Source organism: Pleurodeles waltl, chromosome 9, assembly GCF_031143425.1.
Source record: "Pleurodeles waltl isolate 20211129_DDA chromosome 9, aPleWal1.hap1.20221129, whole genome shotgun sequence".
Classification (NCBI taxonomy): Eukaryota; Metazoa; Chordata; class Amphibia; order Caudata; family Salamandridae; genus Pleurodeles; species Pleurodeles waltl.
The window spans coordinates 424,215,518-425,368,950 of record NC_090448.1 but is presented as its reverse complement, the minus strand read 5'-3'; the positions used below and the strand labels follow the sequence as shown (position 1 = coordinate 425,368,950).

The following is a 1,153,433-nucleotide window of genomic DNA, read 5'->3' as shown; positions in this document are numbered from 1 at the left end:
GGGGCTCGGACCAGGTTCTGTTACCCAGAATCCTTTGCAAACCTAAAAATTTGGCTAAAAAAACACATGTTTCTCACATTTCTGTGGCAGAAAGTTCTGGAATCTGAAAGGAGCTACAAATTTCCTTCCACCCAGCGTTCCCCAAGTCTCTCGATAAAAATGATACCTCACTTGCGTGGGTAGGCCTACCACCGGCGACAGGAAACACCCCAAAGCGCAACGTGGACACATCCTAAATTTTGGAAAAAAAACAGAGGTGTTTTTTGCGAAGTGCCTACCTGTAGACTTTGGCCTCTAGCTCAGCAGGCACCTAGGGAAACCTACCAAACCTGCGCATTTCTGAAAACTAGAGACCTAGGGGAATCCAAGGAGGGGTGACTTGCGGGGCTCGGACCAGGTTCTGTTACCCAGAATCCTTTGCAAACCTCAAAATTTGGCTAAAAAAACACATGTTCCTCACATTTCTGTGGCAGAAAGTTCTGGAATCTGAGAGGAGCTACAAATTTCCTTCCACCCAGCGTTCCCCCAAGTCTCCCGATAAAAATGATACCTCACTTGCGTGGGTAGGCCTAGCGACGGCGACAGGAAACACCCCAAAGCGCAACGTGGACACATCCTAAATTTTGGGAGAAAACAGAGGTGTTTTTTGCGAAGTGCCTACCTGTAGATTTTGGCCTCTAGCTCAGCCGGCACCTAGGAAAATCTACCAAACCTGTGCATTTCTAAAAACTAGAGACCTAGGGGAATCCAAGGAGGGGTGACTTGCGGGGTTCGGACCAGGTTCTGTTACCCAGAATCCTTTGCAAACCTCAAAATTTGGCTAAAAAAACACATGTTCCTCACATTTTTGTGGCAGAAAGTTCTGGAATCTGAGAGCAGCTACAAATTTCCTTCCACCCAGCGTTCCCCCAAGTCTCCCGATAAAAATGATACCTCACTTGCGTGGGTAGGCCTAGCGCCCGCAACAGGAAACGCCCCAAAACGCAACGTGGACACATCCCATTTTTTGAAAGAAAACAGTGCGTACCTGTGGATTTTGGCCTGTAGCTCACCCGGCACCTAGGGAAACCTACCAAACCTGTGCATTTCTGAAAACTAGAGACCTAGGGGAATCCAAGATGGGGTGACTTGCGGGGCTCGGACAAGGTTCTGTTACCCAGAATCCTTTGCAAACCTCAAAATGTGGCTAAAAAAACACATGTTCCTCACATTTCTGTGGCAGAAAGTTATGGAATCTGAGAGGAGCCACAAATTTCCTTCCACCCAGCGTTCCCCTAAGTCTCTCAATAAAAATGGTACCTCACTTCTGTGGGTAGGCCTAGCGGCCACGAAAGGAAATGGCCCAAAACACAACGTGGACAGAACATATTTTTTCACAGAAAACAGAGGTGTTTTTTGCAAAGTGCCTACCTGTGGAGTTTGGCCTCTAGCTCAGCCGGCCCCGGGAGGGGGGGGGGGGGCAGAAATGCCCTAAAATAAATTTGCCCCCCCCGGGAGTGACCCTTGCCTAAGGGGTCGCTCCCCATGCGTGACATTGGCGCCCAAAAAACAAATCCCAGGTGCCTAGTGGTTTCTGCCCCCTTGGGGGCAGATTGACCTAAAATCTGCCAATCTGCCCCCAAGGGGGGCAGAAATGGCCTAAATACAATTTGCCCCCCAGGGGAGTGACCCTTGCCTGATGGGTCGCTCCCCATCTCGAAAAAAACAAACAAACAAAAAAAAAAACACAACAAAAAAATTTGCCCTGGTGCCCTGAGGGTTCTGCCCCCCCCCCGGGGGCAGTTCGGCCTAATAATAGGCCGATCTGCCCCCAGGGGGGGCAGAAATGGCCTAAAATAAATTTGCCACCCCCCAGCCCCCACCCCCCACCGGAGCGACCCTTGCCTACGGGGTCGCTCCCCCTGCGTGACATTGGCGCCAAAAAACAAATCCCCGGTGCCTAGTGGTTTCTGCCCCCTTGGGGGCAGATTGACCTAAAATCGGCCAATCTGCCCCCAAGGGGGGCAGAAATGGCCTAAATACAATTTGCCCCCCAGGGGAGCGACCCTTGCCTGATGGGTCGCTCCCCATCTCGAAAAAAACAAACAAACAAAAAAAAAAACACAACAAAAAAATTTGCCCTGGTGCCTAGAGGGTTCTGCCCCCCCTGGAGGCAGTTCGGCCTAATAATAGGCCGATCTGCCCCCAGGGGGGGCAGAAATGGCCTAAAATAAATTTGCCCCCCCCCCCCAGCCCCCACCCCCCCCGGAGCGACCCTTGCCTACGGGGTCGCTCCCCCTGCGTGACATTGGCGCCAAAAAACAAATCCCCGGTGCCTAGTGGTTTCTGCCCCCTTGGGGGCAGATTGACCTAAAATCGGCCAATCTGCCCCCAAGGGGGGCAGAAATGGCCTGAATACAATTTGCTCCCCAGGGGAGCGACCCTTGCCTGATGGGTCGCTCTCCATCTCGAAAAAAACAAACAAACAAAAAAAAAACAACACAACAAAAAAAAATGTCCCTGGTGCCTAGAGGGTTCTGCCCCCCCTGGAGGCAGTTCGGCCTAATAATAGGCCGATCTGCCCCCAGGGGGGGCAGAAATGGCCTAAAATAAATTTGCCCCCACCAGCCCCCAGCCCCCCCCCCCCCCGGGAGCGACCCTTGCCTACGGGGTCGCTCCCCCTGCGTGACATTGGTGCCAAAAATCAAATCCCAGGTGCCTAGTGGTTTCTGCCCCCTTGGGGGCAGATTGACCTAAAATCTGCCAATCTGCCCCCAGGGGGGGCAGAAATGGCCTAAAATAAATTTGCCCCCACCCCCCCCCGGGAGCGACCCTTGCCTACGGGGTCGCTCCCCCTGCGTGACATTGGCGCCAAAAAACAAATCCCCGGTGCCTAGTGGTTTCTGCCCCCTTGGGGGCAGATTGACCTAAAATCGGCCAATCTGCCCCCAAGGGGGGCAGAAATGGCCTAAATACAATTTGCCCCCCAGGGGAGCGACCCTTGCCTGATGGGTCGCTCCCCATCTCGAAAAAAACAAACAAACAAAAAAAAAAAACACAACAAAAAAATTTGCCCTGGTGCCCTGAGGGTTCTGCCCCCCCCCTGGGGGCAGTTCGGCCTAATAATAGGCCGATCTGCCCCCAGGGGGGGCAGAAATGGCCTAAAATAAATTCCCCCCCCCCCAGCCCCCACCCCCCCCGGGAGCGACCCTTGCCTACGGGGTCACTCCCCCTGCGTGACATTGGCGCCAAAAAAACAAATCCCCGGTGCCTAGTGGTTTCTGCCCCCTTGGGGGCAGATTGACCTAAAATCTGCCAATCTGCACCCAAGGGGGGCAGAAATGGCCTCAATACAATTTGCCCCCCAGGGGAGCGACCCTTGCCTGATGGGTCGCTCCCCATCTCGAAAAAAAAAAAAAAAAAACACAACAAAAAAATTTGCCCTGGTGCCCTGAGGGTTCTGCCCCCCCCCTGGGGGCAGTTTGGCCTAGTAATAGGCCGATCTGCCCCCAGGGGGGGCAGAAATGGCCTAAAATAAATTTGTCCCCCCCCCCCGGCCCCCACCCCCCCCCCCCCCCGGGAGCGACCCTTGCCTACGGGGTCGCTCCCCCTGCGTGACATTGGCGCCAAAAAACAAATCCCCGGTGCCTAGTGGTTTCTGCCCCCTTGGGGGCAGATTGACCTAAAATCGGCCAATCTGCCCCCAAGGGGGGCAGAAATGGCCTAAATACAATTTGCCCCCCAGGGGAGCGACCCTTGCCTGATGGGTCGCTCCCCATCTCGAAAAAAACAAACAAACAAAAAAAAAACAACACAACAAAAAAAAATTCCCTGGTGCCTAGAGGGTTCTGCCCCCCCCTGGGGGCAGTTCGGCCTAATAATAGGCCAATCTGCCCCCAGGGGGGGCAGAAATGGCCTAAAATAAATTTCCCCCCCCCGGGAGCGACCCTTGCCTACGGGGTCGCTCCCCCTGCGTGACATTGGCGCCAAAAATCAAATCCCAGGTGCCTAGTGGTTTCTGCCCCCTTGGGGGCAGATTGACCTAAAATCTGCCAATCTGCCCCCAAGGGGGCAGGAATGGCCTAAATACAATTTGCCCCCCAGGGGAGCGACCCTTGCCTGATGGGTCGCTCCCCATCTCGAAAAAAACAAACAAACAAAAAAAAAAAACACAACAAAAAAATTTGCCCTGGTGCCCTGAGGGTTCTGCCCCCCCCCCCCGGGGGCAGTTCGGCCTAATAATAGGCCGATCTGCCCCCAGGGGGGGCAGAAATGGCCTAAAATAAATTTGCCCCCCCCAGCCCCCACCCCCCCCGGGAGCGACCCTTGCCTACGGGGTCGCTCCCCCTGCGTGACATTGGCGCCAAAAAACAAATCCCCGGTGCCTAGTGGTTTCTGCCCCCTTGGGGGCAGATTGACCTAAAATCGGCCAATCTGCCCCCAAGGGGGGCAGAAATGGCCTAAATACAATTTGCCCCCCAGGGGAGCGACCCTTGCCTGATGGGTCGCTCCCCATCTCGAAAAAAACAAACAAACAAAAAAAAAAACACAACAAAAAAATTTGCCCTGATGCCTAGAGGGTTCTGCCCCCCCTGGTGGCAGTTCGGCCTAATAATAGGCCGATCTGCCCCCAGGGGGGGCAGAAATGGCCTAAAATAAATTTTCCCCCCCCCCTCCCCGGAGCGACCCTTGCCTACGGGGTCGCTCCCCCTGCGTGACATTGGCGCCAAAAAACAAATCCCCGGTGCCTAGTGGTTTCTGCCCCCTTGGGGGCAGATTGACCTAAAATCGGCCAATCTGCCCCCAGGGGGGCAGAAATGGTCTAAATACAATTTGCCCCCCAGGGGAGCGACCCTTGCCTGATGGGTCGCTCCCCATCTCTAAAAAAAGAAACAACAAAAAAAAAAAACACAAAAAAAAAATTTGCCCTGGCGCCTAGAGGTTTCTGCCCCCCTGGGGGCAGATCGGCCTAATAATAGGCCGATCTGCCCCCAGGGGGGGCAGAAATGGCCTAAAATAAATTGCCCTCCGCACCAGGGAGCGACCCTTGCCTAAGGGGTCGCTCCCTTTGCGTGAAATTCACGCAAAGAAAAAATTCCCTGGTGTCTAGTGGTTTCTACCCCCCTTGGGGGCAGATTGGCCTCATCAAAATAGGCCAATCTGCCCCCAAGGGGGGCAGAAATGGCCAAAATATAATTTTCCCCCAAGGGGAGCGACCCTTGCCTAAGGGGTCGCTCCCCACCAAAACATAAAAAAAAAAAAAGAAAATGGTCCCTGGTGCCTAGAGGTTTCTGCCCCCAGGGGGCGCAGAAAAGGCCTTCGCAAAAAAATGCCCCCCCTGGGAGCAACCCTTGCCCAAGGGGTCGCTCCCTTTTGTGTGTTTCAATAAAATAAAAAAAATCCCTGGTGTCTAGTGGGGTTTCAAAAGCCGGATTGCAAGCAATCCGGCTTTTGAAATCCTCGGAGGGACTTCAAAGGGAAGGAAATACTTTTCCTTCCCTTTGAAGCCCCTCCGGGCCTCCCAAGTGATTGAAAAAGAAATGCTTTTGCATTTCTTTTTCAATCGCGCTGGAAGCAGAGCTTCCAGCGCGACTATGGAGGCCCCTGTGACAAATAAGCGCGCGCTCGCGTGCTGACGTCACAGGGGGGGTGGGGGGGGTCGGGGGTGGAAGGAGAAGGTCTTCCCCTTCCATCCCGACTTGGGGGGGGAAGGGGGGTGCCCCCAAGTTCCCCTGTGCCTAGGACGAGATGATCTCGTCCAAGGCACAGGGGAACTGTAGCCTTGGACGAGATCATCTCGTCCAAGGCACAGAAGGGGTTAAAGTGCATAAACTTATATTTGTCCCACCGCCAGCAGGACTGTCTTGTTTCCATTTCACTGTAAAGAAGTTAATGAAAAGACTACCAAAGCGGAACTTCGTATGCAATGTTTTGGCACGTTGGGGCCGCACCTTATCCATGTATATTTCAAATTTCACTCTAGTCTTGACAGACAAAAACTGCTCAGACAGCCTGCCCAGTCCTGGTCTGAAGCCTATTCAATATGCAATCCCAATACATTTGCTTCAGATGGATTTTGGAATGGGCACTCAACAATTGGATCGCTCCAAAAGGTACCTGAACCCAGCTTAACAAACCAAGTTTGGACATAGCGAATCCATGAGAGCTATGAGTAGTTACTTATTTTCATAAATTCCAATCATTCCTCCCTGTAATGGACAAGTTCTTGCATAGCCCACAACCTAACCCAATAAAGTATGAGCCTCAGAGCAGCTAACTTCTCATTTCTCTTAATTTCTAAATCATGGTACACTGGGATCAAGAGGGTACTTCTAGGAAGACGTAATAGTGTGGTTATAAATTTGTTTTCACACACCGACAGCTTACCTAGATTATTCATTTCCCACAATTCTGACCCATAAAATACTGCTGTCTGGCCCTTATGCATATATACCTCCAGGGCCGTGGAAACTGCTTTAGATATAGAGGCTTAATGTTTCTTTATAACAGCCAAGTAGCTTAGGTCAAAAGCTATTTTAGATGTTTATATGTGTGGGTTCCATGACAATTTGAGGCTCAGCGTGACACCAAGATAACTGAAGTTATGTACACGCTCTTAGTTCTTGCTCCTTCAATACCACATTGTACCTATGTATAGTACACGCGTAAAATGGCATCCCCACACTCACGAAGTCTGGGAAAATGGTCCTGGACAACGTGCGGACACCTCTGCTAGTGCAAGGGTGCCATGACACACAGGTAATCTGCACCCAGCCTTCAGGGTTGGAAGGCCTGACATATGGGTGACTTATAGGTGACCTCGTGCAGTGTAAATGGCAGTGAAAGGGTGCATGCACCGTTTAACACAGGCTGCAATGGCAGTCCTGTAGAAGCTTTTGCATGGGCTCCCTATGGGTGACAAAAGAAATGCTGCAGCCCTTTGGGATCCCCTGGAGCCCCAATGTCCTCAGTACCTTGGTACCATATACTAGGGACTTATAAGGGGGCACCAGTATGCCAATTATGAGTGGAATACTGTGTTAACAGTATCCAACAACCAAATTTTGAGGGAGAGAGCATAACTACTGGGGTCCTGGTTAGTGGGATCCCAGTAGACACAGTCAAACACACTGACAAACAAGCCAAAAATGGGGGTAACCATGCTAGAAATAGGCTACTTTCCTCCATTCCAATAGTCAAGTCTCCTGAAACAGGCAAAAATCGAATTCATGCCAGTCCGGGTCCATCACATTTTTTCTCATCCTGGTTACATTCCAAGAAATTAAGGACACAGATAGATTCTGGTTATGCCAGTTTTTGGTTTCCATTGAATTGAGGCTTCTCCTCATAACCTCCATAGAGTGAGTGAGTGAGAGAGAGAGAGAGGGAGTGTGGTGACTACATCAAAGGCTTCTCTGATATCAATTGTCGGATTAAACACCCCAAAACATTGCTCTTCATAGCTAATCTCAGTAGGGGCATAAACATCTCTTTCTTTAGATTTATTCTAGATGGGCCCGATTCACAAAGGTAAACTTAGAAGTTTGAGACTTTGAGCATTCACAAAGGGCATTTACGAGTAAGGGTGCTTCTCTTGCCCACTACGTATTGTGTCCCTTTTCACATCCAAAGTTTTCTTGACCAATACTACAGCCTGCACTACTGGGCAGAAGATGGTAAGGATTGCATCTCAAGAGGACAATTAGATAATAAGGGCTAGTCTGTCAATCCACTTACTCAAGATTTGCCAGGGAATGGTTGGTAATAAATTGATTGGGAGGATTAGATGAGGCCCTTATTCCATGGTATGGGTCATCAGTTAGCCTATTTATTTTAAGCCTTATTAATGAGCCTGAGGGCAGACTGGATCTCAGATCCATGGCTATCAGCCCTTCAACTATCACTTTAGTTTTAAAGGCCAGGACTACATTATCATGGGTTTCTATACTACTGGGTATATGCTCGGCTGTAACTATGTCCGACAAGCATTGGCGTTCGTGCTTGATCCAATCAACCACCCTATTTTTCAGTTATTCTCCATCCTCTGTAGTGTTTAACTTGGGAACATTAATCATGTACAGTCTATGGTCCCTAGTCATAAGTGGGCTCATACTTGGGACCTCTGGGTAGCTAAAATGAGGGCTCTTCCCATACGAACACGGGTAACTTAGTGTTCTCTCACTGTATACTGGTTTTGTAATTCTCCGTAAGAGAACAGGATGGTATGGGTTAGTTAGGGAAGAACTACACTTGGGCTCTCTGTAATCAACATAGCCTGCTGGTTTCACTGGTCTCATTTGTGATTTGGAAACTCCATTAGGCCTAGTGCCTGTAATGCAATTGCCCCATCTCTCCATGAGACATTATATCACATCTTTCTCCGTGTACAAAGGGGAATCTAGGTGCTGACATAGACGAGCCTACCATTTGTGAATTAGGTGTGGCTGTTTAAGTAGGGATGGATTCATTTAGCTTAGGACAATGCCCTTGGTCTTCCACCTGTAGGTTCCCTCCCCCTCTCTTTTCTTTGGTCACTAACTGGCTTCTTTCTAATTATTTTAAGTCTGCAACCTCCTTTGATAGCATGTCAATTTTTGCATTAAGTTCTGACACTACTCTGTCAATAAAGTGACATTGTCTTGCATTTGACAATGTAGGAAAGGGTGGCTCTGTAGAATGTGAGAAATGGCTATTGCCTGGTGGGAAACAGTCTGTCCTGGTTTTAGATACTTCCACTGGAGCCAAAGCGCATATCTATTGGAACAAATTGTGGGCAAAGGACTATCCCCTACATACTTGTCATTACTGTTTGGTCAAGCTGCTTTGTCATAGGTGGAAGACTAGCAGTATTGATAATATCAATGGGTAGTGGTGGGTTTGGAGAGCCCGTTGCACTAGTGGTTGCAGTAGGGGGGCGGTTATCGCGCTTTTGGTGCTTTGTGCACCTTCCTGTTTTTTATTTTAAAAAATAGTTATTTTGGAAGTTCGGGCACCTGTCACTTTCCTTTGCATCACACTGTTTATCAATCAAGTGTCTCGACTTCTTCAATAGGGTCATCTACCTCTGTTAGGGTGCAATGTTCACCTTCATTTTTCATTACCCTTGGGTTTTTCACCTTGCACTGCAGCACCTCGGACACCTTACAATTCACAACTGATATAGTTTACACACCTACACGTATGCCAGATACATATATAAAGAACTGCTGTCCCTCCGACATCTAGCTATAAAGCCTAACAGTTGCCAATATGTTTTCACATTCTATCGCTGGCCTCACTTTTAGTCACATGGGGAAGAAAGTCGAGGAGGTGTGGTCCAGCCCAACTCAATCTCCCTTAGGCTAGTACAGCACTGCTTTTTCTCAAAAAACTACAAAGTCTCAAGGGGAGCTCTGACGTCTCCTAGGGCCGCAAAAGCTGTCTCAGTTTGATCTAGGAGTTTCACCAGCTAAGCTTTACAATAGGACCAAGCATTCATTGTTATGTTTTTACATTCCTCTTCCAGTGCCCCAAGAGCGAAACCTACACCCAAAGATCTTCTAAGAGTTAGCATCCACTCCTTTTTTGTACAAGCAGGAGAAATGCAGATGTACATAGGATAGGGTGAGCAGACGTCCCGGATTTCCCCGGACAGTCCAGGTTTTTAGAGGACTGTCCCGGTGTCCCAACGATTCTCTTTATTTTAAACAAATGTCCCGTTCTTTGGGACAAAGGTCAGGCCGTTACATAAATGTCCAGTTTTTTCGGACAAAGGTCAGATTATCTAGGGAAGCATAAATTAAAGGTATTGGGGAAGAAGGATGCCACAGCGCCTTACTGTGTGTAAAAGGCCGCTTTATTGGAAACAGGTGCACTTACAACCATAAGATACCCTTGGCCTAAACGCCTCACAAAACTAACACCTCACTATACATCGAGTTATCCTATCATACCTCCCCCTCCCCACCCTACCCTCCCCCCTCCCTTTCTCTTACTACATGGCCTCTTATTACTCCTTACATTGTACTGATTCCTTGCTGAAATCTATTGTCATGTTAATAGTCTCCTGCTGCTTCCTACCCCTTGAACATGCAAATCCCCAAAAACCCCTTAATGTCCACCTATTCTTGTCTGAGTTGTCCTGCTGCCGTCCAGTCCTTTCCCACCTGCCAATGCCTTGTCGGTTCTGCCACCCCCCGTTCTCATAGTCCTGTGCACTGTCTCAGTTCCCGCTTGCACCTGTTCCATGTGACAACATTACAAGAAGCATCCCCCTGTGCACCCATTTCCAAAAAGACCTGAAAAAGAGGGTACCGGGTACCAACCCCATCACCAATGGAAAATACCTAAAACACGTAAGAAAAAACTGGGGAGGGAGGGAGGGAAAAGCTATGCTCCGAATCTATCCGGGGCTTAACTAAAATGGCGACAGGGGCATAAAATGGCTCCTTTAAATAACTCCCGCCATAGCCCAAAAGTGCCCAAACGGTGCCCTGGGGCTAAACCACTTCCACAAACACCCAGGGGGGGAGACCTTGTGGCTCGGCAATCCCCCATCCCCCCGGAACCTCCTTGGGGAAGAAGGACGCCACACTGCCTTATTGTGTGTAAAAGGCCACTTTATTGGAAACAGGTGCACTTACAACCATGAGATACCCTTGGCCTAAACACCTCACAAAACTAACACCTCACTATACATCGAGTTATCCTATCCTACCTCTCCCCTACCCTACCCTCCCTTTCTCTTACCACAGGGCCTCGTATTACCTCTTACATTGTACTGATTCCTTGCTGAAATCTATTGTCATGTTAATAGTCTCCTGCTGCTTCCTACCCCTTGAACGTGCAAATCCCCAAAAAACCCTTTATGTCCACCTATTCTTGTCTGAGTTATCCTGCTGCCATCCAGTCCTTTCCCAGCTGCCAATGCCTTGTCGGTTCTGCCATCCCTCCTCCTGTTCTCATAGTCCTGTGCACTGTCTCAGTTCCCGCCACCAGAAAAAGGATCTCTCTCTTTTTTCTGCCTCTCCCCCCCCACTAGTAGGCGGGCGCATCCGCTGACCAAACTCATTCTTACCTTTCGCCTAACAAGGCTTTCAGGACCTCCTTTACCTGGAGCAGGTACAACTCCATGCCAATGCAGGACAGGTGTACTCCATCACCCCTAAAAAATTCCCGAGACTCAACGAAGATCCTCATGTTCCAAAACTGAAATACCATAAGTTCTGCAAAACACCTTCATTTCTTTATTGATCTTCCGCCTGGCCCTCTCAATAGCCCCCAGTTTAAGCGCCCCTCTCCAAATTCTACGCGGCACAGAAGCCGTCCATATGAAGTGACATCCATACCATTGCCTCCGAATCTGCAACAAGTCCGCCTTCATGGCCTTGATCACATCCAACCCCGTTTTCTTTACTAGGTCATTCTCACCAAAGTATAGTTATAAAACATCAGGACAGGAGCTGCACCCCTTTTCCGCCTGCAATGTCTCCAACAACTTCTCCCACTGCATTCCCCCTTTTCCCACCCATTGAACTCTGTATCTCTCCTTATCAAACCCCAAGTTAACACCAATGGCTGTTTGCCCTGCTTGTCTGTGGGCCCTCTTGACAAAAGAATGTCCGACGAGCCATATGGAGAGGAATTGCGTCTCTGGACCCGACACCGAACCTGCAGCAGGGGAAAAAGATGTTAATGCTCATTCCGCCGCTCCGGAACCCCCGCGTCTGACATAACGCTTATAAGCATCCGACCTACACCTCCCCATCTGCATTATCTGTCCGGAACCCATCCCCGCAATCCGGCCTCTGTCGCCATGCCTATGCGAAACGAGTGCGTGCCAAAGCGAGATGCGTTCTGCCCCACATACTCCAGACTCGCTCGAAGCACTGCTAACAGCTGCCGAGCAGTTACCTTTGCCCCGTTGTTATGTTGAAATACCTCTTCTCCTACGTGCCCTGCTGTTTCAGCGCCTTACCCAACCTTACTGGGCATATTGTAGACAGAGGATAAGTCGCCAGCACCACATGCGCCACCAACCCTTGCTGATCCGTCTTAGAACTCTTAAGTCTCAGAATTACCGACGACCCCTGAAAACCCACATCATCCCATCACAACCCCGGCTTGGTCCCGGACCCCAGAAGCTCCGACACCCTGAATGCCCCGAAAAACATCCAAGACATTAGCGTCTTGAAAAGTAGACTTTCCATCGAATCATAGCACACATCCCCCAGACTATTCATGACATCCTTCAACAATCCCAATGACTTGGGCTGTCTCCCTGTGCCTCTCTTCCCCTCCTCCTTTGCCCAACCATCTAGAATCCGCTGACCCAATTCGCCAGCAAATGGGGCATACCCCCAGAAGAATTTTCCCCAAAAGGCAGTTGTTTTTCTTCAACATGTCCGTAATTGTGATAATCATGGTCCTCTTTTTATCCAAAGGCAACCTAGCCACCATCAAATTTGTATCTAACTCAATCCCTAAAAAAGGTCAATGCTGTGGATTGTCCTACCATCTTTTCAGGGGTCAGGGGCACACCCAGGTCCCCCATAATGTCCTGGAACTGCCGGAGGATGACCGCACAATGGTCTGATTCCGCCAGAGCCACAAAAAATAAGTCATCCAGATAATGTGTCACCGCTGTATGTCCCATGGCGCAGAAAAAATATACACTGAAAGCAAGTACTGAAATGCTCAATTAAGCAGGAAATAGAACAAACCATGGGCAACGCTTTGTCGACATACCGGCGACCCTGAAACTGAATGCCTAGCAACTCAGAATCATCAGGATGAACTGGTAGGAGGCGGACAGCAGACTTTATGTCCGTCTAAGCCATCAAGGCCTTCTCCCCAAACACCTCCACCATGTCAATTGCGACGTCCACTGACGCATAAGATACCTTGGTCAGCGCCTCCGGAATGAAGTCATTGACCGATACCCACTCCGGCCAAGACAGGTGGGGAATGAGCCGAAACTGGCCTGCTTCCTTTTTGGGGACAACTCCAATAGGAGAAATAATGAGATTATCTAATGGCCAATCTACAAAAGGGTCCTCCATCCTACCTTCTGCTATTTCCTTGTCGAGCTTTTGTTGTACAATTGCCTCCCATCCCGTTACCGATTTGAGGTTGTCCGCCCACCGACGCACTTGCGGACCCATGTACTCTAGCCAAAAACCCTCTGAAAAACCAAGAAACAACAATCGCGCTGCTTCCCTGTCGTCATACCGATCCAGCCAAAATCGCAACCTGTCCAGCCTAAACAGCGTAAGAGCTTTTTCCCAGAGCACCCTGTCCGCCTCTGTATCTACTGGCACCCTGGTTCCCTGTACTACTACTACCGGAAGCTGGGCCTTGGCCTGATCCTGACGTCCCAGAATTCCCGGAAGCATAACAGTGAATGACTGCATGTTTTCCTGTGCAGCGTGAGCATTCATGCCGGAATTTGCAGTATATTTGGGTGCACAAACCCTTGTTGTAGTCCCAGCACGCCCCAGACTTGACAGTCCCTGACCCACTTGCTCCAGTCGTGCCTTTTGCTTTTACACCTGCCCCACCCTGGGTGAGGCGGTCCCAAAAGGGCCGATATGTAATGGGCAATCCGCAAGCCGTAAAGACTGTTTTTTAAATTTTGCAGGGCCCATGGTATGCTGCCATAAGTGTGCGTCAATTTTCCCCCATAGAACTGAGTCGTCCGCCGCTAACCGTGCCCGGAATTCCTCATCATACTGAACCCAGGAGTACACAAACATAATTAAGCTGAGCTTTCCTTATCACATCCATGTATTTCAAGAGCGCTACCGCCCTCTCTGGGACACGCTCGCAATAAACACTGGCGTAAATTAGAAAGGCCGCCGTCCAGTTTTCAATAGTAACCGGTACCTTTGGCCGCTTAGCCAACTCGTACTCCTCCTCTTTGGAACCTTCCTTGGACCTCACTTCCCTATGTAGTAATTTCAACATCTCCACATACTCTCCGCGCCAAATCTTTTCTTTCGTGGTTAACATCAAATGGGAACCCAGTGGCTTTGCTGTACCCATGGAGGGCAGCTTTTTCTCTTTTTCCCCGTCACAGTACCTGTTTCCACCTTTGTCTCTTCCCGTCCTCGCGGAGGTGCCCCTTGCTCCCCCGCCTCTTCCGGCCCAACACCTACATCAGCCACATAAACCCCTTTGTGCAAGCGCTCCTTGACCTCATCTACTTTCACCGAATCCGCCACCGAAACCGCCATGGCGGGCCTCTTACCTGTCATCAAGGACCGGGACCGCTCCTGAGCCACTCACCTTGGTCGTTGAAGTCTGTCACCTGTCACTGTTGCTGCCTGCAATGACTGAACAACAGCATTAGACACCCCCGAACGCACCACTAGTCATCCTCCACCCCCTTCCTCAGCTCCCCCTCCTTCATGCTATCCTCATTATAGTCAAGGTCCTCCATCTGTGCCAAACTCTCTGCAGGCAGGGCGCCCCCCAAATCCCTTGCCTGTGCGTCGCCTGTCTTACCTCCGGGGTGCACCACCACCTTACCTCATGAGGGTCCCGCACGCTCCAGTGGCGCCCGGTTAGGTCGCCGCTCCAAAGAGGCCGCTGCAGCAGGAGGCGCAATACCCACTCTGCTACGCCCTCCCCTTGGAACAACCATAACCTCCCCGACCTCTTCCTCCGACCTTGTCCTCGCGACCATTCAGCTAGCCGCTCGGGCCCCCGCCTTCTCTTCCTCCTTGGGTCTACAGGCCACCCATGCCTGTCCCAGGTCCCGCTGTCCTATCTTGCTGCCCTGCCATGAGATGCCTGTAGATCCATTTAAACCTGCGTCGTCCATCATGTGCCCCCCCCATACCTGCCTGCACCGTACACTCCCCTCACCCTAGCACCCCCTCTGGAATCACCTCCCTACTTACCTGTGACTCTAGGAACCTTGTCCGCCCAAAAGTACGGCGAGGGGGGCGTACTTTCAAGGTAATACCGTCCTCTTCTACTTCCCCTTCATTCCTTTCGCCTTCATCACTCCAATCCCAAAGGAACTGAGTTTTGGGATCAGTCCCACCCAGGCCTGTGCTGCCTCCCCTGTATCTATAGAGCTGGTCCAAGAGCCTCACTCCTGCCATTCATTCTCAGACTCCAGCAATTGTGCCCCCTCCCCACCCCAGCCCACTGCGTCCTCACTGGGACTGCTGCCATGAAGGAACTGCCACTCCCCCGCCCCTTTCATCCGTCGGGCCCCTACCCGGCCCTCCCCCCTGTACCACTCATCCCTTCGTGGGGGCTCTCCGCACCCTGGGAGGCCTGCTCCTCACCCTTTTCTGCCATCGCAAACATCCCAATGTATTGAGAATTCCCGTCTGCCTTCTGCCACACCTCCTCCCTTTTCGGCACCGCGGGCCGAACGTGCAAAGGGCATGCGGCTATGCCCCTTCCACTCCCCTTCCCCTTGTCCCGCCTGCCGAGCGCCCGAGCCCTCCCCTTTTGCCGCACACTCACCGCCTTCATTTTTCCTGACACGCGGCGCGGAGGCGAACATGCCAAAACGGCTGCCGCCACTCCGCTCGCCGCTCTCCTCGCTGGCCGGAGGGCCCCCACCACCTCCGCACTCACTAAATCCAGGCGACCGGCCTCCTGTAATAAGCGGAGCGATTCCTGCACTTTCGCCTCCGCTGCCATAAGTCCGCTGGACCACGCCCGGTAAGTCCAATATACTTCAGGCACCACTCCTTCCCACCTAACCTTCTCCTACCAGATCCTGCTTCTCTACCTACGATGGAAGCCCACCCAGGAAAAGCACCTAGGAAGAAATTTTAAGAAATTATTTAAGAAATTTTTTAAGAAATTATTTAATAAATTTAACACACCCGACTGACCAGCCAAACTAACTGCCTACCACCTCTACCAAAAGCTACGCTCTGAACCTACCCGGGCCTTAACTAAAATGGCGACAGGGGCATAAAATGGCCCCTTTAAATAACTCCCACCATAGCCCAAAGGGCCCTGGGGCTAAACCACTTCCCCAAACACCCCGGGGGGGAGACCTCGTGGCTCGGCAATCCCCCCTGGGACCTCCTTCTCTCCTCTAACAGACCCCTACAAAGTATGAAATACTTGAATTTATCTGTTACTGTCAGGCAACACAGTCCCCTGTCTGCTCCCAGCAGAGAGATCAGTGGGGAGCAGAGAAAGGTGTGTGAGGGCGGGTTGGGGGTGCAGGGTGGGAAGTCAAGCCATAGCTAATTTTACACACACATGTATGGGCACACATTCTGAAACTACGCAAAAAAGGGGCATGCCAGATATAAAAGTGAGAGTAAAGTCTTTAGTCCTTCTTTTATGTCTGACCTGTCCCAGGTTTTGCTCCTCAAAATCTGGTCACCCTAACATAGGAGATCCCAGCAAATTCCAATGTGCCACGACAATACTCGAGCACAGGACCAGAGCTTATGGGTGGTCTGGCCCTGCCTCGTCTTGGCGCTGATGGGTTACAGGACCGGCTTCGCCTAGCACGGCCCACGCGTTTCCCGCGCTGCGGTAGTAATGCGACAGATTTAAAGTCGAGGACTCCTCCCACCTGATCCCCGGTGGCACCTCCAGCCGCTTGGTGAATTCTGGGGCGTGGAGTCCTAAGAAGTGCAGGTTAAATAGCACCTACTTACAAAAGGACCCTGGAAATTTGAAAACTATGCTATTTGATGAATTCTAGAGCGTGTAACTCGATTGAACATTTTTACTGGGCCTGATTTTGGGTTCCCCTTGTATCGTTTTGTCCATGTGCTCCATGACAAGTGTGAGAATGCACTGACAGAGTTGTTAAATGAGCCCAGGTCATAAAGATGATGTTAATGTAGTCTGTTGTTTGAGCCACTGACTGTAAGAATTGTGGGGCATATATGTTTGCTTTTAGAAGTATTTGAGAACGCATTGAGTGCGTTTGGTTAGAAAGCTCCGACTCACTGTCAGTGTCCTCGTGTACGGCTGCTGCCACTTATTTGATAGAAAAATACTGGTTATGTCAGCAGCACACCGGCCAAGTGGCAATGCTACCCTCATGACACTTAAGACAAAGCTGTCAAATTTCGAAGGTCACTGCTTGAGTTGTTCTTCCAGTCCCGGTTTAATCTCCGTTCTGGGATTTCCAGCCCTTTTTAATCATTTTAAATCCAGGACTCCAAAACAGCAAAAGGCAGTTTAACAAATGAGCTAATGTTGAATTCCATTAACTTGTAAATTCCATGGATTTGCAATAAAATGTAATAGAAACGATTTTAAAAATAAACAGCGGTCAACATATGTTAAATGAATTGAGTAAGCAATGAAACAAAGTAATTACTTCACACCATGTAGCCATACTTCATTTGGGTGGCATTGGCAATATATGCAAATTATGGAATGATGGTATGGGAGGATAGGTACTAGAATGCATAAACGTGCAAGATTATAAAAAGCCTGGGATTACATACCGGTAGAAACGAACAGATAACTTGAAAGGTAGAGACAGCTGCCTAAATAAGTCATATGGCCTCCTAAGGGGGCCCAGGAACGAGGCCTTTAATTTACAAGCCCCGCCCAGAAAAAAACCGCACCTCAAGGGAGTGCCATGAAGGTCGAAAACTCCTAAGAATACGAAAACCACAAACATTTAGGGGCCTCTCAGGGGTTTGGAACAGAGGAAGTCGTGAGGTCATTCCTCTTTCTATGCAAGAGTTCGACGTAGTAATTTTTCTGCGCGATTGGAACTGATGGCAGTGGAAAATACCACAAGGTGTCACGACTTTAAAACTATGACAGACCTGCAGAAAATGGTAATATGAATTTGATTTTTCTTTGGGTGTGGGTGATGCTTCTTTGTGCGAACTGCATCTTTTCGAAGGATAACACTCTAATTTAACCTCAGATTGAACAGTTCCGTGGAAGAGGAATACGCAGTGTATGGCAAGATAACCCCAAAAGGTCCACTTGTTAAACATAGTTGTGTTTTCTCTTTGCATCCAGACACTTGTGTGTGTTTTTTTTTTGCTACAAATCGAGCCTAGAGGAAAGAGGCACTGCAAGACTGTTACTAAGATTTGAAATGGGACAAGCTTGTCTTTGCTTTGGAATGAAACCTAATGCGTATTTTATTTGAGCAGCAGTCTGAGCAGGGCCGGCTTTAGCTTTGGTGGCGTCCGATACGACGATCTTTTTTGTACGCCCCCCACCTCCATCCCATGATCACCGCATCAGATTCCCGCACTACCACCCGGGAAGAGTGCCACTCATCTCTCCATAGCTCCTCTCACATACATTTAATCGGTTTTAAAGCGCTTGAAAAGCCTGACTTTGCTAATCTTCTCAGCTATCCACATAAAATATAGTTGTCTTTTTTTACAACAGGGGTATTAACCCTCTGCGCTACATTATGGCGAGGCAAAACTGCCACTGGACAAAACGCCGATCTCTCGCTCTAGCAAGAACATTCATTACATGAGTTATCTTGACATTTTAATTGCTTCCTGGAGGCTGGGCGCACAAGGAACTTTTCAGCAGGAAATTTTAAATCGCAAGTTTAGTTAGTTATTGCTAAACACATCGCCCTCCCTATCCAGGTAACCTCCAGGTGTAGCCGCAATGGTCGGACCACCTTAAAGCCGGCAGAGTCTGAGGTTTTAGTTCACAGCGATTGACCCATTTCTTTAAGCACAACTAGGAACCACCTATTCAGGAAACGGCTTTGTGGTTAACAAGACAGTGCATTGTGGGAGTTGTAGCCCATATTCCATTCAATGTACCCTTATGGATGAACACACCTGAAAACAATGATTGATTCAAAAAAGGTATCTGCAATATCGAGCGATATGCAGTAAGTGGTAGATACCCCCATCGCACCTTTAAAGTTTGTATTACTGGAGGTGGGGCGAGAGGGAATTCTTATCCTAATAAGAGAAACCCTTCAGTCTCTCCTCTTCGAGCCCACAACTTTGTAGATGAATGAGGAGGGCGAATAACAGTGTTGTGACAATATATCTGTATATTTTGCGTTAAGATTCTCGTGTTTCCCTGGTACTCTTCTCGTTTGAGTTACTGCGTGCCAGCCGTGCTGGCATTGTTTTGAAAATTAAGTGGCTCCTGCAAAATATTTTGTATTTTATTAAGAATGCTTCCTTATCAGACGTGCGTGTCGATGTTTTATGGCACTGGGCCCTTGTCTGGATTATTTTGTGCAAGAGAAATCTACACAACATACAGGCCGACAATGTGATTCGTCCTCAATAGGAACTGTTTATTTTCTGGGGGCTTCGTTGATCTGCCTCTTATTAGAACATATAATCGCCACGGCTGCCAAGCTTCCCAGGTCCGTGTGTCCCATTTATTTTCTTGTTATTCTGGGACTTGTGGTCTGGATTTTCCAATGTGTAAATACGACTACAAACTCTCAGAATTCTTTTTAAAAAAAACGGGACTGACCTAACTAATCACACATGAACCTGAAAAAACTTAGCAGTTATAAATCGTAGTGTGGAATTGGACTAGCCACATAGTTCCGTGTCCTCAGGACAAAATCACTGTAGTGATATTTTTCTGGAGGTGGGCGAGGACTTGAAAGCTCGACATTGAAGCCTGGCTGTGGCTTAGCTCGAGGTCCTGTTGAAACCTCGAGCCCATAACAGACCGAGCTTCCAAGTGTCTTCTGCTTAACAGAGCTGCCTACTTAAGAACTGGGGAACCAGGTTCGAATCTCGGTGTCGCTCAACACCTGTGATTCTGGGCAAATGAATTTGTGTGTTGTAAATGGTGCTCAGGTAAAGTTTGCGCTTTATGGAAACTGCAGAAAAATGCATAAAGAGATAAAAGTAAACGTTAACACAAGGAAAGGCAAATAGCCAATTAGAGGCTGATTAGCACAACGTGAAACCAGAAATGCTGAATAAATTGCAGCTCACCTTCTTAAATTGTGTGATCTTAAGCAAATATTCCACCAAAAGTCATTTTTGTTGGTAGAAGCCCTGCTAGCGACGTTTTGTGGGCATTCTGAAAGCTTCCCTGGGATTGTATTCTACCAATTGCTTACCATTGGCTTTGTGGTTACTTAGATTTGCTTGCTTTCTATTTCCTGGCTTTATTTTTTAGACTGTCCAGCTTAAGTTTGTCCATCCAGTGGAGGAATGCTTGTTTACTGTATCCTTCCAAGTGCTTGTTTTCTGTAAACAGGCCTTTAAAACTTGAAAGTACAAAGGAGATGAGGCCACCGGAGCAGACATATATTCTACTATTGCTCTGATCACAGTTATTTAGACTGCCGTCTCATTATCTTGCTCCATTGGCGACGCAGTGGAGCAGGGAGATGTCTGGAGAGGAACCAACACTGATCTGCCAGACCCGGCAGTTGCACGGGTTGGGGCTGTGTGACTCATGTGGATTTTGTGGGATGGGGCACACGAGGAGCAGTTGTGGTCAACCCCTTTTGGGCCCGGCCAGGAACTACCTAGTGTAGGAGGCTGGCCTGGTTTGTAGTGGGTACCCTGGGTAGTTACACCTTATACCAGGTCCAGTTATCCATTATTAGTGAAATGTAGTGGTAGAATTCTAGCAGCTTAGACTGATAGAGGTCGCTGTAGCAGAGCAGCTTAGGCTGAACTAGGAGACATGCAAAGCTCCTGCAATACCACGTATAGTTTCACAGTACCTATACACAAGTAAAGACAATACTCAGTGTTACCAAAAATAAAGGTAGTTTATTTGGGTGACACAAGGCCAAAAAATATCTTAGAGGCAAATACTCCTACTGGAGGTATGTATTATACACACTATAAACAAAAATAAGGTAAGTAATTAGACACAGGATAGTGCAAACAATAGGAAATGCTATAGAATGCAACAGGAGAAAATAGGTCTAGGGGCAACACAAACCATATACTAAGAAAGTGGAATGGGAATCACAAATTCCCCCCTAGACAAGTGTAGTGTGTAGGGAATCACTGGGAGTGTAAGAAAACACCAAAGGTAAGTAAAATACCCCACCCCAGAGCCCAGGAAAGTAGTAGTAAAGTACTGCTAATTTCCTTAGGACTCACTACAAGTCATGACTAGAGTTAGTGCAATACTGCAAACAAGAAATGGTGGATTCCTGGACCTGAAGACCTGCAAAGGAAGGAGACCAAGCCCAGAAGTCGGAAGAAGTTCAAGGAAGGACAGGAGCCCCTGCCAACCCAGAAGAGGGTGAAAAAAAAGAGTCCCTGGTTGGACGAAGACTGCAGAAATGCACCCAAGAAAGATGTCAGCGTGTTCCTGCATGATGCAATGGATGTCCCATGAAGAGATGTTTGATGCAGGCGAGTTTTGTTGCTGGATTCGTCCAACATACCTTGGTTCTGGCAAAGTCCTGTTTTGTGTTAGAGTGGCACTGTCTGGACCCAGGATGGACCTGGGGCCCTCAACTCTGTGTGAGGAGGAAGAGGGGCTCTCAGCACTTCAGAGAGCCCTCAGTCGACCAGACAGCACCCACGGGAGTCGTCCCAGGACACAGGGACAAAGGAGGTGCAAAATGTAGTTGGGGCAGCACTACAAAGGAATGTCCCACGCTGCCGGAGGTCAACTCAGCGAGTTGAGCATTGCAGGATAGAGGGCTGGGGACTTGGGCCAGGCTGTGCACAAAGGAGTTTTGCAAATAGTGCACAGAGGACTCAGGAGGTGAAGAAGACGCAGTGCATAGGGGTACTGTCGTACTCGGGGAAGGCAAGTTCTTACCTCCTCCAAATTGGGACAGCAGGATCTTAGGACAGTCTGTGTCAAAGGGGTCCACCACCTGTGTTCCAAGGAGCACGCTCGTCACCAGAAGAGGAGTCTAAGAGAACCGGTCGTCGACTTAGAAGGTGCCTGCGTGAGCAGGGAAGTGACTGTCACTCCACAGGAGATTTCTTTGGTCCTTCTGGTGCAGGGTGAAGACAGGGAGTCCCCAGAGCATGCACACCATGGAAACTGTTGCAGTTGCTTGCTGGAGCTGAAGTTGCAGAAGAAAAGTAGCCCTTCTGAATACTTTGTTGCTGTTTAAAGCGGTTCCTGGAGCAGTCTGCGGTCAATCCTAGTTCAGAGGATGAAGTAGTAGTTGCAGAGGATTACTGCTGGAAACTTGCATGGAATCTGAAGAGAAACCCACAGGGGCGACCCTAAATAAACTTGTGAGGGGAATTGGTTACCTTATCAGGTATGGACCTATCAGGAGGTATCTCTGACTTCACCTGCTGGCACTGGCCACTTGGAGGCCTCCGGAGTGTTCCCACACCTTGGAAAACAAGATGGCTGAAGCTTGGGACACACTGGAGGAGCTCTGGGCACCACCCCTGGGGTGGTGATGGACAGGGGAATGGCCACTTCCCTTTCCTTTGTCCAGTTTCATACCAGAGCAGGGACTGGGGGTCCCTGAACCAGTGTTGCCTGGCTTACGCAAGAAGGGTACCATCTGTGCTCTTCAAAGCATTTCCAGAGGCTGGGGGAGGCTTTCCCTCTCCAGCCTGTTACACCTATTTCCAAAGGGAGAGGGTGTAACACCCTCCTCCCAAAGGAAATGCTTTGTTCTGTCTTCCTGGGACTGAGAAGCTCAGACCTCAGGAGGGCAGAACCCTGTCTGTGAGGTGGCAGCAGCTGTAGCTGCATTGCAAGCCTCAGAGAGCGGGTTTGGCAGTGCTGGGGGTCCATGGTGGAGCCTTCACGATGCATGGAGTTGGCCTCCCAATACCACATTTGGAATGGGGGGGGACAATTCCATGATCTTAGACACCTTACATGGCCATATTTGGAGTTACCATTGTGAAGCTACATATAGGTAGTGACCTATATGTATTGCACACGTGTAATGGCGTCCCTGCACTCACAAAGTCCCGGGAATTGGCCCTGAACTATGTGGGGGCACCTTTGCTAGTGCAAATGTGCCCTCACACTTAGTAACTTTGCACCTAACCTTCAATAAATGAAGGTTAGACATATAGGTGACTTTTAAGTTACTTAAGTAGGCAATGGCAGGCCTGTGGAAGGGTTTGTCTGCGCTCCTTATGGGTGGCAAAAGAAATGCTGCAGCCCATAAGGACCTTCTGGAACCCCAATGCCCTGGGTACTATATACTAGGGACTTATAAGGGGGGTCCAGGGTGCCAATTGAAATTGGTAAATGAAGTCACTAGCCTATAGTGACAAACTTAAAAGCAGAGAGAGCATAAGCACTGAGGTTCTGGTTAGCAGGGCCTCAGTGACGCAGTCAAGCACTACTGATTACACACACATTAGGCCATAAGTTATGAGCACTGGGGTCCTGACCAGCAGTATCACAGTGAGACAGGCAAAAAACATACTGACATACAGGTAAAAATGGGGGAAACATGCCAAGAAAGATGGTACTTTCCTACACCTAGCCCCGAAAGAAAGCTGGGGAGCCGGATTACTGCTGGAACAAAAAGATCTGACCAGGGGAACCCAGGCCAGCAGAGGACATAAGGTACGGGAGATGCTGGTGCTTGGTGAAGGGATGGAGGCCGGTTTGCACTGTGGCTGCAGGAGAAGTGGACCACTCTGGTCCGTGGTGGTGAAGGAATGGGTCACAATAGCATCCAGAGGACTGTAGCAGTGGCCAGCACAGCCACAAGTAGCCTAGCGGACGGCCTATTGATGGAGCCTAGCTGACGGTGGAAGCGGAGGACTGAGGCAACACAGAGCGCGTCACTGCTTTCCTGCTGCTGAAGAATGGGGGCCCTTTTCACTACCTGCACAGGGTTGCACTACTATATAAAAGACACATTGAAGTAATCTACAGCCAATAAATTCCTAACTATTTGAACTTGCGTAGGAGGCTGGCCTGGCTTATAGTGGGTACCTTGTGGTACTTGCACCTTGTGCCAGGTCCAGTTGTCCCTCATTAGTAGAATAGAGGTGTTCTAGCAGCTTAGGCTGATAGAGGTAGCTATAGCAGAGCGGCTTAGGTTGAACTAGGAGACATGCAAAGCTCCTACCATACCACTTATATCACATAGCACTATGTCATAAGAAAACACAATACTCAGAGTTACTTAAAATAAAGGTACTTTATTTTAGTGACAATATGCCAAAAGTATCTCAGAGGATATACTCCCTTAGGAGGTAAGTAATATACACAAATTATATGCACACAAACCAAAATCAGGTAAGTAACAGTTAGAAAAGTAGTGCAAACAATGTAGAATCACAATAGAATGCAATAGGGAGAAATAGGCCTAGGGGCAACACAAACCATATACTCCAAAAGTGGAATGCGTACCACAAATGGACCCCAGGCCTAGTATAATGTGTAGAGGGTCGCTGGGAGTGTAAGAGAACACTAAGGGTGTCCAAGATACCCCACCACAAGACCCTGAAAAGTAGGAGTAAAGTTACCCTACTACCCCAGAAAGACAATAAAGTCGAGATAGGGGATTCTGCAAGGACAACAACTGACTGCAAAACACTTTAGATGGATTCCTGGACCTGAGGGCCTGTAAAGGAAGGGGACCAAGTCCAAGAGTCACACAAGTATCCGGGGGGCAGGAGCCCACTAAACCCCGGATGAAGGTGCAAAAGGGCTGCCTCTGGGTGGAAGAAGCCAAAGATTCTGCAACAACGGAAGGTGCCAGGAACTTTTCATTGGGTCAGAAGATGTCCCACAGCGTGCTGGAGGATGCAGTTGTTTCCATGCAGAAAGACCGCAAACAAGCCTTGCTAGCTGCAAGGGTCGCAGTTGAGGATTTTGGGTGCTGCTGGGGCCCAGGAAGGACCAGGAGGTCGCCCCTTAGAGGAGGAGGAGGAGGAGGAGGAGACAGAGGGAGCACTCAGCAACTTAGAGAGCCCCTGCAGAAGCAGGCAGCACCTGCAGAAGTACAGGAACAAGCACTTAGAAGATCTGAGGACAGCGGTCGACTTAGAGTCACAAAGGAGGGTCCCCCGACGTCAGAGTCCAACTCAGCGAGTTGGGCAATGCAGGACAGAGTGCTGGCGACCTGGGCTAGGCTGTGCACGAAGGAAGTCTTGCAAAAGTGCACAGAAGCCCGAGCAGCTGCAGTTCACGCAGTACACAGGATTACTGTCTGGCGTGGGGAGGCAAGGACTTACCTCCACCAATTTTGGACAGAAGGGCCACTGGACTCTGGGAGACACTTGGACCAAAGTTCTGTGTTCCAGGGACCATGCTAGTCAGGATGAGAGGGGACCCAGAGGACCGGTGATGCCGAAGTTTGGTGCCTGCGTTGGCAGGGGGAAGATTCCGTCAACCCACAGGAGATTTCTTCTTGGCTTCCAGTGCAGGGTGAAGGCAGACAGCCCTCAGAGCATGCACCACCAGGAAACAGTCGAGAAAGCAGTCAGGATGAGGCGCTACAATGTTGCTGGTAGTCTTCTTGCTACTTTGTTGCGGTTATGCAGGCGTCCTGGAGCAGTCAGTGGTCGATCATTGGCAGAAGTCGAAGAGGGAAGTGCAGAGGAACTCCGGTGAGCTCTTGCATTCGTTATCGGTTGGGATGCCCACAGGAGAGACCCTAAATAGCCCACAGAGGAGGATTGGCTACTGAGAAAGGTAAGCACCTATTAGGAGGGGTCTCTGACGTCACCTGCTGGCACTGGCCACTCGGAGCTGTCCAATGTGCCCTCACACCTCTACATCTAAGATGGCAGAGGTCTGGGACACACTGGAGGAGCTCTGGGCACCTCCCATTGGGAGGTGCAGGTCAGGGGAGTGGTCACTCCCCTTTCCTTTGTCCAGTTTCGCGCCAGAGCAGGGCTGGGGGGGAATCCCTGAACCGGTGTAGACTGGCTTATGCAGAGAGGGCACCATCTGTTCCCTTCAAAGCATTTCCAGAGGCCAGAAGAGGCTACTCCTCCCAGGCCCTTCACACCTATTTCCAAAGGGAGAGGGTGTAAAACCCTCTCTCAGAGGAAATCCTTTGTCTGCCTTCCTGGGACCAGCCTGCCCAGGACCCAGGGGGGCAGAAACCTGTCTGAGGGGTTGGCAGCAGCAGTAGCTGCAGTGGAGACCCCAAAAAGTTAGTTTGGCAGTACCTGGGCTCTGTGCTGGAGACCCGGGGATGCATGGAATTGTTTTCCCCTCCCCCCCCAATATCAGAATGGTTTTGGGGTGACATGTTACATGGCCATGTTCGGAGTTACCATTGTGACGCTACATATAGGTATTGTACCATATAAAAGGGAATTATAAGGGTGTTCCAGTGTGCCAATGAGAATTGGTAAAATTAGTCACTAGCCTGCAGTGACAATTTTAAAAAGCCGAGAGAGCGTAAACACTGAGCTTCTGGTTAGCAGATCCTCAGTGATACAGTTAGGCACCACACAGGGAACACATATGGGCCACAAACCTATGAGCACTGGGGTCCTGGCTAGCAGGATCCCAGTGACACATATCAAACACACTGACAATATAGGGTTTCCACTATGAGCACTGGGCCCTGGCTAGCAGGATCCCAGTGAAGCAGTAAAAACACCCTGACATATACTCACAAATAGGCCAAAAGTGGGGGCAACAAGGCTAGAAAGAGGCTACCTTCCTACAACTTGGGCTATTAGTTGTGTGGCCAGCACAAATAATAGTTCCTCAGTTGTCCTCAGTGGGACACAAACACCACATTGCAGTGCTTTACTCTCACTTGGGATCGAGGCGGAGCAGTTTAAGGCCTACATAAGGGAGGTGATGTGGACTAGGAATCCCCAATCACTGGCACGCAATAATAACACTCAAAAAATGATTGTCCAGTCAGTACTTTTTCTTTGGAAAAGAAATACGTTTATTATGCACATACTACTTAATACAGTGAAATAATTTACAGATACACATTGGCAGAGGGAACATACCATTACTGACATTGTACAACCACATTAGACTGTAATGGTTGGAATATCATTGTAATGTACCCATATAATCAGCCCTTCGAGGGTATAACCTTGTGAAAGCAATATGGGGAAATCACTGCAGTGTAATTATACATTCAGTCCCTAGATAACATAGCACATTATGCACTTTCATGCCTTCCAAGCCTCTTAAAATATTATACACAAGACCTCCAAAAACTGAATCTCTCCCAGCTGTAGAGTCAAAGCTCCAACTTTGGGAGAACTTGAGAATATAATTAAAACCAGGGCTGGTTATGATTTTGGATCCCCACCTTCCAATGTAGTAGAGGGACCCAGAAGACGATCCAGAAAGAGAGAGCTCAAAGTGATGAGTAATTTGGTGGTGTTTGTATCGTCCTAGGACCAACAGATGCAGAGATATGGGTCAACATGCATTTAAAATCAAGGCCCCGCAAAGGATTAAGGGGTGAGTTTTCTGAGTGCAGTGAAATTTATAGTAATAGCTCTCCCGCTGTGCTGGGAGATTCGCACTGTGGTTTTCCTTGGTTTTCTTCCTTGCTGGCAGCCTCGCCCTGTGTTGCCTTTCTTCTTTTGCTGAGGTGTGGGGGGTGCCCGGTTGTACTCGGGCACCCCTGCTATGTCAGACGTTGGAGGGCAGCCTATGGGACCCAACCATGGCTGCCCTCGCTGGCTCCACACGTGGCTTGCACTCCTGTGTGCGACCGCGGGAGCCGCCAATCTTTTGCTTTTTGTTGTCTGCCCACTCCAGCAGGCAGACGCGTTTGGTGGTGGCCTCCTCCAACTCCTTCCCCCCCCCGGGCACAGGGAGTGGGGAATGCGGGCCATGGGTGGAGTGTTGTGGCACTCCACCCCTCAACCCCCACCCCATCTTCAGAGAATCCAAGGGGGCCCAGGATTAGGGGTCCCTGGCCCGTCATCCTCCTGTGGGGGGAGTGCAACAGCACTCCCTCCATCCTTGGAATCTTCGGGGAAGTGCAACAGCGCTTCCCCATAGTTGGAGCACTCTGGGGTCAGGGACAGGGTCCCAGCCCCTACAACATAAGTTCACCTGAGGGATGGGGTCCCCGGATGAGATACAAAGACTGGACTGGTCCCACGTATGCCCTCTCCCCAACCTGAGGAAATGTCCTTCTTGCGCCATCCCCCCAGGCCCTGGTGTGCTCTGGGGGAAATTGATGAAACCGCAGCGGAGCCCCACACCCTCCAAGGGAGGAATTAGACCAAATTTTAAAATGGGATTACTCTGGTCCAGTTGAGCTCATTTTGACAAGCTTGGATTTAACTTACTCCTGGTGGTGAGGTCTATCCACTAGGGGCAATTACCACAACCTTCTTCATCCCCAAAGTGTGTAATCCTTGAAAAGCTGCCCCTTCTGGCTCCCTGCACCAGTTTTCCTCTGGGCTTTGTTGGTGGGTGCAGAAAAGTCCAGGGCTTCCCCCAACTGGTCCTTGGGGGTGGGGAAAATAGGGGGGCTCACTCTCCCTTGGGGAGACCCACTGGTCCTGGGGCCAACTGGACAGAGTCCTGGGTCTTGAGTAGGGGCCGGGGGGGGAGGGGGGGTTCCTCCTTCAGTTCTCCATGGCAATCCCAGGATCCATCAGTGCGGGGTGGGGTAACTGCAGTCAAGAGAGACCCTTGTGCAAAAGTTTTTATAAACGGGAGAGGAGGGTTCCGGAAGACAGGCACTTTAACCACACTTCACCTACATCACCTCTTCACCCCTATCCCAACAATCCTGCACAGCATGTTGGGGAAAACCAAAATAGCATCATCAAGGAGCCACTGGTCACATCAGCTCCTGGGTTATCAGCTCCACTCTTCGCTGACATCACTGCCAGGGACATGCACACTAGAATTTCAAAAGCATCTCTTTTGTTCAGGGGTTTGGGCAGGCCCATCCCAGGTGCAGTGTGACAGCTGGGTGATTGATACAGTGCACCCCTTCCCCCCCCCCCCCACACTCCCTTTCTTCCTCAGGAGCAAAGAGAAGTAGTGCAAATTGCTCCTTTTGTGTGTGTGGGGAGGGGGGGGCAGCCTTTGTTCCTGCTGCTCGAGAAAATCTAATTTCTGGATACAAAAGGGTGACAACAGGCCTGGGCTCTTATCCTGAACTGAGCCAGGAAACTATGAAAACTCTAAATGACCCACAAGATTTACAGTTAACATTTTGAACGTGGCAAATTTGATTTTCCTGCACAGGTTATATATCAATTCAAGACATCAATGGTGTCTCTAGGCCAAGGGGAAGGGAAACCATACTCTAAGGCAGTTCCCTCCCTGTGTGTATAATGGAGTGTCACTATAGTTAAAACAATGAAGCACACTGACCTTTCCCTAATAGTGTACACTACCCTCATAGCCGCCTCCCGATAACTTCTGGCAACTGCCTTCAGTAACAACAATTTTTTTTTCTTCTGTGGCTTTTCTTATTACTGGAAGACGAACGCAGCACAGGGAAGTGATTTTCAAGGCTTTCTATAGGAGAGTGAGGGGTTTCTTTTGTAGAAGCTTCTCCTCTGAGCTCGTCTGTGAAGTGTAGTTGGAATTTCCTGTCAGGAGGGCTGAGACACCTTGAGGAAAAGGTGAGGTTGAGGCCTAACCACTCACATAGCTGGTTTTAGCTGCTGCACAGCTTACTTTAAATGTGATATTTTCACTAGTTTTATTCTCTTTATTGATTTGGAGTGAAGTTGATACATTTCATATGAATTATTACTACATCAAGATGGAAGGAAAAAATGTGCCTGCTATGAATGACAAACGGAAACAAACTTCTCCGCCAGTAAAGTAAAAAATTGTAGATTCCACTGAACCTTCTTTAATTAATATATTAGAAGAATTACAAGAGGTATGTGCAAATATAGATAACATTGCATCTGAAATTAAAAATATGCACAAGGATATGGCTAGCCTTTCAGTGAAAGTTTGACAACTCAATTAGAATTCATGATAACAAGACAAAACCTGACAGTACAGCACCTCTTGCTGCAAAATTTGAACCTTTGAATAGACTGTTACTAGATTTAGAAAATCGCAATAGACCATATAATCTGCGCATTTTTAATTTGCCAGAAGATGTCGAAGAGAAAGAATGTAGGCAATACTTGGAAGGCTTGTTACCTGGTCTCTTAAATTTTAAATTCCCAGAAAAAATGGAAATTGGCAAAGCACATAGAATTCCTTCTCATCGTAATCCAAGTAATATGAAACTGCGTCAAGTGATCTTTAAAGTTTTACACTACCATCATCTTGTGGTGATCCGGAAAGCAGCAAGAGAGATTCCAACATTAATGCTCAATGGAAATAAAATCTTTATACATCAAGATTTTGGCATGGAAACTGTTAAAATAGGTAGAGAATTTGCCAATCTATGACCGCGACTACCAAGCTGTGGTTTCAAATATGGCCTTTTTGATTCATCTCTTATGAGACTTTTGAAAGATAGTATTTCAAAAGCTTTTCAATACCCTTTTTAGATCATCACTGCCCACTTTACATTGAAACCATTGATGCCTCTTCTTGGTTCTAATCTCTTTTTTTCCCAATATAGTAAGCCTTTTTTTGTCTACCTTTTCTATATGAGGGTATTTATTTTACAGGTCAATCTTGCATGTGCATAATTCCAAAACACTTTTAATGTTTGCATGTTGTCCTATTTTCTATGTTTGTATGTCTTGCCCTTTTTTCTCTTTTCTTCTGTCTTTAGAGCTACTCCTCAATCCTATACAGTATAATTTATCTTTCTTTTCACTCTATTTTTTTATTTACTTTCCTATGTATGGTTAGTGTTGGCAAAATAAAAAATGTTTCTTTTAATGTTAAAGGTTTACGACACCCTGTTAAAAGAACTAAAGTATTGATTTATTTAGCAAGCAGAATGCTGACATTTGTGTAATTCAAGAAACTCCTATTGATGATACAGTTTTGTCGTATATGAATAAAAATGGGTTAGCGATATTATTTCTTCCCCTGCAGTTAACAAGAAAAATGGTGTTGCAAACCTGGTTGCAAAAAAGTTAAATATTCAAATTCTTAACAAATGTATTGATGCAGATGGTCGAGACATTATAGTGAAACTTAAAATTGATACTTTTATTTTTCATTTAATTATTTAATTAATGTGTTTGATACTATGAAAGATGATCCTAAGTTTTGGTCGCTATTTACATCAGAAAGTATTAAATTAGGTAATGTACCACTAATTATTGGTGGTGATTTTACTTGATAACGGACCCCTTATTAGATAGATGCTCTCATACTAAATCTTGTCCTCCGGATGCTTTTGTTCATGCTTCGATCCATATTTTTATTTGTTTTATTCAACTAAAATAGTTGATATCTGGCGTTTACATCACCCAAAAGAGAACCATTTTTCTCTCTAATCCTCATAATTCACATTCTCAAATTGAATATTTATTAATTTCCTGTCACCTAATCCAGTCATTTTTTAACATAAAATTCACAATATAGACATTTCTGACTATGGATTTATTTCTGGAGTGTTATAACTTAAAACTAGTCCACTATTTCATTCTCGATGGCGTATGAATACAAGTGTTACTCTTAATGATAAAAATAAATCAAAACTTTTTTGTCAGCAATACAAGACTATTTTTCTTTAAATCCAAAAGGTCCCAATGGAATTCTGAATCATTGGGATGCATTTAAAGCATATATTAGAGGGGCTTCAATGTTGAGTATGGCACATGAGAATAAAACGTTTAAGGCAAAACTTAAAGAATTAGATAAACAAATAGCAAAACATGGGCATCTCTTTATCACATCCCATGATAATAAATACAATTACAAAAACTTCAATATAAATTAAATTCCCTGTTTAAGCAGAAGAGCTGGTATACAAATTTCAGATAATCAGGCTACATTTTATTCCAGAGCTAATAGTTCCAGCAGACTATTGGCAAGCTATTTTAGTATTAAAAAAGATAAAATTCAGATTATTGCAAGACAGGGCTCAAAGGGTAAAATGGCATTATCTCAGGTAGAAATAATAAATAAATGTTTGACCTATTATTCAAATTTATATAACAAACCTCCTTCTACTGGTTCAATTATTATTGATGAGATTTTGCAATCTTTCAATTTACCTACAATTAGTCCGCTAGAGAAAAAGTTGATGTACCCATTTCATTGGAAGAACTTAATTGGCTATTAAAACTCTAAAATTGGGTAAATCACCTGGTCCAAATGGTATACCTGCTGAACTTTATAAAGTGTTTTTTTACTCATTCATTACCTCACTTATTCCAACTATTTACACACTTTAGTATTTCAGGAATGACATCAGGTTTTTTCACTGAAGCCTTAATTATAGTTCTTCCAAAACCTAATAAAGATCACATTATTGTTTCAAATTATCGTCCTTTGTCATTTAATAAACCAAGATTGTAATTTTATGCAAAAATCCTTGTAACCAGACTAGCTTCTCTACTATATTCCATTGTGTCTATTGATTGAACTGGTTTTATGAAACAGACATTCTCTAAATAATACTAGACTGTTATTCCATGTAATTGAAAATGTTTCATCTCTTTTTGCCATCTGGAGCTCTCGCATTAGATGCTGAAAAAACATTTGACAAAGTACATTGGCAATATCTATTTCATACCCTATCTGTGTTTAAGTTTGGTATTTCCTTTATTCACACGATTTCAGCACTCTATTTTCGTCCGTCTGCAGAACTTTTTATCAAGAGTCATCTAATAAAATGTTCACTATTTAGAGGCACTCTCCAAGGTTGCCCCTTATCACCTCTACTTTTCATCCTTGCCTTTACTTGTTGCTATTAGAAATTGCAAAGAAATAGAAGGTATCACAATTAATGATATTACTATTTAAACTTCAGCATATGCTGATGTTTTATTATATATTGCTATCCCTGAATCATTCATTCCCCCCTTTATTACGTTGAATTCATACATATTCCCAAATTTCAGGTTATTCTTTACACACAAATAAGACGGAATGTTTTCCTTTAAATGTATATTGTACCTATGATATGTTGCCTAATAATGAAATCATAGGACAAGGGGAAAGCCTTAAGTATCTAGGTATTCTCTTCTCTAGTACTATTAAACAATCAATTACATTGAACTATGATTATATTCTTAATAATTTAAAAAACAAATTTCAGATGTGGTCTGCTTTACACTTATCCTGGTGGGGCAAAGTGGAAGCTATTGAAATGATTATTGCTCCAAAAATATGTTACCGCCTCTCCATGATCCCAAGACATCTCCCTCAAGTTTATTTTTACAATAAAATAGATAAATGCATATCTAAATTTATCTGGAATAATAAGCCACCATGTATAAGTTATAAAACATTTAAATCCTCAAAATGTAATGGTGGTTTGGGATTGCCAGATTTATTTAATTATCATAAAGCTTCACATCCTGTTACTGTGGGTGGAGGCTGGCATCCTCCTTAAAGTAGAGATAATGTTCAGAGACATTGTTGGAGGATATGTAGGGGTCATTGGGGAGCTATGTGGGAATCTCACTGTGTTACTGAACACTTACAGGCCTAACGTTGATATTTAAAATTTCTTTGAGGAGATAGTATAGTTGCTAACACCGTATGTCTGTTTTATCATACTGTGAATGGGTGACTTTAATTGCATTATGGACAGAAACCCTGACAGTTCAAGGGCCCCATTCAGACCTTTAGGTAGATCTTCATGGGTGCTACTTGATGGTATGGAAATATTGAATGAATTTGTGTTCTGGAGAACATGAGTGGGGATACTCATTTTATTCTCCCCAGCACACTACATTCTCAAGGACTGGCTTTGCCCTTACACACCCAGAGCAGATAGTGGACTTTAGGAAAAACCCATTATCTTGAACACACAAGTCGGATCACGCATCACTGGTAGTGGAGCTATTAGGCCACAAGTATGTTGCTCTGCTCCTGCAGTAGCATTTACAACTTCAGGCACTGCATGACCAAGTGTTCAGGAAAGACATACAAGAGGGAATCTGGGGAATACTTTACTTTTAACACCTGGTCGGTGGACTCGGCAGGAACGGTATGGGGAGGCATTTAAGTTAACCACAATGGGAAAATGCATGGCCTATGGTGCCAGGAAATCCTGGGGGAAAACCATAGCTAAACTGAAAAGACAGCAGATATGGATCGACAGGTACCACACACAGTAGAAGTCTGGGGAAAAAAACAACAGCTAGTGGTAAAATTGGAACAAACAAGCAATAGCCTGGGAAACCATGGTTACTGGACATATACAGAACTAATGCATTAGCAGGGGGTTAAGGCAGGATGCCTACTAGCATGGCTGATAAACCTGCTGTTTAAAAACATCGAGGGACACATACTCACAGTGCAGAAAGATATCCACCAAAGCTTTGAGGGATTTTACCCAGCTTTATACACGCAACAGGGGGCAGCTGATTAAGCAAATATCTCAGCCCTATTAGATGAGGCAGGTCTATCTAGGGTGACTACAGAGGTGCACAAGACATTAAATAATCTGATTGAGGAAGCAGATATTAAATGGTCCATTAAAAATATGAGCTCAGGTAGGTGATGGAAAAATGATGGATTACGAGTTGAGTTTTATCAAACTTATGGAGATATTGTCAGTGTTCCCCTGCTGGCCATGTACTGGGAGGCACTGGAAGAGGGGATTCTCCCAGCCTCACTCAACGAAGCAAGTGGAGCTACCCGAATCAGGGAAGGTTCCTCTGGACTGTGAGTCAGACTGTCCGCTGTCCGTAATCCTTGAGAAATCCAAGCTACTGGGGAACATCCTAGGTACCATAGGTGGCAGAGGCTCCTTTACACATGGATCAGGTCGGATTTGAAGGGGGTGGATGTACCACATCTACGAACATTCAGAAAACATTCTTTATCCTAGAGCAGGCCTCTAAATTAAATTAACAATGCACACTCGCAAACCTGGATGCCCATAAGGTGCTCAACACTGTGGACTGAGTATTCATGTGGCATACTTTAAGATATGGTCTGGGTCCAGATGTCCTAAAATGGATGGACCTCCTACACACTGGTAGCTTGGTGAGGGTGAAGGTAGGCAACAGATTGTCAGACAGATGGGCACTACAAAGAGGTATGAGACAGGGATGGCCCCTATCCATTAGATACTTTCTTGCATATGTTTGGTTGGTGACCGCAATCTGGAAATCTTGGCCTGAATTTCTACAAGAATCTGGCCTACATCTCCTAAATCAGACGTGGCCTGACCTGCATGGGGCAGCAAACTAATCACACAATTGTATGCGCTAATGGTCCCGCGAACTGGCAGAAGAATGTTTTTACTGAGATCCCACTGGGAAAGACATATGGGGGGGAAGAATTACGGGACCAATAGTGTGGTGGTATCCTTAGTAATTGCAGGAGAGTCACTCAAAAAGCCAGAATTAAACTTGTTAATTATAAATGTTTACACAGGGTATCCATGACGCCACATTCCTTGCACAGAATTGATCCTAGCAAATCAGATAATTGCCCCAAATGAAGGATTGCAGTGGGCACATATTTACACATGTGATGGGATTGCCAGGGGATATGGAATTTGAGGAGAGGTGATAACAGCACTGAGTGCATTAACCAGGATCCCGCTGCAGCTGACGTTAAAGTTATGCTTGCTAGGTTGCGTACCTCACACTAATCACACAAGTGTGATGAGTAAAGTAGTGGAACTGGGATTAGCAGTGGCAATTTTTTTTTATTGTACTGAAGTCGCTTATCGGCCAGCTAGTGACTAAAGGGCGTGGACTAAAGAGTTTACCCAATGGGTGCAGGCAGAATGTAGAGTGAGGCAGAAGTTAATATACACCAGGAACAGACTGGGAGAGCTATGGAATAGAATATGGCAGGAATAGAACTGCAACAAGTAGGTGTAGATACAACCCAAGAGGAAGCTGTGCAAAATGAAATGATGTGGATTAAGAGAGCGATGGAAAGGAATATAGATGTGAATTATATGTTTTGATGGTACTCGTGATAATGCAAAGATGTGCCACGTAAAATCAGTGATCCCATGTCATGTATATGTAGATTAATGTGAGTTCTTCCATGGGGGGGGCTAAAGAGCGAGGGAAATTAAAAAATCGTTGCTGTTATTGACAATATTGGCAATCAATAAAAAAAAACTTGAAAGTACAAATTAAGTTTAATTTTTTTGTAATTCTGAAGTGTGGTGGAAACTTATCTTTTAATATGATCAGTACACTAGATTATTACAATTCCACACATCGTTCGTGCACAGTACAATTCTGTTTGCAAATACAGCGGTCATTTCTATTGAAAATGTGTTGTCTCCAATGGCAGAGCGCTACCATACCATGCATACTCCACACTATGCCACTCCACTCTATACCACTCCTCTCTACAACCTTGTACTGCTCTCCATGTCCCTCTACTCTAAGCCAAGCCACTCCATTCAACAACACTCCATTCTACGACATGCCACTCTATTCTACCACACTCCTCGTCACTCCATGATGTTAGAGCGTTGGACCTTAAAAAGTAAACTTACAAGGGGACGCAAATAAGTCGATTAACCTTTTGACTCACATTTAAGATGTTCCCTCCATAGATCCAGTATATGCAGATCAATAATCAGTAACCAATCAATAACATTACTAATGCTATTGTCATTGATTATTAATCAATAGGAGTCAGTAATTATCACACACCATGACCTTTCAGTCATGAATAACCACACCTTTAGTAAAAGTTAGAATATTTATTTCCCTATATTAACAATGCTAATGTCGCGTAAGATAATCTCAAAATCAAAAGATAAACATACAAAAACATCACTGGCTGCCCAAAGCGGTGAAAGCAACGTAATCTAATCAAAGCATGAACAATTACACATTCTAAGGTTATGGTGCAAATTAAAAACAAGAACAATCGCGCAAACTATATTACATATGTTTATTCAGCAAAGGAAAGACATTGACTATTACCCCCATGGCAGACTTTCATTAGTGAGGATCCTTATCTAATACTAGATTAGCATTAGCATGTTGGGCTTCATGCAAAACCATCTTAGTCAACACAAATTTAGAAAAAATCTAACTATGGCTCTATCAAAATAGTGCGGTTGATACCTAGACAGAAAAAGCAAATACGCATAACAAAACACATGCGTAACAGTATACCTCTCCTCAATTGGATTGGCAGGCTAAGATAGTCTTCGTCACCAGGACATCAGTTTGATCAGCAAGGCATCGGGATTCGGCATCAAAGTTCTGAAAACGCTAAGTTTTTAAGCATTTCGAAAGAATAGAGGTAAACCCTCAAAGAATGGGGAGAATGGCATATTTCCTCTTGGTGCAGCTCAGCTAAATTAGATTTCCTAAAACTATTTCCCAAGTCCTTATTTGTCAAGGGATCGCATGTTCACACTTGGTCCAATAAAACTAAGACTTCAAATCTATAATTTCTTCTAGTACTCGGTTCACATGTCACTGATTGGCTTCTCTTGTAATGCCCTCATGTCCGGCTCGTCAGGTAACAATATTGTTGAAGCTTATACTCCAGTCCGTGTCTCCATTGTTCTTCTCCTGAGAAAGTCAGTCTTACTCACATTACAATTATATTTTTACATTTAGCAAGAACAACGTCTTCTAGCAAGCGGTTCTCATGAGAAAGACTTCTAGCTATGAGCACATTTGGACAATACAGTAGAAAATTATAATTTTAATTCTCTAAGCAGACCTATTACTAACGCCTAAGAAATAGAGCTTGACATGAGGCCATGTAACTAGGCCAAGACCTCCGCTAAGTTAAGGCCTACAATTAATAAAGCTAAGACCTAATGCATAACTTTTAATATGATGTACTACATTAATCGAACATAAGCTCCATATTTCATATTAATAAGTATACTTCGTGAACATTGACGGCCACTCACGTGGACACATTTTCAAATGGTGCATTATTTTTCTCTATATTATTACATTTTCTACACAAATCCATTACTTAGAATACATGAATATTCATTAACATTTTTATTAAAACACCTGCTCTAGCAATCCTTCCTCTGATGACTGAATGTGTCTTCACATCAAACTACAACTCAAAAGTTTTGCATCCGCTAAAAGTCTGTCATTTCAATCCCTTCAAATCTTTGTTCCCTTTTCCAATTTTCCCTGAACAATTTTCCTTTTTCTTTTCTTCCCTCCTCTGATTATTCTTTGACCTTTTTTAATTGTATTCTTTCACACAATTTACATATTCCCCATATTCCAATTAGGCAAACCATGATAATGAACACCACCTGAATTTTCAATAAGATCCCTTTCCCAATGTTGCTGAGCCAATTTCTCACTGAAGCAAAACCTTTACCAACTTTCTCCCAAACACCTGGTTCTTTCAATTCTTTCAAATCAGCACTTTCATTAGTCAGATTAGTAAGTAAGCTTCTAATTTATTTACTATTATCAGGAATGAACGAACAACAATGCCTAGAATTAAGCATTTTACAAACTCTGCCATCCTTCGCTAAAAGAATGTCTAAAGCAAGGTGATTTTGAAAAGTCGTAGCTCTTTCGGCAGCTAACTCAGCATCTATCAGGAGTATGGCTCCTGAAAAGTTTGTCAGCATGTTATCCACAATAGAAGACAACTTTTGAATCTTTATCGAATTCGGAAAAACTCCCACTGAAGGAATTATTGCTCCAAATTTATCTCCCACTACACCAGAAGGAGATGCTCTCCTCTGTCTCATATGGTGTAATTCAGTCAACTTTAGAAATTTCTTCAAGTCCTCCATTTGAAAAATCTCTGGGAAAACTATCCCCAAATAACATGTCCCATAACCATCCTCTTGGAAGACGGTAATAAGCATTAGGGCCACAGATGTAATATATCCCAGAAATCGCTGGATCCTGTCCATTCAACATAAATGTCCATTTACTCTGAAACAAAAACACCTGTCTACATTTACTCATTCCCAGAAATAAAGTGCCAGTGTGTGATTTAGGCCTATATATACAACGTTTCCCTACGTGTTGCACATCTAGAGCTAATTTCCCTTGTGTTTTAATTGCACTATGAGCATAATCATTCTTGCAAGTCCTCCTTTTCTCTAAGCCTTTTTCTAACTTCTCCTTCAATGCCTTTCTCCTGTCATCTGTGTGACCAAGAAGCTCCTCTCTAAAGGTGTAAGCAAGCATATCCAGTTGTTGTGGTGTGCATAAGCCATGCCAAATGTCAATGCAGGTTTAAAGAAACCGCTAATAATTTGTCATTTCCCTTAGCTATTCTACTCAAATACTTAATTATAGAGACAAACAAAAACACCTCATCGTGGTTAGAGTAAAAGTACTGGATGTACTCTTGGTTATAGAATCGTGTTAGTAACAGACTACAACCTATCCCATAAGTGAGAGGCAAACTGTGATAAGTAACTCCTTCTTTGACTGATGAAGGAATCTGCATATACGCATAACAATTCCTCGCATCCACTGTCTCAACATACTCACTCAGCAAGCGATAGAAGACTTTAGAAGAAAGTTCCTTTTGGGCATCAGTACCCTCATTCAAATACTTCTCATCGAACCTTAACATCTCTATTGATGTAAGTGCAGTAGTTATTTTGAAAGCAGAAGTATGGTTGGCTTTGCTCTTGTCAAGAACAGTCATTCCCACAATCAATACCACAAACAATATCCCACATACAATCACCAAACCAATACTCATATATTTACAGCACTTATTTTTCCTACCTTGCTGGCTAATGTTTCTCATGATCTGTAAAGAATCAGAAAACAGAAGAGAAATTTAGAAAAGCTGCAGCAAAAATCAAAACAAAAATCTTCTTTCAGCACTTATTTACAGCTCTCTGACTTTCTTCCAGGGTCCCTTGTCAAAATCGGTAAGCAGCTTGTCAAAATCAGGTTTTCAAAAAGTCAAATCAAGTTCTCAAAGTCTTCTCTGGTTACTTTCAACATTCTCTTTCTAAAAATTTTTTCTCATTGTTTCAACAGTTGAGTTCATCAGTTTCCTTCAAGTGCCAAAATACTGACCTAGAATCTCTTTATCAAAACAAAAGGACAAATATTCTTTCTGCCATTCACTTGTAGTTGCACACGCCCATTCAGGACTTAAGTATTTTTGAAAGTTGAAAAGAAAGAGAAAAGCAAGTATATCACCATTCAACTCTCCTTTACTTAGATCTTCTCTCCTTGTTGTATCTACTTCTTCTTCGATTGTTTTCAACACCTACTTCCTTTCTCTTTTGATTGTGACTCTGGCCACTTATCTCCTTTCAGTGGACCCTTGGTCAATGTTCTTTTCAGTGTTGAACTTGAAACTTCTCCTTGTTCTGTGGTGTCTCCTCTTGTTGGATCTGAGACTGGTTCAGGAGGAGTCTGATCACAGTGACTTTGATCCGCCTCAAATCCTTCTGCCTCGGGGTCTGACAATTGCTCTGTTTGTCTCTAAAAATCATCTGCTTCTGGGAAAGCCCTCCTTTGACTAGGCTCTCCTGCTGCCTCAATTGAGATAGGCTCACCGTCACCCTCCTGGAGGTCTTCTCCTTCGTCTCTCACAGGAGTGACTTAACTGTCCTCAACCGGCTCAGATCCAGTCTCCATTCCCCTTTGTTCTCCTTCCGGCCCTGAGACCTGTTTTGCTACTGTTGGTACTTTCAACAACTCTGCTTCTTCATCAGTTGGGCATATCACTTTCTTCGTGTGACTGGCATGGATCCTGTTTGGCGCTCCAGTTCACTTCACAGCTATGGTAGTTGTCAGAACTACCTGCAAAGGACCCTTCTGACGAGGCTCCAAACACGTTTTCCTCACATGTTTCCGGACCATGACCCAGTCATCAGCTCTCAGGTTGTGCCCTGGGTCATGGATTGGTGGCAGTGTGGTGGCTTCCACCTGCTGAGAGAGAGCGAACCACATCAGCCAGACCTTTGCAGTAATCCAACACCATATCATCTGTAATGTTGACAAGTGCATTCACAGGCACCACTGGCAACCTCGTGGCTCGGCCCATAAGGATCTCATGCGGTGACAATCCTATCTTCCTGTTGGGTGTGTTTCTCATGGTCATCAGAACAAAAGGCAGTGCATCGGGCCAGTTTAGATTCGTGGACGCACACATCTTTGCAACCCTTGTCTTCAAGGTAGCATTCATTTGTTCCACTAGTCCTGATGCTTCAGGGCAGTAACTACATTGCAACTTCTGCTCAATGTTCAATACTGCACACAGTAATTTAATTACTTTATTCTTGAAGTGACTTCCCCTATCCGATTCTTCTAAAGAGATCGGAAACCCAAAACGTGGTATCTGTTCCCTAAGCAGTAGTTTCGCTACCGTGTGACTGACATTTCTTCGTGTAGGGTAAGCTGTGACTAAAGATGCAAACTATCACCAACACATATCTCAAACCTCCACACACAGGCATCTCAATAAAATCCATCTGCATTCTGCTGATTGGACCTCCTGCTCTTCCAATGTGGCTCAAATTAACGACTGTTCCTTTCCCCGCATCAATTTGTTGGCAATTGACACAACAATGACAAACTGCTTCAGCAACCTGTCTAAACCTTTGGTTGAACCAATCGTGCTTGTACAACTGAATTGTGGCATCTCTCCCAACATCTGCTTGACCATGATAATACCTAGCCATTTGAGACAACAGACTATTAGGCAAAACTAATTGACCCACTTCTGAAACCCACAATTCATCTGGTCACTGTACACATTTCATTTTGCTCCATGAACATTTTTCCTCCCTGTCAGCATTATTCTGCAACATTTTCAATTCCTCCAATGTATCAATTACTTTCAATACAAATCTTGGACATGTTTCATCTTCTTCAGGTAACATTTCCAACTTATCTTGTAACGATATACAGTTCAATGCGCAAAACCTTACGACTTGATCCGCAAATCCATTTCCCATTCACACAAAGTCCTGAGACTTCAGATGTGCACTGCATTTCACCACGGCAATCTTTTCAGGCATTTGAATAGCATGCCACAGATCTTTAATTCTCTCACCATTCCTCACTGGTGAACCAGAAGAGGTCATGAAACCTGAGCAGAGACATGGCACGCTCTAGTAAGGGCTACCAGTTCCGCTACTTGGGCAGAATACGCTCCTCAAAGCCAAGAAGCTTCCAGGAGACCAGTAATTGTGCACATGGCATATCCTGCTCTCAGTGTCCCTGTATTGTCTCTCACACAAGAACCATCAACAAAGATAATTTTGTAATGCTCTTCCAATCGAGTATCTCTAACGTCAGGTCTTGGTTTTGTGCACAAGTCAGTTACTTCAAGGCAATCATTCTCAATAGCTTCCAATTTTTCAATTTCAACATTTTCATTTGGAAGTAAGGTTGCCGGGTTCAGCACTGTACATCTCTTCAGTGACACATTTGGTGACCCTAGAATACTCGTTTCGTATCTGGTCAGTCTTGCACCAGTCAAATATTGGGTTTTCGTCTTTGTAAGTAGGATCTCAATAGAGTAAGGGACCATTATAGTCAATGGATATCCCATCACAATGCCCTCATACTGTGTAAGGCTCTGTCCAACTACTGCAACTGCACACAAAAAACCTGGTAAGGCTGCTACAACTGGGTCAAGAGTAGCTGAAAATATTCTACTGGGTGGTTTACACCTCCATAGACCTGCGTAAAGACAAAGAACATGCATCACGCTCATGCCAAAACAATGTTAAAGGTTTCGTGTAGTCAGGCCTACCCAAAGCTGGAGCTTTGCACAGACTCTCTCTCAATTCAGTGAACACTTTCATTCTAGCCTGGTCTAACAGTATGGGATCAGTGACTTCCTTATGAGTCACTTTCTGCAATGGTCTTGAAATGACTGAAAAATTGGGAACCCATTGGGGGCAATAGCCTACCATCCCGAGAAACATCCTGACATCTCTGTGTGGTCGAGGGATTCATTTGCAATATGGTTGTAACCCTTTCTGTGGAGATCTTTCTCGATCCATTCTCAATCTGATGCCCCATGTATTTCACTTCTTTTTGACAGTATTGCAATTTAAGCGGAGACACTTTATGGCCATTCTTTCCCAAATGGTTCAGCAAGGCAATCATGTCATACTTACACTCATCCCTTGTTTTGGACGTAATCAGCAAGTCATCAATGTACTGTACCAAAGTCGATTGGAAAGGCAATTCCAACAACTCCAAATTCTTTTTCAAGATCTGATTGAATATGGAAGGTGACTCTGAAAACCCTTGAAGAATTCAACACCAGCAGTAAACTTGGTCCAAAAATGTGAAACAAAAGAGAAATTGGCTGTCCTCATGAAGAGGCACAGAAAAGAAGGCTTGCGACAAGTCAATGACAGTGAACCATTCAGCATCACATGGAATCTGAAACAATATCACAGCTGGATTTGGATCCGCAGGACAACATTTGACCACAATGTCATTTATTTTTCTCAAATCCTGGATGATTCAAACATTCCCACAGGGCTTTTTCAGAACCATTATCAGTGAATTACATGGGTTGCTCAATACTTCCTTCAAAACCCCTTGTTTTACAAATTCTGCAATTATTTGAGCGACCTTCATAAGGACATCGTATGGCATGTGGTACTGGGGAATTTGAGGAAAAATAGCATTCAGTTTTACAGTAACCTTAACTGGCTCAACTCCCTTTATCAGACCTATATCTTTTCCTGTCAGATCTCACACTTTCTCCTTAACCGTTCCCTGTAAATCAGGATGAAGCTCCTTGTGGGAGGCTGGCCTGGCTTATAGTGGGTACCTTGTGGTACTTACACCTTGGGCCAGGTACAGTTATCCCTTATTAGTAGAATAGAGGTGTTCTAGCAGCTTAGGCTGATAGAGGTAGCTATAGCAGAGCAGCTTAGGCTGGACTAGGAGACATGCAAAGCTCCTACTATACCACTTATCTCACTTAGTACTATATCATAAGAAAACACAATACTCAGAGTTACTAAAAATAAAGGTACTTTTAGTGACAATATGCCAGAAGTATCTCAGAGGATATACTCCCTTAGGAGGTAAGTAATATACACAAAATATACACACACAAACCAAATCGGGTAAGTAAACAGTTAGAAAAGTAGTGTAAACACTGTAGAACACAATAGAATGCAATAGGGGAAAATAGGCCTAGGGGCAACACAAACCATACAGTGCAAAAGTGGAATGCGAACCACGAATGGACCCCAGGCCTAGTGTAGTGTGTAGAGGGTCGCTGGGAGTGTAATAAAACACTAAGGGTGTCCAAGATACCCTACCCCAAGACCCTGAAAAGTTGGAGTAAAGTTACCCTACTACCCCAGAAAGACAGTAAAGTCGAGATAGGGGATTCTGCAAGGACAACAACTGACTGCAAAGCACTGAAGATGGATTCCTGGACCTGAGGACCTGTAAAGGAAGGGCACCAAGTCCAAGAGTCACGCAGGTGTCCGGGGAGGCAGGAACCCACTAAACCTCGGATGAAGGTGCAAAAGGGCTGCCTCTGGGTGGAAGAAGCCAAGGATTCTGCAACAACGGAAGGTACCAGGAACTTCTCCTTTGGTCAGAAGATGTCCCACAGCGTGCCGGAGGATGCAGAGTTGTTTCCATGCAGAAAGACCACAAATAGGCCTTGCTAGCTACAAGAGTCGTGGTTGAAGGTTTTGGATGCTGCCAGGGCCCAGGAAGGACCAGGAGGTCGCCCCTTGGAGGAGGAGACCGAGGGGGTGCTCAGCAACACAGAGAGCCCACGCAGAAGAAGGCAGCACCCGCAGAAGCACCTGAATAGGTGTTCGGAAGATTGAAGCACAACGGTCAACTCAGCACAACAAAAGGGAGTCCCACGAAGTCACAGTCCAACTCAGCGAGTTGGGCAATGCAGGACGGAGTGCTGGGGACCTGGGCTAGGCTGTGCACGAAGGAAGTCTTGCAAAAGTGCACAGAAGCCCTACCAGCTGCAGTTCACGCAGTACACAGGATTACTGTCTGGCGTGGGGAGGCAAGGACTTACCTCCACCAAATTTGGGCAGAAGGACCACTGGACTGTCGGGGACACTTGGACCCAGCTCCTGTGTTCCAGGGACCATGCTTGTCAAGATGACAGGGGACCCAGAGGACCGGTGATGCAGAAGTTTGGTGCCTGCGTTAGCAGGGGGAAGATTCTATCGACCCACGGGAGATTTCTTCTTGGCTTCCAGTGCAGGGTAAAGGCAGACAGCCCTCAGAGCATGCACCACCAGGAAACAGTCGAGAAAGCCGGCAGGATGAGGCACTACAATGTTGCTATTAGTCTTCTTGCTACATTGTTGCGGTTATGCAGGCGTCCTGGAGCAATCAGCGGTCGATCCTTGGCAGAAGTCGAAAAGGGAAGTGCAGTGGAACTCTGGTAAGCTCTTGCATTCGTTATCTGATGAGATACCGACAGGAGAGACCCTAAATAGCCCTCAGGGGAGGATTGGCTACAGAGAAAGATAAGCATCTATCAGGAGGGGTCTCTGACATAACCTGCTGGCACTGGCCACTCAGAGCTGTCCATTGTGCCCTCACACCTCTGCATCCAAGATGGCCGAGGCCTGGGACACACTGGAGGAGCTCTGGGCACCTCCCCTGGGAGGTGCTCCTCAGGGGAGTGGTCAATCCCCTTTCCTTTGTCCAGTTTCGCACCAGAGCTGGGCTGGGGGGGGATCACTGAACCGGTGTAGACTGGCTTATGCAAGGAGGGCACCAGCTGTGCCCTTCAAAGCATTTCCAGAGGCCAGGAGAGGCTACTCCTCTCAGGCCCTTCACACCTATTTTCAAAGGGAGAGGGTGTAACACCCTCTCTCAGAGGAAATCCTTTGTTCTGCCTTCCTGGGACCAGGCTACCCAGGCCCCAGGGGGGCAGAAACCTGTCTGAGGGTTGGCAGCAGCGGTAGCTGCAGAGAGAACCCTGGAAAGTTAGTTTGGCAGTACCCAGGCTCTATGCTGGAGACCTGGGGATGCATGGAATTGTACACCCAATACAATTCCATGATCCTAGACATGCTACATGACCATGTTTGGAGTTACCATTGTGACGCTACATATAGGTATTGACCTATATGTAGTGCACGCGTGTAATGGTGTCCCCGCACTCACAAAGTCCGGGGAATTCGCCCTGAACAATGTGGGGGCACCTTGGCTAGTGCCAGCGTGCACACACACTTAGTAACTTTGCACCTAACCTTCACTAAGTGAGGGTTAGACATATAGGTGACTTATAAGTAACTTAGGTGCAGTGTAAAATGGCTGAGAAATAACCTGGATGTTATTTCACTCAGGCTGCAGTGGCAGCCCTGTGTAAGAATTGTCAGAGCTCCCTATGGGTGGCAAAAGAAATGCTGCAGCCCATAGGAATCTCCTGAAACCCCAATACCCTGGGTACCTTGGTACCATATACTAGGGAATTTATAAAGGTGTTCCAGAGTGCCAATCAGAATTCGTAAGTCACTAGCCTGCAGTGACAATTTTAAAAGCAGAGAGAGCATAAACACTGAGGTTCTGGCAGAGCCTCAGTGATACAGTTAGGCACCACACAGGGAACACATACAGGGCATACTTTGTGAGCGCTGGGTTCCTGGCTAGCAGGATCCCAGTGGCACAGGCAAAAACAAACATACATACAGTAAAAATGGGGGTAACATGCCAGGCGAGATGGTACTTTCCTACACTCCTTTACTGTAAATACAGGCAAAAATTCAGTCTGTGGGTATTCCTCATTTATTATCTTACACTCTGTCTTTGGGTCATCTTCATCATCGCTATTCATTTGAATCTCAATGCCATCATTTGAACAAGTAATCGAGTTATCTTGTTTTACACAGCAAGTCTCTTCCCAGTTGGGATACCAAGCTTGAATTGCAGACAACAAATTTGTGCAGTCCCTGGAAGTTGCCAATTTTAACCTGAACTGGTCTAGTAATCGGGTTGGTCAAATACTGATTTGCTACCCCTACAATTTGAACTGTTTTACCTGAAAGGGGCAGGTTTAGAACCTCAACTGATCTTACTGTAGAACGTGTAGCTCCTGTGTCAACCAAGAATGCAACTCTGTGACCCATGACTTTTCCTCTTACATAGGGACTTTTCTGATCTACTTCTAAGGAGGTTGCAAGCACACATGACTCCTCATCTGAACTTTCGCACACCCAATCATCGTTTATTCCATTCTCACTGTGTAACGGGAATTGGTGTACTGGGTTATTATTTTGGTTAAGCTTGTGACCTGTTGAGAAAGCATAGTTTGCGGTTCCACTGGGGCTTGAGGTATTTGAATTTGCTGTCTAGGTACCATGGGAACCTGCTGTTGCATTGGCTGCAACTGTGTCACTTGTACACATGGCATTTGCACCTGCTACATGGGTTGAAAGTTCTGCACCTGATTCATATTATTTTGAAAATTCGGATTAGGACCTCTCATCCTCGGTCCTCTCATGTTCTAGAATGATTTGATGTCAATAGTTTGCTGAACAACACCCTCCTGCAACAATATTGGACACTATCGTTTCCAATGTCTGACGGCTCCAAAAACGTGACAAGGCAACAATTTCTTAATTCCTTGTACATCATTCTGAGCTACTACAGTACCCAAGTCTGGGCCACAATTCACATTACCTCCACAACCTCTACCTCTCATGTGAGGCTGAAACACCATGTTTCCCTGCTGCTGCTGTGGTAGCTGTTGTGGAAAATTCCCTTGCATGCCTGTCTGTGCAGCTTTAATCTGCATCACCATCGCCTTCTCTTTCAGCTTTTTCTGCTTCAACTCAATTTCATCACTACAGTACTTTGCATACTGCAACACCTCATCAATCAGCTTTGCTTGCCAGCAAATCAAATGACTCTTAATCATCTGGCTAATTTCAGGTTTCAATCCTCCCACAAATGTGAACACAAAATGAATCATGTCCTTCGCTTCAATTGTCTCTGTACCACTGTAATGCTTGAATGCCTGTAACAATCTCATGTAATATGCATGTATCATCTCCTTTGCTTCCTGAGCTGTCCTGTCAATTCTCTGCCAATCAATGTTCTTGGGCACAATTCTCGCTTTCAAAAATTCAATCACCTTATATTTCACTACCTCGGGAGACGGTGCACCTATAGTTTTATCTCTCTCTGGTTCTCTTGTTGGCCAATCTATGCTCCTTTTACACTCTAGCCACAGAACAGCTGGGGCCACTATCTCTAATAAGGTGTTCAAATCCTCCCACAGGCACTTTCTGTCTGCTGATACCACTCTACTGGCTTCGCTGTCAATTTTGGATAATCATTTGTATGATAGAATGTCACTTCTGCTCCAAGGGACGTGAACAAAACTGTCCCCTGGAATCTCTCTCATTGGTAAAAATTTTACTGGGTCTTCGTCTTGCTGCACATTTGCAGTCAGCTCCACAGAATCCCTTTTCCTTTTGTATCTTTTCTTTACCCATTTGCCTTCCCATATGTCTAATGCTCCCCAAGTCTGGGCACTTTGAAATAATTCCCTAAGGTGTGCCTTCATTCCGGCAGATCTCATGTGTTCAAAATCTTGAGGCTCAAAATATAATCCGTAACTCCTTTTCAAATGCTTTGTTTTTATCTATTTCTATGCCGTACTTCTCTGCCAGGACTGCTAGCTTCTGATGAACATTGCTCACCTTCCTCGTAATCTTCAGCTATAGATATCTCAATTCTGCTTCTGTGTAGGATTCTATCCTGTTCACATCCATAGTTTCCTCAATGAGCTCACCCGCTTCCATGCTTAGCCTAGTGTAATTCAAATACTCCTCTCCCTTCGGAGCACTCTGTGGGGTATTCAGCTTGTCTAACCATTCAGCCAACTGCTGAGCAATCAAACATTGCAACGAGATGTTGCTGTCTCAGACAGGTGATACCTGCTACACAACTGCCTTTGGGGTCTGCAGTGTCACTAATTTTAAGCTCTGACTAATGTTTGACCCTGCCGTAGTATCTGGAAGTATTCCAAATGGACTAAGGTCTAACACTGATCTCGATCTGCCAAAATTCTGTCTCACAGGAGAAACTACTTGAGTGTTTTCGTTATGTCCTCCCCCGTCGCATTCTGTGTCCTGACACTCTGTTCACATATACTGGGTTTCTTTTGTGCTAATAATGGTATGGCTGGACCAACAGTAATAGGTAGAGATATAGCATCTGGGGTTGGTCTGGTATTTAAGTTCTGTGGGAGAGTAACTCCCACGTTCTGATTCATCATTGAAGACTTACCTGACTTTGTCCCTGTTACTGGAGTTGGCTCTGTCTGAACCAACACTGGTCTCGGAAAAACGTGTTCTGTAGGCACAGTTAAGTTTCTAGCTGTTTCCAAGATGAGTGTATCAGGGTAAATTCTCTGGACCTGTGGCGGTTGCACCTGATTTTGTACCACTGGAGTAGTAGGCGTGTTAAGACTACTCTGCGTCGGGCCAGTAATAACCTGCACCTGATTTACTGTCCCATTAACCTGTATAGGAGCTGTAGGGTCAGTACTGGTGCTCAGACCACTCATGTGCCGTATATGGTGGTGGACAATTTCTCAATAACTGTAAAATATATTCATCATCATCTGGTTCTTCCTCCACTGTTGAAGACTTTCTAGCCTCTCAATTCTCTGAAGGGCTTCTGTTAGTCTTTCTTTCCTTCTTTCTCAGTCTCTTGTGTAATTGCTGGAAATAGCTTAATTCCATGCAAAGTCTAATTTCTCCAAATTCTCTGAGCACTGTCCCACCTAGCCTCTGTTAAAGTCTTTTTTGCCATTCTCATTCTCCTCTTGAATTTCAGTTGCTGTTGCTGTCTGGCTACTAGCTCCCAGATTGCTAATGCCTCAGTGTGCTGGTCTCGCAAGGGGCTTTGATTCATATAGCACTATCCTTAAATGCCGTAAAACCCTCAAACTGAATGATCCATTTGTAGGAAATGCTAAGCTTCCATCTTTCTCTGTCACTTTGCACCATTGCTTTAGCCAAAGACATGGCGCAACACCCTTCTCTTCCATTACAATGTAAGCTAATGTACCTTCTGGCGGTGTAGCCTCGCCTATACTCGTTATAATGTACGTATCTCCCCTTTAAAGCTTTGAGAAATGTCATCTTTTTGACCATTTTGTTGTTCAAAATCAAATCAGGAAGTGACTTTTAATCCCAGAATTCTCTTCACCCACCTTCTCAACCAATTGCACCTCACGGACAGCTTCCAATCTGTGCGCAACCTTTCTTACTAACCAACCTATCCCTGCACGGCTCTAATGACCTCACACTCGCCTGTACTGTGGCTGACAAAGTCTCACGGCTTGTCCTCCCAAACTTCGATTCACACATAACTAATGCAAAAATTGTGAGCACTAACCGAAAATCAAAAACCAAATCTGCTGGTTACTACAGGAAAGGTAACACAATCACTAAAGAAACTTTATGGATTTTTCACTGACGGCTCTTCCCGCTCTTACAGCTACTCCTTTCTCAGCTTCCCTGATTCACAAGCAAAATTCGATCTGCAATTTTTACTCACAACTGATCAGTGAGTCTGCCCTGGTGCATATAGGACTCACAGATCTCAGTCAAAATGTTCTTTCACTCACTTTGACTCATACTCTGACTTTTCAACCACGCCCGCTCGACCTATTAAACCAGACAAGTTACAACATAAAACCAAGTGTCTCATACACTTTTCAAAATACTCCGGAGTTTTAGACCATGCAGGATCTGTACATCAACAACCACGTGGACAATTTTTGAGCACAAAGCGCCGCACACGTGTGAAGTTCAACTTCCCTACTCTCACACTGCGGACTAAGCACACTGTAGGAAAGTACCATCTTGCCTGGCATGTTACCCCCATTTTTACTTGTGTGTTAGCTTGTTTTTGCCTGTGTCACTGGGATCCTGCTAGCTAGGATCCCAGTGCTCATAGTTTGTGGCCTATTTGTGTTCCCTGTGTGGTGCCTAACTGTATCACTGAGGCTCTGCTAACCAGAACCTCAGTGTTTATGCTCTCTCTGCCTTTAAAATTGTCACTGCAGGCTAGTGACCATTTTCACCAATTCTGATTGGCACACTGGAACGCCCTTATAATTCCCTAGTATAAAGGTACCCAGGGTATTGGGGTTCCAGGAGATCCCTATGGGCTGCAGCATTTCTTTTGCCACCCATAGGGAGCTCAGACAATTCTTACACAGGACTGCCACTGCAGCCTGAGTAAAATAATGTCCACGTTATTTCACAGCCATTTTACACTGCACTTAAGTGACTTATAAGTAACCTATATGTCTAACCCTTAGTGAAGGTTAGGTGCAAAGTTACTGAGTGTGAGGGCACCCTGGCACTAGCCACGGTGCCCCCACATTGTTCAGGCCAATTTCCCCGGACTTTGTGAGTGCAGGGACACCATTACACGTGTGAACTACATATAGGTCAATACCTATATGTAGCTTCACATTAGTAACATCGACTATGGCCATGTAACATGTCTAAGATCATGGAATTGTCCCCCCATGCCAAATCTGGTATTTTGGTGCCAATTCCATGCATCCCCGGGGCTCCAGCATGGACCCCGGGTACTGCAAAACTAGCTCTCTGGGGTTTTCTCTGCAGCTACCATTGCTGCCAACCCTCAGACAGGTTTCTGCCCTCCAGGGTCTGGGCAGCTCAGTCCCAGGAAGGCAGAACAAAGGATTTCCTCTGAGAGAGGGTGTTGGACCCTCTCACTTTGGAAATAGGTGTGAAGGGCCTGAGAGGAGTAGCCTCCACCAGCCTCTGGAAATGCTTTGAAGGGCACAGCTGGTGCCCTCCTTGCATAAGCCAGTCTACACCGGTTAGGGGATTACCCCAGCCCCTGCTCTGGCGCGAAACTGGACAAAGGAAAGGGGAGTGACCACCCCATGGGTGGGGCCCAGAGCTCCCCCAGTGTGTCCCAGACCTCTGCCATCTTGAATGCAGAGGTGTGAGGGCACATTGGAGGCCTCTGAGTGGCCAGTGCCAGCAGGTGACGTCAGAGACCCCTCCTGATAGGTGCCTACGTGGTTAGGGGGCCAATCCTCCTATGAGGGCTATTTAGGGTCTCTCCTGTGGGTTTCTCTTCAGATAACGAATGCAAAAGCTCACCAGAGTTCCTCTGCATCTCTCTTTGACTTCTGACAAGGATCGACCGCTGACTGCTCCAGGACGCCTGCAAAACCGCAGCAAAGTAGCAAGACGACTACCAGCAACATTGTAGCGCATAATCCGGATGGCTTTCTCGGCTGTTTCCCCTTGGTGCATGCTCTGAGGGCTGTCTGCCTGCCTTCACAATGCACTGGAAGCCAAGAAGACCCTGTGGGTCGACGGAATCTTCCCCCTGCTAACGCAGGCACCAAACTTCTGCTTCACCAGTCTTCTGGGTCCCCTCTCATCTCGACAAGCGTGGTCCCTGGTCACAGAGGCTGGATCCAAGTGACCCTGACAGTGGTCCCTCTGTCCAAATTTGGTGGAGGTAAGTCTTTGCCTCCCCACACCAGACAGTAATCCTGTATACTGCGTGAACTGCAGCTGCTAGAGTTTCTGTGCACTCTTGCAAGGATTCCTTCATGCACAGCACAGCCCAGGTCCCCAGTACTCCGTCCTGCATTGCTCAACTCACCGAGTTGATCTCTGGCTTCGTGGGACCCTCCTTTGTAGTGCTGAGTCCACTGATGTGCTCAGATTTCTTGAACCCATGTTCAAGTGCTTCTGTGGGTGCTGCCTGCTTCTGCATGGGCTCTCTGTGTTGCCGGGCACCCCCTCTGTCTCCCTATCCAAGTGGCGACCTCCTGGTCCTTCCTGGGCCCGGGCAGCACCCTTTTTCTTCAACTGTGACTCTTGCAGCTAGCAAGGCTTGTTTGTGGTCTTTCTGTGTGGAAACAACTCTGTATTCTCCAGTACGCCGTGGGACATCTTCTGACCAAAGGAGAAGTTCCTGGCACCTTCCGCTGTTGCAGAATCTTCGGCTTCTTCCACCCAGAGACCGCCCTTTTGCACCTTCATCCTGGGTTTAGTGGGCTCCTGCCCCCCTGGACACTTGCATGACTCTTGGACTTGGTCCCATTCCTTTGCAGGTCCTCAGGTCCAGGAATCCATCTTCAGTGCTTTGCAGTCAGTTGTTGTACTTTATTCACACTGTCACTAGAATGCTGAGAACATTCTCAAACAACCATTGGCAACATCTGAGATTCTGGGAAAGTCATTTCAGGATTTAAGGGGAAAAAAAATCTCCAATTTGTATCATTGAAAAATAAATCCTAAACCTTACACTTCTTAATGAGAAGAACCATCAGTCTGCTACCACGTATGTTTGTGCATCGGACCTTAATAAGTAAACTTACAAGGGGATGCAAATAGGTCGATGAACCTTTTGACTTGCATTTAAGATGTTCCCACCATAGATCCAGTATATGCAGATCAGTAACCAATCATTAACATTAATAATACATGATAATCAATAACATTAGTAATCAATAGGAGTCAGTAAAAGTTAGAAAATGTATTTCCCTATATTAACAATGCTAATGTCACATAGGATAATCTCAAAATCAAAAGATAAACATACAGAAACATCACTGGATGCCCAAAGCGGTGAAAGCAACGTAATCTAATCAAAACTTGAACAATTACACATTCTAAGGTTATGGTGTAACTTAATAACAAGAACAATTGCGCAAACTATATTACATACATTTATTCAGCAAAGGAAAGACATTGACTATTGCCCCCTATTGCAGAGTTTTATTAGTGAGGATCCTTATCTAACACCAGATTAGCATTAGCATGTTGGGCTTCATGCAAAACCATTTTAGTCCATACAAATTTAGAAAACATCTAACTATGGTTCTATCAAAATAGTGTGGTTGGTACCTAGAAAGAAAAAGCACATAGGCATAACAAAACACATGCGTAACAGTATTCCTCTCCTCAATAGGATCGGCAAGCTAAGATAGTCTTCGTCATCAGGACATCAGTTTGGTCAGCAAGGCATCAGGATTCTGCATCAAAGTTCAGAAAACGCAAAGTTTTTAAGCAATTTGAAAGAATAGAGGTAAACCCTCAAGAAGAATGGGGAGAATGACATATCTCCTCTTGGTGCAGTCTGGCTAAGTTAGATTTCCTAAAACTACTTCCCAAGTCCCTATTGGTCAAGGGATTGCATGTACACACTTGGCTCAATAAAACTAAAACTTCAAATCTATCATTTCTACTAGTACTCGGTTCACATGTCGCTGATTGGCTTCTCTTGCAATGTCCTCATCATCCAGCTTGTCTGGTAACAATATTGTTGCTGCTTATACTCCAGTCAGTGTCTCCATTGTTCTCCTCCTGAGAAAGTCAGTTTTACACATATTACACTTATATTGTTACATTTGGTAAGAACAGTGTCTTCTAGCAAGCAGTTCCTATGAGAAAGACTTCTAGCTATGAGCACATTTGTACAGTACAGTAGAAAATTATAATTTTAATTCTCGAAGCAGATATTTTATTAACGCCTAAGAAATACTACTTGACAGGCCGTGCAACTAGGCCAAGACCTCCGCTAAGTTAAGGCCTACAATTAATAAAGCGAAGACCAAATGCATGACTCTTAATATGATGTACTACTACATTAATCAAACATAAGCTCCATATTTCATATTATTAAGCCATTAATAAGTATCCTTTGGGAACACTGGCGGCCACTCATGTGGACACATTTTCAAATGTGTGCATATTTTCCTCTATTATTACATTTTCTACACAAATCCATTACTTGGAATACATGAATATTCATTCTTTTTTTTTTATTAAAACACCTGCTCTGTCACACACCTCTACATTCTACGACATGCCACTCCACTCAACACCTCTCCGCTCTATTCTTCGCCACTCTACACTACCCTACTCTGTTCCCCTCCACACCAATCTACCCCACTCCACTCCATTCTATCCCACCTCACTCCTCTGCAATCTACTCCACTTCACTAAAATCTTCCCTAATCTCTACCCTATCCCACTTCTCTCCAATCTACCCCACTACTCTACCCCCAACCTACCCTACTCAACTCCATTCTAATCTACCCCACTGCCATCCAATCCACCCCACTCCAATCAACCTCAATCCACCCGTCCCGATCTACCACACTCCACTCTAATCTACCCCTCTGCACTTCAATCTACACAAATGCACTCCAATCCATTTCACCACAATCTTCCCCACTACAGTCTACTCAACTCTAATATATACCTCACTCGTGTATACCCCCACTCTAATCTACCCCAGGTTAAACCACTCCAATCCACCCAAATCTACCTCACTCTAATCTACCCCATTCCAATGTACCGAACCCTATACTACCCTACTTCACCCAACTCTACCCCACTCTGCCCTGCTCCACTCAACCCCACTGTACTCCACTCCAGTCTACCACAATCTACCCCACTCCAATCTACGCCACTCCGATCCACTCTAATTCAATTTCCAATTTACTACACTCCAACCTACCCCACTCTTTCCCAATCTACCCCATTCCACTCCACCCAATCTACCTCCTCTCACTCTAATCTACACCATCCCTATCTGTCCCACTCCCATCTAACCCACCCCACTCTACACCCATCCAATGTGCTCCAGATTACTTCGATCTACCCGACTCCAATCGACCCAACTCCACTCAGATTTACCCCACTCCACCCAACCCCACACCACTAAGTTTCAGCCATGCTGAATAGTAGCCACACTGGTGTACAACATAGCTAAGCCACATTGCCAAAACCAGCAGGTCTGGCTACTATTGGCCATTGATTTGACAATGCTTATTTTCATTACCACGTATGAAAGCACTTTAAAATATGAATTCAGAACAGTTGTTCAAAAACCTTTTGCGTTTCATTTAATATACTATTATGTTCCTCTATAACACTCTGGGCCACATACAGGGTTTACATGACACCTGTCTTGACTCTTAGTTCATTAATTGTTAATGTTTAAGAACTGTTTTAATAAGTACCTCTCAGAGCAGTGCTATAATGTGACGTAATTAAGTCAAAGCTTCCCCAAGTTTTGATTTTTCTATTAAAGTTATGTGTTGAAGTGGCCCAGCATACAATGTATTGTTGATGTAAAATACAGGACTGTTTGAGAGTGGGATGTTTGCGTGTGCGACTTAGCTACGATGTCACGCCAGACATGTTCTCATCCAAAACCACGGCATGATGAGGGACACAGTAGATCCATGTCATTGTTTTCTACAGTGCTTACGTGATCTGCTCATTTGCAAGCACTGGAAATTAAGGCTACCTGGCTGTTCCATGTCATCAAGACACCATATTTCCTTTCAGGATGTTTTCGGTTACAAATGTTTTCGTTGCCGTAGATGTGTGACTCTTATTGGTTCAATAGGAAGCAACCCACGACTCCCAGAACACAAAAACATGTTAAATGAAAACCTGCACTATAAAGACGAGGTTCCAGTGGCATGGAAGTGGGTGGCAACTCTACTATAAACAGATTAACAACTAGAAAGAAGACTGTAGGACGAACAAAGGATGTGAAAGGCAATTTGCCTCACATATAACACATTACCGGTAAATTTTGAGAAGAAACTTGACACCCTGCGTGAGAAATGGGACCAGGATATACGAGACATGACACATCAGAAGATACCATTAGATTCCCCAGAGAGATACACATAAAAGCTAGGTTAAGACTACTGCAAATAACGAAATTACATAGGACATACTAAACAGGAGCGCACACCTATAAATTTGGGAAGATGACAGATGTTTAAGCAGAAGTGGGCAGAAGGGTACCTATAGACACACTTTATGGGAATGTCTCAAGATTAAAGGAAATACAAGAAAGATTAGAGGATCCCAATACTAATGAATCCACCAAAAGTTAAAAATGGGAGAAAAATGACTTACCAAGGCATTCAAGGCTACCAATGATCTAAGGAATGTCTGTTGCAAAAAGAGATATTGAAAAGAAATGAGCTTCCGAAGAGCCACCAAAAATGAATGGGAACAAAACAGGGACTGGTGCAAGCTGGCGATAAGCTGGTCTACTAGGGCAGGATTTGTCCACATAAGTTAACAATTTTGGGGGAACTTGGCAGAATACACTATAGGAAAGTTCAGGCTGTAACCTCTGCCACGATAAAAGGAGAACAAGTCCATCACTAAACAATACTGCTAAAGAGGTAACCTGAACTTTAGGGAACTCCATTGACCGAAAGTCAATGAGGACATGCCGCATCACCAAGAAAGATGGTAGGACGAAGGGCACGGTTACGATCTCATAAGTTCAATTCGCAACCATTTTATTGTAAAGGTTCTGTGGTCAATAACGTTTGGTTCAAAACACTGCTCTCGCACTATGGTTATTCAATGTTGATATATTTGAAGAAAACTTATTTTGAAAAACTGAAACCTGTTTGCTTTGTCAGTGCTTGTTTCATTTATATTTCTTAGCTTCGCACTTAGTCCTCCAAGTATTATGTAAAATAGATGTTTGAAGATCTAGTTAAGGTTGAGATTTTCATAACCGACTAGGGCCCAAATTAAGATCTCTGGATAAGCCCTAGAAATATTTGCAGCCTTTCCCGGGTGAACGAACCTGCTGTCCAGGTCCACTTCTGCTCGCAGGCCCCTGCTATCCATCCGATCACTTGTTCACTGTATCTTTGCCTTTGATTCAGTATAACGCTCTACTGCCTTTAGGCTATTGTCATACTATAAAAATAGCACATGTCTACATATATACTCAACTGTAAATGATGATGATGAGGGTGGTTAACGTCTACTTCATGTTAAGTACATGGGACTTGACAGTAAATGTTTCCATTAGTTTGACCTTTCTAGTCTAGAATTTTCAGTGTACTGTTTTTTTCTTTTTTTCTTACCAATCCCTTTCTATTTCTAGCCGGATCGAAAAAGAGAGCCCTTAACATGCAAAGACAACAATATAATCCTCGAAGCAGAAAAAGATGAGAAAAAGGTAAAATTCACCTATTGCAACAAAAAACCCCTATGAGATACAAGGGCGACTTCTTATATTATCTGCATCTTCACATAACGTCGTAGTCCTGTAATGGTGAGGCGCAATGCTAAATCTGTGTCTGTGGGTGCAGGTGGTGAGCATCGACACTCGTTTTTGGGAACTAGGACTTATTTTTCCATCATCAGACTCCGACCTAGAGCTCGGAAGAGAAAGGCAGAAAAGGAAGAGAAGGTAGGAAGCAGTTAAAGGGAGGAAGTGTGGATGAGAAGAACGAAGAGTGAGATAGAGAAACAAGAAATGTTGGGTGGTGGAAGGAAGTAGCATGAGAAGAAATAAAGACTAGGCGATGTTGGTAATAAGCAATACAGCAGCAGCGATGGGTTCAAAAGAAAAGCTGGGCTTGGAGCCCGACCATTGCTTACCACTGTTTGACTTTTCTTATCACTGTCATTTGCCTGATTCTTAATCATGTCCTAGCTTGTCAGTCTTGTGTGTGTCCCTCCATGGAGCATTTTCTCTTTTCTATACATGTGTTTGCCTGGTTTCTGTGCGCTTTTTGAGTAAGTGGCTGCAGAGTGCATGTGTTTTCGAGCCATTGCCCTTTTGTACTTCTCTCGTACTACTGGCTGTCCCCCTGCGATTATCCCCGCTTCCCTCCATGTTGTGCTTCCAAGCATATTTCTTCATTATCTGCCCCTTTCTTCCCCCCCTATTGCTTATCTGCCCTCATCTGTCTTGCTTCTGCATCTTTTACCTTCTCTATGTTGCTTTTGAGTTCCCAGCACTCCTTGTGTAGCTTATGTTGCCCTAGCCCTCCCACTTGTTGATTCCGTATCCCCTACCCTCTTGATACTCCTGACCTCCCACTTGTTGATATGCCCATCTGTTGCTTTTATTCCCCCGTGCTCATTTAAATTATTTATTTTTTTAAACAAACTTTTGAACGTTTTGTTTTTAGTTACCTATCCGCTTTATTTTCTAGGGCATGAATGTGTGGTGCCTACTAAATGACACCAGCAGCTGTGTACAACATTTTTTTTCATTTGTTTTACTTTACCTAGCCTGCAATGCATCGAGGATGCTATGCACCATATCCATAGAACTTTGGCAAAGCTAATGGGTCACAAAGGCAAGACTTATTGGCTTTGCCAAACTTGTTGTAACCAGAAATGGTCGAGATACAAATTGAACTCTCCACCTCCACTTCATAGCCATAATTTTCCCTCTTCATCGGTTTTTAGTGACATTAGGTCAGCCTATCCTTCTTGAACCTCTTCAAAGCATGTAACATGCTTGTGGTTATGCTGGGTGTCAGGATGGAAAAGTCTCTTTCATGGTGACGGATGTGTACCTCTGCCCTGAGTGCCCCAGATGCAATAGTATCTGGATTCCTGGTGCTGATTTTTGTTGTCATTGGCAAACACTGATCTTACGTGTGCGCCATGGCACAGGTATGTCTCTCACATTGCCATCATGTTGGACTGGGTGGGATGCAAAAAGAGCTATCCTCATATTGGCGATAGGCTACTGCCTTTGCCAGGAGTTAAATCACAAGCATGGTTGTGGCAGCATACTATATAGTAATCAGTAGAAGTGAACAGGCCTTTTTACCTATATCTCTGGAGAGAGGCATACAGGCTCACTCATGTAAAGTTCTGCTGCTGTGTGGTTTACTCACCCTTGGCCTGCATCAGGTTAGTAAGTGGTGCTGTGCAGCGCAAGTGTGTTGTATACATGTGCGTATGAATGGAACCATACATGGAAGATTACGGGTTCCATTTTGGTTGTTCCACAGCTGACTGGGGGAGATAGAGGAATCCCTCAGACAAAATTGTTAATTGTGCATTCTTTAAAACTGGCTGGGACACACTGAGGAAAAAGAGCCAGCCTATTCTGTACACTTAGAAGGGTGCTCTTCGATTCATAGAGAGATCACTGGAAAGGGGCCTGAGAAAAGATCAGGAAGGAGATTGGGTTGATAAGCGAATCATAAAGAGTAGTGCAGGGAGCCCTGGGTAACATTTTGATGCACAAATCACAGTGACTGACATCCAGATTTGTAACCTCTGGTGACTCCCGTAGCCTGTGTTGTGGGGCTATTAGTTTTGTAGTCATACATACTGTTAGTCTGTTTTCAGGGGGAAGGGCAGGGCAGGGCAGGGCAGAAGAGGGCATTTCAACATGATACAGACCCCTAATGCAAACATCAGGGACAATGGCCCCAAATCACATTATGTGTCTGAAAATTGAAAAAAGGGGAGCTTCAGGCCCCCAAAACTGTCAGCTGTCCAATAGCCTGTTGGGCTGTGCAAGGAGGAGCAGCTTTGCTTGACCTCTGCCTGCAGCCAAGGTTGGATATTAAATCCTGCCAGTCTTCCACCTGGGTGAGGGGACATCACCCAGGGACTTCAAAGACCGCTAGCCCCAGGATCCTGGAGAATCACCCACAGTAGTAGCCTTTCAAACCTATCTCAGGCCTGCTTCTGCAGGGCCTGGCTGGGCAGTCTACCTCCTACCTTTACTTGCCATTTCAAAATACTTACCAAGGCCTAAACCCCCCCTTTTATTATGTGCAAGTTACCCCTAAGGTAGACCCTAGGTAGCTTTATGGGTAGGGTGTTGTGTAAGTAAAAGGTAAGACGTGTATCTTCATGTTTTGCATGTCCTAGTATTGACAAATAGCTTATTTTGTTTTTCACTACTGTGAGGGTTTCTCCTCTCATAGGTCAGCATTGGAAAATTCCAGTATATATTTTTAAGTGGTAATTTCTGATCTGAAAGGGGCTATGTGGGCATGTTTGGAATAGTAGTGAAACATCCTGCTTTCTGGTGTAGTTGGATTTTACATTACTATTTTGGAAATGACACTTTTAGAAAGTGAGCATTTTTCTGCACTTATAACTCTAGTGTTTTGCAGCCTTCCTAGGGCAGAGTGTGAGGTATACTTTGTGCGTACTTTCCAGACAGCCACAACATAGGAGGGGCTGGGAGTAACAGGATTGGCATCTGCATACTGATAGTCTTCTTGGGCTGGGAGAGGGAAATAGTCTTTCATACCACACATGGAAATAGGCTGTGTCCTGCCCTCACACAAAGGGCTAATTTACCCCCATTGATGTCTGGAGCCAGGGCTGGGTTAAAAATGGCTGTGTTACCTTTGAAAGGGTGCCCTAAAAGTCACCCCTTGAACAAAGATAATTTTCAGTATAAGTACAGGGGTTCTGGCCCCATGTTTTTTGGGGCACTTTTGGAAGTGAGACTGGACCTCTGTCAGAAGGACTGCTGCACTGTTCCAGGACTTATCTAGACTGCTCTCTTCTGTTGTCCTGCTGCCTGCTACTGGTTGAGTGGCCTAATGGACTAACTAAATAGCTTTTCTGTTTTGTTGTCCTGCTGCCAGCTGCTCCCTTACCTTGGGCTACCCAGGCACTGAGGTGTTGTGATGAGAAACCACCATCTACGTGCCTGGATGAGCTGACCTATTGCCCTGCATTGTGCCTCCTGGGCTGGATTGCCCAGAATTGGCCATGGGACTATTAGTCCAGCCACCACAGTCCTCACATCATGCGCATGGTGAGCGATTTATACTTGCATGTCCTTCTTCACCACTAGGAGCATGGGGAGCGCTTCACCTTTGTTTGTTGAAACCAGCACTTGGTGAGCGCTTCATTACTTTTTATTTCAAGGTTAAAATCAAGTGCTTTTCTAAGGAGTCCCTAGTGCGAAGACTGTCCGGGGATGAGAGTACCGGTCCAAAGATCCTGCAGTTGTGCTGATCAGTGCAGGGCTGATCTCAGGAGTTGTGCGTTGTCTATCTCCAGGGATTCAGAGTGATTCATGTTTTTTGCCCCCGATACAGTGCTGTTCTTCCACCATAGGCTGCTGCGTAGGCCAGTGAAGTCTCCCCACCCATAGTAAGAGCCACCACAGTGCCTCTCAGGGTGGCCCTGTGACGTATTGCCTAGTAATTGTGGTGGGCCTGGAATGCAAGGCTCGTTGCCCAGCTCGTCTGGAGGAAAGTGTGTGCACCCAATTTGGTGAGATTGGAACAGGAGGAGCAGGCTGTTGCCATTACTGCAGGTGCATCGGCTCTCCCTCAGCTGGAAGAGTCATTCTGGTGCCACGGGGCTGGCCTGTGACACGCGGGCACCAGGTACTGTGCACCTCATGGACAGCAGCATTGGGTTAACGCAGACCACCAAGAGACCAAAGGAGGTCTCGAAGCCTGCATTTTGCCCGTAAAGCCTGTAACAATGGCAGCTGCCCTGCACGCTCACGGGTAACTGCGAATGGGAGGAACTTTACAGAGTGTGCCCCCCCCCCCCTCTTTAGGGCCTACTGTGGGGTCACTGGTTACGATAGTCGTACAGGTAGAAACCTCGACTGAGGTCCCTGAGCGCAGCATACTTTTTTATAAGACCTTGCTCCGAGTTACCATACCTCATGTAGTAGACACACAGGGGCTCCTGCGGCCTACATGGGTATATGTGCATTCATCCCAAAATAAGGCTGCTGAGCCACCTCCTTCCTGTATAGAGTAGCACAGGAGCAACTGTGCGCTACTGCCTTTGTATTTATGGCACTATGGGTATGATTTATGTACCTTGTTTTTCTTTTACATAACCTGATACATTTTCATGATCAAACTATTTACTGCTCCTATACCCTGCATTTTCAAAATACTGAGTCCTACTACAGGAATTGCTTGAGCTGCGCTACCACTTAGTCAAGTCACTTTGCCCAAGACCCATAGTAGGTCAGGTCCCGAGGCACCAGGAGTAAAAGGTCTCAAACCCAACGGTTGAGCCTAGTAGCTTCTTCTTCCCCTTGGACCTCTGAGAGGCTTTCCCACACTGGGTTTCCTTGAGCAGTTAAATAGTAATGTTTTAAAGAAAAACATTACATACCAACCTATGTCATCTAAACTGCATGAGTAAAACTTATCTGTTAAGTTTTTATAAGCATTAAAAAAGCTGGAGTTGGTGCACTCCTTTTTAATCCCTCATATAATTCCTCCTTTAATGTCTGGCTGGAGAGTTTCACCCACGTCCGTCTTTTCTTTGCATTTGCAGAATTTTTACTCCTGTATTTAGAGTAGGGGAACATAAAAACTACAGCCCCAACTCATGTGAAGAGGGGAGAGATGGAGTGGTGCCTTAATGTTTCCATAGCTTAATTTAGGTGTTGGAAAGGCTGCCTGGTCTTGATTCCACCTCTTGCTACCACCACCCTGCACTAACAGTCTCTTTATCTCACCCTTGTTTCCATCCAGCCTTTCCCCTTTGTCAGTTTTCCTGCATTCCTGTTACTCCATGTTAAGCCCTTTTCTGTTTTTCTTTCCCTTGCTCAGAGTTACATTGTGATGAGATAAAATAAGACTCAGTCCCCAAAAATGAGTGTGCCACTCACCACTGCAACCTGTAGCTCTAATTAAGTTGGTTTCCTGCTTAAACACATCCGAAAACCAGGCCCTGGTTCATTGTTTCTCCAGTGTGGGTCCGAGGCCCACAGAATATTCACTTAATCTTCCTCTATTCCCTTTCTTTTAAGTGGCTGAAAAATCACACCAAGGAGGTGCTCTTCACAACTCTTCGGTTGTAAACCGTAGTCGAAGTGTTTTGGTGCAGTCTAGACGTGGGGATAAATGAAACCTCAATGTCAGAAAACGAGTTTTAAAACTCAAATTTCTTGTAAATTGCCTGTATCGTGCAAGTATTGGAAGTCAAGGTTATGCCATAATTATCACAACCCCGCTGTTGTCACATGACAGATTTCAGCAGCTCAAACCCAAATTAAATCAAATCAAATCAAACCAAAAAAACATTTATAGAGTGCGCTACTCACCGAGAGGGTCTCAAGGCACAGGGGGAGAGTTACTGCTGCTCGAAAAGCCAAGTCTTGAGGAGTTTCCTGAAGGCGAGATGGTCCTGGGTGCGGGGAGGGAGTTCCATGCTTTAGCTGCCAGGTAGGAGAATGATCTGCCCCCGGCGGTGGTTCTGCGGATCCGTGAGACGGTGGTGAGGGCGAGGCTGGCTGAGCGAAGCTGACGGGTGGACGTGTAGAACTAGAGGCGGCTGTTGAGGTATTTGGGTCCATGTTGTGTAGTGCTTTGTGTGCGTGGGTGAGGAGTCTGAAGGTGATCCTCTTGTTGACGGGGAGCCAGTGCAGGTGTTTCAGGTGGGCGGATATGTGGCTGTGGCGAGGGATATCGAGGATGAGGCGTTCTGTATGCCTTGTAGACGTTTCTGAAGCTTTGCTGTGGTCCCTGCGTATAGGGTGTTTCCGTAGTCCAGACGGCTTGTGACGTCGGCATGGGTGACTGACTTTCTGGTTTCAGCGGGGATCCATCGGAAGATTTTTCGGAGCATGTGTAGGGTGTTGAAGCATGCTGACGAAACGGCGTTGACTTGCTTGGTCATTGAGAGGAGGGGGTCCAGGATGAATCCGAGGTTGCGTGCGTGATCCGAGGGGGTAGGTGCGGTGCCTAGCGCGGTGTGCCACCAGGAGTCGCCCCAGGCGGATGGGGATTGTCGGAGGATGAGGACCTCTGTCTTGTCTGAGTTCAATTTTAGGTGGCTGAGCTTCATCCAATCCGCGACGTCTTTCATTCCTTCCTGTAGATTGGTTTTGGCGGTGGTAGGGTCTTTGGTGAGGGAGAGTATCAGCTGGGTGTCGTCGGCGTAGGAGATGATGTTGATGTTGTGTTTGCGTGCAATGGCGGCGAGTGGGCTCATGTAGATATTGAAGAGGGTGGGGCTCAGTGAGGATCCTTTGGGTACGCCGCAGATGATCTCGGTGGGTTCTGAGCGGAAGGGAGGGAGGTGCACTCTCTGGGTTCTGTCGGAGAGGAACGAGATGATCCATTCTAGGGCCTGTCCTAGGATTCAAGTGGTGCGGAGGCGGGTTACTAGACGGAGGATGAGGGCGGTTGTTTCTCCGTTGTCCATCAGAGTCCTGATGTGGTTGGTGACTGCGATGAGGGCGGTTTCTGTGCTGTGATTGGCTTTGAATCCAGATTGGGAGGGGTCGAGCGAGTTGTTAGCCTTGAGGAAAGCGGTCAGCTGCTTTTTGACGGTCTTCACGATGACCTTGGCCGGGAAGGGGAGGAGAGAGATGGGGCGGAAGTTCTTCAGGTCGTTGGGGTCAGCCATGTTTTTTTTTAAGGAGGGCGTTGACTTCTGCATGTTTCCAGCTCTCGGGGAAGGTGGCTGATGCGAACGAGCTATTGATGATGTTCCGGAGATGGGGGGCGATGACGGAGTCGGCTTTGTTGAAGATGTGATGGGGGCAAGGGTCCGAGGGGGAGCCGGAGTGGATGGTGTTCATGATGCTTCTGGTCTCTTCGGAGCTGACGGGGGTCCAGTAACTGAGTGTAGTTGTGGGGGGCTGCCTGTTCGGAGGTAGGGGGCGGGGTCAGGGGTCCGAAGCGGTCATGTAGATCTGCGATCTTTCGGTGGAAGAACGTAGCAAGGGAGTTGCAGAGTTCTTGTGCGGTGTGATGTAGTTGAAGCTGGTGCTGGGGTTGGAGAGCTCTTTGACGATGTTGAAGAGTTCCTTGCTGTTGTGGGTGTTGTTGTCTAGTCGCTTTTTGAATGAAGTCCTTTTGGTGGAGCAGATCAGCTAGTGGTGTTCACGGGTGGCGGTCTTGAGGGCTGTCATGTTTTCTGTGGTTCGTTCTCTGCGCCAGGTTTTTTCGAGAGTTCGGCAGGATTTCTTAGATTCTTTGAGGGCGTCCGTGAACCATAGGGGGTTTCCTGGTGCTGGTGCTGGTCCCAGTTGTTTTTGTTTTTTAAATGGTGTGAGGTTTTCAGTACAGTTGGTGATCCACTGTGTGAGGCTGTGGGCTGCACTGTTGGCGTCTGTGATGTTGGCTGATGGGTTTTGGCTCAGTGTTGAGAGGAGCTGCTATGAGGAGATTTTGCTCAGCGTCTGCGGGGGATTTGTTGCGTGCGATGGTGGTGAGTCTCCTGTTTGAAGGTGAAGTGGATGCATCTGTGGTCGGTCCAGTGTAGTTCGGAGGAGTGGCTGAAGGAGATGCGGTTGCTGGCGGAGAAGATGGGGTCGAGTGTGTGGCCAGCGGAGTGGGTGGGGGTGTTCACCAGTTGCTTGAGTCTGAGGTTGTCGAGCAGGGTGGCGGTGTTGTCTTTGTTTTTCTCCAGGTGGAAGTTCAGGATCCTGAGGAGGATGTATTCTGGTGAGGCTAGGGCATGCGGGCTGATGAAGTCTGTGATGGTCTCGCTGAATTGGGCACGAGGGCCTAGGGGTCTGTAGACAAGTGTACCTCTGAGGGTGGTTCTGGGGTTGGTGTGGATCTGGAAGTGTACGTGTTCGGCGGTGAGGGGGTGTCTTCGGTGGAGGTAGTGATGTTGATGGTGTTCCTGTAGATGATGGCGATTCCTCCTCCGATTTGGTTGACGGGGTCCTTCCGGGCGATCTTGTAGCCGTCGGGGATGGCTATGGCGATGTCTGGAGCCAATGAGGTGTTCATCCAGGTTTCTGTGATGAAGGCGACGTCTGGTGCTGTTGTGTCCAGGAGGTCCCATAGTTCGATGGCGTGCTTGTGGATGGAGCGTGTGTTGAGGAGGATGCACTTGAGGTGGCTGTTGTTGCGAGGGCTGGTGGGTGGTCTGCAGGTTCGGCGGGATGTGTATTTGCAGGCTTGGCAGGTGAAGGGTCCATGTGTTCGTTTAGGGCTGGCTTGGTAGCAGGTGGCTGTTCGTCCGGTGTTGAGGGCGTAGAGGGAGGCGGCGTTGTATTTTAGTCGGGTGCCTTTAGTGCAGTTGTGGGCCAGGGGTTCTGGCGCTGGGCGCGGTCCAGGCGCAGACGGGCTTGCCTTTGGCGCGCCAGTGGCGCAGCTGCCATAAGAAGGGAGGGTGGGAGGAGGGGACAGCTGGGAGGCGGGAGGGAAGGACAGCAAATGGGAGCAGGGGGGCGGGGCAGCACGGGTGGCAGCAGCAGGAAAAATGCGCAAAATAAATCAAAAAGGAAACGCCAAAAAGGTAGGAATATGCTTAGAAAAACGTGGCAGGGGCCAGGGCAGGTGGAGCTGCAGCGGCGGGGAAGCGACCTACCCGAGGGTCAAGGGTCGCTTCCCCGCCACGATCATTTATGGAGGGTGGAGTTATGGGGAGGGGATGAAGGAGGCAAACTATGCAGAATGTGGGTAAAGGCCTCTTCTGCATGTTATGCCTCATTTCTATGTCAAATAGGAAGTGTTTACCAAAACCGGTGACTAATTCACTGGGGGTAGAGCTATTTACTGTGGATTTAAATTCCTCGCTCGAGGGAAATGCTATTTACTGAGTGAGGTAAATGTCTGACCTGGGGGTAAAGTTATTTACTGGGTGCGCTGAGAGGACCGGTCCACCTCTAGTTGGGGCCTTGGATGGTAAACGGAGTTTGTTGATGCGGTCATTTGGTCACCCTTTATAGGTCTGATCTTGCCTATACCAACCGCAGCAGGCCATCCACAGACATTATAAAATGTTACATACATTGCTAGTGAAATGAATAATCGTGACCAGTCTATCGGGTTTGCTGCTAATTCTCATTGCCTGTTTTTCTCTCTTTCAGAAAAGATACCAGACTACAGGTTTTAAGCAAGAGAAAGGTGTCATTTTCAACGTTATCGTATGCAGCGATGATAAAGGTTAGCTCATTATTATTTATATATTTCTGGCGGTTCTCCGGACATCAACGTGCTACTGCCCGTTTCTCAATTCAGAACCTGTTTAGTAGGTCCATAATATTCTGTACTCTCAAGTACAAATGTTTTAGGAGAAAGAGACCAAAAACATCCTTGTTTTGTGAAGCTTGTCCTCACCAAAGAATTGACGATCCACTCCCCGACAAACTGTCAGTCATTGCATGAAACCTTTTACCTGACAACTATCCCTCTTCCAAATAATTTACATTTTCCTTGGCCATGTTTTTCTGCTGAACCAGATCACACTGGACTTTCGTCAGATGGCACATGCAATACTCTTCCCAGCTGAGCTCCAGATAACCTGTGGATAGACCATATGTTTTATTTCGGCTCTTCCTCATTCACTTATGCTATTGAACCTATGTAAGTGCAGACCTCTTAATGCCTCATTCCCTGGCACTATGCCACATATTATTTGCGCCCCTCTGAACTGAACAGAGATACCTCCACAATGCTGGGTCATTCCTACAAAGGCCGTTAAGTCATAACTTTGTTAATGGTAGGTACATTATCCACTACTAAGGAACGCAAAACCCAAACAATGATTGGTTTAGACATTCCTATCCCAAACGTAAGATTTTATTGAATTTACGATGAGCATATACATCAACATAAAGTCACATTGCATCCACCCCGTCCCTCATTTACCCTCTGATACACCCTCAACATTTGAGCTTGTAGCTCCAGTCCATAGAATCCCTCCATCTTGTGATATTACTTGGGGCGGCCCATGGAGATGTGTGTGTAAATAGTACCTACTGGCGATCGCCAGTAGGGTAGTTATGGTTAGGACTAGTTTCCATAAGAAGAGCATTTTTGTTTTGCCAATAACTTTAGTGCCGCTTGATGAATCTTGATGAATCTTAACACAATTTTCATAACTTATACTTAGCAGCTGAACTGAGCAATATTGAAAGTTTTGGGGTGATCCGTCAAAGGGGGGGGGGGGTCTGAGAAATTCGGGAGGGCGGTCCCAAGAAGCATTTTCCCCATTCATTTTCCCATAGGGTCTTTAGACGTGCCTACAGCCCAAATTGCGAAATTACACCAAATTTGGCAGAAAGCTAGATCGTGGTACACAGATTATGCTTTTGTGATTTGGTGTAAATTAGTTCAGTAGTTTCTGAGATATTATAGTTTAAAAAATATAGATATATAGCGACGCGGTTCCTCCTGGTCCGGATATGCGGATCCAGGGGAAAAGCAAGGATCTGATTGGCTGGCCACAACTGACAGAAAAGTTGCAGCTGCCATTTTGTTTGTCATAAGGGCAGGGGGTGGGAAAGTGAGTGCAATAACACATAAGGGGTCAGGATATACATATCCTGACCCCATAGGATACACAGAAGGGTCCCTCAGGGTCCCCTTATGGGCAGAAAATTGCCCAGTTTTTTTTATATATATATATATATATATATATATATATATATATATATATATATATATATATATATATATATAATTTTTTTTGTCTGATCTGTGAACCCACTGGTGGATCCATAGATCTGTGGATCCAGGGAAAAACTGAAATAAAAAAAACACCTACTGCATCAAACTTCATGCTGTGCGTTACTTAAGGCCATGTGTAGCTTGGGTGCATGCTGGAGGGTTGGCCGCTGAGTCTGGCCTTGGGCCTACCCCCACCGTGCACGGCCTTCAGCCATGTGTGGCTTAGATTTATATTTATGTATGTGCGTGCTAAAAACAAATCATATCAGGCAGGCTGGGTCTCTTCCTGTTCTCATGGATCATGTCGCCATATACAGGCCCATTGTGTAACAATACAACTCAATGGACAGCATTCCTCAACAATCCCCATCTGTTGAGGAACTCCCTTACTGTTCGCTCTGGCAGTAGAAACCTTGGCGAACCTAACAAACAGCACTCCTAGAGTGACCAGAACACCTTTTGGAGGACGAGAACACAAAGTCAAAGTATTCGCTGATGACCTTCTACGCACCCTGACCAACCAAGGAGACTCGCTTCCAGTCCCTGACTAACATCTTGCAATCTTATGCAGAAGTCTCAGGCTTCAAAATCAACATGGCGAAGTCTACCGCGCTTAACCTCACCATTCCTTCCCAGGAAATTTGCCCAACTTAAAACCCTGGCACCATTCCAATATGCAACAGAAAAAAATGAGATACCTATGCCTTAACCTTATACCCACCCCTAGACTCCTGGTCTCAGGAGAAGTTGACCCAGCTCCGCCACGCCATACTAGAAGACCTCCACAGGTGGCGACCAAACCACGCTTCCTGGTTAGGCCAAATCAACATGATCAAGATGAACGTCTCCTCGCAGGGCCTACACCTCTTTCAAACCTTCCCTACTCCCATTCCGCACAGCGAGATATTACAACTGCATAGAGACATCCATTCTGTCATATGGGAGGGTGGCCACCCCCTGCATAGCAAATAGGGTTATAATGCTCCTGCGAGACAGAGGGGGACTGGCATGTCCAGATTTACTCCACTATTACTGGGGGGTGCACCTATGGTATATCTCGGAGTGTGTGGTGAGGGCCAGTGAGAAATACTGGTTCCATATGGACTGCACTGTAGCCCTCTCTGGGAATTAGCATGACTGCCCAGATCAGTGCAGCCACGCAGTGCATATATCTCTATGCCAATTAAAATGTTTTTAGACATATGGGACAAGCGAGCTACTAAGAAGGGCCTCACCACCTTCCCGTCTCCCAACACCCCATGGAGCCCTGCCTTATCCCTGGCCCTTTGGGCACAGACATTTGTGGAATGGAGCGATGACGAGTGCTGGACACTCCGGGACCTATTCGCCTGCCCCAAGATGAGGACCTTTAAACAATGCAAACAAGAATTCCACATTCCTGATAGGGTACTACTACAATACTGCCAATTGTGCCATTGGGCCCTACCTCCACAGGTATACCCAGAGATCATTAGACCATATACTCCCTTTGAGAATCTAGTCCGCTCTTACGCAAACACCAAGGGCCTCATCTCCTCCACATATTGGGTCCTTCAACAGGCTGCTCTGCGACTCCATCATGCCTACCAAAACGCCTGGGAAGCTACCGCCACCTTAGATATTACACCTAAACACGGGGAGGCACTCTTGCGGGACATCCCCAAGACATATCGTTGCCTCTCCCTTAGACAGAAAGCTTATAAGGTGTTGTTACATTGGTACTATGTCCCCACACACCTGGCTAAAATCTACCTGGGAAGTTCATCCCCCCCTCCCCCCCTCCACCTGGGCCTTTTGGATGCCCCAGGGACCACGACCTCCTGGGGCGAAATTGAGGATAAAGGAGGAGATCCACATGGACCCAAGGGACCACTACCAACTCCCCGGGCCAAATTTAAAGTTTAAAAAATGGAGGGGGGCCATCAAAATGCTCCCACTCGCTGGAAGTGGAGATTTCATATCTTTCCCTGCTGGCTGGCAGTGGAAGACATGAAAGTATTGCTCCTGCTTTCGGGGAAATGCAATTCCAGCAGCTCCTTGTGTGCTGGAGCAATGCCGGCTCCTGCAGGAGGTGGGGTCCGGCTGGGACCGCAGGGGCCTTGATGCTCCCCCGCGGTCCCAAACTTTTTGAGAAGCAACACTTCTGAAAAGTAATAATCATCTTAACTTCCTGTGCATGACAATGTCAAGGAAGTGTTATTCTCTGCATTTCCACCATGAAAAGTTATCCGTTATCCTTGATTGAGGTGTTTGCATTACTGCGTTTTTTCAAGCACAATATCTTAGGTAGTGACTGTGACCAGTGGGTTCTTTCTTGTAATCTGCTGCTCAGACCAGAGATCCTGTTCTTCCTTTTAAAATGTAAAATAACCTAGAAGCTCGCCAGTTTCCCCCCCCCTCTCCATATACATTAGTGTATGTAGAGTCTTCCTGCCCTTTTCCCAGGATGATGAGCAGCTTACTTAAAGGCTGCCCAAGTGCGTTTACCACCAATTTTGGAGACGTGCTCTTGATGTACAGGAATATGATCACACTCCCACCAAACAAAGAAGCACTTCTTGAGTGTTGTGGATTGGGTGGCTATAAGTGGTAGGTGCTGGGCCTGGCTGCAGGTCAGACCCTGCGGCAAACCCCCACCGCACACAGCCAAAGGCCATTTGGGTAGGGGTTGAGTGGTTATAGGGGTCTGTCTGCAGGGCCTAGCTGTAGACCAGGCCCTGTGGTCAGTGCCTGCCACACATGCCACAATTGTATGGTCCCCTTGGATACCTCCCACATCCTCCGGGAGACCCAGTAAAGCCATCTTAGGTGATAGTTCGATTGAACTCTCCAGTATCTAAGTAAGGGTTCTGGCAAGTCTCGACTAGTTTTCTTCCACATGGTATGGCAGTGTCCGAGTGTTGCAATCTGTCCCTGGGAGCCTACATCAAGTGCATTTCAGTTCATTGAGAATACCAGCATGCCAGAGACGTTGTGGTGTGAAGTAAGCCATATGTAGATAGTTCAGCTGGATCAGTAATTTGACTTGGGCCATGTACACTTCTCAACATAAAGGGCCTGATTTCAGATTGCGGAGGACGAGTTACTCTGTCACAATGGTGATGGATATTCCATCTGCTGAAATATAAATCCTGTTATTTGCTATAGTATTTATATTTCGTGGATGGGATATCCATCACCGTTGTGACGGAGTAACCTGTCGGCCGAAATCTAAATCCGGCCCAACGGGTCTTCTAGAGTACCCACCACCCATTCCCACTTATGTCTAAGAATTATGAGCGTATTGGGGGTGTTACAGACCAAGAAGCAGTAAATCCAGGAGATTCCACCTCAGCTCAAATGGCCAATCAGCAACTTTGCCTCTGTCAGGCTGAATTCTGGTAGATGTGTGATGGAATAACGCATGCATGTATCGCGCATGCTTTTACAACGTGGTCTCTACAATGACCACGTCTTTACCATGCATACCTTTACCACGCATGCCCTAACAACAAATTTTGTTGTAAAAGCTTGTTTGGTAAAGTAACGTGTGGTAAATTCTCCCCAGCCCTGCTACCTACACCATACTCCACTCTCCCAAGCCTTTAAAACTGCCCCTTCCACCCCGTGCCCCTACCCCGGTCCTTAAACCTACCCCGCCGCGTCCTAAAAACTACCTGACCCACCCCGCCCTAAACAGTAAAACATACCCTGTCCTAAAAACTACCCCTTCATGTCCTAAAAAACTACCCTAACCACCTGCCCTGATACCTAAAACCTACCCCGCACTGCCCTAAAAACTACCAGACCTCCCCACACTAAAAGCTATCCTGCCCCCGTCCTAAAAACAACCCCAATCCTCGCCCTCAACCCTGAAAGCTACCATGCCGGTCCTAAAAACTACCTGACCCGCCCCACTCTAAACCCTAAAACCTAACCTACCGTGTCCTAAAACTACCCTGACCCCTTCCCTAAACCCTAAAAACGACCCCACCCTGAAACCCAAAACCATCCCTGTCCTAAAAACTACCCCAATCCCTCTGCCCCCACCCTAAACCCTAAAAGCTACCCTGTCCTAAAACCTGCCCGTCATAAAAACCACCCGACCCCCACCCTAAAACCTACCCTGTCATAAAACTACCCTACACCGACCCTGAATCCTAAAACCTATCCTGCCCTGTCCTAAGCCCTACGCGGCACTCTCTCAAATATTACCCGACCCTCTACCCCATCCTAAAACCTATCCTGTCCTGAAACCTACCAAGCCCTATCCTAAAAACTTTCCTGACTCCCCCACCCTAAAGCCTGCACAGCCCTGTCCTAAAAAACGACCCCTCCCTAAACCCTAAAAACTACCCTGCCCTGAAACCTACCCTGCCCAGTCCTAAAAACCACCCCACCCTAAATCCTAAAATCTACCCTGACCCCTAAAACCTTACCCACCCTGTCCTAAAAACTACAATCCCCTCCAAACCCGGCACCACTTATCTCTCTCTCTCTCTCTCCCTCTCCCTCTCCCTCTCTCTCTCCCTCTCCCTCTCCCTCTCCCTCTCCCTCTCCCTCTCCCTCTCCCTCTCCCTCTCCCTCTCCCTCTCCCTCTCCCTCTCCCTCTCCCTCTCCCTCTCCCTCTCCCTCTCCCTTTCTCTCTCCCTTTCTCTTTCTCTTTCTCTTTTTCTCTTTTTCTCTTTTTCCTCTTTTTCTCTTTTTCTCTTTTTCTCTTTTTCTCTTTTTCTCTTTTTCTCTTTTTCTCTTTTTCTCTTTTTCTCTTTTTCTCTTTTTCTCTTTTTCTTTTTCTCTTTTTCTCTTTCTCTTTTTCTCTTTCTCTTTTTCTCTTTTTCTCTTTTTCTCTTTTTCTCTTTTTCTCTTTTTCTCTTTTTTCTCTTTTTCTCTTTTTCTCTTTTTCTCTTTTTCTCTTTTTCTCTTTTTCTCTTTTTCTCTTTCTCCTTCCCCCCCCCCCCCCCTTCTGGTCGATGCGCCTTACTGTTCCACCCTAACTGCTCTCCTCCGTTACCATGCATATGTGTGGATTAGGCATGCATGCTTAACACAAGCATATTAAATGCATATACATGGTAACGGCAGTGTGGTCAATGAATATTGTTGCATTGAACACGTTGTTAGTGATGTTTCCCAATTCTGGTAGGTTAGTAAGCTCTACCTGAAATCCATTAATGCATGTCAAAGTTGTATGTATTTGTGAAACTGGATGTGTGATAATTTCAAGTGGAGCTGCAAGTCCTCAAATGATTTCATGTGTGACCCACCCCTAGTGTCCTCCAATATGGTGATCTTGATTTTGTCCCATTTCCCAAAGCCTTCCAGCTGTGCAGTATGATGCAGCAAGTGACCATTCTACAGAGGGGCTTGTTGTGTCTATGGTGTGAGATGGGACGGGTATATAAATACTTATTACTTTGTCAACCCCAAGAAGAGACAATTCTAGATGATATGCCAGGTTTCTCTAGCCCTCCCCCGCCTTTCAGCCAGTTGTTAATACTATGGAGCCCACCAATACATCCACCATCCCAGACTTCCGTTGTGAACTGACCAGTGGCACTTGTTGTGGGTGATAGATGGGGAACAGCCATTCCACACGAAAGAGCGGATCAGGGCCCCTTCACTGGTGAACCAAGAGCTAAGGATAAAGTGTGTGAAGATCTGCAGCACATATACAAAATGTAGGAGTACCATCATTTTGAAGAGAGCTACTCTTCTCAGTACTTTCAGTAGGAGCTTGCTCCAGTAGGGCAGGTCAGTCTTAGCCCTGTTTAGAAGAAGGGTAAGGTTAAGACTGCAAGTGAGTTTCGGTACTGCTGATATGTTTACACCCAAGTATTTAAAAATTAGGTAGCAAATCGGAATGTTCATCTGTCTGGTGATTTTGATATTTGCTCGTTTCGGCAGGACCAGAAAAAGATTTGCCCAGTTTACACAAAGGCCTGAGGCCTTCTCATAGACCTTCAGGATTTCAAAGACCTGAGGCACCTAACCCTGGGGATTGGAGAGGAAGAGGAGTACATCATCTGCATAAAGTGTGATCTTGTCTTCCAGAGACCCTCCCCAATTCCATCCCTGCATTCGGGCAATATCATACCAGTTTATCAAGACTACAGATTGTGCATGTCTATGAGGGAAACAAAAGAACACCTAGCAAATGTAGTTTTTAACATGCCAGATAAGTCTTGTTCACATAAGTTTTTTTTTTTTTTTTTTTTTTTTTTTTCTTCAAAGCAGGAAAGATGATGATGATCTGACATTTTTATATAGCCCACACATACTTCGTAGAGTGTCCTGGCAATAGTTTCAAATCAGATTGTCATGTTAAGCTTGTTGAGAGAGCTGTGTTTTTATTTTTTCCTAACAATAGATTGCTCAGTTGTGGTACGTAGCTGCAGAGGAAACATTCCAGGTGACCAGTCTTAGATAGGACTGGTCCTAAATAGGAAAAGGACCTACTCCTCTCCAGGGAGAGGATGTAGTGCAGGGGTCAGGGCAACAGCCTCGGGAGCTGGAGATACGGGTTCGAGCCTCTGCATCTGTGCAACAGCCAGTGATTCTGGGCAAATCACTTAATCTCCCTGTGCCCATGGACAGCGCCTCGAGGCCCTCGCTGGTGGTAAGCTAAACTGTATAAATCTACATTTACCACCAGTTCTAACCCAGCAGTTTTTTTAAATTGTAGCCAATCAACTATAAGAAGACCGCAGGTTTCTGGATGGGACATAGTCGCAAATCCTATCCCTCAGATAGCCAGCTCTAGTGTCATGCTTTGCTATAAGAACAAGGACCAGCGATTTTTAAAAGGATCCTTTTTTTTTAATCTGAAGCCGGTGAAGTGCCTCTAAGTGCGAGGACATATGAATTCTCGGGGCAGGGTTGAGGAGAATTCAGGCCTCTGAATTCTGCACCACTTGAGGTCTGTTAACAAGATATACTGGAAGACCCCAAGTATGGTGTATTTCCATAATCCAAGCTGGAAGTTGTCAAGGCTTACATCACCATTTTCTTAGCTTCATCAGACAGTAAAGAAGGATGTTTTTTTCAGTGTATAGCTGCCCAAAACAGGAATCAACCAGTGCCTGGATGTGTGGTTAGAAGCAAAGGGCACTCTCAAATGTAATTCCTAAATTCTTTGCAGTGTCCTGTTGTCGGCTAGGGAGAGAGAGGGGCGTCCTTTGGCCAGAAGGTCCTCCAAGAGTCTGGTGATGTAGGACCAAAAATCTGTCTTGTCAGGAATACATTTTATTTGGTTGGTGGGCAACCGATGAAGCACTTTTGAAAGGCAGTTTTTGATGACCTCGCCAGCAGATACCTCTCCCTTTCCACAGGTGAATAGAAGCTGGCTAACACAGCTAGGGGTGTAAAATAAATATTGATTAGGGTGGGGCTGGTTGCTGAGCCTTGAGGTATTCCAACTGCCAGCTCGCGAACTGTGGAAGAAAAAGGGGGCATCCAAACTTCTTGACTTCTTTCATCCAAGAAGGAAGTAAGCCATTTCAAGGCTGAGCCGCCAGTCCCAGTAGTTTGGAGTGGGGCAAGAAGTCTCAAGTAGGCGACCGTGTCGAAGGCTGCCGATAGATCCAGCATAATCAAGTCAGGCTTCCCTCCCACCCCTTTGTCAAGAATGCCCTTAAAGAACTCGGTGACCTCTAACAGGGCCATATCAGTCCTGAAGTTAAGTCTGAATCCAGACTGACTCTAGTGCAAAAGAATATTAATATCCAAATATTGAGAGAGTTGGGAATTAACAAATGTTTCTATAACTCAAAAGAGCAAGAAGTGAAATAGTCCTATAATTTGATTGAACTTTGGGATCAGCAGTAGGTTTTAAGACTGGGCAACATTTTGGCAGGTTTTCATTGCACCAAAACCGTACCTGGTGACAATGAGGATTCAAAACCTTGTTTACTATAGGTTTAATAACTTGCACCGCTTTGGCAAGTATACTTGAAGGGCTTGGGTCAGATGGAGACTCTGATTTAAAGCTCTTGACGGCCGCCAATGATTCCCCCAGAGACAATAGGTAGGAAGTTGGGAAAACGTTGGCTTCCCAGAAGTAGTCCTACTACAACTTGCTATTGCGGAGGGGGGGTGTCATCTAACTGTGAGTCGACAAGCAGACTTGCTTTAGTAGTTGTAATATTAACATGCAAGTATGAGACCAACAGGTCACACCATTCAGCTGAGGGTTGCTGGCTTAATATGGCGAATTCAGGGCTCATAAAAGTTTTTACAATTTAAAAAAATATATATATATATCTCCTTGGATTTATTGCCTGACTCTTCTATCCTGATCTCGAAAAATGCTTTTTTGGCTGAGGGTACCTCTACATGATAGTTTTTTTAGTGATATTCTATAGGTATTTTTATCATCAAAATTATAACTTTTCCACCATTTCCCCTCAAGGCATTTGCATTGTTTCTCATCAGCCCTAAGGTCCTCATTAAACCACGTGGCAAACTGGTTCTGTGGGATCTAAGTGAGGAGGCCAGTGCCAAGTCATTGATGGTGTTAAGAAGTTGGTCATCCGTGGACTTAACATCTGATTCTAGTACTCCAGAAAGAGGAGGAGTATTTGCTTCCAAAGAGTAGGACAGGTCTGCTGGAAGAGGAGGAGTATTTGCTTCCAAAGAGTAGGACATGTCTGCTGGATGAACTTTTGCCATTTAAAATTATTTAGATGGTGATCAGACCATGCTAATGGTGGAGGATCTACAGGTTTCGTCTTCACATATTAGACCACATATTTTCTAATTTGGCCACCTTGATGAGTTGGTTTGAAAACCTGTTGAAGAAGAGCAAAAGAAGACATGATATTCAAGAGTGAGGCTGCTTCATAGTCTGATGATTTTGTAGTGTAGCCATTTTTAATATAGCCTTTGCGCGTTTGCTTAAAGCATTAGGCCTTTGTGCACTTTGTTCTAGATGCATTTTATTTAGCCTCGCACTGTTATTTTTCAATAACCAGTTTCACGGTCTTGTTTCATTTCTTCTATCACACTGTTTAGCTTACTTCAGCACCAGAGTTCTCAAACAATACATTCAGTCAAGGATACAGTCTTGTGCATTGCCGATAGATGTGGTAGGAGTTTAGTCTTTAAGGTTCGTAGAAAGTACACATTCTTACGTAGGGATGTTTCTTAGAACACCGGCGTGTTAATTATAAAAACACTTCCTAGTCCTGGTACACGTAAGAGGGAGATTCCGACCAGGGAACCACAAGTAGACGCTGACTGCTCTGTTGCAGATGCTAATCCAGATCACAGACCTTTGCTCAGGTATGAGGGTTGATGTCCTCCCGGGGAACCTGAAAGGCAGGCTTAGAGCTTTTCATGCTGTGATCAACATAGAACTTAGAAGAGAGAACATAATCTAGTAGCACTATGATAGCGTTATTTCTATGTTTTACTCTCCTCGTTACTATTTCAATCCTACTGTGTTGTATGGTTCTGGTTATTGCGGTTCATGCTTTATCTAAAATGCAGTTGTTTTATTAAATCAATCTGTAAAACTTACTCTGCCTCTGTCATTTGTATATGAGACCACATTGGGTATGAGAGAACTGGTTGGGATCTGAGTGACCACGACTTCCCTGGGAAGCACTAAGATGTCATGCGCTCGGCTGCCCAATTATCTCTTCCCTCTGGGAGAGATGAGGCACTGCTAGTTAGCCGGAACAAAACCGGATTGGGGGTGACAAGGGTCTTTCACCGTGGGTTAGACTTAGTCTCCCACACTGTGAACGATCTTGCCACCCAAAAATCCAGTAGTCTCATTAGAATAATGAGAGCCCACGCGACCGTTTATTCATAAGATAGTCATCTAAAACTAAAAAGAAAATGGGCATGTCTGAGGGACCAGGAAGCCAAAGTGCTGCCCAGAGATCTCCGAAAAAGTCGGGCATGACCCTGGGGTCTATAGATAAGAGCCCTGGCTATGGACTGACTGGCAGACAGGGTGATGTGGAAGTCCAAACATTCAGTGCCTTCCAATTCCTCTAGAGGAATGGGCATGCATTCAAACTCACTTTTATATATTATTGCCACCCCCGCTTCCTCTGCCTTTCCAGCGATCTTTCCTAATGATTTTATATCCAATAGGAATGGCTGTTGATATTGTCAGATTAGACAATTCTGTAAGCCATGTTTCTGTAAAAAACAGAATATCCAGATTTTCTTAATCTAAAAGTCAAACATGCATTTCATGCTTCTGCAGTAAACGGACATTCAATAGGGCATCCGAGAACTGCTCTGTCAATGAGCTTTTTATCTGGGTAATGGCTGCAGTCATACTCTTTACTGAAGAACTGGGGCCCAAATGACAGTGTGTGCAAGAACAATTATCCTGCAGTGTATTAGGTAGGAAATGGGGGGGGTACAGGACGACTTGGGGGCCAGACTGTTTGAAACGGAGCGATCAAAAGTAACGTGTATCCTACCTTCTGGTAGATATTGTGGATAGTGGCTAGTGCTGGCCGCTTCCGTGATGCTGACGGGCATAGACGGGCTTGCCTTTGGAGCACCCACTGCACATCCATGCAGCACCTCTCCATAAGTACATGTGGCCATGAAAAAGATTAGTGCGTGCATCACCCAAAATGGCGCCTCCAGATATCCCAAAGAGGGACAAATGGCCGAAAATTAAGTGTCCACAGTGGTTTACTTAGCTGCTCCCACCTTCCTTTTAAGCCCAACAACGTTTTCAAATTCCCCTCGAGTTCCTTTTCAATGTGCAAATCAGCAATATGTGCAAAGAAATTTAAAACACTTAAAATGATCAGTAGGTATACATAAAAGGTGCAGGAAGCCTTAGTGCACTTGCGCAGTGCCTCTGTTTAAGTACATGTGGCCAGGACAAAGACTAGAGTGCGCACCGCCCAAAATGGCTCCTGTAGATATCCCAAATATGGAGAATCTTCTTTTCGCCCATGCCATTGACAAATAAGTAATTTAATTTACAATTGAAAAAAATCAGCTTGAGCTTTTTGTTGGAGTTCAGAGTGTCAGTGCTTGGCTGTCTTTATCTTGTAGGGGTTTCAGTTGGTCAGAGTGGCACCTGTCCTGTTGCTGTTGGCTCCAGAAGCAGGCTGCTCTTCATACATTCTTCACTGCTGGAGCGAGATTTGAAGAAGGCGATGGCCAACGTGGATATGCACGTGGAGAAGTACGCCTGTGAGATCTTCTCAAACATGATGGTAAGAATGAGGAATAAGTACCTGTGTGTTGGGAGGTTATAGTAATCTTGGAGCAAGCTTTGGGGAGAGGGTCATGAGAGCACCTCTAGATGGTCTTTGCCATGGTGAGCCTCTTTGTTGAGGAAAAGAACATCCAAGGTTCAAACTGTGAGGGTTAGGGGGCGAAGGGGAGACCATTCGGTGTCTGTGCATGTCAATTTTGTTAAGATGAAGGGGAAGATCCCTGTAGGCTCCTCTTTGGGAATGGATTTTTTTTTTGGATGGGGGAGTGTTTAATAATGTGGAAGATACAGTGTCCCGTATGAAGAGAGGAAGTGATACTGAGGGATGTTAAAAATGTTTATGGAGACCAGGCTTGTAGTAGGGGAAAATGACATTGCAATAATGCTGCAGTGGAGTACCAAATTATGAAGCCAGCTAAATTATGCTGCAAGAAAAGGCATGTTGTGTACCATAATGCAATATATTCTGTGGCAGAATTATTTGACTGTTTTGTCGTACATACATTAGTACTATTTGAACACAAGTTTTGCATCATTAGTACCAGCTTAACACCCGAGTACAGCAGTCAGCAATTGATAGGTGACCCGTTAATCTTTGTAAAGGGTCTACCACTGTGTAACATCAAACGTCTTTAGTATCATACAATACCTAGTTTCTGGTTGTTTTTTGTGCTCTGTTACCTAATCATCTGAGGGAAAGCCTATTATCGGTCATTGGCTACGACCTACCAATATCATAAACGTTGCTTGCTAGAGGAACTTTGCTATTTATTGGTCCTCAATGTGAGATGTGCTCATTTTTTTTATTTTGTTTTTCAATAAGCACCACAAGATTTATTTTCATTCAACAAATCTCAATGGAAATCATGTACATCATTACTACCTTAGGAATCTGACATAACCCTTACCCTTATGGACCAATAGTGGACACCCTTGGTTAGCTTCCTTTTCCGCAATGACTATTTTTGCCCATTTGTCTGCCATTCAAAGATTTAATTTTCTGATTGTTTCCAATGCTTCTGCTGGAAGATCTTCAAACAAATCACTTTCTGCCTCTTCAAATAAATCTTGTTAGAGTTGCTTCTAAGCTTCCCTGGTAGCTCCTCATCAACCGCTCCAGTCTCATCCTGTTATCCTTTTAATTAGATTAATGCTAGAAGACAAAAAACATTTCTATCATGTATCCTTTACATTGGTAAACAAGATAGTCCTTGTGCTCCTCGAACTGTCTTCACCATACAACACTGTCGACTACACAATACTGGTAAAATGACTGGTACACTTGGAAGGAATACATAGTGCTCCTCTATCTTGGACTACATTCTTTCTTTCCAAAAAATGCCAACATTTAAGATTCTCCCAGATGAATCTTCTACGTGTTGAGTGCCCTCAGCGTCTTCCAAGGATCTGCTTTCTTGTTTCTGTTCAGTATTTGCAATCATCCCTTGGCCCAGTGATAACGCTTCGGAACCTTGGTAAGTAAACTTACAAGGAGACACGTCTAGGCCAATGAACCTTTTGACCATGTTTGGAGACTTCCCAGAACGAGATATCATTTTAGCATCGCAATCAATATGTCAATTACTCCTTCAATATTCACAATAATAAATAATTTAAGCTAATCAATAACATTTAATATAGATCAATACAGCAGACGTACCATGACCTTTCAGCCATGAATAACCACACAAATCTAGTAAGTGTTAGGCTATTTATTCCCTATTAGTTACAATCTAGAATCATATTTATTAGTTTCAACATCAACAAGCACGTCAAAACCACTATAACTTGGCAATCAGAGCAAAACTTTATCAAAGCATAGATCATAAACATTTAGAATGAAGCACGACTTTAACATGAATCAACTTTAGCAGATTAGCATTAGTACATTATTCAACAAAGCAAGATCTTAGTCATTTGTCTATTTGTATCCGATATTAGTGAATTCCTTAACCAACTTCAAATTAGCCTCAGCATGTTGGGCTTCATGCAAAACAATTTGGCAAACACAAATTTGGAAAAACATTTAACTATGGCCTCTATCAAAAGAGCAGTTGGTACCTATAAAGAGAAGGCAAACAGACAATTACAGTTTTCATCAGATAGTTACCCCTCCAACGTATCAGCAATCAGTGTCAGTCTTCGTACTCAGGACATCAGTCGATTCGCCATCAACAAAGATAGGACTGGACAAGTCTCAGTATGGCATAGTTAAGAATGGACTCTTCCCTCATAAGGGGGAGAGGTCATTATCAGGTAAAGGATTCAATAGAGGACGGTTAAGATATCAGAACAGCAGTCTCAAAGAATAATAGCAAAGTATAATAATTTCTTGGTAGAATGGCAGGGGGTGGTGAAGAATGGTGGGGAATGTCCCAATAATAGTTGATTTCTTCTCGGGTAATCCTGTTATATCAAAACTGTTGGACTAGTCCTTAATTTCTTATTGGATCAATTTTGGTGCATCATTATCTCTGTCCAATAATTTTCCACGCACCTTACAAGAATTTTCCACAAGACACAGCTCTCATGCAGTCTATTGGCTTCCGTGCTTAATGTCTTCAATAGGTGGAATGTCAGGTAAGAAAAGTTACACTTTATGCTCCAGTCAGTAGTTCCATTGTCGTCTCCTAGTCCAGGCGGCCTTGAACCTGTTGCAAATTACACTGTTGCATTCGTCAATAATGTCCACTTGAGCAAGTCGGTTCCCATGAGAAAGAATTTACTATGGCTACACGTACATCTCTAGCTTCTGGAAAAGAACAGTTTAGTGTCCTTCAGTAAAACGGCACATTGAACGTTAGAGAAAACACAGTTAATGTGAGAACAGGCCGCTAGGCCTGGACCCTCGCTAACTAAAGCCTAATGAGTATTTTAGCAAAACCCTAATACAACCCTTAATGCTAATACAAAGTCATACATTAGTACATTGTTAATTCATCATTAGCCAGTTTCATTAATCATTGTATACATTGGTGGCCACTCCCCGTGGGCACATTTCAAACGCGTACATTATTTTTCTATGCTAACACATTTTCTATGCAGCTTCATTACGCATTATATTGCAAGCTTTTCATGTTAAGATTTATTTTAAAGGTCACACTCCAACAATCCCTCCTCTGATGACTTGTCATCACACAAACCTTTTCCCTTACAAATTTCACCTTAGAATTCCCTCATTTTAATTTCCTCTCTCAATCGTTCCCCCTTCTAATTTTGCCCTGAACAACTTTTCCCTTTTCTTTTCTTCCCTCCTCTTATTATTTTTCTCCATTTTCAATGTAATTCTCTTACAAATTTTGCATGCCAGCCATAATCCAAATATGCAAGCTACAACAATCAATATTCCCTGTATTATTTTTGCCAATATTCCATGCCAAATATTACTAAACCAATTTCCCACTTTAGCAAGTCCCTTTCCAACCTTTTCCCAAATTCCTGGCTCTTTCAGTTCCTTCAAATCTGCACTATCTCTAGTTAAGTTAGTAAGCATACTTCTAATCTCATTACTATTGTCAGGTGTATATGCACAACAATGAAGCTCATTAAGCATCGTACAGACTCTGCCATTTTTCGCTAAAAGAATGTCTAAAGCAAGCCTGTCTTGAAGAGTCCAAGCCCTCTCCGCAGCAAGTTCAGTATCCACCAGGAGTATAGCCCCTGTAAAATTTGTCAGCATGTTATCCACAATAGTAGACAACTTTTGAATCTTTATAGAGTTTAAGATAACTGCCACTGAAGGAATTATCGCCCCAAATATGTCTACTACTACACCAGCAGCAGTCTCTCTCTTGTCTAGTACGATGTAATTCAGACAATTTCGGAAACCTTTTCAAGTCCTCTAATTGATTATATCTTTGGGAAAACTATTCCCAAATAACATGTCCCATACCATCCCTTTGGAAGACAGTAACATATATAATAGATCCCAGGGATCGCTGGATCCTGTCCATTTAACATGAACATCCATTTACTCTTAAACAAAAACACATGTTTACATTCACTCGTTCCCACAAACACATTGTCATAATATGATTTTTGGTCGCGTTCTGCAAAGCTTACCTACGTGTAGTACATCTGAAGTGAATTTCCCTTGTTCCCTAATTGCACTATAGCTCTCACTACTAGTAAAAGCTTGCTGTTGCAATCCTTTCTCCAAATTTCCTTTCAAAGCCCTTCTATCTTCAGTGTGATCTAAAAAGCTTTTCTCTATAGGAACCCAAGGGTAGGTCGCTCCCCCTGCCGCTGCAGCTCCTCCAGGTTCCTGAGTTCCTGAGACCCACCTCACAGTAAGTACCCCCCACCTCCCAGCCCATCGCCCTGCCCGCGCTACTCACCCTCTCTCCTGCTCCTGCTTCTTTTCTTCTTTTCTTCTTCTCTGTTCTTCCTCCTCGCTCCTCGCCTGTAATCTTCTTGTACTCTTCTTCTCCCCGTCTTCTCTCTTCTTCTGTGTGCTTCTCTGCCTCTCCTGTCGCCTCTCTTCTTCTTCATCTTCTTCTGAGGTCTTCTGCCTTCTGTTCTTCGTATCTTCATCTGTGATCTTCTGCTCTTCTGAGTTCTCCTGGTCTCCTGTTCTCCTGGTCTTCTGTCTTCGGCTCCTCTGCCCCCTCAGTCTTCTTCTCCCCGCGCCTGCCCTCCTGCTCCTGTCTCATCCCCCTCCCTCACTCGCCTCCCCCTCTCTATCACCCCTATCTAACCCATTCGCTATCTACCTCCCTCTCTCCTCCTATCCACCTATCTCTATCTCTCTATCCCACTATCCAAGTCCCTCACTCTCCACCTCCTCCTATCTACCTATCTCTCTATCTCTCTATCTACCTATCTCTCTATCTACCTATCTCTCTATCTACCGATTTCTCTATCTATCCATTTTCTCTATCTATCCATTTTCTCTATCTATCCATTTTCTCTATCTATTTCTCTATCTCTCCCCGCTTCCCGCCACCCCCTCTATTACCTATTCTTCCTATCCTCTCACTCTACCTCTCACCCTCACCCACCTCTACAACCCCCCCTCCCCTATCTTCACAACCCTACTCCTATCTCTCTTCCTAATCTCCCAAACCTCCTAACACTCATCCCCTCCACCCTTAAACCCCCTCCCAGCTCTTCTCACTCTACCTGTCCCCCCCGCGCTTTCCCGCCGTGACCTCCTGCAGCCCCCGCCCCCCAGCTCCCATTCGCCCCCAGCTGACCCCTCCTACCTCATATGGCGCCCGCTGCGCGACAGTGGTAGCGATCCTTGACCCAAGGGTAGGTCGCTCCCCCTGCCGCTGCAGCTCCTCCAGGTTCCTGAGTTCCTGAGACCCACCTCACAGTAAGTACCCCCCACCTCCCAGCCTCTCACCCTGCCCCGCGCTACTCACCCTCTCCTGCTCCTGCTTCTTTTCTTCTTTTCTTCTTCTCTGTTCTTCCTCCTCACTCCTCGCCTGTAATCTTCTTGTACTCTTCTTCTCCCCGTCTTCTCTTTTCTTCTGTGTGATTCTCTGCCTCTCCTGTCGCCTCTCTTCTTCTTCATCTTCTTCTGAGATCTTCTGCCTGCCTTCTGCCTTCTGTTCTTCGTATCTTCATCTGTGATCTTCTGCTCTTCTGTTCTTCTTCTGTTCTTCTTCTGTTCTTCTTCTGTTCTTCTTCTGTTCTTCTTCTGTTCTTCTTCTGTTCATCTTCTGTTCATCTTCTGTTCATCTTCTGTTCATCTTCTGTTCATCTTCTGTTCATCTTCTGTTCATCTTCTGTTCTTCTTCTGTTCTTCTTCTGTTCTTCTTTCTTCTGTCTTCGGCTCCTCTGCCCCCTCCGTCTTCTTCTCCCTGCGCCTGCCCTCCTGCTCCTGCCTCATCCCCCCTCCCTCACTCGCCTCCCCCTCTCTATCACCCCTATCTAACCCATTCGCTATCTACCTCCCTCTCTCCTCCTATCCACCTATCTATCTCTCTATCTCACTATTTAACTCCCTCAATCTCCACCTCCTCCTATCTACCTATCTCTCTATCTATTTCTCTATCTATCCATTTTCTCTATCTATTTCTCTCTCTCCCCCCTTCCCGCCACCCCCTCTATTACCTATTCTTCCTATCCTCTCACTCTACCTCTCACCCTCACCCACCTCTACAACCCCCCTCCCCTATCTTCACAACCCTACTCCTATCTCTCTTCCTAATCTCCCAAACCTCCTAACACTCACCCCCCTCCACCCTTAAACCCCCCTCCCCCAGCTCTTCTCACTCTACCTGTCCGCCCCCCCCTCGCGCTTTCCCGCCACGACCTCCTGCACGCCCCCACCCCCCAGCTCCCATTCGCCCCCAGCTGACCCCTCCCCCCCTCCTACCTCATATGGCGGCCGCTGGCGCGCCAGAGGCAAGCCCGTCTCCGCCCGTCCGCGCCTGGCCCACGCCAAGCGCCACGACCCCTGGTCCCCAGCTCTCCCAAGCCCTGCTGATCCGCTACAATCCCACCACCCTCCTCGCCCTCAACCCAGGACGCTCCAACACCTGCTTCCAAGCTCACCCCAAACCCACCCATGAACCCTTCGCCTGCAACTCCTGCAAACGCATCTTCCACCACAAGCCCACGCGCCATCAACCACCTCAAGTGCATCCTGGTCAACGCTCGATCCGTCCACAAGCACGCAGTTGAACTCTGGGACCTCCTGGACTCAACAGCACCGGACGTCGCCTTCATCACGGAGACCTGGATGAACGCCTCCTCTGCTCCAGACATCGCCACCGACATCCCCGAAGGCTACAAGATCTCCAGAAAAGACCGCACCAACCAAGTAGGAGGAGGTATCGCCATCGACTCCATCAGCGTCACCACCTCCACCGAAGACACCCCTCTCGCCGCTGAACACCTGCATTTTCAGATTCGCACCGACCCGAGGACCACCCTCAGAGGATCCCTTGTCTACTGTCCTCCCGGACCACGCGCCCCCTTCAGCAACGCCATCGCCGACTTCATCTCCCCACACGCCCTCGCCTCACCGGACTACATCCTCCTAGGCGACCTCAACTTCCATCTGGAACAAAACAACAACCCTAACACCACCACCCTGCTCGACAACCTCGGCCTCAAACAACTGGTGAACACCGCCACCCACATCGCCGGACACACGCTTGACCCTATCTTCTCCGCCAGCAAACACGTCTTCTTCAGCCACACCTCCGCTCTACACTGGACCGACCACAGCTGTGTCCACTTCACATTCCGACGCGAGACCCGCCACCTCCGCACTCAACCCATCCCTCGTCGACAATGGAACAAGATCCCCGAAGAGCAACTCTTCTCAGCACTCGCCGCCAACCAACCCACCCTCACCACCGACCCCAACGACGCAGCCCTCAGCCTCACAAACTGGATCTCCAACTGCGCAGACAGCCTTGCTCCCCTCAAAAGCACGCATCGACAGACCAACACCAAAAAACCTCTCTGGGTCTCTGACACCCTCAAAGAATCAAAGAAAACTTGTCGCGCCCTCGCGAAGGCCTGGCGCAAAGACCACACCGCGGACATGACCGCCCTCAAGAACGCTACCCGCGAACACCACCGCCTGATCCGCGCTACAAAAAAGAACTTTTTCACCGACAGACTGGACAAAAACAGCCACAACAGCAAAGAACTCTTCAGCATCGTCAAGGAGTTCGCCAACGCCGTCACGCCCTCACAGGATTTGTGCGAATCCCTCGCCACTTTCTTCCATCGCAAGATCAGCGACCTCCACGACAGCTTCGGACAACAGACCCAACATAACACCACCGATCCCGCACCCCCGGCCATTACCCTCAACAACTGGACCCACATCAACACTGAAGAAACCAAATCCATCATGAACTCTATCCACTCCGGCGCCCCTTCGGACCACTGCCCTCACTTCATCTTTAACAAAGCCGACAACATCATCGCCCCGCACCTCCAGACCGTCATCAACTCTTCTTTTTCTTCTGCTACCTTCCCCGAATGCTGGAAACACGCCAAAGTCAACGCCCTACTAAAGAAACCTACGGCTGACCCGAGCGACCTGAAAAACTTCCGCCCCATCTCTCTTCTGCCTTTCCCAGCCAAGGTAATAGAGAAGACTGTCAACAAACAGCTGACCACCTTCCTGGAAAACAACAACCTGCTCGACCCTTTACAAACCGGATTCCGAACCAACCACAGCACGGAAACCGCCATCATCTCAGTCACTGACGACAGCAGAACCCTGATGGACAACGGTGAAACAGTCGCCCTCATTCTCCTCGACCTCTCGGCTGCCTTCGACACCGTCTGTCACCGCACCCTAATCACCCGCCTCCGCTCCACCGGGATCCAAGGCCAGGCCCTGGACTGGATCGCCTCCTTCCTCTCAAACCGTTCCCAAAGAGTTTACCTCCCTCCGTTTCGCTCAGAACCCACTGAGATCATCTGCGGCGTACCTCAAGGCTCATCGCTCAGCCCGACACTCTTCAATGTCTACATGAGCCCCCTCGCCAACATCGTCCGCAAGAACGACATCATCATCACCTCCTACGCCGACGACACCCAACTTATACTCTCCCTCACCAAGGACCCCGCCAGCGCCAAGACCAACCTACAAGAGGGTATGAAGGACGTCGCAGATTGGATGAGGCTCAGCCGCCTAAAGCTGAACTCTGAAAAAACGGAAGTCCTCATCCTCGGCAACACCCCGTCCGCCTGGGACGACTCCTGGTGGCCCTCGGCACCGCACCGACCCCCACAGACCACGCCCGCAACCTTGGCTTCATCTTGGACCCTCTTCTCACCATGACCAAGCAAGTCAACGCTGTGTCCTCCGCCTGCTTCCTCACCCTCCGCATGCTCCGCAAGATCTTCCGCTGGATCCCCGCTGACACGAGTAAAACCGTGACCCACGCCCTCGTCACGAGCCGCCTGGACTACGGCAACACCCTGTACACCGGGACCACAGCCAAACTCCAAAATCGCCTGCAACGCATTCAAAACGCATCGGTACGCCTCATCCTCGACATACCCTGCAACAGCCACATCTCCGCACACCTGAGACACCTGCATTGGCTCCCAGTCAGCAAAAGGATCACCTTTCGACTTCTCACCCACGCACACAAAGCCCTCCACAACAAGGGACCGGAATACCTCAACCGACGCCTCAGATTCTACGTCCCCACCCGCCTCCTCCGTTCCTCTGGTCTCACACTCGCTGCCGTCCCTCGCATCTGCCGCTCCACGGCGGGTGGGAGATCTTTCTCCTTCCTGGCGGCCAAGACCTGGAACTCCCTCCCCACCAGCCTCAGGACCACTCCGCTTTCCAGAGACTCCTAAAAACCTGGCTATTCGAGCAGCAGTAACCCCCCCCCCTTTTCCCCTAGCGCCTTGAGACCCGCACGGGTGAGTAGCGCGCTTTATAAATGTTAATGATTTGATTTGATTTAGGTGTAAGCAAACATGTCAAATTATTGCGGTGTGCATAAGATATACTAATTGTTAATGTCGCCTCACAGAACCCCTTCACTAATTGTATGCTATAGTATTTAGCTACACTACTCAAATCCTCTATGATAGGCACAGAAGAAAACAAGGTCATGATTTGAATAAAAATATTGAATCTCTTCCTGGCTATAGAATCTTGTTAGTAACAGACTACAGCTTATCCCATATGTTAGAGGTAAACTATGATGGGTAACTCCCTCTTGCATCGAAACAGGAATTTTTGTACGCACATAACAATCTTTTGCATCCATAGTGTCAACATACTCACTCAGCAAGCAATAGAAAACATTAGTCGATAGTTCCCCTTCAGCATTCGCTCCCTCATCAAATAATTTGTGCTTTGCTCAAACCTCGCCCAAGATGTTTGTGCGGTGGCAGCCTCAGGAATTGTAGCATTGTTAGTTCCACTCTTATCCACTAATGACATACCCACAATCACAACTATGATGAGTATCACACACACACAACACCCAAACCAACACCCAAGCACTTACAACACCCAAACCAACACCCAAGCACTTACAATGCCTACTTCCCCTATTATCCTCTCTAGTGTTAGCCATGATCTATAAAGAATCAGAAAGTGAAGTATTATTAGTTCAAACGACAACCAACAGAGGATGGTTAAAGCCTTTTTATTTTTCAGCAACGTTAAAGCAAGCTAAAGTCTTTCTTCAGCAATGATTTACAGCTTTCACATTCACTCCCACGATCCTTGTCAATTCAGGTTAGGAGCTTGTCAGAATCTATTTTCAAAAGTCAATGCAGGTTAACAGTGTCACATCCGGCAAGTTATCAGTCTTTCTCAATTTTTCTTTAACTCAATTTTCATGCCCACTCAGTCTCTCTCTGGCCAGACTCAGGTACCAAAGTACTGACCTGGGTCTTCTCGATCAAAACAGAACGCCAAGAATTATTGTTGCCATTCAGCTGATGTTGCATACGCCCACTCAGGACCTGTGTATCTTCTCTTTGCCACTCTCTTTCTTTTCAACTTGCGATCACCTTGCAACTCTCCTTCACTCAGATCTTCTCTCCTTGTTGTATCGACCTCCTCCTCTATTGCATCTTCGGCAACCACTTTTCCCTTTGTCACTTGCAGTTCTGGCCACTTATCTCCTTTCAGTATCTCTTTGGCCTTTGACCTTTCCTGATGCAGCCCTTCGCCCTCCTCTGACTCTATGGTGTTTTCTCTTGATGGACCTGCAATTTGCTCCGGAGGAGTCTGGACACTCCGAGTCTCTTCCACCTCAACTCCTTCGCTTTCTGGGTCTATCAGGGGCTCTAATTCTTGTCCATATTCGTCTTCTTCTGAGAGAACCTCCTTCTGACTCTGTCCTCCTGGTGCCTCAGTTGAGATAGGCTCACCTTCACCCCTATGGGTCTCTTCGTCTCTTTTTGGAGTGACCAAGCCGTCCTCTACGGGCTCACTTTCAGTCTCAGTGCCCCTTCGATTACTCTCCAGCCCTGAGGCTTCCTTCTCTGTTGTTAGTACTTTCAACAACTCAACTTCCTCATCAGTTTGACACTTCACCTTTTTTGTATGACTGGCATAAATCCAGTTTGGAATTCCCGCACATTTCACAGCAGTAGTAGTTGTCAGTATTACTTGATATGGCCCCTTCCAACGTGGCTCCAAACACGACTTCCTCACGTGTTTCTTGATGACAATCCACTCACCAGCTTTCTGGTTGTGACCTGGATCATTTATCGATGCAGTGTGGTAGCTTCCACCTGGTGAGAGAAAGAGCGGGCCATGTCAGCCAGACCCTTGCAGTAGTCCAACCCCATATCATCCGTGATATTCACAAGAGCATTCTCAGGCACTGCGGGCAGTCTCATAGCTCGGTCCATGAGAATTTCATGAGGAGACAGTCCTGTTTTCTTGTTAGGTGTATTTGTCATTGACATTAGCACCAAAGGCAATGCATCAGGCCATTTCAAATCTGTGGCTGAACACATCTTTGCCATTCTCGACTTCAGGGTACCATTCATCTGCTCCACTAATCCTGATGCTTCAGGGCGGTAGCTGCAAGGCAACTTCTGTTCAATGCTGCACACAATAGTTTAACCACCTCGTTGGTGTCTTCCCCTATCTGATTCTAAAGAGATCGGAAACCCGAAACGTGGTATCCATGCCCTAAGCAGCAGCTTCGCTACTGTGAGACTGTCATTCCTACGTGTAGGGTACGCTTCAATCCAGTGACTAAAGATACACACAATCATCGACACGTATCTCAAACCTCCACACACAGGCATCCTAATAAAATCCAATTGCATTCTGCTAAATGGACCTCCTGCTCTCCCAATGTGGTTCAAATTCACCATGTTCCCTTTCCCTGCATTCATCTGTTGACAGATGATACACCTGTGACAGATCACTTCTGCAGCTTGGCTGATTGGGTTAAACCAGTCAATTTTGAACAACCTGATCATGGCATCTCTCCCAATATGTGCTTGACCATGGTAAAACCTTGCAAACTGTGATAGGAGACTGTTCGGCAAAAACATTTTCCCTTCATCTGAAACCCACAAGTCATCCGGTCTTTGTACACATTGCATCCTAACCCAAGAACGCTTCTCATCTTTGCTGGCACGTCCTTGCAACAATCTTAATTCCTCCAACGTGTCAACCATCATTAAAGCGTAACCTGTGCATGTCTCATTTTCTGTTTCAGGTAATAATTCCCACTGATCCTTAAACGATATACAGTTCAATGTGCAAAACCTTGCGACTTGATCCCCATACCCATTTCCCATTGAAACAAAGTCTTGTGATTTCAAGTGAGTGCTGCATTTCACCACGGCAATTTCATGAGGTAACTGAATCGCGTGCAACAACTCCTTAATTCTTTCACCATTTTTCACTGGAGAACCAGAAAAGGTCAGGAAACCCCTCTGTGACCATAGTTGGCCAAAATCATGGACAATTCCAAACCCATATCTGCTATCAGTATAGATAGTCATTCTCAATTGGGCAGCAGCATGGCAAGCTCTAGTATGGGCAACCAATTCAGCCAATTGAGCAGAATATACTCTCTCATGCCAAGACGCTTCCAGGATACCAGAGATCGTACATACAGAGTATCCAGCTCTCAGTACTCCTACTGAGTCTCTTAAGCATGATCCATCCACAAAGATAATTTTGTCATTTTCTTCCAATTGGGTATCTTTAATATCAGGCCTCGGTTTGGTGCACATTTCTGTTACCTCAAGACAATCATGTTCTACATCTTCAGCATCCTCAACTTCCGTGTTTTTATTTGGAAGCAAAGTTGCCGGGTTCAGCACTGTACATCTTTTCAATGTTACATTTGGCGACCCCCAATATAATCGTTTCAAATTTCGTCAGTCTTGCATTTGTCATGTGTTGCGTTTTTGTACCGGTTAGCAAGATCTCAACTGAATGTGGGACTATGACTGTTAAAGGATGTCCCATCACTATGCCTTCACATTGTGTAAGGCTTTGACCAACTGCTGCTACTGCACTCAGACAACCTGGTAAGACTGCTGCAACTGGGTCCAAAGTAGCTGAAAAATATGCTACTGGTCGATTTACACCTTCATGGACCAGTGTCAGGACAGACAAAGAACATGCATCACGTTCATGACAAAATAGAACAAAAGGCTTCGTGTAGTCAGGCATACCTAAAGCTGGAGCCATGCAGATACACTCTCTTAGCTCAGTAAACACCTTCATTTCTTTTTCTGACAAAGTTATGACATCTGGCCCATCTTTAACCGTCTGTCCCACCAATGGCTTGGAGATGACTGAGAAATTTGGGATCCACTGACGACAGTAACCCACCATTCCCAGGAACATCCTAACATCTCTCCGTGTCGTTGGGGGATTAATCTGTAACAGGGCAGTCACTCTTTCCCTGGACAACTTCCTCGACCCTTTCCCAATTTGGTGACCTAGGTATTTCACCTCTTCCTGACATATTGCAGCTTCTTTGGGGACAACTTATGGAAGGTGATTCCGAAAACCCTTGAGGAATTCGACACCAATTGTTAACCTTATCCTGGAATTTGAAACTGAAAAGAAATTGGCTGTCCTCATGAAGAGGCACAGAAAAGAATACTTTAGACAAATCTACTACTCTGAACCACTCTGCATCACATGGAACCTGGAACATAACCACAGCTGGATTTGGCACTACTGGGCAACACTTCACCACTATATCATTAATTTTTCTCAAGTCTTGGACAATTCGAACTTTCCCACAAGGCTTGCTCAGTCCCATTATTGGTGAATTACGTGGACTGCTCATCACTTCTTTCAAAACTCCCTGCTTTACAAAGTCTGCACTTAGTTGCGCCACCTTTATAAGAACATCTTGCGCCATGTGGTACTGCGTACCTGGGGGAACACAGCATTTGGCTTCACACTGACTTTGACTGGTTCCACTCCTTTTATCAGTCCTACTTCCTTCCCTGTCAAGTCCCACACTTTCTCTTTGACTGTCCCCTGCAAATCTGATGGCAAATCAGTCACTGAACATTGGGAAGAAGTTAATCAGAGGATACTCCTCATCTGTCATCTCAGTCTCAGGCTCTGAAACCTGCCCTTCATCTCCTTCATCGTCACTGTTTGTCTGAACCTTAATCCCCTCATTGGAACAGGTGATCGAACATCTTGTCTTGCACATTAAGTCTCTTCCCAGTAGGGACACGGGACTTGAATCACAAACTACAAACCTGTGCAACCCCTGGAAAGTGCCAAGCTCAACCTGAACCGGATCTGTGATCAGGTTTGTCAGAAGTTGATTTGCCACCCCTACCACCTTGACTGTTCATCCCGAAAGGGGCAACTTCAGAACCTCTGCACTTCTAACTGTAGAGCGTGTAGCTCCAGTGTCAACCAAGAATGAAACCTTGTGACCCATTACCTTTCCCTGAACATACGGCCCTCTCTGATCTACTTCTAGGGATGCTGCAAGCCTTCAGTCTTCACTATCTGAACTCTCATCCGACCAGTCATCGTTTATTCCATTCTCACCACGTAATGGGAACTTTTGTACTGTGTTGTTTTGACTCATTCTTTGACCTGTGATCTGTTGAGGAAGCATCACCTGTTGCTGTTCCATTGGTGCTAAGGGCAATTGCATTTACTGTCAAGGTACCACAGGAACCTGCTGTTGCATTTGCTGCACCTGCACTGGTTGTACACGTGGCATCTGCACTTGTTGCATGGGTTGAAGACCCTGCATCTAAACCCTGCTATTCTGAAAGTTCGGATTAGGACCTCTCATCCTGGACCCTTTAACGTTTTGGAATGCATTGACATCATTGCTTTGTTGAACAACACCCTCCTGCACCATCATCGGGCACTCCCGCTTCCAGTGTCCGATGCCCCCGCAAGCATGAAAAGGTATCACCTTCATCCCCTGCACATCATCATTTTTATCTACTACGGTATTCAAATCTGGACCACGGTTCGCAAAACCTCCTCGACCTCTGCCTCTCACTTGCACCTGAAACATCCCATTTCCTTGCGGCTGTTGCACCATCTGTTGTAGACCACCTCCCTGCTACCCTGACTGTGCTGCTTTAATTTGCATCACCATCACTTTCTCCTTCAACTTTCTCTGTTTCAACTCAATTTCGTCACTACAGTATTTCGCATACTGCAACACCTCGTCGATCGGCTTCGCTTGCCAACAGATCAAATTATTCTTAATCATCTGACTAATCTCGGGTCTCAAACCTTCAACAAATCTGAACACAAGGTGATTCATGTCCTTCGCCTCTATGACCTCTGTACTGCTGTAGTGCTTGAACGCCTTCAACAACCTCTCATAGTAGGCATGTATTGACTCCTTGGCCTCCTGCGCTGTTCGATCAATCTTTTGCCAATCAATATTTTGCGGCTATACCCTCTGTTTCAACAACTCAATCACCTTATAGTAGTACTTCATCACCTCAGGAGACGGTGCTCCTGTGACTCTATCCCTTGCCGTTGCTGCAGCCGGGCAATCCACACTCCTATTGCACTCAAGCGACAAATCAGCTGGAACTATGATCTCAAAAAGGGTATTCAAGTCTTCCCAAAGACACTTTGCAAGCTTCACAAACCGTAGCTGTCGGTCTGTTGATACCACTCTATTGGCTTCTCCTTCAGCCTGGGGAAATCATTTGTGAATGACAGAATATCACCTCTGGTCCACGGTACATGGACAAGAACCCCTCCGGCCGTTTCTCTCATTGGTAACATCTTTATTGTACCGGTATCCGGCACGGCTTTCGCCTGCTGCTCTATGCCATCACTCTTCTATTGTCTCTTTTCTTCGCCCATCTGCCTTCCCACTTCTCTAATGCTCACCAAACGTGTGCACTCTGCAGTATCTCTTTGAGGTGTGCCTTCATCCCAGTAGACCTCATGTGTTCAAAATCTTTGGCCTCAAAATCTAACCTATAACTTCTCTTCAGATGTTTGGTATTTTCTAAATCTATTCCATATTTATCTGCCAGGTTCGCCAACCTCTGGTGCACCCTGCCCACTTCTTTGGTTATTTTTGGGCACAAATACCTCAATTCTGCTTCAGTGTATGACTCTCGCCTGTTCACTCCCGTGCCCCCCTCAACTAGTTCATTTGTCTCTCTGCCCAACCTCACAAAATTCAGGTACTCTTCTCTTTCCGACTGCTCTGCTGTCGCAGAAGTGGTCTGTGGCAAGTTTAACTTGTCTAACCATTCATTCAGTTATTGCGCAGTTAAACCTTGCCAGGAGATATTTCCAGCCTGCATCATCGGGGTTTGCGGTACATGCGCACTTGAGATCTGCGGAGTCAGCAGTCCCGAACCTGATTGTCTCATGGTATCTGAAGGAACCCCAATCGGACTGAAGTCTAACAAAGATCTAGATCTTTCGAATGTCGATTCTACTGGAGTCAACCCTTTAGAGCTCCCTACGAACCCTCCTCTTGTCATCTCTTGGGTCATTACTCCCTGATCGCATACACTAGGCTTTGCCTGTGCATACAATGGTACTGGTGGACCAACCGTAATGGGCAAAAATATGGCGGCTGGTGTCTGCCTATTTCCCAAAATCTGTGGAGCATTAGCTCCCATATTCTGATTCATTATCTGTGCCGTGGCTGACTGCGGTCCTGTGACCGAAGTATAATTTGGAACCATCTGTTGCTGTATCTGGGGCAGTCAAAGTGGAGTTGGCTCAGTCTGTACCAGCTTTGGTCCGTGTATGCCGGATCAGACGGCACCATCAAATTTGTGGTGGTCTCTAGTACTGGGACCTCGGGGTAGAGTCCCTGAACCTGTGGTGGCCGGAGCTGTGTTTGCATCTCTGGAGCAGTGGACACACTGACACTATTCTGCACCGGAACTGGTGTTGCAACAGTATTAGCCTGTACCGTTTTTGTTGTCCTCTTGTTCTGCATCAAATTTATTGGACCTGCACTAGTAATTGGTCTATTGTCATCTAGGGCATATAGCGGTGGTCGATCATTTAGCAACTGATTGAGAAACTCATCATTATCTGAGTCATCAGCCTCTGCCCAGGACTTCTTAGTCTCCTTTTCTTTGCTAGAGCCCTTGTCCGTCTTACAAGTGGCTTTCCCCCCTTGGTTTTCTCCTTCTTGAGTTATTGCTGGAAACATCCTAACTCCGTCTATTGTTTCTCTCCTCCAAACCCTCTGTGCGCTATCCCACCTAGCCTCTGCTAGTGTCTTTTCTGCTTTCCTCATTCTCCCAAATTTCTGTTGCTGTTGTCGAATTGCCATCAGTTCCCAAACTGCTAGTGCCTCAAACTGTGCTGGCCTCGGAGGTGGCTTTAGCTCATTTAACACCCGCCGCAAATTTTCCAAAATCCTTATATTGAGCATTCCGTGCTCCGGAAACGCCAAACACCCTTCTTTCTCTGTCACTTTGCACCACTGCTTTAGCCAAAGACATGCCGCGACTCCCCTCTTCTCCATTACGGCATAAGCTGGTGTATCCTCTGGTGGTGTAGGTTCCCCTACACTTGCAGTAATGTACACATCTCCCCTCAAAGCGCTCTTTAAAGCCTTGAAAAACTTCATTTTTGCGTCTTTTATTTTGTTAACAATCGAATCAGGAAGTGACTTTAATTCCCAGAACTCTCTCCACTCACCTTCTCAACCAATTGCCTCTCACGGACGGCTGCCAATGCGTGCGCGACCCTTCTCACTAACCGACCTATCCCAGCGCAGCTCCAGTGACGTCACACTCACACACACTGCGGCTGACAAAGTCTTGCGGCTTGTCTTCCTAACTCTCCGCTCACACAAGAACTAATAAAACTCAAATTTGCCGGTTTACTACAGGAAAGGGTAACACAATCACTTCAGAACTTTACAGAGATTTTGCCTAACCGCGGCCGCTACTTTCTCCATCTCAGATTCCGCACTCGCAAGCAAAATTTGACCCGCAAATTTTACTCTCGACTTGTCAATGGGTTGTTCTAGTGCACCAAATCTCCATCAAAGTTTTTCATTCACTCACTTTGACTCAAACTCGACTCGTCAACCACGCCCGTTTGACCTATTAAACCGCACAAATTACAACATAAACCAAGTGTCTCATACACTTATCAGTATACTCCGGAGTCTTAGACTATGCAGGGTCCGTACATCACCAACTACCACATGGGCAATGTTTGAGCACAAAGCGCCACACTCACATGAAGTTCGCTGACTTCCCTACTCTCATACTGCGAAGTATGCACACTCCTACTAAAACATTACCTGGCCTAAAATTCTCACAAACCTCACAATTCACCTGCGATATGCATAAGCTGAGCAAGCGCAAAACCCTATTTTACTCACTCTATCACTAGGACGCCGAGAACATACCCAACTCACTTCAGCAAGCTCCGAGATTCTGGAAAAAGTCATTCGGGACTTAGGGGCACATCATCTCTCCAATTTGCATCACTTTAAAATAATTTTTAAACAGTGGTCCTTCGTCCTGGGGCCCCAAAGGGCCAAACCATTACCTCTGCTACCAAAACTGATAACACATCAGAACCTTGATAAGTAAACTTACAAGGAGACACGTCTAGCCCAATGAACCTTTTAACCACGTTTGGAGACTTCCCAGAATGAGATATCCTTTTAGCATCACAATCAATATGTCAATAACTCCTTCAATATTCACAATAACAAATCATTTAAGCTAATCAATAACATTTAATATAGATCAATACAGCGAACGCACCATGACCTTTCAGTCATGAATAACCACACAAATCTAGTTAGTGTTAGGATATTAATTCCCTATTAGTTACAATCTAGAATCATATTTATTAGTTTCAACATCAACAAGCACGTCAAAACCACTATAACTTGGCAATCGGAGCAAACTTTTATCAAAGCATAGATCATAAAAATTTAGAATGAAGCACGACGTTAACATGAATCAACTTTAGCAGATTAGCATTAGTACATTATTCAACAAAGCAAGATCTTAGTCATTTGTCTATTTGCATCCGATAATAGTGAATTCCTTAACTAACTTCGAATTAGCATCAGCACGTTGGGCTTCATGCAAAACAATTTGGCAAACACAAATTTGGAAAAACATCTAACTATGGCCTCTAGCAAAAGAGCAGTTGGTACCTAGAAAGAAAAGGCAAACAGACAGTTACAATTTTCATCAGATAGTTACCACTCCAACGTATCAGTAATCAGCGTCAGTCTTCGTCCTCAGGACATCAGTCGATTCGCCATCAGCAAAGATAGGATTGGACAAGCCTCAGTATGGCATAGCTAAGAATAGACTCTTCCCTCATAAGGAGGAGAAGTCAGTTTCAGGTAAGGATTCAATAGAGGATGGTTAAGATATCAGAACAGCAAAGTATAATAATTTCTCGGTAGAATGGCAAGGGATGGTGAAGAATGGCGGGGAATGTCCCAATAATAGTTGACTTCTTCTCCGGTCATCCTGTTATATCAAAACTGTCGAACTAGTCCTTAATTTCTTATTGGATCAATTTTGGTGCATCATTATCTCTGTCCAATAATTTTCCACGCACCTTACTAGAATTTTCCACAAAACACAGTTCTCATGCAGTCTATTGGCTCCCGTGCTTGACGTGTTCAACGGGTGGAATGTCCGGTAAGAAAAGTTACACTTTACGCTCCAGTCAGTAGTTCCTTTGTCTTCTCCTAGTCCAGGCGGCCTTGCACCTGTTGCAAATTACACTGTTGCATTCGGCAAGAATGTCTCCTTGAGCAAGTCGGGTCCCATGAGAAAGAATTTACTACGGCCACACATACATCTCTAGCTTCTGGAAAAGTACAGTTTAGTGTCCTTCAGTAAAACCACACATTGCACGTTAGAGATAACAGTTAATGTGAGACCAGGCCGCTAGGCCCAAACCCTCGCTAACTAAGGCCTAATGAGTAATTTAACATTCACTGCGAATGAGTGTATTCGATGTGCTTTTAATGTACTTTTTAAACTTTTATCGTAACTATTTAAGGCGATTTCATTTGCATGGTTTTGAGATTTCTTGAGACCTAGTCCTGAATGACAGAATCGCCGTTTAGATGTCACTTGATACCTGTAGTTGATTTTTTTGGGGAGGGGGGTGGGGGGTCTTTAGCATCTGGTCTGCTTTATCTGCTTTTTTTCTCAGAAATGCATTTTCTCGTGGTTTTCATCTCTCACCTTACAAATATTTGAGGTCTCTCTCTATCCCAGAAGGAACAAGCCACTTGCTGTTTCAAGGTCTCAGATGTTCCAAGAAGAGTTACAGCTGCTATGAGGGCCATCTTGGTCGACTGGCTGGTTCAGGTCCATGTAGGTATTATAGTCTCATCATGATGCTGTGCTGGTTACTGTACTTGGCATTTAGGACTATGCCCTTGCCCGGTTTGTGAAATTTATCTAAGTTTTGCATAAGGCCATTTTGCATAATTTGTGGCCATAGATATGTGTGTATATGAAATATATTCTGATTCTACACTCCCCAAAGAAATAATAGGATGATTTTGCTGAAACTTTGATAGATGGAACAATAAGCTAAAAAGTAGAAGCATAGACCTCTATTATAAGTGATCAAAAATTACGCCCCGGCCTGTGGTCTGAAAATGTATGGTTTCTGAATCTTCACACCCAGGCGATCCATGATTCAACACCAGAATCCTAGATGCCTGATGGTTAGGGGTCTCTGAAATGGGCCGTTGGTTGTAGTTGAACCTGGAGGGTGATTAATATGGAATAATTCCCAGAAGAGAAGATAAATTCACAACTCCCTACTGCTGATTGAGGAAAAGTGGGGGACTTGTGGGGGTAATAGAGCCCCCTCTGTCACTCAAGCAAAGCAATTGACAACAAGCATTTGAAATGCAATAGGTCTCGCATTTGTGAGAGTTAGAGCTATTGGCGTTGTAATTGACAATGTCGTTTACCTATGTGTTTTGGTTTGGAGTGTAGTGGATGTATGCCAGGTGCCACAGCAACCCTCCCAGGCCTGTGCCTGCAGGAGAGAGGACACAACAAGGCCGCCATCTTGGGAGTGTTTTTCCTTCATTCCTATAGACTGGCTGTGATACCCTAGAGATGAAACCCTTTCTATGTGTTTATCTAAACTTTTATAGCACCAAACAAGCCACAAAGAGGCACCTTCGTGGCATTTGACCCAGAGAATGAGGGGGTCAAAAGAGTTAGGAGCAAAGAAAAAGGGGCAGACGTATTTTTCTGTGTGTTAAACGTTTAGATTAATTATTCCTTTACATTGGCAATAGCAGCCTAACTTTTAAAAACATGGACTGTATACAAAAAGAATAACAGAAGAGGTAGCTTAACTGCAAATTAATTATATGTTGTTAAGAATGGCACCTGCTTTGCAGCGCTATTAAATGGCAGAACCTGCATTACCAGGCGCTATATAAAAAATAAAGTTATTCCCAGACTGCCCCAACACGCACAGACAAAGAAACTTAGGGGAGAGGATGTGGCATAAACGCCAGAGCTGCTGACCTTGGAGAAGGGAGAACATGGTTCAAGTCTCGGCACAGACTCAATATCCTGTGATTCTGGGCAAGTCACTTAAGCTCCACTTGATACCAAAAATTAATGTGTTCTTGTGTAATGTGACAGGTGCTCATGTAAAGCACTGTAATACCTTTGTATCTGGTTTGCGCTAACTGAACTGTATTTGAAGAGGCACAATTTACATCCAAAGGGTAGATGTTTTTCGCTATCAAGCTTGGGGCCACGAAGTGCTTGGGTCTGGAGTCACTTCTTTTTCACCATTTGGGAGGCAAAACCTTTTACAATCTTCTTGCCTAGAACTAACCTATATGCTTGGTTGGTGACCCTCTAGAGGTTATCAAGAGCATGTACTATTGCCTAGTGTTAAGTTCTACCCAGGTCCATTGTTTAATGCATGCACTGCAGAGGTCTTGACAGAACGAGAATGTCGCAAATTACAATCCTGAATTAGCCTTTTCACCTCTTCATCTCTGCTAGGTTGATGCAAATGAATTATAGTGATTTTGTTAAGAATAGCACCTGCTTTGCAGCGCTATGAAATGGCAGAACCTGTATTGCCCTGCGCTATAGAAAAAAAAAAAAAACGATTTATTGCCAGACTGCTCCAACACTCACCAGATGATGAACCCTAGGGAAGAAGATGTGGTGTAAAGGCCAGAGCTGCTGACTTTGGAGCTGGGGAACACAGTTTGAGTCTCAGTGCCAGCCCAGAATCCTGCGATTTGGGGCAAATCACTTAATCTCCCCTTGCTACCAAAAATTAATGTTTTCTTGTTTAATGTAACCAGTGCTCATGTAAAGTGCTATAACACCTTTTGTATCAAGCTTGCGCTATATAAAACTGCAAAAAAAATATAAAAATAAAGCGCTCCAATACCTTTGTGTCGAGTTTGCGCTACATAAAACTGGGAAAAAAAAAAACTGCAGACAACACAAAGAAACAGCAAGAAGCCGGAAACCAAGGAAGACAAAGAAACAACATAGCGCCACGAGCGAAGAGGTGAAAAAAAAGTAAAAGAAAAAAAAAAGTGTGCCTTAGTAAGGTATCTTGACGATTGTGCAATAATCCATGTAACAGGGAAATGAGTGATGGGTGTAAGATAAGCATGGTTATAGCTCAGAGTGGATTACAACATGTCGAAGAGCAGCGTTTGCATACAGCTATGCTCGACCTACAAAGGAATTCTTTAGATGTTTAATTTCTATTTATTATTGGCTTAAGCAAAGATCCTAAAGAAGCCATTACCCAAACAGGAATTCCAAACCTATCTCTGTCCGCCAAAAACAAAATAAAAGCAGGTGCATTAACCATCTGTCAAACAGAACGAAAAAAACAATCAAATGCCAATAAAATGGATATAAATTATTACAGAGCCTCAATATACTGCTATAATGTTGCAGTCTTGCACTCAAGTATATTAGTTTATTAATGTTTGAAGGATAAGAAGCAAAAGGGAAAAATCCAGAACAACGAGTCTGAAACAACGCTGTCGTTTACAGCGCAAGCGACACCATGCTTGCCGGAGTGACGACTCCCTTTTTCTCTGCCTTAACCACGCATGTGCTGAAAAACACACATGCGTGGTTAAGGCAGAGAAAAAGGGAGAGTGCATCGGGAAAGGATGCGTCATGTAAGTGATGCTGGGGCTGGGGCAGGGTTGGGGGTAGTTTTTAGGGGTGTGTGTAGTTATTATTATTTTTTTTTTTTAAGAGGTGGGGGTTCAGGGTAGTTATGTTTTTAGGGCGGTTGGTGTGTGTGGATGGGTTAGTTATGTTTTTAAGGCGGGAGGAGTTGGGGATGTAGTGTTTAGGGCAGGTGGGGTGGGAGGGGTATTGTTTGTATTGTTTTTAGGCCAGGTGGGGGGGCAGGGTATTGTTTTCAGGGCAGGTGGGTGGGCGGGGTATTGTTTTTAGGGCAGGTGGAGGGGTCAGGGACTTGTGTTTTTAGGGCAGGTGGGGGGTCGGGTAGTTATGTTTTCAGGGCGGGTGGAGGGGGGTCAGGGTAGTTGTTTTTAGGGCAGGTGGGGAGGGGTCAGGGTAATAATGTTTTTAGGGTGGGTGGTGGGGGTCGGAGTACTTGTGTTTTTAGGGCGGGTGGAGGGGTGGGGTAGTGTTGGTAGGGAGGGTGGTGGGGTAGATATATTTTTAGGGCAGGCGGTGGGGTGGGTAGATATGTTTAGGGCAGCTGGGGCGGTCGGGTAGTTATGTTTTTAGGGCAGTTAGGGAGGTGGCATACTAGAACCATGCATGCCATTCCCACACACACCTTTACCAGGCATGCATTTTACAATGAAAAATCGTTGCAAAGGCATGCGTGGGAAAGGTGTGTGTGGAAACAACGCGGTCGTTGTTCCGACCGCATTGTTCAGGCATGTGTGGTTTGCGCATGCGTTGTTCCATCATACACCCGTAGCAAAGCAGTTTGTTAGCACTTAAAACAGTGGCAGCAAATTGCAGAGAGATCTGAGTAGTAAGTGCTTATCTTCCTGTACCATATTACTCAGCAGGCAGCACAAAAATCCAAAAGGACCAGGACATGCACACAGGCCTTCCAACTCTCATGCTGATACTGTGTGTCCAGGGGCTTTGCTTAGTCAGTAAGACTGAGGTGAACTTCAGATTTTCTGACAATCAGGATAGCATATAATGTTTAAATACATTACAAGAAAAGCCGGGTGCATGGGAGGGTCCTAAGGGGCAGCAGAAAAGAGAAGAATGCAGATTCTTAGGGGTACTAAGTGAGAGAAAACTCAATATTTTGTAAAATTACCAGCACTACTATTTTTGATGACTAAAAACTGAGAGGGAGAGAGCGTAGGTGTGTTTTTGTCTGAATGTATGTAAAGATTCCTGCTGGAATCCGGCAAACATCGCCCCATTCCAAACTGAAAGCATCTGTACCCAACTATTTATTGGAAAATTAGTTTAATAGGGGGGTGCTGCACCCACCTCCCAAATCTACGCCCCTGTGTGTTATGGAATATCATCTCTTTTCACTTGCTACCATACTAAGAGCTTATATCACCCAGTGTCAAGAAGGTGATCCAGAAACCCTTACATAGAGAATACTTCCAGCTCGTTTGCAGGGGCTCTGCACCTTTAGGAAATTTTTTATTGGTTTTGCATCCTCTCTAGCAGTGCTTTAAATGGGCAGGTACTGTCGGATACTGAGTACCTGCACTACTTTAATTTGACTGAGAGAGTACCAGCCCTTCTCAGCACTTCAGCAATACATTAATGGGAAAGTACCAGCACTTTTGAGGATCACTACATAGTGAGTACCTACTCTTCTAATTTTCCATTTAAAGCACTGTTCTCTATGAAATGGAATGCCACTTCAAAAGTCTTTATCTGAGTAAACTGAGGAGGCTTAGAGGCTATTTATGCCCCGCTCCTCACTTAACCCTACATGGCTTTTCAAGCTTATCCCACTCCCCCTAACTAAGGCCCTGCCCTCTCAAACTCAGGCGGTGGCTATGGGCCTGCCTCCTGGAGGCCTCAACTTCTCTCTCTCTCTCCCACAGGTTGAAGAATTCTTCTAGTTTGGTGGATTTGTTCATACTTGCTTATCTAAGGCCACATAGAATTGTTCCCGGTTTCCCATCATGCAAGTTCCTGTTCCTTTTTCAGGTTGAATCTTGATTGCTCGTGAATGGAAGTGAATTTCTAACCCTCGGTGAGCCCCATTCCAGTACTTTGTTGATGAATTGTTAACGTTTATTTTAAGCAATTTCTTCACCCTTGAGCTCTTGGCAGTCCTAATTAACACTGAGAAGGATTTCCCCAATGGGGTATGTTAATTTACATTGAAGCAGTCATTCCTATGTGTCATCCTAGCTAGGACCTTGCCCCACAAAGAAGCCATCCCCACACTTGATGGCTCTGCAGAGCACCAATGATTCCTCATAAAATCACTGGCTCTTTCTGTGATCACCTTGGTAGGGCAAATGAGGAGCCCTCGAGCTCCAAATCCTTGATTCCTTCCATATTGGGAAAGGGGTCCCAAGTTATGGCTCCTTGGTGCCTACATACATGGAAAATACCATGGTCAGGGCATACTTTTCCAGAAAGTAGAATTCAGATACCAATATTTATATAGTGATAACCACACATGCAGATTCAGCCAAATGTTATCAAACAACAATCCATTTGAAAGTTCATTACATTTGACTTTATTGTTCTTTCCTTATGAACTCTGGGTTATACACTCCATCATGAGCCCGTTCTAAACAGCAACAGCTTGTCATGTTCCATATTAAACAGCCGCAGCCCCATGTGTTTCGCTCCCTGCAGTTCACAGACCGGGAGCTTTTTCAAGGCTAAGTTATGGAGTGTATAGTTATGTAACTGTTGGTTACAAGCGGAGGTGGCCATTATACATGGAAAAAAGAAACATTTCTTACTTGGCTTATATTAGTACAATGTCTAGAGTGAAAAACTATCCTGGTGTGGCACATTAAGAAATGAGGATTGGTGCATGTTGTTTACTGTACTTCACACTTTCAGAGACAGGTTTAATATGTGTTGAGATATTCATGCATTAACAAAATACTAGAAAAATGGTAATAACTTTGGTATAGTAGAAAGAGTAATGAAATAATCTGTCCTAAATTACTGTATAGATTCTAAGGAAAAATATCCGAGTTGATCTTATGTTCATCAGAGGGGGAAAATGGCTGAAAAGGCTGACACAGCTCTCGTCCCCTACTGCCCACCCCCAGACCTCATGAGACATAGAATAATGCAGATTACTGCCCACCTGCAAGTTAGGAAATCTTCTTTGCAGGCTTGTGGGTCATCATTCTATAAGGAAGCATATGTGCGGACGCTGATGATAGCAATACCCGTCAAGTAGCAGCTGTGCTTGTGGTCTACATACCTTGTTGATTCTGCTGTTCAGGGTTCCAGGCATGGCGGTGGAGGTGATGACAGTGTCTAGGATGAGACAGTCCCTGTGTTGCACCTGGCAGACCTTGTGCTAGAGGTATCGGCCCCTGGAAGAGGGTGGTGGGGGAGGAGGTAATGTGTCGGCCCAGCCTCGACTCCGGGCAGAAGCCCAAACAAGGAAGAGGGAGATCACGTGGGTGAGGCTGGGGATGCGAAGCCTCACCATATAAGCACCCACTGTGACCTATTCAGGCTAGTTGGGCTCCTAGAACAACCAGCATTTGTACCTTTAACAAGGGCATCCTTGGCACTTCAGTTAAGCACCCCCTCTGTCTCTTAAAGTGCTATACTCTATAATGCTCCACCATAAATTCCTGTGAGGAAAACAATGGTGGACTTCTTTGTTCCTAAGGACTCAATACTGCATGTATTCATTAACTTCGTGTTTGGGCCACGTAAGATAAGTGAGGTAATTTGTGGGCCATTGACCACTGTGACTAACATGAGTAATGCTAACTGGTTGCCCCTGGGCCACACGGGCTTCTGCAGTAGAACAGGATTCTATTTGGGACAAAGCATCTCAGATCAGTATCTTGGCCTAGGGTTGGAAAGGCCCAGGCCTCTGTGCTATTAGAGAGAATGTATCTCACAAGAACCGAGAAGCTCTTGAAGCAAGTGTGATCTGCATGAAGGGGCAGAACTATCCAGGGCCAAAGCAGCTGGTGAGGCTACCCCGGAGGCTCTTCTAAAACCAATGGATCACCCTGAAAGCCGCTATAATGTTGGAGCCATCACTGAGACTAGTGATGATGATCTGTCATGGGACTCAGAGGGACTGGAATTAACACCCACAAATGAGACTATGTTAGAGACACAGCCTGGAGCAACCACAATGGACCAAGTGGAAACCAAGGATACTTTATTTGGGACATGGTCACTAGATTTCCCCTCTATTGTTATATCTGGGCAGTCAGTGTTGCTGCCTGGGGCCATGGAGGATCCCTCCCTTGCCTCAATTTATAACCTGATCCAACTTCACAGGAAGGAATCTAAAAAGGACTCTATGGCCCTAAAGCCTTTCAACTTAAAAGCCTAGGTGGTCGTGCAAAAAAAATAAAAAGAATTGGATGTACTGTACGGCTGTCTAAGTGACATTGAGTCCCAATCTGCCTGTTGGGTGGAACAAAAGCAAGTTATCAAAAACCAAATGAGCCAACATGAAGGTAGACTGCAGGTTCTAGCCCAAAAAGCTGGAAGATGTTGAAAATTAGATGCGAATAAATAACTTGAACATTTTGAGGATTGTTGAAGGGAATGAGGGGGAAGACCCCAGAAGGTACATTGTACATGTATTTCAGCAATCATTCCCATAACTTAGCAACTGGAATATTAGATACAGAGGGTACATAGATGTCCCTTCTGCAAGCCAAACAAGGGCCAGGAAGCTCAGTACCCTCGTGCTATTCTAATCTTCATGGGGTACTTCATGTATAGGCAGCGGTTATTTCAGCTGGCTCACCCTAGCAGACCACTTAAGGTCTGCAGCTTTTGATTCTTTGTCGGGTCCGACTTCCACTGGGAGACAGTAGAACATGGGGACATCTGCAGAATAGAATCTCTTGTTTTCTGAAGCGTGGTGCAACTGTCTCCTTACTGGAAGAGTTAGATTTGAAAATGTGCGTCAAAGGCGGAGCAGCCTCTTGTCGGGACCCTGTGAAGCTCAGGATCAGTGAAGACAATGGGGTGAAGTGAATAGTGAGTGAATTGTCCTTTTGCATTGTTCACACTCTATGCCTGGATTATTTATGTTGGAGCCAGGGGTAGTCCGGGATGGTTTCTATTTACTTGTATTTGTCTCTGCCTTGGTTGGGACCGAGGCTATATGTGCTCTAGTCTGGGTATATTTCTGTTTTTCTATGGGTTCTTGTATGTAGCTCTCTTTCTCCTGGTTCTCTCCTCCCTTCCCTCTCTGCCTTATAGCTGCATCCTAGGCATCAGGCTGGGCATAGTTGTACTATTATTTTCCATTGAGCTTATTCTTAGGGGATTGTGCACTGTTGTCAGTTGTGCTGCCAGCCAATATAATGGGGGTGTTGGGTGTGGGCAATCTCACATTGTAGGGTTCAAAGTCCTGCTTGGGAAAGTGGGACAGAGATGAGAATGGGTGTTCCGGGATGGAGGAGGGAGTGTGGAGGTTTCCCGGGAGGAGGGGCTAGTACGGGGAAGAGGCTTTAATGGGGAAAAAAGAGAGAGGATTTTAAGGTCACCTTTTGAGATCCCTGTCAATTAGCTAGTAACCTTAAAGGTAACTTTGTACTCTATCTGATACTGCATAATGTATAGATCAACTTTCTAAGGGTTTTGATTGAGTCAGTGGCATAAAGTTTGACCTTTATGCATTATTTGTAAATCACATTTGTTGCTACATTCATGGGTGAAGATTAAATTTATTGTCTGTTTTCAAAAATCAGTATTCTATATTGATTGTTTCAGAACCATCAGACAGAATGGAGTGCATTATTTGCTAAGAGGGACATGGGCAAAAATAAGAGCAATGTAGAATACCAGGAAGTTTATATGAGGGTGTCCTGGTGGTCTTGCTAGTTTAGATGCCTTCTATTTGAAATCTATGGCAGGGCAAAGTAAGGTAATAAGTAACTATGGTTCTATCACTGGGAAGGAAGAAACAGTAAGAGGGGAAAAGAGGGGTTCCTCACATACCTGTCACAAATAAAGCTTGAGCTCGACATAAGGTCTCTGAGAGGTTCAGTTTTAGACCTTTATAAAGTCTATAAACAGGGTAACCTATTAGTAATATCTAAACCTGGCTTACAGGGGTTTTGAAAGAAGTAACTTTCAGGCTGTAGAAAATAACAATTTCACGTACGGTCTAAAGCTCATCGCGCTGCGGTCTGTCAAAGTGACTGGAAAGTTCCATTTAAGTGAGAAGATCGTTCAGCTGCATTCTCTAGCCCTTTTCAAAATAGCCCACCTCTTCCCCCTGTTTCTGAAAACCTTGAGTATTCTTTGGCCAGTAGCCTGCATTGTTTCGTTGACAGCCCTTAGACAGTCTGATGCAAAAACGATTCCTTCCCTTGGGCCCCTCCTTTACCAAGGGGTTATTTTCGGATGAGTGCGCTTGTGTAAAAACAGCCAAAGTAGTGCAATGGGAGCTCTTCTGCACTTTTTTCTGGCTGCCCCGTTTATCTTGTTTCTCATGAGCGCATCCTGGGGGACGAGCTTTGCCAGGGTCCCGGATTACCTTTTGTATCTTTCTGGTTGAGTGACTGTCCCCCAGGAATCAATATCCAGTTGGGCGTGGGTTGCAGATACCTACTAATTTGAGATAGAATCACAGCATGTTTAGTGTTTGTTCAAGTTGGCCATGTGTTTGCATGACATGCTTGCCATCTGTGTTTTGGAACTATTTCACTATTAATGTGGCCGACCTGCAGTGTCCCAACAGTACCAAGTGGGGAAAAGAAACTTGACCAAGTTTGAATACATTCTAACTGAAATACGTTACCATACACTTGCACATTGCAGCGTGCTGATAAAATAGTTTATAGTATCCTATGATTCATTTTTCTTTGAATCAGTCAATGTTCAGGATGATTGAAGAACAGGCATCCTCCTTTTGTTTCTGTTTTTCGTGCTATAACTGTAATAGGGCCTTGAGGTAGAACATGGAGCCATGAGCAAGAGGAATCCAGCAAAAAGAGGTTCTGGTGGGTATGTGGCATCTGCTCGGTTACGCTTTTTCAGTAGCGGATGAGGTTGGTGTGGAGATGTGGTAGTCGGTGGTGAAATTTTAGGGGCTTCTGAAATGTTAGTGGCAGCTATGATTTCAGAAGCTGGTTGAGGAAGGACCCTATGAAATTGGGAAGCGCCTAAAGTTTCATGGTTTTTGATGGAATGAAATAAATCAACATTTTAGGCATTTTATAGAGTGGCAAATACATGTTGTCCTGGGCAGGGTTGTTTTTGCAGAAGAAATTTAAACCAGATTGTGAAGTAAGAGCAGTGTGTTTAAAGTTTTAATGGTGCCAGCATGCTTCAATGACTGGAGTAATGACATAACCCTGTTCATGTTACAATGTTTTTAGGAGTACTGTGCCATGCAAGAAGAGACACTCTACTTGGCGATTTATTTGATGAACTTGTATTTGAAAACCTCCAACATCCGGATCCCAAAGCTGCAGCTCGTGGGAGCCACTTGTCTTTTCTTGGCCTGCAAGATGGAGGAAAATGCATATCCAGAGGTATGTCCGACTCGTCATTTTTTATGTGCTCCTTTATATAGTGCACATTTCATCAGTGAAGCATTGCAGCACATTTGGTTATATAGTGGTAAATTTCTTAATAGTTTCCATGACAGATCGGATTCTTAGGTTTGTGGAGATATGGTGTCGATAGGTACATATGGTGACAAAGATAACTCTGTGATGTTTTGCTGTAGAGAAAGTTTGCCCTCTTGCCAGAGCATGACCTCTCTGCAAGCCTTTGTACCCCCATTAGAGTATTTTAATAACTTACATCTTTAAACCCTAAATAAAATGTCACTTGTAGAGAACCAGACCGGCTGGCTACGGGAGTGAGATGTTAGTCTTGATTTGATGATCGCCACTCCTTAAGGAATTCTATAGCTGAAACAATGAGCCCAGGGGAAAGTCACTACAATTGGGTCTCTTTAGTCCTCCTTGGGAAGCATGTGACCATAGCAGTAAGGCACACCTTCAGAGAAAAATGCATCTACTCTTTGTACAATTGCAGGTAAAGAACTAAAGAATCCATTAAATGAGCAGCTTAGTAGCCAAGCTAAGTTTGGTGAGAAAGGGCACAATGTAAAAGTCAAAATGGGGGAAAAAGAAGACCCCCTCAAGGCTTAATGAGGGCCTAATTAACTCGTAAGACTGACCTGTGAGTGGTGGTTTAATACATTTTGGGATTTGGGCTGGTAATGGATTTTACCTTCCGACTTAATTTTTAGGAGGATGAATATGTCCGTTGAGGCTAAAGAGATGGAGGCAGCTCAGTGTAATGGATAGGATTTCAAAACTTCCAGCTGGGAGGTGATACTTTTCGAGTGCTGAGGCTCAATGAAAGGCTGTCGGATGCAATTCAAGGCTTCACTTGGTGGTCGTCTGTTTTTGTAAAATTGTTTGGGTTGGTTGGAGGTTCAGCAGGCACTGTCGAGGAGAGTGGTACCTGCCATGAGGTCAGACTCAAAGTTCTAATTTGACAGGTTTTCTCTTGTAGTACAAGGCACTTCTTATAATTGGGGATGTTACACCTTTTCCTGATGGGACCTAGCTGCCCTACACTCAAAGCCTGCAGAAAGTTGAGATTTTGCCACTCTGTGGTAAAATAACACCCAGTCTTAAAATGAAAGGATAGTTACAAGCAACAGCATATAGTAATGCAACATTGTTCGTAGGGAAACACCAAAGTTGTAAGAAACCAGATCAGTATAATCAAATATATATGTGATGTCTGATAGAAAATCAGAACAAACAAAATCAAGACACAGAAATATTGTCAAAAATATTGAGTACAAAAATATTGTCTCGCTGTGCTTATAAAAAGTTTAAAAATATCAGAAGAAAATTTAGTTTCACACTAATATTGTTAAACATGCAAAAATGTTGATTTCTTTATATATACATATAGTTTCAAATATTAAATCTTAAATATTGTAAACATAACGTAAATTAAATGTTAAAAATTTAATACTGTATATAAATACTCAAACATACACTTATGTGTATGTTCATATATAATGTAACACTAATTAAATTATCTTTTAATTTGTATTACATATTTTGCATTATTTTTAAAATGTACTACAATAAAAAGCATAAGTGTGTGTGTGTATGTATATATATATATGACATAAATGTTAGAAAATCATCAGCAAAACATTAAGCAAATTATCAAATTAAGTAAACATAAAACAACTATAAAATAAAAAAAAGTACTTGAAATTTTACAAAAATGTAAACTATATATATATATATATATAACCAAATAATATAAAATTAAATAATAAGACATATATTTGAACACTATTGATAACAATATTGAAGTCTGGGAATAATAGAGTGTGGTTAAGTGGCTGGTTGACTGAAGTATGAGCTCTGGTCAAGCAACAGCCACAATCCCTTGCAGGGTGAACCAAAAAGTACTTATGCACTGCAAAAACAGCAGCACAGTGAAAACACAACACAATAAAAATTCCAAACCAATTTAGAAAGTAAAGTACATTTTAATAGATTAATTGACACCACAACCGTCAAAATCCAATTAGTAGAACCGGAGTTATGATTTTTTTAAAATTCAAATTAGCAAGTCCTCAGTTAAAAAAAAAAATGCCCATCTAGGCACAGTTAGCACCACAACCAAGGGCCCAGGAGTGGATGGAGACCACTTGGTGGGGGTGGGGGGGAGAGGACAGGACTGACCACACTGGGGCCAGGTGTGGGTTCAAGATGGTGGGGGCCTGGTATGTCCCTGTGGCTCTGAACGGAAGGCCGGCAAAACTAGGCCATGGGGTCACTTTTGAAGTCCTGGGTACAGGTAAAGACGCAGGTCTCTACAGCAGGGCTGGCCTCTAAAGGTTCAAGGCAGGTCCAGGTAGCAAAGCAGTCCTTCCAGGTGCAGCAGCAGTCTGGCAGAATGCACAGCAGGTCACAGCAGCAGGAAGTCCTCTGAGAGTCCTTCTGTAGGTCCAGGCGTGAACTGAAGAGTGGGTCTGAGAGCCCAATTCTTATATTCTGGTGCCCTGCTACTAGAAGCCCAGAAGGGCTTGTTGAAGTTCCAGGAGTCTCCTGTCTCCCCTGCCCTGGCTCACAGTTGGCTGCACTGACAATACAGGGCTGTTAAGCCTATTGTGTGGTGTCAGAGCCCAGCCTTTTCAGGTGCAAGTGTGGTTGTGCAAAGCTCTACCACCCCATCAAGTCAGTTAATGGCCCATTCAGGCTCTGCTAATCCCACTATTGTGTGACTGTCTGGGGTCAATTCACAAAGTCTCAGCTGCCAGTTACACCCAATCATGTGATCTAAGGCAAGCTGCAGGCGCATAGGGCTAAAAGTAGGAACATGCCAGCTTTCTAGAAGTGGCATTTTCAAACGTATAATAATAAATCCGACTTTACCATTAAAAAGGGTTTGTCAATACACGTTCATAAATGCCAAACATGAGAGATCTACGCCTCTGGTCCAGGAATTACAGCTTATTAAATATAATAAGGAACCCCCAATATTATCCTATGAGGGAATGAATTTGAGAGTTTTTCACTACTAAGACATGTAAAACTTAAAAGTACATGTCATACCTTTTCAATTACACAGCACCCTGCTCTACTGGCTACCTAGGGCTTACCTTAGGGATGACGTATGTTATAAAAGGAGAGTGTCAGGCTTGGCAAGGGGTTTTAAATGTCATGTCACTGTGGAAGTAGGACACTACCTTCAGGATACAATGGTAGGCCTGGAACATGTTTTAAAGTGCTACTTAAGTGGGTGGCACAATAAGTGCTGTGGACCCACCAGTAGCATTTACTTTACAGTCCCATAGTATATGGTATACCACTCTACAAGGGACTTGCATCTAAATTAGATATGCCAATCTGGTATATGCCAATCAATTCAAGTTTTAGGGAGAGAAAACAAGCACTTTAGCACTTGTTAGCAGAGGTAAAGCGCACAGAGTCCTAAGGTCAACAATCAAAAATTAGGAATAGGAAAGCAAAAAGTTTGGGAATTACCCTGTAGAGGGGGCCATTTCCAACATAGATATACTATTCCTAGTCCACTCTGTGCTACAGTACCAAAAGTGTTGTACTTTTGCTGGGTAAAATTTATTATTCTCACCCCAGTCTGAGCAACAGTAGGGAAAGCGTTAGACGTCAAAGGGGTTAGCTTTGCTATTCTCACTCCAGTCTACTCTACAGTCGGAAAAACGTTAGACTTCGGAGGGGTTAAAGTTACTATTCCCACTACAGTCTGTGCAACAGTAGGGAAGGTCCGGTCCTTCACTACAAACACACAACCTATTTTAATGACCCTATCAGTTTACAAGAAAGATAACTCTTATCAGGAAAATTATTTGTGTGTGTGTGTGTGTATGTGTGTGTGTATGTATGTATGTGTGTGTATGTGTATGTGTGTGTGTGTGTGTGTGTGTGTGTGTGTGTGTGTGTATATATATATATATATATATATACATACAATTTACATAAATATTTAAAAATGTAATTATCAATAAAAAATATTAATTTATTATTTAACTCCCCACACTATACCTCCCAAATCTAGCAGGACACACTTAACTTAAAATATAACTAAAATAAGTATAACAAAACTAGCATACTTAGTAATCAAATCATTAATAATGAATTGTTAATTAAATAACTTCCCACCTTATGCCTCTACTAATGCAACAGCCCACACCTCGTATATAGATTCAAAAATATAGTTATTGCACACTTTACATAATAATCAAACCATAATAATTGTTAATTACTAATTAACTTCTCACCCTATACCCCTAGAAATCCAGCAACCTGCATCTAATTTATAACTAAAAATAATTACACAATTTACCTAATTAAAAATGAACAATTAACTAATAACTAATTGTTCATTAATAACACTTAGGCCCTCATTACGAGTTTGAGGGTCAGACCGCCAGGTTGGCTGTCCCAAAAAGACTGCCCTGTTATGAGTTATACAGGCAGGACCGCTGACCGCTAACAAAAAAAGGCAGACCGGCAGTGGCGTGGAGGCAGGGAAATAGGCAGTTCGAAATCCAGCCCTGCGACCAACCACTGACCGTGTTACAAGTCCAAAGTTGCAGTGGCAGACACCCTTGGTGGTCAGCCAATGGCGGTCCAAACCACGGCGGCCAGCGGTCACCAAAGTAATACACCACTGCACATTGGATGGATTTGAAAACAACACAGCTGACACACATTGCCACATTGGAAACACCTGCAAAGGGCACTATAAAATGCACCTCTTCTGACCCCACAATCCTCTGCAGTTTCACAGCAAGAGCCAGCAAGACCGAGTGCTTAAAATAAAATTAAACTCCATAGAATAGGCACCCTTTAACCGTTTTTTTTTTTTTTTTTTTATGTTTTATTTTTTTGTAACACCCCATAACATACCTTGCACACATTTTTGTCCAGGCACACCCTTTTACACTTCAGTAAGTCACTGTCACCTGTAATATATATTTTTTCATTTTTAAACCCCATGGCACATATTAGAAGTCCACATTTCATTGATGAAGAGTTAAGAGTCATGGTGGATGAAATCATAAGAAAAGAGCCACCATTGCTCCGAGCCCAAGTCCAGCACACTACTCTAAGTATGAAAATGGAAATATGGGATAGGATAGTCGACCGAGTCAATGCTGTAGACCCCACCTTGCGCTCAAAGGAAGACATCAGGAAGAGGTAGAACAACCTCAGTGGAAAGGTCCGTTCCCTATTCTCCAGGCACCAGCTGCAGGCCAAGAAGACTGGCCAGTAGAAGTCCCACTCCTCCCTTACAGCTCCATCCCTGTGAAGAGAAGATACTGGCCATCCTGCATCCTGAGGGCTTGACAGGAATACCTGGGGGAGTGGAGTCTGGTAAGTCACAAAACTAGGTCACATAAATGTTGTTCTGAATGCTCACTGATCACCTTGTGCAACCTTCACGGTCACTCCACTCACCAGTCCAGTACCTACCTTTCCAAAGACCCCTTTCTGGCATTTCACAACTGAAGTAGACTCAACGGGGGGAACAACATCTGTGTATAGTAGGTGTAGTACAGGGACTGACATGACTACAAATCCCAGCAAATACTGTTTCTTTAACTCCAAAAAACAGACCAATGGTCACTTGCTCAAAAACATCTGTTAGAGAACTCTCAATTGAGGTGTACTCACCTGAGAGGATAACGTTTGTATAGTGGGTGTAGTACAGGGACTGATATGACTACAAATCCCAGGTGGCACTGTTTCTGTAACTCCAAAAAACCCAGACCAGTGGTCAAGTGCTCAAAAACATCTGTTAGTATACTCTCAATTGAAGTGTGCTCACTAAAAGGAGAACATTAGTCAAGTGTGTGTACTAGAGTGAGTGACATGGATGCAACTCACAGCAGGCCCTGTATCTGTAACTCAAAACACCAGAACAGTGTTCTCTTCTCCAAAGACCATGGTTTGTCAATTACAAAATTAAGTCAACTCACCTGGGGGATAACATTTGTCAAGTAATGGGGCTTAGTGAGAGTGACAGGACTGCAACTCCTAGCAGGCACTGTTCTTCCAACTCCACACATGAGATCAGTGTTCTCTCCTCAAAAGACACTGTATCTTAAATATCTATTGAAATGTACTCATCTGGGAAGAACCCGTTTGTAAAGTGTGTGTCTAGTACAGGGAATGATCCGACTGCTAATGCCAGGAGGTTCTGTTTCTGGATAACAAAACACCAATACAGTGTTCTCTTGTCCAAGGACTGCTGTGTCTTAACCCTCAATTGAAATGTACTAACCTGTGAGGATACCATTTGTACAGTGAGTAGTACAGGGAGTGTGACTGTAACTCAGTTTAGTCTCTTGCTGTCACTCCAACTACCAGTCCAGTGTCCTCTTCTCCAAAGACTTATATTTGGGAAATCTCATAAGAAGTGTACTCACCAGGGGGATGACATTGCTCAGGTGTATGGAGTAGAGGGAGTGACATGACTGTTAAGGCCAGGAGGCTCGGTCTCTCCAATTCCAAACACAAGCCGAGTGCACACTTGTGCAACTACCCTTGTTCGTTAACGCCCAATGGGGGTTTACTCATCTGGGAGGATGGCTGGTGTTGGGAACTAGAGGAGTGACCTCAATGTAAAGCCCAATGGGCCCCGTTTTGCTAACTCCAATCACCAGCCCAGTGTCCACTTGCCCCAGTGCATCTGTTACTAAACTCAAAAGGAAGTTTACTCACCTGGGATGATATTTGTCTGGTGTCAGGAACTAGGGGATTGACCTGAATGTAAAGCCCAAAGGGCCCTGTTTTGCTTACTTCAATCACCAGCCCAGTGTCCACGTGCTCTAATCCATCTGTTAGTGAACTCACAAAGGAAGATTACTCACCTGGGACGGACCAAGATGCAGATCATGCTCCACTCGGAGATTTAGGTGGCCACCTAGCTCAATCTTGAACTGCTAAGTCAAGATGAACTATTGAGGACCAGAAGGACAGCCCACCCAATGTGCAACATAAGTGAGGGGTGCAGCAGTACTCTGATTACTTGCCTATTCGGATGCAGGAAGGCACCCCCATGTTGCCCTATGTTTCGGAAACCCTCACAATGCGGAGAAGTCATGAGGAGCCATGCTGTCAGCGCAGACAAGCGGGCTTGGAGGGGTGCCCCCCTGGGCACAGACAGGCACCTACAGTTGAGGCTTCACCGCTGCGGCCCGAGTTGACAAAGAAAGGGAGTTAGAACCACTATGGAGATGTAGTGGAGGAGTTGGGCCAAATAATTTTGTGCCACCTGCCCTCCCTGGCCTCAAGGAGAGCCAAGGAGGAGACTGGGTCAGGGGAGAGGCTCTGCAGACTGCCACTGGCGGGAGGGGTTTGTCAGCCCAAGGGAGATGCTGCGGGAGCACTACTGTGCCTGGCAGGGGCTGCGCTCCATCAGGGATGGCTTTTCTCAACAAAGGTACAGCTGAGGAAATCTTACAGCATACTTGCTAATAGTAAATGCTCCGGGCCCAACTTAGTGGCGATTGCTTGATGCCATACGTCCCCATTGTGGTGTTTACTGTAAATCCTCTAAATGAAGCTCAGCTACACTGCGACCTTCGTGTGGAAGGTGCTGATGGTGATTCCTGTTGATGTGGCATTTGACCCCAGTATTTCTGTTCTCACTGGTTCTGCATTTCTCATGCCCTGACTTCTATTGCCACTGTTATCTGATTATGGTGACCAGCATATTTCAGGGGCTACATTGCATGTAGAGGGGGGGTGTGGTTGTTATGGTCTGTGCCCTGTAGGAATGTTTCAGCAATGTTTTCCCTGTAATGTGTGTGTATGACCTATGCCCTAAGGAAATGTTTTCATGATATGTGCATTTATCTTGGTGACAATGCTGATCTGCCTTTAGGGAATGTTTCCTGCAACATGCCTTTATTTTTGGTGATGATGACCTGACTACTGCTTGCATTGAAGAATACTAGTAACCTGTGTGTTGTCTGACAACTGCTTGTGTAGCAGGGTAGTAATTATACATGTCGTTTTTGATCTAATGATGTTTTGTGCAATACAATTTATTTTTATATAAGTTTTTGTGGAGTTTTTCTTTGTGGTGTATTTATTGTGTCACTAGTATTGGTGTGTGTTGTGCAAATGCTTTACAGATTGCCTCTGGGATAATCTCGGACTGCTCATGCAAAGCTAACAAGGGGGTGAGCAGCGGTTATCTTGGGTGTGTAGCTCTCTTGTCCTGACTAGAGTGGCGGTTCCTGCCTGGCTGTAGTACCAACTTTAGCCAACCAGGAACCCCATTTCTAAGGAACCCAATTTCTAACAAACCATGTGGCTAGGAAGTGCAACACTGACATGACTTATACAATGAGTGGTATACTGGTTGGATAACTAATAGCTGGCATAAAATCTGGCTCCAACTGACAACATATGTCCACCATTCAGATAATAGAGGAACATGGCCTGGCATTCTTCCATGGTCTGAAGGCCTGACAGTGGATTGTAGACAGAGTGGGGTTGCATCTTCCTGCACCTTGGCTACCTGTATGATAAGAAATGAGTTCTGACATTAGTAATTGTGTCCACAGCAACATACATGATGCATGTCAAGGTAACATGTGACAACACAATTTAGAATGGATGGGCATGGCAATCAATATAAATCACAGCTGCTAATGACACAAGGGTCACATGTTACCCCCTTGGTTTGCCACACATGTATACACCATGTATCTGGACCTAAATCAAAATTGTGCATCACAAATACCACTCGGAATGTGACTGGCTGTCCTGAGAGCAAAAATTGCTGAGGGTAGACTGTGCCCCATTGTAAATTGCCATCTGTGCCTTGCAACATATTACAATGGGGTTTGAGTAGTAGAACCAACATGAGAAGACAGGATAAGCAGGTTTATGTGCCCAAACAACATTTTCTGAGTTGTGACACAGTTTTTAAAGCCCAGTTCCACATTTCAGGCCTCTAAAATGGCAGCTACCTGACCAAAGCCACTGGACATTAGGAACCGCCCCCCAATCACCAGCGGAAGTCTTCATGGCGGTAGGTTGTTGCAACCACTGTGGACACAGCCATAGGCTAACGTTGTTGCCAGTGGCAGTCGCAGGCCAATGGCTGTGTCCGCCGGCAGTGATATGGCGGATGTGACCACCATGTTCTACAAAGTTTCTCACTTGACTCCTGACACTGCTGCCAGAAACACCTCCATTACCGAGCCTCTGTGTACCACCTCTGGGAGCAATCATGCCATGTCCAATAGGTGATACAGCCCCTGTCTTCGCACGAGGAGTTGGAGAGGCTGGTGACTAAGGTCCTACCCCTGTATGAACAGCTCTTCTCATGCACACTTCTACTATCTTGGCGCCATCACAATATCTGATCTCAACCTTCGCACTACATATCAAGCATCGTTTGCTGGCTCTTCGTTTAGGAGGTCAACCATCTAGAGCAGACCAACCGTCGTGGAAGAACGGAGGAGAATCTTCCTGTAGGTTATGTAAAGGCCCCAAGGAAGAAGCACGTCGACAACTGTTAAAACCAGTTTTTGAGAGGAATGGGACTCGTTCTTGTCAGCCAGCAGTGATGTCAATCTGTAGATTTATCAAATTTTTGACCGTCCACACCACTAACATAAATCTGCTATCAAGGACACCCCTGTAATTGACAAGATCAAATAATTTGTGCGTTTCTTTCATCTCAAGTTGTATAAATATGATTATAAATATGTTTTTGAAAGGATGTTATAGAATTTTTATATATTGTATACAATGAGCTGATTGTTAAGGTTTTTATTAACTAAACAATAAAGATTACTACTACTACTATTGTGCGCCAGAGGAGCAGGTAAGTGCCTCATGTTGAGTTTTCTCTGTAATTCACCATCCTTTTCCTCATCACAGGCTGGACTGTGCCCATGTGTGCAAAATTTAATACTCATGTGCCTGTAGGTGCAGTCTGTGTGGCACCAATGGGAGAGTCAATGTGAAGGTATTGATGGCCAGAGCCATATGTTGAGTTCATTCACATTGTGGTGTTTGTGTTTTCTGTGTTCCCTGATCCACCTTGTGTTTGATGCACAGAAATAGATGAGGTGACATTACACCCATCCACTGACATCTTTCTCATGAATGTTGTATATGTGAGACAGCACGTATGTTCTTTAAAGCATGAGCTGAGTATGCATGTTGTAGTTGTCAGTTGTGAGTAACATGAGCTATGTGTATGTTGCCACAGAGATTTCTTCACACATCTGACCTTGCTAGACTGTTTTTTTAAAGTTATGTCATGACTCTCTTTGCCCTTCAGGTTGGCACACACACACCACATTCCAATTTGCTGTTGGCTACATGATGTACTGTAATGCATAGAACTGATGGGAATGTGGAGTCATGTAGGGTATGTCTGCTCAGCCTGCAGAGACCAGGGCCTGTGACATGTATCTCCCAGTATGGGTCCTAGTCTAGGCTGGGGTGGAGTCAATGAGGCTATGCAACTGTGGCACTGTGCCCACTCCCTGTACCTCCGCAGGTTCTGTCATGTGGCTAATATGAGGCTCTGTTGTAACATGCTGTCCAGAATGCCTCAATCCATTGATCAGATTGGGTATGGGTACAGAGGTGGGTTACTGCTCTGTGACAGATGTGCACATAGGATCATTGTCAACATGTATTTCTGAATCCTGACAGATCCTGTAATCCCACAGCCCCGTTGTCACATTCATGCAGGTCATATTTGTCCTGTGCAGGTGTGTTTCCACAATGCAGGCAATGTGTTGATTCCTGGGAGACCATGATGTGTGACTCAGTAGCTTGGTCACATAGCAGAAACTGGACAATGCATGCCTTTGCCTGTTGGATGCCATCTCTGTAGGATGGACACATATATCCAAGAGCGGGTACAGATACATAACACTGAACCACACACCCTGAAGTGGTGTGAGGCTGCATTTGTAATTGCAAACGTCTACACATGGACAAGCTAGACACTTCATGTACCCACAATGCCAGTCCCTTCATTGTCACCCATGTGTGATGATCGAGTTTGTACTCTGGCTATAGCCTGTGAGGACTGTATGCAGGCAGTCATTCTCACAGAGCGTGGATGTGTTGGACCATTCATGCATAAGGAGTCTACCTTTCAGAAGCTACAGAGGTGTGACATGTCTCATAGTGGCCCACATCTCAGTCAGGTTGCTAGATAGAGCATGTCCCACAAGATTTCAGTAAGCCTGCTTAGTGATTGTAGGGCCTGAGCAGGGTGATGGGTTGGTCTGCAGATTGGGATGTGTTACGTAGTCATAGCCCTGTACTTATAGGCTTGTATGTGTCACACTTGGGGGAGTATTGACAAATTTGGAAAACTCAAGTTTGAGGTTACTGACCTGTTTGTGACTCAATCATTTGTGATGAAACTTGTGACCATGATCTCTTGATTTGTCTTTTGCACCCTTGCAGGTCAACGTCCATCAAAAGAAAGGGATATGAAGAGCTCTCGCCAAGAAGGTGCAGACCCTGGGGTCCATAGCCGGCGGAGAGGCAGTTGCAGAAAAAGGTGGGAGGACCTGAAACGCTGGGCCTGGAAGATCGCCAAGGCCCAGCTGGGGCTGCCCTCCCAACGTGGGTGGGGTACCTGTCGGACCATGACCCCTCTATTCCGGTTGGCCTATCCAGAGGATGATGCACAGCAGCCACAAGGGGGTGAGTACAGGGCATATTCCTGCCTGTCACATTGCCAAGTGATTGAGTGAGGTTCTGACTGCTCTCCGTGACAGTTGGGGATGAGCCATGTGTCACACAGTAGATGACAGTGTTTGTGTTCACATGTCATGTGTTTTATACTGATGTGCCTTGCCTGCTGTACCAGGGAGCTAGAGCAAAACGGAGTGGAATCCTCACACTACTTGCTCTGAAAGACCCACATATGGCTGTGTACAGTTATCAGTCATGTACTGATTGTGGTATGTGTAACTTCCATGCAACACACCACTACTCCTCAGTCTTCCAGGCCAAAGGTAAGTAGGTGATGGATCACTGTCCTCAGCCATGTGTCTGTGTAGATTGGCATCTGCCACCCAGAAGTGTGTTTTCTTCAATATGTGATGTGTACTGGTGCCTCACTGCAGTCTGTAATGTGAATGTGTCCAGCATACATGTGACCGGGTTTACTTTGTTCTTTGGTTGCAGGTATAGATCACTACTTTCCCATGGTAAGTGGGGAATGTTCATTGGCATGCGTTGTCATCACTGTTGCCAACATTCCTTGTGCCTACATGTCAGGATGTTTCCCTTTCTCTTTAGAAAACATTTCTAAGCTGCAGTTTCATGCATGATCTGCCTATATAGATTGGAGGATACCTGTATTCCCTCATGTGCATGGCACACTGTTTGTGGAATGGTATATTTACAATAGGGTTACATTTCAGGTTGTGCCACGTACAGGAGTGTCACTATTGTGTATTGGCTGACACATTCCCTCATGTGTCGTATGTCATTTGACATGTACAACTGCAGTAGCAATGAGGGACATGACAGGTAGGCCTAGAGTTTTGAGCCACAATGTGAATAGCTATGACCTATATGTGGAAAAATACACTGCACATGTGTAATGGTTAAGGTATGTGCCCTGACTGTTAGCATGCATTATGGAACGACTTGAGATTATTTTTTGAGCACGTGTGGGGGGGAACAGGCATTCATCCACAGACAGCTATCTGGGCTTGCATGACCAAGATGAGAACAGTGATGTTGCTTCCCATTGGGCAACCTGTTGAGGGCCGCCTTCAAGTCCTTGCAACTTTTGTGTCTCTCCAACATGCAAAGAACTAATGGCTTCTACTGAAGCACTGGAAGAAAGTCATTGTGAGATGTGCCAGACATTAGTGGTGATTACCCTGGGGCTTGCTGATTCATTCTGTTGTATATTTAAGGGGCATCTCTCACTGACATATTGGGTATGATGTCAACAGTGTTAATTTATATGCCACATGTGTGACCTATCTAGGTAACATTAATACTCCCTCCTTCACTCTAATGGGACAAATATAAATTACTGAAGTGTACATTGTTGACATGTTTCCAAGGTCTCCAGGCTATTGTACTTTTCTCATCTACATGGCTGAATTTTGAAGCATCATTTCTTATTGAGTCATTATGTATGTGACAAATAGATGTGTGCATGACTTTGTGTGAGAACTGTGAAAATGGACTTTACATTGGCCTACTATCCTATGCCAACAGGTGACTGAGCTCTGCTCCATGGGGCAAGGCTTTGAGGTTCATGAGGTCTCCTAGTTGTTGATTGTGATTGCACAGATTCAGCCATGCGATTGTAGTTGTCCGAGATCCTGATTTTCCTGTGGGCACCTGTTGATCATTTAAATGGCATATATGGTATGGTACATGTGAGGGCCATTTTGGTAGAGTTTATTGCTAGTGCCTACTTGACATCATGGCAAGGTTTGCTAATCAGAGTTGATGTTCAGGTTTGATCATGGACATGTGGTGACTCTATTCCTCTTTGTATTGGCAGCATCAGCATCAGCATCAGCACCAGCAAGCTGAAGAGATGGGGAGAGCTGAGTGGGAAAACATCTGGCCACAGGACTTCAGGTCAAGACACCACCGACACAGAGGGACCTGGAGTGTAAGGGGAGTGCCGTGGGGGAGACCGGATCTACATCCTGATCATCATTGGATTCCTCCTTCAGTGGCCACTCCCTAGTGGTGGTGGACTCATCCGGGCATCCCCCTCTACCATCCTTGTCTGACACCCCTGTTCTGTCACTGCTTTCCTTGTTGGTCCCCACCATGTTGGCCATGCCCACCCACACTAGAGGGTGAGCGTCTCCTTTGTCACAGGCATTTCCAACCCCAGTTGCCCTCATTGAGGAGGCTACTGACCTCCTGAGAAGTATCTCCGTAGGTCAGTCAGCCATTGTGGATGCCATCCAGGGATTGGCTACCCAACTACAACAGACCAATGAATTCCTGGAAGGCATTCATAGTGCTATGTCTGGCCTACAGAGATCTTTTCAGGCTCTGGCTCCAGGCTCTTGCTTCCTCACTGATGGCAGCCAGTCACCCCCAACCTTCCGTTTCCCCCTCCCCCCCCCCCCCAACTCCCTCTTCCCAATCCAAATTTCCCCCTACCTACCCAAAGCACAGAGACTGAGCCGCAGGCATCCACAACATCAGCCAAGAGGAGCAAACATAAGCACCACAAAACAAACTGAGATGCAGGCAAACAGCCACTGACAGACACAACAACAATCACAACGTCCCTGGACTCCCCCACTGTAACACACACACACACACAACATACCCTGTGGTGCATACCTGCAGGTACCACACCAACAGTCCGTGACATACACACCACACCCAACATACCCACAGACACCACCCAAGCAGACCCCCAGACATTCACCACAAGCATGATACATGCAGACACCACAACAACAGACACACAAACATCCAGCATACCCGCAGTCACCACCCCAACAGACACACAAACACATATCCACCACTCATCCCCTGGCACCTCCAACTCCCGTTCGCCAAGACACACAGACGCACTCACTCACCCACCCAACAGACACCCACCATACACAAGCATACCTCACAGAAGCACACACCCATGACATTCACACCAACACAGCCTATGACCACCCCCTCAACCTCCCGCCCCCCCTTCCGATGACCGTCCCTGTGTCCCTAAAAGTTTATTTTTTTTTATTTTTTTTTACACCTAGATCTTTGCCCTGTTGCCTCCACCCCCATCCCAAACCCAAGAGACGCGCACCCAGCTCCCAAACCATCCCTTCCACCTCCAAGGCCTCCTCTGCTGCCCCTAATAGAAACCCATACCACTCCCCTCTCCCCCCTGAAGAAGCCCATCCCTCCCAAAAAGACCGCTCCTCCCAAGCCCAAACCCCCGCCCAAATATGCCCACCCCTCCCCAGATAAATCCTGGGGTGCCTGCCCTGCCCTCTTGATGCCCCTTACTGTGGAAGTTCCCTGGCAGTACTGGTAGTCAAGTGTGAGCCCATGAATGTGCCTGGACAGTTTGTTATGGACTGGCCAATGGCTTTAGATGTTTCCCATCTGGTTTTGAAGTAAACTCAAATAGTTGTTTTGTCTTGGGTACACATTTGTCCTGCAATTCCATTTCTACATTAATGTGGTTCCTGATTGACTTGTGTTGTGTGCCTATAGTTGTGTGTGTTTCAGCCTGCTTGCTGATCCATTTGCTGTTGTTTGCAGTATGTGACTTTGTGGGCACCGCTGTTGGACCCCAAGAGAAGGGTATATGTTGAGTGTATGGCTATGTGGTTGTAAATGCAATGGTGGTGTCATGGCATTGCATACTGTTTGTTATGGTAAGTATTTCATATTGTGTTGTCCAATGTGAGCATGTGCAGTGGTAGAGTTGTTCCCCCTGATATGGCTTATGTATTCATCTGCTGTGTGTCCGCTTGAGTTTTCTTTGTGCAGACATCTAGTTTTTTCAGTTGTGCTAACCCTGTTTGTGACGGACTATGTATGTGTCCATTTAGGTGTATGCACCTTACAGCTATTTTATGTAGAAGTATGTCCCATGCAGTTGGAGTTGTATGTGCTTTGTTGACATGCACTTCCACATTGTGCAGATGGGCATGACATTTGTGTCTTGTACTGTTTACCCCTGTGACACATGTAGTTCCATTTCCTGTGCACATGTTGTTTGAGGAGCCTGTGCAAAGTGATATGTATCACCGTGCAGCCTCCTTCCCTGTGGGTTCCTGATGGCTCATCCCTTTTATTCAGGTATTGTTAGCATTGTGCTTTTTGTCTATTTGTCTCTCTATGTATTGTGTATGCAATGGTTCTTCCATTGTACTGTGATGTGTGCATCCATTGCAGGGCTGTTTACTGGTAGTGTTGTTTGTATTCCATGTCACATCAATATATGTGTGTGTTGTATGTGATGACAGCCCCCTAGAAAAATGAAATGTGCGTGAGTTGTATTTGTATACATGATGTTTGTGTGTTGTTGGCAATGTGTGAGAAAATGGTGTGTAGGCTTCACTATCCCTGTGCCTGATGTGTGGCCATGTGTTTTCATGTAGTGTGGCAGTGCAGTGTGGGTGGGCTGCCCAATGTTAGCGTATTGTGGCTGTGGATGTGTCAGTCTCAATGTATGTTTGAGTGTGTAGAGGATGTGATGTGTACTTGATGCCCCTGGTGTGCCTCCCCATATGATGTGGACGAAGGTGCTACGATCTGTTTTTAAGTTTAATGATACAGGTACATGTGTGTACTTAGTCGGTAGCACCCACTGTGGTGTTGATTTTGTGGACCTTCGACTATCATCAGCAGTGTCAGTGGCAGGATGTGCTTGATGGGCTCCATGGTGGTTTCAAACATGCAAGGCTGCCTCTAAGTGATTGTTTCCTTTTATACTGTCCGTTTCTGCCTTCTGAGACATGGTGGTTGGCCTGCCACGATCATAATGTTGGTGTGCAGCCTTACAATGTGTCTGGCAGAAAGACCGTATCTGCTGGCCTGTTTGTGCTGCCTTCCGACTGTGGCAGTCTGCGCTGTTGGTGCTAGTGGGACCACAGCAGTCTTTGCTTCATAGGCCCACATGACTCTCAATACAGCAGTCCAACTGCCATCCCGACAGCAGTAATACCACTGGACTGCCAAACTCATAATGAGGCCCTTAGTTATTTTCCCACCCTGTACCCCTACAATCCTCACAAAAAGCGACAACACTATAAATTAATCATAGCAATGAAATGAAAAATTTGAAATCACCTAAAATTACACACTATATTTAAAAATATTGTGACAATTATACAAACAATATTAAAGATATAAAATTAATATATGAACTAAAACATATAAACATAAATATTTTTTTCAGCTATATTATTGAAAATTATATTAACAAAGATAATCTTAAACCATGTTGCTCACCTAAAAAATCAACTCTTGTCAGTGATACTTCTGCATCACCATATTTCTGCATCACAATATTTTTGTATCATGATTTTTTCCGATATTTCTGTATGTTCACATTTAAAACTCAATATTTTTTCCAAATACTGCACATGTAGTGTGCAACGTCTACATTAAACAACTAAGGTAATGGCACAGTGCTCATTAACTGTGCAGGTGAAAGATTAAATCTCTTAGGAACAAAACAGTTTTTATAAAATCTGGGAGGCCTAGTATGTAATATTTGAGCAAACATGTAGCATAACTCGGCTTTAACAAGATTCTTGTCTGAATGAATTCTGTTCGAAAAGAAGACAGTCCAAAAACATGAGTAGGGGTCAACATATAATTCGACCCCTTAATAATTACTTATGTGGGCCTCTTCTTCAAAACAAGAAACGATACTAATGGGTCACTGCACCCACAATTTGAAAATTGAGAAGGGACCGGTGTGTATCGGGTGTTTATGAACCAATCGTGGTAAGGATTGAGAGTATACAAGAAAGGCACTGAAAATAACTCACTAGTAAAGCAATGTGTTCTTGTTATGAATTCTGACCAAGACAGTCGCCCTGCATTGGACATAATGTTTCTTTAGAAGATGTTTTTCACTACTGCAGTAGTATCTCTCCTGCACGTTGATTCTACCTCCTGAACCTCTTGAAGCGTGTAATGTAGTTCATGGAGAAAGTGACTAGAGTTTGTCAAACGCCCAAGACTAGATTCCCTTGTTCCACCAAGCATTGGACTACTTTGTTATGCACTGCTTATCTACATTTTATGCACTAGTAGGACTGTCAACACCGTTTTAGAATCTGTTATCTAAACTATCAACATAGTCTAGCTCACCCAGTTACAATCCATAATGTCAGGCCCACCAACTGTGTTGTCGATTGCACTAGCAGTGAGGTAAACACCATTTTGGCACATGTTTATGGGTGATGACTGGCCAGCATGTCTCTGCCCACACCAAAAGTTTAAATCTTTAGTGTTGAAACAAGAATGTCAGGGGCAGGGGGGGGGCTTTTTGTTTTCTTATATCACTTAATCCCTAGCAACATAATAGAGTAATAATACACTCTTTGGGTGAGACCTTTTGAAAAAAAGAAACCTTTTATTTTTGTGCTCTAAATTTGGCCTGCTTGGGAGAGGACAGGTGGCTCACTTTGGGGAGAGATGTGGGAAAACTGGCACTAGTTTTCCACGTTCTTCTTCCCCCAATGTGTACCTTAAACATCACAACCATAAAATCGAGGACAGAATATCGAAACTGAAACTTCAACAGGTCAGGATACATTTTCTATAACTATCTCCACATATATGTACCTTAGAGATGTATTTGTGTGTGTGTATATATGTGTGTGTGTGTGTGTGTGTGTATGTATATATATATATATATATATGTGTATGTATATCTATATGCTCAATAAAAAAAAAAACGGTTACAGGGACATTACAGTTAGGTTCAGATTTTACATGCACAAAATCGAAGAAATTCAGCAGTTAGTTCTTTCAAGTAACTAACTTGTGCCCTAAGGCAGCTATAACTCGCTCCCTCGCCATGCACAGTTTACTCATCAATATATTTATGCAAATGTTACAGTGATATTGTCTATGATGTCATGAGTGATGTAATAACTGGGGTAATTAGCAGTGCATGGCGAGGGTGCAAGCTATATTTACCTTAGGGCACGAGTTATAGTTATTTGAAATAACTTTAGCTGGAACAGCTGAATTTCTATGGTTTTGTGTGTATAAAAAGTGAACCCAACTATAATGTACCTGTAACTTTTGCTTTTTTTGAGAATTTCTAAGGTTTTTTAATTATATTTCCCAACTATAATGTCCCTGTAATTTTTTTAATTTTTTTTTTAAATTGTTTTTAACATTAAGATCCCCATTGCAATGCATGTTGGGAGTTTTGACCACAGAGCGTGGCTTGGCATTGTGCTGCCCCCACCCAAGTTTGCTGCTCCTGCCCTGCCCTACTTACTATCCGTTGTCAAAGTCCATGCCCCTGCTGCCTCATTACAGCCCTGTGTGCCCGTTGTTCTGCCACTACCCTTCCTGCTATCCCTGAGCAGTTAGCTTGCTCCCCCACACACCTCCTCTCTACCCTATGTTGTCCGACTCCATACACCAGCCTCCTCCCTCCTGCCCCACATGGTCCATTATGCTGCAACCGTCCCTCCTGTCTGTCCAGTATGGTCAGATTGCTGCCCATGCCTCTTTTCCCTCTGCTCTCTGTTGTTCATGCACATGGCCCTGTCCCCTCCTTATTGCTTTCCATGGTATGTTGTTCTGCACTGCCGTCCAGGTTGTCCTGTGTGGTGTATTGTGCTGCTGCAAACCCTGACGCTTGCCCTGTAAGGTCATTCTGGACCCTTTGCCCATCTCCCTCTTGCTCTCTGTAATTTGAGTCCATGCCACTACTCCTTTTCTCCTGCCCTCAGTAATCCAATGTACCATACTTGCCAACATTTTGAACTTGGTAAGAGGGAGATTTTGAAAAAAATAACCTGAGTCATTGATTTTTCCCAGTCGACTTACATTGAAAAAGAGGACATTTCAGGCAAGAGGTAGCTAAAATAAAGCCTTTTGGGCTTAAAAACATCAGGAGTCTCCTGCCTGAATCGGGTCTGTTTGCAGTGTGATTGTACTGCCACTGCCTCTTTCTGCTGCCTTCAATGGTATGTTATATTGCAACAGCCTCTCTTGCCTGTTCAGCATGGTTGGTTTGTTGCCACTGCCGCCCCTTTCCCCTGCCCTCCATGGTTCATTGTAATGCCACCGCCCCTCCAGTCTGCCCAGCGTGGTCAACTTGTTGCCGCTGCACCCTCCTACCTGCTCTCAATTATCCAAGTCCATGCCCCAGCCTCTGCTTTCCCACAGTGTTCTAGTGAACAACTAGATTGCTAACATTGTATATTTAATATTAAATGTGACACACCGGACGTCCTCTTAATGTAATCAAAACTGTAATACCTAAAGCATTTTCTTTAGAAACTATAAAAATTGGAGTGTTTTATTCCCATAGGAATTGTGGTTAGTACTTTAAAAAACTGAAATGAGGACATATTGTCTGAGTTTTCAAATAGCGACAAAGGACTTTTAAAGTATTTACTATCATTATGTACCAAAATAAATGTGTCCTTGGGTAAAGTAACAGATGCTCAGGTAAAGCACTCCAATACCTTCAGGTCATGGCTGCGTAATGTAAAACTGCCAAAAAAAACTACAAAAGTAGGTGTTTTGCACACTTCTGTCATTGGACAATACTTGGGCTACATTTAGGTGGTATGTGCCTACATTTAGGCTCTTTTTTTGTCTGGTGTCCATCTTGATAGACTTGTTGGTATGAAGCTTCCTAATTTCCTTATTTACCGCAGTCTCCTCAGTAGAAAATGCTTTCAGTTTTCTGCTTCAATGCCATTAAGATAGTTCATAAGTGCCACGTTTTTTGCACAAATTCTGAATGTTGGCACTCTTGTTGCTGATTAGAACACTGTAAGTTGCTGATCACCAGGGAATTAACTGGCAGTCTGCTGCTGGTGTTGAAAGTGCATGTTTAAATGTGCATGTCAGAATGTTTTAATGCAATCGACGAGAAAGATGTTTGAGAACTCACTTAAAACATGTCTTATTTTTTCTTTCCACAGCAATAATAATCATTTCTCTGACAAAATGAGCCCCTCATTTTGTTTCTTTCTAAGTTAAATGTTTTACGTTTTTTACCAGTTTGATTAAATCAAGATGACTTCAGGTGTGCTGCACCTTTGTCATAAGTAAGACTGTTAGCTCTCTAGTTGTTCTTTAGAACACTTTGAGAGGCTGCAGTAGAACACAGGGGAATCAACAGACAGGCTTGCTCCTGTTGGAAGTACATTTTTTACTGAGAATGTCAGACTTCATTCTCATATTGCTGAGAAAGATAGTGTGGATTTACAGACAATATGCTCCCATTTTAGCTTCTGGACACCTTCCATCACCTCTATGGGAAAATCATGAGAAGTTTTCTCTCAAACATGATTCATCAAATCCCAGCAAAGGAAAGTTTCCTTAGAACACACCACAGTTCCTAAAATTAGTATGGTACTACCAACAAGTGATTTATATTGTAATTAAAATGCATCACCCTTTATTAGTTCTCTTTTTTGAGACCCTCAAAACCTGCCATTTACTGTAATGCATTTCCGTGGGGTGCTATCATGATCATTCATTTAATAAGCTTTATTTGATTGTAATATAAAAATCATACAAGCATACAACACAAGATAAAATCATACAGATATCATACAGATCAGATAATACAGATGAGACATATAAAAGCAATAAATATTTAAAAGAAAGAAAATATCGACAATACACAGAATAAATGAGCTTGTGATCAAAAACACATAAGAAATCATTATATCATCCTCCAGGGCTAAAAAAAAATTCAGAGAGAAGACAAAAACTTGAAGCCACCCTATTTCCCAACTATTCTCCTGTGATGAACCACTTCTGAAATAGATTTGTTAACTATAAGGCCGATCAACTCAAATTGCAGTAACTATAGGGAAAAGAAGTGGAGGTCTGCTTTTATGAATATTGAAAGACCTAAGCAAAGGCACTAAAAAACGTTTCCAAGGAACAGCATAAAGTTTACAAAAAAGCAAAAAATGTAACAGACTGGGCAGAGGTTGAATCACAGGGGCACAGATCTAAAACGGAGTCATGAAAAGCGTGACAAGGATAAGCTACCAACAGATCCACAATTCCCAGTCTAAACCTAATTAGATAAAATTGTTGGGTATTGGTTAAAGGAAACAAAAAGTTCAATCTGATGCGTCCTAATCAGGAAAAGTTAATTCACCACAGCACGGTTCACACTCATCCCTGAGCTGCTTCTTTGAGGTGGCACACATTGACGTAGGATTATAAAAACAGTCCTCTTGCCCCAAAAGGGAAAACTGTTCCTTCACGTAGCTCAGCCATTTCATTTTAGAGGGCAAGTCAGAGGGCATAACATCATAAAGTAAAGATCTATTGAGTTGTGTTTCCTCTTAAAACCCTCTTTAACCCAGGTTGCGCTCCAAAACAGCAAAGGCTCGACTTTAACTTGGTCCATGAGCAGGACCATCCCCAATTTGGAGTGGCAAATTGTTTGGGAGTAAGAAAAGCTTCCTTAAAAAAAATTATTTTCAGCAATGTGCAAGTTTTTAACATCACAAAATCCCCACACTTCAGCACCAAAGATAGCTAGTGACCAGGATTAGCTCAATTGATGTTCAACATTACGCCCAATGGTTTCCCAAACAGTCTTTGGGCAAACCTAAAAAGGGCAGCAGTGGCTTGGTCCACTTTGAACCTTCTACTCTTAATCAAATGCGACCAAGAGTTACTGCTGTCACACCTAAATATGTAAAGGTATTTACATTAGATGGTTTCACCCCATCCAAAGACCTATGTTTGGGCATTTCAGACAAAGGACCTATAACCATCACAAGTGACTTGTAGATGTTAGTTTTGAGCCCCAAACCATTCACAAACAAAAAGAAGCCATCCAACAGTTTTTGTAAACCCAGACCTGTTCTGGAAATTAACAGACATCTGCATGTAACAATGCAGGAAGTTTCCTAGAATCAACTGTGAAAAGCCGTTTTTCAAGGTCATTGATATAGAGACAGATTAAAAATGGGGCAAGGACACAACCTTGCCTAACCCCGTGATTGTGAGCTTACTGAAGCTTTTGCCACCAATTTATCCCACATCTCATCCTTAGTTAACCCCCTCATGCATCTGGGCCAGAAAATAATCAAGGGGCGGATCAAAGCCCATATCAAGCATAATCCGCCACAGCTTACCTCTGTCCACCCAGTCAGAGGGTGCCAAGAGGTCCATGAAACCCAAATGGATACTCCCTCTATCATGTATATTGGGCCCAAGATGGCTGCAAGCACTTCCTGGTTAAAATGCTGACCGCTAATCAGATCTCACAATGAGATCTGTGCTTAGGCTTCTCTCAGATATACACATTTGGTTTTCTTTAAATATCTCAAAAACTTTACATCAAATAAAAAAAAGAGGTGATCTCTGGACCAAAAGCTACCTATCTGCCAAATTTGGTATAAATCCTTCCAGCGGTGTGGGCTGCAGGCGGGTCTAACGAGTCTATGGGAACTAACCTGGAAAACACACTTTTATTTTATTTTTTTTACCCCCCCCCCTTTTTTTCTCTGCTCCCGCTCAACAGATCACCCTGAAACATTCCATGCACGACAAGACCCCTGGGCACCCTCTCTCTACCTATCTCTCTATATATGCAGCACTCCAGGAAATTAGTTTCAAAATTCTTTCTTTAATGTAACCGTAGCAAAACAAAATGACGTGTTTCGACCATATTCTTGATCACACCAAAGTACTCTCCACTATAAATAGTATTTCTTTCATTGTAATTATTGCAAGTCTTTTTGGTCATTGTAGTTCAGCCTAAAAGCGCTATAAATAATTCACTCGGGTTGATGTTCTAATCAAATTCATGTTCTTCGTACCTTAACATTTTCTACTAATATCATTTCATGTTGTTCAAACACACTGACATTCCATTGTGAATTTTTAACACTTTTCCAAGAAAATCTTCTTCAACATACATGTGTAAAACCCAGCCTGGATCAATATTTGCAACTGTAAAATATACCCTTTATAATTTCTTTAAAGCTCAGGGTTAATCTAAACTGTTTCTCCAGATATAATCATTGTATACACTCACGCTAGTCTCACCAGTTCATTGGCCTAGTGGGCTAGATATGTGTAATATACAGCCATAACACGTGTGAGCCTGTTAATTGGTGAGGTTAACGTATGGTTAATACTGCAATGCCCACTAGAGGGCAAGATATGTATATGTGGTTTATATTCTTGACCTGTGTGTCTCTGGCAATGAACTGGTGAGATTGGGCTCTCCTTCCTGGAGCAATGAATAATAAAGGAGCAGTTCTGGTCGCTCATTTATTATTGTTTCTCCTTTTTAATTTTTTTTAATTATATTTTTGCAGCTGGCCTGGTCCCTTCTTTGACACCCAAAGCTTTTTTGGGGAGAGGGGGCACGCAGGGGAAGCCACTGGGCCCCCGGTGGCCCCTGCCAGCTCCCCAGAAGGCACTCGTGGGTGCTGTTGGGAATCAGTCTCTCTTTTTGGTGCATTCTTCGGTGCCCACCTAGGGAACACACATCTCTTAAATACATTGGGACCTGGAAGGTAGCCCTAAGATCCTTGAGGCTCCTGAGGGCTCCCTAACCAGCACCCATCCGAAGTGCTGGTGGGAGCTGGCATCCAGTATTCCCCATGTGGGGAAGCAAATTTTAACTCTGCTCCTGCAGGGAAGAAAAGCTAATATTACCTCCCACACAGCAGGTGCATTACTGCTCCCGCCTAAAGTGGGAGGCATACACCCCGGGGGCTGGAGTCCCCATGTCCAACGCACCACAAAAAAAAAAAGGAAATCTACCTCTGGGGATAGTATTTCTGAGGCCTTTGAAAGGCTTGAGGATAATGGCCCCTCACACACCTTCCACAATTAAATATCTGCCACGGTGGATGGGGCCACCAGGGCCTCCACAAGGCTCAGGAAGGGGGGGACTCCCATTTAAAAATGTTTGCACTGGTCCAGCCCACCCTCCAGGGCTTAAAATTAAAAAGGGGGAAAGCCACCCTACTTACTTTTTTTGTTTTTTGTTTTTTAAACCACTACAGATCCCTAGTATTGCAACAAAATACATTTTGACCCCCATAGGGAGTCCCTCCAGGCCTATGGGGCAGGGCTTCCCTAACCTGCTACCTATGTGTTTTTTTAAAATTATTTTTGTAAGACAGGGGGCTGAGTCCTCGAGTCCTAAAATGAATGCCACTGCATGTTTGTTGATGTAGTGACAGCAAATTAGATCTTCTGTTTCGATCTATGGTATTCGAGGATCCTTTGTGGTGTCAAATGTATGTATATTCGAAACCCTAATTTCCGAAAAAGTACTGAATGGATTTACACCAGATTACAAAAGCATACTTTCTGGCCTTATCTGGAGCTTTTGTGCCAGATTTGGTGTAATTCCGTTCGCCATTTTGGCTGTAGCTGTGTCTAAATTTCCTTTGAAAAATTGCATTGAGAATGTGTTTTGCCTCACCTCCTTCTTCTAGGCCCCGCTTGATGGATCACCCTGTACCTTTCACTGAAGGAGATAAGGTAGATGACAATTTTTTTTTTCATGGAAAGTTTCATGAAGACTCCACAACCCCAAATTTATATATATCCCCACCACCCCTGTGGCAATCACCTACTCTGTAGTTATAGTTAGATCAACTGTGTTTCTTTCGTGCATGGAAAGTTTAGGGTTGATCCGTGAAGCAGGGGCTGAGAAAAAAGGGGGCCTCCCAAAATGCAAAATCTCCATGCATATTCAATGGATGACTTTAAGAAGGGCTAAAGCAAAAACTGCTGAGCGAAATTACATCAAATTTGTCAGGAAACAAGATCTTTGTCTGCAAATTGTGCTTTTTCTTATTTGGTGTAAATTTGTTCAGTATTGTTTATTTTTTTTTTTCTTTAGAAATTAAGGGTCAAAAATATTTTCATATCTGGACTGTTGCATCCGCAAGAGGCTCGAGAGACTTATGGGAGCCTAATGTCAAAGAACATGTGATGAGTGATGTAATATGTGAGGTCATAAGCACTGAATGGCAGGGGCGCAAGTGAGCATTGCTCTCTTCTATTTATTTATATGTATATAGATATTTAGGCCCTTGATAAGGTTGATATTCTGGGTGCTGTTATTCAGTAGTACAACCTCCTTCACTGTTTTACTTCCTCAGTAGATAGCTCAAGCTTTCTAACTTCGATCAGCACAATAAATTGTGTGAGTTTGTCATTCTGTCACCAAACTTACAATGGGAGTGTAGCATGTATAGATTCGCATTACCAATATTAAAGTTTTGAAAAGACACAGGTGAGCAGAAAAAGGTGAAGATGTGTAGGTTCTGTCAAGAGAAAATGTATGGAAATGAAAAGTAGGTTCTGCTGGGTGATCCCTTCCACTCATTGGTGTTGCATACACTCTAAAGTTTAATAATGGACACGATTGTTCTAGGATTTTGATAACCCTTATTTTGCCTGGTATAAATCTTTGCCTGTTATAGAGTTGCATTTTGGGTGTTTAGTAACCAGGAATTAGTATTCAGGGATGTAGATGTCCCCTTTGAATACTTACTTTCAATTGATAATGATTGATAACCTGAAGAGAAAAGGGCTCAGTAGGAATAAAAAGTGTTCCTGTGACTCCAGAGGAGTGTTTGGGCACGTTGGGTGGGGAAGTGTAAGATGCAAATGCAAGATTGCACATCTGTGTTAATCCTTTGAAATGCTCAACTTCAGACTACATCCAATGATTCTGGTGCTTTCAGCCTGCTGTGCTGTGCTTCATGATGGAGAACACCTATGATAAAGCAGCTCTGCTGAAGATGGAGAGGCAGGTTTTGTCTCACCTCCGGTTTGAGCTGCGATACACGCAGCCCTTGGACTTCCTGCGGCTTCTCATCATGACTGGAAAGTTTTCCACAGAGGTATGTATGAATGAAACTTTGCACTAGGTTTGTAATGGTGGCATGAGAAAAATGTGATTAGTCTATGAACCCTAAATGGTTGTTGGAGAGGGAGAGAACATGGGGCACGAGGGCTGCATGTAGCACTAGGTCAATGAGCTTTACTAGGATAGAGGGCATAGTGAGATGGCAAGACTAGTAATGACTGAAGAATATTGAATTTTGATCCTTCTTTGTCTGATTGGTCTCAAGGTCCCCTCCAATCACAATGTTACCAACTGTGGCACTACTGTGACATTTCATACCCTCATAGTCTCACATCTCACAAAAAACATTACGGGCTGCCCTCTAATAATACTGCAATTTATTTCCATAGTTAAAAGTGCATCAAGGGAGACTCCCTGCTCCAGAAGTTGCCACCTCTGATTGCTCCTGTGGGTGACCGTGACCCAAGGAGGAGGATGTTGAGAGGCTCACATTCTTCTTGGGTTTGTTCCATGAGTTTCTCTTCCTTCAATCCAAGCAGTTCCTGGGATCATGACAATACTTCATCCTATACATCTCACCTCCTACTGTTGATGTTACTGAAATAATCCAGGTCTGACAGTGTAATCCTATTAAATACTATTGTGACAATTATTTTGACCTTTCATTGGGTGATGATCTCTGAATAGGACAAGGTCACTTTCTGAGATATTCTTGATTTTGGGGCCGCTCCCTTTTTTAGTCTTTCTTCTGGTGCCTTCAATTTGCTTCAAATCTTGAGGTCCAGGAGAGTCCATGAGTAGTGGACAGGAACATTCCATTCTGTTTTACTGGGCAAAGCATGGGTTTCTTTGAGGAATGGTTGGTGGATTGATACTCTTGCAATAATCAATACCTTTTCCTTTGCAGTTTGGTCTCATTTTCATCAAACTTTAAGTTCTACCTGGCTTGTGGCCAGCCAGGGGTGATTAATTGGTGTCTGACATCAAGTGATTTTACACGGGGCTCGTGGTCATGTGCAGAACGGGGCAATTATTCTTTTTGACTTCCTTTCTGGATTAAATTAGAGAACGTATTTTCTGGAGTTTGAGAGTTTGTGTTTTAGTATAGATGGTAACTATTGTTTTTATTTTAAGGCACTGTTTGTTCATAACTACTGCGTGGCACCACTTGTGTGTGTTAACATATCAAAGCTGTTCCTCCGGGGTTATTACTGAAGCCTTGAAAGATTGGAGGGGCTGTTTTGTCCAGCTGTCCGCATTCCTGGCAGACAGAGATATTTCTTACACTACCTGCTCTTAAATTAGTAGAAGCCATGCCCTTTTTCAGTACCGTTCTTTGTGCTTGACAATGCCTTGGTGGAATTGTACTTGTTGGAAATCTCTGGGGTGAGCACTTGTGCATCACAGTGCAAAGGACCCCCAGGATCAGATCTTCCGTTGAACCAGCCAGGGAGGTGTTTAAGATGTTATTTTGTCATATGAGGAGTGAGAGGCAAGAAGTAATGGCTTGGCAATAGAAATAGAATGAGTTATTGTTGGAGAGAAAAGAGATTTAGTAGGTTTTGAAAGCCGAACTGCATCTCTAAATGTAGATGGTATAATTGGTGAGTGCTCCAATTGACTCCATAGAGAGGTCCCGTTATGAAAAGTGGGAGAAAGGGCCGGCCATATTTGTTTTAGAACAAATGCAGAGTGATATCTTCTAAGGCACGGAAAATTTACACCTGCATTAGCTCTAGGTTCCTGTAGTTTGATTAAAGATATGAGATTTACGTTTGTTCCATAACAATTTCATAAATAATGTATTTATAGTTTTGAAAAAACTAGAAGGAAGTTTAACTGGGAGCATAGATAAATACAATTTTTAAATGGGCAACAACATAATTTTAATTGTGGCGAATCTTCCCCACCTAGTTAAATAAAGAGGATACCATTTGTCAAGTAATTTCAAAATCTTTGACTCTACCCCTTTGAGATTAGTTGGAATAGTGTCTTTAAGAGAGTTGGAATAGGATTTGCCCAGGCATTTGATATGCTTAGAGTTCCACGTAAAACCAGTATCTTTAAACATGTTGGGTAGACAATAAGCATTTAATCGCAAAACCTCTGATTTGTCTACATTAAGCTTATAACCTGAGACACTTGAGTATGCTTGTAGTAAGTTAAAAAAATTCCGGAATAGTCTTTTGAGGATTAGAGATAAAAAGCAAAATGTTGTCAGCATATGCTGTGAATTTAATCTGTGTCTTTATGCTTAAAACCATAAATATCAGATGACCTATGTATTTTCTCTAGAAGGGGCTCAAGGGCTAATATAAATAACAGAGGTGATAGAGGACAACCTTGTCTAGTACCTCTGTGCAGGGGACGTAATGGGATTGTTTACCATTGACTAAAATAGATATAGAGGGTGAGGAGTATAAAATACTAATAAGTTTAATAATATGAAGACTAAAACCATGCCATTTTAATGCTCCAAACATAAAATCCCAACAAACTTGATCAAAGGCTTTTTCAGCATCCGGAGTTATAGCAGCTATAGGGTCCCTGGACTTAGAAGCAAGATGGATAATATTGAGAAAAGTTCTAGAATTATCCGATATGTATCACCCCTGACTGATGAATGTCTATTAAGTCTGGGATAAAATGGTTAATCTGTAAGGCTTGGACTTTTGCAAAGATTTTACAATCAACATTAATAAGGGATATAGGTCTATGATTACCACATTTGGATAAATCCTTATCCTTTTAGGAATCAAACACAACATAGCTTCAGAAAAAGTGCCCTTTGCTTGATCTTGTGATATGAAATATTGTATAAGTGTTAATAACTTTGGCACTAAAATAGATGCAAAAGTTAAATTTAAAATTCAATTGAAAAGCCATCGGGGCCAGGGGCCTTATCTTTAGGAAGTTTGGTAATGGCATTTTTAATTTCTGTTTCAGATAAGTCAGAGTCTAATAGGGACCAATCTACTTTTTGTTTCAAAGGAATAGAGTGGAAGAAGGTATCTACTTCAGTCATATTAGGAGTTTTTTCGGGAGTATATAATGTAGTATAATTGTCAGTAAAGCATTCCAGAATTTTTGAATCATTAGTGTCTGTTTCCAAATGTGTCTGTGATAACCGTAATTTTAGACGTTTGTTTTATTTGATCTTTAAATAATTTGCCAATAGTTTACCCGCTTTATTTTTCCCCCCATAAAATGTGGAATTTATTTTGACTAGAGTTCCACATGCACTTCCCAAGGAATGCTTATTTTATTGTAATTTAGCATCAATCAACCTGGGTAAGGTATCTGGTTTGTTAGATGAGAAATATTCATGCTTAAGACATTTTATTTGTGTGAGCAATTGAGAGGAAATTTTAGATTTTTCTTTCTTTTTAGTGGCAACATAATCTATGATAAAGCCTCTAGCAGTAGCTTTAAATGCATCCCATATAAAATTCATCTGAATATCCGAAGATAAATTGTGGCTCAAAAAAATCTTTCGAAAACATTGTCAATTGTTCAATAAAGAAATGATCTTGCAATACAGTGTTATTAAACCTCCAATGATTAGAAAAGGAGGAATTTCCTGGAAGGGTCATATCAATAATTACTGAAGTGTGATCTGATAAAAGAATAGACCCAATGTCAACATGTGAAATTGTTTGTAAAACATTTTGTGTAGCAAATATATAATCTATTCTAGAATGAGTGTTGTACTGGAGAATAAAACGTGATTTCTAATACATCTGGATGAGCAATTCTCCATATATCACTTAAGCCTCTGGAGGAGACTGCTTGATGAAATGTTTTTTGCATTTTATTAGCGATCTAATGAGTTCGAGAGCAACGATCTACAAAAGGATCCATAAGTTGGTTGCAATCCCCTCCTACCACAAGATTTTCGGAGTTGCAAGATAGTAATAAAGAAGAAAAATTAACCCAAAATTGAGGCTCTACTCCAGTTGGACCATAAACATTGCAAATGGAAAACAGCATACCATTAATCTTAACTGTCAGTAAAATCAATCTACTTATAACATCTTTAATCTCCTCCACAACTTGTATCTGTAAAGATCTATGAAACAAAATTATTACCCCTTTCTTATTATGAGCTGCAGAGAAACCGAAAACATGACCAACCCACTTTCTACTTACACTTTTAAAGTCCTGCTCTTTAAGATGTGTTTCTTGTACAAGAGCAACTTGACAATTCAATTTAGAGAGATGTTGGAGCACTCCTTGTTTCTTAACTGGATTACGTAAGCCCTTAACATTCCATTAGATAATACGAAGACTGGTCATTTAAATAATAGAAGACATTTAGACAACAGAACCTTACCGAAACCTAGGAGACAAACAACATATGAATCATAAAAGAAGGTGGAAGGGAAAATTATGAACATATATCTAAGTGAGTTTATGTGTTGATACCAATCTTGCATTGTAAGGCATAAAAAATAATAAAAGAAGAAAGAAAGGTAGAAGGAGAAAAATACAAGAGAGAAAGAAAAAGAAAGAGGTAGCAAAAACACCCCATTGATAAAAGAAAAACAAATGACAAAAAGCCAAGAAGCTTCAGTCATAATTGTCCTAAAAAGAAGAAAAATATTTTGCATAGGGAGAGAGGAAAGAGCAAGAAAAAAGAGGCCAATCAGCAACAGTATCCCCGAGGAACTACAATAATTGGATAACAAGAGGGAGGAGAGACGATGAAACAGAATAATTACATTACAATATGAACAACTGACGACGTGACTTACCAACAAGGGAAAGAACACTATGATGTTGAGATATACAGGAATATAGACACAATTGGAAAGGGGATTTTCTCAACTTCAGCGGTTTCAATATCTGTAAAGAAGAAATAAATAATTTAAGAATTTCACATTAACCAATCAAGTCTTGCTAAGTTCCATTGCCTCCACTTTGTGAGTATATATAAACTGTTTCAGATCAGAAGGATTTTCAAAAGTAGTTGTTCTGTCCTTTAAGGTAACCTTAAAGAAACAAGAGTGAATAAGACCAAATCTAGCATTCATAGATCTTAAAGCTGGTCGAAGATCCAGAAATTCCTTCCTTTGTTTGGCTGGCGCGGTGGCCACATCCTGGCTAAAGAAAATCTTTTGGCCCGACCACAACATTTGTTTGTTGTTTGGCGGCAGTTAAAACAGTTATTAAATCGGAGTATTTTAGAAAGAAGGCGATAATTCCTCTTGGTTTTGATGTAGAGTGGGGACCAACACGATGAGCTCTCTGAATGTTGGAATGTTGAGAACGGTAGTATTCTGTAGACCAACAATCTTTGGAATATGAGTTTGCAAGAATGTTATCAAATCTTGGCTTCTGAGCCTTCCGGAATGCCATAAATGCGAAGATTGTTTCGTCGATTATGATTTTCCAAATCCTCTGTCTGTTTTTTGAGTAGTATGACTTCCTTAGTCAGATTGTCAACCTTAGTAGTAGTATCCTGTATGTCACTGATCCTCTGTTCCACCTCAGAAAGTCTAGAATCCAGACGTGGCCATTTCTCTTCAATTCGCTGTAACGCAATATTTGTCTCCATAACAAAAGGCTTTATTAACTTAAGCTCATCCATAATGTCATCCAGTGTGAGAGGCAATGGAGACTTAGTTGGAGATGAAGGGTCTTTTTTAACTCTTTTGTGGCCCCGAAGTCTTTACGACCGTTAGAATTAGAAACTGAGGATACAGATATTTTTGAAGTGTGGGGAGCTTCCATTTCAGCAGCACAGTGTATATTTAATGCAGTAGTTTATTTGATGTTACTGCAGCGTCGATTAAGTCACCTCAGAGGACAAAAATTGAAAATTATATTAAAGTCCTGAATAAAATGTCAATAATACCTTCAAAAATGACATCGAAGAGTGTCAAAGTATTAAGTTCTCCACATTAGTTAAAATAACCAAAAGATAAAAAAGAAAAACGTTTCAAGCAAAGGAAAAAATAATCCTCTCAAAATGGCGGCCGCATTCGTGTCAGAAAGGGAGCAGCAGGTTGAAAAGTTTAAACTCTGTAAAACACCAGAGTTTTAAAAAAAAAAAAAACTCACCATACTGCTCCCTGCACGTTCCAACATCAAAGGCTGGGGAAAAAAAAGACATCAGCCGTCAAAAATGCCTCCTTTCTAAATGAAACGTCCTCGGGAGCTTCGTTACTGAGCGCCCATCTTTGCTGCTCCGGCGCGCGATCTCCAGCAACCCAATTTCTGACAATCAACAAATCAACCCCAGACCTCACAAGAATGCGACTTTCTGGAGCCTTCAGTGCTGTGCTTGGTATGCTGGGGCTTGCAGACAGTATCAAGAAATTGAGGCGGTCTCCACCAGTGAGTAAAGTACAGACTCCGCTATTTGTTATTTGGGAGAAGTAGTTGTGGCACGTCCAAGTCACTGTAGATGGAAGAAGGGAAGAGGGAGCTGAACAAGACTTATTTTAAACTCTGTGTGCTAGGTCTGGACAAACTACATATGCATGGTAAACTGATTCTGCCCTCAGTAGTGGTGTTTTGCCACATGGTTGTTAAGATAGTGCAACACTCGTCCTTCATGCTGATGCCTCTGGAAGCATTATTATAGTTACCTAGGTTTGTTTTTGGGGATATCACATTAATCCACCTAATAGGAGGCAATACTGTGGAATAAAAGCTTTTACACCTGGGCATTTAAATGTTTTATTACCTTTATTTCGTAATATAAAATAAGAATCAACAGCTGCCTCTAATGCCCTCTCACAAATGGCATTACTCTAGCCTCCTATTCTCTTTTACCTACTAAGATCTTGGCCCACCTTAAAGTCTCTAATCCAGCTTTAAACTTGTAAAGACTTTCTGATGTTTAATCTAACCTGTGCCTACCTTCTACGACCCAGCTTGCTTTCTTCAAGGACCTATCTGTAGCGCAGAAACCTTTTTTCAATTCACATCCAACTTGATTGAACCCAAAATAGAAATGTAACCTATCTGTTAAAATTATCTTAAGGTCATACTGGTAAACACTTAAAATTTGCCATCATGAATTCCACGCCCACCTCCGTTCGTCACATTACATATGCTCTGCACGATGTGGCAAGTTAACTCCATTTTAAATCCTGGAATTGAGAAAATTATACAATTATGTTAAAACCAACAAATGATGGTTTCCTTGCAAGAGGCATGCACAACTGTAGTTTTAACTACAGAGGACTTTCCTGCACAACAGCTCCCTTTGGAAGTAGTTGATTCCAGCCTGAAAATCCACACTTAGATGCCTCCTGGTATTTAGTACATTATGAATATGATGATCATAGTAATACGATGATAAAACCACTAATTAGCACCTCCAAGTAGTGAAATGCACTTGAGCACTTTGTTCTCAAAGTTGTATGCCTGGTGATTAGTCTTTGGGGTACCCTCTTAAAAGCCAAAATGCTGATTTGATGTCACATTTTGTAGCTTTGGATGCCCTCCCATATTCATCCTGTATCTGACTAAAGAACTCGGCCTTTTGGCAAGTCAATAGCTTCCACCCACTCTTCCTACTGGGCCACTGCGGGTGGTGAATTGGCCTGTATTTCCTCTTTCCTTTTCAGGTACTATGCCCAGTATCCATATTACCAAAGCCTTCAGTAGGATAATTTAAAATATCTCTGCCATCGTTCCTTTGTCTGGTTCTTTTATGAGCTTCCTTCACACAATGTGCTTGTGATGTCCACTGATCACAGATTTTCAGCCTATCTTCCTGGCTTGGGCCTTTTGAGATCCTGCATCCTGCTGTGAAATTTACTTCTCACACAGCACTACGTTTGTCCTGGTAATAGAATGGGTATTCTTTTCAATTATTGACCCCAAGGCAGTGTTCTTGCAACCAAAATCCCAATAATTCTACCTCTTCCAGACTTCACCTTCTGCTGTGGGTTTTCCCCAGCCATAATACTTAACTAACAGGTGCATTCAACCACACTTAGACTTACATTTATGATTCTGCATCTGCAGACTCCTTGTTATATGCTCACCATGGCCCATCTAATGCTCCTATCCTTGAGCTGTACTCTGAGTATAGTGCCCCAGGAAAAAGGGAGCAGCATTGGTAACCACTTACTTACAACCTACTGCCTCATGGATACAGGTCTTTATTACCAGCATAGCATATATACTTCACATCAAGCTTTTAACTGGTCATTACACGTCTGAAATCAAGAATTACTTCTCGATTCTCAGCCAATCCATTCCAACAAAGGTAACTGAAGCTTTTCCAGTAACATCTAAAAACTTAAATAAGACCATGCTTCGGTCACGAAATCTTTGTCAGGAGACACTGACATTTAGTAAATGCTGATGCCCAATTTTCTGCATTGGTGGGAACTCTCAGCCTGCTTGCCAACTCTCCTTCTTTGATCTCACTGAACTCCTAATCTCTCTGTGCATAGAAGGGTTACCACAAGCTACATGAGGCCTAAGTATGAAAATCTGTTCTGCTTTATTCTCTTGGTTCTCTTGTCTATTTGTCCCATTTTTGGTGCCCTCACCTACCCTTCGATAACCTTATCCTAGCTCTTGTCCCTTGTCTGTGCATCTCAGTGGAGCCTGCTGTTTTTGATGATCAGGTTATAGGCCTACCAGTCCATGGTCCCTAGCTACTCCTTATAACTACTACTCATCTTCCTTTGACACTGAGCCTAGCAGCCTTTCTCTGGGGTAATATTACTATACTTTCATTTCCATTGCTTTTGAGGTATGTTTTCATGATCTCCAGTACACTTTCTAGCTATAGATACAACTCTCCTTGCCCTGTCCCTCAGATGTATTATTTTTCTCTTTCCCTTTTACAGCACTTACCATTGACCTGTCACGTGCATCTCAGTGTGAGGCCACAAACATTTTGCTTTAAAGTCACGGTAATGGCTAACTCATTGGCGATGTATTAACTGCCATCTAGTTTTCTTATTTTGCATATGTAATATGCATCCTGCTCAGCCTTCTCGCTTCTGACGCATTCTGCCTCATTCTCGACTTTGGCATTCTAAGCGAGGATGCATAAAATTACTAGCTACGCATCTGATAGTTAGTTCCTTATATCCTTCTAAAGGTACTTTTTTGCCCTTCTCAGGAGAAAGTTGCGGAACTGATTGTAGGAAAGTACCATCTTGCCTGGCATGTTACCCCCATATTTCACTGTATATATGTTGTTTTAGTGTATGTGTCACTGGGACCCTGCCAGCCAGGGCCCCAGTGCTCATAAGTGTGCCCTGTATGTGTTCCCTGTGTGATGACTAACTGTCTCACTGAGGCTCTGCTAACCAGAACCTCAGTGGTTATGCTCTCTCTTTGCTTTCCAAATTGTCACTAACAGGCTAGTGACCAATTTCACCAATTCACATTGGCATACTGGAACACCCTTATAATTCCCTAATATATGGTACTGAGGTACCCAGGGTATTGGGGTTCCAGGAGATCCCTATGGGCTGCAGCATTTCTTTTGCCACCCATAGGGAGCTCTGACAATTCTTACACAGGCCTGCCACTGCAGCCTGAGTGAAATAACGTCCACGTTATTTCACAGCCATTTACCACTGCACTTAAGTAACTTATAAGTCACCTATATGTCTAACCTTTACCTGGTAAAGGTTGGGTGCTAAGTTACTTAGTGTGTGGGCACCCTGGCACTAGCCAAGGTGACCCCACATTGTTCAGGGCAAATTCCCCGGACTTTGTGAGTGCGGGAACACCATTACACGCGTGCACTGTACATAGGTCACTACCTATGTACAGCGTCACAATGGTAACTCCGAACATGGCCATGTAACATGTCTAAGATCATGGAATTGTCACCCCAATGCCATTCTGGCATTGGGGAGACAATTCCATGATCCCCCGAGTCTCTAGCACAGACCCGGGTACTGCCAAACTACCTTTCCCAGGGTTTCACTGCAGCTGCTGCTGCTGCCAACCCCTCAGACAGGTTTCTGCCCTCCTGGGGTCCAGACAGGCTTGGCCCAGGAAGGCAGAACAAAGGACCCTCTCCCTTTGGAAAAAAAGGTGTCAGGGCTGGGGAGGAGTAGCCTCCCCCAGACTCTGGAAATACTTTGATGGGCACAGATGGTGCCCATCTCTGTATAAGCCAGTCTACACCGGTTCAGGGATCCCCCAGTCCTGCTCTGGCGTGAAACTGGACAAAGGAAAGGGGAGTGACCACTCCCCTGACCTGCACCTCCCAGGGGAGGTGCCCAGAGCTCCTCCAGTGTGCTCCAGACCTCTGCCATCTTGGAAACAGAGGTGCTGCTGGCACACTGGACTGCTCTGAGTGGCCAGTGCCAGCAGGTGACGTCAGAGACTCCTTCTGATAGGCTCTTACCTGTGTTGCTAGCCTATCCTCCTTCCTAGGCAGCCAAACCTCCTTTTCTGGCTATTTAGGGTCTCTGCTTTGGGGAATTCTTTAGATAACGAATGCAAGAGCTCATCAGAGTTCCTCTGCATCTCTCTCTTCACCTTCTGCCAAGGAATCGACCGCTGACTGCTCAGGACGCTTGCAAAACTGCAACAAAGTAGCAAAGACGACTACTGCAACCTTGTATCGCTGATCCTGCTGCCTTCTCGACTGTTTTCCTGGTGGTGCATGCTCTGGGGGTAGTCTGCCTCCTCTCTGCACTAGAAGCTCCGAAGAAATCTCCAGTGGGTCGACGGAATCTTCCCCCTGCAACCGCAGGCAACAAAAGACTGCATCACCGGTCCTCTGGGTCCCCTCTCAGCATGACGAGCGTGGTCCCTGGAACTCAGCAACTCTGTCCAAGTGACTCCCACAGTCCAGTGACTCTTCAGTCCAAGTTTGGTGGAGGTAAGTCCTTGCCTCCCCACGCTAGACTGCATTGCTGGGTACCGCGTGATTTGCAGCTGCTCCAGCTCCAGTGCACTCTTCCAGGATTTTATTTGTGCACAGCCAAGCCTGGGTCCCCGACGCTCTAACCTGCAGTGCACAACCTCCTGAGTTGTCCTCCGGCGTCGTGGGATCTTCTTTTATGACTTCGGGTGAGCTCTGGTTCACTCCTCTTTGTAGTGCCTGTTCTGGCACTTCTGTGGGTGCTGCCTGCTTCTGTGAGGGCTCCCTATCTTGCTGGGCACCCCCTCTGTCTCTGTACGCAATTGGCGACATCCTGGTCCCTCCTGGGCTACAGCAGCATCCAAAAACCCTAACCGTGACCCTTGCAGCTAGCAAGGCTTGTTTGTGGTCTTTCTGCGTGAGAACACCTCTGCAAGCTTCTTCACGACGTGGGACATCTATCCTCTAAAGGGGAAGTTCCTAGCCCTCTTCGTTCTTGCAGAATCCACAGCTTCTACCATCCGGTGGCAGCTTCTTTGCACCCTCAGCTGGCATTTCCTGGGCATCTGCCCAATCTCGACTTTGTCGCGACTCTTGGACTTGGTCCCCTTGTTCCACAGGTACTGTCGTCCGGAAATCCACTTTGGTTGCATTGCTGGTGTTGGTCTTCCTTGCAGAATTCCCCTATCACGTCTTCTGTGCTCTCTGGGGAATATAGGTGCACTTTACACCTACTTTTCAGGGTCTTGGGGTGGGCTATTTTTCTAACCCCCACTGTTTTCTTACAGTCCCAGCGACCCTCTACAAGCTCACATAGGTTTGGGGTCCATACGTTATTTGCATTCCACTTTTGGAGTATATGGTTTGTGTTGCCCCTATACCTATGTGCTCCTATTGCAATCTATTGTAACTATACACTGCTTGCATTACTTCCTTTTGCTATTACTTCATATTTTGGGTATTGTGTACATATATCTTGTGTATATTTGCTATCCTCTTACTGAGGGTACTCACTGAGATACTTTTGGCATATTGTCATAAAAATAAAGTACCTTTTATTTTTTAGTATATCTGTGTATTGTGTTTTCTTATGATATTGTGCATATGACACCAGTGGTATAGTAGGAGCTTTGCATGTCTCCTAGTTCAGCCTAAGCTGCTCTGCTATAGCTACCTTCTATCAGCCTAAGCTGCTAGAAACACCTCTTCTACACTAATAAGGAATAACTGGACCTGGTACAGAGTGTAAGTACCCCTTGGTACCCACTACAAACCAGGCCAGCCTCCTACATTGGTCGAGCAGCGGTGGGATAAGTACTTGCAACTACTTACCACTTTGTCATTTTGTACTTTTCATAAGAGAAAAATATACAAAACAAGTTCAGTGTATGTACACCTAACCAAAAAGTTTTGCTTTTCTTCTCTTACTCTATTTGCTAAGTGCTGAAAAGTACCTCTAAACTTTTAAAAAGTTGAAAGTTGTTTTTTTCTGTTTCCTTAAAAAGTTCTGAAACTTTTTCTTTCTTTTTCTGTCCCTTAAACCTTTTTCTATCATGTCTGGTACAGGTCCTACTCTTGGTCTGGTCAGCTCTGCTTATGACTACCTTAGCTGGATAGGTGTAAGGAGTCTCTGCATTGATAGAGGTTTAGGGGTAGGGAAGAATCCCTCTAGAGAATTGTTGATTAACATGCTCATTGAAAATGATAAGGCCTTAGCTGGCACATCAGTTGAGAAGTTAGCACATGGTTCACACTTTGATTCTGGGGTAGCCCCAGTAAGAATGTTAGATGGTATTCTTTCCAACTTGCCCCTTAGCAGACCACCTAGCATAACTGGTACTAATGTGAGCTCTCATCACAGCAGGGATGTCATTCCTGCAGGTCGAGTTGTTAGAGTGCCAACTGTTAGGGACAATTCTCCCTCTGTTCATTCACACCATTCTTATGTGTCAAAGCATGCCCAACCCACACACCCTGATGACAGAATGATAGAAAGGGAGCTCAATAGATTGAGAGTGGAAGAGTCCAGGCTGAAGCTTAAACAGCAACAGCTGGCTCTAGACAGGGAATCTTTAGACTTAGAAAAAGAAAGACAGAGGTTGGGGTTAGGACCCCATGGTGGCAGCAGCAGTATTACAGATAGTAATCCTTTGAAAGAGCATGATTCTAGGAATCTGCATAAGATAGTTCCCCCTTACAAGGAGGGGGATGACATTAACAAGTGGTTTGCTGCACTTGAGAGGGCCTGTGTTGTACAGGGGGTCCCTCAAAGGCAGTGGGCTGCTATCCTATGGCTATCTTTCAATGGAAAGGGTAGGGATAGGCTCCTTACTGTTAAGGAAAGTGATGGCAATAATTTTACAGTTTTGAAGAATGCACTCTTGGATGGATTTGGCTTAACCACTGAACAATACAGGATTAAGTTCAGAGAAACCAGAAAAGAGTCCTCACAAGACTGGGTAGACTTTGTTGACTATTCAGTGAAGGCCTTGGAGGGGTGGATACATGGCAGTAAAGTTTCTGACTATGAAAGCCTGTATAATCTGATCCTGAGAGAGCATATTCTGAATAACTGTGTGTCTGATTTGTTACACCAATATCTAGTGGACTCAGATCTCACCTCTCCCCAAGAATTGGGAAAGAAGGCAGACAAATGGGTCAGAAAAAGAGTGAACAGAAAAGTTCATACAGGGGGTGATAAGGATGGCAAGAAGAAGGATGGTAAGTCTTCAGACAAGGGTGGGGACAAATCTAAAAATGAGTCTTCATCAGGCCCACAAAAACACTCTGGTGGGGGTGGTGGGTCCAAATCCTCTTCTAATCAAGTAAAGAAACCATGGTGTTATTTATGTAAAGTAAAAGGCCATTGGACAACTGATGCCAGTTGTCCAAAGAAAAGCACCAAGCCTCCCACTACCACAACCCCTATTGCTACACCTAGTGCCCCTAGTAATAGCAGTGGTGGTGGGAGCAAACCTACTAATAGCCAAACCAAGAGAGTAGCTGGGCTCACTTTTGGTAATTTAGTTGGGGGTTGGTCTTGTTAGGGAGATCACAGAGGCTGTGTTAGTCTCTGAAGGTGCCATTGATTTGGCCACCTTGGTTGCTTGTCCCCTTAATATGGATAAGTGCAAGCAACTTCCCCTAATAAATGGTGTTGAGGTTCAGGCCTACAGGGACACAGGTGCCAGTGTTACCATGGTAATAGAGAAACTGGTACACCCTGAACAACACCTACTTGGTCACCAGTACCAAGTGACTGATGGTCATAACAACACTCTTAGCCACCCAATGGCTGTTGTAAATCTCAACTTTGGGTGGGGGGGGGATTACTGGTCCAAAGAAAGTTGTGGTTGCCTCAGATTTACCTGTAGACTGTCTACTAGGGAACGATTTAGAGACATCAGCTTGGGCAGAAGTGGAGTTGGAGGCTCATGCAGCAATGCTGGGCATTCCTGGGCATATTTTTGCTTTAACCAGGGCTCAGGCCAAAAAGCAAAAAGGACAGGGTGACTTGGATCCTGGAACAATGGACCAAGTGCTCCCTAAAGCTAGGGTTAGTAAAGGTAAATACCTACCTACTATCCCTCCCTCTACAGATGATTCAACTTCTGAGGAAGAAGAATTCCCCCCCTGTTCAGAACCTTCACCAGAGGAGCTGGAAGCAGACACTGCTGAGCTTTTGGGTGGAGGGGGCCTGCCAGGGAGGAGCTGAGTGTGGCACAGCAAACCTGTCCCACATTGGAGGGTCTAAGACAGCAAGCTGTCAAACAGCAAAATGGGGATGTCAGTGACTCACATAGAGTTTACTGGGAGGACAACCTCTTGTATACAGAGGCAAGGGACCCTAAACCTGGAGCAGCCAAGAGATTGGTCATTCCCCTGCAATACAGAGAGTTCCTCCTAACTCTAGCCCACGACATTCCCTTGGCTGGACATCTAGGGCAAATTAAAACATGGGAAAGGCTTGTCCCCCTGTTTCATTGGCCTAGGATGTCAGAGGACACACAAGATTTTTGTAAGTCCTGTGTCACCTGTCAAGCTAGTGGCAAGACTGGTGGCACCCCAAAGGCACCCCTTTTTCCACTGCCTGTGGTTGGGGTTCCCTTTGAAAGGGTAGGGGTTGACATAGTTGGCCCCTTGACCCTCCTACTGCTTCAGGCAATAGGTTTATCTTGGTGGTAGTGGACCATGCCACAAGATATCTTGAAGCAATTCCTCCAAGGACCACTACAGCTCCTGCAGTGGCAAAAGCCCTCCTGGGAATCTTTTCCAGGGTGGGTTTCCCAAAAGAGGTGGTATCAGACCGGGGTAGCAACTTTATGTCTGCATACTTAAAGGCCATGTGGAAGGAGTGTGGTGTAACATACAAATTCACCACACCTTATCATCCACAAACAAATGGACTGGTTGAGAGATTTAACAAAACTCTCAAAGGAATGATAATGGGACTCCCTGAAAAACTCAGGAGGAGATGGGATGTCATGTTACCTTGCCTCCTTTTTGCTTACCGGAGGTACCCCAGAAAGGAGTGGGCTTCAGCCCCTTTGAACTCCTATTTGGACACCCTGTAAGAGGTCCTCTAACAGTTGTAAAGGAGGGTTGGGAACAACCTTTAAAAGCTCCTAAGCAAGACATAGTGGACTATGTACTTGGCCTAAGATCCAGAATGGCTGAGTATATGAAAAAGGCCAGTAAAAACCTTCAGGCCAGCCAAGAGCTCCAAAAGCAATGGCATGACCAGAAGGCGGTTCTGATTCAGTATCAATCAGGGCAGAAAGTGTGGGTCTTGGAGCCTGTGGCCTCAAGAGCACTCCAAGACAAATGGAGTGGACCCCACATTATTGTTGAAAAGAAGGGAGAAGTCACCTACTTGGTTGACTTGGGCACTGCCAGGAGTCCCCTTAGGGTGCTCCATGTCAATCGCCTAAAACCCTACTATGACAGGGCTGATCTCACCCTGCTCATGGCAACAGATGAAGGACAGGAAGAAGAGAGTGACCCTCTCCCTGATCTCTTCTCCTCCACAGAACAAGATGCTCTAGTGGAAGGTGTAGTTTTGGCAGATTGTCTTACTGCTGAGCAGAAAAACCACTGCATAAATCTCCTGGGTCAATTTTCTGAACTCTTTTCTACTGTGCCAGGCACCACTTCTTGGTGTGAGCACACTATAGATACTGGAGACAGCATGCCTGTCAAAAGTAAGATCTATAGGCAGCCTGACCATGTCAGGGACTGCATAAAACAAGAGGTTCAGAAAATGCTTGAACTGGGAGTGGTTGAACATTCTGAAAGCCCATGGGCCTCTCATGTGGTGCTTGTACCAAAGCCTCATTCCAAGGATGGAAAGAAAGAAATGAGGTTTTGTGTAGATTACAGAGGTCTCAACTAGGTAACTAAAACTGATGCTCACCCTATGCCCAGGTCAGATGAGCTTATAGATACACTGGCATCTGCCAAGTATCTAAGCACCTTTGATTTGACTGCAGGGTATTGGCAGATCAAGTTATCAGAGGATGCTAAAGCAAAAACTGCATTTTCGACTATTGGAGGGCACTACCAATTCACAGTAATGCCCTTTGGTTTGAAAAATGCACCTGCCACTTTTCAGAGGTTGGTGAATACAGTCGTGCAAGGGTTGGAGGCTTTTAGTGCAGCATATCTAGATGATATAGCTGTCTTTCGCTCCACCTGGGATGATCACCTGGTCCACCTATGGAAAGTTTTGGAGGCCCTGCAAAAGGCAGGCCTCACTATCAAGGCTTCAAAGTGCCAGATAGGGCTGGGGAAAGTGGTTTATCTGGGACACCTGGTAGGTGGAGGACAGATTGCACCACTTCAGGGGAAAATCCAAACTATCATAGATTGGGTTCCCCCTACAACTCAGACCCAGGTGAGAGCCTTCTTAGGCCTCACTGGGTATTACAGGAGGTTCATAAAGAACTATGGCTCCATAGCAGCCCCTCTTAATGACCTCACTTCAAAGAAAATGCCTAAAAAGGTATTGTGGACAGCTAGCTGTCAGAAAGCTTTTGATGAGCTGAAACAGACCATGTGCACTGCACCTGTCCTAAAAAGCCCATGCTACTCCAAGAAATTAATTGTTCAAACTGATGCATCTGAATTAGGGGTAGGGGCAGTGTTATCACAACTCAATTCTGAGGGCCGGGATCAACCTGTTGCTTTTATCAGCAGGAGGTTGACCCCTAGAGAAAAGCGTTGGTCTGCCATAGAGAGGGAGGCATTTGCTGTGGTCTGGACACTGAAGAAGTTGAGGCTATACCTGTTTGGCACTCACTTCATTGTTCAGACAGACCACAAACTTCTACTTTGGCTAAAACAAATGAAAGGTGAAAACCCTAAATTGTTGAGGTGGTCCATATCTCTACAGGGAATGGACTATACAGTGGAACATAGACCTGGGAGTACCCACTCCAATGCAGATGGACTCTCTAGATATTTCCACTTAGACAATGAAGACTCATCAGGTCATGGCTAGTCTTATTGTCCTTCGTTTGGGGGGGGTGTTGTTTAGGAAAGGACCATCTTGTCTGGCATGTTACCCCCATATTTCACTGTATATTTGTTGTTTTTAGTGTATGTGTCACTGGGACCCTGCCAGCCAGGGCCCCAGTGCTCATAAGTGTGCCCTGTATGTGTTCCCTGTGCGATGACTGTCTCACTGAGGCTCTGCTAACCAGAACCTCAGTGGTTATGCTCTCTCTTTGCTTTCCAAATTGTCACAAACAGGCTAGTGACCAATTTCACCAATTCACATTGGCATACTGGAACACCCTTATAATTCCCTAGTATATGGTACTGAGGTACCCAGGGTATTGGGGTTCCAGGAGATCCCTATGGGCTGCAGCATTTCTTTTGCCACCCATAGGGAGCTCTGACAATTCTTACACAGGCCTGCCACTGCAGCCTGAGTGAAATAACGTCCACGTTATTTCACAGCCATTTACCACTGCACTTAAGTAACTTATAAGTCACCTATATGTCTAACCTTTACCTGGTAAAGGTTGGGTGCTAAGTTACTTAGTGTGTGGGCACCCTGGCACTAGCCAAGGTGCCCCCACATTGTTCAGGGCAAATTCCCCAGACTTTGTGAGTGCGGGGACACCATTACACGCGTGCACTGTACATAGGTCACTACCTATGTACAGCGTCACAATGGTAACTCCGAACATGGCCATGTAACATGTCTAAGATCAGGTTTCTGTCCTCCTGGGGTCCAGCCAGGCTTGGCCCAGGAAGGCAGAACAAAGGACTTCCTCAGAGAGATGGTGTTACACCCTCTCCCTTTGGAAAAAGGTGTCAGGGCTGGGGAGGAGTAGCCTCCCCCAGACTCTGGAAATGCTTTGATGGGCACAGATGGTGCCCATCTCTGCATAAGCCAGTCTACACCGGTTCAGGGATCCCCCAGCCCTGCTCTGGTGCGAAACTGGACAAAGGAAAGGGGAGTGACCACTCCCTTGACCTGCACCTCCCAGGGGAGGTGCCCAGAGCTCCTCCAGTGTGCTCCAGACCTCTGCCATCTTGGAAACAGAGGTGCTGCTGGCACACTGGACTGCTCTGAGTGGCCAGTGCCAGCAGGTGACGTCAGAGACTCCTTCTGATAGGCTCTTACCTGTGTTGCTAGCCTATCCTTCTTCCTAGGTAGCCAAACCTCCTTTTCTGGCTATTTAGGGTCTCTGCTTTGGGGAATTCCTTAGATAACGAATGCAAGAGCTCATCAGAGTTCCTCTGCATCTTTCTCTTCACCTTCTGCCAAAGGATCGACCACTGACTGCTCAGGACGCCTGCAAAACCGCAACACAGTAGCAAAGACTACTGCAACCTTGTATCGCTGATCCTGCCGCCTTCTCGACTGTTTTCCCGGTGGTGCATGCTGTGGGGGTAGTCTGCCTCCTCTCTGCACTAGAAGCTCCGAAGAAATCTCCCGTGGGTCGACTGAATCTTCCCCCTGCAACCGCAGTCAACAAAAGACTGCATCACCGGTCCTCTGGGTCCCCGCTCAGCATGACGAGCCTGGTCCCTGGAACTCAGCAACTCTGTCCAAGTGACTCCCACAGTCCAGTGACTCTTCAGTCCAAGTTTGGTGGAGGTAAGTCCTTGCCTCCCCACGCTAGACTGCATTGCTGGATACCGCGTGATTTGCAGCTGCTCCGGCTCCTCTGCACTCTTCCAGGATTTCCTTTGTGCACAGCCAAGCCTGGGTCCCCGACACTCTATCCTGCAGTGCACAACCTCCTGAGTTGTCCTCTGGCGTCGTGGGATCTTCTTTTGTGACTTCGGGTGAGCTCTGGTTCACTCCTCTTCGTAGTGCCTGTTCCGGCACCTCTGCGGGTGCTGCCTGCTTCTGTGAGGGCTCCCTATCTTGCTGGGTGCCCCCTCTGTCTCCTCACGCAATTGGCGACATCCTGGTCCCTCCTGGGCCACAGCAGCATCCAAAAACCCTAACCACGACCCTTGCAGCTAGCAAGGCTTGTTTGTGGTCTTTCTGCGTGGGAACACCTCTGCAACCTTTTTCACGACGTGGGACATCCATCCTCCAGAGGGGAAGTTTCTAGCCCTCTTCGTTCTTGCAGAATCCACAGCTTCTACCATCCGGTGGCAGCTTCTTTGCACCCTCAGCTGGCATTTCCTGGGCATCTGCCCAATCTCAACTTTGTCGTGACTCTTGGACTTGGTCCACTTGTTCCACAGGTACTCTTGTCTGGAAATCCACTTTGGTTGCATTGCTGGTGTTGGTCTTCCTTGCAGAATTCCCCTATCACGACTTCTGTGCTCTCTGGGGAATATAGGTGCAGTTTACACCTACTTTTCAGGGTCTTGGGGTGGGCTATTTTTCTAACCCTCACTGTTTTCTTACAGTCTCAGCGACCCTCTACAAGCTCACATAGGTTTGGTGTCCATACGTTATTCACATTCCACTTTTGGAGTATATGGTTTGTGTTGCCCCTATACCTATGTGCTCCTATTGCAATCTATTGTAACTATACACTGCTTGCATTACTTCCTTTTGCAATTACTGCATATTTTTGGTATTGTGTACATATACCTTGTGTATATTTGCTATCCTCATACTGAGGGTACTCACTGAGATACTTTTGACATATTGTCATAAAAATAAAGTACCTTTATTTTTTTAGTATATCTGTGTATTGTGTTTTCTTATGACATTGTGCATATGACACCAGTGGTATAGTAGGAGCTTTGCATGTCTCCTAGTTCAGCCTGAGCTGCTCTGTTATAGCTACCTTCTATCAGCCTAAGCTGCTAGAAACACCTCTTCTACACTAATAAGGGATAACTGGACCTGGTACAGAGTGTAAGTACCCCCTGGTACCCACTACAAACCAGGCCAGCCTCCTACACTGATGATCTGTTTTTTTGTTTCTGGCACGTGTACTCTCAATCGGCGCAATGGATGTAGAAGACTATAAAAGTCATTCAGTTAGGGATGGAGTTAGCATTAAATGCTCACTGCTACAGAGGTGAAATGCTTTTACTTTGCACAACTGTACTGAAGTTGCTTAGTTTGCTAAATAACTGTGACCGACATCATGTAGGCATATGCGTGTTTCCTTTCATCTCTTCACCACATCCTCTGATACTGGTGCTTCCTGTTGGCTTGCCCCATGCTTCCCGCCACATCCCCTGATACTGGTGCTTCCCGTTGGGTTGTCCCACGCAGTTTCTTTGTACGCATCAGATGTCTGCTTAGGCTTGTTCCCAGGCCTTCCATACCATTTCTTCAAGATTCCAGAAGTCTGTCCAACTCTTTGGCGCTGTTCTGTGCACACCCCAGTAGCTTTTCCTTCCCTTGCACTGAATGTGAGAGGAGTGATTATCTTCTGCATAGAGTGAAGCTATATTAACCTTTTTTCCATTGCTTTTTTTACTTAGAACAGCATGCAGGAATTTACTTCCTTTGAACCCATTTCTGCTGATATGACAGTAGTCTAGTTATCCCTTTCTTCCAGCATTGGGCATGACCCTCCATTCATTTTACCTCTTCCAGACCAGTGAATTAATTCGCTGTGACCTTCATGGCCACTTCAGTTCTTGCTTGGTTACGTGGAGTAGGTGTCAGTCTCCTCTCATCCTTCCTTCTTTGACAGGCTGCCTCAAAGCGGTTGCCACCTCCTTCGTCCTGCCTGTAAATGTCTGTTCTTTTATCATCTGCTTTTCTCTAGTGCCCCCTCTCAAAATGTTGCTCTCAAGCCCTCACTGTAGACATCATTACTTGTGAAATCCTCTTGATTAAAGTGAGAAGAGCACTTCTTGGGCCTTGGTGTGGTCTTTTCATTTTACTTTCCCATGTAGCTGTGTCTTTTATTCATCCAATACTTATTTGCACTGCTGGGTATATGAAAGGGCCCATAAGGCTCTGACCACATCTAGGTGTTGATCAGATTGTTAACCTGGCAACAGATCCACCAGCTGATGGCTGACCACCTCTCAGGTCATCACTTGATTCTGCCCGTTGGCTCCTGCGTGTGTTCCTCCAAGTCTCTCACTCCTTCCAATCTGTTCACCAAGCATGGGTTGAAGGGCCACTTCGATTTTGGCCACAACTGAGCATTTACTTTTCGTGCCATTTGGCAGGCAGAGTAAACAGAACATCAACAGTATGGCGGCCAGACAACTTCCAAGGCAGGCAACTGGCACCACTGGCTGCCTAACACAACCCGCAAAGTGGTAAGTGAGCTACCTCCTATAGGATCCCCATTGGAGGCGTGCTGACATGCAACATCACAAAATTCACTCAGTTATGCCCAATACTAATTCCTGGAGTTTCTACCTTATCTTGCCTCTGTTATGTCTGGGTCCCACCTCAGTCCATTTTCAGCCTCCTGCTTTTTTGGTGTGTCTGGCGCTTGATTTCTTACTGCAGTTAAGTCCTTTTCCTGCGTTTTGACTGTTATATTTTTTTGTTTGTGTGTGTTTTTTTTTTAAATTTTTTTTTTTGGGGTTTTTTTTTGTGTTTTTTGTTTTTTATTTTTTTTAAAGAGGAAACACTTACCGTGATTCATGTGTTTTCCCCTCCTCAGGTGGCAGTAAAGAGCATCTTGCTACCTAAGAACAACCCCAGTAGCGCCAACCCCAGGCAGTCTGTGCCCAGCCATAGTGCAGATGCTGTGGCCTCTGAAAATGACAGCACGTTTGCTCCAGTCGAACAAGAGAAGCAAAAGGTGGCCGAGGTAAGGTAGCCTCCATTTCACATTACTTGCTTTTAATTGATATTTACGATTTATGTTTTAATTGCGTTACGCTTTCCATTCTCTCGCTCTTCATAAAAAAACACCTTGCTGACTTGCAGCATAACTCGGCAAACAAATGAAGTATGTAAAGCAATGCACAAGCATGCAGGTTGGTATTTCCATTTTGAAACATAAAATAATACAGAAACATAAAATTAGTTCCTTGGAGCTTCCAGTTTTGCAAGCTTTTGAGCTGTCATTTGATAACATACCACTTATCTCCTGCATCTTCTCTCCAGCGATATTAACTCCATATGAATCACTGTTTTTAAACTTTTTGTCACGTTTGGTGCTTAGTGTCTGGTTAATAGATGTGTGTATAATGTTTTGTGATAAGAGTTTATTTTAGCTTAAGATTGTATCCTACGTATTTGAGTGATGGTGATGCCTGCCCCAAGTTTAACGCAGAGACAAACAAAATAAAGGCAGTATGATTCGTCCTATTTGTAAATCGGATCGGGCGACATTTCTTCTCTTTCCATTTGCATTCATGAAAGTTGCTCTTGTAAGGTTGTGTGAAAATTGTATGTGAGGTATGCCCCCACAGTCAAGTCATGAAAAGTGTCTTCGTGTACAAGGTAATCTGTGTGAAAATTACACTTGAGGTTGCACTTCGGTAGATTAATCGTAGGCGATAACTGCCTAATTTACTGAGGGGTTTTCTGAAAAGCATTTCTGCTTGAATCAGTGTCCCTCTAATCTGAAAAGCCTACGTATAAGAAAAAAAAGTTACAAAAACACACAGAACTGAATGATTGGGGTTTGCGCAGTGTTGCCCCAGTGCTTAACTTGAGCCGGAAAAGCGTCTCAAAAGGAGAAATCAGAAAGCTGCAAGTGTGAGCTGAAGTTCCAGGGAGTGGCTGTAAATGGATGATTGAGGCCCGAGATGGCGTTAGGTTTATGCTTCCTCAGTATTATGTGCTCGCATATTTAAATAAAGCAGCCTCGTGCTTCAGAGAGTTTTAGCCACCAGTACGTTTTTATTTACAGATTAAAGAGAAAATCCCACCGACCCCAGTCGCAAATCGTTCATGATCACAAAGGGGGCCTAGTTTATGAACCTTCAAACACCCCTATTCTCTTTGTGATGGTTGCTCTCTTTGAAATCCCTGTAAGTGAGCTAGAATGTGTAGTCTACCCTTCCTGAGAGAAGTTTTACATGGTTAACAAATAGTCTACAAATTAATACAGCTGTGGGTTGGGGTGTACATGGAGGCCAATGTCTTTAGGGTCTTGGTCTTTGCTTAAAGATGTCCTATACATTTATTGGTTTGCTCCAAATGACTAAGGTTGAGCTATGCAGGGCACTGTAGAAGAGCAGAGTTTTGTCTGAAACTTTGAACCCGTTGGTAAAGGATGTCCACCTCGCTCCACGTCAACAGACACTGATTCCCGTCCTGCCATAATTTAGCAATCATAACTTTCAGATGTATGATTAGCTCAATGGAAGCAAACTAAGATTACAACCACAACAATGCATTAGGCTGTCAGTTTCCATTCCTGAGTTTACGCCTGTGCGTATGATGACATGGTGTGAGCTGACCATCTGCTGGAATAAGCCATATCTCCGAGTGTGTACCTTGTCCTCACACTTTCCTCTCCGTGTCAACAGCGCCAAGAAGCCTTCTCTCTGGTGATGAACCAAAGTGCACTTGATGAGAGAAAAATATTTACTAAGCACTCTGATACAAAGTTGTGTGACCTGATTCGAATACTGGGCAGGGTGTGAGGGGATTTATTAGGGAATCAAGCGTCTGATTAAAAAATATACCGTTGAATATTTCGAAGGTTGTAGGTCAGTAATGATAGAGCGTTCCGTCCTAATAAATTACCTGTATTCGGACGCTCTTGGGTCGATGAATCTTTTGACCAAGTGGGGCTCTCTTCACCCGAGATTAGTCAATTTAATCAAATCAATAATCAATAACGAACATAAGCAATGCCCTGATCAACATAACACTTCACAATTAATCCAGAAAACATTTCGGCGAACCATGACCTTTCGGCCATGAATAACCACACCAGTTCATTCAAAGTTAATGAATTTATTTCCCTATATTAACAAAGCTAGCACGATATAAATGTGTCTCAGCACCAAATGATATATGTAAATGAACATTAATAGCTGTCCATAACGGCGAAAAAGATGCAATCTATGCAGCATTTGAATAACAATGCATTCGATAATAGCAACGCAAACCACTAAAACTATAATCTGTAATGGGCTAATTGCATACATTAGTCAGCATAACAAGGTCTCAAATTGCATCGTGCAACAAATGAATCCTCATCTAACCTCAAATTAGCATCTGCATGTGGGACTTCATGCAAAAACAATTTAGCAACATTGATTTGGAAAACTCCTAACTAGGGCTCTTATCAAAAATCAGCAGTTGGTTACCTAAAAAGAAACACAATGCAATTGTACATTTTCCTTTCATATTTACCAAATTCAATCAGCATTCAAGGAAGTCTTCGTCTCACAGGTACCAGTTTCGATCAGCATGGGACGGGGCAAAGGGGGCAGGGTGGACGGGGCAATTGCCTCACAGCGGCAAGATAAAAGGACAAAACTACTACTTCATGCAAAGGGGCAAATCGAAGTTAAAGTCTCTAGGGCGAGAATTACTTAAAGTCTCTTTCTCTCGATTAGAGAAAGCATCAAAGTCTCATTCAAAATGGCGTCGAACATCAATTGGCATCGTAGAAGATGGCAAAATGACGAAGTCGGCAAGATGGGCCATAATGTCTGCAATGTCTAATGTCCTCCATGGGTGCAATGGGTAATGGCGCGCTTTCTTCTTGTGCACCAGGTTTAAATAAACAACAGTTCAAATCCAGTAGGGTCTTCCATTGGAGGGTTCATAGGTTGGCTTCAAATTGTCCAATCAAAAACAACAATTCACAAGCTTCTACCTAGGCATACATTATCCTTGGAGTCGGGAACGTAAGTTGCAACATATTTTACCAATTAACTCACTTTCAGAGCTTCCATTGTCTGCACCTGCAGATTGACCTTGGAGCAAAGAAGAAGATGCCAGGCTGGCACGAAACCTTAAAGATAAGCATGTGAACCGATCTCACTGGAAAAGTACAGCTTCAAGCAAGAATACACGTTTTATTAGCACATTAGAAAAACACGAGCATCTAAACCGTGAGACAAGGCAACTAGGCCGAAGCCTCCACTAAAGTTATGCTAAGTTAAAACATTTCAAACAAGCAAATCATGGCACACGTTTACGGTTATGTCAGATTAGTACAATTCTAATACATCACGTTATATAAAGCACGCTTATAAATGTTGGCGAACTACTCTGAGGGCACATTTGTCCCCGTACAATCTTTATTAGTTCGGTTAAAGTCACACTTGATTATTGCGGCACTACGTTTATGCGCTAATAAATGTAAAACCTTCGTTTCTGCGTCATCAATCCCTCCTCTGATGACTATTTGTCATCACACAAAACCATTCCCACAAATTTTATTCCATTAAAATTCTGTCAGTTCTCTTTGCCTTTTAGTTCCCCTTGTTCTTGCCTTGTATTCTTCTGCCATTCTTTTCATCATTTTCTCTTCCTTCCTTCTCTTAATTCTTGCCATGATCATTAGTATTCCCCTCTTTATTCCCCAAATCCCAAAGATGCAAATTAGTACTATTAGTATTCCCTGTATTATTTTTAGTAATATTCCATTCCAAATGCCACCAAGCCAATTTCCCACTGAAGCAACTCCCTTTCCAACCTTCTCCCACACTCCTGGTTCTTTCAATTCCTTCAAGTCTGCACTCTCTTTTGTTAGATTTGCAAGCATTGTTTTAATCTTCACACTGTTGTCTGGTATATACGTGCAACAGTGACGCGCACCAAGCATTTTGCAAACGCCGCCATCCTTTGCTAAAAGAATGTCTAGGGCAAGCCTGTTTTGAAGAGTCATAGCTCTTTCTGCTGCAAGTTCAGCATCCATCAGGATTATAGCACCTGAAAACTTTGTCAACATGTTATCCACTATAGTAGACAACTTTCTTATTTTGATGGAATTCAACACAACTCCCAATGAAGGAATCATGGCTCCAAATATATCTCCTACCACAGCAGCTGCGGTCTCTCTTTTCTGGATACGATGAGATCCAGACGTCTTTGGAATCACCAATAGGTCATCCAGTTGATAAACCTTTGGGAACACTATACCCAAATAACATCTCCCCCACCATCCCTTTGGAAGACGATAATAGGCATTATGCCCACAAATGTAATATACACCAGGTATGACAGGGTCAAGTCCGTTCAGCATGAATGTCCATTTGGCCTTAAAGATAAACGTATGTTTACATTCACTCGCTCCCACGAAAATGTTATCATAATAAGATTCACCACGATATATACAAAATTTCCCTACATGCCAAGCGTCTAAAGCTATTTTCCCTTGTGTTTTTATTGCGGCAAAAGCATAATTATCTACTGAAGTCCTCTTACTTAGCTCTTTTTCTAATTTCGCATTCATTTGTGCCCTTCTATCATCTGTGCGATCTAAAAAGCTTATTTCTACTGCAGAGAGCGAGCAGGTAAGGTTTTCCCTATGAGCGTGAGCTGTTTCAAAAGGTTGCATTGGCTCGAAAAATTCCCTCATTATTTTAGCATCCCAATCTTTAGCAATCTGGCTTAGTTGCGTTATTATAGGAACATATGCAAAGGTAACATCATAATTTGAATAAAAATACTGTATGTTAGTTTGACCATAAAATCTAGAAGTTACTAAACTACATGTAATCCCATATGTAAGAGGCATGTGGTGATAAGTCACCCCTTCCGTTACCGATGTCGGTATCTGTGTACACACATAACAATCTTTCGCATCCATAGTCTCAACATATTCTGTTAGTAGGCGATAGAAAACATTATACGAAAGTTCCTTCTTTTCATGCAAGTGTCTCATCTAATTCTAGTCTTTTCAATGCGGTTAGTTCAGTGACAGTAACAGGAGCAGAAGTAGAAGCATCAATTTTCTCATTCTCACCCTTACCACGCGTTGCAAGCACTATTGCCATTATTATTAGTACACATGCAGTTATCAAGCCTATACACGCATATTTACAATATTTCACTCTGCTGTTTTGTGTAGCGTACTTAGTCATGATCTGTATAGAATCAGAGAGCTAGAAGCACTTATAAAGAAACGATTTAGCAATTAGTTACAAAGCTGAACGAGCGCAATGTTCACACAGTTTTCTTCAGGAGCCCAGTCACTTATCGGTTAGCAGCATTTGTCTCAATTCGGCAATAACTCAGTCTTTTATCAGTTAGCAACGTTGTCTCAAATCGGGTTTAAGAGTCAATCAGGTTATCAAAGTCTTATCAAGGTAGCAAATGTCTCATCCGGTTTAGCAATGTCTCAGCTGGTTGTATCACGTTAGATTATAGCAAGCAATGTCATTTATCACCCTTTCAATCAATAGTGTCCATAAAACTTTTCTTTTCTATTGGTATCTCTTCTTCTTCGTTCTCGAGGCTAAGAGATACAAATTCGTCAGTCCAATCGTCATTGACTACATATGCCCATTCTGGACCGGAATATCTCCTGTTTGGTATCCTTTTCCTTTTCAATTTTGCATCTCTCTTTAATTCTGCCTCACTGGTACTTTCCTCTTTGGCCAAGTCTTTTTCTTCACTTGATGTTGGTACCACGACAGACACTTCCTTTCTTTTCTCTTTCACTCTTGGCCCTTCACTGTCGTTCAACGTTTCTCTAGTTCTTAGTTTTACTGGTGATATACTTGGTCTTCTCTTTGCACTGTGTCCACTTGATGGACCTGCGATCTCTTCTGAAGAAGTTTGAACAGTTTCGTTCTGTTCTGCCTTGTCCCCTCCTTCTGGGGAGTCAATCAGGTTTTCCTTTTCTTTTTCTGTACCGTCTGCTTCTGGGAAATCCCTCCTCTGATCAGGCTCTCCTGCTTCTTCACCTCTTTCGAGCCCTTTGTCACCGTTACTTTCTTCAGGCTCTTTGTCACTTTCAGCTGCTTCAGGCTCTTTGTTACCTTCAGCTGCTTCGTCGCTGTCTGAGGTTTCTCCTTGGTCTTCCCCAAGTGAATCGGTTGTTTCGTCCTCAGAGAATATTTCTCTCTCTTCTATTTCTGCCTGTTCGCTTCTAGTTCTGTTTTGCTCTGTCTCAGCGCTCGGCACTTTGTTATCAGGTACTGGCAGTTTCAGCGCTTCAACTTCCTCATCTGTGGGACACAACACCTTCTTTGTATGACTGGCGTGAATCCAGTTGGGAACTCCCGCACACTTCACAGCGGTAGTGGTCGTCAGGATCACTTGGAAAGGGCCTTTCCAACGGGGTTCCAGACACGACTTCCTCACGTGCTTCTTTATCACGACCCAGTCACCTGCTTTCAGTGTGTGTCCTGGACCTTGGATCGGTGACAAGGTGGTTGCTTCCACCTGGTGAGAGAAAGAGCGAACCACGTCAGCCAGACCTTTGCAGTAGTCTAACACCATATCATCTGTAATATTCAAAAGCGCGTTTGCGGGAACTGCAGGAAGTCTCATGGCCCTGCCCATGAGAATTTCGTGCGGGGACAATCCAGTCTTTCTGTCAGGGGTGTTTCTCATTGACATTAACACCAAAGGCAATGCGTCAGGCCATTTCAAATTTGTCGATGCACATATTTTCGCCATTCTTGATTTCAGTGTACCATTCATTTGTTCCACCAGTCCTGAGGCTTCAGGGCGATAGCTACAATGCAGTTTTTGCTCAATGTTCAGCGCTGCGCAAAGTAACTTTATCACCTAGTTATTGAAGTGACTTCCTCTATCCGATTCTAAAGAGATCGGGAATCCGAAACGTGGTATCAACTCTCTCAACAATAGTTTTGCAACTGTAAGGCTGTCATTTCTACGTGTGGGGTATGCTTCAATCCAGTGACTAAAAATGCACACAATCACCAACACATACTTCAGACCTCCATGCACAGGCATCTCAATAAAGTCCATCTGCATTCTGCTGAACGGGCCACCCGCCCTGCCAATGTGGCTCACGTTCACAACCGTTCCCTTTCCTGGGTTCATCTGCTGACAAATGACACAACGATGGCAAACTGCTTCTGCAACTTGACGGAATCTGGGGTTAAACCAATCAGTTTTGAACAATCTTATCATGGCATCTCTCCCTAGGTGAGCCTGCCCATGATAGAACCGCGCTAGCTGCGATAAGAGACTATTTGGTAAAACAAATTTTCCTTCATTTGAAACCCATAACTAATCTGGTCTCTTTGTACATTGTGACTTAATCCAGGAAACTCTTTCATCCTCCCTGACGCTATTCTGTAATGCTTTTAGTTCATCCATTGTATCCACGACCTTCAAGGCAAATGCTTCAGCTGGTTCGAGTTCTGGTTCACTTATCAAATTCCATTCATCCCTGAGCAATATACAGTTCAAGGCACAAAATCTTGCGACTTGATCCGCATATGCATTTCCCAGGGAAACATAGTCCTGTCCTTTTGTATGAGCACTACACTTTACCACTGCAATTTCGGCTGGCATCTGAATGGCGTGTAACAATTCCCTTATTCTCTCCCCGTTTTTCACTGGGGACCCTGAAGAGGTCAGGAAACCTCTCTGTGACCATAGTTGCCCAAAGTCGTGCACAATTCCAAACCCGTACTGACTGTCAGTGTAAATGGTAACCTTCATCAATGTAGACAGTTGGCATGTTCTTGTAAGGGCTACAAGCTCTGCTACTTGTGCGGAATAGACTCCTTGAAGCCAGGACGCTTCCAAGACACCTGTTACAGTACATACAGCATATCCTGCTTTCAATATTCCTAATGCATCTCTTAAACATGACCCATCAACAAAAACAATTTGGTCATTTTCATCAAGCTTAGTATCCTTAATGTCAGGTCGGGGTTTTGTGCAAAATTCAGTCACCTGAAGGCAGTCGTGCTCGACGTCTTCAGCGTTCTCAATTTCAGCATTTTCACCGGGAAGCAAGGTTGCTGGATTCAACGTAGTGCACCTTTTCAGCTGCACATTCGGTGAGCCCAGAATTATTGTTTCATACCTTGTGAGTCTTGCTCCAGTCATGTGTTGCGTTCGGGAGCGGGTCAAAAGTATCTCAACTGAGTGAGGGACCATGACTGTTAATGGGTGTCCCATCACTATTCCTTCACTCTGAGTGAGGCTGATACCAACTGCTGCTACGGCACGCAAACACCCTGGCAGTGCTGCTGCGACCGGATCCAAAGTAGCTGAAAAATACGCTACTGGTCTGTTTATGCCACCATGGGCTTGGGTCAAGACAGACAAAGAACATGCATCACGTTCATGACAAAACAATGTGAAAGGCTTTGTGTAATCAGGCATACCTAAAGCTGGAGCCCTGCACATGCATTCTATCAATTCAATAAAAGCATCCATCTCATCTCCCTTCAGCTCAATTTCATCCAAGGCATCCTTCTGGGTCAGTTTCAGTAAAGGCTTTGCTAGAGTTGAAAAGTTTGGAATCCACTGGCGACAGTAGCTCACCATCCCCAAAAACTTCCTCACCTCCCTCCTCGTCTTTGGTGGACTCATTTGAAGTACACTTGTTATTCTTTCCTTCATTATTCTCCGTGACCCTTTCTCTATTTGATGACCCAAGTATTTTACTTTCTTCTGACAGAACTGCAACTTTGAAGGAGACACCTTGTGTCCACTCCTTCCCAAATGGTTCAGCAGAGCAATGGTGTCGGCTGTGCAGCCACTTTCTGTCTTAGATGCAATCAGTAAGTCATCAATGTACTGTACTAGGGTTGACTCGAATGGCAATTCTAACGCTTCCAAGTCTTTCTTTAGAATCTGATTGAAAATTGACGGTGACTCAGAAAACCCTTGAGGAATTCGACACCAACTGTAAACTCTGTCTAAGAATTTGAAACAAAAGAGAAATTGGCTGTCCTCATGAAGAGGCACCAAAAAGAATGCTTGTGACAAGTCAATGACTGAGAACCACTCGGCATTGCAAGGGACTTGAAACATTATCACAGCTGGATTCGGTACTACAGGGCAGCATTTAATTATGATGTCATTTATTTTCCTCAAGTCCTGCACAATTCGGACCTTTCCACTCGGCTTTATTAGTCCCATGATTGGTGAATTACATGGACTGCTTAACACTTCCTTCAATACTCCCTGTTTTACAAACTCGTCAATGAGTTGGGCGACTTTCATGAGGGTGTCTTGTGCCATGTGGTATTGTGGGGTCTGGGGAAAGGTTACATTGGGTTTTACGGTCACTTTCACTGGTTCCACTCCTTTCACCAATCCCACCTATCTTCCTGTCATATCCCACACTTCCTTTCCGACTGTTTCCCGTAATTCAGCTGGAATATCTGCTTCAGTTATCATCGGAAAAAGGTTAATCAGAGGATATTCTTCATCGACAGTTTCCATCTCATCCCCTTCTACACTGTCCTATTCTTCCCCATCACTGCTCGTCTGAATTCTAATTCCATCGTGCGAACACATAATCGAACATCCCAATTTGCACAATAGGTCTCTCCCTAACAGTGCTATCGGGCTTGAGTCACATACCACAAAATTATGTAACCCTTGATAGTTACCAATTCTGACTTGTACTGGATCTGTGATTGGGTTCGTCAGGTGCCTGTTTGCTACTCCCACTACTTGAACTGTTCTCCCTGAGAGTGGCAAATTTGGTACTTCAATGCTCCTAACAGTTGAACGTGTGGCTCCTGTGTCAACCAAGAATGAAACATGATGACCCATAACTCTTCCCTCCACATATGGACCCTTTTGATCAACTTCCAAGGATGCTGCAAGCACACAATTTCCCTCCTCATCTGAACTTTCACTCTCCCATACATTGTTTATTCCATTCTCACTGTGTAGTGGGAACTGTTGTACTGTGCCATTTGTACTCATCACCTGATCCGAGACCTGTGGAGGAACCATCACTTGCTGCTGACTCACTGGTGCCAAAGGTATTTGCATTTGCTGATTAGGTACCATGGGAAACTGCTGTTGCATTGGCTGCATTTGCGTCATCTGCATACGGGGCATCTGCATCTGCTGCGGCTGCATGGGCTGTAATCCCTGCAGCTGATTTATGGTCTGAAAATTTGGGTTTGGACCTCTCATTTTCGGTCCCCTCATTGTCTGGAATGCATTGACATCATTGTTTTGCTGACCAACACCTGCACCTTCCTGCATCACCATCGGGCACTCGCGTTTCCAATGTCCGACGATTCCGCACACGTGACACGGCATCACCCTTTTCATTGCCTGCACACCATTTGGAATCGCAACAGTGTTCAAATCCGGACCATTACTCCCAAAGCCTCCTCTGCCTCTCGCCTGTGGCTGAAACACCATATTTCCCTGCGGCTGCGGCTGCGGTATCTGCTGTTGGAACCCTTGCAGACCTGTCTGAGCTGCTTTAAGTTGCATCACCATCACTTTCTCTTTCAACCTTTTCTGTTTCACTTCAATTTCGTCGCTACAGTATTTCGCATAATTTAACACCTCATCAATAGGTTTCGACTGCCAACAAATCAAATGCGTCTTTCTCATCTGACTTATCTCTGGTCTCAGCCCTTCCACAAATCTATACACAAAATGAAGCATGTCCTTCGCCTCTATTGTTTCCGTCCACTGTAGTTCTTGAACGCCTTCAACAACCTCTCATAGTAACCATGAATCGACTCTTTAGCCTCTTGGGCAGTTCGATCAATCTTCTGCCAATCCACATTTTTCGCGGCAACCTTCGTCTTCAAATGCTCAATCACCTTATAGTACAAGCTCATTACCATAGGTGATGGTGCACCCGTATCCCTGTCTCTCTCTGGTTCACTTGTCGGCCAACCTACAGCCCTTTTGCAGTCTTCCCACAAATCTGCCGGAACCACAATCTCAAAGAGGGTGTTCAGGTCTTCCCAAAGACATTTTGCAAGCTTCACAAACCTATCAGTCTGTTGATACCATTCAATCGGTTTCTCTCTCAGTTTGGGAAAATCATCCGTAAAAGACTGAATGTCGCTTCTGTGCCACGGTACATGTATTAATTTTCCCCCTGCTGTCTCCCTCATTGGTAACATGGTTATTGCATCACTACTCTGTGGTCTTTTCTCCTTGTGCTCTGGGACACTGTCTTTCCTCTTTTCCTTTTTCTTTGCCCATCTGCTTTCCCATTTGTCTAAGCACCTCCACACTTGTGCACTCTGCAACAATTCTCTAAGGTGCGTTTTCATGCCTGCTGACCTCATGTGTTCAAAGTCTGTGGTCCTGAAATCCAATCTATAGCTCCTGCTCAAGTGTTTTGTCTTGTCTATCTCAACCCCGTTTTTGTCAGCTATTTCTTGCAACCTTCTATGTACCTTGTTCACTTCTCTCGTAATCCTAGGACATAGATACCTCAGCTCTTCTTCCGAGTAGGACTCTAACCTATTCAAACCCATAGTCCCTTCCACCAATTCTTCTGCTTCCATGTTCAACCTGACCCTATTCAGATAGTCTTCTCCCTTCCCACTGGCTGAGCTTTGTGTGGAATTCAGACTGTTGAACCACTGTGTTAGCTGTTGCGCATTCAACCCCATCAGTGTAGCATTCACATCGACTGCCATTGATGGTTGCGGCAACTTTTCAGTATTCGATGATAGCGGTATCATCAGTGGGGGACTCGACCTCACCACTGTTGACTGAGCACATATGGGACTAAACTCCATCAAGGACCCAGATCCAGTTGGCTGAGCCGCTATCGGAGTTGTCTCTGGAGTGTTTTCTATGTACCTCCTTTCCGTCCCATTCTGCACCACTGATCCTTGACCGCTCATACCTGAGTTAGGCTGAATGTACAAAGGTACCGGTGGACCTACAGTAATGGGTAGGGATATCGCATCTGGGTTCTGTCCATTCCCCAGGTTCTGAGGCATGTTCATTCCCACACTATGGGTCATCATTGCCGGCATGCCCGTCTGACTCCCCGTCATCTGAGCATGTGCGGTACCCCTCTGCATCTGCTTTTGAGGCATCAAAAACTGGGTTGATTCCGCTTGTGCCAATGTTGGGTTGCGACCATTCTGTACTCCCATTACGGTTGGATCTAGAATCATTCCTGTACTGTTGTCACTGCTGTAGTACCTTGGGACCTGCGGCTGATAATTTTCTGCTGTTTTCAATATAGGCACATCTGGATATATTCTCCTAACCTGCGGTATCTGCGGGGTGAACAGTAAACTCGGGTCCTTAGATCCCGATGGCGTTTCTGAACTCAGAGTTTCATTATTCTGTACCGGTGCCGGAGGGGCAGAACTGGTACTTGGACCTTGTTCACTCTCTGCATAAGGTGGTGGACGGTCGTTCAGCAATTGCATGATGAACTCCTCGTCTTCTCTCCTTAACTTTTCCTCGTCCTCTCTATATTTGGAACACCTCCTGTTTGTCTTACAGGTAGCTTTCTTGCCTGTCGCCTCTTCTTCCTTAGCAATTGCGGGAAACAATTTTACCCCCTGCAATATATCTGACCTCCACACCTTCTGTGCATTATCCCACCTAGCGTCCGCTAGTGTCTTTTCTACCTTTCTTATCCTGGCCTCGAACTTCTTTTGCTGTTGCTGTCTAGCCATTAGTTCCCAAATCTCTAGAGCCTCAAACTGTGCTGGCCTTGGAGGTACCTTCATGTCATACATCGCGAATCTCAAATTCTCTAGGATCCTTATATTGAATGTCCCATGGATCGGGAACGCTACGCTCCCATGTCTCTCTGTCAGCTTGTGCCATTGCTTTAGCCAAAGGCACGGAGCTACCCCCTTTTCCTCCATTACAATGTAAGCTGGTGTACCTTCGGGTGGCGTCTCCTCTCCTACGCTCGCTTTAATGTAAGACTCCCCCTTCATCGCACTCTTTAATGCTTTAAAAAATTTCATTTTCTCGTCTTTTTATTTCACAAAGTTTGTAATCAATAAGTGACTTTAATTCCCGGAATACTCTTCGCTTGCCTTTCCCCTTCCAATCGAGCCCCACGGACTGCGTCCAATCCGTGCGCGACCCTTCTCTGCAACCAACCTATCCCAGCGCGGCTCCTAGTGACGTCACACTCACACACACTGCGGCTGACAAAGCCTAGCGGCTTGTCCTCCTTCACTCAGCTCCTCTCGTAACAACTTCTGGCATGTATCGCGAGCAACCAAATAATAATAAAACAGATCTGTCAGTTTACTACAGGAAGGGTAACACAATCGCTTCAGGACCTTAGGGATTTTTCACTAGCCTCGGCAGTTATTCCATCTTTCTCGGTCCCCACTTTCACAAGCAAATCTGACCCGCAGACTCTGCTCTCAACTTGTCAATGATCTATTCTAGTGCACTTAGAATTTGTCAAAGCCCGAAGTCGAAGTTTTCTTTCACTCCCTTAACACACGTACAGACTCGTTGACCACGCCCGGTCAACCTATTAAACCGACCAGACCACAACATAAAACAAGTGTCTCATACACTTTTCAACATACTCCGGAGTCTCTTGACCTCGCAGGGCCCGTCTCAACAACAACAACCACGTGGACCTTTTTCTGCACAAAGCGCCACATGCACATGAAGTTCGACTTCCCTACTCTCACACTCTGAGTCGCACCTCCGCTATTCTCTAAAATCCTCGCAACCTTTTCAAACAATCTGCGGCAATAAGCTGTGCAAGCGCAAAATCCTGACTTCACTCATACCGTCACTAGTACCGCCAACGCCGATCTCACACCTCCATTCTCTCCATTCGCAAGCTCCGAGATCCCGGGAAAGTCGCGGGGGACTTAGGGCATCATCATTCTCTCAATTCTGTTTTACCCAAGAAAAATCTAATTCAACACCATATACCTCTCAAGTGGGGTCTCAAAGAGCGCAACCGTTACCTCTCGAGCGGGGTCCCAAAGGGCGAAACCGTTACCTCTCGAGTGGGGTCCCAAAGGGCGAAACCGTTCTCTCGAGTGGGGTCCCAAAGGGCGTAACCGTTACCTCGAGTGGGGTCCCAAAGGGCGAAACCGTCCTCTGCTACCATCTACTGATAGAGCGTTCCGTCCTAATAAATTACCTGTATTCGGACGCTCTTGGGTCGATGAATCTTTTGACCAAGTGGGGCTCTCTTCACCCGAGATTAGTCAATTTAATCAAATCAATAATCAATAACGAACATAAGCAATGCCCTGATCAACATAACACTTCACAATTAATCCAGAAAACATTTCGGCGAACCATGACCTTTCGGCCATGAATAACCACACCAGTTCATTCAAAGTTAATGAATTTATTTCCCTATATTAACAAAGCTAGCACGATATAAATGTGTCTCAGCAGCAAATGATATATGTAAATGAACATTAATAGCTGTCCATAACGGCGAAAAAGATGCAATCTATGCAGCATTTGAATAACAATGCATTCGATAATAGCAACGCAAACCACTAAAACTATAATCTGTAATGGGCTAATTGCATACATTAGTCAGCATAACAAGGTCTCAAATTGCATCGTGCAACAAATGAATCCTCATCTAACCTAAAATTAGCATCTGCATGTGGGACTTCATGCAAAAACAATTTAGCAACATTGATTTGGAAAACTCCTAACTAGGGCTCTTATAAAAAATCAGCAGTTGGTTACCTAAAAAGAAACACAATGCAATTGTACATTTTCCTTTCATATTTACCAAATTCAATCAGCATTCAAGGAAGTTTTCGTCTCACAGGTACCAGTTTCGATCAGCATGGGACGGGGCAAAGGGGGCAGGGTGGACGGGGCAATTGCCTCACAGCGGCAAGATAAAAGGACAAAACTACTACTTCATGCAAAGGGGCAAATCGAAGTTAAAGTCTCTAGGGCGAGAATTACTTAAAGTCTCTTTCTCTCGATTAGAGAAAGCATCAAAGTCTCATTCAAAATGGCATCGAACATCAATTGGCATCGTAGAAGATGGCAAAATGACGAAGTCGGCAAGATGGGCCATAATGTCTGCAATGTCTAATGTCCTCAATGGGTAATGACGCGCTTTCTTCTTGTGCACCAGGTTTAAATAAACAACAGTTCAAATCCAGTAGGGTCTTCCATTGGAGGGTTCATAGGTTGGCTTCAAATTGTCCAATCAAAAACAATTCACAAGCTTCTACCTAGGCATACATTATCCTTGGAGTCAGGAACGTAAGTTGCAACATATTTTACCAATTAACTCACTTTCAGAGCTTCCATTGTCTGCACCTGCAGATTGACCTTGGAGCAAAGAAGAAGATGCCAGGCTGGCACGAAACCTTAAAGATAAGCATGTGAACCGATCTCACTGGAAAAGTACAGCTTCAAGCAAGAATACACGTTTTATTAGCACATTAGAAAAACACGAGCATCTAAACCGTGAGACAAGGCAACTAGGCCGAAGCCTCCACTAAAGTTATGCTAAGTTAAAACATTTCAAACAAGCAAATCATGGCACACGTTTACGGTTATGTCAGATTAGTACAATTCTAATACATCACGTTATATAAAGCACGCTTATAAATGTTGGCGAACTACTCTGAGGGCACATTTGTCCCCGTACAATCTTTATTAGTTCAGTTAAAGTCACACTTGATTATTGCGGCACTACGTTTATGCGCTAATAAATGTAAAACCTTCGTTTCTGCGTCATCAGTAACACTCTTCTTACAGTTTCTGTTACTTCTGTTGGATGCAGATCTACAACCTCGCTATGTACTTCATGGAGCTTATGCTCATGGAATCGGAAGCGATGACCTTTGAACCGGCACAGCTAGCCGAAGCTGGTCTCAACCTTGCCCAGAAGGTCTTGCAAGAGACAAAGGAGTGTTTTGACACCTGCAGTGAAGTCCATAAGCTTTACACATATAGGTAAGTGATACGGTCACATGATCTTTTTCTTCAGGTGGTGGGCTCGCATGGATGGCAAAGACGTTTTAAGGCATGGGCAAAGTGTACTCTGGCTCAGGGCCCAGCCTTTCAGGTGGCCCTCAGATAGAACCAGCTCTGTTCTGCAGAAAGTCTTTGCCTGGTGACCTTGAAAAATTCTTAAACAGACTGTTTTTAATACCGGTTTTCTTTAATTTATTCTTAATGTAGGTGATACGTGAGAGTCTGTAACAGACATTTTGAAGGGAAATGAGTTTGTTTCGTGCAGCGTCAATAAAACTTTTATAAAAAAAAAAGGTCCTCACATGTGACAAACAGGAGAGCGTCACAATGATTATTTGCGGTAGTATTAGAGAGCTGCTGTAAATTTACAATATTGAAAACACATCACTATCCCTGAATATTAGATTTAAACACATTTAGAATTTGTGCCTGTGCACTGTCAATGACCTGACCAAAGAAGGCATAAAAGAGCTGAAATTGGATCATAAATCCAAAGATGTTGTGAATACGGGGTCTCCAAAACCCGCTTGGCCTGGGACACCAAAATCCTTAAGATATTTCTGATGGGTGGTGGGAGAGGGGGCAGGGCCAGAGACATCAACACTTCTTACAACAGTTTGACATCAACAACACAACACACTTGTAGTGGTGGAGCACATTTGCTACTCTTTTAAACCAATGTATCTGACCCAAATATGTGGCAGTTCGATATTAAGGGGAAAAAACATCAGTAAGAAAAAAAAATGTCAAAAACTAGCAAGATCAGATTATTCTACAAGAAAAATTTAATCATTATTTTTTTGCCCTGTTTGTTTTTTTTAAATGTTATTATTTTTTTTTAGTATTTGAGGTGAGCATGCATTGGCGTCCCAGCATGTTTTTTTATATTTTTTTTATTTATTTTTTTGGGGGGTGGGGGGGAGCGCAGTGTGTGGCATCCCAGACTGTTTTTGGCAGGGGTCGCAGCCGTAGCAGGCAGCGCAACACTACATTGGCCATAGTGTTACCCTGCACTGTGAGCCTGCACATCAGCTGTACCTAAATCGGGGTGGGGCAAGCACCCCCACTTACCTCCCTCCCGTGGAAGCTCGTGAGGTGAGTACTGTCTTCGTGTTAGGGTAAAATAAGATTAGAGAATACAATACAAAAATTAAATAGGTTAAAGAAAGGGTTTTAGCTATCAATGGCAGAAGCCATAGCATTGGGGAACAGCGATCAGAGGAACCCACTGAACAGTGATTATTGCTGTATTTTAATCTCTAAACAGCAGTTTGTTTTCTAGCTTGCAAAAGGGTAGACACTGGGTGACAGCATTGGTTTGAGGGCTATGGTTCGGGTCAATGTGGCTGAAATGCTGCTTCTTAACACGACTTGGCACAGCGCATTTGTTTGAGGGGAATATGCAATGCTAATTCAAAGTTTTGTTCTGAGGTTTCTGTAAAGGCTGCATTTTTTAATGCCTTTAAAGTGTTTCTTGCAAAAACGTGAAGAAGTGTTACTGTTTTCTGTCTAAACTTTGATGGCGTTGCATGTGATCTGAAAACGAGCCTTTGTTAGGTGGTGTGAGTCCATTGAGAAGTGGACAGGAGGGCAAAAAAACAGTGTGCACTCTTAACTTGTTGAAGGCGAGGGATACTGTGTGTGGCATGCCTGAATAGTAGGTGTAATATGTAAAATTTGGATGCCAGTTTGGAGTGTTTAGTGTAAGTGCACAGGAGCAGCCATTTTTAATTTATGTGATCCAGAATTGGCATCTCCAGAGACGTGCATGCTTCACAAGTCTCATGATTGTTTCCAGTGGGCTGATTCTCTTTCCTTGCTGTATTCTTTCTGCAATAAGGTACTTTAAGCTGTTAGTCACACTACTTCGGGTGCTAAAGGTGTCACAATTTTCGGTGGGAATATCATTTTGTGGTAACATTTAGTAAGTTTCTGTCTTCTAATTTCGTCAATAACCATATTAGTTGGAGCAGGAAACTTTTACCAATCTAGTTTTAAAGATAATTATTGTCATGCATTTCATGGTACTCTTGTGTGACCACGCCAAAAAATTTAGGCGGTAGACAACGATAGCTGCTTAAATTATTTTGATTTATTTTAAGAAGCAATCACTATTTATTTTTTATTATTTTAATCTGTTTTTTTTTACTATTCTATTAAAGATTTCATGGCTCGTGTTCACCTTCCACTCTTTACACAAGTTGGAGGAGAACCTCCATTGGAATAGATGATCTCTTTGATATGTTTTTAGCCTGTGACAAGTTGTTTCCAGGGTGTCGATTGCGCAGCAAACAAGAAATGTTCTCTCTCAAATAATATTTAGGTGTAGAAGGACTAGGCAAATGCAAGCATTTGTCAGATCTAGATTACATAAATTATCTGAATGTGTTCAAGGTTGCTGTTTAAATAGCAAGGGAAGAATATGGAGTTCTTGAAAGGTATACATTTTACCTAAGCGGTCTGGAGTAAAAGACCACAGATGATTGTGGTAGTTTTGAAATCCGAGGCCCTTGAATATACGACATACGAACACATTCTGAAAATTCATATTTTTATGAAAACTAAAGGCTAAAATAATTACAAAACAATTAGAGATGGGGGCAGGAACATTATAAGGTTCAACTGACAAAGCCAGAGGTAATAAACGAGCTGAACGTTGTGCCCAAGTTATTGGGTATAGATGAATACCAACATTAGTGTAATACAAAAAGTGGAGTCACAAAAAATAAATATTGATTTAGGAAATGATGGAATTTATGGTGAAGAGAATGGAAAACTACTATATGTGCAGGGCTCTGAATCCTCTGGCTAATTCGAAGTTCTGCTTTTGCCATTGACAACAGTTTGTAGCAAAAGCAAACAAGCATTTTCAATGCAATGCGTCTGGCGTTTGCTCGAGCTAGATCAATTAGCATTGTAAACTCCTAACCAGACTTTTCTTGCCACATAAACTGAAAAGTAAAACAGTTTCACATAACTAACTGGACTTTTCTCGATATATAAACTGAAATGTAAAAGTTTCACATAAGCGAGCTGACAGCTGCCATCAATGCAAAGCAGACTCACAAAGGGAAATAGGTTTCACTACGAGTGAAAAGTGCAATTATCCATGTAACTGGCAAAAGTGGAATTAACTAAGTAACAGGGTCGATGTCATGCAAAGCGCTCAACTTCTTCACAGCGAGATCGTACTGCGAAAAAAGAGAAAAAGTGGTCCAGAAACCGAACGGAAAACAGCAAGCCTCGTATGTTTCAAGTACTCGGTCACTGCGCTCGAGGGGGCTAAACACCGGAAAAGGCATGACGTATGCATGCCTTTCATTAATGATAGCAATCAGATTTTAAAAGGCAAGCCCACGAACCAATAAATGAGACTGACGTGACATTGGTGTGGTTTGAAGCGCAAAGAGAGATTACAACACGGGAAGGAGCGCTCGCCCGTAAAAAGAGCAGCATGCGTGTGTATGTGCAACGGACGTAGCATTTCTTGAATTGTGTGGTGTACAAATTTTATTAAGATGGAGGCAGAAATTATGATTGTTACCGGACTTTCAGCACCATAGTAAGTCAACATATGAGGTTGCAACATTGTTTTTTTCACATCAGTGGAGTACAGAGCGAAGTGATGGTGTACTTGTGGTTGGGTTCATTCACAGTAACAAATTGTTTCAGAGGTTGTGAAGGTGTAGAAAATTGAGCCATGGATATGAAGCCTAGAAGTTATACCCCGTCATGGGATACATTGTTGTATAGTTTGGGCTGAAGTGGATTTTAAAGAGGTGAACTGAGGGGTAAAGGTATGTAGTAGCAAAAAAAGCAGGTAATTTTGGGATGGCACCACGAAGCAATAGGAATCTGGCTGCATTCCAGGGTGAACCTCCTGTATTTACCATTAGTCATGATTGAAGGGCTTGTATTGAAAGTGGAAGGAAGGCACAGAAATTAAAGTGATGTTGGATAAAATAGAAAAATGTTTTTAATAAAAAGTTAAAAAAGGTTTGTTGAGAGGACCAATTGAATCCTCTGATTTGCTGTTGGGACTTCATTTGTCACTAAAAAAAAAAATCAGAAGACTCAAGACTATGCATTGATTTGTGCAGGCTTAACAGGTCTATTTGAATTGCTTGTCCTCCTACTTCCAACACATGAAATGCTTTCCTCGTTAGCTTGTACCTTATTTTACTACTGTTTTCACTACACAGGATCTTGCTAACACGCAAATCCAACAAAGCTGAGAAAAGATCCAGACACTGTACTACTGCATGTATGACTTAAGGAGTATACAAAGATTCAGTTTAATCTTGCAAGTGCAGTGTATCATGGGTATTCCTGCATGTCCTAGAATTTGTCCATCTGCATAAACGGGTCCTTTGAAAAATATTTCTGCTGTGATGGCTTTCCAAGAAGAGATTTTGGTCTTTGTTAGGGGATCCTATTGAACATGATCATAAATTTGAGAGACAGTTCTGAATGTTTCATGAAAAAGTGGGTGCATGATAAAATCTAGTGAATTTAAAATCGGCCATCCAGAAGTAGTGTCTGCGTCACTTATATTTTTAGAGAGGGTACCAAGCTAAAAAAAAAATCACATCACTTTTGAAGGGCTTTGAAAGTGTGGAGAGAATGAATTGCAGCAAATAATGTAAGTTGGTATGGTTTGGTTGCCTGTTTGTTGCAAAAACGGGTTAAAGAACTATGGGTGATTTGTATGGTTCAAGGACATTGAGGGAGTCAGAGGCACCCTGTTTGTACATGTACACATTCATATCCCCTGAATAACCAATCAAGCACTTAATGTTTCTGTGGGGGACAAGGTTTGTGATCAGAATATTTCACAAGCCTCTGAACATGTCAGCTCCAGGTGGTGTAAGGATTCTCACTGCTACGTTGGCTTAGCTGGGACATGCTTTAACATTGAGCATTTGTTGTGTAAGGACAATTGTTTGACACATTGTTGTTCAAGGCTACCATTAGTTGAACCTGATGAACCTAAACAAGATGCTGAATGTGAGGTGGCTGATGCTTGTCAAGAGGTGGTTTGTGGTGTATTTTGAGATTCTGATGAGGATTCTTCAGAGAATAAGCAGAGTAATGAAATGGAGAATGACAATCATTTGAAAGAGGTGGTTCATTTTCCTACACCATTTGCTGCCCTACTGATGTATATACACATCATGAAAGGGTGTCAACCATATGGCCCTATGACATATATGTACATTAATATTTAAAAGGCATCTCGCCCTTAGGGCGCACCCGTAGGGTTCATTCTTGCAGGGGGTTTTGCTCCCCATCACCGGTGCAGGGCAAACCCCTTGTTGGCTTGGTGGAGGTTGGAAGCAGTGTGCCAGAGTTCAAACTTCTCTGGGCCCAGCAAAATTCACAATGAGGCAGACCAGTTCCCTTTTTTTTTTTCTTTTTGTCCAAAGAGACAGCTGACTGGTAGGGCTACAAGAGTGGCAAAGGGCAGCTACTGCCAACGTCTGCTCCTACCTAGCCATGTGCACCAGCTCAGACCAATGTTTTTCCTTTTGATCGGAGGTGTGTGACAGGAGGAGTAGTAGCACAGTTCCTCCCACATACCAATTTACCAACAGAATGAATAAACCAGGCGATTGAGATTAGAAAGGGGTGGACTAGGACTATTTCTAGTCCCTCGCCTTTCAATCACAACTTTCTGATTAAGTTTCATAGAGCTAATTTGTCCCCCAATGCTTCTGTTTGTAAGAGAAGCATTGGGAGAGCTGGAAGCCGAGAGTCTGCTCCTGCAATGAGCCAGAGCGAATTTGTTTTTCTTTAACCAAAGAAAAACACACAGTGCATGTCTCCTTTCTGGTTCACAGATATAGTTTTGTGCCCAGCAAGAAACCAGACTCCATTTGGATTTTATTCTCATGTTAAAAAAAATATATATATTGTAAAAAGATATCCTGGCTCATTGCTCGAATGCAGACACACTTTGGTCTGCGCCCCACTAAGGAGACCGGCCTCTGTTTGGATTTTTTTATGCGGCTGCAGAGACACTCATTGACTGGCTGCTCACTGAGGCACTGAAAGGTACATCAGGGCCTGGACTCCCTGGAAACCTAGGGGAGCATAACGCACTTCTGGGGTTCCACCCATCATGATGGGTCCTGGTGTGGCTTGTAGGGATGCCACCATTTTCTTATCCAGAACTCCCTATACAGGTCAAACAATTGTTTAAAAAAGAATTCCCTCACATTTCAATGGTAGAGAGTTTGAGAATGTGTCAAAGAGCAAAATTCTCATCAATTCATTTATTTCTACCAATTCAAAAATCTACCTCACGCATGAGTGAGCCTATCCTGTTTGACATAAATAGGCCACCTATGTGACCATGTGATGTCAAAATAGTATCAATGTGGTGTTCACAATTTTGACCTATTTCTGTCCTATGTTTTGGTCCACCCACACGCGTGGTATAGATTTTATCAGAAGTGTGGAAACATTGGATCATTGTGCATGTGTCTGAAGTTCTGGAGTTTTTTTTACCCTTAATTTGACATCTGCAGGGGTTTCTGGGTGATTAAAATGTTTTGGGACTCGCACGCTATACAAGACTCCATGGATTCTACTATTTGTCAAATTTTTAGAAATGTCTGAGGTTGGTAGGTGCCTGCTGACCCTGCATTTAAACACTTCAGACATACTGCATGGAATTTTATGTATGAAAACATTCACTGGTCTTTAATGTGGGGATCCTAGCTCAACCACTTGGCAAATTCATCCACGTCTGATAAACCCATGCTAGATGCAACACCGATTTGGGTCAAGCCATGGGAGATATATGTTCCTGTATGAGGAAGACTGAAGGAAACTGCCATGTTTTGAGGAACAAAATGTTGAAAATCTGACAAATATCTTACTCAGTGCATTGTCTTGTCCAGCAAATCAGGGCAAGGCAAGTCTGACTCCCGGGATAGAACCCTTATGATGTGTATGAAAAAAAACTAAATGCTTGCAGTATGTCTCTATACAGTAAGGGCGTGAACTTTGTAGCCAAAATACAGGTACTCTAAGCCAGCATATTGCTGGCATCTGCTTTCCAAATTTTGAAAATGCAATACACCCAGTGTATGGACTGTGGACACACTAAACTCATAGAATTCATAACTGTCTGGTACCTCTCAGGAGGCCCAGAAGAACTAGGTTGGTGTCAAGTCTGTATGTAGGGATAGCTTTCTGTGTGTAGGAGAATAGAGGAAATGACTACGTTTTGGGAAAAAAATGCTGAACATCTGGCAAATGTGAGTAGGTGTGGTATAGCTGTGAGCAAATGCAACCAGATGGAGCAGAGGTCTTCCACTTATATCCCATTATCTGGCATCATCTGAAGCAAATACTGCATTTAGGAAAGATTCAGGAAAGGTGTGCCATATACGGCAAAAGGAGAATACAACTGGAACTTCTCTCTCCTGACACCCAAACCCAGGAAGGTGAAGACCCACGGAGCCCTTTACTGGCCCATCATGGCAAACAGCTGAAAGACAGGGGAGCCGCAACACTAGTGATTTAAGCACGGCAGGAGCGGCTCTGCCCTCAATAGCATGGAGGGGGCAGAGGGGAGCACAGCTAAGATTCAGCACCCACCTGACACTTAGGCACAGGGAGGTAAGGGTCCACAGCAGCATACCCCAGTCTACTGCAAGGGACAGCTAAAAGGCAGAGGAGCCATGATATTTCTGGTGCATAAGAGTAAGGTTACAAATGTCAGGAGAACGGCAAGCTGTTCCTTCTCTGGGGGTGTAGAGGCCACCAAGGAGGTAGGTAGTGGCCGAGCATGTACAGCTTGGGGGTTCCCCCATCTCCTTGTGAGACTGCATCCAGTGAGAGGAGACCCAAGCACGACCAAGGGTGACCTTCAGGTAAGCGCATTCCATGCACAGGAAGGGGGAAACTGAAGAGGTGCAGCAGCGACTGCCCCTGGGATTGGTTTTATTCCAGTGGACTGTCCGAAGTCTGGTTGGCTCATCTCCCTCCAGCATGAAGCGCTAACCCATACGGCAGCAGCAGCATGGCAGCAGAGGGGTGCCGAGCACCCCATAATACTCAACTCCTAAGGCTACCAACAGAGGCCCCCCTCTTTCCTTCCCCCCCCACAAACCCAATGAGTCATACAGTAGAGAACATCATTACCCCAGCTCTGCTGACTCCCTCTGTTCTCGGCTTGGTTCCCTGGATTCCCCATAGGCTGGCATGTCCCTCAAGAAAGGAAAGAACCAACATGTGCCTCTTTTAGCCATGCAGAGCAAGATTTATAAATACAGCAGAGTGGCTATGGCCCCTGCAGGGGGCTGCTTAGTGACTGCAGCTGCTCCTGGTTGATGCCGCAGTGGACCACATCTCATCAATCCTGCAGGCCATTCAAAACTTGAGAACATCCCTAGACAACAAAATGTATGTACTCGGCATTGACTTGTCCTTGCTCTGCCAGGACCTGTGCAACATGGCAGAGGGGAGGCACAGATATTGAAGGATAAATCTCTGAAACAGAGGACTCGCGCACCTGCCAATCCAAAATAGCCATGCTACAATGTACCGTCCACTTCTGGAGACTCATGGAGGGGCATTCAAGGTGGAACAACATCCAGATCGTAGGAATCCCGGAGGTATCAGAGGGTGCCACTGTCACACTATTCTTAACAAACTGGCCGCAATCCTGGGTATTTCAACAGAGGAGGTCTCAATGTGCTTTTTTGTAGCTCACTCCCAAAGATTTCTGGCTCTGAAGACCCCACCAACAGCTCCACCTTGCCCACTTATCACCCGCTTATTGACCGCATCCTCAACTACGCAGACAGGGACGTAGTACTGAGGGCCACCTGCCAGCTGGATGCCCTGTCTTATGGTTCCTCAAAGGTCATGGTGTTCCCAGATTACACCCTCAAAGTCCAGCAGGTGCATCGCTCCTTTCTAATTGTCAAACAAAAAATGAAGACAATTAATATAAAATACATGCTACAGTTCTTGGCTCACCTTAAAGTACTACTTGGGGACAAGACCACCTTCTCTGACAATCCTGAGAGTGGCTGGGATTGGATTCAAGAGCTGAACTCAGGATGCCTGAGAGGGTATTCACAGTGTCCTAAATCCTGGTCACTTTCTGGTGTCACAAATGGTTACTGCATTGCAGGGAGGCGGAGTGAGCAGGTGGGTGACTGACCAATGGCATACCAAGGCAGTCTGTTTTTGTAAAGGATTGTATGTCGGAGGGAATGGGATTTGATTCAAGGGACTGCTTTCCTGACGCATCTGCCCGCTTGGCAAGGTTCCCCAGTTTACACCACAACAAGTACTTCCTGTTTTCAATGTATGTGAGAGAGAAGGGATGCAGGAATACAAATAGCCCAGGCAGACACACATAGCACTCTGACAAAAGAAGCCAGCACCAATACCAGACCCTGATGCCCGAAGATCTCAATTACAGGGTCAACACCAGCACCGTCTTTCTGCATGTTAAAGCCACTAGCCACTGACTTGACAGGTACCGTATGCTTCTTTACTTGGAATCTAAGCAACATCTTAGGGTGAAGAGCGGGGCAGACCTGACCTACTCTCATAGACAAGGGCCACATATTCTTGTACATCAAGAAACCCACATCTCGGGTAACAATTCCCCCTTCTTGGCTCGCAAAGGATTCGTCTGAGTCTTCCATGCTGAGTTCACAAGCGGCTGAAGGTGGTGGCCATCATTCTCCTGAAAACTCTCCCACTTCAGGTTTCCAAACTTGGTGCAAAAAAACTCAGCTGTTACACAGCAGTGAGTGGTACCTTGAAGGACCACCACATCTCCCTCATGAATGTATATGTGAGACCTCTGCAATTGCCAATTTTCCATAGAATCAGGGGGCAGGCACTGCTGCAAAGGCCAACCAGCTCCTGGGTTATTTGGGTGGGGGGGGCTCAAAAGGGTAAGCAATGCGCTACTAGACTGGTCTACCGCCCCACCCTCGCATGAAGGGGGAGGAAGTCCGTTCCTACTGGTGAACTTCATGAGAACCATGGGCTTGATATAGACATGTGGTATCTTGCTACCCTATTGAGTAGTGATACACCTTATCAGGGACCAGTCCTGCTACGTAAAGATGACCATTCAAGCGTGGGAAATGTGCATATTTTGGCACTTGGCTTCTCGGACTACTCCCTGATCGACTTGGACCTGAAGTGGGGGTGGAGAGGTCGTTGGGGGTGGCGAGATGGTGCCTGGGATTGGAAACTGGGTGCATGGAGGCTGGCCTCCCCAGAGTTCCGAGACTTCTTCCATGAGACTGTTGACAAATATTGGTCCAGCGACAACAGCTCTGTAGCCTCCGCAGTCAAGCCCTAAAAACTTCTCAACCGGTAGACTTGGAGGTGAGGAGAGGCTCCTATGAGTGGCAGAGGTCACGGTCATAGAGCTGGAAGAGACACTACAACAGCTGCAATCGGGTAAGATCCCAGACCCTAATGGCTTTCCCTTTGCATTCGTCAAATCATCATGGTCACAGCTGGGTCCCCAGCCCCTGGCAGGATTCCAGGAGACAATTAAAGCAGGGCATGCTCCAGCCAGACCTCTTCTCTGCACACATCGTGGTCATCCCGAAGCCGGTTCCACCAGAACTTGACTGCAACTCCTTCTGACCGATATCTCTCCTCTTCACATAGGTGAAGATCTGGGCCAAGGCCCTAGCCACTCACCTGCTGAAGGTGGTGGGGTCATTGATACATCCTGATCAGTCCAGCTTTATGCCTACCCCGTGGCACCAGGCACAACATACGCAGAGTTCACAATGCCCTGGCCCAGACTCCCCATTTAGGGGGTTGACCATGTCTTCTCATTGGTCAATTTCTGTAAAGCCTTTGATTCTATAAACTGCGACTACCTATTTGCACTTTTTTTTAAATATTAAAGTTCATCAGCTACTTAAAGCTGTAATATGCTGCTTCAGCTGCCGGTGTCCATATTGCAGCACCTTGTCAGAACCCTTACCATTTAAAAGAGGCACAAGCCAAGTATGCCAGCACTCACCCTTGCTGTTTCCATTGGAAATAGAACCACTCTTGGGCTGGCTTGAGGGTAGTATAATATGTAGGTGATCTCTTCCTCCATGTGAGCGACACCATCATGGTCTAGCACCTGAGCTGTACATATTCTGTAGGTCTTAGGAGATTTCCTAGTCACCAAGTAAAACAAACCAACTCGTCCATTTTTCTGTTGAGTACTGACACACTAGACCATTCATGGACACCCAGCTGGGGCACAGTCCCCAAAGTGTTATGCAACTTGGGGGTCTACATGACCACAGACCCACAAAGGGCATGGTATCATAATTTACAACCTCAACTCAATAGATTGATAGACCACAACATCTGGGGCTCTCTGCCCTATCCTCCTTGCAGTGATCAGCCATCTTCAAGTTGGTGACGCTTCCAACTCTATTTTACTAACTCCAGAGTTATCCTTTCCCTATATCACAAGCCTCCTTTACTCACATAAATGTCCTCCTGAGCTGACCAGATGTTTTAAGTCAAACTATTACAGGGGCATAGCGATACCAGATGTGACTTCAGACTATCAGGTCGCACACTTAGCAGTACTAATGAATGGTGGGTTCAGGGACCCAGCCCATGCGTCTGAAGATTGGGCACTGAAGGGGGTACCACTTCCCCACCTCCTGTATGGTGGGGCTGTTAGAAATGGGGTATCTGATTGGCAGCCAGTTTGCACTATGTCCAAGCAGGAACCCTCACTCTAGTCAGGGCAATTAAGGTGCACACTCGAGATAACCCCTGCTCACCCCCTTGGTAGCTTGGCACAAGCAGTCAGGCTTATCTCAAGGGCAATGTGTAAAGTATTTGTACCAGCAAACACAGTAATACCGTGAAAACACCACAAAATGGACACCACACCAGTTTAGAAAAATAGGTAGTATTTATCTAAATCAAACGACCAAAACAACAACAATCCAGCATACCCAAGTCAAGATATGAATTTTCAAAAGAAGAGTCTTACTCCATAGAAAACAATGGAAATGTTGAGTTTACACAAAGCACCTGGTTTGCATAAAAAAAGAAAGCCGCACAGGTGAGTGTTCGTTGGAGAAGTCAGTGATGCGTCGATTCCTTATTCACAAGTGATGCAGTGCATCGTTTCTTCTCCAGTCGGGTAGGTTGGGTGTCATTTTTCTCTCCCACAAGAGAGTAATACGTCAATTTCCGGATAGGGCACCTCGGATCCGCGCAGGTTCACAATGACTTTGATGCCCAGTGACGATGCATGTGAAATCCAGTCACACGGTGTTAGAAAACCGTGCTGCGTGGGGTTTGCATTGTTATCAGCAGCCGCAAGCAGGTGTGGTGGTGTTTCTTCAGCCACAATGCGTCGATCTAGCAGCCACTACACTGGTGGAGCATTGATTTTAGCTGCGAAACAGTTGGTGTGTCGTTTTTCAGCCGCATTGCAGGTGGTGCGGCGAACATTTCCCCCCACAGAGTTCTGTGCGTGGATTTCAGTCCTTCTTCTGCCAACTTCACCTTTCAAGGGCCTAGGAACTGGATGAGGCACCACTTGGCAGGGCAGCAGTCTCAGCAGAGAGTCTGTGTGCTGGCAGAGGAAGTCTTTGATGGCCTGAGACTTCAAAACAGGAGGCAAGCTCAGTTCAAATGCACAACAAAGTCCAGTCTTTGTCCCCTTTCAGGCAGAAGCATCAACTGCAGCCCAACCCAGCAAAGCACAGTCACGGGCAAAGGGGCAGTACTGCTCTTCAGCTCTTCTCCATTGCAGAGGTTCTGCTTGATTCCAGAAGTAATTTAAAAATCTGGGGGTTTAGGTCCACTACTTATACCCCTTTCTGCCTTTGAAGTAGGCAAACTTCAAAGGAACGTCTCTGTTGTTCACAGGATCCTGCCTTGGCCTGGCCCCAGACACAAACCAGGGGGTTGGATACTGCATTGTGTGAGGGCATGCACAGCCCTTTCAGGTGCAAGTGACCACTCCTCCCTTCACTCTAGCTCAGGTGGCCGATCAGAATATGCAGGCTACACCCAGCTCCCTTTGTCTCACTGTCTAGAGGGGATTCGCAAGCACAGCCAAACTGTCAGTCTGACCCAGACAGGGAATCAACAAACAGGCAGAGTCAGAATAGTTTAAACAAGAAAATGCCCACTTTCTAAAAGTGGCATTTTCAAACTGTCAATTTAAAAACCAACTTTACCGAAAGATGTATTTTTAAATTATGATTTTAGAGACACTAAACTCCAAATTTCTATCTGTTCCCAAAGTGAAACTGCACTTAACGGTTACTTAAAGGCAGCCCTTATGTTAACCTATGAGAGAGAAAGGCCTTCCAACAGTGAAAAACGAATTTGGCAGTATTTCACGGTTATGACATGTAAAACGCATCAGTACATATCCCACCTTTAACATACACTGCACCCTTCCCATGGGGTTACCTAGGGCCTACTGTAGGGGTGCCTCACATGTATAAAAAGGGAAGGTTTGGGCCTGGCAAGTGGGTGCACTTGTCAAGTTGAATTGGCATTTTAAAACTGCACAAACAGACACTGCAGTGGCAGGTCTGAGCCATGTTTTACAAGGCTACTTATGTGGGTGGCACAAGCAGTGCTGCAGGCCGGCTAGAAGCATGTGATTTACAGGCCATGGGCACCTCTAGTGCACTTTACTAGGGACTTACTAGTAAATCCAATGTGCCAATCATGGAAAAGCCAATTACACATTCATTTCACACAGGGAGCACTTGCACTTTAGCACTGGTCAGCAATGGTAAAGTGCCCAGAGTACCAAAAACAGCACACAGTCAAACCATGGGAAGCAGAGGCAAAAAAGATAGGGAAGACCATGCCAAGGATGCCAGGTCTAACAGGGGACATCCTGAAGTCTCTGCTGCAAGCAATACAACTTGTAGTCAAAGTCTGGGAGAGCACATTCTGGGTTCGGGGTTGAGCCTTTCGTCTGGCCGGAGAGACTTCCCTGTGATCGAGGAGCCGACTATGCCAGCTGTCTGCATTGGAGGGATTCAGAAGGTGGGACCTCATCATATGTCCAAGTTTAGTAACCTACTCCATCAGTGTGTGGTAAAATCCTTTGTCAAACTGCAAGAGGAGTACAACTTTCACTGTGCACTGTTCCACCACTACCTCAAACTTAAAACAAATTCTTGCCCCCCCCATATCCAGACCCCAGATTCCATCCCCGAATACAACCCATTGGAAGCCCAGAGACTACTGACATACCTTAGTCGCCACAATATCTCCCTCATCTATAGGACCCGTGTAACATGCCTGCGGTGTTCCATGTTCCTGGGAGACATCATGCAATACTGTATGTCTTGTGCTGGTGCCTTTCTGGGGAGGAGGGTGTCTGTGACACTGGAGGGAATCTTAGGGTGGACCCTATAAAGAAACTCCAAACTCTCCTTTCTTCACATTTTAGATTCCATTTAGGAGAACAGATATAAATAGGCCTGTTAGAAATGTGGTCTCTAGTTGGCAGAGATATGCACCCTGTCCAAGTAGGGACCAAAGTCCTAGTTAGGGTAAATCAGATACACACCTTATATTAACCTGTGCTCTGCATGGCACAGAGCAGGAAGACTTAACTTAGGAGGCAATGTGTAAAGTATTTGTGCAACACTTAAACAGTGAAAACACCATACAAAAATGATCCCCTCCAAGTTAGAATAATAGATCTAATTTAATGAACAAAACAAGACCATAACAACAAATCCAGTAAGTAGAAGTCGAGATATAATTTTTAAAAAGAATATCTACAATTGTAGTGCTTAAAAGCTCAAAGCACCAATCATGACTATCTGGTCACACTAGACAGGGGTAAGTCCACACTTCAGGCCGACTGCTATGGAGCGCGAGCTGGCTACAAGGTCCAGCCTTGTCCCTCTAAAACAATACCTTGGATGGAAAATTGCGTTGCCGTCAAAGATACGTTGTGAGGATCAGAGAAAGCCATGCATCGGTTCAGATCTGTGCAGTCTGGGGATGCATAATTGTTGAGCCATGCAGTCATTGATATGATGTTCATGAGGTGTGGCGTTGAACCTTTTGCAATGAAGGCGATGCATCGGACTCAGCGGCAGTGGCAATGCGGCGAGGAGGGATGCACTGGTTCTGATCGGTGCAATGGCGGCAGTGCATCTACTTTAAGGGTTTCCATAGAAAAATATACTTCCAAACCCTAGGATTGGATTGGCACCGCCTGGCAGGGCAGGACCTGCAGGTTGCAGAGTTCAGATGCTGTACGAGAGATGCAGACAGTCTTTTATGTCTCTGAGACTGTAGAGCAGGAGACAAACCCTTGGAGTCACTTGGATCGGGGGGCGAAGAGATGCAGGTCCAGTTTTTCTCACTCTCAGGAAAGCAGGGCAGCAGAGCAGGCAGCAAAGCAGGAGTCCAATAAGGTCCAGCAGCGTGGCAAACCTTTCAACAGCACAGCCGTCCTTCTTGCACAGTATCCTCTGGTTCAGAAATTTACTGATTTGGTAGGAGTAGAAGTCCAGTTCTTGTACTCAGTAGTGACGTTGAAGTGGGGATGACTTCAGGGAGGGGCTTTAAAGTGCACATAGCTCCTCTCTTTCCTGCTCTGGCTCCAGGCACACTACAAGGGGGGTAGGCAGCTCTTTGTGTGTGGGCAGGCACAGCCCTATTCAGCTGCAAGTGTAGGCTCCTTCCATCCTACTAGCTCAAGAAGGCATATCAGCTTGGCAGTGGGTCATCAGGATGTAAATGGTACCCCTCCACGTCCTATGTGTGTGACTGTCTGGAGGGAATGCACAAAGCCCAGGTGTCACCCAACCCAAATGTGTAATGGAAGCAGGCAGGAGGCACACAGGACTGAAGATCACAAAAATGCCATCTTTCCAAAAGTGGAATTTTTAAAGTTGTAATTATAAATCCAACTTCACCCTTAAAGATGATTTATCATTACAAGTCCATAGGTATATAGCCATCCGCAATGTTATCCTATGAGAGGTTTAGACCTGACAGTTGTGAAAAACACATTTGGGAGTTTTTCATTACCAGGACATGAAAAACTAGAACGTATATGTCCTGCCTTATTATAACACTGCACCCTGCCCTATGGGCATCCTAGGGCCTACCTTAGGGGTGTCTTATGTGTAATAAAAGGGGAGTTTAAGGCTTGGCAAGGGGTTTTAAATGGCAAGTCCACATGGCAGTGAAACTGCACACACAGGCTCTGCAGTGGCAGGCCTGAGACATGTTGAAAGGGCTACTTAAGTGGGTGGCACAATCAATGCTGCAGGCCCCCTAATAACATTTAATTTAGAGGCCATGGGCACATATAGGGCACATTACTAGGGACTTATAAGTAATTGCTTATGCCAGTTGTGGATACACCAGTGTTATCATATTTTAGGGTAGTGAGCATATGCACTTTACAACTAGTTAGCAGTGGTAAAGTGCTCACAGTTCTAAGGCCAACAAAGGCAGAGCAGCAAAAAGTGAAGCGAGGCAGGCAAAAAAATTGGGGGAAGACCCCTAAGGCTGTCAGGTTATCATGGCCCTGCTGTGGTTGGGCCTGGTGGTAAAGAAGAGGATATTACTTAACATTTATCTGACCCGGCAGCACCCCCATTGGAGGGGTGGAAGAAAGGTTTGGACCACTGTATTCAATGGAAAAGCCCATCTTTCAGGCCAGGGGCTCCCTTCAGAAACATAGGAAAATATTGGGGGACTGGCCAAACTATAGAGTGATTCTCCTGGAGCCTTGCGAGCGTCAACCACAGTCTACGAAGTGGGATGTGATTGTCCGAGCCTCTGAGGAAATGGAAAGGGGAATACCTGACACTATACACAAGGGAGGAGAGGGCATGTAAGACTGGTTAGAGGAACCCGTGCTTAATTTGAGGCTGTGGTTTCCGGTGCCGGCACCGACACTTATTTTTGAGGGCTGGCACTTATTTTTCTGCATCAAGCATTTACTGCGAGAAAAAGTCACATACGGGAAAGACAGAAGAAGAGAAAATCGAAAAAGAATAACAAAGGGATAAAGCATACATCTGCAAGACTGAGCTGAAGGGGTAGGGAGTGGCTGTAAATCGATTAAAGAAGCCTGACATGGCTTTAGGATTATGCTGCCTCAGTATTCTGTCCTCACACATGTAAATGCAGCAGCAGCAAGTTTCAGACAAGAGCTTTGGGTACAGGCACATTTTTATTTACAAATAAGCACTGATGGGAACACTCAATCTTGGACGGGGAAATATGCTCTGCAAGTTATGGTTGTATTATGTAAAACTAATAAGCGTTGCTAAAAATATATATATCTGACAAACGCCATGTTCTGCTCAAACTCCTAGCTGTCTGTCCTTGAAAACCTGAAGGAGAAGTTCTCACCAGAAAATGAGGAGGCGAAGATGATGAAATAAGTAATGAGGGATTGAGAGTGAATACACAGTATCCGTGGTATTTGGTCCTACAACACAAACAACATACGTGGTTTAACAACGCAAGGAGAACATGATCAAGACTAGTTTAAAGGTGTTGATAAATAGGTGTGTAAAGATCACAGAACAGCAAGAAGAAATGTGCGATCCACACCACACATGGTTGGACGCCAAGGCAGACTAAAGGGGAACAGAAAAATCAGAAGGGTGCAATAGGTGTAAAGGCTGAACCGGAACACAAATCAACAAACAGAAAAAGCTGAAGAATATAGCAGAGGCAACATACATGGGAGCAAAAAATACACCTAAGGAGAAAAGCAGAGCAGTTTCATGTAACAGAGTGCCATGAAAATAAGCCTGCACAAAAGAAGAAAAGTTAGCAGCAGAGTTGGTAGCAGGGGGTCGGGGGACACAAATGTAAAGACCGGAATAACAAACATTTGCAATGCAACCGGACTCGCTTATTTTAAAGTTAAAACTCTTGGCAATGATAATGGCATTTTTTTTTTGCTCGTTTTTTTTTTTTTTTTTTTTTTTTTTTTTTTTTGTATGCAGCCGCTGTCCGGACTCTGTGGTTTGGGCACATTGTAATGGTGGCAATGGCGCAGCCACCATATGTAAACATAAAGTGTGGCGTGCTGCTCCGCAACAATTAAAGGAGCTGGAATGCCTCATGTGCTCCACGGAAACCTCGTGAACAGGGAGAAGGTGTGGCGCAAGGACTAGAGCTGACAACTTCAGAACTGAGGACCCAGGTTCTCATCACGCCGTCAGCTCAACACCACCTAATCTCCCTGTGCCTACAAAAAATTAATATGTCCTTGTGTAATGTAGCTGGTACTCATGTAAAGCCCCCGGAGTTAAAACAAGTAATTAATATAAACAAGTACTTCTCCGCCCTCCGTCCCACCACCAGTGACCGCGCTCAGGCACACTCAGCGCTGTGAGCCAAGGAAGAGCCAATGTGAACAAGATAACAGCCTGATTTATAGCCTTGTTTACAGTGAAGCTAAGTTGAGAGCACCAATGCTCTGCAAATGAAAACTGAAGCTTCACCGAACAGGAGCAGGAAACAAGGAAAAAAATAAGTCCCTTAAAGAAGAGATAAACAGGACAAAGCATAATTATACAGGAGTTGGTCCCTGCAAACAGGGTAGTAAAAAAAAAAAAAAAAAAAAGGGGGGGTGGCATTTGCAAAGAGTTAATCTACACACATCAGGATTGGCCGCAAGGGACAGCCAGCACTGGGACCTCATTTTCTCGCTTTAGCTGAAAAACAGTGAGATGTGTTGGAGAGGCCAGGTTCATCAGTGTGCACTTTCTACATTGACAGTGGAAACCACGCTTCTGCCCGGCAAAGTAACAGACCTAGGACTACTGTGGAGCAAACCTTCTCAGCCTAATATTCTAGGTGCCCATATTGGAATGCAACTACTTCAATGTTAACTGAAAGGTTGTAACATTAATATTACTAAAACATGCGACTAAAGCTGTATATACTGAGGTGACAAAGAAAACACGGCATCAGCATAACACCTGAAACTCTATTGCCCTTTCTTTATGATATAGACTTTCTCAAGTTTAATAAATGTAAGTTCTTCCTTTTTAAAATGCCCAAGTCTTTACCTACCGGTTTCTGAGTTTATCTGTTCCGGTCTTACCTTACATGAAGATGCACATACGTCACTCATAGTATGGCGAGATGATTGTAATAAAACCTGTCTATCCACAACCCGAAACTCCTGGCCCACTTGTAAAAGCACTTAAAGAGAAATTAGGAGCGGCACAAATGGGAGTCAATGGTTCGGTTGATGCATAATTCTGTGAGCACTGCTGAGTTTAAGACCATCACCGGGTATTTGAAAACAGTACTTGATGTCTTCCTTTCCCACCTAGCTTGAGAATGTGAAGTGAGCAAAAGTGGTGGGTATCATTGAGTAGTGCTTGTTGTAATTACTTGATTATTGAGTCGGTGTCCATGCTTGTGCTGCCCCTCTTTAGGAAGCTATCCTTTATTGTGTGAATAAAACCTTTTTTTACAACCAGCATGGCTGATGTGCAGCCACTCATGCAACCTATTTATTTGGCGTACGGTCTAGTGTTTAATGTATGTGTATGGACGCAGTTGCCCCGAAGTGCTTGTTCTATTCTTGGAACGGTCACTAGGGCTCCATGGCGGAACAGCAAACACTGATGATTCAGAGCCTGTTGGCAAATTGCGGTGAGTCCGACTATGAGCCAAAGATTTGCTGAGCTTTAGTCCTTTGCCGTAATTGTTCCCTGTAACTGCTCAGCATCACTTTTGAGATGGATGTTTTATTTCTATTACCACTCTTACTATATTTGCTGTGATCTGCCCCTTCTTTTCATCACGTGTTTTCAGATGACGAGCTGTATTCAGACCACTACTGTTAGAAATGGGGGTTCTGGTTGGCTAGGGTATGCACCCCAGCCAAGCAGAACCTACCCACTCTAGTCAGGGCAAGGGAGTTACACGTCTAAGATAACCCCTGCTCACCCCCTTGGTAGCTTGTCACGAGCAGTCAGGCCTATCCTAGAGGCAATGTGTAAAGCGTTTGCACAACACACACAACACAGGTGACGCAAAATGTACACCACAAAGTAAACACAACGCTGAGCTATGTAAAAATAATCTGTTTGCACAAAACATAGTTAGACCAACATTACACGTAAGTAATACCCTGCTACCTGAGCAGTTGTCAGAATGTTACACAAGTTACTAATTCTCTGCAAGAATCAAGAATACGCAGCTGTCACATTAGAACACGTAAGTACTCAGGATCCTGCAACATAAGCAGTAGTCAGGAATTACAGTAAAAACTCTATGCACTTGTCATAAATAAGTCCTAAATACCCACAAGAGGAACATTAGAGAACATATCACAAGTCATAAAAATACATATCAGCTAGTTATGCCCATAAAAGGAACATCAGCATACATATGTAGGGGCAGGAAAGCAGGTTGAACATATAAGTTCTCCTAGGTCTGTACTTGGCTCATTGAGCCATTATATTACGAAAAGTACCTGAGTTCCTAGAGCAGAGGCACTCCTCGTGCCTAGATGTTGAGCATGGGGGCCCCCGGCGCTCCTATGCGCAAAACGGGGGTCACACGGTGCTCCTTGGGGAGAGGGGCAATCAGCACCCTCCCTGTAGTGTTTAAAACGGGCCCCTCTGGGGACCGGTGATCCTTGTGGGGCCCCCCTGGGCCTCTAATGGCCCTCTCCAAATTGGGGGGCCCAAAAGCCACAAGAAAACCAAGTAGTTGGGGCGATCGCGCCCCTAGGGCAGTGACTGGGGGAAAGGGAACTCCCTTTCCTCCCCGTGTCCTGCTTAGCGGGAGGCAGCCCCCCTTGTCCACGGTGCAGCTGCCAAAAGGAAGAAAAGGAAGCAGGGGCCTCCGATGAGGCTTCCCACCTGCTTCGCAATGCGGCCGCACCCGGTCCGGTGCGCGAGCTGCGTTACGGCCCGACCTGGGCTGTTGCGTGGGGCAGGCAACGAGGATGGTGCCTACCTGTGCCCCGGGGGGCACGTCCAAAAGCGTGCTTCGCCCCAGGGGCACTGTTGGAGCATCCTTGCTCCGGTCCTTCTGTTCTTGGGTGCCCCGGGGGCACTAGAAACAGCACAATCCTCGCACTGAATGCAAATGCGACACCCGGGTCGTGGTGGTGATTTACTCAGCAGAGAAGCACTTATCAAAGCAAGAGGGCACTTCTATAAGCCCGGGCTGCGGCGGTGATTTTAATCAGCAGAGGAGCGCTTATCAAAGCGCGAGGGCACTTTTGTAAACCTGGGCTGCGCCAGTGATTCCAGCAGGAAATGGTGCCTCGAAGTGCACAGGGGCACAGAAGAGCGCTCGCTCCGCACTAAGTATAAATCTGCAGGGGTCAGGGGCCACAGCACCCTGCCCCTGAAAACAAGCAAAAACAAGGAGAAGCACAGGGCTTGTGGGTCCAGCTACAGGCCAGCACAAGGGGTGCAGATGGTGGCAGTTCTTTCTAGTGACCAGGCAGGTCACAGGTCCGCACAGCAGCAGCAGTCCAAGGTGGTTTCCTGGTGAGTCCATTCTTCAGCGTCCTGTGTCCAGTTTCAAGTCCCTGGAATGTTCAAATTGTGGGGAAAATTCCCCAGTACTTATACTGGGTTTACAGTGTGTTTTACAATGGCCAGGAGAGGGGGTTCCAACCAGTTACAACTGGTTCTGGGAGTGCCTTTTCTCTCCTCTAGTGAGGCTCCAAACATCAGTGGGTGGTAAACGACCCTATCGTGTGAGGCCAGGGCACAGCCTTTACAAATGCAGGTGTGCCCCGCCTCTCCCTTCTCTCAGCCCAGGAAGGCTTTACAATATGTAGGTGCACTTCTGTGACACCTCCACCCTCCCTATGTTCAGGCTGTCTGAGAAGTATGCACAAAGCCCCAACTGTCAGTCTCCCCAGATGTGGATTGGAGGCAAGCTGCAAAACACCAAAGTCAAAAGCACAGATAAATGCACACTTTCTAGAAGTGGCATTTCTGTGATAGTAAAAAAAAAAATACACCTACACCAGTAAGCAGCATTTCTCACCACTATCACAACCATACCAAACATGCCTACGCTACCCTCATAAATCAGTCAATACCCCTTACACATAAGGCAGGGCATTTCCAATGCAATCCTATGAGGAGGCAGCACTCACAGCAGTGAGACACCAAGTTAGGCTGTTTGTCACTACCAGGACAGGCCACGCAACATGGCACATGTCCTGCCTTCTACATACATGGCACCTTGCCCAAAGGGCTAACTAGGGCGTACCTTAGGGGTGACTTACATGTAGTAAAAGGGGAGTTCTGGGCCTGGCAAGTAAATTTAGATGCCAGGTCCCTGCGGCAGGAAACTGCGCACACAGGCTCTGCGCTAGCAGGCCGTAGATAGGCTACTTCAGTGGGTGGCGCAAGCAGCGCTGCAGGCCCACTAGTAGCATTTAATTTACAGGAGGCCCTGGGTATAGGGATACCACTTTACAAGGGACTTATAGGTAAATTAAACATGCCAATTAGGTCTAATCCAATCATACCAATTTTGTAAGGAAGAGCACATGCACTTTAGCACTGGTTAGCAGTGAAAAGTGCTCAGAGTCAAAACGTCAGCCAACAAAGGTCAGAAAAATAAGGAGACAAAAAGCAAAAACTCTGGGGCATGACCCTGTGAAAGGGCCAGGTCCAACAATTACATTGGTCCAACATGAGTACTGATAAGTTGGTTAGTAAAAACACATTATATCAAGCACGATAAAAAGGCAAACCCAAACAAGAGAGGATTTACTCTGAGAAGTCACAAGTATGTCTTTTATATGGTGGAGACCTTTTCTCAAGCTTTATTAATCTGGAAACTTGCCCAGTGCCTGCAAAAAAATATGTCCTTGTGTAATGTAGCTGGTACTCATGTAAAGTCTTCAAAGTAATTAAATAAACAAGTGGGCCTCTGCCTGACTGCCACCTGTGGGTACCGCACGCAGGCACACTTGGCGCAGAGAGCAGATGAAGAGCCAATTGACCAAGATAACAGCCTGATTCACAGCCTTGTTTACGGCTAAGCTGAGAGCAAGAATGCTCTACAAATAAAAACTGAAGCTTCGCCAAACACGAGCAGGAAACGAAGGAAAAAAAGGCCCTAAAGAAAAGATAAACAGGACAAAACATAATTATACAGTAGTTGGCCCCTTCTCCCAAAGAGAAAAAGGAGGGTCACAGAAGCTTGACTGATCACCAGCGAGGAAGGATTTTTAAATGACACTTAAATGATCAAAATGAAATGGCTTTAAATGAAATGAAATTTGGATTTATATAACGCGGCTTATCACCTACGAGGATCTCAAGGCTCTGTCCATGTGCACGGGGAGATTAAGTGATTTGCCCAGAATCCCAGGACATTGCGCTGATGCTGAGAGTCGAACCTGGATCTCCAGCTCCAGAGGTGGTCACTCTGACCGCTGCGCCGTCTCCTCTCTCTTTAAGCCCAAGAAGTATAGGTAAAAATATATAAGAGGCCACACTCTTAAGCTCTACCTACAAAAGTATACAAGAGGCGTATGCTTACACTCGATCTAAAAAGGAAAAAGTGGGGAGGGTAGAGCGGGAATACAAAGAGCAGTGCAAATGCAAGCAAAAGTGCAAAATGTGTGCTAATCATCAACAGTATTAATAGTGAGTTTAGACACTTCACAAACCCTTAGCGTTTGGTCAGTATCTTGACAGCAATATACCCGAAATGTATTCAATGTAAAATAATCGTCAAAAGAGATAAATGATCTAAACGAGATAGAAACAAACTGGCTAATAAGGATTCAGTGTTTAAGCATTTAAAATGCCTATATTCTAGGTGGCAACAAATGTAGATGACAAATAGCGCCTTATAAGACATCTGTGGCAAAGTTCCAACATAATGCAAAGCGCAACAGTGTCAGAATCAGAAGTTCAGCCAAGTAACAATCTTCAGAAAGGTCCATTGAGCAAGTCTCCAAAACTGGGCAAGGAAGCGTGATGTGAGCCTGTAGGGCTTGGGTTCAAATAGTATTGCAAGTTACTTTAGCATTTGGTTGTTTTCTCAAAGACCTCTTTGACTTTTGACTTAGACATTTTGTCGAAGGACACAGATGCAAATAAGAGCTGTTGTGGGTGATGTCCCGTATGTGAGGAGAAATAGTCTGACTGGATTTACAGCTTCCTGAACTGGACTCTTCACGTTCAAATTTGGTCTGGTCTTTTTCTTGAGTGCTGCATGCAAATTTTCAAGATGCCTGGTACAGAATCACATCAACATCTTTGAAGCTGATTCACTAACAGATCCACAACTTCCTTAGAGTGGGGCTGTATTATTCATCCCCATGGTTGTACTGAAAGGGCTTTCCACCAGAATTGGACTTTGGCCACTGGACTCACCTAAATTTGTTCCCTGGACTAGTGGTCGAAAGGATGTGAAAGTCAACTTTCATTATGTACTTGAAAATAAACACTGCAAGTGTAAAACTGTCTATTCGAGCCACCCGGAAAACTTAGGTACAGGAAAGTCAAGCCTCATGGGCATTGATTCCTTTGTACACAATAGATTCTGGTGTTTTGTGGGAAGGATTCTTCAAGACTCTGGTATTTTCATACCAAGTAATCCGGAAGTACTGGGTTGCTCGCATTGGCCATACTGGTGTTTCCTATCCCCCAGAGATAATATCTCTGCAAGCCACTTGCAATGAGTGCCTAAGTATTATCAACTCCGCCATTCACTGGGCCTGTTAACCAGGCTTCAACTGCTCTATGCTCTGATAAATTGATTTCGCTTGAAGCCCTGACATTGTTTGCTCAGTATGGATTGCAGTTAAATTTCTGTACTTTCAGTACAGGAAAATGTCAGTTGCCACCTTTCTCCCTGCCTCCTATGAGGGGCACAAAGGAAACCTTACTTTTTGAGGGGGTAAGACGGCAGCTAGAGCTGCTGGGTTTACTGCATTTAAAGATCAGGAAATCCTAGAATATGTACTGCAAAGTGAAAAAAGCAGAGAACTGGAATGCAGGCAATTTGCTGCTGTCCAGTGGGAGACCATTTATTTTGATGGAGGTCTCTCTTAGAGATCTTTGTTTTGAATCTAGGCTATTCTATTTTTCTACTCCTGCTAAACTGTGGATATTATTACTTGTTATTTTCCTATTAAAAGTCTTTGCATAGATAATTAAAATACAAAACATCACTATGAAATCTGACAGGCCCAGATTTCCTGTATCTAAAGATTATCATGTGATTGTCTTATAGGGTCCTTCACTGGTCATATGGACCATTGGTTAGCGACTGAAAGTGTATGAAGTGAGTAAGCATACATTTCAATTACAGTGAGACCAATTTGGCTCTACTATGACAATATAAAGGATGGTGTTTAAACCATGAATATTACTTGCAAATGTTAGTCCAGTTTCAAATGACCATCATTTAATGAAATCAGTAAATGCAAAAGCAGTACATATCCATTTAATTATGCAATCTTGTATATTGTAAAGAAAACTTTGCAAAATAGGACAAGATACAAAGCACAGAATATAAAGCAGATAGGTTCTGTAAAGACACTTCCCTAATCTAAATAAAACCTCAAATGTGTCATGGGGAAGCTAGAAGAGATAGGTGTCCGCATCAGAGGAACCAAAATAACGTTTTTGGGGTGAAGCGGACATCCAAACATGAAGTCCATTACCCTTAGCAAGGGCAATCTGCACAGTTGAAAGAGGACTTCTCTCAGCAAAGTAAGGAAAGGATCTGCTAACTATTAGAAGGAAAAACACAAATACAGAGTAGAAAGTTCTGGAAGCTAGATTCCTACCGACTCTCTCAGGGAGCTGATAAACTCCATGGGCTTCCAGCATAAAAAAAGAATGTACAGCTGTGTTACCTTGAAATTAATAACAGTCACTCACACCTGGTACAGGAGGCTCTTTCCCACCCCAATTTGCTACATCGCCACAGCCAAACATTAATCAGACAAGCTAAATCTCAGTCTTCTACAGTAAACAACGACTATATTCTTACCAATGAGCACTCCTTGCTAAGGCATCTGCAGATGAGAGAACATGAAACTTGCAATGCCTTTATTAAAGAAACAACTATAGAGACAGAGGCCGAGGACCAAATCATGCCATCCATGAGAGAATAGATGGCAACCCGTGAATACAGTTAGCAGTGAAGAATATAATGAGTGTAATTATAGTAATGTGTGGCTTGTACTACATGTAAATGCAGCCATATAACATTAATGGATTAACATGATGCACACAGTTTAACTTTGCTACTGAAAACGTGTAAATAGTATACACAAGTGCATGAAAAGTTAAATCGCACTGCACCAATCCCCCCCCCCCTTCTGATGGCTAGAATAACCTTCACACAAAATAATCAAGATTTCTGAGAGTAACTTCAAAAATGACTTTTCGTCTGCTGTTTACATCTAAAAGCCTCCAGCTCCTTCATCTCATCATGGAACTTACACTGCTTGTTCTCCAAATCAACTTCTTCTCTCTTCCTCTTAATACCCCTTCATTCTTCTATAGAGCTCTCCTTGGTCCTAATGTATTTAAACTCTTTCACCTTAACAAATAATCAAACAACATAAATGGCAGTAATTAAAATAGGCCTTAATATAGCACCTAAAATTCCACTACCAATATTGCTAAGCCAACTACCAAAAGCAGAGAATCACCTATCGCTTCCAACTCCTTCAATTTTTTTGACATTTCGGTAAGATTCTTAACAATCTTCCTAATCTCTTTGCTTTTGTCTGCGATATAAATGCAGCATTGTTGAACCTTTGACAGACTCCACCCTCCTTTGCGAGTAAGATGATTCTGCAATACTATGGATCTAACTACCACTAGCTAAGTATCAATATCTAGCAGTGCTCCACCCATGCTATATGCAGGTTTATCCACCAATGTTGAAAGCTTTCTAATCTTCATATCATTTAAACAAACACCTACAGAGGTAATCATAGCACCAGAAATGTCTCCTACTATTTGTAGATCACTGCTACTATGCCTAGGTCTAAAAATAAATCCAGGAGCTCAACTATTCAACTTGTCTATATAATAGATCTTGGGGAACACTAAAGCCAGGTGATAACTTCCCAACCAGTTGACAGTTAATTTAAAATAAGTATTTGGTCCATACACATAATAAACTCCTGGAATAATGGGATCATTTCCTGCAAATGTCAAACCTGTATAGCCAAGAACCTCAAAACAGTGATGTCAATCCCCCCATCCAAACCTTTGGAAATTCTGATGTTCTCCTCTCTCTTCATGAAATATAGCTATACTGTATGGTTCCAGCCTAAATTCTGCTTAGGTTGTGTCACCAAATCTATTTTTTCCTCTTCCTTTAGCCATTTATCTTTCCCAATATCCTTTTCCATCTCAGTCCTTTCCTCAGTAGCTTGTCTCCTGTCCTCCATCTAATCAGTACATTTCTTTTCAATTGATCTTATCAACCAATTCATATTTTGTCTATGGACACAGGCAGTGTCAAGTTTCTCTCGGGACCTAAAGAAATGTCAACAGTGTATCTATTTTGCATTAGCACAGGCATTCAAATTGTTTGTACATGGGTTCTTCTGACAGGTCTATCATAATTTGGAAGGTAATACTCATAGTGCTCTTGGTGATACAGTAAGCTAAGAATTGTACTAAACGATATAGGTAGGGGAATATGATGGTACGTCATGTTGTCTTCTACCGATGTGAGTAAATGATTGCAGACATAAAAGTACTAAGTCTGCATTTAAATACACATTGCAAGAAAAATCTTCCTTTGAAGAGTCTTTTTGTAAAATCCCTGAAGTCAAATTCATACTGTACAATAAGATGTGAAGGCAATAGCAGTGGGGGTTGCTGTGATGGGACTGTCATCTGCTGGGGAACTCAAAGCTATCAGGCTACCATGGAAAAGATAATGATAATCAGCAGTACAGCTACAGTTACTCTACACTTGTCCTGTAAAAGGATAACCACTTATCTTCTAGAATCCGACTTTAAAATGAGAATCAAAAGCAAAATAATGATTACAACTTGTTAAACTATTTGTGAAAACTGCAAAACTATGTAGTTTTCGAATGAGTAATTTATATACTGTTATCTTTGCATGTCAATCCTAGCCCTACTCCATCTTCTTCTAAAATTACAACCATACGGTTCTACAGGAACCTTGGACCTAGGAGAATCTTCAGAATTAAACAAAGTTCAGCGTTCTTCAAAGTTCACTTCATAAGTACAGTCTGGTATCACTCAATTATTGCAGTTGAGATCAGTCACCTGAAGAAAGGCCAATCCTTCACTGTAGTAGCTCTTATTCATGGTGGTTCTGTAAGTACTGTTCTCTGTTCACTCATTCATAAAAGATTGGATCAAGTTCACTGCTTTTGTAATATATAGCCACTAAGATACTGAATATTTGGGCTCTGGCTCTTGGATCTCCGGGTGTACTGGCTGTCCGACTTCAGGGACAGTCTATTTGGCTCACTCTCCTCAGTGACAGTATGTGGAAAGCATTCCACAAATAAGCTTGGTCTCCGTCTCTCACAACCTCTTGGCTACCCTTCTCTTCCTTGGCTAACCCTGGTCACATTGCTCATTCTTTCTTCTGAGTGAGAGTCACTGTTTACCTGTGCAGTAGTCTGGTTCACTGTGGATACTCTTGTCTTATTCACCACTGGCTCAGGATTTGTCTCGATTCAACTCTGTCTCATCTTTCGATTTTGAAACACTGACTCTAGGGGGGCTGGGTGCCCTGTATTTCCCCTGCCCTGCTCCTTCCAAGCACTCAGGTGTTCAACTCAATGACTCAGTGGTTGATGTTACTATGGGCATCTCGTTCGCTGGTCAGGGGATGCATGTACGCAGTTAGGCAGTCTACTACATTTGACAGCAGTTATTGACCAGGATCACCTAAAAAGGTCCATGCCAACGGGGCTCAAAGTGTGACTTCCTGATGTGCTTATTCACCAGGACCCAGTCACCAGAACAGAGGTTGTGGCACTGCTCCTGATTCTGGAGGGCAGTTACATCTTCAACTTGGTGAAAGACAGAACATACCACATCAGCCAGTCCTTTGCAGTAGTTCAGAACCATATCCTCTGAAATATTCCCAAGCGGGCACAGCAGGCAACGCCATGGCCCTCAGCATGAGGATCTCATGTGGTGACAGTCTTGTTATCTGATTAGGGGTACTTCGGAGACTCATCAGTACCAAAGGCAAGGCATCCGGCTACTTCAGGAACATCAATGCACACACCTTCGCCAGCTGAGACTTCAACGTCCCATTCATCTGCTTAATGATGCCAGAAGCTTCAGGTCAGTAACAACAGTGCAGATGCTGCTTGATCTGCAGGCCTGCACACACCATTTTCAAGACCTCATTATTGAGATGCATAAGAGAAACTGGAAATCCAAAATGAGGGATAAAATCTTGCACCAGTAACATGGCTACAGTGAGACTGTCCTCTCTTCTAGTGGGATAACCCGTTCCACATGGGAATTTTGGTAAGATTCAACGGCATTCGGCTGAGGGACCCTCCCGATCTCTCTACATGAATCCACATTACTGGCACCCCTGCCCCCAACCCGCATTCATTTGTTGACAGACTACACAGCAGTTTTGCCAGTTTCCAGCCATTATTCTGAATCAGGGGTTAAATCAGTTCAGTCTGAACAGCCTAAGCATAGCATCTCTCCCCTTATGTGTACAGAACCATGAAAATGTCTGCCCATTGGGGACCACAAACTGTCTGGCAACACAAGTCTTCTATCGGCTGAAACCCAAACCTCATCCTTATTCTTCACACAACCTGCTCTGACCCAACCTTCCTGTTTTTAGCCCTGGCATCTTCTCCTGCAAACTAATGGCTTCCTCCCAAGTATCAGCAAAGGGCAACATCAAAATGAAATGGGTCTCATTCTCAGTTTCATTTGAATATTCTCCATTGAATGCATAGGACCATGAGCACAATACTGAGCAACTTGTTGGCATACCGATTACCAGTTGTAATATAATCATTGCCACTTAGGTGTGCACTTTTAACCACCGCAATGTCTTGAGGCATCTGCAGCACCTCCAACAGTCATATAATGGAATTTTCATTACGGGTAGAGGGGTCCCAGAAGACCTCATAAATCCCTTTTGTGACCACAGCTTCTCAAAATCATGAGTGGCACTCAAACCATTGTCTATCAGTGAAAATGGTAAGCAGCAATTGGTCTAAGATACAGCAAGCTCTGCTAAGAGCAACCAGTTCAGCTACTTGGGAAGATGTTACGTCATGGGGCCAGGAAGCTTCCACTACACCTTCGAAGATGCAAACAGCGTATGCAGCTCTCAGAATTCCCCCTTCATCTCTCAAGAAAGAGATGTCCATGAACAAAATATAATCAGTCTCTGCAAGAGGTTCATCTTTCATACCAGGTCTTAGCTTGGCGCATAATACATTTGCATTGAGACAGTCATGCACTGGAAGCACCAAGGTGGGATTATAGCACAGCAACGTCTTAAAGTGATATTACCTGTCAAAATACACTGCTCATACTTTCAGTCTAGTGCTGATCAAATTTTGGGTTTTAGTGTGAGGGAGAAGTATCTTGACAGAGTGAGAAACCATCACTATGAGGATGGCCCATGACTATATTCTGACTCTGCTCGATGCTGACACCAACCGACACAACAGCCTTAATATAGCCGGGCAGTCCTGCAGCTACAGGGTCGTGTGGCTGAAAAATATGCTATAAGTTTGCAACTATGTGTTTGAGTAAATACTGAGAGAGCCCAGCTCACTCTGTAGTACATTTATTTGCTGTAATTAGACATTCCTAGGGCTGGGTCTAGGCAGAGACTTTCTCTCAACTCTAGGTAGGCAATCATGCTTTCATTGTCCCATGGTATCTAACCGGACACATCCTTGTGTGTCCTCCTCTGTAGAGGTTTTGACAACAGGGAAAAGTTGGATACCCATCATCCACAGAGTAGCCCACCATTTCCAGAAAAACACCTGACTTCTCCGTGCGTGGTGAGGGAGGTCAATTTTCAAGATGGCAGACATTCTCCCTTATGACACATTCTTCCTTCTTTCTCAATGTGATGTCCAAAGTACAGGGCTTTTTTTTGACAATACTGCAGTTTACTCTGGGACACTGTATATGAATTTTCAGCTAAATGATTCAACAGAGCAACCACTCACTGCATGTCTCTAGTGAAGCTTCTAACTGTATTCAAATTCATTCTCAAGATATGATTGAAAATTGAGGGACTCTTGATATACCCTCGTGGTACTCTGCAACATGCCAGAATTCGATGCTGGAATTAGAAATTGAACAGAAACTGTCTCTGTCCGTACAGTGGAATAGAAGAAAATGCTTGACCTAGATCAGCGAAAGTGAACCATTTGCTTTTACAGGTAATCTGAAACAGTATCACAGCATGGTTTAGTACCACAGAACAACAAGGGACAACAATGTTAATCATTCCAAGGTCCTGCACTATGCGGTACTTGAAACTAGGCTTCTGCAAGCCCAAATGGGTAAATTGTGTGGACTCCCCATAATTTCTTTAAAGATCCCTTGCTGTATCATGGACTCAATCTTTGTTTCAATCCAGCTACAGTTTCTGGTGTGAGATTATACTGTGGTATTCTGAAATATTCAGCATTGGGTTTGACAGTGATTCAAACAGGTTCTACACCTTTCATGAGTCCAATATCCTTGCCTGAGAAATCCCAAACTCATATTTTAGTGCCTTTCAAATCAGGTTGTAACTCATCTATAGTCATTAAGGGAAACAGCCCAATGGCCGTCCCATTTTAAGTTATTTTAATAATCCACATCTTCATCATGAGTTTGTAAGTCAACGTCCACCAGTGTACAGTAAATTATGCAATTTATCTAGCACAGCAAGTCACATCCTATCAAGTTGATTGGACTAGAATCCCATACAACAAATTGGGGATCTTCTTAAAAAGAACCTATCATAACTAGGACCTTTTCCTACACAGGGTTTGTAATCTGTTTGAGATTCCTACTACTTGGATCTGTTTTTCCAAGAGGTGTATGTTGGGAACTTGTACTGTTCTAACAGTGGAACAGGCAGCACCAGTTTTGATCTAAAAGGGCACTTGGTGGCCGTTCACCTCTTCTTCCATGATAGAACCACTTTGGTCTATCTTCAAGACTGCGCTAAGTACATTATCTTCCTCCCCCCGAGGCACTATCATTGTGATTCATCTGATCCATCATCCCTAGAAGCATCAAAGACCAGGAACTGTTAGAAACTGGCTTGATTTGTGAAAGGATTTGGATTAGCTCTGGGAACCTGGTTCACATTGAACCATCTGAGCTTCGGGAACTTGCATCATTGGGACTTGTGACATTGGGATTCTGTGGTCTCTGCGTCTGTATATTTTGCACCTGAATTGGCTTCACAACTTTCATTTAAACATCACTAGACATTTGTTTTTCATTGAGCCGGCACTTTCTCTTCCATTGGCCCAACTTGTTACAATAATGACATGGATTAGACCATTTCAAAGTCACCACATCTATCCCTTTATTTGAATCAATAGGAACACCATGACCTCTACCTCGCGGAACATCATTTCCACCCTGCATCATCTGACCTCTGCCTTGAAATCCAGCTCCTTGCATTCCACCACCAATGCCTTTTCCTATGCAAGGGCCATTCCAAAACCCTTCTTGAGCAAGCTTAGTCTGCATCAGCATAAACTTCTCCCTAAGCCTCTTCTTTTTCAGTCAGTCAATCAATCGAACACAGGCTTTATTTGGTCCTTAAAGAATCATCAAAGCATACAAAATCTTTACAATATTTATAATGTAAAAATACATCACAATTGATATAGAGAAATACTAAACTCATAGTTGAAAAAATTTAAGACAGTCACATATCATTAATAATATCTGGTATCCTAAAACTATTTGATAAAGCTGTACAAATACCACAGTTTAAAAACCACAATAAGCTATTTCATAAAATCCCCCCCACCCCCAAACAAATCCATAAATGTGACCTAAACATGTTTGCCCATAAGTAATACCTAATAAATGTTGTCCTCTAGGCAAGGTTACATCGACCGTTCTTTAGTAAAGTTGTGTGTGCGCCATACAGCCATCACATCAAGGACAATTACATTAGAAGTAGCACACTTTAAAAGCCATTAGGGCTATGACATACTATCTAATACACAGGTTTAGACAGATAGGGCGGCTCACTTTCTCTGAGAAGCAACATATTCTCGGCAAAAGAACAATATATGGTCAACTAAAATGGGATACTAAGTCACAGACTGGGCACATGTTGGATACTGAACCTTTCTTCCAACTGCTTGTAAAAGACTTCAGTGGTAGACATCCGTATTGAAAACAAACATAGAGACTCTTAGCAAGAGGTTCAGAAATAATATCCAAAAAAAGGCTCAAAGTAGGAATTCTATTTTAATAAAAAAAAACTGATTGGAAAGACGCCCATTGGTAGTATCAAGGAAGTAACTCTTTAGAACATAAGCCCAATAGCAAGACTTTAAAAAATGTACCTGTACTTTATTGATACTACTTGGATTCCACTAATAACTCTGAAGTCCTAACTTACATAACCAGGAAGAAACAAGTTTGACCCATGGAATAGTAGACAAATTCTGTCTTCCCAAAAGATCTCTAAGGGCATCACTGTATGCATGGAGTTCTGGTGTAGTCCACAGTCAGACCCAGAATACCAAAAGTTTTAATGCCATCAAATCAGAAATCCTATTTAGGCCTAAATCAAAAAGTGATTGGAGTCAAAGGGGTACTGACTGGACACACAAGTAATGCTCTAACAAATGTATTCTCTGCAACAGTCAGTCTAAGGGCTTTCCAATAACCCCACAGCTCTGCTCCAAAAATAGCTGCATTTTGTACTTTGGCTTGATATACTTTTAGAGCAGGATATACCACTCTCAAGCTGGTACTCTTGTAAAAGCGCAAAATAGTGCTTGATCTATGCTGACTGAGAAGCAAGCTCTTAAGAAGCTGATCTTCCCAGCCAAAGTTATACACCAAGATAATCTATAGAGCCCACTTTCTGTAGGGGGGCGTTATCTACTAATGTTGCGCATCTCTTAACTGACCCAGGACTGAATACCATGAGCTTAGTTTTATTTACATTCAAGAATGCTAAAAATCTGTCTAAGTATCTGAAGACCAGATAGTGTCTTGGAAATTAATAGGGAGTCATCAGCAAAAAGTAATATGGGGCCTTTTTGAGCATTTAAAGTTGGGGCATCATTCTAGCAAGAAGATAGCCCTTGAACCACCTCATTTCTATGCAATGTGAACAGTGTAGGTGCCAGAACGTATCCTTGACTGATATCATACTTATAGGAATACGGTCAGTGGGTTCACTCTGACTATCCCATCTGACCAGAGTGTCGGTGTCCTCGTGCAGCTGTGCTATGACAAGGGCCAAATTCCTAGGTATACCCATATTGCCTAAAGACTCCCACAATTACCCTCTAGAAACCTGATCAAATCCAGCTTGCAGATCTACAAAGGCCACATACAGTTTTTGCTTAGCAAGAAACACATACTTGCCAGTATTAAAAAGCCAAATGGAAAACTTGATCAGAGGTACTAGTTTTAGGCCTAAATCCAGCTTGAAGGGGAGACAGCACACAATTTGTATCAACCCGGGCCAGCAGCCTATCAAGAACCTGCCTAGCAAAGACTTTTTGTATGTTGTCGATGAGGCTAATTGGCCTGTAGTTCGAGGGGCTAGTCATGTCGCCCTTCTTGAAAACTGGTATTATTTCGGGCCTCTTTCTAGGTATCTGGGATAGGGCCACCCACAGCTATGGCTCTTCTGTTTCATTTCCTACTCATCACTACAATACTTACATCAAAGTATTTCATTCAGCAGCTTAATTTGCCAACTAATCACATCCTACTGAAAGCGCAAACTGATATCCAGATGCATCCCAAGAACAAACTGAGACCTAAATTGCTCATGTCCCAACACTGCAATGTTCTCTAGTCACCTGCAGCAACACTCAGAGTAAGTATGCACGGATTCTTTAGTTTCCTGGGTCATCAGTTTCACCTTCAGCCAGTCACTCTTTTTCTCTGGGACCTTTCCCTTCAAAAAGGCAATCACCTGTTCATACTTTCGCATCACCTCAGAAGAGGGGGCGCTCATCTGTGTCATAATTGGGGTGGGGGGGGAGGCATTTGACCACTGTACTGACACCTCACATTCAGCCCAGTGTCAAAAAAGTTATTTAATCTTTGCACAAAACCTCAGAGCGTTTCACAAATCAATCAACCTGAGTGTACCACAAGTTGAGATTTTCCCTCAACTTCAGGAATTGATTTGTAAATAGGGCAAGGTCACCTTCACTCCATGGCACATACACACATCCTCCCCCATGTACTTATCTTAGTTAAAGGGAATGTACTGGTCATAGTATTCCTTGGAGCAGTGACTCTTAGTCCCCTATTATTCTCCTTTTATTTTCACTTCTGCTCCTTTCTGATCCACCTGTCTCTTATCTTGTCCACATTGCTCCACTTTTGTATACTCACAACCAATTTCCTAATGTGCCTCTTTAGCCCAGAAGTCCTCATTGTATTCATGAATCTGAAACTTAAAACACCTTTTCATTGCAGGGCTCTTGGATATGGCAATATTGTGCTCATTTGGCAATCTTGCCAACTTCACATGTGCCTTCACAGTATGTTGTCTGATATCTTTACTCAAGAACTCGACTTCATCTTACTGAGAGGTCTCTAGGTGAGAGACATCTAAAGTTCCTTTAATAAGCATGTCCAGTTCCGCAATCAATCTGGGGACATCTAGAGGTCTTAAAGTCATTCTAGCTAATGGACTGTCATCCACATAATCTTTTTCTCCACTTCCTGAAGATACTCCCCTATCCTGGGGCTGTGCCTCTAAATAAAAAAACCCAGGTGCTCCCTTAATAATCGGGGCCATGAATACTAGAGTTGGTTCAGAACATCCTGCTCACGTAAACGGACTGGGATTCCATAGTACCACATGTGAGTTTTGTGTACTAGGAGCAGCAGTAATAGGTCCTCCTATTGTAGCTCCTAAAACCACAGGGATTAGGGTTGTAGCAATTGGAGTGGTTGCAACAGGGAAAATCACTATCTGAGTTGTTACAGCAGGGGTAGTCAAGCCTTTTCTGGGACCAGTAGCACTACAGCATTTGAGTGCAGAAGATGCCGAGGACTTGCGGGGGCCCCATAACCATGCAGAAGGTTTGTTCAGCCATCCAAGCCATGGAAAGGGGCAAAGTACCAGGGACTGATGGCCTCCCAATAGAATTTTCTGAAACATACATTGAAGATCTAACTAAAAAAAAAATGGTGGAATCATATGCGGCAGCTATGGAGGCGCTCCGCCTGCCAACCACCACTGGAGAGGCCCTAGTGATTCCCTTACTGAATCCAGGTGGCCCCCCCCTCAGAGGGTACAGGCATATCAACCATTATCTATGCTGAATATGGACTATAAGCTGCGGAGTTGTGTTCTGACCTTCTGTCTCCTCCACATGACTAAACCCATACAGTCTGACCAAAGCTTATTAATTTCAGGAAGGAATACAGCTCTGAATATCCAAAGACTCCTTTCCCTTATGGAGGCTGTGAGCCCGGATGACGACTGTGCTGTGGAAGTCTCCATAGATACCGAAAAGGCCTTTGACAGGCTCCGAAGGGACTACTTAAATGAGGAGATGGATAAATTGGGACTGGGAATTGGCTTCCTCCACTGGACCAGGCTTCTTTACATGGACACGGGCAGAGTAATATCCAACTTTTACATTGTGGGGAGGTGTACCAGTTAGGATTTTCCCCTCTCCCCCCTGCCTGTAAGGCACTAGCAGGGACGTCATACCGGGGACTGACATGCAGTGCACTATCTCATGAAATAGAGTTGTATGCTGATGACATGTTATTGTTCCTCGCCAGTGCTGAAAAGGGTTGCCCAGAGCGATATCACTCCTGGACCAGTTCGGCATGGTTTCAGGCCTACATATAATTTGTCAGAAATCACTCCTATTTCCCCTAAGCATCCAGATCCAATGCCCGAGGGAATTACGTGAGCTGACCTGAGAGCGATCTTGTATGAAATACCCTGCAGTCAAAATATACCACACACACAGGAACACACTGGAAAGTAATATTAGAGTGGCAGTCGGAGCATTCCGTTCAAGCATGATCTTGTGTTGTTTCCAGTTCTCAGTAGTGGGCCGAAATGCAATCGCCAAAATGGTTGTGCATCCCTGCCTGCTGTATTTTTTTTGCTACACTACCCATACTAACGCCCTGTGGAATTTTAAGAGAACTAGGTTCTGACTTCGAAATGTACCATCTAGCAGCCCAGATCCAATGGCTGAATCAGTGGCTGAGCATAAGGCTCAATCCTGGGGGGGAAACTCCTGGTGGAATCCCGAGTTGCAGGTATTACTTCTGCTGCTTCTCATCCTCCAATGCCCCATTACAGGGGGATACATGGAATTACGTACAGTTCAGTGTTGCTTGCAGCACACAAATCCCGCCTGACCTTATACAACAGACCTGCCATCACAGAGCCTGGAGGTGCTTGACATGGCTGGGGCCCCGAGGGGGAATATCGGACTGGTTGGCTCATGGCATAACCCGGGTGGGAGATGCCCCCTGGTCAATTTCGGGGTCACTGGAAGAAAGGGCCAACAAAGCCCCCAGTTGTAGGAGGCTGGCCTGGCTTATAGTGGGCACCTGATGGTACTTACACCTTGTGCAAGGTCCAGTTATCCTTTATTAGTAGATTAGTAGTGTTCTAGCAGCTTAGGCTGAACTAGGAGACATGCAAAGCTCCTACTATACCACTTATATCATATAGCACTATATCATAAGAATCACAATACTCAAAGTTACTAAAAATAAAGGTACTTTATTTTAGTGACAATATGCCAAAAATATCTGAGGATATACTCTCTTAGGAGGTAAGTAAAATACACAAAATATACACACAACCCAAAATCAGGTAAGTAAACAGTTAGAAAAGTAGTGCAAACACTGTAGAATACAATAGGATGCAATAGGCCTGGGGGCAACACAAACCATATACTAATAAAGTGGAATGTGAACTACTTACGGACCCCAGGCCTAGTGTAGTGTTTAGAGGGTCTCTGGGAGTGTAAGAAAACACTAAGGGTGTCCAAGATACCCCACCCCAAGACCCTGGAAAGTAGGATTAAAGTTACCCTACTTCTGCAGAAACACACTAAAGTCGTGATAGGAGAGTCTGCCAAGACCACAACTGACTGCATTCCTGGACCTGTAAAGGAAGGGGACCAAGTTCAAGAGTCACGAAAGTATCCAGGGGGGGGCAGGAGCCCACTAAACCCCGGATGAAGGTGCAAAATGGCTGCCTCCGGTTGGAAGAAGCTGAAGATTCTGCAACAACCGAAGATGCCAGGAACTTCTTTGCACAGAAGATGTCCCACCGCGTGTTGGAGGATGCAGAGTTGTTTCCATGCAGAAAGACCGCAAACAAGTCTTGCTAGCTGCAAAGGTCACAGTTGAAGAAAATGGGTGCTGCCCGGGCCCAGGAAGGACCAGGAGGTCGCCCCTTGGAGGAGGAGACAGAGAAGGCGCTCAGCAACACAGAAAGCCCACGCAGAAGCAGGCAGCACCTGCAGAAGTACTTGAACACGGGTTCAAGAAAACTGAGCACAGCGGTAGTCTCAACACTACAAAGGAGGGTCCCACAAAGCTGGTGGTCAACTCAGTGAGTTGAGCAATGCAGGACGGAGTGCTGGGGACCTGGGCTGTGCTGTGAATGAAGGATTCCTTGCAAAAATGCACAGAAGCCCTAGCAGCTGCAGTTCACGCAGTACACAGGATTACTGTCTGGCTTGGGGAGGCAAGGACTTATCTCCACCAAATTTGGACAGATGGACCACTGGACTGTCAGGGTCACTTGGATCCAGCTTCTGTGTTCCGGGGACCACGCTCGTCACGATGAGAGGGGACCCAGAGGACAGGTGAAGCAGAGGTTTGGTGCCTGCATTAGCAGGGGGAAGATTCCGTCGACCCACAGGAGATTTCTTCTTGGCTTCCAGTGCAGGGTGAAGGCAGACAGCCCCCAGAGCATGTACCACCAGGAAACAGACGAGAAAGCCGGCAAGATTAGGTGCTACAATGTCGCTGGTAATCTTCTTGCTACTTTGTTGCAGTTTTGCAGGCGTCCTGGAGCAGTCAGCGGTCGATCCTTGGCAGAAGTGGAAGAGGGAGATGCAGAGGAACTCTGGTGAGCGCGTGCATTTGTTATCTGAAGAGAAGCCCACAGGAGAGACCCTTAATGGCCCTCAGAGGAGGATTGGACACCTATTCAGGTAAGGACCTATCAGGAGGGGTCTCTGACATCACCTGCTGGTACTGGCCACTTCGAGGCCTCCAGAGGGCCCCCACACCTTGCAAAGCAAGATGGCTAAAGTCTGGAACACACTGGAGGAGCTCTGGGCACCACCCCTGGGGTGGTGATGGTCAGGGGAGTGGTCACTCCCCTTTCCTTTGTCCAGTTTCGCGCCAGAGAAGGGCTGTGGGTATCCCTGAACCAGTGTAGACTGGCTTATTATACAAGGAGGGCACCATCTGTGCCCTTCAAAGCATTCCCAGAGGCCAGGAGAGGCTACTCCTCTCAGGCCCTTAACACCTATTTCCAAAGGGAGAGGGTGTAACACCCTCTCTCAGAGGGAATTCTTTGTTCTGCCTTCCTGGGACTGGGCTGCCCAGACCCCATGAGGGCAGAAGCCTGTCTGTGGGTTGGCAGCAGTGGTAGCTGCAGTGTAAACCCCAGAGAGCTAGTTTGGCACTACCCGGGGTCCATGCTAGAGCCCCGGGGATGCATGGGATTGGCACCCCATTACCAGATTTGGCATGGGGGGCAATTCCATGATCTTAGATAGGTTACATGGACATATTTGGAGTTACCATTGTGAAGCTACATATAAGTATTGACTTATATGTAGTGCACGCGTGTAATGGAGTCCCCGAACTCACAAAGTCCGGGGAAATTGCCCTGAACTATGTGGGGGCACCTTGGCTAGTGCCAGGGTGCCCTCACACGTAGTAACTTTGCACCTAACATTCACTAGGTGAGGGTTAGACATATAGGTGACTTATAAGTTACAATTTTAAAGGCAGAGAGAGCATAAGCACTGAGGTTCTGGTTAGCAGACCCTCAGTGACACAGTTAGGCACCACACAGGGAACACATTCAGGCCACAAACTATGAGCACTGGGGTCCTGGCTAGCAGGATCCCAGTGAGACAGGCAAAAACAAACTGACACACAAGTAAAAATGGGGGTAACATGCCAGGCAAGATGGTACTTTCCTACACCGGTGCATCCCACTAGCCGGACTCTTTGGGAGATTACATTGAAGTGGAAAGCCACTACTGGTCCCCAGATACACAGATGAAAGGGCAACCTTATTTTATGGGCAGGGTATGAGAGCGCAGTATTGTTCCAGGAGGTGAAGAGAAGGCGTGGCATGATTGAGAAAGCCAGGGCTCGAGCCAGGGATGCTTTACTAGAATGCCTGAAAGACCCTGGAGTTGATTCCCCTGAGAGTTCCTTATTATCAGATCAAGATGCCAGGGAGGTGTAAACATTGCTACTAATAAACATGAGATGACCCAAGATGTTAGCTGAACTGAATCATAATAAATGTTAGTCCTCCATCGTTGAGTCGAGATGAGATATGTGACATTAGTACTGATGTGATGTGAGGCAGCGAAGGGAGAGGAGGGAGGGATGAGAGTTAAGCCAGTTACATTTCAGTACCCGAGTGCTTGACTGGGTTGATGTCAGCACGATATAATGTACTCATCAAAATCCTGAATCAAAAATGTTTACATCTGTATTGCTACAATAGAATTGTAATCAGTAACCTCTGTCGTGTGTTGGCAGTTGACCCTCCTGGCACAATATGTTTGTGTTTAAAAGCAATAAAAAATGTGTTTGTGTTTACTAAAAAAAAATAATAAACAGGGGTAGTCAAGCCAGGAAACTACATACCTGGGGCAGTAGCAATAGGAATGGTCACTATAGGAGTTGTCTGGGTTGAGATAGTCACATCTGGGCCTGTTAGGTATGTCCTTCTGTCTGCGTTAAGACTGGATCTATGAGTGCAGTTGCACCATTGCCATTAACTGAGGTGGTTCCATCATTGGGCTGAACTGCTTTGTAGGGAGGTGGTCGAGAGGTACAGTAAATCCTCCAACAAACTTTCAGTAGAATCACTATGAATGTTGAATTTATTCTGAGTGTCAGTATCCTTCTCTCCCTGTCTTTTTTTCTTAGACCTCTTGGTTGTCAATATGGGGTTTAATTAAGCTCCCTCGATGATGTCTCTTCTCCACAGTTGCGGTTGAGCATCCCACTTGGCATCTGTCCAGGTGCAAACTGGTCTCTTTGCCTTAATCAGGTATTTTTCTCTTTTCTTAACATGATCAGCCTCCTACTGTGCTGGTCTAGGTTGAAGTTTCTTGTCGGACAACATCCATCTCAAGTTTTCAGTTATATTCAAATTAAAGGTGCCATATTGAGGAAATTGTAAAGGTCCTTCTTTCTCAGAAATCTTGTTGCATTGTTTAAGCCAAATACGTGTATGGAGCCCAACATTGATTGCCTTGTAATGCCCTTGGCAATTTGGTGAATTGATGTTAATGCCTGTAACCTAAATAAAGCTTCAAAAATTTCAAGAGGGAAGTTAGAAAAGGAAAGTTTCAACATCAGATGAGCAAAATTAAGGTTTTCTGGGGTGAAACAGGCATTCAAGCATGAAGATGAACACCCTTGGCAAGGGGAATCTGTAGAATTGAGAGAGGACTTCTATCAGTGAACTCAGGTCAGGAATTGCCAACTATGCTAATGAAACACACAATTAATAGACAGTAGAAAGTTGTGGAAGCTCCATCCTACCGACACCTTCTGGACGGTCTAATTAGAAGGCAAAGTTCTCTGGGAGCAGGTAAACTCCCCAGGTTCCCAACATAGACAGGTAATGTGCAGCTGTGCTGCCTTAAATTTCTTAACGATCACTCTTGCTTGGTACAGGAGGCTCATTCCCATCACTATTTGCTACATATTCACTGCCAAAATTAATTAGACAATACAAATCTCAGTCTTGTACAATAAACAAACACATTATTCATTTTTAATCTGTATGTCATATCACTGGTAGAAATCATAAACAGCCATGGTTTCTCCTCAATATCCTATGCCGTTGACACCCAGATTATAATTTCCCTTTCACACCAAACAGACAAAACCTCAACCTCCCTCAACAGGTGTCTTAAACAAGTTGTTGAGTGGATGGAAGCAAGCAGCCTAAAATTTAATGGGGAGCAAACAGATTGTGGAAAATAACCACACAAAATGGATAGAACTGAACTGGCCCGAGTCCAATGGCAGTCAACCTGTGTCAAAATTGGAAATAAAAAGCCCTAGCTATTTGGCTTGATGATAAGAAGACAACAGCAACACAAGCCATAAAACTGGCAGCAACTTGCTTCAGCACATTAAGGACCATTGTAATTGGCTGACTGCAACCTGACTAGAAAGTTGCAGGCATCATTTTATTTCACAGGACACGGTCCCTGGTGGTGAAAATCCAAATTGAGTGGCCCAGGTGAGTGTGATATAGCTGTGTTTTAGAGGACAAATTACAGGTTTAAAACCATGTTTGGCATTCGTGAAAATTCACAAATGTTTGCAAATTATTCTTAAAATATTAGCAAATACAAAACATTTTGGAAGAAAAACCGCACTCATTCATACACTAATTCATTCACACACACATACACTCAGACTCAAGTGCCCACTCACACACCCACTCAGATACTCATGCACCTGCTCAGACCCACTCATAGACTCACAAACCCACTTTCAGACCCATGCAGACAATCATGCGGCCACTCACTGATCCACTGACTGACCGGTCCTGTGGCCAACCTGCACTGCTCAATGCCAAAGGCCGTGCATGGCGCGGGTTGGATGGTTGTAAGTGCTTGGCTACAGGCCAAGTCTTGTGACCAACCCCCGCCACACACGGCCGAAGGCCATGAGTGGCGTGGGCTGGAATAATGTATAGTAATTAAAATTACTTTGTTAAAAAACCATAGAAATTCACTGAAAAAAACACAGGTTACAGGGATGATATAGTTAGGTTCTAAATTTACTCGTACAAAACCATAGAAATTCAGCAGTTATAGTTGGAGTTATTTCAAGTAACTATAACTCATGCCCTAAGGTAACTATAACTCGCGCCTTCGCCATGTACAGCTAATTACTCCAAATATTATATCATTGAGATCTTGTATGGCATCTTGGATATTATCACAGCAGCATTTGAAATACATTTTTGATAAGAAAACTGTGCATGGCAAGGGCGGGAGTTATAGTTACCTTAGGGCACGAGTTATAGTTACTTGAACAAATTCGAACTGATTAATTTATATGGTTTTGAAGGAGTAATTTCGGAACCTAACCATAATGTTGCTGTTCTTGTAATGTTTTGTTTTTTTCAGTGGAATAATAATAATAATGATTATATTTATATATATATATATATATATATATATATATATATATATATATATATATATGTGTGTGTGTGTTTGGGACCTTCAACAAAGTTTGGAAGGGATAGAGGTCCCTGGAGGGAGGAGAAAATATTATATATAATTTTTTTTTTTCCTCCAGTTTAGGACTGGGTGGAGAGACCATATTATGTATTGGTGTCCCATTACTTCTCTGCCTCTGAAAGCAGGTGAGGTTGTTTTTGGGACAACAGAAAACATAAAATTTACATGGTTAAAAAGTGAATTACAGGGATGTTTGTCACCTTGGGGTTCTGAGTGATATTATTGATCACTTGAAGTTCACTCTTGTTTTCTATTTGATGTCACTTAGAATCCCTCGGTAAATCACTGATGCCCATCTGTAATTTTGTTACAAAAGGACGGGCTATGTCCTGTATGGTTCCCATTACTCCTTTGCCCCTGTGTAGCTGTTGAAAGCAGGGGCAGAAGAATTTGAGGGCCATACATAACATAAAATATTTAATGGGTAGAAAATGAATTACAAGCATGTTTTTCACTTCGGGGTTCTGAGTGACATCATAGACAACACGAGCTTCGCTCTTTTCCATTTGATGTCACTCAGAAACCTTTGGTGACTAACATCCCTGTAATGTATTGTTACCCATCTACATAACTCTTTTATGCTTGGCTCTCACTGAGAGTCTTTAGTGTGAACATCAGATTCTAAATCTGGCTATATACTCCTGTGACAGAGCAACGGCGAGTAACAAAAGTTTTACCCACTGTTGCCTTGTCATAAAGGACGTCCCATTTACTCTGACATGCCTCTCTAAGTGCCTGAGAGTAAAGCTGGCTCTCAGTTTTGATAAAAGGCAGAAGGCTCAGCTTCATGGGGGGGAGAGGTTGGGATGACAGATGGTGGTAGGTTGGGTGGCTGATAGGCAGTTATTTACTTTTTCTTTTTTATTTACACATTTAGAGCAGGGAAGGGAAGACGTTACATATGCCTCCCCATTACTGCTCTGACCCTGTGTAGCAGTTGAAAGCTGTTGCAGGTGGTTCTAGGACCATACATAACATAACATTATATGTGGGCAAAAATAAAATTGTAGTGAATCCTAATTTTTTTAATGGGATAACCGGAGTTGGCTTAGCCGTAGGCTTGTAAACTCGTGCCTCCGTCACCCAGTGACTTTTAACCTACTTAGCTTGCTCTGTCTTAGTCCATTTAATTATTTATTTGCGTTAAGATGGCGGCCTTGTTTATAGTTAGACCACTTGTTATGGGTTCTATTATCAGTGTCACTGCGCCAAGGCGTCAAGATCAAGCACAAAAGACAAACATACAGTAGGCATTCACACTTAGGGATTTTCCCTCTCTATACTTTCGAGGGATTGTTGATATTAATTGCCGTCCGAAGCATGCCTGTTATCTATTGTTATGAATAACACTTATGTCAGGGGACCTTGTAGATCTGTATAAATACAACACACTTTTAGACAGATAATCAGATGGATTCTGACCAGAGGGCATCGCCACCATCGCTGATACCGATGCTGCAGTGATCTTGACGCTGACCCAGTCTTCGTGTCCCTGCGGAGTCTGAGATAGAGACCTCATTCCAAGGTAACGAGGGTTGGGGGCTCCTTTCATGGACACGGCTTCGGCAGATTAGGTTTAACAAACCCAGCTCTCCTTTTAGGTAGGAGGTTAGACCTATTCTCCTTAGGGTATTAGGGCTTATTCCATCTTATACATATATTTCTCTCATATATTACACAATGGTGGGGGTCTTTATAACAATGACTCTCTTCTTCACAATACTATTGCTTGGTATATTCATTATCCTAATCATTGCAGTTCATGCAACTTATCGCAAATTGCAGTTATGTTGAATAAAAACTATTATAACTTCACTGCATCTGTTATTGCCTTTGTTTGTATGAGACATAATAAATCTGTGAGAAAAGGGTAATTTCCGTTTAACCACGACAACCCTGAGAGATCTTACTTTGAGTCCATGCGTAAGCGACTGCTACAAATCACCTTTTACTATTGTGTTTCTGGTGAGGTACTGCTAGTAAGCCGGTATGGTTTGGACAACAGTTACAACTAGTTGTAGGAAGAAACGTAGTCACCTACAAACAAAAGTACTGTCATCCTGAGACCAGCAGTCTTGCTCAGAGCAAGAGTCCAAACTATGACATGGCGCCACCAACGATGGTGTTTAGGCACTAATTTACGGATACCCTGACTATCACTGTCTCACAGACAACAGGTACCCTTAGTACCATTATACGGAGACGTCCGTGGTCTTTGGGAGAATCCTCCTCAGCCAAACAGGTAACACCTAATTAGGCTGTAGGTTGTTCGAGCACATTTTGGTGTTCCGTTTCTCCAAACAACTATGGCTAATACCATAGACATTCCTGCAAATGCTAGACATGCACTTACACAACATTTATTAGCGCATGGCCTTACGGAAGATGGCGGGATGTTACTCTGATCATGGAAGCGACTGAAGCCTACCAAACAGAAACATTTTACTGTTGGGTTGCCTTTCCTGAGGCTGACCAAAGAACGCACACATTTCACACTTATGACATTGCGGACGTACCCGTAAGATACGAAGCATACCAGTATCATGAAATATCGCTCACATATCAAGAGCATCAGAACTGGTTTGAAGGCGCCCTACCACATGTATTACGATGGGTGAGGCTCGGTCCTTTAAGTAATGAAGGGCCTACATGGCCCATGTTTGCCACATATACACCTCACCCAGGCATACAGACTATACCGATCGTAGATTTAAGAATATTATATAATGAGTTAGTGGCATTATATAGACGATTGGTTCAGTTCGTAATGCGAACATTGAACACTACACCAGCGCGTCCAGCACCACCAGTAGCTGGTGGATATCAATTGGCTACTGGGATTAATCCACAAACAGTACATACTATAATGGGTAAAGTGCCCACGGACCGAGAAAAAAATACCGTTCTGGATTGCTCAGAAAACAAATCAGCTGGAAGCTGTGTTCCCCCATACGGGGCCACAGGAGAAACATAGATTGCTTACTATGTGCTTGCCATTCGGGATGGTTCCCTCGATGGATGACTGTGCCACTTGGGGTACAGTCTTCGCTGCCGTTTATACTACCACACATGGTACCCCTACACTTGCCAATTTACCGGAAGTGTTAAAACAAATACAAAATGAGCATGGGGCTGCACCGGCCCTAGATCTGGGGATGAAATTGATGCATAACTTTGACGCCGTCTCCTCGATAATACTAAGTAATATTAAAGGGGAAGCGGTGGCACTGGCAATACGCCAGCGTCTCCGGGAAACTCCACATGTGGAACAAGAGAGACAGCTACCGAAAATAATATCGGATACCTATACTAGTATAGGACGGGATGGGTTGGGAGCCAAACCTAAAGAATTGGACATACCAAGTACTGCCCATAAGGAAGGTACTAAGCAGGCACAAGAGGGCTCTAAGAAGCGGTGGGACAAACAAAAAGATTTCAAAGATAGGAGAAATGAAAGAGCTGATTCTCCACATCCGGAGTACTCCGAAAGGAGGTATAATCTAAGGAATAGGGATAACATTAGAACTCCAGACAGATATACTGATTCACGTCCCTCTCGTTCGTTTCAGGACGCACCGGATAGACGTAGCGAGAGAGGGGGCCGTCAAGATCGACATCCGGAATACATGAAAGAAAAGAAAGACTCGACACAGTCTACCATTAAAAAAGAAGAAAAGACTCCTCAGCAAAAGCCACAATTTAAAAAGAAGAAAGTGGCAGCACTGACCGTTAAAAATGCCAGTAGTATTGAGAACACTGTTGAGGAACAAGAGGTGGGCGGTGACTCTGTTGGACAGCGCAGCAGAGGTCACGATATGTCGTCAGAGTCTGAAAGATCATCTGGATGCGACAGCAACTAGCGATTACATCGCGGTTGAGACGGCAGATGGCCGCGTTCTCCCACCAGATCGGGTTTATGATTTAACAATTCAGATAGAGGGAGACGTGGAACGCATTATTAGTGTAATATTCTGGGATTAACTTACTAGTCATATCCTGTTGGCCGAGAGAGACTGGCCACCTGAACATGTCCGCAAGCTCCCACATGGGGAAGATGTCATTTTGCCTTCTTTCTCCGATCTTGTTCCGGAGGCAGACAAAAATGCCTATGCTGCTGAATGGGCTTTAGCGCAGGCACCTGCATTATACCGCAATCATGTAGGTTGGGACAAGGACTCTCCTTGCCATGTTATTCCCGTTCGGTCTACACCACACCCCCAGCTACACTACCCTGTTAAACATGAAGCAAAAGCTCCAGTGACGGAGATACTGTCACAACTTGAGTACCAGGCAGTAATTGAGCCCTGTACATCGGCAATGAATAATCCGCTATTTCCCGTTGCAAAACCTGATCATTCATATAGAATAGTGGTTGATTATAGACACTTGAATAGTCATACACGCACATATGCTATACAAAATTCACACAGCACAGCGCTGATTAATAATATAGTGCGTAAAAAATACAAAACTACTTTGGACATATCTAATGGGTTTTTCTGCCAGAATTTAGCACATGAAAGTAGGGACCTAAGTGCATTTTCCTTTGGCTCTCAGAAACGCTTTTGTCGTTTACCCCAAGGCTTGAAAAACAGCACAGGACTGTTTTCGGCCCGTGTGACATCAATCTTGCACGAGCTTGATTCCGATGCATTATCTTATGTGGATGATATCTATCTCACTGACGAAACCCTTGACATTCATCTTGCAAGGGTCGATCGGATAATTTTAGGATTTGCAGCCTTTGGCTATAAATTTATTTTTAAGAAAAGCAAGATAGCCTTTCTTAGTGTATTGTTCCTAGGATATGAGCTATCAAACTAGGCAAAGAGCCTGGCCCACACACCCTAGAAAAGTGTGCTCAGCTACAGCCTCCAAATACGCTTAAGAAATTACAGTCATTACTGGGTTTCTTTAATTTTGGCAGAACATACATTCCAGATTATGCAGAACGCATCAAACCGCTTTATGACTCAATTCAGCCCAATTTTTCTAGCAGGCGATGGACCATTGAACACACACACATCCTTAGGGACATACAACGGGACATGCTGGAAGCTAGACACTTGTACACACGTGACAATAAAACAAATTTGGTCATCAGAATAATAGCTGGTGCCCTTGGATTTACCTATGTCACCTTTAATGAGGGTGACACTGTGGCGATAGCATACAAATCACATTTGTACTCCAATGCGGAGAAACGTTTTGCTCCTACTGAAAAAATTCTGACAGCAGTTCAGATGGCCGTCATAAAAGAGAGCCCACTTGCCCAGGGGAAGGGCATTATTGTTGTCTCCCCGGTGCCGGCCTTAGAGGCTGTCACTAAAGCGAGCGTTCCAAACGCCAAGGCGTTACATCCACGCTGGATTCAATGGGCAACATCTCTGACCGCCACTGATGTTGATTATGTGTTTGACCCAAGACTTCAGATGCAAGAATTTCTCCAGTATGAACAGGAGTACCCCGCTCCTCTACACATATTGCCAATAGACAGTTATGATACCGTCATTTATACGGACGGATCGGCACAACCTGCTGTGGGTACTAACCATCAATAATAGGCAGCTTGCGCAGCCGTGTGCGGGGTAATGGAAGACGGAGTTTTCCATCCTCATAATACCTACACTCAGACCTTGGGGGACTGCACAGCCCAGTTGGCAGAGCTTAAGGCTCTTCTAGCGCTCGAACATTCAGAGCCAGGAACACAGACTTTGATCGTCTGTGATTCATATTACTGCATCCAGTCATACAATGAATACCTCAATCATTGGAAACTGAACGGGTTTAGAGATTCTAGTTGGAACACCATTAAACACAAAATGTTGTGGGGAAGGGTGGCAGATCTTAAGGATAAGCTGCCATGTGTCCATGTAGTTCATACATTAGGGCACCAACGTGTAGGTATACATGTTGCCGGTAATACATTGGCTGAAGAAGCGGCCAAAGCATCAGTAGCTACGGCTTCTGTGGCTGCAGTGACTCATTCTCGGACGAGGTTGGATAATGAAATACTGATTGCCGTTAAAGCTTCGGCTGCAGGCAAGACCCTTCCGAAAGGATACCCTACGAACTATACCTATCATATCCGTGCACAGAATGTTGCTTTTGCAACAATTCCTAATGTTGGTGATCGAGTGATCCCAAATGAAGACCAAAGATTGGAGCTAATTACAGCTGCACATGAGGGTGTCTCTTCTGCACATGATGGTATACAGGATACTATCACCATTCTACAACAGCGGTACTGGTGGCCTGGTCTATGCAGACGGACTAAACAGTATGTCCTTTGCTGTGACATTTGTCAGCAGATTAAGGGCTCAAATATCAAACGCCCTCCGCAGACATCTCTCTTAGTGTCAGACAAGCCACTCCATTGTGTGTACCTGGACCATTGTGGTCCCTTGCAACCTGATGGTGCATACAAATACATTTTAGTGGCTGTAGATTCCTGTTCTAGATTCCTGTGGGTATGGCCACAGCGGTCGGCTGACGCCCGGACTGTTATAAAAGATTTGCTGATCTTTATCGGTACATATGCGGTTGCAGCATTCCATTCGGACCAGGGCCCTGCATTTGCCTCTAAGGCTTTCAGGGACACCATGAGGACAATGGGTGTTGAACTCCATTACTCCTCACCATACCATCCTGAGGGAAATTCGGTTGTGTAGAGGCGGAATCGTGATCTAAAGCAGTCCTTAACAGCTCGGGTATTAGGTTCAGGCCGCAGTTGGTTACATCACCTATATGGGGTCCAGAGAGCACTGAATAATCTGCCAAGACGGTCCTTGGGGGGGGGGGGGGAGCAATTCCATGCAGACACAGGAGCCCAACTTTTGTTGGTTCCAGTAACAACTTCGGAGAGCACCCCGCTACAGGATTTGGCTGTATTTTACACGAACACTTCCACGACTAATGACGTTGTCTATCAAGAACTTCCACGAGCAGTGGATGAGAATTCGATGGGTCCTGTGTTTGCGGAGACTTCCTCTGGCTATTTTGTAGATATTGATGATTTTTCTTCAGATTCATCCTCAACTGAGGCTGACAAACTTTCGAGAGGTTGCAAATTCTATCGATGGCTTAAGAAGAACTATTTGATATATCCATGGAACTATCTCTGGTTCGGTTTGACATTTATTGCATTATTTTTATGGATTGGTTTTGTGACTATTTTCTTTTTACTAATTAATGGTCATTATATCGCTGATCGCTCCTCTGTGGAGCCTGTTGATGTAATTTTAACACCACATCATTCATCACATGAGGTCCAACGTGATTTGTCCTCTGTCAGTATTACAGCTATTCCAATTCCTGATGGGATTGTGTGGGACAAAGTTCCGTTCGATATATACGGGCCTACAGAGATAATTCAAATACCATACGTGTTGAGAATTTCTATGTCTGATGTTGTTACACCTAATGTTGTCTCTGATGATTGGGATGTCCAAACAGTTGATTCGATGCTAACTGAAATGAAGGACTACTCCGCTTTTGGAAGTGATGATGTATATGATTATACAATGAATTATGGGGAAATGTTCTGCTATAACAATTGGGGACATCACTACCTGCACCGTGCAACTAGATATAGGCCTCTCTTTAACTACACACAATGGGAACACTGTTCAACACCACAGGTGGGGAGTCCAAAGTATTACAGTGACAAATTCACGTACTTTTCTGGGCATGATACGAAGAAAGCTGAATCGTATTATTTTAAATTACCTCCAGCGCAATTTAGAAAACTTTTGTTAACAGATACGAAATTGATTTATTCAGATCCCTTTGTTTCCCGACTCTCGATTGAGGATTACGAATATTGGAAGAACACTATCGATTTGAAGAGTGTATGGGGAACACAAGATTGGCAAATACAGGGTAGGGAGGCTTTGTTTCGAGCTTGCTTAATTCCTGTGCAAATGATTTTTTTGAATGACACTGTGGAGCAGACATCATGTCTGGGTTTAGCAAAAATTAAAGATCTAAACACGCCCAATATCCCTACACCAACAAAATTTAGAGATTAGCAAAACTTTTTAAACATTTCAGAGGACAGGCTCGATGCAATGGTTAAGGCTGGTGCTTATAATTCTTCACTTTCCCATCCCGGGGGATGGTTGGTATGGCCCACCGACACTGATGAGTGTCAGAGGCGTTTTTTGAACTCTTCAGGAGGTTTTTCCATTCATAGGCCTGACCCTCGCTTTCTATCAGGTCAACATACTGGTATAATTACAACATACAGTGTGGGTAAGCTGTGCCAGCAATGGGTACAGACAAACACTTTAACGGCGGTAAAACAACACCTAAACACTCTTTCTGACAGTATAGACTTACAAGATTTCCTATTAGGTCCTAGGAAACAACGCTCGAAACGTTTTTTATATGCTATGTATAATGAAATTTGGAAACTTTCTCAAATTGAGGCTGCTGCACGTTTAAGGCAACTTGATAAGGAGAATTTGGAAAAAACATTGGCTGTTGTCGACAATGGCATGAACACGCTATCCAACAGGATTTATTCACTGTCGAATATAGTGTAATCTGCTATTGATATCACTCAGACTGATTTGTCCCGGTTATATCATGGGCAAACACAGCTACGTTCCATCATGCAGCTGGGTTGGGCATTGCAGACACTGAGAACTGGCCACATTCCATGGAAATACATTAATGGGAGTGAACTATTCGCTGCTTTTAATTTTTCCAGGGAACAAGAGACAATGGCTAAAAGGGAGGCTCGTTTCACCTTGCTTCAAGTGGAGAAATTAGATAAGTTGCCCTTCACGGTAGCAGAGAGTCCTTCAACTATCTGGCTCTTACACGGCATATTAATTTACAGTTTTCGACCTTTCGTTTCTCGAGCTGCCTGAAACAACTTGCAGTGGGACGATATGAACGGCTAGGAGATAGCTTTATTAAAGAAGAGTGGGAGTTGCCCTTTGAGTATCGATGTCTGAACGGTGCACAGGAGGTCTTTCTTAGTGGAAGTGAATGTGAGACTGCTGTTCGTCATTCCATGATATGCAAACAGGTGTCTCTTCACGGTCTTTGCAATGCGGGGGTCGCAAATTTGGCCTGTTTTCTGAAGGGTACTCCCGTCCCCCTAATTCGTTCAGTGTTTCATGTACTTTCTAATGGGAGTTATGTTCTACTGAGCGATGACAGCTGTTGCGGCTTGCGACCTGGAATTGCCTACGCAGTCTCAGTCACGAAGGTCGTTACGTGTTGTGGCCATGTTTTGTTTCCCCCCCACACGAGAGATACAAGTATCTGAAATGTGGCCCCACATTGATGCTATTAATGTGAACTATGGCAAGTTGAGTAGACTAAAGGCGCTATTGTTTCAAAAACAGGTCGCCTTGACATCCGCAAAAGAGACGTATGCTCTCCAGATTGCGAGATCATCAGCCGAGATACAATCCCTTTTAAATACCGATTTCCCTAAACACTTTGGAGAGTTGGTATCCAGAATATTCAATGCTTTGAGCACAACTGGGATTGTTCATTTCTTTAAGGCTGTCAGGTCTGGTTTCATGTCCATCTTCCAGACTGTCTTCGGAGTCATCCCAACAGCCATCCATTCTCCTTTTTCCAGTGTATTTGGTGGCTTTCCAATTATTTTGGCTTTAATTGGCGGACTACTACTGCTATTTTTTCTGATTCGTGGTGGTTGTTTTTTTCCAGCGACACAAAGCAATGGAGACGCTCCCGTCAACCCCGCTGTGCCGTGAACGCATGGTTTGGATCTTCGGTACACCTTTGCTTGTGGAACTGGAGTTTGACTGGTCATTGTCATTCCGGCCTCTACTCTGGTGTGTACAACCGGTGTTCCACTGCATGTGGTGTCTCTTTGAACATCTGCCTATGGTCTGTCTTGCTGTTGCACCAACATCTCCTGTGGACCACGGACTGCTGATGTCCCCGATGAGGGTTCATACACGGTCATGCCCCTTGAGACTGAGGTTGCTCCGCGAGGCCACCTATGAGCCTTCTGTTATAAGATCTAACATGGATGAGGCCGCTGCAGCGAGTGTCGATACACCGATGACTGTGGCTCACTTCTGCTCTGTGGATCCGTTTGTCCGTCCAGCTCTCGATTTCACTTCTGGTGATGTTGACTCATTTTTGAGATCCTTGAATGGTGACTTCGATGACATTCTTCAAGATCCTGCATATAGCACATCATTTGATGAATTTGCTTGCCAGTTCCCGGTTCTAAAAACTAACGATTAGATTAAAAGTTTGCTATACTTGTCATGGTTGATATTAAACATCTCTGTATGACAGATGTGTTTCACTTCAAAGCTCTAAACGACACCATAGACAACTTAGGTTTAGCTCTTGTCTAGCTGGTGTCACCCCTTCGTGAAAAACATCCCCATTATTCAGTTGCCTATCTATAATTCTATATGTTATGTATAGCTGTCACTGAAAGCCACAAGCAGGAACACCAATTTTCAAATCTGGTCATTCACTGCTTTGAAGTAGCAACAGTGGGTAACGGGGATGTGTTTCACCTTGTGGTTCTGAGTGACAACTCAAGCTTTCTTCTTGTCTATTTGATATCACTGAAACTCTTGGTGAAAAACATCCCCTTTATTCACTGCTACCCATCCATACTTCTACATTTCTGCATTCCATTCGTAGCAAAGTGAACTAAAGAAATTAAAGAAACTGTCTATGTTGCTCATAGGTACAAAGTGCACTGAAGTATCCCACTCTTGTGGCGCCTTACGAAACCACAACTTAATTTAGTTGCATTTAAGAATGAAATCCTTTATTAACAGTGCCAGAATGCACAGTTTGCTTTCTTTATCTGTGTTATACCCAAATGAGCCGATTGGCAAACCAGAGGGTAAGAACTGTGTAAGAAGACAGAGCTATAATTAGGGCGGTAGGTGCAGTGATTCGGGGTTATGAAACGGTCCTTGTGCTCCAGTTACAGATGTTTGCTCTATAGGAGGCAAGCGGGTCCGTTTCCCATACATAATTTACGGATCGTGGCGCCCCTTCTGAGCCGCAATGAAATGCCCCAAGCAGTTTTGGAAAGGGGTAGGTGATAAATAAGCCCCTGAAAACATATTTATTTTGTTAACACATCAGCGACATGTTGTCCTATTTCCGATTAAGTGTTACGCAACGTTTGTTCTTCTCATATTAAGAATTTTTTCCTGTTATTTTCACCAGTTCGAGCAGAAAATGTCTCACGAGAAGTGTGAACCTTAGATGTGCGGCGATCGCAAGGCATATGCTGGTCAAACCAGTTTCCTACTAGTATCTTGCATAATGTTTGTGTGTGAGCTATGGCCTCACAATTTTTGCGCAAACTCACAAAATTTATTTTGCAGACTATGTATAAATTTCACAGAAATTGTACACCGGCGAAACCAATTGATTTTGATCAGACACTATGCACAAAGATACTCATCCTATCAACCTTGCTTTTTCTTCAGCAACACCGAACTCTTGCACGTCGAACACCTGATGGCCAATGCATCTATTCGCGCCAGCACTTCTGAAACAAAGGCCACGTACCTGAAATATTCAAAGTCTTCAAGGTCAAGCGTCAGCACTGGCCCAGCTACTGTGGGTGCACAGTACCTCAGCAGTCTGGTGCATCATGCCTCATTTTCTTAAAAACCAAATGCAAAATGTACCTTCCTGCCCAAACCTCAAAATGGGAAGACTCTTCCATATGGACAAACAGAAAGCTTGGTTTGCAGAACGAGAAGAGATCTCCATGAGAGCAAAAAGTGTTCATTCTCTGATTCCTGGTGCAATTTGCACACTGGTTCCTAGAAACAAGCGCAGTCTGATTTTTAAAAAAAAATCTAAAATAGTTTAAACAAAAAAAAAATTAAACAATGTAAAGAAGAGAAATTGAGAAGAACAAGACTATACAATTTCTGCATCTCGATGTAATTTAAACATGCTTGGGAACATCACTCCTGGTAGATTTTTTTTTTTTTAAGTGAAACTCTTATCTTTGTTTTCCTGTGTTTTTTTCAATGTTATGCTTTTATTTATTTTTTCATTATATGCTTATCCCCACTGTTTTCTTGAAAATCGACTTTATGAATCTAACATTCAAGAATGTTAACTGGTTTCGAAAATGTGCTGTAAAATTTAGTAAATATTTTAAGTGTATTATATGTAAATATGTATAGTGTAAAGAATATTAAAATGCATATTGTTTTGCACTCAGGGGGTATTTCTCTCACTAAATAGGGCCAAAATTACATTATGTGGTGCATTTGGAAAGAAAATAAAGACGTATTTCGTTTACTTTTTGTCTTGTGTCTAAAAAGGTCATATTGTTTCTTTTGGAAGATAACAGAATTTCCTATATTGATCCGATATGTGAAATTCTTGGCTTCAATAACTAATATGAGCGTTTAGGTCCGTTTGGGTAAAGGGATCATGTCAGATTTCCAGTGATAGAATCTGTTGTTCCTTAATATTGATATGTTAACAAGTCACATTTCCAGTCCGCAACTTTAACGTGTATAACCCCTTTCAAAGTATTTTTTATTCAGTTAGTTAATTGTTCTGAACTTTTATATTAATCATTTTCTGACTGAAAAGAGCAGCTGTCATTCTACACTACCACTTAATCATGAAGCCACTAGATTCACTTTTAAATAAATATTCAGACATCGATGAACCATACAATTATATGTAAGTCCTAACTTTCTGCTTATGAATAACCAAACATTTGGTGTCTAATTGCCTTCTTAGGGTACAAACCTTTTGTTCATACCTTTTCCAAAACACCTGAAATTTTAACATTTAAGACGATTTCTAGAATTAATCCAAGTAAGGGCTTTCAAATTTATTTATTTTTAATGCACTTTTGGTACTTGGGACGAGGTACACACCTCCATGTCCTCATGACTTGTTAAATTGAACTACAGCTTGATATAGGGCAAAGCTACATCAATAATAAAATGTGAGGCTGGCATGAGAAATACAATTGTGTCAACTGATTGGGTTGTTCCACTCTCCTATTGTTTCAGGCTTTCATCTGAATCTAATTATGATTATTAGAGTTTCATGGAATTTGATTTGCTAAGTCTTAATGACAAATGGGCTGTTTTAAATTTGCTTGCAAAAATGCTCAGTTGACCAATCTTTTTCAGATTGAAATGTTTCTTAACATTTTAGATAGTCTCTTTCCAAAGTTGTCCAAAGATGAGGATACTTTCTACTCTCAGGGGCATCGATATTTTTATGCACTATTGTAGGGTTGTTGCAAGAAAGATAGAATAAGAGTAAAACAGGAATGTTTACTATAATCCTTCCAAAATACTCTCCAGATCCAGTTTTAGATTTTTCTCAGTTAATCTTTCAATGAATCTGATGATCTAGCCTCCTTGGTTGATCAAAGGGAAACAAAACGTATCCAGTTTCTCCTAAAATATAGCTAATTGTGATATTTTAACATTTGCTCGTAATTCAGCCATAAACCAGGTGTTTAAAGGCTTTTTGTTTCTTCCAAGTCGTTCATTGTTTCTTTAATGCACGGATAACTGTTGATATAGCTCCTTGAGGCTTGAATTAAAACACTTATGGCATGCATATCCAGATTATCTCAGATACGTAGGTTAAGGAAAGGCTAGACAGCATTTTACAACATTATTGTCGATGTGATTGTCAGTGGAGAAATCCACAGTGGTTTAATGAGTAATTGTTACAAAAGATCTGTTGGACAATTTTAATTTGAAAGCAGCAAATTTAATTTGAATACCTGATGTTATTTGGTTTGTCGTGTCCACAATCTTCTTAAATGTTAGCTCAGTGTTATAGCCTCCTTATTCTTCAAATGTCTTCATTTAGGTTGTAGCTTGATATTATTTTTTTAGTTTCACACTCCTGAGTAGAGAAGACAATTATCCAAATAGTTTGTATGGTGTTTCATTTAACATGGAAGTGAGAAATAGGGTCTAAAACATATTGTTTTGGGAAACATCTCTATATAAAGCTACTTAGTTCCTGATAACTAACAACTTAAGGTAGGACCTCTATTATGCGGACTGTCGAACCAACAGATAACCTATAATCAAAATCGATTTTAATTGAAGGGAAAATAAAGCATGTACAATTCAGAAATGTTAATCTCGAACCTTTATCTATGCCACAGTCGACCATGAGCATTACCTTCAGACTTACAACTTTTTTTCAGTGACTGTAGAAGCCAAAGGCTTTTTTGGTAGGCATTGCTAAATCCATTGTAAAAATGTATGTCTATGCTTACTAGTATCTATAGCAATATAACATTGCCAGTCCCTATTTAATCAAAATCACTCTTTTTTTTCTTCTCTTTGTAATGTTATTGCATAAATCTTGGACTCATTAATTGATTGCATGGATTGCTCTGAACAAAGATCTCAAGGTTAGATATATATATGCACAGCTCTAATTGGCTTCCAACACTTCAAACCAGGAAGTGTTGGCAGCCATCCTGGGACTCTGCTTCAGGTGAGTCTCACTAAAATATGCACAAAAGAAAAGGGGCCAGGGTAGATACACCCTCACCCTTTTTCTCTGGTGCTGGGATCCCTGAGGGACACACACCCCCAATCCCTGGACTAAAGAGCATTTTTTAAAATTTTTGCTGCGATTCCTGGCAGATCCAGCAAAATAATAATAATTAAGCGCAGGGTCCTGCTCTTCCTAATATTTAAGCCCCCGGGTGGGCCAAATTCTGGGGGCATTTTTCATTGTGATGAGGGGCCACCTGGCACCCCCGTGCCCGGGAGACTGCCACCTCCCTGGGGCTGTAGTGAAAATTAATGCCCTCCCACCTCAGCCCTGAGGACCACTACCTCCCGATGCATTCAGGAAATTTGTATGTGGGGGGCCGTGCGCCCTCCTGCAACCCTGGGGACCACCACCTGCCTGGGGTATTTAGAAAATTGTGTGCAGGGGACCATGTGACCCTTCCCTGCAGCCCCGGGGACCACCACCTCCCCAGGGCTATTTCCACATTGGAGAAGGGCCACACAGCTTCCCTCATGGAGCCACTGATGGCCCTGGGGACTGCCATCCCCAAGGGCCGGCTCCTGCTATGTCCCGGGGAGCCCACCCACGGGACGTAGCTGTTTGCTTTTGTTTGGTGGGAGTCGACAGCTCCAACCAAGCAAAACCAAACATACCTCTGTTTTCTGACAGCGGGATCTGTCAAACAGGTCTCGCTGTCAGAAAGCAGAGTTTTAATTGGTCTTCCATGCATGCAAATATGTGGGCAGGGAAGACAGATGAAAACATTGCCCCAGCAAGCAGAGTTCTGTTATTAAAAGCAGCTCCTTGCTTGTGGGAGCCGGCTGGGACCACAAGGGAGGCCTTGAGGCTCCCTCCCGCGGTCCAAGAAAGCCCATAAAGGGCAAAAAATTGAGGGAAAAAGTTGGCCTAATGCTTAAGGTCTCAGACCCTCACACTGAAAGTGGAGGAATCTACTCCAGGCATGCCTGTGATCATTTCCCTCCTTTAATTTCTTTTACACTTCAAAAGTTTAAGGCTCATACTGAAAGGTGATGTCACTCTCTTTATTTGAGAAATATATTTTTCTTTACAATTTGTCATGAAATATCTAATTCTAAGATTATCATCCTTTGATTATCATCCTTCAAAGCCTAAAAAACTCTCTCACTTTCAATCTTTCTCCCACTTACACACCCAATCACTCATGCACCCACTCACTCACCCACTCAGACCCTCATGCACCCACTCACAGCCCAACTCAGACTCACTCACCCACTCACATACCCACTGACACCCTCATGCACCCACTCACAGACCTGCCAGACCCTGATGCACCACTAAAAGGATGATGCAGGCACTCTCACACCCACAGACTCTTGTAGTCATTCTCACCCCCAGAATCACCATGTTACACCTATTCTCACACCCAGAGAGACAGGCTGCGGCCAACTCCTGCAGCGCCTGGCCAAAGGGCAGTGTGCAGAGTAGGGTTGGGTTGTTAGGGGGAATTGGCCGCAGGGACTGGCTGAAGGTCAGAACTAGTGGGCAACCCCTGCCATGCACTGGCGAAGGTCATGCGCAGCAGTGGTTGGATTAACGTATAGTAATGAAAATTACGACGTTTAAAAAAAAAAAAAAAAAAAAAAAAATTTGAAATTCACTGGAAAAAAACAAAGGTTACATTGATGTCATAGTTAGGAAATAGAATTTAAAAAATCATAGACATTCACTGAAAAAAAAGATAAGACACATTATAGTTAGGGTCACATTAGAAATGTACAAAATCATAGAAATTCACCTGTTCTAATTAGGTATCTTAAGGAACTATAACTCGTGCCCTAAGGTAACTATAACTCACGACATGCACTGCTAATTACCCCACAAATTACGGCACTCATGACATCATTGATAACATCAATGTAATATTTGAAGTAAAATTTATGATGAAGAAACTGTGCATGACGAGGGCGCTCCTATAACAACCCAACCTTGCATATGGCCTCCCTCCTCAGGGACATATCGGCCCCGGGGACCCCATCCTCCAAGGCCCAGCGTAAATATTGTTTTTTGGAGGGGGCATGTGGCCTCCCTAACCAGGCTGATCTCTCTGGGGACCCAAACCCCCAGAGCCCAGCCTAAAAATGTAATATCTTTTAGGGAGGGGGTCCCCATGACCACCCCTCCCTAGGCCAATCTTGGCCTCAGAGACCCCATCCTCTAGGGCATGCACTAATTATTCATTTTTTGGGTGGGAGGGGGCCGTTGGCCCCCCCCTCTCCAGGGCAGATCTTGGCCCCAGGGACCCTATCCCCCAGGGCTCGGCCATATGACCTAGGTGCCCTCCAGGGCAAATCAAATCAAATCAAATCATTAACATTTATAAAGCGCGCTACTCACCCGTGCGGGTCTCAAGGCGCTAGGGGGGAAAGGGGGGGTTATCGCTGCTCGAACAGCCAAGTCTTTAGGAGTCTCCGGAAAGCGGAGTGGTCCTGGGTGGTCCTGAGGCTGGTGGGGAGGGAGTTCCAGGTCTTGGCCGCCAGGAAGGAGAAAGATCTCCCACCCGCCGTGGAGCGGCGGGTGCGAGGGACGGCAGCAAGTGCGAGGCCAGTGGAGCGGAGGGGGCGGGTGGGGACGTAGAAGCTGAGGCGTCTGTTGAGGTATTCCGGTCCCTTGTTGTGGAGGGCTTTGTGTGCGTGGGTGAGAAGACGGAAGGTGATCCTTTTGCTGACTGGGAGCCAATGCAGGTGTCTCAGGTGTGCGGAGATGTGGCTGTTGCGGGGTACGTCGAGGATGAGGCGGGCCGAGGCGTTTTGGATGCGTTGCAGGCGGTTTTGGAGTTTGGCGGTGGTCCCGGCGTAGAGGGTGTTGCCGTAGTCCAGGCGACTCATGACAAGGGCGTGGGTCACGGTTTTTCTGGTGTCAGCGGGGATCCAGCGGAAGATCTTGCGGAGCATGCGGAGAGTGAGGAAGCAGGCGGAGGACACGGCGTTGACTTGCTTGGTCATGGTGAGAAGAGGGTCCAAGATGAAGCCGAGGTTGCGGGCGTGGTCTGCGGGGGTCGGTGCGGTGCCGAGGGCCGTGGGCCACCAGGAGTCGTCCCAGGCGGACGGGGTGTTGCCGAGGATGAGGACTTCCGTTTTTTCAGAGTTCAGCTTTAGGCGGCTGAGCCTCATCCAATCTGCGACGTCCTTCATACCCTCTTGTAGGTTGGTCTTGGCGCTGGCGGGGTCCTTGGTGAGGGAGAGTACAAGTTGGGTGTCGTCGGCGTAGGAGGTGATGATGATGTCGTGCTTGCGTACGATGTCGGCGAGGGGGCTCATGTAGACATTGAAGAGTGTCGGGCTGAGCGATGAGCCTTGAGGTACGCCGCAGATGATCTTGGTGGGTTCTGAGCGAAACGGAGGGAGGTAAACTCTTTGGGAGCGGTTAGCGCCCAGTCTGGGCACCCAGTCTTAATTTTGGGGTCTGTGGGGGGAGCCTGAAGGTCCCCATGGTCTCAGCTGGTTCCCCGCCTCCTTTGGGAGCCAGTATTGCTGTCACAGAGAGGGAGCTGCTTTCCTCTGTGTTCCTGCTTGCCTCTCTGCAGGCAGGCTGACAGAGGAAACCTCTGCTCCGATAAAGGGATAGCTGTTTTACAGCTCTCCGTTCATCGAAGCAGAGTGTTTGCTGTGGCTTGGTGGCATCTGTCAAAGCTGCTGCCAAGCCACAGCAAACAGCTATATCTCAGGTGTGGGCACCACAGGACACAGCAGGAGTAGGCCGGTGGGGGGGGAATGGTGATTGCCTGTGCCGTCAGTGGCTCCTCGGGGGTGCCACGTGGCCCCTCTCCAACATAGAATAGCCCCGGGGAGTTGGTGGGCCGTATTGCAGGGGGTCCAAAGCAGACCCCTTTTCTATTTTTATACAGTAAAGTCCTGGGGAGGTGGTGGTGGTCCCTGGGTCGGTGGGGGAGGAGGCACTCCCACACCAAATTTACTGAATGCCCTGAGGAGGTGCATGGCCCCCACACACTATGCTAAATGCCTCCAGGAGGTGACGGTCCCTGGGGCTACTGAGGGGGGCGTGTGGCACCCGCACCTGCATGAAATTAGATTAAAGCCCCTGGGAAGTGCTGGTACCCGGGATGGAAGGGGGGGGGGGGAGGGTTCGCAGCTCCCTGCATTATAAAAATTTAAAGCCCCGGGGAGGTGATGGCAGGCAGCCCCCCTGTGCTACAATAAACAATGCCACGGGAGGTGACGGTCCCTGGGACTGCGGGGGGCTAGACGGCCTACCTGCATTACAAGTATCAATGCCCCCAGGACTTGGCCCATCCAGGGACTTGGCTATTAAGAAGCGCGGGAGTCTGCACTTTTTTTATTTTTATTGCTGTGGATGCACTCTTTCTAGACTGAGCGCTACATTTCTGCTAAATTTGGTGTAATTATGTCCAGTGGTTTCGGCACCATCGATGTGTAAAAATGAATGGGGGAAAATGCGTTTTGGGATTCCCTCCTTTTTCTCTGCCCCTGTTTCACAGATCACCCCAAAACTTTCCAGACAGCAGCTGAAGTGTTCGTAAAAGTTTTTTTTATTTTTTTTAACATTTCATGAAGATTCGTCAACCCGTGCCAAAAATAAAGGCAAATCAAAAAATGCTTTTTCTATAGAATCTAGGTCTTAACTAGAACGACCTAGTGGTGACGGCCACTGGATTTTATATATATATATACACACACACACACACACACACACACACACACACACACATATGTATGTATTAAATATGCGTTGTGACAGAGGAAATAAAAGTGGCCAAATAACACATTGTTTGGAACAAGCGTATTAATAAACACGCTTGGACTCATTTATTGCTGCAGTGCAGAGGTCAAGTTCCTCTTTATTACCACAGTGCAGTATAACTGGCTTGAGAAACATATGCATATTTTCTCCAGTTCGATTCTGGAATCTGTTGACAGAAGAAAACATTAAAGCCTGACACAGAAAGCTTAGTTATTATGATTCTGTCTCACTGGATGAATTGAACCCCTTGTGCTCCTAACAATGTTATATACCTTTGTTTACAACTACTGCATAAGAGTTATACACCTTTTTTAACAACTACTGCATATGGGAAAGATAGCATGGCATGGCACAATGCAGATGTGCTGAGAGTAATATGCTATTTATCACCATTGTGAGGGAGAAATGTGGCCTTGTGGATACTTCGTTATCCACCCCTTGTGAAGCGTGGCCCCTCCACACACTCCAATGCTAATAGCATATACAGTCAGTTCATCTGCATATGTTTGTACATATATATATATATATATATATATATATGTGTGTATATATATATATACACACACATATATTCAGTGAAAAAAAACAAAGATTTAAAGTAACTTTATCAGTGAGCTTTGGAAATGGTTTAAAAAACAATGCTTTAAAACCATTAAAAAAAAAAACACTGGAATTCACCTGTTATAGTTAAGTGAGCTAAGTATAACTTCCGCCCCCGCCATGCACTGGTATGACCTCGCAAATATCCCTAATTGCATTTTAAATTACATTGATAACCTCACTAATGACACCTTTTAACGAATGTGACAGTTTGCTATACGCTTTTCATAGTGAGGTATTTAGCAAGCCACTAGACTCAATCTTTCTTATAACCTCTGTAATTCTAATCGGCGTAACCGTTTGCAACATGCAGAACATAAAGCATATCCGTGTAATCACCAACATTAAGTAAAGATTTTTTTTTTTTTTTTACTGTTATTCAGGTACATAAGAAACATGGGGCCCGATTTAAATCTTGGCGGCATGGAGCACTCCATCACAAACGTGACAATATCCTGTCCGCTGTATTGCAATTCCATAATATGCTATGGAGATCGTAATACAGTGGATGGGATATCCATCATGTTTGTGACGGAGTAATCCTGCCACCAGAATTCTAATTTGGGCCCATGATGTCTGAAGACACTAATGCAATCAGCAATTTATTGAACTTTAAATGGCATTCAAGTGTTTGATCATTATTTAACTTAATGAGGTGTGCCTTTTAAATACCTAATCTGACACAGAATTATAATCCAACGGATTGGAAAAAACTTTTACATATATTCCTGAAATGAGTAGAATGGAGTACACCATTACAACAATGCTTACAATCATTCTGTGATGTGACCTGTTTGTGAAATAGTCTTCAACCATGTATAATGTCTCAGATTTTTCATTACAATTGTGAAAATGTATATCTTTACCTTTTATAAATCTCCAGTTTATATAAAAATTGTCATATTACTGCATGCCAACTCTTTAATGTCAACATGTGCACAGAAATCTACAGGTGGAATAATGTATTGTAAATATAAGTTTTCATTTATCCCACACATTTTGGCAAAAGGACCATTTAAGCCACAACCTATTTGTAACTCACATCTGCAATTCACACTATTTATGCTCAGTCTATACCTTGTTTAAATGAAGTACAGTTTGCACTTAAAATGTTGCTAGAAATTAATGTGGGCACCATATACATTTTACCGTACTGAATAGGAGTTGTCTCCGGGACTACACTATTAGTATTTCATACATGCACATATGTACATGCAGTCAATGTATGCTATTTACGTTTGTGGACCCTTTACTACTTACTTTAACTTGGGGTGCAGTGGATTGGATTATGTCATCAGTGACGTAATTTGAGGTGTTATATGAGATATCGTCAGTGACGTAATATGCAGTGCATGGCGTGGGCACATCATATAAATAGCACATTGATGAATTTCAGTGGCTTTTGTTTTGAGCGTTAGTTTTAAACTCATTTCAAAACCTCACCATAATGTTACTTTAACCTTTTGATTATGTTTATTTTTACCAGTGAATTTCTAGTGTGTTTTAGCACAAACTAAGAACCTATTACCATACTTAACTATAATGTCACTCTTACCTTATTTTTGTCAGTGAATTTCTCTGGATTTTTTAATGTTAGGGAAGATCATATTACTATACATCTATTTAACTTTGGGTTTTTTCAGTGAGTTTTTTTTTTTTTTTTTTTTTTTTTAACATGCTCACCTACGCACAGCCTTCGTCCATTTGCAGCAACGGGGTGGCACAGATCCATCCTCTGCTGGTGGCCAACCCACTACAGCCTGTCCTTTGTGGTCAGCCTTCTGCCCCTGTTCCTCTTCTGTTTGCCCTCCATTCTCCATCTACATGCCTTTGACATCACCTGCTACATCTGTGGTCAGCTTGCTTTCCCTCTCCCCCGCCTGCCCTCTGTTTTCCATCTGCATGCCCTTGCCCCCGCCTGCCTGCTCTCTGGGGTCAGCTTCTCACCCCTCTCCCTTCCATTCATTCTGCATGTGCATGCCCTTGCTCCTCCTTCCATCCCTCCTTAGTGCATTGTGTTGACTTTGCCCATGCTGACTGCTCCACTCAGTCAGATTGCTGCCCCTGCCCCTTCTGCCTACCCTTCGTTCACCATCTGCATGCCCCTGTCCAGCCCTCTGTGGATAGCTTCCTGTCCCTTCTGGCCTGCCCTTGGTGGTCAGCTTGCTGCTTTTCTGCTTCTGACTAGCTCTCTGATCCCCTGCCTTTCGTTTTACTGTGTATGTGCTGTTGTGCTGTCCCCTACAATGCAGGCCTTTCCTCAGTGGTCAGCTAGCTTCCCCTGCCCTCCATTGTTCATGCCCCCTCACTCCAGCCCTGTGTTGCTGGTGTGCTGCCACTGCAATTCCAACCTGCACTGCATGGTTAGCTTGCTGTCCCTTCCTCCTGCCCTATGTTGTCTGTCTATGCCCTTGCCTTCCTGCTTGGCTTCTGTGCTTAGCTTGTTGCCCCTACTCTGCTTCCACCAGCCTATCGTTGTCTATTTGTGTGTCACTGCCCCCTCCCTCTTTTCCTCCATGTTCAATTGAGCTACTGCTCCTGCATGCCCTGTGTGCTCTGTTATGCTTCCACTGCTTCTCTCGGCAGGCAGCATGGTCAGCTCTTTCCTCCAGTTTACCCTCCATTGTCCGATTTCATGATGATATCTTCTCCCTCCTGCCCTCCGTGGTCCATTGTGCTGCCCCTCCCTTCTACTCCCCATAATCCTTGGTGCATGCCCCTGGCCTCTCTTCTTGCCCACCATGGCCCATTGTGCTGCCCCTTAACCTCCTGCCTCCCATCCATGGTCTGTTGTGCTTACCCTGACCACCTTGAACCTGCCTTGCTTTGTCCATGTATGTGCCCCTCTTCCCTCCTACCTGCCCTCTATCATGTTTTGTGCTTCCAATGCACCACACTCCTGTCTTCCATAGTCTGTCGTGCTGCCCCTCCCTCCCGCCCTCCAAGGTCTATTGTGCTACCCCTCCCTTCTACTCTTCATTGTCCCTGGTGCATGCCCCTGGCCTCTCCTTCTTGCCCACCATGGCCCATTGTGCTGCCCCTTACTACCCTGCCTCCTATCAGTGGTCTGTTGTGCTCACCCTGACCACCTCGCATCTGCCCTGCTTTGTCCATGCATGTGCCCCTATTCCCGCCTAGCTGCCCTCTGGTTTGCTGTGCTTTCCCTGCCCCTCCCACTTGCCCTGCATGGTGGCTTGTAGCTCCTCCCCTGTTCCCTCCTTCTTGAACTCTGGCCCTCCATTGTATGTTGTGCTACCTATTTCCCTGCACCCTGTGCTGATTCTGACCCTTCTGCCTGTCCTATGTGGTTAGCTTGCTGTCCTTCCCCCCCCCCCCCCCCCCATTGTCCAAGTCCATGCCTCTACCCCCTCGCCCCTTCCTTCCATGGCCCTTTGTGGTTCACTGTTCTACCACTCTCCCTCCCACCTGCCCTCTTTGGTCATTTGGCTGTCACTGCCCATCCTGCCTGCCCTGCAGGCTTAGCCTGTTGACCCCTCCCACCTCCTGCCCTCCATTGTCTGAGTCCATGTCCCTGTCCCCTTCTCCTGCCTTACATGGTCCGTTAGTGTGCCCTTGCCTCCTCCATCCTGCCCTCCATGCGTACATGTCAACACATCCAATTCAGGTCAGAATCTTTCAATTTTTAAAACCAAGTTGGCCTTATTTTAGCTGTCTCCCACTTGAAATTGCTTCTGCTTCAATATACATCAGTGGGGAAAATACATTCTCCTGTTTTTTTTTCCCCCCAAACTCTCCCACTTTCCAGTTGAAAATTTGTTTGCATATATGTTCCATGATCTGTTGTGCTGCCACTGCCCTTCCTACATCCTCAGCTTCCAGTGACGGCTGGTGGAATTTGAAAGGGGTGAGGGACACCTTGTTTGCTTTTAACATGAGAGCGTCTCACTTTAGTACGTTACTATATGTCACTATATTGAGAGGTATTTATTAAATCTGTTAATAAATACCTCTCAATATAGTGATATATACTTATGTACGAAAATGAAACACTTCTGCGTGTTAAAAGCATGCAAGAGACTAGAGCACTTTTAAATATGTCAGTTCAGGATGCATACATCCTGTTCCCACATATTTAAAAGTGCCCTCTTGTATGCTTTTATCGTGATGAAGCGTTTCACTTAAGTACATCAGTTTATATTACTATATTGAGAGGCATTTATTAACAGTTTTAATAAATGCCTCTCAAAATAGTGATATAAACTGATGTACTAAATTAAAATGCCCCAGCATGATAAAAGCGCACACACAGAGCACTTTTAAATATGTGAGCCTCAGGTGAGTGCTCTGCTGTTCCAGCCTTCTGTTTGTTTTTATTGTTTCAAAAACAGTTAAACTGAACCACCGGCTGGCAGGCATGACAGGCCTCCACTCATCCCCACTTAATTGCAAATCCTGCTCTGGAACACACATGGTGTCCTGCAACAGGGTGTGCCTCTGCTGTTCCATTCCAGGATGTCAGGCTTGAAAGTGCCAAGTGTGTCCTCTCGACCTCTGAAAGTTCGAGATCAGAGTCTCATGACTCTGTGACCAGGAGTCACATGCCTGCAATCCTTCACAAGTTCCAAGCAACACCCTTTCCCGACACTTCACAGGTGACAAGTTCGGATAGGGTGTGGCTTGCAGCCTGTGAAAGGCAGTCCTGGGAACACAGGGCTTATGCCCTAGACGCCTGTGACTGATTTTAAATATGACACTGATGGCGTCATTAATGGGAGGTCTCTTCAGATCCCCGAACATTGCAGGCGATGGCTAGAGCAAAGACAGCCCTTAGCCAACCTAGGGATTTTTTTTTTTAAAGGGAAATCCGGAGGGACACATGCTCACTAGAGCTTGTGTCCCACTTGAAAGTGCTTTGCTGCCTGACTCATCAGAGCAAAAGCAAGAGGAAGCCAGGCACTTAATTAAGCAGCACCTGACACGGGCTTAAAGCCCTTATGTAATTTAAAAAACAACTTATTTGCATGGTAACTGCTCATTGCAATTACCATCCACATAACTTACAAACACCCAGGTGCCCTCTAGTGGCAGTCCCTGCTGTCGGCTACCTGCCCTTACCTCCCTCCCCACCCCGTCCCCTCCCTATTGCTCCCCATGGTCCATTGCGCTGTCTCTGCCCCTCCTATCTGCCCTTCTTAGTTAGCCTGCTGTCCGTGACTCCTGCCCTCTGTTTTCCATGTACAAGCTCCTTACCCCTCCCTTTTGCCTTCCATGGTCCATTGTGCTGCCACTGCCCTCCCACCTGTCCTGTGTGGTCTATTGTCTGCCACTACCCCTACTGCCTGCCCTGCATTGTCTGCTTGCTAATCCTGCCACCTCCCTCCTAACCTCCATTGTCCGAGTCCCTATCCCATTCCTCTTGTCCTCCATGGTCTGTTGTGCTGCCACTGTCCCCCTCTCCTGCCCTCCATGGTCTGTTGTGCTGGCACAGTGTCAGCGAGACCGGATCCTCAGGGTTTGTGCCTGTTCCCAATACGTCCACCTCTTGGCAGCTCCAAACTCTACTAGCTATCATAGCACAGAGTTAAAGAATGGCCAAGAGGGGGGATGGGGTTTTAGGTTGGGAACAGCGGTGAAGGAGATCTGTGGATGCAAGAGTTAAGAACACAATAGCAAGGTTATTCACATTCATCTTCATGAACTTTGTTTTAATTATCTATACTCTAATAACATGAGGGATCAAGAACTTTTCAATAACGTGACCTTTTTAACTCTGGATACTTGGAAATAAAAGAAGGATTAGGCAGACTTTCATATGAGCGTTTTCAAAATAACATCTTATAATCATATACTCTGAACATTGAACTCTCTCAAGTTAGTCCTTAGAATAGCAATTACGTCATAACAAGAATCAACGAGTATATTAGTTCCCAAAGAATTAACTGCTGTAGTATTCATGAATGATACTGTAGAAGAAGTAAACTGACTGAACGTGTTTTGTCTAGAAGGATCACACTCTGGTCTGAGTTTCAAGATTCAATTGTCCAGAAATTATTGCGCCCCTTATTGCCAGACTGCGCATCAAAACTCAAATACCTGAAATGATTGCGCACTCTGCCGTTCTGAACTGCAAGGGTTAATTGCCAAGAATGAATCGCTCACACTGTAAATCACAAGGTCAAAACTCAAAAGCTTCTAGAAACCGAGTCAGGCATCTAGAAAGGCTCAGAATAAGGACCACACACCCTGTATTCCTGCAGCAAAGAACTGAAAATGAACAATACATTACAACCAGCATTAATGACATTTCAAGATAAATACCTGCAATGCAAAAGGTTAATATACAATATCAACATATAATGCATGAATTATTACATTGCATAAGGTTTGTCATTTTTCATTATGCTGCCCGTAGAGTGCGCACTGTCCTGGTGTTGACACAGCCTCTCACCTGCCTGCATGGCTGCGTTGGTGCCCCTGCCCCTCCTCCCTGCACCTGCCCTGCATTTTCCATTTGTGCCCCTATTTCCTTGCTGCTGCTCTCTATGGCATGTTCCGCTTCCACTGACCTTCACACCTGCCCAGCATGGCCAGTTTGCTGCTCCTTCCCTAGCCCCTCTCCCCTGTTGTCCATGTGTGGACCTCTGCACCCTCCCCACAGCCCTCCATGGTCTGCTGTGCTGCAACTGCTTCTTCCATCTGCCCTGTGTGGTCCGTTGTGCTGTCACTGCCACCTGCCCTACATGGTATGTTATGCTGTCACTGCCCCTCCTGTCTTCTCAGCATGGACAACTTGCTGCCTCTGCCCCAGCTCCCTCTACCTTCTATTGCCCCTGTCTATGCTCTTGCCCTCTCCTCCCTACAGTGTTCTAAAGAATAACTAGTATGATAACATTCTGTATTTATTACAAAAGTGTAGCACACCTGAAGCCATCTTGATGGAATCCAAACTGTAAAACCTAAAGCATTTCCTCTAGAGATAAATACAAAATATGGGCTTTTCTCATAGAAATTATGGTTAGTGCTCCAAAAACATAAATGAGGACACATTTTTTGAATTCTCAAATAGTGACAAAAGGCTTTTAAACTAGTTGCTATTTTTATGTTTTAGGCAACTGATTACTTGATTGGTGCACAAGTTACAGAAGTGTTTTGCATGATTCGGTTACTGAGCTATATTTGGGCTACATTATGGCTCCTTTCTCTTTGGTGGCCATCTTGGGAGACTTTTTTTATTTTTATGAAACTCCCTCATTTACTGCAGTATCCTCTGTGGGAATGCTTTCAGTTTCACAACTTTGAGTCCATAAAGATGGCATTTAGGTATATTACACTTTTGTCATAAATTAGAATGTCAGCTCTCTAGTTGCTCATTAGAACACTGTGGTGAAACAACAATCGATCACTAGAGAGGTTAACTGGTAGGATGCTGCTGGTGTTGAAAGTACATGTTTCAGTCTGCACGTCACTATGTTTTACAGAAACAAATCTGTTAATTTCAAAAGGAGATGTTTTAAACTTTACAGTTTTGATTTAATCAAGATGATTTCAGGTGTGCCACACTTGTGTGTTAAATAAGAATGTTAGCCCTTCAGTTGTTTATTAGAACACTGAAGGAGGCTGCAGACTAACGGGCTGATGCTGCTGTTTGAAGTACATGTTTTACTCACCATGTCACACTATATTCTCACATAGCTGACGAACATGGTGTGAATTTACAGAATAATGCTCTCATTTTAGATTCTGTTGCACCCTCCATAACCTCTTAGAGAAAATCAAGGAACTAAATAGTTTTAACTCAAACATAGTTCAACAAATCCTAGCAGATGATCTGCATTTTACTCAGAGTAAAATAACATTTGAATACACCACAGTTCTTAAAATTGGAATGGTACCACCAACAAATGATTTATGGTGTGATAAAAATCTAGTATTACCCTTTATATGTGTTCTTTTTTGCGACCCTCAAAACTGCCTTTCACTACAATGCATTTCAGTGGGACCATGCTCCAGAGTCCTGTAATGGCCCCCTGCCCTGTGGGATCAGGTTGTGCTCTCCCTGCCCAATTGCATATTTTTGTAATTCAGTTTTAGGACACAGGGACAGTGTCACTGGGCACTGTAATGGCTTTCACAACATACTGTTCAGGTTGTGACCAACTAGTAAGAACTGACTAGTCCCATTTAAATTGACCAGCGAGAGTATATCTGAACACCAGCAGTCCAGGGACCTGATTACATATAAGGCACACTTACCCTATTTGAGCCATGGCACAACTTTAACCTTTTTACTGCCAGGCCTTTAGCCCCCTTCTGTGGCAAACTTTAGTTTTTGCTATTTGGAGTATTTTGTGTTAGGCCCCAGAACGTTTTGTCCACATAAGCTATCCACAGCAAATTTACGTCCCTTTTTTTCCAACATCCTAGGAATTATAAAGGTACCAGAGTTTGTGGGTTCTCCTGGAGGAGACCAAGAAATTAGCCAAAATACAGCTAAAGTTTTTGTTTTTTTGGCGACAAATGGGAAAACAGTGCTGCAGAAGAAAGCACATGTTTTTTTCCCCCCTGCAAATGGCAACAACAAAGGGTTTGCGGTGCTACACTTCCCAGCTTTCAGGAACAGACAGACATGAATCAGAAAACCCAAATTTTCCACACACAGTTTTGGCATTTTACTGGGACATACCCCATTTTTACTACTTTTGTGCTTTTATCCTCCTTCAGTTAGTGACAGACATGGGTGTGAAATCAATGGTGGATTCTGGACAGCTAAACATTTCTGAAAAGTAGACAAAATTCTGAATTCAGCAAGGGGTCATTTGTGTAGATTCCTCAAGGTATATAAATATTGAAATTGAGTTGAGTTCTGTCTACGTTTTCGTCTATAACTTTTTCCAACTATGGCAGATTTTTTAAAGCAATGTACTGTTACATCTGCTGGACCCTTCTGGTTGCAGGGATATATAGGGCTTGTAGGTTCATCAAGAACCCAAGGTACCCAGAGCCAATAAATACCAGGTGTATACAGTCATTTATCTAGAGTAACCCATGATGGGGTGACTTGTTGGGTTCTCACCAAGTTCTGTTACCCTAGAATCCTTTGCAAACCTTAACATTTGGCAGAAAACACTTTCTTTCCTCACATTTCGGGAGGGGAAAGTTCGGGAATCTGAGGGGAGCCACAAACTTCCTTCCACCCAGCATTTCCTCGAGTCTCCCGATAAAAATGGTACCTCACTTGTGTCAGTAGGCCTAGTGCCCACATCAGGAAAGAGTCCAAAACACAATATGGACACATCAAAATTATCTATTACAAAAAAAAAAAACTGTTTTTGCAAGAGGGGCACCTGTGTTTTGGTCCTGGTCTCGGCAGCTATCTAGAGAAACCTACCAAACCCAGACATTTGTGAAAACTATACACCGGAGGGAGTCCAAGGAAGTGTGACTTGCGTGGCTCCCCCAGTGTTTTCTTACCCAGAATCCCCTGCAAATCTCAAATTTAGCTACAAAAATCAGTGTTCTCACATTTCTGTGTGGGATCACCACACCAGCACAAATTTCCTACCACCTAGCATTCTCCTCAGTCTCCTGATAAAATGGTACTTCACTTGTGTAGGTGGGCCAAGTGCCTGTGACAGGGAAGGGCCAAAAACATCAAAATTGAGGGAGAACCAAGGTGGGTCCAAAAGGATAGTTTGGGGGGAAAAAAAAAAAAAAAAACGTTTTTAGGCTGACAAGTGGTCATACTTTTAATCGGTATAGATGTGACAATGCTGTGAGGTAGGAATGTTGTGGATTCCACACAAAAATGTAGGGAAAATGTGTGATTTCAAGCAGGTTGGAGGTTTGCAGGGCAATGTGGGTAAGAAAATGGTGTGGGGTGTATTTGGAAGCACACCACCTTGGACTCACCCAGAGGTTTAGCTTTCAGATATGTCTAGGTCTGGTAGAATTTTCTAGGTGTCAGCGTACTAAAGTCCAAAACGTTCAGCTGGTCGCCATTCCAAGTGGGATGATATTGGGAGGTAACCAAGTTCTCTTGGCCTAAATGTAACATCTTCTCTTGCTTGCCATTGGGATGCAATGCTTTAGTTTGCAGAGGGTGCTGAAAGACTGTTACCCCCATCAGTTGGGGTAGGGGGCCAATAGTGATTGGCAGCTCCCTCCCCTCTATTTTCTTTTTTCTAAAAAATTCCCTGGCATCTCGTGGGCTTTCTGTCCCTCCCCCTTCCCCACCCCCCCAACAGAGTGAATTGTGGGTAATTTTTTTTATTTTTTTTTTATTCCCTGGTGTCTAGTGGGCTTTATCCCCCTGTCCCCCTTTTGGGGGCAGATGGGCCTTACAAAAAGGCAGAAATGGCCATCAGTAATGTGCCCCCATGGGAAGTAGCCCTTGCCCAAGGGGCCGTCGGCCCCCAAACAAAACACACACAACAACCCCTGGTGCTAAAGTGGTTTCTCTCCCCCTGGGGGCAGATGAGCCTAATATAAATAGGCTGATCTGGTCCAAGGGGACTGAAATGGCCTAAAATAATATGGCACCATGGGGAATGGTCCTTTCCTAAGGCGCCGCTCCCTTTATGTCAAATAACAAAATCTAAAAAAAATCCCTAGTGGTTTCTGCCCCCCTTGGGGCAGATTGGCCTATTAAAAATACGCCAATCTGCACCCAAGGAGGGCAGAAATGGCCTAATATGCCCTCCCAGGTGGCAACCCTTGCCTAAGGGGCTGCTCCCCTTCTGTAACATTAAAAGGAAATAATCCCTGGTTCCGCTGCCATCCCTGCCTGGGGTGGTTTGGTGGGCCCCAGGGTAACTCCCCCGTGGGTCACAGTCAGGATGTAACGGTTACGTCCGTGGCACAGCAGCACTGTGCCACTGGATGTAACTATTAGGTCCTTGGCACCTAAGGGGTTAAAAAGGTGAGCCATGCATAAACAGGCAAAGTGCACCCTTTTACAGTGTATGCGCTGCCCTTTGCGCCTACATCCCCCATATAGTGCGGGTGCAGAGGCAAAGAGATTCCTCATCTGCATGGGACCACGCCCCCAAGCAAATGAGGGACTGCCCTCTTGAGATAGCCTGGCACTGCATGTGCGCCAGTACTGTTATTAGTATTGCAGGAGGAGCCACACAGGGGTCAGCAGCACATCTGTAATATCAAAGTGGCCCAGGCGGTATGAAGTGAGAATACAGGCCCGTTGCACCCCTGAGGCACATTATGTAATATGGCCCCAGATATCTATACATGTTGACCTTAAATTACTGAACAGATTTTCACAAACAGTGTGCTTTCTGAGTAAAGATCTACCTTCCCAAAAAATGTGGTGTAATTCTTTGCAGCCACTTTGGGTGGAGCACTGACTGCAATTCTTTATGGAAACTGCATGGGGAAATTGCATTTTGGGACTCCCCTGTTTCTTGGTTCCCATTTGATGGATCACCCTGTGACTTTACAGGGAGGAGCAGAGGCGGATGGACTTTTTTGGGGAAACTTTTGCGAAGATTTATTAAAGTTATTAACAAACAAAAAAAATCGATTCCCTGTGGTAACTAAGACCTAACTATAACTGCACAGCAGCAAATTCTATGGAGTACATCAGTTAGTGATCACCAATTCACTAAAACCTTTTTCTTCATTTAATTTTTTTCCAACTTCAACTAAAATGGATTAAGTTTAAAGTTTGGCAGCCTTTTCTTTAAATTAAAAAACGGTGATTCCAATGTAATTCAATTTGGTGTAACACGATGTGCCCACTAAATTCCCTGTAGAATATCGGCTAAATACATCCGACTAAGTAGAGCCCTTTACACACAACACTTGACAACCCAATTCATCCTTTCCACTAAGCCATTAGCCTGTGGCGCATAAAGTGTACATTTAAAATGTACAAGTGCTAAACTGTCCATGAAATTGTTATTTCCTGGGAAACAAATTGCACATTGTTTTCTGTGACTATATCCCAGAGGATGCCCTCATGAGCAAACTCATCTCCTAAAGGTTCTATTACTACAAGGGGATTTTCTCCACTAATACATTTGATGACAACCCATTTAGACGTTATATCCACCAAAACTAGAACATGCAATTCAAAATAGTCCATAATCCCCAACCCAAATTTTGTCCAGGGATCAGAAAGAATCTCCACAGGTGCTAATGTTGTTTTATTCTTGTCATTTTAGTGCACAACCAACAGTCTTTCACCACCTCATTGGTGAATAAACCCCCAAAACCATTGGTGAATTCTTGACTTAGTCATATTGCTTCCACGATGACCTTCCGGGCCACATTAATTTGCATAGATCTTAAACCACCAGGTGGTATTAAGGTTCAGCCTCTACAGACTTTGTTTTCCAAAAGTCTCAATTCATCTTGTAAATTCCAAAACCCCAACAATGGGGACAAACCTTTCACTTTAGGCTAACCTTTTGCTATATATACAAACCAATCCCCTTAAGGACTTCATCCTGATTACCAACCATCCATCCTTCACTCCTTTTAATCTCCATCAGTCTCTTTAATCTAACCTACAACCGTAGCATCCTCCACCATGTTTTTGCTACTGATTGGAAGCCTGAACAATCTGCCAAACAATTGCTGTCAGACCAACCTTCAGTCCATCTTTTTGACCTGGGTGTTAAATTATCCTTGGCCTTGAAACTAAAAACCTGTCCCAATGGTCAGACCTAATAACAAATGAAATACCCCACAAAAATAACTTGAAATACTGGATTGACTGAGACAGCTAATACTTCACGCTCAACAGAGTACCTCTGCACACTCTTGCATAATGGCCCCTTTTACCACATTTCTTACATGTTGCATTCCTAGCAGGGCACCCTGAGCTCTTGGAATAATGATGATCACTGCCACCCCTAAAGCATTTACAACACATCTCTTTCAACTCCTTCTCTTTCACCTCTTCACTACTAGATTTACTGTTATTCTCCACCCCTTGTACAACATCCTTTTCATTCAACGTTCTTACTTCACACAGAATCTTTAGACTCTTAGATATCTTTGCCTCTACCATCTTTCATGTGATGCACCCACCCAGTGGTATTATCCATACTCTTAATAATGGCAATTGCTTCCTTCAGGGATGAATTAATTGGAAGAAGTTTTTCTTGGACATTCTGGCTGTTTGTGCATCTCACCAATTGGTCTCTGATCAAGGAATCGGGTAAAGCCTTAAACTCACATGTGCATGTTAGTGTGCTCATCATGCACTCCAGTAAGACTAGGGCAAACACCATATCAAATGAACAGGGAACCCAGCAATAAAACGTCAACAGAGCCATCACCTCACTTTGCTCTGACAATAGTAATACAATAGATGGATAGAAAATAACAATAGCTATTACTGCAGAATCATGTCCCAAACAAAGTTTGCTCATGGCTGTATTGCCTTTCGAGAACCTCATGTGTCTCCTTTTCTTCAAGATGCTGTCTGCAGGTTCTTCTGGGACACTATCTAGTGGTCTCCTCCTTTCCTCAATGCAAAGTAATCCTTGTAGCCACTGTAAAGATGTGAGAAATTACCACCACCAAACTCCAGTTGAAGATAATTGGAAATGTATTCCAATAGGTTCACAACATGGAGACCGGCAGCCAGCCAGGTAACTGTCAACTTCAAAATGAATTAGGTTACAGGAAGAAGCTGGGGAAAGTCCATCAAAAGCTCCCCCTAACTTGTATAATCTTCTGAACAATACCTTTGAGCCAGAAGACATAATGCACTGACACTCCTCAGATAGGCTGCAGCTTTTGCGGAAGGTAGCCAATTTGCAACCAAGGCTCAGAGAGCCTCTCCTGAACAAGGTGTGCATTTATCTTAAAGCAGAATGCCCTTGTCTCTTCGCTAAAAGACAAAGTTGCTCATACTGCAGACATAGACCCCAAGTTATCTTCTTTCTTTCGAAAATACACCAACGATCCAAAAAAGGGCATCAACAGATACTGGCAGCCGCGTCAGGATGAGCTTCTTGGCCCCAATAAGAGAAGCAACTACACATCAATTGTCTAGCGCTCCTGGTGGGGACCTTTAAATCTGTGCTCTCACACAGAGAACGTGCAATGTTCCAGCCTACTCTGAATGGACAACGTTTTAGCAGGCCACTACATTAACTGCTTTGTGAGGAACAAAATCTCTTATCCCAACAAACATTGTCAAGGAGTTTTGGTAATTCTGGCCGAACAAGAGCATCTTAGTCCTAACGGTTCATGTTTCCAGCAAGGAAAATCAGAATGCTTATGGGAATTACACATTCCTTTGCTATTCCAGTCAGTTGAAACTCCACCCGTCATTTTTGCCGACCTTCATGGACAAATGACACTATTGATCTTTTGGTTCCAGGTAACTTTTCAAATTGCGTTATTTTATTGCTGGAGACTGGATATTCTAGCAACAGATATCTCTCTCCAAGAATGGTTGGGATGCAACTATGCTTTCGCGTCCTTCTTGATTATTCTCAGTGACTTGGCAAATCAGGGGACACGCATAATGTAATAACTACTTTATGGAGGCCACAACTGTGGTTGTCAATCTTCCTAGAACTGTTGTGTGAACATCCCATGCCTCTTCCTTTCTTTCTGAATCCACATCTGGACTGGTAAGGGCATCCTCATGGTTTCGTCTCCCCCAACCAACTCCATCTGGTAGCATGGAACCTTTCAGGCTCTCTTTCTTATTCACAAAACTTGGTCGGATTTCAAACTCTATCAGTCAGCCTGGGCTAGGAGAACACATTGATCTATTGAATGGAGGGGAAGATGAGGCTTTCATGGTCAACTTTTTCGCAGTTCTGTCATCCAAAGATTTTACATACTGAACAATCAACTCCTGTAACTCAGCTGTCTCTGCTGGGCACATGACAGTGGCAGACCACCCAAAAGGAGAACATGCTTTGCTTACCAAGCTACTCAGAAGGATTAGATTGGTTTCTCCTTCTAATTCCAAGAATTCTGTCCTTTGGAATGTTTCCATTGTTCTTTGTTTTCTCCCAAAACTGGGCGATAATGCCTTGTTAGCTAGAAAAAAGTGATCAGCCAAACTAGCCACGCTGTTTTATCTCTCAATTTGTTGGACAGTTTCTGACAGAACCTGAGACCTAGCAGGTAGGCATTTCACTCTTGAAAGAGTAACATTTATCATTTGCAGAACTAAAACTGTTTAAAAGCAGATCTCTTACCCATCTTTTCCAGAGATCCCAAGCTGTGTGGTGTTAGTTGCTTATGTTCTTGTGAGAGGGGTCATAAATGAGCTCAGGTGACCATCTTTGGGTCAACTCTTCATTTAGCTCCTGCTTCCTTACAAACCAGTTCCCATTCTAATGTGAGCCCCATTGGTTTGTTGTATTTTGGAACAAACCGGCACGGATGTTTCCATTTTTGGAATAAACTCAGTTAGGGGTGCTATGGCTTCTAAGTTCTTTTCATACAAAGCAGAACGACACCTCACATGTATCCAGTGACATTTTACTTCATGACAGTTGGGAAGTATTGCATGAGTATCTTTGGATTAAGACATTTATATTGTATTGTGGCCATAATTTGAAGTCATTCCTAGGCCCGTCCAGCTAATGAGTTTCACTGCTGAGCTAACGTAAAGAAACCTGACAAGGCAACGCAGCCTATTTTTCTAATGCTTAGAAGTAAATACTGGTGGGGATAAATGCGGAAGTAGGATTACAGTTATTCACATGGCTACCAAAATAAAACTTGCCCGCTTCTTTTCTTAGGTTCTGAAAATATAGTAATGTGGTTGCTGGCAGTTTCTGCACATCCTTCCAATAATGAGATTAAATAAGGATGAACCCTGGACGTCCTTTACAAATATGGCATCCTTATGCTCTCAATCCTATTATACATATGATAAATGTAGACTGTGTTTTTCTTCCACATGCCTTCTAACTAGAAAACACAAGTTCTAGAATAGACTAGTGGGAAATTATTATATACCAATCTCAGTAGTCATACTGGTTTACATTCATTTAATTTAGTTATACCAGGGGCTGCTCCTCCACAAGGGCGGAGGAGCCCCCCCCGCCAGCAGCAGCAGCAAAACCTTTCAAAGAAAAGGATAATAACCCATGTTTATTATCCTTTTCTTTGAAAGGGGCAGGGCCACAGAGGTGATGTGCCCTGAGGGGGAGTGCACAGCACTCCTGCTCACTGCACATGTATGTTTGGCCGGCTGTCTCGGGCCGGCCAAACTTACATGCGCAGTAGGCTCTCTCAAGCCCGACAACACAGTTGCCGGGCTGGAGAGAGCCTGCACAGGCTCCCAGTCTGCCTGCGACCGCCCTGGCTTGGTGCTCCCAGCAAATCCTAACCCTGCTTTGAGCAGCGCCAGGATTTGCCGCAGGGCAGGCTGGAAGCCTGTGCCTGCATCATCCAGACGAAGGAGAGGTCCCCGAAACTGGTCCCAGGATGCTTGTTTCCAGTCCAAAGAGGGCGTTGCCTGGTAGTTTGGGCTGGACTGTTCTCATGGGGAACAGGGTCAAGACTGATTTGCATATGGGTGGGTCCAAACTGGGGTGGCATGGTGAGCAAAAAAAATTGATGGATTAAACATATATCTGTGACTGGGGTTGAATGTTTGATTTGTTCCGCATTCCGTCACTCATTTTTTTGGTTTGCTTTTGTCGCCCTAAGTGCGCCAGGTATCCCTAGACGTGGGTCCCGGATTCACTATGCGACTGGATTCAAGCTAGCCTGGCTGATGAGGGGTGATACCCCGAAACAGGTCCCAGGATGCTTGTTTCCGGTCTAAGGTGGACCTAACCTGGCTGTTTGGGCTGGACTGTTCCCACGGGGGACAGGGTCAAGTCTGATACGCAACTGGGGTGACGTGGTGTGCAAAATAATTGACGGATTAAACCCAGATCTGTGACTGGAGGTGAATGTTTGATTTGTTCTGCATTCTGTCCATCATTTGCTTTTGACTATCAGAAATGGCGCCTCACCATTTTGGGGCTACATATACACAAGGAGTAGAGAGGGGTCTTGTCTTGTAATCATCTGTCCAATCATATACACCTCTGTCAGGCTCAACACAATCAGCTCAAGTTGGAAGCCCATCCACTTTAGTTGATCTTCCACATCCAGCAGAGATGAGAGCAAGAAATTCTTATTCAATGTGGACTCCTGACATGAGTCTTCTTAGTCCGTAATCGTTCATAGTCAGCCAGAAATTAGGAAATTTGAAGCATGGTTGCACAGGATTGTTGGTTCTGGGACCCTTGGCCCTTCAAGAACTTAAGCATATCTTTAATATCACATTTAGATTTCTAGGACCTTATTCAGTTGATTGATTGTTATTTCCTAATCTATATATCTGATCTGTTGCGAGTTGATTTTAAGTAAGAATAACCAGACTCTTTCAATAATAATGAATACAAATAAAAACACATCAAATATACATACATACATAGAGAATATTTGTGCCAGCTGACATCATCCATTTGTCTGTGCAATTGTTATTCTCATTTTGTTTCTACCCACCGTGGCATTCAGCATTAGGGAAATGGGTTAGCCACTATTACCATTGGTTCTCTTGTACTGTGGATGATACCATTTTGCCTAATAGAATGTACACATCAGCCTACAAAGAAGTGCACTTGAGGGCCATGGCTGATGGGCCCATATAGTACTCTGCTAAAATCTTATGTTATAGTAATGTTTTTACGTACACTTTATTAGCATGCATTGCATTTAATTTTTTCAAATACATTTTATGCTTTTTCTTTCCTCTTTCGTTTTATTTTTGGGGCATGTGCTTGCAGAAAAAAATCAAAATTATTAACTATTACTCCAACTGGCAAAGTCCACACCTATTGGCTTTGCAAAAGCCTTACGCGGTGCAAAAAAAGTATAAATCAGGGCCTTGGTTTGATTTTTTTTTTTTTTTTTTTTTTTTTTTTTTTTAAATTCCTTCAGTCTTGGTAAATGCCAATGCCTGTTGGTTCTTTCATCCTGTTCTTCAGCTGATTTGTTGTTGCTGCCAGGTTAAATTAGTACTGCTTGCTTCCTGCATTGAAAAGATTTTGGGTTCTATTCACGAACATTTGGAGCAAAATACTGTACCCCAAAATTAAGACACCTCAAAATTGACCTTAGTGAAAGTAAACTGGATCGACGAAGGTGTTAAACCTAAATTTCATGAGGCAATGTGTCCCCTCATAAGGCACCTTCCAAAGCATCAGAAGCAATAACATTCACTTTCATTTAGTAACCCTAATGTAAGAATAATTTGGACCCACTCAATAACTAAGCTCTAGTTCAATGGAAAGTTAAAGTGTTTTAATACAAATATTTGAAATAAGCTGTACAAAGTCAATACCATGAAGGATTTCAAATCCAAAGTGTAGGAAGTTGGGTTACTGGTTTGAGGGGTTGGGGTTAAACCCAGTAAAGCAGCAGCCACAATTCTTGTCAGGGGGATACACAAGCAAACCCGAAATTCACCTGTGCTTAACCCTCTGGTAGCTTGGCACAAAAGCAGTCAGGCTTAAGTTACAGGCAATGTGTGAACTATTTACGCAGCACTTCAATCAGTAAAAGAATGAAAACAAAAAACAAGTAAAATCCCACAATTTAGAAAAAAGAGCACAATTTAATATATTGACACTGAAACAACAAAAATCCAATCAGAAGGACCGGAGATATGTAATTTTAAAGATTTCTGTAAAAATTGCTCCTGAAAGCACATTATGCCACTTGTGGCTAGCTGGTCATGTGAGACCGGGTGAGTCACAAGTTCATGCAAACTGCGATGGAGTGCAGGCAGACAGAGGGACCAGGTTAGCCCCGCTGAAAGAGTTACATTCAAAGTAGCATAAAGATCCTGTCAGGCGTCACGCACAGTTGTTGCTGTAGGTTTGCTTTGGCAGCCACCATGGGCTCTCAAGTTTGTACCACAAGGAGCAGCGTGTTGGGTTAACCAGAGTTCATGTTGGTGGTTGGTGCAGCTGCAATATCTCAGCATAAACAGGCCCGTTCGCAGGCCTGTTCACAGTCACATAGAGTCCAAACTTCAGGATTTCTACTTTCCTTTGGAGAGGAGCTCAGCAGATGCCACACCAAGAGTCCAGAACCTGAGTGACTCTGATTGGGGGTCAGGAACTCACTTCAGCAGGGCACAGGCAGGTACAGGTAGCAGGTCAGCTGGGAAGATGCTAGTTATGTCCCTGTAGCTCATAACAGGAGGGCAGTCAGCTGATGCTTGGAATCACTTCAGTCTGGGATGAAGGCTGCAGGTCCGATTTTCCTTCTTAACAAGCAGGACAGGCCTCAAGCAGCAGTGCAGAAGGGTGTCCTGTAGTATCTGCAGGTCAAGGAGAGTACTGAAGATTTGGATCTGAGAGCCCTATCTTTATACCTGGTGCCAGCTTTGGAGTAGAAGTTTCTAGAGGCTTACACCCCCAGAGGTGCCTGGAGAGTTCTGCCTTTATGCCCTACCCCACAATGTCTAGGTAATTGATAGACTAGTGTTAGACCCCTTTTGAGTGTGCTGAGGGAGAGGCTTTGTGATGTGCAAGTGTGGTAGGTCAGCTCCCCAGACCCCCTCCCCTGATCAAGTTGGTGATGGCCCAACCTACCAAAACCTATTCTCCCTTAGTCTTTCTGCCTGGGAACAATACACAAACACCACAGCCAGCTATACCTAGTCATGTGACCCAGGATACAGGCTGCAGGCACCAAATTGTTGAGACAAGAACATGCCAACTTTCTAAAAGTGGCATTGTCAGAATTGTGACTTAAAATCAAACTTCAACATTAAACAGGGGTTTAAATATTTCTTTAGAGACCAAACTCGATGCTCAAATTTCTTTAGTAACAAAAGATTCTCCCCTGCCAATGTCAGAATCTTCTGAAGCAACTAATTCAAGGTCTGTGAACTTCAGTCACAGCTGGTGTTGGGGCAAGTTGGCAGGGTGAGGGGGACAGGAGGGATGGCGGAAACAACACAAAAAAAAAAAAAAAAGAAACTTACCTGCCGCAACACTGGTCTTCAGGCTCCATTGAAGGCACAGGCTCCCAGCCTGTCCCGCAGCCAGTCCTAATGCTGCTCTCATGCTGCTGGCAACATGAGAACAGTGTTAGGATTAGCTTGAGTGCCCTCGCTGTGCGCTCCCAGGCAGACTGGGAGCCTGTTCCTGCTGTCTCCAACCTGGCAATACAGCTCAAGTTGGAGAGAGCTTAGTGTGCTTGTGGGTTTGGCCATCCTGAGACAGCCGGCCAAACACACATGGGCAGAGAGGGGCGTGCACACCACTCCCCCCTCCTTGCCTGTCATCCTCAATGGCCCGACCCCTTGAAAGATAAAACAGTGATAAACCTGGTTTATTATCATTCTGTTTTTCAAGTTTCGCAGCTGCTGCTGCTGCTGGGGGTGAGTGGGAGAGGGAACACTCCGGAGTAGCCACCACTGGTGAACTTGTTCCAGACTGCTAATTTAAGTAAGATATTATGACAGAGTTGTCACTGCTGTTCCCTGAAATTCTTTTACAAACCCTTTTAGGGCCTTATACACTACCAGCATCTTCCTCCACTTTAAGAAATGGCCTCTTTAAAGCTAGCCAACAGCCCTTGGCTGTCTGATTACATAACTGTTCCCAAGCCTGTCTTACGGACATCTGTGGTAATTACTAATGGAGGCTCAGAACTTCAGGATATTCCCCTCTTTAGATTTTGACAATCCATCCACCATTGGTATTTTTCTTTCAAAGTCCTTATATTGTGATCACTGTCTTGAAATCTCGAAACTCTGAATTCCAGTGTTGCAGAAAATGGTGAACCAGGGGCCTTATGAGCAAATAACCATAAAGGGAACCATAAAGAGACATTCTGCCTATGAGGAATCAAAAGAGAAATATAATCTAGTTCTTTGGCAGCTTATCTAATCATTTTTGTCCATGGCAAAAATAATGGATACACAAACCATATCACCTTAGACTTGGAGCCACTCAATGGCTGATGTTTGTTTCTTTCATAACTGAATATCCAGTCTCTCAGTGACCGTCAACGTCCTCTATGAAGGTAAACACACTACTCCTTTATCAGTCTGAACAAGGACCCTACATGAATCAGCAGCTGAAATGAGAGAGAACTTTCGAATGGTCAACTGAAACCCAAACCTCTCCATGGTAGTAACGGACCTCTCTACATCCTTTGCTATTTGCGCCTGGGAGAGTGAAACAGTCAGTAAATCACCCAGATAAGGATGTAGCTGAATCTTCTGCTTGTGCAACTTTTCTATCACCAGAGCAAATACTTTGGTGATGACTGTTGGCTCGGCCTTGAGGCCAAATGACTGTACTTGAAACTGCCAATAATGTTTTCCTGCTACAAATCTCAGATATTTCTGATGTTCCTCCAAGATTGGTTCATGCAAGTAAGCATCTAGTACGTCTATCAACATCAAATAATCCCCTTTAATACTAACTGACTGGAATCACTTGCTGTAGGGTGTGGATCTTGAAATTAATCATTTTAAATTCTCAAGTCTGTTATCAATTTATGGTTGCATGATGATTTATGTTGGAAATGTCCCTTTCTGCAGAGTTAATCTAAATTTTTGCCATTTTCCTCCCATTTTTCTGACCCTCTTTTTGTTGGCCTTAGAACTCTGTGCACTGCTAATTAGTGCTTGTGCTCTCTCCCCCAAAACTTGGTATGATTGGGTTACACTGGTTTGGCTTATTTTATTTACCTGTAAGTCCCTTGTAAAATGGTATACCATATACCTGGGGCCTGTAAATCAAATGCTAATAGTAGGCCTGCACGGCAGATTGCACCACCCACAGAAGTAGCCTTTCAAACTTGTCTCAGGTCTGCCACTGCAGCGCCCGCATGCGCAGTTTACTGCTACATTGACTTGGCAAGTCAAACTGCTTGCCTCGCCCTGAACTCCCGTTTTACTACACCTAAGTCACCACTAAGATAGACCCCAGATAGCCCTATGGGCAGGGTGTTATGTATGAAAAAGGTAGGACATATATGTTTGTGTTACATGTCCTATTAGTGACGAGCAGCCTATTTCGTTTTTCACTGTTGTGAGTGCTGCTTATCTCATAAGTTTACTTAAGTCCCTTATATATGTCTAAGTGGTAATTCCTGATCTATGAGTAGTAGCGTGGGCTTGTTTGATATGTTTGGAATAATAAAATCATGCTTACTGGTGTTGGTGGATTTTTCGTTACTATTTTAGAAATGCCACTTAAAGCGGTCATTTCTCTGTGCTTATAACTCTGGTCCTTAGCAGCCTGACTCCAATCCACATCGGGTGCAGAGTGACAGCTCCACTTGGTGCACACTTTTCAGACAGCCATCACACAGGCGGGCCAGGTAGACAGAAGAGGCATCTGCATATTGACAGTCATCCTGGGCTGGGAGAGGGAGGGTCATTTACAACTTCAATGTGAATAAGCTGTGTCCGGGCTGGGGTGAAAGGGTGTTGTGCTTCATTTGAAAAGGTTCTTTTGAAGTAACCCCCCAGACAAAGGCATTTTGGGGAATATATACAGGGGCTCTCACATAATGATTGGGAGAGCACTTTTGGGAACTGGGACTCTGCCAGAAGGACTGCTGGATGGCACTGAGAGACTCATCTGGACTGCCCTTTTGTTGTTACTCTGCTGCCTGAAGTACTGGGTGACCTACCGGACTCACTGGAGGACTTTTCTGTTTGTGGCACTGCTGCCAGCCTGCTCCCTGATTCTGGACTAGTTGGACACTGCTATGGGCCTGCCAGGAGGAAACATCATCTTTCCCCTGTTGTGCTGGCCTCCCTGCTCCTGTTGCCTGCCTTGGATTCTTTTCAGGGTTCTCCCAAGGGCCAGTGAGGGATTGCTGGAGTTAATATGCTGCCCCTGGTCCTGCAGCTATAGAGCTTGGAGAGATCTGTACTTTATGTTGCTTTACTGGAGCAGCCTGACCCGTTGGCCTCCACGACTACCACACTTCAAGAACCCATGTGTCTACAGCACAGCCTGTTCAATAAAGGAGTGTCATGTGTGGGCCAATCATCCTTTTCACTGAGGAGTGCTTCATGGGCCTTGTGCAAATCTACAGTCCACTGCGAGCGGGACACAGAGTCGGGACAGAACATTAAACGCTTGCCGCTTTCCTGTGGTGATCAATTAGCCATAGCAACGGTCAGACCATCCCCCAGCATCGCCTGTGGGAAGCTATCGAAAGCGATCCTGAAGTCAGAAACCCTACCTTTGAGGATCTCTCCTGCAGTCGTGTCTGTAACGCAGCCACCTTGCCAGGACTGAAGATAGCGTGGGGGCCACAAAAGAAATACAGCTGCATTCCCTTGCAGCCGGACCTGCGGTTGGGAAAGGAGGGGACCTCTGGAAAAGCAGCTACGCCACATACAGCTGTGGCTGCACCTGTTCTCCCTGCACACGAGGGAAGCCATTGGGGTCCTCCTGCAGACTTCTGCAGACGCTGGGTGTCACACCCTTTTTCTCCTGTGAAGCGCACCTTGGGGGCAACAGGAGCGTTGTAGGCTAGCGAGGCAAGACCTCACAGGAGGCCCCTGCCTTTCCGCACTCAGGAGAACAAAATTACTGAAATTGCTGTACCTCATGTAGTACGCATGCAAGTGCTCCTACAGCCTACAATTGTTATATTTGCATTCATCCCCTAAGGAAGCCCCCTTGGGGCCCCTCGTATTATGATATCAATTTAGTGATTGATGTACGTAATTTCTACAACTCAATGCAGGCCAGGCACCATGGTGTTTACTGACCTTGTTGTACTGTTTTACTACTGGGCCCATGTCTGTACTTACCTTCTGGGGGTCATGTACTTGGTTACTGCATTTTGATTCTTGCATAGCCAAGGTAATGAGTGCTGACTCAGGATTTGCATAGTGTGCACAGAATAAATAATGTTGTTTGGGTCTTTGTGATATATAATGTACTATATTTTTCTATAACCTGGTGTGAAGTCTCTTTTTGGTGTATTTATTGTGTCACTGGAGCGTGTGTGTTGTACATACGCTTTACACATTGCCTCTGAGATAAGCCTGACTGCTCTGGGTAAGCTACCAAGTAGGTGAGCAGGGGCTATCTAGGGTGTGTAGCTCCCTTACCCTGACTAGTGTGTTGGGTTCTGCCTGGGTTAGGTGCATACCCTAGCAAACTAGAAACCCAATTTCTAACAATTTTCTTTCCAGTAAAACTAGTGAACACCAGTCAAGATTAATTGGCTTTACTGGAACTGACATAACTGCTTTTTTGACCAGCAAAATCAATAAATTTTCATCATGGCTCTTTCCTTTTCATAGTTACTTACACACATATTTTTATAGAGAATTTGTTAGAAAGTAGTCTTGTGAAGAAATGAGGGGTAGCTCCGGATCCATGTCGCATCCAATGGTGCAGAAAGAAAGGGAATGGTGTCTGCGCACGTGGGTAGAGCTTATATGCGGTTCCATTTTTCACTTCCAGAGCAGAATGCACTTGGCTCTGAGATCCAGTCTGATGCCCGGGGAATATTCAAAAGGTGAGAAATCTGCGGTCAGAAGTATCTATCAGAAAAAATAATTACTTTGAGGAGTTCAGTTTTAGATGATTTCTGATCTGGCCTTCTGAATGCTGCAATAGATTATAAATATGATCCTTGATTATACTGGATGCCGATTAAGAGGTTTTAGGGATGGGTTTGCATGGTCATATTTCTGGACATTGAGGCAAAATGTGGCTGTGTGATTTTGTGGTCTTTGCAGTCTGTTGAAGTGTTTTTCAGAGCCCTTTATAAATCATAAATCACATTACACCACTACCACAATCCTATTACTACAGCTATCCTCTCAAAGACAATAATATTCATGTACTATTCTCAAGCTGTTTGTCGCACATAATTGTTTCTTGGTTTTGATGTCCCACACCACCCCCTGGTCTTAACCATGCAACACTATATCATCTGAATATTTAGCATTACCATGATATCTTGAGATCTTCCAGCATTATCAGGAAGTTCTTTCAGGGGCACCATTTTCTTTTTCAAATTTGTGCATTTTATGCACCATTTTCTCTGCCTGCATGTGCTAATGCCTCCAACTGTTGTAGGGAGTGAACATACTCACTCCCTCATAGTTTTAAGATCTCTCTTCTGGCCATCATCTATGCCGCATTATACAACATCTGAGTATACTTTGATAGAATTAGGTCTAGCGCTATCCCCAACATCGATAAATAGGATTGCAACACCAGTTCCTTCTCAAAGTGTTGCAATCTCGTGTCTGCCTCAGGTGGCTAGATTAGTGGACATTCCCATAGGATATGAATAAGTGTGCCTGCCCGACTGCAACCCTTAAGACACTTGTCATTTACGCTCTCCCCATTTTCAGCAGGAGAACCCTTGTGTAATATGATTGATGCAATATCTTCAGTTGTACTAATATAAACCCAGCCATTATTAATACCTTTCATTGGTGTCTACAAGCCCCCCTTAAGGCTGCTTCTTCTAAAACCCCATTGTCTTGTTTCCATTTAGTGTTAATTGCATTGTGGGAGTCTTAGCTGCCATTGATTAGTCCGCTATATATTTGTGAAATGACATCTGTGAAGGAAAGCAGTCAGAAATCCATATTCGAGCTGTGATTCATTCTGAACATCCTGTAGTATGTCAGTGCATTTTACCAGTCCATGCTTAACCTGAAGGTATTTATTCCTTTGAGCCTCATCCAATTGAAACTCCTAATATAGGTCCTGGAATGTTTTAAGGGCCTCAGATACCCCTACGTTCCCTAGTTTGGAGATTCCCTACAGGCATAAATAATTCAGTCTGTTGGAGTAACAAAAATTATGTGTCCAGGATGAACCAACCTGCCCAACTTTTCTTTCGTTTGGCAACTTGCCATGACTTTGATAGTCAATGTATTATTTGGTCAATTTTATGGAGTGCTCCTCCATATAGTACCACTGGGTTCCATTACTCTCCCATCTGCTCAACTGACGGTTCTTGTGCGGTGAATACCTAGTCATTAAATCAGCCTGAAAGCCTACTAGGGTTATTGTTGACTTCACCTGATGATTAGTTTGCACTAGAGGCTGGAGCTTCCTGAGTACAGACTATTGTGCATTAAGTCCAAGTACCTCAATGTTTACTCTGGAAGGGATTGACAGATTGGTATCTAACCTTATCTCAAGATTCTTACTGTGTTATGTGCAAGGATGGAAACATGGACTATTGAACTATCTAAAAGGAAGCCGTGGTAAGATCCACCTATTGGAGCATGTCTGTTTTAAATTAGTTGAGGTGAAGTGCAGTGTGAGGTACAGGCTGTCCGTGATGTTGTGCAGGCTCTGAATGGTTAATTCAGGTGTGGAGCATACATCTATAAAGGTTACCTGATGATGCTCGAGGATGGGGACCAATGGGAGCATGTACATGTTGAAAAGTACGGGTACTAGGGAGAACCACAGTAGGGATAGCATGGCACCTTTCACTGAGGATTTCTCAGGCCCACTGAGCACTCACTGATTTCTGTTGTGTGGCAATAAGCAGATCCATTTTAAGGCTGCACTTCATATCATGCCTCATTATTTTGGCCTATTGGAGTCTTTACTCATGTGTTTCATGGTACTTGGTGTTAGAAATGGGGACTCTAGTTGGCAGTCAGTTTACACCCTGTCCAAGTAGGGACCCTCACTCTAGCCAGGGGAAGGGAGAGACACAGCTTAGATAATCCCTGCTTACCCCCTTAGTAGCTTGGCACAAGCAGTCAGGCTTATCTCAGAGGCAATGTGTAAAGTATTTGTACCAGCACACACAGTAACACAGTGAAAACACCACAAATGACTCCACACCAGTTAGAATAGTCATTATTTATCTAAATCAAACAATACCAAAACAACACAAATCCAATATAAGCAAGGAAAGATATGTTTTTTTTTTTTTTAAAGTAAAACGAGCCTTAAACCATAGAAATCAATGGATGCATTGTTTTAGCACAAAGTACTTGGTATGCGCAAAAAATAAATCCACACTGGCGAGCATGCTTCGGAAGAGCAAGCGATACGTTGATTCCTTACTTACAAGTGAGGCCCTGCATCAGTTCTTTCTCTGCCGGGTAAGCGATGCATCGGTTTCCTGACCAGCAGCCTCAGGGACGTGCAGTGATGTTGAAGATTTTGACACCCAGGGAGGATGTGTAGAAAATCCGGACGCATGGCAGAGATGAATCTGCACTGACCTGGTAATGCGTGGATTTCACTGTGTCTGCATTGATTTTTCAGCCGCGGTGCAGGCACTGCATCCATTTTTCTGCTCTTTGGCTTCACTGCGTGGATTTTCTTTCTGGTTCTGCCAGCTTCTCCTTCCAGGGGCTCAGGCACTGGATGTGGCACCACATGGCAAGTCAGGGGGCTCAGCAAGAGAGCCCAGGTACTGGCAGATGAAGTCTTTGATGTCCCTGAGACTTCTTAACAGGAGACAAGCTCAGTCCAATACTTGGAGAATCATCACAAGCAGGATACATAGCAAAGTCCAGTCTTTGTCCTCTCTAAGGCAGAAGCAGCAATTGCAGTCCAACCCAGCACTGCACACACAGCAAAGGGGCAGTACTCCTCCTCACAGCTCTTCTCATTGGCAGAGGTTCCTCTTGATCGAGAAGTGTTCTCAAAATCCACTACTTATACTCAATTCTTTCTTTGAAGTAGGCAAACTTCATAGGAAAGTCTCTGCTGTTCACAAGATCCTGCCTTGCCAAGGCCTTGCCCCAGACACACTTCAGGGGTCTGGGGACAGCATTGTGTGAGGACAGGCACAGCCCTTTCCGGTACAGGTGTCGGCTCCTCCCTCCTACTCTAGCCCAGGAAAAACCATCCGGAAATGCAGGACACACCTCAGCTCCCTTTGTGTCACTGTCTAGGGTGAATTCACAAACAGCCCCAAATGTCCGTCTGACCCAGACGTGAATTCCACAGGGAGGCAGAGGCACAGAATGGTTAAGCGAGAAAATGCCCACTTTCTAAAAGTGGCATTTTCAAACAGATAATCTAAAAAACAACTCTACTAAAAGATGTATTTTTAAATTGTGAGTTCAGAGACCCCAAACTCCAAATCTCTATCTGCTCCTAATGTGAAACTGCACTTAAAAGATATTTAAAGGCAATCCTCATGTTAACTGATGGGAGAGATAGGCCTTGCAATAGTGAAACTCGAATTTGGCAGTATTTCACTATCAGGACATGTAAAATACACCAGTACATGTCCTACCTTTTAAATACACTGCACCCTGCCCATGGGGCTACCTAAGGCCTACCTTAGGGGTGACTCACATGAGGTAAAAGGTAAGGTTTGGGCCTGGCAAGTGGGTACACTTGCCAGGTCAAATTGGCAGTGCCAAACTGCACACACAGATACTGCAGTGGCAGGCCTGAGACATGGTTACAGGGTTACTCATGTGGGTGGCACAATCAGTGCTGCAGGCAGCACTTGCATTTTAGCACTGGTCAGCAGTGGCAAAGTTCCCAGAGTACCAAAAAACAGCAAAAACAGAAGTCCAGGCACAGTCAAAAATAAAGGAAGCAGAGACAAAAAGACAGAGGAAACCACTCCAAGGATGTTAGGGTTTGTGCACAGCAAAGAGCATGTCCCCTCTCACTGCACTAGTGGGTTCTGTAATAGCTCCCTTTTAAACTTACTATTGAAAGCCTTTCTTGTTATCTCACCCCCCCCCCCCCTAGGCTTCTGTGTATGTTGTTTAATGTGCTGTTTTGTTTACACATTGGGCCTTGCTTTTACCAAGGCTTCTTTAAAACACTCCTCTCTAGGCCATGTGTTAATTTAACTCATTTGCATAATAACTGAAACTCTGCACACCTTTCAAGAACATGTGCAGCATGTGAGGACCACACCCAGCTCTTCAAACCACACCCAGCTCTGCACACCTTTCAAGAACATGTGCAGCATGTGAGGACCACACCCAGCCCTGTCTATAAAAGGCAGCCCCCGAGCCTCACCCAGTGCTTGTGCTCGTCTACCTCCCGCTTACCTGAGGACAGATCCCTCGGCGCTGGCACTCCTGCTCTCTACAGACTTTCATTGGCTTCAATGGGCGCAGCTGCTGGCTCTTCCTTCTTCTGGTTTCCGGTTCCTCCTTGCCTCAGCCTCTCTCCTACAAGCAACCTGCAAAAGAGAAAGAAGACAAGGTTAGACTGATCAGTATCTCTTGCCAGCAACAAGTAAGTGCAAAACTTTTATTACCTGAAAGAACTTTGACAACAATTTCTGGATTCGTGTATAGACAATTTGAAACAAGATACCTTCCACGAACATTGTGATTCAAACTCTTTGTTACAAGAATACTTTGCGGAACTTTGTGAAGCAAACATTTTTTATGGAACTTTTAAGAATCGAACCGTGGAAACCATTAACAGCAAGGCAAACAGTAAATCAAGGACTTGCACAAATTACATGCTGTATTTTGACGTAAAAGTACAGTATTTGTTTTATAAAAGATTCTGGAAATATGGGAAAAGTGAGTCTGCTATTGGGAATTTAGGCTTTAGTTATATTAAGATGAATGTTTGATATTGGTAATTCTGATAACGGTATTTGTTTAATGTTTTAGAAGCTTTAGAGTAATAGAAAGCACATCCCAGAGCAGTAACACATTCCAAACCTGGAAACTAGAGACCAGGATCCAAGAGGTACTTTTAGAAGAAAATTTCTAATAAATAAAGGGATAGTCAGGAACCCAGTTAGGAATAGTTTGTACTTATCTGTTCTTTGTTTATGTTTCATTAGGCACCAGTTTCTACAGAAGTCAGAGAGGGCCGCAGATTTGTGCAGCACTTCAACAGTGGAAACGAACGCAAGAACGGTGTTGTCTCTTTATTTTATTTTATCCACGTCCCCCCTTCCCTTGAGCTTCTGTTCTTAGTGCACTGTTTTAAAAGCTAGTGTGCTGGAACAAGCAGTTTCAGGGTGGGGTCGGATTGTCTTCAACCTCCATCAGAACTGAACAAGGACTCAGGTGAGCTGGGCTTTGACAGAAGCACAAGCCTTAAAAAAAAAAAAAAAAGAAATTTCAGTTCTGGTGGACGATGAATATCGGGGAAGAAATAGAGGGCATTGACGTCACGGATATGGCGCAGGCCCTAAATGAGGACTTGGCTCATAATGAATCAGTGTCTGGCATCTTGCAACATATGCAAGAGGAAATAGAGAGATTAAAGATGGAGAATACCTCTTTAAAACAGGATTTCAGCAGGTATAAATTTAGGGTATCTCAGTGGAACACAGCTTTTACGCCTTTGTTTAAAACCTCCTCAGAGACAGGGGCGCCATCAAAACATACAACTTTGCCTCCCCCAGTTGAGGTCACTGTTAATGTTCCTAATGCTGTGCCCTTAGCAGCACCTGAACGTTTTCATGGAGATAGTAACAAATTCCATGTTTTTATCAATCAATGTCAATTACACTTCGTTTGTAAGCCACAACAGTTCCCTACTGATGCTACGAAAGTGGCATTCGTCTTGTCTTATTTAGGTGGCACAGCAGCCAATTGGTCAATTCCTTTCGTGGAGAGAGATGATCCCATCCTCCATAATTGGAATCAATTTAAACGTACCATGACCAGCCTTTTTGCAAAACACACTTTCATGCAGGCAAGTGATAATGAGCTTTTAAATCTTAAACAAGGTAACAAGGATTTATTGACCTATCTCACTAGTTTTAATCGTTTACTCACCGAGACACAGTGGCCAGAAGAAAAGCGTGTCTCCCTTTTCTATAAAGGTTTGAGAGACGAGTTAAAAGACGCGCTGGCTCATATCGTTGATTTGCCAGAAGACTATTCGGACTTTGTAGATTTAGTTGTGAAATTAGAACATAGACTAGGAGAAAGAAAGGGAGATAAATACAAACTGGAATCACGGTTAACTTTTATTAGACACGAGAAGAAAGACCCAGATAATAAACTCCCTGAACCTGAGCCTATGCAAATAGGGACACTCAGAGGTCCACTCACATCAGAGGAAAAAGAAAGAAGGAGAAAACTTCAATTATGTTTATATTGTGGAAGGGCTGGTCACTTTGCCAGAGAATGTCCAGTAAAGCCTAAAAATCCACGAAAGGGTGCTGTTTCCTCCACCTCCTCAACTGAATCGGGAAACGATTAAGCTCAACAAGGGGAGAGGTTACTTGTTCGAGAAAACATCTTAATCAAACCTCTAATGCTGCAGCCTTCATGGTACCGCACATACCTAGACATTTCATAATTCAGGTCGTTTTAATTGTTACTACCCAAGTGAGGCATTCTCTCCCTGTCCTACTGGACTCCGGCGCAACAGGAAATTTTGTGGATAATAAGTTAGCTGAAAACTTAGGACTTCCTATGTGCCTAAAGCCTTGTCCAGAAGCAGTATGTGCAGTGAATGGGTCTGAATTGACCTCTGGATTAATCACAAAACAAACAAGTCCACTTGTTATGGTCTGTCAGAACGGGCACACAGAGGTGATTAGCTTTGATCTGATAGATACTCGTAATTTTGGTTTGATTCTCGGGGTACCCTGGTTAACAACTCATAACCCAAAAATTGATTGGGTGAATAGAAATGTTACTTTGGATTCCTCTTTCTGTAGAACCAATTGCTATCAAGAAGCAGGTACAGAACAGAGCACAGTATTACACTGTGCTAGTGTTATACAAGATGAACCAAGTCTCCCTCCTGAATATTCTGACTTTAAAGACGTCTTTGATCCAGTAAAGGCTAGTGTGCTGCCCCCACATAGGTCTTATGACTGTCGTATAGATCTTATCCCAGGGGCCCCTTTACCTAATAACAGAGTATATGCTTTGACTGACGAAGAAACCAAATACTTAAGAACCTACCTAGATGACCTACTACAGTCTGGGTTCATCCGTCATTCCACATCTCCGGTGTCATCTCCACCCTTTTTTATCCCGAAGCCGGATAAATCCCTGCGCGCGTGTATCGATTATAGAGGACTAAATAAGGCTACAATAAAGAATAAATATCCTCTTCCTCTAATACCTGTGTTGTTGGATCAATTAAGACATTCTACTGTATACACTAAACTAGATCTGCGGGGAGCTTACCACCTGGTCCGAGTAAAAGAGGGGGATGAGTGGAAGACCGCTTTCAAGACAAAGTTTGGTTTATTTGAGTACACAGTAATGCCCTTTGGGTTATGTAATGCCCCTGCGGCCTTTCAGTTCTTTATAAATGAGGTCCTACACGAATTACTGGACGTTTGTGTCATAGTATACATAGACGACATCCTCATTTACTCTAAGAACTCAGAAGAACATACCCAACATGTTCGTGCAGTATTATCAAAGTTAAAAGAAAATCATCTTTTTGCTAAGTTAGAAAAGTGTACTTTTAATGTCAGCAAGGTGGACTTTTTGGGATACTGCCTGTCACCTCAAAGAATAACTATGGATGTAAAGAAAATCAGTGCTATTGCTGATTGGCCAGAACCATCCTCTGTAAAAGATATTCAGAAATTTCTGGGTTTCGTCAATTTTTATAGGAGGTTTATTGCACATTTTGCAGACATTGCGGCCCCAATAAGTACCTTGTTGCGGAAAGGGCAACGATTTCTTTGGACTGATGAGGCGGCACACGCCTTTCAACTCCTAAAACAAAAGTTCACTTCAGCCCCAATTCTGAAACATCCTGATCCTGACTTGCCTTTTTTTTGTTGAAGCGGATGCTTCACAAGTAGCTTTAGGAGGAGTTCTCTCTCAACGAGATGCAGTAGATTGCCAGTTACATCCTATAGCCTTCTATTCCAAAAAGTTATTACCAGCTGAACAAAATTACACTGTGGCTGAAAGGGAACTACTAGCTATCAAAGTAGCCTTTTCAGAATGGAGGCACCATTTAATGGGAGCCAAGTACCCAGTTACAATCTTTTCTGACCATAGGAACCTACAGTTTTTTGGATCACTTAAAGCACTAACACCACGTCAGATGCGCTGGTTAAATTTTTTTAGCACATTTGACTTTGTAATAACCTATAGACCAGGTGCACAACAAATTCAATCTGATGTGTTATCTAGATACGGACATACTTCAGACATGAAACAAGATAAAATAGGAGAACCCATTATTCCTCCCCAAAAGTTTTTGGCACCAGTACAACAGAAGGATTTAATCACAGATCTATATAATGCACACATGCAAATAGCACCTCAGGATTGTTTAAAGGATTCCCATAACACAATACAACGAGGTTTATTGTATCACGACAACATGCTGTTAGTGCCCACCTCTGAATTACAAACACAGGTGATAATTTGGCATCACGCCTCACCGTTGGCAGGTCATCCTGGTTGGGTAAAAACCCTGGAAAATGTGCAAAAACACTTTTGGTGGGACACTATAAGAAAGGACATTAAGCAATTTGTCACTACCTATCCAATTTGTGCAAGACATAAATCTTCTCATAAGGCCCCTGACGGCTTGTTAATACCAATGCCAACACCCAAGCAACCTTGGCACACTGTGAGCGTAGACTTTATTATAGGTTTACCACCTGTAAAATCTTTCACAACAGTGTTGGTTATAGTGGATTTTTTATCTAAAATGGCACATTTTGTACCATTACGGAAATTACCCACAGTGGCAGAATTTGCCGATATTTTTATAAGGGAAATTGTGCGTTTACATGGTTTGCCAAGCAAAGTGGTGTCAGACCGAGGGAGCCAGTTCAACTCTAAATTTTGGAAAAAATTATGTAAAAAACTGAAAATAGATGTGGCATTATCCACTGCTTTCCACCCAGAGACAGATGGACAGACTGAACCAAACCTTACTTCAAACGCTACGTTGTTTATTGGCTGATTATTCTAGTGAATGGTTGGAAGCTCTCCCTGTAGCGGAGTTTGTTTATAATAATACTGAGCATTCAGCTCTACTTTGCTCACCATTCTATTTCTTGCAGGGGTATCATCCAAGAGCTATACCCATTTTGTTAGAAGATTCTCTGTTACCTACAGTAACGGATAGAATAACGAGGTTAGGTGACATACAAGACAAAGCCAGGAAACATTTATTAAAGTACAAGGAAAGCATGAAAAGACAAGCAGACAAACACAGATCTGAGGCCCCAATGTATAAAATCGGTGACAAGGTATGGCTCTCCACAAAGAACCTAAACATAGAGGGATCCCGAAAGCTGCAACCACGTTTCATTGGACCCTTTAGTATAACTGCCATAGTAAACCCGGTAACAGTAAAATTAGATTTACCAAAAGAATATCCAGTACATACTACATTCCATGTGTCCTTGCTTAAGCCGTACAATCCAAAAACCCGACCTGAACCACCACCTCCACCCATACCAATTAAGGGAAATCTAGAATATGAAGTGAAAAGCATAAAAGACTCAAAAAGATTTAGTGGACGTCTGTTTTATTTAGTAGAATGGAAAGTATATGATGAATCTGAGAATTCATGGGAACCAGCATCATATGTACATGCCCCACAGCTGATTAGACGGTTTTATTTCAAAAATCCAGGAAAACCCCGTCCTGTAGGAGGGCCTTTGAGGGGGGCAACTGTTAGGGTGTGTGCACAGCAAAGAGCATGTCCCCTCTCACTGCACTAGTGGGTTCTGTAATAGCTCCCTTTTAAACTTACTATTGAAAGCCTTTCTTGTTATCTCACCTTCCCCCCCCTCCCCTAGGCTTCTGTGTATGTTGTTTAATGTGCTGTTTTGTTTACACATTGGGCCTTGCTTTTACCAAGGCTTCTTTAAAACACTCCTCTCTAGGCCATGTGTTAATTTAACTCATTCGCATAATAACTGAAACTCTGCACACCTTTCAAGAACATGTGCAGCATATGAGGACCACACCCAGCTCTTCAAACCACACCCAGCTCTGCACACCTTTCAAGAACATGTGCAGCATGTGAGGACCACACCCAGCCCTGTCTATAAAAGGCAGCCCCCGAGCCTCACCCAGTGCTTGTGCTCGTCTACCTCCCGCTTACTTGAGGACAGATCCCTCGGCGCTGGCACTCCTGCTCTTTACAGACTTTCATTGGCTTCAATGGGTGCAGCTGCTGGCTCTTCCTTCTTCCGGTTTCCGGTTCCTCCTTGCCTCAGCCTCTCTCCTACAAGCAACCTGCAAAAGAGAAAGAAGACAAGGTTAGACTGATCAGTATCTCTTGCCAGCAACAAGTAAGTGCAAAACGTTTATTACCTGAAAGAACTTTGACAACAATTTCTGGATTTGTGTATAGACAATTTGAAACAAGATACCTTCCACGAACATTGTGATTCAAACTCTTTGTTACAAGAATACTTTGCGGAACTTTGTGAAGCAAACATTTTTTATGGAACTTTTAAGAATCGAACCGTGGAAACCATTAACAGCAAGGCAAACAGTAAATCAAGGACTTGCACAAATTACATGCTGTATTTTGACGTAAAAGTACAGTATTTGTTTTATAAAAGATTCTGGAAATATGGGAAAAGTGAGTCTGCTATTGGGAATTTAGGCTTTAGTTATATTAAGATGAATGTTTGATATTGGTAATTCTGATAACGGTATTTGTTTAATGTTTTAGAAGCTTTAGAGTAATAGAAAGCACATCCCAGAGCAGTAACACATTCCAAACCTGGAAACTAGAGACCAGGATCCAAGAGGTACTTTTAGAAGAACATTTCTAATAAATAAAGGGATAGTCAGGAACCCAGTTAGGAATAGGTTGTACTTATCTGTTCTTTGTTTATGTTTCATTAGGCACCAGTTTCTACAGAAGTCAGAGAGGGCCGCAGATTTGTGCAGCACTTCAACAGTGGAAACGCAAGAACGGTGTTGTCTCTTTATTTTATTTTATCCACTTCCCCCCTTCCCTTGAGCTTCTGTTCTTAGTGCACTGTTTTAAAAGCTAGTGTGCTGGAACAAGCAGTTTCAGGGTGGGGTCGGATTGTCTTCAACCTCCATCAGAACTGAACAAGGACTCAGGTGAGCTGGGCTTTGACAAAGGATGCCAGGTCTAACACATGGTAAGACGTGACTGGGTGTTAGATGCAACTTTAGTGCCTTCATCCAGGGTGGACAGTAGAATCTCACTGTCATAATCATTGCAGCACATTCATGTGGTCATATACTGCAGTATTTGCAATAAATATATTGAAAACTGTCCTGCATCTTCTTCATTGCCTGTGTGTGTAAAAGATTTATTTCGAACAAGAGAAAATTTGTTACACCACGACTTCCATGAGCGGTCTCCAGAGTCCATGCGCTAGGCTGCCAGAAACCACCTTTACTACTTAGGGTTTGGGTGAGGTACTGCTATAGAGCTGGGAGTCATTCATGACAGTAAGACGATTACTGACTTCACTCGTGGAAGACAGTGAGCAAGCTGTGCACTAGGAGAGGGTGTAGAATAGTGATTCAGAGCAAAGCTTGTGGAACCACATAGGATGAGGATAGAGAAATTTTTAGCAAGATGGGTAGAGAGAGGAATTTGAGAAGGTAAGGGTGGTATACAATTACGTAATACTCATAAGAAGTTCAACTGATAATTTGGGACTTCTACAGCAGATTTTGGAGTTACATATGCATTCGCAGGGGTAGGAAACGTGATTGAAGAGGTGCTTTTGGGATTTTGTTTTATGGCAGTTGAGCATAGGAGAGATACAGAAGATAATTGAGAAAAGTGGATTTGGCATCCAGGGGAATTGGCAGTAGATGGGTGATGATTTTCAGTTCCAGCCCTAAATAATTCAAAAGCCAAGGACTACTACGGTCCATTTTGCTCTCCCATGTAGGTGGAACTCCCACCAGCCCTGGTCCATCTTCCCCCAAACCTGATGCAATGCCTACCAAGCCTAAACCGCTTCCAGAGCCAAGGGTCAGTTCCATGCTCCAGCCCTTGTTTCTACAAACCTCACTCATCTCAACACAACTGTCAGTCCTAAATCCATCTTCTTGAGCAAGGCTCACAGGGATTGGTGATGTTCCAGTGAATCTGTTCTCCAAGCCTACTCTTTGCAAGAGGCCATGGCTAAGAGGGGATGGGCACAGAACTAAATACTGACCCAGACACCAGCATCAGGACCACAAATACTTGCACCTAACCATGCACTACCATATGACTAGGGCCAAGGTTTTGGAGACGCTGCCAAATGAATCACAGCATCTGTACAGCAGTAGCGCGCCCTACTCTTGGGATGACTGCTCTGCCTGAACCATATACATTTTCCAATCATAACTGATGCTTAAGAACATGGATAAAGGGCTAACTGCAGGGAACTCTATCTTAGTTCCCTATTGGACAGAATAGATTCATTCTCCAATGTAAACAGGTTGAAGCTGAATGTATTCTTTTAACAAAAGCCTTCCTTTCAATGGGTAGATGGAGGGTAGTGAAGGTACAGAGAAATCTCCACAAGCATCTAAGTGAAAACATAAAGGAACACCTATTCCCTGTACAACTTATGGCTGGTAGTAGAGCTGTTGGACAGCTCTTCAAACATGCATATTTTTGCAGGTCTACCATGTTGTGGCTATGGACGACATCATACCACACAGTGGTAATCCCATGGTACATCCTAAAGCAGTGAAAGTAATATACATAGCTTACAGTTGCAAAAGACATTCACTTGAGCCCCACTGTAACCTCTGGCACTTGCTGAACAGATGGTGCCTTTATGAGCCAGTCATCTAGGTATAGAAATACCTGCCGGCCTTTCTGTCTCATGATCAGCCACTGGGGCAAGACAGTTTGTGAAAATCCGGGGAGCTGACCTGAGACCAAAGGGAAGCACTTTGAATTGATATTGAGTGCTAGCTACCATGAATCTGAGAAGCTTGCAATGTTTGGGGTGGGTAGGGATATGGAAATATGCATCCTGCAAATGCGGGTTGGCCATGAAATCCCTGTGATTGAGGAGTTGCAGAATCTCTTGAAGAGTAACCATACAAAAGGATTTCTTTTTCAGGTACTTGTTGAGCTTCCTGAGATCCAGAATGGGACGCATTTTCCTGATTTTGTTCTTGCCCAGGAAAAATCACAAGCATAGAAAACCACTCCCTTCTGAGAGAAGGTATTGCAAAACCTGTTCAGGAGGTGATGAAATCCGATGGATGTTGGACTGTTGACACCATAGACAAAAGCCCTTCCATTTCAGGTGATATGATTTGTTGGTGGTGTCAGCTCTGACTCTTGCTAATATCTCCCTACAGTCCACTGGGATATCCAGGTGCTGTAGCGCATGGTATTCAGGAGCCAGGCCAATAAATGCAGCAAAGTCAGGCTTGGATAAAGGGCCTCTTTGTGCTTCATCGAGAGCAAATCCTTCCGAGGCTCCAGTTGACTCTGGTTGTCCTCCGATACCAGCAAAAGCACCGTAAACCAGTGTTGTCTGGGCTACAATGAGTATTAGCCAGTATGGTTCCCTTTTTATCTTCCCAAGGAGCCTAGGAATGAGAGCAAATGGGGGGAAAAGCATATCCATAAATCCCTGATCATCTGATCGAAAATGCATTCCCCCATGACCCTTTTTGAGGTTTCCAGTTTGCTTAGAACTGGCATTTTCAGTTCTCTTGAGAAGCACAGAGATCCAGGTTTGGTTTGCCCCATCGAATATTGTGTTGAAAATGGATTGATTTAGTTCACATATGTGAAAAGCTTTGATTTGTCCTGCTTAAGTTGTCCGCCAAATTGTTGCTCACCCCCAGCAGAAGTTATGTTCTTATGGATACTTGGTGTGTTAAAGCCCATTTCCATATTTATTGCATTTTCAGAGACAGAATCTGAGATCTTGTACCTTCCTACCTGTTGAGGTAATGCATGCTGGTGGTGTTTGTCCATATCAATACAATTGATCCTTTTATTCTCAGAAGGAATACCTGAAGGGCAAGAAAAATCGCCCTTATTTCCAGGAAGTTTATGTGCATTTTGGATTGTAAGGGATTCCATTTGCCACTTATTTGGAGATCTTGTAGGTGGGCTCCTCAGCCCTCTAGAGAAGCGTCACTTGTGGTTATGCATTTGGTAACCGTAGAAAGGAACGTTGCGCCTGATGAGAGATTGTTGGAATTTTTCCGCTAAGGGAGCATAGCTGGCGTGATCTGGATGACATCATCGAATGAACCTGTCACCTGGACCATTTGTTTGTCCAATTCTACTTGGAGAGGTCTCATCCTTAGACAAGCACAAGGTACTAGGAGAATGGCTGATAACATCATGCTGAGAAGTGATTTGAGAAGATGGACAGAAACAAACTTTCTTTTTGAAAAGGTTTGAGCTAATGTTATGAGTTTTGTTTGTCTTTCTATGGATGTTTTGTCCTGTAATGTATCCAGGGTTGCTCCTAGAAAGGTTATCCTGATTGAGAGAGAAAGCAGAGACTTTTGATAATTTACTGTGAGTCCCACTGTAACCTCTGGCACTTGCTGAACAGATGGTGCCTTTATGAACCAGTCATCCAGGTATCGAAATACCTGCCGGCCTTTCTGTCTCATATGAGCTGCCACTGGGGCAAGACAGTTCATGAAAATCCGGGGGGCTGACCTGAGACCAAAGGGAAGCACTTTGAATTGATATTGAGTGCTAGCTACTGTGAATCTGAGAAACTTGCTATGTTTGGGATGGGTAGGGATATGGAAATATGCATCCTGCACATCCAGGCTGGCCATGAAATCCCTGTGATTGAAGAGTTGCAGAACCTCTTGAAGAGTAACCATACAAAAGGATTTCTTTTTCAGGTACTTGTTGAGCTTCGTGAGATCCAGAATGGGACACATTCTCCTGATTTTGTTGCCCAGGAAAAGAACAAGAATAGAAACCCATTCCCTTCTGAAAGTGTAAAGCTTTTTGTACTGCACCCTTGATCAACACGGCTAGCGCCTCTTTCTTGAGGAGATGGGTTGGAGGTGCTCGTTTTAGCAGAGCGATAGGTGGAATTTCTGTGAACTCCAGGGTATAGCCATATGTGATGAAATTGAGGATCCATTTGTTCGTTGTAATCTTTTGCCATTGATGGTAATACTGAGAAATTTGTGCTTCCAGAGAGTGGGGTGCTGAAGTGGGTGTAGCGGTCACTAAGCTGTTATCACAGTTTTTTTGCCAGTTTCTCTTGCTGGTGTTGGTTGCTCTCTCTGTGGCTGTTGCTTTGAGTAGGCAGCTGCTAGTGGTGCACTGGATGACTGGTGCTGCTGATAGGCAGGCCGAAAGGGCTGATATGGTTGGTACGACTGATGTCGCTGATTTCCCCATGATAGGAATAATTTCCTCTTCCACAAGCCCCTCTGAAAGGTGTTTTCCAGACCTGAAGGGTTCCCAATGATCTTGCAGTCTCTGTGTCCACTTTGATTGCCTTCAAGGCATCATCAGTGTGTGTTGCCATCATACGGCATGTATAGGATTTTCGTTTGCACTTTAGGATGAGATGCTGTCACCTTATGCAAACCTTGGTGCCTGAGAACTGCTGTCCCTGCAGGCTGTCGGAAACCTGGAATTTATGAATAATGCTATTATTGTTATTGTATCCAAATAATTCATGCATAATATCTTTGTAAATACCTTTCCAATATGCTTGGTCACTACCTGTTCATGTGCTTTTTTTGTGCAATTTTAATTTATGTTTCACAAGCACAGTGTGTTCACCCTGCGATTAGGACACACTTAATAGGTATGGTTGTTTAAACCTTGGAAGCATATTGGGAGCCATCTGTTTGTTGGCAATATATATGTGCATTTAACTACACAATTGGGACTATGGCAGAGAACTTAAGAAGGCCTAGCACCTCCTTGTGCCACAATAGCGTCATTTTTTTATGCTAATGTGGCTCAACGAGGCCAAACTCGCCATACCAGATTTATAAAGTGGCGTAATGCATGCAGCATTGCGCCACTTTGTAACCCCTTGCGCATATTATGCCTGTGCCAGGCACAATGTATGCAAGGGGGGTGTTCCCCCGTTAGGGGGACTGTTAAAACGGCACAGTGGAATCTGTGAGATTCCACTTCTCCATTTTTGCTGGCTATTTTTTAACGCATGCACAGAGCAGGTGTCAAAAGGGGGCACACCATTGTTTTCTATGGGTCTTTATGTACTTTACAGGATTGGCGCCAACATTTTTGGTACTAATCCTGAAAAGTACAACAATAGCGTAAAATGTTTTGACGCTATTGTCTCTAACCTGCGCCATGGTGTGCCATATGTTTAATACAGCACACAATCTGAGTAAAAAGCTGAAGAACTGAGCAGAGCTCAGGGAGACTCCGTCCCACACAACGTGCAGTAGAGAATCTGAGAGAAGGTGCCTCTGCTGGGAATGTTGTAAAGGATGCTGTCACCTGATTAGCTGGAGTTCGGGTCTTTTTAAATGATGTAGATAAGCTAATAAAGTCAATGTATTTTGCCATTGTAAGCTATGTATATCTTTAGAATGTATCATGGGACTCCCACCTTGACGACGGGGATGATTCAAGGATGTGTGTCTGTGAAAGATCCAATACTGGAGAATTACAAAAAATAACATGTGTGTCTTTGTCATATAACCTAATGTGTGCCTAAATTAAAAACAATTCCCACATTTGAAACAAATTTCATCAGTCCAATAGAGGCAATTATGTTGATAAGATGCTTGTGCCATGCATCTTGTTAAGGCAAAGTGTTGATATATTCCTATATGTATCAGTGAAAGTACATTTTACGCTCATTATAAAATGTTAGCTCATTTTTCGAAATCTTGCCTTTGAGTATTTAGGACGATGTTAACTGCCCTCCTCTCCCAACCATAAAAATATAGAAAAAATCTTTGTTTAATAGTAAACTGTTCCTGTCTTTGGCAGGTCCACAGAAACGTGTAGACCTATAACAGTTTCCTTTAATAATCACTAATTCTGTTTTGTTTGGCAGATCAACTAACATTTAAGGAAGTATTTAATGATAGGTAACTATAGTATCATGTATCCAAATTTGAAGCACTAGATTTTTTATTTATTTCTATCCTTTGAAAGAGGCAAATTAAATTTGTAATATTCTAGGACTATTTGATCGTTGTGGGTACTGCTCCACCAGATTCCAAGTGGCCATTTGTCCCTGCACCCTGGATTACTGGGTGCAGGAATAGTGGGTCAAATTTTACCATGTGCAAGAATGCAGCCAGTAAACCCACAGGGGCTCTGATGCAAAGGCAGCGAGCAGAGGCTCAGGTTAGCCTCCCCTATAAGCCGTCCCACAGTGCTTGGAGAGGAAACAGTGCTTACTCAACAGCTATGGAACGCGCCCTGTCATCGATGTTCCCCATACTACAGCGCCCACACAGCAACCCTCGGTGCAGCCTTCTTACATTTACCACCTGCTCAGGGTGGGTAATAAACATGACTGGGATACTGTCCAGAATCCACGAACACCTGTGTTTGCTAACCTAGTAATTCTGTGTCCACATGATTTTTCTCCATTCCGGGGATTAAAATTTGTAATGGCTGTAAACCCACGGGAAGATACCTGCCATAATTCCACCCTGATAGCTTCCTCCAAAGTTTATGGCATACTCCTAATCCAGTCCTTTGTCATGTTTCTAGCTCTACTTATATTCAAAAGGGCATCAACCACCCAAATCATAACTGTATTTTTAATCATTAGTATTCCGTTTATTCAATTCTTACAAAAACGGGCGACGGATGCGAAATTCAGCAATGACCAGAAGTTCTGCTCTCTAGCAGGACATTAAAAGTATTTTTAATCTGATGATAAAGGGACATAAATGAGCTCACTGACACACCATTGAGGAACTTGTAGTAGGTATCTTCGTTGGGGTAGGGCATCCTTAAACACTGTTTGGTTGAGTCATTTCAATATCACACCAAGACAAGTGGAAAGGGTAAAATAGACACTTATTAATAGACTCCTTCACCCTATCAAGATCCAGAACATCCCTACCTGAGTGAATGCCATTATTATTTGGCTGAACATGTTGTGATTTCGTGTGATTGCTGCTGGGCCACTCCTTCTTGCTCTTCGAAATATATTAAAAATAGAGCACATGCTGAAACAAGATGTACAGTGATTCTCTTCTTCTGCAGTTCCTGAAGTCGAGTCTGGAGACAAAGATTCCTGAAATGTAAGTAAAGAAAGATATCATTGGGGCTATGCTATTTTCATAGGAAAGTCCTCACCAAAGGTGTTTCTACATTATTCTCATCCCCATTTGTCCTTTATGGAGAAACCAATTGTCAATTGCCAGGTGCAATTTAGTCACAATTAACAAAAGTGCAATACAATCGTTTCATTAAAACATTTCACCAAAAAAACATTCTGACAAGCAAATACTTTTCCTTTGTCAGTCTGTGCCCTGAAAATACCCCATATCCTCCCCTTTCACCCCTTCAGGCCTAAGTTAAGACCTATCATGAAGAAGATGTTCTCCCTAGCCCGATCTTCACTGCAATCTGTGAGATTGGGCTCTGATCCACTAAAATCCCCTTAGAATTTTTGATCTTGGATCATCAGTTTTTTTTTTTTTTTTTACCTCGGCTGTGAACCTCAGTAATTAAATCATACTCACTGCAAACTCTACAAAAGTGGATTTTAGTGCTAACTGCATGTTGCCTACCCTTTAAAATAAGGTATGCTACGGAGCTGGGGTAAAATACATGATGGCTACACATGAACATATACTCATGGTGAATCTGCAGTGTTCAACTGGATGTCTGTAGAGTTTTATTAGGGTCATACGCTAAGGGAAATCTGCAACAGAATATTAACCTTGCATTGCATCAACATATAGAAAAGATGAAAGCCTTTTTCCCTATTTTTAGAAGGGTGCCAAGAGCACTTATATCAATGTGGCCATATTTGCACTCCTTCATATAGTTTAGATTTTGCAGTATTTTCCTGAGTCATCCCTTAAGAAGATTTTGAACTACCATGCTGGGCCAAGTTATTCCTCTGGCCGGCAGGTTTTTCAAAGCCTGACCAGACAATAGAGCCATTTGAGGTGAACTACAGAGGAAAGAGGGCAGTCTAGCTTGCTGACAACCCCCCAACTGTAGAGGGCACCAGGGTTGAACTTTTAAGAAGCCTGGGGAAACTTGTCTCCAGGCTCAGTGGCACTGGCCTCTCACCTCCCTCTGGGAGAAAGGTAGAGGGTAGTTTCCTGAGAACCCTTCATTGGAGGGTTATCCTGGAACTTCGGTGAGCCAGTTCTGGCTTCAGGTGCCCTAGTTAAGAATATTCCAGAGTGCTACAAGATACACAGGTGCTCTTGAAGTGTCCGTGAGGCTATGGAACTTGGGTAGTGCAGGAAGGCAGAGTGGTATGCCTTGGAAGCCACAGGATGCGGCTGAAAGGACACTCTAATTAAGGTCACTGCTGAGGGGCTGACGGGGTAAATGAAAAGGGCCCTGTATTCTCCTCATCAGAGGATGGGCAACCTAAATCAAAGGAAAGCTCCATCAAGAAAGGTGAATAATTTTAGAGGCAGGCCTGAAATTAACACTCATGATGGCTCAATGATGCTACTTGGAACAAAACAAAATCGCTAATAACAAGCTACTAACCTTCAGTAATGCCTTATCTGATAGAGACAATATCTAGCCGCAGATTCCTTATGGACTGATGTCAGTTACTTTTTCACGACTTTCCATGCCAGGAGCGCAGGGCCATGAAGTGCACTGACACTGGTGTGTCCAATCTAGCTCCTGAAAGGGAGCACCCTTAACCCTAGAAAAGTGTCCGCAGAGCAGGGGAGATGGGTGGGTCAGTAAGGAAGCTGCGGCTAGAAGTTGTCGCTTCCAGATAAGGTATTTATCGAAGGTAAGTACCTTGCTCATCTGATAGAGACTTCTAGCTGCGGATTCCTTACCTTTGAATAGATACCCAGGCAATACCAACCCCAGCTGTGGGCTGTAGGCTGTGGGCTGCCGACTGCAAGACAAGTTTTTTAAAATAGAATGTCTTGCAAGATCGAATGGGCAAAATACCCAACACTGTGGACTTGCCTGCTGCCTGGCAGATGCCCAGGGCTGGACTCCACATGCTAATGCAGTGGTCGCAGCTTTCACTCTGGTAGAATTGGCCCTTAAGCCCTCAGGAGGCTGCTTTTTGGCAAAGTGTAGCAGATTTTTTTGATGCAGAGAATGACCTAGAGTGAAATGGTTTGTTTCTGCACCACCCAACCCTTCTTTGCTCGAAAATACCCCAGGAAGAGTTGGTCATTCACCCAAAACTCTTGTGTGTGGTCAAGGTAGAATGACAACGATCCTTTTGGGTCCAGATGGTGGCTTCACTTTTTTTTAGGGATGCAGAGGTGCGTATAAAATGGGCAAGGTGACATATTGGCCCACATGAAATGGTGTCACCCCTTTCAGTAGGAAAGAGGCCCTAGCACGAAGCACCAGTTTGTCTGTAAACACAGTCAAATAGGGAGGGTTGGATGACAAAGCCTGCAGATTACTTACCCTCTGGGCAGATGTTATTGCCACGAGAAATGCTGTTTTGAGTGTGAGCAGCTGGAACGAACAAATGTGTGGAGGCTCGAAAGGAGCACACATTAAAATGATAAGAACCATATTAAGGTACAACTGAGGCATAATGAAAGGTGGCAGAGGGAACATATGTACAAGACCTATTTACAATAGGGGACTTAAATAAGGAGGGTTGGTCAGGAAGCCGCAGAAAGGCAGACAGGGCAGAAATGTAATCCTTTAGAGTACCCAAAGAAAAGCCCTGCTGGGAAAAGGTAAGAATAAAAAGGACAACAGAGAGGAGCAGAAAGCAGGTCAATAGTACAATATGTTAGAGAACTGGTCTCTGTACAATATATTACATATTTCTTCTATGAGCAGGCATATACAGTTTTGGCGGAGGGATGCCTGGCTGCCAGAACTACTTTATTGAGTTTGTGAGGAACGTCAAAAGCTGTCAACTGTCGCCGCTCAATCTGCAGGGTAGAGTTGACAGAGTTGGATGGAGGACCCTCCCTTTCTGCTGCAACAGAAGATCCTCTCAAAGAGGCAGCCTGATTGAAGGATCAATGCTCAAGTTCAGAAGCTCAGGATACCAGACTCTCTGTGCCCAGTCCACAGCCACAAGGATGACTTGGGCCCGGTCATTCCTGATATTCTTGAGAACTTTGGGTAGGAGTGTTATGGGCAGAAAGACAGAAAGGAGGCCTGAGCTGCGCTTGAGATGAAAAGCATCTCAGAACAATAGCTGCCTTGGAAACTCCAGCACACAAAACTGCTGGCATTGCATGTTCTCCTGTGAGGTGCACAGATCTAACCAAAGCTCTCACTATTGGTGAAAGAGAGCTTGCGCCAGCCCCAAATGGAGATGCCACTCATGATCCACTAGGCATCGGCAGCTGAGTTAATCTACTCAGGGGGTTCAGAAAACCTGGCAGGTGTTGAACCACCAGGGAAATGTCCTGTTGTTCCATCCATGTCCAGAGACATAGGGCCTCTTGACAAAATGTCCATGACCCTGCTCTGATTGTTGCAATACTACATGACGGTGGAGTTGTCTGTGAACAACTGCACCAGCCTTCCCTTGATGGAGGGTAGAAAGGTTTTGAATGCCAGACAGATTGCACAGAGCTCCAGCATGTCGATATGGAGTCCGTATTCTATTGAAGACCAGAGTCCTCTGATCTTCATCCCTCCTAGGTGGCTGCCCCATCCCAGGAATGATGCATCTATCACTGCTGTGAGATGTGGTTGGGGAAAGGAGAGGGGTCAGCCTCTTACCCAATCGTGATTCGTTAGCCACCACTGCAAGTCCTTTGCAGTTCCCTCTGAGATCTGGACCATGTCGGGGAGATTCCCCTGATGCTGCGCCCACTGAAACTTCAAGTCTCACTGCAGAGCCCACATATGCCATCTGGCATGAGTTACTAGCAGGATACAGAAGGTTATGAGGCCCAGCAGCGTCAGTGTCATTCTCACGAAATCCAGGACAGAGGCTGAAATATCATTATCATAGCCTGAATATCCTGGACTCACTGCTAATCCTGAAATTGCACACTGTCCAGAACAGCTCCAATGAAAGGAAGAATCTGAGAGGGAGTCAGGTGTGACTTCACATTTATAATGAACCTCAGTTAATGCAGGAGGTCCGCCGTAGCCTGGAGTTGAGAGGCAACAGCCTGCCTTAAACAGCCAGTTGTCAAGATATGGGAAATATTGGTACCCCTGATCTCCACAGATGAGCCGCGACCACGGCTATCACCTTGGTGAATACCCCAGGGGTGCTGGTAAGGCCGAAAGTAGCACGGTAAACTGAAAGTGTTGTTTGAGACATACTGTAAACTGCAGATAACGTCTTTGGGAAGGAAAAATGGGAATTTGGAAATATGCGTCCTGCACTACCATCCAGTCTCCTTGGTCTAGGACAGACAAGTGCTGAGCCAATGTGGGCATCATGAGTGTCTCCTTTCTGAGACAGAGATTAAGGGTCCGCAGATCTAGGATATGTCGAATACCTTTGTTCTTTTTGGTTATCAGAAAGTAGCTGGAATGGCAACCACTGTCTATTTCTGATATCAGAACCCTTTCTTCCTTGCCCAAGAGAGCAGTGACTTCCTCGCGGAGCAAGGAAAGATGATCCTTAGTCAGCTGATCGTGCATTGGAGGTATAGGGGGAGGTGAGAATTTGAAGGAGAGGGAATAGCTCCTCCGAATGATCTGTGAGACCCACCTGTCCGATGTTATGACTGCCAGTGGTGGATATGATGGCTGTTTCTGTCACCAACTGGATGCCCATGATCTTGTATGGCAATATTAGGAGGGCTTAGGGCTTCAGCTGCTGGGGTGGTGGTAGCTGTAGCAGACCAATGGCAACCAACAGGGTCTGTATGAACCGCATCTTCACCCATGCATAACTTGGGAAGCTTGCGCAGGACGGTGTCTGGGAAATGGCTGGTGTGGTTGAACGCCCCTTCTATATCCATGAAGCGGTGAAATGCAGACTGGGGATGACGTGGTGTAACTGAGAGGCCCAAGTTCTTGGCCGTAGCCCGGGAGTCCTTAAAGCACTCCAGTGCCAAGTCTGCCTGGTCTCCGAAGTGCCAGGTTCTATTGAAGGGCATGTTGATAAGAGTAGCCTGGACATCCCCTAAAAAGCCAGATGCTGTCTGCCAGGTATTGTAATTGTACTGTAATAGTATTTATATAGCGCTTACTACCCCTGACGAGGCATCGAAGCACTTTGCGGCAAATAGCACGCTACTCCAGAACCCAACAAGAATTATTGATGGATTAGTATCGGGAAATATGAGTACAGTTTTAGTATTATTATGAGTTAATTTGAGCCGTGGATATGAGAGTTTGTTAGTTAAGATTGACAGGAGTAATGGAGGGGTGGAGGAGGAAAGAAATCCAGAAGTGTTAATTGGGAGTATATCCCTCATTTACTCATCCCAGGGGCTTGGGATGAGTGAAGGGGGATGGAGGAGGGAAGATTCTGTGGAAGGGTTAGGGAGATCATAGTAGCAGGGTGAGATAAATGAGGGCGAATTTAGTAGGGTTGTTTGGGAGGTCATTGTAGTAGTACGTGCCCGTCATCACTGAAGCACAACTAGTACCCTTATGAACTAGGTAATGGAAGAGAGGATGATTAGTCCTGGGGTGGCAGGTAACTGATCAACATTGGGTTCACTCTGAACATCTTAAGAAGTGACTAGATGCTGTATAAATAAAGTTGAACTTTTATTCCACTCAGTTACAACAACCCCTGGCAGGTCAGCCATCATATTGTTCTCTTCTCTTCTCCTCACCTCCATCATCATTGCAGAATCTTCCCCCAACATTCTTAAAAGTCATCCTTAACCGACCTCCACCACCTTACCAGCATTCCTTAACTCTTGTAGAGGTGTACTTTCACATGCTCTGCATACTCCTGCCATCTCGTGTTGGGTCCGGAGTTGTGGAAGTTGTTTTCTCCTTCCAAGAAGTCTTTCGAGTCATAAGGTAGAGTGACTCATCTCTGCAATATTGCGCATGTGCATTGTTTTCCCACAGGCAAGTGAGAACGAAGTGAAAGGTATGTGTAAGAAAAGGGGTTCTTAGCACTGCCTGGCCTACACTGGCTTGTTGGTGTGCTAAGACATCCATACAATAGTGAAGGTGTGTGGTGTAGACCATGAAGCTGCCTTACAAATATCAGCTAAGGGAATGTTAAAGAAAGGTCATAGTGGCTCACTTTTTACAATTAGGGTGTGCTCTGGGCGAAACAGGTAAAGGTTTTTCGGCCTTAGTGTAGCAAGTCTGTATACACTTGTGACTTAATCTGGATGTGCTGGATTTGCATTTATTTAAAGTATGAATAGCTCTTTCCACAGCAGAGTTTGTTTGCAGGAAAAAGACTGGGAGCTCAATGGACAGATTGAGGTGAAAATGGGAAACTACCTTGGGTAGGAGTTTAGGATTAGTGCAAAGAACCACTTTGACTATGTATTTGGAAAAAAGTTTCTTCTAAGGTTAAAGCCTGGAGCGCACTAACATGCCTAAGTGAGGTGATGGTGACTAAGAATGCCACCTTCCATGACAAACTGAAGTCGGCATGAGGGAAGAGACTGTGAGATTGTGAGAACAATGTTAAGGGGAGAAGGAGCCAAAATGGCGGCCGGGACGGAAGCTTAAATTAGAGCTCCGAGCCTACATAAAAATATCCTGAAGGCGCTCCCGGGCTGTCGTGCGGAGTGCAAACGTGTGGGAAGCTGGTGCGAACACCCGGCGGCCCTCAGGGGCTGAACGTGCTCGCCTGCGACGATGCAAACTGAGGTGCGGGCTGTGGAGAGGCTGGCGGCCGAGTCGTCGTGGCTCGCTCTGAGCGGCGTGGCAGAGACGGGGACGCCGCGGGCCACGCCACGATAGGATCCCGGAAGGACCCGAATCGAGGTAGGGGGCCAGGCTGTGGAGGCGCCCCCCCTGATCGTGGAGTTTATAGCGGAGGGGGGGCTCGCGCGCTGATCGCCCCTCCCCCCGGTGCCCCGGCTGCGGGCTCCGGCGGATGCCGCTTCCCTGCTGGAGGAGTGGCAGAGCGCCCTGGAGTTTCGTTTTGGCCCGGGCGGGCGCAAAGACCCGTTTGGACCTGAGATCACCGAGGTGGAGGAGCGGAAGCGTCTGGGAACGGCCGTCGCAGGATGCCTCCCTCCGCCCCTCGGCGAGGGTGAAGGTAGTTGCTGCGGCGGCTCGCGGGATGGGGAGCGGGCCCCGGTGGAGGTGGGCTCTCCCTCGCCATTCCCCCCCCCCCCCCGGTCTCTGCTGCATTGTGGGTCGTTCTGGCTCCTCCCCATACCTACTGAGGGGGGGGCGAGGCGCGGCAGCGGGGAGAGGAGGGGACAGGCCCAGCGCCCCTGAGTGGGCCAGAGCGACCGTGCCCGTCAATAACCAGAGGCTGAAGAGAAGAGTGTCTAACAGACTGCGGAACTCCCTCCCAGAAAGCTGGAACTACTAGGAGCTGAGGAACAGGGCACCTTACACATGGATTGTGTAACATACTACACAGCAGCACCCCCTATGGGGAACCAAGGTGGACTATTGCCCCTGTGTGAATATTAATGACTGCTGGCCTAGAGGTATTGCAGGCAAAGGGAGCCTGCGGACCGCATTGAACCACTGCCCCCCTACTCTTTTCTACACGGTGAGAACCACGGGCCGGGCTGGCTGTGGCACTGGAGAGGCCCAACTGGCGGCACACAAGGGCTTCAACTGAGGACCACACCATCCAACCGGTGCACAGTCACACTGCCCGCTCATTGAGAGCAGCCTATTCATTGCACACTATGGCTGGAAGAAATAAATCTGCGAAAAACCAAGACCGACTTACAAAGGGACAGCCAACAAGCGACCTGCAGCTAGCACCGACTCTACAAGCACTGGAAACCACACTGCAGGCCCACTCTGCCCAATTTGAAAAAGTACTACAAGCAATAATGGACACTAAAACCTCCTTGGAGAACAGGATAGACTCAGTATCACAAGACCTAAACTTGCTCAGAGTGGATCATCGTAACATGGCTGTGAGAGTGAAGTCAACGGAAGCGGAGCTAAAAGAATTGAACCCTTCGGTCTTGGCTAATCAAAAACAAATACAACGGCTGGATGCAGAGGTAAAAACACTATGGCGTTGCGCCGAAGAAGCGGAAGGTAGATCCCGGCGAAATAATGTACGCTTTTTAGGATTCCCCGAAAAGCTAACACTAACAGAGCAGTATACAGAAATATTCTTGGAGCAATGGCTGATCAAGGAGGTGCTAAGTGGGACCCCGTTTAAGTTATTCTCTGTGGAAAGGGTACACAGGGTACCGGGGAGACCCCCGGCCCCGGGTCAGCCACCCAGACCTCTGATAGCGAGATTCTTAAATTACAGGGACTGCGACCTAATTTTACAGCAATTCCGCAGCAAAGGCCCATTCCGACACGAGGACTCAGAAATTAACGCTTACCCAGGCTTCACTCAGGAAGTGCAGAGACAGCGCAACTCATTTGTGAAAGTCAAACAACGCCAGCGGCGGACAAACTGCAGTTGAAGGACACCGCCCGCCTCTCCCCCTCCCCCCCCATCGAGGGGAATGACAATTCTGCAAGAAGGTACAGGCTAACTTTACGCGCACCTGCACGATGAAGAATGCTGCTACTGACTACGAGTATCTTTTGACTATATAACTGCTTTTATCGGGGTGGGGGAAGACAGCCCGGGAGTGCACAGTTGCACATGCAGTCCATGGCTGCGGAAAGATGTGTGCCCCACACGTGAGCCGCATCTGGTTGCTAACATGGCTGCCCCACAGGTATTCACATGGACACAAAGTTTGTTAAGTATTAGTGTGTTTGGTAGTTTGATATTAGTTAATAGCTCGGTGTTGGGTGTTGGTAGAGGGAGTGTAGGGGGATCAAAAGTTAAGTCGAATTCAAAAGGTCAATACAAAGCACAGGTAATACTGCTAGTGCTGACACACTTGAGGGCACACCTAATCGGGTTGGAGGGGACTTGCGTGGACACAGTACGGAGATGCGGGCGGGTGCTACACACAATGTGAAATGGCGTTAAATGCAAACCTCTCAGTGGATCAATATGATATAATCACGTGGAATGTGAGAGGCCTGGGTGCTCCAAGCAAAACGATCCGGGTATATGACCGCCTTAGACGTCAGGGCGCACACATAGCTATTCTACAGGAGACACACTGCCTGGAGCCTGACTTGCGGAAACTACGAGAAAGATGGGCCGGACAGGTGGTGGGCACAACGTACTCGGCATTCGCCAGGGGAGTGCTGACTTGGATAGCAGGCGGGGATCCCTTTGTCCAAACCTCACAGACAATAGATCAAGGGGGTAGATATGTGGTAATAGAGGGGCACCTAGACGGGAAGCAACTGTCAATAATTGGCACCTATGCCCCCAACAGAGCGATAGTTGAATTTCTGGTCACACTTACCCCAGCATTATTAGTAAACCCCGAAGCCCCAGCTATTTGGGGTGGCGATTTTAATAGCAACCCGAACGCAGAACTAGACAGGTCAAACATTACCCCGAAAGCAACACTAAATAGAACAGCTAGAAGCCGCTTGTTTGGGCGGCAGATATGAGCATATTTGACTTATGGCGCACAAAACACCCTCAGCAGAGGGAATACTAATTTTACTCAATACCCCACAAGGTATACACAAGAATAGATATAATGTGGGGGACCCGGGATATCTGCGACCTGACAAATAAGTCAGAATACTTGACCAAAACACTATCCGATCATTCTCCACTTAGAATAACTCTGAACTGGGGCAGGAGACGTTCTCAGATCCCCACTTGGCGAATGCAGGGGGAGGCCCTCCAGAATCAAGCGTTCAGTGAAGGATTAAATGTAGTAGTGAAGCAGTATTGGGAAATTAATAAGGAATCTACCAGCTCCAGAGCATTAGAATGGGAGGCACACAAGGTCGTAGTTAGAGGGCATTGTATTTCAACCAGCTGGGGAGTCAGGCGCATGTTACACGCGTAAATAAATAAGCTAGAAAAGGAACTGGGAGAAATGGAAAAAGCTGTGGCAAATAATGCGATTCCATACACAGCACTAAAAGAGGTGCAAACAAAATATAACAAAGCAGACTTTCGCCTCCGGTGGCACGATCATAAATACCGTTTAATGAGCTTACACACAGAGGGCGATAGGTCTGGCAGGCTGCTGCCGTGGCTCCTCCGCGAAAATCGGCAGCACTCCCCCATTGGGACTATAAAGGGAGACGCAGGCAAATTGTTCACCACGCAGGAAGAGATTAATGGGGCGTTTAGGGAATATTACACAAACCTATACACCAAACGCACAACATGCACGCCTCTGCAATTGGGGTCTTTCTTAGAGGGCTCCCCAATGGCGCAATTATCGCTGACAGACAGGCAGATACTAGAGGCTCCATAAACACTGGAAGAAATAGATAGAGCATTGTTGCAGATGCCCAGGAATAAAGCCCCAGAAACAGACGGACTCCCAATAGAATACTACTCCACATACTCGACACACTTGAAGCTGCACTTGCTGAAAGTGTTTCAGGAGGCATGGTCTAACAAAACTCTGCCTCCAACATTAAGAGAGGCAATGGTGGTGGTCCTCCCTAAACAAGGGCGCGACCCCACTAATGTCAAATCTTACAGGCCATTATCCCTCCTGAACCTAGACTGCAAAATACTAGGCAAAATCTTGGCCAACAGGTTGGCCCCCCTAATACACACTGTGATACATGAAGACCAAAATGGGTTCATCCCCAAACGTAACACCTTCTTAAATATCCATAGGCTCCTGGGTGTACTGGGGGTGTATGAAGTTGAAGCACCACTGTCAAGGAAACCACCCTGCCCAGTCAGTTGGTCTTGTCTAAACAGAAACTAATGGTGAACTTAGCTGCATCTCTCACATCCTTGACTGCTTCGGAGAGATTGGCCTGGGCCTCCTATGGGACCTGTGGGAGCACCTGCGCAACTGTGTCCCACAGTGTGTGGGAAGAGCAGCCCAATAAGCATGCAGTGTTCACCGACCACAATGCAAGGCTGGTGGAAGAAAACATTTTCTTTCCTAATATATCTAGCCTCTTGGATTCCTTGTTCAGGGGAGCGGCAGGGAATGTACCATGGGTTGTAGAGATTCAGACCACCAAGCTCTCGGGTGTGGTGTTGGGTGAGGAAGATTGGGTCCCCAGGAGTGGGGCGATGGAGGAAGGCAATTGTCCTGTTCACAGGAACCCCTGGGCTGGGCTCGGACCAGGTTCCCAGTGGGGCATCAGTCAGTGCTTTAATAAAAGGAAGCAAGGTTTTGTATGAGGAAGCTACTGATTGAATCACTTCGATCAAGATGTTTGTCTTGATTGCCACCAAGGGTAGTTCGAGGTCCAGGACCTCAGGGACCCTGTTCACCACCATGGCATATGTTGTTCCCTCCTCCATAGCTGTGGTAAGGGGAGAAAGCACACCAGTATATGGAGAGGTATCTTGTCCACTGGCATCACCTAGTTCCTCACACCAGTCCATGCTTTCCTGGCCTTCCAACTGATATTCTAAAGGACCTATTACCCTCTCCCATTTTTCCCCGAGGCATAGCCTTGCAGAATAGGGTTCAGGAGCCGAGCTAGGACCTGGGGGTCCTGTCGGTGCTGGAATCGTCGTCAGTCAACTCTGTTCCAACTCTCTGTCAGATTCGGGGATGCACATGTGGCTGGCACCACCAGTGGGCATCGGCGGCGCTGGGAGCATCGGACCGGCATTGGGGAAGGTTACAGCGGCATGGCCAGCGCCAGTCTGAATCTAAGGTCGAGGCCGCTGAAGCGGAGCCTGGTGGGGCCCCCTCTGACCCTGTTGGGCCCGAAGGCACTCACAAATATGCGGCACATTGCCTTATAAAATTCTTTCACCTGAGTGGGGGGTCTCTCTGGCTCCCGGAAAAGCAGGGTTGCGAAGTTGAACCTGGCAACACCTCCTAGGAACCATGCCTCGATCGCCAATGTTCCTTCTTTGTGACGGCCAACAGATGTGGAGAAGTCGAATCACCCTTCTACAACTTGTGCTTCTTATGATGCTTACCCAAATGCCCCAAGAACTTGAAATGGGAAGAAAAGGACTTGGGGCTCCTGGAGAAGTCCTGCGACCTTCCTCTCGATTGGGACTGAGACCACCTAAGAGTCATACGGCATGGTCTGCTTGGCCACTAGCAGCTTCAGGGACTGCCCCCTCAAAGCCTTGGTACCATGGCCCGGCAATCTGAGCACCACTTGGAGTCATGGTTGTGCTAGAGATACCACAGACACACCAAATGGGGATCCTTAACCTACATGGCGCAGTGACAGGCACCACACAGTTTGAAACCTCTCTTTCTCAAGAACATCCTCAACACACCATGAAGAAAGTCTCTTAAAAAAAAAGAAGTTAATAAAATGTTGAAAAAGGCCTGTCAAAAAACAACAGTGGGGTAGCTCTTCTCCAGATCAGCGATAGCTGGCGCGGAAAGAACAAATTGACATCAGCTCACAGAGGTGGCACCTATATCAGTGATTGCAGCATGATATCTGGTGCAGAAGATGCTGACAACGCCACGTAAAGCTGATCAACTCCACCTACTGGTGCGCATGTGAAAACAAAAGAGATAAAATGAACTTCCCTGCTGACAAGAGAAGTGCCATGCAGGTGGGGACTGGGCCTATCACTGTGGGTTTGCACTCAATCTAAAACCCAATGAAAAGTATGCAGGTTCCCTAAATGTGGGGTAGGGCTACCCGATCGAAAAATAACAGAATATACTGGCAGTTGCTTGGAAAGTCTTTTCTTTCTTTTTTTACTTTATTTTTAATTTGTCAATGAGAAAAAAATAACACAAGTAAGCACAGACTTCTTCCAGTACCTCAAGGGTTAGGTATGTCACATTAAAGCAAGCATTACAGCATCAATAGTATTTACAAGCATTACATCATTCAGACCATTCTGAAATAGTGTGGGTGTCGGCGTCATCGGTGTTACATCTGGAATTGGATACAACGTGTACCCTATTGTTATCTGATCGCTACAGCTGCTGTGGGATAGTTGTCCTGCATATATACTACGCTGGACCAGAGTCAGCGGACAACAGATAGTCACGAAGGGGCTGCCAAATGTTCTTGGGGCGAGATGTGGGTGGTTGAAGCTCTGCATATAATTCGCTAGTGGTGTCGCAATATATAAGACTACGTAGCCAGGCTCCAGCCATGGGCAATCTTTTTTTTTTTTACTGCTCCAGTGTATAGCAAGTTTGCGTTTCGTTAGTAGCAAGGCTAATGCTGTATATCTTCTTACAGGTTTGGGAATGTCAGCTACATAACCCATAAACACGAGCATGGGCCTGTGGTCCAATGTGATTTCTATCATCAAAGATAGTCTGCTGAAAATATCCCGCCAGCACTGCTCTAGCAAGGGGTACGACCGGGTCATATGTGAGAAGTTGGCCTGAGGCGCTAGACATTCAGGACAGTTAGACGAGCATGTTGGGTCAAGTTTGGCCATGGCTGCCGGTGTTATGTACACTTGCCTTAAGAATTTGTAGTGGAGGAGCCTGTGGCAGTGGTTCATTGAGACTAATCATGTCTGTGAGCAGCATGCCACCCAGATTTTATCTGTGATTGGGTGTCCTATATCTTCCTCCCAGATGGCGTGCAATTTGGCATCATGGGCTGGTAATAGGGATAGGCACAATTGGAAAATGAGAGACACCAGTCTATCCTTCTCAGTGTCCATGATAATAAAAGTAAGGGGCTGGAAGTCGTATGGTGCCAGGAGGTAAGTGGGGATCAGAGCCTTCAGGGTGTTTTGGAGACGCCGAAGTACAAACCGGTCCATATTGGTAGCAGAGGCAAACCTAGCATCCTCCATCCGTGAGAACACATGCATCCTCGAGAAAAGGTCACCAAGGGTGTGGCAGGATAAATTGGACAAGGTACGTTGGACAAGTTTTTCCCTTTGTAATTGGGATCCATGAATTATTAGATAGTGGTAGTGCTGGGGAAAAGAGGTTGTCCATGTGGAGTAGTCGGGTCAGTTTAAACCACGCCCAACATGTGGTTGAGATTGTTTGTATGTGTTTGGGTTTAGTGGGCACCCTTCTGGCAGGAGGGTAAGCAGGAGGGCTGGGGAAATAAGATCCCTCTCAGGTATGCCTCATTGCAACCTTGTATTCGAGTGGTACCAGTGGAATAGAAAGTGACAGTGCAACCACGTAGTATAATTGAAAATGTGGGACACCCATCCCACTGCGTTCATAGGGAGCATTAATACGTCCCAGCGGATTCTTGGACGTTTGTTTGCCCGAATCTTGTGTTAGCAAGCTTCTTAGTTCCAAGAAGAACCAGTTGTAGAGCAGTGCAGGGATTTTGTGAACAGATATAGAAATCTGGGGAGAACAACCATTTTAATGATGACTATACGTGCCACCATTGATAGGGGAAGCCAAACCCAGCGCTCCAGCTGTGGGGACAATTTATCAAAGGCAGTCCTGTAGTTTAGATGAGTCACTTGATCCTTGTCCCAGTGTATATACACTCCCAGGTATTTAATGTGGTCTGCGCACCGAAAGATCGACTGACCGGGGGTTGTCTCGTTCGGGAGACGGAAAGACCTTGGAATTGGACCTGTTGACCAGTAGCCCAAAGTACATACCAAAGCGGGCCACCTCCTGCAAAACAGAATCCAGATTTTTCCTGGGAGTTTGTAAGAACAGCAGTATATCATCCACGTGTAGCGATAAAAGCAATGGGCCTGGTTTTAACTGTAACCCCCAATACATATGTTTTTCTTGGAGGTGATTAAGGGTTCATGCCCATACTGAAAAGTAAGAGGGATAATGGACATCTTTGCCACGTGCCCCGGGAGATTGGAAAGGTGGGGATATAATGTTGTTGACTTTAATTCTGGCCGACGGGGAAGGCCCAACTTACAAAGAGTTGCAAGGAGAAATGGACACTTCAAAGAATCAAACACTTTTTCTGCGTCCAGGAAGGCCACCGCTGCAGGAAAGGTGGGGGAGACTCTATTAAGCAAGGCAAATAACCGACGAAGATTGATGGCTGTCGAACAGTGTGGAATGAAACCGGATTGGGCAGATTAAATTACACTGTCCATCCATAAGGTTGTTGTGTCACTAGTAAGTTAGCCAGAATCTTGTTATCGAAGTTTAACAACGATATAAAGCGGTAGGAGCTGCACATCGTGGGATACTTGTCTAGCTTGGGTAAAAGACTGATTACTGCCTCTCTCATTGTTGGAGGTAGAGTACTGGATTCCAGTGCTTCAGTGTAGACTGCTAATAAATGTGGTGACAGTATTTGCTTATATGCCTTATAGAAGGCACTAGTAAAACCAGCTAGGCCAGGGGCCCTGGAGCTATCCAAGGCCTCTGTAACAAGGACAATTTCCTGGCATGTGAATGGTTTGCTCAAAAACTGTTTTTGTGTGTTGGTAAGCCACACCATGGCCACTTCATCAAGATATTGTGCTAGGCCAGTTACCTCGTACCTCTGTTTGGAGGTGTACAACTGCGTGTAGTAGGTAACTGTTAGAAATGGGATCTTTGGTTAGCAGTCAGGTTACCCCCTGTCCAAGCAAGGACCCTCACTCTAGTAAGGGTAAGTCACACACAATCCAAATTATCCTGTGCCCACCCTCTGGTAGCTTGGCACTGAGCAGTCAGGCTTAACTTAGAAGGCAATGTGTAAAGTATTTGTGCAATAAATCAAACAATATCACAATATAACACCACAAAAATACACCACACAGTGTTTAGAAAATATATAATATTTATCTGGATAAATGCAGGTCAAAACGATTAAAGATGAAATAAGCAAATGTAGGGATATCACTGAAAGTGATATCAAGTGTCTTTAGAGTCAAAATATTACTGTAAAAGCAATAACAATTGTCTTAAGTTCTTCTAGAAACAATAAGTGTCTCTTGCAGGACAAAGTTTGCATTGAAAAATCCTCGCAAGAGACCGCAGAGAAGGAGATGCGTGGAAAACGGTGAGTGTGTGTCGGTTTCGCCCCTTCGCACATGGACTTGCATTGTTATTTTCCACTTGGGGAAGACGTTGCATCGATTTCCGGTGCGCGGACTTGGATCCTCTTCGAGTTGCAGGGTTTTCAGACGCCCCGGGGACAATGCGTGGAATCCTGGGCTTGCGGAGCGAAGTCACCGGGTCTGCGTCAATTCCGGTAGGCGATGCGTGGAATTTTCTGCAGCACGGCAGGTGCTGCGTCGATTCCTCTCAGGAAGTCTGGCAGCGTCGTTCTGAGTTGGCTTGCGTCGATCCAGTAGGTTTGTGCGTCGAAGTTCCGGTCGCGTTGCTGCCGCTGCGTCGATCTTCTGTTCTGTCATGAAGTTGGGCTGCGTCGTTCCGGACTCGCCGTGCAGTGAATTTTTCACTGCTAGCAGGCTATGTGTCGTTCTTGGCAAGTGGTGCGTTGAATTTTCGCCACACGGGGATTTCAGCTGCAGGAGAGCAGTCTTTGTGGTCCTGACACATCAGGGAACAGGAGGCAAGCTCTATCCAGGCCTTTGGAGAGCACTTCTGCAGCAAAGCAAGAGAGCAGCACGACAGCAGGGCAACAGCAAGGCAGCAGTCCTCTTCAGAAAGCAGTCAGGTGACTCCTTTAGGCAGCTATGCAGTTCTTCTCGTCAGGGTGCAGGTTCTGGTTCAGGTTTCTTCTCCAGGAAGTGTCTGAGGTGGTAGGGCAGAGGTCCTGTTTGTATACACAAATGTGCCATTGAAGTGGGGGAGACTTCAAAGAGTGGCTTAGAAATACACCAGGTCCCTTTTCAGTTCAATCCTGTCTGCCAGGGTCCCAGTAGCAGGGGTGGCAGTCCTTTATGTGAGAGCAGGCCCTCCACCCTCCCAGCCCAGGAAGACCCATTCAAAATGCAGATGTATGTAAGTGAGGCTGAGTATTCTGTGTTTGGGGTGTGTCTGAGTGAATGCACAAGGAGCTGTCAACTAAACCCAGCCAGACGTCGATTGTAAGGCACAGAAAGATTTAAGTGCAGAGAAATGCTCACTTTCTAAAAGTGGCATTTCTAAAATAGTAATATTAAATCCAACTTCACCAGTCAGCAGGATTTTGTATTACCATTCTGGCCATACTAAATATGACCTTCCTACTCCTTTCAGATCAGCAGCTACCACTCAAACAATGTATGAGGGCAACCCCAATGTTAGCCTATGAAGGAAGCAGGCCTCACAGTAATGTAAAAACGAATTTAGGAGTTTTACACTACCAGGACATGTAAACTACAGAGGTACATGTCCTGCCTTTTACCCACACAGCACCCTGTTCTAGGAGTTACCTAGGGCACACATTAGAGGTGACTTATATGTAGAGAAAGGGGAGGTTTAGGCTTGGCAAGTACTTTTAAATGCCAAGTTGAGGTGACAGTGAAACTGCACACACAGGCCTTGCAATGGCAGGCCTGAGACAAGGTTAAGGGGCTACTGAAGTGGGTGGCACAATCAGTGCTGCAGACCCACTAGTAGCTTTTAATTTACATGCCCTGGGCACATATAGTGCACTCTACTAGCGACCTATAAGTAAATTAAATAGCCCAATTGGGTGTGATCCAATGTTACCATGTTTAAAGGGAGAGAGTATATGCACTTTAGCATTGATTAGCAGTGGTAAAGTGTGCAGAGTCTAAACACCAGCAAAAACAGTATCTCAAAAGTGGAGGGAGGCAGGCAAAAAGTTAGGGGTGACCACCCTAAGGCTGTCAGGTCTAACATTAAGGAACTCTGATTGGATCCCTAAGGTGTCTGTTATGCGTGAGATGTCAGTGGTGCGCAGTTCTGGTAAATATGAGGAAGTCCTAGAGGGCCTTAGCAGGTTCGCCAGCATGCGGCTCGATTGATCCTCCTTCCCATATTGCCAAGCACAGACCTACTTGCCTAAATAATGTGTTTCCCGTTCAGCAAGCTCCCTAAACTTCTCCATCAGTGAAGCCCTTTAACTCCAATCAGGTTGTGTGTGTTGCCCATCAGTGTGATCAGTTTCTGACAGTGTACCCTCCACCCTAGACAAACTATTGCGTATGTCCCAGAAGACCCCTGCATGTTTTACTATGCAGAACCCTCTTGTATAAACTTTGGAGGCCTCCCATAGGGTAGCATGGGAAGCTACTGAGCCCTTCTTGAGGTCAAAGTATTCTGTAATCCCTGTATGGGGTTCAATGTGAAAGCATGTCTTGGAGTGCTAGTGTGGGGAATCACTATCTGTGTTCACAATGCACCGGCTGTGGGATTCTTGACTGGGTAGTGGCCTGACAGCGTGCGGGGGAGAGGGGTTGCATAATGCGGCCTAGCCACAATGAGGTGGCAGCTGAGGTTAACCAATAATGTATACGTGTCCACATATTATGTGGGGCTGGATAGAATGTGTAAGCAGAGGTATGCGGATTTTGGGCCTGATTACAATTTTGGAGGAGGTGTTAATCCGTCCCAAAAGTGACGGTAAAGTGACGGATATACCACCAGCCGTATTACGAGTCCATTATATCCTATGGAACTCGTAATACTGCTGGTGGTATATCCGTCACATTTGGGACAGATTAACACCTCCTCCAAAGTAGTAATCAGTCCCTTTGTCTTCACCAGCGATCTCGCAATCCATGAACTTCACAGATATCCCACGGGACCCGCAGCAAACGGAGTTTTGTGGTGGGGTTTACTGCTGTAGTGTCAGGTGGTGGGTCTATAACCATGTTAAAGTTACCACCAACAATAAAATGATCTGCTGTCATTGGGGCTATACGGGACAATAAGGCCTGGAAAAATTCAGGGTTGTCCATGTTTGAGGCATAAATGTTCACTAACAGAACCTTGTGGCCAGACAGTGAACCTGCCACTAGTATATATGTGACCTAAAGACAAATTTAAACAAGATGGCCACAGCACACAGAGTATATAGTCCAATAGTGTGACAGGGATAGGTATCCCAGATAGTATGTTGTTGAAGTGAAAAGTAGACTGGAGTCCCAGGTCTCGTTTTGCAGATGTTGTCTTTATTTGTAGATGCTAGAGACCATTGTGTCATCAACAAGATACAGCCAACACGTGTTTCGTCACACAAGTGACTTTATCAAGGCTGCAAAACAGTAATGAAATAAAGAAAAAATGAAAAAAAGTTCTAGTGTTTATGTAAAATCGAAGCGTAAGGAATTGAGCGTGAGCTCGCAGGTGAACGAACGGAGGAGATTCCTAGTAGTCGGGTAACAGACCCCGGTGATCTGTGTGTGGTCTCAGTGTACCTTGAAAAGTGAGTACGTGAATGTTTGAAAAAAACACAGCAGATAAAGGTACGTGATTGGGACCCTTAGTGCAGAGCATGAAAAAGAGAGTGAATCACTGTGGTTGAGTAATAAGTGACCTAGAACCAATAGTTCCAGGGGGTAAACATAAGGAGTTTTAGGGAGAACAAGTGCAGAGGTATCCTAGAGTGGTAACCACGTGTCTACGAAGTGAAAAGTAACAGGTAGATAAGAGGAGAAGGGCTGAGAGAGAGATCTGACAAACGGATGGGTAAGGGCATAAGAGTAAGTCAAGTGAGTGGACCGAAGAGAGGGGTAGCAGGAACTAAGTAAGAGAAAAAAAAATTAAAAAAAAAAAATTTCCTACCTGGGCCAAACCGGCCAGAATGGTACGTGACAAAGGTAAGTAGCGAGGGAGCCCCCTGATCAGTTAGCTGGGCTCCAGAAGGTAAATTGGAACTAGTAGGAGAAACAGCAAAGACTTAGAATACACAAGGAAACAGTATACAGTTAAAGTGAAGAATGAAAGTAAAAAAGGGGGGGAGGAAGGAAGAAGTTTAGATGAACATTGCGTAGATAGGGAAGGAGGAAGACCTATAAAGGGCGTAGGTCACACAATACATACCTTTTAGGAGTGGACCTATCGGTAGTGTGCCTTGGTAAGGAGATGGACACGTAAGAGAGAGCAGTAGTGGTAGGCCTTGATAAGCCTGTGGTCAAAAACCTATGGTAATGTCGGAAAAAAGGGGGAAAAGGAACAGGAAATTAGCGAATAGGTCCTACGCGAAAACAGGAACATAAGTTGCTGGAATGATTCCAGGTCAAGCTATGGGGGTATAGAGTTTGGGGTATGGGGGTCAGATTTCAAATAAGGCAAATCGGCTGCGCGGTGTGGAACTCGGTCAGAGAGCGCTAATTAAAGAAGGAGCAGAAATTGAGTGCGCATACCAGAACGATGTGAATAAGAGACTGGGCTGAGTGCACATGAAACCGACAAGGATACGGTGAAACCGTGAATCGCTGAGTTGCATATAAAATTGAGCGATATCGGCGTAAGGCAGGGAGGCATCAAGACAGATAAGGAAGGCATACCTGAAAGCTGGAGGATTGTGGCACCAAGAAGTCGGAACGTAGTAATGGTCCGAGAGGACTTTGGATCCCGTTTAAAGAACGCGGAAGGGAGTGATGTAAAGATAAAGGAAGGACTAAAATTTGGACGGCTGGGCAGCGTGGCGGCCATATTGGGTGTGCAAAAGTACAAGTTAAGGCACCTAAATTCGAGGACGACCACATCGATCAATGTGCTGTCGACGAGGCGACCATAGTGTAGAGTAAAGAGGCAAAGGAAAGAAGACTAGGGTTAAAAGGCAATATATGTGATAAATGTCGAAGAGTAAGGACAGGGCGATGAGTTAAAAGAAAAGAAGAATGTAGGTGAAACGCGGTTAGTTGATTAGCACTAGTAACTGTAAGGTAAAGCGAGTGACAGTTCGATTTGGTACATACCAAGAGGTGTAAGTTGTGAGTTGGTGTAGTAGGTGTGAGTAAGAAGCGAGGTATACAGCGTAGGTGTAGTGATGGAGGAAAGTGATAGTACAAGTTAATTCAGAGACATATTAGTACATGGTTATGGTAAGTAAAAAACGGGTAAAGCAGTACAAATATTAGGTCATAGTAGTACAGAAACTGCAATACAAATAGCAAATCAGAAGCCACACAGTGCAATATAGATATTAGGTGTAACATAGCAAGGGAAATGGAGTATATAGAGACCTTAGAACATATTAATTAAGTACAGTAACTGGTGATATATGGACAGGAATAGGTAGTGAAACATATATACAAAATGGCATGTTTGATACAGGAATCTCATACCTCATGGGAAGTAATGTATAAATACGTAAACACGCAAGGGTATTGGCCACGCAAGGGCCCAAATAATTAATGCAAGACATTAATGGAGTGAAACTCAAAACTCATGTGAGGAAATAATGTAGCTCATGGTCTGTGTTTAGGCCTGATTCAACTGCGCGGAGTTTTAAGATCCACTTGGCCTCACATCTCCGCAAGTCCCTTATTCTGTCCCCCCATCTTGGGGAGTTAGAAACATGCATTATGCCATGAAATCTGATGTTTAGAAGATCTTTTTCCCCGTGCAGGGTGTTGAAGTGGACAGCAAGAGGATAGTTGGTGTTGACATTTCTGATGGCTCTGACATGTTCCTGTATTCGTTCCTTGAGTGGGCGTATGGAGCTTCCAATGTAGATCAAACCACATACACATATCAAGCAGTAAACAGTGAACTTTGTGTTACAATTCATAAAGGTCTTGATTTGATACGTAGTCCCAGTGTTGTAGGAGAATGAAACAGTTTTGTTAAGGGCCAATTGACATGATATGCAGCAGCCACATTTATGAAAACCGATAGGTTTCTCTGGAAACCAACCCTGTGGGCGAGTTAGGGGGGAGGGGCAGAGAAAACTGGGGCAAAGAATGTTCCTGAGCGTGCGACCTCTAGTGTGCACAATAGTGGGTGATAACCCTACTGAATTTTTGAGGCAGTTGTCCAACATTAGCAAGTGCCAATGTTTCTTAAGAATGCGCAGTACCGCCTTGCTCACAGGGCTATATTGGGTAATAAAAGCGACTGGTCTCCTATTGGGAGAACCACTGGTGGTGGATTCTTTGGTTTTTTTTTAGCAATAAGGCGTGTTGGTCCTTGTTAGAGATGCGTTTACTGGCAACCGAGATGATTTTATCAGAGTAACCCCTAGCTCGGAAGCGGTGGGTTAGGCTTTTTAGTTCTTGTTTGAAGACATTCGTGTCAGTGCAGTTACGTCTAATCCTGACCATTTCTCCATATGGAATGGCCCTGATCTGTGTGAGGGGATGAGCGCTCTGAGCATGCAGAATGGAATTGCAGGCTGTGGGTTTCCTTTAAAGTCTTGACATGATCTTATTGTTGGTGATGTACAGCAGTAGGTACAAAAACTCAATGAAGATGTATCTTCTTGATGATATTCTTGTTATCTGGACTGGTGACTCAATGGACTTATACAACACCTTAACATTAATGAGTTCAACCTAGTGTTCACTCACAAAGTGGATACTACCCAAATTGAGTTTTTGGACCTACTGCTGTACATCACCAACAATAAGATCATGTCAAGACTTTACAGGAAACCCACAGCCTGCAATTCCATTCTGCATGCTCAGAGCGCTCATCCCCTCACACAGATCAGGGCCATTCCATATGGAGAAATGGTCAGGATTAGACGTAACTGCACTGACACGAATGTCTTCAAACAAGAACTAAAAAGCCTAACCCACCGCTTCCGAGCTAGGGGTTACTCTGATAAAATCATCTCGGTTGCCAGTAAACGCATCTCTAACAAGAACCAACACGCCTTATTGCTAAAAAACCCCAAAGAATCCACCACCAGTGGTTCTCCCAATAGGAGACCGGTCGCTTTTATTACCCAATATAGCCCTGTGAGCAAGGCGGTACTGCGCATTCTTAAGAAACATTGGCACTTGCTAATGTTGGACAACTGCCTCAAAAATTCAGTAGGGTTATCACCCACTATTGTGCACACTAGAGGTCGCACGCTCAGGAACATTCTTTGCCCCAGTTTTCTCTGCCCCTCCCCCCTAACTCGCCCACAGGGTTGGTTTCCAGAGAAACCTATCGGTTTTCATAAATGTGGCTGCTGCATATCATGTCAATTGGCCCTTAACAAAACTGTTTCATTCTCCTACAACACTGGGACTACGTATCAAATCAAGACCTTCATGAATTGTAACACAAAGTTCACTGTTTACTGCTTGATATGTGTATGTGGTTTGATCTACATTGGAAGCTCCATACGCCCACTCAAGGAACGAATACAGGAACATGTCAGAGCCATCAGAAATGTCAACACCAACTATCCTCTTGCTGTCCACTTCAACACCCTGCACGGGGAAAAAGATCTTCTAAACATCAGATTTCATGGCATAATGCATGTTTCTAACTCCCCAAGATGGGGGGACAGAATAAGGGACTTGCGGAGATGTGAGGCCAAGTGGATCATAAAACTCCGCGCAGTTGAATCAGGCCTAAACACAGACCATGAGCTACATTATTTCCTCACATGAGTTTTGAGTTTCACTCCATTAATGTCTTGCATTAATTATTTGGGCCCCTGCGTGGCCAATACCCTTGCGTGTTTACGTATTTATACATTACTTCCCATGAGGTATGAGATTCCTGTATCAAACATGCCATTTTGTATATATGTTTCACTACCTATTCCTGTCCATATATCACCAGTTACTGTACTTAATTAATATGTTCTAAGGTCTCTATATACTCCATTGCCCTTGCTATGTTACACCTAATATCTATATTGCACTGTGTGGCTTCTGATTTGCTATTTGTATTGCAGTTTCTGTACTACTATGACCTAATATTTGTACTGCTTTACCCGTTTTTTACTTACCATAACCATGTACTAATATGTCTCTAAATTAACTTGTACTATCACTTTCCTCCATCACTACACCTACGCTGTATACCTCGCTTCTTACTCACACCTACTACACCAACTCACAACTTACACCTCTTGGTATGTACCAAATCGAACTGTCACTCGCTTTACCTTACAGTTACTAGTGCTAATCAACTAACCGCGTTTCACCTACATTCTTCTTTTCTTTTAACTCATCGCCCTGTCCTTACTCTTCGACATTTATCACATATATTGCCTTTTATGCCTAGTCTTCTTTCCTTTGCCTCTTTACTCTACACTATGGCCGCCTCGTCGACAGCACATTGATCGATGTGGTCGTCCTCGAATTTAGGTGCCTTAACTTGTACTTTTGCACACCCAATATGGCCGCCACGCTGCCCAGCCGTCCAAATTTTAGTCCTTCCTTTATCTTTACATCACTCCCTTCTGCGTTCTTTAAACGGGATCCAAAGTCCTCTCGGACCATTACTACGTTCCGACTTCTTGGTGCCACAATCCTCCAGCTTTCAGGTATGCCTTCCTTATCTGTCTTGATGCCTCCCTGCCTTACGCCGATATCGCTCAGTTTTATATGCAACTCAGCGATTCACGGTTTCACCGTATCCTTGTCGGTTTCATGTGCACTCAGCCCAGTCTCTTATTCACATCGTTCTGGTATGCGCACTCAATTTCTGCTCCTTCTTTAATTAGCGCTCTCTGACCGAGTTCCACACCGCGCAGCCGATTTGCCTTATTTGAAATCTGACCCCACCACAGTTATTATTTCACATTCGGCAATCACAAATTCCCACGGTTACAGCGCAGCCCTACATACAGGGGCTTCTTTAACTCTCACCTCGCTACTATTATTTTGTCCTGTTCAGGACCTACTAGCTTCCACGCCGACAGCGTAGCCCTGCACACATGGGCCTGTTTTCTACATGTTTTACAATTTTCTACCCGCATTGCTGTTACTGGTCGCCTTGCTTTGGTACTATTATAACTTATCCTAGCTGTTCGTACCGCGCTGGTTTTTACCTTAGCTCTTTTCAATTAAGCTATTACCTGTTATCCATGGTCACAATTCATGACGCCAGGACCACCTCACCTTCTGAATATGATCTCCCTTTCTAACTGACTTTCTGTCGCACTCTATACCCCCATAGCTTGACCTGGAATCATTCCAGCAACTTATGTTCCTGTTTTCGCGTAGGACCTATTCGCTAATTTCCTGTTCCTTTTCCCCCTTTTTTCCGACATTACCATAGGTTTTTGACCACAGGCTTATCAAGGCCTACCACTACTGCTCTCTCTTACGTGTCCATCTCCTTACCAAGGCACACTACCGATAGGTCCACTCCTAAAAGGTATGTATTGTGTGACCTACTCCCTTTATAGGTCTTCCTCCTTCCCTATCTACGCAATGTTCATCTAAACTTCTTCCTTCCTCCCCCCCTTTTTTACTTTCATTCTTCACTTTAACTGTATACTGTTTCCTTGTGTATTCTAAGTCTTTGCTGTTTCTCCTACTAGTTCCAATTTACCTTCTGGAGCCCAGCTAACTGATCAGGGGGCTCCCTCGCTACTTACCTTTGTCACGTACCATTCTGGCCGGTTTGGCCCAGGTAGGAAAAAACATTTTTTTTTTTTTTTCTCTTACTTAGTTCCTGCTACCCCTCTCTTCGGTCCACTCACTTGACTTACTCTTATGCCCTTACCCATCCGTTTGTCAGATCTCTCTCTCAGCCCTTCTCCTCTTATCTACCTGTTACTTTTCACTTCGTAGACACGTGGTTACCACTCTAGGATACCTCTGCACTTGTTCTCCCTAAAACTCCTTATGTTTACCCCCTGGAACTATTGGTTCTAGGTCACTTATTACTCAACCACAGTGATTCACTCTCTTTTTCATGCTCTGCACTAAGGGTCCCAAACACGTACCTTTATCTGCTGTGTTTTTTTCAAACATTCACGTACTCACTTTTCAAGGTACACTGAGACCACACACAGATCACCGGGGTCTGTTACCCGACTACTAGGAGTCTCCTCCGTTCGCTCACCTGCGAGCTCACGCTCAATTCCTTACGCTTCGATTTTACATAAACACTAGAACTTTTTTTCATTTTTTCTTTATTTCATTACTGTTTTGCAGCCTTGATAAAGTCACTTGTGTGACGAAACACGTGTTGGCTGTATCTCGTTGATGACACAATGGTCTCTAGCATCTACAAATAAAGACAACATCTGCAAAACGAGACCTGGGACTCCAGTCTACTTTTCACTTCAACAACATACTATCTGGGATACCTATCCCTGTCACACTATTGGACTATATACTCTGTGTGCTGTGGCCATCTTGTTTAAATTTGTCTTTGGGTACTTTGATACCCTTCTTTGTGCCTACCGGGTAGTAAGGCACTGGGCCAATTTGCACCAGACCCTGCTTTCACGTTGATACCCTTCTTAATACCATTGTCTTACTGTTCAGATGTGCTGCGCCTTTCACCCTTACTACCCCTTTGTGTTTTCTCTATATATGTGACCTGTTCATCTGCCGAAGTGGACGAGGGGTGAAATGGACATTTTTATGTATTAGTGGACACACCCCTCAAAAGTGCAAACTATAGCTGGAAAAGTACCTGTGAGGGCTCCATGCAGCTGCAAATTTTTATGTGTGTTGTTGTGGGGGACAGGACTCTTGTAAGAAGGCTAATTGATCCCCATGCCTTTAAAGGTACTGCAATACCTGCTTGCATTTTTGAGGATTGTTAATCCCTCAGATATTCCAGGAAATAAAGTCAGTTTCTAGGCCAGCCTGCCCAGCAGACTTAGCCCCATATTTAGGGAAACCTAGCACCGCCTTTGTGTCATAGATTTTGACGCAAAAGCAGCACTAACCTAGCGCCATATATATATTTTCTTGCTAGACCCGTCTAGCAACAAAATATCTGAGTTTGCATCATATTTTGGGAGTGCCACCCCACCTTGCGTCGTTTAGCGACAATAATATGCAAGGTAGGCATTCACTCCCAAAAAATGACACTAGCCCTCCAGTGCCATATCTATTGCCCGACGCAAAAACAGCGCACATTAAGGAACCAGTCCCAAAAATTGATGCAAAGTCTGATTAGCGTCAAATTGTAACTCCTGGTTAAACCAGTTAAATTGAGGCCCACACACTACTATATAAGGAAAACACACAGAAGGAGTATTGCCAACCCCCTGGACAACATGGAACTGTTAATGCTATAGCTTGGCACACTCCACAGCTACAGCGATGACAATAGGTTCTATCAGCACCACGGTAGCAACCCCAAACACCACCACAGCAGCCACAAAGGCAGTGCAGAAGGCGGGAGAGCATATTTTGACATCGCACAACCATCCTTGTGCTCAGGGAACAAGATATCATCAGGACCTACTGTCTAAAGTGGGAGACCAATGTACGCCTGCTGCACCACATTGCACCAGACATCCCTGCAAGGGTGGAAACTCCAACAACTATTCCACCCATTAGCAAACTCCTGGCTGTTTTCCATATGCTGGCATCAGGATCGTTCCAGACAAATGGCACACAAGCGAGTGGCATCTCACAGCCATCCTTCTTGGCCTTCCTTCCAAAGGTTCTGGACACAATCATCCACCTCACACCCCACCACATCTGCTTCCACAACACCCAGCAACTGCTGCAGGAGATCAAGCAAGGTTTCTGCCAAATTGCTGGGTTCCTGCATGTGCTGGGCTGCACCCATGTTCAACTTGTGCCACCTGCTGCAACCGAACACCTCTACAGGAACTGCAAGCACACCCATTTCATAAACGTGCAGGCGATTGTGGACCATTGTGGGCTCTTCACAAACATCCTAGCCAAATATCCCAGCAGCGTCCATTATGCATAGATATTCTGACACTCCACCATCAACGAGTGGTTCCAGGGTGGACAATACGGCAATGACCTACTAGTAGGACAAACAATACATACACCACACTAAACACACATGGACAGGGGAACACAGATGTATAGCCAACAATACATATGCCACATGGTACATTACACTGCATTCAATGCACATCACACACTTTTGTACATAATACAGCCACAATATGACTGGTGCACCAGGTGAAGAACAGGTAGAGCTATGTCCCCTTTGCATACAGAAGCAGGGCCCAAACCACTACAAGTTTCCACTGGTTGACAACAAACTACAGATCCCATATAGATGACACCGAACAAGAAATAGCTCAGTGATGTAAATGCCATTGCCATGTCAATGTAAAGAAGGTCACATATAGGCACATCCCCACATTTGTCATGGTGTAGAATTCTCCGGCAGCACCATTATCAAATGCCATTCAAGTGTTGCCATCACCAACTACATATCACCCAAACATACCAGAGGTACCCATTGTGTCCACCTTCAACTGTCTGGTGCATTGTGCTGCACAAATAGGAACAAAAGATCACCAGCCATAAATGACCATGTGTAGGGATGAACACCTCACAGCACTACTACAATCAGACCTGGTAATTCCACAACTCCCTAGCATGACACAAGGATACCAACAGGGCACTGTGGGAGATGGACTCCTGACAATGTACTGGGGGAGACCAAAGATGCATGTGAATGAGGAGACATGACTGGTTATGCGATTCAGGGAATTGCACCAAAACACATCATTCTCTCTCCTGTCACACAGGTGTCTGAAAATGCTTTCATGCATCACTAAACGAACCATACAACGGTGCCACATTGTGCCCATGATTCACTTGCAGATACGTATGTCAGCCAGCAATTGCCAACAACTAAACTGTGTGCAAGGGAGCTATTCCAAGGGAAAAGGGGTGGGAATGACATGCTACACACAGGGCACAACTGTGTCATGGCACACAACACACAAAATACGATCAAAGTCCCAGAGCATCACTCATTTGCAAATATAAAGTGAAGGGACTGAGGGCCACATATCAGGAAAGTGGTGCAGCATCAACAGCAGAGCTACTGTAATTGTGCCCCCTTGCCTCACCCTACTGCCGCCATGTGGGCCCCGTATACAATAAATGGTGCACCATTGTGCAGAGGAGGTGCAATAGTGTCAAGATAATGGATGCCATAATTGGACTTTGTAGGAGTATTGAGGACATACCTGATAATGTCATGCAGAAAGCATGTCTTGGAGTGCGAGTGTGGGGAATCACTATCTGTGTTCACAATGCACAGGCATTGGGATTCTTGACTGGGTAGTGGCCTGACAGCGTGCGGTGGGAGGAGGGTTGCGTAATGCAGCCCAGCCACAATGAGGTGGCAGCAGAGGTTAACCAACAATGTATACGTGTCCACATATTATGTGGGGCTGGATAGAATGTGTAAGTAGAGGTATGCGGATTTTGTCTTCACCAATGATCTTGCAATCCATGAACTTCACAGATATCCCCCGGGACCCGCAGCGAACAGGGTTTTGTGGTGGGGTTTACTGCTGTAGTGTCATGTGGTGGGTCTATAATCATGTTAAAGTTACCACCTACAATAAAATAATCTGCTGCCATTGGGTCTATACGAGACAATAAGGCCTGGAAAAATCCTGGGTTGTACATAGGGATCCATTTTAAACTATAGTGTGCCCCCTCCTAACGCCTGCTCTGTGCAGGTGTTGAAGGTGTCTGTGATAAATCATGTCTAGGAACCTTGGAGAATCTCCTGCACCAATTTTGATATTCCACCTATTGTGTGAATCTCCCAATTGAACACATGCTGGCTGGTACAGTCATAATCTGCGACAAAGGGTCACTACATGTCTGTAGGAGGCTGGCCTGGCTTGTAGTGGGTACCAGAGGTACTTACACCTTGTGCTAAGTCCAGTTATCCCTTATTAGTGTATAAGAGGTGTTTCTAGCAGCTTAGGCTGATAGAAGGTAGTTATGGCAAAGCAGCTTAGGCTGAACTAGGAGACATGTAAAGCTCCTACTATACCACTGGTGTCATATGCACAATATCATAAGAAACACACCAACCTCTGAAAAGTGGCAGGTGCATTCTTCAAACCAAAGGGCATCACTGTAAATTGGTAGTGCCCTCCTATAGTTGAAAATGCAGTTTTAGGTTTAGCATCCTCAGCCAATTTGTTCTGCCAATACCCTGCAGTCAAATCAAAGGTGCTAAGATACTTGGCAGATGCCAGTGTATCTATGAGCTCATCTGCCCTGGGTATAGGGTGAGCATCAGTTTTTGTTACCTGATTGAGAACTCTGTAGTCTACACAACACCTCATCTCCCTTTTTCCATCTTTTGAGTGAGGCTTTGGTACAAGCACCACAGGACTCGCCCATGGGCTTTCAGAAGGTTCAACCACTCCTAGATCAAGCATTTTCTGAACCTCTTGTTTTATGCAGTCCCTGACATGGTCAGGCTGCCTATAGATTTTACTTTTGACAGCCAAGCTGTCTCCAGTATCGATTGTGTGTTCACACCAAGATGTGGTGCCTGGCACAGTTGAAAAGAGTTTAGAAAATTGTCCAAGGAGATTTATGCAGTTGTCTTTCTGTTCTGCAGTAAGACAGTCTGCCAAAACTACTCCCTCCACTAAAGCATCCTCTTCAGTGGAGGAGAAGAGATCAGGGAGAGGGTAACTCTCTTCTTCCTGTCCTTCATCTTTTGCCATGAGCAGGGTGAGATCAGCCCTGTCATAGTAGGGTTTTAGGCGGTTGACATGAATCACCCTAAGGGGACTCCTGGAGGTGCCCAGGTCTACCAGATAGGTAACCTCACCCTTTTTCTCAACAATTAGATGAGGTCCACTCCATTTGTCCTGGAGTGCTCTTGGGGCCACAGGCTCCAATACCCACACCTTCTGTCCTGGTTGGTACTGGATCAGAACAGCCTTCTGGTCATGCCATTGCTTCTGGAGCTCTTGGCTGGCCTGAAGGTTTTTACTGGCCTTTTTCGTGTACTCAGCCATTCTGGATCTTAGGCCAAGTACATAGTCCACTATGTCCTGTTTGGGAGCTTTTAAAGGTTGTTCCCAACCCTCCTTCACAAGTGTTAGTGGGCCTCTTACAGGGTGTCCAAAGAGGAGTTCGAAGGGGCTGAAGCCCACTCCTTTCTGGGGTACCTCCCTGGAAGCAAAAAGGAGGCAAGGTAACAGGACATCCCATCTCCTCTTTTTTCAGGGAGTCCCATTATCATTCCTTTGAGAGCTTTATTAAACCGGTCTACCAGTCCATTAGTCTGTGGATGATAAGGAGTGGTGAATTTGTAGGTTACACCACATTCCTTCCACATAGCTTTCAAGTATGCAGACATAAAGTTGCTACCCCTGTCTGATACAACCTCTTTTGGGAAACCCACCCTGGAAAAGATTCCCAGGAGGGTTTTTGCCACTGCAGGTTCTGTAGTGGTCCTTAGAGGAATTGCTTCAGGATATCTTGTTGCATGGTCCACAACCACCAAGATAAACCTATTGCCTGAAGCAGTAGGAGGGTCAAGGGGGCCAACTATGTCAACCACTACCCTTTCAAAGGGGACCCCAACCACAGGTAGTGGAATAAGGGGAGCCTTTGGTGTGCCACCAGTCTTGCCACTGGCTTGGCAGGTCAACAAAGACATACAAAAATCTTTTGTGTCCTCTGACATCCTAGGCCAGTGAAACAGGGGGACAAGCCTTTCCCATGTTTTGATCTGGCCCAAATGCCCAGCCAAAGGAATGTCATGTGCCAGAGTTAGGAGGAACTCTCTGTACTGCAGGGGAATGACCAATCTCCTGGCTGCTCTAGTTTTTGGGTCCCTTGCGTCTGTGTACAAGAGGTTGTCCTCCCAGTAAACTCTATGTGAGTCACTGACATCCCCATTTTGCTGCTTGACAGCTTGCTTTCTGAGACCCTCTAATGTGGGACAGGTTTGCTGTGCCACACTCAGCTCTTCCCTGGCAGGCCCCCCTCCACCCAAAGGCTCAGCAGTGTCTGCTGCCAGCTCATCTGGTGAAGGTTCTGCACAGGGAGGAAATTCTTCTTCCTCAGAAGGAGAATCATCTGTAGAGGGAGGGATAGTGGGTAGGGATGTACCCTTACTACCCCTAGCTTTAGGGAGCACTTGGTCCATTCTTCCAGGATCCAAGTTACCCTGTCCTTTTTGCTTTTTGACCTGAACCCTTGTTAAAGCAAAAATATGCCCAGGAATGCCCAGCATTGCTGCGTGAGCCTCCAACTCCACTTGTGCCCAAGCTGATGTCTCTAAATCGTTCCCTAGTAGACAGTCTACAGGTAAGTCTGAGGCAACCATAACTTTCTTTGGACCAGTAAATCCCCCCCCCCCAGTTGAGATTCACAACAGCCATGAGGTGGCTAAGAGTGTTGTTATGAGCGTCTGTCACTTGGTACTGCTGACCAAGTAGGTGTTGTTCAGGGTGTACCAGTTTCTCTATCACCATGGTAACACTGGCACCTGTGTCCCTGTAGGCCTGAACCTCAACACCATTTATTAGGGGAAGTTGCTTGTACTTATCCATATTAAGGGGACAAGCAACCAAGGTGGCCAAATCAATGGCACCTTCAGAGACTAACACAGCCTCTGTGGTCTCCCTAACAAGACCAACCCCAACTAAATTACCAAAAGTGAGCCCAGCTACTCCCTTGGATTGGCTATTAGTAGGTTTGCTCCCACCACCACTGCTATTACTTGGGGCACTAGAATTTGCAGTAGAGGTTGTGGTAGTGGGAGGCTTGGTGTTTTTCTTTGGACAACTGGAATCAGTTGTCCAATGGCCTTTGACTTTACACAAATAACACCAAGGCTTTTTAACTTGATTTGAAGAGGATTTGGACCCACCACCCCCACCAGAGGATTTTTGTGGGCCTGATGAAGACTCGGTTTTACTTCTGTCCCCACCCTTGTCAGAAGACTTACCATCCTTCTTCTTGCCATCCTTGTCACTCCCTGTATGAACTTTTCTGTTCACTCTTGTTCTGACCCATTTGTCTGCCTTCTTTCACAATTCTTGGGGAGAGGTCAGATCTGAGTCCACTAGATATTGGTGTAACAAGTCAGACACACAGTTATTCAGAATATGCTCTCTCAGAATAAGATTATACAGGCTTTCATAGTCAGAAACTTTACTGCCATGTAACCACCCTTCCACTGAACAGTCAACAAAGTCTATCCAGTCTTGTGAGGACTCTTTTTTGGTGTTTCTGAACTTAATCCTGTATTGTTCAGTGGTTAAGCCAAATCCATTCAAGAGTGCATCCTTCAAAACTGCAAAATTGTTAGCATCACTTTCTCTAACAGTAAGGAGCCTATCCCTACCCTTTCCATTGAAAGATGGCCACAATATAGCAGCCCACTGCCTTTGAGGGACCCCCTGTACCATACAGGCCCTCTCAAGTGCAGCAAACCACTTGTTGATGTCATCCCCCTCCTTGTAAGGGGGGGCTATCTTGTGCAGATTCCTGGAATCATGCTCTCTAACAGGATTACTATCAGGAATACTGCTACTGCTGCCACCATGGGGTCCTAACCCCAATCTCTGTCTCTCCTTCTCCAGGTCTAGAGATTCCCTATCTAGACCCAGCTGTTGCTGTTTAAGCTTCAGTCTGGTCTCTTCCACTCTCAACTTTTTGAGTTCCCTTTCTAACATGTTGTCTTCAGGGTGGGTGGGTTGGGAATGCTTGGACACAGAAGATAAATTGGAAACAACAGAGGGAGATCTGTCCCTAACTGACTGGACTCTAATAACCTGGCCTCCAGGAATAAAACCACCCCTACTATGATGGGTGTCTCTATTACTACCAGCATTACTAGGTGATCTGCTAGGGGGCAGATTTGGAACATAACCCTCCCCACCTCCCTCAAGGTGATCCCCTGAGTCAGAATGGGATTAACTTCTCATTTGAAGTGCCTCCTAGAGACTCATCATTCACAATAATCATGTTATATAGAAACTATTTTGTGGGGTTCTTTCCTATCACTAAACCTCTATCTAAGCAGAGACTCCTTAGGCTCTTGTAATTCAAATTGTCATAGGTAGTATTGGCCATTTTAAGAGCAGACTCTACATCAGACATGATAAAGGAAGGTTTAGAGACAGTGAGAAGAAATAAAAAGTTTCAGAACTTTTTAAAGAACAGAGGAAAAAAACTTTTTCTAACTTTTTGTAAACTTTTAGAAATTTTAGAGTACTTTTCAGCACTTAGTAGAAAGTGTAAGAGGAGAAAAGCAAAACTTTTTGTTAGGTTATATACACACTGAACTTGTTTTGTATATTATTCTCTTATGAAAAGTACACAATGACAAAGTGTTAAGTAGTTACAAGTACTTATCCCATCGCTGCACAACCAATGTAGGAGGCTGGCCTGGCTTGTAGTGGGTACCAGAGCTACTTAGACCTTGTGCTAGGTCCAGTTATCCCTTATTAGTGTAGAAGAGGTGTTTCTAGCAGCTTAGGCTGATAGAAGGTAGCTATGGCAAAGCAGCTTAGGCTGAACTAGGAGACATGTAAAGCTCCTACTATACCACTGGTGTCATATGCACAAGATCATAAGAAAACACAATACACAGAAGTACTAAAAATAAAGGTACTTTATTTTTATGACAATATGCCAAAAGTATCTCAGTGTGTACCCTCAGTATGAGGATAAGATATATACACAAGATATATGTACACAAACCAAAATTATGCAGATAATAGCAAAAGGAAGTAATGCAAGCAATGTAAAATTACAGTAGATTGCAATAGGAGCACATAGGTATAGGGGCAACACAAACCATATACTCCAAAAGTGGAATGCGAACCACAAATGGACCCCAAACCTATGTGAGCTTGTAAAGGATCGCTGGGACTGTAAGAAAACAATGAGGGTTAGAAAAATAGCCCACCCCAAGACCCTGAAAGGTAGGTGTAAAGTGCACCTACTACCCCCAGAGAGCACAGAAGTTGTGATAGGGGGATTCTGCAGGAAGAACAAACACCAGCAATGCAACAACAGTGGATTTCCGGACCTGAGTACCTGTAAGACAAGGGGACCAAGTCCAATAGTCGCGACAGTGTCGAGAGTGGGCAGGAGCCCAGGAAATGCCAGCTGAGGGTGCAAGGAAGTTGCCACCTGTTGGAAGAAGCTTGGAGTTCTGCAAGAACGAAGAGGACTAGGAACTTCCCCTTTGGAGGATGGATGTCACACGTCGTGAAGAAGCTTGCAGAGGTATTCCCACGCAGAAAGACTGCAAACAAGCCTTGCTAGCTGCAAGGGTCACGGTTAGGGTTTTTGGATGCTGCTGTGGTCCAGGAGGGACCAGGATGTCGCCACTTGGATGAGGAGACAGAGGAGGCGCCCAGCAAGTCAGGGAGCCCTTAAAGAAGCAGGCAGCACCCGCAGAAGGACCTGAATAGGCACTTGGAAGAAGAGTGAACCGGAGTCCATGCGATGTCACAAAAGGGAGTCCCACCACGCCGGAGGACAACTCAGAAGGTTGTGCACTGCAGGTTAGAGTGTCAGGGACCCAGGCTTGGCTGTGCATGAAGTAAATCCTGGAAGAGTGCACAGGAGCCGGAGCAGCTGCAAATCACGCGCTACCCAGCAATGCAGTCTAGCGTGGAGAGGCAAGGACTTACCTCCACCAAACTTGAACTGAAGAGTCACTGGACTGTGGGAGTCACTTGGACAGAGTTGCTGAGTTCCAGGGACCACGCTCATCGTGCTTAGAGGGGACCCAGAGGACCGGTGATGCAGTCTTTTGTTGCCTGCGGTTGCAGGGGGAAGATTCCGTCGACCCACGGGAGATTTCTTCAGAGCTCCTGGTGCAGAGAGGAGGCAGGCTACCCCCAGAGCATGCACCACCTAGAAACAGTCGAGAAAGTCGGCAGGATGAAGCGATACAAGGTTGCTAGTAGTCGTCTTGCTACTTAGTTGCAGTTTTGCAGGCGTCCTGAGCAGTCAGCGGTCGATCCTTTGGCAGAAGGTGAAGAGGGAGATGCAGAGGAACTCTGGTGAGCTCTTGCATTTGTTATCTGGTGAGATCCCCAAAGCAGAGACCCTAAATAGCCAGAAAAGGAGGTTTGGCTACCTAGGAAGGAGGATTGGCTACCAAGAGAGGTAACAGCCTATCAGAAGGAGCCTCTGACGTCACCTGCTGGTACTGGCCACTCAGAGCAGTCCGGTGTGCCACAAACACCTTTGTTTCTAAGATGGCAGAGGTCTGGGACACACTGGAGGAGCTCCGGGCACCTCCCCTGGGAGGTGCAGGTCAGGGGAGTGGTCACTCCCCTTTCCTTTGTCCAGTTTCGTGCCAGAGCAGGGCTGGGGGATCCCTGAATCAGTGTAGACTGGCTTATGCAGAGATGGGCACCATCTGTGCCCATCAAAGCATTTCCAGAGGCTGGGGGAGGCTACTCCTCCCCAGCCCTCACACCTATTTCCAAAGGGAGAGGGTGTTACGCCCTTTCTCAGAGGAAGTCCTTTGTTCTGCCCTCCTGGGCCAGGGCTGCCTGGACCCCAGGAGGGCAGACACCTGTCTGAGGGGTTGGCAGCAGCTGCAGTGGAGACCCCGGAAAGGCAGTTTGGCAGTACACGGGTTCTGTGCTAGAGACCCGGGGGATCATGGAATTGTCCCCCCAATGTTCTGGCATTGGGGTGACAATTCCATGATCTTAGACATGTTACATGGCCATGATCGGAGTTACCATTGTGACTCTGTACATAGGTAGTGACCTATGTACAGTGCACGCGTATAATGGTGTCCCCGAACTCACAAATTCCGGGGAATTTGTCCTGAACGATGTGCGGGCACCTTGGCTGGTGCCAGGGTGCCCACACACTAAATAACTTTGCACCCAACCTTCACTAGGTGAAGGTTAGACATATAGGTGACTTATAAGTTAGTTAAGTGCAGTGGTAAATGGCTGTGAAATAACGTGGATGTTATTTCACTCAGGCTACACTGGCAGGCCTGTGTAAGAATCGTCAGAGCTCCCTATGGGTGGCAAAAGAAATGCTGCAGCCCATAGGGATCTCCTGGAACCCTAATACTCTGGGTACCTCAGTACCATATACTAGGGAATTATATGGGTGTACCAGTATGCCAATGTGAATTGGTAAATTTAGTCACTAGCCTGTTAGTGACACATTTGGAAAGCAGAGAGAGCATAACCACTGAGGTTCTGGTTAGCAGAGCCTCAGTGAGACAGTTAGGCATCACACAGGGAACACATACAGGGCACATACTTATGAGTACTGGGGCCCTGCCTGCCAGGGTCCCAGTGACACATAGACTAAAACAACATATATATAGTGAAATATGGGGGTAACATGCCAGGCAAGATGGTACTTTCCTACAATGTCGCACTGCATGCATAGTGCCACATGATAACATGGTGGCCTGAGTTTGGCCTTGTAGGGCTACCATAGTATCAATACAAATGATGTTACTGTTGTGTAAGGAGGTGGTATGTTCCACCAACATTAGGATGCAGCCTCAAATATGGGCAACTCAACACATATTTTGCATGGTCCAACTGTCCATCCATATGTAATATGACAATCACCAAGTTCCTCATCCATAACCCATGATAGTAATGTCCACCACCACACACCAATACAACCATTCTACAAAACAGGAACAAACACAATACCAGATGCAAGTCTGAGACACCACTCTACCTAAAACTAGCATCTGCCATGGCACAACAAATATGCATAGCTGACACATGTTCTCACATTCCTTTGCAGCTAACCAGGGTCATGGCATCCAGCCATGGGTGATGATTCCTTTCAGTAACCTGACAACAGAGGAAGAGCGGGCATATGATGAAGGGCACAGATGGACACAAAATGTGGTGGAGAGGACATTTGGGCGCCTGAAATCAAGGTTCAGTGCCTGACAGGAGGAAGCCTGTTGGATGCCCCACCCCTAGTATGCAGAATGATCTTTGTATGTGCAATCTTGCATAACATATATATTTAGACTAATGTCCCCTGGGATGTCCCAATGTCCCCATTGAGGAGGAGGATGACAATGGTGCAGCACAGATGGAGGTGGAAGAACAAGACACTGCTGCAGGAGTTTGCTGGAGACAACAAATTGTCCTGAACTTCTACAACTAGAAACTGTACAACAGAACTCACTCTGTAAATATCACCATTAAATCACTTTGCACCAGATTGTCCATGGTGTACTCAATCTCTGCTACATATGCCATTGGAAAGTTGCTCAGACCTCAGAGAGCTGGTAAAAACCACAACTGTTACAAAGAATATTGGAACATATTTTTGTAATGTAATGCGGCCTGGCACCTCCATGCTGCATATCAGCGTCACATAACTCACGCTCATGTGGCTGTCGAAGACCTAGATCCACGCACCAGTGAAACTAAGTGGTGTAATGGAGGCATAGCGCCAGTTCAGACCTCTTGCACCACCTCATGGATATGCCATTCAGGATGTATGCAACGGGGACGTAAATACGGTAGGGGCTGTATCAAAATGGTGTACTTCAAAATAAGGAACTAAAACTGTCACATCTCAGGCGGGTAGCTGTAACGCCTGCACTGAGCAAGAGTGACAAGGGGTAACACCATTGGTATCAATGGACCATAACTGACTGGTCAGGGTAAGGGACAATAGTTTTAGCCCAACCCTGCACTGTGTATCAATGGTGGTACATATTGTGAAGGTTATTGGCCTGAACCCTGCCACATGATGTGCTGTCTCACACATATCGCACAAACATGTTGGCTGTGCAGTGCACTATGGGTCGCAAAACAAGTGGAACAGCAATGGGTGCTGATCTACTCTCCACACATATGCCCCATAGCCTGGAATGATCAACAAAAGGGAGAATGCACAACCACATGAATATGTGGGTGAAATGTAGGCAGAGTCTGTAGCACTTCCAATGTACATTCTTACACACTTGTCACACAATTGTGTTGTCTCAACATATGCCTGCATCTAATCTGGAGATACATGTGAAGGCTGATGTACCGGTGTATGGCCTAGGTAGAAAAGGGTTATCAATTACCTGCAATGGTAAATATGTGTCTGCAAGGTAACCCAGTATAGTCTGCATGATACCATCACACACTGTATATGAAAACACACCTTTCATTGACATTCACATGCCGGACTAAGAGAAAGTGACCTACTGGGACAAATACCATAAAATGTCTAGGGCTCCCACTTGTCAATCTGGTTTGAGGTGTGCATGTAAGTCTAGAAATGTCCAAACATGTCACAGACCCATCCTAAAATGTATGGGTGAAGACGGAGTCAGAAATGTTGCATGTGCCAAATCAAATATCATAACTGAGATGACTTCATACAACAACAATATATACTCATGGTGAAAGTGACATAGGTTGTGGAATGCAGATGTGAGTGCATGCTCATGCACACCAAAGGATGTGAAAGAACAGCTGAGAGACTCCCTCAGACACTTGGAGATACAACATGGGAAGGTCACTTGGACACTACAGAACTGCTATGGCTGGTGTACCGTCCTGATGTAAATCATGTAATCTAGCAAAGCCTGGAAATAGGAGGGAAACTATCACTTAGCCAGTAGAAGAAGATGTGTACATCTTCAAATTACGCAAGTCACACGTACCATCCTGTCCATGTATGACCAGACAATGTTGCTGTAGAAGATGTGAACACTGGGTACGCAGCCTTTAGAATGCCAGCAAGGTGGGACCAAATCTGTTCCAAACAAGATATGCCGGTAATGTTGGAGGGTGTACACACATGGACATATACTGACTGTGCAACACTACAATGTCACCATGTGACCACACAACATTTATTCTCAGAGGATGTCTAGGTCAGTCCATAATCCAGTCATGTTTGCAACAACAATGATGTAGTTGTCCATCCCATACTATTCTGTCTGAAGGCAGTGACAGGTGACATCATATGTCCCCTGGGTCGGAAAACATAAGCAAGTTACACCAGAAATACATCCCCTAACCAAGCTGCATATGGAAAATGCAAATAATGTATAACCATTTGTGTCAAACCATGCCAAATGATGACACATATCCTACACAAACAAGCAGCCAGTCCCCTGTATATGATAGGGCAAGCCTGACATCAAGTATCACAAAGGAAAGAAATAATGCCAGGCCATGGGATCACATTTGTGCAGGTGTCTGTCTGCATGGGACTGTGTATTGTGCTGCTATAGAGCTATCATGGTGAGGGGAGAACCCTGCCCAACACCCCCTAACTCCCACGCTGAGGCGACATTGACTCATGACACAATCAGGGGCCTGATTGCATGTGCACAGTGTATGGAGCTGAGTGGAGCACCTTCAACCTGCATCAAAACAGGGCTTCATTTGTACTTGTTGTTTCCGCCGCTGAGCACTGGTACTTGTTTTTGAGGGAAAGTGCTTATTCTTCTGCCTCAAGCATTTGCTGAGAGCAAAAGACACATTTGGGATAGACGGAGGAAGATAAAAACAAAAAAGTGTCACATTGGGAGAATGTGGAAAGCTGCAAGAATGAGCTGAGGTGGCAGGGCGTGGCTGTAAATGGATTAAAGAGGCCCGAGATGGCTTCAGGATTACCCTTCCTCAGTATTCTGTGCTCGCACATTTAATGGCAGCAGCTGCATGTTTCAAGGAGGGCTCTGGCACATTTTTATTTACAAATTAAGCACTAGTCAAAACATGCAACCATGAATCTGTGTGGGCACACAATATCCCACAGGAGCAATTATGACTAGGGTGCCATCATTCCTCGCCTGCAAACCTGCTACACAGTTGTATGCAATTGTATGTAACAGTCATAACAAACATGTTGTGGTCGATTGTACTTTCCAAATTTGTGGCTTGCACACATATGTCTGAATTCTCAGCACACGTGTACCACTTCAATGGTACAGGCCTGGTATTGTGAACTGGAGCATGCAGACATGTCTACTTTCCACTAATGAACATGTATTTGTATCAAATGATCATACATAGACTTGAATTCCCTACAGATATGTTCCCATATAGGGAAAAATAGGTGGCACTGATATGACTACACAGCCATGAAACATTGGCCAATGTATATCCATGCTTGAAGATAGATTTATGTGGTTTCAAATCACATTAACACACCACTTTGGCATTCATTACACATCTTACACTACATGTGTCATTCCACACAGACGTCACATAACAACCTTCTTTGACACATGTGAGTACACCATCTCCTGCCTTAGAGATGTATGGGGAACCATTTGTTACACGTGTAGCACATCATCATGAACCCTGACCCATACAACACACCACAGTGTGGACACACATGTACTCACATTGCATTGGTTGCGTAAAGTCAACCCAGCCATAGTCCACTGCATCCCCTGAGTACGATTTGTCAAGGGTATCACATGCAAGAACCTCTATTGGACATAGCCCATCGTATCTAAAGTGGTGTTGTCAAATGTACATTTGGAAATCAGACATCACATTGTGGTAGACCCACAAATATGTGTTAAATCACATATGTACACTCCCAGTACACACGTGGTAACATGTATGTGGAAAAAGACTATCAACACATGCACATATGCAAACGGTATCAGTCATCGCCTGCATCACTCACACATACATATGGTAACACATTCCGGTGTTACCATTACAACACATGTAGCCATACCATACTGAGTACATACATGCATAGGCTCTGTAACATGATATGTGAATCTGGGTGCACTGACAGTATTTCCAACAAAATCCACACATTCCTGTCATGTGTCAATTTTTTTGACGCAAACTGCAGTATTCCACACTACGCTATTCAAAAAATTTACGCCTGGGTCCTACGCATCAATCGCAAGTCGACAGACCTTGTCAGCCTTCATGGGGAGGAATACCACGCATGACCGTTATGCGTCAAAAATGTTAATGCAAACACCAATACACCATACATAGCTATTCAACAAATTGATGCTAGGTCCCTGCACATCAATCGCAAGGCGACAGGCCTTGTCAGCCTTAATAGGGGAAAAATCACACATGACCGTCATGCGTAAAAAAAAGCATATCAGAAAACATGACGTACACGCCAAGGAAGCGATGAAATAGGACTTTCTTGCTGCATACATGGTACAGCGATTTTACTTTCACTTTTACTTTGCAGTCTTTTTGTCTGTGATAGTGAGAGGGTGTGTGGAGCTGGTGCTGGTCGAGGAGTGGTGGTTTTTGACAGCTTTGTGCTGCGTCCTGTTGCTGTCCTGTGCATATTGTTATTTTGCTGTGTCTTGTGTAGTCTTTCTGTGCTGTCATTGTTATTGTATTGTCAGGTGTTTGTCTTGGAGTAGTGTTGTCTGTTGGGGTATTTGGGGTTAGGTGGGGTAGTGTGTTAACATTTTTGGGGCTATTATAATTGCAGTAATGGGAACTGCAATATGTTAGGGAAGGGGAGAGAGCACCAAGGATGAGTGGAGATGCACTGGCAGGGTTCATCTGGCTGGTAAACCACTACCTCCCTATGATGGTGAGATTGGGTGTCTGTATCATCCAGGCCTACCCTACAGAGGCACGGAAGCTGCGGTGGGGCAAGTTGCTCCACCACCTATGCCCGGAAATGTGGAGCTGTGCGCACGACCACCAAATGAAGCAATGTTGGGCAGACCTCATAGCACAAGAGCGAGATCTCCTTGATCACTTGGTGATTCCTATTGGTGGAACAATTGGTAAGTACCCCTTTTGTATTGCGACATACTCATTTGCATGTACATGACATAAGGTTGACTGCAGCATGTTTTGTCAAGAGTCAGGACAGGAAGTTTGGTGTCTTAAGCAAAAAGCATTTAAGAGAGCTTACATATGCACCGGGTGCAGACTACTTGCACATTCCTCTTTGTGTACATTGTGTATCACATATACCCCATAAAGAGTCAAATATCAGACGCACATATGCAATGGTGCAAGGGTACATGTTTCATAAGCACAAAAGTACATGTCTATCATGGCCATTACAATTGTGTAAATGGGGTAAGTAAAGTTGAAGTAATGGGAAACATGACGCAGGAGTATTGCCAGTCATGGGTGTGTGTGTGTGCCGAGAGTCATGTATGTGCAGAGTGGCATGACATTTGCACATATGTAAGCAGAAGTGAATTTCTCAGGATGCTACATCTGTGTCTAAGTGTTGTTATAGGTAATGTTGCCAATGGAGGCAACAACTACCTAACCATATTTAAAATATTTCACAAGTACAAGCATTGTGGCTAGGTGAAAGGCTGGTGCCATATGACTGCAGAACCAGGCCTGAGAATGGAGGCTGTGTATTCCTGCTGTAGGTGGCACCCAAACAATTTAGACTCAATATCAACTTGGTTACACTGTTCCTTCATTGGAGTCAACTTATGTATCTGCCTAAGGCTGGTTGAGTACAGGACTGTTCCATGTCAAGTAGCCAATTTCTGCTTTGCACGTGTAGCATATTCATGTGTGGTGCCAAACATTCCAAGTGCAACCATATTAGCAGGGTCCCCAACACCAGTGTTCTGACATGCACTGTGGGGTGCCATATGTAACATATGGCACGGACCTGATGAAGGTATGTGTTGGAGCTATGTGTATATAACTAGGCAAGCAACTGAGTGGTTGGCTGCTTTTTCACATAGATCAACTATAAGAGTCAATATTTTTGCCAATGGCCAGTATCCTTTCCCCCTATATTGTCATACATATGTATCTGAAACATGTACATATGTCTGACAGCAACATTTGTGCATGTTCTTGTGTGATTACTATGTGTCACATATGTGTTGAACTGGTGCAGTACAGTGCTGTGCTAACATCAGCAGCACTGCGCTGCACTGAATTTGTAACGCAGCCCTGCCCAGTATTACCCAGAGTATGGGGCAGGCCTGCATCTGTGCCTGTACCGGCACATAACTCAGCAGCGTGTGCCAATGCAGGCATAATTAAACCACAGTGCAAGTGTGTCTGTTGAGGGGAGAGTCTATGTGCAGGTAGGTATCCCTTCCAGGACATTCTACAATAGCAATATGCCACTTCTATAATGCATAATGCAGCCCACATAGTAGTGCCAAGACATCCATTATGTTATTTTGTTAATGTCCAGGAAGGGACACCTACATGCACATAAGCAAGCGTCCATGGCATTTTACCTCTACTGTGTGTGCCTTAAAATGTGGCACACATATAAGAGGCAAGGAACAAGGACGTATCAATGCATTCCTGAACACTTTGCTATGCTTACACCACCCGTGGGCTGTTGTTAGTCTTTTGAGGCTGCCAACAAGTAAGATGTCTTCAACATCTGAAGCAGCATCAAAAGCAATGGGTGTTACAATGAGACAGCCACTCCAACAACCATTGCATGCCCCTTAATGTAGAATACTGTGTCATGCTGCCCGATGTGTCAATGGAGGTGTTACGCAACAAACATCAACATAACAGATCCTTGTACATATGGTTGAGTGAAAAGCACCAGAGAGGCGCCAGGGGAAGTGACGCTCTGGTGGCGCCAGTGCCTCAAAGGTCTGGCCCTTTGTCTTACAGACAGAGTTGTAATGCTTGGCAGTTGTTCAGTCCTAACACAGAGTTGACTTGCTCACTCATCTTAACAAGATGAATGTGTAACAGTTGTCCATGCACATAAGTGTTCAAAAATCACTAAGCATGTGATCCTGTCATGTCTTGCAGGTAGACCTTCATGCTACATAATTGGAGAGGTATTCCAATTTGAAGACCCTGTGCAGCCAGTGTCACCTTGTGCATCACATGTGTCATTCCAGGGTTTTGTGTGAGAGGGTATGATGTGTACGATGCAATGTTGAAATGGCACGTGTGACCAAAGAGATGACATCATCTGTGTTAGGGTATAGACATCATGTCTGATGGATTGATGAGGATGTAGAATACGTAGATTGTTGTACTAGTGCCAACCTATGCTGCAATGGAACTGTGGGTGTTAGGAAAAGGGAATAATACCCACATACACAGTGATGGCAGTCAAGGTTTGGGTCAGATGTGCTGTTTATCTGAATAGCATGCCGGTTGCCAACAAATTTGTCACAGCATTTTTTTACAGCATTGTGTGCCACACATTGCTTTAAGTTACTCAGTAAAAAGGTACAGATGACGTACATGTGTTGAGGTCTCTAGGGGGCTAATGTAGACACTTGCATGGGGGTGCGGAGCTAGCCTGCCAGGAAGATGGCCGGCACTTCGTGAGGCTCTGCTGGGGCTTAGGGCCTCTCCTATACATTTATCCTGTCAGGACGGGCTTTTTCATGGTTTTCTGGCTGGGCGGCACTATGGCAGTGGGGGTGCTTTGACCGCTGTTGCAGAAACCTGGCTGCGGCTCCGGGCGGGCGGACACAGGCGGCAACGACAGAGGGCCTGGGCCACGTCGGCTGAGTGGCCGCGGGGGTGACGTTGCAGTCCTTCAGGCCGGGTTGGACCGCTGAGTGCGGAGAACGTCACAGATGTTGCGGCACCGCCACTTGCTGGGTGGGGGAGCTCTGCGGGGGGGGCCCAATCGGCGGTCGGGTCATGCTGCGGTCCCCCACGACCTCTGTGGACTGTTGCCTCGGGCTCCCGGGGCGGAGCTGGGCGGTGTGCGGCTCGACTGGCTGTGCGGCCCCGCAGGGACAGGCTTTTTGAAGATTGTTGGACCCCTGATTTTGTAGGGTCCGGCAGGCTGGGGGCCGCGAGGAGAGCGGCTGCCTTTCTGGCCCACTTTCTGGAGGAGAGATTCTGCGGGGGGCCTGATCGGCAGTCAGGTCGGACCACAGCCCCCGCGACTCCCGCAGCTTCTGTCCTGAGCCCATGGTGGAGCTGGGCTCTGTGTGACTCGGTGGGCTGTACGGCCCCGCAGGGCTAGACTCTTTGGAGGCCGTTGGGTCCGGTGGCCTTGTGGTGGTGCCAGCTTGCTGGGGAGTCGTGGGGAGCACTGTGGCTTCCAGGAGTGCCTGATTGGGGTTGCGGTCCCCAGGCCTGCGGGGCTGGCTGGCCTATGTTGTGGGCTGGTGGCTGGATTGGAGACTGTGGCCCGAGCTCTAGTGAGGAGGGAAGGCAGCAGACCTGTCGTGGAGGACTGCACCGGATAGATCGGGCCGGGGTCGTACGGACAGTTGGGAGCAGGACGAGGTGGTCTGCCCACGCTGAGTGCGGAGCTGCGGGCAGTGTGCGCCTTGCCGGCCCCGGCTTCCTTGCGGTTGGAGTGGGGGGCTCGACCTGGAGCTGGACTGAGGCTGGTGACTGGAGCAGAGAGGTACTGGCGCTGGGGGAGCCTGGCTGGTGAGGAGTGACCTGCGTGCTTGAAGGCCATGGACTGAAAGACCAGTCTACGTTGGCTGCTCTCTGGCTGTTCTGGAGGCGGGCATTCTGGCCGAGGGTTGACAGCTGCACGATGGGGAAAGCGGAACAGCGACAAGCAAAGATCTCCTTTGATGGGGGTCGGAAGAAAGGGGGAGCAACTACCTCTCAGCTTGAGGAGAAGGTGGTGGAGGAGGGGTCACCGGACGTGTCGGGATCTGAAGAGCAGCCTGACAGGAATTGATGGGAGGCTTGACCATTTAACTGTGCAGTTGGACCGTATCAGGGCCCGAGTGGATGATCATGACTCCCGTATTGATCAACTGGAGGCGCGTACTTCCGGACTGGTGGATTTGCGGCATGGTGAGTGAGAACAATTGCTACGTATGGAGAGAGTGTTGGAGGTAATACGTGCTAAAAATTAAGATTTAGAGGCTCACTCGCACCGCAATAATTCAACTGATTCGGCTCCCAGAATCTACAGATCTGGGCAGGATGGAGGATTTTGTGGAAGGTATGCTCTCCAAACTTTTTCCTGGTCAGCTGTCTCGCTTGTTAGTGGTGGAGAGGGCGCATAGGTCGATGGGGCCTAGGCCTCATCCTGGAACCCCTCCACGCCCCATTATTGTCCGGCTACTGAACTATCGCAACAGGGATGTGGTTCTACGAATGGCTAGAGAGCTCCGCCAGGTGATATATAAGAACACTGAACTGAGCTTTTTTCCAGTCTAGACCCCTGGTGTGCAAGCTGCGCCCAGGGCCTTCTTACCAAATAAACGCTCTCTTAGTCAAACGGATGCCAGGTTTTCTCTTATCTATCCTGCGAAACTGAAAGTGCAGTATGCCGGTAAATCCCATTTCTTTACAGACTGAAGTTGGCGGCTAAATTTGCCCAGACTCTTCACTGGTAGTCTGCAGCAGTGGCCTTCAGTGACAGTGATGCAGAGCACTAGTCCCTTAGCGATAACGACTGAATAGCTCTGACTGTTGATCGCTTACCTGGCCATCTGGATATGCTGTCCGCTGCCTTGTTTGCTGCCTTATTTGCTGTCCTGACGTTGTTCCTTTATTGGGGCCCTGTACCCGCCCATCCCAGTCCTGGTCGGGATATTGGGTTGGGTGGCTAGTTGCACGCCCTTTGGATGAGTCTTGTTATCATGATCAGTTGGGTACATGTGGTTATTGGGGGGTGGATACTTGCTTCGACCCGATTGGGGTTTCTGTGTGGGTGGAAGGTGGGATTTTATATGTGTTTGTTGTTATCTGTTTTTCTGATTCCACTTTACTGTTCTCTTTGTCTGAGCGAGGCTGGTCAGTTTGGGGGCAGCGCAGTGCTGAACTATGATCTGGACCAAGTGTTGCAATGACACAGGAGAGGGTGACATTGATCCGTTGTCTCACTTGGAAAGTGCAAGGTTTTAATGACAGACGTAAGGTGCGGCTTAAGTCTGCATATGTTAAGCGCCAGAATATAGACATCTGCATGCTACAGGAGACTCACTTGGTGGCAGCTACAATGAATCGTTTGAAAGCTGGGTGGATTGGGGAATGTCATGGCTCTGTCTATTCGCGTATACCAGGATGGTGGCGATTCTGCTATGGAAGGGCTGCAATGGCGCACTCAGAGGACAATTGTTGATCCTCATGGTCGATATGTATTACTAAGCAGAAAGCTGTTGGACAGGCCTTACAGACTTGTGTTGGTGTATGGTCCTAAAACGGATGACCCAGAGTTTTTCTGCGAAGTCTGGCGGTTGGTTGAGTCGATGGGGGAAGGTGCTGTGATCTGGGGAGGGGACTTCAACGTGATTCTTGATCCGGAGCGTGACCGGGAGAGCCTGCCACGGGTGCAGCATGTGGCAGCTGCCCGGGCTCTCTCTGCAATTATGGCGGATGCGGCTTTGGCAGACTTGTGGCAGATGAAGCACGGCGAGACGAGAGAGGGCACATGTGTCAATTATGTACACAATAGCTGGTCGTGCATTGACCACTGGCTGGGCTTGCGTGATGTGGCACTGTGGACTCGGTCGGTGGATCATCTGGCTCGTACGCTGTCTTACCACTCTCCGGTCAGATTGAAGCTTGCAGTGCCTGATGGCCCTGCGCGTGCCTTTGCGTAGAGTCTGCCCCAAGGAGCGCTTAGGAATGAGATGTTTCGTGAAGACATACGTCGGGATATTGTCCTTTATTTTGAGGAAAATGGTGGATCTGTGAAGTCGGCAGGCACACTGTGGGAGGCCTTTAAAGTAGTCATCCGTGGGATTTATATTTCGAAACGGCACGGCGTGCTGCGGGCGCTGCAACAGGAGTTGGCTGATCTAGAAGCTCAGATAGCGGATTTGGCGCCTGGTTTGGTGGCAGATTGGTTTGGCGACACGCTGGAGGCTCTTAGAGATGCAGTATCTTCGTATGAAGACGCCTCCATGAGGGAGATATGTTTTCTGGGGAGGTTTGCGAGGCGCTACAGTGAGGGAGAGAGAGACATACGTATGTTGGTGAATATGCTCCGTAGGCCCTGGGCTAGCAACTATGTTACTGAGGTGGATGACTAGGAGGGAGAGCGTGTGGTGGGCACGGATGGCGTGATGAAGGAATTCTCCAAATTTTTCATGGATCTGTACTCTGCACCTGCTGAATTGCCTGCAGAGGTGGCCCAGGACTACTTCTCTGAGATTAGCTTGCTCTGGTTTGACGATATTCATAGCGTGTATTTTGATGCTCCTTTCTCTGAGAAAGAGGTAAAGGCTGCAATTCGCGGTCTGCCTGGAGACAAGGCCCCTGGCCTGGATGGTTTGACCCCTGCATTTTACAAGGAATATTCTGATATCCTCACGCCTCATTTGCTGGAGGTCTATGGTGAGGCCCTGCGGAATGGAATACTTCCGGCTTCCCTCCGGGAGGCACTCATTGTCACAATTGTCAAGTCTGGTAAGGATCCACATAGCTGTGATTCATATCGCCCACTCTCTATGATTAACATAGATAATAAGATCTTGGCCAAGATGATAGCGGCGCGGCTGCAGCCAAGTATGACGAAACTGGTGCTGCCGGATCAGTCGGTGTTTATTCCAGGGTGGTCTACGGCGCACAACTTGTGGGCGTTTTTTGCGGCTGCTGGATTGGTTGCCGCTGACGACGAGGCCGTGGCAGTGTTTTTGGACACCACAAAGGTGTTTGACTCGCTGGTGTGGCAATATATGTTTGAGCTTCTTGGTAGAGTGGGGATGAGTGTGTGCTTTGTGAGTTGGATCCATCTGTTATACATGCAACCTGTCACCCGACTGTGGCTGAATGGTAGCGTGTCGGCCCCCTTCTCAGTGGCTCGCAGGACCAGACAGGGGTGCCCTTTGTCTCCGTTCCTCTTTGTGATTGCGATGGAGCCACTTGCGGCTTTTTTGCGACAGCACCATAATGATAGAGTGCTGCCGTTCCGTCAGCAGTCTATTTTGATCTCTATGTATGCGGATGACATTGCGCTGTATGTACGTGAGCCTGGTCAAAATTTAGATGTTCTGCTGGATGAGATTGTTCGTTTTGGTGGCCTTTCCAGAATTGCGATAAATTGGTCTAATTCTGTTGTGCTGCCTCTTTCGCCGGGGACGGCGACTTGCAGGTCCTGATACCCTATTGGGTGGGCGTGCGGCCCGGTTCGGTATTTGGGAGTATGGATGAGCTGTGATGTTGAGACCCTCTGGTTGGCCAATTATGGTAAAGCTATATCTTGGCTGGAAGATAGAATTGAGATGTGGCGCTTCCTACCATTGTCGTTGACTGGGCGGATCGATATAGCTAAAATGGTGGTGTTGCCTAAATTCCTATACTTGTTTGTTAATCTTCCTCTCATCCTCACAGCCTGCTTTTTACAACGCCTCTGCTCCGCTATGATTCGATTGGTCTGGGCCGGTGGTCAACCTCGAATTGCATGGGGAAAACTGACATTACCTTTTGAGTTGGGTGGGCTTGCGGCACCTGACCTGGAGCTTTATTACTATTGTGCGCAGGCCCATTTCGCATATTACTGGATCCACCCGGTTCGTTACATGACGCATCTCGTCCCAGAGAGCTATGCGGTGTCGCCGGATGGTCTTCAGCGAGTACTGGGGGGCATGGCTCAGCCCCACCCCTTGGTGTGGACACGGTGGCGTGTGCTGTCAGGGCTTGGACGGCTATATTGAATTGGTCTGGGGTGCGCAAGCCCTTTGCGCCGTCGATGTCTGTGGCCGCTGTCGCTGATGAGGCGATGTTTCGCGACTCGCAGCTGCGAAACTATCTCCACGATTCGGACCTGTCGCTCCTGGGGGACTGGTTTGTGGACGGGAGGTTGATCTCCCCGGTGGCGGCGCTTGACGATGAGCCTGGTAGCGTGCTACATCGGTTATATGTGTTGCGGGTGTGTGTAATGCTTCGTGCACGCTACCCTGGTCTCCCTGAGATTCCGTTGACATGTTGTGCGCTGGAGGTTCTGTGGAGTGCAAGGTCACCAAAGAAGCTTATTACTAAATTGTATGGCTGCCTGCAGGAACAATGGGGTGGACTGGCGATGGCTGCTAAAGCGAAGTGGGAGGCTGATGTAGGAGAGGACATTTCGGATGAAATCTGGAGGATGTGTTGTGCGCATATGAGGGCGTTATCACCAAACTACAGGCTGCGCCTCATTCACTTCAAATTTCTACATCGTCTATATTATACTCCTCGAGGCTTGTGTGCTATGGGGCTGCGCACGGATGCTAACTGTGAAAGATGTCATGCTCTGGATGCTGACTTTCTTCATCTAGCATGGCACTGTGAGGAAGTACACAACTTCTGCTGGGAAGTTTTGCATGCGATTGAGGAGATGATTGGACTAGAGTTGGCTCTCTCCTGTGCTTGCGCTGCTGGGCAAGGTGGATGGGTTGCCGCTGGCTGTGAGGAGATTGGTGGGCATGCTGTTGCTTTTAGCTAAACGCCGGGTTGCGATTTGCTGGGGCCGTGGCCGGCCTCCTCGGGTCTCTGACTGGCTGCGCGATGCTGCGTTCTGTCAGGAACAACTGACGATTTATTGGGAGCTGCCTCCGGAGGGTTCTAGGCCACAAGATATTTGGGTGCGCCTGCGCTCTTATCTGGAGTCTGTTCATAACTAAGGGGCGCTCTTGCTGATTGGGTACGCCTGTGGGAATTACTTGTGTCGCCACCCCTGTGTGCTGTTGCTGGCTGTGAAGTTTTGTTGATTGTTATTCAGTTCTTCGCCCTTTGAGCCAAGGTGTTTATTGTGGCTAGTCCGGCTCTACGCTATTTGAAGACAGACATTTAAATATTACATTTGGACTCTGTCTATTGGAACTGAGTGGGACCTTCCCGAGATTCTCCTGATTGTGAGCAAACGGAGAAAGTTTCATAGATGTAACAGGACGTGGCTATGTCTGCATTAATGTTGTAAGGGTGGAAGGGTATCTTTTGTCTGTTACTAAAAGCATAAATAAATAAATAAAATTTAAAAAAAAATGTAGACACTTGCATGACTGCTGCCTCACTACTCTTCAGATATTAGGTGAGGCAGCGGCTATGCAGGTAGCCTTATTGTGCCGGCCAACAGTCAGTTGAGTACACAATGAGAATACAACTCTACTCCAGATGGATGTGGGACATGTCTACTGATTGTAGCAGACTAGATGTGTGCATATTTACCAACATCATCTACCCATCATGATAATTGTGAGTGAGCTTGGTCACATCACGTGCATATAGAATGTGGATGCCTGGTACTTAGGAGATGTTAGACATGGATGTGCACAGGTAGTTCAATAAGAAGGATTACTGTAGCTGCAACCAGTGCAGTGCCACTCTTGTTGTGCCCCTTAGGGCTCCCATACAGCCACCATGTGTGCTTTGCATGAGACATTTTGCACCCCATACCACAGGGTAGAGTGCAATAGGTACAAAAGCTGTAGACAATATAAATGTACTGTTCAGGCTTAGGGCAAACAATATGGGCACTAACCCTGAACTGTACATAGGGGCCCATTGTAAGCAATGGTGTGCCCCCTTGTAATGGCTGCTCTTGGCAGGTGTTAGCCCAATGACACTTGAATGATGCATTGGCATTCCTTAGAATTTGCAGTACCAATTTTTCCTGTCTCCCTAACGGGTGAACTTCACCTTCCATCCATGATGCCTGCCCAAGGCTTGATGTAGCGCAAGGGATTTCAATTTGGATGGAATGCATGCATTGGGCCACTTAGTGACTATGGTACAGGGTTTTGGGCCTTGTTGGGCCACTTGATCCTCACTAGTATGATGACACTAATGTTGCACAAGGAGGCAGTAGTCCACTTACATCCAGACCTTAATTGTCAACAATGTATAGCTGTTAGCCCAGTGACATGTACATGATACAGTAGATGGCTGGTGAGGAGTTTAGTCTGGAACTGCAGATTAATATTGTTGTGGAATGTCTGGTGGAGAGCATGTGTCATCTGAGGATGCTGTGTACATTGCATGTTTGGTCTTCCTCTACCCAGTATAGTATTTAATGCCATGTTCTCCTCATGTTTTAGCTGCCAATATGACCCCAGCACAGAAGCATGCTTTTGAAAAGAGGGCAGAGCATTCCCACCACATAAAGGAGGTGCAGGCAGGGTACTGAAAGATGGCCAGGAAGCATTGGCGTGAGAAATCTTCAGGGGCTTGGCTTGCCTTTCCAAATGGGGGATCACCAATACAGGCTGCAACTGTGCAGGCCACATTGGGCACAACATCCTGGGTTGGGGGGGCTCAGCTGGTCCAACACCCTCAAGATCATCAGCACCTATGCCCACTCAGCCACCGCAACAGCCGTCTTCCTCAAACTTTGAGGTAGACATGAGGAGGGCATTGGCAGCCATATTGTCAAGGTTGAACCTGCTCAAGAAGGACAATGCAAGAAATTACAGGTTGCTGAGATTTGGTAAGAAGAAGCTGAAGAAGCTCTTAACATGTTGGTACACAGCCTCCCTTCTCCTGTTGAATATTGTTATCAGTTTTAGTGGGTTTTAGGTGGGTAGTGATATGTTAGTTAAATAGATTAGGTTAATTGTAGGATATAGTAAGTATAGTTGGGGGTGGGTTTTAGTATTGTTTTTTGTTTTGGGGGTGGGGGATTATGTGTGGGGTTCCATGTTCATAAAACAAACAAAAACAAAAACAATACAAACATCTTTAAAAACCAAATCACAAAAAATATATATTTGTGCAGGATATAGGTTAGTATATGTGTAGCCTAGTTTATGTTGTCCTATTCGTATTCCTATCTCTCAAGGGGGATGAAGGGACAATGTTTAGTGTGTGGCGTTAAATGTTTAAGATAAGTTTAGGTTAGGATAGATAGCTTTAGGGGTAAGTTTAGATAAGTTAGTGTAGGTTAGTTTAATGTAGAATAGTGTCTAGGTTAGGTTTTAATAAGTTACTGTTTTAATGTTTTGATAAATACTGTTAGTTTTAGACAATTAAGTCTCCATGTTGATTGAGTGTCTGGGTGTTATCATGTGTGCACTGGCCAAGTTAGAGGAATGCCTTATGGTATGCTTTCGGTATTGATTAAGATGTACAACTATGTGTATCCCCTATGACCAATGAGCTGTCAGATTGGCAGCAATATGACATCAGCTACTTAAAATATTTGTCATCCCCAGTTCATGACATCCACATTGTGTATGTATACTCAATCTTTGACAGGTAAGTATGGAACTTCAACTGTCATCGGTGAGGTCTGTCAGAAGAAATCTTCTAAAGTGTGGCACATATTTCTGAAATCTATTTAGGGCATGTATCCTGGTACACTAACAGATGTCGGTCACTGATCAAATTTGCCTCTTATGTTCCACATATCTTTGTTGTACTGGTGCTCTCCTCAGGGAAAATTCCAGACACTTGGTTCTGACCCAATAATGCCATATGTCAACTTACATGGATTTGTGTGCATTGCATGCTTTTAAGGCTCTGTAACGTAGTTGTAGCCCACACACCACCAGCCACCTTTTTCATGTCCTAGTGTGTAGCATTGTGTCTGACAGTAAGCCACACAAGTAATTAGATTCTGTTCTCATTGACATAGCATTACACAATGCATACATTTAGATGAGTTGATGAATCACAGTAAAAGTTGACATGATACCTGTGTATATGGAGATTTATTTACACGTGCAAGTGTATTTTCCAAAGCAATACAATGTCCAGTTCACAGACCCTGTGAGAGTTCCTGAGCCATTTGTTGCACATTCAGAGTCCAGGGGTAAGTGACATTTCATGAGACATGGGTAGAAGTGTGCATTAGTGAGAAAGTGTCCAATTTGACCATAGGTAGAAACTGAGATAATGACACTATATAGCATATAAGTCAACATTGGTTGAGTGAAGAGGGCACATTGCCAGCTATCACCACTTTGGCATGATCTTAAGCACAGAACTAAGGAGACACTGTCCATGTGGCACAGACTGGTGCTACAGGTTTGTTTTCTCTATGAATGTTGCTCCTTCCACATCTTTATCCTCTGATGTGTTTGGTGCCTCCTGTGCCATGGGTGGTAATGTTGTAGATGTTGAGAGGGCCACACGCACATCAGGGGATAGAGATGTGGAATCAAAGGTCCCGGCAGCTGCCATTTGTGGGAACACATAAGGCATCACTGCAGCAAGGAGAAACTGCTGATTTCCGCATCACCGCAGCAACATCACAGTGGTAGGCAGCCATGTTTTCCCTGAGGGAGGCCACTTCCTGCTGTATGGACTCCAGGGTATTTTGTATACCCCCAGTCTGTTGCCTATCATGCTGCTGCCATTTTGGGAGGGCAATTGTTGAAGCCTCTGCCACATGATAGCAGCAATGTCGGCCAGGGACTGCTGAAGTCCACATAGCAGGGAGTGAGCGCCTCTGATGGCAGCTGAGTTGTCCTTATTTGGACCGAGGTACCTCTGCACTCCCTCCAGGCTGCCTGCCATGGTCTCCATCCCTACCTGCACCTGTTTGGTCAGCTCCTGCTGGACTCTTACCACTGTCCTCTGAAAAGTGATGTCTGAGTACCCGGTATCCAGGCCTGTGGCAGGACTGGTTAGTGCTGTGCGTTGGTAGTTGGGTGGATCATGTGGAGACCCCACAACAGTGTGTGTCCTCAATGAGACAGGAGATGGTGTCTGGAGGAACCTAGGACATCCTGGAGAGTCTCTTCACTGATGGTCAGCAGCTGGTAAACCATGTTGTCTGTATGTTGAGGCATCATCCTCTGCAATGAGATAGTGAAATGTCAATCTTTGACTGCAGTGGCTGTTGACATCACTCATCATTTATTTGCTACTGGAGGCTCAGTGACATGTTACAGACCTCATGTTGTAGTTGCTACTTATGTGTTGAAAGCAACCTTTCAAGGTGTTTTGTGCTTTGATCCTACACCACCATCTTCCTTGCAGGCCCCTTGCCCCTGACACCATGGTATTACATCATTCACCTTCCTATTCACCATGGTGGACATTCCCACAGAAGTTTAATGTTTGTGGCTACTCTTTTGTTGCTTTACTACATTGACACCATGTATGATGGCACTAGTGCAGCAAAGCACTGGTAGGTCAATAGCTTACAATGCTTGTATCACTTTGTCATCTGCCTTTAGCAGGCCCCACACATGTGCTAATTGGATGGCACAGTGCAAGCATTATGTATTGTCTGTCCCATTCGTTTGTCCCTCCCTACATTTGGGACATTTTCCTTGCATACAGCATTGCTGCCACAGGCACATGTTGGTGTAAGGATGTACAATGTGGATCAATGCATGCATTTTGAGACTTTGTTGATGTGCGCAGGGGGAATGGGCAGCTTGGATCCACATGGGCAACTATTTGTATGATGGTACAGTTGCATTACGGGCTATTGACATTGTGCCCGTAGTGCAATATTGATGCCACTTGTGCCAGTTCTTATGCATGAAGGTGTCCCTTTATGCACAACACCAACCATTCAGACAACACAGACAACCTTGTTACATGGTGAAATTGAAGCCACTTTTACAGCAGCACAAATGATGAACACATAAATGCCCCATGTGTTGTATGAGTTCACCTTTGTGCCCATTCCCAAATGGCGCATGGAGGTGTGTGAGAGTTGTTGTTATGCCACCCTGTGTGGGTTGCGTTCCACACGTTGCACATTGAGGCCCTGATGTTTTCTTAAGTGTCGCAGCTTGGTGATGCAGCAATATTAGTTGCACCGCACTGCGCCACTTTTGTGATGCAGGGATGTGACGTGTTTTCTGTAATATGACACACCCCTGCGTTTCCCCCAGCGCCTACGTAGATTTGTTCTCCCTGCACATAAATAATCTATTAAGGCACAGTGGCATTTATACGTGTGCTGCAGGACGCAGCACACATGAGAAGGGCAATGACATGAGGAGGATGGAATGCATTTTGCCTTGTGCCATCCTGACACCACCCCTGGGATGGTGTTGACACAGTCTCTGGTGGGCATGTTGTCTTGAATCTAGCGCAACAACAATATGCAGTGGCTGTTGTTGTGGCGTAGCCATAGCAACACTGATTGCAAGCCCCTTCCAGGCAAGGTGCTGAGTGTGTAGGGGCCATATTTACAAGGGGGTGTTAAGCCACAGTAAGTGGCTTAAGACCACGTTGTGTAAAAGTCGGAGTGCATAGCACCAGCAGAGCATCACAAAAACTGTGGCTCAGGTGATGATGGGCCCTTTTGATTCTGGCCCTATGTGTCCTGTTGCGACCCTTTAGCATGCATTAAGTGTGTCCTATGTACCTCCCCTTTCTGCCATTTGTGAGATTCCAGATAGTCCCCCCAGCAACTTAACCTGCATTTGTGGTAGTTCTTTGTATTCTGTGCTGTTCGGTCCTGCGATTCCAGTGACCAGCTCCTCTGGGATGACCGCTGCCACCATCTCCTCCTGCTCATCCAGGTCCTCTGTGGTGCAGAACTTCCACCTCCAGTCTGCAGTGCTGCCTTTTGGTTCCTGCACAGTTTCTCCTTAGTTCTGCACTTGCAATCTTGCCAGCGCTTCTTGCAGTCAGTGACAGTGCTCTTCACCTCTGCCACGCTGTTGACTTTATCTACTATCGCCTGCTTTATTGCCTCTGTCCTCACTATTGGCAATTTGAAGGTGACAAAGAGCTGGTGTTGATGCTCCGTCCCCTCTCTGACCAAGATGTCATGCTGCCTTCAGTTTCCTCTACTCCTTCTCCTGGGACTTTGCTGGGCCCTCCTGGCTGTTACGTGGCTGATGGGAATCTCCTTGGGGTCTCTCCTGGCCTGCATTCTCCATCTTGTCTTCTCAACTTTCTTTTCTTGCTCGTGCGTTTTTTTATTTTTTTTATGCTAATGGTTTTTAATTATGGCGCTAACCTGTTTTGCATCAAAAAAGTGTCGCAAAACGTTTGAACTCCACTTTTGCTGCGTTAGCGTCATTTTTACTCACGGTATGTCGCAGTGGCTAGCGTCACTTTTCTTTTACACTAACCATTCCTTAGCGCCATTGTGCGTCACTTTATAAATATGGCTGACAGGTGGCACTAAGGAATGGCATTAGCTTGCTGTATTTTTTTTTACGCACAACTGTGTTAGCGCAGTTGTGCGGCATTTTTCTTAAATATGGACCTTAGTGCTTGCCATCTATGCGGGTGTATGTGTGCACAACATGTAGGACCAGTCTGTGCATGAAAATAATAGTATGCAACTGACAAAAGAACAACTATACAAATTAATAGCCTTCCCCCCACACCTGTCACCCCCACTGATCATGGAAAGCTGCTTGTACGATCAGACCACACCCAGCAAAAAACTGCCTAGTGAAACCCCAACCATAGAACAAGTATAATGAAAAAAAAAAACACTAGGAGGCTTGCGGTGTCAACCATGGGGGAAGCAACACTACTGCGGGTGTCTCCTCATAGAATAAGGATGTATCTATATCAGAGTTCTAGGTGAGCCCATTGTGCCAAACGTGAGTGTTATTTCACAGTGTCAACGGTGACATTAGCCACACAGACTGGGACCAGTGGAGTCAGGAGCAATAGGCATCTGCAGCTCTGGCTGGCATGTCCAAGCAAGTTCAGTTACACTACTGGGAACAGGTCCGTACTAGTTGAGGCTTGTGAGTCTGGCGGGGATTGTCAGAAAGCAGCCCCCGGGACCGAGTCAGAGTTCTTAGCAATGTTTTTACAGAACTCTAAGGTGTCATAGGGGTTTCAAAAATATGTGCTTTACCATTAATGTCTCTCCGTGTGCGTGCCAGGTATAACATTCCATAACGGACCCCTAGTTTATGCAGCGTTGTTTTCGCGTCAGTGAATGTGCGCCATGCCTCCTGGACAGTGATCATGAAAGCCAGAAATATGAAACCGACATACATTGATATTGCAAAGGGCTGTTTTCCCTTGCTAGGCATTGAGCTGTGTCGCGGTCCCTGAAATTTAGCAGGTGGGCCAAAATGGGCCTCGGCAGCACCCCAAGGATAGGACATGACTCCAAGGACCTGTTAGCACATTCCACCACGAATGTGCAAGTGAAGTTGTCACGGCCAAGCATCTCAATTAACAGGGTCTCCACAAAATTGTCTGTTCGACCAGTGATTGTGGATTCCGCGACTCCCAGGATGCAAATGTTGTTTTGACGTCCACGGGCCTCCTGGTCTCTATTTCTAATCGCAAATGTGCAAAGCCTGCCCTCCCGTTGTTCAAGACACTTTTTTGCTTTGTTTGCACTGTCTTCAAGCTGGAAAATCCATTCTCCCGCTCTCTGAATTCTGATATCTTGCCTGTCCATTCTGTCCCCCATTTTGTCCAGCAGGGATACAATTGTGTCAATGGGGCCTCGGGGGGGAGGAGGAGGAACGAGGAGTTCCCCCCCTGGGGTTTTTGGGGACAGGTGGCACGACCCGGGACGTGGTTGGACTTCCGAGGTGCCATGTAAGGTGGGTGGGATGGGATATTTAGGCGGCCATTTCGTGGGCTAAGGCACCATTTTGAAAGGTGTCCTGGTGGCCAGGGTGTAGTCGGTGGGGCTCTAGTTTCTTTCACGTGGCTGGTGGATTAGAGAGTTGTTAGAGATACAATCATTTAAATAAGCCTTGGTAGGTTTATTTAGCGTCTTACCTAGATTGGTGTAGTTTATATCTGTCCTAAGGCGAGATGGAGGTCGATCCAAAAGTGCTGGAGGCCGTCGCGCTGTTACGGCAGGACGGCCAAATGGATCTACTGAAGGACGGGCCCTGGAGCTGGGTCGCCCGGCGCACAGGGCCTCTGCGGGTGTAGCGGCGGCGGTTGCAGCATGCTCCCCGCCGCGTGCTGCAGGAGTCGTGAAGGTGAGAGGTGGGTCCCGGGGGCGGGGGCAAAGGGCGTGTTCAGGGAGTGCAAGGGGAGGGCTGCACGGCCGGAGCGTGGTCCGGCAGCCCCGAGGGCTTCTCCGGAGGCGGGGCCTAGTATCACCCGACAGAGCTGGAAACCAGCTCGGAGGGGCCGCACAGTGTAGTACGGCCCCAAGGGAGCCGAATTAAGAAAGCCGGAGCGCTCGAGGCGAGCGCTGCAGGCAAAAGCGGAGGTCTGAGGAAGGCCGGTGCGCTTCAGGCGCGCGCGGCCGGTGCGCTTCAGGCGCGCGTGGCCGGTGCAGGCCAGAGGCGGCAGGCCAGAGGTCCAAAAGGGGGCCCTGGGGCAATTCCAAAACGGAAAGGGTTGAAGGTTGCGGGTCGGGGACTGAGGAACGAGGGTGGGGCGCCTCTGGCAGAGGTGTCAAGGGCTCAGGCGTCTGGGGGAGGGTGTGGGGAAGGGGACCAAAGAAAGACTGATGAAAGGGAATCAGAGCGGGACCCCAGGGTCCCAATATTTAAAAAATGGCCAACTATGCTCCAGTGGAGCAGTGAGGAGGAAGGGGAGGGCACGGTGGGGGGCGGGTGGTATGATGGAGAGGGCCCCGTAGTGGACAGGTCCCTGGGGGTCCCCAAGAGAGCATATGGCACTGACATTTCAGGGTGTGAGGTTTTGGTTGAGGATGATGGGTTGGAGGAGGAGGTATTAGAGGGAGAGGAGGGCCCAGGAGGTTTAAGTCAGTGGGATGTTGAGTCTTCCCCCGGCACACCAGATCTTGTTTGGCAGTGGCCTTTGGACTATGAAGACGACGACCCAGGCAAGCAGGACGTGGCTCGGTTGTACTGGGAAGAAGAGAAGGCTGGCCCTGGGGCGGCTAGCCGGATGGCATCAGCAGGACGGAGCAGACGACGTTATGGGGCTGCGGACGCTTCGTCTGGGCTGTGTGGAGGAGTGGGTTTTGCGCCCCCCTGACGCCGTGGCCTGGGAGGAGCAACGTCCGGGCCCATCCAAGAGGAGGTCAAACGACAGAGGGGAGTATTTCGGTTGTGTGAGGTGCAGTGGCACGGGTGTGCATGCAGAGCAGCGGGATGAAGGGGTGTCAGAGGGAAGTTTGGAAGAGGGCGAGTTGCACAATAGCGGTAGTGAGAATGACTGGTGGGGGAAGAAGGGGCAGGGGACGTCTAACCCTGTCCGTCAGTCTTTTCAGGTGCAGCGGGCGGTTACGCGGCCCTGGGAATGCCGCAGGGAGCACAAGGGAGGAGAGGCGCGGACGGTTCAGGAGCGGCCCCCGTTGCTATCTCCAGGTAAGGTTTCATCATGCTCAATGGTATCAGTGGCGTCGGAAGCGAGAGAAGAATCAGTGCGTTTAGTAAAGGGAGTGTATATGCAGGACACGGGGGTCTCAACGGAGAGCGACTGGAAAGTGCCAAAGGAGGTACAGACTGCGAGTTCGGGGGGGGGGGAGTTACAGCGATTAAGGAGGTAGAGAAAGATGCGAAGGTGGAAAAGGAAAGGGGGGGCCGTCGTCCAAAAGGTGAAGTTGCTCCTATATGGGCACGGCAAAACCTCTTTGGGGCGCACTTAATGTCGGCGACGAAGGAAAAGATTTGGAAAGGGGAGTATGTGGACATATTAAAATTGCTACATCGGGAAGTAAGGGCAAAAGAGGGCTCCAAAGAAGAAGAATGGGAGCTTTCTAAGCGGCCAAAAATGGCAGTCACGATAGAGAATTGGACGGCGGTCTTCTTGATATTCGCTAGCGTTTACTGCGAGCGATTCCCGCAGAGGTCTGTATCATTGTTCAAATATATGGATATCATAAGGAAGGCGCAGCTCAATTACGGTGGGTATGCGTGGCGCCAATATGACGAGGAATTTAGAGCGCGCATGGCCGCGGATTCGGAGGTGCAGTGGGGAGAAATTGATACGGATCTGTGGCAGCATACCATGGGGCCAGCGAAGTTTGGGAAAACAGTGTTTACGGCCAGTGGGTTGCCCATAATATATCGGCCCTTTCAGGAGCGCCCCACCCAAGGGGTGGGGTCCGAGGGCTCCAGCCCCAGTAGATCTAGTGGTGCAGGGACCAGACGGTCGGGGCGTGCTGGGATTATAATAAAGGAATGTGTACCAGAGAGTACTGTAAGTTCCGACACGAATGTTCTAAGTGCGCGGGGCGACATCCGGTCACGGCGTGTAGTGGACAGCAGAACACGGTCAGCGCGGGGGAGCTACAAGTGGGAGTCAAGGGGCTATCTATGGAGGAAAGGCGGGGCAGCGACAGCGGCAAGGCGTTACAGGAAAGGGCTATTACGCCAGTTAAGGTCGACCAGCTACAAGTGTGGCTGGAGGGGTACGACAGGCAGGACGAGGCGGAAATGATTAGTCGGGGTTTTTCGGGATGGGTTTAGATTGGGGTACCAGGGTCCGCGGGAGCGTCGGTGGGTGGAGAATCTTCGATTAGTGCGTGGAAAAGAGGAGTTGGTCCAAGGGAAACTGATAAAGGAGGTAAGGGAGGGTCGCATGGCGGGTCCTTTTTCCTTTTGGCCCTTGCCGAATCTTATTGTATCGCCAATTGGCGTAGTTCCAAAAAAAGAGGAAGGGCAGTTCCGGTTAATCCATCACATGTCCTGGCCAGAAGGGGCCTCAGTTAATGATTTCATCCCAGAGGAATTCACAAAGGTGTCGTATGCGTCAGTGGATGTAGCGGTCCAGATGGTGGATCAGCTGGGGAAGGGGACCTTGATGGCAAAGACTGACATTAAGTCAGCTTTTCGGCTGCTTCCGGTACACCCGGATGACTTTGAGTTGTTGGGTATCCAGTATCGGGGGAACTGGTACGTGGACAAAGCACTGCCTATGGGGTGCTCCAGCTCGTGTGCGCTGTTTGAGCGATTCAGTACGGCCCTGCAGTGGATTTTTGTAAGACTTACGGGTCACCAATGGGTAACACACTACTTGGATGACTTCTTTTTTGCGGCGTCAGCGGACAGCCCGCGTTGTGCGGCGGTGCTGAGCTGGTTTATGGACATCATGGGAGACCTGGGTGTGCCCCTGGCTCCTGAAAAGACAGTGGGGCCAGCTAGGGCATTGTCGTTTTTGGGGATCGAACTGGATACGGTGGCAGGTATAGCCAGGTTGCCTGCCGATAAAAAGAGGGATATGGTCAGCCAGATTTATGAAATGCTGCGGAGGCGCAAGGTCACGGTGTGGGATGTTCAGGTGTTGCTGGGGCATTTGAACTTTGCGTGTAGAGTGGTGCGAGCGGGTAGGACTTTTTGCAGAAGGCTTTCGCTAGCGCTGGCGGGGCACGCGCTTCCACATCATCATGTGCTGTTGAAAGTGGCAGTGCGGGAGGATTTACGCATGTGGGCAAAGTTCTTGGAATCATTCAACGGCATTCCCCTAAAGGTCTGGCAGGAGTGGGGATGGGATGCTCAGCTGTTCTCGGACGCGGCAGGTTCAGCGGGTTTTGGGCTATACTGGGAAGGGCGTTGGTGCGCGGAAGAGTGGCCAGGTGACTGGAAGCAAGGGGGTCGCAGCATTGCGTTTTTGGAATTCTTTCCGCTGATAGCAGTGTGCTTGTGGGGTGGGGAACTGAGACATTCGCGGGTGCTCTTTCGAGTCGATAATTTGGCGGTTGTGCAGATGGTTAACCGTCAGTCGGCGCGTGAGGCCGGATTATGGCAGCTACTACGCGTTTTTATCCTTCAATGCTTGCGGAATGATATACATTTTAGTGCAAAGCACATTCCGGGGGTGAACAATGACATCGCGGATGCTTTGTCTTGTTTGCAGTGGGAGCGTTTCCATGGATTAACTACGGGCGTGGCTCTGAGAAGAATTCGCATGCCGGAGGCTTTGTGGAGAGTAGGCGAACCCGGATGCTTCGACTGGTTATGAACTCTTTGGCGCCGTCTACGCGGCGGGTGTATGCGAAAGCTTGGGAGGAGTTCCTGGGATCTGGGGCTCGGCGGCGGGCGCGACAGGAGGAAGTCGTGGAAGATGTGATACAATTCATTATGGATTTGATTGGTAAGGGTCAGTCGAGAGTCACGATTTCGGGTAAGTTGGCGGCCCTCGGGTTTATGGGTAAGCTTTTTTGAGGTTACCCTCCATCGGCAGGGGAATTGGGAATGAGAATCTTGCAGGGTTGGGAGAAATCTTTGGGGCAAAAAGGTCGGGCGCGCCATCCGATATCGTTGGCAATACTAAAGCGTTTGATACCGGTACTGGGAGAGTTTTGCTATGATGGTCATGAGGCCATTCTTTTTCTGGACATTGATGTCATGGATGTTTTTCGGTGCCTTTCGAGTATCGGAGTTGCTGGGCCTGTCGGGGAGGCTGGGTATTTTATGGAGAGAGGTTCAGGCGGGGAGAGAAGGGTTGGCGTTGTGGGTTCGGCAATCTAAAACAGATCAGAAAGGGGTTGGGGTCATGGTCGTGCTTCGTCGTTATCCTTGTAAGGACATTTGCCCAGTAAAGTTGGGTGTCCAACTGCGTTCGAAGTCGGCGGGTTTGGAAGGACCGTTTTTTTGTCATGCGGACGGTAAAAAGGTAACTGCGGCGCAGCTTCTGGCGGTACTGCGAAAAGGGTTGGCGGGTATGGGTTTCGATGCAGCGAGTTTTGGGACGCATTCCTTTCGGATCGGGTGGCTACAGAGGCAGGATGCAAGGGTTGGGATAGAGAGGAGAAGATGGCTTTGGGGAGATGGAGGTCTGATTGCTTCAGGCGGTATGTGCGGGGTGGGCTTTGTTGAGGGGAAGGAAGGAAGGAAGGGAATGGGGTATTTTCACGTCTTTTTCTCTTTTTCAGGTGTGGTCCTAGGGCCAGAATCGGCCTACCTGGAGATATGGGTGATTGGGCACTCGTTTGTTAATTGGGCGCAACGACAGGCATGAAGGACTGCTGCAGGGGATAACCTGGGTCTTGATGCAGAACGTTATCGGGTGACGTGGATAGGAAGAGGGGGAATGAAATGGAAAGAGCTGGTGCCCCGTCTTTAGAACGTGCGAGGGAGGGGGCATAGTCCGGATTTACTTTGTATTCATTTGGGGGAGAACGACTTGGTAAGATCCACGGGTTTGAATTTGCTGAAGGTCATGAAAAGGGATCTACAGTTGGTGATCGAGCAGTGGAAGGGTTGCCACATTGTTTTTATGGCGTTTATCCCGCGTCGGGTGTGGAGAGGAGCTAAGAAACCAGGGGCAATTGAGAGGGCCAGGCGTAAGATTAATAAGGAAATTAAGGGATTTTGCGTGGGGCGCGGGATATCATTTTTGGAGCATGCAGACATAAGGTTTGAGGACGCAGAGTTCTTTAGGGACGACGGGGTGCACTTATCGTTTGTAGGGATGGAGTTATACCTCTTACAGTTGAGGGAGCAGCTTAGAGGACTACTACCCGAGCCCTAGTGTGGGGGGCAGAAAAAGTCAGGGCCTTTTTCTGGTGGTGGGGACAGCTGCAGGGCAGCTATTAAAAGCTCGGGGAGGACGGAGCTGGCAGGGAAAGTCAGGTATTAGGACGGGGGTAACATTAATTAGACAAGGACAGGCAGGAGACTGCTCAGTAGCGGACAGGTTCAAGAAGCGGGTAGGTCGGGAGAAAGTAAAGGAGACAAGAGGAAGGAAAAGACAGGTCGAGAGAAGGAGGGGGAGGGATCGGGGTAGGGGAGGGGGAGGAGTGGGGGTAGGTGATTCGATGTCTAGTGAGGTCTTAGTTTTGTAAGGCAAAGGCCAAGGGGGGTAGGTTTAGGGGCACCTGTTCCAATAAAGCGGCCTTTTACACACACAAACGAGTCTCGGTTTGGTCACTCTGTCCCAAATAGGGCATCTAGCGCTCGGAAGCCAAAGCGAAACTCTGCCATGGCTCTACCTAGGTCTGTGGATTGTCAGCCGGGGGCCCCCCACCACACCACCCTTTTTGGTCATGATTTCTTCTGTCAAGGGGCACAGTGTGATTTTTCAAATGGGAGCTTTCTTTGTTTGAGGTCCCCCCTGAACATGACCACTGCGTGGGAGTGCCGCTAACAGCCCTATGTGGCGCCCTGCCAGGCAGGAGCAACAAGGCACCCAATGCCTCCGTCATGAGCGGGGCAGGCAGCATTTTGCTGGCAGTGGGTCCACGCACCACAACCAATGCCCTCTGAGTGCTGTTTTCCAATGCGCAGTTTACGTTGCAGAGGGAGTGGGAGTCCAGGGATGGCCTGACCAGCTTCAGTTGTAGTGTCCACTTACTTCAACCCCTCCCCCCCCCCCAAGGTTGTCAACTGGGGGTTACTTCTACTAGCAAACAATTCTGTGCAATGTGAGGTGCCTTAGCAATGGTGGCTGCTCTTTTTCCAACTGCATGCCAGGAGGGACCAGAGCGAAACAAAATTCCGTGCTTACCAATACTCTGCACAGATCTGTCTCAGTTCTGCCCGGGCCCACTCCCGGCCTACATCTGTTTCACGAAGTCCAGATGCCATGTGATGCCACCGCTCCCCTCCGCTCGTTTATATTCTCCATCAGGTAGGGTGGTAGGAGGAGTCCTGTCACCCCTGCTGATCATGGAAAGCTGCTTGTACTATCAGGCCGCCCCACATGGCCTGCTGACCCCACACCCCAGGCTCACCCACAGCCCCTGTCATCGCGGGGCCTCCAGAGCGTGGGGAGGGTCGGGAGGGCCTCGGCCAGCGCTCCTCATTATATGCAACTAATTGGGCCCGCCCAGCACTCACAGCTTTCTCATCACGTTCGGTGTACTGGGCGGGTCCTGTGCCACTGCATCTGCAAGCTATGGAGCTCAAATGGAGCTGTCAGAGTAGACTGCCCGCTGGAGCTTCAGTGCCTCGTGGCCATTTTGGTCACTGGCATGGCTCCGCTCCCAGCAGTTGCTTGGATAGTTAAGAAATTGAAATGTTTGTTGGCTCACATTGGCGTGGTGAAGAACTTGCCTTATAAGCCCTGCATAGTTTTGGAAAATGTGTACAAATTCTAAAAGTGGTGCACCAGGAGGAGCAGTGCCACGAACAATCAGTGCAGTTGCCCCTGAAGATTGTGATGTGCTAATTTGAAGAGATTCTCTATCTCTGTCCAATTATCCTATTCAGAACTCTACTGACAATGGACACTGAGTCCAGATGTCATTGTCATGAAGTGAATGGAGAACCAGTCAGTCACTGATCCTTTATTAGGGTGGCCAGGCGTCCCGGATTTATCCAGATAGTCCCTGTTTTTGGTTATCTGTCCTGGCGTATTTCTGAAAATTAAGCTCTTGTCCCAGGTTTTTGAGAGTCTCCATTGTCTTTTTAGAACCCAGTTTAATTAGCACTTATGATAGTCTGTGTAATAGCTGCATTTAATTCATGGCCCTTAGTGCCTCTGTGTTTGTGTTTTCGCTACGTTGCTGAGGCCTGTCTTTTAAGTCCTTCTGCGCCCCTCTGCGATGTAAAATTATAGTCCCATTTCTATTTTTGTGAAATATCCCGGTTTTTGGTTTAAAAAATGTGCCCACCCTACCTAAAATACATCAAGTGTAACTAGCTGGTAAACAGCAACAAATCCCAAGTTTTTTCCTCTGTTTAATTGCATACTGGTTACAGCTAACTACTTCCAGGGAAATGTTAATAAAAGGCAGTGATTGTACTTAGACTGTGGCTTGCCTGCAACGTCTAAAATTAGTCTTACTCAAAAACGGTAATGCAAATCCTCATATCTGTATAATAATTCCAGATAAAACAAAGTGTATGGTGGACTGCGAGGTTAAACCATCACATGCGCATGCCATCAAAATAGTAGAGTGTAACACTGGTTCTGGAATGCGACCTTGAAGTGCAATGTGCTAAGTCTCTATATGGTGAGTAAGGCACTATGGTAAGTGTTAGAAATCCAGTTAAGATACGGCTGTATGCCCGGACTACATTTTAGAAAGCTATGTTGTGATACACTATACCTAGGACTTTCAGTGAATTCCTGTTATACATATACCATACCCAGAAGCAAAACTTTGTATGTTTGTTTCCACAAAGGTAAAAGTGCTCTTGGGTTTAGTTCAGGCATACCCAGGGCATAGCTGACACGTTTTATTTAAGCCAGTCAAGAAATTGTCAATTGTCTTATCAAGTTTCATGAAGTCCAGAATTACCATATGATTTAAACTAGTTTCAGTCTTAGTGGACAGTCGGAAAGACATAATCAAGACCTAGTTCTACATGAAAGATATGGGTAGCAGTGCTTTGAGGGACTGCCAAGTGTCTTCTGAGACACCCATTCTCAAATCTCTGAATGATCGGGTAGTCCTTGATGCCCCGAAGCCATAATCTAGCTGTTGATGAGCATTTTAATTTGTAAACTTCTCCAGGAGTTTAGATCCTAAATTCCTTGTGAACTCAAACAATGCCTCCATACTTCTAGCAAAGTTTGCTGCCATAGTACATCGTAACAGCATCCAGGTACAATTAACATCAAATAGTACCCCAAGATAAAGAAAGGATGGGACAGGCATAATTTTAGTTCTGTTTACCGCAAAATATCTGTTTCTATTCCTTTTTGGTCCATAGACCATTATATTGCTCATTGATTGACTCTAGGTCTGTCATAAAAGTTGTAAATTGATCAAGTAGTTTCTGAGGCCCAAGTGGCATCTTGGTAATAAGCACTGTTTCATCTGCATAGAGTAATACAGGAACAACATGAGTCCCAACATGTGGAACATCCAAGTTCAAGCTGACTAACTGTATCTCCAATCCATTTTAATATAGAGTAAATAAAAATGGTGCAAGCACACAACCTTGTCACCCTTCCTTAGCTAAATTAAATGGTACAATTGTCTTACCTTTGGGACTATTCCTCACAGTTGCAGTTCCCTCATTATGTAACTGTCTTAAAAAAAACTAATAATGTTTGTCTACCCCTTCAAGTCGATCATAATATCCCAAAGCTTCGAGCAATTAACCTAATTGAATGCCAAGCAAGGTATATTTATTTGTTGATTAATAGGTATAAATTGAGGTACTGCTCAACTGTGCCTGCTCTGTGCAAACCCAAACCTCAGATCTGATGTGATGTTATTTTCATTGGCCCAGACTTCTAGTCGTTCTAATACGGTTCTACCCATGATTTCTGTAGTAGAGATGACTATTGAAATTGGGCAATAGTATTTAGGGCCAAATTTACTTCCCTTTTTGAATATAGGAACAATAGTAGAATGCAACCTCAATTTTGAACGGCCTAATTTGCAGAAAACAATTAATATTTTGTAGAAGGGGTGCCCGTAGATCATTATTCTCTTCAAATACGTCTGCAGGAACCCCATTCTGGCCTGCAGCTTTATCTGACAATCATCTAATTACAGCAGCAATAATACTGTGCAACTCTGCCTTCAATCCTACCAGTTGTCCCACTGACTTATCCTCTCCCAAAACGAACTTTTTTGCTAAGGTAACGACTTGACCATATACCATTGTGACCAACCCATAAGCCGGAGCAATCAAAATGTCAATGCCTGTCTCTATGGAGTTGTTAAAATATGGGTGGTTAATTACGTGCCAAAAAGCCCAAGGGGCAGAGTTATGCAAAGTATCACTGCACCGAGTGCAGAACCACTTTCCCTGCGCCCCTCAGTGCCCCGCTACCGCCACCATGTGTGCGCCATATTTAAAATACGGTGCACCATGGCGCAGGGTAGGGGGTAATAGTGTCATTTTTCATGACGCTATTGATGTACTCTGCAGGAGTAGCGCCAAAATATATATAATGTAAGCCCCTTTTTAACTCCCGCTCTGAGCAAGCCTTAAAAGTGTCGTACAAAATGATGCAAGGAAATCTCTTAGATTTCCTTGCACCATTTTTTCAATCCCCCCCCCAAACGGGGAAACACCCCTTTGCATACATATGCCTGGTGCAGGCATAATGTAGCACAAAGGGTTACAAAGTGGCGCAATGCATGCATTGCACCACTTTATGAATATGGTGGTAGGATTTTGGCCTCATTAGGCCACATTAACATTAAAAAAAAATACGCTAGTGCCAAGGTGGCACTAGGGGTTTATAAATATGCCCCCAAGGCCCATATTTTAAAGAAAATGACGGAGCCCAACACTTTGTCAAAATTGGCAGCGCAGCGCTCCATAATTTTCACAACTTAGGGATGCACCGTATTTAATTGAATATGGCATACCCGTGTTGTCCCCTGCGCTGGTGCTAAATTAAGCTGCCTACGCCAATGCAGGCGCAAGGATGTCTGCGTTGAGGGATTTGATTGTTTATGTGTGAGAATGTGTCCCTTCCTGCACATAAACAATCACTAATGGTGATTTGGCACTTTTGTGTGTGCTGCAGAATGCAGCACAAACAGAAGTACCAAAGCGTCATTTAGAAATGATCGTTTATGTGCAGGAAGGCACACCTTCCTGCACATAAACAATTATGTCTGGTATTTTGCTCTTTCTATGCGTGCTGCGAAAATGCAGCACGCATACAAAAAACGAGGCGGAATAAAACTATTCCTCCTCGTTGCGCCTTGCTAACGCCACCCCTGGGTAGCATTAGATTTTGGCGCTGCCTCAGATTTACGAAATCTCGTGCCTGGGTTTACAAGGTGGCATTAAGCCACAAAAAGTAGCTTAACGCCACCTTGTAAATACGGTGCAGGGCATAGCGCCACCGGAGTGCCACTAAAAGTGATGCTCCGGTGGCAATAGGCGCTCCTAAATATGCACCGAAATGTCTTTTAAGGTCCTGGCAGCTAATAGGGACTCACAAGCAACACATCTAGACCCATATTTATACTTTTTTAGCGCCACATTTGCGTCATTTTTTATGCAAAAACGGCGCAGACTTCCAAATACAATTGTATTTTGTAAGTTTGTGCCGTTTTTGCGTCAAAAAGCGGCGCAAATGCGGTGTTAAAAAAGTATGAATATGGGCCCTAATTTCATCCTTCCTGTGAGCAACGCTTATAGGCCAACCAACACTTGCGAACATAATTGCTTTCTAGTGGTATCATTTTAACAGCTTTTAACAATTCAGCATGTGTTTTTTAGCAAAGTGAGTCAAACCCTCTTATGAGGTCTCGACTTACATGATGAAACAAAGACAGTCAGCAACTCCCGTATTAAATGACAAAGTGAATTCACATAACTCGAGATTTCAGCTAACCCCCCCATCCCCAATTCCACATCAATGCTCGTGATACTACTGTGAAGTAGCTATGATTTATGTTCCCGCTCCCAGCTCTGCAACACACCTTGTTATCTGTAACCACTTGGAGTGTGGGACTATATGGGTCTCCACGGCGATGTACTACTACAATAAGATATTGAAAGTAGATTGTAATCACTGATCACATTATCTGGTACAACATATTCACAGAAGAAAGTAAGTAAATCATTGGAAAAGAAAAGCAAATGTATAATGCTGAAGGGCTCCCTTCTTGTGTAAGTCAGCTTTAAAATCGGAAAAGTTGTGAACACATCAAGAGCGATCTCGAGGCAATACATACCAATGAGCAGATTAAGGGCTTCACTATAAGGGAGATGAATGAAGTGTGTTGTGGGCTCTCCTTGGAGGCCTGTGACCACACACACACAATTATTTCCAACCAGTCACAGTATCGAGTATTAAAATCCCCCATCTAAAACTGTGAGTTGGGTTCTTTACATTCGGAGCAGAACCACTCAATTTCCCTACCCAAGGCATTACCAATATTAATATTATTGAAATCAAAACATTTGTTATTGAAGTTAACTAACAAAACCTTTTTAGAATCAAACTACATCCAAAGGAGTCGGAAACTAGACAATTTCCATAAAGGACATCAGTCGGTCCACCAGTTTCTCCAGCAAAGAGCAAATGAGGGAGGAATCTTTGTGAACCTTCTCTGCTCTAGCAAGGGTCTTGGAGCTATGAGAAGTCTGAGCACGTGGGAGCACTGAGCTTGTATGCCTTTACAGTTTGGCTCCCTTTATCTGCTTGGGATATTTGGACAAAATATCAAATTGTAAATATCGGGAGACACAAGTATCTGAAGAAAATATTGTGACACAACCATATCATGATGCAAACATCGTTATGAAGAATATATATTGTTTTAGAAAAGTAGTATTGGTTTTAAGAATATCATTGATTTTAATATTGTTTTCAGTAATATAGTTTAAAAAATATATAAGGGCATATTTACATTCCCCTAGTGCTACCAGCGCATCGGTTTTTGTGACGCTCCAATGGCACTCTGCACTGTGCCATATTTACAAGGAGGTGCTGAGCCACTTTTTGTGGCTTAATACCACCTTGTAAATAAAGGCCCCTCTGACGCACTTTTCTGTGGCAGAGGGGCATGCAATGTGTTTATATGGACGTTCCACCGCAGCACCCATTGCTTTTGAAGCTGCCCCAGATTTACAAGAATTCTTAAATCTGTGACAGCGCCAAAAGCGAGCACCACCCCAGGGGTGGCGTTAGTATGGTGCATTCTGCATCACACATAGAAAAGGCAAATGGCCATGAATGATAGTCGCAATCCAGGAAGGGGTATCTCCATGCTCATAAACAATCATTCCCTTCAAGGCAGCCACCCTTGCACTACATGGTGCAAGGATGCCTGCGTAGGCGCTGAAAGGTAAATTTAGCACCAGTGCTAGGGGAAACACAGAGGTGCGCTGTATTTGTGTAAATATAGTGCATCCCTGCGTTTTAGAAGTGACGCAGCATAGCACTGCCAATTTTGGCACAGCGCCATTCTGCGACACTTCTGTGCAAATATGCCCCATAGTTTTTTTTATTTGTTTTAAAGTGCTTTAGTTCATATATTTATTTTATGTGTTAGTATTGTTTGTGTAATTAATATTTTTAATTATAGTTTGTTATTTTATGTGATTTAGAATTTTTTATTTAATTATTAATAGTAATTTATTGTGTAGCAGATTGCTGGGTTTGTAGGAGGATAGGGTGGGAAGGTAATGAAGTAAAAAGTAATTATTAATTCATCATTTTTAATTAATGATGTGGCTGGTATTAATTAAGTAAATTGTGTAATACTGATACATTTTAGGTGTAGGACGTTAAGTGATAATTAGCAATTAATTATCAATTATTAATTAATTTGTTTATTGATTATCAGTTATGTAAATTGTGCTACACTTATTTATTCGAGTTACATTTTAGTTGTGGGAAAGCTGGGTTTGTAGAGGTTTAGAGTAGGAAGTTAATTAGGTAATAATTAATTAACAATTAAATATTAATTGTTAATTATTTAGTGTGTTTTAAATATGTCAGTCATGGAATAGTTATTTTTTTTGTTATATTTTCATTCAGTGCAGACTGCTGGGTTTGTAGGGTTTCCCGGTGGGAAGTTCATGAAGGTATTAATTGATCATTTTTTTATGGTAATTTTGTAATTTTTTTTTTTTTTTTTTAGTTTTTGAAATATATATCTTTACTTTTTTTAATTGAGTTTATTATTTTTTTCTACTTCCATGGGGTTACTCGTATATGTAATGTGTTTGAAGTATTTTCCCTACTCTTACTTCCCTAAATTGCGGTAGGATTAGTAAAATTAACGTTTTCGCAGGTCAACACTTTCTCTACTGTTGTGCTGTTTGGAGTGGGAATAATTCATTTCACCCCTCTAAAATCCAACACTTTCCCTACATTTGCTCCGACTGCAGTGGGAGTACTAAATTTCACTCCTCCGAAATTCAATGCATTCCCTTTTGTTACAGGGCCTGGAGTGGGAATAGTAAATCCTACCCCTCTGAAATCCAATGCTTTCCCTACTGTTGCATTATTTAGAATGGGAAGAGTACATTTAACCCCTCCAAAATCCAGTACTTTCCCTATTGTTGTGTAGACTGGAGTGGGAATAATACATTTCACTGCTCCAATATCAAATGCATTCCCTACTGTTGCGTAGACTGGAGTGGGGATAGTGCATTTTACTCCTTCGAAGTTCAACACTTTCCCTATTATTGTGGCGAATGGAGTAGGAATAATAAATCTAACACCTATGAAGTTCAACTCTTTCCCTACTATTGCATCAACTAGAGTGGATATAGTATATTTAATATTCTTACACTCTAATCGTTTTCATAACATTGGTTGAATAGAGTTTATAGCACTAATTGTTTTTTTTTAATATCTACATTATTTGCTTTTATTTTGTAATTTATTTTAAAGTTTATAGTTTTTTGTAAATTTGTTTTTTGTATTGTTCAATTTTTACTATTTTATTTACTGTCTACATTATTCTAATTGCGCTTAAATAGTTTATATATTTTATGGTTTTATTGCGTATGTATGTTACATTATATGTGTGTATGCATATATATAGTTAGATTGATATGTAGTGTAACATAAAATATGTATTTTCAATTATATAATATTAATATTCTAAATGTATTACTACAAATATATGCAATAATAATGTATAATATAGATGTTATTAATTATATATATATTTGAAGTATAAAAAATGTACATGAGGTAAAATAAATATATATATTGTGTTACACTATACATATATATCTATATCTATGTATATTTATATCATACAAACACATACATCACATATATGTGTTCATGTGTTTATATATGTATATATAGTATTAAATATGGTAGAATACATTTAATTTGCATCATATTATATTTTTATAGTCAAATATTTAGGGGGTCATTACAACCCTGGCGGACGGTGTTAAAGGTGCTGTAATACTGCAAACAGGCCGGCGGACAAAAAAAGGGAATCATGACCCTGGCGGAAACCGCCAACAAAGACAGCCACTTTAACACACCGCCCGCCACGGCGGTACAGACAAGCAGCGCGGCGGTTACCGCCAACAGACAGGCGGGAGACAATGTACCGCCCACACTATTACAACCCGCCAATCCGCCACCTTTTCCGGGGCGGATGCACCGCGGATAAAAACACGGCGGAAACAGCTTTTGCTATGGGAAAACGCTCACCTGAACACATCCCACGAGGAAGGAGGACACCATGGAGCCGGAATTACAAATCCTACCTGCCCTTGTTTTCTGCTCCTTTACGACCAACAGCTACGTAGGCGCAGACGATACCGTTGAGTACTGCACCTACGACACGGGGAGAGGGGAGGCAAAAGTTAGGGGGACACCCACCAAACACCCCCACCCTCGCATATCACAACATACACACCAATGCAGTCACAAAAATCACAGTAACAACCCACAATCCCCCCGGAAGAATGCAAAGACAATGCGAAATTCGGGCAAACATTGTAATGTGCCAATATACATGTCATACAAAATTATACAGATATATATATCTCAAAATCACTCTTATTTACACATACAATCCGAGAAGTAGTGCAGATATGTACACAACAATGTCCGTGCACCAACAGTCTAAAAATGCATGGGCGAGGCCCACAATATATACCTGACCAAAATCGGAGAGAACACTGCCGGGGCATCAGATAGAAACACTACAGGTACCTCAGGGGGAAAGGAAGGGGGGGCACCTCAGCCAGATGAATGCGAAGCCAGAACCACGACGGGGCTCCATGCCCATTGATGTATCCTGGGGAGTGCAAAGCCACAGTCTCTCAAGTCACTACAGTGGGTGGTTTGCCCACTGTGCCATCCTGGGGAGTGCAAAGCCACAGTCTCTCAAGTCTCTACAGTGGGTGGTTTGCCCACTGTGCCATCCTGGGGAGTGCAAAGCCACAGTCTCTCAAGTCACTACAGTGGGTGGTTTGCCCACTGTGCCATCCTGGGGAGTGCAAAGCCACAGTCTCTCAAGTCTCTACAGTGGGTGGTTTGCCCACTGTGCCATCCTGGGGAGTGCAAAGCCACAGTCTCTCAAGTCTCTACAGTGAGTGGTTTGCCCACTGTGCCATCCTGGGGAGTGCAAAGCCACAGTCTCTCAAGTCACTGCAGTGGGTGGTTTGCCCACTGTGCCATCCTGGGGAGTGCAAAGCCACAGTCTCTCAAGTCTCTGCAGTGGGTGGTTTGCCCACTGTGCCATCCTGGGGAGTGCAAAGCCACAGTCTCTCAAGTAGATGCAGGCCTCCACTGGTTCTGGAGGGGGACTGGTGCCCAGACTGGATGAGTCTCCACGTGAAAGTACCTGTCCTGTCACTGTCCCAGCTGCACATGGGATAAGGATGCCTGATGTGGCGGTCCATTCATTCCTACACAGTGCATGCCCTGGTAAGCGGTGCTTTGACATGGCGGTCTCTGCCCTGTTCAGCGGTGCTTTTCCATGGCGGTCTTTGCCCTGTTCAGCGGTGCTTTGCCATGGCGGTCTTTGCCCTGTTCAGCGGTGCTTTGCCATGGCGTTTCAGGACTGTTCAGCGGTGCTTTGCCATGGCGGTTCAGGACTGTTCAGCGGTGCTTTGACATGGCGTTTCAGGACTGTTCAGCGGTGCTTTGACATGGCGGTCTTTGCTCTGTTCAGCAGTGCTTTGACATGGCGGTTCAGGACTGTTCAGCGGTGCTTTGACATGGCGTTTCAGGACTGTTCAGCGGTGCTTTGACATGGCGGTCTTTGCCCTGTTCAGCTGTGCTTTGACATGGCGGTTCAGGACTGTTCAGCGGTGTTTTGCCATGGCGGTCTTTGCCCTGTTCAGCGGTGCTTTGCCATGGCGGTCTTTGCTCTGTTCAGCAGTGCTTTGACATGGCGTTTCAGGACTGTTCAGCGGTGCTTTGCCATGGCGGTCTTTGCCCTGTTCAGCTGTGCTTTGACATGGCGTTTCAGGACTGTTCAGCAGTGCTTTGCCCTGGCGGTTCAGGACTGTTCAGCGGTGCTTTGACATGGCGTTTCAAGACTGTTTAGCGGTGCTTTGCCATGGCGGTCTTTGCCCTGTTCAGCGGTGCTTTGACATGGCGGTTCTGATACGGACATTGGTGTGTGGCATGACGATCTCTACACTGGGCATTGGTGTGTGGCATGACGATCTCTACACTGGGCATTGGTGTGTGGCATGACGATCTCTACAATGGGCATTGTTGTGTGGCATGATGTTCCTTCATTGCCCAGCGGGGCTGTGGCATCCTCGCCCCTCATGGGCTGTGACTCCGGCGGTGGTCTCTGGACCAGTGACGATACTTGTGCCCTCCTGGGCTGTGACTCCGGCGGTGGTCTCTGGACCAGTGACAATACTTGTGCCCCCCTGGGCTGTGACTCCGGCGGTGGTCTCTGGACCAGTGACGATACTTGTGCCTTCCTGGGCTGTGACTCCGGCGGTGGCCTCTGGACCAGTTACAATACTTGTGCCCTCCTGGGCTGTGACTCCGGCGGTGGCCTCTGGACCAGTTACGATACTTGTGCCCTCCTGGGCTGTGACTCCGGCGGTGGTCTCTGGACCAGTGACGATACTTGGGCCCTCCTGGGCTGTGACTCCGACGGTGGTCTCTGGACCAGTGACGATACTTGGGCACTCCTGGGCTGTGACTCTGGCGGTGGTCTCTGGACCAGTGACGACGGTGCTGGCGGTTGTGTCTGGACCGCCGGAAATGATGGCGCACTTCTCCGCCGTGACACTCACAACAGGCTGGGCAGACTTCCTCTGGACCTTCCCCACCTTTGTTGGAGTTACAGCTGACTCACCAATCGCCTTCGATCCCATGTCACTTGTTGTCCCACGAGGAGTCTTAAGATGGTCCCGTCATCCACTCTCCATTTTCAGAGCCTTTACAGGGGGTGGGCTGCCAGTGCCTTGGCTCCGGGTCCTACTGCCTGCCCTGGTGTCCGGTGCACTCCAAAAACCTGGAACACGCACCACTGGTACTGGAGGCTTTTTGGCTGAGGCGCTACGACGGGACTGATGAATTGGAGGTGGCGGGGGCAAAAAGGTCAATTGACAGAGGGACAGTTTCTGACGAACACTGGGATGGGTAGCTGGAGGGGGTCTGGGAGTGGAGGAAGAGGAGGTGGTTGTAGGAGGTGTCACTTTAGGTGTTTTGGGTGCAGGTGCAGGTCGTGAGGTGGATGGATGTTGGGTGAGTGATTGCCGGCGTTTGTGTACTTTGGGAGGGGGCGTCACAGACACATTGGGAGAGGACACAGGGGACGTGTAAATGGCAGTGGAGGTGGTGAGTTCAGGTGAGCGGCTTGTGGTGCTGGGTGTCCTGGTGCGAGTCCTAGTGCCTGTAGATGTGGTGCATGCAGGTGTGTGTGTAGACGAGACTGGGAGGGAGGAGGGAGAAGAGGAGGAGGGGGACACAGTGGAGACAGTGGATGTTGCTGTGTCTGTATGTGGGTGAGGCTTGCGTGAGTGCCTGTGGTGTGTGTGGGGCCTATGTTTGCTTGAGCTACTTGTGTGTGTTGACTTGTGTGCATGCTGGTCTGTAGGTGTGCTTGGGATGGGCTGGGTACAGGAGATTGGGTCTGGGTGGAGGAAGTTTGAGGGGGAAGGCTAGACACAGGGACAATGGCTGCCATCAGTGCTGAGGCCAGAGATTGCAGGGTTCGCTGAAGGACAGCCTGACCAGAATGAATGCCCTCCAGGAATGCATTACTGTGTTGCAACTCCCTTTCTACACCCTGGATGGCATTCACAATGGTAGACTGCCCAACAGTGAGTGACCTGAGGAGGTCAATGGCCTCCTCACTGAGGCCAGCAGGGGTAACTGGGGCAGGGCCTGAGGTGCCTGGGGCGAAGGTGATGCCCACCCTCCTGGGTGAGCGGGCACGGGGCGAACGCTGAGGGGCTGCTGGGAGGGCGGTGCTGGTAGGGGGGTGGCGGCTGTACCTGTAGAAGTGGGGCTCACAGGTGGTGCCGCCACCACAGGGGAGCTCCCATCGGCAGACGAGTCCGTGTCGCTGGTTGGTAATCCGGTGGCCGACGTGAAGCTCCCCTCGCCCTCCGTCCCACTGGTGCATTTAGAGTCTGTGGTGTGGCCCTCCATGGCCATGTGGGATGCAGCTCCCTCGTGCTCCGGTGCCACTGTACCTCCGCCTGATGATGCTGATGTACAAAAGGACAGGGAGAGCAGGAAAAGGGGTGGAGACAGAACAAAGAGAGTTTTAGTGCATGGCATGCCGCTACCTTTGGCGGACAAGACAGACGCAGCAGCCCCCTGCATTACGCCGTGCTCCTGACCTCTACACATGCAATTTCTGGGACATGGCCTACATGGCAATGGTGGAAATCTGCGCACATGGATGCCACAGGGGCAACTATACCTCAACTTGGCACTCTGCTGAGGTGGGGTTGTGTGCCACATGGCCTACATTACGGAGGGGCCTTGCCTACCTAACTCGCCCTGGCCTAGGGACACCCACAGCCCACCTCCCCCACCCAGACCCCTCCACTGCACGCAAAGTCCACTGAATGAGGTTGTACTCACCCCCTTGTGTCTGCTGTGATGTCCTCAAGCGCCCATCCAACTCCGGGTAGGCCACCGCCAGGATCCGGAACATCAGGGGGGTCATGGTGCGACGGGCACCCCTCCCACGTTGGGAGGCCATCCCCAGCTGAGCCTCCGCCGTCTTCTTGCTGCAGCGGCGAATGTCCTCCCATCTCTTACGGCAGTGGGTGCCCCGTCTCTGGTGGGCCCCCAGGGTCCGGACCTCCTTGGCGATGGCACGCCAAATGTCCCTCTTCTGGTGGGCGCTGACCTACATGACATGCACAAGGAAAGAGGAACAGTCATTACCAACTGCACCGTCAATGTGAGTGGCCCCCTCCCTACTCTGGCCATGTGGCCCATTCATTCCCATGCATAACTGTTCTATGTACTCTGCCCCCTTCCCTCTTCCACCCAGCCCTCTCCACCCAGGCCTAGCCCATACAACGTGCTCCCTGTGTACTAACCTGTTGGTCTGGAGGACCGTAGAGTAGCGTGTACTGGGGGAGGACCCCATCCACAAGTTTCTCCAACTCCTGTGCAGTGAAGGCAGGGGCCCTTTCCCCAGACGCAGCACCCATCGTCACTTCCAGACCGAGGTCACAGCAGCACTAGCAGTGTAGGTCCTCTCCTGTCGAAGGTCAGGTATCTAGTGAGTGAACAGATAGAAAATGGCAGTGACGTCCGTGGCGGTGCGCATCATCACCGCCGGCGCACCTGTTCATTGGCTCCTGGGACCCATAGGGTCCAATGTTAACCAATGCAGCATTGCGCCACGGTCTACGACCGCCTACCGCGACGGTGTGCAACGCCAGCGCAGTTACCCCACAATCCCATTGTCCCAGTTTAGAGGCAGCCGCCATTTCAAGGGCCCACATGGCTTCATTTACTACTGCGTCACACATAGCTAGGCCTATACTCAACACACATACAGGAAGGGTTTCTTGTCTGGTGTAGTCTTGTGTGTAACTGTGGGTACATACCTGGAGGAATAGTGACTGGTTCTTCGCTGTTGTCCTTCTTAGGCACCGTCAGCTGGGACATATGAGAAGATGGCGGAATCCTCCGGTGTACCGACCGCTGGTGGACCTGTTGACAATGGAGGAAAGACATATCATCGTCACCTACCGGTTTGACCGTGCCACAATCCAGGAACTATGTACCCAGTTGGAGCCAGACCTGATGTCACCAATCCGCCATCCGACTGGAATCCCTCCTTACGTGCAGGTGCTGTCAGTGCTCCATTTCCTTGCAAGTGGGTCATTTCAGACAACAGTGGCCATGGCATCAGGGGTGTCCCAGCCTATGTTTTCCAACGTGCTGTTCAGAGTGTTGTCTGCCCTGCTGAAACACGTAAGGAGATACATCATTTTCCCTGAGGTGGAGGATTTGCCTACAGTGAAAGGTGACTTCTATGCCCTTGGACATATCCCGAACGTCATAGGTGCCATTGATGGGACCCATGTAGCTCTGGTCCCCCCGCAGGAGTGAACAGGTGTACAGGAACAGGAAGAATTATCATTCGATGAATGTCCAGATGGTCTGTTTGGCAGACCAGTACATCTCGCAGGTAAATGCAATGTTCCCTGGCTCTGTGCTTGACGCCTACATCCTGCGGAATAGCAGCATCCCTGATATGATGGGTCAACTCCAGATGCACCGTGTATGGCTATTGGGGGACTCTGGTTACCCCAACCTTTCCTGGCTATTGACCCCAGTGAGGAATCCCAGGACCAGGGCAGAGGAACGGTACAATGATGCCCATGGGCGGACTAGGAGGGTAATCGAACGCACCTTCGGCCTTCTTAAGGCCAGGTTCAGGTGCCTCCATATGACAGGTGGATCCCTATTCTACTCACCGAAGAAGGTGTGCGACATCATCATCGCCTGCTCCATGCTCCATAATTTGGCATTGCGACGCCAGGTGCCTTTTCTGCAGGAGGATGATCCAGATGACGGTGTTGTGGCAGCTGTGGAGCCTGTGGAGCCAGTGGACAGTGATGAGGATGAAGCTGAGGATGAAGAAAACGACAACAGGAAGTCAGTCATACAGCAATATTTCCAGTGACACACAGGTGAGAACATTTTCTGGTTTAACAGTACATTGACTTTCAAACGACAGAGTCCAGTCTATTAGTCTCCCAGGTGCACTGCCCATCTGGGCATTGGAAGTGGAGCTGGGGCAGTTCCAATCGGGACAGGGTGACAAAGTGGGACAGTGGGGGGACAATCAGGGTGGTCTTATTTCCTGGCAGGGGTCTTGCCATCTTGCTCTGTCCTGTTCCTGGATCTCACGGCCCGCTTGCGTGATGGTTGTCCGTCTGCAGGGGATGGGGTGCTGGTGTGGTGGTCCTGTGGCGGGGCGTCCTGTCCACTAGCGCCAGCGGAGGTGGTGGGCAGTTCGTCATCCTGGCTAGTGTCAGGGGCCCCTTGGAGTGCAACTGTGTCCCTCAAGGTCTTTTGAATGTCCGTCAGCACCCCTACGATGGTGCCCAGGGCGGAGCTGATGGTCCTGAGCTCCTCCCTGAACCCCAAATACAGTTCATCCTGCAGATGCAGGGTCTCCTGCAACTTGTCCAGGACTGTTGCAATCGTCTCCTGGGAGTGGTGGTAGGCTCCCATGATGGAGGAGAGGGCCTCGTGGAGAGTGGGTTCCCTTGGCCTGTCCTCCCTCTGTCACACAGCAGCCCTCCCAGTTCCCCGGTGTTCCTGTGCCTCCGTCCCCTGGACCGTGTGCCCACTACCACTGCCCCCAGGTCCCTGTTGTTGTTGGGGTGGTGGGTTAGCCTGGGTGCCCTGTAGTGGTGGACACACCGCTGATTGACCTGTCCTGGGTAGGGAGGTTTGGGCTCGCTGGGTGGGTGCTGTGCTGGTGTTACCAGAGGGTGGCAGCTCGGTGTTGGGCTCTGGCTGGGCAAGGGGAACCAACTGTCCTGAGGCCCACGATGGTCCGGGCTAGTCATCAGGATCCAGTGGGGCAGAGCTGCTCTCGTCACTGTGGGCCTCTTCTGGGGGTGGAGTGGTGTTGTCTGGACCCTCTGGTGTGGTGACGTTCCTTCGGGTTCCTGCAGGGGTATAAGAACATGATTATTGCATCTGTGTGTGTAATGGTGTGCAATGGTTGGGTGTGCGTGATCCCCAGTGCAGGCATTTCTATGTGGGGGCTTGTGTGGTGATGGTTGGGGGGGTGTTCTGGGTATGTGCAGTGGGCATGCTTTAGTGAGGGGTGACCATGCTTAGTTGTGTCATGCAGGGCTTGGTGTTGGGATGGGTGCTTGGTGTCATGGGTAGATTAGTGAGGATTTGGGGTGATAGGGGAGGGTGTGAGGGTGGGGGTGTGTGATAGCATGCAGGTAGGGTGGGGGATGTGATAGTTAAGATTTGACTTACCAGTGTCCCATCCTCCACCGACTCCTCCGAGGCCCTCAGGATGCAAGGTGGTCAGGACTTGCTCCTCCCATGTTGTTAGTTGTGGTCGTTCCACCTCTTCCTGATGTCCTCCCTATTTCTTGGGTGCTGTCCCACGGCGTTGACCCTATCCACTATTCTGCGCCATAGCACCATCTTCCTGGCTATTGATGTGTGCTGTACCTGTGAGCCAAATAGCTGTGGCTCTACCCGTACGATTTCCTCCACCATGACCCTGAGCTCCTCCTCTGAGAAGCAGGGGTGTCTTTGGCGTGACATGGGGTGTTGTGTGTGATGTGTGGGGTGGTGTATGTGTTGATGAGTGTGGTGAGTGTAGTGGTATGTGGTGTTTTGTGCGTGGATGTTGTGTGGGTGATGGTGTTGTGTGCCTCTGTGTGATGGGGTTGTCAATAGCTGTGCTGTCTTTCTGGCCTTCTCTCAGAAATTCTGGTTGTAGGGGTTTGTGTGTGATGTGGGTGTGTATTTTATATTGTGTTGGGTGTGTGGGAGTGGTGTGTGTATGTGTATCAGGTGTGTGTATTTGGAATTGTCCAATGTGGCGGTGTTTTGTAGAAGTGTGTGTATTTTGAGCGCGGCGGTGTGTACCGCCAATGGAATACCGCGGTTGAAAGACCGCCGCGTGGATTCGTGGGTCGTAAGAGCATGGGCGTGTTTCTGTTGGCGTGAAGGTGGAGGATTTGTTTCCGCCAGTTTATCGCTGACCTTTGGTGTGGCGGTGTTGTGTGGGTGTCTGAATTTCGGTGGATTACGTGATGTGTGTCATAATAGCTGTGGTGGTCTACCGCGGCCACAGCGGTGTATTGGCGGTCTTCTGCACGGCGGTAAGCGCCTTATACCGCCAATGTTGTAATGACCCCCTTAATATTTACAATTTTAAACTCTATTTACATTTTAAAAAATCAATATTTGTGTCTATTTTTGGACAATTTTATCGTTGAGGATCTTTCTTTCGAATATTTTTGTACTTGTCATCATACGTTTAGGGACATGATATTTTGGTAAACAATATTTTTGACACAATATTTGTATCAAACTGTATTGTTTACTTCGATATTGTGCCCTTCTTGGCCAGGGAGAGTGTGCCTGAAAAGTCAATACTTGACTTGGAGCCCATGTTGTCTACTTGCACTAGCAATAATGGGGCATCAGTCACACAGGGATTCCTCTTTTTACACCGCCCTTGGGTCCACCCCCATGTATTTCAGGAAAAAGCGAGATATTGGCAAAATCGCAATTGCCATGAGTACTACTGGTTATACTAATAGTGCCGGAGTGCAGGTTGTAGGTCCTAGTATTGCTTCATTTGCCCCTTTACATTGCTTAACTGCTCTACAACAATGTCCAGTTCGTGCTCAATAGCCCATGGCATTGGTGAATAAGCAATAGAGTTAGGCAGAAGACACTCCTTGCCATGAGGTGGCAGAGCTTTCCTTTTCCCAAGTACGCCGGCAACTTTATGTACCACTGTGAAAAGGCAAAAATGAATTCACATGGCCCACTACAGAGCCCAAGCCCAGAACCAGAAACCAAGATTGGCCTTGGGTTCTCTGGCCTTTGGACTCTGATGGGTCCACACCTGGCTCCACAGAAATGGAAAATGTGGTGTATGTGCTACATGTGCTGAGGCTCCACCTCCACCAGACATCCTTGATGCAAAAAGGTTCCCTGGACTCTGCAGTCCATGGTCCGGCCCAGTCCAGACTCACCTGCCAAGATTAAGCGTCCTGCTGCATTTGCAGCATAAACACACTGCCCTCCCCTAATACTGAGGTGAGCAGGCAACCACAAGTACACAGTATACCATGCACTGGTGTCTTTGCTCCACCACTCCCGTCCTAATTTACACCACACTAAGTTCCACTCAGTCCTCTTATCATGGCTAGTCACTCCCCTATGACCTCAGCATTCTTGATTAGACGCTACAGCCCCTTGAAGCAGCAGAACAACAGTGGCTCAAAAATCCGATCAAAAGCGGAGGGAATGAAAAGTCAAACATCTTCCAGTGGGGCGACAAATGATACTCATGATGTTATCAGGACACTGCTGGAGACTGACGTGTATCAGCTTTGCCTTTTTGCCTGTTGGCTGTCTGCAGATGTCAGCTGATTGTAGCCAAAGCGTGGGACATGGAAGCTACATGTACTATAGACGCTGCAGGGAGCGCAAGAAGGTGCAAACTAGCAGGCCGCTTAGGCGACTGCTTCCGCTCCAAAACTGTGCGACGCATGTTGATGTGCTGACATGAAAAGAGCCACGATTGTCACAGAAAAGCTGAATGGAGCCATCTACCATCCAATCTGGATGGTAGGAAATACCAGTTATTGCACAGGCACCATCCTCCAGATCTAGAACTGTCTTGAGGACTGTGCAAGGACTCACTATAGTTATGCAAACATTTTAGCACTCTAGAAATCATGATGTCTTTGTCTTGCATTGTTGTACACTGCACATTTTTTCTTTTGTGCCATTGTTTTTAAACACACTGTAATTTCACTTACTGTGCATGCACTTTCCTGGGATTCTATCTGTTCATTGTTCGACTGCTCAGTGGGCACAACAAGTGCCAGGTGTTGTTTTATGTTCATTCATCATTAGTTCCCAGGCTTTTATAGCAATAACACAGTTGCTCTTCACTGTTTCAAGCTAAAGGTATAAATTAAGTCCTGTAGAGAGGAGGATTCCAGCCGAGCTGACATGACCGGGGAACAGATGACCTCTGGGGCATGCAACTGGGTTTACGCTTCCTTATGAGAACCACTTGACTACGCAAACAGAGATATGGGGTTCTCCACTTCCAGAGATTAGAAATAATAATAATAAGCCTTCCTGAGCATACAATTACAGGGTAGGTTCAGGCCACTAGATTCGCATTATGGTGGCGCTATTTGTGTTACACTGCTATTCTGATTTTTATAGTTATAGCCAGCATGTAATAGCATTTAATTTGCTTCATATTAAACTATGTTAGTTGCAATAAATATATTGTGCTCTTTCATTGTGTCTTTTTTAATGTTGCTATGGATGTGTATGACAGAGATAATGTATGAAAAGGACTGACCTGTTTTCCACTGTTCTCTGAGAAAGGGGGCAAGAGGGTCGTGCCTTTTGGGTTGCCTCAATTATTTCTCACTCTGTAAGGTTAGGAGGGCAAGCAAGGCACTATGAGCTAGTCAGGTATTTTGGTGTGACAGTAGTGACATGTACTGAGTGGTGCAACCCCTGCATTCTGACGTTCTGTTGTCCCAAGGCACAGTTCTGCAAAAGCAGAATCCCTGCTACATGGCACTACTGACAATGTGTCTGGTACTTATAATGGGTCACTTGAGTAGTACACTTCAGTATCCATAGTACCCTTAAACCTACACCGGAGACGTCTGTGGTGTGTGGGATTTATCCTCCACAGATTTGTTTAATACAAGTGGTTGTTTGAGCTCATACTTTTTAAAAGGATTTACCCATTTTTGGTGTTACCGCTTTGTTACCACTTCTGTTTTTAAAACGGCGAATCTGCAATAACCAGTTCAACTTGCAGTAAACTGCAGACCAGCTGTCTATCAACACGTCGTATTTCATGGTTTCACTAATGCCGGTGGTGGTTGAATTTTTATGGTGGAGGCACATAATGCTTAAAGAATGGAAGTTTTTTATTCTTGGGTCAATTTTCCGGCTGTGGATGCTAATACAAATCATTTTGATGAACACACCAATATTGCACCACCTAATGCATTCAGAGAATATGCACTCTTAGAAATACCACTTACACATTGGGAACATACTTATTCGTTCTGAGGTGCCCTAGAACATGTACTTGCTCCAGTACGCATGAGCCCCCTTAATAACGAAGAGGCCACTTGCCCAGTCTTAGCTGGTTATACACCTTATCCTGATTTACGGCACTTGACTGTTGCTGAATTTCAACAGTTATATACTATCCTTGTTCAACTCTATGGATGCCTAGTTCAATCTGTTATGCGAACTTTGATGGCTGCTCCTGTGCGAGTGACAGCGGCAGTTGTACCACAGTTGCCTGCTGCTCCAATAATTAGGGCTTAACTACGAGTGTGTCAGTCCGAGGACCACCACACTCATGGTTACGGTCCGGCCGCATAAATCCAGGCGGTCTGACCGTCACACTACAACCCCGGCAGGCGAACCCACCAAGGGACCACCGTCACTGCCAGGAGCATTATTCCAGACGGGTTGACAGTGGCCTGAGTTTAACTCAGCCACAATGGTGCTGAAATCCGTGCTGCCATGCTGATTACAACTCAGCTTTCAGCCAGCCTTTCCATGGCCGTCACCCCTACATGGAAAGGCTGTTGGAAAACCAGAGCCAGAGGCCACAGGGAGGCCACAGCACTGCCCATGCCCATGGCATGGGCAGTTCAGGGACCCCCTGCCCAGCACCCTCGAAATGCAAACTGTCTTTTGCTGGTGTGTATTAAGGGAGCCGAGACCAATACCGTAGCACTGTTCCCGCAGGTCAGCCCAGCAGGAATGCCGTAATACAATGCTCCCGTCGGTCAGCCTGGCAAGAACATTGTAATATGCTTGGGGAGGACGCCACCACCATGGTGATGGCGTCCTCCCAGCAAGTTTGGGGGTCAGTTTGTGTAACCGCCAAACTTGTAATGAAGCCCTTAGTCCTGTGATTATCAATGTGATTATGGGTAAAGTATCCACAGTATGTGAGGAAATTCTCTTTCGGATTTCCCAAAAATAGACCAAAGTGAAGCTGTGTTTCCCCTTACGGGACCACAGGACACACATTGAATTTTAATCATGTCTTTACCACATGGGATTGTACCCCAGATAGCGGACTGTAACACATGGGGTACAGTCTTTGCAGCTGTCTGTACTCTGACTCACAGCACGCCGGGAGCAGGGTCTGCCAATGGTCCAATTATTGCCAAGCAGCCACCACTGCAGATCATTTCCAGTCTGCTTCGACACCTGGATGGTGTCTGACAGGTCGCCTTGGTGCTGAGCCCACTGAGACATTAGATACCACTATAGAGGACACATGTGCCACCTGAGGTGTTCCACAAACAGGATGCAGGCAGCCAAGAGGCCCAGTAAAAGAGCCTCAAAGAGAGAACCAGGAGAAGGGTTGCAACATCAGGATCATTGCCCCGATCTCCAGGACACATCAAGGCTGGGGTATATCTAAAAAAAAAGCACAGTATCCCGAATGGCTCTGGTGAATGGGAGCCACTGTGAAGGAGTCAGATGTGACTTTGGCACATTGATGTAGAAACCCAACAATGTTAATGTTGGAAGTTGGGTCTCTAGTTGGCAGAGGTATACACCCTTGCTCCACGTGTGTCAATAAAAACACGGCCCCACCTGTGTGGCTGGGCCTTGTGCCGCAACAGGAATGGATCAAACCAAGGACAATGAAAGCGCTTGACTGGAGACACTTATTGACCTCAGTTGGATCCATTCCTGTCGCTAGCACTAGGCACAGCCACACAAGTGGGCCAGAGTTTTTATTGGCACAGGTGGGGCAATGCTGCATGCTAAGAATTTTGTGGATTACTGCAGATTCTGGAAGATTCCATCAAAGAAACGTAGGGAAAATTCATGACTTCAGGCAAAGTTGGAAGTTTGCAGGGCATTGTGGATAAGAAAATGGTGTGGGGTGCATTTGAAGCACACCACACTGAACTTCCCCAGTTGTCTACGTTTAAGAAGTGACTGAGTCTGGTACGTTTTTCCAGGTAGCAGCCTACCCAACCCCAAAAAATGCAGCCGTTCATCATTGCAAATGAGAAGATATTGGCTCATATGTGAAAACAACACCCAAAATAGTCAAATCTTATCTTGCCATTGGGATGAGATGCTTCAGTCAGCAGGGTGAGCATTTGGTGGTTGTGGGGCATTGCCATGCCCTTTCTGGGCAGCCCCCACACCTAATAGTCCCTGGTGCCTAGTAGGCTTTCTGTCCCCCCCCCCCCCCAGGGAGGAGATCAGGGTATTTTGTCCCCACCTGCCCCCCAGGGGGAGGGGCAAAAAGACTTTGCCCATTTTATTTTTAGGGTGGGACCATTACTATGCCCTTTCTGGGCAGCCTACACATCTACTCTAATAAAAAAAAGAATCCCTGGTGCCTAGTGGGCCTTCTACCACCACCCCCTCCCAGGGGCAGATCAGAGGCTATTGCAGGTAGACCATGCCGATTTTCTTTTGGGGTGGGGGCATTGACAGTGCCATCATGCCTACATTAATTAAATAAAACAAATCTTGGTCTCTTAGTGGGCTTTCTGCCTCCCCCCTGGCAGATCGGTGACTATTTCCCCCATCTGCCCCTGAAAGGGGGGGGGGGGCAGAATGACTGTGCTAGTGGGCTTTCTGTCCCACGGGGCGATCCCCTAGCAGGAATCCACTTGGGAAAAGTACCATTAGAGAGGGGAGATATTCAACCTTTCCAACTATATCCCTCCTGCCTGCCTCAATGCGTTGGGGGCTGAGATAGAACCCTGAGCACCGTAGCAGGGAAAGTTAAATGTGCTGATCAGCTCATTTCACATTTGTTTTCAGGGAAATTACATTAGCATGCTGTGCAGGCTGATTTCATTTCCCTGAAAACAAAGAAACAGCATTGGAAGGAGGTGGAAGCTTTCTCCCACCTCAGAGGCTGTTTCTTTTTGCAGGAAATCCCTCTGGTACCTGCACCAGAGAGATTTCCAGTTCCATGAACGTCGGACGGCCGGGAGCTGTGCTACGCACATGAGCACTGATGATTTGGACTGACACATTGAAGGGGTTAATGGATTGCAATTTGCCAGCTTTCCAGCTATCCTTCCTCCGGAGCACCCCACTTGCTCCAGTCTCTGGTGGAGCCAAGGCACGTCTTGGGAAGTGTGACTCTTGGCACCCCATACTGATCAGCAGCCATGCCCGACAATCTTAATATGCTCCTACGTAGTAGGCCATCCAGGGGTTGCACAGGCCATTACGAGCTAGCCGACTCTCAGGCCACAGCGTGGGCTCAGCTTCCTCCAGCTGGCCATCTCATGACAGGGTGCTTTGTTCATTCCAGCTATTTGCCAGTATCTTGCTTCTGTCTGTTGCAGTAGGTTTGTGCTTTAGATGACTATTGGGATGCAGAACGGATGTTTTTTAAGGATGAGTACTTTGGCCATCAGAGCTCTTTCAAAATGCCACCATCTTGCCTTGCTGCTTGGCCTCTCCCACGCCCATATCCCTCCCCCTCCGCATTTTGATTTTGCTCCATCTTGGCCATTGAGGATCAGGTGTTTCAGGTTATGTCTCACATCATCAGGGACATCTGCCAATACATCCACCCCTGATCCACAAGGTGTATGAATACCTTCCCAAGAGGCATGAGGAGCTGACAAATAGCAGGGCAAGACAGGCAGTGGAAAAATACGGTTTGCTAAATTTTCTATCTGTTTGAATTCGCTGTCAGGTGGAGTGGTGGGAAAAGAGTTAGAACTCTGGCAGCTGGATGATTAGTGTGCTACTAAGCTCTCTGGGATGGTATGTTTTATTAGAAAGTAGTCCCCAGGAACAGGCCTGTACTGCATTGCCACCTGTCTGTTGACTGGTGGGCAGGATCCTGGTTTTTCCCAGTTACATCCACTAGGGCGTCGTTGAGAGAAAGAAGAGGTTCCCGATTGGTAGCTGCTGGGTTAAAAATCGCATTGGTCTTCATCTGCTGATTTGATAGGTTGAAGTGAAAATTTCGGCCAACCTCCTGATGACAGACGCAAAGGAGGTGAACTCTTCAGTGGCCATTGGCTTAGATAAGTTTAAGTCAATGTCAGGGAAGGTATCCAATCAACTGGCACCTTAAATGCCCTCAAAAACGGTTGTATGATAGAACAACGCATTCTGTTGCAATACATGCCATTACCACGTGTGCGTTACAACAAGATCACCATTACCATGCATAAACTTTACCACGCATGCCTTTACAACAAATTGCGTTGTAAATACCTGTATGTTAAAGGCACATGTGTGGTAAAAGCTTTCCCTGAATTCTAAACGCGGTCCCTGGCGCAACCCATCCCCGTCCCTCAGCCCTTCTAAAAACTACCCAACCCCTGCCCTAAGCCCTAAAACCAGACCCCAGCACCACACCCCCTCAGCCCCCAGTCCTTCTAAAAAACTACCCAAGCCCTGCTCCAAGCTCTAAAACTGGACCCCAGGGCGACCCCCGAGCCCCTCTAAAAAATACCCGTCCCCTGCCCTGAACCCTAAAACACTACCCCCTACCCCCTTAGCTCTAAAACTGTCCTCCACACCCCAAGCCCCAAAACCGTCCCACGGGCACCGCCCTAAAACCATCCTCCTGCTCCAACCCCAAAACCGTCCCGCCCCTGGCTCCTGCCCCTGCGTCTACCCACCCCAAACCAATAAAACCATCCCAGCCCACTCCCTAAAACCATCCCCACTCCCCCTTCCTAAAACCTAACCCCCCCAACCGCCCAAGACCTAAAACAGTACCACCCCCGCACAATCCCCCTGGCCTCCCTATCCAAGTGAAGAGCTTGCGCCTCTGGGGCTCAGTGGAGGTCATTCAGAGGGAATGGAAACATCTCTTCATTTCCTCTAATGACGCTGATAGCCTTTGCCGCCTTTACCACAAATCGCCCTTACCGTGCATACCTTTACATGATAATTAGATGCAATGATATGTGTGGTAACTGCTATTCGTGGTAATGACTCATGCGTTGTAACACATGACGTAAAGGCTATTCGGGTTAACAGCCACGTTGTAATGGCTGTTTCCCTCAAAAACACTGCCTTCATCATAAAATGAATCTCTTTTAACATCCTGATCATAATACTGCTGATCAGCATCAGAAAAGTAAAACAAGCTGCGTGGGTCGAACTTCCTAATCTTATAAAACTATTGGATCTGGGTCTGGCATTGGTCTTGGCATCAGATGATGCGACGGCCTGGAACTGACCGGGGATTCGGTCCTGGGAGTGGGAGCATGAACAAGTCCATGACTAGATCCGGGGCTGCTTCCACGACTTCCTCTGGAGTCTGGTGACAGGGAGCTTGGTAGCTTAGGGCCATATGTACTAAAGCATTTTCCCATAGACACAGAATGGGTAAAATCCTTTGGTACATCTGGCCCTTAGTCTTGAATGGCCTTATGTTTCGTTTTAGCACAACACGAGCATATCTTTGTGTCATTCGTGGCATTGAGGCACCACAGGCAAACTTTCTATGTGTTTATCACCGACACCTTGTCATTTTGGGTCCATATGTGCACATTGTAAGTTTTGTATGAAAAAACAAGTTTTCCTGAAGGAAAGTTCAGTCAAGAAAGAGACAGCACTGCAAGCTCCAGATCCATGTCGGCAGGTGCAAGAAACAGAAACTGTTGTCAGAGTACAGAGGTGATGATCTCCTAGTGGCCTCAACATTGCATCCTGAACCAACGGAGCTTTATGACACCTCTTACCAACATGGGTTCTGTCAGAAACGTGGTATTGTTGGATGTTTGTGATTTTGAAAATATACTTGTGTTTGGAGACGGAGGCATTTTTAGCATGTTTGATTGCATTATAGTGACTACTAAAAGTTAGCTTGCAGTGTGCCTTCTTCATCAACGTGCACTAGATTTGTTTCAAATTACAGCTTTATCATTTCGGATTGGCCAGATTTTTTATCATCCATTTATTGAAGTCCTTCTGTCCAGTTTTACATTTATGTGATTTGATAGGTTCACTTTATTAAGAAAGTTGACAAACTGTGGGTGCAGCCTTGTAAAGAGGATTTCATGATCTTCCATTTCGTAGGAACACAGATGACAGAGTTGTACAAGCCATCAAAATCGTCCTTGAAAATATCATTTTAGTGTCTGCTCGGATTGGGGTCGGGATCTCTTTTGCTGTGTTGTAAAGACCCATATAGCATGTTTGAAAGAGAGACATTAAACAGTGATGTGGTTGGTAGTTGTACCAAAGTCCATGAGGTTTCAATATTTATGGAGAAAGGCAAATTGAGTGCACTGCCTGCAAAATGTTGAGAATCACAGATTATTTGATTGAATATTACGTCGTCTAGATTTGCAATCATGTTTCAAGCTGGCCTGGAGCCAGCTTGCTGCATCCAAATTTTGCAATTGCCTAATAATAGGATTTTCTGATAGTGGTAGAGGATGCTAAGGAGAGATCAAGTATTTCTTCCAGTACGGTGGGAAAGGTTCACCACATCTGCGGTAAAGGAACTGTTGGATACATGAAGTTTTGAGCCACAAGGTCCTGAAATAAACCATTCTTGTCAGGTAATACCTTGCAGGTGAGATCGATCTGTGGGACAGTTCCCTTTGTAGTGGTAGAATCTATGCTTTTATGTGTATGTTTAAAAGGAAGAGGTATCAGGTCGAACAGGATGGTGGATGAATATTATCAGAACCATGTTTAAATTAGGTAAAAGACTTGTCATCCTTTCTTAACCATTAGGAAAGTTTGTGGGCTGACTGCGTGTTAATTAGATTATTTTCATTGGCAGGTGATTGCCTTCAGAAGGGCAGGAAGAGCGCAGACCTAGATGGAAGCAGTGTAGGGTCCAGAAGAGCATCATAGATGTCTTTGGGCAAGACTGTATTGAGGCAGAGTGGTCTGATCGTAAGAGCATACTCTTGGAGGAATAGGGAGTACGATTTTTCTTTGAGACTCACTGGTTGCCTCTGCCCTGGTTGAAGGTTGATGTAATGTGGTGGAAGCTGGGTGAGGATGCTCTATTGCGACTTGATGAAGAGGCTCAATTGTCTTACATCGATGTGTGGTCTGTTCCGATTCTCAGATTTACTATTCAGTGGTGAGGATACTGGATCCTGAGATATTGCCAGCTTGTTTTTGGTATGTAGGACGTTGGGAAAGATTATCAAAACATCTCTCCAGTTTCCGGTATTGGCCTAGATAATTTCTGAACTATTGCCACAAACATAAAATGTGTGTTCTTTAGCAGTTGATTTACCGATTACATCACCTTTTAGACCTCCAAGAAAGTTGGGACATGTTATCACTTGCAATATTTCAAAGTAGGTGTTTTGTCATTAGTTGGTATTATTTATAAAAGCAGGACGTCAATTTCAGTCATTCCAGTTTATATGCAAACATCAGCAACAACCCACTGTTTTCATAGTGCCATTTTATACTTTTTCATTTCACTTTTTGAGGAATTTGATAGTTGGAATGTAATATAGAAGCTATGAGAACCAGCTATTAGACGTTGATGGGCTGGAGTAGTCCCTGAAAACAAAGGAACTAGTTAATGTAGGGAAAGATTAAAGTGATGCACAGGATGTATGAATGTTATAAGCCATAAACAGGCAGCCTGGTACCGTCTGATGAGCATGGGGGTTGAAGCTGGAGGTCACAACTATGGAAATTGTTATCAAGAGAGAGGCTGCTCAAGAAAGAGGCTGCAGTTCAGAGGGAGCAAAGGAAGGGTGACTAGCTAAGAGACAGGTGGAGATAGTGATGGTGTTAAAGAGTGGATCTTGGTTAAAAGCTAGAGATCCAGGCTATTGTGTGCTGGTGTGGCTGCCAGAAGTTGGCACGCATGACTAGTTACGTATCTGTTTTGGTGGCAGAAGCCATGCATTTCAAAGTTGCAGAGACTGCATGCCTGGCTCCAGCTGTTTAGGTGTACGTAATGGCTTCATAAGGTCTGCTGTCCATAGCCACGCAGATTGTGTGTATGCTAGTGCATTTGGGTAAGGCGTGATATTGACAGACAAAGGGTTGAGAGGAATGCTTTACGATGAAAGCAGACGTGGGCATCACTCACATAAAGATTTGGGTGGAAGGCTGTTGGTGATAATTCTGGCCTTGTTTGTGAGGATAGCGACAGTGCTGATCAAGTCAAGGGACAGTCGATTGGTGGAATAGTAAACTACTGACACCAGGTGGCAATTCCCCAGGGGTCAAATGGTCAATAATCGTATTAATTTGCCAGTCAACGGAAACCATTTTAAAGAATACAGCATCTAGCTGAGGATAGAGCCTTGCAGTTAGTTCTCTGTGTTGCAGACCAGCAGAAGTGGGGATGCAATCTATTCTATTGGGTAATTGAAGTAATCTAAATGGAGACACCAGCATTGCAGCTAAAGTGGGCATCACTGAGATGCAGCAGAAGGCTATAAAGAGCTGGGAGTGGTCTAGTTTGAATGATGTGACCTTCAGGGGAATACAATAGGCTAGGATAGGCCCAGTGGCGGCCCACTAGAGGCAGAAGCACACTGACAGCATCAGAGGGCCCACCAAGCCCAGGTGATGTCTCTGCAGGAAATCCTCTCCTCCGGCAGGTGGAGCAGGACTGCACAGTGCAGTGGTTACTGTTAAAGGCATATTTAATACCTGCCGAACACCCCTTGTCTCTGTTTCACTTCCAGCAAAGAGTGGAAATCATTTGCTTACCATGTCTATCAGATAGCCTTCAGCATTAGTTCAATGGATGACCATAGAAAAGCAAAATGTGAGGGAGGGTTGGCGCTGGCAGTAAAGTGGAACTTTCTCTCCCTACAACTTCTCGGATTAAGTTATAATCTCCATTTGGTCTTTGGGCTCTTGAAGTAGATAGAATTAATTTGGTGTTGGTTGTTCAATGTAAAGCATCTGTGACTTTGTGGTAGGCTGGAACCGCAAATTAGTGTTAGTGGTGAAATCATCCATTAGTGAGTTCTGTACAATCATATACACAACGTTTGTGATACTGATGAAACTGTGATAGAGACAAAAGAAAATAATTGCATTAAAAATAGACACGTATCCTCTTCTAGTATGCGATTAATGTTTGGTATCCTCTGGTGTAGGTTGAAATGGGGTTTTAGGTAAACATCATGGTGGTTGCAGTGTATAATGCACTTTTCACCCTATATTTATACTTTTTTAGCGCCGCATTTGCATCATTTTGTGACGCAGAAACGGCGCAAACTTGCAAAATACAATTGTATTTTGCACATTTGCGCCGTTTTTGCGTCAAAAAGCGGCGCAAATGCGGCGCTAAAAAAGTATAAATAAGGGCCTAAGGGGGTTATTACAACTTTGGAGGAAGTGTTAATCTGTCCCAAAAGTGACGGTAAAGTGACGGATATACCACCAGCCGTATTACGAGTCCATTATATCCTATGGAACTCGTAATACGGCTGGTGGTATATCCGTCACATTTGGGACGGATTAACACCTCCTCCAAAGTTGTAATAACCCCCTAAATCTTTCTTTTCTGTGTATGCTGTTAATCAGTTGCTGAACACACATAGAATGATGTATTGTTTCAGACTTTTTCAACCATACACAGCTAAAAGGGTCCAAATACTTCCCCTGCCTAACAAACATGATGTTAGAAGTCACTTCCACTCGAGCTTGGAAGCACTTTTTAAAGTCCATTGAAAGTAAGACACGTGTTGTCATGCTTGGTAGCCAAATGATCAGTCAGTTGGAGTTTTGGGTAAAATTTCTAATGCTCTTTAGGCTCTTGTTTCCTCATCTTTAATCATCACTTGGTGTTTCCAATGCACACCTGAAAAAAGTACATTGAAGTGTGTAGACCGATTTGTTAAAGTTATAATTTATCAAAGTCTTGATTGGAAAAGTTAGTCTTGCCTGATATTTGACTGTCTTTATATTGATGCCCCATTCAACCTATCTTCAATTCAAAAGGAGAGAAATCCAGCTATTTGTTAAGTGTCAAAGAGTTGGATTCAATAGACTCTGAATTCTTGACTTCCAAGAGACATGGGGGCATACTTAAGAAAAGTGACGTGCACACAGTGCAGCACCACTTTTCTTGCGCCCCTTAGCAACCCCTTAACACCAGCATGCGTGCGCCATATTTAAAATACGGTGCAGCAAGGCGGTAGTTGGGGGACTAGCGTCAGAATTTGTTATGCTAGTCAGGCGCTTTACAGGATTAGCATAAAAAATGTTGACACTAATCCTGTAAAGCACCCAGGTGGCCATTGTAACCAATGGAGGCCTCCTTGAAATGCCTGCTCTGAGCAGGCATTAAAAGTGCCAAAAAAATGATGCAAAGAAATCTGTTAGATTTCTTTGCGCCATTTCTTTGGCCTCCCTAACAGGTAAATGCCCTCTTTGCATACGTTATGCCTGGTGCGGGCATAATGTAGTGCAAAGGGTTAGAAAGTGGCACAATGCCTGCATTGGACCACTTTGTAAATATGGTACAGCATCTTTGGTCTTCTAACATCACATTAACGTAAAAAGAATTACGCTAATGTGGCGTTAGAAGGGCGCTATTGGGCAAATTTATACTTTTTGATTCAAAACTACGTTAACGCAGTTTTGTGTCTGAAAGGTTAGCGCTGACTAGCGCCATTTTTTAATTCCACCTGGGTGTCATATTTATACTATGACGCTGGGTGGAGCTAAAAATCGGTTAGAGCCATTTTTTCCGACGTTAACCATTGCACCTTGTCGTAAGGCAAAATGATGTTAACAGAGGAAAAATGACTCTAATCCGGTTTACGATATGTAAACACGTTGCGAAATGGAAATAAACCACTTTTGCCCGCAATAGCGTTAAAAACAGACGCTAATGGAGGGAACAGTGCAAAGGAGACCCAAAAGGAAGCCAGGAAGCCAGGAGAGAGCCCACGGAGATCCCATTCAACCAGGAACCAGCCAGAAGGACACTGACAAGACCCAGTGGAGGGAGAAGAAAAAGAGGAAGTGTTGTTTCAGCAAAGAGGAGCATGAAATACTAGTGAGAGAGGTGACGGAGCAACAACATCAACTCTTCGTCACCTCTAAATTGCCAATTGGAAGGAGAGAGGCAATCTGGCAGCAGATTGTGAATAAGATCAACAGTGTGGCAGAGGTCAGGAGAACTTTAACTGAGTGCAAGAAATGCTGGCATGACTGCAAGCGAAGGACAAAGGCAAAAATGGCACGGAACAGCAAGACAGCACTGCAAACTGGAGGTGGGAGTCCAGCACCACAACAGGACTTGAACGAGATGGAGGAGATGGTTGCAGCAGTCATCCCGGAGAAAATTGTCACCGGAATACAATGACAGGACAGCGAATAATACCAGGAAACACCACAAGTGCAGGGTATGTTGCATGGGTGAAATATATGCTAAAATGTCAAGTGCAAGAAGGGGGAGGCACATAAGACTCACACAATGCATGTCAAAGGAGCACAGAGGAACACAATGCACACTAAGCAAGTTGCAAGTATGCCAATGTAAGCTATACATGTACCTACGCCTTGGTAGTGCCATGCACCATGACACATACTCAACCTGGACATATTTAGAACACCACGCCTAAATACCTACATGTACATATACAGCACATGGGCTGGATGGCATGTATAATTACTGTGCTACTGATTGTGACATCACAATATCCTTTGCATGTAGTAACATCAACAACATCAATACGACCAAGACGTCAGAGACCAGGTAGTCAGCCAACACCATTCTTGGGGTTACTTCATAGCCGTGTCCATTGCAGTAACACCTTGCAACTGCCTTGCCTCATTGCCTAAATGCATGTGTGCTGCATTACACAGCACACAAGTCATTGCAACTGTCCCAACAGTACCCAGGCATGTGCTGGTAGTACCACCCCACCACACATAGACAAAACATTCACATGAGGCAACCATCTCTACATCATGCAGTCAGGATCTCTTCTGGGTTCATGGAACAATGAACTGAGCAGGCGCTGGGGGAATAGCAGGCTGGACCTGTATCATTGGAACATGCCACTACCCAGACCAACTAAACTGAAGTAGTGTTGAACCACACATCTTAATGCTGAACTGAAATGTGCCACTACAGAAAATATGTACCACAGATAGCAAACATTAGGTCACAACAATCACAGGCTGAGCCCACAACTACTCTGACACAACCATGTCAGACACATGGGAATGGGGAAATAAACACACACATACAACACATGTGGTATGACTGAACATAATGGAGCATAGCTCCACATCGACGGGTGGGGATGGTGCCTTGGCAATCCTGGTGTTGGTAAGACTGCCAGTGCAGTGTACCCTTTGCACTTGGCAGTATGAGTCACACGTTGGGATGGCGGCTGGGAATCTGTCTGCTCATGGTAGCTCTGTGGGGCACTTAGTAAACATTGTTGATGGATCAAATAGAGTCAGTGCCAGTTTTGGGCTGCATTGGGTGTAACAGGACACACTGCACTAAGCCCTGAAAATCAGGCAGTGGAAAGGGTAAAAGTCCAGTGTATGGGACCCCCTGCACTGCCCATGCCAAGTACACGGGCTGTGCAGGGGCACCCAGGGCCACACCAAATCACCAACAACCATTTCATGGGGGTTACACTGCCATGCAAAGGGTAGTGGAAATGCGGAAACAGACCTGGAGGGTACTGTTGAACGTAACACTGGTCTGGTGTCACAGGACAGATCGCATATCTAGTCTGTAAGCTGCTGGAAACCTGCCATGCCCAGGCCATTGGCCCATGGGCATTCCATATTGACAACAGTTGCCACTACCACCTGTGCTCTTGGGGACAGTCAAATACACAATGGCAGTTAGGTGCCCCTTGGACTGATGCACATGAAATGAAAACTTGCTTCAGGCCCTGACCTTACGACAACTCCTGTTAAATGGTTATGTTCATAGACACATTTACCATTGGGCACTGTCACATACAGAATGATGTAAACAGCAGAAATGTCATACCCATACTGCCCCTCCCTGGGTTCAACCCTGTGCTTGTGTCAAATGAGGTGTACTGTCACCATGCTGCACTCATGTATCATAGTGCAAGGAGGACTGACTGAAGGGGAGGACATAGGTGTTTAGTAAGGCAAACACCTACACAGACAGGAGATGAAACTGAACTCTGCCAGGTCCATGAGTGCCATGCAATGTAGCACACAAACACAAACAACAACATGAGGAGCCATTAATGGCAACAAGAGCATAGTGTCCTGGCAATGCCATCCCTGGGGTGGTGCAAGGTCTCAGCACAGCATGGGTGTATATGAAACATGTAAGACTGTGACAGGTGAAAATTGCCATGTGTGATGCTGTGGCATGTGCACATTAACACCCATTGCAAAGGCCTCACCATGCAAATGGGTGCAAAGGGAGGGTAGAAGATGAAAAGATGGCATAAAGCCACAAAAAGAATAGACAACACCCTTGGAAGATATGACGCAGCCAATTGTGCCAACTGGGCTTCCATTCATGTGACATGCAGGTGGGGCATGAGGCTGTAGACTGCAGCTATGATGTACAGGACCAATTCTTTGGAACCAAGGGGCGCGTTATAGGTCCCTAGCACCACAGAAGCGTCACATTCAGTGATGCTCCTGTGGCACTAAGAACTGCGCCGTATTGACAAGATGGTGTTAAGCCACTTTTTGTGGCTTAATGTCACCTTGTAAATACGGCCCCTTCCTGACCATCACTCTGCGTGGAAGGTGGTGCAATGGGTGTTGTTGTGGGCGTGCCACAGCAACACTCATTGCATTTTGATGCTGCCTCATATAAATGGAATTTTGTCAACTTGAGGCAGGACCAAAACTCCTAAGCCAGCCCCACAGATGGCGTTAGCAGGGTGCAATGAGGAGGAATACATTTATACCTCCTTGTTTTTTGCTTTACCAATGTGTGCTGCATTCTGCAGCATGCATAGGAAGAGCAAAATGCCAGAAATTATTGTTTATGTGCGTGAAGGTGTTCCCCAACATAGTAAAATGTAAAAAGTAGAAAACCCACCCCCCAAACCTACTTATCCTAACTAACCCACTAACATATTTTAACCTACAACTAACCCCTTAATACCCACTAAAAACATATAAAAAATGAGGAGGGAGAGGACTGACCTTGGGAAGAGAGACATCATGCCATTCAGAGGTTGGACCTCTTGAGTTTCCTCTTAATGTATTTGAGTGTCTTAGGGCCTGATTTATAGTTTTTTGTGCTGCATTAGCTTCATTTTCTGATGCAAAAGCGGTGCAAGCTTACAAAATACAATTTAATTTTGTAAGTTTGCACTGCTTTTGCGTCAAAATATGGTGCTAATGCGGTGCAAAAAAGGTATAAATCAGGGCCTTAGTGTTCTTGGCCACCTCCCTTTCAATTGAGACCAACTTTTTGAGGACCTGTGTCACATCCGTCTGTAAGTCTCTGATGGCACTCATGTCAATGTCAGCAGGTGTGGTTGGCTGTGGGACCGATGTTGAAGGTGCAGCAGCTGGAGCGATTGTGATGTTGGCAGCTGTGGCCCCAAACACAGCTGTGGTGCTTGATCCACCCTGTGTGGGCAGTGTGGGTCCCCTTGGCTGAATGCCCGCCACACACCGGTGGATCGCTCCGAGCGATAGCAGCGTGCCAACCCAGATTCCACTGCCAATATGTGCCAATAGCACACTGCCCTCTTCTGAAAGGCATGGAGTTCCTGGGATGCAGTTGGCAACCATAAGGGGTCAGTGTTGATAGGTACACATGCAAGCCTGATCAAAATGACTGTCACCTACACTGTGTGCATCAAATCTACCTACATCTACCTACAAATGTGTTGTTCCCACCCCCTGTGCCTCAGGGGAGATAGCCATGCAGATCATCATCTCAACTGTCCATATCATCCACCAAGGCATGCCCACTCATACATGGAGTCAGGGTGTGGACCATATGTCAGGTGATGGGAACTAGGAAGCTGGTATCAATGGGTCTAGCATATCTACATTCATGTGTCCAGGTGTGACACCCATCAATACCTGAACAGCCAATACCATTCCTCACACACCCATATCCATGCTAGCACGCAATTGGACTTGACTTGCATGCACGCCTATTACATTCCATATAAGTGTCACATAAGTGGAGTACAAAGTATGTGGCACCACTCTGGGGGACAATTGCCCACCCAGTCCTACATGTCCATTACAATACAGGGATGCAACAATTTGTCTACAAAATGATGTATCACTGTGTTGTGAGAATGACGGTGTGTCCCAGTGCCATTATTTTCATAACGGTGCACATCTAAGTCACATATGGGCCTACATGTGGCTTTTCATCTCCTTGTTTACACAATGTTGCCCAATGAGCACCACAAGCCTCACAAGATATGACTCTCTGCCCGTGCATGGGTAACCACTTAAATGCGACACAGTGTCACCATCCAGCCTACTTTGATTTCTGATAATTTGACAGCTCATCACTTCTAGCATTGGGTGCAATACACATGACTCACTCACACAAAACACTTGATCACTACATAGGACAAAATAACACTTACTGGATACGTCTGGGTCCTCAAATCTTTCCACTTCGCCTATGGTGTAGGGGGCAGGTCCACCTGAAAGATATGGATGGAAACCATGGTTAGTATCATATCACTGTCACTACTAGTGGACAACATATTACAGTGAGTACTATTTCAGAGGTGAGCTAATTATCCAGGTTGTGGACAGTGCAACAGACACACCACTGCAAACTCACAATGAGACTGACACTCAAGTGAGTGAGAGCCACACATCTGCACTCTTACACTGGGCCTGAGACTCATATAGTGCTACAACCTGGAACAACCATATGTGGGCAATCTTTAGAAGATGGAACTCCATGGAATGAGGGGGAGTTGGATGACAGATACATGACACTACCCTGGTGCTCTGCATGGCAACGGACTCAGATATTCTGGCTTGTCCTGCAAGGCACACAGAGGCACTGTGTGAAGGACAAGCGGCTAAATTTTTAGGCTGCAATTTTCATGGATTGAGTAATCCATGATTGATGTGTCACAGTTGGCTGATGGTATCAAATGCCCCATTGCCAGTGCCACCTAAGGCGGGTATACCCCCATTGTAAACATAATGGCAGGAATGATGTATGTGAAATTCTGACAATGTTGCACCATACATGGATCGGCCTACTTCATATTCACAATCCAGTTATCTATGGTATGCTGGCAGTGTCTTGGCCTATCATACATGACACAATGCTAGGGCACAGATGTTGCCATGGCCCCTGAAATGTGTGACATAGTGATGTTTGTGCATGACTCACCTAACATCAGACTTGCATTGGTAAAATGGTAGGATATGTGAACCGCATGTCTATTCTGGCACAGGGACACTGCATTCTGGTTGCATGCAACCTGTCCACAAGCATTTCATGCAGCATGAGAACACATCTGCTACTGTCATTCAAGTGCGGTGAACAGTAAATAGTTTGCCAATGGGAGACTCACCAACCGGGCCACTGATCACCACACCAGGATGGTCCAGAAGATCCTGCTCTCTGGCCACCAGATCATCCCAGCAAGGATTCAGCTGGTGGTCGTTGCGGCTGCTGCGGTACACCCTCTTCAGGTGGTGGAGCACCTTGCCCCACCGCAGCCACCTTGCCTCCGTCCGATAGTGCTGTATCACACTGCCACCCATCTCCAACATTAATGGGAGGTAGTGGGCTACCAGCCACACAAAGTCTCCCAGCTCCTCCTCCCCCATTTTAGTCTGCCTCCCCCTACCAGACATTGCAGTGAAGCACAGGTGGAAAATAAAAAATAATAGTTGTATTAAAAAGAAGTAAGTAAAGGAAACTTAACACCCAAAAACGAACAATCCCAACTAACCGACCTATACAACTAACCCGGACAGACACCTCACAGCAGAGGTACAAGGAAAAATACAAAAAGCACACAAATTCACAGACACTGGAACAAATAACAATCAAGTACAACAGAAAACACAACAGGAGGGACATCGCAAGATACAAAACAAAGCAATAAGACCCCACCAACTCCAAGACACAACCACACAGTCAAAAGAAGTATAGGCTGTGAAGAGAAAGTGAAAGTACACCTACTGTACCATGCCTGTAAACAGGAAATCCTATTACATCACTTCCTGGCTCCTGCGTCCCGTTTTCTGTAAAGCGTGTATTTTTTTTTTTAAGCATCTGATATTTGCGTGAGTATTTCTAACGCATGATTTACACGTGTCTTTTTTTATTGACGCATTAACTTTAAGCGTCAATTTTACAGTAAATCAGCATTGCGATGAGTGCGAAGGTGGAAATCATGCTAAGGGCCCATGGGTCATATGATTTGCATTTGCGGATGTTTTCAACGCATTTGTGTCATTTTTTTTTTTTTTTTACTCTATTCCTGATTGCGTGATTTTATCTATTGTCAATGGATTCACCCTGTATCAACATACAAATTGAATGGGCTGGGCTGAAGTATGGCATTTTGTGTATGGCTACATGTGGTAGTCCATGGAACAATGTGATTTTGGTGTGATTGGTCTGTTACACCAATATTTGTGTTACAGAATCAACAGCATGCAAATGTATTCACGTCATGCATACGTATGTATGTGTGACAACAGTTTATCTACATATGTATGGCAGTCAGTACTATGCAAGAGTCATGGTATGTGATTGTGAATTGTGTTCACTTATGTTCTGTGTGTAGTTGTCTCACAGAGCATCACATTTCAGATGACATACACAGCCCGGGCATTGTTGATGATGGCTGATGAATGCTATCTGGCAAATGTTACCTGACAACTCTTTCCTTATGTTGATCTTGAGTATATGGATGACTTGTGTGTGGACTAAACATATGTCTGACATATGTACATATTTGGTACATACTGTGATTGACTCTCTCTGCCTACATTCCAACCATATAATGTATTGAACACAATAGACAGTTGAAAGTCATTACATTTTGCATTGTAATCATAATTTTTGTGTGGTGGACCTGCAGCCCTCACTGCATATGTTCTCTTCCATTCTGATGTGCATTCCACAGACGTGTCCGTCCAAAGTGTGAGGTCATGTGTACCCTGTGACAGGACTGAGCCCCATGGCAGTGGCAGGAGTGATTTCCATGGATGTACTGCGCAGACTCCATTTCTCCCATTGCTTGTAATACCTGGGCTAATCAAGTTGACCATTGTCATCAATTATGTCCCCCACTTGTCACACATGCTCCATGCAGCCATTGCAACTCTCACACTGAGTTGTGTTTGTGGTCTGTTCAAACATTACAGTCTCACCATATTTTGACATCCACTGCCTCATGTGTGGGCCCCTTGTTTACCTCCTATTTGGACATGTTGTAGTTGTGTGTGATGAGCTTTTGTTGTACAAGATGGCAACGTGGATGTAATTAATATGTTGTGGTCCATAGATTGTGTCCTTCAGTTGTCACACTCAAGTGATGAGGCTAATTGTGATGTGTGTGATGATAGCAGTTCACTCTTTCGCTTCACATGTGATGTTGCTTCAGTAGTCTTCAGATTAGTGTTTGTGACATGCTCCCTGAGGTTAGACTCACAAACAGGTGTATGTTTTAGAAATTGAAGACATCAGAGCCGGATTGTGTGAATAAGAGAGGTGTTTATTGACAAAATCTACAAGGTGAGTTACGTGATTATTGAGTGAAGAAGTTTTCAATGATGTGCAGTCTGCAGCGTATCCCAGCAGCTGTGTTGTGCTGTTCCCCCTCATTTTCTTCTCCACCATCTCCCTCCTCTTCCTCAGGCAGGTAATCAACCTGCTCATATAAGGGGATGTTCACCAGCACACTTATGTTGTGTAGGATGGCACATGTCAAGATTATCTTGCAGACAATGTGTGGGGCATATAGGAGGCTGCCTCCTGTGATGTCCAGGCACCTGAATCTGGACTTCAGGTTGCCAAATGTCCTCTCCACAATAGTCCGTGTCCTACGATGTCACTAATTATATGCATGCTCTGCTGCTGTGCTTGGGTTGGGAAATGGGGTAATTAACCATGGCTGTATGCCAGAACCCTGATCCGCTGCAAAAGATTAAAGGAGTAAGTTGTTGTTAGGGCTTGGAACAGGTATGTCATGTAGCATGACAGTTGATATTTAGAGCTCGTTGTGGTTCATATGTATTTGTGGTATGATGTGAGTTCCTATCCTTGTGTAATGTTTCCTCAGCACTAGGTTGTTTGACATGACAATCTTGTGTTTGGCTCAAGGACCAGGGACATATGATTTGGATTCTGTTGGACTTTTTTTGCTTATGCAGGGTCATACCCAATCTTGTTGCCTCCTGCCTCCTACTTTTTCCGACCTGTTGCTGTTGGCTTTTGAACTCTGAGATCTTTACCACTGCTAACCAGTGCTAAAGTGCATATGCTCTCTGTGTAAATTGTATGGTTGATTGGTTTATCCATGATTGGCATATTTGATTTACTAGTAAGTCCTTAGTAGAGTGCACTAGAGGTGCCAGGGCCTGTAAATCAAATGCTACTAGTGGACCTGCAGCACTGATTGTGCCACCCACATAAGTAGCTCTGTAATCATGTCTCAGACCTGCCACTGCAGTGTCTGTGTGTGCAGTTTTAACTGTAAATTCGACTTGGCAAGTGTACTCACTTGCCAGGCCTAAACCTTCCCTTTTCATACATGTCAGATACCCCTAAGGTAGGCCATAGGTAGCCCCAAGGGCAGGGTGCAGTGTATGGTTAAGGTAGGGTATATAGTAATGTATTTTATATGTCCTGACAGTGATATATTGCTAAATGTGTTTTTCACTGTTGCAAGGCCTGTCCCTCTCATAGGTTAACATGGGGGCTACCTTTAAATCTGATTAAAGTGTAGATTCCCTTTGGGAGCAGATGGACATGTGGGGTTTGGGGTCTCTGAGCTTACAATTTAAAAATACATCTTTTAGCGAAGTTGATTTTAAGATTGTGTGTTTGAAAATGACACTTTTAGAAAGTGAGCATTTTCTTGCTTATACCATTTCTGCGACTCTGCCTGTTTGTGGATTCCCTGTCTGGGTCAGTTTGACAGTTGGGCTGGTTACACCTCACACTAGACAGTGACACAAAGGGAGCTGGGGTGTAGTCTGCATTTCCTGATGAGCCATCTGTGCTAGGAGGAAGGGGAGGAGTGGTCACTTACACCTGAAAGGGCTATGCCTGTCCTCACACAATGCAGTCTCTCACCTCCTGGTGAGTGTCTGGGGCCTGGCCTGGCCTGGGCAAGGCAGGATTTCACATTCAAAAGAGACTTTACTTTGAAGTAGGCCTACTTCAAAGGAGAAATTGGGTATAAGAAGGGCACCTAAAACCACAGACTTTAGGAACACTTCTGGAAACAAGAGGAACCTCTGCCTGAAGAAGAGCTGAAGAGCTGAAGAGCTGAGGAAGAAGAGCTGCCCTGCCTGTGACTGTGCTTTGTGGAGCTATCCTGCAGTTGCTGCTTCTGCCAGAGTAAGAGGGAAAAGACTGGGCTTTGTGTCCCTTCCATCTTGAGAAGAAATCTCCAAGGGCTTGATTTAGAGCTTGCCTCCTGTTGTTTGAAGTCTCAGGGACAGCAAAGACTTCTCTCTGCCAGCACCTGGAGTCTCTGGAGAGACTCCTACTCTGCCCTGTGGTGCCCATCCAGTTCCTGGGACCCTGAAAGGAGAAGCTGGCAGCCTAAGAGGAAGAAATCCACGCGCAGAGTGCCGTGCGGGGAAAAGATCCATGCTACTACGATCTGCGGCTAAAGAAATGGCGCGCCGCCTGCTCCGCAGCAGAGAAACGATGCTCGCAGGAAACGTGACCAAAGAATCGACGTACGGAGCAGGAGAAATGACGTGCAGCATCGCTGACGGAGTCTGGGAGATCACAACCCGCGCTGCGAGGTTTTCGGATCCTCATGCGGCTGGATTTCCGACTTAAGTCCTGCTGAGCGTGGAAAAACAACGCAAGGCCTACCCGGACCTGAGAGTGCTGACCAGATCGACGCATCACTCTCCTGCGGAGAGAAGAAACAACGCGCCCCAACCTGGCGATAGGAGAAACGACGCACGGTCCCACTCGTGAGTGGAATCAAAGCATCGCAAGCCCTTTTTTATGCGCACTCGCCTGTGCGGGGTTATTTTGGACACGCCCAATGTACTTTTTCACGCTGACAGCATTAGAGTGTGTTTAAAACTACTTAAAGACTCTTTTTTATTTTTAATTGATAACTTGACTTGTGTATTGTGGATTTTTGTTGTTTTGGTCTTGTTTTGTTTAGATAAATATTTCCTATTTTTCTAAACCTGTGTTGTGTTATTTTGTAGTGTTTTCATTAAGTTACTGTGTGTGTTTTGGTACAAATACTTTACACTTAGCACTCTGAAGTTAAGCCTACTGCTCTGCCAAGCTACCAAGGGAATAAGCAGGGGTTAGCTGATGGTGATTGTCTATTACCCTGACTAGAGTGAGGGTCCTTGCTTGACTGTCAACCAAAGACCCCATTTCTAACAGATTCCACACTGATGGTCATTATGTATGTACGATGCGTTGTGTAGTGCACCTTTGTATCAGTGTGCTATCACTAGAGGGGACATGATACATCCTCCCAACACAATGGGGTCAGATGTGGTGGCAGCATGGTAGCACTACAGAGCCTGGACGTCCCATCCCTTTTGACATGTGTCATTGCAGATGATGTGTGACACTTAGGGCCTTTGAAACTGGTAAGTGAGAATGCACAACATGTCTCCAAAATTGGCTGCACTGTCCCGCAACATTTCGACCATGCACGAATGCCCCATGTGTGACATGTTACTTGGCAACCCTTTGTTGTCCCCTGCGCCAGTTGCTCATATGCAGCCATACACCGACACAACCTACGCTGCACCAGGATACTTGGCTAGCTGCCTTGTGGCAGTGGATGCATCTATGCTGGACGGAACACCGCCCTGTACATATGCTGTTTTGATAGCCAATTGGCTCTTTCACTGTGTGCAGCAGTAAACAGCATGCATTGGTGCCACAATCATCTGAGCTCATAGCACACTCTACTTCCTTTTTGCAACCTGCATACAGCACGCCTGGGGTGGTGTTTGTTGTTGGCACTTCCTCAAGTTTTAGGTGACAGCTACATGTGAGTCAGCATCATTATTCTATGTATCGTGTGGTGGCAGACCTACAGCGAGAAACTTTGCACACCCCTTCCACACTACATATAGCATGGGAGGGTGATCAATTTACAATGTGGATTCAATTCATTATGAAATGGACATCTGCCAAGTTGTACATACAGTGCAGGCCATGACAATGGAACTGTGGACTATTACATAGGTCCCTTGGTGTTCCAGAGTGGCAGCTAATGTTTGTGGCAGCCATGAGGTGTCCAGGGGTGTGTATCCCATTGGCACAGGATGATCAACATAACTACCAGTGTCACTCCTATCTTCCAAAACATTAATGTGCATGTATACTGTCGACACATGCACAGTGCAGGCTATGGGATGGAGCTCAGCTACTTAGCAAATGTGTCCCTTGGCAAGGTGCATGTGAGGTCAGTGATGTCCTGTTTTCTCCTGCTGGGTCCCACTATGGCATCCATGATCTGCACTGTCTGACAGTGACTCTGCCCCCTGTTGGGCCATTTATTGTATCTGGTACAGACACAATAATGTTGTGAGTCAGTGAGTGTTGCATGTGAGGTTGCACTACAGTAGGTGTGGTACCACTTCTCACACATCTGGCACATGGTATGTGATGGGCATTGATCTTGTATTCCTATGTGTGTGTGAGCCAATACGTCAGGCAGATGTCTCTGTACACTACAGGTCAGTTAGGTGTGTGTTGATGATATGCAGTTGATATAGGCACAAGTTGTGTGGTGTTTCATATTTGTTCTGGCAGTGATTTGCACGGCATGACTTGAGGCATCTGTGCCTATATGGAAATTACATGACATGGGCATGGTGTATGCCATTGACATGTCTGTGATAGTCTTTGTTTGGTGTAGTGTGTGTGAAGTGTACATAGTAGGCAACTTGTGGGCACTTGTAGTGGTCTGTGTAGTTCTGCTGTTAGCAAAGGGTACATGTCTGCACCTGTCCTTCCTGTGGTGTGCCTGTCAAGTTGTGGGTCTGTTAAGTACATGTGGGTGTATGGATTAGTGTTGTGCACTGATTGTGCTGTACTGCAGCATGGTGCATATGTGTTATCACCTGCACATGTGTGTTACCCTGGGCATTTGGTACTGGAGTGGTGAATGTCTTGTGTGTCCAACAGGGTTGCTGTGTTGTGTGTACATTGCTAGATTTGTTGACTTACACACAAGTAGGCTATTTCCAAATTGTCCATCCTGGAATTGTTCATTGACCCTGCTGTGCCAGAATATGTAGATGTCATGGACACTCCCAGTATACCAAGGCCAAAATGTTTATGAATAGTCCCCGGTGGTCCACTATGCCCTGCACATTGTGGAATGTGTGTGCTTGCGATTCCGGTATAAGTGCTCTGTTGCTGCAGGGGGTACAAGCTGGAAATGGGTGCAGTCAATTGCACCGAAAACATGCGGGAAGCCATGGATTTGATAGAACCCCTGTTTGTTCTCCTGCTGCTTTTGCTGGGTGTTGGGAAAGCTGATGTGGCAGAGTGTCAGAGAGATGATAGCGTCTAGCACCTTTGGCAGGAATGCAGAGAACGACGGCTGTGAGACACCAGCAACCAGTGCACCACTTGCCAGCATTTGTAAGACAGCGAGCAACTTTGTCCTAGGTGGTATGTTGTGTGAGGTCTGTAGGCTGGCTGTAATTTGTCGCTCAATGTGGTGCACCTGGTGTAGTATGGCTTGCTGTAGTTCCTAATAATGTCTGGATCCCTGAGGCCAAGGAGGGTTCTCCTGGTTCTGAAGACCCTCTCCTGCCTTCTGCGTTGCCTTTGTGGGCCACGTTTTTGTGGTGGTAAGTGTGGGAGTTGTTGTTGTCCTCTGCGCCGTCTAGCAGGCCGAATCATTATCACCTCTATCTTCTCCTGTGGGTTGTAGTGTTGCTTCTGTGTGTAGAGGGGTGTTTGCCTCATTTTAACGCCTGCCCTGACCCAGGAGTTACATTTTGATGCAAATTGGTGTTAACGTTATTTTTTGGGTCCGCCTCCCACTTCTGTGTTATTGTTGCCCAGGTGGATAAATACGGCGCTAGGGTATTCGAGTCATTTTTTGGACAGGAACGTTTACCCTGCATCTCATTGACGCAAAGAGGTTTCAAGCATCTGAAAAATGACATTAACACCAATATTTTGGCGCTAGACGTGTCTAACGTCAAAATATAAATATGGCGTTGAGTTTGTGCTGAATTAACATTAAAAAATGAAGCTAATTCAGTACAAACAGAGTATAAATATGCCCCTAGGTGTCTTAAATAGGCCCCAACCACTTTTCACTTAGATGCATCCACGAGATGGTTTTGGAAGTATGTGCCAGTTGAGACACAATTCATATCTTTATGGACTTCTGAAAAAAGTACTGACAGTCATATTTTAAGGTTGATGAGTTTGGAGTCTGGGTTGCTTAAAATATTGTTTTTCATATGTTCCAAACTATGCTAATTGCTTTCTGAAAATGTCCTTATCTCTAAATACATACTTGGAATCTAAGCATGGTCTCTTTGGCATTTGTTGTGAAAACAGTCTTCTGAACAGTTCAGTCTGATAAGTAGAAATTCACACGTTGGGATATTACAGATTTGGTCTCCTGTATGTACATTGATGATAAGAAGAATAGCTTTGTCTGCTTTATATTTTCTGTACAATTGTGCATGAAGAAATTTGTACTGGACAAAGAATTCTATTCCAGAAACGTAGCTATTACATCACTGACTTGACTTGTAAGCTTGATACTGTAGTAGTTGCTGGTGAGTATAATCAGATAGCCTTTTGAGGGTGACCAGATAACGATCTTTTTGTCTATGTACCTTCCACAAAAAATAAAATGTGGCAAGTACATTGAGTCGTTTGCCAGGTGCAGAGCTGTTCATAAGGCACCAAAATAGGTTGGCTTATACTCGAGCAAATATGGAACCCATTGCCATTTGCTGTACATCTTTCCTTTGAAGGTGAAATCGTGGATCTATAAACAAAGACCGATCGTCTACAAAATCATGATACTGGAAGTGTGCAAAGTGTTTTTGAGGAAAGAGGAATCTGATGTCAGTCAATCTTGTAACATACTGATGTATAAAATATTAACAGCTATTACATGACAAGCTACAAATCTGGATCCCTTGGACCCTACTGCAGTTTAGTTAGAACATATCCAGTGTATCTACTGATGGATGGAAAGGTTAACAAACCACTAAGGCCCATATTTACACTTTTTACCGCAAACAAGCACCGGCGTGGTTTGCGTAAAAAAAATTACCGCCGGCTAACGCCATTCCTATGCGCCATGCGGGCGCCTTATTTAAGGATTGACATTAGCCGGCGCTGCGAGCTGGTCAGAGTAAAATAAAATGACTCTAACCAGGCAGCACAGGCGTAGGAAAAAATGGGGGTTGTTCGTCAAAAAATGGTGCAAGTCAGGTTAGAGTAAAAAATCATGACTCTAAACGGACTTGCACCATTTTTTGACACACAACCCCCATTGAAATGACTCCTGCCTTAGCAAAGACAGGAGTCATGCCCCTTTCCCAGTGGCCATGCCCCGGGGACTGCTGTCCCCTGGGCATGGCATTGGGCACAGTGGCATGTAGGGGGGCCCAGGTTAGGCCCCCCTATGCCACTTTAAAAAAATAAAAATGTTATACTTACCTCTACTTACTTGGGATGGGTCCCCCATCCATGGGTGTCCTCCAGGGGTGGGTGAGGGTGGCAGGGGGTGTCCCTAGGGGCAGGGAAGGGCACCTCTGGACTGCTTCCATGGTCATAGACCATGGAAGTGAGCCCACAGGCCCCTTAACGCCTGCCCTTACCCAGGCGTTAAAATACGGGGCACATCAGGCTGTGCTCCATTTTTTAAGGCCCGTCCCCTCATGTGCGTCAAAATGACGCAGGAGTATAAATAAGGCGCACAGGTCTTAAAGTCAATTTTTGGACGGGAACGCCTACCTTGCATGTCATTAACGCAAGGTGGTTTCCCGCATCCAGAAAATGATGCACACGGAGGAATTTTGACGTTCGCGGGGTCGGGTGTCATAGTATAAATAAGATGTTAGGTTTGCACCGAATTTGCGTCAAAACTTTTGACCCAAATTTGGCGCAAACAGAGTATAAATATGCCCCTAAGGGTCATATTTATAGTGCCCTAGCGCCACCTTGCACCACATTAACGTCATTGTCTTTTACGTTAATGTGGCCCAACAAGGCCAAAATCCCCCGCCTTATTTACAGGGTGGCGCAGTGCATGCATTGCACCACCCTGTAACCCTTTGGGCTATATTATGCCTGCGCCATGCATAATGTGTGCAAAGGGGGTGTTCCCCCGTTAGGGGAGCCGGAAAAATGGCATAAGGAAATCTATGAGATTTCCTTATGCCATTTTTTACGGCACTTTTAACGCCTGCTCAAGAGCACGCGTTAAAAGGGGCCTTCCATTCTTTAGAATAGAGCCCTATGTACTCTGCAGGAGGAGCACCTACATTTTGTCTCTACTCCTGCAGGGTACATCAATAGCGTCATGTAAAATGACGCTATTGCCCCCCTACCTTGCGCCATGGTGTGCCGTATTTCAAATATGGTGCACACATGGTGGCGGTAGGGGGTGCTAAGGGGCGCAGGGAAAGTGATGCTGCACTCGGTTCAGCGCCACTTTCCATAAATCTGCCCCTGAGGATGGAAAGGTTAACAAAACACTACAGTTGTATATCCATATTTTCAGATGTTTACGATTTTATTGTGTCTATATGGAAGATGATAGGTCGGTCTGTAAGTGTGGATGTGTGGTGCATAGGTTTGTGATAAGTAGAAGGTAGCTATTTTAGGTGCAGGAATTGAAGATATGAGCATTATTCATCACTGAGCAGGCCAACACTCTTCTAGTTCTACGCTGTATTTGTGATTTGTCATACAAAAATTTGAATTCCATGTCAGTGAACTGGTAGAGTGCCTCCTTGATTTAAACGTGTGTGTTCAGTGGGACTGTGTTGCCACTTCTCCCTTTACTTATCTTCTTTTAGTTTGATTTGGTATTAGTTCTCACTCAAACTGGGGAGATCTGCACTCTCATTTTTAAGATTGTTTGGAGGAAAACAACCTTCTTTTGATACTGTCAGTCCAATTTGTGCACTTCCTGCTTTATATTGGTGATGAATGAAAATATTCACCACAATTACCAGCAGGCAGTACTGTATTAAACTAAGACATTCTGGAGATTTGTTGCCTATGTGTAGAATAGATCTACATATGGGAGATCATGTATTATATCCATATTGTTGGAATGTACCTCTGAAGATACGAGTGTGGTCGCAGTTTGGACATCTTCAAGGTTTGGTCCTGACTTTTTGGTGCTATGTTAGCCCTGCTGGACCTAGTTTAGGTTTGGAAAAGAAAAGCTAATTGAGTTTTAGCTTCTGAATGAATTGATAGAGGTGAATTTGTGTTTGATTTCGGTCTGAATTGTTGGTGGAACAGAATGAAAGACCCATATTGTGTGTGCTTTCTCCATTTGTGTGATGGTATAGTGAAATAGGCTGATCATTAGCAGTTCTGTAGGTACTTGCATTTTCATCCTGTTCCCTTCTTCATGCAATTGTTGTTACTCTAATGCATTGCTTTGGAAAAGGGCTTCTTCTTCTTTTTGCCTTATTTTGGCTTATTGTGATATTCTCATTGTTGGCGTCACTTGGCACATTATCAGGAAATAGCTCCGGACCTCCTCTACAAAAAAAACCTGGTCTTGAATTATTGTTGTCTGAATCTATGCCCAACAATAGAGGGGCCTATTCAGTACTCTGGTACTACTAAATGGTATTCAGAAACCTATTACCTTAGCCCTTCACCTCCCCTATCTCTCTGGGGGGGAGGTCTCCACCGTGGTGTCAGAGCTCTGCACATGTAGGAATATATTTTATTAGGAAATGTGGGAAGGACAACAGGGTGTGGTCAGGAAATGGGGAATAGCAACTACTAAAGGGAAGGGTTTAGGGAACTTTAAGGAGGGGTTTAGGGATGAATATGCTAATAGACACATACACAACAAAAGATTAAGACCACTCTTATTCACAGACTACATTTCTAAAGTTACTACAACCATGATGGTGCGATAACAGATGTAAATGTACTCCAGCAACACACTCCAAAAAAGGAAGCAGGGAAGCAAAATAACACTCCACAGGAAAGAATGTTAAAGATATTCAATTATTTTGACAATTAAAACAATCATAGAAATATATGTATTTAGAAATAAAATATAATTTTTTTAAATTGAATAAACAACTAAAAAGTTAATTAAAAACGAAATTAATTACTTCAACACAATGTTTAAGAAAATGTACTACATTTTAAATACAAATATGAGTGAGGGTAGGATATTTTTAATAATTGTATAAACACTATTTATAAACCAGCATGTTTAGTTAATTATTTATTATATATTTGTATTTTATAAATAAATGTGCTTTAACATTTTATTTTGTTTCTACATTAATAAATATTTTAAAGTAATTTACATTTACATTATTATAGATTATGTTTTGTAAGGAAAAATAAACATTAATAATTTGACTTGAGATTTCCCTTGGATTGGCAGTATTAATTGTACACATAAATACTGAGGTAGGAGGCTCCATCTCCTGATTTGAGGGGATGGAGCGATGTGCACATACATCTTGGTGTCACTCTACACTCAGAAATGGTAATTAGCAAAGTTGTATCTAGGTGCAGTAGTAAATTTACATGTGAGTTAACATACGCATGCATATTTACCTTTGTGAATACACACACAAATTGTGCTTAGAATTGATGGGGAAGTCGCTGTTGTGTCTGGAAGGTTTGTGGTCTGTATGTCATGAAACCTCTTGGAAATGTCCAGGCAACGATTCCTGATCAATAAATCGAAAATGCTGGACACCACCACATACTGTCAGAGTGTTGCCATCTAGAATACTCTGGTGTTGCAAAGTGGTCTATAGGAGGAGTGTCCAATCTTTGAAAAGCAAGACAGCGGTCCTGTGTTGATTTCTCACTTGTGGCAGTTGATGTCCCATCGGATTACAATACTCACCTTGACATAATACAGGCCTTGCTCCACTATCAATGTGAGGCCTAGGGGCAGAGCTCTGAATTAGTAATGTTAATCATTTAACATAAAGTGACTAGGATGTATTGGTATATGGTATAAGGAAGAATGTATCTTCAGGCAGATCAAAGCCACACAATCTCATCCAACTGTTTACTGAATGATGTTCAGCAATATGACCAATCTGAAGCCTTGTTTCTTGATGTAGTGGTTGAACGCCCGTAGATCCAGGGTGGGCGCCTGTAGATAAACTCTACTTAATGTCCATAGCAGATAAAATCAAAAACTCAGTCAGAGGTGATATTACGTTACACTGGAAGTAATGCCCAAATCCAACAAGGCACTTGAGGAAAATGTCCAGCCTGGGAAGTCATACTTGCCAAGCTTGGTCTTCACCTTAGTGGTGGAGTCAGGTGTCCGACTGCCACTGTATGCAATGCTAGCAATAAGCCTGGCACTCTTGGTAACTTTACCATCTGCATTAATACTGTTGACACTGGAAGTTGACCAAGCTCTATCAGTATTATCCTTTACCAATTGAACATCATTATCCATATGTATGCCAGAAAAAATACTTACCACTTAGGACGTTTCCAGAATGCTGGACTTTACATCAGGAGGAAAAGAGAAAGACAATGCGTAACAAGCCCCGCCTGCAACAGACTGCACCAGTAGCCACCTGGCAGGACGCAAGTGTTTGAGACAATCAAGCACGCATTGATGAGAACTGAAAGTAAATGTGTCATACGTTTCCATGATTTTTGTTGTGCCCAGATCACTACCTTGGTCTGGGCACAACTATCCTACGGCAACTTCTTAATGAAGAGCTACATCTCATGGCACAGATGTCTGTTGTATCATGACAAAGAGCAGTTGCATTGGCCACTTTGACTAAAGTTGCTGCTAAGGTACAAGACAGTTTTCCCATAGTGTCTGGGCATTTATCTTTGCATTCCAGAGGTAATGTTCAAGAAGAGGATTTGCAAGAACGTGGGTGGATGTTTGCCAAAATGACAGGCTCTCTTTTAACCTGATTCAGCATCCATTTATAGAAGTGTCAGGGTTTAAAAAAAATATATATATACTATTTCTTTAGAAAGATTGTAGGAATTGAAGGCAGTAGCTGTATTCTTCATGCATACTAAGCCTGCCTCCAATAGATAATCAAATCACAACACGGATCTGACTAGGTGCTTGCACCTGTCCTTAAAATAAAAAAGGAAACATATCTTTGCAACCCTAGAAACTAGTATCGAACTTCTACAACTGGCGGTCAATAAGGCCACAACCTTTCTCAAATATTATCTGGTGGGTTATCCTACAGGGCTTGTTCGACATCTGGAGCTTCATGATGCACATTCAGATGCCAATCTGGCACTGACTGTTAGACATGGGTGGCCTTGATAATCATTATGATAATCAACTTTGTTGTCACCCCTCATCTAGGAGTCTAAGCTATAGTTACTGGGGTGCAGCCACGGCCCGTTCTTTAGGGCAGAGGGGCCACACCCCCCACCTTTTACCCCTCATGAAGAGTGCCTGTCAGGCTGAGCAAAGGTCAGCCTGACAGACACTCTTCATGTTCAGATCAGGCAGCCAGGAGAGAGACATGCGTGATTTGCTTATGTCTGAGCTGAACTTTGCTGGGCTGAAGAGGTCACAGCTCCTATGGGCTTGACCTCCCCAGTTCAGCAAAGTTGCCTCAAGGCCCTTTCCCTCAGTGACCAGGCGAAGCGTCACGCAGTGACTCCGACCTGGGCGCTTCAGGTTTAAGCCCTGAAGCACCCAGGGCGAGTGTCAATCAGTGACACCTCGTCACAGAGTGGGGTGGGGTCAGCAGTCTCACTGACCCCATCCCACTGTGTGACGAAGTTGGGACTGCTGCCTTCCAGCCAGTGAGAGAAGGCAACAGTCCTAACCCTCCTGGGACCTCCGAGGCAGAGCTGAAGCGTGTGTTTTTTAAATGAATGTTTGGTGCTTGCGTGTATGTTTGAATATTTGATGAGTGTTGTGAATGGATGTGTGTGTGCGCGCATGTGTGAATGAATGAGTGTGCTTCCCGCCCACCCCCCTAAAATTACTGGCCGCCACTGATGGGGTGTAACACTGAAAAGAAAGCGTAGAAGGTGCTTGCGGTAACCACTGCAAAGGTTAAAGCAGCTATGCATATTGACAAATCAGGGACGCCTAAAATGGAAGCAAGTAGAATGACTGTGATGCATATCGGCCCAGTGGTAGGAAACAGTTATGAAACTACTGCCTCATGTGCTTGACCTAATCAAGAAATTCTGCTGAGATTTGAACCACGGGGAGGAGGAAACACTCGCTGTTCTTGAAAAGGACTCTGTTATACTCAAACTCTCCTCTGGCACGTTAGGAAATCACTTCATCCTTCGAATGGCCCAATTCAAGGGGAATGTCTAAATACTCTAGTCCTTTGGGCCAGAGGTCCTCACGTTGATCACCATCAGAACAAAACACCAAAAGATCTTAATCTATGCCCGTACTGTGCTGTAAGAAGAATAGTTACCGGAATAGGGCTTTGGATCACCAACACTGTTGTGGTTGACAGGTAGAGCATTGTAGTCAAGATTGTTGAAGACAGGGATGTAATAGTGATGAAGCTGGCAGGAGGATTGTCGCCAAAAAGACACTGGCAGCGTGGCTCCAGACAAGTCTGCTGACAAGAATACCATAGAAAGAAGGGTGCCTACAATGGCTTGTTTTTGTTTGCTGCCAAGTGGGCTGTCAAAGTATATTCTTTGTCTATATTATCTGACTGTATATGTAACCTGATAAACTCGGATTACAGAGGGCTCTCAGACTGATATATCAGGCATATTAAACACATTATCTATCTGTGCATTGATTTTTAGTAGTGCTGAACCCAGAGTAGCGGGAAAGACATATGAGCAGTGGTAAACAAATATTGTGTAAGGGATTCGTTTTATCCATGTAATGAATGAAAGCTTCTCCAACATCTGAAGTATGAAATGTCCTTTCTAATACAGATGTTGTATTTTGACAAAAAGTAGGTACTTAAGTATAGTGGTATGTGTGGAAAAAATGAAGCATCCTTGGGTATAAACAGAAATACTACATTATCATAATCTACTCACTGGTAAGGCTGCTTGACAGTAGGATGACGAATATCACCTTGTGAAGACAGATTAACCTCTAGAGTGTGCAGAAGACAACCCTGTCACGTCTGCTCCACTACCTTCATAGCGCATAGGATGTCAATGGGTTGTCCTCTGTACCTGAAAAAAAAATTCTGGCAAAAATACCAGAAGCATTTTCTTTTCAGAAATCAAACTCTGGACGTAAGGGAACAGCTTCCTTTGCATCGAGTTTGATTTTCTTCTGCTTTGCTGTAACACCAACATGCACAGTGCACTGACACCACAGTAAAAGCAGACAGTTCTATCAGCTCCAAGAGCACCAATAAGTTTAGATCGGAAAGATGTGTCCATTTTGTGATTTGGGGCAAGGCCCGTAACAGGTGCTGGGACCACCCACACAATTAGGGTGCCATTTTTATGGGATCATTTATGGGAATGCTGGGTGGTAAGACATCTGTGGATTCATGCAGCTCCAAACCCTTGGTGTCTAGTTTCGGAAAGGTCTGGGTTTGTTAGGTTTCTCTACGTGGCGACTGAGGTAGGGCTCAAATTCTACACCTACACACATTCAAGAAGAAAAAAAACCCATAAATTGTGCTGAAATGGTGTGTTCAGGTTGGCTTTTGGGGTGTTGTTGTTGCATTCGATAGTTCCAGCCACACAAATGGGATACTGCTTTTATCAGGCGACATGTGGGACCTAAAAATAGTAGAACATTTGTTATTACCAATTGAATTTCTCTGTAATTTTGGCTTACAAATGTAAGCCGTTGTGAAAGATATAACACATTTTGCAAAATGCTCCCTGAATCAAATGATAGTATGCCTAACCCCCAAATTCGTACTTGTACAAATAACCACTTTTTTATAAACTCAGTGTCTTGTGCACATTACAGAAATACCTAGGTGACTTCATACTCATTTTTTATTCATTAGCTTTTACCATATGAATTGCTGCAACGCTGGTACGTGACGACAAATCATTATAAGCTGCAGCTCAGTTATTGGTTTTGGGAAAACCTACCAATCCTATATATTCTTGCTATCAGAAGGGTCTAACAGACATAACGGTATATTGCTTCTGTAAAGTGGCAATTGTGACAGAAACATTCCTATAAAATTTCACCAACTGCTATTTTTTCTGCGTATATTCATTATTTTTTTAATTTCTTTTTAGTTTCTTTGGAAAAGCATTCCGGGATGTACACAAATAACCCGTAGCTACATTCAGAAATCTGTCTTCTTTCCAGAAATGTGCAGCTTCCCAGGATCACCCATGAGTTTCACATCTGTTTCCACTACAAACTGCAAGTAGGTTGAAGACACAAAGATTAGGAAAAATGGTACCTCTTAAGAAAATGCTCAAATTGTTTCTGGATACAACTCTGCTTGTTCCTGAAAGCTGGGAAGACGGCAGTCATAGCACAGCAAAACTTTCATTGATGCAATTTTTAAATACTAAATATGCTCTCTTGTACAGCAAATTTTCTCATTTTTCTTAAACCTTCCACCCATCCCCACCAAAAAAAAGTGTAACTATATCATATATATAATTTCTTGTTGCCTACCAGGAGAATCCACTATGTACCTTTAGAATCCCCAGGATGTTGGGGGAAAAGAGCACACATTTGGGGCGGGCATCTTATGTAGAAAAAAGGTTATGAAGCTGTAAGAGCAAAGTACCCCTAATGTCCACAAACACAAAAGGAATCAGCACTGGGTGGTGAAAAAGTCCCAGCAGCTAAGGGGCTAAAGCCGCTAAAACGCCCCTTTACATTTTTACAAAGCTTCTAATAAAGCTTGATTAACAGTAATGCTAAAGATTGAGAATTGTAGTATACTCTTCATGTACACACAGAGAAGGCAAATATACTCTAATGGAGGCTTAGCTCAAGAATTGTTGTCAATAATATAAAATTCCTTGAACAGCTGAGGAAGAAAAGATTATTTGACAATAATTTCGGTAGATACTATGGCCCATATTTATACTTTATGACGCAAAACTGCGGCGGGGCAGTTTTGCGTCAAAAATATTACCGCCGGCTAACGCCATTTTGGTGCGCCGTGCAGGCGTCATATTTATACTTAGACGCATGGCGGCGCAAGCAACAGGTGGGAGTCATTATTTTTGACGCACACCGTGGCATCAAGTCGTAAAGGAAAACGACGTTAACACGGCGGAAATGACTATGGGTAGATTTACGACACCGCAAACGGGATATGCGCGTTTTTTTTTTTTACGCAATAGCTTTAAAAAAAACAGCGAACACAGCCATTTCACCAGAGGAGAGCCAAAATGAATCCCAGATGCCACTACAGACCCCAGGAAGATGACAACTGACCAGGAACCAGCCAGGATGTCCCACACAAGAACCAGGACACTTTTAAGAAGAAAAGAAAGTGTTGCTTTAGTGCAGAGGAGCAGGAAATTCTGGTTAAAGAGGTGACGGAACACCAGCACCAACTGTTTGTCACATCAAAGTTGCCAATCAGTAGGAGAGAGGCTATATGGCAACAAATTGTCGGCAAGATTAAAAGTATGGCTGAAGTACGCAGAACAGTCATCGAGTGCAAGAAACGCTGGCATGACTGCAAACGCAGGACCAAGGAAAAGATGGCCAGGAACAGGAAGGCAGCACTGCAGACTGGAGGGGGGAGTCCAGCACACCAGGAGGCCCTGGACCACATGGAGGAGATGGTTGCAGCCGTCATCCCTGAGGAGATCGTCACAGGGATTCAAGGACAGGATAGCGCAGACTACCAGGAGACAACACACATGCAGGGTAAGTCGCATGGGGAATTAAAATGCACTAATGTCAACTGTGAGCGGGGGGGATACCGACCACTAAATGCATGGAAGTCATCTAATACATGGAGTGGCATGGGTAAAGGGGCACGGCAGGGGGGCATGGCCCGTTCTGAGAAGACCTGGGGCACACCATTTTACAACACCAACAACAGTCCCATGGGGGCATGCTGTCATGCCAACGATGGAGCAAAGGGAAAGCCATGCAAGGAGGGAAGGCCACTACGTCAAACTGACATCCCGGCACACGTCAGCCAACATACCCCCTACATTAAATAGGGCCCTATCAACAACCTCTAGCCATACCGACAACTGGAATGTAACTGCGACAGCAGGTGCCACTACCACCTCTGCTCTGTGTGCAGCTCAAGTAGCCAATGGCAGTAACCGCCCCATGGATCATACACACCTAAATTAGGGGGTGAGGATGACAACTGCAACAATCCCCAGAAACAAGACAAAGACCCCAGTACTCTCAAATGTCAATGCCCATAGTTGTCGCAAACATCAGCCAATGTAAACATCAATAGGATCTACACAGCACTAAGGACACACCCATGCTGCATATGTCAGGGTCCATCCTGTGCCTGGGTAACAATGCAACATCCCAAATGTCATACTGCTCAGACAACAGCATTGAGGGGGGGACACATGGAACTGGTCACTGAAATACACCTGTACAGTCAGAGGAGGAAATAGGACACTGATACGATTATCAGGGCAATCCAATGTAACACACATTCCCCAACATCAGCAGGACACATTACCAATGTCAACATCCATATTGGATCATAACATTGCCATGCATAGGATATGCCACATGTAAATTACATTTAAGTGGATGTGAAAGATCAGAGATTGGGGCAGGTCCAGATTCTTAAGTGTGCTGCCAGGGCCATCAGAACACCCACAGCCAGTGAAAGGTCTCACCATGAGAATGGATGTACATGGAGGGTCGAGTAGGAAAAGAAGGTGGCTATTCACTACTTGGCATAAACCAACACCTAGAGGCAATGAGGCTGACAAGTCTGATAACTCAATAACATACATGTGACACACAGGTGGGCCATAGGCCTGAAAGAATGCCCATCTGAAGGACTGGAAAAATTAACACAAAACAAGATCACAAAGTGAATTCATCAAAAGGCAGGCACGTCACATCAAAATTGCCACAACACAGACACATTAATTGTACCATGTTTAATTGCAGAGGAAGATGGATCTCCTGCCGATATGCCTGTCCCAGATTTCCCTGATGACATGGATGACGAGCCGATAAACATTCCCCAGGAGACTATCCAAAAGGTCCTTGACACCCTCCAGACCCCACCTTCAGTCACAAGGAGGAGCACAGAACAAGCAGCCATCGCAGAGGATCCACCCACCACCCCAATTGTAAGACCTGCCAGCTCCAATACAGCTGAGGACTCAGACGACACTGGCACCAGCTTTGAGAGAACTGTTGTTGGAGTACGGCGGGAGCTGGCTAAGGAGGTGCGGGTGGAGATGCAAACTATGGCAGCCAGCCTTGAGGGGATGCGTTTGTGCATGATGTCATCTGCAGATCAGGCAGCAGCTATGCAAGCCCTAACATCCATACTGCAAGGACTACAAGAAACTGTCAATGAATTCACCACTGCAGTAAGGGAGTTGCCACAACACCTCGCACCCCAAACCTTACACTGTATGTACGAATGCAATCATGACTCCCTCAGGGCCGACCTGGCTGCCTACCATCGTGATGTGGCTGCTATTCTCAAGAACCAGCAGACCCTCCTTGCTACAGTACTGCCCTTAAGACCTTCACAGGGAGCAGCGACCGGGATGTCTGACTCCACGTCTTCTAACACCGAGGTGTGTGTTGCCCCTTCACAACCAACAACAACAAGGACAAAGCAGGCAACACACACATCAGAAGAAGAAGACATGGAACAGATCACATTCACAAGGAAAATGACCCGGAAGCACTAGTCCATGTCACATGGCCCACATTTACCAAGGTCCTGCACATTGTAACTTGCCAGTCTTGCAACAACTTTACTCGAGCACTGTTCTGTAACCCACTGTATATCTTGTGACCCAGCCCAGTGATTGTCTCTCTCTTACTCATTGCCAAATCCTGTCCCTCTGCACTGTCTGAAACATCAACCCCAGCATGTCAAAAGCATTTCCGTAACCCCTTGTGTTGGATCACAATGTAAGATGTCACTATAATGGACTCACAATCATGGACAATGTACAGATAGCACTACAGCATGTTTCAATAAATAGCACTTACACAACAAATCTGTCTCTGGGTAATGTGACATATTAACTGTGAAGTAGATAACTGAAATGTGCCTACTGTCAAATTACGTAGCTTGTCAATACAACCGTCCTGATAATATGTAGTCAGAGAATTCTGCACAGTGCCCATGATTGCATCATACTCTGCCCATCCTGATCGACAAATCTGATGAAGTGAGAAACCATACACCACCATGCTGTGTTGGACAGAAGAATGGTTCCTCAGGGGATAACAAAGTCATCAAATAGTGGCCTCAAAATGTTGTAAACATGCAAAAATTACATAATAAACATGCCACACTAATCTAAGTAAACACTAAAAAAAACTGCATAAATTAAGGTGTCTGAGTTAACATACAAATAGGTAATCATGCCGAACTGTGTCACAAATGATGTATGAGGGTCATGAAGACAGGAATACAAGATTGCCAATGAGAACTCATCTTATAAGGGTGTGCATGATCATCACACTGCAGTCAGACCTAAAACTGTTTCCCCAATATCAAGTCTGGAAGCACTGTTAGTGACTTTGAAAACACACTTATCAACAGAAACACATTGGGATCCATAATAACTGTGATTGGTGGTTGCAACAAAGGGTCGACACTTTGCAAGGTAGCTCTGAGCTAGCTGACAATCGTACAGCTCAGTTGGGATTTGTTTGTAGCATAGGACACAGATGTTATAGTACCAAATTGATGTAAACTGAATCCAAACCCACGATCAAGTACCATTCAACACATACAATTAAGGGTTAACCAAATATTTATTAAATGCTAATTACAGATGAGGAAACTGAGGGAAAAATCTTACCTACCCTAATCTACCCTGACTACTCATTACCCACAACTGTCCCTAACTGATCTAAGCTACACTTACTTATCACATGTAACGAAACGTTCTAAACATCTACTCCCCACCCCACTTTTGAGACGGGACACATGGAGGACAACACATACTAACCTAAACACATACTATACTATCCTATACAAATATATATAAAAAAAATTTTTTAACACACAAGAACCCAACATATCCTCCCACCCACCCACCCACACACTTAATTAGTAAAAATATAAAGAATGAGGACCCCCACCCACTAACACTAACTAAACTAACAGCCTATACTAACCTAACACTAAGCCCCCTAAGCCCACTAACTATAAGAACAAGGAAAGAGGAGGGAGGGGAGGGAATCATGTCCATCAAAAAAGTGTCTAGAGGTTGTCCCTCCGGAGGGTCCTCTTCATGGACTTAACCCGCCGGTTAATGTGCCGCACGTCCCGGCTCAGGCGGCTCAACTTGCGCAGCACTTTGTCCATCTTATGTTCCATTCGGTTGAAGGCTGCAGGGTCAACAGAAGGAGCAGTGGCAGTCTGGGTACCGGTGGAGGATGTCTGTGTGGGTGTGGTGCCAGGCCTAGTGGGCTGTCCTGCACCGGTGGCAATGCTGGGGCCAGGAAGTCCAGCAGATGTTGGACCAACAGTGGCAGCTGTGGGTGGGGCCACCTGGCTCTGATTGGTGGTTGTGCTGGTGGTGGCTGTGGTGGGAAAAGTAGGCCCACCCTGTGTGAAGGCTCTCCATGCCCCGGAGGCCCATTCATGGCGATATCGCCAGGCCATCCTCCGGAACCCCGACTCCACCAGCAGGATGTGCTGATATCGCATGGCCCAGCAGGGAAATTCAAGGACCTGGTCTGGAGTCATGTTAGCAGCTGTGAAGACAAATGCAGATATTCTACATTAGTAACTGCATTGTGTGAAATGGCACAGCAAGTTAATCAGACATTACATCTACTGTACTTGTAACAGCTCATATCACAATACAGAGCATTGAATGTCCCTGAGGAAGTATATGGCAGGCCAGACTACAAAGGCCACATCACACAAAGCACATCCATAACCTACAAGCTGGGTAATAACTGGCTTTGACTTGCAATCTGAGTTCTGCCAGTTATCATCTAAGAATCATGCTGCATATCCTCCGCCAAAACTGGGCTACAAATGTCAGTGTACAGAAAGCAAAACTAAAGCCACGTTGTCTGCAAGTTGTAACTGGACTTGCCAGTATAGTACCAAGTGCCAAACCTGAGTGTGTATACTAGTATGCAACCAAATCGTCACTTATTCACATGTAAGTGTAACATACTGGTAGCATCAGTACTAGGTACCCCATTCACAAACCCATGGCCGTGTTTGAGGGGGGGCGGTGGATACACAACTATAATTTGCCAACAACATGTACACTGAGGAGTGTATAGGAAACTCCATAGATGTTTGTCTCTACAAACACAGCAGAGGTAAGGTCTATCTACAATTAGGAGTCAGCAAACCCTAGAGCACTCATAGGGCCACACATGTCAGGAAATGCAGAACTTGGTACACAACATATACTTCCAGTGAGGCCTGACTTACATCAGACACAGAGTTGCTAGAACACCCATGATAATGAATTGCATGCACACCTAGGCTATTGCACTCAGGTTCCACAGACTTGTTGCACTACATGTGGAAGTACGTGCTGCTAGGAGGTTCTACCTACTGTTTCTAAATAACGTAGGTAAATAGGGAAGCAGATGTCTATTGGAAAGCTATTTGCTGTACAAATCTTAGAGAATGTGTGTCTGACAGGCCGACTAAATTGGGGCTGACTTCCATTGCGACTCTTGGCGATACAAGTGTCATACACATGACTAACCCCTGTACTCACAGTGGGGCCTACAGGGATGTCCTACAATCCCTACATGATACCATTGGATACGCATTGGCAAACTCAAAACATGTGAGAACTGCATTCCCACTCATGGAACAAGAGAAAAGCTTGCCCAACGCATCACACCTTGCTATGTGTCCAACTCACACGAGTCCATAACCAGCAAACACAACACATAACAGACATATCAACATTTACTGGAGTGGTCGGGGTCCTCAAATGTCGCCACCTCTCCCACAGTATAGGGTGCTGGTCCACCTGTAAGGTATGGAAGGAAGAAATGTGCTCAAAATCTGTGCACAGTGCAACAATTTCATAAACATTTACAATGTGTAGGCTGAATAAGGAAATGGCAGCCATTCAGACATGATGGTACTGCATCTGATATATAAAGGCCAACTTGTACATAGCATGGGTCTCCTGTGACAGTTACACACATATCTGCACACATACATTGGTCCTAACTAATATGTGGTTGCAAACATGCCCCATAATTGGTGAGCACTCAAAAATATGGAGTGTAATCATCTCATCATGCGCATCCAAGAGAGACATCCAAAGCCTGGTTACTTGAGGACTGCATTACCAGTCAAACATGCCTTGTGGCCATGACACATTTATTGCACATAGGCCCAATGTACAGAGGGAGGGGTAGGGACTTTTGTAAGCCATCCTGTTGTTACAGTATAGTCAATTGATGTGGCCCAGCTATGGTGATTTGCACCAACCATGGAGATGTGAGGCCATGTGCATACACTTGGACTGCCATCCATATTTGGATTGGGGCTCAACTAATTCCAACAAATATCTTAAGATGTTAGCTGAGGGCACCTTACACCTTTTCACGATGTTTTCAAATCAAGAACTGACATGTATCCAAAAAGATCAAGGAACACAATAATCCCACACATTCATAGTACTTCTGTGAATGCTTTCCTTCCACACTCACCAGACTCACATGAGACATATGTCTGAGCCACTGAGCTATTATCAATTGACGTGAAGGCAGCACTCATTTTCAGCATCATGTAGTGATTCTAAAGTCAGTCTAGCAATTGCGTCAACATAGTTGGCCTAAATGTTAGTACATCTGTACTTCTCTGTCAATAGTACCCTATGTAGACATGATTTGCTCATATTTTGTTAGCTGATCTGACAAAAAGGCCGCACCAATTTCCTTCATGGAAAAGTAACCTGTAAGTTTGCTGAGCACGTGCTACCTGACAGCTAGCAATTGTGATCCTTGCCATAGTGCATCAATGATCCCCTTATATTTCCCCAGCATTACACACAGTCAGCAAGTTAGCTGGCAGACATTGTACTAATCCCCTGATGTCACTACAGAGCATTTAATCGTGCACATTAACATAATTCGTACTCACCAACAGTGCCACCAATCATGATTCCCAGGTGGTCCAAGAGATCCTGCTCCCTGGTGATGAGGTCAGCCCACCGGTGCTTCAGCTGGTGGTCACTCCTCTGGCTGGCATACACACGCTGCAGGTGATGCAGCACCTTTCCCCACCGGATTCTGCGCGCCTCTGTCGGATACCCCTGGATCACCCTGCCTGGATCATGAGCGGCAAGAAATGCGTCACCAGCCAGATTAACCCCCCCAACTCCTCTTCCCCCATCCTGCCAAGACGTGGCCTACCAGACATACTTATAAGTGAAATGGAATAGGGGTAAAAGAAATAGAAAGGGGAAAAGGGGGAAAGTAGGGGTACAAAGACAGAAAAAAAGTAAACCTAAACACTAAAAGAGCCCAACTATCCCCAAACTAACACTTCCCACAACAGACTCCCACAAACAAGAAAAACACAAGATAAATGGACAAATGTAGACAAAACACAGTAGTACAGTATACACTAACAATATTTATTTCACAAATTGACAATATAGATAGCACACAGGACAATAACAGCACAAAATCTCAGGACAACACTCTCTACACAGCCACACAACCTAGACTGCAAAGTGAAAGTGAAAGTACACCCACTGTACATGATCTGTAAACAGGATATCCTATTACATCACTTCCTGTATGAAAAGTCCCGCCTTTTTCACGTTATGCGTAATTTTTTGTTTATCAAAACTGTATTTGCGTCATGTTTTTTGACGCACAGATGTGAATATTAACCCGCATCCACATAATGATACATGGACTGTACAAATATCTGGATGCTGGCTAAATTTCACTCCTGTGCGTCAAACAAAATGACGCAAATACAGTTTTGGTTGTCAAAAAATGACGCACAAAGCTAGGGACGTCAAAATTACAGTGCATTAACTGGTTTGGGACATTTGTACTTGTTTTTTGGTTATTTTACATTTGGGACACATCAGAGATTGGCTAATTGAAGACACTATGGTGTTGATGGTGTATGTTCACATGTGTGACATCATACTGCAGCAGAACATGATCCACTACTCCCTTCACAGTATTTTTACAGTTGGCTGATGCAATAGATGGTCATAAGTGTGGCCTACATATATGTGTTGCACAAATTGGGCATGTTTGGCATAAGGAGAGGATAGCAATGTGACGCACATATGTACAATACCTAAATCCTTTTGGCTCAAATTGTGTGCTTTGACAACTAATATGTTGGTTGACCAAGTGTGTGTGTATCACATGAAGCATAATTGTACATATGGTTGTATGAATGTGACGTCCATGTGTCAAATCCTTAGATGCAAGTCATATTGGAAATGAGCGAGGGCATGTGTTATTCATACATGTAACAACACCCGTAAAGTGTACTTCCAAGTTTTAGGGTCACGTAGACACCACATGTGACATAGCATGCACCAGATGGATGGCAGACGCTTGTTCATGTCAATGGTCCACATTTTCTACATCCTATGTCCTAGAGTATTGGTAAGAGCTTCCTAGGCACTACTTGGAGAATCCCACAGGGAGTCATACACATGCATTGAGGAAGTGGGTACCATGTTGTTTGCACAGACAGACAAGGGTGAATCTCATATGTATGATGACACCACAGTTGAGGCCATAGAAGTGAGCCCCCAACTATCAAGTGGCTGTGGTGGACCAGCATCAAGACAGCACGTGTCCACTTATTTCAAGTGATCAATTGCACATAGGTGTCTTGTTCATGTGTGTGGTCCAATGATGATCCTGTATATTGTTTGGGGTGTAATTTGTCACAGTTCGGTCCAGGACTCAGCATGAGTCAATGGCAGCTATTCCTGGATCTACTGAGTATCCTTGGTTGATCAATGTGAGTAAAGTAGATGTGGACATGTAAACCAACATGTGGATGGTCCCACCCTGTCACTAAAGACGTGTAATGAGACAGTCAACAGGGCAACCTTGGTGTGCTGAGTGAGATAATGTCTCAGGTGTCATTACAACATTTGTACACAGGTTGGCCTCTGCACTTCCCACTGCATCTGGGAACATAATAGCCTCTGTGCTGATTATTCTTGCAGCTATTCACCACACACGGCCCATCACTATGTTGTGCGCACTGTGATGCTGGGTCTGAACTGTCAAGGTCCTGACATTTGTGTATTATTCTTGGACATTATCAGAGGTTGCTGGTTGTGCTGAAAGCCCCGTACCCAATCCCTACCTACGGCCCTGGGACACTGTCACACTTTGTCATTCATGCATAAATGCAACCCAGACAAGGGATGGGCCATGAATTTTGCTTTTCCAAGAGGATGTAACTCAAATGGTACAGTTAAAAGGCAGATGATGCTATACAATGTATTTGGGTATGCATGGAAGAAGCCCATGCCCAATGCCCCCTGATGAATGAGAGGTTTGCTAACGCAAGTGTGGTACATATGTAGACACAGGGATACTTTAGTGTGACGCACAGACAGTTGCCAGTCAGGCTGACAGAATGCAAGGTGATTCAGGATCCAGTTACTTGACAAGTTACGTAATCAGTGGTCTGACTGAGACTGTTTTGAGGACAAACTAACAGGGCTTTGAAACTAGAAGACAGTGTATAAATTGACCTGACGTCCTTGCAGTCAGATGTTCTAGGACAATGGCATACCATAGAAAAGGGTGTAGCACACTGGTTTGCTAATGTTGGTCTGTGTGTGTAGAGGAGGTAATATCAGGGTACACATCTTAGTATTCCATGGACCTCTTCCGACAGGTGGGTTGTGACCAGGTGCATGGGTGTGTCAGGAGTTAGGAAATGGGCTGACATGTACATGGAATGTCATGTGCGCAATGCTTGTCATATGTGTGGCACTTGTGCTGTCTATGTTCTGCTTCTATGGAACTCTAGTCACAGATATTCCTTGCAAAGATTGGATGCAGTTGGACTTACTGCTGTCAAGGGTCTGGTCAGGCATTCCTGCTACTCATGCCAAAGCACATTGACTGCCTCATGTATGAGGCTTGTTTTCCCCTTATTGAGTGATGGTGTCTTAGTTGTGCGCCATATGCTGCGTTGGACCTTGATTTCAACATGTATGTGTGAAATAGTTGTGGTCCTCTGCTATTGGCCTTCAAAGGAGATATGTACATGATATATGTAATTAAGAGTGTGGGTGTATGTGACCATTGTATGTTAGGCATCACATTAGCTCTGGGATGTTCCGTGTCCTACTCAGTATCTCAGCAATGCTCCATGAGGCAACACTCTTATTCTGATAAGTAGAGATGAAGGTGTGCAAAAAGGAATAGCCAGACCATGATATGGTGATTAGAATAGGTGTTTATTTAAATTCGTTAACTAAAGTGGTGAAGGTGATCATATTCAAAAGAAATTATTTACAATCTGTTGCCGCCTGCGTATACCAGCGGCCGTGTTCTGTAGTTCCCCCTCGTGTTGCAGACCAGCATCCTCCTCTTCTTCCTCTTCAGGCATGTGTGGCTCTGGTTTCAGGAGGGGAATGTTTCTTTTGATACAAATATTGTGCAATATTGCACATGTGAGGATGATCCTACAGACTACCTCCTGGGAATATAGGAGGCTACCACCAGTGATGTTGAGGCAGCGGAACCTTGACTTGAGGATGCCAAAGGTCCGCTCGACAATGCTGCGTGTCCTCCTATGGGCGTCGTTGTAGGCACGCTCTGCATCAGTACTTGGGTTGCCAAATGGTGTCATGATCCATAGCTGGATGCCATACCCCTGATCAGCTGCAAGAGAAAATGATTGGGATCATGTTGATGTAGCTGGCACTATTGAAAAGACCTTTCATGGCAGTAGTTGTCTTATGTTGTCTGTGACTCTTTTGTGTACTAATGTGGCATCCTATGCTTGTAGGATGTACCATCTGCATTGTGTTGTTTCCTTGGCTGAATGAGTGTTTGTCTGCTAACCGTTTGTCAGCAGTATGTTTTGGGATTTGCAGTACAGTGTGCCCTCCCTAGCATTGTGACTTGTGATACAGGTGTCCCTGTGTCTTCACTGGGGGTGAGATGATAGTTCCATGCACAGTTAAAATTGACAGTGTTGTTAACACGTTCATATCTATGTACCCTGGATATCCCATACCTTTAAACTTATGCAATGGATTAATGTAAAGGTCATTGGGACACTTACAATTTGCAAGGTGACATTTAGGCAACCACACTCATTGACGTCTTAACATTAGGCTGTACAGTAATTTCTGATGTGTGACAGGTTCAATGGTGACCTAAGAAACATGGCTAGCGATGTCACGACCTCAGTGTGTTCCTGTTCACATGTTGCTGTTGTGGTGTATGTGTTGTGTGTCCTAGAGGGTTGCTATGCAGTGTGTATATAAGTAGGTTTTTGTACTTACCAACAAGTAGTCCATTGCCATACCGTCCATCCTGGAAGTGTTCATTGATGGTGCAGTGACGGAAGATGTATGAGTCATGTACACTTCCAGGATATTTAGCCACGATGTTGGTGATCAATCCCTGGTGATCGACTATGGCCTGCACGTTGATGGAATGTGTGTGCTTCCTGATGCGGTAGAGGTGTTCAGTTGCAGCAGGTGGCACAAGGCGTACATGTGTGCAGTCGATTGCACCAAGGACGTGTGGGAAGCCACTGATGAGGTAGAACCCCTGTTTTGTTTCCTGTGCTTCTGCAGTGTGTTAGGGAAGCAGATGTGGCGGGGTGTCAGTCGAATGATGGCGTCCAGTACTTTGGGCAAAAAGGCGGAGAATGATGGTTGTGATATTCCGCCAACCAGGGCACCAGTTGTTTGGAAAGAGCCACTTGCCAGCATATGAAGTATGGCAAGCAGCTTTGTTTCTGTTGGGATTGTGCGGGGTGTAACCAAAGTGGGGGCCAACTGCTGTTCAATGTTGCGCAGCAGCTGCTGAATGGTCTGCCAGTTCAACCGGTACCTCTGGGTGGTGATGTAGGCCCTGAAGGGTGGTTCTTGGGCGGGATATCCTCTCCTGCCTTCTTGCGCTGCCTTCGGGGTCCCTGCTGGTGTTGTTGTAGCTGCTGTTGTTGCTGCTGGGCTCAGCGTCTGCGTGCACGCTGGATTAGTATCACCTCCATGGCTCCCTATTGCTGCTCTGCTGCTTGTTCTGTGCGTTCTGATTAAATACAGGTGTGTTTGCCCCATTTTAACGCCTGCCCTGACCCAGGCGTTAATTTTTGACGCAAATCGGGCTGTGCGTCATTTTCTGTCTCCGCCTCCTGGCTGTGCGTCATTTTTGCCCGAAAGCATAAATACGACGCACGGCCCTTTAAGCCATTTTTTGGATGGGAACGCCTACCTTGCATATAATTAACGCAAGGCTGGTTGCCGCATCCAAAAAATGATGCACATGGCGGAATTTTGTCGTCCGCGGGCTCGGGCGTCAAAGTTTAAATACGGGGCAACGTTTGTGCAATCGGCGCAGACGGAGTATAAATATGCCCCTATGTCTTACTGCAGATTTCTCACCATACAAGCATCCTACAGGTGCCAAGCTGGATCCACAAACATTTTCTGCTAGATATAACTCTTTAGCACCACAGAGTGGCACTACATAACTTCAATCGTGACTCCATCTATACTGGATGTGATGGTATCTCACTACACAGGGTGCCCTCTGGTACCCTAGCATCACTTCCTTCAGTGTTGTTCATGCCCCAACAAAGCATGCAGCAAGGAAGTGAAAAAAGCTTTTACAAATGCCATAAATCCGTAGGAGCATATTTGCATGTCTTGGAGTCTTATCAACCTTGGCTGTAGCTCAACAGTAAAAGGGGGGGGGGGGTTTGCAGCGAGGAATCTCCTGTTTCGTTAGTTATGGCAAGTAACTTGTACATTTCAATATAGCTTTTTTCACATTCTTCACTTTATGAATAAATCCCAAAGTAATAGCCTCTGGTAGGTGAGACTGAATAGTGCCAATTAACAAAGGTATCCAGCACTGAACCACAAGAAAGTAATGTTTTGCAAAAGTATGCAACAAAGATCAAGTGACCACCTGGCAAACAGTCACTGGGATACCACTAGCCAAAGCAGTAGAAGTTGCCCTTGTGGAGGGAGCCCAGTTGTCATCCAAAGGATTTTTCTAGGACAAGGCATAATTGATCTTTATAAACAAGGTAATTTTATGTGAATTTGTATGTTCGGTGACTCCCTTGCCTTCCTTGGATCCAGCAAAGCCCACAAAGAGCTGATCACCCACTCCGTCTTGCCTTGTGAGGTCGATGTATTAAAATGCAGCTTGCCAAGGGCCCACTCAGTGTAATCTCTCCTTTTCCTTATTGGATGGAGAAAGAGGAAACAAGCAAGGAAGAGCGGTGGACTAGCCATTGTGGAAGTGAGACTTGGCCTTAAGTAAGAAGGAAGGGCAGGTGCAAAATCCCAGCTTTTATAGATGGAAAACAACAAAAGGTGGCCAAATTGAAAGTGACTGTAATTTGACAACCCTATGAGACAAAGGTACTGCCAACAAGACTATAGTTTTCAAAGAAAAACACACTTAGCAACTGTGCATCTGTTAAAACTGCAAAGCCAAAAGAAAAGTTATCACCAAAACCAGTCCTCACCAAGGAGTTATAAAAAGCATGGGAATAAACTGGTGCTCACAGACCACCTAAAAAGAGGGTTGACCAGCGAGACAGTTTAAGGCACACAAGGCAGCCAGATACTCCTTTAAGGTGGTGACTTCCAAGCCCTACTGGGCAAGGGAAAGCACCAAATGCAAAGTGCAGAATGTATTTTTTTCTTTAATTTATAAGATGTAGCAGCAAAGCTTATTTAAGTCAAAGTTAGTTATCGAAATACAAATCAAGCAATTCATATCATTTTCGTCAGTGCACATGTGGAAACAAAAAAGAAAAAAAACCAATACATTCAGTCATCGGCCTTGACCTGATTATACTCAATCATACTACATTAAAAACGTCCTTATATACATCATAAGTTAAACTTGCCAGTTCTTCAAATTTGTCCATATTCTGTTCACTCTAATTGTTGACCCAATTCTTTCTGCATACATTGTTTCTCTAGTATGGACTCTTTGCATTTAAGAATCCACTGAGTTACTGATGGAACTGTGCCTGATTTCCAATTCGCCAGAATCAGTGATCTTGCTACCGATGTGGAAATACAAAATAGTTGGTGCTGCCCAATCATCTCTTCTAAGGGAAAAAACATAATACCAAATCATACCCCATTAACATTAAAAAATACATTGCATTTCAAACTATCCTGCCAGAATTTTGTTAGTCAACTGCAGGTAAATATCATGTGGAGCCAATCCCTGTTTATGTGAATACATCAGAAGCATCTAGATTCTGCCACTGGGTACATTTTGTGAATTTTAGCTGGAGTATAATAAAGCATCAGTTTGCTGAAAAAAGCCATTCTCCTTAAACTGGCAGCTCGTACAGCCTTGAAAAAGAATCACTTATAAAACAGACACTGGGAAGTATCTGGTCCATACCCTGTTGAGAATTCTATTGACTGTAGTAACTCTGATATCAATGCCTCACTTCTTTTGGGGTGCAGCAATCTCTACCAATGCTCTATTCCCTGTATCTTACAAATAAAGTTGGCTTTGCCAACGTTATCCCCTACTGTGCTATCCTTACTAAGCATCTTTGGCAAAAATAGTTAGTTTGAATAAAACTTAAAAAGAGAAAAGAGCTGAGACTGATGTTCAAGTAAAATGCCCTTGCCATTGCGAAAATTTGTTATTATGGTAGAACTCTTGCACGCTCTGAAACCCCAAACGGGATCCCCGACTGTAGATATGATTGGACAGACATAAACCTGGTGGAATACATTCTACAAATTTTAAATGAGGGTAAAACCAGGGGATTTCAAATTCTCTCTAGATCCTGTCAAAATGATCCACAATGGTGCAAGGAGTCTTATATATATACCTCTTAAGTAACCTTGGGATTTTTAAAAAGGAGAAGAGTCCGATTTCAGGTGTATTTACCATATGTTCTAAATACAAATTCCCATCACTCGAGATATTAATGGAGGACCTTACCAACCAATCAAGAAATGTCTCCAGATAGTATATTTTTATTTTGAGGAGCTCCAGGCATCGCTCCTCAGGATCCAACTGAATGGCTTGAATTTTGAGTCTGGATTTCTTTCCCTGCCATATTAAGTTCCGAATTTAGGTATTAAGTCACTCAAAAAAAGACTGGGATTTTGATCATAATATTTGCAAATAAAAATAATAATAACAGAAGAATGCTCATTTTAACCAAGGCAACCCGACCCATAATTGTTAAAGAGAGATTTTGCCATAGATTTAATAAATTACAAATCTTGCTGAATGTGTTTTTAAAATTAAGCGCAAACAAATCCTCTAGTTTAGAAGTCATGTATATTTCTAAATATCTTATGGGCAAGGTTGGGGAATTATGGGCCTACATTGTAGGAGGTAGTATTTCTGATGAACAATTAAAGAGAAGAGACTCTGACTTCGCATGGTTAATCTTATAGCCCTCATTTGCTGTGAATTCGCATATTTTAGAAAATACGCACAATACATTGACTTTATCTTCTGCAAAGTAGGGAACCATGTAGTTGGCAAAAAGTTTAAATTTGGCTGCCCCTACCACAGGAGCCTTGATATTATGGTCTTGTCGGATAGCACAGGCTAATGGCTCAATAAACAAAGAAAACAAAATAAGAAAAGAGGGCAGCCTTGTCGCATCCTGCGGCTTATGGTAATACTCCCTGCAGATCTACCATTTATAATTAGAGACGCCTTAGCATTAAGATACAGATTTTTGAGTACTTGAGTGAACCTAGACAGGAAGGCAAATCTTGATAAAACTATGAAGAATACATTCCACTGAACCTGATCGAATGCCTTCTTTGCGTTTAACATTATGATGGCTGCCTTAGTTTTCTGTACTGTAAAGTAGTCTATTGCCTGGGTTAAATAGTGCCTGTTAGTAGCCAACTTTCTCCCTAATAAAAGGCCATTTTGATTGTTATGAATAATCGATGGGACTACTAATGCAAGACGATTCACTAAGATTTTAGTAATCTGCTTATAATACAACTGAGTAGGCTGATCAGGCGACAGGAATTCACATCCTTTCTGGCTTACCCTTATTCAGAAAGCTAAGAACTACTGATTCCATGGATGTATTAGGAATTTCACTCATTCACTCCCTGTCAAGATTCTATTAAACAGTCTGACTAAGAATTTGATCAATTGTGAAGCAAAAAGCTTCTAAACTTCAGCATATTCATACATACAGACGAGGTAAATCTTTTTGAATGTCAAGTATATTGCCTGTCCTTTCGATGATCACTGTGCCAGGGATCCACCAAGGCTAGATCTTGCATCAATAATCTCAGACGCTTAATCGATTTTCATTTGTTCTGAACTGAACTGACTATAGTTCTACTTGGAAGATGTGTAGAGCTCCTGTCATGCTCCGCGTCTAAGGTACTGCCTCAGGAAGCAGATGTGTTTGATGGTGGAGGGCAGTACTACATGGAGTCCAATGCACTCCAGCGCTTTTATAGGTCTCCGTCCTGGTGAAGCTGTTGGCTGCGTGATTCCTGCACGGTATTTAACACAGCCGCAGGATGTGAGGAGCCGGTGGTGCAGCTAGGTGAGACCCAGGACTCGTGCAGCGCGGCAAAGATTTTCCCCATAACCTCATCACAACAAGGTGGCCTGAGTAACCGCGGAAGTGGCCCACCTAGGTACAGATGAGGTTTGCAACTGCTGTGGCTCTTCCTTTTCCAGCCACATCAGAGATGCTGCTTCGAGTTACAAGCAGCAACTCACCCTGCAGCAGAGCATAAAGGGATTAAGTGGAATTTCAAGTCATTGCGGGGGGAGTGACCACGGAAGCGCCACATAGTTGTGATACTACTTGCCTCCAAATACTTCTTCTCACTGCAAGTCAAAATCAGCTCCATACTATAGTCTTTCCACACTTCGCAGGGAACATAATGACACCAACGAAAACTGTCAGTTGCATTTAAGTGAAGGAGTATTCGTGCCCCTCTAGCAGAGCTATAGACTACGCTCCCTCTCATTACATTGGTTCACTGATGCGTCATAATACAGGAGGCAGCGGGGAGACTATGAACCCCTACAAAATCAACCAAATCGGTTGAAATGTCAAAGAGACAGTCACAGCCAGTCGACCACAGGAGGCTCCAAAATCATGGCGTCGGAGGGCACACAGAATGTTTTTACTCAGCAATCAGGTGGAAAAGAAAACAGTAACTTGATTCCCAATACAAGCACTTCAGAAAGGTTGTCTCTTGAAGCAGTGTCCCCAAGGTACTAGGAAAGATCTCAGTAAGATTTAACCGGGGGTCTCCAGTCACTTGACTATTCTTGAAGAGCCTTCACCTTCTCCCAATGCAGTGCCACCTCAGGAAACGACTTCCCCTATAGGAGGGTACCCTTTGACACAACAAGATGCTATACATATTGTAAATCCAACTCCAGCACAGGAGGTCGTAAATACCTGTGAACAACCCCCATAACAACTATTTGGTCCCAAAACTTTGAAAACATCATTGAAGTTCACCCATTGTCAATGGTTCAGAGAAAAAACCAAAGGAGTTGATACAGTCTGATCCTATTTCTACACAAGTATTTCCGGGACCTCAGGAGGGGGTCAGAAATGCTCTGGAGTTTCAAGAATCTCCAATTTCTCAGTTGACAAAAATCATAGAGAACTCTCTACCATTTGCAATATTAGGCTCTGTTCCCGTTAGAGAGCTCCCAGGGGTGCCAGTAAACTCCACTCAACTAGGGTAAATGGTTCAACAGATTTTAGGAGAATTAAAGGAGATGAAGAATGCTCCAGATAAGGTACATAGAGATGCAGACACAGTTAATCTAAGATTAACACAAGCAGAACAACGCATCTCTGACGGAGGATTTTCAAAAAGACTCATGGAGCCAAATATAAATGAGATTTCGGGGTTTCAGAAGAAGTTAGAAAAGATGGAAAATACATCTTGACATTCAAAACTATGTTTTACAGGGATTCCAGGTGGGCGAGAAACTGATCAAGATCCAATAAAATGTATTTCATATTTGATACCGCAAAAGCTTCTCCCAGATAGCCAAGCCAAGATGGAGGACTTCTCCATTATGCAAGCTCATCGAGTTCCCTCCTCTCAGCTTTCAAATGCCAGATAGCCTCGTACAATCCTGGTTAATTTGGGGGATTTTCGTGTGAAAGAAAGAATTCTATAGGAGGCTTTTAGGTCTAAGGGATTCCAGACAGTCAGCAAGTTTTGATTTAATATTTTTTCAGATATGTCCATGGCAGCAACCTGTCACCGGCGAGAAGTTAAAACTATGCTTTATCTTTTTTTTAAAACATGGGCCCATATTTATATTTTTTGCCGCAAATCAGCGCTAGCATAGAATTACGTCAAAAAGTTTACCACCGGCTAACGCCATTCCAACGCACCAGCCGGGCGCCTTATTAATGGAATGACGTTAGCCGGCGCTGCGGCCTGGTTAACGTCAAAATAAATTACGGTAACCGGGCAGCGGAGACAAAGGGAAGACTGGGGGTTGTGCGCTAAAGAATGGTGCAAGTCAGGTTAGAGTAAAAAATATTGGCTCTAACCTGACTAGCGCCATTTTTTGGCCCACAACCCCCATAGAAATGACTCCTGTCTTAGCAAAGACAGGAGTCATGCCCCCGTGCCCAATGGCCATGCCCAGAGGACCTCTGTCCCCTGGGCATGACCTTTGGGCACAGTGGCATAAGTCCCCTGGGCATGGCCGTTGGGCACAGTGGCATGTAGGGGGGCCCAAGTTAGGTCCCCCTATGCCACTTAATAAAACAAAACAAATATACTTACTTGCACTTACCTGCACTCACCATGGATGGGTCCCCCCATCTATGGGTGTCCTCCAGGGGTGGGCGAGGGTGGCAGGGGATGTCCCTGGGGCAGGGAAGGGGACTTGTGGACTGCTTCCATGGTCTCCCACCTTGGAAATGAGCCTGCAGGTCCCTTAAAGCCTGCCCTGACCCAGGCATTAAAAAACTGCGCAAATCCAGCTGGGCGCCTTGTTTTAAGGCCCGTCTCCTCCTGTGCGTCATTTTGACACCGGAGGATAAATAAGGCGCACATGCCTTAGAGTCATTTTTTGCACGGGAATGCCTACCTTGGATGTCATTAGCGCAAGGTAGGTTTTCACGTACAAAAAATGACTCCATAACTTTGGCGCTGGACGGGTCTAGCGCCAAAGTATAAATACGGAGTTAAGTTTGCACTGAATTTACACCAAAATAAGTGTCGCAAATCCGGCGAAAACAGAGTATAAAAATGGGCCATGGAATCCAAGCAGGCTTGGTGCAACAGTCTAAAGTGAAAGTTCTCTTCGAAGAAAAATTCCATGTACTGTGGTCAGTGGAGTAATCCAATGAACTCCTGCAGCAGCTGCACAGAAAAGAACAGTCAAAATGAACTTTCAGGGAAAGGAATGGCTAAGGACTCATGCTTGTATTTCATGTTTGGTATCGTTTCATAAGATAGTTGAGCAGAAATGAGAGTTTTTTTCTTAAAGAACCCTCTGCCGGCGATTAGTTTATTATAGGGTGGTAGTAACTACTGGAGGGTGGTTTCTGGGTGCCATGCCAAGGCACTCTGCAGAGGGGAGGGAGGGCGAGGGTAGTCGCTGATTGAGAGCTCGTGGAGAGTGAGGCTTTCCGGGATATCCTGCTCTAAGGGGGGAGGAGGGGAAGGGAGTGCGATTTAGGGGGGGGGGGAGTTTGGAGGTGTATGAGAAACACAAAAGGATATGGCAGAGCTATCAGCGGATTTTGTCAGGGATCAAAAAGGAAGAATAGTTAATTACGTTCTTTAGGCCCTATGGCCTATGGATGGTTATGAATTATTTCATTTAAGGTTAATGGACTCAATAACAGACTCAAATTTTGGGCAATGCTAGGCTGGTTTAGATCGTTGCACCTACAAATGAAGCCCTCCCCACTCAAAATCCCTGGTTTTATTCAGTATGTACTCTACGCCTTCTCCGATGTAGCTATTAGGGGTGTGTGGATATTTTAGTCACTAAAGAACTGCCATTCAAACTACTCAAGGTTGAAAGAGATCCAGGAGCTAGGTGGATTTGGGTGCAAATGAAGATTTCGAATCAGTTGATCAACTTGGTGCGCTATTATGGTCCTATAGGGGACTCGCCTCAGACTCTTGGAACTTTATATAACATTGCAAAAGAGAAATTGGGCCCTCTGGTGATTGGGGGAAATTTGAACATACTCCCCAACACCACTTTGGACTCATCTCGTACCAATAAAATTCAGAGCAAAGTGCAGAATGTCAGACAGAGGAAATGTAAGTGTGTTCAAACATTAAGACGTGCGCCAAGCAAAAACGTTTTGACCAGCAGTCTGCACACATTGATTTTGTTGCAGGTTTTCGGGCAGCCAAGGTGACGTCTGCTGGTGGTAAAAAGATCTTTAGTTGGCACCACTTAATCTTAACACACACAGCTGAAGCAAGAAATCTGTCCCAAGTGAAAGGTAGAGGGAGAACACATGCAAAGTTCCAACAGCTTGGTGTACTAAACCTTCTAAAATAACTTTGGCAAGGATTAATTGTGCTTGATCCTCCTGCACCTTTTCATCACTACTGAAAGAAGTGGGTTGGCGAGAAAGCTAGAGCAGATCCTATGTGTAGATTAGCCAGATGGCTTCCCCCATGAAACAATTCAGAGGGCAGTGAAAGGCAAAATAAAATACACATTGCTTTGGAGAAGAGAGCCACACATGGATGTTACTATCTTGAGTTCATATCTGTCACTACAGGATGATGATCTTACTCATGGTCCTCTACTGAGAGGCAACTCGCTGCATATACCTCACATTGAGAGTACTCACCTGGTAGGCGGCCATTAGGAACACACCCCGCTCTAGTGCTCATCATCACAGCCTCAAAGCGTCCCTAACATGGGCCCAACATCAACCTTTATGTTAAAGTAATGAACAGTGGCTGCTTTATTGGACACAAATTGAATGGTTCTTCCTGAGGTGGAAGGAAGATGTGATGACCATACCTAGGTACTTTGAGAAATTATTCGGGAAAGTAACACCGGCTGTGATGATTGGTGCCAAAATAGGAAGGGACAGACAACAACAGTAGATGCTGTTTTTGGCTACAGAAACCTTTAAAACGTACTGCGGCTTTGAAAGTAACAATGCTAAGTTCATGTTTCTCATGATATATATCCATATATTATCCAGTTTGTGACTACAGGAGTCACCACTCTTCTCCAGACAATAGGGCATATGGATTACTCAAATAAAGTAAGGGAGCAGAGCAAAAATAAAACAATGCATGTATTTTCCACATGTCTTGGTCACTTTTGATTCCATGGTGCGAGTCAGTGTTTGCAGTGTTACTCTCATCACACTGCTTCTGTCACTGCTATCAATAAGAGCAGTATGACATGTTTGACATTTAATAATGTTAATTCTATATCCTAGGTGAATATGCATAAGGAGAAAGAAAGGACTTTACTTTTTTGACTACAGTAAATATATTCACAAACAATATAGAGTAAGGGATCCATCTAGAGCCCTGAAGAATGCCCAAGACCAGTTTATGGCTAGAGTAGGACAGAAATATGTTGACAAACTATAAGGATGCTGTGGACATTGTACCCAAAAGCATCCACAGACTATACATTATAATATTTTTAATCATACTTAAGGTACTATCTAATAAAGGACACCCTCGTGGTATGTCTTAAGGTATTTTAGAAAACCTGGAAAAACAACTTTATCCAGAGGATTAATATATCTTAAGAACTTCCATAACAATTGTGAGGTTGAGTCTGCCCTGGTAGCACTAACTTACCAGGCTGGGAGGAGGTAGCCAATGGCGAAGCATGCCACATTATGTGGGTGAGACAACCTCATCCAATATCTTTATATTGGGTGATCACTTGGGATTAAAAGGTCAGGTTTGGGAGAATAGGAACTCTTTCTGCACTGTACCTATGTGTGGTCACCACTAGATTGAGCTCCCCAGGCCAATGAGACTCCGTCCATATTTACAGTTGCCTGTGAGTGAGGAGGACTGAGGCCCATATTTATACTTTTTGATGCAAAACTGCTCCAATGCAGTTTTGCGTAAAAAATATTACCGCCGGCTAACGCCATTTTTGTGCGCCGTGCAGGCGTCAAATTTATACCTAGGCGCACAGGGGCACAAAGCACAGGTGTGAGTCTTTTTCTTTGACGCGTGCCACAGCGTCACATCGTAAAAAGAAAAACGACATTAACGCAGTGGAAATGACTGTGAGCCAATTTACGACACCGCAAACCGGATATGCAGCGTTTTTTGACGCAATAGCATCAAAATTCGCCACAAACACAGCAAGTACTGCAGAGGAGAGCCAAAATGGATCCCAGATGCATGCACAGACCCCAGGAACCAGCCAAGAGGACCCACACAAGACCCAGGACAGGGAGAAGAAGAAAAAAAAAGTGTCGCTTCGGTGCAGAGGACCAGGAAATTCTGGTGAAAGAGGTGACGGAACACCAGCACCAACTGTTTGTCACCTCAAAGTTGCCAATCAGTAGGAGAGAGGCAATATAGCAACAAATTGTTGACAAGATTAACAGTGTGGCAGAAGTACGCAGAACAGTCATCGAGTGCAAGAAACGCTGGCATGACTGCAAGCGCAGGACCAAGGAAATGATGGCCAGGAACAGGAAGGCAGCACTGCAGACTGGAGGTGGGAGTCCAGCACTACAGGAGCCCCTGGACCACATGGAGGAGATGGTCGCAGCTGTCATCCCTGAGGAGATTTTCACAGGGAGTCAAGGACAGGACAGCGCAGACTACTAGGAGACAACGTACATGCAGGTTAAGTCTCATGGGGAATTAAAATGCACTAATGTGAATTGCAAGCGGGGGGAATACCTACTACACAATGCATGTAAGTCATCATAGTCAGGGAGTGGCATGGGTAAAGGGGCACAGCACCGGGCCATTGCCCGTTCAGAGGAAACCTTGGGCATACCATTACACAACACCAACAACCTTCCCATGGGTGTATGCTGCCATGCCAACTATGTTGCAAAGGTAAAGCCAGGCCAGGAGCGAAGGGCACAACGTCAAACGGGCACGTCAAACTGGCATCCTGTAACACATCAGCCACTATACTCCCTACATTAACTAGGGCCCAATTACCAACCTCTAGCCATACAGACAACTGGAATGTAACATTGACAACAGTTGCCACTACCACCTCCGCTGTGTGTGCTGGTCAAGTAGCTAATGGCAGGAACGTCCCCATGGATCAAACACACCCAAATTAGAGGGTTCAGGATGACAACTTCAACAATCCCCTGAAACAAGACAAATGTTCCAGTCCTGTCAAATGTGAATGTCCATAGTTGCCGCAAACATCAGCCAATGTTATCCACACTAGGAGGTACACAGCACTAGTGTCATACCCATGCTGCATATGTCAGGGTCCATTCTGTGCCTGGGTCACAATGCAACATCCCAAATGTCATACTGCTCAGACAACAGCATTGAGGGGGGGGACACATGTAACTGGTCACAGAAATACACCTGCACAGTCAGAGGAGGAAATAGGACACTGCTATGACTATCAGGGCAATCCAATGTACCACCCATTCCCCAACATCAGCAGCACACATTACCAATGCTGACATCCATATTGTGCCGTTACAATGCTATACATAGTATACGCTACATTGCTACTATATATAGGTGGATGTGAAAGATCAGAGACTGGGGCAGGTCCAGATTGTTAAGTGTGCTGCTAGTGCCATCAGAACACCCGCAGCCAGTGAAAGGCCTCACCATGAGAATGGAAGTAGACAGAGGGTTGAGTAGGACAAGAAGGTGGCAATTCACAATTTGGCCAGAACCAACACCTAGAGGAGATGATGCTGACAAGTCCATAAACTGACCACAATACATGTGACATGCAGGTGAGGCATAGGCCTGGGAGAATGGCCATCTGAAAGACAGGAGCAATGAACAGGAACCAAGATCACAATGCGTAAATCATCACAAGGCAGGCATGTCACATTAGAAAGCCCACAACACTGACTCACTAATTGTACCGTATTTAATTGCGGAGGACGATGGATCTCCTGCGGATATGCCTGTCCAGGACTACCCTGATGACATGGATGATGAGCTGACAAAAATCAGCCAGCAGACCCTCCAAGAGGTCCTTGAAACCCTCCAGACCCCACCTTCAGTCACAAGGAGGAGCACAGATGCAGCAGCCATCACAGAGGACCCACCCACCACCCCAATTGTACGACCTGCCAGCTCCAATACAGCTGGGGCTCTGACAACACTGGCACCAGCTTTGAGAGAACTGTAGTTGGAGTACAGCAAGAGCTGGCCAAGGAGGTGCAGGTGGGAATGCAAACTATGGCAGCCAGCCTAGAGGGGGTGCGTTTGTGCATGATGTCAACTGAAGAACAGGCAGCAGCTATGCAAGGGCGTACAACTATCTTGCAGGAAGTAGAAAAAAGGCTGAAGGAAATCATCACAGCTGTAATACAGTTGACCCAACACCTACAACAGCAATCCTGTCAATGCGTGCACGAATGCAACATTGAACCCCTCAGGGCCGACCTGGCTGCCTACCATCGTGGTGTGGCTGCTATTCTTAAGAACCAGCAGATCCTCCTTGCAGCAGTACTGCCCTTAAGACCCCCACAGGTAGCAGCTACTGGGATGTCTGACTCCACGTCTACACACACTGAGGTGTGTGTTGCCTCTTCACAACCACCACCACCAAGGGCAGAGGAGGCAACACACACATCAGAAGATGAAGACCAGGAACAGATCACCTTCACACGTAAGAGTACCCGGTAGCACTAGTCCCTGCCACATGGTCACCTATTACCAAGGTCCTGTGCTTTGTAACATGCAAATCTTGCAACAACTGTACTCAAACACTGTTCTGCAAACCACGGTTTATCTTGTCAGCCTGCCCTGTGATTGTCTCTCACTAACTCTATGGCAAGTCCTGTCCCTCTGCACTGTCTGACACTTCACCCCAGCATGTCCAATGACATGTCCTTTTGCACTTGTGTTGGATCACAATGGAAGATGTCACTATAATGGACTCACAATCATGGACAATGTACATATAGCACTACAGCACTTTTCAATAAATAGCACTTACCCAACAACTTTGTCTCTGTGTAATGTGACACATCAACCGTGCAGTAGATTACTGAATTTTGCCTCCTGTCAGTTATCATAGATTGTCAATACAACTGTCCTGAAATAATGTGGGCTGATAACTATGCACACTGGCCTGGATTCTACCATACTCTGCTCTTCCTTAGGGTTATTTCTGAGGAAAAGAGAAACTATACACCATAATGCTGTGTTGGACAGAATAACGGTTCCTCAAGGGATGTCAAAACCAGAAAATAGTGCCTTCAAATTGTTGCTTAAATGCAAAACTAACGTATGTGACATTTCCCACCAATTTAAGCTAACACACACCAAACTGCATGAATGGAGGTGTATGAGTTTACATCCAAATAAGTAATCATGCGGAACAGTGTAACAAATGATCTATGTGAGTTATGTACACTATACTACAAGGGAGGTTACTACCACTCACCTTTTAAGGATTTCCTTGGACATCAGACTGCAGTCAGACTTAACACAGTGTCCCCAATACTAAATCTGGAAGCACAGTATGTGACATTGAAAAAATACATCATGAAAAAAACACACTTTGGGATCCATAGTAACCGTGATTGGTGGTTGCAATGAATGGCCAAATCTTAGCCAAGTAGCTTTGTGGTAGCTGCCAATTTTACAGCTCAGTTGGGATTTGTCTGCAGCATAGGACACAAAATCTAATACAAAAGAGACACTGCACACTCCTGCCAAGGCCCTGATCTACAAGCATTTGACACATACTGTAAAGGGTTACCTAGATATTTATTAAAGAGTAAAAACAGAAGTGAAAACTCGGGGAAAGACCATACCTACCCTAATCTACTCTAACTACTCATTACCCACAACCGTCCCTTACTAACCTAAGCTAAATTACTTATCACATTCAACAAAACGTTCTAAACATCAACCCCCCACCACCCTTATGAGATGGGACACATGGAGGACAACAGATACTAACCTAAACACATACTATCCTATACTAAACAAATATATATATATATATATATATATATATATATATATATATATATATATATATTATATATATTTTTTTTTAAACACAAGAACCCCAACATTGCCCCCCACCCATCCACCCACACACATAAAAATAAACTGTAGAAATATTCACGAACCCCCACCCTCACCCACTAACACTAACTAAACAAACAGCCTATACTAACCTAACACTGAGTCCCCTAAATCCACAAAGTATAGGAACCAGGAAAGAGGAGGGAGGGGAGGGAATCATGTCCGTCAACATGTCAATAGGTTGGCCCTCCGGAGGTTCTTTCTGATGGAATGCACCCGCCGGTTGACCTGTCGCACCTCCTGCCGCAGTCTGTTCATCTTTCTAAGGACACGGTCCAATTTCCATTGAATTTGTGCAAAAGCAGCAGGGTCAATGGCTGCAGCAGGGGTGGTCTGGGTGCCAGCTGAGGAAGTATGGACCCGTGTTGTGTCAATGGCTGTAGGCTGCCCTGCAGGTGGTGCTGTACTTGGTCCAGGAGCATTTGCTGTGGATGGTCCTGTAAAGGTCCCAGCTGCTGGTGGTGCCATATGGGTGGTAGTGTTGGTGGTGCTAGTGGTGGTTGTGGTAGGCAAAGAAGGTCCGCTGTGTGCAAATGCCCTCCAGGCTCCGGAGGCTCGTTCATGGCGATATCTGCAGGCCATGTTGCGGTACCCAGACTCGACATTTAGTATTTGGTGGTATCTCATTGCCCGCCTTTGAAACTCCCTGACCTGGATGGGAGTCATATTTGCAGCTGTTAAGACAAATAGAAAACCTAACATTAGGTACTGCATTGTGTGAAATGGCACAAGAAGTAAATCAGACTATACATCTATTGTACTTGTAACAGCCCATACCATCATACAGATCATTTATTGTCCCTGAGGAAGTACATGGCAAGCCAGCCTACAAAGGTCCTATCACACATAGCACATCCAAACCCTACAAGATGGGTACCAACTGGCATAATTTTGGCATCCTAGTTCTGCCAGTTGTCAGCTAAAAATCATGCTGCACATCCTCCACCACTGCCAGGGCTACAAATGTCATTGTATGGGATGGAAATCTAGGGCCACATGATCTGGGAGTTGTAAATGGACTTGCCAGTATAGTAAGCATGTGCTAATCATGAGTGTGTACTCTAGGTTCAGACAAGTAATTCACTGATTTATATGTCTGTGTACCAAACTTGTATCATCAAACCTAGGTACACTATCCACAACCCTATGCCTGTGTCGGGGGGGTGGGGGAGGTGGACCATCAACTAATTATTTCAACAACAAGGACACCCAGGAAGCTTAGGAAAGCTGGACATGGGTTTGGCCCAGCACACACACCACAGGTAAGGAGGATCTCCAAATAGGAGACAGCTGACCCTTGACCAATCCCATTGACACTCATGTTTGGAAATGCAGACCTTCATCCACATCATTTACTACCAGTAAGCCATGACTTACAACAAACAGAGAGATGCAAGAACACCTCTGGCCATGAGTTGCATGCACACCTAGGCCATTGCACTCAAGTGCCACATACTCGTTGCACTACATGTGGAGCTACATGCTGCTAGGAAGTTTAACATACAGTTCAATAAGTACATTAGTGAATAGGGAAGCAGAAGTCTGTGGGTAAGCATTTGGCATCCCTATTCTTGGAGATTTCGGGTCTGACTGGCTGACTAATTCACTAATATGGTCCAGTGCATCTTTTTCTGAATCATGTTTTATCCACATGGCTCATCCCTATTCACATTGGCGTGCCTACAGGACTGACCAAGAATACCAAAATATTACAATACAATAAGGATTGGCCAACTCAAAGATGGTGATAAAATGATATTCCACTCATGGAACAAAACAAATGATTGGCCAGCGCATCACACCTTGATATGTGTCCAACACACAGGAGTCCATCACACATCACCAGCAAACACAACATATAACAGACATATCAACACTTACTGGAGTTGTCTGGGTCCTCGAATCGAGCCACCTCGCTAACAGTGTAGGGTGCTGGTCTACCTGTAAGGCATGGAAGGGAAAATTGTGCTAAATGTCTGTGCACTGTACAACTATTCCAAAGACAAATACTATGTGTAAGATTACATCAGAAGGTAAAGCCTCTCAGACATGATGATACTGCATTCTACATACCACGCCAAACATGTACAGATCCAGGGACTCCAGTGCGTGATACACACATATCTGCACACATGCAGTGGCCCTACCTATCATGTGGTGGCAAACATGCTCCTTCATTGGTGAGCAGACAATATCATGGAGTATATTCGTCTCATCATGTGTATCCATGAGAGACAGCCAAAGCCACTTTCCGTGAGGACTGCCTTACCAGTCAACCAGCTATTGTGACTATGACAAATGTATGACACACAGGTACAATGTTCAGAGGGCCAGGGGCAGTTGTTAGCCCTTATTTTGTGACAGTTTCTTCATTTGATGTGGTACAGCTATGATGAGTTGCACCAACCATAGAGATATGAACCCATGTGCATACCTTTGGCCAGCCATCCCTAATTGAAATGTGGCACTACAAACTCCAAATACCAGTCTAAGATGTTAGCTGAGTGCAGCTAGACCTTGTTACCTATGTGTCCAAATCCAGATCAGACATGTATCTGAAATGAAGGAGGGGCACAATAATCCCTAAGATTTTCGGAATTTCCATGATCGGTTTCCTTACACACTCACCAAACACACGAGACATATGTTTGCGCCACATTACTATCATCAATTGACGTGAAGCCTGCACTAATTTTCAGCCTCCTGTTGTGTTTAGAAAGTCAGTCTAGCTGTTGCGTCAACTATACCTCACAGGCAACTGTGGCCTATATCTATACATAATTGGCTCCTGATTTGTGTTGCTGTTTGACACAAAGGCGGCACTAACTTACATAACACAAATGTATTCAGTAAGTTTGCGGAGCTCTTGCTTCCAAACAGCTCGCAATTGTGGTCCTTAACAAAGTAGAAATATGACCCTGTCTGTTTCAGTAGCATTCCAGACACTCAACAACATAGCCGGCAGATATTGTAAAAAAACAGCTGATGTCACTACAGAGCATTTAAATGTGCACATTCACATTATTTGTACTCACCAACAGGGCCACCAATCACAATCCCCAGGTGGTCCAGCAGATCTTGCTCCCTGGAGACAAGGTCAGCCCAGCGGTGCTTCAGCTGGTGGTCGTTTCTGGGTGTGTTGTAAATCCTTTGCAGATGATGCAACACCTTTGCCCACCCGGAGCCTCCGTGCCTCAGTGTGATACCCCTGTATCACACGCCCACCTGCCTCAATCATCAGGGGTAGGAAATGGCACTCTTGCCAAATGAACCCATACAGCTCCTCCTCTCCCATCCTGCCAAGACAAGGCCTACCCAACATATTTGTACAAAAAGAGAAATAGGGGATTAAGGGGAACAAAGGAGAATAGGGGGAAAGTAGGACAGGAAAATTTCAAATAAACAACTAACACAGCACAACTATACCCAAACTAACACTACCCACAACAGACTCCCAACCAAAGAAAGACAATAGTTTACAACACGAATGACCACAAACAACACTCAAACAGGATATTACAACAAATTTCATCACAAAAAGACAATAAAAAGACTACACAGGAGTCAGATTCACTAAATGCACAGAGACAAATTGAGACACAGCCACTCAGTCAGGAAATATCATAGACTGCAAAGTGAAATTACACCCACTGTACCTATTCTGTAAACAGGATATCCTGTTACATCACTTCCTGCCTAAAATGGCGGGCGTTTTTATTGTCATCCGTCAAAATATTTGGACGCATAAAGTCTATGCGTCATTTTTATCGATGCACAGGAGTAGATTTCAGCCCGCATCATATGTTTCTAAAGTGTTTCAAACTTAACCAATTTTCAGAGGTACGGTGTGGAAGATACCGTTCAGGACCAATGGGTCTTTCAGGGAATTATGCGTCGTTTTTTTGTCCATAAGCATAATTTTTAGATGCATGTCGCTGTCGTGGTGTATGTGTTGTTTGTCCTAGAGGGTTGCTGTGCAGTGTGTATATAAACAGGTTTCTGTACTTACCAACAAGTAGTACATTTCCATATCATCCATCCTGGAAGTGTTGACTGATGGTACAGTGACGGAAGATGAATGAATCATGAACACTCCCAGGATACTTTGCCACGATGTTGGTGATCAATCCCTGGTGATCCACAATGGCCTGCACATTGATGGAGTATGTGTGCTTCCTGTTGTGGTATAGATGTTCAGTTGAAGCAGGTGGGACAAGGCGTACATGTGTGCAGTCAATGGCACCAAGGATGTGTGGAAATCCATTAATGAGGTAAAACCCCTATTTGGTCTCTTGCTACTTCTGCTGTGTGTTGGGGAAGCAGATGTGGCGGGGTGTGAGTGTGATGATGGCATCCAGTACCTTGGGCAGGAAGGCGGAGAATGATGTCTGCGAGATCCCAGCAACCCGGGCGCCAGTGGTTTGAAAGGAGCCACTTGCCAACATATGTAGTACAGCTAGCAGCTTGGTTTCTGGTGGGATGGTGAGGGGTGTCTGCAAGCTGGGTGCCAACTGTGGCTCAATGTTGCCCAGCAGCTGCTGAATGGCTTGCCAGTTCAACCTGTACCTCTGGATGATGTCATGTTCCCTGAGGCCATGAAGGGTTGTCCTGGTGCAGAATATCCTCTCCTGACTTCTGCATTGCCTTTGGGGTCCCTGCTGGTGTTGTGGATGCTGCTGTTGCTGGTCCTGTGCTCTGTGTCTGCGTGCACACTGGATGAAAATCACCTCCATGTCTTCCTTTTGGAGCTCTGCTGTTGCTTCTGTGTGTTTTGATTAAATACAGGTGTGTTTGCCCCATTTTAACAACTGCCCTGACCCAGGTGTTAATTTTTGACGCAAGTTGGACTTTGTGTCATTTTCCACCTCCGCCTCCCCGCCTTGCGTCATTTTTGCACGGTAGCATAAATAAGGCGCACGGGTGTTTGTGTCATTTTTGGACGGGAACGCCTACCTTGCATATCATTAATGCAAGGCGGTTTCCCGCATCCAGAAAATGACACACACGGTGGGATTTTGACATTCGTGGGCTCGGACGCCAAAGTTTAAATATTGTGCACGGTTTGTGCCGAATGTGTGTCAAAATTTTTGACTCACATTCGGCACAGACGGAGTATAAATATGCTCCTGAATGTTTTACCCTCTGTGAGGTTTGAGGTGAAAATCAGGCAATGCAGGTCTGGGAGGGCAGTCAATAACCTGTACCTGAGCAGTAATCGTCCCATAATGCTGGCACTGCAATCTTCTGCATCACTGAAGAACCCGCATATGGCATCTGAAGTGCAGCACTAACAGGATGCAGGAAGCTGTCAACGGTTGATGACTTGCAAAAACAGGATCAGAATCCAATTCAGAAACGTCATACTAATATTTAAAGTCCTCTAAAGAAGGAACACCCTTCATTCAGGAGGTGCTACGAAGGTGAGCCTCTGCATGGGGACACATCAGATGAACTTGGCGTTGAAACGAAAGAACCAGTCAGTGCTTAATTTGTAAATAAAAACGTGCCGGTGCCCAAAGCTCTCCTCTGAAACACGCGGCTGCTGCAATTAGATGTGTGACCACGGAATACTGGGGCAGAGTAATCCTGAAGCCATCTTGCGCCTCTTCAATCCATTTAAAGCCACTCACTGTCCCTTCAGCTCACTCTTGCGTATTTCTGCTTTCTCCCTTTATGACGCTTTTTAGTTTTTCTCTTCCTCCTTCTTTCTCACATGTGTTTTGCTCTCAGCAAATGCTTGAGATAGAAGAATAAGTGCCGGCCCTCAAAAATAAGTGCCGGTGCTCAGCACCGGAGACAACAAGCTCAAATTAAGCACTGGAACCAGTACCAATTGAGGCAAAATTGCCCAAATTGTTATTTCAGTGTATTCTTCAACAGGAACAAGTTCCTCTGTCTCTCCACATTTCAGTGATGAAGAACGGAGTGAAATTAGCTCCACCGTGTTCTTGGTGAAGAATAAATTGAAATGCAATTTGGGAAGTTTTTCCTCAATATTGGTACTGCTTTGAACTGTATGGGACCAGCTTTGTTGCGTTTGGTATAAAGAGGATCGGTAATGTTTTTTAAGAAATAAGTCCAGGCACAAAAGCATTTGACTGGGACAGGCCCAGTAGTCAGATGACTACATCCTGAAGAGACCCTAACAGTCACACTGGCTCAAAATGCTGATGAACCTTCCCCTCTTGGTTGTTATGTGTAATTTAACTTCAAGAGATTCCACACTAACATATGCAAACCCTGTAATTAACTTTATCAATCATTGCATACAACCATTGGAAATTGTACAGTGTCTAATATATATTGTTTGTCTATAAAACCACTATCGAAGCACTGCGTTGTCTGCACTACGATCACTTATTTTGTTGATTGGTACAATTCATTGGAGTCAAAACATTACAAGATGCAAACTAAATTGGTTCTGTGTTCTGTCTCTTTGTAATTCATTTTGGTCTGTTGAATTAGTATGAGTAACTCAAGGTTGCTCATAAGACACATGACATGGTACTACTTTTGAATGTGTCGCACAGGACAATTGTTATATTAATACATACCTACCCCGGTCTACGTGGCAGATAGACTTGTCCTTGTTATTTAAACACTGATAAACGTACCAGCATCTTTGTGTAAGTTATGTTAGTTTTAGGTTTCTTTTCAAAGGAAGTCACGCTCGCTTTCTTTTTCCACGCACAATTCATTAAAAGATGAGAGCAAGTTTCTTAGATATGGAAGTGTGTGTCCCTAAAACTAAAACCATGTCACTCTAGGTGGGTGCACCTCAGTTTTAACACCTCTGCTTAACGGTGAGGAGTCAAGGCCACTTGCATTTTGCAGGTTTAATTAAAGGCCAGAATCTGTATTATAAGACGGAAGGAGACTGTCCGCCTTTGAGGTGTCTTCCTCTGTGTGCCTATTATCCTTACTGAGGCTATCTAGGCATCGGGATCTTAGCTGAAATGTTCCTTCATCTGAATAAATCACTGGGCGCTAGGAGGGTGCAGTGGCAGAAGTTTGTCATAAAAGCAAGCCTTTTTTCGTGCCATTAGGAAGTTGCCAACTTTAAAGGTGGAATTAGCATCAGTGATGACGTCAAAGGCACAAGAGCTGGCACTTTAGTAGATAGGAGCTTCTCCGGAAGCAGGTCCAAGACTTGAGCCTCTGGAGGCGCAGAACTAAATGACAAGCAGGATTACAAAATTTTAGCTTCATCTTTTTCAGGACCCGCAATTGACTCACGTGACAAGGAAGAGTCCAACTTCAAACTCTGAACATTCACATGAGCTGGACTATTTCCTCGAGTAAAAAGAGCAAGTCTTCTTACTGTGAAATATTTTGTGCTTCTTGCAGGGTGAGGAACCTCTCCCAGTCTGAGCATTGTCTGAAAAAGAGGGTTATGAGCGGTTTTGCAAATTATTCCATGTCCTTGCAAAAATAGTTGCTCTGCTGCTCCCCAATGGCCTCCGAGTGCACTGAAGAGCAAGAGGTGCTGGCTGGGGGATCAAGGTCGGATCCTAGACACCTCATCAAGATGTTTATCAGTTCTATAAGGCAGCTTCTTGCAGCATCGTAGGGGTTTTATCTGAGAAGTGAGAAGAGAAGACCTCCGAACCTGTGTTATCAAGGTGCATTAAAACAGGAACTGGCAGCAGTGCACCATTTATTTGTTGAAACATCTAAGATCGATGGAGCTGCAATTGGAGTTGCCTACCAGGGGCTGAAGGAATTACTGCTGGGGGGCAAAAGGTCCCCCTTTGTGCATTTTTGTCTCCATGTTGGCGATGTCTTAGTTTCTAGTATGGTGCCTGAGATGTTTAGATTCCTGGTCACGTAAAGCCAGAGGATCATTTGTGATGTTCATGTAGGTGAAGTAGCTGATAAAATGTGGGCCTTACGTGGGAGCCAAAGTTGGTTTAGTTTTGGGGCTGTGCATCTCGGCATATAGTTTGCCTTTGAGTACAGGCAGTGGTGTTTAGAAGGCCATTGAGCAGACCATGATCTATCCTGGTTTGAAACGACTCTGGCTTGCACTACTGTTCTAAAGTCAGTTTAACTTTTTTTTTTCCCCAGAGGGGACACCTCATATCATGCTGGGTCGGGAGAGTACCTGCCAAAGCGTTGTTCTTTTTGTTCCACTAGCACACAGCAGTTACGCTTTGTGTATTACAACCACTACTCCATCTCCCACCCCCACAGACTACAGAACCGCTCCAATATTGGTCTCACTTGGTACCTGGCACATTGTTTCATCTGAATACAGTATGCCATCATTTCTACCTGTGTCAAAATAGCCTTTACTGCCACGGAGACGTCTTTTAATGGTAAAAGTTGTCCTGGAGCGCCAGAATCCTCTCTGTTGGAGTTTTCAGTGCGGACTTACTGCAGATCTCTGCTCTGAGAAATGTGTTCAGCTGAGTGTGAATTGCAAATGACTTCTGAGGACTGTCTGTGCATCCATCTTTGCACATCATGAGAAACGCGAAACAATGTCCAAGAGAAATCGGAACAAAAGGAAATGGGAAAGGAGAGAATAATGCTCCAGGCACGTTTTCCAGTTTCTCCAGGTCTGGAATTATGGGGTCTGCAAAATCAGAATCCGCTAATGCTCGCGCAGGAGAAACTGGATCCAGAGTGCACTGCGAAGCTGCGATGCCTAGTAGTAGCTGCTCTGCCAGACCGAGGCAATTCACATACAGCCGCACAGAGGAAAAAAGAGCTCCCGCAGCTGAAGTTAAAAGCTCTCTGAACTCTAACGCCACCTGCCACCAATCCACCCCCAGAGCAAAGAAAAAAACACACTCTGCTTACCACTAGCTCTAAGAAGGTAGAAATCCTTTTTTATTTGGGCCTTCTATTTGCCCCGGAAGGAGGAAAACAAAGGAATCCGTTATTTTCTGGCCAGTTATTTCTCATTCTTGGGGAAAATAACTCGAAATCCTCGGAGATACTACCCGGAATTGTAAATTCATGCTCCCGTACCTTCACTGTCAGTAGGGATCTTCTAATGAGGGCCATTATGTTTTTCTGTCTTTGGTAAAAAGAATTCCATCTACCAAGCAATCACCCGGAAATGTTATTTTGTTAGCTGGCGTTTGCAGACGCATAACCTCCACTCGTCTGACATAATAGCACTAACGTTCTAGAGCCTTATAATAGGCAGACCTGTAAGTTTGCAAGGAGAACCTTGTTATTGTATTTTCTACACGAGAAGAGTTGGTGTGGTGGGTGAGATCAAAGTGGCTGGCCATGTCACTTCACAAATAATGCTTCTGATATGAAAGCCTAGGTTTACAGAGAACGTGAAAGCTGACAGAACACTTCATGCGGCTCTATTCTCACTTACTAAATTCATGAGTCATTACATGGACAGTTTGCTATCCTGACCATATATTAAGGGTTTCTAGGAATTGCATGCAGATATTGGAGCATGACAGGGAGGGGACACATAGACCACAAGAGCAGCGACCCACATCCAACAATAGGCTTTAAAAGAGAGCCCTTCTTTATACAAACAGGTAAATCTGAGTAGTCAATAAATTTTTTATTTATCGAATCCTTTTCCTTGTATTCCTTTTCCTGATTCATCCTGATACAGTCCATTCATGCAAAAATAATGTCAAACAATGTTATTAGCAAATCACAGCTGAAAAAAAGCTCCCCCCACCTTAACATTCTAAAACATACCTTACTCACCAATAACAGGCATACCATTCATACCTTTACCGCACTCTCAACACTTTAAAATGTGTGCTACCATATCCCCCCCGAACTGTCATAGAATAAAGCACAAAGGGAAACAACATTCAATGAAAAACAAAATCAGATACCTAATATATCAACACACATTGTCTGGCCTAATGCAATGGAAATATTCTCTATTTCCACATTTATCCATATCCTTTTAACACGTATAGGCCCATATTTATACTTTTTGCCGCAAAACTGCGCCGGCGCAGTTTTGCGGCAAAAATATTACCGCCGGCATAACGCCATTTTGGTGTGCAGTGCGGGCGTCATATTTATACTTTGACGAACGGCGGCACAAACCACAGGTGGGAGTCATTATTTTTGACGCACACCGCAGCGTCAAGTCGTAAAGCAAAACGACGTTAACGCGGCGGAGATGACTGTGGGTCGATTTACGACACCGCAAACCGGATATGCGCTGTTTTTTTGACACAATAGCGTCAAAAAAACCTGCGAACACTGCAATTTCACCAGAGGCGAGCCAAAATAGATCCCAGATGCCACTACAGACCCCAGGAAGATGACAGCAGACCAGGAACCAGCCAGGATGACCCACACAAGAACCAGGACACTTTTAAAAAGAAAGTGTCGCTTTAGTGCAGAGGAGCAGGAAATTCTGGTCAAGGAGGTGACAGAACACCAGCACCAACTGTTTGTCACCTCAAAGTTGCCAATCAGTAGGAGAGAGGCTATATGGCAACAAATTGTCGACAAGATTAACAGTGTGGCTGAAGTACGCAGAACAGTCATTGAGTGCAAGAAACGCTGGCATGACTGCAAGCGCAGGACCAAGAAAAAGATGGCTAGGAACAGGAAGGCAGCACTGCAGACTGGAGGTGGGAGTCCAGCACACCAGGAGGCCCTGGACCACATGAAGGAGATGGTCGCAGCTGTCATCCCTGAGGAGATCGTCACAGGGATTCAAGGACAGGACAGCGCAGACTACCAGGAGACAACGCACATGCAGAGTAAGTTGCATGGGGAATTATAATGCACTAATGTCAACTGTGAGCAGGGGGGGGTACCGACCACTAAATGCATGGAAGTCATCTAATACATGGAGTGCCATGGGTAAAGGGGCACGGCATGGGGGCATGGCCCGTTCTGAGAAGACCTGGGGCACACCATTACACAACACCAACAACAGTCCCATGGGGGCATGCTGTCATGCCAACGATGGAGCAAAGGGAAAGCCACGCCAGGAGGGAAGGCCACAATGTCAAACTGACATCCCGGCACACGTCAGCCACCATACCCCCTACATTAACTAGGGCCCTATTAACAACCTCTAGCCATACCGACAACTGGAATGTAACTGCAACAACATTTGCCACTATCACCTCTGCCCTGTGTGCAGCTCAAGTAGCCAGTGGCAGTAACCTCCCCATGGATCATACACACCTAAATTAGGGGGAGAGGATGACAACTGCAACAATCCCCAGAAACAAGACAAAGGCCCCAGTACTCTCAAATGTCAATGCCCATAGTTGTTGCAAACATCAGCCAATGTAAACAACAATAGGAGCTACACAGCACTAAGGACACACCCATGCTGCATATGTCAGGGTCCATCCTGTGCCTGGGTAACAATGCAACATCCCAAATGTCATACTGCTCATACAACAGTATTGAGGGGGGGACACATGTAAGTGGTCACTGAAATACACCTACACAGTCAGAGGAGGAAATAGGACACTGATACGATTATCAGGGCAATCCAATGTAACACACATTCCCCAACATCAGCAGGACACATTACCAATGTAAACATCCATATCGGATCATAACATTGCCATGCATAGGATATGCCACATGTCAATTACATTTAAGTGGATGTGAAAGATCAGAGATTGTTAAGTGTGCTGCCAGGGCCATCAGTACACCCACAGCCAGTGAAAGGTCTCACCATGAGAATGGATGTAGACGGAGGGTTGAGTAGGACAAGAAGGTGACAATTCTCTATTTGGCATAAACCAACACCTAGAGGCAAAGAGGCTGACAAGTCTGATAACTCAATAACATACATTTGACACACAGGTGGGCCGTAGGCCTGGAAGAATGCCCATCTGAAGGACTGGAGAAATTAACACAAAACAAGATCATAAAGTGAATTCATCAAAAGGCAGGCACGTCACATCAAAATTGCCACAACACAGACACACTAATTGTACCCTGTTTCATTGCAGAGGAAGATGGATCTCCTGCCAATATGCCTGTCCCAGATTTCCCTGATGACATGGATGACGAGCCGATAAACATTCCCCAGGAGACTATACAAAAGGGCCTTGACACCCTCCAGACCCCACCTTCAGTCACAAGGAGGAGCACAGAACAAGCAGCCATTGCAGAGGATCCACCCACCACCACAATTGTATGACCTGCCAGCTCCAATACAGCTGAGGACTCAGACGACACTAGCACCAGCTTTGAGAGAACTGTAGTTGGAGTACAGCGGGAGCTGGCAAGGAGGTGCGGGTGGGAATGCAAACTATGGCAGCCAGCCTTGAGGGGATGCGTTCGTGCATGATGTCATCTGCAGATCAGGCAGCAGCTATGCAAGCCCTAACATCCATACTGCAAAGACTACAAGAAACTGTCAAGGAATTCACCACTGCAGTAAGGGAGTTGCCACAACACCTCGCACCCCAAACCTTCCACTGCATGCACGAATGCAATCATGACACCCTCAGGGTCGACCTGGCTGCCTACCATCGTGATGTGGCTGCTATTCTCAAGAACCAGCAGACCCTCCTTGCTGCAGTACTGCCCTTAAGACCTTCACAGGGAGCAGGGACCGGGATGTCTGACTCCACGTCTTCTAACACCGAGGTGTGTGTTGCCCCTTCACAACCAACAACAACAAGGACAAAGCAGGCAACACACACATCAGAAGAAGAAGACATGGAACAGATCACATTCACAAGGAAAATGACCCGGAAGCACTAGTCCATGCCACATGGCCCACATTTAACAAGGCCCTGCGCATTGTAACTTGCCAGTCTTGCAACAACTTTACTCGAGCACTGTTCTGTAAACCACTGTATATCTTGTCACCCAGCCCAGTGATTGTCTCTCTCATACTCATTGCCAAATCCTGTCCCTCTGCACTGTCTGAAACATCAACCCCAGCATGTCAAAAGCATTTCCGTAACCCCTTGTGTTGGATCACAATGTAAGATGTCACTATAATGGACTCACAATCATGGACAATGTACAGATAGCACTACAGCACGTTTCAATAAATAGCACTTACACAACAAATCTGTCTCTGGGTAATGTGACATATCAACTGTGAAGTAGATAACTGAAATGTGCCTACTGTCAAATTACGTAGCTTGTCAATACAACCGTCCTGATAATATGTAGTCAGAGAATTCTGTACAGTGCCCATGATTGCATCATACTCTGCCCATCCTGAGGGACAAATCTGATGAAGTGAGAAACCATACACCACCATGCTGTGTTGGACAGAAGAATGGTTCCTCAGGGGATAAGAAAGTCATCAAATAGTGGCCTCAAAATGTTGTAAACATGCAAAAATTACATAATAAACATGCCACACTAATCTAAGTAAACACAAAAAAAAACTGCATAAATGAAGGTGTCTGAGTTAACATACAAATAGGTAATCATGCCGAACTGTGTCACAAATGATGTATGAGGGTCATGAAGACAAGAATACAAGATTGCCAATGAGAACTCATCTTATAAGGGTGTGCATGATCATCACACTGCAGTCAGACCTAAAACTGTTTCCCCAATACCAAGTCTGGAAACACTGTTTGTAACTTTGCAAACACACTTATCAACAGAAACACATTGGGATCCATATAAACTGTGATTAGTGGTTGCAACGAAGGGTCAACACTTTGCAAGGTAGCTCTGGACTAGCTGCCAATAGTACAGCTCAGTTGTGATTTGTTTGTAGCATAGGACACAGATGTTATAGTACAAAATTGATGCACACTGAATCCAAACCCACGATCAAGTACCATTCAACACATACAATTAAGGGTTAACCAAATATTTATTAAATGCTAATCACAGATGAGGAAACTGAGGGAAAAATCTTACCTACCCTAATCTACCCTGACTACTCATTACCCATAACTGTCCCTAACTAACCTAAGCTACACTTACTTATCACATGTAACGAAACGTTCTAAACATCTACACCCCACCCTCCTAATGAGACGGGACACATGGAGGACAACACATACTGACCTAAACACATACTATACTATCCTATACAAATATATATATATATTTTTATTTTTGGGGATTTTTTTTTTTTTTTTTTTTAAACGCACAAGAACCCCAACATAGCCCCCCACCCACCCACCCACACATGTAATAAGTAAAAATAGAAACAAGCAGGACCCGTCACCCCGCACTCACTAACACTAACTAAACTAACAGCCTATACTAACCTAACACTAAGCCCCCTAAACCCACTAACTATAAGAACAAGGAGAGGAGGGAGGGGAGGGAATCATGTCCATAGCAAAAAGTCTAGAGGTTGGCCCTCCAGAGTGTCCTCTTAGTGGGCTTAACACGCCGGTTAATGTGCCGCACATCCCGGCTCAGGTGGCTCAACTTGCGCAGCACTTTGTCCATCTTACGATCCATTCGGTTGAAGGCTGCAGGGTCAACAGATGGAGCAGTGGCAGTCTGGGTACCGGTGGAGGAGGTCTGTGTGGGTGTGATGCCAGGCCTAGTGGGCTGTCCTACACGGGTGGCAATGCTGTGGCCTGGAAGTCCAGCAGATGTCGGACCAACAGTGGCAGCTGTGGGTGGGGCCACCTGGCTCGGATTGGTGGTTGTGCTGGTGGTGGCTGTGGTGGGCAAAGTAGGCCCACCCTGTGGGAAGGCTCTCCATGCCCCGGAGGCCCGTTCATGGCAATATCGCCGGGCCATCCTCCGGAAACCCGACTCCACCAGCAGGATGTGCTGATATCGCATGGCCCGGCGCTGAAATTCACGGACCTGGTCTGGAGTCATGTTAGCAGCTGTGAAGACAAATGCAGATATTCTACATTAGTAACTGCATTGTGTGAAATGGCACAGCAAGTTTATCATACATTACATCTACTGTACTTGTAACAGCTCATATCACAATACAGATCATTGAATGTCCCTGAGGAAGTACATGGCAGGCCAGACTACAAAGGTCACATTGCACATAGCACATCCATAACCTACAAGATGGGTAACAACTGGCTTTGACTTGCAATCTGAGTTCTGCCAGTTATCATCTAAGAATCATGCTGCATATCCTCCGACAAGACCTGGGCTACAAATGTCAGTGTACGGAAAGCAAAACTAAAGCCACATGGTCTGCAAGTTGTAACAGGACTTGCCAGTATAGTACCAAGTGCCATACCTGAGTATGTATACTAGGTTGCAACCAAACCGGCACTTATTCACATGTATGTGTAACATACTGATAGCATCAGTACTAGGTACCCCATTCACAAACCCATGCCCGTGTTTGGGGGGGGTATAACCAACTATAATTTGGCAACAACATGTACACCGAGGAGTGTATAGAAAACTCCACACATGTTTGTCTCTACAGACACACCACAGGTAAGGTCTATCTACAATTAGGAGTCAGCAAACCCTAGAGCACTCATAGGGTCAGACATGTCAGGAAATGCAGAACTTGGTACACAACATATACTTCCAGTGATGCCTGACTTACATCAGACACAGAGTTGCTAGAACACCCATGATCATGAATTGTATGCACACCTAGGCCATTGCACTCAAGTTCCACATACTTGTATCAGTACATGTGGAAGTACATGCTGCTAGGAAGTTCTACCTACTGTCTATTGGAAAGCAATTTGCTGTACCAATCTTAGAAAATGTGGGTCTGACAGGCTGACTAAATCGGGGCTGACTTCCAGTGCGACTCTTGGTGATACATGTGTCATCCACATGACTAACCCCTGTACTCACAGTTGGGCCTACAGGATTGGCCTACAATCCCCACATGATACCATTGGATACGCATTGGCCAACTCAAAACATGTGAGAAACTGCATTCCCACTCATGGAACAAGAGAAAAGCTTGCCCAACGCATCACACCTTGCAATGCGTCCTACTCACACGAGTCCATAACCAGCAAACACAACACATAACAGACATATCAACACTTACTGGAGTGGTCGGGGTTCTCAACTGTTGCCACCTCTCCCACAGTGTAGGGTGCCGGTCCACCTGTAAGGTATGGAAGGAAGAAATGTGCTCAAAATCTGTGCACAGCGCAACAATTTCATAAACATATACAATGTGTAGGCTGAATAAGGAACTGGCAGCCATTCAGACATGATGGTACTGCATCTGACATATCACGGCCAACTTGTACATAGCATGGGTCTCCTGTGACAGTTACACACATATCTGCACACATACATTGGCCCTAACTATCATGTGGTTGCAAACATGCCCCGTAATTGGTGAGCAGAAAAAAATATGGAGTGTAATCGTCTCATTATGTGCATCCAAGAGAGACATCCAAAGCCTGGTTACTTGAGGACTGCATTACCCGTCAAACATGCCTTGTGACCATGACACATTTATTACACATAGGTCCAATGTACAGAGGGAGGGGCAGGGACTTTTGTAAGCCATCCTGTTGTTACAGTTTATTCAATTGATGTGGCCCAGCAATGGTGATTTGCACCAACCATGGAGATGTGAAGCCATGTGCATACACTTGGACTGCCATCCATATTTGGAATGTTGCACAACTAACTCCAACAAACATTCTAAGATGTTAGCTGAGGGCACCTTACACCTTTTCACAATGTTTTCAAATCCATAACTGACATGTATCCAAAAAGATCAAGGAACACAATAATCCCACACATTCATAGTACTTCCGTTAACGCTTTCTTTCCACACTCACCAGACTCACATGAGACATATGTCTGAGCCACTTTGCTACTATAAATTGACATGAAGGCAGCACTCATTTTCTGCATCATGAAGTGATTCTAAAGTCAGTCTAGCAATTGCGTCAACAAAGTTGGCCTAAATGTTGGTACATCTGTACTTCTCTGTCAATAGTACCCTATATAGACATGATTGGCTCCTATTTTGTTTGCTTTTCTGACAAAAAGGCCACACCAATTTCCTTCATGGAAAAGTAACCTGTAAGTTTGGTGAGCACGTGCTACCTGACAGCTAGCAATTGTGATCCTTGCCATAGTGCATCAATGATCCCTTTATATTTCCCCAGCATTACACACAGTCAGCAAGTTAGGTGGCAGACATTGTACTAATCCCCTTAAGTCACTACAGAGCAGTTAATCGTGCACATTAACATGATTCGTACTCACCAACAGTGCCACCAATCATGATTCCCAGGTGGTCCAAGAGATCCTGCCCCCTGGTGATGAGGTCAGCCCACCGGTGCTTCAGCTGGTGGTCACTCCTCTGGCTGTCTATACACGCTGCAGGTGATGCAGCACCTTTCCCCACCGGATTCTGCGCGCCTCTGTTGGATACCCCTGGATCACCCTGCCTGGATCATGAGCGGCAAGAAAAACGTCACAAGCCAGATGAACCCCCCCAACTCCTCTTTCCCCATCCTGCCAAGACGTGGCCTACCAGACATACTTGGAAGTGAAAGGGAATAGGGGTAAAAGAAATAGAAAGGGGAAAAGGGGGAAAGTAGGGGTACAAAGACAGATGAAAAGTAAACCTAACCACTAAAAGAGCCCAACTATCCCCAAACTAACACTACCCACAACATACTCCCACAAACAACAAAAACACAAGATAAATGGACAAATATAGACAAAACACAGTAGTACAGTACACAGCAACAATATTTATTTCACAAATTGACAATACAGATAGCACACAGGACAAAAAAGCACAAAATCTCAGGACAACACTCTCTACACAGCCACACAGTCTAGAAGGATCATAGACTGCAAAGTGAAAGTGAAAGTACACCCACTGTACATGATCTGTAAACAGGATATCCTATTACATCACTTCCTGTATGAAAAGTCCCGCCTTTTTTGCGATATGCGTCATTTTTTTTGACGCACAGAAGTGAAAATTAACCCGCATCCACATAATAGTACATGGACTGTACAAATATCTGGATGCGGGCTAAATTTCACTCCTGTGCATAAAAAAAAATGACGCAAATACAGTTTTGGTAAACAAAAAATGACGCATAACGCTAGGGACGTCAAAATTACAGTGCATTAACTGGTTTTGGGCATTTTTACTTTTTTTTTGGTTATGTTACATTTGGGACACATCAGAGATAGGCTGACTGAAGACAGTATGGTGTTGATGGTGTATGTGCACATGTGTGACATCATACTGCAGTGGACCATGATCGGCTACTCCCTTCACAGTATTTTTACGGTTGGCTGACACAATAGTTGGTCATAAGTGTGGCCTACATATATGTGTTGCACAAATTGCGCATGTTTGGCATAAGGAGAGGATAGCAATGTGACACACATATGTACAATACCTAAATGCCTTTGGCTCAAATTGTGTGGTTTGGCAACTAATGTATTTGTTGACCAAGTGTGTGTGTATCACATGAAGCATATTTGTACATATGCTTGTATGAATGTGACGTCCATGTGTCCAATCCTTAGATGCAAGTCATATTGGAAATGAGCGAGGGCATGTGTTAGTCATACATGTAACAACACCCGTAAAGTGGACTTCCAAGATTTAGGGTCACGTAGACACCACATATGACATAGCATGCACCAGATGGATGGCAGACGCTTGTTCATGTCAATGGTCCACATTTTCTACATCCTATGTCCTACAGTATTGGTAAGAGATTCCTAGGCACTAGTTAGTGAATCCCACAGTGAGTCATACACATGCATTGAGGAAGTGGGTACCATGTTGTTTGGACAGACAGACAAGGGTGAATCTCAAATGTATGATGACACCACAGTTGAGGCCATAGAAGTGAGCCCCAACTATCAAGTGGCTGTGGTGGACCAGCATACAAGACAGCACGTGTCCACTTATTTCCAGTGATCAATTGCACATAGGTGTCTTGTTCATATGTGTGGTCCAAGGATGATCCTGTATATTTTTTGGGGTGTCATTTGTCACTGTTCGGTCCAGGACTCATCATGAGTCAGTGGCAGCTATTCCTGTATCTACTGAGTATCCTTGGTTGATCAATGTGAGTAAAGTGGATGTGGACATGTGAACCAACATGTGGATGGTCCCACCCTGTCACTAAAGACTTGTAATGAGACAGTCAACAGGGCAACCTTGGTGTGCTGAGTGAGATAATGTCTCAGGTGTCATGTTCCGGCAGGTGTCATTACAACATTTGTACACAGGTTGGCCTCTGCACTTCCCACTGCATCTGGGAACATCATAGCCTCTGTGCTGATTATTCTCGCAGCTATTCACTACACACAGCCCATCACTATGTTGTGCGCACTGTGATGCTGGGTGTGAACTGTCAAGGTCCTGACATTTGTGTATTATTCTTGGACATTATCAGAGGTTGCTGGTTGTGCTGAAAGCCCCGTACCCAATCCCTGCCTACGGCCCTGGGACACTGTCACACTTTGTCATTCATGCATAAATGCAACCCAGACAAGGGATGGGCCATGAATTTTGCTTTTCCAAGAGGATGTAACTCAAATGGTACAGTTAAAAGGCAGATGATGCTATACAATGTATTTGTGTATGCATTGAAGAAGCCCATGCCCAATACCCCCTGATGAATGAGAGGTTTGCTAACGCAAGTGTGGTACATATGTAGACACAGGGATACTTTAGTGTGACGCACAGACAGTTGCCAGTCAGGCTGACAGAATGCAAGGTGATTCAGGATCCAGCTACTTGACAAGTTACATAATCATTGGTCTGACTAAGACTGTTTGGAGGACAAACTAGACAGTTGACATGTAAAACTGTGTATGTCCTGTGTTTTTGAAGGTGACAGATGAACCCAGTGGCTGTGTTACACGGCTTAATTAGTTTCAATGCTTAATGGTGTATTTGACATAATGGCAACTCCTATGCTGTTCCAGGCATCAGCAGGGGCAGTGCTTGTTGAAATGGGTGGTGTGCATGGAGGTGATCACAGGTGTGGGCTGCATCTGTTTCTCACCAGTCCTGCAGGTGAGACTTGCATTCTAAGGTCCAACAGACATTTTCACACTGGAAGCAATCTACATGTGCTAACAGGGCTTTGAAACTAGAAGACAGTGTATAAATTGACCTGACGTCCTTGCAGTCAGATGTTCTATGACAATGGCATGACATAGGAAAGGGTGTAGCACACTGGTTTGCTAATGTTGGTCTGAGTGTGTAGAGGAGGGAATATCAGGGTACACATCTTAGTATTCCATGGACCTCTTCCGACAGGTGGGTTGCGACCAGGTGCATGGGTGTGTCTGGAGTTAGGAAATGGGCTTACATGTACATGGGATTTAATGTGTGCAATGCTGCTCATATGTGTGGCACTTATGCTGTCTCTGTTCTGCTTCTATGGGACTCTGGTCACAGATATTCCTTGCAAATATTGGATGCAGTTGGACTTACTGCTGTCAAGGATCTGGTCAGGCATTCCTGTTACTGATGCCAAAGCACATTGACTGCCTCGTGTATGAGGCTTGTTTTCCCCTTATTGAGTGATGGTGTCTTAGTTGTGTGCCATATGCTGCGTTGGACCTTGATTTCAACATGTATGTGTGAAATAGTTGTGGTCCTCTGCTATTGGCCTTCAAAGGAGAAATGTACATGATATATGTCATTAAGAGTGTGTGTGTATGTGACAATTGTATGTTAGGCATCACATTAGCTCTGGGATGTTCTGTGTCCTACTCAGTATCTCAGCAATGCTCCATGAGGCAACACTCTTATTCTGATAAGTAGAGATGAAGGTGTGCAAAAAGGAATAGCCAGACCATGATATGGTGATTAGAATAGGTGTTTATTTAAATTTGTTAATTAAAGTAGCGAAGGTGATCATATTCAAAAGAAACTGTTGACGATCTGTTGCCGCCTGCATATACCAGCGGCCATATTCTGTAGTTCCCCCTCCTGTTGCAGGCCAGCATCCTCCCCTTCCTCCTCTTCAGGCATATGTGGCTCTGGTTCCAGGAGGGGAATGTTTCTTTTGATGCAAATGTTGTGCAATATTGCACATGTTAGGATGATCCTACAGACCATCTCCGGGGAATATAGGAGGCTACCACCAGTGATGTCAAGGCACCGGAACCTTGACTTGAGGATGCCGAAGGTCCTCTCGACAATGCTGCATGTCCTCCTATGGGCGTTGTTGTAGGCACGCTCTGCAGCAGTACTTAGGTTGCCAAATGGTGTCATAATCCATGGTTGGATGCCATACCCCTGATCAGCTGCAAGAGAAAATGATTGGGATCATGTTGATGTAGCTGGCACTATTGAAAAGACCTTTCATGGCAGTAGTTGTCTTGTGTTGTCTGTGACTCTTTTGTGTAATAATGTGGCATCCTATGCTTGTAGGATGTACCATCTGCATTGTGTTGTTTCCTTGGCTGAACGAGTGTCTGCTAACCGTTTGTCAGCAGTATGTTTTGGGATTTGCAGTACAGGGTGCCCTCCCTAGCATTGTGACTTGTGATACAGGTGTCCATGTGTCCTCACTGGGGGTGAGATGGTAGTTCCATGCACAGTTAAAATTGACAGTGTTGTTAACACATTCATATCAATGTACCCTGGACATCCCATACCTTTAGACTTAGGCAATGGATTAATGTAAAGGTCATTGGGACACTTACATTTTGCAAGGTGACATTTGGGCAACCCACTCCACACGTTGTGATCTTTGACGTCATAACATTAGGCTGTACAGTAATTTCCGATGTGTGACAGGTTCAATGGTGAGCTAAGAAACATGGCTAGCGATGTCACGACCTCAGTATGTTCCTGTTCACATGATGCTGTTGTGGTGTATGTGTTGTGTGTCATAGAGGGTTGCTGTGCAGTGTGTATATAAGTAGGTTTTTGTACTTACCAACAAGTAGTCCATTGCCATACCATCCATCCTGGAAGTGTTCATTGATGGTGCAGTGACTGAAGATGTATGAGTCATGGACACTCCCAGGATATTTAGCCATGATGTTGGTGATCAATCCCTGGTGATCGACTATGGCCTGCACGTTTATGGAATGTGTGTGCTTCCTGTTGCGGTAGAGGTGTTCAGTTGCAGCAGGTGGCACAAGGCATACATGTGTGCAGTCGATTGCACCAAGGACGTGTGGGAAGCCACTGATGAGGTAGAACCCCTGTTTTGTTTCCTGCTGCTTCTGCAGTGTGTTAGGAAAGCAGATGTGGCGGGGTGTCAGTCGAATGATGGCATCCAGTACTTTGGGCAAAAAGGCAGAGAATGATGGTTGTGATATTCTGCCAACCAGGGCACCAGTTGTTTGGAAAGAGCCACTTGCCAGCATATGAAGTACGGCAAGCAGCTTGATTTCTGTTGGGATGGTGCGGGGTGTCACCAAAGTGAGGGCCAACTGCAGTTCAATGTTGCGCAGCAGCTGCTGAATGGCCTGCCAGTTCAAGCGGTACCTCTGGATGATGTCTTGTTCCCTGAGGCCCTGAAGGGTGGTTCTGGGGCGGAATATCCTCTCCTACCTTCTGTTCTGCCTTTGGGGTCCTTGCTGGTGTTGTTGTAGCTGCTGTTATTGCTGCTGGGCTCTGCGTCTGCGTGCACAGTGGATTAGGATCACCTCCATGGCTCCCTGTTGCTGCTCTGCTGCTCTGCTGTTTGTTCTGTGTGTTCTGATTAAATACAGGTGTGTTTACCCCATTTTAATGCCTGCCCTGACCCAGGCGTTAATTTTTTACGCAAATCGGGCTGTGTGTCATTTCCTGGTTCCGCCTCTTGGCTGTGCGTAATTTTTGCCAGAAAGCATAAATACGACGGACGGGCGTTTAAGCCATTTTTTGGACGGGAACGCCTACCTTGCATATAATTAACGCAAGACGGGTTGCCGCATCCAAAAAATGACGCACATGGTGGAATTTTGTCGTCCGCGGGCTCGGGTGTCAAAGTTTAAATATGGGGCAACGTTTGATGCACAATCGGCGCAGACGGAGTATAAATATGCCCCATAGCCCCTTATTTATATTTTTGGGTGCAAAACTCCACTAAAGTAGTTTTGCACTAAAAAGTTTAGCACCGGCTTGCACCATTTCTGTGCACCAGCCCGGCACCATATTTATGGAATGGTGCAAGCCGGTGCAAAGTGTAGTTTAGAGTAAAACAAAATGACTCTAACCAGATTAGCGTCATTTTATGGTGCTAAACCTACCATGCCACATGACTCCTGCCTTAGAAAAGGCAGGAGTCATGCCCACCACCCCAATGGCCAGCACAGGGGACAAGGGTCCCCTGGGCATGGCCATTGCACCCTGTGCCATGTATATGGGCCCATTACAGGGCCCCCTACGGCACTTAAAAAAATACAATGCAATACTTACTTGTACTGCTCTGTACTTACCTGGGATGGGATCCCCATCCTCTGCAGTTCCTCTGGTGTGGGTGGGGGTGCCCCTGGAGCGGACATCTGCGGTCTTATTTCATGATGTTCCACTATGGAAATAGGCCCACAGGTCCCCTAACGCCTGCCATGACCCAGGAGTTAAAGAACAGAGCAAATCAAGCTTTGCACCATTTTTTGACCTCTCCTCCCTCCCGTGCACCATTTTTGCACAGGAGTATAAATATGGCGTTAAGGCCATAGAGTCAGTTTTTGCACAAAAACGCCTACCTTGCATCTCATTAAGGCAAGGTAGGTTTCCACTTCCCAAAAATTACTTTAACTCCATAAATGTGGTGCTAGAATAGTCTAGCACCAAAGTATAACTATAGAGTTAGTTTTGCACCGAATTAGAGTGAAAAAAAAATGAATCTAATTCAGTGCAAACAGAGTATAAATATGCTCCTCAATTCTTTACATCCCATTTCACAAAAGTGTGCTCGGTGCAGTTAGAGCCTATTGGAGGTAGGTTGTTGCTCTTGTTCCTATTTGTCCCTCCCTGTCCCGTTTGGGGTAAGATCAGGTGTTAACCAAGACTCCTTTTGTTTGTTTCTTCTTATTGTGACAAGCAGTACATCTTGTTCGTTTGGACCACAGATTCCCTGAAAACTTTGGGATTTCTGATGACCAATTCTCTAAACTAACTGGGCAAGAGTTTGGAGATGAGCCACACAGCCAAAGCCCCAGATGATGAAAGAGTGAGATTACTCAATCTTAAGAAAAAAGTCAAAAGGATGGAATTACATTCTAATTTTATGTTGGAGTATCTCATAGCAGGGGTCGTTCCTATGGGTTTGAGAGTGAGGAATAAACCTGGTCTTTTTGTGGAGTTTGGGAAATTGTTTGATAAATGGACCCTTATATCTAACCAATGTTTCAGAGATTGAATGATCTTGATTATAGAAACAGCCAGGGAAGTAGTATCTTGTGAAAGGAAATAGAAGAACTAGAAGAGTAACTTAAAAGGAAAACAGAAATTAAGAAAGGCTATAAGATTTCTTTCTGAAGAGAGGGTTTATCCCTATCGTCATGAACATTATTAAAGTGAAGATTTCAATAGGGGGAAGACAGGAATGTATCCAACATGACTGGTAGAAAGAGAGTTACGTTTCGAATCAGAATCGGATTGTGAAGGCAGGTCAAATAGGTATGACTATATCAATGAAGGACAATAATCACTCTCCTCCAATAGCAATATTTTTATAGAACAGCTGGGTTGGTTTCTTCAGGGGAGACATCAGAATCGACAAAGAGGCAGACTCCATTACCACCTGGAGCGGTCACATCAATACCTTCAAACCGGACAACAGCAATATTGGAAACCATAGAACCTACGCATGTCTCCTCATCTTTAACTTGACTGGCTTTACCTTTGGAACGGCTACTAATAAACTCCTTGCCAAAGACCATACTTTTTTGCCCAAGTCAGGGGATTGATAAATTTGAATTGGGGAGGAGCTACATGCCTTCTTCTTTTAAAAAATAGGGTTAAAAAAAAATGTAAAGTGAAGATTTCAGTAGGGGGAGACAGGAATGTATCCAACATGACTGGTAGAAAGAGAGTTATGTTTCGGATACTTCAGAATCTGATTGTGAAGGCGGGTCAAATTGGTATGACTATTTCAATGCAGCACGATAATCACTCTCCTCCAATAGAAATATTTTTATAGAACTGTGGGGGTGTTCTTAAGGGGAACATCAGAATCGACAAAGAGGCAGACTCCACTACCACCTGGAGCAGTCACATCAATACCTTCAAACCTGCCAACAGCAATACTGGAGACCATAGACACTGCGCATTGTCTCCTCATTGTTAATTTGACTGACTTTACCTTTGGAACGGCTACCGATGAACTTCTTGCCAAAGACCTTACTTTTTTTCCCCAAGTCAGGGGATTGATAAATTTGAATTGGTGAGGATCTACATGCATTCTTTCAAAGAATAAGGTTAAAAACATTTTTTACAATAAACACTATATTACAGATACTAATCTCTCAGGTTTAAATCCTCTCTCGGACTTCATACCGAGCTAAAACATGGTAGGTCCTGAGGTTGAGATTTTTTAAAGACTTCTAACCAAGATGGTGAGAATTTTTAAGTTGGTATCAGAATCCTGACAAAACCTTACTCAACAACAATTGAAGGCTCTTTCAGATTTACAACACAACTCTGTCACAGTCAAGCCATGCAACAAAGATCGCAGAATTGTGTTGTTCAATACAGATATGCACAAAACCAAGATGAGAACTATGTTGGCCAGTTCAGAACATGAGAATTGGGGGGGGGGGGCCTAATCAAAACAGTATGTTCCAGAATTGAGGATGATATGATATCAAAATCAGAATTTCATTATTTCCAGGTCCCTTTTCCAAAAATGCCTGTGATATCTGAGGTCCCAAAGAAACACAAAAATGCTTGGGATCCTCCTTTAAGACCTATTGTATCAACCACTGGATTGGAACCACTGTCTAAATACACTGATTGCTTCCTCGTGCCTTTGATCTCTAGATTCACCTCATATGTAAAGGATACAGGTGACATGATCTCAAAGGTGGAGGGTCTCAATTGTAATCCAGATAGGTCAATTTTAGTAACCATGGATACTGAGGCCCTCTACACCAACATACCACAAGCTGAAGCTCGAGGCGGTAAAAACAGTTCTTTTAGTGGTGTCCTCTGAGCTATCAAATTAGTTCACCCTACAATGTCTTGATATTGTACTGAATGAGAATTATTTCAAATTTGATGGCAATATCTACAAACCAATCAAGGGTGTATGAATGTGGGCAGCTTGTGCCCCTAGTGTGGCGAATATCTATATAATGCATTTGAATGGAGATACATCTATAATGAAGTGGCCCTGTTTTTCAAAAATATCAGAAACTGGGCAAGATACATTGATGAGATATTCTTGGGAGGGAGACATGGATATCCTGAAATAATTTATTGAATGTATCAATGTATTTGATGACAACCTGACATTCAGCCCCATTATTAGCAATAAAAAAGTAGAGTTCCTTCATATCTGCATCTATGAGGAAGAATGGCAACTGAAGGTATCTCTTTACACAAAACCAACTGCATGCAATATTTTGCTCTACTTTGGAAATTTCCATCTACGCTGTCGGCGTCAGGGAATCCTGTTCAGCCAATTTCTGCAGTTCTATAGGAACTGCAGCACTATACAGGAATATGATAAGAATGCATCCCTGTTAAGAGAAACATTTCTGGCAGGGGTATACCCTAGAAGATTGATACCTGACATGTGCAAGAGGGTAAATTACTATAACCGAGATTGCATGTACACTAACAGGAAGAAAACCCAGATAAATTGGTATGTGTAGTGTGACACCCCAATATTAACAACAAAATAAGACAAGTCATTAACGCCCAGTGGCATATCTTGAACACCAGTGAGGATGGCCTTGTTTTGTCCAAACCGGTATGTGCATTCAGATGCAATAGGAATCCATGCGATACGTTAGTTGAAGCTAGGTTCCCCAACCAGTCGCTATTCATTCAAAAATCTACCAGGGGAGGTAACCCTGTAACAGGAAATCATTGCTGTTGGCAACACCATGTCTGTGATGTGCAATTGTTTCAGACTCCTTGGCTTACAACAACCACAGAACTGAATTGCGGCATATGACCAAATGCAAAAGTAGTATCAGCATATACTTTGTTATCTGCCCAAGTAATTCGGAATATGGGGGGGGTAAGCAAAGGCATTCAGAACTAGGTTCAGTGAGCACAAATTGGCAACAAAAGAACCCAGGTTCCATTAGTGGAACACTGTTTAGAGCTTGCACATACAGAAAAGGATCTCAGATGAACCATTTTGAAGAGAGTGGCAATTTCCATATCAAAGATCCAAATACCTACAGGAAGAAGAGAAGTTTTTTTTTATTTTTTTTATTTGGACTCTGTGAAAAGGGGCTTGAATGATAGGATACCATCGGGGAATGCAATATAATGAGCCCTCAGCAGTGTTTTGGAATTCCCTTGAGCCATCCTCCCTTTTGTTACTCGGGAGATCTAGTTTCAGATAGCTTATGCATGTAGCTCTATCTCTTGGTTTAGAGGTTCTGCAAAAAATTACGGGTTATGGGGGCATGACTGCAGGGTGGCTCCTTACACTGAGATTTGAGTTGAATGAGTTTGGTGCTACCAATTAGTTTGAATGGATAACAGGTCTTGTTTGTGTCAAGAGGAAGTTTCCTCCCTATTTAATAGGATGGTATCTGTATATAATCTTTGCATTTTTTACATAACAAGGTGGCAGTTGTTTGCATTAGACTGCGCAGAGCCCTTTTTGAATCTTTAATTGGAAAGCCCATACATACTTTCAAGCTCCATTGTTTAGGCTAGACACCTTGTGCAGTGCATGGCTTTACAAGGGCGTCTAGGTTAACTTTTGTATTTGGTCCATCAGCAAAATTTTTTGCTGTGAGCACTCTAGCCTTTTTTTCAATTTTAACGTGGCTACCAGCATTACACTTAGTAAACGTGGATCACATGGGTGACGGATTACAATACGCCAGTAGGATTCGCTGTGTTTTATTGTTTTTTTCTGAGCCCACCTGGTTTTTAAAAGGTCCTGACATGTTTCCAGGACCTTACCGATACAAGAAAAGCCTCACCTGGCATGCAGCAACAGAGGCAAGGCAGAGGTCCTGGCTGACACCCTGTAGACATCCTTCAAGCCCAACCAGGCCAGCAAAGTGACAGTAGAAGTAGAGCAAGAAATCACCAAGCATTACCAGGAGCAACAGAATCTGCAACCAGAGAGGAATGCTCAAGTGACAAAATACGAACCTGATAAAGAAGCTGAAAAATTGCAAGGCCCCAGGAATAGATGGAATAACCAACCAAGCCATTAAGATGTTCCTAAATGCAGCAGTGAATCGCCTTGCTGAACTCTTTAACGCGTGTCTCCAGCAGCAGCATTTTCCTAGAGCCTGGAAAGAAGCAAGAGTCATCCTATTCCCCCAAGGCTGGGAAGCCACGAAGAGATCCTGCAAACTACCGCCCTTATGAGTCTGCTATCTGGCCTATCAAAGCTGTCCGAAAAGGTAATTCTTGCACGTCTCAGTGACTTTGCATTAAGCGAAAACCTTCCTGTCAAAGAATAGTTTGGGTTGCGGAAAGAACACTCTACAAATCATCAACTTCTCAGAGTGTTGGACATTATTAGCTTTGGATTCAACATCAACAAATCAACTGAAAATGCCTTCCTGGACGGAGTCAAAGATTTGGACCGAGTATGGCACAGATGACTCATCTACAAGCTTATTAAGCTGAAGTTTCCCAGCTACCAGGTAAATCTGCTGACTAGCTACCTGGAAAGAAGCACCTTCCACGTGGCAATGCTTGAGGAATGCTCAACTGTATACCATATTCTTGCTGAAGTGCCTGAGGGATCAATTCTTGGAACGTTTCTCTTTAATATTTTTACAAACGATATTCTAATGGACTTAAAGAAAACAGACCTCACTCTCTATGCAGATGATATTGCAGTCATCTCCCAATCTTTCAGTGAAAAGGAAGTGGCAAAGAACCTTGAAGCTTCGCTCAGCAAAATCTTTGGATGGTACAGCGACTGGTGGATGAACCTCTATACAAGCAAAGCCACAGCAACATTGTTCACCAGAAAGCAGATCAAAAAGCATCCACAGATTTGCCTCAATGGAGAGGAGATAAAGTGGGACAGCAGCAGCTCATACCTAGGGGTGACACTTGACTCCAAACTTAGCTGGAGAAACCACATTAAGAATACATGCCAGAAAGCAACAACCAAACTGGTTGCATTGTATCTGCTTCTGAAAACGAAATCAATGCCTATGCGGAGTAAAGTGGGAAACATCCTTTTTTCCGACTTTTTTTTTCCGAAAGTCGTAGTTAACGAAAGCGCAACAACGCTTTTTTTAACCACGACTCCGTTTTTTTTTGTGCCTTAACTACGTATGTTCTGAACAACTAACATGCGTGGTTAAGGTACAAAGAAGGGACTTGGCGAAGGTAAGTGGTGGGTTTAGGTTTTAGGGAGTGGGTGGGGGGTCAGGGGGTTTTAGGGTGGGGTTGGGGGGTGGGGCGTTTTTGTTTTTTGGGGAGTGGGTGGGGGGTCAGGGCGTTTTTGGTTTTGTGGAGTGGGTGGGGGGTCAGGGGCTTTTAGGTTTTAGGGTGGGGTTGGGGGGGTGGGGCATTTTTGGTTTTGGGGAGTGGGTGGGGGGTCAGGGGGTTTTAGGTTTTAGGGTGGGATTGGGGGGTGGGGGGTTTTAGGTTTTGGGGTGGGGTTGGGGGGTCAGGGGGTTTTAGGTTTTGGGGAGTGGGTGGGGGGTCAGGGGTTTTAGATTTTAGGGTGGGGTTGGGGGGGTGGGGGGTTTTAGGGAGTGGGTGGGGGGTTTTAGGTTTTAGGGTGGGGTTGGGGGGGTGGGGCGTTTTTGGTTTTGGGGAGTGGGTGGGGGGGTCAGGGGGTTTTAGGTTTTGGGGTGGGGTTGGGGGGGTGGGGCGTTTTTGGTTTTGGGGAGTGGTTGGGGGGTCAGAGGGTTTTAGGTTTTGGGGTGGGGTTGGGGGGGTGGGGTGAGGGATGTAGGGTGAATGGTGCCTATTGCTAATGATTTTATCAGGAATGCCTTTACAACGAAATATCGTTGTTAAGGCATTCGTGGTAAAATCATTAGTAGTAGCAACGAGGTCGGTGTTCCGACCTCGTTGTTAAGGCAGTAGTTGTTTTTGAAGTCGTTGTTTCGTCGTACAATCGAGTAAACTACGTGCAATAAACACAATTATTCGACCTACAATCACATACTGTTCACCAGTGTGGAGCAGTTGCAAGCCGGAGTATTGGAAGCCTCCGCAGACACTACAGAACAAGGCCTTAAGGATAGCTACAGGTGCTCCTTGCTTCGCAAGAACAGCAGACCTCCACAGAGATTTGGGCGTTGAGATGTTGCACGACCATCTCCGCAAACTAAACACGAAATTCTACAAAAGATTGGATCAAAAAGAAAACCCACTGATCAAGAAGCTTGGTGACATTTCTGAAAACCCTTTTGACCGCTATCCGTGGCCCATCACAGCGATAACATGTGATCCAGCTTGAACTGTGACAAAGAGTCACAGATCAATAACCTAACAAAACAGCAATTTAACAAGTTCAAAATGTATATATGGAGTAATGAGGTTACTGCCTCGGTAGCCAAAACACACCGCTGTCAGAAGGAATCTGAAAGCCAGAGAAGAAAACTGGAGGACATTTACAATCTGTCGACCACGGCAGGAGCGTTTGAGCGTTGATCGGTCTTGACTACTACTGTTGCAGCCTCTTTATATACTGAGATAAGGTAAGGGGGATTACATTCTACTAGCAGCAGGACACTTATACTAAGTGGTTGGGCCTCATCCAGACAGCGGCACTGATCAGAACTTTTAGTTTTTCTTTTTACAACATTAGGAACACACAGGAGTGAGTTTCTCCTTTGTTGCGATTGCTGGACTAAGGGAAATACATGTTACCTTCAATAATAATATGGGTGTGTAGGTATGTGTGGGAAGTGCTTGAAGCGCTACATAATCATTGATGTTTGGGCGCATTCTGTGTCCATGTCTAAATGAGAGCAGGAGCTGGTTTGTGATTTGGAATTTTCATATGTTTGTCTTATGTTTGTATGTTGATAGAAGTGATGAAATGCAAGGGGTTCTGATACAGGCTACCGATTAACTGAATGAAAAACTGCGAACATCAAGATCTCGACTGATTACTTTGTAAGAAAGAAGCTATTTAGGCACCTGGAGTGAATATGGGAGTGTGGTCAGTCCTGTCTCCATTTGGTTAATGCAGATGGTCACTATGTGTCCTGTGGCGAGTTTCAAAGTTAGATGACACTGTATGACTGTGGTGGTATCTATGTTGGTGCGATTTGCCACAGGGTCATTATATGGATATTAGTGCGGTTCTGTGGTGCATTGAAAGTGTCACACTCTATAGGGGGTGGGGGTTTACCTTTAAGAATCTTTTCTTTTGTTTTGTTGTCAGTGGAGTTATCTAACATATAAGGAGGAAAATGGAGGTTATTTTTATATTGTAATAGAGAACTGACTGGGATGTTGCTCTTTCCTTTCATATCCCCTCCTCTGATTTTTGTGTGGTCCATCAGCAGTGTACCCTAAACAAGGGGCCTGGACATGTGACCACTTTCCACCAAAATGTCTGAACCATCATAATCACCTCTCTGGACTGCAGTGGATACATTTTTGACAAAATGGATGTAAGGAATTATGGTGGTCATTACAACATTGGCAGTAAAAGCCACTTACCGCCGTGCAGAAGACCGCCAACACACCACCACGGCCGCAGAATACTGCCACGGTCATTATGACCCACAGCTCGGAATCTGCCAAAATCCAGACACCCACACAAGTCTGCCACACCAAAGGTCAGTGATAAACTGGCGATAACAAAACCGACGCTGTCATGCCAACAGGAATACGCCCACACTATCACGACCCATGAATACATGCGGCTGTCTTTCAACCGCAGTATTCCATTGGCGGTACACACCGCTGCGCTCAAAATACACACACATTTACAAAACACAACCACATTGGACATTTCGAAATACACACACCTGATACACAAACACACACCACTCCCACACACCCAATACAATATAAAACACACACCCACATCACCCACAAACCCTTACGTCAGCAATTGCGACTGAGGGCCAGAGGGAGACACCACCATCTACAAATTAGCATCCACAGGCACTCCACACCATCACTCACACAACAACCACGCACCTCACACAACACACCTCCAAATATCACCCCACACATCACAACACACACCACCCCACACATCACCCACACCACCCCAAGGCACCGCAAAGACACCCCAGGTTCTCTGAGGAGGAGCTCAGGGTCATGGTGGGGGAAATCATCCGGGTAGAACCACAGCTATTCGGATCACAGGTGCAGCACACCACCATAGCTAGGAAGATGGTGCTATGGCGAAGAATCGTGTACAGGGTCAACGCAGTGGGACAGCACCCAAGAACTAGGGATGACATCAGGAAGAGGTGGAACGACCTACGGGGGAAGGTGCGTTCCGTGGTCTCAAGACACCACATCGTGGTTCAGAGGACTAGCGGCGGACCCCCACCTCCTCCCCCACAACTAACAACATGCGAGGAGCAGGTCTTGGCTATACTGCATCCTGAGGGCCTCTGAGGAGTAGCTGGAGGAATGGACTCTGGTAAGTCAAATCTTAACTATTACATCCCCCACCCACCTGCATGCTATCACATACCCCCACCCTCGCCCGCACCCCCATCATTCCAACTCCTCACGTATGTCCCAATATCACAAACCACACATCCCAATCTCAAGCCCTGCATGTAACACCAAAGCATGGACACCCATCACCAATGCATGGCCACTACACATACCCATACACCACCCTAAACCATTATCACACAAGGTCCTACACAGGAATGCAAGCACTGGGGTACACGATCACCCACCCATTGCACACCAGGGCACACACAAATGCAATAATCATGCCTTTACACCCCTGCAGGACCACTACCCAACGTCACCGGACAGGAGGGTCCAGATATGTCTACTCCACCCACAGAAGAGGCCCACAGTGATGACAGCTGCTCTGTCCAACTGGATCTAGATGACCAGCCCGGCCCATCTGGGACCTCGGGACAGTCCGTTCCCCTCACATTGGCACAGGCCATTACAGAGCTTGCCCCCTCTGGAAACACCAGCGCAGCACCCACCCAGCAGGCCCATACCTCTGTCTCCTGGACACGTCAATCATCAGTGTGTCCACCACTACAGGGAACCCAGGCTAACCCACCACCCCAACAACACCAGGGACCTGGGGGCAGTGGTAGTGGGGACACGGTTCAGGGGACAGAGCCCCAGGAACACAGTGGAACTGGGAGGGCTGCTGTGCGACAGGGGGAGGACAGGCCCAGGGAACCCACTCTCCACGAGGCCCTCTCCAACATCATGGGAGCCTACCACCATTCCCAGGAGACGATGGCAACGGTACTGGCTGAGTTTCAGGAGACCCAGCGGCTGCAGGAGGAACAGTATTTGGGTTTCAGGGAGGAACTCAAATCCATCAATTCCACCCTGGGCACGATTGTAGGGGTGCTGAAGGAACTCGTCAACACCAGGAGGGACACTGTGGCACAACAAGGGGCCCCTGACACTAGCCTGGACGATGAACTGCCCACCACCTCCGCAGGCGCTAGTGGACAGGAGGCACCTCCACAGGACCACCACACCAGCACCCCACCCCCTGCAGATGGAGAACCACCCCGCAAACGGTCCCTGGGATCCAGGACAAAGACAGAGAACAATGCCAAGACCCCCGCCAAGAAATGAGACCACCCTGATTGTCATCCTTCTGTCCCACTTTGTCACCCTGTCCATACTTAAACTGCGCCAGCTCCACTTCCTATGCCCCTTTGGACAATGCACCTGTGAGACTAATAGACTGGACTCTGCCATGGACATTCCTCCACCATCACCCTTGACCATTTTACTACCCCCTCCACTATTGAGCACTTAAATAAACACCCTTAAATCAAAAAACAATCTGGAGTCTGTGCTTTCGAAAATGTGTATTTGCAATAACAGTGGCAAAATGCTATATCAAATGTAATGTCAACATACCTATGTCACACAGCACTAGTCCATGCGGAAACAAAGCAGATGTCACACAGTGGGACCCACATCTGTGAAATCGTAAGGGAAAGTGACAACTCAGTGACCATACACTGGGTGAAAATGACAGACAGATGAGAGGTAGTAGAATTAAATCTGATGTAGCAGGCTGTATTGATTTCTTACCTGTGTCTCACTGGAAGTATTGCAGGATCACTGTGTTCCTGTTGTCTATGTCCTCTTCTTCTGCTCCCTCGTCTTCACTGTCCACAGGCTCAACAGCTGCCACAACACCTCCATGTGGACCATCCTCCTGCAGAAAAGGCACCTGTCGTCACAAAGCCAAGTTGTGAAGCTTACAGCAGGACACAATGATCTGGCACACCTACTTTGGTGAATAGAATAGGGAACCACCTGTCATATGGAGGGACCGGAATCTGGCCCTCAGGAGGCCGAAGGTCCTCTCTATAACCCTCCTAGTTCGCCCATGGACCTCATTGTAGCGTTCCTCTGCCCTTGCCCTGGGATTCCTCACAGGGGTCAGTAGCCATGACAGGTTGGGGTACCCAGAGTCACCTGCAAATGTCGAGGGACAACTGTTAGACACACACTAACTCATAGGGACATCCGCAGACCCAGACACCTAGTCACACTGTATAGGGTCCATATCCTCACCTAATAGCAACACACAGTGCCTCTGGAGGTGCCCCATCACATAAGGGATGCTGCTATTTCTCAAAATGTAAGCGTCATGCACTGAGCCAGGGAACATGGCATTCACATGGGAGATGTACTGGCCTGCCAAACACACCATCTGCACATTCATTGAATGGTAACTCTTCCGGTTTATGTACACCTGTTTACTCCTGCGGGGGGGACCAAGTGCACATGTGTCCCATCAATGGCACCTATGATGTTGGGGATATGTCCCAGGGCATAGAAATCACCTTTCACTGTAGGCAAATCCTCCACCTGAGGGAAAACGATGTAGCTCCGCATGTGTTTCTGTAGGGCAGACAACACTCTGGACAACACGTTGGAAAACATAGGCTGAGACATCCCTGATGCAATGGCCACTGTAGTTTGAAATGACCCACTTGCTAGGAAATGGAGTACTGACAGCACCTGCACTTGAGGGGGGATTCCTGTGGGATGGCGGATAGCTGACATCAGGTCTGGCTCCAACTGGGCACATAGTTCCTGGATTGTGGCACGATCAAGTCAGTAGGTGATGATCACATGTTGCTCCTACATTGTCGACAGGTCCACCAGTGGTCTGTACGCCGGAGGATGCCGCCATTTCCTCACATGCCCCAGCGGACGGTGCCTATGGAGGAGAACAGAGAGCAGAGAGTCAACCAACTCTGAGGTACGTAAACACAGCATACTCTGAAATATTAGCAAATCGACATATGCCTGTATGAGTGTTTAGGCAAGGCCTAGATATGCGTGACGCAGTCCAAAATAATGCCATGTGGGCCCACGAAATGGCGGCTGCCTGACCTGTAAAGTGGGACAATGGGATATGAGGTAACTGCGCTGGCGTTGTACACCATCGCGGTAGGCCTGTGTGGAGTGGTGTGGATGAAAGATGAGGGGGTGAGAATGAGGCGTGCACAAAACGACGGTGAGTGCATGTGCGTCATGGCAAGGGTAGGGATGCAGGACAATGACTGTGACGGTGTGGACGGTAATAACTTTTCTTTTTCCCCTGTACTATTCCTGTAGGTCACCGCCCACCAGAAGAAGGACATTTGGCGTGCCACCGCCAAGGAAGTCCGGAACCTGGGGGTCTACCACAGATGGAGCACCCACTGCCGGAAAAGATGGCGAGGACATTCGCAGCTGGAACAAGAAGACATCAGAGGCCCAGCTGGGGATGGCCTCCCAACGTGGGAGGGGTGCCCGTGGCACCATGACCCCCCTGATGTTCAGGATCCTGGCGGTGGCGTATCCGGAGATGGATGGGCGCCTGAGTGCATCACAGCAGCCACAAGGGGGTGAGTACAATCTAATTCTGCTGATTCAGCGCGCATTGTAGGTGTCTGGGTGGGGGAGGTGGGCTGTGGGTTCCCCTAGGCCAGGGCGAGTTTAGTAGGCAAGGACACTCCTTAAGGCAGGCCCTGTGACACCCCACCCCACCTGTGTACAGTGCCAACTACACCTAGTCAGGCTCCTGTGACATTCATGTTTGCAGCAATCGGTCATAGCCTTGTAAGCCATGTCCCTGGGATTGAATAGGGAACTCCAAGTGCGCGGCGTAGTGCAGGGGGCTTCTGTGTCTGTAGTGTCCGCCAACGGAGGGTGGGCATCTCCTTCGCCCCAGGCACCTCAGCCCCTGCCCCTGTCACCCCTGCTGCCCTCAGTGAGGAGGCCATTGACCTCCTCAGGTCCCTCACTGTTGGGCATCATACCATTTTGAATGCCATCCAGGGTGTAGAGAGGCAGTTGCAACAAACTAATGCATACCTGGAGGGCATTCACTCTGGTCAGACAGCCCATCAGTGAGCTTTTCAGACTCTGGCCTCAGCAATGATGGCAGCCATTGTCCCTGTCTCTACCCTCCCCCCTCCAACTTCCTCCACCCAGACCCAAACCCCAGTACCTCAGCCTATCCCAAGCACACCATCAGACCAGCATGCACACACCTCAACACACAAGGGAAGCTCCGGCAAACATAAGTACCACACATCCCACAGGCACTCACACAAGCATCACACACATGCAGACATACCAACATCCACTGCCTCCACTGTGTCCCTCTCCTCCTCGTCTCCCTCCTCCCTCCCAGTCTCGTCTCCACTCACACCTGCATGCACTGCATCCTCAGCCACTACCTCCATCACCAGCACACCCACCACCACACCCCACTCACATGCAGTCACCACCCCCACTACCATTCACACATCCCCTGTGTCCTCCCCCAGTGTGTCTCTGAGGCCACCTCCCAAGGTACACAAACGCAGTCACACACCCACCCAACAGCCATCCACCTCACGACAGCCTCCAGCCCATGCACCTTCACCCAAAGTCACCCAACGTACACCTCCTACAACCACTACCTCTTCCTCCACTCCCAAACCCCCTACATCTACCCGTCCCAGTGTTCCTAAGAAACTTTTCCTGTCCAACCTTGACCTCTTTCCCTCACCTCCCCCACCCCTTCAGTCTCCTAGGGCCCGGCTCTCCAGGTCCCAACCCAGCACCTCAGCCACAACATCTGCAGGACCAGTGGTGCCAGTAGTAACCGGCTTCTGGAGTGCGCCAGGCAGCAGGGCAGCCAGTGTGGCAAGGAGCCAGAGCATGGACAGTCCCCCACCTGTAAAGCATAAAAAGTTGGCCAGTGCCTGGCGGGAGAGGGGAAAGAAATCAGCCACCAAAGCCACTCCCAGGGGCACAGTTGGGGGTGTGGAGACAGCTGCACCACCATCCAAGGTGGGGAAGGGGCACAGTAAAACCGGCAAGTCTGGGAAGATCTGCACGGCGGACAAGACCGCCACCAGCCCCGCTGCCCAGGACACCATCGCCAGCAGCACCGCTGCCCAGGACACCGCCGCCACCAGCCCCGCTGCCCAGGCCACCACCGCCAGCAGCACCGCTGCCCAGGACACCGCCACCAGCAGCACCGCCGCCACCAAGCCCGCTGCCCAGGACAGTGCCGCCAGCAGCACCGCAGGCCAGTGAGCGCCAATGATTCCGATGCTACTGAGGCCGCCACAGGCAGGATGAAGCACTCTGGGCACAAAGCCCCCTCCAGAACCGGTGGAGAACAGCATCCACTACCCCAGTCCTTGGCAGGATGAAGCACTCTGGGCACAAAGCCCCCTCCAGAACCAGTGGAGAACAGCATCCACTACCCCAGTCCTTGGCAGGAAGAAGCACTCTGGGCACAAAACCCCCTCCAGAACCAGTGGAGTATCACATCCACTACCTCTGTCCTTGGCAGGATGAAGCACTCTGGGCACAAATCCCCCTCCAGAATCAGTGGAGTATCACATCCACTCACACTGGCCCGTATTTATACTTTTTGACACTAATCTGCGCTAACGCAGTTTAGCGTAAAAAAAATTTGCGCCGGCTAACGCCATTCTGAAGCACCATGCGGGCGCCGTATTTATAGAATGGCGTTCGCCGGCGTTAGCTGACCAGCGCTGCCTGGTGTGCGTGAAAAAAAACCACGTACACCAGGCAGCGCCGGCGTAGTGGAAAATGGCGTATGGGCGTCTAAAAATGGTGCAAGTCAGGTCGAGGCAAAAAAATCGTCTTAACCCGATTTGCGCCATTTTTTTACGACGCCCATCCCCCATCAACATGACTCCTGTCTTAGCAAAGACAGGAGTCATGCCCCCTTGCCCAATGGCCATGCCCAGGGGACTTCTGTCCCCTGGGCATGGTCATTGGGCATAGTGGCATGTAGGGGGGCACAAATCAGGCCTCCCTATGCCACAAAAAAATAAAAATAAAAATACCCCAACTTACCTTTTCTTCCCTGGGATGGGTCCCTCCATCCTTGGGTGTCCTCCTCGGGTGGTCAAGGGTGGCAGGGGGTGTCCCTGGGGGCAGGGGAGGGCACCTCTGTGCTCCTTCAGAGCCCACAGGTCCCTTAACGCCTGCCCTGACCCAGACGTTAAAAAGAGGCGCAAATGCAGGTTTTTTTGCCCCGCCCACTCCCGGGCGTCATTTTTGCCCGGGAGTATAAATACCACGCACATGCCTCGGAGTAATTTTTTAAGACGGGAACGCCTCCCTTGCATATCATTAACGCAAGGGAGGTGTTCACGCCAAAAAATGACGCTAACTCCATGAACTTTGGCGCTAGACGCATCTAACGCCAAAGTATAAATATGGAGTTAGTTTTGCGTCGAAAAAAACTAAGCAAATTTGGCGCAAATGGAGTATAAATATGCCCCACAGTCCTTGGAAGGATGAAGCACTCTGGGCACAAAGCCCCCTCCAGAACCAGTGGAGAACAGCATCCACTACCCCAGTCCTTGGCAGGATGAAGCACTCTGGGCACAAAGCCCCCTCCAGAACCAGTGGAGAACAGCATCCACTACCCCAGTCCTTGGCAGGATGAAGCACTCTGGGCACAAAGCCCCCTCCAGAACCAGTGGAGTATCTCATCCACTACCTCTGTCCTTGGCAGGATGAAGCACTCTGGGCACAAATCCCCCTCCAGAATCAGTTGAGTATCACATCCACTCACACAGTCCTTGGAAGGATGAAGCACTCTGGGCACAAAGCCCCCTCCAGAAACCAGTGGAGAATGTTATCCACTTGAGAGACTGTGGCTTTGCACTCCCCAGAATTGAACAGTGGGCAAACCACCCACTGTAGAGACTTGAGAGACTGTGGCTTTGCACTCCCCAGGATATAGCAGTGGGCAAACCACCCACTGTAGAGACTTGAGAGACTGTGGCTTTGCACTCCCCAGGATTGAACAGTGGAAATGGAGCCCCCTCGTGGATCTGGCGTCGTGCACTCATCCAACTGAGGTGCCCCCCACCCACGATTCCATTCCCCTGAGGTGCCTGTTTTATTTCTATCTGATGCCCCAGCAGTGTTCTCTCCGTCTTGTTCGGGTATTGAGTGTGGGCCTCGCCCATGCATTTTGGGCCCAGTGGTCCACGGACTATGATAGTGGAATCCCTTGGACTTGTATTCTTGGTGTATATATTTGATTATAGTGTGAATATCTTAATATATGTACATATTTTTGATTACTGTCTTCGTATATATTACAATCATTCGACTCATTTCCTTTTGTCCTTGCATTCTTCCAGGGGGGTTGGGGGGGTGTAACTGTGATGTATCATGATGTATTAGTGTGCGTGTTGTCGTGGGTGGGGGTGGGAGTGTTGTGTGTGTGTGTGTGTCACTGTTTTTTCCCGGCCCCCTCCCCTGTGTCATAGGTGCAGTACTCACGTGGTCTATGCTGCCGGCGTTCGTGCTCCTGGTAGAGGAGCAGGAAGATAAGGGCTGGAAGAATCTGAAGTTCCGGTTCCATGGCGTCCTGGTTCCTCATGGGATGGATGTGTAGAGGTGAGCGTTTTCCTTTCCAAGTCCTGTTTTTGCCGTGTTTTTGTTCGTAGTGTATCCGCCCCGGAAAAGGTGGCGGATTGGTGGCTTGTAATAATGTGGGCGGTACATTGTCTTCCGCCTGTCTGTTGGTGGTTACTGCCGCAGTGTTTGTACAGCCTTGGCGGTCGGAGTGTTAAAGTGGCTGTCTAAGTTGGCGGTTTCTGCCATGGCGTAATTCCATTTTGTTCTCCGCCGGCCTGTTGGCGGTTTTACCGCCGCTTTAACACCGACCGCCAGGGTTGTAATGACCACCTATATGTGTTAAAAGGATTTGGATAAATGTAGAAATAGAGATTCTTTCCATCGCATTAGGCTAGACAATGTGTGTTGATGTATTATGTTATCTGATTTTGTAATTTTTTTTATTTAATTTGGTTTCCCTTTGTGCGTTATACTATGCCAGTTTGGGGATATGGTACCACACAGTTTTAAAGTGTTGAGTGTGTGTTAAGGTATCAATGGTATTGCTGTCATTGGTGAGTGAAATATGTTTTACATTGTTAAGGTGGGAGCGTTTTTTTCAGCGGTGTAATTTGCGGATAAAAGTGTTGCACGAATGGGATATATCATGATGAACTAGGAAAAGCAATACAATGAAAATGATTATATAAGTAAAATAATGTATAGAGCACTCAGGTTTGCAGGTCTGTTTGTGTAAAGAAAGCCTCTCTTTTAGAGACTATTGTTGGAGGTGGGTTGCTGCTCTTGTTCATAGCTTGCCTTCTCTCAGTTGTAGATGGGTTTAATCTGATAGGTGAATTTAGGATCATTTGAGGGCCCTAAGGCTGTGTTTTCATAGCTTTCCATGCTGCAAAATGGTTTTAAATTAACTCAGCAAGGTGGAGAGTAAACTCTAAAGTTTGACAGCTTCGGCTGAGAAAGAAGAATCTCCAATCAGGTTTAGGTGAGGCGTGGCACTTTAAGCTGAAAATGTGGTGGGATGAATGTATGATGCATCCAGTACTGGCAGTCTGAAATTTCCTGAAGGACTCCAGTATACAGTTCCACTGTGGTGTGAGGTGCTTCATGTGTAGTGTGTTGAAGAACAAGTTACATACCTTCGGTAACACCTTATCTGGTAGAAACTATCTAGCAATAGAATATTTGCTTTAGAATAATAGTCAGGCGTCAGACTGGACCTGGCAATGGGGTGACGTTGTTTGGCTCCACATGGTGTCAGTCAAACTGGAAGTGTCACGCGCAGTGCCTATCTAAGCACCACACCTGTGCACCAACATTACTTTTTCCAGAATTTCTATGTCAAGAGTGCCGAGCCAGGAAGAACACTGACCACTGGTGTATGAAACTAGAGACCTTAAAAGGGTAAAGCTCTGTACCTAAAAATCAGTTTGCAGAATGGGGATGATGGATGGGTCGGTGAGTAATCTGCTGCCAGATAGAGACTTTACCAGATAAGGCATTACTGAATGTAAGTAACTTCTTCATCTGATGGAGACTTCTACAGCAGAATCCTGACCATAGAATATATACCCAAGCAGTACTCACCCCCAGAGATGGGTCTGTGACCCTCATTTAGATTAGAAAGTCCTGCAGGACTGAACAGGCATAATGGCCATCCCAACGGCAGTAGTGCATGGTGAACATGTGCAACGAAGCCCATTTTGCAGCTTGACACATGTCCGGGACTGGGACTCCATGTGCTAACGCAGTGGTCGCAGCCTTTGCTCTGGTGGAATGGGGACCTGAGCCCTCCGGGGGATGATTCTTGGCCAATGAGTAGCAGAATCTTAATGCAGAGCACAAACCATCGATAGATGGTTCATTTCTAGACGGCCTTCACCTTCTTGGCTCTGTCATACTCCATGAAGAATTGATCCTGGAATGGTTTTGTGCAGTCAAGGTAGAACGACAAAGCTCTTTTGGGGTCCAGCCGGTGGAGTCTCTCTTCTTCTTTAGAGGAATGAGGTGGAGCAAAATTGTAGGCAAGATGATGGACTGGCCTACTTGAAACAGGGTGACTACCTTAGGCAAGCAGAATGCTGGAGTCAGAAGGACCCGTTTGTCTGGCTAAAAAGAAATGTACAGAGGATGAGATGACAGTGCCTGCAGTTCAGCGACCCTCCAGGTAGATGTAATTGCCACCAGAAAGGTCCTCTTAAGGGTGAGGAGCCTAACAGGGCAGTTATGAAGCAGCTCAAATGGACTGCACATCACAAAAGTAAGAGCCAAACCGAGGTCCTATTTAAGGAACCTATTTACAATTGGAGACTTCAGAGGGAAGGCTGATCTGGCAGCCGCATAAATAGCAGACAAATAACCCTTCAGCGTGCCCAATGCAGAGCCCTGCTGGACCAGGGTCAGAATGAACATAACAACTTGGGAAAGGGGTGCAGATATAGGGTCAACCTGTTTGTACACCATGCCACAAACTTGCTCCAGCAGTTAGCATACAGTCTTGGTGGAAGGGCGCCGAGCTGGCAAAATATCATTACACACTTTGGGGAGAAGGTCAAAAGGCTCACCTGTCACACCTCAATCTCCATGCATGAAGGCGGAGGACTGACGGGTTGACCCTCCCTTGCTGCTGCGACAGAAGATTGTCCTGACTTGACAGCCTGATCATTGGACCAATGGGCACACTCAACAGCTCAGGATACCAGACTCTCCGAGCCCAGTCTGGAACTACAAGGATGACTTGGGCTCAGTCAAACCTGATCTTCTTGAGAATTCTGGGCAGGAGTGGTAGGCGTACAGGAGGCTGGAGCTCCACCTGAGCAGAAAAGTGTCTCAGAGCGAGAGCTGCCTTGAAAACCCTACCGTGCAGAACTGCTGACATTGTGCGTTCTCAGAGGTAGCAAACAGCTCTAACCAAGGCTTTCCCCACCACTGGAAGAGGCCTTGCATTTCTGGCTAGAAATACCACTCTTGATCCAATAGGCATCTTCGCCTGAGTTTGCCCAATCTAGTGTTCACGACCCCATCCGGTTTGTTGCAGTAACACATGGAGGTGTTGTCATCTAAGAACACCTGCACTGGCATTAGCTTGTTGGAGGGTAGAAACACTTTCAGTGCCAACCAGATTGCTTGGAGCTCCAACAAGTAGATGTAGAATCTGATCTACATTTCTCCCAGATGGCTGTGATGCATCTGTCACTAGCTTTAGATGTGGCAGTGGAAGGGAGAGGGGTCTGCCAATGACCCAGTCATGGTTCCACCACTGTAGATCTTTTGTAGTGCCCTCCGAGATCTGGACCATGTTAGAGAGATTCCCCGGATGCTGCACTTACTCGAACATCAGGTTCCACTGTAGAGCCTGTATATGCCGACAGTCATGTGTCACAAGCAGGATGCAGGAGGCCATGAGGCCCAGCCGGCTCAAGTCAGTCTCAATGAAATCCAAGATAGAGGCTGAAACATCAGTCTGAATAGGGAAACATCCAGAAGCACGACTCCAGAACAACGAAGCCGTGAACAACGCAAAGTGGAACAACACTTGTGTGAACGACTTCGTTTTTCTGTGCCTTATGCATGTGCTGAACAATGCACATGCATGGTTATGGCACAGAAAAAGGGAGTCAGCATCGGGAGAGGACGCGGTCAGGTAAGTGGGGCTGGGGCATGGTTGTGGGGTCGTTTTTAGGAGTTGGGGAGGTTTGGTTTTCAGGGGTTGGGGTTAGGGGTAGTTCTAGTTTTTAAGGGTCAGGTGGGAGAATGGGGTAGTTCTGGTTTTTCGGGGTCAGGTTTGTTTTTAGGGCCGGGGGTGGAGGGGTTGGGTTTTTTAGTATTGGGGTATGGGGGTCAGGCAGTTTTAGTTTTTGGGGTGGGGTAGTTTTGTTTTTAGGGGTGGGGTTCGGGTAGTTTTATTATTGGGATCGGGTAGTTTTACTTTCTAGGGGTGGGGTAGAGGGGTCAGGGTAGTTTTAGTTTTTAGGGGTGTTGTTAGGTTTGTTTAGTGTTGCGGGTCGGGGTAGTTTTAGTTTCAGGACAGAGATGGGGGGTCAGGATAGTTTATTTTTAGCGGTGGGTGGGAGGTGAGGGTAGTTTTAGGGGTGGGAGGTCGGGGTACTTTTAGTTTTAGAGGCGGGGTTGTTTTAGTATTGGGGGGTCGGGGTAGTTTTGGGGGATGGGATGAGGGGTCCGGTAGTTCTAGTTTTAGGGGTGGGGGGGTCGGTGTAGTTTTAGAGGTGGGGTAGTTTTAATTTTAGGGGGTCTGGGTAGTTTTAGGGGCAGGGTGTCGGGGTACTTTTGGCATTAGAGGTGGGGGTTGGGGTAGTTTTAGCATTAGGGGTGAGGGGGTTGGGGTAGTTTTAGCATTAGGTGCGGGATGTGGGAGTCAGGGTAGTTTTAGTATTAGGGGTGGTATACTTCTGGGCGTTAGGGCAGGTGGGGGAGTTGCATGCTGGAACCATGCATGCCGTTCCACACATGCCTTTACCAGGCATGCCTTTACCACGAAAAATCATGGTAAAGGCATGTGTGGTAACAACACGGTCATTGTTCCGACCGTGCTGTTTAGGCATGCATAGTTCCAGGATTCGTTGTTCCATCATACATGCATATGAATATATTGAACTTGCCACTCTGGAGGATAAGCTTGAAACTGCAACGTGCCCAGAAGAGCTCAGATAAAAGGAAGCATCTGAGAAAGCATTAGTAACGACTTTGGCACATTGATAATGAACACGGTCATTGTTCCGACCGTGCTGTTTAGGCATGCATAGTTCCAGGATTTGTTGTTCCATCATACATGCATATGAATATATTGAACTTGCCACTCTGGAGGATAAGCTTGAAACTGCAACGTGCCCAGAAGAGCTCAGATAAAAGGAAGCATCTGAGAAAGCATTAGTAACGACTTTGGCACATTGATAATGAACCCCAGTGAGTGCAGGAAGTTTGCAGTAGCCTGGAGGTGGGAGACGATCACCTGGACTGAGTCCACCTTTTACAGCCAGTCATCAACATAGGGGAAGTCTGGAACCCCTGATCTCTGCAGATGAGCTGCAACCACCACCACCACTTTGGTATACATCCAAGGGGCGGTGGCAAGGCAAACTGAAAGTGCTTGCAACTCACCGTGAACCACAGGTATAGTCTGCTGGGAAGGCAGCACGAGAATGTGGAAGATTTCATCCTGCAAGACCAAAGCTACCATCCAGTCTCCCAGGGAAGACAGGACTTGAAGTGAGTATTCAGAATTTCTCCTTTACAGGAAGAAATTGAGAGGGCGCAAGTCTAGTATAGGATGAATGCCCTCATCCTTTTTGGGCACCAGAAAGTAGCAGGAATAACAACCACAACCTACATCTGATGTTGACACCCTCTCTATGGCTCCTTTGGCCAAGAGAGCCTGATTTTCCTGGCAGAGTAAAGAGATATGGCCCTCTGTGAGCCTGTCACAAGTAGGTGGCATGGGCGAAGAGGTAGTCACAACAGAGAGGGAATAACCCTTTTGGCTATCTGGCAAACCCAACATCGGATGTTATTGACCTCCAGTGGTGCAGTCGATTGTAATATTCTGCCTCCGCCACTGGATGTTCCTGATGGTCGGAGGGCAAACTAAACGGGCTTGGAGACTGCAGCTGTTGGGGAGACAGGCCTGACCTCTGGTTACCTGACCCACAAGGCCTGTGGGTGCTATGTCCTTTGCCATGCAAAGACTGGGAAGTCTGTTGTGGTGGCTGGGGATACAGCTGGAAGCCCCTTCTGTGGCCACAAAAGGCAAACAGTGATTGGTGAGGGGCCACAGAAGGGCCCAAGGACCTGGCAGTAGCCCTGCTATCCTTCAAGCGCTCCAGCACTGAGTTTGCCTCATCTCCTAAGTGACAGGAGCCGTCAAAAGGCATGTCCATGAGTGAGGCCTTGACAGACAAAGAATGGTGTGGCGCCATAAGGTCACCAACGATGAAACTGCTCTGCCTAGCGAGTTGGTCGTATCTTGCCCACAGCATATGGCGAAGTTAGCTTCGTCTTTTCAGTCAGCAATAGCTTGAGAGAGTACAGCTAAAGAGTCCTCCAAGACTATTGGCATCACCTGCGCAACTGAGTCCCAGTGCAAATGGGAGTATCAGCCCAAAAAGCATACAGTGTTCACTGACCGCAGTGCCAGGCTGGCCGAAGAGAACATCATCTTTCCCAGGGTATCTATACTCATGGATTCCCTGTCGGGGAGTTTTAGGGAATGCACCAGGATTTTCTTTGGAACTGGAGGCTTAGACCATTAAGCTCTCCAGGGTGGGGTCTGTTGTGATGAAACTGTGGTGGGGGTAAAGTGTTGGACAATTGACCTATTCAAAGGAGCTCCCGTACAGGGCTCGGATCAGGCCTGAAGTAGGACGTTCGTGAGGGCTTCTTTAAATGGGAAAAGTGGTTTTGATGTGGAGACTTCCCGGCTGAAGCACCTCAGTCAAGACAGTTGTCCTGACAGCCACAGCAGGTAACTGAAGGTCTGGGACCTCAGCTGCCCTCCACTCAACCATAGTAAATTATGCTCCTTCCTCCATAGCCATGGTAGGGGGAGAAACCAAGCCAGTACCTGGGTCGGTATCTAGTTCATTGCCATTCACCAGATCCTCACACCAAGTATCCTCAGTGACATCTAGGGGCTGGTATTCATCTGGGTCTATTGGCCCTCCCAGTCATCCCCAAGTTCTAACCCAGTGGAATAGGGAACAGCCTCTGGCCTGGGTTGTCTGCTCCCAGTTGGTGCCAGAGTCACTGTCGGACAATACCAGAGTCTGGGATAATTATGGGAACTATGCTACCAGCAAGAGTTGGGGACATCAGCAGTGGCATCAGTGCCAGGCAAGGTCAAGGAGGCTCGACCTGCCCCAGTCCGTATCCATCAACAAATCTGAGGGGCCTGACTGGTGCCAAGGCAAACCTGCCGGAAGACCATAGGGACCTTACTGTCCCGACTGGACCCAAAGGCACTCCAGCAGGGACAGGCCACCCAAATATGAGGTGCATGGGCTCATAAAATTCAAGAAGTTCGGCGGGGGTCGCTCCAGCTGCTGGAAGCTTCGGGAGGTGCGGAAATAGCCCAGGCACAGGCTTAACTGTGGAGAAAGGCCTTCAATACATACACTTCCTTGTCGACTGACTTCAACAGATGGGGAGAAGTCAAAGACCTCTTTGTTTTCTTGCTCTTCTTCCATTTGTGGCACTTAGCTGAACCCCCAGACAACTTAGACTGTATGGGGGAGTGCTTATAGAGGCTCTGCGACTGATTCCGGGACCTCCCTCATGACAAGGATCGAGACCGTTGCAGCGCCCCATGTTGAGCAGCAAAGAGCTTAAGGTAATGCTCCTTCAAGGCCTTAAGGTGCACCACAGATGAGGTGCGGACCTGTCACCAACATTTGTTGGTGACAGGCACCGCAGGGCTTGAAATCAGCCTTCCTTGTGCACATCACTTCCACACACCAGGAGACAAAGTCTCAAAAACCTTGAACAAAAGTGTGGCGGTGGGGGGGAGGGAGAGGTTTGAAGTCAGTCAAAAAGTGACAGGTGGGCGCTCTTCTCCAGCTCTGCACTGACTGGTGCAGAAAGAAAAGAACTGACTTCAGTACACTGGGGTGGTGTCTATATAGATACCGCACACAATCCTTTAGGTGCAGACTACACCATGCAGAGCCAAACAATGTCACATACTGACACACAGCGGTACTGCTCACAAAAAAAGTTCAGACCCAGCCTGATGCCTCAGGATTATTCTAAGGTAAGGCATCTGCAGTTAGAAGTCTTTATCAGATAACAAGTGCAAAGTGAAAGTGAAGGCCCGGGGTTTCAGCACAATTGTCGGTCCACCAACTTTTGTATATCTACTTTGTTTCAAAGGCATTTCATCCCTCCTAGCTAACAGTTTGCGTAATCCAAGCAAGAGAGTACAAGAGCCCCAATTACTTTAACTCCATGAGGGGAAACCTAGGTAAGGTATCTGTTTAAAGATTCTGAATATATCCATAGAGGAGTTTACAACAGCCACTGATTAAGGTTTCAGTGTAAGACCTGCACCTACACAGTTTTACATGATTTTGCTTTGTGGATTGGGGTGAAGGGGTGGATTGGGGAATCTGCAACTCAGTCTGAAATGTCAGATGTTGGCAGCCTGTTTCAATAGTGAAGGATTTTGTTTTGTCTGGGCGGGGGTTTAAATTATTAGTGGTCATCTAATACTTCACATTGATTTTAAAAGGTGTCAGCAAAGATGTACTGGTGCTATTGTGGTTCTGGACTTGATAATGAGTTTGACTTGTTTTGCTGAACCATCTAAGACAAAGATTCTACTGATACAGGGAGTGCAGAATTATTAGGCAAATGAGTATTTTGACCACATCATCCTCTTTATGCATGTTGTCTTACTCCAAGCTGTATAGGCTCGAAAGCCTACTACCAATTAAGCATATTAGGTGATGTGCATCTCTGTAATGAGAAGGGGTGTGGTCTAATGACATCAACACCCTATATCAGGTGTGCATAATTATTAGGCAACTTCCTTTCCTTTGGCAAAATGGGTCAAAAGAAGGACTTGACAGGCTCAGAAAAGTCAAAAATAGTGAGATATCTTGCAGAGGGATGCAGCACTCTTAAAATTGCAAAGCTTCTGAAGCGTGATCATCGAACAATCAAGCGTTTCATTCAAAATAGTCAACAGGGTCGCAAGAAGCGTGTGGAAAAACCAAGGCGCAAAATAACTGCCCATTAACTGAGAAAAGTCAAGCGTGCAGCTGCCACGATGCCACTTGCCAACAGTTTGGCCATATTTCAGAGCTGCAACATCACTGGAGTGCCCAAAAGCACAAGGTGTGCAATACTCAGAGACATGGCCAAGGTAAGAAAGGCTGAAAGACGACCACCACTGAACAAGACACACAAGCTGAAACGTCAAGACTGGGCCAAGAAATATCTCAAGACTGATTTTTCTAAGGTTTTATGGACTGATGAAATGAGAGTGAGTCTTGATGGGCCAGATGGATGGGCCTGTGGCTGATTGGTAAAGGGCAGAGAGCTCCAGTCCGACTCAGACGCCAGCAAGATGGAGGTGGAGTACTGGTTTGGGCTGGTATCATCAAAGATGAGCTTGTGGGGCCTTTTCGGGTTGAGGATGGAGTCAAGCTCAACTCCCAGTCCTACTGCCAGTTCCTGGAAGACACCTTCTTCAAGCAGTGGTACAGGAAGAAGTCTGCATCCTTCAAGAAAAACATGATTTTCATGCAGGACAATGCTCCATCACACGCGTCCAAGTACTCCACAGCGTGGCTGGCAAGAAAGGGTATAAAAGAAGGAAATCTAATGACATGGCCTCCTTGTTCACCTGATCTGAACCCCATTGAGAACCTGTGGTCCATCATCAAATGTGAGATTTACAAGGAGGGAAAACAGTACACCTCTCTGAACAGTGTCTGGGAGGCTGTGGTTGCTGCTGCACTCAATGTTGATGGTGAACAGATCAAAACACTGACAGAATCCATGGATGGCAGGCTTTTGAGTGTCCTTGCAAAGAAAGGTGGCTATATTGGTCACTGATTTGTTTTTGTTTTGTTTTGTTTTTGAATGTCAGAAATGTATATTTGTGAATGTTGAGATGTTATATTGGTTTCACTGGTAATAATAAATAATTGAAATGGGTATATATATTTTTTTGTTAAGTTGCCTAATAATTATGCACAGTAATAGTCACCTGCACACACAGATATCCCCCTAACATAGCTAAAACTAAAAACAAACTACAAACTACTTCCAAAAATATTCAGCTTTGATATTAATGAGTTTTTTGGGTTCATTGAGAACATGGTTGTTGTTCAATAATAAAATTAATCCTCAAAAATACTACTTGCCTAATAATTCTGCACTCCCTGTATGTATGGCTTGACACCTTAGATGTGCTGCCCCAACTTCAAGGAGTTTTGTGAACACTCTAAGTGCTGGTTTTATTCCCAACTAGAACAATTGTGTTTGGCTAATATCACAACAAAGGTATTGTCAATGTACCAGGAAAAGAAAAGAAGCATTTTGATTGCTGTCAAACAATTTGCCTCTAGCAGGATGAGGAAGATGACTTGTACGGTTTTCATCTCAAATTTGGTAGTCTCTACGTATTGTTTTATAGGTGTGTTGATCTAAGCGTTCCATCCCTGGTCTTTTTTTTTCACTGGAAAATGCAAGGTACCACTGTGTGTGATAAATATTGATGACAGTTGTTTTGCCACAAAAATAAAAGTAATGAAATTACAAAATTAAGGTGCTGTCATCCCCGGTACCAAAACTACCATATTAAGTCAACCTTAACTCCCTTCTTCCATTACTTGAGAAAACTATTAACATGTTATACAGACTAATTCTTATTTTATTTATAGATGGGTCAAAAGTTGTACAATTAAATGACTAATTTATTGCAGTGACACTGCAGAGCAATGTTAAATATCAGCTGTTTGAGTACAGGATGGCTGCTGGATCAACAAATAAGGTGGGTGAGGTGTATGATGGAGGTGTCCGCGTACAACAATGGGTGTTGATATGTATGACTGGAGTTGTGTTAGTGTACAACTGTGGCTCTTTATGTATAATGATGAAGAGACCCAATGTTTCTACAGAAAACCAAGATTTATCTTCTTATATCAGCACCCAATATGTTTCTGGTTCTCTCTTTCATACAGCATGGTACACTGAAGTGTCACATAGACACCGCCTCAGTGTAGTGATGTCTGTTCCTTTTAATGACTTTCCACGCCAACTTGCAGAGCTGCTAAGAACACTGAGATTGGTGCGCCAGAGCTAAGTACCTGGAATCCCTGTCCCTAGAAATCAGTTTACAAGCGGGAAGAATGGGTGGGCCGGTAAGGAATCTGCAACTAGAATATGGCTCTACCAGATATATCGTTACTGAAGGTAAGTAACTTGTACATCTGATAGAGACTTCTAGTTGCAGATTCCTTACCTTAGAATAGATACCCAAGCATTGCCGACGTGGGCTGCAAACCAAGATCATAGTAGAAAGTCCTGCAGAACCAAATGACCAAAGAAGCCACCCTGACAGACATGACTGTCCAGGCAGTAATGTTTAGCAAACGTGCAGGGATGCCCACGTAGCTGCCTGGCAGATTTCCTGGGCAGGAACTCCATGTGCTAACGCAGTGGAAGCAGCAGTTGCTCTGGTGGAATGAGCAGACAAGCACTCATGGGGTTGCTTCTTGGACGAAGTGTAGCACATCTTGATGCAAAGAAGTACCTATCGAGAGATGGTACGTTTTTGCACCGCCTTCCCTTTCTTCGCACTCACATATCCAACAAAGAGTTGATCGTCCACCCGGAAATCTTTAGTATGATTTAGATAGAACGCCAATGCTATTTTTGGGACCAGACGGAGTCTCTCCTCCTAATGAGAAGGATGTGAGGGGGGGTGCATAAAAAGTAGGCAAGGTGATGGACTGGCCTACATGAAAAGGTGTAACAACCTTGGGAAGGAAGGAAGCCTTAGTGCGCAACCCCACTTTGTCAGGATGCATAGACAAGTATGGAGGCTTGGAAGCCGACTCATTCTGCTAGCAGAAATTATGGCAATAAGAAAGACAGTCTTGAAAGTGAGGAGCCGTAAAGGGCAACTGTACACAGGCTCAAAGGGAGTACACATTAAATAAGTAAGGACAAGACTGAGGTCCCACTGAGGCAATAAGAAACTTAAAGAGTGATGGCTGATCAGGTAACCTACAAAAAGCTGAAATAGCTGATAAATACCCTTTAAGGGTGTCCAAAGCAGAGCCCTGCTGAACTAAAGAAAGAATGAACAAAAGAACCTCAGAAAGAGGAGCGGAGAGGGGAAATCAACAGATTGTTGGTACACCATGCCACAGGTTTATGCCAACAGCTGTATATCGTTTTGGTGGAGGGATGCCTGGCTGCCAAGATAATGTCACAGACTTCGTGTGAAAGGTCAAAAGCCGTCAACTGCTGCCAGTCAATCTCCACGCATGAAGGCAGAGATTGGACAGGTTTGGGTGGAGAACCGTCCCCTGCTGCTGCAACAGAAGATCCTCCAGAGGAGGCTGTCTGAGTGGAGGATCGTGACCATGCTCAATAGCTCTAGATACCATACTCTCCGTGCCCAGTGTGTTGCCACTAAGATAACTTGGGCCCAGTCGATCCTGATCTTCTTGAGAACTCTGGTCAGAAGTGGTATAGGCATAAAGGTGTAAAGGAGGCCGGAGTCCCACTTGAGATAAAAAAGCGTCTCAGAGCGAGTGCCGCCTGGGAAACTCCAAAATGCAAAACAGCTGACATTGCACGTTCTCTGCAGAGCCGAAAAGATCTAACCAAGGCTCTCCCCACTGCTGGAAGACCTTGCACCACCTCCGGAAGGAGACGCCGTTCGTGATCTGCTATGCATCAACGGCTGAGTTTGTCTGCTGTGCCGTTCAGAGAGCCCACCAGATGTTGAACCACCAGGGTAATGTCCTGATGTTCCAGCCATGTCCAGAGGTGTAGTGCCTCCTGACAAAGGGTCCAGGACCCTACTCCGTTGTGTTTGTTGCAGTACCACATGGCGGTAGTGTTGTCTGTAAACACGTGCACTACTTTCCCTTTGAGAGAAGGAATAAATGATTTCAATGCAAGCCTGATCACCCGGAGCACCAGAAGACTGATATGGATCCCAGACTACGCCAGAGACCAGGGGCCTCTGATCTCCACCTCTCCCATGTGGCTGCCCCAAATCTAGAAGTGACACTATGGATAGATCTGGCTGGGGAAGGGAGAGGGATCTGCAATGGACCCAATGCGGATTCTAAAGCCACCAATGCAGGTCTTTTGCAGCCCCCTCTGAGATTTGGACCATGTTGGAAAGATTTCCCTGATGCTGCACCCACTGTAACTTCAAATCCCACTGCAGAGCCTCCATATGGCATGTGTCACTAGCAGGATGCCGGATGCCATGAAGCCCCGCAGCCTCAGAGTCAGTCTCACCGAATCCCAAGACAGAAGCCGAAAGATCAGAATCATAGCCTGAATATCTTGGACTCGCTTTTCGGGAGGATAAGACCAAAACTGCACTGTGTCCAGAACAGCTCCGGTGAAAGGGAGCGTCTGAGAGGGAGTCAGGTGTGACTTCAGCACATTTATAGTGAACCCCAGTGTGTGCAGGAGGCTCGCCATAGTCTGAAGGTGGGAGACGACTTTCTGGGACGAGTCCGCCTTCAACAGCCAGTCGTCGAGATAGGGGAAGACTGAAAGCCCTAACCTGCGCAGATGAGCTGCAACCACTGCCATCACTTTCGTGAACACCCGAGGGGCACTGGTAAGGCCGAAGGGAAGCACAGTAAACTGCAAGTGCTCGTTATCTACCCCGAATCGTTGGTCACGTCTGTGGGCAGGCAGGATCGGAATGTGGAAATAAGCGTCCTGCAAGTCCAACACCACCATCCAGTCTCCTGGGTCCAAGGCAGACAAGACCTGATCAAGGGTGAGCACTTTGAATTTCTCCTTCTTGAAGAAGTAATTGAGGTCCCGAAAGGTTAGGTTAGGATGTAAGCCCTTGTCCTTTTTGGGCACTAGAAAGTAGCGGGAATAACAACCACGTCCTACTTCTGGTGCAGGGACTTTCTTTATGGCTTCCTTGGCCAAGAGCGCTGCATCTTCCTGGCGGAGAAGTGCCAAATGATCCTCCGGAAGATGGCTGACTGATGGAGGCATGGCTGGTGGGGCAGACTCGAAGGGGAGGGAGTAGCCCTTTCGAACGATCTGCAAAACCCACCTGTCCGTAGTAATGGATTCCCAGTAGGACAGGTGATAGTTGTAGGACGTTGGCTCTGTATATACTATCTCAAAGTGAGAGATAGTGTGCACAGAGTCCAAGGGTTCCCCTTGGAGGTTGGTAGTGGCAAAATTAGATAATACTAATGCTTTATTTTGTGGTAGTGTGGTTGAGCAGTAGGCTTATCAGAGGGTAGTGTTAAGCATTTGTTGTACACACACTGGCAATAAATGAGAACACACACTCAAAGACTTAACTCCAGGCCAATAGGTTTTTATATAGAAAAATATTATTTTCTTAATTTATTTTAGAACCACAAGATTCAGAATTTAAGTAAATACATAAATTGTAAGGTACTTGGCATAGGTAAATATGCAACTTTGAATTAAACCAATAATGTACACAGTTTTGGTAAAAATGGCAATAAGCTATTTTAAAAGTGGACTGCAAAAATCAACAGTTCCTGGGGGAGGTAAGTACAAGTAAGTTTAGCAGGTAAGTAAAGCACTTATAAGGTCAGTCTCCGGGGCATAGGCAGCCCACCATTGGGGGTTCAAGTCAGCCCCAAACACCCAGCATCGGCAACACAGGGCTGGTCAGGTGCAGAGGTCAAAGTAGGGCCCAAATAACATAGGTGCCTATGGAGACCAGGGGTGCTCCGGTTACAGTCTGCTAGCTGGTAAGTACCTGTGTCTCGGGGAGGAGACCAGGAGGGGTTTTGTAGAGCACTGGGGAGGGGGGGGGGGGGGTCACAAACAGGAACATAAAATACACCCTCAGCGGCACAGGGGTGGCCAGGTGCAGTGTGCAAAGTAGGTGTAGGGTTTTAGATAGAAATAAAAGGAGAGACCCTGGGGTCACTGGCGATGCAAACAGGGCACGGGGGACTTCTCGGGCCAGCCACTGACTGGGCAACGATGAGGGCAGCCTGCTGGTCACTCCTACACCAGTAGTTGGTTTCTCTCGGACCTGGGGATTGCGGGTGCAGTGCTTCTTCCAGGCGTAGGGTTCTTTGTTACTGGACAGTCGTGGTCAGGAGGAACCTCTGGATTCTCTCTGCAGGCGTCGCTGTCTGGGTGCAGGGAGGAGGCCTCAGGGTGTCAATGTCGTTGGAGTCGCCTGGGGGTCCTCTCTGCAGTGTTGGTTCTTCTGGACACGAGCCAGGGCCGTTGGGAACTCACGCTTCCGGAGTGAGGCTGGAGTCCCTTTAAAGTTGGTTTCTTCTTGGTTGTTTGGACAGAGCCGCTGTCCTCAGGAGTTTCTTGGTCCTTTGGATTGCAGGGCAGTTCTCTGAGTCGACTGAGGTCACTAGTACTGCTGGTTGCGTCGCTGTTGCAGGTTCTTTGAGTCTGGAGATAAGCCGGTAAGGCTGGGGCCAAGTCAGTTGTTGTCTCTGCAGGGCTTTCAGGTCAGCAGTCCTTCTTGTTTCAGGTCATCAGGAATCTGAAATCCTGGGTTCAGTGTTGCCCCTAAATACTGAATTTAGGGGTGTGTTAGGGTCACAGGGCAGTAGCCAATGGCTACTGTCCTTGAGGGTGGCTACACCCTCCTTATGCTCCCTCCCTTTGGGGAGGGAGCACACTCCTATTCCTATTGGGCTAAATCCTCCAAAACAAGATGGAGGATTTTCCAAGTAGGGGGTCACTTCAGCTCTGGTCAACCTTAGAGGTGGACCTGGCTGAGGGGGTGGTGACTCCTTGTTTTTGTCTTTATCTCCCTGGACTTGCCGCCAAAATTGGGGGCTGTGGTTGGGAGCAGGCATCTCTAGTAGCTGGAGTGCTCTGGGGCATTGTAACACAAAGCCTGAGCCTCTGAGGTTCACTGCTAGGTGTTACAGTTCCTGCAGGGGGGAGGTGTGAAGCACCTCCACCCAGTGCAGGCTTTGGTTCTGGCCTCAGAGAGCACAAAGTCTCTCATTCCAGGAGGTCAGAAACTTGTCCCTCAGTAGCAGGCTGGCACAGAGCAGTCAGTCCTGCACTGAAGGATTGGGTAAAATACAGGGGGAATCTTGAAGATGCCCTGTGTGTGCATTTTTTAATAAATCCAGCATCAGTGTGGGCTTATTATTCTGAGAAGTTTGATACCAAACTTGCCAGTATTCAGTGTAGCCATTATGGAACTGTGGAGTACGTTTTGAAAAACTCTCAGACCATATACTTAATATGGCCACACTGTACTTATATTGTCTAAGAATGGACTTAAACACTGTAGGGGCATATTGCTCATGCAGCTATGCAGCCTGCCTTAGGGCTTTAAGGCCTGCTAGAGGGGTGACTTACCTATGTCACAGGCAGTGTTTTGTGTGCATGGCACCCAGAGAGGTATGCCATGTCTACTTTGCCTTTTTCTCCCCACCAGCACACACAATCTGCAATGGCAGTGCGCATGTGTTAGATGAGGGGTACCTTAGGGTGGAACAACACATGCTGCAGCCCTTAGGGACGTTCCCTGGTCATAGGGCCCTTGGCACCACTAGTACATTTTACAAGGGACTTATCTGTGTGCTACGGGTGCGCCAACTGTGAAAACAATAGTACATTTTTAGTAAAGAACACTGGTGCTGGGGCCTGGTTGGCAGGGTTCCAGCACACTCGCAGTCAAGTCAGCATCAAACCTACATGTATAACTGTCTCTTTGAACTTATGCGTTTATTATCCATACTGTTGTGAAACACTGATACCCTCAGGTCTGGCCAGCACTATAGAAAACTATCTAAATAAATAAAATAAATCAATATCAGACAAAAAAGTGGGGGGTAACTGCAACAAGGAGGCATTTTCCTACAATGGTGAGTCCTGCCATCAACTGGATCGGAGTGAGGGGACGGACTAGGAGAGTTTGGAGGTTGCAGTAGGGCAGGGGTGGACTGGGCAGACCTCTGGTTGTCTGTCCCACGTGGGATTCCACATGCCATGCCCAGCCACAGCGGCTGAACAGCATGGATGGCACAGTGGCTGGGATGGGGATGCAACAGGGAGCCCCTCCCTTGGCCACGAAAGGGAGTTAATGCAGACTGTTGGGGGTGAGGAGCAGTGGCAAGGCCAAGGCACTGACCATAGCCTGGGAGTCCTTGAACCTCTCCAAAGCCGAGTCCGCCTTGTTTCCAAAGAGACAAAAGCCATCAAAGGGCATGTCCATAATGGTCTGTTGGTCGTCCCCCCAAAAAATCAGATATACGCAACCAGACTTGGCACCTCAAGGCCACCGTCGTCGCATCTGATCTGCCTAGAGTCAGACTTGTCCAGCCCACATCTGAACTTTGCTGCATCTCTCCTGTCGGTGACAGCTTGGGAGACAATAGCACGGGCCTCCTACGGTATCTGCGTCAGAACTTGTGCGACCGTATCCCACAGATAGTGGGTATAGTGGCCCAAAAGGCATGCGGTGTTCACAGACCGCAGCGTGAGACTGGAGGAAGAAAACATCTTCTTCCTAAATTGTTTCAGCCTTTTTGATTCCCTATCTGGGGGTGCGGACGGGAATGTGCCAGAGGAAAAGTAAGCCTGGATGACAAGGCTCTCATGCGTAGGGCATTGGAACAGGAATTTTTTAAGGTCGTTCGGGGTTGGCCGATGGCGGTGCGCAATAGTCCTGTTCACAGGAGCCCCTGTGTTGGGTCTGGACCAAGTACACAAGAGGGCAACGGTGAGGGCTTCACTGAATGGTAGAAGGGGCTCAGATGTGGAAGCCACTGGTTGAAGTACTTCCGTCAGGAGATTTGACCTGACCTGAATAGTAAGCAGCTCAAGGCCAAGGCCCGAAGCTGCCCTACTGACCACCAAAGAATGCATTGCTCCCTCCGCCGTAGCCACGGTAGGAGGAGACACTATGCCAGCTTTTGGAGAAGTGTCCAGGCCACTGGCCTCGCCCATCTCCTGTACCCAGTCCAAATTAGGGTCATCCTGGTATTCATAAGGATCCAGGGACCCCTCCAATCCTTCCCCGAATTGGTACCCATAAGAAAAAGGGTCCAGATGAGACTTGGGGTGAGTAGGCCCCATCGAAGTCAGACAGCGTCAGATGACACCGTTCCGACTCAGAGTCATCAGGGATGAGGATCGGGTCGACATCGATGGTGGGCACAACCAATGTCGGGAGCATCGACAATCGAACTGGGGCCTGGGAAGGTCTCAGTGGTATGACCTGCGTCAGTGCAGATCCGCACCTCTGAGCCAAAGCTGCCGGCACGGAACCCGAAGGTCCCCCGACCGAACACCTTGGGTCCAAAGGCACCGTATCGGGGTCGGCCTGCCCAAAAATGAGACACATGGCCTCATAAAACTCCTTCAGTTGGGAAGGGGTGGCTCCGGCTCTCGGAAACTCGGGGAAGCATGGAATGGGCCCAGAAGCAGGCTCCAAAGATGGAGGCCTAGAGCGTTGACGCTCCTTCCGAGTGGCATCAGCTGAGCGACTGGGTGAAGTCGAAGGGTGATGGGACTGCTTCGATGACGACTTCAACTTCTTACCTTGGCCCAAAGACTTGGAGGAAGAAGAATGGTGATGGCTCTGCCAGTAGTCTCGAAACCCCCTCGAGCGAGACCGGGACCTACGCAGAGTCTAGCGCCGGGCCGCCATGAGCTTGAGGGACCGCTCCCTCAAGACCTTTTGGTGCATGACCCGGCACTCAGAGCATGACTTTAGGTCGTGGTCGTGCTCCAGGCACCACAAAAACCCAATGCGGATCCATCAGCGACACCATGCAGTGACAGTCCTCGCATGGTTTGAAACTGGTCTTTGGGGACATCTTGACACACCAAAAACTCAACAAAAGGTCGAAGTCGGTCAAAAAGAGACCAGGATAGCTGTCTGTGGATTAGCGCCTGGTGCAGAAAGAAAAAAACTGAAGCCACTGCGCTGAGGCGGTGTCTATGTACTTCTCCAGACATCATTACGCCGACTAGGACGCCAACGACGCCCGCGGAGTTGACCAATGCCACCTACCGACAGGCAAGGGTATTGCTCGAAGAAAAAAATTCCAGATCCAGTCTGATGCCTGGGGGAAAATTCTAAGGTAAGGAATCTGCAAATAGAAGTCTCCATCAGATACCTTATGTTAGTGCCTGTTTTGAAGTTGACCCCAGGTGATCGTAAACATGAGGTTTTTGACCTGCAAATTTGTATGCTTTTGTTACAAGTTATAATATTTTTTTCCTCCCTATAGCCAACTAGGTTTAGGGCACTAGTCTGCAACACTTTACCCCTTTATGCATTTCAAATCATTGTTGCATTTAGTCAGTGAAGTGCACTTTTCTTTAGCCTTCATTGATGGTCACTGTTACTGTAACTTCAGCTCTCCAGTGTTGGTATCTTTCACAGATGCACATGCTTGAATCATTCCCAGTTATCAAAGCTGTACCGTAACATAGCAGTACATATCATTACCAAAGGCCCTAATGGAAATGAACGCTCACTTTAATAAATTATCTATGTTCTTTCTTTCTTTTTTGTTTTTGTTTTTTAATGACTAAACTTGAACTATGAACAATCAGGCAACAGCACCATCAAGAAAATTCCCAAGAGAGGCTGCATCCCTCAGAATTATTATCACAAGTGTAATAACTTCACATGAGGTATAAGGGAAGCCTATCAGGGTAGGAGGCTGGGTCGCATGTGACTATGAAAGATACCAATAATGGGGAACTGAAGTTTCAGGTAGGTAACTTCTCCAGTATTGGATCTTTCATAGATTTGCATGCTTTAATCAGAATAGCAAGCAGTTATTATAAGTATGCTTTTGAGGCACTATAAATACTCTTTGAGGATGGTGGGTAAGAAATCAATACAATATATCTACACTACCTAAGCTTAACGTTCCAGAGATGGAAAGACAGACATACACATTAAAACAATATGACCTGCACCTATACTTAAATACCAATATACAAACCTCATGAACAGAGGCTCACCCTTTTGGGACAGATAATGTAACGCCATCTGCCCTACAACTGCATCACCACAGTGTGCCGATTCTATTAAATAGTGCTGTGCAAATGCATGACTGCTCTTCCACGTTGCAGTACATAAAATTTTCTCCAATGGCATGCCTGCAAACAGAGCAGTCAAAATGGACACTGACCTTGTTGAGTGTGCTCTGACTCTAAGTGGCTTACCAGACTTTGAATGGTAAAACTGGGGGGCAGTGGAATTTTTTCTTCCAATAGTGTTTTTTGTGACTGAAGCACCTTGTTGAGTTTGACTATAGGACACTAAAAGTTGGTCAGTATTTGCAGAGTATGATGCAAATAGAATTTAACGCACCATTTGATATCCAGGGTATGGAGAGACTGCTCAGCTGGAGTAGCTGACTTCAGGAAAAGGATGTGCAGTATGATGGGCTCGCCAAGATGAAATTGAGATGAAACTTTGGGCATAAATCTTGGGTTTGTCCTGAGGAGAACATAATCGTCAGTGAAATGTAGGAATAGTTCCTGTGTGTGAAAACTTATATTTTGCTGACTCTTAGTGGAGGCGAGAGCTAATAGTAACGCCAATTTCCAAGTCACGAACTTGAGGTCTGCTTTGTGAATGGGTTTGAATGGTAGTTTTATTAGCTGGGAGAGAACTATATTGAGATGCTCTTCCAAAGGAGAAGCTCAGACTGGGGGGAAAGGTCTGAATAATCCTTTCATGAATTGCTTAAATTTTAATTATCCTTACGGAGCAAAGAGAAAGAGTGAGATGAACGTCTATCTCGAGATTGCTGCAAGATGAACCTTGGATAGATGCATGCACTAATCCTGGAGATACAGCAGAATCTGTTCAGGTGATGCTTTCAAGGGGTGCAAGTTAAGACTGGCAACACCAAACACAGAATCTCTACCATTTTAACATGTATGTCTTTTTGGTGGATTCAGCTCTTGTTTTAGACAGGATATCACTCTAGTCCAGAGGAATTTTAAGTCTTTAAATTCATTGAATTCAGGACCAATGCACAGAAGTGGATAGAGTCTGGTTTCAGATTCAGGATCTGGCCCTTCTTCATGGTTAACAATAAAAGTGCTGGGAGGTCAATGGGATTGCATTCAGACAACAGGAGTAGTTCTGTAAACCAGTGTTGCCTGGGACACCTAGGAGCTATCAGGACCAGCCAACAGCACTCTCTTCTCACTTTCCTGAGTTTGCTGCATGTATCATGTTAGCAGATATGAGGGAAACCTCATGCCCACATTATCCAGATGTCTGCCATCTCTGTCTAATGGTGTAGAGATGGGAGCAGAAGGGTTTTTGGAGCAATGTAGCACAGCTTGTGATAATACAGAGTCCGAGTAGGGATGACCTGTAAGGCAAGCAGGAGAATCTTCCGGGGCCTTGCACTTCTTGTCTACCTGGTGTGGCATTGTAGCCTGGCTCATTATCTTTATCCCCCCTCCCAGATGTAGTCAATGAAGGGGATAGCCCTGACTGATTTTCTTGCCCGTTTCTTAAAATCATAAAGAAAACAATCAGCCTGCTTGATGGAAGTTGGAAGGTGAAACCTTGTTGCTGCTCTGTTCAAGTTATGAAACCCCCCCGATGTCCTCTTGGGAAGAATCTGATGGGTGTGGCGGTGGAGGTGACGGTGTGGAAATTAGATGGTCAACCCACTAATTCTGTGGAGCAGCATGTTCCTTATCTCTCCTTCCCTTTCATCCGCCGATGAAGAGGGGTCCTCCTCCCTTAGTGGTACCGCTATGCTTGGACATGGCATCATCCTGGGAGTAACAGGCAGACAAATATATTGGGGCATAGTTGGCACAGCTAGTTGAGGTGGTAGCACCTGCTGTTCAGTTGGTGGTTCAGGAAACCTCCTCCTATAATCCTGCAACACAGGTTGCAAACACTGGACTAATGAAACAGGTAACTGTAGTTCCTCCTGCCGTTGTTGATAATGGTGCTCGTAATGTCTTTTTGGTGGAGAAGCATAGTATTGCTGATAATATTGTTCCTCTTCATCTTCTTGGCATTTGACCAATAATTCAGATAGACTGTGCATAGTAGGCCCAAAGGGTCCATCATCCAACTCCTCCATATCCTGCAGATGGGATGGAGGGAAAAGTGAAACCTTACTGGAAGGTGTTAGTGCTAGACTCAATGTTCTTATAGCCACCTTTATGATCAATGATGTTATCAACCGAATGGCTGGAATGGGAGCTGTTGGCGTAGATTAATGGTGTTTCGCTGTAAGACTGCGTGTTTCTTGGTGTTGCCCTCGATGGCGGTGTCATCAACAGCGTAGTCACTGACAGGCGCATCGATGGTGGGTGAATTCTCGTCGACGGCTGTCGTTCCTGCCGACGTTGGCCTAATGGACTGGACAGTGAAGACAGTCCTCGTCACTGATGAGACTGCCATAGATGGTGATGATGTTGTCAATGGTGTTTTTGAAGCAGCCTTTTGATTTCTCATCAATGATTATCCAGACTTCAGAGATGGGGAAGTTGCATGACAGGAGGCCTTCTTTGTGGGGATGTGGCATCTTTTCTCCTTTCTTCAGAGGATCTTTATGGTGTGTTTTCAAGGCCTTTATTCTTTCTTCACATGTCCCCTGATCAGAGGATCTTGCCCTTTTCGTGCCATGTAGGAGGTGTCACTGTCCTCTTCACAAGTGGTAGTCTTCTTGGTTTTAGACTTCTGCAGCCACAGAAGTCATTCAAAGTCTTTGAAGAGAAAGTTCTACAGATTTTACAATCCTTAACCTGATGGTTGGGGTAGAGGCAAAAAAGACATTCTTTATGTGGGTCATCCACATGAAGTTGCTTTCTTCCACAGAACTTGCAAGATCTGAAGAGTCCTTTTCTGGAAGTATCAGACATTTTCAGCTGAATTATTTAGATTGAAGCAAGGAAAAACTGAGCAGAGCTCAGGGATAGTCCTTTCACATGACATGCAGTAGAAAATCTGAGGGATGCAACCTCTTCCTGGGAGTGTTCTTGAGGGTGCTGGCGCCAGACTGGTTATAGTTCAAGTTTGTTCTTTTTTTTTTTTTTTTTTTAAAAGGACACAGAAGTTACAAAAGTGACTGTTCATTGCCATTACGGCTCATGGTAATGATACGTATCGCTATGTTATGGTACAGTGGGACACCCACTTCAACGACAGGGAACATTTCCAGCATGTTGCTCTATGAAAGATCCAATACTATGAGAAGTATCTTTTTCCACACTGATCTTCTTTGATAACTATATAGGTTTTGCCTCTAAAACATTTTCTGATTGCAGCACTGTTCAGTAAAGATAATTTCTGTATGCTATATTTTTAGGTCAACAACTAGGGGCTCCTGATCTTGTTATTTGTCATCAGAAGGAGTTGTTTCCCCCCTGTGCTAGTTATGCTTATTCTACTATGGCCAACATTGTTGGTGTCAAAACCCAAATCCTGAGGCACAGTCTCTGCCTCCTTCCGAAGGGGCAGTCTGATTGAAGGATCAATGGCCATGCTCAACAGCTCGTGATACCATATCTTCGTGCCCAGTCCAAAGCCACAAGAATGACTTGGGGCCAGTCGATGTTGATCTGATCTTCTTGAGAACTCTGGGGCAGAAGTGGTATTGGCATAAAGGAGTCCTGAGTTTGACTTGAGACGAAAAGCGTTGTCAATCGAGTGCCGCCTTGGAAACTCCAATGCGCAAAACACTGCACGTTCTTTGCGGAGGCAAAAGGATCTAACCAAGGCTCTCCCCACTGCTGAAAAAGACCTTGCCCCACCTCCGACTGGAGACACCATTCGTGATCGACCAGGCATTGACGGCTGATTTTGTCCACCGACGTTCAGAGAGCCCGGCATATGTTGAATCATCAGGGATATGTCCTGATGTTCTAACCATGACCAGAGGTGCAGAACCTCCTGACAGGGTCCACGACCCCACCCTGCTCTGCTTTTTGCAGTACCGCATGGTGGTGCTGTTGTCCGTACACATCTGCACCGCTTTCCCTTTGAGACAGGGAAGGAGTGCTTTCAATGCCAGTCTGATAGCCCTGAGCTCCAAAAGTCTGATATGGAGCTCGGACTCCAGCAGAGACCAGAGGCCTCTGATCACTACATCTTGCATGTGGCCATGCCAGCCCAGGAGTGACATATGTCACTACTGGTTGGGGAAAGGAGAGGGATCTGCATCTGACCCAATCACAGTTGGAAAGCCACCACTGCAGATCTTGCGCAGTCCCCTCTGAGATCTGGACCATGTCAGAGAGATTCCTCTGAGGCTGCGCACATTGAAACGTCAGGTCCCACTGCAGAGCCCGCATGTGCCTTCTGGCATGAGTCAGTAGCGGGATGCATGAGGCCCTGTGGCCCAGCAGCCTCAGAGCCATTCTTATCAAAATCCAGGATAGAGGCTGAAACATCGGTATCACAGCCTGAATATCATGGAATCACCGCTCAGGAGGATAGGCCTGAAACTGCACCGTCACCAATACAGCTCAGATGAAAGCGTCTGAAAGGGAGTCAGGTGTGATTTCAGCACGTTTATAATGAACCCCAGTGAATGCAAGAGGTCCACCATAGTCTGGAGGTTGGAGACAACAGCCTGGGGCGAGCTCCCCTTCAACAGCCAGTCGTCGAGGTAGGGGAAGACAAACCCTTAACTTTCGCTGATGAGCTGCGATCACCGCAATCACTTTGGTGAACACCCGAGGGGGCGCTGGTAATGACAAAAGGGAGCACAGTAAATTGAAAATGCTCATAACCTACCATGAACAGCAAGTAACATCTGTGGGCAAGCAGGCAGGACGGGAATATGAAAATAAGCGTCCTGCAAGCTGAAGGCTACCATCTAGTCTCCAGGGCAGATAGGACCTGAGCCAAAGGGAGCATTTTCAACTTCGAATTTCTGGGGAAGCAGAGTTCTAGGATAGTGCAGATGCCTACTACTATCACAGGGACCCTCTTTATGGCAAGAGAGCTGTAACCTCGTGGAGATATTCCAATTGATCATCCGTCATGCGATCGTAGGATGGTGGCATCGATGGAGGGGTAGTCCCAAAGGGGAGGGCGTAGCCCTTCAGACTATTTGCAAAACCCACCTGTCTGACGTGATGGTATTTCAGCGGTGCAGGTAATGGCGAATCCGGACGACTAGTCCCTGGTGGGGAAGCGCCAGATCAGGAAGGCTTGAAGGCTGCAGCAGAGGGGGCTGAGGGCAGTGGACTGGCTAGACTCTGGCTCCCAGATACATACAGATGCTGGATCCCACGTCTTCGGCCATGCAGAGTCTGGGCAGCATGCGTGGCACGGTGACTGGCAGGGAACGGACATGGCTGGGTGCCCCTTCTGTAAACATGAAAGAGGGAAAAGCAGACTGAAGGGGGTGAGGGGCAGCTGCGAGGTCAAGAGACCAAGCCGTAGCCTGAGACGTCTTAAAGCGCTGAAGCGCCGAGTCGGCTTTGTCCTCGAAGACACGTGTGCCATCAAAGGGCATGTCCATCAGAGTAGACTGGACATACCCTGAAAAGCCAGATGTCCGTAACAAGGTTTGGCTTCTCAAAGCCACCACTGACGCAACTGATCTGCCCTGAGTGTTGGTCATATCCAGCCCATATCTGATGGTGAACTTCACCTTGTGTCTCCCATCAGCAACAGCTTGGGAAAGAATGGCCCAGGCCTCCTCCAGAACCTGAGGCAGCAACTGAGCAACCGTGCCCCATAAAGTATGGGTGCAACGGCTCAAAAGGCATGCGGTGTTCACAGACTGCAATGCGAGGCTGGAGGAAGAAAACAACTTCTTCCCACGTTGGTCCAGCCCCTTTGATTGCCTATCTGTGGGGAGCGGCAGGGAATGCATGGGAGGCCGACGAGTGGATGATCAATCTCTTGGGGTTAGGGAGTTGGGTCAGGAAAGCAGGGTAATTGGGTGCAGGCCTATGGTGGCGGACGATTGTCCTATTAACAGGGGCCCCTGTGCTGGTCTTGGGCCACGTTCCCAGTAGGACATCAGTGAGGGCTTCATTAAAGGGCAAAAGGGGTTCGGATATGGAAGCCCCGGCCTGAAGCACCTCTGTCAGGAGGTTAGTCCTGACAACCACCGAAGGCAGTGAGAGGCCCAAGACTTTGGCTGCTCTTCTAACCACCATGGAGTAAGAAACTTTCTCCTTCCATAGCCGCGGTAGGAGGAGAAAGCATAGCAGCGTCAGGTGAGGTATTCAACTTGCTGGCTTCACCCAGTTCATAGGATCTTCCAGCTGGTATTCTAACAGGTCCAGCGACCCCTCCTTACCCTCACCGAATTCAGACTCATAAGAATAAGGGTCTAATTCCAATCTAGGGACCAAATGCCCTGCCGTATACAGAAGTAGCATCAAGCGACGTTGTTCTGGCTCCCTGACGGAGTCAGCAATGAGTATAGGGTTGATGCCGCCAGCGGGACTGGAGCGTCAACGCCGGACAGATTTCGGGGAAGGTCGAGGTACTACCGATGCCGGTTTGGATCTGGAAGCAGATCCTTGGATGCCCATCGGAGCAGAGACTGCAGGCATGCAACCCGAAGAGGCCCCTGCCAACCCAGTGGGGCCCGGGGGCCCTCCAAAAATGAGGCGCATGGCCTAGTAAAACTTGGTCAGAGGTGGCTCCCGGAAATTTGGGGAGGCAAGAGGGCCGTCCCAGAAGTAGACTCCTTAGATGGAGGCATAGAGCAAGGTCGCTCCTTAACCCGCATGACGTCATCCAACCGACAGGGTGAAGTCGAAGAGCTACTGTGCTTCTTCGAATTCTTACCCTCCACAATGAGTTAGTTCGAATGCAATACATCCCACATATTACTAGAACTCACTGCTCTCTATTTAGAAATGGAATTTTCAAACACCCCAGTAAACTATCTGAGCACAAACTTTCACTATATTAAATACGTCCAAGTTCTAAAACATCCCACTCAAGTTCACTGCAATTCTCAAACACAGTAATTCTGGATCACAGCTTCTCCCGAACCAACCTAAAGAAAGGTATCAAACAGCACAGAGACAGATACTTGAAAATGTGAATACATTCAATTCAGTATTTATTGAAAGGCAATCCCTGGCACTTACAATGATACATCATGGAGCAGAACTAGATTCTGTTTAGGCATCTTTTGGATGGTATCAGTCTCACAGCTGAAACATTTGTTAACTTCTAAGACCACATTCATTTGTTTTATTACATAGCCCATTTTTTATTTGTATCGTTCCGTAAGTCACAGAAGCCAATGCACTTAGGTGCATTACCATACATAATAAAATGTAGTGCTAAGTACATTACTTTTGCTTTAAGGCAGTTATGAAAATATTATTGCTTCAGAGTCATTTTTGTATCTCATAAAGGTGCAGTGGAGTCAAAATCACACCAGAACATTTTAGTTGCCTAGCCCTATATTCCCTCCAGGTCTCTTAGCCAGACACATCTTTCGCTTAAGCATCAGTTTAAAAAAAAAAAAAAAAAAAAAAAGGTGCTCCCGCAACCATGCACTTATGGGTAGTGGTCCAAGTATTCGGCCTCATATCAATCACAAAACGACTGCAAGGGAATTGAATGTCCACCTTATTGAGTACCATGCCTGGATAGCTCATGAAATACAATCCTACATGGACAGCCAAATACCGACTACATAGTTATACTATATTAACAATCCCCTTTTATCCTATCCAAATCCAGGTACTGATCAGCTCTGTGTGTGTATGTGCGCGCGCATGAGAAAAAGACATTAAAACACACAGTTAAATTCAATCAGTCTAGCTTGCCTAAGGCATTCAGAAAAAGGGAAAAAGTCTGCTTCATAGCATCTTGCCGGCAATTTGCAAGTTGCCATTTACACCTATTTTTCAATGTTAAGATCCAGTCAGACTGAAAGATGCAACAAAAAGTAGACACAGTGCCAATCAATACATTAGATGGCTGAATGAAGGCAGGTGTAATAGGCGTACAGACCTACAATAGATCTCACGCTCAAAATATATGTGACAGTTGTGTTGGGCTTGGTCATGCATAGCAGTTTCAGGAACATTCCCACATGCGTGTGTTGGGCTAGCCATGCAATCAAGCTGTAACAGTATTTTGTTTAGGATATTCTCATACGAAGTCATCTCCACAGTATATGAGAAATTCAGCACAGCTTCCCATGCACACTGACAGCTATGAGGTATCTGATTCGATGTAGCTTTGCAAGATCGACTGTAGTATAATTTATAACTTGATTATATTTCCCTTCAATGCTGTAAAGTCAATTTGTGAAAATTGCTTTCGAGTTTTCCCTCTCAAACAAAAACTGTGTGAAGCAAACTTAATTATGACACTGGAGGTCCTGACTTCAGGAGAATATAGGCGGGGCACAAATAGTCCAAATCAAAATGGTGGAAGAAAGGGTCGTTTTACAGAAACGGGCCTGTGTCCTTAGCCTCTGAAAACAGTTTCAAGGGTCAGAGGGAGATTGAGACGCCAGATCTTGCCATTTCTCACCGGTATAAATAAAAAACACGAAGCAAGAATCAGACAACAGAGAGGAGGCTCTAAAATGTAAAAGGAAAGAGCAGAAGTAGGACAGGGGTGTAACAAAGTTTCAATCGCTAAAAATGTTAATAAAATCACATGGCCCATCTACGTTCGAGGGAGCAAAAAAGCATTAAGAAAATCAGCAGCAGGTTGGAAAAAGAGGGGGACACAAATGTCAAAAATCAAAAGTAAAGCTGCAGGGCTCGTTGTCTTTAACCTCTGACGTTTTCAAAGTTTATAAGACTATTAGAGAAAATATGATAAAACTAGAGTTCTTAGAAAAAAGGAGACTAGCTGATTGGGCTCACCAGCAAAAGAAATTCATGAGACATACACATCAACCAAAGTAAAATAAAAGAAAACACTGTTGCAAAATATTAATCCCAGTTTCGTACCCTAGTCAGCAGAGAAAGCTTGTCATCTTCTAGACAGCAAGCTTGCACCAAACCAAAACACACATGATGGCACCCCCTTCCGCTCCATATTTAGGAAATAATCTAGATTTTCATGGCACTACAAATGAGCCACGTTCTGTTTATATAAGTTGTACAACATTTTGTATTTACAAGCACTTACAATGAATTCAGTGCTGTTCACCTGAGCATCAAGATATTCCCAGAGAGATTCACGTTGGTATTTCTCAAAGGCTTTCATCTCATTATACACAGCAAGGACAACATTACCAAAATAAAAGAACAGCAGGACTGCCGGACTAAAACTACACAGAAAGCAAAGATGTCAAGCTATGATCCCAAACAGACCACGATAATCGACAGTCTTAGGTTGTGTTAAAATTAAGGGATGTTACTAATAAAGCAGTAATCCTATCTGATCTGTAACCAGTTTAGGTTCGACATCACTGCAATGCTCTGCAAGGCCAGCTTTCCCCTACAACTGAATTATTTCCAGCCGCAGTAGGCCATGCTTGAGTCAAATGCAGCTGAACGCTTTGTGCACTGCCAAGGGCCGAAAGCCGTTTTACTGCTCTTTCTGGTCACTTCTTACAGTCTGGGCAGACAAAGAAGCTTAAACTCTAACTCTACAAATATTCCCAGCTGGCCTTTTACAAAATCTGCTTTATGGTATAGAATAAAATCGTCAATGTGACAGCAGAAGCACATGTATGCAATTGAAAGGAACTAAACATTCAGCAGACATATGAGGGAAGAATTGGTAGTACAAGGTAAGAGGTAATCAAACATGTGGTCTGACAAATGTAATGGCTTGCATACAAAATCAGTTTTGTATTTAACACACTTCTTTGAAAGCAGAATGTCGCACGAGATCAATGCTGTATTCGAAGAACCTGATAATTTGACAGTGCTGCAGTTTAATATTTTGATTTGCACCTGACCAGGCACTGAACCCCAGCCCTGGTTGGATTCCTGGTATGGGAGAAAAACACGCAGTGTGCTATGGTCGCATCACTGGCCACTCAGAACCAGATGAACATCACCCCAGAACAGCCACAGAATTAGTGGAAGAGTACATAACACTCGTTCCGGTAGGCGGTCTTCTAACTGGACATCGCACTGCATGAAGCCCACCACAATGGTGCAGCACTTTGATATTCAAGGCTGCCTAGTACTGCTGAAGCTGGCTCCAAGTGGCTAATTTCATGTCACCATCCTCCTCATAAACAAGTCCACTCAAGTGGGATGACCAACTGAGTATGCAAGTTCATAAACTACAGTCGGCCGCTAAACGCCTGGTTTCTATTTTATGAAGAACACTGGATAAATGTTCTGCCCCTCCCAATAACATAAATCAGGTGTCTACAGGAGTGACATTATTAAAAAAAACTTTACCCAGTCATAACCGTCTCAGACAGACGACAATAAAAATCAATTAAGATCCGACATACTCGTTCAGGAACAGCAATGCAAACACTAGTTTAAAAAATACTCACATATACAGTTTGTTTTGGTTTAAAAACTGCAAAAGGGAGCAGGGATTTACCTACTCTCGACCTTGCGCGGTGATCCTCAAAATTTGCTTATCACTGTCTGACGACCGCAAAGCAAAATTCAGCTAAAATACTATTACAAGAAATCAACACGGAAAAGGCGGGGTCAGCTAACTGCGAGGATATGATGGCAAAGAAAACCGTAGGGCATTTGAATGGTCCAAAGATTATCCCCCATGCGCGGAGATCAATCAATCATTGATACATTACCCCTTCTTTCACAGTTTGCTTAGTTAATCCTGCCTTGAAATGTGAATCTGGGGCAAGCTACTGGTTGTTAAAGGACAAGGTAAAGTCTCTTTATAATGAAAACCAAGCACTTTTGCTTACTTTGCCTAACCTATTATGTCCTCAGAAAATGTTGGGTTTGGTAGGTGCTTGTGGGAGCAAAGATTCAAAGTTAGTGCTGTAGTCCCTTTCATAGTATGGTGGAAAGATGCAGTTTTCGGTTTCCGAATGGCTATTCTGCTCAAGTCAGCCCTTAAATTCAGGTTAATGATAAGGTCAGACAAGCAAAAGGGGCGACTGACAACAGTACCAAACAATAGACAAATTATTCTTTCTCTGGCCTAATGATCTGTAATTGAGGTTTCATTATGAGGAATTAGAGATGCGTCTCGTAGTGTGTTTCCATGTGTTGCTTTTTTCTTTTTTCTTTTTTTTTTTTTTAGAAAATATTTTAGTTGGTCACAACCATGTACGCTTCTTGTGATAAAAACGAAAAACCCTTAACAAATTTACCTTAAAGAGCATGTGCATTCTGTGGTAGAAATGTTGCACTGTTAATGATTTCCCACTTGAGGCCTTATTTCCTGTAAGTATTTACAAATATAACTTTTATTATTGTATACGTTTTGTGCGCTTTTGTGGCGCATGGCCATAATTAAGTAAATCCATAAAGCGTTTTCTAGACAAGTCTTCATTTAGGATGCCCTGCTTTACCATTCATTCTGGGTAATTTCAGACGATATACCCCTATAACATTCAACAGAAAGCAGAGGCCTTTGAAATCTAATCCCAGCTTCATATAGCGCTGTGAAACCCTGGTTTTCTTGAATGGTTCAGTCACAACTGCAGTGTCAGGTGGTAGGCTCTTGCTTTAGAAGTGGTCCTGCCACTTCCAACACTAGAGTTAAATGGTGGCCAATGAAAATCTCCAAATTCTCGAAATATCCTTCAAGAAATTTGTTCAGCATTGATACAGACTTTCCCAATAAACCTTTTTTGATTGTTTTCAGTAAGTAACATTCTTATGAGGATATTGCCACAATGCATATGGAAAAACCAATTGATCTCCAAAAACCAATGAAAAGGGGTGTTGAGAGCGAGACTGAACTTAAGGTCACGTGTATGGAACACGGCTATTAGCCCAATCATGTTTTTCTCAAATCATCCACAACCCATAGGGCTTGTAAACATGTAGTTGCCCACTATATTTGCTGGTAGCACACCCCTTATAAAAAAAAAATATACTGCTTTCACGTGTGAGCTCCACGGAAATTCCAAATGAACTGCAACACGGTGTCCATTAGGGTACCTGGAACATACAACATCTAGATCAACCAAGTACTACTCTTCCAAATTGAAATAAAAATGAATGTCACCCAAAAAGGGTATAATCAGCTCTTGTAGCAGAGGCATGCTTTTGACTACGTGTGAAGTCCGCTTTAAAAGGTAACAATCCAGCACCACAAATGTAGCTGCAGCTTTTTGACCTGGTTACGCAGTTCCTGGTGAGAGTCCTGTTTTCTCTCTTCATGGCTTCAAATATTAACAAAAAAAAATAAAAAATACTACAGTATTTGCTTCTTCGAACCAACAACTATTTCAAACAAACTAAATATCCCCCCAAGCTACTTGTTCCTCCACACAGTCTCTGTGGTGTCTACCGAGACCAAGAGCTTTTCGATTTTCTGCTTTCAAAGATATATCCAAGTAAATAGAAATAACAGTTCATGTCCACAGAAAGTCTTTGTTTCCCTGCTGGCGTTCATCCAGTTATTCTCGTATACTGGCTGAGTAGGAAAACTGAGGGAAGTGTGTTGGCTGATCTGGTTCCAAAGCATCAAGGTTATCATCTAAAAGAGAAAACATAGAACAAATATCAACTGAAGGCAAGCTTAGCCGACATAAGAACTCAACACAAACTTTGTTTAACCGCTTTGGAACAGAATGGCTTGGGCTTAAATAACACAGCCAAGAAGACATTCAAGCAGAACAAAGGTATAAGATCTTTGGATAAACAAAACCATTTGGTCAATCATAATCTAAAAATGGCAACGCAATCAGTCTATCCGTTTCCCAACGGTGAAGACTTGGAACCCTGGGAATACTTTTGTTTCTCAATTGCTATCCTAAATATGCGCCCATATTTTTTAAGCCTGGTAAATAACGCATTATTTACAAGTGAAAGGCAGCAACATCAATTAACTGTTCTGTCTTTGTGTTTTGCGGTAAATCTCTTCTGGCACTTACGTGAAAGTTGCAAAGCTACTACTTTTAAGTCTTAGCCAATATTTCATAACGGCTCATCCTAAAATGTATTAAGTCGTTTTCATCGCCCAAACGCATGTATCTAATTCAGGAAAATACTTTATTGATGTACACACAGTTCTTTAACTGTTCCAAATCACAGCACTTACAGAAACAAGTAAATGTTTCTTATTCGGAAGTAGGAAATAAGAAGCTTTTAACAAGAGTTCTGAAAAGAGACTTGCTTAGAACTTGACAAACAGAACATGAAACTTTTCCCTCCACAAATTGAGGTTGAGTATGAAACACTGAGACCTGAGAAACACAATTTTCAATGTGCTCAATACACCATGCCAAGTATTAGTAATACATATGCGCTCTAATGAATAACGAGGCTCTGAAATACACATCACATTAAAACTTAAAAGCACCATTTAATTCTAAGAAGAAAAAAAAGTGCGCTTATTAGCAGTGTCTTCTTACACAATTGTGACCATCTGTCAAATGGAGAGGAGGAGGATGAAAACAAGGCACACCCAGAGACATGGTAACCTCTGCACTTACACTGTGGTCAGAGCAGCATAGAGGAATGCCAAATATGATAGAAATTAAAGGCAAATAATTGTACAAATACATAGTGATGTTACTGTATGCTTTACTCACATCTGTCTGGTGGCGTCACAGTGATTGACTGTGCTGTGAACTCATCGTCGAAGTACCGTGTGTCTATCTCTGAGGTCACTTGAGGTTTGAAAGGAGGGACAAGCTTTAAAATAAATGATACAAAGTAGAAAGCAATAATTATTTTCCATTCACACAAAATCCTAAGGTACCGACATGACATTCAGCAAAGCAAAGGAAAATGAACACCTTAGTATTAACTGTCTTCAACTTTGTTATATTTTATTCGAGTACATTTTCATTTATCATACTGTATTTCAGGATACAGATCAAGAAACTATGTATTAAACCTCAGTCCATCAATGTCAAAGTGTAGCCATTTCATTAGATCACTAAAACCACTTTGTATGTACCACTAGAATCCCATAACTGCCATCGGGGGTAGCAGATATCTCAGTTTAGGGTTCTTGTTCTTATAAAGAAAGCCGAAATGTAATGCATCTCAAGTGCTGAAATTCACATCAGACAATATAATGGGAGGAATTCTATAGAAGTTAATGGTCTTCAGATGGAGCAGCATGTGCTGGAAGAGAGATGAGCAAATTCCCATAATCAGGCACACCAATGAAATGATGTAGACATTTTAGCCAAATTCTCACAAACTCACTATATCAAACAACTGAATTAGGTCTCAGTGTCTATGTAAGCTGCTTACATTTGATACAGTTTTGACTGACTTCTCACACTAAGCCATTCGCAGTCCTCAAGTGGATTCAAGACGACTATTTTGTCAATTCTTCATCACCGATGCCATGTGTTGCTGTTGTGGCACCAATTGCTATTCCATGAGACACCAAAGAAAAGAAAACTGGTCTCAGGAAGGCACTACGCCAATGCCTGGCAATGCAGTTCTATATTATTTTCTGCAATTGACATCGGTTGAAATGCAAAGAAGGTGGACTCAAAGCTTAAGAAAAAAACAATCTCAACATAAATATACATCTGTTTGAAAACTAAACCCTCAGCAGGAGATGGGAACATTAAGAAAATACATGATCTGGAAGATGTGTATCTATCAGAAACAATGTCACCAAACTTATGCTAATTGTTCTTCTAAAAGTTACTCCTTCATGAAGATTCCTCAATTGGAATTGTTCATAATTGTGCCTCCATCCTTCTTCGACAGCAGAAAATAACGGGAGTAGCTTCCAGTGCCCATTTCTGATGCCTACATCCGCTTGATAGTTCCTTTGTCAAAAAGAGCCTGAGCTTCCCTTTGCAGGATGTACATCTGTTCCTCTGAACGTCGCTGTGGTGTAGGTGGCATAAGAGGAGCAGTGGACAGGAAGGTAGGGCGTATCCATTCTGGATCATTTGAAGCACCCATCTATCCAATGTAATGTGTTGACACCCGTGTAATTAATAATTTATACTGCCTCCAACACTAACATTGTGCCAGCCAAGGACAAACTAAAAGGGCTTGGGAGGTGTGGGAGAATGGGTAGTGCACTGCCCCTCAGGGCCTGGATGTTTCAGTTACATCACCCGCCCTTTCACCTCACACTGACTGGGAGGTCTGTTATGGCTGAGGACAGCTTTGGCATCATCTCTGCTGGATGCCCCTTCTGAGGCCTCGAAAAGGAGAGTACTGCTGAATATACTGCCACTCAGCCGCTGAAAGGCCAAGGGAGTGCTCTGTAGTTTTCCTTTCTTTGTAGTGCTACAGGGCCAAATCGGCTGGTCCCTGAAGAGGTAGGTGCCATCAAATGACATGTCCACCGGTGAAGCTTGGATATCACTGGAAAAGCTTGTGGTCTCAAAGAGGCATGGCAGCAAAGCACCACATTGCTACCGACTGCACTACTCAAACAATCTGTGGTGTCCAGCACCAATTTGATTGCGAACGTCCCAGCATCTGGTAATGGATCAGGTATGGTCCAAATTGGCAGAAAACCCACCAGAGACCATAGGCAGGATTTCACTCAACATCGTATGAAGCAAAAGGGGTTGACTGAACTGAGAGCTAGACTAGATGAGAACATTATCTACTCAAGGGTCTCCATGCATTTGGACTCCATATCAAGGGGAAGAGCTGGAGTTGTACTCGCTCAAGGAAGCTTGTTCCACAAGAGACTCTTGAGTAGAGTCCTGAAGGAGTAAAGATGGGTCCATGGAGCAGATTGAGGCCACCTGGTAATTTACCTATTCACAGGCACACAAGATCCAGGTTTGGCCCAAGTGCCCATTAATGTATCTAGAAAGGTCTCACTGTATGGGCGGACTGACTTTGGAGATGTTTGCCCAGGATGCAGGACTTCCGTGAGAACATTAGTTATCTCCAAGGGTGGCAGTTACAAACTGAGGACTTCTGTAGCCTTCCTGATGACCATGTCAAAATATGCTGACTCCTGTGTGGAAAAGCTAGGTGGACACTTCAGGCAGGTGTCCAGAGACCTCTCTAAAGTGGGGGACTCGTTATCCCTGTCTTCACCATCGTGGGGTTCTGGACCTATAAAAATGGACTGGTAGAGTCAACGTCACATCTGAGTCCCAGTGGGGCTGAAGAACTGTCTGAGGTGCATGTGTATTTGGTCAAGGTGGAGTCGCTTCAAAGTCGCAATTGGTTCTTTCTACGATTTTGGTGTCATCAGCACTGACACATGAGTAACACACGAGGATTTTTCTGCCAGGTGAGGAGTCTGGACAGGTGCCTACCTGGAGTCAGGATGAGCCCCAAAGTGTCAAGAGGCAGAGTAAGTGTCCGGATTGGATCCAGCAACAGTAGTCTACCTAGAGACTTCCTCTGAACCTTGGGTTCGCGTAGGCGCGCCAGAGGGAGCAGGTAGGGTGCTAAATATACGTAACATGCCCCTATTTAAGGGTTTAACCAGTTGCAGTTTTGCTGAAGGACCAAGGAATTAGGATTGGATTGACATGTGCTGATGGGATCAGCTCTGCGGCGGGACAGGGACCTAGATCAGGAGGCACCCTGATATCTGCACAACTTCACTTGTGGAGAGTGGAAGTAAGAAGGGGAGTCAAATTTAGACTTAGGTTTTTTTCTTGGACTTTAACTTACCTGAAGAGTTGGTGTGGGAAGAGGACCTCTCTTGAGAACAGCCTTCAGAATGCATCCATGTCTTTGAGCGAGACCAGTCTGTACAGGCTTTTTGGCATGTTTCTTAACATAGAGCTTGGCTTTGTGGTCTTAAATGGCCTTGGCGTTTTCCCTGGCGCAGTCATCACAAAACAGAGTTGTGTGAGGAACGTAGATACCAGAGACATACCTAGTGGTGGTCTGACACCAGAATCTGATGACAATCCTTGCAGGGTTTGAAACCCATAGTTGTAGGGGAGACATGCCCTGCACATTGTATAAAAGTTTGACAAAAGTATGCTCTGCTAAAAGACTGAAAATGAGGCAGTGAACTTGAGATCCACATCAAATTATGAGGTAAGAAATGAAGTGACATCCGTGCACACGGATGTCAGCTATCAGTGGCTCTGGGGTCATTTTTGAGGTGGAAAGAGTTTGTGTGGAGCCACACAATGCCACTTAATGGCACATAAGGGGATTTACTAAGAAAAAAAACTAGATCCAGCCTGGCACCTGTGAAAATTCACAAGGTGAAGAATCTGCAGTTAGAAGTATTAATCAGAAATAGGATCTTAGAAATTCTACCTTTAGTCATCCTTCAGAATGGGGAGATGGATGGGATTGGTTAGGAACCTGTAGCTGGAAATAAATTAGTATGCTGTGCATACTTCCTCCATCTAGGGTTGGGCTTAGATGTATACAACTTGTTTTTCTTCAAAATAAGTCTTTTCAGAGGACCAGGTAACTCCAGCCATCAGTGGTACTGCACAAGGGCATCCGCTCCATTGTTAGATTGTTTTTTCGAGTATGGAGGGCATGACTTGAGACGGAGCACAGAGATGCAGTAAACAATGATCATGCAAAGTAGAAAGTATCAATATGGGGGGGTGGGGGGGGAGAAGAAAGAGTATGTGCAACAACCGACGTCCGGGAAGGAGAGTCGGCACCTGTGAATCTACAGCACTCCATGCCATGAACAGAGGCTTACAGGGTAACATTTTCCATTCGTGGCATGTATAGGTGTAGCTGTGCACGGACTATAAAGCAGTCCTTTTAAAGTGGTAGCTCAGCCTGAGGATGTTGCAGAAGACTACAATAGTGTTTGAAGGACAGACTAGCCAACTCTAGCTTGTCTGGCCACAACATAGACACAGTAATGCTTAGTAAAGGAGTGCCGAATAGACCAGGTAGCTGCTTTACCAACGTCACCTAGAGGTATGTTATCTAAGAAAACCATACAAGTAGAATGGGGTCCGGGAGGGGTGGCAGATACCTTTTAGCTTTAATGTAAGACTGACTGCACTTGACAAGCTAACGTGCAACTCCTGCCTTGGAAATGGCACGCCCCTTATTTGGCTTAAAGTAGGGCATGAACAGCTGTTGTGTCTTACAAAATGGTTTTGTTCAGTCAATGTAGTACATTAGCACTCTTTTGACATCAGGCGAATCTAAAAAGCATTCAGCTCCAGACTCTGGACATGGAAAGAAGACTGACAACTATTATCGGATTTAGATGGAAGCTGGACACCAACTTAGGGAGGAAGTCAGGATTGGTTCCGAGAACCACCTTAACGTGATGAGCCTGGAATTAAGGCTCTTCCAGCATAAGACTGTATGTCACAGACTTATCAAAGAGAAGCATGGCTACAAGAAAAGCTACTTTCCACGACAAACTGCAAAGGCAAGAATGAAGTGGCATGAAAGGAGGGCCCATGAGTCTAGTAAAAACAATGATAAGGTTCCACACATGCGGAGGAGGCATCCAGGACAGAAAAAAACAGCTTAAGACTTTCCATGAAAGCCTTAAACCCTGGTACTCTGAAGAGCAAAGTGTGCTGTCTATTCAGTAGTTAGGCAGCCAAAGCAGCAAGATGCAACCAAATGGGGGTGTAGACGAGTCCTAACTTTTGAAGGTGAAGGAGGTAACAGACAATGTCTTGTACCAATGCTGCAAGTGGATTGAAATGTTTGGGAAGGCAATAGTGTCCAAAAGATTTTATTTGATTGCCTAACAGGCTCTGGTAGTAGGCCTATGAACTTCTTTAACAACAGACACACTCCTCCAGAAGGTTGAGGTAACCAAACTTTAAGATCTCAGGAGCCAAACTGCAAGGTTGAGCTACTGAAGATTGGGGAGTCAGAAAGTACCATGGCTTTAACTAAGAAGGTCAGGCCTGTTGTGGAGCTTCTCATGGGAAATAGAGACACCTTAGCAGAGTGGAGTACCATAGCTGCCAGGTATTAGAGGGTAAGGAATGTCTGGCTCAGCCTGCTGACTACAAACAGTAGAAGAGGGAGAGGCTTACAAGCGTAGGCAAATATCCATGACCAGTTCATTCATAGTGCATTGCCCATGGACTGGGGGGTGTGGTAACCCAAACCGCTGAAAGTACAGGAGTAGGACAAGGGGTTGGAGTTACCCTCATAGACTTGTTGATGTGTCCTGCTAAGCAGGTTTGCAAGATTGTTGTCCACTCCAGGAATGGGTTGGAGAAGAAGATTCCCTGACGTCTCGGCCATCGCTAAATGCCCTGGGCTACTGCTGTTGAATGTGTGCCCCCTTGTTTCTGTAAGTAGAACATGGCACTCATTTTGTCTGCGAGAGAACAGAACGCCTGATGTGTGAGCTGAATAGCCAGCAGTTCGTTGATTGATGTGAAGGGAATATAGGGCAGAGGACCACGTTCCCTGAATGGTGAGGTGATTGAGATACACACCCAAGCCAGTGAGTGAGGAGTCTGTGGTGATGGTTGTAGGAAGCTGGCCTGGTGTGTGGTGGACACCTATGGTGTTGGCACCTTATACCAGGTCCAGGCAACCCCTATTAGTGATTGAAGACATTGTCTAGGAAGCCAGGGCTCTCTTGCTGTAGCTGTGGTTGAGCAGCTAAGACTTATCTAGGAGACATGCAAAGCTTATGCAATACCACAATAGTCACATATTAACTTATCACACATGAAAGGAACCACACAGTGTTACAAAAATAAAGTTACTTTATTACAGTAACACTAAACTAGATTACTTATAGGAAGTCTCCCTAACCGTGGGTAAGTATACACTATATAAATACATACAATAGCAATCGGGAATTAGCATAGAAACAACAAGCATTGGTAGGAATTGTATAAAATAGCGAGGGCCTGGGGAGGGCCAAACCATATACTAAAATAGTGGAATGCGAAGTGAAGTAGCCCACCCAAAGGTATGGAGTAGTTCGAGGGGAGCTGGGAGAACTCAGTACCACAAGAGGCGAGTACCTTAGTGAACCCCCAACGACTGGGAGAGCAGAGATAAGTACCTGGTTTTCCCAAGGACTAACAAGAGGACTTAGAAAATGGATTGTGCAACCAGACCAGAGGAAACCAAAGGTGGATTCTGGAAGAAGAGGACCTGCAAAAGAAAGGGACAGAGTCCAGTCCACGATAGTGTCACCTGTGGGGAAAGGAGCCACTAACCACCCTTCTGTGGATGATGATTCGGGTCGACAGGGGAAGACGATGACGACCACCTGTGGAGACCAGGAGTCCTTGGAATGGTGCAGAAGGTGTCCCACGTTGGTCGTCGGGTCGCAGATGGTCAGTTGCTCAGGCACCACCAAGCCTTGACAAATGCAAGAGGAGCAAAAGAAGAGTTGCAAGGCTGAAGAGGACCAGCAAGGTCCAGGGGACTCTACCCTTGGAGGTGTGTCTGGGGTGACCCTCAGCAGTCCGGAGAGTTAGCAGTCCCAGTCGCAGCCCCCACAGGCAACCCACTGGCAGCAGGTACAGTAAACTGCAGTGAGGCCCAATCAGCAGACCTGGAGAGCAGTCCTACGTTGCTGGAGCAGCAGAGGAGAGACTGTCCTTGCGAAGATGAAGTGCTGGGGGCTGGGGCTATTCGGAACCTGAAGATACCTCTGGAGCAGGAGGCAACGCGCCTTGGTTGCTGCAAGAGTCACCCTGCAAGGAGAGGAAAGGGTTCACCATCTCCCAAGTTGGACAGCGGGCAGAGAGGACCAAGAGGAAGACTCCAGACCACCATCTGCAATGCAGAATCCAAGCAGTTCCAGAGGAGAGCAGATCCAAGCAGCTGGACGTCATTGCTGTAGGTGCCTGCAGATGCAGGGGAGTGACTCATTCACTCCAAGGGAGATTCCTTCTTGCTTCCTAGTGCAGGCTAAAGTCTTGCTGACCTCAGAGGATGCATAGTCAGGGAAATGTTGCAGTTGCTGGGAGGAGCCGGGGAAACCATGTTGCAAGGCGAGGTCACCTCCGAAGTTGCAATCTTGTCGGTTCCTGAAGAATCCAGTTGCGGTTCCAGTGGCCAGAAGTAGAAGTAAACGATGCAGAGGAGTTCTGGTGGAGTCTTGCATGTCGAATCTGGGGACCCACCTGCAAGGGAGTCCCTATATAGCCCTAAAAAAGGGTTTGGTCACCTTGCAAGGTGACCACCTGTCAGGAGGGGTTTACAATGTCACCTGCCTGACCTGGCCACCCAGATGCTCCCAGGATCCCAATGACAGTCTACGCACACTAACAGCAGGCAAAAGGTGGGGGTGACCATGCGAAAAAGAGGGTACTTTCCTACAATGGTGACCTGCAGAACCAGGTCGAGGAAGGGCCTTCTTTGCATTATGTTGTGCTCTACCACTGCAGGGAGCACATGCAGCTCCCCACGAACACTAGATCCTCTAGCTGACCCTCCGCATGACACCACTGAGCTGCCATTGTTCATAGCAAGCACATCACCATTGGGACAGTTACAGGTCAATCCGGCAAAAAAACGTGAGAGTAGGTTTTGGAACTCTGGTGCTCTTGCATGGCTGGGGTAAGCCTTTAACACCCCTGTTCCCAATATGGCCCTGGGAAAGGGCTATACTTGGAGGGGATGGAGGTGTGACTTGGTCAAATTGATGGCAAAACCTAAACTGTGCGATGTGTGGATGATAATCTGCATAGGGCTAGGCCAGAAGTTCCAAACCTGTGGTCTGCGGACCCCCAGGGGTCCGTGCCACATTTCCAGGAGGTCCTGAGGTTTTGAGCGCCTACCTAAACATCTCTCCTACTTGAAGGTACTGGGATCGGCTGTTAGCTAAGGAAACAGCCATGCACTTTCACAGCACAAAAGAGCGGTGAATAACAGCGCAGAGGTTGCAGGAATAAAATAAAATCAGGCCCATCACCATTCAGCCTTAGCTGCAAAGCTGAAGGGTGATCAGCCTTATTTTATTATCTGTCTGAGCTGTGCTCGCACAGCATTGCTGGTGTCTCTGTGTGTGTGTGATTGGGTACAGAGCATTTTGATGCCCCTGTTCCACTTCTGGCCACGTGTCACTCACATGCAGAAGAGCTGTGCCCTCTTGTTTTGTAGCTGAACAGCATTCAGGCAGTCAGCAGGCAGGAACTTTTCCAGCTGGGACCTCTCGACAGAAACATAAGTGTTTTTATATTTGTTACTTCATTTGTACAGCAGTTTTGAAAGCACTGCAAAGTTCCTTGTACAATCAGTCGTTTTCAGGCAACAGTAAAATTGTCAAGTGGCAAGATAACCTTGGTGACTAATGTAGCTGCTGGAGAGAGATGGGAGTTTTGACTCATCTAAGGTAGTGCAGATGGTTAATATGACTGCTGCAAAGAACGTGTACCATGCATATCAAAGAACTGTATTTTATGTGCCTAGCTCAGTGAATTACTGCTTTTGTCACAAAGATTCTTTTGTTACTGTGCAGTTCATAAGTTAGAATCGTAATGTAGCACAGTGAGCCATGAACTGCCATCAAAAAGCTGCATGCAAACTGCATGATACAAGTTAGAAAGTTATGTTTTACCCAAAGCCTTACATTATCTTGATGCTGCTAAAAAAAGAGGTTTCTTTGGGTAGAAAAACTATTATAATAATATCATAATAATTTTATTAAAGTCATCTCTAACGACTGTATTATGCACTGAATCAAGAGTGTGTGCTTCTCCAGGCCAAGCATTCTTAAAAAGAAATTAAGATTACGAAGGATTGAAAGACCCACCATGGATCTACTATATACGGCAGAATCTTGCGCCGTCACCAAATTAAGTTTTAAAATTGATACGCGAGTAGAGACAGTAAGTCAAGAGGATATTTATTAATGCACACTTGGAGGACAACAGCCAACATGTGTATCTACCTGGGGCTTTCTCAAGGCTATCCAATTTCACAGTGGTGACTCCTAAGGGTGGGAAGTTCTATCTGCATTAGTGAATATGGTGCCAGTGTTAATTTTCACTAATACTCGACTTTCGGACCCAACGAGTGTTATTTACTTCTAACATGGCGCCCTTTCTAGCACATCAATTTCAGTTAACCTTCCACCCCTTTTTCCCCTGACGAGAACATATTTTTTATGTTTCAGCTCGTTTTTATGGCATCATCCTCACTTTTATGTCATGTTTTGATAATAAAGTTACCGCTTTCCATCATGGCGACTAAAACAGAGGCCAGGAATCACATCCCGGGCCATGATAATAAAAGAAGGACAATAGATTTGTTACTAAAGGATGACCATAGATCAGTTATTATGAATATGACGCTAGGAAATAACGTCATTATCTACATTCACACTTTATGCGGGACAACACATTCTGAGCAATTTCTCTGTACTTCCATGAGACACTATTAATCATTTCTAACTGATGTTATTCCAATGTTAATGCTCTGTTTACAAAAGTTCTCCATCATGGCTACCAAAATAAGGGGACGGAGTGACTTATCTTCCGGGCCATGATAATAAAAGTAGGACGACAGGCTTGTTCCCACAAATATGGCGCTGGACTAAAACGCCAAGCCTCTGTGAGGGATTCAAATCATAACGAGGTTTTCTTCTCAGTATAACATTTTGTTTGTCCCTTTACTGGTAAGTGATATTTTAGATTACTGTAGGTTACTATAATAAATTTGAAGTCTTCCTTTAGGATTAACCTTCATTCATAGCCTATGAATTACGTTTGATTTGGCCCAATTACCTCGGGGGTTGACTGACTGTTACATTTATTACTCTGGTCATATGGCTCATCGTTTATGTCGAAAGAATACATGCTTCTTAAAATCCTAGATCAGGTATGTCCTGCGGGTAGCTGCATATATCGGGATGTAACACTCAGTCTGGTGTAATCAGTTCAAGGTTGCTCTCACATTATCATGTGCTAATTCACTTTATTATATATAGTTTTTCTCTATTTGATGTATTCCTTTCAATTTTGGGGTTTTAGAACCTATGATGGTTTTCCTATGATGGACAATCTGCTTAGGCCTTTTAAAAAACAAACAATATTTATTTGATGTATTTTGTAACATGCAATAATGCATTGTTTCTATTTGCTTTTAAATAATTGTAACACACAAGTAATAATCGTATATACTGGGCTGCATTTATTCATGATGTACAATCCTTTTTGGTAAAATGTGACAGTGGGGCCCCTCGGATCCTAGATATGAACTACCATTGCAAAATTGCTAGTAAAATTTGGTTTTAGCATATATTTGTAACATGAAGCGTGTGTTGATTTTAAAATTGGACATGCATCTGAACAAGTTTTTCACAGTTATTCGAAATTGTATACTTGTTTACTTTCTAAATTACATGTTTCAAATAAGTCCATTACTTTATATACTTATTTTCTTTAGATTGTGTGTTCTGGTCCTCTAATATGTTGTCTTGGAAAAATTAGAAAATGGACACGCCCCTGTGATATTTGATAGGTACGATATGAACCTTGTCTATAGTCACCTTATTTGACTTGGAGTGTTGCACTAGATTGCGGCAATGGTTATAGGATACAAGGTTTTTTTTTTGTCTTATCTTATCATCTTATTCACATACCAAGGATATTTTCTTGGTTGCAATGATCCTCCAACAAATTGCTTTCCAAAAGTTGACTCAAATCTGTCAGCACCTGTCCTACTAACAATTTATATATTTAACATTTAATGACTAATCAACGCATGAATAATAATATATGGATATAATTAATTCCTTTTTTACTTCTTTATAATTTTTCTACGTCGTGGTTTATTTTATCCTCACCTTCTACAATTTATTTTTATTTTGCACCATATTAGTTAGGAGAACTTTGGAATCATTCATTAACTTTTCTTTCCACATCTCGGAGGGTGAGTGAGACTATGTAGCTCCTGCAACTTTATTCCTTAATTGATTCAAAATTTTATATTTTTACAGCCTTGAGAAAGCCCTAGGTAGATATACCCTAGGGGGGGTGAAACAAGTGTTTGTGTATTCTGGTCATCTAATATGTTCTCTTGTAAAAATGAGACCATTTGCACACCCCTGTGATACATAATAGCCTTGAGAAAGCCCCAGGTAGATAAATGTGTTGGCTGTTGTCCTCCAAGTGTGCATTAATAAATAGCCTCTGGACTTACTGTCTCAACTCAGTGTATCAATTTTAAAACATAATTTGGTGATGGTGCAAGATTCAAAAGTATACACTGGATCTATGGTGAGTCTACCAATCCTTTGTAGTCTTAAGAAACTTTGTTGAGGTGAATTGGTCCATACCTCATTTGATAGCCCACATTCAGACTAAAAAGGTATTTCAGTGGATGAGAGAGTTGGACCACTGGAATACTGCTTCGATTCTTAAAAAAATGCCTACCAGTATGGGTGAATTCTACACGTTGTAGTCCCTTTTGCCTTATGTAACATTTTCTATACACTGATTACACACGCCTGATTAATTGTCTCTATATGTGTGTAATGTAAAGGACTTTGACACCTTACACTGGTATGAAAGGTGCTATAAAGCAAATGAAGACAGAGGGGCTATGGAGAGATGATAGGCACTTACCCTTCCTTTCCCACCATATATTTATGTGAAAAAGCTTTCTAAGATCTCATGTACCTAAAAAATATAAATTCAGAAATTGCTTGGAAAATGTATCATTGGACCGGAGGATTCAACTTTCCGCAATAAAACCAAACACTGAAAAGTTATTTTTGCATATTTTTTCAATACAAAATAATAAAATCTTTAGTAATTCGAGTATTTGTTTAGTGTGTAACTGTTTGTCTATTTTTTGTGAATCACTGTTTTAATGTTTAAAATTTTAAATCTTACAAATTGCTTGGGGGTCCGCGGCTTCCAGTAGTGATTCCTCAGAAGTCAAAAGGTTTGGAAGCACTGCGCTAAGCATTGTAGGTGTGTGGAGCTCTTAATCAGTCAGACATCCTTGTAAGGGAACACGTGGATGCTTTTTCTTCAGAGATGAGCTGCTACCATGGTCAGACATTTTGTAAAAACTCTGGGAGCTATGGTGACACCGAAAAGGAGCACTTTGAACTGGAAATGCTGTCTACTTACTACAAACCTCTGATATCTTTGATGTGCCGGGTGAATAAGGATGTGGAAGCAGGCGTCCTTTAGATCGAGGGCGGTCGCATAGTCGCCTTACTGCAGCAGAGGAATGACTTCTTGTAGTCATCATATGGAAGTATTCTGACAGAATGTAGCTGTTGAGGACTGAGGTCACAGATGGGTCTGAAGGAGGCATCTTTTTTTAGGGGTAATGAAGCACCAAGAGTACATCTCCTTTCCACTGTGCTGAACTGTTGAAAGAGGCGCAGATGTTCTGGGAACAATGTGTCTGTGGGTGATGGTGGTTGAAAAAGTTTGAGAGAGTATCCGTCCTGTATGTCTTGTATAGTGTCGAGAACCCAACTGTCGGAAGTGATTTCTGCTCAACGAGACAAAAAACCCTGCAACCTTCCCCCAATAGATGCTATGTGGTTGGGAGAAAAGACACAAGGTTCACTGTTTGGGAAGGACAGCCCCTTTGGGGGTGGTGCCCTTTCCTCTACCTTCGTTATTGCCCCTGTGTCCACTGCTATAGTATCCTCATGAGGGTGCCTGCTGTGTGGGCCTGGAGAAATCTCTGGATCTTTACAATGTCTATAGGGCTCTCTAGTGGTAGCTGTGGTGAGCAGTCAAAACGTGTCTAGGAGGAGTATGAAGCACTTGCAATACCACAGTAGTCACACAGTAACTTATCACACATGAAAGGGCCCACACAGTATTGCAAAAATAAAGGTACTTTATTCCAGAACACCAAACTAGATTACTATAGGCAAACCCCCTTAAGGAGGTAAGTACAAACAAAATATACACAGGTAAGTATTATGAAATACCATAAAATAGCAAGGGCCGTATAGGGGGAAGGGGGGGGGGGGGGGGGGGGGGGGGGGGGAGTCAAATCATATACTAAAAAGGTGGAATGCGAGAATGGATCCCCCACCAGAGGATATAGAGTACTTAGCCAAGGGATGGGAGAGAGTGGAACCCCATGAGATAAGTGTCTAGAAGACCCCCAGCGACCAGGTGAGCAGAGGTAAGTTACCTGGTTTGTCCTATAGGCTAACATGGGGACTCGTAAATGGAATATTACAAAAGAAGGACCACGCCAGTGGAACCCAACGGTGGATTGTGGATAAAGAGGACCTTCAAAAGTCCACGCAGGAGTGTTTACAGGTGTGCAGGAGGCAATGCCCACCCTTCTGTAGGTGAAGATCCGGGTCGATGAAGTCCAGCTGTGGAGTACAGGAGCTGCAGAGAAGTCCCTAAAGTTGCCTACGAGATGTTCCTTAATGGTTGCCGGATTGCAGATGGGCCAGTGGTCAAGATGGCCACAAAAAAGCACAAGCAAACGCAACTGGAGCTGTTGGAGATTTAAGGATATTTGTGAACCCAGTGCCTTGTTCCAAGAAGTGCCACAGGGAGCAGCTCCTACTGCTGGAGCACCACTGTAAAGGTTCATTTTTACAGAAGTGGTACTCAACGTTTGCAGTTTGAAAGACATTCTAAAATGGTTAATTGGCCATGTAAATGCATACAAGCATGTGGGTGTAAATGCAGTTTTGCATTTACTCACAAAATGTTTTTTTTTTTATATACAACTGTACACAAAGCAATAGGGATGGTGTCACTTCATGCTACCTTCTCATATTTAGCTAGTAAAGCACTTTGCTGTGATATTTATGGCAACAAGTCACAACATGCACCAAGTGCCACTATGCAAACAGATGACTTATTTGAAGCAGCCTTTTTAGATTTTGAAGTTAGACTGGCATGAGATTAATATTGGAAGATTTTATAGGAAAGTGCCCCTTTTGGACATGGTCACCCACACATTTTGCTTACTGGTACTGAGGTTTTCTGACTGAGCTGCACTGGGTCCCTGGTAAACAGATCCCCAGTGTCGGTGCTCTTTCCCTAAAAACAGGTAACAAAGTTACAATTGGCACACACTCCTCTACCTTTGTAAGTACCTAATAAGAGGTACCCCTGGAACTAGGGCATGGGTAGTGGAGAGTGTCTGTAAGAGCTGCAGCACATATGGGACACACCTAAAAAAGCTGCACACATCTGCCATTTAAGTCTGCGTGTTCTGGTGCAGGCCAGGTGAAAACACAAAATGGCACATTCATTGTGTGCCAGGCCCTAATCACAGCAAGTAAATATATGTATGTTAACCCTACAGCAGGCCTTTGAGCCCTAAGGCAAAGTGCATTATATATGATGTGAGGGCATACCTGCACGAGCAGAGATGAACTTGTGATGCCCAGCTCCATTGCTGAAAATCGCAAGTGAGTGGGGACGTCATCTTAAGCTATGTACTGGGCACTCGTCATTACGAGTTCCCAAGCTACATAATGACTTCACTGAAAACTATGGTGTTTGGTATCAAACACCTAGTCTTAATAAATCCAGGCTGATGCCAGACTCCCATTTATTATGACATGCACCCACAGGGTACCTTAGAGGTGCCCCCTGAACCCCACTAGTCTCTTAGTGTGTTGGCTGACTGTTCTCGGCCAGCCTGCCACCCCACAGACAGGTTTCTGACCCACTAGAGGTGAGAGCCCGTGGTCTCAGAGGCCAGAAACAAAGCCTGCTGCGGAGGGAGGTGTCATCACCTACTCCAGCAGGATGGCTACTGAATCTGCATACCATGACCAGGGACTTAAAATGCCCTGCTGCCTTTGATATGAACCCCAGCTCCCCCAGCCCTGAGGCCGACTCGGCACTAAGACAGGAGAACAAATTAAGTCAGCAGGTTTGTACCACCTTTGGGCTAGCCACACCCCTATAGTGGGCTACCTGGGGTGGGCACTCGAGAAAGGGTTCTACCATCTTCTTTTTGGTGGAACTAGGCCTTCTGGGACAGGGTTATGCCCACCGCAGGAAAGTGCCCTCTTTCTTGGCATGGTTACCCCCACTTTCTCCCTGTTGTCAGTGTGTTTAACCGTGTCCACTGGGATCCAGCTAACCAGGGCCTCAGTAAATATGCTCTCTCCTGTAAATTTTGGTAACTGTAGCTTTTTCTTCCCACATACTGGTCGCCCCATGTAAGTATCTAGTATACGGTACCCTGGTACCCAGGGCACTGGGGTACCAGGGGATCCCTATGGGCTCCAGCAGTTATTCTACCACCCACAGGGAGCCCATGCAAAGGGTTCTGCAGGCCTGCCATTGCAGTCTGCGTGAAACGGGTGCATGCACCCGTTTTCACTGCAGGTCACTGCACCAGGTCACTATAAAGTCACCCCTTTGGTAGGCCCTCTCAGCCCAGAGGGCAGGGTGTAGGGTGCAGGTACCTGTGGGTGAGGGCACCCCTGCACTAGCAGAGGTGCCCCCACAAACTCCAGATCCATTTTCCTGGACTTTGTGAGTGTGGGGACACCCATTTACCATTTATTGTCGTCAGCCTATCCGGCCATAACAATTACACATTTACATATACCAATCAAACATAACGCTTTAAAAATCACGTAAAATAAAAAGCATGTCAATAAACTACACTTAACATTGGTGCTTAGACATGCACCACAACGCTGCCTAATATACCCTAAATTATCATGTACATTCTTTTTAACTGCGGCTAACCAATTGTGCCATAGTTTATTTACATAACACACTAGACTGTTCTGTAATGGCATTATGGATCTAAAGATTCAATAACTTAACCTGGCGCTAATCATTTGGGACCTTTCAGTACAAACCTCCAGGTTGATGACGTCCCAGAAATTATTCCTGTTTTACCTCATCCTACACCAATTTCCCCAGGTTGGTAACACCAGTGGGATGTCGAGAGCAGTTATTCTTGTGCCAGCTGCAGGTACATTGATAAACGTAGCTTCCATGCCTCCAGGATGTATGTTGAAACCATCATCACGATGTGTTTAACATCTGATCGCATACATAGCACTTCCGCTTCTTTGCACTTCCTGACTCCATGTGTTCTGAAAAGTGGTTGTAAGTACAGTTTACGAAGTTCGAGCATAAAGTGGCATAATAAAACAAAATGGGATAATGTTTCTTGGCCGCCATGAAGGCATGGACAGCAGTCTGATCTACCCGGGGGGACAGGCTGCCATTTATTAGTCACCACCGTCACTGGTAGTGTGCCCATACGAAATTTAAAATAAAGAGCTCTTTTTTACTCTGGGTAGATACTATCTATGAAGGCAGCAGGTTTGAGTTCTTGATTAAATGAAATGTAACGCTTAAATAAAGGACTAAGGGGGTTATTCCAACTTTGGAGGAGTGTTAATCCGTCTCAAAAGTGACGGTAAAGTGACGGATATACCACCAGCCGTATTACGAGTTCCATAGGATATAATGGACTCGTAATACGGCTGGTGGTAAATCCGTCACTTTTCCGTCACTTTTGGGACGGATTAACACCTCCTCCAAAGTTGGAATAACCCCCTAAGTGTTTCGCACATGTTCCGTGTCTTTTGGTCCCAATATGACTTTTTTTTTATAGCAAGTAAACTAGGCCTTCTGCTTTTTCTTGATGAAACCAGAGTTCTTCCTGGCCTATTGCAGCCAGGGGGGTAGAGATGTGTTTAAACCAAGGCATTTTTTTATTGTTTTGTAGATTCATGATGTCAATCAATACATCTTTATATGATTTAAGTTCCTCTTTTGCCGAAATGCGAATCCAGAATCTTATTGGAGCCAATGCAATATAATCCTCAATTTTCCTCATTTTTAGATCTCTTCTTATCACATTCATCGGTGTGGCATTGCCTAGACAGAGTAATCGACGTATGAATTTGTTTTCAGTTACTTGTATTGGTGTAGTCTTTTTGAATCCCCAAATCTCTGCGCCATATAATACTGCGGCCATTGCTTTTGTTTTGTATGCAAGCAGTGCAGAACTCACAGAGTGATTACCTGTGGCTTTTGCAAATCTGAGTACGGCTCCAGCTTGTTGGTCCATGGAGATGTTACTTTTATAGACTTGCGGTTTCCATGTCAATTTGTCATCCAGCCTGCAGCCCAGGTAGTCATAGGTGACCACTTGTGCCAGGGGCTTTTTATTTACCCTGAAGGTCACTCGCATCTTCTGTTTTTGATTGAGAATCATAAACTTGGTTTTGCCCTCATTGATCGCCATGTTCCTCGAGGCACAAAATGATTCAAAGCCCTTTAGTAGACGGTGCATTGCTATCTCCGTTCTTGTCAGTAGTACAGCGTAATCTGCGAAGAGCAGGATAGGTATGCTTTTGTTGGCTAGTTTCGGCACGTCCTAGTTTAAGTTCCTCAGGTTTTGGCCTACTTCATTTATATAGCAACTTAATAGAGGTGGGGCCAAGACACAGCCTTGTTTAACACCTCGCTGGATTGGAATCTCTGCCGTATAGTCATTTCTCGCGCTGTATCTGACCCTGGCGGTATTTCCTGTATGCAGTAAGATTAACAGCCTTAAGATTTTTCCTGGTATTCCCATTTCTGACAGTAGCTGCCATAATGTTTGGCGATTCACACTGTCAAATGCTGTTTGAAGATCCACAAAGACCAGGTATAATGGGGAGTCCTTTAGGGCGACATACTTTGCACAAATCATGTTCAGCTTGAAGAGTTGATCTGTTGTGCTTTGGCCCCTCCTAAAACCAGCTTGATGTAACCATAATAAATCTCCATCCTCCAACCACTGGTCTAGGCGTGACTGGATCAATTTGGCGAACATTTTCCCAACACTGTCAAGCAATGAGATTGGCCTGTAGTTACACACCATGTCCCTTGGCCCTTTTTTGTGAATTAGAACAATTATTGATTTCCTCCATGAATGCGGAATTACCTCAAAGTGCCAAACGCTGTTAAATTGGCGAGCTAGAGCAGGTAGCCATAACGTTAGTTGGTTACGGTAGACGTCTGAGGGAATGCCATCTGGACCTACAGCCTGGTACGGCTTTTGGAGAAGGATAACATGTTTTATGTCTTTCTCACTGAATTCAAATGCTCGCTCCATGGCGCCTGGAAAAACATGTGTTATTTGCACAGAGTTTGCACCGGAGAGATTACTGAGGACTGATTAATCCTGTGTTTCGTATTCTGATACAATGGGCCGTTTTGATGATACCACATTGGTTTCTTGGGATGGCAATGCCTTGCTTGATTTGTGGTTGTTGCCATCTGATCAATGGCTGAGAATATTTGGTTTACTGATGCTCCCAGGTACAGTCATGTCCTCTTCCTGATACAGGGCGGCGAAGTGCTTTACCCAGAGTTGTGGGTTGATGTTCAACTCTAAATTTTTTGGGGGGCCTTCACATCCCCACCTAATTATCTCCTAGAAATGTATAGAGTTTCCAGTCGAGATTGTATGCAAGAGGTCTTTCCAAAGCTTGTGTGGAAAAGTCTTCTTCTTATAACAGAGTAATTTCTAATATTGTTGCCTGCACTCGAAAAAGTGTTGCTCATTGAAATTATTTCGGTGCCAGTTCTTTAGTGCTTGTGATAGCGTGTTTTTTAATTTTAAATACTCATCGTCGAACCAGCCCTCAGTCGTTTCTGGGTTGGTTTTGAGCTGCCTGGTTCTTTCCTTTGATGTTTGTAATAGCAAATTGTTGAAATTATGCAAAAAGAGTGAGGCCTCATTGTCTGGTAGGTTAAGGAACGTGGAGAGTGATGACAACCAGGTTTGACTAGGTGCACCCATAAAAGATTCGACCGCGTCTGTCCCTACAATGTTATTCCTGTTTAGTCTCAGGGCTATTGTTAGGCTATATCTTTTTTTTATGGGGGTTCAGATTTCCCATGTTTCATGTCCGGGTAGGCCATCTCCATTAGCAACAGGCCGTGGTCACTCTCTATCCTGCCTCTTATTTCCATGTCAGTAACATAGTGCCAGGCTTCAATGTTTATTGCCATGTAGTCAATAATACTTTGCATTTTCCCAGTTCGAAAAGTAGATTTGAAAGCTCTGTCTGTGTTTGTTCTCTCGTTTAGTGTACGGGTCCCTCCTTCTATTAAGAGCTTCAAAGATTAGTTCTCCTTTCTTGGAGTCTTGGCAACGCTGAGTAGAAGGGATCGGAATATTCCATGCATGATCTTCCTCTACTACTTGTTCATCCCAGAGAGTAGAACGGGGTTTGGTGTTAAAATAGTCACATATTAGTAGGATGCCTTTACAGAACTGATGAGGATAGTCATGCATGTGGTCAAATCCTGGATTCCGCCGGCTTTTAGACCTTTTATTTAAGATGTATTCCTTGAGCAGCCGCACTCCTGGCTTGACTTGAACCCAGTTGATAGGAGTGAAATACACATTCACTATTTCGAGTGACCACTCCTTGTAGTTTACTGTTAGCGTATGAATTTCCTTGTTTAATACATGTGTTACTGCAGAATTTTCCAGCAGTGAAGTTCTAATCCAGATAATCAAGCCTCCTGTTGGTCTTTCTTTTTTGCGTTTAGTTGCGGGTAGATGAAAGGTGGAGAACCCATCTAGATCGATGGCGTTAGTAGACCAGGTTTCCTAGAAGCAAATGATATCTTATTCTTTAATAAATTCTACCCAGTCCTTGTCCTCCATTTTGGCTTTTAGGCCTGCAATATTCCAACTTAGTACAAAAGATATAACTAGTCCATCACTAAAAATTCTAAGGCAATCCATTTTTTGCTACAGGCTTCTAAGTGACTGTTCCTCACATGTCTGTGGCAGTAAAGGGTTACCCATGATGTTTCTTGGGAAGTTAACCAGCAAGCGGAACCTCACGTTGCTCAGGTTTGTTCGTTCGGGTAATTTTTGTTTGGAGCTAATTGCTCCCTGCAATATCGACCCAGAGTTGCCTTTTGCCTCGTACCTGCTTTGGCACATTATACTTTGGAGCTTTTTCATGAAATATTGATGGATACAGTTCCTTTTGGGGGATGACAATGGATATTCCCCAGCTCTTCAGCAGACTGGAGCATTTTCAGAATCTGTTTTACTATCCATAGCGAAACCCAGACTGTTTCTGTTGATTCCCCACTTTCTAACCCTTTTCTTTGTGTGAATCTTACTGAGAGCAGGTCTTTAGTTGTTACGTTCTGAAAGGCTGGCAGGGAATTAACCAGTTGTAGAATATTACACCTGTTTAGAATGTCTTGGCTCCCCTTTTGAGGAATACTCGGGGATAAACATGATCACTTCTTCGTGCTCTTTAGTTCTTTCAGTGTGGCTCTCGGTATGCTCACTGCCTCCCTGCGACCAACTTCCTTGCGATCGATTATCTTCCTTTTCATTACTATTGGTGATAGTTACCAATCCTGTAGATGTTGGCTCTTCCTAATCTTTTATCCTTCCCTGATATATCTCTGTATCCTTACGCCCTTCATGTATTTGCCTTTTTGATGGCCAGTTTTCCATTTTTACTTCATTTTCCCGGTCAAGTGCTGGGCACGAAAGGGCTCCACGAGCTGGCTACTGTCATTTTCTAGACTGATCTGAGAATATGTTGATTTTGTCCGAGGTACAGGAATTGTCATTGGTTTCCACACATGTGATTATTCTTGTACTTAGTTCGCTTCCTGTTGGCTCAGTGCTCTTTGCCCTCCTGATTTCGCTTTTACTATTGGCTTGTGGTGTCCCCTAGGAAGTGGAGTTTAAGAATCGCTGGCAGTTTCCATTATGATTCCCCCACTACATTTGGGTAATGTACTTGAACTAAATTTTCTGTTTTTGGTAATTCCGGAATTCTTGTCTTTACTGTTGCTTGACTTTGATTTTGATATCTCTGGACTCCATTTGGGTGTTCCATTGGCTAAGGAACTGCTTGCCTCACTTAACCCTAGGTTTGTTACTAGATCTATTTCCGGCCTCTTTATGTTACCTGTCCCATGGGTAAGTGCTTGGCTTCCCCTAAGTGCTGTGGGTATTCAGCGTTTGTCGCACAATAACCCTGAGTTTTTATTCGTGAAGTTGCCATCTTTGGCCATTGCTTACCCAGGACACACTGTCTTGATGTTTTGATCTATGTGCTGCTGTTGGGCGAGCTGTTCGGCAATTTTTCTGGTTTGCCCTGCTGGGCTTAACTGCTGCAACAGATTTGGTTCCTTTTTTGTTGTAACATTTGTATTCCCTCCGACTTTTTTCCATTTATTTTTCCGTTTCCCTCTTTGTTGAGGCCTTTTGCTCTGGGCCCTCTTTTCTGCTATATTTGAAGCTTCAGTTCCTGGTGCAAGGCTTCCGTTCTTTCCCTCTGTCTTGTCTATGCAAATGTTCGCGTTTGGGCAGTCTTCTCACCCCAGGCTTGATGGCTCTTATCTATCTGTTGGCATTCCTGGAGTTCTAGACTCTATTTCTGTGGGCTCGCGGTTGCGCACATAGGAGCTTTTGAGGCTGTATTTGCAATCTTCAATTATGTTTTTTATTACCTTCGGGACTTCCAGTAGCTTTTCCAGCAATGGTCCACAGGCTTGTCTGTCCACCTTGTCAACCACAGCCTGTCGTCGCAGATTTTCCCTGACAACGCCCTCTACCAGGGCCATACCATAATCTATGGTCTTTACTGAGGCTGTAAATTGTTTGGTCAGCTCCAGTTGATTGTCGAGTTTAAGGGACTGGGCCATGATCGTTGTTGCAATTAAGTCAAAGGTTGTACATATCATTTTCATGGTATTAAGAATTGGTTGATCTAGTGAGAAATCGTCTCTTTTTTCCCCAGGCTTGCCTGTTATGCTTATTAAATGTATGGCCTTCTGAGGTCATCATCCTTGACCCCAAGGCCTTTTATTAGATCGCCATCCAGGAAATTTAGGTCTTCTGATGTTATGCTGTTTAATTGGGGCTCTATATTGCCAATTGCAGAGTTGTCGAGTGAGGTGAGCTCTAGACTAAATGAACTAATTTTGTGTCTACGTAGTGTTGAATTGATTTTTCCTACTTGGCTTCCATAATAGGACTGCGGCGCTGAAAGCTTACGGATCTGCTTTGTTGATGGTGGTTCCATTTTGGGCCCCTTTATATTCTGATGTACTATTGGCTCTGCTTGGACACATTCTGCAAGAATTGTTTGCGAGGTGCTCCCAGGGTTGGATGACCCTGTTTGGGCACGGAAATCATTCCTGTGGAATTCATGACTTGTTCTTTGCTCCCTAGGAAATGGCCCCCCTCTGGTGGATTATTTACTTCCGCTTCACCACCCTTCGAGGAGTCGTTCATTGATCTTGATGAACGCGGCAAAGGTAAAGGAATATCCAGCTGCCAAATCTCCACTTGCTCTAGCTCCCCTCGCCTTGGCGTCCTCTTTTTCCCCAGTGGCTGTACTATGGAGTCACTAATCATGGAGCTTTGCATCTGCAGCCAATCAGTGGTCGAGGTAAGATAGTTATAATAGTTGGTTATAGTGTATGCCTTTGATTTGGCTCTCCTAATCCAGTTGTTCCCAGCTAATCCCATGTGCGTTGATATGTTCTGTTGTTTCCTGCTTGGGGGACTTGTGGGGCCCCTCTCAGTTTCTCATACGTTTGATGTTACGTACCCGATGTTGTGGGTCAGGCTCCGCCCGTTCCTCCCACTGGGTCTCTTGTCCTCCAATTCGTCGGGGCCAGCGCAAGGTTCCAAGTCCAGATAGGGCGCCCCACCCGTCCTCTCTTCTGCTTCACTTTCATCGACTGGGCTTTGTTGAGCATCCCAAGCTGAGGCCTCGGCTTGCCTTGCGAGTTTCCCTTGGGTTAATTGTGAGGTCCTGAGGTCCTGATCTGACCCGGGATCTTGCGGATGGTCGAGCTCCTGCTTTGAACTTTGGAGCTTTGTTGGGCGGGCTGGTCCTTCGTTGGTCTCCTTAGCTCTCTTTGTTTTTCCCCTTGTTCCAAACATCCAGGGGATACTTGACTTCACCTTTAGTTACTTGCTAAATCTTTGAGAGCCTTAAATGACTTTTGTTTGTTTCTGTTTGTTGTTGTTGCTGGGCTCTTGCCTTCTAACACAGCCTTTCAGCGATTAGTATACGCGATATAACTGTCCCTCAGGCATTGTTAGCATCTGCTCCACTCCTCTCCTTATCTGTCTCCTCTCTTCGCCCCTTAGCGGCTGCTCATTTGCAGCTCGACTGGCGACTGTTTATGGGTTATTACTGGCTGCTAAAGGTTAATATCAAGCAGTCAAAGCAGATCGTCAAGTTGCTTGCTCGCTTACTTGCATCTGTTTGGTGTCTGGCATCTGGCGACTTCACTCCTCTCCTCTCCTCCTCATTTGTGTGCCTGGTCTTAGCCACATGAAGGCTACGCCAGAAGCCAAGTACCCAGCAACCTACCACCAGGAAATGGCAACAGCAACAGCCAAAGTGGGGTAGGGCAGCGAGGAGCAGCAAGGGGCAGCCGGGCCCCCCACTCAAGCCAGCAGGGCAGCACAGGAGCACAGATCACTTGGGGGCAAGCAGGGCCAGCAGCAGTAGCAGTGGCAGGATCAGCTCACTGCGCCACCTCCAAGCACCGCCATGGAGAGGTACACTTTTCACGCGGCACCATGGAGGACCTGTGCAAACCTTGCACGCCTCGCACACTTCGCAGCAGCACCCACGCTGCCTGAATCCGCGTCGCCACCACCACTCGCCTCCACCCACTGGGAGAGCCGCAGGCAGCCCGGCACCAGCGTTGTCGTCTGCGTCAGATCACGGCACAGTAGTAGGTGCAGCTGCCCTTTTTTCTTCACAGAAATAACGAGGCTACAAAAAAGTGGAAATCCAAGACCAGCCTAGAAGAAAGAAGGAATCTCCCTTGGAGTGAAGGAGCCACTCCCCCCGCATCTGCAGGTACCTGCTGCAAAGACGACCGGCTGCGTGGATATTCTCTCTTCCTGAGCTGCGTGGATCCTACATCACAGGTGGTGGTCCGGAGTAGTCCTCTTGGTCCTCTCTGTAGGCTACCCAACTTTGGTGGAGGTAAGCCTTTTTCCTTCCCACGCAGGACAGTACCCCCGTGCACTGCATCTCTTGCAGCTGCCAAGGCTTATTTGCATCTCCTCCAAGGAATCTTCAGACAACGTGTAGTTCCAGTCCCCAGCACTCCTTTCTGAGATGCACAGCCCTCTGCATGGTTCTCCTGCGGCGTGGGATCCTTTTCTGTAGTGCAGCATGGGCTCCTCCTGCAACTTCTGTGTCCCCGTCTTGTGGGTGCTGCCTTTGCTACTGTGGACTCAGTTTTTTTCAGGGTCACCTCTGACTCCCCCTTCTGGGTTGAGTCCTCTTGGGTCTTGCTGGTCCCCGGCAGCTCTACTTTTCCACTAACCACGAATTTGCCTTTGTCAAGGCTGGTCGGTGGAATTCCTGCACCAACACCCGTCTGCAATTTTCACTCCAGCGTGGGAATTCTTCTGCATCCATCAGGAACTCTTCTCCAGCTCCAGGGCTGCAGTGCTGACCTGTTCTTCCTTACCGTTGACCAACTCCTGCAAGTACAACTGGGTTGGTAGCAACTCCTACTCCTCCTGAAATCCACTGACACTTCTGTAATTGGTCCCCTCTCTCCACAGGTCGTCTTCTCCAGGAATCCACCACTGGTATCTTGCAGTCTTTTTGGGTTGTCTTCTTTTCTTCCTTTTGGGTGGTTTGGGGGAAATTCCAGTGATTTACTCCTGCTTTCCTGGTCGCTTGGGGGTATTGTGTTACCTCTGTGGTTTTCTAGTACCCCCAGCTCCCCTCTACACATTTCACTTACCTAGGTGGGGGTGCTGTGTTCGCATTCCATTTTATTTAGTGTCTGGTTTGGCCTCCCCCTAGGGTCAGTTTTGGTTATCTACATTTGCACTGTTTTCTAACCTTTTCTATGCCTATTTCTGATTAATAGTGCACATATTTAGCATGTTTACTTACCTCCTAAGGGACTATTGCCCTTTTAGTAATTTTGGTATTGTGTAACTAAAATAAACTACCTTCATTTTTTTTTAACAGCGTGATTCTTTCATGTATATAAGTGCTGAGAGACTACAAGTGTGATTGCATGAGCTTTGCATGTCTCCTAGATAAGCCTTGGCTGCTCATCCACAGCTACCTCTAGATAGCCTGGCTTCTAGACACTGCCTACACTTCACTAAGGGGGAATAGCTGGACCTAGTATAAGATGTAATTCCTTAGGTACCTGCCACACACCAGGCCTGCTTACTACACCCACTCCCCACAGGAAGTGGTTATACAGGGGGGTCTAGTCACCCCAAGGGTAAGTAGCTTATTTGCTACTACTCTACACTCCCCTAAATTGAGTAATTAGGTGCCCCCTCACACCAGAAGAACAGATATGTCTGACCCAAAGGAAAAGAGGCCAAAGATAAGTCGAAGGAACGAGAACTGCGGACGACTAAAGGACATTTGACGCAACACCCTGCCTACCTAACTGCTCCAGTCCCAACAATCCTAACATTGTGACTCGTCCTGCAGATGTGAGGACGCTAAAAGCCGCGTAGGTTCTCCAGCACTTTGTCAGTCAGAATCTCTCTTGGACTGGAGGACCCACTTCCCTGTTTCCTTCAGGCACCAGCCCAAACATCTGGTCCACGGTTCTGCTGACCACTGGGTCCTCCGATGCAGCAGCTGTCCAGGAGGATGTCACTCCACTCGCAGGGACCAGTCCCATCTCCCCCTCCAAGTGAAAAGATATCAGGACCAACCGGAGCTGAGCTGCACCAATGCCTGAGGTACTGGACCCCTTACAAAAACCAAGGCTTGCTGAGGCCCAACCCAGACTCCAACAACAAATCCAAAGACACGCCATCAAGGGATGTCAGCCCTGCCAAGGACATCTTCTAGAGCTGTCCAGCTGTCCTGTTTTGTCTCTCTTCTTGCAGGCCCCCGAATATCTGAGGGTGCCTTGACGCAGAAGCACTGACAGCAAATATCCATGGCATCAGAGTTTACCGGCCAAGATCCCTGACAACCATTGGTGTTCTCTTGCTCCCAGGACACCAACCAACCAAGCCCCTTCGAGAGCTCCTGGACTTGTTCCCAAGTCCCCCCTTGTACTCTTTCTAGGTGCCCTCCCCCTCATCGCCAGATGTGCGATGCACAGGAAACAAGACTAGCACCACTGCACCCAGACAACCCAGGGCTGGTAAATCTGAACTGCTGTTCTGGTTTGTGACTATATATCCCTAGCATCCTTCTACCTACAGTGGACCCCCAAGAACTGATTGTAAGAACTGCTTTGCAGTAAAAGTGCTTTGGAACCTTGAGCACGTAAACACTAATTTGAGTAAAACTGTTACTTGCTAAACCTTTATAAAACTGCAACAGTATTTATCTTCTTGAAAGTATTCTGGTGATGAAACATAATATAAACAAAGTAACGTTTTTTTAAACAACGTTCCTTCTTGAGTGTATGCCTCATTTATGGACTCTGTGTTAAACAAATGCTTAGCACCACCTGCTGATAACTGCTCGCCCATACCACCAGAAAAGAGAGCTTTTGAGATTGTCATTTTTAACCCCTGTACACCAATTAGGGTTGCCTGTACTATCTGCAAAGCATACCCTTACATTCGTTACACTACATGAGTGACCAGCTTCCTACAGACGCCATCAATAAAACTTAGCAAATCATGCTTTTTGCACCCTATTCACATGAGACATTCCTGAAAACATCATATACATCTGCTAAAGTACCCTGCTTTGCTCTGAACATTTCTGTCAGCATCTTTTAATGAAAAAGTAACTCGCCTTCGGTAACGCCTTACCTGGTAGAGACAATTTCTAGTTGTAGATTCCTTAGCTTTGAATTCTCCCCAGTTGTCAGACTGGATATGGAAGATTTTCAAGAGCAGTACTCCTGCAAGCCATTAGGTGGCATCAATCTACTCAGCAACCATCGTCAGCATTATTCGTGCCGGATATGATGTTGTGGTGCCTATATAGGCGCCACTCCAGCACACTGACGTCAGTTTCTTTTCACAATTTTCCACGCCAAAAGCACAGAGCCATAAAGAAACTGACTGCTGGTTAGTCAAAACTAAGGCCCATTAAGGGGAGTCCTTGCCCCTAGAAATCAGTTCGCAGAGCAGAAGGATGGGTGGTTCATTAAGGAATCTGCAACTAAATATAGTCTCTACCACCAGAGTGTCCAGACAGTAGTGCTTAATAAATGTGTGCAGGGAGGCCCACGCTGCCGCCTGACATATGTCAAGGACTGGAACTCCACATGCTAACGCAGTGGTCACAGCTTGAGCTTGGGTAGAATGAGCATGCAAACCCTTAGGGGGTTACTTTTTGGCCAGTGCGCAGCAGATCTTAGTGCCGAGTACGACCAATCTGGAGATGGTCTGCTTCTACACTGCCTAACCTTTCTTTGCCCCCACATAATCTACAAAGAGCTGGCCATCCACCCGGAACTCTTTCGTATTATCAAAGTAGAAAGCCAATGCCTGTTTTTTGTATCCAGGTGGTGGAATCTCGCCTCTTCTTTAGAAGGATGTGGGGATGTGAAAAAAGCAGGCAAGGTGATGGAGTGGTCTACATGAAAGGGCGTAGCCACTTTTGGCATAAAGGAAGCCAGAGTGCAAAGCACCACTTTCTAAGGATAGATGGAAAAGTAGGGTGGCTTAGATGGCAATGCCTGCAGCCCACTCACCCTGCGGACAGATTTAATAGCCACAAGGAAGGCTGTTTTCAAAGTGAGAAGATTGAGAGAACAACTGAGCAGAGGCTTGAAGGGAGTGCACATCAGAAATGTCAAAACGAAATTCAGATCCCCTTGGGGCATGATGAATGGGGATGGAGGAAAGAGATGTGTAAGACATTTGAGGAACCCATGTACAATAGGAGACCTAAACAAAGAAGGTTGATCAGGCCACCTCAAAAAAGCAAAAATAGCAGATAAATAACCTTTAAGAGTGCCCACAGAAGAGCCCTGCTGGGCCAAGGATAGGATAAACAACAGGAACTCAGGGAGAGAGTCAGAAAGGGTGTCAACAGCGTTGTCGTTGCACCATGATACAAATGTCTTCCAACAACAGACGTATACAGTTTTGGTGGCAGGACGCCTGGCTGCCAAGATTGTGTTTGACTTCGGGAGAAAGGTCAAAAGCTGCCAACTGTTGCCGCTCAATCTCTACGCAAGAGGATAGAGGGTGTACAGTTTGGGGTGCAGAACCCTTCCCTGCTGCTGCAACAGAAGATCCTCCTGAAGGGGCAGTCTGATCGGAGGATCGATGGACTTGCTCAGCAGCTCGTACACAAGGCTCTCTGTGCCCAGTTCATAGCCACAAGGATTAATTTAGCCCGGTCGTTCTTGATCTTCTTGAGAACTCGGGGCAGATGTGGTATGGGTGGAAAGGCGTACAGAAGTCTTGAGTTTCGCTAGAGATGAAAAGCGATTGCACCTTGGAAACTACAACAAACAAAACTGTGCGTTCTCTGCAGAGGCAAACAGATCTAACCAAGGCTCTTCCCACTGCTAAAAGAGCCCGTGTCACTTGCAGAGAGAGATGTCATGCATGATCTGCTGGGCATTTTCGGCTGAGTTTGTCTATTCTGGTGTTCAGAGATCCAACCATATGTTGAGCCACCAGGGATATACCATGCTGTTCCAGCCACATTCAGAGGTGCAGAGCCTCTTGACAAAGGGTCAATGACCCCACCCTGCTCTGCTTGCTGCAGTACTACATGGTGGTGATGTTGTCGCTGAACACCTGCACCATCTTTCTCTTGATAGTGGAAAGAAATGGTTTCAATGCTAGCCGGATCGCATGGTGTTCCAACAGGTTTATGTGGCGTCCGGATTCCGCCAGTGACCAGATGCCTCTGATCCCCACCCCTCCCAGATTGCCACCCCATCTCAGGAGTGGGGCATCAGTCACTACTGTCAGATTTGGTAGAAGGGAAAGGGATCTGCCTCGGACCCAACTGCAGTTCGTTAACCACCACTGCAGATCTTTTGCAGTTCCCTTTGAGAGATTTCCCGGATGCTGCGCCCACTGGAACTTCAGGTCCAAATGCAGAGCGTGCATATGGCAAGTGTCACCAGGAGGATGCAGGACACCATGAGGCCCTGTAGCCTTGGAATCATTCTCACTGAAATCCAGGATAGAGTCTGCTCCGGAGGATAAGCCTGAAACTGCACTGCGTCAAGAAAAGCTCAGATGAAAGGAAGTGACTGAGAGGGAGTCAAGTGTGACTCAGGTATATTTATAGTGAACCACAGCGAATGCAGGAGGTCGGTATTGTCCGAAGGTGGGAGGCGACAGCCTGGCACGAGCCCACCTTCAACTGCCAGTTGTCGAGATAGGGGACAACTAAAACCCCTAGCCTCCACAGATGAGCTGCAACCACCACCATCATCTTGGTGACCACCCAAAGAGCACTGGTAAGGCCAAAGGTGAGAACAGTGAACTGAAAGAGCTAGTGGCCTACCTTGAACCGTAAGTAACATCTGTGAGCAAGCAGGAAAGGGATATGAAAATAAGATTTAAATGCTACCATCCAGTCTCCTGAGTCAAGGGCAGATATGACTTGAGCCAAAGTGAGCACCTTGAACTTTACCTTCTGGAGGAAGAGATTGAGGAACCGAAGATCTAGGATAGGACGGAGTCCCTTGCCCTTTTTGGTAACCAGAAAGTAGCTGGAATATCAACCACCAACCCCGACCTACTTCTGGCACGGGAATACTCTCTATGGCTCTCTTGGCCAAAAGAGCTGTAACTTCCTCGTGGAGAAGAGACAAGTGATTCTCCGTCATCTGATCGTACGGTGGTGGCATGGAGGGAGGGGCTGTTTCAAAGGGGATGCAGAAGCCCTTTTCAGGCTATCTGCACAACCCACCTGTCTCACATGATGGATTGCCAGTGGAGCAGGTGATGACAAATCCTGACGCCAATTGGCCAACAGTAGGGAAGAGTCAGACTAGGAAGGCTTAGAGGCTGCTGAGGGTGTGGGAGGGGTGAGGGGGGAGGACTGTCGAGACCGCTGACCATATGATCCACGAGGTCAGTGGATCCCACGCCCTCAGCCACGGAGAGGCTGGGCAGCATGCGCGGTACGGTGGCTGGCTGGGAATGGACACAGTTGGAGGCCCCTTTGGTAGCCATGAAATTTGAGGACAGCAGGCTGTCCAGACTGCTAAGCCACCTGATCCACGAGGTCAGTGGATTCTGCATCCTCAGCCATGCAGAGGCTGGGCAGCATCCATGGCATGGTGGTTGGCTGAGCATGGAGGCGGTTGGAGGCCCCTCTGCCTGGTCTCCGAAGAGATGAGTATAATCAAAAGGAATGTCCATCACAGAAGCTTGGTCATCCCCTGAAAAGCCTGATGTCCGCAGCCAGGTGTGGCACCTCAAGGCCACTGTTGAAACCACTCTGCCAAGGGAATCAGTTGTGTCCAGTCTGCAATGGACTGTGAACTTCCCTGCATCTCTGATCTGCAATAGCCTGAGAGTACGCAGCCCGAGCCTCCTCCAGGACCTGTGGCAGCACTTGTGCCACAGCATGTGGGAATAACAGCCCTGGTGTTGAAAGAAAAAACTGGCATCAGCGTGCCAGAGTGGCACCTATATAGGAACCGTAATGCCACATCCAGCAAAGATGCCACCGATCTAGGAGCAGATTGACACCACCCAGCGGCGCGCAGATGTACTACTCACAAAAACCAGTATGATGCCCGGGGAGAATTCAAAGGTAAGGAATCTGCAAGTAGCGGTCTCTATTAGATATTAACATTTATATGTAAAGATGGAGATTGTTGGAATACCTTTGAGAGCTGACCCAGGCAACAATGTCAATTACGTTTCCGATCTAAAGCCGGAATAAAATCACCTTTGACTAACCCCTGGTAAATGTATATAAAAACAAAAAATCTAAAATCCGTGAAGCTAATGGTTAGGAAAGAGAGAAGAAAGTAGAACACGTATTGAAGTTTGAATCTGATGTAAGCTCTCCTAAAAATTAAAATGTGAGGAAATTCTTTGAGTGATACAATACCTTCCTCTGATTGACATCTTGCCAATTAATGGAGGTGAAGAATCTGTGAGCCATGACTTCTTTGGCATCATTGGGACCTCCACCTAACCTGAAAAGGCACAGGGGATGAAGCATTTTAGTATGCTTTTTCATAACGGTGAATGCATCTTTTAAGATTTATAGTCTGATCAGTTGATCGTTACAATACAGAAAATGAAAATGTGACTGACAGAAAGCAGTAAGAATGACAACATTAAAGCCTAGAAGGAAATACCTAAATGAATACAGAGCAGGAGTTTAGATTTTATTTTACACTTTTCAAGAGAAGCAGGTCGTTTTTGCGAAACTGCTTTCACATCAAGCTAAGGGCCAAGTGTTTGCTCCATGGATATATGTTGAAAAGAAAAATATATCAAGTGCAGATTCATTAAGTTTTAGAAACTGACTAATGTACAAGCTATAGTTCAACCAACAAATCTAAAGGATAAAATGATCCTAGAGATATCAGTGGGAAGTATGAGGCCTGCTTCTCAACATATGTAAAAGGGATGAGCTGATATAAGGACAAAATCTGCTTTCAGAGGGAAATCCTTTTTAAACTACTATAGCAATCCATGCTTTCATTTTTACACAATTGAAACTAAAACAACTGTATTATGAGAACCAAAGGTGTGAAAAGCCATTATTAAATTATATCAGTCCATAAAAATATGGTAATTTAACACTGTAATGACTATTAATACATATGTCAATGGGACAAGACACCGATGAGAAGGCAACTGCCCCTACGAAGTTTACATATTATTTGTGCATGCACTGGAGATGCCTGGCACATAGAAATTTAGACACTTCAGCAATCAAGGGCTTAAGGAGAACTAACGTTTCAAGCTGAAAAGTATTATGAGGTTTATCTAATATTTCCAGCACCTGTTTTCAGTTAAGGGTGATGAGGAGGGCCTTATACGGATTCAGACGGACAAAGGAGGTCATGCTGCTTAGTACACGGATTGCTTTATTAAGATGCAAAGAAAATACGTGATTTGCTCACCGTAGCTTAGGGTCCTTCTTCAGCAGCCCTGCCAGCAGAGACTTTGCTTCAGGACTCAGGGTGCGAGGAAAGCGAATCTCTTCCATCAGAATGAGCTCAAAAAGCCTTTCATGATCTTGGTTATAAAATGGTAGACGTCCACACATCATTTCATACATTACCACACCTAAGCCCCACCAGTCCACAGCACGACCATAATCATTGTCTTCCAGCACCTACCATGAAAAAACAGAAGAATTAGTTCCAAGAAATGTAGGTCGTTTTCTAGGTCGTCATGCTTTTAAAAAAAATCAAAATGGTAACTATTTAAGATCCTTACAAATGTGTTTATCTTCAATCTGGGCACTGTTCAGAAAATGTTGAAATCTTTATCAAAGGAGGGCAACATTTAAATAATCTTTACAATGTATACACATTTGCAACTAGCTCAAACTGCTGGCAATTAGCTGTTCTCTAGAATGGTCTATTTAAAAAACGATTTTTTTTTTGCATCAATATTAGTAACAAGCTCCCTGAACCAGTCTTTTTAAAGTTGTACCTGATATTACTAGAAGAGAAACACAGAAGCAGACATTACAGAACGATATGGAGAGCATCCGATATGTATTTCATTAAAACTGATGTTTATCAAATTTTAGCTACAAATTACATAAACATGAGCATATTCTGAAAATAACAATCTATCCACAGTAGGTCAAATTCATCAAGCATCATTACACAAAATATTGTGGTAATATCTAGTTAAATCTTTTACTCTGTCAGGCTTTCCAGTCCCAGCTGTCACTGAGGAAAATATTACTTAATAGTAGACAGCTGTTCGTGGCATAAAGTGCTGTGCATATGCTCGCCATCTAGTGTTGTGTTTGGAGTAGTACAACTTGTTTTTCTTCGGGATCAAGTGGTGACTCCTCTCGGTAATACTGAGCATGGGCATAGAGTCTTTTGTTAGATTGTTTTTCCGCAGGCGGGAGAGTGAAGTAGTCAAAATAGAGAGTAGAATAGAAAAGATGTCCATGCCATGTATTTACATATGTACAATATTTACATACTAATAAATTGCAACGTCCACACACGTCCATGGAGGGCGCATGTGAATCTACAGCACTACCAGTCACGAACAGATGTCTACTGGTAAGTAACATTTTCCGTTCAATGGCATGTGTAGCTGTAGATATACTTGCTGTGCATAGACTGTAAAGCAGTCCTCTCCATAATGCGGTGGCTAGTGTGCAGGAGTTGCAATTGACTGGAAGGTGTACAGCTTGTCCAACATTTGCTTGTTGGCATGCAAAGAATACATTGCTGCTTTGCAAATATCTGTCTTAGGCATGTTACCTTAAAATGCCATAGATGCACCTTTTATCCTATAGGAGTATGCCGTAGGTGGTACAGGTAATTGTTGTTTGGCTTTACTATAGCATGTCTGAATACACTTGACTATCCATCTAGCTATAGTTGCTTTCGATATAGGCTCTCCTTTATTTGGCAAGGAGAAAGCCACAATAAGCTGTTTTGTTTTCCTAAACTCTTTTGTTCTATCTATATAATAAATAAGAGCCCTTCTAACATCAAGAGTATGTAGAGCTCTTTCTGCCACAGAATCTGGTTGTACAAAGAAAACTGGTAATTCTATTGTCTGATATGGAATTGTGAACCTACTTTGGAAGGAATTTTGGATTTGTTCTTACTTTTCTTTATGAATTTGAAAGAAAGATTCTTCCAAAGTTAAAGCTTGGAGTTCATGGACACGTCGAAGGGATAATGACTAAAAAAAAGCTGCTTTCCATGAGAGGAATTGCAGAGAACAGGAGTGAAGTGGCTCAAAAGGTGGAGCCATAAGCCTTGTGAATACAAATGTTAAGATTCCAAGATGGAGCTGGAGGGATTCTTGGTGGAATGTTTGAGTCCTTCCATAAATGCTTTGATAACTGGAATTCTAAACAAAGAAATATGCTGTCCCCTTTCAAGATATGCAGCTATGGCTGCTAAATGTAAAAAAAAATGATGTATAAGCTAGATTTGCTTTTTGTAAATGTAGCTTATAACATACAATGTCTTGTACTGTTGGCTTGAGAGGGTCAATGTTTTGTGTTTGACAATAGCAAACAAAACCTTTTCATTTTGCGGCATAACATTGGCTAGTTGTGGTTCTGCATGCTTTTTAAAGAATATCCATACATTCCTGTGGGAATTGTAAATAACCAAATTCTATGACCTCTCGAGACATATCGCTAGGTTGAGGGATCAGAGATTTGGATGCCTTATTTGACCCTGTCTTTGTCAGAAGGTATGGTGGGAAGCTTTTGATGTGGAACAACTGAGAGTTATACAAGTGTTGTGAACCATGGTTGGCATGCCCATTTAGGGGGCCACCAGGATGCTCTTGAGGGAAGATTGTTTGAGCTTCCGGACTAGAAAGGGCATGAGTGGGAGAGGGGGGAAAAGCGTAAGCAAATATCCCCAACCCTCTCATCCATAGAGCATTGCCTTTGGATTAAGGGTGTGGGTACCTGGAGGCAAAGTTTTGGCATTTTCTGTTTAGATATGTGGTAAATAGGTCTATTTGATGTGTTCCCTACTTTTGGAGGTAATAGTGAAGGACTTGTGGGTAGAATTCCCACTTACGGACTTGTTGCTGCATCCTGCTGAGCAGGTCTGCAAAGTGACTGTCCCTGGGAGATACTGTGCCACTATGCCACTATATGAATGTTGTGATAAATTGCCCATTTCCATATTGTTTGTGCAAGATGGGACAGTTGATGAGATTGTGCCCCCCCTATTTTTGAAGAGAGTACATGGCAGTTATGTTGCCTATACATACACTATCTTGTGTTACAATTGTGGAAGGAACACTTTCATTGCTAAGAATACTGCTTGCAGTTCCAGGTACTTGATGTGGAAAGACCGTTGTGTGGTCCCATATTCCCCGAACTGTGAGGTTGAGGAGATGAGCTCCCCACCCGGTGTTTGAGGCATCTGTTGTGAGTGATCTGAGGTACGGGGTCTAAAAAGAGCTGTCCTTGCATAAGGTTTGTGGTATTCCACCAACCCAGAGAGGGAGATGTATGGCAGTCCAACAACCGTAGATCTTCCATCTGACCCTGTGTCTGAGACCATTGATGAGAGAGTCATTGTTGAAGAGAACGCATATGAAGCCTGACATGAGGAACAATGGCAATACAAGATACCATCATCCCTAACAGTTTCATAACAGTTCTTACTATGTATGCTTGGTTCTCTGTTAATGTAGCAAATCTGTTTGAAAAGCGTGAACTCTGGCTGAGCTGGAAAACAGAAGTTCTAATTGTGTGTTGAGGGTTACTCCTAGATAGGGCTATATCCTGAGAGGGTGCAGATGAAATTTGAGGTAATTTATGGTGAATCCCAGCGAGAGTAGGAGATTAATTATGAGTTGAGTGTGGCTTTGACACTGTGTGAATGAATTGGCTTTGAATAAGGGAAGACATGAATTTGTTGTCTTCTGAGATGTGCTGCGACTACCGTAAGGCATTTTGTAAATACTCTGGGAGCGGTTGTGACTTTGAACAGTAATACCTTGAATTGGTAATGTTTTCCTGCAACTACGAATCTTAGGTATTTGTAATGTGCTGGATGAATGGGAATGTAAAAATAAGCGTCCTTTAGGTCTAACGCTGTCATGAAGTTGCCTTGTTGTAGAAGGGGAATAACATCCTGAAGAGTGACCATGGAAGTGTTCTAATAGGATGTAGTGGTTTAAGGGTCTGAGATCTAATATTAGTCTGAGAGACCCATCTTTTTGGGGATTAGGAAATACTGGGAGAAGTCTCCTCTTCCCTGGTATTGTAATGGTACTGGTTCTATAGCCCCTTTGAGAAGAAGAGAATGTACTTCCTCTTTGCGGAGAGTGTGATGATCTTGTGAGAGTGTGAGTATAAGGGGGTATATTTGGTGTTGTGGAAGTGAGCTCCAGACAGTGACCATTTTGGATAATTTGAAGTACCCATTGATCCTTGGTAGGTTTAGACAATTGTGGGTAAAAATGTTGTAACCTCCCCCCTACAGGAGTGATGTGAGTTGGTAGGTTTTGGTGGAAGTTATTGCTTAGTTGTGGATGAGGAGCCTTCTAGATGTAGATGGCTCTTCCTCTTCCCTTGTTACTGTTGCCTCTATTGGAACCTCTAAAATAACCTCTGGTGTACTGAGAGGTGGGCTTTGTTTGACTAGGAAGACTGTTCCTGAAATGATGACTGAAAGCTCCTTGCAGTTCCTGTGCTGTGAAAAGTACCCCTGTGTGTGCTGGCTTTGAGCGCTCCTATAGCTTTGGCAGTTTGATTGTTTTTTTTGTGGTTTTTTTCAAGTGTGGGATCCACTTGTGACCCAAATAAATGCTCTTAACTGCCTGTTGTACCTCTGGTTTAAAGTCTGAGCCAGATACGTTGCCTAATGATGACGCTAGTGTTAACACTGCATGCTGCTTTATCAGCAGCACTGAGCGCACATCTAATGGAATTGTTCGAAATTGTTTGTCCCTCAGTTACAATTTCTACCCCCCTTTTACTATGTATCTCCGGGAGGTTTTGTAAAAGCTTCTCCATGACATCCCAGTGAGCTCTATCATACTGGTATCACAAACCCTTTGCATTTGCAATCCGTCAGCGATTGGCTGTTTGAACTGCCACTCTTTTGCCTGCCACATTTCATTTTTTGCTTTCTGTATCAGGAGGAGGTTGCTCTCCTGTTGATTAGCTATTAGCCCTTTTGCGAGCAGTGGAGACAACAATAGAGTCTGGAGGGATTTGTGCTTTTATAAATAAAGGGTCGGTCTGTGCAGCTTTGTATTTTTTATCCACTCAGGGAGTCATAACCCTTGATCTAACAGGCTCTTTAAATATTTTGTCTGCATGACTGAGCATGCCTGGAAGCACTGGAAGGAATTGACTCTCCTTATGTGTTGCGCCAAGAGTGTCAAATAAAAAATCCTCTTCTTTTGGATCTATGTACATATGTACATCGTTATATGCTGCTACCCTAGCTATAACCTGTTGGTATGAGGTCGAATCCTCAGGTGGTAAAGGTCTAGCTGGATAAAGATCGGGATCATTAGGTGTAATGGGATCTGGATCCTATGCATCTAATGGGTCTGGATCATGTAAAGTATCCCCCAAATCATGAGCCCCACCGGGTGGTGAATTGTGTGCTGTGAACCCCAAAGGAGGGGGGAGATGGTGGTGGAGGAGCATGTTGTGGAAAAGTAGGTGGAGAGGGTTGAGTAAGAAAATTTGTCTTTTCTTTCGTAGTTTTTTTTGGAGGCAGAGAGGAATCAGGAGCCTCTTTGAAAGTCAGTTTCCTCTTTAAAGGGGGAGAAGGTGATGTTATAATCCACTCTGTTCTCTTTAGAATTTGAAGATGGCACTGACGAGCATTTAAAACTTCCAAAATTGACTCTACCCTCGAAGGGGTGGTAGTTAGCAACTCTTTGGGATCACTTAAAGTCTTTTTTTTATTTTTATTTTTTAAGAATTTCAGTTCTGAAGTCTTTTGTGTCTGGGATATTTTCTATGCTGAAACAGTGGATGGATGTTTTTTTTTCTTTTTCTATGCCAAAGTGGTTGGTACCAAAGCAGTCGGCACCGAAGCACGATTTATCTTCGAAGTAGAGGTGATGGAGGTCACTACTGAAGATTTCTCTTGGCTTTTTTCGGTGTCAAGCCAGAAGGAGGGGCATCAGAATGAGTTTATAGGCCCTGACCATGGCAGTGACGGACCGATGACCTCTTTTGATGTTGATTTGGTCGATGGTGAAGGGGTCTTTTTACTCATGGTTTGCAGCAACTGCAACGGTTGACTCTTGATGTCTGATTGTACATCATATTTCGAGTCTTGAATGGAGAAAACCTCCTCCAACTCTTCTTGATGCCCAAGATGTGCGGTGTTTCAACTGGAGTTTGAGACCTTCCATTTCCCTCCGACAAGCTCTTTGATCTCTAAGTGTATTTTTTGATCGAAAGGAACGGCACGCTTCGCAAGTCTGCTCATTGTGGACGGGGTGGGGTGTGGGGGAAGACACAAATTACACACACCTGGTGATGGTCAGTGCGTGGAAATTTTAAGTGGCATACAGGGCAACACCAAAATGGAGTTCGTTCCATTAGGGCTGCATAGTTGGATGCCAAGTGGAAGAGGTGAACCCAAATAGGGCCAGAGAGGGTGGAAATCCGATTCCGGGTGTAAAATGGAATCAAAAGAGAAAGTATGGAAGGGTACGCAATCAAAACAATACCGACAATGATAGAAAGACAGAAAGAATACAATTTTGGACTGTATCAAGCCGAGAACTCAGAGCGAGAGGAACACATGTCCGAACCCGACGGCGGAGAGAAACAATCTAACCAGGGACTCGATGCCCATTGACAAGAGGAGGAGTCACTCGATCCCGTGACTCAAAAAGCTTCTTCGAAGAAAAACGAGTTGTACTACTCAGAACCCAACACTAGATGGCGAGGTTATGCACAGCATGTGTATCTTCAGCTACCAATGCCATCGAACATTTATTTTCTTTACTCACAAAGGCTATTCCTTATAGCCATGGTTTCATGTTTTATCAGGCAACAACCCTCAGTATGTTTTTGCTAGTTTTTTTTCGTAGTCTCAATCTTATCTAAGAATCTGAAGAACTAAATATAGTGTTGATTATATGAGAACAGTTTCAATGGTAGTCCACATAATAGAAAGGCTCCTTGCCTTGTGCACAGCAAACTTTGCATACCCAAGCTGCTAGGATGACTGAGAAACCTGGATAGAGCAGCGGAAACTGACATAAGGAAACTGCCATCTCCCTGTAACTCACTCTTACCAGCTGGTCAGGTTTCAATCACCTGCTTTGGAGCTGACATCAAGTGCTTTAGAAAGGTTAGTCTTCAATTTCAAGAATTAAGTTTCAGGAATGACTAGATCATGCAGCTAAAAGCCACACTGTCTAAGCCTAGAGCTCCAATTTAGATTACTGCAGTATTTCCCCATCAAAATAGGAGTCTGCTTATGAATATATCTAAATACATAGAAGTGTAGGAAATTAGCAACCGTACTGCTGTCTATTTCTTAAAGGAGGTTTATGTTGCACGTGAATCTACAATATGACAAGTTACAGGTAACATTCCATTTGAAGTATGTGTTGTAGATCAGTGGTTCTTAATTTGTGGTCTAGGGTCTAATGGGGTCTGCAAAGCCTACTCACGGGGTCTGTGACTGTTTAGAAAATTAAATATATTAATAAAGTGTATATAAATAAAGAGGAAAAATGTAAAAATTTAAAAAAGTAAATAAGAAGAAATTGAAATTGGAGGCTAAAAATTATGTTGGTATCCTTAGATTAATTCATGGAAACAGTACAAGTGCAGCAAACATATTATAGCACAGACAAGTGACCTCAACTGAACTTAAAAAGGCTCCAAACATCCCACTAAAATTATATTTTGTTTGAATTTTGTTTGTTAATTAAATAACATATTTCACCATTTGTGTATTTGTTTGATGAATTCATGTTTTTGTATTTTTAGTGCATTGTTTTGCGGTTCAGTCATAAAAAATGCTGAAGCCACAATAATGATCAAGTGGAAGTCCACAAATGTCAAAAGGTTAAGAACCACTGTTGTAGATCGCATGTTTTGCATAGATATAACAGCAGTGTCCCTTTCCCTTGAAGTGGAGTTGGACAAAATGCAGTGTAGCTTTAGTAAATAATGTTTTTGGAAGTGTTTGGCTCACCTGAACTTAATTTATTTACTTGAATGCCGAGGCAATAATGCTTTGTAAACGTGTGCATATGACCAAGATGCAGCTTCCCAAATATTCATGAGCAAGACACTGCCAATGAAGGCTGTGTTAAACCTCTTTTCTGTAAGTGGGAAGAGCTTAGGGAATGTCCACTAGTTGTCTGGAACTGCATGCATAACAGTTCTGAATGGTTCACACTGAAGACAGCTATGATACCTTTGTAAGTAAATAGTTGGTTTTGTAAGTAGAACATAAGTGCTCATCAGGCATCTCAATTAAAGGGTCTTTTCAGCTATGCTAGTTGGATCTACAAGGAATGTTGGTCGTTAAATGATTTAATGCAGATAAAATGGTCGAGAACCTTTGGAAGAAAATGTGAGTGTTCAAGCAAGATTATTCTGGCTTTGTGCATTTGACTGAATGGTTCTTCTAATGTGACAGTTTGCTTACTCTACACAAGGGTGCAATTGAACTGAAACAATACATGCTACTTTCCATGGTAATGTCTGCAGAGACATTAGTTTACAGTTCAAAGGATGGACTCACCTGTCTGGTTAAAACATACTGACATCCCAAGTAGGTACCGTGCACACTAAGTGGAATTAATCTTTTTAACCCTTCTTTGAAGAAAAAAAAAAAAAAAAAAAAGATTTGTTTTAAATTTTTAAAACAGATTGACTGACTGATTTGTAAGTATTCAGTTATGGGTGATACATGCAGATGAATCAAGGTATACACTAGGCCTGCCTCTTTAAGGGAATAAAGATAAGAGATGATGCTTGATGGTTTTAAATTGAGTGGATGTACATTTCCAACAGTTGGGAATACTACAACTGTCAGGGCCACCATAATGGTGAAAGAAAATGTTACTTACCCAGTAAGCATCTGTTTGAGGCATGTGTGGCTGTAGATACACATGCTTAGAATAACCCTGCCATCTAGTGTTGGACTATGATGTGTGCAGGTTGTTTTTCTTGGAACTAAGCATATGGAGCCACAAGGTGTGGTGACCATCTCGTGCTGGTAATGGGCACAGTCATCTATTGTAAGATTGTTTTGCCCAAAGAAGGGTGAGGAAGAAATGTGGAGCAGAATGTAGTATAGTTAGATGTTCATGTTGTAAACGTTGTGATAATGTATAAGACTATCTGACACTAGTACAAGGGTCCAGGGAAGAGGGTGGGCACTAGTGAATCTACAGCACTACATGCTTACTAGATAAGTAACATTTTCAGTTCGAGGCATGTTTGGCTGTAGACTGAAAAGCATTCATCCTCAATAAGCGGTGGCTAACCTGTGGGGGTTACAGTTGTTGGAAATAGTGTACCTACAACTGTTTGCACAGCATTTGCTTGTTAACAGGCCAGTACATCTGAACATTAATGTTTGGTAAATGTATGTGGTTTAGACCATGAGGTTGCCTTACATATGTCAGCTACAGGAATATTTCCTAGGAAGGCCATTAAGGGTCCTTTTTTACAACTGAAGTGAGGCCTAGGAGGGATAGGTAGAGTTAGTTCAGCTTTTGCACAGAATGTTTGAATACATTTGACAATCCAACGTGCAATGCCCGATTTAGAAATTACCTTTTCTTTGTGTGGTTTTGAATAGGTAACAAAGTTGTTGCATTTTCCTAAATGATTTGGTTTTTATCAATATAATAAATAAGGGCTTGTTTTACATCCAGGGTATGTAGAGCCCCTTCCGCAACCGAATCAGGTTGGGAAAAATACTGGCATTTCAACAGACTGACTAAGGTGGAATTAAGACACCACCTTTGTAAGGAATTTAGGATTGGTACTGTAGGAAGTTGGCTCTGTATATACTATCTCAAAGTAAGATAGTGTGCACAGAGTCCAAGGGTTCCCCACTAGAGGTTGAAAGTGGCAATATTAGATCATTCTAATGCTCTATTTTGTGGTAGTGTGGTCGAGCAGTAGGCTTATCAGAGGGTAGTGTTTAGCACTTTTTGTACACACACACAGGCAATAAATGAGGAACACACATTCAAAGACTTAACTCCAGGCCAATAGTTTTTATATAGAAAAATATATTTTCCTAATTTATTTTAGAACCACGAGATTCAAGATTTGAAGTAAATACATAAAATGCAAGGTACTCCACACAGGTAAATAAGGAACTTTGAATTAGAGCAGTAACATACACAATTTTAGTTAAATGGCAATAAGCTATTTTAAAAGTGGACACTGCAAAAATCAACAGTTCCTGGGGGAGGTAAGTATTAGTTTTTCAAGTAAGTAAGGCACTTACAAGTTCAGTTTCCTGGGCATAGGCAGGCCACTGTTGGGAGGGTGGGAGGGAGGGGGGGAGGGGGGGTGGTCAAGGCAACCCCAAAGTCACCGCACCAGCAACACAGGGCCGGTCAGGTGCAGAGGTTAAAGGAGGGGCTAAAACCCATAGGCGACAGTGGGGAACAAGGGTGCTCCGGTTCCACTCTGCCAACAGGTAAGTACCTGCGTCTTCGGGGGGCAGACCAGGGGGGTTTTGTAGAGCACTGAGGGTGGAAGGGGGGACACAAGTAGGCACACAAAACACACCCTCAGTGGCACAGGGGCGGCCTGGTGCAGTGTGCTTAGCAGGTATCGGGTTTTCAATGGAAGTCAATGGAGGGACCCAGGGGTCACTCTACCGGTGCAGGCAGGGCACAGGGGGGCTTCTCGGGCTAGCCACCGACTGGGCTAGGCAGAGGGTCACCTGATGGTCACTCCTGCACTGGAGCTCTGTTCCTTTCTGTCCTGGGGGCTGCGGGTGCAGTGCTGGGTCCAGGAGTCCTGTTCTTTGTTCTAGGCAGTTACGGTCAGGGGGAGCCTCTGGATCCTCTCTGCATGCGTCGCTGTGGTGGTGCGGGGGGGGGGGTTGTCTCAGGTTACTCACAGAGCTGCAGTCGCCTGTGAGTCCTCTCTGCAGTGCTGGCTCGTTGGAGCTCGAGCTGGGGGTGGCGGGTGCAGAGGGTGAAGTCTCACACTTCTGGCGGGAAGAGTGAGGTCTTTGAAAGTTGCTAAAAAGTTGCAAAGTTGTTGCTGTTTTTGAACAGTGCTGCTGTTCTCTGGAGTTTCTTGTCGGATGCATCGCTGTGGAGGTTCTTTGAGTCTGGAGACAGTCCAGTAGGGCTGGGGCCAAGTCTGTTGGTGTCTCCGTTGTCTCTGAGGGGCTTTTAGGTCTGCAGTCCTTCTTTGAGTAGGTTGTAGGAATCTGATTTCCTGGGTTGAGGGTCGTCCCTAAATACTAACTTTAGGGGTGTGTTTAGGTCAGGAGGGCAGTAGCCAATGGCTACTGTCCTGGAGGGTGGCTACACCCTCTTTTATGCCTCCTCCCTGAAGGGAGGGGGGCACATCCCTAATCCTATTGGGGGAATCCTCCAAACTCAAGATGGAGGATTTGTAAAGGCAGGGGTTAACTCAGCTCAGGACACCTTAGGGGGCTGTCCTGACTGGTTTGTGACTCCTCCTTGTTTTTCTCATTATCTCCTCCAGCCTTGCCGCCAAAAGTAGGGGCAGTGGCCGGAGGGGAGGGCATCTCCACTAGCTGGGATGCCCTGGGGTGCTTTAACAAAAGGCATGAGCCTTTGAGGCTCACCGCGAGGTGTTACAGTTCCTGCAGGGGAGGTGAGAAGCACCTCCACCCAGTACAGCCCTTGTTCCTGGCCACAGAGTGACAAAGGCACTCTCCCCATGTGGTCAGAAACTCATCTGGTTGTGGCAGGCTGGCAGAAACTGGTCAGCCTAGCACTAGGAGTTGGACAGGTATTCAGGGGGCATCTCTAAGATGCCCTCTGGGTGCATTTTACAGTAAATCCCACACTGGCATCAGTGTGCATTTATTGTGCTGAGAAGTTTGATACCAAACTTCCCAGAATTCAGTGTAGCCATTATGGAACTGCGGAGTTCGTGTTTGACAAACTCTCAGACCATATACTCTTTATGGCTACCCTTCACTTACAATGTCTAAGGTTTTGCTTAGACACTGTAGGGGCATAGTGCTCATGCGCCCTCACCTGCGATATAGTGCACCCTGCCTTAGGGCTGTAAGGTCTGCTATAGGGGTGACTTACCTATGCCACAGGCAGTGTGAGGTGGGCATGGCACTCTGAGGGGGTTTTCTCCCCACCAGCACGCACAAGCTGTGAGGCAGTGTGCATGTGTTGAGTGAGAGGTCCCCATGGTGGCATCAGGCATGCTGCAGCCCTTAGAGACCTTCCCTGGCATCAGGGCCCTTAGTACCATTTACAAGGGACCTTTCTGGGTGCCAGGGCTGTGCCAATTGTGGGAACAAAGGTACAGTTTAGGGAAAGAGCACTGGTGCTGGGGCCTGGTTTGCAGGGTCCCAGCACATTTTCAATCATAACTGGCATCACCAAAAGGCAAAAAGTCAGGGGGTAACCATGCCCAGGAGGCATTTCCTTACAGGTACATAGTACTACCTTATCTCTATGTAGTTGGAAGAAGGGTTCTTCTAAAGCTAATGCCGGAAGCTCAATGACATGTCTGTGTGAAGTGATGGCAACTAGAAGAAACAAGTTACTTACCTTCAGTAACGCATTATCTGGTAGAGACCATCCAGCTGCAGATTCCTTACCTTTGAATTCCCTGGTGTCAGCTTCGAATCTGGAATCTTTTTGCTGAGCAATACCAGCGTGTGCAGTCGGGTGGAGTCATTCGGTTCCGTGTGCGTCATCCGGCTCCGCGTGGCTTCGTCAGCGTCGCTGGAGTCGTCTACGACGTCACAGTCATCTATATAGACGCCACAGCGACACGTGTACGTCAGTTCTTTTATCCACCAAAATGCCACCAAAAAAAACGTCCATGCCAGAAGTGCAGTCATGGATATAACCAACATTTGTCTGTGCAAAACTAAGGCCCTAAGAAGGAAAAAAAAACTAACCCTACTAGTCATATCCGCAGAGCGGGGAGGCCTGGGTGGGTTTAAGGAATCTGCAGCTAGATAGTCTCTACGAGATAATGTGTTACTGAAGGTAAGTAAATTGTTCATCTGATAGAGACTTCTAGCTGCAGATTACTTACCTTTGAATAGATACCTAATCTATAACCTGCTGGCGGTGGGCGGCGGACACCATTCCTTACACTAGAAAGTCCTGCAGGACTGAATGGGCAAAGTATCCGTCCCTTCGTACCGGACTGTCCAGGCAGTAAATGTAGGAAGTTGGCTCTTTATATACTATCTCAAAGTGAGAGATAGTGTGCAGAGTCCAAGGGTTCCCCTTAGAGGTTGATAGTGGCAAAATTAGATAATAATGCTCTATTTTGTGGTAGTGTGGTCGAGCAGTAGGCTTATCAGAGGGAAGTGTTAAGCATTTATTGTACACACACAGGCAATAAATGAGAACACACCCCCAATGACTTAACTCCAGGCCAATAGGTGTTTATATGGAAAAATATTATTTTCTTAACATATTTTAGAACCACAAGATTCAGAATTCAAGTAAGTACATAAATTGTAAGGTACTTGGCATAGGTAAATATGGAACTTTGAATGAAAACAGTAATGTACACAGTTTTGGCAAAAATTGCAAATAGCTATTTTAAAAGTGGACACAGTGCAAAAATCAATAGTTCCTGGGGGAGTTAAGTATTGATTAGTTTATCAAGTAAGTAAAGCACTTACAAGTTCAGTCTCCTGGGCATAGGCAGCCCACCGCTGGGGGTTCAAAGCAAACCAAAACATCCAGCACCTGCAACACAAGGCCGGTCAGGTGCAGAGGTCAAAGTAGGGCTCAAATAACATAGGTGCCTATGGAGAACAGGGGTGCTCCAGATCCAGTCTGCTGGCAGGTCAGTACCTGCGTCCTGAGGGAGCAGACCAGGGGGGTTTTGGAGAGCACTGGGGGTGGGGAGGTGAGGGGGGTGTCACAAACAGGCACACAAGGTACACCCTCTGCGGCACAGGGGCGGCAGTGTGTGAAGTAGGTGTCGGGATTCAGATAGGAACTGTGGTCACTGTGGCAATGCAGGCAGGGCTCAGGAGGGCTTCTCGGGCCAGCCACCGACTGGGCAAGGAGGAGGGCAACCTGCTGGTCACTCCTGCACCGGTAGTTGGTTTCTCTCGGGGACCTGGGGGCTGCAGGTGCAGTGCTTCTCCCTAGCTTCGGGTTCTTTGTTACCAGGCAGTCGTAGTCAGAGGGAGCCTCTGGATCCTCTCTGCAGGGGTCGCTGTCGGGGTGTAGGGAGGTCATCTCAGGGTGTCCACGTCGTTGGAGTTATCTGGGGGTCCTCTCTGCGTGTTGGCTCTTCTGGACACGACCCGGGGGCATTGGGTGTTGAGTGTGGAGACTCACGCTACCGGAGTGAGGCTAGAGTCCCTTTAAAGATGGCTGTTTCTTTGTTTCTTGGACAGAGCCACTGTCCACAGGAGTGTCTTTGTCCTTTGGTTGCAGGGCAGTCCTCTGAGTCCTCAGAGGGCACTGGTCCTGCTAGATGCCTCGCTGTGCAGGTTCTCTGAGTCTGGAGACAGGCCGGTAGGGCTGGGGCCAAGTCAGTTGTTGTCTGTCGTCTCTGCGGGGCTTTCAGGTCAGCAGTCCTTCTTCTGGTTGTAGGTTGCCAGGAATCTGAGTTCCTGGGTTCAGGTTCACCCTTAGATACTCAATTTAGGGATGTGTTTAGGTCTAAGGGGGCAGTAGCCAATGGCTACTGTCCTTGAGGGTGGCTAAACTCTCCTTGTGACTCCTCCCAGTGGGGAGGGGGGCACATACCTAATCCTACTAGGGGATATCCTCCAAAACAAGATGGAGGATTTCCCAAGGCAGGGGTCACCTCAGCTCAGGACACCTTAGGGACTTGTCCTGACTGGTGGGTGACTCCTCCTTGTTTTTCTCATTATCTCCTCCGGACTTGCAGCCAAAAGTGGGGACTGTGGCCGGAGGGGCAGGCATCTCCACTAGCTGGAGTACGTGGGGCGTTGTAACACCAGGCTTGAGCCTTTGAGGCTCACTGCCAGGGGTTACAGTTCCTGCAGGGGGAAGCGTGAAGCACCTCCACCCAGTACAGGCTTTGTTCCTGGCCACAGAGTGACAAAGGCACTCACCCCATGTGGCCAGAAACCTGTCTAGATGTGGCAGATTGGCAGAAACTGTTGAGCCTAGCATTAGTACTTGAACAGGTATACAAGGGCATATCTCTAAGATTCCCTCTGTGTGGATTTTTCAATAAATCCCACACTGGCATCAGTGTGGATTTATTGTGCTGAGAAGTTTGATACAAAACTTCCCAGTATTCAGTGTAGCCATTATGGAACTGTGGGGTTCAGATTTGACAGACTCTCAGACCATTGACTCTTCATGACTACCCTGGACTTACAATGTCTAAGATTTGGCTTGGACACTGTAGGGGCATAGTGCTCATGCAACTATGCCCTCACCTATGGTATAGTGCACCCTGCCTTAGGGCTGTAAGGTCTGCTAGAGGGATGACTTACCTATGCAACAGGCAGTGGGTTGAGGGCATGGCACTCTGAGGGGAGTGCCATGTCGAATTAGTATTTTTCTCCCCACCAGCACACACCAGCTGTGAGGCAGTGTGCATGTGTTGAGTGAGGGGGTCCCCAGGGTGGCATGATACATGCTGCAGCCCTTAGAGAGCTTCCCTGGCCACAGGACTCTTTGTACCAGGGGTACCATTCACAAGGGATTTATCTGTGTGCTAATTGTGGAGACAAAGGTACAGTTTAGGGAAAGAACACCGGTGCTGTGGCCTGGTTAGCAGGGTCCCAGCACACTTTCAATCATAACTAGCATCACCAAAAGGCAAAAAGTTAGGGGGTAACCATGCCATGAGAGGCATTTTCCTACAGTAATGTTCCACAAACGTGTGAAAGGACACCCACGTTGCCGCCTGACAGATCTCCAGGACCGGTACGCCTCGAGCTACCGAAATAGCAGCTTTACCCCCTGGTATAACGAGCCCTCAAGCCCTCAGGAGGATGCTTTGTGGCCAACGCGTAGCAGATCTTAATGCAGAGAATGACCCAGCGCGAAATGGCTCGCTTCTGCACTGCCCGACCCTTCTTTGCTCCCACGTACCCCACAAAGAGTTGGTCATCCACCCGGAACTCTTTTGTGCGGTCAAGGTAGAACGACAATGCTCTTTTTGGGTCCAGTCGATGGAGTCACTCCTCTTCCTTAGAGGGATGCGGTGGAGCAAAGAAGGTGGGCAGGGTGATATTTTGACCCAGATGGAATGGGGTCACCACCTTGGGGAGGAAAGAGGCACAAGTTCTGAGGATCACTTTGTCTGGATTGATAGTGAGATACGGAGACCTTAACGACAGGGCTTGCATCTCACTCACCCTCCTGGCAGATGTTATTGCCACTAAGAAGGCTTTCTTGATGGTGAGCAGCTGGAGGTGACAGTTGTGTAAAGGCTCGAAGGGAGCACACATGAGAAATGTGAGGACAAGATTTAAGTCCCACTCAGGCCCAATAAAGGGCGTAGGGGGAAACTTATGTACAAGCCCTTTGAGGAATCTATTTACAATGGGAGATTTGAACAGTGAAGGCTGATCAGGCAGCCGAAGGAATGTCGATAAGGCAGAAAGATAGCTCTTGAGAGTACCCAAGGCAGAACCCTGCTGGGCTAGTTACAGAATGAAAAGAAGAATGTCAGCAAGAGAAGCAGAAAGAGGGTCAATAGACCTTTCTGTAGAACAATATACGAAGTGTTTCCAACAGCAGGCATATGCAGTTTTAGTGGAGGGACGCCTGGCTGCCAAAATAACTTTACAGACTTTGTGAAGAAGGTCAAAAGCCATCAACTGCCGCCGCTCAATCTCCACGCATAAAGGCGCAAGTTGACAGGTTAGGATGGAGAACCCTCCCCTGCTGCTGCAACAGAAGATCCTCTCGAAGGGGCAGCCTGATCGGAGGATTGATGCTCATTTTGAGTAGCTCGGGATACCAGACTCTCAGTGTCCAATCCGGAGCCACTAAGATGACTTGGGCCCAGTCGTTCTTGATCTTGAGAACTCTGGGCAGAAGTGGTATGGGCGGAAATGCGTATAGGAGGCCTGAATTCCACTCACAACAAAAAGCGTAGCCGAGTTATTGCTGCCTTGGAAACTCCAATGCACAATACTGCTGACATTGTGTGTTCTCTGCGGAGGCGAACAGATCTAACCAAGGCTCTCCCCCACTGCAGAAAGAGTCCTTGCACCAGTTTGATTCTTGCATGTGTTGAGCGGATGTAGATGGAGACAGACGCTAGTGGTCCCATATTTAAAAATGTTGTTTACTTGGGATTGTAGGTTGAAGTCCCCTGGTGTGTTGCTACAGAGCCTATTTTTACAACCTGTTATCGATGAGGACCCAGTAGCTGAACAAGACTGTGTAGGATGTACACGAACGCTACACCAACCTCACTCCAGGGGGCTCTGCCACCTACGGTTCAGTCTGGTTATAAAAGGGACGGGCTAACCAGGACCAGAGGGACTCCATATCCCAGACTGCTTTGTGGCCCCAGGAGGCAGCCATCTTGTGCATCACCTTCTCCGACTTGCCATATCCAAGCGCTATAAAGCGCGAGGGGCATACCGCAGTGCGGAACGTGCTGACCAGGACCAGAGGGACTCCATATCGCAGACTGCTTTGTGGCATCACCTGCTCCCACTTGCCAGATCCAACGAGCGCTATAAAGTGCGAGAGGCATACCGCAGCACAGGACGCGCCTGGGCCAAGGGCAGGCCCGTCTGCACTTCTCCGTATCCGACTGAGGCTGGGCAAGGCCACCCCCTGAATCTGGCTCTCTTTTTCTGCAACCCCGAATAGTTTTGTCCCCCTCCGGCCCTCCGCCTAACACCATCCTAGGCGCCGTATCCCCTCCCAATACATTGCCATAGATACGGGCAAAAGATAAGCAACCAAGGGCAGGGCTGTGGTTGGGGGGAAAAAAGCATAAGAAAAATTCCCAAAAGGTTGGGCTGCCAACAAAGTACTTGACCGCATTGATGACCTAGTTGACTGAGGGAAAATATTAGTTCTACCATCCGATGCAGATCAACCATTGAGTCCCAAACCATGCCCCACAACCCAACCACGGACCAGCAAGCAGGAAAGCATATCTAATAAGTTTAACAAAGCCAGGGTAAGGGTGAGGATGAGGACCAAGATCAGTGCCCCATAACCCCACAGACCAAGAACCTAGCTCTGGCACCCCTCATGACTCAGCAATGGTGCCTCCTTCCTAACCCATCCCCTGTACCATTCGCTTATTCACTTTCTTCCGTTATTACATCCCTCAGACCCACCTACAACTCAGGATCTCGCAGTTCCACCTGCCCAGGCTAGGGCAGGCGGTTTCCCTAATAATTAGCCATCCTCCCCTCCCTCCCCAATGACAACTTGGTAGGTTGCATACAAACACTCAGGGCAGAACTAGAAGCCCTTAAAAGTATGATAGGCAACCTTGCGGTTACTGTGGAGCGTCTTATGGAAGAGAGAGGGAGAATAGCTAGGGAAAGTGCCGCCACCCCAGTTCCGACCAACATAGTCGCTCTGGCACCATCTGCTTCCATCAAGCTCCATCATGCAAAACACCATGGAGGCCAACGAGGTCTACCACGAGAGGACTCCTTTTCTAGGACCTCGGTCGGAACCCGTACATCAGGTCCTCGCACACCAGGTGTGTAAATTGAATCTCCATTCACCAACCCCCAGAACAAAACTTTCAATTTCGCACCTCTCACACTAGGGGTGGGTTGTCACCTTGGCAGTACACATGTTCCCAAGACCACCACTCTTCCTCCTAAGAAAACCTTTAGGACCCACGTGCCCAGATCTAACTCTCGGTGGGGAGGGAAGGGGAAGACTCCTTGATTAACAGTCACCGACTGAATTCGACACAGTCGAGGATGTCTCTCAGTAATTAGCAAAGATGTTCTTAGGGCCAGACGGCACAGGTCTCTGAGCACTCCGTTTGACTATATCAAGCTTCTCCTAGACAATGGGCAGCTAGCCTATGACTTAGTAGCCCTAGACCAAAGAACTAACCCCCAGGATGGGTCCACTATACAGTTCAAACTCGAGCCACCCACCCCATTTTGTGTGCCACCCTCCCAAGTGACTTTAGATGATGTCACAGCCTGTTGCAAAATAGACTGACCAACAGAGCCCAAGGTGCAGGCTTCCTATGATAAGACCTGATAGCAGCGCAAGTGCTGGCAATTGCTTCCGCACCATCAGCCACCTAGCGGACATCTCCAATCAGAGAATTAGGCTGGTCCCCACCGCTTCTCTCAATATCATTGCACCAGCCACCCTAGATCTCCAGGCAAACCCGCTCCCATCGCCCAACCCCATGACCGCCGGTTGGAAAGTAAAGAATGTCTCCTGGAATGTGGCAGGTATCAAATCCAAACTCCTGTTGCCTCACTGGAACACCTTTATCGACCACCACGACATATGTATCTTTCAGGAGACCAGGCTAATCGAACCTGCCCACAAACCTGGCTATGCAACCTACCACATACCTGTTGTTCCCAGCAAGTCGGGCCGTCCATCGGTGGGCCTCCTAGTATGTGTGAAAATCGTGCTACAGTGCGCAGTGAAACTGAAACTCACCAATAGCCCTGATATTCTTGTTATCAGTCTCAAGGGAACAGGGTCCACTGTCACCGACATTTTCAACATCTATGCCAGGGGGACAAGGGGGTCCAACCACTGTCACCTTGCAGTCTCTAGACACCCAATTGGGTGAAAGAACCTCCAAACATGCCCTCATTGTAGCGGGGGACTTCAATACCACCTTCAAAACCCTCGGTCTGGACCACATGGGCGATTTCAGGGAACAAGATAATATATGGCACATACCTAGGCTGGAGCTTTCCCCCATCAAGAAGTGGCACTCGGCTGCCCTGCAACTAAATGCGTGAGGGCTGTAAATGAAATGACCAAATCTGACAAGCATGCCGCCCACAGGTTCACTGGCACACAGGAGAAGAGCCACATCGATTATTTACTGATGGACCTTAGATACTGGCACTTGGTAGACGACATGGTAGTCGGAACCCCATTGGACAGTGAACACAATTACTCTGTCTTATTTTAGAGCCACCGTGGGGAAGGGCACCCATTGCAACAACCACTGCCAAAGTAAACAAGGTGGTCCAGGAGAGAACAGCAGACAGCGACTTAGATGGAGCAAGGTGATCCTGCGAGACAACATTCTCTCTTCCATCGATTGAGACCCGACACATTGCTTAGCATTGATATCCACGATGGGAGAAGACGTAGGAAACAGTTCCTCTCTAATTAAATTACACACCAAGTTTTTCAAAAGATTGGAACAGCTACTATCTTTGCCAGTTGCCCACAACACTGGCAGTGCTCCTCACCGTGAGGGTGATAACTGGTACAATTGAGACTGCCGAATTGTACAAACTAAGTTAATCAGTGCAATCAAAAGGATGTCACCAGAGTTAGGAGACTGTGGAATCTGAACAAGCAGATGCAGAACAAGGCCAGAAAGGACTGGGATGAGAAAAGATGGAGACTCTTGAAGGTTGCATGGGATCCTTTTGGCTTACAGTAAGCAAAAGAAACCAAAAGGGAGCCTTTGTTCAACTTGGGAGATATCCGAGATGCAATTAACAATATAGTTAGACTGAAAGCCGCTGGCCCCAATGGCATTCCTGGTGACATTTTACTTCACAACACTGATAAATGGGCTGAGTACATCCTTCTCTTATCCAGCGCAACTGTTAGGAGAGCCCCCATTCCAGAGTCCTGGAGGGGTGTCGAGGTAATACAAATTTACAAGAAAGGCGATAGGTCCTACCCTCCAACTATAGGCCCATAAGCCTCATCGATACAGCGCAAAAGGTATTTTACCGTGCCCTACTATCGAAAATCCAAGATTGGATTTCTGAGAATGACATCCTATCACCATTTCAGGTCTAAAACAAGCACCATAGATCAGGTGTGTAGGTTTCTGCTTTTGTACTGAAAGATTGTAGTAATAGGGAAGGTGAGTCTCTAAGTGGCCTTCATAGACCGTGAATCTGCATTCGATCTGGACCCTAGAAGTAAACTTTGAGCTGTCCGAAAGGAGATGGGTACGCCCCCAGGGCTCCTGACCACAACATTTCAACTACATGAGGCCAACTATGCAAAAATATACTGGAGGAACCAGCGTGATCTCACTGATCCGATCAAAGTAGTCAGGGGCGTTCGGCAGGGCTGTGTACTAGCTCCAACTCTCTTCGCCCTCTATTTGAATCAGGTCATCCAACACCTCAACTTGCAGCCCTCTGACACACCAGCCTTAGGCAACAAAAGATCGCAACACTTTTAGTCGCAGATGACACCATGACAGTATCAAAAGTCCTGATGGGCCTCCAATCTTCACTGAATCGATGTGACGATTTCTGCTCCAAGAGAGGCTTAGAAATAAACACCTCTAAAACCAGGTTCATGGTCATTAATCCTCACAGATCATATAGGGGGAACCTTTACCTAGGATGGTCTAAATTAGAACAAGATAACACCTCTGAATACCTGAGCATTAAACTATCCGACTCAATGTCTTGGAAAGCCCATATCAACTATGCATCATTAAAATTCAGCAATCTAGTGGGCGTCCTTCTACGGGAGCACCATGTATCAACTACATGACCAATAGCTGCTGCTATCCAGATTTATAATATGAAGTCTGTTAGCACAGCACTTTACGGGGCCAAACTCTGGGGCTTTGAGGATGTAATGAAAATGTCACTTACCCAGTGTACATCTGTTCGTGGCATCAGTCGCAGTAGATTCGCATGTTCTGCAATAGCTCGCCATCTGGTGTTGGGCCGGAGTGTTACAAGTTGTTTTTCTTCGAAGAAGTCTTTCGAGTCACGGGACCGAGTGACTCCTCCTTTTGTCTCCATTGCGCATGGGCGTCGACTCCATCTTCGATTGTTTTTCCCCGCAGAGGGTGAGGTAGGAGTTGAATTGTAGTAATAGTGCCCATGCAATGGAGTGACTAAGTATGCACCTATTTAAGGTTGAGATGATACATATATAAATAATTGAAGGTAACTTCCAAACTGCTACAGGCTCCCGGGGAGGCGGGTGGGCACATGCGAATCTACTGCGACTGATGCCACGAACAGATGTACACTGGGTAAGTGACATTTTCAGTTCGATGGCATCTGTCGCTGTAGATACGCATGTTCTGCATAGACTAGTAAGCAGTTATTTCCCCAAAAGCGGTGGATCAGCCTGTAGGAGTGGAAGTAGTCTGAAATAATGTTCTTAATACGGCTTGACCTACTGTGGCTTGTTGTGCGGATAACACGTCTACACAGTAGTGCTTGGTGAATGTGTGAGGCGTAGACCATGTGGCTGCCTTACATATTTCTTGCATTGGGATGTTTCCTAGAAAGGCCATGGTAGCACCTTTCTTTCTGGTTGAGTGTGCCCTTGGTGTAATGGGCAGCTGTCATTTAGCTTTAAGGTAGCAGATTTGGATGCATTTAACTATCCATCTGGCTATACCTTGTTTTGAAATTGGGTTTCCTGCATGAGGTTTTTGAAATGCAATAAAGAGTTGTTTAGTCTTTCTGATGTTTTTTGTTCTGTCAATGTAATACATCAATGCTCTTTTGACATCTAATGTATGTAGTGCCCTTTCAGCTACGGTATCTGGCTGCGGAAAGAACACTGGAAGTTCCACTGTTTGATTTAGATGGAACGGTGAAATAACCTTTGGCAAAAATTTAGGATTGGTCCTTAGGACGACTTTATTTTTGTGTAGTTGTATAAAAGGTTCCTGTATAGTAAACGCCTGAATCTCGCTTACTCTTCTCAGGGAAGTAATGGCGATGAGAAATGCCACCTTCCAGGTTAGGAACTGTATGTCGCAGGAGTGCATGGGTTCAAAAGGTGGACCCATAAGTCTAGTTAGGACAACATTTAGGTTCCATGAAGGAACAGGTGGTGTTCTTGGTGGTATAATTCTCCTAAGGCCCTCCATGAATGCTTTAATGACTGGTATTTTATATAGGGAAGTTGAATAGGTAGTCTGCAGGTATGCAGATATTGCTGCAAGGTGAATCTTAATGGAAGAGAAAGCTAGGTTAGATTTTTGTAAGTGAAGCAAGTAACCCACTACATGTTCTGGAGTTGTGTGTAATGGTTGTATTTGATTAATATGGCAGTAGCAAACAAACCTCTTCCATTTACTTGCATAGCAGTGCCTGGTGGATGGCCTTCTTGCTTGTTTTATGACTTCCATACATTCTTGGGTAAGTTGTAAGTGCCCGAATTCTAGGATTTCAGGAGCCAGATTGCTAGATTCAGCGATGCTGGATCTGGGTGTCTGATCTTTTGGTTGTGCTGTGTCAACAGATCTGGCCTGTTGGGCAATTTGATGCAGGGTACCACTGATAGGTCTAGCAGCGTTGTGTACCAGGGTTGCCTTGCCCAAGTTGGTGCTATCAATATGAGTTTGAGTTTGCTTTGACTGAGTTTGTTTACCAGGTAAGGAAGGAGAGGGAGAGGAGGAAAAGCGTAAGCAAATATCCCTGACCAGTTCATCCATAGGGCATTGCCTTGGGATTGTTTGTGTGGGTACCTGGATGCGAAGTTTTGGCATTTTGCGTTCTCCCTTGTCGCAAACAAGTCTATCTGAGGTGTTCCCCAGAGTTTGAAATAAGTGTTCAGAATTTGGGGGTGAATTTCCCATTCGTGGACCTGTTGGTGATCTCGAGAGAGATTGTCTGCGAGTTGATTTTGTATCCCTGGTATAAACTGTGCAATTAGGCGAATTTGGTTGTAAATTGCCCAATGCCAAATTTTTTGTGCTAGCAGGCTTAACTGCGTGGAGTGCGTCCCTCCCTGCTTGTTTAGATAATACATTGTTGTCATGTTGTCTGTTTTGACGAGAATGTATTTGTGAACTATTATTGGTTGGAAAGCTTTTAGTGCTTGAAAAACTGCTAGAAGTTCTAGGTGATTGATATGCAGTTTTGTTTGATGTACGTTCCATTGTCCTTGTATGCTGTGTTGATCGAGGTGTGCTCCCCACCCTGTCATGGAAGCATCTGTTGTTATTACGTATTGTGGCACTGGGTCTTGGAAAGGCCGCCCCTTGTTTAAATTTATGTTGTTCCACCACAGAAGCGAGAGGTAAGTTTGGCGGTCTATTAACACCAGATCTAGAAGGTGACCCTGTGCTTGAGACCACTGTGATGCTAGGCACTGTTGTAAGGGCCTCATGTGCAGTCTTGCGTTTGGGACAATGGCTATGCATGATGACATCATGCCTAGGAGTTGTAATACCATCTTTGCCTGTATTTTTTGTGTTGGATACATGCGTTGTATGATGGTGTTGAAATTTTGAATTCTTTGTGGACTTGGAGTGGCTACTCCCTTTGATGTGTCTATTATGGCTCCCAGGTATTGTTGTACCTTGCGTGGCAGAATTTTGGATTTTGTGAAATTGACGGTGAACCCGAGTTTGAAGAGGGTTTGTATGATCTGATTTGTGTGATTTGAGCACTGTATGAACGAATGGGCCTTGATTAGCCAGTCGTCCAAATATGGGAACACATGTATTTGCTGCCTTCTTATGTGTGCAGCGACTACCGCTAGACATTTGGTAAAGACTCTTGGTGCGGTTGTTAATCCGAAAGGCAGTACCTTGAATTGGTAATGTATTCCTTTGAATACAAACCTTAGGTATTTCCTGTGCGATGGGTGTATTGGTATATGGAAATAAGCATCCTTGAGGTCTAAAGTTGCCATGTAGTCGTGTAGTTTTAGCAATGGCAATACTTCTTGTAGTGTGACCATGTGGAAGTGGTCTGATTTGATGAAAGTGTTCACTACTCTGAGGTCTAGGATTGGTCTCAGCGTTTTGTCCTTCTTTGGTATCAGAAAGTACAGTGAGTAAACTCCTGTGTTTATTTGTGTGTTTGGCACTAATTCGATTGCATTCTTTTGCAATAGTGCCTGCACTTCTATCTCCAGGAGATTGGAATGGTGTGTTGTTAAATTTTGTGCTTTTGGTGGTATGTTTGGAGGGAATTGTAGAAATTCTATGCAATAACCATGTTGGATAATTGCTAGAACCCAAGTGTCTGTAGTGATTTCCTCCCATGCTTTGTAATAATGACCTATTCTTCCCCCCACTGGTGTTGTGTGGAGGGGGTGAGTGACATGTGAGTCATTGTTTAGTAGTAGGGGTTTTGGGGCTTTGAAATCTCCCTCTATTTCTAGGGAATTGCCCTCCTCTATATTGTCCCCGAAAACCTCCTCTATACTGTCCCTGGTAAGTGGACGGTGTTGCTTGTGAGGTGCTGGCTTGTGTGCTTTGACCCCGAAACCCCCCTCGAAAGGGCGTTTTACAGAATGTGCTGTAATTCCCTCTGCTCTGCGGGGAGTAGAGTGCGCCCATGGCTTTGGCAGTGTCCGTATCTTTTTTGAGTTTCTCAATCGCTGTGTCCACTTCTGGACCGAACAGTTCTTTTTCATTAAAAGGCATATTGAGAACTGCTTGTTGAATCTCTGGTTTAAATCCAGACGTTCGGAGCCATGCATGCCGTCTGATAGTTACAGATGTATTAATTGTCCGTGCAGCTGTATCTGCAGCGTCCATGGAGGAACGTATCTGGTTGTTGGAGATGGTCTGTCCCTCCTCAACCACTTGTTTCGCCCTATTTTGGAAGTCCTTGGGCAGATGTTCAATGAGATGTTGCATCTCGTCCCAGTGGGCTCTGTCATAGCGCGCAAGTAGTGCCTGGGAGTTCGCGATGCGCCACTGGTTTGCAGCTTGTGCTGCGACTCTTTTACCAGCTGCATCGAACTTGCGGCTTTCTTTATCTGGGGGTGGTGCATCTCCAGATGTGTGAGAGTTGGCCCTTTTCCTAGCTGCTCCTACGACAACAGAGTCTGGTGGCAGCTGTGTAGTGATGAAAGCCGGGTCCGTAGGAGGCGGCTTATACTTCTTTTCCACCCTTGGTGTGATTGCCCTACTTTTGACCGGCTCCTTAAATATGTCTTTTGCGTGCCGGAGCATACCAGGGAGCATAGGCAGGCTTTGGTAGGAGCTGTGGGTGGAGGAGAGTGTGTTGAACAAGAAATCATCCTCGACCTGTTCTGAGTGGAGGCTTACGTTATGAAATTGTGCTGCTCTAGCCACCACCTGAGAGTACGCGGTGCTGTCTTCTGGTGGAGATGGCTTTGTAGGGTAGGCCTCCGGGCTGTTATCTGACACTGGGGCGTTGTATAGGTCCCATGCGTCCTGATCTTGGTCACCCTGGCTCATGGTGGTGTGAGCTGGGGAGTGAGATCGAGTTTGTGCTGGTGAAACGTTAATCACGGGCGGAGGAGAGGGTGGTGGAGTAATTCTTTTAACCACTTTTGGTTGTGGTGCTTGTTCCGTCTGGAACTCCAACCTTCTCTTTCTCCTAATGGGGGGAAGGGTGCTTATTTTTCCTGTCCCCTGCTGAATGAAGATACGCTTTTGCGTATGGTCCACATCAGTTGCTTGTAGCTCTTCCTCAAACCTATGCTTTTGCATTTGGGAGGTTAGCGAGTGCTCTTCTGTATAAGAGCCTGAAGCTGGGTCGCTTGCAGTTTGTTTCGGCGTCGAAACTTTGTCTGCGTGTTTTTTCGGCTCCGAGGTGACTTTTTTCCTTTTCGGGGCCGAAACCTCTCGGCGTCGATCTGTTTCGGTGCCGCTGTCTCGGCGTCGAGCCGTGTCCACACCGGCATCTCGGTGTCGAGGCTTGTCTCCAGCACTTTCTCGGTCCCGAGAAGGCTGCGTGCCGGTGTCTCGACCGGAGTCGGACGATCTCGGCACTGTTTTGGCCTTTTTCGGTGCCGACGGTCGGTCACCGAATTTATGGGTGGAGCCATGGCCTGGTGGCAGTGGCGTCCCCTGGGCCTTGTAAATGTTTCTTTGTGTGGTTTTCGACGTCTTACTCACGGTTTGTGTGTCGTCGAATCCTTCGGAGTCTGAGTCTTGGATCGAGAAGGTACCTTCTTCTTCCTGTTCCTCGAACTCCCGTTGGGCTGTCGGTGCGGACGCCATTTGAAGTCTTCTGGCTCGACGGTCTCGGAGTGTTTTTCGGGACCGGAACGCACGACAGGCCTCGCAGGTGTGTTCGCTGTGCTCAGGTGACAGGCACAGGTTGCAGACCAAGTGTTGGTCTGTGTAGGGGTATTTATTGTGGCATTTGGGGCAGAAACGAAACGGGGTCCGTTCCATCGGCGTTGTTCAGCACGCGGTCGGGCCGACCAGGCCCCGACGGAGGATCGAAAAACTACCCCGAAGGGCACCGGAGCTCTTCGATCTTCGATGCGGTGTGAAATCTAAGTACGCCGATCCCGAACGCAACAATCCCGACGAAAATCTTCCGAAATTAGCTAATTTTCCGTTCCGAAACTCGGAGCGACAGGAACACGTCCGAACCCGATGGCGGAAAAAAAACAATCGAAGATGGAGTCGACGCCCATGCGCAATGGAGACAAAAGGAGGAGTCACTCGGTCCCGTGACTCGAAAGACTTCTTCGAAGAAAAACAACTTGTAACACTCCGGCCCAACACCAGATGGCGAGCTATTGCAGAACATGCGTATCTACAGCGACAGATGCCATCGAACAGGAGCTTACCTGTACTGAGAATATGTTTATGAGAAAGCTCACCTCCCTGCCCCCGAGCATCCCACTTCTTCCTTTGCACTTGGATCTGGCCCACAAACCACTAGCTGCCATAGTCGGTCTCAGACCGCTGTTGTTTTGTAGGACAATCATGGCAACTCCCAAACTTTCCTCCTATGCCACCGTATTTAGGGAAATTTGTTGCTTGGACACCTCCAATAGGATCCGGTGGATCCATTCAGTTAAGACAGCATTGATTGCCATTGCGACGGGAGATTCATGGAACTCTTCATACACAGGGCCACCGCCAACTGAAAAAAGAGTGAATTCCTGCTACTGGGAGTGGGTAACCCAGTCTATATCTCACTCTCATTAGGGCAACTAACTATTGAGTTTCTGGACTTTAAGTCTACCTGGTTGCTAGAACCCTACCTGGACAGCATTCTTGATCCAACTGATAGGAAGCTCTATATGCAATTCAGATTTGGTTCCCTCACTCTAAAAACCTTCACCAGGAGATGGCAAAATAAGGCCCCTAGTAATAAGTTATGCCCCTGCTGCAACCTGCACCAGGAGTCAACTGCCTATGTCCTCTTTGCATGCCCATTCTACGTTCCCCTATGAAGGAAATGGCGCACGCCAACCTGCAAACGGCTTGGGACCCAAGATCACGCTGCAGCCATGAGAATTTTAAAATCAGACTCCAGTCTGCCCATTGCAGTTGCCAAATTTGTCAGAGAAATGTGGTGCATCAGGAGGAAATTGACTAAGACTGCCTAACCCAATGTCCCAACAGTCTTACATGTTCATTTCTGCACCATTACTGTATCCCGGAACTGTGTTTTGCCACACTCCTCTTTTAGTGTACTGCATTTTGTGCACTATCATGTTTTATTTCTTTTTAGCCTAGTTTAATTTAATGAATGTTAAGTTATTATTTATTGTGGTGTGATGTGACTTTTATGACACTGGATGCCAAAATAAAGTTTATGATGATGATAAGTCCTTGCACCACCTCTGGATGGAGACACCATTTGTGATCAGCTAGGCATCGACAGCTGAGTTTGTCCGCCCTGGCGTTCAGAGAACCTGCCTGATGTTGAACCACCAGGGCTATGCGCCCTGCTGTTCCAGCCATGTCCGGAGACGAGAGCCTCCTGACAAACGGTCCACTACCCCACACCTCACTGCTTGGTGCAGTACCACATTGAGGTAGTGTTGTCTGTGAACACCTGCACTAACTTCCCTTTCACAACAGGAAGAAATGCTTTCAATGCAAGCAGGATCATCCGGAGCTCCAATAAGTTGATATGGAGCCGGGATTCCGTCGGAGACTAGATGCCCCTGGTCTCCGCCTATACCAGGTGGCCTCCCCATCCCAGAAGTGATGCATCTGTCACTACTGTGAGATCTGGTTGGGGAAGGGAGAGGAGTCTGCCTTTGATCCAATCGCAGTTCACTAACCACCACTGCAGATCTTTTGCAGTTCCCTCTGAAATCTCAAAGTCAGTAAGATTTCCCTGATGCTGTGCCCCACTGGAACTTCAGGTCCCATTGCAGAGCCCTCAGCTGCCATCACTTTGGTGAACACCCGAGGGACACTGGTGAGACCGAAGGAAAGCACAGTAAAATGAAAATGTTCGTGGCCCACCTTGAACCGCAAGTAACGCCTGGGGGCCGGCAGGATGGGAATATAAAAATATGCATCCTGCAAGTCCAACGCTACCATCCAGTCTCCTTGGTCTAGGGCAGACAACACTTGAGCAAGAGTGAGCATCCTGAACTTCTCCTTTCTGAGGAAGAGCTTGACGTTCCTTAAATCCAAGATAGGGTGAAGACCCTTGTTCTTTTTTTGGGATCAGAAAGTAGTGGGAATAACAACCACTGCCTACTTCTGACATCTGGACATTTTCTATGGCTCACTTAGCCAAGAGAGCCATAACATGCTCATGGAGTAAGATCAAATGATCGTTATTTTACTGGACGGATAGAGGGAGGTAAAGACGGGAAGGGGAGGGAATAGCCCTTCTGTATGATCTGCAAGACCCATTTGTCAGATGTTATGGACCGTCAGTGAGGGAGATGAAAGTGAATCCTCCCTCAAACTTGCAGAACCATACTAGTAGGGCTTGGGCGTTGCGGAAGAGGGGGGCTGGGTGGTTGCCGACCTCTGGCTAGACCCTCTGGGTCTGAAGGTTCCACGACCTTGTCCTCGCACGGGATGCTGTGAAGCCGGAGGAGTGCAGCTAACCTGTGGTTGCCGTGGTACTGCGCCTCTCCCGAAGCTTCGAAAGGGGCGGTAGGCAGACTGCTTGCGAACAGGTGCTGAGAGGCCTAAGGAACTTGCCGTAGCTCGAGATTTCTTGAATCTCTCAAGCACAGAGTCTGACTTCTCACCAAAAAGGTGTGAGCCATCGAAAGGCATGTCCATCAAGTTCAACTGGACATCACCTCGAAAAGCCAGTGGCACGCAGCCAGGCGTGGCGTCGGAGGGCCACTGTCTAAGAAATTGCCCTGCCCAGCGAGTGGGTTGTGTCCAAGCCACACCTGATGGTAAACTTGGCTGCATCTCTCCCATCCTTGACAGACTGGGTGAGAGTGTCCTGTACGCCCCCTGGGAACTGGGGCAGCATTTGTGCCACTGTATCCCATAAGGTATGGGAAAAACAGCCCAATAGGCAAGAGGTGTTTACCAACCTCAATGCCAGGCTGGAAGAAGAAAACATCTTCTTTCCAAGTTGGTCCAGCCTCTTGGATTTTCTATCAGGGGGAGTGGAAGGGAAGGCACCATGGGAAGTGGACCACCAATCTCTCTCTGGGGTAGGGTGTTGGGTGAGTAAACTAGTGTCGCTTGGAGCTGGTCTATGGCGGCGGCGGCTGATTAACCTATTCACAGGAGCCCCCTGTGCTGGGTTTGGACCCTGTTCCCTGAAGGACATCTGCGACTGCTTCATTGAAGGGTAACATCGGCTTTGATGTAGCAACCCCTGGCTGAAGCACCTCTGTCAGGAGATTAGTCCTGACTGGCACTGTAGGCAAGTCTAGTTCTAAGACCTCAGCTGCCCTACGCACCACCATGGCATACGATGCACCCTCCTCCGTAGCCTCATCAGGAGGTGAGAGCATGCAAGCATCTGGAGAAGTATCCAGTCCGCTGGTGTAAGGAAATGCCTCCTTGGCATGGTTACCACATGACTTTTTACCTTTTGTTGATGCCAGTTATGACTGAAAGTGCACTGGGACCCTGCTAACCAGGCCCCAGCACCATTGTTCTTTCCCTAAAACTGTACCTTTGTTCCCACAGCTGGCACAGCCATGGAACCCAGATAAGTCCCTGGTAACTGGTACCCCGGGTACCAAGGGCCCTGATGCCAGGGAAGGTCTCTAAGGGCTGCAGCATGTCTTATGCCACCCTGGGGACCCCTCATTCAGCACATGCACAATGCCTCACAGCTTGTGTGTGCTGGTGGGGAGAAAATGACTAAGTCGACATGGCACTCCCCTCAGAGTGCCATGTCCACCTCACACTGTCTGTGGCATAGGTAAGTGACCCCTCTAGAAGGCCATACAGCCCTAAGGCAGGGTACACTATACCACAGGTGAGGGCATACGTGCATGAGCACTATGCCCCTACAGTGTCTAAGCAAAACCTTTAGACATTGTAAGTGCAGGGTAGCCATAAAGAGTATATGGTCTGGGAGTTTGTCAAACACGAACTCCACAGTTCCATAATGGCTACACTGAATTCTGGGAAGTTTGGTATCAAACATCTCAGCACAATAAATGCACAATGATGCCAGTGTGGGATTTATTGTAAAATGCACCCAGAGGGCATTTTAGAGATGCCCCCTGAATACCAGTCCGACTCCTAGTGCTAGGCTGACCAGTTTCTGCCAACCTGCCACAACCAGATGAGTTTCTGGCCACATGGGGGGGGGGGGGGGGGGGGAGTACCTTTGTCACTCTGTGGCCAGGAACAAAGCCTGTACTTGGTGGAGGTGCTTCTCATCTCCCCCTAGAGGAACTTTAACACCTGGTCGTGAACCTCAAAGGCTCATGCCTTTTGTTACAGCACCCCAGGGCATCCCAGCTAGTGGAGATGCCCGCCCCTCCGGCCACTGCCCCCATTTTTGGCAGCAAGGCTGGAGGAAATAATGAGAAAAACAAGGAGGAGACACCCACCAGTCAGGACAGCCCCTAAGGTGTCCTGAGCTGAGGTGACCACTGCCTTTAGAAATCCTCCAACTTGAGATCTGAGGGTTCCCCCAATAGGATTAGGGATGTGCCCCCCTCCCCTCACGGAGGAGGCACAAAGAGGGTGTAGCCACCCTCCAGGACAGTAGTCATTGTCTACTGCCCTCCTGACCTATACACACCCCTAAATCTGGTATTTAGGAGCCCCCCAGAACCCAGGAAATCCGATTCCTGCAACCTACAACAAGAATGACTGCTGACCTGAAAGCCCTGCAGAGTAGACGGAGATGACAAATGACTTGGCCCCAGCCTTACCGGCCTGTCTCCAGACTCAAAGAACCTGCACAGCAAAGCATCCGACAGGGACCAGCAACCTCTGAAGCCTCAGAGGACTGCCCTGAACCAGAAGGACCAAGAAACTCCAGAGAACAGCGGCACTGTTAAAAAAACAGCAACAACTTGGCAACTTTCTTGCAAATTTCAAAGACTTCACTTTTCCCGCCGGAAGCGTGAGACTTCACACTCTGTCCCTGATTCACCCGGCTTAAGCTCTAGAGAACCAACACTACAGGGAGGACTCCCAGGCGACTGCGACCTCGTGAGTAACCTAAGATGACCCCCCCCTGGACCACCACAGTGATGCATGCAGACAGGTTCCAGAGGATCCCCCTGACCGCAACTGCCTGGAACAAAGAACCAGACGCCTGGACCAAGCACTGCACCCGCAGCCCCCAGGACCATAACGAACCGAACTCCAGTGCAGGAGTAACCATCAAGCAACCCTCTGCCTAGCCCAGTCGGTGGCTGGCCCGAGAAGCCCCCCTGTGCCCTGCCTGCACCGCTAGAGTGACCCCCGGGTCCCTCCATTGATTTCTATTGAAAACCAGACGCCTGCTAAGCACACTGCACCCGGCCGCCCCTGTGCTGCTGAGGGTGTGTTTTGTATGCCTACTTGTGTCCCCCCCCAATGCTCTACAAAACCCCACTGGTCTGCCCTCCGAAGACGCGGGTACTTACCTGTTGGCAAACTGGAACTGAAGCACCCCTGTTATTCACAGGTGCCTATGTGTTTTGGCCCCTCCTTTGACCTCTGCACCTGACCGGTCCTGTGTTGCTGATGTGGTGACTTTGGCGATGCCTTGAACCCCCAACAGTGGGCTGCCTATGCCCAGGAAATTGAACTTGTAAGTGCCTTACTTACCTCCCCCAGGAACTGTTGATTTTTGCACAGTGTCCCCTTTTAAAATAGCTAATTGCCATTTTAACTAAAACTGTGTATGTTACTGCTCTAATTCAAAGTTCCTTACTTACCTGTGTGGAGTACCTTGCATTTTATGTATGTACTTGAAATCTTGAATCTTGTGGTTCTAAAATAAATGAAGAAAATATATTTTTCTATGTACAAACTATTGGCCTGGAGTTAAGTCTTTGAGTGTGTGTTCCTCATATTGCCTGTGGGTGTACAACAAATGCTTAACACTACCCTCTGATAAGCCTACTGCTCGACCACACTGCCACAAAATAGAGCATTAGAATTATCTAATTTTGCCACTATCTTACCTCTAAGGGGAACCCTTGGACTCTGTGCACACTATCTCTCACTTTGAGATAGTATATACAGAGCCAACTTCCTACGTTGGTGGATCAGCGGTGGGGTATAAGACTTTGCGTTTGCTGGGCTACTCAGCCAATACCTGATCACGCAACTAAATTCCAAAAATTTTCATTAGAAACTGATTTTTGCAATTTGAACTATTTTTCTAAATTTTTAAAAGTCCTGCTAGGGCCTTGTGTAAGACCCTGTTAGCATTTCATTTAGAGTTTAAAAGTTTGTAAAAGTTTGGATTTAAGTTCTAGGAGTAGCTTTTAGATTCTTAAAAAGTAATCCCAACTTTTAGAGAAATAATGTCTAGCACAGATAATATGGTGGTGGAACTCAACTTCACCCCTTACCTGCATCTAGGGATGTCAGAGTTAAGGACTCTGTAAGCTAAAAAATATAAAGACTGGGTCCAACCCTACTAAAGTAAGCTCCAGGAGCTTTTGGCAGAGTTTGCAAAGGACCACCCCTTGGAAGTTAGTGAACAAGAGGATGATTTCCCCCTCCTGTCCTAAACAGGGAGAACAGGGTTTATCAAACCCTGATGATAGTCAGAGAGACTGGTTCTTCCCCAGGGGAGACAAGTCACTCTGGAAGCAATGAGGGCAGCCTCAATGAAGATGATCTCCTTTTAGTCAGGATGGCCAAGAGATTGGCTTTGGATAGACAGCTTCTAGGCATAGAAAGGGAAAGAGAAGAGATGGGTTTAGCTCCCATCTATGGTGGCAGCAACTTAAATAGGGTCAGAGTGAGTACTGACATCCTAAATATCCCCAAAGGGATTGTAACAAAATTTGAAGATGGTGATGATATCACCAATTGGTTCACAGCTTGTGAGAGGGCTTGTGCAACCAGAAAAGCAAACAAATATCACTGGAGTGCTCTGCTTTGGGAAATGTTCACTGGAAAGTGCAGGGATAGACTCCTCACACTCTTTGGAAAAGATGCAGAATCCTATGACCTCATGAAGGCTACCCTGATTGAGGGCTTTGGATTCTCAACTGAGCAGTACAGGATTAGGTTCAGTGGGGGCTCAAAAATCTTCGAGCCAGACCTGGGTTGATTTTGTTGACTTCTCATGCAAAACAGTAGATGGTTGGATAACTGGCAGTGGTGTAAATGAGTATGATGGCCTGTATAGCTTGTTTATGAAAGAACATCTGTTAAGTAATTGTTTCAATGACAAACTGCATCAACATCTGGTAGACCTAGGTCCAATTTCTCTGCAAGAATTGGGAAAGGAGGCGGACCATTGGGTCAAGACTACGGTGACCAAGACTTCCACAGGGGGTGACCAAAAGAAAGGGGTCACAAAGCCTCCCCAGGGGAAGAGTGTTGAGACATCCAAGGGAAAAAGTAAAGAGTCTTCTACAGGGCCCCAAAACCTGCTCTGGAGGGTGGGCCCAGAGCCTCTTCACAGTCCTCAATTGGGTACATGGGTAAAAACTTTGATCTCAAGAAGGCCTGGTGTCGCATCTGTACTCAGCATGGACACCAAACTGGAGACCAGGCCTGTCCCAAGAAAAGTCCCACATCTAATACTGCTGCAGTTAGCACTGGAATAACCAGTCTCCAGGTGGGATCAACAGTGTGCCCAGAGCAAATCAGGGTTCACACTGAAGCTACATTAGTCTCTGAGGGTGGGGTGGATTTAGCCACACTTGCTGCCTGGCCGCGTAACTTGCAAAAATACAGGCAGCAACTCTTAATCAATGGGAATAGAGTAGAAGCCCTGAGGGATACAGGTGCCAGTGCAGTGAGAACCCGGTGCCGGTCCAAATTCACTATTGGATCCTGGGCAACTCAACGGCACCGAGGCCAAAGCCGCCGACATCGAATCAGATGGGGCCCCTGCTGACTGCCACTCCTGCAGACTTTCGCCAGTTGCTTTTGAGACTGTGCGCGTCCCCAGACACAGAACCCCCAACAGCAAACTGGTCGAGAACAGTGTGCAGATTCCTAGACTTTGGATCACACTAATGGATATAGTCCAGTCACAGAATGGGAGGGATGAAAAGGTCGGTGAGCAATCTGCGGCCAGATGGAGTCTCTACCTGCAGTGGGTCTCTGAAGAGACTCGAACCAGAAGAGTGTTCAAGATGTATGCTCCCGCCCCTGTGCCTTTTTATTTTTTTTTGAGAGAGTGTGCAAGTGGTGGGAAGAGGATAAGTACCGCTTAGATTATTTGTGCTTTTTCTTTGATTTACCCGATGACTTAGACGAAGACCAACCACTGGAACATCTGCGACTTCTGGATCATGAACAGTGCTGAACCTTCAACTTGGACTTGTCTTGTCGTGGAGTCTTCTGGTGCTTAGCGATGTACAGTTTCACCTTGCAGTCTTCATATGGCCTTCATTTTCACCAAAGAGCAATCATTGCAGGACTTGGAATCTTGACTCAATCCCAGGTACCTTGGAAAAATCTCATGAGCATCTGGCATAGGCATTTGTTTGTAAGAATCTTTACAGTGCTTAAGAAACAGCTGTTTTGGGAGGTGACATTCCATTGCACTGAGCCATGTTTTCACCTTGTCACTGTAGTGGTGGCACAATGAGTGCTGCATTTCACTAGCGATTTCTTTTTTTACTTACTAGCCCTGGGTACACTATGTACCATATACTAGGGACTTCTAGAAAAGTTAAATATGCCGTTCAGTGATTAGCCAATAGTACATACATATTTGACGGCCCAGAGCACATGCACTGGGCCTGGTCAGACAGGCCCAGTACACTTCACAGATGAATAACTAGTAGCATCAGTTAAAAATGGATGGGGTTAGGGGGTGAACATACAAAATGAGATCATTTTTGCAATAATGTGTGAGCCATTTCCGAAGTAAAGCTGTAACAGAGGGAGAGATGGTTTTACTCCTCTGTGACAACTTACAATGCAACAACAAGATTGATGAGACAATATCTGGAAAGGATATGGACAAAGAGAAAAAGTAATAGCTGGTGGAGTGGCACATCTAGTAGAGGGAAGTATCAAGACAGAGAAGGAAACTGTTTTGATGCACCTTAGACCCCCAGCAATCTGTGTAATAAAAGGGAAGGGGCAAAACTCGACATTCAAAATTTTAACTGGAAAACAACTGCCTTATTATATTTTAGTTCCTGTGGAAAATAAAACGAAGAAAATTGCAAACTGATATCATCTGTGGGGAGCAAAACTGTCACTTTCATATCTGAGCCACCCTCCTGATCCCCTTTTTTTTTTACAAAAACATTTCTTGATTGTTTCCTTTGTTTTAACCTTAATTTCTTTAAATGTGGAATTATTGTGATTGTTTCAACTGTGCAAAAGGAACACTTGCCAACAACTTTCAAATAGAATTTGTCAGCTTGTTACAACTACTTACAGTTAAAACAAAATGCCAAGACTCTTTTTGTTATCAATGAAATGCATCCTGGAGCTTTTCCCCAAGGAAAGGTAATTAGATCAGTGTCCAAGGAGTTTACAAAGTGTTTTTTGTGCATGTGTGTTCAGGAAAGAAAACAAAAACCTGGAAATAATGTTCAACATAGCATCCTTTTTAAGTGCTGATTTAAGGTGCTTGGTCTTGAATTAGAGGTGTTTTAAAATAATGAATTCAACAACTGACTGCAGTACAAATAAAGCGGTTTGACCTATACAACATGTAAGAGCTACCCCCAAAGAACAACACATACCTCTGGAGCCAAGTACTCTGGTGTACCGCAGAACGTCTTCATAGTCGCTCCATCAGTAATTCCTTCCTTGCAGAGCCCAAAGTCTGTGATCTTAATGTGTCCATCTTTATCCAGCATGAGGTTTTCAAGCTAAAAGATTTTTTAAAAATGTTAATATGTATCAAAATCTATTTTATATAACCACTGAAGTAAATACAATAGATATTTATTATCTGTTTCAGGCAGGGAGTTGAAGTGAACATAACAGTTCCATAAGAGACAGTTTTATGCAACATGACAAGAATAAGTAGCGTGCAAAACAATGAGTTTAAATGAGAATGACCTGCAAATGTTACCGGGCAAGATTGGTTTTGTACGTGATGGTTTACAAACTGGCATTGTAGGGAAAGGACACTTTTTTTGCATAATCACCCCCCAATTTTTAGACTGATGCTACTTTTTTTTAATTTTTTTAAAACATGTGTTCTGACCCCTAAAAAAAAGTAAACTTAACTAACCTCTGACTGTATATTTAGCTTACCTAAAATTCCTTAGTATATGGTACTCTGAGTACCCAGGGCCTGTATGGTAAATGCCACTAACGGACTGCAGGGCCTATTGGTGCAATACCATATGGCAATGGCGCTGTCCATGAGCACCCTTATCAGCCTCCCCTTGACGGATGGAAGGGAGACTTTCAATATCAAGCGGTTGGCACCAGAAGGCTGATATGGAGCCAGGATTCTGCTGGAGACCAGATGACTCTGATCTATACCCCTACCCATTGGCCGCTTCAACCCAGAAGTGATGCATTGGCCATCACTGTAAGCACTGGGAGGAGCACAGAGAGGGATCTGTCGGTGAATTAATGGGGCCAGCAACCAAACCCTGCAGATCCTCTGCAGTCTCCTTCGATATGTGGTCCAAGATGTCCCTTTATGGTGGGCCCTTGTAGGAAATTGGCTCTGTATACACCATCTCAAAGTGAGGGATAGTGTGCACAGAGTCCAAGAGTTCCCCTTAGAGGTTGATAGTGGCAACATTAGATAATACTAATGCTCTATTTTGTGGTAGTGTGGTCGAGCAGTAGGCTTATGAGAGAGTAGTGTTAAGCATTTATTGTACACACACACACACACACACACACACACACACACACACACACACACACACAGGCAATAAATGAGGAATACACAATCAAAGACTTAACTCCAGACCAATAGTTTTTATATACAAAAATATATTTTCTTAATTTATTTTAGAACCACAAGATTCAAGATTTGAAGTAAATACATACAATGCAAGGTACTTCACACAGGTAAGTATAGAACTTTGATTTAAAACAGTAGCACACACAGTTTTGGTGAAAATGACAATAAGCTATTTTAAAAGCTGACAGTGCAAAAATCAACCATTCCTGGGGGAGCTAAGTTTGGTTAGGTTTCTCAGGTAAGTAAAGCACTTACACAGTCAGTCACCTGGGCATAGGCTGCCCACTGTTGGGGGTTCAAGGCGACTCCAAATCCACAGCACCAGCAACACAGGGCCGGTCAGGTGCAGAGGTCAAACGAGGGCCCAAAACACATAGGCATGTAGGGAGAACAGGGGTGCTCCAGATCCAGTCTGCTAGCAGGTAAGTACCTGCGTCCTCGGGGAGCAGACCAGGGGGGCTTCTTAGAGCACTGGTGAGGGGGAACGGGGGGGGGGGGATAAGCACACAGAACACACCTTCTGTGGCACAGGAGCGGTCGGGTGCAGTGTTCAAAGTAGGCATTGGGTTTGTTATTGAAAGCAATGAAGGGACCCGGGGGTCACTTAGACGATGCAAGCAGGGCAAGGGGGCTTCTCGGGCCAGCCACTAACTGGGCTAGGATGAGGGCCGCCTGCTGGTCACTCCTGCACTTGTAGGTGGTTCCTCTGAATCCTGGGGGCTGCGTGTGCAGTGCTTAGGCCAGGCGTTGGTTCCTTTGTTACAAGGCAGTCACGGTCAGGGGGAGCCTCTGGATCCACTCTGCAGGTGTCACTGTTGGGGTGCAGGCGGGGGTCAACTCAGGGTACCCACATCGTTGTAGCCGCCTGGGAATCCTCTCTGCGGTGTTGGTTCTCCTGAACTCGAGCCGGGGGCGTCGGGTGCAGTGTGTGAAGTCTCACACTTCCGGTAGAAAGAGAGAGTTCTTTGAAAGTTGTTTCTTTGTTTCAAAGTTGTTGCAGGTTTTGAACAGTGCCGCTGTTCTCAGGAGTTTCTTGGTCCTTCGGGTTCAGGGCAGTCCTCTGAGTCCTCAGAGGTCGCTAGTCCCTCTCAGATGCGTCGCTGTGCAGGTTCCGTGAGTCTGGAGACAGCCCGGTAGGGCTGGGGCCAAGTCAGTTGGCTCTGTCATCTTTGCGGGGCTTTCAGGTCAGCAGCCCTTTTTGTTGTAGGCTGCAGGAATCTGATTTCCTGGGTTCAGGGATGCCCCTAAATACTAAATTTAGGGGTGCGTTTAGGTCTGTGAGCAATAGCCAATGGCTACTGTCCTTGAGGGTGGCTACACCCAGTTTGGCACATCCCTATTCCTATTGGGGGAATCCTCCAAAACTAAGATGGAGGATTTCTAAAGGCAGAGGTCACCTCAGCTCAGGGCACCTTAGGGGCTGTCCTGACTGGTGGGTGACTCCTCCTTGTTTTCCTCATTATCTCCTCCAGCCTTGCCGCCAATAGTGGGGGCAGTGGCCGGAGGGGGCGGGCATCTCCACTAGCTGGGATGTCCTGGGGCGCTGTAACAAAGAGGGTGAGCCTTTGAGGGTCACCACCAGGTGTTACAGTTCCTGCAGGGGGAGGTGTGAAGCACCTCCACCCAGTGCAGGCGTTGTTCCTGGCCACAGAGTGACAAAAGCAACTCATCAGGTTGTGGCAGGCTGGCAGAAACTGGTCAGCCCCACACTAGAAGTCGGGTTGGTATTCAGGGGGCATCGCTAAGATGCCCTCTGGGTGCATGTTACAATAAATTCGAAACTGGCATCAGTGTGCATTTATTTTGCTGAGAAGTTTGATACCAAACTTCCCAGATTTCAGTGTAGCCATTATGGAACTGTGGAGTTTGTGTTTGACAAACTCCCAGACCATATACTCTTATGGCTACCCTGCACTTACAATGTCTAAGGTTTGGTTAGACACTGTAGGGGCATAGTGCTCATGCACATATGCCCTCACCTGTGTTATAGTGGACCCTGCCTTAGGGCTTTAAGGCCTGCTATAGGGGTGACTTACCTATGCCACAGGCAGTGAGAGGTTGCCATGGCACTTTGAGTGAAGTGCCATGTCGACTTAGTAATTTTCTCCCCACCAGCACACACAAGCTGCGAGGCAGTGAGCATGTGCTGAGTGAGGGGTCCCCAGGGTGGCATAAGACATGCTGCAGCCCTTAGAGACCTTCCCTGGCATCAGGGCCCTTGATACCAGGGGTACCAGTTACAAGGGACTTATTTGAGTGCCAGGGCTTTACCAATTGTGGAAGCAAAGGTACAGTTTAGGGAAAGAACACTGGTGCTAGGGCCTGGTTAGCAGGTTCCCAGCACACTTTCAATCAAAACTTAGCATCAGCTAAGGCAAAAAGTTAGGGGGTAACCATGCCAAGGAGGCATTTCCTTACAACCATGCATTGACGACAGAGTTCATCTGCTCTGGCGTTCAGAGAGCCTGGCAGGTGTTGAACCACCAGGGATATGCCCCGACGTCCCAGCCATGTCCAGAGGCATGGAGCCTCCTGACAAATGGTCCACGACCCCACCCCGCCCTGCGTATTGCAGTACCACATGGCGGTGGTGTTGTCCGTGAACACCTGCACCACATTCCCTTTGAGAGAGAGCAAAGGAATGTGAAGGAAAGTGCCCCTTTTGGCTTTGTTGCCCCTCCACTTTTTGCCGGATATTGATGCCGACTTGATAGAGTGTGCTGGGATCCCCTTAACCAGGCCCCAGCATCGGTCTTCTTTCTCAAAACTGTACCATTGTTTCTACAACTTGCACACCTATGGCACACAGTAAACTCCCTTGTACAAGGTACCCATGGTACCAAGAGCTCGGTGACCAGGGAAGGCTCCCGAGTGGGACCCCTCATCAAGGACATGCACACTGCCATTGCAGGTTGTGTGGGTTGGTGGGGAGAAAAAGACAAAGTTGACATGGGATCCCTCTCAGGGTGCCATGCCCACAAACCACTGCCTGTGGCATAGGAAAGTCACCTCTCTAGCAGGCCTTACAGCCCTAAGGCACGGTGCCCTATAGCACAGGTGAGGGCATAGTTGCATGAGCCTACAGTGTCTAAGGCCATTCGTAGACATTCTAAGTGCAGTGTGGCCATACTGAGTATATGGGTTGGGAGTTTTCATTACGAACTCTACAGCTCCATAATGGCTTCACTAAAGTCTGGGAAGTTTGTATCAAACTTCTCAGCACAATAAACCCACACTGATGCAAGTGTTGGAATTATTGGAAAAGGCACCCGGAGGGCATCTTAGAGATGCCCCCTGTATTTTAGCCAAACTTCTAGTGCAGGACTGACCGGTCTGTGCCAGCCTGCCACTTCCAGACACATTTCTGGCCACATGGGGTGAGAGCCTTTGTGCTCTCTGTGGCCATGAACAAAGCCTGCACTGGGTGGAAGTGCTTCACACCTCCCCCCTGCAGGAACTGAAACACCTGGCGGTGAGGCCTCAAAGGCTCAGGCCTCTTGTTACAGTGCTCCAAGGCACTCTAGCTAGTGGAGATACCTGCCCCCGATACAACACCACCACCCCCCCACCTCCCCCTCCCCGGAAAAAGTCCCACTTTTGGTGGTAAGTCCAGCTGGAAAGTTAGGAGAAACAAGGAGGAGTTACCACTTCAGCTGGGATCACCCGTAAGGTGTCCAGAGCTGAAATAAGCCCCCCGCAAAATCCTCCAACTTAGTTTGGAGGACAGGGACCAACATGGTTAGGTCTGTGTCCCCACTCCCAAAAGGGCATGGACACCAGAAGGGTGTAGTCACCCTCAAGGACAGTAGCCATTGGCTACTGCCCTCTGACCCCAGTGATGCCCCTAAATCCAGGATTTAAGGGCGCCCCGGAACCTAGCTTGTCAGATTCCTGGTGACCTCAAGAAGAAGGAAGGACTGCCAAGCTGACCCCAACAGAGAGGACTGAAGACAATGAATTGGCCCCAGCCCTACCAACCTGTTTCCAGCTTCTGAAGCCCCTGCTACAAAAAGGCGATGCATCCATAAATACTTAAAAGCCTCAAGAGGACTGCCTGCACACCAGAGGACCAAAATTTCCCATAGGCAGCGGTCCTGTCCAGAAAGAAAATCCAACAAAGGACTCCAGAACCGCCCCAGATCTGTGACTCCGACCCATTCTGAACCAGACGGCCACAGCCCATGTCTAGGTGACCCAACAGACTAGAGCTGGTCCCCAGGCAATTCTGGCCCAGTGTCAACCTTGGGTTGACCCACCTCTCCCGCACAACAACACCTGCAGACTAAATCCAGAGGACCCCCTTGCCTGTGAAGGATCCAGGTGAAGATACTAGACGCCAAAAGGCACCCTGCACCCGCAGCCTCCTGGCCTTGGGGAACCAGACATCTGGTGCAGCAATGTGCAGCAGGCGGCCCTCATCACTGTCCAGCCTGTGTTTTTTCCAAACCGACCACCTGGACCCAGCCTGCAGCCTACTTGTGACCCCCGGGGACCCCCTCTATTGAAAAGCATTAGTAGCCCGATGCTGTGTTTGTACCCTGCACCTGGTTCACCTGCGCGGCTGAGGGCGTGTGTTTGGTGCTCACCTGTGGCCCCCAAGGTGCTCTCCTAAACTCCCATGGTCTGCCCTCCGAAGACGATAGTACTTACCTGCAAGCAGGCCTGATTGCAAGTGCTCCCAGTCTCCATTTGACTCCATTTTAAATCCTGCATCATCTTTGACCTCTTCACCAAGCAGGCCCCGTGTTGCTGGAGGTGGGTGTTTGGGATTTACTTGAACCCCACCCTGTGGACATCCTAACCCCAGGAGACTGGAACTGTAAGTTGCATACTTAACTTGAAACTGTACTAACTTTTCAAACAGATATTTGCTTTTTTATTTGAAACCCCTTTTAACATGCCAAAGTGAAACTAAATGGTGTTGATACATATGCTTGCTGCTTACTTGCAAATGTACTTACCTGCAAACTGACTCTTGTGGTTTTAGAAATAAAGTAGAAAAACATATTTTTGCTATATAAAAACAACTGACCTGGAGTTAGTCATTGAGAGTGTGTTTCATTTATTGCCTGTGTAAGTACAACAAATGCTTAGCACTACCCTCTGATAAGCCTAACTGGTTGACCACACTACCACCAAGAATAGCATTAGTTTTATCTACTTTAGCCTCTGTTAAGCCTCTGGGGAGCCCCTGGAGACTGTGCACACTATAAATCATCTTGATATAGTGTATACACAGAACCAGCTTTCAATGCAAGCCTGATTGCCCGGAGCTCCAGAAGATTGATGTGGAGCCCAGACTCCACCGGAGACAAGACACATCTGATCTCCACCTCCCTTATGTGGCCACCCTAACACAGGAGTGAAGTATCTGGGGAAGACAAACCCCTAGCCTGCGCAGATGAGCTGTGACCACTGCCATCACTTTCGTGAACACCCAAGGTGCAGTGGTAAGGCCAAGGGGAAGCAGGGTAAACAGAGTGCTTGTGACCTACCATGAACTGCAAGTTAGGCCTGTGGGATGGCAGGCCGGGAAAGTCGAAGTAATAGTCCTGCAAGTCCAACGCTACCATCCAGTCTCCAGGGACCATGGCAGATAGAGCTTGAGCCAGAGTGAGCATTTTGAACTTCTCCTTTCTATGGAAGAGAATGAAGGACCGGAAATCTAGAACAGGGTGCAGGCCCATGTCCTTTTTGGGCAACAGAAATTAGCTGAGTAACAACCACAATCTACTAATGGCACAAGGACCCTCTCTATGACTCCCTTGGCCAAGAGCAGAAACTTCCTTGCTGAGAAATGCAAAGTGATCCACCGTCATCCGATCGTAGGATGGTGGGATGGCTGGGGGGGGGGGGAACTAGTCTTGAAGGAGAGGTATTAGCCCCTTCGGACTATTTGCAAAAACCCACATATCCATTGTGATGAATTCCCAGTGGGACAGTTGATGGGAATCCTGCCTCAAACTGATCCGGGATGGAGCAACAGACTGGGAAAGTTTGCAGGCTGTAGCAGGGGTGGTGGTGCACTGGGCTGACCGCTGGCTCTCCGATCCACAGGCATATTGGATCCCGCGGCTGAGGCCACACAGAGGCTGGGCACCATGCGCCGCACTGTGGCTGGAGGGAAATGGACACGGTTGGGCGCCCCCCTTCCGTAGTCACTCCTTAAAGCGATGAGTCAGCTTTGTCTCCGAAGAGATGGGTGCCACTGAAGACATGTCCATAAGTAATTGTTGGACATCCCCCAAAAAGCCAGACATCCTCAACAAAGTGTGGCACTTTCAAGGCCACTGTCGACGCAACTAATCTGTGTGTCCAGTCCACAAAGTATTGTAATCTTGGCTGCATCTCTCTCCTCAGCAATGGCTTGGGAGAGAAAGGCCCGGGCCTCCTCCGGGACCTGTGGCAGCACCCAGCACAACTGTATCCTATAAAATAGGGAATAGCAACCCAAAAGGCATGAAGTGTTCATGGACCACAACGCTAGATTGGAGGAAGAAAACAACTTCTTTCCAAGTTGGTGCAGTCTTTTGATTTCCTATCTGGGGGTGCAGATGGAAATGCATCAGAAGAAGAAGCCTGGATGACTAAGCTCTCGGGCATAGGGTGCTGAGTCAGGAATTTAGGGTTGTTATGCGCAGGCCTATGGCAGTGTGCGAACGTCCTGGTGACAGGAGCCCCTGTGCTGGGTTTGGAGCACGTCTCCAGCAGGACATCAGTGAGGACTTCATTAAAGGACAAAAGGGGTTTTGATGTGGAAGCACCGGGCTAAAGCACCTCAGTCAGAATGTTTGTCCTGACGTCAACAGAAGGCAGCTTGAGGCCCAGGACCTCAGTTGCTCTTCTCTCCACCATGGAATAGGAGGCTTCCTTCTCCGTAGCCATGTTAGGGGGAAGGCATGTCAGAGTCAGGAGAGGAATCTAGACCACTGGTTTCACCCAATTCCTGTGCCCAATCCATTTCTAGATCATCTAGCTGGAATTCTATAAGGTCCAGCGACCCCCTCCCACACACTCACCGTACCAGTACCCTCATGTATAAGGGTCAGGATCTAACCAGGAAACATAGGCCCCATTGAAGATGGAATCGGCGCCAAACGACTTTGGATCAGCTCCGGGTCGGAGTCGAGAATGGAGTCAATGTCGCTCGTGGGCCCTACCAGCATCGGAAGCATCAACTTCTTTGCTGACACCAGGGAAGGTCGCGATGTCATGACCGGCATCTGCACGAATCCAATAACAGATCCTGAGGTGCCCTGAGGGCCAAGGCTGAAGCCGGCGCGGAACCTGAGGGGGGCCCCCTACGACCCTCCTGGGCCCAAGGGCATCACAGAAGGGTCGGTCTTTCCCAAAATGAGGTGCAGAGCCAATCCAGAAGCAGGCTTCGAGGACAGAGGCCTCGAGCACTGGCACTCCTCCCGCTTTGCATCGTCCAAGCGACGGGTGAAGTTGAAGAACGTCTGTTCTTACTCAACAACCTCTTGTGACCAAATGACCCGAGGACTTGGAGTAGGATATAGACGAGTGGTGGCAGCTCCACGAGTGGTCTTGTAACTTTCCTCTCAAATGAGACCAGGAGTGACGTGGAGTCGAGCGCCAGGCTGCCATGAGCTTTAGGGACAGCTCCCTCAAAGCCTTCGGGTTCATGGTCCGGCACTAGGAGCACAACATTCGGGTCGAGGTCGCGCTCCAGGCACCACAAGCGCATTAGATGAGGACCTGTCACCAACATCATGCGGTGACAGGTGTCACACAGCTTCAAGCAGGTCTTACGGGAAGACATCTTGACATACCAAGAGATTCAAACTTCAACAAAAAGGTCAAAAAGTCAGTCAAAAAGCAACTCTGGATCTGTGCATAGGCTGGTGCAGAAAGAAAAGAAACGTCAGCTCGCTGGGGTGGCACCTATATACAACCCCAATGTCATCACACTGACCACGATGCCAACGACGGATGCCAAGTTGACTGACGCTACCTGAGAGCATTTATTGGACAAAATGGCCACAGCACACAGAGTATAGTCCAATAGTGTGGCAGGGATGAGTATCCCTTATCTTATGTTGCTATGATGCAAAGTTGAAAGGAGTCTCAAGTCCTGTTTGTAGAGGGTGTCTTTTATTTGTAGATACTGGAAATCATTGTGTCATCAGCGTGATACAGCCAACACGTGTTTCGTCACAACAGTGACTTTATCAAGGCTGGGCCAGCCGGCCAGGATGGTGCGTAACGAAGGTAAGTAATGAGGGAGCCTCGTGATCAGTTGAGTGGGCTCAGGGACGTCAGTGGTGACTTCTTAGAGTAGACCTAATGAGAGTATGGTTGAGTAAGAAAAACTGAATGCAGACCCTGGTAAGCCTGTTGTCGGAACCTGAAAAGGCGAGGGGACGTGTGTCAACAAGCTGTTTTGAACGAGTACTTGGACCAGTACACCCTCTACAAACAGGACTTGAGACTCCTTTCAACTTTGCATCATAGCAACATAAGATAAGGGATACTCATCCCTGCCACACTATTGGACTATACTCTCTGTGTGCTGTGGCCATTTTGTCCAATTTTGTCTTTGGGTATTCCAATACCCTGTTTGGTGCCTACCGGGTAGTAAGGCACTGGGCCTGATCTTGCGGTTACTTTGATACTTGTCTAAAATTATTGTTTTACTGCCTAGATGTGTGGCGCCTTTCACCCTTACTACCCTATTGTGCGCTACCTGAGAGCACGCTGCCAAGAAAAATCTCTGGATCCAGTCTGATGTCTGCGGGAAATCATAAGGTAAGGAATTTGCAACCATAAGTCTCTGTCACATAATAGATATCAAAGCAGTAGCTCCTAAGTGGTGGGCCTGAAGAATAGGTCAGGTCAAAAGGTCCCGCAGAACCCACTGGGCAAAATGCCCATCCCTACGAACCCGACTACCAAAACAACTGTGCTTCAGGTGTTAATGCACCAACACTCACGCAGCAGCACAATAGCTATCCGGAACGGGAACATTTTAATGGAGAGGACTATCCACCTAGGGATAGGTTCTAGATTTGTATAGGCAATCCCCCCAACTGGAGGTAAGTATACACTATATAAACACAATAAGTATTAGGACTTAGCATAGACAAACAAGCACTGGCAATAAATAGCAGAAAAAAGCTACTGCCCTATAGGGGGTCAAACCATATACTAAAAAAGTGAAATGCGAAGTAAGGTCTCCCACCCAAGGATGTGGAATAGTTAGAAAGGAGCTGGAAGAACTTGGGCACTCCCCCGAAGGTGAGTACCTAGATGACCCCCAGCGACCAGGAGAGCAGCGGTAAGATACCTGGTCTTCCCATAGACTAACAAGGGGACTTGGAACAGGAAGTTTGCAGGAACAGGACCAGTCCAGTGGAACCAAATGGTGAATTCCAGAAGAAGAGGACCTGCAAAAGAAGAGGACTGAGTCCAGTCCACACAGAAGAGTCCAGGTGGGACAGGAGCCTCTGCCCACCCTTCTGCGGGTGAAGACCCGGGTCAACAGTGGAAGATGAAGATCAGCTGTTGAGCTCAGAAGCTGCAGCAGAGTCCCTGAAGCCATGCAGAAGATGTCCCACACCGGTCGCTGGGTTGGCAGTCAGGAGGACCACCAACAAGCCTTGGTAATGTAAATCTGAACAGAAGAGGATTTGCAGAACAGAAGAAGACAAACAAGATCCAGGGGACTCAACCTTTAGAGGGGAGTCCGGGGTGACCCTCAGCAGTTGAGAGAGCCAGTATAAGCAGTCACAACCCCGACAGGCAACCCACTGGTAGCAGGCACAGTAAGTTGGCTTGAGGCCCAGTCAGCATACCTGGAGCAGATTCTCACGTCGCTGGAGCAGCAGAGAGGACACTGTCCTTGCAAGGGTGAAGTGCTGGAGGTCAGGGCTACCTGGAGCCTGAAGATCCCTCGGAGCAGGAGTCAACAAGACTTTGCTGCTGCAAGAGTAGTGGTGCACATGGATTCCATCCTACGAGGAGAGGCAAGGGCTCACTGTCTCCCAAGTTGGACAGAAGGCAGAGAGGACCACTCAGAACCACCACCTGTGTTAGAGGATCCATGCAGTTCCAATAGAGAGCAGAACCCAGAAGCCAGACTTCACTGCATTAGGTTCCTGTAGATGCAGGGGAGTGACTCCTTCACTCCAAGGGAGATTCCTTCTTGCTTTTCTGGTGCAGCTGAAGTCTTGCAGACGCCAGAAGATGAACAGCTGTGGAAAAATTAGAATTGCTGAAGGAGCTGGAGAAACAATGTTGCAGATGAGGTAGTCTCAGGAGTTGCAGGCTTGTTTGGTTCCTGTGAAGTTCAGCAGCGGTTCCAGTGGCCAGGAGCAGAAGAGTCATGGTGGAGTCTTACACGTCTTATCTGGTGACCCAGCCTCAAGGGAGTCCTTAAATAGCCCTAGTCCTCTAAGGAGCCCCTAGAGTGCATGGAATCATGCCACCAATACTAGCATTAGTATTGGGGTATGATTCTGACATGTTTGATACCAAACACGCCTAGAGTCGCAGTTACGATTATGTAGCTGGACTACAGGCAGCACACAGGTAAAATGGCTTCCCAGCACTTACGAAGTCCAGCGCACTGGAACTGGAATTTGTAGGGGCACCTCTGCTCATGCAGGGGTGCCCACACACACAGGGACCGGCACCCTGCCCCCTGGGCTAGAAGGGCCTCCCCCCAAAGGGGTGACTAGCAGTAAAAGGGTGCATGCACCATTCACACAGGCTTCAAATTGGAGGCCTGCAGACAGTTTGCATGTGTGGCATAATACATGCTGCAGCCCATGGGGAATCCTTGGTGTACCAAATCCCTGGGTATCGAACTATCATAATATAGGGACTTACAGGGGTAAACCAGTATGCTAATTGTGGGGTGTAAAGGGTACCAAAACAACCAAATTAGAGTTGAGAGCACAATCACTGGGGTCCTGGTTAGCATGATCCCAGTGACAACAGTCGAAGCACACTGATAAACAGGCATAAGGTGGGGGTAACCATGCCTAAAAGAGTGACATTCCTACGAAGAGATAGAGGCAAAGTTTACTCCATTGCTGGAAAACGCCCTACACTACTTCTGGGTTGAACTGCTATTCATGATCCAATAAGAATTGTCAGCTGAGTTTGCCCTCCTTTGCGTTTAAATATCCCACCAGGGGATAAACGAGCAGAAAAATGACAATACAGCCAGTTCCACAGGCAAAGACCCTCATGCAAAGGATCCATTACCCGCCCCACTTACTGCAGTATCACACGTCAATAGGGTTGGCTGTGAGAATCTTTACCAGCCTCCCTTTGATAGTTCGCAGGAAGGCCTTCAACACCAAGCGGATCGCCCTCATCTCCAACTGACTGATGTGAAGTTGGGTTTCCTCAGGAGACCAGAGTCCTCTGATCTGAGTTTCTCCTAGATGGCCTCCCCAACCAAGAAGTCTTGCATCAGTCACCACGTCAGCTCTCGGAGGAGTAATGAAAGGAGTCTGCTGTTGGCCCAATTCTGGCCGAGCAGTCACCGCTGTAAATCTTTTGCAGTCTCCTCCAAAACCTGAATGGAATCAGTGAGGTTACCTTGGTGGTGGGTCCACTGAGATTTCAGATTCCACAGAAAAACCTGCATTTGTCACACTTCGTGGTTGACGAGAAGGATGCCAGTAAGCCTCAGAAACACACTCACCATGACCTGCAACTGAGGCTCAACCAACGGGATCACAGCCTGAACACTGCAGACTTGTCGCAACAGAGGGAAGGACCAGAACTGTACCATAGCAAAGATGGCTCCACTGAAGGAAAGGATCTTCGAAGTAGTCAGATGTGACTTTGGCACCTTGATCATGACACTGTAAGACCTGTCAGCTCTTGGTGTGGTTTCCCATATCTTTTTGGCTTCTGATCTGTTTTGTATCCCGTGCTGAATTTATTTTTTTCCTGGGTTTAGGACTCTGGGCACTTTACCACTGCTGACCAGTGCTAAAGTGCAAGTGCTCCCAGTCTATGGTATTGGTTTTTCCATGACTGCCATATTTGATTTATTATTAAGTTCCTAATATAGTGCCCCCTGTGTTCCTAGTGCCTCTAAACCAAATTCTACTAGTGGACCTACAGCACTGATTGTGCCACCCACATAAGTAGTTCTGTAAAGATGTCTCAGACCTGGCACTGCAGTGTGTGTGGGCAGCTTTAAACTGCCATTTCGACCTGGCAAGTGCACCCACTCCCAGGGCCCAAACCTTCCCTTTTACTACATGTAAGTCACCCCTAAGGTAGGTCCGATGCACCCCCCATGAGCAGGGTGCAGTGTATTTTAAAGGTAGAGCATGTACTGGAGTGTTTTGCAAGGACCATCTCTCCCCATTAGGGTAACATGGGGATTGACTTTAAATATCTTTTAAGTGTAATTTCCCATTGAGAACAAATAGAGATGTGGAGTTTGGGGTCTCTGAACTCACAATTTAAAAATAAACCTTTTGGTGAAGTTGGTTTTTAAATTGAAAGTTTGAAAATACCACTTTTAGAAAGTGGACATTTTCTTGCTTAACCATTCTGTGCCTCTGCCTGTGGAATACACGTCTGGGTCAGGATGACAATTGGGCTGTTTGTGAATTCACTCTGGACAGTCACACACAGGGGGCTAAGGTGTTCCCTGCATATCCTGATGGTTCTTTCTGAGCTTGAGTGGTGGGAGGAGCGGACACTTGCACCTGAATAGGGCCCTGGCTGTCCTTGCACAAAGCAGTCTCCAACCCTCTGGAGTGTGCCTGGGGTCAGGGTAGGAAAGGCAGGGGCGTGTGTACTACAAAGAGTTTTGAGGTTTGCCTACTTCAAAGGCAAAAATAGATACAAGTACAGGATCTCTGACCCCACAAAGTTAGAATCCTTCTGGACTGAGGGCATTCTGCCAGAAAGAAGAGCTGGATGCTGTAGGAGGGACTGCAACTCTGCCTGCTGCTTTGTTGTGCTGGCCTACTGCTTGTTGCTTCTATCCTGGCAGAGTAAGGACTGGACTTTGCTTTCTACATCCTTCTTTCCAAGGTTCTCCAAGGGCTTAAACTGAGCTTGCCTCCTGTTAAGAAGTCTCAGGGACATCAAAGACTTCACCTACCAGTGCATGGGCTCTCCTGCTGAGAGTCCTGACTTGCCAAGTGCTGCCAAATCCACTCCCTGGGCCCTTGGAAGTGGTGACCTGAGCAGATAATCCACACATCAGTGCGCCACAGCAGACAAATCGATGCAGCACCTGCCCCATAGCTGAAAAATTGACACAGCGCCAGTCTTGCAGCATAGCAATCGACGCAGCACCTGTTTCAACGTGCATTCATCAATTAAGAGCATGTGGATTTTCCATGCATCGCCCCTGGGTGTCATTTTCACATCAACCAAGCACAGCAGTATGGAACAGCCTCCTCGACTCACCTTCAAGGAAAGAATCAATGCGCCGCCTCACCTGATAGGAAGAAGGATAGACTTATTGCCTCCCCTGCACAGTAAAGAATTGAAGCATTGCTTGCTTTTCCGATGCATCAACTGCTTTGAGGCCCGCACTGGCTTTGTTTTTTTGACGGATGGCAGATACTGTGTGTTAAAAAGGATATAACCATTGATTCCTATGGATTAAGCCTCTTTTAAACCTTTAAAAAGTGATATCTTTACTTGCGTATGCTGGATTTTTTTCATTTGGGTCTTGCATTATTCAGATAAATATTTACTATTTTTTCTAAATGGCATGGAGTCCTTTTGCAGTGTTTTCACTGTGTTACTGTGTGTGTCTGTTCAAATACTTTACACATTGCCTCTGAGATAAGACTGACTGCTTTAGCCAAGCTACCAAGGGGGTGAGCAGGGGTCATCTTAGCTGTACGACTCTTACCCTGACTAGAGTGAGCATCCATACTTGGTCATGGTGCAAACCACTGCCAACTTGAGACCCCATTTCTAACAAAACATCAAAGTCAGATGGTTTGCCACTATATGGAGGTGATATATGATTGACGGGAGCCCACTTTCAACAGCCAGTCTTCGAATTAGGGGAATTATGGTATCCCAACCTGCAAAAATGTGCAATAACCACTGCAATTACTTTTGTAAACACCTGAGGGGCAATGGTAAGGCCGAAGGGGAGCACAGTAAATAGACAATGTCCTGGACTACTTTGAAACGCAAGTAGCATCGCTGGCACTGCAGGACGGGCACATGAATGTATATGCCCTGCTAGTCTACAGCTACCAATTAGTTATCCCAATATAGGGCAGACAAAACCTGGACCAGTGTGATCATCTTCAATTTGTCCTGTTGCAGAAAGGTGTTCGGAGGGTGAGGAACTAAAAAAAAGGACAAAGGTCTCTGTTCTTCTTGGGCAGGAGAATATAGCAGGACTAACAAGTTCCCATTTCCAAGTCTGGCACCCTCTCTATGGCCCCTTTGGACAGTAGAGCCTGCACCTCTTGCAAAAACTCAGATAGCTGCTCCTCTGACAGCCGCTCTCAAGTGAGCAGAATAAGCAGCATATCAGAAACCCCTATAAACATTCTGGAGAATCCCTCTGCCAGATATGATAGCTCGTCACCCTAGGAGAAAATGCTTGATTGTCCCTCTCACAGACAGAATGTGTGTTGCTAAGGGTAAGCTAAAGTGGCTTGAAGGCTGGTGCTGCAGGGGTGTGATACTGAAATGTTTGCTTTCCCTGGTGATCCTTACATTGTCTGCCTTATCCCAGGCCCCAGCCACGAAAGGCCTGAGAAGGCTGCAGTGGGGGCTGGGGACCTGACATGGTCTCTATGCCAAGCCTCTGAAGGGCCAAAACGAACGAGTGAACTACCAGGCAGGTATTGAAAGACCCAAAGAGTGCACCATGTCTCAGCTTTCCTTGAAGCCCTCTAGGGTGGAATCCGCTTTTTCGGCAAAAAGGCAGAACCCATCAAAAAGAATACCCATAAAGGATGCCTGCACATCACAAGGAAAGCCTGTAGATGTCATCCACACGTCAACAGAGCAAAATGATAGTGCCGACTGCTAAACCCAAACAATCAGTAGGATCCAGGTCAGCACAAATCACATATGTGGCGGTATCCTAACCATCTTGAATAGTCCGAGCCAGAGAGGCCCTGAACTATTCTGGGACCGCTGGCAAGACCTCATCTACCTGTACCACAAGGCATGAGTATATTGTCCCTGTAATTAATTTCGGCTTACGGACCGTAAAGCTAGGCTGGTGGAAGAAAACATTTGTTTCCTGAATACCTCAATTCACTTTGACATGCTTATGGAGGGGTTGTGCAAAACAAATTAGGATCTACCTTGCTGGAAGAAGCCTGGAGCACCAGAGTAGGCTGTGCAGTCAAAGAAACATAGTCACCTTGCGCTAGTCTGTGACATCTTGCAACCAGCCTGTTCACTGGTGGGCAAGAACAGGTTTTAGATGTGGTGCCCATCAATGTATCAGCTGGGGCTTCACTGAATAGCACCAAGGGCTATGAGGAAGCCTCCACAGGCTGTAAAACTTCAATAGGAACATTAGGTTTGGCCTCCACAGGAAAACGTAGAACCTCAACAGCATGTCTAATCACTACAAAGAAAGCACTTTCTTCAGTGGTGGGCCAGAAGGACTTCAAACCAGTATCAGGGGAAGCAGCAATCCCACAGGCCTCCTGTTTGCTCATTTACAAATTATCATAATGTGAAGGAAAAATATCCCATCAACCCAAAAAGTATGTGACTATTTGGTGAGGATCTGCATAGAGTGAATTAAAACCCTTGCTTTTGCACTAGACAAAGCCCTTCCACTTGTTATAAGTTCTTTGGCTGCTGCTGCTCATGCCCGCACCAGGAGGTTCCTATATTCTATCTGCAGCTCCAAATAATCAGTACCATGCTTTCGGGTAGTGATGGATTATCTCTCCAAGGTGTCTGGAGAAGAGCCTGGAGTGTGGATGCGGTCATACCACTGATGTGCAGATAGTAACATAAATTTGCTGTACCAGAACTCACATGACCACACTGGAGGAAATGATCCTTCCTCAGTACCCTCGAAATCAGGGGAAATGGAGGAGATGTGTATGCAACAATGTTGGATCAACGTATTGAAAGGGCACTGCCTATAGTTCCTAGTTGCCAAAATACGGTGGCCTAGCACTGGCATTTTCTGTTGCTCTGCGAGTCTAACAAATCCAGCGTGGGCTGACCCCACTTTTGGAACATGTAATGGACTTTTTCCCAGTGAAGTTCCCAACAGTGATAGTTTGGGCAATTGTCAACTGATTGTGTCTGCCTGCTAACTGCGGCACCCTGGTAGATGTTCCACCACGATGAAGACTTTGTGCAAAACGGCCCAATCCCGTATCAGTTGAGACATCGTCTGAGATAGGTCTGGACCACATTCCTCCCTGCATGGTTACGTAAAACACTGAGGTTGCATTGTGTGTCCTGATGAGGACAGTTTGAACTGCTAGTCTTGGGAGGAATGCTTGTAGAATCAATCTTATGGTTCAAAGCTCTGGAATGTTGACATGGATCATCTTTTCTGCATCTGACCAAAGACTTTATGACAGTTCCTGCAAATAAGCTCCCCAGAGGTCAATGGACGCAAAAGTTGTCAGCACTACTCTCCCTGGGGAAAACTGGAGAGAGAGACTCTGAGATTTGCAATCTAGCTCTACCGCAATAGCGCTTGCTTCAGTCACCTCACGACTGACTGTGCCATCCCATGATAAAGTTGTTTCCATGAAGTTCCAGTTCGTGTTGGATGGGTATCACTTAGAGGCAGCAAAAGGGTATAAGGCCTATGATGACATCATGCCTAGCAGAGAATTGTAGCATCTGACCAGAAATTACTACTTGACAGACACTCTACAGCCTAAATTATTGCCAATGTCAGGCGGTGCAGAGGAAGCGTGATTAGGTTCTTTGACCTGCGCTGAGGTGCAGATGCTATGTCACAGTCTGATTTTGGATAGCCCTTAAGACAAGGCAGGGACTATTTCTGGAGCCCTGTACTTCTCCAAATAAGGCACCACTGTTGATACTGTGGCTGGAGTAGTGATTAATCTTAGACCTTATGACACAGGTAAAATGTAGTATAGATGTGGACTTAATTGCTTTACGCAACTGCTCTTTGAAGTCATACAGGAAGCACTACGAGCAAGGGCATGCTTAGTATCATTGTCGACATCGGTAGTGCTGTTGCTGCCAACAAAGGTCTGGCAATTGATGGTAGTCTGGACGTCGAGTGTGACACCGTCAAGGACAGTGGCCTGGTTGTCAAAGATATTGATGAGGATCTGCTACACGAGGTTAATTATGATTTTTTCATGGATTCCGACAAGTGCTGTGCTTAGGTGACAATGGATGCATTGTTAACAACTGAGTTTTCTTCAACATCTACAGTGATGAAGACTCAAAGCCAGTCAGGACATCAAGAGAGATACATTTTGCAGGCTTGTGTTCATCATGTCTTGAGCATTTTTCTGAGCTAATGCCAAGCATTTGTGTGTGCTGAGAAAGCAACAAATGCTTTAGGTTGTCTGTCCAACTCAGGGAAATCTATATACTTCCTTTTTTGCACTGCCTTCATGTTCATGGAAGTGCCTGGAGGAGCATTCTTCACAGAATCATTCCAAAGGAATGGGGAATCCCTCTAAGGATAGTACTTTTTCTTTTTCAATATATAGAGGGCAAACCTCTTCTGTAAGGCCTTTAAGTTTTTGAAGAGAAGGTTCAACAAATATAGCATGAAGGTTTGTGTGCTGGGTAAGTGCAATAAATGCACTGCTCATGTGGGTCATCCATGTAGATTTTGTTCTGGTCACAAGTAGAACAGAATTTGAAAAGTGATTTTACTATGGTGGCAGTTGGCACGTCACAGGTCCTTCAGGCAACCTGGCACAGAAAGGGGACTTTTCCTTAAAAACAACTTACAATACTACGAAAGGTGAAGGCAGGGCTGATTCAGTCCCAGGGTAGACCAGAAATGTGTCAGGACAGGGTCACAGAGGGATGATCTGAGCTCTTGGAGACTTTCTCACATCCAACTTGTGGTAGACATCTGAGTTATGGTGCCCTCTTGGGGGAGTCGAAGAGTTGGCACTTCAGGTTCCTTCAAGTGAAGTTCAGGTTGCTTCAAATGAGGGAGATAAGCTTCTAAACTAATGTTGTTGTTGAGTCCTATGGCCATTTTTACACTGTCTACTGCTATTTAAGATTACCAAGGACTCCAAGCCTTATGACCGGGTTTGATAAAACCATGTGAATATATCAAAGATCCAGTGCTTCAGAACTGGAGTTTGGGCTTTGGAGTTGAAATACAAGCAATAATGCTTAGCAAAGAGACTCCTCATTGAATGTCCAGAGACATTCATCATTAAAGCAGTTGTAGCTGTTTTTCCTTTGATAGAATTAGCATTAGGCTCACCAAGAAAAGATCTGCACGATTTCTGATAGCAAATTATAATTCCTGAAACCATCCACTCAGCAACAGTCTTCTTTGTGGAAGCCATAAGTATGTGAACAGCTCCGTATCATGTGAAGGGCCCCATCTTTTGGGGGGAAAAGGGCCTATAAAGAAAGCTGGAAGGAAATTTAGCAGATTGAGGTGAAAATTGGGATAACATTAGGTAGGACTCAAGGGTGAATTCTTAAGTCTATTTTTCTAAACTTCTAGGAAGCACAGTGGGACCCGTAAGACTTTACTTTAGCCATTCAGGAAACATGGGATTATAGGGACAGTGAATAAAGATGCATGTGAAGGACACTTTCTGTAAGGTACAAATGGGGATAGATATATTTTATCAGAACAGATATGAATGCCAGATTAAGCCAGAAGAAGGCTGGACACTAGAATGTCTTCCTCGGAAGGTTTTGAGTTCACCTGCTTTTGTGGAGACCAGATGGAGAATCTCTTCTACTTGGACTCGGGTAGATTTTTGGATACACGATTTGACTCTGAGGATTTGCACACAGGCATCTTGTTAATTTATACTGTGGTATTGTAAGAACTCAGAAGTTTGGCAAGTTTCAAATTGAAAGCAGGGGTGGAGGATTTTGTCCTGCATCTTGATAAGATGGTGAGCATTGCACAGACACCTCTTGTGCAGCTGCTGAGGCAGGAGAAGTAGGTATGCACACCACCACTTTAAATTCATAAATACATTAAATCGTTGTTGTATGGGAAAGCCAAGCAATAACCCCTGGAAGCCGGTAAATCAGGACAGTGTAAATATCTTGCACCAGCCAAAAGAGCACTCCCTGTGGATCTGGTCTTTGGAAAACTGGGTGGAAACTCTTGGTATTGGCTTGTGGAATTCCTTAGTCTTCAAAGAGACTTGACAGAACATAGACATTTAGCCTTCATGAAGATCCATCTGAGCTCTTCTGCTTTTCAGTTTTGCAGACAAGACTGGGCTTCCGTCTGAAGAATTCTGGGCAGTGATATCCCTTGCCCCTCAAGGTAATATATGGTCATAGAGAGGTTCCCGACTTGGACTTCGGAAATGTGAGTCCTTTATATGTTTTTTCATGAGAGTTGTCCCTCTGAACAAAGCTGAATGGGGTCTTCCGTGCTTTTCTTCTTCGTGGGAGGATCTTTTTTAAATTGTGCTGCTATGTCTCTTTCCCCTTTATCAATCCTGTCTACAAGCTCCCTATAAATGATGGATGCAGAGCATTTATAGGCAGAAGATAACAAGGTGAAAGTGGAGCTGCTTCTGGGATGCACCAATTCTGTATAATCTGTGGCTGGTCATTGTCTGTGTCTGGCATGGGCAGAAGTTCCTGAGCGTTGTGTTCTGTAGGCTCTGTAGAAAGGGATTTACCTGACAATACACCAAGAATAGACACCAGGATGCCAAGGGTAGCAAATCCCTTAAGGGAAGCTGTGGCTTTAGACTAGAGGTTCTTAAACTGTCTGGAGACCCTCGGGTCTGTAAGGCCTACTCAGGAGGCCGTGACCGCTTAGAAAATGAAATAATATTAACAGATTAATAAAGTGTATATAAATAAAGCGGCAAAACGTACAATTGATAATTTTAAAACTGTATATAAATGTGAAAGAATATGAACTGGAGGCTAAAACGTAAGTTAATAACCTCAGAATTGTGAGGGGGCAGAGCAAGCTCAGTTGAATTTAGTAAAGCTTCAACCTTTTTATTAAAATCTAAATTTAGTTTTCTTATATTTGGTTGTACATTCAATAACATAATTTCATAATTTGTGTATTTGTTTGATAAATGCGTGTTTCGGTATATTTTGTACATTGTTTTGTGGTTCAAATCGTTGTAAATGCTTACTTTTCTGGGGTAGTCAAGTTTAGTAATAACTTATTGACACTGCACAGCATGATAGAAAGCTGTAACTACAAGACATCTGGTTCCAGAGAGCCAGAAACATCAGGCAATATTTATATTTCAGATTGTCCAGCTGCCTGTGTTCCCAATGTTTGACAAAATTGTGAGACTTATTCCCTATAACGTCACATCTTTCCGATAAGAAAGTTTATTTCTTCAGGCTAAATGGTCACTGACTTCTACCAAACAAACCTTACAATTTCAAGATACTAAATTGGGAAAATTAGATTAGGAATGACTTCAGGGCATGATAATTATCAAGTTGTTTAACTTACCAAATTAGTAGCAACCATTTTAAAAGTTACAAATTACCATTTTAAGAAAGTGCGCTCAGTGAAATGTGTAAAACCAACAGCCAGAGTCCAATATTGGAATATGTTTTTATTTTTAGATTGTTTTGAATATGCTGCAGGGAGTATTGGAAAAACTCAAAAAAGGTAAATAAACAAAACAAGTACCATGTTTCACTTTAATACCACTTTTTAACCACATAACTCAAACCACTCACAAATCCACTGCTTACCTTAATATCTCTGTACACCACATTTCTAGAATGCAAATATTCCAGAGCGGAGACTATTTCTGCACCATAGAATCTGGCTCGATCCTCTGTGAAGACACGTTCTCTTGAAAGGTGGAAGAAGAGCTAGAGGGTGGGAGTTGTTAAAGATGAGAAACGCAGGTCAGAAAACAGCAAAACAGTAATAACACAAACTAAACCACAGAATACTTACCCATTTACACTAACACTTATAATTAAAAAGAAAAAAGTTGCAAGGCTTAAATTCAAATTTTTTGAGGAAGTTAAACAGCAGATTTCGTGCCTGGATTTCAATAAAATTATATCTAGGATATTTAAGGTTGGACAAAATGAAATGTGATAGGATGGATGGAATTCATAAACAGGGCTCAAAAAACCTACACGACCTCTTGCTATAGCGAGTCATATTTTATCAGGTCGAACTACTTTTAGAACCTACTCTCCCCAGAACAGGTGTTCTGGTCAGTCAGAAAGTTGAATTAGCAATTAAAATGCTTTTAAATCTTATTCTTGTCACATTTGCTCTGTGTTCAGTGACAGAGGTCAAAAGTCAGTTTCTCTTCTTGCAATTACTTTTCCTTGTGACTGCAGAGTTCCAGGATTTTATAAAGTAAACTGTCTGACTTGTGTGAAATGAAAGGCTGTGGGTATCAGGTTTTTCTTATCACACATTTATATAACTAAGCCAACTTAAACATTTCAAAATATATTTTAGTAGCTGTTAAAGACAATTTTTTGTACTTCTGGCTGATGAAAAAAAAAGTAATAGGATGAAAAAAATCAGAACGCTTTACTTGGTGATGTGCAAATGATAAATATGTTTTCTGAAAGGCAATTTTTACAGATTATTGTCACTACACTATATAGTTTTATCAGCGAAGCTGCAAGTTAGTGGGAAGATTTATTTTTAATTTCTTGGAAATGTACTGTCTGCAAATGACAGTGCGCTACCACATCTTGCTTTGTTAACATGCTTATTAAACGTGAATTTTTAAACAAACTGAGAAACTCCTGCCCTCATGGCAAAGCTATTAGTAAACTAAGAGGCAAGTCATGGATCATGTGTACCCTATTTGTGGGCTAGATTTATTATACATGGAGCAACTGGTGCATCAGCTCCGATACACCAGTTTCCTTGCGTCGCCCTGTGCCTCCCTAATGACACCATGGCAGCACTGAATTTACAATACAGCGCACCCTGGCGCTCGTTAGAACAACAGCGTCAACATTTTTGACGCTATTGCAGTGCTTTGCTGGGCTAGCGCCAATAATTTTAACGCTAGTCCAGCAAAGCTCAGAAAGGCCTATAGGAAATAGCCTAGCATCACTAATGCTTCCGCTGAGCAGGCGTTAATGACACTAAAATGGTGCAGTGAAATCTTGTTAATTTCATTGCATCATTTTTGTGCGCCTCCTTGCAGGGGAACACCTCCCTTGCATACATTATACCTGGTGCAGGTAGGGGGAGGAGCCAAGATGGCGACCGGGAAGGAAGCTTGAATAAGCGCTCCTCTCGGGCTCGCCTCGTAAATAATTGCGGGGCGCTTCTGGGGCGCCGCTGTCGCAGCCCTGCGGTGGGATCCGCGGCTGGGACCGCTCTCCTCTCGCTGGCGGCTCCGGACGTGATCGAGCGGCCGGGCAGAGGGACTGCCGCGGAGCGGCTCGGAGCCGGGAGCTGCGGCCGCCATTTTGCTGGCCGCGTCGGGCTGGATGCGGCCTTAAGGACTGAAGGAGAGGTGGGTGCGCGGAAGCGGGGAGCGGCCCACCTCGCGAGGGTGATAAACCCATATTAAGCTATAATTCCGCCCTGGGTGCCCCCCCCCCCTCCTCGACGGCAATCGGCCGCCGGAGTTTCCCCTCCCCCCCAATCGGGCGCGTGGGAGCCTCAGGGAGCAGCGGCGATTCAGCGGCGGGGACTGCAGGGACCCCGGGTGGACGTCCCCGCCGTGACTGGAAGCGAGCGGAGGGACGCGCCTTCCACTCCGCAAAAGGCCCTGTGGGACCACAACAACAGGCCAGGGGCGTATCTGTTACACGAGCGGGTCGGGATCCGCTCCTTGGACTGCCCAGCTGCTACGCGTGGCCGCGGGCCCTGTCGGGCGGCGGTGCGCTCGGCCACAGCAGACGCGCCCTCTCCTGGAGGCCGCTGGCGCCGTCTCCCCTTGGGGTGGGGTACTGCGCCAGATTTGGAGGTCCTGACGGCGAGACGGACATACGGCGTCTGCGGGGACCGCTGCGAGGGGAACTGGTCACTGCCTTCGCCTTGCATCGCCTACCCCTTCCTGCCCGCGAGGGGGGAAGAAGGACGGGAGACGAATCCTGTTGTGGGCCACTGGGGGTGCCTCCCTATCCTATAGCGGTTGGCGTGGAGCGTCCCTCCCGGGAATCGTCTCTGGACCTGCAGCTGGATATCGAAGCTACCATAGACGTGGCTAGCGCAGGGTCGACCAGGATCAAGCAAAGCCATATCCTCTGTTAAATGGCGCCGACCTGCACCACAGAGAGGAACAGTGCTTAAAGAACTGTGCGAGCCCGCATCACACTAAGTAAACACACCTGGGAATACTACTCCTCTACTCCACACTGAAAGTGGACCTAGAGCCTGGAGCTGGCTGCTGACCGGGGGCTCGGGGCATGCACGTGGACCTAGCGTCGGGAGGCACTAGACCACCTGAATAAGATCTCATTAAGAGAACCAACAGTAGGGCCGAAACCTCAAAAACTGAAATCTGCACCGGCGTGGCCCCGCGGGGACATATATGCCCTCCTCGCTTACAGGGACCAGAGAAAGTAGGTGAGCGCGAGATTCTGGGAAGAATCAGGCCGCAACAGATAAGTCAAAATGGCCGGAAGGCTCAAATCAGCTAAAAACCAGGACCGGAACACGCCAGGCCAGGCTCCCGGAGATCAGCAGCATACGCCCTCTCTGCAGTCGTTGGAGTCCACGCTCATGTCACATTCCTCGCAATTCGAGAAAATACTACAAGCAATCATGGACACTAAAACCTCACTGGAGACCAGGATAGACACGGTATCGCAAGACCTGAACATCCTCAGAGTAGACCATGGCAAACTATCTGATAAAGTGAAGACAGCAGAGGCGGTGCTAAGTGACCTGGCCCCCTCGGTAGCGGATAACCAAAAACAAGTTCTCCGTCTAGATGCAGAAGTAAAGTCACTGATGAGAAGAGCAGAGGAGGCGGAGGGCAGATCCCGTCGCAACAACATACGTTTTCTTGGTCTTCCTGAAAAATCACTGGATCAAAGCTCAGAGCTCCTGCTGGAACACTGGCTAATTAAAGAGGTCCTGAATGGGAACCCATCCAAATTCTTCTCAGTGGAAAGAGCATATAGAATCCCCGGACGCCCCCCGGCACCGGGCCAACCTCCGAGACCACTGATAGCTAGGTTCCTAAACTTCAGGGACCGGGATACGATACTTCAACAGTTCCGCAGCAAAGGTCCATACACGTATGAGGACTCAACTGTTTACGCTTATCCAGATTTCACTCAGGAAGTGCAAAGGCAACGCAACTCCTTCATCCAAGTTAAACAACGCCTCCGGGAGTATGACATAAAATACGCATTAATGTTCCCCGCTAAATTACGTGTAACAACAAATGAGCGCATTCATATGTTCACCTCACCGGAAGATGCCTGGACGTGGATGCATGCCAAAGGCTTCGCCCAACCCCGCGAGGCAGCTGGTACCGGCGAGAACTGGTCAACGATGAAACCTAGGAAACGATCCAAAAGGCGGGCCAGGGGTCAACCCACGGAAGAAAAGGCTGCAGAGGAGAGAGCCAGGGCCCTTAAAGAAACCCCCCTACTAACTCAGAATTCCTTTGAGACGCTCAGGACCCAACCAGTGGAGGGCTCGGATTCTGACTCGGTCAGCTCGGACTCTACATTAACGGAGGCATTGAGGGGCCCGGAGCTCACCCCTAGGTCCGCAGACACACTCTGAACAAACACTACTGAACTATCCCCCCCGGGGGGGACCAACCGCCACAGCCTGAATACAGAACTGAACTTTGCGACCTCCTCCTGATGTGGTTGGTCACATCACCTGAACTTATGTATCCTTGCACGTTTGCTCCTGGAGATAACTCCTTTATTCATATTGTGCGCGGCGGGCGGCGTGGGGTGGGGGGGTGGATGGCTGTGCCCTGGGAGTGCCCCAAGCCAATTTGCGGACCGTGTCTGCAGAAGGATGCGAGCCCCTAAAATGAGCCGCATCCGGATAGTATTATTGCTCCCCCGCAGATATCCATACGGATACACCTTGGCACGCACCTAAAATGGGTGTGTAGCCTGTTGCAAGTTCATAGTTGGGGTTGGGATCCAGTTGGGGAGGGAAAGAGGGTAACTATTAGTTTGTGCACTACCGGTCTGCTCGCAACACTGGTTAAACGCCCGGAGGCAAGGGGCCCGCACGCGGGGGCGGCGGGGGCGGAGGGGACCCAATGGGCCTTCCCGGGATCCGGGGTGCAAGACATGCACTCACAAATTGAATATGGCCCAATCCACAACCCATAGCGCATACAAATATGACATAGTCACTTGGAACATCAGGGGGCTGGGGACTCCGGGCAAAAGGTCCAGGGTGCATGCACGACTCAAACGCCATGGCACACATATTGCAATACTACAAGAGACTCACCTGCTGGACCCAGACCTGCAGGATCTACGCAGTAAATGGGGAGGTCAGATTGTGGGCACATCCTATTCAACCTTCGCGAGGGGGGTACTTATATGGATAGTAGGGAATGTCCCTTTTATCCAAACATCACACACGATAGATCACGAGGGCAGATATGTGGTAGTGGAGGGTAAGCTGGACGGCAGACAATTGTCAATCATAGGGGTATACGCTCCCAATAGCGCACTGCCTGAGTTCCTGAGCACACTCACTCCAGCGTTACTAACGAATCCTGAAACACCCGCCATATGGGGAGGTGACTTCAATTGCACGCCAGATCCAGCATTGGACAGGTCAAATCCCCCCACAGATTCAATAGTCATCAGACACCCCAGCCGCCCATTATCGATATGGGCTAGTAACATGAGCCTTCATGACATATGGCGCATGAAACACCCACGACACAGGGAATATTCATTTTATTCAGCACCACATAAGGTACACACCAGGATAGACTTGATGTGGGGCACCCAGGAGATCTGCACAGGGACCAGTAGAATAGAATACCTAGCCAAGACATTGTCAGATCATTCACCGCTTAAAATAGTTCTGGACTGGGGCAGGAAGCGCCAGGCTATCCCAACGTGGAGGCTACAAGCGGAAGCCTTACACGACCCTGCGTTCGCAGACTCACTGAGAACAGCGCTGAAACAGTATTGGGTATTAAACACTGGCACCACAAAATCAAGAGCAATGGAGTGGGACGCACACAAAGTGGTGATCCGTGGACATTGTATTTCCACTACATGGGGGGTGAGGCGCACACTCCATGCAGAGGTTAGCAAGCTGGAGAAGAAACTAAGAGCACTAGAAAACGCAGTTGCCCGCAATGCAACGCCATACACGGCCCTGAAGGAAATGCGCGCGGAACATGCAAAGGCTGATGCTACATTACGCCTTCACGATCACAAACACCACGTGGCTAGGCTACAATCGGAGGGCGACAGATCTGGTAGGCTGCTCGCATGGCTGCTGCGGGAGGACCGGCGGTGCTCTCCGATCGGGGCGATAGGAACAGGCGCAATAGCTACTACACAGGTAAAAATAAATGATGCGTTTAGGGAATATTATACACAATTATACACCAAAAGCACATCATGTACCATCCAACAACTTGAGTCCTTTTTAGCAGATTCTCCCCTACCCCAACTAATGCATGTCGACAGAGACACACTGGAAGCCCCCATCACATTAGGGGAACTTAATAAGGCTCTTGAACAACTTCCCAGGAATAAAGCCCCAGGGACAGATGGCCTGCCGTCGGAATACTACTCCACTTTCGCGGCGCACCTTAACACACATCTCCTAAAAACGTTTGAAGAAGCAGGCACCAATGGTATCCTGCCTCCCTCAATGAGAGAGGCAATGATAGTGGTCCTTCCAAAGCAGGGGCGTGACCCCACTGACGTCAGGTCTTACAGACCTCTCTCATTGTTGAACCTAGACTGCAAGATACTTGGCAAAATCCTGGCTAACAGACTAGCTCCCTACATGCATATCTTGGTACACGATGACCAGAATGGATTCATCCCGAAACGTAACACCTTCCTAAATATTCGGAGGCTGCTCAGTGTGATGGGTGACACTCCCCTGACCGCACTCGAGGAGGTGGTAATATCGCTCGACATAGAAAAAGCGTTTGATACATTAGAATGGGACTTCCTGTTTGCCACTATGCAGTTACTGGGTATCGGCCCAAAATTCACAAACTGGGTACGCATTCTGTACACTGCCCCACAGGCTAGGGTGAAGACGGGACGAGAAATATCAGAAAGCTTTCCGATTAACAGGGGAACAAGACAGGGCTGCCCCCTCTCCCCCCTCCTTTTTGCCTTAGTGATGGAACCACTAGCTGCACGCATCCGGGCCAAAAAAGAAGATTGGGGGGTGTCAAGGAACGGCACTCTCCACTCCATATCACTATACGCAGATGATGCCCTGATATACATACGCAGAGTGGAGGAGTCGCTGCCCCCAGTGATGTCGCTGCTGTCTGAGTTCGGAAGGGTATCTGGTCTAATAGTTAATTGGGGGAAATCCTGCATATTCCCACTAACCAGCTGGGCGCCTGCGAGGCAAGAAAGTGCCCCACCAGGCCACCTTAAATGGTGCTTCAACACATTTAAATACTTAGGAATCAACGTATACCACAGGGCGGAAGATTTAAGGGATGGAAATCTGGGGAAAGCGGTGTCCTCTGTTAAGAGTTCACTACGCTTCTGGAATAAATTACCTCTCTCCCCACTGGGTAAAGTAGCTATAGCAAACATGCTGATATTACCCAGACTGCTGTACTATTTTGCGGCCCTACCAATCATTATCCCCAAAAGCTTCTTCGTCGGCTTGAACTCCATCCTGCTACAACTGGTTTGGGGAGAGGGCAGAAGGCGAGTAGCACTTACCACGCTACATCATCCGGTAGCAATGGGTGGACTGGGCGCCCCAAACTTTGAGCTCTATTCTGCGGCCGCACAGCTGCAGTGGATCTTAAATTGGCTCCACAGACCTAACTCGGCAGAAACTATATGGTTACAATCCCAACTCCAAGGCGCTCCCATACTAGCTTGGCTGTTGGATAAGCAGACTAAAAGCACATGCACAAACCCGCTGATGATAGTGGCACACACATACTGGAAGAAGTATATCCAAAAAGGAGTTAAAAAACTACCCTACTCACCACTCCTCCCGCTGGATAGGCTCCCCGGGCGGGTGGAAGCTGGCTCATATTCACCTACAACCTGGTTAGACGCGGGTATTGGTGCAGTAGGAGACTGTTTCGAGGAAGGGAAATTAATGACTTTCGAAGCTATACAGGCCCTTACAGAGATCAATCCGGGGCAATTCTTGGCATATCACGCGATATGCCATGCAATCAGGAAAACGTGGGCATCTGGCGACGTAGAGCCTGATATCTCAGTTACCCTGCACCACATGCTGAACTGGGACCCCCAAGGAAAAGCAGTCTCAAACCTTTATAAACTTCTGAATCGACCCCCGGAAGACAACTTGCAGAAAGCTAGGGAGAGGTGGAACATGGTACTGCCTAATCCGCTCTCAGGGACAGACTGGCCAAAAGCTCTGTGTCACACACGTGAGGTCTCAAGAAACCCCAGATTCCGATATACACAGTTCAATTATCTACATCAGACATACCTGGCGCCAGCCAGGATTAAACGCATGTTCCCCGGATCGGATCCAGCCTGTCCCAGATGTAAAACACCAGCAGCACAGTTCTATCACATGGTCTGGGAGTGCCCGCGGTTAAGGGGGGAGTGGGAGGGGGTGGTCACAGCCTTAGCGGAAATCACGGGGCTCAATCTGGACACGAATCCCAAATCCTGTCTACTCGGATTAAGGACAAGGACGAAAAGAAATAAACACTTGCACAGGTTCGTAGATCTAGCGTATGTAATGTACAAAAGATTGATAGCAATGAACTGGAAGGCTTGCAACGCGCCTGACTTAAAAGTCTGGCTTGCTCTTACGTTACGTTGGGCTCGAGCTGAGCATCAGGTATTAACAAACTTAACCCGTAGGGGACTGCGGCAGGCGGGCTGCGAGACCTGGGGCGTCTTAGTGTCTAGGCTAGAAGCCAAAAACGATGAAAGACCCCCCTGAATTACAGATAGCTGTATCCACCTGGTAGGCCGAGAGCCCTGCCCCCGGCAGAAAGGCAATACTACACTTGGGGACGTACACATACCCATCATCAATGCCTCGCCAACACTGACAGCTTAGTAGCCCATCCCCCCATGCAAGCATGCCACAGCACCAAAAGGCCTGCATAATCAATTAATGGACACCTGCGCTAAAACCTACTGTGCCATAACCCTCCGCCTTGTCCCCCCACCCCTGTCTCCTCTGCTCCCCGACCTCGCCCGTGTGGTCACATGGGCCCCTGTCGCTAGTGGTAATAGAATCACACTGCAACTGAAAGCTTTGCCCTACGTGGCAGCGACCTCGGTAGTGATGGGCAGAATCAGCGGACCGGGAAGTGCACACAAGTTCTTAGCTGTTTGATATATACATAGACCATTAATATGGGAGAGCCAGACGATAGACTGTAACCAATGATAATTTGTTATCAATGACTATGTGTGCCAGAAAATGTATGGCTTTCGTCTTGAAAAATCAATAAAAACATGTTAAAAATTAAATTAAATACCTGGTGCAGGTATAATGTGGCACAAGGGTTTACAAAGTGGCACAAGGGTTTACAAAGTGGTGCAATGCTACCATTGTGGAACTTTGTAAATATGGCACAGGGAGGATACGCTATGGTAGCACAAGGGGCATTTAAATATGCCCAGAGTGTATTTAATCAAACAAAAGAGGGTTCTGTTTTTTTTTTTTTTTTTTTTTTACAGCAGAAATTCTGAACTCACAGATTTGAAGGTGCACTCATAAGTGAGAATGAATAAAAAGGCAAGAGTATAAAATACAATGTTTGCCTAGGATCACACAAGTTGAGACCCATTTCCGGGTCAAGTACATTACAGTTAGGTCTAATATAATAATCAACCTACTTGACATGCAAGTCTAGTAACATTTTTATGATTTTTCAAGGCCTGATAAACAAATTGTGATTACTGGTCTTGCTCAGAGTAGCATTCGATTCGGTCTGATTTGGTTTTAATCCCTTTTAGAAGGAGCATTCCCTAGCTGTTCTGACTGGGATCATTGTTTTTCAGAAATGCTAAGAATGACCTGCATACAATATTTCCAGGTTAGTTGAGTTGAAAACAAAAAATGAAAGGAAAAAATAGACATGAAATGGGGCATTAATTACCAAGGACTGAAAGAAATTCAAGCATTTTCAATCACCATTTCAATGCCGTAAGGGCAGATCAAGGCTGATACAGTCTTGTTAGATATCTTCCCCCAATCAGTCACTGTAACTATGGCTTTAAATCTAGTTTGGAGAACTGTGCTGTATCTGTTAATGACCAAGCCAATTACTGTTTCTTTGTAAAAAGCCAACAATGCATTCAACACACCCCCAATTGTAGCGGCAAATTGTAATCCAGTGTTCAGGACACCTTCATTTTCTTCAAACTACATAAGATGAACAATCTCATTTTTCAGGAAATGGAAATTTGTACTGAGGAAGGCCTGCAGGCAAACTCTGAAATCCTGCTGCATGATTATTGCAAAACAGGCTGTGTTGGGGAAGGAAAAGGTGAAGTGGGAGGTGAGCAACAGTTGGAATAAAGAGAATGTGTATTTTATGACTGAGGAAACGGGGATTTCTATTGATCTGAACAGCAAAATGGACTGAGTTTTCCTTCCTGCGATTCCAACAGGTCAAAAATAGATTACTTGTGGACTGATGTGTTAACTGAATGTCTTCTTTAAGGGCACAGACATTCATGGCCAGTCAAATGGCCAGCTGTTTCAGAAGACTGTGGTGGTGGCAGAACTTCAATAAATGCTGGAGTCCCCTGCTCTTCAACTTCCCCCGGTTGTCTCCACAACCCAGCAGTGATGCATCTGTCACAACCGAGAGCTTAGGGTGGGGAAAAGGAGTGGACTGCTGTAGGTTAAATTGTGGTCTGTAAACCACTTTTGCATTTCTTGAGTTGTTAACTTCGAGATTTAGATAGACAATCATGCTGAACCCACAGAAACTTAAGTTTCACTCTAGGCCTAACATGCCCCACCTGGTGTAGTTGAATAGGAAGATGCACAAGGGTAAGAGGCAGAGAAGGCTAAAAACCACCCTCCACTTGGATCCAGGAGCAAGCTAGAACCATCTAGTTAATAACAAGAAAGTCCTGGAATCCATGCTACAGAAAAAAATCCCAGAACTCCATTGCATCCAGCATTGCCCCCATGAACGGAAGTCTCTGAGAGGAAATCAGGTGGGACTTTGGTCCATTCATGGTAAAACCCAGTAACATTAAAAGTTCAGCAGCTTCCCGTAGGTGGTTCATGACAGACTGCGGCAACCTCATCTTTAGCAGTCAGTTGCTGAGGTATGGGAATACAGCAACACCAGACCTCCGAAGATGGGCCGTGGCCACCATCATGGACACCTGAGGGGGTGTGGTGTACCAATGTCCTAGTTACCTAAGTACCACAGACTAGGGACTTACAGGGGTACATCAGTGTGTCTTTTGGGGTTTAAAGGGTACCAAAAGAAACCAAATTTAGAAGAGAGAGCACTATCAGTGAGGTCCTGGTTAGCAGGATCCCAGTGAAAACAGTTGAAGCACACTGATAAACAGGCAAAAAAGTGGGGGTTATAATGCCAAAAAGAGTGACTTTCCTACAGTAGCCATCAGAGTTTCTGAAAGGGCATCATTAAAAGGAAGTTAGGGCTCAGACGCTGCTGGCACAGGCTGCAGAATTTCTGTTACAACAGTTGTTTAGACTCAATGGAGGAAAGCTGTAACTAGTATCTCGACTGTCCTCCGAACTATCACTACGAATGAGGTACTATGTGGTGAGCTGAGCCCTTAGGTGAGGGGTCAAGCTCACTGCCATTCTGTATATCCTGGTACAAGGCATGATCAGTGTGATGAGTGAGGAGCAACATCCTGGAGCAACCTCTGACACAGTGTCCGAATCAGAATAAAAAATATAATGGTGCCTTTGCTCATTGCTGCAATGCGGTAGAGGTATAGGGTTAGTCAGGCTGCATGACAGCTGTTTGCACTTTCGCAATTTCGTAGCATGACATTGGCTGAGCTAGGGCCAATATCTTTTTGGCATCCAACAAGGGTGTCGGGCACCTGTAGAAGCGAGGGTTGCAATCCACTTAAACAGCCCATGAACTACTTTACCTAGGTGCAACAGTTTACTTAAAGTAATAGACATGAGAGATGTATTGTTCAAAGCAGAGATATTCAGACTGGCTAAGAAAGAAAGAAAAATTATGAGTAAGGTTTTATAGTTCTGCTAGCAGGAGCCATCCCATTTAACTTACTTCATGAAGACTAGTTGTACTTTTAAAGGCCCTACTGAAATGAGAAGACAGCTGACCAGACAATGCTCTGTTCGGACTAGACATAGCTGCACTCTCACAACTACAAGACTACTACTGAGCAGCCGTAGCACTGAGTGATCTACAGTTAATGAGCTCCATTTCCTGTCAAGCCTTTATGATGAAATCTGGAGTAAGACTATTAGTTTCAAAATGAACATACAGATTAACATGTTGCTTCAGAGAATGTGTCTCATGGAGTTCTGGAGTACAAACAACTCATCACTGAGGACAAACCCAAGTATTAGACTGAAGGAAAAGTAACCTGACTGCAGATTCTTTGAAAAAGCTTTCCCAAACCGTTCAGGCACTTTCTAGCCCTAATCCTCCGAAGAAGAACCCTCCACAGCCAGACTTTATGAGATAAGCTGGCAGATTTATTTAAAAACAAAGTGGAGGCAGTATACAGTGAATTTGATCTTACCCAATCTTCATCAGATCTAAGTATTGGGCCTATCTTTCTACTAAGGCTGAGCTCTGAAATTTTTCCCCTTTGTCAACAGACTAAGTGATTGAGTTAATTAGTCACACTAAGTCAAGAGACCCCTCAGATCCTAACATACTTCCTAAAGTACTGCAAGATATAGCTGACAAGATAGCCACGGACCCTACTACTTTGTTGAACACTCTTTTCAAGGCTGGCATCTTCCCTATAGAATGAAAAAAAGCCTCAATTCTTCCCATGCTGAAAAAGCCTTAACTTGATCCTAAGGAAGAGAAAAATGATAGACCCATTTCACAGTTAACAGAATCTTCAAAGCTTTTTGAGATACATCTTAATAAAATATTATAAGAATATTTATTTAGAGGTGAATGAATTTCTGAACGAGGCACAGTTTGGCTTTAGGCCAAGCTACAGTACCGAGCCTTGGTTGTACTTTCTGAAGAGTTTAGACTTCTCGTGGACAACAGTGTGAGAGCTGCGGTGGGCCTTTCAGATCTATCCTCAGCCTTTGACATGGTGAGCCATGTAGAGCTCTGCTTGTGCGTTTGGTAGAAATCAGGATTGTTGGTTCAGCCCCTGATCATCTTTCCTTATTTGTAACAAATAGCAAGCAGACAGTGGCCCTTGGGGAGTTTACTTCAGTCCTCACTTCCTTGTAGGGTCCTCCAGGGGGCATCACTTAGCCCAATACCTTTTAACATCTACATTGCTCTCCTAACCAAGTTGATTCACTCTTTTGGATTTGCCACTATTGCCTATGCTGATGACACCCAAATTGTTGTGCTGATCTCAATAAATGAAGAGGAGGTTGCCGACCGGTTCAAGAGATGTATGGGTGCTATCGTCAGCTGGATGAGTGGCAATTGCCTGAAGTTGAATTAATTAAAAACAGAGTTTCTCCTTTATGGGAAGTAGACCTCCCAAGTAGGCACACAAAACATACCCTCAGCGGCACAGGGGCAGCCGGGTGCAGTGGGCAAACAGGGCGCTGGGTTTGCAATAGATTTCAATGGAGGGACCTGGGGGTCACTCAGGCGTTGCAGGCAGGGCATAGGGCGGCTTCTCAGGCCAGCCACCGACTGGGCAAGGGTGATGGTCGCCTGCTGGTCACTGCTGCACCGGTGGTCAGTTCTTCACGGGCCTGAGAGCTACAGGTGCAGTGATTCTTCCAGGCGTCAGTTTTCTTCATCCCAGGCAGTCATGGGCAGGGGGGGTCCTCAGGATTACCTCTGCAGGCATTGTCTTGGGGGGGTGCAGAGAGGTCGTCCCAGGGTGGGCACGTCATCAGATTCGCCTGGGGATCCTCTTTGGGTCGTTGGTTTCTCTGGACACGGGCTGGGGGCGTCAGGTGCAGAGCGTTGGGGACTCATGCTTCTGGAGTGAGGTGAGAGTCCCTTTAAAGATGGTTTCTTATTGCTTGGTTGGAAAGGTCCGCTTTTCCACAGGAGTTTCTTGGTCCTTTGTAGTTGCAGGGCAGTCCTCTCAGTTGGCAGAGGTCACTGGTCCCGCAGGATGCGTCGCTGGTGCAAGTTCTCTAAAGTTGGAGACAGGCCAGAAGGGCTGGGGCCAAAGCAGTTGTCGTGTTACTCCTTCTCTGCAGGGCTTTTCAGCTAAGCAGTCCTTCTTTGTAGGTTGTAAGGAATCTGATTTCCTGGGTTCAGGGTCGCCCCTAAATACTAAGTTTAGGGGTGTGTTAGGGCTGGAGTGCAGTAACCAATGGCTACTGTTCCTGAGGGTAGCTACACCCTCCTTGTGCCTCCTCCCTTTGGGGAGAGGGGCACATCCCTATTCCTATTGAGCTAAATCCTCCAAAACAAGATGGAGGATTTTCTAAGGAGGGGGTCACTTCAGCTCTGGTCACCTTAGGGGTGGACCTGGCTGAGGGGGCGACTCCCTTGTTTTTTTCATTATCACCCTGGACTTGCCGCCAAAAGTGGGGGCTGTGTCCAGGGGGGCGGGCATTTCCACTAGCTAAAGTGCCCTGGGGAACTGTAACACCAGGCTTGAGCCTTTGAGGCTCACTGCCAGATGTTACACTTCCTGCAGGGGGAGGTGTGAAACATTCACCCAGGACAGGCTTTGTTCCTGGCCACAGAGTGACAAAGGCACTCACACCATATGGCCAGAAACCTGTGTGGAAGTGGCAGTCTGGCAGAGACTGGTCAGCCTAGCACTAGCAGTTGGGCTGGTATGCAAGGGGCATCTCTAACATGGCCTCTGTGTGCATTTCTCAATAAATCCCATACTGGCATCAGTGTGGATTTATTGTGCTGAGAAGTTGGACACCAAACTTCCCAGTATTCAGTGCAGCCATTATGGAACTGTGGAGTTCGTGTTTGACAAACTCCCAGACCATATACCCAAGTATGGCTACCCTGCACTTACAATGTCTAAGAATTGACTTAGGCACTTTAGGGGCATAGTGCTCATGCAGCTATGCCCTCACCTTAGGGTTGAATGGCCTGCTTGAGGGGTGACTTACCTATGCTACAGGCAGTGGATTGTGGGCATGGCACTCTGAGGGGAGTGAAATGCCCACTTAGTCTTTTTCTCCCCACCAGCACACACGAGCTGTGAGGCAGTGTGCATGTGCTGAGTGAGGGGTCCCCAGGGTGGCATAATACATGCTGCAGCCCTTAGAGACCTTCCCGGGCCACGGGGCCCTTAATACCAGGGGTACCTTTTACAAGGGATTTATCTGTGTGCCAGGGCTGTGCCAATTGTGGAGACAAAGGTACAGTTTTAGGGAGAGAACACTGTTGCTGGGGCCTGGTTAGCAGGGTCCCAGGACACTTTCAATTAAAGCTGGCATCAACGAAAGGCAAAATGTTAGGGGCTAACCATGCTAACAGTGGCATTTTCCTACATAAACCCCTCCCCCAAATAAAAGAGGATGAGACTAACCTTTCCCAAGAGAGTCTTCGTTTTCCAAGTGGAAGAACCTGGAAAGGCCATCTGCATTGGTATGGGTAGTCCCAGGTCTGTGTTCCACTACAAAGTCCAATCCCTATAGGGATTTGGACCACCTCAACAGTTTAGGGTTCTCTCCTTTCATCTGCATGAGCCTTCCGAGAGGTCTGTGGTCAGTATGAACTATAAAGTGAGGGCCAAACAAGTATGGTCTCAACCTTTTCAGTGACCAAACCACAGCAAAAGCTTCCCCTCTCAATGGCACACCAACGCTGTTCCCTGGGGAGTAACCTCCTGCTAATAAAATCAACAGGCTGGTCAAGGCCATCATCATAGGTTTGGGATAGGATTGCTCCTATCTATGTTCAGAGGCATCTGTCTGCACAATGAAGAGCTTAGAATAATCTGGAGCTTTCACAACTAGTGCTGAGCACATAGCTTCCTTTAGGGTGTCAAAGGCCTTTTGACAGTCTAAGGTCCAGTTAACTTTCTTGGGCATCTTCTTGGAGGTAAGTTCTGTGAGAGGAGCCACTATGGATCCATATCCCTTCACAAACCTCCTGTAGTATCCAGTCAGGCCAAGTAATGCCCTGACTTGAGTCTGGGTTTTTGGAGCTTCCCAGTCCAGAGTTGTCTGGATCTTGGGTTGTAATGGCTACACTTGGCCTCCACCTACAAAGTGTACTAAGTAAACCACTGTACCCTGCCCTATCTGGCATTTGGATGTATTGATAGAGGCCTGCTGCTTGCAGGGCCTTCAAAACCTTCTTCAGGTGGATCAGGTGATCCTGACAGTTGGAGCTAAAGACAGCAATACCATCTAGATATGCTGCACTAAAGGACTCCAAGCCAGCAAGGACTTGATTCACCAACCTTTGGAAGGTGGCAGGGGCATTCTCTAAGCCAAAGGGCATACCAGTAAACTGATAATGCCCGTCAGGTATTGAGAATGCGGTTTTCTCTTTTGCTCCAGTTGCCATCCTAATTTGCCAGTACCCTGCGGTTAAGCCAAAGGTACTTAAGAATTTGCCGGCAACTAATTTATCAATCAACTCATCTGTTCTTGGTATGGGGTGAGTATCGGTCTTGGTAACAGAATTGAGCCCTCTGTAGTCCACACAAAACCTCATCTCTCTCTTTCCATCCTCGGTGTGAGGTTTGGGGACCAAAACCACCGGGCTAGCCAAGGGACTGTCAGAGTGCTCTATCATTCCCAACTCCAGCATCTTGTGGACTTCCACTTTGATGCTTTCTTTGACTTGGTCAGAGTGTCTGACTATTTTGTTTTTGACAGGTAAACTGTCTTCTGTGTCCACATCATGGGTACACAGATGTGTCTGTCCAGGGGTCAAAGAAAAGAGCTCAGCATACTGCTGTAGGACTTGCCTGCAGTCACCTTGCTGTTGGGCTGAGAGGGTGTCTGAATAGAGAACTCCATCTACTGATCCATCCTTAGAGTCAGCTGAGAGGAGGCCAGGGAGAGGTTAATTCTCTGCTTCCTGATCCCCACCAGTAACCATCAACATGGTTATGTCTGCCCTGTCATTGTAGAGCTTAAGGCGGTTAACATGGATTACTGTTTTTGGTGTCCTGCTAGTGCCTAGGTCCACAAGGTAAGTCACCTGGCTTTTCTTTTCGAGCACTGGAGTGCCCTGGGAGCCACAGTCTCCAGAACCCAGACTTTCTGACCTGGTTGGAATTCAACCATTGCAGCCTTTTGGTCATACCACAACTTCTGGAGTTGTTGGCTGGCCTCAAGGTTTTTGGATGCCTTTTCCATGTACTCAGCCATCCTTGAGCAGAGGCCAAGCACACAGTCCACCATATTTTGTTTAGGCTCATGGAGAGGTCTCTCCCAGCCTTCTTTTACAAGTGCTAGTGGTCCCCTTACAGGATGGCCAAACAGAAGCTCAAAGCGGGAAAACCCTACTCCCTTCTGTGGCACCTCTCTGTAGGGAAAAAGCAGGACGACATCCCAGCTCCTTTGGAGTTTTTCAGGGAGTCCCATGACCATGCCCTTCAGTGTCTTGTAAAATCTTTCCACAAGACCACTGGTTTGTGGATGATAAGGTGTGGTGAACTTGTAAGTCACCCCACACTAATTCCACATGTGTGTAAGGTAAGCTGACATGAAGTTGGTACCTCTGTGAGAAACCAAGTCCTTCGGGAAACCCACTCTGGTAAAGATACCAATTAGGGCCTTGGCTACTGCAGGGGCAGTAGTTGACATAAGGGAAACTGCTTCAGGGTACCTGGTAGCATGATCCACTACTACCAGTATGTACTGGTTCTCTGAGGCTGTGGGAGGTTCAAGTGGACCCACAATGTCCACACCAACCCTTTCAAAGATGACCCCCACTACTGGAAATGGAATGAGGAGGGCCTTTGGATGGCCACCTGTCTTACCACTGGCTTGACAGGTGACACAGGAGGTGCAAAACTCCCTTACCTTCTGGGACATATTGGGCCAATAGAAATGGTTCATTAATCTGTCCCATGTCTTGGTTTGTCCCAAATGCCCAGCTAGGGGAACGTCATGGGCTAAAGTGAGGATGAACTCTCTAAACTCTTGATGCACTACCACTCTCCTAGTGGCACCAGGTTTGGGGGATCTCTTCCCTCATTGTAAAGGGGCCCATCCTCCCAATAGACCCTGTGGGATCTACCAACACTTCCTTTTTCCTGCTCAGCTGCTTGCTGTCTCAGGCCCTCAAGAGTGGGTCAAGTCTTTTGTCCCTGGCACAGCTGTTTCCTTGAGGGTCCCCCTGGGCCCAAGAGCTCTACCTGGTAAGGTTCCAGCTCTACACTCAGTTCCCTCAGGGGACGGGGCATCTTCCTGGGGAGAGAGGTCCTGTTTCTTTTGTTGTACAGAGGCTGGTCCCCCAGTCGTCGTACCTTTTCTCTTGGAAGGTTGAGCCATTATTCCAGGCTCCAACACTTCTTTTTTACCCTGTGCTCTGCTCTGTGCCCTTGTCTTACACACCAGTTCAGGGATACCTAGCATGGCTGCATGGGTTTTGAGCTCTACCTCAGCCCATGCTGAGGACTCAATATCATTACCTAGCAAACACTCTACTGGAATTGCAGAAGAGACCACTACCTGTTTGTTTCAGGCCAGTAACCCCTATCCATTCTAAAGTCACCATTTCCATGGGATGGACTTTAGTTTCATTATCAGCATTGGTGACTGGATATGTCTGTCCAGCCAGATACTGTCCTGGGGAACCCAGTTTGTATGTCACCATTGTGACACTGGCACCTGTATCCCTCAGGGCTTCTACCTTGTTCCCATTTATCAAGAAATGCTGCCTGTATTTTTGCATGTTAGGCAGCCAGGCAGCTAGAGTGGCTATATCCACCCCACCCTCGGAGACTAAAGTAGCTTCAGTGTAAACCCTGATTTGCTCCGGGCACACTGTTGATCCCACCTGGAGACTGGCTATTCCAGTGCTAACTGAAGTAGAAGTTGTGGGACTTTTCTTGGGACAGGCCTTGTCTTCCGTTTGGTGTCCATGCTGTCTACAGTTGACACCAGGCCTTCTTGGGATCAAATATTTTACCCTTGTACCCATTTGTGGACTGTGAAGAGGCTCCAGGCCTACCCCCCTGAGCAGGTTGTTGGGGCCCTTGAGAAGACTCTAGTTTTGTCCTTGGATGTCTCACTACCCTTCCCCTGGGAGGCTTTGTGACCCCTTTCATTTGGTCACACACTGTGGAAGTCTTAGCCACCCTTGTCTTGACCCAGTGGTCTGCCTTCTTTCCCAATTCTTGGAGAGAAATTGGACCTAGGCCTACCAGATGATGATGCAACTTGTCATTGAAGCAATTACTTAGATGTGTTTTTATAAATAAATTATACAGCCCATCATAGTCATTCACTCCACTGCCAGTTATCCAACCATCTAGTGTTTTGACTGAGAAGTAAAAAAAAAACAACTCAACCCAGGACTGGGTCAAGGTTTTGTGAGCTCCCCTGAACTTAATTCTGTACTCCTCAGTTGAGAATCCAAAGCCCTCAATCAGGGTAGCCTTCACGAGGTCATAGGATGCTGCATCTTTGCCACTGAGTGTGAGGAGTCTATCCATACACTTACCAGTGAACATTTCCCACAGGAGAGCTTCCCAGTGAGATCTGCTTACTTTTCTGGTTGCACAAGCTCTCTCAAAAGCTGTGAACCATTTGGTGATGATATCACCTTCTTCATATTTAGATACAATCCCTTTGGGGATTTTCAGGATGCCAGTATTCTCTCTGACCTAATTAATGTTGCTGCCACCATTTATGGATGCTAAACCGATTACTTGTCTCTCCCTTTTTATAGCTAGGAACTGTTTCTCCAAAGCTAATCTTTTGGCCATCCTTGCTAAAAGGATGTTCTCTTCATTGAGGCTGTCCTCAATGTAAACAAAGGCTGGACTCCTTTGTGGAAGAACCTGCATCTTTGACTCAGATTTGTGACTGACAGGGGTCTTGGAACCCTGGTCTCCCTAGTTAGGGTAGGAGGGGGGGCTTCTTCATCCTGATCCCAAACTTCTTCCCCATCTGAGGTGAGGTCTTCCCCTGCAGTAGGGTGGTCCCTGGTGTATTCTGGCAAGAGCTCCTGGATCTTGACCTTGGTACGGTTGGCACCAGCTCTAATTTGTCTTAGTTTACAGAGAGTCCTTAACTCTGCCATCCCTAGATGGAGGTAAGGGGTGAGGTTGAGTTCCATCACCACCTCATCTGTGTTATTCGTTAGGTCTCTAAAAGTTGTGATTAGTTTTTAAGAAACAAAAAATTACTTCTAGTACTGAAATCCTAACTTTTACAAAACCTTTAAACTTAAAAAGAGATGCACACAGGGACTTACACAAGGCCCTAGCAGGACTTTTAAAAATTTGGAAAAATAGTAAAGTTTTCTAAAAACAATTGTGGTATTTAGTCGTGTGATCAGGTATTGGCTGAGTAGTCCAGCAAATGGTAAAGTCTTAGACCCCACTGCTGATCCACCAATGTAGGAAGCTGGCTCTGTATATACTATATCAAAGTGAGATATAGCGTGCACAGAGTCCAGGGGTTCCCCAAGAGGCTTGATGGAGGCAATAATAGATAATACTAATGGTCTATTTGTGGTAGTGTGGTTGAGCAGTTAGGCTCATCAGAGGGTAGTGTTAAGCATTTGTTGTACACGCTCAAGCAATAAATGGGAACACATGCTCAATGACAACTCCAGGCCAATAGGTTTTAATATAGAAAAATATTATTTTCTTAATTTATTTTAGAACCACAAGATTCAAATTGCAGGTAAGTACATTAAATGTAAGGTACGTTTGCATAGGTATAGTTAGGACTTTGAACTAAAACAATAATGTACATAGTTTTTCATAAAATGGCAATCAGCTATTTTAAAAGTGGACACTGCAAAATTCAACAGTTCCTGGGGGAGGTAAGTACAGTTAGATTAATGTGGTAAGTAAAGCACTTACAAGTTCAGTCTCCGGGGCATACATAGCCACCATTGGGGGTTCAAGTCAACCCCAAACACCCAGCACCAGCAACACAGGGCTGGTCAGGTGTAGAGGTCAAAGAGGAGCCAAAATAACATGGGCACCGATTGAGACAGGGGTTGCTCCGGTTCCAGTCTGCGTTATCAGGGAGCAGACCAGGGAGGTTTAGTAGAGCACTGGGGGGAGGGGGTCCAAAGTAGGCGCACAAAACACACCTTCAGAGGCACAGAGGTGGCTGGGTGCAGTGGGCAAACAGGGTGTTGGGTTTGCAATAGATTTCAATGGAGGGACCCGGGGGTCACTCAGACGTTGCGGGCAGGGCACGGGGGCTTCTCGGGCCAGCCACCGACTGGGCAAGGGTGAGGGCTGCCTGCTGGTCACTGCTGCATTGGTGGTCAGTTCTTCACAGGCCCGGGAGCTGCAGGTGCAGTGCTTCTTCCAGGCATCAGGTTTCTTTGTCCTGGGCAGTAACAGTCAGATGGGTCCTCAGGATACTCTCTATAGGCATCGTCATAGGGGTGCAGAGAGGTCAGCCCAGGGTGGACACATCGTCAGAGTCACCTCGCAATCCTCTCTGGGTCGTTGGTTTCTCTGGACACAGGCAGGGGGCGTCGGGTGCAGAGTGTTGGGGACTCACACTTCTAGAGTAAGGTGAGAGTCCCTTTAAAGATGGTTTCTTCCTGCTTGGTTGGACAGGTCCGCTGTCCATGGGAGTTTCTTGGTCTTTTGTAGTTGCAGGGCAGTCCTCTTAGTCGGCAGAGGTCGCTGGTCCCGCAGGATGCGTCGTGGTGCAGGTTCTCTGATGTTGGAGACGGGCCGGTAGGGCTGGGGCCAAAGCAGTTGTTTTTCTCATTCTCTGTGGGGCTTTTCAGCTAAACAGTCCTTCATTTTTGTAGGTCGTCAGGAATCTGATGTCCTGGGTTCAGGGTCACCCCTAAATACTAAATTTAGGGGGGTGTTAGGACTTGAGGGCAGTTGCCAATGGCTACTGTCCCAGAGGGTAGCTACACCCTCCTTGTGCCTCCTCCCTTTGGGGATGGGGGCACATCCCTATTCCTATTGGGCTAAATCCTCCAAAACAAGATGGAGGATTTTTTAAGGAGGGGGGGTCACTTCAGCTCTGGTCACCTTAGGGGTGGGCCTGGCTGAGGGGGTGACTCCCTTGTTTTTCTCATTATCTCCCTGGACCTGCCGCCAAAAGTGGGGGCGGTGTCTGGTGGGGCGGGCATTTCCACTAGCTGGAGTGCCCTGGGGCACTGTAACACCAGGCTTGAGCCTTTGAGGCTCACCGGCAGGTGTTACAGTTCCTGCTGGGGGAGGTGTGAAGCACCTCCATCCAGGACAGGCTTTGTTCCTGGTCACAGAGCGCACTCACCCCATGTGGCCAGACACCTGTCTGGAAGTGGCAGGCTGGCAGAGACCGGTCAGCCTAGCACTAGCAGTTGGGCTGGTATGCAGGGGGCATCTCTAAGATGCCCTCTGTGTGCATTTCCCAATAAATCCCACACTGGCATCAGTGTGGATTTATTGTGCTGAGAAGTTTGATCCCAGAATTTAGGATAGCCATTATGGAACTGTGGAGTTCTTGTTTGACAACCTCCCAGACCATATACTCAATAGGGCTACCCTGCATTTACAATGTCTAAGAACTGACTTAGACACTGTAGGGGCATAGTGCTCATGCAGCTATGCCCTCACCTGTGGTATGGCACAGGGGACTGCCATGTCGACTTAGTCTTTTGCTCCCCACCAGCACACACAAGCTGTGAGGCAGTGTGCATGTGCTGAGTGTGGGGTTCCCAGGGTGGTATAATACATGCTGCAGCCCTTACAGATGTCCAGGACTGGAACGCCCTGTGCTAGCAGCAGTAGCTCTGGTGGAGTGAGCTTGCAAACCTTCGGGAGTTTGCTTTTTAGCCAGAGCGTAGCACATTTTGATGCATAAGAGTCCTCATGCGAAGTACCACTTTGTCAGGATGGACCGCCAGGAAAGGTGGCTTAGATGACAAAGCCTGAGCTCACTTACTCTGCGGGCTGAAGTAATGGCAACTAAAAAGACGTCTTGATAGTTAAGAGCCGTAAAGGGCAGTTGTGAAGCGGCTCAAACTGGGAACACATAAGGTATGTCAATACGAGATTGAGATCCCATTGGGGCATGATGAAAGGGATAGGAGGAAAGAGTTGTGAAGCCTTTAAGAAACCTCCCAACTATAGGAGAGTTAAATAAAGAAGGCTGATCTGGGTACCTCAAGAAAGCAGAAATAGCTAAAAGGTATCCCTTAAAAGTGTCCAAGGTGGAACCCTGCTGGGCAAGGGAATGAATAAAGAGAAGGACTTGAGAAAAAGGAGCAGATAGAGGATCGACAGATTTGTCGATGCGCCATGCCACAAATTTCTTCCAACAACAAGTGTACACAGTTGGTTGCCAAGTTAACGTCACAGACTTCGGGCAGCAAGTCAAAAAACATCAACTGTCACCACTCAATCTCCACGCATGAAGCCGTAGAGTTGACAAGTTCGGGTGGAGGACCATCCACTGCTGCTGCGAAGGAAGATCCTCCCGAAGAGACAGTCTGATCGGAGGAGCTATGGCCATGGTCAACCGCTCGGGATACCAGACTCTTCGTGCCCAGTCCGGAGCCACCAGTATTACTTGGGCCCGGTCTTGCCTGATCTTCTTCAGAACTCTGGGCAGAAGTGGTATGGGCGGAAAGGCGTACAGGAGGCCGTAACTCCCCTGGCAACGAAAAGCATCGCTGAGCGAGTGCTGCCTTGGGCATTCCAACATGCAAAACAGCTGGCATTGTGCGTTCTCTACGGAGGCGAACAAGTCTAACCAAGGTTCTCCCCACTGAAGGAAGAGACCTTGCGCCACCTCCGGATGGAGACGCTATTTGTGATCGACAACGCATCGTTGGCTGAGTTAGTCTGTTCTGGAATTCAAGCAGCCCGCGAGGTGTTGAACCACCAGGGAAATGCCCTGATGCTCCAGCCAAGTCCAGAGGCGAAGAACCTCTTGACTAAAGGGTCCACGACCCCACTCAGCCTTGTTTAATGCAATACCACATGACGTGTTGTCTGTGAACACCTGCACTGCTTTCCCCTTGACGGAGGGAAGAAATACTTTCAATACAAGTCAAATTGCTCAGAGCACCAGATGAAGGATATGGAGCCCGATTTCCACCGGAGACCAGAGGCCTCTGATCTCCGCCTCTCCCATGTGGCCACACCAGGAGTGACGCATCTGTCACAACTGTAAGATCTGGTTCGGGGAAAGGAGAGGGATCTGCCCTTGACCCAATCCTGATTCGTTAACCACCACTGCAGGTCTCTCGCAGTTCCTTCTGAGATCTGGACCTTGTCCGAGAGATTTCCCTGACGCTGTGCCTACGGGTCCTACTGCAGAGCCCGCATTTGCCATCTGGCATTTTGAACCAGCAGGATGCAGGACGCCATGAGGCCCAGCAGCCTCAGTCATTCTCACCGAAATCCAGGACAGCGGCTAAAACATTGGGATCATAGCCCGAATATCCTGGACTCGCTTTTCGGGAGGATATGCCTGAAACTGCACTGTATCCAGAACAGCTCAGATGAAAGGGAGCGTCTGAGAAGGAGTCAGGTTTGACTTCGGCACATTGATAGTAAACCCCAACGAATGCAAAGGTTCGCGTAGTCTGGATGTGGGCGAGGACTGTCTGGGGAGAATTTGCCTTCAACAGACAATCGTCGAGGTAGGGGAAGACAGGGACCCCACACCTGGGCAGATGAGCTGCCACCACTACCATCACTTTTGTGAACACCCAAAGGGCACTGGTAAGACCAAAGGGAAGCACAGTAAACTGAAAGTGCTCGTGACCTACCACGAATCGTAGGTAACGTCTGTGGGCCGGCATGTGGAAGTATGAGTCTTTCAAGTCCAACGCGACCATCCAGTCCCCAGGGATCCAGGGCAGATAGGACCTGAGTCAATGTCAAAATTTTGAACATCTCCTCTTCAAGGAAGAGAATGAGGGACCGAAGATCTAATATAGGCCGAAGACCTTTGTCCTTTTTTGGCACCAGAAAGTAGCAGGAATAGCAACCACAACCTACTTCTGGCAACGGAACCCTCTCTATAGCTCCTTTGGCCAAAAGGGCTTGGACTTCCTCGTGGAGAAGCACCATATGATCCGCCGATATTCAATTGTATGAAGGTGGCATGGCTGGAGAGGTGTCTTGAATGGGAGGGAGTAGCCCCTTCGGACAATCTGGAGGACCCACCTGTCCCAGGTGATGGATTGCCATTGGGGCAGGTGATGGCGAATCCTGCCGCCAACTGGTTCCTGGTGTACCCGTGGACTAGGAAGGTTTGAAGGCTGAGGAGGGGGCAGGGGTGAACTGGGTGACCCGCTAGCTCATAGCTCCCGGTTCCCCGGGGGCGTGGGATCCCCCGTCGGTGCAGGGGCCGTACAGCATGCATGGTTGATCGCCAGGGGGGAAAGGACACGGTTGGGTACCCCTTCCGTAGCCACAAAAGGCGGACTGCTGGGCTCTTGAAACAGGCACGAGTCCAAGTGATAGGGCTGTGGCTCGGGCTCGAGCGCTGAGAACGCCTTGTCTCCGAAGAGACGTGTGCCATCAAAGTGGATGTCCATCACGGATTGCTGGACATCCCCTGAAAAGCCAGATGTTCTCAGCCAGGTGTGGTGTCTCAATGCCACCGTCGATGCAACTGATCTGCCCAGAGAGACGGTCGTATCCAGTCCACAATGAATCATGATTTCGCTGCATCCCTCCCATCTGTTATGGCTTGGGCCTCCAACGAGAACTCTCTGCAGCACTTGCATTACGGTATCCCAGAGAGTATGGGAATAGCGTCCCAAGAGGCATGCAGTGTTCACGGACCGCAGTGCTAGATTGTTGGAAGAAACCAACTTTTTCCCCAAGTTCTCCAGTCTTTTTGATTCCCTATCCGGGGGTGCAGCAGGGAATGCGCCAGATGAAGAAGAAGCCTGGATGACAAGGCTGTCAGGGGTGGGGTGTTGGGTGAGGAATGTCGGGTCTGATGGCGCAGGCACATGGAGCAGGCAATCGTCCTATTCACAGGAGCCCCTGTGCTGGGTCCGCACCAAGTACCCAAAAGGACGGTCAGTGCTTCATTAAAGGGAAGGAGGGGCTCGGAGGAGGAAGACCCCGGCTGGAGCACGTCAGTTAGGATATTAGGCCTAACCTCCACAGAAGGTAGCTCGAGGTCCAGGACCTGAGCCGCCCTTCTCACCACCATGGAAAAAGAAGCACACTCCTCCATAGACACAGTAGGAGGAGAGCACATGCCAGTGTCAGGGGAGGTGTCTAGACCACTGGCATCACCCAAATCCTGTACCCAGTCCATTTGGGGGTGAAGCTGGTATTTTAAAGGATCCAGCGTCCCCTCCATACTCTCCCCTTATCCATACCCACAAGAATAAGGGTCTGGCTCAACCCTGGGCCTAGGAGAGCCCATAGAGAATGAAATCGACGTTGATCGATGTCGTTTTGGCTCCGGGTCGTCAGGTATGAGGATGGGATCGATGTCCACTGTGGGCCCAACCAACATCAGGAGCGTCGATGTCTGACCTGACGCTGGGGAAGGTCACCGTGGCACGACTAGCGTTGAGACAGATCTGCGGTTGAATCCGGAGGGACCCTCTAGAGCCGTGGCTGCAGCCGATGACTTTGAACCCAAGGGGACCCCCACCGAATAACCTGTGCCCGAGGGCGCTGAAGGTGGGTCGGATTGCCCAAAAATTAGGCGCATTGCCTCATAAAATTCTTTACGCTGGGCAGGGGTGGCTCCGGCTCCCGGGAAGTCTGGGAAGCGAGGAGCCGACCCAGGTGAAGGCTCTGATGACTGAGGCCTAGAGAGTCGGGGATTTTCCCACTTTGCTTCGTCAGAGTGTCGGGGTGAAGTCGATGAACGCTTATCCTTCTTCAACGACTTCTTCTTGTGACCTGAATGCCCCGATGACTTGGAGGATGAGGAGTGGTGATGAGTCCGCAGCCGATTAAGACCTTCCTCTCGAATGAGGCAGTGAGCGCCGGGGAGTCAAGTGTCAGGCTGCCATGAGCTTTAGGGACTGCTCCCTCAAAGCAGTTGGGTTCATGGCATGAGACTCTTAGCATGACTTCGGGTTGTGATCACGCTCCAGGCACCAAAGACACACGAGGTGTGGATCCATCACCGACATAGTTTGGTGACAGGAGTCGCAGGGCTTTAATCCGGTCTTGCGGGAGATCCCTCAATGCATCCACAAACTGATCAAAAACTTCGACAAAAGTGTTGACGTAGTCAAAAAATTGACTGAGGTAGCTCTTCTCCGGATCAGCGTGTAGGCTGGTGTGGAAAGAAAAGAACTGATGTCAGCGCGCCGGGGTGGCAACTATATACGACTGCGACGTCATCACATTAAACATGACGCCAGCGGAGTTGACCGACACCACCTGACAGAGGTACTGCTTGAAGAAAAATCTCAGGATCCAGACTGACGCCTGGGGAAATTCAAAGGGAAGGAATATGCAACTAGTAGTCTCTATCAGATGTGTTTATGTATGTTGAGAATGCTGAGGAAGGTGTTCCCCTTTTGTTCCTTTGAACTGCAAAAGTCAGTTGTCATTGCTTTCATTTTATCCAGGCCTGATTACTGTAATGCCCTTTTATTTGGGCATCAAACAGCAGAACTTAAAAAATCTTCTGACACTGCAGAATGCAGCCGGCCGCCTTCTCAAGAATATATATCACAGTTTAGGTCTGTTTCAGGTGCCTTCGCAGAGTTTCATTGACTGTTAGAAAAAGAGTTGCCTTTAAGGCTCTTTTTATCAAATAAGACACTGCACGAAATTGGACCAGAGTATCTTAAAAGGAAATTTAGGTAGTACTCCCCCCCCAAAATGACTGCTGAAATCTAGTGCTTCAAATTCAGTTACTGTTTCAAGACAAAAGAAAGCTTTGTGGAGCGGTCAGAGACTCCAATGCGTTAGGCTCCTACAGGCTGCTGGCGCTTTTGAACAAAAACCACAAGATTTTAACAAAGATCCTCACAGATCATCTGGCACCCTTAGTCCCAAACTGATACACGCGGATCAGAGCAGGTTTGTTTCAGCCAGTGATAGCTCCCTGAATCTATGGAGATTTTTTTAGCATTTTGGAATATGCACCCCACTTTTGGTCCAATGTGAGCTGCCTGGTGCTGGATTTGGAGAAAGCATTTGATTCCCTGGAATGTGCTTTTCTACCATATTATGACCTAGAGAATTGCTTTAGACTAGGTAAGCTTCTCTATTCCCCCCTGCTTGCAAGGATAAAAACAGGTGCCTTATCTCTGAACTATTCCGTTTCATAGGGTCACTCTCCAGGAATGTCCGCTGTCTCTCTTGCTTTTTTTAATTAACTATAGAACCCCTGGCCCTTGCCATTCGCATGCATGGACGAGACTGGGGGATACCATTCGTGATGGTATACATTCAGTTTGTTTCTAAGTAGATGAACTCCTCCTGTACCTTCGGGACATTTATGTTATCTCTGCTGACATAGCTATGACCATTCATCAATTTGCTGTGCTGTCAGGACTTTGGATCAATTGGGCCAAATCGTGCCCTTTTCCATTTGCTACTACAACTGCTGATCCAGGGACTACTTTTAATGACATCAGGTTGAATGATAACCTGCCATGTTTTGTTATTTTGTATTCTGCATTTACCCTGCACCTGGTGACCCATGCGACGGCAATCTCACATGGACGTTGACATCCTTACGTGCACAGATGGGATTCTGGAGGACTTTGTCACTCTGTCGCGGGTTGCATCACTCTTACCAAGATGGTTATGCTACCCAGGTTGTTATATTATTTTACTAACCTTTCCATTTAGGTTACAAAACCTTTTTTTCTGTATGCTTGATATAACGTGCTGTTGAGTGGCACTGCAGAAGCTCTATTTACTAAGGGACAGAGGAAGGCTAGCGGCCCCGAATTTTGAGCAGAACTATTTGGCTTCACTGCTTCAATGCATTGCCCGGTGGATGTCAGGCCTCTACATTACTGAACTGCTACCAACACCCAGTTATGGGATTTGCATGCCATTTAACACCTCTTTCATCCTTGTACAAAGGTTGGGATGCGAGGGCCACTTTCCTGCGAGTTGCATATCATTGTTACAAGCAGGCCCTTTTTCTCACTAAAGCCAAGTACACTTTATGCCCCTGCACTCTCCATGCTTGGTACACCATGGGGACACAAGATCCCCTTGCACTGGCACTGAAGAAACAATATGGGGGGGGAGGGGTGGGGGGAATGGGTACATGTCACAGGAACGTCCAATGTACCTTACAATCCAGTACCAGCATGTAATGGGGGTAAGGGTCATGCTTGATTTGCTAGCTGGCGACTCCCTCTGTACACATAAAACAGCAACACTCCTCCCAACTGCACCAACAGTAGGAAATGGACCTTAGCCATCCCTGTACGCATAAGGAATTAATTTGTATATTGGAAGTCCAGTTCATGTACCCCGTAATGCCTGCTTTTGCCTCACCCAGTATTACATCCTCCACAGGGCATATCTCACCCCGCAAAAAAAATACCGTTATTTTAAGCGTGTGGACGCCAATCACCCACGTTGTTCGATTGTTGTAGATCTTCTGCATATGCTATTGACCTGTCCCTGCCTTCATCACTACTGGCTAGACATTACCTCACATCTGACAGCCTGCACCGGGTGCACTCCTTTGCATACATGAGATCTCTATATTGGGCATGCAGAGCCGAGATAAGAAATTTAGGGCAGCTTCAAGATTCCTGGATCTGGGTTTCTTTTTTAGCCAAGCGCCCCCTTACATGCAAGTGGAAATCATCTGCCCCCCACCCCCATCCACTTGTCGCCTGGGAATAATCCATGTAAACATGGGCACAAGCAGAAGGCACTGCCTTTCGTAGGGAGGCTACAACGGGTTTGCACAAGTGTAGGAAAGTCCCTATTTTGGGCATGGTTTCCCCTACTTTTTGCCTGTTGTCAGTATGCTTAGACTGTTTTCACTGGGATCCTCCTAACCTGGAACCCGTGATTGTGCTCTCTCCTCTATATTTTGTTACGTTGGTTCCCTTTACACCCCACAATTGGCATACCGGTGTACCCCTGTAAATCCCTAGTATATGGTATTTAGGTACCCAGGGCATTGGTACACCAGGGGTCCACCATGAGCTGCTGCACGTATTATGCCACTCATGGGACTCCGTGCAAACTGTGCATGCAGGCCTGCCATTTGCAGCCTGCGTGAAAAGGTGCATGCACCCTTTCATTGCTGGTCACTACACCAGGTTACTGCAAGACACACCTATGGTAGGCCCTTCCAGCCCTAAGGGCAGGGTGCAGGTCCCTATTTGTGTGGGCACCCGAAACTCCAGTTCCAATCCCTGGACTTCGTAAGTGCAGGGAAGCCATTTTTGCTGTGCCCTAGCCATGTGTCACTACTTATAGTCCAGCTACATAATTGTAACTCCAAACCTAGGCATGTTTGATATCAAACATGTCAGAATCATACCCTGATGCCAGTATTGGTGGCATGATTCCATGCACTTTGGGGGCTCCTTAGAGGACCCCCCAAGTATTGCTCGTACCAGTCTTCCAGTGTATGCAAGCAGCCCTCACTGCTGCAGCCTCTGACAGGATTCTGCCCTCCTGCTGCTTGACCAGCTCAAGCAGGGGAAAGCAGAACAAAGGATTTCCTGAGGGAGAGGGGTACAACTTCCTCTTCCTCTCACTTGGAAATATGTGTTACAAGGCTGGAAGGGGGAGCCTCACCACACCACCAGCTTACTTTGAAGGGCACATTTGGTGTCCTTCCATAATCCGGTTTGCACTAGTCCAGGGACCCCCGGTCCCTGCTCTGGTGAGAAACTGCACAAAGGAATAGAGAGTCACCACTCCCCTGTCCATCACCAACCCCAGGGGTGGTGCCCAGAGCTCCTCCTGGTGGCCACTTGATTCGGCCATCTTGGAAACAAGATGGCAGAGGCCCCTGGGAGCACCTGACTGGTCAGGTTAGGCAGATGCCGTTAGTGAACCCCTCTGATAGGTGGTCACATTGCTTTTTAGGGGCTACCTTGCCTGTTGGTCCCCATATTCGGCGTGCAAGACTCCACCAGGACTCCTCTTCAAAGACCTATTCTGCTCCTGGCCACCGGAACCGCTGCTGGACTTCACAGGAACCAAACAAGCCTGCAACACCGAGATGACCTCTCCTTGCAACATTGATTCCGTGGCTCCTGTCCTCAAATTGCAACAATTCCAAGGCTGTGCGTCTTCCAGAGTCCGCAAGACTTCAGCTGCACCAAAGAAGCAAGAATGAATCAGTCACTTTCCTGCATCTGCAGGCATCTAAGACGACGACATCTGGCTGCTGAGATCTGCTGTCCTCTGGACCTGTGAAGATTCTCCAACACAAGTGGTGGTTCTGAGGGGTCCTCTGGGTTGTGGACCGTTCTGTAACACGGCGACCAGCGAGGGACAGCTCCTAGGAGACTTTAGGAGCTGCAGAGGAGTCCCTGGACTCTACAGCTGGCCTTCATCCACCACAGTCGACCTGGATCTTCCCCTATACTAGTGTGGGTTTTGCCTTCTGGCCGCCTTGGACACTCCGGCAAGGACTGTGTCCCTTCTTCTACAGGTCCTCTTCATCCGAAATACACTGCTGGGTTCCACCATCCTGGCCCTGTTCTTGCAATACTGCAAATCCAAGTCCCCATGTTATCCTATGGGACGATCAGGTAACTTACTTCTGGTCACTGGCGGTCTTCTAGATACTTACATCTTGGGGTTCCATACTGTCGCAGCCTGTTTCTAACTACTCCAAATCCTCTGGTGGGGGGCCCATTCACTATTTTACAATAAGGTTTGACCCCCCCTTTAGGACCATTGCTACTTCTGGTGTTTTATGCTAATTCCTAGTACTCATCTGTATATATTTTGTGTGTACTTACCTCCAGAAAGGGTGGGATTGCCTATAATATTCTAGTTCACTGTTCTTGTAATAGAGTACCTTTATTTTTACAACACTGTGTGGTTCCTTTCAGGTGTGATATGTTACTGTGTGACTGCTGTGGTATTGCAACTGCTTCACACTCCTCCTGGATAAGTCTTGGCTGCTCACCACAGCTACCACTAGAGAGCCCTGGCCGCCTAGACAGTGTAACACTAACTAATAAGGGTTGCGTGGACTTGTATAAGGTGCCAACACCATAGGTGTCCACCACACACCAGATCAGCCTCCTCTAACAAGTATCCCCTAGCAGCCAGTTGGGACACTACATTGCCAAGAGCATCCTTACATGTAAGTGGAAATTACCTGTCCCTTTTCCACTCGTCGACAATCCATGTACACACAGTTATGACCGGAAAGCACTGCCTTGTGCAGGGAGGATATAATGGGTTTCCTCAAGTATTCCCTAGCAGCCAGTTGGGACACTATACTAACAGATTTACAAGCAGCGATATTGCACACCACAGATCCTGCTTCTTGATCGAGCATTGCGACTGAAGACACGGGCGCCCTTGGCTGTGACCCAACTGCACATTTGGGTGTGGGGCCCTGCTCTGCTCCTATTCCGTAGGTCTCCTTCCTTTTTTCCTGTATTGGTGTATCACAAGACGGTTTATGTTAAAATACACTGATGGGTGTGGGCCTGCTCCTTGTTTGAGTTTACTGTTCACTATATTGGTATTTATATTTCTTTGTATCTAACTGATGATTTCTATTGGCTACATTACTCTGCATTTCGATGTCCTACTTACAGATGTTACTGATGTCATATAATATGGGTCATAAATATTGCTGCAGATACTCCTTTATATATCCTCATATAATTTGCTACTATTGACTGCTTCTCACCCTTACAAGTAGTATTTAATGGTATGGTGATGCCGTCTTTGTGATATCTGTTATTAGGCTGTAAACATTCACCAAAAAGATCTAAACAAAAACATTACAAAGGTGAATGACAGCCATATGTATCATGTTGTGATGGCTGCAAGACTTTCTAGAGCTTTGGAGTGGTCTATTGGGAGTGCCTTGCTGATGCATTCACCGTAGGTGACTGATAAATGAGAGTCTAAGTTAGAATGCTGTAAGATTTTACATAAAAGAATAGATAGGTAGAGAATCAAAGTAGTGATGCAGAGTCTAGATTCATACTTACAATTCTTAATGAAACCCCACACTAGTTTCATATTTCATCTTTTAGCACATATGCCCAATAGAAAGCCATGTCTTTTGTCAGGTCCTATTTTGGAAAATACTAGATGACAAAAACCTGTATTAAACTGGAGAACAGGCCTGATCAATGTAAAGTGGGTATTTTACCAAGGTGATTATTTTGTAAGTCACCTATTGTAGGAAAGCTGCCTTTTTTACAAAGTCACCCCATCGTTTGCTGGACCCTATGCTGTTGCTGGACTTAGAACACTGTTCAGTTTATCCATGCTAAGCAGCAATAGAGTGCTGATACTCTCACTTTAAACAGTTTAATTGACGTATTTCTAATTGGCACATCTAACTTGCCTATAAGCCCCTAGCATAGGGTGTAGAAAGTGCACCCCGAGTCTGGAAGTTAAATGCCACTAGTGGACTGCAGAAGCTATTGTGCTATCAGCTAATTGCAGTACAAACAAGGCTTCTGTGACCTGACTGCTGCAGTGTGAATACTGCATTGGGACCTGTTGAAATAAACTTTCTTGACAATTAAAAAGCTCCCCTTTAAATATTAGCAAGTCAACCCTATGTGAGCCTGGTAGCCCACCTGGTAGGGTGCATGGTATTTAGAAGTAGGACAAGTAGAAATATGATACAGTACTGTGTCTCTACTATGACAGGCCTAGCTATCATACATAGAAAACCAAAGTAGAGGTTAAAATCTTAATGCTGCATCTCAGGAAAGGGTATACAATTAATCAAACCACTATTAATAGGGGAAAAGAAACTTTTAGAACGTTACCTTTTGCCTAAAGATCCTCACGGCTCATTTTCATTAGCTCTCCAGCAGCAGCTAGGCCAGTGATTAGCCTTAAATAGGTGTGAAATGCCTTACAGGTGCAAACAATTGGTTGACCTGAATGGGCAGAGATGACTCCTCTGAACTCAACAAAGTAACCGCTGTGGAAATCCTGTGACACCACACTGTCAAATCCTGCTTAACAGGACTGTTGAGACACATGTAACAACTGAGGCATACTTGTAAGGGAGACAACAGAAAGGCAAGACAAGTTCTGGGTATCAGGTGTCTGGATGCTGAAGGCCCTGCTTTTGTCCCACTAGATGTCTGCCTCTAGGTTTGTTGACCTGTACAGTGCCTGCTTCAAACTGGATTTTAGAATTAGATGTAGTAGGGTACCAGGATTACAACTGTACACCCCCACCCCCGTACAACCAAAGGCTTGTGCCACCTTGAAAATGTCATGAGATACAGCTTTTGGGGCCTATTTACAGTCAGGCAAACAAGAACCACTGGAAAATGAGGGGCTACCTGGGGAACTTCTTAACTCACTGGTTAGGGAGTACCTATGAGTCATCCCAACCCACTAGCTGCTGCCAAGCATAAATGTGGCACCCCAAGGCACCTTCATCAGAACCTTTTCTGGACCTGTGGAATGTCAGAAGAGGACAGGTCTGCTGTTTATGACCTGATCAGAGCTGAAGGACTGGGCTGCTCCTTCTTATACCGATGACAAAAAAGTGGACTTCACAGGTAGGCTGGCAGACCTCCTGCATGGCTACAGGGAATGAACAAGCTGCAGGAGTCCTTTTCCTGGAAGTACCCATCTGACCAGTTGCAACTGGATCTGAACTGGGCCATGCTGTTGGCCTCTGCCCGACACCCTTTGAGTCTCTAAGTGCCTCCTCTGAGATCCTGAGAGGCTTAAGAAGAGAACACCTATGGTTGATTTACACCTAAAGGACTAAGTCAAAGGGTAAAATCTTTGACCGGGATGAACCTGGTTGATGTATGCAACCTGTGCTCTATCATGGTTAGCCTGAAACTGCACTTAGACCCAGTGTCTATTGCGGCCATAAATTATCATTGTGCCTAGAGCTTTTTGGCACTATTTCTATATAAAACCTTAACAACTCATATCTACGCTTCCCCTTGTTGGAGCATTGTAATTTTGATGTCATTTTTAATACATTTTACTCTACATTTCTAATTCTGCTTGGGATTTTTATTGTTTTGTATTTTGACATTATTACTGCTGAGATACTGCCTGCACAAATACTTAACACATCACCCTTACTAAATCCTGTCTTCTCTGTGCCATAGCTACTAATGGTCTAAATTCAGGTTAATTTAGTGACTGGCAATGTTCTTCCTGACAGGGGTTGTGATTACTCTTAAGTAGGGACTCACCCACCGCAAATGATAATCTAATTTCTTACACCTATTCAATTATGGGAATAGTTACAGACCCTTAAAGAAGAGGATGAACTACTTGGTCTTCTGGGCGTTGTGTGGCTTGAAGATCTAGGGCTTTCAGTTTAGAATACAACAGAGATTAGGTGGGTACACACATGTACCTCCGTGAGGAGAGCAGACGCTGTCTGCATTTTGTTTATCCTCAGAAAAAATCCAAACAGTGCCTGGCTCCTTGCTGGGGTGCAACAGATGCAGATGTACCTCTGGTTTCCAGCAAGGAGCCAGGGCAGTCTTTGAATCCCTTACGCTCCAAAAACAAAACATAAAAAAACAACAAAAAAAACAAAAAAACCCTAATGTCTTTGGTTGACACCCACATCTATGTCCCCGACGAGGAGCCTCAATACAGTAGAGATTTCTTTTTAGACTCAGAAGAAATCCAAACAGCAGCCAATTAAAACTGCAACCATCGCCTTGGGCACAAACACATGTATGCATTGCAGAAACAGAGTATGGAACATCACCTGGATTCTTGGTGAGTCAAAGAAAGACGCCTGAGTAGTCCCGAACCTATGCAGCAAGCCTACCAATCCCAGACATTTCTGAAGACCAGACACCAGGATGAGTCCTGGGTGGTGTGACTCATGTGATAGTTCCATGTGTTCTTACCCAGCGTGCCCTGCACAGGTCAAATATTGGTTAAAACAAAGGAGTTTCTCACACTTGTGTGAAAGTTCTGGAATTTGTGAGGAACATCAAAACTCACCAGTAAGCGTTTGCACAACTTCAACCAATAAAAACAGTACCTCACACATGTAGGTGAGTTCATCATAACTGACAAGAACAGGTATGTGACTTTACTGTGTGAATGTGGTCATATTCCAGCTCCCACACACATACTCTTCATCTGGAGAAGTGTGGGGACACTGGATGGTAGGATTTTTGCCATCATCCCCAAGTTTTGGAGCTTTCCATCAAAGAAAAAGGGAAAAAGCTTTTTTTAACCAATACTTGAGCATTTGCAGGGGAATCAGTTTATTAAAATGGGTGGGATTCATGCAAGCCACATCAGTGTGGAATACCCTGTCTCTCTAGTTTTCAGAAATGACTGAAGTGAGTAGGTTCCACTAGATGCCAGCTGATCATGCACCCAAATGCAGTATGCAATCCCCTAGAATCGCTCCCTTCCCAAAAAAGATTTCCCTGGTGTATAGTGTCTGGATTGCTGTTCAAACCCTTTAAAAACGCACACATCCATGATAATTCAAGACAAAAAAGATCTAGGGAAACACAGATTTAAGTCAAGTCTTGGGGGGTTGCTCCGGCAAAGTGGAGACAAGTACCATGTTCTTGGAAAAAAATTAAAATGAGAAACACATTATGTTCAGTGTGACCTGTCAATCCTAGTGAGGGAGGGCAGGTACACAGCGACAAACTGTAGGATGTGACAATATTAAAAATATATGGTTGTGGTATTCTTCCGTGCAGTTCATCAGTGGTATCTGACAAAAGACCGTTATCATAAACTGGAATTTTCTGTGCAGCAGCTTGCCAAATTTCCAAAATTCACTACACCCAGATTATCACTTTTAGGCATGTTAAACCCAGAAAAAGTATAAAAATGCGACAAGTGTCATGTTCAAAGTGTACTACAGGCCAGGCCAGTCAAGGCAAGTGTAATCTGCCTTAACTAAATAGATTTTTCAGTTTACATAGAATTAGAAAATATCTAGTCATGAGACGGATCGATCAGCAAATAAACAGTGTACCACACACAGCGTTACCTGCCACAATTCAGTGATCTGCGACATTATTATATAATTAATTATGCAGACTGTGTTTCTAAGGAAAATGCACTTGTATTTGGTATGGCCAGGCTCCAGTCAACCAGGGAAACATTCCCTTGGTTAGAGTTCCAGGATTTATGTCTGTCCATCTGATAAACGCAACAATTGTTTTTTTATAAATTTGTTACATTACATGAAAATGACTCCACATTTTAATTTTATTTTTATGGCTGCAGTGAGATATTGTTGGAGTTTGCACTAATACATAGCCCTAAAGGCGTTGCAAACAATGTATAGTTTGTATCGGTGCACAAAGAGGTGCATGTGCTTGAAGAACCTAAACCCCAGCAGTGAAAGTGGTTAATGTATTCTGAGAGTCAGAGGTCAAACCCAAGTCATCTGAAAAATGAAGGCTTACGCTACAATCCTGCAATCGCATGTTATCATAAGAACCCAATATTCACGCATGTGTTTGCACAAGCTCTCATTACAAACTTCCTAACACTGCCTGGCGTGCTCCAATCCAGAGATTTTAAATTGTTCCACTGTGAGTTTGTTACGAATAGGGAATGTAGGCAGCTATTAACGTTTCAAAATTAGATCACTAAAAATAATAATGATGTGCATTACGAAGTTTAGAAGTCCCTCAAAACCGTTAAGTACCTGTCATGGTGACAAATGACAAGAGGGCAACAATGGGAAAAGTCATCCACCATTGTGCAATAAACGTGCCGGCAGTGGGGGGTTTCAAAATGGCAACCGTTAATATATTCAATACTTTCTGCATTCAATGTGGAGCCTACACATTTTAGGGCAGAACCAAAGTTGCTAACTGTCCAATCCATTCAAGTGGCAGAGCCCTGTACTAAAGAAATATTAAAACAAATATTGATACCCAAGTAAAAGGAGACATTTCCATTATTTTCAAGCTTTCGCTGTACCACTCAAAAGGACTATTACACAATACAGACCCTTGCCTGTAATCTCTCTTTCCATTGAACACACCATTTCATACCTAGCTGTAGAAAAGAATGCAGAAAAGTGCAGAACTTTCTAAATAACTGGCAGCTGCAGGGTGAAAGGTTGTCAACTTAAGTGTATTTTTCAGCACATCTGAGTGAGAATAACCATCGGCTGCGATTTACACCGTGAAGGCACCATTCTTAACTAAATTTTTCTGTACTTCTATTTGCAACCTGATACCTTCACTGGAAAGCATTTGGTGTTTTTTGGATACTTCCAACCTCTCGACCTGAGAGTATTACTGCCTGGTACTGGTTCACCACTGCGGGCACGTGGACATTCCTGTGATCATTTTGGTGCACCAAGCGCAGGGAGAGTATATTGTGATCAGTGATTCAATGTAAGATACAATGACTTGTGACTCATAACGAGTTAAATAAAGTTTGAATGCAATTTCCGACCACGTAATTACATTAGATACCCTACTTCCATCGTATGTGTAAGGTCTTGCATATATTTGGGGAGCCAAACTCGAGATTTGCTGTTTAAAATTCAGCCCAATAACTACAACCTTTTTGTAAATTAACCTTATTGCCGTTAACGTTACAATTCACTCTTTTGTTGTCGAAGTGTTAGTTGTGCTCTTTTAATGTAAGTATCTACTGCAGTTCATACAAACATTACTTTTGAACAGAGTCCCTCTTTTATTTCCAGTCTCTAAGATTTATGTTCACTCAAAACTGAAGGCTAAACGGATAGAGCTATGGCAACTGAATTCAAAGAGAGGAGCTGTGGTATAATATTTCTAGTTGATTTCAGTAGAGAAGTATGCTTTGAAAAATATGTTATAACAATCAGTGCAGGCTGAAGCATCCTTGCCTGTTTACTTGGCGCACCGTGGACCCAGAATGACAAGTCACAAAACCGCTCTGAATTCTGTGCAGCTAAAAAAAGAAGGACTCAGAACTCCATCGTCTCTTTATGAAATTATCTTCAGACTGTGTTCATACTATCTATGATTTGAGGGCCGTCTCTTTATTGCATATGGCAAACAAATACTCTGACCCACAGACACTTTTCTGCAAAAACACAAACCCCTGGTAAGCATGAGGTCAATATGTGCTTCAGTCTCATAGCAAACATTATGTATTCCTTTGAGGAGATGTCAAACACGTTTTTAAAAACACACGGTTTAGAATAAAAAAAATTTTACCGAGAAAAGGTTTTTGTCCATGCTATACCAAAAGAAAAGTTTTTTGTATCTCAGCTAATCTTTTGAGACACTAACTATTTCAAAGTAATGTAAACGTGTATTTTAAATACAAATAATTGATATTTTAATTTCTTAATGATGTTTTTGCACGAACACTGATTCTTGATGTCACAAAGCGAACAAAGTGGTAATGCTTTAGTGCAGTATTGTAACATTAAAACCTTCAATATAGACATACAAGTTAGCAAAAAGAAGTAAAACGCCTACCTCCCCACCGTTAGCATACTCCATCACAAAACATAGCCGATCACTTGTTTGAAAAGCATATTTCAGAGCCTAGAATTTAAAAACAAATTTAAAAAGTAATAAATTATACAGCAAGTCATCGTGACTGCAAAAATACACAACAACATTTCAAGTATCAAGAATGAAAGACTAAGGCAAATATATCAGAGGGCAACAGCAGAAAAGCAACACCTAGCGCACAGATGATTACAATAAAATTAGTTTCAGCATTCCTGCTCTTCAGCTTTGCAGGTCGTCTTTACAGTAAGAAGGCAGCCCAATTAGTGATGTAGAGATTTTTCTTACTCAAATTAGCCCAAAAGGTTTGGTTATCATTGAAAGTATTCCAAAATGAATAACTGAGAAATACACTGGCAGGCTATCCAGTCCATACTAGGATAATTTTCGAGACACTCTTACATTTAGACGTGCTAGATAGAAACTCTGTCGCTTTTAAGAATCTGACGTAAATGTCGCAAACAGATATTAGATTCAATATACTGTCAAAGAAGTGCTGCCACTGCAAATGCAAGAATAATGAAGTATTCCCTTACCCTTTGTGACGACCCCTCCCTTGCGTGCAACCAACATGGGACAGACTGATGGAGGATTAACTATCACTTCTCGGCCAGGAAGTGACTGCTCTGTTGCCCAAGGGAGCCCTAGCAAGTTCAAGAAGCTCATGCCAGCTCGGGTACTGTCTGCCCTCGACCGGGAGACTGGATGATAGTGTTGGACTTGCAGGACGTGTACTTTCACATCGCCATTCTGCCTGCACACAGGCATCACCTGCGGTTCACGGTGGGCTAAGAGCACTTTCAGTTCACCTTGCTCCCCTTTGGCCTTACTAGCACCCCTCACGTGTTCCTCAAGGTGATGGAGGTAGTTGCAGCTCATCTGACAAAATCAGGGGGGCGAGTCTTCCCCTATGTTGACGAATGGCTGTTGAAGGCGGGCTCACTGCAGGCTGTCGTTTACAATCGATATGTCAAAGTCACACCTGATTCGCTCTCAGATGCACCTTTTTCCATCAGAGCTGGTCTGGAAACTGTGCAGTTTCGGGTTTATCCTCCTGAACGGCAAGACCAGGATATTCATGCTATGACATGGATGTTTCAGCCTCAATCCTAAATTTCAGTGAGACTGACTGAGGCTGCTGGACTGCATTGTCTCCTGCATCCTGTGATTGACATACGCCCGCTGGCATATGCAAGCTGAGCAGTGGGACCTGAAGTTCCAGTGCGTACAAGATCATTGGAATCTCTCTCAATAGTCCAGATATCGGTGGGAATTGCAAAAGATCTGCAGTGGTTGCTAACAAACTGCAATTGGGTCAGCTGCAGACCTCTCTCCCTTTCCCAACCAGATCTAACAGTAGTGACAGATACGTCACTCCTGAGATGGGACGGCCATCTCCGAGAGGTGGCGATCAGAGGACTTTGGTCTCTGACAGAATCAGGACTTCACATCAACCTGTTGGAGCTCCGGGCAATCCGACTGGGATTGAAAGCCTTTCTATCCTTCATCGAGAGATGGCTAGTGCAGGTGTTCACGGACACCACCAACATGTAGTATTGCAACAAATAAGGCGGGATAGGGTAGTGGACCCTTTCAAGAGGCCCTGCATCTCAACATGGCTGGAACCTAATGGCATATCCCTGGTGGCTCAACACCTGGCGGGCTCTCTGAATGCCAAAGCAGACAAACTCAGTCCACGATCCCTCATGGATCATGAACAGCGTCTCCATTTGGAGATGGTGCAAGGTTTATTTCAGCAGTGGGAAAAGCCTTGGTTAGAACTGTTGGTAACAGCAGAGATTGCACAATGTCAGCACTTCTGCACACTGGAGTTTTCAAGTCGGCTCTCGCTCAAGGGCGTTTTTTCTCGAGTAGCGCTCTGGCCTCTTGTATGCTCATACCATTCCTGCCTGGAGTTCTCAAGAAGATTAGGAACAACTGGGCATAAGTCATTCTTGTGGCTCCAGACTGGGCACAGAGAGCTGCTTAGGATGGCCCTCGATCCTCAGATCAGGCTGTCCCTTAGGGAGGATATTTGGTTGCAGCAGCAAGGGAGGGTCCTCCACCAGAAACTATCAATTATTTACCTTCTTGTGTGGAGATTGAGTGTTGGCAGTTATCAGCTTTCAACCTTGCTCCCGAAGACTAACGGTATCTTGGCAGCCAGGTGTCCCTTCACCAACACAGTATACGCCTGCGGTTGGGAAGAATTTCCCAGACAGATCGGTCGCCTTTCTGCTCCCCTTTCTCAGGTTCTCCTGTTCATTCTTTCTCTTGTCCAGCAGGGCTCTGCTCTGAGCACTCCTAAGGGCTAGCTCTCTGCTATTCCTGCTTTTTTTGTGGTTGCCTGACCAGCCATCATTCTTCAAATACCCTATTGTAAATAGGTTCTTGAAAGATTTGCAACAGTTGTATCCAACTTCCCCGTTCATTACGCCCCAGTTGAATCTTAATCTTGTCCTTACTTTTCTCATATGTGCTCCCTTTTAGCCATTGCACAATTGCCCACTCAGGCTCCTTACCATCAAGATGGCCATTCTCATGGCTATGACAACTGCCTGAAGGGTCAGTGAGCTTCAGGCTTTATCATCCAAGTCTCTTTTCCTGAACATCTACCCAAACTAGTGCTCCGTACGAGAGCTTCCTTTCAACCCAAAGTGGTCAATACCCTACAAGTAAGAAAATCCATAACTTTGCCTACTTTTTACTCACCGCCACATCCCTCTAAGGAAGAGGATCGACTTCACCGTCTAGATGCAAAAAAAGCCTTGTCCTTCTGCCTTGATGGCATGCAAAAGTTCTGGGTGGACAACCAACTCTTCATAGGTATGTGGGAGCAGAGAAAGGACAGGCCGTGCAGAAGCAGATCACCACAAGATGGATCGTGCATCTATGGCGGGGTGCATGGTATTTAAGAGTAGGACATATATACTTATTGTTTTACATGTCTTGGCAATGAAAAAACTTTAAAGTCATTTTTTCACAGTAGCAGGGCTATATCTCCCATATGTTAACTCTAGTTTTAACTATTAAATTCAGTTTGGGAATAGCTAGAAATGTATTTCAAGGACTCATTCTAAAAGTGATTTATATAAAATCCAACTTAATAGTTAAGTTAGATTTTATATTACTATTTTGAAATTACACTTTAAGTTGTCATTTTCCTCCCTAAAACCAAAAGGCTTTCCTGCCGTGAGATGTGTATTATTCCCAGACACTAGACAAAGGGGGACAGGGGTCTCCTCTCTCGGCAGGATGGCCTCGGGTTGTACCCAGCCCCTTGCTGAGCTTCAAAGGATGCACACCCGGTCTCTGGCAGATGAAGCTCAATTCTAAGCCTGCTCCCTATTCTTTCCCTTGTCAGGCTGGTTCCAAATCCAGAGGAAGGGGAGGAACCCAATAGAACTGGTTTAAGGACTGGACAAAAGATTGCCCTCCACCCACAGGCTGGCACTGGGCATAAAAGTGGACGCACATACCTCTCCTCTGAACTCTTCTGGACATAAGAATGCCCTGCTTTCTGAAGAACCTAAAGGAAGACTGGATCTGCTTTCCCTGAACCCAGGACCCCAGAAGTGACTGGAAGGGTCAGCTGGCTGACCTCCTGTTTATGTTACAGGGGACACAACAAGCTTCCAGCGGTGCATCTCCCTGCAACTGCCCAGCTGACCAGTTCTATCTGGACCTGCTTTGAACCCTGTTGGGGTGAGTCCCAAACCCCAAGTGGTGCCCCACAGGTCACAGACACCTGGCTTGTGTTAGAGAGCATAGATCTCCTGTTCACAAACTGGAATAAGTGGGACTCAGAAACCTTGACAACTTTCTGCCTGGAGAACCCAAAAGAGACTGGGGAGACATCAAAGCTGCAGCACTCAACAATGAATCACAGGTTGGAGTTTCACTGGGGCCGACAGCAAGCAGAATCTGAAAGACATACAAGCCTTCATAGACAAGGGCCTCGCCCGCTTGCCACTTCCCCACCTTCATAGACAACACATTGCCTATAAGTTAAGCCTGACTAAGTTTGTTCCAAACTACCAGAGGATTAAGCACAGGTTAAGTGACTTGAGTGGCTCACCCTGATAAGGATTGTGATTATTAATTGAAGTGGCTTACAGCCATTATCTGAAGGTGGTCTGACTGTGGTGAGCCCATCTTCAACAACCAGCCATTTATTTAAGGAAGTGTGGCACTCCTGACTACCTCCAAAGATGGGCAGCAACCACTGTCCTCACCTTTGAGAATATCCATGGAGCTTGTTAAACTGAAAGTATTTGTGGCTCATCTTGAACAGCATGTAGTGTCTGTGGGCTTGCAGGTCAAGGATGTGAAAATAAGATTTATGCAGGTCCACGCCACCATCCAGCCTCTGGGATCCAGAGCAGATAGAATCTGGGTGAAGTGAGTATTTTAAAATTGTCTTTCTGCAGGAAGGTGTTGAGAGGGCAACAACCTAAAATAGGATGGGGGAGGTTGGCAGGGGGCAGAGGATTGAGATTAGCAGAACTCCTGGTGCCCAAGTCCTCTCTGTTGCCTCCATGGCCTAGTAAATGCCTGGAAGACCTGCTGTGAGGGGCGGTGGAGCCTGACATTGTCTACACACCAAGCTACTGGTATATCCACAAAAAATATTGACGTTTTTGGGGTGGATTGCCTGAATACAGCTGAAAGGCCCAATGACCATGCCATGGCTTGGATACCCTTAAAATGCTCTAGGGTGGACTCCCAAGCAGGCAGAAACACATATCCATCAAGAAGGCCTGGACATCTCCGGATAAGCCAGGGGACCTCCATCCAGGCGTGTTGTGGGAGCACCAAGCTGATTCCCATACCCTACCCAGACAAGCTGTGTTGTCCAGGCCAGAACGATGACTAATTTAACCACATCTAACCATACTGAATAGTTTTGGCTAGGGAACCATGTAAGTGTTCTGGGAATTCAGGTAAGCTCTTACTCACCATGGCCCATAGTGCTTGGAGCAGCAACCTAGTAGACCACCTGCGTTAACCAACCTCAAGGCAAGGCTAGCTGAGGACATTCAGTTACCAAATGTATCTATTTATGGCTTCATGTCCGAGGGGGTGGCTGAGAAGGCTTCGGGCTCACTCTACTGCAGACCCCTGGGCCACAAGACTTTCAGGGTTGGGTGTGGAGTTAAAAAGTTCTGGTCTCCTGAAGAAGGTCTGTGGGGGCTGTCGGTTGAATGGGGGACCACAACATGGCTTAGCCCAAGTACATAGCGATGTGCTACTGACAGCTTCACTGAAGGGCAAAAAAGGCTTGGTCAGGGCCTGACCAAGCTGCAGGACCTTTATTATCAACAAGCCTTTACCTCTATTGGGGGAGGTAGAGGTCAAGGACCTTAGCAGCCCTCATAATCAATGTACTAAAAAGTGTTTTCCGCTGCTGCTGGACCGCGAGGGGATCAACCCATCAATAGGTGATAAGTACCACCCACTGGCATCCTATAGATCCATGTATCAGTTAATCACAGGGTGAAAGAAACTCTTCATCATCTCTACCATAGTTATCTCCATAAGGTTGGCTCTGATCAAAGCCAAAGCCACAAATGTGGTGTTATGTCCATGCACAGTTGTGGAACTGTGACTGAGTACATTGGTTTAGTAAAGGCTGTGACAACAATATCTGGAGGGGGTAGAAGTAGAGATGATGCCACCTCATCCTCACCACACAATGTGATATGGTTCGTAATATGGTGCTGGTGGTGTCAGTTCCATTGTCAATGTTAGCAGCAGTCCAAACACCAGTGCGAGTTGAAGTGGCCCAGACAGTGTTGAGGGTGAAGCCATGAGGTATATCCAAAGTGGAGTCCCTGCAGATCCCTGAAGCCTAAACCTGCAGCAACACCACAGATGGATCCAGGAACTCTGATGCATTAGGACCAGGGATGGAATCAGCTTCTCGGTGTTACAGGATTGAACTAGAGGTGCGAGTCCGCTCTCTCTGGAGTATGAAGGTGGCAGGAAGGGGCTGAGTCACGCATGACTTACGTTTTTTCTTCGACTTACTCTAAAACTTTGACCATGAGGAAAACTGGCCTCTTGAACAATTACGAGCAGGTCCTCGATTCTGACCTGGAGCGTAACCAGCAGGGAGCCTTTGAGTTTTTCGCCATGAAGAGCTTCAGCTCACATTCTTGGATGGTTGTAGGGTTCATCTGGACACATTTACCGCAGGAGTTGGAGCTTTGCGATGAACCCAAGCATGAGAGTGCTTGTGACAGTCCCTACAAGGTTAAAACCCTTTCGTTTCAGGGGGTGACTTCTCCACACACAAAAAATTTAGAAGAAAATCTCTTCACAGAAAGAAAGAAGGATGGATGGAGCTAAGCTCCAGTCCTGTTACTGAAGGAGCAGAAAGAAAGAAAGACTAGCACTTGTGGCTGGCTATGTTAGGCACTTCTGGAATGGACTGAAGCCTCATAGCACCACCTATAGGTACGCAGGAAAAAAAACTCCAGATCAAGTCTGGCGCTTTGAGAAATTTACAAGGTGGGAAATCTGCAGTTAGAAATATCCATCAGAATGGTTACAACTCATTTACTTTCCTGTCCCCTACCTGTGTCTTCTTCCTGTCCTATATCCTGCCATTGTCATGTCTGTACCACTCCTCTCTGACACCAGTCTGTGCACTATTCACTTTCTTCTTTCCAGTCAAGGAAAGAATATAAGAGCTACCCGGGGCAAGAGTACATGATGCCAAGAGACACATCATTTGAGTTACCCTGCATAGTGTCCAGGGAATGGGCACTGCATCCTGCATTAAGCCCTGCCTTCTTGATCCAGTGCTGCTTTCTAACCTCTAGACCCATGTACTTCTCCCACCCCTGGAATGTGCACTACTACCAACCCTACAGACCCATGGAACCAACCTTAAGTGCCCATTTGGATCCAGAATTGCCAATGCCCCCTTTGACTATTCACTGCTTCTTCACCATCCCACACTGCTTCTTCACCATTTGGACTTTGTGCTGCATCTCCTTCTCCTGGAATCTGCCCTGCTTCTCAGTCCCCTAGAGCCAACACTACTTTTCCATTCTTGGACCCTGTGCTGCCCCATCCCACAGGACACTGTGCAACTGACACAACCCCCACCCCAATAAACTCAGAGCTTCCTTTCATTAGTCCTCCACTACTGCTTTTCTTTGGTCACCTAGTACCTGCCTTGCTCCCCTTAAATGCAATGATGTGCTACTTTTATCCTTTGGTGTGACACATCAGAATACACTGCTGTAGCTTGAATTTGCATATCGAAATCCCAGAGAATGCATGCAGCTATTCCTCAACTTTTATAGAACGTGGAAAATCATCACAACATGAGGAAAGCAGCACAACTTTCTACTGACCCCAATGCACTGATGGAAAATATATTGTTGTGCAAGCATTCATGGCACCTGCAAAGGTGGAAGGTGACGTCTGAACATGTTGTGGTCCTGTGGCAAAGTGACAGAGGAGATAAGTCTATTCTAAGCCTATAAAAGCTTATTCTGGAGAGGGACAAGTGTTCATAGCCTCTTCCTTTTTCAACAAGGTCAATAGACGTCTGGAAAACATGCAACAATTTATGGTTTGCAAGTTGAAGGCTTTTTGGAGGGACTTGGGTACAATCCGATTAATGGTCCTTATGCTGGACAGCAGTCAAGTAACAAGTGACATATATATATATATATATATATATAAAATGTCACTTACCCAGTGTACATCTGTTAGTGGCATGTTCTGCTGCAGATTCACATGCTGTGCATAGTCTGCCATCTAGTGTTGGGCTCTGAGTGTTACAAGTTGTTTTTCTTCAAAGAAGTGTTTTCGAGTCACGGAATCGAGTGACTCCTCCTCTTCGGCTCCATTGTGCATGGGCATCGACTCCATGTTAGATTGTTTTCCCCGCAGAGGGTAAGGTAGGAGTGATAGAGTATAAAGAAAAGAGATGTCCATGCAAATGGAATATATATATATATATATATATGGAAAATGTCACTTACCCACTGTACATCTGTTCGTGGCATGAGACGCTGCAGATTCACATGCTGTGAATTATCCTGCCATCTAGTGTTGGGCTTGGAGTGTTACAAGTTGTTTTTCTTCGAAGAAGTCTTTTCGAGTCATGAGACCGAGGGACTCCTGCCTTTCGGCTCCATTGCGCATGGGCGTCGACTCCATCTTAGATTGTTTTCCCCGCAGAGGGTGAGGTAGGAGTTGTGTACATAGTAAATGTGCCCATGCAATGGAGTAAGTATGTATGCACATAATGTGTATAAGAATAATATATATTTACAAATTTACAAGTTTCATTCAACTTATAACGGCTACAGGCTCCCGGGGAGGTGGGAGGGCGCATGTGAATCTGCAGCGTCTCATGCCACGAACAGATGTACACTGGGTAAGTGACATTTTCCATTCAATGGCATGTGTAGCTGCAGATACACATGCTGTGCATAGACTAGTAAGCAGTAATCTCCCCAAAAGCGGTGGCTTAGCCTGTTGAAGTTGTTTGAAATAATGTTCGTAATACAGCCTGTCCTACTGTGGCTTGTTGTGCTGTTAACACATCTACACAGTAATGTTTTGTGAATGTATGAGGCGTAGACCATGTGGCTGCCTTACAAATTTCTGTCATAGGTATATTCCCTAAAAAAGCCATTGTGGCGCCTTTTTTCCTAGCAGAATGCGCCTTTGGTGTAATAGGTAGCTCCCTTTTTGCTTTAATATAGCAGGTTTGAATACATTTCACTATCCATCTGGCAATGCCTTGCTTGGATATAGGATTCCCTGCATGAGGTTTTTGGAAGGCTACAAATAATTGTTTTGTTTTGCGTAACTGTTTTGTTCTATCAATGTAATACATTAGTGCACTTTTGATGTCTAACGTATGTAAGGCTCTTTCTGCTACTGAGTCTGGTTGTGGAAAAAAGACTGGGAGTTCCACTGAATGGTGATATAACTTTTGGTTAAAAAAATTGGATTTGTACGGAGAACCACTTTATGTTTATGTATTTGTATAAAGGGTTCTTGTATAGTAAATGCTTGTATTTCGCTTACTCTTCTAAGAGATGTGATAGCTATTAGGAAGGCTACCTTCCAAGTTAAGTATTGCATTTCACAAGAGTGCATGGGTTCAAATGGTGGTCCCATGAGTCGTGTTAATACAATATTGAGGTTCCACGAAGGGACTGGTGGTGTTCTCGGGGGTATGATTCTTTTTAATCCTTCCATAAATGCTTTGATGACTGGGATTCGAAAGAGCGATGTTGAATGTTTAATCTGCAGATAGGCAGATATTGCTGTGAGATGTATTTTAATAGAAGAGAATGCTAGGTTAGATTTTTGTAAGTGTAATAAGTAACTTACAATGTTTTTTGCCGAAGCACGTAGTGGTTGAATTTTATTACTGTGGCAGTAGTAAACAAATCTTTTCCATTTGTTTGCATAACAATCTCTTGTAGTAGGTTTCCAAGCTTGTTTAATGACCTCTATACATTCTTGTGTAAGGTCCAAATTCTAAGACTTCAGGAGCCAGATTGCTAGATTGAGCGATGCTGGATTCGGGTGTCTGATCTGTTGTTTGTGTTGGGTTAACAGATCTGGTCTGTTTGGTAATCTGACATGAGGTACCACTGATAGGTCCAGCAGTGTTGTATACCACGGTTGGCGAGCCCACGTTGGTGCTACGAGTATTAGTTTGAGTCTGTTTTGACTCCGTTTGTTTACCAGATAAGGAATGAGTGGGAGAGGGGGAAAAGCGTAAGCAAATATCCCTGACCAACTCATCCATAACGCATTGCCCTTGGACAGAGGGTGTGGGTACCTGGACGCAAAGTTTTGGCATTTTGTGTTTTCTTTTGTTGCAAATAGGTCGATTTTTGGTGTCCCCCAGGGTAGAAAGTAATCTTGTAGGATCTGGGGATGAATCTCCCATTCGTGTGTCTGTTGATGATCTCGACTGAGATTGTCGGCTAACTGGTTTTGAATCCCTGGGATGTATTGTGCTATTAGGCGAATGTGATTGTGAATTGCCCAATGCCAAATCCTTTGTGCTAAGAAACACAGTGACGAGTGTGTCCCTCCTTGCTTGTTGAGGTAATACATTGTCGTCATGTTGTCTGTTTTGACAAGAATGTGTTTGTGGGCTATCAGTGGCTGAAATGCTTTCAATGGTAGAAACACTGCCAACAGTTTAAAATGATTTATGTGCAGTTGTGTTTGTTGAACGTCCCATTGTCCCTGTATACTGTGCTGGTTGAGGTGTGCTCCCCACCCCATCATGGAAGCATCTGTTGTGATCACGTATTGAGGCACTGGGTCTTGGAATGGCCGCCCTTGGTTTAAATTTATAGGGTTCCACCATTGAAGCGAGAAGTGTGTCTGGCGGTCTATCAACACTAGATCTTGAAGTTGACCCTGTGCTTGTGTCCATTGAGTTGCTAGGCACTGTTGTAAGGGCCGCATGTGTAGCCTTGCGTTTGGGACAATGGCTATACATGAAGACATCATGCCTAGAAGTTTCATTACAAACCTCACTTAGTAGTGTTGGTTTGGTTGCATGTTTAATAATATATTCTGGAAGGCTTGTACTCTTTGTGGACTTGGAGTGGCAATCGCCTTTTGTGTGTTGAGTGTTGCTCCCAAGTATTGTTGTATTTTGGGATGGTTGTAGATGTGATTTTTGGTAATTTATAGAGAACCCTAGTTTGTGTAGTGTTTGAATAACGTATTGTGTGTGAAGCAGACACTGTTGTTGAGTGCTGGTTTTTATTAACCAATCCTCTAAGTATGGGAATACGTGCATGTGCTGTCTCCTTATATGAGCGGCTACTACTGCAAGGCATTTTGTGAATACCCTTGGGGCTGTTGTTATACCGAATGGTAACACCTTGAATTGGTAATGCACGCCCTGTATTACAAACCTTAAGTATTTCCTGTGAGAAGGATGTATGGGTATGTGGAAATATGCATCCTTGAGATCTAACGTTGACATGTAGTCTTGTTTTTTGAGCAAGGGAATCACGTCTTGAAGTGGTACCATGTGGAAGTGATCTGATTTGATGTAGAGATTCAGTGTTCTGAGGTCTAATATGGGTCTCAACGTTTTGTCTTTCTTTGGCATTAGGAAGTACAGGGATTAGACACCTGTTCCTTTTTGATGGTTGGGTCTAATTGTTGTTTGGACATATTGTGTGCTCTTGGGGGCACATCTGGTGGGAAATTTATGAATTCTATGCAATAACCATGTTGGATAATGGCTAGGACCCATGCGTCCGTAGTTATGTTTGTCCAGTTTTGATAGTATGCAATAAGTCTCCCCCCCACTGGTGTTGAGTGTTGGGGGTTTGTGACATTGAAGTCACTGTTTGGCTTGGGGTGTTTTAGGGCTTTGGAATTTCCCCCTTGCTTTTGGGAATTGTCCTCCCCTGTATGACCCGCAAAACCCTCCTCTCTGGTGCTGCCCCTGATAGGTGGGTCTGGCTTGTGAGGTGGAAGGCTCTGTGGTTTGGGAACGAAACCCTCCTCTAAACTGTGGTCTTCTAAAAGTGGCCCTGCTTTGTGGGGAGTAGAGCGCGCCCATGGCTTTAGCTGTGTCTGTGTCCTTTTTGAGCTTTTCGATTGCCGTGTCCACCTCCGGCCCAAACAATTGTTCTTGGTTAAACGGCATATTTAACACAGCCTGCTGGATTTCCGGTTTAAAACCCGAGCTCTGTAACCATGCATGCCTGCGAATGGTTACCGCAGTGTTCACTGTGCGTGATGCTGTGTCTGCAGAGTCCAGAGCAGAACTTATCTGGTTGTTGGAAATCGCCTGTCCTTCCTCAACAACCTGTTGGGCAAGTTTCTGGTGTTCCTTGGGCAAGTGCTGAATTATATGTTGCATCTCGTCCCAGTGTGCCCTGTCGTAGCGAGCCAGTAGAGCCTGTGAATTGGCAATCCGCCATTGACTGGCTGCCTGTGCTGCCACTCGTTTGCCCGCAGCATCGAACTTCCGACTTTCCTTGTCGGGCGGTGGTGCGTCTCCTGATGATTGGGAGTTTGCCCTCTTTCTGGCCGCTCCCACGACTACCGAATCTGGTGTCAGTTGCTGTGTTATAAACACAGGGTCCGTTAGGGGAGGTTTATATTTCTTCACCACTCTAGGCGTGTTAGCTCTGCCTTTTACTGGGTCCTGGAACACCTGTTTGGCGTGCTTGAGCATGCCTGGGAGCACTGGCAAACTTTGATAAGAGCTGTGAGTGGATGCCAAGGTGTTGAATAAGAAGTCATCTTTTTTCGGCTCTGCATGCATAGCTACATTGTGGAAGGTAGCTGCTCTTGATAACACCTGCATATATGCCGTGCTGTCCTCTGGTGGTGATGGCCTTGCCGGGTAACAATCGGGACTGTTGTCGGAGACCGGTGCATCATACAAGTCCCATGCATCCGGGTCATAGTGTCATCCCCGTGTGTGTTGGTGACTGCATTGGGGGTGTTGTTACGGGGGACAGCTGTGGTGAGTGCAGTGGAGACGGCTGTGGCGAAAACCTTGGTGGTGGTGTTCTGTCTCTAGCCACCTTTGCCTTGGGCTGCGCATTTCCGACTCCTGGAATGCTAACTTTCTCTTTATTTTTATTGGAGGAAGAGTTTGAATTTTACCAGTCTCTTTCTGGATGTGCAGCCTCCTTCGAGTATTGTCTGGCTCTCCCATACTTAATTCCTGCTCAAATGTATGCCCTTGTATTTGGCTGGAAAGTCTGTGCTATTCTGTGTAGGAGCCTGCTTTCGGCTCCGAGGCCGACTTTTTCGGCACCGAAGGTTTCGGACCAGACTTTTTCGGCTCTGAGGAAACCTTTTATTTTTTTTACTTTGGGCGTGTCGCCTTCTCGGTGCCGAGATGGTTTGGAGCCGGTATCTCGACCGGAGTTGGATGTCTTCAGCTGTTGGGAGACCTTTTTCGGTGCCGATGGTTGGTCACCGTGTTTTCGGGTAGAGCCATGGCCTGTTGGCGGTGGCATCCCCTTGGTCTTGATAATCTTGGAGTGGAGCTTGGCCCGGGGAGGTTTACTCACAGTTTTTTGCTGTGCCTTCGGCTGCTCACTTTCGGAGTCGTCCGATTCCGATTCTTGAATGGAGATTCTCTCCTCTTCCTCGACGTCGATCTGTTCGGCCGGTGTCGATGCCATCTGAAGTCTTCTGGCTCTTAGATCGCGTAGGGTCTTCTTCAAACGAAATGCCCGACAGGCCTCGCAAGTATCCTCCCTGTGTTCCGGTGATAGACACAGATTACAGACCAAGTGTTGGTCTGTGTAAGGATACTTAGCGTGGCAATTCAGCAGAAGCGGGAGGGGGTCCAGTCCATGAGTTTCGACGATGGACGCGGTCGGGCCGACCAGGTCCCGGTGAAGAGTGGAAGCCCAGAAGGGCCGCCGGAGCACTTCTACAATCAGTGTCGATGTACTAACACTAAACCGGTACCGAGCGCAAACAATACCGTCTAATTTTTCGATACTTAGCTAACTTTCCCGATTCGAAATACGAAGCGAAGAGGAATACCCCCGAACCCGATGGCGGAAAGAAAACAATCTAAGACGGAGTCGACGCCCATGCGCAATGGAGCCGAAAGGGAGGAGTCCCTCGGTCTCGTGACTCAAACAGACTTCTTCGAAGAAAAACAACTTGTAACACTCTGAGCCCAACACTAGATGGCAGGATAATGCACAGCATGTGTATCTGCAGCTACACATGCCATCGAGAAAAAAAAAAATATATATATATATATACATACACAAGTGAGTGTTGAACTTGAACGGCTACAGGCTCCCGGGGAGGAGGGAGGGTGCATGTGAATCAGCAGCGGAACATGTCACGAACAGATGTACACTGGGTAAGTGACATTTTCCGTTCTATGGCATGTGTAGCTGCAGATACACATGCTATGCATAGACTACAAAGCAGTTTTCCCTCCCATAAAAGCAGTGGTTAGCCTGTAGGAGTTGAAGTTGTTTGAAATAATGTTCTTAGTACAGCTTGGCCTACTGTGGCTTGCTGCGTTGCTAACACATCTACACAGTAATGCTTGGTAAATGTATGTGGTGTTGACCAAGTAGCTGCTTTACAAATTTCAGCCATTAGTACATTTACTAAGAAAGCCGTTGTAGCCCCTTTTTTTCTTGTGGAATGTGCTTTGGGTGTAACTAAGAGCTGCCTTTTAGCTTTAAGGTAACATGTTTGGATGCATTTTACTATCCATCTTGCTAAACCTTGTTTTGAAATGGGGTTACTAGTATGTGGTTTTTGGAACGCCACAAATAGCTGTTTTGTTTTTCAAAATGATTTTGTTCTATCTATGTAATACATTAAGGCTCTTTTAATATCTAATGAATGCAGAATCTGGCTGTGGGAAGAAGACTGCTAGTTCTACTGTTTGATAGGAAACGGTGATACAACCTTTGGGAGAAATTTAGGGTTAGTTCGAAGTACGACTTTGTGTACTTGTATGAACGGTTCTTGAATTGTGAAAGCTTGGATTTCACTAACTCTTCACAATGAAGTAATTGCGACTAGGAAGACAACTTTCCATGTTAGGTATTGAATCGGACATGAGTGCATAAGTTCAAATGGTGGGCCCATAAGTCGTGTGAGCACTATGTTTAGATTCCACGAAGGTACTGGAGGCGTTCTAGGTGGGATGATGCGTTTTAACCCTTCCATGAAAGCTTTGATAACAGGGACGCTAAATAAAGAGCTGTGTTGTATATTTTGCAAGTACGCAGAGATTGCATGAGATGTATTTTTATGGATGAAAAAGCTAAGTTTGCTGTTTTGCAAATTAAGCAAATAACATACAATGTCTTGTATTGATGCTGAAAGAGGGGTAATTTGTTTAGATTGACAGTAATGCACAAATCTTTTCCATTTGTTGGCATAGCACTGCCTGGTAGTGGGTTTTCTTGCTTGTTTAATTACTTCCATACATTCAGTTAGTAGTTGTAGGTACCAAAATTCTATGACTTCAGGAGCCGAATCGCTAGATTGAGGATGTTGGGATTTGGATGCCTGATCTGTTGTTTGTTTCGTGTTAACAGATCTGGTCTGTTTGGGAGTTTGATACGTGGTACTACTGACAGGTCTAATAGTGTTGTGTAGCAGGGTTGATGTGCTCACGTTGGCGTTATGAGTATCAGTTTGAGCTTGTTTTGACGCAGTTTGTGGACTAGAAATGGAATGAGCGGGCGAGGGGGAAAAGGGTAAGCAAATATCCCTGACCAATTCATCCATAGAGCATTGCCCTTGGATAGGGGATGTGGCTACCTGGATGCGATGTTTTGGCATTTTGAGTTTTCGCTGGTGGCGAATAGATCTTTGTCTGGTGTTCCCCAATGTTGAAATATATAGGTGAAGCACTTGAAGGTGAATCTCCCACTCGTGTGTTTGTTGATGATCCCTGCTGAGAACATCTGCCAATTGGTTGTGTATCCCTGTAATGTATTGTGCTACCAGGTGAATTTTGTTGTGGATTGCCTATTGCCAAATTTTTGGGGCTGGGAGGGAGAGTTGGGATGAATGGGTCCCTCCTTGTTTGTTTAGGTAATACATTGTTGTCATGTTGTCTGTTTTGATAAGGATATTCTTGTGAGAGATAAGAGACTGAAAAGCTTTGAGTGCTAGGAATACAGCTGGCAACTCTAAGTGATTTATGTGTAACTGTTTGTGTTTGGCACCCCATTGTCCTTGAATGTTGTGATTGTTGAGGTGTGCACCCCAGTCAATCATTGATGCATCTGTTGTATGGTCTGAGGCACAGGGTCTTGAAATGGCCTCCCTTTGTTTAGGTTTGTGGAATTCCACCATTGAAGGGATATGCATGTTTGGCGGTCTATCAACACTAGATCGTTAAGTTGACCCTGTGCCTGTGACCATTGCTGTGCAAGGCACTGTTGTAAAGGCCGCATGTTTAGTCTTGCATGTGGGACAATGGCGATACAGGATGCCATCATGCCCAATAGTTTCATGACAAATTTGACAGCGTGCTGTTGGGCTGGCTGTATTTGTGGCACTATATTGCGAAATGCTTGTATACTTTGTGGACTTGGGCTTACAAGCGCTGTTGCCCCTAAATACTGTTGAATTTGCGCAGGTTGTAGGTATGATTTTTGGTAGTTTATGGAGAACCCTAGGTTGTGTAGTGTTTGTATTCCATAATGCGTATGGTTTTGACACTGTGTATGACTGTTGGATTTTATTAGCCAATCGTCCAGATATGGGAAGACATGAATGTGTTGCCTTCTTAGGTAGGCTGCAACTACAGCCAGGCATTTTGTGAATACTCGGGGAGCTGTTGTTATTCTGAAGGGTAACACTCTGAACTGATAATGCTTTCCTTGAATCACAAACCTGAGATATTTCCTGTGCGCTGGATGGATGGGTATGTGAAAATATGCATCTTTGAGGTCTAATGTTGCCATGAAATCGTGCTGTTGAAGTAGTGGGACAACATCCTGTAGTGTTACCATGTGAAAGTGTTCTGACAGGATGTAAAGACTGAGGGTTCTGAGATCTAATTTTGGACTTAAGGTTCCGTCCTTTTTGGGAATGAGGAAACAGTGAGTAAACTCCTGTTCCTAGTTGATTTTGTGGCACTGGCTCTATTGCTTGTTTGAGTAATAGAGATTTTACCCCCTCTTGCAACAGGGCGATATGTTGTGTGGAGAGGTTGTGTGGTTTTGGTGGAATACTTGGTGGAGTTTGTGCCAATTCTATGCAATAGCCATTGCGGATAATTGATAATACCCAGCTGTCTGTGGTAATGGGTAGCCAATTGTGGTGGAATCTTTGCAGTCTTCCCACCCACGGGTGAGGTGTGAATTGAGAAGGGATGGATCAAGTCACTGCTTTGCCTGTTGTGAGGCTTGTTTTGCTGACAGATATTTTCCCCCGCCTCTCTAAGTGCTTTTGAAACCACCTCTTTGATATTGAGGTTGGTAGCCCGACTTTGTTTGTGAGGTGGATGCCTCAGGTGTTTGGGTTCTAAATCCACCTCTGTATTGCGGCTTAGGAAAGGATACCCTGTATTGTGTAGTATACAAAGCACCCATGGCTTTAGCTGTGTACAAATCTTTTTTCATTGTTTCAATAGCCGTGTCCACCTATAGGCCAAAAAGCTGTTTTTGGTTAAACAGCATATTGAGTACAGCCTGTTGTATTTCAGGCTTAAATCCTGAAGACCTAAGCCATGCGTTTCTTCTTAGGTGACAGCAGTGTTGATGGTTCTAGCTGCTGTATCTGCAGAGTCTAGGGCTGACCTGATCTGATTGTTTGTTTTAGTGTTACCCTTCCTCAACTATTTGTTGTGCCCTTTTTTGTTGTTCCTTGGGGAGATGTTGTATTATGTCTTTCATCTCATTCCAGTGGGCTCTATCGTATCTAGCCAATAATGCCTTAGAGTTGGCTATCCTCCAATGGTTGACTGCCTGAGATGCCACCTTTTTGCCCACAGCATCAAACTTTCTACTCTTCTTGTCTGGTGGGGGTGCATCCCATGATGACTGCGAGTATGCTCTTTTCCTGGCTGCGCTTACCACTACAGAGTCTGGAGGCAATTGTTGTGTGATAAAGGCAGGATCAGAGGGAGGTGGCTTATATTTTTTCTCCACCCTAGGAGTGATTATTCTAGTCTTAACTGGCTCCTTGAATATTTGGTCAGCATGCTTTAACATGCCGGGGAGCATGGGAAGCGACTGGTAAGTTGCATGTGTAGGGGAGAGTGTATTAAAAAGGAAGTCATCCTCTAACGGCTCAGTGTGCATGGCGACATTGTGATAGGATACCACTCTAGCTATGACCTGAGTGTAGCCTGTACTATCCTCTGGTGGTGATGGCTTAGAGGGATAGCAGTCTGAGTTGTTATCTGGAATGGGATCTGGATCATAAAGAGCCCATGGATCCACACTGTCCTGCTGTGAATCAAATGAATGTGCTGGTGAATGCACAGGTGTAGGACTAGTAGGGGGGAGAGATAAGCAAATGAGGAGACTGAGGAGGAGAAAATTGAGGAGGTGGAGGTTTCTCTTTGGTTTTTGGCATTTTAGCTGGTGGCTGAGCAGTGTCCAATTCTTCCTGAAAGGCTATATTCCTCTATCTTTAGAGGAGGTGCTGTTATAATTTTGCCAGTGTCTTTATGGGTGTGAATCCTGGCTTGCCTTTCATCTATTGCCTCCATTTGTGAGTGTTCCTCAGTCAGTTTATGGCTTTCTGTGAGTGCTTGTGAAAGTCCATGTTCCTCCGTATAAATTGGCCTTTTCGGCTCCAAAGCTTTTTTTTTTCGGTATCAAAAGACTCTGGTTGGATGATGGCCTCGGCTCCGAAAACGATTTTCGAGGTTTCGACCTGAAGGATTGATGCTTGGTGGACTCGGAGACAGAGCCTCGGCTCAAGTCTAATGGCTTGGGAGGCTTGGCCTTTTTCGGTGCTGAAGTTGTGGGTTGGTCACTGAAGGCCTTTTTACGGGTCGAGCCATGGCCTTCCGGCAGTGGCGTTCCCAAGGCCTAATGTTTGGGCTTGGCTGGGACAGGGGCAGGCGTACTCGCGTACTCACGTCCCGTCCTGCCGTGACCGGTCTGTCCTCCTCAGACTCCTGCTCGGAGTCGGACCCTCAAACAGAGACAGCTGTGTGCATGATCTCCTCGCTGTTGGATGCCATCTCGAGTCTCCGGGCTCTTCTGTCTCGGAGCGTTTTCTTGGAATGGAAGGATCTGCAGGCCTCGAAAATTTCTTCCCAATGGTCTGGGGAAAGGCAGAGATTACAGACAAGATGTTGGTCTGTGTAGGGAAATTTTGCGTGGCACCGAGGACAAAAGCAGAATGAGGTCCGGTCCATGAGGCTTCCACGCGGTCAGCCCGAACAGGCACGAGTTGGGCACACGCACCCCGATCGGCAAGTAGAGATGTTTAACCCAACGGTACCGAAGTGTCGATAGAGGATGGTACGCGATCGAAACAATACTGACGAGAAGTTTTGAAGCTTTTCCGACTCGAACTATCGGAGCAAAAAGAAACAAGTCCGAACCCGATGGTGGAAAGAAAACAAGCTAACATGGAGTCGATGCCCATGCGCAATGGAGCCGAAGAGGAGGAGTCACTTGATCCCGTGACTCGAAAACACTTCTTCGAAGAAAAACAACTTGTAACACTCCGAGCCCAACACCAGATGGCAGACTATGCATAGCATGTGTATCTGCAGCTACACATGCCATCGAACAAACACACAGATATATATGGAAAATGTCACTTACCCAGTGTACATCTGTTCGTGGCATGAGACGCTGCAGATTCACATGCTGTGCATATCCCGCCATCTAGTGTTGGGCTCGGAGTATTACAAGTGTTTTTCTTTGAAGAAGTATTTTCGAGTCCCGAAATCGAGGGACTCCTCGCATTTTGGCTCCATTGCGCATGGGCGTCGACTCCATCTTAGATTGTTTTCCCCGCAGAGGGTGAGGTAAGGGTTGTGTATATAGTAATAGTGCCCATGCAATGGAGTAAGTATATATGTACATAGTGTGATTAAAGGTGATATATTTACAAATTTATAAATGTACAAGTTTATTTTCATTAACTTAAAATGGCTACAGGCTCCCGGGGAGGTGGGAGGGCACATGTGAATCTGCAGCGTCTCATGCCACGAACAGATGTACACTGGGTAAGTGACATTTTCCATTCAATGGCATGTGTAGCTGCAGATACACATGCTGTGCATAGACTAGTAAGCAGTTATCTCCCCAAAGCGGTGGTTTAGCCTGTAGGAGTTGAAGTTGTTTGAAATAATGTTCTTAATACGGCTTGTCCTACTGTGGCTTGTTGTGTTGTTAACACATCCACGCAGTAATGTTTAGTGAATGAATGAGGCCTAGACCATGTGGCTGCCTTACAGATTTCTGTCATTGGTATATTTCTTAGAAAGGCCATGGTGGCGCCTTTCTTTCTGGTGGAGTGTGCCTTTGGAGTGATAGGCAGTTCTCTCTTTGCTTTTACGTAACAGGTTTGAATACACTTAACTATCCATCTGGCAATGCCTTGTTTGGATATTGGATTCCCTGCATGAGGGTTTTGGAAAGCTACAAACAATTGTTTTGTTTTGCGAATTTGTTTGGTTCTATCAATGTAATACATTAGTGCTCTTTTTATGTCTATGTATGTAATGCTCTTTCAGCTATAGTGTCTGGTACTGGAAAGAACACTGGGAGTTCCACCGTCTGGTTTAAGTGGAACGGTGATATAACTTTTGGCAAAAATGTGGGATTTGTGCGTAGAACCACTTTATGTTTGTGTATTTGTATAAAGGGTTCTTGTATGGTAAAGGCTTGTATTTCACTTACTCTTCTGAGAGATGTGATAGCTATTAGGAAGGCTACTTTCCAGGTTAAGTATTGTATCTCACAAGAGTGCATGGGTTCAAATGGTGGACCCATGAGTCGTGTTAATACAATATTGAGGTTCCACGAAGGAACTGGTGGTGTGCTTGGTGGAATGATCCTCTTTAGACCCTCCATAAATGCTTTTATGACTGGGATTCTGAATAGTGAAGTTGAATGTGTAATTTGCAGATAGGCCGAAATTGCTGTGAGATGTATTTTAATGGTTGAAAAAGCTAACCTAGACTTCTGTAAGTGTAGTAAGTAGCTTAAAATGTTTTTCGCGGATGCGTGTAATGGTTGAATTTGATTATTATGACAATAATAAACAAATCTTTTCCATTTATTTGCGTAGCAATGTCTTGTAGTAGGTTTTCTAGCCTGTTTGATGACCTCCATACATTCTTGTGTAAGGTCTAGATGTCCGAATTCTAAGACTTCAGGAGCCAGATTGCTAGATTGAGCGGTGCTGGATTTGGATGTCTGATCTGTTGTTTATGTTGATTTAACAGATCTGGTCTGTTTGGTAGTGTGATAGGAGGCACTACTGACAGGTCTAGTAGTGTTGTGTACCAAGGTTGTCGTGCCCAAGTTGGTGCTATTAGTATTAGTTTGAGTTTGTTTTGAATCAATTTGTTTAAGAGATACGGAAGGAGTGGGAGAGGGGGAAAAGCGTAAGAAAATATCCCTGACCAACTCATCCATAACGCATTGCCCTTGGAGTGAGGCTGTGGGTACCTGGATGCGAAGTTTGGCATTTTGCCTTTTCTTTTGTTGCGAATAGGTCTATTTGCGGCGTTCCCCAGTTTTGGAAGTAGGTCTGTAGTATCTGGGGATGAATTTCCCATCCGTGGATCTGTTGGTGATCGCGACTGAGATTGTCGGCTAACTAGTTTTGAATTCCTGGTATGTATTGCACTATTAGGCGAATGGGATTGTGAATCGCCCAATGCCAAATCTTTTGTGCTAAGAGAGACAACTGTGTTGAGTGTGTCCCTCCCTGTTTGTTTAGGTAATACATTGTCATGTTGTCTGTTTTGACAAGAATGTGTTTGTGGGCTATTCGTGGTTGAAATGCTTTCAACCCTTGAAACACTGCTAGTAGTTCTACCTGATTTATATGAAGTTGTTTCTGCTGAGTGTCCCATTGTCCCTGGATGCTGTGTTGGTTGAGGTGTGCTCCCCACCCTACCATGGAAGCATCTGTTGCGATCACGTATTGAGGAACTGGGTCTTGGAAAGGCCACCCTTGGTTTAAATTCATAGGATTCCACCATTGAAGCGAGGTGTATGTTTGGCGGTCTATCAACACTAGATCTTGAAGTTGACCCTGTGCTTGTGACCATTGTGTTGCTAGGCACTGTTGTATGGGTCGCGTGTGTAATCTTGCGTTTGGGACAATGGCTATGCATGAGGACATCATGCCTAGTAGTTTCATCACAAATTTTACCTGAAACTTTTGGTTTGGGTGCATGCTTTGTATTACGTTTTGGAATGCTTGTACCCTTTGTGGACTTGGAGTGGCAATCCCTTTTTTTGTGTTGATTGTTGCTCCTAAGTATTGTTGTATTTGACACGGCTGTAAGTGTGATTTTTGGTAGTTTAGTGAGAACCCTAGTTTCTGAAGGGTTTCTATGATGTATTTTGTGTGTTGAAGACACTGTTCCTGCGTGTTGGTCTTGATTAACCAATCGTCTAGATATGGGAATACGTGTATGTGCTGTCTTCTGATGTGTGCAGCTACTACTGCAAGGCATTTTGTAAATACCCTTGGTGCTGTTGTTATCCCCAATGGTAACACTTTGAATTGGTAATGTACTCCTTGGATTACAAACTTTAAGTATTTTGTGTGGGAAGGATGTATAGGTATATGGAAGTAAGCATCCTTGAGGTCTAATGTCGACATGTAGTTTTGTTGTTTGAGCAATGTAATTACGTCTTGAAGTGTCACCATGTGAAAGTGATCTGATTTGATGTAAATATTTAATGCTCTGAGATCTAATATGGGCCTCAGAGTTTTGTCCTTTTTTGGTATTAGAAAATACAGGGAGTAGACACCTGTTCCTTTCTGATGTTTGGGTACTAGTTCTATTGCATCTTTTTGTAATAACGCTTGGACTTCTAGTTGTAATAGATTCAAGTGTTGTTTGGACATGTTGGAGGCACATCTGGTGGTAACTGTATGAATTCTATGCAATAACCATGTTGGATAATGGCTAGGACCCACAAGTCTGTTGTGATTGCCTCCCAATTTTTGTAGTAATCTGTGAGTCTCCCCCCCACTGGTGTTGTGTTGGGGATTGGTGACAGTGAAGTCACTATTTAGTTTGAGGGGTCTTTGGAACTTTCCTCTAGTTTTAGGGAACTGTCCAACTCTGTATTGTCCCCGAAATCCTCCTCTTTGATACTGGCCCTGGTATGTGGGTCTGGTTTGTGAGGTTGAGGGTTCTGTGCTTTGGGCCCAAAACCCCCCTCTAAATTGTGTCTTCCTAAATGTGCCTCTGCTCTGTGGGGAGTAGAGCACGCCCATGGCCTTGGCCGTATCCGTGTCCTTTTTTAGCTTCTCTATAACTTTGTCCACCTCCGGCCCAAACAACTGCTGTCCATTAAAAGGCATATTAAGCACCGCCTGTTGGATCTCGGGCTTAAACCCGGAGGTGCGTAGCCATGCGTGTCTCAGAATAATGACCGCTGTATTCACAGTTCTTGCGGCTGTGTCCGCTGCATCCATTGCCGATCGTATCTGGTTGTTTGAGATACTTTGGCCCTCTTCCACCACTTGTTGTGCACGCTTTTGGAACTCCTTGGGCAGATGTTCTATAAAGTGTTGCATTTCATCCCAATGAGCTCTGTCATATCTTGACAATAAAGCCTGGGAATTGGCAATGCGCCATTGATTGGCCGCTTGTGCCATAACTTTTTTCCCCGCTGCATCAAACTTTCGACTTTCTTTGTCGGGTGGTGGTGCATCTCCAGAGGTGTGTGAATTAGCCCTTTTACGTGCTGCGCCTACTACTACTGAGTCAGGTGTCAGTTGTTGCGTGATGTACACAGGGTCTGTAGGAGGAGACTTGTACTTTTTCTCCACCCTAGGTGTGATGGTTCTGCTTTTGACGGGTTCTTGAAATACTTGTTTCGCGTGTTTCAACATCCCATGTAACATTGGGAGACTTAGGTACTGACTGTGTGTTGACGACAAAGTATTAAATAAAAAGTCATCCTCAATGGGTTCTGCATGCAGTGCCACATTGTGAAAAGCTGCTGCTCTGGACACCACTTGCGTGTAGGCAGTACTGTCTTCAGGTGGTGATGGTCTTGCTGGGTAGCAGTCTGGACTATTATCTGATACTGTCGCATCATATAGATCCCATGCATCTGGGTCATCCTGGCTGATCCCTGTGTGCGTTGGTGATTGCATCATAGGGGGGGTTGCAATTGGTGACAGTTGCGGTGAGTGGAGTGGTGATGGTTGTGGCGAAGAGTGAGGTGGAGTTACTGCTTTTGCCACTTTTGCCTGTGGTTGTTTTTGTCTTGGAAAGCAAGTTTCCTTTTCATCTTTATAGGAGGGAGAGTTCTTATTTTCCCTGTTTCCTTTTGAATATGGAGCCTTCTTTGTGTATAATCTGGCTCCCCTGCTTCTAGCTCTTGTCCAAATTTATGGCCTTGTAATTGTTCTGAAAGGCCTTGTTCTTCGGAGTAGGAACTTGTTTTCGGCTCCGAAGCTGGGTGTTTCGGTACTGAAACTTTTTCTACAGTCTTTTTCGGCTCCGATGCCACTTTTTTAGGTTTCGGTGTGCCGACCTCTCGGTGGCAACTTATCTCGGAGCCGGTCTCTCGGTGTCGAGTCTGGTCTGAGCCAGGTTCTCGGTGTCGAGTATGCTCTGTGCCGGGATCTCGACCTGAGTCGGATGACTTCGACATGTGTGTGCCCTTTTTCGGTGCCGATGGATGGTTACCGATTTTACGGGTTAAGCCATGCCCTGCCGGTGGTGGCGTCCCTTGGGCCTTCATGATTTTGACGTGAGTTTTGGCAGGGGCTGGTTTAGTCACGGTTTTTGGCGCCTGCTGTGTTTCGGGCTCGTCCGAGTCAGCGATAGAGAAAGTATCCTCTTCCTCGACGTCGTGGTGTCCTGACGGCGCCGATGCCATTTGAAGCCTTCGTGCTCTCCGGTCCCGTAGCGTTTTCTTCGACCGAAACGCCCGACAGGCCTCGCTGGTATCCTCTTTGTGTTCTGGGGACAAAAACAAATTACAGACCAGATGTTGATCTGTGTAAGGATACTTGTTGTGGCATTCAGGGCAGAAGCGGAATGGGGTCCGTTCCATTAGCCTTGAAGACACACGCGGTTGGGCCGACCAGGCCCCGCCGGGGAATAGAAGCCCCGAAGGGCTACCGGAGCTCTTCTTTATTCAGTGTCGATCTGCGTTAACTAATCCGATACCGAACGCCAACAATACCGTCAAAGTTTCCGAGATTTAACTAACTTTCCGAACCGAAACACGGAGCGAAGAGGAACACGTCCGAACCCGATGGCAGAAAGAAAACAAACAATTAAGATGGAGTCGATGCCCATGCGCAATGGAGCCGAAATGGGAGGAGTCCCTCAATCTCCTGACTCAAAAAGACTTCTTCGAAGAAAAACAACTTGTAACACTCCGAGCCCAACACTAGATGGCGGGATATGCACAGCAGCTACACATGCCATAGAACAAATATATATATATTTCAAGTACGTTATAATGACATACAGTAAAACAAGCTTTAATGGAAGGGAAGAAACAAGTTACTTCCTGTTAAGTTTTAAAGCCCGCAAACAGATTTAAATTCACATGATCTGCACTGCACTGCACTGCCTATTATCAGTTGTTTTAAAAAAAATCAGAAAAAAGTATGAGCACCAACTAAGAGAATATTGTCAATGGCACTGCTGTAGAAAATGTCCCAGAAACCTTCAGTGGTCCACAGCTCCATAGTTGGGACTAACTGTACAGTATGTCAGTTTATTAATTAGTACCACAAAACACAGGTTTACATGTAAGCAAATATCTACCTTGTACACTAAGATTCAAATCTGTGGTCACACTTCTGTGCACCTTTTCATTTACCATATGCATCCATCTAGCATATTGTTTTGCGTTTTAGAATAAAAAAAAGTTAGAAAAGCTCCACTCTTCCCAATAAAAATCTTTTTTTTCTACATTAATTTGTGAGTTAATAGAGTATTTCATCATGCAAATTTATTTGATATACTTATTCAGATTTTTTGTGTGTATTGTTCTAAGGTTACAAAATGGAAGAAACTGCTTAGTCTGGGTTCCCCCAGCTTTCAGCAATTACTCAGTTTGGGGGGGAAGGGGGGGGGGTTAAATTCCACAGAAGTCAAAAGATTAGGAACCAGTGCATTACAGATTTGCACCTGGACTCATAATACCAAACTGTATCTCTTCAAGAGGCAGGTGTGTTTATGACTAAATGGAATTGGATACAGTCCTGTGCACTGCTTGTGACACAATGGCACGTTATCTAGAATCTGAATTAAGGATGCTCTAACGTCTTCTGTGGCCCAGTGTGTAAGTAATAAGTGATCTGTGTTCAACAGGGTTTTAAAATTTGATTTGAAAAGCAACTAGGCATAACAATCTTCAGACTTATGGTTTCTTGGTAAGCAGAACATACGTAAAGGTGTAAGTTAATAGCAAACTTTTGGTGGCGATCAGGCAGAACTTAAAGTTCGTGCTCATGCCACAATATGCTGTCAGAGTTTCAGGAACACAACCTTCAAGTATCTAAATTTGCAGACAATGTCAAAGACCCCTCCTAGAAAAACCTGAATCTATGATCCAGAGTTGATCAGACTCGCACTACGTTTTCATGGACCCTTCAGCGACTTGCTTGCCTCAATCTGTCAACTTCTTAGCAGCACTCACTATCCACCAGAAGAAAAAAGGAGGTCAAGTTAGGGGCACTGTGGATTTACAGTTCATGTGAGAGTGTGTCATACTGACTCCAAATGCCCTTGGGAGTAAAAGTTTGTAAATGAAAGCTTCCAGACTGAACCTCTAGACAGCAGAATATTTCCAAGCATGTGAATCTAGGAAATATTTCACACTTCAAAAACAAAGTGTTCCGTCATCCACAGATGAGGGAGTCGCCTTCCCAATTATTGGGCTACAGTAACCAAGAGGGATGATGACAACTGAACACAGAGGCATAAAACGTTGAGCTTTCTCACTTGTATAAGGTGTGTTCACTGATTCTCTTTGTAAGTGACGTGCTTCACCCCATACCTGGAATACTTCTCTTCCTTTGGGTCGTGCCGTGTGATTGAACTTGGGAATGATATACTTAGGGACATGTGGTATTGAAGGAGTCTTCTGCAAAGATGCACTGCAAGGCACTCAAGATGGTGGTTGCAGGTAAGGAAAATGTCACTTACCCAGTGTACATCTGTTCGTGGCATTAGTTGCTGCAGATTCACATGCTGTGCATAGTCCGCCGTCTGGTGTTGGGTCGGAGTGTTACAAGTTGTTTTTCTTCGAAGAAGTCTTTTCGAGTCACGAGACCGAGGGACTCCTCCTCCTTTGTTTCCATTGCGCATGGGCGTCGACTCCATCTTAGATTGTTTTCCCCGCAGAGGGTGAGGTAGGAGTTGTGTATGTTAGTAATAGTGCCCATGCAATGGAATGAATAAGTATGTACAAAATAAAGGTTAAGGTAATATATTTACAAATGTACAAATGTTGAAGATTACTTCCAAACGGCTACAGGCTCCCGGGGAGGTGGGTGGGCGCATGTGAATCTGCAGCGACTAATGCCACGAACAGATGTACACTGGGTAAGTGACATTTTCCGTTCGGTGGCATGTGCAGCTGCAGATACACATGCTGTGCATAGACTAGTAAGCAGTTATCTCCCCAAAAGCGGTGGTTCAGCCTGTAGGAGTGGAAGTAGTTTGAAATAAAGTTCTTAGTAAAGCTTGACCTACTGTGGCTTGTCGTGCAGATAACACGTCTACACAATAGTGCTTAGTAAATGTGTGAGGCGTAGACCATGTTGCTGCCTTACATATTTCGTTCATTGGAATATTTCCTAGGAAGGCCATGGTAGCGCCTTACTTTCTGGTTCAGTGTGCCTTTGGTGTAATAGGCAGCACTCTCTTTGCTTTAAGGTAGCAGGTTTGGATGCACTTAACTATCCATCTGGCTATACCTTGTTTTGATATTGGGTTTCCTGTATGAGGTTTTTGAAAAGCAATAAATAGTTGTTTTGTTTTTCTAATTAGTTTTGCTCTGTCAATGTAGTACATTAGTGCTCTTTTGATGTCTAATGTATGTAGTGCTCTTTCAGCTATTGAGTCTGGCTGTGGAAAGAACACTGGTAGTTCTACTGTTTGATTTAAGTGGAACGGTGAGATAACTTTTGGTAAGAATTTTGGATTGGTTCTTAGAACTACCTTATTTTTGTGTATTTGAATAAATGGTTCCTGTATAGTAAACGCCTGAATTTCACTTACTCTTCTTAGAGATGTAATGGCAATGAGAAATGCAACTTTCCACGTTAGGTATTGTATTTCGCAAGAATGCATGGGTTCGAAAGGTGGACCCATGAGTCTTGTTAAGACAATGTTGAGGTTCCATGAAGGAACAGGTGGTGTTCTTGGTGGTATAATTCTCTTTAGGCCTTCCATAAATGCTTTAATGACAGGTATTCTAAACAGTGAAGTTGAATGAGTAATCTGCAGGTATGCAGATATTGCTGCGAGATGTATCTTTATGGAAGAGAAGGCCAGATTAGATTTCTGCAAATGTAGTAAGTATCCTACTACATCCGTTGGAGATGCATGTAATGGTTGAACTTGATTATTATGGCAGTAGCAAACAAATCTTTTCCATTTACTTGCATAGCAGTGTCTAGTGGATGGCCTTCTAGCTTGTTTTATGACCTCCATACATTCTTGTGTGAGGTTTAAGTGTCCAAATTCTAGGATTTCAGGAGCCAAATTGCTAGATTCAGCGATGCTGGGTTTGGGTGCCTGATCTGTTGTTTGTGCTGTGTTAACAGATCTGGTCTGTTGGGTAGTTTGACATGAGGCACTACTGACAGGTCTAGTAGTGTTGTATACCAAGGTTGTCTTGCCCATGTAGGTGCTACTAGTATGAGTTTGAGTTTGTTTTGACTCAATCCGTTTACTAGATATGGAAGAAGAGGGAGAGGGGGAAAAGCGTACGCAAATATCCCTGACCAATTCATCCATAGAGCATTGCCTTGAGACTGCTGGTGTGGGTACCTGGATGCGAAGTTTTGGCATTTTGCATTCTCTTTTGTTGCGAATAGGTCTATTTGAGGTGTTCCCCAAATTCGGAAGTAAGATTTTAGAATTTGGGGGTGAATCTCCCATTCGTGTACTTGTTGGTGATCCCGAGAGAGATTGTCTGCTAGCTGATTCTGGATCCCTGGAATAAACTGTGCTATTAGGCGAATGTGGTTGTGAATTGCCCACTGCCATATCCTTTGTGCTAGGAGACACAGCTGCGTCGAGTGTGTTCCCCCCTGTTTGTTTAGATAATACATTCTTGTCAAAACAGACAACATGACAACAATGTATTTGTGGATTATGATGGGTTGAAATGCTTTCAACGCTAGGAATACTGCTAACAATTCGAGGTGATTTATATGAAACCTTCTTTGATGTACGTCCCATTGTCCTTGGATGCTGTGTTGATTGAGGTGTGCTCCCCACCCTGTCATGGAAGCATCTGTAGTTATCACGTATTGTGGCACTGGGTCTTAGAAAGGCCGCCCTTTGTTTAAATGTATACTGTTCCACCATAGAAGCGAGATGTATGTTTGGCGGTCTATCAACACCAGATCTAGAAGGTGACCCTGTGCATGTGACCATTGTGATGCTAGGCACTGTTGTAAGGGCCTCATGTGCAATCTTGCGTTTGGGACAATGGCTATGAATGAGGACATCATGCCTAGGAGTTTTAACACCATCTTTGCAAGTATTTTTTGTGTTGGATACATGGCTTGTATGACTTTGTAAAACTTTTGAACCCTTTGTGGACTTGGAGTGGCTATCCCTTTTGTTGTGTTGATTGTCGCTCCCAAGTATTGCTGTGTTTGGCACGGCAGAATGTGTGACTTTGTATAGTTGATGGAAAACCCTAGTTTGTAGAGGGTTTGAATGACATAATCTGTGTGGTGTGAACACTTTGTTAGGGAGTTGGTCTTGATTAGCCAATCGTCTAGGTAGGGGAACACGTGGATTTGCTGCCTTCTGATATGTGCAGCTACTACTGCTAGACATTTTGTAAAGACTCTCGGTGCGGTTGTTATACCGAACGGCAACACTTTGAATTGGTAATGTATTCCCTTGAATACGAACCTTAGGTATTTCCTGTGCGAGTGATGTATTGGTATGTGGAAATACGCGTCTTTTAGATCTAAGGTTGTCATGTAGTCTTGCTGTTTCAACAGTGGCAACACGTCCTGTAGCGTGACCATGTGAAAGTGTTCCGATTTGATGTAGGTGTTTAGTGTTCTGAGATCTAAGATTGGTCTCAGTGTTTTGTCTTTTTTTGGTATTAGAAAGTACAGTGAGTAGACTCCTGTGTTTCTTTGTGGACCTGGTACAAATTCTATTACGTCTTTTTGTAGTAATGCTTGAACTTCCAGATCTAGCAGGTCTAAATGCTGTTTTGACATATTCTGTGTTTTTGGTGGGACGTTTGGAGGGAGTTGGAGAAATTCTATGCAATAACCATGCCGGATAATTGCTAAGACCCAAGTGTCTGTTGTTATCTCCTCCCAAAATTTGTAGAACTGGCTTAGTCTTCCCCCCACTGGTGTTGTGTGAAGGGGTTGAGTGACTTGTGAGTCACTGTTTGGTTGGCGGGGTCTTGGGACCCTGAAATTTTCCCCGGTTTCTAGGGAATTGTCCCCCTCTGTATTGGCCCCGAAAGCCTCCCCTTTGGTACTGTCCCTGGTAGGTAGACGGTGTTGTTTGTGAGGTACTAGCTTGTGTGGTTTGACCTCGAAACCCCCCTCTGAAGGTTGTTTTGCGAAACGTGCCAAAAGTGCCTCTGCCTTGCGGGGAATAGAGTGCGCCCATGGCCTTAGCTGTGTCTGTATCTTTTTTCAATTTTTCAATTGCCGTGTCCACTTCGGGTCCAAACAGTTGTTGTTCATTGAACGGCATATTGAGCACTGCCTGTTGTATCTCAGGTTTGAAGCCGGATGTGCGCAACCATGCGTGCCTCCTTATGGTTACCGCGGTATTTATTGTTCTTGCAGCTGTATCCGCTGCATCCATAGAGGAACGTATTTGGTTGTTGGAGATATTTTGTCCCTCCTCAACCACTTGTTTTGCCCGTTTCTGGAATTCTTTGGGGAGATGCTCGATGAGATGCTGCATCTCGTCCCAATGGGCTCTGTCATATCGCGCTAGGAGCGCCTGCGAGTTAGCGATGCGCCACTGGTTTGCAGCTTGTACTGCAACCCTTTTCCCAGCTGCGTCGAACTTGCGGCTCTCCTTGTCTGGAGGTGGTGCGTCGCCTGATGTGTGCGAGTTGGCTCTTTTACGAGCTGCTCCTACGACAACTGAATCTGGTGGCAGTTGTGATGTGATAAAAGCAGGGTCCGTGGGCGGTGCTTTATATTTCTTCTCCACCCTTGGAGTTATTGCTCTGCTTTTGACAGGTTCTTTGAAGATCTGTTTAGCGTGCCTTAGCATTCCTGGGAGCATAGGAAGGCTTTGATAATTGCTATGGGTGGAGGAGAGGGTGTTGAAAAGGAAGTCATCCTCGACAGGTTCTGAGTGTAACGACACGTTATGGAACTCTGCTGCCCTAGCTACCACCTGTGCATACGCTGTACTGTCTTCAGGTGGTGAGGGCTTAGTAGGGTACGACTCAGGGCTATTGTCTGATACTGGGGCGTCATAGGGATCCCACGCATCCTGGTCATCTTGGCTCATAGTGGTATGAGCTGGTGAATGTGACGGAGTCTGTGCCGGTGATGTATGAGTTACTGGTGGTGGAGAGGGTGGTGGAGTTACCTTCTTTACCACTTTTGCTTGTGGTGTCTTTTCTTGTGGTTGGAAATCGAGTTTCCTTTTCCTCCTGATTGGGGGAAGAGTGCTGATCTTCCCTGTACCACTTTGTATGAAGATCCGCTTTTGGGTGTGGTCTACATCTGTGGTTTGTAAATCTTCCTCAAACCTGTGTTTGCGCATTTGGGAGGACAGTGATTGTTCTTCTGAGTACGAACTGGCTGTCGGTTCGGTTGCTGGTCGTTTAGGCACCGAAACCGTGTCTTTTGTTATTTTCGGCTCCGACGAGATTTTTCTCTTTTTCGGTGTCGAACTTTCTCGGCGTCGGCCATCTTCGGTGCCGCTGTCTCTGTGCCGAGCAGCCTCGGTGGTGCTGTCTCGGTGTCGACCCTTTTCTGCAGCACTTTCTCGGTGTCGAGATTGCTGCGTGCCTGTGTCTTGACCCGAGTCGGACGACCTCGGCACCAGTTCGCCTTTTTTCGGTGCCGATGGACGGTCATCTACTTTATGGGTTGAGCCATGGCCTGTTGGCAGTGGCGTCCCCTGGGCTTTATCTGTTTTCCCGTGTGGTGCTTGCTTCGACGTCTTACTCACGGTTTCTTCGACGTCGAAGTCTTCCGAGTCCGATTCATGGATGGAGAAGGCTTCTTCTTCTTCTCCCTGTTCCTCGAACCCTCGTTGTCCTGTCGGCGTGGACGCCATCTGCAACCGTCTGGCTCTTCGGTCCCGGAGCGTTTTTCTCGACCGAAACGCTCGACAGGCCTCACACGTTTCTTCCTTGTGCTCGGGTGACAGGCACAAGTTACAGACCAAATGCTGGTCTGTATAGGGATATTTACTGTGGCATTTAGGACAGAATCGGAACGGGGTCCATTCCATCAGTGTCGATGTTGCACGCGGTCGGGCCGACCAGGCCCCGACGGGGGATCGAAATTACCCCGAAGGGCTACCGGAGCTCTTCAGGATTCGGTGTAGATTTTAATCTAACACGATACCGAACGAAACAATACCGACGTAGTTTTCCGAAGTTATGACTATCTTTCCGTCCCGAAACACGGAGCGAAAAGGAACACGTCCGAACCAGATGGCGGAAAAAAAACAATCTAAGATGGAGTCGACGCCCATGCGCAATGGAAACAAAGGAGGAGGAGTCCCTCGGTCTCGTGACTCGAAAAGACTTCTTCGAAGAAAAACAACTTGTAACACTCCGACCCAACACCAGACGGCGAACTATGCACAGCATGTGTATCTGCAGCTACACATGCCACCGAACCTGGGTAAACTCAATTTCAGCCAAGATCTTGAATGAGTTTTTACTCTCGTTAGTTTCGGAGCTTCAAACTACATTCACCTGAGGGACATGCAAGCTGCAAAGAAGGGATGCATGGCTGCCAAGATGACACCAACCACCTTTGGAGGAAGGTAGGTGTTCAGCTTTCACAGCTTAATCTCCGAGCATGAAGGTGGAGATTGTGAAGGCCCAGGTTTAAGACCCTGCCCTGCTGCTGTGGCAGTAGATCCTCCAGGAGGGGCAGCCTGATCGGAGGGCAGATGCTAAGGCTCAGGAGTTCTGGATTCCATACTGTTTGTGCCAAATCCAGAGTCACTAGGATGACTTGGGCCGGGTCTGTCCTGTACTTCTTGAGAACCAGAGGTGAGAGTGGTATCGACAGAAAGGCATACAGGAATCCTGAGTTCCACTCGAGATGGAAAGTGCCTGTGAGCGAGAGACACCTTGGAAACTCCAACACACAGAAGTGCTGCCTGTGTTCAATCTCGGCTGTGGCAAACACATTAAGCCAAGGTTTTACCCATTCTCAGAAGAGACCTTGAGCTACCTCTGGGTGCAACTGCCACTTGTGATCTGCTAGGCGCCAACAGTCCAGCTTTAATAGCCGTTCGTCGCAGTATGGGGAACACTGGCAACCTGACCTCAGAAGGTGTGCTGCTAAAACTGCCATCACTTTCATGAACACCTGAGGGACAGTGGTGATACCAAAATGGGAGCACAGCAAACTAAAAATGCTCTGGTCCCACCACAAACCAAAGGTAGTGCCAATGGGTCAGCAGGACGCGTACATGTAAATAAGTGTCCAACACCAGCAACCAAGTCTCCAGGGTCGAGGACAAATAAGACTTGGAACCGGGTGAACATTCTAAATTTCTCCTTCTAGAGGAAGGTGTTGAGAGGGAGCAGCTCTAAAATAGGTTGAAGGCCTTCGTCCTTCTTCGTACTAAAAAGTAGAAGGAATAACAACGTACTGAGTCTGCCGTTGGAACCCTCTTGACAGCTCCTTTGGCCAAAATGTCTTGCACTTCCTGTGGCAAAATGGAAAGATGATCCTCAGTCAGCCACTTTGAAAGGTGAAGCGGAGAAGAGGGGAAGGGGAAGGTATATCCTATGCAGAACTCGCCTGTCCGATGTTTTTGGTTACCACCCCGGGACAAATCACTGAATCTTGCCTCCCCATTGGGTGGCTGTGCTTCCATAAGGGCACACTAAATGGGTTTTGCAGGTGAGGCTGCAGTGTACTGGGAAGCACAATGACCTTGGCTGTTGGGGAGGAGGGCACCATAGCCTCAACAGCGAAACTGCTGGGTTCCTTGCTGTGGAGGCTGTTGGTATGGACAGCTCTACCAAACCACAAAAGAAGCATTAGCATTGGTGAGGTGTGGCAGACAAGCTGAGAGATCATGTAGCAGCTCTGCTCACCTTAAAATTCTCGAAAGCGGAATCAACCTCATCCTCAAAGAGGTGTGTCCCGTTGAAGGCCACATTCATAAGGGTTGACTGGACAACACCAGAGAACCTGCTTGATTGCAGCTAAACATGGCAGCAAATTGCAATACCTCTGCCCATGGCTCGCCTTTAAGGATTCAGTGGTGTCCAAGTCACAACGAATCACAAGCTTGGTCATATCACAAACTTCCTTTATAGCTTGAGCAAGGACAGGTCAGAGATCTTCAGGGACACCAGGAAAGACTTGTGTCACTGAGTACAAAAAGTTGAGGGAATAAATTCCCAGGAGGTAGCTACCATTTACTGATCCGAGCGCTTGGCTGGAGGAAGAAAAAGCTCGCTTTGGAAATGTTTCTGACCATTTAGACTCCCTAATGGGTGATCTGTAGTAGGAAAACTGTAGGGGTTAAACCTGCTCTTGGATGCTTGCACCACATAACTTTCAGGATAAGGGTGCTGATAGAGGAACGCAGGGTTGCCTGGAGAAGGGTGATGACATCTTGCAATTTGTCTTTATAGTGGAGGGCTGAAGCGAGGTTTGGCCCAAGCCCCCAATAAGTGCTGTATTAAATGGTAAAAGAGGTACAGAAAATGTCTGAACAGGCTGGAGTAGCTGGGTCAATGCGTTAGTTTTGAGCTGCAAGGTGGGGAGCTGAAAGTCACAGATTTACAATAGAATAGAAAGTGGATTTCTCTGTGCCAGGTCTAGGGGGTGGGAGCTGTCCCATTTCAGGGGAGGCATCGAGCTCACTAGCCTTCTGCCAGTCCCAAACCAACTGTCATCTTGGTAGAGCTGAGCGAACTTATCACTCTTGTCGTACAGGGCCTAAAATCTGTAATTTTAAGGGGTGACATCCCTTTCAAAATTTCTGAAAATATTGAGGTAAGATTCTCCAAGAGCTGAGATAGAGAGCTCTGGGATCTGTGTTTTTTGGCGAGGAAAGAAAGGAACAGACATCAAAGCGTGGGAGTGGCATCTATATATGCTCCACATGTCATTTACGGAGCAGAAGAGTGTCGATGTAGAGCTGCACGACACTACCTGCCAGCGCACAGAGGTACTGCTAAAGAGTTTCCAGATCTAGTCTGATGCCTGGAGAATATCCAAAAGGTGTGGAATCTGCAGCTACAAGTCTCTATCAGAAACCAAAAAGAAAGAAGATACACTCATCTTCACCAAATATAACATCGATGTCTGTGGCAGCACTGGATGCACAAGCAGTTTTAGACTTACCTATCATTGGGAATCTCTTTTGATAAATAGAGAAAAAAACTCCAGTTGATCACTTGCTAATCCTATACTCGTCATAAAGGCAACTTAATCAAACTGGTGTAAAAATTTTAAAAACACCCTTTTCACTCCCAACTTCTCTTTACCTCTAACAAATGTTCTAATTCTTCAGCATTGCTGCTTTTCACCAACGGCCACTGCTGAACACATCGTTCTGATTATGGTGTTGAGGAGTGGTGCACTGTGGATTTTCAGTAACTATATCAAATTCCATATAAATTTCTCCAAACATTCGCTCTGTCAACAAGTCCAAATGCCTACTGCACAACTCTTTAGAGACCCCGAGGTAGTATCTTTGGTGCTCCTTAATGGTCCACATCCATTGTTTGTCAAATAAGTATTTGCTCTTTTGGGAGGTTCAGAGTATATTCACAGACAAACAAAACTGGCCATTGTGCATCCCTGCGTACCAGTCAAGGTGAATGATATTCCTGGACTCTCCTTGGCTCCAGGTGTCCCTGCTTCCAACAAGATCAAACAGTGACTCGACAAAGCTAATTACACCTTCTGGAACATTTTCCCTGCCTAGACTTGTTCTTATCTCATTTAAACTACAAGAAAAAACATGGTCTTCAAATGTGACCAGATGCACATGCACCCTAACCACAAATGCTAGGGAAATGGAAAAGGTCCATAGAGTTTTTGGGGCCTTTCCTAGGTTTTACAGGTATCCAGATATACTTAGATAAGTCACCTCACCTACTTGTATAATGACATGCTTCATCATAGTGGACCCACGAAACCGTGACAGGATTGATACCAACACGGTAGACTCAACCGAATTACGTGACTTCTTATATAAATGGTACTGGATAGAGACAAAGATTCAGGTCTAAAAGTACCTTAGGCAACAACCCACTCACCTATTGGCACATCTAAAATCGACATACAAACAGAGGTGCTAAACATGAATAGTACTAAACATTCCGCCATATAACTGCGCGCCAAAGGCAAGCCGATCTGCGCCAGTCCGGACCGCAGCCAGTGCCAGGAGCCCTGGCCGTACTCACCCCCACAGATACTCCTCTGCAGATTTCAAAGCTCTCAACCCCGGACGCAATAAAAACTGATGCCTCGTATCGCCCCGTCACATAGCAGGGCAATTCACCTGCACCCACTGCCAATACTACTCCACCACAGGAATGAGTGCCATCACTTCAACCAATGCTTCACCAGCCGCACCAACCAAAATGACCTGGGAACAACTGAGGTGCATCCCATTCAACGCCAGATCGCTTTCAAACACATAAACGATGTCTGCGATACCATCTCCACCCTGCCCTTGACATAACCTTCATCATAGAGACATGGCTCAACCTCGTCTCGGCCCGAACATCGCCATGGCAACACCCCAAGCTACAAAATCAAACACTGCAATATCATCAACAGGCACAGAGGCAGCACTGCCATCATATACAAGCAATCAAGCACCTGCACCATCACCAATGACGAAACCACACCAATCATGGAACACATGAACTTCCAGCTCCACACCGACAACAACATCACCATCAAAGGCACCCTTGCATACAGACCACCAGGACCAAGAACAAGCCTCAGCGACACCATCACTGAACATATCACCCCGTTCGCCACTGAATTCAAACACTGTCTTCCTGGGGGACCTCAACTACCTCCTGGATGACCACCAACACCGACTACTGGAAAGACTGGACAACATCGGTCTCAATTAGCTGGTCATGGGCCCCACGCACAAAGCAGACCACATGCTGGATCCCATCTTCACACCCAGCAACAGGATCAGCTACAGCCACACCACGGAACTCACATAGTTGGACTACTACATTGTACACTTCACCCTTGCTGGATCTGCCCGCACCACCCCTAACTGCCACAGTGCCCCCTCCCACGGCTGGACCAAGGTCACTCAGTAGCAAATGGACCAACACCCACAGCACCTCACAGCCAAATTTCTCCACCAACTTAGATCAGGCAGTACAGAACTTCAATGACTGGAACATCAGCGCCATCAACCAAACCAGGAAAGACCCACAGAACCACCAATAAGCTAGCTGGTACACCCCAGAACTCAGCAAATCAAAACGCAGGCGCAAACAGCTGGAGAGAGGATGGCGTACCAGCAAGAACCACGCCAACCACACCACCTTCAAAATGGCCCCCAACAACTACCACCGGCAGATCAAAGCAACAGCAAAAAAAAAAGAGGCCCGACATGCTGAATCGAGAACAGCGCCAACCAAACAAAGGAACTCTTCACCATCGTCAAAGAGTTTGCCTGCACACCAGTCATTGAAAACACCCCCTTCACAAGAACTCTGTGATGCCCTGGCCGACCACTTCCACAACAAGATAAAAATAATCTACAGTAACTTTAATCGTCAACCTTTGGACCGCCCCAGCATCCCATCAACTTCCATGGCCGCTCACCGCATGGAGACAACTCAGCACCCACCAACCCCTGCCCCACAGGATCTTCAACCTCAGAAGAAACAAGATCACCTGCCAGCTCACCACCATCCTCAAGGCCTTGTTAACCATGGCCACTTACAGGAGCCTGGAAACATGCAGAGATCAGACCCCTCCCCAATAAGCCCTCTGCAGAACACAGAGAGCTCCATAACTAAAGCCCGATCTCTCTGCTCCCATTCCCCGCCAAAGTCCTGGCGAAGGCCATCAACCTCCAAATCCCTGGGAGAGAAACAACCTGCTAGACCCCTCCCAATCGAGCTTCAGAGGCAATCACAGCACTGAGACAGGTCTGATTGCCACAACAGACTACATCGGCACCGTAATGGCAGAGGAGAAGCAGCCGCCCTGATCCTGCTCAACCCCTCCGCTGCCTTTGACACAGTCTTCTACCACACACTGATCAACCGACTTTGCCAGACTGGGAATCACAGAAGATGGATAGCATCTTTCCTCATGGGATGCACCCAAAGAGTCCGTCTCCCATAAACCCCGCCACACCCCACCCTTTACCTCACAGGTCAGGCACACCATCTGCGGCCTCTCACAATGCCCTTCCCTAAGACCAACACTCTTCAACATCTACCTAACACCACTCGCAGACATTGAGATCGCATGACAGCAACATCATTTCCTACGGTGACGACACGCAGCTCGTTCTCTCACTCTCAACACACTCCACCTAGATGAAGACCAACTCCACAACTGTTGAAGAACATATATGCCTGGATGAAAGACAACTGCTTGAAACTCAACACTGACAAAACGGAGGTTCTGATCTTCGGCAGACACTAAACCCTCTGGAACCACTCCTGGTGGCCAGCAGAGCTTGGATCCACCCCCACACCAAAAGATCACATCCGTAATCTCAGCATCAGTCTTGACAGCAAACTTTGCATGAAACTCCAAGTCAATGCTGTTTTCTCAGCCTGCACACATTCGCTCTTCAACATCTTTAAGTAGCTCCCCATCAGCAGGAGGAAGACAATGACGCACGCCCTCATCACCAGCCGACTGGACTACAGCAAAGCACTCTACGCAGGCACACCACAGAAGTCATGCAAAGACTTTAGATGATTCAGAACGCTGCTGCCAAACGGATTCTCAAACTGCCCAAGAGAACCCACATCACCCAGCACCTGAACGACCTCCAATGGCTTCCGATCCAGAAAAGATGCCACTTCAAGCTCCTGACTCATGCCTCCAAAGCTCCCATAGCCAAGGACCTTCTTAGTTGAACCATCACCTTCATTTCCACCAACCGACCAGGAACCTCTGCTCAGCAGACATCGCCCTTGAAAAAATACCAGGCATACGCTGCTGCTGCTGACGCTTTTTTCACACCTCTCCGGCAAAGCAAGGAATGCCTCCACCTTTGCACCGCACCCTCAAAACCTAGCTTTTCGAATAAACACCTGCAGCAAGCCCATGGATAGCCACTCGCGCTATACAAATAACACCTGATTTATTGATTTCCCCAAGGTGGGGTCTTACCTTGTCAAGTGCCGACAGACATCCCTAGAATGCCCTTGAGTGGCTGCCATGACATCCCCCATGGCAGCTGTACGCTATTTATGTATCATCCACCCTCTGTGTGAGGCCAGACCTTGTACAAGCATCTAACTACAGGGAAAAATTGTAACTTCTTTTACTGGAACAGACTGTTCCTGCTATTTGCGCACTGTGATAGGTGTGGCATTATAAGGGTGAAATGTTTCAAGGTTTTTTTTTTTTGGGGGGGGGCGTAAATACACTAAGCCCTGTCAGTTGGGGCCATTATTTCTCAGTGTACAATATACCAATCACAGACAAGCAATTCTATTTGATGCTGAAATACGTTATAAAAACTAACTTTCCGGGGTACACATTTATGGGCTGTACCTTGTAATAATCACAGCTGCTCCTTTTTTTTACAGGTTATAAACCAAGACAAGGGACTGGCAATCGGGCCAGAACACTGATGGATCCAATGTAGTCCTTTACCCTTATTCAATGTACTCACATCCCACACAAAATAAAAACCACATTTTGGACCATTTAGTTCATTAGATATGATCTCTCTAACTAGACTGACTTCTAGCATCAAATTTAGATTCTAGTCCTCCCACTCTGATGAATCAGCTATTGCTTTTATTGGAAAGCCTATTATAACTTTAATACCTTGTTAGAACAGAGTATTGTACCACAATCTTTAAGTCCACTGTCCTTCGGTGAAGCATGGTGATGACCCACTCAATACTGACGAACTGTCAGACAATATCTTTATTACTTTTCTGTGCTAAAATTCTAGAAGCCCATGCTGTCCATATCTTAAGCAACAGCTCAACTTGATCAAATTTCTGGATAATCTAGATGGATTCCTTCCTGGCCATAGCATCAAGACAGTGCTGCTTCTTTTGCTAGAGGATCTCAGGATGGACAGTGGCAAGTACTCGTTCAAAACAGCTTGTTGACACACGTCCCCTCGCCTTTTCAGGTTCCGACCACAGGCTTACCAGGGTCTGCATTCAGTTTTTCTTACTCAACCATACTCTCATTAGGTCTACTCTAAGAAGTCACCACTGACGTCCCTGAGCCCACTCAACTGATCACGAGGCTCCCTCATTACTTACCTTCGTTACGCACCATCCTGGCCGGCTGGCCCAGCCTTGATAAAGTCACTGTTGTGACGAAACACGTGTTGGCTGTATCACACTGATGACACAATGATTTCCAGTATCTACAAATAAAAGACACCCTCTACAAACAGGACATGAGACTCCTTTCAACTTTGCATCATAGCAACATAAGATAAGGGATACTCATCCCTGCCACACTATTGGACTATACTCTCTGTGTGCTGTGGCCATTTTGTCCAATAAGGACAGTGGCAAGTGTCACTCCACCACCTGGGTATATCTAGATCTTTCAGCTGATCTCTACGTGGTGGATCATAATATGTTGCTGGGCTGTGTGGCGTGAGCTAGATTGAAGAGATCAGTCTTAAAAGTGAATGCATTCTTTATTGAGTCAGTCTTACGTGTTGCAACTGTCCTCTGCCAAATTGGTACCAAGTTGCTTGCAGAATACTATAATGATCATCCTCCTCCCCTCATGTTTTTAATATTTATTTCAGACTATGTGCAAATGAGTTGGCCTGTAAAGACTGCAAATTGTAGAATAACGTTGATGACTCGTCCTCCCATTCTACATTCCAGAATATAACACAATTTATATAGCAGTGAACGAACAACAATTAATAAAACAGAATGCAGACAAACATAAATAATTGTTACCAACAACAAACACTACCCTCTGTTTACATTCCCTCCCAATCCTGATGGTACATAGGATACGAAGCGAAGGAGTGGTTATTGATAGCAGCTTAACTTGAAATCTCTCAAATTGCCTCAGAGGATTCAAGGTGTATTTTCCATCAGAATAAGAAAATATCTAATTTCTGAAACCATACTGGGTAAAAACAGTGTTGTCTTTACAGCACTTCATAGCCTGGCTCCTGCAATTACTTCCAAGCGAGTGTAGAGGTATGTTCCTTATTGCGATCTATGCTCCTCATGTACTCACTTTTTGGTGGTGCCGAAATCTGCAGGAGTAAAATGTTGCAGTTTTTCAGTCTGTTCCCCTGGACTCTAGTACACTCTTCTAGCCTCATTCAAAGAAGAGAGTTTTGCTAACTTTCAGACTGCTCCTTAAATACCTGGCTTTTCTAACAAGCTTTTCAAGTAATTGGATGGATCATAGCTCAATCAGTTAGCACCAAGAAATCAATGGTGTACGGCCCTTGGCATGACATCTTGAAAAACCCAACCGCTCTGTCTTAATCGGCCTCCTTCACTTCTTGCTCACCTCCAGCATCTCCAAGACCTGCAATCTGCCTTCCGACCCATATCTCAATGTCTGCTCCGCTATCAGTCCTTGCTCTTGGAGCACCAAGCTCCACTCCATCTAACTAACTCAAACTGCTCTCCTCCACAAACCACATCAAGGAATGGATGTGTGTTATTTAGGCTGTATGTCATTGCACGGTCTAAGTACAAGTTATTGATCAAGATAGAGGACGTTAAGGCTAGCATGAGTTGTTGCTTGGTTGTATTTAACTAATAGTTCACACAGGATATGTATGTTTTTATTGTTACTGTTCCAGGGACTCATGAACCACTAAATTGGATTATTCATTATTATAACAGCCATACCTAAGGAAAGTTGAGGCTGAAATTTTAGGCAACAAATGTATGATTCCTGAAAATTGAGTCCAAGGGACTACGGGGAATAAACGTGACTATGAACAATTTTCCCGTACTAGCTGTGGGGAGCACACTCTGGCATACCTTTCATTTGATGGGTGACTGCACCTAGGTAGAGATCTTTTGCTCTTATTTCCCACTGTAGGCACAATTTTCGTTTGGCCATGTATATGGGGAATTATGAACAATCATAAATAAACGTATTTCTAACTTTATGTGTAGATTGATCAAATGTTTCTTGAAGAATCACAGACAAGTGTTTTCTTAAAATGTGCTTTATTGCAATGTGATGTATAAAACGCAAGGTGTGGATATTATGAAGGGCAATTATGTGAGCTAAGGTCTTTTTCTCTGAGCTTTTCCCAAGTCAGTGAGCGATATAACTGCATTTTTTTCTTTGGTATTGTTTCTTGTGTGTTGCTTTTAAATTGTCATTATTTATGTTGCATTATTGTGTATTTCATGTTCGTAATTTGCTGTCTGCTCGAGTTATTGTATTGCATGTTTCCTAAGTTGTGTCTTATATGTTTAACAGTCCGGAAGAAGTCCCTATATTCAGGGACAAAATGCGTTGGCTGTGTCCATCTATATATTTCTAAATACAGCCAAGAAATAAACAATCAACATTTGTATTACACTTGGTCTGTGATGTTTGCTCTTATGAACCTATAACGTTTTTTCTAACTTTTTATAAACTTTAACGTGAGAGTGCTTCTCCTTTATGTTGTGTTAAATGTATATATTAAGGCATTTTGTGAAGGTTGGCCCTCCTGCTTACATTTTTATTGTGGGGACTAATCGGAGTGCCGTGAACTTGTACCACAACCTCTGTGATATTTTGATGAAATGGTTTTAGTTTGTTCCTTACCATTTATATATAGGATAATGTGGTGCAGCTCCATTTTTATTTTCAAGTCTATTTACCACTTTTAATACTGTAATTAGGATTGATATTTTGCCTGCTTGGGGAACTGTAACAGCAAACAAAGAAAACAAGAACATTGTGAGCAGGTTTTAATGTTTATATATGAAATTGAGTTTCAGTAGGTAGCTTCTGTAAGTTCGTATGCTTGTGAGCCCTGTCCATTAGGCCATGATATCTCCACAAATAATTAAGTTGTGATGGCATGCCGAACAGCTAACCTCTGCCAAGAAAGCTACTAATTTTATAATACTCCACACAAGAACATGGTCTGTTATGAAAGGAAATAGCCCCCAGTTAAACAAGAAACTTTCCTTCTAATCCTTGGAGGTCTCAGGAGGGTAATAATAGGTCACTGAGAATTCAAACATGATGTAAATGACTCAGCAACTAATCATTTATTAGTCATATTAAAATGTTGACCATCAAAAGAGAGAGAAAAAAAAAAAAAAGGCTTTCAGGGTAAGGATACAATTTTTCAAGTCAAAATCTGACTGGAAGAAGCTACTTATCCTAACTATGGTGCTTTGTGGTAAAGCAGAAGTTTGAAGGTATTGCTGACTTGTGGGTCAACTTGGTCTCTTGCAAAGTAGCTTTTTTTTCCAGAGTCTTTACAGGCATAAGCTTCACAGAGTGTAGCTTAATCCAGTTTGGGCAGAGGTCCTAAGCTTCACATCAAGTACAGTTTTCTACTATTTTGGGACAAAGGTTCTCAAAGCACAGGCTTTTTCTAAGGAGCTATGACCAAAATCAACTCATGCTTGGACTGCACCAACATAGAGTCATGGAAATTACAATGTAGCCAGACCTACTGACTTGGTCAAAGGAACAGAACACCAAAATATAAAAAGTGGGCCTATTGGATTTATGAAAGAATACAGATATGAACATGTATAAAGCACACATTGTCTTCGTAAAAAAAAAAAAATGACCAATAATTACAATGAAACATATAGTTCAATAATTCACGCAGTGCAATGTCTAATAAAAGTGGTTGTAATAAAAATCGAAATAAAGTTCAATAAAAAAAAAAAAACACCAACTTGTCTTTAGAGTATTAAAAAAAAAAAAAAACATTCAAATTGCAAAGCGCATTCATAGAACCCACCTTAAGGGGGCTCAGCACTTCAGCTACAGAGCACAGAGTTCCAGCTAGCAGTGCTTTAAAATATGATGAGCTCTCCTGAGATCGATTTATTGACCCAAGAGACCTACTGCTTTATTTTATTCTTTTAAATGTTGTTAGGAGGAGGATGCTGCACTCCCTTCAACTCCCCAACAACATTAAAAAAGATGTTTGGTGGTGCCCCTGCCCTTTCTAGAGGTATCGCCAAGCTCCCAAAAGAAATCAACAAGCATTTGCAATGCAACGGGCCTCGCATTTGCTCAAGTTAGAGCTATTAGCGTTGTAAACTCCTAACCAGACTTTTCTTGACACACAAATTAAAAGGAAAAAAACAAGCATGATCGCGCTATGCAAAACGCAGCACAATTGCGCTGAAATTGAAAACGAAAAAAACTGAGCATGATCATGCTACGTAAAACCCAGAGCGATCGCACAGCAAGGAAATTAAAAAGAAAGTAGTGCAGAAACCAAGCTGAAAACATCAAGCCTTGTAAGTTTTCAGTAGTTGGCAGGTGCGCTTTAGGAGGGCTAAACACCAGAAAAGGCATGACCTATGCATGCCTTTCACTAATGAAAGCAAGTGGATTTTAAAAGGCAAGCCCACGAACCAATGAAAGTGACAGGCGTGACATGGGTGTAGTTACAAGCCCAAAGAGAGATTACAACAGGGACGGAGCGATTGTGCGCTCGACCCTAAAAAAGGTTAAAAAGAGATTTAGCAGGACGCTGTAAGACCATCCTTTGAGGAGCAGTGAATAATTAAAAAAAAAAAAAAAAAAGCAGCTCCTGCTGCTCATTTACTGATATTTTTTATATTTTGTTTTGGGTGTCCTGTTGCCCTTTCGGGACACCCAGATACTTATTTGTTGTTGAGGGCCAAAGGGGGGAGCCCTAGGAGCCCACATCTACACCAACTCTCCTGAAAGCATCTATCCAGGGTGTCAGCAATTTTTTTTTTAATCTATTGGGGAAGGGAGCATGTGGCCTCCATCACCAAGCCTTTACAGGTCTCAGGGACCCCACCCTGCCAGGGGCTGTTCTTACATGTAAGGGACCACCATCCTCATCAAAAGTGTATTGGCCTGAAGTATAGGGTCCCTCCAATGTGTCTTTTGGGGTGAGGGGTTCCTTTTTGTACACCAACATTTTAGAAAATGTCTTATGTTCTTGGTCCTGCCAGGTCGAGGGAGGGGAGGAATGGTAATCCGGGCTCCATCGTTTATTTTTTTTCTTCATCCTTTTTCCTAGGACTCTGGCATCAGTTCTGAGTGCTAAGATGGCTGGCGCTACATCGTTGTTGATGTGGAGTTAGACAATCAGACTGTGATCTGTTGGCTCCATGGATCATCAACAGCAAGGATTACCTACATTTTTTAACCTTAATTTCATTGTACTACTGAAGGGAATTATACCAAATCACAAAGAGAACACTATCTGGACCAAGATTTAGCTTTCTGCTAAACATGGTGTAGCTCCGTACAGACATTTTGCCTGCAGCTGTGCCTAATTTTCCTATGGAAAAATGAATGGGGAAAATGTGTTTTGGGACTCAACCCCTTTTTCTCAGCCCCGCTTAATAGATCACCCCAAAATTTTCCAGGAAGGAGCTGAGATTGGTGAGACGTTTTGGGAGAAAATGTAATGAAGAGTCGTCAAACAGAGTTAAATTTATAAGCAAGCCAAAAAATGCTTTTTCTTTGGAAACGTGGTTCGAACTATAACCACCATTGGGTGGCAGTAGTTAGGATTCCCAGAGATAGGAACTCCTCCGATATTTGCTTGCTAATACATTTGCCCACATTTGACGAATCTCCACGAAACTTTCCAGACCCATAACTTTTTCTACACGACCTGATGTAAAGTTTTGTGGTGATTCATCAAGGGGACGAAGAAGGTGTGTCCTAAAGGAAAATGTTACTTACCCAGTAAGCATCTGCTCGTGGCATGTAGTGCTGTAGATTCACATGCTCTGCACACTTCTGGCATTTAGTGTTTGGTCTGGAGTGTTGAAAGTTGTTTTTCTTTGGACAAGCATTTTTCCGAGTCACAGGATCAAGTGACTCCTCCTTCTTGGTTATACTGCGCATGAGCATTGAATCCTTTGTTAGATTGTTAATATCGCAGGCGGGTGAGAAAGGGAGTATACAGGAAGTACAGAGAAAGATGTCCGTACAAATGTAACTGCATGTGTACAAAAATATACAACTATAAAGTAACAAACGGCCACAGGCATCCGGGGAGAAGGAAGGGCGCATGTAAATCTACAGCATTACATGGCACAGACAGATGCTTAACGGGTAACATTTTCAGTTCGATGGCATGTGTGTCTGCATAGTCTGTAAAGCAGTACCTCCATTAAAGCGGAGGCTAGCCTGTGTGAGTTGCAGTTGACTGGAAAAGTATTTGTATCACAGCTTGATCTACAATGGCTTGCTGATGTGCTAGCATATCCACAAAGTAATGCTTTGTAGATGTATGTGGTATAAACCATGTAGCTGCCTTACAAATGTAAACTATAGGTAAGTTTCCAAGGAAAGACATGGTGCCTCCTTTCTTCCTAGTAGAATGTGCTCTGGGGGTAAAAGGTGACTGTCGCTTTGCAAAAGCATAGCAAGTTTGTATACATTTTACTATCCCTCTAGCTTAGCTGTTTTTGGAAATTCAACTCCCTTTGTAATGTAGTGAAAAAGCTACAATGAGCGGTTTTCCCAAGTCTTTGGTTCAGTCAATGTAAAACATAAGTGCTTGTTTAACATCTGGGGTGTGGAGAGCTCTTTCTGCAAATGAGGCAAGCTGCGGAAAGAAGACTCGCAGCTCAATGGAATGGCTGATATGGAACTGGGAAACCACTTTAGGAAGAAAGGTTCTTCCAGGGTTAGGGCCTGGAGCTCACTAACATGTCTGTGTGATGTGATACCAACTAAAAACATCACTTTTCGAGAAAGATACTGAAGAAGGCATGAATGAAGTGGCTCAAAAGGAGGGGCCATGATCCTGGTAAGCACAAGATTGAGGTTCCAGGATGGTGAGGAAGGTACTCTGGGTGAAATAACCCTTTTAAGGCCTTTCACGAAAGCTTTAATGACTGTGATTCTTAACAAGGAAGTATGTTGGCTGTTCTGTAGATAAGCTGCAAGATGTAAACAAGTGGAAGTTGTCAGAAGCTGGCCTGGTGTGTGGTGGGTACCTAAGGTACTTACACCTTATACCAGGTCCAGGTATCCTCTATTACTAAAGTGTAGGCAGTATCTAGAAGCCAGGCTCTTTACGGGTAGCTGTGGATGAGCAGCCAAGGCTTATCTAGGAGAAATGCAAAGCTCATGCAAAACCACTGTAGTCACACAACGCTTATCCACATGAAAGAATATACTCAGTTGTACAAAAATAAAGGTACTTTATTTTTGGACACACAATACCACAAAGTACTAGAAGGGCAACCCTCCATTAGGAGGTAAGGCACTAATTATATACACTAGTAAACAGTAATAGGCATAGAAAAGGTTAGAAAAAAGTACAAATGCAGTTAAACAACAGTGACCCTAGGGGGAGCCCAAACTATATACTAAAAAAATGGAATACGAACACAGGCTCCCCCATCTAGTTAAGAGGAATGTGTAGAGGGAAGCTGGGAGTACTAGAAAACCACAGAGAAAAATAACACAGTAGCCCCCAGCGACCAGGAAAGCAGGAGTAAATCACTGGAATTTCCCCAAACTACCCAAAAGGAAGCAAAATAAGAAAAGAAGACACCCTGACAAGACTGCAAGAAACCAGCGGTGGATTCCTGAAGAGGAAGACTTTGGAGAGAGGGGACCAAGTCCAAGAGTGACAGTGGAGTCCAGGAGGAGTAGGAGCACCTACCCACCCAGCAGTAGTTGCAGGAGTTGGTCGACTGTGATGAGAAGAGGGTCAGCACTGCAGTCCTGGACCCAGAGAAGAGTTCCCGAGTCCCACGCTGGAAGGAGGATTGCAGTCGGGTATCGGTGCAGGAATTCCACCAACAAACCTTGGCAAAGGCATTTATCATGGTTGGCAGGAAGTGGAGCTAATGGGGACCAGCAAGGCCCCGGAGGAGGAAGTCTGAGGGGACCCTCAGTGACACCACAGGGCGCGACCCAGAAGAGGCAGCAGGAGCCCATGCAGCACACAGAAGAAGGGTCCCACGCTGCAGGAGAACCACACAGAGCTGTGCGTCGCAAGAAGGAGTGCTGAGAGCTGGAGCTGCACGTAGCCTGAAGTCCCCTTGGAGGAGATGCAAACAAGTCTTGGCAGCTGCAAGAGACGCCTTACACAGGGGTACTGTCCTGCATGGGAAGGCAAGGGCTTACCTCCACCAAAGTTGGACAGCTGGCAGAGAAGACCAAGAGGACTACTCCGGACCACTACCTATGATGCAGGATCAACGCAGCTCAGGATGACAGGAGACCCACGCAGCCAGTCTTCGTTGCAGTTGGTGCCTGCGGAGGCAGGGGAGTGACTCCTTCACTCCAAGGAAGATTCTTTTTTTCCTTCTCGTGCAGGCTGAAGACTTGCTGCCCTCAGAGGATTACAGCCGGGGAAATGTTGCAGAAGCTAGAAGGAGCCCTGGAAACAATGTTGCAGGAAGAGTCTTTTTCGTGGATGCAGAGTGTCGGTTCCGGGATGGCCCAGTCGCGGTTCCTGTGGCTAGAAGTCGAAGTAAGGTTGCAGAGGAGTCCTGCTGGAATCTTGCAACCGAATCGGAGGACCCACCCAAGAAAGAGACCATAAATAGCCGTGAAAGGGGGATTGGTCACCTAGCCAGGTGATCACCGATCAGGAGGGGGCTCTGATGTCACCTGACTGGTCTGGCCACTCAGATGCTCCCAGAGGTCGTTGTCAACCTTGAATTCAAGATGGAAGAACCCATGGAACCTCTGGAGGAGCTCTGGGCACCACCCCTGGGGTGGTGATGGACAGGGGAGTGGTCACTCACCTTTCCATTGTCCAGTTTCACACCAGAGCAGGGGCTGGGGGTCCCTGAACCGTGTGGACTGGTTTATGCACGGAGGGCACCAAATGCGCCCTTCAAAGCAAACCCGTGGCTTGGGGAGGCAGAAATAGTTTGTTCTGCCTTCCTGAGCTTGATCAGATCAAACAGGAGGAGGGCAGAAACCTCTCTGAGGGGTGGCAGCAGCTTCGGCTGCCCAGAAAACCCTAGAGGACTGGTGGTAGCAATGCCTCTAAGGAGCCCCCAGAGTACATGGGATCATACTTCCAATACTTGCAAGAGTATTGAGTATAATTCCGACATGTTTGATACCAAGCATGCCTAGGTTTGGAGTTGCCATTATGTAGCTGGACATAGGTACTGACCTATGTCCAGTACACGCATAAAATGGCATCCCGCACTCACGAAGTCCAGGATAATGGAACAGGTGTTTGTGGGGGCACCTCTGCTAGTGCAGGGGTGCGTTGGGTGCTTTCACACACAGGTACTTGCACCCTGCCCTCTGGGCTAGGAGGGTCTGCCACAGGGGTGACTTGCAGTGACCTGTAGTGATAAGGGTGCATGCACACTTTTACACAGACTGCAATGGCAGGCCTGCAGAACATTTTGCATGGGGTCCCAATGGTTGGCATAATGCATGCTGCAGCCCATGGAGATCCCCTGGCACCCCAAATGCCCTGGGTACCATATACTAGGGACATACATGGGGGACCAGTTTGCCAAATGTGGGGAGAAAAAGGTACAGTTAACAAGTTTTAAGGAAGAGAGCATAACCACTGGGGTCTTGGTTAGCAGGATCCCGGTTGACACAGTCAAACACACTGACAACAGGCACAAAATGGGGATAGCCATACCAAGAAAGAGGGTACTTTCCTACAGAAGTGTAAGCTAAATTTGCATTCTGATAATGTACCAAATACCAATCATGTCTTGGACAGTAGCTTTCATGGTATTAATATGTTTGGGATGGCAGTAGCATACAAAATGTTACCATTCAGCAGCATAACATGCTCTGGTTTTGGGTCTACGAGCTTCATTGAGAATGTCCATACATTCTGCAGGCAATCCTAAGTAACCAAACTCTATAACTTCAGGAGCCATATCACAAGATTGAGGGACTTTGGGTCTGGATTTCTGATCTGTTCTTGATTTTGAGTGAGAAGTTCCGGCCTGTTGGTGAGCTTCTCGTGGGGAACTACTGTCAGGTCGGTCCAGAAGTGTGGTGAACCATGGCTGACGCGCCCAAGTAGGAGCTACAAGGTTAATGCTGGGAAAGGTCTGCTTGATCCTCTGAACTGGTGACTGAGATCCCAAAGGCCACGTACTGTGAGGTCTTAAAGGTGAATGCTCCAATTGGTCAGTAATGCGTCTGTGGTCAGAATGACCTGAAGCACAGGGTCCAGAAAAGGCTGCCCTTTCAATAAGCTGGTGAGGTTCTACCATGGCAGAGAGCAGCGAGTACGGCAGTTTAACAACACTAGATCTTCCAGGTGATCCTGTGACTGAGACCACTAATGAGACAGACACTGCTGTAGAGGACGCATGTGGAGTCTGACATGGGGAATGATAACAATGCAGGAGGCCATTATCCCTAACAGATTCATGATAGTCCTGACTGTGTATGTACGATTCCCCTGAAACTGGGGGAGAAGAGAATGAAAACTGTGAACCCAAGCCTGAACGGGGTATGCCAACTCTGCATTGAGAACAGCTCTTAGATCGGATTGTATCTGAAGAGGTTGTAGGTGGAATCTGACAAAGTTGACTGCGAATCACAGTGCGTGAACCACTGTCATCCGAGTGTGATACTGGCACTGGGGTAGTGTGCTGGCCTTAAAGAGACAGTTGTCTAGTTAAGGGAACACATGAATGTTTTGTCTTCTGAAGTGTGTGGCGACTGCTGCAGCAACTGTGACTCCGAAATGCAGGACTTTGAATTGGTAATGTTTGACTGCAACTACAAATCTGAGGTATTTTCGATGTGCTGGGTGAATGGGGATATGGAAGCAGGTGTCCTTTAGATCTAGGGCCGTCATTAAGTCATCTTGTTGTTGAAGCGGAAAAGCACCCATGGCTTTTGCTCTGTCAGTGTCTTTTTTCACCTTCTCAACGGTGGAACCTACTTGAGGGCCGAAAAGATGCTCCTTATCAAGAGGCATGTTAAGCACCGCTTGCTGGACCTCTGGTTAAAACCAGAGCATCGGAGCCACGTGTGTCTCATTCTCAATATACTGGTGTTAATGCAGTGTGCAGCTGTATCTGTGGTGTCTAGGTGAGGAGAGTGGTGGAAAAGAAGAAGGAGGAGGTGGAGAAGGAAGAGGTGGAGAAGGTGGAGGAGGAAAAGGTGGAGAAGGCTTGTGAGGTGTGGTGGTGGCTGTAGAAAGCTGGCCCGGGGTTTGGTAGAAAACTGTGGTGTTTACATTTTATACAAGGTCCAGGCAACCCCTTATTGGTTAGTAACAGGGTCTAGGAAGCCAGGGCTCTGCACGGGTAGCAGTGGATGAGCAGCCAAGGCTTATCTAGGAGGAGTGTAAAACACTTGCAATACCACACTAGTCACACAATAACTTATCACACATGAAAGTAACCAAACAGTGTTACAAAAATAAAGGTATTTTATTATAAAACTAAACTTATAACAGTCCCCCAACTGGAGGTAAGCACACACTACAAATACACAGTCAGTATTAGAAATTAGCATATAGGAACAATCAACATTAGCAAGAAATAGTAGAAAAGAGCTAGGGCCATAGGGGAGTTCCACATGATATACTAAAATAGTATAGTGGAATGTGAAGCTAGGTCCCTCACCCATGATGCAGGATCCACGGAACCGGGAGAATTCAGGACCACAAAGGGTGAGTACCTCAGATGACCCCCTAGCTCCCAGGACAAAAGAGGAGAGTTACCTTGTTTCCCCACAGACTAACAAGGGGGCTTAGAAAAGGAACTGTGCAAGAACAGGACCAGACCAGAGGAACCCAAGAGTGGATTCTGGAAGAAAAGAACCTGCAAAAGAAGGAGGCAGAGTCCAGTCCACGTGGGAGTGTCCAGTCAGGGCAGAAGCCACTGCCCACCCTTCTGTGGGTGAAGATCTGTGTCGACAAAGGAGGAAGACAACCAGCTGCGGGGTCCAGGAGTGGCAGAGGAGTCCCCGGAGTTGTGCAGAAGATGTCCCACGCCGGTCATCAGATTGCAGCCTGATCAGCAGTCAGGAAGACCACCAACAAGCCTTGGCAAATGCAAACTAGGGCAGAAGAGGCATTGCAGAGCTAAAGAGGACCAGCAAAGCCCTGGGGACTTGACCCCTGGAGGGAAGTGCAGGTTGACCCTCAGCAATCGGGAGAGCCAACAGAAGCAGTCACAGCCCACACAGGCAACCCACAGGCAGCAGGCACAGTAAGTTGCAGTGAGGCCCAGTCAACACACCTGGAGAGGAGTCCTACATCGTTGGAGCAGCAGAGGAGACTGTCCTTGCAGGGAGGAAGTGCGGGAGGCTGGGACTACTTGGAATCTGAAGATTCCTCAGAGCAGGAGTCAACAAGCCTTGGTTGCTGCAAGAGTCGCAGTGCACATGGATTCCATCCTACAAGGAGAGGCAAGGGGTCACCGTCTCCCAAGTTTGAGAGAAGGCAGAGAGGACCAAGGTAACCCCTCAGATCAACCACCTGTGTTTCAGGATCCACACAGTTCTGGAGGAGAGCAGATCCACGAGGTTGGACGTTGTGTCCTTAGGTGGCTGCAAGTGCAGGGGAGTGACTCCCTCACTCCAAGGGAGATTCCTTCTTGCTTCGTGGTGCAGCTGAAGTCTCCCCGACCCCAGAGGATGCACAGCCGTGGAAATGTTGCAGTTGCTGGAAGAAGCTGGGGAAACAATGTTGCAAGGCGAGGTAGTCTCAAAAGTTGCAGTGCTGTTCGGCGGTGGCCAGGAGCAGAAGAGGAGCCCTTAAAGAGGGTTTGGTTACTTTTTACGGTGACCACCTATCAGAGGGGGGTCATTGACGTCACCTGCCTGACATGGCCACTCAGATGCTCCCAGAGACCTCTGCACATCTTGTTTCCAAGATGGCAGAATTGAGTGGCCACCTGGAGGAGCTATGGGCACCACCCATAGGGTGGTGATGGACAAGGGAGTGGTCACTCCCCTTTCCTTTGTCCAGCTTTGCACCAAGGTAGGTACTGGGGGTCCCTGGACTGGTGCAAAACCGATTTATGCGAAGAGAGCACCAAATATGCCCTTCAAAGCAAACCAGTGACTTGGGGAGGCTACGGCTCCCCAGCCTTGTAACACCTATTTCCAAGGGAGAGGGTGTTGCATCCCCACTCCCACAGGAAATCCTTTGTTCCACCTTCCCCTGCATGAGCTGGTCAAGCAGCAGGAGGGCAGAATCCTCTGTGAGGGGTGGCAGCAGCGGGGGCTGCCCGCCAACCCTGGAAGACTGGTAGGAGAAATACTGGTGGGTCCTCTAAGCGGCCCCCAGAGTGCATGGAATTATGCCACCAATACTGGCATTGGTACTGGGGAATGATTCCAACATGTTTGATACCAAACATGCCTAATTTCGGAGTCCCCATTATGTAGATGGACACAGGCAAATGGCTAATCCGCACTTAAGTCTAGTGCAATGCGACTGGAGGTCGCAGGAGCACCTCTGCTCATGCAGGGGTGCCCTCACCCATAGGTACCTTCACCCTGCACTTTGAGCTGAAAGGGCCTGTCCTAGGGGTGACTTGCAGTGACCTGCAGTGAAAGGGTGCATGCACCTTTTCACACGGGCTGCAATGGCAGGCCTGCAGACAGTCTGCCTGGGCTCCCATGGATGGCATAATACATGCTGCAGCCATGGGGGTCCCCTGGTGTTCCAATGCCCTGGGCACCAGAGTACCCTAAACTAGGAACTTACAGGGGAACACCAGTATGCCAATTGTGGGGTGTAAAAAGGTACCATGGTAACCGACTTTGGAGGAGAGAGCACAATCATTGGGGTCCGGGTTAGCAGGATCCCTGCGAAAACAGTCTAAACACACTGGCAGGCAGGCAAAAAGTGGGGGTAACCATGCCAAGTGTGTCTTTCCTACAGTAGCCTTGTCCTTGGTAACCTTCTTTGGAGGTGGAGAAGTGTCCAAAGCCTCTTGGAAGGACAGCTTTCATTACAAAAATAGGGGGGAGCAATAATGTGCCCTGTGCCCTGTACCCTCCTGGATATGAAGGCGGAGCGAGCGTCCGTTGTCACCAAAACGGATTCTACAGGTCAAGGTGTAGTTAAGGACTGGCTAGAGTCCTTCTACTATGATGTTCTCTGTTCTGTGGTTTTCGACATCAAGTTTTTGTTCGTTGCGATCTGCTCAGCACTGAAGCGGAGGTGGTAGCTGGTCAGCTCAGAACCAAAGTATTTGGAGCCAACGTTCAGACCAAGATGGCAACTACAGGGAGTGCAGAATTATTAGGCAAGTTGTATTTTTGAGGATTAATTTTATTATTGAACAACCATGTTCTCAATGAACCCAAAAAACTCAAATATCAAAGCTGAATATTTTGGGAAGTAGTTTTTAGTTTGTTTTTAGTTTTAGCTATGTTAGGGGGATATCTGTGTGTGCAGGTGACTATTACTGTGCATAATTATTAGGCAACTTAACAAAAAACAAATATATACCCATTTCAATTATTTATTATTACCAGTGAAACCAATATAACATCTCAACATTCACTAATATACATTTCTGACATTCAAAAACAAAACAAAAACAAATCAGTGACCAATATAGCCACCTTTCTTTGCAAGGACACTCAAAAGCCTGCCATCCATGGATTCTGTCAGTGTTTTGATCTGTTCACCATCAACATTGCGTGCAGCAGCAACCACAGCCTCCCAGACAGTACACCTCTCTGAACAGTGTTTTCCCTCCTTGTAAATCTCACATTTGATGATGGACCACAGGTTCTCAATGGGGTTCAGATCAGGTGAACAAGGAGGCCATGTCATTAGATTTCCTTCTTTTATACCCTTTCTTGCCAGCCACGCTGTGGAGTACTTGGACGCGTGTGATGGAGCATTGTCCTGCATGAAAATCATGTTTTTCTTGAAGGATGCAGACTTCTTCCTGTACCACTGCTTGAAGAAGGTGTCTTCCAGGAATTGGCAGTAGGACTGGGAGTTGAGCTTGACTCCATCCTCAACCCGAAAAGGCCCCACAAGCTCATCTTTGATGATACCAGCCCAAACCAGTACTCCACCTCCACCTTGCGGGCGTCTGAGTCGGACTGGAGCTCTCTGCCCTTTACCAATCCAGCCACGGGCCCATCCATCTGGCCCATCAAGACTCACTCTCATTTCATCAGTCCATAAAACCTTAGAAAAATCAGTCTTGAGATATTTCTTGGCCCAGTCTTGACGTTTCAGCTTGTGTGTCTTGTTCAGTGGTGGTCGTCTTTCAGCCTTTCTTACCTTGGCCATGTCTCTGAGTATTGCACACCTTGTGCTTTTGGGCACTCCAGTGATGTTGCAGCTCTGAAATATGGCCAAACTGGTGGCAAGTGGCATCGTGGCAGCTGCACGCTTGACTTTTCTCAGTTCATGGGCAGTTATTTTGCGCCTTGGTTTTTCCACACGCTTCTTGCGACCCTGTTGACTATTTTGAATGAAACGCTTGATTGTTCGATGATCACGCTTCAGAAGCTTTGCAATTTTAAGAGTGCTGCATCCCTCTGCAAGATATCTCTCTATTTTTGACTTTTCTGAGCCTGTCAAGTCCTTCTTTTGACCCATTTTGCCAAAGGAAAGGAAGTTGCCTAATAATTATGCACACCTGATATAGGGTGTTGATGTCATTAGACCACACCCCTTCTCATTACAGAGATGCACATCACCTAATATGCTTAATTGGTAGTAGGCTTTCGAGCCTATACAGCTTGGAGTAAGACAACATGCATGAAGAGGATGATGTGGTCAAAATACTCATTTGCCTAATAATTCTGCACTCCCTGTATGTCTCGGACTTAGGTGCTGGAGGTTGAAGTCTGAAGATGCTATTTTGGTCTTGGCTATTTTCATAGGCGAGCCGGAGGATGGGGCAGCTGAAATAGTTTTTTGGACCCTGTTAACCTGTGGGCAGTGGTGGTCTGGGGAACTCTGCAAGGGTATTTTGAAGAGTCTTAGGGTGGGCAGGAGGGGTCATGATACTCGCGGGTTGCGCAGATGTTACCTCGTGGGTCCTGATAACTGACTGCATGTCAGAGTCCTGGATCAAAAAGGCCTCCTTTTGCTCCGGCTCCTCCTGGGTATGTTCCTTGCCAAAGATGTCCGGGGTGTCGTCTAGAGTCTTGTGCGCCATCTCCAATCAACAAGCTTAGGTCCCAAAGGGTCTTCTTTGACCAGAAGGATTTGTAGGCAACGTAGGTAGGTTACTGGTGATCGGGGGAGAGGCAGAAGCTGCACATCAGATGTTGGTTGGTGTAGGGAAATTTTGTGTGGCGCCGAGAACAGAAACAAAATGGCATTCGTTCAATCAGCTCAGCATAACGATTGGTGCCATGGTGCCACATGGCGAGGTAGGCCCAAAACGGGCAAGGGCGGCTCAGAGGGTGCGCGGTCGGTGTCCCGAGTGGCGGCAAGAGCAAAAATTAAAATACATGAACAAGAAACACTACAGTAAAGAGAAGACGAAAGGTTTAGATCCGGAGAAAGTCGAAAGAAGGAGTGAAGACATGTCCAAACCCGATGGCGGAGAGAAAACAGTCTAACAAAAGAGTCGATGCCCATGCACTGTAGCACCGAGAAGGAGTCACCACTCAATCCTGTGACTCTGAAAAATGCTTCTTCCAAGAAAAAAACTTGCAGCACTCTGGACCCAACACTGGATGGCATGAGTAGGCAGAGCATGTGTAACTACAGCCACACATGCCATCAAACACGTGTTTTTCTTCCAATACATATCTGAGGTCAGGAAATCATAGTTTTATTTGCAGTAAATAGCGATAAACTTAATGATCTCTGAGGCAACAAAATTACTGCGGTTTTATCTGTGGTACATGGCGATGACAAGGCAGCATATGATTGGGTAATTTTTAAAATATAAATAAAACTTATTATTTTCCTATTAAGTGTAATATTCTGTATTGGCTGTATACAGCAGATTTACTGAAGTATACCACGGCCAACATATAACTAAGCGTTTTGTCACTTCTAACTTTAATAGTGATTCACTTATTTACAGCCAATACAAAATATTACACTTTCCACCCTATAATATATATTCCTGACAAGTTTCATCTACGTCCAACCAGGCACTTTCACTCTTTAAACTTCACTCTACTACACCACACGCCACTCCAGTCTACACCACAACACTCAGCACTATAAGACTACACCACTCCACTCAATGGCACTTAACTATGATAGTCCACTGTACCCCACTCCATGCTGCCATATTTCACTCTACACCATGCTATTCCACTCTACACCAATTTACAGTATGCCACAATACTGTACACTATTCCCCTCTATGCCACTCTACCCCTAATCTACTATACGTCATTGCACTCTGTTATTACACTGTACAACACTAAACTCTACGCCACTCCACTATGCAACTTTATGCCATTGCACTATATGCCATTCCAATCTATGCTAACTCCGCTGTAAAGGACTGCACACCACTACATTTTACGCAAGCCAACTCTAAGCCACACCACTGTACCTTAATCCACTGTATGACACTACTCTTTCCCACCCCACACTATTCCACTCCATTATATGCTACTTCAGTCTACATAATTCTACTCTACACCACTTCACTCTACGCCACTCAATGTATAGTTTCTCATCGTGTAGGTGTGCTTTTGCAGCTTGGAGAATTTTCTGGGTTCAAATGGTGTGCATTATTCGACCATCTAGTGGTTGGGTCTAGAATTCTCCACTCTTTTGTAGTCCTCCTATTTTATTTTTGGTTGGTGGCTATCGACGGACCCCCATTTGGTCTCTTGAGATGCTGTACTGCTTCCTCAGGAAGCTCCCACTTTTGGTTGTCATCTTCAGATTCTACCACTCACCCCCGCTTCCTTCCATCTTCTTGGTGGAGGTGGGTGGGTCCCTTGTGAATCCAGAAAAAAATCTTCAAGATGCAAAACTACAGCTGAAGGTGTTTTGCAGCATGAATATTTTCTGGATTCACATGTTGTGCATCGATTTTGCAGCAATTTGTTAATTTTACAGTGGATGGGTTGAGCATGGGCAAGGATTGGTAAAAAGATGCTGTAAGACCTTTTATCCTACTAGTGCTTCCTTGCTCATTTGTATATCTATACAATACTGTCTTGTGAACGCATGCTGCCATACAAATTTCCTGTAATGGTGTATTTGCTAGAAAGGCAATGGTTGCTCCCTGCTTTCTTGTCGAATATGCTGTAGGTGCTGAACTAAATTTTTCTCCAGTATATGTGTGGCACATCCGAATAGTCTGAGCTATCCATCTCATGATTGTGTTTTTAGTTACAGGTCTTCCCAAAAAACTGTTTGAAACTCAAACGAATAGTTGTTTAGTCTTTCTGTTTGGTTTATTCATTTCAATGTACCATATTATGGCACGTTTTGTGTCTATTGTGTGCAATGTTCTTTCTGCGTGTGTCTTTGGTTTTTGGAAAAAACGTGACATTTGAATACTTTGATTAATTTGAAAATGTGATATTACTTTTAGCAATAAATGCGGGTGTGTCCTCATGACAATCCTATCCTCGTGCACCTGAAAGTATGTTTCTTGTAGCGTGCCTGCAATTCCCTCACCCTGCGCAGAGAAGTTTTAGCCACCAGAAATGCAGTTTTCAAGGTGAGCATTGTATTAAGCTGGCTTTTTATACAGTATATCAAAATGAAGTATTCTGTGCAAAGAGTCCAGGTATTCCCTTATGAGTGGACAGCGGCCTATTCTAGCACTCCCAAGGTGCTTTTTTAGGGGGTAGTGTGGTTGAGCAGCCTTAGGCTTATCAGAGAGGAGTATTAGACATCTGCTGCATGCATAGTCAATAAATGATACACGACTCAATAAGGAGAGCCATGCCAATTTATAAAAACAACATTTATCTTTACATAATTTTAGGCACCATGATCATCACTATCAGGTAAGTACGTTTTGAGTTATAAATTTGTACAGGTTTGACAAATCAACACAGTGCAGTTTCTATGGAGGAAAGGCATATACTGCATACAGGTATTTTACAGTGACTTACAGGACCAATCTTCTGGAGTTAAGGTAAGTATAAGTGAAAGATCCAAGGCAGCACCAACAGGCCACTCCGGGAGGCCCTGGGGCATCTGGGTGTAGAGGTGCTTTTCAGCATTGGGTGCCCGGATATCCTATGGGAAAATGAACATATACTGGGAACGGGCACTTAGCACCTACTTACAGGACTGTTATTCTGGAGTTAAGTATTGGGCAAGGCCTAAGGCAGCACCAATAGGTCTCTTTGGGAGCCACCTGGGCATCTGGGTGCAGAAGTGCCTTTTAGCTTCAGGTGCCCTAATGCTAACCTATGGTGAAGAAACATACTGCATATAAGTACCTGACAATGACTTGCAGGTCTGATCTTCTGGACCTGAGGGGAATAGGGGGCAAGGTCCAAGGCCACACCAACAGGTCACCTCGGGGGACTCTAGGACGTCCAGATGCAGAAGTGTGTTACAGCGCATAGTGTCCCATTCACTTCAATGGAGATCAGTCCAGTCAGAAAGAGGCTGCAAGCAGGGACTGTGGGGCCACCCCAGGGGAACCCACCGGGTGCTCGACCCTTTAGATACTGGGGCATGTAGGGACACCGTTGGCCCACTTCTAATCAAGCTGTGGGGCTCGGGTGCAGTAGTGTCTTTTGGCTTCCATTGCAGGAGATAATGTTGGAGAGGGCCTGCAGAAAGAGGCTGCAGGCGGCATTTGGCATTCCACAGTTGGCAAACCCAAGGTGGGCTTCATCTCTGGAGGGGAGGGGCACCACACTGGCACTGTGGCCCACTTGAACTCGGGCTAGGGAGCACGAGTGCAGTGGTGCTTTCCGGTGTGGGGTTTTGGCAGTGCAAAGTCGTTAGTTCTTCAGACTGCCTGCAGGACGCAGAGGAGCAGCTCTGCTACTCCACAGGAGTTCCTGGGTCTTGGTTGAAAGCTAGCAGACCTCCCAGACTTTTGGAGGCACAGGCAGTTGCAGAACAAGTCGTCTTTGGCGCAATTGTTAAGGACAGCAGGCAGATCAACAGGGCTGGGCCAAGTCACCTGCTGGTCTTCTGTTCTTGCTTATGTGACTCTACAGGGTGCGTTGTCTTCTTTCAGGTTGGCTGAATCTGATTTCCTAGTGCCAGGGTCTCCCCTAAATCCTGGATTTTGGAGATGCTAGGGGAGTGTAAGGTCGTAGCAATGGGCTACTTAGCCCTGGGGTTACTACATCCCCGATATGACCACTTCCTGTGGGAAGAGGGCATAACACGGTCACAGAGTTCCTAGTTCTGCCATCACCAAGATGGCAGACCTTTAAATTTCGTGCCTACGTCTGGCAGCTAACATTAGTATTGGAACTGACCTGAGACTGAACACACTTTTCTTACTACTATAATTTTACTGCCTGACAAGGTGCCAAATGGGCACTTGTGAGGGAAGCCAGATCTGCATACCAAGGGCAGTGGGGTTTTTGAAGCCCACTACTTTGTTCCTAACTGCCCGAGAGTGGTGGCTCTCACCCCTGGGGGTCAGACACTTGTCTGTTGATGCAAGGCTGGTTAAAACTAGTCAGTTAACACTCCAGCTTTTAGTAGGTTTTTCAGGGAGCACCTCTAATGTGCCCTTTGGGTGCATGTATTAATAAATCCATCACTGGAGCAGTGTGTGTTTATTAATATGAGATGTTTGATACCAAACATCCCTATTTTGAGTAAAGCTATCATATAGCGATGGGAACTTTTACTGACCAGTGTCCAGCAGATGTTCTTAAAATGGCTTTCCTGATCACTTACTATGTCTAGAAATCGACAAAGGCATAGCAGGGACATATGGAAAGTCTTCTGTAAGGGTGACAAATGTACTGCATGCAATGTTTGTGGGTATGGCACACAGACTGTTCCATGTTGTGTTTTCAATTTTAGGTGCACCAAGACACGCAGCCTGCTTTGGCAATCTGCATGAGCTAGATGGGTGGCACGATGCATGCTGCAGCCCGTTGGGATTCTCTTTGGTACTCATGCCCTAGGTACCTAGGGTACCATTTGCTAGTGACTTACAGAGGTGCAAAAGGTCTTGCCAAATGGGGGACAAATTGTGCAGTTTTGGGGAAATAACACTTGCACTGGGGATCTGGTTATCAGAAACCTAGTGTACTTCAGTTAAAGTTGCACCAACTACCAGACAAACAGTGGGGGTACTAGTGCAACAAAAGGAAAATGTCACTTACCCAGTGTACATCTGTTCGTGGCATTAGTCGCTGCAGATTCACATGCTGTGCATAGTCCGCCGTCTGGTGTTGGGTCGGAGTGTTACAAGTTGTTTTTCTTCAAAGAAGTCTTTTCGAGTCACGAGACCGAGGGACTCCTCCCACTTCGGTTCCATTGCGCATGGGCGTCGACTCCATCTTAGATTGTTTTCCCCGCAGAGGGTGAGGTAGGAGTTGTGTATGCTAATAATAGTGCCCATGCAATGGAATAAATACGTATGTATAAAATGAAGGTTTAATGTAATATATTTACAAATGTACAAATGTTCAAAATCTACTTCTAAACGGCTACAGGCTCCCGGGGAGGAGGGTGGGCGCATGTGAATCTGCAGCGACTAATGCCACGAACAGATGTACACTGGGTAAGTGACATTTTCCGTTCGGTGGCATTTGTAGCTGCAGATACACATGCTGTGCATAGACTAGTAAGCAGTTATCTCCCCAAAAGCGGTGGTTCAGCCTGTAGGAGTGGAAGTAGTTTGAAATAAAGTTCTTAGTACGGCTTGACCTACTGTGGCCTGTTGTGCAGATAACACATCTACACAGTAGTGTTTAGTAAATGTATGAGGCGTAGACCATGTTGCTGCCTTACATATTTCGGTCATTGGAATATTTCCTAGAAAGGCCATAGTAGCACCTTTCTTTCTGGTTGAGTGTGCCTTTGGTGTAATAGGCAGTTCTCTCTTTGCTTTAAGATAGCAGGTTTGGATGCACTTTACTATCCATCTGGCGATACCTTGTTTTGAAATTGGATTTCCTGTATGAGGTTTTTGGAAGGCAATAAATAGTTGTTTTGTCTTCCTAACTTCTTTTGTCCTGTCAATGTAGTACATTAGCGCTCTCTTGATGTATAATGTATGTAGTGCTCTTTCAGCTATTGAATCTGTCTGTGGGAAGAACACTGGTAATTCCACTGTTTGGTTTAAGTGGAACGGTGAGATAACCTTTGGTAAGAATTTTGGATTTGTTCTTAGAACGACCTTATTTTTGTGTATTTGAATAAATGGTTCTTGTATGGTAAACGCCTGTATTTCACTTACTCTTCTTAGAGATGTGATGGCAATGAGAAATGCAACTTTCCACGTTAAGTATTGCATTTCACAAGAATGCATGGGTTCGAAAGGTGGACCCATGAGCCTTGTTAAGACAATGTTGAGGTTCCATGAAGGAACAGGTGGTGTCCTTGGTGGTATAATTCTCTTTAGGCCCTCCATAAACGCTTTAATGACAGGTATTCTAAATAGGGAAGTTGAATGAGTAATCTGCAGGTAAGCAGATATTGCTGCAAGATGTATTTTTATGGAAGAGAAAGCTAGATTTGATTTTTGTAAATGTAGTAAATATCCTACTACATATTTTGGAGATGCATGCAATGGTTGGACTTGATTATTAAGAAAGTAACAAACAAATCTTTTCCATTTACTTGCATAGCAGTGTCTAGTGGATGGTCTTCTAGCTTGTTTTATGACCTCCATACACTCTTGTGTGAGGTTTAAGTGTCCAAATTCTAGGATTTCAGGAGCCAAATTGCTAGATTCAGCGATGCTGGGTTTGGATGCCTGATCTGTTGTTTGTGTTGTGTTGTGTTAACAGATCTGGCCTGTTGGGTAGTTTGACATGAGGTACTACTGACAGGTCTAGTAGTGTGGTATACCAAGGTTGTCTTGCCCATGTTGGTGCTATTAGTATGAGTTTGAGTTTGTTTTGACTCAATCTGTTTACTAGATATGGAAGGAGGGGGGGAAAAGCGTACGCAAATATCCCTGACCAATTCATCCATAGAGCATTGCCTTGAGATTGCCGGTGTGGGTACCTGGATGCGAAGTTTTGGCATTTTGCGTTTTCTTTTGTTGCAAATAGATCTATTTGGGGTGTTCCCCAAATTTGGAAGTGTTTAGGATTTGGGGGTGAATTTCCCATTCGTGGACCTGTTGGTGATCCCGAGAGAGATTGTCTGCTAGCTGGTTCTGGATCCCTGGAAAAAAACTGTGCTATTAGGCGAATGTGGTTGTGAATTGCCCAATGCCATATTTTTTGTGTTAGGAGACACAACTGTGTCGAGTGTGTTCCCCCCTGTTTGTTTAAATAATACATTGTCGTCATGTTGTCTGTTTTGACAAGAATGTATTTGTGGGTTATCATTGGTTGGAATGCTTTCAGCGCTAGAAATACTGCTAACAATTCTAGGTGATTTATATGAAACTTTCTTTGATGTACGTCCCATTGTCCTTGGATGCTGTGTTGATTGAGGTGTGCTCCCCACCCTGTCATGGAAGCATCTGTTGTTATCACGTATTGTGGCACTGGGTCTTGGAAAGGCCGCCCTTTGTTTAAATTTGTACTGTTCCACCATAGAAGCGAGATGTATGTTTGGCGGTCTATCAACACCAGATCTAGAAGTTAACCCTGTGCATGTGACCATTGTGATGCTAGGCACTGTTGTAAGGGCCGCATGTGCAATCTTGCGTTTGGGACAATGGCTATGCATGAGGACATCATGCCTAGGAGTTTTAATACCATCTTTGCGTGTATCTTTTGTGTTGGATACATAGCTTGTATTACCTTGTGAAAATTTTGAACCCTTTGTGGACTTGGAGTGGCTATCCCTTTTGTTGTGTTGATTGTCGCTCCTAAGTATTGCTGTGTTTGACACGGCAAAAGGTGTGACTTTGCATAGTTGATGGACAAACCCAGTTTGTAAAGGGTTTGTATAACAATCTGTGTGGTGTGAACACTTTGTTAGCGAGTTGGTCTTGATTAACCAATCGTCTAGGTACGGGAACACGTGTATTTGCTGCCTCCTGATATGTGCAGCTACTACTGCTAGACATTTTGTAAAGACTCCTGATGCTGTTGTTATTCCGAATGGCAACACTTTGAATTGGTAATGTATTCCTTTGAATACGAACCTTAGGTATTTCCTGTGCGAGGGATGTATCGGTATATGGAAATACGCGTCTTTTAGATCTAACGTTGTCATGTAGTCTTGCTGTTTCAGTAGTGGTATTACATCTTGTAACGTGACCATGTGAAAGTGGTCTGATTTGATGTAGGTGTTTAGTGTTCTGAGATCTAATATTGGTCTCAGACTTTTGTCCTTTTTCGGTATTAGAAAGTACAGTGAGTAAACTCCTGTGTTCTTTTGTGTTTTTGGTACTAATTCTATTGCGTCTTTTTGCAGTAATGCTTGAACTTCTAGTCCTAGAAGGTCTATATGCTGTTTTGACATATTGTGTGTTTTCGGTGGGACGTTTGGAGGGAGTTGGAGAAATTCTATGCAATAACCATGTTGGATAATTGCTAAGACCCAAGTGTCTGTTGTTATTTCCTCCCATGATTTGTGGAACTGGCTTAGTCTTCCCCCCACTGGTGTTGTGTGAAGGGGTTGTGTGACCTGTGAGTCACTGTTTATTTTGAGGGGTTTTGGGACCTTGAAATTTTCCCCGGTTTCTTGGGAATTGGCCCCCTCTGTATTGGCCTCGAAAGCCACCCCTTTCATATTGTCCCTGGTAGGTAGGTGGTCTTGTTTGTGAGGTGCTGGCTTCTGTGGCTTGACCTCGAAACCCTCCTCTGAAAGTTGTTTTGCGAAATGTGCCAAATGTGCCTCTGCCCTGTGGGGAATAGAGTGCGCCCATGGCTTTGGCTGTGTCAGTGTCCTTTTTTAATTTTTCAATTGCAGTGTCCACTTCTGGGCCAAACAACTGCTGTTCATTGAACGGCATATTGAGCACTGCCTGTTGTATCTCAGGTTTGAAGCCAGATGTGCGCAGCCATGCGTGCCTCCTTATTGTCACAGCAGTATTTATTGTTCTTGCAGAGGTATCTGCTGCATCCATAGAAGAACGTATTTGATTGTTGGAGATATTTTGCCCCTCTTCAACCACTTGTTTCGCTCGTTTCTGGAATTCTTTGGGGAGGTGCTCGATGAGATGTTGCATCTCGTCCCAATGGGCCCTGTCGTATCGCGCTAGGAGTGCTTGCGAGTTGGCGATGCGCCACTGATTTGCAGCTTGTGCTGCAACCCTTTTCCCAGCTGCATCAAACTTGCGGCTCTCCTTGTCCGGAGGTGGTGCGTCGCCTGATGTATGCGAGTTGGCTCTTTTACGAACTGCTCCTACGACTACTGAATCTGGTGTCAGTTGTGATGTAATAAAAGCAGGGTCTGTGGGCGGTGCCTTGTATTTTTTCTCCACCCTTGGAGTTATTGCTCTGCTTTTAACAGGCTCCTTGAAAATCTGTTTAGCGTGCCTTAGCATTCCCGGGAGCATGGGAAGGCTTTGATAATGGCTGTGGGTGGAGGACAGGGTGTTAAAGAGGAAGTCATCCTCAATAGGCTCCGAATGTAGAGATACATTATGAAATTCGGCTGCCCTAGCTACCACCTGTGCATATGCTGTACTGTCCTCAGGTGGTGAGGGTTTAGTTGGGTACGACTCTGGACTATTGTCCGATACTGGAGCATCATAGAGGTCCCATGCTTCCTGATCATCCTGGCTCATGGTGGTATGAGCTGGTGATTGTGGTGGAGTCTGTGCCGGTGATACATGAGTTGACTGTGGTGGAGAGGGTGGTGGAGTTACCCTCTTTACCACCTTTGCTTGTGGTGGCTTGTCTTGTTGCTGGAAGTCAAGTTTCCTTTTCCTTCTGATTGGGGGAAGAGCGCTGATTTTTCCTGTACCCCTTTGGATAAAGATCCGCTTTTGAGTGTGATCTACCTCTGTAGTTTGTAATTCCTCCTCAAATCTGTGTCTTTTTAGTTGGGAGGACAGTGATTGTTCCTCTGAGTAGGAACTGGTTTTTGGTTCGGTTGCCGGGTGTTTTGGCACCGAAACCGTGTCTTTAGTTGTTTTCGGCTCCGACGAGATCTTTCTCTTTTTCGGTGTCTTGGCCTCTCGGTGCCGACCATCTTCGGTGCCGCTATCTCTGTGCCGAGCAGCTTCGGTGCCGCTGTCTCTGTGCCGAGCAGCTTCGGTGCCGCTGTCTCGGTGTTGAGCCTTTTCTGCACCACTCTCTCGGTCCCGAGAGTGTTGCGTGCCCGTGTCTCGACCTGAGTCGGACGACTTCGGCACCAGCTCGCCCTTTTTCGGTGCCGATGGACGGTCACCTACTTTATGGGTTATGCCATGGCCTGTTGGCAGTGGCGTCCCCTGGGCTTTGTCTGTTTTTTCGTGTGATCTTTCTTTCGACGTCTTACTCACGGTTGGTTGGTCGTCGACGTCGAATTCTTCGGAATCCGATTCGCGGATGGAGAAAGTTTCTTCTTCTTCCTCCTCCGCAAACCCTTGTTGTCCTGTCGGCGTGGAAGCCATCTGCAACCTCCTGGCTCTTCGGTCCCTGAGCGTTTTTCTCGACCGAAACGCGCGACAGGCCTCACACGACTCTTCCTTGTGCTCGGGGGACAGGCACAAGTTACAGACCAAATGTTGGTCTGTATAAGGATATTTACTGTGGCATTTAGGACAGAATCGGAACGGGGTCCGTTCCATCAGTCTCGATGTTGCACGCGGTCGGGCCGACCAGGCCCCGACGGGGGATCGAAAATACCCCGAAGAGCTACCGGAGCTCTTTAATGCTCGGTGTCGATTTGCCCTAACTATCCCGATACCGAACGAAACAATACTGACAAATTTTCCGTTGATTCTGACTAACTTTCCGACCCGAAACACGGAGCGAAAAGGAACACGTCCGAACCCGATGGCGGAAAAAAAACAATCTAAGATGGAGTCGACGCCCATGCGCAATGGAACCGAAGTGGGAGGAGTCCCTCGGTCTCGTGACTCGAAAAGACTTCTTCGAAGAAAAACAACTTGTAACACTCCAACCCAACACCAAACGGCGGACTATGCACAGCATGTGTATCTGCAGCTACTCATGCCACCGAACACCTACTTTCCTATAAGCATATAACACTTTCCTGCTGTTGTCTTCCTTGCTTCTCTTAAAACAGCCATTGTGTTTTTCGGCCGCTTTAGATGTCTGATTTGTAGGTCTTCTGGAGCCATGTTGCTAGACTCAAAACCTCTAGTTCTCGGTGTAGTACCCTTCCTTGTTTCCATTGACAACAGATCCTGTTGTTTTGGTGGTTTCTTTAAGTTCCTTTGTGCTAGTTCTATTAGCCCTGAGAAACGTGTCTGTCTCGCCCACTGCTGGGCAATTAGTATTAGTATTAGTGTCATTCTGCTTACTCTGCATTTGATGACCACCATGTGTAACAGTGCTATCTGGGGTAAAAACATATGCAAAGGTCCCTGACCAGTCTATCGACAGTGCATTTCCCAAGGATTGTTGGTATGGTTGTCTGGAGGCAAAGGTTTGGCATTTTGCGATCAGTGGTGTGGCAAACAGATCTATTTCTGGAGTCCCTATTTTTGAAAGATCTTGCTGACTATCTTTTGGTTTAGTTCCCATTCGTAGGAGCATGAAGCTTGTCTGCTTAGTCTGTCCACCTTGATATTGTCTTGACATGGCAGATTAACTACTATGATGTCCATCTTCCTCCTAATTGCCAACTTCTAGAGTTCATGGGCTAGTTTCGACAGGGGCAGGAATTAAGTCTCTCCCAGTTTGTTGATGTAAAACATAGTAGTTGTATAGTCTGTTTGGATTATTATAGTTTTTTCCAATAGCGCTTTCTGAACGGTTCTTAAGGCTAGGAAAAATATTTTTAATTCCAGGATGTTGATGTGTTTTACAGCATCATGTTCCTTCCAGAATCCTCTAACCTTGAGTGTGCCCATGTGCGCTCCCTAACCCATATGTGAGGTGTCTTAATTGTCATCATGGGAGTTTGCTGTGCAAATGTTCTCCCCTGTGTTATATGTCACCTGTTCCACCACACTATCTCCTCCTGTAACTTGTGTGACAACCACTAGATTTACCCAACACCCTGTTGCTTGCAACCGTTGGTTTCGCAACTATTCATGTATAGATCTCATGTGAAGTCTTGCATATGGAATTAAAGGGATGCATGATGCAATTTCTCATGTTAATTTCCCCACAGTCCTCACTGTCCGAGCTTGCCCCTTCCGGTAAAGCAGAGCTTCCATCAATAGTGATTGTGCTCTCTTTTTGTTAGGAAGCACCCTCCCTTGGATTGAGTTGACCCATGCCCCCAGAATTTTATTTTTTTGTTATGGTCGAGGAGATGACTTCTCCATGTTTACTGAGAACCCCAATGTGAGTCCTCATTACCTATTGTGTATGTTCTCTGCACTTGTAAGAGTTTGCTTTTACTAACCAGTCGTCCAGGTAAGGACAGACATGTATGTCCCGTCGTCTAAAGTGTGCTGCAACTGCTGCTAGACACTTTGTGAACAATGTAAGGTGCAGATTTTATCCCAAACGCCAGTACTGTGAACCGGTAGGAAGTCTTATTCACCGCAACCCTGAGGTATTTCTTTGTTTTGTACATTCATTGGAATGTGCCAGTAGGCATCTTAAGTTTATAGTCACCATGTAATCCATTTGTTTTTTTTGCAATTGTGGTAAGACCTCGTGCGAATGTTGTTATTTTTAATTATTGTGTCTTTATAAACTTGCTTATAAACCTGAGATCTAGAACTTGTCATAGGGAACCGTCTACTTTGGGAATTAGGAAATATGTTGCGTAATGCCCATTGCTGATTTCTTGTCTTGATCCTCCAGCAATTCCTCTACCTCCTTGGGGAGACAATGTTTCTTCTTTAGAATGGACCTTCTGTTTTGGTCCCCTTGCTCATGGAATGTTTTCCAATTCTATGCAATACCAGAAGTGTATTATGTTCAATATCCATTTGTCTGAAGTTCTCTTCCTCTACTCCTGAAGGACGTTTTTACTCTGCTGCCTTCTGCTACTGTCTCTAGGAGTCGAAATCTTTGTTCATGCCTCTGAATGGTGGTGGTTGTGAGGTCTCAGGTCTTTGGCCAGTCACTTATTTGTAGGGGGTTAAGCCTCCACTGTGTTGCTGACCCCTTCCTCAGGTACTTCCCCGAAAGAACTGGCGTCCTTGCTGTTCGTACTGCCAAACCTGTTGTGTTGTGGCCAACTGGTTGCTTCCATGGAAGCTCTGGTGAGATGTTCCTGCTTGGAAGATGCGCAATGCCTCTTTCCCTGTATGAATTCCTCCACAAAACTACAAAGCTTCCACAGATTTTGCTGTTTCATTGTCCTTCTTTAGTTGGTTGAGTGTGTCGTCACCGTGCTCCCTAACAACTGCTCCACACTGAATGGGGTGTTGAGAATATTGGCCTGCACTACTGGCTTGAAGTCTGAAATTCTCAGCCAAGAATGGCGTCTGAGGGTTATTTCTATCATCATTTGTCGGCTTGATGTGTATGCCGCGTCCAATGTAGATTTTAGGCATGTGTTTGCCACTTTCAGCCAAGTATGCAGCCCTCTTTCAGTACTGTTCAGGGTGGTGCTTCATCAGTTTTCCCATCTCCTCCTAGTACTGATGGGCCTCACTGTTAAGTAGGGCTTAAGAAATTGCATTGTGCCGCTGATTAGCTGCACCACACTCAAACATCCTACCCATGTGGTCCATCCTTTTGCTCTCCTTCTCTGGAGGCATCCCTGATGTAGATGGGATGTTGGCCCTGTTCCTTGCTGTTGACGTTATAATTGAGTCAGTAGGTACTGTGCCCTTCATATATGCTGCATCCTTCAAAGAATACTTCTACTACTTCTCTGTCCTTGGAGTCACACATCCACAAGTGGTGGGTTCCTTGAAGGATTTTCTTGCCAGACAGCATGGGTAGGAATTTATTTATGGCCTGTGTTGCTACAAGTATCTCCAGCAGGAAACAAGATTGGGGCCTTTCTTCTTCTAGCTCTACTTCATACCTGTCTGCAGTCTGTTTTATGACCTGGTTGTACATGCCAAAGTCATCCGAAGGGGAAGGCCTCAACAGATACCTGTCAACTCCTTCAGAGGAGGCTGTCTCTAGATCTTGCCACTTTGGCTCTGTAAATTCAGATTCCTCAGAACCTTAATACATTCCTGCCATCTGTTCATCTGCCTCTTTGAAGAAGAGTTCCTCTTCTTGGGGCAAGGGTGTTAAGGGAGCTCTATTTCCTGAACCTCTTTTTTGCTCTGGTCCTTCTGCGACAAAGTCTTTGGTGGTATCCGAAACCCTTTTAAAGTTTCATCAAAGTCCTTCGTTTTCTGTAGAAGTGCGGGCATCTCACCTTTGAGATGCCTCTTCTCAATTTCTGCAGTCCTTTCTTCGGCATCAAGGCCTGATGTCTTTCTCTTTGGTGCTGAAGAGTCTTTGAAAGATGTTTCGGTCATCGAACTTAGATGTTAGGCTTGAGACCTGTCAAATTTCGATGTTGAAACGCCCTTTCCACGTCCGTCTTCTGCCAACTTGGACCTTTCGAGTTTTTTTTTTCTCCTGCAGTGTCCCCTTCGAGGGATACGACGGGGCTCCTTGTCTTAGGGTGAGCCTGCGGTTTGTGAATGTTTCAACGCCGAAGCTCCCTTTCGATGCTCTTGAGTCAGTTTTTCGTGACTCTGGCATTTTTTGAGGACGATGGTTCTCTTACCTCGGACCTCTATCTTTTTGGCTGCCTGGCTTTTGACATGAATGATTCGATGTTTCACCCTCTGCTTCTTCTGCAACATTTTACTCCACTTACTTAAGAGACCCGGATCTCTCAGGGATGGAGATGTCTGTTGCCCCTGTATGTTGTGATGGGCTCGTCACTATCTCGCTTCCACCCTCAGCATCTTCGACTTGAACACAGAGCAGGCATTGCAGTCTTCGTTTCGGTGCTCGATGGGCAGACAGAGGTTGCAGACTGGCTGTTTGTCCTTCTGTGCAAACTTGTGGTGGCAATTATTGCAGAATTGGAATAGTGTCTTCTCCATTAGGCCATTCCGGGAACCCCCTGAATGGGCATCCTCAAAATCAGTCTAGGAAATTAGCTTATTGTACCTATTCGATTTCGGTGATCTTATCAGCAAGCTTTTTCCTTATATTGGAGATTCTTAGCAAGCATCCAGACCCAATGGCAGGAAAAAAAGAATTTCAAGATGGCGAGCAAAGGTGGGGGCTGCCGGAGGAAGCAGTACGATATCACAAGGGACACCAAATTGGGGTCCATCAACGTCCACAAAAAAGGACTACAAAGGAGTGGAGGATTCCAGGCCCAACCATTAGGTGGTGGAATAATGGGCAGCATGTGAATCCAGAAAGGATTCATTCTGCGAAACTGTATGATATTGTACTCTATGCCACTCAACTCTTGTCACTGCACACTCTGCCACTCCACTGTATGGGATTCCACTTTATTCCACTCCACTGTGCTATTGTACTTTACTCCACTGTACACCACTCAACTCTATGCCACTTCACTCTGCCCAACTTCATTCTGTGCCATTCCATGTTATGCCTCTCCACACTGTTCCAATCTGTTACTTGACTCTACACCAGCGGTTCCCAAACTGTGGTACACGGCCTCCCAGGGGTCTGTGGTATATTCCCTAGGGCTCCACAGGGCTGGGCTGGCAGGAAGGCACTTCTCCAGCTGGGCCCTCTGACAGAAACACCTTTTTTATATTGATTACTTTCTTTGTGCAGCAGTTGTAAAAGCAGTGCAAGCTCCTTGTACATCCAGAAGCTTTCAGACAAAAATAAAAGATTCAAGATAACTCTGGTGATTAATGTACCTGCTGGAGAGAGATAGGAGTTTTTCTAGTGGCAGTTTTGACTCATCCAAGGTAACGCAGATGGTTACTATGCCTGCTGCAAAGAGCATGTATCATGGACAGAACAGTAATTTATGTGCATTGTACTGCTTTTGTTACAGTGAAGTTAATAAATTACAATTATAATCTAGCACAGTGAGCTATGAACTGCAATCAAAGACCTGCATGCAAACTGCATGGCACGAATTAGAAAGTTATGCTATTTTTCCCCAGTCTTTCATTTTCCTTATGCTGCTAAAAAAAAAGGTTTGCTTGCACAGAAATGCATTCTTATTATTAAAGTCTACACTAACCACTGTTTGTTCTGAATCCTGAGTTTGTGTTTCTCCACACCAAGCACTCTTAAATAAGTGCCTACCAGTCTGGATGACATGTGAATCCTGCACCTTGTAGTACCCTGTAAAGTGCTCTGACACCACAGACTGGTATGATAGGTGCTATAAAACAAATTAATTACAGGTGACAGAGGCTATGGAGAGATGTGAGGCCCTTAAGGCTGGGAAATGTAGAATCTGGCCTGGGTCTTCAGCTTTCATAAATAAAACCGAACATTGAAAAGTTAGTCACCGGAATGCAGCACCAATCTTCCAATTAAACATTTTCGATTTTTGCATACTTTTTCAATATAAAATAATTATATCTTTAGTAATTTCAGTATTTGGTGTGTACTTGTTTGTGCATTTTTTTTTTAATTGCTGCTTTAATGTTTGAAATTTAAGTCGTACATATTGCTTGGGGGTCCCTGGCTTCCAGTTGTGATTCAGTAGGGGTCCTCAGGGGTCAAAAGGTTAGGAATCACTGCTCAACACTATTCTACTGTACATCAATCCACTTTATGTCACTCAAGTTCACATTATTGCATTCTACACCACTCCGCACCATGGTATTTCACTCAACACAACTCCACTGTGCACCACAAAACTGTATGCCATTTCACTGTACTCTATAACACTCCACTTCAACACTCCATTTGACAACAATACACACTACGATTTGAAACACTTATTTCAAAATAAAAACCATTAGAATTCAATGAAAAAAATTAACAAAATGTTAAACCCTTGTTATAGTTAGGAATACTTTATTCTATCTATACAAACCAAACTTCAAGTACCCAAAACGTTAGAAATTCTAAAGTTATACCTTAAATTTATGCACCACTTTCAAGTTACTATAACAGAGTGTAGTGAATTCGGTAGCCACATTACATTAACTATAACTCTAGCCTTTCTCCCTCCCTATATATATTGACAGAGAGAGAGAGAGAGAGAGAGAGAGAGAGAGAGAGAGAGAGAGAGAGAGAGAGAGAGAGAGAGAGAGAGAGAGAGAGAGAGAGACCGACCGTGTGTTCACACTGAGATCCTCATTATATATTAGTTCATAAAATATTCAAGCACCTTACTACCCAAGCACACAATAATTTTTACATATTTAAAAGAACAGACACTTACTGTTAAGAAGGGGTGCCTTGTATTCTGTAAAACTCTGCTTTCTGTGACAGTGTGAGCAACTTCATCCTATACAACAGAAACATGACAGACATTTAAATTGAGGGTGGGAGGGCACATAACGCTGGAAATCATTTTCTTAACACTACTGATCTCCAAAAGAATAAAGCGAGACAGGGTTTCACTTACATATTAATTTAGGCTACTTGTCCATAAAACCAAAACATTCCATGCATTCAAGGAGATGTTTACCACTTAACTTGAGACAACTGTAGTTTTGATAAAAGGTACAGTAAGGCAGTTTCATTTCGCACCAACATTCATGTTTTTGCTAGCAAAATACTTCCACACATGAAATAATTGTTTATAAAATTAGTTTCCCTTCTATAACAAACATGCAAAGAAAAACAAGAATTCACTGGATCCTGTCTGGTACCTGGGGATATTCCAAAGGTGAGGAATCTGTTGTTAGAACTGTCTAAGTAAAATGTATTTTTGTAGTACTTCCAACAATCATGGGAATATTTGCTAAAACTTCATTCACTATAGTTACATCTGATAAAAAGGAGATTTAATAAGAACATATTAATAGTGCTATATGAGCTAAAAAATGAAGAGGCCAGAAATTGTGGAAATATGTGATTTCGGGACGTTTTCATGATGGTGGATGCATTGCAGAACAACTCATTTTCATCTCAAAACATCCTGCAAGATCCTCACACAAAGCAAACTTTTCTGGCCTAAATATCAAAGCTGTTGGGTGCACACACCTGACATAAGTAGGGGACAATCATCTGTGGCTCCCTCGGTGGCATTTGTACCCTGAAGCTCACTGGCAGTCTCAACTGGCCCTGATCCAGTGGACGGTCATGAGCAACAGAGGCTGTATGGACTGCAGAAGAAGGTCAGTGTGGCCAAATTGCCTTCTGGGTACCTGAGAACCATGGAACTCCCTGGGCGATCTACTTGGACTTGTAGGGGTTCCATGCTGAGAGAGTTCCTGAAGAACACAGGTAGGAGGACTGTTCTCACAAAATGGTGACGATACAGTAATGCATGCATTGCCCTTCCTGAATAGAAGAGATGTTGCTGGAGTAGCTTCCCTACGCCTCTCTGGAGCCACACCCCTTATAATGGGGATCCCTTCCTCCTTTGTGCCCTAAGTCCATAGGCATCTATGGCCCTGGAGTGACAGCCTGATTAGAGAGAGTTGGGAGAGGAGGTGGCGAGATTACAATGGCCAACTGTCTCCTTACTTTTAAGAAACAGTACAGCTGTCAGATGCAGTAGTGCAGAGGATCGCTACCCCCTACAGGCTCTGCCTGGTCATCAGACCAAACTCCACCCAGCCTCCGAAGTATTTGACAGGGCTCCACAGCCTAGGACCATCTAAAACATTTACTCAGAAACTTCAACAGAGATACCCTCACCCATTAGTAGATGTTTGGAGGGAGGCAGGACTGGGCAGAGGCAGGGGTGCAGGGATGTGGGGAAATCGCAGCTTCCAGGCTTGGGCCTAAGGGCGAACGAGAAAGGTTTTGGCTGCTTGTGGCATCCCTTGGAAGGTCATGCGGCTATCAGCCATGGAGGCAGTTGGACCAAACTGTAGAAAGACATGGACTGATGGGCAGCCTGTAAAGCACCTGCTTGTTCCACTTTTTCTGGGTGGGGGAGGGTGGCATAGGCTCTCTTCAAGAAGCTGTCCCTACAAGAATTGAAAAACGACTGTAGTTTGATGACAACCAATGAATCCTTTTGCACTCAGCTCTGACAACTAAGCTATACTCCCTCCCACCAAGCCATCTAGGGCCATTGTAGTCCATTACTTAGGCAGACTCTGGATCGCTCCTTACTGCTGGCCACTGATGGGTCTGAATATCTTCTTTTGGGGTAAGCCTGGTCTCTCCTTGGTTGCCTTTGGCTTGCTGTGGAGAGTTGCTCCTACTGATGCCCTTCACACCATGGCAAATGATAAGCAGAGACATGGTCTTAAGCAGAGGAAAATGAAAAAAGGGGCAGGCGACAACCACTTATGAAAACCCCCTCCAACACCCACCTTCACTAGCCACGCTGGCCAGCCCTTCAGCCAAGCTGATTAAAGCAGCCTTTGGATTGGAGGCCTTGTTGTCCTCAACTGACATCTTTTTAGGGCAGTTCAATCATCCCATGACCTGCTGAAATTGAGGATAGTCTGGCCTGTGGCAGAACTGTGTAATGTAGTGGACAGTATTACAAAGACAGAAAGGCACATATAAGAAATGCAGCATTTGATTAAAGCGGTGCAGACTACATTGACTCCTATCATCATGCTCAAAGATAGTGGAAGACAGTCTAAAAAGGGCTCTTTGATCCAGCTGAAATAAATTATATTTTCTTCTCAGGGGCCTACAGATACTTTTTCTTCCTAAATTAGTTAGTGTAACCAACGTCTGAGATGGGAAAGATTGTTGATGCCTATATATTTGCTTGTGGCTTGTCCCACAGAGCTCATCAAGATACAGATGAAGGGCTGCCCTGGCAAGATGCTGTTAAGCTTGGATAGTCGGGCTGTGGAAGAGATGAGAATCCCACTCTGTTGATTAGTATTAAAATATGCAACTCAAATACAGAGTGTGTGGGGGCGGCGAGGGAGAAAGAAACAGGTGTTATTCATTTACTTCTCGGTTTTGATATGGAAGCAAGAGGCATATAACAGATGAGAGTGGAGTTCAAAGCACACTAACAAATATGTGTAACAAAGACAAGAATATAAAGGCAGATAACTGCAAGTTAACTACAGTAGTGTAACTTATCAAATTTCACATCAGACAGTACTTTGAGGAACCGCACACTCAACTGGATAACAATGCTCTACCTCAAGATACCACAGAATCTCAGAAAGAATTAAGATAGCAAAACGATCAAGGGGAAATCCTGTCTAACCACAGAATCTCACAGTTAAAAATTAAGAGAGCAAAACAATCAAGGGCAATTCTGTGTAACCCCACTAACACAAAGAAACCGGTAAAGAACAATACAAGAAAGGTATATGGAATGAATACGGTGACTAACTGTATGAAACAGGAAGCTGTATAACAGTCGGAAAAGTTGCCAGGCCCCTAAGGCACACTATAGCAGACCTAAGTACTCCCACCACCTATAAAGCCCCGACATGATTGGATTAACCCAGAGAGTGGCTAGACCCACGGGTAACTTTCTAGATCTTGATTTTAGTTTCCTTAACCCGTTCTCAACCACTTACAAATAACCTACTAGCCTCTCCTCTTAGTTGTTCCTGGACTTGCAGGCATAATTGTATTTCTGGCTGACTGTTTATATCTGCCTTGACTCGCCATCCATGATCTTCGGATCTCTGTGTTGTCTATTTCAGAGAGGTGCCCATCCTGGCAGTTTTGTGTAAGGTGTCTCACCAAGGCAGACAAATATTGAGCCAGAAAACTGTTTGGAAGCCTACACAGCTGTAATGAGAAGCTGTGTTATACACATTGTCTTGCATTCAAAGAAATCTGGGTAAATACAATCACCCTTCTGGAGAGGTGGAGCAGATATCAGAAGATGGATACCCAGGAAAAAAACTCAGAGGAAAATCTCCAGAAATAGACACTGGTTAAACTCCAGAACCAGTGATTCCTCTAGGATGAAGCTTACAAGGTATGGTTCCGGTGCCAGTCTGTATAGTGGAGACAAAACAAGTAAACTGCTTTACTGGCTGAACCAAATGGCGGAAGACATCAGCAGCATCCTCACTGACAGACAAAACATACCCAATGGGGATCGCCCAAGAATTCACCCAATTCTATTGAGTTTTATATGGCCCAAAGACATCCACACTTTATCTGCCCTTGATGCATGTATGTCCTCTTTCTTGTTGCCCATCCTCTGACAGCCAGGTAAAGCCCTACTTGATGAAGCCCTAAAGACTGAGGAAATCTCAAATGCCATCACCCAACTTTCACCCGACAAAACACTTAAAGTCAAACAAATGCTTTAAGGCTTTTTGGCCTAATCTCTCCATACATTACTCAGGGTGGAAAAGTTGATGGTTAGTTTAAAGAGTAATTTGTGTGAGGACGTTATACTCATCCTGGAACCAGACTGTCCAGCGAACAGACATGCCTCATACAGGTTTCTCATTAATGTCTATGTCAGGATTTTGGCAACAGTTATGGGGAATGACTTCTGAAAGGTGGTGGATGAATTGGTCCACCAAGGCCAGTGTAGCTTTATGCCACATATGTCCACTGGCCACATCATCCTGTGTGTGTTCAATGTACTTGCCTTTGCAGACTGGTTGCACTAAACCCTGGCAATATTGTTTACAAAATTTGAAAGGCCTTTAACAATCTTGCATGGTAGTACCGGTTTCTTCTCCTCTCCCATATGGAGTTTGGCCAAAAGAGCATGTGACAGTTGGTGTCTGGGTGGATTTCTTCTATGTAAAATGAGGCAACTACCATGGAGGGCCCCAATCCTGACGCTCTTACTCGCTCTGGCGATTAAGTGCCTGGCTCGGATGTTCAACAAGATGAGCCAATACAGGCTATCAATGGTCACCTAACAAGGATGAACAGGTTACTTACTTTTGGAAAAGCCTTTTCTGGTCAAGACTATCTAACCGCATATTCCTTACCGTAGAATATTCCCAGGTGCCGAAAGTGATCTGGAAAATGTTGAGCAGTATCTCTCTGTGCTGCTAGATGGCGTTCTTCAGTTCAGCTGCGTCTGAAGTGATGTCTCACTGCATATATAGGAGTCTCCCCAGTGCTCTGACATCAGTTTATTTTGTTTCACACCAACAGCGCTGGTCCACAGAGCTAACTAAGTCACTTTATGACCAACTTTTATTTTTTTCTGACATTTTCGAACTTTTTCTCAATGTGCGTGGGGCGTTCCCTGCTAAAATCTCATGGTTCAAAAGTTACAGGCAAACGTCTGTGTCCGACCCACACCTGGCGTTTCTCAGGCCAGCCTACATTGAATTCAAACTGATTTCCCAAAGGGAATTTATGGGCTAGCAGTACAAATCCTAGATCACTTTTGTTCCTGGCGCGGGCTTAGAGCAAAATGGGCCACATTTATGGTATTAGTTGGATGCAGGGAATCTGTGGTTCGGACATAGATAATCCTTCCCCTACTTTATTCCCTTGACAATGTCCTCTACCTGTCTCAACTACCCCTCTCTCTGTTGGGAAGGATAGCCCAAGTCAAGATGGTAGCCTTTCCCAAGGTGCTACATGGCTTGCAAAATTATCCATTCCAAGTTCCTCCCCTTTTCTTTAGAAGCATCACCTCTTCCATGGGGGCTTTTACTTGTCAGAAATTAATCCCAAGGGTGGCAACAGGAAAAAGCAACAAGTCTTCCTGCAACAGGGAGTGGGGCATGGCTGATTTCACATCATACTATTGGGCCGTTCACCTAATCATTACAAATAAATGGCTTTGAATTCTTACGTCTGACCCAACCTACAGAAAAGAACCATAAGCTTTGAAAGAGGTTTCCCTGCTTACTTACTTGTATGGGGGAAGTGTCCCTCTGGAACTTCCCCAATGATTTCAGTGGTACTGGACAGCATCCCTTTCACAAACTGAATCTGCACGCAACGTTTCATGAGAACTACCACAGTGTGTGGATATTTAACCCTTTGGAATCAAATCAAATCATTCAAAGACCTTCGTACCTTCAGGAGGAATATGGGCTAATACACTAACTCTACCACCACCACCACCGCAGCTCTGAACTTGCCAACCCTGATTATTTGAACTAAGCTGATCATGTTGCAAATATGGAAGCGAAGAAATATCAGCAGAATATATAGATCCCTTGTCATAAATAGCCCTGATATATTTGACAGCCTGAGGTGGACTCGGGAAGTGGAGCACAGCCCCTAGAAAGATGAAAACACAATGTTTCTTACCTGTAGGTGTAATACTGCAGCTTGAAGATTTTCACATGCTGTGCATTATTCCACCATCTTGTGGTTGGGTCTGGATCTTCTCCTATTTTCCTAACTTTTTTAGTTGTTCTTTGTTCTCTACATTTGTTTGTTGGTGGGCGTCGACAGAACCTACATTTGGTGTATCCTTGTGACATTGTGCCATTTCCACTGGAAGTCTCCACGCCACTTCGCCATCTTCAGTTTTTTTTTTTTCTCTCATTCTCTTCCATCTTCTTGGCGGAGGTGGGTGTGTCGCCAATGAAGCCAAAAAAATCTTCAAGCTGCAAAACTACACCTACAGGTAAGAAACTGTTTTGCAGCGTGAATCTTTTCTGGATTCACACGCTGTGCACTGATTTGTAAGCAGTCTTTTCTATTGTGGTGGTTGGGTTCAAGATGGATACTGATTTGAAAATAAATGTTTTAACACTCTTTGTCTCACCTGATCTTATTTGTTCATTTGCATATTAATACAATAATGTTTCATAAATGTGTGCACTGAAGCCCAAGCTGCCAACCAAATCTCCTTTAAAGGAGTTTCAACATAAAAGCCACTGAAGCACCCTTCTTGCATTTGAGTGTGCACATGACGCCCTAGATAATGCTTCTCCTGCGTTTGAGTGGCATAACTGGATCAGTTGCACAATCCACCTTGCAATGATGTTCTCTGAAAACTGCTTCCCCCAATGGTTCTTTGAGAACGCCAAAAACAATTGCTGTGATTTCCTGAAGTGTTTTGTTCTTTCAATATTAAACATGATGCAATGTCTTGCATTCAGTGTGTGCATACTCCTTTCTGCATGTATTTTGGGATTTTGAAAGAAACTGGGTATCTGAATAGATTAATATGGAATTGGGAAACCACTTTTAGTAAGAAAAAAGGATCTGTCATCATGACAATCCTGTCTTTGTGAATTTGCAAGTAGGGCTCTTGAATAGTGAGTGCTTGTTGCTCACTAACTCTAAGTAAGGAAGCAATAGCTATTAAGAATGCAGTCTTTATTGTTAATGTCTGCAAAGTTGCTTTGTGTACGGCTCAAAAGTTTTCTCATGAGTTGTGAAAGCACTAGATTTAGGTTCCAAGTTGGCGCTGGAAACCTAAGAGGTACTATACTCTTTGCCCCTTCTAGAATATTTTCACCACTGATGATGTGAAGATAGTTCTTCCTATTTGACCTCTTGTATACGCTACTATAGCAGCCAGATGAACTCCTAAAGAAGAGTTAGTAAGACCTTCCTTTAGTAGATGGGTTACATTTCAAAACTATCTTTTCCTTTGTAATCCCTTTGGCTAATTTCTTACTCACACACCTAAGTAAAAATCTTTTCCACTTTGCCATTTAACATTTCCTTGTAACAGGTTTCCTGGCAATTTCAAGTGTCCGAATTCCAAGGCTTCAGGAGCCATGCCATTAATTTTAAATATTCTAGTTCTGGGTGCAGTACTTTTTCCTTTTCCATGGACAGCAAACCTTGTCTTCTTGGCAGACATTGGAAATTTCCCTGGGCTAACTATCAGTTCTGAGTACCATGTTTGTCTCGCCCATTGCAGCGCTATTAGTATTAGCATCATCTGGCTTCTCTTGCATTTGTTGATCACTTTGTGTAGTAAGGGTGCCAGTGGAAACACGTATGAAAATGTCCCTGATCAGTCTATCTAAAGGGCATTCCCCAGAGACAGAGTGTGATTTCTGGAGGCAAAGTTTTGGCATTTTGTGTTCCAAGGCATTGCAAATAAGTCTGTTGTTGATGTTCCCCATTTGTTAAAAATGTTTTGCACTACCTTTTGGTTTAGATCCCATTTGTGTGAACACAAAGCCAATCTGCTTAGCTTGTTTTACTCGCCATTCTCCTTCCCCGGTGGAGGAATCGCTTGAACCTCTGAATCTCCAGAGATGTTGGGCCAACTTTGAGAGCAGTGGCGATTGAGTCCCTCCCTGTTTGTTGATGTAGAACATTGTTGTATTGACTGTCTGAATTAATACTGTCTTACCATGAATGTGCTTTTAGAACGCTTTCATGACCAGCCAAACTGTCTTTAATTTCAGCCAATGGATGTGTTGGACTGCATCCTGGTTGGTCCATATCCTTTTTACTTTTAGTGAGCCCATGTGAGCTCCCCCAGCCCATATGTGAAGCATCTGTGGTTATGGTTACTGCTGGAGTTGGTTGCAGAAAAAGTCTTCCTGAGCAATATTCTTCCTGCTGACCCACGCCATTCCTTCCTGAACCCTCTGCGTGACAACCACTAGATCTTCCAAACTCCCCAATGCTTGAGACTATTGATTCTAAAGCCATTCATGGATTGGGTCTCATGGGTAGTCAGACGCCATTTTTCCTAATCTCCCCACCGTTCTCACAGTCAGAGCTTGCCCCCTCTGGTACAGGAGAGTCTCTTCTAACAGGGACCGAGTCCTTTTCTCGCTGGGAAAGTTTTTTGCGTGAATTCAGTTAAAAGTTTTTACCCAAGAACACCTTCTCTTGTTCTTGTGATGTCTTTTCTATGTTTAAAAAGAATCTCTTTACTCTGAGGTGTGCTGCAACCACTGCTAAACACTTTGTGAACACTCTAGGTGCTGACTTTATTCCAAAAACCAAAACTTTGACAAGGTAATGCTTTTTGTTAACCACAAACCTCAGATATTTCTTGTGTTTTGCGTTCATCAGGATGTGCAAGTAAGCATCTTTTAAGTCTATAATTGCCATGTAATCCCCTTTTTGAAGCTGAGGTATAACTTCCTGTAAACTTGCCAATTTTTAATTTTTGAGTCTTTATAAATTTGGAGATGTAGCTGAGGTTTAGAATTGGAGGAAGTGACCCGTCTACCTTTGGTATCAGGTAATATGTTGAGTAATTTCCTTAGTTAACATGTTCCCTTGGCACTCTTTCTATAGCTTGTGGGTCTAGCAACTCTAAGACTTCTTTTTTAAGGCGGTTTGTATCTTCCTTCGTATGAATTATTTTCTTTGGCCTCCTTGAAGGTGGGAATTTTATTAATTCTATGCAACATCCATGTTTTATTATGTTTAGGACCCATTTGTCTGAAGTTATTTTCCTCCACTCCTGGAGAAAAAGATGTATTCTTCCACCTATTGGTGAGCTGTGTTGCAATTTTGTATTGATGCTTTCATTTGCTGCATTCTTGTTTTGTGCTGCAGTGCAGTTACTTATTTGCTGGTGTTGAACTTCCTCTTTAAGTTTGACCTCTGACTCTTCCTCTACCCTTGAAAGGTATTCCTACCTTGCTGTTTGTACTGCCAGTTTTGCTGTAAAGCTGCTGGTTGCTTGCTCGCCTGGAACCACTGGTGTGTACACCCCACATGAAAGGAACCTCTGGAAGATGTTCTTCTTGATGGGAAGGTTCTCCTTCGAAATACCCCTTGAAACTTCAATGCTCCCATTGATTTTGAAGTTAATTGGTTCACACAATCATCCACTTGGTTAACAAATAAATGCTGCCCATTGAAAGGGTGTTTATTATGTTTGCCTGAACCTCCGGTATGAACCCAAAGGTTTTTAAACAAGCATGTAGTCCTAATGTGAAACCTATCATTAACTGATGGTTTGAGGTGTTGGCTGCATCCAAGGCTGAATTTAGGCAAGTGCTAGCAATGTTCTTACCACTGTCCACCAAATGTGCAGCTTTTTATACTGTTCATTACACCCCTATTTATTCCCGCTGCTAATGTGTATGCCTGTTTAGAAGAGCATTTGAGTTTGTAATGAGCCAGCACTGCTCTCACACCTTCTGACCATAAGCTCCATTCTCCTGCTCTCCCTGTCGGGGTGTGGTCCTGATGTTGAGGGAACGCTTGCTCTCTTCCTAGTCTGCTGGGACTGTTCCCTTTGTATAGGGCAGATCTTTTGAGGAGAACTTGTATTTCTTCTCTGCTCTGAGAGTTATTGCCTTACAGGTTGCTGGTTCTTTAAATGCCTCCCCTGCCCTGGTCCAGAACACTTGGAAGCATGGGGCAAATATTGATTCTTAGTTTGAGTCTGCACCAGTGTCTCTAAAAGGAAACATGACTGTGGTTTCTCCTCTTCCAAATGCACATCAAAACAATCTGCTGCATTCTTTACGACCAAATTGTACATTCCTATGTCATCCGGGGAGTTGGTTTTCGAAGGATAGGATTCAGCATCCTCCTAAGGTGAGTCCTCTTCCAGATCTTTCCAATAGGTCTCCATGTGCTCGCCTTGCTCTGAAAGTTTAAAATAACCTTGCTCTTCCTCCTCCTCATAATATATCTCCTCTTCCTGAGGCTCAGTTGTCACTGGGGGTCGAAGTTCTTCTTCCTCTGGCTTGGAGATATCTTTCGATGTCGAGGATTTTTGAGGTATCCTGAATGCTTTTATAGACTTTCATTGAACTCTCCTTTTTTAGATTAATTCACTATCTCAGCCTCGAGCCTTTTCTTTTTGTTCTCCATTTCAACCGCCTAGAAAACAAGGGGTGCAGTAGCCCCAGCTGTGGAATGGGTTTAGAGTCAAACAACAAGCCTTTAGGAATGCAGACTCTGATCTTTCCCTGTAGTGGAAGTGAGGCCGGTGGCTTGAATCTGGATCGTTTCTTGTGCTTGCCTATGTACAACTTTTCCTCCTGCTGCTTAATGGCTTTCACATGTATCAAGAATCTTTGTGGGACACATCCCTAGCACCTTATCACCAAAACACTCATTTTGGAAGTTGGTGAAGAACCAAAGACATCTGGCTGCAGAGCTCCCTATCCATGATGAAGGGTGAGGGAGGAAAGAAACTGACATGAGAGCAGAAGGGTGGTGCCTGTATCGGTTTTGCATCATCATTTCCAGAGGTGGGATGAAGCCACTGTGGAGTCAAACAGTGCCATCTATCAGAACACTGGAGCAAGTGCTGAAAAAGTTTATAAGCCCAGCATTGTGTCTGATTTCTAATCCTTTAAAAATCCCCCAATCAGAAGGCATGGGAATGGGTAAACGTTTGATAATCCATTTGTTCCTCTTGCAACAGATAAGCAGTGCCATTATTTTCACTTTGTGTGTCTTGTCTCTCTAATATGGAACATTTTCATTAAATGCTAAAAAATGTTTTCAAACAAATGAGAATTCTAAGTCTTCTGCCTTTAGGAATTGCAGCATACCAATGACTATGACACTACACATCTGCACGCAGAAACCAGCTAACTCTCCAATCACCCTTTGACAGAATTGTTGCCTTTGACCCAACGGAATCACACCCAAAACATGATTTCTATTTATTCACAATCTGGGTACTTGGTAGCAATAATGAATATGCTCACTCACTCTCTGACGCATCATACTCACTTTTTATAACTGATGGTAGTGTGGGAGTGAAGTTCGGAGTTGGAACAGCAGGATGACGATTAGGTGAAGGTTGTTACTTGTAATCTGTGTGTGTTATGGGTTACAGTTAAGTGATTAAGATGGTGTTGAAGGAGGAGACTAAAGACGTACCTTAACTTTTACATTTTAAATATTTTCAAATGCAGGTCTATGTTGAGGATGCGAAGCGTGTTTTTTGTTGTTTTTTTTTTTAATAGTAGTTGGGTGCATGATGGTAGGGTGTGTCCCGTTATACTCTGTGCAAAGGTACTGATGTCGATAGGTTTGATAACACTGTGGGGTCTAGGATGGCGTGGGAGGTCAATAATGACAAGTGCATGGGGGGGGCTATGATAGTCAGGGCATGGGGTCTATGATGGTAATGGGTTAATAGCGGTGAGGCTGTGGGGGTCTATGAAGGTGAGGGCACACAGTTACTGCGACGGTGTCAGTCTAAGTTGGGTGTGTGGGCATATTATGGGATGCTTCAGATGGTGTGAATGTGTTATAAGATGCCACAAGGTAATGTTTGGCACAATGAAAGCAATTATAAAGAGAAAAAAATGTTAATTAGCAAATACATACTTTTGCTATGATCACTTCCTTCCGCAGGATCTTCATAGCATAGTAACGCCCAGAGGCTTTTTCTCGGACCAAGATTACTTTCCCAAAGGTGCCTTTTCCTAGTAGTTTCAGGTAATCAAAATCATTCATGGTCTGGGAAAAAAAAAAAAAAAAAAAAACAGGCAATAAGTCAGTGAGGAGAAATTTCACTCAAACCCTTGGTATTGCATCCATTTGAACAATGAGGTTAACAGCACGGACCCCCATGGCTACAAATACTGACATGGAAAAGAAGCCAGATCAAAACTGTCCAATCTCATCCTCTTCAATACCCTGTTGAACGTATTGAAAACCTCAGTTCATCAGGGGACAAATGTGTATCAAATGGCGAACAGCAGTGGCAGAAAAGCAGAAATCTGTCTGAAGATAGTTTGTGTAGTTTTGAGCTACCCTTGGAGTGCTGTAATGAGCGCGGAGGAGATAAGCGTTTGCTATGCAATCATTGATTTCAGAAAGAGCACAGTTCATTTACATCCCATCCACTCATTCCTTTGCGCCTTGTGGCAGTTCTCTTGCCCGTGAGGTGGCTTGTGCAGCCCGTTGGTGTCCTGTTAGTAGTTCTGTTAGAAAGGACAGTTTTGGTGGCAATAGGCAGAGGTGTTGCCACAGCTCCACTGTATTTTGGTTGAAGCAGTACCAAAGGACTGTGCAGTTTCAGTCTTCAACTTTGTAAGGTTTTACCTTGAGTTTAGCACCCCATGATTAGATGACAATCTAGTCAAAAAGTTGTCTTTTATATTATGTATATTTGGTGCTTGAACCGTGGCCAAGCATTTCCATCACAATGTTAATTTATCGGATTAGACATGCTTTCCGACATGACTTAGACAAAATGTGATTAGTGTTTATTAGTCTGCTCATCTGCTATCATCAGATTAAAAACTAAGATACCGTTTCGGATAAACTGGGATGAGGAATTATATTGTCATCTATAAATATGAATGAATGAATAATATGAGTTATATTATCAATGTGGGAAAAAGGAAATGTGAATACTACATGTAGAAAATTGGATAATGATAAATCCAAGAAATTGGGCACTAGACCCACAATAAGGTGTATGGACATAATCCAAAAATATACATGTGGGATTAGAGATTGATGTAAATATAACCATATATATATATTTGTGGAAATTGGATTTAGGGTATAGATGACATTGTTAACTGATCAACTTGAGTAATGAGTAGAGTTTTTCTGTTATTTTAATATTTGATCTCTAGATTTTTCTTTTCTTTTCTTTGCTATGGCAATTTGTTGGGGTGAAATTAGTGGTATTGGTTTGGTATTTATATCTGATTATATTTAGTTTTTGGTTAATATTGTATATACACCTTGCAAACTACATATCCCAGAAAATAGGGCACTTAATAGATTGAGTAATTACGTGATCAAGACCGTGAAGGTCGAAACGCGTTGGTGTTTGTTTGGTATCATTTAATTTATTAAATGAAGATTTGTGAAATCCTGTGAGTGCCGCGTCGTTGACAGAAGTGTCAAGCTGGTGTGAAGATAAATTAAGGGAAAGGTCCCTCCCTGGAGCAGGCACAGACATTAAGTAAGCGTGCCTTAATTGGACCTTTTGGGATTAGTGTACTCACCTACATTTGCAGGACCGCCTATAAGCAATCTAGTTCAGTGCTACTGTAATAAAGTACCTATATTTATTTTTGTAACACTGTGTGGTTTCTTTCATGTGTGATAAGTTATTGTGTGACTGCTGTGGTATTACAAGTGCTTTACACTCCTCCTAGGTAAGACTTGGCTGCCCACCACAGTTATTACTAGAGAGCCCTGGATTCCTAGACACTACCTCCGTAACTGATAGGAGTTGCTTGGACCTGTTATAAGGTGCAAACCCCATAGGTGTCCACCACAGACCAAGCCAGCTTCCTACAGCAGCCGATTATCTATTATCTGCCATCAAAAGTGGTGGATGCCATACTCGCTGCCAGACACATGAAGTATATTTATGTTTGGTGATTGGATCAGTTTGTGGCTTGGTGTGGTAATCTCAAGACTAACCCTTTACAATTCAAGCTGTGGGATGTTGTTCGTTAGTCTTTAGCCCACCAGGGCCTTGCACCGGGCACTATTATAAGCTATTTGTCATCTCTGTCGACCATTTTAGATGTGCCACACCATCTGTCCTGGTTTAAATCATCTGTTGTGATGAGGTTCGCAAAATGCTGGGCAATTCCTCCTAAACAGTTTCTAGCCATAGTGGGACCATAATTTGGCCTTCATACTTCTCACAAGCACACCCTTCAAGCCAATGCATAGGTGCTCACTGAGTCTATTCGCTTTGCAGACCACCATCCTCATTGTGATTACTTCAGTGCGTCACAAAGGTGAGGTTCACCCACTATTGGAGAATCCACACCACCTTTTTACTCAAACAAACATTGAGAACTCAGACTGCATTTTTGCCATAGTTGTCACTCCTTTCTACATTGGGAAATCTAGGCACCCTGCACTTGTTCCTTGTCCGTCTACATCCCTCGAAAGAAAAGTAGAGGCTTTGTCCACTGGATCTTAAAAGAGCTTAAAGCTTTTATACTGAGCACACCATAAATCATACCCCGTATGGACGATCGGCTATTTTGGGGGTCTCCTTTTTTAGGTAAAGGCCCAAATCAAACTGTCCAGAATGACTCTGATTAAGGGGAACATCTCAGGAGTCATTTGTGACGTTACCACTTTGATAGTGAAACCCAAAGATGACAGAAGATTTGCCATAATTTGGAGGTGGTTGCCGACTACATAAGGCGAGCCACCTACAACACCCAGTCGTCGAGGGAGGGGAAGACTGGGACCTCCTAAAGTGTTCTGCTACCACAGCCATCACTTTTGTTAACACCAGACGGACACTGATGAGACCAAAGGGGTGGGAGGCAAACTGAAAATGTTCCTGTACCACCATGAACCGCAGGTAGAGCCAATGAGCCTGCCGGACGCGTATATGTAAATAGGCACCCTGAAGTGGACTTAAGGCATCCAACTTGCCACGAGGGCGAACCAGAGATGATACTCCTCGATGGAGGGCCCCTGGGCTTCTTGGGACCCCAAAACATGCCAGAAGAAGTCAGTAAGGGTCCAAAGAGATGGAGCAGAGACTCGCAAAACTTTTCTATCTGCCTCTGTGCCGCAGATGGCCCCAGAAACACTGACTGCGCTGGGATAAGTCATGGGATAGATTCAGACATCGATCGGCTTCAGGAGCAAAATCGGGAAGCAGGGGCAGTGCCTATATGTGGGTCCACTCGTCACTTCCAAGGAACGTGGAGCAGCTTGATGCCACCAAATGGCGTGTGGGAGCACTGGTACAACAAAGCTTGCCTGATCCAGTCTGACGATTCAGGAGTATTCCAAAGCCAGGAATCTGCATTTAGAGAATCCACTAAGAGCAAAATATTACTAACTGTGTATCTATTCATAGCATGCAGTGCTGTAGGTTCACATGCTTTACATACTCCTGCCATCCAGTGTCAGTTTCAGGCATTACAAGTTATTTTTCATGGGACACTGTTAAACTCCCTCTTTAGTCTATAATGGGGATGGCACCGACCCTACTTTTAGACTTTTTTGTACAACAGGTGATAGTGGAGTATAGAGAAAAATATGTATGTGTTCTGTGCATTGTTATTTTTACTAAATCTGTATTGAGTGAAAACACATTCTACCTGCTTCTGGGAAGCAGTTTCAGCCTTGCTGAGGCTAACAGAAGGATGATGCAGATGTTTGAAACAAAGCTCTTAACACAGTCTGCCCATCCACAGCTTGTTGACAAGCTAATATATCCATGTTCTGTAATGTTCTGTGAAATGTACGTGATGCTGACCAAGTATCAGTTTTGCAGTTATCTTTTAGTGGGATCTTGTCCAAAAATGCCATGGTGGTTCCCTTTTTAAATGTAGACTGTGGCCTAGGAGATAGAGGAAGCAAGTTTAGCTTTTGCATTGCAAGTCTGGGTGCACTTAACAATTCACCTTATAATGCCTACTTTGGAAATAGACTGACATATAAGGGTTGGCAAAGACAACAAAAAGGTAACTGGCCTTTAAAAAAGTTTTATTTATATCAATATGATAAATGAGTGCCCTTTTTAAATCTAAAGTTGTAATGCTTTTTTTGCTACAAGTGTCTAAAAATTCTGAATGCGAGCGGAATTGGGGTATGCTAACCGAAGGAGTGCGTTCAATATTGCTTCCAAGTAAGGTTGAACTTGTAGAGGAAGATGATGAAATTTGGGAATGTTGAGCGTGAACCCTAGTTTGTGAAGGAGATCCACTGTCAGCTGAGTTTGTTGATGACACCAGTGCAGGCTTTGATGAGCCAATCGTCCAGGTAAACGCATTGACATTTTGTCTTCGCAGGTGCGCTGCGACCACGGCCAACCATTTTATGAATACTCTTTAGGGTGTCATTTCACTTCTGCAACAAGCAACTTTGACAGCGCTAGATCTAAAGGACGCCTGCTTTCACATACCAGTTCACCCTGCCCAATGCAACTACTTAAGATTTGTCATTCAGGAATACATTTTCAATTCAAAGTCCTTCCGTTCAGGGTGACTACTGCTCCTTAAGAAGCCTCTGAGGTGGAGGATTTGTATGTTCCCTGTACCCTGGGTGTTGAAAGGAACCTCTATGTGTGGGAGCTTGTGGGGCAGCCAAAGCCTTACCGAAGTTGGTGCCCTTCTTCATTTTATCAAGTGTTGTATCAACTTGTGGTCCAAAAAGGTGCTCCTTGTCAAAGGGCATTTTTAAGACTGGCAGTTGGACCTCTGACTCAAAGCCAGAACACCAAAGACAAGCATTCCTTCTCAAGAGGATACTAGTTGTGTTACCCTTTGGCAGCTGTGTCTGCTGCACTGAGGGTTCACCATATGAAGGTGTTTGGAATAATCTGGCCCTCACAGACAATTTGTTGTCCCTGTTTATGGTGTTCTTCAGGAAGGTATTGCAGCACTTTCTACATCTCATCCCAGTGTGCCCAATCACATCGGGCCCAAAAGGCTTGAGAATTGGGAATGAGCTAATTATCTGCGGCTTTCGCTGCCACCCTCTTTCCTGCAGCATCAATTTGTTTCTTTTCTGGAGGAGGAGAGTCCCCAGTGGCTTGACTATTAGCCTGCTTATGGGCGGTGATGGCCACTAGAGTCAGGTGGTACCCATGATCTGATGTAAAGGGGATCTGAAGGGTCTGCCTTATACTTCTTATCCACCCGTAGAGTGAAAACTCTAGAGCTTAAAGGTTTTTTAAATGGGTCTTCAGGAAGCATGGAAAATATTGTGTGTCCTGCCTGTGGAGGAAAGTGGGTTGAACAAGAATTCCTGCTCTAACGGCTCTTTGTGAAGCTCTATGTGCCCCCCTTGAAACTACCGGTTGATAGGAGGTAGTATTCTCTGGAGGGGACGGACGTTCAGGATAAAGATCCGGGTCATTAGGTGCAGGATAAAAATCCAGGTCAATGGGATCAGAGTCATAAGTGTCCCATGGATCAGTATAATCAGGTGGAACCTCTAATCCCTCTGTGTAAGACTGTGGTCATCCCTGAGGTGTCACTCTCTTGTATAGATGACTGGGGTGGGGAGGGGAAGAGTGGAAGTAATAAAGGTGGTGAAGGAGGCAGGAGATGGAACAGGATGGTGGGCCGTGCTTGTGGCCTTATCCTTTGTCCTCTTCTTTGGAGGGACAGAAACATCTAAAGCCTCCTCAAATGTAAATTTCCTTTTGGAAGCATAAGAGAGGAAGGTGATGCTATGATGCGACCTTTACCCTCTTGTGTAGAAAGCTGGCCTGGTGTACAGTGAACACCTTTGTTATCACCTTATACCAGGTATCCCCTATTAGTGAGGTGAAGACCGTGTCTAGGAAGCCAGGGCTCTGTAGAAGTAGCTGTGGATCAGCAGCCAAGACTTATCTAGGAGACATGCAAAGCTTATGCAATACCACTGCAGTCACACAGCACTTACACACATGAAAGAACCACAGTGTTACAAAAATAAAGGTCCTTTATTATGGTAACACAAATACTAAAATATGATATAGGCAATACACCACTAGGAGGTGAGTAAACACTATTATATACACATTAGAAATCAGTGATTTGCATAGAAAGCAATAGCAAACAGTAAAACAATAGAAAATAGTGAAGTCCCCAGGGGGAGACCAAACCATATACTAAGCAAGTGGAATGTGAAAGGCAACTCCCCACCCGTGGAAGTGGAATCTTTAAAGGGTAGCTGGGGGAACTAGAAACCCCAAAAGGTAAGTACCAGGGTGCCCTCCCAGCGACCAGGGGAGAAGAGATAAGTACCTGTTTTTTCCCAAAACCCATAGGTAAACTTTTGCGAAGGTCTGTGCAAGACCCAAGCAAGACTGGAACAAACCAAAAGGTGGATCCTGACCGAAGAGGACCTACAAAAGAAGGGGAGCATGTCCAGTTTGAGTTGAGTGTCTGCTGGAGCAGGAGCCACTACCCACCCTTCTGGAGATGCAGTTCCAGGTCGACAGTGGAGAAAAGGAGTCAGCTGTGAAGCACTGGAGCAGGAGAAGAGTTCCAGAAGTGATGCAGGCGATGTCCCACGATGGAAGTTGAGTTGAAGTCGGTCAGTGGTGTTGGAAGACCACCAACAAGCCTTGGCAAACGCACAAGTTGCAGATGAAGAGTTGCAGAGTTGCTGGGGACCAACAAAGTCCAGGAGGACTTAACCCAAGGAGGGGAGTCCCAGGTGACCCTCAGGAGTGAGGAGTCGGAAGACTAGGAGACAGCCCCCACAGGCAACTCCCAGGCAGCAGGCACAGGAGTAGCAGTGATGCCCACTTAGCACAACTGAAGAGGAGTTCCCACATTGTGGACCAGCAGGCAGGAGACTGTGCTTTGCAGGAAAGAGTGCTGGAGGCCAGGGCTACACGGACCCTGAAGATCCTTTGGAGGAGGAAAAAACAAGCATTGGTAGCTGCAAGTGTTTCGGTGCAGAGGGGTACTCTCTTGCAAGGCAGGCAACGGATCACAGTCTCTCAAGTTGGACAGCTGGTAGAGAGGACCGAGAGGACTACTCCAGACCACCACCTGCAGGATCCGCACAGTTTTGCAGGAGAGAAGATCCACAAAGCCGGTAATCAGTACAGTAGGTGCCTGCGGATGCAGGGGAGTGACTCCTTCAGTCCAAGGGAGATTCCTTCTTGCTTCTTGTGCAGGCTGGAGACTTGTCACCCTCAGAGGATGCACATCCAAGGAAATGTTGCAGTTGCTGGAAGGAGCTGGAGAAACAATGTTGCAAAGCAGAGCCATCACTGGAGTTGCAGATTGTCGGTTCCTGGAGGGTCCAGTTGCTGTACTAGTGGCCAGAAGATGAAGTAACGGATGCAGAGGAGTCCTGCTGGAATCCAGAATGTCGAATATGAGACCCACCCAGGAGGGAGCCCTAAACAGCCCAGGAAGGGGGACTGGTCTCCTAAGAGGGTGACCACCTATCAGGAGGGGGCTGTGACGTCACCACTCAGATGCTCAGAGGGGCAACTGCCTACCTTCGATTTAAGATGGCAGAATCAAGCAGTCACCTGGAAGAGCTCTGGGTATCACCCCTGGGGTGATGATGGACAGGGGAGTGGCTTCCCCCTACTTGCGAAGTTCAGGAGAATAGACCTGGTGTTTGTAGGGGCAGCTCTGCTCATGCAAGGGGTGCCCTTACACACAGGCACATGCACCCTGCCCTCTGGGCTAGATGGCCTTCCACAGGGGGGGACTTACAGTGACTTGGTGCATCAACCTGTGGTGAAAGGGTGCATGCACCTTTTTGACACAGGCTGCAACAACAGGCCTGCAGACATTTTGCATAGGCTCCCATGGGTGGCACAATACATGCTACAGACCATGAGGAACCTCTGGTGCCCCAATGTCCTGGGTACGAAGGAACCATGTACTAGGGTTTTACATGTGGGCACCAGTATGCCAACTGTGGGGTGTACTAAGTCCTAGGCAACCAAATTTAGGGGAAGAGAGCACAGTCACTGGGGTCCTGGTTAGCAAAATCCCAGTGAACACAGTCAAAACACACTGTTAGCAAGCAAAAAGTGGGGGTAGCCAAGGCAAAAAGAGGGTACTTTCCTACATCTTGAATGTGAAGTTTGCGCAGTCTAGCGTACATTTTTTTCAAGAATTGGCTCAATTGGAGTAGGGCTGCTGGAAGCCTGACCGGAGTCCCTCAGGTTGCGAGGGTTTCAGTGCTGAAGATTAGTGCTTTGTGATCTTGGTTGGTGCCGAGAACGAAGCAGTCAGCTTTCGGATCAGTCCCGAGGTTTGAATCAACACCGAAACAATTTCTCGGTTCGAGGTGGTCAAGGTCGAAGCCAAGGCGGAGGCTTTAGCTCTTGCTGCCATTTTCAGGCAGAGTTGGAAGGCAAGGCGGTCGAAACAGTCTTTTGGTGCCAACCATGGTTGGGAGGCAGTGGTTGACAAGTGATCTTTAGGATAAGCTGAAGGGAATTTTGGAGTGTTTCCATGGGAGAGCAGGGACCACAGTACTCACGTGCTGGAAAGCTCTTGGCTCTCAAGAAAAAGTTTCCCCCTCCTCCGCTGTTAGTTCCTCCTGGGCGAGCTCTTCTCTGAAGAGATCCAGGGTATCATCCGACGCCTTCTGGGCCATCTCAAGTCGACATACCCTTTGGGCTCGAAGGGTCTTTTTTGGATCTAAATGACTTGCAGGCGTCGAAGTTGGCTTTGCGGTGGTCTGGAGAGACGTGAAGGTTGCACACAAGGTGTTAGTCAGTGTGCGGGAACTTGGCATGGCACCAAGGACGGCTTAGAAATGGAGTACATTCTATCAGGGAAAGATTCCTGTTGATGCTGGAGTCACGTGGAAGGTAGGCCCGAGATGGGCGCTAACGCCCCAAAGGGTGGACCGTCAAAGCCCAAACTGACAAAAAGCATAGTGAGAGCTGCGATGAAAAGGCGCGGTCAAATGCAATACCGTCGGAACAGAAGAGAGATAGAAAACCGAACTGAGTCGAAGAGACAGAACTGAGACACACACATCCAAACCAGACCAGACGGTGGAGAGAAAACAATCTAACAAAGGAGTCGATGCCCTTGCACAATATCCCTGAGAGGAGGAGTCACTCAATTTCGTGACTCAAAGGACTTCTTTGAAGAAAAACTACTTGCACGGCTCAGGACTAGGGATCAAACACTAGATGGCAGGAGTATGCAGAGCATGTGTATCTACAGCCACACATGCCATTGAACATCTACTTTCCATTAAAAGAATTGCACGGTACACCAGTGAAGTGATTCAAAAGGAGCCACGTAATCCTTGTGAGAACTACAGTAAGATTCCAAGCAAATGCAGTTGGTGTTTTCAGGGGTATAACAGTTTTCAGTACCTCCATGAAGCACACTACAGGAACTAAAAAAAGATTTAAGTGTTCACTGTTTTACATGTATGCAGATACAGCAGCAGCTAAGTGAAGGCATATAGCTGCGTACACCAGAGCTGCCTTGTGAAGGTGAATTAGGTATAAAATAATGTCCTGGACAGTAACCTTAAAGGGGTCTAACTGTTTGGAGATGCAGAAATTGACATTTTTTTCCACATGGCTACATAACATGTACAGGTAGTAGGTCTATGCCTCAAGCAAAAAGGGCAAACACTCCTCTGGAAGGTGTAAATAACCAAATTCTGAAACCTCAGGTGTCAGATTTCTAGGTTGAACTGCTTTTGGTCTGGCTGTCTTATTTGACCTGAGTGTTACTGAGTGAGATGGTCCAGCCTGGTAGGGAGCTTCTTGTGTGGGCTTATCAACGTCTCCAATAGTACTGAGAACCAGAGTTTTATGTCCCAAACTGGGGCCACTCAGATGAAGATTGCAGAGACCTCCGTCATTGTACTTACCGCATATGGAATGAATAGGAGAGGTGGAAAAGCATAAGTAAATATTCCTGACCAATTCATCCTTAACGTATTGTCCATGGACTGTGGGTTTGGGCACCTGGATGCACAGCTTTGGCACTGTATGTTTTCTGGGGGTGGCAAATTGGTCGATGGGTGGAGTCCTTCAACAATGAAAGTGACTGAAGGACTTGCAGATGGAGTTCCCCTTCATTAAATGTATTGATGTGTCCTACTTAAGGTGTCAGTAAAGATATTGACTACTCCTAGGAGGTGTGAGCCAGAGGATGCATGTTGTAGCGGATTGCCCAGTGCCAAATTTGTTGAGCTAGTGCTGAAAGTAGTAGGAAGGTTGTATCCACCCCTCCCCCACCCCAACTGTTTTAGTAACTAATACACTGCTGTCATGCTGCCCAGGCATGCATGCATGCATGTTCTATCTAGTGCTGGATTGTGAGAAGGCTCTGTGGGTAAAAAAAGCTGTGCCTCCTCTGGTGAGCAAACGTCCAGGGGCCTTGAACAGTCATTGTGCCCAGTGGCATTTACTGCGAAATCTAGGCCATGAAGCAGGTTTAGAACTGTCTGAGTGCGTGCTAAACACTGCTGCTGCTCTTGATCAACCAGTTGTCGTGGTACGGGAACATGTGAGTGCCTGCTCGGAGTAGCAGAGAGGCCACTACTGCCAAAACACTTTGTGAAGGCCATTGGAGTTGTAGTGATCCTGAAGGGTTGCAGTGTGAATTGTTAATGCAGTCCACTGACCACAACCAAAGGTGTTTGTGCTGAGGAGGGTAAATAGAAATGTGGAAATAGGAGTCCTTGACATCTAATGCTGTCATGAAGTACAACCTGATGAAGGGGCGGGATGATATTCTGCACTGCTGTTATATGAAAATGTTCCAACAGAATGTACCGATTGAGCAGCCTCAGGTCTGGTGTGGACCAAAAAGAGAAATCTTTCTTCAAAATGAAAAGTAGCATGAACAGACACCCTTTTCCCATCAGTGCGGGAATCTGGCTGTATTGCACCCTTTTTGGAGGAGCACTAACTTCTTCCTGTAAAAAAAAAAAAAAAAAGATAGTGGCCTTGACTGAGTGTGATGGTGCTGTGTTATGTTTGGATGGGGTGGTATCGACTTCTATGCAATAGCCCTGATGAACTATTGCTAACACCTACTGATCGGAAGTGGCTACCATCCAGTGAGGGTAAAATCCCTTATTCTCCTCCTGGCGAGTTTAGGATGTTCTAGGAGTGGGGTGGAGTCAAGAAAGGAGGTTGGGGCTGGGAATTGTGAAATTGTGACTGATGGGGTGCTTCTTCTCTTCCCCTTACCACTGTTTCCTTTACAGCCTTCCCATGAGTAACCCTTGCCTGTTTGGGATAGAGCTTGTTTGTGATTCCTGTAGTGTCTGCTGCTGGCACTGATAGAGTTGTGCCTGAGCTGTGAAAGTTGTCTTATTTCCAACTCTTATCTGGTGCATACGAAAGGAGCCCCTGGGTGTTGCAAACTGTAGGTCATCCAAGGACTTCTCAATCTCAGTGTCTTTTTTTATCCTTTCTAACATATTGTCCCCTTGGGGAACAGAGAGATGTTCCCCATCATAGGGGATGTTATGAATGTGCTGTTGTACCTCTAGTTTAAAACCACAGCCAAAGCGCCATTCATGCTGTCAGGGGGATGGTGCTGTTTACACTGCAGGAAGTGTATCTGCAGCATCTAGTTCACATTAAATAACTGAATTTGAAACAGATTTCCCTATGTGATTAGTTCCTCACTGCTCTTTTTATAGGCCTCAGGAAGGCGCTGCACAAGGGCTCTCATTTCTTCACAACTGTACTTGTCATGCAAACCTACTGAATTGGTGAGTTGTCATTGGGTGGTTACCCCTACAAAGAAAGTCTGCCGGCAGAATCAACACTCCTACTCTTCTTATCTGGAGGGTGCCTCCGCTGTTACTTGAGCAGATGCACCTTTAATGCAGTATGTACCATTAGTAATCAGAGTGTACTTGCCCTTTGATGCAGAGAGTTATTAGGGGACACTTCAGCTCAACCAGTAGTGAAACTACCTTGGATTCATAAAATTCTCCAGGGGTGACTTGGGCATGCCCTTGAGCCTTGGTAGAAAATGGACTGTGCATTGTTTTTTTAAAGGGTTTCCACAAAAAACTCACTTGAATGATGTGCAGCTCAACCTTAAGACTGCTAGCTTCATACTCTTAATAACTGCATTACACACAGCAGTATCATCAAGTGAGGACGTGGCTGGTTAAGTCTCGAGGTCAGGCTAATTCTGTGGATTAATCTTAGTTGTCCCAAGGGCCGTCCCTAACACCAGCCCCAGCTGGTTGACTGTAAGGGTTACTTTCCCGATAAGGACTATCTACGTCAGGCAAACAGTAGACCGATCCCTATAAAGACTCGGGTGGAGAAGAGTGCCTGTGGTTAGGAGGCAGAGGAAGAGGGCTTGTAGTATTGTCCTTGTGTTTCTTTGGCACTGGGTGCTGAGGTTCTCCAAAAGCCAGTTCTTCTTCAAAGGTAAGCTTGAATCTTTTTAGGTTGAGCGGGCAAGTGCTCTGACGTTCTGTAATCTATCTGTGGGCTTTTAGAAACGCTAACCGAACGCCTATCACTATCACTCATTCATGGGCTTGCCTTTCAAAAATCCTGTCATCAGTGGTAAATGCTTTACGTTTGTCCCTCCTAGGGGCGATTTGTCACCGCTTTGGTCATCGACCCTGTTATATGGATAATTGCATGTTTGCCGATACGTTTAACTGAGGGCAAACTTTGTTTTTTTCCCTTTTGTGTCTCTTCTTCGCACTCACGGCAGCCATGGCGCTTTGAATTGGCTCGCATATGTTAACTGTTTTACTTTTCAGTTTCAATTTATGTGCCAAGAAAAGTCCAGTTAGGAATTTAGAATACTAATAGCTCTAACTCGAGCAAAAGTGTGACCCATTCCAATGCAAATACTTGTTTAGTCATTTGAGGCAAACTATTTAGGGCTTTCGAATAAGGGTGGCTTGGCAGAACATTTTCGAGTCTCCAGGTGGATCAAGAGCTGCTTTTATCTAGAATCTAGTTCTTCTGCTAGTCTTTCAAGGATGGTGCCAACAATTGTTTTGTGCTCCATGCCAGAGCATGTGGAAAGAATTAAGAAAGAAACTGACATCGGCACACTGGGGAAGAGAGGTAAAGGGTTCTTCTAACTTGGGTCCTTTTAAGATGGTAAATAGAGACCACTTAACAGAACAGGTAGGTGGGAGGGCAGTTGAGGATCTGCAGTTAGATAGACTATCCACAGAAAGTGTTACAGAAAGTAAGTAATGTGATGTTTTGATGGATATGCACAGATTCCACACTTTAAAATAGATACTAACGCCATACCTTTCAAAGGTACAGGGCCTGTGGAGCATGCTCAGACCAGATAACCTTGCAGAGCGAGTGGGCAAAATGCCCTTTCAGTCAGACTTGGCTGTTAAGGCACTAGTGCTTCGTGAACATGTGCACTAACTCCCATGTCATGGCCTGAGAGGACAGGCACTCTGCGTGGCAACAGTGGTGGGGGCCTTATCCCTGGTAGAATTGGCTTTCAGACCTTTTGGAGGCTGCTTTTTGGCAAGTGCATAGCAGATAATTGCATAAGACTGTCCACCTCAATAGAATATATTTTTCACATCCTATACTTCCTTTGCCTCAGAGAATCTCAAACAAACTTCCTCCAACTGATTAAAGCTCTTTTGATGCCCAACAAACAGAGGCTCTCCTTCCATGTCGATGGGTGAGGTGGGGAAAAGAAGGCTATAAGAGTGATGGTTTGCCCAACATGGAAAGGAACCACGACTTTAGTCAAGAAGGCCCACGAGTCCTCAGTACCCATTTGTCTGGAAAAATGGTGGTGGAAGACACTTGTACCAAGAGAGCCTGAAGTTCATTCACTTAACAAGCTGAAATGATTGCAATGAAGACAGTCTTTAGGATCAGAAAACGTAACGAGCAGCCATGCATTGGGTCAAAGGGAGTACACATGTTGTCCATGAAAATATGCACCTGCCGCTTCACGACGGCCAGATGGAAGGCCTTCAGCACCAAACAAATGTCCCTCAGTTCCAAAAGGATGGAGTCTGGTTTCCGCCAGACACCATTTGTTCTTCACCTTTGCCAAATGGCTTTCCCAACCCAGCTGTGGCACATCAGTCACCACTGTGAGCTCTAAGTGGGGAAGGAAGACGGTCTGACTCTGGTCAAACTGTGGTCAATTAGCCACCCCTACAGATGTCGTGCAGTCACCTCTATAACCTGGATGGGATATGACCAGTTTCCTTGGTGCTGGGCCCATTGAAACTTTAGATTCTACTACAGTGTCTGCATATGCTACTTGGAGGGGTCAGCAAGTATGATGCAGAAGGCTAACAGGCCAAGAAGCCTCAGAACATCCCTCACCAATATCCAGAACAGAGTTTGAAACATCAGGATCATAGCCCTAATGTCTGGACTATTTGTGACGGAGAGAAGGCTCTGTCCTGTATGCATCTAAGACAGCTTCAAAGACATATCCTTGTGCAGGCCTGTGACATACATCTGTTTGGAAAAAAAAAGTTGTCTCTGTGGAGGATTTAGGAGCACCATCCAGTCATCCAGATTCAGATAAACCGACTCTGGGCCATGAGCAATCAGAATTTATCCTTCCATAGCAAAATATTCCGAGCATGAAGATCGAAGATAGACCAAAACCCGCTATCATCTTGCACACAAGAAAATAGCAAGAAACAACAAATCATCCCTATTTCCGAGCCTGGAACACTTTTACTAGCTCCATCGCAAAGTAAAGCTTGGACCTCTTGCATTAGAATGGACAGGTGCTCCTCTGAGATCAGTTCTGATGTGGAAGGAAGGCAAAGGGTGCAGAAAGAATGGATAAACACAGCAATGTTACACGATCTGGCGAACCTATATGTCAGATGTGGTGAATGCCACCATGGAAAAAATAGCTGGATTTTGCATACCACAGGGTAGTTGTGAGTCACTAATGGCAAGCTAAAGCAGCTTGGAGGCTGTTGCTGCAGGTGAAGGAGACAGGGGGGACTGATGCCTGTGGTGATCTATGCATTGCCTGCCAGATTTGGGGCACCCAGCCACAAAAGGATTAGCACGAATGCATATGGCCGCATCTTGGATGGTTTCAGACAAAAAGGCTCCAACTTAATTCAGGACCTCCAGCAACATTTCACTAGACCTGTCCCAGAAGGCGTATGCATTTCAGTCCAATTAACAAGCAAAATTGTTCAACCTCATTGTGAGGACAGCTGATCAAAATATTTGTTTTTCCGAACGCCTCAATCCTATTTGACACCTTGTCTGAACGGGTCATGGGGAATGAATTGGCGTTCACCTTGATTCAGAAATCCTAGACTACCAGACTCTCTGGAGTAGGCTGCTGTGTAAAGCCTCTGGTCACCTGTCTATTCATGAGCTGGCATTAGCAGTGCTCGGACCATGTGACCGTTAGGGTGTCAGGCATTAAACAGAAGCACAGCTCATATAAGGCTGGATCAGGTTTCAGAACGTCTGTGAGGACATTTGTCTTGACTTTAACAATAGGCAGTTGTATGCCTAGGAAGAACCACTGCTGCGCGCCATAATAGGGATGTAAACCACCCCCAACCCTGCCACACTGGACATTTGAAAGCTGGTGAAAGTGGGAGCAGGGCTCCGTGTCTGTATTCAAAGGTACAGAAAGAAAGGAACTGACGCTGGCAAGCATGTGTGGCACTTATATGTGCCCCCCATCACTTCTGGGGCAGAACAAAGTCATCACGAAGCCAACCAACAACACCTAGCGCGCATGCAGGTGCCCTGCTTAAACAATTTGAGATCCAGTCTGTGGAAACATACTAAAGATGAGGTATCCATCAGAATGTACATTTCACCAATCAAAAGGATTATTAACAGATCTACAAAGGCAATCTAACATGCTGCCCTCTGAATCTTGTGAACTTTGGTACTCTTGATCTACAGAACAAAATGCACAAAACTGAATACTACCATTCCTACCCAGCTGGCATTGTTAGAATGAACATGAGGACTAAACTGCATGATTTAGGACTGTAAATGTGTTTTTTGGGATGAAGCCTGGCAAATATTCACAGATAACCCCCTCACTTCACACCACACCAAAACCGTGACTGCACTGCCAGACTCCTTGTGCCATCTAACAATAATACTCTCTCACCCACTTGACCTGTTACTATCTTTGCCAGTAAAAAATATTATTTCACATTAGACATTATGATCTAAAACTGTTAAGACATACACAGGGAGTATGTGTCATCAGTTTGGAGGGCCGAAAATGTCCAAGTCAAACACTTTTCTCCCTAAACAGAACACCCTTCTTGATTCCCCATTCCACATACTGCAACACAAGACAGTCTGAAGAAAAGAAAAAAAAAAAAACACTTTTCAGCTTCAGTGATCTTCCGACAAATTTTCAACAATCAGAAATGATTTCCCTGACTTATGCCTGGTTCATCTACCTTTCATCTCATCCTCTGCTCTTCTTTGCCCCTCTACTCATCCTGGCTTTTCCAGTAAGCTCTGGACACTAGCTTCCAACTATTTTACCTATCATAAGTAGAATTTTGGCAATAGACAATTAAGTTTCTGTCTCAGGCATCAAATGTGTTGCTTAGTTTCCATGGTGGCATTGTTTAATATACAATACATTATTTAAAAAAAAAAAAAAAAAAATATATATATATATATATATATATATATATATATATATATATATATATATATATATATATATATATATATATATAAAATATTTGAAACTAAACAATTATTCTAAAAGGTTCAACTTGTCTTCCAGGAATCTTACCACTTTAGGTCGTCCCTTAGTTACAGCGACTTTCATCTCTTCGGCTCCAGTGGAGTCACTCGGTGACCCACATTCATAATCCATAGTCTCCTCATCTTGTGGCTCCTGGTTCTTTAAGCTGTTCGCAACAGTCTGAATGGCTCGCATCCATTCTTCCCTGTTTTGGTAGAAACATTTGCATCAATATCGGACTACTATGTTATGTGACAAGATACAAAAGTTTGCTCAATACACTATATAAAGAACTGTCACCTGTTTGGATGCAGTTGTACACAACCTCACAGAGTTCAACAATCTTAACCACCAGTGAAAAAGGAAAATGTTACTTAGCCAGTAAGCATCTGTTTGTGGTATGGAGTGCTGTAGATTTACATGCTCTGCATACTCCTGCCATCTAGTGTTGGGTCCGGAAGTGTGCAAGTTGTTTTTATTCGGAAAAAGTGTTATGAGTCATGCGGTAGAGTGACTCCTCTTGATGGTAATGTGCATGGGCATCAACTCCATTGCTACCGTTTTAACACAGGCAGGTGTGAATGGAGTGTACAGTAAGTGTTAGTAAAGAGATGTCCATGCAAATGAGAAAGTACGTGAACTGCAATGGCCACAGGTGACCTGGGAGGAGGGTGGGTGCATGCATGTGAATCTACAGCACTACATGTCACAAACATTTTCTGTTTGACAGCATGTGTGGCTGTAGATGCACATGCTTTGTATAGACTGTAAACTGGAGCCCTTCAAAAGCTGTGGCTAACCTGTGGGTGTTGCAGTTGTTTGGAGAAGTGTGCATAGCACTGCCTGGCCGATATTAGCTTGTCTGCATGCTGAAATATCCACATAATAGTGTTTAGTGAAGGTGTGTGGTGTAGACCATGTAGTTGCTTTACATATGTTAGCTACAGGTATATTACACAGAAAAGCCACTGAAGACCCTACTTTGTGAGTAGAATGTGCTCTAGGAGGTGAAGACAGAGTTTTTTTATTTTTTAGCTTTAATGTAACATGTTTGTATACATTTAAATATCGATCCAGCAATGCCTGATTTAGAAATAGGTTTGCCTTTAAATGGGTTAAAAAGCAACAAAAAGTGGTTTGTTTTTTATGAATTTCTTTAGTTCTGTAAATATAATACATAAGGGCTGTTTTAACATCTAATGTATGGAGTGCCCTTTCTGCAACTGATTCGGGGTAAGGGAAGAACACTGGTAAGTCTGATTGACTGACTAAGGTGCAAGTGAGAAACCACCTTTGGAATGAAGTCTCGGTTTGTCTGAAGTACTACCCTATCTTTATGTAGCCAATAGAAAGCTTCTTCCAGAGTTAGTGCCTGGAGCTCACTAACATGCCTGAGTTAATTGATGGCAATGAGAAAAGCTACCTTCTAAGACAGAAACTGGAGGGAGCAAGTGTGTAGTGGTTCGAACGGCGATCCCATAAGTCCTGTGAGTACAATGTTAAGATTCCATGCAAGTGGCTGTGGGAGCACATGGTGCAATTACTCTTTTAGAACCTTCCATGAAGACTTTAACAAGTGGTATTTTAAACAGACAGATGTTGCCCGTTTTGAAGGTAGGCAGCAACCGCTGCTAAACGTAAGCGTATGGATATGAATGCAAGGCCAGAGCGTTGTAGATGTAGTAGGTAACAATGTTATGCGTTGTTGCATTAAATGAATTGACACTGTTCTTATGACAAGGGCAGACAAATCTCTTCCATTCACCTGCATGACAAGCTCTAGTAGTGGGCTGCATACTCCTTTAAGGATTTCCATACAGCCAGGTGGGGATTGAGATAACCAAACTATGACCTCAGGAGCCAAATTGCTATATTGAGTTCCTTGAGATTTGAGTGCTTGATTTGTCCATGGTTCTGAGGGAGAAGGCCTGGGTTGAGAGGAAGCTTCTCGTAAGGAACTACTGATAGCTCGAGAAGGGTTGTGAACCAGGGCTAATGGGCCCATGTGGGAGCCATTAGTATTAGTGTGAGGGTGGTTTGCCTCAGCTTCCAAACCAGAAACGGAAAAAGAGGGAGAGGTGGAGAGGCAGAGGCAAATATCCCTGATCAGTTTATCCATAGAGCATTGCCTTTGGATTGGGGGTTTGGGACCTTGAAGGCAAAGTTTGGGCATTGTGTGTTGTCCGCTGTTGTGAACAGATCTATTTCTGGAAGCCCCTACTTTTAGGAAGTAGGGGAGTAGAACTTGTGGCTGGAGATTCCACTTGTGGACTTGTTGCTGCATCCTGCTGAGAAGGTCGGCAAAACTGCTGCGTTTTTCCAGAAGATGTTCCACTAACAGATGGATGTTGTAACGGAGATCCTGATGCCAGATTTTCTGCGATAGGCGGGAAAACTGTAGAGAGTGTGTACCTCCCCCACTTTTGTAAATAGTACATGGTTGTCATGTCATCCGCTCAGAGCAAGACAACCCTGCCGATCAGGTGGTGAGTGAATGCTCTCACTCTAGGTAGCTGATGTAGAGACCCCGGTATTTGGTATCCCAGAGACGTAGATGTGTATGATCCTATAGATGAGCACCCCAACCGATCTGTGATGCATCCATTGTCAGGATGGTTTGGGTAATAGGGTCGAGAAAAGGCTGCCCTTCTAACAGGCTGTCTTTGTTCCACCACTACAAAGAGTGATGCGTGCAGCTGTCTATCAACACTAGATCTTCCTACTAACCCTGTGACTGAACACTGTTGTGCCAGAGGCTTCTGCAACGGATGCATGTGCAGTTGTGCGCTCTGCACTATGGCGATGCACAAAGCCACCATACCACGAAGTCTCACGACAGTTCTGCCTGTGATTTGTTGATTGGCTTGGAAGAACGGTATCAGCGTCTGAAAGTTGAATATTTGCGCTGCATTGAAATAAGCTAATTCCATCTATGTGTTTGGAGTAGCCCCTAGATACGGTTGAGTCTGTAAAGGCTGACGGTGAGATTTTTGGAAATCGATGGTGAATCCTAGTTGATGTAGTAAGCCTATGCCAGTTTTGGTATGTTGGAGACATAGTGGGAGAATGTTGGGTTTGATGAGCCAGTTGTCTAGATACAGGCAAATGCGCTGCTACTACTGCGAGGCATTTTGTGAATATTCAAGGTACAGTAGTGACCCCCAAATGGAAGGACTTCAAACTGATAATGGCTGCCTGTTATCACAAATCTGAGATATTTTCTGTGTGCTGGGTGAATTGGAATGTGAAAATAGGCATCCTTTAAGTCGAGTACTCAGAGGAAATCGCCTTGTTGGAGAAGTGGGTTCATATCTTGGAGGGTGATAATGGAAATTCTCTGACTGGGTGTAATGATTTAATTGCTGCAGATCTAACACTGGCCATAAGGATCTGTACTTTTGGGGGACCAGGAGGTACACGGAGTATACTCCTAACCCTTAATTTTGTATAGGGAGTGGTTGTAGTGCTCCTTTGAGTAAGAGAGCCTGAGCGTCCTACTTGAGCAGTGTAAGGTGTTCTGGAGGGAGTCTGTTAGTGCGAGGTGGAATGTTTGGAGGTGTGGTAATGAGCTCCATACAGGAACCATGTTGGATAATGTTCAACACCCACTGATCCAATGTTATGGACCCCCCCTCGTGACAGGTGTGGAATGATCAGGGAGAAGGAAGTCACTGCATTGTTGCAGGTGCAGCGTCACGTGGGGAAGCCCCTTTGTCTCTACCCTTTGTGTTGTCGCCCCTGTAGTAGCCTCAGGGAGTGGACTGATGACACTGTCCTCGGTAGTATGACGACGAGGCATCCGAAGAGGTTGTTTTGGAGCCTGCCTTATAGGAGGAGTGGCAAAAGGAGCCATAGGGACTTGGTGTTTGTAGTGCACCTATGTACTTTGCAACCTCAGTATCTTTTGTCTTTATTTAAAAACAAAAAAAAACACACAAAAAAAAAAGAGACTGCTCAACGTGAGAGTCTCAATTGTGTTCCTTATCAAAGGGGAGATTTAAGAGACTCTGCTGTACTTCTGGCTTAAAGCGAGATAGGCACAGCCAGGCATGACAGCACAACAAAATACTGGTATTAATGCACCTGGAAGCAGTGTCTGCAAAGTCTAGGGCGCATCTGTAGGAAGTTGGCTCTTTACATTAGTGGACCAAAAAGAGGTACACTGTGTAGAATCCAGGCCAACCCCAAAGGTATCAAAGAGGCACAAACAACCTTCCACATGTTCTCTTTTGTGGTAGAGTGAGCATATCAGAGGGTAGTGCTAAGCATGTAAAGCACACACATAAGGCAGTGAAAAACACTCAAAGAAATCCAACACCAATTACATAATTTTTATAAATTTAGATACCACGATCACCAGAATCAGATAGGTACTTTTCGAGTAATGATTTTTTGCAGTTTTTAAAAGTTGCCACGCAGTGCAATTTTGGGGTGCAGTAATGTTATCCTATGGGGGAAAAATATGTACACTTTGCAGCGACTTACAGGACTGTTTTCCAGGACTTAAGGTGAGTATGAGGCAGGGTCCAAGGTCACACCAACAGGTAACCTTAGGAGGCTCTGGAGCGGCCAGGTGAGGGGATGAGCTAGGGCGTCAGGTGTCCTATTTACTTCAATGGGAAACAGTCCTGTCGGGAAGGTGCTGCAAGCTGGGACTGGAAGGTCAGTCCAGGGGAAATCCATAGGGGGGCTCGTCCCTTGAGATCCTCAGGCATGTGGGGACACCGTAGGTCCACAACTCCTCTGGCTGTGGGGTTCGGATGCAGTGAAGTCTTTTGGCATCAGGTCCGTTGCTGGAGTTACTCACAGTTGGAGGATGCCTGCAGAAAGAGGCTGCAGGAGGTGACTGGCAGTGCAGTCTGGCCAAACCCCGGGAATGGGCTCTGCTCCAGAGGATCTCTGGACCCCATGGGCACCGCCAACTCCCTTGGACTCGGACTGCGAGGCTCAGTTGCAGAAGTGCTTTGAGGCGTCGGGTCGTGGGTGTCAGAGACTTGCTCTGGGTCTTGGTGACCTCTTGAAGAGGGGAAAAGGGCAGTGAGGCCACTCTCCTGAACGGCCTAGTGGATCCTGACGTCCCTCGGCGGTAGTTCTGCTTTGGAGCTGTTAGAATCGAGATTGGACCACCAACAAGCCTTGGTTGCTGCAAGGGGTCCAGTACCCCAGGTACAGGTGTAGGGAGCCTCTGGGTGGGGTCAGCGTCTTAGCACTTCGGTGGAGTAGCGGGATGACATTCCAACTCAAAACATTCTCATCCTGGCTCGATCACTCGAGTGGCCGATGACCAACAGGGCAGACTAACAGATGTTACAAACACACCTGCAGATGCAGGGAAGCAGGTCCTCTGCTTCAAGGGAATTCTTCTTGGCGATTTGTGAAGCACTGGCAGCCATCCCGGTTTCTTGGAAGCTGTACAACAGCAGGATAGGTCAGTTGCTCCTCAAGGGTCAGGTGCAGCTGGCAGGGTTGGCACTAAGTCAGTAGTGCTTCTCGGGTCAGCAGGATTCTTTGTCCACTACTTTTGGGTCCAGCAAAGATCTGTTTTCCTGGTATCAGGGAGTCCCCTAAATACTCAATTTAGGGGGCGTTAAGGGGAATGAAGGGTAATAGCCAGCAAGTTACTTACCTGTGGGGTCATTACACCTTTTAGATGACCACTTCCTTTGGGGAGTGAGCATCATCCTGTCCCAGAATGCCTAATCCCACCACACTCAAGAGGGCGGCATTCCTAAGGCTGTGTTCATTTCAGGATGGCCATCCTAGAGGTGTGTCCGCCTTGCAAATACAACACCTCCTGCATAGCTAATTTTCCCACCAGTCCAGGTGCCAAAAGTTGCCGGGGATGGGGGTGAGGAAGGTCAAGCCTCCTGAATTGGAATGCAGATTTGCAGTCATCCTGTTGTGAGGGGTGTACAACACTCCTGCCAGAGCAGACTTTGTTCCTGGCCTCCTGTGAGCGAAACCTCTCGCTCTTGGGGGTCAGAAACCAGTCTGTTGGCTCCTTTAAGGAAAACTGGCTGCATTTAAAAAAAAAAACTGCTTTGTTTAAAAAGCAGTCCCAGAGATTGTAGTCTGCTGTCCCCAGCAGGCCACCACTTGTGAAGGAGGCCATTCCCAATGAGGTAGGTCATTTGTGCCCCCACTGGGAATCGCAAACAGTGTACTTAACACTGCTGTACATTTTGTTTTGCGACTCGCAATTTGCCATTCCCAAACTGTAGGAGGCTGGCCTGGCTTCTAGTGGGTACCTGATGGTACTTACACCTTGTGTCAGGTCCAGTTATCCCTTATTAATAGATTAGTAGTGTTCTATCAGGCTAAGCTGCTAGAGGTAGCTATAGCAGAGCAGCATAGGCTGAACTAGGAGACATGCAAAGCTCCTACCATACCACTTATATCATTTAGTTACTATGTCATAAGAAACACAATACTCAGGGTTACTAAAAATATTTTAGTGACAATGTGACAAAAATATCTCAGAGGATATACTCCCTTAGGAGGTAAGTAAAATACACAAAATCAGGTAAGTAAAACAGTCAGAAAGTAGTGCAAACACTGTAGAATATAATAGGATGCAATACACCTAGGGGCAACACAAACCATATACTAAGAAAGTGGAATGCGAACCACGAATGGACCCCTAGGCTACTGTAGTGTGTAGAGGGTCAATGGGAGTGTAAGAAAACATTAAGGGTGTCCAAGATACCCCACCCCAAGACCCTGGAAAGTAGGAGTAAAGTACTACTATTTCCCCTGAAACACACTAAAGTTGTGATAGAGGATTTTGCAAAGAGCACAACAGACTGCAAAGCACTGAAGACAGATTCCTGAACAGGAGGACCTGCAAAGGAAGGGGACCAAGTCCAAGAGTCACGAAAGTCTCTGTGGGGTGTGGGGGGATGGGGGGGATGGAGCCCACGAAACCCCAGATGGGTGCAAAATGGCTGCCTCCGGATGGAAGAAGCTGAAGATTCTGCAACAACGAAAGGTGCTAGGAACTTCTCCTCCGTGCAGAAGATGTCCCACGGAGCGCTGGAGGATGCAGAGTTGTTTCCTTGGCAAAATACTGCAAACAAGCCTTGCTAGCTGCAAGAGTCACGGTTGATGAAAAAGTGTGCTGCCCGGGCCCAGGATGTTGCCAGTTGGGAAAGGAGACAGAGGGGGCCCTCAGCAAAGTCGAGAGCCCACGCACAAGAAGGTAGCACCCGAAGTCTGAACACAGCAGTCGTCTCAACACTGCAAAAGAGGGTCCCATGAAGCCGGAGATCAACTCAGGGAGCTGAGCATCGCAGGACAGAGTGCTGGGGACATAGGCTTGGCTGTGCATGAAGGATTTCGTGGAAATGTGCACAGAAGCCCTAGCAGCTGCAGTTCAGGCAGTGCACAGGATTACTGTCTGGAGAGGGGCGGCAAGGACATACCTCCTTTGGACAGCTGGACCACTGGACAGTCTGGGTCACTTGGGTCCACCACCTGTGTTCTAGGGGCCACGCTCGTCAGGACGAGAGGGGTCCCAGAGTAGCGGTGACGCTGAAGTTTGGTGCCTACGGAAAGCAGGGGTAAGATTCCGTCGACCCACAGGAGATTTCTTCGTGGCTTCCAGTACAGGATGAAGGCAGGCAGCCCCCAAAGTATGCACCACCAGGAAACAGTTGAGAAAGCCGGCAGGATTAGGTGCTACAATGTCGCTGGTAGTCTTCTTGCTACTTTGTTGCAGTTTTGCAGGCGTCCTGGAGCAGTCAGTGGTCGATCCTTGGCAGAAGTCGAAGAGAGAGGTGCAGAGGAACTCTGGTGAATTCTTGCAAGTCGTTATCTGAGGAAAAGCCCACTGGAGAGACCCTAAATAGCCCTCAGAGGAGGACTGGCCACTTAGTCAGGTAAGCACCTATCAGGAGGGGTCTCTGACATCACCTGCTGGAATTGGCCACTCTGAGGCCTCCAGAGTGCCCTCACACCTCTGGATCCAAGATGGCAGAGGTCTGGGACACACTGGAGGAGCTCTGGGCACCACCCCTGGGGTGGTGATGGACAGGGGAGTGGTCACTCCCCTTTCCTTTGTCCAGTTTCGTGCCAGAGCAGGGACTAGGGGTTCCCTGAACCGGTGTAGACTGGCTTATGCAAGGAGGGCACCATCTGTGCCCTTCAAAGCATTTCCAGAGGCTGGGGGAGGCTACTCCTCCCCAGCCCTTAACACCTATTTCCAAAGGGAGAATGTTTAACACCCTCTCTCAGAGGAAATTCTTTGTTCTGCCTTCCTGGGACTGTGCTGCCCAGACCCCAGGAGTGCAGAACCCGGTCTGTGGGTTGGCAGAAGTGGTAGCTGCAGAGAAAACCCCAGAGAGCTGGTTTGGCAGTACCCGGGGTCCATAGTGGAGCCCCGGGGATGCATGGGATTGGCACCCCAATACCAGATTTGGTATGGGGGGGGACAATTCCATGACCTTAGACATGCTACATGGCCATATTTGGAGTTACTATTGTGAAGCGACATATAGGTATTGAACTATATGCAGTGCACGTGTGTAATGGCGTCTCCGCACTCACAAAGTCCGGGGAAATGGCCCTGAACTATGTGGGGGTACCTTTGCTAGTGCAAGGGTGCCCTCACACTTAGTTACTTTGCACCTAACCTTCAGCAAGTGAAGGCTAGACATATAGGTGATTTATAAGTTACTTAAGTGCAGTGAAAATGGCTGTGAAATAACGTGTACGTTATTTCACTCAGGCTGCAGTGGCAATCATGTGTAAGATTTGTCTGAGCTCCCTATGGGTGGCAAAAGAAATGCTGCAGCCCATAGGGATCTCCTGGAACCCCAAGACCCTGGGTACCTAGGTACCATATACTAGGGAATTATAAGGGTGTTCCAGTGTGCCAGTTAGAATTGGTAAAAATGGTCACTAGCCTATAGTGACAATTTTAAAGGCGCAGAGAGAGCATAAGCACTGAGGTAATGGTTAGCAGAGCCTCAGTAACACAGTTAGTCACTACACAGGTACACACATTCAGGCCACAAACTATGAGCACTGGGGTCCTGGCTAGCAGGATCCCAGTGAGACAGGTAAAAACAAACTTACATACATGTAAAAATGGGGGTAACATGCCAGGCAAGTTGGTACTTTCCTACACAAACTGATCGCAAATTGTGAGTCGCAAAACAAAAAGGTCATCCATCTGGCCCTGGGTGCTCTAACACCAATAGTCAGGGGTCTCTCCTCAGATGCAACCGTATCTAGCTCCGGAAAGGGTATAGGTAGGACATTCTTCAATAATAATAAGGATGGAAGTACTGCAACCTGAGTGGAGCTACAAAGGGTACTGGATCTATCTGACCTCAACCTGCATGACAGCAGTCTAACTATTACCCTGCAAATGAAAATGTTACCTACTTGTAACAGTCTTTAGCGATGGTGTTTTTTTTTTAGAATAATTGTTTTGGAAAATGTTAAACAACGATCACATTACAAAAACTGAGAAGCCTTTTCTCACAATCCTTAGGCTGTCGGTGATTACCAGCAGTGACCAGGGAGGAAACTTAAGCCTACCTCTCGAGTCTCTGGACCTTACTTACAAGTGCACTCCAACTCAATAATCAAGTTACACCATATGTACACTCTTTAAGTAGCAAAGACTTAAGACACACTCCAATTAACAGTGCTAGGCTTAAAAATAAGGTGCAATATGATACATTAATAATGCAAACTTCAGACATAGCTATGAACCAACAAACAAACAAGACAATTCTAGCACCTTTTGGAGCCAAGATACAACTCCAAAAACTTTATTTAGCTTACAAGGTAATGTGCTGCAATTCAAATAACCTGGTCATCTACAGGGCATGTTAACACATTTGAGCAGCTGTCAAAGCACCCTACTGTCCTTAAAGAGTGGGACCTCCGTCCTCTCAAGACAACTTTGTTTATAGCCCCAGTGAATATGCCTAGTGGTCAGGGAGAAGGCTATACTGCATTGAGAATGCAATGATAAATCTCCCATTTGCAACACTCCCATTTGCCCTGGTTTCTGAGGTACTAGGAGCAACAGGGATGGGTGTAGCTCAGTTTGTTTGAGGGTCTGTCAAAATCTCACAAAGCAGATTGTTTTAAAGACTGACAAATCCACCACTCAAAAGCTAACTGGTATTCCTAGCCACAGAGACTAATTTTTGAATAGTTCTCTGGACACCCTAAAATCGTCAAAGTTCCAGTGTCGAGTTAAAGAGGACTATGAGTGTGAGAAAGAAGCCTCTTTCTAGCATTGTTACCCCCACTTTTGGCCTGTTTGTGAGTGTATGTCAGGGTGTTTTCACTGTCTCACTGGGATCCTGCTAGCCAGGGCCCAGTGCTCATAGTGAAGACCCTATGTTTTCAGTATGTTTGTTATGTGTCACTGGGACCCTGCTAGTCAGGACCCCAGTGCTCATAAGTTTGTGGCCTATATGTATGTGTTCCCTGTGTGGTGACTAACTGTCTCACTGAGGCTCTGCTAATCAGAACCTCGGTGGTTATGCTCTCTCATTTCTTTCAAATTGTTACTAACAGGCTGGTGACCAATTTTACCAATTTACATTGGCTTACTGGAACACCCTTATAATTCCCTAGTATATGGTACTGAGGTACCCAGGGTATTGGGGTTCCAGGAGATCCCTATGGGCTGCAGCATTTCTTTTGCCACCCATAGGGAGCTCTGACAATTCTTACACAGGCCTGCCACTGCAGCCTGAGTGAAATAACCTCCACGTTATTTCACAGCCATTTTACACTGCACTTAAGTAACTTATAAGTCACCTATATGTCTAACCTTTACCTGGTAAAGGTTAGGTTCAAAGTTACTTAGTGTGAGGGCACCCTGGCACTAGCCAAGGTGCCCCCACATTGTTCAGGGCCAATTCCCCAGACTTTGTGAGTGCGGGGACACCATTACACGCGTGCACTACATATAGGTCACTACCTATATGTAGCTTCACAATGGTAACTCCGAATATGGCCATGTAACATGTCTATGATCATGGAATTGCCCCCTCTATGCCATCCTGGCATAGTTGGCACAATCCCATGATCCCAGTGGTCTGTAGCACAGACCCTGGTACTGACAAACTGCCTTTCCTGGGGTTTCACTGCAGCTGCTGCCAACCCCTCAGACAGGTTTCTGCCCTCCTGGGGTCAAGCCAGGCTTGTCCCAGGATGGCAGAACAAAGGACTTCCTCTGAGAGAGGGTGTTACACCCTCTCCCTTTGGAAAATGGTGTGAAGGCAGGGGAGGAGTAGCCTCCCCCAGCCTCTGGAAATGCTTTCTTGGGCACAGATGTGGCCAATTCTGCATAAGCCAGTCTACACCGGTTCAGGGGACCCCTTAGCCCTGCTCTGGCGCGAAACTGGACAAAGGAAAGGGGAGTGACCACTCCCCTGACCTGCACCTCCCCTGGGAGGTGTCCAGAGCTCCTCCAGTGTGCTCCAGACCTCTGCCATCTTGGAAACAGAGGTGCTGCTGGCACACTGGACTGCTCTGAGTGGCCAGTGCCACCAGGTGACGTCAGAGACTCCTTCTGATAGGCTCCTTCAGGTGTTGCTAGCCTATCCTCTCTCCTAGGTAGCCAAACCCTCTTTTCTGGCTATTTAGGGTCTGTGTCTCTGGGGAAACTTTAGATAACGAATGCAAGAGCTCATCCGAGTTCCTCTGCATCTCTCTCTCTTCACCTTCTGCCAAGGAATCGACTGCTGACCGCGCTGGAAGCCTGCAAAACTGCAACATAGTAGCAAAGACGACTACTGCAACTCTAACGCTGATCCTGCCGCCTTCTCGACTGTTTTCCTGGTGGTGCATGCTGTGGGGGTAGTCTGCCTCCTCTCTGCACTAGAAGCTCCGAAGAAATCTCCCGTGGGTCGACGGAATCTTCCCCCTGCAACCGCAGGCACCAAAAAGCTGCATTACCGGTCCCTTGGGTCTCCTCTCAGCACGACGAGCGAGGTCCCTCGAATCCAGCAACTGTGTCCAAGTGACTCCCACAGTCCAGTGACTCTTCAGTCCAAGTTTGGTGGAGGTAAGTCCTTGCCTCCCCACGCCAGACTGCATTGCTGGGAACCGCGACTTTTGCAGCTACTCCGGCCCCTGTGCACTTCCGGCGGAAATCCTTTGTGCACAGCCAAGCCTGGGTCCATGGCACTCTAACCTGCATTGCACGACTTTCTAAGTTGGTCTCCGGCGACGTGGGACTCCTTTGTGCAACTTCGGGTGAGCACCGTTTCACGCATCCTCGTAGTGCCTGTTTCTGGCACTTCTCCGGGTGCTACCTGCTGCTGAGAGGGCTCCTTGTCTTGCTCGACGTCCCCTCTGTCGCCTGACGCAATTTGCGACATCCTGGTCCCTCCTGGGCCACAGCAGCATCCAAAAACGCTTACCGCACGATTTGCAGCTAGCAAGGCTTGTTGGCGTTCTTTCGGCGGGAAAACACTTCTGCACGACTCTCCACGGCGTGAGGGATCCGTCCTCCAAAGGGGAAGTCTCTAGCCCTTGTCGTTCCTGCAGAAACCTAAGCTTCTTCTGTCCAGTAGAAGCTTCTTTGCACCCACAGCTGGCATTTCCTGGGCATCTGCCCATCTCCAACTTGCTTGTGACTTTTGGACTTGGTCCCCTTGTTCCACAGGTACCCTCGACTGGAAATCCATCGTTGTTGCATTGCTGGTTTGTGTCTTTCCTGCAGTATTCCCCTATCACGACTTCTTTGTCCTTTGGGGAACTTTAGTGCACTTTGCACTCACTTTTCAGGGTCTTGGGGCGGGCTATTTTTCTAACCCTTAATATTTTCTAATAGTCCCAGCGACCCTCTACAAGGTCACATAGGTTTGGGGTCCATTCGTGGTTCGCATTCCACTTTTGGAGTATATGGTTTGTGTTGCCCCTAACCCTATGTGTCCCCATTGCATCCTATTGTAACTATACATTGTTTGCACTGTTTTCTAAGACTATACTGCATATTTCTGGTATTGTGTATATATATCTTGTGTATATTTCCTATCCTCTCACTGAGGGTACACTCTGAGATACTTTGGCATATTGTCAAAAAAATAAAGTACCTTTATTTTTAGTATAACTGTGTATTGTGTTTTCTTATGATATTGTGCATATGACACTAAGTGGTACTGTAGGAGCTTCACTCGTCTCCTAGTTCAGCCTAAGCTGCTCTGCTAAGCTACCATTATCTATCAGCCTATGCTGCTAGACACCCTATACACTAATAAGGGATAACTGGGCCTGGTGCAAGGTGCAAGTACCCCTTGGTACTCACTACAAGCCAGTCCAGCCTCCTACAATGAGGGAGAAATCTCTGGCAAGAAACGGGACCGTGGAAATGACATCAGTTAATGTCAAATGGACTCCAAAATCAAAGCCACAAACTAACTATTGATGCCTGAAATGTGCTAGCCCTTTTCATGTGAGCGACTGGTTACAGCAGAAACTTTGAAGTGGCATTGGTAATCTCAGAGCTCATAAGCACATACTGAACTCATTGGTTTCAAGAACAAAATGGGAAACTAAGATTTAGTGCTTGGGTGGATTTGCGCCATTAGACTACAATATCTCTGGCACTAAGGTTTTAAAATATGGATAAAGGGCAACCTTTCACTGTAAATGGGATACTGCCTTACCAAGTACAGTGAAAGGGTAAAAATCCCTATCACTTTAATCTCAGACTTAAAAGGAAGAGATACAGGCTCACACAAAGTGAAACGCAGAATAGGGTGGAATGGGATTGGGCAAGGATCACAATACTCAGCCTTGGGATACTTCCAGCATGTTCTGACCTTTTGTGTGCAAGAAATTATAGGTCTGGTTAGATGGGATGTACAGTCCTCATAGCTTTGATATGCAAGCTTCAGTCTGTTTGGCCTTGCTTTTTGGGGGAAGCTCCTTCCCACAAAAAAATAACTTTGATGCAACTTCAAAGTGAGTGGGTTAACACAGAAGTGCCTCCTATAAAACACCACGGTTCATCCCAGTCTTTAGAAAAAAAAAGGCAACTTCCAAAGTTTTGATTATTGATAAGTGTACCTAGATTGGTGTAGCAGATCTTGTCCAAATGAACACAGCTCACTGGCATGGAAGGCATTGAAGGAAAACATGCCCAATCAAGTTGAGGTACTGCCAAAACGGGGGGGGGGGGGGGGGGGGGGGAGTAAACAAGTAGTACACCCAGACTGTGAAGTGATGTCTAGTCCACTAATTGGAAAGCATACAGGTCTAGAGGTATCAAAGGATTTTACCCATCCTATCTCTATGGGAAAGTGTGTTTGTACATATAGCCCATTGTCAGAAGGAAAGTCGACAGAGAGTACATTCTTGGAGGCAAGCAATGATCGAGGAATGTGTAGCTATACATACCTTATCCAATAAGTGGTACAGCAACAATCAGCAAGGCATTTTCATTAATATATTTGGGCCTAAAAGAATGGACACTGCAGTGCTGATCTCTTACCATGAACAGTGGTAATCTGCAACATATTTTCAAGGCCAATGTGAGAATACATGCAATGCAGACCTGTTGTTGGCAAAATACCTTTCTGCAGAGTAGGTGCGAGAATCCGCATTAGGGGCTTCTGTTAAATTTATATGTTCAATTCTTCAGATCTCTAAAGACTAGAATAGGTGTAAGTACGTGGCCAAGTTTTGGTACTCCTGGGTTCTTTGCTAAAACATGAAACAACTCTGGGCTGTGTTTAATACACAAATCTCACTTGTTGTTTCATTAGGATCGGATGTTTGTTGCTTCATTACAGTGCTGTGACAGTTTCCTTTTTCTGGCAGTAAAATAAGAAAGATTAAATACAATTATTAAGTCTGTGGCAAGGAGTTGCATACTCATGTGAAACAATCATGCAATTACAGGGCGTGGTCGAACGTCACATAAGGTAGTCACATCTACTATGTGCTAACATCTTCTGAGGCCCCAAATTTGGGAAATCAGTACTCTGACAAGAGGCCATCCATTTCTGTAACAGAAATGGAGGACTATGAGGAGAAATGAGACTGCCGTGGCAGAAGATAGACTGGAGGTGAAAAAGATGATGTGTTGCAAGTGTGCCTCCTAATGGTGAGGTACACAGCTGCTAAACACCAGAAAAATATGGATAGTTGGTGCCAATAGAGTTGCCACTTGCTCTGAAGCATTACTGTAATGAGCCCAAACACGGAGGGAGACCGCTTCAGATCAGCAACATGGAAAGGGTCATGCATCCCTGAGGTGAGCCCGGGAGGAAGTTTGGTATTAGAGGTTAAAATGTTTTGCATAAAATAGAAGTCAGTACTTCTAGTCTAGCTACAAAAGTTAGGTGCTAAGGAAATATGCTAGCACAATGGAGGTGAAGGACATGTAAAAGAGTGTTATGTGCCACAATATGAAGAAGATTATGAGACTGGAACCTAGATTGATCAAGAACAACAGTAATTAGAGGTGATAAGAGAAACAAGCATTTGCAATGCAATGGGTCTCACGTTTGCTCGAGTTAAAGATAATAGCGTTGTAAACTCCTAACCAAGACATGAAAGGGTCCAGTTTGAAGTCTGCCAACTGGCTCTCTCTAGGTGCCAACAGACCCTGTGGGACCCATTCCTGGGCCCCTCCGAACAGCAGTTTAAACTTCCACACTGGTCCCTGGGTCAGTGCCAGTGCTTATCCAGACTTCTCCAGCCCTGAAAAAGACTGGGATGCTGGTCTTCAAACAGCCGCCATCATTGAACCTCTCCAGGACTGTCACACTACGAAACTCAAACCCAATTAGTCAGTTGGCATGCAGACTCTAATCCTCAGCCTCTGCTTCAACGCAAGTACTAGCAGAGGGTAGAGGACTTATTTGGATCCGGCTCTAATGTAGTGCAAAGGTATACAAAATATACCACATGTATGATGCTAACAATGTGCCACCTCAGCACACTAACATCCATCAATATCTGATATCTGTTTGCACTGTCTGATGCAGAGCTTCCATGAATCAAATTTCACAGATGTAGAAATGAGTCCATTCCACATGATGGGGAGGGAAAAGGGTCCGTTAGGAATATACAATTAGATAGACGTAAGGAAATGCCTCTTTTTGTGTGGTAACCTTCAAGTGTTTTGCCTGATGCTGCTTGTGTTTTGACTCAGAGTTCATGGAGGCCTTCAAACTAGACCCCAGTGCCAGTGCCAGTGCCCTGACCCTGAAGTGTATGTCAAACTGGTTATACCCAACTGTGATGGCTAACTTACCTTTAAGTCCCTAGTATATAGTACCCTGGTACCCAGGGCATGTAAATTAGAGGGGTACCCCAGGGCTTGCAGCACTGGCAGTGCCAGCCTGGGGGTCCCCTAAGAAAATCAAGTCTCCCAGTAGCCACTGTGGACTGGCAAAGACTGACACTGCTAGCCTGACTTTGCTATTGAAAGCAATGGCAAAGCCACTACTTCCCCTCGTACATCTTCAAAGTCACCCCTCTAGCCAGGCCTCCCGAGTCACTCCTGAGAGTAAACACACAAAACCAGTTTTTACTGGAGTACTAGCTCCTGAACAGTGCGACCAAAGTAGGCACTTGAACGAATAAAACAAATAGTTCTATTAAGAACAACCGGTATATCAAGTCGAAATTAATGTAACTTGTTGCAGTGTGCAGCTTTTACAAAGTTGCCACTTTGTTGCTTTTAAAATGTCTGTGCCCTCCTGGGCACACATGGAGCCTGTTCCACAACTTTCTGCTCTGATGTGCCAATGACTCTCAGGAAGGAGATCAACTGCAGGCCAGGAAGGCCTCTTGCAGGAAGCCACTTATGTGTTACCCCCAAAAGGCAGGCTTCAAAGAAGAAGTCGCCTTTGAAGGGCAGATGGGTCAATCTAGAGAGGATGGCTGTCCCATTGTTTAGGCAGACAGGCTGGCACAGGGACCAAACCGGTTTCATCTGCAGTGTGCATTCCTGAGGTAGCCACATCGTAGGGGTGCGCTAGGGATGTCTGAACACTGAGAAAAAGGTCTCACCATTGTGGGAGTGGGTAGAATGGTGCATCCTGGGACAGCCACATAGCAAACTCCACAGGGAGTGGTTACCGATGGGAGGGAACCTTGTAGCCCCATTGGCTACCAACCACATCCTACCCTGAGTGCATTTCTTGAGCATAATAAGGACAACCTTGGCACTCAGACTTCAGATCTCAACCGCCCTGAAAAAAGGACTGAAGGAGGACTGCCCTGCTGCACCGAGGGATCAGCAATGAGGTGTTGCACCAAAGAAGTCTGCATCTACTGCACCAGGTGCGTAGCACAGGAAAGGACTGTGCCTCATGTCCTGCTCCAGGAGAAGTTGTCTCCAGAGCCCAGGAAAGTCAAGAGACTCGAAGGCCCAGCTGGCCTCCGACAACACCTGAAGGAACCTGCTATGGAAGGTTGGTAGCACAACATCTTCAAGTCGCTACCACCATTGACAGTTCACCTAGCCCAGAAGTGCCATCAGACAGCTGCTGGGACCCTCAGAAGGCAAGCTAGAAGGTTTGGACTGTGACCAAAACACCAGGCAACGACTGGGAGTGCAGTGGCAACTGGACTCCTTGCAACCAGGAGCCCAGCACCATCTTCATGGATCAAGGAGCACCTGCGGGAATATGCCCGTCAACAGCACCACATTCACAGCATCTTGAGAGCATCTTCAGCAGCCCATCATTTGCTGCATCAGGACCTCTTCATAGGAATCCACTGCAATACGGATAATGTGCCTGGAACTGCTTCAAGACTCATTCTTCTCTGGTGGTAACTGTATCTAAGGACCTTGCTGGTCCCCCTGATTAGCTACCCGCATGGGTTGGTTGTCCCAATTACTTCTACACAACCTTACTGACACTTATCCAAGTATTCCTTGAAAAACGTCTGTCAAATTCATGAAATTTGCTAAGGCTTGTTTGAGGCTGAGTGAAAATGCTTTGATGTATTACTTGCAAAATCCATCTCCCTGGAATCCTCTGTTAGATCTTATTCATTTTGGTGTCTAAATTATTATAAAAATACAGCCTATTATTTTTATACATTTGGTTCTGGATTTCGTGAATGTTGTGTTGATTTCTTCTGCAATTGTTTTGGTGCAGTTTAAATGCTTTACACTAGTTTCTCTGTATAAGCCTTGCTGGTCAGTGCCACGGCTACGCAGGCTTGAGCTGAAGGTTTGATAGATGAAACCTAATGGACCTAAAGAGATTGATAAGTCTATTGCACAGGGAGGTCATACAACCACAGCATATAAAAAAAATAAACATTTCCTTACAATAGAGTATCCCCAAGTAGGAGCTTTACCAGAGTTAAGTAACATGTTCTTCAGATGGATATTTCTAACCACAGATTCCTCAACCTGTGAACAGATACCAAAGCAGTACCTTCCCAGGTGGTGGGTCTGTGGAATGGCTCAGATCAAAAAGTCATGCACGATGAAAGGGCAAAAAGTCCCTTTCGGCAGACGTGGCTATCCACAGAGTAGTGATTTGTGAACATGTGAGGTGACGCCCAAGTAAAAGCCTGGCAGATGTCCAAGATAGGTTCTCCGCAAGCCAGTGCAGTGGAAGCAGCCTCGGCTGTGGTGGAATGAGTCCGAAGACCTTCCCAAAGGCAGTTTTTTAGCCAGTCCACAGCAGATTGTGATGCAAAGCACAAGCCATCTAAAGATGCTCCATTTGCACACTGTTTTGTCCTGCCTTCTCCCAGAGAATACCACAAAGAGCTGGTCATCCACCGATGGTCTTTGATGCAATCAATATAAAAGATCAGGGATCTCTTTAGTTAAAAGATAGTCTCTCTTTCTCTCTGGATGGATGAAGTAGGGCAAAGAATGCCGCCACAATATCAGACTACCTGATATAAAAAGTTATCAACTTTTGAGAGAAATGCTTCATTAGTCCTCAGCACTAGCTTGCCTGGGGAAAAAGGTGGTATACGGTTGCTATACAGATAATGCTTCTCACTCACTCACACAACAAGGTGACATGATCACTATGAAAAACTTGGTCTTCAGGTCTAACAACTCTAGAGGGTAACTTCAAATTGGTTCAGTAGGGGTACACATCATGTATTTTAGTACCAAATTCAGTTCTCACTAGGGCATCACAAAAGGTTTTGGCAAAAACATGTGGGTCAGCACTTTTACAAACCACATCACAACAGGTGATCTAAACAGAGACGGCTGATCAGGCAATCGTAACAAGGCTGATAAGGCCAACAAGTAACCTTTAACAGTAGCAAAAACAAGGCCTTGCTGCACTAAGGATAGGCAAAGAAATAAAACATCAGCATCAGACAACTGTGCTTGTGAAGGTGGGATATGCAAAGACCACCAAATAACAAACTTCCCCCTACACAGATTGTTTTCATGATAGATGCCTGAATGCTAAAATTACATTTTGTAAGGAGGATGATGGAAGGCAGTTGACTGTCCCAGCTCAATTTCCATGCATGGAGACGTAAGATGCAGAGGCCCCAGTCGCAGCTGCCGGCGCAGGACCCTGCCCTGCTGCTACAACAGGAGGTCTTCCCGGAGTGGCAGCCAAATCAGTGGACAGATGCTCATGGCCAGATGTTCTGGATGCAACATTAAGAGTACTGGCCTACTCCAAAGCCACTAGGATGATTTAGGCCCAGTAGTTTCTGATCCTCAGAATTTAGGACAGGAGAGGTACAGACAGGAAGGTGTGCAGCAGTCCCGACCTCCCTTACAGCTGCAAAAGGCACATCCAAGAAAGAACTTCCTTAAGAACTCAAATGTGCAAAAGCCTGTACACTATGTGTTCTCTGTAGTGGCAAAACGACCTAGCCAAGGCTCTCCCCATTGCTGAAGAATGCCCTGCTCCACTGCTGAGTGCTGTCCTCATTTGTGATCTGGTAGACAACGGCACTTGAGTTTGCCCACTCTGGCGTATAAAGAGCCTGCTTGGTGTACAGCCAGAGAGATGCCCTTAGATGCAGAGTCTCCTAGCACACGATCCATGACGCCACCCAGCCCTTCTTGTTGCAGTACCAAATAGCAAGGGTGTTGTGCCTAACTAAATGCATCCATTCCACCCAGATGCCCGGGAGAAAGCTTTTAGTGCCAAGTGTATCACCTGCAATTCCAACAGATTTATGTAGAGGCAGGTCATCCCCATAGGCAAGAGCCTTTGTTTTCCACCTCTCCAACCCAGCAACAATGCATCCATACAACTGTACCACTCGGTGAAGTGGAGAAAAGGGTTTCCTCCATCCAAGTGCTGTCCAGCAGCCACCCATGCAATTTGGTTGTAGTCTTCGTAGGCACCTGGATGGAATCTGACAAGTTCCCCAGGTGCTAAGACCAGTGAGATTTCAGATCCCACTGCAGAGCGCCTGCATGTGCCGCCTGGTATGGTCCATGAGCAGTATGCATAAGGCCAAGAGGCCAAAATGTCTCTGAGACAGTTTCACTGAGATCCAGATCAAAGACTGAAACATATGGATCACAGTCCAAATGTTCTGGGTCGTTGCAATGAAGAAAAGATTTTTAACAGCACTGAATCCAGGATGGATATGATGGAAGAGAGCCTCTGAGGAGGAGTCAGGTGTGACAATAGGCATCATCTATAGTTGGTCTATAGATGATTGAGAGGAGTCACTTTCAGCAAGCAGTTGTCAAGGTATGGGAAGACTAGTATTTCCAACCATCTTGGATGTGCAGCAATCCCTACCATCAATTCAGTTCACACCCGAGGAGCACAGTTGAGGCCAAAAGGGAGAACTGAAAGTGCTTGTGGCCAAACTGAGCCTGCAAGTAACACCCGTGGGACAGGAGGATGGGGATGTGTGAATAGACATCCTGCAAGTCCAACCCATCATCCAGTCGCCAGGATCCAGGGTAGACAAAACTTGGGCTAGGATGAATATCTTAAGCTTGTCCTTTTTGAAGAAGTTCAACGGGCAAAGATCTCTAAAAAGGTCAAAGCCATCTACTCAAGAGCACCAATCAGTTCCGATTGCTGATGACAACACCCTCTGTATGGCTTCCTTGTCCAGGAGGCCCCAGACTTACTTCCTTATGATGGACAAGCGGTCTTACAGAATTCGTTGTGGTTTATGTGGCGGGAGCAGAGGAAAGTAGGAATAACAATCCTGAACAATCTGAAGCACCCATCAGTCCAACCAGGCAACGTTAGGCTGCTAAGGGCAAACTGAAGTGGGTTTGGTGGGGCAATAGAGAGTGAGTGACTCTGGGTAGCGTATTGGCACTTGAGGTCTGGAGGTTGTCAGCCAGATCTGTGAACCCTATCTCAAAAGGACTGAGAGGTCTGCTGTTGTGGAGGCAGGTTTCAGAATTGCCTCTGGTGGAGGCTCCTTCCAATGCCTTGGAAAGGGACATATTTTGGGGGAACTGCTGAACGGGTGCAGAAAGGCTAAGGGAACCCACTGTATCTATGCTGTATTTAAAACACCATCAAATGGCATATCCATCAGTGATTCTTGGGCATCACCCGAGACATTTGTGGACCATACCCATGGATGGCGAAGAAGCACCATGCTGTTACCAACTGTCCTATCCGAACAGTTGGTAGAGTCCAGATCTGACCTGATGACACATTTCGCTGTGGCTTGATCATAGTGAATTATTTGTGATAAATAGGCTTGTAGGTGATCAGGGACCATGGGCAAGAGCTCGCCCACCATGTCCTACAGCGCGTGCAAGTAACTCCTCAGGCAACTCGAGTTAATGGATCTGAATGGGAAAGGCTGGAAGAGGAGAAATTCACTTTCTCAAAGGCCTCCATGCACCCACATTCTGCCATAGGCAGTAACGGTTGGTGCTGTTAAAAAGCGGTGCGACAAAAAGTATATATAAAAAAAATATATATATCACAAAATAAAACTGGTACCCACCACTGGTCACTGGGGCCTAGGAGCTGACTCTGGGCAGTGGAGATGACACATACTGCTCATTTCAGTAAATCCATCCCTGCACGTTCTGCCGAGCACTCGTCACCTTCAATGTCAGCTTGAACTCCCTCTGCTTTAGAAACAATCAATCCGTGCCTTGCTCTCATACTGTTTTTACAAGTAAACAGAATGAGAGCAAAGAAAGGTTTGGTGGAAGCAGGGGAACCCAGAGCTTCAAAGAAGTCTGGGGCAGCTGTGCTATGTTTCCCTCTGGCTCCTTAGCAGCACGATTTAGATGCATAAAGTGGGCATGTCTGAGTGGACACAGTAACAGACCTGTCTAACCAGACATGCACACCAGGCTTTAGCTGCCAACTGCCAATCAATAGGATTGGGCATGCCCTGCCCTACCTAGACACGGGCAGACAGTATTTTAAAGCAAAACGCACCCACAGTAAGCAAATCATTTATTCCAAAGTGGCACTTTTATTGACAATGAGACTGTGGGGGCACCAGAGGTGGCGGGTCAGCGCCACCACACTCAAATGAAGAAACCACTGCTGCCTCGAGGTGTGGTTGGAAACAAGTTAAGGTTCAACCTGTTTGCACTACAAGACATTCTGGTGTGGGATGTTGGATGAGGAAAGATGGATCCCCTCAGAGCCGGTTTAGGTCGCATCCCAATTTGTCTACTGACAGGGGAGCAAAGTCCTGATTTTGCCCAAGTGTCCATCAAGCAATCTGTAAGGGCTTTGTTAAAAGGAAGGGACAGCTTCGAAGAAATATGCCCTGGCTGCAGATCTTCCTAAAGTATGTTTGTTTTGAACTCCAAAGAGGGCAGCTGGAGGTTGAGGACGTCCGCAGTGTTCATCATCCTTGTGGGGGTCCTGATTTGAGAGGGGTTTTGGTAAAGGAAGCTTACTTTGAGTCTGAATGGATCTGGAGTTTAGGCCGATGTGACTTTAGCTGAGGTTGCTGTGGGTTCACTTCTGAGTTTGATGGGACAATGGGGTCTTCAGCTGGCATAAACAAGCAGAGAACCGGTGACCCTCTCGTCGCTGGGTGTGGTGGTAAAGAAGGTGTCAGCCATGGAGTCAGGCAGCCCCTGAAAGAGGGTCAAGAAGTATGGTCAGGGACAGATCTGCGGCGGCAGTCGGACTGGAGGCCTTGAATCCTTAGGGACCAGAGGCTGGCCAGAGGGACCTGGAAGGGTACCAAGGATACAACAACATATGTTCTTTGAAAACCTGGACCTGATGTACGTCACTGATTGTCACAGAAATTTGGGCTTTATCAGGACAAGCTGCGAGGTCAGTTCCATGTGGGAGATTAGGACCAAGACTATGAAGTACCCTAACATCTGTGTGACTTCTTTTGACAACAGTGTTCAGAAGAGGGAGAGATGCGCTTTGACTTAATGTTTCGCCTTCTACTTCAACTTACCCGATGGCTTGGAGTGAGACAAAACATTCTTGAGAGCACGTCTGTATCCTCAACCTAGACAGAGGCTTGCATGCTTTCATGCAGTGCTCAGGTGGATAGTGTTTGGCCTTGAGGTCTGAAATGGCTTTTAGGATTCATCCAAATACAATCATTGCAGAATTTCGAGTCATGTCATCACTGACAACTATTTGTGGAAATCCTTGAAGGATTTAAAACCTGTAGGTTTAAGGAGAGACATGGCCATTGCACTCTTAAAATTGTTGGAAGAATGGCTTCTTTCAGTAACCTAAACCAAGGGAGCAACCTCCTGAGCCACACTGGAAAGCGAGGAAGGAAAGGAACGGATGTAAATACATAGGTGTGGTGACTGTATGTGACTCAACATCACTTCCATGATTGGACAGACCAGATGCAGAGCCACACAACCCCACCTACTGGTGCGTAAGGAAACTGCTAAGAAAAAGCTTCAAATGCAGTCTGGCACCAGGAGGTCTTCATAAGATGAAGAATCAGTGGGTAGAATTATTCATTAAAAGTTTTTTTAGGGTACTGGGCACGGAGGCGAACACTGAGATGGATTGCTGTTTTTGTCATAATACACCAGCCTGTATTCCCTTGTAGCAGAATCTATACTTCTGGAGGTAGCTGTCTGTTGCCTTAGTCTGTTGTACAGGTAACTGTATCCACAGGACATATAGTACTGGTGGCGGAATTTCTGGCCGAAGAAGCACATACGAGAGCACATGCATAAGCTCAAATGCAACTAGGGAAACTTCAACCTTTTAGCCAAATACTGCCTGACCATCTAACATATAAATCCAACTGTCCCTAGTTTACTGATCTACTTCATTCAAACTCCTCTGAGTCCAACAACAGAGCCATTATGATGATACATGGTGCACTCATCTCCCCACTTGTTTCTCATCCTTTAATTAGTATGTTAATATTTAGCAATTCTTTTGGTAGACTAGGCACTGCAAGCTTAGGTAGTTTTCAAGAAAGCATCAGATTACCTCGTCATGAGGCATGCAACATAGGCTTAAGCCGACGCTGTCTGTTCCTTTTTTTTTTTTTTTTTTAACACTAACAGTGGAGAAGTACGGATCAGATCCACTAGTTTAGGTACAACATGAGAAGGGGGCAGGAGGGGGGTTGTCCTCAATCAGGACTAGACTAGTGCCTATTGTTTCATGCAGACGTAGTCAGTCAACAATGCTGTGGCAATAGAAACTGTTGTAGCGACGCAGCAAAAGGCCATATTTGCTACATGAGTGATGATGAGCGTGTTTTATGAAAAGCCTGAACTGATTCAGAAAATTATCCCATAAGGAGAAAGTACAAATGGGACTGTACATTTGTGTTCAAAGCACTAGCTCACAAGAGAAATCAGAGATTTCTCAATAACACAATGTTTCTTTATCAAGAATGACTTCTGTGACATGATTTTGATGTGGACTTTAAACACCTTGTACCTGTCATAAAATAATCACCTCTGTTTACTATTGCCTCACCATGTGTGTGTGTAAGTACGGCTTTCACATTCCTGCATTCTTTGTTCAGCATGAGAATCTGGAACTGGTGATCTGTTGTTGCTAGTATGAGCAGTATTTAAAAGGGGAGGATTCTGGAGTGGAAGGAGGGGTGACTTTCCTTGAAAAGTTAAAAAAATATTCCGAAATGAGAAAACAATGACTTTGTGAAACCACTTGGGCTGTTATTTGCAGAAAGAATTTAAAAATGGACCAGATGTCACTGGTACTCGAGGAGGCTTTGTGGTTACACCCACTACGTTGCTTCTGCTTGCACCTTGTTGATTCACAGTGGAGCCACTCAATGCTAGTGAATCAATATAATTCCAGATTTTTTTATGCTTGGCAATAAGTTTCACACAAGTAAACTGCTGAAAGTGATATCCATTAGAACTCAACAGTTCTGTCAAGGTGACCTAGATTGGAGATGTGTCACGGGCTAAACAAATGATCTTTATAGGAGCTTCTGTAAGAATGTGGACATTATCATACTTACTCAAAAGGCCCAGCCTGACATGGAGCAGTTTCTCAGAAGTGAGTCTCGATAGACTTGTGGGAAAGTGAGACTGTTCCTCTGAAGCCGTAAAGACCTCTCAAGCATATTTCTTGACAAGGTATCTGTACAGGAAAGGGGCTAGCCACTCCTTTCTTTTACTCCACAAAGACTTCATTGACGGAAACTTCATGAAGCTATGAATAAGTCACAGGAGGACCTCAGAGGAAAAACATTTAAAAATATTGACTACATAGAAGTCTATTCTACTCTTGTAAAAACGTACTTTTATCTCCCGTACGGACAACTAAGTAATAGTTAGAGAGATGCTCCTTAATTTAGTGCAAGATGTGGTTCCTTTACGGGGGACCTAGTTGTGGCTTACCTAAAGGGACAGAAGACATTTTTTGGTGGACATGGCTCATTGTAACCAGCCCACAGTGAAGCTATGTCGTTTGGGGGGGGGGGGGGGGGGGGGGGGGGGGGGGGGGCGGTGAGCCAGCCAAGATGGCAGACGCGAGTCTCTGAAGCACCATCCGCCCACAAGTCATTACTAATCCTGCTTTATGACCTCATACAGTGGCCATCAGGGGCTACGCCTGATCACCTGGGGCCACTGCTTTATGTACCTGCCCTCACCGGTACTCCATTAAGATCCCTGGGAGAGGAGTGCAAGGTGCTAGGGGTGTAAGATCCCATTTGCGATTAGGCTGCAAGAGCCTGGACTGACTGAATGACCGACACCGCAGCCATCAAGCACTCCCAACTGCTGAGACTGCGGTGCAGAGAGAGGAGGACCACCACCCCCTCCAACCCCAAGCTAGCTACCCATGCTGCCTCAATACCTGCACCGGCGCTCCTGAGGTGTGACAGTGTGGGACACCCCGGACTATATGGAGGCCCTATGAATACCAAATGAGTTGCGGTGGCGGGCTCCTAAGCATTTGCCCTAAACAAGCGTTCCACTGTCCCCGGCCTAGATCCACTTCTCCAGGGCCAAATAAATATGTCATTGGCGCCTCGGTTCAGAGCGCGCAAGGTGGTGGCGGAGCCACAGCCCGCATAAACATGGCAGCTGCTGCCCAAATAGACACCTGCTGCACCGTTGATACTCTGAACCTGCCCTCCCCCAGCTCTCTGCCAACACGCCTAGCTCTCTCACTCACCAACTTTACCCATACGAGGCAGAGACAAACATTACATGCCCCTGCGATTTGATGCTTTACTAGGACTCCCTCAATAAACCGGAGATGGGCCGATCTCCTTCCCCTCCCCTGTATCGGCACAATAAGTGAGGCCTGGGGAGGACTTGGGAGCGAAACGGTGCTTAGGCAGACCAACTACCGGGGCATTCCAAGACCACGTGGTCTGGAGCCCCAACGTGAGCCCAAGTCCATTGGCCCCATACTTTGGAAACTCGGCGACCATCCAAAATGAAACCCGTAAACCTTGAGCAGATCATTAAAAAGAGGCTCCAGAACCACCAGGCAGCAGCAGACATTGCCCTACTTCCGTCACCACTAACGATGAAAGGGGCCCCCATCTCTTCACTACTGATGAAGATACCCTCCTCTCATACTACTTCTGACAGTTCCCCAACTTGTTCTGAAATGCCACTGCAATCCACAGACACTCTTATATGAAGAAAATCTATTGATTGTTGCTTATTGAAATATCCTGTTCCACCTTCTGTCATCATCCTGCACCACTGCAATAAAAAGAAAGGGATTTTTTTCTCATCCGAACTATCACACACCTAAGGCCCCAATCCGCCCCCTTCCCTTAGTCTCTCCAATCCCCCCCCACCCCCTCCCCTAGTGGTCACAAAAGTCTCACGGACTTCAACACTTGCAACTGCCACCAGCAATTAGACATAACACCTCAAAAGGTACTCATCCCACCTCATCTTCATTGAGGTCATATTCATGACGTTTGGGTGTGCCGAAGTTACGACAGGCCCTACCTGTTTTGTCTCCCCAGTTTCAAGTGTTCCCTTCCACACTCTTAACCCAATGCTCAATTCACGCAACAGCAGATTCACACCATCACTTCAAACCATATACCAAGGGTAGGAACACAGCTGCAGAAAACAAATCGAGGGACCTCTCCTCCCAGCGAACCCCCCACACCGCATAGGATACAACTTTGACACAACACACTCTCCGTCTACTTACACTGAACGTGCACGGCATGCACACAGCCCGCAAGAGATACATTGTGTATTCCTACATCAAATGCCAGAATATGCATATAGTTCTCCTGCAAGAGACCCATATTGCAAAAGAAGAAATAGAATATCTACGTAAACATTGGAAGGGTCACATATATGCAACCACATACTCTGTTATATGCCCTCTGCACTTTCATCCGTGTTAGACCAGGGGTCACTCTATTTAGTGGCAGTATCTATGCCCCTAACTCAGGTCAGGCAGAATTCTGGGACACCCTCTCATCCACCTAAGCCCATAAAGCATTATTCCTTTGGATCCTCGGTGGCAATTGCAAATCTGTTTTAGACCTTCAGCTGAATAGATCCCACAGTCCTCTTTCCAGCTTCCTTCCTCAGATGCAAGCAACATCTTCGCTCTTGGGCAAAACAGTGGTCCTTTCACAAAACTAGACTACTATACAACCCCACACACAAACTCCACTCATTCCACTTAGTGGCACACAGACTCCATGTGCGACTTGACCGCTTCATGTGCTCTACATTTCTAACTCCGTTCATACACCATTCCGATCATTTCGGCATCATGATATCAGATCACAATGCCCACTACATAGACCTATACTGGGTGCCCCTCAAGCCACAGGTCCCCACCTGGCAACTCCAAGGTGACTACTTAGGCTATCAGGTCTTCAGGGGAGAACAGAAGACCCAGATCTGCCACTACTTTGCAGATAACAGTGGCATTGCCTATTCAAAATTAGTAGAATGGGATGCAATTTAAGTAGTCACCAGGGGCTATCGTATACAAGTAGTGGGGCTTGCGTCGGACCCTAGATATTGAGATCCAAACCGCTGAGTAACACATTGAGCAAATTAGCAAGATGGCAGACAAAGACCAAGAGGCGCCCGCCCTACAGTTAGCTGAAGCGAAGACTTCTTACATTAAACACGTAGAGCGCCTTTGCTGCTTCAACTTCACAGCATACGCAGCCAGGGCACACAGGGAGGGGGACAAACCTGGTCAACTCCTTGCTTGGCTCGCTCGACAGAAGACCAACCCAGATCCCATCCTCTAACTCATTACACCTTCCGGAGTTCCCATGCGCACTCAAGAAGACATACTGCACCTCTTCTACTCATAGTACTCCACATTATACCAAGCCCCACCTACACACTTAGTAAGCGACCCCAAGACCGTCCTCAAGGGAGTCCCACTCCCTTCCATACCAAACGCCTCTAGAAATCGCTCTAGACATTAAAATTATCACAGAAGACGTGATACAAGCCATCCGAGCCCTGTCCCGCAACAAAACATCAGGTCTCGATGGCCTACTGTTTGAATACCACGCTACCTTCACGCCTAAACTGGGTGAGGTGTATGAAGCAGCACTAACGCAGTGGGAACTCCCATCATTGCTCCGAGAGTCACTCCTTGTATCCATTTTAAAACCCAGCAGACCACCGACACAACCATCATCATATCATCCCATCGCAGGATCAGACTGCAAAATATTGGGCACAATATTAGCAGACGAAGCACGTCCCAAAATATCTTTCCACCCAGATCAAGTCCGGGGGCGATGCCCGCGAGCAGCCTCTCTAATTTTGGACCTGGAGAAGGCATTTGGTTTCTTGAAACAGGTACTTACTTTTCCATGTCTTAACACAATTTGGAATCGGGCCATGGCTCATTGCTTACACTGACTCATACACTAATCTGACTTCCTGTGTCCGTCTGAAACGCCTGGTCTCTGCCCCCTTCCGAGTCCGCAGGAACATCAGACAGGGATACCCTCTCTCACCACTTTTCGCTCTAGCGATAAAGCCCTCGCGGAGTACACCCACGACATGAAGGTGCGATTTGGGGAATCCTCCCTCGAGGATAGAATACATGCGGTGTTGCTGTACACAGACGATCTCCTCATTTATTAAAAAGACATTACCAAAAACTTAACTCCACTCTGCCTCACACTAGACCAATTTGCAAAGGCCGCAGGCCTACAGGTCAACAGGGACAAATTCGTAATCCACTCTTTACACCCAGACCAACTGCCACAAACCATATACCTGGGCACCACTCCCCTCCATTGGCGAGGAGAAGCTACTCGCTATCTGGGAATCCGTCTCCATCATATTCCCTTGGACCTCAATGAAGGGAACCTCCGTGTGGCACTACAAGGTGTCAAGACACAAATGCACTTCTGGCGCTCGCTACCTCTTACTCCCCAGGGCAAAATCGCCCTAGCAAGAATGATCATACTACCTCATCTGCACTATCACTTTACTAACCTTCGTAGAATTCCGCCCACTTCTTTTCCCAAATAGCGTTACTCACTGTTAGGCTTTTCTGGGGCAATAGAAGATGCTGCGTGGCTCTTTGAAAATTACAACTCCCAACGAACCTAGGAGGGCTAGGTGCCCTGTCCTTTGAAGCATGTTTCGTTGCGGCACATCTACAATGCCTGTCATGCTGGACAGCCAGGAGGTAAAAGAGACTAACAATGCAGCTAACAAACTGCTCTCGCCAGCGAGTCACGACCTACTTCCCAAAAAATCACCCCCATCCCCACTACCTCTACAAGTAGCAGTAGCCCACACTTGCATGGTGCGAATATACTGCATGTCCCCAAAGTCACTGGTGTACACTCCTACACTCCCCCCTACTCAGTCCCCAATATTTCCTGGGTCATACACAAGCCAGGAATTAGCTCCCTGGAACGAGCACTCAATCCTAACAGCTTGAGACCTATACCTTAATGGCCAACTCCTCGCCTTTGAGCATCTGGTAGCAGATTACGATCTACCCCTGGGACAATTCCTCTTACACTGCCAGCTCATCCACACAATCTGCACCCAGTGGAACTCCGTGAAGACTGAATCCCTGCCACATCCTGTACTGGCAGCCATTCTTATGATAGGCCCCAGTCGCAACTTAATTACCACATTTATAAAGCCATACGCGAACTGACAACTGCACCTATCAACACTCTCCGCCACCGATGGGAGGGGGACTTTGGTCAAGCATTCCACGTCAAGAAATGGGAGATCGCATTTGAATTCCCGCAACAGGCATCCCACAATTCTCACTTCAGAAAGATTCAATTCTTTATGCTACACCACTCATACCTTATTCCAGCCCAAATAAACCAAATTTCCACCCAGGTGGCAGCAAACTACGGCATATGATATGGTCCTGCCCAGCCCTCAAACGCTTTTAGGCGAAAACACATGACTTGTTTCATCAGGTCACAGAACTCACAGATACTGACACATGGCAGACATTTGCTCTTGGCATATTCAAACATCGAAAAACACAAAGTACGCTCTCGCTTCACCTCCCTGGCACTTCTCCTCACAAAATGCACCCTCACCCTGCACTGGTGATCCTCGACGGCTCCTCCCTTAGTGGCCTGACAGGGAGTGGTCCATAAATGGGGCGCTGCGGAGGATAACTCCCTACGCCATGAGGAAATCTGTGGCCTTCACAAACAACCCATATCTCCTCAATGGGCTCGTCTACACTCACAATTTCAACAGCTCGCCGGCAGCGATGAGCTCCATTCCTAGAAAACTTTGACCTCACCGCAAATCCCCAATTAGCCGTAGTCGTTCACTCCACCCTCACATGATCATACCAAAACGTACTGTCCCTACGTGGCTGAGAATTAAATTTCTCACAGTATGCAAAGCAACTTCCTTCTTTATCCTTAGCTAGACGAATTTAGCAGTATACCCTCCCTACCACCCTTACAACCTCTCCATCCCCAGGTCATCTGCCATACTCCCTAAGCAGGTCTGGGTGTGCTTGACTATCCACCTAGCTGTGCCATCTTATGAGATGGGATGGCCCTTGTGGAGTTAGGAAATGGTTACTAAGAGCTGGTCACACTAATGTAAGGGCTTAGTCTCATCGATACAGTATATGAGAGCCCACTTAACGTTTAGTGTATGAAGAGCTTCCTGTGCTACAGATCTGGCTGAGGAAAGAAGACTGGGAGCTTTATAGTCTGTGGTGGAAAGGGGAGGCCCTTAGGATTAGTTCTGAGAACAACCCAGTCTCTATGAACCTGAATGAAGGGCTCTTACAGCCTATGTGCCTGTATCTCATTGATGAGACTAAGGGAATTTATGGCTATAAGGAATGCCACCTTCTATGAAATAAACTGTAAAGGGCAAAAGTGTAGGGGGACCCGTGAGTCTGGTGAGCTCAACAATAAGGTTCCAAGCTGGGGCTTGGGACACCATAGGAGGCGTAGCAGACTGATGCAAAGGACTATCCACATTGAAAGGGTCCTCTTCTGCATAGACTTGTTTTTCTTTGTAGATTAAATGTCCGCAGAATATTGATAATTCAAAGGGAATTTATGGCTAGGAGAGCCACCTTCAATGAGATGAACTCTAAAGAGTGGGGGTGGGGACGGGGTGGGGGTGGGGGTTTGGGGAATTAAGGTTCAAGCAGGAATGTGGGACACCATAGGGGGTATGATCCTTTTGGGGACATCCATGAATGCCTTAATAACAGGGATCTGAAATAAGGAAGAACGTTTCCCACTTTGCATGTAGGTGGCAAAGGTGCCTAAGTGTACGCAAGACCTAACCTTTGTAGGTGCAAGATATATCAAATAATGTCTTGGATGGTATGCTTTAATGAGTCCAGTTGCTTGGGGAGTATCAGGAACTATCCTCTTTCTTGGCATGGTTACCCCCATTTTCTGCATGTTGTCAGTGTGTTGGACTGTGTCTACTGAGATCCTGCTAACCAGGACCCCAGTAGTTTTGCATTCTCCTGTAAATTGTATTTTTTTCTTCCCACAATTGGCATACTGGTCCCCCATGTAAGTCCCTAGTATATGGTACCCAGGGCACTGGGGTTCCAGGGGATCCCTATGGGCTGCAGCAGTTATTCTGCCACCCATAGGGAGCCCATGCAAAGGGTTCTGCAGATCTGCCACTGCAGTCTGCGTGAAACGGGTGCATGCACCCGTTTTGACTACAGGTCACTACAAGTCACCCCTATGATAGGCCCTTTCAGCCCAAAAGGCAGGGTGCAGGTACCTGTGTGTGAGGGCACCCCTGCACTAGCACAAGAAGAAGTAATCTCCCTTGGAGTGAAGGAGTCACTCCCCTGCAACCGCTGGCACCTACAGCAAGCATCAACCAGCTGCGTGGATCTCTGTCTTGAGCTGCGTGGATCCTACATCACAGTTGGTGGTCCTGAGTAGTACTCTGGTCCTCTCTGCCAGCTGTACAACTTTGGTGGAGGCAAGCTGTTGCCTTCCCACGCAGGACAGTACCCCGTGCACTGCATCTCTTGCAGCTGCCAAGGCTTGTTTGCATCTCCTCCAAGAGATCTTCCGGCGATGTGTAGCTCCAGCCCCCAGCACTCCTTCCTGCAAAGCACAGCCTCCTGCATGGTTCTCCAGGGGCGCGGGATCCTCTTTTGTAGTCCTGCGTGGGCTTCTGCGACTTCTGTGTCCCCGTCCTGTGTGACTCCTGTGGGTGCTGCTCTGCTCCTGTGGAGTCTCTGAGATGCTGGGGGGTCCCCTGTGACTCCCCCTTCTGGATTGAGTCCTCCTGGGCCTTCCTTTTCTTTATCACCGTCGACCAACTCCTGCAAGTACAGCTGGGTGGGAAGTAGCTCCTACTCTTCTTGGACTCCACTGTGACACTTGGACTTGGTCCCTGCTCTTCACAGGTCTTCCTTCTTCAGGAATCCACAGCAGGTTTTCTTGCAGTCTTGTCTAGGTGTCTTTTTCTTATTTTCCTCCTTTTGGTTGTTTTGGGGAAAATCCAGTGATTTACTCCTGCATTCCTGGTCGCTGGGGGGTACTGTTTAACTTACCATTGTGATTTTCTGGTACTTCCAGCTCCCTTCTACACATTCTACTTACCTAGGTTGGGCACCTGTGTTCGCATTCCATTTGTTTAGTATATGGTTTGTGCTCCCCCAAGGGTCACTATTGGTTAATGCTATTTGCACTATTTCCTAACCTTTCTGTGCCTATTTCTGATTACTAGTGTACATATTTAGTGTATTACTTACCTCCTAGTGGAGGATTGACCTTCTAATAGTTTGTGGTGATTTGTTCCAAAAATAAAGTACCTTTATTTTTGTACAACTGAGTGTTTTCTTTCATGTGTGTTAGTGCTGTGTGACTACAGTGGTATTGCATAAGTTTTGCATGGCTTCTAGATAAGCCTTGGCTGCCTATCCACAGCTACCTCTAGAGAGCCTGGCTTCTAGACTGCCTACACTTCACTAAGAGGGGATACACCTGAACCTGGTAAAAGATGTAAGTACCCACCACACACCGGGCCATCTTCCTACAGGGATGCAATAGTGCCTAATCTTTTCTACTTTGTGGCATAATACACCCAGGTTGTAGATATGCAGGCTTTGTGGAGGATAGTCATGTACTCCTAGGGGAGACCAAGACAGCAGCCAAACTCCAATAACTCAGGTACCAGTTCGTTAGCTTGAGTTTTGAGTTGTCTGAGGGCCAGATGCCTGACTTGGCCTTGGTGGGGTGTGGTGGGGTGGGGTGCGGATTGGAGGGTGGGGTGGGGGGACTTGGAGGGGGTAGACCAGGAGCATGGCGAACACAACATTATGGTTCCACAGAGGGCCAGGGTTGAACAGTTACGCTTGGTAATACAATTATTTTAAGGCCCTTCATGAATGTCATGATGCTAGGGAGCCTAACTAAGGACATGTGTTCCCTGTTTTGCACCTAGGCAGTCCTGGACTTTTGAAGGTGCAAGAGATAGTAAGTGTCGTCCTGGGCTTTAGGGTTTACTCGCTGCTTGACAGTGCAATACAGACAAACCTTTTCCACTATGAGGCACAACACACATAGAAGATAGACAGTCTAACTCAAAGACCTCAGGAGCCAGATTGCTAGGTTGCGCTGTCAGAGTCTGGGACCTTGGTTTTGCTTCCGAAGTTATAGCCTGCTGGTGAGTTACTCATGGTGGCTGATGGACATCCCAAGGAGCGCTAGCACCAATGCGTGCTAGGCCCAAGTGGGAGCCAACAGGATGAGAGTGATGGATGTTTGCCTTATCCTCTTTACCACAAGTGGGAAAGGAGAAAAAGCACATGCAAAAATCCCAGACAAGCTCATCCATAGAGCACTGCCAATGGACTGTGGGTATGAGTATGTGGAATTGATGTTTGGGAATTCTGTGTTGCTGTGGGTAGCAAACCACTCTATCTATGAAATGCTCCAATGGTGGAAGCAAGGGAACAGGACTTGTGGGTGGAGTTCCCATTCATGGACTTGTTGATGCATCCTGTTGAGCAGATCACGGTCTACACCTGAAATGTGTTACGTCAGGCGATGTATGCTTTGGTGGACTGCCCACTGCCAGATCTGCTGCACTAGTGCTGACAAGTGGGGAGAATATGTGCAGCCTTGTTTCTGGACATAAAACATGGCGGTTATGTTGTCTGTCTTGAAGAGGACTACTTTGCCCAACTGACCTGAAAGAAGATTTAGGAGCTAGGCACATGCCCAGGAGCTCAAGGTAGTTGATGTGACAACCATTGCATTGACGAGACCACACCAACTGCACTGTCATGTCGTCTGGATGTGCCCCCACCAGAAAGAGAGGAGTATCTCATAATGTTCATCTACAGGACAGACTGTACAAAGAGCCTGTCCTACAACAGTTTGTTGCTGTTATTCCACTGCAGACATCAATGGGTGCTGACCTTGAACACACTAGCTCTTGCCAATAACCCTCTGCGTGTGATCATTGCTTTAAAATGCACTAATACAGTGGGTGCATTTGGAGCCTGGCTTGGGACATCGTGGCGATACATGAAGCCATTAGCTTTAGGAGGAGCATTCCATTCTCACAGTAAGCTAACGACTGAGCAAATAGGGACATCGGCTGTTGAAATGTCCACACATTCTGTTGGTTTGAGGTAGGCTTTCCAGTAATTACATTTAGGACATGCCCCCAAGAATGGCTGAACCTGCAGGGGCTGAAGGTAGGACTTGGTGGAATTTATGGTGAGTCCTTGGCAGCGGAGCGGGGACACTGCAGCTTGAGTGGAGCTCTGGATCAGCCAATCGTCGAGATAGGCAAACATACGACTTTCTTAGATGAGTGCAACCACCAACAGCCAGTTCATCAACACTCTTAGGGCAGTCAAGACCTCAAAGGGCAGTACTTTGAATTGGTAGTGTTGTCCCCTTGCCACAAAGCAGAGGTAGAAGTGGTGAACCCTCATCTGAGAGAGGTGGATGGGTATGTGAAAGCAGGAATCTTTGAGTTCTAATAAAGTAATGTACTGTTGGAGAACAGGAACCACATTCTGCAGGGTTGCCCTAAGCCGGTCCCTTTTTCGGATCTGAAGCTTTCATTTGGTGCCACCCAGAGTACAAAAGTGGCAGAGGCACTAGAGGTAGCATGGTCTTGTGCATGGTGTTTGAAACCAGACTCCCTCAGGAGCAATGCTCTGTGCCTCTGCATGGGGCCTCTTGTGAGGCTTGGAGTGAGTGCTAGAGTTGAACATACTTATGACCCTGGGTGTGGTCTTCATTCGAGGGCCAGTAGTCTTGGGGGTTGGAAGAGCTTCTTCTTCCGGGTTAGAGGCACTGGAGGAGATGGCCTCTGAACAGTGTATGGATTGGTGGGTGGAATGCTTTTATGGCAAGAGTCCTCTCCTTCCTCAGCACTGAGGGGTCATCGGAGAAGATCTCAGGAACACTGCTAGAGGACAGATTGTACCTCTTGCCGTGCTAATCGTTTCCTCCCTCAGTATCATAAGGTTTTCCTTGACCAGAAGCAGAAGCAAGATTTGTATGTAGAATCATCGTGGTCTGGGAGGAGGAACACAAACCACATGATGGACTGACAAACTGTCCCTAGCGTAGCATCGGGGCAGCTCTAGAAGGGTGACCGTTCCATCACACCACATTCTCTGGTGTTGAAAATCGATGGAGAGGACACTTGATCCTGAAAGGATGCAAGGCCCTGGCGTTCTCGAACTCGGTCAGAGGACGCTGGTCTCCGAAAGGTGTAAAAGAAAGGAAAATATGGTCAAAAAACAGGTGGATACAGTGCTGGGTGTCCAAGTTCCACTGTGTGGACCCAAAGAAAAATAAAACACGGCAGCCAAGATGAGTCTCAAAGCCCTGTCATCACCCATCCAAACCTGATGGCAAAGAAAACAATCTAACAGTCAGTGCCCATGCGCCGCCCACTAAGGGAAGAGTCACAGTGAATTCCATGACTTGAAATACTTTTTCCTAGAAAACCAACTTGCCCACATCCAACCCTAGATGGCAGGAGTATGTAAATAATGTGCATATAAAGCCACACATACCTCTGAACAGACAGTTTGCACAATGAAGAGACACAGCAAGAAAGTATACATAGGCTGAAGGGCATGCATGTGAGGAATGTCAAAATCAAGTAAAGGTCCCAATGGCGTATCCCAAATGGTCTGGCAGGGAAACCTTGAATAAATATCACCACAACTAGTTGTTTGATCAAGGATGGTTGGTTCAGCAATCTTAGAATGGCCGAAAGGGTTGACAAATCACCTTTTACAGTGCTGACTGTAAGACCTTGTGGGCTAAACACCACACAAACAAAACATCAACAGCTTTGTCTAAAAGGGGTCAGTGTCCTGGCCACGATACCAGGTAACAATCTTGCCCCAGCAACCACAGCATAGATGGATTTCAGGGAAGAGTGCCTAGAGATTCTACACAAGCGGTAGCCTGATCGACTGGAAGATGCTCATGAGTTCTGGGTACCACACTCTCCTGGCACAATCCAGGGCAACTAGGGTGGCTTAAGACTGTCATTCTTGATCTTTTCCAAAACTTGGGAGCACAAGAGCCAGTTGCTAGGAGGCGTACAGGAGTCCCTTGTACCATTCCAACATGAATGTATTTGCAACCAAGTGCTTTGGTGGAAAATGCACATACAAAACGGTTGACACTGAGCATTCTAAGTGGTAGAGATTTTGCCAGGACTTTGCCTACTGGACGACTACGCTCTGCACCACTTCAAGATGAAGACATAATTTGCTAGATGATCTCTCCTTTGTTTGTCAGCTCTGGCATTCAGGGATCCTACCATGTGGTTGGTGACCAAAAAGTGGTTCTTCTCCAGCAACCACTAAAGACTCAAAGCCTTGTGGCATACGCCGCAAGACCACACTATGCTCTGCTTGTTGCAGTACTATATGGTAGTAGTATTGTCTGTGAGAACCTGCCCTAGCCTAGATGGCACAAAAGCCCTTCAGTGCAGAGTGGATGCCCTGAAGCTCCAGTTGGTTGAAAGAGATGGCCCTCCCCTGGAGACGCTAGTACTGTGACCTCCCCAACCTAGCAGTGATGCATCCGTCACTGCTGTCAGTATGGATGATGAATAGAGAGTGGCATGCAGCAGAAAAAATTGTGATTGGTCAATAACAAAGATAGGAATTGAGCAGGACTGGATGGTGTTGGCCTCAATGTCAGTCCCACTGGTGTTTTGTAACTTAAGGTACAGAGCATCAGCAGAATAATTAGGGGGAAGCAAGACATCGCCCTCAACATCATCAGATGGCAAAAGATCAGAGTCAGAGCCAAAAAGAAAATGGATCCTCTTGTGATAGCTGCATCGTGGTACAGATACCAGGTTAGAGTTGGGCTGTACAACAGCTGACTGTACTCTTGTGATTTCATATTGAGACTTCTTTCAAGTTCGGTTTGACATTGGCTCGGGATCTGACATGGCTCTCTGCAGAGGGTCTTCAATTGGCTACTGTGAAGGACGTAACTGCATTACAGAAAGATTTGGCTCTCAGGCCGGTGTGGATGTCCGAATCGAAGTTGGTGTGAGACTAATAGTGGGTCTCAAGGGGACAGATTGTTTTGGAGGATGGCCTGGTGGCAGTAACCGGACTGGCGGCCTCCTGCAGCTCTGTGGGACAAGAAAGCATGCTAAAGGGACCTGGAAATGCAAAAAATATGTGCAGCATGATCTCCTTCAAGGCCTCGATTTGCTGCAGGTTGATGGCAGGTGGGGCCTACTCAAGGCATCGCAGGACCAGATGATGTATTGGTTCTTTGGCTGCTGCCTTCGAGGGTGTGCAGCTCAAATCTTGGCGTCTTCCATTTAGCACCATAGGGGTGGGATGGGTTTGAACCTCACTTCACTTTTTTATGCTTGCACTTAGACTTAATGGAAGATTTTTAGAAGAATGTGGAATGGCCATTGGAACAGCCCTGGTACCAGGCCCACGACTTGAAGCAGGACCTATCTGAAGACTGCAATCTCTTCTTAAGCTCAGTGATGTCTAGTATCATCTTCTGTTCTCAAATCTACTTTGGGTGTATTATGGTCCATCTGTCACATTACTACGAATCTGACTGGAGACCTGGAACCAAAGGCACAACTCGTGCTGGTCATAACAGGCATTTGCTTTTTGCAGTTGTAGCACTGCGTGATCCTGTAGTTTATTGGTAAAGGCATAGTTTGCCAGTAGAATGTTGAAACTTTCTTTAGAGAGGTCGGCATGCCAACAAAGGTGAGATCAATGCTCCACCTTGGAAGGCACAGAAAGCAAGGGACTAATGCCAGAGCACAGGGGTGCGGCTAATATGCTACTCTGCGGTGTCACTTTCCAGACAATATGGAGTCAGACTGGAGCTGAAAAATGCAACCTATCAACACGTTGTAGCATTGCTGGAAAATTCTTTGGATACAGTATAGGGCCTGGGGATACTCTAAGGTGAGGAATATGTAGTTAAAGTAGCAATTAGAATATTTAGCTGGTGACCAATCACATGAAGGAGCCATTTATGAATGCTATGGTTTCCGGAATAGTGTTAGCTTTCCTGTTTGAATAAAAGAGTTAACATTCCCCACCTCTGAGAAGTTGCAAATTTTTCTTAATTTTGCATATGTATATTAACATTTAAATAACCTAACAACCGAGTCATCTTTCCTCGTCCAGAAATATTCTGGCCACACAAAAAAAAAAATATATATATATATATATATATATATATATATATATATATATATATATATATATATATCTCAAAAGCAAGATTTAGTACCTTTCTTCTGTAGAATCCACATGAAAAGTCCTTTCAATAACTGTTGTCCACTGCAAACACCGTATTACAAAAGTGTTTGGCCTTGGTCTCTCTGTCTTCATTAGCTGACATTCTGCAATAAAGACAAGTTGGAGTTTAGGTAAAGTTTGCACTCCTTACATGTAATGTTCAATGGCAATCAAACTCATCACATTACTTCAGTGTTAGCATGAATTACCATTTATAAATATGACATTTGTGCTCAATTTACATTAGCAACTACAGAAACTATGTTAAAAGAAAATGGATTTTCACACTGAGGTCAAAGGACATTAGTGAGAGTACCCACATCATCAGTGAGAACAGTACACACATCACCAATGAGACCAATCTTTTTTCAAGTGTGAATCAGAAATGGATTGGTTTTTTGAGGCATGATTGAAAATGGTGAAAGGATAGTATGGTGAAGGAAGCTTAAACTGAATGCAGTTTAAATAAAATACACATTAAGGTGAGAGAAATGAACATTGGTTACTTAACTGTAGTTCCCTAATATTGGTATCTTTTATATCTTTTATAGATTTACATGCTTGAATCATTCCCTGTCGAAGTGGGAGTTCCAAGGTACTATAATAAAGCAATTTGCATCGTTATAATAGGCAAAAATTGCAATGAACCATTGACTGTATAGCCAATGATTTTCGAGCACAAGTGTACTGCTGTAGTAATAAAGAAAAGGAAACGACTCTTAGGGGAGGAGGGTGGGTTGCATGTGAATCTATAAAAGATACCAATACTGAAGAACTACAATAATAGGTAAGTAACCAATTTTCTTCTCCAGTATTGGATCTTTTATAGATTCACAGGCATGAATCAGAATAGTCAGCAGTAAATCACAATTAATAAGGAGAAACTCACACACGGAAAATGTCACTTACCCAGTGTACATCCGTTCGTGGCATGTAGTGCTGCAGATTCACATGCTGTGCATATCCTGCCATCTACTGTTAGGCTCGGAGTGTTACAAGTTGTTTTTCTTCAACTAAGTCTTTTGTCGAGTTACGGGATAAGGTGACTCCTCCTCTCAGTGATAGTGTGCATGGGCATTTATTGCTTTGTTAGAGTGTTTTCCCGCAGGAGGGTATAGAAAGGAGTGATAGAGTGAAAGAATGTGTATTTACAACTACATGTAATAAGTAAATAAGATGTCCATGCAAATATAAATGTATATACATATGTACAAATAAGTACTGCAACAACTACAGGCTCCCGGGGAGGAGGGAGGGCGCATGTGAATCTGCAGCACTACATGCCACGAACAGATGTACACTGGGTAAGTGACATTTTCCATTCGGTTGCAAGTGTAGCTGCAGATACACATGCTGTGCATAGACTAAAAAGCAGTTCTCCTTTCAATAAAGCGGTGGCTAGCCTGTAGGGGTTGAAGTGGTATGAAATAGTGTTTTAAGCACTGCTTGTCCAACACTGGCTTGTTGGTTTGATAAAACATCCACACAGTAATGCTTTGTGAATGTATGTGGTGTGGACCATGTGGCAGCTTTGCATATATCTGTCATTGGAATGTTTCCTAAGAATGCTATAGAGGCACCCTTTTTCCTAGTGGAAGGAGCTTTAGGAGTTACTAAAAGTTGCCTTTTTGCTTTAATGTAACATGTTTGAATACATCTCACAATCCATCTAGCTAATCGTTGTTTTGAAATGGGATTACCTTTATGTGGTTGTTGGAAAGCAACAAAAAGCTGTTTAGTTTTCCTAAAGTCTTTTGTTCAGTCATAGTACATTAGAGCTCTTTTAAGGTCAAGAGTGTGTAGAGCTCTTAGAGCAGTAGAGTGGCTGTTGAAAGAAGACTGGCAATTCCACTGACTGATTATTGTGAAAAGGTGAAACTATTTTTGGTAAGTACAACTTCATGATTGGGTACTTGGAAAAACGGTTCGTCTAGAGTAAATGCCTGAATTTCACTCACTCTTCTTAATTAAGTAATTGCTAAGAAAGCAACTTTTCATGTGAGAAATTGATTATCGCAGGAGTGCATGGGTTCAAATGGTGGTCCCATTAGTCTTGTGAGTACAATATTAAGATTCCATGCAGGAACTGGTGGAGGTCTGGGTGGAATAATCTGTTTAAGTCCTTCCATAAAAGCTTTATGACAGGAACTCTAAAGAGAGAAGTATGTTGTAAGGTTTGTAGGTATGCTGATATGGCTGTTAGATAAATTATAATGGAGGTAAAGGCTAAGTTTGCTTTTTGTAAATCAAGCAAATAGCACACAATATCTTGTACTGATGCTTTAAGTGGATCTATATTTTTAGGTTGGCAGTAGTACACAAACTGTTTCCACTTATTTGCATAGCGTTGTCTAGTTGTTGGTTTATGTGCTCGCTTTAGGACATCCATACATTCTAATGGAAGGTGTAAATATCTAAACTCTATGACTTCAGGAGCCAAATCGCTAAGTTGAGTACACTGGGATTGGGATGCCTGATTTCATCTTAGTTCTGTGTTAACAGATCTGGTCTGTTTGGAGTTTGTGATGGGGCACTACTGACAGATCTAGGAATGTTGTGTACCAGTGTTGATGTGCCCATGTAGGAGCTATGAGTATCATGGTGAGAGGTGTGATGCATTTTGTTGACAAGAAACTGAATTAACGGGAGAGGGGGAAAAGCGTAAGCAAATATTCCTGACCAGTGGATCCATAGAGCTTTGCCCTTGGACTGAGGGTGTGGGTGTCTGGATGCGAAATTTGTGCATTTTGCATTTTCGCTTGTTGAGAAAAGGTCTATATCTGGTGTTCCCCACATTTGAAAGTAATGTGGGGAACCTGTGGGTGAATCTCCCACTCATGTATTTGTTGCTGCGTCCTGCTTAGTAGGTGTGATAACTGGTTGTGAATCCCTGGGATGTATTCCGCTAGTAAGTAAATCTGATTGTGAATTGCCCATTTCCATACTGTTTGAGCTAGAAGTGACAATTGGGATGAACGTGTCCCCCCTTGTTTTTTAAGATAATACATTGTTGTCATGCTATCTGTTCTTATTAAGACTGTCTTGTGTGTGATCTGAGGTTGAAATGCTTTGAGGGCCAAGAACACAGTTAACAATTCTAAATGGTAAGTTAATTGTGTTGAGTCCCATTCCGCTTGAATGGTTAGGTTGTTGAGATGAGCTCCCCAACCTGTCACTGACACATCTGTTGTGATTATGGTCTGTGGCACTGGGTCCTGAAATGGCTGCCCTTTTAAGTTGTTGTGATTCCACCATTGCAGAGATACAGGGAGTGCAGAATTATTAGGCAAGTTGTATTTTTGAGGATTAATTTTATTATTGAACAACAACCATGTTCTCAATGAACCCAAAAAACTCATTAATATCCAAGCTGAATATTTTTGGAAGTAGTTTTTAGTTTGATTTTAGTTTTAGCTATGTTAGGGGGATATCTGTGTGTGCAGGTGACTATTACTGTGCATAATTATTAGGCAACTTAACAAAAAAATATATATACCCATTTCAATTATTTATAATTACCAGTGAAACCAATATAACATCTCAACATTCACAAATATACATTTCTGACATTCAAAAACAAAACAAAAACAAATCAGTGACCAATATAGCCACCTTTCTTTGCAAGGACATTCAAAAGCCTGCCACCCATGGATTCTGTCAGTGTTTTGATCTGTTCACCATCAACATTGCGTGCAGCAGCAACCACAGCCTCCCAGACACTGTTCAGAGAGGTGTACTGTTTTCCCTCCTTGTAAATCTCACATTTGATGATGGACCACAGGTTCTCAATGGGGTTCAGATCAGGTGAACAAGGAGGCCATGTCATTAGATTTCCTTCTTTCATACCCTTTCTTGCCAGCCACGCTGTGGAGTACTTGGACGCGTGTGATGGAGCATTGTCCTGCATGAAAATCATGTTTTTCTTGAAGGATGCAGACTTCTTCCTGTACCACTGCTTGAAGAAGGTGTCTTCCAGGAACTGGCAGTAGGACTGGGAGTTGAGCTTGACTCCATCCTCAACCCGAAAAGGCCCCACAAGCTCATCTTTGATGATACCAGCCCAAACCAGTACTCCACCTCCACCTTGCTGGCGTCTGAGTCGGACTGGAGCTCTCTGCCCTTTACCAATCCAGCCACGGGCCCATCCATCTGGCCCATCAAGACTCACTCTCATTTCATCAGTCCATAAAACCTTAGAAAAATCAGTCTTGAGATATTTCTTGGCCCAGTCTTGACGTTTCAGCTTGTGTGTCTTGTTCAGTGGTGGTCGTCTTTCAGCCTTTCTTACCTTGGCCATGTCTCTGAGTATTGCACACCTTGTGCTTTTGGGCACTCCAGTGATGTTGCAGCTCTGAAATATGGCCAAACTGGTGGCAAGTGGCATCGTGGCAGCTGCACGCTTGACTTTTCTCAGTTCATGGGCAGTTATTTTGCGCCTTGGTTTTTCCACACGCTTCTTGCGACCCTGTTGACTATTTTGAATGAAACGCTTGATTGTTCGATGATCACGCTTCAGAAGCTTTGCAATTTTAAGAGTGCTGCATCCCTCTGCAAGATATCTCACTATTTTTTACTTTTCTGAGCCTGTCAACTCCTTCTTTTGACCCATTTTGCCAAAGGAAAGGAAGTTGCCTAATAATTATGCACACCTGATATAGGGTATTGATGTCATTAGACCACACCCCTTCTCATTACAGAGATGCACATCACCTAATATGCTTAATTGGTAGTAGGCTTTCGAGCCTATACAGCTTGGAGTAAGACAACATGCATAAAGAGGATGATGTGGTCAAAATACTCATTTGCCTAATAATTCTGCACTCCCTGTATGTAGGTTTGGAGGTCTAATAACACTAGGTCCTGTAATTGACCCTATCCCTGAGACCATTGTTGTGAGAGACACTGTTGAGTGGTCTCATGTTTAGTCTTGCATGCAGTACTATTGCTATGCATGATAGGATCATTCCCAATAGTTTCATGATAAATCTTACAGTGTATGTTTGATTGACCTGTATTTGTGATATGAGGTATTGAAAAGCCTTCATCCTCTGTGGGTTTGGGTAGGCTAATGCTTTTTGAGTATTGAGAATTGCACCTAAATAAGGTTGAACCTGTGCTGGTTGAAGGAGATTTTATGTAATTGATTGTGAACCCTAATGTGTGTAGGTTATCTATTGTGCATTCAGTGTGTTGTTGACACCGAATATTGCTGGATTTTATTAGCCAGTCGTTTACATAAGGTAAGACATGTACGTGTTGTCTTCTGAGGGGAGCTGCTACTACAGCTAAATATTTTGTGAAAACCCTTGGAGCTGTTGTTATGCCGAAGGGAAGTACTTTGAATTGGTAGTGTTTGCCTGATATTATGAACCTTAAGTATTTGCGGTGAGCTGGATGTATGGGAATGTGGAAGTAGGCGTCCTTGAGATCTAACACAGAAATGTAATCATGTTTTTGTAGTAGGGGAATTACATCCTGTAGAGTGACCATGTGAAAATGTTCCGACAGAATGAATAGATTGAGAGGTCTGAGATCTAGGATGGGTATGAGAGGACCATCCTTTTTTGGTATAAGGAAATATAGTGAATATACTCCTGTTCCTTGCTGTGAGATTGGAACCATTTCTATTGCCCCTTTTAGTAATAGAGATTGTACCTTTTGTTTTAGCAGAACAGTGTGTTCTGGAGAGAGTCTGTAAGAACGAGGGGGAAGATTTGGTGGAGTAGAAATGAGTTCTAGGCAATAACCACTGCAGATAATTGAAAGTACCCACTGATCTGTGGTGATGTTTTGCCAGTGAGAGTGGAATTGTTGGCGTCTTCCTCCCACAGGATATGTGGGGGATTGTGGGATGTTGAGAAAGACATTGTTTTGTGGGTGTGGTAGCACTTTTTGAGGCATTAAACTTTCCTCTAGCTCTAAAGTTTTGCCCTTTGTAAGAGCCTCTAAATGACCCTCTTGAATAATATTGTTGCGTTTGTTTGGGGTGAGAGGTGGAAGCCTTTGTAGTTTGGGGTTTGAAGCCTCCCCTAAAGTGTTGTTTCCAAAAGGAACCCCGAAAAGGTGTGGTATATAGGGCTCCCATGGCTTTTGCAGTATCAGAATCCTTTCAGAGTTTCTCAATAGCAGTATCTACTTCTGGTCCGAATAGATGCTGTTTATCGAAAGGCATGTTAAGCACTGCTGTATTTCGGGTTTAAAACCAGAGGTCCTGAGCCATGCAGGTAGTCGGATTGTTACGCTAGTGTTGATACTTCTAGCTGCAGTGTCAGCTGCATCTAGGGCAGATCTAATCTGGTTATTAGTAAAAGACTGAGCCTCTTCAACAATTTGCTGCGCTCTCTTTTGATGCTCCTTGAGTGGATACTGAAAGAATTCTTGCATTTCATCCCAGTGTGCCCTGTCATACCTAGCTAACAGGGCTTGGGAACTGGCAATACGCCATTGGTTAGCTGCTTGTGTAGCTACCCTTTCAACAGCAGCATCAAATTTCCTACTTTCCTTGTCACGGGTGGGGTATCCCCCGAAGACTTTCCTGGCTGCACTGACCACAATGGAATCTGGTGGCACTTGTTGGGTAATGTAGACTGGGTCTGTTGGTGCAGGCTTATATTTTTTTAAAATAATTCTTGGGGTTGGAGCCCTAGTTTTGACTGCTTCTTTAAATATATCGTCTGCATGTTTAAGCATACCAGGCAGCATTGGTAAGCACTGGTAGCGTGTATGGGTAGAGGATAATGTATTGAACAGAAAATCCTCTTCTAAGGGTTCTGCATGCATTTGAACCCCATGGTATGCAGCTGCCCTAGATAGGACTTGTGTGTAAACTGTACTATCCTCTGGTGGTGAAGGTTTAGTAGGATAAAGATATGGATCATTAGACGGTATAGGGTCTGAGTCATAAGTCCCAAGGTTCCACTATATATCCCTGTAAGTGTGGGAGTGTGATGGTGAAGGTAGTGGTGGTGGAGAAAAGGAAAGCTGTGGCGAATGTGGTGGTGAAAGATGGAGAGGTAGTGGCTTCACCTTTCTTTTAAAATGTTTTGCTGGTGGCGGAGCAGTGTCGAGAGTCTCTTGAAATGCCAGTTTCCTTTAGGTTTGTGGAGGTGGAGAAGCAATCATTTTCCCTGTTTCTTTATGGATATGTATTCTTCTCTGTTTACTGTCCATAACCTCCAAAATTGGTTGAATTATCAGATTCCTCTGTACGATATTCTGATGTTTTTGTACCTTTAGAGGATTGTTCACTAGTTGTCTTTGGCATATGCTTTAAACGGCTCGAAAGTCCTGTCTTCTGTGTAGAAGGATGTTTTTGGCTCTGATACGGTGCTAAGCTTTTTCGGTTCCGAAGATAGGAGCCAAGGTTTCAGTTCCGAAGCCAGATGCTGTATTTTCGACTCTGAAGAATGTAGGCGTCGGCTCGGAGGTGGAGCTTCTTATCTCTTTGCTCAACTCCGGCACCGAAACAGGCATGGCCTGTTGATGGGGTGACTTGGCCTTTTTTCGGCGCCGAACCCGAGGGCAAGTCGCCGACAAATTTCTTTCGGGTGGGACCATGGCTTTTAAGCAGTGATGCACCCAAGGCCTTGGTAGATTTTTTGGAAGTGGGTGTAGGGGCAGGTGTACTCACATGCTGAGCCGCTGTGGTAGGTTGGCTGTCTTCTGATCCTAGTTCGGAGTCAGAATCCTGAATTGAAACAGCCATCTGTGCCTGCTCCTCCTCTAAGGTGTTGGACTCTGTATATTTCGAGACCATTTCGAGTCTTCTTGCTCTTCGGGCACGCAGTGTCTTTTTCGACAGAAATGATCGACAGGATTCACAATCTTCCTCTCGATGTTCAGGAGAAAGGCAAAGATTACATACAACGTGCTGGCGAGTGTAAGGGAATTTTGCGTGGCATCGAGGATAGAATTGGAATGGAGTCCAACCCATCAGGCTATGGCATGGTAGGCCTGAACAGGCCCAAGAAGGGCACAAGCAGCCAAAAGGGCATTTTCTTCATCACAACTGTAGTATCGGATCGACTGCAGAAGTAAACAAGGTCGAAACAATACAGACGGTATAATAAAGCGAATATAAAGTTTCCAAATCGAAAGCCTCGGAGTGAGAGGAAACACATCCGAACAAGACGGCGGAAAGAAAACAATCTAACAAAGGAGTCGATGCCCAAGCGCACTATCACAGAGAGGAGGAGTCACTCGATCCTGTGACTCGAAAAAAGACTTATTCAAAGAAAAACAACTTGTAGCACTCTGAGCCCAACACTAGATGGCAGGATATGCACAGCATGTGTATCTGCAGCTACACATGCCACTGAACATATAATACATATAGTCTTGTCAGACCTGTCAAGGTAATAATGTTTTGTTAAGGTGTACCCGTTAGACCACGTTGCCCAGCAGATGTGTTGGATGGGCACACCAGCAAATAGAGCTGTGGAAGTTGACAGCCCTGGTGGACTGGGCCTTAACTTTGCTTCGCATCAGTTTTCCTGCATGTGACAAAATTGAATGGTGGATGAAATCCATCTCGAAATGCTTTGTTTAGAAACTGGATGACCTCGTCTCTAGTTACTGTATGCCACAAATAATTGATTCCCTTTGTGAATATGATGGGTTCTGTGCAAATAGAATTTAAGACATCTTTTGATGTCCAAAGAGTGTAATGATTTCCCCACAATGGTCTGTGGAGTTGGGAAGAATTCTGTAGCACTAAAGGCTCATTTAAGTGGAAGGCTGAAGGTACCTTTGGTATAAACCTGGGATTGGTCCCAAGAATTACCTTGTCAGATTTAAATTAAAGGAAATGTTCTTTTATGTAAAAAGCCTCACTGTCACCAACTTTCTTGGCAGACGTGAGAGCTAGAAGAAGTGCTGTTTTCCAAGTGAGGTGTTGGAGATCCATTTTGTGAATAGGCTCAAATGGAGCTTTCATAAATTGTCCTAAAACCACATTCAGTAGCCACAATGGTGTGGGTGTCTTCACCGGGGGGATATGTCCTGAACAGACCTCTTAGGAATTGTGTTACGATTCTGGTGGATCACAAAGACTGAGCATCACTGGAACGTCTAAATCTGGTAATTGCCCCCGGATGTAATCTAACGGAAGAATGGGTTAGTCTGGATTGTGCCAGATGCAGTAAAGACAGGAAAATGTATTTGGGTGATAAAGAAAAAGGATGAATGTTGTGATCTTCATGCCAGATGTAAAAGTGCTTCCCATTTGCATTTGATTGTTTTGTTAATGCTCTCTGCCCTTGCTTTTGCCAGTATTTCCCTACAGTCTGAAGGAATATCTCATCTGGCAAACCCATTGAACTCAGGAGCCAGGCTTATACATTTAGCGATGTTGAGTTGGGATGACAGACCTGACCCTGGCTCACCATCAGCAGTGTTGGTACTGGTTTGAGCTGAATGTGAGGTTGTTCGGACAGGAGCAGGAGCTCTGAACCAAAACTGTCTGGTCCGCTTTGGCGCAATGAGCAGGTTCTCTATTCATTTTCCTGAGAAACTTTGGGATCAATGGGATAGGACGAAAAGCTTAAGCCTAGATTCCTGACCATCTCATTGAAAACGCATTCCCCCATGAGCCTTCATGGTGATGGCAACTGCGAAGAATTGGCATTTCTTGTTCTCCCTTGTCGCAAACAGATATAAGTTTGGTTTGCCCTAACAATGGAATAGGTTGTCCAGAGAGTGTTGGCTGAGCTCCCACTTGTGGCAGGTGATGTTGGTCCTGCTTAATGAGTCCGCAAGGATGTTGGCTAATTGTGATACATGTTCAGCTCTGAGTATTATTTAATGTTGTAGCGCTCAGTTCCAGATCTGCTGTGCTTGAAGAGATACAGCTGACAAGTGAATACCTCCCTGCTTGTTGATAGAGAACATGCTGGTGGTATTGTCTGTTCGAATGAGCACCGATGAGTGTGCTATCTTGGGTAGGAAAGATATTAATGCCAAAGCGATGGCTCTCAGCTTCAGCAGATTTATGTGCAGTTCTGCTTCCTTAGAAACCCATTTGCTGCTGATCGTTCGATCCTGTAGATGCAACCGGCCACCCCCTCCCCCTCAACTTTCCAGTGACAAAACTGTCATAACAACATATTCTGGATTTTGTGCCATAAATTATAGACCCTTGGATAGAATAAATGGCTCAGTCCAGCACGTCATTGCTTGTGTCATCGAACAAACCTTGAATCCGTAGCCACTGGTTGTCCAATTCGTCTTGGAGTGGTCGCAATCGTAGACAGTTCGAAATGAGATGATTGCACGAAGAACGCATACCAAGGAACAATTTGTATATGCAGATAGAAAAATACTTTCTTGTAGCTAAGTTCATCACCATCTGCTGAATCTGTATTTGTCTGCTCTCTGAGGTGAATGTTTTGTTTGGAGTGTGTCCAGAAATGCTCCTCAGAATGTCAAGGTTGTTGTAGGGGTCAAATGAGATTTTTGAAAGTCGATTGCAAGGCTTAGTCTGTGCAATAATATTAGACAGGTCGATGTGTCCTTTACTGTCTGCTGGTATGTCTGTGCTTTTATCAGTCAGTCATTCAAGAATGGAAGAACAAGTTACTTACCTTTGGTAACGCATTATCTGGTAGAGACTCTACCTAGCTGCAGATTCCTTACCTTTGAATTCCCTGACGTCAGCTTCGAACCTGGAATTTTTTTGCTGAGCAGTACCCTGCGCGAGCCATCAGGTGGAGTCGTTTGGATCCGCATGCATCATTCGGCTGCGCGTGGCGTTGTCAGTGTCTGAGCAGTGTGTGACATCACAGTTGCCTATAAAGGCACTACCCCGACGCACGTATATCAGTTCTTTTACCCATGAACTTCCACGCCACAAGTGCAGAGTCATGGATAGAACTAACAGTTTGTCTGTGCAAAACTAGGGCTCTAAAAGGGATTAACCCTAAACCTACTAGATGTATCCGCAGAGCAGGGAGACATGGGTGGGTGTAGGGAATTGGCAACTAGATAGAGTCTCTACCAGATAATGCGTTACAGAAGGTAAGTAACTTGTTCATCTGACAGAGACTTCTAGCTGCAGATACCTTACCTTTGAATAGATTATACAAGCCATAACCTCCTGGCAGTGGGCTGTGGATACCTTCACTCACACTAAAAAGTCGGGTAGGATCGAACAGGCAAAATGTCAGTTTCTCCGTACCGGATAGTCCAGGCAGTAATGTTTTGTAAACGTGTGTAAAGATGTCCACGTTGCTGCCTGACAACTATCCGGAACTGGAACGCCCCGAGCTAGCACTGTGGTAGCAGCTTTGCCCCAGGTGGAGTGAGCCCTCAAGCCCTCAGCAGGCTGCTTTTTGGCCAATGCGTAGCAGATCTGGACGCAGAGAACGACCCAGTGCAAAGTGGCCAGCTTCTGCACTACCCGGCCCTTCTTTGCTCCCACGTACCCCAAAAAAGAGTTGGTCATCAATCCCGAAGGTAGAACAACAACAATCTTTTTGGGTTAAGCGGGTGGAGTTGCTCCTCTTCCTTAGAGGGATGTGGTGGAGCAAAGAAGGTGGGCAGAGCGATAATCTGATCCAGATGGAATGGGGTCACCAACACAGGAAGGAAAGAGGCACGTGTTCCAAGAACCACCTTGTCTGGGAACAAGGGGAGATCCAGTGGCTTGGAAGAAAGAGCTTGCATCTCACTCACCCTCCTGGCAGATGTTATCACCACTAAGAAGGTTGTTTTGATGGTGAGCAGCCGGAGGGGACAGTTGTGTAAGGGTTCCAAAGGAGCACACATTAGAAATGTGATGACAAGGTTTAAATCCTATTGGGGCATAACAAAGGATTTAGGAGGATACCCTTTGAGGAGGCTATGTACAATGGGAGATTTGAAAAATAAAGGCTGATCAGGTAGCCGAAGAAATGCCGATCAGGCAGAAAGATAGCCCTTAAGAGTACCCAAGGCAGAACCTTGTTGAGCAAGGGATAAAATAAAGAGAAGGCTATCAGAAAGAGAAGGATAAAGGGGATCAATAGACCTTTCTGTACAATAATATAAAAAGCATTTCCAACAGCAGGCATATACAGTTTTAGTGGAGGGACACCTGGCTGCCAAAGTAACTTTACAGACTTTGGGAGGAAGGTCAAAAGACATCAACTGTCACAACTCAACCTGCACGCATGTAGATGCAGAGTTGACAGGTTCAGGCGGAGAACTTCCCCTGCTGCTGCAACAGAAGATCCTACCGAAGGGGCAACATGATTGGAGGATTGATGCTCATTTTCAGAAGCTCAGGATACCAAACTCTCCTTGTCCAATCCAGAGCCACTAGGATTACTTGGGCCTGGTCGTTCTTGATCTTCTTGAGAACTCTGGGCAGAAGTGGTATGGGCAGAAAGGCATACAGGAGGCCTGAAATCTACTCACGACGAAAAGTGACACAAGCGACTGCTGCCTTGGAAACTCCAACATGCAATACTGCTGACATTGCGCGTTCTCTGAGGAGGCGAACAGATCCAACCAAGGCTCTCCCCACTGCTGAAAGAATCATTTTGCCACCTCCTGTTGGAGATCCTATTCATAATCCGCTAGGCACAGACAGCTGAGTTTGTCCGCCCTGGCGTTCAGAGGACCTGCCAGGTGTTGAATCATCAGGGTTATTCCCTGCTGTTCCAGACATGTCCAGAGATGCAAGGCCTCTTGACAAAGGGTCCAGAACCCCACACCGCCCTGCTTGTTGCAGTACCACATTGCAGTGGTGTTGTCCGTGAACACCCGCACTATCTTCCCTTTCACAATAGGAAGAAATGCTTTCAATGCCAGTCGGTTTGCCTGGAGCTCCAAAATGTTGATATGGAGTCCTGATTCTGCTGGAGACCAGAGGCCCCTGATCACCCTTTCTATGGCTGCCTTGGCCAAGAGAGCCATAACTTTCTCACGGAGCAAGATTAAATGATACTCCATCAGCTGTCCTTTTAATGGAGGTGCAGAGGGAGGGAAAGATTGGATGGGAAGCAAATAGCCCTTCTGTGCTATCTGCATGACCCATTTGTCTTGATATTATGGACCGCCAGTGAGGGAGATGAAAATGAATTCTCCCTGCAACTAGAGGAGCATGGTCTTGCAGAATCATAGTAGGAGGACTTGAGCCCTGTGGAGGAGGGGGGCTGGGTGGTGGCCAACCTCTGGCTAGACCCTTTAGGTCTGAAGGCACCACGACCCCATCCTCGCACTGGATGCTGAAATGGGGGACAGTGGCTGACTTGTGGGTGGCGTGGTACCACACCCCTTCCAAAGCCTTGAAAGGGGTAAAAGGCAGACTGCTGGTGAGCAGGCGCTGAGGCCCAAGGATCTGGCCGTAGCTCAAGAATCCTTGAACCACTCAAGCACCGAATCTGCCTTTCCTCCAAATAGGTGCAAGCCATCAACGGGCATTTCCATAAGGTTTGTCTGGACATCACCCCAAAAGCCACACAACAGAGTCAGGCATGGCGTCGAAGGGCCACCGTAGATGTAATCACCCTACTCAGCAACTTGGTTGTGTCTAAACCACACCTTATCGTAAACTTGGATGCATGGCTCCCATCCTTTACAGCTTGAGTGAGTGCCCTGCACGCCCTCCAGGGCCTGGGGCAGCACATGTGACACAGTATCCCACAAAGTATGGGGAAAAACGGCTCAATAGGCATGAAGTGTTTATTTACCTCAATGCCAGGCTGGAGGAAGAAATCATTTTCTTTCCAAGCTGGTACAGCCTCTTGGAGTCCCTATTCGGAGGAGAGGAAGGGAAGGCACCATGAGAAGTGGAGGCCTGGACTACCAAGCTCTCCGTTGTGGGGTCTTGGATGAGGAAACTAGGATTGTTTGGAGCTAGTCTAAGGCGGCGGCCGATAGTCCTATTAAGAGGAGCCTCTGTGCTGGGTTAGCGCCATGTCCCCAGCAGGACATCAGTGAGTGCTTCATTGAAAGGTAACATCGGCTCAGATGTGGGAACACCCAGAGGTTAGTCCTGATTGGCACCGTAGGCAAATTTAGGTCCAAGACCTCAGCTGCCCTTCGAATCACCATAGCATATCAAACTCCTTCCTCCGTAGCCACAGTAGGAGGTGAGCACATGCCAGTATCAGGAGAAGTATCCAGTCCACTGGCTTCCCCTAGTTCCTCATACCAGTCCATATGTTCCAGTCCACACTCTAAATGGTCATAGGACCCTTCCGATCCCTCCCCTGTACCTGGCTATTCCAAAAAAGCTGCAGGTACTGATATGGCCCATGTCAGCGCCGTCAAAGTAGGAATCGGTATCGTATGAGGTCATTCCAGATCATCTGGGATAAGAATGGGGCTCGCTCCACCAATGGACACCAGTGGAGCATCAACGTCGGGAGCGACGCCGGAGGAGGCCCACTGCGTGAAATCAGCGTCGTCCCTGATCCAGTATCAGATCTTGGAGTCCCCAAAAGCGTTGAGCCTGAAGCAACCGGCATCGAACCCAATGGGGGCCCCTTCTGACTCCAAGGGGCCCTAAGGTGGGCCAGCCCCCTCCAATACCAGGCACAAGGTGTTTCTAAAACTGTTTGAGCTGAGCATGGGACGCTCTGGCTCCAAGAAGGTGGGGGGTTGTTGGGGGTGGGGAGAGTTCGAAGTCAGCCCTGGCATCAGTCCTGCGGAACCGTGCCTGGAACATTGACGTTCCTGAGATGCCTCGTCAGCCGACAGGCCTGGTGAAGTCCACTTGGACGACGACTTCCTCTGCCTCTTCCCTGAGTGCCCGAAGGACCTCAAGGGTGAATAAGAGGACTCAGGGCTCCTGGAGCAGTCCCTTGATCGGGACCGTGACCTCCTAGGAGTCACGCCAACCGACGTCTAACGCCAGGACGCCATGAGCTTCAGAGACTGCTCTCTCAAAGCTTTCGGGGCCATGGCCCAGCAGTCAGAACATGACTTCGAGTCACGGTCTCTGTCAAGGCACCAGAGACATACCTGATGGGGGTCTGTAGGAAGCTGGCCTGGTGTGTGGTGGGTACTTACACCTTATAAAAGGTCCAGATATCCCCTCTTAGTGAAGTATAGGCAATGTCTAGAAGCCAGGCTCTCTAGAGATGGCTGTGGATGAGCAGCCAAGGCTTAGCTAGGTGACATGCAAAGCTCATGCAATACCACTGTAGTCACACAGCACTTACACACATGAAAACACTCAGTGGTACAAAAATAAAGGTACTTTATTATTGGAACAAATCACCACAAAATACTAGAGAGGTACCCCACCCTTAGGAGGTAAGTAATACACTAAATATATGCACTAGTAATCAAACAGGCAAATAACAATAACCAATAGTGACCCTAGGGGGAGCACAAACCATATTCTAAAAAAAACGGAATGCGAATAAGGTACCCCCTCCTAAGTAAGTAAAATGTGTAGAGGGGAGCTGGGAGTACCAGAGAGCCACAAAGGTAAGTAACACAGCACCCCCCAGCGACCAGGAATACAAAAGTAAAACACTGGATTTTCCACAAATCACCCAAAAAGAGGAAAAGAAGAAGACGACACCCAGACAAGACTGCAAGAAAACCAGCAGTGGATTCCTGAATAAAGAAGACCCGTGGAGAGAGGGGACCAAGTCCAAGAGTCACATTGGAGTCCAGGAGAAGTAGGAGCTAGTACCCATTCAGCTGTGGATACAGGAGTTGGACGACTGTGAAGGACAGGTCAGCACTGCAGCCCTGGAGCCGGAGAAGAGTTCCCGATGGATGCCGATGAAGCCCCACGCTGGAAGAAAGATTGCAGATGGGTGTCGGTGCAGGAATTCCACCAACAAGCCTTGGCAAAGTCAAACTCGCAATTAGTGGAAAAGAGGTGATGCCAAGGACCACCAAGGCCCAGGTGGACTAAATCCAGGAGGGCAGTCACAGTGAACCCTCAGCATCGCAATGAGGCCACAGGAGCAGAGGCAGCACCAAAAGGCGTCCCACAGGACAGGGACACAGGAGTCTCAGAAGAAGCCCAGGCAGCACTACAAAAGAGAATCCCACGCCTCAGGAGAACCACAAAGGAGGCTGTGCTTTGCAGGAAGGAGTGATGGGGGCTAGAGCTATAAGTTGCCTGAAGATCCCTTGGAGGAGATGCAAACAAGCCTTGGCAGCTGCAAGAGATGCAGTGTACAGGGGTACTGTCCTGCTTGGGAAGGCAAAGGCTTGCCTCCACCAAAGATGGACAGCTGGCAGAGAGGACCAAGAGGACTACTCCAGACCACCACCAGTGATGCAGGATCCACGCAGCTCAGCAGGAGAGAGGGTATCCACGCAGTCGGTCATCGCTTGTTGTTGGTGCCTGCAGTTGCAGGGGAGTGACTTCTTCACTCCAAGGGAGATTCCTTCTGCTTCTTGTGCAGGCTGAAGAGCTGCAGTCTTTGGAGGATGCACGGCCGGGGAAATGTTACAAAGCTGGCAGGAGACATGGAAACAAAGTTGCAGAAGAGTCTGCTTCGTTGCGGCATAGTTTGTCAGTTCCTGGAGAGTCCAGTTGCGGTTCCAGTGGCCAGAAGTTTGCAGAGGAGTCCTGCTGGAATCTTGCAAGCCAAATCTTAGTCACCCAGCCAGGTAAGCGCTTTTCAGGAGGGGGCTCTGACGTTACCAGCATGAGATGGCCACTCAGATGTTCCCAGTGTTCTCTGCCAACCTTAGAAACAAGATGGCAGAACCCAGGGACCCCCTGGGGGAGCCCTGGGCACCATCTGGGAGAGGGGGCGGTGGGTGTTGATGGACAGGGAGTGGTCATTCCCCTTTTCATTGTCCAGTTTTGCGCTAGAGCAGGAACTGAGGGTCCCTGAACCAGTGTTGACTGGTTTATGCACAGAGGCCACCAAATGCCCTTCAAAGCAAACCAGTGGCTTGGTGAGGCTACCCCTCCCAAGCCAGTCACACCTATTTCCAATGGGAGAGGGTGTTACCTCCCTCTCCCAAAGGAAATCATTTGTTCTGCCTTCCTGGGCTTGATCAGAACAAGCAGCAGGAGGGCAGAAACCTGTCTGAGGTGTGGCAGCAACTGGGCTGCCCGGAAAACCCTTAAAGACTGGTGTTAGCAATACTGGGGGTCCTCTGAGGAGACCCCAGAGTGCATGGAATCATACATCCAATACTTGCAACAGTATTGGGGTATGATTCCGACATATTTGATACCAAACATGCCCAGGTTCAGAGTTACCATTATGTAGCTGGACATAGGTGAGTATGTCCAGTACACATATAAAATGGCGTCCCAGCACTCCCAAAGTCCAGTAAAATGGGGCTGGAGTTTGTGGGGGCATCTCGGCTAGTGCAGGGGTGCCCTCACACACAGGCACCTGCACCCTGCCCTCTGGGCTGAGAGGGCCTACCATGGGGGTGGACTTAGAGTGACCTAATGCAGTGACCTGTAGTGAAACCGGGTGCGTGCACCTGGTTCACACAGACTCCAATGGCAGGCCTGCAGAACCCATTCAATGGGCTCCCTATGGGTGGCAGAATAACTGCTGCAGCCCACAGGGATCCCCTGGAACCTCAATGCCCTGGGTACCTTGGTACCATATACTAAGGTCTTACATAGGGGCACCAGTATGCCAATTATAGGGATAAAAAGTTACCAGCAACCAAATTTAGGGGAAAGAGCACAGTCGCTGGGGTCCTGGTTACCAAGATTCCAGTGAACACAGTCAAACACACAGGCCAAGCTGGAAAGAGACTACTTTCCTACAATAGGTTTGATATGCTGTTAGTACATAATAAGTAACTACTTATTCTAAAATACCAACAGATATGGGTTTCTACTGTTTCCAATAGCCACAGTAACTATTTTATAAACATATACTAAACAGTTAAGGTGGCCATTATGTAGTTATACAGGAAGTGTGCTTTTTTGTTTTGCAAACAACTGACACCATTTGACGAATTTTCAAGTAACTTCACTTTTAAAAAAAAGAAACAGATTTATTCGCCCAAGCTCGTTCCTGGAAAGTTTGTTTCGAGGTGATCAATTAAGCAGAAGCAGAGGCTGAGACAAAAGGGAGTGCCAAAACACATTTTTCTTAGGTCAATTCTTATGGGAATTTGGGAAGAGGTGCAGAAAAACAGCTTAACAGAATTACACCAAATTTGGAAAAAGCAAGATCTTTAGAAGGTGCACTTTTTGTGGGTTGGTGTAAATCAGTTCAGCCATTTATGGGAAATTAGAGTTTAATTATAGTGCTATATCGAAAAGTACTCTCCAACCTCACATGGCCAACACCACGTGGCACATTGCCTAAGGTTTGTGTGATTTGGTATGGCTGTCTGCAGGGGTATTTTCCGCAAGCCAGGTCCTCCTGCCAACCCCCGCTGCGTAGTCAAAGGCAATGCAAGGCATGGTGTTGTCCATATGTCAAGCTCGGCAGCCAACCCCATGCTGTGGATGGCCTAAAGTTATGCTCAGTGAGAAAGTGCGTGAATAGGATAAAAAAATCCTGAGAACTTCACTGAAAAAAGGTTAAGGTGATGTTATAGTTGAGTGTGGTCATAACATTTAAGCTGACGTTCAAAATTAACAGATTAAAAAAAAAAACAAGAAATTCACTAAAAAATCCAAAGATTAAAGTGACATTATAGTCGGGTATGGTAATAAGGTTTTAGATTAGGTCTAAAAACAGCCCTAGAAATTCACTGAAAAAAACTAAGGTTAAAGTGACATAGTTAGGTCTGGTAACAATATAAAACTAACATTCAAAACCCCCAACAAACACTGAACGTCTCCAGTTATACTTTACTGTGCCAACAAGAGCTTGTGCCACCACCATGGGCCGTTTATGACCTAACATATTAGCTCACTTATGACGAGTTAAAAGACATCTTTGATGTTATCAATGATGATATCATCCAACTGATATGACAATTTACTTTAAGCTTTTAATACTGGAAGGCATTCAGCAGGTAGCTGTAGACCCAGTTTTCCTTAACATCCGTAGTATTAATTGGTTTATTATTTTGTAATGAGCAGAATATGAAGCATATCTGTGAAATCAGCTACAATAAATAGATAATATGCTCTTTATCATTAACTGGTATTGAGGTGCTTAAGAAATATAAGGCTCTGTAGACATTATTGAGATCACCAACTTATCAAACCTTGAATATCATTCAAAAGCAGTGTTAGGTTATTCTATAGCTTAATTTGCAGTGCCTACTAATCACCTCACATGACACAGAATTTTAAGAGAACAGCTTCACCTCTACACATTAGCCAATTATAATGCATGCAACTACCAGGTCATTTGGACAACCCTCCGTAGCATACACTCCAGAAATAAGCAGAATGGTGTGCACCATTTTAACTGCTTGCAATCATACTGCAACATGAATCACCTGCAAGTGACAATGTGATAGATTTCGAAATAGTCACTGAATTTTCGGAAATTAATATCTGCACTTTACAAATCTGCAGATGATTTAGAAATTGTCTATAGCACCACATGACAACTTTTTAACATCAGCACATATACAGAAATACACACTTGAATAATGTATTGTGAGGAGAGGCATTTGTTTTTCCTCACATTTTTTTTTCCTAACAGGCCTTTCAATTAAGGCACAATTTATTTGAAGCATACTACTGCAACTTACACTAGTTGCAGTCAAACTACCTTGCTTTAGTGTAGTACTTCTTGCACTTAAAACTTCATTGTCCACTAAAGTGTCCACCACATAAATTTAACATACTTAATCAGACTTATCTTCAGTACCACGCTGTTTCTGTTTGAGAAGCCGTAGCTTGGATGATGTCATCAATGATATGATCAATGATGTCATTTGTGAGGTCACCGTAATGTAATCCATGATTGAATTTAAAAAGTAATTGAAAATCTCATGACCGCTGTAATATATGAGGTCATAAGCAGTGCATAGTGCGGGCGGAGGTTACTGTTAGCTCTGTAAAGTATAAACTGGTGATTTTTTTAAAGTTTTAAACACTTTATTATTGCAACACCTAATTATAACATTACTTTAGCCATTGGTTTCTTCAGTGAACACACACAGTTTCTCTGGCAGGGTTGTCTGACTAACATTCTGAATCTGGATGAGCCAAACTTCATTAATAAGAGTGATTAACACCTGTGTGTTCTCCATTCTCCAAAGATGTAATGATACGCATTATCCTCATTACCTTCTAGGAGCCAAGGAAATCTAACCAAACTTGCCACCTACCTCCTCCCAGTTTCGGAGGCTCACACCACTAGTCATATCTTTACGAAAAAAGTTGAATGGTGACAGTAAAGAGGAGAATACTGTAACTGCCCCTTATTACCTAATTCCAGACACTAAAGATTGCTTGCTTAATGTACAAGTTACTTACCTTAGGTGACAATATATCTAGTAGAGACATATTCTATTTGCAGATTCCTTACCTTAGAATTTTCCCCCCAGGCGTCACACTGGATCTGGAGATTTTTACCCTTTTGTGTCGTTAGGTGGCAATGGTCGACTCCGCTGGTGTAGTAGTTGTTGTGATGACATCAGGAGTAGTACATAGACGCTGCCTCAGGGCAGTGGCGTCAGTTCCTTTTCACGACTTTCCAAGCCAAAGCACAGAGCAGCAACGAACACTGAAATTGGTGAGCTACAGCTAAGGCACTGAATGGGGAAGCCCTGTCCTTAGAAATCAGTTCGTAATCGTGGAGGATGCGTGGGTCGGTAAGGAATCTGCAACTAGAATATGGCCCTCATTCTGACCTTGGCGGTCTTTTCGCAAGACCGCTGAGTTACCGCCGCGGTGAAGACACTGGCGGTCGGCGGGAAAGTGGAGACTGGTCAACCTCCACCGCCACGCCAGCAGAACACCGCCCACAGAATTACGACCCACATTTCTGTGTGGCGGTCTTCTGTTGGCGGTCTTCTGTTGGCGGTCACGTCACTATGGCTCCCGTCGCCTCCCGGAGGACCAACGCACAAGGTAAGTTGATCGTCCGTGAGGGGAGGGGGGTGGGGGGGTGTTGTGTGATGTGGGCGTGCATGGGGGTGTGCGTGTGAGTGTGTGGAGGGGGTGTGTGAGTGCGTGTATGCGGGCGGGGGGTGCTGCTGTGTCTATGGGTAATGTGTGCTGTTCGGCAGGTGCGCATGTCGGCATGTATGTGTGCGGGTATGTGCCCCCGTTGTGTATGTGTGTGTAGGGGGTGTGTATATGTGCATGTTGGGGGTGTGTGCATGTCGGGGTACATGTATGTGCATGTATGTGCATGTCGGGGTGGGGGTGGGGAGGGGGTTCGTACCACCTCTGGGGGGTGGCAGGGGGGTGGAGGGTGTGGGGGGAGGACTCGGGTGGGTAGTGGGGGGTGGGGGAGACCCCTATCAGTGCCAGGGAAGGAATTCCCTGGCCCCGATAGTGCTTACCGCCATGGTTCGCACAGCGGTTCCCGCCCGCAAGAAACCGCGGCGGTAGGCAGGGTCATAATACCCTTGGCGGTCTTGGGACGACCGCCGGGCCGGAGTGCGCAAACTCCAGCCCCGCGGTCATGACCGCCGTGGCGGTCGGAGTGGAGAAGTAGCGGTCGGTCGCGGCGGGGACCGCCGCGGTCAGAATGCCATTTTTAATACCGCCGGTCTGTTCGCGGTCCGACCGCCGTCTCTCCGCCGACCGCCAGGGTCAGAATGAGGGCCTATGTCTTTAACAGATATATCATTACTGAAGGTAAGTAACTTGTACAGCTAATAGAGACTTAATTGCAGATTCCTTAGCTTAGAATAGATACCCAAGCAATGCCATCCTCGGAGGTGGGCTGAGAACCAAGATCATACCAGAAAGTCCTGCAGGATCGAATGCCCAAAGTAGCCGTCCCAACGGACCTGACTGTCCAGGCAGTAATATTTAGTAAATGTGTGCAAGGATGCCCATGGAGCTGCCTGGAAGATATCCAGGACAGGAACTGTGCATGCTAATGCAGTGGAAGCAGCAGTTGCTCTGGTGGAATGTGCATGCAAGCCCTCAGGGGTTTGCTTCTTTGCCAAAGCGTAGCACATTTTGATACAAAGAAGTACCCATCGTGAGATGGTACATTTTTGCACTGCCTTCCCTTTCTTTGCACCCACATATCCAACAAAGAGCTGATCGTCCACCCGTAAATCTTTAGTACGACTGAAATAGAATGCAAACACTCTTTTTGGATCCAGGCGGTGGAGTCTCTGCCCCTATTGAGAAGGATGTGCGTAAAAAGTAGGCAAAGTGATGGACTAGCCTACATAAAAAGGTGTAACGACTTTGGGAAGGAAGCGTTAGTGCATAAAACCACTTTGTCAGGGTGCACAGACAAAAATGGGGGCTTAGAAGATAGAGCCTGAAGCTCACTCACTCTGAGAGCCGAAGTGATGGCAACAAGAAAAATAGTTTTGAAAGTAAGGAGCCGTAAGGGACAATTGTGCATCAGCTCAAAAGGAGCACAAGTTAAGTAAGGACAAGATTGAGGTCCCACTGAGGCATGATAAATGGGGTGGGGGGAAACAAATGGGTGAGGCCCTTAAGGAATCTATTAACCATAGGAGACTTAGGGCCAGATGTACCAAAGGATTTTACCCATTCTGTGTCTATGGGAAAAAGCTTTCGCACATATGGCCCTTAGAGTGAAGGCTGATCAGGCAATCTAAGAAAGGCTGAGATAGCCAATAAATAGCCCTTAAGGGTGCTCAAAGCAGAACCCTGATGGGCCAAAGAAAGAATGAACAAAAGAACCTCAGAAAGAGGAGGAGATAGGGGATCAACAGGCTTGTTGGTACACCATGCCACAAATACAAAGGCGTATACCATTTTGGTCGAGGGACGTCTGGCTGTGAAAATTAAATCACAGACTTTGGGTGGAAGGTCAAAAGCAGTCAACTGTCACCACTCAATCTCCACTCATGAAGGCGGAGATTGGACAGGTTCGGGTGGAGAACCATCCCCTGGTGCTGCGACAGAAGATACTCCCAAAGGGGCAGTCTGAGTGGAGGATCGGTGGCCATGTTCAGTAGCTCCTTATACCAGTCTCTCCTTGCCCAGTCCTGAGCCACCAAGATTACTTGGGCCCGGTCGCTCTTAATCTTCTTGAGAATTTTGGACAGAAGTGGTATGGGCGGAAAGGAGGCCGGAGTTCCACTTGAGACGAAAAGCGTCTCAGAGAGAGTGTCGCCTTGGAAACTCCAATGTGCAAAACAACTAACATTGTGCGTTCTCTGTGGAGGCAAACAGATCTAACCAAAGCTCTCCCGACTGCTGAAAGAGACCTTGCGTCACCTCCGGATGGAGACATATTTCGTGATCGGCTATCCATCGACGGATGAGTTTGTCTGCTCTGGTGTTCAGAAAGCCCACCAGGTGTTCAACTACCATGGTAATGTCCTGATGTGCCAGCCATGTCCAGAGACGCAACGGCTCCTGACAAAGGGTCCAGGACTCTACTCCACCCTGTTTGTTGCAGTACCACATGGGATAGCGTTGTCTGTGAACACTTGCACTATTTTCCCTTTGAGAGAGGGAAGAAATGCTTTCAACGCAAGCCTGATGGCCCAGAGCTCCAGAAGACTGATATGGAGGCCAGACTCTGCCGGAGACCAGAGGCCTCTGATCTCCACCTCTCCCATGTGGACGCCCCATCCCAGAAGTGACACATCCGGCACTATGCATAGAACTGGTTGGGGAAGGGAGTGGGATCTGCCACTGACCCAATGCAGATTTGAAAGCCACCACTGCAGGTCTTTCGCAGCCCTGTCCGAGATCTAGACCATGTCAGAGAGATTTCCCTGATGCTGCGTCCACTGGAACTTCAAGTCCCACTGCAGAGGCAGCATATGCCATCTGGCATGTGTCACTAGCAAGATGCAGGAGGCCATGAGGCCAAGCAGCCTCAGAGTCAGTCTCACCGAAACCCAAGATAAAGGCTGAAAGATCGGAATCATAGCCAGAATATCCTAGACTCGCTTTTCAGGAGGATAGGCCTGAAACTGCACTGTGACCAGAACAGCTCCAATGAAAGGGAGCATCTGAGAGGGCATCAGATGTGACTTTTTCAGGTTTATAGTAAACCCCAGTGTGTGCAGAAGGTTCAATGTAGTCTGAAGGTGGAAGACTACTTTCTGGGGTAAGTCCGCCTACAACAGCCAGTCTTTAAGGTAGGGGAAGACTGAAACCTCCAACCTCCACCATCACATCCAAGGGGCGCTGGTAAAGCCGAAGGGGAGCACTGTAAATTGAAAGTGCTCGTGACCTACCACAAACCATGGGTAACGTCTGTGAGCAGGCAGGATGGCAATATGGAAATAAGCGTCCTGCAAATCCCACAATACCATCCAGTCCCCTGGGTCCAAGGCAGACAGGACCTGAGCCAGGGTGAACATTTTGAATTTCTCCTTCTTTTAGGAGAGATTGAGGGCCCGAAGGTCTAGGATAGGACGTAAGCCCTTGTCTTTTTTGGGCACCAGAAAGTAGCGGGAATAACAACCACAACCCACTTCTGGTGCAGGGACTCTCTCATTGATTCTTTAGGCCAAGAGGCGCAACTTCCTGGAGGAGAAGTGCCAACTGATCCTTCGGTATATGGATGAATGATGGAGACATGGCTGGTGGAGCAGATTCAAAGGTGAGGGAGTAGCCCCTTCAAACGAGCTGCAAAACCCAACTGTCCATAGAGATGGATTCCCAGTGGGGCAGGTGATGGCTGATCTTGCCGCCGACTGAATGAGAGTGAGGGGACAGACTAGGAGGGTCTGGAGGCTGCGGCAGGGGTGGACTGGGCAGACCTCTGGTTCCCTGTCCCACGACCACGTGGGATTCTGCGTCCGCGGCCACGCAGTGGCTTAACAGCTTGGGTGGCACAGTGGCTGGGAAAGGGACATGACAGGAATCCCCCCCTTCCATGGCCACGAAAGGGGCACAAGGAGGACTATTGGGGACGAGGTGCAGTGGAAAGGCTGAATGACTGAGCCATAGCCCGGGAGTCCTTGAACCTCTCCAGTGCAACGTCCGCCTTGTCCCCAAAGAGATGGGAGCCATCAAAGGGCATGTCCATAAGGTTCCGTTGGACATCCCCGGAGAAACCAGATGTTCATAACTAGGTCTGGCGCCTGAAGGCCACCGTTGTCGCAACCGATCTACCCAGAGAGTCTGTCATGTCCAGCCCACATCAGATAGTGAACTTTGCCGCATCTCTCCTATCGGTGACAGCTTGGGAGATGACAGCACGGGCCTCCTTCGGTATCTGCGGCAGAACTTGTGCGACCAATACCTGAGAGTGAGTATAACGGCCCAAAAGGCATCCGGTGTTCACTGGCTACAGCGCTAAACTATAGGAAGAAAACGTCTCCTTCCCAAATTGTTCCAGCCTTTTTGATTCTCTATCCGGAGGTGTGGAAGAGAATGCACCAGAGGATGAGGATGCCTGGATAACAAGGCTCTCAGGTGATGTGTGTTAGAACAGGAATTTAGGGTCGTTCGAGGCAGGCCGATGGCGGCGTACAATTGTCCTGTTCACAGGAGCCCCTGTGTTGGGTCTGGACCAAGTGCCCAAAAGGACATTGGTGAGGGCTTCATTGAATGAAAGAAGAGGCTCAGAGGTGTAAGCCCCTGGTTGAAGCACCTCCGTCAGGAGATTAAACTTGCCTGAACAGTAGGCAGCTCAAGGCCGAGGACCTCAGCCGCCCTACTGACCACCATGGAATAAGTAGCTCCCTCCACAGTATCCACGATAGGAGACAGCATGCCAGCGTCTGGAGAAGTATCCAGACCACTGGCCTCGCCCAACTCCTGTGCCCAGTCCATGTTAGGACCATCCTGGAATTTATAAGGGTCCAGGGACCCCTCCATTCGTTCTCCGAATTCGAACTTATAACAATAAGGGTCAGAATCCAACCTGAGGTGAATAGGCCCCACCGAAGGAGGCAGCGTCGGCCGAAGCCGTTCGGAGTCGACGTCGATAGTGTGCACCACCGATGTCAGGAGCGTCGACAATCGAACCAGTGCCAGGTAAGGTCTCGATGGTACGACCGGCGTCGGTGCAGATCCAAGAGTGGATCCGGAGGGGACTTCGGTGGCTGGAGCCGCCAGTGCGGAACCCGAAGGCCCTCCATCTGAACCCCCTGGGCCCGAAGGCGTCAGAGAGGGGTCGGGCTGCCCAAAAATGAGGCGCATGGCCTCACACAATTCCTTTAATTGGGCAGGGGTCACCCTGGCTCCCGCAAACTCAAGGAGGCGCTGAAAGGACCCAAAAGCAGGCTGCGAGGACGAAGGCCGTGAGAACTGACGCTCCTCTCCTGTGTTGCATCAGCTGAGTGACAGGGTGAAGTCGAAGGATGACGAGATTCCTTCAACTTCTTACCTTGACCTGAAAACTTCGATGGAAGCGAGTGGTGGTGGCTCCTCAACCGGTCTCGATACCTTCCTATCGAGCAAGACTTATGCGGAGTTGAGTGCCGGGCCGCCATAAACTTGAGGGACTGCTACCTCATGGCCTTCGGGTGCATGACCCAGCACTAGGAGCATGACTTCAGGTCGTGGTCGCGCTCCAAGCACCACAAACCGATCCGATGCAGATCCGTCACCGACATCATGCTATGACATTCCTCGCAAGGTTTGAGGCCAATCTTCGGGGACATCTCGATGCACCAAATATTTCACCAAAAAAACACGCCAAAAGACTCGAAGTTGGTCAAAAATTGACCTAGGGTAGACCTCTCCGGATCAGCAAGTGGCGTGGAAAGAAAAGAACTGACGTCACTGCGCCGAGGTGGAGTCTATGTACTACTCTCAACACCATCACGGCGAGTACGACGTGAGTGGCTGCAGCATTGTCACCAGCTCGATTAGCCAACGGCAATGTTGTCGTCCACAGGGGCCACCAGCACCCTTGTAATGAGCACTGTCAGCACAGCAGACAGTGCGCATTATGAGGGTGCTGGGCAGGGGGACCCCTGCACTGCCCACGCCACAGGCATGGGCAGCGCCCCCTTTTGGCTCCCTCCACCTATCCTCCCGCCAGCCTTTTTGTGGAGGTGAAACCGCCGTGAAAAAGGCTGGCACAGAGCCAGGCTGTAAAAAGCAGGGTGGCACAGACTTCAGTGCCACCGTGACGGACTTCAACCTGCACCACTGTCAGCCCATCTGGATCTTCAATCCAGGCAGAGACAGCAGCAGGTTGGCAGAGCTGTCCACCAACCTTGTAATGTGGCAGTCAGACCACCACACTTGTAATTAGGCCGTAAATGGAACAATCTTTAGGGAGAAAAGGTGGCAGTATAACACTACACGATTTAAGGACTAGGACAGAAACAGGTGGTTAGAAGAGAACCAAAGAAGAAAGGGAAAATCTGAAGACATTCAGAGTCTGTGTCAAAGAATGAGCAGGAAGATGGACACAGACGACAAGCTGCAACATAATGTGCAGTAAAGCATGTATCTACAGCTTCTAATGTTATGAACTGAATGCCACCTACCCTGTAAGCATCTGTTTGTAGCCTTCAATGTTGTAGTATTAATTGCTTTCCATACTCCTGCCATCTCATGTTGAATCCGGATGTTACAAGTTATTTTTCTTCAAAGAAGTTTTGAGACACAGGAGGTAGAGTGATTCCACCCTTAGTCTACAGTGTGCATCAACTTCACCCTTAGACTTTTTTTTTCTCCATAGAGCGGGGTAAAGGTGAAAATAAAGTGGAGCATACCAGTAAAAGTGTGTGTCCTGTGCACTGAAGCTAGAAATTGTATGCAGTCACTGGCCACTTCCGGCAAGGCCGGTGTTGGAGGGGGGGGGGGGGGGGGGCTTGCATGAGAATCTATAGCACTACAGGTTAAGAACAAATGCTTACAGGGTAACATTCTGTTTGTAGCATAAGTAGCTGTAGATACACATTATTTGCATCAAATAAAGTGGTATTCTCCCAGCCATGGCTAGTGGGCAGATGATGCAGTTGTAGCAGGTGTTTAAAATAAACTTCCAAAGTCTAATCGGTGAACCATAGCTTGCTAGCACTATGCCCACAAAGTCATGTTTTGTGAATGTGTGCAGTGTTGACAATGTTGCTGACTTAAGGGGATGTTTCCCAAGAATGCTATGGCAGCCCCAAACGTGTAGTGTGTGCTCTAAGTGGTACTAAGAGCACTCTCTCTGCCTTAGTGTAACAGGTTTGAATTAATATTACAATTCATCTTGCAATTCCTACTTTAGGTACTGCCTGACCTTTGTACAACTTTGCATAATAAGCAAGAGTAGGTTAGTCTTACAAAAGGATTTTGTAATGTCAATATACTATATAGGAGAGCCCACTTTACATTTAGCAAAGCACTCTCCAAACTGATTAGGTTGCGGGAAGAAGGCTGGCAGCCTAATAGTCTTATTCATGGGGAAAGGAGAAACAACCATGGGAAAGAATTTCAGGTTAGTATGAAGGACCACTCATTCTCTATGTACCTGAAAAAATGACTCCTGAACAGCGAGGGCCTGTATCTAACTAGCAAATTTCAAAGAAGTTATAGCTACCAAAAGAATCTAATTTTCATTAATGAAGCTGGAAGTCCTCTGAATGCAGAGGTTCAAAAGGTAGTCCCATTAGCCTAGTAAGAACCATACTCATTTCAGAGAGATACTGGAGACGTTCTAGGGGGTATGACCAATTTGAGAAATGATAACCTGAACAGTTACATTAAGGTTCAAGCTGATTCGCAAGAAAGTATGGTTGAAGTACCTCCACTTAGCTGCATAGCATGCACTTGTGGCAGGTATATGTGCTTTGTGCAAATTAATTGTACACTCTTTTGGTAGGTTTAAGTATCCCAATTCTAAGTCGTCGGGCACTAGATTGCTAGATGTAGGTTCCTGGTGTCCGTTTAGTCCCTGATGTTAGGTGAGAAGGTTCGGCCTGATGGGGAGCTTCTCATGAAGGGAGAGATTTAGTTAACAGCACTGTGGCTGTCTTGCCCAGGTTGGTGCCGCCAGAATGAGGGTCAGGGGACCCGACTAATCTTCTGGACCACATATATGATGAGTGGAAGAGGTAGAAAGGTGTATTCAAATATCACTTACCAGCTCATCCATAGTACATTGCTTATGGACAGTGGATGTGTCTATCTGCTGGTGAAGTGTGGGCATTTTGCGTTTTCACACAGAATGAAGAGGTCAATTTGTTGGACTCTTCCACACCACAAAAGTACTGCTGTAGGACTTGATAATGGCATTCCCACACATGGACTTGTTGATCTGTACTGCTTAGCAGGTCAGGAAAGTTGCTGCCTACCTCTAAGTGCTCTGCTAAGAGCTGTATGTTGTGACAAATTACCCAGAGCCAAATCTACTGTGCTAGGGTAGACACCAGAATGTGTGCCTCCCACTTTTGTATGTAGTACATGGCAGTCTTAATAAGGACTACATTGTCCCAGACAACTGTATAAAAAGCTTTGACCACCAGGGAAATGGCTAGCAACTACAGAGAGTACAAAATGCCAGCCTTAATCAACACTAGATCCTCTAGCTGATCTTCCGCTTGTGACCATTGACTGGCGAGGCACTGCTGCAGGGTCCATGGGTAATCAGGTGTGTGGGACAATAACTATATATGATGCCATCATCTCAAGCATTTTCATTACAGTTTAAACTGACAATGGGAAAGTAGACTGGAGAACATGCAGCAGTTGTTGGAATGTCATTGCTTTCTGCTGGTATGGGTACGTCTTTCGAGGCAGCGTTTATGACTGAGTCCAAGAACAGCTGAACCTGATGATGTTGCAGATTTATTTACATTTATCGTAAACCAAAGATGGTTCAAAAGATTGAGTGCTATCAGAGTGTGTGCATCCATCACTGATCGTTCCCCTCTTGATCAGCCAGCCAACTAGATTAAAAAGATATGGACAGACCACCCTCTTCTGAGGTGGGCAGCCAAAGTTGCATGACATTCGCTAAAGATACTTGGGACTGTTGTAAACCCGTAGGGTAGTACTGCAAACTGTAGTATTCACCATTTACCAGAAATCGGAAAAACAAGTGATGTGATGGATGGATGGATAATGATGTGGACATAGGTGTGCTTGAAGTTTAATGCAGTCATAAAATCTTGTTGAAGCAATGGGATGCTTGTCTGTTATGTTGGCCAATGACCAATATGTCAGCTGGGAGGTGAAACAAAGTCAGATTAGCAGGTCAAACTCTAGGTTTAAAGGTGGTGTCGCGTAGGCTTTCATTATTCTAATGAGACTACTGAATTTGAGCAGCAGAATCACCTGCAGTGTGAGACTTTGAGTCTTAACCCACTACAGGTGACACCTGTCACCCCAATCCGGGTTTTTAGCTCTGACTAACTAGCAGTGCCTCATATCTACCCAAGAGCAGGGATGACTGGGCAGCCAAGCACATGACACAATTGACTCCTTGGGGAAATCGTGGTCACTCAGATCTCATCCGTTTCTCTCAGTTATATTCGTCTCACATATACAAGGACAAGCAGAGGCAGTATAGGTTTCAATAAAGTTTTAATGAAGCAACTGCATCTTAGTTAATAAAGCATGTACTGCAATAACCAGGACGATAAAGCATGACAGAATTAAAATTGTGACAAGGAGAGTGAAGCATAGAAATAATGCTACCATATTGTCACTAGAGTCAATAGACTAATTCCTACCTAGGCTATATTAGAGCACAGCATGTTAAGCTCTAGTTCTGCCCTTCAGGTTCCCCTGGGAAGACATCATACCCCATACCTGAGCAAAGGCCTGAAGTCTGCATAAGCAGCTGTAGCGAAGCGTTCAGCAATCAGCATACAGTCGTGGTCCTCTGGCTGGAATCTCCCTCAAACGTGTATGAGACAGGGAAGTGTTTTTATAATAAAACAGCTGATGTTCTGAGAAAATGTCCCTACGTAAGGATGTGTATGTTTCTATGAATACCAGAGACAAAATGTTACCACGTTTACAGGCAACCTACCTCACTGCAGCATTGAGAGAAGAACAGAGTACTTCTTTAAAACTCAGTGCTGGCCTAAGCAAAAAACAGTTAGAGAGAAATAAAACAAGACCGCAAATGTGGCTATTGTTAAACCAATAAATGAAGCTGAATAAAATATATCTAGGTTAAAGTGCACAGCGGCAGGCCTAGTGCACTAAAATAATGTGCATGGAGCTATAACTAAAATGGCTACACAACAGTGGAATCTCTGGATAGTCAGATGCAGACAAGGAAGGGACAGAAGGAGCAGACACTTTGTGACCAGTTTCACACAATGAAGACGATCTGCAATGAAGTCCAGCCTAAGAAGGGACACATCTCTCAGGGCTCCATGCAGCAGGAATTGCACAGCAGAGACATGTTGACAGTGAACATTCTTGTTAATGATAAGAGATCCACTGGAGGAATGCACCAAAGGGTGAAAATGGACTGAACAAACTGAGTCGAGCTGCCACTCTTGATCAGCAAGGTGCCTCTGACAGATCAGAGGACTGCACCTTTGAGGAGACAGCCAAATGGTTCCCTACTAGCCAGAATGAGATTGAGCCCTAGAATACTGCTTCAGAGCTTCCAGGTATAGAGATGTGAACCCATGTCACCTTCCTTATTGGAGTACCTCAACACTTTCACATTGTCTGTCAGGACTTGAATAGTTTGACCATGACTGGAAAGGAGACACCATGAGGACCAGGAAAATCACACTGAGCACAAGCAGACTGATGTGCGACTTGCTTCAAAGGGGACCACAGGTCTTTGATTTCCAATGGATCAAGATGTCTACTGCAACAAAGGGAGGAGGTACCTCTACCTGCCTTGGTCACATCCGGTGGAGGAGCAGAGGTAGTTCAACACCATCCACTGCTGCAGTTCTCTAGCTGCTGCGAGAGAAAACGGAAAGATGTCCATCAGTACCTCCTTATGCTGGGGCTAGTCAATACAGATACCACTCAAGAGCACACACATCCCAGAGCATTGCAAAGCATCAGGATGCAAGAGGGGAATAGGCATGAGTGATGGAGGACTGTCAGAGCTAGAAGCATTGAGATAATAGCCTGAACCTAGTGGACTCACTGGGGAAGCATGAAGGTCTTGAAAAGGGTGTGGAATGCATCGAGGAATATAGCAATGGAGGTACCTTTGGATCATGATACTGAACACTGTATTCAAGACAGAGGGAGGGATCCGCGCTTGGCTGCATGTTGCCCATCATGCATAACTTAAGAAAAACATTTACGAAGATGGTCCTGGATGTTGGGGGGGTATATCTGTGCCAACTCCATAAGAGACGAGAATAACAAGCATGGAGGAATTGAGCACATCAAGTCAACGGTAAAGCTCCAAAATAAGAATACCACTGCCTCAATCCTTTTTGACTCCCTATTCATAGTAGTAGAGGCAAAAGGCTCCTCGTTCTGTTTAGAGAAAGATGACTTCTGGATCACAAGACTTTCTGGAGACTGATGATTATTACAACATTTAAAATTTAGGAGCTCCATTGAAGACAATAGAGTGCTTCATGCTTCTAATGGCTGATAGAAGCCAGGCGTGCCAACATTCCAGTGTTGTTGTTCAAAGCTGTTTCTGTTAAAGGCTTCACAGGGCCCAAGGGGATTTCAATCCTCTTGGGCTCTGTGAGGCCTTTGCTTTATTTATTAGAACATTCTGTCCTCTAGTGGCGGAATGTTCCAATAGCCTTATAGCCCTCCGTAGCTGGGCTCTACTGGCATTCACGTCCCACTTCCTTGATAAAGGCAACAGCACGCCTTTAATGGCCGTTATAGCCTGGTACGTGGGCTATTAGGCCTTTGTCAAGAACACTGGATCCCCAGGAGTCACAGGGTGGAGGCAGGCAACTGCACTTCTCACCACAGGGGCAGACACTGGTATTCCTCAGGCAGTCAAAATGGTGTCCATCAACGACTTGTTAAAGAGTAGCAAAGGTTCAACAGTGGAGAATACCTCTGCAGAATATCAGTGAGAACATTATTCTTCTTTTCCTTCACAAGCAAAACCATCCCAGGAAACTCTGCATTCAGCAAGGCCAGATAGTCTCCAGCATCTGCCCAGTGAGGAGAAGGTCTGTCTCAGTGCTATCGTCATGGCTATGGTACACAACGTTTGGCATCTGAAATGGGAATAAACCAGAGCAACACAGTCATCTGCCAAAGAAATCATTACAAGACAGTGGCCTGTACTGAGACTCCTCTTCTCAAATGTTGTGCTTTACATCAGGTTCTGACGAAAAAGTTTGCTATAATTTGCAGTGTCTGAAGACTGCATAGTGGTGTTGGAGGCAGTGCAAGTTCCACTGTCAGAACATCCAGCAAAGCCTACGGCAGTCGGAGCAGTGTCAGGAGGAAGGTGAATGGGGTCAAGTGGCACGAGGGATAGAGTTTCTGGAAGTTGACCACTTTGGTGCCAAAACAGATTCTTGGTGTCTGCAGGCATGTCTGAGGTAGAAGAGGTGGACCATAAGAGGGCCAGCATCACTTGAATGAAAGCTGTAACCTGCACAGGGTCAGTGCAATTGGACTGAAAGTTCAGAGAAGGGAGCAGGAGGTTCAAGAGGCAATGGTGAAACCCATAAGGGCTCCACTTCCATCAAGACATGCTTTGAAGGAACATCGAGGCAGGAGTCAAGTAACAATGCCACTGATGAAGAGCTCCCACTCTCAAGCCGGGGCGATGACAAGAAGCTAAAGAATCCATATTGCAATGCTTCTTGTGCTTTTAACAGAGGACCTGTCCTTGCCCTTCAAATAGCACCTCTTTGATCAAGAGCAAGATCTAAATCGGGACCTACGCCTGGAACAGCACCAGTCTGGACATTCAGCTCAGTCTGACAGCAAAAAAACGTGGCCTCCCAGCCCCTGATGGCCTTGGCGTGAATGAGGTTGTGTTCAGATGGTAACATTTTGCTTTGAGAAGACTGATTAGGTTTAAAGATTAAACATTTTTTTTTGGGGGGGGGGAGGGGAGGGGGGCAGAGCAGGGAACGTTGTGGTGCCACCAACCAGCTCAGGAGATCCTTTCCAAGTATCTGGATACAGGCTGGTGCCTGGAGGAGAGTTAAGGTGAGTAATCTGCAAAAACAACTGTCAATTAGAAGTCCAAGATGCCTACAATCGTGAATCTAGAGGCAGGACTCCCAGATTTGACATGCATGTGCAATACTGCAGCAATGCACCTTTTCCCCATCTGAGAGCATCTCTCCTTTTACTGGAGTCGGTTTGGTGATGACTGGCATAGGTGAGCACCTGGCCGAGGAAATGCAAATGACTGTCCCACAAGCTGCTTACTTTCCTAAACTTAAAGTGCTAGCTGGCTTCACAATGGTGTGTGACAAATGCAGGCACTTGAAGAATCATGAGAAACGTGACGCCCTCTGAAAGAAACCAGTTGCTTATCTATCATTATGGTTTTGCAGCTTCAAACTCTTCTAGATTTGCATGTTTTGCACAACTCCACCATCTAGTGGTTGTGACCGGAAGAGTCTTTGATTTCCTTAAATTCTGTTAGCTTGTGGGTGGGAGACAACATAGGCAGAGTTCCTGACAGTGTATGCTCTTGTTGTGGCAAGCAAAGGCTTGTTTGCTAGTGCATAACACAGCAGATTAGTTTGTACAATCCATCTAGCGATAGTCTTAGATACGGCTGCCCCAAAAGCCTGATCTGAATATCCCATAAGGAACTGTTGTGTTTTCATGATAATGAATGTTGTTTGCAGGTAGTACATGACCATCCTCCAGACTCCAATGGGAGTAGAGCCCTTTCTGATACGTTTGAAGTCTTTTGGAGGAAAGCAGATATAGTGATAGTCTAGTTTATGTAAAAAAGTGATATGATCTTTGGTAATAATTTTGGGTCTGTCCTTATTATTACCTTGTTATGTATGGATATGTATGGTTCCTGCACCATTAGCGCTTGTATTTCACTCTCTCTCCTTAATAACGTGATAGCTATTAAAAACATAGTTTTAGTGTGAGATTTCGAAGCGTAGCCTAATGCATTGTTTTCCAAAGGTGCTTTCGTTAATCCAACTAGCAATAGGCTAAGATGTTACTGATTGAGCGATACCTCCGTTGCAGGGGGGAAAAGTATTCTTGCCCTTTCTGAGAACCGTTTGATTAGTAGAAGTGAAAAAATGTTTTGTCTGTAGTACTTTCAGGTAAGCCGTAATGGCTGACAAACCTACCCTTAGCGAAGCATATATAAGTTTACATTTTGAGAGACGTGTTAGGTATTGGATTTTGAGTGTGTTCTGATGGAATAGATGTTGCATTTTACTGGTTTGGCACCATGTTATGTATCTAAGCCCACTGGCTGTTCAGCCACTCCAGTACTGGTCTTTGTTTAGTATGTGTAGTCTTAAATTGAGAATGAGGTAGAACAGGAAACCATTATCTCTAAGAGTTTCACTGATGTATTCACTGTCAGAGACTTTGGCGTCTGGAAGAGCTGAAATTTGAACTAGTACAGACTGCACCCTCTGTGTATGCCATTGCCAAATGCATATTGCGTTCTGGCCTTAGGAAGGTTTTCCTTGCTTCTGTGATGGGAGATGATTCCCTTCTGTTTGCCATTAATCTTAGTGTGTGTGGTAGTGATAATGCTTTTGTGATGTTCTCTTGGCACGGTTGCAGCCTGTTTGCTTTGACTTGCCAGTCTAGGCAGGGCTGCATATGTGTGGTCTGTCTTCTGAGGTGAGCCGCTACCAACAGCAGTGTCTTGATAATTATCCTTGGTGCGGACTTTATCCTGAATGGCAGGGCTTTGAACTGGTAATGGTCCTCATCAATTGCATACCTTAGGTAGTGTTTGTGTGCGGTGTGAATGGGTATGTGGAAGTAAGGGTCCTTGAGATCTATTGCTGCTGGGTAGTCCCGATTGCCCTACTAAGAAATAACATCTTGAAATGTTATCATTTGAAATTTTTGGGTCTTTATGTATCTGTTTACAAAGCACACATCTAGAATAAGCCAAATGGTTAGGTCTTGTTCTGACACAAAATAGTAAACAAAGAAGACATCTCTTGCAGCACCATCTTGATTGCGTTCTTGGACAACAGCTCTCAGACCTCTTTTTGCAGGGTCTGCATTTGGTCCTTCTTGCAATGTTTATGTTTTGGTGACTTCTGTATGAAATCTATTCAACAACCATGATGAATGGCATTTACAACCCACCGGCTTCCCAAGGTTTTAGGAAAACAGACTTCTGTACCCAACCACTAGGTGGCGGAACAATGCAAAACACGTGAATCTAGAAGTTTCAAGCTGTAAACCCGTAATTACAGCTAAGCGACTGTTTTCTTTCATAAAGCTTTTTTCAGCTTCCCCGACTCTCTCCTCCACATTGTGAAGCTCTTGGCGCATTCAACAACATGTTGTTCTTAACATCATGTTGGACTGGGACCATGCCTCACATATTCTCCCCTCCAGTGATGCACAGGATCACTTCTGTGTTTGTCTTAGGAGCTTTAACCTTGCCAAACTGCTGGTCAGAAGACGGGGTGGTTATGGTAAACCAGTTATGTTTCTCATAATTCGACAAGTACTCACATTTATTGCGAATCATGAAAAGCCAGCGGTCACTTGAAGTTCAGGGAAGTGAGCAGACTGAGACAGTCGTTTACATTTCCTTGGCCCGGTGCCACCTTTGCCAGTCAATATCACTAGAAACCAATGCCAGTGAAGGGAAATATGGTTTCAGATGGGAAGATGACGCATAGGTTCAGTATTGGACTGTGCAAGTCAAATCTGGGAGGCCTGCCTCTAGGTTCATGATTGTACTCCGCTACACTTCTAATTGACAGCAGATTCCTCACACCTTGAATGTGGTCTAGGCGCCAGACTGGATCCCGAAACTTCAAATAGCTCTCCTAAGCTGGTAGGTGGTGCCACAACTTTCTTTGCTCTGATATCCATGGAGGTTTGTAGTAGCATGGAATTTTCATGTGCCCTTTCAACTGCATGTTTCTTCGACATCCATGGCTTAGTAATTTGTGACTGTGCTCTTGCTTGAAGGACCAGGATCATGCTTGAGTGACTTGGGCATATGTCTGAATGCCTTTTCTTTGAACAAGTGTTTTTGGTTTAAAGTGTGAGCATGGGACTCAATCCATTGACCTATTACCTCAGGCGACAAAAAATACAGTTGGGCCCTCTGAATCCACTCAGGCCTCCGTACCGACTTCAGTTCTCGTTCCCACCCCCAACACCACAACCTACAATGGAATGTGATTCGCCAATGGCAGCACCATCGACTCTGATGACGACAGTCAATCAGTAGTGCTGTCCAAAAGAAGAGACAGTGCAATATCAACCTCGATCGATGTTGCGTGCTCATTTATCTCAGCCACAACCTTTTTACCACTCTTCAGATTCTGAAACCGTGCCTCTACCATTCGGAAGGGTTCATGTCCTTTTTTGGCATGGACTCATATAATGGGGGCTATGATGCTGGGGATGAGACTGCCCTGCCTTACCTAGAGTACAACTGGTCCAGACCCCAAGGCACCAGTGGTCTAGATACAGTACTTAATTTATAAATAATTGTGGGAGCTCAAAGCTTTATCTCAGATGAATAAGTTACTTACCTTCGGTAACGCTTTTTCTGGTGGATACATTAACTACCTGCTGATTCCTCACCTAAAGAATTCTCCCCTCGCGCCAGCTTCGACGGAAATTTCTTCTAGCTCTGCACGTCGACGATGACGTCACAATTGCCCGACTCCACGCGACGCCGTATGACATCATCTAGGCAATAAGAAGCCCGCGTCGACGTGCAGACGTCAGTTATCACCATTTTTTACGTGCCTTAAAGGTGAACAGGGGAAAATTGACCTTGAAGAGAACATAATCACATCAAAAGAAGGTAAAAACACAACATTTATTACACCCAAAATAAGAAGAAACTAAACATGCCAGTCAAATTCAATCATGTGTACTTGAAATATCAAAACCAGAAAAAGAAAGAAATATATACATGCTAGAACTATATACATAAAGCAGATATATACATTTGGCGCTCACCCACGGATTTCATGGAACAACCATTCAGGCAACGGGGAGGCGGGTGGGACCATGAGGAATCCACAGGTAGTTAATGTATCCATCAGAAAAAGCGTTACCAAAAGTAAGTAACTTATTCTTCTGATAGATACACCTAGCTGTGGATTCCTCACCTAAAGAAAAGAGTCCCAAAGCAGTACTACCTCCGGAGGCGGGTGCCCGAATGGTCAAACCAAGAAATCCTGCAGCACCGAGCGAGCAAAATGGCCATCCCTCCTAACCTCAGAATCCAAACAATAATGTTTGACAAAAGTATGGAGGGATGCCCAAGTTGCCGCCTTGCAGATGTCAACCACAGGAACACCCCTAGCTAAAGCCGAAGAAGCAGCCTTAGCTCTGGTGGAATGAGCACGAAGCCCCACAGGTGGTTCTTTCTTAGCTAAAGAATAACAAAGCTTAATACAGAGAATGACCCACCTGGATAGCGTTCTCTTGTGGACTGCTCTGCCTTTCCTCTTCCCCACGTATCCAACGAAGAGCTGATCATCTTGCCTGAACTCCCTCATCCTGTCGACAAAGAAGCTCAATGCTCTTCGTGGATCTAGTCGGTGGAGCCTCTTTTCCTCCTTGGATGGATGAGGCGGAGGGTAAAAGGAAGAGAGAGTAATAGACTGCCCCAAGTGAAAGGGTGTAACAACCTTCGGGAGGAAAGACGCCTTGGTCCTTAATACCTCTTTGTCTCTAAAGAAGGAAAGATATGGAGACTCTACACTAAGAGCCTGAAGCTCACTGACTCTTCTGGCCGATGTTATGGCTACCAGAAATACAGTCTTAAGAACCAGCAAACGCAAAGCACAAGAATGCATTGGTTCAAATAGCGATCCCATCAGAAATGGTAATACCAAGTTAAGGTCCCACTGAGGCATAACAAATGGTGTGGGCGGAAACTTATTAGTGAGCCCCTTAACGAACCTCAAAACAAGTGGAGATTTAAACAAGGAAGGTTGATCTGGGAGGCACAGAAAAGCCGACAGTGCTGATAAATAGCCCTTAACTGTGGCACCTGCACAACCTTTCTGTGCCAAGGAAAGAGCAAATAACAATATATCAGACAAGTGAGCCTTTAAGGGATCAACTCTGTTCTCTCCACACCAAAGTACAAATTTACCCCATCGACTTGCATAGATCGATTTGGTGGAGTGTCGCCTGGCCGATAAAATATCCACCACTTCCAGTGGGAGAGAAAAAGCACTCAGATTGCCCTGTTCAATCTCCAGGCATGAAGGTGCAGACTCTGGAGGTGGGGGTGTAGAATCTGCCCCTGCGACTGCGAGAGGAGGTCCACCCTGTAAGGGAGACAGAGCGGAGGGCACAGAGAGAGTTGGAGGAAGTCTGTGTACCACACCCTTCTTGGCCAATCTGGGGCTATCAAGATGACCTGGGCCCGGTCTTGGCGGATCTTCCTCAGAATTCGAGGAATCAGGGGTATGGGAGGAAACACGTAAAGCAACTGACCCTTCCAGAGCATCTGAAACGCGTCACCCAAAGCTCCTTGCATCGGATACTGGAGGCTGCAAAATAACGGGCCCTGCGTGTTCTCCTGAGTAGCAAACAGATCTATCTGCGGACACCCCCACATCTGGAAGATGTAAAGAACCAGATCCGGATGAAGACGCGACTCGTGATCGACCGAGCCGCATCGCGTGAGAACATCTGCACGTACATTCAAAACTCTGGCCAAATGATTTGCTACCAAGCAAATTTTGTGGTCCTGAATCCAGGACCAGAGTCGAAGAGCTTCTCTGCAAAGAAGATACGACCCCACTCCTCCCTGCTTGTTTATATACCACATTGCAGTAGTGCTGTTCGTCAGGACCTGAACCGACTGACCGCGAATGGAAGGGAGAAAGGCCTTGAGAGCCAGACGTACTGCTCGCAATTCCAACAGATTGATGTGAAACCTCTGTTCTACTGGAGACCACAGGCCTTTGACCTCCAGGTCCCCCAGATGTGCTCCCCACCCTAGCGTGGAAGCATCCGTTACAACTGTGGCCACTGGCGGAGGCAGCGAGAACGGCCTTCCTTGCGACAGGTTGCAGATCGCAGCCCATCACTGAAGATCCACTGCAGTGTCTCTGGTGATCGTGATCAAATCTTCGAGATCCCCTTTGTGCTGAAACCACTGCCTGCGGACGCACCACTGAAGAGCCCTCATGTGCCAGCGTGCATGAGTGACCAGCAGTATGCAAGAAGCAAACAGACCGAGCAGGCGAAAGACCTTGAGGACTGGAACTTCCGATCCATTTTGGAACATCTGAATCAACGCCTGAATGTCCTGAACCCACTGGGCCGGCGGAAAGGAGGCGCTGAGAGGGCTCCAGGTGAGATTTGGGCACACTGATTGAAAAATCCAGGTTGAACAACAACTGAGTTGTCGACTGCAGGTGACGCCGCACAAGCTCCTGAGTCTTGGCTTTGATCAACCAATCATTCAGACAGGGAAACACCACTATCCCTTTTCTTCTGAGCTCTGCCGCTACCACCGCCATCACCTTTGTGAAGACTCGAGGTGCTGAAGTAAGACCAAACGGGAGGACCGCAAACTGATAATGCTGCGATCCCACCACAAACCGGAGATACTTCCTGTGCGATTGGAGGATCGGAATATGGAAGTACGCATCCTGCAAATCGACAGACACCATCCAATCTCCTTCGTTCAACGCCAAAAGAACCTGTGAAAGGGTCAGCATTTTGAACTTTTCCTGCCTGAGGAACCAATTCAAAATCCTCAAGTCCAGAATTGGTCTCAACCGACCATCCTTTTTGGGGATCAGGAAGTATCTTTAATAACAGCCCTGACACCTCTCCTGCTCGGGAACCAACTTTACTGTGCCTTTTGACAATAGGGATAACACCTCCTATTGCAGTAACAGAAGATGGTCGTCCGAACAGAAGGATGGGCGGGGAGGGAAAGGAGGAGGGAACTCCCGAAAGGGAAGAGCGTACCCCCTCTTCACAATGTCGATGACCCAAGAGTCTGATGTTATAAACTCCCACATTGGAAGAAATTGGGCAAGTCTCCCCCCTACCAGAGACAAGTGAACAGGAAGTGGTGGAGGACTAAGGCTGCTTCCCTTGCTGCACCCCACCCGAGGAAGAGGCAGAGTGCTGCTGGGTGGCTCCTCTTGTACGTACTCTGCCCCTGCCCCTGAAGGATCTGTAAGGCAGGGAGTTTGCAGACTGTTGTGGTGCCTGGAACCGGCCACGAAAGGAGGAGCCACGTCCAAAACCCCTAAACTTCCTATATGACCTAAAGGTAGAGGAAGTGGCTGCCTGAAGTCCTACGACCTCGCTGTGGCTCTGCTCTCTTTGAAACGTTCAAGAGCAGAATCTGCCTTTGTCCCAAAGAGTTTTTCCCCGTCAAACGGCAGATCCAGAAGAGTTGCCTGTACATCCGAAGAGAAGCCTGATGAGCGCAGCCAAGCCTGATGCCTCGACACTATGGATGTACCCATAGCCCTTGCCACAGAGTCTGAGGTGTCCAACACAGACTGGATCACCTGGGTCGCCGCTGCCTTAGCGTCCGTTAGCAAATGCAACACCTCTTATGGCAAGTTTGGATGACCTTTTGCTTCCTCCATAAGGGCATGAATAGAATGTCCTAAAATGCAGGTTGCATTGGTCGACTTCAAGGCCATACTGCATGACGAAAAGGCCTTCTTTGCTGTGTGGTCCATTTTCTTCGACTCCCTGTCCGCAGGGGTCCCAGGGAACGAACCAGGGGATGACCGGGAGGAGAACGATGCCTGAACAACCAAACTCTCTGGAGTTGGATGTTTGGAGAGGAAGTCCGGGTCACCTGGAGCCGCACGATAGCGCCTTGCTACCGCCCTGTTGACAGCTGCATAAGTCACAGGTTTTCTCCAAATGTCCTTGATGGGGTCCAGGAGAGCCTCATTGAAGGGCAAGAGAGGAACCGCCACCACTGAAGCCAGATGCAGCACTTCCGTCAAAAGGTTCCTTTTCACCTCTAAAAAGTCTGCAGCATTCCTTATTACCGCATGAAAAGATGCAGCCTCTTCGGTATACTCCCCAGGGGAAGCCAAATCCCATTCAGGGGAAGTGTCAATACCACTCACAGTGTCCAGGCCCTAAAAATCACCTGAAGGCTCCAAAATTTCGCCTTCCTCCAGATGTTGTCCGCTATATTCCTCCTCCTCCAGGAGGCGCAAAGCTAGACTTCTGGACTGGAGCCTGGATTCGTGTCCCGGCGTCGATAAGGCGTCGGCCGACGCCGAAGATCTTCGCCGACGCCACTCTTCGGATCCATCCAACGCCGGACCCTCCGAGGCCACAGGCAACTTGACTGTGGACTGGATCCGTGGAGAATCCACCGGCACCGGAATAGCAGACGTTGTAGGCGTCACAGGTCTCCTGGGCGATGCCATGGGCATCGGCGCCGCAGCAGCTACAGAAGGCAAAAATGGCATGAAGGGCGTCGGCTTGTAAGGAGCCGGAGCACCCAAATTAAAAGCCAAAAGGACCTGATGGACCTGCATGCCCTCCACCAGGCACCATGGTGGAAAAGATATTGAACATGGCATTTAAAAATGCTGCAGGATCCGTACCCGGTGCCGGGAAAGCTGGATATGCTTGCGGTGTCAGCGCCGGCATAGAAGCCGATGATGGGCCAGGCATCTCCTGCTCCGGAGAAGCCGCCTTGCTCTTAAAGAGGCTCGACTTCAAACACCGACAAAGGTGAAGCCGGAGTCGTAGGAGGCGGAGGAGTGATGGTTGGGCTAATCTCCCACGTTGGACGGCGCCGAGCTGATGGAGATGTGGATCTGGACCTGGACCGACCTCTACTCGATCGGCTCCGAGAGTCGTGACGACGCAGAGAGTCTCCATGGCGACGATGAGTCCTCGAAGAAGACTCTCTATGATGCCGCCTTTCCTTCCTCTTCTTGGGACGGGCTAGGAACAATTTATCCTCTCTTTCCTTAAGCGCCTTAGGGTTCATGCGTTGGCAAGAACCGCATGACTTGACCTCATGGTCGGAACTAAGGCACCATAAACAATTTACATGGGGGTCAGTGACCGACATCCGACCCCCACACTGGTTACAAGGCTCAAAGCCATATTTTCTTGGCTGCGACATAGTAACTACAGATGCGCAACTGTAGCTCCCTGTTAGCCTCGAAGAAAAACAGTTATTCTAAGGCACAGAAAAAAGGGAACTGACGTCTGCACGTCGACGAGGGCTTCTTATTGCCTAGATTAAGTCATACGGCGTCGCGTGGAGTCAGACTATTGTGACGTCATCGTCGACGTGCAGAGCTAGAAGAAATTTCTGTCGAAGCTGGCGCGAGGGGAGAATTCTTTAGGTGAGGAATCCACAGGTAGGTGTATCCATCAGAACTTCAATACCAGAGCTGTCAAATGTGTGGTTTATATTTTATTTATCTACCACAAGACACTCCCCGCCTCTTTATCTCACTTTTACAGGTACATTTCACTCCTACGATATCCCTATTTTCCAGTAGCTCTTCCAATTTGACCCATTTTTCCCTTTCTCCTTTGTTTGTCCCAGTCCCTAAAAATGAGTGCTGCTGGCCACCACCTGCAAGCACCAGCTCAATTTAAGCACTTGTTGGGAAACAGTGATTGTGTGGTCCCAGACTTTGGCTCTCCCTGCTTTGCTTCATTTTGAAAAGTAAACCGACCTTGATAGATCTACAGTCTGCGATTATGAAATTAAAACACATTTGTTGCCAGAGATAAGCTGAAATTAGTTATTAATTAGTCTTTCTGGGTAGCCGTGCATGTCAGATAAGACCCAGTACTGGAGGAGGTAGAAAGAGAGGCACTCGCTGGCAGATTCACACTGAAGTCCGTCACAGAAGACCCATCAAGCTCAATACCAAGGAAAATACTGCCCAAGAGGTTGTTCCAGGCAGAGAGAGACACGTAATGGCAGTCACCTCTGCAAACCGCAGGAGAAAACAACAAGAGGTCCAAGGTTAAGGCATCATTTCTAATTGAAAAAAAACACAGTGACATTAATTTGCCAAATCTTCCCTCAACCTAATTGTTGGGTTGTTTTTTTTGTTTTGGGGGGGGGGATGGGGGGGGGGGGCACCTTAGCTGGGGAGCCATAGTGGCAGGCATCTGTGTAATATTTTGTTACTGGGTGCCAGGCGCACACAGGCGAGTGCAAAGTCAGCACTTTTGTTTGCTTGTCATGTGCCTTCACTGCTAAGATTTTCTGGGGACTGCTGTTTCCAATCTTGCGTCACCTGAGCCATAAGCCAACCCCTATCTTTAATTATCCAATGGGAGGCTCAGGAATGCGTTGTGGCAACATGGGTGAAAGTGAAAGGAGCTCGAAAGATGATATGGGAAAAATACAGCTGCCCTGTCGCATTCGCTCATCTTTGAAAAAATCTCTCTACCACAGCTGCCCAAAAGAAAGAAAGTTGGTCAGCAATGTAAAATAAGTGCCAGTGCTGAGCACCGGAACAAATTAAGCACTGTCTGGGTACCTCCCCAAGCAGGAACTTAAAACCAGTGTTCTGATAGAGGTATTGCTATGTGTGCACCGCTTCCCATACAATGAGGCTCTCCCCGATACACTACTAGATACCTCGGACAAACCAAGATCCTGTGCATCGTCAGATCGCCAAAACTCCACTTCCTTTGTCCAGGCCACAGAGCTTTCCTCACCAAACACCCATTCCTATGAGGCTTGTGGTGCAGGCTTTGGCAGTAAAGTAAACTCAAACTCCCCTACTACTCCCTCTGACATGGAATCGAAGAGGATAGAGAATTTTAGTAAGTAGGTTTTTTTCATCTTTAGGTTAGGTTTGGCCCATTGCTCAGTGAATGCCTCTGCCTCTTAGGCTGCTACTCTCACACCAAGTACTGTCCATGGTCCTGGAAGAAGCTCTGGCTCTATGCAAGATGGTCGTGTTGCATTCAAGTTCACCATCTGCTGTGGACCAGAAGCCACGATTCCCTCCGCAGGACTATCAAGCACTAGTGTGGCCATTAGCAGGCACACCCGGATGGGGCCCATTTGCTTTTCAGGAGATGTTCAGGCCAGTTTTTATGGACCTGCCCTTTAACGTGCAGTCGCCAGTGCCACCTGACTGTGCACATAGTACAGCTGAAGATTTTCCAGATCCAGTCTGACACCTGAGGGAGTAGAGACAATGTGAGGAATCTGTGATTAGAAGTGTTTACCAGAAGATAGGACTTTTATACCTTCCTCCAGTAAGTCCAGGTTATCAAATATTAGGGGGCCAATTTCCACCCCACCCAGTTCAGGAGGTTAGACTGTGGTATAAGGTTTGAACTTATTGCTATTGGAGCATCTGCCACCATGTTTCCCAGTGCTGGAAGATGTTATATGGTTGCTTCAAATGGTCATTCTAAATGGCCAGTGTTCACATGGCTTGCAATTCTCTTTAAGAACAAAAGACCTTCAGCCTCATTTCCAAATATAAAACAGGAGTCTCACAGAGTGGCATGACCACGACTGATTTCACACAGACGAGCAGTCCGGGTGGGGAGCAGGGATGTGGCTGGCAAGATGTTCACCAACACATTTTAGAAGCCAGCTCTCAGACCCCATTCAATTTTGCATCATCCTATGCACTGTAGCCTGCTCACAGCACCTGGCGCTCTGGGGAGAAAACTGTGGTGCCATCCCCACCATCACATCGGCAGCGAACAGCTGGATGTTAACTTTCTTCAGAAGGACCTACGTAAAGAATCAGAGAGATCATAGGGAAGGGAGCATACAGTAAAGGTTCTCCAGGAGGAAATGCAAAACCTGAGAGTCAGTGTGTCTGACTTATCAGAGACCTACAGAGGCTTGAAGGGCTGCTCACGGTGAGGGGACTTATGGTTTGAGGGGCTACCTCAAGACGTTGAGGCTGAAGAACCAGAGCTCTTCCTGGAGATGTGAATTAGGATGGTTGTGGATCCAGATGGCCTGTTGTCAGTGTCTGTCATTGAGTAGACTCACAGGGCTCTGCCCCCTTCCCCCAGAACCAACCCAGAGTGCCCCAGAGGGCAATGATTATTAAATTCCTAAACTACCATGTCAAGGATGAGATCTTGCAGATAGTCCACAGGGTAGGTGACCCTTAATTGACAGCGGGTGTTTAACAAAAAAAAAGGGTGGAGGATTCAATTACATATACATGTTTGGGGAGATAGTTGGGTGTATTGAGTGTTTATTGGTGGGGTGATGTTTGATTGCTACATGGTAGTTAAATGTAGAATGAGTCAGACCGAGATGTCTAGGGCGAGGTGGTGGGGAAGCAGGAGTGGAGACAGGGCAAGAGAGGGGGGCCCCCTTGACTATGCTGGAGTGGGCTTCTATGGCTGCGCTGCGGACCAACATGACAAACTCCATAAAAATGGTTACGTGCAAGGCCTCAACACCTTTGTTGAGCGGTACAGAACATACCTTCCTCAAGTGTCACAGTATCAGCATCACCTTCCTAGAGGAAATGCATTTGAAGGATGGGGAGGTCCAGAAGCTGGGGAATAAGTGGCAGGGGCAAATATACTCCTCCACATACTCGAGTTCTGCAGGAGGCGTGGCTATTTGGATATCCCCGGAGGTTCTGTTTCAGTTGACCTACTGCAGGGCAGATGCGGAGGAGTGGTATGTCCTGCTTCAGAGGACACTAGACGCCAGGGAGATCTGCATCCTGAATGTCTATACTCCCAACACAGACTGTAGGAAATTGTATGCCCTTGTTATAACCCTACTCCTAACCTATACAAGTACAACTTTAATGTAGGTGGGAGAGTAACTGTGCCCTTAATGGACAGCTGGACAGGCATCCACCGAAATGGGGAATGAAACACCAGATGACTGCTGAGATATGGCACTCTATGACACACCTTGGTTTGGTAGATATCTGGAGAGCCCAGGATCCGAGCAGAGGTAGTACTGTTACCACACAATAGTGCACGACACCTACAGCAGGCTGGATAGATTCCTGGTGACATAGCACTGGAGGTGGGGGAGACGCGAAACCTGGTATACTATCTTTCAGACCATGCCCCATTATTTTTGGAGTGGTGGAGAAAGGCCCCATGGCCTAATGTACTGCTATGGAGACTCTGACTTGATGTGCTCTGCGATGGTGTGTTTCGATAGGGCATAGAGAGATACTCTGAATCAAACTGGTGCTCAGAAGGCTTAAGGGGTTCAGAGTGTGATGCACTAAAGGTGGTGGCCCGTGGGAAGTGCCTCTCCAAAGTCTATGGAACCTATCGTCAACTGGAGGGAGATCTGGGGGATGGCAAGAAACAATTGAAAGCACTTCAGCGTGAAGCCTTGGGGGCAATGAGATGGTAACAGCCCGGAGGGCACTTCTGGACACCGGTGACCGCTTACTTAAATTTAGAGGATGGGGATATCTGCAGTGTTTACACCATAAATGTGACAGACTAAACCAGAATGAATCCTATCCTGGTTGCTCAAAAGAGAACACACTCATCCCCAGATACTGGGTCTTACCACACCGCCCTTTAACAAATGTTTATAGAGAGACTACCCCTATGGTCCCAGCAGATGTTGAAGGCTTCCTGAATAAAGTGGAGGTGCCCAGACTGACAGGGGAACAGTATACGCACCTGGAAGCTGATCTACAGGGGGAAGAATTGAAAGAGGCTCTGAGGAACATGCCTAGATGTAATGTGCTGGGACCTGATGGTCTCCCGGTAGAGAAGTATTAACAATACAAAGCACAACTGCCCCCCAAACTGTGGAAACCCTACAAGAGGGGAATCGTGCAGGTGTTCTTCCTCATTCTATGCGGGAAACACTAATTGTGATGATCTCTAAGCCACAAGTACCCTAAAGACCCGGGGTCATATTGTCCCTTGTCAATAATTAACGTTGACCGTAAGATCCTCTTAAAGCTCTGACTACTCGGCTGTGGGATGTAGTTCCACAATTTTGGATGTTTATGCCATGAACTCGGTCAGGGAAGAAGAGATGGAGGCCGTCCTGGCTCTTCACATTGAAAAAACCCTTTGATTCCCGGAGCTGGGAGCATATGGGAGGTACTGCGACAGATGGGCTTCAGTCCACGGTTCATGCACTGGGTGTGACTCTTATATGAAGCACCACTGGCCAGAGTGAATACCAGGAACACTGTGTCTTATCCCATGAGGATGGCAAGGGGAACTAGAGACCGGGATGCCCACTGTCCCCAGTGCTCTTCAACCTGGCTGTAGAGTCGCTAGAAATATATCTTTGAACCTTTTTAGCCAACTGAGGTATAGCAATTGGCCAGAAAACACAAGTTATGTCCATGTACTAAATGACACCCTTGTATACCTATGTCAGCCTGGAACGGCTGTTCCCTTCCTCCTACAAAGGATGGGAACCCTTGGCACAGTGTCTGACCGGAGAGTAAATAAACAGAAAAAAGTTGTGTTCCCGCAGGCGGCGCTGGAAGGTATTGCCCAGAAAGTCCCATTGACAGTGGGTGCTCCTTGGGAAGTGAATGCCTTCCAGTACCTGGGCTTTCAGGCAGCTCGCACACCAGGGCGGAAATATGAACTTAATGTGGGGAGGGTGGTGCAAGGACTAGAGTCCTCAATTGCCTTTTGGAACACCCTGCTACTATCTTCTATGGGACAGGTGGACCAGAGCAAAATGGTACTATTCACATGGTGGTGCCTGTATGTGCTCCAGGATAATTTCTGTGCCATTCCCCACACTACCTCTGTAGCGCTCAATCACCCTCTGACCTTGCTAAATGGGCAGGGGAAAGGAGTTGAGTAAAACTTGCCGTCCTGAAGTTGGACCTCAACAAAGATGGTTTAGTGGTACCAGATCTGCACCTCTATTACTAGGTGGGTCGCCTACAATGATGTGGTGCTTTGGTGTGAGGAGGGCCCAAACTGGGAGAAACGGCGGCTGGGTGGAGTGATCGGATCCATCCCTGCAGCTTCTGGTGGGCAACAGGAGCTCTGATTTGCCCACACATCGTGCGACAAGCTGTGGCAACATGGAAAGAGGCAAACATGGTGTTCTCCAGGGTCAACCCTATGCCAGGCTGCTGTTTGGTGGCTGGGCCCACTCCAGCAGGTGAACACAATGATGCATGCCAGCCAGTGAACAGAGTGGGATGTCAGTCGATCTCTATCAGGGTGACACCTTCATTGCCTTCATGGAAGCCGCAAGATACTTTGACCTTAGGCCGGGTCAATTTCTGCAATACGCAAAACTTTCTTGCCGGAACTGTGGCCTGATTTCCAGCCAAGCCACAGGAGTCCCAGTTGCTGTGACTCATTTTGTACATCGACTCCAGAAGGTGTATGATCTCACACCTCCATACAGGGCTTAAGCTAGACCGATGCACTGATACTAAATGGATGCGTCACTTGTGAGACAATGACTTAACTGACAACTTGATGGATATGGGAGTGGGACAGGGCCTGTGCACAGATTAAAGAGGTTGCAATCACCGCAAGATTTAATTTGATACAGTTTCACTATCTGCACTGCACATACCTCACTCCCCAGAACCTGCACAGAATCTTCCCTACGCAACAAAGGGGATGCCCAAGAAGTAACACCAATCTGCAACATTACTCCACATAACCCGGACTTGCTCAATGCTAGGGGATTATCGGTGCATAGTCTTGGAGGAACTCAGGAGGGATTACTGGCATTCATCTGGGGACCACGCCCAGACATTGCCTACTTGGTCCGCTCCCACCATTGCGGGCCGATGCAAAGATCTGCCCTTGCTTTGCATCCCTAGGACTAATTATGGCAAAGCGGTGCAAAGTGATTCACTGGACGACACCTACTCCACCACAGATTGCCAAGTGATGGGGGATTTACAGGAATGTGCCATGGCAGAAGAAAAAAGGTTACACATACTTAGAACAGATAGGAAATCAGAGAGGGACCTAAAACGGTGGAAGTGATGGTTAACCATCTGACAGTAACTGTGCAAGACACTATGCCCCACCTGAGTGCCAGGATGGCGCCCCAAGGATTGGTGCCCGAGGATCAATAGCATGACCTGCCACAGAAGGGAGGAGGCAGAGTGTGTATGTGAGGGAGAGTGTCAAATGGTGAAGTGTTGGGTAAGCCATGCTGGCGTGCCCACACATTAATCTGGAACTATGCAGGGGGCCTCTTGGTCCATTTCAACTACGGAGATAGAGAGGATGCCCACATGCCCCCACTGAATGAGAAGACTACACCTGAAGCCACGCCCCTGCCCTGATAACTCTGCCTTCACTGATATCGCTGCTACTGTTTTTTTGTCTTGGGTATTTTTCATTGTTATTATTTTGCAGACATCTGTGTTATATGACTGCTGTATAACATGCCTGATATGCTAAACGATAGTAAGTAAAAAAAAGGAATGGCATTAAGGATTAGGCAAATTGAAAAGTGATACAAAACATTTATATGCAGGCTACTTGTACAACAGTCACACAATTTATAGGACCTCTTGGGAGTGATTTGCTACCAGCAAGCAAAGCATCTATCACCAGTACTGATTGTGGATTTGTCTTGAAAGGGAATTCCTCCAAGATGTTTCACCTACTACTGCCTTTAATGCAAGGGCAAACTGGATAGTAATATCTACATTACTTCATCCACCTGCTGTCATCACATCAAATGCTAATGCATATTCAGCTACTCTTGAATAGTTCTTGTGTGCAGTCTTCAATGAGTAGGGTACACATAAGCATGTTAATCACACCACCACTGCACCAATAGAATGACTGGTCTGGCTAGCAAGGTAGTGCAATAATCCTACCCTCCAAAGATGCTCCTTGGCAGGGGAATTTTAAAAACTGATCAGGAAGAGCAGGCGCTGCAATAAAGTAAGGACTTATTAGAGACAGATCAAGAGGCCCAGAGACTAACAAATCCAGAGCGGCAGAGTTGGATCTTGTTACTTCTGCTCAGTAGGTGTTATTATAAACCAGTATTTGGTGAAAGAGACATGCAAAATCTTGCTGTGCACTATGTACCTTTGAAGACCTGCAACCACTAGTAACTCTGATCTCTTACAGCAGAGGAATGATGTGTTTGAGGGTGGAAATTTGGAAGGATTTCTTTCTGAAGAACTATTTAGGAATTCTTTAGTCTAGAGTGTAAACTTGTTTAGGATTCTTCAGTCTAGAATGTGTTTCTGCACCTTGGATACTTCCTTCACTACAAATTACCTTAACTACAATGCTAGATTGTGTTGGCCATAATTGACTCTGTTTATGGCTCCTTCAGTAGCATTCTCTGAGTCTTGTGTTCCAGTATTCGGAGATGCTTGGTGAGCCGAAGATGTTCAACAAACTTCAGTGCACAACCAAACTGAAAGATAGGAGATTGTAGTTATCCAATTTTTAGATGCAATGGCTGTCAAGATGAGATAAATTTTACCTCAGAAGGGTTAGTGAATATGGGGCTGGGATGCAGTGTGCGGGCAGACTGTTGGGGTAATCATGTTTTCTTTTATGTTTAGACCTACGTCTAATGACCTATGTCATTATTCCTCATTCCTCACCCTTGAGTAACTGTACCAAGATATGCTGAATATCCTACTCGCTGCGAAGAGTCAGCCAAGATCAAGTTAATCAAAAAAAGACTTATTTAGATATTGGATTTCAGAGAAGGAGGCAAAGTCACTAAACATATGCACCATGCTTTCTTCCAAAACGTCTAGTTTTGTGATTAAGCGATGAGAATGATGAGGTCAATGTAGTGGTTGACTTGACAGTCATTCATTGTACAGCTCTGTTGGAAGGAGTCATCCGTAAGGCTGTGGTCAACAGCAGAGCAGTAACTTGTAAGCAAAAGAACAGATGACAAACAGACTGGACGGTGAACAAGAGAGGCATCAATAAGATTTTGGCATCTTTGAGGGCAGTGGCCAGACAAAGATTTCTGGAAAGCATAACTGCCAATACCAACAATAGAGTGCCTAGAGAGATTTTGCTGGCCCAAGATAATCAGATCCTCCTACATCACCCCCTCTCCTATGTCCGATTAAAAGTTAAAGCCAGAAATCGTTTTTTTTTGTTTTTTTTCTCAACACTTGTTGTCTTCTTTTGGTGGCTTTCATGCTCAAGCAGAGCATCTAGAAGACTTCTCAAGACCGCACTAAACTCATTGCTCTGTTCTTGAGGTTTGCATTAAGAAGGGACGCCTAAAGACAGATGATATCTGCTGAAGCTGCTTTCCAAAATATCATTGCCAATTTTTGTTTCAGAACTGACTATGTTTATTAGTTTATGCTGGAGGACATTTTGCTGAATCAATACTATTAAACTGCTTCATAAAGTACATTTATTTACCCAAAAGTAAAATGTTACTGTGGGAAATGTGGTACTGGCTCTTATTTCTGCACACACATGGAAAGAGGGGCATCTTAAGCAAGAACTACTTGAAGTTACAATGGTAAAAGAAGTGGAAGCATTATTTAGCTTACCCCCAACAGAGAAGTTATTCAGAGGAGGTAATATATGGTCAGATGTCTCTGGTCTCTCCTTGTAGCCAATGAAAGAACCATCACTTTTTAGGAGAAAATACCGGGGTCTCCAAGTCTTTATATACTCCCCTGTAACAAAGAAAAGGAACTTGTGAACACACTTATAGAAGGAAACATCAGGCAACAGGAACATGCAATTTTCAATTTTTTTAAATCAGCTTTTTCAGTGAAAATCTTGAAGTACAATTACAACAAAAGCCAAAGAACACAAGAGACGATGGAGGACAACTTTGAGACCAGCGGTTAAGGGACTAGCTGGCAAATTTTGGCCCTGAAAAGGGAAATACCTCCATGGAAGGGTACAAGTACAATCATCTGGTTTGCGTAGCTAAAACTATATTAGAAACAGAAAAAGGAAACTCATCTTTATATTGAGAATCTGTATTAATGCATCCCGAAGAATGTTCAGAATCTTAAAAATCACCTTTTGAATCTTTCCCCTAAGCAACAAAAACTACTATGCCTATTTACTTACTACCTTACCTCACATTTACTCCACTGCCTGCACCTGACACAGACAGTAGCCTGACTGATATGTAAGGGCAGCCAGGGGTAGAGCACAGTGTAGATATAGCCAGGAAAAGGCCAAGAGCCTTTATAGCACTCTTTGAAGGAAGAGTATGCCAGGGAGACAAGGTACAGAAGATATAGGCATATGACTACATGGAAATTGGAGACTGTGCGTGACTTCTTGTGGAATCACCCATCCTTGGAGGACCAAATTAAGGATGAGTGTGTGGATCACTGATGCTGCATACATTTGTGCACAATGAGTAAGGTGCATGAACTTATTGGGGCTGTGTTCTGGTGCTTTAGTTCACTGCCCTGGGAAGAGCAATGACATGGGGTGCTACACTTGTACATATTTGTTGACCATACACTTTACACTAAATACAATTAAGTAAAATTTGTTGTACTTGACGTTTTCAGCCAAACAGAAATACTCTCCTTGGAGACTACTTACTGTATTATACTATGTCTTTCCCACAAGCTGCTTCAATGCTTTTATTCTCAATTCACCTTTCCACATAATTTGTGCAGCACATAATGTTTTGTCCAACCAAAAACAGATCACTCACTGGATAACTTATCACCTTCTTACCATAATTCTTAGTTTCATAGACTTAGATTTTCGTGCATGTGCCCTTTTCTAAGACGCTGTTGCAAAATTAAATGTTGCAGCCATCATAGAGCCTCCATAGAGATTGTTTCCTGAGATAGATTGACACATTATAAGCTAAATGCATACGCACGATCTAAAATGACATCCACTGAAAAACCTGTGGTAACCCCATGGCCCAGCAGACTTCTGAGTTTCCCACTTGGTTTCTTTACCTTAAGCTGTGTAGGGTTATCATGTCGGTCTCCTTACAGAATATAACGGGTAGGCATCCCCCCCACAGCGTTCAACAGAACTTGGCATTTTTATTAAGTTAATTTAACTTTTCCCTTACAGTATTATCTATTTCTTTTCCACACCATCCATAAATGTATTGACTAAATTTGAGATAACTTAAGTGTCCTCACTAAACAGTCAGTCTATTGAACCACTACCATTGGTAAGACGTTTGCTACATTTATCATAAGACAGTATCTTTTTTGACTCATGTAAAACATGATCATTGTCTTTAACATTTTCCTCCTCGTCTCTTTTGCTCTCAGCCCTTTAAAAATTCTCAGGGCTGAGCCGCAAAATGTTCTTTTAATTATAATCAAGTTGATGTGTCTTGTTAGTCTCCCCCCCCTTACAAAATTCCTCCTTTATATTCTTTATTGTTCATACTGCTTTGTTAATGATCCATTATCACACAAGCATTTTCTAGTGATTTTTGTCCCCCCCCCTCGTGTATGCTTAAAATATTAGTTCCAACGTATTCAACAGGTTGCGAAACATGTGTTGGCTTTAGTTCTATTTATGACAGCCATTAAAAAAAAAAAACTAAATCTTGCAACAACAACAAAATTCTTGCTGTATCACCATGTCTAATTTATGCACCTCTAAAAAGAACCTCTGAACCGATGTTCAATATTTTAATTGAGTAGTAGTCTGAAGGGACTTTACAATCCCAGCGAGTCAGCATTAGGCCAACTATTAAGGGTTCTATCGGTTTTATGCATATTTTCTTTTATGTATATTACTGAAAAAACAAAAGGTTAAAGGCATGTTATAATTAGGTAAATATGTCAGTGACACATTGAACCCAAAAAAACACAGAAATGCACCAGTTATAGTTAGCAAAGCTAACTATGACTGGCGCCTATGCCATGCACAGCTTATAGCCTCATATTACATCACTCATGACGTTCCAAGAAATTATCTATGACATCACTGATGACATCCTCCAAGAAGTGTTTTTTTTTTTTTTTTTTATAGTTTTCAAAGTGGCAGGTAGCTACCATATTACTTCTCTACCTAGATTTTGTTCAATCTGTGTCCTCATAGGCTTATTGAGGTATTGAACACATTATAAATCTTTGTTTGAAAGAGTAAATATGTGCAGATTAGAGTGGACTACTTGCGTCTACTATTTTCCACAAAAGGTGTGGGGTTCTGAAGAAAACATTTCCAACAGGGCAAAGATACAAAGCATTTTAAGCAGCCTTGAGTTATTAGAATCAACTCACCATGACAATGTCAACATAACACAGAAGATTGTGTGCACTAGTTACTAACTCATCTACATGTGTTTGTTTTCAAAAGATGGGCTATCAGTAACGTTTTCACCACAGTATGAAGGTTGCAGTTACTTTTAGACCATTGTTATTTTAAGTAAATCTCTCTTTCGACATGTTTTTCATACAGTGTACACTGCTCTTATTAGGTACTTTTTCATACTCTGTGGTGTATTTCTCAGGAGAGTTTAACTGTCTGCAGTGTAGTACAGAGGAAACTCTTTCCATAGAGTAAACACTGTTTACAGTACAAACGTTTCTACTCATATCAACTTAATTTCTTAATGTAGGTTCAGTAACTGTGAGGGGTTTGATACAGATAAAGGCTGTTTGTAGTACAGCGTTGGTTTTGGAGCAGATGTTGACTATCTTGAGGAACTCTGTTTTCTCTGAACAGATGTACATAAATTGAACACAGTGTATATTAAGGGGTTCCCATATATCTGTGGTTGAATGTTAATGTGAACTAGGCTATCCATGAAGTGCATGGTTTAAGTCCAATATTGCACACAACACAAACTTGCTATACCTAAGAGTTGCATTTGTGATGGCATTAATGATGCTTCATATTATTCTGACCTATTTTGTACTTACTTTCAGACCTTTGTCATATTTGTTTATATACAGGGAGTGCAGAATTATTAGGCAAGTTGTATTTTTGAGGATTAATTTTATTATTGAACAACAACCATGTTCTCAATGAACTCAAAAAACTCATTAATATCAAAGCTGAATATTTTTGGAAGTAGTTTTTAGTTTGTTTTTAGTTTTAGCTATGTTAGGGGGATATCTGTGTGTGCAGGTGACTATTACTGTGCATAATTATTAGGCAACTTAACAAAAAATATATATACCCATTTCAATTATTTATTATTACCAGTGAAACCAATATAACATCTCAACATTCACAAATATACATTTCTGACATTCAAAAACAAAACAAAAACAAATCAGTGACCAATATAGCCACCTTTCTTTGCAAGGACACTCAAAAGCCTCCCATCCATGGATTCTGTCAGTGTTTTGATCTGTTCACCATCAACATTGCGTGCAGCAGCAACCACAGCCTCCCAGACACTGTTCAGAGAGGTGTACTGTTTTCCCTCCTTGTAAATCTCACATTTGATGATGGACCACAGGTTCTCAATGGGGTTCAGATCAGGTGAACAAGGAGGCCATATCATTAGATTTCCTTCTTTTGTACCCTTTCTTGCCAGCCACGCTGTGGAGTACTTGGACGCGTGTGATGGAGCATTGTCCTGCATGAAAATCATGTTTTTCTTGAACGATGCAGACTTCTTCCTGTACCACTGCTTGAAGAAGGTGTCTTCCAGGAACTGGCAGTAGGACTGGGAGTTGAGCTTGACTCCATCCTCAACCCGAAAAGGCCCCACAAGCTCATCTTTGATGATACCAGCCCAAACCAGTACTCCACCTCCACCTTGCTGGCGTCTGAGTCGGACTGGAGCTCTCTGCCCTTTACCAATCCAGCCACGGGCCCATCCATCTGGCCCATCAAGACTCACTCTCATTTCATCAGTCCATAAAACCTTAGAAAAATCAGTCTTGAGATATTTCTTGGCCCAGTCTTGACGTTTCAGCTTGTGTGTCTTGTTCAGTGGTGGTCGTCTTTCAGCCTTTCTTACCTTGGCCATGTCTCTGAGTATTGCACACCTTGTGCTTTTGGGCACTCCAGTGATGTTGCAGCTCTGAAATATGGCCAAACTGGTGGCAAGTGGCATCGTGGCAGCTGCACGCTTGACTTTTCTCAGTTCATGGGCAGTTATTTTGCGCCTTGGTTTTTCCACACGCTTCTTGCGACCCTGTTGACTATTTTGAATGAAACGCTTGATTGTTCGATGATCACGCTTCAGAAGCTTTGCAATTTTAAGAGTGCTGCATCCCTCTGCATGATATCTCACTATTTTTGACTTTTCTGAGCCTGTCAAGTCCTTCTTTTGACCCATTTTGCCAAAGGAAAGGAAGTTGCCTAATAATTATGCACACCTGATATAGGGTGTTGATGTCATTAGACCACACCCCTTCTCATTACAGAGATGCACATCACCTAATATGCTTAATTAGTAGTAGGCTTTCGAGCCTATACAGCTTGGAGTAAGACAACATGCATAAAGAGGATGATGTGGTCAAAATACTCATTTGCCTAATAATTCTGCACTCCCTGTAGTAATGTGTACAAAATAAGATGGGTGATGTAATTTGTGATGTCAATGTCATTCGAGATGTCATCAGTGATGTCAAATAATGTCATACAACATATTATGAGTGATGCAATATGTGAGGACACAGACAGTGAACTGTGGGTGTACAAATTATAGTTAGCTCTGCTAACTATAACTGGTGAATTTCTGAGGTTCTTTGAGTTCAAAACGTTAAAGCTGTCACTGACATTCATTTAACTATAACATCGCTAACTTTTGTTTTTTCAGTAAATTGAAGAGGTTTATGTATTTAATTATAGTAGGGCTCCGAAGAAGGAGAAAAAATATAATTAAACATCTTTGCTTAGTAAAAACCTAAAAAATTAAAGTTTAGGTCAGTAATTGTCAGTGGAAATGTGTTAATCTTGCAATTAAAAAACAGACAGCAAACAAATATTCTGATAAATTTAAAAAACAGCTAGACATTATCCATCTCTCTTCTCAATCAGCCTCTGCTGCTCATACCAATACCCTCCACTTCACCCACTTAAGTGTATTCTTGTTATAACGTCAGATCTATACGAGGTGCTTCTTAAACACTCTGCATGTCCAGGAAACCTGTTGCTCATTGACCACAACATCTCAGTTTAATTTCATAAAACCTTGACCAGTCCAATATCTGGTCTACAACGAGTTCCATGAAAGAGCTGCCCATTCCTCTTGCGCATTGTGCTTTGAAGTGGGGTTGCTTTCAGATCACTCATGGATCAGGCCAAAGACCTATTGAACTCTGGTCCTGAAGAATCTCATCCAATGGGAGGGGCCCTGAGAAGAGGAAAGGAAAAGGTGAGAGGCCTTGGTGCTTAAGATTTGCGATCACTGTGTCCTACTATCAGAGTTCTAAATTCCCTAACACAATCCCAAAGTATTCATAATGGTGAGAGACTGCGTTTACCAGAACTAGATAACGGGGGCTTCCTTGGAGTTCCCACACTGGGTGTCTAAGGCCAAGCCAAGAGTAGACGCAAACTAGGGCATTCTGACCAAGGATGAAGAGTGCTAAGGCCAGTCTTTTAGTATTCTCATAAAGACCCCTCGGTGAATCCATCAAACCCAGATGTCCATGTTCTGCCACTAGACTCAAGAGAATTCACCGGGTTGCAACCAGGAGTTGCGTAGCTGTTACTCTTCACAACTCTTACTAACTTTACAGATAAAATGCCTTGCTTTGGAGAAAGAGGTGGTATAAATGGTCTGTTTTTTCTTGCAACTTCATAAAGAAGAGAAAACCCAAACTATGACGGGAAACCGGCCTACAGCGGTAAACGTTGGAAGACGTTTGCCTGGGAATGAGGGACCCCACTTAAAAACCTCGAGTTGATCGAAGGATGCAACAGGTGACTGGAAACGAACCATTGAAACTAACCGATATTAGACAGCCTAAAATGTACAAAACCCCTTGTGATCCGATAACAAGAGGGGGACGTTATCGGCAATATTGTTTAGTGGCAAACACATAACACAATGTGACGTAAGGGACCAGTAATCCCCTTAATGACGCGGCAGAACATCCAGTGGTAAAACAGAGTTGCACAGATCCATCACGGAATTGAGTAACACTGACAGGAATCCTGCAGTAAATCCAGCGATTCAATGGCACAAACATTCGAGGTCTCAAAATATTCGCACGTGCTGGTGGAAATTCACAAAAAATCAGCGGGGATAAAGCGTGTTCTGAACACAACAGTCAGAGGGGGCGGGGCAAATAGAAAACAGAAAAGAAGACCAATAACACACAGCTTCCTTAAGTAGGCCGTGGCATGAAAAAAAAGCACACACAAGGTTAACAAGGGTAAAACGATACCCGAGTCCGGAAGACACACGATAAATGAAAAATATTAGATTCATGCAACCATTACTTTCCTGCTTTTTTTTTGTTAGATTCATAAAGCGTGCATAATCCTGCCACCTAGTGACGCGCTCAGAAAGTACAACTTGTTATTCCCAAAATGTATTTTTGGCTTTTCCTGTAGGCATGGAAGAGTGACACTGCAAGGTGTGACTCAAAATCACAATGGATCCTTCGGAGCCAGTCAACCAACGAATTTCTTTTATGCTATTGTTTAACGATTCTATATCACGGATTTATCTACTTAACGGAAAAGTCGGAGAAATGCATGTACAAAAGAAAAACTCCCAAACGATGATGATAGGTAAACATAAACCATAGTTTTCCTTTTGCAGCTATCGTCTATTCTTGATTCGCAGGCTGTTGTACACTACGGCAGAAGTACCTTCTCCCTTCCCTACAGCAGCGGGCGAAGGCAGAAATGTTAGGCACCGTAGCTTTACAAGTAGCAGGAAGATTACTATTAGCTTGCTTTATTAATCGATTACAAGCATGCTATCAAAATAGCACTCGTCTTCAGCTAACACCGCAGCGCTGCAAATGGCTTTCAACATAGCATTCTATAAAATGCAAATTAGCTTAAACAGCGCTTTTGGGTGCACATTTATTCGGATAGTCTAACGGGGCCCATTTTAGTCGCGTTAATATTAAATCACATGACATAGATGGAAGGATCCTTGGTGGAATGAGTTTCCTTAGGCGTCCCATAGAAGCTTGACTGGCGTTACTAAAAATATGTTTCTACCAGTTCCGTATTGTGCCACAATGGCTGCTAAATGTATACCATTAGCTGTTAATGTAAATGTAAAAATTGAGCATGCTCTCAATTGAAACGTGTAAAAAGATAATCCCCATTACTGTTTAATGCGCTGCAAAAGGCCCTCAATTACTTCTGTATAAGCTGCGCATTTTGGGAAAAAAAAGTTCATTCGCAATGTGAAAAATCCTAGGGTCGGCCAAATTAAGGCACAGAAACAACCAAGAAGACCGATTCAATGAATTTTGGACTGGTGAACTTATTCTTAAAACTACGTCCAACAGTTGCATTCATTTCACATTTGAACGTCCCCGATGGACTCTACATTAGTGGATCTGGAAGATCGTTTTGAATACCTGGCAGATATTTAGCAAGAAGGTTAAGTTACGTAAGCAAACCATATAAAAATGTCTGTGCTACCTCCAGGTACATGTGTACACCTGTTTATGCAGGTGAAACCTTTTGCAATGCTGTCCTCCTCAGAGACGCAGAGGTAAACGTGCAGAGGTGTTTTAACATTCTGAAAGTCAAAGACGATTTTAATTTCCAGAAGACTGATGTATTGTAGGGAAGGTCAACTATTGTATGAAAGTATACCTCCCTTTTCACTTCGCTACTACCCACTGGGTATGCAGTGGTTATGCTCATCTGTGGATATGCAATGGTCTGTTCACAAATGAATTTACAAGATCAATCACTGCAGCTGTACAAGTACTTTTGCAGTTACCAACACCATATCTTCCCCTGAATCTTTCTGTTGTGAGCAACATGCATTAAGCAAGTCTGGAATATATTCGATCCCTAGCTAGACATTGAGCACTAAAGAAATTCCAGATACAGTGGTTTCCTCACTGACATAGGCTGTGACTCCTGGTAATAGCAGCCACATTGAGAAATGCTGTCATTACATGTTTAGGATAGACTCCAGATTCCTGAGAGTTTTGTATGAGCCTAAGCAAATATCTGAATTTGGTAGCAGCTAAAGACAAATATTTTCAAATCAACTCAGAGTAAAGTGGGTCCGAAAGCTGCATTGTTATGAAATATATTCCCCTTTATCCAGATATGGATGCACGGACTGTGCAAATATATTTTCACTGGAGAGAGACTTTGAGGTCGGGAACCCAAATGGTGCAGACGAACAAATTACTTATCTTTAGTATCACCTTATCTGGTAGAGGATTGATCCAGCCTCAGTTTCTTTATCTTCAAATAACCCCCAGGCGTCAGACTAGATTTGGAATTTTTTTGTGAGCACTACCCCTGCTCGCAGCAGGTGGCATCGTTCGGCTCCACATGGCATCAGCGGCACTAGAAGAGACGAGCACGGTGCCTACATAGGTGCCACCCAGTGCGCTAACGTCAGTTTCTTTTCGCAACCTTACACCCCAGGATTGTGGAGCCACAAAGAACAATGACCACTCGTGTTTGAAACTAGAGCCCTGAAAAAGGGAACCACCCTGTGCCTAGAAATCGGTTTGTAGAGCAGGGAAGAGGGATGGGTTAGTAAGCAATGTGGTGCCAGACACAGTCTCTACCAGATAAGTCAAGTACCAAAGGTAAGTAACTTGTTCATCTGATAGAGAATCCTAGACGCAGATTCTTTACCTTATAACAGATACCCAAGCAAAACCTCACTGGAGGTTAGTCTGTAAATTAAATTTAGATTAGAAAGTCTTTCCGGACCAAATGGGAAGTGTCCATTCCGACAGACCCGACTGTCCAGGCAGTAATGCTTGGTGAACGTGTGCAATTAAGACCCCGTTGCAGCCTGACAGATGCCAAGGACTGGAACTCTGTGTGCGGATGCAGTGGTCGCAGCCTTTGCTCTGACAGAACCAGCATGCAAGCCCTCCGGGGGTTGCTTCTTAGCCAATGCATAGCTGATCTTAATGCAGAGCACAATTCATCGGGTGATGGTTCATTTTCTGCACAGCCTTCTCTTTTCTTGGCTCAAACATAACCCACGAAGAGTTGATCATCCACCAGGAACAGTCATGTGCGGTCAAGGTGGAAAGACAACATCTTTCAGGGTCCAGCTGGCGGAGTCTCTCATCTTCCTTAGACGGATGAGAGACCGTAAAAGGTGGGCAAGGTGGTGTACTGACCTACGTGGAATGGGATGAATACCTTCAGCAAGAAGGCGGATCAAGCCCGAAGCACCAGTTTGTCAGGGTAAAAAGAAATGTACAGAGGCTGAGATGACAGCACCCGCAGTTAACTCAACCTCCAGGCAGATGCAATTGCCACCAGAAAGGTCATCTTAATGGAGAGGAGCCAAAGGGTGCAGTAATGAAGCAGCTCAAAGGAAACGCACATCAGAAAAGTAAGAACCAAATTAAGGTCCCACCAAGGAATAAAAAGGGAGCTGGAGGAAACCTGCACTGAAGAACTTTAAGGAACCTATTTACTATATGGGACTTGAAAAGGGAAGGCTGATTTAGCAGCCACAGAAAGACGGAGATGGCAGACAAATATCCTTTCAACATGCCCAAGGCAGAGCCCTGCTGGCCCGAGTAAGAATAAACAAAAGAACTTGGGAAACAGGTGCGGATGAAGAATCAACCTGTTTAACTGTACATCTTGCCACAAGCTTGCTCAATGACCGGCGCACACCACCTTGTGGAGGGATGCCGAGCTGCCAAAATAACATTACAGACTTCGGGCAGAAGATCAAAAGTTGTCAACTGTCCTCACTCAATCTCCAAGCATGAAGGAGGTAGTGTTGACAGGCTTGGTTGGAGAACCCTTACCAGATGCTGCAACAGGAGATCCTCCCAAAGGGGCAGCCTGATCGAAGGAATGATGGTCATGCTCAACAGCTTAGGATGCTAGATTCTCAGAAGTAAATTTGGAGCCACAAGGATGACTTGGGACTGGCCGTTACTGATCTTCTTGAGAACTCTGGACAGCAGTTGTATTAGCAGAAAGATGTACAGGAGACCAAAGCTCTACTCAAAGCTGCCTTGGAAACTCAAGCACGCAGAACATCTGCTATTGCACGTTCTTGTCGGTGGTGAACAGATCTAACCAAGTCTCAAACCCACTGCTGAAAGAGACCTTGCACCACCTCCACCAGAGAAATGCCCTGACATTCCAGCCATGTCAAAAAGCTAAGGGCCTCTTGGCAGAGGGTCCACAACCCCACCCTGCCCTGTTTGGTGCAGTACCAAAAGGCGGCAGTGTTGTCCATGAACACCTCTGCTAGCCTTTCCTTGATGGAGGGTATAAAGGCTTTCAATGCCAACCAGATTGCTCAGAGCCCCAACAAGTTTATGTGGAGTCAGGATTCGGTTGAAGACCAGAGTCCTCTGACCTCCACCTCTCCTAGATGGCAGCCCCAGCCCAGGAGTGATGATTCTGTCACCAAAATCAGATCTTGTTGGGGAAGGAAAATGGGTCTTCTGGTGACCCAACTGCAATTCTCAGCTACCACTGCCGATCTTTTGAAGTTCCCTCCGAGATCTGGTCCATGAATTCTCCTGATGCTGCTCCCATTGCAACTTCAGGTCCCACTGCAGAGCCTGCATATGCCAACGATATGTGTCACAAGCAGGATGCAGGAGGCCATGAAGCCCAGTAGCCTCAGAGTCAGTCTCAGTCAAATCCAGGATAGACCTGAAACATTGATATCATAGCTTTACTATCCTGGACGTACCGCTCAGAAAGATAAGCCTGAAATTTCAGAGTGTTCAGAACAGTTCTGATTAAAGGAAGCATCTGAGAAGGGTTTACGTATGACTTCGGCACATTGATAGTGAACCTCACTGAGTGCAGGAGGTTCGCTGTAGTCTGCAGGTGGGATAAAACTGCCTGGGGTGAACCCGCCTTCAACAGCCAGTCATCGAGTTAGGGGAAGACTGGAACCCCTGATTACTACAGATGAGGTACATCCACCGCCATCACCTTGGTGAGCATCCAAGGAACACTGGTAAGACCAAAAGGGAGCATGACAAACTGAAAGTGCTCGAAGCTCACCGTGAACCACAGGTAATGTCTTGGCAGGCACAACAGGAATGCAGAAGAGAGGGTCCTGCAAATGAAATGCCTCCATCCTGTCTCCAGGGTCTGGGAAAACAATAGCTCGAGAGAAAATGGCTCGGGCCTCCTCCAAGACCATAGGAAGCACTAGCACAACCAAGTCCCAAAGCAAGTGGGAGTATCAGCCCAAAAGGCAAGTGGTGATCACCAACTGCGGTGCTGGGCTAGTGGAAGAGAATATCTTCTTTCCCAAGGTATCCAGCCTCTGGGATTTCCTGTCTGGAGGAGCGGAAGGGAATGGGATTTATTTTGGAAGTTGGGGCTTGGACCACCAAGCTCTCTGAGGTAGGGTGGGGGGGTGTTGTGAGGTAACTGGGGCCTCTGGGGCAGGGTGATGGAAACAGGCAGTTGACCTTTTCACAGGTGCTCCTGTGCTGGGCTTGGACCAGGCCCAAGCAGGATGTCAATGAGGGCTTCAATAAACAGGAGAAGCAGTTCAGGTGCTGCGACTCCTGTCTGAAGCCCTTCACTCAAGACATTTGTCTTGATAGCCACAGTGGGTACAGGATGTCTAGGACCTCAGCCGAGCCGAACCCCCTCCCCCATCCCACCACTCCCAAACACCTGTATAGCAAATGAGGCTCCTTCCTCAGTGGACATGATAGAAGACACCAAGGCAGTACTGGGGAGGTAGCCAGTCCACTGGCATCTATCAGATCTGCACGCCAGGTGTCCTCAGTGACATCTAGGGGCTGGTATTAATCAGTGGCCCCTCCCAATCATCTCCAAGTCCTAGCCCAGAGGAATAGGACACAGGCTCCAGTGTGCGTGGTCTGTACCTGGTTGACACCAGACAACACCCATCTGGCTCAAGTATCAGAGTCGGGGAAGTGTATGAGGACTGCGCCGTCGTGGAGCCGGCACTGGGTGAAGGTCGAGCCAGTGCCGCTCCAGATCCATCCATGGATTCAGGGAGCCCCACTGGTGCCTGGGCAAACCTGCCAGAGGAAGACCAGTAGAGTTCCTTCCCAAGCCAGAGGGGACAAGCCACCCAAATATGAGGTGCAAGGCCTCATAAAATTCATGAAGTTGGACTTGGGTCACTAGCTTGTGGAAATTCGAGGAAGTGCAGAGATGGCCCAGTCTCATCCACGGAGCCAGGCCTTGAAGGTCGACACTCCCCGGTCTTGTCAGATGACTAGAACCGACGGGGCTAAGTCGCAAACCTCTGACTTCTTGGTCTTCTTCAGTTTGGGAGGCTTACCTGAATGCCCAGACAACTTAGATTGTGATGACCAGCGCTTGGAGTGGCTCACGACCAATTCTTCCTCTATACCGGGATCAAGACCATTGTGGCATCGCACATCGAGCTGCAATGAGCTTGACAGACCACTCCGTCCAGGCCTGGGGTGCATGGCAGGACAATCAATGCAGGTCTTGGCATCATGGTCACACGTGAGGCACCAAAGACAGACGAAGTGTGGGTCTGTCACTGACATTTGTTGGCAATAGGCATCACAGGGCTTGAAACCAGTCTTCCTTGTGTGCATCCTTGTCCCACCAGGAGGAAAAGTCTCAAAATTCTTCGACAAAAGGGTAGAAAAAGGTCAGTCAAAAAGTGACTGGGGTAGATCTTCTCCGGATCTGCACTGACTGACAAAGAAAGAAAAGAACTCATGTCAGCGCACTTGGTGGCGCCCATGTAGGCACTGCTCATGTCACTTCAGGCGCGGATGGCGCCGATGAGGCCACGAGAAGCGGAACGTCATCTACTGAAATGCAGAGGTATTGCTCATGAAAAATTACTCGATCAAGTCCGATGCCTGGGAATAATTCTAAGGTAAGGCATCTGCGGCTAGAAGTCTCTATCAAATGAATACTGATGTGTGACACTCAGCATATGTCGCAAGTACTGCTTGTGGATTAGCTGCATCACGATAGGGAACTAGGCATCTGTTATGTCCAGCAAATCTCAGAGAAAAGGAAAAGAAATGACACCTTACAAGATTAGAATTTTGAAGGGCAAAAGGCTTATGAAAAGACTGAATGTCTCTGCAGTGCTCGTATGTCCTATGAAGGGAAGCAGATGTTCTATCTTCTTTATGTCACAAGCAATGGATCAGATATTGCTACAGTGTTTAACTCTATACAGTAGACTAGCATCACATGTCAAAAAAACTCACATGTCTGAGGCTATTTGCTTCCCACCTGTACAAAAAGCCTCCATTTCCTCTAGACAGGAACCTTGTAGTTAGGAGGAATGTTTCCCATATCACTGGGTCATAGTTCACCAGTGTAACACTGGACACCTTGCAATAGGATTGAAAGTTGCTAAAAAATGTGCACGTTTGAAAACCTGTACTGTAACACAACATGTGCTGGGCAACGCAAGTACAGTTCTAGTTAACGGACAAGTGCTTGCCTTGGTGCCAGTGGGGGGAAAAAAAGATCCTTGCTAATGTAAGGACTCTGTGGTCTGTTTTTAATGAATACTTTTGAATGACACTTCTCTACTTTGAACTAACAAAATTGTCACTATTGAATGAAAGGTTAAACAGTTGGGATGGAAAATCCGGACTGAAGTTTAAAAAACAGAACCTTATGGATCAGCGCAGTTATTGGTATATTACCATATTGATGATAATATAAATGCCGCACCCTCCACCAAGTGCAAAATCATCTTCACTTTCTTGAATGTGCCTCCAGGAGAAATGGTTTCCACTCTTTGGGAGTGATCAGATGTGCTTAGAAGCACGTTTAAATTGTTATGTGTCAGTGCAAAGCTGCCATAGTTGCTAACTTCCTTCTGGAGCCTAGTCTTATGCTCACCTTGTTAAAAGAATGACTATTTGAAACTCTATGATGACATACTGCGGCCAACCATCAAATTATCATCCATGATTTGTAATGCACAAAGGTTTATACCCATTACATCTAAGAACAATGAGGTCTTTGTGGGGAACATATAAAAATGCTATGATAAATTCAAGTGTGGGTTTATCGTAATCTGATATGGGCTACGAAACTCTGTTGCACACCAAGATCAGATTAGAATATGGTTTATTGAAACAGTCCAACTCTAAAGCGGCCTTTTTTTTCAGATGTTGTTTTATTTCTGAAATGGAAATTCTGGAGACCAACAGCAGACTGGAGTGAACCAGTGTGCAAATCTCTAGACTTGGGACCTTTTTAGGGAGAACAGGGTGCAGTTTACTGAATAGTAAAGATGTGCAGGTCACAAAGTAATCAACAATTAAATATAGTACCCACACGAATAAGTCTTACCGAAAGTAACTTGTTCTTCTGATTGATACTTCTAACTACAGATTTTTCACTTTTTGAATAGATACTAAAGCAGTACCTCTCAGATGGTAGTTCTGTAAACTGGCTCAAACCAAAACGTCCTGCAGGACCAAGTAGTCTAAGTGCCCTATTCGTCTGACATGGCTGTTCCAACAGTAGTGCTTAGTGAATGTGTGAGCAACATCCGTGTACCAGCCTGGCAGATATCCAAAAAAACAACTCTGCATGGCAAAGCAGGGGTAACAGCCTCGGCTCAGGTAGAATGAACCAGCAGACCTTCCATGGGCTATTTCGTGGCCAATGTGTAGCTAATTTGAATGGAAAGCATGATCCACTAAGACATGGTCCTGTTCTGCACATCCTTGCCCTTGCTTGTGGCACTAAATCCCATAAAGAGCTGGCTATCTACACAATGTTCTCTGATACCATCAATCAGAAAGCTAAGAGCTCTTAAGATTCAGCCAGCAGGGTCTCTCTTCCTCCTTAGAGGGGAGAGGTGGAGGTAAGAACATTGGCAGATTGCTATTTTGCCTGACAAGAAAAAGGGTCGCCACTTTTGGGAGGAAGAAGGCCTGTGATCTTAGTATTGTTTGTCTGGGTAAAACATGTTGTATGGTGGGATGACAAAGAGGGCTTGCAGCTCGCACTCAAGCCATGCTAATGCTATTGCAAAAAGAAAGACTGCCTAGAGGGTCAGGAGCCGACAAAACAGGCATTCAGCAGTTTAGAAAGAGTACATATGAGTAAAGTAAATACCAAATTCAATTCCCACTGGGGCATAATGAACAGAGAAGGTGGAAACATATGTGGTAAAACTTTTAAGAAAGCGAGTGGCGGAAATAGAGTGGAGACCCACTCAGACTTTTTAGGTTTCTTCTTCAACTTACCTGAAGACTTCAAGTGGGACTAAGATCGTCCATGGGAAACAACTTCCGAAGTGGGATCAGGTCTGGGACCATCCTGTCAACTTCAACTACTCATAGCATGGTGCCTTCCAGTGCTTGGCAACAGTGAGTTTGGTGTTGCACTCCCAGAAGGCCCTGGGGCTCTTAAGGTGCACTCACTGCAGGTCTTGGAGTCATATTCTGATCCCAGGCACCAGTGGCAAACCTTATGGGGATCAGTCACAGACATTTGCTTGCAATAGTCCCTGCATTCTTTAAACCCAGTATTTTCAGGGGTGACATTTTGCCTAGCACACTGGAATTGTTAGAAAATGTTGGCAAAAAGTCTCAAGGAGGCAAGAGATAGGTCCTGACATGTCTGGTGGCGCAGAAAGAAAGGAACAGATGTTAGCATATGGAATCTATTTTGTTACATGTTTCATAATGTGACACTTAATAGGAGATTGCAGAAAGACTGTTGGCCTGTGCTGAGCTTACACTGACCTTAAGGACTAGAGAAACAAAAGGAAATCATGGCCCCATGAAGTGTAATTGACAAGCTGTTGCTTTACTTTTTTGCATAACATTTAATGAGTCAATATTCAAATACAGCTAAATGTCACCTGTCGATCAATAATTAGATAAATGTTTGGAAAGTCTCAGCACCAAGCATGCCAGATTAGCTGTGCTAATAAAGCAACATGTATAAAAAAAATAATCTATTGAATTATGTGATTTTTGAAGAAATGTGATAATTTTGTGGATATCAATGGGCACTTCGATGTGCTGGGTCTCCTTTTCTATGTTATGAGCCCATGGCTATTTGAGGTCTAGGGGGTTGGCCCTCATGACCCGTGCACCGAAAAGTGCCATAAATTGCATATTTATAATAAAGGAAGAAGGTGCGGTTTCAAGTCACCTTGATCCCCATTTTTTTTAAAAGAATGTATAGAAATCCATAGGAATCACTGAGTTAAGAGCCAGCCACCTAAGGAGGCTGTGTCCATGTTGCTGCTTTTTATAAAAGTATTACTTTGAACATTATAGTGCCTTCTATTTATTATTGTGCAAAGGTGGTGTTTATTTGCGACTCCACACATCACATCCAGAACAGAACACCAGGGCTGACCCGCACAACGAAATCTACTCGCACACAGGGGTAAAGATTCTCCATATCCAGTCTGATGCATGGGGAATATTCAAAAGGTGAGGAACCTGTAGTTAGAAGTATCTATCAGAAAACATGATATATATATTTATCAATGTGTGATGATATGTTTTTTGCCTGTGAGAATTGCTCTGTGACTAACACTATTTAAACGATGGCTGAAAGGCCCAGGAGATGCCAAGGTTGTCATGCTTTCATAAACAGAACAATAACACTTTTAATTTGGTTTCAAAAGTACTCAATAACAGGCACCACAACAAGTCTACATTAGATTAAGTTTTCAGTAACCACCTCAGGACCACTTTCATTACTAGTAGGAAGTGATCCTTTCTGTTCTAGTTGGGAACAATGGAATCGTCCTCCATTTCCAGCTTGATGGTAATAACATGATGGTGCTCATCCCTGCAGATCTGCTTTATATTCTGAGATTTCATCAGCCATGGAAATTCTTGCACTGAACAAAACCTAGACTAACATGCAATGGCGAGTCCAACTGGTAGTCGTGCCAGATATTCCGGTATTCTTCAAAATATTAGTCATTTGCCTTCATGGACATAGTCTCACTTCTAATCCTAGTTGTGGCCTTCCCAATTAGTTTGTGAAGTTTTCTTTTAGGCAACACTGGAGTACAAAATTTCAACATCCTGTGGTGACAAATACGTAGAGCCCCTAGGTTGTTAGGTATACTAGCATTAATGGTCCTATCTGGACTGTGGGTCTTCCAATACTCAGTTGAATCTTTCTTGAAATTTTATCCACTTAAAGAACTTATGAAATAGCTTCACCAAACAATTTCCTTTATGGTTAGTGTGAATTCTTCAACACTGGAATGATCTGCACTGAAATGTGCATTTGTGGGCAGTGACCACTAATTTCAGGTCGACTGAACTCTTTGGTTCAAAGTGTTCACTTGGGCTCTGCAGGTTTATCTAGTCAAGAAAGATGTAAATGTTGCACTGAATTGTCTGAGAATTGATCCGTAAAGTGTTAATATGGCACCTTTGTTCATTTCTTTCTTTTCTGTTCAATCTTTAATTGGGTTTGAACTTGAGATCAAGTTCTGGGGATTCACAGCAGGATACAGCTGGCCAGTTCAAGAGTACAATAACGTGGGAAGGGGGGGGGGGGGGACACAATTGTATATATTTGGAGCTTAAAAGGTCCTCCCTATCCAAACGGCTATCCTCTCTCTTTTTTCAAGGCTTGGGGTAATCTGTCCCATATTCACTTCTAAAGGCTTACTGTATAATTTTGATACACATCCCTTTCCTTCAGACAACACAGTATTACAAGCCAAGTGTTCTTTCTTCTCAAAGTAAAACATCCTTTTTAGACCAAAAGAATTTACACACAACACTAGGTGTACTTGCAATCCAGAATAAATCAATGCCTGAACAATGTTGCAATCCAGAATACAACAATGGCTCAAAGTGTATGTTGGTCCCTCTCCAGAGAAATAGTGTGTTCCAGTCAAGGTGATTTTTGAAGAGGTATTTCCTATAATTTTGTGAGAGAAATACTGGTATGTTCAGAGTCAATTTGATACAGCAAGCATGCAACTGCTCCACTGAAATGTTGGAGTTCAAGTCCTCAACACAGCCTGCATATGCCTCAGTTTTCAGCTACAGGTCTTCTTGGCAAAAACACGGTGCATGTCTCTGGTGACAGTTTCTATTTTTAAGCCAACAGTGGAAACTTAATCTTTGACATAACACATGGAAAGGTTTGGGGGAATTGGGAATTATACTTGACCAGCCGCACAAGATGGAAGGATTACACACTATATTTCAATCTAAAACAGGTATATTGTACTATAGTACGTATACCGCGCTGACTACATCTATGTGGGCCACTGCACATCGATAGTATGTTAGATCATGTGTGGTGCATAGTTGGAATTGTGTTGTCTGTTTCTGGCGTCAGTGAGGGTGCTTGAGTTACACATGAGAAGTCAGGTTTTCTTATCTTTTATTGGATGTTTAGTGGTTTTATAAATGAGGGGGTCCGAGAGGTAGGAGTGCAGTTTATGATTATCAGTGTGCTGGCTTCTGTGATCAACTCTGCAGATCCTATTATTACATTTGCTATTTAAAAAAATATTCTGGGTCCAAATTTATATTCTAACCTTGGTGGAGGACACCCACTGAGATCTTATGGATATTTTTGGGTGGGAGAGGGGTGATGTTGTGACACAAAGAAAGAAGTGAGCGAAAACTGCCATAACGCCTTCATATGATTGTTATCACAGGTACTTGTAGGCTTCTTAAGTACAATTTACAGGCAGCGGTGACAACCAAATCCAACCCTTTCAAAACTACCTTAACCCACCAAGATATAACTTGTTGCCAGAAGCAATCTAAAGGCAAAATGCCCTCTGATGGCTCCCTTCTTCATCGTACGGTAATAACCTAAAATTATTTAAAAAAAAATAATAATCAAGAAACGCTCCTACAAAGGAACATGCAGAGTTGGTAACACACTGCTCTAGGTATAAAAAATAGTTTTTCCAGCTATAACTAGTCTGCGCAGTAGTAGACTGCTCAAAGGCATCTTCCCACCACGAAAGTCACTGACAGATGCCCAGCACATGACAAGATGTTCTTTTAACACAGTAGCAAGTTCCCATACACCCCTACTTAGTGTTGGAAGACAAGAACAGAATAGTAATTAAAACATATTGTGATTGCCTACTCTTTAATTTGTACTTCCCAGTATGTTTTATTATGTGCATCTCAATATCCACTATAAATAGTTCCCTGCATATTTTGAATGACCAGTCTGACAATTTGACTATTATTGGCTAAACCGGCTGCAAAGCAGCAGATTGATTGCAGAGCTCACTCTGCTTGCCCTAAATTGGGGTTCTCACTGCAGATCAGTGAAGAATGGTAGGGGAGTCACAGCCATTTTAGCAAATGCATTATAATGGATCACTTCTAGCTAAAATATAAAGGAAGACAAAGCTGACCAAGTTTCCATTTTACAGAAGGCACCAAAACAGCCACTGGCAGAAATGGACCCTAGGGACATTTGTGGTCAAATTTCACGAGATGAAGAGGACAACAGGAATGAGAGTGAAGAGGATATCTCATGCCATGTTTAGCACTTCTCCATACTGTTTTCCACTCATATGCAAGGATTTTCAATGCTGTACTTTTTGAAACCCAGATACAATGTCAAGGTTTTTTATGAACTGAAAACCCTGTGACACATAAGCAATAGAGAATGGAAACAAGTTCATGCAGATGTCTTTGGAGGTGGGCGGAGGGGCAATTCGCTCTCTACAATACAATAGTTGTGAATTTATGTATTTATTCTGTGAGTTAATAAGTAGAAAAAAAAGAAAAAAAAACTTTGTTAGTCACTCCTCCCTTATCATCAAGGTGACTGGGGGATCATGTTGGAATCCAGAACACCCTCATGCTGCAAAGCTCTTGTTAAAGGTAACTCTTATTTTAGGCTTGAGAATACCTATATTTTAAAGTAGTACTCCCTTCCCCCATTAAGGATCCAAGAGAAAAGTATGAGGTAGCAAGGACATTTTAATATAATCTGGACCAACGCTTCCACTTGCCTACCTTGACTATCAAAATAATGCCTTGTCAATGTAAGAAATGAGGACTAGGTTGTAGTATCCAGTATTGGTATCAAATATCAATTAGAACTAAAATACTACTTTATGGAGTGAACACTTGTTGGCAAAAAAGTAGCTGGTTAATGAGAAATACAACAGTATGCATTAAAAAAAAAAATCAGCAGACGTTACTTGACTTAGTAATGGGATTGTCTTTGCAATCAAAAAGACAACGTTGCTTTCTCTTTTTTAACCCATCTTTCCAACAACATAATACTAAAGGGCCCTTCGAGCACCAACTGCAGATAGTGAAATTTCAGCAGGTGATGTGTGATTGAGGGAAAATTAGACAAGTCAATAATTTGAGTGACATAAATGACAACTGCAGGACTACACTGTAATCAGGTCTCTATTTAACATGCTGATGCACTTTACGGGACAAACTTGACAAATTGCAAGGAGGTAAAAGTAACTAAGAAATCTGCATTAAGTATCAATTGCCTGAGAAAACCGTTCTGCATTAGATCTAAAAGCAGTTACACTAAGTAATGGAGAACAGTATTTTGATGCCATACAGGTGATGCAATGCGGTATGATTTACAAATATATTTCACCTGTTCAATAAAAATGTGTGTTTTACTGGTGGTTTTACAACTGAAGATATACCTTTCTTTTTAAATAAGTTTTCACTACTTCTATAAGAAGCCTAATGGAAAAATAAGAGCACACTCAGCAGTTGTAGAAAGTACCGTAATGTGTGTTCAAATGCAGTAGTTTGTGCCATATTTTTGACTCCACCAAGTGCACATATAACTTAGGCTTTGTTGTGGAACAACATCTTGCCCTTCACTTTAGGTCCTCCTGACAGTTTTATTATTTATATTGTATTTCACGTAACAGGCAAGAGTTGCAAGTCAGTTGACTCCAATCTAGAATGCTGTAACGCCTGTCCCTCTGTATTACAGGTATCTACTCTGAAAGCAAATTGAACATCTCTGTGGATGGAAGCTCCAACTTCTGAATTTCCAGTATAAAAATGTTCAAAAGTCCCCTCTCTCAAAAACCGACAACCCCAACAAAAAAAAAATTCCCACCAAATCAAGAGCAACGTTGTCAAGAGTCACTGAGCATTTCAGAACTTTGATTTCTTTTTTAAGTAAATGAGATGCCATTCAGGCCCAGCAATGAGAAAGAGAAAGGATGCAGAGCAGGTGAAGCTAGAATATGTTCAACATCGCAAAATAAATATGCCCAGTTTAAATCCTTCTGAAGACTGTTTTCAATTACTATTTGAAAATAAAAAAAATCTTTTTGTCTGCCTTTGTTCTGGTAGAATGTGTGCAGAGAGGCAAAAGGAAAAGTTACATTCGTTAGTATAAGGAAATGGCCCTTTTTGTATTATCACCCCCAAAGTTTTGGACTGGTGCTGCTGGTTTTTGGACTCCGCTCTTGACTCTGCTAACTAGACCTCAGTGTACTGCCCTTCAAATTTGTATGTTTTTATTGGCTTATACCCAATTGGTAAGTTAACTTACCTGTAAACCCATAGTATACGATACCCAAGCTTGAAGTTAAACGGTCATCTCGGGGTCTGCAGCACTGGTTTTCCTGGGTGTGAGGAAGGAAAAATGGGACTCCCAGTCTACCACTGAACCTGGAAGAGCAGTGTTCGCTGCTGGTGTGTCTGCATTTAAAATCATGTGAAAGAACAGAGCCTCCTTTTTCATACGAGTATGTCACCCTTACAGCAGGCCTAGCTAGCCTTACGGAAGGCTGCATCATACCTAAAGGCATAACATTTGTTCTAGCAATACAAACTCTAAATTGTAGTTTTACTGTGACTGCTAGCCCTATTGGCAAGTACAAGGTTACCCAAGACCCCTCAGCTGTGCTAACTCCTGAATTGGGGCCACTGAAGTTGAAACTACAAAATATCAAACATCTTGTTACATTTAGCCCAACTTCATGCCCAAGTCAAAATTAATATAACTTATTGCTATGTGCAACTTTTTAAAAGTTGCTGCTTTGTTGCCCAAAGTCTCCTGTGCCCATATACGTTTGCACATGGGGTCTGTCCCTGACACAGCATTCTGCCCTAATGAGGAGGCATGCAAAAACTTCCAGGAAAGGACAATAGAAGCCTGCATGGGGGAGAGGTGTTACATCTCCCTGGCTGGAAGCCACATGGGTGTTAGCACAAAAGGCGAGCTTTACAAAGGAAGTCACCTTTAAAAGGTGAATGGCAAACACTTGGGAGAGAGGTTGCTCTATAGTTCAGGCACACACGCAGGCACTTGGGACAGAAGCGGAACAACCACTGTCAAACCATTTTTTTAGGTGTGTCTAACCTCCCAGGTAGCTGCACCTGTGCATTGGGCTAGAAATCTCTGCTTGCCAAAAGAGTGGTTGTGCCATGTTGAACGTGGGCAGAATGGAGCCTTCTGGGCTAGCTAGATGCCACACTTCCCACAAAGTAGTCATCAGGAAGGAGGGGGCCTGGTAGCCCATTGGCAAGTGATCGAGATTTCACCTGAGGGAATTTTCTGGGAATCAAAATGGCATCCCTGGCACCCAGAACTCATATCAGACTGAAGAAGGAATGCCCAGCTGTAACAAAGACCAGACAAAGAGAGGCTGCACAGGATTTGGACTGTGCCTGCTGCACCTTGAGCAAACAAGGGAAAATGTCTGTGCCTGCGGTGTCGTCCTAATGGAGAAGCCGACCCCTGAGCAAGGCAGAAGCAAGAGAATCCAAAGGTCAGTTGTCAGACCTCTGGTATGAAGCACAGAGCCAAAAAAGCTGAGGTAGCCTGACTGACGAGTCTGTAGCCAAAATCTTCATATCACACCTCAACCCTGTGAAGCCTAAAGGATCAAGACCCAATACTCCAAAGATGCACCCAAGCCTTCTGGACCTGGAGTTTTCATACAGCAGCAAGGTCACCCAGTAGCAATGACAATTTACAGCCAAAAGAAGGAAAATGCTGTACAGAACGACTGGTAACCCATTGGTGACTGGACTTCTGCCAGGCTCAAGAGGACTTCAAGGGACGTTGAACCCTGTGACTAAGAAGAGAGGGGGTGGTGAGGGGGGAGAGGGGGGGCAGGCACCATTGATGCACCCCAGCCATCCATACTCTCCCCTGGCACGTCGAGCGGAGCTGCAGGAGATTTCTTGGTTGCTTGTGCTGCCCCATTGGATAATCGGGACACCAGAATAAGGCCGCCGGACTATGGGGCATCATCTGGCATGTACTTTCGAGATGGGACGAGACAAATTCCCTCTGCCAACACTGGTGCAAAGTAAAATAGACCAATATAGAAGGCCTGCCTCTGGTGCACGCAGAGCCGCTCCTTTTCACGGGTGCATCCTCGGTGCAGGAAGACCTGGATATCATCCTTAAAAGCAACCCAAGACTCTAAAGAGGGTGTTGAGGCCAACATGGGTGAAGTCTGAGTGGATGTGTCCATGTTGTGCCAGATTCTTCCTAATGTGGCTGGCCGGGTAACGGAAACTGATACTAGGGACTCCACAATAGAAAACAATGTGGCAATCCTAAAAGTCCAAGTCTTCAAGCTGCTCTCTGCAACGGTGTCCCTGGAGGAACAGGCCGAAGATACCAAAAACAGATCATGAAGAAATAACCTGTGATTTATTGGTTTCTCAGAGGAGGAGGAGACTTTAGGTGCAGATTGCTTGTTGGAGGAATGGCTCTGGTCCTGGGTCCCCACCAATAAACTGTCTCACTGCTACATGGTGGAGAGGGCACACCGCTTCTTGGCCAAGCTACTGTCCCCGGGAGCCCATCCTCTTCTCGTCATTGCCTGCATCCTTAATCATTAGGTCCGAAATGCCATTCTCCACAAGGCCAGACAACATAAGAACATGCGCTTCCAAAATACTAAAATCATGAGTTTCCTCAGAGGATACACGCACAGTCCAAAAGCACAGACACTTTGAGGACATCAAACAAACTCCATACTCTTGGAAACCAATATATGCTCCTTTTCCCGCCTAGTTAAAGGTATTGTTCAACTGCTCAACTTACTCCTTTGACACTCCGAGCAGGTCTGGGAGTGGGTCACAGAACAGCGAAACCTATGACATTCATGTGTCATGGAGAAAACTGGGGGGGGGCAGATTGGGAGTGTCACCCTCAATCCACCACCTAAGCCCCCTCGGAGGAGGGGGCTCCACTCTCAGAAAGCACAAGCCATCAAGCGGACGGGGCATGCAACACTGAGCCCACAACGTGATGCCCTCAGAGTACACCACAAAGAGCTGGTAATCCACCCAATAGTCTTTGGTGCAATCAATGTAAAAGCTTAAAGCTCTTTTAGTGTCCAGACAATGGAGTCTCTCCTCCTGTTTCAATGGGGCAGGTGGGCAAAGGAATATTGATGAGTGGATTGTTCAATGTAAAAAGCAGTAACCACTTTAGGTACAAAAGCTGCGTTGGTCTGCAGTTACATTCTGTCTTGTGGGGAAAAAGGTAGTATAAGCAAGAGAGCTTGGAGTTTTCCCACACGGCAAATTTAATGCAACTAGATATATAGTCTTCAGGGTCCAGGGATGTACTTGGAAGCTGTGCTTTAGTTTGAATGGCGCACACACAAGAAAAGTGAAGACCAAATTAAGATCCCACTGTGGCATCACAAAAAGTTTGGAAGGAAACAAATGAGTCAAACTTTTTAGAAATCTCACTAAAAAAGATTACTTGAATACAGGTAGCTGGTCCGGTAAATGCAAAAACAACAAAATGGCAAACAAATAATCTCTAACTCTGCCCACGACAAGTCCTTGGTGGGCCTGGTATGAAACAAATAGCAAAACATCAACCAATAATGCTTTTAATGCAGTGGATTTCAAACTTTTTGATGCCACCGGCCCCCAGTGGGGTAGGGGGTGGAAATCACCTGACCTCCCCCAAATATTTTTCATAATTATTCTATTAAGTTGTTAATGTTTAAAAATATGTAGACATATTTAAACATTGCAGTTAAGTTCTGTTACCTATTTAAAATGGCAATAACATGTTTTTCTGCTTAAAAAAGCACTTATCTACATAATGCTTCTTTTGGCCAGAGCCTGGCTCCCCACCTAGGATCACCAGAGCACCCCCCCCTCTCCAGTTTAAAGTCCCCTGCTTTAATGGGTCAGTACTGCAGGTGTCACACAAGGCTGGCTATAAACTTGCCCCAGTGGCCAGGACAAACAGCATTTGTAGGGGGATGCCAATCACAAGGATGACATTCACAACCTTGGGAGGAAGACAGAATGCAATTGACTTCCGACCCTCAATCTCCACACTTGGAAATGCAGACTGTGGAGGCTCTGGTGCAGGACCCTGCCTTGCTGCTGCGTCGGAAGATCCTTCTGAATCAGTAGCCTGATCAGAGGACACAATTCGAAGCCAGTAAGATGATTTGGGCCCGGCATGTTGAGTGTGAACCCCAACGCAGTCAGGAGATTTTCAGTTGTCTGGCGATGATCTAAGACTAGCAGTGGCAAATCCGCCTTCAACATTCAGTCATTAAGGTGGGAGAACACTGGGATCCCCATTCTCCAAAGTTGTGCCGCAACCACTGCCATCACTTCCGCAAACACCAGAGGGGAACTGGTGAGGCTGAATGGAAGTACGGCAAACTGAAAATGCTCCTTGACCACTTTGGACCTCAAGTAGTGTATGTGGACTGCAGGAAGGATAAAAGAAAGTAAGCATTCTACAGAGCCAAAGCCCCCATCCTGTCGCCTAGATCGCAGGCAGACAGAATGTGGGCCAGCGTGAACATCTTGAATTTGTCCTTCCACATGAAGGGATTCAGAGATAAAAAAAAATAAAAAAAAGGCCTTTGTCATTCAGCATACAAAAATAGGACTAACAGCCAGACCCTAGTTCCAGGGTCAAGACCCCTACTGTAACTTCTTTGGCCAGAAGAGCCTGCACTGTTTGGAGAAAAATAGACATAGGTTCCTCAGAGGTATTCTGATGTGTGTGGAAGGTGTGTCCAAAATAAAAAATAAATTTAAAAAACAAGGCTGTCTGGGACCAGCCTGTACCATCCGCAGATCTGCCTGTTCAATACCAGACCGGAAGAGCGCTTCATTATATGGGAATAATGGTTCCAACAAAGTTTGCCCTGGCTGTAAAACTTCTATTAGTACATTGATTTCCACAGTCGGCAGCTGTCAGTCCAAAACATCCACCAGTGTATAATCACCACGACAAAGGAGAAATTCTTCTGTTAGCACTGCAGGGGAACCCAATGTCCAATCCAACAGTATCCTATAAATCCACCCCCCCCTTCAAATCATCATCAAGCCCAAAGGCTGGATGGAAGAGATTCTGGAGCGCTAGAGTGTGGCTCCAAGATAAAGACATGTTTCTGTCTGATTTGGAAAGAATAGAGGGTGGGTGCATCTGTACACCAGCAAGCAGCAACTTCTGTTTAGGAAGAGATAGATTTAGCTCAGAGTAGTCCTATTACATTGTCTGTGCCGGTGTTGCAGGAATTAGTGTGAATTTTGGGCCGGAATAGAAGTAGGATCAGGCACAAGAGCGGAAACAGAGGAGGATTCTTGCAGCACTGAAGGTTCCGAGAGCAGACCCACCTGCGTATCCTACCTTGAGACCTCCTCAGTTCTTTGGGGCCCAAAGGTGCAACAGAGGGAGCTAAAAGGATAGCGAAAATTTGTAACATGGTCTTTTTAAAGGCCTCCATCTGTTGAGACATTGCAGATGGACCCAGAAACTCGGGCATCTAGCAGGATCAGTTGAGGAATCGGTACAGAGATCGGGACTGCATGGCAACCTTACTTCCCTACAACTAACCAGGGTGAGAGCGTGGAACTAGGATGAATCCCAATTGGTCTTCTTCGACTTCAGCTTACAGGAAGACTTGGACATCAATGACATGTTGCTGGAAAGGCCTCAAGAGCAGAAATAGGTCTACACATTTGACATGCAAGCAGAAGCGGGGCTTCCAAAGTTTCTTTTGGTGTTTAGAGGCATATAGCTTTGTGTCCTAGGATTGCCTTCTGGTTCTAATGGCGTACTTCTCACAAAACAGTCATGCCGAAGCCAGACGAAGACAGTGTAGCAATCTGCCAGACATATGTTTGCAACAGTCCCTACAAGGCTTAAGCCTTGTAGCTCTAGGAGGGGACATGGTACCCTTGCACAGTGGAAAAAATAATTCTGAAGAAAAAGTTGAAAGCGAGTTCCGGATCAGCAGACAAAAGGCATGGACAGAAAGGAATTGCCATCAGCATGCAGGGTGGTGATTATATGTAGCTCTATTTGTTACTTTTGCAACAGAGCTATGCAACGCAACTTACCAGCGCACAAATGCTGTTTAAATCTTTCAAATCCAGTCTGGCGCCTGGGGATATTCTAAAAGTGAAGAAGCTGGGATTAAAAGTATCCATCAGAAATTCAACTTTGAATCCCAAAAGCACAGTTTATGTACCATTATTATGAAAATGTCACTTACCCAGTGTACATCTGTTCGTGGCATCAGTCGCTGAAGATTCACATGTTGTGCATAGCCCGCCATCTGGTGTTGGGTCGGAGTGTTACAAGTTGTTTTTCTTCGAAGAAGTCTTTCGAGTCACGGGACCGAGTGACTCCTCCTGTTTGTCTCCATTGCGCATGGGCGTCGACTCCATCTTCGATTGTTTTCCCCGCAGAGGGTGAGGTAGGAGTTGTGTTGTAGTAACAGTGCCCATGCAATGGAGTGACTAAGTATGTACCTATTAAGGTTTAAATAATATATTTACAAATGTACAAAGCTTAAGGTAACTTCCGAACTGCTACAGGCTCCCGGGGAGGCGGGTGGGCACATGTGAATCTTCAGCGACTGATGCCACGAACAGATGTACACTGGGTAAGTGACATTTTCAGTTTGATGGCATCTGTCGCTGGAGATACACATGTTGTGCATAGACTAGTAAGCAGTTATCTCCCCAAAAGCGGTGGCTCAGCCTGTAGGAGTGGAAGTAGTTTGAAATAAGGTTCTTAACACGGCTTGACCTACTGTGGCTTGTTGTGCGGATAGCACGTCTATACAGTAGTGCTTGGTGAACGTGTGAGGCGTAGACCATGTGGCTGCCTTACATATTTCGTTCATTGGAATATTTCCTAGAAAGGCCATGGTAGCACCTTTCTTTCTGGTTGAGTGTGCCCTTGGTGTAATGGGCAGCTGTCGTTTTGCTTTAAGGTAGCAGATTTGGATGCACTTAACTATCCATCTGGCTATACCTTGTTTTGATATTGGGTTTCCTGCATGAGGTTTTTGGAATGCAATAAATAGTTGTTTAGTTTTCCTGATGTTCTTTGTTCTGTCAATGTAGTACATTAATGCTCTTTTGACATCTAATGTATGTAGTGCCCTCTCAGCTACGGAATCTGGCTGTGGGAAGAACACTGGTAGTTCTACCGTTTGATTTAGGTGGAACGGTGAAATAACCTTTGGTAAAAATTTAGGATTAGTCCTTAGGACTACCTTATTTTTGTGTAGTTGGATAAAAGGTTCTTGTATTGTAAACGCTTGAATTTCGCTTACTCTTCGTAGAGATGTGATGGCGATGAGAAATGCAACTTTCCAGGTTAGGAACTGTATTTCGCAAGAGTGCATGGGTTCGAAAGGTGGACCCATGAGTCTTGTTAGGACAACATTGAGGTTCCATGAAGGAACGGGTGGTGTCCTTGGTGGTATAATTCTTTTAAGGCCTTCCATAAATGCTTTAATGACTGGTATCCTATATAGTGAAGTTGAATAGGTAACCTGCAGGTATGCAGATATTGCCGCAAGGTGTATTTTAATGGAAGAGAAAGCTAGGTTCGATTTTTGTAAGTGTAGCAAGTAACCCACTACATCCTTTGGAGATGCGTGTAATGGTTGGATCTGATTATGATGGCAGTAGCAAACAAACCTCTTCCATTTGCTTGCATAGCAGTGCCTAGTGGATGGCCTTCTGGCTTGCTTTATGACTTCCATACATTCTTGGGTAAGTTCTAAGTGTCAGAATTCTAGGATTTCAGGAGCCAGATTGCTAGATTTAGCGATGCTGGATCTGGATGCCTGATCTGTTGGTTGTGTTGTGTTAACAGATCTGGCCTGTTGGGCAATTTGATGTGGGGTACTACTGATAGGTCTAGCAGTGTTGTGTACCAGGGTTGCCTTGCCCAAGTTGGTGCTATCAGTATGAGTTTGAGTTTGTTTTGACTCAATTTGTTTACTAGATAAGGAAGGAGAGGGAGAGGGGGAGGGGGAAAAGCGTATGCAAATATCCCTGACCAGTTCATCCATAGGGCATTGCCCTGGGACTGCCTGTGTGGGTATCTGGATGCGAAGTTTTGGCATTTTGCGTTCTCTTTTGTTGCAAACAAGTCTATTTGAGGCGTTCCCCAAAGTCTGAAGTAAGTGTTTAGAATTTGGGGGTGAATTTCCCATTCGTGGACCTGTTGGTGATCTCAAGAGAGAGATTGTCTGCAAGTTGATTCTGGATCCTTGGAATAAACTGTGCTATTAGGCGAATGTGGTTGTGAATTGCCCATCGCCATATCTTCTGTGCTAGAAGGTTCAACTGCGTTGAGTGTGTGTCCCCCTGTTTGTTTAGATAATACATTGTTGTCATGTTGTCTGTTTTGACAAGAATGTATTGGTGAGTTATGATTGGTTGGAAAGCCTTTAGTGCTTGAAAAACTGCTAGCAGTTCTAGGTGATTTATATGCAGTTTTGTTTGATGAACGTTCCATTGTCCTTGTATGCTGTGTTGATCGAGGTGTGCTCCCCACCCCGTCATGGAAGCATCTGTTGTTATTACGTAATGTGGCACTGGGTCTTGGAAAGGCCGCCCTTTGTTTAAATTTATACTGTTCCACCATAGAAGCGAGAGATATGTTTGGCGGTCTATCAACACCAGATCTAGAAGGTGACCCTGTGCTTGTGACCATTGTGATGCTAGGCACTGTTGTAAGGGCCTCATGTGCAGTCTTGCGTTCGGGACAATGGCTATGCATGAGGACATCATGCCTAGGAGTTGTAATATCATTTTTGCTTGTACTTTTTGTGTTGGGTACATGCATCGTATGATATTGTTGAAATTTTGAATTCTTTGTGGACTTGGAGTGGCTAGTCCTTTTGTTGTGTCTATTATGGCTCCTAGGTATTGTTGTACCTTGCAAGGCAGAATGTGTGATTTTGCAAAGTTGACGGTGAAACCAAGTTTGTAGAGGTTTTGTATGACCTGATTTGTGTGGTGTGAGCACCTTGTCAGTGAGTTGGTCTTGATTAGCCAGTCGTCTAGATACGGGAATACGTGTATTTGCTGCCTTCTGATGTGTGCAGCCACTACTGCTAGACATTTTGTAAAGACTCTTGGTGCGGTTGTTAAACCAAACGGCAATACTTTGAATTGGTAATGTATTCCTTTGAATACAAACCTTAGGTATTTCCTGTGCGACTGATGTATTGGTATATGGAAATACGCGTCTTTGAGGTCTAAGGTTGTCATGTAGTCCTGTAGTTTTAGCAATGGTAACACTTCTTGTAGCGTGACCATGTGAAAGTGATCTGATTCGATGTAGGTGTTTAGTATTCTGAGGTCTAGGATTGGTCTCAGTGTTTTGTCCTTTTTTGGTATTAAGAAGTAGAGTGAATAAACTCCTGTGTTTATTTGTGACTTTGGTACTAGTTCGATTGCATTCTTTTGCAATAATGCTTGGACTTCTATTTCTAGAAGGTCGGAATGTTGTTTCAATAAATTCTGTGCTTTTTGGTGGTATGATTGGAGGGATTTGTAGAAATTCTATGCAATAACCATGTTGGATAATTGCTAAGACCCAAGTGTCTGTAGTTATTTCTTTCCATGCTTGGTAGTAATGACCTATTCTTCCCCCCACTGGTGTTGTGTGGAGGGGATGAGTGACATGTGAGTCACTGCTTGGTTGTAGGGGTTTTGGGACTTTGAAATTTTCCCCTATTCCTAGGGAATTGTCCCCCTCTATATTGGCCCCGAAAACCTCCCCTGTACTGTCCCTGGTAGCTGGACGGTGTTGCCTGTGAGGTGCTGGCTTGTGTGGCCTGACCCCGAAACCCCCCTCTAAAGGTTGTCTTGCGGAAGGTGCTGTAAGTGCCTCTGCTCTGCGGGGAGTAGAGTGCGCCCATGGCTTTAGCAGTGTCAGTGTCCTTTTTCAGTTTCTCAATTGCCGTGTCCACCTCTGGTCCGAACAGTTGTTTCTCATTGAAGGGCATATTGAGCACTGCCTGCTGTATCTCTGGTTTAAAACCAGACGTTCGTAGCCATGCGTGCCTTCTTATAGTCACAGATGTGTTAATTGTCCTTGCAGCTGTGTCTGCTGCGTCCATAGAGGAGCGTATCTGATTATTAGATATGTTCTGTCCTTCCTCAACCACCTGTTTCGCCCTCTTTTGTAGTTCCTTGGGTAGATGCTCAATTAGGTGTTGCATCTCGTCCCAATGAGCTCTGTCATAGCGCGCAAGTAGTGCTTGAGAGTTAGCGATGCGCCACTGGTTTGCAGCTTGTACTGCGACTCTCTTTCCGGCTGCATCGAACTTGCGGCTCTCTTTATCTGGGGGTGGTGCATCCCCCGATGTGTGGGAGTTGGCTCTCTTGCGAGCTACTCCTACTACGACAGAATCTGGTGGCAGCTGTGTGGTGATGAAAACAGGGTCTGTGGGAGGCGCTTTGTATTTCTTTTCAACCCTTGGTGTGATTGCCCTACTCTTGACCGGCTCCTTGAAGATTTCCTTTGCATGCCGAAGCATTCCTGGGAGCATAGGCAGGCTTTGGTAGGAGCTGTGGGTGGATGAGAGGGTGTTGAATAAGAAGTCATCCTCGACTGGTTCTGAGTGGAGGTTTACGTTGTGGAACTCTGCCGCTCTAGCCACCACTTGTGAATAAGCTGTGCTGTCTTCTGGTGGTGAGGGCTTTGTGGGATACGCCTCTGGACTGTTGTCCGACACTGGGGCGTCGTATAAGTCCCAAGCGTCTTGGTCCTGGTCACCTTGGCTCACGGTGGTGTGAGCCGGGGAATGTGATGGAGTTTGTGCTGGCAAAACGTTAGTTACAGGTGGAGGAGAGGGTGGCGTAGTTACCTTTTTCACCATTTTTGTTTGTGGTGCTTGGTCTGTCTGAAACTCCAGTCTCCTTTTTCTCCTAATAGGGGGAAGGGTGCTTATTTTCCCTGTTCCTTCCTGTATGAAAATACGTTTCTGCGTATGGTCCACTTCGGTGGATTGCAACTCTTCCTCAAATCTATGCTTTCGCATCTGAGAGGACAAGGACTGCTCCTCTGAATAGGAACCGGTAACTGGGTCGGTTGCGGGTCGTTTCGGCACCGAAACCCTGTCTGTATGCTTTTTCGGCTCCGAGGTGACCTTCTTCTTTTTTAGAGTCGAAACCTCTCGGCGTCGATCTTCCTCGGTGCCGCTGTCTCGGCGTCGAGCCGTTTCGGCACCGCTATCTCGGCGTCGATCCTTTTCAGCAGCACTTTCTCGGTCCCGAGAAGGCTGCGTGCCGGTGTCTCGACCGGAGTCGGACGATCTCGGCACTGTGTCGGCCTTTTTCTGTGCCGATGGTCGGTCACCGAATTTATGGGTCGAGCCATGGCCTGGTGGCAGTGGCGTCCCCTGGGCCTTGTCACTTTTCTTTTGTTTCTTCGACGTCTTACTCACAGTTCTTGGATCGTCGAATTCCTCAGAGTCCGATTCGTGGATCGAGAAGGTTTCTTCTTCCTCTTGTTCCTCGAACTCTCGGTGCGCTGTCGGCGTGGACGCCATCTGAAGTCTTCTGGTTCGACGGTCACGAAGCGTCTTTCGGGACCGGAACGCACGACAGGCCTCGCAAGTCTCTTCACTGTGCTCAGGTGACAGGCACAGGTTACAGACCAAATGTTGGTCTGTATACGGGTACTTGTTGTGGCATTTGGGACAGAAATGGAACGGGGTCCGTTCCATCAGCGTTGTTGTACACGCGGTCGGGCCGACCAGGCCCCGACGGGGGATCGAAAGCTACCCCGAAGGGCACCGGAGCTATTCAATCTTCGATGCGGTGTCGATTCAATCTAAGCCGATCCCGAACGCAACAATACCGACGTAATCTTCCGATAGTTAGCTAACTTTCCGTTCCGAAACTCGGAGCGACAGGAACACGTCCGAACCCGATGGCGGAAAGAAAACAATCGAAGATGGAGTCGACGCCCATGCGCAATGGAGACAAACAGGAGGAGTCACTCGGTCCCGTGACTCGAAAGACTTCTTCGAAGAAAAACAACTTGTAACACTCCGACTCAACACCAGATGGCGGGCTATGCACAACATGTGTATCTCCAGCGACAGATGCCATCGAACATGATATTTCTAGTGGATAGATAATGTTCCTACAGAGTACTCAGTTTAACAATAACTCTTCCAGGTTCCACACTGGTTTGGAATACGTTTCCCCCTGCAGTGTCTCCCCAAGTTCCACTGAGTGACACTATGACGCTTCAGCAGCAACTCCGCCTCCAGATGGGACCTCACAGGGGTATACTCACGCCAACTGCTGATACTGATTCCTAAATATCAGTCAACAACTGATATTCATTTGGTGCCTCACGGAGAAAAAGAGAAAACCACAAATGTAACAAACAGCACATAACGTTTGCATACCTTATGGTCTTCTTTATGATGGCACTAGCTTGTTAGAGAGACAGAAGGGCAGCACTTAAACACCTTCATGCCTTCTCACTCACAGCACTAATCACAACTAAGTCCAGCAGTCTAATTAGATTGATCAAAAAGTCAAAAGCTTTCTGTGCTCCAAAGAGGACAGCGGCGATCTCACTAGGAAGGCAAAAGTGTTTTAGATTACACCACAATTTCTGTGAGTGCAGCCGCACAATATAGGGATTAGGGTAAAGGACCTGACCATAAAACTAAGAGTAGATCCACTCTGAATGGTACAGGAAAAGGCAAACCAAATGGTCAGTGGCAACAGATTGGCGCATTAGATTCTCCTTCCCTGGTCCGGGGTGATTAGTTGTACTTGTTTCCCACTCACCTTCTTCCTGACCCTTGACAGAAGCTGAATCAGTAGAATTGCATACATCAGGCCCTAAGATCAGATGAACCTGAGGACATCCAAAAGAGAACATTTGGAAGGTACAGTTTTGGCATATAGCTGACATCTCCCACAAAGGGGACTGTACCAGTGATCCAGGAATAGAACCTCCAGTCTGCAAAAGATCTCTTCTGTCACCTCAAGGGGTAAGTCCCACTCCGGGAAGAGGTAATGTGAGATTCTGCCCTCACAAAGAAGATGCTTGACAGGTGAGCCACTACTGGTATGAATCCCCAAAGGTGCACTCACTGGTATTTTCCAACATACGGTGCACAACCTCACAACGCCCTGCATGTTGAAGTTGTGGATGGTGGTGGTGTTGTGCGACACAATTTGGGAACTTCTAGGAGGTGGAAAGGAAGAACAAGAAACTTACCTTGGTAACATTCTTTCAGGTACACTATCTAGCCAACGATTTCTCACTTTTTGAATATTCCCCAGGTATCAGACTGAATTCAGAAACAATTTTATAGTACCCCAGCGCGTTAGCCATTCTGCTTCGGAAACTACGTGCAGGTCCTATAAAGGGCGCCACAGTTATACCAGTTGCTTTCAAGATTGTCTGTGCCTCCAAATGTGAAGCCCCAAAAGCAAATCGGTACTTCTTTGTGCAAATTTCTAGATATGGGATCGTATTGAAGGATAGAGTCAAACCACAGAATGAGGAGGATGAGCAGGTCGGTGAGGAATCAGAGGCGAAACAGAATCTAAAACAGAAGTAGCGTTACCGAAGGTAACTTGTTCTTTTGATAGACTTCTAGCAACAGATTCCTCACGTTGTTAACAGATACAAAAGCAGTACCTAAAGGAGGTGGGCTGTGGGTAGACTCAAACGAGAAAGTCATGTGTGACAGAGAGAACAAAGTGCCCTTACCAACGAACTTGGCTGTCCAGACAATAGTGCTTCATGGATTTGTGGAGGGGCGTTTACACAGTTCCCTGGCAGATGTCCAGCAGCCTCAGTCTCTACCTTGCTGAAATCCAGGACCGAGGCTGAGAGATCTGGATCATAGTCTGAATGTTGTGGATTCTTTCCCCAGGGAAGGCACAAAACAGAACCATTTCCAGAATGACTCGAATGAAAGGGAAAGTCTGAGAAGGAGTTGGATGTGATTTTGGGATGTTGACAGTGAACCCAAAAGATGACAGGAGGTTTGCCATTGTCTGCAGGTGGTTGACAACTACCTGGGGGTGAGCCCGCCTTCAACAGTCAGTTGTCAACGTAAGGGAAGACTGGCACCTCTCACTTTCAAAGGTGTGCTGCCACCACCGCAATCACATTTGTGAACACCCAGGAGCATTGGTGAGACCAAAGGGGAGTACAGCAAAGTGAAAATGCTCCTCACCTACCACAAACCACAGGTAGCCGCTGATGAGCTGGCAGGACTTGATAACGGAAATAGGTATCCTTCAGGTCCAACACCACCATTAAGTCTTCAGGGTCAAGGGCAGACAAGACTTGGGCCAGGATGAGCATTTTGAACTTCTATATACGGAGGAAAAGTGAGAGAGTGCAAACACATAATCAGCCAAAGACCTTCGTCCTTCGCAGACACCAAAAGTAGCAGGAATATCAACACACTACCACTTCTGGTGTGGGCACCCGCTCGATATGCCCTTTGCCCAAAAAAGCTTGCATCTTCTGATGCAAAATAGAGAAGGTCTGCCATCAGTTATTGGGTAGATGGGGATAGGTGCACAGGGGCAAAAAAAAAAAGACTATAGCCTTTGCAAATAATTTGGGAAAAAACACCTGTCCTTTGTGATTGCTTGCCAAGCCGGATGGAATGGGTGGATTCTGCCTCTATCCAGGTGGCTGTGGCCCTGCAGGGTACACTAAAGGGGCTTTACAGGTGGGGCTGAGGAGATGGGGTGGTGGACAGATCGGCACACTGACCTTGTCCATGGTGGGCACCAAGACCTCTCTGGCAGTTTGCTGGGTTCCCTCTTGGGCTGGACAGACTAGCAAAAGGGAATGCCTCAGCCAAAGCCATAGAGGGAACATTGAGAGTGCTGCTGGTGAGGCGGTGTGGAAAGGCCCAGAGAGCAAGCAGTGTCCCTACTCTCAAGTGCAGATTTAGCCTTGTCCCTGAACAGGCAAGTCCCATCGAACAGCATGACCATCGAGGAGCACTGGACATTGCCCAAGAAGCACGGTAAAAACAGCCACGCCTGGTGAGGAATGGCAACACTGGTGCCTATTGGCTGTCTGACAGTCGGTGGTGTACAAGCCATACGGTATTGTGAACCTGGCTGCATCTCAACTATCCTCAATGACCAGTGATAGAACAGGGTGAAGGTCTTCAGGAACAACTGGAAGGACTTGTTCCAGAGTCCCAGAGGACATGAGTGTAACAGACTGGTAAGCAGGAAGCATTAATGGACTGAAGGGCCAAACTGGCTCACAAGAAGAGGAATTTACTGAATGCCGCCAAGCACTTCGACTCACTGTTAGAGGGGTGGTAAACAAAATTATAGGGGTTGGTCCTCCTGGTAGAGTCGTGCACCACAAGGCTCTGCAGAGCATCTGGCAATCTGCCGGTTAACCTGAGGGCAGGTACAAGGCTTAACCCAGCCCCTCTTAGGGTATCTGTTAAGACCTAATTAAAACGGTAGAAAAGGCTCAGAAGCAATCTGGCCAGGGGGCAGGACTTCTATAAGGACACTGGTTTTCACTTCCATAGTGGGGAGCTGGAGGTGTAGGACTTCAGCTGCCACACACATAACCATGTCATAGGACGCAGCTTCTTCTGTGGCTGAGCCATGAGAGAAGAAAAGGGCTGACTCCAGGGAGGTGTGCACCCCACTAGCATCTTGCAAGTCCTCATACCAATTTTCATCAGCCTAAGACTGAGCTAACTACTCACCAGAGAACAGAATCCTCAGTCAGATTCAGTTGAGGCATCAGTCGAATTCAGACTAGCATAGAAAAGGACAATCAGGGCCTCCTCTTTGAGAGTTGAAGCCAGCATCCACATCGAAATGCCCAGGCCCTGAATGGGTAAGGGCACAGAGGGCAGCATCAGTACTTTAGTCGCGAGTGGAATTGACACAGAGGGCTCAACTGGTGTTGAGGGCAATCCCGCCGGTAGTAACCCAGGTGATAGTACTCTCTTCTCCGTGGAGCCCGAAGGCATGGCAAAGGGAGTCTGTAAAGAGCTGGAGAATCGCAGAGGGAAAGTCTTCCAGTTGGTGCGTCATGGTAAAAGCCCCAGAAACTGGGTTGTGCTGGAACCACCTGCAAAAATGCTCCAAAGTCAGCCATCTTTGGGAATGGGAAAATTGGTGTCACCTACGCACTTCATCAAGGGAGTGGGAACTGGGCAAAGGAGTAGAACTCTGTTTCACCATCTTAGGCTCACCTAAAGATTTGCAGCGAGATGAAGACCACCTTCAAGATTGCCTCTGATGACTCCAAGAATGGTACCAGGACCAATCTTTTGACTTGGAGCAGGACTGGGAGCAGTTCTAGATCTGCTTCTTCTTGTGCTTGACGATGTAAAGTTTTGCCTTGTGTTTCCTGAAGGCATTCAGATTACTCGACAAGCAGTCATGGCCCGAAACTACTGAACAAGTTAACCTCTTAGGGATCTGTCACAGACATCTGTTTGTGGCTTGAAACCTGTCATCTCGAGGACATGGAGACATCACCTGCACACAATCGAAAATTAGGAGAAATAGCTGACAAAAAGCATTCCCTGAGAGATGAGGGAAGTTCTGGATCCATGGCTAGATGCACAGAAAGAAAGGAACTGACTTCAGCACGAGGGAGTGGCACCTTTGTACGCTCTTCAAACCCCTTACAGAGAGTCAGTGTAGAGCCTCACTGTGCCACCTTCCGGTGAGATGGGGTAACTCGAAAGTTTCGGAATCCAGTCTGATGCCTGAGAAATACTCAAAAGGTGAGGAATTTGCGTCTAAAAGTCCCTATCAGAAGAGGCCATCAACGTGAGGGATGACTCACATCTTAAAAGAGTTATGTGCAGGTGCTGCTCCAACATAGAGCAAAGGCCACGTTCCAACAAGTTGCCAGGTGAGCATCGCAGTCCACCAAGAAAGCATCCATTACCACAGTAACTTAAGCTTTCTAGACGCTGAGGAGCTTTGAGGGAGAGGCAGTCTTTCTTTCCAGGCAGCAGTTCTCCATCAAAGGGCATGTCCATACGTATAGCCTGGGACATTCCTCTAAACACCAGTAGAACACATCAAAGTGTGTCAACACAGCATGGCAGCTGTACCAATACTCCCAAGTAAATGTGTCTGCAGAGTCAAAGTCACATTTTAGGACCTATTTGGGCACAGCCACAACATAATTCAGACGGTCAGATAACGGCCTTTTTGTGTGCTCTGGCAGGCTGACAATTGCTAGTTTTGCCAGTCCCTAAAAGGCAGACATAGTGGCCTAAAAGGAAGGTGGTATTTTTCTGTAGAGTCAAGCTGTCAGAGTGAAAACTTTGTGAGGCAAGGTGTCAAGTTTCTTGAACTCTCCATCCGGAGCACCTGTATTGTATCTGGTTTGTAGGGATAAAGGCCTCTAACTGCACCGCGGTCTCAGCCCACCAGTCTTCCTTTTGTCCCAAGGATTCTGCATTGTTTTACATTTTTGGCAGAGTTTGATTAGCTTTTATATTTTTTCACACCCTTAAATTATTAATCTAAAGCTCTCTGCGGGCATTCAAGGGGTATCATAGGACAGGCGAGAGGCCAAACCCTGAAGGGTATCTCTTTGAATCTCTTTACTGAGTCCTGGTTGGTAGCAGCATTTATGAAGTTTTGGAGTGCAGCACCGGCGCCCAAAAGTGATACCCAAAGGCTTCCTAATGTAAATCCAGTTGTGCCCATTAAAAAAAAAAACAGGGCCACTTTGTGTTTTTTTTTTTTTAATTGAGTGACATCTTTGATGAAATTATATGTAATTATATATTGGATTTACACAGAGCTTATTACCCCTGGACAAGGCATTGATTTGCCTTGTGGTGAGTTGCACAATACTCCGGAACCCAAGGGCAGAGGTAAGTAATAGTGCATATACTTTAGTATTTTGAATAGCAACAGATTAATTGAAATGGATGAGTAAAGGGAAGATGCAATGCTACTGAGAGCAGTCAAAATATATGCCTGTTAATGGGATGCACTGATAGAAAAGAGTAAAGTCTCCGTAAAGAATGTTTGAGAATCCATAGTAGACAGAAGGGTTTGGGATGAGTCAGAGTGGAGTAAAAGGAACAGGTGGGTTTTTTAATTTTACTTTATTGTTTGACGATCTGTGTTGCACTGGCAACTGCGGATAGGAAAATAATCATATCCACATTTGTCTCACCTGTCATTATGGTTAGTTTTAGGTGATCACTTTTTGAAGAAGGTGAATTTAAGATACTGAATGGCTACAGACTACAGATAACAGAGAAAGATCATCTAGTGCTTCCTCTGTTGTTCCTTTCTCCCAAAGGCATGTCTGAAGGCAATCCATCAAAGCAGGCCCCTGGGAAAAGCATCTTGCCGGACGTAATGTAGAAAATCAAACCTCACCATGCATTCTGAGAAATGTTGTGACTTACTCTATCCAGCGTCACCTCTGAGGAGGGAAATCTGCTACACCAGATGGGTTGGCTCTTTAAACTCTGAAGATCTACCAGTACGGACTACAGGTGGTTTGCTGCCCTACTGCCAGGGACAGGCACCAAGCTGAAGTTAAGCCTGCTATACGAGCTCAAAGACAGACATATCAAGAAGCAGTCTGTATCCCTCAGTGGAGAAGGATGGCTCAAGATCCATCTACAAGCATTGGTGAGCTAAATGGTGTCATTGTCTGGTGAGGACATTACCGCCCTCTAATAAAGATTTTAGTGTATTCTCCTTAGTAGGATACTCCCCCAAATCACTAACCCAAGAGCCACTTAAACACCTTCCACCTGCAGTGGCCTTGACGCAGGAGTAGAGTCCCTGAGGTACATATATGGTTTTTCTGACCATCCCTTGCAGGCAGAGGTCCAGCAATGTGTTGTGCATGCTAGCGAGGTCCAGAAGCTCTAATAAGTCTTGTATGATTCTTAGTCGCTTTCGACTGGCCCATAAAATATCAACTTACCCTAAAAGGTCAGACCCAGGTCTGCCCCATGCAGTACCAATATCTGCTGACCCTGGATGTGGAACCTCTGGCCCTGTGTTAGCTCTGTTGACAGCACCTTAGGGTGAGGAGATGTCCAGGTTTTTGAGGTGTCCAGGTTTCTAAATACCAACAAACCAAAACCCTAAACTGAGAGACAAAGCAATACATCTTTGTACCATAACTATTAATTGTGCACCTTGATACATTTGCTTTTACTGTTAGAGAATTGTGTTATTTCCTTACAGGCTGCATCATTCATACATTGTGATTACTGAATTTCTAGATGATTGCAATCTGCTAATAATGTTATTGTTAAAATACTAAAACTGCACAAAGTACACTGAAAGCCATCAATCAGTTATGGTAGCTGTTGGAAGCTGGCCTGGTGTGCGGTGGGTACCTAAGGGACTTACACCTTCTACCAGGTCCAGGTATCCCCTAGTAGTGAAGTGCAGGCAGTGTCTAGAAGCCAGGCTCTCTAGAGGTAGCTGTGGATGAGCAGCCAAGGCTTATCTAGGAGACATGCAAAACCAATGTAGTCATACAGCACTTACACACATGAAAGAAAACGCTCAGTTATACAAAAATAAAGGTACTTTATTTTTGGTCACACAATACCACAAAATACTAGAAGGACAACCCTGCAATAGGAGGTAAGTAATACACTAATTATAAAAAAAAAAAAATAGTAAACAGTAATGGGCATAAAAAACATTTGAAAACAGTGCAGATGTAAATAACCAATAGTGTCCCTAGGGAAAGCCCAAACCATATACTAAAAACATGGAATGCAAACACGGGACCCCCACTTAGGTACGTGGAATGCGTAGAGGGGGCTGGGAGTACTATAAATCCACAGAGGTAACAGTCCCCCCCACCCCTCTCACCCAAACAGGAAAGCAGGAGTAAATCACTGGAATTTCCCCAAACGGAAGGAAAAGAAGAAAAGAAGACACCCAGACAGAACTGCAAGAAACCAGCAGGGGATTCCTGGAGAGGAAGGTTTGTGGAGAGAGGGGACCAAGTCCAAAAGTGTCAGTGGAGTCCAGGAGGAGTAGGAGCTAATACCCACCCGGCTGTACATGCAAGAGTTGGTCGATGGAGAGGAAGAACAGGCCAGCATTGCAGCCCTGGAGCTAGAGAAGAGTTCCTGAGGAATGCAGAAGATGCACCACTCTGGAATGACGTTTGCAGACGGGTGTTCGTGCAGTAATCCCACCAACAAGCCTTGGTAAAGGCAAACTTGCAGTTAATTGTGCTGCTGGGGACCAGCAAGGCCCAGGAGGACGAGTCACAGAGGACCCACAGGAGCAGAGGCAGCTCCCACAGGACGGGAACACAGAAGTCGCAGAAGGAGCCCACACAGCACTACAGAAACAGATCCCACACCGCAGGATAACCAGGCAGAGGGCTGTGCATCGCAGGAAGGAGTGCTGGGGACTGGAGCTGTACATAGCCTTGAGTTCCCTTGGAGGAGATGAAAACAAGCCTTGGCAGCTCCAAGAGGCACGGTGCAAGGGGGTACGGTCCTGCATGGGAAGGCAAGGGCTTACCTCCACCAAAGTTGGACAGCTGGCAGAGAGGACCAAGAGGACTACTCCATCACCACCGTGATGCAGGATCCACGCAGCTCATGATGTGAGAAGATCCACGCAGCCGGTCGATGTTGCAGTAGGTGCCTGCGGATGCAGGGGAGTGACTCCTTCACTCCAAGAAAGATTCCTTCTCGTGCAGACTGAAGACGAGCCACCCTCAGGGGATGCACAGCTGGGGAAATGTTGCAGAAGCTGGAGGAAGCCATGGAAACAATGTTGCAAGAAGAGTCTTCTTTGTGGATGCAAATTGTCGGTTCCTGGAGGGTTCAGCTGCGGTTCCAGTGGCTAGATTTCAAAGTGGAGGTTGCAGAGGAGTCCTGCTGGAATCTTGCAAGCCAAATCTGAGGACCCACCCAAAAGAGAGACTCTAAATAGCCCTGAAAGGGGGATTGGTCACCTAGCCAGGTGACCACCTATCAGGAGGGGGCTCTGACTTCACCTGCCTGGCCTGGCCACTCAGAGCCTCCCAGAGGTCACTACCAACCTTGGATTTAAGACGGCAGCACCCAGGGACCCACTGGAGGAGCTCAGGGCACCACCGCTGTGGTGGTGTTGGAAAGGGGATTGGTCACTCCCCTTTCCATTGTCCAGTTTCGTGCCAGAGCAGGGACAGGAGGTCCCTGAACCTGTGTAGACTGGTTTATCCTTTGTTCTGCCTTCCTGGGCTTGAGCTGTTCATGCAGCAGGAGGGCAGAAACCTGTCTGAGGGGTTGCAGCAACTTGGGATGCCTGGAAAACCCTGGAAGACTGGTAGGAGCAGTTATTAGGGTCCTCTATGGAGCCCCCAGAGTGCATGGAATCATACTTCCTATGCCGGCAACCATATTGGGTTATGATTCCGACATGTTTGACACCAAACATGCCTAGGTTCGGAGTTACCATTATGTAGCTGGACATGGGTAGTGAGTGACCTGTGTCCAGAACACACATAATATGGCATCCCCACACTCACGAAGTCCATGGAAATGGCACTGGAGTTTGTGGGGGCACATCTGCTAGTGTGGGGTAGTTGTACCCTACACCCTGGGCTAGGAGGGCTTGCCACAGTGGTGACTTATAGTCAACTGGCCAGTGACCTGGTAGTGAAAGGGTACATGCAGCCTTTCACGTAGGCTGCAATGGCAGGCCTGCAGAATACTTTGCATTGGCTCCCTATGGGTGGCATAATACATGCTGGATCCCCTGGTACCCCAGTGCCCTGGGAACCTAGGTACCATGTACTAGGGACTTACATGGGGGCACCAGTATGCCAAATGTGGGGTGAAAAAGGGTCCAGAAACCAAGTAAGAAGGGAGAGAGCATAATCACTGGGGTCCTGGTTAGCAGGATCCCAGTGAATACAGTCAAACACACCGACAACAGGCAGAAAATGAGGTAACCATGCCAAGAAAGAGGGTACTTTCCTACAGTATCCCTTCTATAATGTAAATAACAAGGGTCGCCACTGCTGAAACTTCCATTACCGATGTGTATTTCTACTGGTCGAATCCTATGTTCACTGCAATATATTTCTATGTTATTAAGATGTAAATATGCGGTTCTTTGGTTACAGAGACGACTCTGGACATGCCAGTTACTATATTTACTGACTGTAAAGACAATGTTCTGTCACATGAATAAATAGCCCACACACCCTACATTCTGTTGTCAGCTCTGGATGAAGAACTGTCTGTTAGAGATATATAGTCCCTGGTAGAATAATAAGATGCCCGTCATCACTATGGACCCAGAGGCAGTGTAGGTATTTTTGAGATCTGAAATGTACTAAACAAGGTGTGCGTCGGCTTATTTGTCCCCTGCTCCCAACCAAAATGTTAAGTGTTGCACCAGTTATGAAGGAGTTGATATCAAGTGCCACCATTTGAAACAATAAGCTGGCCCTGTCAGCCAAGAAAATAATTTCACTTTTGATTTTGGCAGAGCACTATCCGCAACCGCAAAGTCAAGGACCAACCATGGGGCAGCAAACTTTGTTTCTTTCCTCATGGTCAGGAACAGACTTAACAACTGAGGAAAGCAAGCCAGATGCGGCTCACATCAAAGGAAAAAAATAAGGTATACTTTTGTATGAGGTGAACTCTTGCCAGAAGTTATCTGAAGAACAAGGCCCATTTGCTGCAAGTACTGACGTGAAGGCTGCACCATGAAGAGAAAGGAGTATACCCAAGATCAAAGTGTTAATGTCTTTCCCCAGGACCGCAAATAAGTTTATCGTGCTGCCTCCTGATTTACAACAAGACCCTGACTGTGTCAAATCATGACAACACTGTACGATAGAATAGCTGAAGGGCCCGTGTGGAAAAATCAAAGCATTCCACTGCAAATGTCACCTACACTCGGTCTCAAACAAGAGTCGTCATGAGCCTCCCGCGCTTTCCGCTGCACAGCACCCCCCCCCCCCCCCCTCCATTATCACATTAACTGCAAAGGTTGCAGCAATGACACCCTTACAAGGAGGCTGCACATCCCTATGTGCACTTACTGCCAACGGGCACTGGTTGTATGCAGTGCTTCATAAGATCCGATGAGGCAGAACTCTCGGTCTTTCATGCTCAGCATGAAAAACATCTCGGTCAACAGCCTGCCCTGGATGTGAAGCCCTGCACCAAGGGATTTGTCCCAGAACTGCAGAGCTCTCCAGCGACAGGCATGGCATCCATAGCTCAAAGAAACAAAATAACAGACACACGGAAATTTCCCACAGGCAAGACATTCAACACCTATGCACAAATAGTTTAGGTCCATTTTGGATCGCAAAAAAAACAAGGATAAACCACTAAATAGGCAGACATTTACTGCAAATATTGTAATTTCAATGTCCGGGTTAATTAACACAAGCAGAGTATTCTAACTGCTGCACGAGGTCTGCTCTTTTTTTCAGGTGTGCAAAGTTCGAGGAGTAAAGCATTCGCTGCAGTGGTTACAAGGATTCTTGCTCGATCCTCCACTGTGTGTAAGTTAGGAATCTTGGGAATGTACGAGGTCAAAGGGTCAAGTGGCATCTTTGTGTTTCATGTCCAGGATGAGCCACGGTGGAATGTGCCCGCCATGGGATGCCTGCTCATGCTTTTGGTATTTTCCAGCCAGCAGTACCTCAGTAAATGGCTAAAATTATCTGCTCGGGGCATTGCAAACAAGATTCTCCTGAACAGGCTCTACACACTGCAACTCAGACTGCTAACCCCCTGCTCTTCATAAGAAAGAGATCACCTCCTTACCTCGCTTTTGCAGCCAGCCTTCCTTTACAACCGACACCTCATTCATGGTGAAAGTAAAGTGTCCCAGCTCCGATGGCTAGGTCCACAAATATGCTCCTCTCAGAAAGCTAGGAAGTAATGTCTGAAAGGAAAAACACAGAATCCTAGTTTAGTCTTTTAAGAATAACATTTAAATCAATATTGTGATTATACATTTGCCCTGGAAGCTTTCATTCCATGTGAAGCGCTATATAACAAGCATGGACAAAACCAGGAGGTGTATGGTTGGAAAATTATATATTTAACTATTGTAACGAACTGCAATACGGCGAAAAACAGCAAAAATATAAGATATATAAAGGAGTGGTCAAGCAGCCGAGACACCCCAGCCCTGGTACTAGAGAGCACTCATTTTCAAGTAGCTGCGCACATCCCTCAGTGCATGAAGCCAGTGAGTTAGGGGGCTGGGCCACTGCCCATGCTGAACGTTGTGGTAGTTCAAAACAAAATGTAAATAAGATTTGAATGAGCCAATGAACGAAGCGAGCGGACTTTAAAGCCCCTGTATGTATATTTGTATGTATTGTTATTAGGGTATTAGTAAAACAAGACGCTAGTAAAACAGCTGAAGCCTACTCTAGAACAGACATAAAATAACAAAGGATTATGCACGAAAAATGGTTGCCAAGGGTCCAGGTAAAGATAGAAAAGCTTAGATTTTGTTTCACATTACATATTGCTTTGATGTTATGATTACACTTGGAGGGTACGTAAAGATTATTGGTGTTGAGCAACTAGGCCATACATCAGGGTGTGCACCATGCACCATCTCTGTGTTAGCCCGTCACATTCTGACACACAAACTGAACATACATAGGTTTTCATTATGCTTTTGCATGTATACTAAGCACTGCAGCACACAATTTATTATTCTATATAAGCGAACAAAACCCACAGCAGAAAGTCCACTGCTCCAACTGCTCGGGCACAAAGTGTGACTCGAAAAAAGGTTCTAAATAATCCTGAAATATTCCCCGTGATTTAAAAACACAGAAGACAAAATCACACCACATGCAAAATCGGACACCAGTTCAATAAGAAAAAAATGCACGGAATTCTCCGTGTATAAATGATGAGCAAGTTTTGTCAAAGTAAGTGGCTTTATCGTTGAGAAAATGGCAAAGTCATCCCAGTATTAATAGGTCTCGTGAGCAACAAACTTTATTCTTCAAAGTTAATTATTAGATACACCTCAGCCTCTGGCAGAATAATGCAGAATTAAAGGCTGTTTTATGGCAACAATGGTTCCCCTGGGTTTTATTCATTCATTATCAGGATACATAAATGGTCGTTGGTTATTGATTAGTAGTTTGAAGCAAACACAGAAACACTGGGATAAAGAAATGGTTTATACATTTCACCAGAAAAACGGCTACAAATGTAATATGAAAACTCAGTGAAAGAGATGAAGGTCAGGGGTGGTGAATGGGCGCACTGATAACACGGTGAAGACAGGTGCACAATAAAGTCAAATTACACAAGGTTCGACGACTCAATACGGCTGAAAGGAGAACATTCCTTGCTGATGGAAGCATGATTCATCTCGGGTCAATAAATGTCCGATGTGCACAGGAATGTAAATAGGTCACAACACAGTTAAAAAATGTCCATCAACATTTCGGCGCCGGAGGCCAAGCACCGCTCGTCGGTACCAGAATGGGGGGCGAAAATGGGCACCTCCTCTGTACAAGGAGAATGGTTTCCGTGCAAGGCCAGCACAGCCACAGTATGACATGTCCATCAGAGTGGTCACCTATGGCAGTTCACCACAGCAAGGTTCGAGACCGGAAATGCACTGTGGGCTGCCAGGGCCTAAGCAGCCTCTGATGGGGAAAGCTGACTTGTCTTTTCACTGACCGCAGTCGCAGCCTTGGGTATCGAAGGACCACAGCCCCATGACAAAATACTGATGCCTTTTTTTAATTCCGCAAATGAAGAATAAGAAGTACAAGGCCCGGTGAGTAGAGTCAGTCTGGCCGAGCCCGTACCGGAGCCCACGTGTTCAGATCACTGCAGGGAGGAGGACTCTGCCCAGAGGGGTGGGCAGCCTAAATGGCTACAGCGTGCAACCCCATTGTTGTTTGGCTGAACCTGGCCCCAGAGTGACGCGCTGAAGGCCTGCACTGCTGTGTGCAGACGCTGTTCTGCTATTGCGATGATCCGCTGAGGTCCGTGAGTTGCAACCGCTGCACTCCTGTGTGGTAATGGAATATAGAATACATTATTACATGTCGTCTTAGGAGCTGCTGAGCAGCCAGTTCTGATGAGTACTTCGAGGAAAGCCGACAGAAACACCAGAATACTGAATGAGTTGGCGAACGAATTGATAATTCTGAAAAGCACATGCTGCGCTTTGCTATTCTCATGTGAAGGTTCATGATCACATTTCCCATGAACATGTATTCAATAGTAATGGGAACTATAAAACCTCTTACATCTTAGACGCATATCTTAATATAAACACAAAGCATATCTTTTAGTCAGAAGTTAACAATGGATGAATAGGTTTATTGAGAGATACACGCTCCACAAAACTCTATCCCACATACGCTACAGGAAGTAAGCCTTAATTGTTTAACTTTCAGGGTTAGTGAAGTCAAAGACTAAAGAGAAGGTTCTTTGAAACACGGGAAGCGGCTTCTACTAAGAGCCCATTCTGGTTGCTAAGGACAGTGGACATGTTTGTCATATGGCCTGCCTACCTGCCTTCGAGATCCACAGGCTGCAGAGAACTGGAGTGACGAAGCCCAGTTCAGTGTACTCAGAAACAGAAAGTAAAAACATTGAAATCCATCTGGAACAAATGGGTTTCCTTTTATTTACAAGTGCATGACGAGGTAGAATGTTGCACACTATAGGGAGAGGTATAAGCACTACAAAATGATACATTGTGTTAAAAGAGGGTAAAACCCCGGTAAAGTCTCACCTAAAGTATTTGGCCAAGTACTGGAGGCAGTCTCCGAAGGAAACTGAAGAGAAACTGGAGACAGTCCAGATTTCAGGCACCCAACTGATGACAAGTTTAAATCCCAAATCGGATGCGGAGAGGCAAACAATGTAAATATGCATGCACATACGAAAAGAAGAGGGATGTTATTAAAATGCTTAATATCCCATACATGTACCTAAAACATTAGGGCACCCGCACTATAATGTCATTCATCCTTTCAAACATTAGAGAAGCGGTCAATATCACATATATTTACATTGTAACTCTTTACGTACACCTAATATCAACAAACTCTGCTCCATTTCTTAAGCATGAACACTAAACATTTACTCGTTAGTCAACTAGGTCTTATTTGTAAGGCAACTATGTTAACAGACGTTCATCCATTTTCCTTACATTAGATAGGTTAAACAGTAAACTGCCTAGCCGACCACTTAAACGACAACCAGCTTCTCACCCCATTCAAATGGGATTCAGGCCCAACCAGGACATCAAGACCACAATCATCAGTGCCACAGACTAAATGCAACTGATCATGGACAGAGGAGACACCAGAGCCCTCATCGTACTCAATTTATCCACTGCCTTCAACAGTCTGACGCCGTCCTTATCAGACACATCCACCAAGCAAGCCTCCAAGGATCCGCGCTCATCTGGATTTTCTCCTTCACAAGTGTACCTGGTCAGTTAACCTAGCTCCCAACTCCTTGTTTGCCACCAACATAATCTGTGGGGGTATCCCAAGGATTATTGCTTAGCCCCACACTGTTTTATGTCTACATGGACCCGCTTGCCAACATCATCCAAACCCACGTAAACCCACGCAATCAACATCTCCTATGCTGACAATATCCAGGACACTCTATACCTCTCATAAAAAACTACCCAGCACCTGGGACCAACTTCACCTCCTGCATGTCCAAATGAGCCAGAAGCATGAAGACCAATTATCTGAAAGTCAGCACAGACAAAAAGTGGTACTTTTCTGCAGTGACACCCCACTATGGAACACCACCTTATGGCCAAAGGATCTTACCCTGACCGACCTACCAAGCAAAAAGCCTGGGAAAGGTTGTGGACACCTGACAATGGGTAGTCAAGTCAGTCAGTCATCACCTCTTGCTTCAACACCTTCGAAATCCTCAAGAAATTCTTCAAGTAGCTCTTGCTCAACACTTGTAGAATCCTCACCCAAGCCCTTATCGTCCTCTATGTTAGTACCAGCAAACTGATCAGAAGACTGTAAACGTAGCTACCAGACATACTCAGGGTTCACCTCCACACACATCGCCATGCACCTCAAAGACTATCACTGGCTCACACTCTTAAAGCACTACACAACCTGGGTCATGCCTATCTCAAAACCTGCATCAACTTCCAGATATCTTCGATCTGTCTGACTCCTGCTCACATACAGATACCCTGCATATGCAGTGCAAGATCCAGTGGCCAAGCTTTCTCTTACCTCACCCCAAAGTCTGGAATGACCTGTCCCTTCGCATAAGAGCCTCCTCATCAGTACTTGAGTTCCGCACACAAGAAGCTTTAGACATCGCTCTTTAATGAGGCGCGAGCCCAGTCTGCCCCATCTATGCTTAAAAGCACAAGGATACTCTCCTGGGTGAGTCATGTGCTCTTCAAACATTGATAACATAATCTATCCAATATCCCACACATGTAATAAATGCAAACAAGAGTTTGTTCATTGCTTCTTGGTTGTAGTATGCGACCCACCCTTAACAGTTGCTCGTATAAAATGGCACAAAGGTATACTAATCATGGACATAGGCTTGTCCCCCAACCTCTCGCCAGAGGAATTGGACCGGTTTCCATGCCTCTGAACCAGGTGGTTAAAACAAAAAAAAAAAACCTGGATTGCTGATAAGAACTGAAATTTAGAAGGCTAGGTATCGGGGAGTGTGGCTTGGTCGAGAATGGAGTAGGACGCAGATCATCCTACCTCTGATCCGGTCGACCCTAACGCCAAGAAGCACGGCCACTGGCCTGAAACTGCACACAGCTAAGCCAGCGCAGTCCCAGCTTGGGATAATGTTTTGCTGGGCTCAGAGGACATCCTCCCATAGAGGCCTAACGAACGCAGAGCAGCTAAAGTCTCCAGCCTCTTGCAACCTATCCGCTCCATCTTGTAATTGTGGCAGCCTGCCCAGAGGGAGGATAGGAAGATATGCAGATGCCTGAAGTTAGTTGAGGCCTCCCATCCCCCGGAGATCACGAGCTCGCCCCGCTCCCCAACTCTACATCATGTCATCGGCAACGATCCAGTAGCCACATGAGGCTTGTGGCGTGCCTAGGAAGACTAACAGCCCCGGCAGGTACAGTCCTCATACAGTCCCCCCCCAACCCCCACCAAAATTAACATTATGACTTGAGACACCCCTCGGGACCAACTAACTGCCCCCTTCTGGTCACTTCTGGGGGACTGAAGGCATTGGATCTCGTCACTACCCTTGCCGGAGTTAACACTCCGCTCCTTCGCCTGCCTAGGACCCCCTCACCTATACAGTGGGGCTCCCAGCACGCCTACCAGGTGTCCTCTGAGCCTGACCAGGGGGACATTCACAGCTGAGGTGCAACAGGTAAGGGGCCTAACCCATTCCCACCCACCCCAATCGGACATTGTTGAGTTGGACCTCAAAGGGTTTCTTTTGGTGAAGCTGAATCTCCTCGATCAATGAAAGGAGCAGCGTACTTGGAGACTGCTACTAAACCTCTTTAAACTCTGATAACTGCTCAGGCTGCCTTCTACGTGTTGGTGAGTCACCTGTGAGACATTGGAGCTCTTCACACGAGCAGGCTCTGGGGACACGAACACTTCTGCAAACCGTGCACCAGCAGGCTGAACTCCTAGCTAGGATGCCCTATCATGGACGGTGGGGTCTACGCTCTGACTACATGCTTTGGTGCTAACTACCCGCCTGCGGCCTTGGGGGCCAGTCAACAACCTGTTTACCCTGATGACCCCGCTGCCCTAGCCCACCACAGTAGGCAGGCACCACTTAAAGATTCTACAGTTTATTTCATATGTGAAATAGCCAGCCCCCCCCCACCCCAACCCCCCCTCCCTCTTGTGATTAGCACCCCTGGAATGCACTAGGCTTCCACCTTGCTTACTATGCCCAGGGGCAATTCTGCTAAAGACAGCTCGGTGGTCTCCCTCTAGGCCAAAACTCCAGTGGCAGACATGAGTGATAAAGGGGAGCCCTCTGGACAGGCCTCTAAGGCCCCTCCTGCTCTCCCCATCACACAGGATTATATAGAGAAGTTCTTCGCAGACATCCATCAGGAGATTGGCTCCTTAAAAATGGACTTTAAGAGCTGCCTCAATGACATCTGTAAGGAGTGAAAACAGTAGGAGAAAGAACAGATGATACGGAACGCACAGTGGAATCCTGAGCAGAAGACCAGGAAGAGCTATGGCGACAAATCAACGCATTGGAAGAACAACATATTGAGCTCCAGATTAAGCAGGAAGACTTGGAGAACAGGAGACGCCGCAGTAACCTGCGCATCAGAAGCATTTCACATGGCATGGAGGGGGAAGATATTATGTCTTTTACCAGGGACCTCTTGAGGTCCATTAGGGGTGCTAGAGAGTGGGAACCCCTTGTCCTCAACAGAGCGCAGAGAGTGACATCTGTACTGTAAGGCCTGTTGTGCCCCCTGATATCCTTACCAGGGTCCACTACTTCCAGGACAAGGAGGCAGTGCCCAAAGCTGTGAAGGGCAAAGCAGGCTTGGTATTCCATGGGCACATAGTTCAGGTCTATTAAGACCTTTCTCCCTTGACTCAGAAGAAGAGGAGGGACTTTAAGCGAGTGACTGAGCATTTGCGGGCTCAGGGTACAGAATACCAATGGACCCACCCCTTCGGCCTGCTGTTCACATGGAACTGAAAACAACGCATGGCATGCTACTTAGCAGAAGCCAACACGATCTTGGTCCTATCGGGGGAACCCCCCAAGCAGAGATGCCTCGCCTCCCTCTTCCTCACACCCTGATGCTTGGCAATCCAAACACCACAAGGTCCATCAACACGGTGGCAATCGCAATCACACGCCTGCCCAGTCCTCCGACACAAAGGAAGCAGACATTATCACACACCTCCAGAAGCTGAAAGAACCCTCACAATCCTCGGCAGATGAGAACTGATGAACGTATCTTGGGCTGTGGCCTGGGACTGATGCCAGCTCACGCTGACTTGCATCCCATTCGTATCCTAAGCACAGCACACAACCCAGGATTTGGACTCTCAAGATCTGTGTGATATTATTTGTGTTTTCACCTACTACAGCTCTAGGGTGTGTGCATGCCAGCGCTGCCTTCAGCCCCCCACTTTACCCCCTGCACTGGGCTTTATCTCCATTGAGGGCATCACCTCTATAGGGTCAGGTTATCCCCCATGACTCTTATTGGAGTGGTTTATCTGGTTGGGCCCTGTGGGCCCCTTTTATTCTCCCATCACATGTGTTACACCTCTATCTAACCTGCTAGGTCCCCACCCAAAGGTAAGCATGAGTAAGGGCCCTTTTCTCATACAACCACCTCTGACAAGTATGCACCCCTTTTTAGTATGGGCAGTACCCTTTAAACCACACACACACACACACACACACACACACACACCCACACCCACACCCACACCCACACCCACACCCACACACCTTGAAGTTATAATCCCTACCCGTTTGCAGGATTAACTCCCCCAGCAAACGGTGCCCGATCTAGAGCTGTCTTCTACAGTAGGACCCGGATGTAATCTTCTTGCAGGAAACACACATACTTAAATCCAACTATAACCGCATGGCACACCCCAAATACCCTCAACAACACTGGGCTTATACAGAATAAGACTTTGGGAGTCACCATTCTCTATAAAAGGGATTTCTACACAAAGGCTACTACCACCACCAGAGACTTTTGTGGGCGTTTCCTTACATTGACGGTTGACAGCGGCAAAGGCATGCTAACGTTCCTCAACCTCTACACTCTAAACCAAGCGCAGGACAAATTCATATGACAGACACTCGCAGGACAACTGAGATCGTTCACGGGTGACATTATTGTTGGAGGCTACCAACTTGGTCTGGGACCCAGAACTGGATGGGAATACAGCACATGCGCAAGGCAAGGGAGCCACGTCCAAGCTGTTTAAGAAGGAATTTTCTGACACAGGCCTGGTCGATCCCTGACAATATCTAAACCCGGACACGAAGGATTATTCCTTCTACTCACACATGCACAACTCTTATTCTCGCATTGACTATGTCAACTCTTCCTTCCTGCAAATCTTAACTTCTGCGTGAATTTCCACTATCTCAGTTTCAGACCACGCACACAGAGCTCTATTGGACTCCACATGCCGGGAGAGCCCATGCCCCTCAGTGTTTACGCCTCTCCTCCGAGACACAGTAGACAGATTGGCAATACAAGACACTATTACCGAACAGTTCAGGCTCAACTGCCTCCCTGATATTTCCCCCCACGCCCTTTGGGATGGGTTTAGAGCCACCAAGTGAGGTACCATCACCATAGCCAAGGCCTGGAGGGCTCTCCTGCTGGAGGCAAAAAACTCACAGAGGAAGAGCTTTACTCTAGAATGCTCCGATAAGCAGCACCTTAGTAGAAGCGCAAAGCGTCAACTGGCCATGTGGCGGGGTCTGCTCCAGGCACCCAGAATTATTAAAGCGGAGCGCTCCCTCTCAGCACTTAAGCAAATTTATTACTCGGGGTGACAAGGTGGGCACCCTCCTGGCATGTAGGCTACATCAACAACACACAAGGTAGCACATCATTAAACTCAGGACAGAGTTGAGTTCAATCCTTAAGCACCACAACCTAGGTGGAAAATTTTGTAGGGCGGCTGGTCAAGCTATCAAGCCCCATCTGCAAGGGTATTGGTGAATGGGAATCTTACTTCCTCTTTTAAGATAGCTAGAGGTACTAGGCAAGAATGCTCTTTGTCCCTTTTATTGTGTAATCTTTACATTGAACCCCTTGCCAGGTGGATTAGACAGGATCCTTTAATCTCCCTTTTCTGTTGTGGGTTACTCATTCGATCTGCTGACAGTGTTTCCCGCAGTTTTGGGTATAGTAACAAAATTTGGCCAAGTGTCAGGATATCGTGTTAATGAAGGGAAAACAGACATTATGGTCTGGAATCAGAGGAGGGATAACCTTCAAAATAAAGATGAAATTAGATATTTGGGTCTCAAGATTGTGCTGGATATTGAGCAGATTCCGGTGGTGAATTTAAAGAAAGTTCTGGTAGGCTGCCGTAAGTTAATGCAGGGGTGGGGACATCCCCCTCTGACGATACTTGGGAGAATCAGCTAGTGAAAATGGTGACCCGGCCCAAGTTAAATTTCATTTATAATAGTATCCCATTACAAATGAACAAATCGTACGTACAGAAGATTCAACAAGCCATAAACTTGTTTATATGAGTGTATAAGGGCTCTAGGATTTCCAGGAAAAAGCTGCGCAGGCGGAACGAGAGAAGGGGGGCCTTGCTGATTTGCAGGATGCTCTTTACCTCTGCAGAGTACTCAGAGATCAGGTGTATGTTTAAGGCCATGTTAGGAGGTGTATAAAGGGGCTCCAAAATATTTCTTATTTAAATTAGGAGATCTAAAAATGTTTAAAAAGTTAAAACTGAAAGCACTTCGAGATATGGCAAAGGTTTGGTATAGCATAAGGCGAGCAATGAAGGCAGATTATTATGGCCATTGGGCCCTCATTTGTGACTCTCCAGGTACCCCGGAGTGCCCTGAAGATAAGCTGGCTATGCCAATCAGGAGGGGCAAGTATGGAACATTGGGGAGGTCTCTTCAGAGATGGTTGAGGACTCCCCTGGGACGAGCTAAACAAGGAAACAGTGTGGGGGTGATGGGAAAAGACCGTCTAGATTAACGTACGTTCAGATGAAAGGCTGGTCAGACAATCCAATTGAATAACTGAATCTGGTATCAATGAATCATCTGGAGGAGAAACTATTGAAGGGACCCCCCCAGGTGCCAAGGATGTGTTCAATTCGTATTGGGAAATTTTAGACATGCTAGACGGAGACTTCAAGTTGGCAGATGATCTCTGGGGACGATCCTTGCTGAGGGAGCCGCTACAAGATCTGTGGCAAGTATCGATGCACACTTTATTTGCTATACTCAAACCCGCTCCATTAAGAAGAAATCATCTTTTTCCCCCATTCACAGAGCTTACCTGTCACCATACAGATTCACGAAAATGTGGAAAGTGTGGTCTACAGAATACAACGGCTATCCACATGTTTATGAAGTGTACAGCAATACGCCCATTTTGGGAAGAAGTGGCTAAGATTGTTTCAAGTATGTTGGGGGTAGATATCAAGGTAAGCATCTCTAATTATTTTTGAGATAATGGAAGGGTCTGAAAAGTTGAGCAGGGATAAGAAGAAACATTTTCTATTCTACACTTTTAGCTAGAAGGGAAATATGTCAAAAATGGGAAGGACAAACACCCCCTCTGCACGCAGAATGGCTTGACGCACTCCTTTACACCTCATGCATGTATATGACTGGTGGTGTTTCTCAGGGGAGAACATTTTGGTTGCCTTTGGTGGGGTGGATGGGAAGACACCATAACATATAGGGTAAAATGGCAATAAAGCTAGGAGTCTGTATTCTATCCAATGATTATAACTTGTTTCTGCTCTTAGTTGCAATGGTAACGCGGCTCCCCAATCGGGGTAAACTGAGATAGATGCAGCCTCTCTGGTCAAGATCTGCTCTGCAAGTGAGAGGGTGCGAAACACAGGTCGGAGAAGAACTGGAGTCTGAGGTGAATGAGGACAAAAAACAAAGCTAGGACAGAGGATCCCGGATGGGCAATCAGATAAACAGGAGGCCTTTTTGACCTTGTAGCAATGACTCCACTCCTGGGGGGGCTGGGTGGGACTGTGTAAGGAGCTGGCCCGGTGTATGGTGGACACCTATGGTGTTGGCACCTTATACCAGGTCCAGGCCCATTAGTGAGGTGTCCGCAGTGTCTAGTAAGCCAGGGCTATCTAGAGGTAGCTGTGGATGAGCAGCCGAGACCTATCTAGGAGACATGTAAAGCTTATACCATACCACTATAGCCACACAGCAACTTATCACACATGAAACACAGTTTTACAAAAATAAAGGTACTTTATTATGGTAACACTAGATTACTTATAGGCAGTCCCTCCAACTGGAGGTAAGTACACACTAGATATATACACAAAAGCAATCAGATCAGAAATTAGCATAGGAAAAAAAACAAGCATTGGCAATACTTAAAGTAGTAAGGGCCATTTATTAATAAAGTGAAATGCGAGATACAGTCCTGACCGAAGGATGTGGAGTTAGAGGGGAGCTAGAAGAACTAGGAGCCCCAGGAGGTGAGTACCTGATTGACTCCAGCGACCAGGAAAGCAGAGGTAAGTACCTGGTCTTCCCAAGGACTTAGAAAAAGTATTGTGCAAGAACAGGACCAGCCTGGAAGAAGCCAACTGTTGATTCTGAAAGAAGAGGACCCGCGAAAAGAAGGGGACAGAGTCCAGTCCACGATGGAGTGCCAAGTGGGGGCAGAAGCTACTACCCACCCTTCTGTGGATGAACCAAGTCGATGGGGGAGGAATAAGACCAGCTGTGGAGCCCAGGAATTGAAGAAGAGTTTTGGAGCGGTGCAGATGGTGTCCCACATCGGTTGTCGGGTTGCAGATGGTCAGTGGTATAGGAGAACCACCAACAAGCCTTGGCAAATGCAAGAGGAGCAAAAGAAGAGTTGTGAGGCTGAGGATGACCAGCAAGGCCCAGGGGACTCGACCCTTGGAGGGGAGTCTGGAGTGATCCTCAGCAGTCAAGCGAACCAACAGAAGCAGTCGCAGCCCCACAAGCAACCCACTGGCAGCAGCACAGTAAGTCACAGTGAGTACTAGTCAGCACATATGAAGAGGAGTCCCACGTCACTGAAGCAGCAGAGAGAAGGCTGTGCTTGGCAGGAAGAAGTGCTGGGGGCCGGTGCTACTCGGAACCTGAAGATCCCTAGGAGCAGGAGACAACAAGCCTTGAAAGCTGCAAGAGTCGCAGTGCACAGGGATACTGTCCCGCAAGGAGAGGCGAAGGTACACCGTCTCCCATGTTGGATAGCTGGCAGTTAGGACCCCAGGGACCACTCCAGACCACCACATGTGATGCAGGATCTACGCAGTTCCAGAGGAAGCAGATCCACACAGCCAAACGTAGTTGCTGTAGGTGCCTGCAGATGCAGGGGAGGGACTCCTTCACTCCAAGGGAGATTTCTTCTTGCTGCAGGCTGAAGTCTTGTCGACCCCAGAGGGTGCACAGCCGGAGAAATATAGCAGTTGCTGGAAGAAGCCAGAGAAACAATGCTGCAAAGTGAAATCGTCGCCAGAGTTGCAGTCTTGTCGGTTCCTGAAGAGTCCAGTTGAAGTTCCAGTGGCCAGAAGTCGAAGTAAATGATGCAGAGGAGTCCTGGTGGAGTCTTACATGACAAATCTGGGGACCCGCCCGCAAGGGAGTCCCTAAAGAGCCCTAAAAGGGGGATTGGTCAACTAGCAAGGTGACCACCTATCAGGAAAGATCTGTGACGTCAACTGCCTGACCTGGCCACTCAGATGCTCCCAGGAGCCTCTGCCCACCTGGATTCAAAAAGGCAAGATCAAGCGGCCATCTGGAGGAGCTCTGGGCATCACCCCTGGGGTAGTGATGGACAGGGGAGTGGTCACTCCCCTTTCCACCATCCAGTTGCACGCCAGAGCAGGGACCGGGAGTCCCTGGGCTGGTGCAAACTGGTTTATGCAAAGAAGGCACCAAACATGTCAGTCAAAGCAAACCGGTGGCTTGGGGAGGCTACCCCTGCCAAGCCTTGTAACACCTATTTCCAAGGGAGAGGGTGTTGCCTCCCTCTCCCACAGGAAATCCTTTGTTCTGCCTTCCACTGCTTGAGCTGGTAAAGCAGCAGGAGAGCAGAAACCTGTCTGAGGCGTGGCAATAGTACAGGTTGCCTGGAAAACCCTAGAAGACTGGTAGGAGCAATAATGGGGGGTCCTCAAGGTAGCCCCCTGAGTACATGGAATCGTACAACCAATACTGGCAACAGTACTGGAGTATGATTCCAACATGTTTGATACTAAACATGCCCAGGTTCGGAGTTACCATTATGTAGCTGGACACACATAGAGTGCGGATAAGCCATTTTACCCGTGTACTGTGTCCAGTACACTGGTAAAATGGCTTCCCCACACTCACGAAGTCCACTATAATGGAACTGGAGTTCACGGGGTCACCTCTGCTCATGCAGCAACACCCTCACACACAGGGATCTGCACCCTGCCCTCTGGACTAGGAGGGCCTACCATAGGGGTAACCTACAGAGACCTAGTGCAGTGACCAGTAGTGAAAACAGGTGCATGCACCTTTTCACGCAGGCTGCAATGGCAGGCCTGCAGACACATTTTGCATGGATCCCCATGGGTGGCACGATACATGCTGCAGCCCAAGGGGAACCCCTGGGTGCCCCAATGCCCTGGGTACCCAAGTACCATATACTAGGGGCTTATAAGGGGGCAGCAATATGCCAATTGCGGGGGGTACAAAGTCTTAGGCAACCAAATTTAGAGGGAGAGAGCACAATCACTGCAGTCCTGGGTAGCACTATCCCAGTGGAAACAGTATAAGCATATTGCTAGCAGGCAAAAAGTGAGGATAACCATGCCAGTAAGAGGATACTTTCCTACAGAAGGCACCACGGCCTGGTGTCAAAGACATACGAGGTTCTCCATCGGTGATGCCTCGTGCCTTTTCACCCATATCACTGGAAATGGGTTCCAAACAACATCCCTGGTATTACACAGAAACAGTGGGAACAGTTATGGAGGGACATCCCAGGTATTCACAGAAGCTGTCCCCAACAGGGCACAGTATCATGCTTCAGTGGAATTAAACTTGCTTACACGCTGTACCCTACGGCCTCTACCTTGTGCTGGTGCTGTGGGACCCAGGAGGTTGACTTCTACCATATCTGGTGTGCATGTCCCCCTCTCACCATTTTTTAGAAAGTGATCTTAAGCTAGATCAAGGGCATTTTGGGCTATCCCGTACCAGCAGACTATCACACAATGATACTGGGGAAACGCCCCCACACTACTGGTAGAAATTACCCACACAGACTGCTACCTCATAAGCCACATTACTGGAGCGGCCAAACAGCTCATAGCCCAAGCCTCGAAGTCCCCCTCCACCCCTCTGATAGCATCCTGGTTCACACAGCTTTGGGATCCCCAAGGCCATGGAGCATATGACACATAAATTGCCCTTCACAGACAAAAAGTTCCTGCGCTTGTGGACACCTCTTATTGATTACATGTCCAGTCTAGAATACTTGTGCTTTCAGCCACCCAGGGTTCGAGTCCTTCATATGATTGACTCTGAATAGAGGCAATTGTCTCCTTTCCTTGTGGCGACCACCTGCACTTATAAGATAACATTGTTTTAGGTGCCCATTTTACCCTACAACTTCCACTGATGTAGACATACTGGAGACCTTTCCCGGTTCTCACCTTCCCCTTGTTTGTTACACCCTTGTTTGATATCTTCTTGCACATTCAAATCAGATGTACCAAGGTACTGGAGCGAAGTACTCGGTCCTCCTCGTAGGATTTCACCATCTCTTCATTGACATTATGCTGAGATATAAGGGATTTCCCCTTTACTTACCTGTTTTAATTCTCACATGTGCATTGTTTTTTTGGTGCATTTTTTTTTTTTTTTTTAATGATTGCATTGCAGATAACGCGTACATTAAGCAACGCTTCTTTCTTAATGATGCAAAAAGTGTTATAAGAATAAAAAATGTTGAAAAACAGATTCTGAGCAAAAATAGTAAGGCTAAATGTCGTGGCTATTCTTCAGTGAACGTTACCTTACTTTTCACCATCTTGGTGCTGTACAGTGGCAGATGTAGTTATACCTGATAGCAATGGCCCCTATCTTGGTTCAACTGCAGTGCGTGCTGAATGGAGCTGCGCCATGTTCAAGCAGAGCCACAGCAACTCAACCCTCTGGTATGAGTTAATTTTCTTAGGCTCACCAACTTATCAAATTTACGGCCTGTTATTATCTTAAGGTTTTACACATTCTAGGTCTATGGAAAAATACGCTTTTACATAAGGGCCTTAATGCTCAGTGTGTGATCCAAGAATGTCTGATGAATCTAGGCTCTGTATTTTGGGCTATCATTCTGAGAGATGTGCACCCATTGGAAACCTTTGCCTCGTTCTCTGAAAATCTGATCATCATAACGAATGCCTGCAATTAAAATAACTTGCTTCATAGGTGGTGCATTCAGACTTCAAGTGTCTAGATTTGGATTTCTCTTAAGCTTGAGACCACCATCTGGCCTATTCCACAACGCTGACAATCTGGCTATGAACCGAACCCTGAGTTCTGTGCCTATGTCTATTTTTGAGAACCTGTGCCAGAAAGCTTTTTCCAGGTACATGGGTATTTTAGAAGAAAAATTAAATATATGCTGCATACCATAATGTCAACTGTTACATAGTCATGTACACTAAACAACATCAATAATAGTTGGTAAATTGTTCGTAGCTATATTAAACAACTCCAATGGTAGAGTTTTTTTTTATTTCACCCAGGTTACAGGCTGACACATACGCATGCAACTGAACCATTCAGTCCTCCCTCGATTACATGGGTATATTTAACTATTAAAGGGTGACCGGACACCTTCTAGCAACCGGTCTATAAACTTCTGTCTTTCCGTAGCCCTTCAAAAAAATATAGCAAGGTCATTCCACGGACCTGCACGATAATCAAAATTGTGCAACACATGTGGGTCGATGAAGACACCTACACCTGATGCAGACAAGAATCGCAATACCACGTCATCCCCACTAAACCTAGAAACGTTCCTATGTCGAAACAGAAAACCTCTCACTTTTTTTGCAAGACACATATATACACGTGAAAGTACCCCACACGCCTCTAGAAAATATTATGCGATCCCGTTACCTGTAAACGTAATTAATCAGAATGAATGTTGCGTCTATTTTCGGTGCCGCCTGCCTTATCTCCCTGGACTGTGGGCTGCTATCTCTCGAGATAAACAGCTCGGGCTGCAAACGCTCAGATCAAAGGCAGGGGCCCAGAAAAACAGGAGCGGCACAGAACAAACATTTAGAGAAAAATTAATCTGAATCACCTGACCGAATGAGCCACCGGCCGTCCGAGATTTAAGCAAAACAGCTTTCCTAGGAGTCAACAGATGGCAGCATTCAGGTTATATCTTAATGCTATGTTCCATGTCGGATGTATTCTGGCAATATCTGCAGCTAAAAACAAGCACAGGCAAAGCAATGGATACAGCGTTAACTGCAAAGACTTTTAGCTTTGTCAATTCTTGTTTGTAAAATGTTACTGATGGGGGTGGGGGGGTTGGGGGAGATCCCACGCCATTATATACAAACACATTACCCAGTGGTTGTCGCCACAAAGTAGTTTATAGTCAGCATCGCGTTTCCGAAGGAAAATCATTTTTTTTTGGTTTGCTTTTAATTTTTCTGCCATTTGACAAATCTCCATAAAGTTATCCAAAAAATGTTCTTACATCTCAGCTCCATTCTGAAAAGTTTCGGAATGTTCTATCAAGTGGGGGCAGAGAAAAAGGAAGGGGTGCCAAAACGCGTTTTCCCCCATTCATCTTTTCATAGGAACTTTACACCCCAACACAACCAACACGCCTAAATGGATTTACATCCAATTTGAAAAAAAAACGAGATCTTGGTCCAGAAAGAGTGTTCTTTTTTTTATTTGGTGTAAATTACTTCAGTACTTTTCTTTTTGAGTAATTAGGGCTGCAAAACTTTGCATATAACACACCGCAGGGACTCCACAGACCTGACAGATCTCATGTTGAGATCTGACTGGCTGCCACCTCATCAATAAGAATGTGGCAGCAGTCACCTTAGGATTCGGGACTTATTCCAAAGTACTATAAAAAAAATAATAAAAAAAATTTCATTTTTTTAAAAGGGCCTGGATAGCAATACGCTGACCCTCTAGGCCTATGGGTGGAGATCTCAATCACTGTAGAGTCCACCACTGACACAGTAGCTTCTCAGCCCGCGAAAGTGTGGGCAGGGAAAACATATGGCTTCTCCCACACTGGCAGGAGCAGGACATATCTTCCCCTGCCCTCAGGCAGCGCTTTGGCTGGGGAGTTTGGGGGGGGGGGGGTGGTAGCATGGCATAGGGTTGGATGTACACAGGGGTTGGGCGCCGGAGGTTCTACACATGCCAGGGTCTGTAGTCAACCCCACGCCAAACACAGTCGAAAGGGTTGACTGTATTGGGGCAGAGGGGGGTGTTAGTCACAAGTTGTTTTTCTTCGAAGAAGTGTTTGAGTCACAGGACCGAGTGGTGACTTCTCTTCTGCTCCATTGTGCATGGGCATCAACTCCATGTTAGATTGTTTTTCTGCAGAGAGTAAGGTAGGAGTGATAGAGTATAAAGAAAAGAGATGTCCATGCAAATGGCCACATATATATATATATATATATACACACACACACACACACATATATATACATACATACATACATATGTACAAGTGTTTGTTTGTTTAACTTAAACGGCTACAGGCTTCCAGGGAGGTGGGAGGGTGAATGTGAATCTGCAGCGGAACATGCCACGAACCGATGTACACTGGGTAAATGACATTTTCCGTTCGATGGCATGTGTAGCTGCAGATACACATGCTGTGCGTAGATTAAAAAGCAGTTGTTCCTCCCATAAAAGCGGTGGTTAGCCTGCAGGAGTTGAAGTTGTTTGAAATAATGTTCTTAGTACAGCTTGACCTACTGTGGCTTGCTGCGCTGCTAACACATCTACACAATAATGTTTAGTAAATGTATATGGTGTTGACCTAGTAGCTGCTTTACATATTTCTGCCACTGGTATATTTCCTAAGAAGGCCATTGTAGCCCCTTTTTGCCTTGTGGAATGTGCTTTAGGTGCAACTAAATGTTGTCTTTTAGCTTTAAGGTTACATATTTGAATGCATTTTACTATCCATCTTGCTAAACTTTGTTTTGAAATGGGATTCCCAGTATGAGGTTTCTGGAAGGCCACAAATAATTGTTTCGTTTTTCTGAATGATTTTGTTCTATATATGTAATACATTAGGGCTCTTTTAATATCTAATGTATGCAGGGCTCTCTCTGACACAGAATCTGGCTTGTGAGAAGAAGACTGGTAGTGCCACTGTTTGATTGATATGAAAAGGTGATACTACTTTTGGAAGAAATGTAGGGTTAGTTTGTAGTACGACTTTATGCTTATGTACTTGTATGAGTGGTTCTTGAATTGTGAAAGCTTGAATTTCACAAACTCTTCGCAATGAAGTAATTGCGACTAGGAAAGCTACTTTCCATGTTAAGAACTGTATTTAACATGAGTGCATCGGTTCAAATGGTGGACCCATAAGTCGCGTGAGCACTATGTTTAGAGTCCACAAAGGCACTGGAGGCGTTCTAGGTGGGATGATGTGTTTTAACCCTTCCATGAAGGCTTTGATAACAGGAACTCTAAATAAAGAGCTGTGCTGTATATTTTGCAAATATGCAGAAATTGCAGTGAGATGTATTTTTTATGAAAGAGAAAGCTAAATTAGATTTTTGCAAATGAAGCAAATAGCATCCAATATCTTGTATTGATGCTGAAAGAGGAGTCATTTGTTTAGATTGACAGTAATACACAAATATTTCCCATTTGTTGGCACAGCACTGCCTGATAGTGGGTTTTCTTGCTTGCTTAATTATTTTCATACATTCAGTTGGTAGCTGTAGATACCCAAATTCTATGACGTCAGGAGCCAAATAGCTAGATTGAGTGTGCTGGGATTTGGATGCCTGATCTGCCCTTTGTTTTGTGTCAATAGATCTGGTCTGTTTGGGAGTTTGATATGTGGTACTACTGACAAGTCTAATAGTGTTGTGTACCACAGTTGATTACCCACGTTGGCGCTATGAGTATCAGTCTGAGTGTGTTTTGACACAGTTTGTTGACTAGAAATGGAATGAGTGGGAGAAAGGGAAAAGCGTAAGCAAATATCCCTGAACAATTGATCCATAGAGCATTGCCATTTGATAGGGGATGTGGGTATCTGGATGCAAAGTTTTGGCATTTTGTGTTTTTGCTGGTGGCGAACAGACCTATGTGTGGTGTTCCCCACTGTTGAAAGCATCGTTGAAATACTTGAGGGTGAATCTCCCACTCGTGTGTTTGTTGACGATTTCTGCTGAGAACATACGACAATTGGTTGTATATCCCTGGAATGTATTGTGCTACCAGGTGAATCTTGTTGTGGATTGCCCATTTCCAAATTTTTTGGGCTAGGAGGGAGAGGTGGTATGAATGGGTCCCTCCTTGTTTGTTTAGGTACTACATTGTTGTCATATTGTCTGATTTGATAAGGATATTCTTGCGAGTGAGAAGAGGCTGAAAAGCTTTGAGTATTAGGAATACAGCTAACAACTTTAAGTGATTTATGTTTAACTGTGTTTGGTCTCCCACTGTCCTTTAATGTTGTGATTGTTGAGGTGAGCTCCCCAGCCAATAATTGATGCATCTGTTGTAAGTATGGTCTGAGGCACGGGGTCTTAAAATGGCTGCCCTTTGTTTAGGTTTATGGAGTTCCACCACTGATAGGACATGCATGTTGGGCGGTCTATCAACACTAGATCTTGAAGTTGACTGTGTGCCTGTGACCATTGCTGTGCAAGGCACTTTTGCAAGGGCTGCATGTTTAGTCTTGCATGTGGAACAATTGCAATACAGGATGCCATCATGCCCAATACTTTCATGACGAGTTTTACAGTGTACTGTTGGCCTGTCTGTATTTGTGCTTATACATTGTGAAATGCTTGTATTCTTTGCGGATTTGGGCTTGCTAGCGCTCTGAGTATTTAGTGTCGCCCCTAAATACTGCTGAATTTATACAGGTTGTAGTTGTGAGTTTTGGTAGTTTATGGAGAACCCTAGGGTGTGCAGGGTTTGTATTACATAATGCGCATGGTTTTGACACTGTGTATGACTGATTTTATCAGCCAATCGTCCAGATATGGAAAGACATGAATGTGTTGACTTTCTTAGGTAGGCTGCGACTACCGCCAGGCATTTTGTGAATACTCTGGGAGCTGTTGTTATTCCGAAGGGTAACACTTTGAACTGATAATGCTTTCCTTGAACGACAAATCAGATATTTTCTGTGCGCTGGATGGATGGGTATGTGAAAATACACATCCTTGAGGTCTAATATTGCCATGATATTGCGTTGTTGAAGTGGTAGGATAACATCCTGTAGTGTTACCATGTGAAAGTGTTCTGACAGAATGTAAAGATTGAGGGTTCTGAGATTTAATATTGGCCACTGCTCCATGCTGTAGAGAGTTTAGGAAAGATGTTAATGACACTGACCACTGGATGATAAGCATTGGTAAAGCCAATAGGTCTCTCCTATGGCAGAGCTATTGGCTTAGCTATGTTGTACACCAGTGTGGCTGCTGTTCAGCATGACTAAAAGTTAGTGGCATTAAGAAGAGTCAGTGGAGTCTTGAAGAGGAGTGCTGTAGAGCAGAGTGTTATGGAGTGGCATAGAGTCATGGGCATAGCGATGTGTGGTGTAGAGTCATGGCGTTGCCTAAAGTGTTGTGGAGAGTTGTGAGGGGAGTAAAGTGTTGTTGAGTAGAATGGCACAGAGTGGAGTAGAGTGCAGTGGAACAGAGTGTTGCAGAGTGCCATACAGTGGAGTGGCATACACCAGAGTGGAGCAGAGTGGCGTAGAGCAGATTGTCAGAGTAGAGTTGTGGACTGTAGTAGAGTGGAGCAGTGTTGTAGAGTATAAGGGTGTGGAGTGGCTGAGTATTGCAGAGTGTCACACAGTGGAGTGGCATACAGCAGAGTGAAATAGAGTGTGCTGCGTAGAGTACAGTGGCAGAGTAGATTGTCGTAGAGTGGAGCAGTGGACTTGAGTAGAGAAGAGTAACAGTCGCAGAATAGAGTAGAGTTAAGTGGCATGGACTGGCGTAGAGGGAGTTGGGCAGAGTGTCAGAGTGGAGTAGTGTCAAAGAGTAGCATAGAGTGGAGCAGTGTTGTAGAATGGATTAGCAGAGTTGAGTAAAGTGCTGTAGAGTAGAGTTTAATGGAATAGAGCATCAGAGTGAAGTATTGTGGAGTGTCCTAGGTTGTCATAGAACAGCCTAGAGTGAAGTGGCATAAAGTAAAGTGGTGTAGAGTATTTACAGACATTATAATTTTGTTGTGTGCTAGAAATAAAATATCTGAGCCTTTCTCCAGTACACCCCTCAGTAGCTAGCATGATTGTCACATAAATCCCCTCAATTGACATTTCATCTCTCTCTTTGAATGCACAGCAAATGTGACAAGATGAGAACAAGATTTAAAGGCCTGGTTACAGAAAGCAAGAATTGGTGGAAGAATACAGTAAATAGGCTATGGGGTAAACTCAAGCTGGACAGCCTAAAACGAATAAAGCCAGCAAATAGGAAGCATGCACATGCGAGTTGCAAACCAAAAAAGCCAATAGTGAGCAATGGGTGGAATGCATTTCCAAGGAAGCTTTCCAAATTTATATAAGATGTTAGCAAACAAGACAGTTGTGCTGTCTGGTGGGCTTCAACCTACAAAGGGCTTGCTGCAGTGCTTAACTTGTGAAAAAATAAGTGCCAGGGTACTTATCAGGAGGCCACTGCAGCTTGCACCAGCCCACTGCTCCAGCCAGTGCCATCAATGACAGAACCAACAGAACTAATAAACAACGAACCCCAGAAGTGTGACAATTCAGACTATTCCAAGCCCTTAACACTGTTGGAATGGAGCAGAAGAAAAGTGACAGCCATTTTAAGGTATACTGAATTATAAAACAACCACTGATGCGCTTGTCTCTATATGAGAGACAAAGTGCCACAATGTGGCAGACTGTTGTAAGCACCGCTGTTGACAATTGAGTGCCGGTGCCGAGCACCGAAAACCATCGGCTCATATTAAGCATTGGCTTGCTGAAAGCCCCTATGCCAAAGTATATTATATATATAATTTTTGTAAAATCAAAAGGTCTTGGCTAATGCAGATCGAATAATTGAGACAGGTTTCCTATCACCAGAACCTGGGAAAGAACATTAAGTAAGTACAAGGAAGAAATGTTCAGATTTTCATACTGCAAAGCAGGTTGCTTGTTATCCATAGTCAATTTTTGCTGACGGAGAGAAACAAAACAGAAAAATTGAGGGACTCGGCCAAGATCACACAATGAGCCAGATTACAGATTTGACATATTTCCCCCAGACCAAATTACCTATACCTAGGACACTGGTAAACACCATGAGGTAGGATACCTCTTATTCTAAGATTTCGAAGAACAACCTTGAGGAATCTACTTCTGCATTCGTCTTAGGGTGAAACATCATACCTTACAATCCTGATGGGACAGGTAACACCCGTTGCAATCACATTGCGATTAATCGGACCACTCATAATAAGGGCCAATGTGATCACACGGCAGGAAATGGAGGATTGTATCAACAATAGACAATTTAGCGAGTAGACAAGATGTTCTCTTAACCACTATTCAGAGACTGAACTATCCAATATGTATGTTCAAGATCTGTGCCAAGGGCTCTAGATTTGAAGCCCACCAAACTAATCGATCAACACCCGCTTTTTTACATCTCGCATGGACATACAAGTACCACCAATCATACAATGTAGTCAGCACCTACACCTAAAACCCAGTGTACTAATTCAGTAATTTTTGTTGAAGCATCACTGACGATCCTTGAAAGTGGTCTATATTTAAACACAGATAGTTACAGATGGGCCCCTTTTCTGGAAAATCTAAAAAGAAGGGCTGTAGTAGAAACATGTTCTAGGCAAGCTTTTAAAAAGCAAATAAAAGCTAATATGTTGCACTGACTGTGCAACATTGCCTTAACCCTAACCCAGACTGCTACAGCAGAGTGATATTGATTTCAGTCGATATCAAACCTACACACACAATATGTTAATCAATTCATTTTGAGGGAGAATGGCACTGCCTAAAAGTACTTATTGAGAAACAGTCTATCCTTCCTGGGAAGTTTATGGAGAACAACTTGCTTTGCTTCATGTTTTAGAACAATGTTTGGTCCTTTGGCCTTAACTGTAAGTCTGTAAATGGAATTTTAAAATATTCTGCAAGTTAATATTTCCAGGACTCAACCCAAGATGCAGGCACTTTACAAAGCAGTCTTATGTAGGCAAACCAGTAACACTTAACAGAAAAAACTAACCAGAGTTGTGTAGTATTACACTGGCTCTGGATGAATCCAGAAGAAGCTAATGTTTTATAGCCCATGGAAATTCCATTGGGTGTTTTTCCAGGGGTCACATCCTCAGTCCTTGTTTTGTCATTGATCATCTCCCCAGCAACTACAATTTGTTACTTTGGTACGAACTTGCCAACTTAGTACAACAGGACATCATGTATTCCCTACACTACTTTGAATCACAGATCAGGAACATGTGAAGAAATAAGAGTGTGTGCTTGTCCTTACTCAAGAGGAACCATTGGGGGAAATAGACCCACAGACAAACTTTTTTGCTTGATAAATTCCACCTAGGTAAAACAGATCACACATATTCAATGTCTTTTATATACCACACAAGTATCAGCAAACCCCAGCACCAAACGAATACATCAGCATAGCCATACACTTCACCCCTAAACAATCCCTCCACTGTTTTTGCTCCAGAGGCACCATCTTCATCTTAACCAGACTACCTACCCATCGTACTAGCCAAACATTTCAATTAGACCAGGCTTCGCCGTTCTGAAAACCAATTGGACAAGAGTTGCCATATCTCCTCTATGCCTCTTACTAGAGAAAGAATTTTCAACTTAATTATTAAGACGTAATCTACTATGTAAAAATGCCTAATAGCCATCCCTTAATATTGTACATTCAGTTGCAGCTTTGATTAAAACCAAATGCCTCACAAAATCGGTAGGCTGTAGCTAACATGCCAGTAGACATTTCCACATGACGCACCTATTACTGAACTACTCAGGAGATAGCTCCCATACGCACGTGTAAATTCTCTTCCACAATGTCTCTCACTGAGCTTACTACCCATCGCCTTCAAAGAAAAAGGCTTCAACTCCTACATCTCTTCAGTTCAACAGTCATGTCTTTATCACTTCCATCTGCCATTTTTTTTTTAATATCCACAATCAAACAGCTTCCAATTCTGTGCTTCTTGCCTTCACCCTCTCTAATCCTGAATCCATTTGGTTCCAATTATCTCCAAAACCACGAAGCCTTGAAATCCATTTTAACTTACCTAGCAAAATATCTTACCATGAAGATACTTTCAATGTTGCTTAAACAATACTGCAAGCCATAAACCTTCACTTCACCTCGGCCCAAACCGTGAGAAATCTCTTGCGTTTATTCCTACCCAAGGGTTCATACTAACTTGGTTTGACAAAGAATATGGGGCAGCTAAATGGTTTACAGCTACTATAAAAATGAAATAAAACTGAGGCCCATTTTGCTTGCAGTTCTCAAATCTTGTATCAAATCCATGGTAAATAAAGTAAGCATTAGCAAAACCAAAGGTCTTACCCACAAGCGCTACTGGCTTTGTCAATGTTTTGTAGCCATGTTGTACTACAGCAGCACGTCTGCTGTGCAGCAAGACTAAAAAGTTTTTTTGTTTTTTTTTAGTGATGTGACTCGACCAGCTCTGGCCGTGTCCTAGTGCTTCTTTTCATTGCTAACCCGAGGCAACACGGAGGAGGGGAAGACATGGGTGGGTGAGCACATGAACATATGAGGTGTGCGGGAGGGCCAAGGGCATGCAGACAGACAACGGATTGTGGTTTTGTGCTGCTTTGAGGAAGCAGACGACCAACCGAGGGTGGTCAGAAAGGCTAGGGCAAGCAGACAAACAATGGAGGGTCTGCGGGCAGTTGGAACAGAGAGGAACACGAAGGGGGAGAAGAACATAAAGGAGACAGCTGAAAAACACATACTCACATGGAGTGCTTAAACGAAAATAAAAAGTAGCACCTGAAAAAAAATGTGCAGAAGGACAGATGAAATGTCCCCATACTCCTTAAGCGAACAAACATACAATAAGGAAGAAAGCCTGAAGCTGACTAATAAGAAGTAAGACAATGAGAGTGACAATGAAGCCAGACAATGTTAAGCAATGGGTGGCCTGTAAGTCCCCTGTTATAATACAAAAGGTCTCACAAGAGAGCAGATACACGATCTTAAGTAAGACCTAAAAAAAGATAGATCTTTGCATAAACTATTGCGGGGTGATCTACAAGAAATACACTGTATGACTGCTCTCTCTCTATTAACTGGTTTCAAGGTAAGAATGTTGTGGCTAGGATTTGGAAAACATATCATAATATGCTGTACTCTAATACTCAAGCCCTCAAATTACTCAAACGAAACTGAGTGAAGCTGCGTGTATTTTGATATCACAGATGTCTAGCGAAGCACCAGCTCACCAATATTTGACAACTAATTTTTAACAATTTTTTTCCAGTTATGGGTAACTTTCTTTACTACGATTTTTAGTGTTTTAGAACCGAGTAGTTTCCAATACCCTTGTATTGGACAAGAAATTATTCCTTTGCACTAGTATGAAGTACAACATATCTTGCAATATTAATGCCCATTTATTTGCAAGTCAATATACATACATTTTTTCCTAACAATTTGAGTAGATGAAAAAAAATATTTATCATGTTGGGTTTCTTCAGGGTCATGGTACTATTGGATCAGGGTTAAGCTACACAACACAATTGTTTAACACGTTTAATTGTAGGTGGGATCTCTTTCTAAATTTTGTTGACTTTAGCTCTGTATTTCACCAGATTTACAGGTGCAAACTGGCAATGGTCGGGTCCACGATAGGACTCAAGGCCTTGTAGAGGTTGTGAAAATGTTAAAATAGAACACAAATGCAACTGTAAAGTGTGGTAACAGGGAAATGGCTGAAAAAACATTTTAGCAAAACACTGGCCACAGTAGTCTATTAGTCCCTGCTCTATTTTACTTGCATATATGCAGACTAAAACTTTTATTTTCTTTTTAGTTCACTCAGGCTGTTGGCCTCATTTGAATTTGGAGAGCATTGCCCTCTAAAGTTTGTTTTTCCCCATTTCTTTATAAGCATATTCACATTAATACTTACATGCCTGTGTGTGGGCTACCCCGGCCTGCTTCCCAACAGTTCGTAATTTTTATATTTCCAGTAACAATGGGCTCCACTCTGCGCCTCAGTAGTGGTGCAGGTGACTGTATATGCTCTAGCATTAACAAAATCTCAGCATAGAGGATAGGCAGTCCCAAATCAGCTAGAAGTATTTTAGTGTTTAATATACGTCAACCCTTAATACGTATCCAGAACATATTGGCCCTCATTACAACGCTGGCAGTTGGTGATAAAGCAGCGGTAATACCGGCAACAGGCCTGTAACAACAGTGGAATTATGACCACGGCGGAAACCGCTCAGACAGCCACTTTCACATACCGACTGCCCCAGCGGTTGCAACAAGCACTGCAGCGGTAACTGCCAACAGCCAGGCGGAAGACAGTGTACCACCCACCGTATTACAACAGGCCTATCTGCCACCATTTCCGGGGTGGTACCAACGACATCAAAAGCATGACGGAAACACTGCACAGAAGTCAAAGAACTCACTTCTGGAGACTCAAGGAAGAACCATGACGCCATGAGTCCAAGTTGCACATCTTCCCCATGAGTTTATACCTTCTCATTCACTATGAACAGCACCACCGGCGAAGACAACCACGGTGAGTACTGCCGCCTAGCACACAAGGGAGGGGGAGGAAAAAGAAAGTGACACACACACGCAACACCCCCACCTCCACCCCCAACACATACACACAAACAGATGCAGTAACATTACATAAACACCCCGTATCCCTCAGGAATAATGCAAGGACAAAAGGAAGTGATTAAAGTGAGTGTAATAAGATCAAATAGGAGCAAATCGTTATTCCAAATCAAAACAGTATATACAAATGGAGGGACACTGCCCAGTCCTCAATGTCCGTGGGCCACAGGGCCACATCACATAGGCCAAGGCCCTACTTGACTCCTGCATCAGCACGGAGAGAACACTGCAGGGGCATCAGGTTGAAAATACACAGGCACCCCAGGGGGACGGGGAATGGGGGGCACCTCAGCCGGAAGATGGTACAACACCACTGGTCCTGGAGGGGGCTACATGCCCTGTGCGATATCCTGGGGAGTGCAAGGCTACCATCTCTCTAGTAGCTGGTTTGCCCACTGCTTTGTCCTGGGGCGTGCAAGGCCACAGTCTCTCTAGTGGATGGCTTCTCCACTGGTTCTGGAGGGGGCCTTGTGCCAGTGTGCTTCATCCTGTGAAGGAGGTGGTGAGTGGATGGCTTCTTCCACCAGTTCTGAGGGGGCCTTGTGTCCATTGTGCTTCATCCTGGCAAGGAGTGGGTGAGTGGATGGCTTCTTCCACTGGTTCTGGAGGGGGCCTTGTGCCCAGTGTGTTTCATCCTGGCAAGGAGGGGGTGAGTGAATGGCTTCTTCCACTGGTTCTGAGGGGGCCTTGTGTCCATTGTGCTTCATCCTGGCAATGGGGGGATGGAGGGGAGTGGATGACTTCTTCCACTGATTCTGGAGGGGGCCTTGTGCCTTGTGATGCAGCACTTGGGGAGTGCAAGGTCACAGTCACTCTCCTGGGTGTCACACCTACAGGATTTGCAGGCTCCAGGACGCACTACAGCCCATGGAGGCACGACTACACACTGCCCACCGGCAGTGACGGCTGCTCAGTGGTGGCAGTGGCGATGCTGGTGTCGGGGCTGGCAGTGGTAGGGGGAGGCTCCTGCCCGACCATTGCAGCCTCGGACGTCTGCCCACTGGGGCTGCTGGTGGTGCGGGAAGGCGCCAGCCTTTCCCCTGCAGCCTCCGACGGCTGAACCGTCATGATTGGTGGTGGGGGCTCAGATTTAGTCCCTGCACCAGGCCTCCTGTCCTTCGTACCTGCAGGTGCAAGCCCTTTGCCCTTCCCCCTGGCAGCTGGTGGTGCCTCCTTGCCCTTCCCCTTGGCAGCTGGTGGTTCCTCCTTGCCCTTCCCCTTGGCAGATGGTGGTTCCTCCTTGCCCTTCCCCTTGGCCCCTGGTGGGGTCTCCTTGCCCTTCCCCTTGGCAGCTGGTGGTGCCTCCTTGTCTTTCCCCTTGGCAGCTGGAGCAGGCACACTGTCAGTGCTGATGGTTGGTACCCTGGAGCCTCTCCCAACTGCAGTAGCTGCCAACACCACTGTGGCCGTGGCCTTGGTGGCTGAGGTGCTAGCCTGGGATCCAACCACCCTAGCCTGACATGAAGGATGGGGGGGTAGGGAAGAGGTCAACATCTGAGAGGTAAAGCTTCTTAGGGACACTGGGGCAGGAAGAGGGTCAAGGTTTGGGAGTGGAGGAAGAGGGAGTGGTTGTTGGAGGTGCCTGTCTGCTGTGTTTGGGTGCAGGTGCATGGGCTGGATGCTGTTGTGAGGTGGATGGCTGCTGGGTGTCTGAGTGCTTGCGTTTGTGTACTTTAGGCGGAGGGGGCACAGACACAGTGGGAGAGGACACAAGGGACGTGTGCATGGAAGTGGGGGTGGTGACTGCCAGTGAGGGGTGTGTAGTGATAGGTGTGATGTGATGGGGTAGTGGTTGAGGATGTAGTGCATCCAGGTGTGAGTGGAGACACTACTGGGAGGGTGGTGGATGGGGAGGAGGGGACACAGTGGATATTGGTGTCTGCATCTCGATGGTGTTTGTGCGAGTGCCTGTGGGATGGTGTATGGTGCTTGTGTTTGCCTGAGCCACTCCTGTGTGTTGTCTTGGGCGCATGCTGGTCTGACTGTGTGCTTGGGATAGGTTGGGGTTGAGGTGAATGGGACTGGGTAGAGGAAGTTGGAGGGGGGAGGCTAGAGACCGGGACAATGGCTGCCATCAGAGAGGAGGCCAGAGCCAGGATTGATCTCTGTTGGGCAGCCATGCCAGAGTGAATGCCCTCCAGGAATGCATTTGTTTGTTGCAAATGGCCTGCCAGCCCCTGGATGGCATTCACTATGGTTGACTGTCCAACACACACACACACACACACAGGGAACAGCCCTACGCACTAGGCAATGCACTGCCATTCACAATGCTAGTCACCAGCTCATGAAGAAAAAGGTATTAGTCATACCGCCCGGCCTGTTATACTCACTGCCCACCATAGCCCTCCCATCCCCTTACGCAGAGACATTGCCCACCATACATGCATCACACTGCCCAGAACCCTTCCACCAACCCCCCCACCCGAGGCCCTCACACACAGCACTCCATGCATCCATGCCCCTTGCATCGTGCTCACAGTGTCCTCACCTGTTGGTCTAGAGGCCCATACAGCATTCGGTACTGGGGTAGGACCCCATCCACCAGTTTCTCCAACTCCACAGCAGTGAAGGCAGGAGCCCTTTCCCCAGTGACACGAGCCATGGTAGATACCAGACACAGGTCACAGCAGCACTTGCAGTGTAGGTCCTCTCCTGTTGAAGATCAGGTAGCAAGTGAGTGTACAGATAGAAAATGGCAACACCATTGGCCATTGTAACCCATAGGGCACAATGATAACCAATGAGGAGTTGCACGGCTGTACTCTACCACCTCCCGCAACGGCGCACAACGTCAGCGGAATTACCTCATTTCCACCTGTCCCAACAATGGAGGACAGGCACATTATCCTCACCTATAGACTTGACAGGGCCACAATCACAGAGCTGTGTGCCCAATTGGAGCCTGACCTGATATCTGCTATCCGTAACCCCAAAAGGATCCCCCCTCTTGTGCAAGTCCTATCTGTGCTCCATTTCTTGGCAACTGGCTCCTTCCAAGTGACAGTGGGCTTGGCAGCAGGAATTTCACAGCCAATCTTCTCAATAGTGCTAACCAGAGTGTTGTCTGCCCTGATTAAACACATGTGCAGCTACATAGTTTTCCCCCAGGTGGAGGATTTGGCCACAGTGAAAGCTGACTTCTATGCAATGGGACATATCCCCAACATTATTGGGGCAATTGATGGTACACATATTGCATTTGTCTCCAACCCCTCCACCTCCCCCACCTCAACCTCCCCCTCCCTCCTTCAGAGAAATGAACAGGTGTTCAGAAATCTAAAGAACTTTCGCTCAGTGAATGGGCAGATAATGTGCCTGGTGGACCAGTACATCTCTCATGTCAATGCAAAGTGTTCTGGCTCTGTGCATGATGCCTATATCTTGAGGAATAGCAGCATCCCATATGTGATGGCACAACTCCAGAGGCACCAGGTGTGGCTAATAGGTGAGCCCTGGTTCCCAGCCAGTGGATGGTGGTGTCTGGATATGGTGTGGGCCCTAAGGGTTAGTGTGTGTCTAACAGGTGTCCCTCGATATTTGGAGGTGACTCTGGTTACCCCAACCTCTCATGGCTACTGACACCAGTGAGGAATGTCAGGACAAGGGCAGAGGAACGTTACAATGAAGCACATGGGAGAACAAGGAGAATAATAGAGAGGACATTCGGCCTCCTGAAAGCCAGGTTTCGGTGCCTACATCTAACAGGTGGATCCCTGTGCTACTCACCCAAGAAGGTGTGCCAGATAATCATGGCATGCTGCATGTTGCATAACCCTGCCTTGAGACGCCAGGTGCCTTTTCTGCAGGAGGATGAGGCTAGAGATGGGCGTGTAGGAGAAGTGACCCTGTGGACAGTGACGACGAGGATGAGGACAACAGAACAGCTATTATACAACAGTACTTCCAGTGACACACAGGTAAGACACTGTAACTTCACTTTGCATTGACAGTTTTGTATTTAACATTGTACATGGCATGCAGATTCTCCCAATTCTTTGGCCACTTACTGTACCCTTTGGCATCTTTATTTTCAGATATCTGTGGCCCACTCTGGCATCTGGTGGGTTCACTGCAGCCAACTTCAGGTCATTCCTATGTGTACATTAGTTCAGTTATATTGCAGTGTTTAAATCTTGTTAAAAAAATATATAGTTATAATCATCCTCCATACTTGTATTTTTTTCAAAGGGCGTTTATTTAAGTGCTAATAAGTAGAGGGGGATATGCAATGGGCTGGGGGGATGAGGAGGGAAATCCAGGATAGAGTCCAGTCTATTTGTAGCACGGGTGCATTGTCCAAGGGGGGCATATGACGTGGAGCAATGGCGGATGAAGGTGGACAGGGTTACAGAGTGGGACACAAGGGTGACAATCAGTAGAGTCTTACTTCCTGGTGCGGGTCTTGGCAATGTTCTCTGGCTTCTGCCTGGATCGCAGGGACCGTTTGCGGGGTGGTTCTTTTTCTGCAGGGGGAGGGGTGCTGGTTGCCTGTTGTTCCTGTGGCAGAGCCTCCTGCCTACTAGCCGCAGAGGAGGTGGAGGGCTGTTCATCGGTGTGGCTAGTGTCAGGGGCCCGGTGGTGTGCCATTGCCTCCCTCATGGTGTTGGCCATGTCTGCCAGCACCCCTGCAACGGTGACCAGGATGGTGTGGCTGTCCTTCAGGTCGTCCCTGATCCCCAGGTACTGTCCCTCCTGTAGCCGCTGGGTCTCCTGCAACTTGTCCAGTACCTGGCCCATCGTCTCCTGGGAATGGTGGTATGCTCCTAGGATGTTTGTGAGTGCCTCCTTGAGTCGGTTTCATGGGCCTGTCCTCCCCCTGTCGCACAGCAGTCCTCCCAGCTTCCCTGTTGTCCTGTGCCTCTGTCTCCTGAACCGTGTGCCCACTGCCACTGACCCCAGGTCCCTGATCATCCTGTGTTTGTGGGGTGTCCTGGGGTCCCTGTAGCGGTGGACACACTGCTGATTGATGTGTCCTGGGGACAGAGATATGGGCCCGCTGGGTTGGTGCTGTGGTTGTGTTTCCTGAGGGGGGAGGCTCTGTGGTGGTATGGGACTGTGCCTGGGTCACCGACTGTCCAGAGATCCCTGAGGGCCAGGTTGGTCATCCTGATCCAGGCGAGCAGAGCTGCTGTCATCACTGTGGGCCTCTTCTGTGGGGGGACTGGATGTTGCTGGCACCTCCTCTCCGGTGATATTGGGTGAGGGACCTGTGGGGATGTAAATGCAGTGTTATAGTTTCTGCATGTGACATCTTGTGCATGGGTGTGTTGCACTGTATGGTTGTAATTGCCCTGTCAGCTTTGCATTGTGTGAGTAGTGATTATGTGAGCTAGGTGATTACCTCTAATATGCATGCTTTAGTGATGGGGGTATGTGATGGCATGCAGGTGGGGGTGATAGTAGTAAAGAGTTGACTTACCAGAGTCCAGTCCTTCTGCTACTCCTGCCAGGCCCTCAGGATGCAGTATTGCCAAGACTTGCTCCTCCCATGTTGTTAGTTGTGGGGGAGGAGGTGGGGGTCCACCGCCAGTCCTCTATACAGCTATCTGGTGTCTTGAAACCACAGAACGCACCTTCCCGCATAGGTCATTCCACCTCTTCCTGATGTAATACATTGTTCTGGGGTGCTGTCTCATGGGGTTGACCCTGTCCACGATTCTCCGCCATAGCTCCATCTTCCTAGCAATGGAAGTCTGCTGCACCTGTGATCCCAATAGCTGTGGCGCTACCCGTATGATTTACTCCACCATGACCCTTAGCTCCTCCTCTGAGAACCTGGGGTGTCTTTGTGGTGCCATGGGTGTTGTGTGATGGTGTGTGGGGTGATGTATTGGGGTGTGTGCTGTAAGATGCGTGGATGGTGTGACTGATGGTGTTCTGTGGGTGCTCTTGGTGTGTCTCTCTCTCAGTTGTCAAATTTTGTTAGTAGTAAAGGGTTGTGGGTAGTGTGTGTGTGCTTGTGTGTGTTTTATAGTGGTGTAGGTGTGTGGGTGTGGTGTGTGAATGGGTGTCAGGTGTGTGTAGTTTGAATTGTCCAATGCAGTGTTGTTTCGTATGTGTGTGTGTATTCTGAGCGCAGCAATATGTACTGCCAATGGTTTACCGTGGTTGAATGTCCGCCGCAGTGATTCGTGGGTCATAATACTGTGGGAGTAGTTCTGTTGGCGTAACGGTGTGGGTTTTGCTACCGCCAGTGTATCACTGACCTTTGGACTGGCAGACTTGTGTGTGTCTGTATAAACCGCTGCGCCAGCCGGACTTACCGCCAATATCATAATGCGGGCCATTGTGCCTATGGCAATCTTGCGTCATTTTTCGCCTCCAACACCTTCGCTCACAGCTTTTGCAGATATATATGTCCCATGTTGTGATTTCCCGTTTACCTACCCCCACACCCAAACATCATTCCTCCCTCCCAGACCTCCCTCATCAGGCATCAGATACTGCTGTTGCCTCAGACTTCGCCCATCGCAGCATGGTGCGGAGCCAGATCGACTTGTCTTACACAGCTGGAGATACTGCGCAGATGAGCTGCTACCACCACCATCACTTTGGTGAACACCCGAGGGGCACTGGTGAGACAGAAGGGGAGCACGGTAAACTGAAAGTGCTTGTGGCCCACCTTGAACTGCAAGTACAGCTGTGGGCAAGCAGGATGGGGATGTGAAAATATGCATCCTGCAAGTCCAGCTCTACCATCCAGTCTCCTTGGTCTAGGGGAAACAAGACCTAAGCAAGAGTGAGCATTTTGAATTTCTCCTTTTTGAGGAAGAGATCGAGGTCCCACAAAACTAGAATAGGGTGAAGACCCTTGTTCTTTTTGGGTATCAGAAGGTAGCTTGAATAACAAACACTGCCTTGTTCTGACATAGAAACCCTTTGTATGGCTCCCTTGGCCAAAAGAGGTGCAGCTTCCTCGCAGAGCAAGACTGAGTAATCATCCATCAGCCGTTCTTTTAATGGAGGCATAGAAGGAAGGAAAGACTTGAAGGGGAGTGGCCGTAGCCTGAGAATCCTTGAAACGCTTCAGCGCAAGTCTGCTTTTTCACCAAATAGGCAGGACCCATCGAAGGGCTTGTCCCTAACGTTTGCCTGGACATCCCCCGAAAAGCCAGATGTACGAAGCCAGGTGTGGCGACAAAGGTCCACCCATCTAGTAAATCGTTCTAACCAGCGAGCCAGTCGTGTCCAAATCACACCTAATAGTAAACATGGCTGCATCTCTCCCATCTTTGACTGCTTATGAGAGAATGTCCGGCACGCCCTTAAGGACCTGAGGCAACACCTGCGCCAACGTATCCCATAAAGTATGAGGAAAACAGCCCAATAGGTATGAGGTGTTTACTGACCTCAATGCCAGGCTGGAAGAAGAAAACATTTTCTTCCCAAATTGGTCCAGCCTCTTGGACTCCCTATCTGAGGGAGCGGAATGGAAGGTGCCATGGGAAGTGGAGGCTTGGACCACCAAGCTCTCCAGGGTGGGGTGTTGTGTGAGGAAGCTAGGATCACTTGGAGCTAGGAGATGGTGGCGGCCAATTATCCTATTTACAGGAGCCTCTGTGCTGGGTTTGGACCATGTCCCCAGCAGGACATCAGTGAAGGCTTCATTAAACGGTAACATTGGTTCCGATGTTGAAACCCCTGGCTGAAGCCAGAGGCTACTCCAGACCGTACCGTAGGCAGATCTAGGTTCAAGACCTCAGCTGCCCTGAGCACCACAATAGCATACGATGCTCCCTCCTCCGTAGCCACAGTAGGGGGGGTGAGAGCATGCCAGTATCTGGGGAGGTGTCCAGTCCACTGGCTTCTCCTAACTCCTCATACCAGTCCATTTCCTCCAACCCGTACTGAAGAGGGTCCTGGGACCCCTCCCATTCCTCACCAATGCTTGGTTGATCATAAGACACAGGCAATGATCTGGCCCCAGTTGGTGTCGTCGGCATCTGTATCTCACAACGGCGTACTGGCTCTGGATCATCAGGTATTAGAATGGGGCTTGCACCAACGGCGGCGGAGGAACAACACTGGAGGAGGCCGTCTATGAGCACTGTGCATTGTTCCAGATCGGAAATCCGATCCTAGAGACCCCATCAGGGCCGAAGCCGCCAGTGTGGAACCTGATGGAGCCTCTGCCAACCCCAAAGGCGCGCCAACCTGCTCAAATACGAGACGCATGGCCTCGTAAAACTGAGCGGAGCGGGGGTCGTTCTGGCTCCCAAAAAGGGGAAGGGGGTTTGAGCTCGAAGTTGGCCCTGGCATCGGCTCCATGGAACCGTGCCTGGAACCTCAACGTTCTCGACTCACCTAGTCAGCTGACTGGCAAGGTGAAGTCAAAGTCCACTTGGACTTCTTCTGGTGCCTCTTCCCATAGTGCCCAGAGGACCACGAGTGAGATGAAGAGGACTTGGGGATCCAGGAGCAGTCCCGCAACCTCCTCCTTGACTGGGACCGTGACCCTCGGAGGTCAACTGCAGGCTGCCATGAGCTTCAGGGGCCACTCCCTCAAAGCTTTTAGAGCCATGGTCAAGCAGTCAGAACATGACTGAGTCGTGATCTCGGTCCAAACACCAGAGACATACCTTATGGGGTTCCGTCACCGACATGGCGAAGTGGCAGGAGCCACGCTGCTTGAACCCAGTTTTCCTTGATGTCATGCACACACTTCTTCTGAAATCTTCAACAAAAAATTCAAAAAAGTCAAAAAAGGTCTATCAAAAAAAGATAAAGGGTAGCTTGATTCTGTATTTGTGCTACCTGGCGCAGAAGGTAAAGAACTGACTACATGTGCCTGGGTAATGCCTTTATAGGCAACCGCATCGTCACAAACGGCACCAACGACGCCACCTGAATCCGAACGACTTCACCCGAATGCGTGCACAAGGGTATTGCTCAGCAAAACATCTAGATTCCAAGCAGATGCCAGGAAATTCTAATGTAAGGAATCTGCAGCTAGAAGTCTCCATCAGATAATGTATTTATATGTTATGTTAGGTAACAAACCTTAATTATGCACAATAAGGAGAAAGCAGGAGCAAACCTTTTGTAGGATTTTGTGATGTCAGACAGGACTGCCACAAAGTGGACTTAACCTTTTCTCTTAAATGAAATAGCATGCTGGAAGTTTAGTTTTTGTAGTAAAGATGCCCCAATGAGTGCATAATAATTTAGCGAACGGTTTATTGTTTAAAGTAAATATGTACATTTTTGCATACTTTAATTGTGTGATTACTATTTCTTAAAATGTGAGACCGTTTTTAAACTTCTGGGATGTCCTACTATTGGCTTTAGACAATTCTGATTCTAAGATACTATGTTGTAGGGCTGCTCAACTAGTGATGAGTGTGCTTTGAGACAAATGCTGACAGGAGATATCAAACTGGAGTCAAAACTCAAAACCTATGGCAATACATGCAAGAAATTTGTTGTACATTTTTTTAACTGCATGTTGCCATCCCTAAAGTATCCATAATAAGAATACTATAATAACAGATGCCTGGTGCTGATAGACAGGACAAATAAATCAATTGGCACCCAATAGTAGTATTTTGGCAGTGAGGCTGCACTTTCTCATGTGATGAGACTACTGTTATAGACGACTACTGACCATGTTTTTATGATAAGCTCTGTTCTACTGATCTGTGCCATTTTTGTCCACTATGAAAAATGGATCTATATTGCTGCTGCATAAAGTAATAATGTTCAATTTAAAAACAAAAATAATGGCCGACATTTTCAGGGGCCAGGAGCACCTCAAGTTCATCTGACCTTTCTTGAAATTCTGGCAGCAATATGCCATAAAAACAGTGCAATATTTTTTCAGACCTAGATCTCCTTTTGCACACCCAATTCAAAGAGATTCAGAACAGTTAACAAAAACTACACAAGACACTCAACACCAGATGTGCACTGCCTTATCAACAAATAACTAGCACCGGAACTGTATACCCAGCACTTATGTCACCAAGTCATGCTGGGAAAAGCAGCCTCAACTTTGTCCATCTCCACTCCCTTGCCACATTCCCCAGCCATGTTCATGGCCTTTTCCATATTAGAGGAGACTATGAAGCACTCCGATTGCATTCGGTCTATTGAATCAACTACTGACCTGCCTTTGAGTCAGAGCATGTTATGAGCCAAAACTGACCATCTGCTTTATTTTGTACAATGTCAAAACAGAATCTCCATGAATAGTCTTGTTATTCTGCCATCCCGTGTTTCATCAATTAGCTACTGGTCCACAGTGGCCGCTTGATCCTTTATGGAGGTTAAATTTGGAGCCTAAACTTGTTTTAAATCCTCTTTCAACTGTCCACCACCATCAGAATTGCTGCCATAGCCCTAAATGCAAGCCACCCCTCATATCATAAGTAGGCAGGCCTCACTAACATTTTCTTCTGCTTCCCTGCCTTAAACGTTCCCTTTCTTTCACCCATGGGCTCTGTTGCTTATTCTCTTGCGTCCCTCCACTCTTGTCAACGTTCATATCTTTCTACTCATGTACACAGCCTTCTTCTAATCTTTTACCCCAAGTACTTCACTTTACAGGTTAAAGATGGACTTTGTTTGGATAAGCAAATGCAAACCACCCATTTACCAGGAAGGGAAAGAAGGCTGTATGATGCAGCTAAAAAGGTTTTTACACCATAGCTATTAATCAGTTACAACCAACTGTTAGTTATATCAAGGCCCAAACATCAGGACACTAGTTACCTAGGTTAGAAGGAGACCCATTCTGACTGGAAGTCAGTTGATATAATCTATTGATAAGCAACGCACAAACTTTACACAGAGCAACTACTACAAGACCTAACATAAAAGTCCCATATTTAGGAAACATTCTAGGGATGTCAACCGTACTTCAGCCACCCATGCTCTGTTATAACAGCATACTCCTCTGGCTATCTGCACAGTTGTGTAATTAAGAGACAATTCTAACATTGTGTCACACCGCCAACCCAATGCTGTAGGGTGCTGAATATTGATATTTGGTACAAATTAAGTTAGCTGTTGCGAGTGTGGACCACCACAGCCTACTTACATGGGTGTATGTAACGCAGGTCTACAGCAAAATAATTTTACCCATACCCAAAAGTAAATCATATGGTCTTTGCAGGCCACACACACCTGTTAAAACAGCCTTCAAAGCCCCACTACTACTTAAATCGATAATTTGGTATTTTTTTATATGATAGGTCTAGTGGCAGTTACACGTTTCAGCTTTGAAGCATTTATGTCATTCAAATCTAAAAGTGGAGTATAATTATCTCATTAATTTGAAGACATGAGATCTATACATGTTCCAAGTCAAATAATTAAGATAATTGAACCTTCCTAAAAGTGGATAAAATCAATTACCTAAGATGAAGGACTCTTAAGTGACCACTGCCTCAGCCCAATCATTACGGCATTCTTTCATGGAGACAGGAGATAAAAGGGCACAAGAGCACATATTTTCTGGTGTTTGGAAAATGGGTATCAATAGGTACATTACCTCACTGCTCACCCGTGGGTCTCTTCCAGACATTCTAACTCCATTCTATGTTGATGTCCCTTTAGAGGTCAATTCCTTTTTTGAGGAGACATGCAGACCAGGTTATCGAGGGTCAGACTTAAGTTTTGGAAATATCTGTTTTACCAAAACGTTTTCCACATTTTTGCATTCTACCTGCAATGGACTCTGGGGGATTTGCTCTGCCACTACTGACTCCCTCTGTAAAGAAAGTATATGATATTGTTATGGAAAGTGGACATGAATCACTTCACCAACAGATATGTTTGGTTTAGGGGGACGTTACCTTCTGTGGCAACGGAGCCTCAATGTTGAAAGGAAAACTGAAGCCAGAGTGAGATGCAGACTAGCAGAGACTCCCAATTTAGCTGGTGTGCTTCTGAGAAAACTTTATGAATCTGGGCCTCTGGTAGGGAGACCCTACAACACAGCAAGAAGTTTCCTGGAAGAAGTTAGGGGAAAAAAACGACATCAAGAAACTAAAAAGAAAAATCTATTTAGATGATCTTTTGCAGTCCAAATAATCAAGCATTGTTTTCTTAGTTCCAGAAAACCAAAGGAGCTTAAGGTTGCACCTTCCACAAAAGTAAAAGTCTGTCAACCACAAAATTGCCTTTCCCCTATCAGAACACCACAAAGACCACTAAGCCACGTGCTCAATCAATCAATCAGTGGAAATTGCCTTTTAGTTTGCCTTTCAGGATACGACCGGCTGCCTCTAATCAAGCTGCAAGAGATCTGATACAAAAGAAGAAACTGTAGGAAAGTTCAACCTTGCATTTAACATTTTTGCATTAGGTATCTGGAAACTTAAGTCCCTTTGCCCCGCTCATTTTTTTTTTTGTTTTTTTTTCTAACATTAAATGTCTGTTGCTCATCAGGATCTTACAGTGATAAAAATAATTCACGACCTATCTTGTATTTAGCGTTCAGTATCATACCGCCGGGCTGATTTTTGCTTTGAAAAACGATTTCAAAGCAAAGTTGAAAAAAGTTTTAAACACAAATGCTTTGAGCTGAACATGGAACGTTGGTATGACACTAAAGAAGTCCACCGCTGGAGACCAGAAATAAGCCACATACTGGAAAGGGGTGAAATAACATAACACCTTATAACAGGAAGAGACAGTTTTTCAGAAATGAGACGAATTAGAAGTTAACGAAGACAAAGTTAATAGTTCATAGGAATGCCCCCAACGATGCATGTCAAGAATAAATAGGAAAGCAACCAGTACTACGGGCCACAGATAATGAACTGCAAAATTATACACCGATCACCAAAAAAGTAATAAATGGCAAGTTCAAAGCCCTACACTCTTTACAAACTGAGACAGTGACCACCCCCCCCTTCTTAGCTGAATTGCAGACTTTCCACAAAAACAAAAGGCACCCAGACCCGCACTACCTGAATAGGCAAGCAAAATCAGAGCAATATACGCATCCCATTGAGAAGCAGATAAAGGCAAAGCAAAATGAAATGCTGCAGAATGCTAATTAAGAACTAATCCGAGAAAAACCACTTAGCCACAGCGAAGAGCACTTAAAACAGGCAACCAATGATAAATTAAATAAACTGGCATAATAAACTGGACACTGAAAGAGAGCAATGTATGTGAGTCTGCATTGATATTTATATAGCACAACCCTAGCTATGAAGCTATGGAGCGTTATTACTGGATGGGTCTTGTGACGATAGAGAATGCACATAAATCGAGGATTACACAAATGCATTTCATACACTGGTAGGTTCCGTGATTTGCACAGAATCATATGGTGATCAAGGGCTTGGATTCGATCATGGGTCTCCATATTCCTAGACCGTTTTTGAGCTGTTAGGCCACATCATTTCATCCTCAATATCCGATTTGTCAACAGTGTGCTCTCTGCTTTGTGCAAAACGACATATTTTTGCCCATATGTTGTCATTGACACAAGAAAAGTCAGAAATGCTGCTGATAACATTTCACCCACAGGATCACAGAATTTACAAGTTTTATAGATGAGCACACGATTTCCATATTGCTTAAGAAAAACACCTAACAGGCAGTTTGCAACGTCAGAGTCAACAATTGCCATATTGATGAGCACACAACTACTTTAACTACGGTTGTCGATCATGCCAATAGAGCAGTACTGTAAAACACGGAGCAATGTGCTTCCAGACAACGTCAAATCTGTAAAATAAAACGTTGGCGAGTCAGTCTACTACTTGTGCATCTAAATGACAATTTGGTGATTGGGCGTGGACACTGAATTGAGGGTCAAAAGTTGCACAAACCTAAACGATGTGCAACAGAAAGCGGTGGCTTGTTGAGGATTAAAGAAAGCCTTGTAAAATGTGGAGGGGGTTAAACTATGACCGAATAGGTAAGGTAGAAGCTCCTTCATTAGAGACCAGCAGCTAAAAGGAAAAGGGGCTTTAAACAGGGGTCTTGGCATCCGGAATGAACCTTTTGGGTTTTCAAGTCTCCAATTACAAAATTTCAAATGGTCACGTTGGGACAGTAGGCTAAGCTTCGGCTTCCTCGGTGCAAGGATGGAGTCGGTGCTGCTGTACAAGAAGGGGCGATGTAATTTCAAACCCGATGTTGGGAGAGAGCGTAACAGTTGCATTTGCTGCAGAGCATGCGGCAGGGCTCGGCTCTGGGAAGGTTTTCCTGCCAACGATGCACCAACTGTTCAGTCACCCAGAGAGCTCAATTTACGGAGCCCCTATGGCTGCATGCCATCTCTATAAGGGGATGACGACACCGGCTTTGACATGTGTTTAAAAAAAAAAAGACAAACTGATAATTAAGACAGCCGGCATCCTTCCAGTGAAACCACTCAGTGTGAAACACGGTCGAACAATGCAGGTCGAAGATTTTAAAAACTGAAGAACGACAAATGATTTGCAGTTGGGGAGCATGAGATAAGACTATGGTATTTCCACTCCCAGGGCCAGGGCCAGGGCCAGGGTAAAAATAAAAAAAAGAATAAACATCGCATTCATCTCCCCACTGGTTTATACATCGTTCACTTTTCCATTACCCGCGAGGTTAAAAGGAAAGATGTGTGAAATCGCATATTTTTGTGTGGTGAAACGTCAGAAAACTGCTTTTTACTACCAAAATGCTACCCCACTCACCTTTTTTTTTTTTTTTTTTTTACCTGAGCTCACACCTTGCGTAAAACAATCTTGACACATACTGGCAGGAGAGTGGTTCAAGTAGAAAATGTACCAATGTCAATGGAAAATTTCACGAAATTCGAAACTTAGAGGCTTTATTACCATTTCGTCCAGGATTATTTAAAAGGGAACCCCCAACTATAAGTATGTACGAAATGGAGAGAAAATGCTGTGCTTCTGATCAAGTAAGTCATATACAAAACACTTAGCAAAGCGACCCTAGTCATAAAGCTCTAAATGGTAGACATATGCAAACACTCTGGCTGGAAGAAATCAGAGACAAAATATCAGAGCGGCCTTTAATTTTAACAGCAACCTCTTTAAAACTGTGTCAGAAAGAGCATAGAAACATATACAGTCTTTGAGTGATGAAAAACCCCAAGTAATTTCGAAGTAATAATTGGGCATCTTAGCTTCCTATAATAAGTTGTTAAAAATGATGCAGCTCAAACTAAACATGTCGACTTATTTAAAAAAAAAAAAAAAAAAGCCTTATGCATCATGACAAGCTATTAGCTAAACAGACATAAGAAACAAGAACACATTGTAAAAGCTGTCAAGCACTGAATTTAGACTGAGCTTCCATCTTTTAAATCTTACATAAGATTTGTGTGAACCTATACGCTAAGGTTCAAGAGTATTTTGAGAATTAAGATGAACTATTCCAAAGAGCAAAATAAAAAATTATCTTCAAACCAACAAAGCAAAAATATATGTGTGTAGAAAGATCCATGTCTGCTCTAAAGAACAAGTTACTTACCTTCGGTAACGAGGTATCTGGTAGAGACTATCTAGCTGCAGATTCCTTACCTTAGAATTCCCTGGCGTCAGCTTCGAATCCGGAGTTTTTTCTGAGCAGAACCCTGCGCGCGCGCCGTCGGGCGGCGTCGTTCGGATCCGCGTGCGTCGAACAGCTCCACGTGTGTCGTCAGCATCGTTGAGCCGCCTATGATGTCACGGCTGTCTATATAGAGGCCGTCTCGGCGCGCGTACGTCAGTTCTTTTCCACAACTTCCCACACCAGAAGCGCAGAGTCATGGAAGAACCAACCATTATGTATTTTACCTCTTTGACTGTTTAAAGTAAAAATTCTTTCATCCCTTTGAGAAAGGCAAAAAATACCAAGATCAAAAATATACATATGTACACATATATACATATCTACATAAGAAAAATTTCTGCAGAGCGGGAAGGCTTGGGCGGGTGTAAGGAATCTGCAGCTAGATAAAGTCTTTACCAGATACCTCGTTACCGAAGGTAAGTAACTTGATCATCTGATAGAGACTTTAGGCTGCAGCTTCCTTAGCTCAGAATAGATACCCAAGCTATAACCCATGGCGGTGGGTCTGAAGGAGAATATTAATTTTTTATTTTTATACTAGGAAGTCCTGCAAGACAGAACGGGCAAAAAGCCCCTCTCGTCTCACCTGGCTATCCAGGCAGTAGTGTTTTGCAAACGTGTGCAAAGAAGCCCACGTTGCAGCCTGACAGATGTCCACCACCGGTACGCTACGTGCTAACGCAGTGGCAGCAGCTTTCCCCCTAGTAGAATGAGCTCTCAAGCCCTCGGGAGGCTGCTTCTTCGCCAAAGCGTAGCATATTTTTATACAGAGAACGACCCAGCGCGAAATGGATCGTTTCTGAACTGCCCGACCCTTCTTTGCACCAACGTACCCCACAAAGAGTTGGTCGTCCACCCGGAACTCTTTAGAGCGGTCAAGGTAGAACGATAACGCTCTTTTTGGGTCCAGCCAATGGAGACGCTCCTCTTCCTTAGAAGGATGCGATGGTGCGAAGAAGGTGGGCAGGGTGATATTTTGACCCAGATGAAAAGGGGTTACCACCTTGGGGAGGAAAGAGGCACGAGTTCTCAGAACCACTTTTTCAGGAAAGATTGTGAGATACGGCGGTTTTGATGACAAAGCCTGTAGCTCACTAACTCTTCTGGCAGATGTAATTGCCACCAAAAAGGCTGTCTTAATAATGAGTAGCCGAAGAGGACAGTTATGCAAGGGCTCGAAGGGAGCACACATAAGGAAGGTAAGAAGCAAATTAAGATCCCACTGGGGCATAACGAAAGGCACAGGCGGGAATAGATGTACAAGCCCTTTCAAAAACCTCTGTACTATAGGTGATTTAAACAGAGATGGTTGATCGGGCAACTGAAGAAAAGCTGATAAGGCTGCAAGATAGCCCTTGAGAGTCCCCAAGGAGGAACCCTGCTGGGCGATAGACAAAATAAACAAAAGGATGTTAGACAGAGAAGAAGAAAGAGGATCAATAGACCTCTCTGAACAATATGAAACAAAAAGTTTCCAACAGCAGGCGTAGATCGACTTAGTAGAGGGACGCCTGGCTGCCAGAATGACATCACGGACCTCAGGAGGGAGGTCATAAACCATCAACTGTCGCCGCTCAATCTCCACGCATGAAGGCGCAGAGTTGACAGGTTCGGGTGGAGAATCTTCCCCTGCTGCTGCGACAGAAGATCCTCCCAAAGAGGCAGTCTGATTGGAGGACCGATGCTCATTTTGAGAAGCTCTGAATACCAAACTCTGTGCCCAATCTGAAGCCACTAGGATTACTTGGGCCCGGTCGTTCATGATTTTCTTGAGAACTCTGGGCAGAAGTGGTATAGGCGGAAAGGCGTACAGGAGAGGCCTGAACTCCACTTGCGACGAAAAGCGTCACCTACCGATAGCCCCTTTGGAAACTTCAACACGCAAAACTACTGACATTGCGCGTTCTCTGCGGAGGCAAACAGATCTAACCAAGGCTCTCCCCACTGCTGAAAGAGTCCTTGTGCCACCTTCGGATGGAGACACCATTTGTGAACCTCTAAGCATTTTCGGCTGAGTTCATCTGCTCTGGTGTTCAGAGAACCTGCCAGGTGTTGAACCACCAGGGTCATGCCCTGCTGTTCCAGCCATGTCCAGAGACGTAAAGCTTCTTGACAAAGGGTCCACGACCCCACACCGCCCTGCTTGTTGCAGTACCACATTGCGGTAGTGTTGTCCGTGAACACCTGCACCACCTTCCCTTTCACAACAGGGAGAAATGCTTTTAATGCTAGCCGGATTGCCCGAAGCTCCAACAAGTTGATGTGGAGCCCGGATTCCGCCGGCGACCAGTGACCTCTGATCTCCACCTCCCCCATATGGCCGCCCCATCCCAGAAGTGGCACATCTGTCACTACAGTTAGATCTGGTTGGGGAAGGGAGAGGGGTCTGCCCTTGACCCACTCGCAGTTCACCAACCACCACTGCAGATCTTTTGCAGTCCCCTCCGAGATCTGAAGCACGTCGGTAAGATTTCCCTGATGCTGTGCCTATTGGAACTTCAGGCCCCAATGCAGAGCCCTCATGCGCCATCTGGCATGCTTGACCAACAGGATGCAGGAAGCCATGAGTCCCAGCAGCCTCAGAGTCTGCCTCACCGAGATCCAGGATAGAGGCCGAAACATCGGAATCATAACCTGAATATCCTGGACCCGCTGATCAGGAGGATAAGCCCAATACTGCACTGTGTCCAGAACAGCTCCAATGAAAGTGAGCTTCTGAGAGGGAGTCAGATGTGACTTCGGCACATTTATAGTTAACCCCAGCGAATGCAAGAGGTCCGCCTTCGTCTGGAGGTGGGTGACGAGAGCCTGGGGCATAGGAGCCTTCAACAGCCAATCGTCTAGGTAGGGGAAGACTGAGACCGAAAGGAAGCATGGTAAACTGAAAGTGCTCGTGGCCCACCTTGAACTGCAGGTAACGCCTGTGGGCTGGCAGGATAAGAATATGGAAATATGCATCCTGCAAATTCAAACGCTGCCATCCAGTCTCCTTGGTCTAGGGCAGACAAAACCTGAGCAAGAGTGAGCATCTTGAATTTCTCCTTCTTGAGGAAGAGATTGACGTCCCTTAAATCCAAGATAGGGCAAAGACCTTTGCTCTTTTAGGGAATCAGAAAGTAGCGGGAATAACGACCACTGCCTACTTCTGATATCAGGACTCTTTCTATGGCTCCCTTGGCCAAGAGAGCTGTAACTTCCTCGCGGAGCAAAGCTAGATATTCCTCCATCAGCCATTCCTTTGTCGGAGGGACAGAAGGAGGGAAAGACTGGAAGGGAAGGGAGTAGCCCTTCCGTATGATCTGCAGGACCCACTTGTCCGTGGTGATGGAAAGCCAGTGAGGGAGATGAAAACGAATCCTCCCTCTAACTGGATGGACATGATCCCACAGAACCACACTAGGAGGGCTTGGGCGCAGTGGAGTGGGGCTGTGTGGCGGCCGACCTCTGGCCAGAACCTCTGGGTCTGATGGCACCACGACCACATCCTCTTCCGGGATGCTGTGAAGCCTGAGGACGGTGGCTGAACTGTGGCTGGCGTGGTACCACACCCCTTCCGAAGCCTCGAAAGGGGCGAAAGACAGACTGCTGTCGTGCTGGCGCTGAAAGGCCCAAGGATCTGGCCGTGGCTCGAGAATCCTTGAACCTCTCAAGCGCGGAGTCTGCCTTTTCGCCAAAAAGGCGAGAGTCATCAAAGGGCATGTCCATCAAGCTGGACTGGACATCCCCTGAAAAACCAGCAGAACGTAGCCAGGCATGGCGACGTAGGGCCACTGACAATGAAATTGCTCTGCCCAGCGAGTCGGTCGTGTCCAAACCACACCGGATCGTAAACTTGGCTGAATCTCTCCCATCCTTGACAGCCTGGGTGAGAGTGTCCCGTACGCCCTCCGGGACCTGGGGCAGCACCTGTGCCACCGTATCCCATAAAGTACGGGAATAACGGCCCAATAGGCAAGAGGTGTTTAAGGACCTCAATGCCAGGCTGGTGGAAGAAAACATCTTCTTCCCAAGCTGATCCAGCCTCTTGGATTCCCTATCCAGGGGAGTGGAAGGGAAGGCACCACGGGAAGTAGAGGCTTGGACAACCAAGCTCTCAGGAGTGGGGTGTTGTGTCAGGAAACTAGGGTCGCTGGGAGCGGGCCTATGGCGGCGGCCGACCGTCCTATTCACAGGAGCCCCTGTGCTGGGTTTGGACCACGTACCCAGAAGGACGTCTGTAAGAGCCTCATTGAAGGGCAACAAAGGCACTTCTGTCAGGATATTCGTCCTGACTGGCACCATAGGCAAATTTAGGTCCAAGACCTCAGCTGCCCTACGCACCACCATTGCGAATGAAGCACCCTCCTCCGTAGCCACATTAGGAGGAGAGAGCATACCAGTATCTGGAGACGTGTCCAGTCCACTGGTCTCCCCTAGATCCTCATACCAGTCCTGTTGCAATCCAGATTCTAAAGGGTCCTCAAACCCCTCCCATTCCTCTCCTGCCGGTGGCGGAATAGTCGACGGCGGACCCGGCGCCAAAGGAGGCCGACTGTGAGAGACCGGCGCCGGTCCGGATCCGGTATCGGATCCTGGGGTCCCCAACAGCGCCAAGGCTGAAGCCGCCGGTGTCGAATGCGAAGGAGCCCCTGCTGAACCTGCGGGGCCCGAAGACCCACCCGAGGGTGCAGCCTGCTCAAAAACGAGACGCATGGCCTCGTAAAATTCTTTTATTTGAGCGGGGGTAGATCCGGTCCCTGGAAAAGGGGAAAGACGCTGAGTCGACCCTGGCGACGGCTCCGCAGAACCACGCTCGGAACGTCGACGTCGACGTCCCCTAGACGCCTCGTCAGCCGACGGGCGTGGCAAAGACAAAGTCCGCTTGGACTTCTTCTTCTTCTTGTGCCTCTTACCTTCGGGTGACCTCAAATGCGAGGAAGAGGACTTGGGGCTCCAGGAGCGGTGCCGCAACCTCCTCCTACTGCGGGACCGTGACCTCCGCGGAGTCGCGCCGACCGAAGACGAATGTCGGGCCGCAAGAAGCTCAAGGGATCTCTCCCTCAAGGCCTTCGGCGCCATGGCCCGACAGTCGGAGCACGAGGTGGAATTGTGGTCCTTCTCCAGGCACCAAAGACAAACTCGGTGTGGATCCGTCACCGACATGGTGCGATAACACACACCACACGGCTTGAATCCTGTCTTTCTCAAAGACATGACTTCAAACAGTGAAAAAAGCATCGACAAACCGTCGAAGCAGGGTTACTCTTTCCAAAACTGCGCTTAACCGGCGCGGAAGTAAAAGAACTGACGTACGCGCGCCGAGACGGCATCTATTTAGACAACCGTGACGTCATAGACGGCTCCAATGACGCCGACAACGCACGCGGAGCTGGTCGACGCACGCGGATCCGAACGACGCCACCCAACGGCACGCGCAGGGTACTGCTCAGAAAAAACTCCGGATTCGAAGCTGGCGCCAGGGAATACTAAGGTAAGGAAGCGGCAGCTAGAAGTCTCCATCAGATTCATCTTTCAAAACTCTTCATAACTCATGTCAACAGGTTGCCAAATGCCTGCGTCCCACTGTTGATTGATACACATTTTTATACATCAAAAACAAAATTGACACTAATTCTTGCTTGAGTATGAGGTACTGAGCCTGTCCTTTGACACAAATACGTAGGAGACACAAAGCAGTAGGCGTGACATATGTCTTTTTGTGGTACTTAATAAACACATGAACATTTGTAACTTACCTAGCAGACAGAGTGTTGGGGTGGGGAGGTGCTAGAGTCTGCTAGTGTATGGCTGGACACAGACAGAACCAAAAAGTACCTATACTAGTGGTTCTAAACCCGTGGTCTGGGGACCGTGAAGCCTATTTAGAGGGTCTGCTTAGAAAATCAAATATTAACAGATTAATAAAGTGCATATAAATAAGGAAGCAAAATGTAAAGTTGAAAATTTCCAAATGTTCTGTAAATGTGAAGGAATCTGAAACTGGAGGCTTAAAATTAAGCTAGTATCCTCAGATTGGTTTGTGGGAAACAGTGCAAGTGCATCATGAGTGACTTCAATTAATCACCTGGATTACCAAATGAGATGACAGTCCTTAGATCCACCAAACAAGGCAGCTAGTACACACAAAAACTCAGGACTACAAAATGCAAATGCAAACGTCTAGAGAGAAGATAGCTCACCAGCAAAGATTCCACAGACCAAGCCACCTCAAATCAGCCCTCAACAAATACCTTCAACACATAAAATACCCCAAAAATTGGGCCCTGGCAGATCACCTCAAAGCCATCTTCAACCACAACAAAGAACTCTTCAACATAATCAGAGAACTATCCTGCCAATCCGTTGATTGACAGCTCTCCCTCGCTGCAAGCAGATTGTTTGCTGTGACTTGGCAGCCGCTGTCAAAGCTTGTGGCAAGCCAAAGATATAGAAAGTAGGCAAGTAAAAAAACACTGCTTTTTCCATGGAAACATGGCACTAACTATACCTAGTAGCGACTGCCGCTAGTAAATTATATATATATATATATATATATATATATATATATATATATATATATATATTAGACTTTCTATTTGCATCCTATATACACACACACACGTGTAGTTTCCCTGGGGGCCTATCGCTGCCCCCAAGGAAACCACCTACATATAAACAAGCATTTGCAAGATAATGGGTCTTGTGTAGCTTGAGTTGAAGCTATTAGCATTGTAAATTCCTAACTGGACTTTTCTAGCCACAAATTGAAAATGTAAACTAAAGAGGAGAGAGAGAAGAGAGAAGATAGGCGAGACAGGAGAGAGAGAGAGAGAGAGAGAGAGAGAGAGAAGAGAAAGCATGAGAAAGGAAGAAAGAGAGAAAAAGAGAGAAAAAGAAAGAGAAAAAGAAAGAAAAAAGAAGAAAAAAGAAAAAGAAAGAGAAGAAAGAGAAAAGAAAGAGAAAGAAAAGAGAAAAAGAAAGAAAAGAGAAGAAAGAAAAGAGAAGAAAGAAAAAAGAAAAAGAAAGAAAAGAAAAAGAAAGAAAAAGAAAAAGAAAGAAAAAGAGAAAAGAGAAAGAAAGAAAAGGGAGAAAGAAGAAAGAGAAAGAAAGAGAAAAGAGAAGAGAAGAGAAAAGAGAAGAGAAAAGAGAAAAGAGAAGAGAAAAGAGAAGAGAAAAGAGAAGAGAAAAGAGAAAAGGAGAGAAAAAAGAAAAGGAGAGAGAAAAAGAAAGAAGAGAAAAAGAGAAAGAGAAAAAAGAAAGGAGACGAGACAAGAGAGAAAAGAGGAGAGGGAGAAGAGAGAAAAGAGGAGAGAGATGAGAGGAGAGAGAGATGAGAGAAGAGAGAAAAGAGAAGAGAAAAGAGAGGAGAGAGAGAGAGAAAAGAGAGAAAAGAGATGAGACAGAGGAAAGCGGGAGAGGGAAGCGGGGAGAGAGAGAGATAGATAGATAGATAGATAGATAGATAGATAGATAGATAGATAGATAGATAGATAGATAGATAGATAGATAGATAGATATCGGTGTTTTGGGGCAGTTTTGCATAAAATTGTGCAGAGGGTTACCAAGCCTGCTGCAAAGGACAGGTTTTTTTTTTTTAGGTGGACAGCTGAGTTGATTAGTAAATTAGTGAAGTCAGTCGTTACCAGCGCTCTAAAACAAATCACATTTTTGGAAGAGAGGGCCGATGGAGAGATGACAGGCTCTTTTGCTGGGAGGTAGTGAGGGATTACAAGGAGGCAGCCACGGGACGGGATCTCCAAAAATGATTGTCGCACTGGGCGCCACCAGTGCTAAAGGCTGTGATGATGAATATATGGCAAAGTGAAGTAATACTGTATCTTATTTTTTATTTTATTACTGTCTTTGAAGAACCTGCTGACTGAGGGAAGAAGAGAAGTAAGGTGACCAACATTATTTACTGCAGCACACATCACTCACACATACACCCACCAACAGTGTGCAAACATATCTACCTTCTACTTAGGATAGCGCTTTAGAAGGTTGGTTTAGCCAGTAGCAGAGATGGGTTTCGTTGGATGACTGCTGCTCAAGCCCTAACTCCGGTTATCGTGGACAGCTCTGAGGCAGGATCAGAAACTGAGACAGCAGATACTGAGACAGCATCTGAAGGAGAGGACAATGGGGCAGAATCTGGAAGTAATTTTTCAGTCGGCAGAGTCCCATCCGATGACTCATACAGGGAAGTACTCCACTGTAAACCCTGTAGGTAGCCCTCATGCACAAGGGGTCACAGGAAAGATTGTATGCATGTTTGTCCAGCCACTCCTTCAAAAAGGTTCTAACATTTAGGTGGACAATTTCTATACAGGAGTAGAGCTGTTCAGTGAGCTCTACAAAGCTGGCACTGTGGCCTGCGGTACAGTTAGTTGTTGACACCAAGGATTCCCGCAGGACCGGATTTGCAAGAAGCTCCAGAAATTTCTGAGCATTGCACTGTGTTCCAACTAACTGCTCGCAGTCAAGTTCTCGGATAGGCGTGATGTGTATGTGCTCACTACAATTTAGTAAATGAAACAGTTTACCCACCGGATCCAGATGGCACCATACAATGTGTACGTTGCTTATCACTATACAACCACAAGACTCCTGTCTTTCCTTGACTTTCAGTTGCCTTTCATTGAAAGTCTCACTGCTCCTACAGAAGCAGCAGCCTCCACTTAATATGTTCGGAGACAATGGCAAGACAGCAGGAGAGAGACTTTGATGGCTGTGTTCCTGAAACGCTCAACAAGGATCAACCATGTTGTCGCTTTAAAGTGTGCTCGAAGCAGGGAAAGAGGCAGGAGAGTCATTTTTACTGTCCTGAGTGCCCATCTTAGTCAGGTCTGTGTTTTCCTACTTGCCTTATGTCGTATCATACTAAAGCAAACGTCTGGGAAGTTGACTGAGGTGGAGCTGCTGTTAGGTAAACCTTTCAATGGAGGTGCATGGATACCTACGGTCCATGGGCTACTACTTTGCTAGGCAAGCAGCCACAGAATTTTAGTTCATCTACTTCAGGATGATGGATTTCCATATGGCCTGCTCAACACATTTATCTGCTGTCAGAAAGTGGTAAGTGTTCTGTTTGCCGATTGACAAATGCATTATAGTCCCCACACTGAACATACTGGTGGACAGAACATATGCCATGTTGTCACAGTGTACTCTGTGTGGAAAAACGTAGAAGGCGTGACTGGATTTTGAAGTGCTTGTTAAGGAACTTATGTATGCTACACAAGTACCACCTTAATTGCCCAAGAGATTCCACAGTAGGTGAGTAAGTCACACAGGACATGTGTTTGACTTATTACACTATCATTTCTACTGTTCAAACTCACTTAGTAATTAGTATCATAACCAATGTTATTGAAAACGGGTACAGGACACAATATCTTGTATGACAGTAGGTGTGCTTTCCAAGGGATACTGCACAGGTGGAAGGCAGATAGTAAAGATAGCACAGATACGCATGCAATGACTTCATCTTCACTGCTTGATTCAAACCCATTGGTGCAGCACTTGCACTGAATTACTAAGACACATATGGGCCAATGTTTTACCTGCTTACTATGTTCATTCTCTATCAGAACTTAGTAGATGTTCAGTTTTCTGTAAGATAAGTACATTACAGTCACAGCACTGCACATAAGGGTGGATGGGACATATGCTACGTTCTCACTGACTACCATGTGTGCCAAAAATTAAAATTCTTCATAGTTTGATGTTTTCTTTAGGAAACCTCACAAAAATGCCCCAGCATATCTGCCTTAGGTTCAGCGGTAGATATGCTCACTCCGTTTGAGAAATAGGCCTTGCAAGACATTCTCAGCACCACCAACTTGCATCCACAAACTGGAAGGGTCAACAGTAGTCCATATGCAAGGACTACTCTTGTCACTTGTGTGATCCATTCCTGTTGTGAGCACTTGGACCATCCATACAAGTGCGGCACAGTTTTTCGCAGGAGACTTGGGGGAACGCTGGATGGTAGGACATTTGTGACTGCCTTCAGATTCCAGAACTTTGCATCACAGAAATTTGAGGAAAACGTTTTTTAATGAAAGTTTGAGGCTTGCAAGGGATTCTGGGTTATAAAACATGGAGAGGGCCATGTAAGTCAACCTACCCCGGATACTACTATCTGTCTAGTTTTCAAAAATGTATAAGTTGGTCAGTCTTTCCTAGATGCCGGCTGAGCTACAGTCCAAAATCTTGAGGTACCCACACTGGGGAAAAAAAGGTCAGTTTCTAATGAAAAAATGTGCTACGTCCATGTTGCATTTTGGGCTGTTTTCTGTTGCCAGAACTAGTTCTACCCTCATAAGTGAGGTACCATTTTTATCGGGAGACCTGGGGGAATGCTGGGTGAGAAGGTTTGTGGCTCCCCACAGATTCCAGAACTTTCCATTACAGAAATGTGAGGAAAATGGGTTTTCTAGTAAAAGTTTGAGGTTTGCAAGTGAAAAAAAAAACATGGTGTGAGCCAAGCAATTCGGCCCATCTTGGATACCCCTAGATATATATGTACAGGTTGGCTAGTTTTCCCCAGATGTTAGCTGAGGTAGAGTCCAAAATCTCGAGCTACCCACAATGGGGTGGTGGGGGGGGTGGGGTGGGGGTGGATGGGTCAGTTTTCTGTGGAATAATGTGCTGCGTCAATATTGCATTTTGTGCAGTTTCCTATTGCAGACACTAGGCCAACCCACACAAGTGGGTACTGTTTGTATTGCGATACTTGTGTGAGCATAGAATGGCAGAACATTTGTTATTACCTTTTGGATTTCGCAGCATTTGTGCCTTCCAAATGTAAGCCAATGTATAAGAAAGAGGACATTTTGAAAAATGCCCTCCAAATCATACCCTAGTACAGATACCCACAAGTTCAGAGATGTAGAAATAACCACTGCTCCTAAACTCTACATCTTGTGCCCACTTTAGAAATACACAAGTTTCCTTGATACCCATTTTTAATCTGCTTATTTCGCTATTAAGAATTGGTCTATAGTCTGTACTCAATGAAATGAAAAACCATTGTAGTATGCATCTCAGTTGTTAGCTCTGGGTACCTTGGGTTCTTGGAGAACCTACGAACCATATATATACCCACAACCAGAATGGTCTAGCGGACAAAATGGTATATTGCTTTTGTCAAACGGCCATCGTGACTAACGGTTACAGATGAATATTGTCCAAATGCCTGTTTTTTCCCCCCAATTCATTTTCAATATTTCTTTATTTCAACAGCTATTCTCCTATAAAAAAAGAACAAAATAAAATAAAAAAATCTACACATGACCCCTTGCTAAACTCAGAATTTTGTCTGCTTTCCTGGATCACCCATGGGTTTCACACTGGTTTCCACCATAAACTGGAAGCAGGTTGAGAGCACAAAAATAGGGAAAATAGGGTACCTCTTAGAAAGATGCAATAACTGTGGCACAAAATTCGGTTTTTGGATTCAGTTCTGCGTGTTCCTGAAAGCTGGAAAGATGCTGACTTCAGTACAGCAAACCGTTTGTAGATGCCATTTTTAAAGAAAAGAACAGACACTTATATGGAGCACTTTTTCCAATTTTTCTATAAAAAAAAAAAAATGTTGCATTATTTAGCCTAGTTTCCCGGATCCCTTCAAGAGAATCCACAAACCCTGGGTACCTTTACAATCCCCAGGATGTTGGAAACAAAGGACGCAAATTTGGCGTGGAAACCTTGTGTGGAAAAAAAGATGTGGAGCGCTAAGCACAAGCTAACCCAAATAGCCAAAAATAGAGCTCAAAGGGGGGGAGGGGGGGAGGGGGGGGGGCAGAGCAGCTAAGGTGTTAAGAGCACAGATTAATTGAATGCCAACAAATAAACCACACTGTCTGCAGGAAGTGAGGTTAACAGCCCTGGAGGTCTTTGCTTTGCAGAGGTATTAAATGCCCTAGCCTTTTCCTTCTTCTGGGGCTTCCATTGGGTGGGCAAAAAAACAAACTAGCATTGGCAAAGCCAATAAGACTCGCCTATGAGAGCTATGGGCACTGGCAAGGTTTTGGCACCATGCTGTCCAGCAATGCAAATGATAGTCCTTTTTTATTATTTTTAGCCACACTGCTATACAGCATGGCTGCAAATCATTGCAAAAGTTAGCAATGCCCATGCTGTATAGCATGAACAAAAGGCAACATCACGAACTATTGGCTTTGCCGATGCTTGTTAGGTTTCGACACATCATCCCATCGACTCAGAGCAAATCAGTTGATCTCTCTGCGTGTGAAAGAAAAAAAACAATACTTTTGAAAAAAGAAAAATCCTATTACATGCAGAAAGCAACTGTGCACATGCCCATGTCTTATCGAAAATACATTTGGACGCAGATAACATCTGTTGTCACAATAAGCATCCAATTCAAAGGAGAAAATGGCTTCTTTGAAGTGCATGTCACATAGTAAAACATAGCTACAAAAGGCAAGAGGTTCAACAAGGAGAACAGGGACCAAGAAATTAAATTAGTGCCTCAATCACAGCACAACCAGTCCAAGTACAGCAATCCAGCTGAAGCAATCACTGCTTGGTCTATCCTCCAGTCGAAACAAAAGGAAGTAAAGTCAGTACACGCTGGCCAATTAGAAACAGCAAATAAGAGTAGCAATGAACCCAACGAGTGGTAAGCAATGGGCCGGCTGCAAGCCCCTTGTATACAATCTCTCTCACAAGAGAGAGAGCGCATGCACTGTCACAGGCAAGACCAGAAAATGTGGCTCATCTTTTACCCACTACATGGGAATGGTGCAGGCTCTGGTTTCACCTGAAGAACCCCAGCGTGATCTTTTCACCTTTTTCCAAATTTGTGTACTTTGGGAACATTATCCAGATAGCCCAATGGCATCTTTGGAATGTTAGAGCTTTATCCTTCTTACACCGCTTCCTCACGTAACCTACTTTGAGCTTTATCCTTCGTGCAATCCGAGATGCAGACAGGCTCCCAGCTTGCTAAATCTCATTAGTAGGTGGATCTAGGCAAACATCACTGACAAAGGGTGAACACACACATATGCGGTCTGACTTAGTCCCTTTCTCCTAATGGATAACTATGAGTCATCTACATACATCCGATATACTACACGCCATCCAAACATTACAAATATAAACTTTAAGCCCATGATAAATGTGTCAGATGCCACATGGGAGGTGAAGATCCTCTACATTTGGTCTGGCAATGCCCTCCCATTGCGACGTACTGATCTGCTGTATTCTTCACACTCTCCAACATGTTACAGATACAACTGCGCCCATCTCCTTGACTGACACTTTTATGCTTCCCAACAGAAATACTGGATGCTAATAAAAAGTTTACTGTATTAGTGCTGCTCCTTGCTAAGAACTGAGTGGCCTGTGTGTGGGGAGGCGGGCGAACACCATCTACTCGGGACTGGTTAGTGGATTTGGCCCTTTGTCAGGAGCAACTGGACATATATTACTCAACGCTGCTGCCTTCTAGCCAGCCCAAAATATTTGGAGCACTATGCAAAATTATTGATTAAAACAAACCTTTAGCTCAGGCCCATGAACTCACAGATCCACATATTATACTTACGGACCCTCTACCCGTGTTACTGTTCATTGCTTTTCCCCCTCTAACTGCCTCCCTTCCACCCTTTTATACTTGTATTGTATTTTGATTAGGTCACAGTTTGCATGAATCCTGCGTGGCCGATGCACTACCGTACTGTTTTTCTTCCCTGTGCGTTATTTTTAATATGCATGCCATGTATGACCGACAGTATAATTGTTCTGCAAACGTCTAACAGCCAAGTTACTCCTTCATACTGCTTGTATTTTATATAGAGATGCAGGTTTTCTGTTACTACTGTAATGAAATTGGTTTTGGAAGAATTAAAAAAAATGAATAAAAAGAACCCCAGCGAGTGGCAAGGTCCACAGTCTAACAGAACCCTACACAATACCAATGTCACATAATCTAGATCGCACCCAAAGGCTGGGCTACCTTTTTACTGCTGAAAATGTGACCGTTAACCTCCTTGGAATCTGGCTGGATTGGTTCTTTCTTAATGACCTTTCCCAATTGGAGCACTTCACAAGACACATGGATGTTGTGGCGATTTTCTCTGGAGCTATCCACAAGTGCAGAAAACTTAGAAACTGGAGAAATTTGAATATGTTAACTAAGCCAATTGCTCCCCTTCTGGATGCCTGAGACTATGCATGTTGCCTCCCTGTTATGCAACAACTCAGTAGTGCCCCAAACCTTACACCAATACCTGAGTGGTCTTAATCTGGGCAATGAGGCAAAATCCTTCAGGCTCGAGCAAAAGTAAAGAGCCAGTTTGAGTAGCTTTGCTAATAAGCTATGAAATACATTCTCACTGAACGTCAGTAGAGTTAAGTTAACAAAGTCTGACATCCCCAACGATAAAGAGATTTAGTTTGTCTTAGCAGGGTGTATAATTTGAGAGCTATAAAGACTATGTGCCCAACGAATGTGAGCATCAATGGTAGCCCCAAGCCCACTGGGCTAATATACTCTTGCTGTTCCTGGTTTGTTTCTGATCCCTGACGTTCAAAAGAATGTATCCTCAAAAACAAAATCAGAAACCAGCTCCACGGTGGCTTCATCCAACATCAGCTTGCTTTTGAAGCCCCCTTTTGGCCAGAAGGCCATTTGTTTTGTCTTTACATTGTGGAGAGTCCCTTTTTTTTTTTTTGAGTTCGTAGATCTCATTTAATAGTTTCTGCCACACTATTGGAGTTCTAGCAGGGAGTCATAGGCGCAGAGTCGCAAGTCGATGGCATATTAGCAAGAAGCATCATTTGTGCAATGGAGCAGCGTATGTTTTGCTGCAACCTGACATCACAGTCTTGACCTATACGTATTGATAATAATGACAATATATTGTGTTTTAAAGTTATACTAATGTAAAGTGGTGGCCTCTAACTCAATAATGAAGTGCATTCACTGTAGTGTTAGGAAAATTGCCTTCTGTGTGCCTTAACCTCACTGAATGAAATGTAATCATTTAATTGAATTTCATATTCATCCTGGTGTTAGAGTGTATTTGTATTAGAAGCAATAAACATTTGTGATGTGTGCACTAATGTTTTATGGTTAATGTTGAAATGTAGTTCCTAGCCATACCTAGACTCATGTATCTGCAATTCATGCATTTGTTTCAACTTTAACATGAAGTCTCATTTGAATTTAGAAATAGAAGCGTGCACAGTATAACGCAGAATTAAATGTGCAATTGTGACTAAAGTTCCAATTTGTCATGACTAGGCTTGAATTTCTTTTAACATGAGAAACTGACATTTTCTGCCAATGTGTCATTTCATTGCAGTTGCATTCACATAAAAGGTTAGTTTGGAAATAGATTGGCTATTATTTTACTGATAAGAGAGTCTGAGACAAATGTGAAGAAACCAAGTGGGAGATGACTGTCCCTTATTCGTACATGTTACAAACAATGATAAGAAGACCAAAGACAGAAAAGTTCTCGGGACCGTTCTGGGAGAGAAAGACGATGTAACAAGTTAAACCGCAGGACAGCAGAATACAATGGATCTTGGGATGGTGTGATTGGAGGTGTTACTTAATTGAATTGTGTGGTGTTAACTAGGGCTAGAATATTGGGCATGCAAGAATAACTCAAACGACTTTCTGTACATCATTAATCAAGCTGATGGGACAATAGCTCACAGGTTCATGCCTACATATTTTCTTGTTCACTGGAACTATGCTGGCACGGAATAAAGAATTTAAGCAATTTTAGCGTTACCCTAAAATAAACTGTCCCTGTTAAATGGGGTCATGTTTATTTAACTGACCAACATGTATTTTGTCAGGCCTTGGAGACTTCTCAAATTTTTGTTGTTTATTTGCTGTTATAATCTCTGCAAAAGTTAACTTGTTGGAATCATAGGTTGGAACCAGAAACAGATCTGATGCTACAATACTGTTATCACCATTCAGTTTGGTAAAAGGAATCTAACAGATTTTTTTTAAGTGTATGGACTTCAGACTTGGAAACTGAAACTCTACTGCCATTTACTACTAAGTACCACCAAAAAAAAAAAAAAGATGTGGCATCATTGGCTCTGGCTGCTAACAACAGTTTGGCTGATTGAACACATTCCCGTTTGCCCTTTTTTTCTTTGAGCAGGCTTTTATATGCCTTTCTGAAACCCCGCACAACACAAATTTTTCAACTTTTTAATGGCGACCAAAAAGGGCTAGCTTTGCTGCTATGCACCCCCTTATTATGCCAGGAAAGAAAACTACTTTTGATCTGACACATCAAGTAGTGGGACTGGTAAAACCGGAAGTAGTTTCCACTTTTTCTAGATCTTTAGTAAACTACATTTGGAGAGGGTACTTCTTCGCTCCTCCTTCCTTACTCAATACATGATAAATCTGTTAGCAAGGACTGTACTTGTGTTTCTTGGACCCATCAATATAGAAACTCATTGCTATTTTAGGTTTGAAACGACTGGAGTCTCTATTCCTCCTCAGAAGGGGGAGGTGGAGCAAAGAATGCTGTGAGGGTGATGGCCTGGCAAACATGAAAATGAGTAACCACTTTAGTAGAAAGGAAGCTCAGGTCCTCAAAATCAACTCACCAAGGATGATGGTGGTTTAGGGTGGATTCACGCAGAGAGCACGAACATACTTCACATGTCTAGCCGGTGTTATAGTGATAAGAAAGACTGTTTTAAGGTTAAGCATCGCAATGGACAACTGTGCAATAGCTCAAAAGGGGTGCACATCAAGAATGTGAGGACTACTTTCAAGTTCGACTGGGACAGAACAAAGGGTATGGGTGGAAACAAACATTGCAGACAACCACAAGAAGGCCGAAAGAGCAGATAAGCTGCTCTTAACCACTTCGCTGCCAGGCCTTTTCCCCCTCCTGTGCCAGGCCTTTTTTTGCCTATTTGGGGCAGTTCGCGCTTAGGCCCTCATAACTTTTTGTCCACATAAGCTAACCAAGCCAAATTTGCGTCCTTTTTTTCCAACATCCTAGGGATTCTAAAGGTACCCAGACTTTGTGGGTTCCCCTGAAGGAGGCCAAGAAATTGGCCAAAATACAGTGAAAATTTCGTTTTTTTCAAAAAAATTGGAAAAAGGGGCTGCAGAAGAAGGCTTGTGGTTTTTCCCCTGAAAATGGCATCAACAAAGGGTTTGCGGTGCTAAACTCAGCAGCTTCCCAGCTTTCAGGAACAGGCAGACTTGAATCCGAAAACACAATTTTGGCATTTTACTGGGGCATACCCCATTTGTGCAATTTTTTGTGCTTTCAGCCTCCTTCCAGTCAGTGACAGGAATGGTCATGAAACCAATGCTGGATCCCAGAAACCTAAACATTTCTGAAAAGTAGCCAAAATTCTGAATTCAGCAAGGGGTCATTTGTGTAGATCCTACAAGGGTTTCCTACAGAAAATAACAGCTGAAAAAGAAAAATATTGAAATTGAGGTGAAAAAAACATCAATTTTTCTCTACTTTTTACTCTGTAACTTTTCCCTGCAATGTCAGATTATCGAAAGCAATATACCGTTAAGTCTGCTGGACTCCTCTGGTTGCGGGGATATATAGGGTTTGTAGGTTCATCAAGAACCCGAGGAACCCAGAGCCAATAAATGAGCTGCACCCTGCAGTGCGTTTTCATTCTATACCGGGTATACAGTAATTCATTTGCTGAAATATAAGGAGTAAAAAATAGCTATCAAGAAAACCTTTGCATTTCCAAAAAGGGCACAAGATAAGGTGTTGAGGAGCAGTGGTTATTTGCACATCTCTGAATTCCGGGGTGACCATAGTAGCACGTGAATTACATGGAATTTCTCAAATAGATGTCTTTTTTACACACACCCCTATATTAGGAAGGAATAAATGTAGAGAAAGACAAGGGGCAATAACACTTGTTTTGCTATTCTATGTTCCCCCAAGTCTCCCGATAAAAATGATACCTCACTTGTTTGGGTAGGCCTAGCGCCCGCGACAGGATATGCCCCAAAACACAACGTGGACACATCACAGAAAACAGAGCTGTTTTTAGCAAAGTGACTACCTGTAGATTTTGGCCTCTAGCTCAGCCGCCACCTAGGGAAACCTACCAAACCTGTGCATTTCTGAAAACTAGAGACCTAGGGGAATCCAAGGAGGGGTGACTTGTGTGGCTCGGACCAGGTTCGGTTACCCAGAATCCTTTGCAAACCTCAAAATTTGGCTAAAAAAAACACATGTTCCTCACATTTCTGTGGCAGAAAGTTCTGGAATCTGAGAGGAGCCACAAATTTCCTTCCACCTAGCGTTCCCCCACGTCTCCCGATAAAAATGATACCTCACTTGTGTGGGTAGGCCTAGCGCCCGCGACAGGATATGCCCCAAAACACAACGTGGACATATCACAGAAAACAGAGCTGTTTTTAGCAAAGTGACTACCTGTAGATTTTGGCCTCTAGCTCAGCCGCCACCTAGGGAAACCTACCAAACCTGTGCATTTCTGAAAACTAGAGACCTAGGGGGATCCAAGGAGGGGTGACTTGCGGGGCTCGGACCAGGTTCTGTTACCCAGAATCCTTTGCAAACCTCAAAATTTGGCTAAAAAAACACATGTTCCTCACATTTCTGTGGCAGAAAGTTCTGGAATCTGAGAGGAGCCACAAATTTCCTTCCACCTAGCGTTCCCCCACGTCTCCCGATAAAAATGATACCTCACTTGTGTGGGTAGGCCTAGCGCCCGCGACAGGATATGCCCCAAAACACAACGTGGACATATCACAGAAAACAGAGCTGTTTTTAGCAAAGTGACTACCTGTAGATTTTGGCCTCTAGCTCAGCCGCCACCTAGGGAAACCTACCAAACCTGTGCATTTCTGAAAACTAGAGACCTAGGGGGATCCAAGGAGGGGTGACTTGCGGGGCTCGGACCAGGTTCTGTTACCCAGAATCCTTTGCAAACCTCAAAATTTGGCTAAAAAAACACATGTTCCTCACATTTCTGTGGCAGAAAGTTCTGGAATCTGAGAGGAGCCACAAATTTCCTTCCACCCAGCGTTCCCCCCACGTCTCCCGATAAAAATGATACCTCACTTGTGTGGGTAGGCCTAGCGCCCGCGACAGGATATGCCCCAAAACACAACGTGGACATATCACAGAAAACAGAGCTGTTTTTAGCAAAGTGACTACCTGTAGATTTTGGCCTCTAGCTCAGCCGCCACCTAGGGAAACCTACCAAACCTGTGCATTTCTGAAAACTAGAGACCTAGGGGATTTCAAGGAGGGGTGACTTGCGGGGCTCGGACCAGGTTCTGTTACCCAGAATCCTTTGCAAACCTCAAAATTTGGCTAAAAAAACACATGTCCCTCACATTTCTGTGGCAGAAAGTTCTGGAATCTGAGAGGAGCTACAAATTTCCTTCCACCCAGCGTTCCCCCAAGTCTCCCGATAAAAATGATACCTCACTTGCGTGGGTAGGCCTAGCGCCGGCGACAGGAAACACCCCAAAGCGCAACGTGGACACATCCTAAATTTTGGAAAAAAAACAGAGGTGTTTTTTGCGAAGTGCCTACCTGTAGATTTTGGCCTCTAGCTCAGCCGGCACCTAGGGAAACCTACCAAACCTGTGCATTTCTGAAAACTAGAGACCTAGGGGAATCCAAGGAGGGGTGACTTGCGGGGCTCGGACCAGGTTCTGTTACCCAGAATCCTTTGCAAACCTCAAAATTTGGCTAAAAATACACATGTTCCTCACATTTCTGTGGCAGAAAGTTCTGGAATCTGAGAGGAGCCACAAATTTCCTTCTACCAAGCGTTCCCCCAAGTCTCCCGATAAAAATGATACATCACTTGTGTGGGTAGGACTAGCGCCCACGAAAGGAAAGGGCCCAAAACACAACGTGGACACATCACATTTTTTTATAAAAAGCAGTGCCTACCTGTGGATTTTGGCCTGTAGCTCAGCCGACACCTGAGGAAACCTAGCAAACCAGTGCATTTTTGAAAACTAGAAACCCAGGGGAATCCAAGATGGGGTGACTTGCGGGGCTCTGACCAGGTTATGTTACCCAGAATCCTTTGCAAACATCAAAATTTGGCCCAAAAAACACTTTATCCTCTCATTTCGGTGACAGAAAGTTCTGGAATCTGAGAGGAGCCACAAATTTCCTTCCACCCAGCGTTCCCCTAAGTCTCTCGATAAAAATGGTACATCACTTCTGTGGGTAGGCCTAGCGCCCACAAAAGGAAATGGCCCAAAACACAACGTGGACACAACATATTTTTTCACAGAAAACAGGTGTTTTTTGCAAGGTGCCTACCTGTGGTGTTTGGCCTGTAGCTCAGCCGGCCCAAGGGGGGGGGGGGGGCAGAAATGCCCTAAAATAAATTTACCCCCCCAACCCCCACCCTCCCCCGCCGGGAGCGACCCTTGCCTACGGGGTCGCTCCCCCTGCGTGACATTGGCACCAAAAAACAAATCCCCGGTGCCTAGTGGTTTCTGCCCCCTTGGGGGCAGGTTGACCTAAACTCAGCCAATCTGCCCCCAAGGGGGGCAGAAATGGCCTAAATACAATTTGTCCCCCAGGGGAGCGACTTTTGCCTGATGGGTCGCTCCCCATCTCTAAAAAAAAGAAAGAACAAAAAAAAAAAAAACAAAAAAAAAAATTTGCCCTGGCGCCTAGAGGTTTCTTCCCCCCCTGGGGGCAGATCGGCCTAATAATAGGCCGATCTGCCCCCAGGGGGGGCAGAAATGGCCTAAAATAAATTGCCCTCCCCCCCAGGGAGCGACCCTTGCCTTAGGGGTCGCTCCCTTTGCGTGAAATTCACGCAAAGAAAAAACTCCCTGGCGTCTAGTGCTTTCTACCCCCCTTGGGGGCAGATTGGCCTCATCAAAATAGGCCAATCTGCCCCCAAGGGAGGCAGAAATGGCCAAAATATAATTTTCCCCCAAGGGGAGCGACCCTTGCCTAAGGGGTCGCTCCCCACCAAAAAAAAAAAAAATGAAACAAAAAAATAATAAATGGTCCCTGGTGCCTAGAGGTTTCTGCCCCCCCTGGGGGCAGATCGGCCTAATAGTAGGCCGATCTGCCCCCAGGGGGGGGCAGAAAAGGCCTTCCCAAAAATATGCCCCCCCTGGGAGCGACCCTTGCCCAAGGGGTCGCTCCCTTTTGTCAATAACAATTAAAAAAAAAAAAAATCCCTGGTGTCTAGTGGTTTCTACCCCCCTTGGGGGCAGATTGGCCTCATCAAAATAGGCCAATCTGCCCCCAAGGGGGGCAGAAATGGCCAAAATATAATTTTCCCCCAAGGGGAGCGACCCTTGCCTAAGGGGTCGCTCCCCACCTCAATAAAAAAAAATGAAACAAAAAAAAAAAATGGTCCCTGGTGCCGAGAGGTTTCTGCCCCCCCTGGGGGCAGATCGGCCTAATAAGGCTGATCTGCCCCCAGGGGGGGCAGAAAAGGCCTTTTCAAAAAAATGCCCCCCCTGGGAGCGACCCTTGCCCAAGGGGTCGCGCCCTTTTGTCAATTTAAAAAAAAAAAAAAAATCCCTGGTGTCTAGTGGGGTTTCAAAAGCCGGATTGCAAGCAATCCGGCTTTTGAAACCCTCGGAGGGACTTCAAAGGGAAGGAAATACTTTTCCTTCCCTTTGAAGCCCCTCCGGGCCTCCCAAGTGATTGAAAAAGAAATGCTTTTGCATTTCTTTTTCAATCGTGCTGGAAGCAGAGCTTCCAGCGCGACGAGGGAGGCCCCTGTGACACATCAGCGCGCGCGCGCTGACGTCACAGGGGCGGTGTGGGGGGGGGGGGGGTCGGGGGTGGAAGGGGAAGGGATTCCCCGGTCAGCCCTGACCTAGGGGGGTGGGGGGGCGGCCCTCGGGAGGAGCGCTAGCGCTTCTCCCGAGGGAAGCATTCAGGACGTAATGGTTACGTCCATGGCGCCACACGGGCGCTGCCATGGACGTAACCATTACGTCCGTGGCGGGGAAGGGGTTAATAGTACAAAAGGCAAGTCCTTGCTGGTCAAAGGACAGAAACAGTAAAACTTCAGACAAATTTGCCTGCAACGGGTCAATTTGTTGGGTGCCACAACAATACTCAAATTTGTCCCACTGGTTGTTGTACTCCGATTTAGTGGAGGGATTTCTTACGCTGAGAAAACATTAATGATCTTTGGGTGCAGGTCTAAGGAGGTCAATCTAAAAAGGATGAAGATGCAAAGTGTGCAGGCCTGGGAGAAACCTGCCCAGCTGCTACTAAGCAGCAGCTTGTTCAGAGGACAGCTGCTCATACCCAGGACTTCCAGGTACCACACTCTCTTGGCTCAATCCTGTGCCACTAGGATGAAGTTGGCACAGTTGTTGACAAATGCCAGGGTGAGCAAAGCCCCCAGTAGACAGTTTATGAGGTAGACGTAGACTAGTAACACCCCCTCTTCCCAACCACTCTCCCTACTCCCAACCACTACCACCATCACATTCTTGAACATCTATGGGGCACTGGTGAGCCCAAAGAGGAGCACTGAAAACTGAAAACGTTACTGGCCGACTATGAACGGCAGGACTGCAGGATGGGGATGTGAAAATAAGTATCTTGCAGTGACAACGCCACCATCCAGTCTTTGGGGCCTAGGGCAGACCGGACCTGGGCTAGAGTGAGAATCATGAATTTGTCTTTCCACAGAATGGCATTGAGAGGACAAAGATCTAAAATAAGACGAAAGCCTCTGTATTTTTGGCCCAAGCAGCAGCTAGGTAACACCCATGTACTATTTGACTCATCTTTATAGACCTTTTGGCCAAAAGGAGTCTTAGCTCCCTGCTGTAAGATGGACAGATGATTCTCTGTCAGCCACCCAGAAGGCGATAGAAAGTGCGGAGGGTTAGAAAGAAAGGGAAGGGCATAGCGCCAGTGGACAATTTATAGGATCCACTTCCCTGTTGTGATAGCCTGCCATCGCTGGAGGAAATATTGGTTTTTGCCTCAGACAGGGTGCTGTCGCCAGCAGAGATAAATTAATGAGGTTTTGAGGTTGCAGCTGCAGGAAAGGTTGGGGACTAAGCTGCATGGTGTGGCAAGGGAGAGCCACAGTAGTTCCCATGGCATGTTATAAGCAATTACTTGTGTCCATGTGTGCATTTCTGAGTGCATTACAAATTTCACCACACTGTGGCTATCCTAAATAGTCTGCATGGGGCCCAAAGGTCGTCCAGAATAGTAGGTAAAACTGGAGCCACCACATTTTAACTGGCATGGGAATAAAGGGTAAGAAGACAGTTGGCTTTGACCGATCTTAATATAAAGCTCATAGATAAGAAAATTGTTTTGTAATTTGCAAAACGTTTATATTTGTTTAGACTCCCAGTCGAGAGGATTGGTAGGGTAAGCATTTGGATTGCCTCACTAGTGGATCCTTTAACCCACCAGGCTCTTCAGATTGGAATGTTGTGTTAGGAAGGCAGAGTCGCCAGATGCAGGATGATGGCAAAGGTCAGTAAGTCTACTGACAGGAAGCCCAAACAGGCCCTGCCCAGATACCAAAAAGGGTGTCAAGTAAGGGTCTTGCTAAATGGTAGAAGTGGCTCAGTGGCAACCTGGTCAGGTTAAAAGAGCTTCAGCCAAACATTGTTTTTTACTTCCGTGGTTGGCAATTGTAGGCCTAATACTTCCTTTGCATCACAACAGCTAAAAAGGATCTTTACTCCATAGCAGAGCTAACAAGAGGCACAAGACCCATATTAGGTGAAGTGTCACGCCCAGTGGCATCCTGGAGATCTTTATACTAGTTGTCCTCATCTTATTGGGAACATAATCATAACCTTCATCACAGCTGTCATTCTCAGAAAAATGCCAAATAAATTATTAAAGGTCCGGGCCCTACCATGTGGTAAGGGCAAGATATCAGTCAGAAGAATTGCTAAGAGGCTACATGCCAGTCGGCACAGGGAACAACTTTGGTCAAGGTGGTGGCAGATCCAATTTGAGGTCAATAGCAATAAAGGGCTCTAGATTCTCATCCGACATCAATGCAAACAGGGACTGCGCAGGGAGTGGCCCAGGGTCAAAGCAGGCACTGAAGTCAGTGCTGGACCCGATGTGGATACAAGGGGTAAAAACAGCACTGAAGGCAGACCATGCCAGCTGAAGACTGACTGGAGGTGCTTGCAGTTCCTTGGAGCCCAAAGGGTGCCACAGGGAGCTGGTAAAGTGAAGATGGTCCCCAGCATATCCTCACTGAAGGCTTCTACTTGCTGTGATGTCGCAGATTAACATGAAAAGTCAGGGTGTACCAGAGACAGAACTGGCTCTGATGAGAATCGGAAGGCACAACACTGATGTTCGTCTGCCCTTTCTGGTGTTCTAGAGTGGTGAGAAGAGGCCGTAGACTTCAAGTGCGACTAGGACCTGCCGCGGGAAAAGGACTTTCATTTTGACTTCAACCAGTCACAATGTGCAGTCTTCTTGCACTCAGCTACATAGAGTTTGCCTTTGCATTACTGTATAGCTTTTGGGTGCATCTGGGTTACAGTCTGCTCAGGAATTGCAGTAGTTGTCCAACCCTAGGATCCATAGACTTGTGTGTCCATCACAGACATTTGTCCGCAACAGCCCTTACATGGTTTGAACCCAGTTGTTTGGAGGGGGGATACATTTTGATGAGAAAATATCCTCAAAGCCCAGCTACCAGGTCCGACTATAGAGGCACAGAAAGATAGGACATGACATCAGTGCGTATGAGTGCTGTTTATTTGAGAGACTGGTAGTCACTTCTGCAGCTGAAAGACATTGGCATGGAGCCACAATCTGCCACTTAACAGCATGCAGGTACTTGACTCCAGTTCAGTTAGCACACATGCAATGGGGCAATAACAATTGCTGGAGGGGCTGCAAGACCCAAGTTGAGAAGCAGCGTTAGCCCAGAGCCAGAGAGTTGAGTTCGACAAGGACTCCCCGATTGTCCTCCTGGATGTGCTAGATGAGGAGGCACTATTTTTACTTAGCTCAGCAACTCGGAAACTTATCTCCCAATTATTCGATGCAGACAGACTGCCACACACAAATCTAAGGGCTTGGAAACCCTCCACTACAGTTGCCTCGTGGAATCTTTACGATATGGAAAGACTCACAGCTACAGTTCGCAACACACTATCACAGTTTTAGAAAATGTGGTCCCCGGATGTGACATTTATAAAGCACCATGACCCAGCATCACACAACTACTGACCCCCAAGAATACTCAAGAGTGCTGTCCAATCTACTTCTTCTGGTGAGGGGACCACCCTGGAGAAGGGGGTACATTAACGTTACAGGGTTTCTTAGTGACCTGAAACTACTTCTTGCCTTCTATACCACTGTGTTCCCCAGGGCAGAGAGCGACGTCATGATTTATCAGTGAAGGCACGTGAATTTACTCGGGGGACAGCTTCAGTCATGGTTGGCAATAATGTGGTGTACGGATTGATATTACTTAACATGTGTGCCCTCCCAGGTGCGCTATTGTAAGAATTGCGAAAGAAAGATTAAGTGTCTGCCCTACGGCCTTTAATTCAAGATTAAAAGTCGTTAAAAAAAAAAAAAAGTTGGAAAAAAAAAAGTATACATCAAAAAAGAGACTCAAAAGGAGTAAAGACAAACATAGTTAATAGATAAGAGGGCGAGATGTGGTCTAATGACCCGAATGGTCGACCTTGGAAGAGGGGAACTAGGTTGGTGTCCTGGAGTCAGCTCAACTTCCCGTGATTCGGTGCAAATCACGTAATCTCCCTGCTGCTAAAAAAAAAAAAAAGTGTAATGGTATCTGGTGCTCATGTGAAGCCCGCTTATGCCCTGGGGCCAAGTTCACGCTACATAAAACTGCAAATAAATGCTATCCCAAGCTCCTCAGCAATATGTTAAATTAATAATTAAATAAAAGTAATGGCAAGCATACCGACGATTTCCTTTTATGTCGCTCACACCATCACATGGCCAGTTTTGGAAATTCACAATTTGCAGCTCTGCACAGGTATACCACTAATATCAGACACCAGGCTACGTGTTTTGGCCTAGCTGGTTGTAGTGCAAATGGACCCCGCCACTAAGAACCAGGAAACACTCGTGCGTGGCGGGAGCAAACCCTTGTTTCACATGAACTATCACTTTCTCCAGCTGCAAGTGAGATGGGACAGAGACGACGGTCTTTGGTGAAGGTCAGAAGGCAACAGGAACAAGGAACTGTTTAGCTCCAAGCCGGTTGATCACTCAAACTGCACGTGTTGAAACTTGTAAGCGGAAAGGCCATGTGACTCCACTGCTCACAAGATGCGTACTGACGCTAAAACCGTATGCTGCTAATGCCCAAAACACGCGGCTACATTTACAGCGCGCGGCGGCGTATGTTTTGTTTAACCCAAGCGCAGAATATTTATAAACGACACTGGATTTGTGGCCGGCTGGTGTGCGTCATAAACTGAAGCACTTAAGTTTGTGTTTACACTGAGATCTTGGGCTACTCCCCCTCTTTTCACTATGCAGTTGGCAATCCAAAACAAGCGGAAGAAAACGTAGCAGAATTTCTCAGTCTGGCAACTAACTTGTGACTCGCCATCTTTCCGCTCCTGTGACTGTGGTCTACATTATGTCAGCCACAAACACAACACGGACTCTAGGTTGAAAGGTGACAAGTGCTGCTGGCCAGAAAACCATTTCAACTCCAGTGCAAGGAACTCACCCGTCTTCAGCGATAACTATGAAGTTCATTCTTCTTCAACAAAATCTTTGGTCTGTAAAAACTCGATTGTGCAAACACGCACATCTACCTGTCAGAAGGATTCACATCAAACCCTAAAGTTTGAAAACTCCTTGAAGTATCCGGGCGCTAAGATTTGCACCCCACACACTGCGCATTAGACCAGGCGTAAGCACTGGAGCGAGGAATTTTAGTCCTGTGTATTATAACGTGTCCCTAGTTGGATCAACGCGCAGTCCAACGTGCAGCGACAGTACTTTAGTTACACGACATTTTCTCTTGAGGGAGTCTTTTATTTGATGATCATTAGCTGTAGTTCAAATATAAAGTAGGTGGTCTAGAATCTGGGAGTTTTATTTTGGTCATTCAGTGAAGGTACACACATCTCTCTTAACAGTAAGAATGCATCCTCTCCCTACTAGCATTTTTCTCTCAATAGCTACAATGCTGCACCTTTTTTGCTCATCTGGTCATATATTTTGGTTTCTTTAGTGACCCAAAATAAACACAGGTTTTGGACAACAACAAACACACTCGAACTGACCTTAAAGCACCAATGATTTAAAAAAAGCAATTCTCAAGCATAATTAATAAACATGTTATAGAGACAATGGCGACCACAACCAAAATTTTAGTCATGACTCAAAACAGAAACGTTCTGGCAAAGGAAAAAAAATCTGGAATTTAACATATAAAATAGAGAGGGGGAGGGGGAGATTTACCAGGGTAGATAAAGTGAGACCTCAAAAAAATCTCTGAAACAAATGCTCATACTTAAAGCATAAACTAAGGTGAAAAATCATCCTTTGCACCTAGAAACGGCAACAAAACTCTAATCAAAATAGTGGCTCCTTGAAAGAGTAAATAAGTAGCCCATCAAGAGTAGAATTCAAAGTTAAAAATGAAGATACATATGTACTATAGAATCTGGGGAAGAATTTGGGTGGTGCACATACGCAATTGTGTCATCACTCTAAAAACTAAGTTAGAAATAACTGAAAGGACACTTCTAAAGCCTTTAGGTTCCTGCTGCCACCCCAATAGAATCTACCATTTTATATTTATTTTTAAGAACTAGATTTATGGGTGTCTGTAATTCACCCAGTTTAAAAAAAAATTATTTTAGGGCATGCTGCAGCACAACCAACTGGAAACAGACCCAGAGGTAGATGGACCTTTGTAAGAGCGTGCTTGATTGTTTTTTTAAAAAACATATTTGTTTATCTTTAGTTTATTTATATTACCACTTGTGTAACAAGAATATGACACTAAGGCTGAAAATGAATGAAGTGTTAAAAAAAAAAAAAACAGTTTTAGAGGAAAGGCACTCCCATATCACAACGGCAAAACTGGTTTAGCTCCGATGTACTACAAAACCGTTTAAACAATATAAATAGTGTACCTATAAGCAAAACTACAAAAAAAAAAAGCAGAAAAGACGAGAATGGGGAAAGGAAGGAGTGAAAATAAACCCTGGCCATAAATCTCTACATTGACTCTCATTATATAAAACTCCATTGTGCTATATCACTATGGCATACAGTCAAAAATCAGACAGGGGGCAGGGGGAGATCAGGCAGAAGGGCAACAAGGTCAGCCCAACAATCTATTTCAAGAGACTATCGAACAAAACCACTAGAGGCACCAGTAAAACAGCCCAGAAACACTTTGCCTGTTTGGGGACTTGTAAACTTATTCTCTTTCCCCTTTCTATTCATTCAAACCCCTTAATCTGGAAGGACTCTGGCAGTCATTGCTGTCCCCACTGTTCTCAATTGTTCCTTTATGCCCCCCCAAGCCCACCAACATCTACTTCTGACCACTTAACGCCTCAGCCTTTGGGGAATCTCATCACCCACCTCCTGAGATCACCTAATTTGCGCATCTGAGGGATGAAGAAAGCATGCTGGCCATTCTTGGACTGCTCCCCCACCATGGCCATCACATCACCTGCCTCATTGCCTTCCTACAGCAGGTCCCACAGGCAAATTCAGTTATAACGCTCACTCTCCCCAGCAAATGAACTGCCTCATCTTTCCCACCTTTACAGTAGGATACCACAGACAGTAAACCACAAGGTGTCCCTGGATAGGTAAATCTCCTCCTCCAGAACAAGGAAACTCTCTCTCCTTTGTGGAGATTCTGCTGGATCAGCAGCAACGGATTCCCAGCACGCATCAAACAGGGCACTCAGACTCTGTGTCCTTACTCACTCAGCTGCTTCCATCTTGCCTTAATACCATATGCCAGCGAGAGAACTTTGCGCTCGTCAGCCTCTTGCGCTCTGGTAGAAATGTTCAATTTAGGCAGAATCAACTTCCGCCCCTTCATTTCACCACCGCTCGCAAGTTCTAGAGCAGCTGCCTTCAACGTGTTTCAACAGTCTAAGAAATGAGATTGCATTAGGATCACTAAGCAAGGCAGCTATCACAGGCACCACAGGGTTCCACAAAGCTCCTCTTTCTATTTATTTTTAAAGGTACATCTTATTGTACACATATAAGTAATAGCATAAATTGAGTACATGAAAAAGAAATGTATTAAACAATTCCCCGCCACTTTCCAACCGATATCCAGGTTGGGCAATTTTACTTAATCAAACCCAATTCCTTAACAAGAGCATTTTCATAAGGTCTCACCTACTGAATTGTGTGTTGTCCTATAAGCAATCTTGAAAAGAATACAGAATAAGGAACCATCCTCCAGTGACAAAAAACAACATTGCGACTTTTTAAACCACAATATCTATTAGGAGAGGTTTGCAAATGTAATTATACGGTACAGAAATTGGGTTTAAGTATGATAAACATTCAAACTCCTCTGGACTAAGGATTGAGCAGGTATTTTCAGCATCATCATGCTCCAAGCATGCGTCGCAGAGAAAGTGAAGCTGGAGACATGGGAATAATATTATATAAATATACTGTGTACAGAAAAAGTGGTCAACTGATGGAACAAGTTTAAACCAAAAGAGGTGCGATAAAGAGGGTGGAATACTGAGTAAAAAGGGCAAAGATAAAGAAGACCATGTAGGTCTGTGTGAGAAGAGGAAACAGAGTGGGTCAGGGAACATTATCTCATGTAAAAACGTGCTTCTTTCTGTAGGGCCATGCAGGATTCTTTGAAGATGTGCAGAAGATGAAGAGACCAAAAATGGAGGGAGTGGTTAAAAAACCACAGGCAACTGTGGACAGCGTAGCACTCTCTCTTTTCTGGTCCAAACCGATGTCGGTCACTTAGGTATTATTGAAGTACATTGGGGATTGAAATAATGTATATTATTTAATTTGAGAGACATCTGCTACAACAAAATTACAAAGTGACCTACTAAAAACGCAATCTGGTTACTCCCGTTTCAAACCAAGGATTCTAATTACTGTATCAAAGCTTGCCAAACATTACAAGACAACTGAAAGGCAACAGGTTATTTTTTAGAAACCTAAAAAACACGTTTTCTCTAATCACACCGGATATTAATTTCACAGTAAACCCACATTCGATCCTTTGATGCAAGATCATGCCCACACAAATTAATTTTAGAAAATTCTCTGCAACCTTAGAAAATACACACTATCCAATTCAAGTTTGCCATCTGTCTACCTAGAGCACCACCCGGAGGCCTTTCTTCCTAAACTCACCGGCTTTTGCTTGGGTATCGTCTTAGGGCATTTCTGGGTGGGGTGTTGATCAACTCCTTACACCTGGAACACCCTTACTTGCAGATTACCCCTCACCATGTCCCATGTGAGGGCGAGACTAAGGATATCTGGCAAACTCCTGAACCTCAGTTTAAGGCCACTAGGCCTACCCTCGGTTTTTGCATTGGGGGGGCTAGCTTCAGCAAAGATGGCCACAGGCTAAGAGAGCTCCATTACCGCCTGTAGATAATCCCCTCTAATCCGCTTATCCTGCCTATGCCTGCTAACCGGGACAAGGACTGAGTACTCCAACTGCCCTGGAGCAAGACAAATTGGTTTAGGGAGGGCCGGAGCAACCTATAACAGTGGGAAACAACTTCAGCTTACCCGCGCAGCTCTCGACAAAATGGCGGACTGCAACCTGGGCCATTACACAAAAAACTGTGCCGGCGGCCCAATGGACGGAGGAAAAGTTAGAGACTGACCGAGCCACCTGCCCTATCACGCCTCGGCGGAGCTGGAGAGGAGCTTCTGAGAGAGCCCAAGAGGGAGACGACAGGTGAGGGGAGCAGTGGGTGGCACAGATGCCGCCCGTTGGGCCCAGACGACACAGAACCCGAGAGCGGCAGAGGGGAGAAGTCACTAGCTGGGTTGACGATGGGGGGGAGCGAAAGGAGTGTTATCCTCCATGGCTGCCGTTCCCAATCAAACAATAATCACTTTCTCTCTCTCTTTCCCTGCACCCATCCTCATGACTGCGGGAGCCGGGGAAGATCACGATCAAACTGGGGCATCTGATGGTGGGCCTTCAATGAGTACGGGCTCTGCGACAGTGCCCATTTGGAGGCATCCTACTTGACCTGTGGGCTGAAACTCACCCACCGCATTCACAAAATACCACCACACAACAACTGAGAGGGCCTCCCGAAAGGGACTGGTGAGGATCAAATCAAGGGTTGCCGGGCACAACCGTCAAAGTGTGCAGGTGGCTTTCCCAGAACAGATCCAGTACCACCTGTGAGGAAACGCCAGCTGACCAGCAAGACAGTGGTAAATAGCTGGGATCACTGCTTGTTGTTCCAGAGACAGAAACTCTCTTGTTGGTGAACCTTACTGCGGCATGTGGGACAGACACTCGCAGAGTTGGGTTATGGTCAAGGGCACATTCGAAAACTGGTGAAAATCAACAGCCTGGACAAATATACGTTGAGAATGACAGACCAGGAAGGGAAATCAGGAAGAACAGAGTGGCGATACCGGCAAGGATCAACTGCAGAACAGTGAAATTTCCTTGCGCTCCATAGTGGTGGCCATCCAGGATCTCCAGGGCTCAATATCTATGGAGGCCAAACTGGACACAGTTACAATAGACGTTGATCTCCTTAGGGCAGACTTTAGTAAAATGTCTGAGAAAGTGGCCGCCGCAGATTCATAATGAAGGGCTGATATTTACAATGAAACGTCTCAAGGAGCAGGTTCGGTTCCTCACTAAAAAAAGTACAGTTATGGTGGCCAAGCTGGAAGATCAGGAAGGTGGGGCCCGAAGAAACAATATAAGTGGTGGGGGTGCCAGAGAGACCTAGCATGGAACTCTTAGCAGAGGATCTTATCCTTAAACTCAAACCAAAGAGACTGAACAACTTCTCGTCTGTGAGAGAGCACACTGGCGTTGGGCCCACCCCCGAAGCCAGCCCCCTCCAACCCACACACACACAATAATTTGCCAGGATTCTGAACTATAGAGAATGCAACGCTATACTACAAACAGCTAGGTCCCATGGTGACTTGCACCTAAACAACGCAGTCATTTGCTACTTTCCATATATTTCACCCTAGTGGTATACAGCGTCAACAGAAAAACTTTGACGAAGTTGAAAACATACTAAGGGCCAAGGAGGTCAAATATAATGATGCTATTCCCCACTAAGCTACAGGTAGTGGCAGATGGCAAAACATGGCATTTTATTACACCGGAGGAAGCATGAGACTGGCTGGAGGGCTGGAAGGTGGTGGGCAAGAACCTGGATGGAGATCAAAGAACACACAGCCTAGCGAAAAGGGGGACGAAAGACCTGACAATCCAGACGAAAAACCACAGTCAAAGCACTCCTTATAAGACACATGAGCCGAGTCCCCTGGGATCTCCACCCAATAGCTTCTTTAGGAGCCTGAGGCTATCAGTGGTGTTTTTCATTTTGTCACACTTGATGCTGGGGGGCTGCCTCCAAACATGTGGCCAGCTGGGCTTGGGTGCTCAGGGTATGGTTTAACACATGGCAATCATAGGAACTGTAACTCCTATAAACAAAGGGGGTAAATATGTCACTAAACAAATGAATATCTGCATTTTTACCGCACATGCGGCAACTCACCCTCATCATTAGATGTTACATTTGAGGCGGTAGGCGCTCTGCAAGTTGGGGTGGTGGGTAGTTCAGAACTCACAATGTATTGCTGCTGAGGAAGGGGGGGGGGGGGCAAGGCTTTCAGGAGAAAGGTTTTATTGTTTTTGTTCCTCACACCTTGGATTCTACACAGGAATTGTTTTTTTGGCAGGGAGGGTTCTCACTGAAAAGTTCAGACATGGGATAGACCATGCACAGAGAGGGGATGGGGCACCACGAGGACTGGGCACTGTGCTCCTGGAGTGGTCTTTCTTACATGACACAAGACAACACGGAATCTGTTCATTTGGTTACGGAATGTCAATGGTTTGGGCAGTAAAATAAAACATACATTTGTCCTGTAACACTTGAAACACCATGTACCGGACACTGTAATGCTACAGGACATGCACTTCAGAGGTAATTATTACAAGGCTCAGGATAGGTTTGGATATGTACTTAGGGGCGCATACTGGTTATACTACCGATTCTAAAAGATGTGGGAATCCTTATAAGAAAAAAGAAAATCAGTGGGCGTCAACCCCGCTGTGGCGTGACACTAATGGGCGCTATATGGCATTGACTGGAACGTGGGCAGGCACATTAAACCTCTGTTCACTCTATGCCCCACCACGGCTTCATGAGACTACTCTCCCAGAGGTGGGTGATATACTATTGGGACTACCTTCTGGGACCCTGACTTTTTGAGGAGACATGAATGCAAAGGAAGACAGGACGGTGATACGGATTGAAGAGGGTGGAGCGGATCGTTGCCCCAATTCACAATGGGACTGGGTCTGGTCGATCTATGGACAGAAGGCAACGCTCTTACACACACCCCTTCCCAACACAGCATTATACTTACTATTCAGCAGCATAGAAGAGTTTTTCTCTGATAGATTATATTTTTACGATATGTACCCATGCATCCAGGTTCGGGCTGCTGTTTATCATGCAAGACGGATCTACGAGTACTAACTGGTTGAGGTCCTCCTGAAGGGCCCTATTCGAGATTTCACGCAGCTGCCCCAATTGGATTCCTGGGGCCTACAAGATAGGGAAATACCGGGCAAGTTAAGAAAGAGAGCAGATCTCTACTTCAAGCAAAATCTGAGGTTGGGGGCATCGGCGGGTAACATACGCGAGGCATTTAAAACAGCGATAAGGTGTCGGGGCCCAGGCCCTGATAAGGCAACAAAATAAAGTAAAAAAACAAGGCTGGAGTGTACTACCACAGAGATATAGCCCGACTGGCGGCAACAGTCCAAGCCACTATTGCCATGGAAGACTGTCACGAATTACAACTGTGTCAACAAGATTTGAGAGCCTTGGCCAAAACACAGGCCTGAGAGTATCGAGAAGCGTTGGAAGTCAACATAACAGAGGCGGAATTAGTGCGGGTCTCTATGAGGCTTACAATCAGGCAAGGCTCCAGGCCCCAATGGTTTGCCAATCAAAACGTACAAAGGAATAGCAAGCATAATGGCTAAAACGATAATGGACGTGCTCCAGGAGGTCCGTGCGAAGGGCTGTCTGCCGGCAGACCAACTAACTGCAACAATAGTGGTCCTTCATAAAGGGGGAAAACCTCAGATAGCCTGCAGGTCTTATAGGCCACTCTTTATTAAACATGGAGGTCACGTACTATCAAAAGCCCTAGCAACCAGACTCCGAGGGGGTCATCGCCTCACTTATACATACAGACCAATCGGGCTTCATGCCAAATAAGAGTACGAGGCTTAACATTCAGCGCCTACAGGGAGTGCGCCACATGACTTCAGACCCATCGGCGGAACAAGCAGTCCTAATGGCCCTAGACGCCAAGATGGTGTTAGACTCTATTCAATGGAACTATATGTTCGCTACCCTAGTGAAACTTGGTTTCAGGCCATGGTTTTGCACCTGGGTTGGACTGCTTTATAGCTCTCCCATGGCAAGGGTGAAGGTCAGTGGAGTGGTCTACCGTGGCTGTCCGTTGTGGAGAGGTACCTGTCAGGGTTGCCCCTGTCCCCAATGCTCTCTGCCCTAGTGCTAGAACAACTGGCAGTGTGGATTTGCCAGAACCTATTGGTGTGGGGGATTTGGGCCCCTGGAGGGTGAGAGGAACGGATCTCCCTATATGCAGACAAATGTTCTTCTCTAGGTCACATAGCCCTCCCTCTTCATTGGTAGGCTCGTGCAGATATTTGGCATTTTTGGTGAACACTCAGGCTACACTATCAATTGGTTTAAATCTGTTGTTTTTCCCCTCTCAGGTGTGAGCCCTCGGCTGCCCCGGGATAGTGAAGCGCCAGTGGTCACAGGGGTTTTCATTATTTGGTAATCTATGTTACAGGAGATCCCCAGGAATTCCTGCACAAGAATGTATCGCCCCAACTGGAAAGACTCTGGGGTGATGTGACTCACTGGTGCAGTCTCCCACTGACCTTAATGGGCAGAGCAGCTTTATATAAAAAGATGAGCTTGCCACAATGTCTCTGCGTTTTGCAAAACGCACCTTGTAAGATCCCACCAGAGGTCTTCAGGAATGTTGAGAGGTAGATCCGATTGTTCCTGTGAAACAGCGGTACTTCAAGAATAGCTTTTGCAAAACTGCAGAAAGGAGTATATGATGGGGGCCTGGCGGTCCCAGACATCCAGAAGTATTGCTGGGCATCACAGCTCCTAATAGTCTAGGAGTGGGTATTTGCAGATCAACAAGATCAAGCCTACCGGGTAGACCAAGACGGAATGTGCAGGGGTGGACATGGGGCCTTACGAAACGACACGAGAAAATGAGCTATTGCAACATGCACTGGCTGTGGCCCTGGAAGGAAGCTACCAACTATCTGGGCTGGAAAGGGAAGCTTACAGGCTTCTGTCCACTTGGATACAGTGATCTATTGTCAGAAGTGCGGGGGCCTAGAGGGTTCCTAAAATGCTGACTGGTACTGCGCACTTGAGTGACACCTGGAGAGGACAGGCAACGATCAGCATTGAAGATCTGTCAGAATTACGACCTAGCCACCACAGAATATTATAGATACTTGCAGCTGGGTCATGCCCTCAGGAAGTACATACAAGAGGGTGAGCAATTGCCTGAGGCTTCCCACTTGGATTATAGGATACTTACCAAATCTATTCCCGAAAACGTGATCTCAGTGCTCTATAGAAAGTTGGTTAATAACTCACCTGATTTGTTGGGCCAACTGAGGCCTGCATGGGAGGAAGACCTGGGCGTCCGAGGATGAGCAGTGGGAAGAGGCCCTTGCTGGTCCTTTGGAGATAGCTATACAGCCCGATTCCAACTTGTTGAGCTCAAAAATACTGCATAGGTCATTATCACAGGACGCTGGTACCTAAGATTGGTAAAGTAGCTACACCATTGGGCCTGAGAGGCTGTACCGGGGTGGACTCATTCTTTCATATACTCTGGGCGTGTCCACTAAATAAAAAAAATACTGGTCCAAAACAACCCAGGTGATGTCCCAGGTCTCAGCGTTGGAGATTCCCCTGGACGCCAAATGGCTGCTATTGGGAATCTCAGGTGAAACCACATGGCCTACACACCAAGGGATTTGTGAAACGCAACACAGCGACACCCTGGGGCTAGCCAACCACCCCAGAATTGGCAGACTCTCAGTCGGACTTAGACTGGTGTCAGAAGGCTGGGCAAGTGATTTACCGGGGAAGGGGCTGCCCTAAAAATATAGAAGAAAGTTTGGGGGGGGGCGTGCGAGAATCACAGAGGTCAGAGCCAAGAAGAGATTTAAGGGAGGTATTTAGAGGGGCTGGAGCAGCGAGGACCCATGTTAGACCATTTCAGCTGTATGTGGGCCGTACAAGAGCCACTTGCATTTTTCTGCTGAAATTTATACTACAATGTAATGAATCAGTGGTTCGTTAAGTTATAGCGATCGGGAACTATTATATTCCTTTTGTATGAATCGTCTCTGTTCAATAAAAAGTCACTGCTAGGACTCGCATCTCTCATAGTTACCCATCAAACTAAAAATATTTACACCTGCGCAGATGCTTACAGTGCTTTCAGGAAAACTAAGCAGTACTGCTGGCAATTCCCTCTCTATCCTTGTCAGGGCAGAATAAGTTAGATGGAAATTAAGTATATGTGGGCATCGGTACTGGAGTGACTGGTGTTTCTTTTTTCAGCTAAGCCTGCGTTTTATCCGAGGGAGTGGACTCTTCCATAAAGCAATGTCCCACTGTTCGTACTTTTTTTGAGAGCCACTCAGTCATATAGAACATCCAAGTGAACGGGAGTTATGAGCAGTACTTCACACGAGTCCCCTGAAGCGTCTGGGTGGTTATTCATTTGGCAGGCGCGCACGAGGCCTCCTGCTCACTTTGCTAATCTTAGACTTGCCAAGCAGTGCATGTATGTGCCGTGAACTGCGTAAAGCACGACAAAACAGCAGAGCGCTTTAAATAAATGGGAGTTATACAATGGACAATGCAGACCGGGACAGTGTGTGGGCGTGAGGGTGGTTGGAATGACGAGTAAAGGCCTACGTGCAGATGGAGCAGGAACTGCAGGGTGGACACAACTATGTTTGATCTTTTAGGGCTTTCATGAAAAGCCTACAAAGGCCAAATGCAGAGGGCTCCAACAATAACCAGTGAAACTGCATTTATCGACAGAAAATCCAAGCCAGGATCCCCTTCACCTCTTCGAAACACCAGGACAATGCTTTGCACTTGGAAAGATCAAAACATATTTAATTGACTGCTCTCATGATTTCTAGAAGCAAATTCATAACCCACTGTCTATGGTGGCGAGTATTTTGGGTGGGGGAGGGCAGAGGGGCGGGGTAGACAAGCCTGGGAACAAGCGATGACTTGGCTAGTGTAAACACTATCTGTTTACATGTTCAGAAGGCGCAGCCTCGCATGTGATAACTGTGCACAAATAGGAGAGAGAGGAAGAGCAGCTTAAATTATAGTGCAGGTAGTATGCAAACAAGACACTTTGGCAATCACAAAAACACTACCTCGGGAGAAACCTGAGTAGATGTTGCCCCGCAGATGAAAAGTCACACCATCGTGTTTATATAGTGGCTGATGTATAGGGTTTGTTTTCCCCCTGTGTTTCACCCCCAGATGGTGGGGGGAATTTAATAAATTCACCAGGGGATAATGCAACTTTTTTTTTTTTTTTTTTTTTTTTTTTAATTCTGCAGAGTCTGTCACCCCTAACACTCAACATACAGAAGCCAGTCCCTCACTCATTTTAAATGCATCCCCCACTAGCTTACAGTCACTCAGAGGATTACCTCTTCACATATCGCCTCGTAGGTATGCTGGGCAAAACTTCTCATTCCCTATCGGTAAAACCCCTACTCTCAAGTCTTTGCTCACTCAAAGCAAAAGAACATCAATGCTTTCTACTTGCTGGAATGGGCTATGCCAGAGAAAGAGTAAAATCCATGCAAGTCCCAATATTGAGGAAATAAACCAGGATCTTACCAGCAAGACACTTTATTGTGATCTAGTGATCCGATCCTTGTTAAGAAAGGATTCACCTTTGTCTAGAATTCACTTTCAAAATAAATGTGGTAATAGTTTAAGAATCGCACAGTTGGCTATTGTGTTACTCGGAGTGTCATACTGTGTTGACTCCACCAGCCCCTACCACCCCATCACCTCCCCTCCCCCACAAAAAAAATCCCAAACCTCATGTGATATCGGAGACAGGAATGTACCTTCTGAGTACCTTCCCAAAACTAAAACAATCAGGGCACAGGTGCCTACTTCTCCAGATGATCTAAGTATCAATTTATTTCTAATGAATGCATATTCCAGTCATATATAATTAATATCCTCAGTACTTCATTTGAGCCAATGGTTTTCCGTATAGGGCACAGGCACATTTTTTTGGGGGGGCAGCATTTATTTTTCCATAGCAGATATTGATCGGGGGTGAGGGGGCACACAGATCGGAAAGACTGAGGAAGAGAAAGGCAGCAAAACCATCACAAAAGGGAGGAAGCAGAAACCTGCAAGACTGAGATAACAAAAGAAGAAGGCAGTGTCTGGTAGTGGATTAAAGACAACCAGCCTTGGCATTTGTCACACCAGTGTCTAACTGAAGGTCGTGAACCACTCCACGGTCACTGGCTTATGACTTCCCACAAGAGCAAACGTACACTGTGGGAAACTTAACCCGACCTGTTAAAACTCTAAAGTGGGCTTAAGGATCTACGAAGGGGGCTGCAGTCTTTAATGAACAAGCGCTCCGTACTCAAAGGAAATGATAAACCAGCGACTTACGGGGCTCGCGCAGCAGCGTCCGCCTCCCTCCGACAGCCACGGTGGACTCCCCACGCGCGGGAGGCACGCGCTGCACTGTTTACCAAATCTGCTCGAAAACGTGTTTACCACCAAACAGCACATTCTGCTTTTAAGCAGAAGCCAGGAGCAATCCCACTGGCCAGACCGCTACATCAACAAGCAGCGCAGGCTGCCTAATGAGGTATTTAAAAAGCCCACATGCACCCGCTTGACAGATCTCCAAACGCGATGTTCAGGGCAATTGTTTATTTTGAATCCGCGCTTGTGCCAGGAAAACACGGAATGTTATGTTCAGCGTTGGGGAGAAGGTACTGTACGCAGGTCATCGATGACCACTGTACACCGGGGGTTCATGGCTCGTTTAGTTGCTACACCCAATAACCCTGCTCAACTTTTTAACGCCATATTGCAATCTTTGAGTTCTATGCAGTTTGTTCAGATGTAAAATGCTTCTGACAGCAAGCAAAACTCTAAATACTTTAAGGCGAAGGAAACCCATCTTGTTAATATCTGAAATTGTATCAACTATTTCGTTTACACACAGAAAACGATGCATCGCTTTCCCCAAAAAAAGTTATCAAGGACATGTTTACATCACAGTTATCCTCGGGCCTGTCCAAGCAGTCCGAAGTATCACTGGGACGTAGACGGCAGAAGAAAATATCACTGTGAAGCAACTCCGACCCCTGATCCGTCGAATCTGGCAACCGCACACGCCCCAACATCAAATGCTAAACTGACAAACGAGGTTAAGGCCAGTTTTGCAGAAGTATCTCAAATGGCCAGGACTTTCGGGTACTGTCGGACCTCCTAAATGTTTATCCTTTGATACCAAAAATTCTGGTTTAAGGAGTAATGTTCTCCCTTGGATTCCGAAATTCTGGTTTAGGGAAATCCACGCGGGGTTGTCGGTCAGGATCAGTGATGTTTTAGGAGGCGTACGTGCAACTGAGGGTACAGAGTCAGCACAGCAATCGGACAGCAGAGTAGACCTGTGCTGAGCTGCTGCTGTATTGATCAGCAGCAGCTCAACTTCACTGTAGCAGCAGGACTGCTTGGGGGTTACTGGGAGGTCCTGCGTCCCAGGCGGTTGACAATGCGAGGAATTACACTGCGCTTCTGACTCAAGGCAACCGCCTACCATCCACCTGCATATGCAGGAAATGCATGTGGAGGTCAGGGCGCGGCCCACCAATGGAAGCAGTGGCTTAGCGTGGGGGGTGCAGGGGGGGCCGGCCGCACCGGGCGCAACATCTGGGGGGGGGGGGGGGGCTCGCACTCGCGAGTGCTAAAATTCACGGGTTAGGGGGCGCAAATTACTTGCCTTGCCCCGGGTGCTGACAACCCACTCTACGCCACTGAATGGAAGCATACGCCACTGAATGGAAGCAAAGTATAAATGACACGAATTATGTGGATATTTCATCAAAAATTACTGTATGTACGTGCTGTGCCCACTGCCCAATGGCTGACCCTCGTAAAATTAAGGTAAAGTATCACTCACAAAACCATCCGGTGGCCTCCTGTCAAGTCAGCAGAGCTCGTCTCTGAAAACAATCACCTCATGGCACTCTACCATGACCAGCTTGTTGTGCAGCCAGCATCCTAACCACTGTGATGTGCACATACATTTCTAAAACTGCCTCTCTTCCCCAAGTTATACATTGCACAACCAGTCTCCCAGCCCAAACGTAGTAACTGCTGTCACTTCAATCAAATCCAGTCCATATACTGTTATTCCCTTTTGACTCTGCAACATGGTTCCCTTACCTTAATCACTAGCATGGGACAAATAAGTCCAGACTTATGCCAAATCATGTGAATAATGTCACTGATCAAGGACAAAATGGACATTTTTCCTTATGACTAACAAATACACCTAAAAACGTAAAAAGGTAAGGATATTTTATGGAGTCAGGAAACCTAAATGATAAGGGGTCAGCAGTCACGGTAGTTTGACTTATGCCAAATATTGGTTATGCTGGCATAACCACACGTAATTCCTACATTTTGGCTTGTGGAAGACTGGGTTAAGCAGAAAATGGTTCACTGAGAGACGTGTCCTTGAACAAAATATTTTCTCCTCAAACCAATCTTCCCTGCTTAGGTGTCGTGCGACTGTGTGAGGCATACCCAAGCAGACAAAAGTTACTCATGATACCAACAAAATATGTCTGGCATCACACACTTAATTTCACAAAAACTCTTAATATTTTACAAAAATAGCACATTTCGAACACACCTGAACAGTGACGGTATTAAATATAAGCAAGCTGGTACAAACCGCCCTTACTTTTTTTGGTGGCAGACAAAAAAATGACAATAAGGAATTCTTCACCTGGACGTTTTCTAAAGGTGCTGGACAAACATAATGCATATGTGGCATTAACAGACTTTTCCCAAAAAAGATCAACCTCCCGTTACCTTAAAACTATTCAACTGGGGAGGGGGGGGGGGGGGGGGGAGTGGCCAAGAAGTAAATGGAGTAGTTTTTATCCGTATTCCCCAGGCCCATACAAGAGGACTCGTGGTGAGAATAGCCAACATTCTGACCGAAGAAAACAGCTGTCAGCTGCACTATCAATTTGTTTTGATCACAATCACCACCAAGAAGTCCATGAAGTCGAGAGTTAATCTGAGACAATTTACCAAACACAGAGCGACATAAGCAACAGGAAACAAGCATTTGCAATGCAGTAGGTCTCATATTTGCAAGAGTTGGCGCTGTTAGCATTGTAAATGACAATGTCTTTTACCTGTGTCTTTTGGTTTGGAGTGTGATAGATATATGTGGTGTGGAGTGGAACTATGTGGGTTGTATTCTAATTGTTAATTGTGGAATTGTGTGGTGTGGAGTATATTTGTGTAGTGGAACTGTGTAAAAACATCACTGTAATATTTATCCAGCATTAGCTTTACTGATTCAGAAGCTTCAAAGAGTCGATTCTGTGGAATGTCATTGTCTAAAGCCTGATTGCAAAGGAGGTAAGAGCTTAAATCTTTCTAAGTAATCCACTAATGGTACATAACTAACATTTTTGCAGCTCCAGAGAGCAAGGAAATGGGTCTAAAATCTGATAAAGTATTGGGATCTGCTTACAGCTTCTTCAACTATGGTTTGACCATAGCCAGTTGCCAGATCTCCAGCACAAAGGTCGATGTTAATAAAATAAAAAATAATAATAATAATAATAATAAAAATAAAAAAAATAAAAAAACACAGGATTTATATTGTTAAGTGGCCTTTTAAGAATCGCTGGAGGGCAAGGATTGATAGGAGACTAGATTTATACCTGGGAGGTCTTTACAAAAATATACCTCTCAGGAGTAAATCCATTTGCTCCAAAATAATTGTGTATATATCTGCAACAATGCCTCAATGGGAACCATTCAAAAGTATCAATAAAATGCATCGCCTAGCCCCCACGGCGTACTTACTGGTGCTACGCCTGATTAATTCAGTTTGGATGATGTACTCTTGAAACCACTATCTGGATGGGTGTTATACCATTGCTAACCCATTTTACCTTTGTTCCACTTATGAGACACCGATGAATCTTAAATACGAGCTGATTCAGCTGGACTCCACTGTGGGATCGCTTTGCCTTATCAAGCTATAGTAAGCCTAGGTAGCTGACATTTTTTTTTATTCAGTGCCACATAATCCTTGTTTCCAGTCCTGATGATGACCTTAAACAGATGGGGGTTGAAACTTAGACTACCTTACAGCTTTGTGGACTACTTAATGTAGCAATTCATTAAAGCACTTAATTCACTATGTTCACTCACATCATTGTGGTTTTGTGAAATGTGGTTGCTGCTATCCAATTTGTTTAAAAACAAAGTTATGCATTTGAGTACTCCTCCCTTCTAGAAAATTTGATCCACTGTAGTTCTTGTTTTATGGATACTTTTGAATGGTTCTAGTGGAGACATTGTTTCAGACACACATTTATACACAAGTCTCAACGGGGTTTCTTTTGGGTATCCCCTTATAGTAGGTTTTCCAAAGTAATTGTATAGCACAACTGTGTGGGTGGAAATTATTCCTAAACAAGGGGTATGGAGTGGTTATCCCAAGCCATGGTCAGTCTTCTGTGTTTGGAAATGCCCACAAACACAGTAGTTTATTAGACACCACAAACTGCCTTTAAAACGTTAATTCTAGTAATGGTTAAAGATTTGCTTCAGCAAAAGTGTATTATGAATCCCTGTGTGAGGTGGGAAGGGGAATGGAACCAGGGTGGTGTGGAGAAAGGGGTGTTCACACCGGTAAAGGGCCTTACATGAGGAGAAAGAAAATATAGGAATAAATATGCAATTTCACATAAGCTATAGTTTCTCTGAATGCACAACTGTACTGTGCATAAAATTCCGCACTGTGGGAATTCTAAAATATTACATGAATGTCAAGTTACCAAACTTACTACTGGGAATGTTCATGGATTCCCAAAGGTCTTACACCTACACACATACATTTTGCTTGCCCCAAAAGGTAATTCCTAACTTTAAAAAAATTAAATTAAAATGAATGGGTGGAACGTGACGGGAGGAAAGAAGACTCCATATCATTTACAGAAAGCACTGCCAGGGAATCTATAGAATTTGATGTGGAAGGGTGAGGGCAGTGGGTTATTGTGCGGAAGAAGTGATCAGTCGTCTCACACTGCAGTAGCCGTCCAATTGTAGTTATGTCACACATCCTGGCATGTACAAAGTGCGAGTATTGCTTGAGTTTTAGGGATGCTGCAAGTATGGCTTGCATTGGCTGGAGGTCATCAGCTAAGAGAACCTAAGGGAGCATAAGAAAGGGGCGGGCAAAAACCGCTGCCAAAAACTGTCCACATTAAGAACAGTGTGAATAGGAGACATCTGTACTAAGGTTTCACACGTTCTGTTTATGCCACCTACTGCGTGTGCTGCTCTAGTTGTAATCACACTCATTTGATGTACAATATACATCTGTGGGCATTATTCCAGTCTTGAAAAGGCTACATATGCCATTTCTCATGTTACCATCTGGTCCTGGTCTCTTGTGATTATGCTCTTTCAGTGCAAGCATGCACAGCATTAGGCCATCCTTTTGGTTTGATCGGAGATAAAATCCTTGCAACCATGATATAACACACACACCCACTCCCCCACCCACAGTACATGTTTGACAAAACATTTCACATATACTCAACAGAGGTAGTGTGACCTCCAGTGGGCTATCTAAGTGCTCCCAAATAACACTTTCTACCACAATGAACCAAGCACAAACATTCACACAGCCAATAACTCTAGTCTTAGACTATGTCTAATCACGAGGGACAGGAGGCTTCTGGTATATGTCCACTGGCATAATTCTCAGACCCCGAAAATCACACAGCCACAGATCACTAAACTGACCATCGCCTTCCAACCAGAGACAGACCAGTAAAGAGTTGCAGAGAAAACGCTATACTAATGCCATCAAATTAGACAAGTCTCTATAACTTTCTCTGGGGAGACATGCCTCTTCATCTTTGTGAATCAGGCTGTAAGTCAGAAGCTATGGGTATTTAAAAGGCCATGTATGGACATACAAAAAGGTGGCGGGCACATGAATTTAGGTTGATGTTATAAAAACCAAAGCACATCATTTAGAGAAACAAACATGCTGTACATCATCTAGTCTAACATGCTTCAAATTGCACAGTCTAATGGGTGTGCTGCATCAATTTATACCACAAAGCCATTTGTTTATTGGACGCAACTATCTACTGTGGGGAAAGTAAATATATTGCACTGCGGCCTTCCAAACGCCTTAAATTATACATTGTTGTGTTGACACTATAGTCACTGTACCACACAATGTGCCTGGAGTTCAGGTATAGTGGGTGTGTCTGTTTTAGGTGCTGTGTGTATGAGATTGAGCAATTATTGGGCTAATCCACTGCTTGAGTTGGGGATAAATAGCAGTCCTGCCCAGGGAATACTGAGGCATCACAATCTGAGCCTCGGGTACACCAGTTACTGTGTGTGTCCATCGAACGAACAGTCCCCATTGGCTGCATTTTGGGGTCTTCTCCACCAGCTGTGCCTAAAGACAACAGCGCATGTGTGAGAAATCTTGTACTGTTTTGCCCAGTCTAATATTGCATTTATTCAGTGCGTATTACTCAGGACGAGGCATCGCTATCCAGTTCACTTGCTGTCGAAGGTCCTGGTTGTAGGTGTCAGTGATACGCTCTTTCTGCTGGCTCTGGGACAGAAGCTTCGCCAGCCGCTGCACCTGCGCCCTGCAGGTTTCAAGCTGCTCTTTAAGGCTGACCTCGAGGATGAAGGTAGAAGCAGGCCATGAGGGAGATAAATGTGTACCGTCCGGTCCTGCTCCCTGTTGGGATGTTCCGAAACAGGGGAGTTCTGTGGAGGCGTCGACGGGCTGCATTCTGTCACCCAAAAGTCCAGCAGCTGGCTACCCATCCTGTCGGGGGTCCGGGCAAGTCTCCCAGGTGCAAGATGCCCTGGAAGAGGAACTTCAGCTATCCCATTACAAGAGCAGTCGCAACTAGCGCACCTCCCTCATCAGAGATTCTACTTCCAGGTCAAAAGAATCCAGGAAGACACGGTTGCCTGCACGGACAGTAAACATTCAAAGCCTAGACTATAAGCTTTGATCAATTGCACAGAAAACACTTTAAGGTCTGAGAGGGTGTGGCTTAATGTACAGAGCTGCCAACTTTGGGACTGGGGAACCAGGTTCGAGCCTCAGCATCAGCTCTCCCAGTTACTACATAAAATAAAATTAAACAATGGCAATATAAAGCAAATACAGAAGGGAAACAAAATTACAAATAAATGCTGATCTGTATTGGCAATGGAAATTACAAATGCCGATCTGCAAATGGTGATTTGTACTGAAGCCCACATCAAAGAAAACAAGCAAGCTCGGCGAGGAGAGCAGAAAGGGAAGTGGGTAATCGCGTGGGAAAACTAATGAAGACAAACATCCTAAAACAGGGGCCCAGGCAGAAGAAAAAAAGTAGAGCGCCACAACTAACAAATGGCAAGAAGGGAACTGATTCATGCAACAGGGCAAGTCTTCAGGGTGGACCAAAACAGCCAAAAGGCAAGACAAATGTATGCTATTCACCAAATAAACAACAGAAATTTCGAAAGAATGATAAGCAATGGGCGTTGCCAAAGCCCACAGGGTAGATAACAGCTTGTCTGTAAGAGATGGCCCATGCACTGCCTAGGCTCGACCTAAAACAAAAACAAAAAAAGTAGCTCCCGGAGCTGATCGAAAAAGAGCTCGGATAGAACGCGCTTAAAACCTGTTCCACAAAGCGGAGCAGCCTGGCTTTCCAGTCAAATCTGGGGCAGTTCTCACCATTTAAGAGCAGACAGAAGAGCTGCTCCTGAATGTAAGAAGATCTAGAAAACGGGAGGAATAACCTCCACATAAGATGGACCCCGTAGGGAGAAGTAGGTGAAGACATCAAGGGTATCAGGACCTGCTGGACAGTTTTAGAGATAATTCACACAGCACTATAACCGGACTGGACCTTATTCACAGATTCAGATTGGGGAGAACATAAAGGCACCCCCACAGATACCACCACGAGTTCACTTTTTTGACTAAAAAGAAGACCCAATAGCCCAAGTCTGTGAAAAAGGCCAGTGGCTATATCAAGGACAGCAAGTTATTTATTTATTTCAAGACCTGGCTATTGCCACACTAAGAAGGGAATTTAGTCCAATCACAGACAAATTACAAACACTGAATATTTGTTAAAAATGGGGATACCCATTTTGTATATTCTTCACATGAGAGGGAAAGAAAGTTGTTGCAAGGCCTCTCAGAGATTGGGGCGGGGCAATAAAAACAGACGAGAGGGACAAAGACACACTCTGACCTACATCAGTTCCTGAAAACTGTTCGTTAAATAAATCAGTCTTGACATTATTAGCTTTTGCGGTATGAATGAAGGGGAAAAGTGGATCCATTGACGAGGTAACTTCAACAGGTCTCCAAAAGTTAAGAACACATTGCATATGCCAACAAGTTAGCCTTCACAATATCATGACTTGGCACCCCTATCATGGCAGGTGCTGGTGAAGCACAAAGCAGAATTTAATATTCTACGCAATATGAACCAGACATTTTACTGCTACTAGATAACCACCATCTCTGGGGAGATTAGTCCCACATTAAATCGAAATGCCTTCCCACACAATAGTTCCCTTCAGGGCTCCAAGTAGACAGAGTAGCAATATTGCCAAACCAATAATCAGGGTGGGAAGTGCAGAGGGTCCACGAAAACGATGTGGGTAGTGTTCCTAACACTGACAATTCAATGGAGTCCCTAGGGTGCACGAAAATCAAGCAAAGCACTTCACATAATGGATAGGAAAGTTTCAATACGGAGGCCATCACAGATGCACTGGCAAATAGCAGAGTCTGAGGCAATGGTAGGTGGAGTCTCTAACATACACGGCACAGAAGACCGAGTAGCTTATCAGCCTGGTAGGCTCCCTATCCAAAGAGGTTAAGGAGTGGTTAGTATGCAAGGGTTTTGTTGACACCTGGCAAACACAAAACCTATATCTGATAGGACTACTCAGCACTGCACAGCATACACTAAATTAGATGAACATTTCATTATCGACCTCAGCTTTACAAAGCATGACAAACTGAAACAGACCCAATAGTTTTTTTCAGATCAGACTCCCAACGCTAATGTTTGACAGACCCACACATAGAGAAACAGAACAGAAAAAGAAATAAAAAATAATCACATCGAAAGCAACAAGGTAGAGTACCCAGGCATTACATGTGTGACAAAGCACGCACTTCAAAAATGAAGTCACAATGCATAAGTATTCATGCTCCTATCAACCTAATGGAAAATAAAGACAATCAGTTGTAAGGCAATTGATCTTGCATTTGCAAGAGTTAGAGCTATTGGCGTTGTGAATGCCCAAATGGACTTTTGCCAAATTAATCAACCCGGCCTTATAATTTGGTCCTTTCCTGCCACATATTTACAGTGGCCCTGCTTATCAAAGGTGAGCAATTCCCTCATAGATAGGGTGCCAAAGCTAGTCTAAAAGAGAGAGGGGGAAGGAGGAGGAAGTGCCAGCCCTCTATAGGGTGCGCGCAGCAAGCCTATGGAATATCACAAGAAGAAACAGCAAGGCCACCAAAGGGAGTAGAAGCTGGTTTGGGGTGGGAGGTTTTTCATAGCGTACCTGGAAACATGAGACAGAATAAACCCTAGAATGACCCGAAGGGAAAACACAGTTTGTCAGTTTCCAGGGCTGAGGAAAAGCTACATTTTAATGCTCGTTAAAAACAAAAAAACAAAAAAGGCATATCCTTTGCCAGATCTGGCTGTGCAGACATAAGAAAAAGTTAAGTATGTCACGCTCCTCACCAGCGCCCGTACTCTCCACTTCAACATCCTCACGCTGATTCTCTACTGCCTCTGCCATGCCGACTGTGTTGACACACATTTCACCCGGAAATGAAGGCACACAGAACCATGTTATGAGCTGTAGTCCTTTAGTGGATCATACACACAGAACGTGGAGTTTGGCCCGGGTGTCATTACGGAAGAGTCCCTTCAGATTACAGCGGCGGGAGCTCTGAGAACTGCAGCTCCACCGAAACATGACGGGAGCCGAAGCGTCTGTAAAGATTCTTCCTGCGCTACGGTTCCAAAAGTTGCATCGCATTGTGCGTTGTTGCTCGCGATGACACACATTTCATGACGATGAGCTGTACCAAACAGGAATAACTCGATACAGCCTATGAGAGAGAGTATACACTTTCCACTGCTCCGGTGCCCTTTTAAAAGAGGCATGGCCATGTGTGAGCCCTACTTCAGCAGCCCACATATGCTCTGGGACAGCTAACACAGCATAAAAGGTTCACCGACTACTCGAAAAGCAGCCTGCTAATAACTTTGGGCCAGATGTATCAAAGGATTTTACCCATTCTGTGTCTATGGGAAAATGCGTTGGTACATATGGCCCTAAGTGAATACAAAGTGAGTGCAGTCCTGTACAGTAGCACTACATGGCCCCTTAGAAGCACAACCATGCCTTTCTTTCTCACTGGACGTGATATATTTCCTTTTAGTGACACCCCTTTCTCTCCCAAGCTTTTTTTTTTTTTTTACCTGTAATAAATATGGAACATAGGATTATAGGTGAAATCACACACAATGCAACAAGGTTAACCACTGGTTGCTCAGAAATGCAAGATTTGTTCAGTGCTGCCTTTTTCGAGAAGCTGTGTCGCTATCTGGAAAGCTATATAGATATATTTTTTCCAATAAAAAAAAAAATAAAATAAAAAAAAAGGTTAAAGTGACGTTATAGTTGGGGGAAAAGTTCAGTGCCACCGATATTTTAAACTAAACCCCCCCCCCCCAAAAAAAAAAAAAAACACAACACACCACCACAAATGGTCATCTCTAGTAACTATAACAAATGCCGCAAGATATGCTGATGCTGAAGGGATGTTATCAATGATGTCAATGAACAAGTCATAAGTGATGTAACATGGGAGGTAAGTAGCAGCATAGGTAAGGGCACAGTTTATGGTTACTTTACTTCCGAGCATGACAGGGACAATCAAAAGGATCTATTTTTTTTTTTTAACTAGGTTGGAGGGATTCTTGAGGGAGTCCTCAAACACAACCATCAAGATATATAAATATATTTAGAGAGTAATATCTCCAAAGCTACCAAACAGATTCAAACCAAATCATAAGCATTAGCAGTAGGTCTTGCAATTGCTTTAGTTAGAGCTATTGGCACTGCAAATTCATAACTGGACTTTTCTTGCCACAAACTGGTAAACCCTGCCTCATAATTTTGTTTTTTACTGCCATATAATTCCAGTGGCCCTGCATATAACTAAAGCACTTCCATTTACCTTCTTCCTGTATCTGCACCAAAAAATGAAAATGTTGCCATTCAGCATCCTAATTTAAACCTGCCATGCTAACTCCAACAGAATACCCCTTTCACCACCCCACCATCAGAGTTCCTGGCTGGCTAACACAACCCCTCCCCTCCACAAAAAAAGAACACAAGACAGCCAAAGAAGAGAAATAAACTAGAAGGGTATCCCAAACATATCAAGAGTATTCAGTCACAGTGTAGAAAGGATGTTAAATTGGCCTGAATTATGGTCATAATTGTAATAAGGAGAGATTATTAAAACATATACAATTATATACAATTATCATATAAACCACTGTCAGAAAGAAACTTTAGGCATTAGACTGCAATGCCCAAAACAGCCCATAGAGAAAATCATAACAAAAATATAATTTGTATAAAACATGGTCCCTAACCATATTGTTGGCCCCTAGACGACATAACCCCATGAAAAAAAACAAAACAAGAGAACATAAAGCAATGTGACCATATACTTGGTCCCTAGAGAGCGCTTTTAGAGCTAACAGGCCCATTGCAATAATATTACAAACAAGGCCTTTAAAACAAAACTTCTTCTAGATATAAAACAAAAGTCCAAGCAATGAGATAGCTAAACAGACATTGCATGGTGGTGGGGGGGAGGGGGGGAAATACTTATCATTTTGGTGTACCCAGTAACATAGAGTGGGGACACAGAGGATGTAGACAGAAAGAGCAAATTGTGGTCTCTGTTTAGAAGGTGGTCCCATTGCCCTTGGACCTACACAGGCTGAGTTATCAGTAAAAATGTTTTGTAATAGTAATGCCCAAAAAAAGCATTATTGGGGAAGTTTACGTGCCACAAATATTTTAATATGTTGATACGACTGTAATGCTTAGCCTCTAAAACAGCATTTGTAAGAAACAGTGCCATGTAACTAAATAGTTAGCGCCTAGAGGGCATAGCCACATGAAACGAAAATGGCAATAAATACAAAAAGAGCATAGTACATTATGTATTTTCAGGGGTAACAGGCCTATAGCAATGATATTACAAACAAGGACCTTCAATCACACAAGCTATTCCCAGCCGGAAAACAAAAGTCCCAGTCATGAAAATGCTTACAAAGAGACTGAATGGTGGGAGGGGTTATTTTGGGGCCGCAATTAAACTAGTGTGGGGATCCACAGATTGCCTAGTTAAAGAGCGAGCTGTTGAACATTTTGGTGGTGGTCCCATTGTCATAGGACCACCACAGGTTGAGTTATGGACACAAATTGTGCAGAATAATGCTTATGAACCATTACAGGTCAAGTTTTCCCGAGTGCAGTGAATATTGTAGTATCGGCTCTCCCGCTGTGCGGGAAGAGCCACTTTCCTTTTGAGGATTTCCGTTTTATGTAAAAGCATTTACCTATTTCAAATGTTTAAAGGGGAGAGCCACAAGAAATGACTCTGATTAGGTAGCTGAACAATATGACCAGCGCTTCAGTACCGTTGATCGAGTTCATGCTGTTGTGCCTGTTCGCGCTGTGAGTGCCATGGTCGCCATGCAGCACGAAGGGGAGAGACAAAAGAAATAGTTCATCCTCACTTAAAGTATGCAGACAATCGTGAAATAATCCATGTAACAGGCACAGGGTGCAAGGCAGGCGCCCCACGACGCCCCCCAAACGCACTACACACACACACAAACACAAACATAAGAGATCCATTATAATGAGCCCGCCAGAGTAAGTGGGTGGGATCAGAGAGGACCGATTGGGAATATCATACGAAACTGTTTGAATCCAATTTATTGTATAAAACATAAAACCCAATAAAAGTTGTAAAAGAAGGGTTAACAGACTATCCAGGTGCAGTACAAACACATTTTGCACAACAGCCTTCTAGAGTTACAGAAATTAACTCTTTATCTATCAGGGATGAGGAATTCCTATGCCCGATACCTGGGACATATTGTTTGGGGTCAAGGGCAACAAGTTTTCATGTTTGTTTTGTCCTTGGGACAAGTAGGCCCAACCCCTTGCAGGACAAATCCTTTGACTGCCAGTTTACAGAGAAAGAAACTGTCTGCAGTTGAGGTAATGTGGTGGCTATGTGTTATTGCTGTTCAAACTTGTATTTATGATTCATTAATTAAAAGCCTTCATTATTAGGGTGAGTGCTGTAAATAAACGTTGTAAGGTCACACTGCACTACTGGCAGAGGTTCCAGAAATGTTTTTAAAAATACACACGTTTGATACTTTTAGCAATGTGCTAAGTATAACGCCCCCAGAATGCTCTCTGGTTAGATGCAAATGTTTGCAGAAGCTTGTGCTCAAGAGTGATGATTCTTTGCTTTCAAAATAAAATGTTCCGGAAAAAAATGCAAATAGGAAAAAAACAAATTCTATACTATGAGATTTTAGGTGCTGTTTCTTTGAAGCGTCATTTAGTAAAATGTGTTGATGCATGCTAGTATTTCCATAAAATAATCCTAATTGAAAATCAGTGTAACCATTTTCAACAAGATTATGGGAACCTTGAAAATAAACAAGCACTGGCAAAGCCAACCGACCTGACATTTTTTGTGAGTCTTTTGGTTTTGTCAATGCGTGTAAAGTTTTTACATAAATTTTGTAACACTTTATTGTTGTGGGAGCTGCAAGGTCCTCACCATTATAACAAACACTGGCAAAAAAGAAAGAACGTTTTGCGCCTCAAAAAGCACACATTGCCATCAGTGGCGTAACAAAGGCCCTGCAGCTCCCCTCCAGGGGGGCACCCTCAGCACTGCACCAGCACTAAGTGAGTCTGGAAGGGGGGGGCCCTCCATGTTCTTTGCAGGGGGGCCCTCCACTTTCTTTACGCCACTGATTGCTAATGTAGTTCCTGGCACTGAACAAAACTAATTTGTGTGCCGATATGCTCCTTGTGGAAGGGTAGAATGCAATCACTCTCAGTAAAGCCAGACGATAGATCGAGAGAGAAATAGAAGTTTAATAAAAACAAAACGTCTGTTACCACCAGACCTAATTAGGGACCCAATTCTTAAAGAAAGTGACAAACGTGTACTCGTGGTATATGTCTTTGAATAAGTGGCTTTCATGAATTCACAATAATATACAGAAGCAGACGAGGAAATCGCACTCCTAGAAAATATTTGTGAACTGTATATTAGCACGAGCAAATATGCATGTATAGATTTGCTCATGTGAAAATCTATTGGGCATTTACAAGTTCACTTTCCCTCCAACCACTTTTTTTCCCCAGACCTAAAAGAACTTATACTTCTGCCACTGTCAGGAGTACATTTCCAACCTTTCTTATTATGGGAAAAGATCAGAGAAGAGCTGGTGAAAATCCTTAAACCCTGCAAGGTCATTGGTTTGCAGACTCAGAGGCATTCCAGCCCTTGAACTACTGCTTAATGCTTACTCCAGCCCCAGTATGTAGATCTGTGGAAAGGTGGAAACATAAGGAAATTGCTATAGTAGGGAATGAAATTGCAAGTATTAAGACCTACTATAGTAATAGCCTTGACATAATTAGAGAAACTATTATCAGTGCTCTTACATAATGAGATTGCTGCCACAATTTGTCACCGCACTACATGACCCCAAAGGGACAAGTAGATTTTTTAACAGGACAAGTAGATTTAAGAAGCAACCTGCTCCATGGAGAAGTAGATATTTTATTAAATTCCACACCCCTGAACTATATCCCAAAATCTATGTAATTACTTTTTAAACTCCACTCAATATACTTTTTGTTTTAGTTGATTGCAAATCAATTGGTTTATATGTTAGATCATGTTTGGATGAAAGGCGTGAATGTTGAAAATGCTTAAAAATCAAAATGAGTACTATTTACCTCCAAACAAGCAGAGAATTAACATCTTATTTAAAGCTCGGACCAAGAATCTACAAATGCTCTGGAAAATAGCAAAAATATGACTCCACTCAAACAGCTGAATGGCTTTAGGACTTAAGTACAGTTATTACTACCAAACAATTCTTAGATTAATCTAAAAGTTAGGTCACAAGTAAAAGGAAGGTATAAGAAAATAGCATTTTGGTTTAACAAACTGCCTTTACTGAAGGGGTGTAGTGAAAGGTATCATTTGGTTGCAGAGAGAATGTATGTTTAACGATTATTTCTCTGACAACCAGATTTCCATCAGAAAAGTTTAAGTAGACAAACTAGAACTGTATGAGAAGATGGATTGCAAGGTACATAACATTATATCGAATAAAATGTGCCAGTTATGTGATTGACAATTGCAAAGAGGGACGGCCGTCTAAATTCACATCTATAACTAATTAAACAAACATATATACACCAGTGAAGTTCTAGTGAGGCTGAGATTATTCTCATCTTTTGAGGTCCTCGGTTGCCTGGAATGTCCACTTGTAAAGTTAAAGTGAAGAGTGCATAGAATTTAAAAGAACCAGAACTTGGAGGCAGTAGCGGGCATCTTCAATATAGCTAGGCAACTATGGTAGGAAGACGTAGGTTCCTGTTTGAATATATCTGGCTATGATGTCGTCGAGGTGAATGGTGGTGTTGCCATACACTGCTTCCAAATGTATGTTCTAGTAGTTTGTAAATGCGTCTGTTTTTGGCTTGTCAAATTGATGGCAATATGAAGAAGTGAGTGTACATCCTAGACTACTGAACAGGGTTCTATAGCCAAAGTTTAGAAATGTATTTAGTGTAGCCAACGAATACAGCAGCAGGCCAACTAACAAACTATTTCAATGGTTAATTCTACTACATATTGGTGAGGGGAGTGTTTTGGCAGTACTGGAACGATGTGTGTGTACATCCTGAAAACATTCAGTGTTGTACATTGTGCAGCCTGTAGTCACTTTTATCCTCGATTGGTGAAAAGCACTGCAACGTTGCTGGCTGAGATGAACCTCATGGTGTCCAGAGGTGGAAGGGTGGGGGTTAGATAGAGGCAGTTAGATATAGGAACACAAAGAAATAGGTTCTGATGAAGAGATGGGGGAAGGATGTCAGTTGGGGAGTTCAAGGTGAGACCTTCAGGTGACTGATAGCACGGAGGAATACATCATAAAGAATTCCAAGAAAAGCTTTTGTCTCCAATTTGTATACTGAACCCTTTTCAGGTTCACAACTTTTCTTTACAGTAGGATGTCTGAGGAACAAGAACATAGGGGCCAGGTTTTCGTACGGGAAAATTGCAATAGCTGGTAGAAAAATCTAGCTGGGGACATTCGATTATCATTACAGATAGAAGCAGAACATGAAACTTGTCAGCAGCTTTGCAAAAGCCAGGTTAATGCTTCTAGAGAGAAGCAATTTAGGACATGCACTAAAGGGACATAAGTCTTTAGGATAAGTCCAAGATATGGTGAAACACAGGGTATGCACAATGTCAGTGGTAAGTTGTACAATGAACCCAGAGAAAGCCTGAACATAATGGACAAAGAAAGCTGAAGTATGTAGGTATTTTGTAGGAAAAAAATACAAGTATTGTGAAGAAAAAGCAAGATCCATACCCAATCTACATTGCCCAAATAGGAAAACACAAAAAAAAGTTTTCTGGACAAATAAAATGAGGAGGTTGTATTTTAAAATAAGGGAGGGATCAGAAGGAATTATGGTCCAGTGTATATCCTCCTAATGGAAACATCAAAAATTAGTAACACACTGTTCCAACCATGCAAAAACAGAAAGTAGTGACCGGGGTCCTAAATTCTAGGAGCAAGAGGCCTCACACACCCATAGGGTGTCATGCTTCATCATAGGCACTGCTCCTCGTCAGACCGGCGCTGCAATGTCTGACGGGCACCACCCCTGGTGGGGGGGCTCTTTGCTGGAGATCTTTTTATATGGTGGTGCCGTGACCCCAAAGGTGACTGAAGTGTCAACGGAGATCAGAAAAGAATATGGTTTAAAATTGACTCTCAAAACCGCCACTGAGACAGTAGATTTTATTGGACCAGATGGACGGTCAGGGCCAAGGTTAAAAATAAAGTCAGAAGAGTGAATAAAGAAATTTAAGATCAATCACTCTTATAGTGAAAAAAATATATATCAGAGAGAGGAGTCTGGGAATTCTCCAAAGTCTACCCTCTCATGGGTCAACATGTTTCGCATCCTGGTGGTCCAAACGGATCCAGTGATGCTTCATCAGGACCTTATGTGACTATGTGTATCTCCTGGATAATAAGGGCCACATATATTTCCAAACAAGGTATACAAGTTACTATAGGCCAGCATATAGCTTGGGGGAGTAACAATCACTTACATGAACATGGAACCAATAGTTCCTAACTCGTGCCCGTCCTAAACTTGAAGACGAGCATCCTAGGAATACACAGACCAATGGTCCAGCGCTAAATGACGTTTGGTACAGGTGCTCTGGCCAGGCGGTAACCTACCCCGGTCCGTAGTCCGTGGTCATAGCATGACACCCTATGGGTGTGTGAGGCCTCTTGCTCCAAGAATTTAGGACCCCGGTCACTACTTTCTGTTTTTGCATGGTTGGAACAGTGTATTACTAATTTTTGAGGTTGTATTTTAGAAGGGTTAACGGAAAGCACTATTTTAAAGCATTACCATGAGCATCACGATATAACGGTGGAGGCACTGTAATTAAAACATATGTAACACTAGCACAAGACGTGAGTAACATATTCAATGACATTTTCTCCATCTGTTCCCTTGATATCTGCAGTAGTGACTCACTAAAAGGAGAGAGCACTTTCGTGAATTGATTGGTCCAATGCTTAATTTGGACAGATGGTTGCAGGTGGTGGGAACAAGCAATTTTAGGGTGCTGGAACTTATTTTCCATCACCAGAATGATCCAGAGAAAGTCAGCTAAAGGTAGAAAAGAGAGAGGAGGAGGAAAAGAAAATGAAAAAAACGACAGAGACAAAGCACTGATAAAAAGAACCTATCAAGAGATAGATAATGAAATATTTTTCTTAATCACAAACACACAAATTGTAATAAGCCTTAAGGAGCATATACAAATAACTAACCACACATTTCAATCACAAGCAGGTGAAATACATAGCAAACAAAAGCCTGGTGAATAAAATGTCAATCGAGGTAAAAGCTACCGATCAGTAAATTAGGTAAAAACATACATAACCATGCCCAAGAGAATGGACATCTGGAGGCTATCTCACTGAAGACAAGTCTTCAATCGGATTTTAAAAAGGAGGAGGGTTATGTATAAGTTTTAGAAGGGCTTAACTCCAGCAACTTAGACCAACGTACCACCCATTTTTTCAAGTTTATATCTTGCCCAGGCAGAGGTGTCTTTCATGAGTCAAAAAAGTGACTAGGTGTATCGGATATTTAGGAGCCGAAGCACCAAAAATCTGTCACATCAGGCAAAGACATTTAAAAAGAGCCTGCTCAAGAACAGAAATTGAAAGGGCTGATTGCCACTGCCTTGACCTGGTGCTCAAGTTAGAGATCATGGTCAGACCCCATCCCAATATTCTTAACCTCGGATGGAAGAGCAAGTCCAGGCTGTTGGGCTAGGTGAAGTGTTTTGCTGAAGATCCTGAGCATCCAAGGGCAAGACTTCACCCTTAAATCAGCTTAGCAAATTGTCAGATCCAGTGACAGACTAAGTTTATGCAAACCTCCACCCCAATCAACTCATGAGAGTGCCTGTAGAGATTAAACACGATCTGAGTGTCATCAGCATAGAGCCGACATTAGTTTTTAATGAACTGCTTAAAACACAGGAAATATGTCATTTTCTAGTACGACAAAAAACAGTAATTAATATCAGCAATAACAAGGCCACATTTTGTATCAATCTCAAATATAACAAAGGATGGTTAGCAATGTGTTCAACTCAAACTTCAGTTTACCTACAGACAGCTGCAGATGAGTAACTGACAAGCAATTCTACTAGCAAGTGGGTCACTAATGAAGAGCTAAGACACCAAGCACATGGCTAAATTTGAAACAGTAACTGTGACTTTTTATGACAGTTCAGGGCCACCAGCGCCAAACGCATCACTCCTGTGTCTACAATAACTACATACAACTCAATCAGCTACCCACAAAAAAAAACAGTGTCACAAATGACAAAGCCCAAAACTGGCCAAGGGTTGCTTGTGTTCCGGTTCAAAAGAACTAACTTGACAGTACAGGCTGGACTGTTCCTATTGGAGTAGGGTCAATACTGGTTTGCATATAGCGGGGTCTAATCTGAGGAGGCACGGTGGGCAAAACAACAAGGGGTTGGAACGTTACCCTGTGCGATTGACAGTGTTTAGACAAGCATCCTCCCAACACAATGTTTATTTGCTATATTTATACCCATATTCCACATCTAATGTATTCAACACTAGATTTATACATTTATGACCATGCACGTTTCTTTTACAACTGGCTTGTACTTCTTAAGAAAATAAGCTCAATTGGCAAGACGTTGTTTACTCTATCCAGTTTACAGAAAATCTCACAAGCTTTTCATTGGGAAGAAAATGTCACTCAACGAGTCAATTGCTGAGGTAAAAGTAGTAACCGGGAGAAAAATATATATATAAAAATTGTTCCCATCGTGTTTGAGAAGCAAATTGGATCAAACCGGGTTCAATAATTTACACTGGCGCCAAAAAAGGAACGTTAGGAGCTAGGCATTTAATTGGAACGCATCTTGCGCCTGGCAATAACTACTGGCAGGGGCCGCTCATGAAGCATTCTGTGGCTGCCAGTTCCATGTTGCGCCGTTTGCAGGTGTGCCCCTCCCGATGACCTCTTGTTCCACCGACCCCTTTATGCATTTTTGCCATCGAGTGTGGCCTTATTTTATCACCCCGGGAAGCGTAAGTTTAAATGCTTCATACTTTAACTGTCCAGCTTCAGCTTTCCCTTCAACTTATTTCGCTGAGAGATCGAATCGGTCAGAGCTGCTGGAAAACAGAGGTTTGTTTATTTTTCTCTACTGCGGTTGATAGCGCCTACTTCACCAAACCTCCTCCCCGTCACTCCGCAGCAAAGTTGGCTAAGAAAGGGAATCCGCTTTCCTCTCAGCAGCAAGGGAGACGATAATTAAAAGTTGCTACTGCCTGCGGGCCATAATGCTTAAATAAAACTGTTAAAAATATAGGACAATGTTAAGAGATAGTCAACGAAGCATGCTTAATGCCTTAAAACTGACTCTTAGCAAATAACAGGCATCAGTAGTTTTTCAAACACGTGCGAAGAGCATAAGGTTACAGATCCTGAAGTGAACAATGGTTTAAGATTAGATGCAATAAGCATTCTACCAAACGTTCAACATGCTGGTGTCCTCACAAAATCACGAAGGATGCAGACGACGACTCTTCCGCCACAGCACTGCTTGCGCTTTGTTGGCAGTTTCCGTTTTTAACCCCTATGAGATCCCCTACTAAATGAAATAAGAAAATATCTGAAGAAATATTAGTAACAAGTGGAGACCACTAACACCAAGTATGATGTAGTCCACAGCAGCGTTCACAACAACACTGGATACACGGATTTAATACGTGCAACACGGAGCCTGAACTACAGCATCGTTATTTGCACAAACCTAAAGAAAGGCTTAACACAGACCTTAGAGCAGCCATCAACGTTCCATGCAAACCCTTCACAAACTCAAACCAAAAACAGAACTGCACTCGGCACCAAACACAATCGGAAATAGGCCCTACTATACTCAACACTACACTAACAACGAAAACCATGACAAAACCTAAACGCATAGGGCAAGTGTCCCCTAAGAACAAGAACCCCAAAGCCCTCTTGCACGCTAATCTTTCATGTACACAGGTAGTAACCCACATACTTGAAACCAACGCACTAAAAGTAGGCGAAATACGACGCAACCATCCTGTGGTCCCATCAAACAACTAGCGTTTTACACAGGACAACAATCACCTCTCACTGAACATTATATAACTCTGGGCTTCGCCACTGCTCAGTCCCAACAGAACAAAGCACAGCGTACATGTCTGACTTCAGTCTCAAAAATAAGTCCAGAACATGCAGGAACTCGCAGTACAAGCAGCCCACACAATAAGTACAGCAAAACCACACCAATGGCAAATGCGATTTCTTAAAACTGGAAAGCTAAAAGGAAAATATATATAAACAGTGGATTACTGCAAGTTTTATCAGCTTTGACTGTGTAAAGATAATTTTTTACTGCATTGAAAGCAAGCAATGCTTGTTCTTAAAAGTGGACAACAGGTTCCTGATTACGCATGTTTAACTTTCTCATTTTACACATTATTAAAGATGTCCATGTCTTACAGGGGTATGTATTGCTTTATTCAAACTTGTGTATGCCCCGCGCTTCTCCGTCATGCTTATATTCTTATTTGCGCAACACTCACGAATTGCTCTTCTAAAGTATTGTGCAAAAGTTTAAACTCTAACAAAATGTGGTTGAACTTGGGGAAAAGGTAGCAATATACAACTGTTGTAATATGAATGCATAAAGAATGTAGCTCAAATTTAGCATAGGGTGTTCAGAAGCGGACCAAAATAATTCACATTGTGGGGGTTGCCCTGTACACTCTCAGAGTGTGTGAACTCTGGACGAGGCCACATGCCATGTAGAACTGAGTAATTGCAGGGGAATTTTGAAAAAAAAAAAAAAATGAATGCACAGGTCTGGTACTCATGCATTTAACAGAACTAATGCTCTGAACATGCTCAGTTGGCACATGTCTTATGGGGGGATCAGAAGGGATCTAAACCTATTCAGACATGAATAAGAGGCTTTGTGTGGCTTCCTCCTTCACTCTTAGCTACCAAATTATTTTCTCAAAAATCTTTCTTATCGGTTCTAAAGGCGATTATTTATCACATTTTTTTAAGCAAAGAAACCAAATGCTTTTGCAAGAGCACAATATGATGGTCGACAGCGTCTGGATTCTTCAATTCACTCACAAGTCTCAAGAGTTTCCTTTTGAAGAGCTAATGCTTCCAGCATCCTTGGATTGTAGCGTTCCTCCTTTACTTTCCAAGTTCAGGTGCAAGTCATTGGATGTACGATTTTACGTTTGTTTTCACTTTCCCATAAACTATTTAATCACAAGAGGTTTGCCATCTGTGGGTAAATACGATTTTTCTTAGTCTATAACATGCATGTCTTGTGCTGGACATTCTCAAGCTGTAACGGAGGTAACGGAGGTGGAAAGTGAACCCCTTCAAATCTGCATACTTCCTACTGGAATAAGGGTTCCTAAAATAAGGCATACTCAGTCTGATACTGGAGCTCAATCGATGAAATGTTCTGCAAGAAAGGATCTATAAAACTATCTTTAAAACAAATTTACGTTTTCCTACCATCTCTGAACTTTTTGAATAAGTGACCGGAGATTCCTTTATAGTAATTATACAGCACGCACAGTTTAAAACAAGCATCTGCAATGCAATAGGTCTAGCATTTTCTTGAGTTACAGCTATTGGCATTGTAAATTCAGAACTGGACTTTTCTTGCCACATAAGTTGGTCAACCATGTCTCATAATTGTGTCTTTTCCTGACATATTTTGATAGTCACTGGTGCCTACTGACATCAGAAATTACAAGCCCTTGAGACTTGTGTAAACGTCTGAAGGGAAATTGGAATACAAGGCTAGAAAAGTATTTTATTTTTATTTTAACAGAATGAAAAGTCATGCAAGCATTCTTGCCTCGAATTCCAAGCAGTGTAGCCTGAGAAGATTTAGGGCCCCAATAAAAAAAGATAAGCAATGCCCTGTGTAGGATGTTGATGTCATGAGTGCTGGCAGCGAGAGGCCTTGGAAAGAGATTTAAGATGTGATGTGAGGCTAAGCAAGTTTCACATCATTGCTTCTAGGTTTAGCTACATTCTAACAAAGCATTTTGTTGCTTTCGTGAGCTAAACAAATGGGTGTTTCTTTTGTAAAAAAAAGCTTATTTTAGGAGCCATATGTAAACGAGGACAGGACTGGAATAAAGCCAACACAAATGTCAGAGACCTGGGAGGAGAGGAATGCTGCAATAAAACGCAGGCAGCTACCGGTCTAAAACACCCACTGTAAAAGGGGAGCACCAAAGGAATGACAAAAATATTCTGACACAGAAACAGATAAAGAAACCAAAGTGGAATAATACAGTAGTTGGTCACTGCTCTGAAACAGAAAAAAGGAGGGAGAAAAAGGCAGAACTGACCACTAGTGAGTAAGACACTGCATCAAACAAATGAAATCACTTTAAGCCATAAGAAGTATATTAAAGTATAGACTAAGTAGAATGCTTAAGCTCGACTTAATGAGTAAACAGTTAAAACAGCAAAACATGGATTGGCATTGAGAATTCTATGTCCGGACCAGAGGCTCGGATTATGCTTTACACTTTCTTTAAATTTATTAACAGCAGCCATATTATTAAAGAAATAAACCAAACCACAGTTCTCAGAACCCACAGGGAAATTGGTAAAACCAAACAGAGAACATTTCCAGCAGAGTCCATCCACCAATCAGGTGTCAGGATTCTCCATACAGTCCCTTTTCTCTATCATCCAAATCATTTTTCTTCACTGCTCACAGCCCAGATTAGCCCAGTTCTCTCTCCTATTGCTATTTTTGGCTTGTTATCTTCATTCCATGTAGGGTGAGAGTGTCAGCGTGTCAAGGGACCGCTTTGCACGCCTACATTACATTTGTTAATTTTCCCTGGTATGCAGAGTGCAGTGTTGGCTTCCAGATGCTAGGAGGAGCTGTGGGAGCATTTTTTCTCTAGGATATTCAGCTCACAAGTTTGGAATTCCTGTCAGGATTCAGAGTTACACGCTACTTGTCTGTGCCTCTGCTCGCCCCTGAAGAGTGACATGTCCGGGGTAGATTTGCCTGCGTTCAGATACACCTTGGGGGGAGGGGGGGACTGTTCTGTTGCTTCAAGGATTCCTGCCTTGTGGGGACACTCTGCCAAGAGGCGACTTGACCCATATCATCTGTGATTTCTCCCAGGGATGGTGGTGGCCACAGGGCTTGGACCCACTTTTGATTATGGCTCTGCCCAGCTTTGACTCACTGCAATCTCCCCCCCCCCGCTCCACCAACCTTGCAGTTCCTTACACTGCCCTAACTGTGCTAGTCACTCTGTGCCAGTGTAATTAAGTGTCGGAAATCAATGCGCTCGCAAGTTGTCACGTGGGTGGGCCCCCTGTCACCTTACAGCATGAGCATGTCAGAGTATGGAGACATGCAAGGGGGCGAGGATCCCTTACCCCAGTTGCCCTGGGATGATGGGTTTTATGTGGTGGATGCATGAATTTGCAGGGCAGTTGAAGAGGGGCGATGGCTCCCATGGAGCAGCGCCTAGCGCAGCAGATAGCACATGAATGTGCCAAATGGGCCCAGGCCTCAACAGCCGCGGTCCTGGGGCCCACTGCTCCGGCCCTCAGATGTCCAGTCTGTCCCAGCCAAGCACCCCGAGAGGATTGAGAGGATGGGATGTATAACAATGACTTTACGTCTCCAGGAGGCATTCCTGGCCCAAAATCAATCCCTTGCTGCGCCAACTGATGCTGCGCCCCTGCCAAAGGCACCTCCTAAACCGGTTTTGCCTGGCCCTACCGAGGGATGATGCCCATGGCAACATGGACGAAGAGCCTGGCCTGTCCAGACCTTGGCGTCTTTCCCCAGCCACTGAATCCCGTGCTGTGAATGTTGGATCAGTTGGAGCTCCTCCATACTCGATCGTCCGGTTGGACCCCGACCATGAAGGTAGCGTACTACGTGGAGAGTAGGATAAGAACCTAATTGGGGAAGGAAGCCTGTAGACGCCTGAAGGCAGAATGCTCACGGCCTTCATTAGATGGCAAGGGAGCTCTGACTCCGGAGCTCGACCCCAGGATGGCCACATTTCTGACAAAAATCATAAAGGATCCCAAAAAGGGTACTGACAAATCCTGGTGGACGTGCCAGGATAGGCTCCTGGATACCCTCTGCCCTATGACCATGATCCTGTATGTGGCAGAGGATGCCAAAATTTCAGGATCTCTCATTTCCCCGAAAGCGCTCTCCAGATGGGCTCAGTGTGCAGTCATATTGCTGGGCAATACCAACTGCGCGCTGACCACTGAGAGGAGATGCTCTTTTTTGATTAAAGTAGACCCTAAGCTGGGGGGCTTGGTGGACTTTGAAGCGGTGGTGTGGCACAAGATGGACTATTTGGCGAGTCTTATCAAAGAGCTTGGAAAGTTTGTGAACACATTCACATCTTTGGACAAAGATCAGTCATCTATGAAGAGGGTGTTCTCACAGGTTTTCCGTGGGGCTGGTTGAGGTAGGGGCCCGCTCAACCGGTCAGTTCTCCTCCCAATATTCCAGAGGGCAAAGCTCCAGGCACAGGCAATTCCAGGATCAAGCCCGTTATGGCAACTTCTACCCGAACCACAACAGACGTTACAGAGACCAGGGTTTCAGAGGGACCAACGCTGCCTCAAATTCCGTTAAGTGTATCCACTTCCTCCCTCTTAGAAGTAGGAAGCAGACTGGCAGAATTTTTTCATGTTTGGGAAACACTCACGAGCGATGCATGCGTTCTGCAAATGGTACAGGATTTTCACATAGAGTTCTGTTGTTTCCCATGTAAGGAGGTATGTCCCAGACCCATCCAGTTTTCCCAGCTCACTGCAAAGTTAATGAATGAGGATACCGCAACACTCCTAGAGAAAGGGGCTATTTGCCCTACCTCTCCACATCTGCAAGGCGTTATAAGCAACATGTTTTTACTCGGCGAGGCAGGCGGGGGTCAGAGACCGGTGCTGAATCTACATGAATTAAACGAATTACTGGTTCTCCGTAATTTCAAGATTGAGGTGATTCATCTCCTTTGAGATGTCTTGCGCCCCGCAGACTGGATGGTCTGACTAGACTTGACGGACACATATCTGCCCATTTTGATTTTTCCTCCACACAGGAGGTTCCATCAGTTCTTCTGGCGTCAGCAAATGTTCCACTTTACAACTCTACCTTTCGGTCTCTCCTCCATGCCTTGGTGCTTCACGAAGGTGCTTAAGCCCCTTGTGGAGTATTTTTGTGCGCAGGGGATTTGACCGACTGTTTATCTTGACGATATGCTCCTCCCAGCGCAGGATCCCTGACAGTTGTTGGTTCGGTTGCAGATGGCTGTCGATGTTCTGGAAAGCTTGGGTATTGTGATAAACATGAAGTCTCCTATGGTGCCGGGGAAGAAGGCAACTTTTCTGGGATTTGTTAGACTCCACCAAAGCCACCCTGAGCCTTCCTTCTCGGAAGATAAACCAAGAGCCAGCACAAACTTCTCAAAACGTTGACCAGACAGTGTGTCTTTAAGACAGATCGCTCGCCTGGTGGGACTCTTGGTGTCCTCCATTGAGGCCATATTTCCAGGACTACATTGTTAAGCCCTGCAAAGGTAAAAAGCAGTGCACCTTCGGAGAGGCCTGGCTTCCTGTCCGATGAAGCGCTAGAGGAGATCTGTAGGTGGCTTTCCCACATGGAGGCACGGAACTGGAGAACAATTTTCAGACCTGTCCCGGACCTTATCATAGAATCCGACACCAGCAAGTCAGGCTGGGGTCTTGCTGTGGAGAAATTTCCACAGGAGGATCGTGGTCTCCGCAAGAGCAGACGTTGCACATCAACTGTTTGGAAATTTTAGCAGGTTATTTTGCGGTCTGCTGCTGGACCAGGGACATGCTCCAGTCATGTGTCCTGCTAGGAATGGGCAACAGTTCAGCCGTTTGATACATTACCCACCTGGGTGGCACTTGCTCAAAGGTTCTGTTCGATCTGGTGACTAAATTTTGGAAGTTCTGCCTCAATCATCAGATATCAATGACAGCAGAGTACCTTCCCTGTCAAGAGAATCAAGTGGCAGACTGCCAGTCTCGTCATTTTTGGGATTCCAGCCTGAGGCTACTACATCCAGGGGTTTTTGTCATGCTCCACGACCGGTCGGGTCCCTTTTCAGTGGATCGATTTGCCTCCAGGCTGGACCATCAGTTGCCCTGTTTCTTCAGCTAGAGATTGGATCCTTTTACGGATACCCCAGGTAAATTCCTGAAAGATTGGGCAAAGGGAAAAAGCACATGTGTTTCCCTAGTTTTCGATGATCACAAGAGTTTCGGCCCAGATCAGAGGCAACACACAGAGTTGGTCCTGATCACACCCATTTGGAGATCATAAGTATGGTTTACATGTCAAAACATTTTGCTGGAGTGTGAGGCAGTGTGCGCCCTTTTTTTGCACTATGGTTTACATGTCTTCTGGAACTTTCCAATCAGTCCCTCCCTCCCCCCGTTTCCAGATCTCCTTCTCAGCCCGGATTAGATCCTGCATCAGATGGTGCTGGACGGATCTCTCATCCTGATGGCATAGGAGATTACAGGGGTAGATCGTCAATCCCAGGCCTTTCTGCACAGGCTGAAGACTTCATGTCCAAGACCTGGTCTGACAGAGCAGTCAAAAGATACAGGGCAGCTTTGGCGCAATGGTGTCAGTGTGTGCAATGGAATTGAGATCTCTCTTGGAGCTTAGATAGTTCAGACCCTGAATTTCTTGGCTAGTCTAGCACAGCAGGGCATGGCCTATCGAACTATCAATACCTTTCATTTGGCAATTTCGGCAGGGCATGTACCTGTTGGAGGTAATATCCTTTTGTGTGTCGCTTGTTACGAGGTATGTATCAGGTTCTCTCCCCAACCAGAACTGCAGTATTCAGAGCATTAGGATGTTAATAAGGTGCTCCACTTTTTCTTACCCTAGCAACCTAATAGGTTTCTCTCACTTAAGGAGATTTTGACAAAGCTGGCAATGGTTCTCTGATATCATACAGAAGGGTGTCTGCTGTTAGAGCCCTACACCACAGGAAGTATTCTTTCTCCTACAGGGGTCTCTTTTATGATTAGTTGATGGGCTAGATGTAACTCTAAGATTATACAATTCCTGATTCTATGAAGGTTTGCGTTGAGCAATGTCTAAAGGCCTTTGAGGAAATGTCAGCAGATTTCAGGCCCCCAGGGGAGAGACAGCTCCATATTCCCCTCAGGAAACCTCATGTGCCGGTTTCTTCTCCCACTATAGCTTGTTGGGTTTGGTAAGTCATGCAGGAAACTGGCACTGATCTAATGATGTTTGGTGCCCATTTTACTGGGGGTAATGGCCTCCAAGGCTTTCAGTCTAGGTGCACGATTAGAGGACATCATGAATGAGGATAACTGATCCTCAGATTTGACTTTTAAACGGTTCTATTTTAAGCCAATTTTGGATGAGGCCTATTTGGTGGTAAGTAAGCTTTTAACTAGCATAATCTGAACCTCCCATCCTGACACAGAATGAAAAGTTTCCTAGCTAACGTAACAGAAAGTTTAAATTTTATTAAGGACACAGAGGTGAGGATTATCCTACCCGCAGATTCCTGATCCAGAAGACCCTTTCCATAACTACTAAGTGAGGAGTCTTCTATCCGGATTTCGATGGTGTAAATTGTGATGCCATTAATTATGCTCCTGTGTATGCTTTGGTTGCTCGAGGACTCTCTCGAGTACGGATTCTCATGGTAATTACAATTCTTTTTTTACCCCAGGCATGGACACTGGGAAACAAGGTGTGTAGAAAAAGGTATTGGGATGACTTGTGCGACAAGAATATTTGGAGGATAGAGACACGGAACTATCTTGAGAATCCTGATACCTGATTGGAGGACGAACTTTGATTGAAATGTTGCCAGTTTGTTTTTACCAATTTCCCTGTGGGTTCTGGGAAATGTGGTTTGGTTTATTTTTTGTTATGGCGGCTGTTAATAAAGGGAAGAAAGCATAAAGAATAATCTTCACCTGTGTGTCCTTAATAGAAGTGTTCACATGCTACCAACAGTGCTACTGGTGTTTTTCTGTACTTGGGGTTGCCTCTGTCAACTGTTGCACACAGTCATAACTTTAGCACAGCCTCACTTTTTCAGAGGAACACAGGGTTTGAGACATCAGTCATTCTAAAATAGCCTAAACCTGCAGGATGTGGGAAAAAGGACCCCCCCCCCAGTTAATATGTAAGTTTTTGTTTTTTAATGGCGTTTCCTAACTATAAACTCACTGTACCTTTTGTTTTTTTAAAGTAAATTCCAAAGTTTTTTGTTTTTTTTAAATATCGTAACTGTAACCACTAACCTTTGACAGTGAGTGTGTGAGTGCACAAGTGTATCAGTAGGCCTGTGAGTGGATCTGCTCGTGGGTGCATGAATGTCTGAGTGTGTGTGTGTGTGTGTGTGTGTGTGTGTGTGTGTGTGTGTGTGTGTGTGTGGTGTGTGTGTGTGTGTGTGGTGTGTGTGTGTGTGGGGTGTGTGTGTGTGTGTGGGGTGTGTGTGTGTGGGGTGTGTGTGTGTGGGGTGTGTGTGTGTGGGGTGTGTGTGTGTGAGGTGTGTGTGTGTGTGGGGTGTGTGTGTGTGTGGGGTGTGTGTGTGTGTGTGTGGGGTGTGTGTGTGTGTGTGGGGGGTGTGTGTGTGTGGGGTGTGTGTGTGTGTGGGGTGTGTGTGTGTGTGGGGTGTGTGTGTGTGTGTGGGGTGTGTGTGTGTGGGGTGTGTGTGTGTGGGGTGTGTGTGTGTGGGGTGTGTGTGTGTGGGGTGTGTGTGTGTGGGGGGGGGTGTGGGGGTGTGTGTGTGTGTGGGGGGGGTGTGTGGGGGGGGGGTGTGTGTGTGTGGGGGGTGTGTGTGTGGGGGGTGTGTGTGTGTGTGTGTGTGTGTGTGTGTGTGTGTGTGTGTGTGTGTGGGTGTGTGTGTGTGTGGGGTGTGTGTGTGTGTGGTGTGCGTGTGGTGTGCGTGTGGTGTGCATGTCAGTAGCTGCATGAGTGACTGCCACAAAGCAACCGTACCTGCCTGTTTATCCAATAACAGTGCACAATTCTGGCCAAAATGTATACCCAACTGAAGTACTTTCTACTAGTTAGTAAGTGCTACCTTGTTGTGTAAATGTCCAGTGTGTTTTATACACTACAGCTGCATAACGGACCATGAGAAATGTCTCCAGCGACCATGTGTGCGTTTGGCAATATGACCGTTCCTCGTGTGTCGTTTTCCAGAATCCTGTGATAACATGAATCCTCCTATAGAGAGCCCAACAAGACTACAAAGACTCAAATCTCCACCAAACTAGGGCCCATGCTCTCAGCTATATGACGTAAGTGCTTCTTTGTTTGGTGGGGATATCTTCATACTCCTCAGCATCAAGAGCGTGCCACCAAAAGTAGCATGATACGCACTGGGGGGCCTTTGGGAAACTGTCCATCATCCTGGCAAAAGGCAGGAAAACCTTTGGATACTACTAAGGTGGACGGGCGGGGACAAGCGGGTGGAGCTTCTAGGTCATTTGCACATTTGAATCCTCATAGCAATTTAAAGAGCCACGGGCTTTGCTCTCACCAGGAGAGGACAAATAAGAACCCACTTGTCACAGTCACTTACAGATTGCGCTCCAATAGATCAAAGATGCATTCACCTCCACAAAGGATTTCTGACCAGTAGATAGCATAATTTGTCCTTTCCAGAAGTGGAACTTCAACTGAGGCATATACTACGTTTATATGTATAAGTGCTTCCTGCTGAGGTTTAATTTCTGTGAAATAAGCATCATGGCCAGAAGTGAAGCTCATCTGCTCGCTTATCCAACAAGAGTCCACAGCTCTGCACAAAATGTCTACCAAAGTGGAGTACTTTCTACTGGTTGGATAGAAAGTGCTACCTCGTTGCTTAAATGTCCAGTGTATTGTACATTACAGCTGCCTAATGGACCACGAGGACCTTGTGTGCATTTGGTAATGTGAAAGTTACTCATGCGTCTTTCTCCACAATTCCTTGATAACATGAATCCTCCGATAGAAAGGCCAACAAGACACTAAAGATGTAAATCTCCAACAAACTAGGGTCCTTCCTCTTAGCTATATGACGAAAGTGCCTAATTTTTTGGCGGGGATGCCCTCATATTCCTCGGCATCAAGAACGCTCCACCAAAATCTGCAGCAAACACAAGGGAGCCCTTTTGTAAGCTGTCCACCATCCTGCCAAATGAACGAAGACCTCTGCATACTACTAAGGTGGACAAGGCGAAGCCAATTCAATGGGGAATGGGTGCTGCATGCCCCCACCACTTCCCAGGCTGACTTTTTGCCCTGGGGGCTACTACAATTCAGTAGGGGAAGGGGGGGGGGGGGCGCGCTCCCCCTGGGCCTGGTCATGTCTCTGGGTGCCCCCCAGGGGGCAATGGGACAGCAAGGGGTGCCTCAAGGCCCCCTACAGTTCCAGCCAGCTCCTCGCCTCCTGCGTAAGCAGGCATGGCTCTTGCACACAGATAGCTGCTAAACATGCAGCTCCCTGTGTGCAAGAGCAGTTGTTTCATCTCTTTCCCTGCCAGCATCTCTGGAGGCAGGGAAAGAGATGAAACCTCTGCTTCCAGGGGGCAAGAGTTCTTAGACAGCTCTCGCCCACTGGAAACAGAGTGTTTGCACTGAATTGGCAGGACCTGTCAAAGCTCCTGCAAAGTCCAAGAAAACAGCTATGTCCTGGGGGTGTGCGACCCGGGCATAGCAGGAGATGGCACTAGAGCGTGGCGATTCCCAGGTTGTTAATTGGCTGGAGGGGGTGGGGGTCGCACACACACCCCTCCAACATTTAACTTAGACTCAAGGAGGAGGTGGTGGTGGTCCCGAGGCGGGAGGTCCGCAACTGACCCCCTTCATTATTTTATTTAGCAGCCTCAGGGACGTGGTCCCTGGGGTACAGGACTATTCGCTTTTTTTTTATTTTTTATTTAAATTATAGCATTTTGCTACGGCATTCTATTTGCTTTACGCCCTGTTGAGGTGGCGGTCCCTGCAACATAAATAAGCCCTTGGAGGGGGCCCTGTGCGCCTTCTCAAATCTTTTTTACAGTACTATCTGGCCCACCCAGAGGGCTTAATTAAAAACAACCGTAGGAGTTTGCACTTGTTTTTTTGTTCGTTTTTGCCGCAAATTCACAGCAACTTTTTTTTTTTTTTTTTAAACATATTTTCTGCCCTGCCGGGTTTCTGGAACCACAAGAACAACCCTACCCTGCACTCTTTTTTCACTTTTTCCTTGAATTTCTCCACTAGTGAAATGATTTACACCAAATAACAAAAAGCACAATTTGGAGGAGCAAAATCTAGCTTTCTGCCACATTTGGTGGAACTTCATCCAACAGTTCAGCCTGTAGTCGTGCTCAAAACCCCTATGGGAATTAACATAGGAAACTTTGTTTGACCTCCCCCCAACCCTTCTTTCCTCAGCTCCCGCTTGATGGATCACCCCAAAATTGGAGCACTTTTTTTTCCAAGTTTTGTGAAGATCCATCAAACAGCGCCAAGGATACAGGCAAGTCAAAAAAACACTTTTCCCATGGAACCATGGTCCTTACTATACTTACTGGCAACCACCAGAAATAAAGAGGGGGGAATATATATATATATGGAAAATGTCACTTACCCAGTGTACATCTGTTTGTGGCATGAGACGCTGCAGATTCACATGCTGTGCACATCCCGCCATCTAGTGTTGGGCTCGGAGTGTTACAAGTTGGTTTTCTTCGAAGAAGTCTTTTTCGAGTCACAAGATCGAGGGACTCCTCCCCTTTCGGCTCCATTGCGCATGGGCGTCGACTCCATCTTAGATTGTTTTCCCCGCAGAGGGTGAGGTAGGAGTTGTGTATATAGTAATAGTGCCCATGCAATGGAGTAAATATGTATGTACATAATGTGTTTAAAAGTAATATATTTACAAATTTACAAATGTACAAGTCTAATTTTTTCTCAAATTAAAAACGGCTACAGGCTCCCGGGGAGGTGGGAGGGCGCATGTGAATCTGCAGCGTCTCATGCCACAAACAGATGTACACTGGGTAAGTGACATTTTCCGTTCGATGGCATGTGTAGCTGCAGATACACATGCTGTGCATAGACTAGTAAGCAGTTATCTCCCCAAAAGCGGTGGTTCAGCCTGTAGGAGTTGCAGTTGTTTGAAATAAAGTCCGTAATACTGCTTGTCCTACTGTGGCTTGTTGTGCTGTTAACACATCCAGGCAGTAATGTTTGGTAAATTTATGAGGCGTAGACCATGTGGCTGCCTTACATATTTCAGTCATTGGTATGTTTCAGAGAAAGGCCATGGTAGCACCTTTCTTTCTAGTTGAGTGTGCCTTTGGTGTAATAGGCAGTTCTCTTTTTGCTTTCATATAACAGGTTTGAATACATTTAACTATCCATCTGGCAATGCCTTGTTTGGATATTGGATTCCCTGTATGAGGTTTTTGGAATGCAACAAAATTGTTTTGTTTTGCAAATTTGTTTCGTTCTATCTATGTAGTACATTAGTGCCCTTTTAATGTCTAATGTATGTAATGCTCTCTCAGCTACCGAATCTGGTTCTGGAAAGAATACTGGGAGTTCCACTGTTTGATTTACGTGGAACGGTGATATGACTTTAGGTAAGAATTTAGGATTTGTCCGTAGAACTACTTTATGCTTATGTATCTGAATAAAGGGTTCTTGTATAGTAAATGCTTGTATTTCACTTACTCTTCTGAGAGATGTGATAGCTATCAGAAAAGCTACTTTCCATGTTAAGAACTGTATGTCACATGAGTGCATGGCTTCAAAAGGTGGACCCATAAGTCGTGTTAAGACAATGTTGAGATTCCACGAAGGAACTGGTGGTGTTCTTGGTGGGATAATTCTTTTCAGACCCTACATAAATGCTTTTATGACTGGGACCCTGAATAATGAAGTTGAGTGCGTAATTTGCAGATAAGCTGAAATTGCGGTGAGATGTATTTTAATGGATGAAAAAGCTAACTTTGACTTTTGTAAGTGCAGTAGATAGCCGACGATATCTTTAGCAGATGCGTGTAATGGTTGAATTTGATTATTATGGCAGTAATAAACAAATCTTTTCCACTTATTTGCATAGCAATGTCTCGTGGTTGGTTTCCTAGCTTGTTTTATGACCTCCATACATTCCTGTGTAAGGTCTAGGTGCCCGAATTCTAAGACTTCAGGAGCCAAATTGCTAGATTCAGCGATGCTGGATTTGGGTGTCTGATCTGTTGTTTGTGTTGAGTTAACAGTTCTGGTCTGTTTGGTAGCTTGATATGGGGCACTACTGAGAGGTCTAGTAGTGTTGTGTACCAAGGTTGTCTTGCCCAAGTTGGTGCTATTAGTAGGAGTTTGAGTTTGTTTTGACTCAATTTGTTTACTAAATATGGAAGGAGTGGGAGAGGGGGAAAAGCGTATGCAAATATCCCTGACCAACTCATCCATAACGCATTGCCTTGAGAGTGAGCCTGTGGGTAACTGGATGCGAAGTTTTGGCATTTTGTGTTTTCTTTTGTTGCAAATAGGTCTATTTGCGGTGTTCCCCACCTTTGGAAATAAGTTTTTAGTATTTGGGGATGAATTTCCCATTCATGGATCTGTTGGTGATCCCGAGAGAGATTGTCTGCTAACTGGTTTTGAATTCCAGGTTTGAACTGTGCTATTAGGTGAATGTGGTTGTGAATCGCCCAGTGCCATATTTTCTGTGCCAGGAGACACAATTGTGTCGAGTGTGTTCCTCCCTGTTTGTTCAGATAATACATCGTTGTCATGTTGTCTGTTTTGACAAGAATGTGTTTGTGGGTTATTATAGGTTGAAATGCTTTCAGCGCTAGAAATACTGCTAGTAGTTCTAAGTGATTTATGTGAAACTGTCTCTGCTGAGTTTCCCGTTGTCCTTGGATGCTGTGTTGGTTGAGGTGTGCTCCCCACCCTATCATGGAGGCATCCGTTGTTATTACGTATTGAGGCACTTGGTCTTGAAAAGGCCGCCCTTTGTTTAAATTTATAGTGTTCCACCATTGAAGCGAGGTGTATGTTTGGCGGTCTATCAACACTAGATCTTGAAGTTGACCCTGTGCCTGTGAGCATTGTGATGCTAGGCACTGTTGTAAGGGCCGCATGTGCAATCTTGCGTTTGGGACAATGGCTATGCATGAGGACATCATGCCTAGTAGTTTCATCACTAATTTTACCTGTATCTTGTTTTGGGTGCATGGCTTGTACTACGTTTTGAAATGCCTGTACTCTTTGTGGACTTGGAGTGGCAATCCCTTTTGTTGTGTTGATTGTTGCTCCTAAGTATTGTTGTATTTGACACGGTTGTAGGTGTGACTTGTAGTTGAGTGAGAAACCTAGTTTGTGAAGGGTTTCTATGACATACTTTGTGTGTTGTGAACACAGCTGTTGCGTATTGGTTTTGATTAACCAATCGTCTAGGTATGGGAACACATGTATTTGCTGCCTTCTGATATGAGCAGCCACTACTGCCAAGCATTTTGTAAAAACTCTTGGCCCTGTTGTTATCCCTAATGGCAACACTTTGAACTGGTAATGTACTCCTTGGAATATAAACCATAAGTACTTTCTGTGGGAAGGATGTATAGGTATATGGAAATATGCATCCTTTAGGTCTAGTGTTGTCATGTAGTCTTGTTGTTTGAGCAGTGAGATCACGCCTTGCAGTGTCACCATGTGAAGTGATCTGATTTGATGTAGAGGTTTAGTGTTCTGAGATCTAATATAGGTCTTAGAGTTTTGTCTTTTTTGGGTATGAGAAAGTACAGGGAGTAAACTCCTGTTCCTCTTTGATGAATTGGTACTATCTCTTTTGCATCTTTTTGCAACAACGCTTGGACCTCCAGTTGTAAGAGTTCCATATGTTGTTTGGACATGTTGTGTGTTTTCGGTGGGACATTTGGAGGGAATTGTAGAAATTATATGCAATAACCATGCTGGATAATGGCTAGGACCCACGTGTCTGTTGTTATTTCTTTCCAGTGTTTGTAGAACTTGGTTAGTCTCCCCCCCCACTGGTGTTATGTGTTGGGGATTTGTGACGTTGAAGTCACTGTTTATTTTGTGGAGTTTTGGGACACTGGAACTTCCCTCTACTCTTTGGGAACTGTCCCCCCCTATATTGTCCCCGAAAACTTCCTCGCTGATATGGACTCTGATAAGTGGGCCTTTTTTGTGAGGTTGAGGGTTCTGTGCTCTGTCCCCGAAACCCCCCTCGAAACTGTGATTTCCGAAAAGTGCCTCTGCTCTGTGGGGAGTAGAGTGCGCCCATGGCTTTAGCCGAATCTGTGTCTTTTTTGAGTTTTTCGATAGCAGTGTCCACCTCCGGCTCAAACAACTGCTGTCCTTTAAATGGCATATTCAGCACGGCTTGTTGTATTTCCGGCTTGAATCCTGATGTACGCAGCCATGCGTGTCTCTGTATGGTCACTACTGTATTTACAGTCCTAGCAGCTGTGTCCGCTGCATCCATTGCTGACCGTATCTGATTGTTCGAGATACTTTGTCCTTCCTCCACCACTTGTTGTGCTCTCTTTTGGAACTCTTTGGGCAGGTGTTCTATGAAATGTTGCATTTCATCCCAATGAGGCCTATCATATCTAGCCAGCAAGGCCTGTGAGTTGGCAATGCGCCATTGGTTGGCTACTTGTGCCGCAACCCTTTTCCCCGCAGCGTCGAACTTAAGACTCTCCTTGTCTGGAGGTGGTGCGTCTCCTGAGGTGTGTGAGTTCGCTCTCTTGCAAGCTGCTCCTACAACCACTGAGTCTGGTGTTAATTGCTGCGTGATGTACACAGGGTCTGTTGGTGGCGGTTTGTACTTCTTCTCCACCCTTGGAGTAATGGCCCTGCCCTTCACAGGCTCCTGAAACACTTGTTTGGAGGGTTTCAGCATTCCCGGTAGAATAGGGAGACTCTGGTACTGGCTATGTGTGGACGATAGTGTGTTAAATAAAAAGTCATCCTCGATAGGTTCTGCATGCAGGGTGACATTATGAAACGCCGCTGCCCTTGACACCACCTGCGTGTAGGCTGTACTGTCCTCAGGTGGTGACGGTCTAGCTGGATAACAGTCGGGACTGTTATCTGATACTGGCGCATCATAAAGATCCCCATGGGTCGGGATCATCCTGACTCATTCCAGTATGAGTTGGGGACTGCATCATTGGTGGAGTGGCTACCGGTGATGGTTGTGGTGAGCATTGTGGAGATGGTGGCGGGGTTACTTGTCTTGCCACCTTTGGCTGTGGCTGCTTGTCTTTCTCTTGGAAGGCAAGTTTTCTTTTCATTCGAATTGGGGGAAGAGTACTGATCTTCCCTGTGTCTTTTTGTATGTGGAACCTTCTTTGAGTGTAATCTGGCTCTATTGTCTCTAATTCCTGTCCGAATCGGTGTCCTTGCATTTGTGAGGACAGGCCCTGTTCCTCTGTGTAGGAACTTGATTTTGGTTCAGAGGCCGGATGTTTCGGTATGGAAACTTTTTCGGCTGTCTTTTTCGGTTCCGACAACACTTTTTTTTTTTATCTTCGGCGTATTGATCTCTCGGTGCCGACTCGTTTCGGTGCCGCCCTCTTTGTGCTGAGATTGCTCTGACCCGGTGTCTCGGGGTCGAGTCTGCTCTGTGCCGGTATCTCGACCGGAGTTGGGTGACTTCGACACATGAATGCCCTTTTTCGGTACCGATGGTCGGTCACCAACTTTTCGGGTTAAGCCATGGCCTGCTGGCGGTGGCGTCCCCTGGGCTTTAGCGGTTTTTCCGTGAGTTTTGTGTATTGTAGTCTTACTCACGGTTTTCGGCTTCTTTTCGGGATCAACCTCGTCCGAGTCCTAGATGGAGAAGGTTTCTTCTTCCTCTTCCAAGTGTTTTTGTCCTGTCGGCGCCGACGCCATTTGTAGTCTTCTTGCTCTTCGGTCTCTTAACGTCTTCCTCGACCGAAACGCTCGACAGGCCTCACAGGTATCCTCTTTGTGTTCTGGAGACAAACACAAATTACAGACCAGATGCTGATCTGTATAAGGATACTTGTTGTGACATTCGGGGCAGAAGCAGAATGGGGTCCGTTCCATTAGCCTTGAAGGCGCAGGTGGTCAGGCCGACCAGGCCCCGCCGGGAAATCGAAAACCCCGAAGGGCCACCGGAGCTATTCAAAATTCGGTGTCGATCTGTTGTAACTAACCCGATACCGAACGCAAACAATACCGTCAAATTTTCCGAGATTTTAACTAACTTTCCGAACCGAAACGCGGAGCGAAAAGGAACACGTCCGAACCCGATGGCGGAAAGAAAACTATCTAAGATGGAGTCGATGACCATGCGCAATGGAGCCGAAAGGGGAGGAGTCCCTCGATCTCGTGACTCGAAAAAGACTTCTTAGAAGAAAAACAACTTGTAACACTCCGAGCCCAACACTAGATGGCAGGATGTGCACAGCATGTGTATCTGCAGCTACACATGCCATCGAACATATATATATATATTTTTTTATATATTTTGTGTATGTCCTGTATTGTGTCTATAGAATGTATGTGATATGTAATTTTATTAAATAATATAGTTTTGTATATTATATGATCAGACAAACATTTTGGAAGAAATGACAAAGTCTATACACACAATACATATGCTGAAGTCCCCGCCCGCCCCCCCCACCCCCACCCCCCAGAATAAAGCTTCAATCAACACCCGAGGTACAGAAGAACAGAAACTAAGATGCTAAGATGGACAACTCTTGCAAGTCCATACAGATCCCTGAATAATGGGTTACCTGCTTCAAATTTCTAAATATGGGTCAGAGACTCCCTGCATCCCGGGGGAAAAAAAAAAAGAACTTTCCGCCCCTCTATGAAAGTGACGCTATTGTTTTGCAGTGAACACAAGTTCATAATAAAGGGGAAAGTGCCCTCTTTAACCAGGGCATGAAAGCACAGATTTAAAGTGTATTCTCGTACAGTCATTCACAAAGCAAATTTAAATATATACCTAATTGACCCCAGCAGAAAAATAGCAGTACACACTGTAAACAGACCAATATAATGCATGATCTAAGTTCTTCTGCAATATGTTGTGACAGTTTAAGCAGAAGTAATTAAATAAGAGCTATAAAGTAACATTGCAAGGGGTAAGAGTAAGGAACTGCACAGACTTCATCTTGAACCACACTTTGGACATGGCAACTGTAAGTCAGGAACCTCAAATTCATTTCACCGGTCTGCCTCGGGTGCCCCCCCAAAGTAGCTGAACAGTGGGATCATTTTGTCATGTTCCGTACCTTCATTAGCTTTACTAAATTAGCACAACCACTGAAAAAACAGTAGCGAAGGGACAGCAAAAACCACAAGAGATTTATTTGTAGATTTTATAAATGGGCTACTAAAATTATAATTACAAAGATGAACGGACCCTACTTTCAGGGCGACCTTAAGGGGGTCTTACTTCATAAAAACAAAATGAAAATTGCTGTAATCCAAACAACGTCAATTATGAATGGAACTTTAGAGGTGCTTTGTATGACCATTTGACATAGTTATCTGGAAAACATTCAGTAAATTAACTAGTTCTACAAATTGAACAAACCATAATAGTCTGTACAAAAATCAAAGTTTAAGACTTTCCAAGAGGGAGGGATATATATATATATATATATATATATATATATATATATATATATATATATATATATATATATATATATATATATATATATATATATATATATATATATATGCGTTGGTATTTTACTATTCCGTCAAGAATTCTGTACGGTTATCTGAATAGACAATGCTGAGAGAGAATGCTACAAATGATTACAATGCACAAACTCAACTCGGCTGTGTGTCTAATATGCAGGTTATAACAGAAACCCAGTCAGAAAATGTGTCACGTAGAAAAAAAATGGAGCAATGTCACTTATTAACGTAACCTACAAGCCCCCAAAAAAATTATGCACATGAGGTGAATGGAAAACCCGCCCACCAACAGTACCATGTGTAAGTTGCCTGTGGCTACAGAATATCTACGAAGGCTAGAAAGAAACCGGCATTTGGTTGGTCAGGTATGCCAAGAATGTGGTAAATATAACCCTTAATGGCAGGAGCATAGACCGAATGTCTTATTGACAAGAAAGCATTTGGGAGCGTTTTCGTGGAAAAGCAAGCAGAGACCATGAAAATCGCCTCTAGCAGCCGAATAAGATTCCATGGGCTTGAGGTGGTGGGGGTCCGGGGAGGAGGTGGAATTGAGGTCAGTCAGAGAGCAGGATGGTCCCCATGTCCTAATGATAACAGATCGAGTCACATTCGCAGTGAGGACGTCGTCTTCACCGTTAGCACAAATTATTAAAGTACTCTTCCTGGATGTTGGGCTAGAGTTTCTAGTGCAGGACCACGCAGTAAAGTTTAAGTTTCCATGCTCCCACCCCAAATATCCCTCTAGTGTACACACACCCTTCATACTTTAGAACCTATACAGCGTTAACAGTAGTTTAGGGTTCACTGCCCACATATTATTTAGCAATCAGGCCACGAATTACTACTACACGAGCACCATCTCCTTCATTGGACTTCAAGGGAATTTCCACGTAAAAAATACGTGGTTGACTACTCAAGGCAGCCTCAGGCAATTAGTAACCTACTGACTCCGGATCCTGGCCCTTATATCAAAACGTTCTCAATTATTTTTACTATGTTTTAATATTACATCACACCACACAGGAACAAAGTCACGTTCTGTCCCTTTTATCAACTACCAGAATGATGGGTCCTGAAGGATACCTGATCGAAGGCATTCTAAAACTCAGAATCGGGAGGTGTTGGTGCAGAAAAATACATGTGCCATGAACCACTGTACATATCTTCTAGGAACTGCCTCACTTAATCAACTTCACAAAGTTTGTGCCAAAGAAAACAAGTATGTATACCACGGATCAGACCGGTTTATTTCCAGAAAGAGAAAATAAATAAATGATTTCTGTTATTTACCACCAAGTTACCTATTGCTCCAGCCTAAGGCGTAATAGTAGGCTTTCTGATACCGTATAATTGATAATACACATGTTGGGGCAATAGGTTTGTATTTCTTTGGAAAACCAATGGCCCCACACAGAGTTTCAGCCACAAGCCAAGACCACACACATGGAACATTGTGGCAGTTAATAATGGTTGTACATTGAAATGGGCTAAGTCAAGAGGCAGTAACAGTGTGTGGGGAAAAATCAGCATTTGTTCTCAGCATAATTATCAGTTTATATGCAAGCCAAGAATACCGTCAAGCCCTTGACAAAATTATTGTTGAGTCTATGCGCCATTTAATCCGAAACGTTTATGTAGGCAGAAGAGACGCCCCCTAGGAGGAGCGTAAACATATCAAAATATTATAAAAGAAATCAACCTAAAGCAAATACCGCAAATATTATAAATAAACCGAACACAAAATCAGAGTATAAAATTATTCACAATACCAGAATTCGTAAAACCGCCTCAAACTGACAAATCTTATATTTTCATATGAAACGACGAAAAGGTAGTTAGTAATACATCCCACAGGAATATCATTTTTCAAAAACCGCATACACACTTGAACAATGTGCAACTCTTAGCTGCCGATACAAATGAAATATACAAGACGCAGACTTCCAGCAGACTATAGTGATCTAAAGTGCAATATGCAGACCCGCACCATCAACGTGACTGGTTAGTTAAGGAAGTTAGAAACCAAAGTTTGAAATCGGGCCTCTCTACTTTGTGCAATCCTGATTAAATGCCAAATATTGTCAACGCTTTAAAACAAGCCAGGCACAGCTGTTAAAACGCTCCAAGCATGAACTGTGGGACGAACTGACTGCTGGAGACCCTTTCCTCATATGTAGAAGGAGAAGCAACAGCTTGTCACGAGTGCTGCTAAATTGGTAAAAAAATAACTATTATTATTATGTGGTCTTTTAAAGCATACGTGAGAGATTCAAAAACCTTTAACAGAAATGTCAGGTTGTCAATGTGTATTTTTGGCTTGTAAGGTTAAAGTTCTTGTACAGGCGGTGACCCTCATCTGCTCCCACACTCCCTCTCTAAAAGTCCTGGAGTTGCCCTAGGGGTCTCGCTTTGGTCACTGAGACATTTCACAGCTCATAACAGTAGGAGCTCAGGGTGTCTTCTTCCAGAAGCCACAACGAACGACAACACAAATTAGGATGCAACTTCCTTTGTGGTAATCCTTGGTCCTGGATGGACCAAGGACCTGAACATTTGCTCTTTTCCAGTCACATTGCCACTACTCCTTATTGGCTTATGTAAACACCCCCTCCATTAAACGCTTTTTTGAATATATCATCCCAATCTCCCATCTATGGATACCAGTCTGAACCAAGCAACTGGGGAGTCAACACAAAACAGAACACCACAATGAAGCAATAAGACATACAGCGACCTGAACCAGGAGCTCCAGGGAGCCTGAGCATAAGAATGGCAGGGGCACTGGGATCTCTTGCCCTTAAGGGAGATCCTGCTCAGTGTTCATTCATGGTCGTTATCTAAGACACTGGCTGCTGATGTTGCAAATGAAGACGAGCATCATTTTCACCCGCAAAGACACAGGTGGACTATGCCTCTACCTATATACTGTATCGAAAGGCTCGCTGAAAAAACAAATGAAGCGGATGGTTGATCGAGTCTGTGATTCATCCATAGGACAGGAAAACGTTATGTAACACAGCAGCACTTATACTTTTCCTGGCTTGCAGACTGTGTTCAACCCCTTCCTTTCAGCTACATCAAAGACAGTCTGTTTGTGCCCACTACCAATGGACGTAATTCCAACGATAGGCTAGTTCTACTGTATTGAAGCAGCTAATCTCATTTGCTTTCAGCTACGTACCCACTTCTTTACTATTTTATCTCATAGTTTTTCCACATCCCGCTGTCCAATTGCCTCTGAGCATTCTTCTCCTGTGCACTGCCCTTTCTATCATAACAGGATTCCCAGATATGCAGCCTTTCTTCTTTGCTTTCCTTATCCCTCTTACCCACACAAACCCACTCCTGTATCCATTTGTTCCACAAAACCTGCAGATAGTCAACTGAACAGGGAACCCAGAGGAAGACTGTAGTTTACTTAAGGAGAGGCAAATGACAAGGGAAGCGAAAGAAACAAAGTTAAAGAGAGATAAAACTCTCTCGAGGTAGGATATCATGGAAATGAAAGACACCAACCGAGATCTAAAATCCCTCCGCCAACCCCTCCTGTATGCCATTTCTCTTTTATTTCTAGCCAGCCCTTCTCCCCCAAGATTCAGAAATGTGCTACCGCAGTATTTCTGCTAACTAACCGATTAAGTCTGCAAGGAGTCCACTACCAATCTGCAAGCACTTCAATTTAAATTCCCTCCCTCGGTTTCTTGCAAATCAGTAAGATCATACTTTAAAACAGAAGGCAAAAACCCAACAAGACTCAACAGCCCAGAGCACTAGGAACACACAATAACAATTAAGATGAAAGGCTAATATATTACACTCACTCAGCATCACAGACATGCACACCAAACTAACCTGTTTGCCAAACAGCACTAATAATCACTCCGCAGTCCACACACCATATTCAAAATTGCAAAGGTTGGAGGAAAGTGGCAACACAAAACATCCACTGTGAAGACATTCAATGAAGTAACCACAGAACTAAAGAAAGAAGGTCTACTCAGAACATACTACTCCATGTGAAATCCAAATGATGGCTGAAAAACAAAAAGTCTTCAGGAAAGGAATAAAGGGTCAGATATTGGTGTGTAGGTGACTACTAGAAAAGGTTAATTCCCTTTCATAAAGGAAGGGAATGGAAATCCAATAAATAGCTTGCTGTTTCTCTGAAAAAACACAAGATTTCACCTCTCCTTTCTCTTTCTGGTTCAGGGATGCCCCTAAACAAATTAAAGCTGTGCAATGACTAAACAATGAGAAGAAATGGTTAGAGCAGCAACCAATGCTGCTTTAAGAGCTTTGCATGAACAAACAATGCAACATTTATTGCTTAAGAAGACCCTTAGACATAGCCGCTCCCTACTCTTATCAGAATGGGAGAATGGCAAACACTGCTGAACTGGACAATGTAGTACTACAGTAAAGGTGTGGATGGCAGGCAGCAATTCCTTTCATGACCCTCCGAATATTCCCTTCCCCACTCCCATGTGAAGAAAGGAGAATGCAGACACTGTCGCGGGCCAATTCAATACTACGCTATGACAGAAGACCAACTAAAATCACCCTGCAATGTAAGATAAATAAACATTGAAAAAGTCAATATTTTTAACAATGATATGGGTCCTCAAGCTACCGAGACACAACTGGAATACAGTAGGGGAGGCAGCTGCACAATTTATAAATATGGGTGGTGGTACAGAGGTAGGACAAGCTTTCCTTAAGCAGCATCAGTGCAAGTTAACTTTCATACACAGAGAACAGGTAAGCAGACCCCACCATCATTGCAAAACTCACACACACTAAACATGTGGAACACCACCACCAGCAGATCAAGCTTCTTTATAAAGGATAGGTGCAGAAACAATGCGACCTTCCCAAACAGCCTTCGGAGAAAGGCTGTGTAAGGGCCAAAAGGAATAAGGCCCTTTGAACTGATTTAGTGTTACTGGTTAGTGTGCAAGTTAAATGACCCCTTTTGCTCCATACTGAGACTAGTCAAGCCACCATATTTACTTTTTAAAATCCGACCTGGTACTGCTGTAAACAGAAGGCCAAGGATTCCCGTGACTTGCTCCCCTATATAGGAGCAAGCAAGTATGTTGCACTTACAGCTTCAGAGTATTACCCATGCAAAATCCTAGTTCATGAATTAAATGGTAGTGGAGAAAAGTAAAATATAAGTGGGGAGCAGGCAGCAGAGGCGGAACCGGGGATTAAAAAAAATAATAATAAATAAACTACCAAGGTGGAAGGCAGTTGAGTTGGTACCTACTCCAGCTGCTTATCCCCCAGTGCCAAATCTAATGTGTGTGTGGATACATAAAACAGCTTTGCTAATTAAACATTTGATCACATTAGCCAATCACAGAAGGCCATAAATGGAGCACGCCAGGCTTCAAGGCAGAAAATCTAAAATTACTAAATTACCAACACAGAGCCCCGTCTTGCAATATAACTGGTAACCCAACACTACATTAATGTAAAATAGTTGTTTGAAAAAAATGATACTGTTGTCAAACACTCTGCAAACACACAGATCATCGTAAAAATTCCCAGACTCCAGAGACCATTTTCACACAGAGGCTACCATATTGAAAAAATAACACAAAAAAAGGATAAATAGCATTTCTTTATTACTGAACACCATTAAAGAAGAATCACATTTCTAACTTGCCAACAGCCTCTAGCATAGATTTCTCCGCAACATGAATTCTCATATTAATCATAGCTCACAAAATTTACCTAGCGTAAATTCCATAAGATGTGTGTGGGATCCACCAACGCTTTGTCCTCCAGCGGTTGTTTTAGCCCTGTTGGTGAGACCTGTTAATTGTTTTTATTAGCTGGGAAAATACATGCATCTACCATATTTTCAATTGTGTTCAACTTTAAAAAAAATAATTCAACAGTATACAACCTAACAAAGTGTATAACATTATGGTGAGGATGTGTATATGAAGGCAAGAACACTGAAATACATGCAATACAGCCCGGGTAAATGGAACCTGGGTGGAGGTTGCCCCCACATACAAATATTTGAGATTCACCATGGATCGCCTCTGGACTTTCAGGCCACAGCTTGCTGTTGCTCAAGGTAAAGCCCTTTCATTGACCTATGGCTTCAAAGTACAAAAACAAAAACTGAGCTGCCTGTCAAACTCTCCTGCTTTCTGTCATGGCAGCATGGCTAATGCCCACCGACACTTATGGTGCCGAAATCATGATGGGGAAGGAGGCAGTTTTTTTTTTTCCAATCAAGTTCAGACGAAGGCCTACAAAATGGTTTTGTGGATACCACGACCAGCATCTCTAGCCAGGTCCGTCTAGAATTGGGTCTGAAAAACTACGAATTTCAGAGTAAATGTGCTTTCACCAAATTATGCTGGAGGATGCGTGCAGCAGAGATTGGTACCTTAGTAACCTATGTTGGATGGAAATAGAGGAGCAACAGCGTCACGACGACAAAGGCACCTGGGGTCAGCATTTAAACAACTGTATTAAAGTGCTAGGTCTGCCAGTAGCCTGGGAGCGGAACCTGGGCAAAAAGGAGTTTTATTGGAAGGCAAATGCTGTCACTAAGATGAAGTCTTTAAATTCTGACAAACAAAAATTGGCAAGAAGACAGCACGCCTGCATTGTAATAACATCATACAAAACTTTACAGGCACAGGAATATCTAGCAGCATCCTTCAACCAGTTGCTGAAACACCAGTTCATGCTTTTTCTATTTGGGTTGATGGGCCCTTCATGGAAACAACAAGATCTGACACATTTATGTCGACTGTGTGGGCATAGAGGGGAGTCATTAGAACACATTTTTTTTGTGTGTGCCCGGCGTTGCTAGGTCACAGGACATTGTATCTGAAAAATATTTTTAGGACATTGAACATACGCTCATGCAGGCCGGCCGTCATTAGTTGGCTCTGCAAACTCTCAATTCCATTTTCTTATCGAGGGACCAAATTTATGTTACAGGCCCAGAAAGAACTAGAGAATAAGATCCAAGCCGAGTGTGCATGGGTTATCATTTTGTGCTAGTAAAGCTCCCAATAGGTTTGCTGCAGCCAGAAATCAGTCTCGGGTATAACTTAGTGTTAATTACTTTAGAATATTCCCTGAGCCTCACTACAATCACAGTTTTTGTACGGGAGCAAGAAAGTCCTACATTTAAGATTAAGAGTAAGGTTGGAATCAATGGAGAACATTTTAGCCACGCACAATTTATTACTATGATAAGTTTTATTTGAAACAAACATATGTTTTTATGAGTCTCTATTTAATACAGTGAGTATACTAAGTATTTATACACATATGTATGTCTGAATTGCGATGGTTTTAATGAACCGTTTCAATAAACTTAAACTTTGATACTCTGAAACATGCAATACAGCACAAAATAAGCGTTTAATGAAAACTTGTCGGTTTTGCCCATTTATAACCCAGGAACCAAGGCACTTGGTTTCCTAATGGAATATTAAAGAAGTCTTTACCTTTGGGAGATAACCATAGTGCTTAACAACAGAGGATAACATTCTCATGTTCTGCTACAGTTATCGTTTGGCCTTTCCAGAGAGAAAGGCCCTTCAAGAAAAGATTTTAGTTCATATGCATTTACATAAAGGAGAAGAGGACCCCAAATGTCTTTAAACCGTACTCTACAGGAAACAGTGACAAGTATGCTTCTGCATGTGTGTTACTAACCGTTAGATCTTGCAGCCAGTCCTCAACTATAGAGATGGACTAATAACTCAGGTCACTGCCACCTCGCTTTTGGATAGAGGTGAGGTATTCATAATATTTTTAGAGCTCAAATGTCACAGCTGAATTGTTTGAGTAGTTCTTGCTTTTGGGTTCAATAGAGAAGCCATACCAAACTATAGTCTGTTTTTACTTAACATGCACTTCTACTTGACCTATACGAGTAGCTGCCTCACTGAAAGACTGCGGTATTAATCATGAGGGAATGGTCATCAAAATCACTTTTAATACCCCTTGCATATTCTATGAGTCAGGGCCAGTATAATTTCATATGCCAAGCAAAAGCTGACCCTACATTAGTATGATGTTCTAATGGTGTTGTCACTTCAAGTATGAATCTAACCAAAGATCTAAATAATGATCTCAATGAACAATGTGCAGAACGTTACCATTAGGAAGACTATTTAAGACCTTCTTCTCTTGTTGTGGAGAGATTTACAAATCAAGTTCTCACCAGCCATATTTTAAGATAAATATTTAATAATCCTTAAGTAATCAGGTGAGCTCTCCTGGCCCACATCAGCTTCTACCAGAATTAATGTAGCATATATCAGTGCCCGTATTTTGACCTGTGTGCCTCAGAGCTTTTATGGTAGTGCAATGACATGATTTAGGGCCAGAGGCACATCCACAATATAGAGTAAACAAATAAGCAAAAAGGAAGCTTTACATGAGGCCAATATTAGTTCATAACACTGCCAGTAATTTAATCTGTCACCATTCTGATAGACCTTAGTTGTCAACCCCTCTGCTGTGTGCAAAGCAACTATACGGGGATAACTGAAATACTCCATTTTACGCACTCTATCCACTGCCTTAGTGGATCAATTCAGTAAAAGAAAAAAAAAAAAAAAAGGTAAGGTAAGGTTTGAATAAAAAAGGGTAGCTTTAAGTGGTAAATTTATTGGCTAAACTACACTAAAACACTAGGAAAAGACAAATGGAGTTAAACGGAGTAAAATAGCCCTTACGTGTTTCACATTCAATTTGGGACCTACGCTTGAATTGGAACATCCCCAGATAGGAAAATGTTTTTTTTGGTGAATACATTAACGTAGAATTCAAGTGACTGTAACTTTTTTTTTCTTGGGTTCTGCAACAGCGATGCTTAGGTGTATTTGGCAGCAATGGTATGCAGGCTTAAACCAGAAGTGGCTTCACCAGACCCAATCATCTAAGCAGTAGCTTAGGGTCTTTGGACATCGTTCGACAGAAAATAGTCATGAGCAGAGCAAAGGAATAAGAGGCCCAGAAGATCACATCGATCCCAGATCAAGGCAAAGGTCTCATGGAGCTATATCCGATAAACTACCAATGAAAGGTTTTTTTTAAGGTGGAATTATTTCTCTCTGGCTAGGTTGGGTGGACCATAAGTGTTGCTCACTCTTTACTTTCAAAACATCTTGATAACCTGCGGCCAACTGTCAGATTTCACAGCACAGGGTGTGCTAGACTGACTGGAGGAGCGACCAGCTCTTTCCTAAGGTTATCTTCTTCACTCTTCTACCACAATAATCTGAGATGCTCTTCCATATACTCAACTCCGCTGCAAGACTGCACATATAGTCTCTTTCGGATACAAAACTGTGCTTAAAGATCTCATATACCGGTCTCGACAAAACCACCTTCTGAGCTCCACTGCAATAAATTAGCCCACTACTTCCTTGAGAAAGTTAGCAGCATCTACAAACCTCTAGGAGGGAAGAAAATGCCTAACAGCTTAGCCAATTGTGTCCCTCAGGCTGGTGTACACCAAAAGAGGCATTACCATCCTTCCTGCCTATGACAAAGGAAGACAATATCAAACTCACAAAAACTGTAAAATCAGGCTATCCACTCTATTGGTCATCACTGAAATCCTGATGAAAGGAGGCGACATAATTTTCCCATTGCTGCCTGCAATTTATAATTGCTCACTTGAGAGTAGGAGTGTTTCAAATGCGTGGAAATATACTATCGGCAGACCATTGCTAAAGAACCCTTCTCTGGATCCGGAGTTACAGACCAATTTCTTTGCTCCCTGGTCCCAGCAAATTATCAGAGAAATATATATTAACAAACATCACTCTTGTTCCCTGGAGGATCACTGTATATTACATCCTACTCAAACAGGCTGCTGCCCTGGTAGCAGTACGGGACTTTTATCAACTTCCGAAGAAGTTAAAAAGATCCTCAATCAAGGAGGATCAGGTGCTGTTATACTGCTTGAATTGAGTACAGCATTGGATAGATACTGTTTCCCACCCAATTTTAATTCAGAGACTAGAATAGACTGTCATTACTGTCCAAGCCTTAAAGGTTTGCCTCTTTTCTGAACTGCTGAAGCTTTTAGGTATGTGAAGGACCTTTTATTTAGATGTCCATCTTTTGAAGTGTGGAGTCCCACAGTGATCCTCACTGAGTCCCCCCCCCCCCACTGTTTAATCTGTATGTTTGCCCACTTTCAGAGATCATGCACTTCCATGGACTCTCAATGGTGCCATCTGAAGATGAGACACAGGGGTTTAGTTGACAAGATATTGTTCCTCCATTCAGTGTGTGTGAAATAATAACCTGTGTAAGGATTATGTACTGCCGATGCCAGCCAGTTGCCTAAAATTAAACAGCAACAAAACAGAGGTAATAGTAGGCAATAATCCATCCAATTGCAATGAACTGTTTTGGCCTGAGTCCCTCTGAGACCACCCCTCCCCTAGGAAGCTGAAGTAAAAGGTTTGGGCATCATAACTGACAAACTTACAATGGAGGCTAACGTCAGAAAGGTGTCCTCAGCTTACTTTGGTCTATTGAGAAGTTTGAAAGAACTTCTGGGTTGGTTACCAAGACCCACAAGACAAGTTGTGGTACAAGGTGTGGCGCAGTCACATTTAGACTATGGGAACTTTCTTTACTTGGGGAGCCCTCAAGTCAGTGATCAAAAAACTCAAAGTAAATAAAATGCTGCAGCACAGATTCACTTTGGAACACCAAAACACCAGTCTGTTTCATCCACATTAGCCACCTTACATTGGTCACCAATAGGAAAAAGGATCCAGTTCAAGACCTGTGCCTGACTCATCGGGCTTTGCATATTAAGTGCCCTTTGATTTTACAACTTCTGGTTCTGCCTTACTGTCTGAAGAAGTTGTTATGCTTCGGGAATCTAGGCCTGCTCTCCACAACCAAGGTTTAATAAAAAAAAAAAAAAAAAAAAAAAAAAAAACACACACACACTAGAAGTGGCGGGTGCCCTTTCACTTTTTTTAGCACCTAAACTTTTCAATACTCAGCCAGAGTTACTTAGGAAGGAGAAAAATGAACTGCGGTCCAGGAAACAGCTGAAAACGTTTATTTTGATCTAAAATGTGTTTCTGAGCCAGGTCTGACTAAACAGCACCGGGAGGCCAGCTGTGTAGCCATGCACTTAAGAAATGCCATTAATAGAATAGAACATATTAGAATATGAATAATCCATAACAATTGAAAAAAACATGTTATTTGCATAACAAATGAACTGTGTAAACGAAAACCTAACATCATCTTTAAACATTTTGGTCATACGGTGTATGAATCTTTTGTGATACTTTAGTCTTCCCTTGCTCGCTCATGGCCTCCCCTCATTGTTATTTCCATTTTCCAATTCAGTCATGAAGCACCCTGAAGGAGGTGTTACCTCATTTGGATTTACACCAAAACACGCATCGGCTCCACTGGAAACGGAATGTGTACCAGAAAACCAAATGATCTACATTTAAGAGAAGGGGACCTTCATCTTTTGAGCTTTACCCCCCAAAAATGTTTTCTTTATGCAATACATGTAATCGCAAGAGGATACTTTTGAACTAGGCCTGTAGATATTCTGTCTGCATTATAAGAAAATTATTTGGTTATACTAAGACGTATACTTATAAGCACATACGTTGTAATATAGTTGTTTGGGTTACTGTATTGATTTACTTTTAATGGTATTTTGTTTGAGTTTGAATGAGTGAAGTGAGAGTGACATGAGCGGGTGTGCATGTAGTATTTAAGTATAAGTGGGTTGTCAGGTGGCATCACTAAATGATAATTTGTTACATACATGATGTATTAAATGCTTTTGTTAAGTTGAAGAGATTTATGACAACCAAATCTTCTACAGCATCATGTAGGTAAACATGTGAAACATATAAACATTGTGAGAAATATTCATTCAATAAATAATGTTTTGTATGTCTGGCCTCGAGATTATATTACAGATGATAATATTTTATGAGCTATACCAACGTTAAGCAGTTGAGTTAGCAGATCTGTATACCTTTGCAGTTGTTCACCCCTGATCCTGCTACTCTACATCTTGTTTTTTTCAGAAGCTCTCCTTTGTTTAGTTGTGATGCTCGTTGAAAGCATGGATGTTAGTGTGAGGAGATCCAAAGCAAATACATTTGCATGTATTCATGTGCTCTGTGTTTAACATCTATGGTAAGGGAAAAGACTGTGTGGAAGAAGGGACAGAATGCTTGTGTGACTGACAAGAGAGGGGTATATGTGGGTTGGGGGGGGGGGAATAGAGAACGACAAACGTTGTGCTCAGAGGCAACCCTACTTTGAGGAGAAAAGAAACTGCAATGGTCTGGTGGCCAGTTACCCGTTAACCAAAGTCGCTTGGCAGATTCCAAGTTTTATGTTACTGTGCATCAGTACCAAATAACTACCCATCTCTTATAAGCCCCAGGAGCCTAATCATTTCTATTCCATCTTTTTTATTGATAAAGTCTACTAACTACTCTGTAAAAAGAATACCACAGAAAAGCATACTCATGTTTAAGTGCTCCATCGCAATGCAGGCTGCACACGATAAAACACTCATTTAAAAACTCACTGCCTGCATCTCCTTCTTATACTGCAAATGCATGTCTATTAAAGTACATGCCATTCAGGTACACAGTAAAAAAAAAAAAAAGACAACTACAATCTTTCATCTGTTCAGTCTTAACACAGTGAGTATAGTAAAACCACTCTATGGAAAGAAAGGCACATGTGACTAAAATGACACTGGTTTAAGCAGCCACATATTTTTCAGGTCTCAAAAAGTCAAGCGCATGCGCTGTCGCCTGCAAGAGATTTTGTTAGATTAGAGACAACCCATTGCTTGCTACTGGTTGGCCTAACTATCACTCTCATTTCCTTGACTGGCATTGATTAGTATGTCTGGGCTTTCTTTCTGCTTACCTTGCCTTCAAGCGTGTATAGCACTGGCAAGAAAAACATTACCAGAGAGAAAAGGTCACAAACGTGAGACATTCTGGTTTAGCTACTGTTTGTTTTAAATGGTAATGAGTATACCATGGCATACTTTGAAAAATAAAGCCATTTCACCACACAATGCCAAAAGCTTTCTGAAAGATTTAAGTGATTTTTTTTAGGCATCCAAGAATGAAAGAGGAGACTTCTAGGCAACAGAACAATAAAAATAACTGTGCAACTCTGATAAAGATGGAACAATGATGCATACCGATGGTAAGCAATGAGTGGGCTCCAAGCCTCCTGTAAGCCACAATGCATGTGTTGTGTGGGTGAGACCTTTACCCGAACTTCCATATATACAGTGAGATTTTCACTCACTGTGTTTTCTCGTTTTTTTTTTGCCTCAAAACCACAGAGTAGGATCCTGACCCTTCAGCTTGCAGCAGCAAACAATCAACCAGTGTTTCCATTAAGGGAAAAAGATAAGTTCTCAAGTTGGAACTAGGCCTTAACTCATCCATGGCAAACTAAACCTCTAAACTTCACACAAAAGATACAAAAGGGGATGTCCAAATGCTGGTTGATACTAGGTAGAAAAATCTGTTCTCTTAAGTCTCTCTAAATGGCCTTATGGTGATTACAGAGCAGCATCCACCAGATTATCATTTCACCGTGTTTCAAAGGTATACATACTCTGTGCTGTAAAAAAAAATGCAAGACAAATGTGCATCCACAGACAGAATTTTCAGTGTTTTGCCAATTACTTCCAATGTCCAACAATTACAAAGAAACAAAATATTCTCCTCTTCCGACTTTGTCTTTGCTGTACAGACACTCGCCAAGTAGTGACAGAAACAATCATGGTTTCACAGCCAGATTTTAAAGTAAAGTGCACAATCCCAAAAATCAGTATTATTATGTACCTAAATATGGTATGCGATATAGCCAATCTGTTCCCAGTGCAATAGTATTGAAAAAAAAAAAGAAGAAGTGTTCAATGAACCCCAAATAATTTGAGTGGCCACTTTTTTTTTTTTATTATAGTTACAGGTCCTAAAAACAAAAAAAACAAAGGGGACTTAAAAAAAAAAAATAAGATTTACAATGACAGAAATTAAAATCACTATATTCTGGTCCACAGGCTCAAAAACGGGTTAACAGGGTTATGTCTCGTAGGTGCTCCATCGAGAGGGGCACCAGACAGGGCTCTGCACCCTCTCCTCTCCTCTTTCCTGTTTGTCTTGGCCAAAGAGCCTCTGGCGGTTTGGATATTGTGCGATGCCCAGGTTTGTTTTGAGAGGGGGGGGGGGGGGTTTACTGGGGCCTGGTGACAGAAGACGAACGGCACTCTACACAGACAAATTCTTGCTGTTTTTGTCCTGCCCATCCGAGACAGAACTCGACTCCACTATATCGTAGACGTCTTCGCAGCAGCTTCCAGGCTCAAATCAACGGGGAAATCCCTTAAGTTGCCTTAAGGAGCAACCGCCAAGAGGAAACCTGGCAATCCTGTATCCCGATACGCCACGTTAGCCTCCAATATCTTGCAAAATACATCTCCTGGAAGCCAGGCCTCACATGGAGCCTGAAACTTTGTCCTGTGACGCAAGGGCCCAGGAGAACATGGCATGGTGAGAAAAACTTCCCCTCAACCTTCTGTGCAGACAAGAGCTTTTTTTAAATGATGAGCCTCCTGAGGCTTTTGTATGTACTTCAGAATTATCCTCTGCACATTTCAACGGCTTTGTCCAATGCTGTAATGGCCATGGGATACACATTTATAGGGGCCACTAAAATTCCTAGGGTGGTCCTTGGCAAATGTGTTCAAGCACTGTACCACAGTGGCCTGGCCATGGCAGATGTTCCACTGCATCACTGGGCGACTCAATTCCTGCCCAATAATGACTGGATGCACAAAGGATCGGACATCACTGCATATCGGGGCGAGTTATTGTTCGGCCTGGACAAGGTAACAAGTATCCTAAATTCTGCCGCCAATCCAGCCTTCCTTCTAGAAGTGACCCAAGTAGTGTTTAGGGCATGGGGTAGCGGCTTGAGGTAAACCAGGTGGGACTGCAAACTTACACTGGAGACTGAACTGTGGGAGGACCAGTGGCTGTGCCATGCATCATCATTAGAGGGCTTTTTATAATAAATCCAAGATCTGTTAAGTGAACCCGTTTCCTCCAGCTCCGAAGTCGGTAGCTCAGGCTGTATGCCACAAGAATGGACAACATGGGTACCTGGAAGATGGGTGATGTCTGGGAACGGGACCATATGCGGGCCTTCCAAGGCTTGAGCACGGATTTCCAAATGCCAGCCTCTCAGTTCTTCCAGTATCTTCAACTTCACCATACACATACTGCTTACAGAGAGAAATGAGATAATATCCCAAGAGTACAGCCCACTAGAAGGCAGACTGCTTACCGTCCACTTGGGAAGGGGTCGGGTTTCACAGACCTACAGAACCCGCCAGGCGCAATCGTTAAAACTGCTGGGCTCCCTGAGCAAGAAATGGAAGGGATGAGTCACCGTATTTAACAAGGCTGACTCGAGGGACGTGTTCATGGCATCCCACGTACTGGCACCTTACGCAAGACTCTGTCTAGTACAATTTAAGTATCTCCACCAGGCCTACCTAATGCCCCTCAGCTTGTGGAAAGCTGGTATCCATGACTCCCCCAGCCTGCTATCAGTACCAGGAACCCAGAGGGGACTTCAATCATATGATGTGGAAGCGCCCAGTGACACATAATTACTGGAACAAAGTCATGTCCATCCTTTCTGATGAAGAAGGCACTCACATTGAGGTCCAGCCAAGTATAGCACGGCTGGGCATACTGGACGATGTGGGAGAGCTCAAAGGGGCCAGGACGCTGGTGGGCCTGGGAACAGTGATAGCCAAAAGAGATATAGTTAGGCATTGGACTTACCCCACTGCCCCTTTGATAACAGCCTTGATGAGGGGCATGGACTAGTGTGGAAAGATGGAAAAAACTATTTATGAAATTAGTGGCTGCCCCCGCAAATATGAAAGAATCTGGAGAAAATGGTGGCTACGTCATGGTTTGGAGGGATAATGATATTGACTGATAACCTGAACCACTGTGCAGGCAATATTGTAGAATGGCCCAACAGAAGTGACGGTATTGTGTAAATGCCTCAAATCCGACAACAGCAATTGGTTGTCTTTTTTGTTAGTATGCATATCAACAAAATAAAAAAAAAATCTATAAAAAAAGAATCATAATATTCATACAACACCTATTCGTATTTAGCGGATGTGCAGCCTGTCATTATTCTCTTACAAATCTAACAAACAGAAGATAATCAATCACATAACATCTTTCAGTTTTGTGAAGAAAAAAAAAAAAAAAAAAAAAAAAAAAAACACACACCTCCTGCCATAGGCAGGGAATACAACTTTTGGACCAATAATGATATGGAGACTAGAGACCCCCCAACAAATTAGGCTATGGGAAATGTTTGAGTAAGAGGAGGGAACTTAATTGGAGAAACTAGGCCATTTTCAGTAAAAAATGACCCTCCAACTCAGAACGAGCCAACATATGTACCAAGTCACCTACTGTTATAGGAATAATGGTGTACCTGTCTGAGTAGCATGCCTAAAACGGAACTCATGAGTATGTAATGTAGCCAGCGAACAGAAAAATACTGAATCCTAGTAAGATCAACTAATACCAAGTGTGAGAATTTGCTTGTTAATTAAAACCCATTTTGTCTTGTCATCCCACTTAGTCCACGCTTTGCCATGGTCAATTTTTGAAAGTTAATGAAATTGCTCATACATGTGAGATGTGCACTCAACTGGAGTAGTCCTGAAATCCTACCTCATACAATGCTGACAGGGGTCCACATATAAAATCTAAACAGTATGCTATTCCACTGGAATAACATGTAAAGCTTCCAATTAAACAAGAGCCCATATTTTAGTTTAAGAAAAGGTTTTTGGGACCTTCTTCACTAGGCAATGGTGTTGACTGTCTAAACTTGGATTTCACAATTCAGGGGCATTGATTGGGATGACTCAGAAATTTAGGGTTCCTCCAAAATAGAAGACATCAATGGTTCTGAGGGGCCTGAAATGTCAAGAGCCTTAAATCATATGTTTAACACACAACCTGGAGTAAAGTAAATTTAGGCTGCATGTGTAAATCAACCATGTGGGTCATTTTGGAAACTAATGATTACAATTTGTGATAGCCACATACTGAATGATCTTGTAATCACAATTTTGTACAAGCCGAATATTGTCTTTTTTGTTTGTATTACTGCACTTGTCACAGTGTCAAGGTTTACTTTCTGTATAGTTTCAGATACTCTTATTACCACAGATACGCTCATTTTATTTTATCCCATCTCTGATGTACTAATGTGATTGTTTTTACATTGATCAAACATGTATATTTCACTCTTGCTAAATGCTTTTTAAAGGTTGGTGGAAACTACACAATAAAAAGGTAAAGAGTTTGTATTTTCTGAAAATAGGTGTATTAATGCTATAATGCACCCTTGTGCTTTACAAAGTGCCACTGGAAGTACACATGTGGAATCACAAAAATCAATATAGTCTCCCGACCAATTATCCAGAGCGCAAATATGGAATCTCAAACACTAATCCATAATGTATCTATATAGCATCTAGGTATAACCTTATCATTAGCAAAGGACTATGTGGAATCAGTTTTGTGCGTGCCACAAGATACCGTCTCTTAAGTGGCTTTGTTTGAGGTTAGTATTTCTAAGTTGGAATTCATATTTCCTCAACTATTGTTAATCTAAGGATCATTATAGTACGTACATTAATCACTTGTGCATGCATGTTTTCTAAAAGTGTTAGAACTTGTTACAGAATATTCTAGCCACTTACACATTGGGTAACTAGCTGGAGTTAGGTGTGACTGATTAGCATTTGTGCTGTTTTATAAGCGTGATTTTTTTCTTGCGCAGAATTAAGTCAATGATTTTAATCAATCAATTAAAATGCATTTTGTTTCCCTTTCATCTCAACACATTTCTTGCTATTTCAGTGAGCTCTTCTAGTATATACAACAAAAACGATTTCCAATTATTATTTCTCAAATGCAGATATCTTGTTAAACAGCTTTCATGATGGTTCCTGTGCCGATTTATATGTGCATGCAGGATCTTATTCTACTGAGAGGCCTACTTAAAGTCTCTAAAGTTATTTTCTTGTGTAACTTACTGGGGTATATGCTACATGTTTCCAGCATTAGAGTATCGCTGTATGGGTTTATAATGAGAAACAAAATGTAAAGGGGGGGTGAGGGCGGTGCAACTGTGGGGCTTTGATCCGGGATACCACAGGTGCATGCCTCACAGCCATTAAGGGGACGTGAGAGGACTGTTGATAGGATTATCAGATGCTACCTGGCAGAGATGTTGGGATCCGGTAAAAAAATTACACCAGATGGTCAAATCCAATTTACACAGTTTAACTATCTGCACCATACATACTTCTCGCCAGACAGGTTAGGAAAAATGTACACAGGCACTAAGGCGCTGTGCCCCAGATGTCAGCAAGCTGAAGCGGACTTTCTTATGTCCACTAATAGCGGAGGTTTGACAAACAGTAACCTCCTGCATATTAGAAGTTACTACCTCTAGACTGTCACGAGGCCCCACTTGTTGTGTTCTCAATAGTGGGGTAGTGACCAAACAGACAAAAAAGTTGGTGGAGTTTCAAGGAATAGCACTTGTCCTTGCGAAACGCCGCATCACCATGTCCTGGATGGGGACGCCTGCTCCCAGCATAGCAGACAGACATGGTTCGTTGGACCTCTGCAGAGCTTTCGGTTTCGACAGATGCCAGGACCAGGGATCGGAGATGTAACCTTGTGGAACAATGGGATGACTACTTGACAGAAAGGTGTGCTCACGCCAGTTGATCAGATTGTTGATGGCTAGACGTGGTACCTTGCATAGTTATTCTTTGTGAACGGATAGCTCCCTGACAGGAGATACGGCTCATGTCTCTTGTGAATTGGAGGAGGAAGGCGGCGGGAGGGCAAGCTGAGCTGGTTCTTGATTTGTTGAGGAGGTGCTCCGCTAAGTTCACATACCTGCTACTATGGAATGCAGGCAAAGGGACAGCTGATCTCATTATATTGTGTTTCTTCCTTTGTCCAGGCACCCATGTATTGAAATGTTGGGTATTTAGGCAGACACATTAATAAAACTGTGTCTCGACGTTTAAGGCACTTGTTGTATGTAAAATCATAAATAAAAAATATTTACACACACACAAAAAAAAAAAAAAAAAAAAAATGTGGCTTAAATATTTCACTTCTACAAAGCTGCAGAAATCAGAGGAGGGGACGGTATTTTTACATTCCATGTTTTTGCCAAGGGAAAGATTTTTAAGCTTGGAGTCTGATAAGGCAAGAAAGATAGGGCACTCTATGGGCCAGAACCCATTCAAGTTAGTCACAATCCCATTGCAGAATGATTGCGCTTTAGAATGGAAATTAATAATAGCAGTCATGAAAATCTGGCAGTCATTTAGTGGAAGCTTTTGCAGAAACAAGATGTGTCTACATCTGGGAGCAAAAGAGTCAAAACTGGCTCTAAACATGAACATTTATTAGAGGTAAAACTTGTGGGATGCAAACAGTCAAACGAGCATTTGCAATGCTATAGGTCTTGCATTTGCTTGACTTAAAGCTACTGGCTTTGTAAATTCATAACTGGACTCTTGTTGCCACATGAATTAGTCAACTCTGCCTCCTAATTTCATCTTTTTCTGCCATATAATTCCAGTCGCCCTGCATACAACTAAAGCAATTTCATTTACCTTCTTCCTCTATCTGCAGCACACAATGAAAATGTTGCTATTTAGCATCCTAATTGAAATCTGCCTTGCTAATTCCAAAAGAAAGGCATTTTTACCTCCCCTTCATCAGAGTTGCTGGCTGGCTAGCACAATTCTCCAAAAAAGACACAAGACAGCCACAGAGGAGAAATAAACTAGAGGGGTCACCCAAACATATTAAGAGTGTTCAAACAGTCATAGTGTAATCATGATGTTAATTTATTACAATTATGACCATGATTCAGGATAAGGAGAGATTATTAAAATATATACAATTATCATATAAACCATTATCAGAAACACACTTCTGGCATTAGATTGTAATGCTCAAAACAGCCCCTAGAGGGCACCATAACCCAAATATCATTTGTAAGAAACAAGGTCATGTAACCATATTGTTAGCCCGTAGAGGGCAAAATCCCATGAAAAAAAACAGAAGGTAATGCAGTGTAACCATATATTTTGCCCCTAGAGGGTGTTTTAGGGCTAGCAGGCCTATGCAATGATATTACAAACAAGGCCTTTAAAACTAAATTTCTCTCAGCTGTAAAACAAAAGTTCTAGCCTTGAGAAAGCTTAGAAGACACTTAACGGTGGGAGGCGTTATTATTTTAGGGTCCCCACTAACCTAGTGTGGGGACCCGAGATGATGTACAGTCAGCCCCTGGAGTGCATAACCACATGAAAAAAGAATATGAGAAAGTAATACAGTGTAACCATATATTTAGACCCTAGAAAACATAGCACATTACACATTTACAAGGCTAACAGGCCTATTGCAATGAAAATGCAAACAAGGCCCATATAACATAACTTCTCCCAGCTGTAAAACAAAAGTTCCAGCCATGACAGAGCTTAAAAAGATAATGAATAGAGGTAGGGGTTAGATGATGTGGACAGAAAGAGCAAATCACTGTCAATGTTTTGAAGGTGGTCCCATTGTCCTAGGAACACCACAGGCTGAGTTAAGAACAAAAATGTTCTGTAAAAGTAATGCCCTGCAAAGCATTATGGGACTAGTTTCCGTGCCACGAATATTTTAGTATGTTGCTATGAGTGTAATGCTTAGAACCACCTCTAGAGGACACCACAATGAAAATAGCATTTGTAAGAAATATGGTCATGTAACTATATAGTTAGCCCCTAGAGGACATAACCACACAAAAACAAAAAATGGCATTCAATAATGCAATGTAACCATATATTTAGTCCCTAAAGGGCATAGTGCATTACACATTTTTAGGGGTAGCAGGTCTATAACAATTATATTATAAGCAAGGCCCTAAAAAAACAAGCTATACACAGCTGTAAAACAAAAGACCCAGCCATGAGTGCTTAAAAAGACACTGAATGGTGGGAGAAGTTATTATTTTGGGGTCCCCACTAACCTAGTGTGGGTGCCCAAAGATGAGCTAAAAAGAAAGAGCATGTTGTTGTGAACGTTTTGGTGGTGGTGGTACCATAGGCCTAGGATCACTACAGGCTGAGTTACGGGCAAAAATGCTTTGTGAAAGTAATGCCCTGCAAAGCATTATGGGACAAGTTTCCAGAGTGCAGTGAATATCTTAGTATCGGCTCTCCCACTGTGATGGATGAGCCGCTTTTGCTTTAAAGATTTCTGTTTTACTTAAATCATCTGCAAATTTCAGGTGTTTTCAGGGGAGAGCCACATAAAAGGACTCCGATTAGGTAACTGAACAATGTGACCAGTGCACCAATACCACAGACAGAGTTCACGCGGTTGTGCCTGCTCACGCTGTAAGCGTCAAGGCCATCATGCAGCACGAAGGGGACAGACAAAATGGTTTTTTTTAAAACATTGTTTGACCAAGCTGAAGTATATCTGCAATCATGCAATAATCCATGTAACAGAGGCAGTCTGTAAAGCATGACAAAAATAGCCTTGAGGCGGGACAAACGTAAAGCACGATTTACCAATGATATCAAGTGATTTTTGAAAGGCAAGCTCAAAAACGAATGAAAGTGATGGCCGTGAGATGGACCTTATTTAAAGCCCAAAATACTTACAACAGGTCAAAGAGCTTGAGCGCTCGACCTAAAAAGTATGTTTCACTAATCACAAAAACTGGGGGGAACCGAGATGCTAGGCGGGTTGTGGGGTGCTCCAGTATGTACTGAAGGAAGCAGGCAATGACCCCAAAAAATATTTTTTCTGCACTTTGCTAATTTTACGACCTATTAAGTCACCTATTGCTCTTAAAAGCATATTGATTCAGCCCCATGAAAACAGGACAAATCACCATTCTAATTTTTAAAAGCTTATTTTTGGGATGGAAAAGCATTATGGCCATGCAAACCAAGGGCTGATAAGAGCCCCCTCAGAGTAATCAGTAACAACAACACTTCTTCACTGCTTATTTAAAAACCAGAGTGAAATTGAAAGATCGTATAGTCTCACATAAAACTATGCAAAGGAATACAAAAAAAAGTTGAAAGTTTAGAAAAAACACAAAAACACTTAGAAACGGACTAATGGTAGTGATAAATAGCGATCTGTGGGACAGTTAACACTTGTAAAGAATAGAATAAAACACTATGCTGCATATCATAGATCTTTATACACAAACTGTCAAGTACCTAGGAGTTTAAGTGTTGATCAATGTATTTTGTATTATCAACAGATTCATTTAAAGGCACAACACTAATATTATGAAAAATTAACTGCATTCTTAGTCTGTTTTTCTCCATTTGCTTGCCCATCTCAATTGTGATATTGTTTTACACAGTGGGTCAGGTAGCACTTGTCTCAATCTGGGGCTGTTAAGCCTGCAGCTTTTTCCAAGACTGGAAAGTATGTCATACAGAGTTTTAGAACTGTTACAATATAAAAGTAATAAAAAAGAAAGGACTATCCATATAATAAAATAGGCAAACAAGCAACCTGGCTGCCTTTTACCTATACGCTATTCAGTCCTGTCTCCCACAAACGACTATCCCTCTTTACACTAGGGTAACCATACCCTCCCTTTCTCCTACCACAGAATAATTTTTAATCAATTATGCCTCACCAAGTTAGCCTTATTTGTGTATTTTATACAACCATTTGTAAAAAAGATGAGCACTGTTCACGTTTGTGTATACTGTATGCGACTGTCCTATGTGATTCACGTTTCTCCTTCCACACCTATGATTGGTATACTTTATTTTCTTGTTTAGTTTTATATTGTACAATTTCTAAATATTGTGCATAAAGCCCCATGCTTAACTGTCCCACAGTAAAACATATTTTGGCTGACCCATTATTTAAAGAAATATTGCAGGGAAGATATCCCAGCTATTTAGGAAAAACAAGAAGACCGACGCCATACTATTTGTACCAAGCCTTTACATGAATCTATTGACATTACAAAATATATGTATAACTAAAACTTACAATTCTTAACTCGTTAGAATCATTTTAGTTCTGTTGTTTTTCTCAGACAAAGTTGTTTTAAGAACGGTCACAGCTGCTCCAATGATTTCAATATTTAATTTGAAGAATAGCATATTCCTTGAATTGGTCAAACAAAATGTATTTTCCACAAATACTCAAAAAATATGAATTATATTTCCTCATCCTTACTACATAAGTATACACAGCAAAGTGAGTAAAAGATAATGCCTTGACAGAAAGTTCTGCCTAAACTGCAGAATGGAAATATAAATCACTCAAAGTGCTATTCCTGAAGTTCATCCGCTACATAATGCTTTGTTGGTAGTTAAAAATTAAATATGTGGTCAACTAAAGTTAGTCTATGAAGAAAAAAAAAAAAAAGTCTTCAATTAAACATACATTTAAACGATGATATTTAGAATTTAGTTTTAGATATTTGCTCCAGTCCTGTAAACACTGGGAGATAAGAATAACACAATATGGTGTGCTGAAGGTTAAAGCACAAAAGATTGTACAGCGAGGTCTTTGGGAGAAAAGCCAATAGAACAAGAATTTGCAATGCAATAGGTCTCGCATTTGTGAGAGTTAGAGATATTGGCGTTGTAAACGACAATGTCTTTCACCTATGTGTTTTGGTTTGGACTGTAACAGATGTTTGTCAGGTGCCACAGCAACCTTCCCATGCCTGTCGCTGCAGGAAAGAGGACACAACAAGGCCGTCATCTTGGGAGTGTTTTTGCCTCATTCCTACAGACTGGCTGTGATACCCTAGAGATGGAACCTATTCTAGTGTGTTTACCTAAACTTTTATAGCACCAAACAAGCCACAAAGAGGCACATTTGTGGCATTTTTGACCCAGAGAATGAGGGGTGGGGGGTCAAAAGAGTTAGAAGCAAAGAAAAGGGGGCAGCCATATATTTCTGTGTGTTAAACTTTTAATGAAATTATTCCTCTACATTGGCAATACCAGTCTAACTTTTAAAACATTGACTATAGACAAAGAATAACAGAAGAGGCAGCGTAACGACGAATAAATTATAGCGCTTTTGTTAAGAATGGCTCCTGCTTTGCAACTCTATGAAATGGCAGAACCTGTATTACCAAGCGCTATTAAAAAAAAAAAATAAAAAAAAAAACAAACACACCACACAAGTTGTTCCCAGGCTGCCCCAACATGAGCCAGACATAGAATCCTAGGGGAGAGGATGTGGTGTAAGGGCCAGTGATGCCGAACTTGGGGCTGGGAAACATGGTAAAAGTCTTGGCACTGGCTCAACATCCTGTGAAAATCACTTAATCTCCCCTTGCTACCAAAAATGAATATTTTTTTGTGTAATGTAACCAGTGCTCATGTACAGCGCTGTAATGCCATTGCATCGAGTTTGCGCTAACTGAACTCTATTTAAAATGGCCAAATTTACATCCAAAGGCTAGAAGTTTTTTGCCATCAAGCTTGAGGTCGTGAAGTGCTTGGGTCTGGAGTCAGGACTCCTTTTCCACCATTTTGGGGACAACACCTTTTGTCATCTTATTGCCCAGAACTAACCTATGTGCTTGGTTGGTGACCCTCTGGAGGTTATCAAGAGTACATGCTATTGCCTAGAGTTCACCTCTACTCAAGTTGGTTGATGCACCCACTGCAGACATCTTGGAAGAACGAGAATGTTGCAGATTACAATCTTGACATAGCTTTTTCATCTCTGCAACGTCATTACAAATGATTTATATCGATTTTGTTAAGAATGACACCTGCTTTGCAGCGCTATGAAATGGCAGAACCTGTATTAGCAAGCGCTATACAAAAAAAACGAGTTATTCCAAGACTACCTCAACACGCACCAGACAAAGAATCCTCAGGGCCACATCTGCTGACTTTGGTGCTGGGGAACTCGGTTTGAGTCTCTCTGCTGGCTTAACATCCTACCCTTGCTACTCAAAATGAATGTGTTCTTATGTAATGTTACAGGTGCTCATGTAAAGTGATGTAATACCTTTGTATCGTGTTCGCGCTTTATAAAACTGCCAAAAAAATAAAGTGGTCCAATACCATTGAGTCGAGTTCGCACTACATAAAACTGCCAAAAAAATGTATTACAAATAAATAAAAAGACCTCGCAGACATAACCGAGAAACAGCAAGATACCCAAAACAAAGTTACAGAAAGAAACAACATACTGCCACGAGCACGAAGCAGCAAGGCAAAATAAAAAAATAGTGCACCACACTAAGGGACATGCCCGATCATGCAATAATCCATGTAATAGGGTTAGTCTCCAAGGTGGTAACAAAACTGCCTCATGGTGGGACAAATGTAAAGTATTTACCAACGACATCAAAGGATTTTTGTAAGACTGGCCCAGGAACGAATGAAAGTGATGGGCGTGGTTAAAGCCCACAGAATAGATTACAGCATGTCAAAAAGAGCAGCGCTTGTACGCTGCTGTGCTTAACCTAAAAATAAAAAAATAAAAGTATCCCCTGTGACAATTACACCATGGGAAGCTAAAACAAAACCAATGTCTCCACAGCAACCAGAAGAAAACGGGGCCATTTTAACATGACATTGAGGCATGGGAAAAGCTATGTTATCCTGCATGAATGAGAGGCACAATTTCAGACATGCCCATAAGCATGCATTCTAAGGGTTGGAAAAAAGGGCATAGGGTATTTTATCTCCAATTACAACTCAACAAAAACAAAACAGATGCAGGTCTATGGCATACCAGCTAGTGGTCCCAGTTTTGCTCTAACTGGATGAAATCTGAAACCCCATCAACATTTGTTTGGTTCCAAAATCACTCCATTAAGGGTGAACATGTTTTGCACAGTATAATCCCTGACAGTGGAGAGACAATTAAAGAGTGAATTTTCTCCAACACATTTGTGTAGCTGAAACAATGCTCTTTTTGGAACATAGCGATCTGCGGCTTTGTGATCCGAGTTTAACTTGTTTAGAAAAGCACTGTTTCTAAGAACGTACAAACGGCAAAATGATCCATCAGGGTTCTAATCTCGAGGCAAGTTGACCTCTTTTTCCAAAACAGGTCACCAAATTAAAATCTTACAAAGGACTTAAAATGCATTCACGTTGGAGACTTAAGGTATAAGCAAACAATTAATTCCAAAAGCCATGGTAAACCCTAGTAGCCTACTAGAAGACCCCTTGTTTCAAACCTTCACAAATTAAAACACACAAGACTAATTAAGCCATTTACAAATCTGGAAATCTCATTATGTTTAGTCTGCCAATACAATTATAGCTTTATAGTAAGGCCACAAATATTTGTTGTGCTTAAGTTGCATTTTCTGCCCTTCAGCATCAAGAAGCGATTAGTGCAATGAATGCCCTCTAGACGCTTAAAAAACATTAAACACGTAAATCACAAAAGCAATAGGATACAAACTAAATAAATAAAAAGAATGGGTAAAGGCAACACGTCAAAAACTGAACATTAAAAAAAAAAAAAAAAAAAAAAAACATTTAAAATAAAATCGAATACATCATAAATGCAAGTCAATAAAAGTTACACATGATCTGCGATTATGGTGCATAGTATGTCAGAACAAAAACAAACAACAACGTACTACAGCCATATGCATACAAAGCTCTGGCAATACAGACCCAACCAAAATTAATTTCTGACCCTTAAGAGATGTGCTGACATCAATGCATTAACATTAACGCTGCTGCAATGTGGAGCAGTCCATTCTTTTCAGTACTGGCTTGCAAATTTTAAACAAATTTCACAACCATAGCGAGCAGAATTATCCACTTACTCATAAAATATACACACAAGATCTCAGGCCCCGAACTGCTTGTCATACAATTATTAATCGAAATTGACTTTTAGTTTATTAAATCTTTTCATAATAATCTTTGTTGGCAGTCTCTTACAATTTCTTAGTACAATAGTCTGGTTGTGATGTCAAAGTTATCGCTTCAGCTACAGCAGTTACTTTAGGACATCCAAACAAGATTTTCTGAATAAGGGGAACTGTACAAGAATTATTGTTAGTTTTGATTCAAGTAACTAGTAATAACAAAGATGCAAAAACATTTATGTAATAACTGTGAATGAATGGACTAAAAATCAATTCAGATTTAATAACTGCATAACCAGCACCAGATTAGAAAAGCTATTCTTTTTACATATCACGGTTGGTCAGAATGCATCACAGGGAACTGATGTCTGAGGCTTTAATGCAGGGCTATATATCCTGTCACCACGCACTGTTTGTGATGACAGCAGTCTGGAAAGTAGCTACAACACTAGATATGCATCACCTTCACATGTTTTATAGTACTGATCTTGTGTTTTAGTTTACAGAGTACACAATGCAATATTAATGTTGCTGTAAGCCAATAACTTACCAATAATACTGTGGCTTGATTACAACAAAGAAAAAAAAATAAACACCCTCTACAAATGTGCATTTAAGCCTAATGTTAATGATACATACAAGAACAGGCAATTTTAAACCAAGACAATATTCATAACATTAATGCACGTCTTTGTGTGTCTCTAGGTGTGCTTAGTTGACAGTATACTGATGGAACGTAAGGGGGAAACCCTGCCTCCACTAGGATGATGCATTTTGAGAGCAATGTAGAAGTGAGGAAAAAGAATGCAAGTGTGCACACAGCGCTGCATGTCTCTACGGGATATCAAGAGCAAGACAGTACATATAAAACAGGGACATACATCAAAGTATACGCCAAGCATGATAGACAGCAATTCGGAATGAAACATACCTTAGGATAAAGTGTTGATGCCTTTCTGCGTTGTGCTAGAGTCTGTGAGGCAGGTTTCTCTACTGCTTCTTCGCTGGCGGCCAACACAGAGCATATCCTACCTAGAATTACAAATGCAAACACGGTAAGTTTTTCGGCAAGCATCCACAGCTCTAATTTGGATGGCCTTCCCCACAGAGAAAGATTAACATTTTAAATACTTAATCTATTCATACTCTGCCATTTACAAGGTGATAATGATATAGGTTTTCTAAAGGAGGACGTACAAATTACAGCACAATAGAATCAGACCTGATAGTCATCTAAAACATGACCTTTTCCAAGCTGTCTTTCCACTGTGCATAAGTGACCTTTATTATTTTTCTCACTCCAAACAACATCTAGTTACTCGAAGAAACAAGCAAAATGAAAGATAGAATTAGAGGACAGTACAGTTTTAAAAGATGGGAAGAATCCAAGATATGTTGGTGTCACTCAATTGTATATACAGCACGCAACAACCTTCTGTGATGGTTTATATACCCAACATTAGACCGAATTTAGCAGCACTCCATTTGAGACCATGTGATTGGTGAAAGTCAAAACTCGTCTTGCAGACATTAGAAATGTGAGGTTATAAGGGTCTATGTTAAACTTTTACAACTTAAGAGATTGTTGGGTCAAGGCCCAAGTTTCCCCACAAGAACCTTATGACAGAGGAATACAGAAAGGTTGGTTTCAACGGACACTGACCTTAGCTATCAGATGCAGAACATTCTCATATCTTACCTCTGTACCTTCCAGAGTCCTATAATAGTCACTGTGGCCTAGGCCATTGCAAAACGTGAGAAGTGCAACAACATAAAATACCATAAAGGTCAGTGAAGACCACGCAACTTATTAACGAGTCCCAGAAACGGAAAATACCAAACTAGCAGCAGTTCAGGACAAAGTCTCCAGTGCACCCATCGCCACCCATATTGCCCATCCCCAAAGGTCCTGCTGCTTGACCTACCAGAAGCAGATGCAGCACTTAAGATGGAGTTCCAAACAGTACTGGGAGGTGGAACTGTGTAGCGGCTGACAGTAGGCAAAGGTCTTGCAGTTTGGAGCCCCTGGTCTCTTAGATAACTGGGAAGACAGCAGTGCCTCCACCTACTGGGAAGCAAAACAGGATTGTTAATGGCCACGCCGATATACTAGGGACCAATTTGTCAGGTCCTCTATTAACGGCTTTTTTCTTCGTCTCATCTGATTTTCTTTTGCACATGCTCTCGAATGGAAGCTTGCCTATCAAGTGTTTTTTAACTGCAGGTTTATTTGCCAGCTACAATACCACAGGATAAATAAAAACAAAAGTGTCCGGTTTAGGAAGCGCAAAGATTTATATCATCGCTGATCACCGACTGACAAACTGGATGGTGCACTGCTTGTTCCACTTGACAACTCCATTTAAATTAAGTAGCGTGGAAGAAAAAGTAAAGAGCAGTTAATTCAAGGATGTTTACTCTAATAGAGTTGGTTCTTTAATGCACCCTTAATCTCTAAATCTAACAGTATGGAGTATTTGAAGGGTAAGTACTTTCCATTTTTTTTCTTTAACTGTAGACAGCTATTCTCCCCAAGCGAAAGCCGAACGAGATATGAGACAGACCACCGACAGTAGCATGTGATAAAAGGGCGATACCCCTCACCTATGAAACTCCCCATTAAGACTACGAGCCCCTGCCCTACAAAAATAATTCGATTAGAGTGCAGGGCAGAGACACTAAACAGCTTTAAACGAAGCACCACCTAGTCAGTTTACTGCGGATGACAGTACCGTATTTCATCCACTCCTTCAATCAACTCCCTTGGAGACAATTATACAAAGATGAACACGTGTTGAAATCCCTTCCTAACACACTATACAATGTGACATCTCAGAAATCAGGAGGGCCCATGAAACGCAGTGGTGTACAGAAGGGCCTGTGAAAAACACATTATGGTTCCTCAAAACCTAGAGAACTCCAGCACACTCATTTTAGTTCTAAATGATAAACACCTACAGAAGATCTCACTCGTGGTAAATGCAGTAAATAGTCCAAAACATTAAAAGACTTAACAATGAAAGTACTTCTCCAAGGCTAATATACGGGTGGGATAAGCACTTCTAGAGCACTCTAACAAACACAGGTTCTTCCCAAAAGCAAGGTGTAAACATCCCAAAACGAATGATGCACTTCAAAAGACTTTTACAAGATTCTGACAGCGTCTGTGCCCTGCTCGGTAACTCACGAGCACTCTAGACTGCACTGTTGTCAACGCGGAGTAAGGAAAAAGATGAGGAGCAGGTCTGCCCAGCAGAGAGGTAAGTACGGTGGCTGAGATAGCATAGACAACAACTGCAAAAATGTAAGAAACGGAACACCCCGAACGACTACTTACAGCCCTCATGGCGGCCTCGGTGGCGGCGATGGCCCGAGGTGGGCTGTAGAAATAGAAGACCAGTCGGCCTGGACACAGAAGCGGCACTCTACAGCGAAGACAGTGGGTGGGACCTAGCCCGGAGCAGGGGTGCTCGGAACTGAAGGCAAGTGACTGAGGAGGACGCAGGAGGTGACGCGCAAGTGACGCACATAAAGGCCGCGTGGCTCTCGGCTATGGATAGTTGCACGCAGCAAGCGGTGAGTTGCAGTCCTGGTGGGCCAAAGAAGAGGCGGAATCTTTTCACCAGTACCGAAATCTTCTCTTCGCATCACAAAGGCCTTGCAGTTCTCGGTCCTGGGCGTTGTATCACTGACCAGTTTCGTCCAACCACCTCTATTTCAAGTAATTAAGAAAAAAACATATCTCCCTTCAAAAGAAGCGCAACAAGTCACATCCTACTAGAAGAAGCCCAACCACGTAAACGAAAAAACGACAATTTTTTAAATAAAGCTGTATATTCCCATGCAAACTAAAATAAACTATATAACACAAAGGCTTCTTCTTCCTTATAGGTGTAACTTCAGAAAGTTATGTGAAGGTTGCTAAAACAGCCAGCCGTCTGTAGAAGACCTACTACCGGCCATGGAGTTGTTGAAACAGTTCTATGTGCAGCCATTGTTTTTGAATACTCTTTCGTGATTTTATTTAGTCATTAATCGAAGGGTTTCAGATTTATTTTACTATGTTTCTAAAGTTGATTTCACTGCAACGCGTATTTTTCGAAGCGGATAGTAAATAGGTGTTTTTAACCCCGTTTCCTAGGGGCGAATCCGTGATTTCAAAAGGAAGTGTCTCCATTTCAAGATGGTCACCACCTTACTGTTGTCCGAGTCTTATTTATGTTTTGATGACGTTGGTCAGAAGTACTGGGTTACAGTAGTTACAGTAACTGTGTTTCCTGTAAGGTGATGCCTTGTGTCAAAGTCTATAGACAGATAGATATTAGAAGGTGAATGATCACAAGAAAATAACAGCCAGCAATATTCGGAGATCCCAAAGGATACGAGTCACAAAGAAAATAAATATCCCAAAAAAGAAAAAAGACTCAAAATGGACCCCCCAATCCCTGGGGTCAAATACAGTTTAAAAAGGGAGGGGGCTCCGTGGCCCCCATCTTTGAGCCTCATTACCAGGGGCATAGCTATAGGTGGGGTGCCCCCCCCCCCCCCTGTATATTTTGGTGAATACTTGGGTACAGGTGCTTTCAGTCCGGTATGAAGAGTTGTCTGTTGGATTTCACCTGGGATTTTTGCATGCACAGATTGGCATGGCAGAACACATACACACACTCTCTCATGTTTGTTTTGTAAGTCCTAAAAATGTTGATCATTTTACAAAATACTGTGTGTCTCGTACTTCGATCTCATACCAATCTGCATTGCTCTCCCTTTCCACTGTCCTTTAATCCCTTATCATGTGCCCTGCTTGTCGTATAATGTATTTTAACATTGTATGTTAACGTGATTGTCAGGAAATCTGATGCCCATACCCCCCCACCCAATCTTACTGTCCAAGCTATGCCCCTGCTCATTACAGCCAAGGGACCTGATCCCCGTGGACAAATTCACTTAAAAAAAGAGGATTGGGCCGCAGGGCCCTCCTTCCCTACCCTCATTAACAAATAACATGCGTCGCTCCCCCACCTGGGTTTTAGCTCACTCTTGAGGGGGGGGGGGGTTAATGAAACAAGCACAGAGCCTGTGTCATGCATACATTTTTTTACTTTAATTTCTTCCAAACTACTAAACAGATTTACACAAAAAGCACCCTTTACGGGCCAAGATCTAGCTTCCTGTCAAATTTGGTGTAAATCCTTTTTGGAGTTTGGCTCTATGTGTCTTGTAAAGTTCCCATGAAAAATGAATGGGAAAAAAGCGTTTTGGGATCCCCATCCTTTTTTCTCTGCCCCCATTTGATGGATCACCCCAAAACTTCCCATGTGCAAACCTGTAAAAAAGTAGCAGTTTTTTGGAAAGTTGTGTGGAGATTCCTTACATGGCGCCAAAGTTATTAGCAACAAAAAAGGGATTTCCTATGGAAACATGATCCTAAATCTAACTACCAAGTTGTGACCGCCAGTGGGATATATATATATATATATATATATATATATATATATATAACAATCCATGAACTCTTGAGATCTTTATTTATTCAACATGTTGTAACTGCATATATATATATATATATATATATATATATATATATATATTGTCAGCGCGTCAGACCTTATTAAGTTAACTCATAAGGAGTCACATTGTAGATCGATGGACCTTTTGACAGCGCTTCGAGTAGTTCCCACAATGTATCCCAGTACCAATACATATCAATAGCAGTAACAATCAATAACATCAACAATCTATAGGAGTCAGTAATTTCCACACACCATGACCTCTCAGCCATGAATAACCACACCTTTGTGTAAAGGTTAGAATGTTTATTTCCCTATATTAACAATGCCAATGTCACATAACTTAGTCTCAAAATCAAATGATAAACATACAGAAATAAACTGGCGGCCCAAAGCACCTAAAGAATCGCAATGTAATCAAAGCTTGGGGCACTACACATTCTAAGGTTACCGTGCAAACTAATAGCAAAAATAACTGCGCAAACAAACTAACATACATTTAGATTCAGCAAAGAAAACACATCAACTGTTATTCCGTGTAGCGAGCATCATCAGTGAGTACCCTAACTAAACTTCAGATTAGAATAGCATGTTTGGACTTCATGGAAAACAATTTAGTCAACACAAATGTGGAAAAACTTCTAACTATGGCTCTATCAAAATTAGCGGTTGGTACCTAGGGACAAAAGCAAATAGACGTAACAACCAGTAACATGATCTTATACCTGGCCTTGGGATGGTTCAGCAAGCTGTGACAATCTTCGTCAATAGGACATCAATTCGGTCAGCAAGTCATCAGGATTCAGCATTAAAGTTCAGGAAAAGCAAAGTCTCTTCATGTAGTTCGGAAAGCAATAATATCTAAACACTCAAGACAGTTAAGAAGAATATTGTGGCATGGCCTCTCTCCTCTCCATGCAGTCTGGCTAAGTTAGGTTTCCTAAAACTACTTACCACGTCGTCATTGGTCAAAGAATCACATGTTTGCATTTAGTCCAATGAAAGTAAAACCCCAAATCTAAGAATTTACTAGTACGCAGTTCACATGTCAATGATTGGCTCCTCTTCTCCTGTTCCCGTCGTTGGGCTTGTCAGGTTTCAATATTGTAGCGGCTTATACTCCAGTCAGTGCATCCATTGTCTTCTCCTGGGAAGGTCATCCTTACACACACTACATTATACATTGTATACCTAGCTAGTACAGCATATTCTAGCAAGCAGTTCCCATGAGAAAGAATTTCAGCTACGAGCATTTGGTCAGTACAGTGGAAAATCACAATTTAATTCTCTAAGCAGCCATTTAAGTTCACCTCAGAAATGCAGCTTGAAGTGAGGCTGTGCAACTAGGCTCAAGGCCTCGCTAAGTTAAGGTCTACGATTAATAAAGCTAATACATAATGCATAACCCTTAATACAACATATTACTACATTAATCAAAACATGAGCTCAATATTTTACATTAATAAGCCATTAATAGGTACACTTCGTGAATATTGGCGGCCACTCAAGTAGGCGCGATTTCAAATGTGTGCATTATTTCTCTAGGTTAACTCATTTTCTATGCAAATTCAATACTCAGAATACATGAATATTCATTAGTACAATTCAGCGTAAACTAAATATCTCTCTCTCTCTCTCTCTCTCTCTATATATATATATATATATATATATATATATATATATATATATATATATGTATATATCTTCTTCCAAAATGATTGGTTCCACTCATCATACGGCTGCACCAAAATATAGTTCCACAGCTTCCATCGCACAAAAGATACAATATTTGTATTCTTCAATGTTCATATTTTTATTGCAGATAAAGTGTAAATACGGTGCTGCTCCCAAACAAACTGGAGTATCAACGCGTTTCAGCTGACGCCTTTTACTGGACTAATATATACATATTCACCAAATTTGAAAGAAAGCTAGATCCTGGTCCAGAAACATATTTTTTGTGATTTGGTGTAAATCCGTTCAGTAGTTTTGGAGATATTAAAGAAATATAGATATCTAGGGACACGCATCTGACAGATCTCATGTTGAGGTCTGATTGGCTGCCAACGCTTCAACCAGGAAGTGTTGTCAGCCATCTTGGGACTCAGCAGGGTCCCAAGAAAAAAGTTTTAAAAAAGAAGAAGGCATGGTAGGAATACCCTAACCCCCTAGGATTTGGTGGTAGGGTCCCACAGGGACCCAGCTGGGGACAAAAAACATTTTTTGTAAATCTGTGCTGCAAAAACTCAGCAATTTTGTTTTTATGCGCAGTCTCCCATGTTTACAATGCAGTCACCGGGGGAATTAAAACATTTTAATAATACATTTGGGGAGAGGTACAAGCAGTGACACCACCTCTCCAGCTATATTAGCCACCTCTCTTCTTCTGTATGTCATGGGCAGATGGTTGCCACCCTTAATCTCTGTACAGCACCATGTTCAGGTAGAAATGTGCACACCTTGTGAGTAGTTGGGAAGGGGTCTTATGGTATCTGTCTCTCGCCTCTCTGTCTTGATTGCCCTTCCTACCTCTCTGGTGCTCTATTCTGGGTGATGCAGGCTCATCCCTTTCCTCTCACAGGAGAATAGCCAAGCCTGCTGTCTCATCATGTGCTCTGCACACTGCAGGCCTTGCTGCCTGTGTAAAAGAAGAGTCGGGCGGATGGGTTGATGGGAAGAGACAGGCGGATGGGCTGACATGGCGCCTGTATTCTCCTGTCAACTTCTTCGAAAGCCATTGTGGTATATTTAACCCACACACATTGTTACATATTGATACATACTAGTATATTGATCTGCATTGTGTTTGTTCCACAATTAAAAGGGAGCTCGACATTTCGAGGTTACAGTGAAGTCATGCGTATCACAAGAATTAAAATTATTTTACTGTCAAGGTAACTTTCGGAAGCAGGTGCTTTTTCTGACTAGATTTTTTATAATCAGTGGTCGAGCTTTAGAAACCATTTTACTCCACTTGTTTTCTTTTCCTCACACAAGAGGGTGGGCGTGTGAATGTGGTGTAAATGCAACATTTCAAAATCATTTACAAGGGGCATCTTCTGAAAGATACTTCTTTAGGTGTATTCGCACAGACACAGACTAAATAAATAAACTCTGTGGCCTCATTTAAAAGTGGACTCAGCACTGCAACTGGGAGGACAGTTTCATTTGATACTTTTCTGTTGATACTGTTAACATTGATAGTATTTTGCGTTGTGTTTTTAATGGTTACACTGTCATGGTGTCAGATGTGTAATGCGGTAAAAATTGCATGACTTGGTTTGTCCTTTTATAGCATACCTGTGACCAGTTTAAGAACTGTTCCTGGTGAGTTTTTTCATCTGGGCACCTTCTGACTGCGTGTAGCCTCCGTCCAAGCTTTGCTGGAATGTGACCTAAAGAGCCGACCCAGCGCCTTTCAATAAGTGCCAGTAATAAGCACTACCTCCAATTTCCTATCTGCTGCACATTGTATTTAGTTTTTCTTACTGTATCTGGTGTATCAGGTGTAGTGGCACTGGGACCCAGAGACCTGAGCGGCCCATCAAATCTCGTAATTATTATATTTATTACCTCTGCAATAGTGAAAGGGCTCATTTTCCTTGTTAGCCCCAGAGCCCATGAAATTCTTACTACCTACTGCTAATTTGGGTAGAGGCGACTCCACATAGAGTGGCCACCAGACCCTTTCACTCCAGGGCCTGAGTCCCACCAACTTATGCTATTCTTGCTTTAGATAACTCGGTGTTTGTGAACAACATAACATAATCACTGTAGGAAAGTACCCTCGTTTTGGCATGGTTACCCCCACTTTTTGCCTGCTGTCAGAGTGTTTTGACTGTGTTCACTGGGATCCTGCTAATCAGGACGCTAGTGACTGTGCTATCTTCATCCAAAGTTGGTTGTTCCTGACTTTCTACTCCCCACAATTGGCACACTGGTGCCCCCATGTACGTCCCAAGTATATGGTACCTAGGTACCAAGGGCACTGGGGCAGTAGGGGTTCCCCATGGGAGCCCATGCAAAATGTGTCTGCAGGCCTGCCTTTTCAGCCTGCGTGAAAAGGTGCATGCACACTTTTACTACAGGTCACTGCACCAGGTCACTGTAAGTCACCCCTAAGGCAGGCCCTCCTAGCCCCGAGGGCAGGGTGCAAGTACCTGTGTGTGAGGGCACCCCTGCATGAGCAGAGGTGCCCCTATGAACTCTAACTCTATTTTCCTACATTTCATAAGTGCAGGGAAGCCATTTTACCCGTGTACTGGACATAGGTCACTACCTATTTCCAGCTACATAATGGTAACTCCGAACCTGGGCATGTTTGGTATCAAACATATCAGAATCATACCCCAATACTGTTGCCAGTATTGGTTGTATGATTCCATGCACTCTGGGGGATGCTTAGAGGACCCCCTGCTTTGCTCCTACCAGTTTACAGGGTTTTCCCGGGCAGCCCGCGCTGCTGCCATCCTATCGACAGGTTTCTGCCCTCCTGCTGCTTGACCATCTTAAGCCAGGAAGGTAGAACAAAGGATTTCCTTTGGGAGTGGGAAGCAAAACCCTCTCCCTTTGGAAATAGATGTTACATGCCTTGGAGGGGTAGTCTCCCCAAGCCACCGGTATGCTTTGAATAAATCGGTTTGCATCAGTCCAGGGTCCCCAGTCCCCGCTCTGGGGCGATACTGGACAATGGAAAGGGGAGTGACCACTGCCCTGTCCATCACTACCCCAGGGGTGGTGCCCTTAGCTCCTCCAGGTGGTCACTTGATTCTGCCATCTTGAATCTAAGGTGGGCAGAGGCCACTGGAAGCACCTGAGTGGCCAGGTCAGGCAGGTGACACAGCCCCCTCCTGATAGGTGGTCACCCTGCTAGTTGACCAAACCCCCTTCTTGAGCTGTTTAGGGTCTCCTTCTTGCGTGGTTCGTCAGACACAATGTGCAAGATTTCAGCAGGACTCCGCTGCATAGTTTACTTCAAGCTCTGGCCACTGGAACCGCAAAGGGCTTCCACAGAAACCCACAATCTGCAGCTCCTGCAAAAACTTTGCTCTGCAACATTGTTTCTCTGGCTTCTTCCAGCAACTGCAACATTTCCCTGGCTACTCTGAGGGCATCAAGTCTTCAGTCTGCACTAGAAGCAAGAAGGAATCTCCCTTGGAGTAAAGGAGTCACTCCCCTGCATCCACAGGCACCAACTACATCGACGACTGGCTGCGTGGATCCTCTCCCCTGCAACTCTGCGTGGATCCTGCAACATAGGTGTCGCATAGGCTCTCATTATTCTAATGAGACTACTGGATTTTGAGCAGCAGAATCATCCACAGTTTTGGAGACTGAGTCTAACCCACTGCGGGTGACACCTGTCACTCTAATCTGGGTTTTGCTCCAGCTAACTAGCAGTGCCTCATCTCTACCAAAGGATAGTGATGATCGGGCAGCCGAGCGCATGACATATTAGGCTTCTCAGGGAAGTCGTGGTCACTCAGGTCGCATCCGGTTCTCTCACTTATAATTCAGTCTCATATATAAATGACAAACAGAGGCAGTATGTGTTTCAATAATGAGTTTAATAAAATTACTGCATCTTAGATAGCAAAGCGTGAGCTGCAATAGCCAGGATGACACAACATGACAGTATTAAAATTGTGACGAGAAGACTGAAGCATAAAAACAACGCTATCATATTGTCACTATGAACGATGGACTATTTCCTATCTAAGTTATAATTTGAGCACAGCATGTTAAGCTCTAGTTCTGCCTTTCAGGTTCCCCTGGGAAGACATCAACCCACATACCTGAGCAAAGGCCTGTGGTCTGCATTAGCATCTGTAGCGAAGCATTCAGCAATCAGCATACAGTTGTGGTTCCCTGGCTGGAATCTCCCTCTAACGTGTAAGGGACAAGGAAGTGTTTATATAAAAACACAGCTGATGTCCTGAGAAAATGTCCCTACGTCAGGACTTGTATTTTCTACGAATGTTGGAGACTAAACTTCTACCACATTCACCGACAAAGTACCGAACTGCAGCCTTGAATGAAGCACAGAGTGAACAAGAATGTCTTGTTTGAGAACAGAGTGCTGGCCTAGGCAAAAACAGTTAGATAGATGAAAATAAAACAAGACCGTACAAATGGTTATTGTAATAATAATAATGCAAAGCTGACTAAAATATATCTAGGTTAAAGTGCACAGCAGCCTAGTGTGTTAAAATAACGTGCATGTAGCTATAACTAAAATGGCTACACAACACAGGTGGTGGTCCGGAGTGATCTCCTTGGTCCTCTCTACCAGCTGTCCAACTTGGGAGGTGGTGAGTTTTTGCCTCTCCTAGCAGGACTGTATCCCTGTGCACTGCGGCTCTTGCAGCTACCAAGGCTTGTTGGCTCTTCTTCCTAGGGATTTTTAGGCTCTGTGTAGCCCCAGCCTCCAGCACTCTTTCCTGCAAAGCACAGTCTCCTGCCTGCTGCTCCAGCGACTCTGGACTCCTCTTTAGGTATGCTGAGTTGGCCTCACTGGGACTCCTTTGCCTGCTGCCTGTGAGTTGCCTGTGGGGGCTGCATCCTCCACCTGTGGCTCTCCTCACTGCTGAGGGTCACCCAGGACTCCCATCGGACCTTCCTGGTGCCCCGCACCTCTGCAACTCTTCTTTTTCAACTGTTGCCGTTGCCAAGGCTTGTTGGTGGTTTTTCCACACTACTGACTGACTGCAACTCCTCTTCTGATGTGAGACATCAACTGCATCACTTCTGGAACTCTTCTTGTGCTCCTGTGCTGCATAGTCGACTCCTGGTCTTCACCATTGGCCTGGTCCTGCCCCAATCGGACACTCCAACTGGAACTGACTTGGTCCCCTTCATTTGCAGGTCCTCTTCTGTCCGAATCCATCTTCTGTTTCTTCCAGTCTTGCTTGGGTCTTGCACAGTCCTTTTACAAACTTTACCTGTGGGTGTGGGGAAAAACAGGTATTTACCTCTCCTCTCCGGGTCGCTGGGGAGCACTCTGGTACTTACCTTTTGGGGTTCCTAGTTCCTCCACCTCCCCTCTACAGATTCCACTTCCTTGGGTAGGGGCCTGCCTTTCGCATTCTATTTACTTAGTATATGGTTTGCTCTCCCCTTAGGGTCTCTATTCTTTTCTGTTATTTCACTGTTTTCTATTGCTTTCGATGCCCATTCCTGATTACTAATGTGTATATAATAGTGTGCTTACTCACCTGCTAGTAGAGTATTGCCTATACAGTATTTTAGTATTTGTGTTACCATAATAACGCACATTTATTTTTGTAACACTGTGTGGTTCTTTCATGTGTGTAAGTGCTGTGTGACTATAGTGGTATTGCATAAGCTTTGCATGTCTCAAGGATACATCTTGGCTGGTCATCCACAGCTACCTCTAGAAAGCCCTGTCTTCCTAGACACTGCCTACACCTCACCAATAGGGGATACCTGGACCTAGTATAAGATGATAACATCATAGGTGCTCACCACACACCAGCCCAGCTTCCTACATTGGTGGTGCAGCGGTAGGATAATACACCTGCAATTGCCTTACCACTCTGTCACTAGGTACTTTCCACAGGAAAGACCATTTGCTAACTGTAGGCACACTATACAGTTAGCATTAGGGTTCTAGTCTCCTGAGTTTGGGTAAACTAGGGTCTGGTATATCCTTGCTCCATACTTTGCTGGCAGCCTAGTGGTTAGAGTAGTTAGGGTCACCTACACCACCCTAGCTATACATGTCCTCAGTAGGGCCCACCTCTCAGGCCCTGAGCTCTCAGTATGAGGGTTTAACTTCCCAAGAGTTAAGGGAGATGTGTGCTGAGAGAAAACTGAAGATAGGGAGAAATCCCAACAAATGTCTGCTTCTGGCCTTGCTCCTCCAGGCTGATCAGGCTACTGCTGATAGCCAGAAAGAGGAAGGGGAAGCAGAGTCTGATCCACAAATCCTGGATAGGATAGATCAGGCACACACTGGGGATCATCACAGGCCTGCCAGAAGCCTAGCAGGTAGTGAAAAGGGGGGGGGGTCACACTAGTAGGGCCACCTTAACTCCTAGAGGTCTGGCTCCAGAGGGTACCCAGTAGGAGGAATAGGTCCTCTTCTGCCAACTCTCACTTAACCTCAGTGTCTGAGGGGACCCACTGTTCCAATTCAGGAGAGAATTCCTTGTAGATAGGGAATTGAGACGACTGAGGTTGGAGGAGGCTAAACTGAGGCTGCAGCAGCAACAGCTTGCCCTGGATAGGGAGGCTCTGACAGTGAGAGAGAGAGGCAAGGTTTTGGGGTTAGTACCACATGTTGGTAGCAACTTCAGTTTCAGGGACACCAGGGTCAAGGAGGACTCTTTTGATTCCAGAAACTTGAAGAAGGTATGCCTACCTTACAAGGTGTGGGGGGTGGTTATACCTATAAGTGGTTCATTGCTTTGGAGTGGGCTTGTAAGGTACAGAGAGTCCCCCAAAGGCAGTGAGCAGCTATTTTGATGCTCTCCTTCTCTGAAAGGTAGAGTCAGACTCCCCAATGTCAGAGAAGGCGATGCAGACAATTACACAGTTTTGAAAGCAGCACTGTTTGATGAGTTTGGTCTGACTACTGAACAGTATACAATCAAGTTCAGAGAGACCAGGAAGTAGAACTCCCAAGACAGGGTGGATTTTGTGGACTGCTCTGTGAAAGCGCTGGAAGGCTGGTTGCATGGAGAAAGATGTGTGACTATCAGGGCTTGAATAACCTATTTCTAGAGGGCACATTTTAAATACCTGTATATCTGATCAACCGAATCAGTACCTGGTGGACTCTGATCTGACCTCTCCCCAAGAATTGGGAAAGGGGGAAGACAACTGTGTATGCTCCAGGGTGAGTAGGAAATCTCACACAGAGGGTGACCACAAAAAAAGAAATCAGGTAAGAATCAGGACAAGGGTGGGGACAAAGACAAGCAAAAAGATTCCCTTTCAGGCCTACAAAACTCTTCTGGGGTGGGTCTAAGTCCACTTCCTCTTCCAACAAGAAACCTTGATGATACATTTGTAGGCAACCAGGCCACAGGGCAGGTGAGAACACTTGCCCAAAAAAAGCATCAAACCTGCTACCACTACTACTACCACGACTACCACTAGTACCCGTAGCACCTCTAGTAGTAGCAATAACAGTGGTAGCAGTAGACAGCCCAAATGTGTAGTTGGGTTCACCTTTGGGTCTGTAGTGGGACCTGGGGTAGGTATAGAAACCCCAGAGACTTTTGTCTCTAAGTGTGGCACTGGCCTTGTCACCCAAGGTGCTTGTCCCCTTGGCATGGATAAGTACAAGCAGCATATCCAGGTAAATGGTGTTGAGGCTGAGGCCTAGAGGGACACATCTACCAGTGTCACCATAGTTACTGAAAAACTAGTGACACCTGAACAACACCTACCTGGCCACAAGAACCAAGTCACTGATGTAAATAACTCCACTGAGTGCCTCCCCATAGCTATGGTAGACTTAAGCTGGGGTTGATATACTGTCCCTAAACAGGTGGTAGTCTCCACTAATCTACCTGTAGAGTGTCTCCTAGGTAATGACCTGGAGACCTCATCATGGGCTGAAGTAGAGTTCCTAGCCCATGCAGCCATGCTGGGCATCCCTAAACACCTCCTCACTTTAACTCCAACACAGGCTAAAGACCAAAGAGGGAAAGGATCCCTTGAGCCTGTAATAATGGCCCAGGACACTCCTAAAAACGCCAACAGACAGGATACAGAGTTACCCCCTGTCCACACTCCCACTGGGGATCCCACTCCTCTGAGGGAGAAAACCACCAGGGTGGAACCTGTACCACAGGAGACAAAAGCTATAGCAGCTGAGCTCCTAGGGGTAAAATAATCCCTTTGGAAGGAACCTAAGATAGAACAGCAACCCTGCCCTATCTTAGAAAACTTAAAGCAGCCCTCCTGTCCTTCCATGGAAACTTTGGTGCAGCAACTCTGCACCACCCCTGACAACTTAGGACAGCAACCCTGCCCTACTATAGAGCCCTAGGGACAGCCATTCTGCCCTGCTCTATTGCCCTTAAGTCCACAACCTTCAACTAGGCAGCTAGTGGGCCCACAGTTTAGGCATACACACAGGTCAGAACCCCGAACCGATAGGGTGGCCCACATCCCCACAGGGAAGGCTCCATATAGTGGAAAATAATACTGGGATTAACCACTCCAATGCAGAGGTTTTCTTCAGGTATTTCCACTTAGACAATAAGGACTCATCTGGCCAAGGTTAGTCTTATTGTCCGTCAGGGGATGGGGGTTATGTAGGAAAGTACCCTCTTTTTGGGAGGGTTACCCCCACTTTTTGCCTGCTGTCAGTGTGTTTTGACTGTGTTCACTAACCAGGACCCCAGTGACTGTACTCTCTCCCTTCAAAGTGGGTTGTTCCTGACTTTGTACACCCCACAATTGGCATACTGGTGCCCCCATGTAAGTGCCTAGTATATGGTACCTAGGTACCCAGGGCATTGGGGCAGCAGGGGTTCCCCATGGGCTGCAGCATGTATTGTGCCACCCATGGGAGCACATGCAAAATGTATCTGCAGGACTGCAATTGCAGCATGTGTGAAAAGGTGCATAAACCCTTTTGCTACAGGTCACTGCACAAGTAAGTCACCCCTATGGCAGTCCCTCCTAGCGCAGAGGGCAGGGTGCAAGTACCTGTGTGTGAGGGCACCATCCATGAGCAGAGGTGCCCCAATGAACTCCAACTCTATTTTCCTGGACTTAGTAAGTGCGGGGAAGCCATTTTACCCATGTCCTGATACATGTCTACCTGTGTCCAGCTACATAATGGTAACACTAAAGCTGGGCATGTTTGGTATCAAACATGTTGGAATCATACCCCTATACTGTTGCCTGTATTGGTTGTATGATTCCATGCACTCTGGGGGCTCCTTAGAGGCCCCCCAGCTTTGCTCCAACCAGTTTGCAGGGGTTTCCCCTGTCCCTGCCCATCACCATCCCAGAGGTGGTGCCCAGAGCTCCTCCAGGTGGTGCTTGATTCTGCCATCTTGAATCCAAGGTGGGCAGAGGCCCCTGGGAGCATCTGAGTGACCAGGTCAGGCAGGTGACGTCACAGCCCCCTCCTGATTGGGGGTCACCCTGCTAGGTGACTAAACCCCCTTCTTGGGCTATTCAGGATCTCCCTCTTGGGTGGGTCCTCAGATTCAACATGCAAGATTCCAGCAGGACTCCTCTGCATCGTTCACTTCAACTTCTGGCTATTGGAACCGCAACTGGACTTCACAGGAACCCACAATCTACAGCTCCAGCGACGACTTTGCTCTGCAACATTGTTTCTCTGGCTCCTTCCAGCAACTGCAACATTTCCCTGGCTACTCTGAGGGAGGGTGGGAAGTCTTCAGTCCGCACTAGAAGCCAGAAGGAATCTCCCTTGAAGTGAAGGAGTCACTCCCCTGCATCTGTAGGCACCAACTGCATTGACGACCGGCTGAGTTGATCCTCTCCCCTGCAACTCTGCCTGGCTCCTGCAACACAGGCCGTGGTCTGAAGTGGTCCCCTTAGTCCCCTCTACCAGCTATCCAACTTGGGAGGTAGTGAGTGTTTGCCTGTCCTTGCAGGACAGTACCCCAGTGCACCACGGCTCTTGAAGCTTGCAAGGCTTGTTGGCTCTTCTTCCAAGGGATCTTCAGGCTCCATGTAGCTCTGGCCTCCAGCACTCTTCCCTGCAAAGCACAGTCTCCTGCCTGCTATTCTAGTGATGTGAGGCTCCTCTTCAGGAGTGCTGAGTAGGCTTCACTACAACTCCTGTGGCTGCTGCCTGTGAGTTGCCTGTGGGGGCTGCATCCTCCACTTGTGGCTCTCGTCAGTGCTGAAGATTGACTGGGACTCCCCTCCTTGGGCTGAGTCCCCTCTGACTTCCTGGTCCCCACCAGCTCTGCAACTCTTCTTTTTCAAATCTTGCCTTTGCCAAGGCTTGTTGTTTTTTTTCACTCCACCACTGACTGACCGTAACTCCTTTTCCAACGTGGGACATCGACTGAATCACTTCTGGAACTCTTCTGCTCCTTTGCTGCATAGCCAACTCCTTGTCTTCACCGTCGACCTGGCCCTGTACCTCAAGAAGGGTGTGTAGTGGTTCCTGCCCTAACCGGACACTCCAACTGGACTTGGTCCCCTTCATTTGCAGGTCCTCTTCTGTCCAGATCCATCTTCTGTTTCTTCCAGTCTTGTTTGGGTCTTGCACAGTCCTTTTACAAATGTTTCCTGTGGGTTTGGGGAAAAAACAAGTACATACCTCTTCTCTCCTGGTCACTGGGGGGAACTCTGTTACTTACCTTCTAGGGTTCCTAGCTCCTCCAGCTCCCTACTAAAGATTCCACTTCCTTGGGTGGGATACTGCCTTTTACATTCCATTTACTTATTATATGGTTCAGTTTCCCCCTAAGGCCTCTATTATTTTCTGTTATTTCACTGTTTTCTATTGCTTTCTATGCCCATACCTGATTACTAATATGTACATAATAGTGTGTTTACTCACATGCTAGTAGAGTATTGCTTATACAGGATCTTTATTTTTGTAATACTGTGTGGTTCTTTCATTTGTGTAAGTGCTGTGTGGCTATAGTGGTATTGCATAAGCTTTGTATGTCTCCTGGATAAGTCTTGGCCCTGAGAGAGCCCTGGCTTCCTAGACACTGCCTACACCTCACTAATAGGGGATACCTGGACCTGGTATAAGGTGATGATAAAAAAGGTGCTCACCACACACCAGGCCAGCTTCCTACAATCATTGCTCACAACTGCACCATTTTGCATCTGCAGGTAGTTTCAATTCAAGGTCTCTGAGATCCCTTTGCATGGCCGGTGGTGTGGTGTTGAAAGCAGGAGCCCGCGGGACTGTCTCTGGTGCAGTGTGAGAAGCCTGTGTGGCCTGTATAAGTGCACAGATGTACCCCAGCTGTATTGATTTACATCACATCCATCCTATGGAGAGACAAAATAAGCAAGATAACCATGGGAGCAGAAAGAACATGGGTCCATCTTCTGCTCATTGGGAAAAGATTGACCAGGATCAGCAGGTTATAGGGACTGATGCTGCTGTCAGTGTCACAGGCTGTGCTTCAATGATGAAGGATAAAATGTTATGGACTGAGAAAAATTTGAGCTCTGCTCCACTTAGCTGGAGCTGGATGGGCATAAGTTAGACAGTCACACATCCAGTCACACCCTCATACAACCACTCACGGACCCTTAAGCCACTCTCCCACCCACTCACATACCCATACAGTCACTCACACACCCACTCAAAGACCACTATAGCCACTCACAGTACCACCCACCCACACAGCTATTCCTACGCCCATTCACATAACCATGCAGCCACTGACACTCCCACTCAAACACCCATACAGCCATTCACACACCCTCAAAACCACTCAGACACTAACTGACAGATCCATACAACCCTCACACAGCCACTCACTCATCCACAAATCCACAGAAATCCAGCAGTTATAGTTATAGTTACCTCCAGAAACTATAACTCGTGCCCTAAGGTAACTATAACTTGTGCCCTTGCTAATTACCCTACACAATACATCAGTCATGACATCTTCTATGACATCACTGATAATATGACTGCAGCATTTTCTGTAAAATTGTTGATGCAAAAACTGTGGATGGCAAGGGTGAGAGTTATAGTTACCTTAGGTCAGGAGTTATAGTTTCTTGAGATACCGATAACTGCTATCTATCTATCTATCTATCTATCTATCTATCTATCTATCTATCTATCTATCTATCTATCTATCTATCTATCTATCTATCTCTATATTCATTGAAAAAAATGAGGGTTACAGGGACGTTATGGTTAGGAAATAGAATTTTAAAAAACAGAGAAATTCACTGCAAAAAACAAAGGTTATAAGGACGTCATATTTAGGGTCACATTTTAAACATACAAAACCATAGAAATTCACCTGTTAGAGGTATCTCAAGTAACTATAACTAGTGCCCTAAGTTAACTATAACCTGCACCCTTGCAATGCAGTATTTCGTCAAAAATGTTAGTGCAAATATTACATTGATATTATCAATGATACTATCAAAGATGTCATGAATGCCATAATTTGTAGGGCAATTAGCAGTGCATGGTGAGGGCACAAGTGGGTGCATGAGTGTGTGAGTGGGTCTGTGAGTGGGTGAGTAAGGGTCTGAGTCGGTGTGTGAGTGGGAGAAATATTGAAAGAGAAAGAGAGTGAGAAGGATAAAGATAGAGAGTTTTTTAGGCTTTGATGGATGATATACTTAGAATGAGATATTTATGCACAAATTGAAAAGAAAAATGTATTTGTCAATTAAAAAAAACTTTCGGTATGAGCCTTAAACATTTGAAGTTTAAAAAAAAGTAAAGGAGGGAAATGATCAAGGGCTCACCCAGACTAGAACCCTTGTCCTCCAGTGTGAGGGTCTGAGACCTTTACAATTAGACCAAGCTTTTTTATTTTGAGCTTGTTCGTTTGGCGCCCTTTATGGTCTATCTGGAGCCGCAGTGGTAGCCTTAAGGCCTCCTCGCGGTCCCTGTTGATTTTTTTTATTTTGTTTTATTTTGTGCCCTTCACTGGCTATCTGGGACCGCAGGGAGAGCCACAAGACCTCCGCGGCAGTCCCAGCTAGCTCCCGCCTCCTGCGTGAGCCGGCATTGCTCCAGCAAGCAACCAGCGCTTTTAATAGCAGCTCTCTGTTTGCTGGAGCAATGTTTTCATCTGTCTTCCCTGCATGCATACCTGAGTGACAGATGAAAACTCTGCTTTCTGACAGCAGGACCTGTTTGACAGGTCCCACTATCAAAAAGCAGACTTTGTTTGCTGTGACTTGGCTGCAGCTGTCAAAGCTGCAGCCAAGTCACAGCAAACAGCTATGTCCTGGGGGCCGGCACCCTGGGACATAGCAGTAGCCGGACCTGGGGGGTGGCGATCCCCAGGGCCATCAGTGGCTCCTTGAGGGGAGACGGGCGCCCCCCCTCCAACGTGCATAGCCCCGGGAGGTGGTGGTCCCCAGTTCTACAGGGGTCCCAAACGGACCACCTATCTTTATTTTTCATGCCTCAGGGAGGAAATGGTCCCCTGGATTGCAGGGGGGCCGGGTGCCCCCACATGTTAATTATTTAAAGCCCGGGGAGGTGGTGGCCCCTAGGGTTTGGGGGGGAGGGTCACGCACCCCCCTCACACAATTTAAATATAGTCCCGGAGAGGTGGTGGTCCCCTGGACTGTAGGGGGCTCACCCCCGCATGAATATTGCTTAAAGCCCTGGGGAGCTGGCAGTCTCTGGGGCTGTGGGGGAGGCTGCGTGCCCCCCCCACACATATTTTCTGCATTCCCCCGGGGAGGTAGCAGTCCCCGGGGCTACATGGGACCAGGAGGCCCCTTCCCTGTTACAAATAAACAATGCCCTCCGGACTTGGTTCACGCGGAGGCCTAAAAAAAGAGGAAGCACGGTAGCAAACATTATTTAAAAAGATGCTTTTTAGTCCTGGGGGTCCCTCTAAGACCCCACCACCAGAGCTAAAGGGTCAGGGTGTCCCTACCCTGGCCCCTTTTCTTTTTTTAACCTTTTTTCTGGCACTTGGCTCAAGCAGAGTCCAAAAATGGCTGCCAACTCTTCCTGGTTTGAAGTGTTAGCAGCCAATCAGAGCTGTGCATTTCCCTTCACGGGCTCATCATTATTTGCGAAGTCGTCGTAGTCAGAGATATCAAAATGTATTTTCCCTTAAATATCTCCAAAACTACTGAACAAATTTACACCAAATAGGCGAAAGCACAGTCTGTGTACCGAAAGCTAGCTTTCTTCCAAATGTAATTTAATCCAGCGGTTCGGGCTGTAGTCATGTCTAAGGGTCCTATGTGAATTAACATGGGAAACGTAACTTTTTTGACCCCTCCTTTATCTCGACCCCCGCTTGACGGATCACCCTGAAACTTCCCATGCACAACAAGAATCACCAGGGTACTTTTTTTGGAAATTTCGTGAAGATTCATCAAACGGGAGACATGACTACAGCCAGAACCACTGGATGGAATTACACCAAATTTGGCAGAAAGCTAGATATTGGTCCAGAAAGCGTACTTTTTGTAAGTTGGTGTAAATCGGTTCAGTCGTTTTACAGTTATTAAAGGAAAAAGAAATCTAGATATCTAGGGATGCAGATTTACCGCAGATCCACCGCAGCGGATCTGCACACCCAGCATCAATAGTAATGCTGTGATTAGCTGGCCACAAATACACTGGAAAGTTTCGAGCACCGTCTTACGTATCGCAACACGGTCCCAGGGCCTGAAAATCGAAGATGAAAGTGATTGAAGGGGGTCAGGCTAGAGGTACCCTGACCACATAGTTGTAATAGTGGGGTTGCAGAAGGGACCCCTGATGACCAAAATTTTTCCCTAAAATGTTTTTTTCCCCATGCGCTTGAATCTGCAGATCCAGGACGGCGCGCAGTGCTGCCCCATGTGAATCCATGATGGAGCCGTGGATTAACAGCAATTAAATAGAATATACACCCACTTGCAGACCCATTTGTACCTACACCACTTATACACCCACTCACACACCAATACAAGCACTCACACACCTACAAAAACACCCACCCACTCACAGACCCATACAGCCACTCACACACCAACTCACGTACCCATACAGCCTCTCACACACCTACCTACAAATTTATTCAGCCACTCACACACCAATACAGCCACTCACATACCTACTCACACACCTACAGCCTGTCACATACCCACTCACACACAAACCACTCATACACTCACATACCCATGCCACCACTCACACACTCACTCACACACCTATACCGCCACCCACTCACACACCCATAGAACCTCTCACACACCTATATGTCCTGTCACTCACCCACTCACACAATGTCAAAAACACTCATACACTCACTCACAGACCCATACTGCCACTGATACATCCAGTCCACACTCATACAGCCACTCACACACCCACTCCCAGGCCACTCATACACCCATACAATCTCTCTCTCTCTCATACACACACACACACACACACACTCACACACACTCACACAGCCTCTCACACACCCTGACAGCCACTCACACACCTACTTACACACCCTTGGAATCTCAAAAACCCACGCTCACACCCATAGATTATCTTCCATACCCACTGACAGATCCACAAAATCACTCACACAACCAGTCATACACCCATCCACCCACTCACACACTTATACAGCTTGTCACCCACCCACTCACACACGTTCAAAACCACTCATACACTCACTCACAGACCAATACCGCCAGGTACACATCCACTCACACACCTATACAGCCACTCACACACCATAGAGCCACTCATACACCAATGCAGCCTGTCACGCACCCACTCATACACTCACTTACAGACCCATACTGATGCACACACACCCATATAGCCACTCACACACTCACCTACCGACCTATACAGCCACTCACACACCCACTCACACACTCATACAGCCTCTCACATACGCACTTACACATCCATTCACACATCTATGCATCCACTCACACAGCCACGCACACACCCTCAAACCCATTCAGACACCCACTGACAGACCCATACTACAATCACACCCTCACCTACACACCCATACAGCCTCTCACATTCTCACTCATGCACTTACACAGCCTCTCACCCACCCATTTGCACACTGATACAGCCACTCACACACCCATACAGCCACTCACAATCCCACTCACACACCCAATCACATACCCACTCACACACTCTCACACCCCCACATAGCCACTCACACACTTATTCAAGTACCCACTCATATAGCCACTAACAGAGCCACACAGCCACCGGAAACCCATTCACACAGCCACACAGCTGCTCCCACACTGTCTCACATACCAATGTAGCCAGTTATACACCCATTGTCAGAAATGTGTTGTTCTTTTGCATGAATCCATTTGGTTGGGTGCTGATCTATGGATCAATCGCGGAGCAAAAATGAGTTGCTATTTGTGTTGAATATGTCTTTTGGTTTGGGGATCTGTGACGGATCTGAGTGCAACAATAAAAAAAGAGTTTAAAAAGAACAAAAACTAGTGTCTGGGAATAGGGTTAGCTCTGAAAAGAGACAATTTATGTTTATGATGTGTAGATGAATATTATACATAGAACAGAATGCAGTCTTTCAAGTTGATGAGGAACACCATGGTGCCATTCTCTGTGAAATGAACCCCATCGTTTCCATGTATCCCATCCATATCAAAACATAAATTGTTGTGGCATATAGAGCCCATGTTCAGGTCTCTGAGGAATGCAGAGACAGGTTTTACTGACATGTTTCTTTGATTTGGTTGACCACTTCCATTTCTGCCTTTGGCAAATGTTGGCAAACACCAAGGCAGTGTGTGGGAAAAGTGCCATTAATTTACCAAAGGTATTGTCCATTTGGATTCCAGTCCTACCCCAGTAATTGTGCGTAGGTCATTGCCACCACAGTGCATGATCATGAGGTCTGGGTGTTGGCAATCTGTAATGCTTTCAACTAAAGGCAGAATTTGATGCCACTTTAACTCTCTCTGGCCAACCTAAGTAATGTTTACATTAGGGAAACCTGAGTCCCTGTCAATGTCACTCTTTCTAGCAGTCTCGCTGGCCCAAAACACAAAACTATGACAAACAATCCACACTCTGACCATTTTGGAGGCAAGCAGAAGTAGCACATAGGAGAAGGCTGCTGCTGAGTGAGGCAGTTTTAAAGATGAAAGGCAGTTAAAATGGAGGACAGCATCTAAAAAATAAAAGAACACATTTGAATTGATTGTGGAGATGTGCAGTGAACTAAAATTAGGTAGTGATTTGGAGAAAAAAGTAACTACATCTGTTATTGGCTTTGAAAACATAAAAAAGTTATGTTGTTAGAGATATGCTTGAAATTGCAACCAGTCAATCACACCGTTACACTTCAATTTGAAACTAGTGTGGTGCTTACAGGAAGTAATGGGAAATTTTGACCTAGTGGTAGCTAGAGAGTGTTGCAAACATGGTCACCATGAAAGCAGAGCTAAAAGAGTGTGGAGGGAAGGGAACAAAAAAAGACTGCACTGTGAAACTCAAAAGCAGAGTGGTTTACAAACATTGCTCATCAGGGAGTCTTTGGCTTTTATTTAAGTATTCTTTACAAAGTGAAACATAAATTCAAAGCAATAATAAGAGATTGTTAAATGTTTTATGGGCTTCCATGTGGATCCACCGCACATTTACACAGGGGTTGCGCTGAGCACCGCAGTGGATCCGCGGATCTGCCTAAAAATACTACCAAATCGTACTTCCATATAGGAGTCTTAGAAAGGGTTTAAAATACTGACCATTTAGAAGTGGTATAAGAAAAATAAAAGACGAAAGGAAGGTTGTGATTTGCTAATTACAGGGCTATCACTGAAAGAACAGTGGGGAGGGTAATCATTACTGGTACCATGTACTTTGAGTGGAGGGCTGTTGCTATATTTGTGTCTTGAGCTTTTCACTGACGAGATTCTAAGTGATAATGATAAAATTGGAGATCAGCAAACACATTTGAAAGGTATGTGAATTAGGGTATACTTTTAAAAGACTTCTGCAAATAAAAGGTTATGCATGTACATAGGCTGAAAGAAATGTGTAGGTTCTACACAACAGTAAAAGGGAAAATAAAAGGGAGGGTAGGTTAGAATATTAAGTCAAATCATGGCGAGCAGCAAAGGATGTAGAGAAATGGCTAAGGACAAAATATTGTTATTTTATTGAGCTACTATGAGTGACTGTCTGGAATTAGATGTGGGTGATAGATTGCAGTAAATAATTTAATAGTGTATCGTTTGTACACAGTCACACAGTGAGGCAGGCACTCATACATCCAGTTACAGTCCCAGTAAATTCCTCATGTACCCACCACTGATATAGCCAGACAGTAACTGTCAAAGTTAGAAAAACACCAATAAAGCATACACACCCATTTACTCACCTATGCATCCACCTTCATAGTGATTCACACACTCACACTCATCAGATCTAGTCAGACAGCTGTTCAGGCATTGATGTATCCAGCACTCAGTAAGTTACAGACATACTTACACACCCATACAGTCAGTGGTACATCCAGTCACACACCAATACAGTCATTCAAATACCTACTTAGAAAACCTACAGCCACTCACTGAGCCAGTCAGACAGTGACAGAGGGACTTACACATCTACTCACACAGCAGTTACATATGTACCAGTAATAGACCTACTTGCACTTACATTTAAATACCACAACACCCAGGAACGTAGCTAGTAACCAATCCTTCTAGCCACTTACATACCCGTTAAAAGACCCATACAGTTACACACCCACATAGCTCCTTACACAGACAGTCACACACCCAGATAGGCACTGATACAGTCACTAGTCACTCATAAATGTATTCATGTACTGACACATATAGTCACCCATCCATACAGTAACTCATATATGCATGTATACATCCATAGTCCTTCCACGTCAGCAGTCCAACAGACTAACAGTCCTTAATGCAGCACAGCAGTTCTTCTGAAAGAGTCCAGTTGTAGTCCTAGAAGTGTCTGATTTGGTGGGGTTAGAGACCCAGTTCTTATACCCAGTTTTGCCTTTGAAGTAGGGGTGACTTCAAAGAAGGGTCTTTGAAGTGCACAACGGTCCTTTTGTCCTAGCACTGGCTTCTGACTATCAGTAAGGGGGTAATCAGCACTTTTGGGGGAAACAGGCACTGACTATTCAGGTGTAAGTGTCAGCCCCTCCTACCCTTCCTGCCCAGGAAGAGCCATCAGCATGCAGTTGATTGCTCAGTCACACCTAATCCTCCTGTGTTTGTGGGTGTCTGGAGTGAATGCACAAAGTGTAGCTGTCACCCATCCCAGACGTGTATTAGAGACAAGCTGCAGGCACAGAGAAAGAAATGACCACTCTCTAAAAGTTGCATTTCTAAAATAGTATTGTTAAATCAAACTTTACCAATAGAGAAGATTTATCATTACCAATTCTAATGATATGAAACATGATATAACTACTACTTCTCAATCAGGAATTACAGCTTAAAAGTGTAATAATAAATTCCCAATGTTAACTTATGAGAGGAGTAGGCCTCACAGTAGTGAAAAACAAACTTGGGTGTTTTTCATTACTGTTGCATGCAAAACGTAAAAGTGCATGCCCTACCTTTCACTTACACAGCATCCTGTCCTATGGGCTACCCAGGGCATACCTTAGGTGTTATAAAAGGGGAGATTATGGCTTGGCAAAAGGTTTTAAATGCCAAGTCAAAATGACAGTAAAACTGTATACACAGTCTCTGCAGGGGCAGGCCTGAGGCATGTTTAAAGGACTACTTGTGTTGGTGGCACAAGCAGTGCTGCGGGCCCATTAGCAGCATTTAATGTACAGGCCCTGGGTATATGATATACCACTTTACAAGGAACTTATAAGTAAATTAAATATGTCTATTATATATAAGCCATTGTTACCACATTTTAAAGGAAGAGCACACACACTTTAGCACTGGTTAGCAGTAGTAAAGTGCACAGAGGCCGAAAGCCAACAAAAAAAGGTCAGAAAAAGAGGAGGAACAAGGCAAAAGGTTTGGGGTGGCCCTTCAGAGAGGCCTAGTTTCCAACACATATGGGCAGACTTCTACAGCCTGTTTCACACTGAGATAACTACTTATGAAGCTATTCACTTGCTTATAGTATGTAATGTTATAATATGTAATGTAAAGATACATGTATTCTTTATTTGCTTTCCAGAAATCTACTTGTGTTTAAAGAAGAGGATTCACAGTGCCAGAAAAGAGACAAAGAAGAAACAAAGAGAAGAAAGAGTACTATCTGCTGAAAACTCATAGTGAAAAGGGACATGACTTGGGGAATGTGCTGGAAAAAAAAGGTTGGTGGTAAGAAAACAAAGGAGTTACTTAAAATAAAAGGTGGAAAAATGCAAAACGTGGGAAAACTTGTAAATAAAAAGTGAGATGTGAAATCAACTCAGAAAGGACAAGGAGTAAGTGACATGGAAAGTATAGAATGTTACAAGAAAACAGGTAGTTTGACAATGAGACAGAAACAATTCAAAGAAATACAAATGAGAATGTTTTGAAGTAGACTAAACAGAATTTGGTATGAAACATGAAGGAGTATAAGAGGAGAAGTGCAACACTGAAGCAAAAAGAACATATTGAGAGTGTAGTGTATAAAGCATTTGTTGTGAAGCAGAAACTATTTATCTTGATACTGAACAGAATGAGAACACTGGATAAGACAGTATTGTCTGTGAATAGAAAAAGCAAAAAAGGCTTATTAATAAAAGTAATTTTTGCAAAATGTTTAAAGGTGAATGGAAGCATACATCTAGTGCAGAGCCTTTCTTAAATGAAGAAAGCTATTTACAAGAGAATACATTAGCGCATGCAGTTGAAACAACTGACCAATACTATGAGGTAAAATATGGTATTCCCATTCCAAAAGACGAGATGGTTCCTAGAAAAGTAGTGGAAGAGATAGCTGAAGAGGTGCAAGGAAGGCATAGACATGCCCTTGTGTATGAATGGACTGTAGTAGTATGTGTTCACCAAGAATAAATTGATATATTAAGATATTTTGGGTGTCAATTTCAAATTAGATCCATGCAAAGTGAGGAAATACACTAAATTACAAGGGCACTCAATGGTGTGTCTATCCATAAAAGTGTGCACATTCACCTTTCATCATTTTCAAATGTTGGTTGTTCACCACTCTTAAATACAAAATTTAGTTACAGGACTTTGGCCCTCATTACAACCCTGGCAGTCGGTGTTAAATGCGGCGGTAATACTGCCACAGGCCGGCGGAAAAAAAATGGGATCACGACCATGGCGGAAACAGGCAACATAGACAGCCACTTTAACACTCCGACCACCACAGCGGTAGAAACAAACACCGCAGCGGTAACCGTCAACAGACAGGCGAAGGACAAAGTACCGCCCACTGTATTTTAAGATGCCTATCTGCCACCTTTTCCGGGGCGGAACCAACGCGATCAAAAGCACGGTGGAAACAGTACACAGAAGGGAAAACACTCACCTCTCGACACCCAACGAAGAACCAGGACCCCATGGAGCCCGAGTTACAGGTCCTGCCCATGTTGGTGTATCTTCTCATCTACCAGGAGTACGAACGGCGGCGGCGACGACCACGGTGAGTACTGCACCTACAACACAGGAGAGTGGGGGGGGAGAGAGTGACACACACACACAACACGCAATACCCCCACCCCCACCCCCACCCTCACCCACAACAACATACACACAAATACATGCATCAACATTACATATAAACTCCCCCACCCCCTGGAAGAACGCAAGGACAAAAGGAAATTTTTGTAACCAGTGTAATAATGAAAAATCAGATAGTCAAAATTAAAAATTCATTATATACAAATTTGTACACCAACTACACAAGTCCGGATAGTGTACCAATCATTGTCCGTGGACCACTGGGCCCAAAATGCATGGGCAAAGCTCACACTAGGTACCTGACTGGAAACGGAGAGAACACTGCTGGGGCATCAGATCGAAAATATACAGGCACCTCAGGGGGAGTGGGAGGTGGGGCACCTCAGCCAGATGAACGCACGATGCCACTGCTGCACGAGGGGGCTCCATGCCCCTTGCTGTATCCTGGGGAGTGCAAAATCACAGTCTCTCAAGTCTCTCCAGTGGGTGGTTTGCCCACTGCATTATCCTGGGGAGTGCAAAGACACAGTCTCCCAAGTCTCTCCAGTGGGTGGTTTGCCCACTGCTGCATCCTGGGGAGTGCAAAGCCACAGTCTCTCAAGTCTCTCCAGTGGGTGGTTTGCCCACTGCTGTATCCTGGGGAGTGCAAAGTCACAGTCTCGCAAGTGAATGTCATTCTCCACTGGTTCTGGAGGGGGCCTTGTACCCAGAGTGCTTCATCTTGCCAAGAACTGAGGTAGTGGATGTATCTCTCCACTGGTTCTGGAGGGGGCATGGTGCCCAGAGTGCTCCACGTGCAGTGTGGCCGGTACAATTCCCTCACCTGGGTGTGCGTGCCATGAGATTGGCGAGGTACAGGTAGCATGATACACCATGGAGGCAGCGACATAACCCACACTGCTGCGGCTTTGCCTTCCACCTTCAAGTGCAAATAGTGATGGAAGTCATGCCTCATGGAAGCTGCCCAGGGTCCAGGAACTCTCCTCCAGCCTCGGACAACTGACGACTGGGGATGGTAGCCATGTCAGCGGTGGTGCCACTGTCCGAGTACGTCACAGGGCAGGTGGCGGTGCTTGCGGCGGTGTGTGTGGCAGCGGTGCTTGCGGCGGTGTCTGCAGCGGCGGTGCTGGCGGCGGTGCATGGGTCAGCACCTGCTGAAGGACACAGCAGGACATCTCCTGCAGCCTCAGACGGCTGCCAACTGGGGAAGAGGAGGGGGACTGTCGCTGAGGCTGTAGACGTGCCGGTGGCGGTGCAGGTGGTGGTGCAGGTGGCGCTTGTGGTGGCGGGGCAGCTAGCGGTGTTCGCCGCCGTACAGGTTGGTGTTGTCGTGGACAGAAGGTGTGACACTGGTCCCTCAGTCGGTGCCACCATGCCCTCTCCTGACCTGCTCTTCTGTTTTTGGCCCTTCCTCACCTTCGATGGTGCCGCAGTTGTCTTGCCACTATCCCCTTTTGTTTTTGCTGTGCCCTTGGTGGCTGGTAGTTTCGGCTTCTCCCTCCGGGATGTGGGCACCTTTTTCACCTTGGCAGGTGGCGGAATGTCCTTGTCTTCGCTACATGGCACACTGGCAGCCCTGATGGGTGGCGCACTCGATGACCCTGCAGTTGCTGGCACCACTGTGCCTGAGGATTTGGTGGCTGAGGTGCTGGGCTGGGACCTGAAAAGCCTGGCCCTAGGGGAAGGACGGGGGGGAGGTGAAGGAAAGAGGTCAAGGGTTGCCAGGAAAAGTTTTTTAGACACACTGGGACGGGAAGATGGAGGGGGTTTGGGAGTAGAGGAAAAGGTAGTGGTTGTAGGAGGTGTACGTCTGCTGAATTTGGGTGAAGGTGCATGGGCTGGAGGATGTTGTGAGGTGGATGGCTGTTGGGTGGGTGTGTGCCTGCGTTTGGGTACTTTGGGTGGAGGGCTAACAGACAAACTGGGAGAGGACACAGGGGATGTGGGAATGGTAGTGGGGGTGGTGATTGCACGTGAGCGGTGTGTGGTGATGGGCGTGCTGGTGATGGAGGTAGTGGCTGAGGATGTAGTGCATGCAGGTGTGAGTGGAGACGAGACAGGGAGGGAGGAGGAGGAAGTGGAGGAGGGGACACAGTGGAGGCAGTGGATGTTGGTGTGTCTGCATGGGGATGGTGCTTGTGTGAGTGACTGTGGGATGTGTGGTGCTTATGTTTGCCTGAGCCACTCTTGTGTGTTGATGTGTGTGCATGCTGGTCTGATGGTGGAGCTCACCTCGCCCTCCGTCCCACTGGTGGCTTCAGACTCTGTTGCTTCACCCTTCAGGGCCAAGTGGGTTGCAGCTCCCTCCTGCTCCGGTGTCAATGCTCCTCCGCCTGATGATGTTATTGCACACAAGAACAGGGAGACCACAAAAAGGGGGGGGAGACAGAATAAAAACATGTTCAGTGCATGCAACACCACTACCGTTGGCAGACATAACACACATGGAGCAGCCCTCTGCACTACACCATGCACTAACAGTTCCTAGAAATTTCACCTGACCATGGGGTACGAGGCCTAAGCCCAATTGCTGCACACCTGGAAGTCACAGGAGCCTGACTAGGTGTAGATGTATCTTGCCATTAGTGGGGTTGGGGTGCCACATAGCCTGCCTCACAAGGGACCTTGCCTACCAAGTTTGGCCTGGCCTAGGGGAACCCACTGCCCACCTCCCCCACCCATACACCTTGTGATACGTGCAGTCAGCTGAATGAGAGTGTACTCACCCCCTTGTGGCTGCTGTGATGCCCTCAAGCACCCATCCAACTCCGGATACACCACTGCCAGGATCCAGGACATCAGGGGGGTCATGGTCCGATGGGCACCCCTTCCACGTTGGGAGGCCATCCCCAGCTGGGCCTCCACCATCTTCTTGCTCCAGCGGCGAATGTACTCCCATCTTTTCTGGCAGTGGGTGCTCTGTCTGTGGTAGACTCCGAGGGTCCGGACGTCCTTGGCGATGGCACGCCAAATACCCTTCTTCTTGTGGGCGCTGACTTAGAGGAATGGTACAGGGGGGAAGGAAATTACTCACCCGTCCGGACCGTCATACTCATTGCCCACCAGTTCCCACCCATGCCCTGAAGCACATACACTCTCCATCCGCACATGCAGGCCTCACCCCCCCCCCCCCATGTATCTTCCATCCACACCACTCAAAGCAGGCATTGCCCATGCAACATGCTCACAGTGTACTCACCTGTTTGTCTGGAGGACCGTACAGTTGCGTGTACTGGGGGAGGACCCCATCCACTAGTTTCTCCAACTCCTCTGAAGTGAAGGCAGGGGCCCTTTCCCCAGACACTGTAGCCATTGTCGCTTCCAAACACAGGTCACAGCAGCACTTGCAGTGTAGGTCCTCTCCTGTTGAAGGTCAGGTATCAAGTGAGTGAACAGACAGAAAATGACGGTCATGTCTGCGGCGGTGCGTACCGTCACTGCCGGCGTACATTGTCATTGGCTCCTGGGACCCATAGGGCCCAATGTTAACCAATGCAGAATAGCGCCGCGGTCTTCGACCGCCCACCACGCCGGTGTAAAACGCCAGCGCAGTTACCTCATATCCCCTTGTCCCACCTTACAGGTCAGGCAGCCGCCATTTCTGGAGGCCACATGGGATGGATAAAAACTGCTTCACACTTATCTAGGCTGGGAATACAGACAGATACCGTTACATTGCGGATTAATAACGTTTCTGCAAATAACACATTGTGATACCTCAGTGTTGGATGACTCTCTGCTCACTGTTCTCCTCCATAGGGCACGTCTGCTGGGGCAGGTGATAAGATGGCAGCATCCTCCGGTGTACAGACCCCTGGTGGACCTGTCGACAATGGAAGAGAGACACATTATAATCACATACAGACTTGATCGTGCAACAATCCTGGAACTATGTGCCCAGTTGGAGCCAGACCTGATGTCAACTATCCATCATCCCACAGGGATACCCCTCTGTAGTGCAGGTCCTGTCTATACTCCATTTCCTGGCCAGTGGGTCTTTTCAAACAACAGTGGCCATGGCATCAGGGATGTCCCAGCCAATGTTCTCTAACGTGTTGTCCAGAGTGTTGTCTGCCCTGCTGAAACACATGTGCAGCTACATCGTTTTCCCTCAGGTGGAGGGTTGCCCACAGTGAAAGGTGACTTCTATCCCCTGGGACATATCCCCAACATCATTGGTGCCATTGATGGGACACATGTGGCATTTGTCCCCCCGCAGGAATGAACAGGTGTACAGAAACCGGAAGAGCTACCATTCGATGAATGTGCAGATGGTGTGTTTGGCAGACATGCAGTACATCTCCCATGTGAATGCCAAGTATCCTGGCTTTGTGCCTGACGCTTACATTTTGAGAAATAGCAGCATCCCTTATGTGATGGGGCAACTCCTGAGGCACCGTGTGTGGCTAATAGGTGAGGCCAAGATCCCAAAACAGTTTACATAGGTGTCTGGGTATGGGGTTGTCCCTAAGGGTTAGTGTGTGTCTAACAGTTGTCCCTTGACATTTGCAGGTGACTTTGGTTACCCCAACCTGTCATGGCTACTGACCCCAGTGAGGAATCCCAGGACAAGGGCAGAGGAACGCTACAATGAGGCACATGGGCGAACTAGGAGGATAATCGAACGCACCTTCGGCCTCCTGAAGGCCAGATTCCGGTGCCTTCATCTGACAGGTGGTTCCCTATACTACTCACCAAAGAAGGTGTGCCAGATAATCGTGGCCTGCTGTATGCTGCACAACCTGGCTTTGTGACACCAGGTGCCTTTTCTGCAGGAGGATGGGCCAGATGGTGGTCTTGTGGCAGCTGTGGAGTCTTTGGACAGTGAAGAAGAGGAGGCAGAAGAAGAGGATATCGACAACCGAAACAACATCATCATGCAATTCTTCCAGTGAGACACAGGTAAGAAGATATCACTGCTTCCCACATCTCATACTATTGTTGGAGCTAGCACAAGTCTGTCATTTTCACTCAGTGTATGGACACTGACTTGTCACTTTGACCTTCCATTTCACAGATCTGGGTCCCACTTTGTGCCCTCTGCTATGTTTACTCCTGGCCTACAGCTGTGTAACATTGGTATGTGCACAAGTACATTGACATTGATATATTTCAGAGATGTTGCAATTACACATTAGTGAAAGCGCAGACTGACTCCAGATTGTTTTGTGATTAAAGTGTTTTTATTCCTGTGCAAATAAGGGGAGGGCGTTGTAAAATGGTCTGGGGTGATGGTGGAGGTATGTCCATGGTAGAGTCCAGTCTATTTGTTTCACAGGTGCATTGTCCAAAGGGGCATACGTGTGGAGCAATGGCAGTTTAAGGATGGACAGGGTGACATAGAGGGACAGAAGGGTGACATTCAGGGGGGTCTTATTTCCTGGCGGGGTCTTGGCAATGTTCTCTGTCTTGTTCGTGGGTCTCAGGGACCGTGTGCGGGGTGGTTCTTCATCTGCAGGTGGTGGGGTGCCGGTGTCCTGTTGTTCCTGTGGCGGTACCTCCTGTCCACTAGCGCAGGCGGAGGTGGAGGGCTGTTCATTGTCCAGGCTAGTGCCAGAGGCCCGTTGTCTGCCACTGTGTCCCTGCAATGGTGACTAGGGTGTTGTTGATGGACTTCAAGTCCTCCTTGATCCCCAGGTAGTGTTCCTCCTGTAGCCACTGGGTCTCCTGAAACTTGGCCAGTACCGTGCCCATGGTCTCCTGGGAATGGTGGTAAGCTCCCATGATGTTGGAGAGTGCCTCGTGGAGAGTGGGTTCCCTGGGCCTGTCGCACAGTAGTCCTCCCAGCTTCCCTGTTATCCTGTGCCTCTGTCCCCTGAACTGTGTGCCCACTGCCACCAGGTCCCTGATCGTCCTGTGTTAGTGGGGTTGCCTGGGTTCCCTGTAGTGGTGGACACACTGCTGATTGACGTGTCCTGGGGACAGAGGTATGGGCCCGCGTGGTGGGTGCTGTGCTGGTGTTTCCTGAGGGGTGAGGCTCTGTGATGGTTTGTGACTGTGTCAGGGGAACCGACTGTCCTGAGGTCCCTGATGGGCCGGGCTGGTCATCTTGATCCAGGCGTGCAGAACTGCTGTCATCACTGTGGGTCTCTTCTGTGGGGAGACTGGATATGTCTGGCACCTCCTGTCCGGTGACGTTGGGTATGGGCCCTGTTGGGGTGTAAATGCATAGTTATTGTATCTGTGTGTGCCACCCTGTGAAATGGGTGAGTGACCCTCTACTCCTGTGCTTGCATTATTGGCTTGGTCCTTGTGTGATTGGTGATTTTGGGGCATGAGTGAGTCTCTGTACTGGACATGTTTTAGTGATGGGTGTCCATGCATTGGTGTTACATGCAGAGCTTGGTTTTGGGATGTGTGGATTGTGTTAGTGGGGTATCTGTGGGTTGTTGGGGTGATGGGTGTAAGGGTAAGGGTGGGGGTGGGGGTATGTGATGGCATGCAGGTGGGGTGTGGGGGATAGAGTAGTAAAGATATGTCTTACCAGAGTCCAATTGGTGTAGGCAACGGTATGATGAGCGCCCTGTGCAAATACCTGCAGCTGAGTATAGGTCTACAAGATTATATTCAGATGGCCCTAGATTTCGACAAAGTATTCTATATATATATTATCTCTTATTTGAAAGTGATTTGTCTGGACTATCATACACTGTTACACATATTCTTAAGCTAGGGCTTCATCTTCAAAATATGTCTGCAAAAGACTTTGTTGACAAAATGTATGGAAAAGATGATAAGCTGGAGTACAATTTGATAAATGTGATGGCATGCCAACATGAGACCAATGAGTTTTAGTATCATCGTCATGGTGAACTGAAATGTATATTGCGAAATTGAGGTTCACCAACTTGGTTTGTGACCCTGAGTTGTGCAGAGTATTCCTGGGATGACTTACATGACTGTTTGAGAGAAACAAACTCTAACATTAAGGGCAGAAATTTGAAGACAGCAGGAGAACTTTGCTGTTTGGATACTGCAATTGTCTGTAGGTATTTTAACCACAGATTTCAAGCCATGCTCTCTTTATCTGCAACAAAAAATCCACCTCTTGGAAAAGTTACTAATTTCTTTTGGCATAAACAGTATCAAACAGAGGTTCTTAATTAATGTGCTGTTGTGGATAAAAGATGCACCACAATTTGGAATGGACACAGATGAGACTGGACTTTTTTTCATAGAACAGTATGTTACATGTAGCATCCCAAAAGATAGTAAAAAGGCCTAAAACAGCAAGTTCTGCAATTTCAGTCACATAGATGTGGAAAGAACTGTCGGTGGACATACAGATCAAAAGTCAACTGTTACACAAAATTTCATTTTGGATTTTCAAGACCTGTTATTTCAAATGGAAGAGTCTTTGTTTTGTTGTCTGCAGTGAGACGTACAATTATTCATAAATCACCCAACAATACCTACAACTTGAGAACAGAGGCTTCAAAATATATTAATGACTACAATCCTGTCATTCTGTTCAGCTAGTTTATATTCTACATCAAGAGGAATAGTTTGGGTGAGTCTAGGTCTAGCATGCACGTGAAAAAAAGTGTTGAAGTCTTTTACAGAAATTCAATACATTGCAGAATTTGGCCCAGAAAGTACACATTGTAAAAACAAACATGTTGGGCACTAACTATCTAAAAAGGAGTGTACATCTTGAAAATATTTGTCTTTATGAAATACGTCAAAATTACAGATATACAAATAATGTGACAGAATATGTAGATGAAGGTAAATTTGCAGTGGTTAGTTCAGATGGCTGTTTGGTATGACACAGCAAAGGCAGTCTAATTAACTATAGAAAACAGATGCCACACTGCTGAAAAAAGAGTTTTTTTCCATTTGGCATTTTTATAGCTGTTTAAACCTTGGTGTTTTGAATCAGAATTACTAGGAGAGTTTGACTACTATGTAGACTCTTTCAAAGCTGCAAAGGATAGCATTGAGCGTTCAGTATTTCCTAACTACTTGAAAATGTTAAATTATGAAATTGAACAGAAAGAAACAATTGCTGCTGAGGTAGCTTAGGAGATTTCACAAAGCAGCCGTCATTCAGGTTCTTAAAGTCAAGATCTGTTTGGACAGCCAGTAATTGAAAATGAAACTGCTATTGCAATGAAGGAGGTGGAAACTGCAATGGAGCAAGCAACATAGGAAACAATTGATTTGTCAGACTTAGTTGGACAACAAAATGACAAACAAAAGGAAATATATATGGATGTGAAAGCCACAGTTGAGCATGGATTGCTCCTTGACAAGAAAGTGTGTATGCTCTATATTTAAGCCTATACTGTCAGCAGTCAGTCAATCTGGTACCAGTAAAAGCTTCTTAGTACAAGTTCTCACTGCTTTTCCACAAAAACTACAGACTATAATTTGTCATGTTCAATTAAAGCACCCATTGGATTAGCTGCACACAATTGCAAAGGAAGTACTTTACATCAACTTTTGATGCTGCCTGTGGAACATGACTTCAAACTGAATCACCAAAAGTTATCAAATGAAGCTTGTCATGACGTGTCAAGAGTGCTAAGAAAGTTAACACTTATAGTCATCGATGAGGTGAGCATGGTCACAAACTTGACGCTGCTGACGCTGCAAGCTGGAGGACCAAACCACCAAGCGGGGCAGAACCCGGAACGCTGCGTGGCTGCTGCTGGTGTGCTACGGTTGTGCAGTTGTTGTTGTGTGGCTGCCGTCGGCATGCCAGGTGCCGACGCTGAGGCCGGTGGTGACACTTACTTCATTGAGCTCTGTTGAGCTCTGCCAAGTTTCAACAAGGCTGCACGGCTTCACGGCTGCCACTGGTGTGCCGCAGCTGTACTCCATTGAGCTTCAACAGGTTATTGTGAGGCGAGGTGAGGCGGATGTGACACATCAACAGTGACGGCCTCTAGTAGCTACAACGAGACAGCGCAAGCAAGATGCAGCTAGCAAGCTGCAGCGTTGGAGGTGACTCATGGTTTGTGGGTCTTTCTGAGCATTTCAGAGGACAAGAGGACTGGAAGCTTCAATTTGTTTCTATAACGAAGGCCAGAGTGTCAGAGTCCCTCCTTCCTTATATGTCTTAGTGCCATATCGTGTGGGTGCACCTCAGTGTCCTGGTGGAATGGTGTGTTGCTGTGCTATTGCCGGACCATCGGGTTGAACCAGAGAGGGCAGAGATGGCCCTGGTGCAGTTTGCTTCTCCCTGTGAGCTCCTCTGGCTTGTCACCTGACACATCTAAGACACATCTACAACAACAACCACAACCTAGTGTTTTTCCAGCAACGAGCAGCTTTCTTCCTCAACCAATCAAGCGAGGGGTATTCAACAGGAAGCAGGAGGTGGTGACCTCTCGTGTGCAGACAGAAAATAAAGACTCGTAGGTCACTCCTCCAGATGGCCCCCGACTGGGTGCAGAACTTAATGAAAAGAGAGAAGGATGCTCAGTACAAACAGGGAGGTTGTGCAAAGGGGGCAAGGTAAGGCACTCTCACAAGCTCCCAACAGTACCACAAGGGCCACAAGTGCTAGAGACAAATGATCAAACACAAGAGGGAGGAACAGGCTCAAGGCTTCCGGATCGAATATTTCAGAAGGGGAATGGAGGAAGCAAGCTAATTCAAGAGTACTTTACTTCCCTGGGAAAACAAATCCATCAGAGAGCACTCTGTGAAGGGGCTGCCTTGGAAACACAACCAGGCTGGAGATCTCTCAGCGATAGTGCAATCACCTTGGGCTCAAAATGGGAGGAACTGCCTCCCTGCAACCCAGCTCAAGAGTCAATGCCAGAAATTTTGATGCAAGTTGGTTCCCCACACAAAAAAACCTAACCAGTCAAACACAGCAGATCACAAATCCACTAAAATTGGGTCTCCCCCTGTCTCCGACCATCGTTATAAAGGACCACGAACAGACCCTCCTGGGAAATAACCAGCCTCCAGAGTATGGGTGGGACACTAGACAAAACAGCCCTAGCTCAAGCAAAAGAATCATACAAGGCTTGCTGGGAGGTCTCACTTTCACAAGAGGAACTAGAAGAAGTTCTCAATAAAGAGGAAGTGCAGATCCCAGAGGAAGTTAATGTCTGCCTTGCATCTCCAGGGAGGAGTGCCAAACAGTCTTCTCCTAGTTTGCAACAAACAGCCAGAACAACTCAAACAAGAGGGCCCACTGTCACAACTGAAACACTGCTTTTGACATGATGGGAACCCTCAAATAAAAACTTAGTTTCCATCACTAATGCTATGATTTTAAATACAGACAGACAGACTCAACATTCAAATTTTAATTTTACAAACATTAGCAGCTGTCACAATGGCAATAGATAATAAACTGGACAGGCTAAATTCACTTATCACTTAATTCACTTATCAAGAAGCACAGGGGCTCAGGTGGAGGCAGACACTGTAACGTTAATCCAGACATGTCAATGTTAATGCTGCCCCATTCTGGATAAACTCACAGAGTTGCTGAGAATCATGTCTTCAATGGTTGCTAAATTAAAACAAGAAACAGAACAGCTAAAAGACGGTGTGATGCCAACATACGGGCATCAAGAGACTGAGTTAAAGGACAACCAACAAGGAAAAGAGTCTGATGGAGCATTCCATGACAAGGAAAGCCCCAAACGGGCACAATGTATATCAATGGAAAGCTCCATCCCGGAAGACAGCACGGAAGGAGGACCCTTTATAGCTGTCTTATCAAGAAGAACAAAAACACCTGAAAAGGAAGCTACGAGACAAGGAAATAGAGATTTCCCCTTCCATAAGCACGTCAGCGACAGAGCACTTCGAGGGAACATCAACCAAAATAATAACCAAAAGCAGTATAAGACAGGAAATACTTTACCTTTCCCACAATTAGACATTAAAAGTCCACCAATGATGGAGCTGCCAGCTAATACATTATTAGACAACAAAACCCAAGGAAAGAATGACGACTCAAAAATGGAACCCCCTCCTACCTGTGAGAATTATCAGGTCTTAGATCAGGCATCTCAGACAATCAGTTCTGGAGGGTCGCATCAAAAGTGCTCATCAGGAGGCATTTATCACCCAGAAGCCCAATATGCCTTTATACAGGTATCTTATCCTTGGGGGTCCCCAAGAAGAACACTAGATGATCTGAGAGCTCCAACAGCCATCGAAGCCCAGTCCCAGGAAGTAAGGCCCGGATGGCCCTGTAGAACTTTATCAGGCAATGTGCAGGACGATCATACAGTAACCAGTTACCCAGTGCCTAAGGTGGTAGAACAGAACACCTTCATTGATGCAGTGATTATGTCCATGTTGCATGTTCAATTTGTTCACCTATTTTTCACCTTAAAGGACAAGAGTTCACACAGTCTCATCTTCCCCCCAACGCCCAGGCCAACCAGGGAAAAAATACTGCAAGGCAGCAATTCTACAAAATGAGGAGGCATTTAGGCTTAAAGCCGTTCATCTTCAGTTCTGACACAGTTGAAATGCAAAAGGATGGTGCTGCAATCAATAATGCCAGGAAAAAACTCAGCACAGCCAAAGCCCCTCTGACTTTAAGCTTGGTAACACAAAGTTAAACTCTTGGAATATAGCCGGGGCTAGCAAAGGGCTAGCAAACCTGCAAACCTGCTCAAGATTCCAAATCTGGAATTGTTCCTGTGAAACTTGGATATCATATGTCTCTAGGAAACCTAGCATTAAAACTCACTAGCAGGGTACATGGAATTTTCAAGCCCATCAGAAAAGGCAAAACCCAAAGCTCATCCAAAAGGAGGCTTAACAACCTACAATTTCAACTAGCAAAATGTGAGTCGACTAGATCTGAAATCAGCCCACATGTTAGCAGTTATCATCAAAAGTTGGGCATTAGTTTTAAGATTAACTGCAATCATAATAATAAACTTTTATATGAACCCTAATGCTGCTCAAAAACAAATACTAATAAATACCACAGAAAACTAATTAGTAACACTAAAATCATCATATAGTGATACTCCATGGGTCATCAGTGGAGATTTTAACTTAAACATGGCTAATCATGGTAAGTGAAGCACTAGAGGAGCCCAAGATCAGAGACTGGGAATTCCACCGCAGGTGTCCCATTGCATGTCCATCAATAAATGTGATCACACTCTCATACAAGTCATGGAGGCCCTAGGGCTGAGGCCCCTCGATGGCAGATTTCCAGAGGACTCCCCAATGTCAACCCTGGATCATACCTTCACTTGCACTATTCATCACATACAGAGCTTGCACATAGAGGTAAGATGCAAGAGTGACCATCTCCTGCAGATTATGACAATATCAAATAACAACCAATATGCAGACCACACAATAAATCTTGGAGCAGACAACCCAGGGAGTCACTGGCTACGAATAAGATGGTTGAAATTATCCTTGAAAAATTATGAGACGTGGAAAGTTAGTCTATCAGCAGTTCAAGGGGTCATTTTGGATGGGATCTCCAACTGGGAGACTATGCTGGCCTCATTGAGAAAACACCTGGTCCCTCAACAACAACAGCCCTTCATGCTGGGGACTGACAAAAACAATGGTACACTCAGACCTTAAAGCAACAGAGGCAGCAACTTAACAAAGCAGCCAGACTCCTAAAGTTCCAACACTCTGAAAACATCCATCTTAGTTCTTTTTTGGACATAAGAACGAAATGCAAGAAGGCACTATGGGAAGCCATGCAGGCCAACATGGACCAGGACTGGGTTAGAATTGTGGAGGCTTGTAAGGCAAAAAACAGTAGGCCGCTTTGCTCCATTATTAATCAACTTGAGCAAGGGTCTGTTGGAACCTTAGGCAATACAGTGTCAGAGGATCGGTGGGTAGAGCATATCTCCAAACTATACCAGAATCAGAACGCGTATGAACCATTATCAAACATACACAGTGTGTCATCCCCATAAAGTTGGCAGAGCAAAAAATCGAAGTGAGACTACAGCTATGTAGAAGTAGGAGCGCCCCAGGACCAAATGGCCTCCCTGCAGCAGTATTTAAAAATGACCAAGCATTCTGGGGTAGGGAACTATGCAAAATGTACAACTCCTGCCTTATTCAATTTATACTTGGCAGACTGGTGCTTGCAATTGGATTCTGCCGGCTCCTACCCTCCAAGGTTAGGCCAACAACGAATAACTTCATTACTATATGCAGACAACATTGTTTTATCGAATCTTTCGGGGACAGGCTTGCAAAACCTGCTAAAGTCTTTCCATCAATATTGCTTGTCTAATTAACTATCTGTTGAGCTTGAGAAACCTAAGATAGTCATCTTTGGAAAACATGTAGTCAAGAAAAAGCAAAGGCATTGTGGGGATGTCTGGTGGGCAGAAGTGGTAATTAAAAATATCTCAGCGTTTGATTACAAGATGGCTGATCTCACTGATTGCATTTAAACACCTTGAAAGCAGGGATGGAGTCTCAAGTTGCAGCTCTACAAGTCCTGGCAACCAAACTGCAAAGCCCACTTGGCAGCCACTGCTTACCACAATTAAGGAAAACTCCTTCCAATGTTATCATATGGGTTGGACATTTTTCCCGGCAGGTTTGCTTGCTTCTTTAACGCTGCGCAGAGCGAAGCCTTCTGCCTTATCTTTCACCTACCACAAAGTACTTCTCCAGCACAAATTAGGGTGGACTTTGGCCTCCAGGACCAAGTACTGGTACAAGAGGGCACCCTTCTCAAATATGCCCCACTGTTGAGGCAGGCAAAGCCAAACTCACTAAAAGCCCTGATATGGCCCTAACATGCCTGCAAACCCAAACACTTTGGTCGGAGAGAATCGAGGTAACAGGTTAAACACCTGCATGTGGAGCAACTTTGGCAAAAAAGCCTACCACATCAAGCTTTCAAGCAAGCTCTGAATAAACAGATTAAGCAGCTCTCCTGGTTTAATGACAAAGTGAAGTTCAGACTACACTCTCATGCATGGATGACTATTAATACTTATAAGGCTCCATCTGCGCAGCCGTACATGGTGCTTTGTTAAAAAAGCATCTAAAGGTAAAAGTGCTTCATGCCAGACTTGGGCTGCTCCCTTCAACTGACACAGTTTCAAAACAGCTTCAACTTTCAAACACGGATGGATGCAGGATCTGTTCATACCCCCGGGAGGATTGCCTGCATATGCTTTGCATATGTCAGGCTCTACTATCTTGGTGTAAAATCTACCTTCAAAATATCTTTCACACCAATAGTAGCAGATATTGCACTAAGTAATTCTGTTGTGTCTGAAGGGGCTGACTCCTCAACACAAAACATGTTTTGCAAAATGTATTTCTAAAGTGGACCTCCCGAATAAACAGGTTATAATTAATCAAGTAGGAAGCTAGAATGCACCACATACAAAACTCTTTTTAAATGTTTGACTCTTCCCTTTTACTCTCCTGTTGGTTCAACGTCACAACATAGGACAATTTGCACCACACTTTAACTTTCCATCGACTCCCCGGTTCTTTTGTCGCCATGCTTTTGAGCTAACATAATAAAACAGTTTGTCGACCTTAGAATGCAGAACTATCAGATCTTGTGGGGTTAGTGGATTCCATATCCCCCTGTCGTATTCTGTCCCTTGTGAAAACAAAATATTGCAGCATTTAAATTCAGCTGGCTTTGACAGCCCTTCTGTGTTTTTAGTCTACCTTGGGGTCTTTTAACTTTTTATCTTGTCTTTTTGTATCATTTCTTTTTAGCCCCACAGTCTATACTGTGCTTCATGGATTGCCCATGTTTTTTCATTCTTTGTTTTGTAGCTGATTCCAATGGTTTTTATTAATCGTGCAAATCAAGTAATTTAAATTTAACTTAAAATAGTCACAAACTCAATGCTTGCCTTTGCACATTTGAGAATGCAACAGATTCTCAGAACAGATAATGATCTCCTATTTGGAGGAAAACATTTGATTGCTTTGGAAGATCTGCTGCAACTTACACCCGTGTAAGGACAGCCTGTGTTCAAATCACTGCTTAATTATGAAACTAGAAATTCTTTGGGAAGCATTGAAGACGTGAATATCTGGTTAAACTTAAAATACAAATAATGACTTAGTAATATGCAACAAGTATCTGACGTTTAATATGAGAATATTCTGAAGGATATTAGAGTTGGTGTTCTTTCCAAAAAGCGAAGGCATGTGCTAGAATGTTGTCTGTTTCCAGTGAAGAAGACAGCAGCAGAGCTAATGTTCACTTTCATACAAGAAGGAAAACCTATTGTGTGCCCAATGCATACACTGGAGGAGTGTGCTTCTTTCAATAAAGAATTGCTGGAATTGGAAAAAGAAGAAGTTTTGGAACTCAAGGCAATACATAACATAGAACTACATGAAAAAGTCCAAACAACACTGGATTCATTGGAAAACTCTGCTTCACGAACTGCAGGTTTGGAGAAATGTTTAAGTGTTTGCAAGAACTGCAGAGTAATTTTATGTTGAAATGTAAATGTTGAAGAAGGATTAGTTAATGGTGCTATGGGTAAAGGTATTGAATTACCTAGTGATTACATTTTGTCAGATTGATAGCGCAGAGCAGATTTGAAGTTCTATTGTACATTTTTTGATTGTGAAAGACTTATATGTTAGACGCAAACAGCTTCCAGTTTCTCTAGCGTACAGAATTAGTATTTATACATCTGAAATTTTAAGTGTTGATGCAGCATTTAATAAATTGATAGTACACATTTTAAGGAAGATATGTCATATGTAGCCTTGTGTCAAGAAAGGACATTGTCTGGTTTGTATTTAGTTGCATTTGATTACAGCAAAGGAAATGCAGATCCAAGTTGTGTTAAAGAATGCAACCGATTAAAAAGTCTTTAGGCTCCTCATTTAGGGCAGTATCCAGTTTCTACAAAAAATGCATCATCTGTCTAAAGTGAAAACTTTCAAATGAATGTAGTGATGTTGTTGGAAAGAAGGAAATGAAACAGAACAAGGAAGTTATTAAGAAAATAAAAATTGAAAATGAGGGAGATATTTTTGGTTACTAGTTGTCAAATCCCACTGGTGTCAACTGCTAATGTTGTTCTAAATGTGCTGTTTGCATTACCTCATGTTATATATGCAATTGAACAAAAATAACAGAAGGCATTGTCTTCTGTATTGTATGTTTGGTTGCAACATTGGCATAGTGATAGAACTAAAACACATTGTGCATCACACTTTGAGACATTGTAGAAATACATAATGGATCTGTAGAGTTTACACAAAACAATCAAGATGATGGTTTTTGCTGCTTTAGAAGAAGAGGAAATACTTTTTAACGAGTTGTTTGGACTTAGGGGCGGACTACGACTTCGGCTGATACACCGCCAGCCCGCAGTGGCGGTGGTCGGGAGAATACGGCCAAGCCGGCAGCATCCTGCCCGCCACATTCTGACATTCCGGCAGGGCTGGTGGTGTGTCACCAGCACCATTAAGGCAGTGGCATGCTTCAGCTCTTGGAGAGAGCCTGAAGCCAATGCCGGCTACACTGCTGGACCTCCACAAAGTTAGGCGCACTGTTTCCTTGCACCATGTCATGCATGGCAAAGTGTGCACACCAGCATTGCAAGCATAGGGGGGAACAACATGGGCCCCAGCCAAAACCCACATGAGATTATTCACCCTGGGGCTCTTTTTTGTAGCCCTTTACCTGCCTTCCCGGCAACCTTTTTATGGCGGCGTTCCCATCATGAAAAGGTCAGCAGAAAGGCAGGTCAAAATACACACTGCCACCATTGACTGCTGCTGTCCCTACTGCCACCACTGTGATAGTTCAAATACAGATTGTAATTGAGCAGTTGAACAGCTGAGGAGGGAGCGGTCAGACCACCAAAGAAGGTACTGCAGTCCTATGATCGCAAACGTCATAAACAGACCCTTAGTTACTCACAGAACCATGAATAAAAAGATTGCTCATGCAGACCGCTTTATTTATTTAACATTACCACATTGCAGAACTGTGACTTTTGACGGATTGTTGAAACAAGCTACACAAAACAATAGATGGTCAAATTGTCAAACAAATCTTTTGTCAAAATTACATGTAGGAATAAGTGGGAAGTATGTGTATTTTAATGCTACAATGATGCAAAGCAGATGGCAGTAAATTGGAAAATGAGATTACAAACTTTAAAGCAAGACAAATACCTATTTCTGGAAAAAAAATACATATTTCATGAATGAGTTAGTGCTACATAGGGTCCACTCACTGTCTATCTTAAAAGTGAAAAGTGGATGGACAGAATGTAATGATAACCTAAAATTCAAGGAAAGATTGCCTTATAAATTACCAAATTCTCATGTTTTGTTTCTGAAACCAAAGGTCTAGGGAGGATTACAATTCTAAAAGTGGAATAGTGTAGTTGTAGTATATGCCGGGGTGGTGTCTATAAAAGGCATTCCATATGCTGGTGTGCCTTATATAGCTAGTACTACTTCTAATGATAATGGTCTTATTTTCATATGTTTCTTTAGATTAGTAGAGCAATTATACATAGAACTATTGTTTAAAAATTTGTAGTTAGTGCAATGCATTGTGTTGCTTGATTACAATGACATAGTGTACAGTTCTAGGTTTTTCCTACAATCTATGATTTGTTTTTTCCCCACTGTTTAAGGATGATTCTTTATACAGTGTATCTGTGCTATATTTTAGTGTAAAAGCTGAGATCAGTAAAAAAGGGAAAATGAAATGCTTATTTTTATTTATAACAGAATTACAGCATGCGAAATGTGTAGTGATTTCTTCTTATTATGAAGTTATTCAATTCAATTCAATTCAAAGAAGCTTTATTGCGGCTACAAGAGCCAAAAAAGCGTGAGCAGTAATAAATACAAATAAATACACGTAATAAAATAAAATTGTAGGTAGATAAAAAGGAAGTAAAAAAAGTAAGTAATAAAAGAAATAAAAATGGAATAAAAGTGAGATAGAATAAAATGAAATGAAATGAAAAGCGCTGTGCAGGATGTTAGGACAGTCTTATTAGGAGTCTTTGTCCAGAAGAGTTTTCCCTCTGATAAGCCAACTGGCTCCGAGGAATTTGGCGATAGCGATCACTAGCGTTGGCCTGGTGTCTGATCTAAGGATTCGCAGGGCTAGCACAGAGCAGCGTACTCCCAGTAGTCTGCATGCCAGGGCCAGCCATTTCCTACGGGGGGCGGTATACGCGGGGCATGCAAAAAGGAGGTGAGGGAGATTCTCGACGGGGGCTTTGCAAGCAGGGCATGCGGTGGATTCACTGTGTGACCAGCTGCTGGTGAAAGTTCTTAATGGGAGTGTTCCAATACGGAGCTGGAAGTACAGTTTCCTTTCCCTTGGGGCCGTGATTAGGTCCCAAAAAGTTTCGTACTTGCATGAATCTTTTAGGTTGGCAAAGTCACAGGATAATGTAGTGTGGAGTGCAGCCCGAGTGTCTTCGTGGTTGGCCCTTTGCCAGTATAGTTTCTTTAGTTCCCTTTTCGAGGGAAAGACTGACGTGGCTGGTGAGTTCCAGAGATCATCGAGCCCGATAGAGTGAAGTAAATCCTTGATGGATCGTAGCCAGGGGATTCTGTGCAGGTGGTCGGCTTTTAGGATGACCTGTAGAGCTTCAGTGAAGATGTCAAGTTCCGGAGTGGTCCAGAGACGCCGCCAGTACAGCAGAGGTCGCAGGCGGGCTTTGTGACCAATGCGTTTGATGCCGAGATCCTTGCAAAGAGGGAACAGTGGGGTGCTTTGTGGAAGGGACACAAGGTTTCTTAGGAAGTTGTTTTCAGCGGTGGTTAGGTCTTGGGTTTTGGTATAACCCCAAAGTTCAGCCCCGTAGAGCACTGAGGAAACTGCCTGGGCTTCGTATAGCTGTAATGCTGGGCGAATTGGTTTTGTATGTGAGAGGTGGAAATTTTTTAGTAGAGCCCCAGTTGTTTGTCTTAATTTAAGGGCTTGTTATCCTATGTGTGGCTTCCAGGACATGTTGTCGGTGAGTGTTATGCCCAGGTAGCTGAAAATGCCCACCTTCTCAAGAGAGGAGCCCTCTAGAGTAAATTTCCCTTTGAAAGATCTGTGGGGGTTAAGGGTCATTAGTTTGGTTTTTGAGGCGTTGATTTCGAGTCCCTGAGATGAACAGAAATGCTCGAAGCACGCAAGGAGTTTCCTTAGACCACTGGGGGTCTTGGAAATCAAAAGAGTGTCATCGGCAAAAAGTAAGACTGGGATAAGTTATTCATTTTTGAATGTTCTAAGTTCTAAGTTTATTTTATACTTTTATAAATTGTAACACTAATTCATATTTGTTTTTTCCTTTTTATAAAGATCAATAGCACCATCTATTGGAGTAATGTAGTTTGCTACTTTCAGTGTTGCTCCATAAGATTACATGTCAGGGTGTTCCAGGCCGCAATCAAAAAAGCATACACCCACTTGCACAGTCAGACCCCCACTTATTCTCCCATACAGCAACTCACACACCCTCACACACACCAATACATATACACACACCCAGTCACATATTGATGCACACTCTCACACAGTGATTCAGCAACTCACACATCCACTCACAAACGAAGACAACCACTCACATACCCAGCTAGCTACACATGATACAGCCACTCATACAGTCACACACCAATACAGCCAGTCACACACCCACTTACACACTGATACAGACACTCTCACACACAGTCATAAACTGATACATATGCTCACACATCTACTCACACACTGTTACAGCAACCCACACCCACTCACAAACCAATACAGTCAACCACACACCCAGTAACACTCTGCTACAGCTACTCACACACCGTTACAGCAACATACATACCCAGACACAAGCCGAGACAATCACTCATACACCCACTCACACACTGATATAGCCACTCCCACACCCACATACACACACTGATATAGCAACTCACACACTCACCTGCTGATACACCCCCTCACACACCGTGCCGCACACCAACAAAACCACTCACATACCCAACCACACACTAATGCAGCCTCTTACACACCCAGTCACACACCAGTACAGCCATTTACACACAGAGCTACACACTGATACAGTGACTCACACACCCACTCACACAACTGACAGACACAGTCAAAAACCAAAATAGACACTCACACACCTAGCCATATACTGATACAGCCACTCAAACACCATACCCAGTCACATGCCAGTACAGCCACTCAGACACCCAGTCACACCCTCATACAAACACTAAAACACCCAGACAAGCTGACATATATGTAGACATATAGCAAGGCACTCACAAACAAACATATAACCTATAGTTTTTCTCCCTTTAAACCAGAAAAGGCAGTTCTAACAAGAACTTTTTTTATTTTTCAAACTTAGTTTTTTTTTGTCTTTTGGAACTTTTTTAGATTTTTGCATTTTTTTCTCATTTTTTGAATGGCAACTGTTAAAAGTAAAGTCTCACAACAGAACAAACATAACCTGTGCAACAAGTAATTTTTTTTTTTAACACATGTGGCTTTTTACAGCCTAAATGAGAGCGGGGATGGACGGTTCACCAAAAGTAAGCACTTTCTTGCACACTGTGCAGAATGTTACAATTTTGAGGAACAGGTGTCCCATGCTCAACTTGCGTCACATTAGATCTAGTGATGTGTGGCGCATCTTCTCCAGAAGTTAAAAAGATCCTCACAAAATACTGGCATCTCATTAAGGCTGATAGAATAATTGGGCAGTTAGTGAGTCGTACGCCTATGATAACCTATAAAAGAAGTAGCTCTTTAAGGGATATTCTTGTACACAGTTACACAAGGAAGACAAAAGAAACTTTCCTAGATAAACATCAAGGTTTTTACAAATGTGCCAAGTGCAAAGCGTGTAGATACAGTTCAAATCGTAAGCAATATGAGTTACCTACGGGCAGGCGAGCTAACATTAAGAAATATATAAGTTGTAAATCAGATTTCGCTGTCTATGTAATTGAATGCCCATGTGGGTTGCAATATGTCGGCAGCACAATTTTTCCTCTGAAAAAACGTATTCTTAAGCACTGGAGAGCAATTTTGAACAAGGATGCTGCTTATCCAGTAGCGCTGCATTGCAATCAGAAACATGAGGGTAAAGTTGAGAAGATGAAATTCTTTGGTATTGATAGGGTCCTGGGTACCCCGAGAGGAGGTGATAGAGAGAAACAATTAAGGAGACTGGAATCTGAATATATTATTCAGCTAAATAGTCGTTATCCTTGGGGACTGAACAAGGACGAAGAACTTTTTGTTCATATTGGTTAGTTAGATGGCAGAAAGGCAGGGGCAAATTGTAATAATGTCAGGTTAGGTTATCCTTTATTTTTGAAAGGCCTACATGAATTCCAATTTGATGATTTATTGTTTTATAGAGTGGCTCATCCAATCATTTGTATTATTGTTCATGTTATATGAAATGGAGATTTATCAAACATAATATTAGAATTTGACATTTTTTAAATGTAAAATAAGTATTAAAAAAAAAGAAAAAAAAAAGGGATTTTTTCTATGTTTATGGATGAGGGTATATATAGTAAGTGGGAGGGGCCACATCTCTTTTGTTGTAATTTTGTAAAAAGGACCAAGGAAGAAGACCGTGATGGTTGAAACGCGTTGCCCTATGTTTTGTCTTATGGATTTTTTTAAATAAACAAAGGCCAGTGAATTTCATGGAGTGCCAGACTTTGAATTTCATTTCTGAGTGGATATAAAATGGGTCCTGTGCCCATTTACTGAGCACCAACCTCGCCAGGCGAATGCTGGAAGGAACACAGGACTGTTTTTGAACAATATAATATATATATATATATATTCTTCTTGAAGCCCTTGCATTAGGAAAGTGGCGATGCACTGACATCAGGCCTCTGTGGGGAGCAGCAATGATGCACAGAGAATTTTCCAATTACTCTGCAGATCCTATAGGATGCAGTGTGTAGTTGCATTAATGGAGTCTGCCTCATTAAAGTTGTTTGAAAATGATGGTCCTGCTAGGCTAGGAGTTCTGGCTCTTCACGATGGAGAAGTGGAAAGAAATCTCAGCCCTGCCAAGGGGCAAACTTTTGTCTCTTGTAATCTTGGCTCTGTTTACGGGTAGTCATTACACAAGAGAAGGTATTTATTGTTTATGAGCTTGGCCTATATTAGAACAGCCTTTAATTGCTCGTGATCATGGCTCAGTGGAAGAGTAGGTGGCAGTGACCTGAACGGTGGGAGAATGAAGCTGAAGAAAGCCATGTGATATGTAAATAATATTTCTAGAAATCAAAACAACGCACTTCTGAAATGCAGATTCATTCACGTCATATCTAAATACATATACAGTACCTTTTGTGTGTGTATGTGTCACAAGTGTGCAGGAGTGTGTGTGTGTGTTTTCAGAGAGTGGTTACAGTGATGTTGCACAGATGATATTTTTTCTTTGTATGTGAGAAAACCATTTCCCTATCCTAAACTAAGCGATTGGCTTTATCCATGTTTGTACATTTTACTATCTTGTCTTTTCCATATCTCAGATGAACATCGGGGACTGGCAAGGAGTGAACAAAATAGTTGTTAGCACTGTTTCTTCAATACTTGGTGGTCCTCTTTTCAAATAACTGACCAAGACCCTCTTTTGAACTGCTCAACAAAATGTATTGTGCATCTCCTCATCTCATCTGCGCAGGACAACCTCGGCTGAGACACACATAGGGGGTCATTCCAACCCTGGCGGACGGTGTAAAAGCGGCGGCCAACCCGCAAACAGGCAGGCGGCCCAAAAAATGGAATTCCGACCCTGGCGGGAACCGCCAACACAGCCCGCCACTTTAACACTCCGACCGCCACGGCGGTACAGACAAGCAGCGCGGCGGTCACCGCCAACAGACAGGCGGCAGACAATGTACCGCCCACCCTATCACAACTCACCAATCCGCCACCTTTTCCGGGGCGGGAGCCCCGCCGATAAAAACACGGCGGAAACAGACTACGAACGGGAAAACGCTCACCTCTACACACTCCACGAGGAATCTGGACAGCATGGAACCAGAACTACACATCCTCCCAGCCATTGTCTTCCTGCTCCTCTACCAGGAGCACGAACGCCGGCGCAGACGACAACGGTGAGTACTGCACCTACGACACAGGGGAGGGGGGAGGCAAAAAATTACGGGGACACACATACGCCACACACCCACCCCCACCCTCACCCACTACAACACACACATCAATGCAGAGCAACAAGTCAGAGTGACACCCCCCAAACCCCCCGGAAGAATGCAAAGACAAAATAAAATGATCATTAAAAATGAAGTATATTATAGCATAATTGAAGTTAAGTGAAATATGAAATATATAAATAAAATATATTACATCATGAACAATATATACATAGGTCAAAAGTCTGGCCCATATTGGCTATCATCCATTGTTCGTGGGCCAATGGGCCTAAACACATGGGCAAAGCCCACACACGAGACCCGATTCCTTTGGAGAGAACACTGCAGGGGCATCAGATAGTAAAACTACAGGCACCTCAGGGGGGAGGGAAGGGGGGGCACCTCAGCCTGTTGAGTCCACGATGCCAGATCCACGAGGGGCCTCCATGCCCACTGTACCATCCTGGGGAGTGCAAAGCCACAGTCCATCAAGTGGATTACAGACTCCACTGGTTCTGGAGGAGGCATGGTGCCCAGAGTGCTTCGTGAAGCCCTGGCCGACACAGATCCGGCCCTGCCAATGGGCCAGCGGTGCTTGAGATGAAGGGCCCAGCGGAGCGGTGCTTGAGATGAAGGGCCCAGCGGAGCGGTGCTTGACAGGAAGGGCCCAGCGGAGCGGTGCTTGACAGGAAGGGCCCAGCGGAGCGGTGCTTGACAGGAAGGGCCAAGCGGAGCAGTTCAGAGACGGCGGTGCCCAGCGGAGCGGTGCTTGACAGGAAGGGCCCAGCGGAGCGGTGCTTGAGATGAAGGGCCCAGCGGAGCGGTGCTTGACAGGAAGGGCCCAGCGGAGCGGTGCTTGACAGGAAGGGCCCAGCGGAGTGGTGCTTGACAGGGAGGGCCCAGCGGAGCAGTTCAGAGACGGCGGTGCCCAGCGGAGCGGTGTTTGACAGGAAGGGCCCAGCGGAGAGCGGTGTTTGAGATGAAGGGCCCAGCGGAGCGGTGCTTGAGATGAAGGGCCCAGCGGAGCGGTGCTTGACAGGAAGGGCCCAGCGGAGCAGTTCAGAGACGGCGGTGCCCAGCGGAGCGGTGCTTGACAGGAAGGGCCCAGCGGAGCGGTGCTTGAGATGAAGGGCCCAGCGGAGCGGTGCTTGAGATGAAGGGCCCAGCGGAGCGGTGCTTGAGATGAAGGGCCCAGCGGAGCGGTGCTTGACAGGAAGGGCCCAGCGGAGCGGTGCTTGACAGGAAGGGCCCAGCGGAGCGGTGCTTAAGATGAAGGGCCCAGCGGAGTGGTGCTTGACAGGAAGGGCCCAGCGGAGCGGTGCTTGACAGGAAGGGCCCTGTTCAGCGGTGCTTGTCTTGAAGGGCCCAGTTCGGCGGTGCTTGTCACGGCGGGGCCCTGTTCGGCGGTGCTTGTCACGGTGGGGCCCAGTTCGGCGGTGCTTGTCACGGCGGGGCCCTGTTCGGCGGTGCTTGTCACGGCGGGGCCCAGTACGGCGGTGCTTGTCACGGCGGGGCCCTGTTCGGCGGTGCTTGTCACGGCGGGGCCCAGTTCGGCGGTGCTTGTCACGGCGGGGCCCTGTTCGGCGGTGCTTGTCACGGCGGGGCCCAGTTCGGCGGTGCTTGTCACGGTGGGGCCCTGTTCGGCGGTGCTTGTCACGGCGGGGCCCTGTTCAGTGGTGCTTGTCACGGCGGGGCCCTGTTCAGCGGTGCTTGACATGTGTTCCCAGGGAGCCAGATCGGGCCAATATTTTCAGCTCAGTCGCCATCCGACCTTTCGCTTGCGGGGCCCTCCTGTGCTGGAGTCCTGGGCCCGTGGGTGTCCTCCTTCACACCCGAAATGGGGCTGGTGGGGCCCTCCTGGGCAGCTCGCCTGCTGCCGGACTTGTCCGCCCTGCTGCCCTTGCCCTCCTTCACCGATTCTCTGGTGCCCTTGCCTCCCTTTGTGGATGTGCCAGGTGACGGTGCCAGGGTAGTGCCTTTGGGGGCTGCCGTCTCTGGCCTCTCGCGCCGGCCCTTCCCTTTTTTAGTTTTTTTCCCAGGGGGTGGGCTGGCTGTCCCCTTGCTGCTGGCCGATGTTGCTGCCCTAGAAGCTGGTGGACTCCAATAGCCCTGGACTATGGTCCTTGTAGGTGCAGGGCTTGTGGTGGCTGAGGTGCTGTTTGGACTCTTACGAGATGGAGGGGGTGGGTCAGGTGATGCAAAGAGGTTAATTTTGGAGGGGAAAAACTTTTTAGGAGCAGTGGGAAGGGTAGGTGCAGTGGGTATGGGAGTGGAGGAAGAGGATGTGGTTGTAGGAGAGTCAAGTGTGGTGTCTTTGGGTGCAGGTGCTTGTGACGGAGGCTGTCGTGAGGTGGATGGCTGTTGGGTGGGTGGCTGCCTGCGTTTGTGTGGTTTGGAAGAGGGGGTGACAGACACACTGGGAGAGGACACAGGGGACGTGTAAATGGCAGTGGGGGTGGTGACTGCACGTGTGCGGAGTGTTCTGGTGGGTGTGCTGGTGATGGACGTACTGGCTGATGGTGGTGTGCATGCAGGTGTGAGTGGAGACGTCACAGGGAGGGAGGAGGGAGACGAGGAGGAGGGGGACACAGAGGAGGCAGTGGCTGTTGGCATGTCTGCATGTGGATGTTGCATATGTGAATGCTTGTGTGATCTGTGGTGCTTATGTCTGGATGAGCTGCCCTTGGGTGTTGATGTGTGTGCAGGCTGGTCTGTAGGTGTGGCTGGGATAGGCAGAGGAACAGGGGAGTGGGACTGGGATGAGGAAATTGGAGGGGGGAGGCAGGAGACAGGGACAATGGCTGCCGTCAGTGCTGAGGCCAGAGCGTTGAACGATCGCTGATGGGCAGCCTGACCCGAATGAATGCCCTCCAGGTATGCATTGCTCCGGCGTACCTCCCTTTCTACACCCTGGATGGCATTCAAAAGGGTAGACTGCCCAACAATGAGCGTCTGGAGGAGGTCAATGATCTCCTCACTGAGGGCAGCAGGGGTAACTGGGGCAGGGCCTGAGGTGCCTGGGGCGAAGGAGATGCCCGCCTTCCTGGCCGAGCGGGCACGGGGCGAACGCTGAGGGGCTGCTTGGAGGGCGGAGCTGGTGCGCTGGGTGGCGGCTGTACCTGTTGTAGCGGTGGGCACGGATGTTGCCGCCACCACAAGGGAGCTCCCTTCCGAGGACGTGTCTGTGTCGCTGACATCTCCACGGGTCCCCGTTGTGGAGCTCCCCTCGCCCTCCGTCCTACTGGTGAGCTCGGAGTCGGTTGCATGGCCCTCCGGGGCCATGTGAGATGCAGCTCCCTCGTGCTCCGATGCCACTTCTCCTCTGCCTGATGATGCTAATGCACACATGAACAGGAAGACCCAAAAAAAAGGGGGGGGGGGGAGAAAAAATTACATGTTGAGTGCATGCATTGGCGACACCGTTGGCGGAGAGGACAGACACAGAAGCCCCCTGCACTACGCCGCGCACTCGGTGTACACTACTCAATTATTGTGACTTGGCCTACAAGCCTATGGACGACAACTGCACACATAGGTGACCCAGGGCCATGGATAGCTGTACTTAGCACCCTACAGAGGTGGGGGGCGGGGGCACAGGGCCATGCCTTATGGAGGGGCCTAGCCTACAGAAATCGCCCTGGCCTAGAGATACGCACAGCCCTCCTCCCCCACCCAGACACCTCCACTGTGCGCTAAAATAGCAGAATGTGCTGGTACTCACCCCCTTGTGTCTGCTGTGATGTCCTCACGCGCCCATCCAAATCGGGGTAGGCCACCGCCAGGATCCGGGACATCAGGGGGGTCAATTGCCGTGTAGCACCTCTCCTAGGTTGGGAGGCCATCCCCAGCAGAGCCTCCGCGGTCTTTCTGCTCCCGCGGCGGATGTCCTCCCACCTCTTTCGGCAGTGGGTGCCTCGTCTGTTGTGGACCCCCAGGGTCCGGACGTCCTTGGCGATGGCACGCCAAATGTCGATCTTCTGATGGGCGCTGACCTATGTGACATGGACAGGGTGGGAAAAAAAATATCATCATTTTCTGCATGGTCGATGTGAGTGGCCCCCCCTCCCCAACCTTGCCATATGGCACATGCTCTCATCTGTCGTGCGATGCATGCCTCATTCGCTCCCCTCCCCACCATCTTTCATCCACCCCACTCAACACAGGCATTGCCCACAAAGCATGGTCCCAGTGTACTTACCTGTTGGTCTGGAGGACCGTAGAGTAGCGCATACTGGGGGAGGACCCCATCAACAAGTTTCTCCAATTCCTCAGATGTGAAGGCAGGGGCCCTTTCCCCAGTCGCAACAGCCATTGTCTCTTCCAGACCGAGGTCACAGCAGCACTTGCAGTATAGGTCCTCTCCTGTGGATGATCAGGTCTCGAGTGATTAAGCAGATAGAAAATGGCGGTCACGCCCGCGGCGGTGCGTACCGCGACTGCCGGCGCACATCGTCATTGGCTCCTGAGACCCATAGGGTTCAATGTTAACCAATGCTGCTTTGCGCCGTCGTCTTCGACCGCCTACCGCCACGGTGTGCCACGCCAGCGCATTGACCTCACATCCCATTGTCACACTTCACAGGTCAGGCAGCCGCCATTTCAAGGGCCCACATGGCTTAATTTCTACTGCGTCACACAGGCCTAGCCGTTGCATTGCCACTCATACAAGCCATTCAATGCATAGCGAATCGTGTTCTGTGCAAGCTGTGGTTACGTACCTGTGGGTTGCTTGACTCTGTGCTCCATGTTGTCCTTCCTAGGCACCGTCCGCTGGGACTTGCGAGGAGATGGAGGAATGTTCCCGTGTACAGACCGCTGGTGGACCTGTCGACAATGGAAGAAAGACATGTCATACTGACATACAGACTTGACCGAGCCACTATACAGGAACTGTGTGCCCAGCTGGAGCCAGACCTGATGTCCCCCATTTGCCAACCCACAGGGATTCCCCCTCTGGTGCAGGTTCTGTCAGTACTCCATTTTTTGGCAAGTGGATCATTCCAAACAACAGTGGCCATATCATCAGGGATGTCTCAGCCTATGTTTTCTAAGGTTTTGTCCAGAGTGTTGTCTGCCCTGATGAAATACATGCGGAGCTACATTGTTTTCCCTGAGGTGGGCGATTTGGCTACAGTGAAGGGTGATTTCTATGCCCTTGGCCATATCCCCAACATCATTGGTGCCATTGATGGGACCCATGTGGCTTTGGTTCCCCCCAGTGAAAGTGAGCAGGTGTACAGGAACAGAAAAAGTTATCATTCGATGAATGTCCAGGTGGTCTGTTTGGCTGACCAGTACATCTCCCATGTAAATGCCAAGTTCCCTGGGTCAGTGCATGACGCGTACATCATGCGAAATAGCAGCATCCCTTATGTGATGGAACAGCTACAGAGACACTGTGTATGGCTAATTGGTGACTCTGGTTACCCCAACCTGTCGTGGCTACTGACCCCAGTGAGGAATCCCAGGACAAGGGCAGAGGAACGGTACAATGAGGCCCATGGGCGTACTAGGAGGGTGATCGAGCGGACGTTCGGCCTCCTGAAGGCCAGGTTTAGGTGCCTGCATATGACAGGTGGATCCCTAATGTACTCACCAAAGAAGGTGTGCCATATCATCGTGGCCTGCTGTATGCTTCACAACCTGGCTTTGCGACGCCAGGTGCCTTTCCTGCAGGAGGATGGTCCAGATGGTGGTGTTGTAGAAGCTATGGAGCCTGTGGAGAGTGAAGAGGAGGAAGACGACGGGGACGACACAGACAACAGGGACACAGTGATACAACAGTATTTTCAGTAGCACACAGGTACGAATCAACCCCGCCATTTTACATTTACTTAAAGTCTCCTGCCTCTCTACTGTATGTGTTTCCCCCCAGTTCCTGTTAACTGAGTTGTGACTTTCCCTTCTGTTTTCAGAGCTGTGGGCCCCACTGCGTGACCTCTGCTTTGTTTGCCCATGGACTACAGCTGTGTGACAGTGGTATGTTGTCATCACAATGTAACTGAACATTTTGGCACCGTTATGTCAAATACATTTGTTCAAAATACAAGCAGACTCCAGATTTTTTAAGTGCAATAAGTGATTTTATTAAAGTGCTAAATTTAGGGACATGATTGTAAAACGGTGATGGGTGATGGTGGAGTAATGTCCATGGCAGAGTCCAGTTTTCAGTCCCACAGGTGCATTGTCCATATGCCTGTGGAAGGATGGAGCAGGGGCAGTTTAAGTTTGGACAGGGTGACAATGTGGGACAGTGGGATGACATCAGGGGGTATCGTTTGCTGGCGGGGGTCTTGGCATCCTACTCTGTCTTCTTCTGAGATCTCAGGTACCGCTTGTGGGGTGGTTCTTCTTCTGCAGGAGGTGGGGTTCTGGTGGCCTGTCGTTGTGTGGGGGCCTCCTGTCCACTAGCGCCGGCGGAGGTGGTAGCCTGGTCTGGGTCCATGCTAGTGACAGGGGCCCTTTGTGGTGCCACATGGTCCCGCAATGTGGTGACTATCTGGTTAAGGGCCACGACGATGGTCCCCATTGCGGAACTAATGTTTCTCAGTTCCTCTCTGAACCCCATGTACTGTTCCTCCTGCAGTACCTGGATCTCCTGGAACCTGGCCAGTACCATAGCCATCGTCTCCTGGGAGCGGTGGTATGCTCCCATGATGGAGGAGAGGGCCTCTTGGAGAGTCAGTTCCCTGGGCCTGTCCCCCCCCTGTCGCACAGCAGCCCTCCCAGTTCACCTGTTTCCTTGGGCCTCTTTCCCCTGGACCGTGTGCCCACTACCACTGCCCCCAGGTCCCTGTTGTTGTTGGGGTGGTGGGTCAACCTGGGTGCCCTGTAGTGGTGGACACACCGCTGATTGACGTGTCCTGGAGACAGAGGCATGGGCCCGCTTGGTGGGAGCTGTGCTGGTGTTCCCAGAGGGGGTTAGGTCTGCTGTAGCCTGTGGCTGTCTGTGGGGAACCGACTGTCCTGAGGTCCCCGATGGGCCGGGCTGGTCATCTGGGTCCAGGGAGACAGAGCTGCTGTCATCACTGGGGGCCTCTTCTGGGGGTGGGATGGACATCTCTGGACCCTCCTGGGCGGTGTGGTGGCGTTCGGGTCCTGCAGGGGTATATGAGTATGGTTATTGCTTCTGTGTGTGCCATTTCGTGTAATGGGTGGGTGGCCGTGTACCCCAGTGCTGGCATTCCCTTGTGGGGGCTTTTGTGACGGTGGCTTGTGGGGGAGATGGGTATGTGCAGTGGGCATGCTTTGGTGATGGGTGTCCATGCTTTGGGGACGCATGCAGGGCTAGGTTTTGGGATGGGTGGGTTGTGATGGTGAGCCATTTGCAAGGAGTTGGTGTGATGGGGTGGGGGTGAGGCTGGCGGTATGATTTGGCATGCAGGTGGGGTGGGGGGAATGAAGTAGTGAAGATTTGACTTACCAGAGTCCATTCCTCCGCCTACTCCTGCGAGGCCCTCGGGATGCAGGATGTGCAAGACTTCCTCCTCCCATGCTGTGAATTCTGGGGGAGTAGGTGGGGGTCCGCCGCCAGTCTTCTGCACCGCGATGTTGTGCCTTGATACCATGGAACGCACCTTCCCCCGTAGGTCGTTCCACCGCTTCCTGATGTCGTCCCGATTTCGTGGATGCTGTCCCACAGCATTGACCCTGTCCACTATTCTTTGCCATAGCTCCATCTTCCTGGCAATGGTGGTGTGCTGCACCTGTGTCCCGAAGAGCTGGGGCTCTACCCGAACTATTTCCTCCACCATGACCCTGAGTTCTGCGTCAGAGAACCTGGGGTGTCTTTGGGGTGCCATGGGGTGGTGTGGATGAGGTGAGGGGTGGTGTATGTGTTGTAGAGTGTGGTGAGTGTGGTGGTGTATGGTGTTTTGTGCGTGGATATTATGTGGGTGATGTTGTGATTTGCCTCTGTGTGATGGTCTACTCTATTCTGTGCTGTCTCTCTCTGTCCTTCAGTCGCAATTGTGGTCGTAAGGGTTTGTGGGTGATGTGGGTGTGTGTTTTATATTTAATTGGGTGTGTGGGAGTGGTGTGTGTATGTGTCTCAGGTGTGTGTATTTTGAATTGTCCAATGTGGCTGTGTTTTGTAGAGGTGTGTGTATTTTGAGCGCGGCGGTGTGTACCGCCAATGGAATACCGCGGTTGAAAGACCGCTGCAGGGATTTGTGGGTCGGAATGGCATGGGTGTATTTCTGTTGGCGTGACGGTGGAGGTTTGGTCATCGCCAGTTTTTCGCTGGCCGTTGCTGTGGCGGAATTTTGTTGATGTCGGGTTTTTGGCGGTTTGCCAGTTGCGGGTCAGAATGACCGTGGCGGTTTACTGCGACCGCGGCGGTGTTATGGCGGTCTTCTGACCGGCGGTAAGCGCCTTTTACCGCCGGGGTCAGAATGACCCCCATAGTCTATAAGGTAAGGATAGCAACCGCTGTATATTGAGGCAGATATCAAAGACAAGCTTCAGGTAGACATTCTTGCCAAAGTAATCTCACGCAACACCTCTATCATGCCTATCACTGTGGTACTGAGTGAGGGACCAGCATAGTCTGTTGCATTTGTACAATGTGGCACGTGCATCCTCTCTTCTTTTCAGAGAAGACATATCCATGGTTTGAGCAGGTGAAATAACTCAATTCTCTGCACAGGTATGAAAGCTTACTTACTTGTGCACAGTTGTGCATGGAACCCGGTGGTCAGTGCTGATTTCAGTGCAGACAGTTTAACTGCTCGATTTGTTTTAGGTTGGTACAATGATTACCATTAAGATGGGTCACAATAATGCTAAATATTAAATTATCAGAACCAATGTAGTTTGCAGAGTGCATTATATAATTGGCAATTTGAATTTCCTGGGAAATTCAGGCAATAGGAGCAAAGAGGTCTTCACTTGTTGCATTCTACTGTAAACATTGACAGCTGGGTGGCATTAGCTCATTCGTTCCTGTGCAGCATTGATCTTTCCCTTGTTAATTATGTCCAGAACAGGTCACTGCTATTTTAAATATACACGGTGAATCTGCAGGTGATAATGGCCAGCACTCTGCGCTTCATACAATATCGACAGCAGTGACAATAGCTTCTAAGACTGCTGCCAACATTTGGCCTAACTGCACTGAACTTCACCTTAAGATCTCACAGGATTTCTACCATTTATGTAATAATAGAGGTGAAGGAGGCATAGTCAATGGACAAATACAGGGTCTGATTCACAAAGACATTTTTAGACGTATACATGTTTGAGGCTGCAAATTTCTTTTCACACGAGATTCCTGCCAGTCATCAATGGATCACCCACCCAGTTTGGTAAGGCTATAGCAAAGGGACTTTCTCCTCTGAGCATTTTTTCCCATGGGGAAGCAATCATTGGCAATGCCAATAGGTTTGGCTTTAAAGGAGTGTTGTATGATAATTTGAAGCTTTACAGGTAAATAATTTTGTGTGGAAGCAAAGAACTCTAAAATAATATTGATGTAGGATAAAAGATCAAGTGATAGTTGCAGTGGCAAACCAGACCTAAAAATCAATTTAGTTAATGACAGCTTTCCTCCCATTTGAGCTGCTGCAAGAGAAAGACAAACACCATACATTATCCAGTTACCTAAGAAAACTTTACAGCTTTACAATGCCATGTGTGTGTCCATGAAAGTTCAAACTAAGGCAGCTGCAAAACAAAACAAAATGATCATGGCTAGTATAGGGCAAACACTTATTTGTAGAAGCACACAATTTCTGCCCATTCAGAACATGTACTACTGGCTCCCAACATGTGGGCAGAGCCAAAGTCCCTCTCTAGTTGTACTCACATGCTTGTCTGGTGACAACTGTGCTGTCCAGCCAGACTATAACAAAGAAAAATATATATATGCTTCAGCACATCTGGTTGCCCTTTCCCTGCACAGAATTGTAATCTAATCTATGCATGCCTCAAAACAGAGGGAATAAACAGATTAAAACATGTCACATGCCTGGTGCATAGTATGCCTGGAAACCTGTGCCAACCGCAGCCTTGCAGTATTGCTACTATAGGTGTATTGTGTATTGAACAAATGTGCAAATGTAGATTCAGATAGAGAAATAAAACTCTTTTCAAATTATTACACTTTCCCTCGTGAATTGGGCCCACTGCGTTTAGCCTTTGACTGTGAAATGCCACATGGAGTTGGTTACATTCCAGGCATGACTGACTCTACCCCAAATCTACAGTACAGTCTGCATCTATATATAATATGTTCTTTTCTTTCAATTCTGCCTTTCCTTTTTAGGTTGAGCACGCATGCGCTTTGACCTTTTGTAAGTATTGTGGCTTTTAACCACAACCACGTGCATCTCATGCCCATCACTTTAATTCATTCCTGGGCTTGCCTTTCAAAAATCGCTTGATGTCATTAGTAAATGCTTTATGTTTGTCGCGCCTTGAGGCTATTTTTTGCCAAGCCTTTCAGACTGCACCTGTTTCATGGATTATTGCACAACTGCCCATATACTTCAGTGTGGCTGAACTATTTTTCTCTTTTGTCTCTCCCCTTCGTACTTCATGGCAGACATAGTGCTCACAGTGCGAACAGGCACAACAGATTGAACTCTATCAGCGGTATTGGAGAGCTGGTCATATTGTTCACAGTTACCTAATCAGAGTAATTTCTAGTGGCTCACCCGTTAAAACACTTGAAATTGTGAAATGCTTTATGTAAAACAGAAATCCTCAAGGCAAAAGCGCCTCTCCTGGCACAGAGGGAGAGCTAATACTACAATATTCACTGCACTCGGGAAACTCACCCCATAATGCTTTGCAGGGCATTACATTTACAAAACATTTTTGCTCATACCTCAGCCTATGGTGCCCCTAGACCACCTACAAAACATTCACCACAAAATCCTCTTTCTGCCTAGGTCATCTCTAGGTCCCCACACTAGGTTAGTGGGGACCCCAAAATAATAACCCCTCCCACCATTCACTGCCTTTTTATGGGCTCTTTTGGCTGGAACTTTTGTTTTATAGCTGGGAATAGCTTGTATTGTAATAGTCTTGTTTGTAATATCATTGTTATAGCCCTGCTCCCCCTGAATATATGTAATGCTCTATGTTCTCTAGGGGCTAAGAATATAGTTACACTGCATTATTTATTTCCATTTTCATTATGCGTGGCTATGCCCTCTATGGGATAACCCTATAGTTAAATGATCATGTTTCTTACATATGCTATTTTCATTGTGGGGGTCATTCTGACCCTGGCGGTCACTGACCACGGGAGCACCGCCAACAGGCTGGCGGTGCTCCCGAGGGCATTCTGACCGCGGCGGTTCAGCCGCGGTCAGAAAGGGTAAACCGGCGGTCTCCCGCCGGTTTACCGCTGCCCCAGTGAATCCTCCATGGCGGCAGAGCGCGCTCCGCCGCCATGAGGATTCAGACACCCCCTACTGCCATCCTGTTCATGGCGGGAAACCCGCCATGAACAGGATGGCGGTAGGGGGTGCCGCGGGGCCCCTGCAGTGCCCATGCCAATGCCTCCGCCGTCCGCCAAGGTTAAAATCACCCCCAGTGTGTCCTCTAGGGGCTGTTCTAAGCATTACTGTCATATCAACATACTAAAATATTTGTGGCACGGAAACTTTCCCCATAATGCTTTGCAGGGCATTACTTGTACAAAACATGTTTTCTCATAACCCAGCCTGTGGTGGTCCTAGAACAATGGGACCACCTTCAGAACATAGACCACAATGTGCTCTTTCTATCTACATCATCTCTGGGTCCCCACACTATGTTAGTGGGGACTGCAAAATAATAACCCCTACCACCATTCTTTATCTTTTTAAAGCTCTCTTATGGTTGCAATGTTTGTTTTACAGCTGAGAGAGATTATGTTTTATGGGCCTTTCTTGTAGTATCATTGCAATGGGCCTGCTTGCCTTGAAAATATCTGATGCGCTACACTCTCTAGGGACTAAATATATAGTTGCACTGTGTTACCTTTTTTCCATTCTTTTTTCATGTGGTTATGCTCACTAAGGACTGACCCCATGGTTACATGACCATGTTTCTTCCAAATGCTATTTTTATTGTGGTGTTCTTTAGGGGCTGTATCGAGCATTGCAGTCAACATACTATAATATTGGTGGCACGAAAACTTGCCTCATAAAGCTTTCCAGGGCATTACTTTTACAAAACATTTTACCTCATAGCTTAGCCTGTGGTGTTCCTAGGAGAACGGGACCACCATCAAAACACTCTGGGGGTCATTCTAACCCTGGCGGTCCAAGACCGCCAGGGCTAAAATGACGGGGGCACCGCCAACAGGCTGGCGGTGCCCCGCTGGGCATTCTGACCGCGGCGGTTCAGCCGCGGCCAGAAAGGGAAAACCGGCGGTCTCCCGCCGGTTTTCCGCTGCCCAATTGAATCCTCCATGGCGGCGCAGCTCGGGATTCTGACAGCCCATACCGCCGTCCTGTGCCTGGCGGTTCGCCCGCCAGGAACAGGATGGCAGTATGGGTTGTCATGGGGCCCCTGGGGGCCCCTGCAGTGCCCATGCCAATGGCATGGGCACTGCAGGGGCCCCCGTAAGAGGGCCCCACAAAGAATTTCACTGTCTGCATTGCAGACAGTGAAATTCGCGACGGGTGCCACTGCACCCGTCGCACCTTCCCACTCCGCCGGCTCCATTCGGAGCCGGCGTCCTCGTGGGAAGGTAGTTGTGCACTGGGCTGGCGGGCGGCCTTTTGGCGGTCGCCCGCCAGCCCAGTGCAAAACCCAGAATACCCTCAGCGGTCTTCCGACCGCGGAGCGGTATTGTGGAGGGGGGAACTCTGGCGGGCGGCATCCGCCGCCCGCCAGGGTGAGAATCACCCCCTCTTTCTGTCTACATCATCTCTGGGTCCCCACACTAGGTTAGCGGGGACCCCAAAATAATAACCCATTTGACCATTCAGTATCTCTTAAGCTTTCACATGGCTAAACCTTTGTTTTATAGCAGGAAGAAGGTTTGTTTTAAAGGCTTTGTTTGTGATATCATTGTAGTAGGTCTGCTAGTCCTAAAAATGCCCTCTAGGAGCTAAGTGTATGATTACACAGCATTGTGTTCTCCTGTATTGTTAATGGGGTTATGCCCTCTAAGGTCTAACAATATGGTTACATGACCATGTTTCTTACAAATTATTTTTTGGTATGGTGTCCTCTAGGGGCTGTTTTGAACATTGCAGTCTAATGCCAAAAGTTTATTTCTGATAAAGGTTTATATGACAATTGAGTATGTTTATATGTGTTTAATAATCTCTCCTTATTACAATTATGACCATGATTCAGGTTAACTTAACATCCTTATTACCCTGTGACTGTTTGAACACTCTCGATATGTTTGGGTGACCTTTTCAGTTTATTTCTCCTCACTGGCTGTCTTGTGACTTTTTTGGGGGGGAATTGTGTTAGCCAGCCAGATGGTTGGGTGGAGAAAGTGATATTCTATTGGAATTAGAATGGCAGATTTCAATTAGGATGCTAAATGGCAACATTTTAATTTTTTCCTTCAGATAGAGGAAGACGGTAAATGGAAGTGTTTTAGTTATATGCAGGGCCACTGGAACTATATGGCAGAAAAAGACACAGTTCTGAGGCAGGGTTGACCAATTATTGTGGCAAGAAAAGTCCAGTTATGAATTGACAATGCCAATAGCTCTAACTGAAGCAAATATGAGACCTATTACATTGCAAATGCTTGTTGCCATTTGATGTACATTTGTTTGGTAGTTTTAGAGAAATAAACAAAAATCTGAATTTATATTTATAGGGACGCGACAGCTCTGCGAAGACCCCCCCCCCAAGCAAAAAAGCACTTTAAAAAAAATGTGGGCAGGAATTGCGGTGGATCTGCCAAAAAATGTTTTTAAAAAAACAAGTGCGGGCTACTGCGCTTGTTTCACTACAGCCCCCGGGTGGGATAGGTCACATCCCCAGGGCTTTAAACAAATGCAGTGCAGGGGAGCTGTGCAGACTCCCCGCAGCCCTGGGGACCACTACCTCCCTGGGGCTTTAAACAATAGGCCCCCCAGTCCCGGGGACCGCCATCTCCCTGGAGCTTTAAACAAATACATAGTGGGGGGCCATATGCCTCCCACACCCCGACCCCGGGGACCACCACCTCCCTTATGCAATGCTCGTTGGAGGAGGGACGTGCGCCCCCCCCTTGTGGAGCAAATTATGGCCCTGTGGACCGCCACCCCCCCCAAAGGGCCGGCTCCTGCTATGTCCCTGGTCGCCCACCCCTGGACATATCTGTTTGCTTGGTGGGAGCTGACAGCTCCCACCAAGCAAAAGCAAACAAAGTCTGCTTTCTGACATCTCCTGTTGGCAGAAAGCAGAGATTTGATCTGTTTCCCTGCACACAAATATGGGTGCAGAGTAACAGATAAAAATATTGCACTTACAAGCAGGGAGCTGCTATTTAAAGCAGCTTCCTGCTTCTGGGAGCAATGATGGATGCGGGGAGCTGGCTAGGACGGCGGGGGCCTTGAGGCTCCCCCTCCCAGTCCTGTCTCTCTCTCTCTCTCTCTTCCACCCCATAGTGGGAGAGAAAGAAAGATTGTCATTGCAATGATCTCTCCATGCAATGACTTCAAATAGTAAGACTAGCAAGATGTTTGGTACAAATGTCATAGTTACGGTTGGATGCAGAGGGGAATGGAGTCGCGTTTGGGCTAATGGACAAGGTCCTGTGCTGTCACTCACTAGACTTAAGGTTCAAATCCTTGTATTGCTTGGCATTGTGTTTGTTTAATTACTGGTGTTTTGAGTGTTAAACCTTCCAAGTGATAGAACAATTATGTTTCTTTCCAATCACATGGGTGGGTTGACTGATACAGGTATGTCTGGAAGCATCACAGTAAGGAGTCACCTATTGCCTGAAGGTTAAGGTCACAGACCCTCGCACTGAAAGTTGAGGGTTCTACTCCAGTGTGCCTTTCCTTCAAACTTCAAAAATGTAAGGTTCATACTCAAAGGTGATCTCACTCTTTTTAATTTACAAATACATTTTACTTTTCAATTTGTCCAGAAATATCTCATTCTAAGTATATCATTTATCAAAGTCTAAAAAACGTTATCCCTCTCACTCTCTTTCTCTCTCTCTCAATTTCTCTTTTTCAATCTCTTTCTCCCACTCGCACACATACTCAGACCCTTACACACCCACTCACAGATCCACTCAGACACTCATGCACCCACTCGCAGACCCACTCATGCTTTCACACACCCACTCACAGACCCACACAGACACTGACCACCCACTAAGACACTGATGCACCCACTCTCACACCCAGACAGACACTCTCACAGCCACTCTCACCACCAGATACACCTTCTCACCCCTATTTTCACACCCAGAGAGACAGGCCTCTATTCACTCCTGCCTTGCATGGCCAGGGTCTGGCTGCAGGCAAGGCCTTGCAGGCAACCCACACCGTGCATGGCCTTTGGTCGTGTACGGCATGGGGCTTGGTGGTTATAGGGGGTTGGCTGCAGGCCTTGCGGACAACCCCTTCCACGCTCAGCAGTGGCTTGATTAACGTACAGTAGTAAAAATTATTTAATGTTAAAAAAAACATAGAAATTCGCTGATAAAAACAAAGATTACTGGGACGTTATAGTTAGGAAACAGAATTTAAAAAATACCATAGCAATTCACTTAAAAAACAAAAGTTACAGTGATGTTATTTTTTTTGGGGGGGGGAGGTCGTGTGGGCCCCATCCCCGTGCTGATTTTTGGCCCCAGGGATCCTGGGGCCCGGCCTTCTAAATTTTTTTGGAGGGGAAGGGGGAACCATGTGGCCATCCTCCGACGACCATTTTGACCCAAGGGACTACATCCCGCAGGTTCTGGCCTTCATATAATATTTTTTGGGTGGTGGGACACGGCCTAAACATTCAATTTTTTGGGGAGTGGGGGGCCGCACTGAATCCCTCCTCAGACCGATCCTGGCCCAGGGGTCCCATACCTCGGGGTCCAACCATGTAGTCTCTGAGTCCCTCATGGCACCCAGTCAAAATCGTTTGGGACCCCGGGGGGAGCCTGAAGGCCCCCGCAGACCCAGCCGGCTCCCTGCCTCCTGCAGGAGCCAGCATTGCTGTTAAAGAGCATTGCTCTGCTAAAGATGCAGCTACCTCTTTGTGAGAGCAATAGTTTCCTCTGTTTCCCTGTCTGCATCTCTGCAGGCAGGGAAACAGGGGAAACATTTGCTTCCAGCACATGAGAGCTGTTTGACTTGCTGGAACCGGTGTGTTTGATCTGACTTGACAGGAGCTATCAAAGCTCTCGCCAAGTCAGAGCAAACAGTTATGTCCCAGGGGTGGGCACACCAGGAGATGGCAAAAGCCGGACCTTGGGGAGTGTTGGTCACTAGGGCCATCGTTGACTCTACGAGGGGGGCCATGTTGCCCCCTCCAACGTTAAGTAGCCACGGAGAGGAGGTGGTCCCGGGGGCTGCGGGGAGCCAGTCAGCCCTGCATTCTTTTACTTAAAAGGCCTGAGAGGTAACAGTCCCCGGGCTGTGGGGGGGGGGGGGCGGGAGGTCCCCCAGCATCCATTTAGTTTAAAACCCAGGGGAGGTGGTGGTCCCCTGGGGTGCAGTGGTGCCAGGCGGAACCCTCGCATCCATTTAGTTTAAAGCCCCAGGGAGGGAGTGGTGCCCACGGCTGCAGGGGGGGGCACAGGTCCCTCCTAATTATGGTTAAAGCCCCGGGGAGGAGGCAGTCCCCGTAGGAAGCAGGGGCCGGTCAGCCCCCAGCATCCATTTACTTTAAAGCCCCAGGGAGGTGAATGTCCTCAGGGTTGCGGGTGCCAGATGGCCCCCCACATCCATATAGTTTAAAGCCCCAGGGCGGTGGTGGTCCCCAGGGTGTGGGGGGCCGAGCGCCCCCCTCGCTTCCATCTTTCTTTTAACATTGTTTTTATTAAATTGGGATCATTGTCTGGGCCAGCAATTGGAAGGCAATCAGTTCACGCCCTTAACAACCAGAGGTAGCAGAGCAAATCTCATAACATATATACCTTTTACAACATTATATGAGCCGCGTCTCGTAGTAGTGTCAAAAACAGGCTAAGGAACAGGGTCCTGTTCTAGTAATACGCATTCCTGCTGGTATAATAGGGTATGTGTCCTCTATTGACTACAGTGCGGATACCAAAGTGGTATATGGGTAAATAACAAATAACTTCAAAAACAGTAGTTAGGCCAGCCTTAGTATCACATAATCAGGATCAAGGTCGATCGTCAATGTCCAATGAGTAACTCAATATACCATGAAGTAACCTGTCCTGTTGGTGCGGGCAGCGTGAGGTTCTCAGTCTTGTTAAGACTCTAGTCTATTCACCAAATCCATAATTTAGGCCCTCATTACAAGTTTGGCGGGCGGCAACTGCCGTCTGCCAAGTTGTAACCACCGTGCAGCCGCCAATGCGGCCGCACTCCTGCGGTGGCCATTAGGACATGCCCGCCGGCCCAGAGGGGATGTCGGCCGCAACATGGGAGCCAGCTCCAAATGGAGCCGGCGGTGTTGCGGCCGTGCGACGGGTGCAGTCGCACCCATCGCGCTAAAAGCTGTGTGGGGCTGTTCCAGTGGGCCCCACAACTCCCCTTTCCGCCAGCCTTTCCATGGCGGTTCCCACCGCCATGAAAAGGCTGGCGGAAAGGGGACTCGTAATCCCCTGGGCAGTGCTGCAAGTAGCACTGCCCTGGCGGATTAAATCCGCTGAGACCACTGTGGCGGAAGACCGCCGGTCCCGGCGGTACTACTGCGGCGCTTCCACCGCGGTCGTAATACCCGAGATTGCACCACCAACCTGTTGGCGGTGCAACCTCCAAAACAGCCCAGGGTTGTAATGAGGGCCTTAGAGTAATGTAAGATGTAGATCTTGTGCTATGATGCAAGCTCAATGGCTGACCTTGTGTCCCAGTGAATCCGTGCCCTCGGCTCCATCTGCTGCTCCTGCATTTCCCCCTTCGTCCTTTCCAGCTCCAAAGTCGTCGTCTGAGATGGTTGGGCAGATCCCTGGAACTGTCGCTCTTCTAGATCTTCTAGCATGTCTCCCCAGAACTCTAAGTCCCTACCTTTATGCTCATCAGTGAGAACCTCCCTCAGCCATCTCTCCTCAGCCACTTCCTAGTCCCTGCAGTCCACCCTCCATCACCTTACTGTGGGGTATTTAGGCTTAGTCCAGTGTATTTCAATTCGGCGCTTTGCTAGCACAAGTCCCAGCAGCCCAAACCCTTTCTTGGGGAATGGAAGGACACCCAAAAGGCAGTGTTTGGGTGCCAGTTCAATGTGTAGTGTTGTGATTTCCTTCAGAGTGTCTACCACTGTAGTCCAGAACCTCCTGAACTGTGCACATTCCCATGTCATATGTAAGAAGATGGGAGGCATGTATCCACAGCGGGGGCAGTCGGGTGTACACACAGGATAAATTCTATTTAGTCTTTGGGGAACAAAGTATGTGTGGTGCAGATAATGGAATTGGGTCAGCTTAAAGCATGCATTACTCAGCACTTCTCGGACCTGCGCAAAGGCTCTCTGCCGCTCAGATTCATTAAGAGGTGAGTCCAAGTCCTGTGCCCAACAAGTCTGTACTGTCATTGTCTCAAACCCTGCAGTCCATTTTGAGGGGCTTTGTATATCAGAGGAGTCAGTCCCCGGTCAGTCCTGGGGTCTAACAGCATACGGATGGTTTGAGACTCGGTCGGTTCCTCTGGGAAGGTGGGCCACATGCCTTTGACCATGTACGAGATTTTGGCAAATTGCAAGTACTGTCCTGGGGGAGACTGAAAATCTCCAGTGTCTTGTTAAAGATCAGGAAAGTTCTCTGTCAATATAGGTCATCAGCCTCCATCGTACCATTTTGTGAAGTCCATGATTATTTGCACCTGCCTAAAGCTCGGCAATCATCGTAATGGAAGCAGTCTATTGTAAGGAGCACACCTCAGAACCCCTGGGACCACACATTTCAAGATCTCTGCCACCTGCCTAACTGGATGGGGAGTTCCACTAAGGATACCCGTACCCATCATGAGGTAGCCAGGGAGGTCATTGACACCCACCCAATCCCCCATTAGTGCCTTCTCCGTGGTAATTTTGTCCGTGCACCACTACACAGCATATTAAAGGAGGCCTGCATAGTAGTATAATTACAGATCTGTAACCCTTAGTCCACCAAATTCAGGATCTATTTTCAGTAAGTCCAGTTTCACTCTATACCTTCTTCCCTCCATAACAGAGAGATTAAAAGTTGATCAAGTTGTTTAAAAGTGGCCTGAGGGATAATATAATGTGAGTTCTGCAAGATGTAAAGATAACGGGGGAGAAGTACCATGCTACTCAAGGCAACTCTACCCATGATGGAGAGTGGTAATTTATTCCAAATGCTGATGGAGTTCTTTAGGTGCGCTGTATATTGGTTCTCATATTTAAATAATAGTGGTCTGACTCTGATAGCGTAATGTGGATACCCAGATAGTGGAAGTGGTCACATTCCCAATCTATAGACGTCCGAGGGAGGAACCCAACATCCCGACCAGCAAGTCCTGCTACAGGGAAAAGTACCAACTTGTGTTGATGAAGGCGCAGACCTGACATATTGCTGAATTTCATTAACATTTTTAGCAGCATTGGGACTGAACACTCTAGGTTTGTCAAACATAGCAAAGTGCCGCCTGCATAGAGGGAGACAACATGCATGCACCACCACAACCCCCCAGCGCAGCATAGCTCTCCTCAACCTGTGTGCCAGGGGTTCCAGTGTTATGGAAAAGTGGAGTGGCGGCAAGGGACAGCCCTGTCGGGTCCCCCTTTCAATTGGGATAACTTCAGAGACAGGGCTGGTGTATAGGAGGCGGATCCAGGCTAGGAACTCTGGCCCAAACCCCATCTCCTTCAGGACTGTCCACATGAATTCCCACTCAACAGTATCAAATGCTTTTTCAATGTTGAGTGAGGCCACAGCCGCTGGAGTGTCTGTCCCTGTCGTCGACTGAAGCACATGCGACAGGCACCTGAGATTCATGTGGGTACCCCTACCTTGCATGAAGCCACACTTGTTGCCATGCACAAGGGGTAATATGACCCATTTTAGCCAAGGAAGCCAGAACCTTCGCTAGTATCTTAGTATCAACACAGAGCATAGATAAGGGTCTATATGAGCTTGGGTCCTGGCCAGGCTAACGGAGCATAATGATTCAGGACTCTTGCATTGACTGGGGCAGGGAACCCAATACCTTAGATTCCCGAAACATCTCCAGTAGTTAAGGCAACAGTGTGTGTCCATATGTCTGGTAAATTCTACGGGCCACCCATTCAGGCGCGAGGCCCTCTGTTGCGCCATCTCTCTGACAGCTTCTTTGAGCTCCTCTAATTGGAGCTCCTCATCCAGCTCCTCCCGCTGTGCCTCTGTGAGGCATGGGAGTTTAAGGTCTATCAAGTGGACCCCAATCTTCAAGGCTGGGGGAGTCCTGACCGTGGTGTATACAGTTGCCAGGTGGCCCGTCAGGAGCGTATTGATATCATATTGTGAGGTCAGTCTCCCTCCGACCGGGCTCTGTATGGATAATATGAGAGGTGCGGGTCTCTCAAAATGCAACAGCCAGACCAGTAGGCATCCTGATTTGTCCCCCTCTATGTGCAGTAGTTGCCGATAGTTGCATTTTGTCCAGACTGGCCTGTAATTTGGTTTCCTGAATGCCGCAAGTGGCTGAGTGTGTCCACTGTATGGCAGCTAAAGTGTTCTCGGCCTCTTTCAAGTCTGATTCTAGCCGCCGCCGGGTACTACAAATCCTGGACAAACACTCCCCACGTGGGACTACCTTTAGAGCATCCCACTCCAGACCCTTGGTTGCGGCAGATAACCAATTTGAATTGAAATTACCCCACTATTACCGCTCCCAGCTCCTCCCTGAATATAGGGTCCCCAAGGCTGTCCGCCCGGAGATTCCAAAGCGGGGCACGAGGTCTGTAATCTCGCATCTGCCACTCCATTGACACTGAAGCGTGATCTGACAGGAAAACTTCCCATAGTCCAAACCTTTGTGATTGATGGGTGGGAGTGTAGCATGTAAATTCTCTTGAATCAGGGTGTAGGGCTCGCCAAATGTCAATACACTGGAGCCTGTCCATCACAGCCTGGATCGAAAATGTCAGCTATGGTTTGATACAAGTCAGTGGGGGGTGCCTATCCATGCCTCCTTCAAGAACGCAATTGAAATCCCCAGCCCATATCATCGGCAGTTCTAAGCAGGAGACCGATTCGGTTTCTATTGCAGTGAAAAAATCTCCATCATCAATGTTCCGGGCATAAATGTTTAGCAGGCAGACATCTATTCCATTTAATTAGGCGTATATCAGTAGATATCGGCTGTTAACGTCCACCTGGTACCCCCGAGTTGGAAAGGCACTCCATAAGCGTAATTTGAGTGTGTGGCAGAGTATATTTGACCCCTCCATTTTCAATGCAATTTATTGACCTCATTATCAGTTAAGTGAGTCTCTTGGACGAGGGCAATCTGTATACTATGTCGGCAGAGGTAGGTCAAAACCCTGTGTCGCTTGACGTATGAATTCAGCACCTGCACATTTCATGTCAGAATTTTATAGTGAGTGCCCATTGTGTTGTAGATAGTCGAATAATGTCCAACTGATTCGATGTGACTGTCAACATAGTTGCACTCGTTCATGCGTGTTGTGTGATACTGGCCATAGCTTCCACCCACTCCCAGGTAGAAACATAGAAACATCTTGTGCATTCCCAACCAATTCACTGTACCCTCCCAGTACTACATACAAGAAGCAATATAACATTGTGGTATCGTAGATTAAAGAACAAAGTGTGAAATTAGCTTTTGCAAAAAACTGTCCATATGCTACATACATCCCAATCATGCTCAGAATTGCATAACCAGACTTGCAAGCAAACCACGTAAGGTCCATGCAACATTGGGCCAAACTGCAGACCCACCAAATCTATGGGATCAGCACACCAGCCCCAGACCAGGTGAGAAAACATACACTCAAGTCCAATCACCTGATAATCAGTCATCCTCATTCATCCCTTCTCAACAACTATCCACATTCCACAGGTGCCTCCAAGAATCCCAGTGAGGGATAGGGGCATAAGTGAACAGTCATAAGAAGAATCCCTCTACATAGAATGCAACCAATTTTGGCACCCAAGGATCTGTGGGTCTGTAATGTCCGATCAGCTCCCCAGTAGCGGCACGCTATGGAGAGGGCAATACAGTTAATACCAAGGGAGAGGAAAGAGCACCAGCAGGCCACCCGCACTCCTATAATTTCTAAGACTCATCTGGGATCGCGGATGCAGCGCCTCCATCATCCATGCTCAGGGCAGTGACCTTTCAACCAGGGACCTGGCCCATTCTCTCTGCAGACACATGTCCTCAGGGTCCAGGCCAGGCCTATGCTGATCCCCCACCTGACTGCTGGGGCCTTGAATGCCAGAATTCTATCCTGACGTACATCCACCCTATGGGAGGGCCTGGAGGCCCCGATCTTTCTCTGCTCCTTTCTTGCCATGACAGGGCAGATCTAGCGCCCCCACTGCCCTGATCTCTCAACTGGGATGCCAGGATGCGGCTATCTCCATGTACCTCTAGCCAATCCCAGACTGCCTCCAGGGAAGTGAAGAAATAAGCTTGTCTGCATGTGTCACTTTTCATTTCGCAGGATAGAGCTGCATGATGCATATCCCCATTCCCCTGAGTTTCTGTTTCACGCACTGAATGATGCACATAGCTGCTGGACTTTGCCCTGTGTAAACTGGGAATATTTGTATCATGTGATTATCAAACATGGGGTCCCCAGTTTGATGCACAGTCCACAGGATGGCATCCTGATCTCGGAAATTAAGGATTTGGCGATGAGGGTATGGGGGGACCCCCCGGGGGGACCATCACTACCCCAACCGGGTGCCTAGGAGCCGGGGTCCTGCACGCTCTCTCCACAACAAATACTGGGGATAACGCCACCCCAGGGCACTCCTGACGCAACCGTGGTTCGAGAAATAATTTTGGGTCACTACCCTTGGTGCCTTTCAGAAATCCCACAAAGCGGAAATTGCATCTCTGTGATCGTCCTTCCACATCCTCCGCTCTGCGTTGCAGTGTGTCAGTTTTGGAGGTAAGTGCTGCAAGGGCAGTTTTGATGGTCTGCCACTTCACCCTGTAACATGGACACAAGTTGTCCTGTGGCCAGGGATTACTCCAAGACCACACTAAGGTCCGCCCTGAGCAGTCCAACATCCAATGATACTGTGTCTACTTTGGCCTGGACAGCGGAGCTGGAAAGCTCAATGGCCGCAAGTATGTGAGCACCTGAAGGTTAATCGAGGGGACAAGACTGCTGCTGCACAGCTGTAAGAGTGGGGAGTGAGGTCCTGCCCCCCTGCATCCCTGGGGAGGTGTATTGATCAATTTTATTTTGCTGGATGTTGCGAAGTACCCTGCCCCTCCCATTATGCCAGTGGAAGATCACTATTCGCAGGTACAGGGACTGGCTGATTGGCGTACATGTCAGTCAGGAAGGTGACCTCCAAGTATGAAGCGGGTCCTCACAGGGTGCGGGGGATCACACTCCAGCCAAGACCCTCCCACTGCACTCTATGGGCATGATCCAAGGTGCTAGCCATGGCAATGTGGACCCTCCAGGGGCAAGGTTCTTCTGCTTGCGTTCAGCGATAGGTGGGTCCCCGCTCATCAACGTCCTCATCGCAATCACACAGCCAAGTATGTGGGAAATGATTTGCCAGGACAGCAACAAAGGGGGAGGGACAGCCAAGCGAGGGCTCACAGACCTGTGGGTCCCTCCATGAAAGTCGGAAGAATCCCTGCTCAAAGTCCAGGCAACACCGGGCTCATCAGAACACACCCATGGCACCCGATAGTGTGGCTCCCCTCAGGGGGCATGCAGGGGCAAAAAAGTATGCCCATCCTCAGCACAGGTCTTCTGTTCTGGGTTAAGGCACTCAGGGGGTTATTACAACTTTGGAGGAGGTGTTAATCCATCCCAAAAGTGACGGTAAAGTGACGGATATACCACCAGCCGTATTCCGAGTCCATTATATCCTATGGAACTCGTAATATGGCTGGTGGTATATCCGTCACTTTACCGTCACTTTTGGGACGGATTAACACCTCCTCCAAAGTTGTAATAACCCCCTCAGTGTCCAACAAGTGTGCCCTGCGGCTGATGAATAGCACAGTGCAGGTTAAGCCAACACCCGTTGATCTGTCACACAGTTAGTAAAAGTACGGGCCTGTGGCCTAATCCTCGCGTGCCCACTGATTCGCACAGGCGTCATCACTCACCCCGCCTCCAGGCCGCAAATCGTCACTCTGGGTCGATCTCCTACTCCGGCCACAGTCTCAGTTCTGGGGCCCTGTCGCCCCACACGCCTCACTATCACCTCGGTCTGCCCCCCTGAGCGCATTCACCCTAAGGAGCTGCCCCACCAAGTCCTCAGCTCTGCCCAGTGTTGTGGGCCCAAGCTGCTCAACCCTGCGAGATGTCATGCGATGGCAGCCCCAAGAGAGCACCACCGTAGAACTCTGCTGTTGCCTGGGGTGCTGTGCCATGCGCCCCCGCACGCGAACCCAGGCAGGCTCACCATCGGAGCAGCTCCTCCTCCAGCTCTGCTTTGCCCAGACAGGAGGCCTCTGAGTGACAACTTTCGGGCCTCTGCTTCGCAGCCAGGAACAGATGCTCACTCACTATGCTGAGGGCAGTGCAAGCTCTCCCAGCAATGTCGCTGCACTAGGGGGGCTTGTCGGAGCATCGGTGCCTTTAGGTGTGCAGGATGGTGAAGGATTTTTGTGGTGCTGCAACGGAGCTCACGGGAAAGCCGTCCACTCGGTCGCATCTTGGCCACGCCCCTCTCACACCCAAGTAGTTAAGTAGTTTAAAGCCCCTAGGAGGTGGTGGTCCTGGGGCTGCAGTAGGGGCCACGCGTCCCACCCTTGACTATGGTTGAAGCCACAGGGAGGTTGTGAGGCCAGGACTGCGCGGGTGGGTGCCCTGCCATATCAATTTAGTTTAAAGCCCCGGGGAGGTGGCAGTCCCAAGGGCTGCGGGGTGGCCGGATGATCGCCCTGCATTCAAAATTTAAATGCCCCCAGGACCTGGCCTACCTGGGGGCTGCACTTAAACAAGTGCAGGAGACCGCACTTTTTTTTGCTTGTTTAGCTCAGGGGTGATACCTGTGGGACCCCAGCACCAGAGATAAGGGTTCAGGGTGTCCCTACCCTGCCCTGTTTTCTTATTTTTTATCTTTTTTCCAGGACTCGGCTGAAGCCGAGTTCCAACATGGCTGCCAACACTTCTTTGTTGAAGTGTTGGCAGCCAATTAGATCTCAGCACGAGATCGGGAGGGTTTGCGGAGCCTTTGAGTCCCTTTATATACAAATTTGGATTTTCTTTAATTTTTCAAAAACTACTGAACGGATTTACATCAAATAACACAAAAGTCGCTTTCTGGACCAAGAATACCTTTCTGCTAAATTTGGTGTAATTCCGTCCAGTGGTTCGGGCGCTATTGCTGTTCAAACTTCCTATGGAAAAATGGATTGAGGAATAGTGTTTTGGTCCCCCCCCCTTTTTTCTCGGCCCCCGCTTGATATATCACCTCAAACCTTTCCAGACAGCACCTGACATGAGCATCAACTTTTTTGGGACAATATCGTGAAGATTTGTCAAGCGGTGACAAATATATAGGCAAGTCAAAAAAAAAAAATTCTACAGAAACGATGTCCTAAGTATAACCTCCTAGTGGTGAACGCAGCTAGGGAATATGTCTCGGGAATATGTGTGTGTGTTTATATATATATATATATATATATATATATATATATATATATAAATAAGCACTGGAAGAAACAAAAGGTTACATGGAAGTTATAGTTATAACATAGAAAATAGAATTTTAAAAACCTTAGAAATTCACAAAAAAAAAAGGTTTCAGGGACGTTATAGCTAGGAAATAGAGTTAAAAACGTAGAAATTCACTGAAAAAACAAAGGTTACAGGCATGTTATAGTTAGGAAACATAGAAATTCACAGAAAAAAACATACGTTACAGGGACGGTATAGTTAGGTGCACATTTCAAACGCACAAAACCATAGAAATCCCTGCGCCGTCCCCCAGGGATCCTCCCTCAGCCCCACCCTCTTCAACATCTACATGACCCCCCTGGCGAACATCGCACGCAAACACGGACTCAACCTCATATCCTACGCAGACGACACCCAGCTCATCCTATCCCTCACCAACGACCCCACCTCAGCAAGAACCAGACTACATGAAGGCATGAAGGAAGTAGCGAACTGGATGACAGACAGCCGGCTTAAACTGAATACAGAGAAAACGGAGGTCCTCATCCTCGGCCCTACACCTACCGCCTGGGACGACTCCTGGTGGCCTCCCGCCCTAGGCAGCACTCCCCAACACACCGACCACGCACGCAACCTCGGTTTCATCCTGGACTCTTCCCTCTCCATGACCAGACAGGTCAACTCGGTGACCTCAGCATGCTTCAACACCCTCCGCATGCTCCGCAAGATCTTCCGCTGGATCCCCACCGACACCAGGAAGACCGTCACCCACGCCCTCGTCACCAGTCGCTTGGACTATGGGAACGCTCTGTACGCCGGCATCACCATCAAGCTGCAGAGGAAACTTCAACGAATCCAGAACGCTGCTGCACGACTTATCCTGAACATACCCCGCCACAACCACATCTCCGGACACCTGAGGAAACTCCACTGGCTCCCAGTCAACAAGAGGATAACCTTCAGACTCCTCACCCACGCACACAAAGCCCTGCACAACCGCGGACCAGAACTCATCAACCACCGCATCTCCTTCTACACTCCTCCTCGCACCCTACGCTCGACCGGACAAGCCCTGGCAGCCGTACCACGCATTCGCAAAGCCACTGCCGGAGGCAGGTCCTTCTCTTACCTAGCAGCGAAGACCTGGAACTCCCTTCCCAGCCACCTTCGCGCCATACAAGACCACCTTCACTTCAGAAGGCAGCTCAAGACCTGGCTCTTCGAGCATTGACCCCCCCCCCCCACAGCGCCTTGAGACCCTTACGGGTGAGTAGCGCGCTTTATAAATGCGACTGATTGATTGATAGAAATTAATCAGTCATAGTTACCTAAGCTAACTATAACTGTCATGTAATTTGGGATGTCATGAGTGATGCTATGAGTGATGTTACTGACCATGTCATTAGAGCTGTAATATGTGAGGTCATAAGCAGTACATTACAGGGGCGTTAAAGTTAACTCGGGTAACTTAATGAAATGCGAGAAAATCTCACTATCACAGACATCAGTAGAGAGCGTGTAGAACTATACAACGTTAAAGAGCAGTACAGGCCCCAGCTGCAAGGGCACAAAGTAGGTGAGAATTCACCAGAAAGCAGAGCATAAATTCTGCAAGTTTCAGTTAAATTAGAAAACATGTTTAGCAAGCCTTCAAGAGTTTATGTTCACAAGTAGGTATTTCATTCTCACTGTCAACAGAGACGTGACTTAGAAAATATTGGTCAAAGGTAACTTTAGTCAAGAGTATACAGAGTTAAATAACAAGTTACAGGTATAGAACAATAAACACACACTCGGGGAAGGAAGGTTAATGTTTTATCAAAGCTCTGTTAGGATTACGTTAAGGGACACCTAGAGAAGAGAAGAGGTCATGAGTTTAAGGATGCCGGTGATGTGGTGTTTATATGAATGTGTATTATTAACTTTTTATTCTGTGGCTTGTTATTGGTTTTTAGGATTCAGTTTTTTATTTGTGACTATATAAAGGGCTGATTGCAAGCAGTCATTTAAGATCAGCTTTTCAACTCTACAGAAGTGACTGGTCTCCCGGCCATTGTGATTAAACCTACTTTTGCCTTGCTGGAGAAGTTTTGTCTCTCTTTATTCCAGGTTTCCCCCAACACTTGGCGAGTCCCGTTTGTCCTCAACCGACTGCTGCCACCGAAATACTGCATACCCCTGCTGCATAGACTATCGCACATTTACTACAAGGAAAGCATAAACCATTTTACCTAAAGTTCTGCCTATTTACGGGGGCAGGTAGGACCTGGAGTTGCCGTCTTTAAGGTGAGGCCAACACGAACTTTGTTCCATGTTTGTATATTATATGAGTTTTTCTTTGGCAGTGGTAAACATGGATGAAATGTAATGTGTAATCACATGAAAGATTGTGTATGTAATATTGCAAAATATTAGTTACGCACAATGTATAGTCTTTAGACAGTTAATCATTGGAAGTGGTCAAGACAGTATAGGTGATTCAATATGTGTTCTCACATTTTGACACAAGGGATGGCCAAAAGGCCAATGTCGGTAAACTTTATCCCTGAGTAAGAATAGAACACTCAAATCAACAGACCCCGGACCTTAAGTCTGAAAGTCATTCTTTGCCCTATGAGGTCCATGGAAGGAAGTAAGACACTCCTCAGTGCAGAGGGAAGTGACCCAAAACTACCGACCTAGTGTGTTGTGTAAGGCAAGGGACTGTAACAGATTTAGAAATAGTTAGAAAAGCATTCATATCTAAGGGAAAACATATTGGTGATGAATATATGTATGCACATTTAAACAGAAATGTGTCCATAGGTTAATGTAATTTTATGATTTTATGATATACAACATATAACTAACACACAAATTGATGGATTCCTTATGTTGTGAGGGATATTGTGAAAATTCAGGAAAGGAAGTTTTAAATAGGTCAAACATTGAGTGAAGAGATACAAAGCTAAATTACAAAAGTGACTAGAAACAGGGGAGACTGTGGAGACTCCCCTTGAACACACCCAGAAGACCTTTTTTGGTGATCAGAAAAGGTTACAGAAACACTGTAAAGAATGGTTTAAGACTACCCCAAATACATATATCCCTGGCCACAGGAAGGGACATTTGATGATCAGATATTAGACCATACTGCCATGCACCTCAAAAGCAAATATACAGGAGTTAAGCTGCAAAAGGGAGAGCCCTGTAGCAAGTCTTTTGTGAGACGTCTAAAGTCTCTTCAAATATCGGCACATCTTGTACCTCATCTGCTCTCCCACCTCCATATGAGGGAAACATCCTGAACAACTAGGTCCTAAACAACTACTTGCCTAAACCATTACTGCTAAACAACTAAAAAGTCTCTACAACAAAGTACTGAACAACTACTGTCTAAACAACGATTTTGCCTGAATAAAGATTGCCTGAACAACGAATTTTAATGTACATTTTTCTTTTTTTTATATATTTAAGTTTTTTAGAATTGATATATATATATATATATATATATATGTTGTTTAGAATTTATATATATATATATATATATATATACATATAAATATATATATATCTATATATATATATCAAAAGAAGGGGATTTCTCTTTCACTTTGTCAAGAGAAAAGAACCGCACTCCGTCGTTGTGCAATTAATAATTAAACTTTTATTCCATTCGTGGGATTACAAACAAACAAGACAGGAATCCCCTGACGCGTTTCGGTCACACCGGCCCTTGTTCACAACACGTTTGTCAGGACAATTCTCCTCTTTCTATATATATATATATATATATATATATATATATATATATATATATATATATATATATATATATAGATATATATGTAAATTCTAAACAACTAATAAACCATTAAATAAAAGAAGAAAACCTTAAAATTTGTTGTTCAGGCAATCGTTATTCAGGCAAAATCATTGTTTAGACAGTAGTTGTTCAATACTTCGTTGTAGAGTCTTTTTACTTGTTTAGAAGTAGTGGCTTAGGCAAGTAGTTGTTTAGGACCTAGTTGTTCCATCACATATTCCCATATGACCCTACAAATATATCTCCCAAGGTATCCAGCATTTATCTACTAGCACAGGTATAGGAAGCTACGGTGGGATTTGAGAATGCCCATGGTTGAACACTTATGTTGCCCTACAGAGACCAAAACCACACACACAAGCACTCCCAAACAACAAACAAGGGTAGGTGACTCTCAGTTTTCAGGACAATTGGAAGCATAGTTTATATTACATTTAGATCAAGTCCCTCCCAGGGAGGTTAGAGATGAATAGTGGAGTCCAGGGGACAATGATGGCTAGTCATTTATCTCATCAGCAACATCACCATTATTACAAAAAAGAGACATATCAGGGAGGATAGTCAAGGAATGAGTGCCCCCCCACAACGGAGCGATGCAGAAGATGCAAAGTGGAATGATTATGTAGATAGGGCTGTCAGAATGGCCCAAGGCCAGCACCTCTAGGAAAAGATAAGGACCCTAAAAAGACTAAGGTTAATTTGACACCTTGGCAGAAGAAGAAGGGAAGCATAATAAATCTAGCAGAGATCATTCAGGAATGGTTGTCACAAAGTGAAGGCCGAAGGGTTGTGTGGGGCGCAGAGAGAGAAGGACATTGTGATAATATATCAGAACAAATTCAGGGAAGTTTTGGGAGGATGGCAGACAGAATAGAATCAATACATAGGCACAAAGATAACATGGGTCAAATTCTTTAATCACCAGAGGCTACCTGCCCCACTTACAACAATAGTACCCAAGAGAGGCCCCTCATCGAGCTTGACCACATGGATGGAGCATCAGAGTCACCCAGCCACACCAATATGTTTATAAAAACCACTAGAGAAGGAGAGCTGGGCACTTTCTTTAATACCAGGAGATCACTAGCGACACGAGCTCCAGCAGGTACAGTTCCAGGGAACACATGTTCTGACACATCCCAGAATGGAATCTTTTGAGCTTACCGGAGGATTGACACTATGCGATAGACCGATGCAACAGATGAATGTTCAATCTGCTTCATGCTGTAATGATCTCACCACCGATGAGATAGTCACCCAAGGGGAAAACAGTTGGTATAACATTGTACCCCACACAGACAATTTAGCAAGATGGACTGGAGGTTTAGCCCGCAGATGAGTCCATGGTCAAGAGAAGGGTCCTTTAATCCATGTGACATGGCAAATGCAGAGGATTGTATCCTTCACTGTGAGGCGGATCCAGACTGAGACTATCCCTATATGTGGAAGAGTCTACACATGTGGCAAAAGTATGCCAGACAGCATAATCCCCAACATCCCTTTACCTCCGTACACCAGATGCCCCTGATACGTAAGGGACCTGGGCACCTCATTATGTTCCCTGGCCACAAATTGATGGAGAAAACCTCAGAAAGATGTTACTAATACTTACAGAGAGAGCAGGGAAATGGATTAGGACCTTTGAAAAATAAACTGCAGGCCCCATACTGGCAATAGATGACATAAAGAGTCTACTTAGCTCCCTTATATGAGATGAGACAGACACTGTCTTCCATAAGGCTGGAATGAGAAATGTCATCCTTACTGAAACCAGGTATGATGGGTTCCCATTTAACTTGGTTCGGACAGCAGTCTGGGACCAGCTGAGGAAAATGTATCCTGATCGTCCAAATTTTGGGTCTCTCATGGCTCAATCCGTGCAGTCTAATGAGGACCCCACACAATTCCTCAGCAGGATGAGAGAGAAAAGGATTCAAGAAGTAGGCCAGGGTTAGGAAGTAACAGGGTCTTGCACTATAATGTAGTACAGAAGGGTTTACCCTCTGATGTCCAAGATAATCTTGACAATATAGTGGCATTGGAGGCCAAACCCTAGATGGAGATAGAGGCACACATAATACACTTTTGTGAAAAGAAACAAGAGAGAGAGTAACAAGCAGGAGGTAATGGAGGAAGCAGCAGCCAAGTTAGTGCTGGAAAAACTGGCAAAGATGAGAACAACGGAAGGGGCTGTAGTAGCAGCCACCACTCACATGACCGCGATGTCTGTGGGGCTGGTCCCAGAAACTGCTCAACAACAATACCTGCAAAAGCAAAATAATGCAAGGGCGCAAGGCATTAGCAGAGGGGGACGATGAGGTATAGGAAAGGGCAGGGTAGGCCCCAAGAAAATGGATAAGACATGCCATTATTTTTGCAGATATGGACATTTTATTAAATAACGCAGGACCAAGAAATGGGATGAAGAGTATGGAAGGGGAGTGGTTTATAACCAGTCTGAGAATGCAGTAAAGCAACCACAAGCAAAACCACACATAATATAGGTACCCCGGCCACCACAGCAAAATACACAGGCACCCAGTAATGCCTCAGTTGCAACAACTGCCACTGCAGCAAAGCTACAAGGCACCCCAAATGGCAACTCCACCCCATGGTGGACAAGGAGGTGTGATTGTGAGAGGAGGAACCCCTTCCAAACAAATTACATGGGAGATTTAATGCAATGAAGATGCTTACAGAGTGGTCCCATTTGCCCAGTATTGTCAGTGATTCACAGGCCAGATTAGGAACCCTCTGTGATAGTAGCTTTCAAACATAATAGGTATGCATTTCTCACAGTTAAGGAGGCAGCCCGATTTTTCTCCGAGAGGGAGATCTCCCAAATTCTAACAGATCAATGGGCACACAAGGATTCTGTGCAGCAGCAGTGAGGGTTCTATTCAGAAAGCAGGTAGAGATAGAGATGGAGATAGGAGGGAGGTATCTTGATGGCTGCTTACTATTTTCTCCAGCCGCCCCAGCCAATTTATTGAAGTGAGATCTTATGGATAAACTAAATGTGACTATCCATTTTGAGCCCAATGGTACTATGATTTTTTCTAGCCTGGAGTCCCTCTTTCTAGGATGAGGGCTGTAACATTAGATTCTTCCACTGGAGACCAAATCAGAGCTCTACCCAGTGATGTAGGAGTATTTACCACAGCAATATACACAATACTAACAGAAACCCCAGAGCTATTGGGAAAAAAGCCCAGCTCAGCAAGGAGTTCCTTTTCTGACGGCAGGGGCAGGATTTTGGGATTCCTGACAGTGAACTGATATTACACCCCCACCCCATTCAGAATATCATCAAAGGAGGGTGCTATTCTACCTGCTGTAGGGCAGTATCTCCTTTCCACGTGCCCACACCACGCAGATGTTACTAGAGCAAGAAGTAATATACCCTGGAGTGTCTCCTTGTAATACCCCAATTTAGCCAGTTAATAAATATAAGAGGAATACTTGGTGTATGGTTCAAGACCTGCGTACCCTGAACAATGTAGGGGTACCAGAATTCCCAATTGTCCCTTACCCTTCCATTAGTTTGAGAAACATCCCTCAGGATGCCAGATTGTTCTCTGTCATAGATCTTAAGAATGCCTTCGTCAGCATCCCTCTTCATCCAGACTGTCATTATTGGACAGCCTTCTCCTATTGCGTGACTCAGCATTTGTATTCTTGCTTGTCTCAAGAGTATTGTGAATCCCCAAGAAAAAAAAGGGTGGTGAAAAATATCTCTCAAACTTTCAGTGTGACAGTAATCTGTTGCAATATGTTGATGATATACTAGTCTGCAGCCCCACAGAACAACAATGTAGGATAAATACCATGTCCCTTCTTGTCACTCTTGCACAGAGAGGATATAAAGTGGAGAAAGACAAAGTTCAGTACTGTCAGGAGGAGGTCCACTATCTAGGGCAATTACTGTCAGCTTCTGGTTGGCGAGTGATCATATATAGCATGCAGGGGACGCAGCGGCGGGACCAGGGAGAATGGAACAGCACAAAGCGGCAAAAACAGGCAATAAAAAGACAGTAAACAGTAAACAGGCAGAACAATGAGGAATTAACCAAAAAAGGTACAGAAAAACAGCACAAAAAGCACAAGTACAGATAATAAGACACACACAACAATACTTACGGCAACCACTAGACACCAGGGGTGAGGCGCAGGTGGGTTCCTGCGGGTGGTGGAGGGCCTCGAACTCGTGGCAGCAGCGAGGGCGGAGTCGGGGACACAAGGCAGGCTGGTGGAGCTGCATGGCATGTAGAGTGGTGACTGGCCTTAAGGCAGGTCAGGGGTCACTTAGTAAACCCCTTACCCTTGGATTGTGTCCATAGACCAGGACTCAAAGTTACTGGATCAATGTATGCTCATGACCAATGGCTTTCTGATATTGAGTTTTGCTGTGGAGCCATGTCCCTATAGAATGGCACTCATATTAGTCAGGATGCAATAGGAAAGTGTGAGAGTATATGGGACGATAATATTGTGTGATATACTTAGATGGATGGTGCAGTAAGTTCATGGACAGTCATGACAGGAATATCTGTTTCTTTATGTTTCAGAGGGAATAGCACCATCAATGTAGGGAAAAATATCAACTGCAATACCACAAGAGACAATGCCAACATGCAGGGGGGCACCTCCATCCTCAACGGACTATTATTGGCAGTGCAGAGAACCTCTCTGCATCCAGTTGCCACCTAACTGGAACACCCTCTGTTCTTTGGTTACTTTGCACACACCATTCTTGGTCATTCCAGGAATAAATATTTCCAAGTTATATGACCACCCCATGAGCCATCAAGCGGCCATGTTGCACCATCTCTGGAGGAGAAGAGCTGCAGAATATTATGGCACTGCTTCCTGGAAAGATGTTTCTCAAGAGCACAGGTTGTTCAATGATGCCCAACTGATTTTTAGAAGTGTCTTACCATTTGTTCAGGCAAAAGCAACTTCTTGATGGTTGCAAATAACTAGATGGGTACTAATAAAGGTGATCAATGCCACAACAGATGGATTCAGTATCATAAGGGAAGAGCTGCGTGCCATGAGAAGTGATCATGGAGCACCGTTATGGACTTGATCTTATGACGGCCATGGAAGGAGAAGTATGTGCCAAGATAGGAACCGCTTGCTGTACTTATTTCCCTTCAAACAATGCGGACAATAAAACATTGTTGGAGGCCATACAAACATTGCACAAAAGACAACGGTGGATAAAGGATGTGCCCCAGATGAATGGTTTAAGGGTTGGTGTGATTGGCTACCATCCTGGATGTAGGGACTGTTTAAAGCTTTATTACCACTTATCGTGTTATTGTTTTTGATATGTTCTGTTATTCAATTAGTTATAGCTTGCTATGAGAGGCTGAGCGTACAGGTGGAAGAGATGTTCACAGTTAGGCCATCTACACGAGTAATAGATGCTCAGAATAATACATATCATTTGATGCCAAGTGTAGATCCAAGATTAGAGAAAGTAATTGAAACATCACAGATGTAGTTAAGCGATGCCTACTGCCTAGCACAATTTTGCCAGGTGCTCCCGGATGTAGGATGTGTAGTCTCTGGTATTTGTTTAGTCTATCATGATCAGCGACCATGCAGACATATTCATTGCTGTCTTGGGAAACTGGAGTGAAAGATCTCAATCAGTGAGACACAGAACGTTGAAATCTGTATGTAATGTGTGACCGTACACTTGATTGTGAAGACCTGATTTAGCGTTTTCGTCAGTCACATACTGCCTTTGCATGATGGCGAGATCTGGATTCTTTTGATTTTTTTAATATGTCCCTTTGAGATGGCCTACACACTTTCTCAAAGTGATTTTCCTTTCCACGGCATCAACATTTTAGACCCATGGTAGGGCATGATACTACGTGCTGGTATTCTTTTCCACAGCAGTAGCATTCTAGCGGGTGGTATTTATTTTTTTAATGTTTTTTGGACTGTGACCATGATCTGTAGATTTGGGTGCATGCCAGCGCTCAGACTGATGATGTTCTTTCTGACGAGCATGGAGTTGGAATGCCTGTTCTTGTTTTTCTGAGTTCTTCTGCTTGTTCATTAACTCTTGTCATTTTGACCAGACAGTAGCTTTTCTTTAGGGGTCGTCGATGCAGTGACTCCAATTGACATCTCTCTGTGATCCATAGATGGAGGGCATCTTAAGTCATGAAGACGTCAACATCACAGTAGTGCGCTAGTCGTTTGAGATGTGTGATGAACTCCCCTATGGATTCCTACTTCTCTCCTGAGGCTAGATTGAAGGTGTATCTTTCATAGTCAATGTATCTTTTGTGAAGGAATTTTCTGTTGAGTTCCTCATGCACGTCCTGATCGGACGTCGTCACATCTGCCAATAGTTCTTTGATGATTTGTCCAACATCTTTGCCTATCAAGGTGAGCAGTGCAATGAGTCATTATTCTGGGTCGGTGACTTACAACCGCTTCATGAAGTCCTCAAAATCATCCAGCCATTCTTGCCAGCTGAGGCTCATGCCACTGCCAGACATGAGAGACAGTGGTTCTGGACGGCTCAGAAAAGACACTCATGGTCGGTCTTTGCACAGTGTTTGCGTAGAGCCCAGTGATGTGGACATGTCCCTGGCTGGAATCGGTGCCTCTGCAGAATTAGCTGGGTACAGGAGTATTGATTGTGCACTTGAAAAGTTGAATAATTGAAGCTAACTGATATGTGCAGAATGTTTGTATTGCCGCTGTAGGAAAGTGGCTTATATGTGCAGTCATGTAAATAATGTCCTTTTGTTGTAGTGTGCCTTGTCATGAGGTTTCCAAGTATCCCAAGCATAAAAACAGTGGTTAAACGCCAATGGCCCAACTCCTCTGTTATTCTCGAGTGACTCACTCCGAACTAAATGGCTAGACATCACCTGCAATCTTGTGCAACACGCAGGATCCTCCAGCATACCCCAACGGAGTTTTGCAAAAAACCCTCGTAAAGATTCCATAGGAGAGAGAAAGCTGAATCTAGCCAGATTGAGAAGATCACTCAGCAAAACGAGCGACCCCATAATAAAAAAAGAGCAAGCATCAAAATTACAGAAACACACTAAACAATATAAGCAGCTGATATGGTCCATAAAATGCCAACAAGCGGAAAAGGAGTCTGTTTACATCTACTCTTTGACAAGAAAACACAATCACGGCGAACTATGGAGATACATCAAAAGCAAGATCAACAAAAGTGATCGACGTAACAATGCGATAAATGAAGCTTCCTGGGTAGAACATTTAAAAAAACTCTATTCAACCGACCAATTTTCCCAAGCAAAGACAGAGGAGAAACCGGACATCAATGAACATCAAACAGTCACGGACTTGCTCCCTCTCCAGGAGAGATTGCTAGCATTCTGCGCAGAATGAGGTCGTCGGGGGCTCCCTGTCCAAACTGAATCCCTGTTTACATCTACAAGGAAGATCCGAACCTCTGGTCACCAATCCTTTCTGCATTGTACTGCTCCTACCTTGATTCCTAGGAAGTACCACCACCTGGAGAGGCTTAATAGTACACCCCATTGACAAAAAGGGGGATAGGCAAGACCCTGCCAATTATCGCCTTGTTGCACTCCTGGACACTGAAGCAAAAGGATTCGCCTCAGTCCTTCTGGAAGAACTGCAAAACTGGGCAGAGACCAAAGAGTTAGTGACACTAAACCAAACTGACTTCAGGGCCAATTGTGAGACCACGGACAACATTTTAGCCCTTTCCTTTTTAGCTCATGAGGCTGTGGCTAAAAAATGCCCCCTTCTTTTTGCATGTTTCGTAGATTACTCTACTGCATTTGATGCCATTGACAGAATTCTACTATGGAACAAGCTAAAAAACTGGGGCATCTCAAATAACCTCCGAAGGGCAATAACATTGTTATATACATCTACCTGGGTGAGGGTCAAGCTGTCACCCTCCACAGTCACCAACGAGATTCCTACCACCAATGGGCTAAAACAAGGCTGCGTTTTGGCACCGCTTCTATTCAACCTCTACACTGCGGATATGCCACAGGCACTGAAACAAGCCAACCTGATACCACCGAAAATCAAAAGATCACCTTGTTACAATACTCAGATGATATCGTTCTGTTGGACCACTCCAAAGTTGGCTTACAAAAAGTGCTAACAGCACTGCACAGCTATAATACAGCAAACAAAATGACGCAAATGCTACTAAAACTAAAGTAGTAATCTTCGGTGGGTCACTGAAATAGCAGCACTTTCGCTGGAAATTGGGGCCACTTATCATTAGGACTACGGACATGTACAACTATCTGGGAGTTTGTCTGTCAGCCAAGTGAACGTCCAAAGCCCACCTTCAACATCTGAAGACAAAGGCTGATTATATCACAAATAGAATATGTCAACTCAACAACTCAATAGAAAGCCCCTCCGCTAAATTAATCCTTCAAACTCTTAAAGACACTTTTCTCCCGGCAATGAACTATGGTCACAAAGCATTCCCTGGCCAATCCGCCGCACTGATAGAAAAGCTCCAGGCTAAAATCTACAAAACAGTTTTTAAGTTGCCACAATATATAAGGAGTCATTTAATAAGGCTGGAATTTGGTTTGGAGGGCCAGCATTGGGCCATGATGGGGGCCTTCCTGAAATACTATCACAGGATAGTCATGGCCCCAAATAACACTCTGAAGTCAGTCCTCTTCTACATTTTCAACACAAATACAAACCCTTGGTCACAATATCTAACTGCAGCTTTAAACAATCTCCAAATTGACCAAGTAGAACTGATCAGGTTGGCCCAGTTACACATTGCAATCAAACCTGTAAATAAAAAACAGATAAAATCGCTTTCCTGGGTATGTGATATTGGAAGAACGAACAAGACTCCTGTGCAAGAAGCATTAATTGCTTCTTACAAAAACTCCACACAGCTTTTGGCACCACAGCCATATTTTACTCATCCTATCAGGAAAACCTGCATAACACAAATTGCCTTTGCGAGACTGCTCGGCCAGAGGGCAAAAGAGCTAAACCCAAAATGGAGCTCCCTTACTACCTTTGGGGGTTGCAGGCTATGTGACTATAACTCTGACACCTTTATCCACCTATTGTGCTGCTGTCCGGCCCTAATGAACGCACGTCACTCCCTCCTAAGACCTCTCCTTCTCCATCATAATCTAAGAACTTGCATGGAGGCGAAATCCCTGGTGTTCGCTTTAAAGGAACCTACTGACCTAGCCAAATTTGGGAAGTTTATTAAACTAGCTCAAGCTGAACTGACGGCCCACACAAACGGCCCTTAGGTTTTGACTCAGTGTCTGTGAAAGGCAATCAGTCTAGGTTTTATTATTTGGAAAACAAATATATATATATATATATATATTTATTGTACCTAATGTAACCTATATGTGGTCGACGGTCTTCTGGAGAGCACATTTTTTTTGTCTCCTGTATAATTTTCTTTGTTTTCGAAGTTTTTAAGTAATCAAGCAATAGAATGATGATGATGAGTGGGTTTCACTGTTGCTATAGCCACACCTGCTGCTCGAGGTGAAAGGTTTGTTTTGTTCTAGCACATCAGTAGTAATTTAGCATACTATGGCAATCATTGGCATGTTGGTACCCAACACTGCCATAATCCTGCCCTGGCACAACAGTGTAAATCCTGTGAGTTTGTGGGCTTCCATGGTATGATGATGGTCACCCTTTGTATACTACTGATCTGAGGATAACTGTGGTAGTTCATGGCCTACTGTAAACATCCATGGCATAAGATTATGCTTTTTGAACTTGCAGGGCAGAAACTGTCCATGTGTGGCAGCAGCATATGTGAGTACGTGATGAAAATGATAAATTTATATTTGTACTCAAAATATGTATTTACTAAAAATGAAAAGGGAGAATTGCAGGACAAAAAATGTTTTTGTCATGAACGGCAGCGCTTGTTAGAGGAAGTCTGTTCTCTTTATCAAAATGAAAAGGGCATTTTTCATGTAAAAAGGCATATTTTCAGAATCTGCCAAGCTGGTATTTGTTGATAAAATGACTGCATTTCCCAAAATATGTACCAGGCTCTAAAATATATCTAGTACTCCTGTACAACCTGAGGTTGTGAGATTCGTGTGATTTTATTTTTTCATCCCGGTAACACTGTGTTGCAGCATTAAAAGCACTAGTAAGTGACAGGCAGGAAGTTTTTTTTTTTTTTTTACAGAGAGCCCCACAGGGCTGTGGTTCAATGTCCGTGTTTTTGCTTTGATAAGGCCGAGTCATGACAGGCTCCGTCCCACTTAGATGTGCAAATTTGCACAGCTCTCTGTAGATGTAGGTAGTGGGTGTGCTCTGAGCACCTCGTTGTGTTGATTTAATAACGGAGTGGCATAAGAATGCAGGGCTTGTGATGCACGAGCAGAGTAGGTGCAAGACTTTGTACTGGAACATTAAAGGTGGGTGGAGCCTACGGGGCATAACTGAACTGGATCTGCAGAACTGTGAACGGCAATCAAGACTGAAAAAATACAGAAAATTGCCATTTATAACCGAGGCTCGTGGGCAGATATGTATGCCAGTCTCCGAAATGAGCGAGCAAGAATGGTTGCAGAACTGGGACAAAGAGCAAGCAGTGTTACGGTTTAGTTGTGCCCCAGTGTGAACGATGGAAGGAATTATAAACGTCCAGTGCGGTACCTTGGCTATGCTGTGCATGGTTTCTGTACCGGAAGTGTAAAGTGTAAAGTGAGCAGTACTGCTCGTAGGTGAGGTGCATTGTCAAGGCTCTGCTTGTGTTTCTGCAATACAGAACAGCAATACAGAAAATACAACAGCAATACAGAAAATGTGTGAGTCCGAGATGATCTATTGAAAGTTCTTGGTTCAGAGCTTAATCAGTACTGAACTAGCATTGTGGAGAGCTTGTACATGAAGTGTTCCTTCATTTAAAGCAACCACTTCTAAAACTTCCAAATCTTTAGATGCTGAACCAATGTCAAAGGAGCCTACACAAATAGTTAGGGAGGACAATTAAGTTATTGAACTGATAACCTGCAAAAGTGAGAAGGCAGGGACATGGGCGTCAGTTCACCGAAATGCCGGGGGTATCGGAAGTAACATAACAGGCCCTTTCACCTCCACTTTCACTCACACACATACTAACACACAAAGTCTCACTTACATACAGTCTCTCACATAAACACTCTCACCCGCAAGCACGCACACAACCTACATTTAAAAGCATTTTCACTTACCTCAGCCGCCATGGAAGGGCATATTCTAGCATATTGTACTCCATTTTTATTACACTAACAATGAATAATGTATTATTATTCACTATTAGTGTAAGTGAAAAACGGACAGAAAACTGAGTGTAGCCCCAGCTGACAAGGTGCCTCTAAGTACCTGGCACTCAATTTGCCATCTCGGAGGCCGGGGGTCACAAAAGGCAGTGCCAGGGGGAGCAGAGGGGAAGCCAGGGGTCGCAGCTGCGACCCCAAATGACGTCCAGGGGTAGGGATCAGAAAATGTTCGCAGACGCCATGGAGGAGTGAGAGCTGGGAGGCGTGAAGTTCTGCCAAGGGCGAATTAACCATGTGAGCAAAGTGATTTATACTTTAGAGAAAAAGCTGATTTGAAGTTAGGAAAACTTTACTACAGGGAGAACGCGGTTAAACTCATGTTAATAACCCAAGCACACCCAAATGCATTCCCCTTTATACTATTTTGATACATTAGGAAAAAACAGGGATCATGAAACAACACAGAAGATATAAGTGCCCACCCGTAATTCCGTTGATCATTTGAAGCACTTTGCAGAGGCTTTTTTAAATGTTCGGTAGGGGGTGCTCACTTCACTTTATAATTTGCAGGTGTGATGCGAATGTTTCTATTTCATGAAAAAATAAGCCAGAATCATGAAAATCTGGAGTTTAGGGAGTTGTAGCACATGTGCATCATTTCAAGTGTAGATATGGGCATAACATTAATAGTATAGCGTAGAAGCAACTAAACTTTCCTTTGGCACTGTAAATATGTATTAGCACTGTATCACTTTATTGTACATAGGATATGACGATTAGTTGACCGGCCGAAATTTGTCCTAAAGACAAAGCGCATTATGGAATATGTAGTTTATCTTTTAATACTGATATTACTGTGTAAAACATGGCTGCAGGTAAAGTGCTGTTTCTTAAAGAGTCAAGATTCGATGAAAGCTTCATCCGTGTCATTTGGCTACTTGGCCACTCTGCAAACAGATGTATCACTCCAATGAGCTGTTTTGTCGAGATTTCAGCTCAAGATTTTGAGGGGAAATAATGGCGCTTTCACCAGGTGAAGTTGTTGTTAAGATCATTAAGAAGCACAGTGGCTACAAATTACAGATGAATCACTAGTCAATAGGTGATTGTTAAGCCGGGAATGTCCGCTGCACGGAAAATGGGCCTGTACCCTGTCTCACTGCAAATTTAATTCATATTCTAGTGATTGTTGGCTGAGCTGTTACATTCTTGCAAGCTAGTAATGACAATGCTGGCCCAAAACAGGAGTATCCATGCTCTAAATCACTTTCTTAGGCTGCTTCGTGGATGCCAGTGCTCGTAAGGGCACAGCTATGGTCCAATAGGTCTCCACAAAGTTCCTGTAATATCTGCTGGGTCCTAAAAAGGCCCTTACTTGGGTCTGAGTACTTCCCACTTTCACACAGACTGCAACTTGGCATTCACCAGGCAGATCTTCCAGTTGTTCATTTGATGCCAAAGGTAGACTACAGAGGACTGCCCCACCTGACAGTTGATTGCCTTGATGGCCAGTTTCACTCCCTGTATTCTGACCAACACCTGCTCTAGGTGCCTCAAGTGGTCCTCCCATGAATTGCATCAAGGTTGGCCACAGTCACACATAACGTTTCAAGCCCTGATACAACACAGTTCGCCAGGTGCTAAAAATAGCAGGAACATTCTTGACCTCAAAATGCATGATCATAAACTGGTACAAGCCCTCAAATATTGAGAATGTGGTGTTCTCCTTGGCAATGGGTACTAATGTAATCTGCCAGTAGCCACAAGTCAGATAGTCAGCTTGAAGCAATGGGTGTGCATCAGTCTTGCTCACTGTATTGAGGGCCTGATAGTGGAAACAAAAGCATAAGTCGATTAATCCTTGTTTGGCTACCAACAATACCGGACTGCTTCAGTGACTATGGGAAAGCAAAGTCTTTCCCAGGTCCAAGACTACTGGAGCCAGTATACATTCCCAGAGACTTTGCTCTTCATTTGCAAACGAGCCTCTGTATCTATGTCAAGAACTAGGACACTTTTTACATTTGGGCCTCAGCAAGAAGTTAAGGAAAGATCATCTCATTACCTTGCTACACTCTTTGCTACTCTGGACGCATCTCAGGCGCATGTGGTACCCCTTCGACAGAGCAGTCCTTTGCTGTGTAGTATGTTGGGGAGTGTCTCACTGTCATCCTTAATCTCCTCTGTGATTGCCAAGATGATTACAGTAAAATCTGTCCAGAAGTATGGATTTAGATGGTTCACATGGAACACCCTCTTTGATTCTCATGTGGCACCTGTGTCTACCAAGTACTTCACCTCAGAAACCTTGTGTACTACCTTGTATGGACCACACCACCTATCCTCTAATGTTCTGGGACAAATGCACTTCAACACTAACATCTCCTGAAACGTCTGGTACTCAGTCAACTATAACACTCATAATGAGCTTTTAGCTTGCCTGAAGGTTTTTCTTCTCCTGACTCGTACTGCACCATCAGTTTGCTGATGCCAATCACAGAGGGCCTGATTTAGATATTGGCAGAGGGGTTACTCTGTCATAACGGTGACAGATATCCTGTCCAAGGAAAACTAAATCCCAATGGAAACAATGTGATTTAGATTTCAGCGGACAGGATATCCGTCACCGTTGTGACTGAGTAATGCCTCTGCCGAAAGAAATCTAAATCAGGCCCATAGTCCCCATCCTTTTGGAGTGACTCTGAAGGGCTTTTCCAATATTCCTTGACTCAGGTTAGTGGGTCATGCAATGGGCATCCAAACAGAATTTTGAAGGAACTTAACCCAACTCTTTTCTATGGAATTTTCCAATGGGTGAAGAAGAGGCAAGTCCATTTTCTCCTGCCGTTCCCTGAGAAGATCCTGCAGGCATGCAAGTGGTAGATTTCAATAGCTTGCTATCACATCTCTTGCATAAGAGAAAACAAAATTTGTTCCCATGTCAAAGATCACAGTCTTGGGAAATTCAGCTTTTGAAAAGATCCATAAGAGTGCCATGGCCAACATAGCAGTTGCACTTGTCTTTAGTACTTTCATTGGCTACCTGATGGCATGATCCACCACAACAAGATATTGTTGACAACGTTTTGACTGGGGCTGGTGGTCAAATGGACCAACAATGTCAATGTTTACCTCCACAAATGGCATACCTACACTTAGCAATGTATTGGTCTTATACTATGGCTTACCAGTCAATTTGCAAGTGGGACAGGTTCTACAGAATTTCTATTTATTGGTCAAGGATGTGCCAAGACAAAAGAGTCCAACCTACACTGGGATTTTTTAATGCCTGTTGACTTGCTAAATATACTTTTTGGGCCAGTAATTATAGGACGTTCCTGAGCAACAGAGAGGGCATTAGCCTATCACTAGCTCCTGGCTCAGGATTCAGAGGATCACTGCACAGTTGTCAATCTTCCCAGCCAATACTATTCTATCCAACCCCTCTTCTGCTGACCTGTTCCTGAACGTCTGTCCAAAGTTCCACAGCTTTGGGGCACCCACCTTGTATCTGACATAATTCCTCTCAGGTAGGTGCTCCTGCAGCGCTTTCAGTGACCCAAAATCCAACACCTGTCCTGCTTGTGATGCATCAGCATTCTCTCCATTTGGAGCATAGGCAAAGGGCATCATGGTTTGCACTTCACAGACTCTGCTCTGATCTGCTTGCTATCCTTCTCTAATCCTTGCAAATTCTGGATGGTCCCAGTCTCTTCATGAGACTAATGTGCAGCCTGTGCTGTGATCAACACAGCCAACATGGTCCATGCCACGTAAGGTTCTGGTTCTGCTACAAAGTTTAATCACTGCCCAAGACACATCCAGCACCTTGTTTCTCTCTTACCCATACATCAAACATAGCCATCTTCCGGTTAACTTCAACCTGTGCTCAGGTAATCGGTACTCCATGTCACCCCCAATGGTTATGAAACATGTGCTACTGTTGCCAGGAAAAATCTCCCCAGTTTTGAGATACTTCCTCTCAACTGTACTCCAGCAAGAACATGTGTATAACAGACCAGAAACGTCCTCCCATTGATACCCCCACAGTAGTTGGATGGATGTGCTTTATAATATCTGGACGCTTTCTCAAATGTCCATGGCCAATACATTAATTGCCATGGGGCCCACTGGCGTCTCTTCACCCATAGTCAATACACATGCTTTAATAAGTGCAGATGGTGCAGGGTCTTTCGCCTGACAATCTCTTTTGTAGAGCCTTGTGTTACCTTTAATAAACAGCCTCTTTAGGCAAGGTTAAGCCTTCCTTACCACTTTTGTCCTACTGTTCCCTACTAAGAACTGAATTCTCTTCGTGGGCGCTTGAGAATTGCCCTAGCCCTTAGCCTCCAGTTTGGAACCATGTGGTGTGAAATTCTCTCTGCGTTTGTCTCAGAGTTTGCTGCTCTAGGCATATGTAATTGTGTTTGGCCTAACCATTTGTCTGCAAACACTTTCTCTGGATCCTTCTCTGTTAAATTAGAAGTATTGCCTAAGGGAGTAGAGCACTCCTTTCTGGCTTGCTCTTTTACCATTGGCTGGTTAAGGGCATTAAAATCCTTGGCCTCCACTCCTTTTACCCACATGTTCCAATCATACAACACACCATGAATCCAAGTTGAACACCATCTGCTGTCTTGCATTTCTTGATTCTCTGATTATACATAGTCGGTTTCAGCCCAGACCATTATATTGGGCCCTCCTTCACGTGTGCATATTTTATCTGATCAGCCACAGGCATTCTCCCAAAGCCACTATTTAAAGCTATTGCCTCAGATACCCCATTTAAACCCTGTGCTCTACAAGCGGTCTCAAAGCTCAGAAACCATTTCAAAATATCTTGGCCTCCTACAGACATGTACAGAAGCTATTTTGAAACCTTTGTAGGAACCTCAGCCGAGTTGGAGGGAGGATAGCTTTTAGAAAAAAGTAGCTGTCTCTGATGCCATCCAAAGTTTCTGTTTTTTTCAAGGCTAATCTCTCTCCAATTCTCTTTCCTTTTCTTTCCCTTACCTTTCCTTTTCCCTCTTCCCTCTCTGCCTATTTATTTCCCCTCATATCCATTCCTCCTGTCTCTCTTGCCTCCTTTCCTTTTGTTTCTGGCAAGCTAATTTAAACTTCCCCCTCTCAAACTCTCTGGCATTCTCTTCTTCCACAGGCTTTTAATGCACCAACTGCAAATTAGACTTAAACCACCCAAGGAAAGTTTACAGGGCTACCCTTGAAATGTGATGGGGGGACTTTGTGGGGGGGGGGGTAGGAATGTTTTTAGGGAAACAATGGAAAGCAAATTTGAGGACACATACAAGGTGCGTCAGGAGAAACCTTTGTTAAGGAGGTGAGAGAACCTGACACTGTAGCACTCCCTTTCGGGGTTCCTACCATGTACCCTCCCAAGACATCCATTGAAGTTCTTTTCCTACTGCAAAGTTTCTCTAACTAGCCCATAACAAATTAAACTATGCAAAAAAGTGAGGGATGGAAAGCTCAAATTAATATGATAATTACTCAGGCCGCATCCCATTCCATAGTTATTTTGCACAACATGCCTCCTCAGTTTGGACCCAGCCATATGCAAATCAGTCTTAACCCTCCTCCAGTGGGAACACTCCAACCTGAACTGCCAGGCCAGGTCCTCCCTGAACTGGAACACAAGCAACCCATGACCGGTTTCAAACTAGTTATTGCTCATCAGTGAGGTATAACTTGGTTCCAGTGATACAATGTGAATGGGACTCACGTCTGGCTATATCCGTCCCACTTAGGGTAACAGACTAAAGTGTACAAAAAAGGGATGAATGGAATGCTTGAATCCAGCCACTGGTAATTACTCAGGCTGCATCTCAGTCCATTGTTATCTTACACACCATGCCACCTCAGTTTGGACCCAGTCATATACAAATCAGCCTTGACCCTGCTTCTCATGGAAACTGTCTAGTCCAGTACATGTCTTTCTTAAAAGAGATGAACTTTAATCTTTCAGCACAGCATATTGCTATACACACTCCTATGGCCTCAGTACAGAGTTTCATAATCCCATCTATGGGGGTCATTACGACCTTGGCGGGCGGCTACTGCCGCCCGCCAGGCGGTAACCGCCGTGCGGCCGCCAATGCGGCCGCACTCACGCGGCCCCCGTTACGACATCCCCGCTGGGCCGGCAGGTGCAAACCAAGTTTGCGCCCGCCGGCCCAGCGGGGATGAGGCCGCAACATAGGAGCCGGCTCCTAATGGAGCCGGCGGTGTTGCGGCCGTGCGACGGGTGCAGTTGCACCTGTCGCGCTTTTCACTGTCTGCTATGCAGACAGTGAAAAGCTGACCGGGGCCCTGTTAGGGGGCCCCTGCACTGCCCATGCCAGTGGCATGGGCAGTGCAGGGGCCCCCAGGGGCCCCAGGACACCCCTTACCGCCAGCCTCTTCCTGGCAGTGCAAACCGCCAGAAACAGGCTGGCGGTAGGGGTGTCATAATCCCCAGGGCAGAGCTGCTTGCAGCGCTGCCCTGGCGGATTACATCCGCCGGGGCCATTGTGGCAGTAAACCGCCGGCCCCAGCAATGCGACAGCGGCGCTACTGCCGCGGTCAAAATACGCCGGGAGGCATTGCCAGCCTGTTGGCGGTGCTCCCGTCGTTTTGGCCCTGCGGTTATAATACCGCCAGGGTCATAATGACCACCTATGTCTTCTAGCTAAGTGTCCCACCACCTCTAATGCACTATTACTGGTTCATGTCTCTGTGGTAGCTAGCATGAATAACAGGTCTGGACAACAACTGGCACAGGTGCAAGTTCAGCGCATAGCTACCATGTTAAGCATTCTATGGGTTACCTAGTTTTATTTTGAGCCAAAAAGAGTTCATGCTTGCAAAATTACTGCCTCAATTGCAGGCCTATCTTTACAGATCAAGAGGTACTCTTTCAGCCTTTTGTTTCCAGGACTTTTGTTTCCTGTTCACAGAGGACGCAGCTCGGAAGAGCACTAGCAAGCACACTTGCTGTTAGAGCCATCACCATACAAAAAAAGACTGTGTCTGCACAGCAGCCACAAAATGTCATTTGAAAAGGAAACACCTCAAACCAGTCCAAGACCTTAGACAATGGATCAAAATGCCATCTCTGGAAAATACGATTTAAAGTAGGTCCCATATCACTCTACTTGGTTCTAGTTCCAAGCTGCTTAGTTGACCAAGGAAGGAAGTGCTCCACAGAGTACTCGAAGAGCTGCTAATATGCCAGGGCTTAGGTCTGCATTACAGTCAGTGTCACAGAGGTGAGGGGGCATCACCTGTAGCCTGCGCAACTTCCTTGAGAAATTGGGGGCAGCATAGGAACTGAGGATGCTACTTTAGAAGTGAGGGAACACTTAGGAAGAACCCATTGGTGTGATTACTGACCCCTGTACCCAACCTCTTTTAATATGTGTTGTATTATGTTTTGCTGTAAAATTAAAATACTTCTCCTTTTTAAAAGACATGCACCAGGACCAATTATTGTGAATGTGGTTCAACTATTGAGCTGTATTTCTTTTCCACCCTATACTGCCCCCTAAAAAAACACTCACTGCTCACACTCAGAAGACTGAGAATCAAGGCCCAGATTTATTTTTTTTCACGCAAAAGTGCACTATGCCGTTTTGCGTGAAAAAGTTTACTGCCGGCTAGAGACATTCCAAGACGCAAGCCGGGTGTCATATTTATGGAATGACGGTAGCTGGTGGTAAGGCCTGGCTAGCGCCATATAAAAGGATGCTAGCCGGGTGAGGGAGGTGTAGGGGGGCAGGAGGTTGTGTGTCAAAGTATGACGCTAGTCTAGTTAGAGGCATAAAAATGCCTCTAACCAGACTAGAGTCATTTTTTGACGTACAACCCCCATGGACATGACTCCTGTCTTAGTAAAGACAAGAGTCATGCCCACCACCCAAATGGTCCTGTAGGGGAGCCCAAGTTAGGCCCCCTTTAAGCCCCCCTATGGCACTTAAAAAGACATTGAAAATACTTATCTGTACTTACCTTACTTACCTGGAATGGGGTCCCCTCCATCCTCTGGTGTCCCTCTGGTGTGGGTGGAGGTGTCCCTGAAGCTAGGGAAGGGCACCTGTGGGCCCATTCCATGGTCTGTGACCATGGAAATAGGCCCACAGGTCCCCTAACGCCTGCCCTGACCCAGGAGTTAAATAATGGCACTAAGCAAGCTTAGCGCCTTTATTTAAGGCCCTTTCCCCACTGTGTGATTTTAGCACGGGGTAAATATGGAGCTAAAGCCATATAGTCATTTTTTGCACGAGAACACCTACCTTACATCTCATTGACGCAAGGTAGTTTCCCACAAACAAAAAATGATGCTAACTCCAAAATGTTTGTGCTAGATGGGTCTAAAGTATAAATATGTAGTTAGGTTTGCGCCAAATTTGCGTTTAAAAAAAACGCAAATTCAGTGCAATTAGAGTATAAATCTGAGCCCAAGTGTGTAACAGGTGTACTTGGCACAGTATGCAGAGTCATGGTATGCCAGACCCCAAGACACCAGAGGCAAATGACCCCAATCCCTTGTCCGCCCATTGGTATCAAGAATTGTGCCCAACAATCATAAACAACTGTAGGAAGTTGGCTCTGTATGTGCTATTTCAAAGTAAGGAATAGCATGCACAGAGTCCAAGGGTTCCCCTTAGAGGTAAAATAGTGGTAAAAATAGATAATACTAATGCTCTATTTTGTGGTAGTGTGGTCGAGCAGTAGGCTTATCCAAGGAGTAGTGTTAAGCATTTGCTGCACATACACAAGACAATAAATGAGGTACACACACTCAGAGACAAATCCAGCCAATAGGTTTTTATATAGAAAAATATCTTTTCTTAGTTTATTTTAAGAACCACAGGTTCAAATTCTACATGGAATATCTCATTCGAAAGGTATTGCAGGTAAGTACTTTAGGAACTTCAAATCATCAAAATTGCATGTATACTTTTCAAGTTATTGACAAATAGCTGTTTTAAAAGTGGACACAGTGCAATTTTCACAGTTCCTGGGGGAGGTAAGTTTTTGTTAGTTTTACCAGGTAAGTAGGACACTTACAGGGTTCAGTTCTTGGTCCAAGGTAGCCCACCGTTGGGGGTTCAGAGCAACCCCAAAGTCACCACACCAGCAGCTCAGGGCCGGTCAGGTGCAGAGTTCAAAGTGGTGCCCAAAACACATAGGCTAGAATGGAGAGAAGGGGGTGCCCCGGTTCCGGTCTGCTTGCAGGTAAGTACCCGCGTCTTCGGAGGGCAGACCAGGGGGGTTTTGTAGGGCACCGGGGGGGACACAGGTCCACACAGAAATTTCACCCTCAGCGGCGCGGGGGCGGCCGGGTGCAGTGTAGAAACAAGCGTCGGGTTCGCAATGTTAGTCTATGAGAGATCTCGGGATCTCTTCAGCGCTGCAGGCAGGCAAGGGGGGGATTCCTCGGGGAAACCTCCACTTGGGCAAGGGAGAGGGACTCCTGGGGGTCACTTCTCCAGTGAAAGTCCGGTCCTTCAGGTCCTGGGGGCTGCGGGTGCAGGGTCTCTCCCAGGCGTCGGGACTTTAGGTTCAAAGAGTCGCGGTCAGGGGAAGCCTCGGGATTCCCTCTGCAGGCGGCGCTGTGGGGGCTCAGGGGGGACAGGTTTTGGTACTCACAGTATCAGAGTAGTCCTGGGGTCCCTCCTGAGGTGTTGGATCGCCACCAGCCGAGTCGGGGTCGCCGGGTGCAGTGTTGCAAGTCTCACGCTTCTTGCGGGGAGCTTGCAGGGTTCTTTAAAGCTGCTGGAAACAAAGTTGCAGCTTTTCTTGGAGCAGGTCCGCTGTCCTCAGGAGTTTCTTGTCTTTTCGAAGCAGGGGCAGTCCTCAGAGGATGTCGAGGTCGCTGGTCCCTTTGGAAGGCGTCGCTGGAGCAGGATCTTTGGAAGGCAGGAGACAGGCCGGTGAGTTTCTGGAGCCAAGGCAGTTGTCGTCTTCTGGTCTTCCTCTGCAGGGGTTTTCAGCTAGGCAGTCCTTCTTCTTGTAGTTGCAGGAATCTAATTTTCTAGGGTTCAGGGTAGCCCTTAAATACTAAATTTAAGGGCGTGTTTAGGTCTGGGGGGTTAGTAGCCAATGGCTACTAGCCCTGAGGGTGGGTACACCCTCTTTGTGCCTCCTCCCAAGGGGAGGGGGTCACAATCCTAACCCTATTGGGGGAATCCTCCATCTGCAAGATGGAGGATTTCTAAAAGTTAGAGTCACCTCAGCTCAGGACACCTTAGGGGCTGTCCTGACTGGCCAGTGACTCCTCCTTGTTATTCTCATTATTTTCTCCGGCCTTGCCGCCAAAAGTGGGGCCTGGCCGGAGGGGGCGGGCAACTCCACTAGCTGGAGTGTCCTGCTGGGTTGGCACAAAGGAGGTGAGCCTTTGAGGCTCACCGCCAGGTGTGACAATTCCTGCCTGGGAGAGGTGTTAGCATCTCCACCCAGTGCAGGCTTTGTTACTGGCCTCAGAGTGACAAAGGCACTCTCCCCATGGGGCCAGCAACATGTCTCGGTTTGTGGCAGGCTGCTAAAACTAGTCAGCCTACACAGATAGTCGGTTAAGTTTCAGGGGGCACCTCTAAGGTGCCCTCTGTGGTGTATTTTACAATAAAATGTACACTGGCATCAGTGTGCATTTATTGTGCTGAGAAGTTTGATACCAAACTTCCCAGTTTTCAGTGTACCCATTATGGTGCTGTGGAGTTCGTGTTTGACAGACTCCCAGACCATATACTCTTATGGCTACCCTGCACTTACAATGTCTAAGGTTTTGTTTAGACACTGTAGGGGTACCATGCTCATGCACTGGTACCCTCACCTATGGTATAGTGCACCCTGCCTTAAGGCTGTAAGGCCTGCTAGAGGGGTGTCTTACCTATACTGCATAGGCAGTGAGAGGCTGGCATGGCACCCTGAGGGGTGTGCCATGTCGACTTACTCGTTTTGTCCTCACTAGCACACACAAGCTGGCAAGCAGTGTGTCTGTGCTGAGTGAGAGGTCTCCAGGGTGGCATAAGACATGCTGCATCCCTTAGAGACCTTCCTTGGCATCAGGGCCCTTGGTACTAGAAGTACCAGTTACAAGGGACTTATCTGGATGCCAGGGTCTGCCAATTGTGGATACAAAAGTACAGGTTAGGGAAAGAACACTGGTGCTGGGGCCTGGTTAGCAGGCCTCAGCACACTTTCAATTGTAAACATAGCATCAGCAAAGGCAAAAAGTCAGGGGGCAACCATGCCAAGGAGGCATTTCCTTACACAACCCCCCCCCAAACGAAAGAGGATGAGACTAACCTTTCCCAAGAGAGTCTTCATTTTCTAAGTGGAAGAACCTGGAAAGGCCATCTGCATTGGCATGGGCAGTCCCAGGTCTGTGTTCCACTATAAAGTCCATCCCCTGTAGGGAGATGGACCACCTCAACAGTTTAGGATTTTCACCTTTCATTTGCATCAGCCATTTGAGAGGTCTGTGGTCGGTTTGAACTAGGAAGTGAGTCCCAAAGAGGTATGGTCTCAGCTTCTTCAGGGACCAAACCACAGCAAACGCCTCCCTCTCAATGGCACTCCAACGCTGCTCCCTGGGGAGTAACCTCCTGCTAATGAAAGCAACAGGCTGGTCAAGGCCATCATCATTTGTTTGGGACAAAACTGCCCCTATCCCATGTTCAGAGGCATCAGTCTGCACAATGAACTGCTTAGAATAATCTGGAGCTTTGAGAACTGGTGCTGAGCACATTGCCTGTTTCAGGGTGTCAAAGGCCTGTTGGCAGTCCACAGTCCAGTTTACTTTCTTGGGCATTTTCTTGGAGGTGAGTTCAGTGAGGGCTGTCACAATGGATCCATATCCCTTCACAAACCTCCTGTAATACCCAGTCAAGCCAAGGAATGCCCTGACTTGAGTCTGGGTTTTTGGAGCTACCCAGTCCAGAATAGTCTGGATCTTGGGTTGGAGTGGTTGAACTTGGCCTCCACCTACAAGGTGTCCCAAGTAAACCACAGTTCCCTGCCCTATCTGGCATTTGGATGCCTTGATAGAGAGGCCTGCAGATTGCAGAGCCTTCAAAACCTTCCTCAGGTGGACCAGGTGATCCTGCCAGGTGGAGCTAAAGACAGCAATATCATCAAGATAAGCTGTGCTAAAGGACTCCGAGCCAGCAAGGACTTGATTCACCAACCTTTGGAAGGTGGCAGGGGCATTCTTTAAACCAAAGGGCATAACAGTAAACTGATAATGCCCATCAGGTGTGGAGAATGCTGTCTTTTCTTTTGCTCCAGGTGCCATTTTTATTTGCCAGTACCCTGCTGTCAAGTCAAAGGTACTTAGAAATTTGGCAGCACCTAATTTATCAATGAGCTCATCAGCTCTTGGAATTGGATGGGCATCTGTCTTGGTGACAGAATTGAGCCCTCTGTAGTCCACACAAAACCTCATCTCTTTCTTTCCATCTTTGGTGTGAGGTTTGGGGACTAAGACCACTGGGCTAGCCCAGGGGCTGTCAGAGCGCTCAATGACTCCCAATTCCAGCATCTTGTGGACTTCCACCTTGATGCTTTCTTTAACATGGTCAGATTGTCTAAAGATTTTGTTCTTGACAGGCATGCTGTCTCCTGTGTCCACATCATGGGTACACAGGTGTGTCTGACCAGGGGTTAAGGAGAAGAGTTCAGGAAACTGTTGTAGGACTCTCCTACAATCAGCTTGCTGTTGGCCAGAGAGGGTGTCTGAGTAGATCACTCCATCTACTGTACCATCTTTTGGGTCTGATGACAGAAGATCAGGGAGAGGTTCACTCTCTGCCTCCTGATCCTCATCTGTTACCATCAACAGATTGACATCAGCCCTGTCGTGGAAGAGCTTAAGGCGGTTTACATGGATCACCCTTTTGGGGCTCCTGCTTGTGCCCAGGTCCACCAAGTAGGTGACCTGACTCTTCCTCTCTAGTACTGGGTAAGGGCCACTCCATTTGTCCTGGAGTGCCCTGGGAGCCACAGGCTCCAGAACCCAGACTTTCTGCCCTGGTTGGAACTCAACCAGTGCAGCCTTTTGGTCATACCAAAACTTCTGGAGCTGTTGGCTGGCCTCAAGGTTTTTGGTTGCCTTTTCCATGTACTCTGCCATTCTAGAGCGAAGGCCAAGTACATAGTCCACTATGTCCTGTTTAGGCTCATGGAGAGGTCTCTCCCAGCCTTCTTTAACAAGGGCAAGTGGTCCCCTTACAGGATGACCAAACAGAAGTTCAAAGGGTGAGAACCCTACTCCCTTCTGTGGTACCTCCCTGTAAGCGAAAAGCAGACATGGCAGGAGGACATCCCATCTCCTTTTGAGTTTTTCTGGGAGCCCCATGATCATGCCTTTTAATGTCTTGTTGAATCTCTCAACTAAGCCATTAGTTTGTGGATGGTAAGGTGTAGTGAATTTATAAGTCACTCCACACTCATTCCACATGTGCTTTAGGTATGCTGACATGAAGTTGGTACCTCTGTCAGACACCACCTCCTTAGGGAAACCCACTCTGGTAAAGATACCAATGAGGGCCTTGGCTACTGCAGGGGCAGTAGTCGACCTAAGGGGAATAGCTTCAGGATACCTGGTAGCATGATCCACTACTACCAGGATATACATATTTCCTGAGGCTGTGGGAGGTTCTAGTGGACCAACTATGTCCACACCCACTCTTTCAAAGGGCACCCCCACCACTGGAAGTGGAATGAGGGGGGCCTTTGGATGCCCACCTGTCTTACCACTGGCTTGACAGGTGGGGCAGGAGAGGCAAAACTCCTTAACCATGCTGGACATATTGGGCCAGTAGAAGTGGTTGACTAACCTCTCCCACGTCTTGGTTTGTCCCAAATGTCCAGCAAGGGGAATGTCATGGGCCAATGTTAGGATGAACTCTCTGAACAGCTGAGGCACTACCACTCTCCTAGTGGCACCAGGTTTGGGGTCTCTGGCCTCAGTGTACAGGAGCCCATCTTCCCAATAGACCCTATGTGTTCCATTTTTCTTGCCTTTGGACTCTTCAGCAGCTTGCTGCCTAAGGCCTTCAAGAGAGGGACAGGTTTCTTGTCCCTTACACAGCTCTTCCCTTGAGGGTCCCCCTGGGCCTAAGAGCTCAACCTGATAAGGTTCAAGCTCCAAAGGCTCAGTTCCCTCAGAGGGCAGAACTTCTTCCTGAGAAGAGAGGTTCCCTTTCTTTTGCTGTGTTGCAGTTGGGTTCCCAACTGACTTTCCTGTTCTCTTGGTAGGCTGGGCCATTTTTCCAGACTCCAGCTCTACTTTTTCACCCTGTGCCTTGCATTGTGCTCTTGTTTTCACACACACCAGTTCAGGGATACCCAGCATTGCTGCATGGGTTTTTAGCTCTACCTCAGCCCATGCTGAGGACTCCAGGTCATTTCCAAGCAGACAGTCCACTGGGATATTTGAGGAGACCACCACCTGTTTCAGGCCATTGACCCCTCCCCATTCTAAAGTAACCATTGCCATGGGATGTACTTTTCTCTGATTGTCAGCGTTGGTGACTGTGTAAGTTTTTCCAGTCAGGTATTGGCCAGGGGAAACCAGTTTCTCTGTCACCATGGTGACACTGGCACCTGTATCCCTCAGGCCCTCTATTCTAGTCCCATTAATTAAGAGTTGCTGTCTGTATTTTTGCATGTTAGGCGGCCAGACAGCTAGTGTGGCTAAATCCACCCCACCCTCAGAAACTAGAGTAGCTTCAGTGTGGACCCTGATTTGCTCTGGGCACACTGTTGATCCCACTTGGAGACTAGCCATACCAGTGTTACCTGGATGGGAGTTTGGAGTGGAACCTTTCTTGGGACAGGCCTTGTCTCCAGTTTGGTGTCCATGCTGTTTACAGCTATGACACCAGGCCTTTTTGGGATCAAAGTTTTTACCCTTGTACCCATTGTTTTGTGAAGAGGCTCTGGGCCCACCCTCCTGTGCAGGTTTTTGGGGGCCTGTAGAAGACTCTTTACTATTTTTAATTTTGGTTGTCTCATCACCCTTCTGCTGGGGAGTCTTTGTGACCCCTTTCTTTTGGTCACCCCCTGTTGAAGTCTTGGACACCCTTGTCTTGACCCAATGGTCCGCCTTCTTTCCCAATTCTTGGGGAGAAATTGGTCCTAGGTCTACCAGATGCTGATGCAGTTTATCATTGAAACAATTACTTAACAGGTGTTCTTTCACAAATAAATTGTACAGCCCATCATAATTACTTACACCACTGCCTTGAATCCAACCATCTAGTGTTTTCACTGAGTAGTCAACAAAGTCAACCCAGGTCTGGCTCGAGGATCTTTGAGCCCCCCTGAACCTAATCCTGTACTCCTCAGTGGAGAATCCAAAGCCCTCAATCAGGGTACCCTTCATGAGGTCATAGGATTCTGCATCTTGTCCAGAGAGTGTGAGGAGTCTATCCCTACACTTTCCTGTGAACATTTCCCAAAGGAGAGCACCCCAGTGAGATCTGTTCACTTTTCTGGTTACACAAGCCCTCTCAAAAGCTGTGAACCATTTGGTGATGTCATCACCATCTTCATATTTAGTTACAATCCCTTTAGGGATTTTCAACATGTCAGGAGAATCTCTGACCCTATTTATGTTGCTGCCACCATTGATGGGTCCTAGGCCCATCTCTTGTCTTTCCCTCTCTATGGCTAGGATCTGTCTTTCCAAAGCCAATCTTTTGGCCATCCTGGCTAACTGGATGTCCTCTTCACTGGAGTTATCCTCAGTGATTTCAGAGTTGTTGGTCCCTCCTGTGAGGGAACCAGCATCTCTGACTATTATTTGTGGAGTCAGGGCTTGAGAAGCCCTGCTCTCCCTAAGTAGGACTGGAGGGGGGGAATTTCCCTCCAAGTCACTATCTTCATCCTCTGAGTTGCCATCCTCAGAGGGGTTGGCCTTTTCAAACTCTGCCAAAAGCTCCTGGAGCTGTACTTTGGTAGGTTTGGGGCCCATTGCTATTTTCTTTAGTTTACAGAGTGACCTTAGCTCTCTCATCTGTAGATGGAGGTAAGGTGTGGTGTCGAGTTCCACCACATTCACATCTGTGCTAGACATTTTGCTTCTAAAAGTTGGAATACTTTTTAAGAATCTACAACTGGTTCTAGAATCTAATTCAAACTTTTACAAACTTTTAAACTCTAAAAGAAATGCTAAACAGGATCTAACACAAGGCCCTAGCAGGTCTTTTAAGAATTTAGAAAACTTTTCAAATTGCAAAAATCAATTTCTAATGACAATTTTGGAATTTGTCGTGTGATCAGGTATTGGCTGAGTAGTCCAGCAAATGCAAAGTCTTGTACCCCACCGCTGATCCACCAATGTAGGAAGTTGGCTCTGTATGTGCTATTTCAAAGTAAGGAATAGCATGCACAGAGTCCAAGGGTTCCCCTTAGAGGTAAAATAGTGGTAAAAATAGATAATACTAATGCTCTATTTTGTGGTAGTGTGGTCGAGCAGTAGGCTTATCCAAGGAGTAGTGTTAAGCATTTGCTGCACATACACAAGACAATAAATGAGGTACACACACTCAGAGACAAATCCAGCCAATAGGTTTTTATATAGAAAAATATCTTTTCTTAGTTTATTTTAAGAACCACAGGTTCAAATTCTACATGGAATATCTCATTCGAAAGGTATTGCAGGTAAGTACTTTAGGAACTTCAAATCATCAAAATTGCATGTATACTTTTCAAGTTATTGACAAATAGCTGTTTTAAAAGTGGACACTTAGTGCAATTTTCACAGTTCCTGGGGGAGGTAAGTTTTTGTTAGTTTTACCAGGTAAGTAGGACACTTACAGGGTTCAGTTCTTGGTCCAAGGTAGCCCACCGTTGGGGGTTCAGAGCAACCCCAAAGTCACCACACCAGCAGCTCAGGGCCGGTCAGGTGCAGAGTTCAAAGTGGTGCCCAAAACACATAGGCTAGAATGGAGAGAAGGGGGTGCCCCGGTTCCGGTCTGCTTGCAGGTAAGTACCCGCGTCTTCGGAGGGCAGACCAGGGGGGTTTTGTAGGGCACCGGGGGGGACACAGGTCCACACAGAAATTTCACCCTCAGCGGCGCGGGGGCGGCCGGGTGCAGTGTAGAAACAAGCGTCGGGTTCGCAATGTTAGTCTATGAGAGATCTCGGGATCTCTTCAGCGCTGCAGGCAGGCAAGGGGGGGATTCCTCGGGGAAACCTCCACTTGGGCAAGGGAGAGGGACTCCTGGGGGTCACTTCTCCAGTGAAAGTCCGGTCCTTCAGGTCCTGGGGGCTGCGGGTGCAGGGTCTCTCCCAGGCGTCGGGACTTTAGGTTCAAAGAGTCGCGGTCAGGGGAAGCCTCGGGATTCCCTCTGCAGGCGGCGCTGTGGGGGCTCAGGGGGGACAGGTTTTGGTACTCACAGTATCAGAGTAGTCCTGGGGTCCCTCCTGAGGTGTTGGATCGCCACCAGCCGAGTCGGGGTCGCCGGGTGCAGTGTTGCAAGTCTCACGCTTCTTGCGGGGAGCTTGCAGGGTTCTTTAAAGCTGCTGGAAACAAAGTTGCAGCTTTTCTTGGAGCAGGTCCGCTGTCCTCGGGAGTTTCTTGTCTTTTCGAAGCAGGGGCAGTCCTCAGAGGATGTCGAGGTCGCTGGTCCCTTTGGAAGGCGTCGCTGGAGCAGGATCTTTGGAAGGCAGGAGACAGGCCGGTGAGTTTCTGGAGCCAAGGCAGTTGTCGTCTTCTGGTCTTCCTCTGCAGGGGTTTTCAGCTAGGCAGTCCTTCTTCTTGTAGTTGCAGGAATCTAATTTTCTAGGGTTCAGGGTAGCCCTTAAATACTAAATTTAAGGGCGTGTTTAGGTCTGGGGGGTTAGTAGCCAATGGCTACTAGCCCTGAGGGTGGGTACACCCTCTTTGTGCCTCCTCCCAAGGGGAGGGGGTCACAATCCTAACCCTATTGGGGGAATCCTCCATCTGCAAGATGGAGGATTTCTAAAAGTTAGAGTCACCTCAGCTCAGGACACCTTAGGGGCTGTCCTGACTGGCCAGTGACTCCTCCTTGTTATTCTCATTATTTTCTCCGGCCTTGCCGCCAAAAGTGGGGCCTGGCCGGAGGGGGCGGGCAACTCCACTAGCTGGAGTGTCCTGCTGGGTTGGCACAAAGGAGGTGAGCCTTTGAGGCTCACCGCCAGGTGTGACAATTCCTGCCTGGGAGAGGTGTTAGCATCTCCACCCAGTGCAGGCTTTGTTACTGGCCTCAGAGTGACAAAGGCACTCTCCCCATGGGGCCAGCAACATGTCTCGGTTTGTGGCAGGCTGCTAAAACTAGTCAGCCTACACAGATAGTCGGTTAAGTTTCAGGGGGCACCTCTAAGGTGCCCTCTGTGGTGTATTTTACAATAAAATGTACACTGGCATCAGTGTGCATTTATTGTGCTGAGAAGTTTGATACCAAACTTCCCAGTTTTCAGTGTAGCCATTATGGTGCTGTGGAGTTCGTGTTTGACAGACTCCCAGACCATATACTCTTATGGCTACCCTGCACTTACAATGTCTAAGGTTTTGTTTAGACACTGTAGGGGTACCATGCTCATGCACTGGTACCCTCACCTATGGTATAGTGCACCCTGCCTTAGGGCTGTAAGGCCTGCTAGAGGGGTGTCTTACCTATACTGCATAGGCAGTGAGAGGCTGGCATGGCACCCTGAGGGGTGTGCCATGTCGACTTACTCGTTTTGTCCTCACTAGCACACACAAGCTGGCAAGCAGTGTGTCTGTGCTGAGTGAGAGGTCTCCAGGGTGGCATAAGACATGCTGCATCCCTTAGAGACCTTCCTTGGCATCAGGGCCCTTGGTACTAGAAGTACCAGTTACAAGGGACTTATCTGGATGCCAGGGTCTGCCAATTGTGGATACAAAAGTACAGGTTAGGGAAAGAACACTGGTGCTGGGGCCTGGTTAGCAGGCCTCAGCACACTTTCAATTGTAAACATAGCATCAGCAAAGGCAAAAAGTCAGGGGGCAACCATGCCAAGGAGGCATTTCCTTACAACAACTAATTAAAAAAGGCTTGTGGCACTTACTGTAGTGGAAGGCTGAAGGATCAATAAATCCCTGAATTTCCAGTCATTCGTTCATGTGGAGATCATGGCAGCTTTTGCTCTCTGCAAAAACCTCCAATAAAAAAGAATGATTCTCAAAAATAGGGCAAGTGCAGACCTTGAGCTGTTCCAGATTCCAAAAGCAAAAATATGCATCTGTACTAGGCAAACTGTTAGTCCACTTTTTCTGGAACGGATGTCAGCTCTGTGATGATGGGATATATGCCAACATTTGTTCACAGATCACACACAAATAGCCCTTGACAAAAACTCCCATAGCCATCCTCACTTACCTACATTCCAATCCACTCAGATCACACACAGAAAGTGATTTCCTAACTTCTGCATTGTTTACCTAGCCAGGAACAGTTTGTGGAGACATCAGTTGGCCAAAGTAGAGGGCATGCTCAGAAGCTGGGGCTTTGGTGAAAGTGCGCAATGATGGTAGTTCCCACAGACACAAAATCTAAAGCTCAAAGCCTTTAGATTTCCCCCAACTATTAGCCACTTGCCTCAATGGATCCTGCATAGCGAATGACTGACAACGAGATGCTGATGCCCCTTTGACTTGGCCATTTCTCACCTCATTATAGGTTGGGATAGGGTCACAGGGAGCTATGGAATTGTTTAAATATGCCCCTCACAGAAAGGATCTAAATAGTCCCAGTCCCCTAAATTAAGTGTAGTGCTTTCCAACGGAAACCATGTCTTGCATCAAATGGATACCCTCGTGGTTGAGCATAATGTAGTCACTATACATTTACCCATTCTTTTAAGTAGGACAAGATATGAAAATATGATGATATTCTATGGTTGCAAATTCATACCTCAAATGTTAAACAAAAGAGCCAGCTGAAGAAAAGATCTCATAGGGCGGCTCAAAAAAATCTAGATAAAACAGTGATTCCCCAAACAGCATCTTCGTCATTCATTAAAGCAAAAAGCCAATCCCTTACTGATTCAAAACTAGTATTAAAATCTCCCACAATCACTTAACATCAATATTCTTCAGACATAGCAGCATAGATTTCATGTTAAAAATCATAAAGCAAATCAAGGGCAGGTGACTGACTTCTTGTGCAATTGCTAACCTTTGTTGGAAGCCTCATAGACTGTTACCAAAAATAAAGTACTAACAGTTAGATTCAATGACTGTAAATCTACAGCTAATATCTTCATTCAACCAAATGGCCAAGGCCCCTGAAGGCTGTTCTCATGGGCTGGGTTAGGCTACAATACTGTGATTAGTGTCACTCTTCATGAAGATTGGCGAGGTGACCCCATTCTCCTTGAACACAATATATGTAGGAGGCTGGCCTGACTTATAGTGGGTATCTTGTGGTACTTATACCTTGTGCCAGGTCCAGTTATTCCTTATTAGTAGAATAGAGGTGTTTCTAGCAGTTTAGGCTTTTATAGGTAGCTATGGCAAAGCAGCTTAGGCTGAACTAGGAGACATGCAAAGCTCCTACTATACCACTTATATCATTTAGCACAATATAACAAGAAAACACAATACTCAGAGTTACTAAAAATAAAGGTATTTTATTTTAGTGACAATATGCCAAAAGTAGCTCAGAGGATACCCTCACTTAGGAGGTAAGTAATATACACAAATTATATGTACACAAACCCAAAACAGATAAGTAACAGTAAGAAAAGTAGTGCAAACAATGTAGAATCACAATAGGATGCAATAGGTAGATATAGGCCTAGGGGCAACACAAACCATATACTCCAAAAGTGGAATGCGAATCATGAATGGACCCCAGGCCTATGGGAGATTGTAGAGGGTCGCTGGGACTGTGTGAAAACAGTAAGGGTGTCCAAAATACCACACCCCAAGACCCTGAAAAGTAGAAGTAAAGTTACCCTACTACCCAGGAAGACAGTATAGTTGAGATAGGGGATTCTGCAAGAACCACAACTGCTACCAAAGCACTGAAGACGGATTCCTGGACCTGAGGACCTGTAAAAGAAGGGGACCAAGTCCAAGAGTCACACAAGTGTCCAGGGGGGACAGGAGCCCACTAAACCCCTGATGAAGGTGCAAAAGGGCTGCCTCTGGGTGGAAGAAGCCAAGGATTCTGCAACAACGGATGGTGCCAGGAACTTCCCCTTTGGTGAGAAGATGTCCCACGGTGTGCTGGAGGTTGCAGAAGTATTTCCATGCAGAAATACCACAAACAAGCCTTGCTAGCTGCAAGAGTTGCAGTTGAGGATTTTGGGTGCTGCTGGGGCCCAGGAAGGACCAGGATGTCTCCCCTTGGAGGAGGAGACAGAGGGGGCGCTCAGCAACTCAGGGAGCCCCCACAGAAGCTGGCAGCACCCGCAGACAGAAGTACCACAACAGCCACTTAGAAGATCTGAGAACAGCAGTCGACTCAGAGTCACAAAGGAGGGTCCCATGACGTCGGAGTCCAACTCAGCAAGTTGGGCACTGCAGGATGGAGTGCTGGGGACCCAGGCTAGGCTGTGCATAAAGGAAGTCCTGGAAAAGTGCACAGAAACCGTAGCAGCTGCAAATCATGCATTACACAGGTTTGCTGTCTGGCGTGGAAAGGCAAGGACTTACCTCCACCAAATTTGGACCAAAGGGCCACTGGACTGTGGGAGACACTTGGACCCAGCTCCTGTGTTCCAGGAACCACGCTCGTCAGGATGAGAGGGGACCCAGAGGACCAGTGAAGCAGACGTTTGGTGCCTGCGTTGGCAGGGGGAAGATTCCGTCGACCCACAGGAGATTTCTTCTTGACTTCCAGTGCAGGGAGAAGGCAGACAGCCCTCAGAGCATGCACCACCAGGAAACAGTCGAGAAAGCCGGCAGGATGAGGTGCTACAATGTTGCTGGTAGTCGTCTTGCTACTTTGTTGCAGTTTTGCAGACGTCCTGGAGCAGTCAGCGGTCGATCCTTGCCAGAAGTCGAAGAGGGAAGTGCAGAGGAACTCTGGTGAGCTCCTGCATTCGTTATGTGAGGAATAGCCCAGAGGAGAGACCCTAAATAGCCAGAAAAGGAGGGTTGGCTACTGAGAAAGAAGGCTTGGCTACTAAAAGAGGTAAGCACTTATCAGGAGGGGTCTCTGGCGTCACCTGCTGGCACTGGCCACTCAGAGCTGTCCATTGTGCCCCAACACCTCTGAATCCAAGATGGCAGAGGTCTGGGACACACTGGAGGAGCTCTGGGCACCTCCTCTTGGAGGTGCTGGTCAGGGGAGTGGTCACTCCCCATTCCTTTGTCCAGTTTTGCACCAGAGCAGGGCTGGGGAATCCCTGAACCGGTGTAGACTGGCTTATGCAGAGATGGGCACCATCTGTGCCCATCAAAGCATTTCCTGAGGCTAGGGGAGGCTACTCCTCCCCAGCCCTTCACACCTATTTCCAAAGGGAGAGGGTGTAAAACCCTCTCTCAGAGGAAATCCTTTGTTCTGCCTTCCTGGGACTGGGCTGCCCAGGCCCCAGGGGGGACAGAAACATGTCTGAGGGGTTGGCAGCAGCAGCAGCTGCAGTGGAGACCCCGGAAAGGCAGTTTGGCAGTACCCGGGTTCTGTGCTAGAGACCCGGGGATGCATGGAATTGTCCCCCCAATACCAGAATGGTATTGGGGTGACAATTCCATGATCCTAGACATGTTACATGGCCATGTTCGGAGTTACCATTGTGACGCTACATATAGGTAGTGACCTATATGTAGTGCACACGTGTAATGGTGACCCGCACTCACAAAGTCCGGGGAATTTGCCCTGAACAATGTGGGGGCATCTTGGCTAGTGCCAGGGTGCCCACACACTAAGTAACTTGGCTGGCACCTAACCTTCACCAAGGGAGGGTTAGACATATAGGGGACTTATAAGTTACTTATGTGCAGTGAAAAATGGCTGTGAAATAACGTGGACATTATTTCACTCAGGCTGCAGTGGCAGTCCTGTGTAAGAATTGTCTGAGCTCCCTATGGGTGGCAAAATAAATGATGCAGCACACAGGGATCTCCCGGAACCCCAATACCCTGGGTACCTAGGTACCATATACAAGGGAATTATAAGGGTGTTCCAGTGTGCCAATGAGAATTGGTACAATTAGTCACTAGCCTGCAGTGACAATTTTAAAGCAAAGAGAGAGCATAAACAATGAGGTTCTGGTTAGCAGAGCCTCAGTGATACAGTTAGGCACCACACAGGGAACACACACAGGGCATACATTATGAGCACTGGGGTCCTGCCTGGCAGGATCCCAGTGACACATAGGCAAAAACAAACATACATACAGTGAAAATGGGGGTAACATGCCAGGCAAGATGGTACTTTCCTACAACATATTTCTGGCCTACTTATGAAATTACACCAATCAACTGATCCCATTTTCTGGGCTAGCCCTACAATATTCCAGGACAATAGCATAAAGTTAGAATTTGCAGAAGTACTAGCAGATGGATGGGTCATATGATTCATTTTTATCATGTACTGGTATTACTTTGATTAGTGGTAAAAGGCATGTCAGAGCTGGGGTTATGTTATGTTAGGTCAATTTGATGGTGCAATTTATCACCCATGAGGGTATCCAGGCACTACAGCAGGAACGTAGGTTGGATGGAGCTCCTAGTTGAACAGTGAGATTTTCAATTTCTTGCAGAAGTTAAGTAGCGAAGGGGCGGTCCTGATGTGTTGAGGGAGTTCATTCCAGGTCTTGGCGGAGATGTAGGAGAAGGAGAATCCTCTTGATTTGTTTCTGTAGATGCGGGGCACTCGTGCAAGAGCAAGTGAGGTTGATTATAGATGCCCGGTTGGATGACAGAGTTAAAGTTGGTTGTTGAGTACACAGATCCAGCATTGTGGAGGGCTTTGTAAGCATGGATGGGTAACCATTGTAGTTCAGTGAGGTGGGAAGTGATGTGAGTGCTTCTGAGGATGTCTAGAATGAGTCTGGCAGAGGTGTTTTGGATGGTCTGGAGCCTTTGAGCTAGCTAGGAGATGCCAGTGTACATCACATTGCTGTAGTCTAGTCTGCTGGTTATGAGCGCCTGGGTGACATTGCGTCTTGTGTACCTGAGGTGTTATTTGAAAATCTTGTGCAGCAGTATGAAGAAGCAGGATGAGGTCACGGCGTTCACCATTTTAGTCATTGTGAGTTTATCGACCAAGATGATATTGAGGTTTCTGGTGTGGTCTGTCAGGGTGGCATGTGTCCAGGTTCTGCCGGCCCTCAGTAGGAGTCCCATGGTGCGCTCTTGTTTCTGAAGATCAGGATCTCCATTTTGTTCGTGTTGAGTTTTAAGCAGTTCCCCCTCATGCAGTTGGCCACATTGGTCATGCAGGTTGTGAAACTGGTCCTGGTGATGTTGTTCTCATCAGTGAGGGAGAGGATAAGCTTTGTGCTGTAGGCATAGGAGACAATGCTGATGTCAGTCATTGGTTCTTATGATGCAGGCGAAGGGTGCCATGTATATGCTGAAAATGGTCAGGCCGAGGGAGCATCCTTGAGGGACTCCACAAACAGCTTCTTTGAAACAGAAGTGTATGGGGTGAGTCTGACTCATTGGAGAGGAAGCAGGTGATCCATCTCAGGGCAGGTCATTGAATTCCTGAGTCATGAAGTCTTGTGATGAAGGTGCTGTAGTATAAGGTGTTGAAAGCTGTTGAAAAGTGGAGGAGGATGAGAGCTGAGGTTTTCCCTCTGTCCATGATGGTTCAGATATTGTCTGTTGCTGCTAAGAGGGCAGTTTCAGTGCTGCAGATGCTGTAGAACCCTGACTGAGTGATGTCCAGGAGATGGTGCTGTTCTTGGTGGGAGGAGAGTTTCCTGTTGATCTCTTTCTCCATGACTTTGGGCATGAATGATAGGAGCAAGCTGGGTCTGTCATTACTGGGTTCTTCTGAGTCTGCAGAAGGTTTCTTCAAGAAAGCTGTGACCTCTCAATGTTTCCAGTTATCTGGGAAAATTCCATTAAGGATGGAGGTGTTGATGATGGTAGTGAGGTTGGCGCTGATCAGTATTCCTCTCAAGTTGTAGAAGAGGTGAGAGCAGGGGTCAGTGGGGGCCTCTGAGTGGATGATCTTCATAGTTCTGGAGGTGTCTTCTGTGGTGAGGAGGCTCCATTTAATTAGTTCAGGGGTCCATTTCTGGAGCTGAAGTTACTGCTATTTCTCTATTGTAACATTCAGCTGCTCTTTCGTCACCTTCCCAGTCAATCAAAATGAGACATCCTCACGATGCTAATGAAAGTCAACTGAACCACAATGGCCCTGGCTACGACCATCCAATTAACACTCATCTGTTAAAAAGCAGAAATGCAATTTCACCTCCCAATTAAAAGACCTGATTGATACAAACAGCCTTATAAATGACTTTCATTCAACTTCAGACCAAGATGCTGCAGAAAGCCACCATCCAAGACATGGATGACACTCTTCTTAAGCTATCAGGAGTGAACCCTGCAATCTTGTCCGTATCCGTTCTTCTCTATGCTGCAGCCCTGCAACAATAGGAGGCCTGCTACTGTTGCAGTGCGTTTGTAGTCGGTGCAGGGTACTGTCCAGCTGTGGGTTAATGCAACAAGAAGTCTGCAAAGCCTCACTAGCATTCCCGACCATAACATGACCGCACCAAAAATAATTTTAGCTTTGCTGGAAATTTAAAATGATCGGAGGAATATGATCACCTAATGTCTACCCTGAGGTATTAAAGCCAGCTGCCGCATGAGCCTGGTCATTTTTAAGATATATTGCTTCACAAGCAAAGCTGTGATTAAAAGTGACCCAACCTACCAGGGAGAGATACTGTACATCTCCAAGAGAGCGGCAGTGCATTACATGGACCAAGGACATTGCCTGAATGGAAGTCATGAAATGTCAATCCATCTGAACAGAAAAGGAACTTTCACCCACTCGATTTACACCATTTGAAATTACCTTACTAATGTACAGTGTGTCACTGCTTCTCTATAATGTTTTACCGATAGACAAAGCACACACATACTATATCATCTCCTTTCCATGAATATTGTGAAAAACCATCAAAATAATAATAATGTTAGCGCCATAAGGAAGTTAACAAATCAAAGAATGAGAGCAACATGTAGCTATGTTACAAATTTGTGGATCTGCTAGAATAGGAGAAAGAAATGATCACAAAATATCTGCTGGAAAAAGATTGGTGTTTGTTTGAATTGTATCCCTCCATACGAACCTTCAGAACTGCCAGAGGGCTCCTGACTCAAGTGCTCCATCAATTTTCCCCTGGTGCCCCACAGCATGTGTCCCGTCTCTTGAAGACAACATTCTACAAAGCCGTATTCAACTTCTGTCTGGTGGTTGCCCAGTTGTCACTGCAGCCTGCATTGCCTCGTATTGCTAATAAACCAACATCTTTGCTTTTGCAAACAGCTTCATCACACCCCCTACTCTCCCATTTTAACCTATAAAAAACGTAACATCCCTAATGGTATAGATACACAGCAGCAAGGTGTGCTAGGGATGCCCTCATGACACATTTTATACACAATTGTCAAAAAGCATAAATGTCTCAGGAAGTGTTCCTTCAATGTTTGCACAAGGTCTGTGCAAACAGTGGAGAAAGTGTTGGGCACATGGATGCGCAGACACCCCATCAGTCAATGGGGTTACCCTCTCCTTTATTTGCATAAAACCAACCTCATGACATTTCTGCTCTAGTCATTCATGAAAATCAAAGTGTTTCCAACTATCTCCTTCACTGCAGGCGGTTGTTAAGATTTAGCATACTACAGTTATTTCTATATGGTAGCCTGACCAATATCAAATCTCGAAGTCAATCATTGCTATTTCTCAATGACTTTCAGCGTAGGTCCCACACCCAACTGACCAATCATACCATTCCTATCCTTATTCTGTGATTATCTTAATCTCAGTCTCCCTCTCCCCGCCATTCTTCCTGAATGGAGACAGGGCTCTGAGTGATAAAATATTGGTGAATGCAGAGATAGTCGCCATATTAGGTGCCGCGGGTAGTGGAAACTCTAACATAGCAGTAAGGCATTTCCCAAAAGCGATCTTGTTATGGTCATGCATCGGACACCAAGACTTACAGAAGGTTCCACTCTGTGCTGAGAGCTGCAGAAGTTTCTCTACCTGTTCTTGCTGTGTTTTAGAAATTGCACCTAGTCCACTGTAAACATGTACAGTACACACTAGCTTGATGTGCAAAGATGTTTAATCAGTCAGTCAATCAATCAAAGAGACTTATAGAGCGCGCTACTCACCCGTGAGGGTCTCAAGGCGCTGGGGGGGGAGAGAAGGAGGGGGGGTGGGAGGGGAGGGGAGATCACTGTTCGAAAAGCCAGGTCTTAGGGTTCTTCCTGAAGAGCAGGAGGTCTTGGGTCTTGCGGAGGTGGGTCGGGAGCGAGTTCCAGGCCCTGGGGGCTAGGTAGGAGAAAGATCTGCCTCCGGTGGTGGTGTGTTTGATGCGAGAGACAGTGGTGAGAGAGAGGTCGGCGGAGCGGAGGTGGCTTGTGGGAGTGTGGAAGGACACTTTTTCGTTTAGGTAGGTTAGGCCGGTGTTGTGGAGCGATTTATGTGCATGGATGAGGATTTTAAAGGTGATACTTTTGTCTATGGGGAGCCAGTGGAGGGATTTGAGGTGTGGTGAGATGTGTTCATGTCGGGGGAGGTCGAGGATGAGTCGTGCTGCTGAGTTCTGGATTCGCTGTAGCTTGCGCTTGAGTTTTTGTGTGGTGCCGGCGTAGAGGGCGTTGCCGTAGTCTAGCCTGCTGCTGATGAGTGCGTGGGTGACTGTCTTTCTGGTCTCTGTGGGGATCCACTTGAACTTTTTTTCAGTGTGCGGAGTGTGTTGAAGCATGAGGAGGTGAGGGCGTTGATTTGTTGGGTCATCGAGAGGGAGGAGTCTAGAATGATGCCGAGGTTGCGTGCGTGGTTTGCGGGGGTGGGTGCGGGGCCTAGCGTGGTGGGCCACCACGAGGGGTCCCAGGTGTTTTTGTGTGGGCCAAAGATGATTATTTCGGTTTTGTTGGAGTTGAGTTTAAGGTGGTTGGCTGTCATCCAGGCAGCAGTGTCAAGGAGTGCGGTGTGTGGGTTGGATTTGGCGGTGTTGGGGTTGCGGGTGAGGGAGAAGATGAGTTGTGTGTCATCAGCGTAAGACAGGATGGTGATGCCGTGGGGTCTGAGGATGTTGGCAAGAGGGGTCATGTAGATGTTAAAGAGTGTGGTGCTGAGGGAGGAGCCTTGTGGGACTCCTCAGGTGATTTTGGTGGCTGGTGATTGGAAGGGTGGGAGACAGACTTTTTGGGTTCTGTCTGTGAGGAAGGAGGTGAGCCAGTCCAGGGCTTTGTGTCTGATCCCGGCGTCGTGAAGGCGTGTGTGGAGTGTGTGGTGGCAGACAGTGTCAAAGGCTGCCGAGAAGTCCAGGAGTATGAGTGCTACGGTCTCACCCATGTCGACTCTGGATCGGATTTCGTCGTTGCAGGCGATGAGTGCGGTTTCTGTGCTGTGGTTCCTGCGGAACCCAGATTGGGAGGGGTCAAGTGTGTGGTTTGTCTCGAGGAAGTGGGACAGGTACACCTCAGCCTCCTCCCTTCACTTCCATGTTTCTCATTAACCCTTATCCTATTTCAAACCATCACATTCACTCCAGGGAACTTCATTCGCTGCATTCTAATTATATGCGGAACTCACACTAATACATAGAGAACATTTTAATTCCTGAAGGATGGATACCACACATCTACCTCTCAATAAAAACACACAATAATAAAATAGAAGAATTACCAGTATATACAATATATACAACACCTGAAAGGTGGGGTAAAAATTATTGAATTCCTAAACAAGTGAAATATACATTATGTAAGAACTATTACTTTTTATATAAGATCATCTTAATAATGCACTTACTATGTACATACACTGTGTGAGAACTAATACTTGTCACATGTAAAGATTTAAATACTTTTATCTGATACAATGCAATTTTACATGTACTCAAATAAATACTTTGTTCTGACACAGTACCTAGCACTTCTTCCACTGTTTTTGTGGGGTCACCATTTCCATTGTTAAAGTCAGCTTCACCGTCAGCATCCTTTCTCACCTCACTTCTTAATTTTGCATCCCGATTGAGATTCCACACCTTATGATCTTCTGTTCTGATGGCATTTTTAAAGACTTTAATTACCTTCATAGGAGGTAGAAGTGTGGACCCTTGCGAAGATAACCCTTTTTGAGAATATCCTATCCTCATAAGGTCACCCACTTGCACTTCTTTTCTTTTCACTGCTTTGCCTACATCAAACCTTTTTTATTCTCAACCATTTTCTTCATTTCAAAACATCATTATTACTTTTGTTATCCCTTTTATACATAGCATCCTGGGTTTTATCAAGCATCCTGAAAGGGCATATCATTGTGCATACTTTCCTTTTTCAAAAAAACTCAAATTGTGTTTTTCCTCTCATGGTATGAGGAGTGAATCTGTAGTTTTTGACCCTGTTTGTGACTTCTGTCTTCCAACACTTTTGGTTAGCCTTTCCTCTCTAGATTGTTTCTTTCAGGACACAGTTGAACCTTTCAACCATTCCGTTGGTTTCTGGGTGACAAAGGGGGTGTTTTCTTATACCCAATTCCTCTCTCACCGAGATATTTTTCTAACTTTCTAGAGATACATTGTCAGACAGAACAGTAGAAGGGAAAACTTATTTTTCAAAAATATGTTGTAAAGCTATGTTGTGGACATACCCTTTTAGGCATCCCAGCTGTTCGCTAAATATCTCAGGAAATTATTTTTAGTAGTTGGGCCTTTCAATTTTTACTTGCCACAAATGTTTATTTTCCTCATCACTTTTGATATGTTAAAGCCTTACAGCATGAGACTCACTGGGGTCCAGGTAGATCATACGATCCCCCTGATGCACCCAGCTTATAACAGAATCACCTCTTTCTGAGACATAAATCCTTCCTGTTACATACCTATCCTTAAAGTTGATGAAACCTACAAAATAATTTGTCACTTTGATTGGTTCATCTTCTGTGTAAAACAACTTTGTTTTTCAAATTGTTCGAATACACCTCACTGGGAATAAGTGTGATTTTTTCTCCAGAGTCAAACAGCATGCGTACTGATACATTCTCTATTTGAACTGTCTCAAATTGACCACTATCGCCCATCTTCATGACTTATAACACAATTTCCTCTTCATCATTTTCCTCTCTATATGTTACTTCTTCAACTCTCTTTTTTAGATTCACACTTCTGCAACATTTTGATACATGACCCTTCCGTCCAACCATTCCATTGTTTTCCCCTTTTTTCCGATGAACAGCTTGTGCTAGTGTTTCCTTGAAGGCTTCTCCCCCGCTTGACTTTCTTTAAAGAGCTGGTACTCAGAGGGCATGCGCTTAGTCATGGACGTCATTTAGCGGTCGCCAGGGGCCCTAACTGCAATCCCCAGCTTGCCCTTTGCAGCCCCTGGCACTGCCTTTGCGACTCTTGGCCTCAAAGATGACAAAATCAGTGCCAGGAACTCAGGGGCAGCTCATCCTTACGGACGTCACTTGGTGATCCACTACCTTGTTTTCAATCAGTTTTTTTATTATGATAATAGTGAATTATATTATATTATTTACTAATATTTTAATAAAAATGGAGTACAGTTAGATGGACTATGAGTCTATGACCCTCCATGGTAGCTGAGGTAAGTAAAAAACACTTTTTAATGTATGATGTGTACATGCTTGCAGGTGTGCTTATGTAAATAAAAGTGTGTGCAGGAGTGAATGTGTGTGTAAGCATGTGTTTGAGTGAAAGTAAAGATAAAATAGCTGGTGATGTTACTTCTGCTACCCCTGGCATTTGGGTGAATTGACGTACACGCGCTTTGTGTTCTTAACCTAGTGCAAGTGAGAAACATTCCAAATACAGCTGAGACTGCATGCAGAGCAACAATTCAATGACTTGGAGGGAATTTAAATTCCAGGCACCGTGCACGTATTCTCATTCTCTCACACACAACCTTCACAGAATGGGCAGCGTGTGTGTGCAAATAAAGACAAGCATTTGCAATGCAATGGGCCTCACATTTGCTCGACTTAGAGCTATTAGTGTTGTAAAGTCCTAACTGGATTTTTCTTGCCACATAAATTGAAAAAGTAAAAGTAAAACAGTTGTACATAAGAGAGCCGATTTAAAGCGCAACGCCATGAGCATGCGCACACAAAAGGAAAAAGAAGTTTGCTCACAGTCAAATGTATCAGCTGTTATGCAATTATCCATGTACCAGGGTCGATGTCATGCAAAGCGCTCAACAACTGCCCAGCGAGACCGTGCTGTGTAGGAAGTAAAAAGAAAAAGTAGCCCAGAAGCCATGAGGAAAACATGGAGCCTTGTATGTTTTCAGTATTTTACTGGTGCACTCGAGGAGGGCTAAACGCCAGAAAAGGCATGACATATGCATGCCTTTCACAAATGAAATCAAGCGATTTTTAAAAGGCAAGCCCACAAACCAACAAAACTGATGAGTGTGCGGTGGGCGTGGGTAAAAGCTGTGAGAAGGTAGCCTCTTTCTAGCCTTGTTACCCCCCCTTTTGGCCTGTTTGTGAGTGTATGTCAGGGTGTTTTCACTGTCTCACTGGGATCCTGCAAGCCAGGGCCCAGTGCTCATAGTGAAAACCCTATGTTTTCAGTATGTTTGTTATGTGTCACTGGGACCCTGCTAGCCAGGACCCCAGTGCTCATAAGTTTGTGGCCTATATGTATGTGTTCCCTGTGTGATGCCTAACTGTCTCACTGAGGCGCTGCTAACCAGAACCTCAGTGGTTATGCTCTCTCTGTACAAATTGTCACTAACAGGCTAGTGACCAATTTCACCAATTTACATTGGCTTACTGGAACACCCTTATAATTCCCTAGGATATGGTACTAAGGTACCCAGGGTATTGGGGTTCCAGGAGATCCCTATGGGCTGCAGCATTTCTTTTGCCAGCCATAGGGAGCTCTGACAATTCGTACACAGGCCTGCCACTGCAGCCTGAGTGAAATAACGTCCACGTTATTTCACAGCCATTTTACACTGCACTTAAGTAACTTATAAGTCACCTATATGTCTAACCTTTACCTGGTAAAGGTTGGGTGCTAAGTTACTTAGTGTGTGGGCACCCTGGCACTAGCCAAGGTGCCCCCACATTGTTCAGGGCCAATTCCCCGGACTTTGTGAGTGCGGGGACACCATTACACGCGTGCACTACAAATAGGTCAATACCTATGTGTAGCTTCACAATGGTAACTCCGAATATGGCCATGTAACATGTCTATGATCATGGAATTGCCCCCTCTATGCCATCCTGGCATTGTTGGCACAATCCCATGATCCCACGGGTCTGTAGCACAGACCCGGGTACTGCCAAACTGCCTTTTCAGGGGTTTCACTGCAGCTGCTGCTGCTGCCAACCCCTCAGACAGGTTTCTGCCCTCCTGGGGTCCAGCCAGGCTTGGCCCAGGATGGCAGAACAAAGGACTTCCTCAGAGAGAGGGTGTTACACCCTCTCCCTTTGGAAAAAGGTGTTAAGGCAGGGGAGGAGTAGCCTCCCCCAGCCTCTGGAAATGCTTTCATGGGCACAGATGGTGCCCATTTCTGCATAAGCCAGTCTACACCGGTTCAGGGACCCCTCAGCCCTGCTCTGGCGTGAAACTGGACAAAGGAAAGGGGAGTGACCACTCACCTGACCTGCACCTCCCCTGGGAGGTGCCCAGAGCTCCTCCAGTGTGCTCCAGACCTCTGCCATCTTGGAAACAGAGGTGCTGCTGGCACACTGGACTGGTCTGAGTGGCCAGGGCCAGCAGGTGACGTCAGAGACTCCTTCTGATAGGCTCCTTCAGGTGTTGCTAGCCTATCTTCTCTCCTAAGTAGCCAAACCCTCTTTTCTGGCTATTTAGGGTCTCTGCTTTGGGGATTTCCTTAGATAACGAATGCAAGAGCTCATCCGAGTTCCTCTGCATCTCTCTCTTCACCTTCTGCCAAGGAATCGACTGCTGACCGCGCTGGAAGCCTGCAAAACTGCAACAAAGTAGCGAACACGGCTACTGCAACTCTGTAACGCTGATCCTGCCGCCTTCTCGACTGTTTTCCTGGTGGTGCATGCTGTGGGGGTAGTCTGCCTCCTCTCTGCACTAGAAGCTCCGAAGAAATCTCCCGTGGGTTGACGGAATCGCCCCCCCTGCAAACGCAGGCACCAAAGAACTGCATCACCGGTCCTCTGGGTCTCCTCTCAGCATGACAAGCGAGGTCCCTTGAATCCAGCAACTCTGTCCAAGTGACTCCCACAGTCCAGTGACTCTTCAGTCCAAGTTTGGTGGAGGTAAGTCCTTGCCTCCCCACGCCAGACTGCATTGCTGGGAACTGCGTGTTTTGCAGCTACTCCGGCTCCTGTGCACTTTCCGAGGGAATCCTTTGTGCACAGCCAAGCCTGGGTCCACGGCACTCTAACCTGCATTGCAAGACCTCCTGAGTTGTCATCCGGCGGCGTGGGACTCCTTTGTGCAACTTCGGGTGAGCACCGTTTCACTCCACTTCGTAGTGCCTGTTCCGGCACTTTTGCAGGTGCTGCCTGCTTCTGAGAGGGCCCCTTGTCTTGCTGGGTGCCCCCTCTGTCCCCTGACGCAATTGGCGACATCCTGGTCCCTTCTGGGCCACAGCAGCATCCAAAAACCCTAATCGCACGACTTGCAGCTAGCAAGGCTTGTTTGCGGTCTTTCTTCAGGAAAACACTTCTGCATGACTCTCCACAGCGTGGAACATCCATCCTCCAAAGGGAACGTTTCTAGCCCTTGTCGTTCTTGCAGAATCCTCAGCTTCTACTGTCCAGTAGCAGCTTCTTTGCACCCACAGCTGGCATTTCCTGGGCATCTGCCCACTCTCGACTAGGTCGTGACTTTTGGACTTGGTCCCCTTGTTCCACAGGTACCCTCATCTGGAAATCCATCGTTGTTGCATTGCTGGTTTTGGTCTTTCCTGCAGAATTCCCCTATCACGACTTCTGTGCTCTTTGGGGAACTTTAGTGCACTTTGCACTCACTTTACAGGGTCTTGGGGTGGGCTATTTTTCTAACCCTCACTGTTTTCTTACAGTCCCAGCGACCCTCTACATGGTCACATAGGTTTGGTGTCCATTCGTGGTTCGCATTGCCCCTATCCCTATGTGTCCCCATTGCATCCTATTGTAACTATACATTGTTTGCACTGTTTTCTATTACTATACTGCATATTTTTGGTATTGTGTACATATATCTTGTGTATATTTGCTATCCTCATACTGAGGGTACTCACTGAGATACTTTTGGCATATTGTCATAAAAAATAAAGTACCTTTATTTTTAGTATATCTGTGTATTGTGTTTTCTTATGATATTGTGCATATGACACTAGTGGTACTGTAGGAGCTTCACTCGTCTCCTAGTTCAGCCTAAGCTGCTCTGCTAAGCTACCATTATCTATCAGCCTAAGCTGCTAGACACCCTATACACTAATAAGGGATACCTGGGCCTGGTGCAAGGTGTAAGTACCCCTTGGTACTCACTACAAGCCAGTCCAGCCTCCTACAAAAGCCCACAGAGAGATTACAGCAGGCTAGAGAGCTGGCACGCTCAACCCTCAAAACAGCTTCAAACATAGCGCCATCTGTCGTAGCAGTGCCTCGCTGTAGGGGCAACTCCTCACAGCCTCGCAGCATTCACTGCACAGAAGATCCTTATGGCCCCAACAGCTCAAGCAGCACAGCCATATACTTTTACACAGGCAAATCCTTACAGCGCGAGCAGCATGGCATGATTTGACTTTCACCAGAACAGCTTTAATTAACCTTCACCACACTTGCAGCGTGTTCACACAATGCAAGTGTATTAGTTTGCGGTAGCGCTAACGCTTGAATGTTTCAGAGTTGCGTAAAGAAAAAAAATGTTTCTTCTGTAATAAATGTCCATTTTCTCCAAAGAAGGGGCTGTGACTGGTTAGCTGAAGGTGCAGGGAAGTCTTACATCATACATTCCCATTATCAGATTAGATAGTTCCTTACTTGAAGTTGTTGTCTTTTGTCTCCCACAAAGGTAAAATTAAATACAGAAGACCTGTCTCACGGAGTTGAGGTTTTGAAGGGTAGTTTATGCTTGTCACCAATGTAAAGATGTACACTAGCTTGATGTGTAAGATGTTTAATCAGGATACATTGTACACCTCAGCCTCCTGCCTTCAGCTTCACCTTTCCCATGAACCCTTCTCCTATTTCAAACCATCACATTCTCTCTAGGGCACTTCACACACTGCATCCTAATTATATGCAGACCTCATACTAATACATAGAGAAGATTCTAATTCCTGATGGAAGGATGCCACAACCACCTACGCTGGGATTTGGGATGGAATATGTGGTGAAGCCAAAGATTAAAGACAATGAAGTTGAGAGGAAGTAAGAGTGGAGAGTGAGAAGTGACGGTTTTGTTGCTCACCATGCCACCCCAGGATGCTTGTTTCTGGCCAGGGAGGAACAGGCCTGGCAGTTCAGGCTGGACTGTTCCCATTGGAAGCAGGGTCAAGACTGATTTCCGTATGGCTGGGTCCAAACTTGGGTGGCATGGTGAGCAAATAAACAATGGATTAAACCCATATCTGTGACTGGGGTGAATGTTTGCATGGTTCAGCATTCCGTCCTTCATCTGTTCTTTTTGCCTTTACATGAGGCATAGCCTATATAATTAAAATAGTAACTTGTAAAATAGCATCCTGAATTTCACAGTTTCGTAAATAGGACCCACTGGACAATGCATAATCAAAATAAACCAGAATATTATATTTGCCAATATATCCAGCACCATTATCCAGAACCAAAGCAAGAAAATAAACTTGACACGTTAACTTCATAAGTAATGGGCAATATATTAGTTATTCCATTGAAATTAATTAATGCTTTAGGCCCTGGAAGAATGATGGCAAACAATGATGGCCACGTCACTTAGTCCTTGTGCCACAAAAGGGACATCTGGTGACTTTGCATTGCAGTACTAGCATGTGACAGGCAGGAGGGTACAGTGTTTTTCTTCAGCCGGTTAGTGGCAGAGATAGAGGGCCCAAGAGGGAACTGACTCAGATACTTTTTGCTTTGTCATGGACTTGGCACACTTGGAGCACTATTCATATTAAAATAAAAGGGGCTGCAACAGTCAATATTCTCTGTGCTTCAATAACAAGCAAAGTGTACAGTCTTTGATAGAACGCGAGATACCACGTTTGTTTCAACATATCATTTGTCATAAGATTTGAGACAGGTGTTTTTTGTTTACATTGGCACGTTGTGCCTGAACATATTAGGGCTTTGTTGCCGAGGAACAAGGCCGAGGGACATCTGAAAGGGTATGTCGTATGTACACAACGGTGTTATAGCACAACACTGGCATTGAGATCATGCATAAATAATCTCACAGAGGTGTAGAGATGGTCATATGCCATTTGCTATTAGTCCCAGGTGTGTCATTCTCAACATTGCCATATAACTCTCTTTTTACATGCTTATCACAGGTTCTGCGGGAAAGCCCACATGGTAATATGCATCTGGAAATAATGATACTACAGGGTAAAGTAATTACCAGGAGTAATACTAGCACCATTTCACACTTTCACCATAGGAATGAGGAATTAAAGGAAACCGGCGTGTGTACGTTAATTTCTGGATGCCTCCTGTTATTCCTAATACTTTTACCCAGACACATTCCGGCTGCTAATAGCAACTTTAAGAATGTTCATGTTGCTTCTGAATTACTTCTCTTTATTTCCAACTGTTAGCAGATATTTCTAAGCTACTCAAACAAACATTTGCAAAGCAATAGGTCTCGCATTTATGAGAATTAGAGCTACTGGCGTTTTAAAAAACAATGCCTTTTACCTATATGTTTTGGTTCGGAGTGTAGTGGATGTAGGCCAGGTGCCACATCAACCCTCCCAGGGCTGTCGCTGCAGGAGAGAGGACACAACAAGGCCACCATCTTGGGAGTGTTTTTTTGCCTCATTCTTACAGACTGGCTGTGATACCCTACAAATGCAACTCTTTCAGTTTGTTTACCTAAAAGTTGATAGCACCAAACAAGCCACAAAGAAGCACCTTTGTGGCATTTAACCTGTCAATGAGGCGGTTAAAAGAGTTAGAAGCAAAGAAAAGGGGGCAGCCATATATTTCTATGTTATTCCTCTACATTGGCAGTACCAGCCTAGCTTTTAAAAACATTGGCTGTTTACAAAGAGAATGACTGAAGAGGCAGCTTAACTGCACATAGTTAATTATAGCAATTTTTGTTAAGAATGGCAACTGCTTTGCAGCGCTATGAAATGGCAAAACCTGTATTACCAAGCGGTATATAAAAAAAAACAAGTTATTCCGAGACTGCTCCAACACGCACCAGACAAAGACCCTTAGGGAAGAGAACGTAGCATAAGGGCCAGAGCTGCTGACTTTGGACCTGGGAAATACGGTTTGAGTCTCGGCGAAGGCTCAAGATCTTGTAATTCTTGGCAAATCACTTCATCTCTCCTGGCTACCAAAAAAGATTGTGTTCTTGTGTAATGTAACCTGTACTCGTGTAAAGCACTATAATACCTTTGTATCAAGGATACGCTAACTGAACTCTAGTTGAAGAGGCCCAATTTACATCCAAAGGATAGATTTATTTTGCTATCAACCTTGAGGCCGTGAAGTGCTTGGATATGGAGTCATGACTCAGTTTCCACCATTTTGGGGACAACACCTTTTGCCATCTTATTGCCCAGAACTAACCTATGTGCTTGGTTAGTGACTCTCCCAAGGTCATCAAGAGCACTTGCTGTTGCCTAGTGTTAAGCTCTGCTCAAGTCAGTTGGAGTTTTGACAGAACGGGAATGTCAAAGATTACAATCCTGACATAGATTTTTCACCTCTTCATCTCTGTAAGGTCGATGCAAATGAATGAAAGCAATTTTCTTAAGAATGGTACCTGCTTTGCAGCACTATGAAATTACCAACTGCTATGTAAAAAAAAAAAAAAGAGTTATTCCCAGACTGCCCCCAACATGCACCAGACAAAAAACCCTAGGGGAGAGAATGTGGCTTAAGGCCAGAGCTGCTGACTTTGGCGCTGGGCAACACGGTTTGAGTCTCGGTGCCAGCAAAACACAACGTCTTTTTTAGCCAGGTGTATGAGAGGAGCTACAATGGAGAAAAAACCTTGGCTAAAATTAATATAGAAGTTTGTAAAGCCCAATAATCTTTGGACATCCTTCACTGGTCTTGGCACAAGCCATTCTCTTACCATATCTTCATGAATCTGTAAACCTTATAATTGGAAGCCCAATAAATATATTTGGCATACCTTAAAACAGCACTTTTCTAACTTGAACATTAATTTTGTCTCAATCGTTGTAGAACCTCTGCCTCATGTTTTCAATTTTCCTGGGTGTTAGAAAACACAAAGGTATGATCCAGATGAATGATAGCAAAAGAGTCTAATATATCTCCTTAGATGGCATTAAAAATGCTGAAATGCTACAAAACAAACATCCTTACTAAATACTCAAAGTGGCCATATTTGGCATTAAAGAGTGCCTCCATGTGTTTCTTTCTCTGATCCTCACTTAATTATAATCCCTCTCAAGTCAAGGTTTGAAAATATCTAGGTCATTTTGACTTGGTCTAATAGAAGGGTAGTGCATATCAGTTAGAATTGTGATGCAGTTACCTTCTTATGGTCCATACATAGTGGAAGCGTCCTACCAGTTTTAGGCATTAAAAGTTGGTTCTCCCAGTGGACATGTGGAATAGTGAATAAATCCTTTCTTCAGATTTTCATCAAAGAATTCTCACAAGACTGCATCTTCATTTACAGCTAAGGAATAAATTCTTCCTTGAGGGATAGGAGTTTGATAGGAGGTCACTGAGACCAATGGGAAGAAGATTCCAGACTAATATGGCACAGATTTATGAGGGCCTAGCGCCATTCCAATGCCACAATAGTGTAATTTTTCTTACGCTAATGTGGCATTGGAAGGCCAAAAACGTAGCGCCATATTTACAAAGTGGCGCAATGCTTGCATTACGCCACTTTGTAACCTCTTGCACCACATTATGCCTGCACCAGGCATAATGTATGCAACGGAGGCTTTCTGGTGCTGGGGGGGTGGAAGAATGGCACAAAGAAATCTAAGAGTACCCCTGACTACCACCATGGTGTGTCGTATTTTAAATATGGCGCACACATGGTGGCGTGAGGGGGTGCTAAGGGGCACTAGAAAAGTGGTGGACTAGGTGCAGTCCCACTTTTCATAAATCTGCCCCTAAGTTTCCTTTTGGTTATAAAAATAAAGTTTCTTTATTTTATCATCTCAAAAGCCTTGCAGTCTATAAATCTTAACTTGTCCTTCTGTCTTGTCCTTCACTTGTCCTTTTGCCTAGACTTCATTGTTGATAAGGCCTCTTTTCTTCCTCTAGGCTCTTTCTTCAGGAGGACTGGATGCCTTAGACGGGGCAGAAAATGACAGGTAAGTATGTATTCCTTTTCTATTTCTTTTAGTTGTTTCCCTTTGTATTATTTCTTTTTTTCTTCTAGTTGTTTTTGTTTCTTATCCCACCATTACTTTTCTTGTCTTTATCTCTCTATTTTCCTTGAAGGCATAAACACACTTCTTCTGCTCATCTGTTCCTGTGAGCTAATGAGTCTCTTATTCAATCCAAAAACATTAAAGGACTACAAGAACAACAGCAAAACCAACTTCTCAACCCCAGGCAGTTTGTTATGTGAGTAAAATCTTTCCTAATTTACTTATGTGACTGAATTTGGGTACTTGACAAAATAAAAGAAAAACATATACACACATTGACTGTAACCTTTCTTTCAGAAACAGCTTGCTACCCAAATAATCCTTTAGCAGTTCCGACTCTTGTCACCCTTCTGCCAAGAGTGGCCCTCCATGCTTGTACACATGCACTGTCCCGTTCAAGCCACACTCTCCTGTGTGCATGACTGGGGCCTGATACCTCTCCGGTCTAGGGTGACCACCTGGCATGGAGGCTAATTCTGGACAGGACTGTAAACAATGCAGGACAGAGGATCAAAATTCTGCACAAAAAATCAGGACAAAGGGTCAAAATTCAGGACAAACATCAGTTTTACAGACACATCCAAGGATTATTAAGTACATTAAGGTGGCACATTATGTCCTTGTTCGGTAGTAAATGAATGCCCTTCAGCATGGTCTCAAGACCATCACCCCTACCCAAATCTACCCAATCTTTCTTGGAGAGAAAGCAACAGCAACATTTGATTATGTTTCTAAACATTTTAAAACCCATGGCAAAACGTCTGGGCAATATTAAGGTAAGTAACCTCATGCCAGTTTAAACACGTTGAACAAAAACATCTGGCTCACCTCA

The 1,153,433-nt window shown here is 45.5% G+C and overlaps 2 protein-coding genes across 3 annotated transcripts; one reads left to right on the top strand and one right to left on the bottom strand.

The window, feature by feature from the left end:
- Window positions 1–17,578: 17,578 nt before the first annotated feature.
- On the top strand, window positions 17,579–231,203 carry CCNP (cyclin P). The gene is made up of 10 exons (XM_069205970.1): window positions 17,579–17,750; window positions 57,711–57,785; window positions 67,362–67,437; window positions 79,954–80,117; window positions 100,265–100,363; window positions 110,554–110,709; window positions 137,124–137,282; window positions 159,116–159,265; window positions 175,031–175,203; window positions 230,395–231,203. The coding sequence occupies exons 1-10, from the start codon at window positions 17,688–17,690 to the stop codon at window positions 230,576–230,578; spliced, it is 1,299 nt and encodes a 432-aa protein (XP_069062071.1). The 5' UTR covers window positions 17,579–17,687; the 3' UTR covers window positions 230,579–231,203.
- Window positions 231,204–499,258: 268,055 nt separating this feature from the next.
- On the bottom strand, window positions 499,259–1,023,578 carry AKT2 (AKT serine/threonine kinase 2). 2 transcript variants are annotated; one of them, XM_069207237.1, is made up of 16 exons: window positions 1,023,435–1,023,578; window positions 1,022,023–1,022,165; window positions 1,021,029–1,021,129; window positions 872,035–872,155; window positions 826,514–826,642; window positions 774,087–774,198; window positions 734,553–734,709; window positions 717,736–717,867; window positions 705,896–705,961; window positions 632,071–632,139; window positions 592,880–593,002; window positions 570,834–570,962; window positions 534,002–534,216; window positions 532,975–533,062; window positions 501,725–501,827; window positions 499,259–500,667 (listed from the first exon to the last, which is right to left on the bottom strand). In XM_069207237.1, exons 4-16 carry the CDS (start codon window positions 872,078–872,080, stop codon window positions 500,588–500,590), a joined length of 1,449 nt encoding a protein of 482 aa, XP_069063338.1. In that variant the 5' UTR covers window positions 872,081–872,155; window positions 1,021,029–1,021,129; window positions 1,022,023–1,022,165; window positions 1,023,435–1,023,578; the 3' UTR covers window positions 499,259–500,587. The 2 variants fall into 2 exon arrangements, with proteins under 2 accessions (XP_069063338.1, XP_069063339.1); XM_069207238.1 differs by lacking the exon at window positions 1,022,023–1,022,165 and having other exon boundaries at window positions 1,023,435–1,023,575.
- Between the last annotated feature and the right edge of the window lie 129,855 nt (window positions 1,023,579–1,153,433).

Coding starts and splice junctions, on each gene's coding strand:
- CCNP (XM_069205970.1), top strand. CDS start 17,688: ATGGCAGTGGAAAATACCACAAGGTGTCACGACTTTAAAACTATGACA. Junction 100,364..110,553: donor ACTGGCTGGTTCAGGTCCAT/GTAGGTATTATA, acceptor CAATGTTTTTAG/GAGTACTGTGCCATGCAAGA. Junction 175,204..230,394: donor CATAAGCTTTACACATATAG/GTAAGTGATACG, acceptor CTTTTTCTTCAG/CAACACCGAACTCTTGCACG.
- AKT2 (XM_069207237.1), bottom strand. CDS start 872,080: ATGAATGAGGTGTCGGTTGTAAAGGAAGGCTGGCTGCAAAAGCGAG. Junction 774,199..826,513: donor GAATAACTTCTCTGTTGGGG/GTAAGCTAAATA, acceptor TCTTTATTGCAG/AATGTCAGCTAATGAAGACA. Junction 533,063..534,001: donor AAGAAGGACCCTAAGCTACG/GTGAGCAAATCA, acceptor GTGCCTTTTCAG/GTTAGGTGGAGGTCCCAATG.